The sequence below is a fragment of the Cyanistes caeruleus genome, chromosome 7, assembly GCF_971803275.1.
Source record: "Cyanistes caeruleus chromosome 7, bCyaCae1.hap1.1, whole genome shotgun sequence".
Classification (NCBI taxonomy): Eukaryota; Metazoa; Chordata; class Aves; order Passeriformes; family Paridae; genus Cyanistes; species Cyanistes caeruleus.
Genome location: NC_141707.1, coordinates 24,081,106 through 25,234,538, shown reverse-complemented (window position 1 = coordinate 25,234,538; position 1,153,433 = coordinate 24,081,106). Strand labels below are relative to the sequence as shown.

The following is a 1,153,433-nucleotide window of genomic DNA, read 5'->3' as shown; positions in this document are numbered from 1 at the left end:
TGTTCTTCCTCCCACACCTATTTCATTACAGGCCTATCTCTCCTACCCTCTTCATCCTGATAACAGTGTTTTTAGAGCCAGCTCCTTTTGCTGATTTTAGCCAAGTTTCTAGGACACAATGTTTTAATTTAAACATAGATCCGGTTTTATGATTTTGTTTTGCATGTGTTTGAACTTGATCCTTTATAATCCCAATGGTCACTAATCTATTTCAAAACAGCTTTCTAATCTCTGCTTGTTCAAGAGCTTTCCTACCACCATCCAGTTTTCTCTGTGCAGGTTGTCCAAAATCACAGTTGCCTTATGACTCCGCCCCACTTTTTGGCAGATTGCGGCATACTATTATGCACAAGCTGAATTCTCTAATAAGACTGCATTGTTGGAGAGCTGCTTGCTCTGTGGTATGGAACTCTGGGAAGAATTTGAACTCCATAAAACCTTTGCAAGAAGCAATGAAACTTCAAAGCACCAGCACAGAAACAGAGCGGAGGCTGTACCTCTACAGCAAAATTGAGGGTCTTTAAGAACCAAGGTTCTCACAACCCCCTCATGCACCTGATTATTTGTCTCTTTTTCAGTATCATGGAAGGTGAGACCCATCTCACTTAACTGGCTTTCAAACATTTGGAATGTTCTATTTCTGAGTGACTGATGCAGACAGCCCTTGTAACCACAGGGACAATCTCTGGAAGTGTATTTTTCTTTACCTGTTCTAGACAGAGAGCCTGGACAACTGCTTTGCAAAGTAAGCACTAGAAGTTCAAACCTGTGAGGTGGATTACATCTTCAGACCCCTGTTTAGTTTACACTTTCTGATAATGGACAGTTCTCTGCAAATTTCTTGTCCCTAATGCATCATATTTTTATGTCAAATGTTTCCTTCAGACTGCAAAAATCATTTCTACAATTCCATGCAGGTACTTTTTACTTTGACCTAGTTCAATCTCATCATGTAAGGGTGCAACTCCAGCTTCAGCAATGACCCACAGGAGACAGAGCATGATTAGCAATGACATGCTCGATGGTTCACTCATTGAGAACAGGAGAATGCAAGTGAAACTAAAAATTAACAAACAAAAAAGCAATAATAGGAGCTTCTGTTACAGTTCTTTAGTGTCATTATTGTCTCTGTATACATAGTCTGTAACATTTTTACTAATGTAATAAAGAAAAGATTATAACTAAAGTAATAAATGCAACAATGTGCTTAAATTTACCAATTTTTGTAACAAACTTTTAAGTAAATTAATAAAATCAGCAATTCATCCCTGTGCAGAGGGTCTGCGAAAGCAAGGCTAGGGAAGTCAAAATACTGCATTAGATTAGTTTTGCCGAAGGGAGTGGTTTCCTGTGCTCTGAAGCATTTTCCATCCTTACAGCAGCACAGACTGCCTCAAACTGGAGCAATCTTTCTGGGATGAGGCATGTTTGGAGTTTTACTAAACAAGCCACATTCTTGTCTGCCTGCCGAGGGCTACTTTCCTCCTCCTCAGTGACAGGGTCTGGCTGCAGAGAGCATTTCACCAGTGGGATAAAGGCAGCTTCAGCAACCACATCAACACTGTAATTTGTAAAATTCCCACTTGGGATTCTCAATAAAATGCCTACTGAAAGCTGCCTGGAATGTCAGGCATGTATTCTTTCCTTCTCTATTGTCCTCTTTACTTTCTATTTTACTCAGCAGCATTGAATTTCCTCTCCTCATTTTCCAGTATTCACGGAATATACATTTTGTCTCTTAGAAACAGTGCTGACAAAGCAGACAAACTGATGAGGAACTTGGTGTGACAACAAAATTGTACTAAGCCTTCTCTGAATTTTGCCTTGCACAATATTTCTAGAAGCAACATTCTATACTGACCTCCTTCCATTTTCCTGAAGGACTTTAAAAAGCTACGCTGGCTTGAGAGTTGCAGCTCCCCAGTGAATGATCATGCCAGGCACTGCTGCAGATTCCTTTTATTTTTTTTTTCTACAAAAATATTTTTTGAAAATACTTCAAAAAAAAAATCATCAACAGATGACAAAACCAGCCCACTTTTGCCTGTGAAAAAAGCCCTGTCCATGGACAATCAGCCAAATTCTGCTTTGATACAGATATTTGTTTCCTCACTTCAACTGGGATTACGTGGGATGTGAATTTGTACATAGCTGGCATCTTAGCTGCTTGTTTCTCTGCTAGAAGAGAACACTACTAGATTCCTGAAAAGGTTTACAACAGAAAAGCGATATACTGTGTTCCAAGCAAGCATTTCAGCCATCCAAAAACCACACAGTTTAATTTTAATAAGCCTGCCTCTAAATGAGAAGCCAGATACAACAATCAGTGTAACAGGCTTCCACCATGTAAGCAATAACCCATTCATACATCTTGCAGGAAATATATGCAACATACCAGAAACTCCTGCTGGTGTCTTTATGAATTTTCCATTAAAATGAGCAATCACTGCTTCACATTTTTCTGTTGACTCCATCCTAAGAAAATAAAGAATAATTTACATAAATTAAACACTCAACCAGATTCCCATGTTTGTGATTTTTTTTGAAGTGTATTTCTTGCTTTTTCTCAAATCGTATTTCTTGCATTTTCCCTCTTCACTGCTGTGGCTTGCTTTCCTATTTTCCCATGCATGAACAATGGAGATGTTTTCTAAGAACATATAACTTCAGGAAGGTAAAGCCAAACTCAATTAAAATTTTATGCAGTCTGAGACCAAAGTCAGTGCCAAACTGAAAATAATACTCTTATTTACTCAGAAATTATACTGTAGCTGTCCAAGCTGCCTGAAGTATCTCTCTTGTCTGGAAAGAAGCAGGACTGACTCACTGTCACTCATAACTGAATCCTTAGTGTACATGCTGCATGCAGTGAAGGTTAATGCCACTCTTAAGAGAGGATTCAGAACTGTCTGTACAGTTTAAGGTAATAAACTCAAATATAAACCTGCCTGACTGCGTGACCCAAACTGACTTGGCAGCTTTTAGCTTATACACATCATCTCCACTAATTGATGCACCGGGCTCTTATTTAATTGTCTCCAAGTTCAGAACAGGAGCCAATACCAGCATAGCTGTGATGGCTACTGAGAATGCATCCAAAATCTTAAACAGGTTTGTGCACTTATGCTGTCAGATCTAGACTTAACAGACTGAGCAGAGGGCTGGAGAGCTCCTGCTGGCCTGGGAGAGGCTCTGGAGGCTGTGCCTGCACCCTCACCTGCAGGATGGATGTGCCAGCCCCAGCTGCCAGCTTGGACTTAGTCACAGTGAATGACTGAGATGTGCCATTACAACAAAATGAGTTTTAAAAAAAGAATTTATTTTTCAGCTGCCTGCAAGATGATGTTTGGTTAATGTTGAACAGATAATTCTTTTCATTTGTTCATAAAGTTCTGTAATTCATATCCACAAATTAGGCCAACGGTCTCAGCAGCAAACAACCAGGACTAAAAATTACCAAGTCTTGGTATCTTTTTAATTCTGATATCCTTTCTGCACAGGCTGACAAAATACAAGCATAGATAACAACCAATATCACCAAAATCCAGACTGAACAAGAGGTTTTCCTAATGATTCCAAAAATATCTCTAAGAGAATTTTCAGAAGTTCTGGGTTATTGGATCTGTATCAAAGAAATCTAATTTTTTTTGTTTGTTTGGGGTTTTTTTTGTCTCACATGAAACAAACAATGTAATATAGTTTAAGACTCAAGTCTGGATTTGATAAAATACATTATTCCCTATCAACTCAATAAGTCTCCCAAAGGCAAGAAATTAAAATATTTATTTAATGTCTACAGGTTTCTTGGAAAATTTTAGCTTTAATTAATATTTATCCAAGAATTTTTCAGTATAAGAAAAATGTTCATCTTGCAGAAGGAAAGAAGTTCTAATTAGATATAGAAACAGTTCTTATCCTATAACTTATGTATACTATGTGTATGTATATAAATAAAGATTTATATAAAAATAACTTCACTCATATATATAAAACACAAAATGCATAATAGAGAAACTATTGAGAAAATACTTTAAAACTATTCTATTTTAATGTCCTCTATACAAATGAGGATACCCACAAGTCTTTTTACTTTTGCATATGATTCTAGAACACTTCCAGGTATACTGGAAAAAATATATCCTACCATATTTCCTACCATACCACTGATTCAAGGTAGAGGTGGTAAACAAGTTTAGGGAGAAGAGACTGAATGAATTCAAAATGCCCACTGAATTTTAGAGAGGTGGTGATAGTGGATTCTAGCCTTCATAGTACCAAAAAGTGAAAGCTACGTATAAAACACACATATATTAATGAAATTAAAATGCCAGGCTAATTTTGCCCCAAAAATATTACAAATACCTGTTGATTTTTTAAAGGGGACAGGAAGAAATTTTAGCAAAGCCCAAACTTGCTGGTTTTCCACTCTTACTTAATGAAAATGGTTCAATTATTTCTAATTATGTTCCTTTGTTATACCTTCTTGAAACTGGACAATTTAACAGGAATATAAAATTGGGGGTCAGGAGGCTGGTGGGGGGAGAGATTTAAAAAAAATAAAAATAAAAATCACAGTGCTATGAAATACCCCCCAACCAACTCACAGGAAAATCAATCCCTACAAATTTTGGCCTCATCAGGAGATAAATTTGTTCAGTTCTTTTCTGTGCACTAATTTTAGACTCTGCTATTTGTTCAAATACAGAGCTATTGTAATATTGGCTGAACATCTGAATTACTGGAATTTGATTTCACAGAGATTGTAGAACATATTTTGAGAATCCCAATTCTTTGCTCGACGCATGCTTTTGTTGTTGATAATAGAACACTTCAATTTAAAGCCTCTAAATTTTGATTGTTATACTAGGTTTAAAGCAGGACTTAGATAAATAGAAATGGCACAGAAAAGACTTTGATGAAGAGATCCCATTAAAAATAGCTGCATTAACTAGAGAAAAAGTAGACTCATATGGACAGAATATTTGGGAGGTATCTAGTAATTTATGAAAAACAGTTGTTCCTGTTGATTTGGGTGAGATATTTGACTTAGAACACAAACATTTTAAGATGAGATTTACTGTAAGTGAATAAAAATATTTTCTTTCCCAGCTGACATCATGTTAATGAGCATGAAAATTCAAAGGGTTGATGTTCAAAGGGCAATGATGAGTTCATTTTCTCCAAGGAACTAATGAAGCAAAACAAAACAAAAAAAGGCATGGGGGTGGGGAAGAACGTTCTTCCTTCTGGTTTGCTGCCTGGGATTCAAACTTCAAAAGCCAGAAAATCACAGGAGAAGTCTCGGTGAAGCATCACATAACTCTTGCTTAGTGGTTCAGGGATAGAAGAGAAAGAAGAAGTACAGAAAAGAGAAGGAAGTGGTTTAGAGTGAATTCTTATTCTAGATAATTGTCCAGTAAGAGCAATAAATTTAGATTCAGCCATCTAAGCAAGATGAGACACAGCTTTACCAAAAGAAGAATTAACAAAATCCTGCTGGATAACTCCACCTCAGTTTCCCTTCTCTTTACAAACCTTGTAATATTCAATAATTTCTGCCTTTTCCACCTATCCTTGCCTTTTCAGTCAAAACAAAGGGAAAAGGCTGCCCTCTGAAATACCTTGCAAAGCCAACACCACGGCTTGTCCCACTTGAGTCCCGCAGTATCCTTGTGGAGATCACCTGCCCAAAGGGCTTCAGCATGTTCTCAAGCTCCTGCTCATCCATCGAAAGAGGCAGATTGGAAATGTATAAGTTAGTCGGGTCTTGTTCTTGTTGCTGAAAGAGAATTAAAACCAACTGTTATTGTTGTTGTCACTGACATTTTGAATTTAAAATAAACAATTACATATGACTTCTGGTGCAGACTTTTACTTCTCAGGCCCTTTGTAAAGGCTGCTCTTTTCTAGTATTAGTGACCTCCATCTTCTGCCACTGCCCACAGCATTCCTGAGTAAGTTCCCCTTCTCCTATTACTGCTGACACCAACATTTTTAAGTAGAGATAAAGGTAAATAATTGACCAGTTTATAGTCTATGTTAGAACTTCATGTTTCAAATTTTTCTGAGAGAAAAAAAAATAAGTAAAAATGAGATAAAGGAAAGAAATTAGTAGACAAGAAATGCAAGAGTGGTGGAAAGCACTAAGAAAGCCAGTTATAAATTAAGAAAAGATTGGGATGACAATTGGAAAATAATGTCAGGAAAAAATGAGAAAATGGATTTAAGAGTATGTACATTGCCATAATAACACCAAAAGAATAGGGTGATACAGAAGTGAGTGGGACAATGTCATCTCCTTCCATGCATGAACATTTTTGACTTTTCACCAAACTTCTACGTTTTGCATTCAGACAATAAAAAAATCTTCTAAAAACTTTCTCTAGAAACAGACAAAATGAGAGAGGAGGGCAGCCAGGAGATGAGCAATGAGGGAGGAGACAAATACAGCTGCCTTTTTGCCATTCCCCTGCTCTTAGGCTACTCCCTACTTTGTGCTATCTATCTATGTGCCATGAAATGACCTCTCAAATAAACCTTTTTGTTGAAATTGACAATTTCCAGCGTTTGTCTACAGATTTCCAGCTGTGCCAAGGGAGCATCTCTTTCACGCTGGTGATCACTGGCCACGCTCTGTATATTTTATATATATATATACAATTTTCACAGAATAGGTAAGGTTGGAAAGGACCACGTCTGGTCATCTAGATCACACTGCACAGGATTGTGTTCAGACTGTTCTTGGATATCCCCAGTGTGGGACACTCCACAGTTTCTCTGGGCAATCTGTTCCAGTGCCCAGTCACTGCACAGTAAAGAAGTTTATCCTCATTTGCAGGTGGAAGTCCGTGTGTATCAGTTTGTGTCCATATTTATTGATCCCAGCATATTTGATGGCATAGTTCACAATGCATTTTCCCTCTGTACCAGAGGGCTGACTGGCTTGCAGGGAAGTGTGAATCAAACCAGACAACAAAAACAAAACCACAACACTTGCCTCCTTCTATTAAAGCATTTCTTAAAGTGATTTTACCGGATGGATGGTCATATCCTCTCATGCAGATCAGGCATCAATCTGTCTTTAAGCTACCCTTATATTAATAATATCTCAGTACTTTTAGTAGCATATTGCATAATTTTATAACTTTCTATATTTGATATCACCACTCAGTTTGGGTTAGTTTTTCCTAGGAGGGGAAAAAAAAAAAAAGGGTATTTGGGCTTGGGGGGAGGTCACAACTTTTAGGCACAGAAAGGAATTCTCCTGTTCCAAAAACTAATGAAAATTAAAAATGGGGAAGCAAATTCTAGGCTGAGAGACTTTTACTATTAGCATTTTTACCCCAAGCTTCACATTCAGTTCAAAAGAGTTAATGTTTTGAAGTTTTCTAAAATGGTTTTAAAAGAAATTTGGTTAAAAGACCTACAGTAGGGAAATGTTCTCCCATTACATCCTCCTGATGTGCATGCCTCTGCCACTGGTATGACTGCAATTCCTAGCCACAACAAAATCCCACACACCTTACAAAACAAACTCTTCCAGCTCCCAAGTGTTGCCCTCATTGATCCCTTTATGATCCATTAGAAATGGCATTTGATTACCCTGTATAATTTCTCTTTTGTTACCTAGTGGAGACGTCCCCCTTCCAAAATAATACTGAATCTATGTAGCGCACAGACAAGTTTGGGGTTCCAATTCTCTTATCATAGGGTATCTGAATTCTTTTTCATATTAGAAAAATCAACAGAAAGAGAAGACAAGAAAATGGATTCACTGTGAGGCCAGAGCTGACATTAATATTAATTGCTGAGCAACATTACAGTAGTTACATCTTGACATTCAGCTCAAATTTCCTCAGGCAGGAATGTGAGATGAAGAACAGCTTTCACAGTGTTAGAACTGGTTTGTTACTTAGTATTAGGCAATTCTGTTTTGCACCTTGAGTTATGTAGGCTTAACTTCCTTCTTTAATGAGTTCTATTAGCAAAAGCTTTAATGGAGGTTTCAGATATTGGCATTACAAAATTGCACTTGTAGCCATAGCAAGATTTTCTGAAGTTCCAAATAGTGTTTGAAAGGAAAAGTTTAGAATGTTTTACTTTTTATTATAGGCTATAAAATATATAGCAAGCAAATATCCTGAAACTTCCCTAAATAATCTAAAATGGAAAGCCAGACTCTTTGCATATTTTTATTTAATTACCTTATGTTTTTATTCTAGAATAACAGAAAATATAAAACCTCTAATATTTGAAAAGATTAAAAAGGCCCCATTTTGTTCACAGAAATAAAAGTGTAATTTACATGCAAAAAACAAAGTAACAAACAAAAGAATACATTCAGAAACACCTGACAGAGAAAGAAATTCAGTCAAGTGCAGAAGCTCAGAGAAAGCTGTTCAGGTAAGTGGGTAGAGCACACTCCCCTTCTCTCGTGCTCCTGTTGCCTAGGGCTTACCAGATTCCCACATTATCCTGGCACTATACTCAGGATGAGACCGTGAACCTTCCCTGCCAAAAGGGGCACAAGGACCTGCTACCAGCCACTGCCCATGATGGGCATTAGATGCTTGTACTTCTCCACCTGCCAGAGAAAACTTCGTGCCACAAAGTCATGTAACACTATTGTTAGGGAAGGCAAAGCTCCACAATGGAAGAGTATTAGCAACTTTACCACTAACCCAGATTACAAAGTTCTTGGGAAAAAAAGAGAAAAAAGAAGTGCATCTGAGGAAATTGTTCTAAGGAAATTGTTTTCTCTTAACAGAAAGCATTTTGTGATGGAAAAATGTTACATCTGGCCCATGAAACAACCGGTATTTTGCATTATTAATTACAGGGGTTTGGTCAGGTACGTGCTGAATGGCTGACTGGAAAGGACTTCTGCTTTCCTGACCCTTTCTCCACATCAGTGGAGTACAGCCTGAATATTCCCAGGGATTCAGTTACTTCTGATTTGATCCTTTGATGGAACACAGACCACAGCAGACAAAAGGGAGTTTGAAGGCACTTTTACACATGTCCATAGCTAGAACCAGTAAAGATGGTAGGCACAGGACGGAAATGAAAAGCAAAAAAGCTGCCAGCAGATGAGGATGTCTCACTGAAATCCTGGAATACAGCTTGAAATTTCTTCCATCTGTTATTCTTCCAGCAAAATAGTTGAAATGCCAACAAACACATTCCACAGCGCATTGAGGTGGTATCTGCACTGCAGGTGCAAACCCACAGCCACCCTGGGGAACAGCAGCAGTTCAGCTATAAGGATAAAACACAGAACCACAGAATATCTCAAGTTGGAAGGGACCCATAAAGATCACCAAATACAACTAGGTCAGGACACATTAATTTAATCCACTTCTTCACTTTTCAAGAAAAGAAAGAGACTGCCATTGGTTCACAAAAGGGCTCATTTACAACACTCATTTGCAACCCCTACTACTGCTGGCATAGATGCAAAGCAAGACTGAACTTCTTGTGGAGCGTATTTGGAATTTTCTACGGTTTGGCAGTGGAAGACTTATACCAATTAACGTGCAAAACACCTCCTCTCTTCCTGTGAATAACTTATTTCACTATGCAGCTTCTGTCATGTCCACAAGGCTATTAAACCTTGAAACAGCTATTTGGGTATGTTTTTGGAGATTGTAGGAAGCAACATAGTTCCTTCCCCTTAGAATATGCTGGTTTCCAAGCTGACTTCTAAATAGCAGCCACAGCTAGGGTTCTCCTTCCATTTCTGTGCTATCTTACACCAAAGGCACTGTACAAACAGATGCTTGCCTTTGTACAAGATTTTGTCATGGAAAATGGTTACAGGTTAACAGTTAAAATTCAGAAAGTTAGGAGAAAGACAAACAATTTAAGTCATCTCTCTCTCTCACTGGCAAGCAGGAGTTTAATATTTTAAGTTCTGTGATTTTCTTCCTTACCAAAATCTGTCCCACCACAGCTTAATTCACAGGGTTATTACTAGTCTGTCTCAGAGGAGAAAAATAATTCCTTTGATACCTGAGCTTTTAATTCCTCTTCTGGATTTAAGAAAAAAAAAAAAAAAAGTTAAACCAGCAAAAATAACTTCCAACAAACTCAGTTCAAACCTTGACTGTACACTGTAATCATTCCTAGGATTTAAAGGTAGTGTTCCTCTGCTTAAAATCCATGAAATTGTATAAGCCCCTTTCCTCTTATATACCTTAAATCTCTTGAAATTATTTGCACTATTTTATGGAAATTATCAAAGATTTACTAAAGTCAGTGGGAAGTTCCCTAATTTTGGGCAGCAAGCCTCATTAACATATAAACCACTAAATATAATTTTTTTAAAAAATTCTATACAATTTAGGAAAACTGCTTCATTTTAGTGTCTTCATATCTCACGCAGAGTTCTTTCTCCTTAGTTAACAGAATGTTCAGCAGATCCTGAAAGATGCTGAAATTGCTAAGTATTTTCAGATTATGGACAACATCAGGGAATTTGTGGGCTACTACAAGTATCCATATTACTGAGGACACTAGCAAGTCTTGTTTTTAGCAATCCAAGTTATCAAGTTTCTATCAGTCTTTTCTCACCAAACACCTTCAGCTGTGATTCCAGAGGTTCTCTACCAGAATGTAACAATATAAAGATGCAGAGCAAAGCTCTTGCAGAGCAACACACTGCTTCTTCCCAAGGAGCTCTTATAAGACACAACATTTCTTATAAAAGTGATGGGAATGATCAACTGTTAATATTTATTTCTGTAGAAAGAGGTGATCAGGATTCCTACCATCATCTGAAAGAAATTAACAAAAAACCTTCCTGTGCGTGTGGAATTGTTCCTAAACTGTGAGCCAGGAACTTGGCAAAAGGCAAAGACATCTGTTTTCTGTTGCTCTGTGTAAGGTCAGAGTGAACAGATAGCCATTCAGAAACATGTGACTAGGCACTGCTCACAGCATGGAAGATCCTCTGCCTGATAGGGAAGGGATTAAATGCTTGTCTGCCTTCATATAGATACTACTTCAAAATTTACAATTGGCCAGTGTCTCACTGAAATATGTCTGATTTAGCCACAGTTTTAATACTGTCTGACCAGAGACTGGTAACAACACAATTCAGGGTGAAATCACTACCATAATCTTCACTTCTTCTTCAGAGCTCTATATGATTAATAGGCTAAACATTTAAATTTATTTTTACAGGCACATCTGTATAAATTAGAGGAATTTAACCATAGTAAACATCGTGATCAATCTGCCTATCACTGCATTAATACATTCCTTTTTTATTTCTCAGTGATTTTGCTTTACTTTTGCCAGAAGGGCAGAAAGGTGCTCCCTGGGAGCTCTGAATGACCCCACCACAGTTCATAAGAAGGCCCCAGACCCTTGTCAGGACCAGCCACAGCACTACTTGGCACCTGAGATGAGACTTGTGGGCTGAAGCTCTTTACTCAAGGCAAGTGGCTGTTAACAGTCTATTTAGTGCACTTGCAGTTCCTGAAGTGATAGCCATTTGGCTGCCAGGTTAGCAATATTTGGCTTACCTTCAATTTATTTTACAATGACTTTTAAGAACTTTTATGAATATAACGAGTAAAATTTATTGTATTTACTTAAAACCTATTACAGTAGGATTTAATACTATTACCTACAAAAAGTAGTACAAACTAGGTAAAAAGAAAACTTTTCAAGACAGTTGCTAAAAACTGCTGTAGAAATCTGTTTGGTTAGCTCCAGTTTGCCTGTCATCTGTTCTTTGGCATTCAGAAGCCCAGATGCAGAATAAAAAAATTGCAACATGCCTACCTTCTCCAGTTAGATTAAGCGCACTAGCTACCATGGTAACTTAAACTATTTTTCTTACTTTGCTCTGTAGGAATAAAAACTGATTTAATTCTCCAGAAGGTTGTCACAGTGGTGACAAGTACTATAAGCAATACATTACTGAACCTCAAAAAAGTTAGCTGTTTCTCATTTCTGCTCATTTAAAACCATGTTCTTCATCAGCAACATAAAGGAAGAGCTGCCTCCAATACATTATGCTTATTAGCTGTGGAAAAGCCTTGATTTCTGTTACAGAGATGAGGACAAGCAGCTAAGCAGTTTTTCCCTCCCCAAGTTCACACTTCATATGGTGTGACAATTCATCTTTTCTAAGTACACTCAGGGAAAAAAGTCACCTAGAGTAAATTTAAAGTATAAAAACTTAGGATCAAAAGATAGTTACCTGCATATGGAGAGTACATCACAGTTCTGCCTTTGCAACAGTAAGTGAAAAATATAAACATTTCAAATTCAGGTAATCGCTGTACTCCAGAGGATCAGCATGAACTCAGACAACAGGCTCATACTCATCATAAGCTAAAACCACCCTCATGTAACAAGTTCCACAATTTGCTTTGAGGGCCTGTAGACCACTCCAGAAAACACAAATTGTGTCTTAAGAATGGTGTGAGTCAGTATGTGATGGGAGAACATCCTTTACATTGTTAGCACATTGTTATTCTGACACAATTCAAATAAGAAACAATTGTTAAGAGGGCCCTAATTTTTTGCACAAGCTTAAAATATTTGCAAGTATTTAGTGATATGCTAATGTGAGAGCTAATACAAATAAGCAGGACCACACTTCATTGTGTCAGCGGAAGCGAAGAGTTTAAGGAGGAGGAAATTGTAACATTATGAATCTGAAGCCCTAAGTCCTAAAAATGTGCAACTCTGGGGAAATCTTTGAATGGATAAACACTGAGTCTTCCCACAAAAATGCACATTAGTACATAGAACAGCATTCCTTGGCTCAGATTAACAAGTCTCACTGACCACAGAAATCTTCCATGCCCATGGGTTACTTTCATGGCTTCCATTGTAAGTAGTATATGTTTTCTAAAGGTAATTTTATGCTTCCATAGAAAAAAAAAAAGACAGAAAAACACAAACTAGAAAATAATGAATAATGAATATCAACCAATCAATCAAGTTATGAATTATTTTGACTACGTTATAGTGAATTTGTAGATACAGGAGAACTGCACATCTCACGAGGAGAGAGAAAATTGAAGAGACATGGGAAGACTAGGTCTTCAACAACAAAGTGTGGAGAATCAGGGTCATTGAGTCCACAGCAGCTGTGTTGGACTTGGACAACCAAATCGTTTTAAAGGGGGAACACTACACTAATTTTAAACACATGGTTGAAGCTTAGTTGTGAGAACATCCCTCAATCCTTCTTGTGATGCCTAAAATACATTGCAAGCTCTTTGCAAAAAGTGGTAATTCCTTATGTAGAACAGTTTTAGTAGCTATAAGCCCTTCACTATTATCTCAGAAATCTGTCAACCTACCAGGAGATGAACAATTTGGTTATAAAAATGTCCCTGCCATGCCAGGAAGGAGTTAACACTCAATGAAGTCTGAGCTGGCATAGCCACACTGGTATTCTGTAGAGCTTGTGCAGCTCTACATTGCTGTCAGTATAATACAGATACTACCTTGTTGACTTTATCTGGGCTACAAGCACAATGATTCTCTTCCTGTCTTACGTCTTCTAGACAGAAAGATGAGAAGAACAGTGGGTTTTATTAACACTTCTTATTTAGTGGCTCCTTTTCACTTTTTATATTTATACATTAGTTTACATACAGAAAGTAAGAATTAATCAACTTTCCATTTGAAACAGTTGCTTCAGTAGGTGAATTCATTTAACATCATTTGATGGGACAGAACTTGGTCTGAGCAATGACTTGAATGCTTTATGCTAACCTCAAAGTCAAAAGCCTATCAGAATTTGGGTGTCTAATATATCCATAGCATTTCTAAAACATCCTTACAGACCATCAGTATTTTAAATCTCCATTCAAAATACCAATATATAATGGATTTTCTGTGTGCATCTATCTTCCTATACACAAACTCATTTTCTGTCTGCTCTGAATAACGTAGAAACCTAGAGTTATCTCACTTTTACCTGTGGGGTGGTGGGAAGAGAAGAGGGCTCTAAGAAGAAACACTCTGACAGGAACCACAACTTTTCTAACCAACAAAATGGTCAGAGTTTTCTGTACTACTGCTAATCTTACCTAAGACTGCACAGCTCTACAAAATCACAGCTTTTGAAGTTATGATCCTCTAGGAGCAAGAACAATAAACTAAGAAAAGAAATTTCAAAAAATTAAAAGGAATGAAAATAAAAATTGGACACCCAGCAGTTATTAACTAGCTTAGAAATTACACTAGTCTTGCAATACATGTATTTGCTCTTTGATCTGTTGAGTGGGAGATAATCCACTCCAGGTTTGTACTGGTGGGTCCTGAAATAAGCTGGCTACCAGTATGGCTCATATCATCTGATCTCCTTCCACAGCCACTTACATACCCTGTGAAAGATGGACTTACCACTAGCAATACTCAAGTGGAAGAGAAAAGAGGGGCAATAACTTGTTAAAGGATTTGGCTTGAAGCTGTATCTTGGGCCCTGGGCCTTCCTACTCAGCAGTAGCAAAACAGCAAGTAGGATTTTCCTCAAGTCAGATCAACTTGGAAGCAGACTGCCATGTACAGCGTGATTTATACAGCATGGATAGGATGATTATTGATGATGATGATAATAATAATGTGATTCACTACTTAATATTTTGAAAAATAATATAACTGTAATTTGAAGTTGTTCTCTACAAAACAACAAAAAATTTTAATATAGAAAAATCTGAACCACTTCCACTAAAGTAGGATTTGCAGATCTTGCTGACATGAGTAGTCTAACTCACTGACCTAGAGCTACAGCAGGACACTGCAAAAAGGACTTCATGGCAGCCAGAGTCAGAATGTGGCTTCAGCAATAACATTTTCCTTCCTGTTCAGCTGCTGTGGGTCAGGAACCACATCTGGGGGCAGGGTGAGAGCACTGAGGAGCCCTGCTGCTCCTGACACCCTGGGCACAGAGTAATTACACCACCTTCCCATGGATAAATCACACCAACAGGCATGGACTTCCTCTTTGAAACTGCAGCTGTGGTGGTCAGTAAGGAAATTGATTGCCCAGACAGCCAGGAAACTCAAATCCTTCTCTGTGACACTCAGGCTTAAGCCTGAAGCAGTGTCACTGCAGGACTACCACTCATGGCACAGGTAGCCACATGCAAAAGGATAAAATACTAAACACACAAACACAAACTTTTATAGTGTCTTGCATGTGAAGGGTGTGATTTGCTAATCTTGCCAAAACAACTGTGACTGGCCATTCCCAGTATGGAGCATCTAAGTGGAGATAGGATTTTTCAGACAAAAGGAGAGCAGCACTGCCCAGGGAAAAAAAAAATCCAATGGCTCAAAATAGACAAAAATCAAAGCACTGAAAGTCATAGTCACTATTGACTGACTGTTGTAGTATTGTTCATTGGGCTGGTTTTGGGGATGCTCTTTTTGGTAACTCAAACCTTCTCTCTGTATTAAGAAGTAGACATGTTTCACTGGATGCAAACCTCATAGCTAGGAGGTCATCAAGCTTGACACAGGGTCAGAAAAATACCCCAAACTGCAGGATATTCTGGTGCACATTTTAACATTAATGCTAAAAGAAATATTACTGATCTTGCAACTGTCAAAGGAAATGAGTCAGAAATATATACTATAAAAAAGATTAAGAAACTATTCACCGGGTTACTATAGTTAATTACTAGCGCTTCTCCATCTACTCAAGGAAACAGACATCAAAGTCCATTAAGAAAATTAATTTACATTACTTCAAAATCTTTTTTTGCAGCTCCTACCAAGATATCATATTCATAAGATGGCAGACAGAACTTTGAAAAATCTGGGGTATATTTAAAGTGATCACCTAAAACCTAAAGAGTAAATAAATGTCCTTTATTAAGCATATATGAAACCTTATAAAAGGAAAAAAAAACCCAAGTGTTTTCCAGTAAGCATGTATGTTTGTGTCATGGCTGTAATGAAACATGCATTAAGTATGAAACATATGGTTTCCATTTTGTTGCCCTGGAATCTATCCAAAGACATTTATGTTGTTAGCTTAACTGTTCTCTTCAGCTGAGAAGCTGTGGAAAATATCTCATCTGAAAAAAATCTGTACCTAGTGGACAACTATAAAAGATTTGCTAGATTTTTAGCAGACTGCTTTAATAAAAAAGCCTCTGAGATTACTAGATTTTAGTTATTTTTAATTAGTGTATAATTTTCAAACTAAAAATAAATTTGCTTTAAGAGGCACCAGAATTATATCAACAGATTATACTGGTAATATTTTCTTTAGTTAACAAATTTGTAGAGGTGTTTATGGCTCTCTTTTGGAACCAGGCCATCTGACCCAACAAGAATGCATGATGATACCATTACTAAAGTATTATCTCCCTAATTTCATAAAAGTCCACTGAAGATGCTCTGAAGATCACATGGCTAATAAGCTGGTTCAGAGGCAAGGTTCATTAAAAATTAGAGAAAAAGAAGATAGCTTTCATTCTGTTATTTTTTCATAATTCTTGGATTTGCCTTGATGCAAAAGTAGGTCAGCCAAGAGCTGGCTAAGAATTTCAAGACATCTATCATGAATGCTCAGATTCAAATTTTACTTATATTAGCAGAAAATACACAAGAAGGGCTGAAACAAAGTTCAAAGGTTAAATTTTCCCATAGTATACTTAAAAATTAATCCCTAAATCACAAAGCTTCTAACCTCTGAAATAAACAGACAAGCTATGAAACCTTTCATACCATTGTGCTGTAAACCAATTCATTAAGCCTGCTGTAGTTTTTACCAATTGTTGCTAAACTTTTGTTTGATGAAGCCAATGGAAAAGACTGTTACGAATAAGTTAATAAATGAAACGAGTTTGGAGACTTTACAGTATCATGCTTCTTTATTTAATTAGTTGAGATTATTTGGGATATGGCAGTCAAAAGTCTCCATTTTATTATCTTTATAATCACATGCCTTGAGGACTGTGGTCTCTGTAAAGGGCCCTGCAGAAACTCCACACTGCCCTTGTGCCACTGTGTACAAGACTGTTCACCTTCACAACCCACTGCAAGAATTAGCTGGCTATTTTAACTCACCTTTGCCATCTGTGCTTGGACTCCGCTGGCCTTTAAAGCCGAAACTGCCTTCTGAGCAGCTGCTGGGCTGTCAAAGTCAACAAAACCGTAACCTGAAAGAGAAAACATCATTTTGTTAACAAGACAGCAATCAGCTTATAAATAAACACTTTGCAACCAACAGCCATGCTACTGGCACAGTTACTTAATACAATTTTCTTGTCGATGAAGAGGGACAATTTGAACTCAAGTTCTTCATGCAATGTCCCCACCCCCCAAAAAAATAACTTAGCAAAGTTTTTGAACCTTAAACTGGTGAGGATCTGCCCCAGTGGAACAAATCCATTTCCATGCCCAGTCATTATGAGAATTTTGGCCAAATTGCTAACAAGCAGTATAGTGCTTTGCTTTGTATAATCTGGTATGTAACTTCTAACAGCAGATTATTTCAGAGATCACCAAAAAAGCATCATCTGTAAATTTTTCTGAATTAAACTCTTATTACAGTTTGAATAAATGACAAGTAAGTCTGTAAGTTACTTTTTGTTTATTCAAAATTGGGAGAGAAATTTAGTTTAAAAGACACATATCTACCCAATTTTTGGTAAATTACTTATCTCACTGCATATACATAAAAGACAGTTAAAAGTGTGTGAAAACCTAGCTTCAGTGAAAGCAAATGGTTTTTCCTGCTATTGAAAGAATGTGACAAACTGTCCTGAAATAATTTTCTATACTGTATAATGCAATCTTTAAATATTAAAATAAGCTCAACACCAATTGAAACAAATTCCATATATTTGCAATAACCTTTTTCTTATTCTGAACAAGAACACGTAACTAGGTAGATTCCAGGATGTCTAAGTAGCAATATACCTTGGCCTTAACAGACACTGACCTTACAGGCCAGGATTTTTAATCCAGCCTGGGAATTGGAGGCTCAAGGCTCACCAAGAGGCAGTCAGAGTTTGGAAGCAGCTTCCACTAGATTTTATTGCAAACCTTATAATGCATTTTTCAATCTCCCCCTTTTCCACCAGGGAACTGTCCAAGTATTAATAAAATCTCTTTTCAGAGTTAAAGTTGGGGTAAAATAAAAAAAAAAAAAATCCAACAATTAAATAACCTCTGAAGGACTAGAAAATGGAAATATTTTCTTCAAAATATAGTCTTATCCTCTTACAATATATCTCTACTGAGAAAAGGTTGTCTAATGTTATAACACAACAAGCTTTAAAGCTCAGGAAAAACAACTCAAGCAGCCTTGTACATCAGTGCAAGCTTATTTATGCTGCCAAGAAGCTGAAGAAAGCAGCATATTGTTTTGTGTAACACGTGGTGGTGTGGATTGTTAAATCCTGACATGAAACAAAATGAATTAGTTCATATCAAGTTTTGTGCTGCCAAGGCAAGACTAACTTCCCATACCCCAAACTAGCTCTCCACACCCATGGCAGCCTGGGTTAACACCAACACACTGCAGGGTGTAATACAAAGCTGCATTCTGACACCAAGCATGCTATCAAAGCTGGCTTTGCCACCTTCCAGATGATATAGAAACTCTATTGCTAGTTGTTCCAGTTAGTTTAAACCCCGTGGTGTGCTTTTTGGCAAAAGCCAGAGATGCTGTCAATCTTTTGGTTAAATTCCAGTTAGATATTTGCATTCTGCCTACTTATGTTCCCAATGCAATTTCAGCAACACGCAGTGAGCTTCCCTGGAGCCTTACCTTGCAGTGTATTGTCACAACAGGCTGTTAGCTACCCCTTTTCATCAGTGAGATTTAAACTCTGTATTGAAAGAGTCATCTTCAATCTCTTAAAGAATTAATGTGATCTCTGAAGAACTACTGAACACTTCAGGAACTGACAGAATGGACAGACTAAATCAGTTAAGTGCAATCATAGCCATTAACTAATTAAAATAATTGAAAAGGGCATCTCCTCTTTTCTAGTCACAATGACATCCACATACAAGCTAGGAAAAAATTTTCTAGAAATTTCAGTTTCTGAACTGTCAGTGCCTCTTTAATTTTCTTAAGATGAGGAGTTGAGAAGTTATGTGTCTGCATTGCTTCTAAGTTCTGCACAAAAGCTTTGTCCTAATTAATGATGAACTCTCCGCCCTCTGCCTATCAGCGTTCTGCTCATTCATGGGCATTATGCTTATTAACACTGCTCAATCAGCTGACTTTATATTTCACTTTGGTTAGAAATTATCCTCTTAATTGTAAAAAATTAAAGTCTGAAATCTTTTTTTTCAGTATCTCCTACCACACCTTCTCTCACCACAAACATGCTGGAATCTGAATGGCTGCAATTGCAGTGAGTGATGAAAATCCGTGAACTGATGCATCCAGCTTATCTAGAGGAGTTCTAATTTTTTTTTTTTTTTTTCACAGCTGCAATTACTTCATTGAAAATGAACCCTCTCTTTGCTCCCAATACATTCAATAGCACATAACAAAACACAATTAGAGTACTGGAACATGTAATTAAGTGCTGCTTCAAGCTACACTAATCAATGGAGCTTATTTCCACAATGTATAATTTTTTAAGATACTTAGTATAGTTGAATGGTCATCTGCAAGCTTCCCGAGTTTCTCCAGGCAAAAGGGGAAAAGCTGCTTTTAACTCCATTTTTGTTTTTAAAATAGAGGCGAGCTGCCAGCCAGCACTGTGCATGTCAGCTTCGCTCCGGCTTGGCTGCGCCACCGACACCGGCTGTCTGCCAGCTCCACTGGAGGCAAATGCATTGAATACACCAACCACCAGCAAGAATAAAACTCATCTAGGAACAAGAATGTGAAAAAAAGCCCCAAACCAATGAAGGTAAAAAGCACTTAAAATACAACATTAATGAATTTTATGGAATCCATTATGACTTTTGGGGGAATGCAGTATAAAGGAAAATATACATACCTTTGCATTTGTTTGTAGTCTTGTCCAAAATAGCCTTTGTGGATACAATTTTCCCATACCTAAAATGTATTATACATGTGTAAGGAAAATGAGAAAAGAACATCCTACTATAACAGTCACACAAATAACTTTATAACATATCCTAGTACCCTTTACTCTAACACTAAAATTAAACAATCTATAGACCATATAATTATGGAATGCAAACTCATTCATAGATGGAAGTGACTAAAAAGATCAACAATTTCAGGCACAATCTTGTTCTATTTGCCCTATATTCTCAGTGGCATCACAGGATCACAGAACAAGCCAGAAAACAGTGCTTTATAGAAAATAATTCCATGCAGTTAAAACGCCAGTATTTATAAGACACCACGTTATAGATATAAGCTGGGACTCTCTCAGTATATAGACCAGTTAAAGCAAACCAGTTGCCCTGTCAGTGCTAGGCTTGCTGGCTAGCACAGTATGGAAAGAGAAGGAAAAAAAAAAATAGAGAAAAACCCAGCAAAACCCCAACTGACAAACACAAAAATATGACATCTGATTTAATATTATTCTGTTCTGGAATGTGGCCAGTGCAAGACTTATGAAAGCTGATCAACAAAGTTGGCAAAAAAATTCTGTACATTTGTGTAAAAATAAGCAATTTCAACTAAAACAAATCATCCCTCAGGAAAGTTTCAATTCTCTTATTGCTAGTTTTTCAGCTTCCCAGTACCTGGTAAGTCTAGTCTGTCATGCAGCCCAAAGGTGAACACATAGAGATCTCAGCAACTAAGCTTGGGAAACAGGTAGACAGTAATCCCAGCTATAAGAACAATGGCTGTTTCTGAAGCACTCTGCAACGCTTTTCAGAATTAGGTATTTTGATAATTTTCAGAGTAGAATTTGTTCCTGTTAGCAATTTCCCTTGGAATTAAAAAATCTCACTTTCAATTTAAAACCAGCAATTCTCTTGGCCTGCATCAACAGTGGGACTGGAAACGGAGCACAGGTTTCCCAAGCTCCTTCCCACATCCTCCTCTGTTTGCTTGTCAACTACTTGTTAGGGTGCTCTGAGCACAGAAGAAAAAAATTATGCAAAAAGGAGTTTTCTTTCACTTGAGAATGTAATGTAACTTATTACAATAACAGGTGTATCTATACACCTAAAAAGGTAAAAGGATCTTTATCATTGTACAAGAACCCAAAATGAACAGAGAATTATGAGAAATCTTATCAGTACACAAGAGGAGAATCTGGGGGAAAATGAACTTTCGCAATCTTACCTGCTAAATAGAACTTCAACAGAGTGAGTATAATTTCAAAAAATATTATGTCAAAAGACAGCTAACTATATTTCTTCAGTAGCTGTGTTAGTCTTAACAGTTCTTCAAAATATATTAGAAGCCTAATAAATTGAGCTTAGTTGATTAAGAGTATTCATTTAACTGTTCATTTGCAAAAACAAGGCCTATTTACAAAGTATTTTCCCCACACCTTTCAGTGTAGCTGTCACTCTTTGTGACCAGTTTCAAGACCCTGCTGTTTATGCAACAGTTATTGGATAGCTTCAAATACTTGCAAGAGATTAAACCTGGGACACAAGCCACAAAAGTGGTGGCGTCCTCCTATCTGAAATTGTGAGCCTTTACACTATACTATACTCTACTCCATATAAAATAGAACTACCTATCTATAGCCTAAAAACATACAAGCATCAATGAGAATCACTGCATGCCTAAATTTACCATTTTAGAAGCTGTAATAAAGCAATAGAAATTGTGCATAATAGTTGGAGCAGGTACTTCCTTACTCGTACCACATACTTTCCAAATATGTCATTCCATTCAGAAAGCTTTATAGTCCCTAAGTCAAAAGTTTTCACGTTTCCTCCAGAATTTTTCTGAGTGCAGAATAAATGCACATGCTATAAATGAGAAAGGCAAACTGCTCAAGGTGCTTACAACCAGCATGACATTTGACAGCCAGCATTCTCCATATCCTATCAGCCTCCCTAAAGCTTCTTAAAGTGAAGGGGTACATAGCCTTTTGTGGGAGAAAAATCCCTGAAGGATGATCTGGTCTCTGCTACTGTGTCAGTTCTTGAAAGTGCAGAAAGTGGTAGTGGTGAAGAACCAGATCACTGGGTGTTTATGTAAGCACAGTGCCCCGGCCAGCTGTGTCAGGGCTGCCTTGGACCACTCCAGCCCATGGTGCTGATGCCCACCAAAGCCTGAACGGGTCTCTGCACATCTGTTCTTAACAGAAACATTCTGGACCACTTTCCTTTGTGCAAAGACGCCTTAGTGATTTATTGCACTGTCCTAGATAGCACGGCTCCTGCAAAGAACCAGCCACCATGGAAGGCTGCCAAGAAATTTCAGCAGTGTGAGTCTAGGAACAAACTGGGAACCAGTATAACAATAGCAGCTATCACCAGGATTTCTCCTACGATTTTCCCTCCCATGTGTGAGTTGTTCTCCACTGGCATGCCAAGAGGCACAGAAAAGCAGTTTACCCACCCTGAGCCTGGCTAGCAGGATGCACCCCCTCCTTGCTCCCAGCATGTGGTCTGGTATCAAGGGAATTACTCTTTGCAGTTTCTCCCAAGTGCTTCCTTCAAATTATGACCATTGCAAAAACTTTTCTTCCCCTTGAATTCTACAGTCCTTATACTCTGCTTTTAACACTAGTTCCTGTCTTCAGCTGCTCATTTGTTGGGTGCAACTGCAATCAAGACCCTGCAGAAATCAATGAGCTATGAAACACACCAGTCATGATGCAAACTGGTATGTATTACTTGTTTACAAAAAGGATTATAGCAAGCAAGAGAAAATTTGTATTCCAAAGATGTCTAGGATGTTAGGTCTTGCCTGAAGATCCTAACTCCTCTCAAAGCCTATACACACTGAGTTGTCTAAGGCACCTGCTGAAGGTTGTCTCCTGCTCCACAGCCTTACTGCATGCTTGGTGAGATTTTGTACCTAGAGCAGAGCACTGTTCCCATGGCTGGCAGAATCACTTCTACAGTGATCGGCAATTGCTCACTCCCTCTCAGCTGAAACAGTTTTTTAAAACATGCTCTCTTTTAAATTAAGTACCAGTCTTAAGAAATAACTGCTAATCTGGCTGGTGACAAGCAACTAGGTATTTCTTATTAAGTGGGTTGTTTTTCTCCCCTAAATAACATCAAACTCACATTCAGCAGCAATAGAGAATTCTTTTTTTTTTATTATTTCTTTCAAGTGCTATTAATACATTCTTCAGTTTGAATTATGTTTGGAGATGGAAAGATGTTTTCAGCATTGCACCTCTTTTCTATACAGCACTTGTAGCAAAATCTCAACTCACACATTGAGGAAGAGAGGGCCTGGGTACAAAGCGGGTAAATAACTGCCAGGGTGCACTGGGCATGGGATTAAAAGGGGTGTGCTCAGTAACTGCCTGTGGCCCAGTGTTGTGGTACTGTTTTGGTACAGAACACCAATATAAACATCTGTCTGGACAGAATATAAAGAAGAAACATGTTCAAAGCCAAGCTAGGAAGAAATGCAGTACAGCTGCTAACAGGATAGTGTTTACTACTGCTCATTACATATTCATAGCACAGAAATTAAAAAATATCCCTCACTTGCTCATGCTGCCCCAAAATCTACTGCCAGGCAATAAGAATGTCAAATTCTGCACTATACCTTTGTCTTAGATGCTTCTGAAGTAGAAGACTTGAAGCAAAGCACCACCAAAATTTAATTTTTTTAACCATATTGTTCGGCAACATGGTCAAAAACAGTGCAAAAAATCATCCTGACAGATTCACTGCAAATTGCTAGGGATACATTTGACATTGAAAACATCTCTGAAGCCTAATTTTGGCAACCTACACAATGCTGAAAGAAAACCATCTTTCTTTGCAAGTACATGCATCAACCTGAATTGCTATTTATTTTTCTCCCTTTGTACATCTGGCAGTATAATGAACATACGTGGAAACATGAAGGTGAAAAGATGCAATCATAAGCATGACAAAGAATGGGGAATGAAGTAGCTTGAAATCTCTGCCCCAAGTGCTGTTTTGAGTATTGAAAAAACTTATCAGTGTGTGCATTAGGGGAGGTACAGTAAGAACAGGCAGCAAGAGGTTTGATAAGGTTTCTCTGGAATGAATTGTTCAAATCTTTGACCACAACATGATGTAATATAGCTCACACCACCAAGCTTACAGTGCTTCCCTTTGCAGTACTTTCAACCTTTCTTCCAGCTTTTGCTGTGAAGGATTTTCCACAAGATGCTGACTTGGACAAAAATATGCCAGAAGGATCTCTGCTACCACGGAAAGTCCTTGCCTTATGCTTAGGTCCTAAATGCTTAGGTCCTGCATCCTGAACTGTCCAGAACTTCGTGTTGAAGAAGAACAGTGATCTCCCTTTGCCTAAGTCCAGTCCATCTGTAAAAAGAACATTCCTAGAGATCCTGCAGTTACAGTTTGCATTACTGTAGTGCTGTCAGAACTCCTTTGATATACAGTAACAATGCTGCATATCTTCGGTGTTTGTTCTAGATTAATTTTTACATCTTAGCATCTTATCACTCCCCTTCATGGAATGCTCTTATTTTTAAGATCCAGAATCATGTGGTAAAACCAGACATGGAATTCAGAACTTGTAAGTGGCTCCAAATAACATGAATTCACTTTCAGGTGGAACTGTGAAAGAGGACCTGTCTGAAGGCAAAATGTTCTGATAGGAAGCCAATATTCTCACCAGGCGACTCAAAGACTGGAGAGAGCACAACAAACAGGCAGATCTGGCAAAGAATGTCACATAAGAGAGCAGATCAATTAACCCTAAAATATAATGCAGCTGCTGAATAGAGGCATATAAAACAAATTATAATTTTGACTAGGGTAAGTAACTAGATGAAAATGCATAAAGCAAATACTTCCAAAGCAATTCCTATATATTAAGTGTAACACTAAAAAGAAAAAGCAGGTAGGCCTGATTAGTCTGTAAACCAGCTTTAAAAATAAGAGACAACAACAGAAACAAAAAAATATTTCTTATTCAAGATGGCCTTGCTCAGCACACAGCATGGTCAGTGGGTATCTTGCATGTCATCTAAATGTGGCTAATTCTTTCTTGAAAGCAAATCATGTCTTTCAGTATGACCTCGAATCAGTGCACGCAACAAACACAGACTTCTGAAAATCAGTGATGTGCAAATTTTAAGATCCTCACCTCCCCAAACCAAGAGTATTCTGTTTTGAATACTATGGCTCAAAACATTTATATGCAACTGATGGTCTTACTAGCCAGGCCCACACCACCATCTTGCTTGTAGAGTGGGTGGAAGCCACTCCATTCCCAGTTGAGACCTGAAGAGGAAAAAGGCTAACAGCCCATGGGAAGGCCTAATCTCTGCTGGAGTTCCCAGCTCCTCTATAACACCTGGTGCAGAAGGAGCAAAGAAAATTCCCTGGGTCTGAGAAAAAGAGCCAAGGGAGTTGTCAGCAAAAGCTGACTTGGTACAGCTTGCTCCTGTTCCCCACTGATCTTCCCATGTTCAGGACATTTCTAAGCCAAAAGCACAGCCAAGGGAACATGATCAGCCCCATCAATCTTTTCTCTTGGATCCAAAACCCAAGCATAAAAAGTTTTATCTGGCTCCCATACCTCTGCCCCTCTGCTGCATTTTGGGAAACCGGTGTACTGAACCTTAAGCTCTTGGTCCCTTTTAAGCTTAGACAAGCACAGGGAGTTTTTTCTCTCTTCGTATCAAATTTTCAATTTTCCAGTAAGGGGAATTTCAGAAAACAATTGCCAATACAACATTACTATCTTATGATAGACTACTCTGATCCCACTGTTTAGTTATGGGTAAATGTTTCTTACAAAAACTTGATAAAGAAATTTATTCAATCCAGCAGAATACTGAGTTTAGAGAACAGAATCAAACCATATGGTTTCCATTTTTAAATTCTTCTTCACCACATCTATGCCCTCGTTCAGAAGGAAACATTGCTGAGAACATTTTGTCTGTATTTTGTTTTCTGTTGTTGGAAGACACACTGTTCTTTGAGAAACTCTTTGAAATACTCAGTTTCTTCAAGGCCATCATGTACCTAAAGGTTTTCTACCAGAACATAATAAGCATCTACCACCAAAAGCTAGACAGATCATTTTAAGTGCATAATTAAACATTACACAAAAAGCTGCAGTTATACTTTTATATTTTTTATTTTCTGAGTTAATGGGTATGGATATTCTAGATTAGTATGAGTTCAGTTTTGAAATTGTTATAGATTTGGTAAATTTATTTGGTTTAGTAAAGTCTCCTTTCCTAGCTTCAGATATTCAAGCACTGGGTTAACCAATGCCACCAGAAGCGTCCTGTCTCAGGCATTAGACCATATTTTCCACTATACGCAAAACAGAACTTACTTGAGTACCTAAATTAAAGTGTTATTTTGATGACATGGTGTTAAATAATCATGTGGTTTTGACATAAAGCTAGTTCCTTCCTTTCTTACTAATTGTCCCTTTGACTCTCTGGTACTTCAGAAGAAAGATGGTCTTTTCAAAATACCCAAATATCCAAGTAGTTTTCATTCTCATTTATTATTTTATTTTGGAAATAAATAATATCTCCAAATAAATTTCAAAATTAAATTAAAATTAAAAATTCAAACAAATTTTTTTTGAGATCTGTGTGCTAAAAAAAAAGAAAAAAGATCCATCAACTAAAAAAGGCCAAAAAAATCCTAGGCTCCCAGAAGCCTTGCCTTTACTGACAGATCGATATTCTTCTATACTGCTGTAAGCTCTTCATTAAGATCAGCAAAGCTTTCTTCACAAGATGTCTATGTTTAACTCTTCTTTTAAATTTAATTTCTGTTTTCAATGACAAGCAGTGTATGTCACCATCATTACCAAAACAATTACCAACATCTCCACCGTGCAAACTACTATTACTTTGGTCCAAATAATTTTTTTCTTCAGTCTCAGTAGGTTACAATTCCAGATTGCCCTTAGAAGCAGCAAAACCAGATGCAAGCCCAGATATTCTCTCATCTCTTACAGTTATCTGTCCTCACAGGAGCAGATGCTTTGTACAATGGACATAGACAATTCAGTAAAGTGTGAACAAATGCCTTCTAAGTTTCTTGGACAATATTAATTTCAACAGATAAAAAGCAGTATTTTATGAATAAGTATTTGGTTTGTAGTGTACAGGCTCTACACAGATGTAAATGTTCCTTAGAACTAAAAATAATCAGGAATTCAAAATCCTAGTGGACAGTGGAGTGACACACAAAAAAATATTTTGGAAATCATTATTTTTCAGCTACTCTTTTTTTTTTTTTTTTTTCCCAAGAGTAGTTATTTCCTGGTTTAGACAAAGATAAGATGTGGTGACAAGGAAGATGTGTTTTTAGAATCAGGAAATGTTTGCTTCCTTCTGCTCTTGCTTTGTAGAGATGTGAATAACCTCAAACCATTCTGTAGAAGCTGACTGAAATTCAAGGGCAAAGAGTCCCACTAGCATCCTGCAGCAATTTTTATTACATTTTCTAAAGGTTTTTCAATTAATATGATCTCTGTTGCACAACAAACTGATTATCTTAAAAGCAAGACCCACTGCACAATGTCCTTTTATTCAGCACAGCTGAGGAAGACTTCAGGTTTTAATGTCTCTGGGCATTTTCAACACTTCAGAAATATTACAGCTGACACTAAAGCAGCTTTCCCAGTGTGGCTTTCTAGTGTCTTAATGAATACACTTTCAACAGCTTCCTGCAGAGGTGTTTTCTCCATCAATCTTAAATCAACAAAAATCTAAGGGCATGTTTATTTAGTTTCACTTTATAAGGTTAAGAATGTTCCAATATGTGAAAAAGCAGTTATTCTTCAGTACTATGAAGACACAGTCATGTGGAGGGGGGGGCCTGAAATTAAAAATAATCCATTAAGTATGTGCACACATACACACACACACCCCCACTCCCAGGAAAAAGCTTTTGGAGTTGGAGAGGAAGGCTCTCATATTATGCCCTGTCAGGCATCAAGAAGAATTCTGCTGATGCTGCTTTGAGAAAAAACACAACAGCTGTAGAACCAATTTAAAAAGAGATTTGAAAATGTAAGTATAAAAATCTTTACATTAGGGGGTTTGGGGGATTTTTTTAAAAGAAATTTAAAAATTCTCTTAAAATTAATTTAAAAGAAAGAAAAAGGCAAATTCTGAAGGATGAATTCTATTATTTCTATATAATTTCTATTTTAGGCTCTGACAAGTTTATCAGTATCTGCAGCCTCAGCCGCTCCACTGAGGATGCGAATTCAGATACTTGGCAGAGCTATGATTAATAATCACCCTCTCTTCAGGGAGAGATATTTGTCAAAGCCTTCAATCTTGGCCTATCCTTGCTCAGCTGCAACATGATTTTTACTACTAAACATATGGCACCTAATTTCCATTTAATCTTCCATAGGCTAACAAGAGAATGCTGCTCAACATTATGGTAGGGAGAGACAACAGCTCCAGACACTGAAAAAGGAGAGGGCAATAGCAGCCTAAGTGGCAGAGTTGACCTCTTGCTCTGCACTGGAGATCAGCTTTCATATTTCATAGACACCTAAAGATTCTCATCAACCTAATGACTCTTACGAAAGCCAGAATATGAACATGCTGGTCCCTAAATTTGTTGATTGCATAGCTGTTTTAACTGCAGACACAAGATGTCACATGCTGTGAAGAAAAATGGAATTTCAAGCAACAAATTGTGAAAAATGATCCTGTTCTGTGCTTCTTGCCGCCTCTGCCCCTGCAGTAACCCAACCTGACTTCTGACAAGCTGAGGTGTTTCGCATAATCTCTGAACCATCTGCTAGGCTATCTGTCAGTTCAGCAGCCTTGTTACTTTACAGTTTATAGGTTAAGCAGGATAAATAACCAATCAGAAACACAAACAGATTTGCCTCTTTGACACACTTTGAAGTGCAAGTATTGTCTAAGTAATCATAGCTTGCTTACTCCTAAATGGAAGAAAAAGAAAATAAAAATCAAAGCAATACATTAAAAAAAATGTCTATTCCTTCAGAAAATTATATTGTTTATCATAACTTTTACAGTTTATGAAATCAGTAGTACAGCAAAACTAAAATGATTTTTCCTAACTAATTTTTGCCTGCACATTTAAGAGATTTTTCTCTTTACCCATTTAAAAACACACATATGAAGTATTTTTAAATGTGTAAACGATGCAGAGTTATGGTTTTCAAACATCTGTTTGCAGGGACACAATTGCTGGTTGACATTAAAAATGCTGTTTCATGCCAGAGATCTATTGAGTTTGTTAACCAATGAGAGTGAGAGACCACTCTGGTTTTCCTTATAAATTATGTGGCATTGTTCCTTTGAGAAAAATATTTAAATATGAAGTGATGTGTGAAAATTAGATAGAATAGTTTTGAAACTAATTTGCTACTATTCTGCTTCCAGTACAGAATATTGTAATTTATGTGAAGTGTTCTCCCACAGAAAGTATTACAGAAAGTTTTACCATAATACAGGGAACTGAGGATTCTTTACATGAAAATAGTTTGCAGTTATTCAGATAGTCTCAAACAATAAATATCAGAATTATCATAAATTATCATCAATCAACTAACATGCATTAAGATGATCCAAACAAGAAATTGCCAGTATATGCTACAACATCAGAAAAATCAAGGAGTCTGCCTTAAAAAGCAGGCTGCACTTCCTAATCTCTAGTGTCCAGCATCCAGTTCAGGAGTTCTGGAGAACCCTGACTTTACAAAAAGAAAAGAAAATAAAGAAAAAAATATAAAATTAAAAAAAAAAAAAAGAGAGAGAGAGAGAATTCAATTAAAAGATATTTGGAATTCTTGGCTAACTCTATTTTCAGTACTACCATTACTCTTACTTAAAAAAACAAAGGATAACCTACGTTTTCTGCAGCAATTTACATGTACAACTACTGACAAGGTTATTCAAGTATATGGGAAGAGGTTACAGTTTCCTACTGTTACAAGATGGAAGAACAAAACCATGTTAGTTAAGAAAGCAAATAGTCTCACCTATGTTTTCTTAACTTAGTGCTATAAAATGGACACAAATTATGTGCTGAAAAAAATCTGCATTTTACACATAATTGAAAGCTTGAAATAATATTATTTGCAAATAAATTATCATAGCTTCTGTGGCTCCCAGAAAGAATATAAAAGATATGAAGGCGTAGGGTTTCACATAGCCACAAAAGATATATCTCTTTTTTCTTATTTTATTTTTAATAATAACCTATTCGCAAGCATAACAAGAAAGTACCAAAAATTTTCAAATTACAAATCTGAAATGTCATTTCTACAGTCTAGAGCTTTCTTTTATCCTTTTATTTATACTGAGAAATGATCACTACTAAGGACAGTGATTTGGGAGGATGAGAAATTAACCCAGATGAATGATAATGTGTATTTACAAGCCAAGCTGATGGCAGGTCTGCAGATGTGCATGTACTGATCTACCACTGCTCACTGCTTTAATCTCAAAGTACAGCAGTATTTCCACACTCAGCCATAAATTCTGGCAAATTTCAGCCTCACTGATTTTGCAGAGCCTACTCTAACAGCTTGAAAGAATAAAACTATGAAGACATAACAGAGCAGCTCTTGTTATTCATAACTCTTTCCTCTTCCCTCTGTTAAACAGTAGGGATCAGCTTGGGACATAAATGAGTCTCTCTACCTGAAGACCTTTTATTTTTCAATTCCTCCTCCTCCATCCAAGGAGGCCAAATTCAGTCATTGTCAGCATATGATGCATTGTCCATTGTTTTGGCTATTCCTAAGCATATTTCTTTTTCTTGTGTGAGGGAATTAATGAAAAGGCAAGGGAAAATAAAATAATTTATCTATACTTCCCAATACTTTTTCTCTTGTTTAGTCAGAACAGTATAAATCAAAATGATTTAATTATCTGGCTACAGGCTTAGCTAGTGTGAGATTATCTCCTCACTAGGTAGATGGGCATACACCTGTTAATACCACGACCTTACATATTTGCAGAAGATAACTCTTTAATTTATTCTCGCATTTGAATTTCACTTCTGATGAAGGTTGCTAACCAAGTCTTATGCACTCAGTTTAAACAGATGATGTCTCAAGGAAGCCATCAGTGTAGAAAACCATGAGATTGAAGACTGCCATAAAAGGGCACTTTCAACCACATCCCAGTCCCCAAGCCCTGACCCATCTGCCAACTCTGAGCTACAAAAAAATGTTTCACATATTGTGAAATTCACATATATAAAAAATATATACATCTATATGTACATGCATACAAAATGCTTATTCTTGCATTGAAGATGTTTTGTTGCTGGTATAATGCCTAGCACTGATAACTTTTTGAAAATACATCAATGTACTTTGTATGTTTTCCTTCTGGTTTTGTAATATTAAGACAATTCTAAAGCCAACAGGATTTCCATGGCTCAGCCTGCTGGGTTAAAGTACAGTATACATAAAGATAACTGTTTGTCCTTACCTTTATCTTGCACTAATTTAACCCCCCATCTCAGTGTTGACTGCCTCTCTTCTGTCTGGAAGGCAGGAGAGGAAAAATCCCTGTATGTTCAAATAACTTCCAATTGCTCTGAACTGCATTTTACAGTGATTCTTTCTCAACATACTCATAGTAACATCCTGCTTTCAACAGCTATTCTATATTGGAATTAACACCTTGTAATGAAGACACTACAACAAATAAAGTATGAACTCCTTTAATTTCTAGTAACTTAATGTCAATCTTATTAGAACAGAGCTAAATGGACAAATTACTCAAAATCACTGGTAAGCCTTCCCAATGCCTTGTCCCCTTAATAGCACAGCATGTAGACTTTATCTCTATTTGAATCTGCTTCTGTAGTCTCAAGTCCCAGCTGTGCTGAATAGCAAATATCTCCATTTCAATAGGGAAGATGGCTGTACTAAAGTAGCTCTCTCCAGGGGTCAATATACTTCAGAAGGGCATTTAAGTGGCTGTATGTTATTGAGCAGAAATATCAGCTCACATATTATTGATTGTAACTGCATGGCTCTGTTGAAAAGATGCTTCAGTAGTATTAGGTGCTGAGGCAGGGATAGAGGAGTGTTATGCATTAAAAAAAATACTATCCATCTGTTGCCAAATTTTAGATAGATGAGCAATCACAAGCTGTAACACAAAATATAAAGCACAGCCTCTGTGGCTGATGTGTCAGGGTCATATTCAGTGCCACTTCCTCAGTTTCACACTGCTCAGATGGTCTTTTGAATATTGACTGAAGCAAGCAGGAGGCAGAGTTTAATTTCTGCAGTTTTCAAAGGGTATGTAATGCATACTTACATGAAAATCTGCTTTTGGTAGCTTAAATATACCTTTTTTTTAAAAAATGTCATTAACCTGTTCTGATCCCATCACTGCAGCAGCCCAGGAGAACTGAAGGCCTCTGGAACCACTGCACCATCAGCCCATGAGCCCAGAGCTGCAGCCAGAGTTGCAGTCAATCACCCTGGGCACCACCAGACTGCCCTGGAGAACACACAGAGCTGGCTGAAACTCATGTGATCCCCAGACTCTCATCTCCACTCACTTGCACAATGACTATATCAAATACATCATGGAAGGGTAAGTCCAGTGTCCCAGACTGCACTTTTGGCAGTGTGCCCAAGAAAGCACCTGGATCACTGGGCTTCACAGTGAAGTACACAGATGATAGAAGTTAATGCTGGCCTAGCAGGGAAAACTCAACCCAAGAGCATTTGTGCAAAGGTGAGAGTCAGCTGTGCTCAGAGAAAATTAGGATCCTCCAGCTGGTTGTGTCAACTGCAAACCCGGATGGAAACTACATTAAGCAGAATAAGACATATAGTCAAAGTTTCTTAAAAGGAGCGTCTGTGGGAGTTTCACAAACCCAGAACATCAGAAGCCACAGAAGGGACTAAAAAACACGTTCTTACACAGAGTCAAGAAAAATCAATCAAATGCTGCATGACTGCAAAGCTGACAGGCAAGCCCAAAGTCAGTAAAGTCAATCCTGTATCGCCACCTTTCTTGAATGGATTCAACATTATATACCAGCAATGAAGCTTGTATAACATGATCACTGTGTTTCTGGGCTTTACTGACCTTTTTGTTTCAGAGAGCCTGAGATAAATAATTCTTTGCCTGCAAGAGGGCAGCAGAACAAGCTTTTCTCCTAGAAGTGATAAAGTACAACGGGAAAGAAGTCGTAACTTCTGAGGATGAATCTCCATGCCTACGCTTCAGGTTTTAAAGTAGTTAGTTTTCTAATTTTTTTAATTTAAGTAAACAAGATGCTTGTAACAATTCAAACAGAAACCTTAGAGTACTTCACATGAAAACCACTCAGAGGCAGGGAAATATAATGGATATAATTATCACATAGGAAAACACTGAGAATGGAAAGAGGCAACAGCTATACCCAGTGCCAGAGAGCCACCCCCCAGTAAAGAGTTAAATAGTATCTAGGTCACTCTAAAGTCTTTCCTGCACACCCTCAGCCCACTGCATATCGGAAACGCCGTGTGGGAAGGCCAGGGAACTAAACTCACAGACCAAGTATGACTCAGACTGCAGTAATTTAATGATACTTTTATTCCCTTAAATTATACTTGGGATTAAAAGAATCCACACCCTTAACATGAAACCAAATCACAATGAAAGGAAGAAACCACAAATTAACAGACCTTAGTGTTAACAACAGGTATCTAGAAACAAATTAATTATTAATGGCAAGGACCGAAACCTCTCCTGTAACATACTACATGGTCAGATCAGCAGAAGGTGAAGAATTTGAACCCCAGTCAGATGTTCTTCTGAAAGCCTAGGGAGGATGATCTCAGCATTAGGAATGTCAGAGAACTGCCCGCCAAAAAAATTAAGAACTGTTGTAGCCAAATGCTGACCTCTACCACTAGGGGAAAGAAACTTGAGAGAAAGAACCCCACATTTCCTCCACCACTGAGGAAGCTCAACTCAAGAGTTGTCAAATATCTTTGTCACAACCATGAACAAAAGTACTGGATCCTGAAGAAGGCAGAACACTAGGGACCCATATCCAAATACAAATCCAGCAAAATTCTTGAGGAAGAATTAATTTTTTTGCAAATTCTCTCCCCCTGAATAAAAGCAGAAGTTTGGAAAAGACACTAGTAAGCAAAAGAAAACATAGCCCTCAGAAATACTCCCTCCTGACTACAATAAAAAATTCTGAAAATTTACTCTTTCCTCGGCGCTTTAAGCTGCCTCCCCATCTCTCACTTGTGGAAAGGACAAAACAAGGCACAGTAACTACCAGAAAATGACGAGGAAATCTCAGACGGCCTACAGGCACTCAGATATCTTCTATCACAAGAACATGAAAATCTTCACAGAGAGAAACGGGAATTCATTTCTCCTTTTTCATGGCAAAATATTAAATAATTTTGTTGTGGTGATATAAATAGCAGTGGATGCCTTCTTCAGAAGAGTTTCTACTAGTATATTATTATACCATTATAAAGAATTGAGCATCTGGCTTTATAGCTGGATATTTTGATGTATTCCTGTCTGTTTCTAATTAAACTATATGTTTTTAAATCCTGTGAGATAAAGAAACTAACCATGTTCCCAAAGCCTATACCCACCACTAAGATACTAGTTCAGTAACCACTTTTCAAAGTCAGGTTTTGCTACTGCTCACCTTTCAGCTACATCCAGACCAGTGAGCCTGTGATCCCCAGATTATCACCTTGACCGCAGTTGAAGTGCTGGATGGGAAACAGCTGATCAGCGGCAGTCAGAGCTGTCCCCTCTTCCTGAGAGGGCCACTCTTTTCAAAATATTTAATGACATTTGTGAAACTGCATAATTCTATGTGAGTGTCCTAGACTTCAAAGATAATTAACAAATATGTGATTAATGAAGAAATAAATAAAATGGGTGGGAAAAAACCTTCAGAATTTCCTATGGAACAAAGTAATATGCAATTCAGTTGGGAAGAACAGAGGACTGGGATAGATTCTTGTGTATTTTTAAAATGTCATAACTCTGAGTATTTGGAAGATGTTCAAAAGGAATTGATCCTAATTTACATTTAAAAAGTACATTCATGCTGAGGCCTTTGTATGATGATGGACTTTTCAGCAGCAGTCCTGGCTTAACAGTCTTTAACTGCTAGTACTGTACCTCTGTTCTGAAGTGTGGAAGCCCTGTAAGCTGTCACAGAGAAAAGGGAACAGAAAACATGACTTTCCCTCTCATTATTTGAGATCTTCAAAATGCAGCACACAGACTTTTGGCAACAAATAAAAAAGCCTTAGCAATAAAACTAAGACAAAGCCTTCCATAAGATAAAAAACATGTAGCTTCAAGTACGGGAAATGTAAGAGTTTGAATACAGGATCTCTGGGGAGGAGGGGGAGGAAAGGCAAATGATTTACAAAGAGTCCTTTCCAGATCAACAGTACCACAAACAAACAGCGAGGAGGGAAAGGAAATGAACACTGCTACATCAGCTCTGCTGGATACCCCACCATGCTGATACCCTCAGGCCTCGAAGGGAAAAAGTCTCTCTTCTCTCCGCCAAATGTTCTTCTCCAGAACTCAGCCAAGTCATTCAGGCTTAACACAGGGGAGATTTCTGCCTGGGGTACTGCACAGCTACAGGTTGAAAAGAAGAAACCACAATGCCAAAAGAACCAGACATGGTGGAGTTCATCTGGCACTCGGCACTTGTGTAGCTGGAAGCTCAGCCCTCGGGATCAGAGAAACGCTCAGCGCACACGACGGGCAGGGAGAGCTTTCTGAGCCTGGGCAGATGTGGGGCCCGGGCACCATGGGCTTCCCAGGATCAGGGAGCACTCTGCACACAGCTTCAGTCAGGCTGGGAGAGCGTTTCTGTTTGTGGGCACAGCAGTCCCTTGGGGCTTTGACATATACACTAAATGAAATTATATACTCAACAATAAAACTGTGCTTGTCTCTGGGCTCCAAGAGCTCTTCAGTTACCCTTTCAGCAAAGTCCTTGAAACCAGATGTAAGTAGTTTGGCTCTTTTTCAGATCTTTAGATTTATTTCTGACATTAAGGGTTTAAAAAAGAAAAGATTTGAGGTTTCTTATGTATCTGCGCTATCCTGTATGAAGTGCTTTTCTTACGATTTTAGATCTTTTATTAGCATAACACATATTTCCCTGTTGCACTGAAACTGAAGTCCTTATTAATGCAGCAGAATAATTGTTGATACTTTGAGAAGACTTGTGAAAGCTTATTAGTGACTACATGTAAGCCAAAAAGCAGCACTAGGATTAGAAATATTAATAATGTGTAAGACCTAACTCCACAATGTTCTCCTAGGAAAAAATACTGATTCAGATTCTGTCTTCTAAAGATAACATATAAAATTACACAACTGCACAGAATATGGAAAACAAGCATTTAAGAAGAATTCACGTTTTAGGCTAAAATATTTCAGTTAAAATCATCAGTTAATTAAATGTAATTATTTATAGCCAAAAATGAAGTTACACACATTTTGGTGGATCATTTTCCTCTTCTGGTAAAGTAAGAGAAGAAAGGGAAATGTAAGGGGCAGGATAGGAGTACAAATCAGAACATATCTCTGCCACTGCAACTGACTCTGTAAATGATTAACTCAAACTCAACTCACACAAGTTATTTCAAGCAGAATATTTGTACTGGTTACAGTGACAAAACAGACCCCAAATCAAAGTCTTCTCTTCTTGAGTTTTCAATTTTTTTTTTCTCTATGTCCAAGTATCATAACATTATCAACATTGAAATTAAAATCTGACTTCTTTTCCCAGGTACAGCACATTTATCTACAAAGCTCAGACATTTAAATGATGAAATGCCAATTCTTCTCTCAGTAACCCTTTAATGATTTAATTTTCTACAGAGTTGGTCTGAACCTTGAGTAAGGCAACTGCTAAAACTGAACTGAGGCAGATGACATTTACTGAATGTCAAAAGAGGGTAAAATTTTAGGAGATGGGGGGAAGAAAACTGAGGATCAAGGCTTAACATTCTGTGGAGGTTTTCTTAAACACTTTTTTCTGTTTCCTCAGTTACATGTCTCACTGGAGGTAGGAGGATCTGAATTAAATTAAATTAATTAAATTAAACTAGTTTACCTATATTTGCTACTGCTTTCATTCTGCAGGTTAAATATGAATATTTATTACATGGGTTGCAAAGCGTTTAGGGCTGTTGTTTGTCAACCCCAAAAGTAGCTTGGCAATAATGTGGTTAAAAAAAAGGTTTAAAGGTTATCCAAAAAATGAGTGGCCTTATAACACGTCAACATGAGATGGCTCATTTTTTAATTTCAAGGGGTTAGCATTACAGAAATCAGAGCTAAGCAAAATGAACCTTTAGCAAATGAAGTCAAGACTTCAAACGATTTCTACAAATTATATGAAACCACATGAGATATTGGACATTGGATATAAGAATCTGCTAGCAAATATTGATCCTGATTTCTATGCTGAATGGTTTCTTGAAGAAAAGGAGAAGCTTGATGTAAGCACACTGAGGCCAAAAGCAACTTGGGCTCTAAGCTGCGTCAATTTTGGACTGGCTTCGGACTGAGACACCTGCCTAACAGATCTCTGACAGAAGGGGCAGTTTTGGCATCATGGAACCCACTAAAAAGCCTGATTAGTACTTGTGAACATTTTTAGTAGTCCATTGGAATGAAACTATCCCCTTCAAAATATTCTTGAATTACTGGTTATTCCAATGAGTAAGTGCTGCTATCACTTCCCATCTGTACCAGGTCTCTGCCACTGGGGAGCTGGGACCCTGATCAAAGGCATTCCAGCAACTGCCACTGGACATTTCTTTCCTGTCCTGCAGCTCTGTGGTTGCATCTCTGTACAACAAATACCCAGCCCTGTGCTACCAAATCAGCTTTTTGTTTTCCAAGATGAGATCTTCTATGGTGGCAACATCTACCAAATCTGTTTTCCTAGTGCTTCTTTTACAAGCAGCTGCGGCTGAAACATTCCTTCCACTCTCTTCTCCTCTCTCGCCCCCACTTCCTCAAGGAAATTCCATGGGATCACCATTCCTCTGGCCCCACACAGCAACAAAACTCTCATCTCCCAGGGGACAGAGAGCTTGTGCAATCACTGGATCTCCACATCTGCAAGCACAGGGCAAACACAGAGTTCCTTTGCACGTCTGTATTTGGATTACTTGTTTTTTAAACAATGTGCTGAGGGGAACTGCTTTTAAGTTAAGCTTTGCGTTTGAAAAACCACAATCTTTGCTTAATAAAAATATGGAAAGAGAAAATGAAAACTATATTTGCTTTAAATTCAAGGCATGTTGAGAGACTATCTGCATGTGGAGGACAAGACAAGTTTTTACTTTTCTTTCAACTACAATTTCCCTGAAGGTATCTATGAGTCCCTAATATTCTACAAGAAAGCATTACTTTAAAAAATCACCCTGGAACTTCTCAGAGAGAATTTCAGTGTCGATTTCATTTGATCATGAATGTAAAGCTGTCTGAATTTTATTTCTAGCTAATTAAAGTCCAAATATTGAGGGGAAGATAGAGAGTCTTCTTTCACATCATGCCAGGCTGGACACTTCATGACATGACTGCTGAAATCAGTTTCTACACAATAAAGGAAATGACTATTTAAACCAAACATCACATCTCCAGGCCAATTGCAGCTCCCATGGCACACCAAGGAAATGCCTTGCTACTTGTGGAAGTCAAGCCCTGACAAAAAGGAGAATTTCAGTCTCCATATCAGGCCTATATCTCTCTGATGCATCTGGAAAAAGGAACATACAATAACAAATTCTATTTCTTTTCAGCAGTAGAAACAGGATACATATTTTTGACAGCAACCTCTCAGAAGATCACCAGCTCAGACAGAAGCCAGCAGAGCCGGTTTACACACCATAGTGGCAGGCCACTCCTCTTCTGACAGTTTGTCTGGTTGAGAAACTGGGTGCATCACCAGGCAGAACACAGTTGAGATTAGCTAAATCTGGTCCCAGGGCTCCTCTGGGTGTTTCTCTACAGTGTTCCACACCACTGCACAGGCAACAGCACTGGCAAAATCAATGAATACATCCAGGGAGAGCACACCTTCACCATCCCTGGGGGTACGTTTGCTCTGAAGAGCAAAACTGAGTGAAAAGTGCAGCTGAGGAAAATCTACTGCAGGTAATAAAAACCCCAAACCATGCCCCAGTCCTTGAACAGGGAATAAAGGAAAAACATGATACCAGTATTACAAAATAGAGCTGAACAGTACAAATCACATACTACTCAATCACTAAGGAATCTATCTTCTCCTAGAACCAAATGTTACTCTGTAAACCTGGTGCTATTTATTCAGACATGTATGCAATAATACTCTTTTAAAAAATGTGCGAATAACTCTGAAAAAAAGAAATTCACAGAGGGCTTCTTTCTACCCTAAAAAGGTAAGAACAATAGATAGGCTCCTGCTACAATATAATCAGTATTAATACTGCTCTCAAAGGGAACCGTTTCAGAGACACTGATGTATCATTGTTAATTTTATGACATGAAATAATATTCCACCTAATTATGAATGCAATACTTCACTGCAGCCAGCAAACCCTGAAAGAAAAATGCAAGAAAAATGGAAAATGAAGGAAAAATTATTAAAGAGAAAATTGTTTAAAAAGAATTGGAGAAGTTAGCTTTGAAAACTTCCATTCCACTTTCACTTAGCCATTTTCAAACCATTTATCTAAAGGGGTTGTGTTCATGTGCTGGATTTCTAAGCAGCAATGACCCGTCCAGACTACTCTCCCAAGGAGATAAATGCAAGAGATGTTCAGACTATTTTCTGAAGTCCAGCTTTTGTTTTTCTTCTAATGAGGTATGCTGAGTAAAATTAACAAATTTCTTGATCTTAAGTGACCACAGTGGAGCTAGTTCCCTGCTAAAGTAAATGTCTGAGCTCCAGTTCAACTCTTTTCATACTTCTAAGTATGTTTGCAGGAGATGAGAAATGGCAACATGGGACAGGTCGCAGTTACACTGCAAAGAACATGGAAACATTAATATCTTAATGAATGTCACATGACAATGAAAATACATCTTTTATTGAGAAGAGGGAATTGAAACAGCTTTCAAGTGATCTTGCCTCAAAACAGGGAAACATTGGAGCATATAACTAAGCATGTTTTGTAAACAAAGTTGTATATACATCTGGGTTGTATGTTTCAAGAAAATCATTAGCCTGCCAGTTGTTTTAGCTATGTCTGTGTTCATGATGTTGAATATTTAGCAAGGAAACCTTAAATTACTCTCTCAACAAGAGAGGTGATTTCAGAATGCACATACGCAAAAGCAGCCACTGCAAGGTCCTGTTTCTGTGTGCAGACCATCCTGGCACAGAACAATGGCCTGCTGTGGTAATTCTATATTTTGTTACCTTAAAGCAGCTGCTTTCCTAAATGTAAACCCATTAAAAACCCACAATATGACCCTACAGTAACAACTTAAGGGGGAAGGCCAACTAAGTGAAACTGTCCAGAGGAAAAAGCAATTTCAAGAATATCATATAGACTACAAACAGCTTGATACAAGCAGCACAGTGTGAGAAAACAGCCTGGAAGGGAGAATTCCAAAGGGTGGACTGACCAGATGATTTATGCTGAACTGAACAGAGGAGACTTGGGTTAAGCCTCAAAGCTTGAATTCTCACCCAGAGACTGAGGATTGCCAGGAGGATGAAGGGTCTGCTGCATCATCCTCATTTAATGATGTAAATGTCACAAAAGGAGGTCTCTGAAGAAATAGCATTTCACCGACACAATGCTGCTGTACAGGCCAGCAAGTAAATCATAAGCAAGACAGTGGAAAGTGGAAAGGGCTTTGGAACCATGTGGCTTCAGCATAAAGGTCATCCTCAGCAAAGCACAGTGCTTAGGGAGAGCCTGGAAAGCACCTAGCAAACACGTCAAAGCAAGTTACAAATTCCTGACTGAAACTCCTAAGACCCAATCACGTAAATCCCTAATCAGATAAGCAGGCTCAACTATTTCAGTGAATAACTGGAATGGATTTAATCTTGTATCTTCAGATCCAGATATTCAATAAGTTAAAAGAAATTATTAAGAGTCACCAAATAATAAAGTATAGTTAAAGCCTAAATAGCATATTCAAAACCAACAGAAGAGCTGAAGAAAGCATAACAAGTATTGATATTCACACCAGGAGAAGGGAGTGCAATTAGGCATGGCTGAAGTAACCAGTGCTTCAGCAACCTTGTCAAACCAGCTCTTCATGGCAGAGGCTTGCTCAGCACAGCAGATCCCATGCAATGGCACTCTGTGGTTGTGAAAAGAAACCACACAGCAGAGTCCAGCAGCTTCCTGCAGGCTTTCCCAAACCTCACTGCCTCCTGTCCTCTGCTCCTGTCCTATTTAGCTGATTGCTCCTGTCCAGCCTCCCCCAGAAAAGGCAGGATCTGTGGGCCACCACACTGATTGCTTTGCCTACTCCCACATAGCTGATTGGAAGCTCTTATGGCCAGGACTGACTCCCATCGTGTCCCCCCAACACTCCTCTGGTTCTGGGCTGACTGTTATGACATCCTTGAGACAAACAATACCTACTTTAGTCCTCCCCACACTTCTGCCTCTGGCACAACTGATATGAAGAAATTAGTTTTCTCAATGCAGAACTGGAGTAGCAGGTTCAAGTTTGAATGAACTATTCAGAAACATGGCAGCTTCATTTTCCACACAAAAGCCAGTAATACGCTCTAAAAAGCAGCCATGCTCCCAAGCACTCACAACAAAAACATAATGTGCTCTTTTCAACTAGGAAAAGAGGAAAAACCTTCACCTCATAGAAAACCAGAAAGGACCAATCAGTTGAAGGTGGAGACAGATTTGTAGAAAAGTATAATGGCAAATTGTGCTCTTGCCAGGAAAATACTTTTCCACAAAGATGGTGAGTGTTTGTTCAGTGTTCGTAAACACTGCACAGCTGTGCTGCAACAGGAGAGCAAACCCAACACTTCCATAATTGATAAGGGGTTTTTCTAGTGATTCACCAAAAATAATTAAACAAAGTAAAAACATGGCCAAAATTAGCACTGCTGTCATGACAAGAACTAATGCAAATCCTGACTAAATCAAAGTCACAGTATAACAATCCCCCACACAAGAATTCTGTAGATTATTTGAGTTTGTATTCTGAGGGATTCTGTCAAAAGCAATTTTTCTCTACCATAAGCATAACTGAAAATAACTTTTCAGTAGAGTATATATACAAGTCCATGATGATCAGAATGAAAAATCTCTGCAGATGGGATGTTTCTGGTACTTGCAGTGACAATGATGTTTTTCAACCTTTATTTCCTCACATCACAGGTGTTTCTCTGTCTTGTCTGACATCAGCCAAAAGACACAAAACAAGCCAGTGACCTTTTTAAGCATATCCACCAAAAGCTGCTTATTGCCAACCAGCAAGATAATTTCTACAATATGCAGAGCAGCCTCTTTATCCATTCTTAGCATCAAGCACTGCAGTGGACACCTTCTTAGGATAGCAAGACCCACTCTATATGGAGAAAAGGAGCTAAAATTATTCTAAAAGACTCTCAGTAAAATCTTAGGAATTTGGAAAGAGCCGGAAAAATATTTCAGAGACCTGGGGTAAACAACAGTCTTTTCATTGGCTTATGTGTGTCCAAGATTTTCTTCTCCATTTATTTTGTATTATCTCAGCTTAAACAATGAACATGGCAGGTTCACTTTCAAGAATATCTTGCCTTTTACATCCTAGAAGCTTAGGCAGATTTATAAGAAGGAAAATGTTTCATCTGAAACTTCCCATGGTCCACAAAAGTGGATTACTGAGCTTTGATGAACAGGGAGAGCTGCCATTTCTATCTTACTGCTGGATCCAGTTAGCTGCTAAGGGGTTATGTTGTCCAACCTAAAGCTTCTGGACATCTCATTTGCTTCCTCAGCAGAAATTGAGTATTTTGAGACAGAATCTACTTTCCTCTTAAGTAAAATGCTTAGGAGGGAAATATCTCACAGGAATAAATGCCATGACATTCTAAGTTTGTAAATTCGCACCATAACTGATTTAACAACTTCATGTCTGAAGTTCTTGCCTGTTCTTTATTTATACAATTGATGCTCTTCCAACTACAATTATATATTGAACAGCAGCAACAAAATTGGTATCTTTGGCTATTTGAGAGGAAGGGGACCAGTTACAGCAAAGTATTGAACATACTTTTTTCTAGACTGTTCATGCATCAGTGACATCTGAGACTGTGCAAACCAAAATGTCTTCAGAAAGAGATTAAGGAGCTATAGTAACCACTGCACAAATAGTAGTCACTGGGGCGGCTCCAGTGCAAAATAACCTCACAGTTCTGTCCTAACATAACATGAGTGCACAGGCCAAGGTTTCTTCATCAGTTCAAAAGACAAAAACGGGAAGGAAAAATCTACTTCTGTAAAACATGCATTTGCAACTAAAATTCAAGTTACAAGAGGTCATTGTCACATGGGAAACTGTAAAAATGTTTAATTTATCAACAAGTCTTTTCACAGATTGATTCTATTCTCTTCTCTGCAAAACACAAGGACTTAATTTGCTGTTGGAGAAATGAATAAATTGAATTTTTTTCTTTAAAAAAATGATAGCAAGATGTTTTTATTATAATACTAAGATAACTTATATCTGACTACTACCCTGAAAGTCCAATTTTTTTTAAAAAAAAAAAATAGAAAATCTCCTTCTCCTTTATAAATGAGATATCAGATTTTTTGCAATATTCAAAACCAAAGGTACTTCACATAAATTTGGATCCAAAATTTAGAGGTTTTACTATCTATTTTTCTCGTTTTGTGCTCTATTTTTGCATATTTCTAGTTACTTATCTGCTAAATGGAACATAATTTTTTAAAAAATTTCAGACAGTAGAATTATGTACAGATCTTAATAATTTTTCATACAAAATGGATAGATATAAATATTTCTTATATGTAGTATTGAAGATTTAGCTGAGTACTTTTGATTTTAAAATATTCCAGACAGTGCACTATGAATTTCAGAAGTACTAAGGCATTTTAAAAATCCAATAAAATATTTAAGGCAGGTGATTTAAAACAGTGTATAAACAACCCAACTGTACAGTCTTTTGACACATAACCCATATTTGAAAGTAAGTGGCACATGCTGCTGTAAAAATTAAAAAACAGAACAAATAACTCTCACAAGCAAAATAATCTTATGTTAACATCAATGCCTAAAAGCCCTCTGCTAAACCAAGTCTACCCAGAACTTCAGCCATTAGAGAGGATTCTTATGTGGATCAGCTATTTCTAATTATAAAAATAACTGTGCAGTAACATACAGCCATAAATTAGTCTGGAACTAGGATAAGCCCTCAAATGCACATTGTAGTTTAATGATTCAGAACAATTATTTGAGTTTGTATCAACAGATTATCTTAGTAGTAAACAGAGGAGACCCTCTTTGCAGGCTCTCTTCAGCAAGTTTCACATTTAGGTTTTAATTTTATCTGTGATTTCAACAGCACTATGGGTAATCACAGCTTTTATGAAAGCAGTGGGTTGCTTCAGTTCACCATTGTATTCCCACTTTCCAAAGTATCAATCTTTTCTTTCTGATTGCCAACAAAGTTGAAACTTGCCACCATATCACAGCATACGGCTGTTTGTTTATGAATCTGGTTTTCTTCCCTCATAATCCAAACACTCATCTTGGATACCTACTATAAGCTTTTAAGGTATGAAATTAAAATTTACATTTAATAGCAGTACTTACGGTTGGCATAATTTTACCAGGTCCTGATCAGTGGTGTTTGGAGGCAGTGCTCTGATGTAAAGGTTAGTTTTACTTAATTGATCCCATCCTGAGTTGCTGCTGCTACTACTGTTGTTATTACTGCTGGTGGTGCTGGGACTAGGAGGAGCCATTGGGTGGGCTGGTACAATGGACTGCTGCAAAGGAAAAAGCAAGTTAGAGTAAAGAACAGGTAGCAAGCACAGCATGCACATCAGCTCAGCCTACAGCAGCCTGGTTACCCTTTGGAGCACTGTGCTCAAGAACCCACGGATTTTAAATACAACTGCTTTCACTCCATATTTGCAACAGGATTCACAGGCACATCCTAATATCTCCAACCACCATTTGATGCATGACACAGGGTCGAATTATGTATCACCTCCACTGAATATTACTCATAGGATTTTATCACTCTTCATTGTGTCATCTGATGTGAAAATGAAATAGGAACTATTGTTCCTCTAGGTTCCAGCAGGTACAAAGTTTATATCACTATGACTTCCAAATGTCAAATTGTGGCAGACACAAAGACCATGCTCTTTCCTTAATCTATCAAAAATACAAAAATAATTAGAAGCCTCTTTTCTATCTCTTCTGGCTTTTAGCGCTTCACACAACACTGCTAATATTTTCTTAGAGATAGAGAAGGAGCACAAATAACTTAAGGACCTGATTTCAAATGAATGGTGTGCCTTGGGAGAACTTTCATACTGTCTCCATATTTGTGGATTACTTCACAATTGTCAAGAAAAAGGCTCTATGTATTGGTAAAAAAATTCAAGTTTCAAAAGGAGAAAAGCACATAAGCTCTTCTACCTACTCCTCAAGGTATCTAACATTATTGCTCTTAAAATCAGACCCCAAATAGAACATAAAAACATCCTAGAGGAAAATCTGCAGTACGGAAATCATTTGCATTAAGAGCAGTATGGCAGGGCACTGTACAAAAAGTACTGTGAACGTGTCTGTGGTGTTGTAAGAGAGGAATACTTAAAAAATATACTAGAGAATGGAAGTTGCCTGTAAACATCTTGTGACTACACGGTTTTCACTGACAAAGTGGCTGCATGTGGCCCCTTTCCTACAAAAGCCTGAGCTTCCACCACAAACTCAAGCGAAAAAAGCGCCCTCTGAATGCAGAGGAAAGGCACAGGAGGGGGAAAAAATTACAATGGAATATAAAGTGAGATATCAATGTAGACTCACTTGATCCCAACCTAGTGCCAACCCTCTTCCTTGGATTAGCACAAACAGTTGTATAGCCGCAAACAGAACCAAAAAAATGAACTTCCCTGATCTGGTACATCACATGTGGGCTTTGCACTTCGCAAAACCTTTGGCTGTCACAAGGCAGGGAGCGAGAACGTGAAGGCAGAGAGGAAAGGATTAGAGTTTACCTCTGTTTAAAACACCCATGAAACTACACACAAGAAAACACACAAAAAAAGCAAATCTATTTTGGAAATAACCTCAAGAAATTGGAATGGAAGTGTGAGTGGGAGAAAAGTACAAAGGCATGCCTTATATCAGATACTTTATGGTAATTATGTGTTTCTTTTTTGTGTTTCCCTAGGAAGGTTTTGAAACCTTCCAATTTGGCAAGTTGCAAAGTTTATTATGCAGCTATAATGGCCTGGAACAGCCAACTGCAAGACTTGCTATAAAATCAACACTGATAAGCAGTAACATTGCTGCTGCCTAATTTAATTGAACTAAAAATTACAAAAATGCATGAAATACATTCCTGATCATTTAGCATTTCAAAACTGAATATCAATATTTAATTGCCATAGGGTTAGAGATTTTTTTGTTGTTTTGGTTGTTTTAATAAAGATTTTTAGAAATATCAAATCTCTTCCAAAATATTTATATGTGGAATTGAAGCATTGATCTAGAATTTCTTCCAGGGAAAAAGATTAAATGCTCCCTTCCAAGTCTGCAATGGAAACATTGACGGATTTTAACAATAGCAGCACAAGTCAGTCTGTCAGACCACTCTGCTTCCAGTAATGCCAGGCAATTATTTTTAGGGTTACAAGCAATGCAGAATGACAGAGCAACTAGTTTCAAAACATTTTCACAACAGAATAAACTTAGTCTGGCACAGTGATATTCTCTTCTAAAAGCCTTCAGTGAAGTTCTCAAAATGCAAACAGTGATCAAATGCAAAACTGCTCTGTTCATGGTTTCAAAATGTGCACCAGAAAACTCAACATACACATATCTGTCTTCATCTAAACTGGTAATTACAAATGAAGGCTAAGAGCCTCTATTAAGTTTTTCAGTATCTTCAGTTTGGTTTTGTTTTTATTTCTTACAGAGCTTTCCCCTTAAAATCTTTGTTTTTCTATGTTATGAAGAACAGGAGTTTTGTAAAATCTTGTCACCAGCTGGCCAAAACAGGAGAGGAAAATGTGTGTCTGTGTGTAGAGAGAGCAGGAATCCTAATTCTGTCTGTCTGTAAAACATAAACACTCCATTCTGAGAAATTTAAACTTCTATTTAAACATTAAGATGTTCTAGTGCTAGTGGTCACATTTGAACATGATGGGAATGTAAATGGGACTATACTTGTCTTCCTAAGTTTACAAACAGAAGGTTTTTCAGTGCTTCCAGAGAGACTCATACCTTTGCAACACTTAAAGGCTTTACAAAACACATGTGCTGGGTGTCCTGCAGCTCTCAAAGCTGCAACCCAATGACAGCCAGCCATTAAAGGGACAGTGACATATTAAACCATACAACTAAAACACGTTTTTTACATTAAAGCTTTAATTTTAAAACCTGAATCACTTTTTCCGCTCTGTTCCTCATCGACCACTACTTATAAAAACTAAATTATAGAGGTCCCTCTGTTGTTCAAAGGGGCCTTTTTTTCCAGTTGCTCTTGCTGCAAAGGCTTGGTTGGCAGTGCAGCCTCGAGGCCATGACCGCGCTGGCGGAGCCTCCTACGCTGACGGCGCAGGCCAGGAGCAGAGTTTGTCTGCTGGCACAGTTGCATCACCTCCCCAAACAACACTGGCCAGGCCGATAAAAGCTCTCCTCTGCCTGCACAGCTGCATCCACACCTGGGCTTTTGCCAACATATTGATGTCAGCGAGGATGTATGACTTTTTTCCACACCCCTGGCTGATACACAGTGCTTTGCTGGCAAGACATTTTGCAGTGGAGACCTGGCCAAAATTTGGGGTTGTTTGTTTAGAAACAGCTTTCACAAACCTTAACTGAGTGCTTTGTCTTAAACCTGAAATCAAATTAGAAAAGTTTTTGTTTACAAACTGTAGTTTCTGCTAAAAATCCGTATCAAAATCAAATAATATCAAAAGCTGTTCTTAAGTTTTTACTATGTGGACCTCACAATAACTCACAATATTGCAACATATACAAAAATACATTTATTAATTTTTCTTCATAATCATTGCATCTTAAATTAAAACATAGAACTCAAGGACAGGAGGAATGAATGTAAGCAACAGACCATTATTTCTTGTGACAATATTCCCATTCACAAGAAATACCACTGTCACACTGGTTTGCCATTTCCTCCTTAGTTTTCACTCCAAAAGGTAATTAGTGATCATTCTTTTTACAAAGCAGTTTCTTTCATGCCATCTTCAACAAATATCTAAGCCAAAAAGGCCAGTGACAGAATAATCAGCCCATCCAGTCTATGATCTCCCCAGCCCATTCTGGAGCCAGCTGTGAGGAGCTCCCAACACCCTGCCTGATCTCTGAGGCACCTTCCCTCCAGCTCTCCACAGCCATGGGAAAACCACAGGTACTTCTTAGGAAAAGCTCGGTGACTGAACAGTCCCCATGGAGGGCCTTAAAACAAGGAGAATTGTCTGCCTGTGTTTTATTCTCAATATAAACCCCAAATGGGAATAATTGCAAGTACTGAAAGCCAGCTGGTGAATATACTCATCTTATATGAGCCATTCCTGTCTTTTCTTATAAACCATTCAATGCTTAAGGACTGCAAATGAGTCAGAGCAGGATTTTGTCTACCAAGGAACAGAAGAATCTCTTTACTGTCAACAGATAAAAAAAGGACACCAAACTAAAACAGAATAACCCCAAGAAATTCCTTGGGGACTGAGAGATACTGATCCCTGCTGCCTCTAGACTACAGAATTCCAACAGAACTTCAGCAAGCAGAAGATAACTTGGACAATGACTGTCCCAAAACAGAGTATAATCATTACAGTAGCAATCCATTTAAGTCTCTAACTTTGGCAATAAAAGCATGCATATAAAGTTACATAACATGCTAGCATTCAATTATGAGTTTAATCACTCAGCTAAAATTCCTAATGGGAAAAGTACCATGACTTTTAACAACAGAGTTAGTTCTCACACATCTACTCTAAATTCAAACCATAAATTGCAGCATACATTAACCATCAGATTTAGCCAGAATTGCTACTTGGATCATCTCCTAGTACCAAAATCTCATCAGCAGTGTTTCCCTAGCTTTGTTCAGGTGACTAAGCCACAGGCACCTGCTCACCCTGCCTGACTTTGCCTAACCTCCCTGATTTTGAAAGCAGCACCTTCAGTAACTGGCACCTTATATAAAAATTACTACACTTTTTTTTTTGTGGATGTATGCAACAGTGAGAAAAAGTAAATTAAATCTGGATTTATTTTTTGTTAAATTGGGGATTGCCTGTTTGTTTATTAATCTACCTAACACTTTAGGTTAGAAAGAGCTTTACATGTACAATGAAAGCAAGGGCTCAGGAGAATAGAAGATACCATACCTAGTGAAGCAAGACACTGCAACACATTGTGCACAGCTTAGGAAATAGGAACTCATTTGGAATTAAATTATGTCTGCAGCAGAAAGAAGAACTCCAAGTGTTCAACAGAAATGAGTACTCATGGATGAAGACAGTTGCTTTATTACCCTTTTTTAAATAAGGAAAAATTAAACCTTGATCACTTATTCAGAGACAGCAAAGTGACAGTTGCAGCAGAGATGCCATTTTGAGTGTCCTGCACAATTCTGTTTCATGGTTTTCCTCATCATGTCTGAAACATCACAGCAAGCAACACTGAATTTCTGGAGGCCTCTCCAAATTCAATTCTCAGTGGACATGAGTCAACCAGCAGAAACTGAAAGCTTTGCTGCTATTTTACTCACATCTTCTGCCTTAGGGTAGCTTCTCCAACTGTTCTCCTTTAGTCTGTAAGCACTTGTCACAGGAAGATCAGCAACCAAATCTAAGCATTTTCAGCATGATACTAGTATAAAGAGTATCTCAGAAGCTCCAGACTTCTGTGGAAAATCTCCTCAGACAGGAAAAACCCTGATACCTGCCCCCTTTTTCTCCTTTAAACCACTGACCCTAACTTCTCTTTGCACAGGTAGAAAACATGATCTCATAGTGAGAGTCAACAGGACTATTCCAGAAAAGGCTGGTGTACTGCATAAGGCAGAAACTATGGATACCGTGTTTTGTGATCAGACAGAGCTATTTCCATAACCAGCATGCAAGCCTATTCCATATTTCTTTAGGTGGTGATGACAGGTATTAGTGGTTCAGCCACATGGAGCAGAAGCAGCTGCTGGGAAGATGTGGGACCCTGAGGGTGGAGGTTGGCATCAGGCAAAGGCTCTGTGTGTTACAAAACAACACAGGCAGACCAGCAGCACCTGGAGATCCAGCCCTGTGTTTCTCCCAAAAAACGCTCTAAATGTCCCATATCTTGGTATAAAAGAACTATGTCCAGAATACTACAGTTGGAATTACAGCAATGATAGACAGCAATAAATAGGATGAAAAATAAGTAATCAAGGAAAAAATGTATCACACTGAACAGGGAAGCCCCTTTGCCTTAATAAATAAGTTTTAGGAGGAGCTTTGCAGGAGAAAAATATATGGTTATACCTGTATGCTACAACCAAGTCCTCCAAAAACCATTTTTCTAAATAAAGATAACAGTCTTTTCCATACAAAAAGGAAACAAAACCATAGGTGGATATCATTCTGCATCTATGAAGATACTAATAATAAAAAGCTATTTTCACTCTAACATTTGTGTTCAGTCAATATTTTTTTTCTTCTTTATTGTACTTTAACTAATTTGAACCACTTTGCCAGAAAGAAAGAAGTTTCTGGCAAAATCCAGGGAAGCAGTTAATGCATTTTTTCTGACCATTTAAAGAAGCCCTTCCTTGAAATACAGAAATGCATGAATGAGTAGGTAGCTTCTCACAGCTTTCTTTTTAAAATATCTTCATGAAGGGTGGCTCTATCAGCAATGAAACAAGTCAAAGTCTAGCATAAACCCCTAGTCACGGCTCAGATGCTCCTAAAAATTTCACCTCTAGACTCTTCTGATTATAACCCAAGTTCATTCCCCACTGAGCTGTTTTGCTTCCTTTCTTCAGATCTTACAGCAACATAGCAGGACTGAACCTGTTCTCACCAGAAAGCAACAATTACTAAAACCAGAAAGTACTGAAGCAAACCATTCCAGCTTGTTATAAACTGTCACATTTTCATATTTTGACAGGAAATGGAACCAGTATTATTTAAATTGTTAAATTATTTAAATTATTAAAGCTCAATGCAACAGCAATCTTCTGCTAGTAATGAGAGAAAGCTCAAAATCTATCTATATCCTTTCTATGAAGACACTTGAAGAATTGTGAGCATAATCCTGGCCACGCTGAAGTATATGACAAAACCCACACTGATGCTTCTGAACAGATTTTTTTCTCCAAGAACAGAGTGTGGGGAATTTTTTATTGTTATTACTCAAGAAAAAAAAGCTTTCTAACTTGGAGCTGGCAGGCAAGATGCTAGAAATAAAGCAAGCAATGACGGCAAGAAACTCCTTCTGGTTCAGGTAGCTCTTCTAGTCTGTGATAAATGAAAAAGCTTCAAAATTCCCAGGGACTCACTTATTCCATTGACTTTATCCCTTGTCAGGGATTTTTCAGTGCTCCACTGACCGATTCCCCTAATTCAAAGACAAAAAGTGCAAAAAAACCCTAGCCACACTGCAGCACAAAAGATATCCCAAAGGACAACAAGGGGAGTGCTGAGCTGGGCTACATCCTGTTTCTTTCCAGATGCCTTTCCCCTTCCACCTGCTCATCGTGAATCACAGCGTCTGTCTTCCCTCTCAGTTTTATACCTGGATTTCCTGGACAATCCCCTGAAACAATACCTTGGTACCATGCCCTAGCCATGACAGAATTATAGACACATATAAAGCAAAAGATTTAAGTTTCTGAAATATGAACAAGCTTCAGCAATCAAACAGCTAGGCCACATTAAAAGAATCTAAAAAGAAAGTGAAGATGCTGAAGTACCCAAAGAAAGAGAGCATGGTACTAAGATCTACCAGACAGACAAAAAAGCACGTATATTGTTTTTGTGGTTAGCCCTTCACTGAGCAGCAGACACAAAAGAATTCACTGCCAACTTCTTTCTTGAGTCTAGTACATACACAGGCCTATTTTCTTCAGTGAAACCAGCCAAGGCTTTTGCTCAGGATCCAGAAAGCACAGAGTACTGAATATCTAGACTATGTTGAAGTTTTTGTTCCAGCCTGAGGATTCAAATTACAATTAAAAGAAAACATCCATTTTCAGAGAGGTGTAACTTGCATACTAATGGTTTATGCAAGCACCTGAAAGGTAGCAAGCCCAGTAAGTGACATCCAAATAATAAAAAATTTCTCTCTTGCATTATACATCTCTTGGTACATATTAATACCGGTGTATAAAATCTTACAATATTCTCCACAACAGGAAACATTCAAGATACCCTTGGTAGGAGAAATGCTTCACCTGAAACAGCAATTAACTTAGAAACTCCTGGGTCCTGGACTAGATCAACATCAGAGCCTGCAAATCACATACAGCTCACAAGCACTTCAATGGCAGCTCAGAGGACAGTACTCATGGAATGAAAGTAAAAAATTATTCAATAAGCTTTTCGTTAGCATTAAGAGGTTCATAGTGGTCCCTTCTCATTGTATACAGGACTCTGCTTTAGCATTTATTAAACATTTATTAAAATTACCTCCATTTAAAAACTCCTCAGATGTCAGAGTACTAAGATCTGAAAAAAAGTAATATGTATTATTCTTTGACTGCACTTAGGGTGTAATGGGAAGAAATGTATTGAAAATGAGAGACATGGCTTTATCCTGGATATTTTTTGGCTCCCTTGTAGGAAAATACAAGAGAGCAGGTAACCATTTCTTTAAGTAAATCCCACAAAAGTAAGCTCTGCCAGTGAGACTCCTGCACCACATAAGGCAGTTACTTCTGTTCAGAGGACGGATTCTCATTAGAAGAATGCTAATCTCCAGCTCTACTGCTATTTGATCAATTTCTTTGTCATTATCTGTTGTGAACTTTTACTGCCAGCGCCAAACAGGGCCATGGACAATATTCAGTGTGATCAAAAACATGCTACTTTCAAGAGCTTCTATTTTTTAATGGTTGTAGGTAGTTACATTTTTAATTTCATAAAGCAGTAAATATAGCAACTCTTAACTATTAGGGATGCCATCTATCACTATTTTGGAGGTTAATCCTGCTAAGTCAGCTAAGCCAAATATCTCATGAAACTGGTCAAAAAGCAGCAGAGTATAGATACAGACACCTTGGTTAATTCAAGAACTGCCTGAATACCTGTATAACAAAAGCTGAAAGTACAGATAAAAAAAAAAAAATTATGTTAAGAATGTTTGGACAGTCTAATTCTTAAAAATAATAGAGAAGGAAATGCTTTTTTTGGAAAAAAAAAGTTTAAAACTCTGCACAGAAGTTTCTGAAGCATTATTTATTCTTCTTCCATATTATATTAGACTTTAGATTTCTGATAAATCCATGCAAATATTGTTTCTTACTTAAAAAGCACTGCAGATTTTATGATGCACAACCAAGAATTTTGCAGCTTTTTAAAAATTATTTTTATACTTCTTTTTCCTTTTTTATTATTTTCAAAACTGTTGGCTCTTCCCCCAAAAAACCACAATGTCACCATTCTGCTCATCTGGCTATCCTATCCACCCTCCCTCCATAGACAGCAATTATAGGATAGGAATGGCACCACACTGAAGATGCATGTCAAAAGAAGCATCTGCTTTTCTGGCAAACTCCACATTGTTGGTGGCATTGGAATTATTGCTATACTGTTTGTCACAGGGTTAGACCACAGATGGCTCTTTTGGCTGACATGGGATCCGCTATGTCATTTTCTGTTTATTCAAGTTAAATAAATTGAAGAACTCGCGCCTGACCGTGCACGAGGGAGTCAATTCCTATCAAAATCCCTTTGTCTGTGATTGCTGATTCCTTATGGGCAGCATACTGCACCCAGCGTAGCAGCAGCATTGTTACAGTGAATCCCTCCGTTCTATTCTTAAGAAGAGAATGTGTGCTCTTCCTGGTAAGGCCATTACACAAGTATTTGATAGGTAGCCCAGTCTATTCCTGCTGCTTTCTTTGACAACATCGATGGAACAGATGAGGCAGCTGGCTCTGGACCTTTCTTCTGCATTCCTAAATCTTAATCTCCCTGAAAGACCACACCCTCTTCACCACAGCCAGCATCTGCAGCTGTTGGAAAGGTGGCACATCAGTCAAAAAAAGAGTAGAAAAAGCCACTTTTATAAGATTTCATCATCAAGACAATATGGACACCCCTATGAAAAGGCTCTTTGGGCTGCACAATTTATGCTTCGAGTACAGATCACTTTGGATATTTTATCTTTCCTACTCACTTGCAAATGTTTTTCCTTTTCTACATGTCTCCAGGCCTAATTAATGTAATCAGCAAAGAACAAGCTGGTGTAAATACATTTCCTGAGTGCAACACAAAGGTTACTGTAATTTGGATACCAAATTCTGCTGCTCTGCAGCTTGTTATGTGCCTATGTCAAGTTACAGTTGAACCAATTTCAGTGAGAACAGCAACTTCCATCACTTTCCATGGGAATAAATTACTCCTCCATGATCTGAAGAACAGGAAAGCATATTCAGAGCATCACTGTCCTTTACTCTACTGCAATTATTTCCAGAGTCTTTTACAGTATTTGCCATAGAGTTGAGGTCAGCATGACCTGTGCTGGACTGAAAGTTCCATTCATCTTTCTGCTCCTCACTTCTGAAATTCCAGTAAGTGTCCTCATGGTTTTAATATTCTGCAATATGATAAAATACAGCAGATACAACTCATTATAATCAACACACTGAAACAGGACATGTACAGGATTGCTGGTTAAGGATTAAAGCAAATCTCAGGTATAACTAGGAAAGTACACACCAAATTCAAGAAATACTAACAGTGTTAAATTTATCAGGTTTTCATAACCCACTGCCTTGTGAAGAAAAAAGGAAGGACAAGATACTTTTACAATTATTTCAGCAAAGGTTGAAGTGACTATCAACTAAATTTCATCTAGGAGTTTGTTCTAAGTTGTCACGGTATTTTGACATTCATGGAGTCCACATATGAGACTATGTTGCTGCAAGTGGTGTATGCATACACACACACATATCATATATATTTGTTATTTATGTATTTATTAATTTTTATATTTTTATATATATATAGTCTGACATTGAACTTGTAATTTGCTGTGGGAGAGTGACCACACCTCCATAAACGTGATTCTCCTCCATAGCAAAGCCACCAAACTGAACAGAAGCAGACAGGTGCTATTAAATTAGCAATACTTTTAAAACGCAAGCAAGATCAGCAGAAACGTTTTCAATCATCAGACTGTTTATGTAAGGAGTTGTTAGTTTTCTGCACTTGCACATATTGACCTAGTTCTACTTTTACCCAGTGGTTCTGCACTCATTTGCACAAACTGAAAATCTGTCCAGAAGTTTTATAAATTTCAGCATCGCATAAAACTGACAGACCAGAAGAGAGCAGTGTATAATGTTGGCAAAACTTCCCTACATAGGGCTTTTCCATAGAGCACCAGGGAGCAAACTCTGCTCGGTCTGCATGCTACAACACGTACAGCAAATTTCTTTGGATTGTAACGAGACTGCGTGTAGCATGTATGAAACTGCAAATGACATTCCCAAAGTCTTCTAAATGACTCCCAACACTCTACGTGGTTTCCTAGAATAAAACATAGAAGCTCAAATCTCATTAGAAAATAACTGGAGTTTAACTTCATTGCTTCCAAAAACATTTGCCTCCTGCATCATTTCCCATTTGGGAGTGAGTGTGGTCTCAGTACGGGCACCTGGCTGCAGTGCCTGCAGCGAGGGTGCGACACAGCAGCACACTTACCCAAGATTCTCATTAATTCAACTGTATCAGCACAGTTACACACACAATGACACCTCCAGGACAGACAAGGTCTAATCTGTGTTCCCATGGAAGGCAATGAACACTGCAGTGCTGTAAGTTGGCTAAAGAGATCTGAAGTAAAAGTTGAAAAAAAACTGTGTGCAGGCAGCACCAAGGACAACTGTATCCAGAATTCTGGGACCAATGGACATCATGTTACTTTTGACATTTCTCAGAGATGATCCTGCACCATTAGAGAGCCATACTAAAGCCGACCACATCCAACCTTTTTGGCCAAATGTTCGCTACAGCATATCCAGCATAGACGACATTAAAAGTCCATTTTCTCCAGTAATGTATTACATCATACAGTCACACACAGGATAACCTGTGCTCTTCAGGAAAAAAGGAGTGGCCTGTCATGCCCAGAAGAATCTGTACAACTTTCTTCTATGTAGCACATAGAAGATTTACACCCATGAATACACTACAGGCATTATAGGACAAATTACAATCAGTTTAGCACAGCAAAAGCAGCTATGTTTAACTCTTGGGAAAGATGGAAACAAGAACAGCTCAGCCAGCCAGTGAATGGTTCAGACAGATACCTAACACCACCTTTCCTGCAGCTGTTATTACTACAGAAAATGCTGCTAAAATGCTACAGACAACTCAAGAAGTTTCCAGTTGATCAGGAAACACTAGCAGCAGAAAATGTAGCTTGTAAAGTAAGAAAGTAATCATTTTTGTCTTTAGATACTTACAAAATCCTAACCAGCTTGGTTAGGATTGGTTTAGCTGCCTAGAAATTAGAGGGAAGCATTTTCTGCTCACATTTCCCATCAGTACATCTTTTTTGTCTCCCAGTACTCAGTGGCTACACCCTCCGACACATTTTTCTCTCTCTCAATGGACATTTTTTATGCACAAGAGTGAAAAAGGAGCATTGCTTCATTTCTTTAAGGAGAACTTTAGATGTTACAGTAATACAAAAATCACTTGCTTCATTACCAGAATGCTTAATGGAGTGGTCACTTTTCCTGCATCATTTCAGGGAACTGGGACTAGGATACTCCAGAACACAATGCTTAGTGTAGTACAAATACTATTTAATCCTATTCAACTTGGATCAAGCAGGGCTTGTTAGCATTTGCTCAGCATCAGTCTCAACAGATCCAGGCTATTTCTAGCAAAACCATTCTGTTATTTAATGAAAGCCAGTTTGAGCAGCATGTCTACATCCATGGCTTAGAGAAGCTGATTTTAGGCCTGTTTAAAGCACAAAGTTGCTGAACATTCATTTAAGACAATCTGTGAGTGAACTCTTGAATTTTAAGCCCTAGCAAATAGGAACATGACACATTTAAATTAGTAGTAGCCGTAGGAAAGGAATCTAACCAATTAGTAAATCTAATCCTCTTTATGTGAAGTTATGAAAAATGTAAATATTTTCCTAAATGCAAGTGATCAAGGGCACACAGATGAGAAGGAGTTCTTTCATACATTAAGGAAATTCACTACAATACTGTGAACACAACAAATCTGGGGACTTGATGAAACACAGCAAGGAGTTTGCTAAAATCAGCACAGCAAAATCCAGCACATGAGCCTACTTTTATCGATTGCAGTCTGCTTCTCCTTACAAATAAGGAAAATGGTATTCCTTCAGTAGGATGAAATTCTCAAAGTTGTAAAGGTAGCCCTTCAATTAAAGCTGAAGATTCATCCATGAAAACAAGAGCAATATTTCCAAGGGCAGGTAACTTCTGGTGGAGCTCCCTAGTAGATGCACGTTAGGAATGATTCGTCTGCACTGATCTTTGATGGCCTGAACATAGCATCAGGTCAACTTAGAACAGCATGGAAAGCTGAAATCTTTCAAACATCACTGACTGGGTGTGTTAACATGGAAATTCAACTCCTGATAAAGTTGTCAAGTAGAAACTGCACTTTCTGAGATGTCTAGGATGTGCAGATAGTGAAAAGAGCGGTATAGGGATGTCAAAAAGCTTTAAGACAGGTGGTTAGATCTGCTGGTCTGATAAAATGGCTTTGGTGCAGTACCAAATAAAGAACAAAGATGGTTTTGCTGGTCCTGCTGGCAGCTCAGCTTTCAAGTCAACCTTTCCCCCAGTTTGGCTGAAAAGATCCAAGTGCAGCAGGGGCAATTGTGGAGCCACAGACCAAGATGGCAGCTCAAGGAATAGCTATGGTTGGCATTACTCCAAAAAAACAGCATCCTTGCCCCTATGGCTTTTTACTCTTCCTCCAGGTGTCTCCCCCTTGCTCATCAAAATAACAAGGAGAATTTTAAAAAAAAAAAAAAAAAAAAAAGGAAGTTCAGACTGTTTAATTTGTTTAATTTACCAATGGTGCTGACTCATGAAAATGGTAACAAAACAGCACTAAGGTGTCAAACAATCTGGAACTAACTCAATGTGAGTTTTTCATATACAAAGCAAGACAACTGCAGCAAACACATGTGGTACCTCTGGCTGAGTCTTACAATTAAGGCAACAATCAACATGCAGAAACCTGTCAGCTAAAAGTAAGTGAAATCCTGTGTACATAACACATGCAGCAATGCTGCTCTGGCCTTAGGGTCAGATTTTCCTTACAGCCTGATCTGAAACAAACCCAAGTCAGTCTTTTCTCATTCTTTAAAGGATGATGTTTTGGTAGATGCTTATCACTTCTTAGATCCAATATTTCTGATTGCTGACTTTTTACAAATGACAATCTTGTCCAAAATCCTTGTGCATCAAATTAAAAAAAAAATCCACGTTATTACTTTATCATTTCCTGTTCTTTATAGTTGCAATTTTTATTGAATCACACAAACAGAAGAGTTGTTCTAAGTCACTTCCACAGCTTTCATCAATTTTTATTGCATATTGTGTTCTTATTTAAAATTTCACTCTTGCTTTGAACAAAGAAACAATTTTTTTTTTCTTTTGCAAACCACTGTTCTAACTTCTGCAGCTACTTTTTAAGTCAGATTTTAAAATCTGAGAGAAAAGCAGTTTTAAGTGGTTAAGAATATCATTCAGATGTCACAAAGTCAAGCCACACAATATGATGTATTCTAAAAGTAAAATGTTCATGACTTCACAGTGTATGATAGTGAACAATCCCTTTTAGACCCAGAAACTTAGTTCTGAAGATGAATTACAAAGATTTAGCAGCTGTATGCTAAGCAAATGCAGGATGCCATTCCTTGGTGCATCCAAATAGCTGCTGGGGGAATGTCTGACTGCACAATGAATCATTGTCAATTCTGAAATGAGAAAACACAAGAATTAGATAACACCTAGGAAAGCTTCCAGACATACTACTAATACAACATTAATAATATATGAGAAATTCAACTGCCAGGCAGAACTGGTCATGGCAGTGCAGGTAAGAGTCTGACTCAGACATGTGAGTGGCTACAGCTACAAGCACAGATGATTTAAGGAGCATTCACAGTGACCACCAAAGTGCTCAGGAGCCCCAGCAGCCAGCATCAGCACAGCTGGCACAACAGCTGCAGCAGCTGTGGGAGACAGCCCACACCACCTCTGGGTGGTGAAGGGACACGTGGCTTGAACCATATCTGGTGCTATGTATGGATAGATGACAAACACTAGTCAGGAATAAACCGGTTCATTTGGGCACAGAGCCCAACTCATCCACAACTATAACAGTCATGTTCTTACCCTTGGTACAAGAATTCAGCTGAGGATTCATACCTCTGAATGCACCAGAAAGTAACAGATGAAGGAAAATACTTCTAGTAAGTACATCTGGAATTGATAATTAACTTTAAAACACTACAGGGGAAGTGGAATCTGCCTAGCCAATGGCTAACTTTTTAAGATAAATTAATCACTTGTCTCTGCTTACTGCACAACCCCAGTGCTCAGCAACTGCTTTCAGGTTTGTCTTACACTCTGGACAATTTCAAGGAATCACATTTTCAATAAGTATGTTCAGGTGCACTTTTCTTAGCAGTAATTCTACCTTTGCAGTTTATCCAACTGCACAGCAGTTGTATGTTTAACACTAACAACCTTGTACACCAGCATTTGTTCACAAGTCACTGTAGATTTAATGACCATGTATTGCATTTCCTTAAAAAAAAAAAAAAAAAAAAAAAGAGAGAGACCAAAAAAACCCAAAACAAAACCAAAAAACCTCCAAATATTTGAATTTTGAATTTATGCAATTTAATTGGATTTCAAAATTCAAATGGAACAACAAAATACAGGAACAAGGACTTCCCAGTTTAAAAAAAAAAGGGGGGGAAAACACTCTAAACCCTAAGGAAGTGCATTTCATAGGAAAGATAAGGCCATAAAACCACTCAAGATAACTAGACTAAACTTCTGTAAAATCTAAGCCACTGAACTTCAGGGAGTTATTCCTGTTCTCAGTAATATTTTCATGGTTGACTGCCTTCCTGCCCAAGAAACATCTGCTTAGAAATAAACTTACCTATTGCTAACAGTAAACCAACCTTTACTCTTCAAAAACTACTTTTATATAGTTTCAAGAGTCCAGTTTCTTACCAAAATGAACCTTGCCATTGCTGTATCTGGAAATAGCAATAATAGCATTCAGATTAATGTTCTCATAGACCATAAAGAAACTACTTAGTACGTGACAGGCAGAACTTGAACACAGTTGTATCAGTCCAAATAATCTGCTCTATCCTGAGCTTCAGGGGATAGACAAACATAGACATTATGTAGGTATGTGTGCATGTGCATATAAATAATTTTTTTCAATATATTTGGTCGTAATTGCTGCAGTATTTGAACCACTTGCAGGTGTCAGTATATTTCTGTGCAAAATCTGAGATGTAGGAAACTAATATTAGCAAGTACCTTTTGAAGAGTCAAACCTTAATGATTTAGTCAAGATTATCCGAAATATTAGTGACAGGATCATTTTGAACTTCAGGTCACCATCTTAATCCTTATGAATAACCTTTATGGCTGTGGCTGACCTGGGGCTTTTACTATTACCCAGGACAATGACACAACACAGCGCTTATTTCAGGGAATGAAGAAGGTAGAAATGGATTTAGTCATTTTCAAAGAAGGTCAACAGAGAAGTGTCACACCAAAATAGGTCTTTTGATAGAAGGATAAGACACATAGATAGGCTAGCAGTTTCTTTACATCATCTAATATACTGAAACACAAAATGATACATTAATAATACTGAAACAATAATAAAGTTGCAGCAGAAACATTAAACCAGAAAGCACCAAATTGTCACGAGCTTCAGAGCAGGGAATTCCCAACAACTTACCAGAATACCTAAAGAACAGTTATGTGAAAAGCCAGAGTGCCCTTTATAATGACTGCACCAGTCTACAGCCTTTAGTGACTTCTGAGACCGCGACACTCCACACCTGACAAATCTAAGAACAGTTTGTTTGATGGCAATCTGACAAAGTCTGCTTCCAAAGTTAACATGATTTTGTCACTACAGCAATTAAAATATTGACCTAATGCTGAAACAATGACTTCCTTAACCATTTCCATCTTGCATTAGCCTCCACAGCATTGAAGAATATTGTAACTGGGAATAGAGACAGTTTTTCAAGCACTTCAAAAAAACTAAAAAGCCCCTGCATTCTTCTACTGGTGCCACAGTGCGCCCTAGGTATCACAAGCACCTTTAACTAGCTGAAATTCTATATACTGAATTACATCTTAGTATTCTTCATCATTAAAATTACTGAAGATTTCAAATGTATTCTATAGCGCCTCAGTACTGTGGGATGTAACTATCTCTCTCATCTCAAAAAATGTCCCTGATTCTGGAATATTTACATGTATACATGTGCATTGGAGGCATTGTTACCCTACAACAATACAGAAATCTCACCATTTTTATTTCTGTTGAAGTGAAACACTTTTCTTAAACCCCAGTTTTGGTAAGTGTTTCTCACAGGTAGCATTCAAAGATGTATCTCCTGGAATGATAAATAAAAGCCAAAAAATGTCTCTATTTCAAAGGTTAAAGCAATCGTATTTAATACCTATCTCAAATGTTTTTTTTCCAAATTACACAGAAGCACTTTTAAATAAGCACAAATACTATCATACAGAGGATCATGGAAGCCAAATAGATTGGGTGGAATAATATTAAAGCAATTTAAGTACCATTTGATTCTTCTGAATGTGAGTTTAACCCCATCATATATCAACTACTCAGCTCAGGTTTCTCACTGGGGAAATTCAGAAGTCTTCTGGTACTCTGTCTCAATAAGAACTTTTTTATGTCAGCAATCTCACCCCATGCAGTGGCACCACCAGCTATGTAAATATGCACTGGCATAAGCAAGAGTCTTAACATTCAGACCCACAATTTTAGAACTGTTCTTGAACTCATCTGAACGACAGACCACTTCAAAAGGATCTTGTCTGCTGGTGGTTGCTTTCATACCAGACAGAAATCCATGGAACAGTGTGCTGGCTCTGCCAAAGTCCAGGTTTACTCAGTGTGGCTGCTGCTTTCCCGGGCTCGCGGGAGGTACCACCCTGGCCAGGGCAGGGCACACCCGCCCCTCCCTCAGCACAGCCACAGGGGCCCAAGTTAACACAGACCTGTACTGAATGTTACTTCTACACCACATACTTCAAAGAGTTTCATGTTGTAATAGGTTATTTAAAACCTTGGCTAAGCGATTAGCAAAGCTAAGCCAGACCAATGCACATGCATGTGGCAATACAAACAATTCCAAATGGGTCACCGTGGCTGGGCTCAAAGGTGGGCACACAGGTGACACACACCTGCCAGTCACCTGCAGCACCTGGAGTGACAGGGTCTCCCCCAGTCCCATAGTAACCCACCAAAGTATCTGCTGCACAACTGTTAAAAGCCTTATTATCAAGTTGTACACATAGGCAGGAAAGAAAGAAAAACACTGTAAGACCTGAAATTCCTTCATCATTTCACTCCCATTTACATGGGATTTCCTTTGCAACACACCAACCATCTCTTTGGTGCTCAGCTGAAGAGCACTCCAAAGCCTGGGCAGGCAGCATTGCACCTGGGGATGCCCAAGTGACATCACTGCTTCCAAAGCAGGAAAAAATAACCTATGGTCTGCTGAAAGAGGCATCACTGACTTAAAAAATAAAAAGCAGTATCTACCACTTACCCTTCAAGGGGTTAAGTACAAATAAAATACAGAGAAATACAGAGCCTTAAATCAGAGTCTCTTCCCCAACCACAACTTGAGGTGACAGGGTTGGACAACAACCAGTCTCCCTGAGAAGACTGAAGGTTGTGTGCCACATGCTTGCATATAAAGTAAAGGAAACTTCCAGCTCCTGTACCACTATTTTGTTTGGGGTTTCTTTTCATTTCTCTGTTTTAAGAATTCTGTATTTTTATCTGTGGACTTGTTAACAAGGATCTCCACTTGATTTTACCCTTGCCTGCCTGGTGTTTGAAGTGACTCTGGATTGTTGCAGTGGCACAAGTACAACTTGATACAAGTTTCTGTTTGGGTAAAGTAAACCTTAAAGCAGGATTGTGAATCACCTCAGAGTAGCCAAGAATCTATGAACACTGCTTCAGGTCTTCCAAGATAACTGGATAATCCTTCACCAAGTTGCAGCAGCCCTCCTGGGAGCTGCTAAGACCACAGGCATGAAAAATGCCCTGCAGTGACAAACAATCCTAAGAAAAGCTCCTTTGTAATAGTCATCCAAACTCACACCTGAATCCTTAGATTTCACTCCTCAAGCACAGTAAAAATGGAAGTAAAGGCCACACACATACCTCGAATATCCTAAAGGGCTGAATTCTAACATTGTTATGCTGTAGTACCCAAATGACAGAATATATGATCTGTAGTTAACCAAACAACTCCTGCTTCCACTTCATTGAACAAAGCATCATATGGTAGAGAAGATTCTGACATTAAAGGACAGAAAACAATAGAAGGAAAGGAAAGAAATAAATCCCCTTCTCATCTAAGCAAAAAAACCTCACACAATAAGATGGTGTTGGCCACAATTGGCCACTGCCAATAAGAGACCCTGTAAATAAGCAGAATCAGTGGTGAAATAAAGTTACATATATTTAGTTTCAGTAAAGAAGCATTTCATTTCACAAGCAAGTAAGCATCAGGCTAGACAAAGTTTGATTCTCACCTTGCCGTGGTGTTTCTGCTGTTCTTCAGCAAAGGAAAATGAAGCCCAAATGAGGCTTTCCCATGTTTGTTTCCAATGCAACCTCACAAAATTCTACAATTCTGTCAAATATGTAAATTCTAAATACCCACTGTTTGACACATTTTTCTAGAGCAGGATACTTTAAACAACACACACACCAGTGATTTCCTAAACAATCACAGTTAAGTGTACAACATGGCTTTTATGAGGATATAAGAACAAAAAGGTACTATTATAAATCATATTATTATATATTTATACAATTTCTGTAGCTGTCAGCTATTATTTTTCAACAGACCCTAGAGCTGATATATCCTTACACTACACCATAAATTCCAAAAAAAAAAAATTTTGAAATGTTGCAGCTACCTTTTTGCTTTGATGAGCTTGTAAGGCTTAAAATAATTGCTAGATAATTTTAAGCCCACACATCTTAGTGCACAGGTTAAGTCTTAAAATTGGTATAGAGTTTTACTGGTAAAAATCAATTGACATAAACAGTAATAAATTATTAAATTTAATTTTCTAGAAATAAACTAACTCAAACTGCCAGAAACCTAGGTAATCTTGAATTTGTTTAAAACAATCTCTCACCAGCATTCAATTACTTCAACTGCAGTTTAAAACTACTTTGTGAGTCAATACACAGCTGCAGCTACACTGCCTTAACTGCAGTCTCTTGAGGGAAACAGCTAAAGCTGTGCTAATCACAGTAACCAGCCCTTACAGCACATGATTTTTTTGTTGTGTGTGTGTTTCCTAAGTTGCTGGGTTAGGAGGCTTGTGCTTATCTAATCCATGGTTCCCCTCCTCGTTTCTCCTCTATTTCTAACTCATCCCTTCCCTTTCCTGTTGCATCAGGAAGCTGCAAATACAGTGGCTTCTGCAGGGCTGTTATAATTACCACAGTACACTGCAATTCTGAAACGTATGCAAAATAACTCACAATTACTTCAACAAGACTCGAGAACTTTGAAATGTGCTTTTGTTGGCTTTCTAGGATACTTCTGATCAACACTTTTTCCAAGATCAAAACATCACCATGCACCTCTTCATTAGGATTACAGATTTGTAAGCCTTCAGACTGTCACCCAGGTAAGACATTTTAAAAGAACTGGCTCTAGAAAAGGAGAAAAGCATTCATAAGAAGTTGGAAACAGATCCACGAGGGAAATCCACCAGAGGTTCCTAGTCTCCATTGACTTCTTTTGTTAGATACCATCTCGTGCAACAAGCAAAGGTCAATTTCAACCACAAATTTAAAAGGGGGAAAAAAATGCAGACCAAAACGGTTATAAAGTCAAATGATCATTATTTTTATTTACTTGGTTGCAGCACTGTGCGGATGTTTTAGGAGTCATCTCAAGCTCTCAGGAAAGGATTTTCCACTCCCTTCCTTCCTTCCCCTCTCCTCCCTGCCAGCAGTTACAGTTTAAAGGATCTAACTCTTCTGAAATGTGTTAACTCAAGCAATTTTTTTAACAGTTAGAAGTTTCAGGGGGAAAAAATGAACTCAAAACAAAACAGCAGATGTTCAAGACACAGACTTCTATCTTCCCTTCCATGTGAAACTAAATGGCAAAGACATACTTTAAACAATAGCATTTCCAAAGAGACAAGAACATATTGTTCACTCCATTAGAAATACTAAACAAAAACTTCAAATTTCCAAATACAAATAAGAGAATTATATCACTTTTCAAAATCTATAACATCATGCCTGAACAAGATATAGTTATTTCCTTTTTACTTCTTTCATTCACGTTTTGGTACAAGTATAGAAACCCACTGACTGAATAGTTTTGCTCCCTTGAGAATGAAGTAGAACTTCACAAACAATCTCATAGATGCACTTAAAAAATTAAAGTAGCTTGTGCTTAATGCAGGAGTTCAGTTTTGTGAAACCACGGTACACTCTTTAACATTGTATACAATGTAAAGGGAAATAGAGTCTGTCACCTCAAGCCAGTGATACAAAATTACAATTCTTGTAGTTCTGAGAGAAAGAAAGAGAAACCAATCCCACTTATTTCTGTAACCACAGATACCTGCTCAATCGTAGGCACCTCAGCCTCCCCCACCGCAGCCCCATCCATACACACAGGAGGTGTCCTGTCAAATCCCTCTGGGCACAGACTGCTCCATGGAGCTGCATGTTTTGAGTTATGACCATGCCAAGGTCTTGCAAGTTTAATGAGGTTCCTTCTCACACACACAGACACCACACACAGCGCCAGCTGGGAAATCGTAAAGGATTACAGGTGTAGCTTCTTGATAGGTTAAACCTATAGGTAGAGCGAAAGGCTAATCTGCACTTTTAGCCCAGATTGGCAAACGCTTTCTCCATGTAGCTGTCCTTAGAAACCCACCTTAACCTTCAACTTTTAGAAAGCCCGACCTTCGACACAACACTTGATATTATCGGAGCTACATGAAAAGACTGATCAGAAACTTTGTCTGTCCCCCCTCCCCCCCGAGGCCAAACATCAAATCAGTGTTAAATTCCTCACATGCAGCTACACCCAGTTAATCTTCTCGAGAGCAGCAAACTATGTAAATCTCCTTATGCTGGCGAGATAAACATTACACTCATCAAAATGTGACAAGAACCACTGTTACTGGGCAAAGCTGTTAAAAGGCAGAGACACTGGGCTGAGCACCCAGGCTGTGCTGGTAGGACCCTGCACTCGCCTCCTTCGAAGGCCTCCAGAGCTGCTTCTGGCTTCCTCTTCGAGAAACCTGAGAGCAGAGGAACCTCCCTGCACAAAGCAATTTAAAATCCCTAATCAAATAGCTCGAGTAGCTCTGTAGATTCAAAGAGCAGATGGCAGGAGAAAGCCTAATTTTCCATTTACGATAATTTTACAGTGTAGAAATATTTACTTCAGAGGAGCGCCTCCCGATTTACATGAGAATGACAAAAGTGGGAGGAGGGACAGAAAATCATCTTGTTCTCAACAAACCAAGAGCTAAAAAAGCCTGTATTAAGCAGTTTATTGTATGTCATTTTGTTTTGTTTTCATTACAGATGCACACACCTGCATTCTTTGCAATAGCTCAAGTAACCTTGATAGCAAAATATTAGCTTACATCTAGCTTTTTCAGACAGGATGTATGGCTGTGAGTGTTGTGATAAGTTATTACTGCAGATATTGCGTGGCTTTCATTCTTTAACAAGACCTACATCTGCATTTCAAATTAATTCTCAGATGAGCTGTCACTCATTTAAGCAACATCTCAATTTTAAGCCTGGTAACAGTATTTTTAATATGCCTGTCTGCCCATAATGCAGGAAACCCTTTTGAGCAGAGACCACATTTTAGTATTCTTACAAGTACTCTAGAAGAGAGATGATCAGGCCAATCAAATCTGACCTGAAATTGACAGTGTTGACTCACTCCTACATGCCTGAGTTGCACAGTGTAGATACAACAGGTAACAAACATAATATTATAAGCACAGATTTGTTTATAAAACAAACACAGTTATTTGGAAAAACAAAAAGACAGTAGGGGTAAAGATTTGAACCTACTCTATCTATATGGCATTTTGTCAATGTTTTAAATTAAGGTCGAAATACACATTATATTACAATGCCTGAAAAATAAATCAGGTAGTGTCACCTTGCCTTTTATCATTTAATCACTCATTTTTTTCAGCTGAATCTGCTATAAACTCTTAAAAATTAAACAGGATAGCACTAAACATGAAGTGTTCTTTTATTATTCTGATATGTATTGAAATACCAAGAGACATACAAGCTGCTTAAAAAAATTTAATTTCTCTTACAAGTTACTTAAAATTGTTTCAGCTTCACATACTACACGCTGTTAGCATAGGAAATCCAGTTACTCCTTTTAGAGACACTGGCTGACAACTTTTCCTACACTAACGGTACCTAGTGTCTCAGCTGAAGCTCAACTACAACGCAATCGTCTGAATATGGGTTACACAGAGCATACAGAGACTTAATCTCAACTTTTCTTAATTATCAAGGGTTGAAAAATTAGGCTTGCAGCACTCTTCAGCACGGTTTGAGATCAGCTCACCCCTGCAGGTGAAGTCTGAGTGAAAGGGAGATCAGAAAGCCAATTGCTAATCGACATTAGTCTACATGAATGAAGTTAATAGGAGTTTTCCATGGACTTAACTGGAGAAAAGCACAAACCCTGGCTCCTTATGTAGGAAGTGTTTGAGCAGAGAATAGCTACACACTAACAAAAGAAACCTTTGGTACCCAGGGTCTTAAGCCCACATAATACCCCTGCATTCATTTCTTTCTCTGCCTATTGGGGGAAAAGGGTCTGTTTGTTTTTCTCATTCAGCCAGCCCTTTTAGCTCTTTAAATCTAAGGAGTGCACTGTGAAAAGAAGAGCATCTTATCAGCCTGCTCCAGACCAGCAGGCAAACTCACATCCGCGCATAAAACACAGCCCTGCCAGCACGAGGCCTGGCCCCATTGCCCTCGGCTCCTGCCAACACCCTGCCCCAACCCGACACACTGCACAGCCACACATGGGGCCTTCCTTGATTAATGGTCCTCTCAGGGAGAGCACGAAACTGTATCTGATGCACTGCCTTCATTTATAAAGTATGCAGGAGCACCAGACAAGATGATCAGCATGGGCGTATCCAGGACATTTATTAACAACAAACCAAAACCAGCGCGCACAATAAGCATGTTTTGTTATGTATGGACTTGAACACTCTGAGTACAAGATGCGAAGATAACTCCGTGCACTGCTGGGCAGCATCTGCAGAGCACTGCTGAGATAACACACCAGTGATTCTTATCAAAAAGATATTTCTATAAAATAACAGGGAGGAGAAAGGAAACTGCATTTTTTACTTAAGCTTCAAGAAAATATGAGAGTCTAACTTTCACTGTCATGCAGGTTAGCCACATGGATCATGTGTCATCCCAACAATGCACCAAGAGTTCAAAATTTCCAAGCCTATGTCCTCATTACTTATATGAAACCTTTCACTGTGTGCACCAGTGATAGCTGATTTCCTATTTCTACCCTTAATGCACTCTGACCCCAAGCAAAATAGGACAAACTTCCCCATTATAGCTGACTGAACCCATCAAACCACTTGTTTCAGCTCCTAAGTGCAGCAGACATGGAAGGATTTTTTCCTCACCTGGAAAGAAGCCTGCCATAGTATTTTTGGCATGCTTTGTCAAGCCGGTAGCTTGTCAGTGACCTCTACTCCATTTACCCTCTGGCACACACACACAGAGCATGCTTTCCCAGTAACATAAAAAGTGAAGTTTTTTCGTATCCTTTTTTAATTTAATCGAAAAGTCAATGAAAAATAATACACTAAGCAGTAAATCATGTAAGATTAATACCAACATTGCATCTTGTGTGCAAAAAAAGTGCAGCCGAAGACAAACGGCCCAGCAAGGTTGTAACGCAACTATTTCAAATATTTTATTTCCAGAGACTAAACAAACAAACAAAGAAATAACTCTTTCAGTACAGCTCCATAGATGCGAGTGCTCCGAGCTTATCACAGAGATCTCTCTGCCCATAAAATGTCACAGGGTACCCCTCTGTGTCCCCCTCGGGGGAAGCTGGGGCGCACCCGAAAGGCGGCAGAGGTTTTCTGGAGGGTTGTTTGAAAGAAAAACTGCGCCCGGATTCCCTCGCTTATTTCACGCCGAGCGAAAAACACCCAGCCCCAAGTTTCGCTGTTGCGACATTGGGTCCTTTCTAACCTGTTGCCGAGCCCGGCGGGGCCGGCACCGCCCGGCCTCCGGCGGCCGCCCCGCACCGCCCCGCACGCCCCGGGAAGGTGACCCGCCGGCGGCCGCCCCGGCACTCGCCAAGGTCACGGCGCGGCTCCTAAGAGGAGCTTTAAAATAAATAAATAAATAAAAATAATAATAATAAAAAAAAATCTTAAATAAATTAATAAATAAATAGTTTCTTTTTTTTTCAAATCCCAGCTCTCGAGAAGCGAGCAGGCTGCAAGCCGGTCGCCACCCTCTCCCCGCTCCTCCCCCAGCACCCCGGGGGCTGCGGGGGGAACGCGGGGGAGCCACAAACCCACACACCCCCTCCCTTACCTGCTTCCGATAGGGGGTCCGACCGCCGCCCGCCGCGCTGCTGTTGCTGCTGGGGAAGATCATCGCCCCGCCTGATCCCCCGCTCCCCCTCGGGATGGGGAGCAACTTTGGCGGCCGCCGGGCTGCGGCGCGGCGGGGCTGCAGGGCGCTCTCCGCCTCCGTGCCTTCTCCGCCGGCTGCGGCTCCTCGAACCCTCCGCTCGGCCCCCGCCCTGCCCGGCCCCGCTCCGCGCCTACCCTACCCCGCGGCGGCCGCCCAGGCTGCCATCCACGGGCCCCCGCTGACCGCCGCCGGCTGCCCCAGCCCAGCCCGGCCCGGCCCCACCTCCCGCCGGCCTCAACCACCGCCCAGCAGGGGGAGGGAGCGGGCGGCGGAGCGCCGAGTCGCGGCGGGAAGCGCGCAGCGGGCGCGGTGCTCGCGCCCCGCCCCGTCCTGCGCGGGGAGGGGGGCGCGGAGCGGGGCGCGGCGCCAGGGGAGGCGCGGAGCGGGGCGGCGGGCGCGGACCCCCCCGCGCCGCGCAATGGTTGCGCCTGAGAGGGGCGCGGGGGGGCGGCGGGCCCGCGTGCCGCGCATTCCGCCGCGGGGCGCGCCCGGCGGGGTCCCGACCCCCGAGCGGCCGGAGCGGGACATCCCGGCTGCGGCGGGGACTGCCGCGCCCCGGGCACCCCCGACGGCCGGGCGGACCGCTCCGAGGCGATAAACACTGCGCCCTTAAACTCTCTTTAAGTTTTTCTTGACTAGGGATGGGGAGGGGGGAGGAACATCCGGTCACAGCCCTCTCCAGTGCCTCAAGGCAGCTTTTGGGAAGCGAGGGGAAATTCTTAAGTTTCTTCACGAAATTTAGGCCTAGTAAACGTTACAGTTCTGAGGCTGTAAGACTGGGACGTACGGAGTCAAGGAGTTCCCAACTTCACTCCTGGTAGTCTGCACTGTTTATATTACTGTATTTACATTAGCCACTGATGTTGACAATCTAATTTCTAAGAAAGTCCAGAGCTACTGCTCTGTCAGACCATTGACTGATCACTGACACTGTAGAAGAACTTCTGTCGCGGACATGCATCATCAGGCACCTTTTGGTTTCTCTTCCTCTTTCTGACAATACGGTGGCCCCGATCCCATGCACCCCAACACGGCCATGGGAAACTGCTGGGAAGAAACAGAAAATTGCCAGATAGTTCATTACTGAAAAACCAAATAATATCTGACAATGTTAATATTCACAAAAACGTATAATCTTCAATTACGGACTTGCCTAAAAATAAGTATTTTGGTATCCTAATATATTGCTACTGCAGATCAAAGCCCTTCTGAATACAGTGAACGATAGGAAAGCATCAACACTTGGCAGAACTACATTCTGCATAACTTTCCCTTTTTTCCCCTCTTTCAAGTCCTAAAATGGATCTCATTCCGTTTGGCCTTGATTTGATAACACAAGTTTACGGTCTACTAGTACTGTATGAAAAGCACTGCAGCCACATGGTGATCACTGGCACTGGAAAATATTTGATGGAATAAGTTTGTACCAGCAGACTTTATGTCAGGTCAGGTACCGTCAGTCTGTACTACCCTAACTTCATGTTGGATCATGCAACATTTGTATTCCCACTGCTGGCATAAAGCTAGCACAGAGGCTTAATGCTAGGATAAATTCAGATTCCTTGGTCTGGTTAAGGCCTCATGCCTGCTTCGCAACATATCAGTTGGCATCAATGCTGAAAAAGCAACAATTCAGCAACTGATTCTGGGTGAGCCCTTTCTTCTTTTTTTTTTTTTTTCTCTTCTGATTAGGTAAATTTTCCTCCAGATCATTTCCTTTGTTGTGTTCAGCGTGTGGCTGTGCTACTGCTTGTGCCAGTGTAATGGAGGGGGTAAGAGTGAGCAAAAATAGGCAAGGGCAAGAGGGTGGATATGAGTGCTAGTTTTGGCAGCAGTATCGGATTATATTGTCTTAATACGTTCATGTACCTGTGGCTTCATTTGACAGAAATGTAGCTGTGTGCTCATGCCTTCCTGAGATGCACCACACAGAGCAGTCGATCTGTGCTTCAGTCTTACTTGTTTCAGCCCCTTGGTCACAGATATCACAATCAGACTCATTGCTGAAGAACTGTCTTAAAGCAGTACAAACTGGAACAGCGGCAGGCTACTTCTCCTGTTCAAATCTCTATTCTCAACTGAAAAACAAGAAAAATATTTTCTGTACGGTGTTGCAGTCACCCCAAAGGGGTGACAAAGCTTACATCTGCTCTACCTACAGGAGGGCTTTGTTAGCTGGAGATGTGTATACTGACCACACCTTCCCCTCGAAGGGAAAAGCTTTTCAAAAGCCATCAATCATCCCTTGCTTCCTTTCCTCTCCTCTTCCTGCCCCATCCCCCAGGGAAGAGGCTGGAGGGATGTAAACACTATATGCTCGATTGGGTCTCAGTCACTGTCATACCAGGGAAGGCTCTCAAGAATATTCAGAAGCAATATCTGAAACGCTGCAGTCTTGTCCTCTCTGCTGTCACTTGTTCCAAGGCTTCTTGTGACTTGGACATGATTTCCCTCTCTTAGATTCAGTATGTGGCACATTTCTCTCTGTTACCAGTACTCTCTTTCCTAACATATTAGGAAAACACATAACAACAAATATAATCCTGTAAACATCTACAAGATCATAATCTAACATTATCTGGTTATTTATTTTTGCTAAGGAAGAACTCATTACAGAATTTTCTGGAAAGAAAACTTGATATAATTTCCTAAGTGCTAATGTGCCTATCAACATTATCTGTTCTTTTTAAAAGGCTTGAGTAATCTGTCTCCATTTTTGTCTCAAACAGGGAATAGCTGCCTTCCAATAGATTTGACAATGTTATCAAGAATACAGAACCAGACTCCTTACAGCAGTGTGTCTGGAGAGAAAGGGACAGCATAGCTAGATTGAAGCAATAGAGTTTCTGACTGGACATCAAGACAGCCAGACATTGCTCTGAGAGCTGTGCACTCTCCATTCTTGAGCATTTTCAAGACCAGAATGTAACCCCCAAAGTAACTTGACCTGATCTTTTTGCTGATGCTGCTTTGGGCTGGAGGTTGGACAAGAGATCCCCTGAGGTCCCTTCCAATCTGAAGCTATGCTCATATGGAAAAGCTGCTTTGTTCTTACTCCAGAACATAGGCAAAATTATTCCTTTGTAAAACCCTGTATTTGAGATTATGTTGATAAAGCTCAAGGTTAAGTGTCTGGACTTTTCAGTACTTGTGCAGTGATATGTCAGTTCAGGTACTGAAAACAGTTTTCCTACATATTTTCTGAGATGCTAGAAGCATGCTTTGTTTTCAAAGAACAGTTTCAGTCTTACTGAATTAGTAATGCCAAAACTGAGATGCCTAATCTATAAAATGTATGCAATTGTTATCATAAAAATCATATTTTCAAGGACTTTGTTATTAACTGCATACAACAGGTGTTAACAGACTTGCAGGTAGCCAGGCATATTGCTGCTTGCAGTTATAAATGAGCAATTCCTTTTAATCCTGAGGGAAAAGGGTGACCACAGGGTCTAAGAGTGCCTCTATAAATCATTCAGAGCTTCTTTAAATTACCCAGAGTTGCTTATTCAGGGAAAAAAAAAAGAAAACTTATGAGCAGCTCTGGTGCATTTTGGAAATACAGTGCAGCAATTTACATGTTCTGTTTTGTTTGTTTGCTTGTAGGTTTGCAGGGAGATGGTGTAAATACAGAAAGAAAGACCTGTCTGGAAACCTGGAAACAACTGAAAGAACTCAAGAATCTTTCCAGTAATGTTTATCAATCTTAACAAATAGTAGACTAGCAAAACGAAGCCATTATTTTAAAAATAGTTCTACACATTTAAGCTCCTACTTTTCCATTGCTGTTCTAAATCAAATTCATGGCTCCCCTTACTTATCTCAAAATTCAACCAAAGTAGCTATTTCCCCTCAGGGCATTCAGTGCCTCTGGAGGACAGATGGTCTCTCAGCCCTGGGTCTGCTTTAAATGGGAAAATTACAGTCTGAGTCCAAACTGGATCTCCTGAATTTCCTTCAGCTCTGCTCTCCTGACCACTTCAGGGTCTTCTGAAGACCCATTAGTAGAAAAGTGACTGTGGACACCTCATTTCCCCACCTTGAGGGTACTGAGGAGACTGTTGCCACAATGCTCAGCTCTCTGAGCATCCATCCTCTCATCATATGGAGAAAGATAAAAACTCAAGTAGGCAGGAAGCTGAGCCACAACAATGCAAAAATACTTGCAAGCCGAGGAAATAGAATGCAGGGCTGAACTTTGAGAGATATCAAGCATTTCCTGTAAAGTGTTAATAAAGGGATATGTGAAGCTGAGTATCATACAGAGACAGATTTTTAATTTTTGGCTTAAATTAATCTGTCAGAACTGAAAGCATGAAAAGAATTTCTAACAGCAAAGGAACAGAGTAAACTTCATTACATGGGAGGCTCCTTCAGAGATAAGTTATCTCATAATTAATTGTTTTTATTTAAGTATTCCCAGTATGCAGGTAATGAAAGAAATCTGTATCTAGCTAAGTGAGGATGAGGAGAGGTCTGTAGAAATGAGACATAGTGATGTTGTGAACATGCCAATCACTTTATATACCAAATCTTCCATAATTTTTTTTTTTTACTAGAAAAAGAAAATTACAATGAAACAATGACTTCTGCAGAAGTATATGATCTGCTAAGAGTGAGGTACTGCATACACAATGAGGAGCTGTTGTTTAAGAATGCAGTTTTCAAAATAATCACATGAATATATTCAACAATAAGAAAAAAATCTCCATGATGATCTGAAAAGGGAAAACAAATAATCTTTTCCAGCTGTACTATTTCAAACACTGGTACCAAAGTACCAAATTACTTATACTCCACAGTAGAAACAAAAAAACCCAGTATATTATCGTTCATTATAAAATACGTGTGCACAATCACTGTGATAGATTTTTTTTCATCTGAATGCATCAGCTCATTCTCTGGGCGTCTTCCAATCTGTCTCAGATCTTCCCATCACCTATACTGCAGAGGCTTTTCCCCTAAATCCAACAGCTCACTGTGAAAAAAGAGCAGTCCTCTGCTCCCTGCAGTGTTCACAGAATGCATCTGCTGTGGCCACTGGGGTTGCACTTCCAGCGACATGCTTTGACTCCTATTCATTTTGGCTTGCTGTTCATTCCTTCCATGCTTCCTTAAATGTTCTTGGAAAGACACTTAATATAAATTGCACAATTATACATAATTGTTGCCATTCCTTCACTGATGACTGGTATTAAGAATATGAACATAGTGAGCAACACAATCTCCTGTTAATGCCATGCCAGCATTTTATATTATGGAAAGCACTATTTATTATTTCAAAGACATGACGAGATACTTCTTTATAGAAGCATTTCCACTGTCAAACAAATCCCCTTCCTAAATATATCCTGTATATTCTGGGAAGCACAAGTATGAAACATAATTACCGTAAAGGATTAATATGTAAGAGAAATTTAAGGAGGCTGCTCATAATCAGTAATTAAAACACAAGACAAAATCCAATCCTCATTTGTGGAATGAACTGAAATGATGCTTAAAGATCTAATTTCTGCCATTAGCCTGATAATGATGCCAGACACTTGTTTGAAACTAAAAAACAAAGTGTGTAAACAGTTACCGAATATATTGTAGAATAAAATAATAAAGTCTGTCCAAAATGATAAAGCCTATTTTTTTTTCTGTTTTGCTATTAACTATGTAGAAAGTTCATCAACATTATATTGAATAATATTTATTTTTTAACAGAGACTTCTAAGAATAGCTTACTCTTTTGACATGTATTTTTGACTGTGTACTTTTACATTTTGTGCAGAAAAACATTATGGAACAATAGAAAAAGAAAGGAAAAATATTTGCTAAGCATTTTCTAGTAAACAATGATTTCATGCAGCTATTTGATTTTTTTATATTTACATTTTAATACAGATATTAATAAAAGATGAAGCAAAATCTGGAAATGCACAAACATTCTTTCTAAAACTTTGCTTTGTGGGGCTCTAAAGAAGGGTAACATATTCTGTTTCTTAACCAGAAAACGGGCTCTTTCTAGCCACAGTATGTTCAATTTTGGTGAGCTGGGATGACGTTATTCACCATATTGACCAGGTTACTATTCACCATATTGAATGGTTACTATTTCATGAAAATTTTAGAAATAAGAAAGAAAATATTAAAAGACTCCTATAATTAAAATCTGTTTAAAGATTGAAAACAGTTAATGAAAATGAAAAGCTAAGTCACTGAATGATGGTTAAAGTGGAAGGTGTGACCACAAATTGGCCAGACATAAATTTTATTCCTTTGTGTCTTTTTTTTTTGGTATCTAAGGCCAAGAAACAGCTTCAGATTTGTCAGTGCACTGCTGCTATATATAAAAAAAATCAGCCTCTTGCCTGGTCTTTACACATCTATAAATAGGGACATACATTTTGAAGCCTTGAATGAAACAGGCACTATTTGCATTGTAAGCAGATTTGGTACTAATCCAACAAGGAGCAGGCAGGAATCATAACACACATGGAAAAAAAGGAAGAAGACAGAGAAAGTCACGTATGATATGATACATCAAAAAGATGGAGTTGTCATCACTAGTGCAAAATCAGGCTTGTACACTCAAGCATGGGCTTGAAGAACACCTGAGGAAAAGCCAGAGCAGGTTCTGTTGTGCAAAGCTCTGCTGCAGACAGCAGGCTCACAGGCACAGCGACGGGCCAGACTGGGGACTCTGTACAGTAGGTGCATACATGTGGGTACCGTGAAACAAAACCACGAAACACCACTCTTTCCAAAGTTGTTGTCCTAAGATGACTCTTCTTGCTTTTTTTTTCCCATTCCCTGAAACGCAGTCCTGTCGTGTTTGTTCGACAAATACTAGTAGTCAAGTGAAGAACTGACAGCTCTACCCACTGACAAACACTGTGCAAATTTTTCCTGTCTTCACACACTTCCCTGTCAATTAACTTCATTTCTGACCTGCAAATGTCTTTACAGTGCTCCAACTCCCCTGAGTACACCATCAACACCATACCAGCTCTGTGGGGTCCATTTACATCATCTCGGCTGGGGTGTGAGAAACTAATTTACATAAAGATTTCAAAGGGACATATAAATTTTTATCTGTTTCAAAATTACAGCCTTTACCCTCTGTGTTTGTTTTATAATCACCTATAAACAGAAAGGTGTTTGTTTATAATGCACAATCTGATCTTAATGATCTAATTTAGAGTACAAAGTGAAGAAACAAAGTCATGTGTCAGAAGTTAAGCAAACGTTCAATAATGAGCCTTAATCTTATCTCATTTTCAATATCTTTAAAATAAAAATATCTACATAAACTTTGATAGAATAGTCCTGAAGTATGTGGAATAGCTTACATTTCTAAGAGGCATTATGCATTTCAGTCTGCCAAAGAAGCTGTAAATTGTATTTTTCCTCTAAAAGTACATGGCCTACCCCTCTGAGTTTTGAAATTGTGTACTTGCTACATGTGCAGCACCGCCACAACATCAATATAGAACAGAACAAAATGATCAACAGATGCATCTTCAGAACAAGAAAAAATTTTATCCCATGTAAATTCAGTGCTTATAAAGGTCATCTGGCTCATGGTCATGGCAATAGAAGACCTCCACCAACAAGGCATTCAGCATTGGCATTGGAAGTTTCCCCATGCCCCAGTAACCTGCACAGCCCACCCTCAGAGGTGAAAGAAGGGTGCAGCTCCTGCTGATGCAGCCCTTCCCCTAAGGGCTACAGCATCCTGAAGGCAGAGGGTGCGGTTGATGTACCACAGACAGGTGATAAGCAGGAGCTGAACACCAAAGCCATCTTCTGACACACCATCTATCCATCAGCTGCAAACAGGGGGTTTCTGGCACTTCTACTCTGAGCTAAACTAGCAACCAACTGCATTGCTACCCCAAGTCTCTGTCTTCACCGTCAGCATTTGAGTTTCTGTAATTTAAATTCAGATTTGATCTGAATATTTATGTTCAGCAATCAGTAAATTAATCAAGATGGCTAGGACAATTTATTTCTGGGAGTAACTCATAGACTTATTTACTAATGTTCCATACTAAGTGTCATGGGCTGGCAGCAGCACAAATCATGGTGGGAAAATATTTTATTGCATCATAATTAAGTTTTACATTTATTTAGGTAAATAGATTCCTAGGGTTGTTTTCAACACATTCTCTTTAGTTGGATTCAAAGTATTTATCAGATACTGCACAACCATATTTCAAAGGTCTGCTCATGAATATCAATGCACATAAATCAAAGATAAAACCTGAAATGAAATCCTGGTCTGATCAATAGATTTACCAGCAAGTCCCAGATTTCACCCAGAATGAAAGCACTTACATTGTGCTTTTGTGATTTACTGAGTTTATTCCTCAATACTTTTAATGCTCAGAGATGCTGAGAAGGAAGAAAGCTTCTACTCCTTTCCCACCTCCAGCTCTGAGCTTCGTGGTTATAAGCCCTTTGCTTAATCCACTGTTCCTTTTGCTAACTGATTCAAGACACTAACCCAGCAGCTTTTCTTTCTGCCATGGCAGGGAGTTAAGTTGGGTCACTGAGGTGTCTAACAAGACCATCACAAGCTAAGTGGCAGGAGCACACAGCTGGGGGAAGACGAGGTGGGAAGGTGTGTGTCCCTCCTAGGAGGAGGCTGGGTGGCTTCGCTTAGTCTAGGCCTCCCACATGGAAATTTACTCAAAACATTTTCACTGAAAACCAATTTTTTAACAATACATCTCTAGTGCTATTCCAGAAAAGTGAACTTATTGCAACAACCAGACCCCAGACATGTTATGCAGATGCGCTGCAAGAGAGGTGGGTGAGTTCAGATAACAGAAGAATTAGGCTGAACTTTCGCCCCTAGTTCCAGTGTTCTTTGAAGTTCTTCACTGCCTTGGCAACTCCTCCCCCTATCTTCCACTAATGCAGCTTCTGTCAGAGGCTCTGCATAGTCAGGATTTTCTCCATTCTGGGATGTTCAAAAAGAATTTTGCTCTAAGCTCCCCAGGGGCCAGATCTTCACAATGTTTCCATGCTTCTAAGTACAGCTTGCTACACTCATTTCTCAGAAGAGCAAAACTCCCAGCTGTGTTTGCTGAATGGGGCTCTAAGACAAAAATTATTTCAGCAAATGGCTATGGGAACTTTCTTTGAGTACTTACTAGGAGGAAATAGATTATCTTCTTCTATCAGGATTTAAATTTGGATAATTTTCTCAATAGCATTTTAACATGAAACTGTGAATATATGCCCATGCACACACATCAGGTTTTTTTTTGCTCCTTATCCATCAAAACCACAAGCAAACAACTGCCCACTTAGGACCTGGTCCACTTGTCCCTTCATATAATCCATAAGTACATAATGAAGAAAACCAGGCCACTATCGTAATATTGCTTTTGACCCTAAGACAAAATTTGCCATTCACTATTCTAAAGATCATTGAAAAGTTCTCATGTAAATATTTGTTCACATAATTTGTTTACAGATGGAGCTTCGTTATATTTTTCAAATTTATCTGTCAGATATAGTACTCAACCCCATTAGCTGAGCTCCAGTCCAAAGTACCATCTGACTATATTTGGTGAAGTACACAAAAATGTGTTTGGACAAACAGAATGCTTTTGGAGACCCACAGACACCACTGCTCCAGAACATGGGCTTAGTACTTGAGAAACAAGGAAAGGGTAATGAGTTGGAAAGGCAAACATGCCTGCTTCTTATACCTTCATTGTAATCAGTCACTCTACAGCAGACAGTCTCATTACTATAAATTGCAACTAGAGGCACTTTTGCCTTGCAAAGGAATTCATAAAAACATGTCAGATCATGTCAGCTGAGATGTTATATAAATCACATTCTGCACTAAGTGAAAAAATACATTTTGCATCCAAGGAATTCTAGATTGTTTTCTGAGTAGAGCCCACTGTTTCACAACTCAAGAAGAATTTTCATCAGAATTACAGATATCACTTAAAAGACATGAAAGTTGAAAATCTAAATATGCCTAAATGCTTTCATTTTAATCCTCTTGTTCATTATATTTCCACTAAAGCTGCTACTTCATTCCACAGAAGGGTAGTTCCCATCAGTGCCTCAGAGTGTGTAAGCACACCATTAACTTCTGTGCTTGCATGTATGGAAGTGAGGTTACTCAGAGAAAAAGCAGTGTTCTGAAATCAGAATTGTAAAATGTACAAATGTAATGACAGGAGGCATGAGTAAAGAAAAATCTTTATGTTGTAATACTAACTTCAGCTGCTGCTGCCACCAGTAACTAACTCCTAACTTTTTCTGACACTAGGAGGTCTTTGATTTTCTTAAATCTGATTCAGTATTTGGTAACTTGAGATAGAATAAACCTTTTTTTCCTAGCAAAGACATACAATATGACAGTTCATGGGTGTGAATCATGTAGACACATGATTTTGCAGAAACTAAGCCAAAGTGAAAAAAATACATGAGAGCTGCATGAATCCCTTGGTGACTATATTCGGTGCATTAGTTTTACCAGCAGATTTGACCAAATTTTTCTTTCTTCATTCCAACAGAAGGGCAAAGAAAAATAGGAGAAGTTGAGTCTTTGAGATAAAAATTACTTAAACTCAAAAATAAAGCCCAGTTTGCATCTTCATTTAAAAAAAAAATTAAACAATACCTGGCCATAAATCAGCCTAAGCAGCATCACAAATATCAACTCATGCTGGGATTCCTTGCTGTAGGTTTTACTAATGTCATTGTAGGATACAGAAAAAAATCTGTTTATTTCCACTAAAAAAGTCGGGCTAAGTCTTTGAAATGTCACAACTGTAGACGACCTTTAATTTTTTAGCAAAACAAAAGGCAGTCTTAAATTTACTAAAAGGTTAATTCTGGAATGTATTACCATAACATTTCCATTTAAAATAGCACATCCTCTTATAATCTATATTTCAGATTCCTCAACTATAGTTGGTTAAAATACTTAGAACTGTCTAATTACTAATTTCCTATTATGTTTGGCTGATAAAATTTGAGTTGAATCAAAACTGTGCTAGAACTCCTTTGTTAAAATGCTAAACCAGCCAGGCAACATGTCTCTCATTAACCACCAGCTACTTCTTGACTGTCACTGTTGACTGCCTGCTAGGCAGCTCACCCTACAATGGAAATTATTTTATGGTATCTACCTACACATCTTGGTTTGTGCTGGACTACTCCTCCTTCTTGCTTCTTTCATGAACTGTAAACTATAAAGTAAACATATGGGGGGGTGGAAGTGGGATAGGAAACCCTGCCTCTACAAGCTGAGAAACTTCAGGCTTCAGAAGACAGATAGTGCTTAATACTATTTACTGTCCCACTGCAATTATTTGGTAGCTGATCAAAGCAATTTGATCCATTTAGCAGAATGGGGACTTGGGACTACTTGAATAGATATGAGCACCTTTTCTTCACTGAGAATTCACTTGTAGCAGACCTGATTTAAGAGATGTTTCTCCCTGCCACAGCATTCCCTCTCCATGTCCATGCCAGCCACATATTCCACCCTTCAAAGCAGACATTACCACACTCCTTAGCAGGACTGAATCAACTGCTTTATGTGGGTGTGCTATGAAGTGGAAAAGAAAACTGATACTGTTTAAATCTGTAGATATTCATATATATGTTTTCCTAATGTTCTGATGTAAAGAGCAACTGTAATACATAACAGGATTGGCTAGACCTGGAAAAAGAGACAGAACTTCTAAATCCCATCCAGGTGCTGAGGGAACAGCAACATCAAGATGCAGTCTGACTGCAGAGCTCTGACCAGCCTCAAAACTGAAAGCAAGCAGTTACTCAGGGGTTTACGTAGCTGCACATAAAATGTTCTCATTTTGAGAGACATTTGCAGACACAGAATGTCCTTAGTTTTGTCTTCAAATATCAAGGAAACTTGTAAAGGAAATAATCTCTGTTTAAAACCATGCTTCAGTGAAAGACACTGTGGTATACTATGTGCTTGGAAACAAACTAATAAACCTCCACAAAGAGAGGGAAAATGGTGTCCTTTATTAATCTGAATATCAGTGGTTTAAAAAACAATGTGAAGATGTTGCACATTTTAACAAAAAGCTTTGGTTCATAAATTTCCTCACGTGCAGGGCAAATCTTTCTTCAACAGCTGAAATAATGGTTACAGTAACTTCCTATTCAGTCATTTCCTTAATTAAACCATTGAACTTTAATGTGAAATGCAGCCATTACAAAACTAGAAAGGAATCTGAACAATAACAATCCAGTCAAATGGGCAGTGCAATAAGCAACAGCAATGTCAAGAACACTGGCTGGCACATTTTGGTTGGAGTCAATGATGCTGTGATTCCCAGAGATATTAAATGAAGTTCAAGTAAACTCTGTGCTGGACCAAAGCTGCACAAGCTGCATGATGCGATGCAGTGAAAACTTGGCACAAATGGGCTCCTCTTGGTAAAGGTTACTTAAAAAACAAACTGTATGTCATCTTTTTCCCAAGTTTTTGAAAGGTGACAACTTTAGTCCAGCAATAGCTGTGCCTCATCATTGTCTCAAACATCTGTCCTGCTCCGAAACCGAAGATTACCCAAATGGACACATTTCTTAGTCCCTTTTTACCTCCCTTCTACTCCAACCTTGCAGTCCCCACTGGTGCCCAAAAGGTGAGTGATCTCATTTTAAGCAGGCTCTTTCCTGTGGACAGTCACTCTATTCATGTCTGTCTTTGCCTCCCACAAATGGTCCGAATGCCCAGACAGCCAAAAGCCAACACCTGGGAGGATGCTGGTCACTGCCCTACCCAGGGCAGTGCCTGCTGCATCAGTGACACCGTGTCTGTCCCTCGAGCAATGCCACAAACCTGGCTGCAGTGCTGTGACACAGCCGGCATTCAGCGAACGGGCACCAGTGCAGGAAGCTCTAGGTGAGCTCCAGGTACCACTCTGCCTCCACAACTGTGCATCCTGCCTCAGCAGCAGCAATGCAGCTCGTGTGTGCTCCTACCTGACCTGGGCCACATCTGCATAGCCAAACAGTCCCACCAGGCACTGATCTGGTCACAGTGTTAGGTTTTGATAGTATTTGATACTCTTAGCCCTTTCCTGCTGCCCAGACAGTAATAACTTTGTGGGTCTCTAGTTACACAGCCAGCTCACACTGGCTAGGTGTGAAGGGTCATGGAGTCACCGCAGGGAGGGGCATAATCTGTTTTCCAGGATGGTTTAGGTGTTGGGGCATAGTGCCTTCCTGAAGGCACAAGGCCATGAGCCAATCTAAACAGCACCTTAGTTTTTGAGGCATTAATAGGTCATTAAAAAGGAAGAAAGAAAAAATTTTACAGAACAAATGTTATCAAAATTCTGGTGTCTACTATCTAGTATACAGCTACTCTTAGAGAAAACCTTACATTTGATCAAGATAGTTTTGACTAGTACAATCAAAGATTTTGCAAAATAAATGTCAATACGTATACACTGCCTTTTCTTTTTTTTTTTCCCCTTACATGTTTTACACCCCTTAACTTGAAAGTGAAAGGCATGTTGGATGTATGGAACTGTGGGTCAGTACCCACTGAATCTATGTCTACCATACCTGGGTTACCTTAAAACTTTAACTTGGGCTAAAGAAACAATGTTAAGTGTTAAAGAAACACTTAATTGTTAAATGTAAACCTTGTTGCAGAGATTGATGCTCAGTGAAATAGGCACAATAAAACATGTAATTATTCCAGGTATCACCATACTGCCAAAAATACTTAATTAAAAAACCAAACACACAAAACCTCAGTTAATACATTACTTTTAAGATACTGATCTGTTCGGACTGTGGAATAAGACACAATGGTGTTCTCTTCTCTGCCTCATACATGACTCTTCTAAATGCTTGTCCTAGCTAATTTTGTTCTTAATTGGAAGGAAAAAAAATTATAAAGGTGAAAATCAAAAAATCTCTTAATTATGCATTTTTAAGTGCATGTTGTCTGCAGTCTGGTCCAGCTTACAGACACTGGGATTTTTTTTCCATGTAATGGAATGATGGGTATCATGTTGCTAACTTCAATGCTGCAATCTGATTTGCGCAGGCCAGCCCAGTGGAGAGCTACTGAAATCAGCTGGATTCTTTTACAGTACAAGATAAGAGTGTACAGATAACGCTGAAGACTGAGGGCCAGGCCTAGAGCCTGCTGATTTCTCAAACTGGCTGCACTAACATTCCACCAGAGCCTCTGTGGCTCTGCAAGCAGAGCCCTGCATGGCAGCAGGCCGTGCCCCAGCACACGCTGCAGGGCCCAGCCTTCACCTTACACTGGGAATGCCCTGTGGCAGAGTGTTCAGAATAAACAGAAATCTTGTTTTCACAGGTGCCAATCCAAAGTGACTTTTTTGTTCAGTTTACAAAACCCAGTGGGGAATGAATCCTGTCTTTTTCTCTGTTGCTAGGTGCTTGTAAAACACCGCAAGTCTCGATGAACTAGTAATTAAGTAATAATAGCCATCATAAAATTGCAAAATTCCTATATACCAGATAAGACTATAATCCTGCTGGGTGATATAAAGATAACCAACTACTTTTTCCTTGAAATTAAACATAAACGTGATGATGTTTTCTAGCATGCTATTCTTAACACTGTTTTTACTTTACAAACTCTGTTAGAGAAATATTTTTCAGTAATTGCTTAAGCAAAACAGTACTTGTATAAAAATCCTGTTAAACAGACTGACACACAGAAATATGGAGGTTTTGTTTATAATGAAGATACTTTATTAAAGGGAATAAAATCTGTTTCTGGGATGGATCTCCAAATTGAAAGGGTTTTTCAGGTGATGGAAGTGAGTATTGTGCTGGGTTCTCCCGCCTGATTACTTCCTGCAGGGATGGTTTTGTCATTGTGCCACCACCACTCCCCTGTGACTTCTAAACAACCCAGGGTCACTGTGTCCTCTCTTTAATTAGTATCTCACTGCTGGAGGGAGGGGAGAATGTCAAGGAAAAAAAAAAGAATGAGAAGACACTGTAAACAAAGGTCCTTAGGGGCATCTTAACAATTTGGACAAGGAATGAAAAAAATGCTCTTTTGTTGGCGGCTAAATGAAAAGGAATGGTCCAAATTTTAATTTTAGTTACATGAATTTGGATAAAATAAAGAGCAATCATACTAAGAAAAAAATGAATTCTGTTCCCATGAGAGCTTTATCACCCAGCAGATGAGGTTGCGTTCTACATTTTATAAGAAATACAACTCAAATATGGTGTTCCAGCCATAAGGCAACAAAAGCCCTAAGGAATAGTCTCTGCTTCCTTAAGCAGTATGACTGAGCTCAGTTGGGGTGATAGCAATTATTTTCATTTGCATAAATAAAACTTCCAATGGCTATTTTTGTACAAATATTTGGACTGAAATTTATAACTGTATTTTTCACAGAAGAATTCAGATAATCCGACAATAAAGTAAAATAGCATATAAAGCACTAAAAGAACTCCATCACCTTCACACTAGATAAGTAACTTGCCCTCAAAGTTGTCTAGACTGATGAATCACAAAAATAGCAAATATTATTAAAGACTGGACTTACCATAAGGCAATTGTTGTGCAGATAAGCACATAGGTTAAGCGTTAAAACATTTACCTTTTTTACTTTCCAGAATCAACAATATGATAGAGAAGTTAGCATATATTTTTTTATCTAAATACAACAAAAAGGCCAGAGCTTACAAAAAATTTTATTTCCCTTAGATTTTGGAATATTTTACAGTATTTTGTAAACTACTCTTTTTCCTGTTGTCTCCTGGTAAATCAGGAAGTGAAATTTGATTTTAAGCAAAACTCTGCTGACAGGAGAGTTTCTCTTTAGAGCTGACAGCATGAGAAGTTAAATGGCAGTTTGTCAGTCACTTGGCTATTGTAACACATAGTAGGTGGCCTTTCCCCTCCTGGAATTTCCTGCTCCAAGGTAGGCCCTCAGGTTATTCATGCCATGAGTAAAGGGAAAGGGAAGAGAAACACATGCTTCTGAAGAAAACCATACATGAGAGGAGCTGCAGAAGAAACTGATGTTTGGAATACCCCATGGAAACAGGAGCCCCAGATTCAACCCCATTCTAGTGCCTGCTGCCTTGAGCACTCAAGAATGGGTCTCTCTCAATTTCTGCCATCAATATGGCCACAGTTTATATAAAATAATGCAATAAGGCTAATAAGGAAGAAGAGGAATGGACTCTCTAGCCTGTGGCTATGACGCTCATCTCAAATATAAGAAAACCACATTTGAATCTTTTCCCTTATATTCTGTTTCCAAACTACTGAATGCAGAAACACATATAGAGTATATTTTGGTCCTTAGGTACCCCAGAGAATTAGGTACCACTTAAGGCAGCATTTAATTGGAGTGCCCCAATGATAGACCTAGCTGCTCAGCCCCAAAAAGGATTCAAATATTCCATTCCTCTAATTAAAAACAATTGAGTAATTTGGGTTTGGTGACTTGTCCTTTTGGTCTTGTTTTAAGATCCTGGATCATGAAGTCTCATGAATGATAGACTTGTGCCAACAACTCTAACACATCAGTTCATGGATGCTTTTGGTTCTGTTTTGCCTCTTGAAGCTCCTGAGCAGTGCAGTCTCCAAAAGGTGAGGTTCAGTCTGGCCTAAGTCTGGCTGTGAGCTGAGCATTATTCCATGGTTTCAGTGACACAGATATCACAAGAGTGATGCTCACCAATATGCAGGTGAGCTTAGATTCTACCTTTGGATCACAGCATAAATATATAAAGACTCTCATCTTTCATCTTAAATACATTAAAAAATACTAAACATCTCACATGTCTTCTGTGTAACACTGCAGTATTACACTGAAGAACAGTCTGATTTTGTAATTTATTTTTTTTACAGAATCAGATGTAGCTTTTAAATATTTCTCTTTTGTTAATCAGTCTTATGATTTTCATTACCTGACTTATGGTGCCAAACACTTAGGGCAGGTAAGAGTGCCATTCTGTGTGCCCTCTTTTCCCACCTCACACAACCACAGCAGAAAATTCTTTTTAAAATATAAAACCAAGCAAACCCACCAAACTCCCTGTGCGGGGAAATAAAAAGCACATTTGAATCGTATGAATTTTAGCTTAAAAACATTGACATTGATTAAAGATTTCCATAGTGTACAATTTACAAGAAATTACCTCAGCAGGGTGAATGGATTTGGTTTCATAATCGCAAAGTTCCCTAACTCCATGGTATTATATTCCAAGCAAGCTTGTATATTAAGTTTAATTTCACTTTTTTCAGGAAGTGATTTTACTCAAGATTGAATACAGCTGTTAGCAGGTCTCACTGTTCCAAAAAATGCTTCAATGCAAACTGAAAAAAAAGATGTTTCTGTAGGTGAGGACTTGCAGCCAAGCTCCATTTTCAGAAAACACTACTGAAAAAATACAGTCTTCAAATATTTAAATACTAAAGAATGGGAGAGGTCTGTGGAACACACTTGATGACTTAAACGAATTGCTCCATCTCCTTGGGCAACACAAAGCTAGCAGACTCCTTGCTTTTACAAAAAGAAATATGACGGTAGATATACCTCTTTTTATTTTGTTCCAAGCATTAGTATCAAACCCTCACTTTTTGGGGTTGGGGCAGGGGGTTAGTTTCATTTGCTATTTCATCTTGATTCTGTTCTTTTAATATACACAGAAATGTATGCTGGCATACAGAACAGGGCCTCTGCAGAGGAAACGCTGCCAGCTAAAAACACAGGATGTAATCGAGACCACAAGAGACACATACTCAGTTATAAATGTAACTATGCTGGAGGTATGGGAAAGAAAAAAAACCCTCTTATTTTTTGCTGCCAGTTTTAATTGTTTCAGTTATATTTTCCCACTCTCATTTTCTGCCAGAAAAAAAAAGAAGAAAAATAATCAAATTTAATTACTTTTGCAGCTAAGATAACTGCTGGATTCAGTATTCAGCAGCCCAGACCTCCATTTCTCCTTGCAGGAACTCCCCGGGTGTTTTACACACATCTTGGATGACAAGCACACATTCTCCATGCAATGCGAGCTTGAGCAAGGCACTGTCTGGTCAAATAAGCACCAAACACGTAATTAAAAATATTATTAATATTGTCTCAAAAAAACCCCAGAAACTAAAAAAAAAAAACCAAAAAACCCAAAAAACAAAAACACAAAACAAAACAAAACCGAAAACCTACAGTCCTAAGGAAACTAAAATTTAAAACTGGTAGAAATATACAGTAGTAAAAAATTTTCATCTCTGACTCGCCTGCTTTGAGACAAGAGAACCGGGAAGTAAAACAGACAGAAAAACGGGGGGGAAAAGTGAAAAAAAATTTTGTCTTTTCTACAAAATATTTTCTCTGAAGCAATCGAGCGTGAGGTCTCTAAAACGCTTCCGATTTTAGTAATAAACGGGTTTCTTTATAATAGGACTCAAGACTTTTAGAATCTGTAGTTAACGGGCGGCCCCAGCCTCCCGCGGCGTGCAGGCGACCGCGGGGCGCGGCCCACACGGCCCGGGGCGGGCTCGGGCCGCGCCGCCTCCTTATCGTCCGTGCCCGGCGCTTCCGACGCGGCGGGGAAACACCCCTGGGCTCCCGGGGCTCGGGGCGGGAGGCAGCGGGGAAACACCCCCGGGACTCCAGGCGGCCGAGGGGCCGGCGGGAAACTCGCCCGGCTCGGACACAGCTCGGCAGTGCCCTGAGACGCACTGGCTGGAGCAAAGGCAGCTCCCAAGGAGCGAGCCCTGCCAGAGCCTTAGCCTTTGGGCATAGCGGGTGTTAACTTCTCTCTTAACTTCACGGCAACAGCCCGGCCCGAAGCGCGGGAGGAGCTCCAGCTCTGAGGCAGTCGCAGCCATCTTGTCTCTCAGCTTTGGAAGTCGCCGAGCAGAACAAGCCCCTAAGAAAAGCTCCCAGCGCTAAAATCCTCCGCTAGAGGGAGCCCCAAAACCCCGCGGCAGGAGGAATAAAACTGTATTCCATTAGGGAAATCGCATTTTGACTTTTTCAGAAAGTTTGTATGTGATGTATTTAGAACACTCCACCGCCCGCCCACAGCCCCCGGTGCTGCAGAGCTGCCGCTCCGTTGCCAACAGCCTCCCTGAGTCACCGCAATATATAAAGCAACCTTGAAGTTTGGAGGCTATCACTGTTACGCAGTATTTATATAAACTCACCGGTTCATAACGCGCTTCAAAAATAGCATGGAAGTCAAAACTCCCCCTAAAATATTTTCTATATGAGTATGCTCAGTCTGAAAGGCAAATACACGTCCACACGCACAAGTGGAACGTGGACCAAAATCCCTTTTTCCAACCCTAACAAGGCTTCCCTGGCTGATGTGCAGGAATAGGGAATAAATTCTGGTTTTGCTTAAACCATCAGACGCTTTACCTCTGGATCCAGTGGGGGCACAGTTAGCTTTAGATTAACCTAACTGGAGGGGTTCCTATGCTTCTCCATACTATGGCTCTAGGGTTCCACACAATTTGCAGGAATGAAGCAGCTCTTGGGCAGCATCTTGGGCTAAAACAGCTGTAGAGATGGGTACAGTCCTGGGATGTATTTGTCAGTTAACTTCCATCTGTCCAAAATGCTCCACAGCCCCTTCACAAAGTGCAGTTTGTGCAGAAGAAATGTGTTTTACCTTGAACTAAGAACATCGCTAGAACTTTTCTTTGCCTATTCAACATTTTTTCTTAGGAAATCCAGTTGCTACAAGAAAGGAAAGGAGAGAAAGCCACTTTGCACAAAACTTGAGACCTACATTTGGGCAGTAAAAAGGCCCCATTCGTGATAATAGACAGGAGTCTATTCATATGAAATTTGACAATACATGCTTTTATTTCTGCATCCACTGAAATCCATATTGTTACTAATTTGCTTAATACTTTAGTAACAGATTGCTAATATGTTTTGAATATCCTTTATATTTTAATTGTTTATCAGCTACCCCACCATTACAGTTTACTACTGCTTATATTTGAAACTGTACACTAATTTTGAACTTCCTTTCTATCAACAAAAGAACTACAGTACAAATATTCAAGTTTCCGAAGCCAATGTAAAACTAATATAGTTTTAAGTTTGTCCTCTTGAATGTCAAAAAAGGGCACTCAGCTGTAGTAAAGGGGTCAAGTGGTTAACACACCACAATAAGATGCAAGACCTATATAGGTTCTATTCTGCTTCTGCTACTTTTATAATTCCTCCACTATGAATTCATCCCTCTCTCAGTGGAATACACGCTCATAATCCTAGGATCATACTTTAAAGCTATTTTGAACCTACCAATGAAAAAGAGGCATTAATACTATGATATTAGAGCTATGGTTGTTCCTTATCTACTGTTAGTTCTCCATTCTTATTGGAACATTTATAAAAAACCTGTTATTGCATGTATTCTATCAATATATTTTAAATATATTTAAATAAATAAGATTTGATGTATTTTGAGCTTTTATTTGTTCCAATATTAGTTGTTACTATTGATTTCAAAGCATTCTGCTTGTACATTTGGAGCATGACCGGAACAGTTGGATAGTTTTGCCCGTGTTTCATGTTACCTGTTTGGAATCTTGATCTTTATACCAATTCTTCTCTAAAACAGTTGACTGATGTGGGAGATCCAATTAGATCTTCTTCTCAACTTAATACTGCTTTTGATCATAACAGCAGAGAGAGTAGAATACTTGCAGTACTTCAACAACAAGACTTACTGTGAAGGAATGACATCTAAATAAAATGTTCCTGAAACATGCCATCAACAGTTGTTTGACATATACTGGTTTAGGCAGGGTCAAGAGAGCCACTAGGTGGAATGATGTTTCAATGCTTTTTTTGATCTTAGGTCTTGATATCTATATAATTTTGCACATAAATATGCACAGAAAAATAGTGCATAAAACAGGTATAAATCATATAGAGTAGGTGAATACTATTCTTCTGGTGATTATGGCAGAATGCACAGCATCCTGACTGATTGCTGTCACCTAATCATCATTGTAGTGTGTTAAAACCTCAACAGTCAACACAGCAGACACGACACTTCTTCAAATGGGACAGGGAAAAGTTCCTTGAACTGCAGAACTGAGTTGAGACCTGGAAGCAGCACTGTTCCCTTCACACTGATTACTGTTCTGCTTTGATATGCTGGTAACTTCAGATAATTTACTTTACAGCCTAGAAGTAAACAGAAGAATCTAAAATATTATAAAGCTAATATACAAGGAAATAAGAATAGTAGTGATCTCTTATCTTATTCATGTTTAGGTACTGCTGGTTTTAACTGGGAAAATGTGTCAGGCACATAGGGTAAAGTGACATTTTTCTGTCTACCTTGCTGAAGTGATCTGGCAGGCTACTGCAAATATTATGAAATAGATAATGGCTAAATATTATGAAATAGATAATGGCTGTATGAAATATGGAAAATAGAAACATGGCGGCAGTCACCAGACAGAAAACTCTGCATTTGCATCCTGCAAACATTCATAATGGGGACTAGATCTGATCTAAGTATCTGACTGACAAAAAAAAAAAAAATTAAAAAAATAAATATATATGTATATATGTATGTATGTATGCATGCATGCATGTGGACCAATCCAGATTTTTAGTTTAGCCAAGAGAACCAGATATGGTGTTGGCAGGCTAGCCTTGCACAGGAAAACAAATTTCTTTACCTGTAATAAGGAATTACACAGTTGCAGTACCAACTTCCAAGCAGAGTCAGGGTTTATTTCTTTGGAGGTATGGAAGTGTTTTAACTTCAGGGACAATTTAGGGACTGCAATATTCTAAGAGGTAGCCCTGCTGCTAGACTTTCTACTATCTTGAGTATTATTGGAATAACCTCTTGTCTTGATTATTTGCAGACTACCCAAGCTATCCATAACTGGAAAGTGGATGACAAGCAGGTAGTCTGGGATGGTGGAGATGTGGGACTGGACTCATGAGTTCCCCACGCTCTGGGTAATTACTTATTCCAGAGTTACAAGACTACTGAAGATTTGATTTAGATTTATTTGAAGGCTCTGGGTAACAGACACCTTATGCCCACTTTGTTTTGCTATTCTTTCACAAGGGGCAAGGCAATGAAGAGTAACAGCCCCTGTCTGTCCTGGTTAGGAAAACACAGAAAACTCATGATGAGCAGCAAGCAATAGCAAGGACATTCCTTTTTTTCTTCTATATTTGGTTCATCTCTCATGGGAAGGTGGAAGGGGTGTCCACCAATACAAATCATTGTGGTTTTTTTAACACATGTTTATTTATTCTTTTCTATTTTCAGAGGTATACCAATAGATAAAACCAATCCTAGAGATAATTCAACTCCACAGTATCCCATTCTTCCAAATTCCTAGAAATAACGCTAACTCTCTAGATCTGTGGATAGATTCCTTGCTCACTTGGTCATAAAGTGCAGAAGTCAGGTCAGAGGGAAGGAGAATTATGGAAATAATCCAATACTGATTTGAAAATGGTGGCTGAATAGCAAAGATAGATTGGTTTTAAAATGTTATCCTGCTGTGGCTGCTATCCTAGCAGCTTTAGGATGTATTTGCCTATTCTTTGAGAATAAAATGGAGCCTTCACTAGCAGAATGCAGAGCTTCCCTGAGAGAAGTAAAGAAATTCACCCCATGTAAGCAAAAATGGTGACATGGATCTATACAAAAAGGAGACATTTGCACAAGCTACAGATTCTTTTTCCATGCCCCCCTCCCTCCAGCCTGTGTGTTTGCCATTACTGTGGAGCACAGAGCACACAGATCACTCTTAGGGAGGAAGAGATTGTTGCTGGGGTCAGGCACAAGGTATTTCCTGAATTCATTATTTTCAAGTACAAAGTTTTGCAAGCCTGTTGTCTGCTCTGTCAGACAGCACTTTGTTTTCTGAGTATTTGAAATGTCAGATCTTAACATGCAACTACAAGTTGTGCTTTAAGGAAGTTGTGCTTGTGTGCAGCATTCAAATATATAAGCACACGAATGTTTTAAAAAATAAATTACAGTGCATTATTTATATATACATTACATTATGAGTATATATAATAGTATGTTATTTGATACAAGTTTTTATTTATATTTATATATTTACATTTCTTATTATATTTATGATTTTATTTATTTATATTTATATATTGCACGGGAATATCATAGTTCCATAAATGCATGCTAATGAATGTGGTGTGTTGTCAATGAATTATAAAACACCCATTTATTCTTGCTCAGTTTTCACAGTGTATAAAATAACAATCCTGGGTTTCATCTTTCCACAAAAAATGGACTAAAGAGGCTAAATTTTGGCTAATTGCTTTCCAATCTAAGTCACTTGGCATATTTTTCTATTACATGCACAAACTTTAATTACTAATTGGATTTATTTAACATCTTTCATTCTTGAAGCACTGCACAAATAATGAAGCTTCTCAACACTATTATTACTATTCATATTATTATTATTATTACTAAACTTTTCATTTACAGATGGTGGAACATCTGTAACCATTTTAGGGAGCTAGTCTCAAGCACAAACAGAAGACAGCAAGGTTGAAAGACTTTTCCCCATTTGTGCATTGGTTTTTAAAAGCCTGTTCACTAACACAGCATTCAGTTGAGAACTCACTGTCTGAAATACCTTCACAATAAAATCTTTTGTTCATCTATGCCATGCTCAACCTCACTGACAGACAAGGGCCAGTACATAAATGTCCTCTAGCCTTAAACTTGCTTGACTGAATAGAAAATAACTATGAGCTACAACCAATAGCTCAAGTTAGCTGTAGTGGATTGTTCCTAGGCACCAGGAGTACTGAAGCAGTTTGTTACTTTTATTCCCAGTCTCTTTATGTACTTAAAACCTACCTGATGGCAAGATTTTGTAATTTTTATTTTTTTTTCACTGAATGTGATCCTACTTATTGCCCTTGAAATCTTAAAGTCTGGTGGTAAGGCAATTACAGAAAAAGTGATGTGAATCTGACCCCCCAGTTATTGCATGGCATGATTTTCACATTAAATCTCAAAAGGTTTGGTTTTTAGCAGTTAAGGACTTGCTTAGATTTTGATTAAGACATTAATCCCAAAGTTAAAACTTAAATTCTTCTTGAAGTTAACATCAAATCTTTCCTTTTCTACCTTAAAGCTGGTTTAATAGCTCTGGAAATGCCTAGATCACAGTTTTGATATGGGCAGTGGGAGAGGAAGCTTCCCCATCTGCTCTGTGGATTTACTTCAAACCTGCTTTTAGAGGTTTGCCTTCAAAAAGAAGGTGTGTGCAGTTCCCTTTTGTGACTCTCTGCTGAGCATTTGAGGAAGGGTGACAACTGAGACAGTGGCCTCTGTAAGCACAACAAATACAGGCTGAAACCAGCATGTCATTTCACATCACCAACAAACAGCCATGGAACACTGACAACTTTGTCCCCTTCCTACTGGCTACTATGACTTTAGTCACTAACATCAGATTGGAAATTAGGTAAGTTTGGGAGAAACAAAGATTTTTTAAATAAAGACATGTCAAAATCATTCACATATTTATAAACTATAAACTGTCATTCTAAAATCTTGAGCATTATAAATGATGAGACAATTTGCCAGATGTAAAACAAGTGAAAACTGAACTCTCAGAAACCATGTAACTTCTGCTGAAGTTACTTGTACAATCTGTGAAAAGCAAAAGTATAGACAGCAGGCCACAGAGGCAGCAGTTGATTAAAAATTATCTTAAAGAAAGGTAGTTCAATCAACCCTTTTATTAGGAGGAAGATAAAGGATTTACCCATATCTTCCATAAATCAGGGCATGGAAGTAAGGACAGTTTTAAATATATGAGGAGGCATTTGATGGATACACAAGGAGGGTCCAGCAACAAAACAAAACCAATCTGAGTTAATCTATCCATCAGTATCAGGGATAAGCACCATGCAGGAAACAGACAGATGACATGGTTATGTCTGAAACTAATTAACAGACCCATGCTTTAAGGCAAAATAGGTTTTTTTGATGTGTTGGGATGTTAGAAGAGGTTGGCAAAGGTCCTTGGGTGTGGAAAGACCTCTGCCTGTAGCACCCTGCTCCACCACACACCCGCTATCTCAACATCTGTGCACCAGTTGTTCGCTGCTCTCCTTTCCTTGTTTGTTTTTAACTGCAGATATGAAGTACAGTGTGCCGTGCCCTATTTACATAAATGAAAAGACCTATTTACAAATGCATCTTAGCCTTTGCAAATCTGATCTCTCCCTAAATATTACACTGTTTTCTCATTCCATTTTCATTTTATGAACTTTTTCATGTCCTGTCATATGAAGATGGTTTCACCAGTAAGAACAGACTGACTGATTGGATTATTCCCTTATTCTGGACAACAGCAGCCATTGTTTACTCAGACAAGGTAGCTCATTTCCCTCCATTTCCTCACTTTGCCATTAAATTAATTTCCTCATTTCATTTGTAATTATGAAAATAAATATGTATTTTTATATATATTTCAATTAGACTTTTATCACAACTGTTGGTTTATTTTATACCACAGACTACAACATCTAGGATTGAAATACTCTAACACTACAGTGCAGGATTTTCTCTAGAAACCCCCTAATTCTAGTTTGAGTTCCTTTTTCCTCTACTGTATCATAAAAGTAATATTTAATATTTAACTTCTGAAACTCATTTTTTACTTAGTGCCTGACTCGTGTTCTATATGGCAATAACATTTATGTAATAAATTAGTAGTATCTCACATTAATATAATCCCTTTTATAAGATACAAAGGTAAATAATAATTGTGATTGCTTTTCTGAGACTGCCTAGACATTGATCTCACATTTTACTTTGCACATCATCAGTTGTTTTTGCCAATAGTAAATGAGAATTCACTAGCGCAAAGTTTCTTAAATTTCTTTCAGCAACAATGCTAGCATAAACATTTCCCCCCTTATCCTGCTTGTTCCTAGTATTCATTTTTGGTGTTTATTTTTAACTTGGACTGGTTCCCAGATCTGTTTCATTGTATGGCCCCACTAACAGCTCTGCTGGCATTGTTGATGGGGTAATGTGGGGAGAAAGAATGGCTGGAGACAAAGAAGGATGCTTAAAGTTGGTACTGCTACGAAAGAACACATCTGAAAACACAGCTTTAGTTTTACAACGTATCTTCTGTATTATAGGATACTGATCTGAACTGAGCTGCAGACCTTGGAGCACAAATTACGAGCACTTAATGTTTGTCTGCTGTTCATCTCCTTTAGACCCACTACTAGTACCAGCTGCTTCTATTGATACCATACAGCAACGACTCTGTTTGTTGACTACTGGAGAGCAGCGAATGTTCTTACTACAAGTTGGGCTCTGGCAGATGAGCATTTGCAAGCCTGCCTCTAGTAATTTGAGGTATTGCTGCCTCCAGGTGTCCTTTTTGCTCCTCTGCCAAAAATGCCTGTCTGGCAGAGTGAGCAGAAGGGAATGCTTGAGCCTCAGCTGCTCCAAACACAGCGCGTGGTATCTCAGCTCAGCAAAACTTTCCCTCCACAATTCCTCAGAATTACTTTTCAGGCATTCCAATTCCTGACTGTGAGAAGAATTTTATTCCCATAGCACAGACTGAGGAGGAGGCTGGAAGGTGAGCTTCTATGTGCTTGCAAGGTATATCTTTCTGTTGCTCTCTCTTGTGTTCCCTTGGCTGCTGTGCCCCCCCTTCCCCAACCAGATTCCCTTCAATGAGCCTCTATGTCTGTCCCAGATGCATTGCTCTCTCACCTGCTGCCTACAGCACACTTTCCTCTCTGGTCCTAGGTAGTTACCATGGTGGAGACACCTTCCTCCAAGATGCTGATGATGCCATATGATCAAGCAAGGCAAATTTGAGTGGCAGAGCCAAACTCTTCCAGGGAACAGCAGAGGCATGGGAAGGTGTCCCCTCACTGCCTTCACTGAGGTGCGTGAGTAGGGAGAGGCTAGACAAAGAGTATATGGTTAGATGGGGAAAGTAACATTTGACATCTGTGCCAGATTCACCAGAGTTAATCCCTAAAACCCCTTAAATTATTGCTTGAATAGGAATAGTTTAAAAGTGCATTTTTCTCATATTTCTCCATTCTGTTACTGATCCAGAGTCAAGAGGCTTGTGGTCAGGATTAAAAATAAGGAGGCTCAGTCTGCGTCTTTTTCAACGTTAATGGCATTTGAGACACATCCTGAGTTATGACTCTAACAGAAGAAAATGTCTTATTACCAGAGTTACTTGGGTGGAGCCTTCAGCTAAGCAAAAGCTGAAAAAGAGCCCATCAGTGCTTTTTCTTGATGATTCGACACTGTAATCTTGTTATGAAGATTAACCTTAGGAAGGCAACAAGGAATTTCCAGAGGAGGACTGTTGCTAGGGACTTGCATGGTTTGGCAGTAAAATACTGCAGTTTGTAATAAGAAATTTTCTCCTGTTGATTTAATAATATTTAATAGATGGTACTCTAAATTTCTATGTTATTTGTAACACAGTTGCCACCTCTGAGCTTTACTGTCGTTCTCTCTGTATTCCTTTAGACAACATAGGGTGTATGTACAGAGTCTTCTCCCTAGAGACCTGGAATTACACAGCCCATGCACCTGGACCAGCCCATGCACTGGCACCTCAGCAAGATTTGTCCCAGCGTATTTCCCATTGGCTCTGGGCTGATGCAAAGTGATATCAGCATGATAAAAAAATAATGTGAAAACACCTGCAGATATCCCTTAGGGGTATCCCTTAGGGTTATTCCCAGAATCTGCTGATCGAGGAATACTGGAGGATATGAGGAAATTCTAACTGCCCACCTAGAAGAGCTGCATTGCATCTCCCACGGAGCCCCACTCTGCCCTTTGCCATGCCAGGTAGGTGGCAGTCCCTACCTCTGGTACTTTTATTGCTGGCTAAACTGCAGGAGAACACAAACACCCCCTAGCCTTCCCCCACGCGCCAAATTTAGCAGGTTGTTAAAGAGGGGTGAATTGCATTTTCTCTAAGAGAATCATACCCCAAGGATTAAGAGAAAAGTATGAGAGCTCTTTTTTTTAGAGCACTAACTTTTCTGGACCACGCTTCCCACTGGTTGTGCTACCATAACACTTAGTTAATAATAAGAAACTTTAAGCCTTCACTGCCTCACTCCATTTGCCATTAAAACTCCCCTAAAAGGCGACAAGCATCTAATTTTCTTCTCGATCCATCTGCGACTTGTATCGGCGCCATGCCGAGGGCAGCAGGAGCCGAGGGTGCCGGGAACACTCTGCAATACCCAGAACCTGAAGCTTGTGTTTAAGCCACAGCTCCCTGCCAGCTGGAGACACATTTAACATTCCCTGCATGACTTCAGCAGTTCAGCCACTTTCCCACATTCCACAGCTGGCCTCCCACCACCGCTCAGCCTGCAAGCACACACCACACCGGGGTCATATTCTCGTCATCAATTCTCAAGTACAACTTGGTAGTGAAAGCACTGCAGAGTTCTGTTTAAAATGGGATGGCACCATAAGAGCTGCATGTCCTGGCGCCTCCAAAGTGGCAAGGCTACATATAAAGAATTACTTTCCCTATGCTCTTCAGCTCTTCTGTGTTTTATAAAAGCTCCGCATATCTTGGGAGCCACAAAATGGTTGGGTGGCAACCCTGTAAAATCCCAGAACAAATCCCTGCTACTATGAGTGTGCTGCACAATGGGGCACAAAGTCCTTCAGCACTGCATCCATGGAGGTTTATTGTTAACAGTTATCTTTTCTGACTGCAAATGACTCTCTGACTGTTGCTTCACATGTACACCACATCCATTTTTGTCATTGTGCAGAAGTTAAAAAAAGGAAGCATGAAGTCTGGAGATGTCAATTTTTAATACCATAATTAGCTTGATGGGTTACATTGGTTTGTATTTTTTTATGTCTACAAATTGAACTGGCTCGTGCCTTTTTTGTCACACTTCTTGTGTCATGAAAAAATCAACAACAATTTTCAGAAAGAATTGATGAAGAAATCTGAATTCAGTAAATTTCAGTAACAATTCACAACAGAAACATTCCAGCAATTTGTACTTAGAAATTATCTTAAGAGAAAACCCAAAACTATTCAAACAATTTATAGGTTAAGCATCAGGATTTTATGGGGATCACTAGAAGGGAAGCCTATTGTATGATTTGTATCTGGATTCCTCATTTATCTATTACCAATCACATCAGTGGCGAGGGACTGAGCAAATAAAGAATACCTGCACAAAATTTAGCCTGCATGTTTGGGTGTGTTGGGCAGAAAAGTCTACAAGTTCATGTTAGTTTTCCCTGGAAACAATGAATAAGTGAACATATATCAAATTGAATTTCTGGAGTGCAACACAGGACTATTAATTCCACTGAAATAATTCAGTGTAGCTGAAGTGATCTTGACATGGATGTACAGCAACTGGATGTATCGGATCTAATGAGATAATCACAACAGTTGTGAAACTGGACAGGGAACAGTGCAATGCCTGGGCATTTCTCATGCATCATTTTAGGCCTGTTTTGGTACAGAAATAGGTACTCATCATTCTGTAGACCCTTAAAGCAACATGAGTTAGATCCAGAAAATATTTACCAGAAATTGTACTTTATTTCTATTTTATCTTTTGATATTTATTTAATACTTACTTTACTAATGTTTGAGTGAATGTCTTATAAAATGAATCCAGTCATATTATCATTGAAGTATGCCCACATTTTGAAATATCATCTCTCTCTCTTTAAAAAGCTAAATTAAGCCACTGTTAAAAGACAAGTAACACTCAAATAAGATGGTAGCTTCCTCTTAAAATAAAAAAAATCAGAGAAGCATATTTTTTATAAATTATTTTCTATAAACTAGTTTTGTGCAAAGTCACAGTTTATAAGTTAACAAATAAAATACACTCCAGCTCTAGTTAATACAAATTTATCATGGAAGCAATGACAACCCCTTATCTGCACCAGGACTGTTGACACCAGAACACAGAGGGAGTAGCTACAAATGGATGCCACTATTGGAAGAAAATAATGTGCTGCCAGCCACAAGAAAGCAGATTTATATTAGTAAATATTAAAATGTTATTAAAGCAGAATTCTTTACAGCCACAAGACATGCTGTGTAGCATGATATTCTTACAGTCTTAAAGGAAATGTGATAGTTGCAATCAAAAGTGAACTCTGGCAGCTTTTGGTGTTTTTCTCTCTCCATTTGCTGGGCATAAGCTCATTCAAGTTAATATGGGTGATGTTACCCATAGCAACAAAAATTTCACCAAAGCCCACAGGGAAACCTCTCTGTGGACAGTAAACAGCACAGTGGACACAGCTTTGACTTTACTGATGTGCAGCAGCAATGTGCCTTTATGTCTGGCATTTTCTTTTACTCTCCTCAGACTATAATTCTTGCACACCTAAGTTTCAGTCACTGTCCCAACCCAGGGTGTCCCCACAGGGAGCTTGTTTAGACCTGCAGGCACAAAGCTGTGTATCAGCAAATGGTGAATTCCTCTCTCGGTCTACCCAGTGGCTATCCATCAATTCTTGCACCTAGACCACCAAGATACTCGTTTGACTTTGCAAGCCAAGACCTTCCTTTGGTTTCCCAGAATGTGCAAAAAGCCATTTAATTTAAAAAGAAAGAACTCATTAGATACTGAAGGAACTTTTTTGTATTAAAAATATGAGGGAAAGGCACTGGCAACAGCTGGCAATATAACATGAATTGCATCTGACAGAAAGGTCTAATTCAAAGGACAGTAATTTGAGAAAATATACTTCAAAGGTAATAAAGTCCCCATACATTCACTTCTTGATTGGGCTGCTTGGAAGAGCACTCTCTAATGCTATTAGCCAACATGCCACAGGATTACTAATGTAATTTTTTATCTACTTCTCCCACAAGAGTCCATGCACTACTCCTAAACTCTGATTTTTTCAAAGCAATAATAGTGACTTGTCACTGTTCTCCAGCTGAGTATCTGTCCAGATAAATGAGAGGCCTTTTTTTGAAAACTGAAGGTTATTCACCACTGAGGGACTGAGGGTCTTGACAACAAATAAAATTATTATTTTTTCTCTTATTATCAGCTCTAGTATAGAGTAGAATATAATTATTCTATCACAACTATAATAAACTGCAATTTCAGACAGCAGTGTGAATAATTTTTGGTCAATGATCAGTAAAAACAACACAGTGAAAGTGTGAAGAATGTATAGGTTAAACACCTTAATTTCAAGTCTGCAAATAACACAAAAATCTGTTTTCATCTCAGATGAGCGAGTGTTGTGATTATCTGAAATTGCACAGGATTAGTACTATTCCAACAGAAAGGAAAGGTCAAGAGGTCTTGATTAAGAAAAAGGATTTTTGAAAGAAAATATTATCTATTTGAAACAAATGAAACAAATGCAGGTTCCTGCACCTGGGGAGAAATAACCCCACACACCAGCACCGGCTGGGATCCAACATGCTGGGAAGCAGCTCTGTGGAGGACCTGGGGACCCTGATGGACAACAAGCTGTCCCTGAGCCAGCAGTGCCCTTGTTGGGGCCAAGAAGGCCAATGGGATCCTGGAGTGCTTTAGGGAGGAGCACTGCCAACAGGTCAGAGGAGCTGATCCTGCCTCTCTGCTCAGCCCTGGAGAGGCACATCTGGAGTGCTGAGCCCAGTTCTGGGCTTAGCAGGAAAAGAGAGACATGGAGCTCCTGGAGCAGGTCTAGCAGAGGACTATGAAGATAATTAAAGGACTGCAGCATCTCTTATAAGGAACAGCTAAGGGAGCTGGGAATGTTCAGCTTCCAGAAGAGACAACTGAGAGGGGACCTCATCAACGTCTGTCAGTATCTGAAGAGAGGGTGACAAGATGATGGCCCAGGCTCTGCTCAGTAGTACCAACAAACGGGACAAGAGGCAAAGGGCAGAAATTGATGCACAGGAAGTTCCATCTGAACATGAGGAAGAACTTCAGTGTGCAGTGACTGAGCACTGGAACAGGTTGCACAGAGAGGTTGTGGAGTCTCCCTCACTGGAGATATTGCAGAACTGGATACAATCCTGTGCCATGTGCTCTGGGATGGTCCCACTTAAACGGGGAGGTTGGGCCAAATGACCTACTCTGGTCCCTTCCAAACTGACCCACTCTGTGATTCTGTGATTTATGTTTATAATTTCTTTGTAATTTTGAACTGTTCTCTTCTGGATGCAGAAAGTTTGGAACATTTTTCATATACCATTCACTCAGTGTTCATTTTTCTGTAGTGTCATCAACTGCACACAATCTCATTAATTGTTCTACAATTAAGTAATATACTGTACATTTAAATTAATATACTACATTACCTTCCATTTTTACATACATCCATTAATATTTTCATTAAAAATGTTCATTCAGGCATAGCCTCTACATAAAAATAAACAGCTTAATAGGAACTGAGGGTGGCCAGGTAATGAAAAATGGAAGAAATAACATTAGTTGCAAGCACTACAAGAACAAATATGATGTGTACATGTGCAAAATTGTCCAAAATAATTCATTTTAAAATTAAAAATTAAAAATAACTAGAATAAATATAAAATAATACGGGTGATTCTGGAAATTCCTAGTGTTAAAATGTGAAACACAAGTACTTCAGAGACTAATGACATACTGAACTGCAGTTACAATGCAGATTATCCACTTGCAAAGTCTACCAACTGGCTTGTTGCTGTGACTCTCCTTTATTCCTTCAGTAATTTGTATTTGCCTTTCATGGGTTACTGTACCAAAGCAAGGACGAGTGTATGGATGCTTATTAGTCACAGAAATAAGGGTGCCCAAACCAATCAGAATTAATTTTGCAATATGTTAAATAACTATTTGTCCATACTTGCAACTCCCAAATTCAGGTGCACATTCACATGTCCAAACTGAGTTCAGGTTTTGCTATACCCTCACCTTTATTTTGTATATATCATTTACTCCTTATGCTGTACAGGTGAAGATGCAGTCGTGCCCCTCGATGCACTCAGCCACTATGGGATAGAATTACACGTCAATGTTCTCTCCTCCTGTTTATGTTGTAAGTTCCAAGAATGACTATCATATGAGTACAATGGAGGTCTTTTTAGCAGTATGGTGACATGAAAGAAAAGTTCAGCTATGTTGTTTAATTGTGTATACACCAGTGCTAGGCAACTCTCCAAACCTTACTGTAAACATTGTTTAAGGTTCATCCAGATCAGCACGATAATGAAGCTTGTGCTTTTTAGGCTTAGCTTTTAATGACAGCTGCTTTTCTTTATGGCTTTATATTTACCTCTTCTGAAGCAGTCAGAGGCATCATACCAGGCTGACCTTTTTCTTTTACAGATTAATAGGTTGTCCTCCAAAGCTCTTGTCTAATGTTCTGTTTACATCGTGTTGTTTTCCTGGATGGAGAACTGATCTATTGTCTTTTGTTAGTAAGTCTGGAGAACATATTCATCACTGCCTAACAAATGGCAATACTACATTAGTATGGAAAAAGTGCATATTCAACAAATGTGGTGTTGAAAGCTTTGATGGAGCCAAAAATACTTAAAAGTTCCACAAAATGTATGGTTACTCTGAAAATATCTTTCATGTTCTAACAAGTATGTATGCACATAATAATGTACAACTGGCACCATTAGCTCTGATGTATAATCATTATGAAGTTATTTTTGTTAATGTAAAGACATCTTCAACTACAAAAAAATACATCTGAGACCAAAAATACAGGACATGTGCTTCTTCAGTGGCGAGTTGTTCAAAGTGCAGAGTGAGTGTGTGTAGGCAGACAATTATGAGACAAAGAACACTGCATTCCTAAGCTTCAATTTAAGAAGAAAGTTCATTTATTGTTGAAAGAACACAATTTACAGTGTTCCAAGTTTCTATTATATAAGTGCTGCTGCATTTTATTTTCAGCAGGACAGTGAAATTTTACTGAAGAAATGGCCATTAGATTTCATATGAATGTAGACTTCGTGTGAAACTTTTTGGGGATGAGTACTGCAATATGTGCTTTTTTGTAAATGGCTTTTATTTTGCAGCATAACAGAAAAATCAGTATAGAATTTATCCAACCCGAACTATATATTTCTAAAAACTTACAAAGTACAGCACATCAACATTTTAATCTATGTGCTTGTCAGAATCTAAGCAATTCAGAGCTCTGGCAAAGACAGACAAAATACTTCAGACTTGATCTGCAAAGGTCAGATAGAACTTCAGATTTTTAATCATGTGAATATTCTTAGCTACATTAATAAGCTCCAAATGCTGTTTTCATTATTAAGCATTTTAGAAATTATGAGACAGAGGTGAAAGTTGTTAAAACTGACAGAAATGAAGTATCAGCAAAAAATACCATCTCTGTTGCAGCTGAAACATATATACAGGTCTTGTGACAATGAGATTAATGTACTGCATTGCTCTTTATCAGGTCTGCGATGAGCTTGACATTATCTCCGAACATTGGAGATTTCCCTAATAGCACCCATTAGTCACAGGATATTGAATTCACAGAATGCAACAAAGCTTTAAAGAAAGTGGTATTCTACCTTAAACCCAAGGATTATCACATGAAACACTTCTACCGTCCCTCTTGCTTATTCCTACGGGCACTTTGTGCCCTGTGTTCCTGTGAGGCACGAAAGCCCCTGAGCCCTCCTGCCAGCCTGCTCCAAGGGGACAGAGGAATGAACAAACTGCACCAATTGCCAAGAACCTTCCAGTGGGTCACACCCAGCTTCCAGATACAGCCCTCCTGATCACCTGGGCTCACAGGAACAGAACACCAAACAAAAGAACAAATATAAGAAAATCTACTTTGAAATCTTCATTTCAAATAAACCTCTTCTATTGGCTGGATCCTCGGCAATTTCTTACATCACTCAAAAACAACAGAGAAGGGTCTCCCCAACTATCAGAGCTGTTTAGCCAAAATCATCATCATCATCATCATCATCACCACCTTCCCTGGCACAACAACACTCTAGGAAGGCAGGAGTATCATGGGAAGAAAACAAGATAGAAGGGGTCTAACACTCCTCTTTAAACTGCCCGGTATGGGGCTTCAGCTTATACTGGGAAGGGACTCGGGAAGCGTGAGCAGAGCTGACACTACAGAAAGAGTGTCCACTTCAGGGCAAAACTCCCTTGTATCTGCAAGGGTCAGGGTCACTGTGAGAATGAAAAGCCAGGAAATTATTGTACATCTTAGATGCAACAAAGTTCACCAATTTATTTTTTGTTCTCAATAACTTTTTTTCATAAAAGACCACCGACAGTGCCTTAGTGAATGCTTCTGTGCAGATGCTAATAAGACATTAGGGATATTGCTCCTTCCTTGCTGAAACAAGCTGGTATGTTTGGAAATTAATTGCCTAAAATCAGAAATTCCACACTTAATTAGAATGAAAAAAAAGAAGAATGTAAAAAGAAATTAAAAATAGATACTTCAAGAATCAAACATAAAACTCTAATAAATTAACTCAAGGGAAAACATATTTTTTTCTTAAAGAATTATTATTAAAGTCCAATGAAGACCAGGAAATAAAACCATACATATTCAGATACTTCATATACTTATGCTCCAATGCATCTCTAGAAAAAGAAAACATAGATTGTTTACCCAGCATAATGCTCTCTTTAAGTAGAAAAATATTTAATTTCAAGTATTCCTAATGTGTAACTTGATTCTCAGTTCTTAGCTACATATCAGTCATGGGATACATTCCACAGTTATGAAGTATTACCTTGAGAGATTTCATGCTCCCAAGCACACGGCCAATTTCTGCCCTCGGATGCAAATGTACAATTCTCTTTGAAGTCTGTAAGAGTCACAAAAGTAGAACATGCTGCAAAATGCAACTGAGTTTTTTCTGTATTTAGCATCAAATTCTACTTGGCATTACTTACTTAACTCCATTCTCCTCCAATTTTAATTGGAGGGCTACAACTGAGCAGAGTTGGTCTCTCATGCCAACACTTACTGTAATTAAATTAAATATATGTGTATATATGCATCATAGTAAATGTGGTTTTTATAAAGTTAAGAAACTTCATATTCATTCCTCTGTATAACAGCTTTTTACTTCTAAAACTCCTGGTACTTAATTAAATGTGTTAATATAGTTATGATACACTCATATAATTACTTGTGTTTTGCACTACTGCACATCCTAGAAACCTTTCAATTTAAAATTAAATCCAAGATACCTGTGTAATTTCAGTACTTATAATTTTCAAGAAAAGAGACATCAAAAAGAACGCAGAGAAATCTCATCTGTGTTCTGCCAAGTGCTCTGCAGCCCAGTCCCCAATGCTGCAGGCAGACAAAATGCTCACTTAGTGAAGTGAATAAATATTCATTGTGCATTTATTTACTTCTGCTATTACTGGGTTTAGTCATATAATTAAAACTATTAAAATCATTAATTAGAGGACAATATAGTTAATAGAGTTTTAGGTGACACAAGTTTAGCACACTGAGTCAGCTTAATTAAGTCTTGTATACAATTGGAAAATTACCAGAACTATTCTGAAATAACCCTGGATAGGGATGTGTAGATACATGAACATCTATATGGGAATTTAATATGCTCAATAATTCCAGAAAAGCATTTCCTTATAAATTCCATTATATTTTTAAGCACAGACAAGCTCTAAATCTTGTTAGCATCAATAATCTGCACCATTCACAGCTTTTACTCTCTAACACTCCAGTGTTTACCTCACTATCATCAAACCTTTAAGGCTTCATCCTGGAAAGAAGCAGAAGAAGAATCCTCCTGCACCCATTAACAGATTTAAATATAACTACATCTGAAAGTAACACCGTGACAAGGCAACCACCTTGCAGAAGAATTCCTTTTCTTGTTTAGCTGGCTTTGAAAGTGGATTAAGCTGTTTTGGACAATGGCATTCTTTTTCCAAGAAGAAAGCTCCATCCACTTGAAACTATATGGAGATAGATTTTCCAGAATACCTAACAAATCCTTGTACCTGGCCTTCCACCAGTGCTCGCTGCGCTAATACTGTGCCCAGTGCTGGCACAGCAGTTACCTCTCAAGGATCCCTGCTGTCAGAATCAAGGAACTAGATGCCAAATACCATTCTCAGGGGATGACTGCACACAAGAGAGATCCAGGGTGAAACTGTATGCTGCAAAACTCTGAGATTTTATAATTTTTGAATGTTAACATCACCAATATAACCTGTGATTAAAAAAAAAAACAAAAACCAACACAACATCCAAAAGAAAGAAAACCAAAAGCTACAGAACAAAGATGATAAACCTGAACAAAACAAAAGCAACTTCTCTTGTTTGGATGCAGTTATAGCTTCAGGACAGCATACCCAAAGTGCAAAATCACTCCAACATTATTTGTGACTTCTCCATGAAACCAAAGCCCTTTTGTGAGTTGTGTTGCTCCACAAGGGTAGACTGTGACAGAAAAATTCAAACTCTGTGTGCCATTCCTTTGGAGTACCACGATCTCCACCACCGCCAAAGGCCATAACACACATTAATTCTGGCCACTTCACATAAAATGATTTAAAATACACAGATATTCTATTTCAGTTATAGAAACTGCAAATGCTATTCTTCAGTGACGACTTGAGCACTTCTAACCTGCTCTTGGTCCTGCTTTTTCCTCAAAGTGATCTTAATTTAAACAGAAAGCCCACTTCTCTGCTCACCAAAGCACGCTAGAATCTTATTTCTAGTCCAAACATGGGCTCTCCTCAGGCTGCAGTGATGGACAGCCTTGAGCTGACTGACACATGACCAGAGCAGGGTGTTTGGACACATAAGGATTCTGGCATAGTACAAACAGCACAAATGAGCAAGAAAAACTTTAATGTAAGAAAGCATGTCTCTCTAAGCATGAAGTCTAAAGAGAAAAGAATACGTTACTATAAATTCCAAGTTTCATTCTGACTGATATACTACATAATTTCAACTGATCTCTATTCCCCAAGCATACTCTTCTGATCTTTTACATTGAGACGGGAGCCTTTTGGGTTTCTTTCCTGTTCAGCCACTTCTGCTAGGAGCAGTGATATTCTGTCTGCTAAGTGCATACTAACTCCATTTAGTCTTTGCTATACTGTATATTTTCTTGGATTCAGATTCATGCAGGCCTATCAGGATAAAAGAATTTATGAACATATAAAATATCAAAAAGAATTGCAACATCACCACATCGCTTGAGAGCGTGTTCAGGAAGTTCTTGCATTTACTCTAGTTTCAGTGCAATAAGAAAACAAATGTATAAGCTATAAGAAATAAAAGAAAACACCGACCTCTTCAGTTCTGAAAAGTTTACCTCTGTAACTTTATATCCAGTATCACAACAGGATTGCAGCAAGTAAGAGGCAAAGATACTGTCACATTTCCCCCAGGAGTACTTTTTGTTCTCTCACAATCTGTACAAAACAGGGCCTTACCCAGAGGTCTTGTCTGTCTCTTCCCCAAAATCATCCATTGTTTTTGTAAAAATAACCTTTTATTCTTGTTGAACTTTAGCAGTCCCCAAACTGAGTTCTTGCAGAATACTGCCTTCAATCTCCTTTTGTTGGAGACGCAACTCCCCATGGATGGTCTGGCAGCTGAAGGTGTCCTCTTGTGCCATGCTCTGGCATACATGTCATGGCCTCTCCACTGAATTTGGCTTCTGCCCTTCTCTGCTCTTTTCACTTATTCTTTTCCCTTATCTGTTCCCTACAGCAATTTTCCTCTTTCAAAATCAGTTTTCCTTACATTTTCCCTCCATCTGGCTTCGTACTTTTCAGTTCTTTACCTTTTCCTCTCTTCCTATCTCAAATGACAACACAGGGCTCAAGAGACAGGTCTGCAGACTGCTTTTCAGAGCCTACTAAAGCCACTTCCAGAGACAAGCTCAGTCTGGGGGCAGAGAAATCAAACAAGAACCGTCCCATGGAACTATCTCCCTTCTCTACAAACCCAGAACTCTTGAGACTAGGTGATCTGGGCCTCAACATGGCAGCAAGGATTAACAGTGTGTAGTTCTAAAGGTGTCAGTCATCTCCATGAGGCCAACATTAAATAAAACTACAGAACCCAGACTACTTCTCTGCTGCTATCTCAGTGGCATTCTGAGACATGATTTTATTTTCTCTTTTCCAGATGCTATTCCTATAAGTACCAATTATCAAAAGATTCTCACTAAAACTGTGAAACATTTGTCAGTCCCAGACATGGCTCTCAGCTTTCTACTCCCAGAAATCCCAGCTGTCTCCCAGCATCTTCCAATAATTAGGCAAGCCAGAGTTGCTCAAGTTTGTACACAGCCCTTGATACTGGTGAGCCTTCTTTCCTCTGTCTCCAAGGCATCCAGAGGCTCCTGAGCTCTGCTTTAAAGCTACAGGCTGTCTGGTATGGTCTGGAGATTTTCCAGATCATTTAAACTGAAAAATGGGGGGGCTGTAATAAAATAAATATTCAACTTAAGACCATGTTTATTATTTCTTGACATAAAAGGAAAATTCTGGTGCATGACTTTTCTGCAAAGACAGATTTTAGGGACATTTAAATTAAAGAACACAAGGAGCTCAATATCAGTGTCAAGAGAAGGACCGAGGTCCTAATTTATGAAAAAAAATCACAAATTAGTTCCCATTTTACACTTGAATGCCTTCATTACGCAGACAACAACCCAGAGCATTTTATAAATAATACATGCACATCCATACTTCACTAGCTGCCCAATATCTAAATTACTAAAGCACAGGCTATCCTGCAGAGGAGGCACCACAATTACAGAGATCAAAGAATAACAATAACTACCCAATCAAGGAAATTGAACCAACCATAAATGTTATTTAACAGCTGGTAGGTAAATCTAAAATAGACTATATATCCAACACATTTTAAAAATGTGTGTGCCACAACCACCACCAGAGCACTGGGATGTGCAGCATCCTCCCTGGATGACAACAGTAGCACAGTTTCCATCATCAGTGGGAAGGACAGAATACATTTTGGAAGACAACACTCAGATAAACTCCTGCTCATAAAAGATGTACCACAGAAATGCCAAGAGCTCTGTTATTTGGCATATACACACTTCTAAACTTCATATAAATATCAATAAAAGAACAGCCATTTATACTAACCTTGACAGAGCTGACTAGAGTGTAAGTAACCATGGAAAATGACCCGTTATATTTAATATGAATAAAAAAGGTATATATTATTCATTTGATCATTATTCAATTATTCATCTGACATAGAATTTCACTTTCCATTTTAAAAGAAGGAAAGGGGCAACAAATATGAAATATACATAGTTGCTTTTCTTCCTCCTCTGGGGGCAACATGGCAAAGTAAACTTTTGTCATTTTCTTTCATTTTCACTATGCTATTTTGCTATTTCTCACAGAAAGTAGCATAGCTACTCACCATGTACGTGTCAGATGCTTGGTAACACTCCTCCCTCATCCCAGGTCCTCAACTAAACAAAATTCCAAGAATAGCATTTGAAATTCTTAAGAGCAAAGACAAACCCAATACACAAATGTATCTTCAACTTTTTTCCCAATTTTATATTTTTGGAAAAATCTGCACTTTTTTTATATATTTGGACAGCCCAGTCACCATCAAGGTAAACACTCCAGGACAAAGGAAAAAATAAAGAAGTGTTCAACTGGTAATTTTTTTTCTGTTATAATGACTTGCAGTGATAAGGCTGCTCTCTTTGACTTTCTGGCAATGAAAGTCATCTTAGGGCCAACTTAATCCACTGTTAGGTCCCTAAATATATATTCTGGCACCTAACAAGAAACCTTATTTTCAGAATTAATGGACAGCTATGATCAGTTTAGTTAGCAGTGTAAAAATGAACTGACATTTGGTGGGTTTTACATGTTTTTCTCATCACCAATCTGGCTGACAACCATAGCTGTGATTTTATTTTTTTTTAAGACCTAGTAAAAGCAGCATCTTTAAGATTAACTCCAGGATTTCAGAACATGTGAGTTCCTATTATTATACCTGCCATTGAAAATCCTTAGAAAATCTGGGGGAGAGTATATAAAAGACACTGGAAAGAAGTGCTAATAAAAGCAGAGCGAGCTAAAGAAGTTGGGTGGGTGGCTTTGGAAGCCTTTCATGTATCCATAGCTCCTGCAGCTGATGAACTTACTGTAATTTGGAAGAAAAGTCATGTGAAATATAGCAGGACTGTTAGTGAAAAGCAATAGGAACATGTCAATTCTTCCAATTTTTTTCTACTAGAAAGAATAATGCCTTCCTCAGTATTCTGCTGGACCTCTGAATAATGTCCGCTTGGAAAGAAACAAGATTTGGGGGTTAAATATTGTTTAAGTTTTAATCCATGTTCCAAACAAAAACTTATCAACACATTCAGATTTGATGCAGGAACAAAAATGTCAGCCTAAAAACATGGTTTGGTATAAGAATGTATACAAGTCTGTCACAATTTACAGCATAATTTTGTAGCACTATAATGTTCTGCCAGGAGAAAAATAAATAGAGAAACCTAAAACCTCAAATTTTAAGCAGCTTAAACAAGATATTTGCTAAAATGGGATAAGGGAATTTGCATGATTTATGATTATTTAAATGTCATTTGCATATTTGTATAATGCATATAAAGAAAAAGGGATTTCCTTCTATACCTTTCCTTTCCAAATTCCATAGCACAGCTTACAAGGATGGAACATAGAAGGAACAGTTTCTTTATAGCCCCTTATGCTGATGGATGGCTACCAGGGCCAGCCTTACAGAATCACACACTGGTTTGGGAAGGACAACTAGAGGTCATACAGTCCAACTTCCCTCCCAGAGAAGGTTGCTCAGGACCTTGTCCAGTTGAGTTTTTTACCATCTCTGAGAGATTCCAGAACCTCTCTCAGTACCTTCGGGTCACAGTTATGGTAAAAAAAAAATAAATTTCTTCCTATCTAACTTGTGCTGCACCCTACTGCCCATTCCCCTCTATGATAAAACCACCAGCTCTGTAGACAAGGGGAGACCAAGTGGAGCACTACAAGTCGCTGGACTGGGACTGGTGTGTTAAACATTTTTACCTTGGAGAAGTGCAAAGTTCCACACCTGTAAAGGAAGAGTCCCTTGAAATTATGTCAGCTGAGAACTGACTGGCTGAGGAGCAGCTCTGCTGGAACAGACCTGGGGGCTGTGGCAGCCAGCCAGCCAAGCATAAGCCTGCAGCATGCTCTGGTGTTCCTGCTGGGCTGCATTCAGAAAGGGAGGTGACTATCCCCCATTTGAAAGGCTCCATTCAGAATCCCACATGCGGTTTTGAGCCCCCAGCAAATGGCACTGATAAGCCAGAGTGAGTTCAGTGCAGGGCTGTCAAGATGGCTGGGGGCTGGATCACATATTCTGTGAAAAACTGAAGGAGCTGGGTTTGTTCAGGCTGAAGAAATGGAGGTATTGGTGGGAGTTAATTGCAGCTTTCCATTTATAGAATGGAAATTTATGAAGAGGTTATCAAGGAGAATGGGCCAGGTTCTTACATGGTCCATGATGTCAGGATAAGTCAATGAGCCTAAGTTGAAAAAAGAGAGGTTCAGATTGAAAATAATGAAAAAATCACTACAAAAATAGCTAGCATTAAAACAGGTTGGGCTGTTTCAATGCGCATCTCCATCCTTGGAGACTTTCGAGAACAGATCGAATAATGCTCTAAGCAACCTGGTCTGACCTAGACAAACCTGATTTGAGCAGAAGGCTGATTTAGAGAGCTCCTGGAATCCCTTCCAACCTGAACTATCCTGTGATCCTATCCCCATGCATCTCCAAGAAGCGTCTGTCTCCACTTTTTCAATGCATTTTTATTTGATACATTTAGACAGCAATTAGATCTCTCCTTAGCCTTCTCTTAAAATAGCCTGCTCTTCTAAATAAAGCCATTTGTAGGACCTAGGCATAAAACAGGGAAATACCCATATTCATCAGAGAAAGGAAAAAAAACCTCACCAAAATACAGATGTGGAAAGAGTAGAGAACAAACTAAATATAAACACTGTGAACAGAGTCCAGTAAAAGGCCCGAGCAGTGAGAATAGTGAACTGGGGAAAGAAATTTAGGACTGAGAACTAAAAAACTCCTTCTATGATCCAAGCTTCCTGCATTCAGGGAAACTGGAGTTTGACTACTCAGTCATTTACTCAAACACATCAAAGAAACTACTAGATATAGCCTTTTTTCCCAGCTACCTGGAACAACAACAATCTGAGCTTTTGGACAACTGACTGAGTCAAAAGAAGTAAGAGGCACTCTGGACTCTTTGACCCTGATAGCAACCATACCTCCCTCTCCAAAATGCCCCCATGTATTCTCCTCACTTTCATGTGCAACAGTCAAAATCAAATGGTCACTAATCAGGAAAGCTGCATGGAGGAAACCAGAGGGTCACTGACACTATTCACAAAAATTCTAAGTTTGTATCATAAACCATTCTTTAATGTTTTTTCTAGGAGACAGAATGTTTTAGCTAGTACTTTTCCAAATGAGTCACTAACACCCTTGTCTTAATTCTGCAGCTGCTGCTAATTTGAAGTGCCAGCCTTCTCCCCTCTTTCCCCAGAATGAAATAAAATATCAATGTTGCACTGTGCTGAAAATGGAAAGTTAGATGTAACACTATGCTACAAGGCCTCTGGAAGTTTCATTTACATTTGATTCTTTCTTTCCTCCCAGGCCTATACCTAACTTAAGCCCTCTCAGCAAATTATTTCGCACTTACCTCCACAATCATTGGTCCTGAGAATGAAAGACTCAAAAGGTATTTTAACACTTAGTGTGCCAACATCTAAAACAATTTAAAACAAACAAACAAACAAAAACGAAGATAAAGTCATAGAAAAATTATATTAACAGTTGCCTGCATTTATGTGTAATCAGCAGCCCTGTTGGCCAAGGCCCCAGAAAACCTTTTGTCCAGAAGAGCTACATAGCATTACTGTGTCAGAAAGTGAGACCCAAGGGGATGGACTTCTTTTAGAGATAACTTCACTCATAGCCATGCAAATCTCAAACTTCTTAAGTATCTCATTAGCTGCTCCACTGTAAAAAGGTACTGCAGCTGGGGGGGAGTTTGGGCTTAGTTTTCAGGCAGACTGGTTTCTTGATTCAGCTCATTGACTGATCATACAAATGCTAGGGATGGCACAGGGGAAGGAAGAGGAATGGATTGCTGGGAGCAATGGGGGAAGACGAGATTGCCCTTTTTGGCTGCTGTGCATAGTTATGTAAAATTAAAGTGATTATGTAGCTATGGCCTGAGGGATAGAAGAGGTCACAGATACTACCACAGCCTATAAACTGCTGTGGAAATTGTGTCAGTGTGTGTTGCCAAGAGACAAGCACAGGAATTCATTTCTTAACCTGTTGTAAAATCCACAAAGTGAAGCCTGTTCACTCTACCTCTCTAGAAACCCTCAATGCTTCCCTCTCAATGCACATGAGTCACACCAAACATTGTGCATTCCATTTTGTATCAAGTAAGCTCTGTTTATCTACCTGGAATGATTCTGAAGCATTTCTCACACGCCTTACATGCATGCTGAGATTTCAGAAATTTAGCTTAAATATATATTGAAATATTTTCATCAAGTCAGAGCAACTGAGACTAAATGTGCTCTTGCAATCTCAGACCATGAAAAAGAACACAGTGCTCCAAAAGCTACCATGGAACAAGTGAGCTGTGTATATGGTTATACCTACCCATGCCCAAGCTCTTTGTCTTCCTCAGTTCTGAGATACAATAATTCAGCTTAGAATTTACTGGAACAACATTTAAATGCCGATCTTGGTATTTTCAGCTGAGGAAGACTAAGAAGATGCATGAAGTCAGACAATAATTATCATCTATTTAACCACAGTAAATATGACCTGAATCTGTTTCGTGTTTGTTTTGACTGAAATGAATTGAACTCAAATAGAACAGATTTTTATCAACATGCTTTCCCAATATTTTTCACTTTTTTAGCAAAGTAGGAGTTTTTCCAGCAGAAACATATGTGAATACTACATTGCACAGGCCACAAGAAGCCTATACAACTGAACAGAAACAAGTATATCATTTTAGCTAAATCTGAGCATACATCCTGAAGGGACTATTTCTCAAACCAAAAGCATAATTTAATGAAAAACAATTTGTTTTTTAAAACCATTGTTAATTGCTCTTGATCATGGAAGACTGAAACATGTAACTGTACCAAGATATATTTTCCCATTTATTACTACATATTTGTTCAAACTTCTTTACTATTACCACAATCACATTTCTTTCATTAGGAGCACTGTGTTAGTAGCATTGATTACCTTTCTAAGTGATGCACCTACTATCAACATTGATAGCTCAAACTTTGCCACTTGGACTTCAAAGCAGATGAAAAATTGTGTCCAAGGTGTTTTTTTGATGTATATACTAAAAAGAAACATTTCTTAAAGGTATTGTTTTATAAAAAAAATAGATTTAGAAAACAATGCTTTACTTCGGAAAACATAAATAATTTTGCTGACCTTTCCTTTGTTTTTTCAGCACTGAGTGGAAGCTCAGAAATTTACTAAGGAAATTTCATCCTTGAGTCGGAGTCCTAGAGATTTATGCTCTAACTAGAAGCAAAGTATTTAGAAGTATATAGCATACTCAATTCTGGTTTTAAAGTAATGAGAAAAAAATCCTACTATCATTATGAAGAGTACCAGCTGAGTTTATAAAAAAAACAAAAAACATACTTTAAAGGACTGTTTTATTCAAAGAAAATTAGCTTCTCCCCACACAAACTTATTGCACACCTTTCATGGCTGCCTTGGGATCCTGTGCTGAGGGTAAAACTAGAAAATACACTAAAACAAATCAGACATTGTGTAGTTCTGGTTTCTAGCAGATGTTGCCTGCCTACTGGATATAAACTTCACATTCACAAACCCAGTGCCTGGAGGGGGTTAACAATCAAATACAAAAGGAAAATATCACTGAATAAATGTCTCAAGACTATTTGAAGTCATATATAGGTTTATCACTTTTCTGTTAAAGTCAGTCCCATAGGACCATCAGACTCAGGAGCTGCTCATATGTCTGCAGTAAAGGTACTACAGAATCACAGAGAGGGACCAAGGTTTTGTTGACATTTGCTAAATGAGGCAAATCACACAGTATCAAATTAAGCCCCAAGCATGGGGTACTCTAGGGATGAGATTAGTCTCAAACTTTTAGAAACTACAAAGCTAATAAGAACCTGTAATTGATTGAGTGGAGAAAATATTTTTTACTTTGCAAATTCAGTCTGTAGTTTGTGTATATTTATGCTGTACCTCTCTATAAGGAGGGTGGATTCAGAGAGGGAAGTTGTGACTTTTTAAAAACTCTTTTTAAAAGATTCCCTAGGAGAAAAACACACAATTAACATGCCTTATAGATGCCATTGCTGCTTTTCCTTGATTCCAGTCCTGATCACACAATCTCTATTTTGCACTCCCTAACGTTTGCTCCTCTGAAGTGAAGATTATGACCATCATGGCATTGCAAATCACATCCAAATTAAGCATGATCAGCATAACCCAACCATAAATTAAGGTTCTAGTAAATGTTGCTTATCTGAAATGAAAGGCAAAACTCTTGTTGACTTCAAGGAAGCTGATCTTTGAGAGGATGGTGGTGTGAAGTGTTTCTGCAGCTCATGTTCCTTTATGAGAGTTATTTAGAGAGTTACAATAATATACACTAAAATACATTATATGAACACTCACAGAACTTTGTATGCATTTTTCTCAACCCATTTCTAGAGAGGCTTTTGCCTATATAAGTATTATTCCAGCAACAGTTTCTAGAAATACTTTCTGAGGGGCACATTTCTAGTTCATTGCAGGCTACCTGAACCAAACTTCACAAGTTCAAAGTAGCTATAACTGGGACAAGGATACCCCTCACTAAACAAGCTGGCTGGAACAATTACATACAGCAATCACTGTCAGCAGTGACAAAAAGTTACTGGTCTGATGTATGGATGTAAACAAACATTCTCAGTTTTGGAGATGGATGTTTGGAAGAAATGAAAACGTAGTACTTTCTAGGTAATACTCCATTTCTCTCTATCTTCCATCCTCTGAAATAACTGTATAGAGTCAGAGCGATTATCTTACTACCAAATTGCTCAAGTTTTTCTTAAAATGGGTAGATTTTTACAATTCTTTCCCTTCCACAGTATGGTACATTTTTGGAAGAAATTCTTTGGATAGTTGCACAACAAACCTCCAGCCTGTCTGGAACAGAACAGAACACATTCAAGAAGCTGAGGAGGATATTGGAATCAGGTAACTGAGTGGAGACAAAAAGTTTGCCTGCAATAACCTAACCATTTTTTCTTTTATTTCAATGAATTTCTAAGCTCAGTCAAGAAACACAGAGATCCTAACTAGGGACAATGAATACAACTTCCCAGAATATAAAACATGCAGATTACTTCTGTGCAGCCTTATAAATATATTTATTCTGTTTTACTGTAAACTTGTCTTTTGCTATGTACAGATTTTGCAGTCTTAGCACATACGGAATAAATCTAACTAAACTGATTAGAACTAGTAATCATTGATGCTGGTGAAAATCAACTAATCAATCATATGCTACTGAAACTTTTTAAAGGGTGACAGACCTGTGCTTGGTGAAGAATGCAGTGCCAAGGTATACATTAGCAGCAAACAATTAGCGGGTCCTACCTCTTCTGCTTTAGAAGCAGAATGTTCTACATCGGTCTATTAATTTCATATACTGACACTAAACTGAGTTTATCCAGTGTCTGCTAATAAGACAATTCATGTCTACTTTGTTTAATACTGTTAACTGATTGCCTTCTTACTCTGCTATCAGCAGGCTTGGATACAAATTAAGTATTCCCATTTTGAAGTTGGCTCTCAACAACCTGAGAACAAGGTTTTGACATGGCAGAATCTGCCTGCTCACTACAGTTTATATCAATCTACAGTCCTGCCTACAATCCCACACAATTCTAGAAATATTGGTTCTTCTCAGAGCTGCCAAGGCATCAGTTTTGCAGCTACCAAATGATAAAGTTCAAAGCCCACTCAAAGATAATTTAGCAGGATTCACAAGACTTCATTAGTTCCAGGTTTTGTTAACTAATACCACACAAAATAACTAGGATTCGAGTATCACATAGGTATTATCTGTGACTACTAAATGCTTACTTTTTAGATAATCCATGCTATCTATAGGAAATGTTGCCATCTCCTACGAACTCTCTTATACATAGAGCTTTCCTCTGTGATACAGAAGCCTACTATGGAATTACTCATGCTGCCACATTAATCTCCAAGGGGATACCAGTAATACAATTTAGCTGTAAATTGTTGTGCACATTGTGACTCTGAATTCTATCTCATATAGGAAAACAAAATATAGACTCACTTTTATTTCTTACTTGACCAAAACAGATTGTGGCCTAAACATGTCTCTATACATTTGTATTTGTTTATGTATACTCCGTCTTGTGAAATATTACAATACTCTGCCTGGCACAGCCAGGTTTTACTACTGGGCAGACAGGCCTTTAAGCACTGGTAGAACACATGTAATTTTAATGAAAATAATTTTCCAAAATGTTGAAATACAAAATCTCTCAATTAAAGTAAAGCTTCAAACATGGAAATTAAATACAACTGAGTTGAAATTTGAAAAGCAGTGTTACAGAAATGTGGTTAAAGAAAGCACCTAAACCATTAGAAACATCCATTGAACTCAGAAAATACTTTTGATGCTCTCTGATAAGCCATACAATGCTGCAATACAGGAACTGTCCTAAAACATACACACTAGAAGACACAAAATTTAGCAGATGTGTCAAACATATCAATCCAGATTAAAAACCATCCTTAAAATGAAGGTTTTACAAGCTTCAACTTAAAAGTCATTCCAAACTGTTTTCATTGCCATAATGATATTTCATTTTAAAAGTCTTCTTCCAATGTTAATTTTGTTCTTTTCATTTAAGTCCATGATTTCACAAATCTCTTTTGATGCTGAGCTCCCTAAGAAGAGGGGGAGGGAGATGCTGAATCACAGCAAATGTTTATATTCCCATATAACCAGCTTGAATACTTCATGAATAGGATTGTGAAGATCATAACAGTCAAATACAAAATCTGGCTTTTAAAACCTACAACATATTAATATCAATTATAATAGTTGACCACATCAACATTTTAACCTAAAGAGCCATGAGGAATGTATGTAATTTATCTAATGAGTATTTTTGAGAGCTCTGCAGAAAAATCCATCTTCAAGAAATTCCTGTCACCTCCTAGTTATTGATTTGCAGATTATTAGTCAGCACATTTTGCATCATTATTTAAATAACGATAAGATGAGAAGCAGAACTTCTGGTTTAGATTTTCCTGCCTCCCCCAGTGTAATCATGTACTATTACCCATCATTCATTCAGCAAAGGAGATTCACTTCTATTATCATTTCTGTTTAATAAAACCCAAAGATTTCTCCAGAATTACTGAAAGAATGGCCGTAGAGTGGACAGTGAGCTGTTTTAGGGCCCAAAGAATAGAACAGCTAAAAAATATGAATTAAATTAATATTTCCACATGTTCAGAGGGGATCTATAGTGGGAGGATTGCTTACATTACTGGATTCTGCATACTTGAGTATCGAAACCTAGAGTCACTGGTCCCTGTATCTATACCAAGGAGACACCTATTTTCCTTTTATTTCTTCTATAAAATCAAGATATATGAAAACAGGAAACTTTCACTGGATCTCAGATATTTCATTCCATGTGTGTAGGTCAAATGGCTCTGTGTTCTCTCTGCTGAAACAGAGTAATATAATTTCAGGCTGTATAATTTTATAGCAAAGCCTGCAAGACAGTTTGAAGATGTCATTGACTGTAATACAAATCAATATTAAATTATCTGTACAGGAAACATTTTCAAAAGATGGTCCATCACGCTTTCTCATAGGATCATGGATTTCTAGGATCATTCTTTACTAACTACTATAAGCTATTAGAGTTTATCTCCCTCTTCAATTATTTACAGGTCAAAATAGCAAAGTGATATTGCTTTATATATATTCCAGGTTATGTACTTGGTTTGTAACTTACTATTGCCACACAAAACCATGAAGGTAAAAGTTGCTGAATGAAGACATTTGTTTCATTTGAGAATGTACATATAGTTATACAGCTAAGTGATGAAAAAGGATGTCCTTCAGGCATTACACCTTCCTTTAAAATAATGCATTAAATATATACATATGGGTGTAAACAGTCCTGCAGTGATTACTCTGCAGCTTAATCTTTAAATGGCTATAGTCTGTCCATCTTTAGCCTGATGTCAATTACACATTTTACAGATTAGTCATTTCAAATCACCAAAAGACCTTCATCATATTTCTATCAGTTTCTGTTTATACGAAAGCACATCTCAAAGCCTCCTCATTGCTGCCTTGTAAAATGTTTCATGACTGTCAAATAGAATTTATTTTTCAGCCAAGCAGTTTAAAATACATTTCACAATACAGTAACACAAACACAATAAAAAGAAGAGCCTATCAAGTGTGCAGATAAAGGGAAGGGAATCCTTTCCTGTCATTGCCAAAGAAGCAAGACAGTTTAATAGCAAAACACCTGGAAAATCACAACCAAACCCACACCACGGTTATAACCTTTAAAAAAAAGTTCACACATTGCAGCCTCATATGGGTCTGTTTTGATTTGTGAGGAGTGTCACTGGTGGTTGGAAAGGCTTATGCTAAATGTTCCAGACAGCTGATGCAACCACCTCTGCATTTGCCAGTTTGCAGCATGATGTTTCTAGAGCAGTGGGGCTGGCTGCCCTTAAAGACTTGAAGGAGAAAGGGAAAAGGTGGAAATCCTCCACCGCAAGAACTACTAACATCAATATCCCCGCAAACAGCAGCTACCCGTGTACGACACGAATCATCACGAGCCGGACCCTTAATGCGTTTTTTAATCCAGTTTGAAAACTGCGAGGTGGCAGCTGACAAAGGTCCAACTCCACAGACAATGAGTATCCACCCGAGTCCGACAGCTTCCCCGATGCCCGTATTTAACTGGAATTACGGCCATCCCCATCGCAGCAGTAAGCACGCCCTGCCAGCCCTCGGGATGTCACAGCAGGGCCATGGCAGCCCCAGCCGGCCCAAGTTCGGCTCCTCTCCCCGCGCTCCAGGGGCTGCGCCGGGAGAAGGCAGCGGGAGCGCGGCCCGCAGCGCTCCGCTCTGCGGCGGGGTGGCCGAGGACGCGCTTGGGAAGGAGGAGACACGCCGAGAGCCCTGGGGAAGAGGAGGGACCGGCAGCGGGAGGGGAAAGGCGAGAGGGGAGTCAGGTCGGAGGCTGCACGGTCGGGAGCGAGGGGAAGGGGTGGAAGCCCGGCGGGGGCTCCCGGGGCGGCGGCGGGCGGCAGGAAGGCGCTGCCGGCTCTTTCCTGTCTCCGGCTCCCGGTGCAATGTGACCGCCTCCCCCGGGCCGTGCCCCAGCCGCGGAGCTCCCGCCCGGGCTCGGCCCTGTCCGGCCGCCCGGAGCGGGGCCAGCCCCAAACCCGCCGCGCCGCCCGGCGTGCCGGACCCTACCTTCGCCTGCAGATACTGGGGGTAGTAGTAGGTGGTGTACTGGGGGTACATCTGCTGTTTCCACACTTTGCCCATGAAGCTGGAAATGTAGCCTGCAGTGCAGGGATGGGGGGGTACTTTGGGGGGCTCCGGCCGCCTCTCCGTCTCTCTCTCTCTCTCTCCCCTCCTGCTCTTCCTCTCCGGCGGCAGCGGCTGCTGCTGCTCCTCGGCCGAGCTCAGACCTTCCTCCACCCAAAAGCCACGGCGGAGCGGAGCGGGGGCAGGCACTCTCGCTCTGTGCCCGGGAGTTCCTGCCAAGTCCCCGCCCGGCCGGGCCGAGCAGCGGCGGCAGCGGAGCGGCGGCGCGGGGAGCGCTCGGGGCCGGCGCGGCGGTGCCAGGCGGCGGGGCAGGGCTGGCGGAGGGGCGGGGGACAGGGCCGAGGGGAGGCGCTTAGCCCCGCTCGGCGCCCGGGGCGAGCCCCGGCCGTGGCCCCGCGGCGGGGCAGCCCCCGGGCCGGGGGGCGGCGAGCGGCGCCGCTCGGCCCGAGGGCCGCTCCAGCGCCGGGGAAAGCTGCGGTGCCCGGCGGGAGCGGAGCGGAGCTTTCCACGTTCTGGAGGAGAGGAGGAGGAGGAGGAGGAGGAGGAGGAGGGCGAGAGCTGCAGTGGCCGTATCGCGCCCGGCTCGGCTCTGACCTAATTAGCCCGGTTGTGCTTTGTTATCGCCTTCCTTCTTTTGTGCATCCCGCTGCTGAGCAGTGGTGCAGGGCACAAGCTGTACGGGAAAACTGGGTGAAATTTTGGAAAAGCAAATTTGGCTTCAGTTCCGCCTGACGGTACAGGGTCCATTTATCTGCTGGAGCAGAAGAGACTGCAGTGCTAAAATCAGTTTACAGAGCAGCAACCACAAAGCCAGTCCAAATTCTCAGTCTGGCCCATTTCACATTCTTGAATTTGTACTTTAGCCAGTGGTGCTGAGTTCTCCAACAGGAAACACTCATGTTCTAGACAATAATAGCTATATTTTTTCACTTGAATATTTTCTCTGTGAAAGCTGATTTCCTGGATATTAGACGTAGGGACAGGCAGCATACTATGCTCTACTGTTTGTTGTGTGTAAAAAACTCAGTTCAGTGGGTTTACTTCTGACAAATCCATCTCTTTTCAACCCAAAGATAAGCTGATCTTCAGAGCATTAAGCAATGCCATTCCTTTGTCACACTAATCACAATCATTTTTGTCTTGCAGCACTGCGTGGTTAATAAAAGATGTATATAAGGTCCACCAAAACTGCTGGTTTTATTAGCATTGGCCAAAGTAAATGTGATAATAGTGGAAATAAATATCAAAAACCTGAAGAAAGTACAGGCATCCCAGGGTGATAGCAAAGGCAGCCTTTGTGCAGCCATGAATCCCTGGTGCAGGCTGAGCAATGAGAGGTAACTGCAGATATTCTTCCAAATTCCAGCTGAGCAGAGGACAATTACGCAAATGACATTGCAGCTCTCCTTGCCAGCTATTAACATCACTTTAAAAGTTTGGGTTTTTTCCCCAGGGAAGAGAATTGTACATGCTTTGTGGTCCACAAAGATGAAAGGACTAGTTGTATCTTTAGGAGAAGGTGTTTTTTTCCAGAAAAGGAGCTTTTGAGTTTCGGTTAGATTTGGGGGGTTTGTTTGGATTGTTTTGGGATGTTTTTTTATTTATTAGCACACAGCTAGAATGACATGAAAACAAGGAGAAACATAGAAAACATAGAAAACATTGGAAATGGTAATGTCTTCTGTGAGAGGGACAAAGATTAAAGCTAGGGAAAAGGTGAGCAGAACAGAAATATCAGGTATTTGATGGGGATTAAGAATGTGCATCTGGAGAAGCTGAAATGGCCATGGCTAAAATCAGCTGTCTTCTGTTTTCTGGTGTTTATGCAGTGGAAAAAGCATACAGGCAGTGATTATCTCCAAAGAATGTCAGGTAAAATGGCTGTGGGGTAATGCAGGGTCAGAGGACAGCAGAAATGACATTTCAGAGCTTCATGGGGAAATGTGTTACTACAGTCCAGATACGTGAGGATACTGTTGTAGACTGCTTTGAGAACTGCCAAGTCGTGGTCTGAAGTTCTTGGTTGAACTACAAAGAATGTGGTGCTGGCCTCTCACAAGCTGACAGGTTACAGGTGCTAGTACACATAGTTTCCTTCAAAGAAAAACAATACAAAGGAGAAAAAGAAATAAAGACTGATGGATGCACTTTGTGGGGATTTTCCTGAGGAGAAGGAAAGAATGAGATCTGAAAGAAAACATTATACTGAAGACATCTGGAAATAAAGGGTGTTTTCCCAGAATCCATCTTCATGTAAACAGCAACTGTGGTTGTCACAAGTACATTGTGCAATCCTGAATGAGGAGAGAAGCATCCAGAAGGAAAAAAAGACCTTTAGGAAATGAGGACGGGGGGAAATGCAGCCTGTATCATTCCAGCATTTACAACTGCAACAGTCTCCAGCTTAAAACTGTGTCAATTTATAGGTAATGGCTGATGGCTGCCAGCGAGAGGAGCAGCAATGCACTCTGCCACAATGGCTCCTGGAAGTGATGAAAGAACAAATCTGGCTAAGAGAGTATTTGATTTCAACTATAACAACTAAAGCTGATCTCCAAGTTCCTTCCCAGTCTCTCCTTGCAAAGACTTAGAACTGTCTCAAACAAAGTATTTTGCTCTAAAGATTAATCTCATCCCCAAACATGTGTCACTGTTAATGTAATGATGAAACCAATTTAGTTCCATTTTCAACCAGAATATCTTCTAATTAAAGATCTACTTCCATTGGAATATCTGTGAAGCTGACATTAAAGAAGTTCAAAATTCATAGTTTAATATTTACCATTGAATTTAAAAAATAAGCCTGCAACTTAATACTGCAAACTTCTACAGTGCAGTGATCCCAGTGATGATCATTGAGAGTTTGAAAATAATACTCAGGTTTTATTAATAAAAGGTTAGAAGATATAATTATTTTATTGGAGTCATTTACATAAGCTTCAGTTAGAGTACTTCTTAATTTTTTTAAATAATATTTAAGATGTTTACTGAATTAATCAATGAAGAATTCTTGGGTCAAAAATAATCAAATTTAGCATCACACAAGACAATCTCTGCTTCTCTCTTTTTAATGCATTGATTATTCAGCCAACTTAGTAATATAACAAGTTGTGCAATACAGACCAGATGACATTGCAAATGAAACTTTAAACAAAATTACTAATTTCTTAACTTTTCATACAAATGGAAATGTTTGGATTACTTTCTTTTAATGTTAATTGCAAGGGCACATAAAAACTTTCAAATTGAAACCGTTTATGCTGTGTGGTGGTACTAACTTCTGTCATCATGATAAAATACTTGCAAGGTTTAAAATGGAAGCTAGTAGAAAGAAAAAAGCTGTCTTCCTACAAAAAGTTAAGGAAAACAGTACTCCATAATTTTGTCCATGGCCAGAGTTCACTGAGTGTTAATGAAACAATAATAAATTCTACTTTTTTTCCCTTTACATTACTTCCTTATCATGGATATTCTCTAACTGCTCAGGAGTGATTAAAATATGAAAACACAGTTGGGTTCCTGCTGCAAATCCTGAGAAGCACTGTATGTGCTGCCATGTCAGAGGAGTTTTACAGCAACTCAGTTGAACCCAATCACTGACTATGGACTGACTCTAGTAGTGTTGTAAGAGATCCCATTCATGCTGTACAGATCAACTCAAACATCAGAAGTTCTACTGTAAACCAGAATAAGTCAAATTCAATGCAGAATAGGAGGGAAATTTATTTAAACCATCTCACTTCAGGAACCAAAGGAACTGCTGTACTGCGCACCATTTGTGGTCTTTACATTTGTTGAGTTGAAAGAGACAGACATGTTTATGCCGAAATCATTATTACTATGACACAGGGATATTTGAACAAGACTTTTTTTTCTAGTTAAGATATTAGCTTCCATTTTGGGAGATCTTTCTTCAAAACCAGATGTACCAGAACATGTGGGTGAGACGGTGAGCAAGTCACTGAATTACCCTCTGTCTTACTCCTGTTTGCAAACCGTGTCAAACATTCACCCTATTCCTTGCCTGCGCAGGGCACCACAATCACTTGGTAAGAATCTGCTCAGTTTGATTCACATAAAAGGACTAAAACAAATGGAAGCAGCAGCAGTACATCAATTGTGGATGCAGAGAGGCCAGGTACTGCACCTTAATTCACATAAAAATGTTAACAAACCAAGAATCTATTTTACATCCTCAGAAATGCAGTGAGGTTTAAGCTGTCCACCAAAACTTCTTTGCTCTTCCCCACGTCTTCAACACACACTGTTCCAATTACTTGCAAAGCCTCCTTGTTGTAACGCCACCCTTAGCCCCATCACAGGGTCTTGACTGCTTTGCAACACAAATGAAAGACTTCAATTTAGGTCGCACTGGGCCACACTCAAGCACAAAGGCTAAATAAACGGCCATTGTTCATGGGCCACCAAGATGAAAAGCACTTGATTGTTGTCATCAATTAAATCAGCTCTCTAGCTTTAGTGGCTATTAACCCTTTCAGCAAATTCTTAAATATTTATTTCGACAGAGTGACTACAATTCTGTACTTTTACATAGCTGTCCTGGTGTAACAGCATTTCCCTGGAACACCGCTGAATGTAGCGTGCCCTTGTTTATCCTTACAGCTGAGCCATGCACTGCACTGGCTCAGCTGCTCCTGACAGCTGCAGGCACCATAATTCACTTCTGAAGATCTACAGGGCTATACACTATTCTAAGATTGTGCAAGGGAAGTATTTAAATGGCAGTAACATACAGGCATTTAACACACTTCTGCATTTGAGCTTCCCCTTTCATGGTTTCATATGCACCAGGCAATGCTCCCGCTATGCAATGGACAATTTCACCCACAAAAGATGCCACCAGACTGCTCATGAAAACGCTTTGTGTTTGCAGCTAAACACATCACCATGAATTTGGGTCATAACTTTTTCTCATGTTTAGATAGGTCTGAGAGTATCCTTTCTCACATAAGTGCCCCATTTTCTTTATTTTTCATGTTCTGGTTTACCCCAAAATGTCCAGCTAACAGAGATGATTGCATATTAAAAGCAATTTGTTTCTTTCCAGAATTCTTCATAAAACCTTGTGAGACGCCTCTTGGTGGTCCAGCTCCTATTTTTTCAGATCTATTTAATACATGCTTTATGTAAATAGTCTTCTCACTGATGGCCAAAATGAGTTGTATTACATTACTGTGTTCACTCTAGGGTGGAGGTAGTTAAGAATCCCACTTCTATTCATATATTATTTACCAGAAGCTTCCATCCCATGCAGTTCCTAACTATCCTGGAATCTCTCTGGCAATAGTCTTTCTTCACCATGGGAGCAGATGAACAAGCAACAGAATAATTGTACCTCTATAAAATATTGACCAGCTACAATTCTTTCATTAGGACTTTCCCTTTCAGTTTCCTCATCTCAGTTTCAGACAGTATTTGCCATTCCTTCCCTTTCTCCTTAAACCCCAAGCCCAGCCTGCTTTGGCTGCAGTATAATAAGAATAATTGTGGGTGTCTTTTTACTGGCTTGACCAACCAGCCATGGCTGGTCCTGATGGAATTCAAACCATTGATTTTAAACATTTATACATAATTTGGAACAAATGTGGGTTTTTTTCCTGCCATGCAAGCAAAAATTGAAAGTTTAATTAACACAGACAACAGCCATCTTGTTCCTAAAGACTTCAGGGATATATTGCACTGTCTTTAGGCATATCTTAAGCAAGTGAAGGATACATCCTTCAGGCTTCATTCCAATATGACCCTAAATGTCCCTAAATTTTTCCTATTTTTGGAATAGAACTATCCCAAAGTATGAAATATCCACCTTCCAATGTATACACAGTTCTATTTTAGACAAATTCTAAACTAGCAAACCTTTCCAGTGTCTCAAACTCCACCTGCTGCTTCTATCACACAGAGCAGCACCTCGAGCTGCCCCTCACCCTTGTGTGGTCCCATGTAAGGGTGAGCTGGTTTAATTCAAGTGCTGGCTGGCCAGATGGCCCAGGCTGAACCCACCCGGGGGCTCTCCAGCAGCACACCAGCTTCCTTGCCCCTTCCCACCTACTGACTTTCAAGCAGCTTTCAGGGTCACTCTACCTGTGATCTCTGCTCTACCATCACCTTTCACTGAAATCTCCTGTAGGCTTCAAAAATCATGATAGCATAAGGGATGATGAAGGCAAATAGAGAAAACAATTGCATGAGCTTTCTCCCCTTAAGAAAGCACATTAATAATTAAAAAAAACATAGTCAATTTACCCATAATCAAATATATGATATTAGGTTCTAAATTTTTATGCTTTAAATTTGTAATTTAATGAAACTAAAGAATAAGTAATTTTATTGAACTTTTGAACCCCCTTTTTTACATGAACCAAACACAGTATTTAACTCAACAGACACCTGTCAGTGCTATTTTTATCTGATTTTCTTTACACACAGAAAACATCTTTCTCACAAAAGGATCAGACCACATTGCCATTTTGAATTAGTCCATGTATTTGAGCTTCATTCACAATTTGTCATATTTATCACAAACTATTTGTAAATGCTGGACACTCTGCCTGTGTACAATAGAGTGCAATACATTGTCAGAACTAATAGGTGATGTGTCTCTACTGCGTAATTCAGAAAAACACTAAAGTGTCAGCACCCTTGATTTCCTGTAAAAATGGAAGCTTCCTCCTTGGCTTTGAATCCATCTCTGTGGTCTAGATGAAATGCCAGCTCTACAGTCAAGCTTGGGTGATTCATTCTAGCTGATGACCCTGCTGTGGTAGCCCCAACATTCCCCACTGAAATAGTCCTCATGTCGTGCAATACTGACAAAGCAAAGTTGAGCAACTCCATTTATTTTCCTCTGTCTGGCAGATGGTAATGCCAATGCTGATGGGAATTTGTGGGACTAAGAGCAAGGCCCAGTGTTACGGTGTATTTCTCAGGTGATTAGAAACTTTCCTTATTTCTGAAAAATGATAGAGTGTCAGTCTGATAAACTGAGATTCTTCTGGGTCCATTTTGTGATGCTTCAGGACATGCCAAATTACTGAATGAGAAGATAAACACTTTTTCATTTAATAGTATATTTATAAGTCATCCTATTACTGTACTGTGACAATGTCACAATATGTTTTTGATTCAGCTTCACAATACTTTTCTGAAAACATTTTTTGAGTGCATTCACATTAACAATAGTTCTGAAACTAGTTTTTATGTGCATGAAACTGAGAAAGGTCTGTGTGACTGTTACAAGATTATAAAGGATGTATTTTTTGTTGCAAACAATAGAAATAAAATAACAATATATGTTAGAAGAAAACAACAACAACCTAATTTTGGATTTTCTGATTCCAAGGCTAGTTCCCCAGTTTTGGACCAGCTTAATGAGTTAGTTGTTTCTAACATAAATAAGTGAATACACTAATAAAACTTTGAATTCTCATCTGTAGGTTTAACTGCTTTGTATCTTTCTGGTTTCCTAAATGATGAGCCTTAATATAATTCTTCCTTTCCTTAGGATTTCATGTCTGTCAGAAACATTGTTGTACCAAAAAAATGTTTCAGATAGGCAGCAAAATGTTCATAGTATTTAAAAACCTTTCCAGTTCTTGTGTTTCACAACAACTCTTTATAAACCAATGTGTATTTATTTTGGTGGAAAGCTACCCAAATAAAAATATTGCATTTGCAGTTCTGGTCTCCGGGGCTTTAATCTACTGGGAAACTTATGAAAGTGCTCACTGATCATGGGATAATATTTCTATCCAAGCCAGCAGTATTTATTGCATCATTTTGTGAATTTTGACTCTTTTAAAAAACATTTGACGTTTATAAAGCACTTTTGCTTCCATTTTCACCAGGGGAGACACAGAGACATCAAATCGCTAAATATATGTTCCAAGGGGACCTAAAAGTTGTAAATAAATAAGGCAAAATCTGAGCTGTAATCAACACATCTCTAGCAATGAAGAATGTTAATAACTTTTTTCTCAGAGGACTTAGAGACTAGCAAGTATTTGATAAACTTTGCAATTATCTTTAGAATTTATAGTTTCATATTTTCATACTTTAATACCGAATTAAGAATTCACAAAGGTTTTATAGTTTTAGTTTATTATAATTTCTAGTTCATTTACAACCTTAGACTCCCTACAAAAACCTAAGGAAGTCCAGCATGTGTGACGACAGCTGGAGGGCAGAATTTTCAGAGTATCTCACACAGTTCTTGCGTGGGACAGCCCTGCCAGGCAAGAGCAGCAGTGCCTTGGACAGAACAACACGTGGGCCAGCTGGATACTCCGACCTTATCACAGTCTGCAGCTTCTTCACAAGGGGCAGAGGAGGGGCAGGCACTGATCTCTGTGGTGACAGTGGCAGGACCCGAGGGAACGGCAAGAAGCTGTGAGAGGGCAGGTTCAGGTTGGATATTAGAAAAAGCACTGGAACAGACTCCCCAGGGAAGCGGTCACAACTCCATCCTGACAGAGTTCAGGGCAATGAACAACGTCTGGACAATGCTCTCGGGTACATGGTGTGACTCTTGGGAATGCTGCTGTGCAGGGCAGGGACTTGATGATGCTTGTAGGGCCCTTCCAAACCAGCAGATTCTGTGATTCTGTGAAGGAGCTGTTCCTGACGCCTCTGGCCGGGTGTGCCGGTGCAGTCAGGCCCGGGGTCCCGGGCGCTGCCGTCGGGCGCTGCCGGGCCCCGGCGCTGGAGCCTCTGGCCGGGTGTGCCGGTGCAGTCAGGCCCGGGGCCCCGGGCGCTGCCGTCGGGCGCTGCCGGGCCCCGGCGCTGGAGCTCCGGGCGGGCCCCGGGGCGCCGCCAGGCCCGGGCCGCAGCGGGGCACAGCGCCCCCTGGCGGGCGGCCGCGGCCGGGCTCCCGGGGAGCGCGGGGCGCTCGGTCCCGGCCAAAGGCCGGGGGTGCCGCCAGCTCCGCGCTCCGCCGAGCACCACCTCAGCCTTTCTGCTCCAGTTCGGAAACGACTGATGCTGGGAGGTGCCAGGTGCTCCTCGCTGCCGGGGTGCCACGAGGGAGATCGTGTCCCGCGGGAGATACGGAGCAGATCCCACGGCACCGCTCCCTGCCTGGCTCATTCCCGGCTCCATTCGCTGATGTTTCCTATTCCTACAAGCCGTCGGATTCTGGCCTTTCCACTAGCCACCATGGTGACGGAATGGTTTGGGCTGGAAGGGACCTTAAATCTGTATTTCCAACCCTCCTGCCACGGGCAAGGACGCTACAACATCATTCTGAATGCTAAATAAAATAAAATAAAGTAAGGTTTGTTCCTTATTTCTCATTTGTATTTAAAAAGAAACAGCAGACCACGCTGACAGCCCTTCTACATTTTCCCATCTTTTTTCATACTATTTATTTTAATCATGTTCACCACATATAATACATTTAACAGTAGTTTCTTTAACTGCTGATTGCATATTTTCTTACCAGCCCTGAACACTTCCCCCATCTCAGAATCCACTTAAGCATTCCAAACAACACAAAGAAAGTAAAACTAATCTGAGAGAACTGAAAATTTGAATAATTAAAATAACTGAAATGAGTATTTGTTGATTATATGTTTACATGAGTATTTAACAGAAGTAAGGAAATTTGCCATATATTTTTTTACATACTTATACAAGACTTTAACCACAGCCGTCAATTTTTAGTACAGTGCACAGATTCTTATTACCAGTAAAAGGAAAAAAAACCCCTCTTATTAAAATATAGATTGTTAAATCACTGGATGGGTTGCATTTCCATTTCCTTCCTTCCTTCCTTCCTTCCTTCCTTCCTTCCTTCCTTCCTTCCTTCCTTCCTTCCTTCCTTCCTTCCTTCCTTCCTTCCTTCCTTCCTTCCTTCCTTCCTTCCTTCCTTCCTTCCTTCCTTCCTTCCTTCCTTCCTTCCTTCCTTCCTTCCTTCCTTCCTTCCTTCCTTCCTTCCTTCCTTCCTTCCTGCCTTCCTGCCTGCCTGCCTTCCTGCCTTCCTTCCTTCCTGCCTGCCTTCCTGCCTTCCTGCCTGCCTGCCTGCCTGCCTGCCTTCCTGCCTTCCTGCCTTCCTGCCTTCCTGCCTTCCTGCCTTCCTTCCTGCCTTCCTTCCTGCCTTCCTTCCTGCCTTCCTTCCTGCCTTCCTGCCTTCCTGCCTTCCTGCCTTCCTGCCTTCCTGCCTTCCTTCCTGCCTGCCTTCCTGCCTGCCTTCCTGCCTTCCTTCCTGCCTTCCTGCCTTCCTTCCTGCCTGCCTTCCTGCCTTCCTTCCTGCCTTCCTTCCTGCCTTCCTTCCTGCCTTCCTGCCTTCCTGCCTGCCTTCCTTCCTGCCTTCCTTCCTGCCTTCCTGCCTTCCTGCCTTCCTGCCTGCCTTCCTGCCTTCCTGCCTTCCTGCCTTCCTTCCTGCCTTCCTGCCTTCCTTCCTGCCTTCCTGCCTTCCTGCCTGCCTGCCTGCCTTCCATGTTCTTAGCAGGATATAGTAAGACAACTCATTTCTTACCAGGATAAAGAGGTGAAGATATGTCCTAAAAACACATACTCAATATAAAGTCCTTTAGCAATTGTATATATGAACTAACTCAGTTGGGAGAGATAAGTACATTTGTGTGTGTGTTGGGTATTCTTGTAGGCATAAATAAACATGGACGTCATCAACTCAAATGATGATGAGGGTCTGATGGACTGTGGATTTAAAAGGCCTCCAAACAGGGAGGAGCATTTTTTCAAAACAGCATAGTTAAAAGAAATTGCATGTTTACATGAATAATGCTGATATTTGACTTCACATTCCAGCTCAGCCTCCTGGATTTATCAAAGGAAGAGATAAGACATGGCTTCAGTCACAGTTGCTCACATAGCTGCTCACAGGCAATACCTTGATAATGACATTTCTTCAGTCTGCCATTCAATCATGGCATGATTCAAATCCAGGAGTCAAGTTTTATGTCTCAATTTTTCCTTCCCTGTGTACATACAGGAAGCTGAGAAAATTGCTTAGGAAGAATCATATCTTCCCTTGAACAACATTTATTTTATTGCTAAAAGGTAAGCATTACACACCTTTTACCATGGCCATTTGGCCTTGCCTTGTTGTGTCTGATGATCCACTTCTAATGAATAGTCCTTTTCATGAGTGTGACAGTCACCCAGTTACTTTTACTTACACTGCTGTTTTCATGCTGCTGTCCCTGCCCCTGTTTATCTCCCTGTCTCTGATCCTTTCCTATTAGATTAGTTTAAATGGTTGAGGGATCAGAGATACAGAATTATCTATGCTATGGTTCTTGGGATCTTAAAAATATAGGTGCAGACAATTTATGAAAAAATGAATGAATAAGTTACCACTTTCATCTAGAAAACTGGCTTACACAGACAACTTGTAAAGAGCTTATTCACAAAGAGGAAGATGATGTGGTAGACTTCGGACTCCATCCCTTTGGGAATAGACTGACTACATGACGATGGAGCACAGGATCCCAGCAAGCTGTAGGTTTTTGTTTTATGCACCTAAGCTCACACAGGATAGGAAAAAATGGCTTTATTTCCTCTGTGTCACTTTGTTTTTACAGTCTCCTATGTTGCTGTAATGACTCCCTTCTCCAGGAAGAATACCAGCAGGCTTTTTTCTCTCTGGAGTTCTTCAGCTCTGGCATCTGGTTTCTGAAAGTTATGGATGAAAAAGGTGGGCGCAGGGGCGGACCTTACTGAGAAAGAACTGTTTTCTCTTCCAAGCTTGTCACCTATGAATATTTTCTTTCCATTTTCACTTAAACATGCTCACAAACACAAAACCACCTAAATTAGACTCATCTGTCTCTCATCTGGAGAGGTGAAGCACTACTTTGTTGGGTTAGAAAAAGAAGTTGCAATACGTGCTCTCAGATTAATTATATAATGATCTCACTATTAAGTCTCATCTTTCACACAAAGGTAAAAAAGCACTACTCCAAAACACTGGATTGTCCTGCATTTTGCATAGCATAGAACTCCATCAGATCTCTATCAGAAGAAGATTCTTGTAAGACTTATGGATAAACATTTTTACTCAGCACTTGTGTTGACAGTAATAATTTGCCATGGACTCCCAAATTCTTACAACCTGTTTCTTTCTTAAAAAAGGTTCCTTGAGATGTCTGTGCCTTTCTCAGTAGCTGTGCACTCACAGCAAGTGGAAATATTATTTGTACACAAAAAAATAGAGAAAAGAGAGCTGCACAGAGGTAATTTTCTTTCCAAACCATCGTGTTTGACAGTTCTGTTTTACACTTATGGTAGATTCTCAACAGTGCTTCACCCTAACTGGCTTGTGAGTGACGTACTTCAGTCACACCACAAAGAGTTAGCAAACTCAGCCTAAACTGTGACTTCCCAAGATGCTTATTTCATGGTTATTCCAGGAAATTAATTGGGATGTGTTGGACAAAAATTGCAAAGAAGCTGGAGAACTGTGGCTGTCCCACTGAAAGAATAAATAAGGACAGGAGTTTAGTTTTCAAGGACAGCCAACAATTCAAAAGGACAAACTGGCATCATTTTAGGCACAGTGCTAATCGTAGGCAAACATAAAAAAAGCCCAGATCAGTTAGCATTTATCATCCAGAAAGCTCAGTGGCTTTGTTGAACAGCTTTGGACCATGAAACTTGTGAAATTTCTGCAGGGGTGTTAGCACTTCCTGGCTTTGGCAAGGCAGGAAGTATTGCACAAAACAGCCCATATCAAGAGTATTTTGGTGTTGCCAGTCCCAGTGCCAACAAAGCCCAAGAAGTCTCAGGCAATTATAAATGCTAACACACAAGAGAAAAATAGTGAAAGTCTCTGAATGTAAAGAAAGCATAAACTTAACATGCTTTTTTAAAATTTAAGCAACACAAGTCTACCCTGAATTAATGTATTTCCCCTTAATTTCAATAGTGTCATATGTTAAACTGTGACACAGCACAGAAATACTTCCCTTGTAAATATTTTAGCAGAAAACATGCTTTAAATAATTGGTTGTAGTGAAAAAAAATCCAGAACTAGGATTTTGTGTACATTACAAGGCAAACACTAATAAAAACATGTAGGGTATGATAATAGTAAGGAACTTACTGATCTCCGAGTTGCATTGTCGTTATTATTTGCTACATATTAATGATGCTTTGTATAAGATGCTTTACTTCTTCCTTCAAAAGAATTACAATCTAAACTAACACAGATCCAGAACAGATGGTATAAATAGGGAAGGTAAAAGTAGAGAACAATAGACAAGCCCAATCTACATATATTCCATCTGTTTAAAGTTAATGCTTTCAGCACATTTTGTTTGAGATAAAAATTAATATCTCCACCTGGTCATGAGAGAAGTACATGGACAGAGGGGAAAAATGCTGACTGTGATCTGCTTTCTTTCAGCAAAAAAATATTCCCAGGCATCCTCATAGGAGTAGGAGCAGGTGAACAGCTGATAGGATGAAATGTCAGTCATTCTCCATAGCATTATCCTGACCAGCCCACTAGAAATTTTAAGCATAATTCAATGATAATGTATAAGAATTAATTATAGTGATTCATCCACCGCACCTGAATATTGCTGAACAGGATTGGTGAATCTACGCTCTCAAGAAGGGAGATAAATTTCTTCTAAATCCATACTTACTTTTCTTTCTTTCTTACTTTTTAGCTTGCAACAGCTCTTCAGTGGTGAAAAGCCTTATGGTTACGAGGTGTGGATCTCTCTTTAGAGCTGTGGAAGGCCCTTTCAACAGTATGTGAGCATTTAATGCTGAAAAGTACACCTTGGCTTCGGTTGAAGACAAAATCCAGAGTAACTCAGTGTGTCCGCATCAGAACATGTGAGATAAATGAGAACGAGTAACATAGAGGGCATAAACCTTTTAAAGCTCCTCTGCCTCTTCATTCAAGCCTCAAAATACATGTTCTCCTGTAATAGCTGTCCTTGGTTCACTACTTCCTTAGTAACAGCTTACAGCAATCAGTAACTGTGCAGTGACAGTTTCCTTTGTAAAGCATTTCCCAAAGGCCCTGGAGCACAGTAGGATTTGCAGCACACCAGGGAAGGAGGCACACGTGCTTTCATACATGGGACAGATCCAAATATAAATTCAGTAATGTAGGAAAAATTGAAGTCATGAAGTCCACATCAACTTCTACACAGAGATCTCTATACAGATAGAATAGAAAACAAATAAAATCTGTGTCTTTGTGCAAAGCAGAAGACTTTGAGAGTGATGAGATAGAAAGTGGGAAAAACAGAAGTTTTTCAAAGCAATTTCATTATTGCATATATTTGAACAAAATCCAAATAAAATTCAAAGTATTCCATGAACAGCACACCCACCAAAGTTTGATTACCTGTGTGTTTGTGCGTTGGAAACCTCTCATCATCAGGTACCCAACTTAGGACTGCACAAGTTCTATGACAAAGCCAGCTCCTACTGTGTTCCCAGCCACTCTCCTTCCCTGACAGAACCTCCACTAGAAGCCACTGGCTTCTAGCCAAGAAAGTGCTTGCTGGCCAGGCAACTTTTGCTGATTGACTGGTAACAGTCTGACAGCACTGATCACTGCTGAGCTCTTAGTGCAGCCTCTCCCTTCCTGGGGACACTGCTTGATGTCTCTTTCCTTCTCTCTTTCTATTCATTTGGTTTTCACAAAACCTATTGGAATTTGTTGGGTGAGATTTCTGCCTTTCTGCTTAATTTCAAGTAATCTTCTGCAATTTCAGCACCAGGGTTGAGAATTACTAGAGGATGCACACAAAGCACAACTCCAGAACATTGTTTCTGGATGACACCCAAGCTCTTAGAAAGGCATGTAAAGGCTGTTCAGAGAAAATGTTGCTCACCAGCATTGGTACCAAACACCAAGAATGATGGGATAAGTGCTGATCCTCTCAGTTGCCCTTTGAGTTTGTGATGGGTCCATGACAAATATATTATAAAACAATAGCAGTACAGCTGTACTGAACATAGCTATTATACAGACCATAGTAAATTGTCATAGGTGAATAGTGATACTGTGAATTATTTCTGTATATTCAAAGACAGCTCTTCTACAGAGCAATCTCCCGACAGTGAGCTTCTGTTGCTAGTTGCCACATTTATTTTAATTTAGTGCAATAGCTCAGCTTCAGCAAAACCCAGCAACAAGCTCAATTGATGAAGTCAATCTGAAAAAAAGTGTACTTCCTGAGCAAGTTAGTTCTAGCATCTCTCTGAACAGGATTTAGATCAGTGAATCTTTGTAATTTTGCCGTTTGGTCTTGTGTTTGCTGTGAGTTCTGCGAGCACTTGTCCCTCCAGAGAAGAATTTTTCCATGTTTCCACTGGTTGCTCTACAGTAACTCTATTTGATAGAGCAAATTGACGAACCCAAAATTAGAAGAAGATATATTTTTAAAAAGAAGATCTTTCTTCTCATTCATTCCTGAACTCTTTGCAAATATTCTTAGCTACAGTATCTTAGTTATGGTGCTTATAAAGGATGAGTGATCTTAGAATCTTAATGAGATCTGCAGTAACCAGAGCAAACAAAATGATAATCAAAGGCAGGGTGAATTATGAATATATTCTAACACTAGCATTTTCACAAGAGAAAGGCCATTCTAACTTATACATGGGATGGATTTTTTATTTTTTTTTGAGACACTTAAAGAGCTGAAAAAATAGATAACAAGATGGGAATAATTAATGAGTTCTTAAGAAATCTTTTGAGATAATGAGTAGGATACCAGTCTAAAAATTGTGCAGTCTTGGTAAAGGTAGAAGAGCAAGTGTTGCAGCTTTTCAAAGGGTATACAAGAAAAGCCTGTGGAATGTCAAATTGTAAGGAAAGATGATAGTAACAACTTTTTATAGCAAGAATAGAGATGTTGCTGGACAAAAGTGTTCCCACGCATCTTCATTTGCAATAAGCTTTTGAGTGTTGAAGAATAATGGGTAGGATTTTATTCTGCAGAGAAATTTTAAGTTTTTCTTTCCTCCTTTTCCTTCAGGGAATCAGGTTGAAGAAGAGAGCCTGACAAAAAAATTTATATTGATTTGTCAGCAAAAACTGAGATTGGTTTTGGGTTCTTTTTGTACCATTTGTGACATATAGGGAAATAATTCAAAATTTTTTTTGGCTTTAAGTAACAATTCACAAAAACAGGAGTTTTCTTCTAAAACTTACTATACCAGAAGTTTCAGTGTAATCAGAGCACTGAATGAGTGTCCCATCTACTTTTGAGAAATTGTGCACAAGCTGGAGATGCAGACAACGTGTTCTGAACAGATATTTATGTGGAAAATACCAAAATAGAAGAAACTGAAGCTTGTGATGGTAAACCAAACCTATCTCCAAGTAGAATAAATAAGATAATTTTAAGAAATTAAATATAGCCATCAAGTTAAATAGAAAAGCTGTAGAAAGCAAGGCTGAAGGTGTTAGATGAACACTATGGAAGACAAGTGAAGAGATAAATCTGAGAATTCTTGTAAACTTTATGTCACAGAAATGGACAAGATACAGCACAGCAATCAGAAAAATTCCAAAAGTTGTACTCTAGGAATCTGTTGGGGCATCTATCTTTAGACATAAATTTGGACTTATGTTAAAAATTCCAGGTGGTAACATATGATCTCTAAATATTTATGAGAATGCATTAGTATTCAGAACAGATTAACTGATTTCCTGCTGGAGGCATCAGAAGCCTTTGGTGGTCAGATTTTTAAAAATCAAGGTGTTTATTTTGATTTTAAGGACTGTGAACTCAACAGCTTGGTCAGAGTTTGATCAGATAGGTAAACTGATTATGTAATTGTAATGAAATTTCAGAGTGTATCCTTTATACCTGATTATGCCATAGGAAATAATTCACCAAATGGAATCTCCTAGTTTGTTTGGTTTTTTTTTTTGTTTCTTTCCTTGACACAATGTTAGATAAGAATTTGAAAATCTAGACAGAAATGAAAAACACATTTCTCAGTGCCTGGTCTTACTGACTTTTTAGCAAAAATACGATCAAATATTTACAATATTGATACCAAGATTTTGAAATAACACTGAAAGATTTAGTGCATAATTTATTTTTCTTTGTGCTGACAGCTGCTTTGTGCTATCAATGATGAAATCACTGGTTCACACACTATAGAAAAAGCAGAGGCCTATTAGATCATCTCTAATCATGTGTCTGCTTCCCTCTTCCAAAACCAAATAGTTCCCCCCTGCTTGGAGTTTTCAAAATGGCCCCTATGTTTATGTTTATCAACCTGAATTCCCTGTTTTTCAAGACCATGGTTAAAATTTCTGTACATTTAGATAACAAAAGCTTCCTCAAGAAAAGCAACAGAGCTTCTACATTGCAAAGCTATTTAAAATATCATCATCATTAAAACTTTTTACACCTATTTTCAGTTTTCCCAATGGTTAGAATCAGCAACAGCATAAAGAGATAATTGGTGACAATGGAATAAATTCCACCAAACTGCAGTATGCTAATGTTATGCAATGTAACTTTGTACATACACTTATTAATATGAGAGACCTTTCTTTTTTTTACCTCAGACCACTTTCATCAGATTCTTAGTGGAAATGCTGTCATTTCTGAAAGGAATTGTCTACATGGTATTGCATGACGCTATGTGCCTCTAAATGCTGATTTCCCCCCCCTCCCTTTACCTATTATACTTGTCACAGGAGTCTCTAGCCTGAAATCAGCATAAATGAGTGTGGCTGGCACTGTGTGCATGCACAGTCACACAGCCTCATCTGTGAATCTGCAGCAATTAATTATATTTATAGTGAAATATCTGCAGAACATTTGCATGTATGAATTATGTATTGAGGAAAAAGCAGTACACTATGGTTTATGCATTTTTTGTTCTCATGAGAGCCCCTTTGTATCTGTAATACATGCCATGAAACAAACCAGATTTTTATTAATTTGTCTATCATCCTAATGATGAAATACAATTTTAAATAAAGACATTATTTTTAAAAGTGTTTTTCAAATAGCTATTTATCATGATTTTACCCTTACATTTTCAAATAATTTGTCCATTAGTCTTTAATGTATTTTTTCTTTAACATTAAGTTCCTCTAGAAAACACCAAGGAAAAAACCATGAATCATCAATGAGTACAGGCCAGAGTTTAAGGCAATGAAGTATGCATGAAATATAAGCGTGATGTGATTATCCCTCTTATTATGGTTATTACAATACATAATGAGCAATGTCAGTCTGTTATCTTATCATTTTATTATTTTGTGGATTCACCCAAGAGTAAAATGTAAATGTAGTAACAGAAGTAATGAGTCAATGGGCTGGGAAGCATGATAAAGAAATAATAAGAAGGTAGTATGCTGCAAAGACTATTCTGAGCCAGACTAATTGTATGCTCTGAAATTAATTATCTGCTACAAATATGACAGGTGGCTAAGTTAGCTGTGAAAGAAAACAGGACAGAATATTCAGGAAACCTTTTTTCTTTGCTGAAGAACTTTTGGTGACAATATTGAATTAAAGATTCATACACTAAAATTAATATGCTTGAGACTCCTGTTAAGAACTTATTCTTATTTTTCACATACTGTCCTAGATAGAGGTGCACCAAAGCTCTAAATTTTTCATGATTTAGTGCTTGTATATGAATGTCTAACTTTCATTTTCAGTGTACATCGTTATTTTTTTCCAAAAAACAAGAAAAAATACCTAAGAAATAACAAGAAATAAGATAATTTATTTTTAAAAATGGTATAAAATACAGTAGCTTAAAAAAACCCCCATAAATAAATTTTATTAAAACCCCATTTTCTTTAATGATAGGGCCAGAATTTATTGCAACTCTCTCATGGTGTGGCTGTTACCTATACTCCATATGCCTGTTTGCTTGGGTAGAGTTTTTCAGCCTGGAGAAAGATTCCAAATATTAAAACTGAAATTATTTAAATTTAATCTTCTGTGAATATTGCTCCCTAATTATCCTAGTTGTTTACAGTTACCACAGAGTTTTCACAGATTAATACAAACCATTAAAAACTAATAATTATTATAGCACTTGAGGAGAATTCTAAAATGAGATTGTTTTTCTTACAAAATCACCATCAGCATAGCCACACACCAGTGTTCCTTAATTTATTTTGCTGCAGAACAGTACTCAGCCTGGAATTATCTTAGTTAGAGAGGAGGAGGGGATTACATTATTTTTCAAGGTTCTGTTGCAGGAAACATATTAACATTCATTGACCTTGCTGTGGTAATTTGTACTGATGAGCATCATTATATGACTGGTATATTAAAGCAGCTTATTAGAGATAGGAAGCATCCTATGCTATTCAGAGACACTATTACCATTTGAGATGTGGCTGTCATGGAGTCTTTACATACAGGAGATATTTGGAACAGTGGAAAACTACTAGAATAGCCTGGCTAAACCATCAAGTTATTGTAGCTCACAGCTCAACCCTTAAAAATCAGATTATATGGAAAAGTCACATTGATACCTTTCTGGTAAATAAATATCTCATCTTTACAGTTTTAACCACAGAACTACCTTCTATTAGTGGATGAGTAAAAATGAAATGGTATAGTGAATGAGAAATACATGTTTGTGAGTACAGAGTCACTCTCCGTTCTGACCATGGAAATGCTGGCCGAAAATAGAACTGTGATTGCAGTATTCTAAATAGAGAGTCACCCTGCAAGCTCTTCTTAGGAGGTGCAACACATCTCATTACCACATTTTGGAAGAAATATGTTCTTAACAGTGGATTTTCTTCTTGTATTGAGGCCATGAATATAATTACCACTTGATAATTTACAGTGTGCCAACTGTTTTACTGCATCTAGTAAGCAATAAAGCACTAAAGGGAACATGAAGTTTGTGGCACCTGCAACTCATTAAAAGGGAGCTATCAGAAACAAAGTGTTTAGTTATCATGTAGTACTTGGCTATACACAAGCAGCATTAAGGATTAATCTAGAGATCCTTACCTAAAGGACCACTGGCAACATAAGATGCTCAGGGAGTATATGTTCAGAACACAGAATTCAGGAAGCCATACCAATTTACCAAGGGAAATTAATTTTCTCCAAAGTAGAGCGTAACATCTCTGGCCATAGGAAGTAATTTTTTCTAATAGCGTTCTCAGTGTTCTCACTGGCCTCTCATGTTCTGAACACACTTCTGCTAATAAAAGTGTTTACTATGTAACCACAGATGAGAACATTTCAAATTAATAATTTCCCTAATTAAATAAACAGGTACATAAAAAGAAACCTCAACTTTTATTCCTTAACATAATTAAAGTTTACCTAGGATGAAGTAGTTATTTAGCAAAAACCATATAAAGTATTTGAGAAGTGCTGTGGTCACCTGTGTGTTGCCAGCTCCTGTGGGCACGGGGGCTCTGTGTGGTCGCTCCTGCACGAGCAATTGAGCGTTCCCAACACCCTCCCTGTGTGTGCTTTGTGCAGAGCACAAATACCAGAGCAGTCACACCTGCATTGCAAACACATCCACTGAGGCTCAATCCTACGTGCCCCAGGACTGCCTGAGAAGAAGGCACTCAGGGAATTCACAGAGCTTGCTCCTGGTTGTCCTGTTCATTTGAGGCAACAGCTGTGCTTGCAGAGGAGTTGCTGAATTGTTTGAATTGAGCTGGGTATAGAGCAGGAGAGGGATCCTTGAGGAGTACTATCTCTGTAAGGTGAGTTACTGTGAGCTACCAAGACTGTCCTGCTAGCCCACACAATGTGCTCAAGGAGCTGCAGGATACAAAGGCAGGCAGAATACCAGAGAGTGCGTGGAGGTAAAGAGAGAAGAAAATCTGGAGGAAGGAATCTGGTGATACTGAGACTGGGAGGTTAAATGGAAATAAATAGAAAGACTGGTTGGGGTAGGGTAAAATGTTTTTAAGAATAGAGGAGGCCTGGGAATCGGTTTCCTGAGAGAGAATGATCTCAAGGTAGAAGTGACCAAAAAAGAATTGCTTCAGTAAGTAAGCTGAAAACAGGAGAGCAATAGAACAGCTCAGATGTGTTTGCTAGCAGCTCATATTATAGGCTACACAGCCTATACACCCAGTCAGAATACTGAGATAAGACTGACTGGACAAGTAGTCTGAGGCCCCTGGTGAGCTAGGCTCAATGTCAGGTGAAGGCTGAAAATGAGCCCTGGAGGGGAGATGGTGAGGCAGAGTAAAGAAAGATGTGACAGAAGAGGTAGAAGAAACAAGACCAAAAATAAGAATGAAGAAACTGAAAAGGAAGGAGAGAGGTGAGGTAAAAGAACCTGGAAGGATACAGGTTGGTAGCACCAAACAGACAAGGAAACAAGGAAACTGTGGGATTAGTAGATTTCTTGGATGTCAAAGTACCTGATGATGATGGAACAAAGAGATTGGAATAGCAGCAGAAATCAAGTATAGGTATTTGCTGTTCTGACTGTCACCCATTACTGGATGCTGCATGCTGGAGTCAAAATGTTTTAAAATCTCACTTAAAATTTCTCCCTTCTTAGCACCATCTGTAAATCCTACTGAGCTCCTCTCCCACCCTCTGCTGTCCCTTCACCATCCAGTGGAGCATCCTGCTGCCAGCTCTGCCAGCTGAAGCAGCTGAGCTTCTGTAATGACCCACATACACAATAAAAACAGTATGTGGCCATGGACAAACCTTTACATTTTTCCTTTTAATTTTAAAGATGTTTGAAGTTACACTCACAATAATCTGAAAAGACTGTCTAAAAATTCATGCAGTGGTAACTGGTTATAAATATTTCAGTGCAACTTTTAAACTGGTAATTCTTCAATACAATATTGTGAGCCTTTGGGCATTTAAGAAGAAAGCAACACTAATGTGAAACATTAGAAGCATCCAGTAACGTGGAAGATATTAAGTCTTATGGGTACTGTAGATAGCTTGTTCATGATTCACAGTTCCTTGTACTGAATGAGTCACCCTGAAGTGGATAATCAGCAATCTTTCAGCCATTTTCCTTTTCCACCAGCAAGGACTTTGTAGGCTTAAATTAATGAGAGGCTTTAAAAAGTAGCTGAGAGAAGAGAAGAGAATTCTGTTTTTATAGAGACCAGTGTAAGTAGAAATTAATCTTTTTAAGAACTAAGTAACCCACTGTTGAATGCTTTTTTATGCTTTCTACTGAGAAACCAGTTAGGTCTCCCTTTTCAGAACGAGGTGCTCAGTTTACAGCAACAGCTTTGTACTTCAGCATTTGATGCAGGCATGTAGTACATGGAAAGTAGCAATTAGAGTTAAGTGAAAAAAGAAGAGACCCGTATTTGTTACTCATGGTTGAAAACTGATCCAATTAAAGTCTGTTAAATTGACCCATTTTACACTAGGCTAACCCTGAATAGGGCTCTGGATAGAGTTTTTGGGTGTGTGCCAGAGGAGGGACCATTGAATACACACTTTCACATAGGAAGTGGCAAATATCCTGTAACGGGATGGAATTATCAGGACCAGCTTTCCAAGAAAGAGTTTGAAACCTAGCCCCCTAACCTTACAGTGGTCAGAGAACACTATTTTTTCCTCCTTGCACATTCACTCCACAGTGCAAAATATTTTTGCATTTGTGAAAATGTATTCAAATCCTTACCTGATGTTATTTCCTACTAATAAATTATTCTAACTGTGCTTCTTTCCAAATATTGTTCCTTTGTCCTTCTTATCATGAGGCAATTGTAAGAGAAAAGCAAAGAAGAATAGATTGGTAATTATAACAGACTGATTACTATGGAGATGTGTTAGCATCAATATGGAGCTGATCACAATAAAAAGTCCTTTCTGTGGATGTTTTGTGGGTTTTGTAAAAATAATGACAAAATCAAAATGAAAAAAGTACAATTTATTTTTTGAATTATCCCCAATATACTGGATAAAGAATGCACACACTTGATCAATAATCTGTAAAATTTGCCTTAAAAGAAAACAACCATTCCACAGATTTTTTTTTCCTACTGCAATGGGAAAACAAGATAACCCTATAAAAATAAGCCCTTCCCCCTCACTCCTGTGTACAGTTCTAAGTGCTGAAAGAAAAGTCATTATTATAGAATGACAAGGCATCTTCTGAGTTTTTAAGTGCACCTGGTGGAACAGGGGCAGATCTGTCTCCAAAAGTAGTGATTCAGCATTTAATTCAGTGAGCCAAATGTAGTCTTTGTGACTCATGGATCTTCAGCAGGGTTGTAGTGGGAATTATTCTGTTTCAATAGACTTAGCTGTTTCTTCATAATGCCACCTACTTTTATCATTTTAATTAATATTCTAAGGCTAACCTCCAACTCTCAGCCCTCAAGCACTTTCTGTTTAATTCATCACTTATTGCTGTTGCAATATCTCTTTTGACATAGTCCATTGTTCAGATTACTGTTCTCAACAATGATTTATAAATTGCCCAATTTCCTAAATAACAGAGATCATTTTTCTTAGTAACACCTTACAGGAGAAGCCATCGTACAGAAGCAATCTCCACCTTTTTGTTGCCAAAAAGGAATGGGAATTCCTCTCCTTTATGGACAAAAAGAAGCTTTGAGGTTTCTCCCTAACATTGCTCCAAGAAGTTGCACTGCAGCAACTTCAGTAGGAAAAGCATTTTTCTGTTATCACAGCAGTGTTTGTAATATTTGCTTCATGGCAGCAGAGAACTCAGACTGGAGTATATGAAACTTATCACCAAGGAAAGAAAAGTAACAACAAAACTCAGAGCAGGAGAAGGAGATCGCTATTTCAGTTACATAGTTTGGAATAATTATTTTCTAATTCCTCTGTTAATTTCCTTAACTTTATGATCTGGGAGCAAAAGAACCAGTTTTCGCTTTTGGAGGTTGAATGTCATGCCCAGAGCCCTCAGCTTAAAGGAGAAGCCTGAACCTTTTGAGATCCATGAAAAAAAATCCCAGTCACTGGGTAGGTACATGAATATCTGCTTCATACCAGAGCTTGGCTTTGCAAATTTCCAGGTACATGGAGCCACAGGAAAAAGTGCTGTAAAAGTCCATAAATCTTTACTAACATTTGGATAGAAGAATATCATGGAACAAAACAGAAAATCAGTATCTGCAAGACTCAATCTATTAAGGTTTTTCTCTTTCTCCATATAAATTAGAGACGCCCAAATGCAAAACCTCAGAGCATTCCACCCAAGAGAAGAGAAAGCCTCAGCTAAGCTGATGCTCTGCAGCATAACCTTGTGTTGGTTGCCCACACAGTGTCCCCCCCACTGCAGTCTGGGTGGGCTTGTGCTCAGAGAAGCACAGATTGCAGAGCACTGCAAAGGCTTTTTTTATCTTCTTACTCTCATTGTACTTACCCACTAATGTAAATATTTCCAAAACAATATCTGAACTGTACAGTCATAAATGCATAGGCTGGCAAATTTTCTCAGCTGCATTAGTCACTTCAACTGTATGTCTGAACCAACCAAAATTTGGTTTGGATGAAAACATTTACAAGTCTAAGTTCTAAACTCTGCCTTACCATGCAGCCGCTGAAAATTCCAGCCCCAAATATTCTTATCAGATACACCATAATGCATGCTTTATTCCAACTGCATACCAAGAAGTTCCCTGGAAGAAAAACTGCAAGAATGAGAAGAGCCCACTAGGTTTTTCAAAACAGGAGATACAGAGATAATCATTACTTCTTCAGTCTCGAGTTGTAAATGTACATCCCATTACTGACTCTGCTAATAGCTGTTAGGATGGATTATTGTTACAGCTGCTAATTGGGGGCTGGATTTGAACAGTTAAACAGCTTTGTCATTGGTTGCCATCAAGTTATTACACAACTTGATAAAATACACCCATGTGGTATAACTGGTAACATAAATCTAATTTTTAGCAATATAGCAGATTTCCTTCAGCATTTATCTTGCTGCTTAGCAGTTCAGAAGGAGCAAAATGGGACAGAGAACAGGAGGGGAAATGCTCAGTGTCTATCTCATTTCAATCTTTGTATATACCCAAAGGGTGAACACTAACATGGGTTGGGGACCCTATTCTCCTTGTAGTGAATGCTAATTTAAACTTTCACTGTGATCTGGTATGCTTTAAAATGCATCAAATCCCTTATTTATGAGTATAAAGGCCACGAAAGGGCTTTAGAATCTAACCCTAGGGGGCTCTTCAAGTGCATGAACCCAGCAATGTTTAACACCTACACTTAGTCTTGAACAGTTGCATGAAAATGATAGAGAAAAATACCTGGTAGATGCCCTCTTTTCTGAACAGTTGAGAAAGCTTCTTGCATGACATGGAAAAAATCATTTTCCTAAGAAAATGCTTTCTGGTGCTGTAGCTATTGCACTTTGCTATTTAGAATTCACATTCCTAGAACAGAGCTGTTGCATACATTTTTTATGACATAATCTTTCACATAAATGCAGTACTTGGAATGCTGACAGGCCAATAAAGAACCCTTGCTGTACTGGGGGAACAAAAAACATTTCAGGTCTAATATCAAAAGAGTTATTAAATGTCTCCTTTGATTTTTGTGATGTGAGCTTTCCCAAGTCCATAGCACTGGCAATGAAACATTATATAAATATAAAAAGAAGATGTATTCTAAAAGCTACAAGCAATTAAAAGGCAGTGCATTCTTCAACTAAGATTTGAAATATATTCCATGAGAAGCAAGCATAATAAATTAATTCTGTTAAGCTGATGCAGAGTCAGATAAGGTACCCTGGGATCTATAGTTATACTTCTGTAAATCCTGGTCCGAAATTGCTTCACTGACTTACATTTTGCTTTTGAAAGTGTTTGTGTTGCTCCTAACAGGACTACAAAAGTCCTCTCATAAAACTCTGGTGGTCCTCAGGGATGGTATTAGACACCAGTATGGGGTGTTCCCAGCAGTTTGCCTTCCTTCCTCCCTTCCTCCACTGCCCAGGCTTAGCATCCAGACTAGCCCCAGTAAAAATTATATTAAGAAACTTTGTATTCACAGCCAGAAGCATTAGTATCTGCTGCCATTGGTCTTGGTTTAAAAAACATTCCAAATAGTGAATGTGAACACTTGGAGGCCAACATGCAACAGGTATTTACTTTTGCCTTCCTTGTTCCAAAGGAAGCATTCTTTCCAGCATAGGGACAAACTGTTGCTGGGACTGGGAAATGCTCAGAATATCCCTCCCTGCAGGAAACCTTTGCAGGGCTGATCTGCAGGCATGCCAAGAATTGTGGTTCTTGACAAACTTCAGTATTAATTACTGCAGCATTGCTCTGACTCTTCCTTAAACTATGAAGCACACAAGGACCACCATAGCTGCTCATTTTCATCAGTGCCTCCCTCTTGAAAAATAAAGCATTCTAATAGCACATGACTATGCAGCACATTCAGACACATCTAATTAGTAGCTGCCTCACACTTACTTATAAAAAAACTCATAACAAAATAAAAATAATTTCTGGTATAAGCCCAGACTACTTATTACAGGCTGTTTGAAAAGGGAATACTATCCCTCTTTAACCAAACTATCTAGCTGCTATTTCCACCTGAAGTCTTTGGCAAGGGTAGGAGCTATCAGTACCTATTGTCTAGCTTTTTCAACATCTTCACAAAAGTAAATATTCAGTCCCATTTAAGCCCAGCCTTTTTGTGGAGCCAGTCCCTCTTGAGCAAATTTACCAAACCAGTAAGCTGTAGCTTTCTCAAACTGAGAGCTCTCACCTGCTTTTCTTGCTCTGCTTTTCCCCTCACAGCCTACAAGTGAGGTCACTGATAAGTCACTGAGGACAGGCAGCTGTCTGTTTGCGAGCTTTATAATTCTGTCCTGCTCTAGAAAACATAATTCAGTTCCATCCAAGAACAGCATCAATATCCAAAAATGTGATACAACAATTTCATTAGCAGAACTAATTAGCAAAACTATCTTTTGTATCATACCCTCTAGTTTGTGGAAATCAGCATTTTACCCAACAAGTATCCATATAATTACACAGAAGGAACATTGTACCAAACAATTCATTTCCACACTGAAAAATGTACAGATGTGGAACATAGGATTTGCAACACCATATAAGATTGATAGTCCAGTGCTTCAGCTATCCCATTTAGTACTTCATCACCTGATGAAGACCCACTGAAATGAACAATTTTGGATTTCACAATGAGAAAAAAATCCTAATAACTCACCCTTAGTAAAGCCTGTCTAAGGCATCAGGAGAAAGTTAAGAAGTTCAGGGTATAAAACATTTCATAAATTTGTACAGAGATTAAAGATGAAAAGAATAAGGAGATTTTTTAAAAAGCCTAATGTTTATACTGCATGGAAAGACAAAAAATATTCATCCTCATCATGCAATCAAGTGGCAAGCAAAAAGAACTAACATTCATTCTGAATATAAACTGGTTTATTTACATGGGACAGCAAAATTACTATGAAGTAATATTAGCTACAATCCCATAATTGATACAATTAGAAAGCAGGAGGGCTCAGCAGAGGGGGCACAGCACCACCTGTCATCTTGCTTCCTGGACTGAGTTGGCTCAATTATCTTGAGTTTGGCAAAGAAGAAATACACAGCAAGAGAGGTGTAAAACATCCAATTCATCTCATCTCAAGTCACATAATTTACAAATTAAGATTAAAATTCAAGGCCTGGATGAGTCATAAATCCTTAGGGCACTTGAAACTGTTGTGTAAGAGAGTGTGAATAACAAATATAGGTATGTAAGACTACTTGATATATACATATAGATATATCCTAATTTATTTTCTAAAGTCAGAAAATAAATTAAATTGAGCGGTTCCAAGTACTGACATGCCAGGATTTATATCTCTGTGCCAGATTTATATATTACTTTTGAATGGGTTTTTTTTTCCCTTTCTCTCAAAGTATAATGGTTAGTTAATTGATATTTGTATAATTTCATGGAAGTAAAATGTACTATACATAAATGAAGAATTACACTCTGATGAAATCTTATTTTTTAAAAATGATTCAACATCTTACTGAGTGCAACATGAATTCATGGTTTAGGAATCTCATTCACAACACCCTTTTGCCTTAGACATGGTCTGAAAGACTTAACTTCTAATTACATGGAAGGCCTGTTATACGACAGAGACAACAATCTGCTTCCCCATTCTTTAAGCGTAGATCTGGCTTTGCTCAGCATTGTCCATGTTTACTCCATGCTTACTCTCAGGGGCTAAAAAGGAAACACTTCATTCCCATATTAGTTCATTTTACTTAAAATTTTTCCAATATCTTTTCTTTCCTCATTTTTAAAACAACCAGATTAAAACATGATAGAGCTAAAATGATAAATGAATATTCTGTTCTGATTTTCACAGGAACCCTTTACTTAGTACTGCAGACCTATGTATGCATGTAGACAACAGGCAAAATCCAGACTGGGTTTAAAAACTGATGTAATTTATCCAGTAGCTTATCCTGAGTGGAAATTAAAACCATTTACTTTATACTGACTTCTTATTCAAATGCCATTTGATAGCTACGCTTACATTGCATTCCACACTACAAAGACAGAAATCTAAATTTCACTGAAAGAAAAAAGGTATCCATCCACATTGCTCATTGCCATTTGACCATCAAACTGCAGATTTTCTCAGAAAACAGAAGTATTGTATGTGCCAACTACACAGCTTTAGACATTTAAGAAAATTCTTATGAAAGCATAGAAGGGAGACCCTTATTAATTTAACACTTCCTTGATTTCCTTCAAGTCATCATTCATTCTCATAAAAGACTAATCACCATAGGAACATATTCTACAAACACATACTAGCCTTTAAGATGATTGAGAGTAATTGCTTAGCTCTATGCAAAACTGTCGTGTACAGGAAGAATTACTTTTTATTCATAGAACCACATGCTGTGGTTCTTCATATCATTTTCTGACAAACTATTTAGCCCAGGCTCCTTCTGGAAGCTGTATTTACCTATTTTTTATCTGTCCTTGAAAAATATTATTTTTGAAACAAGAAGAGTGTTTCATTCTGTGAAAAAATGAAACTCTCTGCAGGGACTTTCTGATTTTTTTAAAGACTACTTTGCTTGAAGTTATGGATTTTCATCCTATTTGCCAGCTGGATTGTTTTATCAGTGAAAACTCTTAGTTTAGGTGGTTCAAACAATGATTTGTACTTGGAGAGTTTACTCAGGTTTTTAGTAAGGGTAAGCTGTGGAGGGTGAGGCATGATGTTGCAAGATGGCTTTGCCGGATGTAGTTGTACTACTCACCAGGAAAAGCTAATTCTCAGTATAGACCATGCAGAAGTTATTGCACAGTGTGAGCTCAAGTTTTCAGTAAGGATGGAAGAAACTGGCAATAAGTCTGAAATTTGGCAAGGTTTTATCAGTTCCTTTTGCAGGGCTACTTAGAATTTCACTCTGTGGAATATTTCAAGCCTGGCAATGTTTTGAAGGGAGCAGCTTGCAAAATCAAGTTTTAGCTTGGAGTTTTATCAGCTGATAGTAGGGAAACTGTAGCAACACACTTCTGAAGAAGTGGTATCCCATGAAACACATGACTGAGAACAGGATGGGAAAGAACCTGAGAGTGCCTAAATTTTATCTCCCAAAACTGAAGCTGATGAACCATAATATTTCAAAATCATGTAGCTGGTATGCTCTGGGTCTGCTTGCTCTTAGCCCAATCCTGCAACATCAGAAACAGCTAAAAGAGACAGTGATGGAGCCTGTGTCACCTCTATTCCAGTTCTTTCCTTCTCCATCTTTCTGTATCTGTTTGTGATTCCACCTTTTGGATGCACATTGGGCTTCTAGAACAGATATTGTTTCATTGAGAATACACGGTGACACTATAACGTAACAGTGAAATTACCAAGACCTATTCTGTGATTAAATAGCCAAGGTACTATGATAATACTAATAAAATAACTAGATAAAAAGATGTATAAATGCAGGTAAATGCTTATAACATCTTCCTGTTTCAGTGTAATATGTTCTACTAAAGTGCCTTCAGATTAAAGGGTGCTTTGTATAGGTACCAGCACAGGGTTGAAGTTTTGCTAAATTTTTAATTTATTTTTCTAATGGCTAGAAAACCAATAGATAGATACTATTTAGAATGACCCTTCTATTTTAGGACTACAGTTACTAAATTAAAAGGATGAGCCCCCCCCAAAAAAATACTGAAAAAATTTCTTATATCTTCATCACCCACAAAATTATTACGTATTGAAACATAAAACCAGTAGAGAGATAAGCCAAGATTCTTTACTGATTTATCTTCTCAGTATTCATCAGTCATCACTCAGGTAAGCATATAAGGAACACTGAACAGATACAGGTAGGACAGCTGTGATTTGATGCCAGAAATCTTGTCTGGACATTTTAAGGGAGACTTGTAAGGTCTCTTTTTTAGGGTTTTCACTTCATAAAACAAGGCTTCCAAATAGTATCTGATTCTAAACATAATTACCAATAATGGTACTTATTCTAATTTATTTTTGTTCAATGTTTCCAGCATCTGAATACCCATCTGGCAAAATACCCCTGCACTGGATCCTGCTGAATTCCAGATTTTGATCTGATGTCTGAAGAACTTTGGACAGATTACTGTGAAATGGTTGAAGGAACTATTTGACCGTGTTGTAAGAATAGATTCCATATTTTTGTGGATTTCCACAAAAGAAGGACCCCTCAGAAACAAGAAAAGATTATTACAAATGTAAAAATCTGTGACTAGAAGACACATATAATCAAATAAAAAATGTTGGGCATATATCAATAGCAGCATAACACACTCATGAAGATTAGATACACTTTCCACATTCCTCCACCTGTCTGAACAGAAGAGAATGGGAGAACAAATAGTAAAACCCTGGTTACAATTTATAGCATAGCTATCTTTTTAAGTTACACACTCTACAACACCTGCAGCTGTAAAAAGCTTAGGTAAATGGATTGATCAGGTAGGTCAGGGCCATTGAATGGAAGATACATTGAAATTAGTAGTTACATGTTTCACAAAGACTTCAAGCTAATGTTGCCCTTCAACAGCCTCATCCATCAGTGGTCACCCTTTGTTAGAGAAGGCCACTCTCCAGCACTTGTATGTAAGATATTTATTTCCTTTGTTTGTTTCTCCATTAATTTTCATAAGCTAAACCACTTTTTGGCAAAGAAAGAAGTTTTCTATATTGCAAATATTTAAAGTTGTTTTCTGTGCAGTTTTTAAAACCCATCCCTAATTTCTCTGCAAAATATATTTCAAAATAAACAGGAGTTTTAATAGTGCAGTCATCAAATTACTTCAGTTACATTTTTATGTATATATGAATGTCATTTTCAGTGCTTTTGGGGATTTAGAGCATTTTTAACATGACCATAAAGTCCTATATAGCTACCCTTGTCCAAACTGTTAATGCAAGGTGCTAGTTTAGGTCAGGCCCTTCTTTTTCTCCCGTCAATCACAGTACATGACCTTTAAATTTCAGTTATGCTCTCCATTTCTCCTTTGCTCCTCACTGAAACTACTTAAAAATATTTGATTTTGTTTTCATTAGGTTGTCAAAAATATGCTTCAATATTTAATTAATGAATGTTGTTTTAGAGATTCTCAGGTGACTTGGAACATGCATGCATACACTGGTTTTGGAATAGGACAAATTAAGCATCTCTTCAGTGTTTCAATCTAAGCATAAACATTGCATTTTGAGTAATCTTTACCATAGGGAACAGGAATTTGCTCTGTTTGAATTCATGATACAATAAACGGATTACTATCTGCTACACCTATACAAATGTACAACATGGAATTAAAATTGCTCCTGTGTCTAAACCATCACACACACATGCACGGGTGTGCAGTATTTATGTCTATAAATTTATGCCATCAAAAAACCCCATAACATATACTTTAATTCTTCACTGAATAAATTTGGCCCTCATTCTGCTACTTCCATTTTATGCTTTAGTAGTAAAGAGAGCTATATGTAGTTTCTGCCCAAATTACATACAGGATAAAGTAGTCTATGCTGGAGCAGCCAGCTATGTTCCTTCAGAGACTCCACTGTAGCTGAGAATTGCTCAAACAGTCTGTATTACTTATTTTGCTTGGCACAATCTCCACAGCTTGGAGCTGTAAGAAGAGAAAATAGAAAGTGTTTTAGGAATGAGCTGTGCTGATCCTAAGTCTCGTGAGGATGCCTCAGTACGAAAGGGTGACACTCTGCGAGAATTCTCTGTGAGAATGTTCAGTGCTGCCTTAACACCAGGAAAATAGAGAAGAATCTTACTGGTTATGAGTTGTGGGTCCAAAGAAAGGAAATGTTGCCTCACTTCATATGGCTCTGACCCAACAGCTTTAACATTAATATAGTCTCTTCATTGAGGGCAGCTAAGGCTTATGTCCTTAAGTTAACTGTGGGACTCACGGCTGCAAATCAGGGAGGGACCTGCAAATCAGCTGCACAAAGAACACAGGTCACAGATATAAGTACACACACAGCTAAACACATAACGTATATGAAAATTAATCTTCTTTCCACAACAATAGTTCACAGAACTGTCCTTGAAAAGGATAAAGGCTTCCTTCACACATGTGAGAATATCCTATTTACTATTGATTTTTCTTGAATCTGTGCAATTAGCATACTACCCTTCTACTCTGCTTTACTTAACAAGGTATCTTAGTCCAAAGACTGCAATCCTAGGGTTCTTTCAAACTATATTAGGCAGCTAAAATATGAAATTAAAAGAAAACAGAGTTCCAGCCAACAGAAACAAGTGACTCATTTCCTTGTGAAAACACACAAGGTTTTTGTTACTCTGGCAACGATGTTCACCATTCCAGAATAAAGTCTCTCTGCTCCCTTCAGAGCTTTTATATATTCCTGTTACAATCTATGTTCCACTGTGACCTGACATTGAACCAAGTTATTCAGTTATTCACAAGAGATTGTAAGTTATGCTTTAATTTAGACAGATTCTAAATCCACTCCTTTGACAATGAGTTGATAAATACATATATTCTTTTTCACAGTGAGGATTTCAGAGGAGAAAAGTTATTTCTGGGGCATATTGTTGATATGTGCCTTTTCAGAATTGTGTGTTGCCATGATAAACTGGAACGGCTGTGGCTGCATTCATACAACACTGCAAGCAACAAACACATCAGCATTCCAGCTGCTGGTTTTCACCAGGAAGTTGATTCAATTGTATCACATATGTCAAAACACAAGTTAGGGGAAAAGCCACAATTCATTATCTCATTGTGAAATTAACCACAGGTGTCAGGAGAACACCAGCATAATAGGGATACAGAAATTCTGCCCTTTGGAATCCATGCCAAAAAAAGTTTTTAGTACAGAGGGTTCCCTGTGTATAAAGTCATAATCTTTGTGCAGTGTGAAAGAAGTACAAAGTTCTCATTTGAAACCAAAACTATAATTTGGTATTCGTTACTGCTTTACTTTGAGATATGTCCTTAAAATTAGATGAGAGATTGCAACTTAACTGACAAAGCAAATTTTCTGCTTAAATTTTGAAGATGTTGCCCATCTATTTGGAGATTTCTCTGGAGATAAAAAGGAATTCAGGAAATTTTCTTGATTTCCTTGATAGCATAGTAAACTTCAGTCTTAAAAGAACCATTTTCATGGGAGACTGTGAACATTAAAAGTTCTAAAATACTGTGTAGGAAAACTCCCACAGAACACATGATGAGCAGAAATATATTGCTATAAACTTCTGTGGAGTAACTGAATTTGAAAACCATATGCCAAAAAATGAAGTCTTATGACATTTATGTGAACACATAGGTCTTTGGCTGAATGGCTTCCTTTACCCATCTCTAAGACTTTTGTCACTCATGTACAGCACCGTCTTGTAAATTAAGTTTTGGGAAATTTCCTTCAAAGTCCCTGAAAGCATTGCTGTTACCCTTTAAGGGATCAGGGTTTGGTCCCTGCCCCCCTGAACGTAGCAGGAAAGAACACACAAAACACCACTTTGTGCCCCAGTAATAAAACATCTTCATTTGTATTCAGATTTTCCCCATTTCACTATATTAATATTAAGCTGAAGAGTCATAAGAGCAAAGTGGAATATTAAACAGAATTTAGATAAACATAAATGAAAGTTCTGAAAAGCTTTCCTTGAAAAACTATTGCTTCTAAAATAAAACCTTCCCAAAAATCATTGACACTTTTTAGCTGCTTCCTGGGCTTGGCTAAAATCTCATTAAGTTACTGATTTTCATGATGACTGACAATGACTTCTATGATTAAGCTGTGGAGCTCTCAGCCATGAGTTACTATTAAAGCCAAACGCATAGCAGAATTCAAAGCACAATCACACATCTTGATCCAAGTTCTTGGCTCCAGTTTTTTCTGTTGAACATTGCTGAGACAGCACAAAAAAGACAGAAAGAAGATTTAAAGGAGCAGATGTGCATTCCCTGACACTGAAAAATCTTTGAGTGAGGCAAAGTTGGAGATTAGAATAATGCCACCCAGCCCTAATTTAAGTTTCTAAGAGATGGCTCAGGATTGAAAGATGGCAGGGAAGTGGGTACCATGTGATCCTCAGCTACCTCAGATGCTGTGTCTCACATGGCACACCTTGTAGACATACTTCTTTTTTCACAGTTTGTGGAGTGCATTCTGAGCACTGCTGAAAGATGCAGGGATTTATACAGATATAAAAAATGAGGATTAGGTGGGATAAGCTCAATGGGGCCATGCGGTTCCATGCAGTTCTAAGACATACAAATATACTATGAAGCAAAAGCTGCCTGCTAGTTATCTGCTGAAGATCAAGATGAAGACTCTTCTTCTATGACTTCCTCCTTACCTCACCAAAATACCTGAAACTGGTCATTAACAGAGGCAGGCTACATATTTGGAATACTGGAGGGATTTCAGGTATCTCTCCACACGGCAGTTCCTCTGGTGCAGTTCTGTTATCACAAGCGATGCCTTCATAGAGATAGGAAATGTAAGAAAGAATATTCTGCCTTTTTTTCCATGCTTAATAATTGAAATAATCAAGATATAGCAGAGTCAGGTAAAAAATGCTGGTTTGTGGAAGTCAATAAAAGGAAAAGGGTTCTTTCATACTGTAAGATCCTACAATACTGAATACTGCCATAAGCATTCTTGGATATTACAAGGCATTGAGAAAGTACTACATAATCAGCATGTGCTTCAAATACTTGTTATAAAATATGCATAAGCTGTAATTGCCTGTGAAAGCTGAATGTTGATAAGAAGAAGTAATAATTGTGGTTTTGGCCTTGATCCTTAAAAAGACGTCTTGCACTAATAAAATAGAGTAGCTTATACAGAAATCATTATTATCTTATGAGAAATGTAATAATTCTGCCTAGACTAAATTGACAGACTATGTCTGCAGTATATAAATGTATTAAAACAGATAAAATGGCACGAGTTTACATGAGGCTGATGCATGATGCTCATTACTATAAATTCACAAAACCGTAAAAATAAATTTCATCTTAAACTGTCACATGCTGAATACCAACTCTGTTACTGAGTTACTGTTACTGGAACGTGCTTCTCATAGCACCCAAGTACACAGAAAGAAAACATTGTCTGAGCACAGTCATAGGCAAATGACAACAGCAAACTCTTATATTGACATCTCTGATTATAGCATGAGGTTCGGTATGATTAGCAATAGCTTGCTCATTCCTGTCATTTATACATTTATTTATATCTTCCCAGAGTGCACGTTGTCAGGGTAGTAAATATGCTAATATGCTAAAAAATAGGAGACCATGTAGTACAGCAGCTGTTATTCACATCCACAAACCTCCCTGCAGCATTATCCACATTTTACCTCTTTCAAGAAACAGAATTGCTGTGAGAGTTGCAGTTATGGCTGGAGAGGAGATTTCTTAGATGTGCAATATGAGTGCAGAGTCATACAAGTCTCTGCCTTCAAGAAGCCTGCACAGGCAGAACAGTATTGAGGTGGCTGGCTCCTTTTGACCTGTTCTGCTGAGGAAACAAGCTGCTATTTTTTTATTAGCTGGGTTGTTTGGGTTTTGTGGGCCTGTTTGTTGTTTGTCTTTTTTTAAATTTTTTTTTTCCCAAGTACCAGGTAGCATTGCAATGAATTGCAGTAGTAGCAGTACAATAAATTGCAATAATCAAATGCACAGATCAGAAATATACTATATGTAGGTCCTACCACGTCTCCCCTGTTTTTTGGGGTTTTTTTTGTGTTAAAACACTTCAAAGGACTGTTCTTACCTGCAAAACCCAGTTCTTTTAACAGTAGTTTTTGCTGCCTCTACAAAAAAACAAGAACACAGGGAAATACATTTTTATTTCCCTGATTTAAATAACATGCAAAGTTCAGTTGTCAAATGAACGTAAAACCAAAATCACTTGTGCCCTACAGTAAACTTGTGCCCTACAGTGCCTTGAGTGAAAGCTTGTGTTGGAAAGAATATGTATATACAGCTTGGTTTAGGAGTGCCATTGGAGTCACTTTTATGAGGTTTGGGTCCTTGCATGCATTTGTGGTTAAAAGAAACTTTCTGCCAAAGCAAGCAATAACCAAAAATACCCAACGCTAATTATTTGAGTGCGTCAAAAATCTTGACAATTATTTAAAGTATTCAATGGTTCTTTATACCTCTAAAGGCAGCAATAGTATCCTTTGGAGGTCAGTGCCTGAATAGCAGGAGGAGGCTGTTCACTCTGAGGACTCAGGTCAGTACCATGAGCAATGAAGAAGCTGCAGCCCTCCCTCGGTGCTCAGAGTCCCTGCACGCCAGCAGCTGCGGCTGTGCCCTGACTGCCTTCTGGCTAAAGCACCTCTACATCCAGCCCATGGAATCCAGGGCATGGAGAAGGTGTCAGTGGAGAAAATTAAAGTGCACCTTGGCTTCCCTGGTTTATACAGAGCTCTGTGCTGTCAAGCAGAAGAACCTAAGCTCTTTCTAAACTTGCTAGCTGGGAGCTAGGTAGTTAGCTACCTGGAAGCAGTAAAACACAGAGCTCTGTGGGAGCCTACTGCCCTTCTGAGAAGCAATTTCTTTTGGCTGGACCTCCTACACAGTCAGAACCCATCTGTGGAGCAACTGCTGGGGGTTGGGAAGGGAGCTGTGCTCACCATACTCTGCATGCAGGAAAGGAGCAGTTGGCAAAATCTCAGCAGAAGAAACCTCACTAGAACAAAGCTCAGGCTGAAGCTGGTGTTAACTTGGGATTCATTACTGAAAGTGTAGTTTTGTCAGTTAAAAACAGGACTGGAACCCAAGAACACTGTTTTACTTACCTTTGGGATTTTGGGGTAGGGTTTTTTTTGAAAAGTGCCTTTGTATTGGTTACTGTTGACTGCATATATACTAAGCACACCGCCAAGAGCTGACAACAGTTTTCTGTGTGCACCCTGACAGCCATTCTGCAGATTCTCTCCTATGATTTATTGAGTAAATGCCACCTGCTCACACTAAATAAAGTGGGCATGGATGGGAAGAAAAGACAGCTCAACAACTGAAATAATCTCATTATCCCCTCTGAATTGCAGAAGGGGGTTCATAGTAGAGATATGGAGAAGGTGGACAAGGAGTTTAAAAAAGGAAAATAATTGAAATAATAAGAAAAAGAAGGAAGAACTTTGAAATTTAAGAGCAGGGAAAATAGAAAAGGAAATACAGAATGGGTAAGAGGAAAAGAGATTTGCATTAGCAGCAGATAAGAAAAAATACAGGAAATTCATTTTTAATGGTGCAGATAACACAGAGGAAGAACTGAAGGAAAAGAACAGAAGAAAATAAACAAACAGGAAGTATCTGAGAATACATTTAGTAATACATTAGTAAATAATACTAGGAAAACCTCTGTAACTTAATAGAAGCGAGTATTGCCTGACCCAGCCTGTTTTGAGTCTAAAAAATACAGATCATTTACACAAACTATCTTTTCAGCTAATAAATTCTCACCCAGGCTAAAGCAGCTGATGTTCTCCTACAGTGCAAACAGCATCTGAGCAGATTTTGACTCACTAATATCCCAGTTTACATTCAGACCACCATGAAGTCATGTTTTTAAAAACACTTGATGTGTTTTTAAAAATGGTGCTTGATGGGATGCTTGAGATGGGAGTGGGCTAGAAGAGGCAGGTTGGATACCTGGCTTTGCCTACAGGTAAAAACATATCTGTAATCAGCTTTCTTTACCTTGAACTGCAGTTCCTCAGTACTATGAGATTATTTCTAAAAAACTTTGTATGTCTTTAATAAGGGGACCTCTGTACTGCAAGTGATGATAGGCTCTACCCAGCATGGCATGCAAAGAATATTGTGTTTTTATCAGTGATTACTCCACAGGTTCCACAGACAGCTGGCTATGGCAAGTCCACATCAGTGTGAGGATCCACCCACATAACTAAACATGTATAAAACTCCTGCTCTATGACTCACACAGATTCACTTACCATTATAGTGAGCTGGGCAAAACAGGCAGCAGGACTTGATGAATGCTTGCCTTTGTATTACACAGAAATTTGCCTGCATAAATATTTTATTTAGTTTAAATAAAAATATCTTAAAATGTTTTCTTTACCGTTCTGTTCAAATGGTATTTGGTCCATAAAATGTTAACTGTAAATTCACATCTGGCTAAGTTCAACATTTGTCTTTGTGTTCCTCATTTTATTTTTTCTTTAAGGGATTTTGAGTGTTAAGGATGATAAAGTGCTGACATTTATGGGAACATTCCATTATTATAGTCTGTATTTGATAAAAGTATATGATTGAACTTTACAAATAAAATCCCTTCATGCTTCAGCACCTCTAGTTTATAATGGGAAGTATAACATACTATTTTCTGATTTATTTTTTTTTTTATTATTTTGAGTAAAATAAATTTGATAAAATCCTACCTCAAGATATTCATTATCTGGGTAGCAAGCACAGAATATATCAACTACAAATAAGATAGGATCCTAGTATAAGAATCCAGAAGTGAATGTTTCTAAAACACAAGTTGATGTCACATTAACTATTGCTCATCAATTGGCAATGATTGCTGCATGTCAGCTTTGCATAAATAAAGGACAGTTATTCCTCATGCTTTCTGTTATGATAACTGTCATGAGAAATTAAGACTACAGAATGTATATTTTTGAATTTGGATATTTCAGAGAAGAATGTAAGAAAAATCATTGCAAATGTGAAAACATAGGGGAGTCACTATGCTGTTTTGTTCTGCTGCTAGGGGGAATTCCAAGAATTCATCTGACAAGACAATAGGATGGGGTTGATATGATTGTTGTTAATATGTGCAATGATTCTTGAAGAAGATGGAATTCTTTAACCTAAAGATAATAGTGAGCTTCCAAGTAGCTGGGAGAGTTCTGATATTGGCGCTTTCATATTTTAAAAATGGTTCTCCCAATGCAGTCTGTATGTTGCTTATTATAGTCTGGTTTTCTTGTCTCTTGAATGTGTGTCCTGTGTTGATTTTGATGTTAAATTGTGTTTTCTCCCAAATTTGCCCTAAACCAAGACAACATAGCTCAAAATACTCCTTAGATTTACTCTTTAAAGGGGTTTAAGCTCTGATGGGATAGGAACACGCAATGCAATTCAGCTTAACCTCTCTCTCCTTGCTGAGGGATAGACACAAAATCCCAAATGTTGCTTAGAATCTTATTTAGTTAAAATATTGGAGTTTGACCTGGTCTTAGTGTCTGCCTCTTGAGGAAGACATAAGAATATAACCTCCTGAGCATCTGAACAGAATGGATTAGCTTTGAGAGAGCAAATACATTTAAATTGGAATTGGATTTATGCTGCTGCTACTCTGTATGATGTTGCACTGGCAAATTGTGTTTCATTATGAAGTCATAAATCTGTAGATTTATGTCTATGGATAGAGCCGCAAGTTCTGTAGGTTTCTGATCCTTTTCAGAAAATGGACTTTCTGAGTCTATAAGGAATTCCTACTACAACAGAGATCCTACTAGAGTAGGATGCCTTTTTTAAAAAAGCATCCTTCAATCTCACTCCCATCAATGATAGCTCTGTATATGCATGAGACAGAGTTTATTGAGAAATACACTCCACAGTTCCTAGAATCAGGCAAAGGCAGGTATAGTTCATTTTGCAAATGGCCACATAAAGCTTCCAGTCATGTTTTCAGGCAACACTCCTAGCACCTACTAAAATGGTATAAGAAAGTAAGACAGCACTTGTCATTCCTTATATTCTAAATTGTAATTTTAGCCACTTGTTGTGCTTCAAGTAAGTAATTTTCTTCACTTGTTACTCTTTCCAGTTCAGTGGAAGAAGGTTTGAGTGGGGAAAAGAGCTTTTAAACTAATATTTTCTTTAGTGTAGAGAAAGAATGGTGACTTCTGATACAGAGCAACTTGCAGCAAGTAATCTCCACTATATGATGTAATAGGGGGGAAATGGCCCTGAGGTGGTTATGTGTGAATACTGACATTCTGGGAACATTATCTCACAGCAAGGTGAGAATTTCAAGTGCAGGAATCAGATCTTGCATAACAATTACTTGTGATTTCCACAAAGATGCTACACAGTGAGTTGAGGTGGCAACATGACAAGTGTTTTACTTCAATTTAGCCTTACCACAGAATTCAGTAAATTAAGGTAGGATATGAAAAATACAAAGATTCCACTAATGTAAATGCCAGTAATAGAATAATTTCCTTCCAGATATGTCCACAGAGACATACAGGTATTCCTATATGCAGATGATTCATCCTGGAGTAACTGCCCAGATAAATACAGGCAACCTGCTGACACAATCTTTTTAGAGTGCTGCCATTGCAAGAGTCATCTTTTTCTTTCAGATTGAAAAGGCTCCATTACACATCCTGATCTGTGATGAAGAATGAGCCTATTAGACTGGTGTCAGAGAGCAGGGCCTCTTTGGATTGCCAGAGAGATAAGGAGATATTAAAGACCTACAGGGTGTTTCTAGAGGAGAACAGAATGCAGAGATTGTTACAGCTGAGCTGCAAAGGTTTGTTCTGGGCCAAGGGAGACAGCACAGCCTGAAGACCTTGTGCCCCAACTTACAGCAGTATAACTACACTGACACAAATAGAATTGCAGGTCAGAATTTTGCCTAAAAAACATTAAAAATCTTAACCCTGGGAGCCATGCCAATGTACCTGCTTGTGAGGTAAAATATTGTGTATTTTAGACTTACATTGAAAGTCTTCTACTGTTTGAATTTTGCACAACTTGAGAACTTAACAGAACAACAGTCCTAGGCTATATCTCTGCTCAATTTTAATTGAACATTTATGATTTTTTAGTATAAATATATATAGATATATGTGATGCACATTAATTACACAACATGTAATAGCAAAAACTAATGTGTTAGTAGCTTTCTCAAAAAAATGTACTTTCCTGAAACAGAACTTTTTCCAGAGCTCTTGCAAATACTATAAATATATTTCCACTGTTTAATCATTAATTTGCAAGCCTGATTTTGTACTGGTTTGGAATTCAGTGTTTTCTCTCAGTTATGATCAATGCTGAACACAGAATCCCAATGGAATAAAATTATTATTCAAAAAACCTTAAAAAACAGGGGAAACCCTTTGCCATTTACATGAAATGTTTGCAATTGAACCATTAGATAATTAGATAAAAGCAAGAAGATGAAAAAATTCAGTGCATCTTTCAAGCTATGAGATAGTGAGTTTGTTAATAAGAGGTGAGAATTTTCATACTAACCATTTTAGAGTTTTTAATTTTTAGAAAGTCTTGTGATACAATTTTGCAACAGTCAGATTTCATTTAATAATGGCTCTAGCAAAAAGTGCCCTCAAGCATACACTTCTTATCATCATAAAGTTTCAACATACTGTTTCATTTGCCAAGATGCAACCAAAGGATAAAACAAGAGATGGGCTCAGATAGCAGGGAGAATAAATGTAAATTTTCATTTCAAGGTGTTCAAATCAAGATACCTCAGAAGAAAACTTCAGTCCCTGAGTAGTTTGTGCTCTTGTTCCCTTTGGATCACTCAAGAATTTATGTTTCTTCATTTTATCAACTTTAATAAAAAAATGTGATTCATACCTTCCCAATCCAGTATTTGAATAGAAAAATAGATAAGTAGGAAGGTAGGTAGGTAGGTAGATAGATAGATAGATAGATAGATAGATAGATAGATAGACAGACAGATAAGTAGATACACATAGCTTGTGTTTATGCTTTCCTGTACACCCAACCATAGTTAAAATTTTATTTATCAGATATAAGTAGAAGTAATTCCTCTTTTGGTGGTTACAGTAAGCAATTCATTAATTCATTTAAGAAATTCTATTCATCTTTGGAATTTCTCTTTTTGCTCATATGTCATCAAGATATATTTAACATCTTTACTATAAACAGTCCTATGGGGATGACGATGTATCTTCTAAATTAGCTGAATTTCAAGCACGCATGAAGTTACAAAAGCACATCTCCAGTTTATATTTTCAACTTGTTTTATGAATCACAGTGATTTTTTTTTCTGTACCATAGTGGGAAAAAATAGCAGAGAAAAAAGAATCAAACTTATAGTCAGATTAATAAAGTGACACTATGGAACTTTTTGTCTATGACTAAAGGTAGGTCAAATTTACTTGTTTATTTAGCCTGTTTCATTTCTCAGGTCACAGTAAAATGATACCAGAATCTTTACAACTGCTGTCCAAAGCATTTCCCGCTATCCAGCAAAAGGAGAGTATTTGACCAATCTTTCATCAAAACAGACCTACAGCACTTTGTTTACATTACCAACCACAGGGACTCTAACTGCAGCCTTTGACAAAGACATGTTGCTATGTAGGTTCAATGCATTTGGTTTCCTTATCAAAATTAACTCTTTTTACAGATGCAAGAATTGTTTGTGCAGATTAAAAAGATTTTCTGCTGTGGAATAATTTGGGCCAGGTTTTAACTTTTCTTAAAACAGTTCTAATCTGGTGGGAACTTCCTCTAACTCGTAAATAGCCTTTGAAAATAGTTAGCATTCTTTGGCAAAGAGACAGAAATAAAATATCTTGGGACAGGTTTCCAAAGCACGTGTACATTTTTGTATGCCCTCTCTGTTTAAGAACTTCAAATACATGATCTTGACGATGCATCAAAGAAACAAGGAGAGGAATAGATTCTTGCTTCACATTTTTAGAATTAACACCTTGGAAAGTTACGTATCCTATTACCTTTGTTAAGGTTAAAACCACTGAGAAGTATGACACTTGACATCTGAGGTTTTTACTTGCTGTTTGTAGGAACACAACAGTATAGCACAGTACCACCATTGATAATTGTCTTATGTCTTATGTAAATGCAATGTAATGTAAATGTATTATTTAAACTCATCCAAACCAGAAAATTCGCTGCTTTTTACTAAAATTTAAGCTGCTTTGATCCCATAAACTCAATACTTTCCTCACATGCTTTTTCAAACTGCAGTGATGGTGACTTCAATATCTAATACATGAGAAGCATCTATTGTTTATTTGATTGCACTTAACTAAGCAAACAAAATAATCATTACTTCATCCAAGCCAATAAACATCTAATTTTACTAACTGGAAACATGTCAGTTTTAAGGAAGTTTTTCATATTAAAAAAAAAATAAATAAACTGAATGAAGTGAAACATTTGTATTTATGCTCAAAATATTGAATAATAGTGGAAACGGCCACCAAGCTGAATTATGGACTGGAGTTCATATGAGATCATTCTAAAATCATTTCTAAGTGGTTACAGAACTCTTGGAAAAATACATATTCATAGACCTACTTTGATGCTAAACTCTTTTCTATCCTGACTGAAATGATGAGAAAATTTCTACAACTGATGAGTTAATTCCTGTTAATGAGTCTCCAACGTCTGCATTAAAACCACAAATCATAAAATAAATGCAACATCTTTCCTTTCCCAGTGATCAATTTTCATGATGTTTCATGACCTAGGAAGTAAAGTAAGTACCTAGATTAAGGCAGGAATACTGTAGGCTCCGGATCATGCACCTCTGTAACATGCAGTTAGGGATGTGGCTCCAACATTTTATCCAATTATGCTGCTATTTTTTGAATTTCATCAATAAGCAAAATCTGAGGCAGGAATGAAAGATGTCCATCAGTTTACAACAAAGCTCTTGAAGAACCTGTGACTTATATATTATATATATATTATATAATATCTATTAGCTAATTATCTAAACTTTCTCGGATATGAGCTTCAATGGCAATAAGCCAGTGTAGCTCTGAAGAAATCAGCAGAGCAATGCTGATTTTTGCTGGTAGAACTCAAACTCCACTGGGGGTTTGAATGTGGAGAGAATGAATTTATGTAATGTATTGTCAAATCAGACTTGCAAAGCCTACTGTTTTTGTAGTGCTGTTTCCATAATTTCCAATTTATTTTGGGACATGTGCTTCAATTATGAGAATTAATTTTAGAGTCAATGTTGGCATAAATAGCTAATAAGTCTATTTTAAAAGTTTCATTTGATAAAATGGCTTTAGTAAACTCAATATTAAAGGAGCACATAAAATTGTGGTTTGAGAGGCTTTGTGATCCTTTCCCTGATAAAATCAACTATGCTTTAACCAGAGTTAAACATTAACAAGAGTGTTAATGGGACCTAAGCATGTTTTGGAAATAACAGCAAGCAGTAATTCACACTGGCATTTCCCTGTGTCACTTGAGGGTGGATCAGCTCACACTGCAAGCTATGGAGTCACAGCCACTCTGGGCACTCAGCTCTCTCTGTCTACACTGTGTGATGACTGTGCCAGTGATGCTGCTCTGGGCAGGGGCCCAAAGCCTGTAGTTCCCTCTCTACGGATCATGTGTTCCTACTACCAGGTTGGAAGAAGATGTATGTAAATGCTGAACATGTTGCAGATGGTAGTTGAGTTGGAATAAACAGAGATCACTGTACAGGAGAACATGAGCTGAAACAGATAACCACCAAAGAGGGAAAAAAAAAAAGGCATAATTCAGAAGGAAAATAACTACAACAGAAATATGTAAAAAAAACCCTCCATATGCATTTTGATTTGTGGGAAAGCTTGAGAAGGGGCCATTTCAGTTTTGGCAGAATGGATCCTACTAGATGAAATCACCAGAGAGCAAAGAAGAATTTTCATAACCTCTCACTCAACAAGAGGCCCCATAGCCACAGAAATCTATAGTTTGCATTGCAACGGAACATTGCACAATGCACTGCATGGTGCAAAAAAACCCTCCTTCTGGAGAGAGAAAAACATTTTGTAATGATCTCTCTGCAACATTTGGTTAACCCTTCTGCTCTGAAGAATGAAATGTGCCTGATATTCTAAATTTAGAAAGAAAATAATATTTTAAAGTTTTTTTTGAAGAGAAGTTGTATTTTATTTCTAGGTTTATGTGCTCATAACTCCATTTTGAAAATCCCTCAGTCACTGCTGTTGAAAATCCAGCTAATAAATAAGAAGCATATCAAAAATATGGAGGAATTTAAATTACAAATCATAGTGCTTTGGGCTTTAACCTTCAAGAAAAATTATATCCACCACAAGAAGACATTTACTTAGTTATTGACTCTTCTGTGTTTTCAAATCATCGTTCAAACCTTTTAAAACCCCTTGGAAAGATAAACCCAAGAATAGATCAAATTTAAAGGAAAAATGTGAGAGCAACTATGGAACTGACTGAAGCTGCTTTGTTTGCAGTAAAATATATATATATTCCACCTGAGAAGGACAGAGAAATAATTGCGTCCCTCACAAGCTCATTCATTATTTTTTTTCTAATTCTAACATTGTTACTTACCTAACTTCTTTCTTCTTTTTTTTTTTCTTTTTACTTCTATGGAGTAATATTGGTATATTATGTACCAAAATATTGAGAAACTTCTATGTCAATGCATATACTGATTTCCACTGAAAAGCATTTATATCTTTGTTTCAGTCTCTGTAAATCAGTGGGTGGTCTATTAGGTTGTGTACCTTTTTCTCTCTTCTGACAAAAGGATTCTAGGAGTTGTTGTAAGATTCTACATGTAAATTTGGACAATAACCAGTGCACTTATATGTTGGTTACAGTTGGTATACAGACTACACAATTTTTTGTCAGCTTAGTAGATAGAGGTAAAACACCTGTATGTAGTGGTCACTTACTTAGAGCATATTTTTCATTCTCTTCTGCACTTTTCTGAAGTCTCTTCAAATACAACTATAAGCTTATATAACCTATGTGGAAATATTTAGCTATCTAGAAACGTTTACTTTATAAACAAAGATACTGAGGCAGGTAGGGTGAGATTTTTCAATGTGATGCCGCTTCATTTCAAACTTTACACCCTGGGGCCTTGCTATTCATAGGTTCACACAAGGAAAGCTTTCATTAACTTATAGAGCCTTTGTGTTCAACATATTTAAGTATCTGTCCTCTTAGTTGCACCTAGGAACAAAGGCATTCAAAATCAAGAACATAATCCAGCATTTCTTTCTTAAACATGAGCTGTAGGTCTCTGCTCATTAAGTTATAAGGGTCAACTACGCCAGCCTCTAATACCACAAACATAAATTTTAACCAGTGTCCATCATCCTCACACCTGATCTGTTCCTTTGCAAATCCTCCAGCTGAACCTCTGCCCCTTCAAACTTCTTCGTAAACCTGATGCAAAATCGTGTTCAGTTTACAGCAAGATCTTTTCCCTAAGAGTAGTATTAATCCACTCGTTGAATACAAGAAGATTCTTAATGGTTTTTTCCCTTTCTAGAAAAAGATAACTTTTAGGCAGAAGACCAGGGTCCTACCTCAACTCTTCCTCTCCTGCCTTCTCACATGGAAGAGTAAGTAGCTCTTGCCTTTTTGCCTGCAGCAGTTTCTGGCTGCCAGAATAATTCCTGGAGGCCAGGGGCATCTGAGCACACTGACTTGGAACTGGATTGACTTCAGCCAGCTTGGAGAGGAGGGAACCACAAAAACTTTAAAGCTATCACTTCCTTTTCCATTTTCAACTACTTTGCCAAGGGCAGTGCATTTAGTCTGGGGAATCTAGCCACAGGAATCTGGAATCTATTTAAAGATGTACATTCCTGAAAGGATAGTGATCCAAATCTGATTTTAACTCAAGCACAATTTGAAGTTTAACCAGGGTCCAAAACCATAGAGTTTTAGATTCCACAAACAAACTGAGCATTACTACCTGCTATGATGGGATGAACAGAGTGCTTTGTTTGACAGTGTAAATGTATTAATTCTGCTGCTTTTGATTCAAAAAGAGGTTGCAGGTATTTGCTGTTCCTGGATTTAATCTTCTTTGGGTTTGTTTAGGGGCCAAACTGGGAACTTTAGGAAGAAATCCTCACATCTACAGCCTTCTTTTCTAGTCTCTCAGGTATTTCCTTTTCCCCTCTTTTCAAATGGGAGAAGATCAGGAAAGTTTGTTCCACTAAGAAGGTATCTCCACTCATAAGCTTGGGCTGATAACCTTAAAACACCTAACTTGTACTTAAAGTGTTCAAGTGCTCTCAGTTTTAATTCTAGCCAGATAGTCGCAAAGTTTTCTGAGCTACTTTGATAACTAATTTTTATCATATGATTATATAAATAAAATTTTAAACCCCAAAGTTTACAACTTTTCTGCAGTTAAATTGTTTGAAGAACATGATAGGACAAACTCTTAGACACTAGAATGATGTATTTAATGAATCTCAATGGCACTAATCCTGGCAAATCCAAGATTATGTTTTATTTATTAGCCCTATTTATATTGCTTAACAATTTGAAGTATGGAAAATACTGATCATTCTCCATATATGTCCTTCCAGATTTAATGATAATTATATTGTTAAATTACCTTATCTTTTTGGTTTTAATAATTCCTATAATCATATTTTCCCCTCAAATAATTTTCATTTCAATGAAAGCAAATATTAAATCAGAAAATTCACTTTAGTTTATAAATAAATGTCACTTCCTTGTCAGAACCAATACCAAAATAATTGTGTGTGGATTGCTTCATTTCAGCGTTTCACTTGGAAAAAATTAATAAATCTGCAATAAATCTGTTCTCAAAAATGAAGTGATGTGGTCTTTCCCAACTGTATGTCATCAGTTCTCAGAGCATTACAGAGACATAGGCTTTTTGATTAAATGTCAAGACTGGTGGAGTTCAAACACACTGGGTAATGTAACAAAACAAAGAGCAGTAAAACACTAATGACTGGCAGTAGCATTAGCACAGATTTTTATATAGAAAGGGGACATAAAGCCGACAAGCTGCAACTGACAAACTAAGACTAAAATAGGTAATTATGGAGATTTTTTACAAGTCCAGATATATTTCCAGTGCAAGATGTCTGGGGAAAGCTTCTTGAAATTTACATCATCAGGGTTTTTTGATGAGCCAGCTGGCTACCAATTTCTTTTGCTTATGATGGTAATCCCATAAAGGAACCACACTTAGATGAAAAACTTCCTATAAGGCTATTTAAGGGAAAAGGTTACAAAATTACAAATGGCTATGGCTTGCTTGTCTTTCATTTTCATCTCCTTAGTATCTTTAATCAGTCTTCCTCTTCATATTAAAATGACCTCACCAGGTCACTGCATAAATTTGGATGCACTGGATTAGAAAAGTCTTTCAGAGTGTTTGGCTTCAGTGGTCATTATCTTCAAAGTCTGAACTCCTCTCTCAGCAGCCCCACCTACCTAACATGAATGTGCACAAGGATAACAGAAGAGTGCTGCAGAAACTGGACCTACCTCATTGTTGTCCTACATCCAATTTTGCCCCTGACTTGAAAGCACAATAATTCTTTTGCCTCAGTTTCTTAGACATAAACAAATTCTGGGTTATAATGCTCAAACAACTTAATGTGCAAAGTGATTTCTTTCAATGGCTACAGTAGACCAAGCAGAAGAGAGAGGTTCCTTTGGCATACAACAATTTTATTGAATAAAGCAAAATCCACAGCCTAAAATAAAAAATCTCCAAGATCTAAAGATAGTTTAAAACCAATATACATAATGAAAATCTAGTATATAGTCCATTCTTGAATGCAGTAAGGATTCTTTCAGTGTCTTTCACACTCCAAATTTCTTGAGCTGCTTTACACAAATTCAGGAAATTTGTCTGAACCGCAGTACATGTAGTCCACTTGCTGTAAGTACTAAAATGGAATCAAAGTTCACCAACACAGAAATACCAGATGAAAAACACTGGTAATGGAAAGTGTAGAGTCTCTCTTAGATTCTTGCCGAAGTAAAATGAAGAATGCAAAGCCAAACAGGATTACCATCAATCCCCTCTACTGCAATCCATCAACCACTCAAAAGCAAGTACCATTTCCAATGGATATTTCATAGAACAAAATTAGTTTTAAAGAGAAACATGACTTGCAACACTGCCAAGTTAATGCACTGTTCCAGTACACAGCCATGTGCTGCAGGGTCTCACGTAAAACAGGAAATATTTGGCTACAGTTTCAGCCTTAGGCCATGATCCAGAAATCTGATCCATGTGTGTACACTACTCAGGCTGGAGCTTCTGCACCAGTTGGATTCAATAGCATCAGACTTCTGCACCCTTTAAGAGATGACATGGAAACAGGTGGTGGAATGAGGGAGGAAAGTCACTTTTGAAGAGTGTTAAACATTGAGGAGATTGCACAGGAGATGGGTTGAAATGCTTCAATAGAGGTTAGGGGTGATGTATAAAGGGGTTCTTTCACTTTCTCACCATACCCTGAACTGGGATCCCTTCTGATTTCTCAAGTTCTCTGAGATGTGAGATCCCACCTCAGACTTCTTATACCGTGTAGTCCCCAGTCTCCATCCCTGAAGTGACCTCTGCTTTCCTTACTTTTCCATTTTAAATTTTTACAGGAATGGGTTGTACTAGGACTTGACAGATTTCTATCCTCACTGAAAATTTCTTACCCTCACACCAGCAGCAATGAAAGGAGGAGTTTGCAAACAGAAAATGAAGACCATTTCTGCAGGTATGAGGAAAGCCAGGAGTCTCAGGTGCCAAGCCTATTTCCAGTTACTCCAATAGAAGTATCAGCTACTTTCTAGCCCTATTAGCAATACATTTTGTCATTACAGTAAAAAAAAACTAGTCCCCACAGCTATGTTCAGTTTCTTATATAGATTCAGTTCTAAATACCAGCAAGATAAGAAAACCAATACTCATAAATTTCCTCTTTGTGTTTTTCTGCACCTGTCTTGCATGGTCTAGGAAACAGTGACTTGTAGTGCATATTGTTTACAGGACTCCAAGATTTTCAGCCTTTCTCCAATGTACTTTGCAGAAGACAATTATATGAACTTGTATAAGACAATTGATAAACAAGTGTAAAGGTTATTTACGTCCACCTTATCATTACCTTTGATAAAATTGCAAGACTGCAGCAAAAATTAATGAATCCAAAAAAGGTCAAATGGTTACCCCAAGTGATTTTTCTCTTCAGTAAATAAAAAAATGAAAATACAGATAAAAGCTAACACCAAGTGAGCAATTCATAAAAGCCCAGAATAACTATAAGAATGTAGTGGAAAAACCCACAGTATTTTCTGTTAATATTTTTAAACTTCTGCTAATACCTGTTGCAACACTTGCCCATAATTTGGCTAAAGGAGATGGGTTTTGTTATTAATCTCTGCTCTATTTGGGAGTCATAAAGCATTCCTGTTCCTAAGTTTTAGAACCAAATTCCTCAATGACCCAATCAAACAGTACTTCAGATTCATAATACACAGGATGCATTTCATTTTTCACAACCCCCACTCATTTGTTGAGAAAGGAGAAGCAGAAAGGAGATACTTTTTTACAATGTAGTGTAGTGAACAGCTAGACAATTTGGCCAGAAAATAAAAAAATCACAGTGCTTTTTTAGTCTCAGGAAGCTCAAATTGTAGTTTTGATCTTCTGGAAGTGCCTAAACTCTTGGGATACATATGTTTAATACATACAGAGTATTCTGTGGCCCTTCTCTTGAAGCTGAGTTGACATATAGAAAGGAACACTGAATTTTGGGGTCAAAAGCAGAAAAAGAAATGTAGCCAAACTAACCAAGCAGGTCGATTGCTCCCACCTATTTAAGCTACAGATATTAGGAAAGCCAAGTCAGCTAACCCAAGTTAGACTAGAAAGTACACATATGTAAAAACATGGATAAGGAGGTATATTTGAGGAGGATGTCTGTGTAGTCCTTTCTTTCACTGTCCTGGGAGGGTAACTGACCTATGTTCTTCTGTTTCTTCTGACACTGGGGAAGTTGAATGTCGTTACATGAAGTTAATCCTCTGTTTGTTACTGAACAGGTGCTTTTGTCCCTAAATTCTGTCCCAAAATAACTTTCTGGAAGTGTATCTATGTTTGTGATTTGTTTTATTGATGTACTTCCAGTGCTCTGGATTTTCACTTTCTCATGGTGCCATGCAAGTGCCATTGTGCGGAACTGCCAAGAAAACAGTAATAAGATAATCTGTCTAACAAAGCCAGGCATTTCTTAGCTCAGCTTCAGCGAAGAAACAACTTGCCACACCAGCAGCTGAACCATGCTATGTCAACAAGATGGAATGTAACTTATTTCATGCTGCAATGTGCATTAGAACAGAAATCAAGGCATGATTACTTCTTGGTGTGTGGGTTTGTTCAGGCATAAGAACAGCAGTTTGAGAGTGTGCTATGATTGAAAACATCTGGCCCACTTGGGCCTTCACTTGCACTGCCAACCTGGGTATGTACACCGACAATAACCCAGCTGGTCACTCTTTCAATAATCACCAGCTTTATACCTGCTGATATTTATTTAGGAAACCTGTTAAATCTGAGAGAAATAGGCTCTGTGTAAAGAGAAGCTATGCTCAAGAATTTTCACTGTCTTTTTTTGAATCTAACAGATCTAACAAATTACAAAACTAACACTTTTTGCTGTCAGACATGAGACATGCCATGGTGATGCCTCAGGCATAGGGTTTTCTAAGCCAGAAGGGAGAGGGCATTCTGCAAGAAAAGAAAAAGAAGAGTTTGTACAGGTTTCGATTCATTTTCCCTCCAATATTGCCACATAATTTATAGGATAACCACAGGCAAGAAATTTTGATAGGTTTTTTGACTGAAGGAGACAGCTCCATGCAGGAATAAAAATAGAAGAACAAAGCAAAGAACAAAATTAATTTTGAAGCAAGGATGAAGTCTCCAAATCCTAGACTGAGAACAGAGAAGAAGAACCTAATAGCTGGGCACTTCACTATTTTTTCCTTTATTTTCTTTTAAACTGTAGTTCTGCATTCTTCCAAAATATTCTCTTTCTCTTCTGGAGTGACAAATGAAAATTATTAACAAAAAAAAAAAAAGGTAGATGAGAACATATCTATATTCTTCTGCAATATTTAGCAACTTTATGAGACTACAATCAGATTTCTGACTCTCTGTAGCTGTGTTTTTCATTTCAGTGCATATTTCTACTGCATTTCCTACTTATCACTTCAAATTATTTCTTGAAAAAGAGATCTAATAAAGCTTTGATGTTTGCCCATGCTGTTATCTGCAATTACAAGGTTTCCTTATTAGTAAAACTTAGTGCACCTATTTTACACATATTTTGAATACTACGTTTGGTCTGACATGACTTTTAAAAACACAAAGTAGAGATAAAAATAACTAGTGATACTGTCACATCTGAGATCCACGAACTGAAACATCCCCTTCAGAGGGAGCTAAGAGAGGAGACAGAATCACTTATCCCACTGCACTGAAATAAAGCAGATGTGTTTTCAGTCAGTAATGCTGTAACTTAATGTAACTTTTGGCATGACATCTGAAGTGCCAGTGTGCTGTGTTCTGCTTCACAGCCACCCTCACAACACTAGATACCAAAGTGGCTTCTGAGAGAATTTTTATCCTTTATTTTGCTGTCTATTTTCCTTCCCTCATGATCATACCTTCCCTCTCTCTTCTCCAGAAGGAAGACTTACAACAGAATCAAAAGATAAACAAACTCTTCCTGGCACTAATCACTACATTACAAAAATAAAGAAGCACTAAGAGGAGTTTTGAAGCAAAAAAATCATAATGATATGAAGAGAAGGCAGAATCATTCTGCTTCACTTTCTTCATGGGAAAAGCGGAAATTAGTAACAACAATAATGGAGAGGCAGGAAAAGAAAAAGCCATTTTCAGCATATGTATTCCATTTCCATAAAAATCCTTTCTAGAATTTCTACCAGCTGATAACTGACAGTAGTTGCCTTACCAATGACATTGGTAACAACATACAATGACTTCAAAAGAAGATTCTTAAAATAGGTATATCTATTAAATAAGCTCAGTTGTTCTGAAATCATGAATGTTCTGTTCTCAGAATCCTCTGGTACAGCTGCAGTTCTGTTTTAAAAAACAATCAGCCAAGGAAAAACTTGCAAACACACTTTCAGTGATTACAAGATTTAAGCTTTACTTCCAGGGATGTAAGCCCTTAGGAAACACAAGAGAGTGTTTTTAACCAAAGCTGATGCATACAATTTCTTAAGAGTGAAGAGAAAGAAGTTCTTCCACTAGGCAGTTCAAGCACTTAAATGAATATTTGCCATGGATCTGCACTGAAAGAAAACTACTTCTCAAGTAATTGCATAGGAAGCATGAGGACATTAGCCAGCTAGCCAAACTGGGTGAAATTAGGACCTTTAATTCAGCCAGCTGAACATTCTGTCAGGTTTTCTGCAAGATGGTGATGCTTATGCTTTCAATGCATCTTAACCACTTTTTTGAAATGTATTTAAGCTTTCATGTAATTCAGCATTACTGAAACTTTATCACTAACATTTTCTATACATGAAACATCTTTATAAAACAAAGGTTTTGCTGGAAATATTTTTGAAGAATAAATTCCTTGTGAATTTTGTAAGAGAGCTCTCCTTTACAGGTACAGATAGTTAAATGTCATTTCTACAGATCTCTAAGACATTAGAATGCATTAGTATTCCTGCAGAGAAAAATATTTTCTGCCCTCCTATCTTTGGAGTCTTGTACATAATTTAAATTTTGAAACTATTTCTTAGAAATGGTAAAATATTATTGTTAAAGAGGCACAGTAGATTATTTGGATGAAAATAAGTTACTATGTTCCATTTCTTTACTTCCAAGTTATGCCAACGTCAACAAGAAAAGAAGGAATATATTGTCTTACTGGAAAGAACAAAAATGCATGCAAAATCCAAGAAATCACAAATTCAAGCCCTTATGCCACATAAGTCTTGATCATTATCTCACTGAAAGCAGTGGAACTTCTACCATTGATTCAACTGAAACCACGTTTCAGACCCAAATAATAAATTATCTTAAAGGTAATTACTTTCTACTTCATGATAATATGAATAACTATAAAATACCCTAAAAATCTAGGGAAAATAACCAAACTCTAATATTATGTCCCTTCTATTCTATCTATTGACTGCAGAGGCACAACCAGTGGAAATGAGAATTGTGAAATCCAGCAATGTATGGGGAAAAGGAAAAAAAAAAAGATGCTGGTACAGATTTAAATTCATTATAAGCAATACTCTGCTGCATGGTGCTTTTCCTGGTTATTGGAAAGTGGGAGAAGTTAAAAAGAGTTGGCCCATATAATTTGAAAATAGAGAAATACCACTATAGTAATAACTAAGATCCATGTGAGCCTGGCACTGAATCAAAAAGTGTATGCTTATACTGAATGACTAATTACTTATGACCTCATTATCACCAAGAGAACTGTCTGGTACACACCCACTTCATATATAAACTTCGGCAGCACCCTCATTTTTTAAAGTCCCTGGCTAAAGCTTACAATGACAATATTTAATGCACAGTTAAAGGTTAATCAGTGTAACAATACTTAACAGGAGTCTACAAAAAGCTTGAAATTGTAGAACTGGCAAGGTTGGATTGCTGACTTATCATAATTGATCATGAAACTTACTGCTCTGGGGAGATATCACCAATGCTCTGCCATGAGAAGACTTCTGAGCTCAGCAGTAGATGAAAGCAAGATTGTTACCCATCAAACTCTATAGGTTCCAGCTGTTGGAAATGTTCCTCAGAGGCTGGAACTCTGGAGCAGAGAGAAAAAGCACTCAAGAGATGACTGCAAAATAATGGAATTTTCATTCTCCTCTTGAGCTAGGACTGGGAGACCGGGCAGGAGAGTAAGCAAAATCCAAGCTAAATGCCTGCAGACAGCAGGGCTCTCTGTGAAAGCAATCATTAAGAGCTGATTAAAGAGCTGACTAGCTCTTTAGTTAAGGACCAAGATGAAGATATACAAAAGGAAAAGGAGGGAGCTTAAAAAGTGGGGGGAAAAGGAAGACGATTCGTTTGCCTTGAGAATTCTGAAGACAGAAAAGAGTCTCTGTTGAGACTTTTCTAGAGCAGACAACAGGACAAGTTCTTTAGTTATGTCTGTTGTTCACTTACCTTAATTCAGGAAAGACTGGGATTTCATTGTTTGCTTAAAAACTCAAGTAGACAAAGGTGTATGCCTCCCCAGCAATGAGAATGCAAATTCAGGGTTTGGGCTAATTGTCTGGATTAATTTGGTAAAATTCTGGAAAGTCTTGCTCTTCCTAAATAAGATGAAAATAGGTACATGGCTACAGGTAGGGTTTTTTACTCATTTTCTTCATCACCGTCTCAGAAACTTATCTAAATATGGCAACAGAGACCCACTATGAATACTACTAGAATAGGCTATGAAGACACTTTAATATAAAAGCATCCAACTTATTTTCAAATACACTATAAAAGATTGAATATTCTAACTCTAACAGTTTGAGATACACAGATACATACACAAAAATTTAAAACTATTTCTTATATAGAAGTAGCTGGAAAACAGAGGTATTTTATTCAAAATATCTTATGTTTCACAAAGAATAGACACATTTTTATTTTGGTTTTTTTATGAACTCTTTTTGTAGGATGTTGATAAATTGTGAAAAAACTAAGTATCTTAATAAGTAAATGCGAATCTTAATCAGTAAATAACTGGTATGTCAGATATTCCAAAACAGTTGGCTTTATCTTAGAAGTAATTTTTTTAAGTCAAAATCAGTCATGTCTAATGGGTCTTCTGGGAATTCCTGAGAATTACTTTACTTTTTCAGATGTTTTCAACATGCATGTTCCCCTCTTTGAGGGAATATATATTAATCTTCACTCATATCTTGTTAAATAAAACAATGTGTGAGTAAGACTTACGACCCCATTCTCTGCTCACATCACTGATTCATACACAGAACTTGCTCTACTGGGCTCTTTCTGTTTTTCTAAAATTATTGAATGCTATCAGCAAACAGCAGGCAGCAAGATTTGGAGCTTCTAGATCTAGTGCAAAACTACATAAAATTGATTGAATCATCCAGCAGGTTTAATGAGATTTGAGTCAATCCTTTAAAACTCTATTTGCCTTCAACAGTAATTTCCTTATACTGACTGCAGTTTTAAATCATACCTCAAACCTCAAAACCTCAACTCAGGGGACCACCATTTACTTAGGTAGTAGATTTTCTCTGACTATGTTTAGAACAGCAAATACTGTGGTCAAACAGTAAAGAGTCAAATAGTTGGGACTGAGGAGATGTGAAATTTCCGTTATGTATTTTCCTTAATATCTTTTCTTTATTCCTCCCCTTTTTTTTTTCCTTTGGACTATCTGTAGTGTAGACCCCTTAACTGAATGTCCTTTTGCAGGTGGAATGTATTAGATGTGTTCCTATTGTGCACCTTGCAGTTTAGTTTCACTCCAGAGGAATTCATTTGCATTCCTGGTATTAACTAAAACATTACAGAGAGAAAAATCAACTTCCTCTTGCGACACATACTCACTCTACATATCAAAGCAGGAGGAAAATTCCCTTTTGCTTCAGTAAATGCATTGAAAAGTAACACGTTGTGATAATATAAATTCCCACTATTATACTTTGGGAACATCATATTTAGCCAAACTCAGAGCTCTGAAAGATAGGAGGTATTGAGTTAAGGGAAAAACAAAAACCAGCTGAACTATTAACTACTGCTCTGTTTATATATTAGAAAAACTAATGTGTGTTAAAGTCACAAATCCTCTTTGTAAAGGCAAAGGGATTGTAAAATTTGAAACATAACAAAGCACACTGCATATGTAGCATCCATGTGGTGCTGTAGTTCTGTGTAGTGAGACCAGCTGTGTTTGGATGGGGTGTATCATATAAAACAAATAGGATGATAGCTTGTCCTAGATTGATTTAATTATCTGAATATGAGAAGTATATGTTAATAAAACCTTCCATCCCAAAGTATTTTATGTTTTTCACTTACTGAACTCTTGTATATTTTCTTGATTTAATTGTATCTTTGAGCCTGCATTGAAGCCTTATTTGCATTTAATATCCCTAATGTCCATTCTGATTTCAATCTCTAATAATACTCTCTTTGAAGATCAGAGTTCCAGGCAGTAAAATTTCCCTTAATATTATCTGTTTCCAATATCTGTCTGAGAGAAGACATGTTTACTGAAATCATATACCACTTGTCAAACCTGAGCATTTCTGTGTTGATTATACTTTCAAATACCAATGCTAGCAAAATCAAAGATGCAATCTTTGTGTTTGAGAATGGCGAACACAGATCAGAAGGCTTTTCCAAGCATACAAAGCACATCACTGTTATTTGATGAAGGATATCAACTTTTGCATAAAGCAAAACTGCTGAATTTCATGATATGTGGTTTTTTTTCTGAATAGCTATGTATATACATTAATAAAAATTCAAGGTAAATCATGATGACATTTTTTGTTTTTCAAGTAATTCCATTGCAGAACTAATCCTAAAAGATTTTATTCTCAGGAAAAATATACAAAAAACCTTATCATTTACACAGTTGTAAAGGTTTTGTAGACAAAAGCATTTTCTATTTGCAACTCAGAATTCTGCGTCCTTAATACATTTAAGGCATCTTAAAATCCATTCAAGGTATCAGATTATTTTCAATTGTGTATAATGGTTAATGCTAGAATTTTTATTCTGTTTGAAAAATTTGAGTGCAGTAAGAAACATCAGATGTACTAGTTGTAGTGTGATTTGAGTGTTACACATGGAAATTCATTCCTTCTATCATCACTTCCATGACTTCTTCCTAAAGCCAGAAGATGAGACAAATCATATATTACCCTCATGGTGTCTGCTTTTGCTTGCCTGACAGTTTACATCAGCTACACTTCAGTGCCTTTTAATATTCACCAAATACTTATCAGATAATCAGAACCTCAGAACCTCAAAGAATTCAGGGGCTGAGTAAGATGTTGAGATCATCAGAGCTACTGCACTGCCCAGAGACAGAATGAACTATCCTTACATCATTTCTGACAGATCCTTGTCTAACTCCTTGTCTAACTAATGCTAAAATCCTAAAGAGGATTTCACTATATTGCCAAGTTTTTTCTTCCTGACCTTAATTATCTTTATTATTGAAATAAATAATTGAATGCTAACATATAATCTGTGGATCATTACTTCTTGTACTGCCCTTCACAAATGTGGGAATAGATTCCAATTCTCCTTCACAGCAACTCTGTATTGGTTACACTGTTACCAGATCTCTTTGTATTTCTCTGGACAAATAATTTCAGGTTCTTCTAGTTTGCCTTTTAGCTCACGTGTCCAAGAACTGAGAACTTTGTTGCTTACCTCCAGACTGACTGGACACCATCTTTCTACAGGCATGATATCTACAGCTAGATACATTTTTTCAGCTGCAGCTTTTCTGCTAGTTCTTTCTGCATTAACTTCCTCAGCTTCTGCTGAGCAGAGCAGAACTCACACCTTGCAGGACAGGATTCTGTTTTCACATCTCAGCAAAATGTTTGCCTTTTTCAAACTCAAATGATGATATTGAATAATACTGGTAGTAATCCAAAATAACTCCTTAGTCCTTTTCAATACAACTGCTTCTTAAGTACCCCTTTCCCCATGTAAAAATTCCAATTACTTTTTGGCATAATTTTGGGAAAAAAACCCAGTATTTCTGTTTATTACTTAGTCCCCTACAGACAGTGTAGCTTGCTGCACTCTGTTCCTGTTGCTGAATTCTGGTGAAGTGTGACTTTTTTCCTCTTAAATGCAGGTATTGCTACAAGATTCTATTCAATGAGCTGCATTGTTAGGCAAGCATCAGGTTTGTCTATAGCCAATTGTTTCCTAAAGACACCTCAAAAATGCCCAAGTAAAAGTCATCTATGCAAGAACCAAAAAGGATAAAAGTAAGGTTTTATAAAATAGTTGAAAAAGGGAAGTTCTCTCCTGGAAATCCCACATTATCTAAATTAATTTCTCTCTGTATTTATGAATTTTCACTCAAGTTTTATGTTAATTTGCCAAAGCTCCATTTAAATATAAGGTATTTGTAAAATTTTCAGTTTATCTCAAATTTTACTGAGCATTTAACAGACAATATTTTATAAATCTATCACAACTGCACAAGCTGTCAATTATAAAGTGATCATGTGAGGTAAAAAGCCCCACAAACCTGCTTGTAAGGAAGCGAAAATGAAGGTAGAAAATTAGTGGGGGGGTTGATTATAAGTTATAATGAGCTTGTCTACAAAACAAAAAAATATTTCCCCAAAGGCCAGTGACTCCCCACTTTTTCTTCACTTTCTCTGGGAACCAATTACATCCCTTGAGTGTGCACTCAACCTGTTCTCATCCTGTTCTAGCTTCTGATCAGCTTGATTTTTCAGCAACATGACCAGGTGCAAAAACATATCATCATCTAGGTGTAAATGGCAAAAGTATATGTGTACAAAATTTACAGTGTCTGCTCTGGCACATGGTGGTTTTCTGCTTTCTCGGAAGCAGACTAAACATGGACTCCATATGTAGCCCGGGACCATTTCCACCTGCTCCACAATGATTCCTGATCAGCACTGTCCACAAACACTGGCCATGGGAACAGCTTAGATGATTGCAGCAGTATTATTACTCACTCAGATCTAGAAGCACTAAACTTGCCTACAGCTACTCCTGAGAGCTGCAAGACCCTACTACTGTGAACTGCTCCTCCTTTCTACTTGTTTCACCGGCAAAATGTGTTATCCTAGCTCCCTGACAGGCAGCTTCCCATTCCTGATTGGAGAAGGGGAATCCCAGAGTCCTGGCTGCAAACATTATCTTCCCTTCCCTCTCACCCTCATATTAACTGAATAGAAACAGGAGACCAAGCCTATGAGTCGCAGCTTATAGAATCAAAATTTAAAATCTAAATAGTTTGCATTCTGAAGACAAACTGAAAGGTATCCACAGAATAATATGACTTATGTCCTCATACATGTGCCAAACCACTAATCCGCCTGTAGATTATATGCTTAGTTATACAGGGAAAAATACTTATCTCACACAGTTCTCCCTACCCTGGGTCACAGGGAAAAGCGGTGTAAAGCCACAAACAGAAGTTAATGGTAAAAATTCAGTCTTGTCAATATTTAATATTTAAATTCTCAAAACTACCTTGTTGCAAACATTTAAATGCATGTGGTATCAAATCTGTCTGTCTCTTATGATGGTCATGTGTAGTGTTCCATGCCTGAAATTTATAAAAGACTTAAGGCAGCTATGTGAGTGAGAATACTGTGATCATGTGATACTGCTGTTTCCAATTCTAACCCTGTGGGTTAACAATAAAGGGGATTCTCTCTAATTAAGGAGCGGTTAAACACTCTCCCTCCCCAAACAAATAAAGGTTACTCAGTTGTAATCTTATCTTTTGGCATGTTCTTTTGTGACATAACCAGATGTGAACAGCCACACAGCAGCAAAGAACTCAGACCAGGCAGGAAGAAAACCTGAAAGTCTCAGAATTCTCCAAAAGCAAGTGAGTCTCCAGACTCAGTTACTATGTAAACTCTATGCTTCTTAAGTCATTTAAAGACTTAGTTTGAGTGGCTTGTGGTTTAATCTTTTAATTCCATTGCTCCGTAAGTTTCTTTGTAGGTTCATTGAGCAAGGAATTCAGCCTAGCTATTTGAGGCCCTTTATTCTGAAATGGGGTGGGTATGGAAAAATCTGCAGTACTGAAGCTTCTAGAAGAGTTTGGAAACTAACCTCCAAATTTATGTGACATAAAAGCCATTATCTTTCAGGGATTCTTGTGTTTCAGACTGTTCACATTTACAATCAGATGCTTGCCATGGGAGACACTCCCTATCGGCAAACATCTGTGGAATGTACTCAAGCAGTTACAGCTAAACATACAAATTTGTGCCACCAGGGCAAAAAAAAAAATAAAAAATAAAAAAAAATAAAATAAAAAGGCAAGGAGAAAATAACTTTCACATTTTTGAAGATACTTTGTAGATACTGTGCATGGTTGTAAAAATCACAGAATTGTTTGCTGAAAATCTTTCAAATATGCATACTCACAATCCTGATTGTTCTAATAACAATTCCAGCTTAGATTATAATTTATTTCAGAATTAAAATAAATCTGGTTTAAGATAGGTAGCCAGGCTTGGTTAATACCCTGAAGTTAATGTCAAATAACACAATCAAGGTGGATAATGTACATGAAGAAGAGAAGCTTCTGCCTGGTGATTTCTTGGAGAAGGAACACACAGGCAACAGCCAGAGGCAGACCACAGGCTGACAAGAAGGAGCCAATAATTTCTGCTTTTGATGTGATGTTTGAAATATGTATAGGGAAGTTAGTATGTTCTTTGCTTGAATCTGGAATATTTTACTGATTTACATATATTGTATTTCCATAAAACTTAGGTTTGTAAATTTTAGCAAAATGAATAACTGTATGAAAAAACATGTGACAGCTATCCTAATTGTTTAAAAGTCTCTAATAATGAAAACATAAGTTCTGATGTATTTTATATGAAAAGGTACCTTAGCTTTATCCTAAAGCTGTTTCAGAGACAAAACAACATAGGTTGAAAGTCAACATAAGACATTATACTTATATCATATTTAGTAAAATTTTATATCACTATAAACATTTAATTAATACATATAATATTTATTAATACAAAAATTTAAATATTTTACATTTTGAAACTTTTTAATCAGTAAAGAAACAACAAACCCTACAGCCTACAAGGAAAAATTAGACTTTTTGTCTCCCTTGAGTTTCTGATTTTTTAAATAACATACCATAAATGTAAGTGAAGTGATTTTACAAGCCTAATTTTATCCTAAAAATTGTGTTTACCCATTGCCAGTATCCTCCATGCTGCAGTGAACAGTCATGAACAGACAATTTCATGTCACAGATACACTGTATGCCACCGAATCATTTGGAGTCAGCATGGCTAATTTTTCTCAAGAGAAAATCACATTCGTGCAAGAATTTAGAATATGTTTTCATTTCTAAGTAAATCCATATCCTTATATTGGTGCGTCTCTACCTAGCCATGAACTATGATTTGCATCACAGTCACTTAACCTCAAGTTAGCCAGTTCCACAGAGCAGGTTTCATTTGATCTAATCTGGTGCAATGAGAACGTGGGCTGATCTGTCTGAACAGCAGTACAGTATCTTCCCTCAGTTAAACCCTGTGTGCCCAGAGAAATGCAGAACCTATTCAAGAATTTTACTGGCAAAAGAAACGTAAAAAACTTCCTTTAAATGTGGGTCACTATCCGTCTCAGAGTACATGGCATATGTTTGCAGAAATCCCAGTGAAATGCACAGGTGAACACAGTACATCTAAAGTAACTTTGATATAAATTTAGGGTTCACACCTTAAGGAAACTGGCTGATGTGCTCATATGTGTCAGAAGTGACCTGAGGTAACACTGCAGAGCTGATACTCATTATTATGAAGCACATTTCCATTCTCTCATCCAAGCTTTCAGAAGATAATCTCGCCCACCTTCTCCTTTAATGTCATGTTCAACCACCTAAGATAATTATGCAACCTTCTACTGAAGTGTAGAAAAGTATTCTTCTAGAAAAGTGGAACTCTTCCATGGCATGTTAGCTTGTAAGATACTTTTAGCTAGGTTTTTTCTTAGCCACAGTGCCCGTATTAAGTGCGTCTTGAAATCAGCAGACTGCTGTTTTTAGAAAATCTGATTTTGGAACTTTACTTCTGTTAAATGATGGTGAAACACTTTAAAAATCTATGCTCTAGTTGCACAGTACAGTTGAACATAATGGAACAATATACTACAGTGTTCAGGGATTCTAGCAACTGAACCACAAAATGCATGGCAAAGGCTATAAACTCTTGTTTATCTATCCCAATAAGAGGCCTTAATTTGGCTTCTTTCTGTCAGTTTGAAATGGGGACTTATCTCCCTCAAAATGATACCTTGCAAGACTGTATTATTTCGTAGGTGTTCATTATAGCAAATAAAACCAAAGATTATGAAAATGTTTTTCATTAGATCTTCTCAATGGGTATTGTTAAAATAATGACTGTGCAATTCTAAGAGAACTCAACAAATTTATCAAATACCTATGATGTTTTTCAAATAACATTTTTCAAATATGTTATTTATATGTTAACTTAAGGGAGGAGATCAGCTTTTTTATATTACTATATTGTTCTTCAACTCGGGATTGCAAAGCACTAAGCAGTGTTATTCCCAGTTTATGAGAGCTAGAGTTAGAGCATTCTGAAGGGAAAACAGCTTGAATAGTCACAAGGCAATCCTAAACTCCCAAATCTTCACCTCAGTTTTGGGACCAGAATATTTCCCTTGGTTCCTGTGTTTCAATTAAAGCCTATATGTATCAGGAGTGTTTGCTATATCGTGCTTCATAAGGCTCATAAACTCATGCAAAGTTCTGAATGTATGAAAGTTTACAGATGTATTAGTGTTAACCTCAATTTATCACTTAGTTAGAATCCTTTTTGCTAAATCATGTCAACCTCTCATTAGAAACTTAATTGTCTTCCCTTTCTAATCATGAAGTCAACTGCTATTTGCTAATGCATTTCAAGTATCTTTTCCTAAACGCTAACTGAAGTCCTCCAGTATTTCCTAAATATGGGTTTCAGCAATCAGCTATGACTCTGTCTCCTACAAATTAACCATCTTTGGCTTTCCTAATCTGTTTTGGTTTGTACATGTGATATTCAAGCTCTCCTCAACTGGAAGAAAGCACTAGATAAATCTCATAGACCAAGCACTCTTTTAAAAGTACAGTTCAATGTAAAACCAGAAACATTTTGTGCTGATTCCTCTTAAGGGGTTTGTGATAAACACTCTGGAGAGGCACAGAGCATCATTAGTGCCAAATGGTGAGAGCCATAAGTTCTGCAGACCCATGCAGCATCACACTAACATTTGTCACTCACATGTCCCCTTCACTGTTTTTACAGATATTTTGAAAATGTTCCAATACATGCACAAGTTTCTAGTAAAAATAGGCTTATGCATGGATGGTAAATTAAGTATTTTTACTTTAAATCATTCATATAATTTGAGAGCATTTTCTTGTGCATTCTCAGGCAAAATTCCTATCCACCAAGCTAGTCAGGCATATATAAAAATTAATTTCAAGCCAAGATAATATGACTTATTTTGAAATGAATGCTGAACACATTTGTTTCTGGCATGGTCACACATTTGTTTTCGTGCTGTCAGTTTGGGTTTGACATTAAAATCTCACAGAAATACAGACTTAGACTTCAAATATATTTTGTATTTTTCTTGGGTAACTTTTTTTAAAAGAGATATTCCTGTGAAACAGTTTGATTTCAACAGAACTGTATTTTTTCAACAATTAAAATATTGCCAGAACATTCTTAGCACTGCTGAGAAGGAAGGTGAGATGGATAACACCTCTATGTGAAACTTCTGGTTTTCAAAAACCACATATCAAAATACTTTTTTCTTGTTCTACTTGCATCTCCAACTGCATTAGCACATAAAATACTGAATTCCACTGCCTTTTCCCTCAGAACTAGGCTATGTGAGCTAGGAAGACTGTCTGCAGGACTGTGAGACATGAAAAACAAAGTGGTCTCTCTCTATAAAGTGAGAGTATTATGGGACATGAGGATATTACTACACTGCACCCACAAGACAAGCAGTGCTTAAGGAAATAGAAATAACAGAGCTTCCCCTTGGGGGAACAAATGCATGGAGGCTGCCATCAGGGAGAGGATTTTATCTCCTTAGCCCTTAGGACTATCGTGAATGACCCAAGTGTGATCACAGTTCAGGTGGTCAGACCTGCACAACATTTACCTGGGACACTGATGCTGTGTAACAGGGAAGATGCAGCAGGATGTGAGAGGAGCCCAGCAATGAAAATCACCCTCAGCTGAACTCCCCCCTTTCTATCTGCACTTGTAATTAGGCTAAATTTGTTCAGATACAGCTTTGCACTCCAGACCCACGGATGATTCATGTAACATAGGTAATCTCTAGATGGAAGGAAAACTTAAAGTAGCATGAAAGGAAAGTGTAAAACACCTGGAAAGTAAATTAATAGAAGTGAGTCATTCAAATGGAAAAAGAAAATTACTGTGAAAATAAAGAGCTAATATGAATAAGGAGCTAATCTTGGACTGCAACCCCCATGCTGAAGTTTAGGCTACATTTAATATTTCTGGAATGTATCCTAATTTTTCGAAGTCAAGGGGGGACAGTTTCATTCAAACTGCTAAATCTGTGCAAAAAATTCAACCATTAAAATAGATTGTATAACAAGAGCTCCATTCTCCACTTTCAGAGTTCAACAGAAAATATTTAAAGAAGAATTATGGGGATTTCTTTGAACTCTATCTAACACAATTCCCACTTTGATTTCTTTGCCTTAACATATTCTTAAAAAAATACAATGAAGGAGTTCAAACTGTACATATATTCTTTTACATTTTTCACAGTCATGCTTTTTGTACATATATAAGTAAGAATTTATTCACCAAAAACATCCAATTTGATGTAATTTACCTACCATTAGTGTATAGAAATGTTGTTCTGTCTATTAAAGTATAATTTGATGCCACAACAGACTAGTTTTTGGGAGCCAAATTTTTGAAAATATATTTTTTCTTTCTTTGTGGACACAGGGAATACAGAGTGTCTACTGTTCATTCAAAACTTTGCTATCCTAGGACAGTGTATTCAGATTTTTTGCAGATTTTATCTTTACCATTCATGTTTTGAGATGTTTATCAGCCCATGATCTCAAGAGCAGGAAAGATACATTTTGGGATGCCAGAAAGAGTCTTGGTAGTATCGGTAGTGGAGTAGAAGGTCACCAAATATAATCAGCTCTCAATTACCAGTAGGGGATTATCTGGGTTATGGATTAACTGTGTAGCTCTGAAAGGGAACCTGCTACATGATACATTCTTAAGTCTAGCAGAGACATGAGCCTTCTTCCTTGTCACACTTCTCACCCAGCAGTAAATTCAACACAGACTACTTTTCCCCAACTTAATTTTCATATTTTCTTGTGCTGCATTACTGAGTTATTCCACCATCCACTGCCCTGGGGAGTCAGAAACAGTGTGGCTATAGCACAAATTTTAGAGAAATGTAGATAACATTCTGACATGAAAATGTTCCTAGGCAGAATCACAAGTCACCATTAGACTTCTGCACAGTATTAGGAGGATTTTTCAAGCTTTTAGAAAGAGAGGTGATTATAATCCTCTCCTAGGACATGAGTATCTATGTCAAATTAATTCTATATTCAAAAGTACAGAAGTGCTGTTAGGATCACAGAGAGCGTTAATATGGTTATAACCGTCTGTATGCCCCAAAGGTAAATAACATTTGCATGTGGTGCACTGACACTTTCTTGAGGCATGTTCTTCCTTCTCTGTGCATAATTCTCACCACTTCAATTTTCCTTTGAAGCTTGCATCTCATTAAAACATTTCATTTTGCCTAACAATGTGTGAGCAGAACTATAGGTATCACAAATCAGCTTATCGACAGCAAAGGAACTATTGCATTGTACATACAAAACCTGAGTTCTGTGTGTTCTGGGGTTTGTTTCCTAAAAAGAGAAGACTAAATCATGTTACAGTGAAAGTGATATTTTTCTTAATATTTATTAATTTTTTGCCTTAGGCATACCATTATGAAAAATATGTTCTAAATTTCAGATGTCTGTTAGCAGGAATTTCAGTCAGATTTGTCCTTAATATACCAGAATATGTAGAAAGTGGAAATATTGAAGTCAAAATAGTGTCTCATAGGTAACAAGAAACAGAAATGGGATTTGTGTCTATCAGAAATATATACCACCAGTACCCAATGCTTATCAGTTTCTTTTCTAAACCCTAGGGTTCAACCATTAAACCAATATTTGCCTATAAAGTTAAAAGGCAGATTTAAAAAATCATGTGAGTTATAGTTCTTAGTTTGACACTAAGAGCATTAATGATAAAAGCAAAATAAAATATCCCTAAAACCAGGAACACCACTATATAGAGTTCATTTCTGCTTTAGCAGGTTCATTTTTATGTTGCAAAGATTATATCAAACAGAAACATATTGATCTAATACCAAGTTTGAAGGGTCATAGAATGTTCTTGCAAGTGTGGACAAAAAAAAGTTCATTCTGTGAACAATACTGAAAGTTCCTGAATAATCTATGGCTTAGATATGAGTGCTTAGACATTACAAGATGGCTAAAAAAGAAAATAAAACAATAAAAGCTATCTTCTCTGGCTCACAGTGATAAGATTTATTTACAGCCAAATGAAGGATGATGTTTTAGGAGAGAAGAGGGGACTCTTGCTTTTCCTCTGCAGATCAGTCCAAGTAACTGAATTTCACAGAGTTATAAATAGATAAATAAAATCTTTAAAGTGCATATCATTAACTTTTTAAGTTTAATGAGAAGTTTTAAGAACTACAATGACTGGCAGTTCTGTAGGGCGTTTTTTTGTCTTACCAAAAGCAGGTTGCTTTAGGCTAGTTATAAGCTCCCATGCAGAGCTGTTCTCATGTATTGTTAAGAATAGAGATTTTATAAAAGGTCATCACTATTTCTGGATAGAAAGATTATTTTACATATATAAAGATGTATGATATATATTAATAAATGTATGCAGAATGTAACACATAAAATATGTGTTAGAAGTATATAAAGTATATAAAATAGAAGTATATAAAATATACTTCTAAAAATATGAAACAGTTCACATGTACACATGCTTCATGTCCAGTCTTGCAAATCTGAAGCCAAAGGAAAATTTTGATGGACAGCTCAGAAGACCTCTGGCTGCATAAAGAAAAACAAAATTGCACGTATTTTGTCTATAATACTCTGCCTAACAGCCAGACTGTCACTAAATGTACTTCAGACAGTTACCTAAATAAAAGCCTGTATATCTTCTGTTTTGGAAGAGCTTTGTCAGGAGCTGAGAAGTGGTTTCCATCTGAGCAACTATGTTCTGAACCTTGCCCTGTTTGTGCTCAGCAAGTGCCTCCCTGAATCGAGGGTACACCAATAAGATTCATTAGGCAAAATCCTACTGATAACCACACTGAAATAGCAGATTTTTAGCAGTGCAACACTGCAAAATATGACTAATTTTTAAATAATAGCTTGAAATATAAATGGGATTGAGTGTTTGCATTTTGGATGTTTATATTTATATCCTTTTAAAATACCAGAGAGACTATAGTTTCTCATAACAGATGAAAGGATGTTGTTCTTGTTTCAACACCTCAATAATTAAAAATTAAGTAAATTTAGCTATACAAAGTTTATATATAAAAATATTTTAAAAGTTTTGTTCTGACTTTTTGTTTAGTTGAGATTTATTTTTATGAAGTGCCATAAACCTATGTCATATTATAGCTACAAAAAGAGAAAACAGCCTTTTTTACAAAATAAAAGGTACAAGTTAATCAGATTTTTCTGTGTGTCTAGTGACCACTTTTTGTTGATATTGATTAGCAGGAGGAAAGCAGCAGACAAAAAGACTTTAATTTCATTCCAGCAGTGTTTATTTTGCAATGGGGCTATAAGTTTTGGGAAGACTGAAAGTATAAAAGTGGAGTGGACTCAATGAACTGAAGAATGCAGTAGGAGGGGAGGTAAGACGAGCTGTAAAACTAATTGGTGTCCAACATGTTTTGGACTGCATTTAATTTTCTTGAGGGGAAGAGAGGTCAAGAATGGAATGAAGTCAATGGGAATAGGAATAAGAAAGTGGAAAGCAAAATGGCCAGTATTAAAAGGTCAGCGAATATCCCAGGGACAGGAAATGAACTTTAAACAAAAGTATAAGGTAGTATTTCTATCCACGTTTGGGAGTTGTTAAAATTAGTATTAAAAGAAGGAAACTTAAATAACCAGATGTTTTTTGTATGAAAGCTTGTTTCAGTCTGCTTTCAATTTATTGGAGCCTTAGTAAGACCAAGATTTTGTGTGCAATGCAATTAGGAAATGAGTATTTCAGCAGAGTGCTAATGTTATTTAAATATTTTAAAAGACTTCGATATTTCACACTGACTTGCTTCCTGTTACACTTTTATATTCTTTCTTTTGAAAGAAATCTCCATCCTGAATTGGGAAAGTAAATGTCTCACAAGGTTTAATACAGAACTTAGCCACAATAGCCAGCCTGTCAGCATCAAGCTAATACATGGACACTTTACACTCTACCTTAAGATATTTAGACTATATTCATAAATTCATACGTGACCTGTAAAATAATTCATAATACTTTAAATTATGTTACTTAGAGCATCAACTTTGCCCCACAAAGGCACAACATTTCATTTGAAATCTTTTCTGCCACTAAAGCTTTGGCTAAAACTGAGTCCAGAGAGGGTTTATTCCTGTTTCTGGTTCATATGCGTGTACATCAGAATGAAAGAATTTCTTCCCACTACATTTAGGTTTTCATCCAAAGTTCACTAGCTTTAGCAAGAATCTCTCATTTGGCTCTGAATCAGCTCTGAATCTTTGTGTTCTGACCTGGCTGGACAGCAAATACTTTCTGTTCCAGAATATGTTTAATTCAAAATATCCACTATTTTTGTCATTTGCACAGCTTCATTCTTCTCTTTCCTTCTCAGTGCAGCAAGTAATTTATAGATGCTGAAATCAAATGGAGTAACTCTGTTGAAGGCACTGTCCTGGAGCAGCAAAAAGGGCAGGGAATGGGCCACTAAGAAGCCCAGAAGAGTAAGGAAAGGTCCTGGAGAATGAGGAACATGCTGTAACCAGCATATAAGAAGTAGCACACCCAGGGGAGAATATTTATTTTATGAACAAATCTCCCTCTGCCATGGTTGCCAAAAAGCAGCCTCAGCTGTTGGAATTACAAGTTTACTAAGAATACTTCATAGTATAACTACCCAAAGTAGAAAAAACTATTTTTTTAAAAATCACTGCTAGACCATGTCAACTTTTATTCAGGCCAAATGTGAGAACATGATGTTAGTTATAAACACATCCCCATTTTCAAGTGAAATTTTGATTTCTTTTCCTTTCAGTGAATATAAATCTCAAACCAATGGATCTGGAACCATACAACAGCTTTGTAAATATAATGTCATGCTTTCTATAAAGATTTAAATGTCATTGGTGTTAAAAGCTGGGTGTTAGGCTTCCAAATTCTATTTCCTATGTAGTATGAACTCATGGAGTGACCTCATAGGGCAAGCAGGGTAATTTATTATCATTTCTGTTTGAGACATTTCTGATAATACTTCAAAAGAATGAAGATAACAGGTACCATATACATAGGACTGTGTGGATTTATGTTCACATTCATGTGGCATCTACTCTTGGAGATTTTCCGGGAATTTTATGAAGGTATTTTTGTGGAAATTTGAAGCTTACCATGTAAGGATCAGTACCTTCAATGTACCAGTAATGCCTTAGTAAATTATTTTTTTGGCAAAGGAAGTATGAAGCATTTGAATGTGAATTGGCCTGCACCAGATTATGTCATGTTTAGCAAGATAACATTAAGGGAGATTTACTCTTTAGTCAGATCTGAAGTAAATACTTTTTAAAAGAGCAGAAGAATAGCATACCCAGTAAGAAACTGCCAGGGGATTTTGCTAAAAAGCATAAAAGGGTCATAGCCAAAAAAAAATCCTTCAGAAAAATAATTCCTATGTAGACCTCAAGAATAAAAATTGAATGATTTTGACTTAGTGGAAAGTAATTTGATTCCCTTCCTTTTTCCCATTTCCTTCTCTGCTCTTCCTTCCTTTCCCCCCCCTTTTTTTTCTCTTTTCTTGACCAACTTAAATGCTTGAAAGTCTTCACACAAGTTTCCAAAATGCAAATTGTTTTCCCCTGGGACTGCTTTGGCTCATAACTTCCCACCAATGTCCCCTGAAGTCTCTCCTTAAATGTAACTCTCATGTAAGTGATTGGGCCTTTCCTACTAGTATCGAAGACCCATATGGCACTGAAAATGAAAGCTGGACAGGTCTTTCTTCCTAGAGCCATAGCACAAGGAAAAACATCTAGATTTTAATTGTATTGTGCTTAAGAACACCACCAATTCATTATTAGTGTACTTAATTTAAGCAAGAAGGAAAGCTAAGAGCAATTATTTTGAAAAACTAAATAGATCCCTCATTACCTAGCATATGCATTTCACTCAGTGAAGACTAAGAAACCTCAAAGACTAATCTCTCATTAATACACGACATGTTCACAGAATGCCTGCCAGAACTGGGAAGTCAAGTTTAGATGGAAACTTGGCATGGAGTTACTGGCTTGTCCCTTTGAGGGTTGGGAAGGAAAGGAAAAGAAAAAACAGTGAATAAAACCCTGTTTGTATGCTTGCATGCATGTACATATGAGAAGACTTTTTAACTTCATTTTCTCATTAAAGTAAAGAACAGTGAAACTGTAAAGATTCCATGTGTGTTCTTATAAACTGTGCTTTTCACACATCTTTTGTTAGACACATGGAATGTTAACTGAAAGGGCTTATCTTAAAAATCAGCAGGGTAGTTGGAATGCAATTTTACAAAACCTGGCCATCTTTCAACAAGAGTGGGTGGATTTTCAATGCAGCAAATGTTTGTGTATTAAAAAGTATTTGCCATGGTGACAAAGCTTGGAGAAACATCCCATTAGCCACAGACGGGAAGCCATTGCAGATTGTTCTGATTATCCATGCCCAAAACTTAGTCTGGCTCTGTTTATACGGCATTTCCGATAAAAAAAAAATAATTCAACATACCCCTAAAACCTGAGCAAACTGTTTGCACTTACTTACACATGCCTTGTGCTGTATTTTCTGGCTCAGATTCAATACATGATTAGATTCTTACTTTCCTGGAACTTAAAACATGTGCTTACAGCTAAGCATATGCTTAAATATTCTGCTGCTCTGGGACCCAAGACGATGTTCCTATATTCATGGTACAGCCAGGACATCTTGTGAAACAAATAGGAATTTTAGACTAAGACCTCTAATCTACAGCTCAGTAAAGAGATGAGTAGAGCAAGTCAATATGGGTTTGTGGTGAGGTGAGGGTTTGTATGAGGGAGAATGGTAGAGCATCTAGGCACACTTTGCAGGTGTCTGTCCAAAAATCTTGTCTACATGAATCTGGGACAGCCGCATTAATCATGGTCCCAGGATGGTGTTATTAAGAGTTGGTGTATTATATCATTATGATTTTGGTTCAGAAACCTGGAACAAATAAGACATTTAGTTGTTAGGGCACTGACATTTCCTCATTATCCGTGCAACAGAGCTCTTCTCTCCATGCAATATGACACTTTCGAGACCAACAATTTGGGATGTTAGAACATTACATCTCACTGGAAAATTAGCAGTCTCCCTCACTAGAAATATGAAGTTCTAATTTCTGCTCCTCATGAATAGTAAACATGTGCTCCTTTAGAATAGTAAACAAGCATTGTGGAGCCTGCAGAAGTTAGACTGTCACCTGCTGTGGTGAAAGGAAAGAAAAATCACCGTGTCAAATGGTATCCCCTGGAAAATGCTCAATTCTAGCTGTAATTAATAGGTGCAAGCAGAGTGGTCAGAGTAGCCCTCTAAAGTGCATGTGGGATCATTAGAGATGAGAGGGAAAAAATTACAGGTCAAACCAAATCTGGAATACATATAAGTGCCCAAGCCAGATGTGAACTCATGGGTTTGATACCGCTGGTTCACATGTAATAATCAGAGATGGATTAAAACATTCCAACAGAAGTGCAAAAACTTAGTAAAAGTGAAATATCCTTAAACACAGTAAAAACTGTATTAAGCCCCGTTTCTTGAAACACAACACAATGGACATTCCTTATGTAATATATACTTAGGTTCTTCTGCAAATATTCCTACAGGAATTAAACTAAATAATAGACTTAAATAGTTTAAAGTCTGTGTGCCTCTTATTTTATTTGTTTTGTAAAATTCTTCTGAGACATAATCTGAGAAACTTAAAAAGGACTCATTTTACTCCTATTTTCATCAACAATGTTTATAGGCAAATTATGTTTTATGTGCTGGAATGAATGACTATGCTATAAAACTAAGTATCCTACAGAATACTGCTTTGAAGTTATACTTGGCTGCCCAAGGTAGATGACAGACAGTGTCAGGAAAAGGGATAAAAAAGCTTAAAGGTCATAGTAAGGCCAAAACAAATAGGTCACAGCAAATTAATCCTGATCATCTGACCACTGTGGAGCAAGAAAAGGGCAGTGTTCAAGCTCAAATCTGCTAAAATTTAGTGGAAAGATATAAAACAATTGGCTGCGACACTGACTTCTTTCTTCTCTTCAGTTGCTGGACATAGAGGTTCCCCCGGAGGATAAAAATAAATATAATTTTAAAATATTCTACTTGATGATTTATGTATCCAAAAAAAGTTTTTATATCACAGGTAAGACCAGTTGGTAATTTTTTACTCCAGTGCTAGTTTTGTCTGAATAAAAAACACAGAACAATTGAAAATATTTTATATTTTCAGTGATAATTTCATAGAAATTATTACTTCTTTTCCAAATTTGATTCAAACTGTACTGTGCTAAGCCTCAAATCAATATAACCACAATTATAATTGGCTTTTAATAAGGAAAAAAATCAAGATATTATTATTTTTCAGAACACTTTTTCCTCACAACTGACAAAATGTTACTCTTGTTCAAAGTAAGGCTATCATTTATAATCAAAACATATGGTAAATTGTCAATGGAGTTTTGAATAAATCTATTAGACTTTCTGTCCGAATATAGGAATACCTAGACACTATTCTGTAACCTTTGCATGTCCATCCATACTTGCTGTTATCAATGTGCTTGGATGTACAAAGCTTTTGTACATGCATTCCCTAGATCATGCAAGTGATGCTCTTTAGAAGCAGCAGAAAGGAAATATTACTCCTAGAAATACTTAAGCTAAAACTACTTAAATTGAAACTGCAAGTTGACAGGGCTGTAAAGCTCTCTGAAAATGGATGGAATTTTAATCAGAGTCCTCTTTTCTGACTATGACATCTTTAGGTGCTCTCCCTGACTTTCTTTTCTGATCATGCCTACTAGCTGTGCTAAAAAGATAAATTATTTTTTTCCATAGCTTCCATCTCTCCTAGGTCTGTGGGAGGCAGACAGGACTAAGTCTAGCTAAGCTGGAAAGGAAAACCAGCTCTGAGTAAAGCTGCTCATAGCTAAGAGCCCTTCTCTGTCAGAGCTGACTCTGCTCTGGTGCACTGCGCCCCTCCCCTACCCTCAGCCTCAGATGCTGCGTGTGTACGATCTCCTTCAAACTGTCCATGCCTCTCCTCTCATTTTTCCTTTGCTTCCTTTCAAGTAACCCACTCAGTTCGTCAACAACTGTTCTCAATCATTTTCTTATCTGAGGTGTATCTATCTTAGGAATGCTTCAATGGCAGGGCTACAATTCTTTATGCAACTTAAACGTTCATGTAACAGAATGTAATACTCAAAATCTCTTCTGCGCTGAGCAAGTACAAAATTAACTTCTCAAACTATTTGTAACTAAAGCCTTCATTAAGATTAACTTGAAGGAATTGATTCCCTGGTGATCTCCTCAGACATGCCAAAGTCTGTCAGAATCAGCCTGCGAGCCCTGACATCTGGAAGACTTTGCATGCTTTCAAACTAGTTTCTACCATGCCTGCTACTACCAACTGCAAAGTTGTGAGTGAGACAGAGATCTGTTTGAGACCAGTGGAAAGGTAGTAGAACATCCCAGGTTATTTAGCTGAAATGGGCCAGCTAGAATGAGAGTAAATAGAACAGAAGATACCTGTAGTCCATAGTCTGAAGAAAACTATAAATATAATATTGGGGTAAGGATGCACAACTAAAAAGCATTAAAAAGGCTTTAATGTAGTAAACATATCAATTGCCAGTGTGATCATTTTACTTAGGTGCTAGAACTCTTCCTGCCCAACACTGAATTCTAGGATAACATAAATACATTTTCTGCTTAATCTCCTAAAGCCTGTAGATATCCCATGAATGAAGAGAATTTACACTATTTGATTACATATTCCTGTAATAGAGACTGTCAGCTGAAATCTACAGCAAATATCCTTCTCTTGAAGGAGGGAGCAGACTAGGTCAAACTTTTAAGTAAATGTGAAGGCAGATTACCTTTGGAAAAAACAAACACCCTCAAAACATGCCAATTCAATAAAATCAGAAATACTGCATTAAGATTATAGCATTCCATAGTAAGTGAATTTACTTTGTTTTCTGAGAAGGACTTTACATTTATCATATCTCTGTGATATTTTATATCTGCCAAAGTAAAACAGAGCATAAGAGGTTGCATACCGGGAAGTGATAACTTGTGGTGTCACATTTCAGTATATAGAGTTTAAATATTTATGTGCAAAAGTAATTTAGCTATAAGCCTGTTTCCTGTTTTAAACCAGATGCTGTTGTATAAGCTAAAAATATTTAAGAAAAGGTCTAGAATGATAAGGGATTTAATTTGTAAATGTCCCCTGTACATAGTGTCAAAGAACAATCCTGTGAGCTTGAAAAACCAATTGTCTAGTCTTGTGTTTGCCTCAGCCTTGATACTGAGATTTATAACTCATTTCTATGCATTTGCACAGTGGCACTTTTAATACAAAGAATAATTTGTATTTACAATAGATATATTTCCCTGGAAATCATTATATTTATACTTTCCCCTTGGAAAGCTTGGAGTGGTTTTTTGTTTTGTTGTTGATTGGTTGGGTTGTTTGTTTATGTGTGTGGGAGTTTAAACTATAAACAAGAAGGAAAGAAGCATGAGAAGCAGCAAGATATTTAATCAATGATTAGAACATTCCTTGCAGCTCTCAGCTCCTGGCAGGTACTGTGGTAAAGAAAAAAAAAGATTAAATCATGACCATAAAATGGGCATGTCTTTTGAAGGCTGGAGTTTGCTCCATATTAAATTGAAAGAGATTAAAGTTCCTCATAGAAAATTTAGGCCTCATTTCAAATACACAAAATTTAGCCTTAACAATCAATTAAAACAGTGTAAAACCTGTCACCAAACAAAATTAAACCCAGCTTTTTCAGCCATCTGTATTTCAGTATTTCTCTTGAATTGAGACAAAAATATCTTAAAATCAAAACAACTGTGAGGTAGGGCACAACTCAAGCCTGCTAACTATCTACAATAAATAAATGCCACTCCATTTCCCATAGCTGTATACAGACTCTGACGATATTTCTGTTGAACTACAATTAACTGCTATGGGTGTTAAGAAAGACAGCAAGCTCCAACAAGGGAGTATATACCATGTAGTAATATGACATTATGATATGAAGGCACTGCTTTATCAGCTATTTTTCCCTTTTTCCTTCCAAATACAAGTGTTGGATGTTTACATCTTCCTGTTCTCCACATTCTGCAGCCAGTTCGGGAACTATTCATTTTTAACAGGAAAGTCCAGATACAACCCTCCCTCACCATCTTCACTTGTCATCTGTACAACCACAGGCAATAAGGTGCTCTGCATATGCACTGCTGGGAGAAAACAAAGTGCTGGCTTGCCCTGGTTCATACCATGAGCTTTTCTTGTACCTTACCACGTATTCATATACCTGTAATCTTGGATGACCTACAAATGTTCCCTTCATGTCATACAGACCTCCCAGCCAAGACAGGGAAGTAGGAGTATTAGTAAATTTTTCCTGAAATTAGATGTTCTAGTATGGTATGCAGTGGCCAGTTGTCAGTCCACTAACATCTACCACCACCACCACCATACCTGGCCAGCTGGCACGCTGAAACCAAGCTGGTTTGCAATGCAAAATTACTACAAAAAAGCCAGCTGTGCCTGAAGGCAGTAACACAGAATGCAATCTTGCCCCATTGATGCTGATGTAGGGTCCCCTGAAAGTTTTCTCTCTCATGGAAGACAGAAGAGGTTACTCACATAGTTTCATGCAGAAACTCTGCAGCCATTTCTGGCTGTCATGTATGTGTACAGAATGGCATGTTTGTTATCAACACAACTGTTCAGGCTGATGGAAATCAAGTGAATTTTGTGTCCTCCCATCTTTTGCAACTGGTCACATCTCCATGCCTTAAGTATCTCTAAACAGCTCACTGAATATCTATTCTGTTGTGTAAACAACTCCTTTTTTGCTTGCTTTTGAAAGTAAGAGCAATTAATTCAAAGGATCTGTAGCTTTCTCCTTCATTAGACTGAAACAAAAAAGTATGTTTTCAAGCTAAGCCACTGCTGCACATGATTGTTTAGGTTGACAAGCTTTCTTTTGAATCGATTTTTAATGTTCCTTCTCTTGAAAAAGTGCTAAGAAAATCCCAGAAATCCTATAGCCAAATAAGCCCTGGTTCAGTACCTATGGAGATGGGGAGATGGTTGTAATTTTTGGTCTTTGTTTTTTCCGTTGTATTTGGGACATGCAATACGTGATGTTCGGCAACCTGAAATCTTGGAAGCAAATTGAATAACGTGTGCCTGCCAAGATCCAGGACAGCATAGTGTTTATACACGCCACAGAAATGGGATTTATATAATTAAACCAATAGAAGCTTCTGTACACGGATAAGCTTTAATAAGTTCTCTGTCCAGACATGGCCTTCCAAATGAACATGACAGCAAGGAGAGCTCCTTGGCAGAGAAGGAAAGCTTTAGTACTTTTTATTCAACTACTTTATTATTTCACTCTCCACAAACACTGAAACAGCAGAAGATAACACAACACACTCAAACCCCAAAGATAGTAGTTCAAACATGATTTACTTTTAAAGCATTTTGAGACAGTATTCTTATTTTTAAAAATATTTTCATTATTTGAAATGTGTGGAAGATTCATGAGATAATATTTTTTATTTCCTAGTTTTGTGCAAGGGAAAATCTTTCAATCAAAATAAGCAACAAAACTTTTCTCCCAAAATTAAACGTTATAATTATTCACTTTTACAAATAGGAGACCAAAGCTTGGAGGGATTCAGTCAGCTGCCCAAAATCACTGAGGAAGGTTCCTAAACCCTAATTTTGACCCTGAGTAAAATGTTTTAATAACAATACAGCTTCTAGTCTTAAAAATGATGTGTCTTTTTCAAACTAAGCACTCACATCTCAGGGAAGAAAAGGCCTGGTCAGTAGCAGATGTGGGAGAAGGGAAAAGGGGATTATACTGAGCAGCAGCACAAACATTTGCTTTACTACAAAAAGCCAGAGCATATGGGTAGGAGTTTAGAAAGATTTTTCAAATCTAAGGCTATATTAAAGGTCATAAACCAGTAAACCAGTATAGCTTTTCTTGATATTTCCATGTTAAAATACATTTTCCTTCCTTGGTCTGTATCAAGGACTGTGGGCTGTGATCTGGTCATCAGTAAGTCATGGCTGGCTGGGGAGCATAGTGCCCACTGCAAAAACAGACTTCTCTAAGCAAATAAGTATATCCAGAGGGAGGAAAATAATGTGAAAACTCACACACCAGATTTGTTTTTGTTTATAGACTATTTTCAAATTAAGAAATTCTTAGTGAAAATAAATCTTATCTTTTTCTAAGAGATGGGGCTTCAGTACATACTGCTCCATGCCTTCTCACATATAAGCAGAATTTAACGCTTCACCACGATAAGACTCAGTCTTGCACTTCAGTGAGTTTCTCAGCATTGAGCCTGCTTCTACAGAACTGCTATTGAACAGCACAAATATTTAATCAACCACTAAAGATTGTTAGAAAGAAATATTTAGAGCTAGTGTTTTCATTTTTGTTCTATAGCTCTAAAGAAACATGGAGGCACTTGTTTTTGCAGTATCTTTCAGGTTGATGCAATTTAAATTCTCAGAACTTGCTCTTGCAAGTGAGGGAAGATTTAAGGACTAGACTCCAAGATTTTACAAGTTGCAAAAAAAATAAGATTTTTTTCTGTCTTTTATTCAGACAAAGGTCTATTAAATGCAGTGGTGAGTATGCCTTTTTCTGAATAATGATAGCAATAGACATTCCAGCTGACTATAGCTTGCTTTTATGCATATATTAATTTACAGTATCAAAAAGAACTAATACAATATGAAAAAGTATATAATGAAGTGATTAAATGCTTTGAAAAAGGACTATTTTAGTCATCATGTCAACAAGTCTTATGCATTTGAAAATCAGAACATCCCCCTCACTGAACAGCAGTTTGATTTTAATTTAAGTGGTACTCCTTCTCATATATCTGAGATTTAAATCTGGACTTCTGTCAACTCAGATCTCAGTAAACTGTGGGGACTGTTGCAGTTTGTGAAGATCTGGGGGAGAATAAGAAGTATACATACTAGCCACACTCACATGAAGCTATTTTTAAGTATATTGTAAATAACAAAAGGGAACATAGTTGTTTATACTTGAATCAAGAACAAAATAAATTTAGGAAGACTGTGGTATAAAGAGATTTTGAGTGCATGTCAGAACATTGCTTGAAAACCTTAAAAGATCAAAAAGATTTGATCTGTGAAGTGAAAAAAAGAGGAAAAATTAGAAGTTGTTATTGACAGTAAAGGTTCAAAAAATTAAAACAGAAGGAAAGCACTAAGAAAAAGAAGCAAGTATGATTGATGAAAATAAATGGTGTGTTTATATTAGCTTTTAAATGCTTCCAGACAAAAGCCTTACAGTATATCCTTTAAAGTAATTACAACTGTTGAAAAACATTTGATCTTTATATCACATAATGACAATTACAACAACAAATGTTAGGGTTGTTACAGAATAAGAAAAGTATCATTAACATGTATTGTACAGCCAAGCCTCAAAAACCAAAAAATGATTTTCCAAAGATAAGTTATGAACACACAGAATCCAACAAGACTCTGTTAATATAGAGGTTAAGCTACAATAGTCCCCCATATTTGGTCTGGCTTGTAGCAGTCAGAACAGCAGTGTAAGGGCTTTGTTTACATTCATAATTCTCCTTTAGAAGTGGATAACCAGGAACACTCTGTGGATATCTGGATAGATGTGCAAATCTGGATAGATTTTCTAGAAGTAATAAGTGTATGTTGTGCAAGAGGAAAATCCTAGAATGTTTTAAAGAAGTAATCCTAAGGAACAGTAGTTTTTTTCTTGTAATTATATGCTTACATAACCATGACATGCTCCAAGGGACTTAGGACAAATTTCTTATGTGAGGAAAAAGGGTTTTCTTGTGCTTAGCAAACATGATTACAGGTTTGGTACCAAATACCAATGTGTACATCCTTAATTTGTAGTAAGAATGACTAATACGAGTGAGGTCCACCCAAGAATGCATAGAAGATTTGAAGATCTAATATCCAGGATTGGTGTGGCCTTTTAGGTATGCTATAGAATACAGTATGCTTCGAAGGAGATAAGAAAAGTAGCTGTTTCAAGACCTTTAGTTCTAGGGGCAGAAATACTTGCTTGATTTCAAAAAACATACATGAGGACTTCAGTCTTGTCCCTTTCTCCCTTCTGCAACCATTTGCTCTGGAAATTTCTCCTGGATGCAAAGATGATGGGATTCAGTTTTCTTATGCACGTGACTTAAAATACTAGAGGCGCTACAGGTGTTTACATGAACCTGTTTAAGAACACTGTCTTTGTTAATTTTGGGGGTTTTTTTTGGTTTTTTTGGTTTTTTTAACAGAAATATCTTCATTTTCCATTGTCTTGCTCATGCTTTAAAAATATAATTGTTACAATTTTTTTTATTTGCACATTCAACAAGTGAGACTCTTAAGTACCATAGACAAAGGGCTTAGAATCTTTTTGGTCATTACCCATATGAATAGGATGCGAGATTTTTAAGGTAAGAAAATCATTAGAAAAGTCGGAACTGGAAGACGTCAGATGTGACTACCACACTTTGAAAAGCCAAGGACTTAAAGTTCTCCAGGCATTTGCAGAGAATAATGATGCCTTGATGAAACCTGGCTGTTCATGCTAGGTTAAACTGCAGTACCACATTTGTCAGCTCTGTGTGCCATGAAAACATGGTCTCACATCAAGGCAGAGAATGTTACAAGGAACTCACTCAGAAGCTTCAGCTTTCTCAAACCATCTCAAAATGCAGGTTTTTGTGCTGTCTCAAGTTCCATATGACATTCCTGGTGGTCAGATATAAAAGACAATTGATCAGCTTCACTCAGTCAGAACTTGTTAGCAGAGATAAGGCTCATGTAGTTATTCCTGTGTCATTGTTAGTTCAGCAGATCTGTTACTTTAGCTCTCCAAGTTCACCAGTTTAGTTTTTGGGCTCAAGGTCTAAGTATGTGAAACTAAATAGTCCAACATTAGTCAGACTGAGTGTTTATGTTTTATAATATTTTGTATATTAATGTAATATGTTGTATAATATTTTATACATTTTAGGAGTGCTTGGGTAGCAAAGGTCAGGTAGATATGAAAATCTGTTCAGAAGATGCAGCAGCTCTTTACTTCTGATTTAAATATTTCACAAAATCAAACACAGTTTGGATACATTTAAAAACAAAATATAGTCAATTTAGTCTATTTATTGACTACTGAGTTCAGTAGAAAAAATACTACTATCTTCAGCAGAATGTTTTCCTGGCTTTTTGTAACCTTTACTCAGAGATTTTAAAAGAAAACTCATGAATTTTTTTGAAATTTGCAGGGCAAACGGTGTGTATATCTTAATTCAAGAATAAATCTAGAAATGGATTATAAAAGACTCTGAAATAGCTGGTTGGTTGAACCAGCTCAGTGAGGAGCTCTGTATTTCCTTTGACTACTTCAGTGTAAAGCTGAGTTTTCATCCACTTAAGCTTACATGGTCTGTCCTTCAGAAAGTTATGCTCTTTGGCTTTTCTTAGATGTAATCAGAACTGTTCTGTATTTCCCTAATTACAAACACATTTCTTTCTCCATGCAATATCCCTAAGTATGCAGCAACCATCATCTTGCCAAAGTTTTCTGGCATTTTTATTCCAGTTAGATTCCAAATCTACATTTTTCTGTGAGAAAAGCTGTAGGAAAGACTGTAAACAAGATAATTATGTAGCAATACAATTTTAAATGCAACTTTTACTTGTGTATTATTTTGAATGTATGGGTTTTAATTTCCTAGTGAGTTGAGGAGACAAAATGCTATTCTTTCAGAAGCACAGATATGTTTTCATGAATGTCAATTTCAGTAAGATTTCAAGTGAGATTTTAAACAGCAAGTATGGGGAAGATAAAAAGATGTGCAGAAAGTCACAAAAGTTGCTTACAATCATTGTAATAGTCTATCACTGTAATCTCTAATCTGTGTCAATTTTGTGTGGCCTCTTTTATCTCACCCTGTGGAATAGCTCTGTAAAGGAGACAAACAATCAAAAACCCCATAAGGAATGTAGCCTAGTTTTCTTTGTCCTTTTCACATGCCAGAAGCACCTCATATTAGACATTTTCCTCAGAGTTTTAGAAAATATTAATACAAATATTTTTGAGAGGTGAATTTAATGGAAACTCAATAACTGTCAACAATATTTGACATTTGGAATTGAAATCTCCAGTGACTTGCTAGAGCAGAGGAATTTATTTGCCACAAATTTCCTGGGAGAGTTTTGTGCTCATAGAATCAGAGAACATTTTGGGTTGGAAGTGACATTTACAGGTCATCTATTTCAACCTCCTGCAATGAGCAGGGACATCTTCAACTAGATCAGGTTGTTCAGAACCCCAACTTTTTACAATGAGGATGATAAAACACTGACACAGGTCGCCCAGAGAGATGGTACATGGCCCATCCCTTGAAACATCCAAAGTGAAAAACTGTGAATAAAGTATTCCTTCCTTACAGGTCATGAAATAAAAACAGAGGTGGTTTCGAGCAAAATTGGTTGTTTTCAGCTGTTCTGTTGCCTGACCAAGTCTCCTTGGATCTGTGCTGCTGCTCACTAAAATACATCCTCCTTTTGTTCAAGTGGGAAAATGGCATTTGCTTTTGAAGTGACATTATCTGAATTACATTCCAACCCCAGGCATTAAGTGTCTGGAAGCTCTGGTGTATAACCTAATGATTAATACTACATTATTGGATAGCCCCTGTGTTAACTTAAAACTGAATGACTCTTGAAGGATCAAATTAATACTCTCTGTTTCCATTAAAGCGTTCTCCAAGAATAGGGATTAGTTAGTTTACTTTTCCCTAAACAAACTGTGATTATAGCCAAGATTACCTATTTCTTCTTCTGGGAAATTCACGTTTGTATGTAGATTAATTACTACTTGCATCTTGTCACAGAAGCACTCACAGAACTATCTCTCATGTTGCCCAAACTAACTGCTTATGCACAGATTTACAGCCATAAAATTAATTTAGGTATTTATGTATTCCTGTTAAATTATGCAGTCATTGCCCATAAGTAAATGAATTGTTCATATCAGCATTAGAAGCAAGTCGTATTAAATTAACAAGTAGTAGAAAACTTACTAATAAGTGATCATATTCACATGCAATTTTCAACAGCATTCATTCACCTTTCTATAAATTATGTATGGTGACTAAGAAACCTCATAATTTTTTTTTTCTTCAACTTGAAGGAAGATAAATAGAATATCTAACCTCCCAGAGGAAAAAAAAAATAATTGTTTTATCCAAGACATTAAATGTTGAAATACTGCAGGGAGAAATGTAGTTTTATGTACAAAATTAAGGAGGAACCAGTCTGGAACCACAAGCAAACCACAAGCACCTCTCCAACAATACATGTATAAAAGTTGCAAGGATATTTTTCAAATGTTATTCAAATGTATTCTGTTAGTATGTGTTTGTCAACATTCCCCAGAGAGGCAGAATGAGGACTTGGGTCAACAGGCACTGCTGCTGGGCATAGGTGGCCATGAGACCAGAATTTTAAAGATGAACCTAGAACAATACTGTATATTAATTCTGTCACACTAGATTAACTTTTCCTCACCACTTATCTATAAACATGAGTTCTTGTGTCACAGTTAATTGGGAGACAGCTGGAGGGAAAGAATCAAGTGGAAACATAATGTGAATACAAAAGAAACCAACAGGCAACTCCCTACACAGGCACAGGTGAGATATAAAATATCACCCTTATGCAATCCAATGGATTTTACATGGCATTTCCATAACAGAAATAGAAGATACTCTTTAAATGTCACAAAGTATATAAGATACAATACAACGTTTCCCAATACTCTATATAAGTACTTAGCATTTAAAATGCTGTACCTAACATGCAAGCCTTGAAAAGCAGTTTACAGACCCTTTCCAAAAGTTGTCATCACTTAAGTATCTGCTAAACTCCTAAGCTTCAGGTCTTTCAATAATAGTTTTCTGAGAAACCGCTTTAGTAAGCTGGAGAATGGAAAGCTCAAGAGATTCTAATTTCCAGTTCTTTCATCTGTCTCCCAGTATCATAATCAGAAATATTAAGGGCAGTCAAAAAAACCTGAAATCTAAACATTGCAAGAACATACTTCTTAAGGTCAATGGTTAAAACAAATAAAGAGTACAACAAATTTCAGCTGTCAAGTTGAATGCATGGAATGGCCTACCAAAACAGACTGAGTTTTATAGACATAGTTACTTTTCAAATGACAGAGGAGCAGCCATTTAAGTGTGTTTACAATCAGAATTTCCATTACAAATCAATTTTTAATATATCTTTAACATTTCAAATATATCTTTAGTACTTCAGTGTGTAACTTGGCAATATTGACACATAGATTATTTTTCCCAATTCATATAATCTGTAGTACAAATACCTGGCCAAAGCAATAACTTTTTTTAACAATATACAAACTTTTTTAACACAAATGTAACTTGGTATGTTAGCTGCACTGAGAGGATTCTGTATTGAATGAACAACAAAGGTTATTCTCAGTTAATAGAAGTTAACTGCACTGTGTATGAAGCCTAAGGAACCTGAAGTATGAAAAGATAATATCTTTAGAATTACTACAGAACTACTGAATGTACAGTTACACATTTTCAGTGAACGTAGCAAGGTTCAGAGCTTATCAAGTTTTCAGTTTTCTCAGTGATACTGAGAGACCTTTGTGCATTCAAATTTAATGCAATCAGATGAATTAGAAGTACATAGAACAATTGCTTAATATTTGCAAATATTTGAACTTCTCTTACTTGAACATATTTAAACTGCTTTCAGTTTAGTCTGCTTTACAGGTGTGGACTGATTTTTTGGGGTGTGGATGCTTCAGGGAATGTCAAGTGTCTTCATAAGAATGATGCTTTTCTTGTTGTGCTTGAATCTTTTGTTTGCTAAGTTGTCTTTAAGGCAGTACTGGCAAGTGAATACATTCTTTGCCCTGACCCAGAAAAGGCTTATGAACACAGCTAGGTTTATGTACTGTGAGTGGCCTCATTGACTGGTGATTTAGTGCAGTGTTTCACAGACTTTTTTTACTTAAGTCCCTTGAGACGATGTAATAATATAAAACTGCCTTGCCATAACTTTTTCCTTTGAAAAGAACAGAAGCAAAAATATATGCAGTTAAAACTCATACAGAGTTCATATTCTGTAGTGTAAAGTTAGAAACAGTAATTATGAAAACAATTGAAGTAAGCACAAAATAACAAATAAATAATACATGCATCTTGTACTCTAGGAAATACAGTGCTTTGGCATCTGTAATTTATATTCATATACCCTGAGTGCAGGTACATCTCCCTTTCTCAGTTATCTTTTGAAGAATTAAATATCAAAATGTCTGGCTAAAACAAGACCTAAAGGATACTGCTCTTCCAAGGCAGAAAGATAACTAAGTGGAATTTCGTGTTCATTTTCTACAGACCATATAAACCCCACAAGACAAGCTTTCAGTAAGTATGTGGGAAACTGTTAGTCCCTCTCCATTCAATGCTCTACATAAAAGCAGATTAGTCAGAGTTTTATGGGGAAAGAGTGAATGCTGAAGTGTTGCCTGAAATAGCATGAGACATCATATTTTACAGTAACACTCATTTTGATAACAGAAAACCCAACAGCCACAGGTGATCATGCAGTTGTGTTACTGTGCCTTGAAATCCAGTAGAGCTGGGCTTCCCTCCATCCTGGTAGAAATGATGATTCCATGGTCATACCTCTAGCCAAAGGTCTTACCTTTCTAGCCAAAGTCTTTGTTAGGAGAACCAGACAATGACAAGTCTTTATTGCAACACCTGCATCCTTGTTTGTCATGCTTCTGAAACATTATTTTTGTCTTCACTCTTGTCTAGAGTGGAAGACTCTAGAAGGATCAAAAGCCTTCCTGTGTAGCCTAGCCCACATGAGTCTCAATACTGCACTTCCTGTACAAGATTCACTTAAATGCTTAAAAACTCTTGGCAAACTGGTCTGAAAATAAGGAGGGGGTATTATGCTGAGACCATAAGAGATTTCATTTCTACATAAATGAATAAAGACAGATATTAGGGACACCAAAGCAAGGGAAACAAAAAGAGATTTAATTCTACTATAGCTACATCACTGCTATTGCAGTAGTATGACAGTATCCAGGAACTTATCAGGTCCTTGCACTGCATGAAGGAAATGTTTGTCCTTGAATAATGCATCACCACATTTGCAGTGTTTTTGTAAACACATCTTCCTGTCATCATTATTTCCTTTTATTCTCTGCTTTGAGATGTAATCAATTTAAATTGCAAATGGAATATTTCTACAGTACTTAAATAAAATGTACAAGAAATTTGATTCTTAGAGGCCCTGTAGAAGGATAAAGAAAACGTTTACCTGCAAACTAATACAGGAAAAAGCAACAGACTGAAAAAAATTCTCTGTGTAGCCCTTTTGTTATAAAAATAAGTCTATGGAATTAACAATGCCTGTAGGAAATGTATCAAGCAATTAACATTTGCTTTTTATTGAATCTTCTCTCTTACAGAATACATCAAGAATTTTCTCTAAAATAGGAGAACACTGGAAGTTAGAGACTGTCAAGCTGCTAGAATGTTTCCACCACCACAGACAAAGATAACTGTGGGAGCAAAAGCACAGGGAATGGTATAAAATTAACAAATATGTGATTCAGTGAAGAGCAGAGTATGTATGGCCTGAAGATGGTAGAGAATCAGACATTACATGGACCTAACAAAGCATTTTCATCATCAAAGTAGTGTTGCACCATCTCATTCATCTTCTTTCTTACTTCTTCTTATCTTATTCCCCTCTATTCTGCCATAAACAAAACTTAAACACCTTTAGTTTATCATCTAAGCACCAGTAGAGGTAGAGGGGAAGACATAATGAATTAGCAGCATGATGCTGGAAATAGCATAAGCACGCTAATTTAGAGATTGCACCTGTGAGTTATTTTCTGAGTGTGATGTCTGGTAAAGACGATCTGATATAAAATGATTCTTTGGAGCAATTATATTAAAATTCATAAAAATCTGTTTCTATTATTGGTCAATAACAAGGGTGTAACTTTTTGCCAAAACAGATTTAAGATACCCTCTACAAAATTACTTCTTTTTTTTGGGATTCAAATTTTCCTATTTACCAAAAAGTATTGTATCTTTCACATGGGATGAAAAGCCAGGGCAAGACACAATGATAAGAAGAACAACAACTCATAATTTCTGATGTTCCAGAGCTTAAAATACCAAAATATACTGGAGAACTTTATAAATTTCAATTTGACTCTATTATCTCCCTGCCGCCAGACTCTCCATCACTCCCATGGCATCCCTTAGAGCAAACACCTTTCCTTACACCTTATGCTATTGCACAAATATGGGAAGAAATTACACAGACCTTCAAAATCTTTAATTGGAAGATTTGGAGGAAGAGTAATAAAACTAGACTGACAATCTAGCTTTCAGTGCAGACACAACCTAAAAATTTAAAGATTCCTTTTCTGTTTGGCTGTCCTTCATTGGGATCAGGTAGACAGTATTTTCACTTTTGTCTCCTTTTTCTAGTCAGCAACAGTAAAAAGTTCAAAGCACATTGAAAAATTGTTATTATCTATATAGACCAATGACAATTTTCCTCAGAACAAATGAAATATTATTGCCATACATCACTGGACATAGTTTAGTTTCTAACGTGACAATAACAGGCATCCAAAACAAGTAATCTTGAAAAGTATTAAATAATTCAAAGCCCTCCAAATTTTCAAGATCTCGTTTTGGCCCTTGTTTCTTTTTTTTTTAAGCTCTTTACTTTATTTTTTTCCTTTATTGCAAAAAGCAAATTAAATTATGACCATTAAAATTGTCATTTAGTACAATCCAGTTTTCAGTAAAATCATGACATTGTATAATTAAAATTATTTAATAACTTTTTAAATAATTCAATGGACTCAAAATTACTATCTCAATAAAATCAACATTTTAGAGAGGAAATAATCAATTTTTGAAAAATCTTTAGAAAAGATTTGGAGACCTTTTGCAATAAAAGAGTAACAACTCACATTATTATTTTTTACATACAAAACATGACATATCTATTTTCTATTTACATGCACTTACAAAAATCATTCCACAGAGATTTCTGGGATTTATTTATGAGTTAGCAGTCAACCATATGAATAAGGACTGCACAAAGTCAGCTCGTAGCATGTAAGGGCAATAAGGTGATCAGGTTACAATACAAAAGATTTTATGCTTGCAAGATTTGATAATTTTAAATGCTACACTATCAAAAAGATCAAGAATTTAGAAATCTTAAGGAACGTCTCCATCCAGTGAAGAAGAAAATTGCAAAAGAGACATAAATGGTAAGGAAGTCAAATTTGTCAGATTATTGATGTAAAGAAGGTAAATTTAATTGTCTCAGGAGAATTGCTTTTGTTTTGAAGAAAATCATATATCTTTCCCTTTCAAAATGGCAGACTCAATCTACCTCCTGAATAAAAACTCCAATCTCAACATGGCAATGCTATTTACTAGATTTTTCAAGAAGAATTCTAATATGTACAGAAAGGCAGCATCATTATTCAAGTTGACATGAACTCCCTAGATAGCCTTTTTAATTAACCAGATAAAGCAGTGTAGGAGCAGTTTCATTCTGATACTATAGCTCAGGATGAGCTTCTCAGTGATCTGATGTGATCTGATGTGACAAATGACTTACTAATTTTACCTTACACCCACATTTAAAAGTATATTGTAAAAAGCCATAACCCCTTAAATGGAGAGGACACATAATTTTGAAAAATTTCTTGAAAAATCAAAAGTCAAGGTTTTTTATAATCAGTTAAGTAAAATATAACACAGACGAATTAAAATACTTGGATGTCGCTTACATTATATCTATGAAAGAGAAGGATCAAGATTCAAGGGAGATATTCCCAGTAAGACTTCTCTAAGGCTTTAAAACTGGAACCTGAACTTCAGTCTCTGTATTGCCCTCTGTGCTAAGGGCTAAACTTTCGTATACTTGATAAGGTGTTGGTGACCTCAAGATGACAAGTGAACCACAGAAACTGCCTTAAACTCCCAGAGACCTACAAGTGTATGGCCATCCTTCCTCTTCCCTCCCTTCCTCCTTCCTCTCTGTACTTCTATAGATGAGCCATTAGGAATGGGGAAGACAATGAAACACCTTCATTGCCAATAACATGAGAATAACATGTCTCCAGTAGAATAAGTCAATAACATCAAACAAATTCCATTATACATTAATATCACCAATACTGGAATGAACAGTGGCTGGTTCTAACTGAAATTTCACTAAGACCTAAGGGAAGTTGTGTGGCCTCTCACTGAAAGGATGGGCCCTTCCACTGTCAAGTAAGTTTTGTCATTCAAAGCAACACAGTGGATCATATTTTCTATATGCTAAACATTTAGATTTGAAAGAAGGTTTGAAGGGTGAAAGAATGTCTTCTTTTGAAATAATCCATTTGCTCAGAGGAGTCATCTCACAATGACTCATGCAACACATTCAGAGCAGACGATGTTAGCTAGTAACTAAAATTAAATACAAAATCTTCACCTTGTATGAAATAATTCAGCAGCTTATCACTTTACCAGGACACCTGAGAAAACAATACATGTATTACTGCATATCTGTCAGTGGCTTGCAGTTCACATTTAGTGCTAGTTCAAGGCCATGAACCTACTCCTCACTATATACACCTGTTTGATGCCTGCATTGCTGACAGACTTCTGTTGTATTTATCATCCAGAGACATAATAATGTTCCATTCATAATCATATACTGATTTTAATTTATAATTACTGATTATAATATAAATTTTTATACATCATTCACAGACATGTTCGCCCTTTTACTTCCTTTCTCTGCTATTGACAAAAAACCCCCAAATGGTCAATAAAAAAACCAGACAAACCAAGGGAGGATGAAGACTCTAATAAGACCATCTTGGCATCATTCTTCATTACTTAGTAAATGTTTTTCTATTCTACCATGCAATCCTTCAGAAACTAGTCTGGCCAGGTAACCTAACTATACGTGAATTTACACAAATAAGGCTCAGACTGGAAAATAAAATATGAATGAGAAACAAATTTTGAACCATTTTTATCTTTAACATATAATTATTAACTACATATTAACTGAGATCAAAATTACCATTCTTGAAAAGCAAACTCTCTGGACACTGGTATCACAACAGTGAGGAAAATGACTTGAAGTTTCTTGAGTGACCATGTAAATAGAAGATAGATTTTAGGAACCATTCACTCTGATTCCACTGCAGTATCAAGGTACGTTGAGTATATGATATTAGGAAGTAATTCAGTCATTTTTGGTTCAGGATTATTCGTTAAATTATAATTAAGGTATTTTTTATTTATTTTCATTTTATTTGTTTGAACTACTGGTGTGGCTACAATCATATTTTTTTTTTCTGAAATTATTTTATTAATTGTCATAGTGTCCCTGGTGCTCAGCCCAGCATTCCTCCTCTGAATCTACAAAACATTAGCTTAAGTTAAACTAGAATGAGGAACATATTTATGCAAAGCTTCAGAGGAATTAGAAATGACCCACAGTCACTCAAAACTTAAAGCCTTTCATATGACGTTTCAGGAATGACCAAGATATGATTCATAGAAACTGATGATTTTTTCTTTCAGTTGGAGCTAGGAAGGGCATATAAAAACAAATTTTAAAACAGCTTGGTTAGTATTTCTAAGCTTGGGTTTATATTTATTTCAAGCTCCAGTTTCCATATTTAGCTGGAATTTCGATTGGAATGCTGTGAATGTAAGCTGATCAGAGACAACTGAGACAAGGACGACCACAAAAGGTTTCCATTCCCATTTGCAGAACATTTCCCCCTTAATTTGCTGATTCCTGGAACCAGTATCTAAAATGTGAGTGAGCTCCTCGAAGGTGGGTAGGTTGTGCATCACTGCCATCTTCGGTACACAGGAGGAATCGCCGGAGTGACGGTCATTCAAATGAAACATGTTGAAATAACTCATTTAAATATAATCAGATGGTTGAAATTTGACAGCAGAATGGAACAGATTTTTCCAGTGTTTGCAATGCTACAGAAATCAATAGACACAGCTTTTCTGTGCTGTATGCATATTTAAAAAAAATATTTGGAGATTGAAAATCCTTGCACAATAAATAGGAAAATTAAAATATCTCATATCACATTGCCAAATGATGGGGTAATAGACACAAACATATTGTTCTGTAAAAAACTGCTTTAAGAAGAAAAAGTATGAATTGATTCATTTAGTCAAACACTGCTTGAACAGATGGTGTGATTAACAACTAGTATGTTAGCCATCTCAGGAGCTTACAGAAAAAGTAAACAAATGCCTTTAAAACATATCACTTTATTCCCCAAAAGGTATTTTCATTCACTTATTAAGAAATGCGAAGATCTATATCATAGAGATATGAATATTTGGAATATAGAAATCAGACATGTCTGGCAGCTAAAATTGTTTAAATTCTGCTTTTTTAGTGCAGACTTCAAATTTTGCAAGATTTGGGTTTCACTGGCTAAACCTTCACATTGATTGCAATGCATCAATATATGGAGAAAAGGGTGGAGGAATGAAAATTCATGATTCAAACTTTAATGAGTGATCTAGTTCAGAGGGATCAGTATTGTATGAGGAGTTGTTCAAAATAGGTCTGATTTTCATGTAAGAAATTTGTTTCAGCATTTTAACAAGGTAAAAGCTCTAAAAGCAGCCTTGGGAATGAGGTTACACATGGACAGAAAATGCATGTATTTTTTACACCACCAGCAGGAGATGGAACCAAAAAAATATTGGCTTGTGCTGTGCTTTAACAATTCTCAGGTATTCACAACAATCAGTATAAATGAGATCAAGCTTTTCCCCACTCAGTTGGACAAGACTTGGAAGAGTCTTTCTGCACTGCATTTGTGAGAAATGTCTTGGACAGTTGCTATATATGTTCTTTCTCTTTGGATCAGTTTCCAGTAAAGACATTTTGAAATGGAATTAAAAAGGAAAAAATGATACTGACAGCACTGAGGAATGATACTAACAGCATTGTGCAGCAGAATAGGAACAGAAACAGAATTTTTTCTCCTTATCATCTAGAAAATTCATCACATACATGGTTGTATTCCACCACAAACCAGGAGTCAGGTCAGAGCCAAAGGCCGTAGGACCTTGCTGATGTGTTGCCAAGACCAAGTGGCACTGCAAGTGCCAAGCAAGGCACTGCCCATTAAATCAAACTCAGAGCTGTGCTCATGTGTCCTGGTTTAGGGTTAAATTTAGAGTGATGGACGCCATCACTCTGCTTTGCATAAAGCCTGAATAATTTGTGCTGCATTTGACCTCAATCTACCCTAAAACTTGTACAAAATATTTGAGAAGAAAATTTCAATATAGTCCATAAACATTATCTTGCAGCAACATATCTTTCCTTCAGTAATGAAGTTTGGTTAGTCCATGGATGAAAAAGGAAGTTGACCATATTCTTCTGATGTCTCAATTGTTCATCAAGACACTTCTTGGTTATGTTATTTATTTATTCAGCTAGAAAAAGGGAATTTCAGTGTAATTAATATAGAAAGTAAGTCAGTGCCAGACAGTTCAGTTTATATAAATATGGCAAAATCAGAGCCCATAAAAAAATTATTCTGCTAGCAGAAAAATATTTAAAAATTCTGAAGTAGTTACTAAAAATGTATTTGCTTGTTTCTAATGTAGCTGGCATGTGAGGGGGAAGCATATTATCAAAGCATTTGTAAAGACCTGTGCCTGGTAATATTGCTTAATTCTGGCAAAGCATAGCTTAATCTAATATGTTCTCTGCTGAAAAATGGGATAATTCATTTAAAGTTTCCTTGTCTTCTCTCATGGTCTTTTCTTAACCTTTGCATCTGCCAGAAGATTTGTTTCAGAAACATCAGTTCTGAAGTAATCTTTGCTGTATATAAACAGGACTGGGAGTTTTTCAGAAAAGACCAAGAGACAAAAAGTATAGATCAGTGCATTGGGTTGAACTTTCATTGTTTTAATTGTTTTCATTTTCACAGATTAGTTGTAAAATAGCAATGTGTAGTAAACACAGTTATGACCAGGATGATATAACTGATATTTACCAACTAAAGAAATCCAGCAGACAGGTCATGTGCTCTTTTGCAAGATACATTGAAGCTAGATCATCTTTAAGGTCCCTTCCAACCCAAATCAAACCATTCTGTGATTCTGTGATACTAGAAGAAAAGAAAGAAGGAAAGTTACAGAAATGGGAAGTAATAAAATCATTCATTTGAACTTTAACGAATCAAACTTTATCCTTACTAGTCAGACCTTCCCAGGCTTTCTTTTTAATCACTGAAAAATTTAAAAACTCCCTTAGAAATGATGCTCTTTCTCAAGTCCAAGTATGACAGCTTTCCCTCATCTTCTTCATCTCTATCTTGTAAGGGAGTATGGTTGAGTGACACTGCTAGAACATGTGTGTTTGGTGTTGAAATCAAGTTGATCTACCATTCCTTCAGGCTTTTGAGATGATAAAAAACCCAACAAAGCTGTAGGTACAGATTCAAGAGCAGTTGCAATTGCAAAATCTGCTCACACAAAATTCAGGATCACAGATGACTTTCCATCAGCTAGAAGCCATACTAGAGTTCAGTGACTCCCACACAACAGAGCACAGCAGATCCTGCTCTGGAAGCAAAGCAATGTATCTGCATCATCATGGCACTGAGCTGCAGCCAGGGCTTACTACTGGGAGTCAAGGATTTTACTGAACTGCAAAATCGTGCTAACACAGCTGGCCAGTTTGTAGGCTGGTCAGCACTAGTTCGGGACAATATACTGTATTTAACTGCTGAGTACAGACATTCCCTGAGGAACCTGCCCTCCCTTCATTTTCTCCTTTAAACTTAAATCTTTGAACAAAGCAGTGCAGGCTCTTACTGACATCCATTGAATCATCCAATGTGAAGAACTGCCCTGTCTGATTATGCAGACTTCAGATATGAAATCAACATAATATCACTAAGTGAAATTTTTCTTAAAAGGAAAGTATTTTCACAGAAACTTGGATTAGCTATCTGTACTGTACACCCTGGACACTTTTGAAGTGGAATGGATGTGCTTTGGTGACATTGTCTACACAGCTTTGAACACCCAAACTTCTTTGAATACATTGGACTTAACACTTTGGAAACATCAAGACAAATGCAACAAAAATGTAGGAGAAACAAAAACATGAGAAACACTGTCTAGATATTTAACTTGAATGATGCGAGCTGTTTTAGCAAAACCGGTCAGGGCAGCACCTCGTGCAAGTGATGATCATGGCTCCCCATGAGATTGCAGCAGAAAATTTGCAGAATGGTTCTGCAGCTGCTGCTGAGAATGTCAGAGCTCTTCTGAGAGCAGACTCCTCCCCAGTATGTTCTCTGCCACTGTATGATTGGGATCTTCATAAAAAGATTTTGTTTTCTCATCCTATTCTCCAGATACCACATGACTGATTTCAAAAAAAGCATCTTAGTTCTCCTGTCTTATCAACTGGAAGAGAAGGAAGAAGACATACAGTTTTGGCATTTTTCCATACTTGCCTTTCCTCACATGGTAGCAGTCAAATGTGTTCCAATGGAATAATCTGCGTCTATGTATTAACTAGTGGTGCAATTATTCCCTTAAAACAGGCTGACACAGGTTGTTCTCAAGCCACAAACATCCCTTTTAAGAACCCTAATCTAGGTAGAATTACAGTTTAAATGTCTTCTACCAATATTGATAGCATTGCCTGTAACTGATAATCCTCCCTATCTCTAACTCTCTGTAGACATCACATTATAATGCTTCATTCTTGCCAACGTTTGCTCTTGCTACATTTTTTCAAACTAGCAATCATCACACTCTGTTGGGATAAGAACCAAGGATATTTGATTTATTCAATAATTCATAAAGAAAAAGTTCTAATCCAAAGCAAACTTTAGGTTTTCTATATTTACCCTTAATCTCTCACTTACACTGGCAGGAAATAGGTATATTTATGCCGTCAGAAAACAGCAATGTCAAAGCAGAGCTCAGATGATACAGTTGGTGTCTTTACAATTGCTTTTATACTGCTGTTTTAAAAGTTGGCTGATCCATTGTTTGTATCATTGCTTTGATGCAGTGAATGATCAAGACCTTGCTGTTACAGCCAAGGAATACACCCCACAGAAGCATATTGTCATATTAAAACTGTGTCAATTTGCCCCCTTCCAGGGAGATGACCAAATAGATTAGTCTTCCATGGTATTTTACAATGGACAAGTTATAAAGACAAAACCATTTTTGTTGTGCACTGCAGCTCGTTAGGCACTTCAGAGATCTAAAAATATTTTTTTTACAGCAGCTGTTATATTTTACATATTTTTTAAAAGAATTGTGTGTGTAAGTAACATAGTCAAATGAAAAACATATGTCCACAGTTAATAGTATACAAAAAGAGCACTATGTATATCACTGAGAAATGAATAACATAAGCTTTGGTTATTGGCTTAAATGAATACTTTACAATCATTTTCCCCCATAAAAGGTGTGAACTCTGAGGGAGGGGGGGAGTACTGCTGGGAATGGTGCCCTCTCTCATCTTAAAATGTGTGAGAATCCAAACAGATTATTTATATGCAGCTTCTTGTATTGATTACATTATGCTACATACTGTGCGATTCAATAGGAGTCCTAAAAATATATTTTATAAGAGCTTATGGTTTGTAATGGCAGAATAGCAAAAGGTTCATCTCTTGCCATAATCTGAAGGCTCAGGATTTACACTCTAGTTCTTGACAGCTCAGAAGGAAGGGTTTGCAGCACACACTAGCACACATGTACGTGGGGTTCTGCCCTGAAGGTCCTTTGCAAACCAAGACAAAATACTGCAAAGATTTAAGTTGCTGATCTTCCAGATATTCCAACTTTATAAAACAACAATTTAAGTTATTAATAAAATGGACAAACAATGATGACTGGAGAAAGGAAAGCATCTTATTCAGATTTTCTGTACTATGTTAAGAATTTTCAAAAATAACAGTGGCTTCATGGGATGGCAAACACTGTGTACATCATCTATGTAGAAAGGCCTCTCCACTCTACCTGTAGTGGTAGGGGGGAGGATCTCATAATTTTTCAGTGAAAGATAGGAAGAATCACTAGAGGGCTCCCAAACTATTTAAAGGGACATTCTCCTTCCTGTAATGTGCATAAGATAACATGAGTTAAAGAAAAGACTTCAAGGATTCTCTTTTTACTTCTCTCGTTGGCTCAAATATTCTGTCTTTGTGTTCAAATTCACTCTTTCTGGAGGAGAGACTGCAAAAATCACTTTGAGGGTGATATAAAGTAGGAGGGGGGAAGCTTTCAGATAGATTTAACAACTGGAGGATTGGCACTGCTGTCATTGGCTGAGCAGAGAGACAGAAATGAGAAATGTGACAAGGAATCGAAGTTGAAAATGTAGCTGAAGGCTGAATTTATACAGCTTGCAAAGAAAGGACAACATTCTGTGGGATGGGACCACCGTAATTTGGTAAACTGTCCTATTTCTAAGCCACTTTCCACCCACTAAATTCAAGCACCTTGGTTTTCTTCTGCAATTTTTGGGGAGTCAAGACATCTCTGACAAATACACATTTGCTCATGCTTACATGTGTGTGTATAAATACATGTGTGTGTGTATATATACATATATACATGTATACACAGTCATATGCAAAAGTGGTCTTTAGGGGAGCCCGCCGAATGAATAAGGACATCACCATATTGTGGAAAGGACAGAAAACTATTGGTATAAAAATGAATTACCTAAAATTTTCTCTTCACTGGCATGGCCTGTCACCTATTCCCTGCCAAGTCCCTTGGGCAGGAGAGACTTTGCTTCCTAAGGAGAAACATCTTTTTCTCTGTGAGTTGAGTTATCAGCAAGAAAACACAAGTAGGATTTCTTCCAATGTTCTAAATAACTAGTGCTTTTCCTTTTTATGTGCCGCATTGAGATTGCTGCAGTACAGGTTCTTATGACTTACAAGAATTTAGCCCAAATTATCAGTTATTTTAAATAAAGGTTGAAAAACCACCCATATCTTTGGACTCTAACATCTGCTAAGACAGAAAGGCAAACAGCTTCCTGTAAAATAAAGAGAAAGAATAAGCCATCTCCTGTAGGTGAGTTTACTGGGCATGAGGACTTGAATGGATTTGACACATTCTGTTATAATTTTAGATGAGGTGAGGGAATTTAATTTTTGTCTATTAATACATAACTTTCATTGTTCCAAACATACCCATTCTGGAAAGATAATAGCCCTCTGAGACTCTCAGCTTTCTGTGGTCTGTTCACAGGCTTCTTCCTCTAGGCTAGAGTTTAGTGAAATTATTCCTTATCAGCAGTTCAGTTTTGCTTGGCTCCTTTTTAACATCCCAAATTGATTTCCAACTGGTAGGCTTTGCCATAAATATTTTAAAAATTCCTCATAAGTTCTGAGTGGGGAAGGGAAGCCTGAAGCTACCAGACTTCTTATGTTGCAATGGAAAATCAATATCATGATAAGCAGATATCAGAGATTAATGAGCTGTTTAAAAGTCTAGAAATGGTATCTGAAAGAAGCAATTCTTTGTTTGATTCTGACATTGTTCCTTGTGCCTTTCTGCTTTTGGACATTGTGCGGGCTCCTGCAGTATTTTTCTAAATCATCACTTAAGAGGAATGAAACATTAGCACATACCAAGTAAGTCAACAGTAATGAAGTGGTGCCGTAATGCATGTATGTGGTAAACGATTGGAACAGTTAACACTATTAATATTAAAGTGGTCACAATTATATTTTGCAATTAATGCTGAAGAAAAATTCATATCTGTCTTTGGTACCACTGTTTCAGGCTAATGCAGGCTACCTGAGATAACAGCATTCTCATTTTCTTCTACATTTCCTTGAAACTGTACAACGTCCTGCACTCGTTTTTTATCAGCTCAACACCAGTAATTACCCTTTATTTTTTTTCAAGTTCTGCTGTGAGTATGTCTATTCTACTAAAGACAGGATTCCTGACTTGAAGTATAGGGGATGTAGGCAGTTGCCTACCACAATGAGAGGATAAGGAGGTCAGGCAAATGTTTTTAAAAATGTTTTAAATGTTTTAAAAGTTCTTCTTTGCTATCAGGAATTGTGTATTTTTACAACTTGTACACCAGTGAGAGTATTCTTCCAGGGAGTGAAGAAGTCAGCAGAGGTAAATAAAATATTCATCCAGTGCAGATAAAAACACAGAATTGTTTGTGTACACATTTTGCCCTCTGCATCACTATCTCTTCAAATGCATAGCCTCCTATCAAATTTGCTGTTTATTTCCATGCTGCAGCATTTATTTTGATTATAAACTACAAGTATCTTGAGGCGTAGTTTTGTCCTTTGTACACTAATGAAGGACACTGGTGATCTTGATAATAATGCTCTGTATTTAATGCTAAGTATTTAGCTGCTTAATTGTCTTGATTTTTAGCCTGTGTGTGTTTTGTGTATTCTTTAAGTGCATCTATAGCCAAGATTTTTGGGACTGTTAAGAAATAATTCCATATTAGTTTATAAATATTAATTCAGAATATTACTTTGTAGTTCTTCTAGTTGTTACTTCTTTGTGTCAGTTGTCATTTGAGGTATTTGTCATCCAGTTACAGTGTATCTCTATAACCTTTTGGTGATTTCAAGAGCAGTTTCATTGCCACTGAAAAGGAAATTATTGACAATCCATAACCTGTTATAGTTCCTGCTCCACCTGCCATTTTCTAACTCTCTAGACTATTGTGAACTTTAAGAAGACTGCTTTTTAATTTATTTTTTTTTTACCATCTGCTGTATACTGCTTAATGCTTGATATCCTGTTAGGGCTTCTTGAACCAATTTTTGCAGTCTAGTTCTATTTGCATTTTCCAAGTTGAGCCAAGAGACAATTAGACAGCAGACAATTTGTTGAGCCTCAGTCCTTCCCTACTGAGCTAGGAATGTCATGCTTAAGTATTCCAGGTAACCAGGGAGGCTTTTCATCTTTCTAGTCATTGTCTGCCATTGTTCAAGTCTTTGCTGCATGATTCTGACATTTGGAAAAACTGTATTTGTGCCATACTTAAAACTGTGTCCCCAAGTATTCATTCCTTTTTCTGTAAAACCATACCACTGTTCTCTGAGACAATGTGCTACTTCTTGCCTTAATTTTGTAACTACAAGAACTCTTCCCCTATAGCGCCAAATTCATTTTCCACTGGACTTTGAATCTCAGACTAGCCATAGGCAATATTATTGTATGAAGTTAAGTAGTTGCTCCTACCACCCCAAGTTCATCCAAGCAATAACGGAATATGTGTCATACTGCACTGTCTTTCATTCCACAGTGTCCTGCTGGATACACATCATAACAGTCAAGACACCATAGGGATCTGATTTACAAGTGGGGATGGTTTAAGTTGAGGCAATTTCAGTGTTTCTCACCCCTCTTTTTCTTGCTTCTCTTAGAGATTCCTACTCTGACTACAGAGCTGGCTCCACTTCTCACAAAGCAGTAGTTGAACTGCTAAAGTTTATTACACAAATGCCAAGCTCTTGTTTGCAATTCTGTAGCTGTTACATCAGAGTCTGAACTGTTCCTGCAGTGTGGGTAGGGAACTACTGCAGCCATTCCAATATAAGATATCCCATCCTTGATCATGACTCAGTCCAAGCCTTTTCTGGTGAAGAAGAGTGTCAGCTAACACATTTCAACCAGCAAGAGAGCATAAATTTTCTTGACGAAAGGCCACATAGATAAAGCAGAATTTGGATTTTTATAGTACCTCATAAAGGATCACTGCTGTATATACTGCATGGAATCTTTTGGTTTGGAAATTTGAAAACTGACTTGATTATACTAGGTTTTGATTACTCTGTGCCAGAAAACTTAAAAGGCTTTGAGGCATATATAAATTAACAGGACACTATTCAGTTGGATATCAAGACACAACCTTCCGTATTTTCTAATACTGATCTGTGGGTTTTCTACATGTAGATCATCGATTTTACTGGAGTTCTGTTTGAGTGCAGTAGAAATAGATCACTACCTTGACTCTTCATCATCTGAGACAGACATTCCAGTACTTTTGCAGGAGCTACATACAAGAAAATACATCTTCTGGTATGATGCTTTCATTCCTCACCTTCCCAGATTGAAGAACAATCACTGTAAGGTCAGGAACTAGTTTTCTTTCAGTGAACCTACAGACCTTTGGATATAATGGTGTATGCATATTGTATATACTCTACATTTTAGCACAAAGGTCAGACTAGTCTATAAACATAAACACCTATATAACATCTAAAACCAGGAGAAAGTTGCAAGAGGGGGAAAAAAAAAAAAGCCCAAACCAATCAATTGACCAAACAAACAAACAAAACAACAACAACAAAGGGAAATAAAAAACAAAATAAATAAATTTACCATGGCAAATAGCGAATTTACCATGGCAAACCAGCAACCAAAAAAGAGTTTTGTTTAGAGTGTTTGTTCGGGGAATGCTGTTAGGCTTGCAACCGGTAATATGAAAACTGTTTGTTCTGACTAAATTCAAGGAAGATCTTTATATAATCACTGAAAATCAATGGGATTAAAAAAAACAAAAACAAAAAACAAACATGATTCATACAGTCAGCTTCACATTCTAATAGAGAGATGCCAATGAGACCCAGAATACTGGCTGGTCATTTTGGTTAGAAGTGTATTACCTATTTGAGAGCTGTATAAATAATGGAATTTACAGACTGACACACGAATCACATAACAACAGACATAACTAATTATGTGTTGTCCTAAACAATTTCACTTGTCCTAAACCAAAAAATTTTATTCGCTTTCAGGATTCTTCCATTTTAATGTTTTTTTTTAATTAAAAATAGACCAATTTTTAAGGGAAAATACTAAGACAAAAAATCCATTTTTAAAATTTTGACTATATTAAAAACCCCACTCATTTTTCTCCCTTTCCTTTGCCTTTTCGCCAACTAATTTCTTCTAAATGAAATTGCTTATTCTATTTAACTTACATTTATGAACAATCCTGTCATCCCCAAAATCATCTCAATGAGATGCATTCAGCCAGCTTCTCACCTGCTCTGAGCTGGGTTAGATTAAAATGCTGGAAGTCAGCTATAAATCTCAACCATTGCACAATGATGGAAATGTTTTTGGCAAGTGGTGATAGTGTAGACATCGCCAATAAGTGCTTCAAACTGGACGCTTTGTCTCTTAAACCCCCATTAACACTCATCAGTATTTGATATTTATTTAGCAGGATTTCTTTCTTTCCAAAGTACCCGATCCAAAGCAAAAGGAATCTTTGCTTGACTTCTGTCTGATCAGGCCCCAACCTCCTGCTTCCTTTTGGAAAAATAGAAAGGCAGTACAAAAACAGTGTAAACTTTTTATTTTTTTTCCTAGCCTTATCTTTGTTCTGTTGGTTTTTTTGAGGTTTTTTTAATGAAGCTAAATAATTTCTTCTCAAAGTCTGCCTTGTTCCTCTTCCATATGTTCCCTGCCTACGTAAATACCTTTAGCCTCTTTATTAATTCTTTCACAAATGTGTTTAGACCTCCTTCTCACTGTTCCTTTTTTTTCTAGCAGGTTTTAATCTAATCTAATGGTACTTAGTAGCCGGTTCAGGTCCAGCGGAAGTTTGTGCCACTGTCCTGGCATTAGTGGAGCAATATAGCTTATTCTGGGTCTTGGTTTGACCCTCCCTTTCTCTACAGTTAACACTTTCTTTCTGCAGCTCTCCTCCCACTAAGGCTTGAATAATAAAACATGCTGCAAAGCAGTGGTGTTCCTGAGAGTTAGCATTTGGGGTAGCAGATGGGGTGATAAAGAAACTGTTTGTGGGGGCGGGGTATGGCCCCTATTACTCCACACCCACTACATGTATTTTTAGCCATTAAATATAATGTGGAAATGTAATGCATTTCAGAACTGTATTTTATCAATATATTATCCCCTTAAGTACAGTACTTTATAAATATTGATAAACTTGATTATAAACAAACTCATTGCTAATTCCTGGAGAACAGTCATCGTGATGTGGCAGTGTTTACTGAAGTGGCGATTGGCATGAAGCTGTGATGCAAAGGATATATTTCTCTGGGTTAACAATTTGCTAGAGGACGTATCTCTGTGCATATATTCAGCTCTGTGGGTCTGCACAAGTATATGCAAAAATACTATTTTGACAAACAAATGCTAATGTTTACATAATATCCCATATAAGAGGCATGGTAGAATTTTTTCTGATTCTCAGTATCTGTAAATACATCAAGTGCTAGTTACGAGGCTTATAGAAAGAAAAATAAACTGCCTTCACCTCTCAAAAATATCCTCAGTGAAAATGTGCAATCCCTATTTCTATAATTTTTACTCATATTAGATCTAATCCAGAATTAATGTCAATTACAGTACATATTAAGTAGAATGTGGGTGCAACATATTACTGTTATCGTTGGTATTGCCTTACAGTTAGTTTTAGCACTTCACAGTGATAATGCAAGGTGAACAAAAATCAGCCCTCAAAGTGATTCCTCATCCCACAGTGAATCACTCTGAGCAAAGCTTTCTCATCAAGCAAAATACAGGTCAGCAAGGGAAAAACACAGAACACAATCTCATAGAAACAATACTCTGAATATGATAAAATGCTATCCACAGGAAAAATCAGAATGCTGTAACAGTTTTCATTTTCACAATTGTTCCATTAAAAAGAAGCACAGTAAGTTTCTTCCTTTTTGCTTCTATATTTCAGAGATTCATGTCCTTGTATTTTTTTTTTATTTCTAAAAAGTTTTCTCTATCATAATTTGAACTCAAATATCTTTTATTACCAAGCAAAAGAAAAGCTTGTAAAAAAATAAACCCAAACATCCTATTCCTTCTTTATTTCTAAGTACACTCCAGTTTCTTCTTCAGCTAAGGCAAATTATTTTCCTGAGAAGAAAACTGCTTGGAACTTAAGCAAATTATCAGTAAGCAGCTTACATTTTTCTCCCTTCTCTCTTTTGCTTTAAATTATGTTTCAGATTTAAATTAAAATATATATTTATATATTTTACTTTACATGAAGCGGGAACCTTTCATTTAGAGACTAGCAAACCATTGAGATTACTTTTCTGAAAATTTAAAATATGTATGTGCCAAAATATTACAGCCAGGTGATGCATTTCCTCTCAATAAAACAGGTTGCAAATTCCTGTGTTTTATGTCTTTGTGTTTCTGTTCACTGTATGGACACAGGGGACTCCGATCTTCAGCCATGAGCTATGAAAATAGTTAATACATTTATGCAGCAACATTTTTCATACAATTGATGCATTTTTTCACACATCCTCTGATTTTAAGGAGGAAAAAAAGAAAACAAAAAGTGAAGAAGAAAAGCTTCACTAATTTGTGCAGTTACTATTGTCCTATTGTTATCTTTAGAGATGGACAAAATTCTGCACATACAAAAGATGAGGAAAACAGATTTGTTTTGACAGGCTATTATACTACAAAAATATTTTTGAATGTAAGCTGCAGCAAAGTTCAGTCCTAGAAAATGCAAACCCGGTACACTATTTTCACTAATGTTATAGAAAAGTATGGAGAAGTGAATGTAAAATACTCTTTGGGGGTTTTGCTATATAGGTAAGTAGCAGGATAACATTACAATTTACTATTGAAAGAATTTTCTTAAATGTCATAATTTTCACAAAATTACAATATTTCTTGCATACACTGTGAAGTGACCACCCTTTATTTTGCAATCAGAGAGCAGAGCTGGCAGAACTGAAGTGGTTTGGCAGCTGCTGAGATGAAACTGAACTGAACAAACAGTTTCTTAAGTGATGCTTGGATAGAAGAATTTGGAAACAGTTCAGCTTTAAAAAAAAAAATCATTTAAATGTGTGAATCCTGCTTGTTACATTCTTGGGAGTAATTTCTATATATATGGCACAGTAGTTATTATACCGCTAAGGAAAGAAAAGCATAAAAGTATTAGAATAAATTCCTGTTGCAGAAAAAGTACAGCTCTATTTACATAGTTAACTATAGTTAACACATACAGGCAACAATATATAATTTTGGCAATACTTTTATGTGCCAAGTTACCAAGAACAATCACTTATTTATTTTATTCTGACCCAGGGCACAGTTGTTCATAATAAAGAAATCTCTTCCTGTGCTGGCTAGATTTGAACTTCTGAACATCCATATTCAGCAAAAATGGCTTGGAGGGCATGTTGAGAAATACTTTGTGAGTTTTACATTAGCTATCCATCAAGGGCTACAAGCGACAGCCTCATCAACCACTTTGCAGTGCACCCTCCTGAATAGCAGAGAGCTCAATATAAAGAAATTTCATATTACTTTCTGCAGTAGGAAAGATCTACTGTAGTTTTCAGTGAAATCAGTATTTCATAGAGTCAAATGTCTCTACAGTTCCATAGCTTGGATGCTTCATTTTGATCAACTTCAGTTCTTCATAGTGTGCACATTCTGAGCTTTTCTGGTCTCAAAGGGACAGGCATAATTTATTGCTTAAATTTTCTGTTCTCTTGTGAGTCCAGAAAGAAGAAAATGAATATACTTGCAAAGAGTATCTTTATCTCAACAACAGCTTCTCATTCAGCATGAGGTCTTCAAAGCAAATGAAGATTTTTGGGTTTCTGGCATTTTGTCACCCTAACAAAGGCAGCCAACTGGCTCTGGTTTTAACACATCAAAACTTCTGTTAATTTTTTTATTTTTTTTTAATCTAGATCTGCTATATTGTTTGAAAAGGAAAAAATGGCTCTTTGGATGAGGCTTATTAATTTCAGCCACCATATTATGGACATTATCAGTGTTACGAACTGTGGACTGTTCACCCAGCATCCAGTACTACGTACTCATGTCTAGTGTGTTTCAAGGAGATAGACTGCATATGTTTGCTATCCAGAGACACTGGTAATTACCACAAAGTTGACATTAACCAGAGGTCATGGAAAATTCTGGGTCAAAGTTTGCAATTTTTTTACTTATGCAAGTTAGCAAAAATTAGGGTGCCTCAAAAATATAATAGCAGGCACAGCAAATGTACTTCATCACGTGCTGTCTAATATAAAGTAATTGTTCTTCAATTACTTTAGATAGTGAATATATATTCTATATATAAAATACATATATTCAGACACGTATGTATATATTCAGTGAATATATCTATTTTCACCACCTCACTATTTAGGGATTGTGGAACATCATGCTTTCTATCTCACCCTCTTCAATACAAATGATCCTAAATTTATATATTTTTTCATCAGCAGATCTCAAAAGTAATGCTTTCTATTCCAGAATGTATTTTCTGGAAGTATTCAGTAAAATTAAATAATTATATAAAAAATTTTATTTCCCTATGGTATTTTAGATTTTAAATTTTAAGTAGTTCTGTGGATATTGTATCCCATTTAAATTTAATAGCTGAAGGACAGCTTTTTGATAATTTTATTCAGGAAGAATGTGTTAAAATCCAGGCCAAACCCTATATATAAAAAATGTTTTAAATGCTTCCTTCCTCTCACTTTGCTGGCCTTTGTACAAAGACATACGAAAAGAGATGGACAAGATCAAAACAAAAAAAATATATAGCACAAGCAAATAAACCAAAACAAGCAGGAATGAAATTACTGACTTAGAGAATCTGCAGAAAAAAGCACCAGCTTCCTGACAGTTTTAAGGTTTACCTGTGTGCCTGCTTTTAAGACATATATTTGTGTTTCTGTGTGTCTGGGTTGTCACCCATCTTGCCTTTTCCATCTCCAAGCACATGTTGTATAGGTTTGGGATAGGAAGACTGGAAGATTTGATGTCAAAGTTTGCTGGCAATTCTGCTGTACTCTACCTTTGCACACATCTATTTGTTTAGTGTGAGATACTAATTTTCAAAATTAATGCACTTGTTTTCAATAGCATTGCCTAAAATAGACTACAGTGATGGCAAACAACAACTAAATCCCACAGTGAATAGGTACTGCTAACCTTTTCTGATGGTCCAGGAATCAGCACTACCTGTGCTCCTTTATTGCATCTAAGACTGCAAAGCAAAGAGGATTCAAACCCACGCTCTTTGCTGTGCCATCAAAGACTAGCAAGCACCTACAGACAAGTCTGCAGTAGTAGGTTAGCAAGGGCTAATTATCCCCTATATGCTCCTGCTTTGGGAAGGTGCCACTGCCCATAACTGAGAGTGATAACAGTTGAGGAAAAAGGGACAACACTAAGTTAAAGCACAGCACATTCCCAGAATATGAATCTGAATCCTAGATTACATTTCTTTGGTATGCTGAGGACCTACTAGAGATATTTCAATGAAACTTTGAGGAAGGGGAGTAGCACAAAAATCTTTGTCATATGTTAAAAGTTCAATGCTGTATTTCTTATAGAAAGAGGTAAATTTGAATTATTAATGCTGGAATTGTTACAACAGAGCTGTTTTTCAGAAGATGATGCAAGGCATGGTATAAGCTTATCACTTATCAAGAAACCATATCACTTACAAGACCCCATATGTTTCATTCATATGAGCAAAACCAGCAACTGGTTAAGACTATAAAACAAATATCTCACAGACTTTTCCAATTTTGCAATAGTTATTTGAAAAAAATATTAAAGGATCATAGGTTCTGTGACCTGATGTTTCTCTTCATGAAGAGTCTCCTTTGTAACACAGTCACATCAACATGAGCATACAGGTCTGTGGGTGGCAAGCAGTAAAGCACTGCTCCAGACACAAGAATTACAAATTCAAGTGGATTTATATGGCAATAAAAATCTCTTTAGCCCTCATTGCTAGACAAATCTAATTTGTATATGTTTCTTCTGCTCTGGAAACAACAGTGATAATTCTTTCTTTCCTAGTGGGGGCTGCCTCTGAGCTAGTTCATGTTTGCTTGACTTTTCTTCTACTGCTGGCAGAGGATATCTCCTCTTTAAGAGGAGCTTGACTGGTCACATTCCTGTGTAGGAAAAACCTCATTTGGTGTCAGTGTTTGGGCCCTAAACTCTCCTATTCTCCTATGTAAAAGCAGTGAGATTCATTCACTTGGTGGAAAAGATGTTCTTTTCCCCTTTGGACCTTCTGGCTTGAAAGGGTGTTAGAATCAATAATCTTTCACTCTCATTCTAACTTGGCTGTAGCTTTTATTTTCATTAAACATTCACCTAACTGTGACCATACTATACAAAATCTTCTGAGCAGTAAGAAAAGAAATAAAAGTATTCAAAAACCTCCTGATGTTTACTCAGACACTTTGAGAAATGCCTCTATTCTGAATCCAGCAGTAATATTTTTCAAAGTTGTTTCATATGATTTGGCACAGCAAATGTAGTTTTTAGAATTGGATATTCATAATTCAAAGTCCACACTCACTGTTTGACAGTGATTAAACTAATAAAATACTGACTACTGTAAGTTAATATTATTCTTTGAACAGAAAAAGGCAGTTCTTAAAGACTGCAATAATGAAATATTTTCTAAAATGCCACAGGCAAATTTATTCCACCTAATCACAAACTCTGTCTAATATTGTGTGAATATTAATGAGGTCTGTATTCAGTTTAGGCAGTTTTCTAGAGAAAATATGAAGTAGAAGGAGAAATCTGGGAAAATTCTACAGAAATCTAAAACTAAATTGGATTATATTCAGGACAATGACCTATGTCAGTGTGATTTCATTATCTTCTTCTAGAACCACAGCTTTCTGGCTTTGTGTCTCATTTTTAAAAGTATAAGTAGCCAATAATCAAAGAAAATAGCTGTGCAAGGTTGGCACCATCTGCCACTGTCATGAATATGCTTGGCTTTTTGTTTTCACTTCTGTCCTCCAAGTGAAATAAAGGAAACATGCATTTTACTTTTTTTACATATGCAATGAGCTAGTCATCTTCTCCAGGCTGCTCCTTTATCTCCTACTTGATGAAAGAAACCAATGTAGGCAGTAAAATACCAGCTAATACATGGCTGGCAGCATTTCTTAAAAGTTACTTTAACAATCACTTTTTGGTTAGAGGCAGATTTACTATAATTACTGCTTTTCTGTACAATTTATGAATACGATTATGCAAAAACTCTCACTTTTGCTGTTATTGATAAACAATTATAGGAAAAAAATATTTTGTACAAGGAAGACAGAACTGGTGATCTTCTGTTACATGTCATGCAAGAATGACATGTGGGTGGATGTTGCAGTTCTAACGTTGAAATATCTTTAATTAGAACTGTTGGGACTTTCCCTCTCATGTTTCATTTACAGTTTCTTCTTTCTTTTATCTTTTGTTGCTTTTTTCCTTTTTTCTACCAAGAGCTCTCAAATGTCAGTATACATTGATTTCAAATTACTGAACTAGAGGGTTGTAGTCTTTTATCTTCTATTAGTATGATTATAATGTATGTTACAATTCACATTCCATTCTAGAAATATATGCACATTACTTATAAAAAAAAGAATTATCAAAGTAAAAACATTATTAAATTATTATACTAAATCTTCTGAAAAATAATATGCGTTTCACCTTTAATTTAATATTAGTGGAGTCAGTGCTGCACTAAACATGAAACAAATATTCCAGTGTTAACAGAAGAATTATATCTAAAATAACAAGGTGTTAATGACTTAAGATTACTTATATTATATAACTGCAGTAGGCACAGCCAATCTTAAAAATTAGTTTCAAGGTTGTTAAAATAAACATCAATTATACTGCTAAGTGTATTTTCTTAGAATGTGGTAAAATATATTTAATACTTTTATGCTATGAGTGTTTATTAAACAAACCATCAGCAGCACAAAGGCAATTATTTTAAAGGTCTGGCTTTAAAATATTCATATTAATTGTATTACTTCATAGAAAGTACTGTTTAGTAGCTATTAGAGATTGAAATTTGAGACTAAATATGAGGTTAATTACATGATCCCTTTAGTTCAGGTTCTGCAAAGCTGCACAGTGGATTAAAATCTGAATCCTTACAGTTTCTAGATTACAGCGTGAAAGTTAAAATAATTCACATGCTTTTCTTTGTCTATCAGAGTGATGAATTGCACACTTCAAAATTTTAATAAAAAACATTTATCCATCCATTAGGATGGATAATGGATATCCTTACAAAGACAACAGTATTTTGCAAAACAATTCATTTAGGAAACAGTCACATGACCTTTTTAACTGCCTTTAAGATAGCAATAAAATTGGCTCAGTCAGCCAGCCCTAATGAGGAAGAGAGAGAAAACATCAACCTTTTCCCTTTCCTCTATCTAATTATAAACAGCATTGTCAACTGACTCCAAGATCAACCGAATCCTAATTGACCTCAGACACTGTACAATATAAGATAATGAGAACTGCCAAAATGAATGTTAAAAAAATAAAGTGTAATTAGTGTCTTAACTCTTCATTTTTCATTAAATTTTCCTGCTCTTCACAATCACAGCCCTTTCTTTAAGAGTCACTTTTAGGCAGAAATTTACCAAAATTGGGCACATGCTAGAAAGTCTATATGATGTGTCCCTGAAAGGGAACAGTGAGTGAGATGGCAAAAAATCGGTGGGAGATAAACTATGGTGACTGTGAAGCATGTCATTTAATATCTCTACCAGTGATCTATGAAATTATTAACTTTTCTTTGAAAACAGCATGCTTTTACCCAATCTGCCAAGTTTTAGTTATATTTTCAAGAGCTTCTTCAAGGACTGTAGTCCTCCAAATATTGAAATGAATGCCTTAATTTAATTCCATATTGCTCTCTTGTGCTTAACAGAAACTGTTGAAACCATTCATATCAATAGAAAGCATGACTTGGTCCTAAATCTTCACAAGGTTTACAGTTGTAATGTTTTTAATATTAGTTAATGGAATTGCCATACACAGAATTTATACTGCTAAGTAGTTTATCTAGATTTGTAGCTATGTAGATGAGGCACACATCATCATTTTTATTACATAACTGCATTTGCCATAGCTATTCCAAAGACAAACCTATAAAGGCTGAAGCCTTTCTCAAATCTTGACTTACAGATGAAATCCTTAACATGGGTTGTATTCTGCACATATTCCCTATATTTACTTTAAATGATATATTTATACCTAATTTAAATATCTGTCTCATACAAAATTAATCTTACCATAAGAAAGCTTTTAGAAAGGTTTAAGAAATATAATCATCACCTTCCAATATTTTATTCATCACTTGCACCTAGCATCTATCTTAATGCAACATCAAATCAATCCAACTAGACCTTATCCATTTGCAAGGTAAACATTGCATTAAGACATAGCTAAGTGTTGACAAAAAGGCTTCTCGTTTTTAACTCCAGATCTTAAAAAATGTCTTTTTCTAGTTCTGATCATTAACTGACTAGCCCTCTCAAATTTAGAAATAGGTTTCTGCAATTCCATGTTTTCATCTTAGCCCTCATTACTCAATATTACTGTAATGATTTCTAATTTTATATTGCCATCCTCCTACAATTTCATTTGTTGTATTTTTCATCCATTACTACCTGAATCTCATTACATACTTTCCTACATGGCACTTCAGTAATGCAAATCACTCTCCAGTAGGGACAATGCTTCTAATCTCAATTTGCATGATTATTCAGGTTACATGACAATGAGTCTAGAAAATCAGGCTAAAGTGGTCACTCTTCTCTAGCCCTTGAAAGACTGAAAGGAGGGTCCATAGTTGAGGAAAAAAAAATGGTAATAAGGAGGAAGACAACTTTTTTCTATGTTATTACCCCCTCAAAATCTCCCTGACGGAGTCGTCTTCTCTCAATCTGTCATTTCAAAATTTAATTATTTTCAGAATTGCTAGAGCCCCAGCAGAATTCATTTGTATTAAGATTAGATTTTATTTATATTTATGTATAGGTTATATTTTCACAGCAAATGAGACCATAATTTGATAATACATTAAATTTAGCAGCATTATTGGCTTAATACATCCACTTTCAAAAAAAAATAAAAGGGAAATTAGCCTTATACTCCACAATCAACTGTATTGCCACAACCAAGAGGTGGTTATGGAGCAGGAGCTGGTGATGGTGTGGTCAGAAATCAAACTGCTCTTAGTGCCTAAGGCAACCAATGCTCAAGCCACAGTGTCAGCTGCAATGGTAATATGCGCTACTGTAATCTGCATTATTTTATCCATGTTACCTTACAGAAGTGCAATGGCAAGGGCCCTATCCTTCAGCAGCAAACAAATTAAAAAATCTGTCAGGATTTTGGGTGGTTAACAAATATTATCACTTTTTCTGCTGTGTTTTCACCATGATTATTAGGTCTGCAAAATTACATCTACAGGAATAAGTACTCCTTTCATTTATGGCACAAATATATATCCATCTTTCTGCTCCATCAAGCTTGTAAATTGGTTGGGATTTCTAAACTTTAAAAAGTAGGGTGCGAGTGTTAGTAATTATTACTTCAGGCAATAAATGATTATTGACTATAATTGTGTATATTACTGCTGAGCAAATAAATAATAGCATAAAGAAAGAGTATGAATTCATAGTGAAATCATAAAACGTATATTTCTTACATTAATTTATGTAAGAGAGAAGTTTCTTTAAAAATGCAGATATAAGCGTTTTTTAAATTAAGCACCCTTTTTAAAGCGTGCGTTTTATATGGATCAAAATGTGTCTTGGTATTTTTAATCTTAGGCCAAGTGGTTAAAGATATTTTGACACAAATGTTTCAAGTGTGAAATCCTCCACATAATTTCTCAAGAATCTCTTCTGAGTTTAAAAAAATAAACCCCTTATTTCTATAATTTAAGATGTGCAATACTAAACCTTGTAACAACAAAGTCATTATAGATGCAAAGATCGCTAGATAAATACCAGTCACAGATACTAATGTCAGTATTACAAGGACAGCTAGTAAAATAATTTTATATGAAAATAAAGCTATTTATGAGTTAAAATCTTAGGTTTCACCACATGACAGTTTGCACAAAAATCTTATGTAAGCCACCACTTTGTTTCTTTTTTCTTCCCCCTCTAACGTAACATTCTTAGGCTTATTCTTTTCAAACCAACACTATAACACAAATGAAATTATATGACACCATTTTTATGTTACAGGCTATAGATATGCATTTCCATGAATTTCTAAAGTTGTATCTATCAAATCATATCTAATCAGTTATACTGATTGTAAAATCAAAGCATTTTTTATTATATTGGTTCTATTTTTCAGTTTATTGCATTGTTTCTTCTAAAAAATCTTGTGATGTACTTAATAATAATGGGAAAAGCATAACTGAAAGTGGAGACACTTTGTAGTTAAAACCAGGGGATTCAGAACACAGAATTTCTTTTCTGTGTGCCTTCTCATAGTTCTGTAATGCCAAGTAAAATCACAGCTAAGTATCAGGTAAATCCAAGTTTCTAAATGCTTCCTTCCAAATGGGAGGATAGATGTTATTCAACACTTTTTTTAGTATGATGATTCTTTTCAGGTAGGATAAGGATTGCAAGAAAAATGAATACCAAAATCAAATCCTAGCATCAGATAGAAAGGAATTTTAAGATAACAACCAAAAGAATGACTATGGGTATGTGAAACATTTGTTTGCAAGATACAATGGTGTTTTAAGCACATACCTAGTGCTTTCTCCACATGCTGAGTAACCAGGCTAATTAAAAAGCCCATACAGCTCTTGTTAAAATCTGTTCAAATTTTTGGAGCACCTGTTATAACAGAATGCCCACAGACTTGATAGTTTAGAGCCAAGACACCTGCTACCTTATGTCTCACAGTATGTTCAGTTTTATACTGATAGTGAAAAAAAAGTCCACTTTCTGACATTTAACAATCTCATAAATGATGAGAAATAAATTGCAAAATTTCGTAATTTAACCCTTGAATGTCACTTCTCTTTACCTATAATTTCCTGTGGGCAGGCAATACAATATGCTTTTGGAACTATCTCGTTTCTTTGTTGCTGAATTTATTCTATGTTATGCTACACTGAGCACAGTGTATAATTTGTGCTTTGCTGTGCTCCATACGTTTTAAAGGTATGGCTAGTATAGAAGTAAATGTAGCTTATCTGAAAAGGGAATGTGCTTCACACCTGCAGTAAAATCCAGCTAGTCGGTATTTGTGCCTCCTTGAATGAGACTTTCTTCTCCACTAATGATCAAAACCAAAATATGCTAATTAAACAATTACATTTTATTTCAGAATTTTGTTTAAATATGATTTGGCAATATTAATAGAAATGTACCCCAGCACACAATTTTGTTAATAAACATGTATAAGCTCCGATCTCTCGGGAGTGGAAGAATTTTTGGAATTCCAAAAAAAGGGAAAGTTATTAACAAGCAGTTACCAACAGGTGTAAAAAGTAAAGATTTTATTATTTAAAAGAATCGCCACAATAGCCTTTTGACAGTGACTCAAATCTTGTCAATATTTATGTATGTGACTAATTTTGCAGTTATGCAAATAGAGAGTGTGAATAGCTGCAGGATCATGACATTTACCTTTTGCAGGTATCTGTACCATGCTGGAATCACTTCATGTAACTGATTGCGCTGGGAACAGGATTTCATCTATGGATTCTACAAGATACTGTTGTACTTATGTAGCCATAGCTACTGGTTTAATCTGACTTTAGTATTTAGAGAGAAATTTGGAATGGAGAGACTCCATGAGCACATCTTGAAGTCAGTTTACTTTACTATCCTGTAGTTTAGGCCTATAAAAATCTGGATTTAAATATTTTCTCATATAATAACGTTTTAGATATACTGATGAACTGAAACACAAACCTCTCAGGTTCAGAACTACATTTTCTTGGATGAATATTTGAGAGCTCACACACTAAGTGCTAGATATCGAGCTATTCCCATACTAGAATGTACTACAAACTTGGACAAAAATGTGAAACAACACTCTTTCAAAGCACTTTGTATACCTCTACATTTGTTATTTAATATTTCTATATGAATACAAGTAATAGTGAATGAAAATGTGGTCCTCAAAGCATAACATTAAAAAAATACATGAAAGAACAGAAATGAAGCAAAAATGACAGAGTAATAAACCAAATTGCATCGGCACAGTTCTTCAACAGGTAGATTTCATTCACCCACAACATTTACAAGTGCACGGTGAATATTTTACTGAGAATAATCAACTAAAACTTAAATAATTATTTTAATTCTTTAAATATTACTTTGTATTTCAAAACTCATTTTCACATAGTTTTTCTACGTATTAGAAGCATAAACATTATTGGTTTGTACATCCCATTTCCACTTAGAATTTATCTTAACCCAGGAAAACTAATTGGTAACAGATATTAAAAGCTCTTGCAAGTTTTGTTAACTGTTAGTTATGGAAATGGCTTTTTTTTCCTATACTCTGCCTATTGATTTGCCTTTAAGATAAAATACAACAAGAAAGCAGGTGATAAGCCTTTGTTAATGCCTCTGGGATGAAATGCTGCAGCTACAGATAATGTTGATAAACAGATTTTGAATTAATTAGTTCTGCATAATTATCTGAGTTACCAAGTCTTAAAATTGAATGCAACTGGTCTTCATACATTTGTTTATATACCTTCTGCCAGCCATGAAAAATGCTTTTGTTTTATAAAAGATCATCAATTAAAAAAACTAATTTTAAAAAAGATAATAATAGATTAATCTGCTACTGTACAATGGCATATGGCTGAAGAAATATTAATTGCAGTTATTTTTGTCGAATTCCAGAGGCAAGTAGGACAGCTAGCTCTGTAAAATTCAGGTCACTCTGTTGGCAAATGAAAAGATGGGCGCTGTTCTGGTAATTCTTTTAGAATATTTACATTGAAAAGTGAGACACTTAGACTTCAGAACTGAAGCAAATTAAGAGAAAGGCAGTCTGTACTTTATTGACTTGGAAATCATGGATTTGAACCATTTCAGACTGAAGCAATTTTAAACATTACAGCTATGTCCTTCATACTGTTTTGAAAAATAAGGTGTTTGGGATATTTGGGGTTTGTTTATTTTTCTGCTAAAACCTGACTCCAAAGCTCAGGGTCACTCTTGCCAAATACTAGACTGTTGTTAATATACAAAACAAGAACAAAAAGCTGAATTCTGCAACCATAATCTCCATTTTAAATTGCTTATTCTTTTTTTTCATTTTTTATTTGTGTATGTCAAAAACAAAACATACAGGAAAAAAATAAAAAATTCAAAAGGGTAGCACATAAAACATGAAGTCCTGACAGTTATAAGGAAATTGCATTATTTAAATATTTAAATTTTAGTGTGTATATTGCAATTTATACAAGTTGCATTTCCACTAATAATTAGAATATAAATTGTAGAAATTGGAACAATATTTTGGCCCAACTTCTTTGAAAGTCCAGAGGAGAAAAGTTTGCTTGAGTTTCATCAATCTCAAGAATTTTAAGGAACCAATGATACCAAAACCCATAAGAAGATTGTGACTTGTATTTAATATAAGTAAGCTCTGAACTTCTCTTCAACACTTTATACTGAGCTTGAACAATACACATGAGAAACAAATCAGGAAAAGAATCAGTGTTACCTTCACACCTCATGTAAACTCTAAGAAGAAAATACCATGATTTATGACTAAAAATTTTGACAGAATATTTTATCCATTAAGAAACAAACTATTGGGTATGTAGTTTCTCTGTGGATCACTTCCCACCCATCTCCTACTCTGTTTTCCTTTTCTGCTAATCTCATTAGATTTTCTTCTCCAGTTCTCAATTCTCTGGCTTATTACAGCTGTTGCTTCCTTTTTCACTCAATTTTTCATCCAGTATTTTCTTCCTTAATATTCACAATTATAGTAGGTGTTTCTCTGAACCAAAAACATCCTAAGAGAAATATGACCACACTACACACAAAGAGAATGTGCCAGTTGCACTGGCTTACAACATATATAGTTATTTTGTGGGGATGGTAGCCTGGTCATCATAAAAAGCCACAATACCAGAATAAATACAAATACAGATGATATTTAAATTAAACAAATTGATACCTAGATTGAGGTGTATTCAAATATTTAAAACTGTTAGAATGTCTTTAAAGAACAGTGCCAAACACCAAACCCTATATTTCAAAATCTGCCCATATAACTCCATATAGTCCTCTACTGCATCAGCTATTTCCAGGATATTATTCTCTTCTGCCAAAAAGGAACCATAGTTTCTAAGCTTCAGTTTCAAAAAACTGGGCTTTTCCAGTTTTCACTGGGAACTATTAGAACACAGTGATCCTGGTTTACTTTGTGAAGTAGCAGAATAGATTTGCAGCTTAATGAGGGTGTGAGTATTTGTCATTCAGTGAGATAGAAACATTGCACACTTGGTACACTTTATGCTCTGTAAGTAAAGAAACTGGACATTACATCAATGAGATTTAATTATAAAATTAAGGAAAGATTAAAGAAAATACATTGAAGTTCAGTATTTATACAACTTATGTTGCAAATCATATTAAATTATTTTTATTTTAAAAATTTCACAGTATAATATAGCTTAGCTGATCAAAAACATCCTCTAATACTGGGCATTCTTAGGTAGTTGTTTTTGTATTTTGCATTTATTTGCATACATGAAACAAATGGCAATTTTGGATATAGTTCACCCCATTTTCATGAAGTTCGTTTTTAAAAGTGTTAAGAGCTTGAAGTGGTTAATATTTTTTAATATGCCTTCCAAGTTTCCTGAAATGACTGTAATGTGACTATATTTTGGCTTGATAAGCGTGATTTAGTGATTTGTAAGACTTAATAAGAATTTTATAAAAAAATTTGCCTGAACATACACTTTTGCTGTCTTGGTATATGGATACAAAAGACTTTTTGCCCGTGTCTATGAAACATCTCCAGTACTACAAAGCCTGTGTGCTCAGCTGTTACAGCCTGCGGACTCTGAGAACACGTGCATGGCTAGGCCTGGGCTGGATTTCATGTGCAATGCAAACCACACACAACAGCTCAAAGCCAGGAACTGATAAGGACAAATAAAAAGCCCAGTTTGAGCGCTAGAGTGTCCACATTCATTGATCCAAATGGAAAAAGCAAAAAGATATGCAGAAGTTCAGTCAAACAGAAGACCCCAAGATGAGGAGCAGGCAGAAATGAAACAGATTTAGGCCGGATGATTCCAGTCAGAATCAAGGCTAAAGGATTAGAAAGTCAAAGCTCTGATTCCAGGATCAGGACTGAAAGGAAATCAGAAATGAATTTCTGATTTCCAGTCAGACTCACAGTGAGTCTTTCTCTCTGGGACCTTTTCTTTAGACCCATTTCATTTCTGCTGACTCACTGTGAGGTTTGAGCACAGACATGATCCCGCTGGCTACAAGTTTCTAGGAGCCAGAAAAGAAACTTCTAAGCAAGAACCCAACTTAGACTAGGGACAAGAGCATTGTCTTCTCTCATGCAGGTCCCTAATCTAAAGGACTGCTTCTTTTTTTCAGTTTCTGTAGAGAAAAACACAGAGGTAGAGTGCAAGTTCTTGGGATGGTTAAGGATTGGGAGAAAGAAAGGTTTCTTTGAGAAACTTTGAAATTTAGGAACATTTCAATAACTAAACTTCTAATATGGTGGGGGACAGAAACAACTCAAATGCAAAGATACAGATTTTTTCAACAACCTTTCTCTTTGGCACTAATGTAAGCGTGTTGTCCCATTCTTCATTGTTTTATTTTCCAAATGTGGCCCAGTGTCCCAGCTATTGTGATTGCCATTGAGAGATCTGTATACAGTAAGAACACTTCCCCCAATTTGCAGCTCTTAGATCTTTCTGAGAATTGAGCTATCTAATAGATGCAATACGTTAGCATAAACATCTGAGTCAGCAGCAATATACTGAGTCCTGAGGATTCAATATTTCTCTTTGGAGCTGGATCCTGGGTGCACACGCTCTGGTGCTCAGCACGCGATGGCAGTAGCTTGCTCACACAGTACCGCCTGTGCAGAGGCAAACTGAGTGGGAGGGCAGTGGTTTCCTGGGACACTGAATGTTAGGCAAGGCCTCAGCACTTCCCTTCACATCCTCTGAGTCAGAACAAGAAAAGTGATAAAAATAGGCATGTGGGAGGTGGGGAAAATGCATTATAGTTCTACTTTAATTGCAAATGGATCATTCAAGTCACAGTGCCTTTACAGATATACAATTTTGTATTGTGCAGAAAATAGCAATGGGAGGCTTAAGGAACTGCAGAAAGCAGCAGTGCTAAATGTGGGATAATCTTAAAATGGGTGGGTGTCAAATGTGTGTACAGGATGTCAAGGAATTACAATTTTTTAACAAAAATCATGGTGGTCATCAAGTTGTTCTCTGCTGGTTTCTTCTTCCTTGGAGTTTACACTCACAGACACATAAAATAAAACTAAATACCCTCAACAAATTGATTAATTGCTTACAGTTCAACCTTCTACTGAGCTTCTGTGTGTCTGAAGTTCATCAGAACTATCTTCAAAATATATGTGTTTCCTATATTGTGTTTTGAAGGTATCAAAATACAATCTCATGTCATTTGGGATTTTCCAGAGGAGGAGATAAGGTATACAGGTTCTTCTGAAGTACAGTGATGTCCCACCACTCAAAGTTATAGTCAAGGTAGTCAAGGGTTTGCTCACAGTAGCTGAAGCCAAACCAGAATATTTTCTATTCTAGAGCTATTGCAGGTGCAGGAGATTTCTCTCCTTACTTTGTAAAGTAGACCTAAAAGTCTATTTCTTCCCTTTGATATGAATATAAAATCTAGATAAAAACTGATTTGCACTGTGTATACAAACTAGAAGCCTGTTGTTTATTGAGAGATGATGCTATTATTCATCATTTGTATGTGCTGTAAATAGAACATTGTAGCTCAGAGTTAAATATTTGCTACTGAAGAATTATCTATCTAAATTAAATCAAGATCTCTAGTATGAAGCCTTAGCCAAAGGAAAAGCAGAAGAAAAGGAGATCAGGAGGAAAAAGTAGTTTTTATAGGATAACATGAAAATTTTATCCTGGTGCTAGATGGCAACAAAAACCTTTCCTATTAAAAAAAAAAGAAAAAGAAAAAAAAATATATTATTTATAACCTGTGGTGACAGTGTGACTATATAAGCTCTTGGTTTCTCAACATTACATCTCTAGCATGTCTAAATATCTATAAAAAGTACCACAAAATTCTGTTGAGATACCTAACTGAATCTTCTTAAAGACAGACTGCTTTTTTCTTCTGAATCTCACTGGAGTAAGAGCTACCAAGTAAAAAATACAGCATTTGAACTTTGCAATGAACAAAAGCACTGTCAGACCTCCCTGTTGCCTTATGAACAAAACTTACATTAAAGAAGAAGGCTTGTGCAAGATGAGTATGCACCTTATATTTATTCTAATTCTCACCTGCCCATTTCCCAGCTGGTGTTCAACAGAGTGCTAAATCTCACCTGAGAGTCACCTACACATACTGGATTCAGGTCTCCTTTAATCTGTCCCCAGAGGTATCCTCACTTTGATTTCTAACACGTGACTGTTGTTCAGTCATAGCTCTGAAAGACCCTCAGTCACTTGCTACACTCAACCTGAAAGTGGAGCCCATGGGAATCTGTAGCTTGTGGCAGATGGATCAAGGAAGCTTCTGTGTTTGTTGTGCTTTCAGAAAACTCTTTTGTCTACCTTGAACTTGTCCAAGTACACACCTACAGCTGAATGCAAAGTAGACTTGTGACTTCGAATTTTCATAGCAAATTCAAATAGTTGGTATTGTCACCAGTAATATTAAATTATGGATGCCATAGTAATGACTATAAGATAATAAATGTGTGTGGAATTGTATCTCAGTTCAGAATTTAGAAATAAAAAGGGCTTCTTAATGTATGTTTACAAGTTTACTTGCCATATACTACACTTCAAGAAAATTGTGCTAATTGCTTTGCAAAGATATAGATTTTTTTCAGAGCCCTGGGTACATAAAATACCTGGGTTTTGCAATAGGACTAGCTTTGTTCCAAGTATTTAATTCTACGTGCTTAACAATATAACAACAAATCAGAGTCAAACCATCTAGCAATACAAGCAAGATAAGCACATGAGTCTGAAAGCCAAGGTCTGAGGGATATTTCTATTTTAAAACCTATTTATTTAGGCCAAAGAATATGCTTAGTGCTTTACAAAATGGAAAATAAAAGAGGTCTTATTTTGAAATTGGCAACAGATAAACTTTGGCTGCTGGAAAACAGAGCTGACACAGAGATTTGAAGTACCATCTCTCTAATCCTGTATTCATAACATTTGACAAAACTTATCTCAAAACCAACATGAATTACACTAACATAAAAATTACAAAATTACCCTCCTGCTTTGTTACATGATTACTACTTCATTTCTTATCTCTGATACGACAGTACACCCGAGGTCTCAGACTTTGAGAGTTCACAAACTCTCAAATACACTGACAATGTTACTGAGTGTCCTGAAAATTTTACTTTGATTTGAAGAAAATGTGAAGACAGGAAGACAATAGCAAGAAGTAACTGACTTATGCTGAGAGAGGGGGAGTATCAGGATACATAAAGGTATCACTATGTGGCTTCCATGTTCTTATGACCATAATTTCTATGCAGAATGTACATCCATTTCTTGTCGTTATTTTATTGTGATGGACAATACATTTTTTTTGACAACTTCTGCTGTTGTTTTTTGTTTGGGTTGTTTTTGTAGACTTTTTTATCTGCAATTACTGTTTGAATTCTTATTGATGTTTGCTCACTGCTTTTCATGTCTTACACACATTTCTAAATGTCTTGTACTCATGGAGAGCCTCCATTTCTGAGAGAAAATTGTATTACAGTGCACAGAAAGTGCATTACAGAGGAGACATATGTAGGGATTTAATTCTTTTGTTTTCTGTTTATTTTTTTTCTCTTAATTTAAAGGAAAATTAATTCAGACAGAATGTCTAGAGTTGATCTCTGGTTAGGGAAAAACATGATTATTATTCATGCAGCAGTGTTTATTTCCATCTGTCACCATAGCAGTTCTTTTAATAACTTATTATACAATTAGTTCAATAGCCTTTCTGCTCCTTTGCTACCACTGCAACATGAAACTCTCTTATTCCTATAATGTTTTCACTGTCCACATTATACAATCCATAAGTAAATCTGTTTTCAAGGTTTTATTGATATGCTGCATGTATTTCCTGTGTAGTTTCTGAGGTTAATCTCCTAAACACGTCTAGAAAGTACATATACAAAATATGTACACGGTGAATTGTGAGAGATGAAACCAAGGACTATTTCTGGAATCTATTTAAATAGTTCTTACATCTCAAATAAAAATAAATTTTACACCTGCAGAACTTTTTTGGAACTCTTCATGAGGACATGAGGGCTTCCATTCAATCTTCAGGGAAGTGGCTGAGCTCCTTCAAATCAGCAGGTTTTGGAGGATTCACCAAGGGAAAACATAGACCTTGTACTCCATGACCCCACAGGCTGAACAGGAAGTTTTAGAGCAAAGAAAGGGCATTCAGGAGAAGCTCATATTTACAGAACCCATAGAACTTACCAAAGGAAAACAACAATAACCAAAAAATGCCTGAAATGTTACTGAGAAAGGAAGGGAGAAGTTGGGAGTGGAGGTGAGAAAGAACATGAGACCAACAGCATCTCTGCAGAAAAGGATCTGGGATCCAGCTGAGCAAGTGGAACATGAGTCAGCAGCTGTGCATTTGTGGTGACAAAGGCTGTATTAACAAGGACATTTGGAAAAGCAATGTACATTGCTGCTCAGAGAAGTTGTGTTAATTGCCACTTTTTGGAGATTTTTGGAACTTGGGTGAGTTGCTCATGAACTGCATTTAACTTTGAAGTTGATTCTTTTGAGCATGAGGTTGGTCTAAATAATCTTCAGAGGCCTCTTCTAACCTAAATGCTACAGATATGTATCTTTTCTCACCATCATATCTCATGTTTTTGGCTAGATCTGCTTCATCAATATTCTTGCCCCTAGAGGAGAAAATAGGAACCTGAGAGTTGACTCTCAGTTCTGTTCCTAATTTCCAGCCCATGTATCCAAAGGTCTGAAATACAGAGAATAATTTCCTGCAAAATCTACCTCACAGAATTACAGAGAAAATAAAAGTTTAAAAATGAATTAGCTAAGGAAAAGAATTGTATTCCTATTTGCCTAAAACAGGGGGAGAAGAGGGAGGGATATATTTCCTAGTATATTTCCCTTAAAAAATGGGGGGTTTGATATAAATGTTTTAAATGAGATCTGTTTCAAATCTGTTTAAAATTTATACATACAGAACAAGTGAAAAAGCAGTTGTGATTGCCATCTGACTAAAAAAAAAAACCAAAAAAAAAAAAAACAAGAGGCCAGGGACACCCATGGCCTGTGGTGGAGATGCAGATGAACAAATCCAATGAATAGACATTGACATTTCAATAACTGCTATTTCAGTAAAAAAATACAGAAACCTGTTAGTGAGTGTTGTACTGCTGCTTTTTACTTCTCATTGTTAGGCCAAAAAACCACCCTTCTGCCATTCAGAAACTTTAAACAGACTCTGAACAGGAAATGTAACTAAAAGTTTTATATCCATAGTACAAATAAGTACACTACCAAAGAACACTGAGCTTTACAGTTTTATATCTGTAGTGACTGATTTCCGCAGTCCTGGATGACTGAAAATGTATTAGAATTATTCATTGTGCTTGGTATACTCCAGAAATGGTAATAGGCCAAGTGACTGTGGCTGGTCATCACTGAAGAAGACAGCTTTTCCTGAATTTACCCCTCCTCAGTCAGTGTTTGAGAAGCACCCCTGATTGCCTGAGATGAAAGCTATGGAATAGGTATGGTGCTCTCCTCCTCTCTCTCTCACTCATGGGTCAGAACACAACACTTAAAGCTGCAGCATATTGCTGCAAAGACATTTCTGTTTTGTTTAGTTCAAAACAATTCAAAACTCATGATCTGAAATCTAAATGTGTTGAGAGATAAGAGAGGAAAGAAACTCAAATAAAAATAGGCATGCTGATAAAATATATGTATAATGTTTCACTAAAAAGGCTTTCTTCCTGTTGTAAAATCAAGATAACCACGGTTTTATGGGCAGCTGGTAGCCCATATGCCAGAACTACCAGATTTGAGTAAAGGAATTTGGACGAATCTAGTAAGTGTGCTATGGGAGAAATGGGGGGGGGGAGATCCTGTAGCATTTTATTATACCAAGTGAAATGCCAAGAAATGTAGCTATTTCGGCCTGACCTGAACACATCACTGGGGAAAAAAGGGACCCTGACCATATGAAACTTGATTTTCACCAAACCATGTATGATTTTTTCTCTTCACTCCTTTTGTCAGACACAGATTCTTTTCTTTATCATATGTTACAGGACTTCAGTTCTTTTTGCTCTTTCTGGGTTTGGGGGGAGGGTGCGTTTGTTGTTTGATTGTTTGTTTGTTGGTTTGTTTGTGGTTTTTGTATTCAAGATGTTAGCTTCTTTTCCCCATTTGAAGTATAGAAACAAAGGTACTTAAAGACATGTTATTTATGAATATATAGGCTAGCTTCTTATAACATCCATGGTTTATAGTAAAACTTCTGTATACTAATGATTATTTTTGTGCAAATATGTTTGGATTAAGTGTTTTCTTGCTATTGTACCTCTTCCTGCAGAAGTTCCTTTCAGCATATACCCACAAATCTGACTTCCCACTGAAGTCACCAGCCTGTATTATAATGTGCATAAAAAGGTATCTGCAAATAAAAAAAAAGTTCTCTAAATTTCAACATATAAAATGATAAGACAAACTGCTCTACTGAAGAGAAATTATAAACCGATACATAGATTTCTCTCTAGAATAATTAATATTTAATAGATGAAACTGAGGCTGGATGAGTGTAAAGGAAATGTTTTCAAAAGCAGCTTCGTCAGTTGCCAAGAGATTGTACATAGCAGGTAAACTTATCACACAATAAATTTACACTTTCATCTGATACCCTGTGAAGTCAATCATTCTCACTTGGACACTGATTTACAGCACTGTGTTGATGGAGTCTTTTGAGTAGTCTTGACCGGTGCAGGGCAAAAAGACCTGAGCAAATCACAAAGCCTGATTTGCTTATCTGCCTGAAGGTTTCCCTGATAGTACCAAAAGTATGGGTCAGATGATAGCAATGATGGAGGAACTTGATAAAAAATACCTATTTTTGAGTGGGCCAGAAAGTCAATGGCAAATAATGAACAGAATGTTTTCATTCCTTTGTAAATAAACCACAGAGCTTCCTTTCAAAGTCTGCCCAGATAAAGAAGTTGTCATCATTGATACAGGCACACTGCGTATAGGCAAAGAGCAGAAAATGTAGTAAGCATCAAGACAGAGTATGGTACAAAACAGGGATTAAACCCATCTGCTGTTGTATATTAAGTTAAAGAGATGAAAAAAAAAGAAACCAGAAGAAGCAAAGAGGAATAGAGAACTTCTGGGTTTTTTGTGAGGAAGTGGAATCTATGCACATTTCTGTGCACTAGAAATGTTTGGGATATATTTATACTGGAAACCATAAAGCCATCAAGTCTGTTTGATCTGCAAGCAAACAGAAATCTAATTAGAGTCAGGTAATTCTTGGTTATCCTAATTGGAAGAAACATTTTAATGAGACAGCTAGAAACTATCATGGAAACAAATGGCACTAGATTGTACACAGATCTGATAAACAGTGATGCTCTAAGCCAAGGTTCCTCTTTGGAGTGGCTGCAAATTTTAAAAAGGGCAAAGAAAAGGGCCAGCAAAGCGTGAGACAGTCATGTCCTAGATCTTAGAAGAGTCAAAGCATCTCCCTTGGGAGCAGGAGTAACTGGAAAGTCAGACAGAGAAACTATTAGCAAACTGTTGTTCTTTATTCATAAAGTATGTACGGAAAAAGACTTTGTATCACCCGACCAGAAAACAAAACAAAGAACCCCAAAACACTCTTAACTATTAATTAACTTCTTCATGTAATAACCAATCAATGTAATACAATGTAATACAAGGTCTCAGAACACTGGCTGTCTGCTTGGGTCAGGGAGCAATAATAAAGCCTTTTGGTAAGAACTACTTGGTTTTGAAAAATTTAGAATACCAGTTCAAACATTTTAAAAGAAAATTTTAATTTAAGACATTATCAAGTTTGGTAATGTGAAACTCACTATAAAGCATCTTGGCAAGTCCAAGGCTATCTTAGCTCTGATGAAAAATCACACCAATTATTGCCAAAAGGAAAGAAAAATAAAACTCATTTAAAACTCATTTAAAACTCTCTCTTTGCTAGCTCTGCTTTGTTAATAGCAGGTCAAATTCTAAAATTAAATCAACTTGCTTCTAGAACAGGCAGGTGATTGACTGAACAATGTCGGGAGTTGAATCCATAGTTCAAAGGGCAAGTTATATCCAAGCTGATGCCTACCTAATAGCATTTAGTTTGTAGTTCATCATCAGTATTCCAGGGAAAAGACTCAGTGTGAAATCCAGCTGCCATGTGGAAATATTTTCAAAACAATTTTTGCAGGAAGAAGTATGATAGGAAAAAAATCAAGAATCCAAACCTATTTATGAAAATGCAGTGAGAAAGAGTTATGAAAATTTATTGTGTAGATCACACCATCTTACCTTTTTAGAAATCACGTGTTTGTAAATACCTTGTTCCTATACTTTGAGTAGGAATACAGGTCTGTAGTTCACCAGATTCTCCTCCTTGCCTTTTCAGAAGATGGGCATAATATTTGTCTTTTTGTTAGTCAGCAGGAGTTTTCCCTAATAACCATGACTTTTCAAAAGAATTTTTTTAGAGACATCTTACACTGAGGAAAACCAACCAACTCCCTTAGAAATACCAGATAAATCCTATGGTCTTAACACATGCTTAATTTCTCAAGCTGATTCTGATTCAGATGTCTATTGTGGACAGTAACTTTCTCCCACGAACTTTGCTGCAGGGAACAGAGAGCTGTGAGGCCTGCAAGCAGACCTTGCCAATGAAGATAGAAACAAAGACATCCCTTGGTGTCAGCCTTCATCGTCAGTATTAGATTGCCTGCCTCATTCACCAAGGGGAACCATTTTCTGAGGTCTTCCATCTGTTGCCAGTGTACCCACACAAGTTTGTTCAGCTTTTTTTGCTGCCCACATTCCTTTCAGATTCAGCTCTAGCTCTGCTCTTCCTAATTCCATCCTTGCATGCCCAAGCAATGCTTCCATATTCATTCTTGATAGCTTGTCCATGTTCATGCCCACTCTACACTGTCTTTTTGTGCTTGAGTTGCCAAGAGGAATTTATGAGAATGTGAATGGTAATGATGTGGCAATATGAATCCAAGTTTCAAAACTGTATTGATGCAAAACCTGATTAAATCTGAGAATACCTGCCACAGATAAAACTTAAGTACTCTGTATTATTCCTTACACTTTAACAGCTCTATTATAATAAAGTTATTCCTTACACTTTAATAGCTCTGGGTTTCATCTAGAAGTTCACCACTGTCTAAATGGCCTAATGCAAAGCCTAACACAAATCCATTATATAAGACAATTATTGGGAAAACCACACACCTGAAATTCTGTGAGCAATCAAGAAGCACCATCTGTAATATTCTGTTAAAAGCATATTATAAGAAAAAAATGTTGAGGTAGCATGTCTATTGTTTTGATATTCAAAAACATATGATGAACCCTAATGCCAAACTAGGTATTTAATGAATCATGCTGTTTTATGATATACACACAAAAAATATGAAAATTAAGGTCATAAGAGGACAGCGCTTATAATAATTTCCAAAAACACCTTTTCTATTTAACAGCATTTCAAATATTTTAATGCTTTTGTATTTTCCAGCAGCCTATTTATATCCTTTGTATTATTCATGTAGACATTAGCTGAGACATGCTTACTAGCAATGCATGCACACTCATCCTCAAGGATTACTAAGAAAAAAATAAAAATAATAGGGAAATGAAGCACAGGGGAAAGAACTGGATAAGCTTAAGGTAAATGTTTATCTAAATTAATCCCTGCCCCAAACTTAAAAAAAAGTCAGTTTTTGTTTTCTAGAAGCCCTTTTTACTCAACCTTAGCCAAGCTGTTTGTTTGGGTTATTTTTAACATTACCCAGCTGCTAAACACAGTCACATGTCAAAATGAAATAAAGGTAGAGATAAGGAAATAAAGAAATCTGCTAAAATAAGTTAATTTGGTAAAATAAATATATTTGGTAATCTAACAATTGTATATTCATTACCCTTGCTGTCAGGCCAACATTTGTAGGCCTCTCAAACATTGAAAAAACATAAATAGATACTTGCTTTCAAATCAATTAATTTTGAAAACTTACCAGTTTAAACAACAAGAACAACAATTTGGTTCAAACCCCCATCTAGCATATCCTGAATGCTGAGTGGATTTAAAGGTTCAGTCTGAACATTACACTGGATGTTCTGAATGCAGTGATACCTAACAGTGAAAAATTTGCACTACAGAGAAAAGGCAAAGATGTCCAGAGAAGTAATGAGTCCTATGCAGGCTAGAACCCAAGAAGTCCTCTCTTTACTTTCTATCACTTCTAGAATCTGCTTCAACATATTCTCTTTTATTTTCCACAATCCAGTGTCCTTTGTTAATTTAATAGTCAAGAACAAGACAGCATCTTGTCAAATAGAATTTGTCTTGTTACAATTGCAGCCACTCTTTAGAAAGAACTTATCACAGCTCCTTCAGGTTGCTGGTTGAAAAACCAGAGAAGTTGCAGTGGCTATACCATTCAAAGGCATGGGGGTTTCTGAGCTACAAGAAGCAGAATTAAAAGGAGTGGCTGAGTTAGAGTTGGTGGAGTCTGAGAAAAGGCAGAGCAAAAACGGAGAAACTCTTCTAAGACATGCAGAAGCAGCAGAGGATGAAGACAGGAGGATCTAGAAGGAATGGAAGTGATTCTAAGGGAAAGAAAACAAGCAGAAATATCAATGCACGCTGAAAGAAAGAAAGCCTTTCCTAGCACTGTCCAGTGTTGCTGGCAAAAAAATCCCAATATAGAGTACCCTTCCTAAGACTCTTGGCATATTAATTGGTCACCAAAGGTAGGAATAGGGGTGAAAGCTGTATTTGTAATGCAACAAAATACTACTATTATAGATTAAATAATTGCTGTCTGACATCTCCCCATAATTAACCTTTTTCACTATACTATATATCCATATATAACCTCTCATCAACTGCTGTTTTTTCCTGTAGTCAGATATTATCCTCTCATTTCTTTTAATATAAAAGTGGCCAAGAGATTCATTATCACTGTTTATTATCATTATTCCTAATGATATGATGAGGTATTACCCATGGCATTTTACTGTATGTCTGCTCAAGTAGATTGGGATTTGCAGCAAGGTCCTGTTTAGACACTGAATGAACCCAACAGTCATGTTTAATAAGTCTTATGTTCTGTTAGAAAAAGCAGCTTATTACTAATGAGATGTATTATGTTATTTAATACCCAAATAAAACTCTATTTCTCAAGTATGCATGCCTGGGGCACAAATCTGACAAACACTTAGGGAAGCAAAATGCTGTCCAAAGAGACAGTGATTAATAAAGACCAGTTGGGGGGGGTGTTGTTTCCATGTTCTAAAATACTGGCTTTGATATACTTATTTTTTGGAGTGACTCCAGTATGAGAAAACAGTGTAAGCATGCTAGGGAGAGCTTTAAGGAACCGAGGAATATTCACTGAGCCTACTGGTTGAAATGCTGACATCTTACATGGTATGTTGCTGGAAACAAGAAGAAAGCTTTGCTTAGCTACCGAAGTGATGCCTGGGTGTCTTCAGTTTCTTTAGCTGGGGTAGAGGCATAAATAAAAGTTATATTGAACTAGCATTACATTTGGCATTTCATTTGTATAACGTTTTAGCCTGGCTCCATACTATGGATATGGCCTTTACTCAAAGAGAATTTGTATCATTCAATTAACACCGATTTTCACAAGCTACATGATGGAAAAAAACCAAACATAATTGCTTTCATTCTCTGCTAGGATACTAGTGATAAAACCTAAAACCTGGTATATGTAATAATCTTACCCAGCTTTCTCACACCTTGGAACAGTCACATCTACAGACCTGATTACCTTTAGTGGTTCTGTGACAATCATCTCATTTTCCCTTGCTTTCTTCCACAAAAGTAGAAGTTTGTACCTAGCAGAAACCCTGAATTGATTCAGAGATCCTAACTGCAGCTAGGAATGGATGCCTAAGGAAGTGAGCTCTAGTCACAAAAGATTCTCTGCATTGTTTACTTCACCTTTCCTATTTCTGCCCTATTTTATTTAAAGTTCACCTAAACATACCTGCCAGCTGTCCAGAAAACATAGCAAAGCCCCCACCACAAAGGAGTCAGAACAGAGGAGAAATATTCTGGGAGAAATACTCAGTGAGTGAAATTACTGATAATAGCTATTCTCAGATTACTTCCATGTAAAAGGAAAAATTCCTACAGAAATTAAAAGAAACAGATAATATATTCTATAGCAGTTACCAAAAAAATTAACATAAATAGAAAAATACTATAATCTACTTAAAAATTATATGAATATGCATAATTCTCTCCTATTTAATTCCTCTACAGCAAATTCTACTTAGAATTGTACATGAAGGTTTGTAACTTTGTGGGTTTTTTCCTGTTTCCTAATTGCTTACAAATTACTCAAATAAGTTCAGTTATATTTTTAATTATTTTGAATACCGATGTGAATTAAGTTTCTTCTTGAGACTGTCCTTTTTCTTTTTTGAAAAAATGCTGAATTTTAACATTTATTTATCTTGTTATCTATAATTAGTATGATTGTATTGGCTGATCTAAATATTTTTTATTGATATGACAATTTTAAAAAAAAAATAATTAATCCATACATTAATTTTTAAATGGCTGGCTTTTCTCTTGACACAACAGAAAAAAACCAGAATAATTATGTCTTTGCAACACAATTGCTGTAGTCAAACATTTGGGTTATGAGTTAACACACAACACATTGTCTGTAAGTGGCTTTGTAGTGGATAAAGAGGTTTAATACTCAAGAACGGGAATAGAATGACTCTTGATTCAGTCTGGTATTGCCCAAAACTAAGAAGGAGTTGACCTTTGGACTTGGGAAAGCAGAATGGGCAGTGCATAAACTCTGGGGAAAGAGTAAGGAAGAGGCTGTACCAATTTTGATGTTTTTCATCCTTCACAAATGAATGAATATTAATTGAGAAGTGCTGTTACATATTTTGTGACATTCTGAATACACGTTCTGAAATCCCATGAGGCCTTGTTTAAATACAAATTAATCCTAAACTACACTTAATTAGCATTTCTACAGTTGATTTTGCTTTTTCTACTGCAAGGAAGAATACAGTATCTCAGACTTTTGCTTTTTTCAATTGTTAAAATATATGATGGAGGTGAAGAAGTGATTTCAGAGCTGAATGACTTCCTGGCAGGAGAGAATCTGACAGGATGGCATTTTACTAATTAAGAAGAGTGCTGGACTAAGCAGATGGGAAAAATACATACTGAAACTTTTTTCATTTGTTAGTTCTTTTTTTTTTTTTCATACAATACAATGTAGAAATAATCAAGGACAATGAAGGGCACACAAAGAAGAGCTGGTAAGTAATGAAATTTTCTAGCATGAAATATACCTACAGAAATCAAATAGTAACCAAATAATCCTGATTTAATAAGATCAAAAATTAAGCAGGAATTGGAAACTACTGATGTGAGCAAGACATTTCCATGCTTCAGACTCATCTCTAACATAAATGCTCAGTGTGATTTCTGGCAAGTCAGTCAGGACTACATCTACACAGACATTTTAGCTCCTAAATCTAGTATTTAGATATCACAATGATCCTTGGGAAAAAAAAATAAAAATGAAAGAGTTTAAGAGATTTTCTATCTCTTTAGAGAAAGAGGAGATAACACAAACCACCCTAATGTTAGGGACAAAGTAAGAAATACACCTCAAAAAATCCCAACATGCTAAATAATAATAAGAAAGTCTTTCTAGGTAAATTAAGCTCAATAAAGTTACCTACAAGTGTAAAAGAATGTAAAAAAACGGCAAACCAGAAAAGTGAAAATGGGATAAATAGCAATGCAGAAAAAAGATGTATTCCTGTAACACATTTGTAGCAAGACAAAGACAAAGGAAAGGGAGATCTGCTACTCAGTGGAGAAAAAAATATTATTAGAGATGATGTCAAAAAAAGTTGGTATCTTTTTTACTTTTCTTCACTAGAAGGGTCAGCCTCAATCAGCTGGCTAAAATAATTAGTCTCAGAGACAAGGAAAGAGAATACAGGACAGGTTAACTGTAACTTAGATAACTTAGATAAAATATTTTCAAACCAGCTGAGCTCAAACAAATTCCTTTCAGGCTACTTAGAGAACAGAATAAAGACATTTTGGAGTCATTAGCAACAATCTTTGAGAACTTGTGGTGAACAGATGAGCTTCTAAAAGAATGAAAAAGGACAGATGTCATGTTTATCTTTAAGAGCAGAGAACAGAAGAAATCAGGAAATTACATACTGTTCTGTCTTTCTTCCTGAGAAAAATACTGGAGCAAATAATGGAACAAGTTTGCTTAAAAGCTTAAGGTTTTGTCCCGTTGCAAGGATATAAAAGAGTCAGCGTATATGTGTGGAAGACTATGGTGGAAAGTCAGCTGGATCATGTTGTCCAGTTTATTCATTGTACCTTGTGGAAAATGTGGTTCAACTGAAGAATAATTAGAGATTTAGAAAAAAAAATCTGTAAGAAAGAACAGAAGGTCCCTTGGGAGGCTGTGAAATCTTTATCACCAATATAGATCTTCAAAACAGGCAAACATATGTTAGAAATGGTTTAGGTAAAGCTGATGCTGCCTTTGGCAAGGATGGTATCTTCAGAGGGCTGTTCTAGGCACCAGTAAAGTAGAAAATCAGTCAGTAAAACTGATTGTCAAAAGCAGAGAAATGGGAATGACCTACTGCCTACTGTGCCAAAAAACACATAAACATTGTTAAAAGGATACTGGAACCCAAAGATTGTTGTAGCCAAGAGAGAAAAATAGTCTCTGTGATCTGTCCCAATTAGTCCATGCAAAATCTCTTCAGGAGATGTGACAAGAAAGGATCCAGAGCTACAGAGTACTACCCAGAGACAGAAGCTATGCTTAAAACACTGCTTTTCAGTAAGCTCCACATTCTGTGTACCAAAGTTATGTACCAGAGGCTGTAGCATGAAGCCACTGGTACCATAACCCTAAATTTCTTTTCTGATTCTTGTCTTTAGCTACTCCACCATCTGTCAACAATGTAGGAAGGGATAGGTTGGAAGATACAAGTGTGTGAGGGTTGGGACTCATAGAACAATATTTTATCTGTCCATTGCCTCTGAAGAATTTGGAGAAAAAACCTGAGAACCTTTCTTTAAGTTCCAAGCCATAGTGTAGGTCACATCTTTTAAAAGAGAGATTAGAGACAGTTGTTGGTTTGGCTGTACTTCATAGTATGGACAGAAAGGTAAGGCCAAGCACCAGGCAAGGAGGTCCTCTGGTACTTCATTTTCTTACTCCCAACTAACCTGACATGTATGATTTTATCTTTTCTGGTTTTATCCCTCATATTAAGAGCTGCCTTTCTTTAATGTTCTTTTTGCCCGATATCCTTTTCCAATCTAAAATGCAGTTGTTCCTCACTGCTGCAGGAACTGATTTTCCAGTTCTGTGTAGAATTCTCGCATTTGATTTAATACAATAAACTGATTGTTGTGCAACTTAAGAGCACTGGCAGTATGTGATGACACTATGGCAATGGCCAAAACCTGTTCAAGTAAGAATATCTTCAAATGATACAAAGGCAGAAAATAATATGAGTAAAATGACACTTTCAACATGTCATTTGAGACCCTTGGTGTATATCTAAAGAAGTAATTAATAAATACAAATTAATGTATAATTGCTTTTATAAGACTGTTTTGAATTATCCTGTTCTAATTCAGATCTCTGCTACAAGCTAAAATTCTCCTACATCTTTTGCTCCCAGAAAGCCAACAATAAGTGGATACAATGCTAGAAGAGCAGGTGTGTTTTCACTCAGAGGAAGCAGCTACAGATAGGAAAATGTCTTAGCAGCTGATGTATCAGAAGACTGAAGCTGTGCCAGACGAAGTGAGTGTGTGCATGTGTGTGTGCACATGCGTTTTGCCACTAATTATGCAAAAAGGCCCAAACCCATTGATCATGTGTTTCTCTCCCTACTTCACCAGGAATAAATCCTGAAATGTGACAGCTCTTCCAGAAAGTCAGAGTTATTACCAGTGATGTATATTCTGTATTAGAACTGACAATACACAAGGAATAATACCTTTTTTGTCTTTATGTTTTCTACATAAATTCCTGCTTACTGCATGATCAGTACAAATATCATTTGCAAGAAGCTGGTCTGAACTTCTATTATCATTAATTCCTCTTAGCTTCATAGATACTGAGAATTTATTCAACCCAGCACAGTGTCAACACACAATAAGCTACACAATACATGGCTTCAAGTGTTCTTTGCTTAAAGTTGGGAAAGACTTACCACAAAATTCAGCAGGCACAGCTGCCAATTTCTCTTTGGTGCATGCAGATGTCAAGAAATTTTAGTTAAAACTTGAGTGGCCTACCTGACTGCTCAATGACTGCTCAATTTTTTTTATTTTTTTTTTGTTTCATTTTTTGAGCTTTTGTTTGGTTTTTTGGTTTTATTGTTTGTTTGTTTACTCAGTTATAGAACTTCACTGCAATGGTACATTTTAAGACTTACAGAAACTCATCTGAGCATCTTATTTGTCTTGCCACTAATTAGACAAGCTCAGATCAACCAAACTCTCATAGGAAGATTGTGAGTAAGAACCAAGAGAAGTGCCTTGAAGTCACAAAACCACCTTTTCATTTATAAAAAGATTTAAAAATTAAAACGAGGGGTTAGAAGAACTATATCACAAAGCAAAGATGACAGGGATGAATAATTCCAAATCTTCTTTTTCACTATGCAGATAAACAGAACTATGCATTTTTAAATTCTACTATAATACACAATCAAATAATGTTGAAAGAATGTATATCCAATCCTTGTGTCAGGGAAATTATGGATATAGTTTCAGTTGCTCTGCCATCCTGTAAAAATACTTAAGGAGGACTAGTGGTTTTGTTAAAAGGTTACATGGGAGAAGAAGGTCACCTTGCTGTGTATTTACATGGACATACTTCTGTTAAGCCTTGTGAGCAGTTAGAATGACATTATGCAGCCAATCTGTTGGTCATCATAATTTAACTAGAAACACAGTCAAATTACACACAGCATCTTTGAGAAACCAGATAAAACTGATTATCTTCAATAAACTTGCCCAGAGGTTCTATCTTTTAAATGGATATTCTCAAAATATTCAGAAATAATTCTGAATGGATTTTCCAAGATCTTTTAGAGCTGCTGCAATACTAATGTTCCCTATACTTCTACAGAATCCTGTCTTTTACAGGAGGTTGTTTAATGTAGAGAAATTCCTACACATTTGTATCAGCATGAAGTCATTAACGTAAGAACATATGCCACATTGGTTCAGACCCATCTTCTCTTCAGCAGTGGCTAGAAATCAATGCCCTGGGAAGAATGAGAACAGGGCAAGCATATGTAATACTTCCTCAGAGTCTTCTCCCAGCTGCCAGCTATTTTCAGGTCAGAGAACTTCCTGAGATTGATGCTGCCTGTCTCTTTAGTTTCCCTCAGCTAATCTCTCAAGTATTTACTTGATAATCTCCCCTTGAACACCAAAATTTTCACATCCTAAACGGTTCTGACAAGAAATTCCGTAAGTATACTAATACAGGTCCATTAATATAATGCATCAACATCTGTCTCCTCCTTCTCCCCAAACTTTGGAATTTTATGACACTACAGAAACAAAAATAATACTGTAGAATCTGTGGTCTTGCTGCATGACATAGCTCCCCTTTTTGTAGAAGAGGAAAAGAGATCATAAGATCCCAGAAATTTAATGTTTCATTTCAAATACATCTTCCTTGACTTCTTCCACTCTTACTCCACACTGAAAACCTAAATAGAGGCTTGGGATCAAAAAACATTCAATAAATAGTGCAAAGGCTGTGTTTATCAATCATGCTTTCTTAAATTCAATACTGCATTTAATGTAGTTCTATACAAATCAGCTACTAAGATTTAATGATTTTTAACATGGAACAAAGGGAAAAAGCCTATGTAACACAGTTGATATCAAAATATGTCACTTTTTCACATTGACTGATCTAAGGAATTAATGATTATATGTTAAAGTTCCTGAATACTTATTTCTAAGGCAAAAAGGCTATGTTTGAACATGATTTTTTCAAGGTGTTTTCCTTACACTGTTCTATATAACTCAATTTCAGTGCTTTGAGGGGATGTGGGGAGAGACACAATTATGATAAAACAGAGCTCAAGGGTCTGTCTAACAAAGTTTCTTTGGAGCTTAACTAAGAATCAGTGGATTGGCTATTCTTCTCAAAGAAGTATTTCACTTCCCATCTTTTACTCCCTCTATATGTAACACAGGATATATTCTATATAGAGGAAAAACATTTGTTTTCCAAAGCTGTTGCTACTTTCTTTGGTGTCATTATCATCACGGTTTTTTTCTTCACAACATATTAAAAAGCACGTATTATGTTTGGTACAACAGTTGCTCTGTATGTTAACTGCTCCCATGCATGCAGGGTTGCCTGTTCATGCACTGCTCCCTTTCCATGCAGGGTAACCTTTCTCCAGGGTAGGGAGCCTCCAGAAATCATAGACATCACTTAGGGAAATAAAGAACGTTGCACTGGGTCCAAAACCAGTTTGCAGGCTGTTTCTGCTAGTCTCTGTTTCGGAGAATGACTGTCTGCTTGTAATTGCATTTAAGGAAGTTCTTCAGTTGGGTATTTCTCAGTGGAAGTTCCCAGCTAATATTAGTCATAAGAAACACAAAACCACATTTCATAATCCTGCTGATACTACTCCAGGCAACATAGAGAGTTCTTATGCTGTTACCAAAGAGATGAGAAAAGAAAATCCAAATTTTTTTGTTCCTACACTTTGTAAAGACAAGGACTAGAATAAAATTTTAGGTTTCAGCATTCAGATACATCAAAAAAGTGTAAGACATTACTTTAGACATTGCTTTTATGTTGCTTATAGTGCTCCAAATCTGTATGTCTCCCTTTTGATTTCATATCCTTTAGTTTCTGCAACCCAGAAACTAACTTTGTCTGTTACAACCTATAGGTAAATTACATACTAAGCTTCACTAAGGCTCACCAACTTACACTGACTTACTATTCTTGATGTTGGGGAAAAATCATCAGCCTCACCTTTCTTCACACTAAGGAACGTCAATATTTGGTCTAAATTAATCCACGGTTCTCATTTTCTGACCAGGACAGGCATTTCAAGATCAAAACATGCTTTTTATTTTGTGAAAGCAGAAACAGATTTAAAGAACGGCGAAACACCCCAGAGCAGCAGACTCTTTTAGCACACTATCCTTCGGGACCACAGTCTCTGTTCTGGAAAAGGTTTAACATCTGACGTGAGCCACCTAGTGTCTGAACGAATGGCTACATTAACAACTTGCAAGAAACATTTTAACCTCTTTCTAGTAGAAGCCAATTTGCATTTATAAGCCTAGAGAATCATAAAAAGGAAACAGATGAAACCTTTGATGAAGTACAGCCTTTCGCAAGTTGCTCCAGTGGCAGCATCTCCTGAAAGCAGTGAGCTCCTCCCCAGACCTCAGCACAGTGTAACCAACGAGGACACTGTTAACACATCAGCACAGACTAAGGAAAATTCCCTTTAAAATATCATTTTGGAAGTAATATGAAACAGCAAACTGCATATAGATGTTGTAAGTATTTAAGTAGGCTGTTTGAGTACAAACTTGAATTTTCACTATGAAAAAGGTATCAACTTGCTAATTCCCAATCACCAATAAAAAACAAACAAACAAACAAATAAAAACCCAAACAAAAACCTCCTACCAATGACAAAAAACCACCCCACTCTAAGTTTCTAAGCATAAGTAGTCAAAGTATGACTTTCTCTGACTCTGAACACTAAGTGAAATAAAATAGTAAAAACAAGAAACCCTGCACTACCACTCCCAAACCCCAGATAAGCTGTTTGCAACAGTTTTTAAGATCTGTAGATTCCTAAAATCTGAATTCATTTTTAAATACGCTGATAAGTGCTTCTTCTTTCCACCTGTCTTGTGAGGACTACTTATAGGAAAGCAATCCTGCCTTGACAATGACATAAAAGTGTGAAATATTGATGTGGGGCAGAAACACTGAAAGTTGTTCCTGGAATAGCTGTAGGGAAGGGAATACAGAAAGAGAAGAGAAAGAAGCAGAAAAACAAAGAAAAAGAAAGCAAGATGAGGAAGAAAAGGACAAAAAGTAATTTGGTAACTGACTGAAAAGCAGAAAATGCTCTAAAATATCAGAGATCAAGTTAGCTATGAAATAGAGGTTTTGTACTATTTTCGTGAGTATTTTTCTTCTGTTTACTCAAAGGTTGAAGGTCTCTAAGATTATCAAGATGGGTTACTGCAAAACTTGTAAAATACACCTTATTTTATTGAGGGAGAAAATGTAAAGAAAGAATGCACTAAATAATGAAGATAGAGGAAAAACCAGCTTCTCCCATGTTTTACTGTGAAAGAATATTACTGATAAAGCACTAAGAGATTAATGCATGTGATTTGAAAAGTCACATTTGTAGATGGTTGTCAGTTTTGAGTTGCTGATTTTGAGACCTTCCCAGCAAATATACATTAAGCACATTCCTAGAATTTAATAAACAATTTTTCCCCTCTAAAGCATTTAACATGCAATGACAGTATTTCATAAGTGGTATACATGTTACAGCTCTATTTGAATTCAGGTAGCTATAATCTTAGTTGAGGTATGCTTATCATCAGACGACACCCAATTGTACTTTCCTGCACATTATCCCTTTTTAAATATAGCATCAGTTACATTGCATCTACTGATTTGAATTTAAGAAATGCAGGTTATATTTCCGCTGAGATATCCATTATAATTTTAAGTGCATAACTACTTGCGAAAACTGATGAAAAGTGTAACATGTAGAATTAAAAGAGTTTTTTGCCCACACCATATTTTATTTTTTTAAGACCCCATTGAATGATACCTTAATGTGGACGTCTCAAATGCTGTCTCTGAAAAATTAAATTGAAAAGCCCTTTCTTAGAAACGTGCTAAAAGAGCAAACTCTCTTTGGATCTTAATAGTTCATTAGGACCTCACCTGAAGTTCTTCAAAATGGCCAAACAGGAAGTACATTTATAGGTTCCTTCAGCTATCTGCCTGTAAGTCTCTTTAACCTTAGTGCAGGCCAAAACAGACCAAAAGAGTTGCTAAAGTCTTTGAAGGGAAGATAAATTATAATGGAAATAATCTTTAAAAGAGCACAGAGAGCAACACCTGGCTGCTTTTTCTGTGGCTATGTCTGAGCTGAGTCCTCAGGCTTTCAAGGGCAGGGGCCCGGGGTAGGTAGGTGGTGATAGCTGGAATGCAAGTTCAGATCTGTGAGTGGGGAAAGCAAAAAGCTCTGCCCTAGAAGAAACACCACAGCTCGGCTGCATGGATATGCTCAGTGGAGTTCAGAGACAGCCGAGATTAATTCAAAATCTGTAGTGCTTCTCTGCCGCTGGCTCTGCGATGGTATCCTGGGTAAATATGTAACAAATGCCTCATGTTCTCCCATCAGCTCCCATCCTCCTACACACCTTCAGGAAAAAAAAGTTGGACTTCAAAATGTGACCTAAAGAGAGTAGGGCTTGTAACAGTAGCAAAATTAATTCTATTCTTACCTATGGTATTCATTGCCTGCATGAAGTTAACGCAGGCGGGGAAATGCCTCTGTAGTAACCTACAACAGACCCTTCAGAGAGAAACTACCCCGAGCATGAAAAGTATGGTACTGGTGTTAGTGTATAACTTTTGTTATTTACAAATCACTCAAAGTCATGGAAAGAGAAATAGGAAAGGGCTGTGGACGTCGGGAGCAGCACAGAGGCTGCTCGAGGGGTCTTTTGCAGCCAGACAGAAGAGGCACAGCCCGACAGCCGGAGGCGAGCGGACAGGCTCCCATCCTTGCGCGAACCCGCCGCCTCCGGCGGGCGCTGCCTTGCCCTGCCCCGACCCGGGCCCGGCGCGGGCAGCGCCCCGTCACAGGGCGGGGAGAGGCACAGCAGGAAGTCGGTTCTGGTTCCTGGGTTAAGGCGCCCGGGCAGGAGCGAGCGCCCTGTGCCGGGAGCGGCCGCGGGCTCCGTGAGGCGCTCGTAAGTCTGAGCCGCTTTGGAAACCACGCGCTCCTCGCTCTCCCGGGAGCGGCGGGGCCCGGCCCGGGACCGGAGAGCGGCCCGGGGGATGCCGAGCCGGGGGCTCCCGGGCCGCGCTTCCGCCCCCCGCTCCCGGGGCTGCCGCTTCCCCCTCGGCGCCGCTCGGCCCGCCTCGGGAGCGGGGCCGGGGCGCGTCGTTGGCGTGCGGAGGCGCTCCGGGAGCGGGCAATGGGGGACGGGGTCAGCGGGCTCGCTGCCGGGAGGCGGTGGCCCGGGCGGGCGAGCGCAGGAGCAGGAAGAGGCGCTGCCCCCGCGGGCAGTGGCAGCGCGGGGAGCGATCCCCAGCGCCCCGGGAATCACCGTCCCGAGCCCTGAACGCACAGGGGCTGCCCAGCTCTACCGCTGGTGCGCCGTCAGGGGCTCCTGCAGTGTTAACGACGCATCCTGCCCTCGGGCAAAGCAGGAATTGTGTCTACTCAGAACAAAATAAGGGAAAAACAAAACACAAAATTGTTCAATGAGCTCTCAGTCTCTCACAAACTATTACCTCCACAGGCTTTCAGTTCCCAAGATGATGGCAGTATAATTTACAAAATACAGCAATCGAAAAATCTGTTTTGAAAGCAGAAATATGTAGAGAAGTACTTGTGGTTGGATAGCACCTGTGTTCTCATCTCTCGTGAAACTATGAGAGGCAGGAAAGTGTATTATGAATTAATGTGCATATACACATGATTAGCTAAAACCTTTCTTTCATAATTTAAGGTGGTTTTTGAGGCAATATGAAAACTAGTAAGGAAACTAGTGAGCTGTGGAGCTGGGATTGCAGCCGAAATATGTTGCTAATCTGTGTTGGAGCTTTTTTAGCATTTGACTAAGAAAATGCATATTACTATTTCTTTTTTTCCCACCACCTATTCAACAAAATGTTTCTGTTTTGAAGCAAATTATTTTAAGACAATCTGGAGATTTCAATTGGTGTGTTTACTCAGAAGTTTGTCTTGCAACATTAGCTGTACCCAGTGGTTATCCAGTGTACAACTCTTGAGTCAAATAAGAAATTTCAGTTGTCATTGCCATAGCTCCAGCAGCATAGCACTCACAGGTATTCACGCTTGCAGGACAACCTCTGTAACTAATCTCTTCCTCTAGTTCTGTCCCTGTTAGAATAGATGCAGCATTCTGTAGTGCTGCATCTCTGCTGACTACATATTGCTGTTAATGATTGTGAAAGTCTTTAGGATCTAATGATGTTACATCCAGAATGTAAATTGCTAAAGATCAGGATTGTCAGCTTTGAGCTGAATTATGTTCCAGCTGCCATTTGGATGCAGCATAACTAATCATAACTGATTAAAATAGCGGGGATATTTGGGTTGGGGTTTTTTAGTTTGTTGGTTTTGGGGGGGTTTCTTTAGGGCTGTTGGGAGGGAGTTTTTTCCTCCTCATTGGATTCAGAGAGAAGGGTAAATGACAAGGAACAGTTGGCAAATTCCCTGATAAATATTGATGCCTATGGAGGAGAAGCAGGAAAATGAGCCAGTTTTTCTAACTGCAAAGAGTTCTGGATATGAGACAGATAACATAAGAAGCAGTTATTTATTCCAGCAGCAGGCAACCCGGGGTGTGACTACAGAGTAGTTTAATCCAATCTAAATCTAGACTGCGGCAGTCCTGCCCACGGCTAGTCGCATGTTCCCACTGCCTCCTTGTGCTGGTAGTAGTGCTCCAGCAGCCTTGCAGAGAGCTAGCTCCAGTTTTAATTTCGAGGTTGGTTTTTTTAGGGGGTTTGTTGTTGCTTTTTTGAGGAAGTAGGGAGCTACTTTGGCATTCTCAACTTGTAGCATAGAAGTACTTATAGTGGTACCAGTAAGTAGCAAAAATGCAAGGCCAGAGATGGGGGAAGGCTAGCCTGTCCTTCTCAGTGGCAGTGCAGACTTGTGACATTGTTACGTAACTGTGACTTCATGTTACACTTTAAAGCCAGTGCTGCTGTTGAGCACAGGAGTTCTGTCTGCCACTTGTTCATTTCTGTCCCTGTGCAGGCCTCCTTGTGTTATCATGCCATTTGAAGTGGTCTGTGGATCTGACCTGCATTAAAACTAAGGCAGCAAAAATACATTTCATATTTTGTTTTAAACTGGATTGGTTTGATGGTACGGTTTACAGAAAGGTTGCTTGTGCTGGAAGAAAGGGAAGGGTAAGGTTGAAGAAGAATGTCTAAGGTATGAGGTGAAGAGAAGACCAATTCTTCTAGTTACAGTGCCATCTTAAAGTGTCACTAGCAATGACTTTCACTGACCTTTTCTTACTGCATTTGAAACTTTAGGGAGCTACCAGTGAGTTATTTTTCCATACCAAGTAGAAAATCAGGCACTGTGCTACAGTTCTGCCTGTTGTATCAATTACTTTTGATACCATCAGTCTAGACGACAGCAGCACTCTATATTAATGTTCCCAGTCACGATGAATGACTAAAAGGCTGGAAATTAGGTAGAAGTTTTAAATACTGATGTTCAAATGGAGGTTTGAGTTTGCATGAATGAATTAAAACCTTCATTTTCTGTGAAGTGTGAGTCACATGAAGCTGAGCCCTATTCTCTCCATTAGAAGCTGAACATAATTTCTTAAATCCCATTGCACTCATTTTTTAAGTTCTCTCTTATATGTACAGGACATGCCATTTACTAGGTAAGCTGTTAACAGTGGAGGATTTCAGAAGAGTACAAAATCAATACTGATGCAAGCTTTGCAAGCTTTTAAAGATTGTGAGAACACACTTTCAGTCACTTTCAGCTATAACAATGCCATCTGCAGTTTAGTACCTGTCCCTAAAGGCAGATATAATATCTGATTTTATTCATTGAACTACACAGAACAGTCCTTAATTCGAAAAGGAAGGAAAGCCTACCCATTTAGTTAAAGGTGTGCCCCAGATATGAGCATGAATATTCTGTTTAGTGAAGGAATACTGTTTGGGAGAGGAAGAAGGTGGATGAAGTAGCCTGTGTTACTAACAATGCTTTGAGACATGAGTATGAACAGTTAGAGATTATAAACTACTGCACTGGTGTTTAGGAAAACAAAACAAGTCAAAACAAACAAAGCCTTCCATGTGAAACAATGTAGGCCTTTTATGCAAAACTTGTAAACCTGAATTTCAGTAACATTTTTTACATCAAAGAATCCCTAAAAAATTCCAAGTTATTAAAGAATTTGTTCACTTTGCTGCTATTAAAGTACAGCATTCCAGAGGTGAGATAGAATTGCTTTTCCTGTAGGAACATATCAGTAAAATAAAATTTGCAGGACAGAAAAGTGTGATGTCCATACAATATTCTGCTGAACCTTCTAGAAAAGTAAGATCGCATTTCTGTATTCAAACTCTATGATAGGGAAGATATTCAAAAGCAAGGAAAGATGAACAAAGTCTTCAAGCTGCAATCTTCAAAATTTTGAGCAGTGTACAAGGCAAGTTACCCTCATACTCTTCTTGCTGGTTTATCCTCATGTGACTTTCTTTAGTAGTATTTGTGGTTTATGCATAATCCCAGGAGACAGTGAGAGATGATAGTAGCAGTCCACACTGCTTTAAATACCAGGAGAGATGAAATTGCTATTTTTTTTTTTTTTTCTTAATGCTGCTATCTTTTTTGGGGGGGCATGGGGTGGGGGGTTGAGACTTCACTAACTTGTTCTCTACTGTACTTGTATGATGCTTAATTTTGATATTAAAATTAGTATAATTTATTACTATAGAAGCAAATGGCCTGTGTTTGCAAAGATCTTGGAGTCTGACTTTTAATAATGTTCTAGTCTTATGTGTCAAAGTTCATGAGCTGTAGTTTTGGGAGTTGTTACTGAAATTGTACACAGTGTAAAAAGTTCTTAATATTGAGTGAAAAGGTCCAAGTCTCGATAATTCATACTGGTTGGTGTCACTGATATTTAGATGAAAGATGTTTTAACTCTACCTTAGGGTAGTTTATGTTGACATTTTCAATTTGACACAGAATAGGATACGTTTGTGTGACCTAGTTGAGTCTTTATCTTTTTATTTCTTAATGCTGTTGGGAAAGATGTGTGCTAATGTCTTTACGAACAATTCCATGGATATGGGTGTTAAAGTCTTTGAAATGGATCTTACTGTCTTTACCAACTTTAAGCAGCAGGTTTGTTGCAGAGCCCAGACAGTTTGACTCCTGAAACAGACAAATGGGTCCTTACAAGCCTGAATTTCTGAACTTTGGGGTAAAATGACAGGTTCAAGGGGGGATATGTGGTAGGCAGTTTGGGAAGATTGCACCTTCCTAGTACCTCAGCCAGCGGGAAAGGGAAGAGGGCAATGTGTGGCCAGGAGTTCAGGATAAAAGGAGGTTGTGTTGTCAAAATCAAGAGACAGAAAAAACCCCACATTCCCCAGTGGACTCTCTTCCTCCCTTTATTCAAATAAAGTTGCAGGACTCCTCTGGTTTTGGACATTGGCTTTTCATAGCACAATGCTAAAAGCTGAGTTTAGCTTTGGTTATTAATGCTGTCTTTTTTTCACAGTTATGCAAATGTTAAAATTTTGGTGATGACATAAAATCAGGTAACTGATAATCTGCACCAATTTTAAGTCTCAGTCATAAACACTGTAACTACAGATACATTTATACATTCTATACATCCAGAATTTGATTCAGAGTTAAGCTACTTTTTTTTTGTCTTTTGTTTAAACCTATCCATGAACATAAAATTAAACATTGGGGTGATCAGAACTATAATTCAAGCTATGCTGTTAATGGTCAGACATACTGAACATATCAGTTGAATACAACAGTGGTATAAGTCATGCTTATATATGATTTTAGTTACATAATACTGTTTCTTAGTGTTCTTTCTTTTTCTTTCTGATTACTTTTCAGGTCTGTTAACTTGACCATCTTTCCAGGGATGAAACAACATTGGGAATTATGGACAAAAACATTGGAGAGCAGCTTAACAGAGCTTATGAAGCCTTTCGACAAGCATGCATGGAGAGGGACCATGCTGTGAAAGAACTCCAGCAAAAAGTAGGTGTTGGATTCTGAATTCTATCTTTAAAGCCATCCTTCCCATGAAGGATGGTAGTACATGTAGATACCAGTTTCACTTTAGCTATGCACACTTTAGTGCATCTGTTAAAGCTGGAAATTGCCATTATGAAACCATGCCAGTACATTGCAAAGTAACTCATTAGGCTTTGAATTTAGTAGGTGGGATTCTGGTTTTTGACCTTGGATTTTTTTGTATTTTTTTATTAGTTTTAAAGTTTGGAAAAGTGTTGTCTGTTTTGGAGGATTAATGAAGTCTTCTAATGTAAAGACAGCAAAGATGTACGTAAAATTTACCTAACTTTAATGAAGTACTTGTTGGAATTTAATTTGCATTCTTAAAAATAAATTATTATATTATTAGTATAAATAACTTAAATTAAACAATTTTTTGTGACAAATGAATCTGAAAGTTGTTAGAATAAGTATCCCTCTTTTAAAAATAATAATCTGTGTATTTATTCTTCAATGAAGTAACAGATATTTTCTGGAGGCATTCTGACCAATAAGCAGCACCTCTGAAGTTTTAGTTAATCTGTCGCAGAAAACATTAGCTCAGTCAAAACTTCTCTAGACCTTCTCAAGTAGGACAGCGTATTTCAAAGCTATCAGGTTTGGGCTTTGTCACAGTCAATTTATCATGCATATTCTGCCCAGCAATGGAACCTGTGTAACAGAAAGGCTTGAATGTTTTCATTGCTACAAGACTTTCTGATACTCAGTAGAACTGGTAGGCTGGGACTTTGTTCAGGGGCCAATGAACCGTAATCCATGTAATGGACTAGTCGTGGAGCAGTAGTAGAATTGGAAGCAGGGAAGGATATAATAGAGAATATTTGGATATCTGGGTCCAATCTTGCCATCTCCCTGCATGGCAAAATAAACTAGCCAAGGCATCACAGAACACATTCCAAGTCAGTCATGTGTGCAATCATCCACTGTGCAGTCTGTCTCTATTCATAGTCTTGCAGCAGTGCTGGTGTAAATCTGTAGAGGTTTCTATACATAACAAGCATAAGTAGTGTGATTTTTGTGCTGAAATTGCAGCTAATTAACAAAAGGCAAGAGATTTTAGAATGTCTGGGGATCTTTTAAATTCTGTCTCTTAGGATGAACTATTAACTATTTGAAGGAAAGCCTGTTAATACTCCTGAATCATCTAAAAGTACATGAAAGAATCTTCTGACCAATAAACAAGGCATTGAGTATAAGATGAGATAGTCCTTCTAAGGTCTGTGCAAGAAAGCCAGAGAAGTGTGAGGTCATCAGTACTAAGTGAACTAATTCCTTGCAAGATTGCTCTCTACATTTTCACTGGACCCTAAATAAAAAACTTAAAACCTTTGATAAAGGATTACTACCAGTTTAAATCTTTGTCGTAATCAAACTTTCAATAGTTGAATTTTATGATTTCAAAAGAGGACAAAAGTATTTTTTTCAGGAGTTGATATTAAAATTACTTTGGTTGTTTTATTTGTGTTGCTTTTTTTTAACCAAACTCCCATTTTTTGAATGACCTTTGTACAGTGCTTTACTCTAGTACCTTCCTCTGTTCATTGTGTGGCTTCCACACACTGTTGGATTGTCCACCATGCTGTTGTTAACAGTTTACTACTTAAGTTACCGATAGGCCACTTGTTTTGCCAGTCTCTAGAGCTGGGAGCCATGTCAAGCACACAGAAGCCAGAGTCATCTCGGCCAGATGGTGTTTGATACAGATGGATGGTTGGTTGTCATGCAGATCTTCTAGTTGGTAACTTGTTGCTGCCATCTGACTCAAGGAATAATTTGTGCACACTGGCTGTCAAAAGCATCTTCTCTTCTGTCTGTTTTAGCTGTCATGTCTGTGCTCTGTACAGAAGTGTTGACAAGACATTGCTGTTGTACATTTTCAATTTGGTTCTCAGTGATTTTTCTGCTTCATGAGGTCTCTTATAGCTGCTGGAGTGTACTGCTCTTTGATCACTTTTTTTTTTTTTTTTTTCAAAAAGACACAACAGAAAATCCTCTCATAGTACAACTACTACCTGGCCTTTTAAAATTAATTTTGCTTGTAGATTTTTTTCCTGCCTGCTTTATAGACAAACACAGCAGACAGTAGCAGAGTATAGAATTTAAACATGGCTGAGATTTGAGAATTAGATAGCATTATGTATAAACTATGAATAGATGTGAAAACAATGCTAAGTCCTGTCCCAAATGGTGACAGGTGGTGACCTGTTCAGTAACAGACATATTCCTAATTTCAGAAAAATTCAGTGCTTTCCTGAAAGTTTTTTTCTTGGGATTTCACAAGTTTTCTTGCTTGTTTTTAGCACTGATGTAACTGCAGCATTAGGCATGTGCTAATGAAACAATAGTTTTGAATATTAGCATCTTCCTGCCATTCATTCCATTAATGGACTGTCTAGCAAAATTTATAGTTTGATGAAATACAAGCAGTAGTATTAGAGGAGTCTGTGTGGCCTGTTTGTAAGTATGAGTTGTAGTATTGGAGACAAAGCATGGGACTTTTTGCTTACCTTCCTCCCCAGCCCCATTATGTAAATTACAAAAACTAGTCCACTACATTCAAAGAAACATACAAAACTGTTCATAGGCAGTCAAAATGGTTTGCAGAGTATCTCTTGTATGGAATAAACAATGTTGTTGCTTTCCATTTAAAAACTAACTTTTTAAAAGTCTATTTTTATATAATTTGTTAGAAAATATGGTGGGAAAATTACTGTTTTCTATAGATTAACTAACTGACAAGCATTCTGAAGGATACTAAAATTTTAATTTAAGCCTGATGTGTTCTACATCTGTAAGTGAAGAATCCTAACTTAAAAGTTACCCTTTACAACTGCCACAGCTGAAAGAGTTAGTAAAACTCAGGGGTTATTTCCTATAATACCTTTTCTAATCAGTACAGCCCCAAAAAGATGGACTTGCCGAAGGTTTTTACGCAGAGGACCACAACTATAGTCATCTTTAAAAATCAGAACTGCCTTTTACATGCCAAATAGGAGACCCCTAGTCAAAACAGAATTAAGATTAATGCTAATTAAATTATATTTGCAGACAGAAAACTACATGCAGCAAATACGTGAACAGCAGGAAAAGATAGAGCTTCAAAACAGCATTATTGCAAAACTGAAATCACAGTTGGCTGCTCTGAATGCTAATAGAGGTATGTACTCCAGTTTGCACATTATTGCTTTTTATGCTGTGTTGCACTGATGAATAGTTCTGACTTTGTTGCTTCAGTTTTTACAATATACATATTTCAAATGAGTATCATACTTTCCTGTGAATGTGAGAGTTAACACAAATGTGCCGTTTCAAGATCTATTTATAAAATTCAACACTTCTGGGGTCTCTCTTTATCCTCTTCAAGAAATGGTGAGATTTTCTATAGAGGTAGAATCTGCTTACACTGGAGCCAATAAAAGTTATGAAAATATGGGTTCAAATCATTCACTACAATTGTTTTTTTAAATTGTTACATAATTATTTTATACTTACCTGTTAGTAAGTTTATCTCAGGTTTTTCTAGATGTGAGTGCTATGATTATATGTCTTTTACGTAAGATGAGTCTTGTAATGCTAATTTTATTGCATAACCAGAACTTTATAGGCAGGTAATTCTCTTTCAAATCAAATAGTCATTGATGGATAATTTTTCACTGTTTGACTGTATTACACAAATAAGAGAAAAGAGTCAAAGTAACCATGTGTTAATCTGCCATGCTCATTAAATATTTATTCACACTAGCCTAACACTCCTGGTTTTCATAAATACTAGCAAAGTGGCTGACTTTTATTTTTAAGAGTACATGTACATTTCTTTATTGCCGATTTAGTCTTGCATTGTCTCTAAGCACAGAATTTAGCTTTTCTTGCTTGTTTAATATGAAGGCTTACTCAAGGAATATAAAGAAGTTAATATAAGTCTAGCTTCTTTTAATTTTGCTTATACTTAGAAGCTGACTGTGAAAAATGCAGCGATAGTCAGTTGCTTTTTTTTTCATTTAAGGCAATGCGCATCCTTACATTCTGATGCATGAAGACATTGAAACATCCAACTTACCTTTCAGCCAGCTCTCTGAAAAACTGAACATAGCAAAGCAAAGAGAAAAACTCCTAAAGGTATGTCATCTGCAGTAAGTTCACTTTTGTGCTGTGATTATACTATGAGAACCTATATACTATGAGAACTTATTAAAAGATAAGTGAGATTTTTAGTGGTGCCTTTGGACTGCACATGAAGTGCGTAAGTGTTGTGCCACTGCAGCATATCAGTGCAGTTCAGTTCACATTAGGTGAAGTAAGCATCATCTTTGGTCCTTCCCAGTGAAATCTCTGGCCATCAAGCTCTCTAGAACAGTTTTGATCATAAAGCAGGAACTTAGTTGCTTATTTATTTCTTAACTTGCCAAAACCCAAAAAAGGGCTTTTTCTGTCTTACAAGAGCATTTCATGTTGCAAAGAGTCTCTGTATTTTTGCAAGAGATGGAGAATCTGCACTCAAAAAGTGATGGAGTGGGAAGTGAATGGTCCATTGCTCCAGAGATGCTGATTTGTTTGGGATTTTTAAATAGCCAGTGTTAAGATGATGTCTCTTCTGCAGCCTATTGAGTGTAACAGGAATAAGAATAAAGGAATACCTCAGAATAGCTGGGAAATGCCTTGAATGGATTTTACATATTGAGGAAAGACTGACAGATGCACAAAGTTGCATTGCTCTTATCATAAATAATGTGATTTTTGAGAACTGTCTTGTATCATAAAGTCTCATATTTTGGAATGTGAATCTCCATAGCTCCATAGAAGAGACTTTCTAAGGGTTGTAAAAAGACCCTTGTGAGAAATCAGACATGAGAATTAAAAACAATCAATTTCAGGATTTATTTCCTAGGCTACAAGCAAATTAATTTTGCTAAATTCAGAGAAACACATTTTTTATCAGAAATGTAATTCCATTACATCCAAAAAGAAATTTCATTGGATAACTGGTACATGCTTAGTTATCCTGAAGGAATCTTACATGAGACTAAGTCTTTGAAAAATTTTAAACATACTGTCAGCAAATATTTATGTACACTTCTTTTCTATTTAAAAGTCTTTATATAATTTTTGTACACCAGAATCTGTAATTATAAAATGTCGTTTCTTTCCTAATCTTTGCACTTACTTGGATTAAAACACAGCTGAAGGGTTAATTCTTTGATGGAACATCTTTGCATATTTTTGCAGTTTGCTTTTTGTGCTGGATAAAAATTATATCTTAGGGTTGCACATGAAGATCTGACCAAGTCTAGTATTTCATACTCTTCTTTCTGAATGCTTACTAAAGAAAAATAGTTTTAAGCAACTTAGTCATATAATGAGTTAGGAATGAAATGAAGCTGTGTTATCTGCTTTTCTTATTGGTAAACACTGAAATAATGTCATCTCTACAGGAGATGATAGGCAATGTATGAGAAGCTGGAATCATTATTTCTGGAGTTACTTTCCTAATGGAATGTGGGTTATTTTCTTTATCTGCGTATTTGTTCTGTGTAGCCCGTTACTGCAGTTACCTCTCAGCAACAGGTATTTCATCTGGATATTGCTTCTTCTGTTCCATGAACAGAAATATTTCTGAAATACCTCCATGCACAATCAACTACATAAGTCTGTCTGCATGGTGGTGCATTTAAACCCAGGCACATTGCTATTCAAATAAGGTCTTTTAGGAGGGGATGTGTAGAGTTGGGTTGACCTAGCCTATTCAAAGTTCCTGTTACTGGGAAAAAGCATGGAGCTTGAGGAAAGTATGTTTGGGTGGACAAAGGCTGCCTTCTGCAGAGGCATATGGATATATTTGCACCATCCTCCCAATGCAGGGAAGACCCTAATGTTTGCTATTGTGTCTAGTAAACTTGCAGTGATCTGGCAAGTGATACAAAAATGTCCAGATAGCACAGCAGAGGCACACACACTTGTACAGATCTGGCTGTGTTTTGGCCATGCAATTATGGCTACAAGTGAAGATGTATAGCAGTGTCTCTACACAAGTTATCATTTTATTGAATAAAAAAACAAACAAACCAAAAACACAGAAAGCCAATGGAATTAATGCTTCAAGGGAAAATTGGACAACTCCATGGAAGAGACATCTGTTGAGAGTTAATAAATAGATAGAAACTATTACTAAGAAGATCTGGGAATTTATTAACAGATATATCATGAATGTCTCCTTTTTCTTCCCCAGATATCATATTTTGAGATCTCTTAAACTTAAAATCCACCATCCTGTCACTGACCCAGTATAGTTTTCTTGTATGTAATTCAATAAAGTATTGGCTTTTTCAGGTATTGAAATTTGGAAGTTTAAATATTCTATTTGAAAGCCTGTATTTTTCTAATCATATTCTATCCACATTTTTTTCTAAACCACATAAATTATTCCTACAACCATTGTCCTCGACAGTGTCCTTGAAGTCCAGTCTCTCCCATGGCAGAAGATGCTTGGGTTTATTTATACCTTCTGAAACTGAAATTTACTAAGTCCAGTGGGATTTTTCAGTGGACTGTATTCTGTCCCACTTAAGTTAATAGAAATCCTGAATTGATTGTAATAGGTGAATGATTACAGCTTAAATTTCAGAGGTTTAAAATGAGGGAGGAGCTATATTTTCTTTGTTTTCTAGTAGGTGGCCATACATGTGTATTTTATGAGCTGTTGTCAAGCTCTGTTGCCTGTGTGTCATAAAACACTTTAGGATTTTTTTTTGTTCACATTTATCTTCACTGAAAGAGGTGAGTGGGCCAGATCAACATGGTGGTCAGTACCAAGCTATATACAAGATGACCAGAATTTTTCAGCCGTCTGCTTGAGAAGACCAAAGAGGCCTATATTGCTGCCTAGTTTTGAGATCCTGGCTAAACTTTGTTAAGTAGGAAGAATTGGGATCCAGCTACTGTCTCAGAGCCAAAGCTGTGCAGCAAACCAAAAACCATAGAGATGAGATGATGTCAAACTTCTACTTTTTAGTACAGTCAGATCCTTGTGAACTCAATAAGACATGAAGCTAAAGTCAATTCCTGTGACAAGAAAACATGCTAATGATCCCATTTTGCTGGTTCAAGAATCTCAGTATTAAACACTGGAATTTGTTCATCAAGAGTGTCTTATGCCATGAAAAGGAGGAGGAAACTGTGTGTCAGGAATGAATGCTGCAAATGTTATACAAACTCTTCATCCTGTGATAAATGTCTAGCTCTTTCTGTGCAGGACATAAGCAGAGGAATGGCAGGCATATAGTAGCCATCTTTACATTCTAAATTATGGGGCTAAATTACTTATATAACTAAGAGCAGCTACTGCAGCTGTCTTGTGGAGTTCTGTGTTCCAGTCCATGCCAGTTTCGCTATTGTCACTTTGTTTCCTATTTTTATTACAAAAAAAGCTATATTTGATTTTTTTGCTGGCTGATAATATTGTGCATTTAGCTGTTCCTTGCTGCTGGTATGATATATGCAGTAGGATTAGCCCTAATATAAGCTATAAGAAATTCTGGTATTGATAGACTTTTCTTCTATTGTTTCATCTGTTTGGTCTATCTCTACCCAATAATAGAGAAGAGTTTGTGGGAAAACTGTTAAAAGTCACAGCTAATATTCCTTGAGACCACTTATAGTTCATCAGTTGAATTGTGTTTTTCCTTGAAACTACCTGACCATTTGTTTGTTTTAGGAAGCCACTGAAACAAGCCATTGTAGCACAGTTCAGGGAAAAATAAAGGGACCCGCCTATGCTGCAGTACAGTCTGGGGGCTGACTGGCTGTGGAGCAGCTCTGCCAGAAAAGAGCTGGGATCTTGTTAGATCTTGAGCATGAGCTAGCAGTGTGTCCTGACAGAAAAGAAGGGCAACTGCTCCCTGTGTTATATTAACAGAAGCACAGCTAGCACACCCAGGGAAGTGAGTGTCTCCCTCTATTCAGTGTTCACTGGACTGCATTTAGAATACTACATCGGGCTTAGAGACTTCCAGTACAGGAAAAACTGACAAACTACAATGAGTTCAGCAGAAGTAACTGAAGTAACTGAGGGCTGGAGTACATATCCCATGAGAAGATGCAGAAACTGCCCTTGTCCAGCCTGGAGAAGAGGTGGCTTCAGGGAAAGCTAATAGCATTCCAGTACCTACATTCAGGTTATCAGGTAGATGGAGACAGGCTCTTAATGGTGATGCATGGCAGGAGGACAAGAGACAATGGGCAGATGAAACAGGAAAGGTTCAAGCTGAACATAGGGGAAAACATTACACCATGAGGACAGCCAGGCGGGGGAAAAGGTTGCCCAGAGAGGTTGTGCAGTCTCCATCCTTAAGAAATTCAAGACCAAACTGAGTAACCTGGTCAGACATTATAACTGACTCTGATTTGATAAGAAGCTAGAGAACCCTGGAAGTCCCTTCCAATGCTTGTTATCCTCTGATCCTATAAAGCCTTTCCAAAAAAAAGATACTTATCTGTTCATAATACATATGTAACCACTTTGCTGGCAGCTAATACCAGCATGCTTAAAAGATCCATTGTGTTGCCAAGTACTTAACTGAGCAGGTATGACCTGTGTGATATATTTATAAAGTTTATAAAGCCTATGAAGTTTATCAAGCATTAGATTTGTAGTCTTCAGCCAGTTTATAAGGGTTACCACATCATTGCAAACCACCAGGCACAGTATTGGAAACTCTTTAAGATCATCAAGCTATAAAGGGTTGTATTATTGAAAGATCCCAAAAGGTGTAATTGTTTCTCCAGTGTTTTTCCTGGTACCCTGATGGTGCACAGGAATGATGATTTCCATCAGTATGTACTGATATGTCTTCACTGTAACATGTTGCACGGCTCTTCTGGTGTGGCTTTTTTCCCTACTTGCTTAGAACTTGTCCTCACTTCCTGCAGATGCAGGAGAAATGGAGAGCTACTGGCCATTACTGAAGTGCCTCCAGTTATCTGAAGGCCTTTGAAAGCCAACATGTGAATTGGAGCTGTAATAGTCTCAAAGAGATAAATTATGCTGTATCACAGGCTCAGTGAGTTATTTTACTGTCCTTAAGATAAAATTGCTCCTCAAGGGCAAGTGTTACCTTTGAGGAAAATGTTTTCCTAGGTGTTTGGATTTCCAGCAAATAATGATGAAGGAAAACACAGGAAAAGCTGTATACCCTTACCTTATTTAAATGGGACATTGAATTTTCTGACCTGTCAGAAATGAAAAGTGTAGAAGAGTTAGGATTAAGGAGTTTTGCTGGGATTGAAACATGCCAATTTTAGACAATGTTTGGAAGTCACTGAGCAGAAGAGGCTTAATCTGGATCCTTAAGATACCACCCAAGTCTGGAGTTGCATTGAAGCTCTTACTGTAGATTTGCTATTCAAAGCTGTAATCGAGACTATAAACCAATGCCTTCAAAGCTATTTTTCTGCAGGTTTTTCTAATTTATCCAGCTAGTATAACTTTCTGAGGCTAAACACTTGTGTCAGCTGCATGTACACACATCCATGCTTAGCCAGCCATGGTGTCTTGGTAAACCAACTCTGGACCTGTCCCTGCATGTCTGTCTTTGTCTAGTAGGGTAGCCCCTACCTACCTTACCTAATCTCTAAATGCACAACCTCACTCCATGTAAGTTCCATTTGGAAATAAAACAAAAGGTCTTGAAAAAGCACTTAGTTGCTTCTTTCCTCTGCATTTTACCCTACCTGTCTACAGACTATTTAAGTGCATTTCACTTACATTCCTCTTTAAGAGTTAACCCTTTGGGCATACTTCTCTTGGAGAGACAATCATGGGGCTTGGGGACACTTTTTGTTACACTTGATACAATTCCCTAAATTTCATAGAGGTTTTCATAGCAGCAGTTTTTAACTGAAGGTTTTTCCTTAGAAACTTTTGCAGCTACTATCTTTGAGCATATTAAAAAAATGGTTGGTTATTTTCTTCTTCCACAAAAATCCCACCTAGTTAAAAGTATCATTAATTACAAGATGGATCATCAAAGTGAGAACAACCAGGGCATTTTATTTCACAAATCTTTACAGGACTGAAATATTTGCAATACAATTCTGGTTACGCATAAAGATTGGAGGATGAGAGGCTGGAGAGCAGGCCTGCAGAAAGACATCTGCAGTTTGGATTGATGACAAGTTGACAGGAGTCAATAGTGTGTCATGGCAGCCAAAAGGGCCACCTGTGTCCTGGGGGGCATCAGACACAGCATCACCAGCCAGGCAAGGGATGGGATTGTCCTGCTCTGCTCTGCACTGGTGTAGCCCCACCTCGAGCATTGTGTGCAGGTTTGGGTGCCACAAAAAGGACATCACACTATTACAACATGTCCAGAGGAGGGTGACCAAGGTGATGAAAAGTTTTGAGGGCCAGCTTTAGGAGGAGCAGCTGAGGTCACTTGTTTGTTGAGCCTGGAGGAGAAGGCTCAGGAGTGACCTTATTGCAGTTGACAGCTCCCTCGAGGGCAGCAGTGGATGGGGAGGTGCTGCTCTCCTCTCCCTGGTGAGCAGCGACAGGACATGAGGCAACAGAATGAAGTCACATCAGGGGAAGTCCAGGTTGGACATTAGGAAAGGGCCTTTCACTGAGACACTTGTCAGTCACTGGAACAGGCTCTCCAAGGAAGCTGTCATGGCACCGAGCCTCTCAGAATTCACAGTGTCTGGACAATGCTCTTAGTTCTGTGGTTTAGGTTTAGGTAGTCCTGTGAAGGGCAGAGAGTTGGATTTGATCCGTATGGGTCCCTTCCAATTGGAGATATTCTAGGATTCTGTGATTGTGTGATTGTGTTCTTGGGTTTCCTCAATTTGTGGAATTATCACCATATTCAAAATGGTATAAGATTGAAATTAACTAAATTCTATTTTATGTATTATATATGTAAAATATTATACATAAAATGTTAATGTAAATGATACAGCAAGTGAACCAAAAAAAAGTCTTTATTTTGTATAAACACTAGTATGACTTTCAGAAATTCAGAAGATACAGTTGTTTCAAGTAATCACCTGTGATGAATTACAGCTATGTGTAGTGGTAGAAGGTCTTTACTATCAATTGAAAATTATTATTGTAATAAACAAGACTGACCCTTACCTATGATGCAAAACCTACATTTACCTTATTATAGACTGCTGAATACTGACATTCCACAATTTATTATTTTTACTGGTGTTTCTAAAATTATTTTTTAGGAACAGTTAGACAGTGAGAGCATGAAATTGAAGCAACTTGAGGACAAAAGCAATCAAAAGGAAAGGAAGCTTTTATCTATTATTTCCAATCAAGATGATAAAATAAGAAATCTGGAAAGCAAATTGCAAGAATTAAATGAAGCGCAAAAGGGTATACAGATGCCAACGTATAAAAGGGAGGTAAGATAAGAAACCAAGTAGAGATAAAATAAAAAAGACAAACGTTTGTAAATTATTTTTTCCTTCAAACATTAAATGTTTGGAATTCATACTAATTATTCTAATAAACTTATTTTAAATTTCATCATTCTGTAATTACTAGGAAATTGTGAAATTACACAAAGCACATAGGGTACAACATTAAATACATATTGGTTAGTTGGTATGTTAATTATTTTATGGTATGTCTCAAAAATTTTCATATTTGTGAAAACTCCAAATTAGCATTTCTGGTTTATAATTTTCAGTTGGAAGTTTTCACCAAAACTGAGTTGATTTTTTCATTTTTATGCCACCCTATTTTTGTTACAGAATAGCATCCGAGGTGCTATTCTGTCCTTGTGGGATAGCTAGGGTGTAGTGATTGATGTGAATCTAACCACATACTCAGATATTAGCTACCTAATTTAGAGTGAACACAGGTAAGCGTAGGAGCACAGCAACACAGAACTTGTTGCTATCAGACTTGCTAAGCATTGCTTAGCTTACTGTGGCAAGGACTTGTATCCTGTGTTGCTGAGGGTTAAGGCAGCTCAGATGCACCTACAGGAGCTGCAGCCGCACCTGTGAGACACACCTGTGGTTACAGGCAATGTATCAGCTTATACAGATTTCTAAACTTACACATATTTGAAATCAGCTGATTTGGCAGGCGTGCTCAAGTCCGTGTCTGACTTGGAACACATATGAACTACCCAGGCCATCTGGTAATGTAGCTCTAGTGGAACTGAAGCTTAGTGACTGGTTATTATGAAAACTTCCCTTAATGCCTGGCAGATGTAAAACTATGTAATACTGGAGTGAACCACACGGTGGTAGTCAAAGTTAATAACTTATTTAAAAAATTGCTAGAACTCCTGACATATGAGCTTCCAATGTGTTCACTGAAATTTTCAGTGAATAAATTGATTTTTAAGAGGTAAAATATCTGGGTAACAAGCTTATACAAAAGACAGAATCTTACCTTATACATGACTGAAAATGAATTACAATCAAGCAATATTCTTAGAACTAGTTCCCTTTCAAGGGAGTATGAGCAGAGAAATCCATAAATGAGTTAATAAGTTAACCTAAAAGGAACTAGGAATTTCATACAAACTGCTTTTGTCATTTTGACAATGCTTTGACAAAGCTTTTGACAAAGTTTTCAATGGGACTAGGTGAAGGACCCCATGACATTTTTACTCATATCAAGGTGAAGTGCAAAATTAATATGCTAACGTGCTCAATATTTTCATATTTTATTTCAAGGTGAAAAATAAGAGAGTTGTTCCAGATAAGCCTGAATTATCTCTAGGGATCTCTGGTATTTCACCTGAAAGGTAAATACTTCAGCAGTTTTCAAATTTGCTTTTTGCTTTTCTGCAGTTAAGTAAGATCAGCTATTGCCCTCTTTTCTATACAGTACCTTAAGAACTGGCTGGGAAGGGGAGCGTCAAAGGTCAAAGAGCTAATGCAGGAAGATAATAGAGCCAACAACTATGTGCAATCATAGCTGGGACTTTACAAGTATGGAGGGTTAAGCTGGGAGGGAGAAAGAGAGCTTCTTGGTTCAGCAGGAGGTTAAACTCCTGGAAACAGCAGTGGATGTTAATGCTGGGGTTTGCATAAGTCCTAACTGCCTTGCATTAACTCTTCTGGACAGGAATGTACAGCCATTATGTATTAATTGATGGCAGCACAGCATAGGAGCCTGCTGTGCTGCCAGGAAGAGGTCCGATAGGCAGCATGAAGAAATAATTCTTGGCCTGATCCATCCTAAATGATATAGTTTGAAACCAAGTTTATCTGTAAGCTGAAGCTAGGAAGCCCCTGCTATGACTAAGGGGTCAAAAAGAGTAGATTTCCTCTTCTGCCAGTGATTTTGGAAAAATATTGACCAAAATCTTGGGTTTGCATTTCTCATAGGATTGGAAGTAATGTCATTTTTAACAACTTTGCTGGGGTCAAATGGAAGATTCTCTAAGGTGAGGTTAGCGGAGTATTAAGAGAAAGTATCAAATTCTTGCCTAGGCATCTGCTTTGAACCACTCCCATACACAGGCTAGGTGAACCACATGGATCTTTAGTCTGGCTCAGTACTCTTTTATGATAAGAAAGAGAGGAAATTAAGACTGTAATATGAGAAAGACTTGTTTGTCTTTTTGATTTATATCTAAAAAATGAAAAACCTTTACCTGTCTTCTGTCTCCCTGCTCTCAAATAGCTTCCTTACTGTTTTCTTGGAAAGAGGTATGTGACTGGTAAGATTACTGGTAATCAAACACCAGTGAGATTATACTATCACAAATGCCTAAAATATTCAGACTGCTTCTTCTAATCATAGCTATATTTTAAAGTTCTGATTAGAAACTTCAAATTTGTTTATTTCTTCTTTATCAAAACATCTGGAAAATCATCAGAATGTGTTAACAGTATCAATTTTAAATACCTCTGTAGATTTTTTTTCAAATGAGATACAAATAGACATTTGTGTCTTCAAAAAGAGAAACATGACAGAAGCAGGAACACAGTCTGATTGCTATATGAATAAGCAATAAAAAAGGAAAACAATTCACTGGATTAAAAAAAATCCCTTTTGAGATATTTTGGTGTAAAGATGCAAAAGAGAACACAAATACAACTTCACTTTTTCATCTTTGAATTTCGTTTTATAAAATCCATTATATTGTGCTTAAAAATATAAATTACTCAGCAAGTTTATCAAAATTTCACAGTGAATTTTATAGATGCATCAGTAGCTAAAAAACAGTGCCTTTGGACAAATAAACTCACACCAGCATGAGCTATTTTTACCATTCTCAGTGCAGATAACTAAATATCTGATTCCCATATGATACTCTGGAAAAGATGTAATACAATAAATCCCTCAGAATAAAAAGAAAAACCATATGATATTGTATGAAACCTGAGGGAATGAGTTCACAAACTCCTCCCCAAAATGCCAGATTGACAGAGAAGGAAAGAGCCATAACAAATGCTTTTGTGTTCCTTCTTCTGCAGTCTTGAAGTGTACTGGCAACAACAAAAAACAATTAATGTTCATAGTGGCAGAATCTTATTTTCCCTAGAATTAAGGTGGAAACAGTACCACCCTTGGAAAAGGTAAACTTCCACAAAATACCTGAAAGACTGAAAGAACTGAAAGGCTGGATTTTTGGGGGTGGTCCTTGCAGGGTCAGTTCCTATATTCAAATATAGATGTATGTGATATGACTAAACAACTCTTTGACAAAATTTTCTTTTCCTTTTTCTGCTTGCTTTTACTGAGGAGAATAAAAATATGTATACATATGCTGAGGAACAAGATATCCAAGAAAAGTAGCTTATACTATTGTTTTTCTCTGGTTTGTGCGTATGACTAGATTAAAGGTCACAACAAGCTGAATTTGTTGACTCTTTAATTTACAATTTTGATCTTCCAGAGAGAATCTGGAGACTATTTTCCAGGACATGAAAGAAGAGTGTCATCGAATATGTATGCTAGCCAGAGAACAAACAGACCAACTGAGTATATTTAAGATAAAGCCAGAACCTGAAACTGGTAATATCATACTTAAGCTCTTATTGTGATTCAACTGTTTGAAAGCTTTGCTTTATATTTGAAAATACTGCAAATTACACATACATAGAAGTACTTCCACTGTTTACCATCTGCCTTTTTCAAGTCTGTTCACATGGTGCTCAGTATTTCACCAAGAAAACGCACCGCCAGTTTTGGCATTCTATGACGAATGCTCCAAATCACATGCTATAAAAGACAGTCATCACATCAATGGCTCTTGTAATTGTTTTGTCCCTTGGAGTGAGAGGCAGGCACTTACTACATGTGATATCCCATCATACTGTGTGAATGACAGCACTTGCTTGCTTTTAATTTAGCTGTCAGTTCAAAAGATGTCTGCTATGAATGCCTCTAGCCCCATATCTGTTAGAGGAAAACTGCAGGACTGAGGAGACTCAGAGGACTTATTTTTTAGACTTCCTTGTGCAGACTTTTAAATACTGTTTTCTTATATGGGACAAAAGCTTAATCCAACACTTCCTGAAAACAAAGGGAAGGCTTGATTTTTGTTGAGACTGTGAGAGATACTGAATGTCCAGTTCTGCTAATGTTTACCTTTAATACAATATAAGCTACTATGGGTATTCTCTACTAACTTTTCTTAACAGTATGATCAGACTCTTAAGTGATTTTGATAAACACCTGCCAAATGCACACAGCTGAAGTGAAAGATGCTGATTTAAGCACTTGATTTTAATTTAGGTCATCCATTACTGAAGTTTTGTTACATGAAGTGCTGACATATATGTTGTTGCTTCAAATTGCTCTGTCTGAACTGTATTGTGATAGTCTGATTGTATGCTAATAATTTCATTATTTGGGGGTGGGAACTAGGAAGTGTGTTTGGCAACTTACTTTACAAGAATGGTTTTGATTTCCCAAGAAAGTGCCTAACTCGTCTGTATGAAAAGCCATACATGATGTAAGCCATATAGATGATAAAAGAGGTGCTTAAGTCAACGGTGTATAAAGGTGTACATGACAAAAGCTATCTAGATTTAACATTTGATTTGTTACTTCTGTGTTCCACTGTCAGAAGGCTGCTGTACAATCAGTTTTTACTAAAGTTATTCTAAACTAAAGTTAGTTATTTCTATAGTTATATCTAAGTTATTCTATACTAAAGTTACTCCTGGAAAGGAGTAACCATTACCATTTTTATTAATATAATGCCAAAAATTAAGGGTAAATTCTCCAAACAAAGGGAAAACATGATCCCATTTCTGAATAGTTACTCAGTTTAAATATTTAACTAATTTGGAAACCAGTGGGAGTTGGGTACCTGAATACCTTCTAAAATTGTGCTCATGGTGCCTAGCATGTTCTTGGCACTGTGTGAAATGGTTTGGGTTCCAGCTTCTATTTCTGCCAGAACACTTCAGTAAATATGCAAGTATGTGTTAAGAGTATGGGACAACATAATTTTCAATAAAATGAAAATGTTTATAGCCAGAAATCAAAGAGAAATATAATTACTGGAAGACAGTATTTCCTTTTATTTCTGTTCTGATAGTTTTTGTGTCAGAAGTAATGTTTGTGAAAGAGAACTACTCAAATCTCATCTCATCTCAATCTGATTTTAAAGAGAAAATAAACAGTTGAAAAGGCAGGGAAGGAAGACAAAAAAAAATACCCCAGCACCACATTTTTATAAACTATATTTCAATGGACTATTTAATATTTTCTTCATTCTTTCTTCACAGAAATACAGTTTTCCATGCCGATACAGTGCACTGATAAAACTGATGAACAAGCAGAAGAGCTTTTTAAGCCTCGGGTTATAGAGGATATAAATAGAGGTGCATCATGCATCACATCTATCACACCAAGAGGAGTGGGCCAAGATGAGGACAACAACTCTGTAGAATCACTTTCTAAATTTAATGTCAAGTTTCCACCTACAGACAATGACTCTGCTTTCTTGCAGAGCACTCAGGAAAAACCAACAGTTCCTTGTACTGGTATATCTGAAAACATGCTTCAAGATCATCATTTTAACCTGGAGCACAGAGACCGTGCTGTTAACCTCAGTAAATTGGAACCTAACTCATTTGAAGCTCATGGCATTGATCTCATGACCTCAGCTTTACAAAGCTTGACTACTGTTGACAAAACAAACCCCTCAGATCATGCAAAGATGCCCATAGAAAAGATCTGTGACAAACCAAGTTTAAAAACAACAGACAGTGGTTTCACATTTGTACCTAAGCACGCAATCCAGGGTGTACCTGAAGTAATTTTTTCTTTAGAAGCTGCTGGAACAACTGTCAGAGGTCCTCATCAGGTATCTTTCTATAAATATTCTACATTTCAAAAAACTGTAATGATTCAGACACACATTTTGCAAAGATCTTTGAGACTAGATTAATATATTCTCTAAGAAACCTCATCAGTCTTTTTTTAAGACAATCTCTCTTGTCATTTCTTCTTCCTAATACTGCAGAATGTGTTCAAGATGCTTTTCCAGTGAAAAGTCAGGAATATAAGCAGACGTAAGCCCTGGATGCTTTTTCAAATTTCAGTTCATTTAGATATTAATTGCTTCCATATCTATTTCAAAGCTGTCATTAGTCCTAAATTGTCCCCCTAGATTGCTTTCTTTCTACCCTTGATCTCAGTCGTATAGGGCACACATTGGTTTTAATTGTTTTTCATGTACAGCAGAGAATAGGAAAAATTAACCAATTAAAAAGCTAAACAGATAAATACTTCCACTATGAAAAAAGTAGCTTTTTGTCTCAGTCTGAGGTAGCAACCCTATTCCTCTGCTCTAAGAAACTTAAATTTTTGTCATTGTAGGAAAAAACATAATTATTTTTTCAAAAGAAAGAAAGTTTGCTAAAATACTCTTTCTTAGGTTTATGTATGTAATTTGGGCTTAAATCTCAATTATAGCCTGAAGTCCATGGAAAACAAGTCCCAGTAGCTGTAATGCAGAAAAATACAGTGGCATATTCTGACACTCATGTCTTTGAATACTTTGCTTCTTTTGTGTAACATCCTGTCTCAGCTGAAAGCTGGCAAAATTATGGAGCTTTATAGATTGACTTTGTGTTTGGTTTTTTTTTTTTTATTTCTGTGTTTTTTCTGGTACCTTGTGAAATGACAGATTCTCAAGAATAAGCAAATATGACAATTAGGAATTCTCTGAGGGTGGAATTTTTACTATTTACATGGATGAAGTTTTATGCTCTTTCTCAATGGCAAGGTACATGCAGCAGAAGAGCTTTACTTCTCCATTTGGTCACTGCATGACCTGAAAAACCAGCATTTGGAAAGTGTTGAAGGACATGATAGCTTTGATGTTTTCTTCTCCTAAAATTTACCCAGTCTAGTTTAATTTTCTATTGCAAACCACTTTTGAATGAAAATTTTAAAGTATTGAAAGATTGCTGCTATAAGCTTGATTTTTTTCAAAAGCTATTTTAGATATCTATTTGTAATGTAGGAGACCTCAATTCTTTACCAACTTACTAATTACAGTTTTTATTGTATTTTTCATTGGGTCCTCAGTTAAAGTTGTGACTAAGTTAAACAAATTAAGACATTTATTTTACTGCTAGTAGAATTCCTGTGGAACTTCAAAGAATTCACTCAATTTCTTGTTACTATCCTCCTTTTCTGTATTCCCTCTTCAGCCTATTCTTTTACTAGTTAGTCTGTGTATTCATTTTTCAATAGATGGCACCCTGCATTGTACATTACAGCAAGTGAAACAGCTGGTATGTGGTTATAAATTGGTAGGGGAGTATGCAGATTAAAAAGGACAGAACTGTGATTGAATAGCAGTTGAATAGCAGTAAATCTTTGACCATTGGTATTTCTGCAAAATAAGGAAATTAATTTGGACCCAGCAATTAAAATGTTAATTATTTGTTTTGTGGAGAAAAATGCACTAAGGCTAGCACTCAGAGAAAAAGGTAATGGTGAATTGTTTAGTATTTGAAAGTCATGCATACAATAGCACTGCATTGATTAAAATGTTATTTCTTATCCAGAAGTTTGTTTGAAACAAGTCCGTACTACTTTAGAATCCATTAAATGTACAATCCATTAAATGTGTGTATCAGTATATTTAAATATTCATCACCTTAATTCAGCTGCTTCCAAAATACATTTTTAAGTATTTTTCTCAATTAATTTGACTCAGCTCTAGTTTTTTCTGACTGTAAATTGTGCTAAAGATTTGGTCACAGATAATACATATGTAGATTAAAATAGTAATTTTTTTTTTTTAAGTTACTTATATACGTGCCCTTTTCACTGTGTTAACCTTAGCAAAATTTATGCATAAACTTGTTCTTAGTATTTTTGCCACCTTTCTAGGGGGAGGTTATGCTGCTTACAGCTTCTATCATCCTTTCCAAAAATGAAGGAAAAGCCAAAAAGGAGAGAATTATATACCTCTTTTTTTTTTTCCTAGTGTAGATAAAACTTTCAAGTATTTACTACATATGTTAACTTATAAAATGGAAAACCCCATAAATGCAATAGATTTGGCAACAGCAAGTTCTTGGAACTGCTCTCAGTTGGTGTAATAAATTTAGCTCTTTCCTTCTATGTGGATACTAAATCTAAAAACTCAGTACTGTTTTCTTAGAATGTAACTTTAAAAAAAAAAAAAAAAAACGTGACTGAAAAGAGCAGTAGATTAAAATAAACATGGATATTAGTGAACCTAGGATTTTACAGACTGCATTTAGCTGAGACTTTCATATAGATGCACATGTTTATTGGTATTTGCAGTTTGAGGGAGTTGTTTCCGCCAAAAATACTTCTAAGTATGTTCATGATTTTAAAAGCAAATCAGTGGTCTATTAATCTCAATATTAATGTTTTTGAAATTGAATGTCTGCTTAAATAGATCTCTGTTCTGACAAGGATATTAAACACAAGCTCAGCACTCAAGAAGTGGAAGTTAAGTGCCTGCGTGTGTGGGTAGCTGGATGGGTACCTCCCCTTGTTATGTTTCCAGGATGACAAATAGTTTTTACAATACTATTTTATCTTTTTTTCAAACGGTGCTTTAAATCATATCAGAAACAAATAATTCTAAACACATTTATGTAGTGTGTTTAAGTGTGTTAACTTGTTTAAGTGTGTCAGTGTCTAGATAGATTTAATATGCAATTTACACCAGCAACATACAATAAGTAGACTCTTTGAGTTGAAAAAAGTGGTGTGATTGCACTTAATTACTAATTAGTCAATTTAATTATATGGATTGCTGACCATAATGAAAGACAGTAAATCTGCTATTGCTATGTGATAAGCTAAACACTGTTTAAATACAGAATGGGCAGGACTCCCCAAGAAGTTCAGGGTGGTTTAAAAAGAAGGTTTAACTGCTGTGAAAGCCAGCTTAGTTGTACAGTGGGTTGTTATGAGAGAAATAAACGATAGATTCTAACTATTTGGCATGATGAATTTTAAAGAGGAGCTGAAAATTAAAAATCTTGGGTATCAGTAGCAAGAAATTTAAAACTTCCAAAGAAATGACTTTGCAAAGTATTCTTCCTTGCCTTCCCATGTGTGAGTGAAGCAAGAGGAAAAAACTGAGCCAAAAAAACCCCACTGTCTTCTAGAAAAGTTCCATCCCCACATAGAGCTCATACCAGCTTGCTGCCATTCTTTCTATTTTGTAGTCACAACAGGATGCATTTGGTTTTCAATTTACTCAAAACCTGAATGTCCTGGCCATGTAAAGTAACTATTTGATGTTGTGTTGCTAATGCTAAAGTTATGAAACTTAAGTTTTAACTTTACTTCGAAAACTGATAGAAGATTTTTTGATTCCTAGTTGGTACAATTCTAAATAATCTAAACACTTAGTCTCTGGGTTTAAGTGCCTTGAATTCCAAAGTTGAATAAGCAGACTTGCTAGCTTGAAACTAACTAGCTCAAGGAGCTGGAGCAGTGCAGCTGATAAACCAAATACAAGGTAGTTTATAGAATTGCCTGAATTCATGGATAGATATTCAAATGGTTCCAGTGAGTTTGACGCTGTCATGGCAGGAGGAATCCCAAACAAGATTATTTGTGACACAATTATACTAAAAGGCAGCCAGAGCAATTAAGTACCTTAAGACATGACATGACATACACGGATGTAATAATTTTGGAAGTAAACTGAAAAGTAGTTATATGTCAATAAAAATGGAAATAAAATAGAATCGTGTTAACTTTGTACAAGAAACATTTTATTCTAAAGTAAAAATGTATTTTCTCATTTCTGCTAAATGGCTGTTGTGTACTATGACTTCTACAGTAAAATACTGAAATGCAAAAAAAAAGCTTTAGTACATACCAGACTGATGTTACAGACTTCTGCTCATAGCAATATTTATCATAAATAGATACCAAGGTCCTATCTTGCTTTTCTTAAATGAGAACTCTCTACTTAACGTCTCTGGCCAGGCAGGTGTAAAGGAATCCTAATTTAAAGAGGCAGGTATTTTTGAAAATATAAACTACAGCATAGTGTAAACCACATTGTAAACTTCAGCAATAATAATTTTCTGTTTCTTTTAGCCCATTTGGCAGCCTCAAGACAATGATTTGCTGGCACAAGCATATGCAGACTCTGAACCGAATCAGTGTGGAATATGTGAATTCTGTCGAGAAGTTTTCCCACCATCTCTAACATCTAAGGAAGATTTTCTTCGGCATCTCAATTCCCACTTTAAAGTACAGTCTTAATGTATGAGAATTCAATGGTTCACTGTTTTTGCATACATTTATACATTTTTTTATTCAATAGATATAAGAGTTTAAGAATTAAGACTTCTTGTAACAAGAACTCATGACTGAAATTGTTTGTCACATAAGCACATTTGTCATTGTCTTTTGATAAGGCAAAATGAAACTAAGTCACTCAGTGCTGTGATTCACATTATTGCTTATTATGCTTCACTATTAACTTTGAGAGTGATGTCAAACACTTTTTCCAAATAATCTTTGCCTGAATAGCCCTGAAGTTGTGACTGTATTTATGAATGTAGACTTGCAGGATTAATGCCTTAATCTGGCTGGCAAAAATTGGTGTAATGCCAGCATTTTTTTTTACAATATCCAGTGATGTGATTATGTTCTCTCAGAAGTACATGGGAAGTAGGCCCTCATTTTTCATTTATACTATATAATTTCCAAATTTAACTTGCAGTAGTGAACTTCTTAATTCAGATTCTTGTAAAATTACCATAATAGCTGAATCCAGGTGTGCCAGAATTAGGATAGGCTTCTTTACTAGTAACAGAAATGAATGGTTGACTTTCCCAGATAATTTTTTTACTAAAGCAAGTAATCAAAAGTAACACATAAATGACCCTTTTGCCAAAATGGAACAGTAATGATTTTATGTATCTGTTACATGTTTAAAAAAAAAAAAAATTATCTTGTTCATGTACCTTTATAGCATTAATAATTACTAAAATGCTTTCAGGGAACAGGTAATATTAATATGAAGGATAGAAAGGTTAAACTTTCCCCAAAACTAATGATACAAAAGATTATTTGCCTTCCCTTCTTGTCTGCTATGATAGATTACCCAAGTCTGGTACAGACTAGAAAGAAAAGGGGGAAACCTAATCACCTGAATCTCAGTGACTTTATTTTTAACCTGAATATGCTTAGTGACTTTCTCAATGCAATTAAAATTTGCGTTTAGTTGAAACGTTGAAGTCTGATAAAGTTTGCACATTTTCTGGATTTACTGATATCAAATTTAAAAATAGGGGTGTTGCCAAGTATTTTAAATTAATGATAAAGGGTGCTTGCTTTTTGCATTTGAACTGAATATAGAGTTTAGCCCTGATATTGATAATTAGCATTAATATTTTCATAGCAAAGCACAACACTTTTATCTTTTTGAGATTTGTTTGCAGGTGACAAATTTCTGGAAGAATTAACAGCTGCATACTTTTTAGACTTTTCTGCAACTATTTTCTCTATTTTGAACACGTCATGTTTGTGACGGGCTGTCAACAGAGCGTACTGTAATAAAGAGCAGTGTACAGTGCACGTCTGCTACAGGACCTGGAGGAAGAGTTTGTTACTCTTCGGAGCTCTAAACCCTGCCGGTCCGCAGGCTGAAGAGGCGATGCTCGGCCGCGGCCGCGCCGTGCGGAGTGTGAGGCACTTCCCGGAGAGCGCGGCTGGGGGTGGCGCCCGGGAGAGGCACAACTTCCAGCCCTGGCAGGAGAGAAGGGGATTCGCACATCTCCAGCCAGCCCGACACACGGCACCGACTCGTCCTGTCAGCCGTGAAATTCGAGCTCAGAAGCTCGCGTTATTAAGAGATGCGCAAACTGCGAATCACCTTTGAAGAAAATAAAGTCATCTGTTTCTCCCCCCGCCCCCACGGCTGGGTGCGTTTTCCCCAGGAGCCCTTGAGCTGGAGAGCCGGGAGCCCTGCCCCGAGCCCCAGTCCCGCACGGGGACAAGGCTCTTTGTTGCTGGAGGCAGTCTGGGCTCCCCCGCAGCCGGGGCACTGTTGAAAACAGCGGGGAGGGCGGCAGGAGGTGGGGAGAACACGGTTGACCAAAGTCTCGTCGACCAGCAGAACCCATCCGTCTCCCACTGTGAGGGCTCCTGCCTAGCGCGGCGTTTTAGGAAGCTGTTTAATCCTGCGTGCTTAAAACTCGCTGCCTGAGGGCATCCAGATAGGCTCACCGATCAGACCGCTGCGAGGAGCACTAGTTTAGTTTTTAAACAAATAAATAATAAATAAATAAATAAATAAATCTCACGCTAAGCAATTGTGAGCGACTCGAAGTGGGAGGCGAGTGCGGTCCCTGAATGGGTCCCCCTTATACAGTTTTCCTGAAGGCGGCTGCTGCTGCCAGCAGGGACATCTGCTTTATTACACTCACCAGAGGAGGCTCAGTATTCCTCCCCTTCCCTGCCTCTTCCACACAAGCTCAACCCGGCAGAGGCGGTTGAATCCAAGTGGGAAGTAGAATGTCATTAAAAATAATAAATATGGTGGAAGGAACTTGAGAGGACAGGAAGAGCAGCAAACTCGTGCCAAGGTGTTCTACCGAATTCCAACTCCTTCAGGGCCAGCGGAGCCCTCGGCGGGGCAGCCCCGGGGCTGGAGCAGTTTCAGGGCTCCCGTACGAGCTCAGTGTCACCCCGCCCCGCGCTGACGGTGCGCGACGCGTGAGTCCCCCGCGCTCACAGCCAGCGTTCGCGGGAGCGCTCGCAAGGAGACAAACGCTCTCGGGGACACTGCGGCCGTACGGCTGCCTCAGCCTGCTGCGAGGGCTCAGCGCCGGCGGCCGGGTAGAACACATGTAGCTCCTCTGTCTCTCCGGCTAACTCGACATCTGCTCGTAGCTCCAGTAATTAGACTGTCACTGCTTGTTAGAGGAGAGGAAAACGCTCCTATGACAGATTCCACGAGACCTCTGTTTTTTAAAATCTCGCAGAAATCGCCAGAGCATTAACTGAGATTTCTTATTTCTCTAGAATCAGAAGGAAAGAAGTTCCCTCTCCCATCTCGCACTCCAATCAGATCGCTCTTCCGACTCCCATGAAACAGTGAATTCACTATAAGAGGCTGAGGAAGTTACCTTCCTTCCCCTGCCTGCTTGGGAGGAAGAGGGAGCTTCCTGGCCTTGTGAACTTGCTTTTAAAATCCCTTCCCTGTATGGCTGTATCTAACCAGATAATAGAAATGCAATCTTTCCTCCATTAATTGAGCGGAGGAGTCGCTCAACACACGACTTCCCCATCCGAGACAATATTAATTCAGAGGATGCTCAGGAGAGGCTGTTCCCCCTTACGAACAAAAGCACTGGAGGATCAAATCGAGATGCTTCTACCCCCACCCATGGTTCACCCAGCAGATGAGACTCAGAGGAGGCGACTTCTTCCCCTCCCTACCATACATTCCCCTTTCCCCCGCAATCATACAAGGTTAACTCAACAGAGGAGTCTCAATCCAAATGGCAACTGGGATTGCATTTAAAAAAAAAAAAAAAAAAAAAAAAAAAGAAAAAAAAAAAAAAAGAAGGAAGGGGGAGAAAAAAAAATCAGAAATAGGGAAAGAAAAGAGAAAAAGCAGCAGGCTGATTACGAGGTGTCAAAACTGCCAGGAGCAAGAAGGTGATAGCAATCAGGGGTGAGAAGAGTGCGCCATTCGTGCGGGGCAGCTAATTATCCGTCTCATTTGAGAAGAGCAGCATTCGAGGCAGCAGCGTTCGCCTGCTGAACGGTGACAGATTGGCGCGGAGGAGAGGGGAGGTGTTAAAACAATGGAGCCGGGCTTGCGAGCGCTGCTGCATGCTAATCAGCCCGGCCTCCTTCCTTCCTTCCCTCCGCCTGCCTGCCTGCCGCGATCCCTCCTTCTCGCTGGCCGCATGGCAAGCCCAACGCTACCCGGCCCCTCCGCAGCAGGCGGCACCGCACCCGGCATAGGTGGTAACCCAGAGAGAGTTCCAGCGGGACCGCGCAGCGGGGCTGGCGGCACCCGGGGGACCTGGCAGGCTGCTGGGTATCAGTGGTAGATTTCAGAGCTCGCCCTTGGCGCCCGGGCTGGCAGGAGCCCGGCAGTGCTCTCCCCGCGAGGGGCAGAGGCGAGGAGCTCCTCGTACGAGTCCTGCGGGTTCCTCGGGCTGACCGCCGCCGCCGGAGGCCAGGCCGCAGCCGGCAGCGCAGCAGCAGCAGGTTGCCCAGTGAGAGACAATCTATTGCCGCAGCCCAGACCAGGCCGCCGAGGTGGGGGAAATGCAGAGCCGTGCCAATTACTGATGGACTCCAGGGGCTCCGCTGCCCTCTCAGCTCTGCACGGGAACTAGAGACCGGAATGCTAAGACATGCAGTAAGCAAATGGTACGGCCTCTCTTCACCACTGCTTTTTGCCTCTCGGATTGCTTGGCCTTGCAAGCCTCTGCGTGTACACAGTGTGTGCCTTGTGAAGAGGTACTAAAAGGCCTGGCCTTCTCTCAGACCGGGAACGACCATTCCCTTTCACAAACAGTGCAACAGGGTCTACAGAGACAGCAGAAATTATTTCTGAGGGATCTCTTTGGCCCCAGCTTTCCCAGGAAGTCCATGCTCCGCAGGACTCACAGGGCAAACCCCCAGGCTGGAGCATTAGCAGCCCAGCCACAGCAAGTGCTCCGCTCTGCCAGGGAGAAGCAGAGGAATGAGCGTTGGAATGTTTACTCTCCAATATTTCTCAGTTTCCATTCCATCCTGCCCTGAAAGATTTTTGATTACTATACACTTCAAAATAGTATTTATTACAGATTTACATAATCTGTATGTTTTATGTTAAGGCAATAACACATTGATGCTGTACTACTGAAAGGAGTTAATCTAAACTATGTAGTGTCTGTTATAACAGAGTTCCAACTAAAACATATCCTTGCTTTCTGGCACTGACAAGAAACACATATCCAGAAGGACATTGCCCAGCACATTAGGTAAACTGCCAGGTGAAGCTGTTGCTCGACTCCTGAACCTTCACTGGGTTATGGATCAGCACTTGGCCAAATTAAATGATGTAAGTCTGTGTGTAACCTCACATTTAATTAAACAAATGTTATTTCAAATAGCATGTGCCTGGTTTACAGCAGGATTCATGGGAATGAGAAAACACTAAAAGGGAATAAACTGGTTTAGGCCTGAGGTAAGCAGCATGATAACTCAGGTTGAATGCTATTTAAAATAGATTTGAGTGCATGTACAGCTAGGCGGTAGTAATAGCGTTTAAATTTTGTTATTCTAAGTCTGTCGTTGAGTGTACTTGATGAGATTGTCCATGAGCATACAGATGGTGAGATTTTCATGCTTCTGTGGCATACTGACATCTCAGGCTGTAAAAATAAATTCCCAGATCGCTGTAATACCTAAGAAATAGAAAAATGCAGTCCACCTTAATGCTCTACATTTTAGTCCTTTATGTTTTAAGAGATTTTATATACTAGATACACAGATTTGTGCATATTAGGAAGACATTTAGAGTATACAGCAAAATTCAAGATAAATTCTGTACCCTTTTTTATGTGCATCTGAATTTAGAGATATGGGGGATGGAGATAAAAACTTGCCTTTGCTGTTATCTGTATTTTTTTTAACTGGTGTCATGGTTTGTTTGTGGCCCCCTGCTACCAAAAACTAGGCCGTGCCAAACCAATACATTTGTACATAAGGATAAAAGGCAGAAATAAGTTTTCATTAGGTCAAGTTTACTTTTCATTAAAAGATTCTTGGATTGTTTCTTGACTTCAATATATTTTTTCAAGCTGGAAACAAACTATTATATCTATTTTGATAATTTACACTGCACTAAAAAGGTATTTGGATCAAAGATGAATGCCGAGATATCTGCTCCAATATAATAAATTTTATCCTGCCTAAGATGCCATAGTGTGGAGCAATCCATGCATGCAGCCTGTTCAGCCTGGAAATCAACACTGATATTGCTCATAAATATCCAGGGTAGGGCATCCCTATTGGTTACTGCCTGGCCACAGACAAGGTGCTGTGCTTATCCAGGTTGCTGAACTGACTGAATTAAAATTTTAAATAAAAATATATAGCAGGGTGATATGGTGCAAATGAGCTAAAAGAAAAACGTTTTTCAGAGACAAGTATATAGTTTAAAAAGGTTTAAAATATTCAATTGGTGTAAAAAATAACTACTTGTAAAAACGTGTGTATTTTCATTATGCTTAATTTGCCATTCAAAACAAGTTTTTCTTAATAAGCTCTATTGTTTCTATCTGTTTTGTGAAATGTAATACGTGTGAGACAGAAAGCAGACTCGGAATGTGAATGAGTCTTGTTTTCTCTTTCTCTTTCTTTCGTTTTTAAAATACAACTTTATTCATATTCACAGGGATCTTTAAGTTGAGAAAAGGATTAATGGAAGCGGCATGACACTCCTGAGGTCATGATCTGAAAAGATGAAACATGAAATTCTATCTGCTAGTCTTTTCCTATATCTTATTTGTGTGCAATAGAAAAGTCTCCATAAGCAAAACACTCTATAGTTAATAGTTATGTTTTCGCTCTCAGCAATGACACAAGCTTTGTCAGGTTTTCGCTGTTTGTATAGTTCATTAAAATACTTTAATAAATTACTCGTCGTTTTAAAAAATCACCACACTATCACCCGAGTAAAAACATCTATATCCTCCCAATTTCTGCAGTGTCAAAAGTACAGTCTCTGAGGGCAAGAGGTTATGGAGCCTTCATAAAGGTTTCCCATCTGTCATCAAGCACAACATCGAGCCCTCTAGGTGCTGTGAAAATGATTTTCTCTGGAATTCTCCAGCCCAAAGATGCCATCCTCTTAATTACAAGCTTTTGAGATAAGGAACGACAATGAATTCCCTGGAGATTCACAGAAGATATGCAAAAATAATCTCTTCTCTTGCTTGCCTGCCAGGGCTTCTGTACCTGCCCACAAGCTAGTCGGCTCATTTGCTAGGTAATGATGGATGAACCCAGGCAGTACATCTGCACTGCTGCCCCTCCTATTCTTGCTGACATGCAGTCTTTCGAAGTTACTTCTTTATGACTGACTGCCAGCAAAGGAGTGACAAATAACGGTTGGGGTTTGTTTTTTGGTTTGGGCTTTTTTTCTTTTTGGGGAGGGGTGTAGTTTGTTGGGAGATTTTGTTTGTTTGTATGTTTGTTTGTTTTCAATTGATCAGCTGCCCTTCTCACCATCACAAGCCTCCTGTACGTTGGTTACTCCACATACACAGGCTAACAGAATGAAACAAGTCCTTGATCTTATGGACTATAAGATGTTCTAGTAAGAATATCTGCTTATAACAGATGCCCTGAAAAAACACAGAAATTATTCCTGGGGTCAGTGTGCATGCAAAAGAGTATATGGACAGACAAAGTGTGGAGCAGACGCTTGGTGTGACAAGCCCATGCCTGCACAGCAGAAACTGAGCCTCTGGTCAGGTGACAATCCTATCTACAAATGTCCATTAGCACTTTTTCCAGTGGTGACAACCAGGTGAAAGGCCATCTGACCTACCAATTTATAAATAGTCAAGTGTTGGAGGTTTCTGTGGGGTTAAAGGGACTACAGTAATTGTAGGAGGAGGTACAGAACATGAAGCAAGCAGGAAAAAATGTCACCGTAGTTTTATACAAGTTCTCTGCCAGTATAGAACCAGCCCAGAGGAACTAGGTGTCTGGAACGGTACCGTTCAGAGTGCACACAGACAATGATCTATAGTCATAGTGCACATAGATATGTCTGGAGAGGCTTAGTGTTGTAAATCTGAGCAGTATAGACTGCATTTTTAATATGTGGAAACGTACATAACTCTGGACATAAGGGTGGGGGCGTAGAAAAAGCCACGTCCAAGCTCAATAGGATCACGGGAGAGAAACCTCGGGCTCCATGCCATCCGAGATGTGAAAGCCCACAGAGACTCAGCAGCCAAAATCACATACACTGATTTTTTAATAGAGTTCTTATCCATGTGTCCATTTAACTGCAGTTAATACAGATCAGATAAGCTTGTTACTTATAGATTCCCTGTTGCCTCAAGTGATACAAGACAGCAGCAACAGGAATATCCCTAATTAGAAAGGATTCATCTGATTTCTTTATTCAGGAAGTTTAGTGTCCCTAAGTATTCAAAGAATGATAAAAATCTTCCAGAATAAAGATGCCAGGTTTAGACCTCCTTCTGCCCAGGGAAGAGGAACAGCAGGTTTACTCCTACCTTTAGTTTACTTGCTTCCATACTTCTACCATTAGTTCTAACATACTTCCTCTCATTCCTATGTATAATTTCTGAAATTTCTTTCGGCACACTACTTCTTGCATTTTTCCAAAGTTTTTATTCCGTATAATTCTGTGTACACACCCAGGCATTTCAGGCAAGTAATACTGAGAAGAATACGTGGCTGGAAAGTAATATGAAATGTTATATCAGTTGGTTATGAAATATCTTCCTACACCTTAGCAAGAAATTAAGTTGTCATTTTAAAATTTACTTTGTGTAGTGATAACTTGGCATTATATGCCATGACTTCAAGTGCAACTCTTTGAAGGTATGTAGTAACCTGTGAATGCCTCTTCTAGGAGAAGAAAATGCTGTATGCTTCACAAATTCTTTTAAAGTTAGTTTAGATCTACTTTTTAAATTTTATTATTTAAGCATGTGCATGTTGCTCCTTTATGTGTCTCACTGACTTACCCACAGAAGAGGTGATCTAAGCGATACCTACACAGACAACCAGATACTGTGTACCTTGAGCACCTGATGTTCCACACAAAGCTCTGTCATGGTGACCATGTGGGGTGATCAATGGTCAAGTGTGCAAAAAGACCAACATAGATGTCATTGGCAGAGAGACCGTAGTCATGCATGTGAGATCACAAGCCCATTGAAACGCCACGGGTGTAACTGCAGCAACAATTTTTAAGTTAGTCTTGTTTTTTCTTTCATGTAGAACAGCAGGAATGCCAAGAAAGGCCCGCTGAACACTACAAACACAGAAAGACAAAGCAGTCCCCTCAGCCTTTTTTGACTTCAGCATCCAGTAGAGAATGGATGCAAGACCTGGAAAGTGGTGTGATTCTCAGACCTGTCAGATCTCTTATGGGCCTCAAAGGAATCATCACATGGCCACCAAGTCCAGCTTCACTTTGATTTAGTAGCCCATCATAGAGATCACCAGAAAAGGCTATGACTAAAATGGCAGAACAGCATTTTCCTAGTCTTTGCACAGCAAGATGATAAGGATGGTAAGACTCCCACAGCGTTTCAGAAGGTCCGTATTTCCCAGAGGGCCTAAATGACTTTTCTATTAAAATGGTTATTATAAGAAAATGTGGTAAAGAAAATGTTACTCTGTAACAAGTTGCATCTTTTGATGAAGACTTTGGAGGAAATAACACAGAGAGTGGACTTGCCAGCTTGCTTTCCTCAAAACTGGTACTTTTCCTTTCTGAGATGAAGCTAAGAGGGCATTAGCTTTCTTTTAAATAAAATATTCGTGGCATGAGTGGGTGTATTTGTGCTGGGAGGGAAAGTTTCTTTCTTTAAAAATAAAACTGTTCATTGGGATTTTTTTTTTAGCCTAGGCTAAAGGGACACATCCCTTTCTTTGTCTTCGGAAGAAATGGCAGAAAGTTCAAATCTTCACGCTTTCTCTTCCCAAAATAAATGCCTTATTAAGATCAGATATGTGATGCCCTCAAAAAAAAAAAGCAACAGCTTCCAGGTCCAAGCATGCATACACACACACCCTGCCCCCCCCCCAAAAAAAACTTGTTCAAAATATTTTTAAAGAAACAGATTAAACTCAACTTTTATATTTACAGTTCCAAAGCTGAAGTGAAATTCCATTCAACTGGGTTCTGAAAGTTTTACTTGGTTGAATTTTCAGAGGTTAACTGTTTGAGGTGATGAGATGCTGTGAGCAATAACATAACTCCCAGAGGGACCCATGCCTGAGAGGACTGGTGAATAGTTGCCATGTCTGCTATATCAGAGGCTGGGATGTACACTGGACTGATTTTACCATCTTATTTAAATGTGATGGTTTTCTCATTTGTTGCATTGTTTGTATTAATACGAATATCTTGTTATGTTTGTTTTGTCTCCTGGGAGCCAATAAAGCTGTGAAGTTTTTCTTTACACCAAATGCAGCTCTACGGGCGATCAATCAATGGGTAGTTTTTGGATAATCTGTGAGAGTGAGAAATCTAATAAAGCAAGCAACTAAAAAAAGGAAAACAAAGTCTATTTTCTGTTAGGTTAGCTACGTCAGGAGTCAGGCTTTCCACCATGCCTTTATAAGATATTAAAGCAGCTACATTTAACTATCAGGGTAGCACCTCACCAAATTAACTTTCTGACATATAAAGGAAAAAGTTTAGACATCATGACCTTGGCATCAATGTGGGTTACTTACTTGTACAATTAAATTTACTTTGACGCTTGCATTTCTCCCCACCTCCTCCTCCGCAGTGGTATATGAAAACACATTAATGCAAAATAAAGACCAATCATGAAGTGAGAAAACAAATATGTGACATTTTAAAATTACTATTGCTTTGCTGTACCAGGCATAATGTTAAGAAATAGGTAGACAAAGATTATATAGTTAGTTTCTAGGTCACAACAAGGTCCATAGGAAAACATGCCATTTAATTTCAAGGCAGCAGTTCTCTTATCACAACAAAATGAGTTATCAACAGATCAAAATAACAATCCGAATTATCTAGCATTAGTGGCTGAACTGAACAGCCCCAGATTATGTGATGAATTGTTAAATTGTGGTAGCATTGTTTTGGAATTGCTAATTAAAAAATAAGTAAACCCCCATGACTCTAGATATGACAACTGAAAATATCCACAAATTATTTAATAAATGAAGCGTCTAACAACTCTAACACTTCCTGCTCTCCTTGTTAATAAATGTAATTTGAGGTAGATTTATAAAATCTCCCATCTAAACAGTGAATTCATTACGCGACGTTCAGATCTCCAGATGCCTATGGACTCCTCGGAATTAGGTGTTAAATAGACAAAAGTGAACCAAACTGCCTTTAAAAGCACAGCATGACCATGTAATTCTTTTTCCAGTTTGTGGTAAAAAATGATGAAACTTCTTTCCAAGTAGCTATCACCCAGATTTAGTGTGAAAAGTAGTGTAATTGTAATTCACGCCATCAGGGTCTATCACTGATAGACTATCAGCTGTTCTGTAGTTAGGAAGGCTTTCTTTTCAAATAGGAAAGCTGCCAAGTGCTCTGTGATACCTCCAGCAAGCTTATCGGATGGAAGATCGGAGCCAAAACAGCAGCTGCACACATATGCAAATTGGCAATTAATAGTATAACATTCTGGGGAGGGTTGGTTTGTTGTTTTTTTTTTTTTTATTTTAATATGGGAAAGTATAGCAGAGCTACCTTAATATTAACCTTAAGAGTGACAGAGAACTTCTTGCCTGAGCGGCCAAAGAATAATTACCCTCTGGAGAGACTTTCACTCTATTACTTTCTTTCTTCACACAAAGATCAAAGCTTTGTTGTCCTGCCGAGTTTTTCTCCATCATGAAAGTTAACTTCAGGGGATTTAAAAAGAAAAGGGGAATACCTTGTAGATGCAACTCTCGAAAGCAGGGAATCGTGGCGATTCACGCTTCCCTCCGCCCCCCACCAAATGTCAAAAAAAAACAAATCCCAAAAAGTTAGGTAGTTTTGGTTTTTGTTTAGGACGCTTGTCCCGTTCCCTGAGAAGATGTTCCGTGCTACATGGGACTCTTACAATTGTTACGGATACTCTAATCAGCGACAAAGTAATTGAAGGATTAGTTTTATATATTTTCCCCAGGCTGCCGCAGCAAACCAGCTTGCTTTATTTAGCCCAGCATGTATGAATACAAGACTCCCAATTAATGCAGTGGCTTGCTTAAGTCAGAACATTGCCTTTCAAAGGATCCTCACATGATCCTTTTCTTGTAATAGCAGGCTGGAGCTGGAAAGACTTTGCAAGGCTGCTGCATTTCGCACCAGCCCGTCCCCAGCGCTTTCCCCAGCGTCTGTCTGTCTCTTCTAGGACAGGCGTGGGGTGATTAACTGATGTTTTCGATAATCTGTGAATCCTTAATAGTCTTATTTTCACGATTAAATATCTCAACATCTTTAGGATTAGGATTCTCCACGAAGGCAGGCCAGAAAGTTTACTCCTCTCTAGAGGCAGGCGCCTCAGGAAGGGATTTGCGTGGCGCGGTTTGTGCGGCGCCTGCCATGCGGCGGGAGCCTGCCTCCGACCACCGCCACTTCTGCCGTCTTTTCCTGCGGCCGCGAGGGCTCCCGTCCTGATCCCTCTGCATTGCCCGGGGCAGTAATTCCCGTGGCAGCGGGAACTCGGCGCTCCGCTCCGCCGGCTCCCGGCGCTGGCTCGGCGGGCGCTGCCGACGGAGCCTCAAGCGGCGCCGCTCGAGCCGCGCGCGGAGCCCGGCGAGAGGGGCGCGCCACAGCCCCGCGCCCGGCTGCGCCTCCCTCCCTCCATCCCTCCATCCCTCCATCCCTCCATCCCTCCATCCCTCCATCCCTCCATCCCTCCATCCCTCCATCCCTCCATCCCTCCATCCCTCCATCCCTCCATCCCTCCATCCCTCCATCCTTCCTTTTCCACAGCCAGCTCCTCCGCGGCTTTCCAGGCAGCGCCAGGGCATTCCGACAAAAAAATGTACGTTTAGATTTAGACGCTAATTCTCCCGTTCTGTTCCATTATCGAAACAACATCGCACACAACTTAGAGGAAAGCAGGGATATGAAAGGATCCATGCGTTCTGGTTTTCAGCAGGAACTGGAAAATGTACCCATTTATATTCACAGATCCTTAAAAAGTCAGATCTTTGAGAAGGGCAATTTTCCCTGAAATACCAGTGTTCCAAAGGCAGAACGATACAAATCCTCACCTGAAGTCGACTAAAGCAAAAGGAGGACTAGCTTGACTAAAATATCAATTCAATCGGACACAGACAGAAAAATCCGTTTGTAGGATATTCATCAAGAAGTATTTACATTCAGATGGGTTACCATCTCCCTGCTTGTGTGGACTGTCATTTGTGATGCCTTTTTCCAGACTGCAACACCTTTGTCAATTCACTCCTTTATTTTCTCCAGTGCCTCACAAACACATAGAACATAGTCATCCTTCAAATGTGTTTTAGTTTGTTTTAAAGCTTTCTGCTATTAACCCACATCAACATGCCAAAGTTTATATAAAATATAATAGGACCTAATAGTTTTTCCCATGAAATAATTTGCTTTTTAAGTCTTAGAACCAAGAGAGGCCTTCAACTTTTCTCATGAATGTATATGTTTGTGTATATATAAATAAAATATTTTGCCTTTACACAAATCCTTTGCTTCTTCTGTTTTAATGATGACAAAATCTCATTAACTGGCTTAATTTAAAGAACAAGGCATAGATAATATTGAACACGTAATTTCAAACCATGTAAGGCACAACCTAATCAAAATAATTCTGATGTTTACAGTGTCATGTTAATTGACTGCATCCAGAAAATTCAGAACAAAAATAATGTGGTTATTTTCATTATTAAGGAGAACAGGGTTTGGACCTTCATCCTGAGTTCACTTAATTAAAACTGCACACTGGAAAACATGTGGTGCTGTACAACTGCATGCACTGCTTTGAGAGTTTCGTGACATCTGGACTTGCAGAACACAACCTCTCTCTCTCTCAACTTTGGGTATGGTTACCTCATAATTGGTATCTGGGAACATTTGCATCAGACATACACATGCACACAACTGTGCAAACAGCAATTTAAAAAAAAAATTCTGAGTACTCTGCTCATATACTTCAAATGTGTTCATTTATCTCACTTTAGGAGACATTATTGTGTTGTTTTTTTAAATTCTCGTCTCCAAATAAAAAAGGAAAAAGTGGGTTACTGGCCTATTTCTGATAATTTTAAATTTGTGATCAAAGTTCAAACAAATTGACTGAAAAATACATATTAAGGTACTGGTGTCTGGGGTTTTTTTCATTTTTATAAACAAGAACAAGCTTTGTTACCACTCTGTGAAAGGTATAAAGAAGCCAACCCTTACTAGGCAGCAGTTGGCTGATCGGAAAAACCTACATAAGCTCCTGGACCTGTCTCACAATATGATGTCTCTTACCTAGCTATCAGGCCAGAATTCAAAACGAGAGGTTAAGGGGAAAGCCAGAAACATTCTGGGGATGTTCCATTAAAGGAACATGAATGTGTCTAAGAATGTGTCTTAGATGTCTTAAGATACAGAACTAATCTAAGGATAACTTGGGATACTGAGGAGATGGAAGTAGGTAGGGCAATACAGGAAACAGAACTATAACAAATCAGTTTTAATGTTAATTGAGCAGCTTTTCACTTTAAATATTCTAATATTTCATTATTGGGCGGTTTTCCACAGTCCTGAGACAACAGGTAAGAAAAAAATTCACAGTGAATTTCAGAACTTTGTCCATCAAATCAGTATCAATTTTTGTGCTGCAGAAAGCAATCATTCAACTTTTACAGCAGTTCCTTGGGGCAGATGGAAATTGGATGCACTTTTACAAGCCCATTCTCCAGACATTACTAAAGAGAAGCTGTGAACAGCAAAGACTGAAGAAGAAAATAAGTCCATTAAATGTGATGATAAAAGAAAAGTCAGAAAGCCAGCAGGCTCCTATGTTGGCTATCTCCATTCAGTTTGAGAGACTAACCAAAAGACTTTGTTTTCTTCCTATTGTTTTTCTTGCAATATTCAAGAATTTTAGTTATATAATCTTCTAATGTTAAAAGGTGAAAAGAAAAAATGATGGGAGAATTCTGTAAAAGAGCCACAATGCATTCTCTAGAACATATCCTCCTTGAACAGCAGAGTGAGACAGAGTAAACTTGAGAATTGGATTTTTCCACAGAGAGTGAGAGAGAGAGAGAGAGAGAGAGAGAGAGAGAGAGAGAGAAAGAAAGAAAGAAAGAAAGAAAGAAAGAAAGAAAGAAAGAAAGAAAGAAAGAAAGAAAAAGAAAAAGAAAAAGAAAAAGAAAAAGAAAAAGAAAAAGAAAAAGAAAAAGAAAAAGAAAAAGAAAAAGAAAAAGAAAAAGAAAAAGAAAAAGAAAAAGAAAAAGAAAAAGAAAAAGAAAAAGAAAAAGAAAAAGAAAAAGAAAAAGAAAAAGAAAAAGAACTTTACAGGAAAGTAATTAAGGTGGGACAGAACCAAAATTTCTAAATAATATTTGCAAAGCCTTACTAACTCTGGCTAATCTGTGGCTATTCAGACAACTGCAGCCATTACACTGGAGGTGTTTTCACAGTGGAGATTGATAACTTCCTGAAAGCATGAAGTACCTATGGATATAAATTACAGGGTGAAAAAAAGTCCTCTGAATACTAGGCAAATTAGATAATATAATATTAAAACATTAAAATTAATTCACTTGGTTTGTAGAAATTATTTGTATTATTATTCACTCATACAGAAAATTTTCAGCAATAATTCTAAAAAAATATTGAATGTGCAATTCAATATATAAACCCACATCATCCATACATAAGTGACAATTAATCAGCCCCCCAAGAATAAGTAATGAAAATGTAGGTAAAAGCAGAATACAGCATACAGTACTTAGTAATTGAAAGGAAAGAAAAATACTGTATTAGTTGTAGGACTGCTACTCTATGTCCCTGTCAGTTTCTTAAAGGGACAGTTCCATAGATGGTATGAGAAAAAAACACATCATAAACATTTCATCTCAGCGAGACCTTAACTGATCAGGAAAGGTCACAGTAGGAAAAAGCCACTTTTGTATGAACTGAAATACTGGAGCTGGTCAGATGTTCACAATATATTGCTCACCAAGAAACTGAGCCCAAGAACTATTAAGTTTTTTGGTGAATAACTTTGAATAATTAATCCTTCTGAGAAAATCACAATCTGTTCACCAAGAGTTCATGAAAAAAACAAGGTGAATAATTCATTATGAATTATTTGACCAGTTTTAGCAATGAGGTTCTAAATCTGTCTTCTTATGGATATTACCCTCATTAATACTATTCAGATACAATGCTTAAGGATAATTTACATGATGAAATACTGCACATCTAATACGATACAATTTAAGCTAGTGACTTTCTTTTCTGTTTCTTGTAGATACTTTGGATATAAGTCTTTATTTATTAAATTTTTAAAAGGCTCTTTGTATCACTTTAGAAGCACTGTTAGTCTTGGAACAATTGATGCAATGACAGGACATTCTTAAATAAGAAGACAGCCTTGATGGAAGACAGACCTAAATGTTTAAAATCTGAAGGGGAGTACGGCTGTAACATATAGTTAGGCATCTGTACTCATGAGTTTTAGGGAATTTGTGAGTATGTCTAATCCTGCTCTGGGAAACCATGAACATCCATGGATTTGAAGGAAAACAGGTTCAGATTCCCATTCTTAAATATTTACAAAACATTAATTATAGCAATTATTGTACAATAATTTAAAAACTGAATAATGTTACAACTGATTTCAAATTGTTCCAACGTGCCATCCTAGATTAACACATTTAAACATTACTACACTATTTCAGTTTAATTATAAACATGACATTGTTTTAAATTAAAAGCTAACATATTCTGAGCAACATGTAGCCAACTATATAATTGCATTAGTTAAAGCTGCAGTTTCATGACACTTTGAGCTGCTCAACATCAGAGCTGCCACTGTGCTTTGTGCCAAGTGTTTCTGCCTTCTCTCTTGCATCAGAGTACGAAGGCCACTTGTCCCCCTACTCCCTTCCCACAGAGATGAGTTGTTTCATGGCAGAATTCTATTCAGGGTGAAGCCTGACAATACAACTAGGCTGATCTAAAATCATTCCCTTATAAAAAGAAATTATCCAGCCTGTTTTATTCCCAAACCTGGCTCCATCCTCCCTGGCACAGGTAATGATCTGACCCCAGATCTGTCTCTTTGACTCAGAGGAATCAAAGAAACATAAAAATAATCTTGTAAAATACACTTCTCTATACTAGAAGAAGGCCCCTGAGCTGCAAGACATTCAGTTTGAAGTCAGATGAATGAAGGTGCCAGTGAAAATGCTGGAGAAGAGCACAGCAAAGAGAGCTCAAGGGAAAGCGGTGGTAACATATGGCCAAAAGTAGGGTTTGCAGCAATCAACATTTAGATTGGCTTCAGCTTCAGTGGAACCACAGGCTTGGATTTACTGTAAATAAGATCTAATTCTGAAGGAACTTCCTCAAAACAAACATAAGGCAAGTCATTTCATACTCCTCCTCCAAGAAAAAGAAACCCAACAAGCACATCAATTACAGTGATAGTAATAGTAATAGTAACTTACTTCATGTAACGTATTTTCAGCCACTTGGCATACAACATATGAGTCTACCAGTTGATTATACTAGATGCTTAACTGAGTTTTACCTATGCAAGATTTAATCTGACCCTTCAAAGAATCTTTTAAACACATTTAAAGTGTGAATGCAAAACTATGGATTTTAAAAGTTTTTTACTCTTTACTATGTGCAAATATGCATCACATTACTTTGAAATGTCAGTAAAGGCCTCTTAAAAGAATAGCTCTCTCTGGAATAAATTTTCTGTTTAAATAATTCTGACAGTAATCTTCTGTTGGGTGGTATGATGTTAAAATCAGTATATTCATTATGAAACTATTTACTATATGCTATTTATATACTTCATTAACATTTTCAGTACTACTGTTTAATTTTAATATAAATTTTGAAATTATGTAAAGAGATAAAATTAAAGCAATTTTCTTCTTTACATTGCATTAAAATATATGCAACACATATATATATATATATATATATACAGTAAATACGAAAAACAATCCACTGTTTGACACTTAAAAATTATTGTAATAACTGTTTATATTAATAAATAAAGTAAAAGTGTAATAGTAGCAGGTTGGCAGAAGGTAAAAGTGTGTACAGGTGGGATTTGGCTACATTGTTCCTATTTACACCAATTATTCAGTTGCATATCAGTTCTAGGAATTTTCTTCTTATTAGCTCAGTATTAGATTTTTTTATCCCTGTGCATTTTAAACTGGATTAGAGAGTGACTGATCTCTGCCAGTTTCCTTGGATGTGGCATTCAGAAATGGAATCTTCCCAATTTAATTTTTTTCTCCTCTGTATTGAAACAGTACTATTACAAGGGAGAACTGCAATTATTTAATACTAATGGCCATGCAGTTATAGTTACTCTTTCAGCTGTACTAATGTTTTAGTCTAATGTTCATTTGTATGACCCCATAATAATTTAGGAATTACGAAGTAAAAAATTATTAATTCATAAATCATAAGATTATGGATTGGATTTACAAGATTTCATAGTAACAAAATTTTATTGGAAAACATAGTAAGAAGCATACTACTAGAAAAATGCTTCTGGGAGAAATATTTGCAGTATTTATATTCATCACTTCTTGCTAACTAATTTTCTCATAAGATCTGGGAAAAACACTGAGCAGATCTCTCATAACTACATCTCCCTGCAGTACTGATAGGTTGCCTGATGGAGCTCTATTGCTCTGCCTGACCAGAGATGAAACTTTTCATCTTTTAGAGGCTATATAACCTTTTTGAAAGGTTAGTTCTTTCTTGCTGTTGGATGAGTTTCCTGGGCATAAATAGAGAGTAAGATGAGAGGTCCACAGAAATAAGCAGCTAGTCTAGATGGGCATATCTTATTGCCTTTCAGCATAAAAGAAAGGGGATCTAAATGTTAAAAAAAACCCCATCAAAACCTTGCTGAAACAATAGATTATCACCCATTTATTTAGGTAAGAGTGTGAGACCTCCCACCACCTACCGTATCATCCCACTTCAGCCTTTTGGTACTAAGCTTTCAGCTGTTTGCCAACCCTTATGATTTTACTGAAAATTTCTCAATATTGTGTGATGGATTCCACTGAGAATCTCAGCTTCCATTGAATCAAATCAAAACATGATTTTTCACACAAATAACTTAAAGCCTACCTTTAAAAAACTATCAGTGATTAAATAGCACAAGTGTGACAGCAGTAAGAATGAAAACGTATCCCTTTTTGACTCTTTCTCTAATCTCTCTCTGATATTCTGCGAGCTATCTAAAGGGGTAGATGAAAATATCTTAGTTTCAGACTTATTAATTGCATTAAGCAGCCTGATTTTAATTTTTTTTTTTCAAAGCTTTGTGGTATCTTTCCAGATCTTGTAGTTGAATTACAATCTTCTGAATATTATTGCTGTTTCAAAATGATCACATTAGTTATAAGGATAAGCAATTACTATAGTTAGTCTCTCCCAGCTAGTAATTTCAAATGCTCAAAATATATACATATAAAATTTCAGAAGTTCCTTAAGTGCAGGTACACAGTCTTTTTCCACTCTATTTAACAAGACTTGCACTAAGAACTAAGATGTTATGTAATTTCCATAAAGTGTAGACAGTTCACAACAAAGCCTATGATATGTTTTTTTTTCAGTAGTGTGTTGTTCCCTCTAACATACTTTTTTTTTAAAGATCAGATAAATATGGGCATTGTGTGCTAAGTAATCAAACTTGCAGCTAAAAAACAGATTTATGGCTTTTGAAATAAAAATATTATGCTTGCAATTTATTATTTTTAAGGTTTAAATTTTCAATTAATTTATAAAGGAAGTATTTTAGTATCTGTGATTGTGATTTAATTAGTAGTGCTTTAGGATGTCTACTATAGAGGAAAGAACAACACATAGCATTTAAAGGACTGAGCTCAGAAATGTTGTTGCTAACATAACGTGCTAATACAAGAACAGGACTGAAAATTAGGCCATGCTGTTTTCACACTGGGAGAAGCTATTGAACTATTTAGATTTTAGAGAGAGATTATTTTCCTTCTGAAGACAACAGTCTCTCTTTTGTTCTTGTCTCTCTTCTGTTCCTGAAGGTCATGACTTGATTGTGCATTCCAGCATCCTGTTTTCTCAAAACAGCAATCTAACTCTTCTTTCAGCAAAACTCTTCTTCTTGGAAGAGCAGACAAGAGAAACTGGCTGCAAATGGCCAGTAAGGAAGACCAATTAGCCACAAATATGAGATTCCCATAAAGATTAATGGCAACAACTGATCTGTAAGCAGCAAAACCAAGTTTTCTCCAGATAAAAGCTTTGTTCAGGAACCCTAGCTTTAATTAAATAATACCACTTCATTGATTAAAAAAAAAAAAAAAAAAAAGTTTAGGGACTTGCAGGCGTCTTTAAATTAAGCAAGAAATAACATGAAGAAGTTCATGTTATTAGATGTTAGAGATATCTAATTGAGTATGTTTCATCTCCTCAGTTTACCCATCAAGTGCTCTATATTTTAAGAGTTTATATTCAAATAAGTATCTTAGATTCTGCAACTTTAAAGATAGTCACTTTGGTCTCACCACATTATTTTTAACAATGTTTTTAGTGTTTAGTTTAATATTAAGCAAGATGATTCACTAGTTAGTTCAGCAAAGAATTCCATAAATGGTAATAACTGTGAGATCATTCTTGCCCACCCTCCACTCATGCAGTCAGGACTCCCTGTAATGCAGTTTGTAAGTCGTTGTCCAGTTTAAATCTGTCATGCATTAGCGCTTTCATCCATCATCTTTCAAGTCTGAATGTGTAGTTTAGACTAGGCCTTAGTCTTATGAAACAACCAAACATTTCATTTTGAAAAGCAGATACTGCAAGCAGCCTGACTTAAAAATACAAGGAAATTCTGGATCCATAATTCACCCTCCACCTTCCGACCCCACCAACCGCCATATTAGTGTGCCCCCACCAAAATACCAGCTTGTGTTTACAGTTTCGTTTCTCCTGATGGTGGATGGGCGCGTGTACACGCACTCGCTCTATGTGCACTCAATAGGATCATGATCTGGAGAGCTGAAAATGTAAACACAAGCTGGTATTGTGGTGTGACTAGCGGTTTGTGGTTTCTTTGTTTGAATATTTCAAAAATGGCACACTGGCCAGAACTTAGGAAGAGAAAAGCAGAGCTGCTACTTACACAAAAATTTGATGGTTCCAATGCTCAGATTTCAGATGGATAAAGCAGGCTGCACAATACTTTATTTTTTACATAGTTGACTATGCTTGGGTGCAGGAATTTTGTTTTCAGGGATAGATAAAATACACTTTTGCCCTTCATTTCACATTAGGAGGAGTATCCCGCTTGTTCAAGTGACCATCAAGTGATTTCTTCAGATTAGGAATGCTCATCCAAAGCTGTCTGTAATCATGTGACTGAAGCAGACAATATGGTCAAGCATTCACAGGATTAGGTGAGTACAGCTAATAAAAAATTTATTGCATTTTCATAGAAAATTCATTGCATCATGGCCATTTTCTATTAATTAAGCTCAAACATGAATCCATATGTGGACCCCACAGAGAGCCCCAAAATTACATACCTATAGAGTTACAACAGCACAAGCTTAAATTGGTGTAATGTCAGAATTTTTCTTTTTGCTTCACTGAAAGTAAGGGAAGCAGAATTACTTTATGAAATCACCATGAGTCCAAAAGCTCCTCTATTTCTTTCTAAGTATATCAGCCAGTCTCAATAAAACCTCATAATATCATTTTGCTACTGTTCTGAACATGGAGGGGAGGAAGGAGGGAGGACTGAAATTCATCTTATAAAGTACTGGATTATATCCAGCTACATTATATTATTTTTATACCCTATAAAATTTTTAATAGCTTATCAGAAGTAGATATTTGAAGCAATTTTTTCTGCCAATAATTTATTTTCATCAGTTGCAGACTGGTTATAGTACCTATTACATACACTATACAAGCTCATCACTGAATATTTAAATTACTGAAAGCAAAATCTAAGAAAATATGGAAAAAAACAGGGTGGTCTTCTCAAAATAGTGGGAAAAGGCCAGAAATTTCATCAGTACTATTGCAACAACTCTTTATTCAAGAGAGGGGCAGTTCTAACATCTATGTTCTCTACAAGAATAGTGGCGTTATTCTTGTAGTACTCACAACTCCTGAAAAGAGCATCTAGTTTATAAATACTTAGTTCATTCCATTGGAACATATCTGTCCCATAAAAAGCAGGAAATTCTTTCTTAAACTATGAAGTATTACATTACATACAAAACCATGCAAGAATATTAATCAATTTTCCTCTTCAAATACTTTTCAAGTGTATTTTAGAAAGACTTGATTACTTTACACAAACTGCACAACTGCAATGCCATCATAAGGTAGAACATCTTGCCTTTTTTAATACATTACTCTATATAAGCACCCTCACAAAGACAGCTTGTGAGCTTTTCACAAATTATAATAATGGAACCACCTACATGTATATCAGTGCTGACAGATCTGGATCATCTTATTTTCACCTGCAGTAAGTTCAGAGTCAGCTAAAAACTAAATTATACAATGAACAGCTTTGTTGTAGGAATATGCATGGCCTTATTTTCCACCAACACTTGCAGAACAAACACATGCAGCTAGCATAGATATTTAATATAAATGGTAATAAATACTAGTGAATTTGCAATCTCTTTTTTTTTTTTCATCCAAATTGAAGATAAAGTCCATCACTTTGGGGTTTTTTACATTATGCTCTATAGATGGATGGTTTTGTCTATACAGATGTATACCTGTCTAACAGACATTATCTGCAAAATGTTTAATGTACAAAAAGGAAGATGTATCCAAAAAAGATCTTCTTGGTGTTAGTTAAAATGAATAATAAAATAATAATTAATTAGATGAAGAATTAACTAGAGCAGAATTTTGTGTTTAGCTACTACACAAAACACCATAAAATTTTGATGACCATTTGAAGTCAAGATCTTTACTATGTACTCTTCTGAAAGGCAGTGGCACTTCTGGCATAAAATAAGAGGACTGCCAGCTGAGGTGATCATGTCATTCTGATATGCCTATTAGTGACCAAATATAGACAGATAAGACCAAACACTGGTCTCATGTTATGCCAAGGAAGGTTTAGACTGGATATTAGGAAAATACCAGGAAAAATGTCATCATTGAAAGTTTGGCCAAGCACTGAAATAGGCTGCCAAGGGCATTGGTGGAATCACTGATCAAAAATCATGCTGATGTAGCACTTGACACGGTTTAGAGGTGAAGGTGTTAGGTTCACTGTTGGACTCAATATCAGGGGTCTTCTAAATGACCCTATGATTCTATGATCCTTGCTCCTTGGGCATTGTAGAATGCAAGGATGGCTTGAGTCACATGGAACATGTTTGTTACTCAGAAGGGAAAGATAGCATTATTCACAGTGTTTCCTTGTGTTTGAAGATGTACCTGAACCATTTTTTCAAAAGAATATAAATATATACTTCATGAAAACAGGAAACAAATTTGTGTAAAATACTGCATAATAATACATGCCTTCCCCTCCTACTGGCATCAGTCAACGTAAAAATAAAATAAAACTATTGTTCTTCAGTCAGCTCTATGAAAGAGTACATTTAGCACTATTAGCTCCTGAGGAAAAAAGCACACTCTTTCTTCAACTACTAAAATGACAAAGACCTCAAGCGGCAAAATATCTGAATGTCCAAATTTAGGTAGAGTGCATTCTTCCTCCATAAAAATAACACTTCATTCAAAATATAATATCTCCTTTTTCTGTCACAAGAAAGACTTAATATTAAGGTATTTTTCTATTTGTGTAGTAAAAATGCTAGAACCAATGAGCAACAAAACAACTACATCATAAGAGCACATAATTATAACAACACACAAGTAGAGTTAAAAGACCATTTACACTATTTTATTGATGACATGCATATAATCCGCATCAGCCCTGTATATCTGAATTGAAACTAAGTTTCAATTACAACAGAAGTACCTAAACTAGCTAGAACTTTACTGATAAGGAGAGAAGAAAGTTTAATAAATGTTCAAGACCTGCAAGAAGCATCACAAAATTAAAAGATCTACACTATGTTGATAAAGTAAATAGATCACCAGCGTTAAGTATAATGGTTGTTTTCAAACAACCATCAAAAGTCTTGATATGAAAATAATCTTTCTAAGAATTCAAACCACAATTACTTTTCACACAGTGGGTAGACTATTCTTATGCTTCAAGCCACAGTTAGGGTGGCTTGCATTTATAAAATTGTTCCTTAATATTTGTGTGCATAACAATCAGTCACATAAAATCACACACAGATCTAGACTGGACAATTCCCATATTGTCAGCAAAATAAAAAAGTTACAACAGCTTCAAACTGTTTTCTCAAAGATTAAACGTAAAAAACATTTCCTTAAAAAATTGTGTCTCACACAGGTGGTCAGAAGAAATGGTTTAAAATACCTGGGATTTAGACCCAATTTCTATGCTTATTTGAACACATTATTTGATAGTCTACATGTGATGATCACTACTGGTAAGTATTTTTCTGTTACTTACTTGAGAAATAAAAACATGAAAGATTGCATGAAGAAAATTTGAATGAACTGGATTTGAATGTTTTTCAGAGGGATGGAGATTTTAAAAGGTTACTGCTTATGTACACCACTAACAGTATATTTCGCTGTCTTTCATTACAAAGGAACAGAGCTGGTTTACTTTCCACTTATTTAAACAATATTAACTATTTATGTATTACTGCTACTACAAAATCCCAGATCTATTACCAAGAACAAAGTCAATGGGTAAAGTGGACAACAACATTTGACCTTTAAAAATATTTGTGAAGTTTTCCTCTTTTTTAGAGGGAGAGAGATATTTTGCTGAGTGGTTAATGAATTCAGACACTGACCATTTGACCTAGGTTTTTGAAAGTAATTAGCAGCTCCGGTTACCTGAAAGATGGAGCTAAGATGAGCAGGCAGTTTTAAATCAGCGCATTTCTAATTAAAAATTATGTTATTTACAGTCACTCGATAGACGTTGTAAGCATCTGTGCTCATAAAGAAATATGCAACAAAGGATTGATGATTTTTAGAGGCTATCCACAGTTCCTGAAAATAACAAGAGAAGGATGTTGAATATAAAAGGTAATTGTTAGCTAGAGGAGATTATGGCTCTTGCTTAAATATATTTTTCAGGTAAACTGAAAATGTGTAATTTAATTAATTTTTATATCCAAGTTTTGTGGAGAAAGGAAAGGTTCTCAATAATGAGTGTAAAATTAAGCTGAAAGGATCAAGTAATTATACTGGCTTGTTGGACTAATACTGAGAAGGGCATCACAAAAGGACTGCAGTGTAAGTTTTAAGTATACAGACACTACTCAAAAACTCCAAGCTCCTAAGATACACAAAAACAGTATAAGGTTCTGTGGCATGAGGTAGTTACTAGGGAGTATAATTGCTGTTAGAAAAAGATTATCGAGATCATCATCACTGCATTTATTCCACCCCAAATTCCCTATTGCAAATATGCCATATGAACAATCATATTTTATTTCAGATATATTAAACATATATATGAAAACCAGTCAAATACTCCAAAGGATTTTTAAAGTGTTGATGTTAACTTTGTGACCTGTGGACTCTGGTAAAGAAGTGTCTGTGGAGTATTCTTTGTCTTCAAACGATGTTTCTAATGCAATTCCTTATCCACTGAAATTGTTATGACTTCCCAACTGAAGAGATTGACAACTACTGCCATATACTGACATACATAGTTGGAAATAAAACAAGAGCCAAAGCAAACTTTAAGGTTTGAGCTAGCATCAAGTTTGAATATGACCAAAACTAGGTAGCAGATACTGAAGTACTTTCTTGGACTTCAGTAACTGGCTATTTAAGTTATTGCATTAACTCATCTGGGGTATTAAACCAATCACATTGACTTAAACAGATAGATAGAAAAATCATTGGTCTCAAGACAATTTAAGATATTTCTCTACTATAATAATTCAAATCCATTTTCTTCAAAAGACTCCATACCAGAATTAAAGAATGTGTATTGTATTACATTTTAACAACTTATATACCAGCAATACAACAGTTTGGAAGACCTAATGAAAATTCCTTTTTCATTATCTGGTTTCAGTATTTTTATTTAATTACAACAAGTTTTTGTATTTACTTTTGCCTTGAATATTCTTCTTACCTAGATTTAGACTAATTTTAACTACGAAACAAAATACAATTAATTAGATAGTGCTGTGGAGATTAATAGTTAAACAGCAAGAATACAAGGGAATTGTATTTACTCTTTTTAGCAGAGTAACTAAATATGAAATAAAATAGTAAAATAAGGTTTAAATGTAATTAAAAATAATTTAATTTTATTTATTTAATTTAATAAAGTATTCAAAGAACAAATCGATGCCTTAGGCACCTGATAGTGAGAGTTGCCTCATCAGTTCTCAGGAATTTAAAAGAATTTGCAAATCATTTTATAAAACAATAGCATGTGCAAGTGTAATATTTGCATCCATCTTTTCTGCATGGATAAAATGTCTCACTCTTTGATCATTTTAGCAAAAAATATCTGGAATACATTGCATTTTTCACATCCTACCTTTGTTGAGAAAAGGCTAGGTTCAATTGGTACTTGAAATGGTCTCTGGACCTAGAACGAAACAGGAAAAATAAGTGTTTAGTAGTCAAACTAAAAGAATCATGACCCCCTAAATGAATAAAAAAGTCTGGAGGCATATTGATTAAAAAAAAAATTGAAATTATAAATCTGGGCAGTATTAAAAGCTTCTCCAGATCCCTTCTACAATGGAGACTAAAACTGCCACCACATGGACCCAAATATTTAGGTCTCCAAATACCAACTGTTACAACATATAATTAAAGTCAGTTTCTAGCCTTTAATCAACTGAATCAAGTAAGCTTGTGAGATGAGATAAATTGCTACTGTATTTATTTATGGCACATAGCCAATATAGCTAAATATACAGGCTTACCTGAATAGTTTATCAGCTATTGCAAGTACCATGACTATCCAATTACATTTATCTCAGTGTTTGTAATAAGCTTGTCTATTCAATGTAATAAAGTCAGGAAGAATTACATTTCTGACAATTTGGGTACTACAAGAATGAAATTAACCTTTTCTATGTACTTCTAGGTTTTTTTCTGTGATTAACACAGAGAACAAGGCATGATCACAACTCCACAGATTGTGCACAGTCAAAAAACAATTATATTTTATTTTCCTTTTTCTTTTACTGATGCCTTGTGTTCCAAAAAAGCTGAACTGACTGAAGTATATGTTTTTCAATGCATATGTTTTATCAATAAAAAGCTATTTTTCTAAACCAATCAAGGAGGAGAAATATCTAGTTTATCTTAGCTAGTTATTAATAATTTGCATTATCTCAGAAAAATTCCAAATACAACTGGGCTTCATCATGATTTAATGTTTATAAGAACAGTAGATAAATCTAGGAAGGATGACAGAAAAAAGAGCCAGGGTCATGAAGAGGAAAAAACGCCATGGTGTTTATCTTGAAGGGCTGCAAGAACTAAAACCATCATAAAGAGAAGAGTCAATATATCTGATTAATAACTTTCATAATTCTTAAGACTATATAAAAGTCAAAAATTTAATGTCTAAGTCAGATACATTATTTTGTATTTACCTCCAGTTTCTATTTAAATAGAGAGTACAGGCTCCTCACATATTGAGTAAGAGGATAAATTACAAATACTGAACACACCTTGTTTTGTAGAGGCACCAAGACTGCAAATACTTTATTCTCTGCTGTATCTTTGTGATTAGTAGAGTAGTGTAATCTCTACAGATTTATTTAATTTATGTAAAACTCTGTGGAATGAAGCTATTAAGGAATTCTTCATTACTTTAGTGTCATCAGACAATTTTCAAAATCTGTAAATTGCAATCCTGTTTGTGAGATAATTTCAAAGGTAATGTTCTGGTCCAGCAGAAAATCTGATTTTATAGAATAGTATCATCCCTACCATCCTCTACATCAGCCATTGAAATCACCGTTGTCATCCATTATGTCCTCCAGCAGCGCAGCCACAGATAGCTTTTCTTAGGCAGATCTTTGCAAGTTGAATTGAAAGCAATTTAATTTCGGCAAAATGGCTGCTTTCATTGTATACAGGACACCGAACCTCTTGTGTAGGACCTTTTCACCATGTTGTGATTGATTTTACATCTATTGAAAACAAGTCTGGTCTCTGCCATTTGTTTACCCTTGTATTCTCTCTTTATGCTTTGGTATGCATTTTTAATTAGATACACTCCAGTTCTTTCACCACTAGCTAACACTTTTATTTGGGAAGCAGTCTTTACTAGCCCTGCAAATATCCGCTGTTCTTTGCAATGTCAAGTCCTTTTCTCACCTTGCTTTGACTTGGTTATCACTTATATCACAAGTAATTCATCCATCTGTTAACTGCTCCAATTCACATTACTTGGCTTTATTTTAAAGATCTTAACAATGGTCAATGGTCTCATCTGGCAGCTGGTTTCTTGTAAAAAATGTGCCTTTCCCAAGTGACATTCTTGTGAGGATCAAAATATTCACTGAATGGGTTTTTATCTAGCAGTTTACAGGTCCCTCAGGCTCTCCATAGAACATATTGTATATACCCAGTGCTTTGGGCATGCCATGTGTAGCAATGTGGAGGACTTCACCTTCTCCAATTTTATTTCACTCTTTTCCAGCTTTCCACCATGTTGTCTTTACACATTGTTGGTTCATTCTTGTAAAAAAAAAAAAAAAAAAAAGATACATATCATGCAACTAACTACATGATTGTTGAAGTTTGCATCCAGAGTGTGCCTTTAAAGCAAAACTCTCAAAGCAGTTTGGTGCTTTGGTTTGTCCCGTGAAGCAAACCAAAGTTTGGGAATTCTGGAAGTAGGTTCTCTCACTGTAAAATGGCAGAGCAGAAACACGCTTCATATGATTTGGTTACAAATGGGCATTCACCCACGGGACACATGTACAGCTATCCAAACTGGAAAATGATAATAGAAATGTATCATGCCTATTTAGCCCCACACATTTACTCCTTCTAGTCTGTACTATTCCCTAACACAGACAGAACCACAGAAATAAGTGAAATTGTCTTTGTTGGTTGGCTCTCAATACCTGAAATTGGTGAAAAGCATTATACAATACCACAGCACTTCTATATAAGTAATGTTTCAGCACAATCAGAAATATCTTAAGTACTAAAGGAAGTATAAAATTAATTTTTATCATGTCACAAATAAGGGGAAACTCTCCCACTGAATAAAGGGGAAAAAAAAATAAGGTGTAGTATTCTTCCATCCCACAGCAATCCAGAAAAAAACCACAGTATGTCCACTTTACATACTACCTTTCTCTTAATTTACAGTTTTCAATTTACAGTCTTCTACACAGTTATTTAAATAAACTGTCTCTCACAGAGTAGCACCTTTGCAATTGCCAGGGACACAAACCCACTTCTCTGTTTCCTCATAAAAATTTTCCATAGACACCCCCAACACAAGCATTTCCAGCAAGACTGATTTTTTACTTGGCCTTATCTTCTCCAGATGGTTTGTAGATAGTTCTCACAACTCAGCCATCACTTTAAATAGACTTAAAAAGACAAAAGTCCAGTTTCCTTTAGGACTGTGTGTGAAACTTGTGGCTGGTGAAATTTCCAATATAAACAAGATCTTTTGGCACCAACTGGAGGGGGGCTGGGTCTGTGTTTATGGCTTGCTGCAAGGAATGTTCGTTTTCTTAATATCCTCTCCCTTCTTAAATGGGATGGATTATATCCAAATACATTGTTACCATTCTTCTCACTCAAACTGACTTTATACTTGTCATACTTTAATGGGCAGGTCTGTAATCTGAAAGAGATGCAAATAGTTTTGTTTGCAGGTTTTCAATAATCATATGTTTCATGATTAATGAAGCCTCTTTCAAGCCTCTAACAGCCTTCTGCAGCTGATTGTAGAATTGTTGAGGAGTCTAAAAAAAGTAATCTCACTCATATACTATCTTTAACTAATCCTGTTAAATTTTATTCATTGTTTGTGACAAGCCTTGCTATTACTCTGCATGCAGCAAGGAGTTGATCAAGCATTGTACAAGCTGTTGGGGATGTCACAGAGGTCACCATCAGCACTTCTAACGGAGTGAGTGCTTGCCAAGGATAACAGAAGAAACCATTTCCCCATTTACAGGTTTGCCAAGACAGAGTTCCAGTCCCTTCCCATGGTGAAAGGCTGCAGTTTAAAACACTTCCTTAATTCCACTTAATTCCTTCATTACTTTTTCAGTGTATAACTACCAAACATAACTCTAAATCAATCAATCAATCAATCAAATAGTGTGATTCTGGCTTTATTACCCTCTCACAAAGATGATGTCAGCTCTTGTGCTCCTTGATGTATATTCATTCCCCATGCTCTGTTCTACATGTTTAAACATAGAAAACAAAAATATCCACAACTCCAATGTTTTCTTCAACCCACAGTGTTATTGGGCATTCTAACACCAGGCTTTCTGAAACAGTATCTTCTGTTGGGTTTGTTTGGGGTTTTTGGTGTTGATGATTTTTTTTTTTTTTAATATTATAACTCAGTCCTGGAGAATTCCTCCTGTCCTAACACAAACAGCACTCTCTACATATACGATTTGCCAGAAAATTGTGTCCAATCTCTCAGTGCACTCTTCATGTTCTACGTGCCATTTGTACATTTGCCACTTAGCCATGTAAAATGGAATTATTTAATTACAGAGTTTCAGCAATATTGCTGCTTTAATCCAGTCACAAACAGACTTGAAGGGAAAATTATATGCCAGGAGTTAGAAAAAAAAAGATGTGATCTGTTAGCAAGTCTGACTCTGTTGATCACTTCATTACAAACAAGGATAAGTTGGTATGAAAAATGTGAGGGTCCAATCAAAGCTAGTATTTACCACTTACGAGGGCCATCCAGGTAATAAAAAAGGTAATAAAAAAGAGAACAAACCTTGAACATTTTCTTGCACTGCATTACTGCAAATCAATAAATAAAATCTATAGATTAACACTGGTTAGACCAAAACAATGAGGGATTTGGAAGCATGCAAGAGAATGCCCTTCAGATTAAATGACAATTTGGAAGTGTTTAACAACATATGGTCTCTTCTCTTTGACATATACGATTAAGAATATATCTTTTTTATATAAAAATATAAAATACCATCTGTCATAAGTTCCAACCATGATACTGTCTCTTTATATCCAATTAATTCACTATACTTCCTAGTGTAAATATTTCTCCTATTTTCTCATTTTTTCATTTTCTGTAACTATATTTATTTATAAAATTTCAATAAATGTATATATTTAAAAAGTCAATAGTATGACTTGAAATGTAATTAGGAATAACAATGAAAGTCTGTTTCACTTTGTATTCACTCGTATTTCAAAGAAGGGCCAAATCTTCAAATGGTTTGAAATGCCATTGCTCATTTAAATCAGTGGGTATAGGCATATTACAAAGATTTTACTATGTTGTTTTTCCTTATTATACACATTAACCCAGATAAATGATCACTTTTCACAAAAAAATATTTGTGTTTCCTTCTTTTTTCAGAAATACAGGGTACCTTAAAGACACATGACTGCAGAGTGAGAGCCCTAATATAATGGGTATTTTTCCTTAAGGTGTCAGAATTCCAGTGGACATGGAGAAATAAATGGATTACTCTCAAAATCATGGTACAAACCAGCAATGTAATGCATTTCCATCCACTGAATTAATATTTTACCTCATTAATTTAATCCAAAATAAAAATCTTTGACCACATAATTAATATAATGACTTCTGAGAACACTAAGACATGCACAAGTCTCAAAATACAGTCTCAAGATTACAGGAGCTAAGTTTTACCAGGTTATAACAGGAAGGACTGCAACAGCCTGTTTGAAGAAGGGTGTAAGATTTCCTCTGTTAGAAACAAACATACCCAGATAAACATATACACACAGAGACACACAGGTTTTACTCTTTGTTTCTCAGTAATTTGGCCGTGGGTGCATCAGTAAGTTACACTAATAGGTTTTGCATTAGTAGCTTGAGAAAGAAATTACTGGCCCACAATTTAAACCACATTTTAAACCTTTAGCTTTTTAAGAATCTTTTGGAAATGTTAACTCTTGAAATTCCCTCAGCCTAGCAAAGATCTGAAAACAAAATGGAAAATTATTTTGCTTTTCAAAAATGTTGCCCCTCTTATAAAGCAGAATACCATATAATGGTAATTCCCTTTCTCTTTCTTTGGATTAATTTTATACTTCATGATATAAAAAACTAAGACTTCTGTGTCTGCTGAAATGCTGTGGAAGTGGTGACCATATCTGCCTGAGATTATTCTCATGTAATTTACAACTTAGTACCTTTTTACCTGCTTCCATGTAGTTGATCTGTGAAAGAGAAAATGCTGAACATCTTCTAATACTACATTCTCAGTCTTTAAAGGAGCTTTCAAATAAACCTTGAGGCTCATCTTGTTCATTCATGGCAGAAACTCTATACAGAGTCCTTAATAAATTGCTTGTAAAGGTTCTTAAATTGCCCCAATACTTTCTAAAATACTTGCAGTATTTCAGTAACTACATATAAATCAACTTCTAAAAATTTTCATTGTGTAAGCCATAATAAGTTCGTAAGGGGCACTGACATCCACATCTTGCTCACATGCTGTCTGGCAATGTACCCCCTTTGCCTTTGTGATTTCCTCTTTTAATTTACAACAGAGTTTTTGCTCCAAAGTTAACATAAGGGTAATAGAAATTCCAATTCACTTCTCTGTTTGCATCAGGAAAGTATGCATTATTCAACAGCATGCACACTTTTATCTGATTATCTCCCTATTATCTTTGGCCAAAATTCTGATGCTTTTCCATTTCTTCTTGTGCTGGTTTTATATATATATGTGGTCACTCTCATTTCTCTTCTCTAAATCCTCGTATTTTCTGTAACACTGTTTTTGAGAGGAGTGCATGTGATATTGTTCCTATTACAGTAATCATTTTTTTATTAATTTGATAACTCATTTGTTGGTTCTCCTGCCATGCCATCGTGTCGTTCTTTCGCCACTGGTGGCATCCGGCTGCCAGGGGACCAAGTTAATCTCCAGCACTCTATTGCAGGGCAGTTCATGGCGCCTCACTTCGGCCCGCTCCCCTGGGAGGCCGCTCCCCTCCGCCGCTCTCCACTCTCAGAAGCTCCGCCCCCCGGCCGGGGGCCGGAAGCCGCTGCCGGGTGCCCTGTGAACCGGGAAGGGCTCGGTTTGAATGAGATCCGGCTGATTCACCGCGGCCCGGGAGGCTCCGGCCCAGGTGAGGGCCCGGCCGTCTCCGCGCCGGGGAGCTGAGGGGCCCCGCGGCGGCAGCGGGAACGCGGCCTGGGGAATTTCTGCCCGGCGGCGCCCGGGGAACGCGCCCTCTGAGCAGGGCCGCGGACGGGAGCGGGACCGGGCGGGTCTGGCGGGCGGCACCGGCCCGGGAGGGGAGCGCGCTGGGCCCCTGGGCTTTCCGCTGGGAAGTCCGGGCGCTTCAGGGCAGTGGGAGCAGCTGCGAACGGTCTGGTGGGAAGCGGCGAAAAGGGCCGGGGAGCGGCGCAGGGCGGGGGCCCGGCCGCTGGAGCCGGACGGGCCTCGGCACCGCACGGGCCACAGGGCCCGGCCTCCTCCGCCCGGCCCGCAGCGGCCGCCCTGGTTCGTGCTGCGGGCAGCACCAGCGCTCTGTGCCCTGTCAGAGGCACCTCACGGACGGCAGCGCTGCTGCTCCGGGAGTGCGGCATTGCCGCGATCCCTGGCAGTGCAGCTGAAGTTAGAGGGGCGCGGGGGGAAGTGAAGGCAGAGCACTGGCTGGGATACCTGGAGGGGAAGGAAGTAGAATTAAGTAGAAAAGGAGCGATAATCAAAAATTAATTGTGCTGTTTGAAGTATGCAGCTGACTTAAGTAATGTTTCTGTAACAAATTTGTGTCATGTAGTTGGATACTTGTAAACAATGTGCTGGCGTCATGTCTTTAAAGTTGCAGTTGTTTTCAGTGTGCTGTGGAAAAACAGAAAACGGGGATTGAGGTTGACTTTTTATAAAGAACTTTCATGTAAATGTATTTCAAAGCTATATATAAGTGAAATGGTACTAGGCAAGCTGAAAAGCCTGACAGATTTGTGTTTATCTTCAAGCTGTCAGCCCTGGGAGTCAACGGTGTCCCCTATGCCTCAGGTAGGGAGTAAACTTAGAAGAAGATTCTGTGGACCAGAGTATTCACTGGTTGTGACCTTATTGAGACAGTCAAAAATACCTGGTTTTGAAGAAATTCAGAAATTTGCTTGCCTATGAATTGCTTCTCAATCACTCAGAGTGACTTTGAGCAACAGGATTTAGCCTGTAGCTTAATGGGAAAGGTTGTGTTCCATCATCTGTTGTAACATGCCATTTCAGTGATATTCATTTGAAAACCATGATTTAGAACATTATAAGTTAGAGAATACTTTAAAAACAATATTAAGTAATACCAGTATATAAACTAGTTTGTCAACTTTCTTGGAAATTATTCACTCCTAACAAGAATTATGGAGTGCAAATTAATAATACCTGCAATTACCTTGTAACATCTAGGATGATGGGAAAGGGCAAGTGTTAAGGACACCTTTAATAACAGAGAACTGGTATGATGAGTACTTGCTGGACTACTGCAATAGCTCCACAACCGTCTCTGCTTGCCTCTCTGCAGATTTTGGAGAAGGCCATTACTTCTATAATACAAAAAATTCATATGATTTCTGTCTGTTTCTGTGGTGGTGCAGCTTGTAAATGAATCTCTGCTTATCTGGAAATTTTGTATGAATGTACTTCAGTAGCTTTAAAGCAGTCTGTTAGAATCTCTGTTACTGAAGTAACTCCAGCTCAGCAATAAATGTAGTAGAATTAGGTTTGCTGCACTTCTGTAAGTCAGAAAGCTGAGTCTGGGAAGCTGACCTGCAAACCACCTAGTCCAGCTCGGGTCTATTGAGATTCAGGTCTATGTGATCCAGAAACAGGGTCTGTATTTACAGAACTGATCATGTTATGGAAGCAAGAGTAATGTAACTCTGGACTTGCACTACTGAGACTCCATTCATGCATGACATGATTAAACTCTAGCTTTAATTAACAAATTACTTAGTATTGATGGTAATATGTACATTTTTTTCTTCTTTTCATACAAAACATATAGGAAGATAGACAGACTAGCCCCCTGCCTTGCCCCCCACATTTTCATATGTGAAGTCTCTGTTCAGGTTTGATGACTTTAACTGCAGTGATATTTTTTTCTTGGTGAAATAATGTTTTTCTGCAATACACAGTTTTTCAGCTGATTTATCTCTGTTGCTGTTTATCATCCCTAGTGAAGCTGAAATGGTTGCAGTTGCACCAAAAACCTTGAGCCATTTTTGAACACTGTTAATAAAATTGTTGATCATCTGCTGCATGTAACTCCTCAACAGGAGATCTGGAAGTGCTGGTACAAAGCTTGTTATATAGTCTCAGGTGGAGAAACTGAGTTACGGAAGATGAAATGATTTGCATCAAGTCACTCAGTGTACAAATTGCAAAGTAAATTGCTGTCACCTGTGTGTAGCCTGATATTCTCTCCACTAATAGTGCAGTTTAGTAGCCATTGTTTCCTATGTATGTCAAAGCTGATTTTGATATTTATTTCTCTACTAGCTCAAAAGTTGCCAAACCAGGAGAACCCTCTTTCATTGAGGGATCACATTGTGGAGTGTTAATGCTAGATAAAAATAGTGCACTGTAGTGTGAAATTCATGTGTCTCATGCAAGGAGATGGAGTAATTTAAGACTGTTTCCAGTTGATTTCAAAATACATGCTGAAACATGCCAAGTATAAACACAGTAGCTATTGGTTTATACCTATATGTGTATACACATTTGTGCATAATCCTTTTATATAACTTCATCCCTATGCTACTTAAGAAAAAATGTTTTCATTATTGAAAGTCCAAATTTAAGTGACCTGAAAATACAAATGAACAACTGACTGGTGAACTAGAACTCCCCAAATGGGCAACTCATTCCAATTATAACAGCTGCCTAAATGTATTAGGAGCAAATATTAGACATGGATTTTAAAATTTCTGTTTTCAGATCAATTTTGAGATGCTCTGTATATGCTCTCACTGCATTAATAATATCAACTATTTTTTCCCTCTTGAGGGAAGAACAGTTAAAAGAAAATTGCGGTAATGCAAGTTTGGATTTTTAAATGACATCCTGTGACCAAGCTTATTTTAGTCATGGTGTTTCCAATCATGGACATACATATGCAGAGAAGCTATTCAATTCTTTTAAGCCATTAATGACCATATTGATTTCAGTGATGAGTGCATGTTATCCAAATCCTGCAGTGCACCAAAATGCAAGTTTATTATGATAACTGTCCTCCTGTATTTTTTCTGATATGGAAATATTTGATACATTTGCTTCCTTAAAGTTTTGCTTTAAACAGAGACTGTTAACTTTCCCTTGCAGACAGAAGGAAACAATCAAAATACCTGTTGCCAGCTTTGGAAGGAAAGGAGGTGAGATTTACTGTGAACTGTTTGTTTACTTTTCTGGCTTTTATTTATATGTATATATAATGAAACTATATGAGTGTGTGCAAATATAGGGAAAAAGCCAACAGAGAAGTTGCTAACCAACCCAGCTTTTTGCACGTTGTAGCAGAAGTGAGATTCTCAGCTGTAGGCTACCCTGTGTGCCTCCCTGGGGAACAGACCAAGCTCACAGAGTTTTGTTTCTTTCATATCTTTGTAGTAAATGGGGAAGGAAGTGCAAGACCACTGGGAGGTCAGGTGGCTAAAGGTGAATAACAGAAGCCCAGGTGAAGAAGTGGCTGCAGTTCTATTGTAGCCTGTGCTACTGACTCTTGTGGTCTCTCCTGGCTCATTTCCTTCTGCAAAGCTGGCAGAAGGCTAGTAACTGTCCATTCAACTTGTTAGTGATTTCCAGCCTGTCAGCACTGAGAAACTCTGACTTGTTCTTTCTCTTCTGACTTTCTGGGAAGGTGAACACGTCTTCTTTGCTCTTCTACTACTTTGAGATAAGCTTCAAAAGGGTCTCTGTTAAATTGCCTCAGTTACCAAAAAACAAAACAACCCCCCCCCACGCAAACAAAAACCCAAAACCCAGAGACATTCTTTGAGCAGCTTAAGCTTAAAGAATGATTTGACAGAAATGTCTTCCATAGCCTGTATTAGTGTTACAAGCAATCAGCTTTTCCAAGACCTCTTTTTCTGTTATGCCAAGACAACTATTTCTGGGATGCAGCTTGAAGCCTCTCAGAGAAGTGAACAGGGTTAAACCCAGCATTTTTGATAGCCTCTCAGTTTGCTGCAGGGCTGCACAAATGGCTGTCCTGGCAGTACTGAGAAAGCAGCATCAAGTTGGTGAGCAGCAGCAGCTTCCTCATTGCTCCTTATGTTAACACTGACATTGAAAAAAACGTCTATCAAATCACAGCCACAGATCATTTCACAGATCTGTTTTAAAACACTGCTCTACAAATGATTGAGCGGATGCAATTAATGGGCAGTGTTCTCAGGGAGGAGGATAACATGAATTTTAACTCCTAAATTGAATGTGAAGCAGCCTTTGTCTACCTGAAGTCAGGCAAACCTAAAGATCTTTTTGGCTTTTCTGGTCACACCAACCACTCTTGCAGAAATAAACAGGAGAGCTTTCTGTACCTGCAGACTGCTCTTACCCTTGGTACTTAGGGCATCTTGACTACAGCAAAAGCTTCTAAAATACTAAAAAAAGACCATGGTTTCAGTTTCTAACAGCATTTAAAATAATCAAATGGTTTTAAATTGCTTAAATGAATTATTAAAATATTTTTATATGTAATTTTGAAAAAATTGGAAGCTTCTTGCAGTATTATGGATACTTGAGCAAGACATGGCTTGTACCACTTCAAGGAATTGTATGGTAAAAGGAAAAAAAAAGCCCAGTAAGCATTCTTGAGGTTATTCTTCAATGGTGCCTTGTCCTTTTGCAGTTTATCAATGTAATATTTTCTTTCACGTGTGCCACAGTTTCTAAATTTTACTGGGTTTCTGCCTTTCTCCTTTCTATTTCCTTCAACAGGAAAGAGACCTACTGGTGTCATCTTTACAGTCAAAAAGTGGGAGCTGCTGCCGAGTTTGTTCTGTGAGCATCTCTTGCTGAACACCAGGTTAGAAATGTCTAGTTGCTTTATTTGTAAAGGCTAAAGTTAGCTTCACTAATGTCTAAAAATTTTGCTTAATCCGTTTTAAGGTTTACAAAAGCATTGTTTGAGGGATGGAGTTTATGGCTGAAATAATATTTAGACTGATTAACAAAAATTAAAATTTTTTTGGTGAATGTGATTCAGTAACCTAAATTTTTCAGATGTTTATACATCTCAATAAACAAATCTGTTTAGGTCCACATAGACTTTAGCCTACTAAAACATATTCAGTTACAAATAGGCAAGTAAAGCATTAGTTGCTAAAACTCTAACCAGAATCATGGAAGCTAGTGAAATAATTTGCAGTGCATCTAGAACTGGGTTTTAGGGATTTTCTGTCTGTGCTGCTGTCTTGAAAATTTGAATATCTCAGTTCAGTGACTAGTCTGTGGGAAATGTTAGGTGGGAAATGTTACATCACTCTGGTTCTATAAGAGTAAGATTTTGTTGTAAAGTTATGCTGATAAATAATCAGTTTATTTAACACATTAGTCTGTTCCAACCTTAATATGGCAAAATATATGGCTTTTATAGAAACTGGAATAAACTGTGTAAATAAAATATTAATTAATTAGTACAAGCTATTGCTTTTCGCTTGTGTTACAGAATTTGTTCATAATTTATAATTTCTTAAATGTACACAGGTAATGTACCCCATGAGTTTATGGAAGTTGCTGTAGCTGTCAGAATGACCACTTTTAGGGTTACTAGTTGTAGAGACTAAAAGTTTCTTAAAATAAAAGAACTACCATGATGGTTAAAATAATAGTTTTAGTAGTTTAAATATACTTCTCAGTTACTCTTCAGCCCTCTTTAGTGTCACGGAAGATGAATCATCGTGGGTTTCAATGGAGGAGTATCTACCACAGAGGGGTAAAATGAACTGTAGTTGGCGGTAATTTGTGGTAACATTGTGACTGTTTTATTGAAGCCATTTAACATATGCTTACATAATATCTTTAAACAGCAACTTAACCTTTCCAAGGAAATCCTCCAACTTGATGTGGAATTTATTGTAGTTCAGTATAGAAAAGCACATACACTGTGTGCAGCTTTTGCCTCTAAAAAAGAAGCTTGGTTTCAATGGCTTACTGAAAAAGTGAAGCATAACCACTCACCCTTTAATAAACTCATTTTTAATTTATACGGTGCTAGGGGAGCTTTAAGAAAGTACTTACTGCTAGATGAGGATGCACTTGTTGGATTTGCAGGTTCTACAAAATCAAGAGAGTGAATCATATCAAACTAATAGCCTGATAATTCGTTGAACTGGGAAAGTGAACTTAGCAAGTAGAGCAGGTATTTCTGATCAATGTATCTTGGATATGGATAGGAACTTACTAAAGGAGGAAGTAAAATGCTGCTTCTTTGTGTGTTTAGAAGCTTAAAGTATTTGTTTTAAACTTATTCTGAAATAAAGCTTGTTAGTCTTTATCCTTTAAAAATTCTAGCAAATATCAGAAGAAATTATGAAAATTATGGTGACGTTCACCTTCAGCATGAAGGTTTTTTCATATACAAAGCAAATATATTTTTCAAGTTCTTTTGTAAAATTACTAAGAAGGGTATTGAATTAGTATTGTTAATGTAATCTGAAATCATGTGTATAATTCTCTTATGTCTAATGTAGCATCCTCTTGGAGGATGAATGTATTTTGAAAATCATATTTTGTGTTCTTAATTGCTTTCATATCAGCTAAACAGGCTTCATTGTGTTGTATTAAAACTTGTCCGATTAAGACCATAATTTTCAATGCTGTACTTTTTAATCTTCTATTTCACAAATAAAATAAAATAAAATTTTCTGATTTCTGTAAGCCTTGGAAATTGCTTGATTTGCTAAAAACAGCTGTTTAAAAATTGATATCCAGTAGGCTTTTTTTTTTCATTTTATCCGTAAGTTTTGTTGTACAGAGCTAAGAAGTTGAAAAAGCCATGGTAAAGTTCTGTTAAAGCTGGGGGAGAACCTCTGCTTAGGTATCCACCATGAAATTGTAGATGTCTTTTCAACAATAGAAAATGAAGAAACTGTAGAGAAAGAAAGAGCAGTGTAATTTTTTTGGTTGGGCACCTTAACAGCCTTTATTCCTGGGGATCACTCCTTTGAAAGTTACAAGACACAAAAACGGATGCTTTTTTTTTTTTTAAGCTGTTTCATTGATTGGAATAATCTTGCACTAAAGCAATGGCACATGCAACACTGGGAATGTATTAAATGACTGCACTGTCACTATTCTTCCAACTATATACACATTAAATGTTTACTTTACAGTATTTCTTTTAGTATAATGAGTTCATTAAAAAAAGCTTTTGATGCTAATTCAGAGATCCATAATCTGCTTAGTGTCTTTCACATGTAGTTTTGATGATAACTGACAAGCTGTAAGTTAATTAGCGCGGAACTTACTAATGAGGATGCTAAAATCCTTACTTTAAGATTTTTATTGATGATTTCTGAGCAAACTAAAGTAAATTTGATTGTATATCTAATAAGTTTTAGGAACTTTCTGGCTGTAGGTACTGATCATAAGCAACAAAAATCCCGCAATTAATTGAATGATGGGAAAGTTTTGAGAAGTTTGACAAGAGTGTTCATCTTCAGAAATGGGGATAACCCAAAACCAAAGCAATAAAACAAAGTCTGTTAATTAGCATGGAAGACAGCTTCTTGAATTAATATGTGGTGTTAATTAACAGGAAGTCTGATGTTGTGTTGTAATTACCACCAATATTTTTGACATACTGAGTGACTGAAGGTGAATTATATAGATAACAATTTAGTAAACATTTCAAGCTTGGGAACATTTTTCCTTTGTTTCTGTTTTTCTAGAAATATGGATAGACTTCTGCGACTGGGAGGAGGTATGCCTGGGCTGGGACAGGTTAGTATATAGCTTGTCAATCTTTTATTTAAAATTAATAAATTCTGGAGTATTCCTTTTATTATTATACTATATATATTTTAAAAAAGCATAAAAAACAGAGTTCATAGTAATAATCTTTGACTCAAGAGATTTGATATGTGTATGCAAATCTTTGTTACAACCTGACTTTTTTTGTAAATATGAATACCTGTGTTAGCATTAAGTTTACAGAATGTTTACAAACCTTTTTGTGTCTGAGCATTCCAAAATTTGTATCGAAAAGCATTGGAAGCACATGGTATATTTTTTTAATTAACAGTTCCCAACAATTCCCAATAATACGGAATTTCAGAACATGAGGGGTATTCTAAATGGCCAAGCATATCTACTGCTTTTTCATAAATTATATATTTCAGTTCTTGGATCACATTGTGAATGGGGCATTATAATATACTGACTATATGTAAATTTCAAGAGGTAATTTGAATTGAATTTATCACTTATGTGTAGTTGTAGCTACCTGTATGAGTATTTTATTGTGTCTCTTCTTGTTGATTGTCCTCACTTCCATTACTCACAGCAAAAAGGCCTCCCTGGCAGCTGTCCTATTCCAGTGAGAGACCTATTCACATTGTGTGGCTTTTCCTACCTTTACAGCAAGTCCTAGTGTTTTTTTCTTTTGATCAACTGGCATGGCCAGCAGTCTTCAGAAATAATATCAAGCTGATCATATTACGTTGTGCTGATTGCAGGGATACAGGGGGAAAAATAATTAGGAACTTTTTTTGTTTGCGGTGTGCAGGAAGAATTATTTCCTTGAGGAATGGGCTCCAGTGTAATTTCCTTTGTGGTCCTTTCCTTTGTTTGGCTGCTGTAGCTGGCCTTTCTCTGTTCCCTCATCTGCCTCACGGTCTCTTTCTAAATCAAGAATCCAGACTCTTCTGTTCTTCTGGAGGAATCAGTTCTGTATGTCTTGGGCTTTAGGATGTGTGTGCAGGGTTTCTTCTGGGATGGTTGAAATTGCTAAACCAAAAGTTTCTTTGGTTGTGTATAGTGTGTTTGTGTCCAGTTTAACTACAGGAGTAGTTTAATACAGAAGCATTTGGTGAAATATTCTAGGCTGATCTACAGACTCTAGATGTTTTGCCAAATAAGCTGTAACTTTTGGTGCATAATTTTTTTTCCCCTTTTTATAGCTAAAATTCTATTCACGTTTTCTTAGTGAATCTTCAAGCCGCCCTCAGTTATTTTTAGTTTCACTTTCTTAAACAGTTACTTCTCTTGTTCCTCTGAGCTGCCAGCCTGCTTCATGACTCTTCATTTTTTTAACATCTGTGCAGTCTAATCTCTCAAGCTTTCACTTCTTAGTCCTCTCTGAACTTGACGCATATCAAAGCTGTTTTTCAAATTTACAGTTAACTCTCTGCTGTTTTCTGAATTTTTCATCTTTAACTTAAAGCTTGCTAAAAAATTGTGGCAGACAATAAAACATAACATTCAGAGGAAGCTCACTGAACTCCTTTGGTAGCTTTGGCCTGCAAAGCTGTTCAGTGTTTGTTTAAATATGGAATTGTCTTTTAAATGAGTTGATGAGTATGTGTTGGATAAAAGAAAGGCATAAAACAGAATTGCTCTTTACTCTAAGTTGCTGCTTGCACTGGATGTCTTGACTACATTTGTAGTCTTTTGGTTTATTGAATCAGCAGGAAGGCTTTTCAAATAGAATATTTTTATGTCCTTAAAATACTGTGTTTCGAAGGACCTTAAAAGGTCACTTATATTGTGAATATCAATTGATGGTAATTGAGATTGAAAGATAATCCAGAGTGAATCAGACCTCTTCGAAACAGAAGAGAAGAGGAAGGTATTTCTTGGATAAATTTTGTAATGCTAGAAAGCAAAATTATTGTCGTTTGTTTGCACTAGAGTGTTTTAAAGAGCAGTGCAAAGCTTTTTGTTCTTATTGCTGTGTCACAGTTGTTCTAAAGGTTGAACATAGTAAAAATGTCTGACTGAGTCATTCTTGCCAGCATAAGAATCATCTGTGTATGGTCTGGTAGAAAAAGAGGCATTTTCAAAGTAATTTAATTACATAGTTTGGAGATTTCTTTTTCTTGTAGCTTGGGGTCTCCTTAGCAAGAGGACTGCATCACATAAAGTTTGCTAAGAGTGTGTTTGATTTGCTTTGTTGCTGCTTAAGTACCAGCAGATCTTGGTCAGCACAGTTCCTGTTTGATCTCTGCCAAAGGATTATTTCTCAGCGACTTGCTTTAGGTTCTTCAGCAGCAGTTACTTGGCTTTTTCCCCTTGGCAAAACTACCTCTTCTGATTATTGTCTCATTTAGGTTTTTTTAGTCTTCTAAATTTCCAAATTCAGATATGTTGCCCCAAATGCACTTTAAATTCATGTGTTTTCAATATACTTTTCAGGTCTTTTGGTGTAGTGTATTACACTTGAGAAATGCTGTCACTCAATTTTTGGTTCTTTCCTTACTTCTTGTTCCTTACGGATGCTATTGAGTGGCTGATTTGCCTTCAGGTGTCCAGAGGTAGTCAGTGCTAAATTCCATCTACACTAAGCCTGTCTTCAAATGTCTATTAAACAAATCTTTAAGGAAGTAATCTTAAACTGATACTTCAACAATGAATTTTCCTTCCAGTGACATGTGGCTTAGAAATCTTGAGGCATTTAATTCCTTTTAATCATAGGTGGACAAAGGGCTGACTTAGTAGGGCAGGAGGTGGACAAGAGAGTAGAAGGGAAGAGAATCTTACAACTTTTGGCATCACATAAGCCATTCACAGTATTTTCTGACAGCGCACTTGGTCATTAACTGTGTGTTCTTTTTATGGTAAGGCACCTATGTTTAGTTTTGAACTTGATACCAGAAGTATGACCTCCTTTGGAACACTGCTTCATGCTGAAATTGTTTGTGTCTTACATGGCTGGTGTTGTAGACCTGGTCCATAAGTTTGTTTTGTCTTGAATTTATGTTTTCATGAATGAATGCAGCCTTTTAGAAAAGAAATAAAAGATTGAAAGTATTGTCATGTCTCAAAGAAAATCTTATTACTGTAATTTCCCTCCTCTAGTTCATGGGAATTAAGATTTTGACAATGCCCTTGTTCTTCTTCACTTATATGGCCTCCTTTCTCTCTCTTTCTGCCCCTTGTCATGTTGGGTTTTTCTACTTATCTTCTCTTTCCTGATTCATTCTTTTCTGTCTGTCCCTGTTTGTCCCTCTCATACTGCCTACCACAGAATTTCACTAGTAGTTTAGTACTTTGATTTGCATTGTACATTTGCTGCAGACAAATGAACAGGTTTGTGGGGTACGTGAAAGCATTCTGCTTATGTAGCAGGCAGGAATTTGGAGCAACACTCCTCTTCATTTTGTATGCTGAACTATTGTTTGCTGGTGAAATCAGTTCCACATATGCCTCTATTAGGCAATCCCACTGCAAAGGGTGTGAGCAAATTAAGTGCATTTGTAGCCAAGCTTTCTCCTCCCATCACTTCCAGAACAATAATTCAAGTTAAGCAAGTTCTTGTCCATGCTAGCACATGCTGTCTGTTTTTCTGAATCCAGATGTGTTAGGAAGCAGTGAAATAATGACACTTTTTAAAAAGAGGGTTTTAAATTAACTTTTCATTGCTTGGTAGATTTTTGAATCTGTTAGTGCGGACAACTGTTCTAGTACAATAAATGAAAAACAAAACTGATTCTGTATTTTTGAATTAACATATTTGATGACAGAGGGTGAGGGGAAAAATTCCAATGGGAAGGGTGGGGGAGATAGAGAGCTGACCTGTGTCTTATAAGGAGTGTTTACACCTTGACTTGGAATATAGAAAAAGAAGTGCAGATAGCTATTTTATTTGAATCATGGACTTGCCAATTAGCCATCAAGTGCTTCCATCTGTGAAATAGTTGATCAGATGGGTTAGCTGGGATGTTTCCAGATTAGGGCATTGTAAATGGCACTTGAAAACTGTCACTTTGATAAGGAGGTTTCAAATATTGCACTGCTTGGTGCTGTGGAACCTTTTTCCCCTCATAGGATCTTGGGTTTTTTAGAACACACTTATCCTATTTAGCAAATCTGTGGCACATGGGAACTTGGGAGACCTTCTGCTGATCTAAAGTTCTGCTTCATGTGCTAATCTAGTTGGGGTGGTTGTTGGAGGACAGCACAGTGCCCTTTTTTGTGGGGTTTCCAAAGAGGACTTGATGGTCTGGCAGACAGAGGAGGGTCAGGCTCTGTGTAGATCATTCCCAATTAACAATTAGATGCAAATTTCCTTGACTTACTTCATTAAGCTGATGTGTCATTTGAAGTACATGACTTTTTCTTGCATCTTACATCTTCCATATGTAAACAAAAACATCCATCAATAATAAAAAAACCTCAAACCCAAAACAAACTTGGACACCACCATCCCTCCTCCCCAAAAATAACCCAAAACAAAACAACCTGCCAACAACTCAAACAGGAAAAACTTCAACACCTTAATATCTTACTGAAAATTATTTTGGTTCATTGATTCTTGAAACAGCTTGTGTTTTAATTTGAAGGGTGTAAATGTGTTGTCTTTAATTAAGTACCTTTTTCATTGTAAAGCTGTAGAGTGTTCTGGTATCTCACTATCTGTTTAGCTGTATGACTTTATCCTTTCTGTGTCTCCTGGGTATGTATGCTCTATGTGCTTTGAAATGTGGTGATGTACTGTTGTCTCCTCCTCATATGTATTTGAAGCTTCAAATACACCTTTTGAGAATATTTTGCCAGGGGAATAAATCTGAATTATAGCTCTTAAAATTGTGCATCATTTTTGTGCCATTGTTTCTGAGACATTTTCCAGCAAAGTTCTCAAGTATGAAGAATGTTACTATTTCTAGAACTCAAATGTAATTCCCAGTAGATAAGATGATGTACAATTTGGGTGGGTTATTCGAGTTCTACTTTTTTTCCCCTGGAAGCTGTCAACCCATTTAAAGAATAAAAAAATTTTCTCAATGACAAACATTTTTCATCCATTAAAAACATCCAACAAAAAATCCCATAGGAAGTTCAGAAGACTTAATTTCCTGCATTATCTTCTGTAGAAAATCTTGGAATCAATTTTTATATACAAAATAAATGATTTTGTTTTAAGGAGAAAAAAAGCATCTTAGAGATAGATAGTAAACTCTGACATTTACTTTCAATGTCTGGGATGAATGTTTTACTGCACTAATTAGTGTTTCAGTACAGGGCTGTTCAATGAAAGCTTCATAAATTCAGGGCCCAGGTGTGGCCTGGGTCTGGTTTTGCTGGACACAGTAACACTGTGGGTCATGTTAGGCTTGTTTGAAAGTTGTTTGGGATGGCAAAGCAGAGTATAGTTCTCATGCATTTGAAGTACAGTTGAGTCTTTGTAATGTGATTTTTCTCCTAAGGAGCTAATTGGGAGAGGGAAAGAGAAACCTGTTAGAATTGGTTTAGGAAAAGTCATATAATTTTACTTAAACCCTGTGTGTAATTTGTGCTATAAAAGCTGTCTTAAAGTAGGATGGCTGCACTACAGACATGTTTTACATATTAATCACAAACAAGCATAAAACTAAAACTACAAAAGGTAGTGGATTGTGTCTGAGCATTAAAGTTTCCTCTGATCTGCTGTTTTACTCTGGAGAACATTTTTAGCTGCCTCTTCTTGGCCTTGGATCTTAAACTTCCGTATTTCTAATAATTAGGCAATTAGATTCTCTCTCCTCAATTTAATTGCCAGTGTAGTCCAGCTGACTTTTGACTTTCCCCAGAAGAAACAAAGGAGCTTGGATAAGGAAATGAATGTAGCCATAATGAGAAAGAACATGGGAAGAAAGAGTAAAGAAGAGATATCCTTGTGCATTTTGCATTACATTTATTCATTTGTAATGTTCCTTTCTGCAAACAGAAAGAAACAACTGCCTTATAGTGATTAATTTAATTTATTTCTCTTGGAAATGGTATCTTCTTTCTGTAATCCCATGCAGTTGAATATTAAGTTGCAATGCTACTATGCAGCACCTTTGAACAAGGTTTTCTCTTTTCTTCCTCTAGAAGAGTCCTCTTTACATTTTTCTAAGTTCGAAGCATTTTATGTGTTATAGTGGTGTGGTCTGGTGGGGGCGGTTGGGTGTTGGCTGATAGGTTGTTTTTTCAAGTGTTACGAACAACCAACCTTGGTGCATATTGCCACTGAGTCTTCCAGTTCACCTGCTTCTATCCAGAGGACCAGCTCTTCAGAACAGTGGACCTGTAGGCATACAGAACCCAGTGCATTCTTATTCACATTGAGGAGATATCTTTATCTGCTTTGCATCACAAAGTGTATTTCAGGGTGAGCTTAGGCAGAACTAACGGCTGAGGGCTACCCTGCCTTCGTGGCAGAATTGTGTCTAGAATAAAGTAATTAAAAATGTACATTGGAGTAAGACTACTGGAGACAGACAAAATTACAGGTGCTGACTCCTCATCTGCCTTGAGACTCTCAGTTCTAAATCCCAATATCTTCTGTAATGCTGATGGGAGTAGATAACAGGTTAGCCTGGCTTTATTCTGGAATGAAACTGACCTCTGTATTTTCTTTTTATTTCCAGTAGACTGAGGCTGTGAAAAACAATAATTATTTTCAAAAAGATGTACAGTGTCACCAAGAATTTGTTTTATAGTCTCTAATCTTAAGGCTTTTTGCTAACTGTAACATTGTCATAGAATCATAGAATGGTTTGTGTTGGAAGGGACATTTAAAGGTCATTTAGTCCAAATTGTCCTTATGCTTGATAAGGAATATTCATTGCAGTAATACAGCACACCTACTCCTTTGGGTTATGTGTCTCAATTAATGTGTAGATTAAATGGGGTAAAGATAGAGGAAACACTGACCCAGGGAAAATTACACATAAGCAGGTATTTCATGCAATGGTTGTGTTGGGAACACTGCAAGAAGTCTGACTATTGTAAATTGCATCATGGTGATATATTTAAGTAATTTAATATCATGAATACATGTTAATTTTGAGTAGCAAACATTTATTTCTAATAATAATGTTGACTGAGTCTCCCATAAAACTAGAGACTATTTTTGTTTAAAGTTCTTCTTAGTTAAAAACAATCAATGAACAAACCAGCCCAAAAAAAACCCCCAAAATCCCCAAAACACAAAACAAAACCCAAAAAACCAAAAAAACCCCCAAAAACCAAACACCAAAAAATACCCTGCAAAAAACCCAGCCAACCAAAAAACCAGAAACACCCCTTACCCCCTGCCAAAATCCTAGCAAAAAACTGAACCAAAACCCACCCCACACACACACTAAAAAAGAAAACCACAGAACAGCCCCACAGAAACTAAATCCTAAATAAGCAGAAAAGCTAAGCAGCAAAACTCTGGCTCTGCACCAAAGAGGTGTTGGCAAATTTATGATCCCAACCCGTTTAACCAACTGCTCAAAGCTATACAAAGTTCTGTGTTTTGTAATTTTGGTTTTGAAGAGGAAGGGAGATGGGAAATGCTATATATTTCAAGTCCATCTATATTGCTGTTCGTGGAGTTCTGTTGTAAATGTGAACCTGGGTAAACTTTTTTTAGGAGACAGAATTTTGTAAAACACACAGAGACAGTTTTTATCTTGCCTGATAAGGTGGGGTTTTTTTCTGAGATTTTTCAATTTAAGGTAGCAGTTGATGCCACAATACTTCCTTAGTATCCCTACTCCATTTTGGAGTCTCTGAGACTAAACATATTACTACAATTTTTATTTCATCTGACATATGGTGTAACAAGACAATGTGATCCTTTGAGAAATCTAGGCTGTTTGTTAAGACTTATGGTATTTTGTGGTCTGTTATGCATGCTTGATTATAATTGGTATAAAAATGGACCTAAACATACAAACCGTTTAGCCATAATGGTAGCTTCAAAATCTAATCCTGTTGATGTGGAACTAACTACAAAATTGTGTGTGTAATAGCTTGAAAATAGCAATAAAATTTCAAATTGCTACTAATTTTAGTGTGTGATTTACAGTGCAAAGAAATATTTTTTCCCTTTTTTATTGAGCTCACTAATTTTTTAGTATTTTTGTATCACGTTAATGATTTCCTCTGTCTTAACTGATTATGTTAACTTCCTGTACTGCAGAAAATGCAATACATGGCTTCTGGTCCTTGTCATGACAAAGTTGTTAGAACCATTGAGATCCCAGAACACGCCTCATTCCCTTTGCTACTTCCACTGATGGAACATGAGTTGGTAATTTGTGTCAGTGTATTGTCTCAGTGCGGGAAGAAAATAGTTCTGCAGTCCCAACTCTGCTTAGATTTTTAGCCTTAGCAATGTGTAAGAAACACTGTGCTGATCTAAGAAATTTCATATTCTTTGCATCAATATATCAGCATGTTGTACCACTTACTGGCAAAAAGCAGAGAAGAGCAGTGGTACTCTGGTGAACTTTTAATGCACTGCTATTATTAATACCTCTGCCCCCTCCGCAGACTTACTCATGTTTGTCCTCTCTGCAGCTAGTATTTTGTAAAGTTTTTTTTTCCCCTCAACAAAGCTATACACACAAAGTTGAATTTACCTCTACAAAACTGTAGCTTTAAGCTCACTTGAAGTGCCTCATCCATCCATGTATCTTTTAATATGATTAATTATTATTTTATAATGATTGTCATTGAATTTATACCTCAGTAGCCTTTCTCCCCCTTACCTACATAATAAAATGTCATCTTTACCTGTAACACTTATTCTGGGGGAGGTAGAGAAGGTTAGTGAAGAAAAATTGTGGGGTAAATAAATTCAAAAGTAATCCAAGGGCGGGTTTGTTTGTCTTTTTTTTTTTTTTTTTTGCTAATCTTTCTCAATTGTCTTTGGATATAGCAGCTGAAAATATGTAGTGAAAGGGTTAAGTCGGCATGAAAGAATTCATTTCCACTTTAATGACCTAGCCTTGCTGGGTTAGGACGATGGGGAACATGCTTCTGACTTGTACTCCTATTGCCAATTAACACCTCCTATAACAGGTTGCCTCAGCTAGTCATTGAAGCAGAGGCAGTAGAAATAGTTTACATGCAGCTTGTTTTTCACACTAGTTGTTTAATACTCACAAAATTAAACTATTAAAAGGTTCTTTCTTAGCTTACTGGGAAAGAAATAAAACATGATAGCAGTCATTGTTTGCTCATGTGTCCTGTGCTTGTTCCTAAATTGTTCCAGTTACAAAAATAAATAGAAGTAGTAATGATTCTTATATTTTACACAGTAATATGTTTGGTGCATTAAAGCTGAGATGTGCTTTACAGCACTTAAGTTGTCTGCCTTTGGATTTTTATTACAGTTGCCCCTGCAAAATTGAGTTTCTTTGAAACAGCTATGCTGCATTTCAAATCACCTTCTGTGCTATTAGCATGAAACCAGAGCAGTGTTTAAGATCCATTTAAACAATGGAAAGTTATATCCATTTATGGAATATATCTCAGTTCCTTGTGTAATTAATCAAGTCTACTTTCTATACCTATTTGAATAAATTTAAAATAGTACAAATAAAGAGCAGTGCTCTAAAATGACACTTTAGTTCACATTTAATAATAAAATTGGCTAAATAATTTATATTGGTTCACACTAAGAGAAAGGTGAAGTAATATACCTAAAAGTGTTAACAAATTTGCTAAAAGGCCCAAGTAGGTAACACTTCAAGGCGTTAGTTTTTATCATGTAAGAATGGCAAATGCCTTTAACACTTCGTCAACAGGGGCTACCCAAGTAAAGGACTCCTTTTTTTATATTGGATCATCTCTTTAACTATTTGAAACAAAAATAGTAACATCCATCATTTAATATTACGATGTAATTTTCTGAGCATAACTTGCATGTGGTTCCTTTTCCCTTACAAGTCTTACTAAAAAAAAAAAAAAAAAATATTTGAACAGCGGTAACTTAATTTTAATTTTATATTTGGAATTCTGCCATTCTAAACAAAAACAATCCTGAGGCTTGGCTGGGTTTTATGAGGTGGCCATCCGGCAGCTCATTTCATGACTGGAAGCAAAGAAGGAGCATCAATTTTTCAGTAACACATAACAGTATTTTTTACAGCAATTTTTTAATTTTAATAATTACTGTATCCAGCTTATACATGCATAGTTGGGAAAAAGAATGTTCAGTATTTCTTTCAGTTTCCAAATCTAATTTTTCCCCAATTCTCCAAGAAATAACTCAATAAAGCTGTAGGTATGCAATATTCACTGTTTTGCAGTGAGATGGACAGTCTTCTAAAACTATGCATTGAGATAGCTGTCCTTTGAATATGGTAACGTAGCCAAAAATACCAGCAGCTCTTTTGCATTGCAGACACAAACGCTTTCTTGTCTGGGTTCCTGATACCAGTTAATTTAATTTGGTGCTCTGCTTCGTAAGGATGGTGCTTCTTTGTTAAAGTTGGCAGGCAGTGAAGTTTATGAACAGTGGTAATAGCACATGCTGTGGAGGGTCAGTGTAAAATATTTGCCTCCATGTAGAGATTAGCTAATAAAATCTTTCTTCTTCTTTGCTTGATGAAAGAAATGCATAAACTTTTGTGAAAGACTACTAGAAACAGGCCAAAGAGATCTCAAAACACGTAACTCATAGCTGGCTCCCACATACTGTGTAACTAACACGCAGAAGCTGGGGCTGTCACTCCAGGGCTGTGTTAGATTATCAGCCATTTGTGGAAAAGGAGGTGATCAGAGATGGAAGAAATTGGTTCCAGTTTCCAAATGTCTCTGTTTTCAAATCTAAAGTCAAGTAAACTACTTGGAAGTTCCATTTGACTTTATCTATTAAATCTTTGAGGGTTTAGCATTTCCTATAGAAATACGAATGTGTGCTTATAGTATTTTATGTTGCAGTTTATCTTAAGTAGAAAAATAATATGAAACTTGACTTATGCATCATTTCCTCCTCAAAATTCCTGAATTTCAGTACTCTTTCAAGCAGTTTATTGTAATTGATATTCAGAACAAAGGAAGGAATATTAACATGAAAAATTAATACACATAATTTGTACGGTGCCATGAGGGCTTCAATTTTTCCATAATCTACCTAATAATTAAAATCTAGAAGAAGAACAGAGCAGACAGAAAGGAGATAGGTCACACAAACAAGCATCAGTGACCAAGGAAATACTTGGTATGTGCTGTGTATTTATAAGATGACTGAGCATTAACAAACCCGTCTTGTATACTACCATTAGCTAATTTTTACAAGTTAGCTAAATTGGTTGAACTGAACGGTAAGAGTGGAAACTCATGTTTGGTATTTTTTCTGTGTCATGTATGTGCTTAAATTGAAGTAGTGAAGTATGCAGTTGATACCTCCTAATCCTTAATGTGGTCATTTTTATATATAATTAAGCACATTTAGTATGTAAAATCCTTCACAGTGAATACTATGGCTTTAAAAAAAATAGCAAAAGTTAATCAAGTTGGTTTACACTGATGAAGAATTCCTTTATGAATTAGCAGGGTTTCCTGTGCTGAAAGTAAATTGTTGACTATGGGCACTGGCAACAGGAATTCAATGTAAGTTTGGAAAAAAAAACAGGTTTATTTCATAGAATGTCTAAAGATTTGATGAAATTTCATATTAAGTATCCCCTCTTCTGCACCATCATCAAGGTAAATGAGCATTTGGATTCTCCAAGGAATATAGAAATTACAAGGAAATATTAGGAACACCTGCTTTAGTTCCCACCTTCACTTAAATGAAGGTGATTCATTTGCCTTCTTATAGAAACAAAATGTATTGTTTGTCTTTGTTTCCTTCCTGTAAGTGGTGAATGTACTGACTGATGCTAAAATGAGAAAAGTTTTGAAGAACAAGGTTTTATAAGTAGAGGGCACAGGCATCTATATAGGGGACAGAGCTGTGATTAATGCCTCAGCTGCAGGACAGGTGTCAGTGTGATTTTAACAGACACTAGGAAATCCCCGGAGGAGAGCTCATCCAAGAGCCATAGTCTATGGAGTAAGCTTCAGTTCAGGCTCCTGTTTTTGAGAAGCTACTCTCAGTAAAATAGGGAGATTAGCTTTCCAGAAATCATGGAACCATTTGTGCTAATCTGGGGGAGATTTTTATTACACTGTTCTTTATTTTAAAAATTACTGAATGGGATGGTTGCTTACAGTGGAATGTTAAAATCTGGAACAAATGTAGGATGCATTTGGTGATCACCACATGGATATTATGGTTCTTCTTCCCTTCAGACCATCTCTGGTCTAGAACTGGTGGAAAATTGGGAGAGCGTAGTGTATTAAAAAAGGGGTTTGTTAACAAACTAGTAAGTTACTTTTAAAATTAAAACTCAACTTACCTTGGCTTTTTTCTTTGCATTAATTAAATGGAAACATGAGTCTATGCTTTCCAAATTCTAAATGAACTTCCAAGACTTAAAGCAGGAGAGAGAGAGTTTAAAAAGTAAACTGACATGTTTATGGAGAAAAACATGGGAACAGCACTACAAAATGATTGGGCATTTGAACCTTTGCCAGTCAAACAATTTAATTGCAGAAAATTTGGGATAAGTAATGCAGGTGCTCTGCCCATCTGGTTCTGGGAAATATTCTGAAGAACTGCTTATAGTTTTTCAGTGTGAGTGCTAGAGGAGCACTTCTCCACTGGAGCATCTTACTATTGGGCTTGGGCTAGCACTAGGCCAGGGAAATACTTGATGAAGGGGTGGAGTTGATAAAAAATGGACCTTTGGTGAGAATACTATGGAAGGTGAAAAGCAGGGAAACCTGCTGGAAGATTGCTGATGAAAAAGCTGAAGTGACAGAACTAGGAGTGAGTAGTAAGAAGTGAGGAAGGGCAAACATCAAGAGATGATGGTCAGCAGTATCAAAGTTGGAAACAGAGGTTTGAAGCTGTTAGGAAGTGGATGTGGTTGACAGATGCGTGTGTATATGTGAGTTTCAAAATACAAAGATTGGATTCATAATATAAAGATTGGATGTAGAACTCATAGATTGATTGACTTTAGCGGGGAAAGATCCACAGCTGAATTTTCTTACTGTCTTTAAAGCTTTATTCTGAAGACTGATGTTTTTCTGTTTGTGTAAAAATCAAAGTGATTACAAAATGTAGAAAGGGTAATTCCTGTATACATGTTATGTGTTGTTTAGTTAAGTATCTGGTTTTATCTTCAGGAGGTAATGGCTTGTGTGGATTGCTATGTCTTGTTTGATGTCATGTGGATGAATGTTGGTTGAATTTTTTCACTTAAAGTGAAAAATTAAGAATTTATTCAATTTTTCCCCCCAATTTTGCTTAGAACTGTGGAATCAATGTTCTAAATCTATGAAGTGTTTTTGTAAAGGCACCATTTTTCCTCTTTTAGCTTGATGTGGAGTACCTTTTTTTTTTTCCATAGTTGCTTTGTTGCTCTTCTAAGTTTGCATCACCTCATGCAGAAGTAAGCTGTCATTTCAGTGGAAATTTGGTAATAAAGTAATGAATGTGCTGTTAATTTGCTGTAATGAGGTACGCTGATATGAAATTCTGTATATAACAGCAATATTTCTCTTGTTCCTCAAGAAAGGGACATTTAAACTGCTGCCTCCTGTGTTTTTCAATTTCAACAGTACACAGAACCTGTTTCAACCAATCATTCACACCTGGGACAGTTGTGCTAATTTTTGAATAACTACTCATAAGGCAAAGAGCAAAGTATTTTGTTCACAGCTTTTCCACCTAGGGATCAGAGGTCCGTTTTTTCTCTCACTGTACCAGTGTATCTGCAAAGTACTCCCATAGCCTTTATCTGCAAGTCCTCTTTAGCTGAAAGCTGATGAAGCAAAGGGAAATTGCTGTTTGTGTTGGTGCCAGTTAATCATGCTAGCCCAGCAGCATTTACATTCACACCACTGTAAGAAACACATAGTTAATTGGAGAACTGGCCATATTTTACAGCTGACGAAGGTTAGCATTGCAGCAAGGCTGACTAATGGAAACTTACCTGACTCTTAGCCTGAATGGCTTGTAACAGGTTTGTATCCAGTGTAACACTTGCCTGCTTTATATTTGACTGGCTCTAAAGGTTGCTCTTTAGACTGTGTTATTTGGAGTGGGGGGGTGACAGGATGATGGCTGAGTGACCTATTACAAAATAATTTTAGTGACAGAAGGTGCTGTAAAGAAGGGTTTGGGGACTGGGTGTGCATTTTTTTGTTTTGTTTGTAACAACTACATTAACCCATGAAGTCACAATTACATATGGATTTTTCTATAAGTTTTGCAATATGCAAAACGAAAGAAAATATTTAGAAACAACAGAATAACAATGCTGGTGAAAATAATTGTTTATTCTTTTTATAGGGGCCACCGACAGATGCTCCTGCAGTTGACACAGCGGAACAGGTTTATATCTCTTCCCTTGCACTGCTGAAAGTAAGTGTTCTGTGTACATACCATGTCTGATATAATGTAATACTGGAGCTAGAGCACCTGGCAGTGGTCCTAATGGACTTGTCTTGCCTATGTGCTGGCCAGACATATTAAAAATAAATTAATGCTCATTGGAACCCTCAGAAACTAATTTTAATTAGTTGTCTTTTGTTGGCTTTGTTTTACTATTTTATAGTATGTTACAGTTTCCAAAAGTGCTACAAGTTGCAAACTAGCTAGAGATCTACAAAGGCTGAAAAAACTACCTCAAATCAAACTTGAACCTTCTGTTAAACATGTGGTGTCGTTTGGTCTTAATTCCAGATGTTGAAGCATGGTCGTGCTGGTGTCCCTATGGAAGTTATGGGTCTGATGCTTGGGGAATTTGTTGATGATTATACTGTGAGAGTGATTGATGTTTTTGCAATGCCACAGTCTGGAACGGTGAGTTTTTTATATCTAGACCTTGATAATTTTATTTGCTTGTTTGTTTTTTTTTCCTTAGGGTAAATTTATTTTTAAAAAACTTTTTGTGCTTTATCTCATTGACACAATTTGAAAGTATAAGTTGTGAGTTATAATACAAATAAGTCTAATGGTTAAAGGGTTTCAGTAAAAAAAATATGTAGTCAAAACTTGTTTAGTGAAGGCTGGTGCTTAAGTGTGTATATCAATATATGCAGATATTATGTCTTTTTTATGTGGAAATATAGTGGTATAACATGACTAGTAAGACTTACAAATTCATAACTTTCAGAACTCATATTCTATGAGCCAGCAGAAAGATTCAAAATGTAAAAGGTTTGATTAGAAGTGTATCGTGCCCTTAATTATGATGGTGCTATATACTTCGAACTTTCTTTGACAGATCTTAGTTGCATGTGTCTTAAATGGTACTTCTGTGATTTGAAAAAAAATATGTATTTAGATTTTGAGTAAGAATATCCATTTTATGAACAGATTAAAGTGACAAAGAGTCAAGGAGCATAATTGGATTTTATGATGCTTTATTTTCTCTAATTAGAATGAAATGTTCTTAAAACAAGCATGGGATGATTCCTTTGTAACTCAGAGCTGCACCCCATGAAATTTTCAAATTCTTTTGTCCTGAGTTTATTCTATACATGTGCATAATACAAAATTCTGCAAAAAGCCAATATGTTATATTTATCTTGAATATAACGTGTAGAGCTGAACTTGGAACAAACAACACGCCACTGTTTGCAGACCAAACAGAGGAGAAAAAGGTGAATTTCTATGCCTATTTAATCATGTTTACTCATAGTAAAGATTACTTAAATAGCAATTCAAAATAAACTATTAATAATCATTTAGCATTTTAAAAATCACATTGAAATACATTTCTAAAAATTATGTTTTGTGTTTAAGGGTGTTCTGTCATGTAGTACTAAAGTATTCAGGTTGCTTTTTTAAACAGATGCTTATGAATATTTTTGTTTGTGTGAAGTTACAAGTTAAAAGATATTATTGCTTCATGTACAACTACTATGATTTTTGTCTGTCTTTTAAATCAGGGTGTCAGTGTGGAGGCAGTTGATCCTGTATTTCAGGCAAAAATGTTGGATATGCTGAAACAGACGGGAAGGTAAGTCACTCTAAAGAGGGCTGACAGAAACAAGTACTCCTTCCATGGTTTTTAGAAGAAATGCCTGGCTTTCTGCAAAACTAGTGATCTAAGAGCTATTAATAATACTTAAAAATAAATAATTGCCCCAGAAGTTGGGTGAGTAACATAGCATGTAATTCAGTCTCCCTCATGCATTTAAATTGTCAGGAGATTGTCACTCCTGTTAAACCTACAGCTTTGATTATCGCCCAGAAAGATTAGAATGCTGCTCAGATTAGCATAGGCGATTACTACACAGCACCTGCTTAAAAGATTGTTTTTTTTGTTTAACCCTTTAAATAAAATTTTATATTTTTTTTAAGTTATAGCTTATTCATGAGAAATTTTAATGAAAAGAAAGGGAAAATAATTTTGCAAAAGATCCGAGTATTTAAACAAATTTTTATTTCACTCCTACCTCTCAACAGTTGTCGTCTGCTTGCTCAAATTCTTTTACTGTGGGAAAAACTTCAAAATTAATGTTAGCAAAAGGCTCAGCAGCTGAACAGAACAGTGCAAATTGCTTTTTGACTGAGTTCCTAGTTCTACTGCTGGTTTAATTGATATTTAATCCTTTCCCACCGTTGGTTCCCGTTGTCCATGACTGAAATGGACTTTCTGCCGTGAAAATTCAACCTTCGACGCCAAGGAGTTAAAGAGTAGATATTTACTCGAGTGCTGAAAGGGTAAAAACTGGTTCAGGGAAGGTGTGGTAACAGGGTGAAAAACTGAAAGCATGATCTACCACTGCTAATGTGTATCTCTTAATGATAGCCTTCTTTTGTCGCATTTATTCATGTCCATGTTTTCACCATAGTATGGTGAGTCATTTAAATATTACTAATGATGTTTTTTTTGCAGCTCATTCTAATTTATGCCCTGATCTGTTCCTATTTCTTCTTGTGATAAGTGTTTATATTTTTAAAAATATCAGTGTCCTCTTTGTTTCAGACCTGAGATGGTAGTTGGTTGGTATCACAGTCATCCTGGCTTTGGCTGTTGGTTGTCTGGTGTAGATATTAATACTCAGCAGAGCTTTGAAGCCTTATCAGAAAGAGCTGTTGCTGTGGTGGTGGATCCCATTCAGAGTGTAAAAGGAAAGGTATAGTAGACTTGCTTTTTATTTTTAAGGTACTTCAGTAAGATTTAATACAGAAGCACTGTAAATATGTGTAAGTACTTGATTATTGGAGGCCCATACTGTATAAAAAAAAAATAAAACAAAAATTCATCGTAAATGAAAAGATCACTTCCAGTTCTGCATCTTAGATAAGTAGTCATTAAACAGGCTGGAAGTCTTTGACATTGTCAGTACACGTAACCAGTCATAATCCTCTCTTAATATTTTCCTATTCAGGTGTCACTCAACAGGTTTACAACTAATAATCCAAGTATATATTGTTTTATATATTACATTTTAGCTACAAAATCTGAGATCAATTACTAACTGATTGGAGTAGGTTCAGCCCCTTAACATGGGTACTAAGAATGCATTGATTTGCAGGCGTTGCATATGATGATTTTTATTAAAATTCCTATTCCAAATGTTTTGAGCAATAAAACTTTACAGAGGAGTTGATATCAAGCATTTGCATTTTTGAGAAGTGTGCAGATAAATGATTAAGTACGTTAAATTATTATGAAAAGAGATTAACTTGCAAAGCATATTGGGTTATAGTTGTCCTTTGTTGAAATCTCTTTTGTTCTTGTTTAGTTCTCTTTTTATTTCTTTCTAGCCCCATATGCCATTTTCCTATTTCCTGCCTCATGACAGCAGGGAGCAGCTCTATTATCACCTTCACAGAGCTGTCTGCAAATGTGAGAGGCAATTCGATTTTGCTCAACCACAGGGAGAGTGGATTAGAAAAACTACAGAACGTACAGAAATTGGCTAGGTGGTTTACTGCTTTAAAATACTGCTGAGGTGTTTTGTTTGAGCATGCACTCCCATTGTATTGTGGAATAATTATTGAAATGCGTCATGGTATATATGGATGATGTTCATGTAAATTTATAAATATTTTAAAAGTGTTCATCTTCTATAAAACTGTAGTATCCTATTTCCTGTGAGGCATATCTTATTAAAGATACCAAACACTATGGGTTCTCTTAATTTCACAGCAAAGTCTTCTGAAGCTACAGTTGCGTTTTCAGTTGTTGGTTTTTTTTCTTTCAATTCTGAATTTTATAGCAAATACATTTATGTAACAGGCAATTGAAAAATTATTAGCTTCTGGTTCTTTGGAAGGTATTAGACATCTGTATAAATTTTGTTCCTTTTTAAATTGCTTAAAGAGTAGAAGAAAATACAGGTAATCTTGGCTGGGAGGGAAAGATGTAGTAGAACACTTCATTATTCCTAAGTTATTTTTCCTAGAACTTTTCTCACTCCAATATAAATGTTGAAATAGGATTCTTTTTGTTTTGTCAAAATATAATTGTCAAGAGTATTACTAGTAATTAATTTAGACCTCACTAGCTATTAAATCTATTAAGAAGAAAAGCCTCCCAAGAAGTCACACTGCTGTTATAACACACTTGCTCACTAAGTATTTCTTTTTAAAATATTTTTATTGCCAGTGTTGTTTGACATAGATGTCTATCTTTGAGATCCTTGAGATCTTCAATATAGTAATCTTTGGCATATTTATTTTGAACGTGAATAAATTTTTTGTCCATCTAAGCATTTCTCAGTTACAGCTGCTCTTACGGCATTGCTGCCAGTACTTGAGATTACTGGAAGTCTTGTAATGTTTGTTTTTCATACACGCTTTTAGCTGCTACAGTCAGATTAAATTACGTTCTCAGGTTTCACGTTAAAAAAAATTTACATCTGTCATGTTTCTGGCAAGTGCATCCTTTAAAGCATAGAAATAAAAAGAATCTCCCAAATTATGAATACCACTTGTAATTAACTTCTTGATTTGGAAGATGTGGAATGTGTTCGAGTTTTATGATCCTGGTTGGCAAGATCACTTACACGAAAATGTGTTTGGATTTTAGATGAACTAAGAGAAGAACAGATATATTAGAGTTCAAGGGGGTTTCTTAGGTCAAGTTTCAGTGCTTCATGTGCCTGGCTAACTTATGACACCCAGAGCTTCATCGTGTGCTACAGAGCTCAAGCTCAGCCTATTTCAGGAAAGTATCTGCATTTTCCAGCACCAGCAAATGAAGAACCACTTTCAGAGGTAATTTTGCTGGTGTAGTAACCACTATACTGATTGGGCTTTAGCTACATGAGTCCAAGGTCATTACTTATTTTACCTTATACTCCCTGGACTCTCTGGCAAAAAAATACAGTGAATGTGTGGCTTAGAAGATTTTAATATGGCATGTTTTGTCTGAGATTAGATGTATTTAAAAGCAAAGCCCAAAATAACACATTAGCTGATTTTAAAGCTGCCTCAGGGCAGGTCCATGCCCATATAAATTGCCATAGTTTATGGTCACTGAAGCAGTCATGCTTGTGCTAGTGAAGAATAACTGGGGCAGAGGTTATTTTCATGTGTCAGGAAGTTGCAGTGAATTCTGATGAGGAACCTCAGGTTCACCTTGACTAGCTAAAACATTAAAAAGCAGTTTGTCCTGAACGAAAATGAAAACTTGTTCTTTGTTAACTGCCTTGTCTCCATACATGTTTTCTACGTAGCTCAGGGATGTATGATGGCAGTTTAAAAATAAGTGTACCTGTAATTCTCGTCGGTCAGAAAAAACAAACCAGTCATTTTATGTCTTAAAGCCAATGAGCAAAATAAACCCCTCGTAGAGATCTGTGGATTGAATGCCAACAGCTATAATGACCACTTTGGGACTGGGATATTTTTGCATAAATGTAGTAAGACACATGAAGGACAAGTAATTCTCTACATACATATTCTTTCACACAAAGTATGTTTTTTTTCATGACTGTGTACCATATTTTGCAATATTTAAGCTAATAGTGCTCTAGTTGTCTGTAAAATAAACTTGCAGCATAGCAGTGAGTTTTAAATGAAGGTTAGTAGTCTCAGAACCCAGAGAGGAAAAGCTTTGTTTTGACTTGTTTTTTAAGCTTGATTTCTGTTAATGAAGTCAAAGTAAACATGCTGAAATATGGTCAGTGGGAAAACCTGGCTACCTATTGTTTAATTTTATACTTATAAATTTTTCTTTTATCCCTTCCAGTTTTCCAATCTGTGCAATGGGAGCTGTAATACATATTTAGAATATTCCACAGAAGCAGCAATTTCATTAAAGATCTGGAATAAAGCTAAATATTGACATTTCATATTTATTTCCAACATACACTTTGAAATGTCTGTACAGAGAACCATAAACCTTTGCCAAATGTTAAAAATAAGTGTGTTTTTTTGGACCTTAACTTAGCAGCTGTTCATCACCTCTTAAGGAAAATATAACTACACCAAACCCACTGTAACATAGTATCTTTAACTCCAAAAGCATTACCTTACTGTGTTGCACTCGCTGTATTGTTAAATTAATAATAATAAAAAAAAAGGTGGTTTTCTTCTTTGAACTGTTTTAAACTTTGGATCTTCATTATAACAAAGTCATCATTTAAAATTATTTGTTCTTATTCTCATAGTTAACTGGTTTCCCTTGATTAATAATTGCTTGCATAAGGATCGATAAAATATTGAAAATTGTCAGAAGTCCATTTTGTACATCTGAGAAGCTTGTTGGTATTTGTGGTGTTTAGCAGGATTGGTTGCAAAACCTCTTACTAATACAGCAAACTTTCATTTCTTTTAAGCCATATTTTTTCCTAGCAAGGCACTGTCAGAAGTATTTGTAGGAAGATCTGTTGATTTTTGGAAAAATTCTTTTTTTTAATTGTTTGCTGAGGAAAATAGTTGTCTTTGCAATAACTTTTTTATAAATTCTGTTTCATTTACTTCAGACAGATGAAAGCAAATATCCTATGCATCCTAATCTTGTGCTTAAACCAGATCATGCCATGTTCATAAGAGGATTTTGCTGTGGTACTTTATCCTTATCTTGAACTCATTCAGATGGTAAAGAAAATAAATATGTACATATGGATAGCTGGGTAAATCAAAGTCATCCTAGTTGACAATGATCTCTGTAGATCATGTAGCCCAACTTCGTGCTGAGCACAGTTTCAACATTGAGTTCAGATCAGCTCACTTAGTGTTTTGTCCGCTTGAGTCTTGAGATTCAACAGCCTCATAGCAATTCCTGTTCCAGTATTTTCTTTTTCTTGCAGCTGGCTTTTTACTGTTGTATGCATGTGGTCAGTAGCTCCTTTTTTCAGTTTATTACTACTGTCTCCTGTCACATATATCATTGAAGAACCTTGTTCTGTGGTCCAAGCAACCTCTTCGAGAATTAGGTTTTTTTACTTCAAAATAGTCAGAATGTGGGCTGTAGTCTGAAATAATTTTGTGCATGCAGTCTGGTAGTTGAAAATTACTTTCTTTTGTTCAACTTACAAGATCTTTAGAATTTTATTCTAAAAGGAGTAAAAAGGATGTTGAACTTTATTGTTTGTTATTTTAGTAATTTTTGAAGTATGAAAAACATTGCTCTTCTCATGCTGGATGGAGAGAAAGATACATGCTGGTTTTATTCTCTTTATACAAATGAAGACCCTGAGGAGAGCTAGAAGACTTGTTTTAGCCATCTCTTTCCCCTTTTTTGTCCATTGATACTTGAAAGTCTAAGTGGCAACCTGTGTGTAATTAATGATGTATATGAGCATTATGGGTTTGTTAATACCTGTTTTCATTTTTTTTACTCTTCAGAGTGATAGATCGTCATTTTGTTGACTGCTGACTATAAAAATAATGATTTGGAAGTAGTTTTGATCTCTTTTGCCACTGTTATGTTCTAGTTTAAATTAATTGTCTGTATATTACACCGTTTCAGATTGGTGACTTCTGTTTTTGTGCTGCAAATCTTCCCAGTTTATCAAGACAAATATGTGTGTGAATGGTTTCATAATTTGGTAGTTAATTGTTAGTCTAAAACACTGAAACCAGTAGCAGATAATGATTTAATGATTAATTTCCTGAATATTGGAATTACCATCTAGCTTCAAGATTTTTTCAGTTGAAGATGTTTTACACCAACTTTTAGAAAGCTTGCCTGGTTTTAAACCTCTATTCTTCTATCAAACTGCTATTTTTCCTTTGAACTTGCCTTTTTCCCTTCTTTGTTTGACTTGAATTGACTATGGGATTTAAAGAGACTTTTTTTTTTAAGAAGGCAGAAAAAGAGCAATCCTTGAAATGAGATGTGTGGAGACACCAGTGTAATGCCTGAAATTTAAAATAGCCCATTTAGAATTATGTTTGTGAGAAGTGTAAACAGATTGGAGCCACATAACAAGACTTCTTTAATATACCAAACTTCTCCTCCCCACTTCATGCACCTGTCTTGATCTTTGCCTTAGTAAGTCTTCCCTAGACACAAGTGAATTCAACAGTCTTTAGGGTACAATTAAAAATAAGTAACACAGTTTAAATTAGCAATTAAAAACAACTAAACAAAACAATAAATTGTATTGTCACTACTTTGGAGACCTCTCTGTTTATTGTGAATTGTTATGCAGATAGCATTTAGAAGAAAATGTATTTTAAAATATGATGCCTACAATTTTGCCAGAATCTTTTATACCTGGAACAACTTCCATTGTTAGAACTGGATTTGCTAATACTTTTCTATTTTAAATGGAAGAAATTCTAAAATGGATAACATAACTGCAGAATGTAATTTTGATTGACATATCAAGATTACATTTCTGAACAAAGTGCACAGTGTATAGTACATCTAGATAGTCTCATAGTACTCTGCTAATTCTTGCCATTGACTGGACAGAAACATCATTGTTTGATCTAGGGAAGAGCCAAGTTTCAATGGGAGCCTGATTTGGAGAGTAAGGAAGCTTTATGTTTGTGCTGGTTTGATCACTGTTGATTCAGTAAAGACTAATGTTCTTTTGCCTGGAGAATCATATTTGTAGGAGATGAACTGTGTCTGCAGTGTGGGCCACTTGGCACTTTCAATTCAGGCTGTGTAAACTGAGGCAGAAAATACCTAGTTTTATTACTGCCAGCACACCGCAATGTTTTGTTACATTTTCTTGAGTGGTTGTGCACAGCCAGATTTATATATTTTGCCTATTTTACCTCCTGTTTTCTTTAATGGAGTATTGAAATTGTTAATGTCAATCCTAATGTTCCAAACTTTGTTATGTAATGTCCTTTGGACTTGGATTTAATTAAGTAATGTATGTTTACCTATTAAACCATTTACATAGGTTACTTGAGTTCATGCCCTTCCCTAAAACAGAAAGTTCCAAGCCTTCATTGAAAAGTATTAAATGTTTAATTTCCTTTTGCTGTGGTGGATGTAGAATAGTCCATTTATCCTCATTAAGGCATATAGCTTTAAAACTTGTGGCTCAGCTACATGGGAGTTATGGATGCATGCCCTCACTTGTCAAGATAAATGTATTATGCTGTAGTTCTCTTCCCCTTCCAGTATGGATATTGAAGTTGTACTGCAGATTTGACCACAAGTAAATAATTCTCCAAGGATAGAGAAGGAAAATGCACATACTCCTAGGAATATGTTTTCAAGAGCTAAAATTGACATTTTATAAATAATTTCCATGTTGGAAACTTCAAACTCACAATCACAGCAATTCAGTGATATGCATTTGGCATGAGTCAGTTTCAGTTCTTAGTGCTTTTCATTGGAAATGGCATAAAAAGTACAATTTCTTTGAATTTTTTATGTTGTGGGCTTGCAGGGGACAGAAGATGTTCTTCACTTGTAGTTGTCTAACAGTGCATGGCAGCATAAATAACGAAATGGTCATAAACCTGAGCTGCACTTCTCTGGTCACGTGTTCCATTTCATTTTTAAAGATTCTAGAAACAAACTAAGCAGTTGATAACAGGTCAGTTGCAGGTGATAAAAGAGATTTTAGATGGGACATTACTTCATTTTCCACACCTGGCATAACCACACTCAATCTTTTGCAGTTGTCTTTAAGCACTGGTATGTTTGTTCATAAACATACAGTATAAACAATACATCGCTATTTGAATTCCAGGGACACAATGCTTTTTTAAAGATAGTCACCATATGCCATAGATTCTTCACTGGAAAAATATTATTGTTAGATTTTTTTAAAATTTAAGCAATAAAGGCTGACTTACACCTAACTGAAGTTTACCACTAAAATATAGTGAGACTTGAAAAACAGAACTATTTCATTCAGTACTGTCTGGAAATTTAGTATTGGAAGGATATAAGAATCAAATGTGTAAAGTACTCTTGAATTAATCCTTTTTATTTTTTTTTTTGATACCCCACAAAGTTATGAAGACTGTTTTAGAAAAACTGATAATATTCAATTGTTACCATTATCTGATAGTAAGAAACTAAAGAGTGATAGCATTCACACTTTCAGGAGAAGCTAAAAGAAGTCTGGCTACTAAATAACCTAAATTTTAATCAAGTCATTACTTTTAATAACTGTGTGGAGACTATAAGAGACCAGATTTTTGTCTAGCTAGTAGTTGAGGTGCCCAGTGCTCATCTTAGATTGCAAGTAAATTTTAATCATTTTAATTATAGCTGTCCTGAAATTTACACAGGACATAATCGTAAATTTTCTTTTTAAAAATACATTCTGTGGACTCTAGTGTGGGCTGTTGACCCCCGGCAAATGCTAAAAAAATACTGTATAGTTATTGTTTTTTAGATTATTATGCATTTTGAAGCTAAGACAGATGTACAAAAAGATGCAGTTTTTATTTTGTATTGGCAGCTTCCAAATATTTAGTATCTATTTCCAAGAACTGCAATTAGTAAAGCATCCATGGTACTGAAATCCACACATCCCACAAGCTAATTATATTTGCAAGGTCAGATTGAATACATATTTTCAGAAAAATAAAGGGTTATATAAATGTGTCTTCTACTTGGCTGTTATATCACAGTTTGTTGATCTGGAGTATAATGTGTACAATTCACAAATTTGTCTGATAACAGAAAGTGGTGTGTGATTGTGTTTATTTTACTAACCAGTATATTCACAGCAATCACTTCCAAATATCTCTCCAGTAAAGATGTGTTAATTACAAAACAGACAAGGTCTTCTATTATATTAAAGCTACTAACAAGAAGACAGCAGGAATCACACATGTAAATAGCATCATCAACCCCTATTTTAGTCCTCTGTTTTGATCTGTGAGTTGCGCATAGACCAAAGGTGCTATTAAAGACTCAGTATATGAAATAGGCAGCATTATATGAACAAAATTTATTCAACAAGAAAACAGACCTTTAACATGAATTTAACAAGCCTGAGAAATTATAAACTCTCATATGCTGCAGATTCATGCAGTGATAATAAACAAAAAAGGAAAGTAAGAGGTTTCCTTAAGCTAGCCAAACTGCTAATGGTTTTGTTATAAGCTGTCTGCTGTTGAAATGACCTCTGAAAAGTCTGGAGACACTTACACAAGGAAAAATTAAATGGTCAGAGTGGTGAAAGAGTTGCACTATGGAAATGCATTAAAAAAAAAATACCTTTGAATTTCTGGAAAACATCCTAATAGCACAGACTTCTGGTTAACTTTTTAATGTCTTTTTAGAAAAGGAATTTAGCATGAAGCTTGGAAACAAATTTTTACTCAAAGAGTACATGCTGTATTATATTTTATATGTAATTTAAGTACAATGAAACCTTAAATTTTTTGGTTGGGAAATACTGACTTTTTACAACAAAAATCTGAGCAACTGAGTGGTGATTTTGTGCTGGGTTTAATTAATCCTTAGAAGTTCTTTGTTCAAAATACTGTGTCTAAAGTTTCCATCATAGAATAGGGGGTGACCATGTTTCTGTCATCAGCCTGCATCATTCTGTACTTCGAAATACACAAACATAGACAGGAGACTTCAACTTGTACACACCTCCAAGTGCTCACTAGGGCTTTTTTCTTGGATCTTACTGTGGCGTAATTAACACCTACTTCACCCATTGCTCATTAGTACACTGGACATTAATGAGTCTATTTATTTTTATGTAATCCTCTAAAGGCGGGACTGATTTATGCTTGCTATGATAAAAGGAACTACATTGCATAGAAATTAATATGTAGGATTTATTGTTGTATTTATGTTTTTATTGTGTATTAGGTCTAAATTTAGCCTCCAGGTTGCTGAGCATGTTAGTTTCTTTAAGATGGTTGCTATAGTGATAGCAGCAAATTCCTTTAATCTTAGTGTAGTTAAAGTATTTAGTTACCATTGGTCATCAGAGTGCCACTAAAATGGAAAATAGCATTTGCATGTGTACTTTTTGTACCTCTCTGAGATTGTAGGAATTGCCATTTTATCACTTTTAAAAGCATAATGTTTGGTTTGTGATTTCAGTTTTTCCTACTGCTTTCTGTTAGATTTATATTTGTTCTTCTTAGGAAATACTTACATGTCATTCCGTCAGGAGGACAGAGAGTGCAGTGTATTCCCATGCAGCTTGTACCCGAAACATAATGAAAGTTACTTCTGGTCAGAATTAAGATGTTTGAGCAATATTCAGTATCACTCATAAATAATTCATGAACTTATTCTCATATTTTAATGTGAAATTTAACTAATCTGAAAACTCTAACCAGAATGTTGAATTTTCTTGACAAAAAAAAGTTTAATATTTTTTTTTTTTTACATGGCTCAAGCCCCAAAACAAATCCATGCTGGACAATGAGCTTATCTTTTTGGATAAGCTCAGCAATGCCTAGTAAAGTTCTCAGTTAAATTCAGGTCTAGAAGTGGAGCTGTTAATAAGCTATGAAGCAACTCTGTATCATTCTAGTATACTGCCAAGTTCATGTTTCTTGCTCCTCAGGGTAAATTTTTGCTTGCTTTGTTTTTTTCCATTCTCTAGCTAGTCTCTGGAGAACTGGTGGTGTGTGTTTTTTTGTTGTTTTTTTTCTTGCTTTGCATGACTTTTTAATTTATACTGCCTGTTTGTTATGGTTGGGCATTTCCAGGTGTTGATAAATTAGAGCATCAGGTTAAAATGGAATACAAAGATACATACAAAAGCTTGTCACAAGTGTTCTAAAATAGAGAAAAGTGGTAAAAAAATAAAAAAAAAAAAAACAAACCCAATTGCTTCTTCTGTTATGAGAAAGAATTATAGATATGTAGTAACTGTTTTAGATATTTTTGAGAATTTTTTTAAATGGAATTCCTTTTTTTGTAGCATTGATATCAACACACTTCTGCTGCATTCTAAATCTGAATTGTGGTTTTTTTTTATTGTTCAGGAAAAAAAAATATCTCTGGTAACTCACTTTACATGTGAGTTATATGTTATATAAAACTGAACATTTTTTAATAAAGAAGATCTTTTTGGGAAGGTTTTCTGCATGCGGTTTGAAAACAGGGCATATGCAGGTGGATCTGGCCAGCAGCTAAGAGACCAAGCAATAGCCCTTAGTGGCACTCAGTCAACACTACTGTCTCACTTGGGTCTCAAAAGTAAATCAGAACAGGTGATAAGTTTGTGGGTTTTTCTGTTTACACCTGATGATTTTTTTTGTTATAAATACTTGCCAAATAATTTCATTTCCACATGAAGGACATCAATATTTTTTCTTGTTATCCTAAAAGCTGCATATTATTTAGTTATTAATATTTGTGTAAATGGAGAGGAAAATGCTGGAAGGAGGTGGGAGAGTCAGTGTCAATTTCTCCACAGACTTTCAGTGACTGTGGTTGGTTTCTTGTTTGTTTAATGTAAACAAGGTTCAACTCTAACTCTTCAAAATATCAAACCAGCCATATAAATGCATCTGTTGTTGTCCAACTCATAGTACAGAGAAGAAAAGAATAAGAATTATTATAGAAAAGCTGTTAAAAGGAGATTTAAGTTAATAACTCTATAAACATATGCAGACAAGATGCCTGCAAAGTCTGCCTGGTACTGTTTTACTGTTTCAGTGGACGTGTGAGGCTGTACTTGCACTGGTCCAGTTAAAAGACTGGAACCTAAGCAAGAATTCTTGCTGTTACGAACCCGTGCTGATCAGGACACAATAAGGATGGGTTTGAGTGTATTGTTGGTACATTCTTAGGTCTGTTTCAGCTCCTATAGGTTTTGGATAGGGGTGGGAGTTTATTGCATAGGATCATGAATTTCTCTTTCCAAAAATTTTCATAGACAAATTTAGCAGAGGACAGAGTAAGAATTTGTGATGGGTTTACATTATTTGCACTAAAATAGCACTGAATACTTCCTACTGTGTACCTTTAAATCATAAATGACCTTGGTTTTATTTTTCTCTATTTTTTTACTCCTGAGCATGACACTGACAAGGACTTTTTAATCCATCAGACAGTTTATAGACCCTTTCGTAGTCACAAGAAGCAAAAAGCATCTGACTAGAAGGGAATACATGGGGCAAGTTCCTTGCTGGCTATAATTTTGTTGTCATTTCAAGTATTGTGGTAGTATAATTGATGTGACAGGACTGGGCTTTAGACTTGGTCCCTTAGCTTGTGCTCACTTTCAGTTTTAGTCTCTCTCTGTCATTCATTTTGATTGGATAAGATTTAGGTGACAAACATATGCATAGTTTTGAGGCTTAGAGTAAGTGTACATAAAATCCAATGTTATGGGATGATATAATGTATATAAAACTTACAGTTCCATGGAAAAGGTAATAATCAGTGTCACCTTACGATGCAAGGTAGTGCAGTGTGCTGATCACATAGCCAGCAGGAGGTTCTTTTTTATTAATATTATAATTAAATGATTTTCTGGATAAAGGCCAAAAACAGATGAGAGTTGATTGTGCCTTGTCCACTGTTGCTTGGCTCTATTAGTTGCGTTTTCTAAAAAGAATTGACTTGACATCTTGTTTTTACAGGTTGTTATTGATGCCTTCAGATTGATCAATGCTAATATGATGGTCTTAGGACATGAACCAAGACAAACAACTTCAAATCTGGGTCACTTAAACAAGCCATCTATCCAGGTAAACATAGTGCTGATAGCCCTGTAAACTGCAAGATTTATTCATCAATTTTTAGGAAAGGTACTTAAAGCAGTAGGTTACAAATTATTTATTTTGCTCTCTATTGCATTTTTCCACATGTGTTTATAATTGATGTGATTCGTCAATGGACATGTATATGTGAGGGGTTTAAAATTGAGCCCTAAATTAGCTAGCTAAGTGTGAATGCATGCATTTAATGTGTACAGCAAAGATTCACATATGAATTTATGGAAACGCAAACTTTTAAAAGTGACAATTGATGACATAATATGTGATGCAAATCAGGTGCTGTTTCCAGCCCTGCTGAAAAACTGCTGCTTATCAACATCTCAGCTTTCTTCAAGAAAAGTTATTTACAAGTAAATTATGGAAAAAGTTCTCTCTTTTCTTTTTACTCTAAGCTGATAAAGGTTCTTGCTTATTATGTAATCTAGATTAAGCCTTGTATTGTGTCTTAAATAATTAATCTCTGATTTTTATGTAATGCAGTAATTTGCTGAAAAAATGGTGGAGTATGTTCAATGGATAAAATGGATGCCTGATTGGCTTCTGCTGTACTGTTTCTTTTGAATACACATTTGTGAAGCTTAAATATACAAAATTTGATTTCTGAAGTTGACTCATTAAAACGACAGAAGTTTTGGTCTTCACTGAAGCAAGCCTTTATTTTGAGAAATAGCTTCTATCCTGAAACAAGTATCCTCTGGAGTGATTAATGGTCTTATGCCTGTCACTCTTCTGCCTCAGCGTTTTTTCCTTTAAAAAACTTTTCCCCCTTACTATGTATTCTAAAGGTATGTGTCCTTGAAACCATGAAACCCAGTTCCTGCTTTTTGTTCCATTACTTGAACAATAAAAGTAATATTTTGCTAGATAAACATCCAAGAAAAAGACCACCCACTAGTCACAGCAGAACTGAAATAATGGCTGAACTTGTGCTCTAAGAGAGCCATCCTATGGGAGGTCCTAACCTACCATACCCCCATCTTGCAAAAGATAAGTTGTTTTTTGTTACTAATACATTGAAACTCTTCGCTGTTGATAAAAATGCTAGCACAAGAGTGTCTGCTTTCAGGAGGCTGTGTTTTACTTTTGATTTTTGAGTTGGTCAAAAGCTGTGAACAATAATGAGTATGAAATAAGCAGCTAATACTCTTGATTGGATGCAGGCAAGCCCATGCTTGCATGTTTCAGGGCTTTTCTAACTGGGCTTTTCTAGACCATGTGTAATGCTTTCCCTTGGAAACCCCTGCAGTATTGTTCAGCTTCATTATTTTAAGATCACTGTCACTACAGCATGTCATATTTTGGCCATGGGATTTTGGGTTTCTGTTATTAAAATGGGTAGTTTTTGTTTGTGTTGATTTTTGCATGCTGGCAATGAGATGTTGCAAATGTCACTGTTAAGATAAAAATCATAATTTTAAATGATACTCTGTTCCTAAAGCTGCAAAAGCTCTTGAAGTGTTGTTTTGCTTTTATTTTGAGCCATGAATAAAATTCTGACCCACTTGAGGACAGAAGCAAACTAAATACTCATTTCAGCTGAGCTAGAAACAGGAATTATAAGACATTACTTAATATTTCAGGAAGAAGAATAATAGAATAGTACATGCCTTGGCTTCATTCCCTTTTTATGCGTTTGGTTTTTTCTTGTGTTCCCTTACCAACAGCTTTTTTTACAGTTTTTACCTTTTACATTTGCCTAATCTTCTAAAGGGTAGTTTTTGGAAGCGGGGAGGAGAGGGAGAGGATATTGGGACAAGGCAAACCTGTTTGTCAGATTTTAAGAACTTGAGAAAGTTTCCTAAATATCTACACCTGAGTTTATACATAAACACCAAAACTTCACATGCAGTCATTTTGAGTGAGATAAGAAAATGGCAGTGGAAATTACTTACTGCTAATAGTTTCAACTATAAATTCCTTAATTGATGATAAAAGCTGTATTTTACAAGCCTAATTAAAATAAGTTGCACAAATAATGGTTTTATGTAAGTGCTGATTCTCACAACTTTTCAAGTAGTCTTTTATCTTTCTATGTGTTTGCAGTAGAAACCTTTAAAATATTCGTATGAAAACATTTTCAGCTTTCATACAGATAATTTTGTAATGCTGAAATATTAAGTTGCATAAGATGCAAATGCACATTCATTTTGTATTGCTCTAAATATATATTTAAACATAAATAGGTGGAATGTGTGAAACAGAAGTATTTATCACTAATAATAATAATAATAATAATAATAATAATAATGATGATGATGCACTTTGTCTAACTGAGGTTCTTTTGCTTGCTTCAGTTAATCTCTCTTCATGTTGTACCCTGGAGAATGAACTTGGAAACGTTGACAGTGGTTATAAATAAATAGATTGCAAATAGCCTTTTGTTTGTAACAGAATATTTTAATAGAACATTTTAATAGGAGTGATAACCAAATTTATTGAGAGAGGAAGGATTTGAGAGAAATATGTTTGTGCATATGTATCGGTCAAATGTTTGAAGGCAGTTAACATTTTTTCTTATTATAGTTGCTACTGTGTGAAAAAAAATTTGTGGTTTAGAAATAGAAAACATAACTGTCAATTAATGAACACAAAAAGAGAAATAGAACCAGGTATATTTACTTCATATCTCCTTATAATCTCTGTATTTTTGTCTTAATTTTTTCTTTTTATTTGAGTGATGTTTAAAGATGTTTATATTGAAATTAGCTTGAATTATGTCCTTCTGATATTTCTTCATTTCAGTGGTGGGTGATTTAATTCAGTTTCTCCCCTAAATTTTGCAGGCACTAATCCATGGACTAAACAGACATTACTATTCCATCACCATCAACTACAGGAAGAATGAACTAGAACAGAAGGTAATTGTTTCAGCTGGAATTCAGAGTACCAGGAACGTTATACAAACTGTTTAAAATTTGTGGCAGTATTCTGACTTCAACAGCTGTTACTTTCAGTAATTGTTTAAACTCTACTGGGATAGGCGACTTCTCTTCCAGAAAGCACCTGAATGTACAGTCATGGTGATGAAACTTTCCAAAACCACATTCTAATGACCATATGAATAGTTTGACAACATTTTTGGCCACTTTATGGAAAGTTGTCATTCTGTTCTCTGCACCTAAGTTTGTCCAAAGGTTCAAGTTTTCAGTGATGAAGCTGCGTTCAGTTTTCACAGGCTGGAATTCCTGAAGCTAGGAGAATTTTTAACTGTGTTTTCCAAAATGGAATATATATCCAAGGGATGTTGAGTTTTTATTTCCTGTAATCACTTTGACTGGAAGATACTTACAGTTGGTATGATTGGAACTCCCCAAGACATCATTGAGTATCAGGAAGTAGTGATGTCCTGCATTTTTCAGAAGAAATATTATGAAGTTACTGACAACAAATGTTTTTTTTTATTTTTGCATCAAACTTCTTCAGATTACATGCAAAATCTAGCTTGAGAGTCTCAACCAAGAAAACAAAAAAGGGTAAAGAAAGCTTACTTATCATCTACAGAAGTTCATTCTTGAAAAGCCAGATTCTATCCTCTCTGTATGTTCTCTGATATGTCTGCATTTTCATGGCCTTGTTAGGGTTATAAATTGATCTCAAAGCTTATGATAAAATGGTCAGAGTAGTTTTTTCACACAATCCAAACTTTTTGAGTTACAAGTAATAAGAAACAGGCAGTTTCAAATAGTGGAGGAATATGTGTGCAAATTAAGGAGTTGGAAAGAATGTGTGAAATCCACAACCATTTTTAGTGCAGTATAAGGCTTCTAAGACCTCACTGTTACTGAAAAGACTAACTGATTCAACAAAGCCAGCTCTCTCAGGAAATGTTGGTGAGGCTTCCAGGGGGTTTTTGTTTCGAGTCAAATGCAACAATTTGGCAAATCAAACCTTGTCTGAAGTTCCAAGTGTGTATTTTCATCAATGGCTTTACATATGTGAGTTATTACCTTTGAAAGTAGGAGAATAATCTTGACCAAGTTAGGAAGGCTTTAATCTGTGAGGCAACAACTCTCACATCTTTCATGAGGCAGCTTCATACATATCTCAAACCCCCCTCGTGGTGGTGGTGATCTGTTATCTCCATCTGTAGTAAGAAGAGTACATGCTTCATGTATTCGATTAGGAGCTCATCACACCAAACCTTAATTTTAAAATCAAGATAGCCTAGCTAAACTGTCCATATGCAGTTTGCCTACGACTCCTTCTGTCAGTAGCAAAGATCTTGCTAACACAAATTATGACACAAACTTTCAACTCAGTTCACATGTTCCAAAGCCAGGTTTCTTTGGAAGCTCTACATAGGATGAAACAGGTACTTTTATTCATATGATAGCAATTACAGGGATTACCAGTTCTCAAAAATATCTAGTACATGTTCACAAATTGAAGGCAAGCTGAAACCATTTGCTGAAAGGGTCCTCCTACAGTCATCAAGTGTGCAGGAGATCCACAAAATACACTTCCTTTATTCATGAAAATAAAGAAATTGCTGTTGTAGCTATTCCTTTGCTCTTTCAAGATGACATGAAAGTGTCAAGTAAAACCTTTCAAATATTTGTAATAGTGCCTGCATTTATCACCATCAAATCTCTGCACATTTTATCTTACGGCTTTTATGCTTGTTTATTCTGCATGAGGCAAAGGCACACAAGTCATGCTTTGGTCACTTTCAAAGTTTAGTTTATCACAACTGTCAAGTTGCTTGCATACCAATCAGATAATCAGTGAAGCCTATGTAACTACTTTATGAATTTAATCCAGACATTAAAATATTTTTCAACTTTGTCAGAGGCCAAAAGCTTCAACTGTTCTTCATATGGCAGCTAAAGTATTCAATTTTCTCTTAGCCCTGCTACAAGGCAGTTGTGCATTCTCAACCTGCAGCAAAAGTAACAAATCACAGGAAACTAATCTACATATTCCTGTCAAAGTAAATATAACCCATGTTTTCATGTCCCATTTTCATATTTAGGATTCAAGAAGTTTGTTCTGCAAATCTACTCTAGTAGAACAGTTGATCACTGTATTTCCTCTATTTAAACACTGACATTGTAAGATCATTATTTTTTTTATATTCTTACTATAAACTGGTTGCCTGTCAAAGAGATCTTCATAATAGTCTGAAATTATTTTATGGTGAATGCTCTAAAGAGGTTTTGTCTTGCAGATGCTGCTAAATTTGCATAAGAAGAGTTGGATGGAAGGTTTGACACTTCAGGACTACAGTGAACATTGCAAACTCAATGAAACAGTAGTGAAGGAGATGTTAGAATTAGCTAAGAATTATAACAAGGTATTCATATCCCATAATGATAGTATAACTATAGCTGTGTTTATGAAATGAAGAAATTAATTGCTTAATTTCAGAAGGAATTGATTATCACAAGCTTTGTTCAGAATGACTGTAGTTCATACTGATCAGTTATGTATGGTTTCTGTGTGAAGTTGCCAGATTAGTTCCTCAGGCATTGCCATTAGACTTTTTGTCCTGAACTTTTGTCAAAGTGTTTAGTTAGATGCTTTGCTTTGAAATGTGAGTAATCATATAGATTTTGTATTTTTACTTAGTGACAAGGACATAAAATTTCTGTAGATCAAAATGAGCAGTTAGTCATATTTTTCAATCCTTCAGTGAAGAACTATATGATCACTGTAGCAAAGTAAGTTATCTATCTCTATCTGTCTAGTAGATAGGTTGTAAGTATTTAGAACACATTCAGGGCCCAATTCAATGTTCTGTTTAGATAAGAAATTTGTTATTGTTGTTGTAAGTAAGAGGAATCATAGCTACTTGTACTGTTTTAATACTGACACAATGAAGTATTTCTTACAAATACTAGATCTCAACAAGCATTCTATGAGTAGTCATCATGTCAGTATTTCTTAGCAAGTGTTATTTTTTTAACTCCTTAGAAGTGCTTAAAACCAACATTCAGTATTATATTCACTAGTTAAGTTAGTGGATGAACTTTATGAAAACACTGTATTTGAAGGCAATGTAACAAAATCAAAATATATTAAAATAAATGACTTTAAACAGGACAAAAATTTATTGAGATCCAATCTCCAGTAGTTGAAAAAGTATAGATAATGTTGGGTTTGGTTCTGTTTTACTGTTTTAACCATTTTCAACTATCTTAAATTATTGGTACCACTCATTTAAGATTTTTGCTTAACAACATTTTGGTGAATATCTGACAATAAAACCATTCATAAGTATTTGCCTTGATCTTTTGCACTAACTATCAGTAATTAAAACCACGTCTGCTGAAAAGCTGAAGTACCTTTTCTTTTGACTTTCTGAAATGTGTTGCTGTTTGATTTTTTTCTTTTTTTTTCCCCTCTATTTTTTTTAAGGAACAGAATTGTATTTTGAGAATCTGTGGCTTGGGGAAAAAGTAAACGAAATCTGAAACACTGACCTTTTCTGTGTTTCTTTCACAGGCTGTTGAAGAAGAAGATAAGATGACACCTGAACAGCTGGCAATAAAAAATGTTGGCAAGCAGGTGAGGTGTGATGAATTAGAGTGAGGTGGAATGATATACTTCGTTCATTCTAAATACTAATTTTTTACATGTGCATAGCTGATTTTAGTTCTATGTGCATGATAGTCTCAATGCTTCAAATAATAAATTTATTTTTGTTGGAGATTGTTCAGGGAACAGGACCTTTGACTTTACGTAATTGACAGAATATCTGCAAGCCATGTTCTACCTGTACTTTTATTACATAGTGAGGAACAGTGTTGAAAGGTAGTTTTCCTTTTTCCTTCTTCATTTGTTTTAACTTCTTCTAAGAGACATAAAGATATCCAAGTCTGTGTCAGAGAGACCCAAACTGTGGAGACTCTTAAAAAATGGTGTTCATGGAAACAGAGGTGAAGGGGGTGTGTTTGTACATTACCGTGGCTGAAGAGCCAGCTTACCCGTCTTCAGTTCATGAACACACTGTCAGTGCTTAGCTCTCAGACACACTTGGCAGGTAGGCTGAGTTCCTTTGTATTGGTACTGGAGGAAAGCTGTTTAGGACCACAGCTGAAACTAAAAATACCCACTCAATTCACTCCATCCCTTTGCAATGTTAGGATATAATGTCTTTTTAAAGACTCAACAAAAAACTATTTCTACATTTGATTTCAACATAAAGGTGGAGGAAATGCGCTCTTGTGAGCAGGAGGAGAGCAAAGCAAATTTGTAAGAGTTTGTGTTCAAGAAGGGCAATGGAAACAAGAAATAGCTTTTAAAATATCTAGTGTGTCCTTAAAGAACCAGTGCTTATTGTATTGCTAGTAGCAGTAGAAGAATTTAAAAGATTCTGGATTGCTCTTATGTGTCAGCTTCTAGCAGCAATGTCATAACACATCTGCACTATTGTTCAGTCACTCATGTATTTCTGTAGCATTCAGAACAATGGAGTTTATGCACACCTACACATACATAAATATATACATATAAAATATGTAAGAAGGGTTGTATTTTAAGGGTTATGATGTCATCTCAAACAGAACTTGAGCTTCACTAGTTGTTACGCATACATGAAAAAAAACTCTATTTTGAAACAGTTGTTCAAAAAGAAAAGAATATTTTTCCTGATAAAATTTTTAAGTTTTCTTTAAATTAAAAAAAAAAAAATTACTTCAGTGAAGTAATTTTCAAGTGGGGTTTTTTTATTCAACTTACATAAAAAGCTTTGTAAACAAGCAACCACTCACAACAGGGATATTATGTTATTAGGTATATAATTGGTTATGAACAGAAAGAATATTGGAGAACTGTCTGATCTTTGAAAAGGAGTTACATGAGAATGGCAGCATATACCGATTCAGTGGTACTCTTTTATATAAATTTAGATGGGTTCATTACATTTTGACAATAATTCCATCTTTTAAAGAAGTTACAATTCCCATGCATGATTGTCTTCTATATTTTCATTTCTTTACACACAGAAATGACTACACTAGTACTGTAATAAAGTTTAGACATCTTTTTGAGGTATGCCTGATATTTTTGCAGTATTTGGAGATTATTTCATATCAGTGGTGAAACTGAAGAAGTGCATGGGTATGATTTTCAACCAGAAATAATCTTATTGTTGCATGCAGATGCCCACAAATGCCTACATCAATTGAGTAATAGTGTGTGGGGATATGTATTTTCAGAAAACTGCTCAGGCTTAACATTCAATTCCTAAGAGCATTTGAACAGGGCATTGTTCATGTTTCATGTTTTTATGAATATAGATACATTAGTTTTCTTGCAGTCAGCACAACTATTCAAAGACTGTGTTAGATGATACTTGAATCTTTGCAGGATTAGAACACACATTTGTGCAAAGATCTGAAAATTAATTGCAATGTACCAGGACTAAGATTAAAATACTGGCCTTAGTGAGATGTATAGTAAAATTCACATGTTGTGTGTTGTCCTTAAAACTAACTCAGAGCTGCCACGGTTACTCTTGATATATTGGATAGAAATTTACTTCCTAGACCCAAGCTCAACTTAATTGTTAGCAGGAATTAATAAAATTTTGTTCATGGAAATTCAGTCATTTGCTAGGTCTTCCTAGAGTGGAAAATTTAGGAGCATTACTGGCCTGTGTTCATTAACTCACAGACATCTTAAATAGACTTGAAGTAAATGAAATCTTTCAGAGATGTGTTTCAGTCATTCCTCTCATGGCATCCTTTGTGTTTCAGGACCCTAAACGTCATTTAGAAGAGCATGTGGATGTGCTGATGACCTCAAACATTGTCCAGTGTTTAGCTGCTATGTTGGATACAGTTGTATTTAAATAACTGATCTACCATTTGTGACACTTTCTGTGTATATTTGTTTATTGTTTCTAATACTCATAAAACAGAGACTGTTGAGGCTCTATTTGATTAAACGGAGACATCTGACTTCATTTGCAATGTAAGTGCAGCACTATAACACCTCTCAGTCTCTAATTGTGCATTTGCTTCAGTTTCTTTATGCCAGGGTCCTCACAGATTCCAAAGCATTCAAGAACACCATGTGGGAAAAAATGTAGTACATTTTCATTTAATATTTGGGGGGGGGGGGGGTGGAAATCAGTAGTACATATATATTTTGATTGTTGCAACATAATAAAAATACATTTACAAATCTGTCTTAAGTTCTGGACAGTGTTTTTTGAGAAGGGACGGTGGGAATTAAAAAACTAGAAAAAGTGTTAGTAAACATTTGTTTCTCCCCACTGTAAAACTACTGAGATATTAATTGTTTGGAAAGCAATTCTCTACTGGAATTTGGCTCCCATTAATTACCAGTTACTCTCATGGAGATTAAAACAAAAAAATCATAGTGCCGAATTCTGAGGATGTAGAAAACCAAAAATGTTGAAAATTCCTCTGTCAGCTCCCTTTGAATACTATTCAAACCCTAGTATCTACAGAAGACAACTGACCTTAAGGAAATTAATTCAGTTGCTGATAACTGAATCACAGAACTCTCACAAGCAGTGTCATAAATAGCAGTATTCTGAGAATAAACATTAAAGTGACAGAGGCTGTTCTAGGTTACATGAACCCACCCTCCTCTGAGAGAACATACATGAGCTGTCCATATATATAAATATATGGAAAGAGTCCCAACTAGAATATGACATTTAAAACCATTTTCACTGACTAGAGAGGGAGACACTTGTAGGAAGGCAGGTGGTTTGACTGCTTGGTTTGAAGCAGGCAAAGCCAAATATCTGGGTTTGGGGAATGACTTGGGTTTTGGGCAGGGACTGATTGGAATTATTTTGTTAGGGTTCTTTTTTTCAAGTGTTGTATGTTGCTTTAGCCGATTTAATTCTTTGTCTGGGCAGAAGTTTTTACTGTTGGTTTGGGGTTTTTTTCAATAAAAATAACAGTAGTGACAGGCGAATAATTCAAAACTATCTACATCTCTTGCTGAAGATAATTTTTTAAAAATTGATTTCTTATTTGCATACTAAGGAAACAGCCCATAAAATTGTCTTATTTTCTGGCTTATGCCCATATTTACTTACACTTTACCATTCAAAGATTTTTCTTTTGTTTGAAATTTCTTATTGAGGCCTTTTAATTTACTATTTTAGACTAACTCTCTCTCAAAGTATATTTAGCGTGCACTTACTTCAGAGGGAAACATGCAGATTTTTGCAGCTGCCCTCCTTATGGCCTTCCCTCTGCCCCCACAGTAGGCAGTGGAATATCAGACTGGGAAAATGGAGACATACCAAACCACATTTGCCTGCGTGTAGTTAAATGGAAGTTCTTTCTGGGAGATTCCCACTGCAAACCTGCAGGTGGTTGAGTAGGGCTGTGTTCGGGCCTCACTGTTGCCGGGTGCACACGCCTGGGGTGAGATGGGGCAGGAGATGATTGAGGGACCTGCCCTGGGGCTTGTCTGCCAGGGGGACTCTGCATCCCTGCCGCTCTCTACTCCCACACACACGTGTAACACCACGAGGGAGACAGAGTTTGGCAGGTCGTGGGTAACATGGCACTGCAGAACAGGAGAGGAGCTAGCGCAGTGCTGCAGTGTATACATGCGTGAGAGGCTGGTGTAAGCAGGGAGACAAACCAGTGAGTCTTACATATTCTAAATTAATTTTGACAAATGTACATCTTGCAGAGGGTAGCTAAAGGGAGTCTGTTGGAGACGCAGATCTCCGGTAGTATAAGCTTGTGCTGTGGTACCCTGCTTTCTATTCACTCCTCAGTTTAACTTGGAGACACAATTTTCCATTTACCAAGATGTTACATGAATAATAAAAAAGGCAGGTTTTTGGGGCATCCTTCCTTATTTTTGTCCAGTGCTTTAGGAACTACAGAGTGGATTTGGAAGAATTGTGTGTATGCCGTAACCTGAAAAGAAGCAGCCCATATACGATGTTGAAGGAAGAAAGAGATTTTCAAGCGGCCACCTTCTGAGCCTCCAGCCGCAATGGAGCAGACCTTCATTAGCAGCATGACCCCTTGTCACCTGTCAGCACGAAGGACGGGCATATTGTATTAGCAAACCTCACTCCATTCTATGACGATTCTGTAACACCACCTGCCATTGCATATCCCCCCTATTATACCAGTTTAGGAGTTGTGCACTGAAGATTTTTGGCATATATTAGCACTTCCATGTGATTGGCAGTATACCACTGAATTCATTGCAGCTCCGCATCTATATGGCTGTAGCTCTGTAATTCAGGGCAGCGTTTCCAAGGGTTTATCTGCATTTCGGTCCATCTCCTGCCTATATAAGTCCATTACCGTTCTGTTGTTGCAAACACGGAAAGGGAAGGGTGAGCACTGGTGAAATAAGTGTTGGAAACATTAGTTAGAACTGATAATAATGAAACTGTTTTCTTAACACTGAAAGAAGGTGGTGTATGGAAAGTTGCAAGCGCTGAACCATTTGAGGAGAACAGTGAACTGCTTGCTTTTTTTTCATAAATTGTCTTATTAGAATAATTTCCTTGCAGGGAGTGTGTATATGTTGGCATCTATGAAATACCAAATAACCGAAGTAGCTCACGGTTAAGCAACAGAAAAATAAATGGCCACGGGATTTGAGAGCATTGAAATACACATTCTGACAAGTCATCCTGGTTCTTCTCCGGATTTGAGTTTGCAAAGTTTCGGTCTGGCTTCAGGCAGTTATGCGGTGGTTTGGTTTTATTATGTGGTTGCTCAGACTGCGTTATCTGTCAGTGAAATTTGAAGCCGGTTGCTGATGTCACCTGGGAAGGGATGTAGTCTGTAAAATACCTGAAGTCCAAACCACTAAGGGAACAACACTAAGAAAAATGGAATAGGAGAGCTTCTGCCTGGTAAAAAAAAAACCCAAACCCACCAAACCCCAAACACAAAAAACCGTAAAACAAGCCCCGTGCTTTTAAACTCTCAGGCAGGCTTTCCTAGGAAGAAAAATTAAGACTGGTGCTTGGCAAAGGCGGGGTGGCGAGTGGGCCCCCTGAGCCCTTCAGGCGCACCTTCGCGCCCTGGAGGGTCCCGCTTTGACTAGCCCGAGGCTCGGCCGGGCACAGCGCGGGGCCCGCCGCCCGGTCCCTCCGGTCACTGGGAGTCCCCGCAGCCCCCGCCCGCCTGCGAGCGCAGCCCGGCCCGCGGCTCCTGCGGAGACCCCCCCGGGCAGAGGGTGCCGGCGGCTCCTGCCGCAGCATCATCGTGGTTTGGGTTTCTCAGCTCCGATCGACCGGCCGGGGCGGGCCGCGGCCCCTGGCAAGGGTGCTACCAAAAATCTGCCCCTCCCGGGAGCTGCCCGCGGGACTGAGTCACTGAGGGAAAGCAGGCACCGACAGGAAAGAAATCCGGAGACGGATGGGGAGGTGGACGCCTTCCACGCTGTTTTGCTGGTAATCTTCGGCATTACGGCTCCCAGATAAAATATTTACTTACTAAAGAACCCGTAAACATCGCGGCAAATACATTAGGGCACTTCGGCTGCGGGGCTTATGATTATTTCAGAAGTTAAAAGAGATGATACGCGGCCGCTGTCAGCGGGGACGGAGGGTGGATTTTCCCCCGCGAAACAGGCACGGGTGGGAAGGGTGGGGGCGATGCGCTCTCAGAAGAGCTGGGGGAGAGGGACTGCGCCCCGCTGGGGACAAACGGCGGGGGTGAGCTGAGGGCAGCGGCCGCCCAGCCCCGCGCTCCCCTCGCCATCGCTCCCCAAAGCGCCCAGGACCCGCTCTCCTCCCTGGCGCACAAAGGTGGGGTACACGCACGCAGTATTTGGGGAATCGCAGGGTTCGGATTTATTTTCCAGCCGTAGTCAAAAAAAAAAAATTAAAAAAAGCTAGAAAGGTCACATAATAATGAGCTCTCACAGCAAACATACTCTTCCCTTCCCCCTTTCCCTTCCTTCTATCTCACAATAAAATCATCTCCTTCAATTTGCCATGATCGTCGCGACCAGGAGCCAGGTGATTATCCTAATTAATGTCTATCTAATTAAATTACTGTCAGCGGTTAACCAATGGCAGAAGCCGTTTCATCCTCTCCACAAGCAGCAAGATCAAAAGTGAGTCTTTCCTGATTGCTGCATAGTGTCAATTGGCCAATCTCTTCTCCCTGGGAAGGGAGGAAAAAAAAAAAAAAAAAAAAAAAAAAAAAAAAAAAAAAGTAAATCAAACGTTTGGAAGCATTTGGTAGATGAAGTGCTTTCTGCCTAGTGTGGGTCCCAGGATGTCTAGCTTCTGATACTAGGAAGCCCTTTCAGATCCAGGGACTGAAGGGTTATTACTGTGGTGCTAGAGCTATGCAGCTGGAGCATTGTCTTTCTCCCTCTATCATGCTCTCCAAGAAATTTCTCAATGTGAGCAGCAGTTACCCACATGCAGGCGGATCTGAGCTTGCCTTGCATGATCATCCCATTATCTCGACCACTGACAACCTGGAGAGAAGTTCACCTTTGAAAAAAATTACCAGGGGGATGACGAATCAGTCAGATACAGACAATTTTCCTGACTCCAAGGACACACCAGGGGACGTCCAGAGAAATAAACTCTCTCCCGTCTTGGACGGGGTCTCTGAGCTTCGTCACAGTTTCGATGGATCTGCTGCAGATCGCTATCTGCTCTCTCAGTCCAGCCAGCCCCAGTCTGCTGCCTCTGCTCCTAGTACCATGTTCCCTTATCCCAGCCAGCATGGACCTGCACACCCAGCCTTCTCCATCGCCAGCCCCAGCCGCTACATGGCTCATCATCCTGTGATCACCAACGGAGCTTATAACAGCCTCCTGTCCAACTCTTCTCCGCAAGGCTACCCCACGGCGGGCTACCCGTACCCCCAGCAGTATGGCCATTCCTATCAAGGGGCACCTTTCTACCAGTTCTCCTCCACCCAGCCGGGGCTGGTTCCCGGCAAGGCTCAGGTCTACCTGTGCAACAGGCCACTCTGGCTGAAATTTCACCGGCACCAGACGGAGATGATCATCACGAAGCAGGGAAGGTAAGCCACCGCGCGGACCTTTCTGGGTGTCGGGGCTGAGCCGCGGACTTCGCCGGGGGAGCCGCCCGAAGCCTCCGCCGCTCCGGCGGAGCCGTCCCCCCGTCACCGGGGCCCCTGCCCTGATCGCCGGGAGCTCCGATGCGGGTCCCCCCGGAGTCGGTCCCCGCCGGATCCGGTCCCCGCCGGGGCAGCCCTCTCTGCCTCCCCGCAAGGTCCCGCGCCCGCTGCCCTCATCCCTTTCCCGCGGAAAGCTCGGCGCTCCGGGGAGGGGGTTTCTTTTGATTTTTATTTCCCGGTCGCTATCGGGAGCCGTGAGGATAAAGCACAACGGCTGGTTGCTCCGCGTGTGCCTGCCGCTGCCGCTGGCTTGCTTTCCTTCTTCCCTTTCTTTTTCTTTTTTTCTCCCTTTTTCTTTTTCTTTTTTTCTTTTTTTTTTTTTTTTTCTTTTTTTATATATATAGGCGCATGTTCCCTTTCCTAAGCTTTAATATTTCTGGTCTCGACCCTACGGCTCACTACAATATTTTTGTGGATGTAATTTTGGCGGATCCCAATCACTGGAGATTTCAGGGAGGCAAATGGGTTCCTTGCGGCAAGGCGGACACCAATGTACAAGGCAAGTTCCTCCAATTAACACTTTTCCCGACACATATGTAGGTGACAATGATTAATTAATGCTTTTGCGGACTGTCTCTGGCGACTTCTTAAACGCAAATGGGCCAACGATGTTTTTATTTAAAAAAAAAAAAAAAGAAAAAAGAAAAAAAGGAGGGTGGAGGATAAAGTAAAAGGTATTCGGAGAAAGCTGTTTTAATCCTTTTCGTTTAAAATGAAAGGAGTTTTGGCAGTAAAATATTGGCCACTTAACGGGGTCCTTCACCCTCGTGTGCGAATGTAGCGGCAGAACCGGGGTACAGGCGAGAACTGTGATGTGGTTGTGTTTTTTGTTGTTTTGCTTAGGAAACCGGGTGTATATGCATCCCGACTCCCCCAACACGGGAGCCCACTGGATGCGACAGGAAATCTCCTTTGGGAAACTAAAACTTACAAACAATAAAGGAGCATCAAACAACAACGGGCAGGTCAGTGGGGGAACGCAGACGCTGCCAGAATTATTTTTACTTCTTCAGTTAAAATCCTACCGTCTCCAAAAGGACGTGTATTTTTTTTTTTTTTTTCTTTTAGATCCTGTCGTTAGGTGAAAATAAAAGGGGGGTGGTGATGAGAAAGTCCTCCCATTTATTTTGCCACGGGCCTCGTCGGCCCTGAGCGCGTTGCCCAAGCTGACACCGCTGGCCGGTGCGGCCGGGGAAGTCCGCAACCGTCCCGGGGAGGCGGCGGCCAGCGGGCATCTCTCTCCTCGTTCTTCTCGCTCTGATTTCTTCTTTTCTCCCCGCATCCTCCTCCCTCCTTTTGCCGTGCCCGACAGATGGTGGTTTTGCAGTCCCTTCACAAGTACCAACCTCGCTTGCATGTCGTGGAGGTGAACGAAGACGGGACGGAGGACACCAACCAGCCGGGCAGAGTGCAGACATTCACGTTTCCCGAGACGCAGTTCATTGCCGTCACCGCCTACCAAAACACCGATGTAAAGAGCTCCCTGGTTTATTCCCCTCGCGGTCCCCTCGCTCCCCGCAAGGCAGCTCACCAGGGACGGCCCGGCTGCTGCCCACCCTCCCCCGGGTCTCCGGCGCCGGGAGATGGGGCTCCCTGTTCCCCGCTTTGTGCCATCCCTCCTCCCCGGCCATCCCGAGGCGCAGCCGCTCGGGCCGCCTTCGCCTCAGGAGCCCCCTCCGAGCGACCGCAGCGGCATCGCCCTCCCCGCCAGGACGGGCGCGATGCTGCTCCTCTGCCCGGGGCTGGGCGCTGGCCCGCGGCGTTTATCTCCCAGTCGGAAACAGCTTAGTTAGCTGTTAAGCTGTTAGCTTAAGCTTTAAGTCTGCAAAGATCAATTAACATCCTCATTGATTGCGCCGGGGGTGACGGAGCAACTTCCTCAAATTAAAAGCTCGTTAATGGCTGGATGCGTTTCGGAGTGGTCTGGCTTTGCTACAGACTGGTGCCCCCTTTTCAAATGACATATGTTCAGTCCACATTCTCGCTTTAATTATTTTGCTCGATGCAAATGCAAACTCCTAGTCACCGTACTGCGGTACGTTTTCCTTAATTTCTGGATTTCAGTATATTCATACCCATGCGCTAGGAATGCTGAACACGTCTCAAAATATGGGGTTAAATATTGATTTTTTTCGTATTTTTACAACAACGTAAATCTTAAAATTAGACTGTGATGTCAATAAGCATACCAGAGCATATTTTTTTCACTGTTTAAAGCCGGTATGATTGCCTAGAGTAAAGCTTGATCCTTTAAAAACGTGTTGGCTGCAGTGGGGTATATTTTTCAGGCATTCACAACGTGTGCTCTGCTCCTCTCTTTCCCTAGATCACACAGCTGAAAATAGATCACAACCCTTTCGCAAAAGGATTCCGAGACAATTATGACACGTAAGTAAACCGGATTTTTACTACCCTTCTGCCGGCTGTACACACATGTCAAAGTGGGGAGATTTAGGATGAGGGCTGGCTCATTTCACACCGAGATGTGTAATGTCAGCCTTTTCCAGAGCCCTCCGGGAGGGAAGCACACGCCCGCTCCCGCACGGGGGCTGTCCCTGTGGCGAGGCCCTGCGCAGCCCCGGGGCCGCTTTCCGCCTCTGGGGCAGCGGTGCCCGCACCGAGTCCGCATCTCGCTTTGGCACTTGCTGCGGTTTTGTTGTTGGTTTTTCCCGGCACGTATCTTGGCGCCTCTTTCCAAGCTTCCGTTTCACTTGCGCGTAAGGGCTCCGCAAGAAGCACCCGGGCAACAGGGGCTCAGTCCTGGGCAACCCGCCGGGTCTGCATCATTCCGAGAGGCAGAGCCGGGATCCGGAGGGACACGTCTTCGTCTCGTTCTATTCTTCGCCGGGGTTGAATTTTTTTTCCCCCTTCTCCCTTCTGGGTGGAGCTAAAGCCTCTGAAGTTTTAATCGCGGTTTGTCCCTGTTGTGTCCCTGCCCGTCCTCCTCCGAGGCATTCCCAGCGCTCTGACCCCTCCGGCCTTGACGCCCGCGCCACAGGCGGCTGCTGCCCCTCCGACTGCGGCTCCGGGCTGCCATCAGCACTCGGCCCCCGCCGCCGCCTCTCGCGGCCCTCGGGACAAAAATGGGGGTGTCCCGGCCTGCAGGCCCTGCAGGCAGGCTTCCCCTGGCCGGGGGTACGAGCCGCCCGGCATCCCCCTGCCCAGCTTGGGGCAGCGGGAGGTGGCGGCCTCAGGGCTGCCCAAACACCCGGAGGAGCAGACGGTCAGGGATGTCGCCTATCTCGCTGCAAGCTCTGGTCTGTGGGACGGGCTTTGAGGAGGAAAACCTTTTTCCTCTCTAAACTGTGGCGGGGAGCGGCCTCAGTTGGCCTCGAGCGCCTCACTCATCCCGTGCGTATCTTAAGCGCCTACTTCAGCCTCCCCGCTGGACCGCGGTCCGGCAGCCACCAGCAGCAGGCTTTCAGGGCTAGGGTGGGAACGACGCCGAGAGCTGAACTAGCTCGACAGGGGCAAGGGGCCGAACTCCAGCTCTCCCCAGGGAGCAGCTTGTGGTGCGGTCGCTCTCGCGGGGGTCGCCGAGGCCGTGGCGGGGAGCAGGTCTGCCACCGGGAGGGCAGCGGCGGTCCCCGGTGCCACGGAGGGCGGCAGCCGAGCCTGCCCGCTCTCCGGGAGCTCTGCGAGAGTATGTGCGGCCTTGGGAAGGGCTGCGTGGCCTTCGGCCTCAGCCAAAAGTGCTTTCCTCTTTTTGTTAGGAAAAAAACTTTATAGGGCGTCACTTGAAAGGAGACGGGGGGAGGGGGAAGATTCAATGTTGTCTAGCACGTTGAATTTGTTTAAGGGCCAAGTTTATTTTGGATAAGAAATTCCAGGAGGCGTGGAGGGTTAATTAAAGCACAGTTTTAGCCTGAATTAAATACAGATAGTAGTTATTCATCCATTAAAGTTTTTATAATCACAAATTGCAGCCCAGCATGGGAGAATTATATATAGGCCAAGCAGGGAACACTGGAAGTGTCTGGCTTTACATTTCCTACAGTAGGTGTTTAAAGATTAGCTTAATTTAAACTCAGTAAAATGTTGATGGTTCGTCTGTGACTCCCAATAATAAGTGTTAAACAGCCGATAGAATTCCGTAGTCTGCCACTCACGCTGTTCTCGGCAAATGACCGGGCCGCCTGTTGCGCATGTGGTGGGACCGGTCAGCGTGGGATCCCACGCCTTTGGGTTGTGGGTTCGGACCGGAGAGGGGGATCTCAGCCCCGGCAAGGAATGCCCAACCCGTTCCGAAACGTTTGTTCTCCATGCTTGCCCCCATCTTTCCTCTTCCCCGTTAAAGGCCCTCGGCTCTGCTGATGCCGGAGGCCGAGGCCGGAGAGGAGCGCAGGCTCCCGGGCCGGGCCGGAGTGCGCTGGGACGGCGCCGTCCCGTTCGTCCCCCGAGGGCCGCGTTCGGCCGGGTGCCGCGCCGAGGAGGGCGCAGGGCTGCGGCGGACACCCAGCTCTCTCCCCTTCTCTTGGGCAGGATCTACACGGGCTGCGACATGGACCGGCTGACGCCTTCTCCCAACGACTCGCCCCGCTCGCAGATCGTGCCCGGGGCCCGCTACGCCATGGCCGGCTCCTTCCTCCAGGACCAGTTCGTGAGTAACTACGCCAAGTCCCGCTTCCACCCCGGGGCAGGAGCCGGCCCGGGGCCCGGCGCCGACCGCAGCGTGCCCCACACCAACGGGCTGCTCTCCCCACAGCAAGCCGAGGACCCGGGGGCACCCTCGCCGCAGCGCTGGTTCGTCGCCCCCGCCAACAACCGCCTCGACTTCGCCGCCTCAGCCTACGACACGGCCACCGACTTCGCCGGCAACGCGGCCACGCTGCTGTCCTACGCGGCCGCGGGCGTCAAGGCGCTGCCGCTGCAGGCGGCCGGCTGCGCCGGGCGGCCGCTGGGCTACTACGCCGACCCCTCGGGCTGGGGGGCCCGCAGCCCCCCGCAGTACTGCAGCAAGTCGGGCTCCGTGCTCTCCTGCTGGCCCAACAGCGCGGCGGCGGCGCGCATGGCCGCCGGCAACCCCTACCTGGGGGAGGAGGCGGAGAGCCTGGCCCCCGAGCGGTCCCCCTTGCCGGGCGCCGAGGACTCCAAGCCCAAAGATTTGTCCGACTCCAGCTGGATCGAGACACCGTCGTCCATTAAGTCCATCGACTCCTCCGATTCTGGGATTTACGAGCAGGCCAAAAGGAGGCGGATCTCCCCCTCGGACACCCCGGTGTCCGAGAGCTCCTCGCCCCTCAAGAGCGAGGTGCTTACCCAGCGGGACTGCGAAAAGACCTGCGCCAAGGACATCGGCTATTACGGCTTCTACTCGCACAGCTAGGCGCGGCCGCCGGCCCGCCGTCCTTTTGCACAATAACTCCTCCGCGTTAGCGCACTGACCCCCGCCCCTAGCTGCCCCATCCGTGCCCCGGCCCGGCCCGGCCCGGCCCGGCCCGGCAGAGAGGCAGGCAGGCAGGCTGAGCCGCGGCCGCGGCCGCCGCCGCCTCCCCGCCCCGCTCCCCGCCCGGCCCGACCCGGTCCGGCGGCGCCCCGGGGGCGCGGGGGGCACTGCCGCACCGAAACCCACTGATCAGTAGGATGCTTAGACTCTCAAACCGTACAGCGCTTCCTTCCTTTTACCACGGATGGATTCTAGGGGAAACAGTAATAGTGGGGAAAACAGCCTGTGAAATGCCTGTACATAGTATTTATTTTATTGTAACAGATTACTTTTATTTGGTTCAGTTTATTTATTGTTTGGATTTTTTTTGTTTTGTTTTCATTGTTAAGTCACAAAACTTAGATTCTGTTTAAATTTCTTTACCCCATTTCCCGCTCTTTGCTCCCTCTTTCTCGTGCCCCTCCCCAGGTAAACACTTCCTAAATGCCTCTGGAAATGTCAGTGGTCCATAGCTGTAGCAGCGGGTAATGGGTTTCTCACTTTCTCTCCAATTCCTCGCATGAAATAATTACGTGGTGCCCTGGGCTAACACAGCTAAGGAATAGCTCAGCTTTCCCTTCAAAAGAACAGAAATACATCTCATAGGCAAGTCGATTAAAGGAGCACAACGCCTTCTGGAACCAAAATTAACTGCCTCTTATTTTTCTTTGAAAGGAATAACTCGAGATCAGCAATATTATTATTTTTGTGGAATCCCCCTTCCCCTGCCCCCAAGTGCCAAATCCATTACTGGTCCCCGCAGGTGCCAAATATGCTAACAAACTATTTTCAAATTTCTTTGCAGTTCCCCCCTCTTTCTTTATATTGCTGTAAATCTTTGTAATGAATAATCTAAAAAAGAAAAAAAAAAAAAAAAGAAAAAAAGATATAGACGACTGAATTGTTGGTAACCATAGTGTAGTCCAGTGAAGATGAGTTGTGAGTTGTATATTTTACTGCATTTAGTTTTGGAATTGACTTTTTCATAAAGTAGCTAACCGAGATCTGACTTCCTGGGGAATCAAATACGCATCGAAAGTAAGAGTGATAATTCTTTCTTGTAAACCTCTTATTATACTGTTGAAGGAGAAGTAATTATCCCTCCAGGACTCCCCCCCACCCCGGCGAAGCAGAATAATAAGTCTTCGAATTTTGAGTAGCAAATCTATAAAATTAACGCATTTTTATATGGAAGAAAGAAAACCAATTACGAACTGAAATATGCATCAGGCTAAATACTCAGTCCAGATTACACTCGACGGGGAAATTTCCTAATAGAAATTCAGGGTCATAAACGTGTGTATATTTTTGACTCTTCTGTAAATCGAATGTTGTGATTTTTATATTTGTTCTGTTACGTCTGTGGAACTGAATAATTTATACCAGTACATGCTCCATTGAGAAATGTTTCGGTTTTTGCCCGTTTGTATCGTCTGTGTATAACAAGTAAAATAAACCTGGCAAAACGTTAACGTCGTGTTGGAAAAAGCACTTCGCCGATTTGCAAGGGATCGGGTGGGCCCAAGGGAAAGAGGCGGGCGGGCTCGCCCGCTCTCGGCCCGCAGCGAGGCTCTGGAGCGGGAGTCCCGCCGCTGCTCTCCCTGACGGAGCTGGTCCGCTTGCCCCGCGTTTGTCCTTTTTTTGGGGGGGTGGAAGAGCGTAGGGGACCGTGCTTACACCGCGTGGCCGAGCGTGGAGGTTTGCAGTCGGTGAAAGAGGGAGATGAAACCCCGTCGGTTTTGAAAGGTTTATAATTATCCCAGCGTTTGACGCTTAAAAACCCTGACAGCACTCTGCAGGCGGGAGAGGTGCCTGGCGCGGGGCGGGGGGTGCCATCGCTGGCGGAGCAGAGGCGAGGGCCGCAGCGCTGCCCGCCCGCAGCCTCCCCTGCCGTCCCAGGGCGGGGGCTGCGCTGGCGGAGCCCCTCAGTGCCCCCAAGGCAGGCGTCCTTTCGGGGGAGCAGCTTGCCCTGTGTGCGGGAGCGGAGCCCCACTCCTGCAGCACCACCTCTCCCTCTGCGACCTTCCCTGGACTCTGTCCCCTTTGGAGACAACCACCTGTGGGCTTTAGGACAGGCGCCGGCCCGGCACCTGCGTGGACCGAGTCCGCGCGGGCTGCGGGGTAACAGGCCGGGTTTACTCTTGATTCCGCGGTGTGGAGCCGTCAGAGCTGTTCTGTCCTGCCGCGGTGTTGACGGGGGGCACCTGAGCACCCCAATGAAGTTCCGTCCCCTCCACCCCCGCCGAAGTGCGGGGCCCTGCGCACCCAGCGCCTCCCCTGCGGCCGCGCGGCCGCCGACCTGCGCCGGCCGCTGGGAGCGGTGCCAGCCCCGCGGTGCCGTCGGGCCCAAGGCCCTGCCCCGGGACCCCACACGGAGAGGGGCCGTGGGGGCAGTGTCCCACGGGTCCGCCCCTCGGAGAAGTGCGGGGAGTTCGCGCCTGTCCCCAGCCGCCTCTTCCCGAGCGGCGGGGGCCGGGGCGCCGCACGCGTCCCCCCGCGCAGGGCCCGCACCTCTCTGCCTCCCGCGGGCCCCGGCTGCCCCCTCAGCGGCGCCGTGAGTGGCTTCCCGCGCCCTCCCCGGGGCTTCCTAACCCATGGCACGTTCCCGGCCATCCTTCCCCGCTCTCGGCCAGCAAAAGCCGCCCCCTTCTCCCCCCGCCGCTGCCAGTCCCTCAGCGCTGCCCCCAGAGAGGGCAAAGGGAGCGGCCCGAGGCACCACGGCGTGCCCCGCCCGCCTCCCCTCTGCCGCCGCGGGGCCGGGGCTGCTGCCCGCCGGGCAGTCACCCCGGGCAGACCGCTCCTCACGGAGGTTCCGCCAGGTTTTATTTAGTGGGGGTTATCCAGCGGGTCTGGAATAAATACGTAACGTGTGACAGGTCTGAACAAAATTCTTTCCTGTGCGTGAGTGGTTGATGTTATTCCGTAACTATTTCGACAGGATAATTCCATAACTATTTGTGCAAGAGACTGGAAGAGATAAGGGCTGCAGAAGTTAAACAGGCTATTTCCTGTCGGTAGGTCACTTTATTACTATTATAATTTTTTAGAATATTATTTTTAGAGGTGCACCTGTATATCTGCTAAACATATGTTTACCAACCCGTTAAAGTGTCTGCATTCACTGAGGAGCGAATGCGCGGGTTTTGACCCAGTACATTTAAATTGAAGCAAACCCCCGTGTATGAATTTGTTAGAACAGCAATTAATTGCATGAATTTTATGTGTAGTTTGTATTATTTTTCTAGGCATGCTGAATGGGTTTTAATTTAATTGTTGTGTAAAGTAATCTATTCAATTGCCCTTCCTTTATTTAATACAACACAAAATCAAGCTTCAATCTGTAGAAAGTAATTCGAAGTTCCTATTGGTAATACCTTCTATGATGTTTCACATTAATACTATATCAAATGTAATACAGTGATTTACGCTTTACAGATTTTGCACGAGTACGCTATGCATATTTGATGACACATTGCATATTTTAACAAGGTTTTTAATGACTGATTGAAATGTTTGCTAAGATATTTTTTAAGAGCTGGAGGAAAAATGGTTGTGGAAAATGTGTGTAATAGAATAGTGATAAGGATGGGAGGGTTTTGATTGACAGTATGAGGAAGCAGATGGATGACTAGGTAGGTCAGAGGTAAAGATGCCTTTGACAGCTTTTTAAGTTCCTTTGGCCATTTTGGTCCAATGAATCATGCAAAACATGTGTACATTACCAAACTGATGTCTCTGCATCGTTTACTGTTGGAATCCTCATCTTTTCAAACCCACCCTAACCTTCTTTCATCACCACTTGACGTGCTATGTCTAAACTAGATTGCAAGATCCTAAGAAGGCAAGAATCTGTCTTGTATTACTTGTCAGCATTAAGAAAAAAAAAAAAAGAAAAAAATTAGGGGAAAAAAAATCATGTAAACCTATGGAGCTAGAAGAACAACTGTGACAGATTGGCAGAATAGGCGTAAGGTGGGACACATTCTTCTTAATTTTCGCTGTCTGGTCATCACTCCCCTCCCCTAGGTAGAGCCCAAGGGAGATGTGGAGAACAATGATTTTTCTTTTTCATTCCTCCAAATGGCATAATCTGAATTTTCCTAAGTCTGATAAGAGACCTAATTGCATAATTTTCCTTTTAACATTATGCAGTGAGTGCTGTTGCTATAGTTAAAATGGTTTTCATTGCAGTCTGTTTTTTCAGGTGCTTTGCATGTCCCTCACAAATTACTTTGTCAACTGGAAATACTCTGATTTTTCCCTGTAAAAAGGTTACTGTTTTTGGAAATCTTATTTAAATTGCACGGGACAATTTTAAAATCTGTGATATAAAAAAAGAACATGTGTGTATTGGGAAAAGCAGAAAGAAAGGATTTTGCATGAAAGCACACTTTCCAGGTACTTTCTGTGCAGAATGGACACAAGTTTTCATTTCAAGTATTAAAACTTGTCATAAATGTAGTTTTCAGTAGGGAATGTGTCACTTGCTAAGATACGGGGGCAAAGTCAAAGGAAAAAATATTGAAACAGCAGAGTGATAAGTCGAGGGAAGGCAGCAGACTGTTTGCATTCAGTACCCAGCTCTTTCCAGATAATATATTTGTGGTAGGTCTAGAAAGCCACACAGCTCACTGGTAACATTTCATGCTTTTATCGGAATGCGTATTAATCTGGAAATGCAAACAAAAGCATCGCTTTTTTCAGAGCATGGTCTCTTGAAAGCTGCCTGTTTGTTCAAATATGCATGTCTGAAAAAACCAGATATTGTTTGAAATATATATATATTTAACTCTTAAATTTTTGAGCATATGTAATATTTTGCTTCTTGGATGTAGAATAATTATGAATCCATTAGAATCCAAGGCTGCCATTGCTGATTAGATGTAACTTTTGACCTTATAAAATATATTACACAATAAAACCTGTGATGTTTTATTCATGCTATCACTGTGATTTGTCATAGTTGGAGTGTTTCTAATTCTAAGGGGCTGATATGAGTATGGATGATTTCCTTGGTCTTAAGATGGCTTTTTAGGCCAGTTTTTTTATTTTTTTTTTTGAAACCAAAGGCAAAAAGGATGAAAAACTTCAGATGCTTCTGCGTAAAACTGTCTATAATATTACACGGATATTAAGCTTTAAATAAGAAACAGCTGGTAATGACTTTGAATCCGTTTTAAGAGACATTTTAGGTAAAATGTTGATAGCTTGTAAATGTGTATTTCTGCCTTAGTCTCTGATCGTGCATACAAGTTCATATGTGTGAACAACGTAAAGTAAGAGGTCAGTCCTACAAAGACTATTCACTTGTCTAAAAATTCACAGACATAAATGTTTTCAGGATCAAGGCCTTTTTCAATAATTGTGATAGTCGTGTACCTTGAAGTGACTGACTGATTTAGGATACACTTAATAATTTGAATTTTTTTTTAATATAGCAGAAACATTGACGAATTACCAAAGCACATCATCCAAGCTCCCACTACAGTCATTTGAAATATAATTTTTTGGCTGTTTGGGTAATACTTTTTTTAACTGACGGCACTGGCACATAAATTAAACTTTCTAAAAGTCATGTCAATTTCTGTGGGCCATGCTTTGGAATTCAGTTTTGTAAGTAAGCTTCTTTCTTTAATGATATTTAATTAAACGTTGGCTGCTTTTGTTTATCCAGAAAGCAGATAATGGTCTGGGACTGAAGGGTGAAAGAGCAACATGGATATTTTGAGTTGAGAGAAATTTTTTACTGCTGAAAGGTGTCCTAGTTTAGATGAAGACACCCACCCACCCACTAAGAATTAAACCAAAGTCGTAAATGTAAGCTGAAAAATGTATTTTATGATTGATCAACACCCTGATTAAAGCTTATTTCCCTTTGTGGAAATGTTTGCTGTCACATTTTTGACTTCCAACTCAAAATATCAGCGTTGCTCTCTCACCCTTCAGTCTCAGACCTCCTGCTGGAGACACTGCAGAAATATAGTGGATATTCCTCTGGCCCTGGGGAAGGCTCTGGTTCATCCTGCATTGTCTGGGACATCCACTCAAGGGCCTGGCAGGAACACCTCCTGTCTTGCCTCTTGCTCTGCGATCGGCTCCTGCACATCACTGAGATCTGTGGTGCAATGACACAGAGAACTAACCGCTCCTCATGCTGCATCCCCCCTGGGCAAACCCTCGAGGCATCTCTCCTCTCCCCACATTCCCACTGCTTTCCCACTGTACTTCTATAGCATGAGGGGTTGTACATAGGTGTTACTTTAAGCTTTGTGTAAGCTCTTTCCTGGAAGCTCAGTTTACTCTTACAGTTGGGAGAAGGAACCTTTCCCTTGAATTAGATGCAGGGTATTGAAGAAGAAGTAAAAGACTTTGCTTTCTATTGTCAGTTCCTGACTTTCCTATGGAACTGATTGTGCATAAATGATGAGGGCAGGGACATTTTTCAAAAATCTCCAAGTGGTTTAGTCACCTGTGTTTAGAAATCATGAAAATCTTACTGAGAAATCTCCAGCGCTTATGGCTCTAAATGACTTTCACACTTTTTGCAGTTTTATTCTTGGGCACATCATCGAGCAGTTATTTCAGTTATGCATCTAGGATGGCATTTGTTGCAGAGTTAGGGTCAGAATAGCATGCATTAAATCCTCAGCTAGTGTATAGTTATGTCATTTTGTGGGCTACAGTGGTTCAGTATCGCTTTGTATTGAAACAATCTGATTGTCTCCTCTTGTGCTTCAGAAACTATCCAAAGCAGGTGCTACTTCATGGGAAGAATAGGACCAAGTACTAATTGATATAGAAATTGATATACAAATTTGTTTCTCCAGTGGTAAAATAATTATGAAAACATCGATGGATATCTTACTCTACTTACATTTTTGTTTTTCACTGTTTAGATTGTAAGAATAATTGAAGCTTCCTTTCTGCTTATTGTCAAGGTTGATTCTGATGATTTAATTATCTTAATGATTGAATTAAAAGCAGTTTATTTGATGTGTGTAATACAAGAACTTGCCCCCTTTCGGGGGGCAATATTTAGGCCAGCTATATTCTTTTAATATAAAAGTATTGTTCAGAAATTGAATGGAAAGGAGTTAACCAGATATTTCAATTCTTCTTATAAGTGTTTAGGATTTTGTAATGCCCAGATCCTTTTTACCTTCTTTGAAGTGTTATCTCGTGTAGCTCATTTTTTCCTTTGTTTTAAATACTAAGAAATCCTCTGATGTTAACATTTGGTATTGTATTTTTAAATATTTCAGTGTTTCAGTTGCTGTATTTCCATATACTGTTCACTTATAACTTCTTTCTCATCACTATATAAATAAAATTATTTTTAAATTGTGTTTTTTTAAAAGGCAAATGGATTCATTTGTATAAGCAGATGTAAACTAAAGTAATGTGAAATGTAATGGCAGAAATAAAATGCAGGCCTATAAAAATTAACATAATTTATTTTAATGGCATGTAAGATTTCTTCAGGACTATATTGTCCTCTAGGCCATTTAGTCAGATTTAACCTAAAAGACCAAATCCTAAAGTAGTCCATTACTGGTATATGTTTATTTTTCAAATACACTGTAACTGGAGAAACAACACAAATGATTGTCCTGTTACGGTGTAAAGCTTGGTGTATATGTGTACATAAGTCTTTGTAGGATCAGGGCCCAAGTCTCTTCTGCTTTGGCAGTACTGTCTGTTGTGGGTTTTGGGGTGTTTTTTTTTCCTCCTGGTAATTAAAATGCAGTTCTGTCACTGCGGTCACATTTCCCAGTTATAGAGGGACAAGGGCAATGCCTGTGCTAAATACACAATGTGCTAAACAGTAGCTATATTTAATTTTGACTTTGTTTTAATATCTACAGTTGCCTCAGGATAAAGATCTAGGAGATTTCAAGTGTAGTTCTGTGTACTCAACCCTTTTCACGAGGGTTGTTTTGCTGTCAGCTCAGCTCTCTGAAGTCACTTGGATGGTGATGGTGCTATTGCATGGGAAAGGCTGCCAGGCTGGTGGGTGCAAGGGCAGGACAGCAGGAAGCTGGTGATCCCTTTCACAGGCAGGTAGGAGATGGGCTTATCTGTAACCCAAAACCTGCTCTCCCAGAGTTGTTTAGGATAATGCATGCGATTACTGAATTCCTGGCTAGCAAAGCAGCAGAGCTCCAAGCTGATGCACGTACACCAGTAGTCCCCAGATAGCCTCTGGTCTCTTCCCCTGCTAGATCTCCAAGCTTCCCAGGGGCTCCAGACCTTGCCTTTCTCTTCACCATCCTTTTCCTTACTGGGGAGCCCTTCACTGGCTCTTCCATGGCTTGATGTGTTTAGAACCAGAGCATGCAGATGAGTGCTTTCTCCTGCAGCTCCTGTGGAGGAGGCTTAAACCAGGAAAGCCTTGCTCAGGATTAGTGAAGAGGAGGAGATCCATGCTGCTTTCTTTTGTACCGAAACTTCTAAATTTACATTTACATACATTTTCTTGTGATTGTGCAGGGTTTACCTAATATAAAACATTTAACATGACATGTTTTGTAAGAATTTAAAATGTAAAACACTTTTAGCATTTGTAGTTGTATAATCAGCGGCCATTTCTGAGTTTTTTCTTCAGCAGCATGTAACAGGTGAAGTCCTATTTTTATGGGTGTTGCATTACAATTTATGGGGCCTCTGCTGATCTAACTTTGATTTGTAATAGCTTTTCGACTAAAAAAAAATAAATTAGAATTTTAACACCATTTTCAAAGAGGTTACTGGCAAGATGATATCTTAAAATAACCTACTTAAAATTTACTATTTTATAAAAATTTTTAAACTTGTAAAAAATTGTTGTCCACCCTGTACTTGCAAGAAAAGTGTGTCATGTTAAACCAATATAGTACTAATCTGTAGGATTAAATATTGTCTCAAATAATATTATTTCTGAGTGATAGAAGCCATAACCATTATGCATATTTTTTACATATATGCCCTGTTTTGCCTCAGAAATACTGAGGTTTATGTTTTTTGGTTTTTGTTTGTTTTGGTTTGTTTTTTTTGTTTTTGTTTTTCCATAGAAAAATATCAGTGTAATGCAGCTTTTTCTTATGTATTTTTCTCCATCTTGCTGTCCTCTTATTATTCATCGGTGATTTAGGAGCAACTCAGTGCTTTTATTCCATCCCATCATACTTTTCTTCCTTTTTATTTTGTGTAAGAATAGGTTGATATTATATTTGCAATATCCTCTGCAAAGTTTAATCTTGTATTACAATGCCTGCAATGACAAACCACAGCTAGTCTGAGACTGGGAATATTTTTCTTGAGTGTCTCCGCCATCAGTCTATGGTGTGTGTGTATGTCAGTTTTACCGAAAGCTTGGATGGGGTATCAGCTGTCACTGAATCTTGTCTAGATTTATATTCTAGCTGTAAACCTCACAACTGTGTGAAGACTAGCCTCTGCAATCTAGGCGATGAAACTTTGAAATTCTTCCTCGCGGCTGTTACTAGTGGCTTTGTTTCTGACAGCTTCTAATTTTCTGTACATAATAAAATCAATTATTTTGCATGTATATGCTAAAGCTAGAGGCTGTTTTTTGACTGTGCATGCTACAATTAGTTATGTAAATAGCAGCATATGCTACAAGTTTTCAGTGCTCACCCTGTCTTTACAGAAGTGTTGGCTCAGGCTCTGCTTCGAAGTTAGTTGGCAGAGGTGTTTGGTTCTCCATGGCTCAGGCTTTGAAGACATTGCTTTCTTCGGCAGCTCCCTCTCATGTTTAGTGTTTCAGTCTATAGTACCTGTGTGTACACCAAAGCCATTGCATGCCTTGAATGCACAATGGATTTTGGTAATCAGACTTTTATGCTTCCTCATATTTTTCTTGATTCATAATAGTGGTATGCTGGTAATTGTGTGCTAATTGAATACCTCCTGCTTGTGTACATCTATCTTCTCCCTATCCCACTTAGACTATTTCTTCAAGTTTGAACTTACGTTTCTGCTTAGTGATTTCTAAACCAGACCTTTCCAGAGACTCTGGGATATTTAAGGAAGTTAAATTATAATTCATTCCCATATGAAACCCTTATTATTGTCTTTTCAGTATGATCAAAGATTTTTCTTTATCTTTGCAAAATGCTTCATCTGCAGAGAATAATCTGAAAGATAGGTTGCTCTCTACAGCTCCCAGAAAGCAGGTGATAGTGAGGTAGGGTTTGGTCTCTTTTGCCATGTCCCAGGCAAAAGGATGAGTGGAAATGGCCTTACTTTGCATCAGGGAAAGTTCAGATTAGATACTGTTAAAGGAAAATTCACTGAAAGAGTGGTTAGGCATTGGAATAAGTTTTCCAGGGAGGTGTTGGAGTTCTCATTGGAAATGCTCACAGGGAGTCTGGATGTGGCACTTGGGGATATGGCTTAGGGGTGATTATGGTGGTACTGGGTTGGTGGTTGCAGTAGATGTTCCCAAAGGTTTCTTACAACCTTGATGATTCTGTGATTCTGTAGAGCAGGACATTCCAAGTGGGTGTTTTAAATGTGCTGACATGCAATTGGCTTTCTCTGGAAGATTCTTCTGGATCACTGATAAAGCACCCGATGTGGAGCAGGTTTTGACCTCTGAATCTCAAATTACGGGTTTTCCTAGTATGAGTCAGAAAACCAGAGAGGTTTGTTAAAGTCAATTGTCTACCACTTTTCTGCTAGCTCCTTGTATAGGGGTGATATTATTTAAAGATAATTTTGGTTAAGAGTTTGTGTTGTGGCACCTACTAATAGAGGATATTTGTTAGATATTCACACTCCTCCAGAATCCATTAATAACGTCAACTTATCTCTTAAGTATTAGCTCTGTGCTAATACTTTTGAGAATCATGTATATTTTGTATTTGTGTGGTAACACCTTATTGCTGAGGGCATATGATAGTAAAGCCACAATGGAATCGTAAACAGGAGCTTTATGGCTGGTGTCAGACTGAATTTAGCTGCTGTGAAAAGTCGCTGAAAAAAATAATTCCAACAAGATGTGTGAGAAGCCAAACCCCTACTGTGGATTGACCAAAGAAGTCATTAGATATATGACTAGATATAGTAGTTGATACGCTCTTTTCTAAGGAGTAAATAATTCAGAGTCTGCTGGGGGCATAAGACTGAAAATATGCTGAGTCAATATGTGTCATCATATGTGAGGAAAGATCCTAAATCTGACTATTATTTTTCTAAAAAAAGGAGCTGGCATAGTCTGAAATGTGAGAAAGAAAATGCTATAGCACAGTGTAATTGATGTGCTGGGTTGGTAGAAATAGAATTACAAAAGGAGAGACCAATCATAACCAGTACAAGCCACAGTCTTCCATCAAAATCCTTTGTTGTCTTCTAGCAGGGTCATTTGCTAGTGATTACATGCACGGGAACTCATATTTTAGAGAAGGACAAGGGTTACTCCTTGAGTTGGAGATTTTAATTCCCCCATACTGCTAAAGAGTTGCATTTCTCTCTTCTTTGAGAGAGGGTTTGTTAGCACACGCCTTCTACTTTGTCATACATAAAGTATTCACATCTTCCTATTTCTGAACGTGTGTGGTGGGTCTTGAAATAGGAAATTCCAGTAACAAAGTGACCTGTTGGTCTAGTAGCAGCTACTTACAAATCACAGAATCATAGAATATCCTCAGCTGAAGGGGACCCACAATGACCATTGAACCCAAACCCCGAGTCTCCACAGGACAACCCCAAAACACACATCATTTAACTGAGATGTTGGTAACTATACTTCTTAAAATTCCTTTGTTCAACTTAGATTTGTCTTTTAAAAACCCATACCATTAAACATATGCAACCTCTATGCATATGCAAATACTTAGAAACCAACTATAATTATGTTAATTATATTATTGATAAGGTATATTATAAATGTAGAAGTCAGTACATTAATTTGGCCTGATTAATAGCTTAAAATGCTGCTTTTGTAAGTATTTTTTTTTTCTTTGAAAGTAAACCTATTCTCCAAATGTATTTAAAATGTTAATAAACTATTAAATGAACAAGTAACACTATATTCAACATTTTTACACCATTTCTACAGTGGGTAAAATTGTAGTATAAAGTTGGTGTATACTCGATAACAATTTACATGTTTATTTTACCATCTGGTAAATGTGTAAACGATATTTTGAGAAGCACATTTCAAATTCACTTTAACAACTTATCCCCGACAATATGTATCCTATCTCATGTACTGACTGGAAGGATTTTGAAAACCTCTCAGAGAGAAATGCAGTAACAAAACATTTATTTTTTTTAGTGATGAGTAAGATCAAGCTTAGCATCAAGTTGGAGGTCTTTCAATATTTAGGAAGGATTTTGGTGCATTACTGGTGTCAAAGAGAGATTTCAGACTGTTTTACACACTATTGTATAAAGATATCATATCATCTTCCCTAAAGAAACCATAGGGTGCATAGGTAGTAATAACAAAACAAATACAGTTTGCTATGTTGTTGTATAACTGTATTGTATCCTTTCCAGGGGGTTTGAATTTGCTATCTCTTGTGTCTAAATATGGGAAGCTCATTATTAGAAGTGTTACATTGAACCCCAAGTGAATTGCTTTTCTCATGTACTTTAACAGCACTTTGACACTACAGCCTTCTGCCTTTTTATTTTAGTCTTCTGTTTATTGGTCTCTCTGGATTAAATTGCAAGCACTTTCTTAAATACACCAAACTAGAGAATATTTTGTTGTAGCTCAGTTTTTATTCACCCTTTCCTAGCTGTTACTAATCTGAACTGAAAAACAAAAACCCAACAACACTCCCCCCCAAATTAAAAAAAAAATAAATCCAAACCCCAAAAAAGATTTCCTTTTCTGCTTCCCCAACCCCCTCCAAAATTTAAAAAACCCTGCCCTGAAAGCAAGTCTGCCTGTAGAACACCTCCACACTAATGACCATCTGGCCAATCTGCAAATGAGGTTTGAGAGCAGATTTCAAATGTAGGCACCAGCTAGTCTGTGCCTTGCATTAGTCCATTAGAATTTAAAAGATTTGAAAGCATTTAGGCAGCTAGAGAACAGGCAGGTACCCTAATTTTGGGAAATCCAGTCAGGCATCTCTTTGTTCCTTTCAGGGCTCAAGTGCCCTTGTTCTGGTACCTGATAAGCAATGCTCCTTTAGAGTTTGTGGCAGCTAGTTTTGCTTGAGTATATACACATTATAATGGGCAACAGTCTTGAGACACCTTTGAAAAAGCATCGGTGAAAACACTCCTAAAAATTATTTGCAAAAATTCTAATTAACTTCTGTACCAAAGTTAATGAATTACAACTGGTTTTTTTTTTTATTTATGTGTTATTCAAATCCCTGATTAGTGCAGTCTAATCCAGAGCTGGTCTTGAGTAATAAGAGAAACCTGTGAGCTGCTCTGACTTTATGTGTGCTCCTAAAATCAGGTTTTAGCCCAATAATAATAAAAAAAAATCCAGGTTGCCATTAAACAATTTAAAATGATATTTCTATTTCTGAGGTTAATTAAGCCCACTGAATTTAACATTACTGTTTTGTTTCATTTGGTATTAAATATGTTTCACTAATGAATTTCAGGTTTAGCATGTATTTTCTCTTTTTACTTACAGATATTAGACAGGACTTTTCCTGTTTGTAAATGAGCACAGTCAAAGGTAATCTACTTCTCAGCAGACTGCTAAAGAAAATTTTTTTCTTTTTACCTCTATTCCCTTTGCTGGCTTCTTGTTTTGTCTTAGCTCTTAGCTTGTTTTGTCTTAGCTCTGTGAAAAGTGCTGTCAACCTTATGTAAACAATAACTTATTATTGTGTTTCCAATGATAAAAAAAATGAATCCAGAAGCCCTTTCAACGAAAGAGCAATGGTTGTTAAGGACACCTGCTGTTACAAAAGAACTTCCTACAGGAGCTAATTATTCAATAGGTAAAGTCCAAGCTGAGAGCACCTGAAAGCATGCAGAACTGAATCTGAAGTTTGTAGGGCCAAAAAAAGTTTTAAATATATATTGAATTTGTCTTTCTCTTTAGATTGGCTTCTGGTGTCTATATTGCAGAAGCAGATGTTCAAGAAATTACTCAGATGCTTAAAATGGTGTATAACTGGAATCACCTGGAAAAAATGAACAACACTTGGAAAATCTACTTGATAGAGAGCTGGAGAGGCATCCTGAAGTGATATGGGTTTGAAGGTAGGCAGTAAATGGACAAAGCTTTGAATAGTGGGTAATATTGCTTTTATTGTTTTGTATTAGAATTTTAATATTGCAATTTGTATAATGGAAAATAGCCTAGTCTGTAGCTATTTACTGTTAAACATGGTGCTTGCAGTCAGGAGTGCCAACACCATCAAGGAATCTGCCCCTTACCCCATGATCACACTTATCATGCTGAATTTCAAGAATAAGGTCCCCTGGCTTGCAAAATGTAAGCTGTTTCCCTTTAAGTGAAAAAATATCCAAGCCTACTAAAGAATGATTTAATAAAAAATGACCTTTTAAAAAAGTAAGTTAAAATTAATATTTAGTTCTTGTATTGTTAATAACTGGTGTTCATTTGCCTCAGAAAATCCCCTCTCCATGCTTTTCTGTGTGTCTGCTTATTTCAAAAAATTGTAAATATCAAATTATATATTCGGTGTTCTAACTCTTTTAATTACAATTTTAAAATTAAATGTGACATTTTATAGATTTTGATATTGACTAAAATGGACCTTTTAAAGTGACATAAATACATAAATTGAGATTGATAAATTTATTTCAGACTACCATATGGGAAGGCTGATTACAAGGGCATGTGGAGCACAAAGCCAATTAAAGATATTCTTACTTCTTACTGTGGACCATTGCTGCCTTCCCCATGTTCCTTGGAAGCTAAACTGAATAGCATTTACAAAAAAATATTAAGCTAAGGGTATCATCATAAATTCTCCCTTTATGTAGTCCTGTTCTCTATTGACAGTCAGATTTGCATCAGAGAACATGACACCAGTGACTTGCTGGCAGCTTAAGTAATTGGGGAAAAAAGTGGTTATTCATATGGAAACAGGAGTTGGCTCATTACAGCCAATCACCTGAATAGCAAATGGTATGGTTGCCAATAGATGGAGAAAAAGGCAAGTCTAGTGGAAAATAGGAGCATTTAAAGGCCAAGAAAAGACATATGGTCTGTCTATGCTTGCCTTATACGCCTGGAAATTATAAATTAAGCTACAATATAGCCCACCACCTTAATGTGAAAATTTTCCAATTTTTCCCATCTTAATTTTAAGAAACTTAACAGATTTGGCTAGTAACATTGACTAGTTCTTGTGTCAGCATTTAAGTTCTATATGAAAATAATAGTTGAATTGATTTGTATGTAGTATTTAATTCTGTTATGGCCATAAAGGATGTACTTTTGAAACAAACTCTCTTTCATAGCAATTGTAAATGTGGGTGTGTTTTGTCCTTTACAGATGCCTATATTTTCATGAGGGTAGGCAAGAAAAAAAGAGTGAATAGTTCTTGGCAGCTACTTTTTGTAAGGTAAATACTGTAGAGGTGTCTAGAAATTTGTCTTAAAGCACTGTAAACACTTCAGTGTCTATAGTTCTCATTCTTTGTTGGTTGTAGTAATAATTTTAATTTATTGTTCTAATGCTCTTCTGTACTCTGTTATTCCTATAATGAAATAGGAGTCCAAATTTAAGTAACACTGGACTTATTGAGGTGGCTACCTGCCACCCTTTCTGGTAAAGCATTAGTAAATGTTGAGAATATTAAATCATTTTAAATGTGCTTGTACACATTTCACTTGAGACATCAAGTTCTTGAACATCTCAGTCTGAGTTTTAATGAGATTTTATATGGCTTCAAGACTGTGAAGGCTTATAGCCATTTCTTACTTGTGTTTTTTGTTTAATAGATTCCTTATTCTAAACCATCCCGTGATATATAGTCACGTGGAGAACAGATGCTGAATTCTGCCCTTTTTTAAATGCCATGCTCTGAAACTCTGGTGGTTTCTCCTTTTCACTTAGAAATAATGATAAAACAACCAACATAGGACCATGACATGAGCTTCCTGGCCTTTATTTCTCCATTTTATGTACCTGAAAGAGTTATTCAAATTTTACTTCTGGTTTTCATTCATGGGCTCTGAAAATATATAGCATATATTACATATTCCAAAGTTTCTTTGACTGTGGCTGAAAAAAATATGAATCTCTGCTTAGCTGGTAAGTAATTTCTGCCTTAATTGTAGTGCTATAGGAACAATGAAGCTTAAAATTCTGTTTTGAACAAATTTCAGATTTAATGGAGGAACAGTGTACAGAAAAATGATGTATTATAACTAACGTATATAAGGTTTGACCTGTGATAGGTCTTGTCAAAGCCATGAAACTTGGAGCTGCATAAAAATACATATAAGCTTACCTGAAGTAATTGCATCTATGGAGTTTCTAAAATGGATCCATTGGTGACAGAGTACACTTGGAGTTCTTACCCCACCCTTCCCAGGGTTTGGTGTCTTCACAAGTAGCTCTGTGCTCCTCTTTCTTGCTCTTTCTCCACAGGTGAATGGCCTGCTGTCTTAATTTCCCTATTTCATTTCAGCACAGGCACAATCAAATCATCCCAACTGGTGACCCTTCTGACAAGCAACTGCAGAAATGAAGATTTTTAATCCACTCTAAAACTGACACATGTCCCATATGGTTATTTTGGGCTTTCTGGGTTGCAGGGTAGTGTAAATATTTACACAATTCTGAAAAAACATTGCTAGGAAAAGTTCTTAAGAAAATAACTCATTATTCTGGGATCACCCTGTGCTTAAAGTAGCAGAAATTTTTATTCCTAGAAGTTCCATCTTGGTGACGTTTTTCCATTCAGATCCATAAATCATCCCATAACTCTTCAATGAACCCTTACCAGGTAAGACCAGCCTAAGTAACAACAGTCTTTCCCCACCAGTATACACTGGCATCACTCATTTACTGTAGCTCCAATTAATGGTAGTAGAAGTTACACTTGTAAATTCCCCCACGCATTAATGAGTGAACAGACCCCCTCTGTTTAGTTAACCATCTTCCAGTTACCTGGCACTTTCCCCATCCCTTGTGAGATCTCAAATATTTAATTAAAGCCTTTCCTTTTTTTTTCCTTTTTCTTTTTTTTCCTCCCCCCACTCTCCTTCATTCAGTTTGTTGAGTTGTAATTCTTGTTGGCCTGATGCCTTGGCAACATTCAGCACTTCTAATTGCCTGTATAGTCTGGCCTAGTCATGGAGCCTTTTAACTTTCATTCAGGCTTCCAGCAGTATCAGCCTCACTGGTCACAAGCTTCCCACTCAGGTTCCGTTCACAGCCCTTTTGCTGATTACTTGTTATGTATTTAAAGAGCTCCATACTGTTTATTTCATTTCCTGTTTGAGATAGTCTGTTTGCTTAATTTTTTTCTATGCTAATTTAATTTTAAACATATAGGGCTGTCTTCCTGGTCAAACAAGCCAGAATTTTGCATCCATATGCTACATTAAATAATAATAAAACAACAAATAATAGTCAATGCTTTTTACTTCTATAATGTCTACCATTCAATGATCTCATAGCATTCTTATTTTACAAGTGGTAAAATGGTGTCAAGAGACATGAACTACTTGTTAAACAATATGTATGACATCTGTTACAGAGCCAGACACAGGATTGAATAGTTTGGTTTTCACTAATAGCAGTTAGTCTAAAAATTGCAATATGCTATAGGAATTATTAGGTTAAAATGTGCTTCAAGAGAGTGGGCTGTACCCTGGTGGAGACATGTATTGTAGAGACTTTTGTTCTCAGAATATCATCTTTATTGGCTTATAAGGTGCAGAACGGACAGGAAAATCCAATGGATATTCATGTGGACTCTGTAAAGGTTAGTAACACGTGTAATTTTGATTCATGTTGATTTTAGAGGCACTATTATTAATCACAAATAGCCTGGTGCATTTTTTGTTTCATTTTGTTGTCTGTGTAAAGGTCTAGCATTCCCGTTTCCCTTTAATTTCAGCAAACCTCTGGCTTACTATGGCTACAATAGCTCATTTATGTCTCTGCAGACATAATATGCTAATGTTATGACATACGATAATATTTTCTGGATGCGTTCTTTTTCAGTGTCAAACAGCACACACAGATAAATTGAAAATGGTCCCTATAATTCTTGGTTTTTAAGGCTGCTCATGCCCAGCACCTGATCGTGGCTCTGTGCTGTGAACGCAGCTAGGACCTCATCCATGGCCAAGGTCAAATTCCTTTGGTCGCTCTGCAGGAGTCAATAGCTGATTTAATGCCTGCACTCTGCTTTCAGAAAGTGCATGCTCATATTTGCTGTTACTGTGTACTTAAAGGAAGATATTTCATGTGTGTGTTCTCCTTCCCAAGATCAGAATGCAAAGGCAAAGAAGAACCAACACAATTGCATCGGTAGCAAGGGTGAGTAGAGGCCAAGCTTGAAAAAAAGAAGGAACATTTCCTGCTGGCTGGGGTAGGTTCCCTGACATGGTGGTAAGCATGGTGAAATGATCTTTCATGGTTTTCAGGAGTGAAATCAGATTAGTTCTTCTGGTGACACAAAGTTTTCCAGAGACTCCACAAAAATATCAAGGTGTACTAGAAAGCTAACAGCTGAAATACGTGGAAGTAAAAAATGTTTCACAATATCATTGTATCAAAAGAAAAATCTTGAAATGAAATTTGATTGTTTCCTTAAGAATAACTCAAATTGTTATAATGTCTGAAAAGCAGCAATATACAAAACAGCTTGCTACAAATACAGGATTTCATTTGTAACACGAATGTACGTCCACTTATTTCTATATTTCTGCTTGTTTGACCAGTGTGTGTTCTGACCTAAGTCCTAAGTATAATTTGGTGCCCATGGCTGCATCTGGGCTTCTTTTGGATAAGGACTGTGTGGGCTTTTGAACAATAGTCTGCCAAGCAATGTATTATGAATCCTAATTGTTTTAGAAAACAGTTGTTCTTTTTCTTCAGCAAACACTGTCGAATCCACATTATTAACATAGATATATATAATCGTTTTGAAAATCATTCTCGGTTTGAAGAATTCTAATGCTTCATACAGTGATTATGCAAAAGTCTCATGTATAAGCAATACCGATGTTACTGGAAGCGCCTCTTACAGAGTCCAAATATAGCAGATCAAATCAAAACTGTGCTACATCTTAAGCAACTGTTGACCCATTTCCATATCAAATTGGTTTCTGTTATAGAAGACTTTGCCTTTTCTTTTGGAGATATTTACTTGCACAGTTCTAGCTCAAGTATAGTAACAGCACATTTTATTCTAAGGTAATTTAATAATCAGTCAATTGTGGGGTTTTTTTTTTACTTGGTTTATTAGCAACTTTCTAATTAAGAGACTGTCATAATAAAAAGCTTGTTTCTGCTCTGTGGTATGTGACTGTACCACCGGCTCCTGTAAAATCAGTTGCCATGATTCAGCACATGCAGGAAGCTGGTGCTAGGTGCTATGCCATGTGCAGGATGCCCACCAGTTGGCTTGATAAGCTCAGTCCTAAATATCTAACTTAAATAAACTGAAGCGAGGAAATTCTATTTTAAAATTTTCACTTTGCCCCTTGTTTATCCTGCTTTTTTTTTGAGGAGGCGAGGGGTGGGGGGATCAGCACAATTAATAGACTATGGTATATCAGTCAAATTTGAGAGATTGCTATAAATACCTAGAGTAGGAAGAAGGTGAGTTGTTAGAGGTGTAACTTCTTTGTGTCACTTTGTTAGAACATTAGCAGTATCTCAATATAGATTTCCTTTTTGGCTTCTAATGGTCTATTCATTTCACCAGGGAGAGGATGGGGAGAATGTGTCACTGCTGTTTTTCTGGCATGAACTGCCATTCCCTTTGGTGGCTCCTGGAGTCTCCCTGGGCGGCAGCGGTCCCTCCGGCGGGGATTGCTGCCAGAGCTGGCTCTCTCAGCTGCCACATTTCCTACAGCTGTGCCATTGTGCGTGGACATCAATGTAGGTGACATTGCCAAATAGTAAATCTCAGGCCCAAGTAGTGTTTTAAAGCAGGATTTACTTCTTGCACAAAAAATGTATAGCCCAGGCAGCAGGCCAGCTGGGACTGCAGCAGGCTTGCCAGTGCCCGTGCTCCAAATAATCTATTATGTTGTATATGATCAAGCCACACCTACAGAATTAATTACATAATATGAACAATATTTGAATGTTACTAGTTAATTTGCTTTTTTCCAATGGCTGGTATTTTTTTTTTTTTATTTTTATGTATGTATAAAAGTCTAAGCATCTTAGACAACAAGATGCTTGTTTAACATAAAAGGGTCATTCACATTATAAATACTACGGTAAATAATATTATTTGAAATATAAATGTAATAGATTATTTAGGTGATTTTGATACCTTAACAGTGGTTCTCTGCTGAGATCATAGATTTTTTTTGTCATTGGTGACTGTACAGATGTACAAGAATATAATTTGTAAACTTGGTATATTTGTACCTTTGCAGTCTCTCCTTTGAAAAGTGGTTTCTAGTCATTTGGGAGAACAGTGTAACTAAACATCTTTTCTGGGGATATGGTTTTACATGCCACCTCTCAAAAGACATTTCTGATCTATGGTAGCAGAAGCTATTCTTTCCTCCCCAAGCTCAACATCGGTATGTTAAATATAGAAATGACAAACATGTGTGGTTTTATGTCTCATGTCAGAGATGATGCCTTCAGAAAGCACAGCCGTTTCCATTACAATGCCAGGGCAGGGTACAGTATTAGCTGACAGGCATGTGAATCTCTGACAGGGTCTGTCCTCATGGCAGAGCTGGCAGGTTACAGCCTGCTTCAGCCTTCATCTCCTGCTCCTCAGTGGTGCTGAGCTCTGTGTTCTCCACCTCTGTAGTGGACCTCCAGGAGCATGGCACTGTTGAGGGCCTGGTGGGCCATGAGAAAAGCTGCCTGTTCTGACAATAATCTGTAAGGGAACATTTTCATATCAGAGAATGCAGATTTTTTGGAAATGGCTTTTTAAATGGAGGAAGTTTGTTAGAAGAAGCAAGCAGTGTCAAGAAACCTAACTGGTTCCTGAAGGTTCCTTTCCAGGCTGGTATTCCAGCTTTATGTTAACGTGTGCATCAGGTTGCTCTCATAATTGGACTGTTTTTGATCCTCTCTGTCTTACTGATAAACCTTTTAAGGCTGAAGGACACAAGTTTGTTGTTGACTTCTTCCTGTTAGAAACCCAAACATCTTGTTGGAAACGCAAAACCTGTGAGGCTTTGAAGTTACTGTGCAAGCCAGGGCTTATAATCTCCAAGTTTCTCAGAGTAAGTGGCCCTTCACTACTGATTATCAGGCCTATTGTAACTATGAATGTCTGTGATTAATTACATTATTGTAATTTTACAGTGCTAGAGAAGCAAAACCCAAGTTTGTTATAATGTTTTAGGTTATCTCTGGCTGCAGACTATGAGTATGCTAGATGTATTTGGGAATTTTATGGCAAATGCCAGCTAAGGGAAACCTGAATCTAGACTTAGGTATCCAGCATTTCGTCTCTGTGGATTACAAATCTATCTGAAAGCAGGGAAAGAGAAACAAATCCTTTCATAAATCAAAGTGGTATTCTCCAGCTGGAATCCTGTTATACATCATCAGATACAGATACTATTTTTAGTGAACTCCTCAAATTAATGGCTTTTTTTAAAATGTTCCACTGCACTTGAAAAAATGAAGAAATGAACCCCATGTAATTGAAAAATGCTTTGGAATAAATAAAACAGCTGTTATTAGCATTTAGCTTTGTATATCATAAGACCTTTTTATGTTCAGGTTTGGTGATTATGCAACTTGAGTCATTCTTAAATCAGAGACATGGGTCTGAATCACAACTAAACAACTCACTTTTTGTTTTCCTTCGGGGATCTTCAGCCTGGCTTTGTTCAATGAAACTGAATATGCCACATTAGAGCACAAGCAGATGATTACCAACAATGTTTATTGATGCTACCACTAAGAGAAAATGGCAGACTGATATAAAATAAAGAGACTTAGCAGATGGGTTATTGGCATTTGAATTGGTTGAAATAGATTACTGATTTTACCCCAAACCTGCCCTTTTATGAACACTACAGTATCGTCGCTTGTTGTAGAACTGTAAATCATATTCATTCTTATAAAATTATTTCCTGTTCCAACCCAGAGTATTTATGATTATATATGCAAACAAGATTTTATTACCAGGGGAATCTAAAGCAGGGTTCCTTGTTAGAGCTCCTGTCAGCACTGACTTGAGACGTAAGCTGCCAGCATAGAAAGTTAGATTAAAAGAAACATGTATTGTTTCTAGGCATCCCCTTAATATAAAACCAGCAAAAAAAGATCTGCAAACATAATTAGACACATGGCTCTAATTGAAATCAATGGGAATTAGAATCAACATCAAGGAGCCTGACTTTCAGTAAGCTGTGACTGAGCAGTGCCGAGAACCACATGAGCCTGAAAAGGGATTCAGACAGCCCAGATCAGGGGCAGAGCTGAGAACTGCCTCGAGTCTGCTAAAAACAAAATGCAGATGTAGAATAGGCTAGGATGAGTATAAGAAATTAGGGCATTCAGGCTCTTTGAATCTGGCTCTGGGTGCCTAAATAAGGCTGTAAGATCTTGATTATGGTAATTCTCACGAACTCCAAGCTAGTGTGAGGAGCCATGCTATGATTGATTAGTACTTTGGTTTTAACATTGAGCATTTTGTGCTATGAGCATCCATCAAGCCCTGCAGGCTTCATTACCCTTTGTTGTGGGTCAAGACATGTTCTTTACGTGTAGGTCATCAAAACAGTCCGGACTCATCAATATTTGTTCTGGAGGCTTTTTGCACTGGATATGGTTCTTGATATATTTGAATTAACAATGACCCTTAGTATCCAGGATGATTCATCACAATTGCCAATGCATATTTATAGCAGCAAAAATTCATTCAGTGCTAGTCAAGGAAATCGTGTGTGAATTTAAGTCCAGTTGGCAAGGTAGTACAGTATCTGAAATGTTGGCTGTGCAGCAGCTGTCATTCTATGCCAATCTATTCTATCATACAGTAAGCAGGTGGCTCACACATATTGTTTTTACTACATATCATTTTAATTTTGCAATGTCTCACTGAAATAGGAAATGTGTGCTACTGATTTCAATAAGATTTTCTTTATTGAAGCCAGGAGAGCATGTTAATAGCATGCAGCAATTTACAGTGTAGTTGAAGTAATACAGCAGCTGGTGAACCTGTTTATTCCCTATGGCTGTAGTTGTATATTGGTCTTAAGTGTAGCTAATTAACTTCTATTCATTAGAGATTTTACAAAAATTCAAGCAGAAAAGAGAACACAAGCCTCAAACCATTCGTGTTCCTTCAGCACCCTTTTGTGAAGCCATACTGCAGCAGCCCATCTCCTCTGGCAGACATGTGATGTCCTCAGGCCAGCCGAGGGGGACTCTGTGATCTTCTGTGTTTCTCAGATTGGTAAATTTTTTGAGGGCTTAATCTGCTAAAGGAAATATCTTCACCGTGATGCTGCATGCTAGCTGTTGTGTGGGATAATGGTGTGTCCATATATTATAAAAATCAGTTTTCACAATGCAGCCCATTGGTATTTTGCCACTTGCCAGCATTAGTGTTTGTGTAGGTCAGGTGAGGCTGGCAGGGCAGGCTGTGACAGTGTCCCACTGAGGACAATCTGAGCATCCCTGTACAAAATGTTTCTGGTATTTTATGGTCACCTTGGTTTGCTTGATTCTCGGGACATTTCTTAGCCTCCTCTTACATTTTTTTGACAAATAATATTTTTCTTTTGCACTAAGCAGGAACTCCTACTCAGTTTTAGTTTCTGCTTATGATTTTAATTTTCAAATATTTTTTGTTGGCCTGGGGAAAAAAAATCTTTTTTTTTTGTCTGATTGTAACTTCTATTTATAATATGGGAACTTCTTTTAAGACATTTTTTTTGTGGAAATTACTGTTGATAGAACTGATAATGTATTCTATTTTTTTTTTCCTCTGCTAGTTGTTGGTTTGCCTTTCATTTAGAAAGGATATTGATAGCAGAGCCCTTATTTTGGTAAGGTGTTTCAAAAGTGTATTATCTGAGGGGTTAATCAGGTTAAAAAAAAAAAAGAAAATATCCAACCTAAAATAACAAAAATAATAACTGTGAATCAGGAAGGAGAAGGGGACAGAATAAAGAAATATACTATATGGTATTGCTTTTATCTCTTAGGTAAAATTCAAGATACAAGGTTCAAGATCAGGTGTTTTGGTGAAGATAAGTTTTTGCTCAGGTGAGTAACAAAGCAGTAATAGCTTACCTGACTTCTCCTAATAGATTTTTTATTGTCCCATTCTCTTTGTGTTCACTTGGTCCTTCTCTTGCTTGCATGTGTTTGCTGAATGTCTATTCTTGCTTCCTCTGACTTTGTCTATTTTCCTATGTCCTACAAATTTCTTTCACCCTCCCCTCCTCTCTGCTGGTGATTTCTTTACATTTCTGTTCATGTCTCATTTCAGGCTGAATGTTTGTTTCCTCTAAAAATCCCACTGTGGCTTTTATGCTTTTCCAAAACAGAAGCATTGAGGCTACAGATGAGATCAAATGAAGGATCAACATCCGCCTTCTTTCTAAAATTCGCTGTTTTCTACAAGTTAGTAAAGTATCACACCTCTTCGAATCGAGCTACTGGATGCCCTGGTGGAGCAGCTCCCTGCAGTTGTGGCATTTGAACACTGAGTGGCACTAAAGCCCACGGCACCGGCAACGCAAGGTATTCCAAAATCGGTCTTAAACGCAGGAGGATGCAAACGACTAGGTAACTGCTGAAAATGCTGGATTTTTGTATGACAAGAGAGGGAGGTTTTATAGATGCAAACTTGTAACAGGCACATCCTGCATATCTTACACATGTTGCCTCTCAAACTACTTCTGAGGAGGAATTTATCTTAAGCTTTACTAAGGGATCATTCTGGATCTGCTGAAGAATTCTTCTGACTATATTTTTTTAATATTTTTTGACCTTAATTCTTAGGTTCAAGCAGGTGCAGTATATTAAAAACAAGCCATTCTCCTGGAAGTCCTGTATAAATTTGATATTCAAATACAATTTCTTAGTTTGTTTAGCTCAGAGAAACCATGGAGAAAAGCCTAATGCTGTAAATACTCTTAAACAACCATGATGTTATTTTTAAAAATTATTTGTGACCAACAATTCAGATTTTGCAATACCCCATGGTTCTGGGGAAATTTTGTATGATTTAAAGTTATCTGAGGCCCAGCTCCTGTCTGCTTAAAAGGTATAGATTGATCAAAGGCTTTCAATCTTCCTTCAAAAATAAATAGCTCTTGCTTTTATTGTAGGAACCCTGTTTTTTTGACTAGTCCATGACATGAATGTTACATTTAGTTTTCTTAAGAGGTCAAGATCGTCTGTGCTTTACTTGAACAAAACATCTGGGACTTGACCTTAGACAGCTGCATTTTGTGTTTGGCAGTTTTTACTGGCACTCAGGTCAGGCCTAGATTTGGCACATGGCCCTCAATCACTGCGCTGAGGGCAAGACTGAATTCCCAGCTCTGGCCTGAAATTCTGGAGGTGTAGTTGTAGCATGTGCTTAAAAGTGAAACTCTGGGGAAAACCATCAGTTTTAGGTTGACTGTGATGGTCTTGTTTCAAGGTGTGACTTAGATGCAGCAAACACATGAGGCAAGTGAAGCTAACTATAGAAATTGCTTTTATCCCTCTTCTTATTTTCCATCATTCCCTATGACACTGCAGCCATTCAAACTTCTTTTATCTTAGTGTGGTAAATCAGTTTCTGAGTGTCACAAAGAATTGGTTTTGTCTTTTAATCCTGTCTGAAGGGTGACAGGATCTTAACAGTATCTTACAGTTTTTCTTACTTGATCAAGCTTCAATTATTGATTTGTGTATAGAAGTGTCATGCCCTATTTATTTAGTTACAAATCAGACTGTGTATTAGTGATTACTCATTTCTCTTCACAGCTGGCAGATGGTTGTTAGCTACAGAAGGATTTAAAGTGAGCAGGGAGGGATGGTTAGTGGCATGCATTACCTTTTGTCACCTTTCATCTGCACACTGCTGCACTGCCTTGCTTCTTCACACCACTTTGAGGGAGGTAAGAACTTCCATTTAAGTGAAGCTGAGTCAGCTGGACAAGGTCTGTCATCATCTGGAAAAGTCAACAGTTTCCATAATTATCTACATACACTTTGAGAGGAAAACCCTTATGTTTAAGTTTTTTGGAAACCGAAAATCTGCAGCCTTAGAAAAAGTCTGGATTTATGTAGTGATGAAGGTACACAGACATTGGGTAGAGAAATGATAAACTTATGTCTCTATAGTTATAAGTAAGAATATGTCTTAAGTAGGTAAGAAATTATATTAGGTAAAATAGTTTGAAGTTTAAACTGTAATAGTATGACTTACAGAGTAAGTTAAAGATCCAGACACTATAACAGAGGTGTGTGTATGAGTACATGACCTGTCAGCTTAGTGGCCAAGAGACAGATGCAGTGCAGCAAAATGAGGCAAAGGTGATAGGTTAATAAGTGAAAACAAGCTTCGTGTCAGCTGCCTATTGGGCTAGAATGTTACATATTGCTGTGCAGAGAAGAAACAGGTGACTTCCCCGAGCTATGGCTGACTTGTTGCTTCTAAAACCTCACACCTTGAGACTGATATCTTATTGGGCTACTTGAGCAATAAATCATCTCAAAGCATGGTGGTCCCATCCCTTGTATTTCATCTCAACAGAACTTGTAAATAAAAAATGTTACTATGTCTTGGGTTGATTTTTATCAGGGAAGGGTAAATCAACTTCAATTTACTGCAGGGTCTTTCGACTCTGTGTTTTGTGTTTTTTTCACTAGCTCTGTGTTAGAGATAGGGGAAGGTGAGACCTCAGAATTCTGCACCTTGCTCAGCAGTATGGAATGAGTCTGCTTGCACATTGACACCTCCTTTGCTGTGTCTGGCCACTAGCTAGCAAATATCACAAGCACAAGCAGTGACCAATATGTTTTCTTTTGGAAACCTCCCATAATAATACCATGGAAGAGCAACAGTTAATCTGATGTCTTGTATTCATACACTGCAAAGATTTTATGTTTTTACTGCAATTTGCAGTAATGAAAGAAAAAACTGTAAATATAGAAACATATATCTATAAAAAAATAGCTATTAAAATAATCTTGGCTGTATGCAGTGGCAGATGAGATTTACTGCAAGGACCCTTTTGTCAAGTGTTCTGAACTTGTCAGGCCTCCATCTGTGGTTACACAACCAACTTATTCTTGTAGCTCTGAATGTCGTGTTTCAGATAATTCACCAATATATGGAGTTTCAGACAAATGTGGAATTGCCTATTGACATGACTCTAAAGCTCTTTCCTGCAAGGTTTGTGGCTTTGCACCATTACAAAAAGCTGTGCAAAGTACATTTTGTGAATTGAGACAAGCTGCTCTTGTGACGAAATCATGACTGCATTAAATGACCATAGATGGTGGCTGTATCCCTGTGTCTTGGGGTTCTTCATGCTTTTTCTACCGATAAAATTTGGATTGTGGATTCTTTCTTTTTTGACAGAAAATTTATTAGTAGTTTGAAAACCTTACCTTCCTTCTATTTAATATCCCCAGAGGTGTTTACGACAGTGTAAAAGGTTTTCATATATTTAAGCCAGACTGGTGATACGTTCCTGAATTGTCCTGCCTGGAAAATGGACAATTTATTACAGGCATTTCACAAGGGAGAGAAAAATGTTTTCCATTAAATTGTTTTTCACTACCTCTAGGCATTAAATTGTATTATTTTCTGATTGATGGTAGCCTTGTGATTTGGACAAACAGCAGCAATTGGCTAAGGTGAAAATGTACTCACCCGAGGGTTTGTACATGAACTAAAAGAAATGGCAGAACTTGTGACAATTCCTCACAAGCATTTCTTGGGCTAGATTTACCTTTGATATACAAGCTAGTTTTCTTTTTATCTATTAGAAAATATGTTTGAATTTTGTTACCAAAATTTAGTATTGAATGAAATATTAATTACATATTGTCACACCCTTATAATTTTTCTCATCATGGGGAAATGCCAAAGCTTCCATGTTGATTTGTTAGAACCCCTTTCAGTAATTTTTTGAAGTTTTTGAAGATGACCTACAGAATCATGTGGAATGGCATTGGTGTGATCTTCATTTTTTTTTTCTCTTTCTGAATGGTCTCAAAACATAAATCATCATAGAAGATCTTACAGGGAGTTGCTCATCAGTTAGGCTGTCATGGTAGTTATCAGGGAAATGGAAGACTAATTCCTCAATGGTTTAGAGTGTGTTCGGTGTTACTGCAGTTCCACTGCAGTCTTAGTAATTTAGGTGTGGATCAGATATGATTGAGCGTGCTGCAGTGATAGAAACAGTTATATTTTCTGAAATAACACCAAGAAATATACTAAAATAGAAACTATGCTAGGAGCTCTGGCATACAAAAAAATGCTCTTCCCCTAAACCTGTTAACCTCTTGCAAACCCTGAATATTAAAGTTTAATTATGATTAAAGGTGCACAGTTGTATCTTGGTCTGAGAAACATAAGTCTGTCGGGACAGAAAACACCTCTCAGTGCGGTAGGCAAAAATGTCCACTGCTGAACATGTGGTCTTTTGATGAGGTCCAGCAAAAACCAGCAAACTTCAAGCAAAATACAGGTTTTATGAAAGTAGTGCAGGTGTGATGCCAGACATTAGAGATGTGACTGTCTTACAGCTGAGACCTGCAGGATTATCCTGATGACCATTGATTCTTAGGGTAGGGCAAAACAATTTGTTCTCCTGAGAGGACTCTGACATCTATGCACTTTTCAGTCTCTCTGTTGTAAGTGCTTCTTGAGGTAACTGGGATCAAGACATGTGCTTTTGGTGTCCCTCTTCTCTCACCTGTGACACACTACAGCTTCCCATGACAATTCCCTCTTTTTGGGAATGAGGACTCTGGGGGGAAATTGTACCATGGTTCTGTTTTGATACGGACATATCAGAGTGGGAACCACAGGAGATGAGAAGCTATCTTTGTTGCTTTAGCCAGTTTAGATATTAGTGTCCCACAGTCTTTGAGATGTTTGACAAAGTTTATGTCATAATTTTGGTCAAGGCTTGAATCAGTCCATCCCTGTTTTCTAAACACGCAGACTGATGCCAAGGCTGAATTATGTGGCAGTGCCTCAAGGCATGTTTGCAACAGTGCAGCTGTCTCACTGTGATATTTATGTTTGATACTTCAGGTGGTCCTGATAACCTCACACTTTCACTTTTATATGTTTTCATGTGTGCAGTTGGAGTATTAGAGAAATTCTAGAAGCTTTGGTGGCTTCTGGTCCTGCTGGCAGGTGGTAAAATATTTCACCTGTGTCAACATGTTGGCCACGATTTTTAGGAACAGGCAATGATTTCTTAGATTAGAGAACTAGTACTGGCATTGCTGGGTGTAATGCAGTCCTACAGAGTGAATTTGCTGCTGGGTCCTGACAGTTACTAATCTAGAAATAATGTGGTATTTGCAGAAATTTAAAGAGACTGCATGTACTAAATGGCTTCTGTGTCTTTTTAAAAAATCTATTAACAGTTTTAAAGATCCTATAGGTAAATGAGATACAGAAACTGTACACTCACTGTCTTAAAAGTCCATAGACATGCAGGTAAGATTTTTCAGAACTCTGATAAGAGTTCTCTACTGCTTTGGTAAGAGTTAATATAAGCCATTTTATCTATGTGTTTAATGTCACAAAAAGAATTCCTAAATATTGCCATGTTAGTACTCCTCAGTTTTCTCTTTATAGCTGGAATTTTAGTATTATATTTTTTCATCACATGGAGGAAAGTACAAGAGTACTTGAGTTTAAAGCTTCTTCTTGTGAGCATAAATTTTGAGCTCAGTTCTGTGGTTGGTATGTTTACCTTTGGTCAAAATTGGATAAACAGTTGGAGTTCAGACATTATACTGCTATTTACTTTGTAAATAAACTCTCTTTTTTCATGTGTAATGCACGACAATTTGGACGGGGTTATTCTGACAGTGTTAGATGACTCAAATGGGGCTAAAAGTATCTGAGAAATTTGTGTGAAATCCTTTTGAAGTTTTTGGAGAGGAACAAGTACTCCTAGGTCATGAATAATTTTAAATGTTTATCTTAGGGAGATGTGAGTTATTATAGCTGAGAAATGCCTTTTTCTGTATATAAGGTATATATTGCTCTTGGACATTTAGGCTGACAATGCTGTAAATATATAATTTGAACGGATTGTTGATCTTCCTCTGTGTACTGGGGGCCCAAACTCAGAGCATTGTTATTTCAGATTTGAGTGCCAAGGGGAATAATCCCATTCCTGCACTTGCTGGCTGTGATTTTGATAATTCACCTTATAGAGCTGACCCATCCCAGGTACAGGACTCTGCACTTCTTGCTAAACCTGATGAGGTTTCTGTCAGCCCACTCCTCCAGTTTGCCATCATGGAGGTGACCGATGTTAAACACTTGAAGCATTAGACACAGGATCCATCCCAAAACTGACTGACTGAAAATGAACATCACTTACACACTAACTGTCTGCAGTAGGGTTTTGAATCACTGATCACTGCTCTTTAGGCCAAAAGTGTTTTCCCAAAGGGGCAAAATTCTTAAAAAACCAAGGAATTGGTATCACTGGCTTCCATGAGTCTGGTAATTCAATGAAGGTTTCACTTTTTGTGTCCCAACCACATGCCTATTGGGGAACATGGATGAATTTGTTCTCTTTGCACAATTTAAAAGCTCAGCTTTGAAGTATTTCTCTTGAAAGAGAATAGTTACTTCTTTGTAGCTATTGTTTTCAAATAGTTCCTTTTTAAATTCCTGCTTTTGATTTGAGTTGGCTACTCCAGTAAGGAGACACTTTCATGTCTTAATTCCAGTTTGACTGTATTGGAGCTCTGCTAGTTTATGACAGCTGCTGCTCTTGTGAAGTGATCCTGGATTCTGGATTTCAGGTAAGATTTTTTTGTCTGGAAGCGTAGCATGTGGAAAAATGAGAAGGACATGTATTTCTATTTCATTAGTAGGACAGTATAAACACAGCAAAGATTTTCCCTCTAGGTAATGGTTAGAGCAGCAAAACTGACAAAGGTGGTATTTTGAAACAAAAACATTTTTAAAGCCAACACTGTCATCTTTATTAGTAATATATTACATGTGGATCTAGTTTTTGTGGAAATCTAGTACAGCACTGCAAATTGTGAAAATAGTAAAACATGCTTACAACAAACAATTGTCATGTGATATAATTTCTAAAGTACTTTTTTAAAAACCTTTTGTATGGCAAAAAGGTTGCTTAGGGTGTATGGAATGTGTGATTAGAAAGTATAGTAAGTATAGTGATTATTCACTTTTATTTGGTATCTCAGAGATGGTCCTAAAAGAGGAGAACATAATCTTACCTGCCAAGCAAATTTCATGATGCCAGGGTTGTGTTCCTATCAAAGGCGATGGGTAGAGAGGGAGCTAGATTGTCAGCTCCATAAATTACCTGTAATCAGAGCATTGCTCTGATTTATTTAGAAACTTCAGGGTTAAATGAAGTCTAGACTGGGATTTTTATTGATATATTTGTAATTTTTGTAGCTTTGTTTTCAAAGCTGTAATTAAAAGATAATTTTCTGTGCAGTTTTTTCCCTCTTTTTTCTCTATTTATATTTGAAGTGATTTGAATTAACTTTGTATTTGGAAAACCTGAGGAGGAGGTGGGTGCTTTTTCTGCCAGGAGTAATTGACTTGGCAGAAGTTGTGTTGTAAACAATCTCCTCAGTTGCCTGCAATTCAAGACAAAGTTGAAAATCCCAGCAGTTGGGATAATGTATCTTACCCAAGATGTAATGAGAAAAATGGTTACAGCATGACACAGCTTAGTGCTTCTGTTTCTGGGACTAACACTGATAACTTCTGTGTCTTAGGTGTATGTGCAAAATACGAATTTTATGTAGTTATTTCTATAGTTTCATGAATACCTACAGAAAAGCTTTTGGCTGAAGTTTTGTGCCTTTTAGCTCAATCACAGTAAGGCCACGTGATCAGTCTGGTCTGTTATGGAGGCTGACAAACTCCCTGCTTGAAGCATTACAGTCTAAGGCAAGTGCCAGACAGAGAATATGACTAGGATTTAAAAGCTGAAAGTAGATATATGCACTTTGTAACATGTACTTGCAAATTTCAAATATTGCAAACAAACAAAACTGCAGCCAGCCTCATCCATCTCTCTCAATAACCATCATCTGACCCTGTGGATGCCCCAGTTAGGAGCTCTCCTCGCGGTGCAATGCTTAAGGGAGCAATCATGTTCCGTGATGTGGAAAACAGGGGGTGATCCAGAGGTCAAAGGCAGATAGTCTGGCTTCCTAATGCTACACTGACAGGCCAAGTTTTGTGATGTTGCGGTGTTCCCCTGCAAATTGGAAACTTCAGAGGAGCCATGACAATGGTGCAGAGAAGGATTAGAAGCAGAGAATTAAAAGCACCATAAAGGAAGATAAGTGCTAACACAGTCCCTACCCATATAGAGAAACCATTCCTGATGCAAGAGGACTTCTTGGCCTTGATGTAGCAAAATCCAACCACTTGAAGCTCAACCTAGATAAATGTTGTGATCCCTCTGTGAGATACACATTTAGTTATAGTTTGTTGTTAGAGTAACTGAGCAAGAAACAATATATTATCTCCCCCTTGCAGGTTTTAAATTAAGATCGCTTAATCTTTCTGAAGGATTATTTAGGTCAGTGACTAATCAGGGCCTGATTCAACATATTTTATTTACAAAGCAGGATTAAATGGATGATATGTCTGAGGAATTTCTTTCACTTTAAAAAATAAACCTAGGGTGGTTCACTTGAAAAATAAGCTTAAGAGTGGCTATCTTAATAATTAGCAAACTAATATAATGATTAATTACATGTATTATTTTGAGAGTCTCTAACACATCTTGATTTTAGTTTAGATTTTAAAATAGTATTCTCTAATAATGACCTTACAGCAAAAGTCAAATACCTATCTTAGAGTCAGAATACCATAAAATTAATGAATTTTGGTAGAGGATTCATTTTGGGGAAAATTAAGAAAGTAACAAATATCTCTTTACCAACACAGATTGTCTCCCTGTGTCATAGGATTTGTAGGATTGGGCTGTGGACACAGACATATTTCTTTGGCATTCCTTCTTTTGGCTGAACAATGTGAGAAGTTATATTACTGAAACAATTATTAGAGTACTTTTTTTCCAGTTTGAGTTCCAATAGGAAAAAAGAGATTATGTTGAAATTGAGGGATATATCCCAATCAGTACTGAATCTTTTTGGATCATATTTCAAATGAATTAACATAGTGTAAATGATTTCAGGCAGAGTATATTAGCAAAAGAAAGAGCTGCTAAAGAGCCATTACCACTTTCCAATCAAATGAGAAACATAACTGAGTACCACCTGTCACAAAGGCAGTACAGTGATCCAGATGGTTATTTATCTTCATTTAGGGAGGAAGAATGGAGAGAGGAGACACTGCTGCCAGAATTTGTGTTTTCCCCTCCCCTTTTTTACCTTTTTGTCAGAATAGTTTCTCTAATTACAGAGAAAAAAGTCTTAGGAATAAGTTGTATCAATGGGATCTTCCTCTTCATACGTAAAGATAGTTCATATCTTTTTTTTAGTAGTATGAAATGCAGTTTGAGAGGTCCACCTATTACTATTCCATCTTCTGTGGTCAATAAGACAAAAATGGAATGAAAAGGATTTTGACTGCTTGACAGTTATTTTGTTTCCCTCAGAAGCTTAGAAATTAATTTGCTGTTTTGCTTGAAATGGAAATAACCGGTAACAAGCTGAAAATAATTTGCAATTTTTAAAAAGGTTTCCCTTCATTAAAGAAATATGTTTATGATAAATATGCACAGTATGAGCATTCAAATTAATGTGTATTGTGCATGTATTTTATTTACCAGTGTATTTGAGGCTCGAGCTGAGGCAGGAATCAAGAGAGGGCAAACTGATCTAACCCCAGTCCTTTCTGATTTTGAATATTGTGTGAAATTGTTCACTATGTTGCTAAAATCTACTGGCAACCACATTAGGTCTGACAGAGTGCAGGTTCTTTTTGGAATTAAGAACATGCTGAGACTATTGGACATAGATGTAAATGAATGAATTAGGCTTCAAGCATATTTCTGCTATGGGAACATTTTAAAGTAAATAGTTCTCATGTTAAGGTTTGTAACTAACAGCTCTGTGGAGTTCACTCCACTTCAGTAGCAATTCCCAGCCCCCTCCATCCTGGTAGAGTGACATGTTTTATGGCTAAACTGGGAGATAAGCCAAACCTCCCAGGATGTCTTCCTAGAACAGGAATTGTATTCAGAGAAATGGTTTAAATAAAGCATTTATTTTAAATTATAGCTATATATTGATCACAAAACAAAAACTGACAGAAAGGTATGACAGTAAAAATGTGAGTGGTAGTGGGCCAGTAAGTGATGCTAGGGCTCCGTGGCAGCTTTCATGCACAGATAGAAATGCACCCATATATATATAGCATCGCTTATTATATCAGAATACCTTCTTGGGATTTAGGTCGAGGAAGTACCTGTCACTCTTGATAATTAGGAAGTGCTCTTTAGGTAAGAAAACAGAACATTTTTTACAAAGAATTACTAAGAGAAGTATTGCAAGACCCCTCATGAACCTGAACTCTGTGATTTCTAGGTCTTCATTATTGCTGCTGCTTCTTATCACATATCTGTTTTTGTACAAACAGGGCTATGTCAGTGATGCTCAAGACAGTGGGAATTATTTACACCCCTGACCATTTTTATGTCAAGCTCAGGTAGGTGGGTATGTGCCTCCAAAATCATTGCTATGTGCCTACAAAGTACCTTGAGAATGTTCTGATCTTTTTGAATGTAATTCAGCTTATATATAAAACATACCCCTTGTGAACAGATTCTGAGGAACAAAATCTTTGTTCAGCGGGGTTTAACACATTGACCGTGACTTGAGAGAACATCTGAGTTATTGGCTTGCTGCAGGCCAAAGAGGTAAAAGGCAGTTTGAGGAAGGAGAAGAATTCTCTCAAAGGAGAAGAATAAAATTCAACTTTTGCTATCTTTAATTTCTTATGAAAGATGACACCAGGCAGGGATCAGGTCAGCTTCTGACATAAATTCAGAATGTTATTGAACAAGAATAGTATTTCCCACTTTTTCCATTGGCATTTGCTTTAGGAGCTTTATTGCTGTAAAAGTAAATGTAGAAACATTCACTATTTCGTATATCCAATGTACTAGAAATATATATAAAGAGAAAATATTAGTCTGACATAAATATGCCACAAAATTATGTATTTTTATAGCATATCCTATATATATATGGAAGTATGGCTTACAATTGGATGCAATAGTGAAAGAAGCCAACTTGAAGTAAGTAAACAGAATTTGAATTCAATTATAAATCAACTAGAGAATAAATATTACTTGTTCTTCTCTTTTTGGTGTGATATAGTGCTAGAATGTTACAAAAAATAGCTTAGTTATGTTTGATTAAAAATAGAATTTTCAACAAAGTCCTTTATGTTCTTCCACTTTCGTATGTGCAAAGCCCTTGGCTTTGGAATTTTGGAGTCAACATTTTGGACCTTCATACTGAAGCATGTTTGTCACAGCTGCCAAAAGAATTACTTGCACTTTGGCTATCAATATGTGGCTTTGTAGCTACAGAAGTCTGTGGTGTTTTCATGTGTGTGGAGCAGGACAATACAGAATCATTTGGAGAGGTTTATTATTTAATCGAGTTTTTCCATATTTCATCTATTATTCCATAATGGCGAACTCCTGACTATAAAGCAGTCTGACAAAAAACCTTTGCAAAAACAATTACATGGCTGATCCTAACTCTTTTTTGATGGTCCATTCAGTAACTCACTTGTAATTCCTGAGTGTGATGCTTGTGGTCTTGATCCTGTTTTTCACTGTGAAGTGTTGGGGAGCAGTGTCATGTACACAGTATCTGCGGTGGTTTTAGGCTTTACATTTATTAGATGTGTCTATGTGGATGAGTATGTTTTGAGGGAATATTTTGGGGAGTGAAAGATATATATGATGATGAAAGAATGTAAATGCCATTGAGCTTGAAGAATTACAGTACCTACTGAAAAAATGCTCTTGGACAAGCTTGAGATACTTAGGCAGAGAAGACTAAGGTGCTTATACTAGTAGTCATTGAAATAACTGCCTGTAGACTGAAAGCTTTTGGTCTTTCTGATTTCACAGGTGGTATATTCACTTTAAATCTCTTTTCTTTAAAGAAGGAAAATCACTTTTAAACGTACTCTTTCCCAGCTTCATCATGACTTTCATAGCTTAATTATAAGCTCCTACAAATAGGGCTTTACTGCACAAATGCTGACACAGCCTTACCTCTAGTGACCTGAATGGCCTCCTATGTTAATTACTGTAGATCTGTAATCATGTTATGAAAATACACATCTGACCTTTGTCCCAGAACCTGGACCATATCTGTTGTCTGTCTTTCTGTACAGTGTTAAATGTATGTGCCACTTTAAAGAAGAAATTCTCAAGTGTAACTCAGAAAAATAGCCCCCTTCTTTGTAAGAAACAGCCTTGACTCCACTTTCCTTTATACTGCTCCCCCAGCTTTGCGTCTTGCTTGGCTGATGTACAAGTAATTCAACCTGGAAGATCTCTGAGAGACTTGAAGAACATGTCCCATGGCAGAGGAAATTAATCAGATTTAGTGAAGCTGTTTATTGATCTACTTTTAGACTGCAAAGGATATCCAAAATGTAGGGCATGGCCTGCTGCTTTGGCAAGGAAATGAATGTTAACAGGGAGATAGAAGTTTACTTGCCAGTTTATTTTTCATAATCAGTTCTCTGTCCATTTTGATTTTTATGCACGCAGGTTTGGATGGGCATGTTTTTTGGAAGATATACTGGGAAGTGAAGAAAATACAAACTCTAGCTTGGTTGTTTTGGTAGGCAATGTCACACTTGTTCTTAGCAGTACAAGTACTGTGGAGGCTCAACTTCTTGTTCCCATTTGTACAGCAAATTTAGGCTTTGACAATCATTTGCATAGCTTGTTGGGGTTTTGGTATAGTTGAATGTAACCACTGAGATGCAGAGCCAGATAGACTAGGAGAAGCTAAATTTGTAGCTGGCTTGAATAATAAATTCGGTGAAAAAAGGGTAAGACTCCTATTAAAAACCTATACCAAAAAATATGATATTCTGATATGTTTATGGATTGCAGGTGGAAGGGGATGGTGGGGTTATCATACTGGGGAGAGGGGCAGAACTCTCTTTTGAAGGTGCTGTCTGTAACTAAGGGTCAAAGCCAGGCAGGACCAAGTGGAGGGTCACTGTTTTCTGGAATTCTCCTGGTGCTAGCTAAGTCAAATCTTGGCCCAAGACTGCACTTGAAGCAGCAGTGCTGGGGAGCCTGCGGCTGAAGCTCGCCGTGAAGCGCTAAACTTCCGAGCCGTGTGCGATGTTTTCCATAGTCTCACCCAGCGTTTCGCGGGCCCCGGTCCCTCTGCTCCCCACTCCCATTGCAGCGCCCGCGGGGTGCCGGTGTGCACGGACGAGGCGGGCCCGGCCCTGCGGTCCCAGCGGGAGCGGCTGCACCCCGCATCCTGCACCCCGGACCCCGCATCCTGCACCCCGGACCCCGCATCCTGCACCTCGCACCCCGCATCCTGCACCCCGCATCCTGCACCCCGCATCCTGCACCCCGCATCCTGCACTCCGCACACCGCACCCTGCATCCTGCACCCCGCACACCGCACCCCGCATCCCGCATCCTGCACCCCGCAGGTGGCTCCGTCTCCTGCCCCCCCGCGCGGGGCCGGCGGTGCGCGCGGCCATGTGACTGGCGCGCCGGGAGCGCGGAGCCGGGAGCGCGGAGCCGGGAGCGCGGAGCCGGGAGCGCGGAGCCGGGAGCGCGGAGCCGGGAGCGCGGAGCCGGGAGCGCGGAGCCGGGAGCGCGGAGCCGGGAGCCAGCCCCGAGCCCGGCGAAGCCCAGCGGCTCCCGCAGCGCCCGGGGAGCGCCCCGGCCCGCGGGCGGCGGGGAGGGGGCGCCGCTGCAGCCCCGCCGCCGCCGCATGGAGACTCAGGACCAAGGGGCGCAGATGGAGCCGCTGCTGCCCACGGTACGGCTGCCGCAGCGCGGCCCCGGCCGGGGGGTTGCGACGCGCCCCGCGGGGAGGCAGCCGGGGAGGGTGAGCGGGGGCCGCCTTCCCGCCCGTGCTGGGCACCGCAGCCGATTTCTCGCTGCGTGGGGAAACAGGTTGGCTCGCTCCGGTGCCGGGCGATGCTGCGGCGGCGGGAGTGTCTGGGCGCCAGAACGCTCGGGGATGGAGCGGTGTGTGTTTGTGCGTGTGTGTACGTGTGTCCCTCCGGGGCAAGCACCCTGCCCTCCGGCTCCCCCGCCTCAGGCATCCCCTTCCCCTCGGTACCCCTTCTCTTCGTGTCCCCCTGCCTCCGACATCTCTCTTTCAGGCTCTCTTGCCCCCCCGCTTCCCGGCGGTGGGGCAGCGCAGGGCAGGGAGCACCTGTGGGCAGCCCCGCGGGGATCCCGCTCCGGGGACGGGGCTGGGGCAGTGTCCGGAGGTCCCTGGCCCTCCTCGTTTGCAGATCATAGAGGAATCTGCTGAGGGCCGGCACTGACACGACAGGGTCTGCCTCCCGCAGGATCCCGGGCCGTGCTTCGTGCTGCCGTGTCGCAGTCTCCTGTGCTCAGCCTGGAGCTGCTGATCTGGGGGTTCCTGTTGTCCCAGGGGGACGCGCTGCACCCTCGCCTCGGAGCACCGAGTGGCTGCACAGCTACGGCTGGGCAGCCTTTTCTGTGCGAGTAGGAAAGAGATCAGTTGATGAGGGACTTTCCACATCGTTAGATCAGTAGGGACCCTTTTTCCTGCCAGGCCTCCCCCAAACACAGGGTTGCAGACACACAGAGGGTTTAACTGTGCGTGTCGATCTCATACTGAGATTCTATTTGTGAATGGTGGTTCCTGCCTTGCACAGGAAATCTGTCTGGGGCAGGGAAGAATCTCTCATATACAAGTGTCTGACTGTGCGTACACATCCCTGTCAACACACCGCATAGGTCTGTAGAGGCTTTGCTGCTCCTGAAATGGCTGTGTGTTAGCACAGTGAGCTGCACAACACTGACAAAGCTTGAAAGAGACAAGTCTCAGCTGCTGCAGGTTGATGAGATGCGCTCGTGGCAAGCCCATTTCTCATAGGGTCTGTTCCCATCATCTGTTGACGTGGTCCATTTTGCAATCAGGTGGCAGGTTGCTACACAGTGTGAGGTTATCTCTGACATATTCCTTCTCCTTGTGGCAGAGACAGTTTTCCCTGTTGCTTTCTGCATCCCTTTTAGGAATCTTACTTCCTGTTACTTGCTGCTCTCTCAGTTTCTGACAGTGGACTAGAAGGTCCTGTTGCTTTTGCTGACAGACTGGCTGCTGAGTTCCTTTCTGTAGAGGGACAATTAAGTGTAAAACGAGTTTCCATCTGTAGTTCATGATAGCAATTCCATGGAAGGCTTAATCCTTAGTGTTTCACACCAGTGCAGTAGTGTGCAGGCAGTCTTGCTCTTGCTCATACCTTGCTGGCCTATGTGATAGTCTCACTTTGTCAACGAGTGTTGTCTCTGCCACGGCCACTGCACAGGGAGCCAGAGGAGTCAGCTCTCAGAAGGCACAACATACAGGATTGCCTTGGGCTGTCTGGCTTTAAATTTTGTGTCTTCAGGGCTATGCCCAGAAAAAAGGCTTTTGCTGTGGTTGAGAGCACCAAAGAAGATAGTATTTCTTGTGTGCTGACGAGGAACAATTGTCCCTTGTTCCCTCAGGTGCAGTACCTCTCTGCAGAGCTGCAGGTCCCTGTCCATAGAGCTGCAGACCAGTGCTGTTGTTTGTTACATTCGTGTCCTTTCTCCCACCTCCTTTTACTACAGCTAACTAAATTCCAACTAGTTGTGTTTGCTTCAAGTGGGGATGGGAGACTTCTCCATGTAATATATATATTGTGGCAGGTACCCCAGTTCTCTCTTGTGGTTTCTGAGAGGGCCTGTGCAGCTCAACAACATCACTTTCCTGTCACAATGATGGCTAAGGCACAGCTCCTTCAAGATTTCTGGGTTCTGGTGATGTTTGCTCTGTGTGTCAGGAAATAAAGTGTATGTTTGTGTTGTGGCAGTCTCAGCCTGGCTGCTGTCTAGGGCCCTGTAAGGCAGAAATGCCTTTTGCATTCTGGGAGTCTCGTACCTGGAGTCATGGCAGAGTCTGGGGAGCAGGAAGCGGTGCTGGCTAGTCGGTGCTAAGGCCTGTTGGTCTGGGAGGTAATGCTGTGACTTTAGAGTCCTTTAGAGGACTTCTGTTTTGGGGATCAATCCTCAACTTGAAACAAGCAGGACAGAAATGCAAGCTGTAAAGTGAATACAGGTCTGTTCCCAAGTGTTGTCCCAGTTCAGTGGGCTCTGGGTATGAAGAAAAGGCTTCTAGCAGAGCTTTTTACCTTCAGGGGTTAGTCTGGGGGCTTTGCTATACCAAGCAGAGTTGATTTTTTTTTCTTTTTCGTGAAACTCTAACACACTATATGTTTTAATTGTTATTTTTAGTAAGAAGATTGCGAAGGTAGTCCTTAATTAATTTTATCTAGTGATGGTGCTCAGAGATTTTGAAACCTCAATAAAATTTCCCACCAAAATCCCAGTCTGTAGAAAGTGGAATCTACATTTATTCTAGTGTTAGTCATGTGTTATTGATTTATTATGCAAGCTTTTAATTGATAACCCTGATCCTAGCAATTTGAGAACTAATAAAATGCATTGTTGCCTTCTGGTTCTGAGGAATTAAATAATTTCCTTGGCAGTTTTTGGTTACTTTTTTTGAAAATAGGTCTTATACAGAGACAATAGTCTTGTTAGCAGTTGTACTAATGTTTTTTTTTTGTTTTGCAGTGTGGAGAAATTTTGGTTTATTAGAAATCTATTGCTAATTTACTGTAAGTGCAATATTGTATAAATAAAAAGAATTGTTCACCTGGAAACAAATTGCTGCAGTTGCTCTTGGAAATGCAAATATAATCTTAATTTGTATTATTCAGTACATATACTAATATGGTAACAAAATGTAGTTGTATGCTTTCAGAATCATTTAGTGATTTATTTATCAGTCATCAAGTATGTTTTTCAGTGATTATTCAGAGTGCTTTAAAATAGTTGTGAGTAATTGAAAGATTTCTGGGGAGTCATCATTTGTTTACAGAACAGGGAAAATAATCTGCAGTTCTCTACAAAGATCTTCTGTTAATTTCCTAGCAAAGAACTAAATTTGCAAGCTTGTCTGTGAACATGTATACCTGATTGCATGGAAATGATTTTGAAAATTGTTTCTTTATTGTGACTTCATTGGCAGTTTATTCATAGCACAAGTTGCTCATATTTGTTCCTGTACATTCTGTATCTTTCATATGCAAGTTGAAATTGGCTTTTAAATGAGGGTTCTTATTTGGTAGAGGTTTGATATTTTGGATATAAGGAGAATGTATAGACAAAGCACAGATATTTTTGCTAACTATGTTTATGTTTGGCATGTTGTTTTTCTGTGTTTTCTGAAGGTAGCAGTAAAACTCATGTATGGAAAGTTCATGTTCATTCTTAAAATTAAAGAGCCATTTTGCTGTATTTGTTTTATTTATTTTTAAATTTATTGTTCAAATCTGATAGATACAAGGTCTTAAAGCATGGCATTGCTGAGCTATATGTGGATACTGCATGTGCATGTGTATGATGTGTATGCTTTAGGTAAGACAGTGTTTGTATCAAGAGCACTCTTGTGCTGCTGCAAGTGGCACACAGTTACTGCTGCCTAGGACTCTGTATGTGGGAGAATGGTATAGCAAGATCTTGGGAAGTAACTATTTTTAACGTAGCAGGTGAGTGTGGGAAGCTGCTCATGCTAACAGGCCAAATTCTTTTGCCTTTTGTTAATGCTGAGTGGGCCCTTGGATGGGATTTGCTGATGAAATGTATTGCTCGTTGTGAGGAGGGGTGTCAGAGCCTGACCCCGTGGTTTGTGTAGCCGTACTCACTCCCAGTTCACTTCTCCAGAGGACAGCTTATAGCAACACTTAAGGCAAGTTTCTAGAGACCACAGGAATGCTGTGATTCTTTTGGAAAAATACAGAGGCAATATTACGTTTTCAAGGCAAGAATGCTGAGATAATGGCACAATTGAAAATCAAACCCTAAAACTTAATTGTAAGTATAAATTTAGGAGTGAATTTCTGCTCTTGGTATTTTCTTTATTACTGCCTGATTCCGAGTTCTAAATGAAAAGAAAACAGAAAATTTTTCCCAGGGAATGCTAGAAAGAAATAAAGTGACAATCACAATCACATATTTAAGACCCCAAACTTCTCCCTTATATTTGCCAATGTCACAGTTAAAAAAAAGTACATCTGGATCATATGGTGTTCTCTGGTGTTTCTATTTAAGAAAGAGACATATTTGCACACACAAAAAAAAAAAAAGAAAAAAAAAAAGTTTGGAAATTATCCCACCATAAGATGCATCTACATCTTGATTTCTTCCCACAAATTCTACTTGTTAAATATATGCTTTCAGTTTCCTCTGTTAATAATTGTATCTTCTTGCTACTTTTTCCTTTGGAAAAAATATAGAATGAATTCTAAAACAAAATACTTCCACTGACATCTTTTAATGCTTCTTAATTAAGCAATGTTTACAGTTTCAATGGATGACAGGGTTTAAGTAGGTGAGGGAATACTTAATCCACTGTGAAGTGTCTTAGACAATTAGTTGTGTGTCTGATGCGAGAAGGGAAAGCCATAGGCAGTGCACATTCCTTTCATAGGTTCGGGTCTGCCTTGTAAAAAGCCCAAACTATCGAAAGATCATATCCATGTGACTCCTTTTGCAATAATAATGCCATTTTTTATGTCATACAAATTGATGGAGCACTGAATGTGTTCACATGATTTTCAGTATTGGTGCAGTTTAAAAGGTCTTCTCATGAAATGAAAAAAAAAGCGTAGCATATTTAAAGATAATTAAAATCCACCCTTATTCTACAAGGTTGTTTATTAGGATAGGCAAGGTGAAAGTTGGAATAGATGATAAAGGCTATTACTAAAAGTAGAAGAAATGTCTTGGGGAAAAAAAGAAGTTACAGGGTGAAATGAGGGTAAATGAGGTGTGGAGCTTTGTGTGAACTTGGAGAATCGAGGGCATTATGGCTGACTGGATGAAAGGCAAAGGGAGCTGACTAAATTTCATGGGTAAAGAAGTGTAGGGACAGAAGCAGGAAAACCAGGGCTTTTGCCCCCTTGTACTGCAGGCACAAAATAGCATCTTGAATCCTGAGCCTTCTCTGTCTCTGCCAATTTCCCTGTTTTCCTACTTACAACCTTTCCACTTTGTTTAATTAGGTATTTACAAGACATTGCAAAGTTTATAAATAAATACATATTGAAATTTAGTGGAGATGTGAAAGATAAGGTCAAGATTTGCAAGATCTCAATTTTAATCAAACAGACCAGGAGCTTGCTGCAAAAAAACTGGCACAGTAACATATTTCAGAGAAATTAAGTCTTCAAGTTACATGGGCCAATATTTGTAAGGTATTAGTTGATTAGTGCAGTACTAGATGTGTGTTTTGAGAAAAGAGGAGCAACTGCAGAATAATTCATCAACAAAAAAAATGAGTGTGGGCCTAAAAATATGAAAGAGCATTTGAAGGAACTGTGGTTCCTTAGCCTGGAGACACATATTTGGTGTGTAATACAGCTGCAAAAAGGATCAGTTTCTTTCTTATATCTGTACTGAATAGGAACTGAGGAAAGGTTATGGGACAATTTTAAAAGCATGTTAGAGGAAAGCTGTCAATGCTAAGAGTGGTGTAGTAATGGAACAAATGGTCTGGTGTATTTATGGAATCTATTATCTGTCTGTAGGAATAGGTAAGACAATTATTACTGTTTCAGAGTTGAATTATGGACTGGAAGACCTCACGAGATCTCTTTCAGTCCTGTGAAAATTCAGTGAAAAGTGCTCACTTTTATCTTTATATGTAACAAATATGTTACAGATGGATGATAGATTAAGTGGAAACTAAGGAGAAAGAAGTAGCTTATTTGGATTATAAATGTTGATACCCTCAGTTAAGTCCACCTAAATAGTGAATTTTCTATAAACATTTACATTTACTGTAAACATATTCAAAGAGTATCTTGCAATGATAAAAGGTCACCTTTGATTCATTTTGTTGCAAGTAGGTTTTCAAACAATACAAAAATATAAAATGCAACATGATTTATTAATTTTTGTCTGCAAAATACCAATCTGAAATGTAGATTTTTAAGTCTTTGTGGAATCCTCTTGACTTTTTAAAGAATGTAAGACTCTGTTTGCATCAGTTGGGCTGCAAGAAGTTCCAGGACAAATTTCCCTGGGAGCAATTACTGCCACAGCAATTAGCTGTCACACTCAAAAATTCCAGAAAATATTGCACATTTGTGTAGTGTTTTGGAGAGAGATTAAAAAAATGTTGCATGCACCTTTTTCTGGAAACTTTTATCAATAGTAGTTAAAATGCTGGAAATTCAAAATATGCTTGATCTGAAGCCACTATTCTGAAGAATAGTTCCAGATACCAGTCACTAGCAATTGTGCTGGATTATCTCTAGAGACATTCCTAGTTGCTGAAACTATGTAAGGATGGAAAAAAGACCCAACTCTGCTATTAGATCCTGGCAAGAATAGAAAATAGGTACTTAAACTGTAATTAGTCCGGCAAACAGTGTCATTAAAGTCAAGAGCAAAATGCTGTGTCTTTTTCCAAAGAGAAGATGGTAGGTACATATAAACTTCCCTTTCAGCATATGAATGCACAGAGGTTTTACTTTAGAAGTAAGCATGCAAAAGCAAGAATGTGATTTCATGTAAATTCTGAAAACTTTTGAACTCTGAATACCACTGAAAACTTTGTGGTGATTGTGTGGTATCAAGGTGTTCAATAGTGTTGTAAATATGATTAGGAAATTAAGGCACCATGAGGGAGATTGTGTGTAAATTTTCAGTGTTTTAGATTTTTTTTCAATGGTACTGACTAGTATATTGATACTTTTTTCTTTATAAGGGCAAAGAATAGCATACACAGGGGAATAAAATTATTCTCCTTCTATACTCCATAGTATGAAGAATGTAACAAAAATTAGAATTTGCTATTGCCTGTGGAATAGTGGGCACTCGTCTAGCTTTGAATTAATGAAAATGTGATAACCTGTATCCATTTTCCTAAATATGTACTAAGCATTTCTTTTAATCATTTTTGTGACCTATTTAAGTAGCTACCAAAATAGAATCAGTGTCCCAGAACAGTACATTATCGTGTCAGCAGAAGTGATATGTATATGATATGTATGGTATGTATTGGTATTTTAAAAGAATTTATAGAATGAAATTAGTTCCCTTCTGCCCCCTCATCCCCAAGTCTGTGCAGCAGTCTGTGCAGCAGTTGCTGTCAGCCATCTTAATGCTGTTCCTCAGGAACAACTTATTTTACAGTTCTTTTGAGACTGTTGCTACTTCATTTGAGACTTGTATAATGTTTCCAAGGTATCATTGTGATGGGAAATCTTCATGCAGTGTCTGCAAGTCTGCTCTGTGCTGAGATTTTAACATACTTTACTTTGTTTCAGTAGATTTCATAACTTGGATTGTAACCCATATTATCCATCTCCTTCAATTGGTGTTATCCTTTCTGTATATTTGAAGAGAAGATAGAAACGCTCACATAAGACTTGACTGACTGTATAACTGTCTTTTAGAAAGCTCCCACTTTATTATGTTTTTCCTCTTTATGACTATGCTATAGTGAAATACTTAACTATATCCACTTGTTTTTATTGCAACCTTATAATAGCTCTTGAAATTAAATGTAGCAATGAGCTGTAAAAGCACTCATAAAGCTGTGTTTCATACTCATCTGAGAATCTACTCATGAAAATTCTAATAATAGATGAATTCCATGTTTTGGGAGAAGCATCTGAATGATTTCAGATAAGGTGAATATGCTCTCAAAAATAGCATTAAGCAGTGCAGAAGCCTTCATGCTTATCCTCACCAACTTTTGAAAAAGGAGTTTGTAATGTAGTGATCTGTCTGGTTTCCCCATCAACATCAAATGTGCCTCTTGCTTTTGGAATAACTCCTCACTCCCAGTCCTCATCTTGTACGGGAATGGATTGAAAAAAACCCTGCTGTGGAGTATACACTGAAAACTCATATAAGTCACATGATTTTGTCTAAGACAACATAGGCAGACAAAGACTTTTAAAGAATCTTTTAAAGAAAAAGCTACATTCAGCTTTAGAGAGGAAGAAATGTTTCTTCCAAATGTTTGTGTAGTTTGATTGTGTTACTTTCATTTTGTCTTACCAAAGACTTCAGGGTTTTATGTCTGCTGTATCTGAATTGATTTACTGTGACCAGCAAATACATGAACATTTTTTTCTGTTTGCCCACCCATAACCCCAGGTAGATGAAAGGTTTCTGAATGTTAGCCAATATTGCCCAAAGCAACACAACTGCAGTTGCCTCTGGAGTTGGAAGACCAATTTAAAATAAGTAACTTTCCACCGAATATTTTGTGAACTTATTTTAATTCCCCACCCCTCCAATGCTCTGTCCAGTGCTGGCCAAATTTGGGCAAAAATAACAGAAGCAGCAAAGCCCTTTTTGCCTTGAAAAATATCAAGCTGCTGAAGAATGTGCGTGCTTTACCAAGGAGTGCTGCTGACAAGCCAGCTTGTGGAGGGCAGGAGATGTTTTTGAGAACTGGGCGTCTCCACTGTACCCATGATGAGGGATTTATTTGCCTTGGACTAGCTTCTGCTACAGGAACTGTGTTCCCATTGGCAGATATGCTGGGACTGTGCATAGTAACCAGATTAGAGCTTGAAAACCCCAGTACATTACAGCCAAACAACACCAAATCCCAAACCTACCTTACCCTGCTTCCCTCCCCCAAATTTCTCAATAAATGTGAAACTTGTTCATATATGTATGCCTATGAAAAACGTTAAACTAGAGATTACAAATAGAACTTCGTCAAGTAATCTTCTGAAGAAAAGTATGGCAATATTTAAGGTGCCTAATGAAAGTTATTACCAAAACATGTGAATGTGCAGATATGTAAAACCTGACTAAATTTTTTTGTTTATTCTTCCGTGAGTGATTCAGACTTATACAATCCAGTCTGTTACACATTTGTAGAACTTGTATGTCTTGGGTAGTTCAACACAAAGAATGTAGGTTTTGATGACGCACCCAATGTGGAATCTGAGAAACTCTCAGAGGAAAGTAGCGTTCTTGCTCTGAAATAGTTTTTTTTAAAATCTAAAACTGTAGAAATTATGATTTCAAGAGTTGTCTGGTATTAAGATAAGCTCACCATATAAAAATTCTGAGTAGTGTTTCAGTGGCAAAACCAGTAGGTAAAAAATAGGTTAAAAATATTATAAAAATAATAAAAGGTATCTCTGCAAAACCAATTCTTGGTGACTCTTGGACTACTAAAATTGCTAACTAATCAAAAATTATTAACTATTTAATGTTTATTTCTTTGTGTCTGTCTCTTCTTTCTTGGCTTGCATACAGGGGATGGCTGTACAAAAATCTGCTGCAAGGTAGACAGAATCAGAGCCTTCTCTTCAAGTCCCTTAGTAGTGTGCTCTGACCTTGCATAAATGCAATGTACGTTTACCCCTGAGAAAACTGAGCTAATCTGCTTTGTGTTTGGCATCCCACAGGAATAAACATGGTAAGAATAAAGAACACTAAGGCATGGATAAGATGCTGTAAAAACTTTAGGTGGTTATATTTTATGATTATTTGTTTAGGAAAAAAAATTGTGTGAATATTTTGGGAAGAAGACTGTGGTTTCCTTCTAAGTGGGTGCAGGGTTTGTCACTCACTGGTCCTGGGCTGTGACTGGCCTGATCAGGGGCTTGGACAATACACATATGAACAACAAGCCTGCTTAGTAGAATGATTGCAAACAAATACATCTCTGGCAATACAAAAATCTACTTATTTTCTCTAAGTTTGTTACTCTCCAGACTGCTCATGGAAATTACTGAGCTACTGTAGCATAGTCATTATGACTGTAATCACATAAAGTGCTTGCTCTAAGAGTTCAAATAATAATAGTTATAAATTGTGACTGGACAGAATTAAAAATACCTCTCAGTTTGGGTTTTTTTTTTTTTTTTTTAGAATAAGAAAACTTCTAATTTTCATGCACAACAAATAGAAAAAATTATGGAATAGGGCAAATGCATTTTTATGGATATGAAATAAAAAAATTCTAGAGGATTATGATTTATCTTGTTCAAATACTGTAACCCAGAGGCTTTTATTCTGTTATCTGCTATACTTTCACCTTTGAATTTTAAATTTTTAATTTCACAGTGATTGAAGAAATAACTGTTTATATAGTGCTTCCATTTATGCATATTTATTAAAAAGTAATAAAAATAATTAAAATAAGCCTGACAAAATTGACTTGAAAAAAAAAAATTAGTTGATAGATAGTGTGTGCAACCTGTAATGTATTTTTAATGCTTTGCAGTTATAGTACAGTTTTTAATAACTTATTCCTAGGACCAGGTCTAGTTTTGCTACTGATATATTTTATATGGGAAAATAATACCAATTTATAATTGTTATGATTTATTTTTTTAGTTTGCTTTTCTTTTACAGTCCATAATGAACTGACTTTTTTCTTGCTAACATTTGATATTTCTCCAGAAGGCTTTTCTTGTATATTTAGAAAGGGTGTGTTTTCTGTGTCTGTATGAGCAAATAAGAAAATACGTTTAATTCCAATGAAAGTCCTTTTTAAAATGTCTTCCTGGTATGGGCAATTTGATTGAATGCTTTCAGCTTTCAAGAAATACAAGGCTAAGTAAATTTTCCTTTGAGTTTGTTACTAATACTGTGGTTTAGTACTTTTACTCTATTTCATAGAACCATAGAATGGTTTGGGCTGGAAGGCACCTTAAAGATCATCTCATTCCAGCCCTTTTTGTGCCATGGGCAGGGACACCTTTCACTTCCTTGGCTCAAAGCCCCATCCAACCTGGCCTTGGGCACTGCCATGAATTGGGGCACCCACAGGTGCTCTTGGCAACCTGCTCCAGTACCTCACACAGAATCATGGAATTATCCAGACCCAGAATTTGTTCTGAGTTGGCAAGTGCTCGACATTTCCTACTGACCAAACTTTTTCAAGGCACTGAAATCACATTGAGATTTATTACAATATTTTAAGCCTTAAAGCAGCTTCCAACAAGTATTAGAAATAGTTGTAGAATTTAAAAAAAAAAAAGTGTCTTTTTCCTTTACTTATGTAGAATGGGAAAATGTCTCAATCCGTAGTCAGAGGCATCAGTCCTTTACAAAATCTCAGTTTTCAAGTGTCTCATTTTTTCATTTTAGATATCTTTATTGGCAGGGATAGGAGCACAATGATAAAGAAGTTTCTAGTATTTGGCAGTGTTAAATTACAGCTGTGCCATGAGTGGTTGAAGTGTGAATATAATGCTTAGAGAAGGATATTATAAAGAAAATTTAGTATCAAATCATTATTGTTAACTTCTTTGTTTCTGCTATAATCTTGCAGTCTTGTAATTTCCGCACCAAGAAAACTCCAATATTCTAGTTATTTATTTGAAAGTTAAAAAAAAATAGGCAAGATTTTGGCTCTCATCGTAGAGATTGAAAATGTGCAAACCCCAATCTTGATAATCCAGAAAGCATAAATCATCCTATGTATGCTTCTTTCTGTATCTTATTTTTTGAGGCAATATCTTGATTTTTAGGTGCTACTGCTGGCTGTCAATATCCTTTGTCTGGAACAAACACTTTTCCCTGGAGTGGTTTTCTCTCCTCTGTGTGACAATGAGCATTGTCCAGGATATGCCTCTTTCCAGTGCTGGGCTCTACTCGGGCATTTCTTCCTGCTCTTCTGTTTCTTGTGGTGCACACAAGTGTCTGAGAGATAAGTGGCTGCTGTTGGGACTCAATATAAAAAGATGTTTTGGAGGGCCTTCTGCACATTATTTTTTAATTTATTCAAGGCAAAAAAAAGGATGATACTAGATGTTGCTAGATGTTATCTGACCTGTCCGCAGATTTCCTGGGGTAGTGACAGTGACCATCTGCCATGGTCTCAGATAATGTCATTGATGGTAGCCCTGAGGGCTGGCAACCTGAGACCAGGCTTTCCCTGGGCTTTAAATCTCAGGATTGTAAAGTCTGAATCATATGTTGGTGAATCACGATTTCTTGGCTACTGGGGAAATAAATTCTGTTCAACTTGAAGCTCTGTAGATAAGGAGTTCTGGAAATGAAGCAATTTGGGAGACAGAGGATGTGATAGTGTGAAAAATAAAGAATAAAAAGTGAATACAGAATAAATTCAAACTATTTCATTATAGCAGTAATTGCAAATTTCCATAATATTTAGCAATTCCTAAGTTAAAAATGAGAGGAACATTTCTGAGAAAGTGTAGAGTTCAAGTGCAGAAATTACAGTGATGAAGGGTATTGTGGAGGCCATGCATGTAAATAGGTTAAAAAGGAATTAGGTAATTGAGTACAATGATCCTAATTCAACAGATGCAATCACCAGCTTAGGAAAACTTTAAACTGCTGATCACCAGAATGAGGGACTGAATACCAGAGGAAAGACCATTTACTAGTTCCACTTTTTTCCTTGTACAGTAAGAACCAAATAGTGGGGTAACCTGAGGCAAGATACTGGATTTCAGTGATTTCTGTGGTTCTGCTTTTGCTTTCCTTATTGGGGTCTATGAAATAGGGTTTGTCTTTGTTAGTTTTGCAGGGATGGGTTATCTCTCAGATGGCTCTGTGTAAAGGGAAATAATTTTCTTGGGTCTTACTGATGACTCATTCACTTGGAGATGAGATAATTTAAAAATAGCAGGTTATTCAAAACAAGTCTTTCTTGTGCCAAAGAGTTTTCTTTCTGATCAGTTACATTTTTTTGTTGGATTGGATATTTCAGGAGAAGGTTGTTCCTGGTTGAGAGGTCCCAAACATAGGAAAATGCAGAACCTGCAGAAGCTGAAATGTTTTTGCAATGAGCAGCTAAAGTGACCTGGGAGAGGTCAGTCAGACTGTTCTTGCTCAGTTCAGTAGCAAAGGAAGGAGAATACTTGTTTGCTCTACTTGTCTGCTTCTCATTTTCATACAAGCAAATGACACACCTATATGCAGATGTCTTCCTGGGTTTGTGAGCTGTTGTCCTTCCCCAAAGCACCTCCCTTTGCTGAATTTTGGGAGTTTTGTTAAAGACATAGCTCTGGTTGTTATCACAGATCTGATTTTTGAAAAATTCGCGTTGCTTGCAAGAGGGTTCTATGATCATTGTGAGAGTGCTGCCCAGCAATTTATAGGCTTCAGCAATTTATAGGCTTCAGCTGTGACAAGACTTGCTTTGTATAATAAATAAAATGCTTGCTTTTTACAGTGGGCAAATAGTTGTATATTCTTTTACAGATTCAGTTATGAGCTTCAGAGGAGGGCACAAGGCTGCCACTGAGCCAGGAAGAGTCGTTGAAGGAGCTGATGATGGATGCCAAGAGCTTTCACTTTAATTGTTTTAATGTCAGACTGTGCCCCTGGATTTTGCTGGGACCAGCTGTGTGTAATTCGGCTGCTGGGCCCTAGATGGTGTCTGGCTTGTCTCTGCTGCTCTGCGCCCTTCCCTCGTGTCTTCATTGTGAGCTTTGCTTGGCAAGTGAGGAGAGCGCATTGCATGCGTGGTGACAGCGCACGGCTCTTGTGATGTGAAACCAGCGTTGAAGAGTTTCTAGGAGTTAGGAAATTTTAGTTTCAAAGATCCCCACTAATTCTGGTGCCTCAGTATTTGGATACTGAAACAGCTGAGTTTTTGGTCTCCTGTTACTCTGCAGTTTCACAGAAGAGCATCCTGGTCTGTAATACTCAAGCAATATGGTCATGCATGCTCTTAGAAAGATCTATTTTTCAGATGCATAAACAATGTGTTGGAAAATCAGCAATTGTTTTTATGTATCATTTTGACAGTAGCACTCCACACAAAAATCCTATATATTCAGATGGATCAGAATAGGCACAAAACTAGGTTTCTAATATACATTATGGAAAATATTAAAAAAATTAAAATTATTTAAAAATATTTCAATCATTTAAAATGGTGTTCAGAGATACTAGAATAAAAATGCGTTGCTCACATCTGTAGTTAACTGAGGCTCATGAAATACTTTTCTTGCAGGACAGGGTAAAACTAGATGCTGTGTTGAAACATTCATAAGGAAAGCTAATAAAATATTTTCTGTGTCAGGATGAAGGAATTATGTTTTCAGTTTTGGATTTTGTTTTGCTGAGAAATAAAGTTAAATTCTATTTTAAAGGTTAATTTTCAGGTTTGGGCTTAAAAATATCTCAAATATTTTACCAGTATTTTGATCTCAGTCTCTAGGTTTGGATCTGACCTATAATAAAGAAATGACCAGATACAGAAGATTTTTCATACAAATAGAAAAACAAAATAAACAATTTTTTTCTTTAATGAGACTGTAAGATTTGACAAATTTTATTTAGGAAGGTGCAATGCATTTTAACTTGATTGATACCAATGAAGTTGCTCAAGATTAATATTAGAAACTAAAAATAGGATTTCTCTCTCTTTCTCAAGTATTTCTGTGGTAGTTTTACAGTCCAAATAAACATAATTTAGCATCTTGTTTTCATATGCAAACATCTTCATCCTTTTCGTTTTGTTTTTTTTTTCTCCATTTTTTCATTTTGTCTTTGTCCATTGTGCCCCACCAATTGGTTTTCCTGTCAGCTGAGAGCTACAGTGGCAGCAGCCTGAAATTAACTTAGACCCAGGATCCTAATCACTGGGTTTTGTGCTGCTTCAGCTGTCTGCATTTTCAGCCAGCTAAACCAAGTCTGTGTTACTTGCAGATGTGTGGTAGAGCAGATGGGTGGGTCAGTTCAGGATTCATTCAAAGTTGAGAACCCAGCTGGGAGTAGAAAAAGCAGGAAAGCCTTTTTTCACATAGTGCATGGATATCCTAGAGAAGATAGGATCTAACCTTTGATATTTAAAGGATATGTACACAAAATTTCAGAGAACTCCAAACATCAAAAATCCTACTGAGATTTCAAAAAAAGATCTGTAACTGGGTTTGGTGTAGTAGAATTAGACTCTTGGGAAACTTATCTGATTAAAAGCCCCACAGAAACAAAACAAACAAACAAACAGAAATCCAACTATCCTTTAAGTGCTGTAATTTTCTGATAAAATAATACAAAATTGACATGGATCAATATGTCAGTGCATATACAGCCACCAGATCTAATCCATCTTGTTTTCCTCTTCAGTATACCTGCATTGTTATGCCAACAAATGAGAATAGATCTCTCTTTGTTTTTGGAAAATATCTAAAAATATAGCTGTAAACAAAGATTCAAATAGACTATTTAACTAAAATTAATAAAGGCTCATTTAAATGTTAGTATGAATTTTGTTTTAAACTGATCTGCTTTGCTTAGGGCATGGTACAAAGGGGCAGAACCTGGAGAGAGAGAGCTACAAAGGCAAGATGCCAGTGGCAAAGTCTGCTGTACATTTGGTTAGTCAAATGCTTGAAGTTGTTTATTTCTCTAGGTGCCTTTTAGCTTTCATCCCCTTCAGCAATGCTGAATCTGTTCTCAAACTATTTTCTTTGTGATCCCTCTAATGGGATGCTTTCTGCTACTGGTTTTCTTCTGGAGGAGACAAAAAAAAACCAAACCCAACCCTGCTCTCTCATTTACTTCTTTCTGTGTTACAGATGAGCAGAGACTAAAATAGGAGTGCACTCTCAATAGTCCATTTATGGCTTGAGAACATCTTCTGGATCACTGTAGCATGAATAGACTAATATGATGTACTTAAGATTCTAGGTAATTAGTATCTGTATTTCATAATTCTTTACAGAGTGTAGGGAGTTTTCAGGTCATATTGCTGAAACGTAGTATCTGAATTGCTGCTATGATTTGTACTGGCTTCCAAAATGTCTTGAGACTTCTAAAACAAGCAGGAAAAAAAAGTGTAGTGACTCTTTTTTTATTCCCATAAAGCACTGGTGGTGTAGCAGCAGTTTCTCTCCAGCACCTGTGAAAGCACTTGAACAGCTCTCCCAATTTTGAGATGAATAACTGCTTCAGTGAATTGCAGCTGGACCTCCTAGTGGACCTTTGACTGTATCGTGCAGAAGGTGGGGATTGCTGGTGTGTTGCAGAGGTTTCACGAGCTTCATGTTGCATTTGCTGAAGTTTCATGTTGTTCCATAATGTATTGAAAAAATTCTTTTCTTCTTAATTTGCTTAATTACTTCCTTTTTAATACATGGAACTTCATACAGTTCCTATAGCAATTGGTGGAATCTCTCACTGAGGTCTTCCATAATATGAGTGCTTTTTTTATATATATATATCTCAATCTGTAAGGTTGTTTTTTTGTCATGGGGTTTTTCTGTGGGGTTTTTTTTAAGAGTTTTTTGTTTTTATGTTTTTATTTTCTTTTTTGCAGGTTTTTGTTACATGAGGGAATGTTGTGTTTGAACTTTTTAGACTAGATAAACAAAACCTCTGTACAGAATTCATAATAGTGCATGATTTGGCCAAACTACTGTAGTGGTTCATTCTAGCACTGGATTTCTCCCCAGCCACAGTTATTTTTACATTCTTTCTTCAAATACTTTATGATCTGCATTAGGAGAGCATAATGAAGCCTTCACGATGTTCATAGACTTCCATCTTGATCTTTGTGTACCTGGTTTGGTAGGGATCACAGCCTCCAGTTAGAGCTGATTGTAAATATTTTTGAGAACTTAGTCATGGGCTGGGGATGCTCAGGGTGGCCTAAATGGGGACAATGAGAGATTGCTGGCAAAAAAAGTGGGGATTGCAACCATGCATTAAATTACAGTAACCTATTTCTAGACAGTGGAAATTTTATCACTCTAAGCAAATTTTGAACTGAAATGAAGGGGCACCATTTCCAAGTTACCAGTATACACTTTTTATATTCTTAACATGTTCTTAAGCTTATTTTTTAACTGATATGGTTTTTTTGCTCTACATAATTTGATACCAGTTTATTGGCTGTTTCAAAATGGGAATGAAATGTTGGTTTGCTTATTATTTAAATAGAGAAAATATGGTCATTTTGGTGGCAGAAATACCAAGACTTTAAAGGAAGAAAATCTTTGCATACTGGAGTATGTTCACTTAAGGAGACAGAATTTTCTCCAACTAGTTATGATGAGAAAATTGATTTAATAGTCTTTTTCTCCCTCTGGAAAAGACTTGTTAAGGTTGAATGATATAAAGTTTCTGAAAATAGGGCAACTGTTATTAGAATAAATGACAAAAAATGTAGTAAAAGACATTTATCATCTGAATAATGTATTTTTGCTTGGAGGCTTACTTATATTTAGTCTCTGTGTTATAAATATCAGAGTTGTAATAATTTTTTTGGTAGAAGAATCACAGCAGATACACAAGGAACAGAGTTTCTGGCATATTTCCCAGCAACTCATTATAAAGTTTAGACAACTAAATGTGGAGATGGATATTTTTGTAATGTTGTTGAAGTAATTTTGATGCTCAATGAGTTTTATTGACATCTGATAATCACCTGAATATGTATCTTTATCCCCTTGTTTTTAAATGCTACATCCAAATACTTTCAAATTTAATTTTGTTGTGAAGTTGTAAAACCTCATATAAATCCCTGCAGCAATGTTTTATGATTTTCATTTTCATGTCTTGCTGACAAGATTAGGTTGTTTTTCTAAGTCATGTCACCTATCAAGAAGATTTTTCTCTCCTCACGTGGTTGTCTCGCTACTAAGGAATGAACAAAGAACTTGATTATTATTTGATTAGGTCTCTGTACCTCATTCCTTTAGGCCAGAAATGTTCTTACCCTTTACAGTTAAAAGCTAATTTATCTGTGAGCCATTATGTGGGAAATGGCTAAGATCAGCAAGGGTATTTACCTGACAATGCAAATAATTTCATTATTGTTTCTAGCAATTGTACTAATAAAAAAGCCTGTTACCATGTGGTTTTTTTTTCAGTCTAGCACTTCTGGGTGTCTGGAAATTTGGGTTTTTAATGTGATCAAATTTTTTGAGTTCTATGGGCTTTAATAATCCTGTTTTTTTAAAGGATCTTCATGTTTAACTTGAATTTTACAAACTTACTTACTCCTGTTTATTTGCATTATGATTTCCTAAACAATCCTAAATAATTCACCTCAACCCTCAGTTTAAATGATACCTTGTTATCATATCTTCTTAAACCACTTAAGCTTTATGTTCATAATCTTTTTTTTTAAGTGAACAAATTTGTTAACAACTTAATTGTCTGGATTTCATGAAGCTTTTGGGAAATACACCTCTCTTTACCTGGTTAGGTTTTTTTCAAGTCAAACCCAAAGGGAGAATTTTAAGAAATTAAATCCTGGTGTACAGCCTAAATGATTCAGATTTGTAAAACGCAATTAGTACAGTTAGAAACAGTTACCTGTCAAAGTACAGGGAGTGGTAAAACAAGAACAGAATGGGAATGATCCATTCTTTATGGAAAGATTATTTGCCACAAAAAATTTTCAACTTTTAAGATGTATTATAATGCCTATTATCTTACTACCTATGTTGTTCACACCCTAAAAATGGTGGTGTTACATCATTGTCTGTCAAATGCAGGAGAAGCATTGTTCTTTCAACTCTTCAACTTATTCCAGAAAGGATGCTATGTGATCTTGATGAAAGACTCTTGAATTTCCTGGATTCTTGATGTTTAAAGTGATTCTGAGAATGAAACCAAAAATCTTTTGCAGCTATTTTGCACTGCTGAGCAAATAGTCACTCCTTGTCTTTTAGTTTATAAAACTAAAATTGGAAAATATGGAAAATGCACTGGGAAAACACATCCCATGGAATTGGTTTGAATTCTGCTGTTCATGAATCTACAGGGCTTCATTAATCAATGAAGCAAAATGCCCAAAATAACTACATCAATGCCCAAAATAACTATATGCATACTTGGAATCGCTTATAATAAATCCCTTGCAGATAGTTATGTGAAGCATGGAGAAAAAGGACTGGAAAGCGTGCATGTGCCAAGGGAAATAGCCAGCCAGCAGAGATATGTGAACTCTGGTTTAGAGCAGTTAATTGCAATTGATGCCATTCATGTGATACAGGAAATGTTGCAACTTTCTCCTGACAAAAGCTCTGTGGTTCCAATGCTGTGAATTATTCTGGATGACAGATCATAACAAAAAAAATGAGCTGTTTCTGCAGACACCTCAGTTAATTGTTAGGGTAAGAAACTTAACAGTTCTGGTTCTTGTGAATTTGAGTGCAACTTGTGTTAATATGGTCTGCCCTGCATACTTAGTGTGTTATCCCCTCTAAGTAGGTATTTGTTAGTGCTGGGCAGTGGCATGGTATGTTCTTGAAGGAACTTTACTTGCGACCACATTTTCTAACAAAGGTCATACCTAGATAGACGTGAAAGACCTTGCAACTGAGTGCCCAGAAGTTGTTGTTAATGAGCTTAGAGTTAAGCAGTGAGCATTAGGGATAATAATGTTTGTGAACCTTGTGGCCCCTTGTGAGTTTGAGCTGGTTCCAACAGTTCTCTTTGGGCCTGACATGAAGCATGGCTGCCATCATGATGTGGGAAAACTTTTCACACTACAGCAAAACTGTAGAATCTGGTTGTCATGTTTTTGACTTTGTATAGATAAAATAAATTTAGAAATGGAGGCAGTTTTGCCACAGCAGCATGGCACTGTGCCTCTGCTAGCTACATCTGTCCAGGGGAGCACCTGGTCAGCCTGAGTGCACCAGGACACACGTGCGGCTGTGCTGCTTCAGGGCTGGCAGCTGGTGCAGTGCTGTACCTTTGCACAGCTCACCTGAAACTACCCACCTGCCTGACATTTGACAGGACTAAAGCTTCTAAGATTCCTGGCCATTTATGATGGATTTAGCCCTCTTTCCAGTGCAGTCTGCTGAACTTGGTGCAGGTGTTGGTGCTCAGAGTGAGGGTCTGGGTTAGGTGCCTCAACAGGGTGTTGATCTGCTCCTACAGCTCCCTGACCTCTGTGAGCACATGATGGCTATGCTCATGGCTTTCTGTGTGTCACTGGTTCAGTGATTAATGTAATTATGCAGGACATGAGACATGACATAACTCCTTTTGCTTTTTTAGAAGGATAACCCACTGTTTCCATTGTCCCTGTAGAGTGTTGCAGCTACGAAGCAGCTCTCACCTCCCTTCCCATTTTCTAGAGGTGTGGAAAGAAAGCCCCTCAGTCCTTTCATGTAGAGATGATAAGCAGACCTCTAGGGGAGCAAACAAGGAAGGATGTGTGGTGTTACAGTATTTCTAGAAAACAAAGCAGTGATCATCTCTGTCTTTCTGGCACTGGACATATTTTTTCAGAAAATGGAGAAGGGTGAGGGGAAAGACGTGAGAACACCTGAGCTCAGGCTCTGGCTCTTGTTAGGCTCTGGTGAGACCTCTAGTTTCTTGGCCCTGTGAAGACTGATGTGTCTCGCAGAAGAATCTTAGTCCTAAATGAAACTTCAATATGTAAAAACCCAGAGTGGCCTCTATGCCAGGTAGCTGCTGATCTTTCTGAATATTTTTCAGTTCATAAGCTTGTGTATGGTGCTTTTTTGTTTAAGCTTAAGGCTTTATTTGAATTTATCTAAGTTCTCTCCAAATTTCATTGTGAGTATGAGGTTCTTTTTCTCAATCTTTCTTAGTCTTTTATACTAGGATTTACTTTTTAATGACTGCCTAATGATATCCAAAATGTATGCTGCTGAGCTTAAGAAAGAATTTAAGTAGTTTGCTTTAATCCTGAGTAGTTTGAGATCACTAACATCTGTTCTCTTTGTTACTGTCATTATCTCAGTCATCTTCTAAAGATGGTATAGGCCTTTGTTTTACTGAGACCACTAACTGAATTTTTTTTTTTAAAGACACTTCAAGATGCTTTCTCGGTTTGATCAAACATTTTCAAATCAAGTGGAAAGCAGGGAAATAAGATATGGAATGAAAAAAAAAAATATTTTAACATAAGCCTGGAGTATTTTTTAATTTCATGTAGATAGAGCATCACATGGACATTTTTTCAGTGCCAGACACATATGCATTTATATTTCCCACCAACATTTGACTGGTGTGAGTAGGAGTTTAATCAATAAATTCTTGCTTCTTCTTTTTTTTTTTTTTTTCTCTTAACTAGAGCATTTGATATGAAAGCCTTTTTCTGAATTACCATAAAGCAAATGTGGATCTAAGAAAAACTGGGGAAAATATTCACACAGTACAGGGAGAACAGATAACTTGTGCAAATAAAATAAGTTTTTTTGTCTTTTTATTAACTTCAGCAATTAAGTATTGCTTCCTAGAATCTGGTTATAATCAGATGTAAAATTCCCAGTGACAGCATGTTGTTTATGAGTTTTGAAATGATACTTTCTTTGTTAGAGTGCCAATTCCTTTGGTACGTATTTCCTCTGTCACCTGAGGCTATTTTTCCAACACATAACACATGTGATTTTTTTTTTCTGCTTTCTGAATAATCAGCTTTTCCTTTTGCTCATTAAGCATAAAATTACAGCCAAGGTATTAAAGCAGTACAATACACACTGTATTAAAAGTGACCAGTCTCCACCACATACTAAGTCCTTTTTACCTAATTAACATACTTTAATTAGTTCACTACATTTAACAAATGTTATGTAAAACTCGACATTTTTTACCTTTAGGATAACTGTGACATTCAATCTAATGTGTCAGACTGGGCTGTATGAATAATTAATACACTCTATATATAATATTTTAGTGTACGGACTACCTTGACAGATTGGGTACAGCCATGGTGCTGAATGTGGGGGCCCTGCATCAAGTACCCAGTCTGAATCTGGGAAAGTAACAATCTGAATGTGGGAAAGGAGTAGGAGAATCCCCCTGTGAGAGCTCTGCTTGGGGAGAAAAGAAAGGATGAACCTGAACAGGTATCAGAAACTTGCTGATGCCAGGTATCCCTAAGCCTGGGCCTCCTTTCACCTCCTTTCACTACTTTGCTGGTAGCACTGCTTCAAATCAGAGGAGCTAAATACTAATATTCCTGCTAATGCTGATGATGATAATTAGTATAAAATAAAATAGGTGTTATTTCTTAAGAAAAACCTTGCACTTGGGCTATTAAAATCAGAGAGATAATTGTTGAATTCTAATTTCTTAAACTGCTTGAAAAATCAATTTTACCAAGAACCTGCTGTTTTAATACTTGTGATAGTTGCCTTAATTTCATTATGTCTTGGGTTATGAGAAATGCAATTATATGTAAGAAAAATTATGGAACTGCAAAAGAGGTCGAGTTGAGTGGAAATCAGCCTTTCTCTTGTAATCAAGTGTTTTCAAAGTGTTTTCTGTAACCAGCATGACCTGTTGTGCTTCGGTAGCATATGAGAATTTTTGGCCTCCTGAACATGGGGAGGCTGGTGTTCAGCCTTTGGCATTGCCTTGTGCACCATCTGGGCAGAGTGCCCAGCGCTCCAAACCTTCCTCTGTGATTGACACACATGAAGATGTTTTTAAAAGATTGAAGTTGTCAAAAGCTTTTTTTTAGAGGACCCAAAGTCTTTGCTTACCTCACCAGTACCAAAATGATAGACAGTGTAAGTTTCCATGTGGCAAAATGCCATCCAGATATAAATCCCACTGGCTGTAAGGCTTTGCACAAGGTCATACTGATGACCTGGAAAATAGGCTTAGATGTAGGAATGTCAACTTGGTAGAGTGGCTTGAGAGCATGAGTGAGGGAGAGCAAAATGCATTTTTCTTGGAGTGGATTATGAAGGTGCTAGGAATTAGAGATTCAGGCTTTTACTTACAGTGTGTTTTGAGTCATTGTATTCTTGGGAGAGGTAATAAAGTGAGTATATGGAGCATCTGTTTGAATAGAGAACTCATTTATTCTAGTTAGACTAATTCTGTTTGTCTTGATAGTGGAAGACATTTTTGGTTTTCAAGGTGAGAAAGAGGCATCAGGCCCAGATACAATACAATCTTAAATTCAAGCTCTGGTTTGGTTTCTCTAGTTTTTCTAGTTTTCTTTTCCTTGGCCAGTGATTGAATGGTTTCTGAAGTTAGAACAGGCTATAGATAAGCCTATGGTCTATCGACTGCTGGAGGCTAAGTGAGGTAAGAAAGTAATTTAAAAAAAATGAAACATTTATGAGAATTTTCTTTTTATGACATGGTCTGAACTGCTTTTCTTGGCTTATAATGCTCAGTACAGTGTCTTTTATATTAGTATGAATTATTTCTGTTGCATTTATTTTAAATACTTCTCCTGCTATCATTGAGTGAATTTTTTAATCTTTTGTTGCTAATTAATTTCTTGGATGAGTTATTTATAGTGACTCTTGTTACAGCTGTAATATTTGAAGTGATTTATGGTAAACTTGGTTCTTGTATGAGTTGTGTGAATAAGAACTTCCTTGATGGTAAGAATTTATGAAATAATAGATAAAAGTCTCTGTTCACCTTGCTACTAAGTGGGTGCTGACTGCCACATGTTTGTTTTCAAAGTAAGTTTGTTTTCTTTGTAGGGTAGGAAGAAGGCTACATTTGAGATTTACATTGTCTCTGGCCAACAACAGCAAAACACTATAGATAACTGAAATGTACAAAACTTTTACTAGTAATATGTGTCAGGTGCCACATGAATTATTCTTTTCATGGTTCTCTTTTTTGTGTAGTATTCTCCTTTAAGCTGGCACACAACACAACACATTAAACTGTAGAATTCAACCTTGAAGACAAAAATTGGGTTGGTGACTTGAAGAAGAATCATTATGTATAATGACAGTACTATAAAAAGTAAGTGCTATATAGGAATTTGAGAATAGCTAGGCTATTGAAGTAAAACAGATGTTCTTGGATTATATTTGAGGTAGATTTTTTTGTGTAATATATTACCTTGAAAGGCAGACAAGAACTAACTGAAAAGTAGATTTTGGAGGAACTAACAAAAATATTATTCCTTAAATGTACTTTTTTAAGTCATAATTCCAGTTATTTAAAACTAACTGAAATCTTCATGTATTCTTTTAAAATACCTTCTGTTTCACTTCTGAAAATCCTAACTTTTAGTAATTTATCTGAAAATTCTTCAAATTAATGAGTATGTTCTGTAACATTTCATTACCTTTTGTTTTTACATAATAAAAGTAGAAGGGAACCCAGAACTTGGAGGTCATCTATTAGAATGTAAATAACTGAAATCAAGCTTGACAATTGCAATTTCAGTGCTACTGCAACTGATGTCTCTGTGGTGTTACCTCATTACAAAATCACAAGCAGCTGGCAGTTAAAACTTACATTAATTTCCTACAAATTTTTTTCATAGTAAGCTACATTTATTCTTTTTGCCAAAATCTTTTCATCTTAAGCCAATCCACAGACCAAGGTTGTCTGGGTTGGTGTCATTAGCAGTGATCACAGAATCACACAATATACTGAGGTGGAAGGATATGGTCTCATATTCATATGAGGTATTTAAGTTACCTGGTATTTGTGACTTCAGTGTATGCCATGGTACAACTAAACAAGCCATGAAGTGTGACACCAAGTAGAATTTTTTAGTGCATTGATAACAGAAAATGAATTTGTGCAGGAGATTTACAGCATTTTATCCAGCTGAGTTTTGAAAGCACCATTGTAAAGGTAGCACTGTTTCCTGTGTGAGACTGTTCTACAGGTGACATATTTCAGTTTTTAACCTTATACTTCCATGAATTTCATGGTGTTAAATGTCAAATTTCTTCTAAAAAGACAAAGTAGCACAACATTTTTGCATCAATATTGGAAACATTTTTTCTGAATCTTTTTATCAATACTTTAATATTTCTCTAGGCCTTCATTTTGTTCCTGAGTCTGGTCTGAGAACCCGCTGATCAGGTTTTAGTTCAAGAACATATGTGATGTCTTTCAGTACACTGGAGACGGCACAGGTTGAAGCCATGTAGTTTCTGAGAAGGAGACTGCTGGGCAACTGTTTTGTGAGGAGAATGCCCTTGCATTATAGTTACCTTTTTCTCTGCAATTTCTGTGGAAATGGCTCACAGTTGTAGTTTAAGAAGTATCTTAAGAAAGAGTGTTGAGTAGGGGAGATTTTCTCTGTCACCTAGCCTTGGATTTGCTTCCAGATTCTTTTTTATCATCAACTTTGAGAACGGCAAGACTTTAAGAGAGCAGGAAGGCCTGAAATAGGGCTGTACTGGTGGTGGATGTGTGGTGGTTCCAGACATTCATGTGGTGCAGGTGAGAGCAGGAAAGAATTGTCTAAGTTGGGAACCTTGTGTTTCACTCTCTGGGGAGCTGGTCCCAGCACTGTTTTTCTTTCTGATGGAGGAGAGGAAAGAGGAAATTGGCTGCTGCTGGCTTTCTCTTTCTGGACAAAGGGGAAGGTTTATTAGCCTGGGTATATTTAGTTGTAATCTGATAATTTAGGTTTTGGACTCTCAAAAAATAGCTCTATTTTTGTGTGCAATGCACAAGAAATCTTTTATGCTGTCCAGGTTCATGTGACAGTTTAGGATGACAAGTCATATACTTTCCTCTTGTCTGTATGTGTGGTGCATATATATACACTGAAAAGTAAATGCTGACTGCTCACAGGAGTGGAGCTTTTTGCTTTAACTGTTGATTATTATCATAAGACAAGCACCAACTCCACTTCAAAACCAGGAAAGTCTCTGTGATGAGAATGAATCTAAGTTTTACATATTCTTCATTTTAGTGTTCTTTTATCTTTCATTGTCCTTTACACTTTTGCAAGTGTCTTCTACTGAAGTAGGTAGCTGAAAGGCAGGTTAAATATAAAAGCAGGCAGTGTCTGACTTTCTCAGCTCCAGTGGGAGACTCTGTATGTTCCAATGAGCATTTTGTCCCAGTTTTCTATCTTTGAAGCAATCATTGGCTATTTTTTTTCTTGAGATATTAACATTTTTATCTGTGTCCTTGCATTATTAAGTGTAAAATTCTGTTTTAAAGATTAAAAAACCACACATGGGCAGCTAAATCTTCATAACATCTTGAATTGTCCCAGGAAATGATACCTTTTCTCCCATTTTTATTCAAAAATATCTATGATTTTGTCTTGTTTAGATAATTTATGTCTCTGATTTCATAATTTACTCCAGAATATCCCAACATCAGCTCTATGGCTTGCCTCTAGTTTGGGGGGGGTGGGGGGTGGGGAGGTGTGTACTCTTACTTCTCTCCTTTCTTTATTCTTACAGAAACTAGAGGAGGGCTGCCTCAGTCCAGTGCCTGTTTAGTCTGTGGATGCCTTACCTTGCACCATCATAAATAAGAAGTTTAGCTGTTAGTGAAGTGTGTGCTGCTTGGATGGCTTTTCTGTGTCCCCTTGCAGAGAAAAGATAGCAAAGTAGCTCTGGTGCAGTTAATCTTACCTTGTTTAATCTCCATGTGAAAGCCTTTGTTAACTTTTTGAGAAAGCAAATGCTCATTTCAAAGATCACATTTTGGAACTGATTTTGGAATAAACTACTCATAATTTTTTTTGCTGTCTGTAATAATCTTTCTAATAAACTACGTATTTATGTGATCAATTGCATTTATAAAGGATTATTTACTGTCTTGCATTTTTCCTGTTGAATGGTTTTTGTCAAGACTAACGTAATCCTAAATACTCTAGTAATAGCTCCTTTCTCCCATTGCCTTCTTTCATAGCAGTCACCTTGCCTCCCAATCCTTGCAATTCTCATCCCACATTACAGTCTTTTAAGATTCCAAAGGGTATTTTTACATAGGAACAATATTAGGTTTGTGCTCCAGTATTTAAGTGTATAGACCACTTGTTTTACATGGCTAAAGTAAAGAGATAAAACAGCCTGGAAATTTTAGGGCTGGATATATCCAGCAATTTTCTTTTTGGATGAGCTTTGACTGAGGGATATTGTCTAAAATTGGTCTATATTTATTGTCATTCTCTTTAGAATCAGTAGACTTTACAGCAAATGAGAAAATTTGAAATCTGTGTGTTGATGGATAGATTTTTAAAATATCTGTATCTATATTTTATTGATAAAAGTAAAACCTTCAAAGGACTATGATGTAAAAATGATGTGCAAATAATCTGGTATCTGGGGTTTGGCAAAGATATTCAGACATTTTAATTGCCTAGAAGTATAGGCGAACTAATGAGTGCAAAGCTGACTTTGTATTCAAATTGTGCCAATGTTTTTACAAACAGTAAAGAAACTTGACTGAACCTGTTGTGTGCCTTTTTTCCCCCTTGTTTGAACCGAAGCATAGTTTTTTTCTGATTTTGGGCTTGTTCTGAATATGTTGTAGTTGGACATGATGTTTATAGAGCTCCTCCTTTAAAAACATTTCTGGGCTCTCTGCTTATGATGGGTGTGCTGCTGTCATGGCTCAGCAGTGTGTCAGGGTAATTCTTTAAAGCTCTACACAGATCAAAAAGATTATTGAAGAATGCACAGGCACTTTTATTTTTGCTAAGTCTGAAATAGAAGGGGCTAAATCCCCAGGGGATAGAAGTTATATAATTTGGTGATGCTATGCTGATTTATGCCTCTTGAGAGTTTGCCTGCAGCAGAAGCTGGAGGTGATGAGAAGAGATTGGATGAGAGAAAGACCATCCAGGAAAAATTCATCAAATTTGTCATTCTTGAAAGGACCATCATAACATATGGTAAGGCATATCATTTACCTCAGGCTCGGAGGAAAATGATTTCTGCTAGAAGAATATTAATTTTATTTCTTAGAGGATCAGCTGACAGGGTAGGCTTTCTCCTGGCTGGTCTTCCCCTTCTGTTTTCTCTGAAGGGAAGGATGGAAGCTTGGAAATGTCTTATCTGTAGCAGACAAGCTAGTTGGCATTTTGCCATCATTTTCTGCTAGCAGAGAGGATAATGGTAATTATATGTCAAAATTTAACATTTTTCTTCTTTGAAAGAGAACTTTTTAATGCAAAATATTTAGAAAAGTCAGATCTATTCTGAGGCAGATAAGGAGCTAGGATTAGTGAGCTGACAAATTTTTCTTAGGCAAAAGGAGTTTTTCTTCCTCTTCAGGGACAAGGGGGAGATGACAAAGGATCAAAAGAAACAACATAGGAGGTGTGTAATGTAACTAGGCAACTTCAGTATTGTGTAATATTTGGGATACACCCAGAGCAAAGTTGCCTGTCCAGCTGCTCGTTCTGTGGGAAGGCTGTGAGAACTTGCTTTGCTAGTGAGTTCCAGCCCTTTTGATTAAATTAGTATTTCTTTGTTATCAGGAAAGTAAATTTCTCTTGTGCTATACAACATAGAGTCCAAATTCCATCATCACCTTTTTGAGGCAGGAAAAGTGTTTTCCTACAATCAATTCTAGCATCCCCAGTTGTTGCAAGTTAAGCCCTCAGTCAGCCATGTCCTTAGTCACTTAATAAAAGTAGAAAGGTTTTCCCAGGCTATGGCACAAGTTATCATACTGGTGAGATGCTTAAAAACATGCCAAGCTTTTGTTTTTTTTTTTTAATATTTTTTTTCCTTTCTTTTTAATCAGAAAAGGAAGGCATGGTTATTTTAGATAGAACCTATTTGCCTTCTAGTCACACATTTCAAATTTGCATTTTCAGTTTCATTTTATGAATAATTTTCTGGAATACACAATTTATATAGGTATAATTTTACTTAGAAAATAGTTGTATGATTGCAAGCTTTGAGGAGATTTGTATTCTTTATTTTCTGTATTTTTTCAGGAACAAGTGTAAGCAACCATCTGTTATATACATTATAAGTATAGGATTGCTCCTCAGCAGTCTGAGAGAAAGGAGATGTCAGCCTTCTCCTACATTATCTTCTGGGAAATGGGATGCCAGACATTTTAAAATAGCTTTTGAAGGTAAAATATTGGAAAGAAACCTTGTTTTGAAACTGTTTTTTATAATTTTGTTCTAATTTGTCAATAATATGTAGTGTAGTGATCTGGATCAACAGGGATTGGCCTGAGATGCAGGCTTGGGTTTTAAATTTAGGATTCAGCCACACTACCAGTGGGATATTTGGGAAGGCAGGTTTTATTACATAGCTGCATTATCTCCTAGGCAGATTTGGAACCAGGCAGTTGACTTGCAGATTTTGACTATGCATTCAAGGTTCAGGTCTGCCTCTACTTGTTTCTTATTTTGTTTCATAAATATTTTGAGTTTTCTTTAACCACAGTCATGGTTGTCCACAGATGAGCTGATTAGAACTTACATAATGCCTGCTGACATAATCCCAGGAGAGTCTTTGGACAGTATCTCATTTGAGATGTCCATAAAATACAACAAGTTTTAACTGAGTTAATAAAAATAAATTTCAATTTCCTAATGGTTTTCCTTTTTGCCTGAAGAAGGATATTAATGCTTTATCCAAACCTCAGTAATGCAAAGGGAGAATTGAATAAGAGATTCAGACTAAAGAAATGTAATAGAAATAGTTCTCTCATCAGGATTAAAGGAGAATGCTGATCATTAATTACTTTTCAGCTTACCCCACTCAACTACAAAGATACAATTTTAACCTGATCTGAGCAATCAGCTAAAACTTGGAATTTTTTATTTAGTTTGGTTTTAAATTCCCGAGCTTTTTGTATTGTTAATACCATTCTATGTATCAAGATGGAAGTTTGATGTCTTTAGTACATGAGAAACCAACTGTTACCATATCTTCTTTATTTTTTTTTCTTTTAAAATTCAGGTTTCTAAGCCAATTTCCAATTATTGTTGAGCCTCATCACAATCTATGGATTTTCCTTTAGGTCTTGTCCTTGATACAAATTCTTCTGTAACTTAAATTTCTGCATTTTTCTTCATTTCTTCATTCATTCATATCTTTTAGAAATAGAGGTGTGCAAGATACATTTTTGTGGTTTTTTTTAAATTTTGATTTCCTCCTCTTTCAGGCCTCTGGCCTCTGATAGTTAAAATTCCCCAAATTACTTGTGACATGGTATGGATATGTGCTTGTTACAAATTGTAATTGAGTTTCTTTTTCCTTGGTGCTTCTTTCTTGACACACCCTTACAGATCTCTCTTTTAGTCTTTTGTTTGTTAAGCTGAACAAAGAAAATATTTTCAGTTTCTTCTCCAGATTTCCCTGACCACTGTAGAAGTCTTTCTCTACCAGATTCAATTCCTTTTTTAGACACTAGATAATCAAAATAAAGAACAATAGAATATTAATACAATTTATTATTGCATTAATGTTGATATCTAGAAATATATTACCTGATAAATTAAAAATTTCCTTTAATTTCCATAGGGACATCATTTTGATAGCTCATAATTACTTGTGATCTGCTTTGTACCCAAAGTTTCATCTACTGTAATTTTCAACTGCTGAGATCTCAATTTTCAGTAGAAACTTAATAATCATCAAGTTCACATCTTTGCATTGTGTACTATTAAATTTTACCTCAGTTTTATTCTTGTGGTCCTAGAGGTAACCCATGTCTTCCTGGTACTGTTCCAGTCTTCATATATTATTAGCAGTGCTTTCCCATATCAGAAATTTCTGAACAAATCCAAACTATGATTTTTTGCTATAATTCATACTATGCTCTGGTAATTTATAAAAATATGTAGTAAAACTGATCCCTCAAATTTCTGCTGAGGACTATGCATTTGTATTGTTCTTCCAGCTCTTTTGGTGCAGCATTATATAATTTCACATTTTACAGATTGCAATATCTTGCACTAATTTCAAATGTTCTTTATCATGATCATTAGTACTAGAAAACATGACTTAAACTTAATTAAAAAAGCTGAGTGACAAAGATTCTATTGCTTGCTCCCTCACTGCTTAGGTCAGCTCTATTTGATATGAAATTGATTTGTGATGGATTCAAAGTGACCATTATTTCACCTTGCATAATTCACAGGAAATGATATTGCTTTCTTTTTGTCCTGTGAAGAAAAATTAAATAAAAAAACAAACTCTGCTCGTGAGTAATATTTTGTATGACATAAAGTAGTACTTGTTGATAATCTAAAGGGGATGGGTTACATGATTTTTGCTTTAACATGTCAGAATAAATATCTATACTTTAAAATAGTATTGTATTTGTACCCTCCCTGTGCTTTAACATTGCTGATGAAATGTTAAAATTTTCACTTTTGCAATAAAATAATGGTATTGACATAAGGAAAAACATGGAATAAGTTCAATGAAAGTATTTCATTAGCTGGGATAATGTGCACAAAGAAATAATACTATATTTCTGAGTGCATTTATAATTTGCGCTGAGATCTTAATCAAACTCCAGAAAATAGTCTTCTACCTTGTGTTTTACTAGGTCTTGAATTCTTCAAGTGTCCAGCAGGAGGAGAGACCCTGTACTCTCTGTGAGCAGAAACTCTTGTGTCTGACAGCCGTGGGGATAGCCCCAGCTGTGTGGTTTTTATTCTGAATAGAGATCATCGTGCAGTACAAGATTTGCACAGCGAGAGCTACATAATATTTATGAATAGTGGCTTGGCAACCTACCTTTTTTTTAAATATAACTTCTTACCATCTTTCTGGCCTTCATATCCCAGCAAGTGGCTTTTGGGGACTTGGAAGTGGTTGCCAGCAACTTAGATATGTGGGATTGCACTCCCTGGTATAGTTCTAAGTAGATATTGGTCAAAATGAATTGCAGAACTCAGGGTTTGTACAGGAGAAAGTAACTTAATATGTAGTGCTGTTATATTATTTTTTTTTAAATTACCATTGAAACTAAAAATACTACCTTTGCTGATATCGTATTCCATACTGATGCAGGGAAAGCTGTTTTCTCCTTTTACTGCTAGATTGCTCTTGTTTGTTTTTTGAAGGGCCTTTTGTCTCCTTGTGCATATGCATTTATTTTTGTGTGCATAGATTTAGTAATATTTTCTGGGTTGAAAGTGACTTAATGAGTTAATCTGGGGAAAGTTGAAAAGTGGCAGCTTTTGAGAACGTTCACAATGTTCAGAAGTGGCTCCCTGACTGCCACTGCCAGCAGCAGTAAAAAGACAATGTCAGGCTGTTGGACATCAGGATTAACTCTCACAGAATATAAAAAGCAGCATCAAGTTGGGCATTATCTGGTTCTCTGCTGCACTTCAGAGCTTCAGTGGCTGGCTCTGCCAGGTGCTGGGCACTTCAGTGGAGACCCTGTACAGTTCCCTTTCCCTGGAGATGGAGCATCCTTATGTTGAGGCAGTTGTACACTGGATAAAGTAAACCAGTTAAAACTGATAGCAGGTAGCTTCTCCCTCTACAGGGAAATTCGTGGTATTCATGGATGAGACCAGTTTGCTTTTATAAGTGCCATAATGGGAATGACTGTAAACTAAATTTGATTAACTCTTCAGTTACACAAAGGAGCGATTACTACAACTGTATAATAATAATGTTAAATTAACAGGATAGGATCTGGGTGAATTAATTCAGAACCATTTGCTTTGCTTTCAGCTTCTGCTTATATTTTGAAGTAAAGAAGGGCATCCAAATTAATTTGAATAACACTTGAAACAAACCGAAGTTAAATTAGGGTAGAGTTTTTTCTTCCAAGTTTTATTTGTCAATAAAATTCAATTGGTAGCAAAGTGTTTCAACATGCCTTGAGAGAAAGTTCCTCTGTGTTTAAGGAGATGAACCGAATGCCTCAAAATTAGTATCACTATGTGAACACAATAGTTCTCTGGGTCTGGAATTCAGAGAAATTACTAAATGATACTTTTACCAGTTTGGTGGCACTGTTTCATCTTAGTTCTGTGAAGTGTTTTTTTTGTTTGCATGTTTCCTGCCATAATACTAGGAACAGTAAATATAAATAATGATTTATAATAATAAGTTTCATTTGGAAATTTCAATCTGTATAAAACATATGTTTTAATAAAAAGTTCAGTTATTACTTTGTAGTCTTAATAATTTTAAAATTATTAAGGAGTTTACTGTACATTTTTAGCTTGAAAGGTCTTCCATATCAGAAAAAATTCATGCATGATTGTTTTGTTTGATATCAAACCACATTTTTGCTGTCATAACACTGGCACATTTTCAAGTCATGCTGTTTTCTGGCTGCTAGCAGGGAGTAATGGAAACAATGCAGTGATCATGCAATTTATTAAAAATAGACACTAAAATACTAGGCAAGCGATGTTTTTAATTTAAAAAGGACTAGGATTCCTAAGGCTGCATAAAAATAGCTGTTTCAGCATCACAGAGGAATTAAAATACCTTGCTGCCTGTGAGTTGTTTATAATTTATTTCTGGTGATTTTCCTTTAGATCAGATTGTGATGCTTCTTGTGAATGGTGACTGTGCTTGCTGAGGAGTGGTCATGCAAGCAAAATCTGATAACCTCGATATGTCACTTCATCTGCCGTTTTTCTTTCGTTAATGCAAAGCTGGTTGCATAATATCTAATTTCTCCTTTAGCTGACCAGAGATGAAAACAAAATCTATAATGGCAGTGCTAGGTTTTATAAAAAACGCAAGTGAGGACTTGAAGGATGTGGCTTGTTCTGTTTGGACGATGCAGGATTGCTTTAAGCAGTAAGCTTACTGTTTTCAGATGGCATTAGCAGCATCAGTGATATAGCTGTGTCAGCCTCCTCGACTGCTGGATGTCTGTAATCGCACGGAGGAAACTATATTTAAGATCTGATATCTTGAGGGTAATGACTCCAGCACTTACTGATGGACAGAATGGCTGTTAATGCTTTCTTCACTAGCCCAGAAGATTTTGAAAGATAGATAGGTCTGTGATGTACTTTGATAAGGCAGGAAATGCAATTTTTGGGGGTCTCTGGAAATAGAAAGGTCATGCAGCTTGGAACCGGTGAGACTTTACAGTCCCTAAGTCATCAGGTATGACCTCATGGTTTATACTAATATTTCTAACACAGGGTTTGTTTTACAGTTTCAGGTCATTTGCAGTCTCTTTGTCTGTGTAATTGCTTCATGTTGGATTTGCCACGGGATTTATAGGGTAGACTGTTTACATAAGCAGAGCAACGTATATCTTAGAATTCTAATGTGTTAATTTTTATCTGAACAATGTAAGGTTATTCTCTATATATTTTCAACCTGTTTTATTGTGAATATGTTTTCTTTTAACTAATTAATGGTGAAGGGCTATCTCTCTGCTATAAAGTAAAATGACAAGATTGTATTGCATTTTATTTTGCTTTATCTTTACATGACACACAAAAGCTATTGTGATTGTTTTTGTTTGTTACATGAAATGCAGTATAAGGCAGCTGTTTACCTACAGTGCCAGGTTATTTAAAACAACGTATCACATTGTGTAACAGGACGGAGCTATTCTGCAGGCACAGATCTTGCTACATTTTGCAGCAGTTCATTCTTTTTCTTTTTGCTTCATTTCAAATCAGTTTTAAAAATAGCTCAGGGAATATAACAGTGAAAGTTTGGCAAGATAACTCTCCTCTTTTTAATTATTACACTCAGTGACGCATACTAATACTAATGGGTTGTAGAAGAGAAGATTAATATCTGAAAAATTTAGAATATTGTTAAAAACCAGATTAATTTAATTGAAGCATGTATTTTTTTTTTTTTTTTTGTAACTGCTGTCAACTTTATTGCAATACTAATACTTGTAGATATGCTAATGTGATGATATACAGAAAAGACAGAGTACATAAAAGAAAACAAGTATATGGGTGTTTTACATAGAAATATAGTGGCCTAATTTCATATCTGGATCACAAAATGGATTTGGAGATACTGTTACCACTTTAGGTGTTTTAAACATTAGATAATGGCTGCTGTATTTCCTTGAATACATCACAGAGCAATTGTATTTAAAATTGTAAGAGAAATTTATTTTAAAAAGGGATATTCGGCTCCATCTTAAGAAATTCTACATATATTTGCAGAACATTTCCATGGCAACGTGTTTGACCATGTGTTTTAAAAGCTCAGCTGTAGCCTGAAAGTAGTGGCAATTTTTCTGTCTCTTGCTTTACCCTTGTGGAACAACAATTTTCACGTATAACTGGACAGCAGATTGGCAAGGGTGAGCGGTATTTTCTGACCCCAAAGCACAGGATTAAGTGATCAAGATTTAAAAATATTTTCATGTATCCACCTAGAAATGTAAACATGTAAGTCATGGATTTTATTTTGCATTTAGAACTATATTCAGATTTCACCTCATTTAATAACATTTTGCTGGAGCCGTATGTGTGTGGGAGACAACAGAAAATCTGACTTAAGTTTGTGCAGCAATGGTAAAAATGTCTGTCTTTTAATTTTTAATTAAAAACATATTTGTAGAAAATACTGTATTACTTGTACTCACCATAAATTCCAGTTTCTCAGTTTACTTTATCCATCTGACATTCTTATTAATAATGGGAAAAGACTGCCTTGCTCTTAAACTTGATTAAAGTTGGCATGACTTAACTATACCTTTCTTTTGCTACAAGATCCTTCTAATCTGTTAGAATTTATTTTCAGTATTTTGATGTGTTAGTCACAATGAGTACATTCTGTTTCTTGGCATTGGAATGAAATTCCTGAAAGTATTGGTTTCATGGTATTTTGGTGCTTTGCAGAGTATTTATAGACCTTTTAATAGGACCAACCCTCTCCCAGCTTCTTTGTTTTCCTTATTCAGTTTACAATCTTAGCTTCATTTTGAGGTCGCTCCTTCTTTGCTCATTTGAAATAATTAGATCTCCATGGAATTTTGCATCTGGAAGCTACAGCAGTAGGTTGTGCTTGTCCTGGACTCTCTTTCATCACTTACACTAATTCTGCAAACTGCATTCTGGATGGCTTTGGAATGTATCATTGATATAATCTCCAGTAGTGCAGTGGACATCCATTGCAGCCTGTTGACAATGGAAACTATCTACAGAGGAAAATAAATTGGTGAAAAATGCTTGCTTGAGGAAGTTTGTGTTTAGGTCATTCTGTTTTGAAGCCACACTATTACTGACTATTGCAAGTGAGTTTGAATATAGTTTTTCACTCAAAGGACATAATCCCATTATAGGCCCTTGTTCAATTGGAGGGCTAGAGTAACACCCCAGAAGAATGTATCAAGGAAGTAAAGTTATTTTGTAAGAGAAAAAATTGCAGCAAGATAGAGTTAGACACATGAGAGCAGGGAATCGAACTGATCTGAAAACTTAAAACTACAAACTATTTTGCTTGTTTTACTTGTTTAGCCCCTACCTCCAGCCTCCTAAAAAAGACAGGTTTGAAAGAGCCTTGCTGATATTTGGACATACTGCACAAGAGTAGAGTCACCGAATCCAGGGCACTGTGTTAGTAGCAACTTAACAGGAAGACATTTTTGTGCCTTCTTGAAAACTGTATAATCTCTCTTCAAGATGATTGGTACTGTCAGTATTTAAAGAATGCTGTGTAAGGAAGGATCTCTCTAAATAAAGAATTCTTTTCCCTTGACTGAGCATGATGAATACGCATCCATGAGTATGCGTTTCCTTATCTTCAAAACACTGCAATTTACAGGATTCTCTGATGAAGGTCTGGTAGAGAAATACTGCTATAAGAACAATTGGGCAAGAGGCCAAATATTTGTGTCATTTAACAGTTTTAAACAAGTATGCTTTTGCTCATGCACATCCACAGTTGTGGTGCTTTTTCTTGTTAGCGGTTGCTGTCCTGATTCCACAGTACTGACTTCTTTTTGTAAGTTGTAGTGCCAGTTTTTAAGGAAATGAGAACACTGGGACAAACGGGAGAATCATGACCAAACATTTGCAAAACACTAGAAGCAAAGAGTACTTTCAGAGTTTGCTGAAAGAATTTAAATCTTTTTGGTGTACATTTAGGTGTCCTTCCTAAGACATGACCATCTTCCCTGGTCAAATACTTCTCAGTAAGTATTTTAATTCATGTATCAAGTCATTTGGCCTAATGGCCAGAATTAGGGAAGGGTGACTATTAGCGTATCAGAAAGGTTTAAAGTATAAAGTAACATCGCATAAATATGTAATAGCTGACAGCATGATCACAAAATACATAGCTACACAATGGCTGTTCCAAGAATGTTCCACTCTATTTAGTGTTCCAAGAATATCATCATGTGGTCATTCTGAATAAAGATTATTTGAAAGAATTTTCCTAAGATGCAGTCTGAAAATGTGAACAAATCACAATTATACTATAGTAATCTGATAAAAAAAAAAATAGAGTAATATTTAATCCCCAAAATTTCCAGTAGAGGTAGAACCACCTAATATGAAGTAGTAGGGAAGCTGAGCATATTAACACAGTAAAAGAGAATGGTTATGCGTTACCTAGAGTGGCATTTTTGAGAGAAGAAATGATCTCAGTTCATTCTCTCTCTCTCTCTCCATCCTACGCCTCTCTTTTCACCCTCCCATCCTATAATGAACCTCCTAAATAATATGACTTATTCATGTTGTTTCTTGTTTCCTTGCATGACCGTATTTATTTTGCCTTACATTTTCAATAAATGTTATTAATAAAAGGATCCCATTAACATAAGTGCTGTTACACTACTGCGGTCAGTGGCTTTGCTGTCATTATAATTCCTTTAAGTAGAAGCTGATGCATAATTCTGGTAAATTCCAATAGATTGCTTCATTAGTAAAATCAATATTAACCACAGATCACACAGAGTAAACTCCATTCTTCTTGCCATACTGTTCACAGTGTGACCCTAAAATTGCTTTCCTGAGTCATTTAAACAATGTACATACCAGCAAGGAGGCTACGAGACATGACTGATGATAAGTCAGGGAAATACTGCTCTTCCCTTATTGTTAAAGGGAACCAAGTTTTTTCTTATATTAAAGTGATACTTCTCATATTTGGCTTGTATCTGCTTGCTCTTACCCTCTCACTGGGCAGCACCAAGAGCCTGGCTAGGTCTTCTCTGCATTGCCACCAGTGAGGGAGCTGTATGTTCTGGTAAGACACCTCTGAGCTTTCTTTTTTCAGGCTGGAACAGTCCCAGCACTCTCAGCCTCTCCTTTGATGACCTTTTTGTTCCTTTACTGGGCTTACTTCCTTATGTCCATTTCACTCATGTAAGAAGGGAATCCAGACCTGCTCAGAGCTCTCTAGTTATGTCTCAACAGGGCTCAGTAGAGGGGCAGAATCACATTATCTGGTGAGGAAACTTGGATTGTCAAGTTTCTAGTCAATTAATTACAGAAAAATTTGCACAGAGACCCTTGAAAAATGAGGACTGAATGTGCAGAAAATTATAATTGGTATTCTTGTGGAGAAGGAAAGCTTTGAAAATGTCTTTGCTTAATTCATAGTAGTCATTTTAGTGATTAAACCTCCTGTTGTTTTGAAATGTCGTATATGGAATCTACATCCCCCAATACTAATTGATATAAGCAGAGAATAAATCCTAAAGGGAAAGGCTAGACTAATGTTTTGAGCTAAGCAAACTTCAAAGTAACTGAGTAAAAGGATATTATCTAGTATGTAAACCCAAAAAGGTAAACTAAATGGAACATGACCTAGACGGATTCAAGAGTTGTGTTTTCAGTCAACTTGACAAAAAATAATTTGTTAATTTCTAGTTTTGCTTGAAATTCAGAGTGAACTCAGAGTTCTCAAATGGTCTCAAGTGTTGCAGCAACCATCAACTGATAAAAAATATTCAGCTTGGTATATTGAATGATGTAAAACAGGAATTAAGTGACATTAGGGAGTGTCGAGGTATAGTAAAATTTTTCTCATTTTACAATAGCTTCCCTGTGTTCCCCCAGGCTGCTTAAATGAAACAAAAATGTATATAGGAGCCTTCAGTGATTTAAGATCCATCCATATCTTTCCCGCTAGCATAATGAGTTCACTTGCTTAAATTCTCTTTATTAAAGATTTTATGCAGGCAAGCAGAGTCATTAAAATACATGCGAGGAATCATACCCATATGGTTTGTATCCACATTTAATGCAATTGAAAGTATTCTAGCCAAAGCAATTTCAGCTTTATGTCCCAATCCTGTGATTAGAACTTTCTGGGAAAGGCAGTGTCATGTTTATATCTGAATCCTACAGATGGAAAAGGAGAGAAATACCTTGTCCTTATATTGATTAGGGGAGCTCCAGTTATGCGAGACCATTCAGGTGTGCAGTTCAGTTTTGGAGACAGAAACAGTGGTGTTGGTGTGGTGGAGACCTGATAGCAAGTTTATGATGTGAGGGGATGAACTATGCTTTGGGTGAATTCCTGTCTGAGAGGTAAACATGCAGGTCAGTTATACCAGCTGATGTCACATTTTAGTTAATTTTTAGAGGGTATTTAAGTGTTTATATTCTTTTTTCCTTCTAAGGTTATCTAAAATACTTTATACTCGAAAAATAACAATCCTTCTCTTTCCCTTTTTTCCTTCCCACTGTTTTCTAACTTTTCTTGTCCATTTTGGTAAATAAAGAATTTTTGACTCCATACAAGTATGTGTGTCTTAAGCAGTGATTGTGCATATCAGAAGTTGTAATTTAGGGTCAGACAACTTTCAGTATATAAGAAAATTAAGATTGCTTGGTGTTACCTCAGTGTTGTCTGCCATGTAACATTTGTAATGGAGTTCACTGAATGATCAATAGAAAAATCTAACACATACGAAAAATACAAAATTATAATTTCATAACAGTGATAGTAATGCAGTGATTTTTTATTGTGTTTTACGTGCTGCTGAAGACTATTGTTGGGTGCTTAGATTCTACATGACAAGTGTAGGCCTAGCTCTGTGAGTACTACTAAGGATGAAGCTCAGTGTCTGATAACTGGCTTGATCTTATCTTTAGAATATCAATTAATGTAGTTAGTTGTGCTAATATAAGACAAAAACATGACATCTTAGATTACCTGGGCACAGGATTTAATGGCAGTGGCTGGATACTGCAAGTGAAGTTTACCTGGCACATGAAATGTGAAACATACAGGCATGGAAAGCTGTGTTGGTGTTCTTGTCTTCCAGAAGGAGCTGAGGACCTCTTTCTCTGGGAACTTGATTGCCTTGTTGCCTTTGGCAGACCGGATCCTCTGCTGGATCTCAGTGTTCTGTCACCAGTCCTTCTGCACGTAGTCATGAGTGAATTTCTCATTGCTGCTTAGTGAATGTCTCACAGTGACTCACTGGATTTTGTTATTGCCCAGTCTGCCTTCTGCTCCCCTCCTCCTCTTTCCTCAGTGATTTTCTAGTTTGTAGGGTGCAGATGTGCTGAAATTTCTCAGCCATATAACTTCTAATGCAAACATGCATATTTGCCGTGGATGTCAGTGAAAGATGTAATTTGTGCTGTCAAAAGTAGTTACTAGCACTGCCTTGTGTCCTGAACATCTACAGCAACAGAAAGCTCAGCACAGAAGTGAGACATGCTCTGAGTCCTTTTCTTGCCTCCTTCAACAGATAAGAACTGTTAAATTGTTTCCTTTTTAGTATCATTTGCAATTGCAGAGACAAGAATTAAATATATGTTTTAAGTAATGTCTGTATCATCAGCTATAAACAAATTTTGCTGGTAATTGCTTAGATTTTATTTCCCTCATGGGCTCCTTTCATGTTCAGAGAAGTGTCATTATCAATTTCTAGTTTAATTTCCATTTAATTTTCCTGTCTTTGCTTGGCTACACTGTGCACACCTGTAGTTCTCTAATTTAATGTAGGAATGTAAAGAATGGCACCTTTCTCTTCTGGGAGAACTGAAGAATATCTTACTCTGTTCATTCAAGTCATAGCAAACAAGATTGAGGCTCTTTTGCTTTGGACACTTTTGTCAGCTTCTTCTATAGAGCTGGGCAGCAGGGATCCTGTAAAGTAAATTGGTTAAGCCTTAGAGCTGACGCTGTTCCCATAATGGATGTTCCTGCCTCCCCAGCATGTTCATCACCAAATATCTTCCTCTCTTGGTTTGTAGTCTGCCATTTGGGACAGGCACGCACACTGATACAGCAGACCACAGAGGAACGCCACCACACTTCTCAGAAAACAGCAGGTTTCCAGTTCAAAGGTATGAAGGGAGATTTCAATAAGAATGTTACACACCATATACAGTGCTTCACCTGTAGAATTTGGCATTATAAGCAGCCTTTTGTCGACTAAAATACATTCTGTTGGATGGATATGCAAATTTGATACTGCTTCTAGGCTGGCTAGAAATGTAAATCAGCATTAGAGTAAGAAGAAAACTGAGCAAGGAGGAACATACAGAAAGTGTTTAAAACAAGACACATCAAATACAAGGTAACAATATTACACGGAATTTCAGTTCTTGTCATTGACAGATTAAAAACACCATCACATCTTTGCTAATATTTTGCCATAATTTGCCATTAACATTACTTTTGTGATTCAACATGATGGAAAATGAACAAGAAACAGAATAACCATGAATAAAATCTTCAGGGAAATCATAGTAGTATCTATTAATGGAACTATGCTCAAGATTTATTGACTTGATCCTTTGCTGTTGAAAAGGAGATATTTCTTATTTATTACTTAGCAATTAATTAGTAGTTTCTACTTCATCTCCTCTCCCCACAATACTCTTTTTAGCAGATAAATAGTAAATGGACATACACAGGGTGATGGTAAGCTAAACTTGCTGCTCCAGTGCTTGTGAGTTTGGATGATTGGGCTTCCAGGGTGCCCTGTGCAAGTCAAATCCACTGCTAAAGGGATGAGTGGGGACATTGGCTTTTTTTGGTTCTCTTCTTTTTTTCCTCTACAAAAAAATTCTTCAGTTTAAATGTAGAATGTACAGGGAGAAGCCGTTTCAGTCTTTAGTGGTCTTATAAAAGCTTTGTGTCTTCTTTGTTTGAAGGATAGACAAAGATTCAAGGGAGATTCCAGTTCTGTTCTTCTGAGTTCCTGTTGTTGCTTCTCGTCTCTCACTGAATTTTTCTCTGCACTGTGCCAGTTTAAAATATGCTCATTCTGTTTCTAAGCAGAGGAAAGCTCTTGTGATATACACTGTTTAAAGTGTTCTGCTACAGTCCATGGCAATGCTATATTTAAAGATAATTTTAATCTGGAATCTCATCTAGCTCCCATTTACTGCACAGGAGTTGTGCAAGTTAATGTAGGATTTCATACACCTTTTGAAGAGTAATGTCTTTGTGTGTTATGTTTCCATCTACTGAGAATTCTACCACTTGTATTTGTAATCCTGACGGGTTGCAACCTACTTCCTAGAATTTTCTATTCTGCCATATTTGTATCAGCAGATGAAATAATCTTAGAGCATTAATGTTCCAAAGAAAATAAAATGATTCCACATTTCCATTTCTGAGCGTTGGTGCCTCTTTGTTTTTCAAGTGTACATATTTGTGACTATAATAGCATATCAGTCACAGCAAAGGAGTGGTTTTCAATTAACTTATTTTCTTTTCCCCTTCTTTTTCATTTATTTTTTTCATTTTTAAATGAATCAACTCCTATGTAATGTATTGAAATCTGTGGTCCCCATATAGCAGATATGATTGTACCTGTATTTGGGGGCCAAAAGCCCTGTGCAACTTTTTGGGATATGTATGGTTTAAAATACATTAGCTGGCCTTATTCTGTTTACAGTCCTTTGCCTTCAGAAGTGTACTTGAACATAATCATTGGTAGTTACATATCACAAATATGAGCTGTGGTGTTTGGCTTGAAAAGAACAAACAAGCTTAAAATAACAAAACAAGCTCCTTAAAAAGATCTTTAACATTCCTCAGCAAGAGTCCAGGCATCTGTACGTCCAAGAATACGTAAGAAACAGTGACGTTATTTACTCCCTTGTGTACTATGTCTTGAGAAGAATTAAGGAATCACTATGCATTTCTGGCAAATGATCCATAAATGTGATTAAAATTCCTGTGAGAATAGGACTCAGGTAAGTCCAGTTCCACATTACAAAAGATTAATTGGTGTACCTTGGCATGAACTTTTAGTGTTGTTACAGAGCATACAAGTATAAAATGCTTTGACCAATACCGCTTATATGGACTTGGCATGCAGTATAAGCTTCAGGGGATTAAATCTTTCCTAGTATAACTATGTCAGAGCAAATCATCCTTATCAACCAGCATTAGAAATCACCATGTTGTTTGTTAAAACAAATAATGTATGTCAGAGAGTATATGCGTAACAGCTTCAGATAACAGAAGTTTCAGGATTTATGAAAGAACAACAATTAGTATGGTGCTGTTTCTTTCTTTTGTGGTTTTTGATTACTTTATTGGTGCAAATTTATCTCTCTGTTTTCTGATGCTTTTCATGTTCTTATATCAACCTATGTCTGGATTACACTTTGGTTTAATGTCCTTTCCTTCTTCCCTTAGATTACACCTGCCTCTTGTTCAGCTTGTGAAATTCCCTTTTTTTCTTCGAGTGCAAAACTCTTTGTCTTCTCTGTTATTTGGTCTTTTGATTTTCTTGATGTTTCTCGAATGTTACTGATCTCAAAGAATCTAGATGTTGTATTTCTACCTCCTGCTGTTCCCTCCAGCCCACAGAGATATTTTCCTTTGTTTATTAACCCTGCATCTTCTCTGCTCCTTTCGGTGGAGACTGTTACCTAAAACATTATTTACTCTGAATTTGGGTCAAAGAATTAGATACTTCTGTGCTGTTCTGAGATCTTCCTGCTCCTATTTACTATTTATTTAGCAATAGAATTGCCTCTGCCTGTCTTTCTAATGTTTTTATGGTGTGGATACATACAACTATACCCATTCCCATCTCTGTCTGACTTTGACTTGTGACTTTCTTCCATTCATAATTTCTCACCCTTCAGTCTCCATATGGATAGCCATCCAACTCTGTAGCTGCCCTGGTGCTGTTTCTCATTTGAACTATATACCATGTGCCAAATCATCTACACGCTTGAGTTGGTCTTCTCTCTGCACTGTGTTATCCAAGTTCCTTTACTGTGGTAACTATTGGGAACTTTTAAAAGATTTTTATTGTCTCTCTCTTGGAATGTGACTTTGTAAAACTTCTGTTTTCTGGATCTTGATGATCTTGATTTCCTTTACTCTTTAGTTTCTTCTATCAGCTTATCAGTTCCCTTTAGGCATTATTTTTTGTTCTTCTCACACAGTTCCAAACCTTTCTGACATTCATGGTCCTGGCTGACTCCCAGTATCCATTTTCTCAGTTCCTAATGCCATCTGCAATGCCTTGGAGATACTGCTGACTATCTCTGGTGAAAATCTTTTGATTCTGCTGACTTTCTGTATTTCTTAATCTCTGGGATTTCTGTCATCTGTTATGAATATTTTTGCTTGCAGTTTTGCCTGTTCTGTATTTTTTATTAGTCATACAGCCCTCCATTCAGTTTATCTACTACCCCATCTCTCCATGTGAATTTCTTAAAACTAACAAATAAAGGTCAAAATTCAAGATTCCTTTTTGTTTACTGAAACAGACTTTTAAGTTTTTTTCTTTGTAGTCTTTGAACCTGTTTCAGTTAACTTTTTCCTGTTCCTATCCACATTCTGACCTTTTTTTTTTAAATTTTTGTTCTCTCCTTTAATTTCTTCCCTTACACAAGAAATATGTCTGAGTCTCTTCATATTAAAAAAATAGCTCAGAACAAGCCAAACCTCTACTTCAGAAGTTTCTATTCACCAGATTAACGTCCTAACCCTTGACGTTCTTCATCTTCTCCCACTCCCCACTCCCCCCATTCGTATGCTTTGTACACTTGTCTTAACTTGTCTTCTAATGCCTTTCTAGAACTGCTCACTTCTGGTTTCTGTCTTTTGCACTGAAATTTATGTCACTAATGTTCCATTTGACTTCTTCCTGGAGGAATTCCAGTCTAATCCTTTATTCTCCTCCACTCCATCTGTCATCTCTCTGTGATGCTATGTTATAGTCTTCACTAAATTTTGTTGTTCTTAGACATTTGTCATTTTGTCCTTGTTGATTGTTTCTCTTTACAGACTCAGTTTTTTATTGGGTGGGTCTTCCTCTCCCCCTTCTCTTTCTGTATGTAGGTGTGTGTTTAGATCTCTCAGGAATCCATTCTCAGCTTTGCATCCTCCACACCTTACTTCAGATAATTTAGCCATGAGCCTGACCTTTATGAATGCACTACTGCTTTATTTTTTAGTGGCTTTCCCCCAGTCCAGTTAAACCCTGCTTAACTCAGAAGATTTGTTTGGTCTTCAGTGGTCACCTGAATGTAATCATGTCAGAAATAATTCTTGAGTTTTCTTTCCTTTTCTTTCCTGATGTGCTCTTTTTGCTCTATGTGGCTCTGAGAGCTGACAGTTCCTGTTTGGTCATATATCCATGAATCAGATCGAGGTCTAGCTCACCTCAGCACTGTGACTGTTACGATCTCATCTGGCTGGCTGACTTTAATACTTACATCTTCCCTTCACCTGATTACTGGTGTTAATATCATCTTTGCTTATCACTCTGCCTACATCACTTGCTATTTAAGGTCTATTTACTCATCTTCTCAAATACAAACTTCTTGTCTTTCTTTTAACAGCTTTGCACCTTGCCTTGTCCTTTCCCTTCCAAGACAGAGATTTTACCACAAGGTTGAATCTTGTGTTTGCTCCACTGACAGTATAGTATCAGTTTTGATTTCCCAATTGCTGTTCATCTTACAGTCATTAGTGAACTTTCTTTTACAGCACCCAGTCTTTGAAGATCCTCATCAAAACTCTGTAATCTTTAAAGTGAATTATGACCTGTTAATGACTTGGCAGATGTGCTAGTTGTGTTCATCTTACTGCAATTAGGTCCTAAGTACCCTTAACCCATGACTATGTATTGTTTGTATTCCTGTAAGCTGTTACACCCCCTTTAAGTGATGCGATTATTGAAATAATTATAAATTAATTTTTCGACAAGAACATCATTCATATATTTGCAGGATGTATGTCAGTGGAGCCCATAGACTTCAGTATTCTTTCTCCACATGTGTATACACATACATATAACAATGCTAGTCAAAGAAAAAGTAGGCAGAACTTGCAGGTCTGAGGAAGAATGCTTGTATGAGTAAATACAGATCAGCAGATTATTATTATTTTTTAATACCTACATTAAGATTGTGTGATTGCGCTTGAAGAGGAAGAGTCTGTTGCACTAAGTCTGAATGAGTGTTTAACACTGAAACAGACTCCACAGGGAATCACTGTTCTTGGAAGCGTTCAAAAAATGAGTGTTGAAAAAATTAGTGTATAGTTAAGTGGCTATTGGGTGGTATTAGGTCAAAGTTGGACTTGATGATCTTGGAGGTATTTTACATCCTTAATGATTATACTACAAGCCTGGTACAACTTGTAATAAATCAAAGATTGATCCACAGAGCTTGTGGCATGTTTAAATTATAAGAATTTTCTTTTTGTATTCACCACAAAAGAATCCGCTCTTTAATAAAAAGAGATGGTGTTATCTTGACAAGGAAGGGTATGAAGGGCATCTGTTGGATATTATTTTTTGTCATCATTCTTGTAACTCTTTTCACTCTAGAGCAGTACAGCAAAATAGAAGTAATGGTATGTAACTCAAAAATTTCATTACCTGTGATGTGCCAGTAAAACTTGGTATCTAGTACTTTCTGCTTTTTTCCTAAAGTACTGACCACTGGGCTCATTTAGATACCCTTCAAAGCTCTGTCTGATGGACATTGTTGTGTCCTTCCTTGATGTTCTCTACATTTGCATAGGGGTCTGTCAATTTAGTGGCATTTTGAGAAAATTGACAATGAAAATAATAGCAGTCTTTTCTAAAAATAAAACATTTTCATGTAGAAGCACTGATGAAAAATGTAATGCCATGCTCATACCTACTTTCTACTCTGTACTAATACTTGTCCCTTTTGCTTTCCAGAAGTTACATTCTGTAATTTCAATATGAATTACACTATTAAAGTCATATCAATTGTTTTTAACTTTTAGCTTGTTCTGATTTTCAAGTGTCTTGCTTAACCTAGGACAACCAGATGTTGTTCATCACATGGAAGTGATAATTTTAAAGCTTCCAGATTACAACAGATGAGCAATACGTACAAATTTAATTCTTATTTCCCTGAGAAGTAGGAAGACCAGTTGAGCTACTGTTTAATTCATATTTACCTTTGATTCTTTAGCAGTACATTTCAAATTCCTGAGAATATATCTTGTGCTGTCTAAAGTTGTTAGCTATACAAATCCCTCCTTATCTAATCTGCTGTCATGATCATTTTTCCAATATATTTTGAATGAGTCTTCAATATGAAAATTTTCCTTACAGTGTGGTGTTTCATTGCCTGGGCAGAAATGACAGACAAGTGACTTGGCATTTGAAATCTGTTTGTTTGTCCTGTTATTTCTCAGAATACATTACCAATGTCATTGTCTCACCTATATATTTTCTGCCTTTTCCTTCCCTGTCCTCACTGCTCCTGTACTGTTTCCTGCTTTTCTTAATGCCTGTGTGAATTAACTAGACCACCTGAGCGTTCAGAAGCTGTTAGTAATGTAAGTGGCTTGGAGGATTTAATTATTATTTTTTTGTCTTCTTGTGAACAGGGGGGTTCTTAACTCTTTTCTCTAGCATTACCTTTCCTGGTCACCATGGCTTACTGATGATCTGAGACAGATGAAGAGGGAGAGAAAAGATAATCAGAGTATCATTGTCTAACTATGAGATGAAAAGTTTCTCCTTTCTTATGCTCTGACTGTATAGACAGTGCAAAAAGTCTCTTCATTTCCATGCTGGCAGCTGTTCATTTTCATGCAGAAGAACATTTCTCGGTGATACAAATCTGTGTTTTTCAGCCACATAAATTACAGTTGCCTTGATAAAAAACTCATGACAACAGAATAAAAAAGATCAACCTAAATCTTTGGAGAGCAGAAATACTGGGTCATCAGTTCTAGATTTTCTGCTGAATTTACTCCCTGAAAATATAGATTATTTGGGTACTCTTTAGACTAAACCCCACATTTGAATTTACAGGATTTGATCAGGGAGACCTGTTAGTTTTTTTTCAAGGAAGCTGTTTACCAGTTTCAGTTTAAAAAAGGCCAAACAAACCAAACACAATCTTCTTTTCTCTTTTGGAGGACAATACATCATATAGAAGTCAACTCTGAAGGATCACAAGGAATCAGTTTTAATCTTTGGGCTCGTAATAGAAAATTCTATGGTATTGGATGTTAATTTTTTCCTGAAAATGAATGGCAAAATGGCTATACTATTTTTTTAACACTTCAGTTAGATTTGGTTCTGCTGGGCTACCTCCACTGCGAGATGGGAAACAGTTATCACTAGTGTTGAAAAACTTCTGTGTTTGGTCAGCATGAGAAACCTTCCTGCTGCCTTCATAATCCTTGTATTGTGTTTGAAGAAAGTGTTTGTCAAATATGATTGAAAGTGGTTTGAGAAGCAGAAGAAATACAGGACATTATATTGGTGTTTCAGAAATAGTGATTTAGTTTATTATTGATCTTGCTGGCTTATGGTGTCAAGAAAAGGTGGTTTTGAAATGTGGTTGGCATATATTTGCATCTAAAAGATGCAGTTGCCAAACAATATAATTTTTGTGGCTAGCTGCAAAGGAAAAGAAAAACTCTCTCCTATGTTGTAGTTGTTGTCAAAATGGGATCTGATAAGTTGGTCATGACCCTTTTTCTTCTTTGCACTTGCTATTTCCACATGAGTGGCTGCTTCAAGAAGACTGTCTTCTATGATTCCTCTCCCTGACCCTATTTTGAGGTAAAGAAATCTGAAAACATGTCATAATTTCTGAGGCTGAAAGGAGACCCTCTAAGATGGGACGTGTATCCAACATAAAATCAAATACATCTTATTGCTGATTAAGAATCTAGCAATTACATACTTTTTTTCCTTTTGCTGCCCAGCAGCTAAAATCTTATTGCATAGTGGGCTTAAGTCTGCATGTTCAGCTTCTAACTGCACCTAAACAGGGCTGTTATCCTGGATCTGTCCTCACTTGGCACTGGGACAAGAGAGAGGCCAGACAAGCTAAAATTAAATCTCATTTGGGCTTTGGATAAAGGATTCACATCCATCTTCTTTCTGTTAGACTTCTCTGTAGTAGCTGACATAGCCATTGCTATGAAGTGAGAAAAGGGGATTTCAGCTAATGGAACTGCACTAGAATGACATAAGGCATTGAAATAATAACCACAGAGGAGAAAATAACCATCTATGCTATTCTGCCCTCTAGAACTTCTAAGTATTTCACAGTGTAGTAAAAAAATATGAAGTAAAAGGAATAAAATCTCAAATCATACAGTTATTACCCTACTTCTACATCTACATAGCACCAAGGAGCACTGTCTTATTTATTCAGACATCTGGCTGGAACTAGAAATTGAATAAAGATTAGGTTGCAAATCTGGCAGAAGTGATAGGATAGAAGGAAAGGCAGAAGTTTTGAGACTCTGAACATGACTGAAAATATTCAAAGAAACACAATAACCTAAGTGCCTTGTTCAAGTTCTTTTAAGGTGTTTGCATCACTTAGGCAGTCCTGATAATTTTACTCCAAGACATACAAAATATAAGCTCAGCTGCAATTAATTGTAGGTGCTTTAAAACAGGTACCAGAATCCAGAAGGAATTTAACAGTTCATTATTTGATTATTATATCCAGTGCTCTAAGGGATTTATCAAGCATTGTAAGAGGGAAAGCTTTTTGGTCCATGTTCTATTGCAGTTGTCCCCATCCCCCCCACCCCTGCCCTGTTAGAGAGACAAAGTGGGCACCTGGCCATTGCAACAAGTTAAGCTACTATTTTGCCTTGATTTTTTGTTTAATCTTTTCAAATAGAAATGTTGTCTTCAGTTGGATAGTTGTATGGATAATAGATAAAGTGTGTGTCATGTTTGCCTTGCAAATGGAAGGAATGTATTGTTTCTACCTAAAATGGCTTTTCTAAGAAAGAAGATTCCGTATCAAATATGAAGGAAATATTTTTGTGAGCATTCATTTATGCATCAGTTTATAGCTGCTGTATTATGCATAATGATATATAACAGGCACAGGATGCTTCAATGCAGATAAACAGGAATTATAAGTACTACTGAGATTTAGATCTGTGTAAAACTGGTTTTTTTTGCTTGTGTTTTGTTTTATTTATAACAATACTTTGTGCTTAATGTCTGAAATGATTCTCTGTGTTTGTATGTTACAGAAATTGCATTATAACATTAAATATGTGCTCAGTCTCAGGCAAAAAGCAAATCAGTTCTGTGAAGCCAGTGCTGATTAGTGCAATTTTTAGCAGCATTGCAGAACATGAAATTTCATTATTGAGTCATGCTAAACATTATCTTGGCTTTTGCTATAAAAATAGAAAAGAGGAAAAAAAGACAGAGAAGGATGCTTTTATGCATATGACATGCAGCCCTGGGGAAGATGCAAATCTGGGATGAAAACTAATTGCTTTTTACTTTGTTGCATAGCCTGAAATATGTGGAGCAGAGCTGACCAAAAGGAAAGCCATGCTTTATGTTAACCAGCAGTGATTACTCCAGAAAGCTGCCATAAAAGCAGTGCCATTAAGGGGATGCTTAAAAAAATGATCCTTCAGACCTTACAGAACAGACCTTATTGCATTTTAAATGTGTTTTGATGGGTCTCCTTTGATAGGTAGATAGAGGGGAAAAGGATGATATAATGTAGCTAGTGGAATGGAAAAGCAATTATATTTCATCCGAAAGATAAAACTCACTGTGCTTTCCATCTAAGAAGATTGCTAAATATGGTTATATGTATTATAAGCAATTAAAGATGATAATATTAAAAAGGTTCATTTTTTTTAAATGCTGTGTGCTTGTCTTCAGAAAGAGAAAATAATTGTAGGCATACACATTGTGCATTAAATCAGTTTTGTGTGAGCCTGTCTGCTCAAGGACAGTTTAAAGGACAAGACTGAACATGGCTGTCAGCAGTGATTTTACAGGGAGGCAGGTATCTACATATAGCAGCATTTTAGCCATTTAGGTTAATTGTCTTTGCAAAATATTTCCAATATGCACTTAGTAGCTCTTGAGTTCAAATAATTTAGTGTTCCATATCTTTAGTAATGCCATCTTTATGAAATGTTAAGCTGAACTCAACCAAAATGACTTTAAAAATACAATTACAGTGCAATGGATCTATAAAATGAATACAACTCAAAAGAGTAGTGTTGGAACTGAGAAGGTAATCATGCGTGTAGTGTCTGCAAAAATGTTTAGTATTTCATTACAGGCCATTGGAAAGGTAAACACACATGTTTTATACTGCTAACGATATGATAGCATCTATAAACCAAAATGAACATGTTAGCGTTCCATCATTTAAGCATATGTAATTATTGGTGATATAAAATAAGTGAAAAAAATTATATGTTTGTCATGGTGTAACCCCAGCCAGCAGCCAAGCCTCATGCAGCTGCTTGCTCACTCCCACACCAGTGAGATGGGGGAGAAAACCAGGAGGGTAAAAGTGAGAGAACACATGGATTGAGATACAGGCAGTTTAATAGGGAAAGCAAGAGTCTCCCACACAAGCAAAAGAAAACAAGGAATTCATTCCCCGCTCCCTGTGGGCAGGCAGGTGTTCAGCTATCTCCAGGAGAGCAGGGCCCCATTGCAGGTCACGGTGACAGGAATACAAACGCTGGCACTCCAGATGTCTGCCCCCTTTCCTCCTTCTTTCCTCTCTTTATACACTGAGCATGATGCCATGTGCTCTGGAATGTCCCTTTGCTCAGCTGGGGTCACCTGTCCCAGCTGTGTCTCCCAGGCACCCCCAGCCCCTCTCCAGTGTGGCCGTACAAGGAGCAGAAAGGGCCTTGGCTCGGTGCAAGCCCCGCTCAGCAATAACAAAACATCTCTGTATTATCAACCCTGTGTTCAGCACAAACCCAAACACAGCCCCCTACCAGCCACTGCTCAGAAAGTTAACTCTACCCCAGCCAAAACCAGCACAACATTACAGCTTTCAATTCTTTTTGGGAAGGCAGTATTTCATGTTTTATGCTGACAGGTGTTCCTGAGTTCCAGATGGCATTTCAGAATTATGTAGGTTGTCTAATCATGAATAAGTGGCTTATATGGAGAAGCAATTAATACCATGATTATTTTCCTTATGAGTCAGCAGGTGTGTCATATGCATAATTTGTAGTGTGTGAAAAATCAAAATGGCTTCTGCTCTGTTATATATTTTACAGAAAGATGCTGAAAAAAATACTCTTTATGGTTATGTTGATATGATTTATGCTGTGAGTATGTAATTAAAATTAAAAGAATGTAATTAAAAATGGAGAGGATTTGACTGAGAGGCTTAAAAACTGTGAAAAAAAAAAGTGGAATATTAATACTCTTTGTAGCTGGTTTTTGCATTGTATTTCAGAGGGAAACAATCATCCAGTTTATTGAAAACGCTGAACGAATATCAGGACAGAAAATAAAAGTAGCCAGGTATGAAGAAAATTAGATAAAAAGAAGGATAAAAAAAATGAATTGTAGTTTTCTGTGTAAAATAAAAAAATTCTGTGTTATCCATTTTGACTCATCTACTCAAAATATATTAGGTTCAGATATTCATATTAATGGATCAATGAACCTGCAAAGGGGAAGACAGTGAGACATATGCTTTGCAAGTATTTAATACGTCCCTATTGTCCTATTTTCCTGTTTCCTAATGTATATTTATTGTTATACTAATATTTCATTTACTGTAGTGATCAACACAGATGATATTTAGTAAATGTATGCCCAGTGTCCAAGTAGTTTTTATGATGTATGCAACAGTGTCTTTTAAGAGAATCTATTGATTTTCCTCTTGTAGTAAATACATACCTGTACATAATACCTGTACAGATATCTTCAAATATTGTCACCTGGACTTCAGTCTACCTTGTTGTCATCCAGAAGATGCAGAATATGTCCTAATTCCATCATCTAGAAATGTACTGAAGTTCTACAAGAGTATGTTTCTACATTAGCACATACATATTTAAAGAGGTTTATGTGCCTTTGTAGGGATCCACCTTTGAAAGTAAATTTTCTTTTTCTTTTCACCCAGTCATCTACAATGTGATGAAAGGATAGACAGTTTGTAAGAGCTGTAACTGAAAAGACACATAAACATCTGTCATAAAATGATGCTTCTCAGTTTTTCTAAAAGTGTATTTTTTCATCAGTTAAGTTGTTCTGAAATGTGGAAGGGCAGTCCGCAGTTCTGGGAGGAGGCAGGCTAAGGATCAGCCTCTTTACAACCTGTTACACATTGTAGTTAGGGCTGTGTCATAGCTAAAGAGGGGCACTTTGGGAGGCTTTCCAGGAGGTCATTTTTGTAGTTGAATATTCTGACATTTATTGAAATATCCCGGGTGGTGCGCTTGATCAATATATAGGTAGAAAGACCACTTAAGGCATTTGGTTTTGGTTTCTAATTTAAGGCCTTTTTATTCCTTCTAACCAATACACTTAAAATTCCTGGCAACAATTGTAGTCTCACTTTGTACTCTGATAAGCAGGTTGTTTACCTAAGGGTTGAAAATCTATACTCCAGGACTCATGGTGACCTTCCTCTGTGACAACTTACCAAAAAGTAATGTCTTTGAAGGTTTGTTTCCTTTTATTTGGTCAACTTCAAATACATATTTTCAGTGCAATGTGGTTGCAATGTAAAGCATGCAGAAGATGACTCTACTGTTTGACTTTCTGTACTTGCCACTGTGTTTGAACTTGTAGTATGAAGAGACAAATAGAGTAACAACTGTATTTATTAGACTTTCATTAAATAGATTTTTTTCTGTGAAATACCTGCAGCTGCAGCTACTGCATGGTGAAGGTCATCCCAACATTCATTTGGAAAATGTAAGAGATGAAAAAAATCATGGACTGAGAAGAATTGCTGGGCTCTAGTCTCTAAGGAGCTTGTGATTTCCATGTAAAGAGCTTTGGCTTTTTCTTGCAATTTTTTCTCAGACACATTATTTCTTCTACTGTGTGTTTGCTGGAATTTTATTACTGTAGGGAAATAAATTTTAGATCAACTATTGAGTGATGACTATGTAAACCCATAAGATATTAACAAATATTATGAAATGGAGAGTGAAATGTTAGATTGTTTATGACAAGTTTATTGCTTTCTGATTATAGCTTCATTGAAATATAATTCCACTGGCTTCTCCAGCATTGCTCTTAAATTAGGCTGTCAGGAAAACCTGCAGTACATTTATTCTTATGTATCTTTGTCGAAGTTGTGCAATGTAAAATTATTACAAGTTATTAATATACATTGGTTTGATGTAAAAAAAAAAAAAGGAAAGTTTATGCCTTAATATTTTTTTATCAGTTTCTTATTTCCTGTCATTATCTATTCACACTGGTAAAATTTCTTAAATGGATTGGCTTGGCACTTCTGTAGTGCCTTTCAGCTCTGAAATGCTGTGAAGATTCAGTTTTGCAGAGAGCAGCCCAGTGAGGAAGGTAGAGTAAGTATTATTATCCCTATTTTACAGATGGGGAAGCTGAGGCACAGAGATTAAGTGACTTTTCCAAGGCCACACAGCAAGTCAGTAGCAGATCCAGGATTAGCGCTCGGGGACTTCCTGGATCCCTCTTCCATGCTTTAAGCAGTAGACCACAGTGTTCACTGGACTCAGCAAGCAACTCATTGCAATAATGGACAGTTCCAAGGACTTGCACATGGTCAGTGTGTCCACACATTTGTTTGCAGACTGCTGCAGTATGTCTGTATGGTTTCACTACTCCAGTCCTTACAGATTTGTGCCCTGTGTAAACTTTTGTACTTTCATCATCTTCAAATGGGTAAAAGGAAGAAGTGGTAGAATTCTGACATAAATGTGGCATGGCAAGGAAGAGCATTTAATTTTCATGCCTTATTCTGAAACTGCTGAAACCTGATGGGCCGAACGGCAGTGGTTTCATGGCTTTTAGGATGTTATTGTGGAGTTTGGTTGGCGTGAATTCTGTCTTCCATGACTGTATAATGGTTAGTCTTGCCTGTACTTTCAGTTTCAAACTCTCATTTATTGCAGCAATTAAAAATAATAAGTTCATAGTTTTCCTCAAATTGTAATAAAAAGCAGAGCATTACTAATTGAAATTAGGTTTTCAGTCTCTATTCATCCAGGGGAAAGTGGAATGGGATCTCTTTTTACTTGCATTGCAATAGTCCTCACCGCCCAATGAGTTTAAGCACTAAACTACAAATGAACCTTTGTTTCACCTCTCCCCTCCTCCAAGGGGGCAATACAGGAATCACAGAGATGACTTCTAGAGTAAATGCAGTATAGCTCTTGTAGGGGTAAATGCGAGGTGGCTTTCATGCTGCTCCCTGGGAAGTCAGCACGTTCAGTGCGAGGCCTGTTTAATTGGACTTTGCTCAGAGTTTGACAAGTGAATTGCTAACAACACAGTACTCCCAATTAAGCTGTTTTTCCCTGCAATATTAATGGAATAAACCCACTTCTGAGAATGAGGCAAGGCTGAGACTTGCTGTGACATTACAGGAAGAGGAGGCAGAGAAGTAAAATACTGCCAGAAGCTGAAAATTGAACACATGGGAAAGGAGAAGTCAAAGTGTATGAGCATATTTTGATAAATATTAATGAATTAATTTGTATTTAATTTACTTAGATAATCTGTAAAGGCTTTAAACTGTCCAGCAATTTAGTATTTTCCCCACTGTAAATTTTCCCTAACATTGCTTTGTTTCTAATGTGAATGTCTTATTCTAGAATAGCATTATTTATGATATGGCTCTAATATTTGGCCTTTGACATCCTGCCTAATCACTTACCCAGGGCATGGCATTGTTAAGTCTAACTGCTGTAAAATTGATTCATTTTAGTAAAATGATCAAATGGTTTGTGCAAAGTTCTACTTTTCTGGGACATCTTAATGGGTTATTAGCTAATTCTAAATTATTAAAAAACAAAACAGTTTTAATAGAAGCCCATTTCTTATTATGATATTTTAGTTATGTGCTATTATCTGTGGGAAAGCTCTAATAAAGACATTTTAACACTTGGTCTTTCTTTCTTTAACAGCCCAGATGCTTGGTGCTGACACATTTGTAGGATTTTTCTATGTAAGATAGCTACAGCGTGACAGCTATTTTTAAAAAAGAAAGGAGCCTGAAACAAAAACTCACATCCAGAATGCACCACATCCAGCTATATAAGTGAATCCTTTAGCCTGAGGCATCTGATCTTTAAAGAGAGAGGTGCTCAAAGACTTTAATTTCTTATTATATTCCATTGCATTCTACATGTAGATGTATATTTATCATGTAACAGTGGTATTTAAAACCCCTTGCTTCAGACTTGCATTAAGATACCAGTTTACCATACCGAAAGTGGTTCTAGTTCTAATATCACTTACTAAAACCCCTCTACTAATGACAAGTAAATATATTAATTGATACTCTTATATAACTCATCATTTTTCATAATTTAACGGAACTGCTCATGCAATATACACTCTATTTAGCAGCTGGATTTTTTCACAAGTGATGTCAAACTTGTAGTGAACTCACTTTAGCACAGTGTCTAGTGTCTTGTTGCTGAACTCCCAAAAGATTTTTCTGTTCGAGGAAATGAGTTGGTTTTCTTTTCTTCATGTCAGAAATTGCAAAATTACTAATTAATTAAAATTACTTACCTAGCCTGAGTACAATGCACTAATTGATCACATACTACATTTACAGTTTAGTAGAGAGCACAGTTACAATGCATATGTGACTACAGGGTAAAATTAAACATGAAGTACATATTCCTGAGGAAGAATAGCTTTTCTGTTTTCTGCTATTAGTGTATGCTGCCTCCCTTTATACTAAATTCAGCTTGGTGTTTGTAAAGAAAAGCAAAGGCTTTGCAATTCACCAGTAAGTAAAGCCAGTTGTTTTCATGGTGTTGGTTTTATTTCTTACGATATTGTCACTAAGTATTATTGTCCAGATTTGCCAAAGTATAAGGTGCCTTAGTAATTAGTAATTGATAATTAGGGAATTCTGCATGTAGCTCAAGATCCTGGTCTAAAGACAAAACTAAATGTGCATCCCCTTTCTTAATGTGCATGAGAATAAAGCTGCCTTGATCAGACATTTCTTCTCTCATCTCCTTTTGTCCTATTGGCTCGTGTTTTTCTTGGTTTCCGGTAACCAGTGTTTACTCATCATCTTGCAGATTTTACCAGGGGAAGTTTTACATGTCAAAGTTAGCTGTAATCATACCTCACTAAGAACTGATGCATAAGAAATAGATTTAACAAGTAAAATTTAATTCTTAAACCCCTTTTTGTTCCTGAGTCAGAAAAGTTAATAATGAAATACTAAAAATATCTTTGTTTTCTAGTACTGTACAATCTTGCCAATAGTTCCCAAATGAAAAGTAGCTTGTCTGTCCTTTTTTCTGTTTTTTAGAGAAATGATGAAGAGGCTGTTGTGGATAGAGGTGGAACTCGCTCCATTCTCAAGACACATTTTGAAAAGGAAGATCTAGAAGGTGAGGGATGATTTTTCTGTGCTTTATATTGTCACTTCTGAAAGTACTGAAATGTAATTCTAATGTGTAAACTTATTGACTTGAGCAGGGATGCAAAGAGACAAGAGAGTAGAATCTCATCACTTATTTTAAAAAGAAATACTGTTTTCTTCTCACAGCGGTGTCCAGAAACAGATGATGGTGGAAGGAGTTACTATGGTCAAGTCCTGTGAATATGCATGTGTGACTTTAGATAAGTCTTTCAAGCTTTCCAATATGCAAATGCAAGCAGGACTGCTGATTTAGTACTCATAAAGGCTTCAACATTTGCATTACAATCCTCATGTAGTTTCCTAGCCACATCTTCAGCTGAATAAAAGCATTTCTGGAGTGTCAGAGATTGGGTACATATTTGCTGATATTCACTCCAGAAACCACCTAATTTGTCCATGTAGAAGAAAGTGAGAAATTGTGAGAATGGTTTAGATACTGCTCTAATGAGTCAGTTGCATTTCTGTTTGTTTAGTGTATCCAAAACTTTGGTTACTACAGTACTTAAACTCTTGTATTGAGTTGTATGAGTCCCCAGGTCATAGTTATGATGAAAATGAGTTTCTGTTTCACATATGATATCCCTTTCCTGAGACTGGAGCTGGCTGATTTTGTTAGCTTCTTGTAGAGGGGACATGGAGGTTCCTGTCTTTGTCACACAGATCCACTTGAACTAGCCCAAAAGAAATACTAAGATCAACATGCTCCATCTGAAAAGTTCCCTGCTTCAGGTTTAAAGTGAGGTAGCTCCAACTGTGCAGGAACTTGAGATTTCTAAATGCCTTGATTACTTCATCATTTTTTTTTTCTTTTTTTTTGCTGTCTGTATGAACTTTGTGTTCTCTGATATATGTTGGCCATACTGATGATTTCATTGAAACACCAATGGTACACAGCAACTCTCTGTTACTACTTCCTTCAGCAATGCCTCCCTCAAAAAGCAGAGGTAGCTGCACCTGAGAGGGGCCTGGCAGTGTCTGTGTGAGGTTGTCTCTCACAGAAGGATGTTAGATGCTGTGCAGTGGGGCATGTATGAGGTAGGTAGCTCTCTACTCAGTCTAGGGGAAGTCTGGGTGTGTCTCACCCAGGACAGATAGATCTCAGGTAGGATGTTTCAGGGTGGCATTTAGAGTTGTGGTGTCTCCAGGGGTAAGAGTACCACTGGGGCAGGCTGGCAATGATGGTTTTGGGCTTAGGCACAAAACCCCGTATTTTGAATCTCACATCAAATCTGTGGTCATCAGTCCCTTGGTTGCATCCTTGATCAAAGAGAAACCATTGTATCTGGTGTCCTTAGAGAAACACCCAATAAAGGAGTGGGAGCTCCCTGTCTCCCTTTCTCAATGGTACTGGCTCAAAGAGCTTTTGTGGGGTGAGTCTACCCACAAAAATATCCTTTTGCTGAGTCATATTGTATATGATGGTAAGGTGGCATTTTGAAAATGGACAGCTTTCTGGGCAATGACATCTCTAAGCTCAGTCACATGAATAGACTGAAGCATTAAGGTTGCCAGAGTTACTGTGATGTTCCACATGTGACTACATGGAACATAATTTAAGAACTGTTTTTCATTATTTTTTTCCCTACCATCCTATGTACGTAGAGTTCCTCCTGTGAAATATCAGTGAAAATATTATTTCAAAGATCTGCTCTTAGGATGTTATCAATGGAAATTGGAACATGGCAGTGATGCTCCCACAATCATTCCATCAATTTAAATTGAATTAAATTTCAAATACTGAAAAATTCTGCAGTTAGAAAATAAATCTGCTTTTATTAAAAATAAAGTCTTATTGTTTCATGATGTTCTAAGAAAACAATTTTTCAGTGTAGAATCAATCCTTCATAATGCAGTTAGCTTTCTCAGAAAAATTTCATGCTCACTCTAAGTTCAGATCAGGTTGTCTTTAAATACATAATCACTACCTTCAAAAATACTAAGTGACATAATAAGTTTTGAAGAGATAGCAGATTTTAATATCCAGTTGCTGTTAATAGCATGTCCATTTATTTTGCAGTACATGTAGGCATTTCTCCCCCTGGAAACAGTGAATGTGACTCACAAATGTCTGTCTTACTCACTGTACATTGTGTTGGGTTCTGCTGAAAAATGTGAATTTTTTCTAATGACATAACAGCTATGAAATATGAAATTAAATAATCAGGTGCTAATTGCATACCTTAGAAAAATAATATTATCAGACTATTAGTATGTATTATGTAATTAGCTTTTTGACAGGCATTTAATTGGGTTTATGTTTTAAAAATGTAAATAGCTAGTTACTGAATATTCTAGGGAAGACTAGATTTGCCAGGGCGTAAGTTTCAATGGCACCATGTCAGCACCATTTCAAAAACTGCAATTCATATGAAGAACTTCAGGTTTAAATCTGAACATCTGAACAGTATTCAACTTCGTATTAAATCTTGTCATTATAAGTATTTTGTCTTCTTTTTTTCTTAAATTTTATATTCTCAACTTTTGAATTTCAGAAATACTGATTTAAATGTGTACTAAAATTTCCATTTAAAATTTCAAAGCAAATATTTGGACTTGCATATTTTAGGCAGTCGTTGTGCAACTATACTGCAAGTACATTTCTTGTTGAAAGCATGAAGATATGATGATTAATCCTGCCTCGAAGAAGAGACACGAGAATAGATTTTTGCCTCAGTCTCTCTAGATCAGTATTTTCTTTCCCTGAGCAGTATAGTAAAAGTTTGGGAACATATGACAGGAACTGCAGAGGGAACAGAAGAGATGTGGCACTGATCTTAGTGCCAGTACTTGCAGTAAGTACTTCAAACTGTATCTTTTTACTTAAGTTTGGTAGTGCTTCAGAGGTGAATTGTCTGCAGAGCTTTGGCATTCAGATTTTCAGCATGAATTATTTTTCCATGTAATTAATTTTTTTGTGAGTTGTAAAGTCAGGATCAGTCACTAATATTGAATAGGTCATTTGTCTGACTGTTGTTAATAGAAGGACTGAAAGGCATTTATAAAAGCAAAAAATATTATATTCCCTGGCTTTAATCACCTGTTTTGCATGTTTTCTTTCAACGTGTGTCCAGACAAAAATCCTACTGAAATAAATATGCTCTCATTTTTATCAGTGGTGTAATTCCTAAAAGAGAATTTGGCACTGATTCTGAGTGCTCAAGTATTTAATTGCAAAAGGACATGTTGTACATGTACCTGCCTGGCAGCTAGGTAAGTTTCCATGGACAGATGTGCACATCCACTGTTGCTCTCAGCTTATTCCGTGGAGTTGGCTCTGGCTCTCTGCCATTGCTTCAATGCACGGTCAGTAAGAGCAGCTTTCTGATCTGATGAATACACCTACTGTTTATCTCATAGGTCAGAAATACTTGGATTGCTCTGTGCTGGAGATCTCAGATTTTCTCAGGTCACATGCTGAGACTTTTGGACTATGTAGATATGCAAGGGGATTGACATTAAATACACTCTGACCAAGGTATTTTCCTTATGCCCACCGTGTTACTGAGAGGGAAAGTGACCGTTCCATGGCCATCCTCAGCTGCAGGATTTTTCTGAGAGTGTTTCAGAACTACTGGGGGTGTTACTGCTTTGAGAAGCAGCTTCAACATGGAGATGGATGGAGATCAGATTGTTAGGTGAAGGTTCAAGAATGAATTAGGGATGAATTCTGTCTCTGTTGGAGAAAATTGCAAAACGATCCTTGATTCAGAGGAGTCAAGATTTTGCTTTAGCTTTTTATGTTTCATTCATTTAATCTGCCTAAGTGGTGTGGGGAAATTTGCCTCAGGGGAAATCAAGTTTGCCATGTTTCATATCTCTGAGGACACTGTACAGTATATGCATCGCAGTACATCAGAATATGTCTCCTGACACTTTTTACAAAATTCAGATTATGTGGATTGCTTACCAAAAATCACAAAAACCCTTCAAGTTTAATTAGAATAAAAATATCACTAGTACAACACAGATTGATGCAGAAGCTGAGGCTTTTAACTTAATAAACCAAAATTTAATTTTAAATTTTGTAGAGGTATTTTGCAATTAACAATGTGCATGAAGGATAATTTTGATAGTAGATGCTGAACAAAAAAGGTGACATTCCAGAGTATTTAATTATTCTCTTTTAAAAATAGTTATTTTAGTTATATTTTTTCTTTTTAGATTTGTTCTAGCTTGTGACAATAATTTAAATTTTTTTTTTAAATTAAATTTTGATTATATAGTGTTGGGGTTAATATATGAAAAACCTCATTGTGATTAAATGATAACCTCCATATGTTATTGCTTAGTAGAAATTTGAGTGGCTAAAGTATTTTAAGTAGCCTTTTATTCTCAGAGACTGGACCTTTTTAGCAGAAATAACATCATAGCACACCTGTCTGCCACTGACATTATTTACCTGAAAATTAATAGGACCTAGCAGGTCATAGGACTGAAACAATATAAATTTTAATAACCTGGCCTTGATTCACCTGCGCCTCAATGCAGAAGCAAGTCAGACACTGGCTCTGCTTGGTCAGACAGGAGCATCAAGCAAGATTTCCCTTCCTTTTGGCTCCCAGGATGCTCCAGCCTACTTCAAATAATTTGTTACCATGTCAGTACAGATCCCCTGCTCCAAGCTTCCTGGCCTGGGCTTCCCTTGGGTGCCCTGCTCATCCTGACATTCGCTCTGACCTCACTCGTGCTCCTTGCAGCAATGTTTGCTGCACTTAGATGGGAACAATAAAAGCTGTGGCAGCAGAGTCAGAGAATGATTTGGCTTAGTCTGTACCTGAAAGGTTGCTCTTTCATTTTGTTGTCTACCAGGTATCACACACTGAAGCTTATTCCATTAGTGATTCCTAAGGCACATGTTTCCGTAGTTACTCTCATCTAGTTTTGTTTTCTTTTTCCCATGTAATTCAATATTCCTTGAGATCTCACTTTTCTCCTTTTGTCTTGGCAATCACCTGGTTTGATCCCTTTGCTCCTGTTGTCCCTCCTCAGCAGTTTCTGTGTTAGTGAGGAGGTGGTTCACCTTGAAGGTTCATGAGTAACTCAGAAGGATATGTTCACAGAATCTCTTTGAAATGATGAATAATGAAATAATGGAAAGTGCCGCAGTGTTGGTTGGACGCTGCAATCTTTAGCTGATGTTTTGGTTGTGAATTTGGTTTGAATTTGCTCTGAGCTTCACAGACAGGAAACTTTTCAGGATTTGTAGGGACTAATAATTTCAAATACTTCACTTTGTGAAATCCCAGATGAAATTAACATAAACCAATTTGCCATTATTGGTGAAAGCTGATAAACTGCAGCATCAGAAGACAGAAACATTCCTTTTTTAACACACAGTTGTACTGGTACCGAGCTTGATTTTTTATTTTTTTAAATTTTTTTTAGCTTGTTGCTAATTTAGAAATATAGGTCAAATTCTTCTCTCCAATAACCACAGCTTCACTCTCCATCAGTGAAAAAGTGGTATATCAGAGCAGGTCCTTTAATATGCTGTGTCTGCTGGCTTTTTTCCTTTTGTCTGGCAAGGTCCTGATCGTGTGATAGAACCGTACATACAGTACTTCTGGACTCCTCTGGAGTAATGTGGGAAATTTGAAATATAAGCACTGGTGAAAAAATACTTTTTAGCCCACCTACAGTCTGGAAAAATCTTTTGTTAAAATGCAAGATATTTTTGTGAGGGCAGTGAATGACTGAGGCTCTTTAAAAGGTCAACTTTAATGATTTCAGTGAGATGCTCTTATCCTCCATATTCAATGTGTCCTTAATGTTATCTTGGGTCAGGGATATTGTTTTTATCTTTTTTTTCCTATATAATTTCTGTTAAAATCTACCCTAGAATATAAATTACATGTATAATCTAAAAAATATTTTGGTGGTTTTCTTGTCAGTTCCTCCAAATTATGGCACAGCAAAAAAGCGATAAAATGGGCTTTGGGCAAACCATAACCACAGAAACTGTTGATTTAGGAAGGATTGCTTTTGTCCTTTCTGCTTTTTCTCCATCTCTGCCTCCCTGCTGCACTACAATAACGAATCATGAGTCATGTACTCTCTACTCCTACACAATTCACCATAATAATTTTCTTTCCTGTAAGGAGGAAGGCAATTTTTTTTAACCCTGCATGGACTGATGTTTTCTGTGATGGTTTCTGTCTACCTCACTGTTCATTTTTGAGAGGATGAAAAATTTCACTTGGTTCATATACTCTAGCTGTCAATGCATACAGGAGGCTTCAAGGCACTGAGCATTTTCCAGGGGAGGCGAAACCCCCGTGGTCCTGCTGAGGTCAGCAGTCAGCTGAGACTTGGCTTGAACTGCTGCCAGAGAATTCTCTCTCAAGGCATCTTGCCTTTGCAATGTGTTTCCTCAGGAGGTCACAGAAGCCTGCCTTTACTCTTTCTGGAGGTGTTTCAAGACCCATCTGTTCCCTTATCTGCCCCTTCCCTCCATGCCTATGATCAGGGATTTGAAAGCCTTGGTGTCAGCAGGTGCCTCAGGCAGAGTCAGATAAACCCAGGTGGAAGACAGCACAAGCACATGTACCCTGAGCATCTGGTGCTCATGGATGATTAGATCCAGGACAGTCATTTTTTTACACGATTGCCACCAACTTGGCTGGTTCACTGAGAAGCTCTAAAGTATCTACTTGAGTTCCACATTCCTGGTGCAACATGGAGACCTGAAAGAATTTCCATGCTGAAAGAGGCTCTTCTCCATGGTTTATGCTGTGTTTAATTTATGTTACAATTTTAAAAGTCAGAATTGGCTTAGATATCAATGAGTCATAGGATTTATCTGGTCTTCCTAAGTTTTTATATTAACCTTACATTGGCATCAGTAGTATTTTATCTTAGAAAGACTGTGACTTTGTTCTTGCAAAAACATACTCTAAATTCAAATGTTGATTTATTCCAGATGTGCTGCTAGGAAAGTGAAACATGAACACAAGCATTAGTACCTCCACTATTAGGATTTAGGAGAAAATAATTTTTAAAAACAGATCCACTGAGAAAATGCAGTAAAATGCAAAGATTATTTACAATGTGAAAGCTTTAAAGAATTGCAATGTGCTGAATTTATCTGCTCTGCAATGACCTTTATACAAAACTACGCATCCACTGGTAGATTGTATAAAGATTGTTTTTAATAAAAGACTATTCTGAATCAAATTGTACATAACTGGGGAAAAAAACCTAGGATACAAAATTAGTTCATATGTATTTATTTATAGTATAAGAAGCTTGTGGTTTACTTTCAAAACATTAAAATACTCCTTGAGTTCAAGAATTTAAGGATTGAAGAAATAATAACCCTTGTTAGAAAGCATTCTTTTTAATTTTTACAGGATTACATTAAATCCAAATTACATTATAAAATATTTAAAAGGAGTCCTGTTTATTATAATTAATTTTGAGACAGATGAAAGTGCATATAAGCATGTGGAAAAACTAGGATCTTCCCTAAACTTTTGAAGGAAAAAAGGTATTGTGCTGTGTCTTCTGTTTGTGGAGGTATGAATTCATTGCCCTAGAAAAGACAGATATGAAACATACATTATTAATATGAATACGTTTGACAGAGACATTTCTAAGAATAAAATCTAAGTAGAAGTGTTGTTTTGGGTTGCTGTGTTTCAAAGGAGAAATTATTCCTTACACTTTAAATTTATTTTAAGAACCCAATAGCAAATTAATAATCAAAAAAAACAGGCTCAGAATAGCAATTGTTTTTGCATATCCCTTGAGAATGACAGAAGTAACATCTAAAAATGATTTTCAGAACCTGGCATTCTGGGTCTTTAAAGCCAGAAGCCTATCCTAGCTACCTATCTTATGCATTAAATAAATGAAAAGAAAAAGAAATGTAGTGGGATTTCTACAGCTCTGAAAACACACAACCCATTATAGCTGATGGTGCTTGATGACTTAACTTAGCTACTTCTGGAAATCCCATTACAATTATTTGAGTGATGTGACATATCAAATGGAGATGGAGAGGAAGGATTTGTAAATGTTTCCCTTAATTTATTGGAATTAAGATATTTTTAATGGAATGCCAAGAGCACATATTTTTTTGTCCCAGTGCCTCCCATTCTTCCAAAAACAATTTTAACACAGACACAAAAAACAAATTTAACAATTTTCTTTTGGTAGGGAGAGCAATCTGTTATGCTTACCTCTTAAACCATATGCCAGTTCTGGGTGAGAATGGTTGTTAGGTTGTACCTGATGTCAGTGGTTTGTACCCTGATGTAATCTTCAGTTGTTACAACTTCCCATACTTCCCATACTTCCCATACTTCCCATACTTCCCATACTTAGTGTTTTTGTAGCCTTGCCAAGAATGAGAAATTGTGATCTAATTGAGCTAAGGGCTGTGAAAATGTATGGCAGAGCAGAATTATTTTACAATATTTGAGCAATATTAAGTCATTTTTAGTTGACATCCTAATGATGTAAATAATAAAAGACACAAAAAAGTTTTTAAAGATAAATGAAAGAAATGCCCGTATCATTTATTATCTATAAGGATATCCTTGATAGTGGATATCCTGGTTGATCCTGACTTCTCTCTTAGAGATGCCCTTTCTTTTTAGAAATTTTAGTCAGCTTTTCCTAATATCTGCCCTGGTCTGTCTGTGATTGACTTTCTAGTCTTGGCAAACTTAGAGGGCTCTCTGGAAACTCTGGTTTTATAATGCCTTGGACAATTTGTACAGGAAAACGTACCTTACATTCTGGGCTCTAGTTCATAATACCTACCATGAAAAGGTTACTTGAAGTAAGGTAATGCAGTAATTGGATTTCTTTTGTATTTCCTCTTTCTTTTTTTGCTGCTTCTCTCATTCATTGTCATTTTGTCAGCAATTTAGAATTCATTACTCTTTTGTTCCCAGATGGTCTCTTTTTTGCTCCACAGTTCTGATCTTTTAATAAACCAGAACTACTTAACTCTGAGAGTTTTTGCTTTTTGCTCTATGATTATTCAGTAGGAAGCTATTGCTTTTCCCCTGTCAGTTTCTTTTCTTCGTGTTTGTCAGAACCTGGTTACAAGCACCTACCTTCCTCTGTGTGTTTATTGAAATTATGCCTAGGTGGGACTCTGCTGGTCTCAGTAGGTTCACACCTACTGAGTGTAGAGTAAAATACACTTTGCTTTTTCCTGATGTCTATTTCAGTTTCCAGGTTCTTATTTTTTTTTCAGTGTGAACTGATTGTGTCTGTATAAGGAAAATTGCTGTGGCATTCAGACACAGATAAATGTTCTGGCACTGTATCCCAGTGTACTGAATAAAGAACAGTCTGGACTCAAGTACTGGTTTCAGCCCTGGAAATTAATTGAAATGTGAGTCTCAATCAGCATTTCCTGATGCAGGTACAATCTGATCATTGACGTAGGAGAAAACTAGGTTAAGCATGCCAACTTCTATCACAAATCAGCAGGAATGTACCAAATTACTAAATTAAAAAAAGCAATCTATTTGCACCTCTGGAAATTACTAAAGTCTTAGGAAGGGTAAGCCATTCCTTTCAAAATGTTATTTTGCTTTTTCTTCTGTCTGAAAAGGGGGATAAGAAAATGTAAAAGTAGTGCATTACTCATGTACTTCAGTATCTTTTTAATGAATTTTTCTTTGTGCCATGCACTACTGACTGCAATGCATTTGAAATACACAAAAGGCAGCACTTAAAACCATTTATTGGGTTAAATGTAATAAGCAAGAAGAAAGACATATTTAATAGTTAAATAAATAAATATTTTTCAACTTGTGGACTTTGTTTTAGGAAAAGCTCCTGACTCTGCAAGACAAGTCTCTCAAAAATTGGTGTCTCTGCTTTCTAGTCTCCTCTACATGGATCAAAGTTAAGGAAGTAACTAATGTGGTGTCCAGTCTTTTCTCCAGCCTTTTTGGCTCTTCCTCTGCAGAGAATCCCTGTCAATGTTGAATTTCTTTTATATTTTGTGACACATGCTGCCTTGCTGTGTTTTCTGTCTCCATGGGATTAGAGATCACGTGCTTAGAGTACCTTAGCTTAGTGTTCTTGACCTTTTTCGGATGATTGACACTGCTGAATGATTGCAGCAAAGCAGCAATTATCCATGAGATGTGTTATGTTCATTTCAAGGAGAAAATAATGCTATTTGAGATGAGTAATCTGGACTATGTCTTTCTGCTGAGTAAATGTAGGAGACCTGCCTGTAGTGAGTCATGTTTCCTTTCCCATTTGTTCTGGTTAGTGGTTCTTTCTGCACATTTCTGCTGTGCTCTCTCCCTTCTAAATGCTTTACTGTGCTCTGATCCTGTTAACTCACATAGCAAGAGAGCTAAATATTGTGGGCTTGATCAGCAACATAAAATTCGTCAGGCTTGAAGGCAGCAGGCATGCAAAACATACCTTCGTATGTATTTAAAAAAAGAAGAAAGAAGAAATGAAAGCACCCTAAGATACCAGCAATGTATTTATGATGTGAGCATGTAAAGTTGTATAGGGATTTTTTTGCTATTGTTTACAATGTATTTTATTGTTTTTTTTTTATATATATTTTTTCTTTGTTTTTTTATTCAGTGAATTTCCCACAAGAATTCTGTCAAGGTTTGGCTCATAAATAGGAATGAATTTGGTAAAGTTCTTGTACACATAAAGCAAACAGCAACTTTACCAAATGTTCAATCCAAAGAGATCCATGTGTCTCTTCATATTACTGTTTTGGAAGACATTTAACAGAACACCTGTCTGGCTTTAATGAAAGTTCACATACAAAAATTTTGTATGCAAATTTTTTTGAAGGAAAAAAAAAATATATCTGGCACTGCATCATAAAGACTTCAGTACTGGGATTTCTTCCTGTATCAAGGGGTTGTGTATCTGTGATGCTTAATCATCATTATTCAAATCAATACTGTTATGACTATTAACATTAGAATAATCAATATTATATAACTTCAAAGTTATCATAAGAATTATACCATTAATCCTATTAAGTTTACTTACATTGTTGTTGTGTTGCCATAGCTCCTTTCTCAAAGGTACCTTTTTTTACCTGTAGGCCATCGAACATTGTTCATTGGGGTTCACGTGCCACTGGGTGGAAGAAAAAGTCACCGACGCCATCGGCACCGTGGGCATAAACACAGAAAGAGAGACAGAGAGCGAGATTCAGGATTAGAAGATGGGAGAGAATCTCCTCCTTTTGGTAAGACAAATTTCATTTTTGGATATGTCTTCAGTAAACGTCAGCATGATTACGTATACTCTCTCCTGTTACCACTTGGACATTAGTAGCAGCAGGGTTTTGGAGAATCCACCAGAGCTTCTGCTGGTGATTCATTCCCATGAACAAATTCACTGACGGGCAGCAGCCAGTGGCAGTCTGTAGCTGAGAAGGCTCAGTAGTTTCTAGCTCTGAAGGAGCACTGTGGGAGACTGTTCCTAAGTGCTCTCACAGACTGCAGCCACCACTGGGGGGGAAGTTCTCTATGGCACCTGCTGCCTCAGGCCAGGCTCTGGAGTATTTGCCCCTAAAATGTAGCATAGAAGAGTTGTGGTCCTTTACATTTAGTTTTGTAGTAATGTTGATGTTACTGAAGCTGCAGTGCTTTATCAGATTCAAACCGTGACCTAGGTTGTGTCTACCTTTTTCCTAATATGACACTGTAAATGTGCCATTGTAACTTGAATCTGCTAACTGTGGACTTGAGGAAAAAGCAGGGAAACAGTAACAAGAAAAGTTTGGGTTTTTTTACTTTTAGTGAACAAACCTGATATGAAGTATAACTCCAAAAGTTCTCAAAATTTTAAGTTAGAAAACATTACAGAGAAGAGAAGAAGGTAGTCATTAATAAATTAGTTAAGCTTTATCTCCAAACGCCAAAGTTTTGTTCTGTTCAAAAATAAAAAGTGCATGCTATGAAATGTCCAAGGCTGTGGAGTTTTAAATATAATGGAAGTGTGTGTGTAGAAAACAATTTGCTAGTGTGTTTTTAAATCATTAGAGAAATGTGCCAGTGTAATTTCAGGTTACAGAATAGTAATTATAAGACTTTCTTTTAATCAGAAGTTTGTGTTATGTACGTGGAAAGCTTTTGAGCAAGTGTACTGCAAGTGGTGATGATTAGAGCTTGAAATTCTTAAATCTTGTGCAATGGTTTATTATATTGAGAGTAAAACAAAGTCAAGACTTTTTCAAACTTAGCAGATACAAGTTATGTTTTGAAGACTGAACAGTGAAGAAAAAATTGGCTGTGGTGGTTCTGTCTGGAATGGATTTCAAATGTACAAAGACCCAATACAATATTGAAACCATTTTCTTGGAAAAAAACAAAGTTCATAAATTATTAAAACAGTTTTCAAAAAGAATATGCATATATACATATAAAGTCAGATTAAAAAGAAACAATTGAAAGTTACATTAGCCAAGAAGTGAGATATCTTGAACTATGAAACAGTGTCTTCTGTTGAGTCATCTGGTTTTATTTAAGTGCCAGTATGTGACACATTTTGGCTGAGAACTTCACTCTGTTCTTTCAACTTCTGGAGACCTAGGCTTGTGTCCTCCTTAATGTCAAAAGTTAAAAAAAAAAACCCAAAAAACTAACTGGCTGAATCTGTTCTTAATATTCTTTGACATTTGTGCGTACAATAAAATACGTTCAACATAATTCTGTGTTAGCTAAATCAGCCTGTGTTCAAAGGATCTCTGAGGGTGAAATTGCAGTAATATGAAAAAAAGATAGTTTTGAAGCGCATTTGTAACTTGATGTTCACTGCACTCGTCCTCTGGTGTACCTCAAGAAATGACTACAGAGCTGCAGTTTTTTAAGTCACATTTTCAGTTTTAAAGGTATTATAGCTACCAGTTAAAGGGTGTGTGTAAGTGGTGTCACTTGACAGACAAGTTACAGGTCATAAACATGGAAATCTTTTCTGGACTTAGACTGCTGAAGATATTCTTCAAAGTGCTTGGTTGATAGAAATTCAAATAATCCAAAAATAGAACCGCAAATCTGGAAATATCCAGTCTTTTCACCCTGAATAATTATCTGAATAGTAAATTTTGAGGGTTTTTCCCTTTGTCTATCTGACTCCTGGAAGTTTGGCCAGTGAACTAGATTTTGAGCTTTGACATCTGTCCATCCAGGCAGAAATGTGGTGTTCTACAGACAAGAGTGAAAGGGATTTGCCTAATGAAAACAAATCTTAAAATGCTACTGTGATGGTGAGGTTAAGCACATATAAGGCAGGCAATAAAAATAATAGATAGATTAATAGTAGTCTATACCCACCTCCTTCTTTTGCTATAGTTTTTCCTTACAGGAGTTTCAGACAGCTTGTTGTGCTGCCTGTGGAGAAGCTTTGCCTTTAGAGAGAATATAGGCATAGTTTTTCTATGCTTTATTTGCACAGAGGGAGCAACAGATACTTCCCACACTAAATCTGAACCTACTAAGCCTCAATAAGCTTTTTAGCTCTTCTTCCCCATGACTTAGTTTCCAACAGTAACCAGAATCAAAGGAAGCTCGAAGGAAGACAAATGCACTTCCTTTTTTTGATGTGTAACTCAATATGAGGGACTGCATTACCTGAGAGTAGATGCAAACTAGTCCCTTAATTTCTGAATCATTCTGATTTAATTAAACAAGCAGAAATGCTTAGCTCCATCTTCCTATCGACAACTTTTAATGCATTTCTGCCAAATAGTAAAAGGCTGTATGCTTGGGAACTGTGAGGGAGGAGGGGAAAGAAAAAACATTTTGATGAGCAGGTGCAAGAAGAAAAGATGGAGAAAATAAGCACTGTGAGACCAACTGATAGAAAACAGTGCTTTGAAGTAAGTCAGAAAAATACATAAGGATTTTTATGATACAAGAGAATAAATTAGCAGTGTTTTGAAGCAGTGAAGTATGAAAGGAGATATAATAAAAGCAAAAGATCCAACAACTGAATAATAGAGATTCTGGAACAAGTAAAGACCTGAAATATTCAGACATGAAGTGCTCCACACTGCTCAGTTAATTCAGCATGGGATAAAGTATTATTTTTTTGTCATAATCAATAACTGTATAATTTATAACTTTTTCTGTGCAGATCTTGCTCTGCCATCACTGTTCCAGAGGCCTGTGCAGGGCACCTTGTGCTGTGGGGCTGTGTGGACCCCGATGAGGAGTGGTTCCACCAGGGTCCTGTCTAGTGAAAAACAATTTCTTTAAGTGTTTTCTGTGTATCAGCATGAGTAGAAAACCTCTAGTCAGTGTAATGACAACAGGGGAAGCTTCCTGGTGATCCCTTTGAGTCCTGTCTGGGAAAGCTGTACCAGCTACTTTCTGGGAAGGTTTCTGTAGCGAATAAAATTTTTAGAACATTCTGACATCAGCTCATAAATTTTTTTTTTTTTAATCTCCTACTGTCACTTTTCAAAAATAACCCAAATGTTCTTAGTGTACAGATTCAGAGATAACTCCAAATTAGGCAAATAATATGCAAAATATGTACTTAGTAGAATGAGAGTCTTGTTATTTAGGGGCACAGGTTCATCACTCAGGTTTGGGTTTTATTTTCCCTACACCTGATTCTCCCTGCCTGTTGCCTCTTAATGAGATGAGGTTGTAAAAGGTGTTTCCATTTTGCCATAATGAATTTCCTGTAAAATGCACAACTTGCAAATTAAATGGTTTGCTCATTGGGAGGCTTTTTTGGGTAGTAAAAAATGTAAGCTAAGTGATTTCAATGGCCTAGGTTTTCACTGTCTTGTTGCTTAAGTTTCGTCTTTTTGGAGAGCAGGAGAAATTCAGTGAATTTTTCCAGTCTAGTTAAAAGTGCAGTAGTACTATTTGTTTTACTGGAGAGGTTTACTGTTCTCAGCTGAAGTGCTGCTGTTGTAATTAAAGCCCCAATTTCATTTCAGCCTTAGGCTCTCCTTCTCCACAGTTTTCCTTGTGGGGTAAAGTATTGTGACTGCTTTGTGAATTAAATTAGGGAATTGATGCAAATTAAAACTAATTTGATAAAAAAAAAAAAGCTGTTTCTAGCCTGGGGCATCTCCGTGGTGCTGCTTGTGAGGGCAATGGGTGCCAGCCCCTGTGAGCTGCAGGGCCACCAGGCTCCATCAGTGCCGTGGGTCGTGGTGGCACTGAAAGCCTGGTGAGGATTTCCCTTTGGTTGGTGGGGTTGCACTTGCTTGTGTGCATGTGGATTTTAGTGGCAGTTTTCTGTGGCTTTTTTGATGCCTGTTGTTTGCCTGTAACCAATGAAACAGCTTTTTGGTATTCATCAGTTAAAGATATTTAAGTAGCTGTTTTAAAATGGTGGAATAGGAAGAGTTTGGCTCTGAACAGGGTGTCTTTAAGGACAGATTTTGTTGAGGGTTAAAGTGAACAGAGCTGTGAGAGCTGCGGTTTGATTACAGCCTCATGTGTGTCCTGCATGACTAGGCACTACTGAATGCTGTGGAAGGTTTGGTTTGTTCTTTTAAGAAATCTGGATTTAGTAATCCCTGGTTTTAAAGAGGCTTAAATTTGTAATTCATGATACTGGATGTGGTAAGGCAAGCAGAGCAGCCCTGGAGGTGAGCCTGACACAGGAGAGCACACGGCTCAGGAAAGACTCTCTGAAGGTAATGCAGGAAAAAATGCAGTGAATTGCAAAGCTGTTCTTGGTTAGTAGAACCAAGGCTTCTCTTGGCTGGTATAAGAACTGAAGGAAGTAAATTGAAAAGACTCAACTGGATATATTTGGTACCTAATCTCAAGTGCTGAAGGGATATTGGCAGGGTAAAATTAATTATTTGTAAAGAATGTGGCTGTTAAGAGAATTCACCTATTCTTAACTATAGGCTTGTATGATGAAGGATGAACTTGGAAATTTGAATTTCTGGGCAGCTGTGGAACAGATTGCTGCAAATCTGGATTAAAATAATGTATCATAACTGCAGTTTTAAGAATCTAGCAAAAAGAAGAGAGTTAAAGCTTGGGAATTGTCCATATTGTCAAATCCAAAAGATATGATTATTTGTCATAGCCCTGGGTTGATGGAAATAATTCATGTCAAGAAAATGCTGGGATAATTTCTTGAAGCAGATTGTAGCTATAGGGATCAAGTGCCAGAGAATAACCAAAGGGATACTTTCTCCCAGCCCAACCTGTGATTTCTAAGGTCTGTGAAGAGATTTTCAGAAGTGTACTGTATGATTGTTTTCTATTTTATGTGAGCTTTAGTAATGTAAATTTAGTTTTAACTTTTACTAAGTTTTCTAATGGAAAAAAAAAAAATGCGGTCCTTATCTTTACTGATTGCTGAGGACAGGGTCCAGTCTACAAAGGAATGAGGATAGGGGAGAGTCCCCATCCACCACTTCTCTGGTGAGTGCAAGCAGGAGGATTATGAATATTTGTCTGAAATGATGTGGATTACTCTGACTGGTATAGTGGAACAGAATGTCGGCCTGAATTTATGTGAAGGGACTGAGAGTGATCCTCCATTGTTACCCCAGACCAAGTCTTGATTTTACCTTGTTCCCTTAGGCAAGAGGGAGCAGCCCTGACCCAGAGTTGTGGTTGCACTTGGGGATGTTTTAGATGGGGGAAATGCCAATTATGATTCCTTTCTATTTGTGTTTTGCCAGGTGGGAATGTGTTGTGGGACACTATTTGACACTCAGCACTGTTCCAGGGAGCAGCTCTTCATGTTTCCCTCTGGGAATTAGGTTATTAGAAATTCTGGCTTTTAAATTTGCTGTTTTGGGATGTCTATGCCCACATCTTGCATTTGTTTTAGCGATGCTGTTGACTTTACAAGGTGTCATAATATAGATCAATATGTCAGGTTTCTGCAGGGTCACTCCCTTTCTGCAACACTGAGTCCCACTTTGAATTTGTGTGTTCAGCAGTAGCTTAACCACCAAATCTTCATTTTTACCCTTTTATTAGACCAGTGGAATTAGCCAGATTTTTAAGTGTGGAATACTCAGAATTTGCAAGCATGAAATGAATTTGAGGTATCGGAGGTAGTTTGGATGCAAGCTCTGCACGTATCAAATGAGCACAAGCCCAGAGAAAGCCAGGGATAAAACAGAGGGGAGCCACAGCAAACACAAAGGTACTTCAATTTTCCTGACTGAGACTGTTCATTAGCCAAGTAGGAGTGCTGGTTGATGGTACCCCTGTCCCTGTTGTGTACCAGCCTTTTTACCTAGTTCTAACTGGTTGCAGAGGATTTCCTGATCTGGTGGTGGACTGGATGCCTGGGAGAGTCATCAGCTACTTATTGTGAAACTTTAAATTCATATTGCTTCTGATAACTCTGACTACAAATAATATATAAACTATATTTATATAGTTGATATAAAACAACTACAGTGATAGAAATACTATTGTAACAGATTAGTCTCACTCATTTTTTTAAAACGATTAATCTAGATTGTTTTTATTACTTTTTAGAAACAGCAATAATAGTATGAAGTTTTTTTTTTCTGGCTGTGCTACTTAAAGTAGGGGTAGACAAAAATAATATTCAAGCCAATTTCTGTTTGCCTAGAATACAGAAAACATTGTGTCCTAGTTTGCAAATATTATGCTTCTGCACTGAGGATTAAGTTATCACAGTTTGACAGTCAGCAATTGAAGTATTCTTCCATACTGATTTTGAATCACATATTACTAATTTTCTATATAACATATTAATGACATATTTGGTATTTATAGCTCCTATGAATATGAGCCAAATCTATCTGGCATTGCTCATGAAAACTCCTGTTAATTCAGTTTTATAAGTGGAACCAACATATCTGGTGGTTTAATTATAATTTTCCTATTGTTTACATCTTGTAGGGTCTTGTCCTTGAAATAAAATTATTGTACCATAAAGCAAATGATAACTTTTTTTTTTTCATCTTCCAGCTCATTGTCTGAAGATGGAGCTGTGACTTGCACGTTTCAAATACCAATAGAAATCACAGCAGTAAAGAAAGACAGAATCCAGCAGGTTTTTTTACTTCTCTGTTAACAAAGAAGAAGTTAATTTAGTGCATATTTCGTCATTTCTTTAAATGTGGTGCTTAGGGGTGTGGTTTGGTGGTGGACTTGGCAGTGCTTGGTTAGCAGTTGGACCTGATGATGTTAGATGTCTTTTCAACCTAAAAGATTCTGATTCACTCTTGTCAGTCAAGTAGCTCGTTACACAGAAGACCCAGGAAGAGCAAATTACTGCAGTGAGGTGATTCCTTGTTACTACTCACCTGACTTCAAGATTTCTGATCCTCTGCTTTCCTTCCCACGCTGAAAGCATGTATTTGCATGAGGATCATAGCTGTCACAAAGCTGCAGCTCTGCTCTACAGCACTGCTCATTTATTACTTAACAGTAGCAGTTGCTGTAAATCAGTTCTAGTGCTGATTTTATCAAGATTGCTTCTAGTGTTGGTTTTATCAAGAGTGCAGGATGTTCCTGGCAATGCTGTTTCTCAGATTCTAGCTAAGTCCAGCTCTCTACCAAAGTAACTTGTTTTCCATGTTCTGTTTGTAGGCATATGCCCTAATCCTTTTTAAGTTCATATCTCATTGAATTTCATCCTGGAAATTAGTCTTAAGAAGTTGCATGCATCTTAACTAGAATGTATTTTCTAGTCTCAGATTAAAAAAAAAGTAGAATGGTTTTAAGGAAAAAAGAGGACTAAATAGAGTCCTAAATAGAGAGAGAAGAGAAAGCAAAGACAGGGTAAAGTGGAGGAGCTTCTTGCTGTTCTTCAGTGAGTCACCAAAAGTAATTCCTGTAGCTGTACCCCCTGCAGTTCCATCCTCTGATGCTTTGTACTACCCGAGTCCATATCTCTCTTCTTTCTCTCCTGTACTTCTCCTTGGGTTTAATTTCCTTGCTTTGTGAAGGAGTAAAAGGAGTAAAAAGGCTTTACTTTTATTCTGTATCTGTACACTCTTTTTAAGCAAATAGACCTCAAGTGAAAACTATCATGTATTGTGTTTCGTTGCTATAGCAAGTTTAGTGCTGCTATCAAAAAGGTATTTCTATTGCTGAATTTAATTTTCTGTGTCAGTGGCCCATTTAATTCATTTGGATCAGAGCTGTGTTTTCTCTTTAATTAGCATTCAATGGGTGTGTCATCTCATTTCTTTCCAAAATTCAAAGAGCTTGAGGATCCTGTGCAGTGATGCTCTTTGCTGTTAGATGGAATAGCTTGTCTTACAAATATGTTGTAGAACTGAACTTCATTTAGACAATGTTCAAGGAGTCACTGAGCTCTTCTGCTGGATAATCAGTTTTTCAGTTGACTGCCAGCCTGGCCTCTCTCAGCTCTCACAAAGGACTTTTGGTTCCTTTTGAAAATCTAAAATACATTAGCAGAAAAAGCAGCTATGTATTGCCAGGGAAACTACATTTCATCAGAGTCTGTTCATTTGAGATTTGCATTTAAATAAGCAAATTGGATATAGGATTTTTTTAATACAGCACTTGAGCTATGAACATTGAATACACATGTACTTTAAGATGGTCTGTGAATTCTGTGAAATTTTTGAGTGAAAAAAATAATAGTATATCTTCAAAAATATATTTAGCTGTCTGTGCTGAAAGGTTATGAAGAAAATGAGTCAGTAACAGTATTGAAAGAGAAGACAGAGACAGCAAGAATAAAATGAGGAGGCTGGGACAGATTAAGAAGTATATCTCAAGCAGCCCAGCCAAGTAGAAAGAGTTAACAAAGGGGCAAGGGTCAAGTCTGCAATTGCATATTCATATTAGGCAGGTTTCATTTGGTTTCCTTCTCCTACAGAAAAGATTTCACATTTAGTATTCCAGTTTTGTGATCTGAAATGGGTCTGCAGATGTAGGCTTAGGAAGTGGCCAAGTGGTTTTTCCTAACAGTGGAGTAAAAGACTTTTATCAGCTTTATCTGTGCTGCTTTCTGTGGTTTTTTTGGTGGTTTGTTTTTTTTTTTTTTTTTGTCTGGGAGGTACCATTCCAGCTTCCAATAGACCCTGTTCCTATATACATCAGGTTATATCTTGGAGGAGTTTTTTAAAAAGTGGACTTGACAGCTACAGTAAATGAAGAGATCTCAATCTGAATGTGTTTGTGTGTAAATGAATGTTCTTACAGCAGAGCTGTAATTTTTTTTGTGCAGCAGTAAGTAATATGCATGAAAACATCTGGATAATCTCATAAAATTTGTTCACTCAGGGCAAAAATATTGGTGTCTTGGACTTGATATTTTTATTTTTCTCCAGATACCCCATCACAAAGGGTGCAGTTTATTCTTGGAACAGAAGATGATGATGAGGAACACATTCCTCATGATCTCTTTACTGAGCTTGATGAAATCTGTTGGCGTGAAGGAGAGGATGCAGAGTGGAGGGAGACAGCAAGGTGAGTGTTCCCGTAACTTAAAAATTATCTGTAGGTATTGGTTGCTGATGAACTGAGGTATGATTTCAAAGCTGTGGCAAGCTCAGGGAAAGATTTTGGTTATAAATCTGAAATAAAACCATAATTTTAATGCTTATACTACTAGTATTACAACAGCATTTGTTGTTTCCCAGAGCCAGATGTTTTCATCTGTATTTATGAATATAGGTCAGATTGAATACCAATTGAAAAAAAAGAATGTAAATATACAATATTTGTGAACTAAAAATTATTGGGTAAATTCATATTTTATCTTCTAATTTAAAGAATCTTTCAAACTTCATATTTTGTTTGAATCCTGGGGAAACTGCTAAGGGTACCATTATAAAAAGGTTAAAGCAAGGAATGAGATTACTTTTGGAGCAATAGAACTTTTACGTATTCTAAGTCTATGAACAGTTTATTTTGAGAATGAGTATTCAGTGTTGGATTATTTTATTTCTGCAAAATTAGTGGGAAAGATTTTAGATTGCATTTCTGATCTGAAAAAAAAAAAGCTGGTACAGAATTTTTCTTTTAATTGTATATTTTTTTATTTGAGCATTGAAATGGGAGATGATTTCCTTAGTTCATTAAGAATTTTCATTTTACAGAAATCTTTGCTTTATTTGTCATCTTGAAACCTTGGTTCTTTCTCTCCCTGCCAGTTGTTGACAGTCTCCCTCAATGGTGCCCAAAAGTCTGTTTAATATATATTTGGTAGAATATAAATTGCAAAATTTCTGGAAGGATTTTGGCCAAATATATATGGGACTGTCTGACATGAACATGGCTGGTAGTCTAATTTTGCTGCAAATTTCTGATTTCCCAGAGGGCCAAAAAATTTTCTATGACCTTCCATTATCTGCTTATAGGCAGCATAGAGAGATGCTAAATATAGATTTTTATGTGTAGAAAATTCTCATATGGGGATTGTGCTGCAAAAGGAATGCAGTAGTGTTCCTAAATAATCTTATTAATATTCAGAGAGAGAATATCTAATCAAGGTAATAATCTGCAATGTTCTCATACTGATTAGGAATACATAGAACCTCTCTAGGAGGGATATGAACTTCTGTAGAAATGAAAAAGTAAAAATCATGGTGTGTTATGTTATTTTTAAGCAGTGGAATAGCAACTTCTTTAGTTCAACTTAAAAAAAAAAATCTCTTTGCAAATTATCAAAGAATTGTGTTTCTGAAAATTATAACAATTTCTGTTAGCAAGTGGTTCTGATGAATATGGAATTCAAATGAAGTAGGTAAAATAAATTTCTGTTTCAGTTGATCTGTCCATATGTACAGCCTTCTCAATTGTTGTTTGTGAAATGAAGAATTAAAAATGTTTAATAGGAACAAGATGAGATTGCTGAAAAAGGGCAGGAGAAAAACAGCCAAGAAAACTACATTTTGGAGCTCAGAAAATACAAGAGTGATGTAATAGCTAATAGTAAAATTTTTTTCATTTAGCTTTAGCAGTAAGGTGAAAACAAGGGAAGAGTGTGGCTGCTGTGTGGAAAGAACTGGTCAAGATAAATGATCCTTTTAAATTTGGATCTCAAAATTTCAGACTGCATTTGATATGGGGTGACTGATTAGAAAAGGAGGAGATGGCAAGGAAATTACCAAATTCAAAATGACAATAAAATTCAAAGTGCTTTTCTGTGCAAATGAGAGGGTGCAATAATTTCCTTGGAACCAGAAGGAAAGTGCTTAAGCTTAAATTTTAATGCACAGTTAGGAAAAGAAACTCATGTTCATAGTTTAGAAAGTAAATTGTTAGTAGTGACTAGAAAATGGATGGGTTAGGGAAAGTTAGGAGGTGCAGTGCATTTTCCCTGGATCAAAACTTTCTTCCAAAGAAACTGGGTCACAAGAAACACAGGTTTCTCACTCCTGCTTTGTTCCTGACATGCTTGTGTTCATTCTTTGGTTGGTTTTCAAATCGATGTGGGCAGGCACAAGCTCATGTGGAAATTTATACAAATTGAAAGATTACATTATTAAAACCATTGACTGTTGAGCAGGGTGTGAGTACATACTCCACCCCTCTGCTGCAGACATACCACACCACAAAACAGATAAAGTACAAGTCACCCACTTCATATGGTGCAGAAAATGCAGTAACTGTGTCTGACATGAAGCATGTGCACTCTTTTATTTCTGCCTGAGAAAGTGATGAAGATGGCTTTAGAAGCTAGGACATATACATAAGTTGTATGTACACACACGAGCCTGAGTAATTTTCCTACAGTAATACCTGGCTGAAATTCTTGTTTGCATATTTTTTTCTAGCAAGCATTCTATCAGAACTAAACTATGTGATTGATAGACCTACACCTGACTTAACCAGTAAAAGAAAGCCCTAAGAATCAAAGTGCTCTTCTGTGCAACCAGACATAACTCCAGATATGTTCCTGTCACATGGGATACGTGTGACATGAGCTCAAATAGGGGTCAATGGTGTTTCCCAAGAAATTATGGAAGGCTTTCATCTTTCAATCATACCAATTTAAGGGGTTAAACTGCAAAAGTAAATATATTTAAATTTGTCTTTGAGAAACTAAAATGAGTACAAAATTGGCAACTGGGATCTATGCCTGAATTTGGATTTCAAAGCCATTTCTGTCATGAAGTCTTGCACATTAATTCAGGGGATTGATCAAATAGTATTATGCTTTTTAAAACCACTGAACACAGAATTGAAAGACTCTGCATAAGACTGGAATTGTTTTATGTTTTCTGCTACTGTTTCTCATTTGATATATTAAATAAGGATTATCTGACATAACAGGAATATTTCTGAAAAGATAAAAGGTGATAAACAGTAACATGATGTTCCCTTGATGAAATTAGTAAACTTACGATATGCTTGTTAAAATCAAAATAGACATTTATTCCAAAAATAGAATGCTGTCAGTTGGATATGATTTAGTTCCATGTCCTGGCCTGTTGGCTCATTGAGTAACAATGTACAATAATGTATTTAAACACCTAAGTTTCTGCAACAGTAAGAAATGAGGTACAACCCATACAATTATACTATTCCAGTTCATGGAAACCCAGACAATCACAATGACAAGTATAATTACTTAAGCAGTAGCAATAGTTTCCTATGGATTTTTATGCACCAATGTGTGAGCATTAAAGTCTGACACTAATTGAAGCTGTTTTCATGATTTAGACTTCTCTGTATCCTTAGTTACAGGCTCTGATAATAAGCCTGCCTCTGTCCAGTCACCTGTCTTAGACTTTTAAGAACATGGTTGTCTTTTATTGCTCTTATAAAATCTGTTTACAACTGGTCAGTAGATTTAAATTAGGTAATATCAGGGACAGACTGCAGCAGCATAATCAGATAAGCAATGTTGAAGACTGACTTACATGAACAGAAAATAATGACAGCATGAGGTTTCTGATGATATTTTGTAAGGCTCTGTGCTTGGATCATTGCTTTTAGTATGGTGAGGCATGATTTTTAATCTTTTTTTCTGAATCAGCATATAACATATAACAAGCTAAGCACAATATAATATCAGAAATAAGATAAAATAACACTAATAATAATACATAATAACAGAAATAATTAAGACTACTCAATTATAAAAATCTTGTGAATCTCCTAAAGAGATTAGAAACATGCATGAAAATGGAGGTATTTTGCAGAATCTTGGGAGACAGTGGTTTAAACAGGACAATAAATGCACTATATTTGTGATGTTGTGGATACAGATTGGTATTGCACATTTTTCAGCTTGGAAACAAGAGTGCCGTGAGTTAGACAGGAACAGCCTCTTCTTAGGGAGTTCAAGTGTAACTTCAACATGAAAAAAATTGAAGAGCTATTTTTCCTTCTCACATCCTTCTTGATAACTTTCCTGAGCTGTTGTAGGCCTCCCTTTACAATTATCACTTTGAATTTGGTGGGGAGGATTGTGTAAAATTGTGTTTGATGTCCGTTTGGATGTGGCTTTGAAAATTTATCTGGAAAATCTCATTTGCATATGCAAATTTAATTTCATGGTTGGGCTTTGTGGAAGCAAATTTTAGTGCTGTGTTCTCCTTGCTGCTTCTCTGGAGGAATGTGAAGGTGAAGGGGATGGGCTGGGAAGAGAAAAGAGAGTGCAACAAAGGAAGCCTGATGAAGGTCTGATGAAGAGGAAAGAGTTCTTGTGGGCAAAGACGAAGTACAGAAACTGGCCAGTTTCCTCACAGAGGAAATGGAGGGAAAATATTTAGATACAAAGAGGAGGAGAGGGCTAGACACAGGAGACTGGAGATTTTGAAGGACTCAAGGAGCAGAGGCAAATTGTCTGTATAAATAATGAGAAAATAATTAGAAGGCAGTTGGGATAGTTCCAAGAAATGGGATACATCAGGAAGGGAGCAGATATGCTGATGATGAGTGGGTCAGTGAAGTGGTGGCTGCTTGCAGGATGGCAGCAAAAGGGGAAAAACTTGGTACACAAGGACTGAAAGGGGAAAAGGGTATACAATATGGGTACACTTGCATATTTTCAAGCAGGAACAGAGCTAGACAGGTGGCCCAGGAATAGGACAGCTGCGCTAGCTGCTTTGCTGGGCTGTGAGGCTTCGTAAAACTGGAAACTCCTCAGCTTTAGAGGTCTTGAGGCTTTACATTTCCCTGCTGTCTGGAAGTAAGTGTGATGATACTGCCCAGGTGTGAGGCTCTGCTTGACTTCTGTGTTGCCATGTCAGTATAAAATCTCTGAGTGCTGTTGAGTCAAGTGACACAGCTGTGTGCTGTGGCTGCAGCTGTTCAAACTTTGCCAAGCTGGTGGGTTGCAGGGCCCCACGCAGACACAGTCCCTGGGTGACTTCTCAGATTTTTGTTTGTTTGTTTAATATTCTTTTAACTTTTTAAGTGCAGTATTTATCAGTAGAGCATTCAGTCTCAAGCAAGCTCATCTGGCTGGATGGTAACAAAAGACTTGACCCTTTCATGCCACTTTCATATATCCTTCTACTTTACTGAAGTTTCTCCAGATTCCTTTTCATACAACTTGTTATTCTATCACAGAAATATCATTGTATGCCAAAGAATTAGTCAAAGTTCTTCTCAAGTACAAAGATAATTACTAATATATTTCCCTCTTCATCTCTGTGGTCAGAACTTATCCTCAAAAATGGTATAATACAGTATTATATGGAAAGAAGTAGGCACGGGGAGTTTCTCGTATTTTCTAAAAAGAAAGAATAAAGTGAAATCTAAAGACATGTGTAACATCTGTGTCTGTACTTTCAGCATCCACAGAAGTAATTAATTTTTCACTTCTTGTGCACAATAGAGTTATAAAATTGATGTTTGTATAGGTGGTTGAAGTTTGAAGAAGATGTAGAGGATGGTGGAGAGAGGTGGAGCAAACCCTACGTTGCCACACTGTCACTTCATAGCTTGTTTGAGCTGAGGAGCTGCATCCTGAATGGCACAGTTCTTTTGGACATGAGAGCTAACTCCATAGAAGAAATTGCAGGTATGTACTGATGTTTCATTTATTGGTTATGAAAATTATTTAATAAAAACTAAATGCTTACCAAGAAAGTTATTGCATAATAATCAGTTCAGTTTAGAAACTCCTAGGAAATGTTTTTTCAATGTACTAGTAAAGAAATTAATGTCTGGCACAGTTAGTAAATATTCTATTTATATTTTTTATGTAGAATTTGCTGCTTTAAGAATCAATTTTTGAAAAAGGAAGAAAATTCAAATGGAGGAAAGAGGACAGTTTGGTTAGACTTAATTAGAGCTGGCATGTTCTCTGCTCCTGCCATGCTGCCTCACGTGAATGAGGCGTGTGCTAACTTTCACAAACTTAATCTACTGCTATGCTAATTGCAGGCAATCTAGCTTAAAAAAATCGCTCCAAAACATAGTATTTTAATATAAATACTATATATAAATAGTATTTATTGCAATTAAGTTACATGGAAACAGACATGTCTCTGAATTGAGAATGAAATCAGAAGTAATGATATAGTGTAAGCTTTTAAGAGAAATTTTAGGTACATTAACTTCTTAAGATGAAGTTGAGTGCATTTTTTGCCATTAAAAGTTTATTTGGGATGTGCATTCTACAGCTTGTGCGAGTTTCTAAGCAAGGCTAAACATAATGGACAAGTCTTCTCTCCCAAAAGTGAAATTGAGACTAAATGCCATTTCCTGCTTTCCTGGTGTTTCCCTTGAAGACTGTAACTAGTTTAGGAAAGATACAAAAGACAAAGCAATAAAATTTTCTAATACTCAAGATTATCAAGAAAGCTGCTTTATGGATAATATATCAATCTATGTGAGTCACATATAAAATTTTTTTTACTTATTTAAATAATAGGCGAGATATTGTTTGGTGGGCTGTATTTAACAGTGGAATTAAAATTGGCTCAGAAAGTGGTAGCTGCATTTAGTATTTACTTTTTGTATTTATTGTTTATGTCAAACTGATGCAAGATATTATTAATACAACACACACAGAAACTTGTGTGGGTTTCCACTCTGTGCTGAGATCTGATTCTTCCATGACTCACAGTCTGAATCAGACCTTCAAAAGTTTGTATTGATAATGATAAAAGACAAACATGAAGAATAAAAAGCAGCTTATTTGAAAGAACAAAGGTGTCTATCATTATATTGCTTTATTATTTATTTATAAATATGTAAGAAGTACTTAGGTCAGCTTCTTGATGTTCTTGTATTACTTTTTTGCTTAAATAGTACCCTGAGTTTTTCAATCTTGAGCTTTACATTCTTCATGGAGAAACCACTCAACTTTGTCTCTAGTCAGCTAAGAAAGCCCTTCCAGAACTGTTTTTTTAAAGTAGGTAAAAAAAGTAAGGATTAATGCAAAAAAAACCCCCATCTTCAGTGAACTCTTTTTTTTTTTTTTTTAATGTTTTTGGAAGATATTGTGTATTTTCCAATATAGTGAGGCTCCAACTAATTGATGTTTGTAATCTCTTAATCCTTAGTTGTAGTGATTCTGTTTTAGTTAACGTGGCCAAGGATTTGAGCATTCTTAATACTAGTATTGAAACTTATCGCAGATGTAAGTTGTTCAACAGAGAACTTGGGGAGTTACCCTCACTCTAAGCCAGCCCTAGTTGTGGCTTATCCTGGTTTGCTGATTAGGAAAACCTATTTCTTCTGAGAAGAAGCTTTAGGATGACTTTCATTAATTGGCATGTACCTTTTCATTTAAAGAGTATCTGTTGTGGCATATTTGGATGCATTTTCTTTGTTGCATTATTTGCTTGAAGTGGTAGGTATCCCTTTCTGATAAGGTGACCTGACACATGATAAGGTTTGCATAGGTTGTGCTTGGTCTTTGAGAGAGGATTATATTTTTCCTCCTCTGCAGATTCAGTAAGCAATGAACCATTCTTTTTTAAAAAAGCTCTGCAGCAGGTGCTTCAGGCAAGTGAATCATTCTGTAAATTACTCATGTTCTGTCAGGTTTCTTTGAAGAGATTTATTTTTTTTTTTTCTCTAGAAATAAAGTTGCTACTCCAGTTTCTTTTCTCTGTTAATATTATTTGTGCTGTAGCAATGCTTTTTAACTTTTCTTCAATGAAGTTCCTTTGTAATTTGTTACTTTACTGCTATGTGTGTAATTCCTAGTTTCCAGGGATTAGAGAATTCTACAAAGAGTGTGGCACACTGTAGGCAGCACCGTGAGAAGGAAATAACAATAATAACAAGCACACCACCAAGGCCCGTGTGCTGGGTATCTGAGAAATGTGATAATTTCAAGTAATATGACAGGAATTCTTTTTCCTTAAAAGTGACTGCTGGACCTGAAAATTAGGCAGAATTGGTACCTTTCAGGAAATTCTTTATTGTCTGTTCCAGTTAGTTGCTATTCCCTGTTAGTAATTATAATTCTACTTATCTTGTGCAATACAATGCAAATGCTGTTTTCACCAGGGAAATTCCACTTGTATGTGACAGTCCTGACACTTTAGAATTTAAGGAAATGGTTGCCCTCACCTGTTGGCTTCATTTTTTTTTCAATATTCAGCTCCTGTTAATTGGCTTGCTACCCATCCTCATGCCAGGCTTCTCCAGCAGTTCTGGTGATCACTTTTGGCTTTGTTTTCGTGTTACTGTGTATATCACATTTAGAAGAGTTTGTGAAAACAGGTTCTGTCCTATGGTTTTAAGGGATACTTCTGAATTAAATTTGATTCTTGTGCTTCTGATTCATTAATGTTTTGGTTTTTTAATGCAATCTTTTGATAATTTTACTGCATTACTATAATGCATCATATTTTGAGAGCAAATACATTATTTGTGCACACGTACTTTCTTCTTACTTGCCTTAATGCTTTGTTAGCGAGAAATGTGTGCTGTGTATTTATTGGTAATGTCTATCTGGGCTATATTCCAATATCAAATTACATTGCTATTAATGCAGTGCCAGTCTTCATATCCTTGAAAGAGGTATACTTAAACTTTATTGCTAAATTGAGACTAAGAATTCCTATTTGTTTTAGTCAAAGCTTTTAATCTATAAACACTTACTCACTAAGGCATTAAACTCTTAGCACTTAGCCCTTGAGAATTTCTATTACTGAGGTCTGTATTTTAAAACATTAATGGGCTTGTGGTAAAATCTACAGATGAAAGCCACCTTTTGTAATGTTTTCATGGTTTCCAGAACATTTTGTATTTTATCCCTGGAAACACTGACAGTTTTGCATAAAAATATTTTGATGCTATTTATGTGGTGAGAATTTAAAAATCATCCTGTATTCCAGCATGTTCATTCTCTATTCGGTCTTTTTCATTCCAACTGTCGTATTAAAAATTACTTCATCTTCAAGGTTGTATATTTCTTTGGGCAGGCACACAATTTTCCTTTTTGCAAAAGAACTTATTCATACTGATGATGCTGAATTCACAGACAGCATCTTATTATAATAGAGACCTCTGAGATGAATTTCCAACACAGTCATACATCAGAACAGCATGTTTGTTCCTGAATTTTCTCAAATTGTTCTTAATTTTTGTAGGATGGATTTTGCTTTTCTTGAAAAGAGCTCACTCAGTTCATCTGCTGAACTTTTTCCTGTTTAAAAATGCAATTTTTATTAAACATATTTTAGGGGAGTTATTACTATTTCTAATGTGTGACGTTATTTTTTCATATGTCTTTGCAGTGACTCCTGTATCAGTAAGTTAGCACTCCATCCACAAGGGATTCCTTTGAACATTATGTAGTAATATTTTATCGATCACTTCTGTATAGAACATATGCTAAAGGAAGTCTGAAAAATCTATGTAATCAAAACAGTTTATTTTGGAACTTGTCTCTTGAGGATGTATTTGCCAGAATCTGGCTGTACCATTAGAGAGCAGCTTCACTGTGTTGTTCAAGTTGGCAGATGAAAATGTTCTCTTTTGATATTTTCATTTAGTTCCTTTGAAACCATGTAGATTCTCAGATTACCATCTGGTTTTTTGATTATAACCACTGAATGAACCCAAAAGGTTTCTCTATTTAACATATGATGCCATTTTCTGTTGTTTAGTTCAAAAACTATTCAGTCCAGCCTTTAATGGCAATGCTTTCTTTACAGCATGAGCCACAGAACTTGCATATTCTTGCAGTTGTGCAGAATGTTCTGTGAACAAATGTCAAACCTTGTCAAATACAAACTGTGGCTTCTGCTGCACAGTGGAGCTTTGGTGACTGATGTTGTTTGCAGATGTTTGAAATATTCCCATTTTTTTTTTTAATGGTTTAATTGTAATAATAATTTTAGAATTAAATTTTAAATCTGCCCTTCCTTTCCAGTCCCAGGATCTGACTGTTTTTTCCCAAGCAGTCTTTTGTATGTTCCTCACGACTGAATTTTCAATCTGTGTAACAGCTTAATCTTGTGATTGAGGTCACCGGACTCTGTGCTCAGCAACTCAGGGCATTACATCCCAAGTGTGCAATTTTATTGATTTTGTTAATATCATTTTAAGCTTTCAATCTGAACAAGGCTTCTTTTACCTTTGTTTGCTTTAAGCTACATTACTCCATAATAATGACATATTTTAACAGGCTCGAGTTGAGATTTTATTTCACTGGAGCCTCTTGTTTCATCTGCGACACTCTCATTGTGTTATGTTTCTGACAGTGCTTTTATGGTACATTTAACTTTTATTACAACACTATAATAAAGTGTGGGATGGACTGTGGGTAATCTGCTTCTCTGTTTGACCCTACACCTGTCTTTTGTTCAGCTTTCACCTTCTCACTTACCCAGGTTTCTACACTTGTTTGCTTTATTTTCAGCATAGCATGTGGTAATAACCTCTACAGAGAAACTGTCAGGTTTTGTTCCTTTGTCTGTGGGTAAATTGTAGATCTCATACCAGCTTCTAAGTAGCACCATCATTTTTTGTGGTTGTTTTGTGTTTTCCCATGTTAACCACAACTCTAGGAATCTTTTTAGATTGCACAAGTCAATCTCAGCTTGCAAAGTTTATTTTTTATGAGGCATCCACTCTGCCTGCAGTTCTGAACTTCAAGCTGGGAACTTTTGCCTTGTCTCCGCAATATACAGTTTTGTGAAATACTTGCTCTTGTTCCTCAGTAAAATTACGTACTATTATTTTAAAAAGCAGGCATTTTTAATTATTTCTTTCATTTTCAAGTGTGCTAACTGAATAACTGGGCCAAATAATTTCAGGTAAAGCTGGAAATACAATCTGTATCTTGGAGCACTGGAATGCTCTGCTCTCTTGGACAAGCTGCTAAATCTGTTGTCTTAGATAGCTTGTTTATAGTCACCATTGTAAATGATGTAAATGGGTCTTGGTTCACAAGTGCAGCCCAGAAATCCTAATGGTTGGGTTTGCATTGCTTCTCCTGCCTGACTCGCTAGGGAAGGATGTATTTGAGTTCCTCTTTAGAGGCGCATTAAGATAAAGGGCAGCATTCCAAGTGATTGTCTTCCATAAAGCAATGCATTAGGGTTGCTTGGTTTTTTTCTTCCCTGTCTTTAAGGGCAATGACCACAAGCCAGAAGAATATTGGCTTTTAAATTAGGTTTTGTAGTCAGCTATCGCTGCAATTGTGATGCACACAAAAGCCTGTGTGTTTTATATTTTGTCATTAATCTTTCATTTTGTCCTATAATTGTACAGTTATAAAATTTGGAGGTGTGAATACTGTCACCCTTGCTGGTACATACAGAATTTAATTTCTCCTGTAAACTGTTAGTGCCAACCTACATCAGGATACTATGAGCCCAGCAATTTCTTATTACAGATATTTTGTTACAAAATTACAGATATTTTGTTACAAATACAGTATGTTTTCTATAAATTTATTCTATGTTTTACCTGAGCATTCTGTGTATTATTGCACATGGGGTGATGAGCACACTGTGAACCTGGTGCAGTGGGGAGTGAGCTGTCTCTCCTCACTAGAGAGCCTCCTTACTGTCCATTTGCCTCGACCTGTGGGGCCTCCACATGGATCTAGCCACATGTCTGTAGGAAGCTTCAGTGTGAAACAGACACCTCCAGAGTGAGTGGAAGCAGCCAGCCTGCTTTTGCATCCTTGCTGACTCTAGAGGTAGGACAGATGGAATTTTCTTTGTTGGGCCACACATGAGCCATGCTGCATTTGAACTGATACAAATCGTCTGCACCTCAGTGCTGTAATTCACAGCCTGGGTAAATTGTTCCCAGGTGGTGATGAGTTATAGCTCACTTTCTGTAATAGCTTGTTAAAGTACTCACATTGCTCACATTTACTCACAAAACTAAGTTTATACAGATGATGTATTATAACTGAGTCTGAATGGAGAAAACATTCTTGAAATTATATGAAATCCCAAGTTTCTTTGAATTCTTTTAAATGACCAGGTCAGGGAGAATATCTGTCTCTAACAGCTTGAAAAAATGATTAAATGGTTCCAGTATCAACCAAGATTCCCTACTGAAGAAACATCCTACTTCAGTGTACTCGATGTCAGAAGAAATGTTATGGTGGGAGCATTTAATAGAGTGGGTAACACTGTGCTGCTGGATATTCCAACATTTTTGAAAATTAAATGTTTAAAATGCTCCTTTTGACCATTTTCTCTTGGACTTTAACCATGCTGCTCTTGTTTTCCATACCATCTTTGCAATTAAGTGTGTTACTGATATTGGAGGGGCCTGGGCTTTTTAAAAGTATTTTGAGAATCTTGGGAACTGAAAAGGAGTCACATAATGATAGGGGTGGATGGACACAGTCCTATTCCAACTCACATCTGTGCAGAACTTGAAAAAAAACAGTCAAAATACAGCAATCTGTCAGAAATTTGACTGTATGTAAGCTCCTGCAGTTACTACTGCAACTGGGTCTATGTTAAAAGAATGACAACTGGAGGGAAATATCAAGGCAAGAATGCACGTCTTCACTCTTTCCAAAACTGAATTCATCTTCCCTTATTACATGTGGTAGCAGTGCTACAGTAAAAGGGAAGTCATTGTAAAAACCCAAAAATCTCAAGGTACTTCTCTTTCTGGCAGGAAATAAAAATTCTTACTCATCACACTGGCACCAACTCTGTGGATTCTGTGGCTGTTAACAAGTCTAGCAGAACATCCTAGGGAAAGAAAGAGGCTAGGGATTTGATTTCCTTTTCCTGTAATTTTCTTTCCTAAATGGATAATCTTAGATATTGGCAGCAATGAATATATTTTAATATTTAATGTGGAATATACTGTTACTCCAGGAATGACACCATACAAGTGGAGTTCTACTTATCTGTATGCAAAGGGATGATCACAACCCTAAATTTACCTGTTTATTCCTAGAGGAATCCTTTTTTTCAGCTATTCCTTTAGATTCATGTACTAAGGGTGTCCAAAGGCAAGATAGTCGTATCCTTAGGGCAGAGGCGTGTCTCAAAAGGCAATAGAGTAGAGGAGGAAAAGAAATATTTTTCTTGGAGCAGAAGACTGGTTTCCATTTTTCATGTGTTGCAAATTCTTTTCTCTTAAAATGTTTTGCTGAAGACTTTCCTCAAACTTGTGTTATCTTCTGCTTTGGCTTTCTGTCATGTATCTTGCTGCTATGCCTCTCTCTTTCATTAGGGTCTAGATTGGTTAAAAAAAGCCTCTGTCTAGACTGGGAGTGCAGAGATAACTGACCTGATGGTGTTTGAGCTAACCCTGCAGATAAAAGTTCCCTTCAGGCTCAGGTGAAGCACCCTGAAGACAGATTTTGCTAGTTTGGGCATGATACGGGGTAGCATTGCTCCTTGGTATGAGCTGCTCGGTCAGCCCTGTTGCTGCTGCTGCACAGGATGTGGCTGCTGGGGTGGGTCCAGTACCATATTGAAAACCTCTGCCCGATTCCTCATTGCAAAGCTCTGGATGCATCGCTCATGGTCACATCTGTTGGCAGGTGCATTTACCTGGACGCCATCCTTGCCTTTCCGTGTGCATGTCACTGTAGAGCTGTAGACTCATTGGTAGCCTCTCCATTGCAAGTGAAACATGCAGGTTTCTTGTTGTCCAGCTCTCAAGCAGGTGTGTGTTACACATTGGCTTGTTATGGCGATATTGAGAACGTCAGAAAAACTTGTGCATTTTAAGCGTATATACAGTGCATAGGTGACTGTTAGCAATTAAACTCTGCTTTTAACTGACAAACTTATTATTATCTTTTTTTATATCTCTTCTGTTGCTCTTGGCTGTTTTCAAAGACATGACAAATAATGACTCTACTGATGATGCATCTGCTTTTTATTTTTCCTGCTCTGATTGCTTTTCCACTGAGTTTACTGGCAGATATGAATCCGACTCCAGCACAGAATCATGAGCTGTCTGGATTTTCAGTACAAGGAGTTTTGGACTCAGCTTATTTTATCACTATTTTTGTGCAGTACAGTTTCTTCCAATTAATATACAAAGGCAGTGTGTACTTAAATGCTGTAATACATGCTTTATACAGAATTTTTCTCCTTTATTTTTCTGTTAAGCATCATTAATGTTGGTAGTAGTATTTCCCCAAATAATAATTAAAAAAAAAATCCTACAAAATTCTCAACAATTCTTTCTCATTTGAAACCCATAATGTGTATCATAGAATCATGGAATCATTGAGTGGTATTGGTTGGAAGGGAACCATAAAGATCATCTAGTTGCAATCCCCCTAGGCAGGGGGACCTTTAAGTAGATAAGCAGGGACACCTCCAAGGAGACCAGGTTGCTGAGAGCCCTGTCCAACTTTGCCTGGAACACCTCCAGGAATGTGGCATCCAGAGTTTCCCTGGGCAACCTGTTCCAGTGTCTCACCACCCTCACAGTAAAGAATTTTTTCCTAATAATCCAAAACTACTCTCAATTTAAATCCATTACCCCTTGTCCTGACACTGTGTGCCCTTGTGAACAGTCTTGCCCTATATTTCCTCTGAGTTCCCTTTGGGTGCTGGAGGGCTGCAATTAGGTCATCCCAAGCCTTTTCCAGGTTTAATAATCTCAGTTCTCTCAGCCTGGAGCTTGTATGTGTGATGATTCCTGTAGCTGGAGTGGGATGGCTTCATCCACGAGCTCCCCTTGATTGGCTGACCTGTGGTGTAAACCACAGCTGTGAAATTCCCTTTCTTGTCTCTAATTTTTAACACTGCTTGTGCTGTTCTTCAGAGACAGCTCCTCATGCTTAATATCTGTCTGATGTAGAGGGTGACCCCTCAGCCTCTCCATCCTTTCATGTCTCTTATCAACAGCCTGTTGCCATCGATAGCCACACTCCAATTGTGGAATATGCCCCACAAACTCTCAGTAATGGCACTTCCTAGCAGCACAGTGACTTCCAGCTCCTGTTTTTTATCTGTTCTGTGTGCTTTGGTGCGAAAGCACCTCCCTGGGCTGTGTCACCTTCCTAGAGGAACGGCTGTGTATATACAAAGCACTGAATATCAATACATAAGGCTTTTTTCTGCTAGTGCACTGCAAAAATGGTTGTAATTTCTTAGCAGGGGGTTCAGTTTCACTCTCACCTCCTCGAAATTATCCTCTTGCAGGAACATGTACACCTGACAGTAGAAATAGATTCTATTTGGTATCGACAAATAATGAAGCAATTTTTCTCTTTTGTCTTACCTGAACTTTATTTGTATTGTACCGAAGGTATTGTAATTTTAGTTACAAGAAAGAAAGACTGATCTGCTGTGGTAAGTACAAAGGAAATAAAAAAATTTTTTCCTCACAGCATGCCAGGCCTTTGTAGAAAATAGAATAGGGGTTATTTGGAGAAAAGACATCTTATACACATCATAACCCTGGATTTAAATATGCTGTATGTGTGAGTGCTTAAGGACTGACTTCAAAGTCGTTGCATAGGTGACCTTAATTTGTGAACTACATCGTTTTTTGAGGGTTTTTTTATATTAATAGCATCCTTTTCTCCCTGCTTTTCACCTTTCTCTCCCCCCAAGAGTCAAACAGTTCTAGATAAAACTTACATTTAATTCTGTTGCATTAAAGGAAGTGGTGCATTTCGTTTTTCATCCTATAGGGTACTAATCATTATTATTGCAATTAAAAAGATAAAATGTTTCCTCTTTCCCCTCTTCTGTTATGTTTGTGTATATATTTTCAGATATGATTCTGGACCAGCAGGTGGGTTCTGGGCAGCTAAGTGAGGATGTCCGTCACCGGGTGCATGAGGCTTTACTGAAACAGCATCACCATCAGAACCAGAAGAAGCTGAGCAACAGGATCCCAATTGTAAGATCCTTTGCTGATATTGGAAAGAAGCAGTCTGAGCCCCATTCCATGGATAAAAATGGTAATGCTTTGTTTTGCATTTTGAGCCTTCAATAGCATCTGCCTGTTTGGTATTGCATGTGCTTTGTATCCCCAGCTTAACAGAGTGATTCTACTCTGAAAAGCTACCCTGTAAAACTGGTACCTTTTGCATGGGAGTGGCTCCTTTTATGCATTCAGAAACACACCTGCTCAAACTTGAAATTTGTCTATATTGCACAAGTCAGGGCTGGGCAGAGCTATTCAAGGGAACTCGCCGAGGTGTTGGAAGCTGCGCTGGTGTGCCACGGCACCCTGGGTGACTGACATGGCAGATTATTCCCACTGCAGCTCAGGTGCATGCTTTAGGTGCTCTGTGCAATTCCTCAGCCTGAGCTTGAGTGTCTTTGCACAGTGTTGCTCTGAGCTGTGGACAGGCTCCATCAGTGCCTGGATATTTTTGACTTCTGTTGACTGTCCAGGACCTATTTATTTAAAATGTAGTGGATTGTTGAAAATTTCTAAGCCTACAACAGTGTATTAGCTACAGTTCAACTGTTGCTTCAGATTTTATAGGTGAGTTTGAGGGGTTGAAAAATGAGGCAAACATTCCAAGATGACACTGTTGGAGAGGTCACAAAAGCTGTACCTTGTTCTTTCGGAAAATCCCTTTTGTGAAAATCAGGATAATGCAAATGAGAAATGTTTTCAGAATGGTTCTAGAGTAAAATATTGGCATAGTATTTTTTGGTTTTCTTGCTTTTACAGAAGATCTTACAAGTTGTATTATTGTTGCAGGTCATTATAATGAAAGATCATTTCTTTTTGCTCTTTCCTTATTTGCTTAAACAAAGGTCTGTGTTATGAAATTTGCAGCCAAATTTTGCATATATTTTTCAGTTAACTCTTATTCCAGAAATCATCTTGGCTGTAGTGAAATCTTAGTCACTTGTGCTGTCTCTCTGTTTCAGAGCCCTGCTGAGCTTCCCTATCACCTTGGGAAGTGGGGAGTGAGGAAACAGCTGTAGCACAGGAAGGTCAGGATTGCAGGAGGAATTTGTGTGCTTTGAGGCATAGGACAGAAGGGCAAAGAGTAGTCGTGTGGCTGCTCTGGAAAGATGGGGCTGTTGATATGAAGGTTGACTTGATTTCAAGGAAGAAACTTTTGTTTCAATCATTGCCATATAAAGTTTTAAGAGATCTAAATCTAGTTGCTTCCCTGGGAAGATTCTGAGACCTAAAAGGCAACATATAATTTCATCTGATGAGGATATTAAATAGAAACCTTAATTGTGTAAAAGTATCATTTTAGGAGTAAGGAAAAAATAATATTTACTAAGATGTGTGTGATTATGCATATGGATGCACAAGAGTAAATGTAAGTAGGATGATGGTTCCTCCTTTTTAAGGTAACTTTCTTGTTGTTTTATACAGCTTTTGCTGATGACTTTAAACAAATATTCAGGAAACACTAGAGAAAGTTAATGATATAATGATCCTGTACTTAATTTCCACAGGATGTAAGATGGCAGCTTGCATTCCATTAAGCTTTTTGCATTAGGTCTTATGTAATAAACAGACATTAGTTGCCTTAAGAAGAAACTTCAGGGCAAGCTGTGAAATTACCATGAGCTCAATTTTGTTAACTTTCTGTGTCTGTTAGTGGAACTGATGCAGTAATTCACTCCAGAAACATCTTGCTTTTGCCCAAGTTCCTTCTGGCAAACTTCCTAGCTCTTCCTAAATTTCCCCCAAAAATAAACTCTCATCAGGATAGCATCTAAGTCCATATGAAACACACTAATTTTATATACTCAGTGATTAAGTGATTCTCTTAAGTAGAGAGACACATTCTTACAGTTTTTCATTTGTCTGTCCCTGTTTTGCAAGATGAAAAAATGCTGAATGCATTGTTCATGTTCTTGTGTAGAAATGTCATAGAATACTCTGACCTCTGTTAAAAAAATCTTGGTCACTTTTACTGTGTTAATTTAAGTTAAATGTACCAATAAAAAAAATAAATATCCCATAAATTATATATGTATGTAAAAAAGTAGAATAACATAGAGATTTTAGGGATATTTATGAAAGTATATTTGATTTCTATCTAAATTACAGTGAAAAGTTCTAAGCATGAGCTTTTTGGACAGAGATTTTTTTAATCAGTTTAAAGCATTGCTCCTCTACTTGCATCATTTAAGTACTAATGCATGTTTGGCAGTCTCCTGGTTTGGCACCACCAAAATCAATGGTAGCCCTGTGATTAAACAAAGAGGATTTGTTTATTATCCATTGCCCATTCATTTAAAAGTCTGAATCTTACTTTACTAACTGAGTCTTACTTTACTGAGTCTTACTTACCTTGCCTGAATTGCATTTATATTAGTATTAGCTTTAGAAAAGGAAAATTTAGTCTAAATTTTTTTGTTTTAAAAGGAACTAGAATTTTTTCCCTTTTCAAGACAATTACAAATAAGCAGTTCAGGGGTCTGAGTGGCAACTATTGCCTGTGTAGTCCAGGATTTAAAAAGTGGGAAAGAGAGAATTCTGGAGAGCTGCCTAGTTTCAGGTACACTGGCTGCACCTCTTCTGGCGTACTCTTAGTTATTTCCTCACCCTGTGTAACTTGCAAGTGTACGTGGTGTATAAATTATTCAGGAATCTTCACTGAAATGCTCAGCTGTCAGGAACTCTGCTGTTCTTAGAAGCTTGACCAGGGGTAGCAGTGAGGTTCCTGATCATTTTCTCTGCCAGTGCCTCCCAAAGGCTGGAGTTCAGCTACAGTGTTATGCTCACTCAGCTGTAAGTTTCTTTTTCAGATTGCCAAGGAGTGTCTGTACAAGCTATTCATAGTAATATAAAAATGAGTTGTTAAAATGTAAGTTTGAATCACGTAAAAGAAAAAACTGAATATGTGTAAAAGAAAGAAAAATTAAGGTATATAAACAACTTATATTATTGTCCAAGACTGTGCTGTAAGACACATCTTGGTTCCCGAGGACAAACTGGTAAAATTCATTCAAGGCCTCATTTTAATCTGCTTATTCCCATTTGTCTTCAAACACTGTGTTATGTATGTGTTACATACATACAGAATGTATGAAGGAAGAACGTTTCTAATATTGCTGTCAGTAGCAGTATTTTTCTCTCCTTTTAATTAAAAGAAGGAATCAAAATATTGTTGCTTTTACTTTCTGGACGATAAGCTTAATTCCTAGAAGACTGGGGGAGGGAAACAAATCATCTCAGGTACTGCTGGTGAATTTACACCCCAGTTCACCCCTATCAGTATAGGAGTGTTCATAAAAAGCACGTGACAAGAGCTTCATAAGGGCCACTTGTTTGTTCCTGCTGAAATGAGACAGGGGAACTTGGACAGTTTTTCTGCACAAAAGGGAGTTCTCTCTTTGGTTAAATTTGGGGTTAGTGTTAGACAGTTTGGCTGGAAACAATCCTTAGCAGTCTGTTGATTGTAAAAAAGGGTGATTTAGAGCCCTAAGACCCTGATCTGTGGGTTATGTGGTACAGCTGAGGATTCAAACTCCCTTCTTTGTCCAAGTTCTTGACAATAGTAGCTTATCAATGTGTCAATTTTCAGATGTTCAGGAGCAAAGTTTGAAAATGAATACATGAATTAATTCAATATATGGCAGCACCATTGACAGGCCATTGTGATATCTTTGCTGGAAGATAGTTGTACATATGTTCTCCCTCCATTTTTCTTTGTTTATGAGTCTGTCAGACCATCTAATTAATTTGCTTTGTATTTAGTAGTATTATCTTTTGTTTACAATGGCTTTTCTTCACATCCTCTGCAGGGCTAAGATGTCAGGGTGCTATGGATTTACCATGCATTTTTAATGCTGCCATGCTGTGTTTAACTTTCACTTTTCATTAGGCATCAAAACTGTGAGAATTAAAAGCCTGCTTTTGATGTTCCAATAAAAACGACAGTCAAATTTGGCATAAGAGCAGGAAAAAATATTTTTTTTTATAGGCTAATTTGACACCAAATACCTAAAATAAAGGGTGGCAAATGATTTTAGCATAAATACTGTAAAAGACAGGTAAAAATATGAATTTTTTTCATTGGTAAATCATCTTTAGAAAGCTTGCTTTGTAAAGCAATTTAACCTATTTTTATTGAGATGAGTAGGTTTCACACTGTGATACCTCAGAACTGTGTTTGTAAATTCCTATGGCATGGTCTAAAAAGCCAAGGACAACTGCAAATATATGACACCTCTCTACTTTAGAGGAATGCTCAAGTGATTTTATAAGCCTCTCCTCTTTTATAAAAGGGGTTCTGAAATTCAGAGTTTTAAGCATGTGTGGCATGAAAAAATAACTGATTCTGTGAAAATGAAGTTAGGAAAAGAAGTTTTCATCATATAAACATTTAAGGGTTTTGACTGGCTATTTCACTTTTAGTCTAGGGGGTGTGTATATTTTATATATATATGTATGTATGAGTATAAAATGAAATCTAACTGGCCTTATACTGGTTAAAGTCCAAGAGGAAGGAACTCGGGAGAGGAGTATGGCCAACTAAGTTACTTGTATTTTCATGCATCTTGCTGAAGTGTTCTTTACCCACAATAACATGATCTTATCCCTGTTTTTTTGTTCCGTACTTAAGCCATTTATAAGAGCTTCTTCTCCCTTGAATTCAGAGCAGGCACATTATTAGTGTAAAAATTGGGTTACACCACACATCACGTCTAATTCTGAGAAATTCTGAAATTGCAAGCAGAGGTTTACTGGGATTCTGAAGAGCTTGATAAAAGCAACGGCAAATTAAACTTGGGATCTTCGGAGTTGTTAGCACGAGCTACTGAAACTGTTCATTTTGCCATGTTCTTTTTTAAACCTTTTCCCAGTTACTTCAGTTGGTATGATGGGCTGGTTTGGACTTCATTGTTTGTGGCCATATGAGCACAAGAAGAGATATTGGAGCCTATGCTTGTCGTAATTTATGATAGCATCCGTTAGTATCCTGAAAAGTCAAAATTCTCTGTTCTGTTATGGTGTTAGTTACCTTCTTCAGTTTCCCAGTCTTTTCTAAAGATCAGTTCAAAGATTTATGCCATAACTTGGAGCAAGCTTACAGCATGTGAAGCTTTCATGTCAATACTATCACATGGAGAAGGGTGGGCATGACCTGGAGCGCCATGTAAAGGGTGGGGAGGCTTAGGGAAGAACCCGGAGTACATGACCGTGCACTTTCATTTTGGGAGTAAATCACAACCGATGCCATTGATGTACTCCCAACTTTTCTGAAGTACTGGATCTGGATTAGGGGAATTGCTTCAGCTTACATTGAAGACAAGGTAAACTCAGAGTTTAGTTAATTCTGCCTTAAAGTCTCTAATGCTCTATTTTTTGTTCTAGATTCTTCTCAAATGAATGTATTTTAATCCGGTTGTATTTTCCACAAGTTTTTATACTACTAAAATATAACTTGTTCTTATGAACATTTTCATCTGATATTTATTCTTTCTTTCTCCACATTTCCTTGTACCCATGATAAAATGTGTAATCTGTATGTATAAAACTGTATCATTCATCTTTGTATTTCTTTATTTTGCTCTGTCTTTGTTGTGTCTGTCTCTAACAGGCTCATCTCATCTCTGTATCTTCCTCATCTCCTATCCTTTGGGTTCTGTAAACTCCCTGAAGGTTCAGAGGTAGTATAAATACCTATTCTTGCTTGGGCTTCAGATCATTTCAAATGTACACCCATGTCTTCATCTCAGTTTCTTGTCAGCATGCAACTTCTTGCTATAGTGATTTGAAAAAATACCTCAGGCCTTTGTCCGCAGCTGTGGCACACTGAAGAAAAGTTTGTGTGGAATTTGCTGTTTTAAGTTCATTTTCTTACATCTATTTGTAAAACTGCAAATCACAGCATTTTAGTTCATACTGCATGACTTCATGTGAATTATGCTTGAGATATTCAGGCCTAGCATTAGAAGAACAGCTAAAGCGACTTCCTCATCCTCATAAATTGCATATCACTAGTGAACACCAAATCTCCTTGTACTTACGGAGGTACAATGGAAGTGACATGATTCCCCACTGATTAAAAATGTTGATCATCAAGAGGCCTAAAGGCATGCACACACACACACACACAATCCAGCCTGCAGAAATGCTGTCACTGCTCTATTAGAATTTTATCATATACTGAAGAAAGCTTACTGTTTTTCAATCTTTGAGTTCTATCTGGACAGTGTTGTGCATTCAGACTTGGAAAACTGATGAATAGTTGCAGTGAAAAGTCTGAAGATTGAAGTTTGAAAATCAGGATTTTTTTTTTTCTGAATGGGCAGAAATATGTATGGTTTGGAAAAATAAGCATCTTCTTTTCTGGTTTAGTTTCCTTTGATATGCTGGTTTAGTCCAGTTTGTTTCCATTAACTGTGATTTGTGTCTGACTATATTGTTCTGCGTTTTTGTCATTGATGTTCTAGAGACATCTTGGATTTTGAATAATAACCACAATGCACATAGTTAAATGTCTGAAGTTCTACATTTTAGGGAGGAAAAATATCTTACATGTGACATTAATTTACTGGGATTAATTTTTTTTTATATTTGCCAGGACTAACTGTCTCAAAAATACCAAAATATCTGCAGATGCAAACTTCTATTACTGTAGCTTTTTTTTTTGTTTTGTTTTTAAGTGTCTTGACTTTGCATGAAAGTGTTTTTTCTGTGTATTCTTGCTGTAGTCAAAGCTCTGGAAATTTCACATTCTCTGAAAAAGACACTTATTTTTTATATATGCAAGTTTTTTTAAAACGTAATTTAAAATTGTGCTAGTATTGGCTTTTTATTACATAGAAAAGCTGTTACAGCAATTATAGCATGGTTTTATCTGTTATGTATTAAGTTCCTTTGTATGTACCCTGGATATTTCAATTATACCACATTGTGTATTTGATACTTAAAACTGAATGGCTCAGATGAATTCTCGAAGAATGCAACTCTTCATGTGCTTTATGTAGGTGGCCTGCAGATTAAATGGAGGCTTCAGCTTTAAAATGACTCAAAATATTACATTATACTCTTGAAGAATAAAGTTCTGTGTTTACCCCATACAACGTGTAAATAACCATTTTGCTTGGAGTGCTGAAATGGAACTGGTGAGGAGAGGGCAGGAAAGGGTGGAATGATGAGGCTGTTGCTGCTCTTATTACTTCTTGTAGGGACTTGATGGTTTATGCCTTCACCATTCTTAGCAGCCCATATTTTCAGTTTAAACAAAAGAAGTAATAAACCATGAGAAATGTTTAAAATCTGGCTAGAGTTTGGGATTACTTTGGAGGGCTTTTTTGTGAGAAGTGATTACCTGTTGTCTACCTTGTATCTTTGATTGTTACTCAATACAGTAAAAAACCCAAACTTGTTGTTCCATGATCCAGAAATCTGTCTGAAGTTGTAGAGCTATTTAAACATGTCTTTCTGCCTCAAGGTAAAACTTGTGTTCTTTCAGATTACTCCAGCATATGGGTAAATCAAAGTTTGAGGTCTTCTGTTGGCACAGAAAAAGAACATATGCTATTCTTAAAAACTTCACATACTTACTGGTAGTGGCTTTTTTCCCTTGTATGTATATCTTTATATATTTTTCTCCAAAAAGAAAAGTGGACACAATGTTTAAAGGTCCTCTGGACTGTTATGCTGATTGTTTTGGAACCTCCAATTTTGATGTTAAAACTTCAATATTTAAATAGGTGCTCCATGCTCTGACTCCTTTGTTGGTCAATATTTTTTCCTCTGGCAGATGTATCTGCTCTCATTTTCTTGAGTTTTTGGGTCCAGAAAAAAAAAAGTGTAAATGTCTAATTAGCAGCAGAAAGATAATGAACTACTATTTCTGTTACTTTCGTTTTTATCTCATTTCTTTAAAATGTAATATGTATATTAGTATAAGTAATTATTACAACTATTTCCCTTTTCATACATCCTAAGGTATAGAGGAGTGTGTAAAACAAAAAAAAAAGAAGAGTCAGCAGGTTTTATATTACAAGATTTTAGGTTCTTCGGGAGTAAGTCAAGACAGAAACTTCCCCTGAGCACCTTATGCCTTTTCTGTTTGAATAAGTGGAAGGGTTTTATTGGTCACATTAATAAAACCTCCAAAATAGGACAGAAATAAAATTTATATAATTTTTTATATTAATGATTTTTAATAGCTGTAATATTACAGGATGATTCCTATAAAAATAATTCAAGGAGTGCTAAATAAACAATACAGAAAAAAAATTACAATGTGAACTAGTTCGCTGGGATGCATATTGTAAAGATGATAGTGTAACAATGATGGAACTCTGTTTTTCTTTCAGTTCTAATTAAAACAGACAAATTGAATGACTGCTTCTAAATACGTTGTATATGTAATAATTCTGGCTTCTGTTTTGTGAAAGTTTTCTCATGTGACATTTAGGAATGAATAGCCTCTTTTTATATTAATTCCTTCAATTTACAGTAATATGTGGATTTCTAAAATCACATTTTTCATATGTAAATTCTCATCCTGACTTTATTTTCATTCTACCTGCTTAGATTAACATGCTTGTCATGTCTGTTTGCCATTCTCTGTTTGTTTCACTGTAGAGCTGAACAAAAGCCCTGATTTCTATTCTTATTTTGATCTGTCCTTTTCCTGAATCAGAGAAAAATGGAAATATTTGCAGTTTAAAGATAGATACATTTAATAGTAAGATTTCTAGTAATATATTTTTAAACATTCTGTTGCTGTACTACCTAATCAAAGTGCAGTATCTCTGTCTGTGCTGCCAGGATGCACACATGAGTCTAAAACCTGTTTCATGTCATGGGAGATTTGTCTAGTAGAAAATGACATGCTGATTTTCACAAAAACCAGCATTTTCCTTGAGCAAGTGTTTCAACTGGGAATTAATGGCCAGGGATCCTGTATTGCTCAGCTGTGACAGAAACTGGATACTTCAGCATTTTGGCAGTGGCTGAGGTGCTCTTGAAGTCTCTGTTCCTGTTCAGGCTGGATCCTGCAAAGTGTTCATGTCCTGGCAGTGGCTGAGGACGTGTCTGGGCTGCAGGTGTGAGTCCCGGCAGTGTGAGGGGCCACGCTGCGGCTTTTGGAATTGCCCAGACAATGTGCCTAGCTTAGGACTTTCTAACTGTCTTCATCTTCAAATATCATGAACATATGGTCTTTGTTACTGTGCAAGTTTAGGTTGATTTTCACCAGAACCAATGTTTTCACATCATCATTTCTCAGTCATATGAGAGACTTTATTCGCTATGGAAACAAATATATGCTGGGCACGAGATGCTGACTCTGGGCCAGTTGGACTCTGTAGTTATTCCTGGGTATGTGTTAGGGCAGTAAGAGATAGTTGGCTCATGTATTTGGTAATTTCCCTTGTACTTTATTCTGGTGTTCAGAGCTGCGTGTGGCTTCTGACATGCCAGAGAGGGAGAAACAGTGAAGGGAACAGGGCATGGCCTGTGCCCCTGTGGGGTTTGTGTGCTGCCCTATTGCCAGCCCCACAGCCGGGCTGTGTACGGTGGGCTCTGGCCATGTGCAAGGGCAGTGTTGGCATTACGTAAAAATATGCTTTGTATGACACAGACTTGTTACTTGGCTCTTTTTTCTTTTTGAGCTTCTGTTGGCAAAATTTTGTTGGTCAAAAGACTTGCTCTTTGTTTCCACAAGACTGAGGTGTGTTTAAACATTTCTCATCTTGAGATATTTTTAAAACTTCTTTAAAATATTTTACTAAATCTTCACTGGACTTTTTTTGAAAATGTGTTTGTTGAAACATTTGTTTTATACCTGTCTATATCCACATTTTTCAATACTGAGCTTATAAATCAGTTAATTTCCAATGTATTTATTTTTATACCGGTCCATTTTTACGTTGTTTTTTGTAGCTTTTATAATCAGGACATCCTTATACACATGAGTAACTTTGTAAAAATTTGTAATCCTATTTAAGTCAATGAGGATTACTTTTGTAGGCAGATATTGCCCAAAGTTTTCAGCTCCTCTAATTATTTAAAAAAGCTGTGTGAAGGCAGGACTTTCCCCAAATATGTATCTTTAGAATTGTATGCTTTAATTGGTATAGAAATTTTGTCTTCTCGTGTTCAGCAGTATCTTTTATATTTTCTAAATTTCCTTCTCACATTCCTAACTGCACATGATGAATATTCTGTCTTTTGAGAATGTGCTATTCTAAATAAGTTTCTAATTAAAATGCCATGTTTAGGTTCATCATATATCTATGATATGAAATGTGCAGAGCTCTAATAATTGTGTCATTAGATGTTGCTTTATTTGTAGAACTTTTAGTATTCTGTAATAATGATACTTTTTTTAGCAGGTCAGGTTGTTTCCCCACAGGCTACTCCAGCCTGTATTGAAAACAAAAATGATGTGAGCAGAGAAAACAGCACTGTTGACTTTAGCAAGGTAAGTGTCCACTGATGGTGAAGAGAACTTCCTGACTACCAAACAGATATTTAAAATTAAATAAAATGAATCCATGTGAGTCAGGAAAAGCTGTAAAGTGTAGATCTTACTTTAGCATGGAAGTTTTGTGTGCACTGCAGTATAGTTTCTCTATGATAAAACAGAATCTTACATTTTCTTTCTAAATTATATGTGACAGGAAATCACAGTTTAGAAACACAGATAAATTTAATATCATAGGTATATATTTGTAGGGGAAATTTTACATATTAACAGAAAATTGCATAAGTACGAAAGTAATTCAGAATTCCTATAATTCACCTCAGATTTTTACTTTCTGTAGAAGTGATGCATGAATGCAAACTATGCTTTTTATAACCTGAACTCGTGGATTCCAGATGTCTCAAACAGAATGTGTTTCTGTAAACCTATAACTTAATTCTTCTGGCAAGCCAAGATATTTCAGTACACTTTACAAAAGATGTTAACTGTTCAGTAGTGGAGATTGCAATGACAGTTCAATGTTAGATAGCAAAGAAAAGCAAACAGCTTCTCAGCTTTAATGTGAAGGAGAATCCTAATTTGTGTAAGAAGTCTGTGTGTACCTAAGACAGTCACAATGGATACAGATGACAGGCCTGACAGGGATAGATGACTTCAGCTGACACATTAATGCAGCAAAGGTTGAGAAGTGAAGAAAGGTGATTTAAACCAAAATTCTGAAGAACAGCACTTTGAGTCTGTTGAATTTTAATGTTAGTGCAGCTGAGCTAAAAGTAGAGTTATGTGATTGCTCCATCTGGTGCCAGACTTATTTCCTAGCAGCAGTAGCTATTTGCATCATTTGAATTTTTGACTGAACATTCCAGACTATGAATCGTATATGGCTGAAATAAGAGGGGAAACAGATCTTTCTGTCAATGACAATGAGGAAAAAGGAGGCTGGCTGGGAATGTATTATGAACTATATTTCTATAGAGGCCATGAGAACATCTATGAACAGTGGCAGGTTGTTAAAAATTTAATGTTAATCCTTTAAGCATATTTCAAACTAAAATGATATTACTTTAAAGAGTCAAGTGCAATATTGGTCTCATGATATTTATATTAAAGTCTTAAGTAAAACAAATTGGTTTTGCAAGTGTTCTAATATCAAGGTGTAAAATTTGTAAAGGATATAAAATATAAATAAAATTGTCTATTCAAAATAAAGCTATGCAGAAGTGAAGGGAATGGCATAAGTTTCAGTAGTGCTTTTCGTGAGCATTTTTCCAGTTGCTTTGAGTGTTGTAGGATCCAAATCCCAGTCAGTTGTCTAACTGCAATTCCGTTTGTATTAAACAAGAATGGGAGTGGCATCATTTGATCCTTCACTCATTATTTTTGTAGTGCTGCATCTTTGCTGATCAAAAGAGCTCTTCCCATTTAAACTAGCTGGAAGAATAATCAACATTTCATCTTCTTCTAACCTCAACAGTGATGGATACCAATAAGCATGTCAGGAATATGAAAGGAACGACTTTTGTTAGGAGGAATGAAATAGCAGTAAAGGATTGTAATCTAATATCTTCCTTTTTGGCCAACTTTAAATAGATCCATTTATCCTTTTGAAGATGCATAAGTTCAGTTTCCCCTTGAAATGTGCTATTGCAATAACTCCCAACGGTTATAATTGGAATTATATGCACAGATTGAGAGGAAAGTAGAGCAGTACACTAATTTTCTCTAGTGTATTGTGATTTCTTGCTCTAATTTTGTTCCAGATATTAATTTCATTTATCTTCTACAAAAAAAGCACCTTTGACTACCTCACATATTCTCTCCTTGCTAATCTTCTCCCTTGGGCTCCATCTAGTATTCCAAATTTGGAGTTGATTCAAAAAGCTGACTTAATCTGGATACAGCATTGAGACTGTGTTGATTGTATTGGTATGTGTCCATGAAAAATGTGAGACAGGCACTGAAAGCTGTCTTGAGTGTTACCTCAGTGGCATGGAGAGAGAGATGGTTTGTGCTGTTTGTAAATGTGTCACTCCTCTTCCTCTGCTGCCACCACCAGGACTTTGTGTTCTCAGGGTGATGTGGAGGTGATTTGTCACAGCACCACTTTACCCTCCTGTCTGAGTAGAAATAGGAGTGATGGTTCAAGAACTTCATCTGGCTCATTTCTACTTTTTACACCAAAGACTGGAGGGAACATTAATTGTCCTGAAAAACAAAATGTATAAAGAGGACTGTAGATCCACTTCCCCTCTCCCATACCGACAGAGTTTGGCATTTCAAATATCATGTGAAGCAAATTACTTGTTTTGAGTGCTGGTTGACCTGCTTATAAATAAATTTGATTAATATGTTTTACTAAGAAGGGATGTTGGGTATCTTTTTTGTCTCCATGTTGGTCTGTGTTGGTTTCAGGGTAGATGTCCACCACTCTTCAGTCTTTGAGTTGCTCTGAAGAGACATGGCCTTTGCATTAGTTATTTAGTTTTATATTTATTGGAGCTTGCCGGGACTATTTAGGGTCAGGTCAGGAATGGGGTGCAGGTTAGGGTGCAGATGAAGGTGCACATCAGGTCTCTCTAGCTAAAGACCTGGGATATGAGATGTACTATGGATAGGTTAGATAAAACATTCAATATAGGTAGCTTCTGCCACTGCCATAAATGTGTTACTCCAGGACCACCTCCACTCTCATTATGCAGTGAAAGCAACACCTCTGGGACTTGGCTGTGTCTGCTCAGTTTGCTCCTGAGTTCCTCAGTTTGCTGCCAGCTACTTTCCTTTTAATGGGGCTCTCTTCACTACCTAAACAATATTAGAATCTCAAGCTGATAAATAGTACAGAAACTATCTGATAATACCTTCTGGTAGACAGAAGACAGAATCTTTATTTCTAATATGAATCTTGGGATCTGTTAGAGGACCTCAATGTCATAACTGTAGCATGTTGTATATGTGACGTTAATTATTAAATGTTAAATGCATTAAAATGTTAAATCCATCCATTAACAAGGTAAACTCAGCACAGAATGCACATTTCTTACATGCCTGAAAGACTGCTTTCTTCCTCTCAATTGCAAATAACCTGCAACACCGAAATTAGGTGCAGAGTGAGCCTTAGTTATGTATTTAATCCTGAAGAGTTATTTAATGATTTGAGTGGAGAACAGAATTTACCTCACTTTTTCAATTGAAGGCCTCCAACCTTCCGGTTGATGTGGTTCTTGTTTAACTTTGTGAGGGGTTTAGTCATCTTTGTAGCTTAGGGAAGCATTAGATATCTCTTTGTGATCTCAGCAAACCAAGATTTCATTACACAGGCAACTGTGTTATATCTGAATTCTGATTTAGTGCCAGAGCCATTTGCAAGAAAACAATTTTCTAAATATTACCAAAAACTATGCAAACTAGTACTGACAGATGGCTGTAAGATAGACATTAAAATGGTCCACTTTAACAGTTTATATTGGATTTGGTTGCTGTTGTTGTGTTTAGATTAATAAAAGGAAAGCAAATGACAAAATTCATGCATTTTGAAATGTAGACAATACTGGTGCATAATTAAATCAGACATACATTATATACTTTATTATTTCATGTCAGTCTTTGTTACAGAGTAAAATCTAGAGTCATACATTCCTACGCAAATACCTTGAGCTTGTTACAGCAATGTCATGATGAAGCTGTGTCTGTTTTTCTATTATCCTACAAAAGTCAACATCACTGCCTAAAATTCCAAAGTTTTTCTTCTGTTTTGTTCTTTCAGTTTGCTCTTGAGACAGTCAATGCTCACGATAGCTTTTTTTCTCTTACTTTCAGCAGAAGGGCAACTGCCTTCTGTTAAATCTGAAAACAAAAATACATCTCAGAGTAGAAAAAGGAAAATTGTATGTAGTGGAATCCAATGCTCTTCTCAGTGAGATAATAACACAACAACTGTGAGCTACGAATTAATGATTTCCAGAATTGTTAATTATGGAAAAAAAATAGGTGTCTTAACTTCTTCTACTGTTATGATTATTATCAAGTATTCATGCTGTTATGAGTATAGATAAAAAGCATTACTAGGAAATTAATCCTATATTCTTAAAAATATTTTCAATTTGATTTGTTGTCTTTATGAATTAATTCAGTAGTGCTTTGTTTCAAAGAAAAATCGGTCAAATAATTTATGTCTAATTTGGATTAGAGAAAGATTTTTATTTAAAAAAAAATATGCAACAGACAAGACCAGTGGAACTGCATAACTGAAATAGATAATGTTGTAGTGCAGATTGGAAAGTTTCTGTCAACAAAGCAGGGGGGGGGAAAAATTCCCTTTGAGTAACTTGTAGGTTGTAATTTAATATACTTCTCCCAGGTTGACCTACACTTCATGAAAAAGATACCACCTGGAGCTGAAGCATCAAACATCTTAGTTGGTGAACTGGAGTTCCTGGACCGTGCTGTTGTGGCTTTTGTTAGGTTGTCTCCTGCAGTGCTGCTTACAGGACTGGCTGAAGTTCCAATTCCAACCAGGTACAGTTGGGCTGATTTTGCTTTGTGTTTTCCTGAGTACTTTGTGGAAACAGGGTGATGTGACCCTCTGCTTTGCCATTTACTGAGTGAGGAATTTGGTTTGCTCTTTAACAAAGACATCAGCCTTCCACTTGTCCTATAAATGATGTGTGGGTGTATTCAGACACTTGCTGGTTGTGAGTACTTCAGAGATGTAAAAATGTAGGTTATAACACACAGTTTATCCTATACAAACTGGTATTACTCCAGATGAAGCACTAAGGTGAAGTATTCAGCTTTGTAGAATATTCCATCTGGAACTGAAACTACTTGTGTGATACTGCATAATTATGTACAGAACTGAAAAAAATGAAGAAAGAATTGAGAAAAGGCAAAAAGCAAACTGTGTGATTTGGTTAACTAGGGATAGTGAGTGAATGGATGCAGAACATGCTGTAAATATGTTCTAAAATTTGTACTTCAAAAATTTGCTTTGCATGGTAGGGAAGGTGAACCATAAATTTTTATTTGATTACTTTTTTCCAAGTTGAAACTTTTTCTGATGGAGTACTTTGGTTCTGAAAACAAATTATGAGGAATTAAAAGTCTAAAATAGTCCTTGTATTCAAATAGAAGGTGTTGGGATAGATCCATGGTTACATTGTGTATGTTAAAATATTGTCTTTTGCATTTCAATGAAACTGAGAATTTTAGTTATTTAAGTTGAACAAATTCTCTGCCTTTTATAGAACTTTATGTGCCTTCAGCCTCAAGTAGAAACTGTCCAGAACCTTAATGGCAATAAAAATAATTTAAAAATTATTTTAATTTGTGTTAATTTAACTTCTCCAATATTGCAATAATATATGTAACCCCAGCCCTTCTGTTGAATTAACTGAATTAAATAAATTAATGTGTTCTGTACATAAATTACAATTGAATACATTTATTATGTAAGTTAAGGTTTGTTATGTAAGGAGGTTTTGGTAGTCTCAATCAAGACTGACTGCTAAGCTTATGATGTATTTTTGGAAGCTATTTTCACTTTTTTTTTTTTTCTAAGCAGAGCTTCATGTTTAAATGCATGTGTGAACAACTCGAAGGAGATTATATATAGTGTTTATCTGATAGATTCTTCTAGTCCACATTTTAAATAAATATTTCTGTAATATTTGTATGAATTTCAACCATCTATCCTTTGCAATTTCTCAAATTTACCTTTAATTTGCAGATTTTTGTTTATTCTTCTTGGACCGCTGGGTAAAGGACAACAATACCATGAGATTGGAAGATCAATTGCCACACTAATGACAGATGAGGTATTTTTATTCATGGTTCAGTTTTGTACTAACTGAAGAGGTTTAATAGGGAATCTCCAATCCTTCAGATGAAATGTGGCTAATCATTCTGGTGATGACAACGAGCGTTCTAGTTCATTTCATGATCCTGTGACAGCCCAGATTATCCTGCTGTAAGGGGATAACAAAATGAGAAACAATATTCACAAGCAAAGATATCTTCACCAATAAGGTTCCATTTTTCACATTTTGCTTTCCAGTGGATTTAATTTTGTTTAAGCTGCAAAATCTCTGGAATACTTAGCAGCCGTAAGGATGTTTTTCTGTAGCAGCTGGAATTTCTTAAGAGAACTATATACCAGAAGTTATTTTCAGTTGAAGCTGAGATTGTTTGCTCAGTGGGAACTTTACAAAGTGTGTTCTATTTCAGAGAAGAAGGGTCATTATTTTAGAAAGGGTTCCTTTTTCCATCTCTTTTTCCTCCCACACATACTTCTCAATTTTTCACAGGTATTCCATGATGTTGCTTACAAAGCAAAAGACCGCAATGACTTGGTGTCTGGAATTGATGAGTTTCTTGATCAGGTTACTGTTCTCCCTCCTGGAGAGTGGGACCCAACAATTCGAATAGAACCACCTAAAAATGTTCCCTCTCAGGTTTGTACAGTGTAAAATTCGAGCGCTTTTAAAAGTTGTGATGAATTTTTATTATGTAGATTTAAGTCTCATTAATTTAGCATTTAGCAGAGTTTTGCATGGTCTTTTTATTTTAGGTTAATTTTCTTTAGGAGAACCCTTGGGCTGCAAGCATACAGTGTAGTGATGACATTTGGTTTAGTTCAGTACTAGTTATCTCCTGAGTAAATACAGGTAGTTGTATCTAAAGATAGTAAATTTAGGGGTAAGTGGTCTTAGGCATCCTTGATTATTCCAAATAGCCATGGTTTACTTTTGTTCTAAGCTTATTGCAAGAATTGATCAAAGCTTGTTACTCTTTAAAATGTTTTCTGATTCAAGATTTTTTTGTGATCAATTCCTTAAATTTGACAGAATCACAATTCTTTTTACTATTAACTGTCTAGTAATAGAACAGCTTATGAGGAGGTTATGTTGAAGAATCTTAAAGTAAATTTTTTATGTTTAAGCTTTTAACTTTCAGAGCCTATTTCAGTGCTAAAACCCCTGAGAAATATCTTTTCCTTCTGGTAGGAGAAGCGTAAGATCCCAGGAGTGCCAAATGGAACTGCAGCCCACGGGGAAGCAGAACATCCTGGGGGACACTCTGGACCAGAATTGCAACGCACTGGAAAGTTAGTGAGAACATATTCAAAATCCTAAGTGTTCAAAGTGATGTTCAAAAGGAATCACAAGGGTCTGGTTCTCTCTCAGAAGTGTCTTGGCACATGATTTCTTTCAGGCATTTGTCCTGGTTTGCGTGTGCCTTGTAGCTGAAGAGGACAATGCCTGCTCGTCTGCAGAGAGCAGGAGAGGGCAAGAGGGTTTGAGTTTCCTAATTGTATTTATTGCAAGCTCCTTTCTCTAATATTTACAAAGGGAAGACCTCTCTTAAACTTAATTAATGTTATTTGGTTTTGTATAGGATGAAGTAAAACTTGGTATAGTATTGTGCCGTATATTATGAATCCTTAGAGCTGTTTTGTAGTTGAAGTTCCTGGGTTGTGCAGCTCTAGAATTTCTTTTTTACCTCAGTAAGCCGTGATATGTCCTGGTACATGAGGCTGTGGTTACCCTGGTGGCTGCAGTATACATCAGAATGAAGAATTTGTCCCAAGGAATACTTGCTTTATCTCATCTAATATGGTGTGGTGTCCATCAGCTGTCAATGGCTGCCTTAATGCAGTGTAGTTAGGCAACAGATGTTTCTTTTAGTTTGCTGCCTCCTGATATTTAAATATTTTCCCTGCCTTTAGCATGAAGCTAAAGATTCAGCTGCAGTGCTGGTGTACACTGGGGCAGAGGAGATGATGGCCAGTCTGGCTGGAAGTTGTTCTCACCAGAGAACCTGCTAATTTACAGCTTGAAGGATTGTTTTAATATTTAGGAGATAGTAGCACTACACGTTCTTCTTTACCTCAGCAGCATCTGATCCATTGTGTGCCTGTGAGGAAAAGAGCATTGTGGGGTTATTTACTCTAGCTGTATGGTATTTTGTAAGGGAGCGTCTGTTCCTAAATATTTGATTATATTTGACACAGTGTAAATGACAAAAGATGACAGCTCTTGTCCTTGAAAAATGGTAGCATATACTCATTTCTATCATCAAGTGTATTTAGGAACAGCTTCTCAAATAAAGAATGTGAAGCTCTGTATATAAATGTGTGGGCAAATAGCACTGTGATACGTCTCTAATTAAACAAATGCAAAGAATTATTTCATGTAATAAACAGTTTGACTTAGTGCATGGGAGCAAGCAACTGTTCAGAACTTTGGAGTATGGGTGATTAGTTGAAAAATTTATAAAAGAGACATGGAAATTAGTTTGCTTTAAAACCACAATAATTTCCTGGTTGGAGTTACAAAGACAGGCTTCCTAAACTTATTTTTTTATGAAGGGTCAAACATAAGAGTATGTATCATTTGATCAAGGAACAGTAGCTTCTCTGCAGTGTGGTTGAAGCAATACTGTAGAAGAAAGTTTTTTATGCTACCTTAATTAATTTGAGCTCTTCTATGTTTTCTTTAGATTTTTTGGAGGATTAATTTTAGATATCAAAAGAAAAGCTCCCTTCTTCTGGAGTGACTTCAGGGATGCTCTCAGTCTGCAATGTCTGGCATCATTTTTGTTTCTCTACTGTGCTTGCATGTCTCCTGTCATCACATTTGGTGGTCTGCTGGGAGAAGCAACTGAAGGTCGTATAGTATGTGTTAAATCTGAACTTTTAAAACAAACTTACATTCCTAGTTTTGTGGTTAGTATTTCCTTACTGTTGCATGAATCACCTTTATATATTGGTGTTTCATTGTTTAGAAGGCTACGGACTAAGACATTACAAAAAGAACCTGTTTGAAAATTTATGGACACTTCTCTCTGTATCATATTCAGAGTGCAATAGAATCGCTGTTTGGAGCATCCATGACTGGAATTGCCTACTCTCTTTTTGGTGGACAGCCTCTCACTATACTTGGCAGCACAGGACCAGTTTTAGTGTTTGAGAAGATCTTATTCAAATTTTGCAAGTAAGTGAAGATCATGACATTCATCATCCTTCATTTGTTGTGAGATGAAAGTAGAAACACCTGTTCCAAAGCTGAAATCCTAAACAGTGCAATACAAGATGAATTGTTGCCTTTATCATGTTGCAGAGTCCAAAAATTATGCAGTGAATTGGTAATGCAGAAAAGTGAATATTCTTAAATTTTGGGCCTTTGTTGCTTTTAAACTCTCCTTCATCCCTTCCCTCAGCAGCTTTGAAGGGAATGACAGCTTCAGGATGTTTGTGGGATTGTTTTTTTTTTGGTTTGTTTTTTAATTTTATCATTCTCTACTCTGAGACAGTAAATTTAAATCAGTGGTTTATCTCATCCCTCATTTGAAAGGTGTTGCCTCTCACCAAGAAAGTAAGTGCAGTAGAAGTGGTGTCCTCTTTCAATAGTCACTAATACAGACCGTGCCATTCCCTCACCTGGACAGAGGCGGTGAAGTGTCACACCAGAAGAGCCACATTTAGGCTAAAGTGCTCTACTTGACATATCTCTGCCACACTGTGGATAAAAATGATGTCTCCATTTGGAAGCCATCATGCTTCTCTGCTCTCCAGTCTGCTTTCCTCATTGCTGTGACAGGGACTTCTGTGCAGGATCTCCTGCACACCACAGAGCAGGAAACCTCGCTTAGCACTCAGATTTTCTCGCACCTTCAGACAGACCTTTCAGTTTTCTGTGATAATGTCACTCGGTGTGTTTGGAGCTCTATTATCATATGCAATAAGCTTACAGAATTTTGATGAAAGTTGTTATAGCTACTCTTTCACAGCTTAAAAAGAAATTGGCAGGTGTTGGCTGTTCACAAAGCAGGATATGGGATAAAGAGTGAGTGGACCTTATACACTTCATGTGTGTGACTACTCTCAAAGCTGCTCGTGTGATCACTTAAATGGAGATAGAGCTCTTTGTGTCTTGCTGATTGGGGGAAGAGCTCTGGTCAGGAGGTGACTTGATGGGATCTTCTGTTCACAATAAGTACATAATTTGTGATTCAGACTTTTGGAGCTGCCTTGTTTCTATTCACTGTGGCTGGACAAAAGGTTCAGTAGGTTCAATTCTTTTCTTGTTTTTAGAGAGTACGGGTTGTCATACCTTTCTCTGAGAGCCAGCATTGGGCTGTGGACTGCAATCCTGTGCATCATCCTTGTTGCAACTGATGCAAGCTCCCTAGTCTGCTACATTACCCGCTTTACTGAAGAAGCCTTTGCTTCTCTTATCTGCATCATTTTCATTTATGAGGCCTTAGAGAAGCTGTTTCATCTCAGTGAGACATATCCAATCAACATGCACAATAACTTGGAGCTGCTGACAAAGTACTCGTAAGTAAGACTTCTTTTGTTAAACTGTTAGGGTTTTTTTTTTATTTTCCATAGGTTGTTTTCTCTGCAAGGAGCACAGCAGAAAAAGTTTGCAGTAGTTGCAGCATGTGGAAGCTATTCAGTCATTATGCTGTCTTATGGAAGTAGTAGTTATTGCGGGGATGTGTAGAAGCAGGACACATTTACTTAAGATAACTAACAAATATATTTCCAGACTTGAGGTTTGGAAAAGCTTCAACATAATTAACTTGGAAATGCTAGATTAAAAATAGGACTTAAAGGGACCTAGGTTTTATGTCTCTATTCATTTTTATTTAAGGAGAATTAACTCATGGTCTCTTCCTGTAACCTTTTACTTATGATTTATAATGTTTCAATGGTAACAGGATGTTCAGGTAATGCTTGTATATCATATTTATCTTGTTTTGTTTTGTTTTTCCCAAATTGAAATATTCACCTTTCTAAAAGGTTATAAGCTGATGTGCCTCCTTTGTTTTAACCTCTCTGGCATTTAAGGTCCAAGCTTAATCCACAAGAGCTGAAGTGGATTTGGAATTGTTAGATGCATCTCAGTACACAGTAATCAATTTGTTCTTAATTCAACGATTTTAATCTAACTCCATTTAAACAGATTTACTTTATTGTGGAGTTGAGACAGATACTAATCTACTTGGAGAATAAGAAAGTGAATCACTTTTGTCAAAATTATTTCATAGAGAAGTAACGTCTTAACACAGACCTGTTTCTGTGATATGAGAACAAAAATGTTCTAGCAAAGGACAAGACCCTAGTCTGTCCTGAACCCAGTTAAGCTTGGTCACATCAGTAAATAAAATGTCATTAAAAACCATTTTCAATGAAAATCCCTCTCCAGAAATGTCTTTATTATTTCACTGAACCCATTTGAACCCTCTGCATGAGCTGGGTGGGGCCCTAAAGCAACAGTGCTTGAACAGTGCCACATCTTCTGTTCACTGGAAAAACAGGAGTGTCTCAACCAAATGTCTCATTTGCATTTTAAGCTGGGAAAAACAGAACACAGCAACAGAGAAAACATTTGAGCTTTGTGTATATTATCACTAGAAAAATAGTTAGCAAATCCTGAATCTGAATGTACATTATACACCTTAATATACAGAACAAGTTAAATTAGAGAAACTATAGTTCTGCTGTGACATACTCCCATCATGCTGAAAATATTATTATTCCTCTCTAATAGCTTAATCGGTAGACAAAGGAATATTAATTTGAAGAGAAAGCAACAGACATCAAGAATAGATCATGCACACAGTTGAGGTTATATCCTCTTATTTAACTTTATTCACCTTCTACAAAGTAGGCATTTTACTCTGAAGACCTTCATATAGCACAGTCTTCATGGATTTTTTTCATTTCCTTTACCACTTCAAAGTAGTTGTCTCAAAGGAAAAGAGAGCATGATGTCCTTCTATCATTTTGAAAATCAGATGTTGAAATGCTGTATCAAGACAAAAAAATATTTATAAAACATTTATCATGTGGAGCTGAGATATTAAAATCTGTAATGGAAAGCATAACCACAAGTAGGTACATGGGTTGTACATGGTAGATGTATTTGTGGTTAGCTGAATACCATAATATTGCCAGAGATTTCAGAGAAATGAATTTAGCAGTCCTGCTTGTAGGTGTACAGTCATAGTTATGTCTATATTTTGTGAGACTGTTTTCTCATTATAATCCTTGTGTTAAATAAAGGTTTTTGAAGGGTGGTGCTTTGAAAGGTGCTGCCTGCTCTTGGTAACTGAGCAATGAGTGTGAAACATGCAGAGCCCACGGAACAGTAAAAGAGCAGCCTTTGTCATCCTCCAGTTACACCTATTGATCTGCCCTGGCTGACAGTGGTAGAATACCAGCACAATAGTTCTAGATTTTTCAAACATAGCTCCTGAAAAATAAGTGTCTTCCAGATGTTTGAAAGAAAGATTTCACCACAGCCTGGTGTTTTCAAACTTACATAAAAATTATTGGTATCACTGATATGAAACTTATTTGATAGCATGTTTTTGTAGTTATTTGAGTTTATTATTTTGTACCTATGTTGTCAGTTATTTCACTCTGAGTAGATAGTACAAATAGATTGCCTTTTAAACTCTTGTATTACACCTCACATTTGGCACTTATGCTTTATTTTCTACTTTCAGCATGTTCCTGTTTATTATCAGTCATGTCCATAGCCCCACTAATAGCAAAATGCTTAGCTGTTGACATATAGCTCTTATGGGATGGGACTTACATATTTTTAAATTTAAAACTGATTTTTAGAAATGGCAGTGTACTGACAATCAATGTATGTTGATTATCTTGTAAGAAGAGTTTATCTGCTGCTATCCAAGGATCTGCTCTGAACACAGCAAAGGGCTAATTCCAGCCTCTCCTGTTCTCGCCATTCCTTTCTCTTTCATCTGAGATTTCTTAGTTATGCAGAACTAGTCCCAAAAGATTGGGAGAATTGAAAGATATGCTTAGTTGCAACTACTCTACATCAGCTGCCTGAATCAGCTGCCCAGTGCTGTCACAGCAGATCTAATGCAATCTGAACTCCATGGGCTTTCTGTGCAAAGGTGCACATCTCTCTTACTCTGTCCAGATACAGTGGCCTTTTGCCCAGAAGATGAGATGTCACACTTACCATCCCTGTAAGGTCATCACAAGACATTTCAAGTACTGTCAGTCCCTGTTCAAATGCCTGTACACAACTCAGTTCCAGAAAGATAAGAAATTAAAAGATGGATAAGCATAAGAGTTTACTCAAAATAAAAATCTCTCTTTTGTGTACTTTTTCTGTAAAGTTGGGAAATATTGATTTCACAAGGAATTCAATTTTCCTGCAACATCTGATTCCAGTCCTTCTACTTGTAACAAACTTGGGCTGAAACTGGTCCTGTCCTTAAAGAACCGGCATACTCTGTTACAGAAGCTAATTAGTATCTGCTGTTTTGCTAATTAAAACAGCTGTTTGCATTTTCCTCTTCGGGGATTTTAAAGACCAGTTTTTAATTGTTAGTAAAGCTTTGGCAGGTCTTTAATTAGCCATGGGTGATCTTCAAAAGGTTGAGCAACTCATTTCTCTTTGAATGCTAAAACAAAGCTTATGTAAAACTTTATCTTGAATCTGCAATTCTATGCTAGAAAACTCAGGTTATACTGTAAAATTTCTGTCTTTTCTGTTGCCCACTTCAAAAGTTGATGATAAATTGTTCAGAACACTGAATATATTAGAAATTTTCAGTGTATAGTATGGCCCAGCTATCCTCTTTTCTCTCATGGGCTTTCAGAGGATGCTCTGATGTCCACAGGTAGCCTGTTTACATGCCGGTACTGTTCCTTTGCCCTGGTGAAGAGATGAGTTTGATCCAGGAAAAGTCATTGACATTCTATTAGTGCTCTCTTTGGAGTACTAGAAAGACAAATAAAGTAGTAATCTTAAATGGTTGGTATTTCAACCAGATTGAAACTGTATTTCAAGTAAGAAAGAAAACCCATTCTGTATTTTTGGTGGGCTTGAATTCTATTACAAACAGTCTCTTTTGCAGGGATTTGGTGTGAAAGACTCCACTGCATGCATCTCTTTTATTTGAGAGTACAGGAGTCATTACTACTATCTGCCATAGTACACCTTAGAAGACTAGAGGAAAAACATTCAGAACAGTTGTGACTTTTATTTTTAAGTTTTTAATCAAGCACACCCAAATATTTGAAAATCAACTGGAAGTTCTCCTAAAATATTTCTTAAAAATCATATTTAGCATTTTACTATTTTAAGTAGAAGATAGGTTTTGAGTTTGTTACAGAATTCTACCTCAAAAATGCAAAAATATCTTGTTCCATGATCTAATTATTATAAAACTAGACATCATGCACTTTTTACTCTTATTTAAATTTTATTTTTCACTCTGTATTTAAATATTACCCCTGATCTTTATATGAGCTACTTGCAGGAAAATCCACACACCATTTATATGTAACTTTTTCCTAAAACACCATATTTTTGATATGGATGATGAAGAAAAAGGCATTTAAGTGATAAAGGAAGGACAAAGGAAACCTGACTTTCAGTGTGGTATTGTGCTGTGGTTTTTTATTTTTAAACTCCATTGTTTTGAAGAAATTTGAATAGAGTAGCTACATTGTTTATTAAATTAAGTACAAATACTTCTCGATCAGAGCTTTTCTATTTTTTTTTTATGTGACCTTTTTGTATTTGTCATGCCATTAGCATTTGTAGGTTGGCATAGCAACTCTCTTATTTCTGCACTCTCCTCCTCCTGTTTTTTTCCTACCCTGGTAGCAAATATATTTCCAGTTAGTGAAACCTGTCTGGAACACTGATGCCCATCAGTTTTAATGTGTATGTTAAATATTAGATTTTTTTTTTTTTTTGCTAGGAAAAGAGAAACCCATATTGGAGCAGATAAAACTCACTGTTTTTAAAAGGATAACAGAATAAGCATTGTGAATGAAAGGAATGTGATTTAGAAAGCAATCCAGTTGTATTCTATAAAATACAAGAATTTTAAGATCGTTATCTTAGAATACAGAAGTTCAGTTATTTCTCAGGGTGAAGTTGCTTAGATGTTTATATACCTTTTTTTGGTATATAAAGGAATTTCGTATACCTTTTTGGTTTTTATTAATTCTTTTTTCAAAGTGATGAATTCATGTTGTTTTAATAATTCTTTACCAGAAGTTACTCAATTATTAACAGATTACATTGAATAATTTTAAAGTGATTTCTTGGCATAGTAATATGCATATTGCAATCTGTCTTGGTATTGACATGCACTTAAGCATTAGGAGTAGAAAATCCCACTCTGATGTAATTAGGGAGCCAAGATCATGTCAATCTCAGTATCATTTCAGCTATAGAAACCATTGCTTCTAGAAGGCATTGTGAAGATTAGTTTTGTGCATACCACTGTTTGCACAAGCAAGTTTTAAATCCTCCATTATTATATAAGTTAATCTAAATACGTAATTATTGGATGCAAATTTGCATCCTTAATTTATATTGTGTGTCCCTTAAACTGCAGGTGGAATGAGAAGTCAGTGATGATGAGCACAGTATTGCTCATTATGGTCCCAGGCATGTGATTGAATTCCAATTCCTGTAACGATTTCTTTGAAGTTAGATATTAATATAGATTTTCTGTTCCCCTTCATATTTTTTTTTTCCTACTGTTAAGTAACTGCCATATTCTGTGTGTCCTTCCCCAAGAAAATCCCTCATCTTCCCAGGACCGTGCAAGTGCCATCACTGAGTTTAACTGCTGGTTCCCTTTTGCTTCTTGACAAATCTTGGAATCCAGGCTTTCTTTTTCTTTATTTTTTCCAAGACTTCTTCATGCTTGTCCAACACAACTGACTTGTTTGTCTCTCTCTCTCCTTCATTTGAACCCAGAAGGTGCCCACTTTATTTTATTCTTTCCTACTGCTTGTCCCCTCCACTTTGGAAATGGATCTCCTTGTTACACAATTCTCTACAACATTCAGTTTGTAGTTAAGAGCTGATCTACACAGTGCCTTCAAAATCTAGGAAGCCTTACATAAAATCCATGGGTGGTTTTGTTGCAGTACCTTTATATGTATTAATGCATACTGTAACGTATTGCAGTAATTATTTCTGTAGCAGCACTATACTGAACCTCTTCTCAAGTGTATGCATCTTAACTTTGGAAGCAGGGTAAAGTGACATCCTAGAAATATTTCACAGTGAAAGCTTTCAGGTGAATTGTCAGTATTTCCACCACCACCCCACCACCCCCATCCCCCAAAAAAGAAAACACCCACCAAAAAAAGAGTTACATTGCTTTTCTGCACAGGAACTTCTGTGTGTGGCAATTACATACCACAGTGCTGCTGTGAATGCATGGACTGCATCATACTAGATGCCAGGTAGCTAATAAAACCAAACCTTCAAGGTTAACAAAGTTCCACTCTGATTATAAATGTGTTTTCTAGACTTTTCCCCTTGACAAAACACCATTCTCCTCCTGATGTGCTGTCCAAAGGAAACTGATTCTTTGAGATTTCTTCAGTCTAACATCAGTTCCCCTTCTCAGATTTATCTTTTCTTCTCTGTGAAACCATTGTGCTGCTGAGTGCATTGTTTAGGTGCTTTAATAAGCTTTTCTATTTTCCTCCTGAACTTAACCAACTAAACTATACAGACTTATAACCTCAGAGAATATATGTGGATGCCTAGTGATGTTCGTGACTGTCAGAGACGGGCCACATAACTTAATGGCCGTAATTCAGGATGGCAGATCTCATAAATAAATGAAGAAAAAAATCTTGCCTTGCCATGACAGCTGTGCTGTGAAAGGGTTTCATGATACTGAGAATAGAACTTAACTGACAAGTCCATTTTCCATCACTATTAATTATTTTGTTTCCAGTCTTTTCTCCATTGAGATTTTGATTTAGTTGCTATGAAAGTTAGGATGAGAAGGAATATGGTAAATATCATGCCAGGGATATACAGGTATTGTAGTTATGGGAAGATATCATTTTATGATACTGTTGTTGTCCCCTTCCCATAGAGGTTGTTAGACAAACAGCAGGATTCTGTGAATGCCCATAATTCACAAGAAAATGGTGTATTTGGAGAAAACCTAATGAATAATAATGAATAATAAATATAATGAATGCATAGCATTCTGCTATTAATAGACTTCAGCCTTGTAAATGCAACATAAAGAATACTTACACATATACCTTACTTTAAAAACAAACCTAGTGATGTTATCTTTCATTTCATACCGTCATCTTCCTCTGTCTGTTATGTGATCAGTGCTCAGAGTGTCCTCTGTGCTAGGGGAAAACCTTCCTACTCATACTACCAAATATGTGCTCTGATACTCAGTGAGACATAATGTTTAAACAAGCACATTTTGCAACTTATTTGTCATACTTGCCTGTAGTTTTTTAAGTATTATAAATATTCATATTGAGCAAATCTCATTCTCAGGCTATCTTAAGTGAGCCAGAAAGGCATTTTTCCCTTCTATGAAGGGAAAATGGTATATTGACTGATCAGGAAGAAGCTGCAGGTGCATCTTTTAGAGATCCTATCCTTACCTAGTATAAATAGGTGTAGCTTGCAATATGTAAATGCTGGAAATACAAGAGATCCAAACCAGTGTCTTTTGAATTGTATATAATTGTCAATAGTAAGTTCCTCCTAGTCTTGAAAAGAGCCCGCTGAAAAATGGCAACTGCCAAAGGATGAATGGGGCTCTCAAAGGGAGCTGCACCGTTTAAGGGTGTTTACACACAAAAACACCGTCTGAGGCTCATTTTTGAAGCTGGACTGGCACCATGCTGCATTAAAGTCTGTGTGGGGAGCAGAGTGTACATGACAGAGTAGAGAAGAAAATGGTGAAGAAGCAACCTGAAGAACAAGGGGTAAGAGGTGGATATGGTAAGGACTAGACTGAGGTTAATTTGAATTGAACAAATAAATGTAGGTGATAAGTTTCTTGTTTTGCAGTTAACAGAAAATTACAGTCCATAAAACCACAGAAAGTGGCTTTAGTACAGAACCTGTCACCTCACTAGTTGTTGAGCAGCCATGATATTTATGTTTTGTTGCTAATCTAAAAAGGAGGGGGAAAATATTTCCCAACTTGACTTATAAAATGACAGATTTTTAATTTGCTAACCAATGTTCCCTTTCCCATAGTCCAAAGAAAGATGGATCATGCAGACAGTCTTTTTGGTGCTATTAAGGATAGTAAGAACTGTTCCTTTTGTGGACAAAGAACACTGCTAGTTGTCTGAGATTTCCTGAAGCTGCTGCTGTCAAATCCTAGCTCTGTTCTCTGAAAATAGGACAAGTTGTAGATGTTGCATGCAGTGAAGTTAGGATGGCTGCCTCTAATTAATGAAGTAAAAGAAATTGAGACTTGTGAACCAAAACCTAAGACAGGTAAGAAATTGTGGGAAGTTTGGAGGACAAAGAAGGGAAGTGGAATACTGTTACAGTTGAACTGGTGCTGAATATTTAGTTGAAATTTTGATCATCCTATAAAAGAGAGAGATGTGCAGGCTCCAGGGGATACCAACTTGTCGTGCGGTCCCAAAATTTATTATTTCTAATCTACATTTTTTCTGATTTGCCAGAGATTTCTTGAGCACTTCAGAAGGTGTATAGGCAATGAAGAGTCCTTGGTCTGGTTATTGTTTCTAGCTAGCAGGTTCAGGTTGTTACTCTTTTATTCATCTCATTAGTAAGTTCTAATCTTAAAACAGTTCTGAGTTGTCTGAAGACCATCTTGTCTGAAATGGTTTATTTATCTGCCTCAGATGTATAATCCGCTATTTATGAGGTTGTATTAGATTTTTAAATATCGTAAAAGAAAGCATGCTCCACTGATATCTATCTAGCTGCAAGATACAGACATTTTAAATACAGGTAGGGACCTGTGACTGGGTATCTAGTGCCATTTTAGATCTCTCAGCCTCCAGCTGCTTTGAAAACAAAGGCATGAGTTAATGAAGATCCTCTCATATGTGCCAACTCATCATGGATGTCACAGATACCATGGAGTGTACAGTCACCCATGCTTAAACATCTGAATTGCTACCAGGAGTTCAGAATGTCTTGCAGTATCCAAAAGTGTAAAGATGAATAATGAATTACTTCTGTCATCAGTGTGATGAAATGGATGTGTTGAGATTGGCAGCAAAGATTGCCTCCCCCCTCCCTGTGACACCTATGCTTTTGCTACCACAACCAGTGTCAGATTCTTCCCTTCCTGTATTCTAGCCACAATGAAAGGGAATCAAAATAATTCTTCTGAATCTTTTAACATCAGGAAGATGATTTCTGACTTACCACTCCAAGGCACAAGAGTACATTGCTGAGTTGGTACTGTATTTAAAGCTGAATATATTGCTTAGAAAATACAGGTGTTTGTATAGTGTATTACTCATTTGGTAATAGCATAAACTCCACATGGATCCCTTGTCATGGGCAAGCGCTCAGGACTTTAAACAATTTCACAAGAATGTAAGAGCATTTGAACCCCTAAGGAAAAATAATTTTTTGCTTATTCCAGCCTTCTGAGTAATATCTTATCAGGAAAATAGAAGGATGTGTTAGTGTTAGCTATTCAGCGTATTTTACTTTTCTGGCTAAACTACTCAAAGTGAAAATGGCAATGAAAGAGACTAAAATATTAAAAAGATTGAAGTAGGAAGCATTATTTCATTAATGTGAGATTCTCCTCACAGGTCAGTTATGTTGGGAAATAGTTATCATTGAAGCAGTTACATCTGTTATGAAATGACACATTTTGGTAGATAATGTTTTTGTTTTGGCACTGAATGGTAACTTCATTTGTGTTTTCTGGGATGGACAGGGAGTGTTTTACTATCTCACAGTTCTATAATGTTAAGCAATTAGTGGGATGCTGGAAGACAGTAATACCATGAGACAATCTCACATCAAAATGTCAGTGTTGCCAAAACACATAGAATATTGAAAGCAATGTAATGTTGTATATATCAAAACACTGAGATCATTGAATGGTCTTCTGAGTGGAAACAGGATCTGATCTCCACAGCTAGGGCCTAGTTCTGCTCCCATTCAGTGACAAAAGCACTGTGCAGGGTGATTTTGGTCTGTGTGGGTGTAGTTCATGCAAGTCACTTATTTGCTGATGATCAGTCTGCCATTGCTAAATGCCTGTGAAACTTGGTAAAGACCAGGCTGGAATACTGTGCAGGAGGAAAGTGATACCACTGTAGAGATAAACAGTGAACTTATCTGAGGATGATTTACCTGAGCTGTATTAAACTATAGCTTCAACTGTCACATTTCTGAGGAAATAGAAATTTTGGCTCCTCTAACCTTTAAATGTAATTTTGCAGCTGGCAGCAAGTGTAGCTGTACCATGTAGTGCTGGTGACAGGCAGAGTCTTCCCTTCTAGCGAGGAGGTGCCTGAGTGAGCAGCCCAGGCTGCCTTGGTGTGCTGTAACCAAACCCTGGCGGGTCCTGGCCCGGTGTCTGGCCGGTCTGCGATGGGAGATGGACAGTGGGGGCCAAGGAGCTGCTGTGCTCACAGAAAACAGCAGTAACCCGACACAGCCACCTCTGCATTGCTTCATGAGCATCCAATACCCCCTTGTGATACCTGATGTAGCCACACTGTTCACTGGCTTTATTCTGCTACTGTAGCTCACTAGTAGTGACGTGCTTCGTTTAACCCATTTTGTAACATGAACTACGCATTGAACTCGCGTTCATTCTGCACTTAGAGCCTGATCCAAGGTATATTAAATATGTTCCAAAGATCCAGTCAAGGACTTTTGGGTTTTCTTTTTGTTCATGGGCTGTAAGGGTTTTTCTTTCTTTTGTAAATAGCTGCATTTAAAATAAAAGCAAGGAATTGCACAAAGACAAGCTGCATCTTTTCCTATCTATGTATTAAATGCGCATGTTGTCACATGTAATATTGTAATTGAAATAGAATGTGAGTGCTGTGTCCTCACAATGTAGATGGTAGAATTTTTTGTACAGAAAATCATACAAATCTAGATGAGTATTGTTATTTTGTGAAAAGAAACAGCCACATAGAAAATAGATGGCGTAGGTAAGTGAATAAACTGATACACTGCTACAGCTGTAATGCAATTTATGCTCAGTAGCTCTGCACGCGATAGTCAGATGTTATCCTGTCCCCAGCTACTCCTGAAAACTTTATCAGAGAGTACACGATTTATTTAAATTCATCATAAACACATTAAAATACTAGCAGGCTAGATGGTGCTGGAGATTATTAAAGTAGGATTAATTTAAAGCGTATTGCAAAGCACAGTTGACATCTTGGATCCTACAGAATATCCTGGATATTTTGAAGGCTTTGTCAAAGAAAAAGCCTCCCACAGTTGCTTCAGAGGCTTTAAAGACTTAATTTTGATTTTAAATTACCTATTTGCAGTATTGTCCTCCTACACTGCCTCATCACATTTTGCATGTTAAAATCCACAATTTAAAATGAAAAGTGTGCTTTTACGGCAGCTGTGGGGAAAGGGAAAACAAGGGACACAGAGTTCAGAGAACCTTTGGTTCTGGTGATCCTGACACTCAGAGCCCTGCCAGTTGACTGGGCAGTTTTGCATGCAAAGGCTCTTCTCTATCTGGGAAAGAAAGAGGTTACAGAGAGTTTGTTATTTGAGAAATGGATCAGCCTGGAACTGTGCATAGCATCTAATGTCCACATAGAGAAGTGCTAGCTGTAAGAGGGAGGAACAGGAATGACATATTCTCAGTATTAAATTGTGCTCAGAAATATCAATAGGCAAGGAAGGAAACAGGTGGTAAAACTCACTGAGATCAGTGGTTTGAATATGTCATGTTACGTACTATATATGCATATGCACCTCACAGCAAGTAATACTCTAGCAATACCACTAGCTGAACTGCTTCAAAGCATGCATTTACTGAACTCATTTGGATTAAAATTATCTGGCAATGTAGAGCATAATTTCAATGTATCATAAAATTGATAATTTGGATTAATATCTGAGATAACTTTAATTCTTAAAGAAAAAAAAAATTTCTTTTCAGATGCAATTGTGTGGAACCAGAACATCCTAGCAATAAAACCTTACAATACTGGCAAGACTACAATATCTCTGCATCTGATGTGCCATGGGGGAACCTAACGGTGTCAGTAAGTAAATTTTGGAACTTAATAAATTAAGGCATAGGCATAAATAATTTTGTCCATCTTACTGCAACAAATATATTAAAGAAATATATTTTTTTCTCATATTTGTTCAAACAAGTAATGAAATATACTTAAAAAAAATTAACATGGACTTTATAAGCTTTTTTCAGCCTCTGATACTACACATTAAAGCAAGTGTGTGCATTTTGTGCCCTGCTTTGGAACCTTCTTGACACACTAGCACAGGAGCTTGGCTGAGATTAAGTCAAACATGTCAAATGACAATGAATTTGTCCTAAATTCTGCCAGATGGCAAAATCAAAGTTCCCTTGTGTGGAAAGAGTCAGAAGCATTTATTTCCTCTAAAACACTCCTGCAGTAGTTCAGGCTATAAAAAAAGGGGATGGGGAGAAATTTTGTAACATTTTCTCTTCAGTGACCAGTTTTTTCTTTCATAAGTTCTGTCATTTTTTCTCAGGGAAGGAAGGGGATAAAGCTGCAGTTCAGCGGGGCTGGCGTGAATGTGTAGAAAGTTTCTTTACAGTAGAATTTTCTATATTTAAAGGATTTATATAATTCAAGTTTGCCTTCTTCCAAGTGACATTTACAACTTGGTTAAATGTTGTGTTGAGATTGGGCCACCACTTTTTCTCGCAAATGGATCATTTCATTGCACAAAGACAACTGAAGTGCAAGAGACACCAGCCCGAAGAGATAACTGAATTAACCAAATCATAGGCATAATCAAACTGAACACTTGAAAACCAATCCAGTGGACTGTCTCCAGAAGATACTGTTCTTTTTTTTTCAAAAGCAGGAATACAGAAGAGCTCATGTTAAGCTGTCTTCCATGGCTGCTCTTTCTTGCTTCCACGCCTTGCTCTGAGCAGGGACTGCTCCTCAATTCTGTTGGTGTGGCAACAGCAGAAAGAAAGTTGAGAACTGCTGGCCTGAGGGATTCCAGCAGTCCAGAATGAATATTCTCAAAATTGCAGCACACTCTAAGAGCATCTGTGCAGGGGCAGACTCCTCCTCTCACTTTCTCAGATCTCTGACAGTGTTTTTCAGAGTACATTTGCAGCTGAGGAGATTTAAAATAACAGATTTTGTTTTAACTATAAATGTATAAGACTGGCTGCATTATATAAATCCCTTAAAAACTTCTGTGAAAGCTTGTTACCAAAACTTGAGTTTACATAGGTAGCAGTATAACTGACCAGCATTTCCCATGAGTCCCTGTAGCTGCCAAAGAAATAACTGAATTTTTTGTACTTTGGTGTTTTTATTTCTTGCAAGCATCACCAAGAAACTTCTGTTCTAGAGAACTGAAGTAAGAGATTAGACATTGCTGTCTGTAAATATTTGGTCAGACTCACCCCATTAAGTCTCTTTTACTGCTCATATTTTCATATATTTCTTGTGTCTATTTGAAATGTTTCAGTTTCTGAAGATCTGAATTCTCATTCTCTCTTAAAACCCAATGATTATTTTTTTCTATCTAGACAAACTGAGTGTGGGCAAAGGATTTTGGACCAAGTATGGAGAGGATTTTGGACAAGTGTGAAGAGGATTTTGATGGTGACAAAATCCTCTTCAGGAGGCATATGATGAACTTCATCCGAAGTTTACTGTTATACCAGTATAAAAAGCTTTGTGCTTTTCTGTCTCACAGTCATCAAATTGAAATTGTGTTTTTTCCCAAGAGAATCTTTTTTCAAAGCTGAAATGTCCCATAACATGGTATTGTGAAATGAATCTGATGATCCAATGACACACTTGATTTAATATTAAAAAATCCTGATCTGGCAGGATATTTCTGCCTGGAATCCCTGATTCTGGGTGTTGTATTTCGTTTTTCTTAATAAGTGTGGAGGTATTGGGAACGAGAAGGAAAGGCTTGTGAGTCCAGAGCTGGTAGCTCACAATTCTAGAGCTACTCTATGATTTTAGACAAGTAAGGATAGTGGTGTAGAAGTACTGGAAATGCTTTCTACTGCATCTGCATATTGATAATAAATTATATGAAATATAATTGATGTTAAAGATTTTGGGTTTTCCGGCATTTTATCAGGTCTTTTTTTAAGAGAAAGACAATTTGCAGGATGTGCTGCCCCCGTGTGGTATTAAATGTATTTGGCTCCTTTTAGGCCAATGCCACACATCCTAAAGAGCTTTTTCTTCAATTGCTGGGTCTGTGAAGTGAAAACAAAAAAGTAGTTCTTGGGAATGCACCAGGAGCAGCCTTTCTCTTTGTGCCTTTTGAACTTTGCTCTCCACACTTGGAGAGTGTTAGTAAGTGTTAATCTGTATTTGTACACAGAAAATAAGTCAGTGCACTTGCTGAGTTTGAAAAAACACAGTTTTTCTCTTAATGACTTTATTTATGATATCTCAGTGACTTCATCATTTAATGTGGCAGAAAGAGATTCCTTTAAGAATTTTTCATGCAGACTAGATACACACATAAAGAGTTATAAGTCTTAAAAGAATAAATATCTAAACATTGATTTACTGTTTCTAGTAATACAATTTGCTTGTAATTTAGGAAAGAAATTGGAAAGAATATGTTAGTGTTAGTGGATAATTTTTAGAACAATATTATTTTTCTCTCCCTGATAGGAATGTAAAAAGTTTCATGGTGAGTTTGTTGGACGAGCCTGTGGTCATCACGGCCCTTACGTTCCAGATGTCCTCTTCTGGTCTGTCATCTTGTTCTTTTCTACAGTAACGCTCTCGTCCACACTGAAGCAGTTCAAAACCAGCCGATACTTCCCAACAAAGGTGTGTGCCAATATTTCAATTAAAAGTTGTCATTAGTCATGTCTGAGTATGAATTCTGTCTGCATTGCAAATTCAGTTAACTGCTGGTGAAGTAGACAGTGCATCTTTCCTCTGTTAGAAACTTGTATCAGAATGAGCATGGTTTTAGCAGTAAGCTAAAGCTGTAAACTATACTAAAACACTGAAGAAAAATCTTAAATCATACCTGAATATTTTAGTTAAAATTATCATTTCTCTCAATAATTGTAGGTACGCTCTGTTGTCAGCGATTTTGCTGTCTTTCTCACTATTTTGTCCATGGTTTTAATTGACTATGCCATTGGAATTCCATCACCAAAACTTCAGGTTCCAAATGCTTTTAAGGTAAGTTGTCAACAAATTGAGCTGCATTATCATTTTGCAAAGTAATCCACTATGATGGGTTTGTAATTTTTTATTATCATCATCATCAGGGAATAGTGATGCTATTTTAAATTTTTTTGAGCTCACAAGGTATTATGCAACCGCTCTGATTTATGAATCATGTAAGTGAACCTTTCCCATCAGGCCCCTTCATGCTTCCTGATGTTATCTCTACAGAGATTAACAAGGTTCAAATCACCCAAATCATAGACTCCTGTAATGTTCTGGGGCTTCCTCCAAATTTTGGCTTTACTGAATCTAGTGCAACCAAGCCTGTAATAATCTAGATGATTTTATTATATATAATTTCTTGGTTTGGCATCAGAGGAAGTTTAGGATGATTTTTAGTGCTCTACATGGGCTGGTTTTAAAAGAAGTCATATCCTAATAACATTTTGTGTGTATTGTTGTGAAATTGAAATGTAAATAATCCGTACAGTTCTGACTGGCCATGCATGACTGTTTTTATAGCCCACCAGAGATGATCGTGGCTGGTTCATTACTCCTTTGGGGCCTAATCCTTGGTGGACAGTGATAGCTGCTGTAATTCCAGCCCTGCTTTGTACTATCCTAATCTTTATGGACCAGCAGATCACAGCTGTCATTATCAATAGAAAAGAACACAAACTAAAGGTATTCAGTCAAAATTTATACTTTCACTGTTGTTTTCTGCTTCAGATTATGTCATGTGCATCAATCTACTTGAGTATGCTAGTTTGTTATATATTATATGTAATCTCTTTAATTTTTTATGCTTTTTTCCTTTGTTGGTCTGTGTAGTACCTGTGTCCTGTGTCAGTGATCCACTGCCTTACAGAAGACTTTATGAATGTCATTTGCAATACAGATTCTGAATTAAGAAAGTGCTACTTTCTGTGCTTTAGTAGAAGTAGGATTCATTCACTTAAAGAAAAAAATGCCTTCAAGTTAATAATCTCCTTAAATACCACAATATTAGTTGCCTCCTCAGGCATTGACAGGGTTGTTCTACTGGATTGGATTTCTAAAGACTACCTAGGGGTTATTTTGTAATATAAGATTTTTTTTTCCCTCTCTTCATCCTTCTCTGTGGTTCTGCCCATCCTTTTTTGTAATGCCCTTCCTATGGCAAAGAAGGGAGAAGAATAAAACTGAGCCTCAGAGGCACAATGGGTTCTTAAAACAACATAGGACAACTTCGTGCTCTGTTCTTCAACACTTTAGTTGCCTGCAGATGGAGAGAGAAAAAGGGACATCACCCCTCTGAAAAACTGTTGGGCAAAATCTAGCAGCAGGTTTCTGTACATGTATATGCAGCAAGCTTAGGCTTTTTTTTGACATACTTTTAATAAGCAGCAATCCAATCCCAAGTTGCTTTAGCAAATGCATTTGCAACCTTCACTTTGCATTGCCTCTTCTTGGATGATTGTGACATTTGATATGTTCTTTTTTTGCCCTCTTTGTCAGCCTGGCTCTTCATGTCAATCCATAGCATTGCATGTGGTTAACTTGACAGATGCAGGAATTTGCTGCCAAGCTTTGGAATGTGTTTTTTCAGCACTGGCATCTGGGAGTCAGATGGTCCTCCTGGCTGCCCCCTTGTCTTGCTGCGTTTTAGTTTTGCTGGGGTCTGGTGTAGCATCACCTGTTGCTATGCTTCCTTTTCTTCCCATATGTCAGGTTCCTCAGATCATGTATGAATGTGAGGAAATGCTCTCGGATTCTGTATGCATTAGCAGATACATTCCTCATAAATGTGTCAGAAGGTAAAAAAAGGTGTCTCTGTTAGGATTTAGAATTAAACTCTTTCTTTGAGTGCATTGTGCCTGTAACTAATATCTGTGTTTGACACATCTCTGAGTTTGTCAAGATGTGTCTTGGAGATAAGACTCATAAGCACTTTTGGGGAGTGAGGGAAGGTTGCTAGAGTTGATTCTCTTCATTTCCTTTACTTTCCCCCCTTTTTAAATAATGTAAGCAAATAAGATGGCATTTTCATTTTGATATGTGGCTTACATTTTCATAAACCCAGACGCTTCCCATTTTAGAAGTAAAAGTTGTCTTCATAAAGAAATGATTTGTTTGCTTCCAACTCATTTTCCCCTCTTTTTTTATACTTCCCATAGCAAATTCTGGATAGTGCACATTTCAGCTTTTGGCAGTCTCTGTAGCAAACCCTTCCAAGTTTAGTTTAGTTACTTTTTTTATGTCAAAAGGCATTTGCATGGGTTTACAGGCAAAATTATGGTTCAACATATTCACATTGTTTGCATGAACATCGCTGTTTCATCAGACCATGACACTGGATTTGCTGCCATATTGCAAAGTTTTGTGGAGATGGCTAACTACCTGGCTTTTTAATGAGAAATAGCTTGAGCTGCTGCTTGCAGCTGTGAGGGGGTCCTTGATACTTGCTAAAATTGAAGTGAAATATCCCACTCAGCTGTGGTAGCAGATATCTATAGAACCAAGCTTGTTGCATTGATGCATTTTTCTTTTTAAGTAAAGATCGTAATTGCACGTTTTTAAATTTATCTAAGATTTGACCAAAGGGTTTTATGCACAAAAACAAACCATTTACCTGTTGGTAAATTTATGTAGCATTTCACCACTACAGAAGTGATCCAAACCCAAGGGTTTTGTATTCATTTTTCATATGTCTTTGATGATGCTATGTTTGAATAAGAAAACCGATAAAGCAGTACCTGATTTTATATTTTAATTTAATGTATCTTACTTTACAAATGTCATGGATTTTTATGTAGAGAGCAATAAAAATACATACTTTTCAATCTCTTTGTAAGGATGAATGGAGGGTGTACTAAGGTTAGTGCAGTGGGAAGCAGGCAATGCTGCTGGATATTCTGCTTACTGTTACCCACGGAAGAGACTTAGTTAAAACAGAGAATATATGAATTTTCCAGTGTCTTAGCAGTATCCATTTTATAAGCAGGAAAGCTGTTTGGTGCCCATTGTAGAGTGGATTTGTGGTACACTTAACTCATAACTGGAAGGAGTCCAGCAACACTGAGCACTGAGTGTGCACTACACAAGTTCGTTCCTCTTAGATAACAAGTCTGCCATCCCAACCTGGATAACACATAGAAGGAAGCTATTTTTTTAATACGAGTCTGAAATTTTTAATTGTCTCTAGCTGTTCATTAGGAATACCTGCCAGGAGTGTTCTCCTTAATTCAGATGTCATTTTACATCTTCTTTCCATCCTTACTTTTTTTAACAGAAAGGATGTGGATACCACCTCGACCTACTCATGGTGGCAGTGATGCTTGGAGTGTGCTCTATTATGGGATTGCCGTGGTTTGTTGCAGCCACTGTCCTCTCTATTTCCCATGTGAACAGCTTAAAACTGGAATCAGAGTGCTCTGCTCCAGGGGAGCAGCCAAAATTTCTTGGAATCCGGGAGCAAAGAGTCACAGGGCTCATGATTTTTATCCTTATGGGCTCATCTGTCTTTTTGACAAGTATTCTAAAGGTAATTTGAGGAAGTAAGGGAAAGTTAAAGAATACTACACTGAACATTTCACTGTTACTGTATTACCTAATGAATGCTCTTTCCAGGGACATTACTAACTAGCATAATGTTACTCAATGAGAGTCTAAAGTGGAGTTCTAATTTTACTTAATAAAGTTCATAGGGATTTCAAGCACTTTTTAAATAAAAACATTTTAATGAAAATCTGGCCTGACTGAAGTCAAAGGTAATTCTGCACTGAGCTGTATTAGATGAAGATTAACACTTTGTCAATACTTTGGGTCAGTGGCAAATTAACATGAAATAATCTCATTATACCAATTTAAAATTTATTTAGATAATTTAAAAACATTTTGTGGTTTCTGAGTAATTTAAAAATATTTTCACAGTTGCAAGAAAAGTTCTATGGTTTGTTTCTTGGAAATGAACATGAAAATTCTCTCATGTTTCCTGCATACTCAACACAGCTCACCTATGTTCTGAAAAAGGGTCTCTAGGGTCTCTAGTTACAGGCATATAATACCATCTATACACTTAATACTTTTTAAAGAATTATCTGGCCTCTGTGAAACCAGTGAGAGTTTTGGCACTGGTTTTAGTTAAACCAGAACTTAGTCTTGCATGTCGCAGTGAAGGCAATAAGAACTTGTATTTCCCAGCAGTATTTTATTAAGTATATCATAAAGCCTTCACTTTGAAAACACACACACATTTTGTGTATTTAGTATTTTTATTTTCTTATCTGTGGACGTACTTGTTTGCCTACACAGTGTATGCTGAGAACCTGAACATTTAAAATAGCCTCTTAAAAAAAAATCATTCCATAAAATCATTGACCCATTTTTAAGTGCTTACAGCAAAAAATATTACTTTTAGCAGTAAGAAGCATTTTGTGTCTCTTGAACATTTTTCTGAGCAGTCTTTAAAGTAAAGAATTTAAGTATATATTAAGTCTTTCATGTTTTTGTGTAGTTCTGTTAATTTTATTAATAGGAAATTAAGTATATTACAATATAGGGCCATGAGAGGAAAATAAAGCTACAGAGCCAGATTCTTCTTTTGCTTTATACTCTGAGAAACATTATTAATTTATAATTGACTCTGAATTTACAACTTGTCTGATTAATGCAGGCATATGGCACTTTGTGTTTCAACTGTTTTGAATGTCTTTCTAAAAGTATTTAAAATTGTTAAGTAGTATTTAATATGCTCTTCCTTTTCTCTGGTTGTTTGTGCAGTTTATTCCTATGCCAGTACTTTATGGAGTGTTTCTTTACATGGGTGCTTCATCTCTAAAGGGAATTCAGGTAAAATGGATTTATGATGAGTCTATTACTGATAAATTTTCTATAAAAAATAGAGCTCTTATTATATTATTTAGCTTTTGTGTCTAATCTTAAAGGAATGTTTCCAACCTTAAATTTTTAAAAGTGACTCACTTAAAAAGGAAAATAGATTCTCTCTAAGTAGAGTATTCCCTTTAGGTAATGTGATCCTTTTTTTTTTTTTCTTTTTTTTTTGTGTACTGATTTTTCTGTTCTTTCTTGTTATCAAGGGAATTTTGCTGAGCCTAAAAACTGAGTAACAATTCAGGAGCTGTTCCCTCTATACTGCCTTCCCATTCCCTTGCTTGCATGCTGCCCATTCCAAGTTCCTTTGCAGGGCTACACTTACCTTAAACTTTGCCATTAGGGCTAACTTGTCCTAACAGTAACATAAGTGAAATTTTAAAGGTCTTTCCTGTGCAAATAAATACTCCAGGCAGGGCAGGGGAACAATTGCAAGCCACATTACTTCAGGGATGAAGGGTCAAGTCTAGTGGAAGGGCAGCATTCCTGCCATGGCCTTAAGTAGGAGTAGCTGGCAGAAGCCGGCATTCCAGCGTTCAGGTTTGGGTTCTGTTTCTCTTGGCTGGCTGCAGAATTAAATGGCAGAGTGTCAAATTCTTAAGCCCACGAGGCATTGACACACCTTCTGAGACAATTGAGAAAGAGCAACCACATGGTGAAAACAGAAGTTATACTGTGCAAAAGGTCAAATACAAAAAGGAAAGGAAATATCTGATTGTTTTTTTTTTCATTATATTTGGTTGCAAGTTACCTCCATTTATAGTCAAAGCTGGGAACTTTTTTTTTTATTTGACTGGTGCTCTCTATTCAGGGACTCTTCTTTTATAATTTTGCCTGTCTCATCCTTTGGGTTGATATTCTCAGAAGTGTAGTTTGGCTTTTCTGAGGTTTAAATAATTTCAGTTTAATATGGTTCAGCTGTTTCTCAGAACAGGGGTATGAGAAAGTACTCTACACTATTGAGGAGTGTTTTTAAGGCATGCTGAAATCTGGCTATCTTGGAAAAGTGATAGCATCCCCCTCCTTATCTCCCTCCCCCATGCTGGGACAAGGAATGGAGATTTGATAAGATGGCTTTTGTGGGAGGATGTGCTTTTTGCTGTTTCTGTGAAAAAGAAATCTGCTCAAATCTGGCCAAATTATAAGCCTTTAAAAAAATGCAGTTTGCACAGGCTCAATAAAAATTTCCAAAACTTGACATTGCTGAAGGCTGTGTGAATATAGCATGGCTCATCCATGCAGGGAGAATTGATGTATCACCATCATCACTGTGCCATGACATAAATGTCTCAGGTCAGTATGGAGCCAAATAGACCTGAAAAATAGGAACCTCTCGCATAGATTCCTAGCAGCATGGCAATCAACTTTCTGGCATTCATTCCTTTTTTTTTTTTTTTTTTTTCCTTTTTGTTTCTGGTTTTGTGAATAAAGTGAAATATGGAGAAGAAAACAGCCTGAGATAAAGTGTCTGGTGAAGTAAAAGAAAAGCTGTTGTTCATTCACAGGAAATAAAAGACTGCAGAGGTCCCTCCATGAGCAGCTTGTTATGTGATAAAGGAGGCAGAGCTCAGTTGTTGAAAAACGAGTCTGGGATGTATTAGGAAAGCAGTGTGATGGTGCATATGCCCAACAGGTTCAGCCAGCTTCCATTCAGTTGGATTCACAATTGTTTCATGACCACTCTGAAGTCTGGCTTTGCCTGGTGTTAAGGAGATCATGATTAGCAGCATTGCTTCAAAGTAACCACCTTCTTTGTGTGTAACAATGTGTGTAACATCCAGTGGACAGGGGGTTTCCTGCAGGATGGCTGTATGGAATGTAATTCAGTGGAATCCAATGTCTCAGCACATCTGCAATACAACCAAGGGAGACACAAGTGTATTAAAATGGAAAGGAACTGAAGTATGACTAACCAAGTAGTTAAACTTTGCCTAAGTAACACGTTTCCCATTCATACTCAGGGGGCTCAGGGGCTGGAAGACAAGTCCTTTGCCACTGCTGGACTAGTTATATTAAAGGCTTATGGTTGTAACTGAGGGAGTCTCTTCTGTGCTGCTGAAATGATGTTGGTTCTGCCTTTAGAGTAACAAGCCGGATTCTTTGGATATTCAGGATCTCTTAGGCAGTGTGTGAACGCCAGCATAGATGATCCTACACCTCATTTTGATCCAAACTTTTAAAATTTTCTCTTTCAGCTTTTTGACAGGATAAAGTTATTCTGGATGCCTGCAAAGCACCAGCCAGATTTTATTTATCTAAGACATGTTCCTCTTAGAAAGGTCCATCTCTTCACTATAATTCAGCTGAGTTGTCTTGTGCTTCTCTGGATTATAAAGGTTTCAAGAGCTGCCATTGTCTTTCCTATGATGGTATGAACTTTTTTTTATTTATTATTTCCTATAAAAATCCCTTTTCACTTGTGGATAATTATTATTGAAGAAAAAAATAATTTTAGACTGTTAATTATAATAATGCTTTGATTCTGTGTTCAAAGACAATTTATAATGTATTAAGTAATGAAAAATTTGACATTAAACATCTGTTTTGAGTCCTATGTGTGGATATCCCAACTTAAATTCTCTTAGGAAAAATTACTGTCTTAAAGAAAAAATACTGAATTTTATTTGATATTTTTTATTTAAGGAATATTACTAAATCCTGTAACAGAAAGAACATTCACTTTTTAAGGAAGACTGTTTATTGAACTGAGTAGCCTACAAGTTCTGTGTCCTGAGAGAAATAAAGATGGTTTGCTGCTCAAATGATTTCTCTGATGATTCTGTGACTAATAGAAAATAGAAGATATTTACTGACCTCAGTGAATGTTAAATGCTTCAAGCCATACTATGTGTGAACAAAGGAATAGCAGCTGTTAGCTTACTCAGATTAAAAGATAAAATTTTAGCTACAAACTGGTCACTTTTGAAAGTATTCCTCTACAAGTGTATCTGTCTGTTTTACCTGCTTAATTTCCTAATTCTTTGAATTAATATCTTTGCAGGTCCTAGCTTTGGTATTTGTCCGAAAACTTATGGATTTCTTTTTTACCAAGCGGGAGCTCAGTTGGTTAGATGATTTGATGCCTGAGAGCAAGAAAAAGAAACTGGAAGATGCTGAGAAAGAGGTGGGTCCTGGTTTCAGGTTTTTTTGTTTGTAGCAATTTACCAATTTCTCCTTTGGACATTTAAAGAAAATTCTGCCAGGCGCATTCCATTCCATGCACCAGGCAGACTTGTTAACAGTATCTAAGAGTAATATTGTCATATTTTGTATAAGTGCTTTTAAGGTTACAAATCTTAAGGTGGGGATGTAGATCCTTAGGCTGCCATACTGTCATATAAAATACTACCCACAGTACTCCTGGGGATTGCTTCTGAGACCCACTGATGGTGTGCAGGGATGAACCTGCAGGAAAGCCCTCAGATCCTAGCCCTGGAGCACTTGGATGCTGCACTGGGCAAGGTCTCATCCCTGCAGGAGATGCTGAGGAGAGAAGGACAGAATGTAAAGCCTGTGGGCGTCCCAGCTGCCTCAGCCTTACACAGGGCACACGGCATCACTGCGTGCCCCTTTGTGCCCAGCAGTGTTGTAACCCTGTGCAGTGTCCCACTGACACTCTGGGCCACAGCTGTCCTCCTGCCACTGCAGAAATGATTGTCTGACTTTGTAATGAGAAGGTCAGTGACACTGCTAACCCTATTAACCAAATGCTCAGATGCTGACTTGCATCCTGTGGCATCTCCACCCAACTGTTTCAGATCTGGACTCCTCATCTCCTTTCAGAGAATGCACTTTTCAGATAATTCCCTATCAACTTGGAAACTATCCCTGAGACGTGATCCAAGACCAGTGAAATGTGTGCCTTAAGGATTCCCATTAGTAGCTTTATTTGCAGAAATAGGACACGAGCTAATAATTTGAATGTGTAACTATACAAACAAGATTACTCTGCCTTTAGGATTGATTCTTCTGTGGCCTTTGACAACTCCCTGCCCCGTCTGTAATCTGAAGAACTCTTAATTTCGATTTTCTTGACACATTCAACATACTGTCAGGGAATATATGTTGGGGAAATGATTTTACCTATAAGAACTATCAAGATGATTATTTACTATTTAGTATGTGCCTGTAAAACTACCAGGCTGAAATTAAAATATGTGAGTCATTGTTTTCTCCCTTGAATCAAAGCAGACCAGAGAGTTGTTTCATCATGGTGTCTGTTGTCATCACAATTCAGAGTAACCAGAAGTAACCAAGGTAGCTGTCTTGTGGGTCTGGTTATTGGAAAGAATTCCTTGTTATCCTTATGTTTTGGTTATATGTCACTTTCCTTCCCTTGCTTGATAGGATGGCATCAGAAAACAAAACTGGGAAAATCTACTGGTGTTACTTTGTTTCATTCACTGTCTATTTTGAGAGGTTATTTTTACATATTTTGGCATTTCTAAATATTTAGAGCTATTATTAAAACTGTTCAACTGTCAAAAACTTATGAAGCTGTGAAGCCTGGAAATGACAAAATTAACTAGTAATAAAAAACTTCTGACATGTAGCCTAAGGAATTAATTGGAGAGTTGCTATCACACAGCTTTTAAAAATAGAAGTATTCTACCCACAAGAATATTCAGAAATATAGTTGACAGGATCTGAAACTTACTTGATTGGATCCTAATTTCTTCACTTAAGTTGTTTTTATATTTTTAGGCCATGTTTTTTACAGGGCTTTGTACATTTATAGTGGATATGATACGTGCCTTCTCCTCACAGACCTCCTTTGGAAGCCACTTTGATGTTAATCAATGAAGTCTTTCTGAGACAAGAATGAACAAAGGACTTTCACATTTGAAGAAAAGAAAATATTGTGACTTCTTAAATAGTTGTAATAATAAAACATTGAAGGAACAAATTTCTGAGCAGAGAGAACTACTATTTTGGAAAACTGTACTGGCTCTTGCAGCTAATAGCAACACTCAGTGTTTATGGTGCATGTGGGGCTTTGGTGATCTGCCAGAAAATGATAAATTCTCTTTTCAGCCAACCCATGCTTTCAGACAGGCACTGGTGAAAACTGTTATAAAGCCATCTAATAAAGGGAAGCAAGTTGTGCAGGTCTCTGGGTGTCTGTTGGGCTCACACACAGTGCAACAGTTTAGAGCAGGATTCGATGGTTATGCTGCTGCCAAGACTTGTTAACCTGCTAGCTGTGGTTATCCTGACCTAAAGGGTGTGGACGTTGAGAATCCTCTTCTGGAGAACTTGTTTTCCTTTGTTCTTGCAGGCAGGACATGGAGCTTGAGAGGTGATCTGTTCTTCTTCCCTCCTGCTAAGACAGATTTGCTAAATTTTAAATTACTTTACATAAAGTTTTTGTTAGATTTATCTCCTAATTCTCTTCAAGTGAAAACTAGTTTTGGGTCTCTTGTTTCACTACCTTTCACTGAAAAATCAGTATTATCAGTATTAAAACTGTGTGAGCAAACGTAAATCATCTTCCCTAATTTTTGCATGTAAACATCATTATCAACATATATCCTGTTATCAGTGTTATTTAAAATTCATCAGACAGTTGTTCACTCACTGTTACGAATTTTCCTCTTCATTGTTACAAAACATTGCTCTATTTGGCACTGGAAAATAGCATTAAGTGAAGATACATCTTTTAAAAGAGAAGGTTTTAAATATCAACTATTTAAAGTAAAGCTTGACAAGTATCTTACCTTAAGAATTTCAAATAAATACTTCATATTAAAGAAAATGGAAAGATGATTACAGTACACAAATTTCCCCTTCACAATTTCATATCCTGTCTCATGTCTATATTCCTTTGTTCTAGGAAGAGCAAAGTATGTTAGCAATGGAAGAGGAAGGGACTGTTCAGTTACCACTAGAAGGACATTACAGGTAAAATATACCTTTCCTCTTTTAGGTGAGTTGCAATCAAATAAAGTAAACATGCCACGATATTTATTCTTAATGCATATTAATATCAGGAGGGTGTTTGTCCGGTATAGACAGGTGAACTGAACCATACTCTGCAGCATTTAACAAGATCAGCCCTTTTCTAGACTTTCCACATGATCTCACGTTCCCTAGGAAAAAGACACACTAATTGGAAGTTTTCTATTGGGCAGGACTGCAGGATCAGACTGTTCACAATGAACTTTGGCTTCTGACATGCACAGTGTAAAAGGAAGATGCAGAGCAGGTCAAACACTTCACCCTGATGCAAGCAGGGATCCAGGAAAGGTTCTGAATATGTTGCAGAAAAACTAGGTTCTTACAATACTACATTCTAAAACATTCTGTTTAAATCATATTATGTATGATAATGAGTGAATCAAGAGCTGTCCCCAGTAGATAAGGCACAATGCAGGGTTGACAAACTAAAAAAGCATGAACATTTATGTTACAGATAGTAGTAGTACATATTGCCAACCCATAAGGAATTAATATAATTTAAAGTTTTCAGAAAGAAATTCTTAATAAAAGATTTGAAATATCTGGTGACTGTAGCCTCTTCACTAATGGGAGTTGATAGAAACACTATCTTAGAGTGGTCTTCTCTCTAACATTTTAACACAAAGTTACCCTAATGTCTCCTAATGCAAATCAGGAGATTTGTAACTGTGTCTCTGAGAAATTGCAGCCTATTCCTTTTGACTCATCACGCTGCTGATGGTCTGGGTTTTTTTCTTGTTTTGTCCATACCTTTTTGTTGTAATTTATATTAGCAATATGTAGCTTAATTTATTTTCCAGTGTGATCTCTGTTGCTCTCCATTGTGTGTTGACATTGGTAGAGTTGCTGGACAATACCTGACTCTACTGTAAGGGTTGCAGCCCTCTAGCTAAAAAACAAAGGCCAAGTTTCTGGTGGTCAAAGTGGTTCCCCAAAACACACAACAGCAAGTTTACTGAATGCCAAGTATATGTAACTGTGAAGTCAGGAATAATGTACCCCTTGAAACACTTCAGACTTTATTATTCTTAAGTGTATTAATACATGTTTGGAGCAGTCCAGGTAAAGCACAGAGCATAATGGCTACAAAGTGCTACTTAAGGTTACTGATTATTTTGATTAATTGGGGCATTTTTATTAGATCTCTTGAATATTTTATTTTGTTAAAGCATTTGATTGCTTTTAGAATTGTTTTAAAAATAGGTGGAGTTTCAGAGCATACGCAGGATCTTTTGGGATTCATGTTTAATCCAACAATGCCACTAATATGCTGTGAGATCTTGGGCAATATTGAATTTCACACTTGTCATTTTTCTCTTGTTTATTAGTTGTGACACAAACAATTTTATTGATGTTACTTTGATTAATTGCTGTTGGAGGAAGAAAATACTGAAAAAGTGCTAAGCTGTTCTGAGAGAGTATTTAAGTAATTGTTCAGGACTTCTGAAGTTTAACATAATTTCTTAACTTACATTGCACTTAATTATTGTCATCACTATCAGTTTTCAAGGACTTTTATTGAGTTAATAAGTAACAAGACTGTTGATTGTTTCATTGTGTATTTACTTTCATTCTTGTCTAGAGATGACCCATCTGTGATAAACATTTCTGATGAAATGGCAAAAACTGCTGTGTGGAAGACATTGTTGATATCCTCAGAGAATGCAAAAGATAAGGAGTCAAGCTTTCCTTCTAAAAGGTCTTAATTTTTTTTTTTACTTCATTGTACTTTATATATTGGTGTCAAACCAATTTTAGAATATTTTGCCAGGGGTTAGAAAGATTTTTAGCATTTTTCAGTTTTATTTCTTATGTCCAGTCATAATATTCTGAGCTGAAGACACAAATTCACTATTTATTTAAAAACAAAAATCACAAATATTTGCATGGTAATTAGTTATGCTCCAGTGGAAAATGAAGTTGAGCATGCCTGATGCTTGTGTAATGAACCACCAGCCTCCACCTGGATATTGCACAACAGCTGTTGTGTTTGTTCTGCTTGCTTTGGTTCTTTCCTCCTGAAAAAGAAGTGATCATCACTGCCCTGGAAATAGCTGTATGAAGAACCCAGTACTCTGAATGCAATCTAATAATTTTGGAGTGAAAATAATTTTATGATTGCATCATTTCTTTAAATTTTTCTGCCTACTTCACTTGTACTCAAAACAGTAAAGTAATTTTAAATTTTAGTCCTGTAAAATGAAGCTGCAGTATTTTATCTGTGCTACACAGAAATAAGAAAATATTAAATTCAAGAACAGTGTGATTTTCTAGGAGAATTTTTTCCTTTGCTTCCATAAATTTAAAATTTAACTATTTTCTATTTAATTCCTTTGAATCACACTTCTGTCATAAGCTCCCCTTCCTAATCACTCTAGAAGCTCATTCCCCAAAGGTAAGACCTTGTCCCCAACCTTTTCCTTGATTTTGTCTTCCAATTCAAAATGGTGTCACCTTGGAACCCAAACTGACCTTGTGTAGTTTTTGGGGAGACAGAATGAGAAGAAATTTCAAATAAGAATGTAAAGTGTCTTCATTAAAATCCAAAATATTAGAATTTGAAATTTACTCTGTATTTAAAATAGTGTATTTAAATAGTGTAGTGTATTCAGATGTCAAACTGAATTTATTCCTAGTCTTCTTTTTTAAAATACAGAATTATATTCTGCCCATTTCTAAAATACACTTTTCAAAAGCCATGTTTGAAACAGATAGTCATTGTGTCAAGGTGAACAGATGCAGTAAGAGAACACTTACAGTGATACACATTTTTTAATTTTGTCATCCTGAAATAGCATGGTACTTTTCAGTGTTGTTCTTTTCCCTGTACTGCAAAAACCACTCTGAGCAGCTGATGACCAGAGAACCTTCATTTCAGACACCCATGGAGCAGCCCACTAATGTGGTCATTTTGATGATATTTCCTGACAGTCAAAATAGTGTAGTTCTTGTTTGTCTTCCACCCTTCACATGGACAAAAGGATCCTGTCACAGAAATCTGTGGTGCATGGGAGGAGGATGTACTGGCGGCTTTTCTTGCCATATGACTCTGCTGTCCAGGCTGTGAAAGCCTGAGGAAAGAGAGGAACCTGATGTGGTACATTCACAGCCCCTGGGGACACAGGAGCTGTAATTTTTGGGGTGGATGTTGCTTTCTTTGGTGGTATGATAGATGATGTAAATACAACCCTCTGAACAAAGAGCATCCACAGAGATTGTGGCTCAGATAAGAGATTTAGTCTTTAAACTGCAGTGAAATAGAAACTAATTTTCTAAAGGTTGCATTTTCAATCTTGTTCTTGTATCTATGCTCTTGAAAACAGACTTGAGAAAAAAATGTAAGATTTTTCTGGTTTTAGATGTGAGTGTCCTTTTGTAGAGGAACAGTCTTAAAGACTCTAAAATCCTGCATGTTCAGGTGCTCTAGCTTGTCTCAGATTCTGAGAGAGGAGTAGATTCAAAGAGCTTTAACCCTGAAAGACTTTCTTTCTGATAAGCAAAGCCATACCCACCTTTAATATTAAATTATGTTAGGGATAGAAATACAAAAATATTATAAACTAAAATGAATGTATTGTTACATTAGGATATAATTTAATCCTAGGTGATTACTGAGGAAAAAAAAGCTTGGTATTGCAGCAGCTGTAAGGATAATTTTTGCAAATGATCAAGATCAGCAGTATTAGATTACACAATTTCTGCAGTATCATAGAGGGAGAAAAAAATCTCGTTTTGAAATAAATTTTACTGATGCCTTGTAAAGTTCAACTACATAATATTTAGTACCCCTTTCTGCTGTCAGTTCTGCTTCCTTATATCTCAAAATATTATTAAATGAGGATACTTAAATTATTATAGTGTATTATGCTTTTATGTAATGCCTTTCATGCAAGGCATTAGCCAATTAACAGGAAGTTACTCCTATTAATTAAATGCTGAGTAGACTTGGCCAATTATAAACTAAGATCATCTACAAGAAGAGATTTTAGGCTGGAAGGGTTTATACAAATGACTTCCCAGCCTGATGCATGGATAATTTCTATTACAAGATGTGCCCTGGCCCTGATCCTGTGAAGTACAATCATGTGAGGGAGTTCTTACATCCCAGGCTCCAGAATGTTTTTTACCTGTCTAAAGAGAGGACTTAGATGGGATTCAGTCAAGTTGCCTAGCCATATTAAAATTCCCAGGGACCTAAAAGTCTGTCTTTGAGTCTTTCTTGGTAGAACTGAGCACCAAGGCATTTGTCTGAAACACAGCCCTCTTTGGTACATGTAAATAAACATTCCTCTGTCTTTGCTTATAATATTAAATCCTTTAGAGAGCAATTTCAAAGCATATGCAGATCTGACCACGGACAGGACAGACTTCGCTGGTCTTTTGAAATATTGGAGAAAGAGGCATCTGTCACTTTGGTAGGAGTGAGTTCCTTTTTCTACCTGAAGATATGAAAATCCCACATCCCAGACCTTCCTGCTCAGGCTTGTTAGACTACTCCCTTGGTAGGGAGGAGGAGAGCTCCGTCTCCTTTACAGACCCACCAGTGACGTGTTTTACTGGAAAAAGACTGGACTTGTCCTTTTTTTTTCAAATTTCTCAAGGCATTAAAGCCCACATCTGCAGGAGCTGCTCAGAGATGTGAATCCTAAGTAGAAGGAAGACTTTCCTGATATCACAGAGGCACCTAAAACGTGGAAATATTATAGACTGTAAGGCACACAACACCTCAGTGTTTGCTTTTACTAAGCACAGGTAACTCCCTGCCTGCTGTACTGCTGCACTTTCAATTCATCCCCCTCCGGAATTTGTTTGCATACCCTTTGTGTGCAGAAAGTGTAACATACCCAATTCTATCACTGTTCTATAGAAGGTGACAGATTTGGCAGTTGAAGTGGCAGAAGTTGGTATTCTTTAGCTATTTCCATTAACACCTCTGGAAGCTGCCATAGGCAGAGAAGTAAGCTTTGGCTGAACTGAATTGTATCCTTAAAGCAATTTTTATGTGAAGAAAAATGTCAAATGATTGTAGAATTGTGCATGAATCACCTTAAGAATTTGAGAATTGATCTTGCTTTCTTTTAGCCTTGTGTAACTCAGCCTATTTCTCATTCATTCTAGTTAAGGAATTATTCCCATGAAACCTGGTAGGTTATGTGCTTGCTACAGGTTTGTTCTCAGAACCATCTGGTTTTTTTTTAGATACCCTGCCACTCTTTGTTGAAGGCTTGATTTGCCTGTGTTGTGAAAACCTCTTTGCATTTTCATACTGTGATTGAGACTCATTGGAAGAACATGACTTTTTATTTATTTACGCTGTTGTAAATTAGGACACTCACACACACAAAAAAATCATCTGCTTTGCACGTATATTGCTTTCTGTAGGCAAATCAACGTTGTTTTAACTGGGAAAAAAAAAGCTGAATCCAAATTTGAACTCTGGTTTGGAGTTCTGATTGATACGGCTTTTGTCTGATCTTTCAGTTTTGTTTGTTTTTAAAATTTATTTCCTTATAATGTATACATGAGGAAGTATGTATTACACTCACATGGGGAATATTGTCTCTCCCTATCCTCCCCAGACTTCTGCTCTCCCCAATCAAGACTGAAAGCCAAATATTTGTTGGATATTGGCTTGCACTGGTCTAGTTCAGAAACATTCCTTCTAAATGTACAGTTGAACAAGAGAATACATTTTAAAGACAGGAAATACTTACTGTGACCTCTTGTTTGTTCCATTTAAGAATGCGCTGGTATTGTCTGAGAACCGTGCCATTACCATTATTTAGTAAATTAAGTTGTATTTGCCAAAAAATGAAAAAAAGAAATGGCTATCTTTGCTTGCATGCTGGCTGTCTCTGTACATCTGAAGTTCTTTACCTACCTTGTCACTAAAATGCTGGCTGATGTCTTCTACACCATTCAGCACAGAAATTTTCACTTGCTTTCCCAGTTTGTGCCATGAAGCATGAAAAATAAAGTATCTGTGCAATGTTGTTTTTCAGGTAGATAATTTAAATATATATATATATGTGTGTGTGTGTGTGTGTGATAGTGCTACTATAACTGGGTTTTTTTGTTTCCCCTTTCATTTCCTAGTGCTGAAATCAGAAAAGAGAAGAAAGCTGACTCAGGGAAAGGTGTTGACCGGGAGACTTGTCTATGACTTGCTCTTCAAGTAATTTTTTTACAAACAAATTAAAGGAGTGCCACAACCACTAAATATAAATTATTTACCTTGTAACTTTTGTCTTTCATCTCAAACTAGCACAGGTAATGTAGTGCAATACTTGTCTCATTCCACCTTGTCTACCTTGTCTAGTATCAATGTAAATGTCTGCAGTAGCCAATGCAAAAAATCTGTGTTCGTTGCTGATCTTGGCCATTTATCAGTAGTCGTATCAGAAATGTAATAAGCAAATTTTCTTTCAAATTCAACTTTCCTGTTAATAGGTTTGTACTGTATTTTGCTACTTTTTCTGTGTGAGAATACTTAATAATCTTGATTCAGAATACTTAATAATCTTGATTCAGGATGAACTTGAAAACCCTTGTTCCATTTTTTTTTTTTTTTTTTTAAATCACCTAACTACTAAATTATTTCAGGAGACCCAAACTGGCAAGCAAACATTAAGAAGCTGATAAAATAACAACAGATCTGACCCTGTGAATAAACTAACAAGGATAATTCTTTCCTCCTTAAACTGTCCTTTTGAAGTCATGGATTACTTATTTTACAATGTGAATTGCAGGGTCAGATTCCATATTTATGAAGTTTTCCTTGATTTAATACAGTGTATTTAATATTAAAATTTGTATGTAACTGGAACATAGTCCTAAATATATATAAATATATATATATATATAAAATTATATATATTAAAACATTTTCTCACCTTAGCTAAAGAACACCACCACATCCTTTGATGTGAAACATGGGTATGGTATTTCTTAAAATGCGATTTGTGATTAAGGTATCTTCTCTTGTATTGTATGAATGTTGCCATGAAAGGCCAAACAAATGCATTTTGTCATTAATCAATACATTATTTTATAACAGGGAAAATTTTGTAGATAAAAACTATACCCCACATGCAGTTTTATCACCTGCCCAATGATCTTCCTCTTTACTGCCTAAAATTTAGCCACATAAAGGGCGTATTTATATTGTCTTCTCTCCACTAACAACTGTAAACCTCTTCATTTCAGAGATTGTGTATAATACTTAAATGGATATCCTGCTGTTGTTTTGTTACAGCTCTTTATTATTCCATCAAGTACATATTGATTAAGAGATAAAAACAACCTTGAAACGTAAAATGTCGCTTTAAGGCTATTACATTTTTCGTAATGGATTTTGTTACTGCCCGATCCTTCAAGCTGTTCTTTTGTGTAAAGGACTGCGAGATTAGGTGTTGAGTGAATAGGAATGTGGAGCTAAAGTTTTATCATGTTATTTGGAATTCACTGATTTTTAAATTTTTTAGGATAAATTTTTAAATTATTAAGATGAAAGCTAACTCTATTATGCTGTAACTTTGAATCCTCAAAATAAGAATTGTAGTCTTGCAATCTTCGTAAGAACTCATTCATAGGGCTCTAACATTCCCAAGCTTTCCCAAATGAGCTAATTTTCTATACAACTTGTGAACAAGTTTTCCCATTCAGCACATTTAAAGTATTCCAATGTTTTTGTGTATGTGAGTGTGTATGTTTTAATACTTTAGCCATAAATAATTGCATTTTGCTGCAAACTTAATAGGGTCACTGTTTACCTTAAATTTAAATTTACCTTAGCATTATCAAAGCCCATTAAAAGCCATTTTTATGGAGAAAAAAAAAATCTAATGGACACGAAGAAGGATTCACATCTAATTCAATGTTTGTATATGTAAATTTAGGAAAAAAATGCTGATGCATTAAGGTTAAATGCTTTGTTTTGTGTACTTGATGATAAATTGTAAGATTCCAATTGTTTTAAGGTTAGTATAGAAGCTCAATACTGGTTTGTCCTGAAAGCAGCCTGATGGTGTTTTAACATGTTGCTGACTTTGTTACAGATAATGTATACAATCAAAATGTATTAGCTTCACTTGACCAACTCTTAGAATATTAAGAAATCAGTGTATTCAATGGCATTCTGTATTTCTGTTCAGTATTTCAGAGTGGTTTTATTTTAAAACACTCTGGTTTTGCGTGAATTTAAGTGCTTTTCCAATGTTAATCTTAACATTCTGAAATCAAACACAATATAAAGCAGATGTAGTGCTATATTTACTTCTAATTTCATATTCCTGGTCAAAATTACTTAATTTCTTGGATGTAATTTATTACAAAAGTTTATGTGTACATGTGAATAGACTATTGTGTTTTTCACAATTAAGAAATGTTATGTGAAAATAAATATTTATCCTAACTAATTTTCAATTTTATTTTTATACTGAAAAACTCAGAAGAGGTTTGTAATATCATGTGATATTTAAAATGTCTACCTGACCTGAATGTGCTTCACAAATTAATGAGTGGTAGAGCCCAGCATGGCTCCCTTTTCAAGTGGAATCTCACTGAAACATGCAAGGCTGTGAGTGTTGGCTCCCTGGGTGGAGGTGGTGGTGATGTCCTGGGTCTGACCTTAGCAGTAGGTGTGACACTGGGGACAGCTCAGAGCTCACTGCTCCAGGAAGAGAATGCGAATGAAGCTCCAATTTTCTACTCCTGAGCTGAAGCCCCTTCAAGATGGTGTGGAGCAAGCAGGAGTAGATGGATCTTTTTAGAGATTAATAGGTAAGGTCATACAATTTAAAATGCTACTGCTCTTCTCAAAACCTTCAATTTCTGCTACTGAAAAACTTTAAAGCCAGAAATTGCAGTACTACGTACAGTATTAAGTATTAAGACTCCATCTTAATAAATTCCTTTTGAGCTTCTTCACTGATTATTAAAGCAAAAACTAGAAGTCTCTCAGCCTAAGAATGGTAACAGTGACACCTCAAGCTTCAGCTGCTTCTGTTAGGATTTTACACAAAGTGTATTGTACAACAAAATTAAACATCCATTTCACATAGTAAAAAAAAATACACAGGAAAAAGGTGATTGGTAGATGTTTGACTAACTAGTATGTTGCAGTAATTCAGGCACAACTGATTTCTAGCTTTGAACTTCAATGAAATGACCTAGATGTTCTGTGACCTCAGTTTTATTTGTTTACCTGCACTCATGCAGCTTAAACAAGTTGTCAGTTCCCTGAGGTAGCTCTATTGCCTGCATTATTTTTGGAGCTGAGGGAGTTCCACCAGAGTGAAAAATTAGACACCAAGTTGATGTTAACTAGGACACTTACTGTAGCAATTTGTTTTAAAAATTGTATTAATGTCTACTAGCAGTGTATCTTAAGAGGGTGCTTTCCAGACAAAAAAAGATAATTAGCATTGCATTGTGTTATGCCTCACAAATAAAACAGTTAAAAGGGGATGATGGAGTGAGAGCACAGAAGAGTTTCCCAGTAAGATGCTATGATCATTAAGGTATGTCAGATGTAGAGTTACATCTTAATGAAAGACCATATAATTTCTAGTTTCACTTATTTTTTTAAATGTTTCTCTGATTATACTACTTTTTGCACTTATCAAATGAGACCCTGCTGAAAGTAGTTTTTTGGATTACAGAAACACTTTTTTTGGTCTTTATGACAGTGTGAGGGATAACATTAAAATAAATCCTATTTACCCTTGCATATACAAGCCACATCATAATGATATTTTTTTTATAATAATAATTATATTTTTTTATAACCTGTCTATGTTGCTGGGATCCACCTTATACTGATTTAGGTGTTTTTGTCTTGAGTCAAAAGAATGAGAGACATGATGATATAACCTCTTGGTGATAACTGACAGCTTGCAATCCTGTAGAACTTTAACTGGTGCCTCTCTACAGTAGAGCCACTACTGAACCCAAGATGGTATTTGTAAAACCCAACTCTAGTGTGTTTCAAAAAAACACCAACAAGCAGAACAAAACCACACATCTTATTTTGTGAGTCATAGAATTGTTAGTTTGTGAAAACAAAATCTGATTTTCTATTTGAGGCTTTCTTATTTAAGGACAAGCTGCACAAAGTGTCTTAACATTCTTCCCCACGCTTTATCTGTCTGCATGAGTACTTTTACATTCACACCTAATGTCACTAATAACCCACAATACAGACATAATCAGATGCTGGCATGTAATATCAAGAAGCTAAGTGTTAGATAATCATGTCACACTCCATTACATGATACCATTACACAAAATCAGAAACTTCACTGTAAGTCATCCTCAAAATTAATAGGGATTAAAAAAAAATCTTCTTCTGAAGCAACATATTCAATGATACAGACTACAAGTTCTTTCATAAATTAATATATTTATTATTTTAAAGCAGTACAATTTTTAGTACAAGTGGATTGCATTTTTTCTATGTGAAATTGAGAAAACTAATCTTCAGATTAGATGGAGAAGCCTACCTGGAGTGCTGTAAAGAAAGCAGACGTTTATTGGTAGGCTGTAAGAAAAGCACTTTTGCCAAAGAGCATGTTGAAAGAAGAGTGACAGTCCAGCCCTTGCTTTAAGTGACTGCTAGTTTGCATTGTAATGTTTTATGTTTTAGGGTAAGAACCAGTTTCTATTCATCAGTACATGAGCAACTCCATTAAAAAAATGGGGGTCTTGTCAAGTTCCCAGAGGACATGTTTCAGTGCAGATTCCCAGAGTAGCCACCATTTTTACTATAAAATAAGCAAAAATCACAGTGCTATATGATAGCACACAAAGAAATTCAGTGCCAGTGGTTTGATTAGGTATCACTCAAAATCTTTGGTGAAAGCTGATTACATGCTTTCCTTGCAAGAGTTCTGCAACCATAATACAAGAGGTTGCAGAGGAAATACGCTTCAGGAACTGCAGGATGGAGTGTTTCCATTCTGCACATACTAACATTGCAGTACTCCTGATACTGATTCTAAAATAATAATTATCAAGCAAGCCTTACAAATTTCTGCAAAGATGTTTCTTCATTATTTCCACAGAAACTACCTCAGGGTTCATTTCATTTTTGATTTTTTTTTAATTTTAGTTTTATTCTGCAACTGATTGCCATGTGTCATCTTTATCATTCATTATCTTGATATAGAAATCGGACTCTTTTCTCTTTTAGGCTGAAATATCAAAAGGTAATTACTCAAGCAGCTATCATGCTTCCTAGAAGTCTGCAACATCATTCTGGTGATGTTAAGACCTGATTAAACACAATCAATAAAAATGCAATAGTTGCTTGGCAACAGGAATCATTATAAAGATTAGCATTTCATTGTGTACACTGGTATCCCAAGAGCTGACTCTTATCTCATCTTGATTTATACTGGCTCAGAGTACATTATCTTGAGAGTTTTCTGGAGAAGTACCATCACTAACAAGCAAGATGCTGGTGCTAGGGCAGTGAGAAACACTGCTTTATGAAGTGGCTCATATGGGTATAAATATGCTTATGTGCTCGACCAGAGATGGAATGGTCCTTGTCAGTGTACCACTGTGTGAAAGAGAAATACAGAGCATGTTAGTTGCAGCTACATCTGAATGATATAAATCAGACATGACAGACATAAAAACCAGTGCAGCTATTTAAAATGATCCTAGCATGAGGCTTTCAGCATTTCAACAAAGACATGATGGGGTAGGAAGCTGTTATGACTCTTTAGCTCCTTCTTTGCATGTGGGACATGATCTGTTTTTATGCTGAAGGTGTAAAAACATGTGGCTTGTCCACATGGAGGGTAGACTCAGCTGTTCAGTAACAAGGGTGCCTGACCTCTCCCTCTGTATGTCCTTTGAGTAAGGCTGAAGGAAAACCATGCACTTGGTCCTCTTACACATCATCCATTTTAGCACTGCTCCCCAAAGGCTGAGAGAATGTGGGAAAGGAGAGCTTGCACCTTGGTCTGAGAACTTCCATGCACAACCTAAGGAAGGGCAAATAGCTGCTTGTCTTAAAAGTTCAGTTAACACCAGACGTGATGGACAGGTTATCTGGGGTTTTGCTGAAGCCAACCTTTCCTTTTATCCTATCTCTAAGACACTATTCACTGCACTTGGGTATATGCAAAGGTTGGGACTGGCTGTTTAACACAAAAAGTTTAAGAAAATGAAAGATTAGGTCAAAAGGGTCAAGTATGAGATGGTCTTGCTTTACAGTTTTTCTTGTGCAGAAATAAAACACGTGCTTTATGTTCACATTTCAGTTACTGGATATGAAATGCAACTACATCAAATTTCATTTAAGAAGGCAATGAATTTATACCTTACCACAGGGAACTTACGTTATTATTCTTATTTATATAATGATAAACAAAACAGAACCATACCATTGCCTGAAAATCCACTTCAGCATCAACAAGAGCTTTGGAAATCTGTGCTGCTTGCTGAAAGTGAACATTATCTGAAAAGTGGAAGAGGAAAAAGGTAAACAAAAACTGCTTCTGTAATACTCTGGGGGAAAATCAAAGCAATGAACACATTAGACTCCCCAGCACTGCTGACTGAAACACAGATTAGTTGCAAAAAGCAGTATTATTTTATTGACGCAAATGTAACAGCCTTGCCCCTTCATGCTTTTGTTTTGTCAGTAGTAGAATTGCGAACCTGTCTGTAATACTAAAATGTCTAATTAACTGCAACTCACCATCTGCTGTTCCATGAATAAGGAGATACTCAACTTCCTTGAATTTTTCAGCTCTGGCCATTACTGTTGAACTCTGAAATTAAAGGAAAAAAAAGAAAAAAGGTGCTATTTATTAGGATGTGACTTGCTACCAACTGACTTTGATTCGTGTTGACACAGTCTGGGGTCCTTCAGCTAAAACCAAGCACAGCCCTGCTTACCGCGCTCTGAACCGCCACGGGACGCGGTCGCACAGCCAGGGGCTGGGTGCTCACACTCAAACCACCCCACACCCACCTGCAAGGGGTACCCTGTTGGGGCTGTGAAGGAACAGCAGCTGCAGAGGGGACCAGCTGTGCAGCGAGGCACATGGCCAGCATGGCCAGCGTGCTGGTAGCCGCCAGCACACCGTGTGCCATAGGTTTCCTGTGTGACTGCAGACAAGTTAAAAAAAATGTTGCCATGGCAACAGTGCACCCTGTGAGAGCAAGGAGTAGTTCTTGCAGAGGCTACACACGTTATCTTCCCCACCACAAGGTTCACTTGCAGGTAAGGCACCAGAGCTAAAACTGCCTCAGGCTCCAGTAAAATTGGGCAATGAGAAGTTTAGAAAAATGTGCTCTCCAAATATGAAAGAGAAATGCCTCAACAAAAATCACTAGACCAAATATCTAAATAGAAGTCAAGCTACATTTTGGGAATGGAAACACGATACAGTGATGAAAAGACGAAATAATCAGCAACTACGATTATTCAGGAAATTTAAAATATAGTAACAACATACTCCCTAGAACATTCTAGCCTACCTGAATTGCTACACTAAGTAAAGAATGAAGACACTAAGGATTGCAGATAAGATTTTTAATTTGGGCAAGGAAAGTGAATAGGATGGTGCTCTGCCGCGAGCAGAGGAAGAGGAACAACAGGGACAAGACATTTTAGGCTTGATAAAACAACCAGTTAATCTGGCAAGAAAAACAATACTAAAAATTATAAATGGAAGAATTTAGTGTTTGGCTTTTTTTTTCTTCCCCATTTTGTACATGTGCAAGACTGTATCCTTGCACAAGGAATTGCATTTTGAACCACAAAAAAGTCAAATACATTATACAGCCAAGACACATAAGTGTTCTAATTTCCTTATGTCTCTTGTACACTCATGTATCTTTAAAGCAAGTACAAATATTAAATTCCTTTTGTCATGGCAGAATAGTGTACCAGAACCCTTCCATAAATGAAATGAGTTATTTGTATGTATTCAATGAAATCTAAAAATCAAGTTCAGCAGAGAGGGCAAAATACCCCCACCCTCCAGTCTGTAAAACTGCAACTCTTTTGACAGTGAAAGACTAGAGAGCACCAGAAATCCAGTATATGGAAATCCACCAACACTGGAAGCATGACACTTTCCATTTAGATGATTTGGTAGCATGGAGTAAGAACATTTAGCTGCGAGTGCCAAAATATGGAGAGAGCACTTTGATGCACTGAGGAATACTGGCAAAGCAGCTGACCAAAAGAATAAATGAGAAAGAAATGGCCCAGTGAGATTAATGACAAAAAATCCCCAGTAACAACAACAAAAACCCAACCCCAAACCAACCAATATCCTTTGAGTAAATAGTTTTCCTCACATGCAGAGGGAAACTTGATAGATCACCTTGCTACGCTTTCTTCCAGAAAACCAATGCTGTTTTAAGTAAACCTTCTGTGAGTGAAGCCTGATTTAAGCTACACTTCTGAGAACTTGACTTGGCAAAAGCAGTTTTAGAAAGAGTATGTCATTATTTTTCCTCTTCAGGCATTAAATAAAATAGACTTATTTATAAAAATACTTCAGAGAGAAGAAGCATATGAGATACTTTCTCTGCTTTTTTATCACTGGTGATACTTCACTTGATGTACTCACACTCAACACGAAGAGTCCCTTCCCTAAAACATGCTTTAAGGACACAAAGTACCTTTGTGTCCTTAAAGAAGGCTGCAAGATAGGGAGCACTCTCAAGTTAGGCACAATTAGACAACAAAGCAACAGCAGCTGAGTAAACCTTAAGTGGACAGTAAAAAAATACAACTTTATTTACCACTTCCCTTTTATAGTTATACTGCTGGGACAAAGGCTCTGAAAAGGTAATGTACACAAGTACTGAGAATTAGGCCCTGCTGAGTGTAACTGGCTTTTCTAAAGATCACACAGCAGTCAACATTTTATCAGCACTCCACAAACAAGTTAAGGTTTGGCTGAAACTGAAGGTCTCTCTCCCTTTAGCATATTCTCAGATAATAGAACAAATGTCAAATCAGTACAAGATGGCATATTTACAAAATTGTACCCTGTTTTGCATAACCTAATGATGCAGCAGTTCTTAAGGACTGAACATTTCAAATCTGCTAGAAAAAGATTGCCAAATCTATGACTGTTTCAAACACTTGCCAAAAGCATATCAAATTCAGAGTGAACTGCAAAATAATGTTCTCACAAGTTGAACAGTCTCTTTGGTATGCTTTACATGGCTACTGTGTCTGACCTCCAGAGTTCTGCCCTGATTCAGTCTCAAGTCTTTTGCATCAGGGATGCTTCTTCCAGGCCGCCACTCAGCCTAGGATTATATCAGGAGCACCACCCATGCTTGCTCCTCTCTTTTACAAAGCTCTGATTTTTAATAGTTTACCTTAAAAGACACTGAACATACCTAATCAGCCCACTTAGGAGTGTGAGTCCTCCCTCAGATTTGAATCCTGACAAACAGTATTTAACATCTCAGATTCTCTGCCTTTAATAACTGTAAAACCTCATGTCACAGTAATAGAAAGGTAGGATGCACCTCTCTTATCTCAAGTAATTTCTTGAATCTATACATTCAGTCATTAATAATACTCTCCATGTTAGCAATGTGCCTAGCAGTGTTCATCTTCTCTGAACAGGTGTGTACACCATCTCATTTCTTTTAAATCAGGGTGCATACTACAGTTTATGCAACTTTTCACACCAGCTTTATAGCAATGCAGCAGGAGAGAGAATATATGATGCAGCACACAAACCTGACAGCACAGAGTTAGCAGTGCAAGCTTTAACAGCTTCAGCTGTATGTACTAGCTTTCAGCACAGATTCTGCATTCACCTCAAAAAACATTCATTTCAGCAAACAGCTCTTGTCAGTGTCAAGGGGCCAGGAGGCTGGCTATTGGAACTGGGACATGGAACAAAGGGGCTGTAAGCCAGGAACATACTGGGCTGAAGTCAGTAAAGGTCTGCAGCAATAACAAAATCCCGTAACGCTTTCACTGAGGCTGCATGAAAAACAACAAACTCTCTTCTCAAGCTACCCCACCCTCCAGGTTAAAAGTGAAGTCCAACTACTATATTATTTGAAGCTTTTAACAACAAATGAGGATTTAAGATGCATTTTCCTTTCTCTAGGAGCAGCAGCGAAGTGTGACAATCTGATCTAGGCAATTACTCCTCCTCCATCTAGCCACCATTCTCCCCAATTAGTCCTCTGAGTAACACATTTGAAACCTTTAGCTCTTTGGTACTGGCAGTTTCAACGTGGCCATTGCCAGCAATGGATACCATGCCAAGAAAATCCGACTCCTGGCTTGAAAGGATTAAACAGTCCTCTGTTGCCATCTGTGCCGTGAAGCTGGTGAGTGACTTTGTGCACCCAGAGCGTTAACGTTCGTTCTGCACAGCGACAGTAACTTGTATTTACACTGCTACCTCACAGACCTCCTACTCTTCCCACTGCCTTAAAGAAACGCTTTTGGAAAAAGGCAGGCAGGCGGCTGCAGGCTGCTGGTCAGTGCCTGCTGGGCCCAGTAACTCAGTGGTTAGAAGAGGCAGACGCAGACACAGCAGCAAGGTGTCCAGCAGTCACTACCATTGTTCCCAGTCTTGACCAGAACGTCTCATATAGCAGTTGACATCACTAGAGTACTGTAAGTATGTGTCAAACCACATGTTTCAGTATATATATATATATATATATATATATATATGTATTTATACGTTTTCTCGTATTTTTAAATCAATCCAACAACCTCCACTCTTTTTTTCTACCCATGACACTTTTAATGCACACAACCAGTGCTAAACTGTCTTCTACTCTGCTTACCAACCCAAACACAGAGAATGCTCTATCTCCTCCTCTCACATCAGTGTTTGGTTCCAGTATCAGCACGGCTGGACTCTTCTGTGAAACATTCCAATAACCAGGCCACAAAGTACACCTCAGATCCCTCACAGTTCTCCCATAGCCATTGTATTTTCACCTAGGCCTGAAGTTTAACAGAACGTCACAGAAAGTTTGGCTGTTCTGCCTTATGCCCAGCTACCTGTGACTTCAAAATGCCCCTGAGGCAACAAAAGTCGTCTGGCACATAGAAGAGCAAGTCAAACAATTGATTAATCATGCTGTAACAAGGACAAACAATATACATGTAATTTGCTTTCAGCAGGACACATGAAAATTCCCTCACTTCTGTACAAACACTGGTCATATTAGAACAAACTTTGGACCCTGTGTTTATGGAGATCAGGCCAACATTTCAGTCCTGACACTGCTGGCTCTCAGTTGGTCTGCAATTTGATATATTCACAGTACAGACAGACCTGCCTATCTGTCAAAGTGTTCTACTATTGAGGAGATTTTGCTTTCCCTGGAAAAAACTTGTGGATTTCTAAAGCAGGGAAGTTCACACAATATCCATTTAAAAAAAAATAAAAATTACATTTTATAGAGAATGGGAGTACATTTGTTTCGTGAAAAATGTTTAAGATAAAGCATACTTTGCCCACAAACATAAATTTTAAAACAAATTTGCTTCTTGGTGGTTAAAAAAAAAGTTTTTACAGATTGTTTTGCAGGCTACAAAGTGATCAAATGGAAGTAAATGTAATAAAAAAAACTCCAGAACACCAAAACACCAAATAAACAACAGAAACTCCACACCATTCACCAAGAAGAAGCTGCCTTGTGTAAATCCAAACACGTGAAACTACAGCCTCTAACAGCACAATGCAACAGTTCTAGCAGGAAAGAAGAAACGAACTTATTTCTTCCCACAGGGAAACAACTAAACTGTTTAAAGAACAATACAGCAGTTTAGAAATGAAACAACACACCAAAAAATGAAATAAAGTGATTTCTTTCTTACATTATAGTTCTTCAGATTATCATTTGCTGTAGGAAGGCCCATGTATCGCTCTGTGTAGATTGAATCTGAAATTTAAAAATCCCCAAATTAGAATCTGCTACTGAATTTTCAGTCTGTTTACCATTAAGTTTACCCATCGATACAAGCAGTAACAATGCATATTGGAAATCATGTTCTCCACAATGAGGGGTGTAGGTAACCATCGTTATTCAGAATATTTAATCTTGTTGCCATGGACACCTGAATGCTGAATATTAATATAGTACTATGTGTCAGTGTTTCCTTATTGTTATTCTTTCACTAATCCTAAAAAAAATACTGAAAATGTTGCAGTAAATAATTAGCATCTGAAAAAAAAATCTTATTTATCTAAATATTTACTACCAAAAATCTATATTATGAAAATATAGTAGTATATTAGGATTCAGTTTGGCTGAAAAAAAAAATAAATTCCTACATATTTTTTGCCATTTTACCATTTGCTGCTTTAAGCCATACAAATTAATGCTCTGTTGCCACATCCTAATGCCCATTTGACTTTTCATCAGAATTGTTGCACTAGAGGTTTTTTATGCTGAACATGTATGCCTCTATAATCCTTCATTTAACTAGCTAAAAGTGGAATTTTAGTGATCTTGATTGTTAAAAAAAAAAATTCCCTGTTATATTGTAATATTCATGTTGAAAACATTATGAAGACGTTGCTATGTCCCCAAAAGACTACTGCTACTGCCTGGTATGATCTGATCTGCTGAATTAGCTGTTATACAGCCTCTGTGCTAGTTGCAGAATGATAAATTATGCCTTATTTAGTAGAGGTTTGCCAGGGAAAGCTTTCTCTTGAATGTTTCTGGACAAATGAAAATGAGAAAAATGTTAAAATGCGTTCAGATTGTACCAGCACCTATTTATAACTTTACATATTTTTTAAAATTATGTAAATTTAATACTGGGAGAAGGGCCCCTATAACTGTATTTCTAGTCTCATGCTCTGAAGGCTTGAATCATGTAGAGACTTGTCCACTTGATCAGGTTTTTCTCACATCAAGCTATTCTCAAGATGAATTAGGTTTATAAAATCCACATTTTAGATGCTGAAAAAAAACCTGACCAACCAACCTAAGGCAATTCAAATCCTATTCTGTTACTTTGAGGGAGTAAATTACAATTCAAGTTCAAAGTTAATCCTCACAGTTCATTCTTATAAATGAAGTTTCATTTTGAAGACACAAGAGTTTAATTGAGATGGATTTCTGACACACAGTGCTGGTTTCAAAGCAAACACAGACACATTTCAGCAGTACTACCAATAGTACAATGGCCTTCATTAATGCTTGAAGAGATTACCTGAAGTTATGGCTCTGACTTTTTAAAATGGGAAATAATATTTAGCAATTTTGTTTAATTTCAAAATGCAGTGGCCGCGAGTTCATAAAAACAGACCAAGTGGAATTTACGTGGCATCTAGTAGAAAATCAAAAGTTCAGCTCTACGAATCCACACTTTGCAGCGTGTGCACTGGAAGACATATGGGAATCCTTGTAACGAGGAAGCCCTCACATACCATAATATTGCCAGCGTGACACGGGGGCAACCGCTATTCCACACTTGAACACGCCGCTTCCAGAGCCAAGCACCATGGAGGTCACATATCCCCCATAAGACTGAGAAGAAAACATTGCTGTTATTTTAGTCGGAAGGGAAAGGATGGGGCCCATCTGCTACACAGTTCATCAGGCATTTATAGGCTCAGCGTTTTTCATATTAATGAACTCCATTCTGAATTTGGGTCAGATCTCAGCCAGCCTGCTCAGTCGGGGAAACAGGCACCAAACAGCGCATGGCAGCTGTGGCGCTGATGAGTGAGAACTTGATGGGGAAGAAGGGCGCAAACGCTGCTGAACTGTGACTCAGCTGAGGATGACTGTGTTTGGTAGCACTGCAGGCAGCAGCAAAAGACAGGAAACAAGACACTGCTGAACCGCTGTGTCCCTTCCCGTGCTGGGGGAGTGGGTGGAAGCAGAGCTCTGGCCCACAGTGTGTCTGATGAGTAGTTGCAACAGGGCATCCAAAAATTTACAGCTCCCTTGGAGCAGGCCTATGGTAGCTTGCTCCCTAACTCTCCCCCAAAGTGTCAGGAGCAAGACTCTGACTGGGGAGTGAAGGATCTGCTGAGCCTGTGGGAGGAACTGTGCAACAACACACTCCTTGCTACGCACAGAAAATTTACTCACAGTCTAGCCTGATACACAGATGAGTAAATATCTGACACACTTGAGCATCCAGGCAGCAAGACACCTAAACGCTGCCACCGACCGCCCAAACAACTGCCCTCAAAAGAATTTGAATGGGTTATTTACGAAAATGTGCCCACCTACATTCAAAAACAAGAGCTATTTTGGATCTCATTCCTGTCTTAAAACCACATTACAGGCAAAGGGAATGGCATCTTTTTTCAAAGCCCTTAAATGTTTGGTCCAAATTCAATTCCTAGATCCTTCCAATGAGATTAGCTAAGTAATGCATGCACATAGTAATTAAACACTGTATAAATGCCTAACCTGGCCACAGTAAGGATATTGCTGCTGACTCTATGGCAAACAAAATCCATGTACATAGTGACAGGCTGGCAATGAGAGGCTGACAAACTGAAAACCCAAGAGAAAAAGAAAATCTGTTTGCCCACAAGTTGAGTGTCCAGGATGAATAATCCCAACACAGCTCTAAATAGGAATGCTCTTGATCCTGAGGATCATAAAGACTTAAGATGGGACTGCATCAAATCATCAATTTCTGCAGAAAGAATTTTCCTTTCACAACAGTCATTATATGTGATTTCATATAACAGAGATATTTACCCCTAAGTGAAAAGCTATTAAAAGCACCATATTGCCATCCAGCAATTTATACACTGGTGCCTGTCACCTGCAGTGCCCAAATTTCAGTTAACAGTTTAATTCAGCACTGGAATCACTAACACTATGTACACACCTAGTTTTGCAGCTGAGGGGGTATGTATATGCTCTTAAACTATTAAATATTTCCATATACTGTGCCAGGTTTTAAGGATGCATCAAGTCAGAGAAATCTGGCCCCTGGTTGTAAATACCAGGATAACCATCCCACACAGCTGGCTCGAGTGCAATTTCACACCTTTTTATAAAAATCAGTCATCCAACTGAAGAAACACTGGTGAATATCTGCTTGGATTTTTTTTTTTCTTTAGTATAGGTTCATACTGTACACAGGAACTTGGCAGCATCTGTTTAAATGGGTATTAGTCCCTCTAGTAGTCCAAATTTCTCTTACAAAGGCTCCTGAATGATTGCAAAAGACAATATAGAAACACACTTTTAAGATGAACTTCATCAGTTCAAGCACTGGATTGTGCTGTGACCACAGAGGTGCCTCACGTGAAGCACTACAGGATCTCACACACATGGCAGCACAACAAATGGTTCTTAAAATTAAATAGTATTCCTGCCAAAATTATTTGAGTACTTACCCAACCCCAAATAGCTATTCTGCCCTTATCAACAAAGCTCATTTCAGAGAATTTTCTGAAAGCAAACAGAATAATTAAACACTTAACGGACTGCAAGTATCTGCCATTCTACAGATGTGCTTATTTCCTATCAAGTCTGCCTGTTTCTATTGTACAAATAAGCATTTCCCACTTCATCATAGTGACTGCATATGAAAACACACAACAATTCAGGCATGTCTTTAGGAAATTTAGAAAAACATCTGTGCATATGACATTCGGAAGCCCCTCAACCCACACTGACATTTGTATTGTATTAGGTTAGATTGCACAAAAATCAAATTGCAGCAGTAAGGAACAGATCAGCACATGTAAATACAGTCACCATTAAAAAGAATAAACAAAATCAAAATATTATGAAATTCTATTCATTTAAACTACTTAATATTTTAAATTTCCATATAGAAAACCCTGTAAGATCACTTCATTGCAATTCCGAGGGACCCATACTGGAATTGTTTGTTTCAGTGAGGTTCAACACACATAAACCAACCTAAAAACATGAGCTATGATTTAAAATCTGAGTACCATAATTCTGCAAAAAGAGAAACTTGCAAAAACCTTGAAGTAAAACTTCCATCTCCAAGTTCCTTGGTAGCATGTTCCTCTACTATATATGACACAAACCATCTCTATAAAATCATCTCCACCTATCAGAGATATGGTTAATTGGTATTACAGCATTAACTCTCCTCTCTTTTTAAGCATAAAATGATGGCTGGTCTATAAATGACACACTTCAATGTACAAAATTAAGCAGAATGTAGTTATTTTTTGCCGATATTTTCAAGATGATGATTTGGAACCATCACTTTTTTTTCCCCCTGTTACACACTAAGCACATAAAAGAAGGAACAGGTGTTGACCTTTCCCTGTATCTCACCTGGCTGCTGCTATCTGATCTTCCACTTCATATGTTCCCAGCCTTCTGTTTATGGCGTGCATAATTTCATCCCCTTGGTAGCCGCTGCCCCTGCCGTCGAAGCTGGCCACGATGATCTGCTCCGTGCTTGCCAGGTAAGTCGCCCAGCTGATCCGGAAGACTTTGTCTACTTTCTGACTACAAGGTCCTGCATACCTAGGGGGAAAATGTCACAAAATGCAGGCATTTACTCTCCACATATTCTCACATCAAGCGTTTGAAATATAATTATTGCTGGCAATTTTGGCCTCTAAAACAGGATAAACTCTCAAATTAAACTGAGGAAACAAGAAAAGCATCACTGACTGACTCCAAGGTGCCACTAAAAGCAATATGCTTTTTTAAAACTTCAGCTGTTAATCAAGAAAGCAGACTGGATTTTGTTTTTTTCATTTTCCTTTCTGTTCTAAAAAGAAACCTTTGTTATTTTGACTTTAAGCAGCTTATCAGAAATCCAAGCCAAGTTTTCTTTTGTTTTGGCATATCTAGTCACCTGAGTTTCAAAGTGATATTCTCTAACTATTTCTGTTCCATTCACCCATGATTTATCTGGTTTAAGTCTGAAATCAATAAGTAGCCTTCAACTGGAAAAACAAAAAATACCATTTTCTGCATTTTCAGTGTCTCATCAGTCTGAACTGTTTCTTATACAGGCTGAGAAAAAGAAGAAAAATTAGAATTTTAACTTTTTACTTAAAAATATTTCTGAAGCACTTGATCACTATGAAATCATATTCTGAGTGCCTTGTGTGCAGTGGACTTCTTAGCCACTGTTCAAAAAAGCAAGAAATATAAGAATGGCTCCTATGGCTCTATAGCCCACTCTTATCAGTTTCAAAAGCACTGGTGGAGAATTTAATTTAGGCTATGGATCCTTATACTTCCAAAGTTATTTCTGATATTAAGAGCACTGTGAACCAGAGGCGATCCTGACAAAGGTCCAGGTAAGTCAAAAAAAATAGTATCATAACTAAATCAAGTCCTAAGAAGCCAAGAGCACTGGCTGCTCATTAAAATGTTCAATAGACACATGAAAAAGTGCTACCAAATTGCATTATATAAAGATGTATCCAACAACTAACAGCCAGTTTCCTTAGAGAATCACCTTTTTGTAAAAAAGGAATAACTTAACATTTTTGTATTAACACATAGCTAAGATTCAGTAATTCACATTTAGAAGAAAACATACCAGGATGAACAGAAGTGCCTGAGGAATACCAGAACAATCAGCACATGCTCATGGGCTTGTGTTCATGAAGAAAACCACAGCAAATGCAATCCTGACCACAGGATGACATTTGTCAAGGCTGACTGACAGTCAAATATCACAGAAAAAATGCAATGTCACACACACTACTTCAGCTTTAGAACACAAGACTTGTTCAAGGTTTCATTCTGGAATGTGATCTCATCAAAGATTACTCCCCTAAGGAACATCACGAGCAGAGGAGGAGGTAAGCTAACACGAACATCCTGGCTGTTAAATCCCATAGAGCAGATCTGCCTCGGTGCCACCGCCAGAGCATGTGCTCATTAAGCATTACATCATCTTAGGGCACAGGAATCCACCACGAACTGGGATTTTTCATTCCATCTTAAAACTACTTCAAAAAGTAATTAGAAAACATGCCAGGTTTGTGTTTCCTTATTAAGAATATTTGAAGTAGATGAAAGTGATTATTAACACAACACTGCCACGTGACTGAAAACTTACACATCAAGGAGCAGAGGGTACTTCTTTGATGAATCAAAATGGGGAGGCAGAATCATTTGATACCACAGGTCTAAAAGTGAAAAGAGTTTGACTTAGGTCAGGTCTCCAGTGAAATTACTTGACATGCATTACAATTCATATAACAGCACATTTGAGCCACCCCCTAAAAATTAAAGAGACGTTTCACCTGAACTGTCCTAATATATACAGGTAGAAGTTCCTAGCTAATCTAGTTATTTTTAAAAACGTTTTACAGTTAAATTAGTAGAATCTGGGGACTCAGCATGCTGTCTCATGACGTTATTCTAAGCTTACATGTGAAACTTGTGGTGTTTCTACAATGGTAAATCTAACACAGGCTCAAAAATAAAATTTCTCTCCCAGCAGAGGAAAGAAATGTTATATTATTTTCAACCTGCCAGATAGACTTTGCTTGACAGTTTGTAAAGCATCCCAGAAACATAGCCAAGTATCTATTATTTTTGAAGCAATATTGATTCCAGTTCCATTCATGTTATTCGTCCTACCCAAGTTGGCAGTGAGCTGAATATTTTAAAGGCACACCCTGTAAGTTTTGCAAACTGAATGGCTCAATTGTTCACTCATGGATTTTAAGAGAACTGATGCTGCAATGCTGATGGACTGCACTGCAGTAATAGTCAGAGTGCAAATCTTGCAGAAATTTGCAAGAATATGCAAGGCATCACAAAACTGAAACATAAACAATTTAATTGAGCGCATTAAAATACTGATTTTAACTTTTGCATACTCTATAGTTACACAGGTGGATTTCTTCTCTAATAACCTACATGTATTTGTGAGCAGACTTGAAAGCTCTAATTAGGACTACATAAATGGATTTGTTTCTCCTATTTTTGGTATTAAAAATGTATTCCCCTTACCCAAAAGCTTTTACCCTGAAGACATGAAGTAGTAAGAACAAAGAGGAATAAAAAAAAATATGAATATACAACTGCTAGCATGAAGAACATCTTTAAATCTCCATCTTGCCTGGAAGATTTCATCTTTAGGCCTAGTAAAAATGTGACAGAAATAAAAGACAGAAAACACAAAGATAAAGATAGTTATTGTATAAATAAGGCAACAGTGAAAGAAGGGAGGCATCAAAACGAATAGTTAGCAATGGCTGACCTAAATCAATACAGTTTGTAAAATGGAATTCCATTAAGAATATTTGCTCATTTTGACAGGAGGAAGTTTGTCATGAAGAAGAAAGCTAGTAGCAAAGGCTGGAGCAAGAACAGTTTAGACAGGTACCAGGCCTCCCATTGCTGGGCTCTCTGATGTTGCTCAGCCTAAGAGCACACCAAGGACATTTCTCTACCCAAATTCCGAGGGGCACCACTCACAGAGCATTAACAGTTCATTTTCTAGCATTTTGTTCTGGTCTGCATCAAGGTTTATGCAGTGTCAGAGCATGAATGTGCTTTCAAGCATGACTATTCAATCCAAATCTATTCAATCTATTCAATCCCCCACACAAAGTCAAAGGTGATAGTGTTGAAATGTTGCTTAAATGTTTTCTCATGATTTTTTATTTAGATTCTGCTTTTTCACAGTAACTGAACATCTCCACTCTCCTATTCTACAAACACAAACCAAGGGGACTTGCACCTGTAAATCAGAAAGACCTACTCAAATTAAAATGTAATTTTAATTAAAAAATGTTAAAGAGTTTTTGCCCCAACCCTCATTCCTCTTATTTATTTAATGCATTGTTAGAGACTTCTGGTTTCCAGTTTATTATAAAGGAAAAAGGAGTTATACGACTTCATCGAGAAAACATAAAGATATCACACTATGGGAAAAGCACATTTTAGATAAGAACATTTTGGGATTTCAGAAAATAACCAAGAATATTTGGAAATGTCCAAAAAAAAAAATAATCTTGCCTCTAAGTTCTGAATAACTGCAAGAATTCCCATTACACCCATCTGTCCTGTCATGCTCCTCAGCAGACGACCTTGAATCATTTGGTGAAAAGTGGGGGGGAGGGGAAAGGTAAAAGACACTTTTGAACTTACTGTATCCACTTATACTAAGGGTGCCAAATTTTTTTGAAGGCATCTGAATATCTTTCAATGAATTTTCCAGTTCATTGTTATTTTCCAAGTATCTGAGGACTAAATAACAGAGTAAGATTCAAAGACAACACGTTTTTTCAAATGCACTGCTCTTTAATTATGAACCACTTTAAAATATTAAACCTGAGATAATGGCAACTTACATTGCAGTTTTAATTTACTGTAGTTTTTGTTTTTCCTCTTAGATTCAATGTTTACAATACAATTTTCCTTCAGTTCTTTTTTCCCTGTTTTTTTTAAAACTTCAGAACTTTTTATCTACCATTTCAGATAAACTGAGCAACTATTCAGTAAATAAGTCATATACTACTTACTGTTTCCTAGTCCGGTGTAAAATAACGTTAAATAAACTCTGAATGAACATATGTCGAGCTATATAATTTATTATTTTGGTAATTATTTGAAATTAAATTTACCCTTTATAACTGACATTTTTATTGTTATACCATGCAGTAAGAAGACAATTAGAATAAATTTACGGTGCAATTTTCTGGCTCAATATAAATTAAAGACAATCCCATACCTTTATCATCAGTGCTTCTGTGCAAAGTAGACATGGGCAGGCCAGGACCTGTTAACAGGGCACAAAACCCTCATGTTTGCATGCTGCCTTGAAACACAACCCTTGTAAAGTAATTGGAAATGGGTGAATCATAAAAGCTCAGAACTTGTTTTCCTCCAATCTGCTCAAGCTAAATTTTAGGTTAGCAGGTCCCAGATTCAAGCCACAGGATCCACAGAATGTTCATACTGTCTCAGAGATTAACCACCTGACTGTGAGGTACTGGAGAATGGAATTTCCACTCTTTAGCAAAGCCTGTGCCTTGGTTGTGGACAATGGTTTGGCCATCAGGAAGCCTTGTCACAGGGACCACAGCAGTTGTCTTCAACCATTTTATAATCTGACAAAACATTCCCTGTCTGCTGTCTGTCCTTCTAGCCCATGCATTAAGGAAGATCTTGGAATATTAATGAAACAGCATGCATTTCAATTTTAAGTAATTTTGGAGACTGTTTTATTTTTCCCACCCTCTGATTAGTTTAACCCTTGTACTATCTAGCAGAAGCACTTACAGGTCAGAGACAGACTACAGTCCCACTATACTTACCTTATGATTACGTTAATTGGATTTTGTCTTGACCAGCACTATCTTAATTTTATTTTCATATATAAAGCACTGCTCTTTACCCAGTCTGTTGCTTGTCACACTTCCAGAGCCTCCAAATTCCTTCTGCAGGCAGAGCTCCCCATGCTCATCGAGGAGATGCACAGTGGACAGGAGTGTTTTGCAGCTCTTTCAGGTCCACTGACAGATAGAACTAACAAGTTTTATCCTAGTAATTTTTGTCAAGGTGCTTTTGAGCCTAGGAGGCAGTATGTTTTCCCATTGCCAGTACATTTATCCAATGTTATCAACACATATCATTGTTACACAGTACATATCAAGATCCTGACGAAGTGAACTTCACCACCCAACTAATCAGTGAGTCATGTTTATGTCAATTAGTTTGGGTTATACTCACCAAGACAATTTAGCTGATAATACTGTGTGTCTTTGCTGAAGGACACAGAATAATACTGGCATCTTTCTTGATCCAGATTACAGCTAACACATTTAGTAATTTTTGGACTGCTTTCCAAGAGCACTCTGCAAAGTAAATGAGCTTCATCTCAGAGATTTTTTTTTTTTAAACTATGCTAAACCAGTATATGCTTTTTAAATAAGATGGCCGAATGAAAAATGTTAAAATTTGGAAGTGATAGAAACTAGATTCAAAAACTAGGGAAAATAGACTTTCAACTTTTGAGTTCAATTAATACTGAAATTGTAGTAATAGGGAAAGAAAGCATGAGGGTTATTTTTAGGGTTTTTTGCTTGAGGATAGGCTGTTTCTTCTCAAAATTTCCCTTTATTAAGTAAACTTATAGAAAAATATTTCAGGTTTTTTTTGCAGTTTATATTCTTACACCAATTTTCATTAAATATCCTAAAGAAGACCCCACACTAGGCTGAACATCTGAATCTTTAAGTTTTCAATCATTTTTCTTAAAGCTTCTCTTTTTCATTAAAACCAATTTTACTCATACTGCACAAAAGAGAATTTCTTACTTATAAAGGTTTCTTCCTCCTGGCATTTCATGGTTTTCATTACTGATATAGTATCTATAAAAGTAAAACATATTGGTTTTAGTAAAATATTTACAATGCAATATTTAAAAAAATTATCTGACATGTTTAAAACAGATTTTTAATAAGTTAAATGACACCTTCTCCCTGTTCTCTCTCCATGCTTTCTTAGATCCTGGTTACCAGCCCTTATGATAGGAAGAGGTACCTTATTTACAGATACTTACAAAAATTTATTGGTTACAGCCTCTATGCTGATTACTTCCCATTTTCCTGAAGTAACAGGTACTGGAACCTGAGCAGGGGAAAAGGCAGGGCAAAAAGTAGAATATGAAACTCCTTGATCACCAGGGAAACACAAGCCAGCAGTGACTGTCCCAGACAATATTCCTCACCTGTGAGCTATTTATGTAATGGATGTGCTTGTAACCTGCTGTGTTGCTGAAGACTTTGTAGTAGGAAGCATTGTCGGGTGCAAAGTGAGGGACAGATGGCTGAAACTTGAACATAAGAGAGATGTCTATTAAAGCAAAAAACAAAACTCCAGATCCAAAGCGATAAATTTAGGTTTTAATATCTCTAACCAGAAGTCTCAATGCTTACAAGAAGGCATCAATGAATGTACTGCAAAGATTTTTGCCTTCTGACTTCGTAGGTAGAACCTGTAGCCGTCACTCTTAAAATAAACACACTTGAAATATTTTCCTGCTCCTTAAGCAGCAGAATTTACTGAGTTTTAGTCCCAGCAGTGACCCACACCCCCCATCCCTCCCATAGAATGTGAAGTACTTTTTTAGTTTTCTACAATTTTAGGAAACAATATGTGCATCTACTTGAAAAGGCACTGTTTTATTCCATCCAATGCAGCTGTAACCTATAAAAATGTAAACTTTGCAAATTCGTGTTTTTCTTGAATTTCCCATTTTAAAACACATATTTGTGAACAAATTCTCTGAACTCAATTTCTATTTTAGCTTAACAGCAAAAAATGTCCTGCTCTATTCAAAAAACAAGCTGCTTTCCAAGAGGAAATTTTCCTAGTAAGTAGGTGATTACAGAATGACAGAGAACTCAAACCGGAATAACATGTTCATGAAGGAATTATCCATTTATCAATTGAAAGCAATACAAACGAATCAATTTCTTTGACTGCCATTTGAATGTGCTACATATGGTAGAAAAAAAGAGAGGAATGAAATTGAGCTGAATGAAATAAAACTTATTTCTGTGATAAATGCCCAAAGGATCTAAATGCTAATTAGGCAACTGACACAATGTAACTGCCTCCGAGATGTTACACCCGTCTTGAAATGGTGAAACAGAGCTGAAGGGATTTGCCTCCGGTCATTCAGAAAGGAATGACAGAAATTCAGTCTTTCTAACCATGTGCTCCAAATAACCTCTCCTTGTTCCCAAGCAATATTTTTGCAAAAAGTAACCTGGCAAATTATTTGCTAGCTTTTCCTTTATTTTTCAAAGTGTGACTTTCCTTTAACTCTACTGGCAAGCTCTAACAGCTGATGACCTGGAAGCCTTATACAGCAATGCAGGCTTTTCTGAGCATTCTTCATTTAAACATAATTTCATCTCTATTAAAGAAAAACAAAACAAAAAAAAACCAAACCAAAACCACAAATAAAAAACCTAAAAAGCCCTCTTCCCAAAAAAACATAAAAAACCACTATAGAAACAAAGAGAGGACTATATGTCTGTATTCTACACACATAGGTAATTTACTCAAATTTTTCTATACATATGTTGTCCATATATACATCTTGCAAATGTATAAAAATATTCCTTATCAGTCAAATATCATTATATCATCCTTAAGAAGGTAAAAATAATAAAAAAAAGAGGAATAAATATACCTATCCTATCCCCTCTTTAATTCTCCCTACTCTCTGTTTCTTTCTGAAATCTAAGAATCGTGCAATGAGATTATCATTTCTTCCAACAGCTCCTAAGAAGTGGGTTGTCTCTTTAAAAGAAACAAAAAACCAACAACCTAGTTTAGTGGCACAGACTTGCATTTTGCCCTCTCATTTTGCACAACTGTTTACAAAGTCTGCAGCTTGATCATCACATTGTCTAATTGTGAAGCCTTTGCTGCAGAGAAGCAAAATGTGTCAGCGTTAAGGCCTTCCTTTCCATATCAAATTTGACAGCAGGTGGGTTGATCTCTCATCTTCATACTGCGGATGATTTCATCCCTGCTGTTGCCTCCCTCTTTGCATTTCTTTAAACTTTCATTTTTGACTTCAAAAGTGAATTAGTGACTAAAGCATAATCAGTGTGTGGAAAATGCGGGAGTGGAAAGTGTACTCTGTGTTCTCATCAAAAGCTCTGAAACTCATTTCTCCCTCCAAATCTGAACTTTTGCATCTCTGCTTCACTTCCCCCAGATCTTCTGTGTAGTTCATTAGGTGCCTACTCTCTACCATGTACAAAAGGACTGAGAGGCAGCTTGGAAAGCATCATCCAGACAGTAGTGGCTGGTTTGGCAGAAGTGCATGAAAATTTTAATCTGGCCAGTTACATGCATCTTATCCCCACTTCTCTTCAGTGGATATTTCATGTGGGGGAAAAATAAATAAGTAATTACCCTCAATTAAAACCTGGAATGGTTTGTTGCAACCTGATACACTAAAAATTACTTTTGTCCTCTATGCCTTTATTCCAGTATGATTCACAGGCTACAGAACACACTTCTTAATACATTTTATTCCCTAGATCTTTCTGGAGGTAGCAGGAAGACTAGAAAGCAGGTAAACCAGCATAGCTGGCAACTCCCCCAAACAAAGGGAATTATGAATCTAGGCTCCTGCATTTCTCCCCTGCCTACTGCTACAAAAGCAGCAGGTCAGAAGTAGAAAGGACACTGGAAAGGGTGCTATGCTTTTGGTAAGCTGAACATAAAATCACAGAATTGTGGAATGGTGTGGGTTGGAAGTGACCTTGAAATTCATCTCGTTCCAACACCCCTGCCATGGGCAGAGACACCTTCTACTAGACCAGGGTGCTCAAAGCCCCCTCCAGCTTGGTCTAAAACACAGACATGGATGGGGTATCCACAGTTCTCTGGGCAACCTGCTCCAGTGCCTCACCACCCTCACAGTGAAGAATTTCTTTCTAACACCTAATCTGAAAGTAATCTTTCAATTTAAAGCCATTACCTCTTGTCCTGTCAACAAGATGCACAGGTCACAGAGGGCATGATTACAGCTCCAGCCATACTGCACTGTCAGCCCAGGCTGGGAGTTCAGAACCCATTACCCACAAAGAAGTAAACCCCAGGCATGGGGTGATGCTTGAGATAATTTTTTCCTGTACATGTAAAACACAGCAAGTGAGAAGATTTGACCTACACTCAAGAGACACTGCAAAAGGCAACAGGCTCATATAAAATTTTTACAATTATCAGAATTTAGCATGTAGCAGTTTTAGAAATTGAATACTCACTCTGCCAATCCAGCCAGTTGTACTTTCTTCAGTAAACTGTTTTCCCTAAGAACGAGAAAAACAAACAATCCCACAACAATTATGTTTATTTTGCATCAGGCTTTATTTCTACAAAGAAAAACATACAAATATACTCTACTCCTTTCTAGTTTAGTTTACCATTGCAACTCTCCCACCTAATTTTTCTTACCTTTGGACATGACCAAGCAGCATTTTCAAAGTCACAGACTGTGAGGACTGAAAAATTTTGAATTCTTCTGAGCCACTGCAGGCAAATCCTTTCATCTGTCACCCATGTTACAACACTCAAATAATGATCCCTGAAACAGCAACAACATAAGATATTTAAAATACTCTCTATAATAGCATACCATACAATTGCTTTCAGCAATTCACTGAATGAGACTCATCTGGCTATTTTCATTACAATCTACTCCTCAACAATAAACAATGATGCAAATGTAATTGAGCAATTTTTTCATAAATTGTTTTTGCTGCTAGTAGATGCCTTGGTTATTTTCACAGATGCAGTAAAGAATTAGATGGCTTGTGCAAACCCACTTCCAGAAACTGCAACTAAATTTTAACAGCTATTCTCTAATGCATAAAATAATAGCTACTCCAGGCTGTTCATAAATCTTGTACTGTGTGCATCTAGAGCAGAGGAAATTCTTCTGAATATTAAGTTCTATATGCCTTAGATTAAGGAACTTTATCCTTAGATGCCTGAAGTTGCTTGCTTGTGATTATTTTCTCAGTGATACATACTTTAGTTCAATTTAGTAGGTATTTCCATTAGCTACAATGGAGGGAGAGATCATAGCAAAACCAGATATTATGATTTGAATATTTTACTTTCATCTTCTGAATACCACCCAGCTGACATGAAGAATGAAGTATCAGGAAAAAAAATAAATTCATGAATATTCTTGTATATTAATTTAAAAAATGAACCACATAAAATTTAGTGGTTTTGTTTACCATAACGATCTGTTAGATGTACTGTCTTTTCTTATTTTAGATCTCTTCTATCTCCTTGAAGCCTTATGAACTAAAATAAAACAAACTTCCCCTCCAAAGCAAGTATACATTTTTAACTGTAATTTGCACATTTGACTTAGTTCCAAGTTCATGTTCCCTTTTCCCCCAAAGTTAGTTAACAAAAATGTGTGGGAAGTTTTGTGATAAGAGTATCTTTCTGATCGCTGCAGTTTAGGGAGGGAAACACTACAATTAGTGTGGATGGATTAAAAATATGTCAGCTGGTTATCAAAAATCTTCAGATTTATTTCTAGATTACAGTTTCAAAATCATGTTTGGAAAAGATCTATTTCTGCATTTATATTTGACTGGGAAGTCAGCAGGTCATTTAATTGCTACTGCCATTAAGTCTGCAGGAGCTTGTTTGTAGAAAAAATAGGGAAAGGAAAATGTCATTCTTTCTGTACCTATAATAGTGGTTTCCCTTGTTTTGTATAAGGGCAATTAGTCCAACAGTTTTCATTCGTTCAAAGTGAGAGAAATTAACAATTCTGGTGACTGTAAATCATTAACCAGACATTACAAGGAAAACAAACAAACAAAACTATTTATCGAGCTATTATAATACATATTCCCCTGTGAGAGTGGGAATGCACCTTCAGTATTCAACAACACACAAAAGGTTAACCAAGGTACAATTAATTAAAGTATAAAGTACAGTAGTTTTGCACTGCCCTTCCTCATTTGTTGCTGAAAAGGGATACTCTGCAACTACTCTCTTCAGAAGTCAGCTTATTTTAGGACATGTTTCAGACATGAAAGATCCACTCCCTTCACCCTCCTGTTGGCTAACAGGAACCCCCTGTATCCATGGTGCCAAAACCAGTGTTTAAATGCTGGATGGATTTTATGCTGCTCATTCATGCAGAGTGTCAGGTTTCAAGTACCATCATATGGCAAAGCACTGCCATTCCAGATTAATATTTTCCATTACAAAAACTAACCTTTCCTGACATACAGTGGTATACATATAAATACAATGTAAATATTGAGTACTTTTTCTTCCAGAAAAAAACCTACCCAACAGCAACACAGCGCACTGCTCACCTTTTCCTACTCTTGTACCTTTGCTCTTGCAAAGCTCCCCAAGACTCGTTTTAGTCACCTCAACCTTTGCAGGACACATGTGGTGAGACTTGACTATTATTTGGATCAGCCATTAGGAAGGAGCGAATTTTGATGCTTGAACTCATCATTCAAGATTTATATTGATATTAATCCTGACTAACAGAGTGGCAAAATTCATTTAAAAATGGATGGACTCCATGTACCTCACACCCCTGTAGCCAGATGGGTGTGAGGCTGGAAGGTAGCTGATGGCTATTCTCCTCACATCAACTTCCATAAGGTATTAACAAAATGTTAAAAAACCCTCTAAGACAGTAAAGATCTTAACCAGTACTGAGCAAAATGTAAAGGGCTTTTTATTCAGAGGCACTGGAATTCTGGAGGAAAACAAGATGTGACAGCTATCTAACATGTAGCTATTGCAGTGTGACTGTAACGGAAGATAAAGAACAACATATTCATAAAAACTTGCATCTCTGTTAACACATGGATGTTTCACTGTGGTGAGGACTGAAACGGAAGAGTACTGATTTTCTAGTTATAGCCTTTTGGTCCCCACGTATTAAATGCTGGTTTTATGCATAATCTACCAGACCTTTGTTTTTTTCTGGTTTATCAGTGTAACCTGTGCTTTCATACCCATCATGTTTGTAAGTGCAAACCTCTAAAACATTTCCACAATACTGTTAAAAAGAAAAAAAAACAAAACCCAAGATCTGGGATACCAAATTGTGTGCATGCACTTTAAATTGATGTAGCTGCTCTTTACAAAATACATTTATATCATGTTGTGCATTTCCAGTGGCATTTTGAGGAATACAATTTTCCATTTACTCTGAGAGGTGCTGATTTTCACCATCTTCCCAAAGAAAACAAACATTTTAAGCATAAATCTGAAGACAACCATGATACCTTGCCTTAGCAAGGAGTCTGCTTCCAATGAAATCAAATCTTCGCTTACCATTAAGGTTTTGTTTTGTTGGGTTTTTTTCCCCCCAGTGAATTGAAATACATATATTATAATTTGATTATACAAAAACTTGCTCATATTAAAGTTGTACTGTGAAATGACTTCACCATAGTTAGACTCCACTGAATGTGATGAGCCAAGAACTTGTCACATTCTGAATATAACATACATGGAATATGCCATCTATATATAATCACTACGAGGATAATCTCTGTGCAGATTTTCTCTGGTAAATCTTGTTGCTACCAGAGCCACATTACAGGGAAGAACTGCCATATACACTGAATACAAGGAGGTCACATATAAAAGCTCCTCCTCTCCCATCAGCAGAAACAATCAAATATCAAATGTTTAACCAAATTTTCTCACCTTTCTTTTATTTCTGGAGGTGGAGAAATTTCAACAGGGCTGGGAGGGGAAAGTGATGTGGTATCCACAATAAAGAATTTTACAGTTGGATTTGTAGCTCCTGCCTAAAAATAAAAATTTTCATTGTACTTTTGAAGAGTTTGAAATTATAGATGAGTAAGTTACTACAGACAGAAAGGTAAAACCAGCCAACAGCAAACATATGAAAAGACACGTTCCTAAATGCAGTTTTATAATTGATACATGAATTATCATTTGTATTTTTCACACAAAAGTGTTAGTTAGCATTTCTAGATAAGAAAGACCACTACATTTAGAATCAATCACAGGGCTTGCTGTATTTGACCAGATCTCATTCTACATGCCACACACAGTACCTAGAACAGAATCAAATCCACTGCTAACACACAGGAAAGTGCTTCTCCATGGAAGGAGCACCTTACATTAACTAATCATATCACAGCTGCCTATATCACAATCAAAGCTGTGACTGCAGCATGTACTCCACTATCTCTAATGTAATACTGCTGACAGCAGAAGAGCTGTGTCAGTAAGCACTGTTTCTCCTGCAGTTAACCAGCCAAGTCCTCATGGTAACAGGTAGCTGTACTTGATCCACCTCCAGAAGTCAGCAATATTCCATACAAAAGGGGCTTGTAATAAGATGTGTAACTTAGGTTGGCAATTCATTCTACACCTGTTTCTCTTCTCAGGGGCCATGCTCAGGACAGAGCACCTGCAGCTGTCAGTGACCCCTCTGGGGGAGGTTCTGAGGGCACAGGCAAAGGCCATGTGCTCCAGGACCTTTGGAAAGGGTAGGGAGTGATCATGGCTGCTGCAGAGAAAGCTGAGCTTGGCACAAATGGGGCAGTTTTTCCACCAGGCAGCTGTACCAGATGAGCCATACTCTGTCTGTGTCATCTGTCCTGCCCCGTTAATCAAGAGTGAAAATTGATTTGAAAAAAAAATTCCATCTTCCTGAGATGGCCAGACCATTGTGGATTGGGGTGGGGCATGTTGATGCCAACACAGAGTATAAACACCCAGGGGTGAACAGAAAGAACGAAAATGATGGGCTTGAGATGATTTCAACCCATCTATTCCTCCCCAGCAATGGGGATGCCCAGCACTGTGATGGTGAGAGTATTGTGGAGGCCAACGATGAGAACATGTTTGTATTGACACCAGGGTAGTGCAATTGTTGTACTCTAAGTGTAATTTGTCCTTGCTTTATGTATTAAGTGCTTTGCTCAGGTGAATCAAAATTCTGTATAACATCAAGTAACAAGTTTTGTATTAAATATGAAACCCAGCTCGCATGGAGCACATGTAGGAATCTCTCTGCACTCTCTTACCCCATTCAGCCCAGTACCAACTGTGCCACGAGCAGTGGCTATAAAGTCATGTGAAAAGGAGGGGGAAGGAGCTCCTTGCACTAAAGGTTTCACTCTTACAGATATAACTAGAAGAGCTTAAGGTGTTGGCAAAGAAACTCCTTAGCAGATTCCTCCTCCTCCTCTCAATACAGGAAACTGAAAATGTTAGATTAGCTGAAGAAAATTCCATTATCAATACCTTGCACAACCCTAACCTAATGGACATCTGCCTAATGCTTTGCATTTAAATTCAGCTTAACTACCTGAGAGCTTTTGTATCTCAACATCTCACTACCTCCAAATTTTATGGTGAAAAACCAAAACCTTAAATCATACTATTTTTTCCTCTTTTTTCTTTCCCCTGGAGATAATAAAATACTTTAACATTGCCAGATGCTGTTGTCTTCAGAAAGAGTAATCACAGCAAGCTGTTGAGGAGAGACAGACAATATTTTCATTAGCAGGAACTGATTAAATGAGACTACTCTCTTAATGAAACTACAGAACAAACATGTTTAATAAATAACACAGACCTTGGGATATGGGATTTTAATGGTCTTTGGATACTGCAAGGTGTCCTCAGAATAAAAGGAATACTCTATAACAGGAACTTCTGTATCATTAAAGGATGCATATGCCAAAAATTTGCCATTTGGAGACCACCACAGAGCAGAATGGGTGCCAAACATTTCCTCTGAAAGAGATGAAAATGTATTTAAGTTATAATTGATAAGTCAGCTCTTCTATTCTAGGTGCTGTTATCATTAGTTTTTCACAGGATTTTCTTAAAAAATTGAACTTTAGATACTAAAATGCAGACTCTTTGTTAGGGTTTTGAAATGAGATAATAGGTCAATGTTCATAATCTATCATGTGAAGCTAATTCACAGCAGGATTTCCAGTGACACAATGCAAACTCATATATATTCTTAGATCCTCACACTAGCCAGGTATTAATCCCAGATAAGGATGCATGTTTCTTTTAAAATACAGACTTTGATTAATTTGAATTTTTCAGTGGTAAGGAACGAGATAATAATAACAATAAATCAAAGTTTTCACATAAGAATGGAAAGTTAAAATTGCTTGATGTAGTTACCTTCATATACCCAGTCTGGTATTCCATTGAAAATTTTATTTTCTACTCCATTTTGAGTGATTTGCACAGCTTCTGCTGTTGGTGAAGCTTTTACATAAACATTATTATTCCAAACATATGCCTGCAAAATATCATTGTGATAACAATTACTATTACAGTAAATCCTAATTCCTTTATTTCATCTACTGCTCAGTTTAGACCAGATGACAAAAACCATCTTTAAAAACTGCACTTCATCAAACAGCATTGACACTCAACAAACCTGGAATTACTAATACAAATACTAATACAGACCAGGGTTAGACACATAACTTCAGGCCTAGATGAACAAAACCAAATCAGCTATGAAAAGTGACATGACTGTATCAAGTTTTGAAAATCTTGCAAATAATTTTCTCCAAAATACAAGTTTATTTTCTTTCATCAGTAGTTCTTTTCCACTAATTTGTCTTTCAAAGAAAACTATCAGGGCTTTGGTAAAACATTCACTGGGGTCTCAGTGCTGCCAATAGACCTGCAAAGATGGTACATTGCTTCAGTAGCACTCAGAACTCTAGTTTTTGGCACCTGCCTGTCTCTCTAATCACTCCTGGTTTTCGTCTCCAATACATGAACAACACAGTTTTATCCCACAGCTTTGCTCCAAGAGGCAGAAACTTTTCAACTTCCTTTGCTTCTGTTGTTGATCTTTATAATTCACATACTAATTCATTAAGCAGTAGGAATAAATAAACACCACATTCTCCCGTGACAGTCCAATACCTCAACACAAGCCCACAAGTCCTGTAAATGTGTTGGTTGTCACCACTGACATGGACTGGAGGGACGAGGAAAACAACAGTGGGAAAGAGTACAAGACAGATTTTAATCCTCTAATCCCATTACATGCTTCCATCAAGTAAAACTTCATTGATTATTGTGTAATAAGGAGATAAAAATCACAGTGAAGCTTAAATAGACAGTTGTAATGCTGCTGTCTTTGAAAGGGATGAGCTACTGTCTGCAACTGTAAAAACATGAAGTTCCTGTGCATTTGTGCATTTAATGACTACTGGGGCCACTAGTTACTTTCAGGAATGCATTTTCATTAAAGAGCAAAACAAAACACACAGAGGGACTTTGGAGTCTTTCCAGCAACAGTAGTCATTTTTGAAACTAGTTTAGCTACTTTACCTAGCAGTAGGAAAGCCCTAAAACCTCAAGGGTACAGACATCATGAGTTTCCATCTCACATATATGAAAATGACTGTTTATTTAAGTTTCACTTTTCTTTACTGACCAGTTTATGACCAACAGGTGACCAGGATATATACTGTGTATCATTAGGTAGTAGCCCATCATCTAAGATAGAACTGGAAAAACAAAAACAAAATGCAGCCATGAGAAATCAGTGAAATGACATTTCAGTGGAAAAGAATGTTAAAACAACATCTTACATGCAAAAACTACTGACCTGCTACTGAAATTATAGATGTGATATGAAGCTGTAAAGGAATGCCTCCACAACTGCAAAAGAATTATTTAAATATTAAGAACATAAATTTCACCAGGTTTCATATCTCTTGCAGTTTGAATTACCCCTAAAACCCTCCTTGTGATTTTTATTAAGGTAGAGAGAACACAATGGTGTTCACAATGGTGAATACAAGGGTAACAGATCTCTACCAGGTTTAAGGCAAGACTAAAGAATTTCCACCCTTCTGGGGTCAGCACTGTGACAGAGGCCATTGACTGATTAAGGACAGAGATTCAGATGCCAGAGATGCTGTGGATTTTCAGAAATTCTTGTAACTACATGGCAGACTATCATCAGTGTGCAGTTAATCCTCCTTGTGTTTTACTGGCTCATTTGCTGCTTTCTGTCTCATTTTTCATGTTGTATTATTTAACTTGGCATCTTATTTTATAGTAGTTCTCACAAGTCCCAGCAGTATGTCTGCAGCAGTTCCTCCAGTATCAGAGTGACCTATTCCCGTTCATATTGTCACAGAAATAAAACCCTGCTCTGAGAAATCTGCCTCTTGAAATCTGTATTGCTCTGTGGGCACTAACCAGAGAGGAACATGATGATGATAATGCAGACACATTTAAACATGTTCACTATGTGGGGCTGGAGAGCCTTGATTCAGCCCACAGCACTGACATGTTGCAATAATGCTCCTTCTAAGAGGGTTCTTGGATATTTGTATGAAGATATAAACCAACAACTTGGTACTACACAGACAGATGGCTATTACATAACAAGTGTCTGCATCCTCATGATTCATTTTGTTACTCTCTTTCTTTGCAATAAAGATTAATAATAACAAAACTTTCAATCGCACTGTTATATAAAGGTTGAAATATCTTGCTTCAGCATTAAAACAAAATGAATTCTTATGAATGCAGCAAATAAAATACTATAGAGCAATAAATTGCAAGTAGAGGGGATGTGTAGGGTGGCTGGTAAAATATTAGGCATTTTGTGTCTCTTTGTGAAGAGTCAAATAATTCTGAATGATTCAACAAGCCAAAAGGTAACTGGCTTAGGAGGACCCAGCACAGAAGCTAAAACCAAAAAAAAATTGATGATTGAATGCACAGACTGTGTCTGGCACAGTGCAAGAATCACTCTGGGACTGCAAAGCAGAACATGTAGCCAATGCTCAGTGACACAGTGCTCAAGTATTTGTACACTGCACAAGGTAGCACTGAACTTTTTACAAACACAACAGGCACCTCTAGAAAGAAAAGGAAAGAACAACCAAGTTTGTGGCTTCTCAGTGCACAAACTGCACAGCAAATGATCACCTCCATTAGGCTTCTCAGTTGGCACAGAGCCAGGTTTTCATGCCACCTGGAATAAATGTGGGTTGACCTTTGTTGCATGGTTCAGCACCATGCCAGGATGAGGCATTCTGCTGCAGACTTTTCATGTGCTTGCTGACAGGAGGCAACAGGGACACACAAGCCCACTCCAAGCACAAGCCTTCTTTAAAGCACATGCAGATTTTCATTCACCTCAGCTTTAAACTCTTACCTCCTACCACCACGATGTAACAACCACAAATATATATAGCATACATATACAAGCAGATGTATACCAGCATATCTACTCATCACTTCTCCTTACCCACACAACTCCAGGGACAGCCATGCCTATCTACTCGTCTAGATTTTCTTCCCAGATAAACCATCCAGCCTTGTTCTCCTTGCAGTAACTCCCCACCCACTTTTTATCCAGATGCCTTTTTTCCTTGGGCAGTCAACTCTCTTCTGCCAAGCTTACAGATAATACCAGTCTCCTCTCCTCCTGCCTGCTCAGCTTGGCAGTTCCCTTACAGACATTCATCACATTCATCCATCCTCCTGCTTCTCCTTCATGTTCTCTCAGTTGTTCCCATTTATTTATTTATTCACATTTATTCCCATTCCCTTTATTTTCCAGTTTCATCCTCAGATGTAAAGTGCACTTGTACCTTTTTATAGCTGTATTGAAGAAGAGCAAACTTTTGGTCAGAAGACAATATAACTGTGCTTGCCTGGTACTCATCCTGTCAACAAAGGAAGGGTAAAAGAAACACATTAATCTTGTTCCAAAGACTGTGCAAAACAAAATATGAAATCAAATATCTCCCCCAATGTCTGCATATATTACATATAAGTAAACATACTAATGTTGTATTTGCCAGGATTACTGAGGATGTTTCGTTGTCAGCACTGATACACAGGATGTCCCCATTATCTGTTCTGTGAAGATACTGATTTCCTAGAAGCACAAGAGAGATGACAACAAAAAGTAAGTAAAATGCTCACCAGTAACTTCTATTTTCCCTTTATATTTTTAAGCAGGAAAGAAAATCCAAGAATCTGGTCAATGCTGTGAAAGGATGCTTATAGCACAAGGATGTTGACAAAATGTAGTTGTGGAGCTCACAGCATCCACTTTACAGCATCTCTTTCCCTTGGGGCACTAGGCATACTCGAAAGGAAGAGCAGCCTGCATCTCCCTGCTCCCTGGCAGCTTGGAGCTCAGGAAGCTGACACTCCTCAGAGGGTAACATGCTTCTACCCTAAAGCACAGAAGTATGCTCTTTTAGCATTAGGGGAATGTAACTTGCCATGAACGTGAGCATATTTCAAAGGGAAACAAGGCATCAACCCTTTGAGATATGCACCATTCTATAATGGTACTATTAAATAATTTGACTTTTTTTTCAGAATACAGTAGTCACCTCAGCAGGAGGTGACCGAAGGTAGCACGCTGCTGAAGGTAGTACATTTTCTTGACATTCAAGTTGTATGTATAAATTAATTACCTGAAATCCACTCCAAATTATATGTTTTGTAATAATAGTCATCATTCAAGTAATTCTGTAGAGTGTACGTTTTTCCTGAAGAGGTCTCTTCTGAAAGAAACAGACAGAAGACAGATTTTGATCTGGCTGCAAATTGTTCCACCCCAGCTTCTTAACCTGGCTCCTAAATGGATTTTTGTTACTGGTTATTAAAGTGTTTTAGCTAACCATCTCTAAAGTAGTACCAGTGGGAAGACAATAAAACTTTATTGCAAGGTAAATTCAACAAGCATAAAATAAAGGAGTGCCAGCAAGGTCACTCAACAAACACAAGGAAATGAAAATACCTTTTTGACAGTGACAAAAATTACTAGAAGACCTCTGTCTCTCTTACCTCAGCAAACAAGTACTCCTCAAAAGCTGAAAAGAAGTGATCTTTGTGCCTTTCTCCCCATGCTCACTCTGGGAAGTTCACTGCAGGGCCCCAATTGCTAATAGTTACAATTGTGAATCACTTGCTTATCCTTAAACTCAAATTTCAGAAATGTCTCAAATAAAAAAAAAATCCTAAACGTCTCAGAAATGGTAAAATATTCAGGGAAGGTCTAATTAAAAAAAACCTAATTAAATAACAAACACTTCCCTATAAGATTATGATGAAATAATTGATTAAATATTTACCCCTCTTTTGATGTGATTTTAGCCAAGGTATCTTAAAGTTTATTTTAGCATTGCAATTTTGACTGGAAAATTAAAGCCAAGTAACTGGGTTACTCTGAAAAGACCAAGTGAAACTTTGAATCTAGTTAAGCTAATGAGTTTGGTCAGCTTCAGCACACTGCAGTCAGCTTCTGTGTAAAGTATTTCTTTCGTATTGCCTGCAGTGCCCAAGCTGCTTTTTCCAAAGTATGACAAGTAACAGCAACAACTCAGTCTGTGAGTCTTTGTGATCTTTTTCCTCTGAAAACAAAGACTACAGATATTAAATCCAGGTGTACAATTCTCTCTCTGCATCCTCCCTGCCTTTTTTTTTTTAATGGAAACCTAAAATCTAACTTCATCTACCTGCATCTACCATTTTATTTACAGGGTCCAGAAGGGAAGGAATTTTAATTTCAACTAAATTTGAAAATAAAAAGACTAGAATAAAAGCAACCGATAAAAACACCCAATTACAGACATGGTGGCTGATCAACCAAGGTGCTAACCTGCCCCATCAATTCTGAGACCCCTCTCTCTTGGATATTTTTCAACAAACTGCCCTCTCTTTCCTTATGCTGATGAAGAAAAAGACAGCAAAGTCCCTGGGAACACACACACAGAGAAACACCTCACAGTTTTTGCAGGTTCTCTTTCTGTAGGTTTCTGTAGATACCTGTGACATCTGGAACATGGCAGGAAGACATTTATATCAGCTATTACAGCTTTACTCTTATTTCCAAACAATAAGAAAACTGTAGATATACAACACAGACTGTACAACTACTGCTGCAAGAGACATAACAAACAATGATTTTAGTCTAAAAAGAAAAGGTTAAAAAAATGCTTACTCAATTCCATCTGAAATGATATTCTTAAAAAAAATTACTAGGTTGGGCTTATTGCTCTTGAAGTTTCTGTGAGAATATTAATTTCTCAGGTTATTTATTTAACTGAATATTTAATTTGATGGATTATGAACAAGTGGGTATTTAATATTCATACACAGTTGTCTAGTTGGGAATATGACTTCTTCCTAATCGAGAAAGTGTCATTTTCAATCAGAGGGGCTTCGGAAAGCAACAAAACTATCTCTTGGAAAAGGAGAAGCAATTTAAGACAGGTGGCTGATGAACAGGTTTAGGGATTTTTCCAAACTGATGAATGTTTTTCTCCCTGGTGACATACATATTTTGCTAAGGTCTCATTACTAAAAATCAGGCCACTATTAAGATTTGTTGGCTATGTATAAAATTAAAATTTCATTTTCTGTCAACACCTTCCACATAGTATCTGAATATGAAAACACACGCCAAGCTGTAAGAGTACAGTCATAGAAGTTCTAGTTGAAACATTTTCTTAATCTACAAGGTAGGCCATTAGCAATATATTCTTAATTATCCACTTTGTGCCACAGACCAAAGATACTCAACATACATTGAATTCCAAATTTTGGTTCTTGTTGTTCAGATCCATTTGAAAAGAAAGGTCAGTCAGGTTTATTTTGACAGAACAAAGTAATTACTGACATTCAAGAGCATTTTACTGGCTTTGAGGATTGTATACAGGTCAATGGATGTTCATATTTAAGCAAAATTGCTTCTTTCACTCTTAGGATCCTCGGAGAGACTTAATTTTCTTGTTTTCTTTTTCAACAATTCCACATACAGACTTATTTTTTTAAACTCCAAATGACTGTCTTCCAATGCTCAGTATTGGGGCCAGTTCTGTTTAATAATCTTTATCAATGCTTTGGATGTGGGAATTGAGTTCATCCTCATTAAGCTCACAAACACCAAATTGGGCAGGAGTGTTGCTCTGCTGGAGGGCAGGAGGGCTCTGCAGAGGGATCTGGACAGGATGCATTGATGGGCTGAGGCCAGCTGCCTGAGCTCAGCAGTGCCAGATCCTGAGTTACGACCCCAGGAAGCGCCACAGGCTGGGGCAGTGGCTGGGCAGAGCGGCTGCCCCGTGGGTGAGGAGCTGGGGGTGCTGCTCAATGCCAGGCTGAGCATGAGCCAGCGTGTGCCCCAGTGGCCAAGGCCAAAGGCATCCTGGCCTGCATCTGGAATAATGTGGCCAGCAGGAAAAGGATTGTCCCCTTGTACTTGGCACAGGTGAGGCCACACCAAGTGCTGTGTCCAGTTCTGGGCCCCTCAGTTAAAGACAGACACAGAGGTGTTGGAGAGTGTCCACAGAAGGGCAATGGAGCTGGTGATGGGTCTGGAGCACAAGTCCCATGAGGAGCAGCTGAGGGAGCTGGAGTGCTCCTGGAGAAGAGGAGGCTCAGGGGGAACTCTCAGGGCTATTGCTCTCTAAAATTACTTGAGAGGAGGTTGTAGCCAGGGGAGGAGCAGGCTTTTCTCCCAGGAAGATAGTGACTGGACAAGAGGAAATAGTCTCAAGATGTGCCAGAGAAGGTTCAGGTTGGACATCAGGAAGAACTTTTTCACTGAAAGGGTGGTTAAGCATTGGAAAGGAGTGCCCAGGGAAGTGGTGGGGTCACCTTCCCTGAAAATGTTTAAGAGATGACAGGATGTGCTGTGGTTTAGTTGATAAAGTGGTGTTCAATCAAAGGTTGGACTCGATGAGCTTGAAGGTTTTTCCCAATCTTAATGATTCTATGATTCATCTCTACCCTGGTCTGACCCCTGCAGTAAATATATATATATATATTTCCACTGTCATAATGATATACTAGAAATAGTTACATCATAATTCCCCTGTTACAACAGTATAACTCTAAGTCCTTCTGCAAAGAAGGCTCTTAACCTTTTACGTAAGTAGTACTCATACAAAGTTGGTAAACAATTCTGTTTGAATTTTGGAATTTCCTTTTAATATGACATCCTCTCTTCAGAGAAAAATTGAGCTGGTTTCTGTAGGTGTGAGGTGTTGACATTGTTTAACCCCAGCTAGCAACTAAATACCACTCATTTCTTTCCTCCCTCATGCTTAGTGGAGATGGGGAGGAGAATCAGGAAAAGATAAACCCATAGGTTGAGATAGGAACAGCTAATGACAGAAATAAAACTGAATATAATACTCCTAATAATAGTAATAATATTTGTAATGAAAAGGGGAGCGAGAAGAACACAAGCCAGGGAAAGACAACTGATACAAAATACATTTGCTCACCACCTGCTGACCAATGTCCAGCCTGTCCAGGCAGCAATTGGCACCTCACAGCCAACCCCCCAGTTCATGTGAGCATGACATTTTGTGTTATGAAATGCTCCTTTGGCCAGGTCTGGTCAGCTGTCCTGGCCATGCTCCCTCCCAGCTCCTTGTGCACCTGTCTGCTGGCAGAGCCTGGGGAAACTGGTATCCATGACTTAAGAGCAAGCAAAAACTAAAACATCAGTATGTTATCAACATTTTTTTCACACTGAATCCAAAACAGAGCACTGGACTAGCTACAGGAGAAAATTACCTGATTCCCAGCCAAAATCAGAACGTGTCTAAAGCAAAGAACAAGTTAACAATTGTGTAAGGTTTATGGTAGGACAGATCACCATACCAAAGTGAAACCATGTTGAGAAATTACTTTTGGTATATGTGCTGCTTATTCCCCAATGTCAAGGCACATTTTCCTAATTTCCATGTGTAATTTAAATAAAAAAAGAAAAAAAAGAGGCAAGTAATTAACTGACTTCAAACTATGGAAAACTATAAAAGCAGTAATATTGGAAGCTTTACTGCGTGTTCACCACTACCGAGAGAGACTGGAAAAACCACAAAAAGGGAAAGACAAGTGCAAGCATGATGTTCAGTAATAATGAGAAAGAGAGAAGTTATAAAAATCAGAAAAGGTGAATGGCTATTGCCATTTTAAAGTGACAGCAGAAGAGCAAGAATGATCTGAAATCAAAGCATGTTATTTAGGAGCAGTGAGAGAGATGCAAGGGATTCCTGACTGATTCAGTGGTCAGAAAAGGAAGAGACATTTCAGGCTAGCTTTTCCAAACCTGCTGTTTGCCCATTCTCTTCCAACACAAAAAGAGTACTCTAACTCTTTCCCCCTCCTGTATGCTCCAGCCCCCAGTTACCATGAGCCAGTTAGAGCACTGAAGTAGAATTCCAGCAAAAAAATAGGTAAAAACTATGTTGCTAGCTCAGGCTAAGGCTCACTTCATCCTGAATTCTATCCAATATCCAGGGGCTGATACATGACATTCAGGAGACACCACAACCAATGACTGAGTGCTGTGACATGTCCTGGAGCAGTTAATCCAAGAGCCACTCCATGGGCTGCAGATATTTCCCTGAAAGGATTTAATCATTAACTTGGTAATCAATAGCTCTGGAATCCCTTTCAAATTTACCCCATCTCATGCAAAGCAAGGAAATAAGAAGTGTTCTGCAGATAGCAATCTACTGTTGATAATGGGGTTTTATATTACTCAGCATTTGAATTAGAGTAGATAACTGAGTTAAATGACAGTTCCAGAAGTCAAGGACAAGCAGGAAAACATGTCCATTCCCTTTCTTTTCAGACTCACATGGAACACTCACACACCTTGAGGTCATTAAGTTCTCCAGGACTTCCTGTGCTCTTCCAGCCTCTCCTAGGCACATTTCTATCACAAGACCACAAAAGCACACACATAATACCCATCATGATGGTGATGATCCTTCTCATTTAGTGAATATCTCACCCTTGGAGAATTAAACCTGTGGGTGAAGAAACCTGGTTTGTGGAAAGGCAGCTGTATGGGACCCTCACTCAAAGGCTAGGACGTGCTCATGGCAGCAGAATAACAATAAATACTGCACTGTCTCCTTCCTGCTCTCAGCACTGGCTGCTCATCCTCCCACTCCTGGCATTCCTGCCCAGCTGTAACAACACCTGCAGTTAGAGAAGTGGTAAAGGGATACATGAACATGGGATGTTTCAATCTGTCTTTTGCATGGACTATTGAAAAATTTTTCAAGATTATAGAAGAAAAAAAAAAAAGGTGAGAAGTGTAAGCAAATTGGTGAATCATGAACAAACAGACCAAATGTTTTTATAAAATACTCATGCTTTAAGGGTACCAACTTGTTACTGTAGCCACCTGTTGGATAGCTCCTCAAAGCACAACAATGCTTTGATCAGCAGACTTCAAATAAAAGCCCCAAGGCTGTTTTGAAATTAAACTGTTTGATGCAAGTAGCCCCATGTGGTTATTAAATATAAAATGAGGTGTCAAAATAGGCCATGCATCTAAATGAGATATAGAATTTTGTACAGAGTTCTGGCAGCAGGCCCTCTTTCCCAGGTAAATGGCTGCACCTCAATTTAGGGGACCACTCTGCAAATTTAAGTCTGGACAATTTGTCCATGCTAAGTGTCTGCAAGAAAAGAAGCAGAAGTTCACCTTGCAAGGCCTACATGCCAGCCAAAAAGCCAGAACTCTGCTGCAGGGGCAAAATTTCATGACCTTTCATTGCACTGGAGACCATTTATCAAACTAATTATGTGCTGCATGAATACTAAGCTTATGAGCTTAGTATGGAGAAGCATGGCAGGAAAAACATCTGCAGACCAAAGGTAAGAAATCCAAACTCAAATTACCTGTTTATATCAATAACTGTCATATTTACTTCCTGTACAATGCTTGAACCATTGGGATGAAATAAAAACTATTTAACTGCAATTACGAGGATTTTTATCAGAGCAGACTTTGATTTCACATAATCACAGTCACATGAGCTGCTCCTTCCCAAAGCAATTTTGTCACTTGCATTTTGTACTCGATCACCTGCATGGCCCAAGAGGCATCCCCAGCTGACTCTTGTGTCCTGTGGTTGTTCATAAAAGCCATATTATCAAACTAGTGATTAATTACTCTAACCTACAAATTACTACTTTATGAGTACACCACCTGTGCACTCTGAGCTAACAGAAAACATCTGTTTAGCACCCTTCAGTCAAAAATTCAAAAGAACTCTGCAGTTCCCAAACTACAATGGTCACAGTTGCTCATATGCTACTGCTGGCCTGATTTGTGAAGAGATAGGAATTCAAGTTTTTGAACTGGGACCAATCCATCTCAATCCTTATTTTACCCAGAGGGACTTACAGAACTACCTGGGTGTGTTCTCTATGCCTTAATTTGAGCTAACAGCAAAAAGTCTGACACACTGTTCTACTCTTTTACAACCAAAGGACATAAGCCAAGGCTGACAGCATGATTGTATCCTGTGTATCACAGAACAGAAATGCCTCTTTGAAGTAAAATGAATTTACTATGTAACTGAATGACTGATCTTGAATTGCAGCCACTTCTAGAGCAAAAGAACTCCTATGCTACAATTTATGAAAGAAGAAAACTCACTTTATTTACAGTAAGATATAGCATTGGCATCAAGATAGACAAGTACTAACTCTTCAGCAGAGTTCAGGCCTGCATACTGAATTCTTTCACTAGGTGTTACGCCTGCACACATCCATCTGATTAGTTATCAAGACCCTTTCTCTTGCTCTTCCCCACTTGTGAAATTCAGAGTATTTTTTGTCACCTCAAAAATCTGCTTTTTTGAGATAAGTGGCAAAAAGCTGCCCAAAAATAAGAGAAAATAGACTCGGCATCCACTGATGGAAGTTTCAGCCTAGAAGGCATGTAACTCAAATATCCGGACTTTGAAAATCCAGTTCTGAATGACTGTGATATTGATATTAATATTAATAGAGCTGAAGTGTAAAACAGTTTAATGTAAATTATGCCACATGAGCACCGGTGACACGAGCTCCGCCTCTCTGACACACCAAAACCCCCAGGTTTTGTTATGTGCACATAAACCATTTCTGAACACGTTGTCAAGATTCACTTACACATCTTCACTTTTTTTGGGGTGCACTTCTCGGAGCTAGGTCCAGCCTAGAAAGCCCTCCCTTAGAGTTTTTCGTGTGACTGTACACATGACGACTGCTCAGCTCTTAATCGTAAGAACACAAACCGAGAGCAGCTCTGTCCTACCAGCTGAAGGCAGTGCATTGCTCGATCAGGATTTAATGCTGTTTCACATTAACATCCAGGGCTACGAGGGCAACCTGGAGAGTACGAACTGGTCAGAGTCCAAAACCACATCTGAATCTCTCCGTACTTTTCTGACCCCTGTAACTGCGCTATTTATATCATCATTTCACTCAACGGCGTTAACAAAAGTTGTGCAACCGAAGCACATGAGAGGAAATACAATCTCTTCAATACACCCTAGAAAAATGAGTAATTGGCATTTTACTGCTGGTTCGAGAGCCTTTGGCGACAAGAAGAACAGAAACCAGTGAAAACGACAATGCTTCTAATCATTACCAGCGCATAAAAGAAAATTAAGAGACTTTTTAATTGTCCCCGCGCCCCCCACCCTCTCTGGTGAGACGCCGTAGTTGCCAGTTTCCCAGTTTCCAGCAGCCCCAGCTCTGCGGACCCCGTTCCCTGAGGCAGAAACTTTCCGCAGAACTTTCCCCCGCGCCGCGCACTTACTGCGGGTGAGCAGCACCAGGGGCACGGTGATGGCCACGACAACCACGGCGACCCCCAAGATCCCCAGCAGCCACTTCAGGAAGCTCTGCAAGAGAAGTCCCGTCAGCCGCCGGCGGCGCAGGCCCTGCCCGTGCTGCCGCCCACCCTCCCCTCACCCACCGGCATCGCGGAGCGGGGCGGGCGCGGCAGCTCCGCCGATGGAGCCGAGCGCGCTGCGGCTCCGCCGTGCCCGCGGGGCTCCGCTCCTGAGCGGCGCTGGGCGGGGGCTGGGGGCGGCTGCCTGGGGAGCGGCAGGCGCTGGGGCTTGTGCAAGAGCCCGGCTTTCTGCTGGCTTTGCGGTTTGAGCGGCGGTTCCGCCGCCAGCTCACAGCCCGGGAGCGCGGTGCCGCAGCTGTGCGCGGCAGAGGAGGGACTTGGGACCCCGGTGGGATTCCTGTCGGAAATCAGATAACGGCCCAGACCTGAAATGCCTTCAAGCGCTGATGGAAAAGCTCCCAATGTTGTGATAACACCAGCATTTCTTGTAAAGTTTCTGCTCTTTGAACTTCTTTTTCTGACAGTCAAGTCATGAAAAAACTGACAAAATTGCAGGAAGGGCTTATATATAAACTTATATATATAGTTTGTTTTTTTTGCACTGGAAATAGATATGTAAGTCTGCTAAGTGGGTTTTTAAATTAACAGCAGAAAATGGAAGTATAGGACAAAAGTTTAAAATTTTGTGCTGAAGCGACCGTTTTTATTACATAAAATAATTCCCTTTCCAAGGAGAGTTTTGAGTATGTGCTGAGAAAGTAGGACAAATAGTTGGAAAAGATAGAATAACCTGTAAATCAAAACTTTAAAGCTTTTGATTGTTCAAAAAGCTGAGTGTTGCCGAATATTAAAAAAAACGAGTTTCTAAATTCTTTTAAGAGCTCTAGCCTCCAAAAAGTAATTATAAGTGGTACTATTGGTTCTATCCATGTTAGATTTTCCCTTTCTAATTGCAGAACACTAGTAGTTACCAGAGACAGATGCAGGTATCTTTCAAGTTGAGAAATGTAACAGAAAAAGTATATGATCTGCTGAAGCAATATTGCAAGTCAAGGGAAATAGCAAATGTTCTTAGTCTTGCCTTCAAAGGAGTTGTCAAAGCTTTCAGAAAGGTTATGCTGCTTGCTCCTTCATTCTACTCCTGCAGATGGAGCACAGCATTTAACATTCTGCTGCTGTTTCTTAAGACATGGGTGTCTGGAAGTGGGATAATAGCTTTTTGTGATAAATAAGTCTCCTTTAGTATAACCAAAGTGTTTACAAACATTAAAGATGTGTCTATAGAATTTAGATTTAATCTAGATTCAAACATTTTCTTGCCCATTGTTGTAAACCATTCTCCTTGAAGGCAGCAGTTGGTACTAATCAGGAATTCAGGCTGTGCTGGCTATATCAGATTACCTTAGGAATGTCATTAATGTGCCCTGACAGTGGCTCCAGGTATTACAGTGTACATTTCCCATGGAGCATCTGATCTGCTGCAATCGCTAATCTCCAACTACAGATAAGGCCACTTCTATAAAGTAAAATCACAGTGAATTGACAGTGTTTTACATTACTTTGCAAAGTAGCATCTCATTATATGCGGTAAAATGCATGACCAATGTTTCAGAATTTCATGCAGATCCACTTAAATATCAGTTTGGTATACTGTGCATCGGTTTGTCTTATCAACAATCAAGAAGGAAAACAAAACACCACCAACCCTCACCCCAGGGTGAATTTTCCTTTTCCTACTGAGTAGAAATCACAACATATTTAAGTAGTAATCATTTAAGTAGTGATCATCGCAATGTCTCAAAATACAACACAGTCAAATTATGTTAGTCTTGTGAAAAAATGTACCTGAATGTTTTGTAGATTTTCATAGCCAAGTTGCAGTAATATTTTGAGAGATTATATGCTATGTTTTAAAGTTTCTCAGTGGTGAATTCTAAGGAGAAAAAAAATGGAGCAGTACCGCCAATGCATATGGCTGGCTACTGCTGGTTTCTGTGGGGACACAATTTTAAGTGCCTTTGGAAATCTGGCTTCCTATGTCTAGATCAAATTTTTGATAACCTACAGTGGCTCTGACTCTGATCATGGTGGAGACACTTGCAGGACCCAAATCTGTTGGCAGAATCACCTGAGTGATGCAGTAAGAGTCAGTAAAGTGGAATATGTTTTCCATTTAGTTGTAATAGTTCCTAACCGTTATTCTCCACAACTTGAAAAAAATCTCAAGTTCCTCCTCCTGACAGATCAAAACACCCATGAGTCCAAAAATAATTGTTATGGTTGTGCTTCTTTTGTGATATTTGTCTTTTGTGATAGCCTGAGACTTAAAAAATTCCTCCAGCTAAATATTTCAAGGTACTTTATACAGTGGTGTTCTTTTGTAATCAGATTTGTATTAGTATCATGCCAAGAAATTAAAAAAATTACTATCCAGCAGTGGCTGCTACATGATGAAATTTGAGAAGCTGTAGCTTCATGTTGTATGTTCAACGCAGTTGTATTCATAAGGAAGTTGCATGTTTGCAAAGAGCTAGAAAAGAATGAAAATACAGCTTTCAGCCTGAGTTTGGCTTTCCCAAACAGTTGGTGGATGCAATGCCTTCCTCAGACTTCTAGCCTCAGTAAAACTCAAGACTTTGTTAGACATCTGTTTATATATTTGAGCCTTTCCTCCAGAAATATTTGGAAGAGTCAAACTGCAAAAATGTAAAACTTAAGCTCTCTGCAGAATGAAAAAAAAAAAAAAGTGACTAAAATGACTAAAATGTGTACAGTTTACAGGTGCAATGATGTATTCCAGATTTCTCAGTGTGTTTCTGTGGGAGACAAAATATAGGCTGGATAAAGTTTAGTATGGATTCAGTGGCTTTACTGAATAGTGGAGTTTCATTTTTTTCTTTGCATTGAAAGTTGAAATGGCATGACAGTTTTGTAACACACCTTTGCATTGGTTCTGTTTGAGAGGATTGTGAAGAGAGTGTTAACTGTAAATCAAGAAAGAAAAATCCCTGTTTTATGTGATTATGTCACTGGGACAACAATTTAAATGTAGTTAGTAGCAGATGTCACTTAATTCTTTCAAGTTTGTGTGTTTTTCTTTAGAAAATTATTTTTCTGGGAACTGAATTCTTACATGTCCTCTGAGCACAGCTGGATGGTTAGAATATGTCAGGTTTCTGTTGTTTTCTTTTGTGTTTTTTTTTTTTTTAATTTTTATTTTTTTTGGTATTAATTCCAAATAGTTGTCATGTTTTACTGCAATATGCTTATTTTTCCAGATACTTTATAAATAGTACGGAGGAGGAAAGATGCCGCACTCTCAGCAAATAAAATACAGTGGGAACACCTAAATATAAGGCCACCTGGAAGTTCAAGGCAGCACATATGCAATACACAGAGCTATAGTGTAGTAAAGACAAAGAGATTGTGACTTATTTCTCCCTATGTTTATACTATTCACTGCATGTAGCATGTGTGAGAAATATCCAGGGCATACCTTATTACTGGTGCCATATGGACTTGCTCTGTGATTTCAGGATATATAAATCCTAGTCCTGTTGAGCTGAAACATGTGTTTGATATTTCTGATTACAAGCTCAGCTTCATCTCACTTGTGAAGAAAGGGTTAATTTTGATTCACGCTCTAGATCAAGACTTAGAAAATTAGAGGTTAAATGTTTTTGTTGTTTTCCAGACAAGCTGCATAATCTCAAGAAAATAATTTATAGCCCTCTGTTGCTAAAGCATATAATTTTTAAAAGTGTGGAAAGCCCACTATTTTCATAGCTGACAAAGCCATCACCAGGAGGGGCTCAACATCCCTGGTGACAGACACTGCAGAAAAATGGATTTGTAACTGTGGAATCCTGTCCTTCAGAACACTAAAATATCCTGGACAAAGTGAAATAAAACATTTCAAAGGCAGTCAGTGGAAACAGAAGTTACCTTGTACCATTTTATCCTGGACCATATGTATCCATGTATAACTGAATCTTTTCCAGTTCCACTTGGACCCAAACCACTGTGTATAAATGGGATTAAATAATCAAATAATATGTATACATAGCCTCCACCTTTTTTTTTTCTTTTCTTATCTTTAGTTGTATTTTGGATGCTATGACTTTTTTTTTTTTTTTTTAGTGCAGGATTCTATTGAGTTTAAAATGTTAAAGTTGGGATGTTAGGACAGCTTTTTGTTGCAGCCAAGAAGCTGATCAAGATGCCAAATTGGGTCTGACCTGTTCTGATCTGAAATTAGAGAAGATTCATTCCTACAGCATTTTGGAAGAATGATCTAATATTTTCACGGAAATTTTAGATTCCAAGTGGAAGTTTCAGATGCTTTTAAAGAACTTATTCCCATAAAAATTTTATTCCTAGCAAAGACTATAGGTACTAATTATGATTCAACAATGGTCCTATTTCATATCACCTTCTACTAGATACTTGTTAAGAACATTGGATTTCTTTTAAACCACTTGCCCTTTAGGACATTTTAATATAGATCCCTTGTATATTGCTAAAATAGCAAGGAGAAAAGGGGCTTTGGGTAGTCATTGGACGTAGGAGGTAGCAGCACATAAAAGTGATTCTCAGAGGAAGAATGAAGGAAGGAATAAAACACAAATTAGAGAGCGTTGATTTGACTTGGTAATCTTGTAAAATATGAAGAATTTCCAGGACAATTTCCCCATTTACAGAGTATATTGCACTTAATATTTTTCAAAGCTGTCCTCCTGTTCTGAGCCAGAATTTATGTGAATGAAGAATAATTGTCTCTTCAGTCATGTTTCCCCCCTCTAGCTTCATCTTACATGATTCATTTTTCACCTAAAGATAGTTCAAAGTTCACACAGCTCTTTTCTGGGAATCGCTGCAGAGAGAACGTGACAAGACAATGCTGGGTTTGTTTTATAATTCCAAACAAACCACTTGTAAGATCTCAGTGACACTAAAACAGAATAAAATGAAATGGACTGCAAAGAGGAACATGGCATGTACACATGAGAAGTCAACAGGAAGGAAGCTTGAAAAAAATTTATTTAAGGCTATCATTTAATATCCTTAAAGCTTAGCCTTTTTATAACAAAGGTTTTAAGAGGGATATTCACTGCTCAGGCATTTGTAACTGCCAGCCCCTTAAGAATAACACATATAATTGGTGATTAAATAATTTGTGTGTAGAAGTAATTTTTTTAGAAAAATAATTTTATCCTTAAATATAAATGGAGTTACTTTAGTCCTAATAAATGGAAAATATGAAGTTATTGAACTTTCACAGTCTTAAAGCTGTTAAGAAAACCATCCCTTAGACAACAGGTTTTCCATATATAAACCTTTGGCAACACTAAACTATAGTACAATTATTTCCTGGCATGCAAGGTGACATAGCTTTGTTACACCAAATGTAAATGACAGAATACAGATTTCAGAATCTCTTAATAACTGGCAGTTGATGAAATGAAGATCTTCATTTATCCCATTTTATTCTGCATTTTTACTGGTATTCTTCCAAAAGGTCTCTGGGGGAAAAAAAAAAAAGAAAAAAAGCAGCAGCAATTAGGAAATATTCTAAGTCTCCCAAGATTTATGAAATATGTGTGGAACATATTTTTTCTGTTTAAGAGTGAGCAGATGTTAGTTCCACAGACCTCTCAAAGCATCTCTCTAATAACAGATTGAAAACAATTATTCCTAAAGGAAAAGCATTTTACTAGTTTCTAATAGATTCTTTTCCTAAATTGTTTGTTTCAATCCTGAACTACAAACATAAAAATAGTAACATGTTAATAAAAACTGTATTTTAACTACACCTTCTAAATTTTTTGAGACAATATTTGTTTCAGATTTCCAAAATCACCTAGTCTTTTGGGGTGCTTTAATAATGCAAAGGATATAGCCAACATTTTAAAAAATCTGGCCATTCATATGTGTTTTGAATTAGCATTTAATTATTTTTTAAATGCTTTGTTAATTTTAACAAATAATTCTTAAATATTAACCTGTTCATAGTGCTCATTTAGAAAATGCTGCTTTGCTTACAAACAGGCAAATTAAAGCAGGGGTTCCTAAACAATCACCTGTCAGGAGCTCAGATTACTAATGACAAGCTGCATATTAAGTCAGTCTTTTATATCACAGTCTTTAAAAAATGATCAATTTGGTGCAATTTTACCAATAAATATTTCTGATTTTAGAAGGTCCCTGCAAAGCAAAGCTTTATTTTTCAGTAATTTAATATGACCTGACTTCTGGTAACATTTAGTGGCAAAATTACTTTCAAATTAAATGGGAAATTATTAGAGAGGTTCACCATTGATGAAGTTTCAAATAATATTTGGAATGAGTTGCATTTAGTGTCTTATCCTTCTTCATCTGTCTGTAACAAAGTTTGCAACATATTCCAAATATATCAATAGCTAAGAGAAAAATTAGTAGTATTTTCCTCAGGTGTGACAAATACATTTTAAACATCAGTATATTAAGAATAGTATAAAATCCAGGCACCTTTGGGTAACTTTTGTGTTAATTAGCCATTTTAGGAACTCTTTGGCTGCCATGTCATCAAGGACTTTGTTGATATCACTCGTGAAAGTGCCATCTGCATGTCTCCGACCCATTTCTTCAGCCACAAGAGCTTTTTCTGGGAAACTTCAAAGGTAAGAAATTATCAACAATGTGCAGATTAAAACAAACAAACCACTCTAAAGGGCCTTACTACAGGGTTCTAATAGACTTCCCTGTGATTTTAAGGAGTTAAGGGTTGAGCATGATGTTATGGCTCAGCATAGCACAAGGCATGCCAGAACATCTTTTGAGGCATTGTTTTCAGAACAGACAGCTGTTCCTGCCCGTGAGCCTAAACTCCTCCAGCAATTTTGAAGAAGCCAAAGAAGCAAAAATATATCTTTGTCTTCAATGTCTATGCCATGTAGATTAGGCATCAGTACATTTACTAGGAACTATTAAGAAATACCACTACTAAAACATTACAGTCAAATTTTCATACTTTTTTCTGTTTTATTTGGACATAAAGCCTATTTATTTACTTAAAATAGTGTTTCGTTAGAATCCTTATTCTTAATAAGAATTATTAAGAGCAGCAATTTTTAATTTTTTTTTTTCCAGAAGGGGGATTGAAATAGCTCACTTAAAGCACCTCTATGAAACCTATGTGTTTGTTTGATGTAAAATCATAGTGTTGCATTTTATACTTGGAGTCAGATCCTGATTCTTGTTCTATTCCTTTTTGACTGCTGGAAAACCAGTTTGCCAAAACCAGAGTTTTATTTAGCAAACTTTCCTCTCTTGTTTCATCACATCAAATATAGGAAGAGTTTGATGGTTTCATTAAGGTGGGCTGAAGCACCCTGAGCCCTGGATCCAATGACAGGCAGACTGGTTCATTTCAAGGAAGGCTATATGCAAGTTCAATCACAAATAGTACTAAATACTGGAAAGCAGAGGTGTTGTCTAAAATTAGTTGCCCACCTAGGTTTTTAAGTTCAGTTGAGGCTGTATTTCTCTCAAATTGACACAGAAATACCTTATTTCTGCTCATGAAAATAAAAAACATGACAGAAAAACAAGTGGAAGTCTGAATATAACTAGGAAGGGGAAACAGCTTTTTCCTTCTCTGCACAGCTGACCTAATTTATTTAACTCTGCATTTTTGGGAAATTGTCAATATTTACAAAACTTTTACCTATTTAGTCTTCCTTAACTACAACACACAATCTTGTCTTACAGACTGTATTTTATTGTTATTTATTATTATTATTTTTTTATGTAATGCGAGAGACTTACATAATACTTTACAGCTGGTAAAATATTTAATCAGAGGATGAACTGAAATCCCTGCCCCAAAGAGCTTACAGTCTAAAGGCACAAGTAAGTACAGAACAGTTAAAAGGTGGGGAGTGGCAGCTGCATGGTGTAGCTCCTAACCATGCAGGATTGGGAATAGATGAGCAGAAGGTGCCTGCAGGATACTGATGGCAATGCCCTTCTAAGTGTAAGACCATCATGACAAAAGATGTAATGTCATGAGGGAGTACATGAAGTGGAGAGTGAAATCTGCAATGAGTATGTGGAGAACAAGGTAGAAATGAAAGAAATCATGGGTAGGTAACACCATTAGTGGAGCGTTGTGTCCAGGGAACCACAAACCACAGCAAAAGAATCAGAGGCATCTTAAAAAGAAAGATAAGTTACGGCAGCAGCAGTCTGGGGAAACTCTGAGAAGCATGGGAAGAGGAAAAGATGTTATTAGTTACTGCTGGGAATGATCAGCACATAGAATACACCTGATGACATTGGTAAAAATTTAATCTTGGAAATATTGCAGAGGAAAAGATGGACTGCAAAAGGAGAAAAGAGAAGGCAATTTAAGATAGCACTGATTTGAATAATTTCAATGAGAGTTAAGGAGGCTGTAAGCAATGTTATGTGAAGGGGAAAGGTGGTAGTTAGAGGAAGAAGGTCTGGTTTACTTTTAGGTGTGTTGACCTTAAATAAAACTTGACCTTTTAGAGTGTAACAGCATACTGAACAGGTTTTAATCTGTATTTGAACTTAATAGTGTTAAGTGGTCATTAATCACCAACAGAATATCTTCTAATATGAAAGACATAAAGTACAGCAAGAATGATCAAAAACACATCAAAGTTTCATCAGACATGATTTCTAATCCCAAATGCTAGGCAAAATTTAATAATAGGAATGGATGGATTCTTACTCTCTTCTTCCTCGTCCATTCACCAACCAAGCGATGAACTCTTTGGCAGCTTGACCTTCCAAATAAGAGGTGATATCACTGGTGTAGGTGCCTTCAGCATGTCTCTCAAATTCAGCATGACGCTTGGAGATTGCATTGCTGAAAGAAGAGCAGTACCATAGGAGCAGACTGGGTAAGAATTTAACTTTTTATCAATCTTTATTGATTTTAATTTCCCACTTGCCAGACTAGCATTTCTGTAGGAGAGAGGGGTTCCTTTTGCACGTCAAAGTGATCTTGGCATATTTTTTCTTGTTAGGTTTCAGTTCTGAAGGTATTGCTTGTACTATGCAACTCAGTTTTGTGCAGAGATTCCTGAACTAGTTCTGAACAACTCCAGGTGTGGAAAGCAATTACAGTTGTATTGGAATGGTCTTTTGCTAGACTAATTAAGTATGAGCTAGAAACTGTATTGTCTTATTCAGATGTGCTTTTTTTTACCCTTTGTTAAATGCTCCCCCTACTTTCACCTTCATTATTTCTGAGCCAAACTATTCAGACTTAATTCCTTTCAAATTTACATTTTGAGTTGTTTTATGAACACCTTTATCATCACTCTGATCAAGTCATAGCCTTGGAAAACTTTCAAGCCTGATCAACTCCATCTTACTAAAGACATCTTCTCCCTCCCTACACCTCATTGTGGTTTTTTCTCTGATATAACACACAATTATGTTACAGTGGCTCTTGTGAAGGCAAACTGCACTGAGATGTAGACATGTCATGGAATATTTTCCATGATAAATTCACTTGCATTTCTGTTTCAGGATTTGCTAATTTCTGCCCAAATCGAGCTCTTTCTATTATTTTTTTCTCCTTGGGATGTCACCATTCCTCCTAATTTAGTACCATCTGCACTTTTCATCAGCATGCTAACTAGAGTTGTTTGGAACATTTTTAATGAAATGTTAATTTTTTTATGAGATATGCTGTTTCAATGAAGCGGAAACATTACAAGTTTGTTATTAATGTTGACAGTGTGAATGTAAGGATCTTTGTGATCTGGACTGTCCTTTTTGGATTTTCTGACAAGAGAACATATTAATACAGGTATTTTAATCTGTTTTGCAAAAACACTTACTTGATTTCTTCTTTATTTATTTAAAATTTCTAATCTCTCTAACCCTTTCTCAAAAACACAGTTAAGAAACAGAATTCTGGCCTTTGGCAGGTCTTGTGTTCTCCTTTCTGTAATAAGTGGTTTAAGTAACATGAGACTGAGTGCTGAGGGCTGAATATTGCATCATGTGTAATCAGCTCTCTGCAAATTTTCCTGGCCATCTTCCTTTCACTAATCTTCTCATTGTTTTTTTTATTCTTCAACATTATGTGGGGTTTTTTGCTTTTTTTTATTTTTCCTTCAGCTTTTCTCTCTACCAAGTTTTTCTTTTTATGTTATTCTCTTCTCTCCTTGATTACCTGAAATGTGCTTTCCTAAAATGTATTCTCATTCCGTTGCATTCCTTGCATCCACTGAATATAGCTATAGAACACAGGTACAGGAATAAATAAGAGAGACATATTTCTTCTTTCCTTGTAAAAAGCAGGTGTGAAATAATGTATTCGATTAATATTTCTTTGATTGTGGTAACATTGCAAAGAATACTAGTTGTTCTCTTTCTTGTTTAACTGAAAATGAACTCAAACTGGTTTCAAATAACAAATTGTGAGATAGAATTGAGATTGTGAAATAGAATACCTTGAGAGCTGGTCAGGGACTTTGTCATTTTCTTTGTCCTCCTGTGCTTGTTGGCTGCCATGAAATTGCACAATCATTAGATCATTATTACCAGTAAAGTGCAGAGCCCACGTAAGTTTTATTGGTTATTATTTAAATATTCTGGTAAATTCCCATGACTAATAGGTGAATATTATATTCGTTATATTTCAAACATATGAATTTAAATTAGTACAATGTGTAGAAATTTTTACTTTATACTTATAGTGATGATACTGGTGAATTATCCAGTGGTCAACAAAACCTACACTTCAGCTGCCTTTTCACAAATGAAACATCACAATTAGAGAATCCATAGATAGGAAAATTTTTAAAGGTTTAACGTCCCAGACTTGTACATTATAGTTATGTATCTTATTCATATTGAACTTAATTGATTCACTGAGAAAATCTGCCCCAAAGAGGCTGAGACAGTCTTTTTAGGTGGCATATCAGATACTGCACTTTGATTTAGCCAAATCCTTTTTATTGATTTTTTTCATGTTTCTCATTTCTAATAATACAGTAATATTCTATTAATGGCTGGACTTGATGATCTTCGAGGTCGTTTCCAATCTAAATGATTCCATGACTGTATATAAAAATTCTCCTCAAATACTTTACTTATTTGAGGTTTATGCATGGTCTGGGATGGGAAGCTGATATCATAAGAAAATTAACTGGCTAGATTTTTGGCTGTTTCTGTGCATGAAGATCTGTATCAATGTGACCAAAATGCTTACCCATTTCTTTTAGTGCTCATTAACCATTGCACAAAGTCCTGAGCTCGTCTGGTGTCCAGGTACTTGGTATAATCACTGGTGAATGTGCCTTGTGAGTGACGTTTCACTTCATTTGGCTGTCTAGATTCCTCTATTGGTTCAGAATGGGAAGTTTTGAATGATCTGTGAAAAGTTTAGACCTTGTTAATCAGCAATGGTTGCGGTAGAGTCTACAGGTGTATTGATTTTTGTTTTTAACAATACTATTTTTTACTCCCACAAAGTGAAAGCAAGTGACATATTGATCAGTAGCTGCCTGGTAAAAGGAATCCGTATAGTGGATTTAACACAGTCTTCTTGGATAAATAAGGTATCTATTGTTTTAATACATCAAATTTCTGTGCTAGGCTTAGCAATATTAAAAACCCTGTCAATTTCAATGGTAGGTCAAGTACTGCATAAAGCTATCTTGAAATCATAGTATGTTTGGCTTCAAAGTGTAAGAAAACAAAGTTCAGGCCAAGTATTTGTAAAAGTTTGGTCTAAAGAATTTACCTTGATTTCTCCTCTGTATCCTGAAGAGGATTTTGCCAGCTGCCTTGAACTATCATTAAAAGAAGACCAGCAACAAAATAAATGCTTTTCATTTTCATTGCCTGTCAAAACAGAAATAAAGCAACAAAGAAAACTGTTATAATGTTTATGTATGTCTGAATCAATTATATCGAAAAAAGTCATCCTTAGTGCTGATCTAAACTTGAACCCAGCCTTCTAGGATGGGTTTCGTGTTCAGTGGATGACATTTTAGGGCCTTGGGTAGGCATTCAAAAGATGCAGTCGCTGTTGCAGTCTTTAGGCTCTACTCTGTGTTCTAGAATGCAATGAGAGCTGAGAGCAAGTGCATCCTCACTGTCTTTTGCAACGTGAGGATAAAGGCCTGTTCTCTCCTTTGCTCTGTGTTCTGCTGATGGCAAGAACTAGATCTGTAACACTGTTCTATTGCAAAACAGGGGGTAGTGATGTGACTGTGATTTTTTTTCCCCAGATCATTCATTAGAGAAAAAGCAGAGCAAATCTTTGTCGAGAATATTGTCACAATAGCAGCTCCCCATCCTTTCTTTCTCATGGAAGTTGCAATGAGTTCACATCAGCAGAATGTCACTGGAAATGATTTCATCATGTACTTGGGCTGATACTTGTGCATTTGAAAAAGCCCTTCTGCAATTCATAGCATTTTCCTATTAAGGTTTATGATAAGGTCTGAAAAACAAAGGGAAATAGGACACAAGTGCCTTGAAGTAAAGTGGTAGCAAAGTAAGTCCTGGTCACAAAACATCCTTACCACTAAATGTAATCTGTACCCTACTCCTGAGGCTCCACTGCAGGGGTTACTTACTGAAGGTCAATGATTTATAAAATAAGGAAGTCTGAGTGAATATATAAATCTTCTCTATTGTAATGCCTTGTCACAATAGACTGAATTTAAATATACTATGGGCTGGAGGAAGTCTTAGAAAATTATTAGGGAATGATGTGCAATCAAAATGCAGATTGATCTATTTTGAGATTGAGAGTTGGCTCTGCACTGAGAAAGGCAAATGAGGGGGTTATATGAACACCTCTGAAAAGGTAATCTGCATCAAAAATCTTACTGCTGTAGGATTTCTACTCTGCCCCAGTAGTCTGCCCCTTCATAGCAGATTTTTTTTGAAACCTGTTTCTTCCATCTGTTTTAAAATAACTTATAGTTGGAGATGCAAAGCTTGACTGTTGGCAGGCATTTTACCAATGGTTAGGAAGAATCTATTGGACTGATACTTTGTGAGGCCTGATTTTCAGGAGAATCTTACTGAATAATATGAATATTTTACTAGAACACTTCAGTATCAGTATCAAAATACTTGAGGTAATAAAGAATCTTAATCAAATATTGATCAAACTCAGGAAAATTAATGTGTAACTATAATATTTTCTGATGGATTTTACTATTAAGCAATGGAGTCAGTTTCTCTCTCTCTCCACCAGAAGCCACTGCCAGTGTTATTCACTTTTTATCAATGTCTGGAGACTCATTTCTGCCTTGTGCAATGTCCTGGTGTACAAGAGTTGACCCCTTCGCTTGGACATACATTGCTATGGTTCCAACATATAGTACAGCAGTCATGTAGTCAGTCTTGTTAAAAGCCGGACTGTAGCACTGAACTCTCATTTTCACTGTTTCATTTGGAGCTGTAATTTGGTGGTGCAACACTGACATCCAATGTTTATCTCAAGGAATGCATAATTTCACATTTCCTAGGCTTCTGGCAATGGAACAAACACTCTGCCTATTCTTTAGGAAATGACTCTGTTGTGGTTGTTTCAAAATGGTTTGATTGACCCCTCTGGTAGCTGATACAGCTGAAAATGAATAAACCTGGACTTGGACACCAGATAAAATCTGCCTATTATAGCATACATAAGTAAATTAGCCCTGCTTAACAGTCCTAGCTTACAGCTGCCTGCAGTTTTATTAAATTGTGATCCAGATTATCCATAAACCTAAGTCACTGAGGTGGATTGAAATATCCAACACCAAAAGCTTTTCTTTTATATAAAATTATTAAAAAAAAATTTGAAGTCACTGTAGTCAGTAAAGAGATATTCAGCAATTTCTGTTTATCTTGACTCTAGTATCTCAGGCCTATAGAATTTTGAGATGTGGAGAGTCCCACTGGCAACTTTATTCCTTAAGTACTAAGATTGAAGTTAAATGCATTCTCAGCTGTTTTCTTAATTTTTCAGAACCAAAACTGGGAGATTATTAAAACAAAATATGTATAAACGCAATTTTTGAAATTTATAAAATTTTTGAGAATCCTTATTAATAAAATAAGCTTATCCAAAAACTATTAACCTTCTGTCAAATATGTGCTTTAAAAAAGTTAGCATCAGTTTTGTTTTTTCAACATTTAGTACTTGACATTGGTAAGTCAAACCAGCAACAACAGTTCTTGACAAGTTAAACAGGATACAGTTTTAAAAGAAGAAATTGCAATTTTATTCTTGGTAATATAGATATGTTTTATAGAGAAAAAGAGATGATCAGAAAAATAGTATTTTCTTAGTTTATGCTGGCTAATCAATTAATTTCTCAATCAGAAGACATGTTTTATTTGCTCTAAGTTATTTTGGTCACCAGTAGATACTGCTAAAATCCATGGAAACCTAATGTCAAGATGCAGGAAAACTAAAGCCAATCTTAAAAAGAAATTTTTTATTCCTATGCATATCTAGAATAATGAAAATATTTTCATTTCTTTCTGATTTAAAATGAGAAAATAAGACATCTCACTTTGAACCACCAGAAATGTGTAACAAATATACCTCTCAAATATTGATCAGATATTTGTTTGATCTATTTTAATATTATTTCCTTTACCAATCTTATTTTTCTAGTTTTCTAATATATTCTTCTACAGATGTAGTAGATTTTTTGTACCTATGTACAATTTTAACTAGCTAAATTACACTGAGTTTTCAGAAAAATCTTTCAATGTCACATTTGTATTTACTTCCAGTTTAAAAATAGAAATTATGAGGTTACATTAAAAAAACAGTAAAGAAAGGAAATATTTTCATATGAGCATGCATGAATGAATAAAATAGATTTCTGTTGACATGAAGCTGTCTGCAAATAGCAAAAATATCTATAAATAAATAAATAACTTTTTCCAGTAGATGTATTTTACGTCTAATTTACCTACCTTTCTATAATGCCTTGTGGAAAGTTCTGTAAAATCCAACAGTTCTAGTCTAAGGAATTCCATAGCAGGATGGAAGGCTAAATTATATTTTATACAATAATCACAATAACTATTGAAAAGTTTTAGTTTTACTTCTGTGCTATATAATTTCCTTTTCTGATCTTACAGTGATGTGAAAATAAAAGTTGCTTGAGACAAACTAAAAATGGGGCAGTGGAGTAACAGTCTGTAGGGTCAGAGGGTTACAATCTGTCTTGTACAGTTTTAAATCAGTGTCTACATAAACCCACTGAATTTGTCTCCACGCTTCTAACTTATTCCTCATTGATTCATATTTAGGCAGTATCTATAAGGAGTGAATAATTTTAAACTCACATTAATTAAATATCTCTACAGAAGATACTAAAGGCGATAAAAATATAAATTTCAATAATTGTGTGTCTCATTTAAATTCTTACTACAGTGCTTGTCTTTCATGTTCTCATGGTTTATCTTCCTTCTTTCAATTAATTCTGCAACACAAACTGTTGATTTCCCTTTTTCGGATCATTCTCTGCTGAAGCAATCAATACATCAAAAGATTTAAATTATGATGTCATTAACTCCAAATATCAGTGAGTATAACCTCAGAAGAAAACACCGATTTGCTAAAAGATCTTCACCTCTATTGCAAACTTTGGGCAACACAATGCAGATAATGCACTCAGCTTTCTCAAATAAATAACTGGTAGCTGATATAAATCTTACCTTATTATACTTTGAAGTGATACGTGGCAGTTGCAGAAAGAGCTACTCTCTCTTCTGCAACTATGGCAAGCCTTGAGGATCCTGAGCTCTGCCTAGCTGCCTCTTTTGCACAGACTTATATATATACTGTTCAGCTCTAGTAAGCATTACAGGAGTGCATCATTGCTGACAGTTTCCTTATTCAACTTAAAAAAAAAGTCATCATATTTGCTATTCATTTCATTTGATAATTTTACAAGCAATTTCACACATTCATTCTGCTTACTTTATGACATCAATGCTAACACGGATTTGCAAAAGGAGTGAGGTAGCAATGTCCAAAGTAGTAAATATCAAATAGAAGGGCATTAACATGACAAACAGTGGACAAAAGGTGCCTGCAATCAGGGCAGCAATTTCTCCAATTTCTGATTTGCCACATTTAATATTTAGAATTCTGATTCTATAGACATCAATAGCATTGTTTTCACTTATCAATTTTAAATCAGAGTTTATAAATTTAATCCACTGTTAAAAATAAGCACAATTTTCCCAAAGACCTTGAATGATTCTTCAAGTGATCTTGTGCCAATATAATGAATATGAAGAAATGTGAAATATTGCAGCGACAGCTACCCACTGTGCAATGCCTTGCAGAGGTGAAATTTTATAAAATGTTTTGATTAGCCTTAGATGTAAAATTCCAAATTTGTAAATGTTACCGTAAGACAATTCATACTCACTTGAGAACTATATGCCAAACATTCACTATAAATTGAGTTTCATACAGTGGTCCAAAGATTCATGCAAGATAAACCATTTGCTCACATTTCTGTTTCCTACAAGGAAAAACATTAAACAAAACAGATTTGAGATTTGTACTAATGCCTGTTCTGTGCAACTATTGTTGTTCAATGGAGACAATGTCATAGCTCTGGTGGGGCAGCATTGCCAAAGAAAGCCATGATCATCCATGCGGTGACAACACAGAGACTGCGACAGGCAGGAGGAAGGTTCTGGACTCGCAGTAGACATCTCACTAAATGTTAATGACAGCCTGTACTCCAGCCTGGAGTGCCTCACAGTCTGGTTTGTGGCACAAGGCACATACATTATACAATAAACCTTATTTCCCCTAACACTGCGCCTTGAAGCCATCAAAGGATGCGTTTCAGTGAGGCAATTTACTGCTGACTGACCACAGCCAGATTGGCACAGCCCATAAGATACAATTGAGGTAGTGTATAAACTTAATAAACATATTAAAATGGCAAACAAAATTTACTGGATCCTGCCTAGAGCTCTATCCTAAATACCTGGCTGTGGTACCATGGTAGGGGTTCAGCGAAACATTAAGTCTCACTACACAATCCACATAATAAAATTTAATTTTTTGCTAAGGGTAATTTTTCTATGCTATTGAATAAATCTATGAGATTCATGGTTTACTCTTCCCCATTTCCAGTCCTCGGGGTGGGTCACTCGGCGGCTCCCGCGGCGGCCACCAGCGCATCCTGCAGTTCCCGGGCAATGCAGCAGATGGGGATCAAAGGGCCTTTTCCACAGCTGCTGCACCAGGAGGACACACACATGCATGGATTGCTACAATCCTCTCTCTGCACGCTGAGTTAAAAATACTTTGGAAAGAGGCAATACGGAATATGAGACAATATCCTCTCCGCCAAGAAACAGACAGCTTTTACCTTTTTGTTTATCTCAGTTTATTGTGTCATATAAAGTTCCTCGTTTACATTAGGATGATTCCAGAACAAAAAAGTGAGACAGAGCACCTCATTGCACCTAGTTGGGCAGGTTGTCACAGAGCTGTACCATCCAGCAGGTCATCTAACATCTAGAAGGTGACCAGTTATTTGTTTTTCAAGTGGTACACAGAAAATGTACAGGAAAGAAGTGAACTGCGAATCAAGAACCACGCAACCCTCTGTTGCCATAACTGAATCTATAGTATATATTTCAGGACCACAGCAAACAACAGTTTCCAAACAAAATTATATCGAGTGTATGAGATATGCACATACACTCAGGTTTGTTCCTCTCACGTTTTAAAATACACCAGTTAGTTGGCACCTCCTGGCAAAAATTAAGGGCAACCTCACTGTCCTCTAGATCAGTGTTCTCAAATGAGACAATACTTTGAGTCAGACTAAGAGAAAGAAGCTGAAAGTGGCCTGCCTTCAGGAAATTTTCACGTTTCTCATGATTCAATTGGAGTGGTTGGGTTCACTGTATCTGGAATTTATCAAAGCTTCCTGTACCATCATCTGATCAAAATTGCCAAGATTTGAATATTTTAATGAATTAGGAATTTGCTGGCTTTTGACAGTAAAAAGTAAAAAAATACTCATCAAATGCTTTCAAAAGAGTATCCCCACCAAATTCTTTTGTGTATTTCTTCATTAAATATTTTTTACTATTATATTATTATCCATTACATGTCTAAAGGGAGGAGGATGTATCTTGGGGTATGACTACAGGCCCACACCCTTTACTTTATTTTATTATACAGAAAGCATTCTCTCCTAAGCTTGTCAGCTGTGAGCTCAGAGGGCTGGTCCCTGCAGCCCCTTTCATTTTGCTGTCTTTGTTACATGGTAATCACAAAGAGCATTCCCCTTCTGAGAATGGGAACCAATATAGGAGGAACATATGTGTAAACACATGCACACATAAAACACCAGGTTACATCATAAATGTGTGCTTGCACATAACACACACAGTGCGTGCCTATGTATGTGTACAACTGTACAGCCGCCCTTTGGGGAGCAAGAATGGCTTTCTGAAATGGAGGGTTAGTTTGGGCACTCTAGGCCTTTTGACAGCATGCAGCTCCATGCTCTCTGCCAGGGGTGCTAAGTGGTTTGTACCTCAGGAGCCACAGTCGCTGTAACTGTGCTGTAACTCACGCTGTCTACTCACATAAGTTGGAATCGCTTCACTGCAAGTCAATGGAGCTGCATCAATTTGCGCAAGCAGAAGAGCTGGCCAAATACGTACTAGTTATTTTACATTCTGAGAAGACAATGTTCATAATTTAAAGTAATACCAAATGCTCTTAGCAAATACTATGAATTATTCAGATTAAATATAGAGCCTTCAAATGACTATATAAAATGTTCTAAACAGCTGTGCCTTGTAATTGGAACTGACTGACAAACTGGGAACTATTGAATGCAGTCTGAATTGGACTTGGTATCTGAGTAAAATGAGTATAACATCAACCATATTCTAGAACCTGACTGGTTTTCTGCTAAGTTTCTCTTCAGGCCTTTTCTTTCTTGCAGCTGCAGTAATCCCATGTGAAACAAATCATGTAGGTCTGCCTCTGAAGTATAAGGATTGCAGGTTCTTTCATGTGCACAGCTCACACAGCACGAATAAGGTAGATGATGAAAACAGGTCTGGAGTGGAATCAGTGACTTTCTACTATTTATGTACACTTCAGCTCCTAGAATAAAGCAATTTTTACTTTTCAGCTCTAGTTTTAATTTGTAAAAGCTGAAAATGATTCACAGTGGAAACTGGCTTGTAAACAACTGTATTTGTGGCTATTTCATCATAAGCCTGTCTACCTAATTCAGAACAGCTATGTCCTATCTTCAGAGGCTTGGATACCTTGTTTATATGACAGATATTTAAAGACTCATGTTTCATTGTCTGAAATGGTATGTTTAAGTATCTGAAGTGTGAGAATGTTTTCCAAAAGAGAAAAGAACAGGAAGTGCTCAGCATTTTTTGAAAACCAGATCCTCTAAACATTTGAAAGTGGGAAGCAAAATTTTGAGGATGTTCACAGCTTAGCTCACATCAAATTGTGTCCTAGTGTTGGCTCTTACACATCATATTCTATGTTTGCAGTGTAGTTATATACACTTTTTATTCACATTGTTAGCTTTCCCTTGATGCCTCAGGACAAGCCCTTTCAACTTTTCAACTTTTCAACCATTGGAGATCTGTTACAAAAGAACCTATCCTGTAGCCTCCTAAGGCACTTCTCTCTGATTGAAGTGGAATGGAGCAAATAACTGTCCAGTGAATGTCCAGGGTAATGCTTGTAACATGGATTGTGTTTGCAGACGAGGCAGAATGGAACATGTTCTCTTTCTAGAGAAGAAAAAGCTTGGGAGAATCTCATCACCATATATAAATAACTGAAGGGATGATATCTTCCAAAGACTGAGCCAGCCTCTTCTCCATGGTGTCTAATGACAGAACAAGAGGCAACAGGCCCAAACTGACACATAGAATGTTCTGTGTTTGAGCATAAGGAAGCCCTTTTTTCACTATGAGGGTGACCAAGCACTGGCAGAGGTGGCCCAGGGAGGTTGTAGAGCGTCCAGATGGGTTTTAGATATTCAAAAGCCATCTGGCCGGAGTCCTGGGCTACAGGATGTAGGTAGCCCCATGTGAACAGGGAAGTGGAGTAAGTTGACCTCTGAAGTTGCCTTCCAACGCCAGCCATTCTGTGATTCTGTTACAGTGCGACTTTAGGTCTGCAGTTCTTTGCACTATTTCTAGTGATTGACTGTGATATTACCTGTTGTAAGCACAAGCCAGCCAGTAATCTGATGTCGATGTATTTTTAAGTGGCTTTTTTTGACACTCACAGCATCCTAGGGCATTTTCTCCCAGGTCATCAAAATACATGGTTGCTCTATCATAAAGCTTTCAGGTTAGACATTATTTCAGCAATTCAGTGTAAATGTCACACTCTGCTGGAGACATATTCCCATTCTTTGGCAAGAACACTGTGTAAGGCAAAGAAATTAACAACATGAAAAACAATGAAGGAAAAATGTTGGCAGCAACTGCATTTATTTAAATTTTTTTTTTATCCCCACAACTGCTGCCTACAAGCCAAAGTAGACGGTGAACAGTTTGGAAGACGAGTACTCTGCCTTAGGAAACAAACAGACCTCAGGGCAGATTAATAATGAAATAGCTAATGCATCCCTTGAGAAAGAGGTACCTTCTGTTATTTTATTTCACAGATTTTCCTGAAATGTCCCTTATTTCAAATACTTCCAAAACCTTGAGACAACAGACCTGTGAGCAGGGTGTGAACAATATATTGCATCATTTTATTACTTACAGTACTGATAAAGGGCCAATCTATCTGCCCAAATTTCCAGAATTTTGAGGATTTTCAAAAGAATAGATAAAATAAAGGTGCAGAAATTGAAAGTGACCTTAATATATTGATATTTATGTGAGATTGATACCATGCTTTTTTGGAAATTACTCTAGATTCTCATTGAAATATTCAGGTATCTTAAACCTTTAAGCATCTCAGATAAGAGCTTAATTTTTCTCTCTTTCACCACAACATTGCAATGATTTCCACGGTGTTGCATCAATATAAAAATCTGAGAGTTAAATCTCAGTATTTCAACTGAATTGTATTCCTTATTTAAGATATAAGATAACCGCATTGCTGAGACTACTGTTGCGTGCAGCAAATGCACACAGGACCATATAATCAACATCTAATTAGGCCCACTTCATGTTATATTTGCTTAATGTTAACTTTCTTATAGCTATAATTTTTTCCTTTAGCCATTATAGCAGTTGAATTTTAATTACATTACCAACAAAAAGCTCATTAACGTCACGTAATTGGCAGTGTTTCCAAAAAAACCTGAACTAATTGAGTATTTTCTGAAGAGTTCCCATCAAAGTATAATTTAACCATTACAAACAGCTTGGCAACTACATTTACATAAAGATGTATCTAAGGAATGTTCTCATGTGTGGAAAATCAGATTTGATATTGCCATTAACAAACGAAGGAAGCTGTTACATAGCAAATCACTTCCACATTTTAATTATTTTGGCCAAACCCCATGTTTTTGTCAAGAAAGTCAAATGAAACCCCTTCCTTTTCCACAAAGAAGCAGCAACTGATCTCTGACTGAGAGTTATGAAGCAGTTTACTTTGTGAGAAGGCAACACAATATATTTCAGGTTATTTTGCACTCTCAACAGCTAATAGCAGAGATTGTGTCAGAAAGACCATGGTTCTTATGCACAAGTCTAATTCAGAATTTTTTAAACACATGACCAAGGAATTGTTAAATCTACAATGGATCTCTTGCCAATTATCTTGTTAATATTTTTATATTATGACAGGACTGATTTAATTACTAATGAAAAGAATACAAGTATTCCAATCACTATTAGCGTCCAGCATTTTTTAAAGACTCCCTAAAATAGTTTGACTCAAAACAAGGCAAAGAAAGCTTGCACAATCCTTTGATCCTTCCCCTCCAGTCTGGGATGAATGACATTGACATAAATTTGAATGCTGAGGTGATGATTAGAAATTAAAAACAAGTCAATATAACTCACATACTTTGAATACAGGCGAAAAACCCACTGATATATGATAATTATCATGAGTGTCCTGCTTTCATGTTTAAACCTGAACACTGAGAGTTTTGCAGAATTAAGATTTCAAATAACTGTTGAGTAAAATTTGAACACATTCAATATCCTCAATAAGTATCCAAACTTCAGTGTTGAATATTGTGTGTTCCTATCTCTTGGATTCTTTAGGAAAAGCTGGAAATAAATTTTGAGAAACTGGTTCTTTTGAGGATGCCTATTAGGTACTTGCACTGCTTCTTTTGTTCTTTCCCATTTTACAGATCTGTAAATATGATCTACATTCATATTAATCTGACAGTGTGCATTTGCAGTGAATCACCTTTCTTGCACTGCAGAATGTATGTTTAAGCAAGTCAGCAATAGATGGACAAGATCTTTTACATTCTGATTTTATTTTTTCTGTCAAACAGGTACCAAATGTGTAAAAACATTTATTACCATAACCTTTGCAAATATACAATATCAAAAGTGGATGCAAACATCAAGTTAAAAATTTCAAAGTTCCTGTGATCAATTCACCTGAAAACTATACAACTTGGGTGCTCCTGTAATTTCATTCTCCCAAAGATGTCTCAGATGCCTTAGCATGCTCTGAGTAGCCTACTTATTCTGACAAAGAAAAACATTGCTTGAGGAAGTGGGTCATATGTGTGTAGAGATGTTTGCTGGAAAGGCCTGGAATTCCATGGTTCTGATCAGTATACCACTGAAAGAAAAAACAAAACCAAAACATAAACCCCTTATGTTATGTATTCAATTCTGAAAGAGTTAAACAATACAAAAAATGTATTTTATTGCTATATATAAGAAAGTGGACGGCTCAAGAAAAAAGAGGAACTTGATAATTTTCTTTTCATCAGTTCCCAATACATTATTATTGCTGAAAAAAAATTCTAAGACTTCTGTTATTTAAGAGTAAGCATTACTGCCTCAGTACTTACAGGCCAGTTGTATCAAGTCAGGGAAAAGAGCCTTGAGATGCTGTTAGGGATGAAATCACCTTGACCTGCTGCATGGCCTGGACAATAGGGGTAAGACTCTTGCTTAGGAATAAGTACTGCGCTCTAAGCAACAAAATTTCAGCTAAATGTTGTTTGAGTTCTGTTCAAAACATCCTGCATTACAGCAGGACCATGAACCTTGTGAGTGGTATACTGGAAATAAAACACACATATGAATTATGCTAACTCAGTCATATCTGCCCTTCCACTGTAGCTGAACCAGAATGATTACAACTGCGTACAGTATTCCAGATACTTAAGTTATAACTCAGATTTGCTAAAAATCAGCAAAAGAGGCAGAAAACATGTAATGCACTAAAGGGCCTACAAACCCCTGTCATCCCTTTTTGGGGAGTTCATGGCCCTGTGAAACCAGACTCAGGCAGAAGGCCAGAATGTTTGATAGCAGACAAACACTTTGGTTATTAGCTCTGAAAAAAATGGCATAGAAATCAGATCTACATTTCCCCTGTTTATTTCTCCTTTACATCCTGCAACCTCTTCCTTACATGTTTCTCTCTTTGCCTGTATCTGGTATCCCATGCAAGTTTTTCAGAGAACTTTTTTTTTTGTTGATTCTGGATATAATTTTGGATACCTTACACCATTTTTGCTTGTTTCACTTTGTGCCTGTGGCAGGCAAGTCCAGTTCAAGATGGAATCTACCACAACCAGTGACAACTTGGCCCCAGAGCTCAACTCTTTCATCTTCCTCTTTTACCAGGTATGAAGAACACTCATAAGAATGCTGGATTCTTCTTCTCCCTGGCTCATTTTAAAAGCTTACAAATTATTCTTGACAAGAGAAAAATCCTGCTAGCATCCAAAGGGCAAGGAAAAAAAAAAAAAGAGCAGGCAAATAATTTGGGAAAGAAATTGAGAAGATGTTTATGAAGAATAACAAATACACTAGTAATTGCCAAATTCTGAAGCATGTTCAGTTCAACAGGGTTGTTAGAAACACTGCCAAATGTCAGATGAGCTTATTGATAAAGTTATGAACCACTTTTCACAATGAAAAATAGTCTTTTATTTACCATTGCCTGGAAATCCACCTGTGCATTAACCAGAGCTTTTGCAATTTGTGCTGAGTTCTGAAAATGTACATTATCTAAAAAGAAAAAAAAAGAGATTGTTTGTTGAAATGTGTTAATACCACAAAGCATAAAGTTATAGTGCATTTAGCTGTGTCCACTAATTATCAAGTGATACAGTTGACATTACTAAGAATGAGTAAGCATCTTATGATAGGTCATATGGAAATCTACCAAAGATCTAAGTCCTGACCCAATCAAAGATAGATGCTTAATGTTTTTCAAACAAAGTGATTCTGGCTCTGTGTTTGTTCTGCCATTTGCAAACCTCACCATCTGCTGTTCCATGGATGAGAAGATACTCTACGTTTTGGAAATTCTTTGCTCTTGCCATCACAGTTGAATTCTGTTGAGAGGAAAAAAGAACAGTTCAGCAACTTCAATTTAAAGCACTTATTTATATGCTGAAAGGCTTTCATTACCTAGTAGAAAAACAATCAAACAGTTGAACTGGCAAGACAGCAGTGACTTCATATCAATCTGAGGTTACAATAGAAATCATGTATATGGTTGTATATGCGTGTGTGTATGTATGTGTGTGTATATATATATATATATATATATATATATATATATATATTCACATCAGTCTCTACAGAGGGATCTGAGCAACCTGGATCAGTGACCCAAAGCCAAAGTTCTCTGAGGTTCAACACAGCAAAGTGCTATGTCCTGCTCTTGGGTCACAACCACCCCTTTGAAGCACTAGGGGCCATGTGAAAGAGTGCCTGGAAAGTTCTCTGGTAGAAAAGGACCTGTGGGTATTGGTTGACAGCAGCTGAATGTGAGCCAGTGCATGCCCAGGTGCCAAGAAGGCCAGAGCCTTCCTGTCTGTACCAAAAGTAGTGTGGCTAGCAAGAACATAGATGTGATCATCTCCCTGTACTGGGGACTGGTGAGGCCACACCTTGTATCCTGTGTTCAGTTTTGGGCCCAAGACATTGAGGTGCTGGAGTGTATCCTGAGTAGGGCAACAGAGCTGGACTCTGAAAAGTGAGTCCTCTGAGGAATGGCTGAGGGTGTTTATCTCAGGAGGGACCTTAACATTCTCTATGACTCTCTGAAAGTATGTTTTAGCCAGGTGGGCGTCAGCCTCTTGTCCCAGACAACAATCAACTGGACAAGAGGAAATGGCCTCAAATTGTGCCAGAGGAGGTTTAGATTGGATATAAGGAAAAATTTCTTCATGGAAGGGGTTGTCAGGCATTGGAACAAGCTGCTCAGGGCACTGGTTGAGGCACCATCTGGGAAGATACTTAAAAGACGTGTAGATGTGACACTTGGGGACACAGTTTAGTGGTGCACTTGGCAGTGTAAGGTTAATGGTTGGACCTGATGACCTCAGAAGTCTTTTCCAAACTAAATGATCCTGTGCATCTGTGATCTGTGACTTTGGCTTCAGGGCAGGAATACCTATAAATAAATTTTCTTACATCATTTTCATGTGTTCTGATAAGCACTAGCAGGAGAAAAAAATATTAATCTGCGCCATATTGATGATATCTGTCCATAAAAGATGCCTGTGCAAGCTTGGCTTGCAGCAGGTAGCTTTCTGTGCTACCACAAATGTCTCTACACTATCAGAAACAGATTTGATATTTATTTAGTGTCTTTTCTCAGGGCCAATTCATACAATAAACAGCACTTGTCATGTCCTTCCCAGAATGCTCTAATTCCTGGCTACCCAGACAGTTCCACCAGGGCTGTTTGGTATTGGGTATTTCTGTTCTTTGAGTTGGGATGGAAATATGCACTGAGAACACAATCCAAATCTTTAACAGGAGCGTTTCCACTAAGTTCTTTGGATGTTAATTCAGGCCTCTCCGTATCCAGAGCTGGTATGTGTGTTGCTAGAGGAAACTGCAGACTTCCTATCAATGTGAAGAAAAGAATGGCAACCTGTTCTAGGTAGGGGAAGCTGCTCTGATCATTTAGTATACTTATGATCTTATTATTAGAGAGCTAAATTTGCATGAAACAGTTTGCATACCACAGCTAACAGTACCAACCAAAACCTTATCAAAATTTTAATCCCTCTCACTTGAGTTCACTTCTAGGCTAATTGCAAGACAGTCTGACTTGTACAAGTAAGAAAATAAGAACTTCCAGTTAGCATTTTTGAGATTTATAAATACAAACCCACATTAATTATGTAGATAACAACTTCACAGCTGTAGCTTTGCTACAAAAGGACTGTACCATGAAAGCTGGTGGGCCACTTTCTTTCTTCATAGTTCCACTTATCCATGGAAGTGTGATTCAAATTTAAGGCAGATCAGCAGAGAAACAGAATTCTCACCTTATAGTGCTCAAGATTATCGGACTTTATAGGAAGACCCATAAATCGCTCTGTGTAGATTGATGCTGAAATTAACGAAGAAAAAAGCTATAGATAAAGACAGTGAAAACATTTTGTGGCTTCAGTGACACATAGGAAATTAAATGATGTTTAACTGTGTTCTTGGTTTCCTCATGACACACCAAATTTAAACATATTTTAAAAATCAACTATGAAGGCTAATTATTTACTGTTCTTCAAACCACCTTTGCAGAAATAGTGGTTTTATACTCATCTAGGTCTTATGGATAAAGGTGATTAATTGATACTGCTTTTTGCTGTTGGGTTGAACTCCAGAAGTCAGTTGAATAAGGCAGTGAGCCAATAAAGGTGCATGGTGGAAAGATGACACAGACTACTTCTGACACCTTAAAAAGAGGAGCTGAGGATTTGTAGGTGTATTAACAGTAAATATAGATATGCATGTTGTACTTTTCCTATTGAATGTATATATGCAGCAACCAAGGGAAGCAGGAAAGGATGCAGACACAGACTCTTTTCAAGTCTCTGTTCAATTCTTTTTTCTAACTACAATAAAGACTGGTAACAGATTTGACAAAATAAATGTGAATAATCAAATGGTATCCATCACCAAGAAATCAGAGAACATCTCTCTCTGAGCTGCCTGGGTATTTGTACTTTAACTAGAAGCTGTTATGAAAATTTATGGAAAACTGACGCAGCAGCTGCTACTACCAGATTACTTTCTTTATGACCTTGCCTTGAAAGAGTAACTGACACACACTGAGAAGTCAAGCTGCAGTATTAGAAGGATTTTATTTATTTAAGGGAGTCAGGGCTTTCTGACCAAGAGCTATCATCTTTCCCTCTCAAAAGACAGGTGATGGCCATTGTAATCATTAAGGAATTGGGATTGTCTATGCTGTCCAGTTTGATACACTGTATTAGAAAAAAATTGTTAGAAAATAGAAATGAGAATCCTCCCAGGAAAAGAAAATGAATCAATATGCTCTTGTTCCCATAGTTTATTATGTATCAAATGATACATATACATGTTCTACCACTGAGAGTAAAGACATGTACTATGTCTCCCAGATCAGCAAAGCAAGGCTTCTGAAGATAATTTGTAATATAAGTACCAAAAAAATTTAAGTGCCCTATCTTTTATCAAAATCCTTTATCATTCCATGAAAACAGAAAATGTGCAATATCTGTTGTCAACACAGTGTCAAACAACCATATCGAGCTCAAGTTTTCAATAAAACAGACTCTTTCTGAATGGCTGGCATTTCTACACTATTCTGAGCCAAATTTCCACTCTTTTACCAATATAGCTACAACAAGTCCACAGAGGTCAGCAGAATTGCATTATAATGACTAAGTGAAAGATTTAGCTTGTCAATTACTGAGAAAGGAAAAGCAGATGAATTTAAATAAATTTTAATAAAATAGTCACAGATATAATGCTTTTAACTATACATTGTTCTTAATGGAATTTTCCATTTCCATCTTATAACTGTTCAGCTGTTATTATCACTCAGTCAAAATGGAGGGGGATGGGACAGCATCTGACAAAAGATTATGGCCCAGAATCTCATCTGTGCATCTAAAAGAGGGCTGGACAGAATTGAGAAGTTCTAGGGGCTACTGCATCCTCTGACATACTGATACTACTCAGAGACTTATGGATGTAACATCCTGTAGTTTTGCCCCTAGCACAGCTCACCCTAATGTTAACATGATCTGTTTGCCAAAAAGCTATGACTCATGACTTCCTTCTGTTTCCTTCCTTCCTTAGTGGAGGTACATTTGCCTGTTTGGATTTTACAGGGTGTTTTCAGCAAGATTCTTTTATTGCCATCTGAAAATTCAGCTGATGTAGGTATTGTAATGGTGCAGGTCTAATCTTTTTGAACTTAAGAACTTCATTTGAATTGTGATGCTGCAACAAATTTTTATAACCATCTTTTATTAAGGGACTTTTGCAAGAGCAGTTCTTTATGCCTGCATTCTGGAAATAATTTTGTGATCATGAGAAAAATGTCTTAAAAAAATCTTGATGCCAGTGAAAACACGAAGACTATGCTTCCTGTGTCATACAAATATTTTCCCCTTTGTTTGCAAAACACCATAAATACAAGGAATGTCTGTGCTAGCAGTCAGGGAAGGAATCTTTCCCATTTAACCAAAAAAATTTTCTCATAACCAAGACTCCTTAGAAAACGACCATATGCTAAGTAAATGTGTTCAAAGTGCTACATTTTACTCATTGAAAATATTCATGCCATGATTTTTTTTTTTACACTAAGGTTCCTTAACACCATGCCAAAAGCTTAACAGGTCGGCAAGTATGAGTATGTGTCTGCTTTATTCAGGAAACACAGGAAGGCCTTGGGAATATACTTCCAGTGTTGTTTCCTCTCAGCAGTTTGGAGCCTAATTCCATAAGCATAAATAAAAATATGTATCATAACACAACAATACAAAATTTCTCAGGGAACTGAGAAACATTTAAAAGGAAAAGTGTTTAATTAAAAAAAAAATATGATATCAAACACAATAATCCTTCTCTTTTCCACTGGTTTTTGGAAACAATTTTGCAGTCATCAGCAACACTGATTCCTGACACAGGTCATCTGTAGTGTCAGAAGCTGAAATGTACTATGATACTTTTACTGGCAGATAAATCAGTTCAGCTGTTTCTGAATTCAGTGATAATTTCAACAGGATTTTTAGGCAGATCACTCCTTAATAGTAGTTTATTGAGAGGGCTTTATATACTTACTGTTTCAGAAGTGCATATGGAATTATCCAGACATACCTTCTTTGTGACAAAGTCAGTTCCAAACTGCCAGTTGCACTCAGTTATTTTCAGCAAGAAAAACATTAAACTTAAGGTCTTAAAAGTTTTAAATCTAGGTAATTTGAATGTCTTTATGTTTCAAATTGCCAGTCTCTTGCAATGATTTAATTTAAGAAGTCATTAAATGCTACATCTTGCTTTCCAAGTCAGTATTTATGACAAGTTTCCATACCGTAATATTCCCAGCTAGAAACAGGAGCCACAGCCATTCCACATTTAAATACTCCACTGCCAGATCCAAGTGCCAAAGAACTTACATAGCCACCATAGGACTAGGAGGAAAACACAGTTAGTTTAAAATTGCTAGCAAAGTATCATTCTGTTTTCTGAATCAAACTCATATAAATTAATTCCAAATTAACTGATTTGTTTTGAATGCATAGAGGACGAAGTAACAAAAGGTTGAGGCTTTTTGGAAATTAGTTAATTGATATCAAATGTATCTGATGTAATTTCTTGTGAGAGAGATTAGACAATTTTATCAAATTACTTCTTTTTTTGCTACTTCTTCAATGTTTATCACAGGATACTGTTTTTATTACCACTTACAATCACCAAGAAATTTAATTTGGTAGCATCCTTCACAGTAATCTAACACAACCTGTAGCTCAAAACAGGACTAACTTCAGATGTAAATGATACTGATTGCTGTCACATCCATAGCACATATCCTCTCCACTCAATCTGCTTCAACAGTGATCAATGTTGTCATATTTTTTTCCTAAAAACTTTCCTTTTGGCAGCTTGTTTTCATTGCCTCTCACCCTTTCAAGGTGCACCTCCAAGAAGAGTTGGAGTTTTTTTCCCCTCCCTTAACAAATTACCTAGATTTTGCTAAAGATTAGCATATTGAAGCAATCATCAGTACTAATATACTCATCTACTTCAGAATGGAGCCATTCTTCCCTACTGCCTGCCACTGTTCCTAGTACTTTCTGGCCTGATTCCTCAAACTGGGATCCAGAAAGGAAGAATAAGTTCATGGCCGTAAGAAGGGTAGAGCAGTAAGTAAGTCTGGATATAAGAATAGGTCTGTGAAACTGAATGGGGCTAGTTGCTGAGACAGGAAAATAATGTAATTAAAAAGCCTTTGGTTTGGCTTTCCACCGGATGTGGAACTGAGTTTGGAAAAATTCATATAGGGTCTTTGCAAAATAATGGGTTTCTGTTTACTTTGGAATGGAGGAAGGAATAAAAATATAATGTGTCATGAAAAATTCTGAAGACTACTTCAGTAGCATATTAAAGACTAATGGAAATAAGCAGAATTATTAAATATTTTTTCTTTTGTACAGACGTTAAGTTAGTCCATCCTCCTGACTTTCCAGCTTGAAATTATAATGAGGGATATAGTAGTAGAAACAGTAATTTGTGGAGTTTTTCCAACTCATTTGATTTTCTCATTTGATCTTTCAAAAGATCAGTCCACAAGGCTAAAAAGTAAGGGATTAGGATTGAGCAGGTAAATATATTCCGTGTAACAGGCCGAGAGAGATTGGATTCACAACCCAAATTGCTTTAGTAATTATTTAAGAGCCTTTGCCATCTTGAAGAGTTTGGTGAGTCTGAAAACAAGTTCATGCACACTTGCCAAGCTGCAGCCTACAAATAAGGAAACACCTTTCAACTCCTTTCAAAGCTTACAGACCAAGAAATGATACAATAAATTGGAACTAAATTGGAAAAAAAGACTGAGAGGCTTGGCCGTAATGCCTTTATTTTAATATTATATCAACTACTGGAATACAATGTGTCCAAGCTCTTAGTTGGTTCTGGAAACACTGTGGTGAAATAAAATATGATGTGAATTAAAAAAGAAAATATTTTCTTGAGGCCATAAATTACTTAATATCACTTTAGAATTATTCACTCCTAAGTGTTTGCATCACTTAATTTCACCATATGGTACTCGTTTTATTCTGGTGTTACAGTAGTTACTGTACCAAAGCAACTTAAATATTGGTTGGTAGAAGCTTAAAGATTTTAGCAGCTCTGCTAATGTGCTAAGATCAGGCAATGCATCTGGCTATTAAAGGTTCTGGGAGCATTACAAATTAAAATACATGAAGAAAAAAAGATGAAAAATAGACTGGCTAATAATTTGAAATGACTCCCATACTGTCCAATTTTTCCATGTCTTGGTGAAGCTGTCAGTGTTGTAAACCCCTCAGACCCAGATCCATCCCTGATGACCATTGTAAAGCCAGCCAAGTACACAGTGATTCAGGATGATGCAGGGGTCACATTTTCTGGTGAGAGATAGTCATAGGACTTTTCTCACTATTTTAATCTCAGGTCAGAAAGGACAATATTGGAATTTTGACACTATGCCAGTAAGTCCCTAAGTTAAAAGTAAAGCAAATTAAAATGTCTTAACAGTCCAACAATGTATTAGATATGAGCTTTTCAAAATTATCTCTTGAGCTGCCAAAGATTCATTTTTGGGGGCTTGAACTGTTGCAATTGCACATATATAAGTACCAGCAGGAACCATCCCCTTTGGCAATACCATCACACAGTTGCAGAAGAAATTTTATACATAGTTAAGACAGAACCAGGAAGAACAATAAAAAAGATATACTGCAGGATTATTTAAGATAGATATAAAAACTCCAATCACTTACCCAGCCCCATATTGCTATTCGTTTTTCATCAATAAAGCCCATTTCTATAAATTTTCTGTGGAAAATAAAATCACAAAAATAAATGCATTATTACAGAAATTGCTAGTACAATAACAAATTAGCAAAAAATAGTTTTTCTTTGGCTTTTTTTCCAGATATCCCACCAATTTGAGCAAAGTGACAATCAACATAGCATATCTGATTTCTACAAAGAAAGTATCAACTATTCAATCAATAGGTGTTGAAAGGGAAGAAGAACTTTTCCTGAAAGAATAACAAAATACTAAAATGAATACTTTTGTCATAATAATTTTTGTTCCAGTGGAAAAGGATAATTTTCATTGCTTTAGGTGCCAAACATTCAGACTTTATTGTGCAAGATAATCAACATACTGATGTCGCAGTGAGTTAATATTTTGATTTCTCAAGAGGAACAGTATCAATTTCTGAGGAGATTAGGGATTCTCTGTAGAAATAAGTTTTTATGTGCCTGTAAAGTAAAAAGCTCTTTAATAAAAAAAAAATAACGAAGGAATCATCTACTAACACTCCAAGCAGGTAATAAGCTTGAAATGTATAAAAGGTGCAAAACTTCTTATGCTCTCAAGAGTCAAACAGGTCAAAGAGAACCATAAATATTAGGTTTACTACAAATATCCTGCATCAGAATGTGGAAACTGTATTTCTGAAGATGTATTAGCAACACCTTTAGCAAAGGAAAGAGGATGAGACAAAAGACCACAAAGGGTTGAGAGTGACAGATAAACACAATAGGTTCAGATACATATCGGGACATATAGTAGCCTTATTTTCTAGGACACGCCCAAGCGAAGTGACAACACCCAAAATGTGGGATACTATCCGGGTGGGACAGTTAGAAAAGCCAAAAAGTTATTCAGTTTTGTTATATTACTGTCTTAATCCCTGGGGCTCCACCTACAGTAAAAGCCCCTCCAAGAACTTCCCACTAGAGCATAGAAGCTCTCTAAAAATCATGCATCTTAATCCATGTGTTAGCTCAGGAAGATGGAATGCACTACATTTAACTGAATAAAAATTTAGTCTAGGTGCTGACAGAAAACTGGGAAGTGTGAAGTCTGAGGTCATTTTTTCATGGCCTGTCTCAGCAGATTTTGCAATTGCAGAATCAGTTTAGGTTTCCTCTGATATTCTATGTCTGAGTGACAATTCAGAATAATATAGAAGCATTCTTGTGATATTTGAAGTATGCCACTCCTCCTAAACATTTCAATATAGAAAATAAAATAATAGAATAATAGAAAAGCTTGACATGATATACAGCTATTCTGTTTCATTTATCACTGAAAAGGATAATGGTGCATTTATATTTATAACATTGAGGAGGAAATGAATTATCACAAAGCAGAAAGAGGAAGGAACAGATATCCTCCTCACACATACTTAAAAGTACAGGCAGTGCTCTCAAACATGCAGAGAAAGCTGTGAAAACCTGGGTTGCTACATCCAATTTCCAGCTAAGATACCTCTCACCACTAACAACTGTTACCTAAGTTACCTCTCACCACTGACAATTGTATTTCTTTAACCTTAGGACTGAAGCCTCTAATGATTCTCTTATGCAATGCAAGTGGACTTAGTCGTACATGGACTTAATATACCAGAAAAAACCTCACTGATATCATGCAAACACTAATATTTTATTTTTCCAAGTGTTTTTGTCTTATATCCTGGAGGCCTCAGGTCTTCAAAAGAAAGGCTGAGAATTAAATATTTCTTTCACTTTACTACTTAGTGGTATGCAAATAAAACAGCTATACAGGGAGATAATCTACTTACTTAACTGCTGAGATTTGGTCCTCAACTTCATAAACTCCAAGTCTTCGATATACTGCATGCAAAATCTTGTCACCTTGATAAGCTGTCCCTCTGCCATCTACCAGAGCAACAATAATTCCCTCTTTGCTTGCAAGATAGGTTATCCAGCTAATGCTAAAGGTTTCCTTTACATTCTGACTGCAAGGTCCTCCATATCTGAGGAAGAAAATTCACATATTTTCAACTCATATTTACATATTTATAAATGGTTATTGGCACTGGACTATAGCTATCAGTACTGATAACATCTTCTCCACACGTATTTTGCTACATGACTGTGGTTCAGAGAGCTCCGTAAACAAATTTTCTATTTTCATGTACTATTATTTTCATGTAGTTATGAGATTTTGCTATCTAAAATCTATTTTAATAATTTAGATCTTTTTCCTAAGGCAAATAATTAGTTTCAGCTCAGACTAAGTAGTACAGTATCAGCTGCTTGTGCTAAGGGGAATCTTTGGAAGAGCCATCCCTCAAAGATTCAATTCTTCGCTCTCTCCAAATTCCTTAGGAGTAACAGCCCTTTTTGGTGCTTTTCTGCTTTTTTGCATTTGATTTCCACATGCAGTTAGTAATGCCAAAGAAAATAATAAAAAGAAATACAGCTTCTTACACTTTTTGGCTATCCACAGACCTTATTTGTTTCAGTAGGGAATATCATGTGCTGTTGGAGCTGCAGGCAGAACACACCCTACATAGCTGACCAATACAGAGACACTTCTCATGAGAATGGCCGAATGCAAATTACACATTTGACCTCAAGGACAGGACTCATCTGCTCTAAACTTCAAACATACCTAGCATTTTTGGACCTTTGGATCATCACTGGTTAATAAAAAATGATGTAAAGTTTATTACACCCACTCAGCTCTTCTTTCTGCATCTTTTTTTTCTTTCAATTTTTTTCACCACTGCAATTTTCATTGCCTTTTCTGCCTGCAATAAATTATGTCAAATGCTCTTAACAATCAAGTCCACATGACTTAGTTTTCTTCTTATAAAATTAAGCAGGCTCTTGTAGTTTTTCATATTAGAAAAGCTGAAATCAATACTTTCAGACTGTCTCATGATAAATAGAAGCAGCAACAGAGCTAAGATCTACAAGGAGTAGCCCACATGATTTTAGCCTTTCTCCTTCTGTGAGAAAGTAATCCTTACCACACAAAGATTAAAATCCTTATCGATCTCCATTGGGATGAATTACTCTTCCAAAAATATATTGAAAAAACCCAACAAACTAAACAGAACTATGTAGTTTAGCTTTTGCTTTATAAAATGTTGCAAATGTTCCAGGTTTTGTTAAATTAGAGAAAGTATGTTTTCTAACAAAACAGCAACATTCAAACAAAGGAAGAGCTACATACACCTGAATAAGCAGAGGGTACTTCTTAGATCTGTCGAACTGTGGAGGTAGAAGCATTTTGTACCACAGAGCTAGAAAAGACAAAATTAGATTCTTAATGGTTGAAATGATTCCTCTAGGCATAATCCAGACCCTGGTGTAACAGTATATGAACATGAATCAGCACATAGTACACAACACACGAACTGTGAATCACAGAACTGATGCAATTAACTGTTTCTATTGAGCTGTTGAAGAACAGATTTGAAGAAAGCCACATTTACTTAAATTTAGCTATGCATTAAATTATTACTTCACAAAAGTCAAGGTTATCAGTTTTTCCAGGTGCCTAGAAAGGCATAACTGTTTTAAGATTATTAGTTTTTAAGGAAACTTTACACTGATTTTTTAACATGGAATACTATTGGTAAGTCACTACTAAAAAGAACAGTGCAAGCAAGTCGGTATAATGTGCAACACATGAACAGCAGTTTACATTTCTCATTTTATTACCACAATATTATATTGTTTTTACACAATATTTAAACTCTTTTCCAATAGTATTAAAGATTTTTAAAAAACTTGTGAAACAAATGTATTTTAACTACTATTTTACTGAGAGATACCCTGAGGCATGGACAAATGAGCTGTTATTGAACACGGCAGAACCAGGCCTCTTGCTTACCTGACTGGCAACTTTGTTCTACAGAAAGACAATATTTACTATAGCAAAATTAAGGCAAAATATTACAATGGTAGGAATAAAAAGGTACAATAAAGATGTGTAATTCTTACTTATACCATCCACTTCAAGCTTATTAATTTCTTCTCTTGGCAGTCTGATCTCTTGCAAAGCAGACTGCAATTCCCAATTGTCTTCCAATACTCTGAGTTCTAAGTAAAAGAAATGCTCGAATTATTAACAGATGTATTGTTAATTTCTCTTCAGTAATTAAGATTCCTTTCCTTTGTGTTATTAGAACAGAAAGGAAATCTGTGAATTTTACAAGCAGAGCAATGAAATCCACTCAGACACTTCTAATTGGGCTTGATCACATAGCTAAATGAAAGAAAAGCACTGGTATTGCAGTGCACAAATACTCGTTAGATTTTTATAGGATGTACATTTTGCAATGCAAATCATTTCACATGTTGCCTCTGAGTGTTAGAGTCCCGCATGTTAAGAAGAAACAGCTTTCTCCTGCAGATCCCTCATCCCAGTTTTGTAAAATGGGGGAGCTAGAAATGCAAAATTCATGGCACTGTGCAAAACACAATCCTGTATCTCCTCTCTCGCTCATCAGACTAACATCAGTTTGACCTCCAAGACCTTTGGGTAGTGTGGTCAAGCACACAATCCTAAGGGAAAATCTTGTTTCTGGGTAATGCAGGAAATTCAATTTCTCAAGGAGTTACAGCAAAGCTTCATTCAACCACTGTACAATACAAAAATACCAGACTTGCCATCTTACTGTCCTTATTGCTGCTCACTTTGTAAACCTTTCTTTCCTTTTTTTTCTTTAAAAAATCTAAACTGTATCAACATTTACTGTTCTACCTGCTTTAGACCAAATTTACAGTTACATAATTTAAAAATCACTGTTTAAAATTTAATTAACTTACAGGACAGACCGCAGAACTGTTTATTATGAATCCACTGGGTCTTGTTTATTTATGTGTTTTCCCATGAGTAGTGAGAGATGAAGAATATTGGAAACATAATGGAAATCTGTGACTTTTAGCTTCTTAGCTTCACTTTCAGAATGAAAGAACTTTTTAAAACTGCAGGAGATTTTTCTTTTTTTCCTTTACCTTTCCCTCCTCCTTGTTTCTGGAAACATTCAAAAAAGTACAAGAAGTATTCTTCTCTCAACATATATTGAGCTAGGTAGTGCTTAGGACATGCCAGAAATATAGTACTGGAATTTGTTCTTTCAAAGTACTCTTGACAAGTTTTGCAGATTCAAGTGATTTTTTTATGGCTGAAAGATCATCCTGCCTTCGGATGCTCATGCAAACTTAGCTGAACCCTTTTCCATCCTTCTCCTCAAAACTCTTGAAATTTTCCCATTACCACAACTGAATTTTAGGCATCCTGAAAGGAACTTCCAAACTGATCTATGTCAGTTTAACTGTCTCCTACTAAAATTCATGGATGATATAGTTTTAAAATGCTGCCAACTTCAATGAAAATGGTTTTACTAAAAATAGTTTTGCACCACAGAAGAGATTATGAAAGCAAGGAACTGAAGGAAAATTAATTCAAAAAAGGTAATGAAGAAGTCAAAGAGAAGCCTGAATTTGTTTTTATTCCTAAGAATAACAGTACAGAAGAGGGAGGCATGATGAAACCAGTGGTGAAAATCCATTACAGGAAATTGTTCTCTGCTGCAGAGAGGTTAAGAAACACATAACTGCAGTTGGGCACTTAGTTGCATTTCAAACAATGCACATTTTCATAAGATAGTAGAGGCCCTTTACATAAAAAGTAAGAGTGAATCAGGAAAAACAGAGAGCTACAACAATGGATCAAATATTTAAAAAAAAAAATAAAAAATCCATGCATGCACTGTAATTAAACCTTTAAATCTATTTAAACCAAAAGAAATACCAGAACACAGTGTTTCTATACCATAATTGCAATAGACACATTAGCCTATCCTTTCCATTTGCAAAAAAATTTAAGTGGTTATAAAATAAGATGTACCAACTACTACCAGAGTCTGAATAATATGATCTTGTAGTTCAGTGAATTCTACATGAATCACCATGGATTAAGTTAGTTTAACAATATTGTGACATTTGTCTTACTTATGCATTTGTGTGTCTTTTGGTCAGACAACACTCAGTTAACAGTGGGTTATCAATGCAGGCTGAACTGTAAGGACCATTACAACCACCAGCTCATTTCCACTGATTATTGGGGAAGGAAGGGAATGCTAAATCACTGATGTTTATACAGAACCATGCTAGTTTTCATAACATCGCAGGAACTGAAGGCTTAAAATTGGAAAACTTTTAGGGAAAAAACAAGGAAGAAGAGAAGAGAAAGAAGAAGAAGAGAAAGAAGATTCATTGCAGAACAATTAATATTTTCATAGTTAGAAAGTTCCTGCTTGGCTTGGTTGCAAACAGTCTTCACTAACAGGCTACTTAAAGAATAAAGGCTCTGAGTGTTTCTTGCTGAAAATCACACTTTGTGTCAATAATTACACCTTGTCTGAAGTAGTTACTTGAACAGATCATCTGAAAGAGCTTCTGTTCTTCTCTGACATCTCGACTGATGGCTGCACAGGAAATCATTGATCCAAATTCTAATTAGTACAGCACAATAGGTCAAACTGTAAACTCTAAACAGTACACTATCGTCTTTTGTACAAGATAGTGTTGCCTCATGAGAAAGAAAGTCTTGTGTTCATCCAAATGTGAAAAGAAATATAAATTTCAAAATAATTTTTTCTACAAAGTTTGACTCAAATTTCGGTAGATAAAGAGCTGCCCATGTTCATTTTATCTATAGTGTGTAAACAGGAAAAACAACAGGATGCTATAAAAGTGCTGGACTCAGGAATTGAGATAAATGTGCATTGGTGTGTTCATTCACATTTGGATTTTGGAGCAAATCGAGAAAGACACTAGTTATTTTAACACCAAACAAGATGAAAGGCTTTTGATCACAATTCTAAGTACTGTATTAAAAGACCTTCATCTGGATTAGAGGTAAAGGAGTATACCAGTTGCTCAGAAATAGGCAGTATACTTGCGGTACCTCTATCACCACGGTTCTCAAAAAGAGTAGAAATGGGAATCCCAGGACCTGTTGTAAGAATGATAAAAAGTCATTTTACAGTCTGAAGCTGGAATTTGGTGATGCAGTACGTATTACATTAACATTGATAACTGACAGGAATTAAAGAGCTCCAAGTTGATGCAGAAATCTGAATCTCCTCTGCTGTATAACTCACTAGGTCCCTGCTGCAATACATAAGGTACTGTGTGTACAAAGACATATATATACAGGCATTGCTTAGCAAACATAGTAGAAGCAACTTTAAATCTACTAAGGCTTCCTCCCTAGAGATGAAGTGACATCTAGTTAATACCTGAGCTGTGATTACATAAGGTGAATGCAGAACTAACAATGTGAAATATTCTTCTGAGAACGTGTCACATTGAATTTGTGAAGGTGAGTGCCTTTCACATGGTGACGACCTTACTGACTATTTTGTGCAAGAATGATTGAAAGGTGTTGTTATTTGCTACATTCGGTTCTCTGCTCAACAGAAGTTCTAAGGAACTTTTCAGCTGATCAGTCAGTGCAGAATCACAAGAAGAGTAAACTTTATAAGAAGTACACAAAAGGAAAACCTTGGATAGTTTTCCTCTTTTTTTTAGATTGCGATATCACTGTTTTCTGAGTATAGCAATGTATGAAACCTCAGATCACTCAAGTCACCTAACTTATCGCAAAAGAGATAAGACTTCATTTAATACTTATGTCTTGCACATGGATTCAATGATTCACATATCTTGAACTGAATTTTTCTTAGATCAGTTATTAAAAATGTTTTCAGGTGCTAAATACCCAACATTTATGGCTGACACAGGTCTTAATTTCAGTTGGGAAACAGAGTAAAGTAGTTTCTCACAGCTAACCTTGATCACATAAACTGGAAAACAGTATATGTTTATAAATCCTGCTCTGGCTGCTGCAAGAAAAAAATATGGCTCTCATAAGCTGTTTTAACATCTGTTTTGTGACATGAAGGATATTCACAAATTTGTTTTTAATTCTCAAAATATCAAGCTTTTTGTTGAAAAAGTAAAAAAAATCCTTAATATATCTGTATTTACTGAAACATCCTCACTAAATTTTTGAACATGGGAAGTCTCTTTCTGGAAGTATTTCCTGGTTATTGTGAAATTTCTGTGAGCCATACAAAAATCATTTGGGATAATCAGTATTAACTACAGTGCTGATAAATATTAAAGAACAACTGATTAAATGTTTGCTCCCATGCCATACATACCATAACAGATCAAGGCATAATACGTAGAACGTTCACTGAATCTTGCTGTATAATACTGACATCTCTCTTTCCTTAAATTGCAAGTAATGCATTGTTTTCTCATAGGTTTACTTCCAGTGCTAATTCTAAGGGAAAAATCAAATAAAGCAATTGTTATTTTGCTAAAATTACCTTTACATGTGTCTGTCTCATATTCTTGAAAGCAGGCCCTGTACTTTCAGGAAAGTTAATTTAAAAAGAAATGCCTGGTGTTTTTATCAATTTCCCCAAGGGTATATTTAAAAGTTAGACGTCATTTCTCTTCAATTGATAGAATCTGAGGTTAAGATTTAGTTAAAATAGCTTGTGAAATTACACATTAAACAACTTAAAACTGAATTTTTTATTGACAAATTCAGAGACATCTTCTATTAACCTACTTATTAACCTACTTACTAACATTAAGATAATGTTGATGACACTTACTTGTAAATATTCCTTCTTCCTGGATAGCCTTCAAATTCATTGCTTGAATAGAAACTGCAAATTCATTTATATGTTAATAAATAATCCATAAAGTGATGACCTATGAACAAGCATCAAGATGAAAAGCCGTCTTGGAAGTTAATTTAGACTTTTTGAGATTTCTGCATGTGATGGAAGAGTAGTTAAGCTTACATACCTTTCACCTTAATAAATCTTTGCTTGGACTATGATTAGGTTACATATAAGCTATATAAATGGGAGCTCTATCTTAATTCTCATGAGCTAATCTCTCCAATTATGTAAGATATTTCTAGCTATACAGTAAGCTGAATGAGAGATCATAAAATTACAAGTAACTGCAAATTGAGTGAGGATTAACAACATGATTAAATTAAGTGTTTTTAAATAAGCCTCTCCAGGATGGTGATAAAAATAAACAGAAAATTGAGGGGAATTTGTAAAGAATCTTTCATAAGTAAATCGTATTTACAAACATATGCAGTGCCTTAGAATATACAAATTTGTTGTGGATGTATTCAGACAAAAATAAATTACACCTCATTATAATCTGACGAGTCAACAAACGGTGTTTAAATGATTAAGTGCTGCCTTCACTGACAACACTCACAACCTTTTTCCTTCATGACACTTACATTGCATCATTTGTTACTCTGAAAATATATATTGCCTCCCATTCTCCACTTGTAACTTGGATTGCATTCTCCTGTGTAGCAAGACATAAAGGTTACTGAATATTACAGACCTATTTCAGGACAGTAGATTAATGTAGAAAAATTTGCTTAACTTACCACAGAGCCATTGATGTAATGAATGTGCTTATAACCTTTTTTGTCACTAAAAATTTTGTAGTATGAACTGCTGTCCGATGTAAAATATGGTGCAGAAACAAAGAACTGAAACAACAGAAGAAAAATAGTAGATGAGACATAAGATTGTCCAAGCCGTTTGGCAGATTTTATTTCACATTTGAAAAGCAACAAGACAATTCAGTCAGTTCAAATGGAACAAACTACTTTGCACAAGTTTGTACCTGTGATATTCAATCTCCCCATAGATGTTACAATTTCTGTAAAAAAAAATCTGTCATCAGAACCTCAAATGAAGTATAAAAAAAAAAAAGAAAAAAGGAAATAATCAAGTAAAATAACAAGCATCGCCTAAGGGATGCTGCACTGAAAACTGATGTGTATTGTTAAGTCCACTGCAGGATATTCAGGCAGTGTGAGGTTCACACTTGATTCTGTTAACTTCCCCTGCCTGAAAGTAAATATAAGCAACACTACATATTCACTGTTGGACTATATGACTGTAAATACTGATCTCATGCTCTTACAATTTCCTTGTAGGTTTGTTTTTACTGCAAGTTTCCAAAAGTATATGGTTGTCTAGGGTTACTGGGCAGAGAAAACATCTTTTGCTAAGAGTTAACTCCAGAGTAGTATCAGCTGCCATTCTAAGTGGGGTATCTTACCTTGAAGGTTCCCTCCTAGCTGAAGATGTGCAGCACCTGGCACTAAAACTCTTCTGATAGACAGGTTTTATTCTTAAGACACCATGATAGCCCATTTCATACCTTGTGTTAGCGCCACCAGAGGAATTTTACTTTACTTTTTACTTTACAATTCTTTGGCTCCAGAATGCTTCCAAGGATTACATTGAACTATAAATCTATCTCTTTTCATTACTTTCCTCCCTTCATTAATTTCCGTCTTTCCTGTCTAGTCAGTTGGTCGGGACAGAAACAGGTTTTTAAATTTAGAAAGCAGGTAGCCAGATACTACATCTAGCACAGCATTAAAAGTCTCACTCCTACAGTGCAACAAAGCAGTGCTGTATGTCTCAGAAGGGTGCTTCATGTTTCAAAACACTGATGGGAAGATGCAGGAAGCTGTAGCTAACTGAATTAAAATAGAATACAACAAGAAAACCTACTCCGCCTGCCCATCCTGTTTGACTCTCCTCTATGTGCTGTTGATTCTGAAAAACAAAAGCAAACATACACTCTTTAGTGTCTCTTTAAGAAGACTGAGTTTATGGAGATTCAAAATCTTCAAATAAATCAGTAGCTGCCTGTAAAAAAGAATTTTAGAATATCTGCTGTGAAAGTTCAGAGAGTTGGAGCTTTTCTAAGTAAATAACATTGCTGTATTAAAATCATTACATTAATAAAATTATTGTTTTTAACAGCTGTTATCAGATTTAAATAAAATTTAAAGCAATTATGCAACTTTTTCACTGAAAACAAGAATGAATAACTACTTAATCTCATTATTTTTTTGGCAAAGATCCAAGTACAATAATATCAGGAATATTAATACTAAAATTTGATTTAGATTTTCAGATGGTTTATATTTTCTTTGATTTCAGAGCTGTGTTGTTGATTTACAGTAGTGGATGATGTGACTACTAGGCATCCTGAGACCATGAATATAAATTTAGAAGATCTTAACTCCTTGTTGTTAAAGCTGATTTGGAAACAGACTTATATTGATCATGAATGATGCAGCTAAAGGTGCTTTTACATTTGAACTTACGTTTTGCTTGTAGAGGTTCTAGCGATATATTAAAAAATTCTGCATTCAATCAATGTAATTATTTTTTAATCTTGTGAATTTTTTTCTTTATATTGTTCATTCAGTATGGTTTTTTCACAGTCTGAAATAAATTTAATAAATTTTATTTCTAAGAATATGATTTGTATTTCTTACCTTCAACATAATCTCATTACTATTTAAAATCACGTGTTCTCCCTTCTAACTTAATCTCCACAAAGCGACTTGAGGAAAAGTTGCAGGTCCTTGTCCTTTAGAAGACTATTTAGTACTTTGCAAGGGCTCCACTGAGCAAGTGGAACGATGGATTTTACTTCAAGATAATAAAATTAGGATGTATTGTTTTACATCTCCATCCTAACAGTATTTTCCTTTCTTTAAATTAAGTCTCAGATCTTGATGACGTAGTACATTAGGGATATATTTAACTTCTCTCATTTGAGTAGTCTCAGTTTCACAAGGCATGTCTACCTTTTATTCATATGAATAGTTCCACTGCTCATATTGGTTTCTGTGGTCTAGTCACATGAGCAAGAGTTGAACATGTGAACATTTCTGATGAATCTACACTTTAGGAAAATTATGTAGATTATATTTTATTATTATTTTCAAATAGATAAAACAGCACATCTATTGTACATTAGAGACTCAATACAATCTGAATTCAACAAGAGAACTGTTTTTGCCAAAGGAAATGTTCAGAGATATACTTTCTAATGGCAAATAGAGCTAATGCAGCAGTCCCATCTGTTCACACTCCTTCGATTGGCCATTTGTGCAAACTTTAATGTGATAAAAGCATTGTATCACTGTATAAATATAGAATTATAGAAACGTCAGTAGTGACTCCATAAATAAGGTTTCATGGAGAAATGCAATTAAACAAGGATCATGAACACAGTCCTGAAAGATGCTAATTGGTCTGGTCTGGTCTGGTTCCAGCAAAGCAATTAAGCACATGCTTAATTTTAAACACATAAACAGTTCTACTGAAGTAAATAAAACTGGTTATGTGCTAAAAGTTAAGCTTGTGTTAAAGTACTTCAGTGGATTGTGGTAGAATCCTAGAAACCTTATCTATTTTCTCCTTTCAATTAAAATATGCAATTATTAAGATATAACTTACTTGGAGGTAGGGTAGAGTTTCGGTGTTAATGTACCTATAAAGTGGAACAATTAGGAAATACAGCAAATGCTGCATAAAACATGATTTTTTTTCTAATAAATTACAATATTTCTCTGTAGAATACTACTTCAACGACAATGTTTTTGAAATAATAGGACCTTAAATTCCCTTTATGTTTGCAACAATTTTCATGTTAAAGAGGAGTAAAAATTATTTTCAGCTTGAAAAGGCTGTGTCAATAAACTCTGAATTTATAATTGATCAGTTATACAGAAAGCTTTTATCAATATTCTTCCCTTTTTTTTCTCATTAGTCCCAAGGTTTCATCTAATGTTAGTTTTAATAGGGTTTCTGTACCATGAACCAACAAGACAAGCCAAAAGCACCAATACGAAAAGACAACAAATGAGATCTCTGTACTAGAGTTATTGAAAATCAGGGTTGTCTTTACTTCAGGATCCATATGAATTTATCTGTGTGTACACCTTTCAGGCTTTACAAAGCTCTGTTCTGTGCAGCAGAACAGTCTTCTTTCCCAACTGAATCAATCATAGAATTACATATTGAAATGTAAATGTAGTTACTGTTGCAATTAGCCTGAAGTTTTCTTTTCAGATCTGATTGTATTTCTGAAAACTTGCTTACTGTCTAGAACTGTATGATTTGATAAAACAGAAGAATTTCTTCTTCCAGAAAACCTGCCTCACTATTAATGAGTATGTTCTTTCAAATAATCTAACATTCATCTAAAAGGACATTATTTAGTTAGAATTAGTATGGTATTTCAACATGGCATAATAAGATTTTCTTTAAAAAAATTACAGATCTTATATGGTTCCACTTCTGAAGATATTAACACAAGAAGGAAATAAACATTACTGAAAGCCTCTCAAGAGCATTTTTCTGGTGGTGGTGGTGGTTGTTGTTGTAATTTTGTTTGTTATTTAAGCTTCACAAGGAAAAAATGTGATTTTATTTCCTGGAATAATTAATATTTTTCATCCCTCTTCCAGCAATTAAAATGTATCATGAAAAAGGTATCACTACTAGTAAAAGATTATTGTGATAAATCACTGTAAAATATAATTAGGGCAGGAATTAACAAATGCTAATTTCAGTAATTTTAAATTTGTTTCCAACTTCATTACCTCTGGACAGTCCCAAGTATTTGAATGCTCTTTGAAGTCACAGATAGCTAAGACTGAAAAATTCTGTATTCTCTTCAGCCACTGCACACAGATTCGAGTATCTGTTACCCAAGTAAGCCAAGTAAAATAGTGATCACTGAAATATATAAAAAAGGAAGAAATAATAGTTATTAAAAAACAGGAGTATGGAAACATTGCTACAGATTGTATCCCCCACATTGCAATTTGGGTACTTTTTTATCCTTTTTAACAATGTATCACATGGGCAACCAAAATAAAAAATACAGTATTTCTAGTTAGCGTCTGATCCTTCTAGGAGCTTAATATGGCAGTACACTCTTAAAAAAAGCATAACTCAGAGGTTCAAGTGTTTAAAACAAATAGACAAAACCTTTTTTTTTTAAATAAGAAAAGACATATTTGAGGGCACACTACCTGGATGCTATGACTGCAGGAACTGGCATCTCCTTAGGACCAAATGCGTCAGGGTTAATAGTGTCTACAATAAACACTTTAACAGTAGGATTTTTAGCTCCAGCCTTCAAAGAAAATATTTTAGATTATTAAAACCAGGATCTGAATAATTCAGATTGAGGAAAATCAAAGCACTTTTTGCAGGAGGCAAGTTACAAAATATGAATTCAGTTGAGTGTAATAGAGAAAATGGTCTTATAAGTTCTCAGAGTGACACTGCAGCTGTAGTATATACTTAACTTTGTATCATTGCATATATAAAGAAAACCTTTTAAATGTTTTAGTTTAGTGCCTTTCTCTACAGAAAATGTACTTCATGAGAACCATTGCTCTGTTTGCAGTGTGGTTCTCTGCAACACACTTTAAACTGATTTCAGCATAAAACTCCAGTTTATTCACATGATTGCAAGTGCTGTTTGATATCCCAGCAGGGAAATGGTTGCTTAAACTGATTTCATAGTTGCTTCTTCACTGCATACGTTAACAGTTTTTTAATTTTTCTCTATGTGTGGTCTAAACCATCCAGTTTTACTTTAAAACTGTGACCCAGCTGACAGGTGAGCAAATTCTTAAGATACATTAACATGATCCCTCGAAATCATATGAACATGATAAGAGTTAGGAGAGCTCTCTAATACATGCTGAAGAAATGCCAACCCAAAACCTTATTGCCTTAGATCTGACACTTGAAAGCAATTAAAATCCAAAGCCCCTTGAGATCAAAAAGCACTATGAAGTATGCAAATAAAGTGAAGCTGCAACTGAACTGAATAATTTTATTTTAAAAATGAAAAATAATTTAGTCTCATAATTTATTTACTATGATGAAAAATAACAACTGCATACTTTACACACCAGAATAAGTAAACTGAATTGAAAAATATTAAGGCTTCAAGCATGCTGATGTACTTTTGCACATGCTTTTTACCTACGTGAGTAATTCCACTTATTTCACTGACATTATATTTAAAATTTTTGTAAAAATGTAAAATAAAAATAAAAATAAAAATGTATGTACCTACAGCTTTTCAGAACTTAGACCAAGCTTTTTTCTTTCATTTAAGTTTCAATGGACTCAACCATGGCAATACTTAAGGAATTAAGCACAGTTAATTTTCTCAATGTAATAACTCATTCCTCAGCAGAAAATAAGTCAAAATAATGATAAAACATACCTTTGGGTATGGGATAGTTATTTTTCTAGGATACTGGTCCTCACCAAAATATGAATATTCAATAACAGGTATGTCAGAATCATTAAATTGTACGTATGCTAAATATCTTCCACTTGGAGACCACCACAGTGCATATTTTGTTGCTAGCATCTCCTCTGATGAAACAAAAATAGTTTATAACTGTAATCTACCTTCCAATCTATTTTAGGATTCTACTCATCAATCTAGTCACATAAAGACACTTACACAAAATAAATAACATCAAACATTTCAAAACATGCACACAGATCCCACTTAACTCAGGGATTTTCATGTGTGCATGTTTTTTAAAATTTTTTTGGATGCACTGAAGTGCCAAATTTTCACTGAAATTAAAACTTTAAGTCTTAATTCCCAGCCTCTGTCTTTGCACTGGAAGGAAGACAACTTTGTAGAGTTCTGATAAAGAGTTTCAGTAATAAAGACTCAGGATTTTGGTTATATGTTATGAATACAAAAGAAACATATTGTACAGCAAATACAATATGGAAAAGAAACAATCCTTAGGGCTTAAAAAAAGAGTATCATCACAGATATTTTAAAATGGATTGTGAAAATCAGAACCGATCTAAACAAAGCATTTATCATGCTGCCTTTCAAGATTTTCTTACCTTCATAGACCCAGTCAGGAATCCCATTAAATATTTCATTCTGTTTTCCATCACTAGTTATTTTAATTGGTGCCTCTCTGGGACTTTGTTTCAAATAGATATCATTCTGATATACATATACCTAAAGTCAAGAAAGTGTTTCTTAAGAGTACAGGCTAATAGGATTAGAGCAAGATCTTCTGCAGTCAACACTCCTACATTACACAAGCAAGACCTAATGAATACAAATGGGAAATAGTACACTAATAGCCCTTGTAAACTCTGCAAGTGTTGTTACCTCAGCAAATAAATTATACATTACAGGCCAAATTCTGTGTTAGAGTAGATTTTAAATATTGCATCTGTAAATCTCCATTTTAAATTCATGTGTTACACAGCATCAAAGGGAAACCAATTGATTTTCAGGCCTTGAAACTGCCTTTAATCTTATATAAAATTATGTTGGTCAATTCTGGATAGAGACTGGTGAGCAAACTGAAACATATAATGTACCTGAGAACATAGACTATTCTTCTATTGAGATACAGACAATAAAATCTGAACAAGTTAAAACTGTTTTCTTTGTCATTATTTCTCATAACCAAGATTAATAAAGACACACCTCTCAAAAATATGGCCAAATAAAAACAAAGGCAGATAAATGTCTTTTATCTATACAAAGCAAATTCATTCTAGCACTAAATTATCTTTACTAACCAATTTGTGTCCAACGGGTGACCAGGATATATACTGAATTTTATGTGGAAGCTGATTTTCTGTTACAAAACCACTAAAAAAAGGAAAGAAGTTGAGATGGCTTTTTGTGCACAGTGCAAATGGATCATTATATTGTACATTAATAAAGAAGTCACAAAGTTATTTTCTAACCGCTTATCATTTCTCGAGCAATGCACAATTAAGGCAGGCAGAGACATGCAGTTAACACGATGGCGTACACCAGTGCTGGAAAAGGCTTACACATACTCCTTTGAAAGTCTATTCAGCAGCCTAAGAAGCCAGCCTTAACTCCTTCCAAATGCTGCACAATCACCTACAGTCATTTGCTGTAGCTGCAGTCTGCATTTCAGTCTTGGCAGGTTATTGGGAAATGTGAACTCAGCATACACTAAGGCAGGTGCAACAGCAGTACGTCCAGCACTCGCTGAGGATCCTAATTCACAAGCAGCACCTGTCCACTCACATTAGCTTGCAGCAACCTCTTCCTCTCACCTTGAGCCAACAGCTTCCCAAGAATGATGCTGCTCAGTGCAGCCCCTGCTGCTCAGAACTAAGAAGCATTTGGTCACGCTGCTTCTTACAGCATAAAAAGGTGACTGCAGAGGCAGATGGCATCCTTTGGAGTTGGGTGGAAAGCGAAGAGGTTCGGGCAATTTTGGGAAAGAGTCCAAATGCCATGGGAGAAGCTATAGACTTCTAGGGAATGCAGGATGGGCTGTTACAAGAATTTTAGGAAAGCTGAAGATTAGATCAATGATAAAAAGAATGAATTAGTAGAAGGGGATGGAGACATAAGAGAATATTGAGAAGTGGAAATTTTATGGCATGGAATAGAAATTAATCCAGATGAAAAGAATGTATGATTTTTCCTAGAGAACATTTTTTTTTCTCAAGAAAACAAGTAACCTGACAGACTTAGGCAAAAGCAAAGCAAGTTGGTAGAAAAATTACTACAGTTTTGGAGTGAATGCTTGCAAGAACATTACAGTGTATTCACCACAGGAATCTGTAAGAAATATAAGGCCTTACCCATTTATGAGATCATAAATGTGATATGATGCTGTGTAAGAGTATCTCCACAGCTGCATAAATGAAGTAAGAGAATATTATTAGCCTTGAAAAAGATAATCTACAAATAATCAGCTGCCTCTTCACAGCCTACCCCTTTCTCAAGAAAGTACCAAGAAACATTTATCTACGGTAAACACAATCAACAAATTACTAAATAAAATTAAACATTACATTAAGAGGTATATTAAAATAATTACCTTTGAATAATTGCTTTCCAGAGCTATGAAATATTGGTCTGATGACATCACATAATTTGAAGCATTAACTTGTTTCTGAAAAATTAAGAAGTAAATTAGATTCTAGTCTCACACACTTTTAAACTGTAACTTGAAATACAGCTGCACTTTTCTGCCTTTTTATTAATTGAAAAGGTACATACCATTGTGCTGTTTGTCATGATGGTGGTTGCATAATTAATTTCAACATTGTAAAGAATAATATCATCTTCTGCAGACTGGTGAAGATATTCATTATCTTTATAAACAAGATAAAATGTATGTTACCTTCCAGAAGATACTACAGAACAAATTGTTTATCAACAATTCACACCTCTTTCAAGGGTTTGGTTTTAGGCAAATATCTTTTGGCATCCACATAAGAATGTTTTTCTTCTAAGGATGCTGAGGTACAGAGTTATCAAAAAACTATCTTCAGGATTCTTAAGTACATTTTTGAGATTATACACTGCACAGAGGATCAACTATTTAACTTCAAAAATAAATGCCAGATTTTATTCCCATCAATGTCTGATCAAGAATGCCACCGACAGACCCATTAGAAAGTCAAGATCAAAATGTAAATGTTTTAAAGAAAATTATCTTTCCTTATCATTTTAACAGAACATTCTCATTTGTATATTCTGCAGATAACAGCAGTACCATGCAACTGACAGTGCATGACTCTACCCTTACTCACCAAAGTCCTACAAAATGAATGTGAGTGGGCTTAATTAAAAATGCAATTTTCAATGTGTGCTCAAGATCTGAGCTATAGTTTGGTAGAGAATGAAAATCAGAATTTCAGTTTCATATTATTATTTTTACTGTTATGAATAGAGAGAAGGAATTAGATATTTGGTGTAGCTAGAAAACAAAAAAGTTAAAAAGCAGCCTGAAACATTGCGAATATGTTCATTTTTAGGAAATTAGATCACCCTTGGATCTTCTGAGCACTCTTGTGTGATTTGTGTAACAGTATCTGTGTTTAAAATCACCCTTAGGATGAGATATACAATTTTAACTCCTTGTTTCAGAAGAGAAGTAGACATATGGAATGCTGTAGGCATGACTATCTATGGAATCTATGGCATGACTTTTGTGTGAGATTTGTGACTGTTAAAAGGAAAGATAAGTCTAAGTGAGAAAGCTATAAAGAGAGAAGAGTATTAGGTTTAGGTGATATGCTGCCTACATTCTTCAGACATTTAGACAGAATTCTAACAAACAGTGACATAATTTTTAAATCATACAAGTGATATCAACATACTTCAAACTGTTAATCATAGAATTGAACCACTGCAAGAAATACCGTATAAGGCTTTACTTCTGTTCTAAAATTGTGGGCTAAACCAGCTTGGTGAGACTTTATGTGAATGGGCACTATGCTTGTTACTGGCAGAGAACAGTGCTTGAGGCAGCACAGAGCTGGGAGTAGTATGAGTGCTAGAATGTAATCCAGGCTAGCTCCAGTCTTCCTGGGCTGTGCAATTCAGTGATAACAAGAGCAGTGCTCCAGCCACACACAGACACATTTATATCAGCAGCAATTAACTTCATGTCTCCACCTTAAGGAACTCAGAAATTCAAATTTATTTTCTATGCAATATCCTGGAACTCAGGAATTTCAGCACTTCCTTAAATGAAATTAGAACAGCTGGCCTCATTGCAGAGCCAGGTACTACTGAAAACAAAGAACAGGGCCTGTAAAACAGACTACCTCAATCACTTCATGTGGTAAGTGAAAAGTGCTGCAAAAAGCATGAGAAAGAGATTGCTTAAGGAATGACTGACACATTGACAAATTTCTTTCACTTGCTGCAATGAATATGACAGTAAAAGAAATAAAACACTGAAGGCCTCTGTAAAATTATAGTTTATACTTGACTTAGACATGTCTGTTGAAACATCAAATACCTGGATTTTCTAGAATGACTGACAGAACAGTAAATTTCAACCATAAGTTTTGACTAACACATTGTTTAATTTCATAGTTAGCATTCATTCAAAGTAAAGCTGGAAGGAAAATACATTTCTCAGTCAGTGTAAACCAGTCTGGAAGTACATATTAGAAAGGCTTATCTATGTTTGAGAAAAGGATTTACTTACCTGACACCCAATATGGAAAAAATGTTTTATATTGGAAGTTTCCATTCAAATAATCCTCCAATGTAAGAGCTCTGGGACCATCATCTGTGTTGACGACTAAGAATAAGACAAAAAGTTTATGTTAATGAAAAGAGGGAAAAAATTTATTAGTCCAGCATTTTATTTTTTCTGTATTTAGTGCCATGGAACAGCGAGGATACCACAGTCCTGGAGATACGCAAAGCACAGGTGCAGCAGAAAGGAAAGTTCTCTGTTTCTGTTCTGATAAGGTCCTTTGGCCTCTGAAACACTCATCTTTGGGAATGCAAAGTTAACTAGACAAACTAATTTATTTCACTCAGACACATTTACCTGAAGACCTGTGAGTCCAAATAAGCCTTTTCCACAAAAATGACAGATTAAAGGTTGTTTGGTATTTTCATTTTTTATTGTTAAAGCATGGGTTTCACGCACTTGTAGTGGCAACTATTTTAACCAAGACCTCCGCACGTTCAGCAAATAGTAAACAACAGGATGTGCCTACAAACTCTTACTTCCAAGTTTTTTCCATGCCTCATTACCCATTGTTAGAAGATGGCTTGCAAAATAATCACCATCCACATATATTTCTTAGCAGTCACATGAAAAACATCGATGAAGGAATGCAAGTAAAAATAACGCTGAAAAGTAATGAGTGAACCCAAACTTGAACTTTTTATTTAATGCTGTAAAAGAAAACTGACAATGATTCTTGAAAGAAGACAGAAGAAATCAAATATTTGATTTCTAAGCAGGACATATAACTGTATTAAAATAATGCAAAAAGTGGAGACTGGTGTTCTGGCTCTTGTCTGGCATTATTTTTCCCAAAGCTAAACAACTTAAGCTAGGGCCTATTTTAAAAGAAAATTCAAGGTTAAATCAACTGGATAAGAAGAGGATTATGCTGTGCAGTTCCTGTACAGAACCTATGCAATTCAGAAGAGTGAGAGTAGTCAAAATATTTAATCCTCAAAAGACACATTAACTTTTCTGATAAAGGCCAATGGTTAAAGTTCAACAGCATAATAATGGCAGCTTTCAGGTCTCAGCATTCTGAACACTGTGCTTTCTCCTTTAAAATCAAAGGGATTTCTGCCAGGGTTTTCAGAGGTAGTAGAGATGTCACACTGCAGCTTAGTAGATGCTTGCCACTTCCCTTGTTTGTTCTTTCAGAACTCTCAGACGACAGTAGATAATCAAGATGACTTGTTGCTCTCAGGTTTCATATCATGCTCCATCACTTGCTCATTAGTTGCCCTCTCTGTTAAGATCACACTGACGTCCTGGGAAATGTTTCTTCATATTGCCTTCTATAGTACTTTGTAATGATAATACATATTTTCTTCTGCTAAGTGACTATTACTTACTGTAGAATACACATGTCAGGTTGACTGTTGACACAAGCCTTGTATGCACTAACACAGAAGAAAGCTGTCACAAGGAATAAAACTGAATGCCAATCCAGAGGCAAAAACCTGTCTGTATAAACTCTGAGCTAGCAATATGTCCAGAAAATATCCCAAGAAGTTCAACAAGAAGTTAATTCCTCTTGCTAATACTATGACTGCATATTACAGATCTTTGATACACTAAGGATAAATTTAGAAGATGGCAGATTATAAAAAAAATGCACAGAAAGTAATTCCAAAGAATTCAGTTCTAGTTAAGTTGAATGATAATTACTTATCACCATCTCTCAGTTAAATTTCTCTAAGTGAATAAGCTTATCAGCAAGATAAATCAATATTTCCAAGGTTGTTTGTGTAGAAAATTTGCAGTCCTTTTTGGTATGCTAATCTGGTAAAATTACCTGGTTTCTTCTCTCATCTTAACAGACAAGCAATATCACAAACTTCTCATCACTGGTTTAACTTCACAGCTCTAATTTAAACCTCCCCTGTGTTAGCTATTTCAGCTTTACATACTTAATATTCTGTGAGGATTTATTATGACTACTGATATTCAAAATGTGCCCACTAAGACCTGTACTTCTACCACTGTACTACAAAAAATTTGAACACAACTATTTCTCGCTTGAGTACTTACAATTTTGAATGCTTGTTTTTAGGTAACAGAAGATAGCAGCAGCATCTTCACTAGTTTCCCACAATTGTTGCTGTTTCTCTCTTCTGTAACTAGAGACTTGTTCAATTACAGTATCTGAAATCTCTGCTCACAAACCAGACTCTAACATGGAAATTACTTTACATATCTGCAGCACTCTATAGACATTAATTTGAATGGCTGTTGGCAGGCTTGCCAAATTCTTTCATTGTGGTTTGTTTCCTCTATGAAATAATTAGGATGAAAAAAATGTCCAGGGACAAAAAGGAAGCAAACAACAGAGCCAACCACAGAGACGAAAGCTTACCAAACTCCAGCTTTGCTTACCTCCCCTCACCACACTGCTGCCTCAGTTTTAATCTTTTGTGGTCCATTTCCACTCATTTACAGGGTGCAGTTCTGCATTTTCCTGTGCACTGAATTGGTTATTTTGCTTCACAGTGTAAATTGCTTTATATATTCAATTATCATAATTACTCACTCATGCATTTGAGTGTATTGGACTTACACATATAATTATAGTGATAAAAGTCTGTAAACGTCTAATAATTATCACTGGCTTTATGCAGATAGCTTCTCCTTTACTTTATTGCAACCCAAAACAAACACAGAAAGCAAAAACCCAAAGCAAACACAGAAAGAAAACCCAAAGCAAAACTTGCAGTTATATTAAACTCAGATTAACTTTATGTACATCACTCCATCACTGTGAAATTCTGCTTGTATTACCAGGATTATTCAGTTTCAAAGACTGGATGTGGGTAAACCAACACAACCTTTCGTATTACAAAGCTCTCCTGGCTTATGGCTTATTCCACATGTTCTAATGTGCATCCTTATATATATGTGCATCCTGAGTCTAGTCTTGCCAAATTACAGTAAGCATGCATAAGAATCAGAAGGTATTGTTGCTTCTGTAGATGGTATTTTTTTGTGTAGTTATATATAGATGTATTTTATATGTATTTAACACATATGTATTTTTTAAAGTATTTTATTTACCATCCACTGCTAAACATCAAGTAGAGGACATGCCAAAGGAAAACTGGTTAGCATGGTATTATTGTTTGCGTCTGGACTAGAATTTCCATTTTCATCTCTGTGGGCTGATGCTGAATAGCTGAAGCACAAGCTCCTCCAACATGAGGAAACAAAACACTCAGTTTAGCACCAGAAATTAATTCCAACACTCCTGACCTTTCTCCAGAACTTTGGTCACACTCAGCATCAGCTCACATCAACTGAACTGGCTTTTCCACTTTTGGGTTTGGCTGAGGTGCTGCAGAGAGCACTACCTCCTCCTAAGAAACTGGCTGCTCACCATTTTGTGGCTGAGCAATAAACCCTATGACCTCATCTGTGACATGAGAGAAACAGGGATTGGGCCTCAGGCCTGGGCCAAGAGTAAAAAGGGAACAGAAACTGCGACAGACATGACTTTGAACATTCATTAAAAATAGCAGAAGAGATTAATTTGAAGCCTAAGCAATACATTTGCAACTGTACAAATGCATTTTTATTTGTATACATTTGTAAATACATTTGTAAGCAATACAATTGTAACTCTGCCTGTGGTTCTGCTATTGCTTCTCAACTGCAGAGAGCTATTTTATTTCTTGTTTATGCTGCAAAAGAACAGGTCTAGGTACACTAGTGTACAAATGAAAAACTCCTTTCTGAACTGTTTGGAGTTGTGGTATCAAAGCTGGGTTATCACTGCCAGGTAAATGTGGCTCCCACCACACATTCCTGCCTCAAAGATGTGTCAAAAAATGGTCAATGATTTCTTAGGCATGGATGCCATTTGCCACATTGAGATTGCCCACCTTGCTCTTCTGAGCCCCACAGAAATTGTCTAATAACTGCAAGTATTTCCCTGTTAATATCCTTTAAAAAAAAATATTGTCCAGTTAACTTTTGAGAATTTTTGACATTTTTATACACTTGCATGTGTAAACCAAAACCACCTATCACATTTTCAGAAAACTGAAGAACATGAAATGACTAGAAACTTAGCAGACAAAAACAGAACTAAATGCTCCTTCCATTTTTCTTTGCAGATTTCTTAAGTAGAAATTTATTTGATCTGTGTCTATACATTTCTCATATGCAATTAATTGTCTTTCTAGATTGCCACATCCTTTCAGCTGAGCAGTGGTAAAGCCGGAATGTACAAACAACATTCCAGCTGTCTAGACATTTCCTGTCTGTCTTCAACTTGCAAAATTCGTAACTGCAAAATTAATTTATATTTCTTCTATTTACAACTGATCAGTAGACTACTTAGAATTCAAAAAAGTTAAGGCATTTTAATAGGTAACTGCAGCACTTGCAGCTCCATCTGAGAATAAGAAGCCATAATCTGACCCATCCAAAATAAATGTGTCTTGGACATAACTGTGTGTTCCTCAATTGTCTAAAATGCTCCTCCAAAAGCATCCAGTGAAGCAAGATAATTTCTTTATCATCCTGCTGGATCTAAATATGATGTTTGGTATGACTGGTTATCAAGTCACTATTCCAAGAGAGATGACAAGTGCTCTCCATAATTGCTGAGGTACTGAACAGGCCAGTGAGCTGTATGTGACAACTGGAGAGGGAAAAAAACATATTCACTTTTTCCTACAGTACCTACCATCATCTTTATCAACTTCTTCAGGCTGACAAACTGATCCTTGGTCTCCAACCTCTTTGTTTCCTCACTACTATTTTATAAATTTAAATCTCAAAAAATATTATGCTTCCGTGTCATAAAATGCAGATCTGATGGGAGTAAGTCTGACTTGATACCATGCATTTACCTTGTAGTGAAAGCTCAGATTTGACCATGCATGGCAAGGGAAAAAATCTGGCACCCCACTATTGACAGTAAAAGTCAAACCTGTCACTCTGAGGTAGTATCTCTTCCAGTATGGCATAATATATATATATATGCTTATCTATATTTATCTATAGATATATATAATTGATATATATCAATCCTCATATTAAAATGCTGCATAACAGAATCATCCCTAATTGCTTAGGAAAACTTTAACCCTTCTTTCAACAATCCATGACAAGCATTAGACACAGAAATATCAGATACAAAAGAGATTTCACCTTTCACAAAACCTGCATATTAACTGCAGGAGTTGACTTTCACATGACTTAAGCAGATGGTTGATTTTATAAAATTTAGTTGTAAATAGAAAACTGTTTCTGCATTTCAGTCCCCCTGCCCACACATGAAAAAAAGAGTAATAATAATAATAAAAAGTCCTTTAAATAGATACTGGAATATAAGCCTTTTATTAATATTTTAATTATTTTAGAGGCATTAAAGTTATCTGCTATAGTGATAGGGTCATGTTAATACTTGTATTGCCCTTACTAACTTGTCATAGAAAACAATTACCATCAAGTCAGTGCCACTCATGTTCAAAATTTCAAAACTCATTACAAGCTTCACCAGAGGACTCAGCAGACCACACTGCATTGATTTACCTACAACTGGTGTAGTGATACTAGAGAAAACTATCCATCCCTATTTTATATAATGCTGACTTTAATTTTCATATGCAAGCTTGAGTATATTCACAAAATTTAATCACAGCCCATCTACCAAAAAAAAGTTTAACTTGTTGGATACAGAACTTCTGTAATTATTACACAACCATTTAAAACCAAATGCAAATTCATCAAGCTAAAGAAAATTACTAACAGTTTGGGAAAGTCTCCTAAACCCTAAAACAGAAAAATAATATGAGAAGATCTGAGAGTTATTTTTGAAGCTGTGACTAAGAACATTATATATCATGCACAATGAAGTTAATTCAGGTGCTTTTCACTTCAAGGAGTTCCTTGTTTCAACATCTGCTGGCATTTCAATTCTACCTTCAGGATATTTCAGCTGTCAGTACATTTCTGTAAAGTGATAAAGCCTTAACAATTCTGACAGGACAATCCTAAACATGATTTGATAAACTTTTGTGAACTTTAGAAGCCACAATAGCCAAAGACACTGCATTACACTACATTAGATTAGAAATACCTTACCTCTTGATGGAAGGAGTATAATACACATAAGTAATAAGGAAAGCAAAAGGCATATAACCACGCCAAATATGATTTTTAGCCGGGTCTGCAGAACAGAAACAAACAATAATTACATTTTTAATATTGCCTGAAGTTTGCCTCCATGGCTGGTAAACAATGAAATCCTCCTTTTAACTTCTGTAATCTGTCCAAGCAACAAGTAAGAAACGTCCCTGTAGCACATATGAAAAGACTTCCCTTTCGTTCTTTAAAGCAAGTATTTTCACATCAGAGCCTGGCCTTGTGCAGCAGCTGACAGTTTAAAACAAAGGATATAACCAAAAGTTGAATTCAGGAGCATACAGACCTTCATTCTCCTGTTGTATTCTGAAAGAATCTAAGTTCTCTCTTCTGGGTGTTGGTCAGTAGATCTAGGAGAGGAGTTTGAAAAGGCAGTGTCTGTTTTCACAGTTGGAGGCCAAACCTCTGGCAGACTTTTTTTTTCCTACATACTTTTGGAAGCTGTGCCAAATTTCAAAGGCTTTCCATAAAATTGAAACCACACTTTTGGGGAAGTTCTTGGACCAGAAACGGACAGTGGGAGGCTATCGGGGTGGTGATTATGTACTTCCCATCAATGTGAGCTGTAACCAACATCTGCTTACACTAACTTGAGGTTTTATGACTCATCAGATACTTGACATGCACTGTTTTTCTCTGAAAAGTATCTACTTTGTTTTTTAGCAATCCCCACATTCCCAGGACATAGTCATGACCATATTTCTACTCTCTACAGAGAAATTATAAGAAAATCCCATAGCTTTATTGTTTATGTAGAATTCGCATATGTTTACTTTTAGAAATAATAAATGATGGTACAAGAATGCAAAACAAGCAGCAGAAACAGAAACTGTTTAATGTCTTCCACATGTGAAGAGAATCGCCGTTTTCCCCTGAAAACTATGCACATCTATAGGCTACGTAGATCTTAGGAAATAAATACATACAGGCCCAGCGGAAATTCTGAAATAGCTCTCCAACCACCAATTACACCTATTTTATTTAGCACACTGAAATGAGGTCAGCTGAAAACTGGGAAAACTCCGAAGACCGCAGTGTCAAGTTACATAATCAGGAGACAAAGGCTGGAAAAGGGAAGGAGAAGTCGGCCGTGCCCTCTCCCCGACGTTACCCACCACCGCGGCGGCTGGCAGTGACCCCGGCCCGGTCCCGGCCGCCCCTGAGGGACCCGGCCCCGGCTGAAAGACCCAGGCCCGGCCGCCCTTGAGGGACCCGGCCCCGGCCACCGCTGAAAGACCCGGGCCCGGCCGCCCCTGAGGGACCCGGACCCGGACCCGGACCCGGCTGAATGACCCGACTACCGCTGAAAGACCCGGGCCCGGCCGCCCCTGAGGGACCCGGACCCGCCCGCACCAGCGCCTCCCGCGGGAGGGGCCGGCGGCGGGAACGGCGGGGCAGCACCGCGCCCCCTGGCGGCACAGCCACACACACACACCGGCACGGGGACAGGGACACTGAGGGACACGGACACACACACAGGGACAGAGACACACAGGGACAGGGACACACACACAGGGACAGAGAGACACACAGGGACAGGGACACACAGGGACAGGGACACACACACAGGGATACACACACAGGGACAGAGAGACACAGGGACAGGGACACACACACAGGGACAGAGAGACACATAGGGACACAGACACACACACAGGGATAGAGAGACACACACACACAGGGACAGGGACACACACACAGGGACACGGACACACACACAGGGACACGGACACAGGGGCACAGACACACAATACATATGCATACACATGGACATACAGACAGACAGATACACGGACACAGACACACCATACAGACACACACGTAAATGGACATACACACATATACAGACACGCACGGACACAGACACACACGCACATGCGGGAGATATCACTTGCCAAAGAAGGCCACAATCTGACAGAATATTCACGTAAAACTTAGGGCTGGTGACTGGAAATTGCAGGTTGGGCTTAATTGCATTGATATTGCATGCAGAGTTTGATGACTCAGCTCACCTTTCCCTCTGCTGCAACAGAGTTCATTTTCTTCTGAGGAAAGGAGTCTGCAATGGTGGTGCCTCTGTGTGAAAGTCAGGCACTGGGACTGATTTTTCAGAGGAGGTTAACAGGGACCAGGTACCCAGATTTTACTGAAATTCAGTAGTTGATAGGTTTACAACTCCTTTGGCTTCTCTAAAAATTTAAAATCTAGTAGATGAGATAGGTTTTCTATTGAAACAAACTGCCCAGCAGAACTTGGGCTAACTACAGAGAATTTATTACAGAGTATCACAAAGAAAAGGCATTTAATATATTATCCCTCTAATGGCCAAGTTACCACCTTAGCTTAGCAGCATGGGCTGGAATCTGAGTCCTAACTGTTACACCAGCCTTGGTGAGGCTGAACTGACCTGGGCAGTATTTTGGCAATACCCATTGCACTGGATTTGGAGAGACAATTTAAGAAATTATTCAAATTCATTGTCTGAAAAAAACAGTGATATAAAACACGCCTTATTTTCTCATAAAAATTCAGTTCCCCTCTCTCTACAGTTCTTGTCACAATAATTAATTACAAGTTAAACAAGATGAAACTTCTGAATAAGATCCATTCTGGCAATGTAAGACATGCAGGACAAAAAGACTGAGAAAGCTAAAATATATTGTTTATGTATATATATTAGTTTATACAGTGTTTATATGTACATCTTTGGTATATACATTGTTTATGTATTTTGTTTATTACACTGTGTAATAATGGCAGAACTCAGCTCCAAATCAGTAGTTTTCCTAACAAGATAAAGCTGCAGCTATTCAAAATTTCCATAACAAAAACGAATTGTGACAAAAGAAATTTTCCCTTTGCAGCTCATGCTTAATATTCATATTTCCAAACTGCTACTTATTTCCTAGCATTCTATAATTAATGCTGTTTGTATTCTCAATAACGTGGTTCAGAGAAATACATTTTTTCCTACTAACGTCGGTTATTTCTGACAACCACAACATCACAAAATTGCAAATGTAGGTTTTTGATCAGGCTAGTTTTCCATTCCAACTATGCAGCTTCTTCTAATGAATGCATACTTAAGAGAATGCTTCAAAGGGAAATGATTCAATCTCACATGATCTAAAAGGCTTTACAAAATGACTTTATGCTGCATACTATGTATTTGTCTACTTCAGAATTCAAATTATTTAGGCATGAATTTTAATAAGATTCACAATTGCTGCAGATTAGAATAAAAAATTACCTGTCAGAGAGTGACATTTACAAGCTTTGTAGAACCACTGCTGATGCCCGTACTCCCTTCTCTGGACTGTCTAGACTAGCACCAGTGAGGAAGCAAACAGCAATTCTTTAAACAGCCAAACTCTTCCTAACTTCTGCAACAAAGGAACCCGTAATTTAAAATAAATGAAATGTTAGAAAGGTAGAAAGAGGGTAAGTCTCTTGGAGAAATAGGCAAATTATGGAGCAGAAAACATACTCAGTTTGGCCAGGAGCTATCCAACCAATTCTGCAACTACTCAAAGATTACTAAACTATTTATTTACTCTTCACACGTGAGGAGAGGCAGATTTATAAATGTAGGTTGTGCATGACATCAGACCAAAAGGAGACAGAGCAATGAACATACAACTGAGGTGGACACAGTTCTGAAGCAGCCACACACAGAGCTAGCCAAATCCCCAATGACTAAGTTTTCCTTCTTTCTACATTTGAGAACTAGTAAAAGCTGTAAGTAGTAAATACAATCAGGATTTGTCACACTCCCTGGAGGACATTTGGCTCCTAAAGGCAATAAATGCAGAGATAAGCAGAAGATAAAACTCAGCAATTTGGCTTGCTTTTTACAACTTCACACTTCCTGGATGGGCAATATAGGTGTGTTTTACAACCCCATTCAGAGAAAATAATTTGACTGGAAATTTGTTACCCTACACACCGGCAGGATTAATTTGAGGTTCATTATGCATTATGCTGAAGTGAGATTGTGCAAACACTCTATAAGCTTTGGTGACAATGTGGCAGAGTCACGCTAGGAACTGGGAGCACAACAGCAGCCAGGTGAACTACAAGAAGCACAGGCTTGTTTGTCCTACAGGTCTGTAGCACATGTGCAGAAATTCATCTGCATATGCCTTTGTTGTTACAGAAAAGGGAAGTATCAAAAGCTCAGATTTCAGAAAAATCTACTCAGCATGGAAATTTATTTGACTGAAGACCCAGCAGCAATCTATGAAATTATGAAGTATCTTTACAAGTGTTTTACACTTCTTTAAAAGTACTAAATAAACCAATTCAGATACTTGAAAATGCTATGTACAGTGTATTATATTGCATTTATGCACCTGTAACAACCCATTAATAAAGAAAGCCAGACAAGATCCAGGTGATGAATGATATCTGGATGATTTCCCAAGAGGCTTTTCTAGTAATTAATTCAGTTACTGTTGTAACGACAAGCAAACCTTCCTTCCACTCTCCAATATCTCTCTTGCAAACGGTGAGGAGGGGAAAGAAATCTGCCCATGAGATAAACATAGAGTAACATGCTATTTTACACTCACAACACCACCATCCTTTAAATTTCTAGAGTGAAGCTATTGTTATTGCCTTAATACTTCCAGTGGAAGAGACTTAATATCAGAGTTGGTAATGTTTAGTTATAGCAATTTATTGACAAAAATACACACCTCATCATGTAGCCAGTCTAACAATCCTATGAAAGTGACACACAGAGAGTTACTTTGGCAATGTGTGTCTTGGACACTAAAATAGTCAATTTCAGGTTAAGGGCTTGATTTTTTAAAGTATCTTCTAAGGGAAACTTATATTTATTCTGTCAAAGTGTATGAGATTTCATCTACATTTATGAAGGAAGGAGCTCAGTCATGAAAAACTGATGTAGCAGCAGTGATTGAAAAGAGCAAGTAATCTCTTCTTTACGTGGCTCCTCTTTTGAGATGCTTTGTCTTCAAAATGGTTATAGCATGAAAAAAATAATTGCCATCTTAAGGTCTCTTTTCAAAGTTCTGTGATTGACAACAGGTCATCTAACACACTTTTGACAGTGTTGTCACTCCTTTTGACAGGAGTTCGTTCCATAAATACACATGACTGCAATGCATTTGCCGTCTTTGTCCAGAAGTATAAAACTGAGTGTAAACAGCAGCTGTGTGACTTTGTCCTTCTCCTTTCTTGTTTCGTTTTTTGTTTTCAAGACAGTTTCCCTGTGTCCAGGAGCTTTCACAGCACTTATGATGCAGCATTCTCTATGGGACACAGGAGCTTCTGACCAACAGAGAGAAGTTGAAAAGGGCTTTTATTTTAATTCTAAGCCCTTAATCTTCATCACTTGAAGGACAATGAGCTGCATAATCAAAACTAGGAAACCTGATGGGCAGTTCTCCCCATTTCTTAAAAATTTGCTTTGTTGTTTTCTTGTCTGCAAACACAACAACAAAATTTCTAATCTTTAGACAAGGCAGGTCAAGACCTCGGTGAACCATCATATTTCCCCAAGCCTGCAAGTAGAAGAAAATTTCAGATAAAATAAGGCAAGATCATTAGAAATAAATAAATACAGACAACAAGAAGAGTATGAAAAATAAGGTATTTCTCACCTGCCCACAGTCTTTGCATACAATTTCTCCATTTGTCTGGTAATCGGCGTTCTTATTTTGCAGTGTTTTATTTTCTCTTGTATGATAAAGACTTCTGAAAAACAGATAGCACCCATCAGACTCCAGCAGTCATTCCATGCTACATACAGACATAGAAATAGTGGCTAAGATTGCTGAAATCAGATATGAAACATAAAAAGTCATAGACTCTCTGACTGTTGACACATTGAGGAGCTTGAGAAAATGCAAGGTCACACTTCATGTTCCTAAGTAATGATGAAATTTACATACTCTGCATCATTCTTCATTGCATTTCAGGAGCTGCATCCTCCCTCACACATCTTAAAGTGGGAGTAGCAGGCTCTTGTTCTAATAAAAATAATAGACAGATCTAGCTTGTTTTCTTCAGGTGCCATGGAACTGTCAAAGAAATAATACCTGAAAATTAAAGGTTTTCTTTTTACTCCCTCTAGTCCAAAGTTAGCCCTTAGCAGAATCATTTGGTTCTGACTACCCAGACCTCCAGAGTGTATGTACATTCTTGTATCATTTATTTAGGGAGTACTTGATCCTGAAGGTTACTATTAGCCTGTACAGAGTGGAATACATACCCTACTACATAGTAAATGACCTAGTTAATAGTACCACAGAAGCTGCACCTTTTTTTCAAAGTCTTAAACTCAGTTCACCTTGAAACCAGGAATAAGAACAAACATTTTGTTCAAGCTCCTTAACTGTAAACTCCATAGAGCCTAGGACCCAACAATATTGGATTAATCTATTTTTTTCTCACAGGGTCTAGAGGGCTACAGGCCCTGTTACAGCCTTGATGAAAAGAAAATTTGTTTCTGCCTGAAAGAGATAAAGTAGTTCATAAACACTTACAGGAAATCTTTTTTCACACTGACATGATGCATTTCTTCAATAACTTGTATGTCTTCTCCAGAACATATCAGCTTGTTGCAATTTTTGCATAAGAATTTTATTAGTGAAGGATTTTTCTTGCATGTCTTGCGCTGATCTCTCTTTGCCTTCATTTGTTTTTCCACTATACTTTGCAACTGGAAACTCTGAATCTAGAAACAGATCAGTAAGAACACTCTAACATTCTGCTGGAAGGACAGTAATAGTTTTCCTTCTCAGTTATTTTACTGAGTTCACTGTCAACGTGACTTCTAGTCAATTTTCCCTTGCTTGTGTGTTTTCCCCTTACCAATAGAAAACCAGACTTTTCTAAAGAACAAGAAAACAGATTATAAAACAGAAAGAACAAAAGAATTCAAAGCCATATGTAGCAACTAGTATTTTTTCTCCTCTAAGTAGATTTCAAAGAGGAAGTATTTAATACAATATAAATCAGTTTTCTTTAAAGGAAAAGTGCAGAGTTGCAGTGAATACCTTATTTAAATACTCTTCCTGTGGCATCTTCTGGACACGCTGAATGGCCTTATACATCATTTTCTCACGAAAAATATTAACATCTTCACGTTCAACAGCCCCTGAGCCACTTGAAGCCACAAGAGCATAAGTGCTTTCATCAGCTCGAGCTCTACCACGAGCCTACAATTGTCAAGGAATACAAAAATAAACACCACAATTACTCCCTATTACATCACACAACATTTTTTCCTAGTTTTGTAATGGAAGACATGCACTATTCCATATGCACTATCCCAAAGAGCAATTTTTTCCATTTAACTCAGACAGATAAAGAATCAGTGAATAACATATTACTTCTGCAGTATCATCCATGTTACTTGAAAGAACAGCTCAGGAGATTTGTGTTTAGCATGTTTTGCAATGCTGAATCTATATTTTGTCGCCAAAATACAAACATGCACTTAAATATTAAATGTATAAATATTTGTGTTCACAAGTTAAATGACAGCATTATCAAACTGGTATTCTGATACATAGTAATCTCTCTTTAGCTGATGATGGTGGGGTGTCCATACACTGGTGGGAAAAATGCCTCTTGTATCACCTAGTCTGATGACCATATTCTTATATCTCTTCTATTAAAAGAGCTTAATATTTGTGTAGAACGTTGAACAGATGCTGCACCATTACAGAGAGAGGCAAGTTCTATACTGCATATGGACTGAGGATGGCAATTGGAAACGAAACTTGTTGCAAAAGCATTTTCTCTTTTAGCATTCAAGTGTTTAAAAATGATTTCCAGACATCAGGAATATGATTCACCATTTGGCCACTGCAAAAGGAAAAGCACTATTAAAATAAATTAAGTATGCAGAAAACTCATACCTGCACCATAGCAATTTCATTGGTGACAAGGCCATAGCGAATAACAATGTTACACTCTTTGATGTCCAGTCCTTCCTCAGCTACAGTAGTAGCAATTAGTAAATTTATATTTCCACATCGAAATTTATCAATAACTTCCCTTTGTTCATTCTGTAAATTAAAATAATTAAATTAATTTTCAGTATTAGTTTCTGTTATCAGTTTTTTCTAATTCCTTTCTATTCGTTTCTGTTATCAGTTTCTTCTAACTAATGAGTTTCAGGAATTACAGTCCCATCATTTCTAAGCTGAGTGCCAAACATCAAGTGGCTTTGACAACTGCATTTAAGCATCTTGCAAAGAAGGAGTTCCTACTGAATTAACAGATGCTCAGCACCATATTTTGAGGGAGGAGGAAGCAGAAGCCAATACTTTTATGGTAATTGAGCTTGGAACTTTGTAGCCTATGTCCCAGGTACTAGGAGATTTAATAATATAGTTGTCCTGTTGTTTTTAAATTCTTTAAGTACTTATTCATAAGACAGGATTTCTATCACTTCAGTAATTTCTGATTAAAATATAGATTTCCAGCTCTAGTTCTAAAGCACTTAAAACTCCTCATAATAAATGGAGACCATAACTCTGGTGATCCAGGTAGCACCTAAAAGAACAACAATGACACACATGAAAAAGAAAATATCTTTTTAAAACTAAATCACAGACTTTTGAATCAACTGGGTGTTTGTCACCAGCTTGATCAGAGGAACAGAAACTTGCTATTTACTATATGCAGTTTCACAATGCAGAAACTATTGTTTTGTTTGTGCAATGTGCCATGGAAATTAAATGTGAAGCAATTGGTGTCATTTACGATATGTCAACAATACTAAAAAAAGATGGGCATAATCAATAAAGTAGTTTTATTTTTGAATTCAGCAGATAAAATATAACATGAATTACTGTTGTCATGATAGGTATAAACTCATTTGACAATTTAATTTTTGCTCTTTCCATTTTGTTTACTTTTGCTTCCCATGCCTTGCTACAACTTGGGTCCCTTTTGACTACTCCTGTTGCCATTGAATCTAAAACCAGAAAAAGCTTGTTACTTGTGGAAATAAAATTATTCCAACATTATTATTCACATATCTTTATGAAGATAAATTGCTGGCAGGTATGAAACCAGAACTCTGGGCTCCAAACTTCAGTTCACTAGCCTAGTACTAAAACAAGCTCTTTTCCAAAATCATGTACAAGAGATAATGTTGACATGCATGGTCCTGTACCTGAGTCATGGGCTTGATTTCACTCTTATGTCCAGAGCCGATAAGATAATGGGCCCTAATTCCCACTTCTTCAAATTTTGGGTTGTCCTTAATCCACTGGAATAGAGCAAAGGCACTTAGACGAGTCTTTGTGAAAATGATTCCTCGAGGTTCCTCAGTCTTTGTGAACTCCTCCATTAAAGTATTTCTCAACTTTATTAGCTTCTCATTTTCATTTTCTGGATTTTCAGTCAACTCTTTCAGCTGTTCCTTTTTTGCTTTAAAAAAGAACAGATTTTAATTAAGAAAATTTAACCATGTAAAATAACAGTTCGAAACAAAATAAACCCCAAAACCTATAAATCAAAGAGCAATTTTCTATATGATTCTCTCGGCATGGCTGATTCACATTCAGTTTAAAAAGCTGTGGCATACCAATTATTTTTGAAGTGAATTTATAGTCACTAAAAACACACTAATCAATCAACATAAATCACCATTATCATACACTTTGCTTATATTTCACGGTGAGAATAAGCCAAAGGAAAAACCTGCCTATACACACAAAGTTGGTACAGAGTCAAATGCACTGCAATAAAGACCTAAATCACAGCTTGTAATATTTACAAAACTATTTTAAAACCATGGAAAAAAAAGTCTTACAAGGAGAAACAGATTAATATGCACAGCCTCAGAGCTGGCAACGTTTTTATAAATTAAGACATAAATTGTGCTTGGGACATGAATTAAAGTAGGAATCTTCGCTAGGAACATGCAGTACAGTAGACACCAGCACGAGCATGTTGTTATTGATATTGCAGCTCCAAGACAGTTCAATGTACTCAGTGAACTGTCAAATGAATGACTCTCTTTAACTGGCTCTATTGACCACAAGGAGGGAGGATTCCTTTAATTTTAAATTTTAAATTTAAAGTGTTTTAAATTTTGAAAAAAACTTCGAATATTTAAAAACCTATGTCATTATCAGATGATTATGCAAATACAAGAACACTTCAAGGCTGGGACTTTGTGTATTAGTACACTGGTGTCATGACCTGTGCAGGCTATTGCAGTGCACCTAGTCCAAGGCAATCTTACTCAATGTACCACAAACTGCTACTCCACCTAAACAATGGCTTTTTGACTAGTCTTATTCATACTTTAGAATGTAATCAAACATAGAAACACATACAAAGAGTCAATAAACATAACAAACTCTCACAATTTCCACCTTAAGCTCCCCAAGGGGTTTATCACCCAAAGATGAATTCTGCTCTTAAAGCTGAGATATTTTAGATTTTATTCTATTACTCCTAGCACTTTTAGTGGCAAAATCCTAACAAAATAGAATTTATTTTCCATTGACAGGTTCTTTGAACTTCATTTACCTGCAGAAATAAAAGCAGCCACAAATTATACTATGGAAACTAAGTTTCATTTTTAGTTGGTTTAAGTTTTTGGTTCTCAGACACAGCCCACTATTGAAATCTAAATAAGGGGGAATAGACATGTTTGAAGAACTATTAAAACCATGATGACATTATCTAACCTATATTTTGTTTTTTTCATTTCCTGAATTTCTCAATGATAGAAAAATTTGTAGTTCATTGGATACATGAAGCTGGGTCACATTCTGCACTCTGCAGTACAACCTATTTTTGTTTGCACCACCCAAGAGCCATGGGTGATGGGAGCAAACTTGTCTAGCTCTTTCTCATTGCAAAGGCAGTAAAGGAAAAAAACCCAAGCAAAAAAGATCCATGAATGAATCCTAGTTCCAACATGACTGAACTGAACAAAAAGCAATTAACTTGGGTCTTTGCAGTTTGATCTTTTGTTTAATTTTCCAACTAAATATTCTTTACCTAAAAATAACTCTAAGTCAGCACTCTCTTAGTATATTGACAAACAAACTTTGGAAGAAAGGGTTGGTTAAGAACTCATAATTTCATTACTTTTGTACTCCATTTGCTCAACCTTTTGCCCCCCAAGAGTGTCTAGTGGAATACATATTTTATGTATCTGTTAAGTGTCCTCAGGGACACTTCACTGGATAAAAGCAGAGAACAGCTTTTACTTACTGGCAGCAAAAAAAAGGTGCCTTTAGGTGGGAGCTGAAGAACCATTATTACATATTATGACATGATCTCAGTATGATATTGTTTAATGCATACAAAATTGTATGTACTGGGATATCAAACTACTGTGATAATAACACAGCAGTCTCTAGGATGCAATAACTAATGGGCCCATGCAAACCATGTTAGTGCACAATTATGGACTTCAAATATTAAATATCACAATGTATTTCAAACTCACCATGAAATAAACCTATTAGAAATTCATCTGTTTCATCCTGTTTTGATACTGCTGGTTCATCATCATCATCATCATCATCATCACTCCTTACTGTCTTCTTACTTTTCTCCTCTTTATAGAAGTTATCTAGGTGATTGTAGGCATCCACCATTCGGATGGTGTCATTTATCTGGAGAGCATCATTGTATTTCTTCAAGTGTTCTGCACAGACACGTTCCCTGCGTTTTTCTTCTTTTGCAGCTAGAAAGCAACAAAAATACAAAAAGTGTCTTAGTACAGAATGACCCAAAGAAATCCAAAGCTGGGGTGTATTTGCTACGCAGTTACCTCTTCTCTCTTCTCTGATCACCCACTGTTCATACGTCTGAGTTCCAAACTCAGACTTTGGATGCAGCTGGCAATAGTTTTGTATTTCTGTCATGATCTCAGTAATTCTCTCTTTAAATGGATCCTAGAAATAAATTGATCAGACAAAGTAAGCATTTTCTGGTAACAAAAACTTTGGCTTGTACCACACTGAGTTCTTTTTTAAAAGTTAAACCTTAAATTAAAAAAGTAAGGCTGTTAATGTGTTTAGTGTTATGGAAATAAGTTTCAGAATATTACAAAAATTATACTGTGAAATAGCACTTTTTAATTTCTTTTTTGTTAATGGAATATATCATCACTTCAATACAAATATTTCATCTTTAGAAGTCTTTTTGACCAGATAACTCAAAGTATAACAGACATAAGTAAAAATTTGATTCTATTTGTCTTTACTGATAGTTTTTGAAACAAAGGGAAGCAACAATATTAAATTAGCACTCTGGATCACTGAAAGTCTATAGAAAAAGAACATTAGGCAAAAGTTTTTGATAGTGTACAAGTCATTTTAAAATGGTACTATAATTTTTTGCAAAAACATACCCTTTTTTTGTCATCTGCAATCACAGTCTTCTTAGATGGTTCCTTCACCTGATTCATCAGCTGGGCGGCATGCTCTTCAACAGTCATAATTCTACATGCATCAAGATTGGCACAGATCTGGGAGAAAACAAAATGTCATTGCTTTAATATAAGTCAAGTTATTTCACACGAAAACTGAATTAATGCAACAGAGCTTCTTATTTAGATGCTTGCTAAGGTTTATATAAGTTGACTTTCTTCCCACAAAAATTGGATAAAGGCAGCATAAGCACAGGAAAGTCCAAGTCTTCGAAAACATTTGGGATTAACTGCACAAGTTACTTTTTAGGCCAAAAGCGATCCTTGCATACAGGAAAGAAATTGTAGATCAGGATGCAAACCAAGTATTTTGAGAAGGAAAATATAGCATCAGTACTTTAAAAGTATAGATTTTGGAGCACAAAATAGATAAAAATAATGGTGAAATAGAAAAAATAAAATACATATTAGGGATTAATTATGAAAGTTAGAGCTGTTATGAGAGTAGAAAATAATTTGAGATAATCTTTTCTGGAGCAGGAAGACAGAATTTCTGTGCTAAGTGCACAACTGAACTGGACTTTTCTGCTTTTGACCTCTTCCAAAGAGAAAATAAGTACATGTTATTAAGTAATAAGTGAAACCATAAAATTATTCTGAGCAGAGAAAACAGTAAAGGAAAACTGACAGGTGATCTTTTTAGTGTCTTCAGTGGTAGTTGTATATTTTAGCTTGCATATTCAGATTTCAGATTAATCTTCAGATACAAAGCCCAGAATCCTATAATTAGGAATTCAGAGCTGATGAAAAGGAATTTTCTGCTTTTTCTATTGACAGCAAGTTTTTGTGTCAAAATTCTTTGCAATTTTGTCTACTTCAAAACAGCATAAAACGTTCTTGCTGGCCTCACTTATTCAATATCACATTCTATTCTGGTGCAATTTACTGGTCAGGAGTTTTCACTGCAATACTGGGCAAAATTCTACTTTTCTGCTAATGTGAAACAATTTAATTTCAAGTAAAATATAATTTCTTAAGGATAGAATTTAACAGACTATCTTTAGTCAGGTCTTCATGCAACCTCAATGAGTAACTTAAAAAACAAAACAAATTTCTGTGCTACCTGTATCTCACAAGTGGTTTCTGCTTTGTTTAAGTGTTCAACATTGTTTCTCATTTTCTTGGACTCACAAAAATGCTCAGCTTAGTCACTTTAGAAATACAGATATAAAATATGTTGTGTCTCTGTATTTAGGGCTACACAGTAAATTATAAGCCATCAATGGAACAAAAAGACTTTAGTAGCCATAAAGCCATACTACATTGTGGATTTCTTGTCTCTGATCTTAAGTTGGGAATTTTTTTCAAGTGAGGCAATCATTGAACTTCCCTTTTCAGTAACTCTACTCTTCCTGTAAAGTAACCTTTATTCGTACATGGATTTCCATTATTTTTCAGAGGGTCAGTTTAATGGTTATGAGTTAAACTTTCATTTACACAAGAAAAAAAAATCCAATTGTCTATTTGGACACTAAAACTGTAAAAGTTTTACTTGAACCAGACAATATTCCTTTGATGGTTTGTAGGTGTTAGAGCTATTTACTCTCAGAATATGCTCTTCAGCTTTTGAGTAGGATGTTGCACCTCCTACACCAGGTGAGGCTGTAAGTCCCAGAATCTGAGGCTGTGGGATCAGTGGTTTGTTTTCTTTTGCCAGCTTCCTGTTCTTCATCTTTTCTTTTAAGTAACGTCGCATTATATTGTTGTAGACACCTTCCTTTTGAGTGTGATGACATTCATCAATAATGATGAGGGAAAAATCTGGGGAAAAAAAAAAAAAAAGACTCCTAAAGTGAATAATTTCATTTCAAATGTAGAATTTGTGTAACTAAATCTTATAACAGGTAAGAATGGTGTTGAAAAGAACCCACCAATTTGTCTGATAACTAATGAACTAGGAAATTGAAGTGCTGGGGGAAGGCGTGGATGGATGCTGAATATATTAAATGGACTTTGGAACCTTTGCTACAGTCCTGATGTGCCAAGTAGTTTTACATTTCATGTAATGGGAAAAATACTTCTTTTTTTTGCAAAAACAATCTGATGGTATAAAGAATTTCAGAGAAATATTTTTCATATCTTACCAATGGTAAGAACATAATCATAGTTGAACTCAATACTATCTTTTATATCCATAACTGTGTCTGACTAACTAATTATTGTTTGCTTTTGAAAAAATACATAACATGTTAGAAGCCTTTCAGACATTCTTGAAAGGCATGTTGTGGTCAAAATATGCTTCCATTTTGTAGCAACAGAGATTTCCTCCCTATTAGTGTCCAAATTAAAAGATTTATATTACTTTATGGATGTGTTATTGGAAAGAACAAACAGATTAGTGAGAGGACTACCACTCATCTCTCTTTTGCAGCAGAGGAAACTGAATTTCAGACAGATACTGTGAGCTTTTTGGTCACAATATATATGCATGCATGCAATATACTATACAATGAAGAAAAATAAAATTATCTTTTTGTTTCAAATTTCTCAAAAATACAGAAAACATATCTTTAATCTATCTGCACATGCAGTTGGTCACATATATTTCAAGGTTCTGAGCTGAAAGATTCATGAACATTTTTCTGTTTCTCTAACAGCAAAACTTGTTTGTGGAGCTCCCAGTCCTTCTGTAGCTGGCCAGTAACTCTCTAATTTTACATTGTTTCCAACAATTTGAAGACAGTTTTTGGACATGACTGCAAAGAAGACCACTGAAATGATCAGGGTTAAACTCCTATATGTATTTTTTTTTAATGTGGAGGTTTTCTATGGTCCTGTTTACACATTGATGTGCTCAAATTTTTGCACCACTACAAGATAGTTTTCAACAACTGGCAGCAGAAGTTGGAAATCGACAGAGAGCTAAATCAGTCTCAGCTGGTGTTAAAGAACCTAAGGAAAGATGGAAACTAAACAAAGGAAGTTATATTTAAAAGGCTACACCAAACATTTCTGCTAGGAAGGGTAGCCAGTGCTCCATGTCCTTGGGGAAAGCTGATTGCCTTCACAGTGGTTCAAGAAGCCAGTTCAGGAAACCAGCCACACAGGAGTGATGTAGTTTCAAATCTAAATTCTTATTTATTTCTAAGATTTCTAGGCATTGCAAGATTTCAGAAGCAGTGCTTGCAGTTTCTCAGTTATTCTGCTGATATGAACTTACTCCCTTTGATTTTGACCACCATCTCCATCATGCATATTCCTATAACTACTTGTGTAAATCTAACCTACCAGAAGGGATGTGTTTCTTCTACTAAGGAAGTGATACACAGCTTTTAGAAAGTCCGTACAGTGACTTCAGCCCTTGGTAAAGAGGATAAACATTTGGTAAAATGCAATTAAGACAGTCCCCTCCATTTCACTGGGACATGTTACATGTAATGCAGACCTCTGTGGAAAAGATGAAAAATGTATGCACAGAAATCTGGAAAAAAACTTGTAACTAATTAGGATGATTTATAAAGGCTGCAAGTTAACTAAGTCACAGCCATGGAAATGGAGCTGGCTGTGTTCAAGCTTGCTTGGCTTTGGTCCAGCTGAACTTATGAGCACAGGTGTAATAGCACGGGGAAAAAATGAGGTGCATGGCTGCCTGAGTTCTGGAAAAAAATGTAGCTCCTTATGAAGCAAACTTTGCAAAGTGTGAAACCCATTCAACCCACTTCATTACACAATCTGGCTGGGACCAGGCCAGCAGTTCCAGTAGAAATGTTCAGATGCCTCCATATAGCATTCCAAAATGATTCAGATATAGGAAAGTTTATTAACTTACATGCAGTGGAGAGGAAATAAGTATAAGAAAACTGCTGGTACTCAGCCTAGCTTAATAACAGGGCATTCCGAAGGAGGGGGTGCAATTCTGAGGTACCCAAGTGGCTCTGCAGGAGTTATTTTGGATCAAGCAGTACCCCAGTCAGCACTAGGCACTGACAGACACAGACTAACCCCTCAGGATTCCCTGCTGTCTCTGTGACACCCAGACATATATTTCTACCTCAGGGCCAATATCCTGAATATCACAGCTCTCCCCTACATCCTTCACCATCTGAAAAGGAGTTGACAGCAGGTAAATAGAGGGAGAAGTTAACATCTCACAGAGGAAGGTCACTGCAGCCCAGCCCTGGAGCTGATGTCATGGGCTGTTCTATTTGTACCTCACTGATAGATAATACCCTTTCCTTTCTAATCTCGCAGAGATACCTGCCACTTTAGCATTCAGGGAAAACAATCTTATTTTCTTTATCTTTTGCTTTCTTCAACTTCCTTCATCTGTTGTAGGAAACCATTGTATCTGCTGAGCTCAGAGAGACACAGTCTTAAGCCATTATATTATCCTAAGTATATTAGCAAAATTACAAGAATTTAAAGAGTATAACTTTTATAACAGATTTTTATCTTGTGTTCCACTGTATTTCGCAAACTACCAAGTACATTTGAGTTTTGATAGTTATTTTTCCCATCCTGTATATGGCTTCTATGTGATATAACTCAGTGCTCCACCAAGCTTGGAAAGTGAAACTGCATTTGCACAAAGTTGTGCTTAAGAATTTATTTAGATGAAATAGGAAACATAACAAATATTTAGTACAAAATAAACTATAGAGTCTAATTTTGGCCTGCATGCTTATTAATTAAGATCGGATTTTGACTACAGCTTGCATTTATAAAATGAGTAAATTGAAAAAACCCTGTTGAATGTGGCCCATTTTTACTCTGCAATTTTCCAGAATAGAGACATACTTCTACACCCTCTGTAAAAATTTCAGAATAAAAAACTTGCCTGATAAGTGGACATAGTCTTCATCTTCCTTGGATGCATTTAACAGTGAATTCTCAAGGATCTGTGCTGTACTGATGATGACATCATTTCTTCTGACAACTTCAGGAAATGAGATTTTCAGCTGAGAATCACCACTTAAACCAATAACCTGATACCAGCGCTTCAGGAATGGACTAAACTCTGTTTGTAAATGCTGTTCTACCAATGGGACCTGAACAAAGGTTTACAAATAATTTAAAACATATTAAACACAGGATTAAAAATACATGCCTGTTTGCCACAAATGTTGCTAGGTGAACAAAAGAAAATTAAGCAGCAAAAATCCCCAGACCAATTTTTCCCCTTCAACTTCTCCTTTTTGTCCCGAGGAATTTGGCTTAATTGTGCCTTTGAAAGAATGAACAAACCACGCATGCTCTGGTTATTTAACTGAGCTCATAACATGCTTTCACATTTATTCTTATAAAAGGATATGGATATTATTTACAATTTCAATAAAATACTTAAATGTACTTCTGTATTTTAATATTACAATAGAAGGCGAATTTGTGCTAAATTTAACTGCACAAATTACAGCAATTATCAGAAAATGTGACAAAACATTCCCCAACTACTGTGAGGCTCCTTAAGTGGCCTTCAATAACAAACTAAAACACAGAATGTGAAAAATATTTTTGTTTTTTAAAATTCATTACAAAATGAAATTCTGTGTTTTCCAGTAATTTCAGCACATCTAAATTTGCACTTGTACTGGGGAACACAAACATACTTTGTGCTTGCACCAGGCTGATGGTACAATAGGTCTGTCTGTCTTTAAACACCGCACACTTGGAGAAGCTGAGAATTGTGTTTATGTTCATTTTACAATGTCTGTATTAACAGTGCATGATGCTTGAAAAATAATATTCTTACCAACTTACCTTATTAACAAGTACTATGACTTTCCCAGGCTCTGATGCCCTTTTCTTCTTATCCAAGTGATCTTTGGTAATGTAAACAGCCACTCTGGTTTTACCACTGCCCGTAGGGAGACATATTATAATATTCTCCCCATTCAGTGCTGGCTTTGCAACTTCCATCTGGTAATCTCTCAGGGTCAGATCTGGCTGAGGTGAGGCTCTCCTCTCCACTTCATCTTCATCTAAGGGTACAACGAAATACAAGTTTCAAACAGGAGGCACAGAACGTGTATCCAAGGAGTGAACAAATGTCAGAGGGAAAAACATTAATTCACTATCAGAAACATCTTCTGAATAAATAGAAACAGCACACTAGCATAGACAGTGTTGCTCTGAGGACATGTGCAACTCTGGATCAGAACTGCTTCCATGCAGCCACCACTCCACACAACATATCTTCACCCATCTATGTTGAAATGACTGCTTTTAGGTATAAATTCAAATGATACAGTTCAGTAGCACTGGGATCAATAAAGGTTGTGTTTGGAGCTGCAGTATTTATAACCTAGCCAAGCTTCTGTGACGTTTTTCTTCATCAATACTGAAATTTATTTGGTTACAAGGGAGCTACCTTTTTAAATACTTCCCAGAAAATAAAAAATGGAGCCATAGAAAGAAAAAAAAATAAAATATATATATATGGAACACTTAAAAACGGACAAGGGTGTTATAAAGACCAAATAGATAAGAAAATTCAATTGCCCATACAAGATGGAGCTAACTGCAGAATGTATCACACCTACTCATGGTAGAATATGTAGCTTCTTAGCCTGACTCATACATTATGCAATTGAATGTTCATTAAAAAGCCATATACATTTGCCACCTAAGGCCAAAGCCTTCCATCTCTTGTTGAAAATGCAATGGCAGTGTTTAGATATATGGCGCCCAGAAGAAACAAAAGATGTTCTAAATATAAAAGTGAAAAAAAAAAAAAGCTGTTGAATTATTTTGAGCAGTAAGAAAAGCATATCAAGTCTCTTGAGTTTACATATATTTAGGGAGTCAGAACTTATGTATTAATATCAGAAGGATTTATTTCAATTGAGTTTTCATGGGTATTTTTCCTACAAATAAGCTTAGATCACTCTTTAGTTTCTAACTGCCCACAGTGAAGAAAATGCACAAATTCATTCTACATTCATTCTGAGACTAAAATGTGGGGAGAAAAGTTTTGTTTCCTGATGGTATCATTCAATGAAGAATCATGAGGATTTTATTATCACTGATACATTACACACAAAGTAAGCATATTTTTCTGGTATTCCTGATTCCATTAAATAAAATTAAACTAACAAAACGTAATGAAGCTTGATAAAACACTGCTGATGGAAACATCTGAATGCCATTCTAAAGTGTTTTTTGCTTGTTTTGCCTTTTAGTGTGAGTGCAGTGCTACCAGGACACAGGGACATTTGCACTAGAGAGTACTTGCTGTTACTTATCTGACTTCTACTACTCTCTTTTGAGGAAGAACGTTGTTTGCTTTCTGGTTGGCTAAATTCAATAGCTCAATCATATTGAAACTAGCACTTTATCACCCATCTGTTTGGTTAAATTTTAGTTCCTTGACATCCTCAATTAACAATCCAGGCCTAAAAAATATTTAACTTAGCTCTCTCCTAGCTTCTTCAGCCCTTGTTTAGATAAAGGCATCTTTTATCTGTATCCTTAGATACAGGAATCTTTTCAGAGATTAAAGAATTAAATAATTAAAGATTTTTCATCGTGCACAGTATAACATTACAGAAGTTGTCTGCCTTCATACAAGGCTCATGTGAATTGCTGCTCTAGGATAAAAGAAACATAATAATTATTCTATTGTCCTTACTACAAAATTTTATAAAATGTGAAATGAACCTTGCACATAAAAATGCAGCTAAATCCACATGATTTGCATTAAAATCCAAATCATGTCAGTGTGTAATGATATCATCCAAACATCTTTGTTAATACAACAGTTGTAGTGTAAAATTTCAAATAATAAAAGCCATAAACAATGCATCTGCATCTTCTTAGCATTTTTTTTCTCATTATTGCTCTCACTGAGTTTACTAGACATGATTAAAAACATGGATGTTTTTAAAAACTTTTTAACCAGTTGTTTTTAAAAGCCACGTGTATAAAGAACATACAGCAAGTAAGCACCGTGAAAAAATCTGTTCTCCATTCTTCACAAAACTGTAGTGGTTTTGGGTTTTTTGGTGTTTTTTTCTGGATTAATGAACACAGCAAATGCCCAATTTTCTTCCTGAGAAATACTTCAGGAATCTTAAAGGATGAGGCCATACATACATACATACATACATGCTGCTAAAAGCCAGGAGCCTGGCTCAGCCTGACCAATTGGCAGTGTGCCTGCCTGTCCACAGAAAGAGAAGTTTCCATGCCCAGACACTTCATGTGACAGAGGGAGTCAAAAAACACAATGTGACTTATGAGTGTCCTCAGCTGAAAAAGAAATGCAAAGCAAATTCTTTGCAGTTAGCAATGCACAGACTAAAATCTCAGCTGTAGAGTAGCAATTCAGATCTTGAGCTATCCTGAATTTTCTGTGTACTTAAAAAAATACATGTGTTTTAATCTTTAAAAAGGTTGAAACTATTCTAAAAGTATTTATAATAAATTCTTTGCAGGCATAAGAGATATAATAATTACAGTGACCTTACAGATATAATACTAGGTTTATTAGGTCAGCTGTCTTGAAAGGTGCTCAGATTTTTTCTAGCCCTTGTGCAAGACTTAGTCCCAGCACAAATTTTATAAAGGCTAGATTCCAAAATGTAAGTATTGAACTCTGTATAGGTAAACAGGCTGATCACTATGGTAGACACTTCTCAATTTTTTTTTTATCTGAGGTTTGAAAAAAGAAAAAAAAAAAGACAAAATATACAGGGATGTCTTTTACAAAAGCAGTGTTTAGTTCGGCTCACACTTCATACACAGCAAGATAATAACTGTCTGCTAAATATTTTTTAAGCACAGTCCAATATCTAGCTTAAAACTGTTTTTAGAACAAGCACATGTGTTTGAATGTGAGATTGACAAAGGTCTTCAGATAGCAACCCTCATTGCTCAGGTTGTTTTTACAAATAAGGCTACTAAAGTTCTTGAGTCCAAAGTGGACCTTCATTATTGTTCTGCAGGTACCCAGAAGATGCTTGTGCTCATCTTTTGCTGCCTCTAAAACATTCCTATTCCTTCTCACCCTGTGTGAGGGCCAGGTACAAACTAGCTCCTCTCTGAGGACAAAAGAAACACATCTGTGTGGCAGCATTATGAATATCTGTCCAGGTGACTGCACTGGATGACTTTTAGTCCCTGCAGCCTATGTGATTTTATCATTCTGCCTCACTGACCAGTTTGTCCGATGGTGATGTCTAGAGCCCTGTTCAGATGATTTCAGTAAATCGACTGTTTTGGGGCTAGGACATAGGTCCAGACCACTTAAAATGGCATCTGTTTTCCAACAAAGAGTAGGTCTGGCAACTAAATACAGTGAACTAGAGTTTACAGTGAAAGAAAGCCCTCCACTGAGTTTTGTTTTAGCCCACTCACAGAATACTTCCCCCAGAGCTTATTTTGCAATTACTAAGTAATAAGAGAAGGGAAATGTACCTGAATCAGTGGCTGTGCAGGTCTGTCCCAGATTTTCATTTAAGTTACTGACGCTTCCATCTCCTGTAGAAACATCTGACTCTAAATGAAAAACACAAAGAAATGCAACATAATATATTTGCTGTACAAATATGAACGGCAAATGCAGATTGTTTGTTCTCCCTTTAAGTTATTAAGGTAGGTTAGATGAATATCAGGTGGGGATGGTTGAGATCAAATTTTCTCTATTTCTGGTAAAGAAAAAAGTGAACAATATAATCCATCTTCTTATGGAAGAAAATATGGAGTGGAAGATTAATTCCAAAACACGGCAGAGGTAAGGATAACATGACACTATGGGTCATGATTTATTGCTTAAAAGCAGGGGTTCCAGACATGATGACCTGCATAACCCCCTTTAGTCCCATTTTACCGTATCTTTCCAGAAACGTGAAAAGCCAAAAAATAAGTTGCTGGCAAACTGAACATTCTCTTTTACTCCCTGCAAGCCATGACAGCTACACCTGTAGCAGAATAAAAACAAAACCAGAACTCTGTGTGTGTGTGTGGGGGGGTTATTATTATTTTGAAAGTTTCTCGGTGTAACACGAAAAGAACAAACCGGAGTTCCGAGCGAGCAGAAGCAGCGCTGAGGCTGCGGAGATTGCCGGGCTCCGCTCGCCCTCTGCTGGGCCAGCCGCGCCTGACGCATCCCGGGCACAAAGCATCCCGGCCAAACATCGGTCCTTTCGGTACCCGAGACACCCAGACCTTCCCGGGGAGATCTGCTGCGAACAGCATCACCCTGAGCTATCAGCTTACCGACAGCACTCTGCGACAGAGCCCACAGTGTGCAGATGGAATCGGTCAGAATAATAGTGTTGACCAACGTTTTGTTTAATTAGCCTTAATTTGCTTGTGTTTTCATCAAGTTCTTTCCAGTGAATATCCTATTATGGTCCATATATGTATTTTTTCGCAACTTATTGTCCCAAAAAGTTATTCATAAAGCAAAATGGATTCTGTGAATGAGAATTTAGCATTGAGTGGAAATTACAGTGTCCTAGAAAGGAATGCATGAAATATACACTATAAAGTTTTGGTGGGTGAGGTGGAAATGAAACCTAGTCTGCATTTAGTACAGTTATGAAGCTATCTTAGCTACCACTAGGAGTCAGGAATTAGCAGTCTTTCTAACAAATGAATGCATTCAACAGAAAGGCACAAAAAAGAAGAAAACCTCACCTGTTACAAGCCATGTTCAAAGACCTGTGACAAATTAATTAGCAACATTAGTGGGAACTCCCAGCTATGAAGATGACACTGCTATCCTCTCACTTTCACTTTCTAAGAATCCATATAATATAGGAAAGGGAGGTCAAATTGCTCCCCTCTAAAATGACCTTCTGAAAGTCATGAGAATATGTATCCATGAAGTGTTTTGCACAAAATCATCTGAATTACAATGTGCAGCATGCATTATGCAACAATCTCTCAACAGAAAAAAACATCAGTGGTGAAGTGAAATGCAAAATACTCATCTTCCAAATGAAAGGTGAATAAAATAATCTCCTTTTTCAACTGTGGCAACTTACTTGAATTACTTTAAAAGAAGATAAATTAAAAAAGACAAAAAATGGAATCAGTAAGCATTTCCAAAATAACGAAGATGAAAGAGTTAATATTCTAACAGCTGTTTCTAGCGCTTTTTGCTAATCTTCCCTTGGAGTCCTGCTTGAACAATTGTAATGCCGAGTATTTCACAGGAAGGTTTTCAGCCACTTTACACTGAGTACTAAATAAGTAGAGAGACAATGGAATGGAATAGAATGAAGCCTTGAAAAAGAGAGCTGCTATTATTTAAATTGTTGCTTATATGGGTAACTGCAGCAGCTTAATCCAAGTGTTGACCTTGGAAATTTACTTGCTTTTGTGCAATTTTTTGTGTGTGAAGTTTTTTATCTGTGTTTTTGCATGCTCAATTTTCCTCTAGTTATCTCTTAGGCTAAATGATCTATTTCTACTTGTTTTTATGACCTTACTGCTCTCCTACCTTCTGACTGTCTCTGTTTCATCTACCTAAATAGAAGGGTCAGAGGAGGCGGTATATGGCGGTAATTTTAAGTGACTTGAAAAGCCTTTTTCTTCTTGAAATATGTCCTTAAGACATAAAGGAATGGTGGGAGTATACTGCAAAACTGTCAACTTGACAGCACCAAATTACAACTAGGTGGGTTCCCAGCTCAATTGGAAATAGAATCTGGGTTCCATTTGTATTTTAATCTTCCTGGTCTAAAATTAACAGTCTTACGAAATCGTGAGAAAGGACGGAAATAGGAAATAAAAAAAGACCTGAGTGCTGTTAAGTCTGAGTGTACATGTGCATTGATATCAAAGATTGCTGCACTTGATGGCTGAATGTGAGGCAGTTTCTCTGCAGAAATCTCCGAGCAGCACTGCCTCCTGGTAGCCCTTGTTACCCTGCATCTACACTGCTGCTTTGGTTCATCTCAGAACTGCATGTTTATAGTGAATCTGGCAATTGTCCCCACTTACACCACTTTGGTTCATATCACAGAGCTGCTTTGGATCAGAAGAAGTAAACTTTCATCTGAAACCAAATGAGATTTATTCTAATTACTTGCACAGTCCACACAGGTACACAGTCCACATGAGACTGAAGTCAGTCTGAACCAGACCGATGGAATCCATGTACTCTGTACCCTCTTAGCCATTTCACTTCACAGATCTGCTCAACTGCCCAAACTGCTAATGCCCACTCTATTGATTTCTGTTTTGTGATGAGACCATAGCTTTTTAGCTACAATTAGCTTGTGGCACACTAGTTAATAACTGCCAGATCTAATTTTCTGTAATCCTCAACCTGACAAGAGGCAAGTAGAAGATCAGGCTAACAGCAATGAAAACCAACCCTTAGTAGGCCAAATAAGAGCCTTAGCTTTGTCCAAAAAGAATAATCTAGTCTGATTTATTTTGAATTATCTTAAATATTTGGCACCTCTTCTTTATATTGCCAAATTATGTTCTAACCCAGGAAAACCAAGTTGATAATTTTGCTGTTGTTAATAATTCACTACTTGCTACAAAGCATTGTGACATCCTGTTAATATCATGCTAAATAAGAAATAGGCTACTACTGTTACACATTCAATGGCTGCAGTTTTTCAGAACCATTTAAAAAAAAATAAAAATATTCATGTTTGATAAAAAGAGAGCAGCCTTAGCTGTCTCACTGCTTTGGCTGAATAAACCCACTAGTGTAATTCCAGGCAGGATTTACCTTAGCTGTAACTATTGTCTGAGCTCCATCTGAACTTGGAACACACGGCTCCTGACTCATGCAGTGTGAGTTTGAATCACTGGTTTGCAGCTATGTTTGGGCTTTGTTGCTGGCAATTGCTGTTGCTTATAATTAACTCCCAAGGCATGTTTTTAAGAGTGGATCTATATGAACAATGGCCACAATAATTTCTAAACATTTTTACTAAAAATGGACTTCTGAGTATGAATGTGACATGAGAAAGGCTGTTTGACATTCTGTACATAAGAAAACCTTAAAATAAAGAGAAAATTTACTTGTTGAACAGCACGAAAGGACTTTTCAAAACAAAAAATGCTTTTCAATACAGAATTTCCAGCCTTCTAGAAAGAAGTACTTAATACAGCTGTAGTTTTACTGGTATAAAAACATTCCTCTTATCTTAAACTTTGTCAACAATGTACAGAGTTGTCAATGTTAACCTAACGTTGTCATTGGATAGTATAAGCCTACCACGGATGGGTCTAAAATAAAATAGTAGTCTAATGATATTAATATTTTATAAAAATATTAAATATATTTGAAAACTACTCATTTATTCACACAGGTACCAGATCAAAATACTAGTTAGTGGACAAACCTGACACCACAGAATTCTCTTGTATGGATGTTTCCAACACACTGTTCTCACTGCTGAAACTATCATCCACATTTTCTTCCTGTTTCAAATTCTCCTCTATGTCATATCCTGGTTGGCTTCTAACTTCAGTTTCTTCGTTTGTAGTCTGCTCCGTCCCACTTTGTTTATTCTCTGTTTCCAAAAAATATAGAGAAATTCTGAGGCAGTTCTATAAAACATTTCATTTCTTTTAGTGTGGAGCACAGAAAACACAGAACTAACCTGTATTCATCATGCATATAACAGTAACAGTATAACATATGGTCTTGGTCTTGACTCAAAAGTTATAGTTTGGAATTTTGACCTTTATATAAATATTTATTAAGAATTTACTAATTTACAATTAGAAACTAAACTTAAAGAGGTTAATAGAGTTATTTTTATGAAGTTCTCAATTTCTGTGCGTAGGTGTTTGTTAATAACATATTTTACTGCAACAAATCACAGAGGGTCAAGCTGCAATGATAAAATGTATCATCAGTGTTCTTCATCCACAATTACCAACGAAACTGTTTCCTCTCTCTGACCTTATGTCCGAGCATGCTCCTGCAACCATACACTACAGATCTACACACATGTGTACATGGAAAATCACTTATCCTCTGGTAAGAGCAACACCATTCATGCTTGATGCATTAGTCTGTATAGTTTGTTTTGGGGCCTGCTGTGCCCAAGATTACAAAGAAATTGTGGAATAAATGCATTCATTCAGTCGTCCATCAAACAACTGAATTAAACTTAAGTTTTACCCTATATGGTCTGCACTATACTGAAAATTCAGAAATGCAAAATGTGAAAAGAATTGAAAATAAAAATATGAAAATAATATTAACAATTTGCATATTTATTACTTAGTTTACCTTACTGATGGCCAAGTAGTGAAGACATGAATTTAAGCCTCCCACTGCTGCAACACTGAATAAAAATTAGGATCACAGCAGCTGCTGAGCAAGCCCCAGCATTCGAGTTTTGCTCAGAATGATCTTCTGAGGCTCTGACTTGGTTGGTCTTGTCCTGCAGACTGCAACACTCAACCATCTTTGAACTGTATCCTCAACTGTATCTAAATCCATACTATTGTAATTCTCATATTGCTTAACAAGGATCATTAGTATTTCAAAATCTGTCAATTAAGCTGTTACAAAACTTGGTTTTGAAATCCCTGGACAATCAAAAGCATTAGTCCCAGTGTCACAGTGAAACAATATGGTGGGAATCCTGCATTGCTTCTTAAGTAACAGTATAACTAAAAAAGAAAAAGAAAAAAAAAAAAAGAGTTATTAAAAATCCAGTACCAGTGAAATAAGATGATTACCTCCTGTATTTCCACTTAAATCATCTGCAAGGTCCTCATGTTGGGTTTCACGGAGAGCAACCAAAAAAGAAGAGAACCAATCTTTCTTCTGGACTATTCTGCTGAGTAGCTCCCTTGCACCATCTCTGTTCCCACGATTATCAGTAGCAGTCTGGATCTGGTAAAAATAAAAAATCAGAAACAATCCTCACACAGACTTTGGAAATGGTCTGAAGAAGCTTGCAAGAATAGTATAGGTGAAAAAGCACTTCCTCGCCATCATTAAAACATATTGAAAAATAAAGATATAAAGTGGACCTGACCACTCATCTGAAGAGAATTATTGTAATTTTGTCCAACCTCATGTTCATCCCATATGGTTTTGGGTAGGCTATATAAAACCTGTGAGATCTGGAATTTAGTTGGAGAGATTGGTAGTACTAGACAATGGTTATAACAGTAACCACTATATAATAATTATTATTATTGTTGTAACTTTTCCCTAAAAAATCCTTTTTCTGTTTCTCTGATTCTGCTGCATTTCTTCTGTATTTTTCGTTCTCTTCCTGGATTTCTCAGCCTCCTTTGGACTGAATTATTTTGGGATTCTCCCCATGGGGAGCTCTGCTTATCTCAGTTCTCTAGTTTTGATGAAAACTCCCGAGCTCATTAGAATCTTGTTTCTCGTGTTTATTAACAGGTCATCACAAAACTTGGCAGGTCTCTCCAGACTGGCTGCACAAGTCCAAATCACTGCAATCTGGTACATTTCTTTCTTCTGATGGTACAAACAAGGCCTTGTGGCACACTTCATGTCTGATGCACAAAATGGCCCCGAAATATGCAGTTCTTTTATCTTTATACCTATTTTTACCCAATTAACAATAGACACGTATATTATTTTTCTTAATGACCCAATGACCCATCACCTCTGTGATGCACTGCGGCATTTTCTGTCCAATCACCTACTATTATCCAAAAACCTCTAGGAGAAGAAAATGAAGAAGAAAGAAGAAGGGACAGGGGACAACACCCTAAATCCTCCATCTTGTCTTCTGTTCTCTAAACTAACTTTTTCACCCGGTGACTTAAGAAAACTTTCTAATCTACATACTTACACTTTAAGCTTTTTCTATCTAACTTTAACAGTTGTTTTCATGTATCACCATAAAAACATGCTCATGAATTTCATATTATATGAAATTCAGTGTTTTTCTGGATGTTAGAACTAAGTATCAGAAACAAGGGCACACGCTCTGTATCCCAGACTCCAACAATTGTGGAATAATAATTGGTGTTCAGACTGGTTTAGGGAATAGGCAACCTTGATTAAGGAGAAATGCTGTCACACAGCATTTCCAAAGCTCAGACTTAAACTCTAATATGACCTCATACATAAAAACATGTATGAGGAAAGAACATTTCCCTTCTAAAACTCTGGCTTCATCATCTCATATATTGTACTTAAAAATACAATACCTAAGCCTCTAGAAAGTGACTAGTACCCTCAAAGAAACTATGGAACAGTGTTGCAAGGCTGCCACAAGCAGAACTTGACATGTGATCACATGAGGAACAAAACCTTAAGAGCAAAGCAGCCTGAGACAGGTGTTCAGTCCCAAGGGCCATTTTGTCAAGGCTCAAGAATTACCCATTCTGACATGCAAGGAAACGGGCAGGCATAGCAGTGGGAACCTGACTGAGATTCATGACTAAAAGGAAGTGTGTGGAAAGCGGGAGGGGTTAAGAAAGCCTAAACTCCATTGGAGTTTAAACTGGCAGGATTGTGAAAGGTATTAAATGGTTTGATAACACCAGCAGCAAAAAGGTGACTCAGGGGAACAGAGGACCCATTACCAGGGAATGGAGCCAGTATCTCCCTAAAAGGCCTCTGCATCTGCCTTGCTTGGCTTGGCAAGCTTGGCTCCCTAATAATTAGGGTGCATCTGATCGTTGCTGCTATCTGATGGTCACAAGACAAAATTATGTATCCTACATTTTAACTGAAATGGAGCATAAAACTCCCTCAAAAGTGGATGCAAAGGATCAGAGTACAAATGTGATTTAGTTCCACCCTTAGTTTACCAGTTTTCCCCTTACTGCTGTGGCAATTATTATTTTAATTTGTTCTAACACTGTTTCAGGATATCAATTTTTTTTGAGTTTCAGGTAGGTTTCACATTCCAGGCAAGTCATTCTTAGCCAAGTGGAATAAACACTGGTCATTGTTTTCATCAAAGGTTAGCACTTCGTTTTGTTCTTGTCCAACCGGTATTTCTGCTCACCTCACTGTCTAGTGTGATAGTCCTTAGCGAACCTACAGCAAAAAAGGGGATGGAAAATCTTGTTTTATTTTAACTCAAGTATTCTTAGGACTTCACCGACCTCACTACTTCCTGGTATGGTTCAAGGGCCAGAAGACAATGATCTTCTGAGCCTAAGGTCTGTGGCAAAATGGTAAGTAAAGTCAAATCTGATATATTTCTTCCGCTTAGACACTGCCTTGGTCCATCCAACCCTCTGTTCCCGGCATTTTTCTTTGCCAGACTCTTAACTGGCATCCCACCTGCTGGCCCATTGTCAACAGTCTTCACTGGCTTACCTGGACCCATTATCTCTTTTCCCCCAACTCTGGGAACTCCCCTTCCACTTCTGTATTTACTGTGCCATTTGTAGTTGTGGCTTCCCACCTGCCCCTCAGCCCCTGGGGCTGGCCAGTGTCTGTGGCACTGCCTGCACCCGCACTCACCCGATCCATGTCCTCCTCCTGGAAGATGCCCATCTCCAGGCACCTGGCGGCCACCTGCACGGCGCGCATCCTGTCCACCAGCGTGCCGTGCAGCAGCTGCACCAGCTGCACGCAGAGGTCGTGCTCGGCCTCCTCCGCCGCCGATGGCAGCTGGCTCAGGCTGGGGTTGGCGTAGCAGGCTGCCAGGCTGCAGCCACCGTGCTCCAGCGCCTGCAGGAACTCGCGGATCCAGCCGCAGCCGCGGGGCCCGCGCTCCACGGCCCGCAGCAGCTCCTCGGCGCCCGCCGCCGCGCCGCGCTGCAGGGCGGCCGCCCGCACCCTGTCCCTGTCCTCCGCGCTCAGCGAGGGCAGCCGGTCCAGCACGGGCTGCACCTGGATGAACTGCTTCAGCCGCGGCCTGAAGCAGGAGATCATGTAGAGGAACCGCTCGTCCCGGGTGCCCTCTGCCATGGCGGCCCCTCCGCCAACCTCCCGCGGCCCGGCCCGGCCGCTGTGCCCAGCACCGGCACCGCTTTCGGTTTCGCTTGCGGGGCGGTGCGTGAGAGCCCGGCCCGCCGGGACAGGGCCCCCCGGGACAGGACAGGACTCCCCGGGACAGGGCCCGCCGGGACAGGGCTCCCCGAGACAGGGCTCCCCGAACAGAGCTCCCCGAGACAGGACTCCCCGAGACAGGGCTCCCCGAGACAGGGCTCCCCGAACAGGGCTCCCCGAACAGGGCTCCCCGAGACAGGGCTCCCCGGGACAGGGATCCCCGGACAGGGCTCCCCGAACAGGGCTCCCCGAGACAGGGCTCCCCGGGACAGGGATCCCCGGACAGGGCAGCAGCTCTGCACTTGGCACCACTCAGCGCAACTCCTCGGTGTTGAAAACGAAACTTTTGGCAGTAACGAAACCTTTGACAGTAATCGTGATGTCACTTTCCACCTCAAGAACTTCCCGGGCTGCTTACAGCCTATCTGAGTTCTGGGAGCTGGCTGCTGCCCAGGCACGCACTGGCAGGAATGAGGTGCTTGGTTGGTGTCTGAGGCTGTTGGAAAGTCTCTCCCTGAGAGGAGGTTTCACCCATATTGTACATGTCACTGAGCTTCAGAAGCAGTCTTGGTTTCCATTGTGGGGGCTTGGGGAACCTCAGTGTGTTTCTGAGGTAAGGCAAAATGATAAACAGAGAGTGCCTGGATTACTGCGTTCAGTTTTGGTCCAGGAGAGTTCAAGAGACTGAAAAATTGGAGAGTCAAGAGGCCAACAGGATTGGAGAGCCTGGCACATGTTTGAAAGAACCGCATATATAAAACCTGGAGGAAAGAAGGGCCAGGGGAGATCCAACCGCTGTGATATCTGAGTGTTAGAAAGATGAATTACTTGCTGGTAGAATTACTTTGTTAAGGTCTAGGATTTGGCCTGTTTCAACGATCTCAGACCTAGAGGGAGGTTAACAAAACTTGGGAATAAGAATGTATCACTGACAGCAGATACAAAGAACACAGAATTTATGTACCTCAAGGACATTTAGCAGAACTCCCAAAATGAGGACAAACTAATGAAGACAGCTCAGCAGTTGTGCTGAGATCAGCTCTGACTGGGTAGGAGGTAATTCTGGCAGGAGGAGATTATGACCACTGATTCACAGACCACCAATCCAGGAAACCACTGACTCAGAAGAAGAGAAAGATTGGGCTTGTCAGCATAAGTGAGGGAATCATTTAACCAATAGAAGAAAGAATACGAATTTATATGAAAAACTATGTAACTTGTAGCCAATGAGCTTAATGCCTTTGTCTGCTAAAATGTAAAAAAAAGTTGATAGTTACGGTGCTGGCTTTGTGAATTTGCCACCAAGCACCTCTTTCTGTGCAAGGCAGAACTGTAGATAATGCCTTGATTCTGTGTGTAGATCAGCCTCTTGCAAACTAGGTGAAAGAATCTATTATGGGACACCAACAGTTCTTCAGCTCCTAAAAGTTGGATGTTTTTTCACTAGGGTACACAAGACAAAGGGGAATTTGAATATATTTCTTTAGAGGAAATCATGTCCAGGTGTAAGGAGAAAATATTATCCACTCTAGAAACAATTAGACATTGGAATATATTGCTCAGAGAATTATCAGAAATTTCCTCAATAGAAATATTCATCACTTGGCTTGACAGTGTCCTTGATTTAATGTCTTGCTTTTAAAAGAAAGCCAGCTATCTCCAGAGGTCCTTTCCCAGCCTAAAATTTTCTGTAACTCAAATTGTACTCTCAGTTGCTTGTCACGTTGAGATGTGCTGCAGCAGTCTGCTCTCAGAGGGGCTTCCTTCAGCTGGAGGCTTCTTTCGTAGAATAACTTAATTTGTTTTTACTTTCATTTCATTGTTCTGTCTGCTTATCTTCGCTTTCACTCTTACTTCATCATTACTTTTTCATTTCTGCTTTCTGTAAAGATTTCTGTAATAAGCATAATTTCCCCCCACTATTTTTTCTTCTGCCTCCAGCTCCTTAGCTGGAAGTCACATGAGCCTTCCTTGCTCAGTCTCAGGAGCCCTCAGGACTCAGTGTGTGCAGATGGGTTGTTTGTGTGTTTGCTTTGTTGTGTATGCTGTGGTGGTAAATCAGGCTATACAATAATCCCCAAACAATCCTTTACTGGTTCTATGAGATTGCAGACATTAAAAGGACATTTGAGACTTCCAGAGATAAAGAATGCTTGTTTATTCCAGCTAGTGTGAGGCTGCACAGATGATAGCAGAGCGCCTTCTCTGACCACGGAGAATGCAAATACTCTGACTCTATCGCTCTCCTGGACGCTAACACTGATTTCTGGGACCTTTGTCCCTTACAGATGTGACTGAAATCAGTGCCGGTGTTCATAGCAGTCCTTCTGGCAGGGCAGGGGATGAGTACCCGGCTTTCCCCTCGGCTGTCACAAGGGCTACGCAGTGCCACCGCCCGGCCCCGCTGCGGACCCGACCCTGCCCTTCCCTGCTCGGTCGGAGCGCGGCGGGGAAGCCGGGACGTGGTTCAGCCGCGAAGGCTGCAGCACCCCAGCGCACCCCAGCGCACCCCACCGCACCTCAGAGCACCCCATAGCACCACAGAGCACCCCAGCGCACCCCACCGCACCCCAGCGCACCTCAGAGCACCCCAGCGCACCTCAGAGCACCCCAGCGCACCTCAGAGCACCCCAGCGCACCCCAGCGCACCTCAGAGCACCCCATAGCACAGAACATCACCGCACAGCACAGCACAGCACAGCACAGCACAGCACAGCACAGAACAGCCCAGCACAGCACAGCACAACCCAGCACAGCACAGCACAGCACAGCACAGCACAGCACCGTACAGCACAGCACAGCACAGCACAGCACAGCACAGCCCAGCACAGCCCAGCACAGCACAGCCCAGCACAGCACAGCACAGCACAGCCCAGCACAGCACAGCACAGCACAGCACAGCACAGCACAGCACAGCACAACACAGCACAGCTCAGCACAGCACAGCACAGCACAGCACAGCCCAGCACAGCACAGCACAGCACAGCCCAGCACAGCACAGCACAGCACAGCACAGCACAGCACAGCACAGCACATCACAGCACAGCACAGCCCAGCACAGCACAGAACAGCACAGCACACACCATTACACATCACTGCACTGCACTGCCCACCATCACACTGAGCAGCACAGCACTGTGCAGTGTACACTCTTACCCAGTGCTCACAGTGTAAGAATATTTCAAGGAGAGGATAGAAAGATCAGGGGTGCTGATCTCTAGGTGTGGTATTAAGTACACTTGTCACAGGAGGAATCATGCCTTCTGCTGTGCTGGTATTGCAGTCTCCTGCAATTCTATTTGTGTCCAGCATTTTAGAGCTCAACAGCTCCAATGAGAGGACATACAATTTATCAGGGGCAAGACTCCAGTTGCTCCACCTCAGCAGGAAGCCAGAGGCCATGCCAAGCAGTGCTTTTCAGCTTTTTGTATGTTACTTATGATGCTGGTGAATGAGACAGGAGCTTTGATGTGTGCCCACCAGAGAGGCAAAATTGCTAGGACACAATCTGTGGCAGGGAAAGGGAAGAGAAGTTCATCTGCTGCCAGCCAGCAGTGAGGTGGGAGACCAGAAAATGTGTTTGCAAAGTGAACAGCACAGGAACATGGAAAGAAAGAGACGAGCAGTTGGGCGTATGCTCCCAGGAAACAGTGGAGCTGGGCCAGTCAAGAAACAAGACTAGGTGTATTACTGTAAATCTGTGCCTGTAGATGAATGTGCACATCCAAATAGTTCAGGCTGCTGCACACCTTAACTATCAAAAAGCATCACAACCTCTCCTATGCTTTAAATGTTGAACTACACCCGTATCTGGTAAGGGCCAATGAACTTCATTAAGAGCTATTCTGATCTCACAGTCTCATATTTGTCATATGTCTCATCTCATAGTCTCACCTCTCATACTTGAAGTGATTGTCCACATTGCTTTTGCACTTCAGCTACTTTAGCTATTCCTGAATTTCCAGGAGACTTTCTGTATCTACAGCTTAAAATGAATACGTATTTTTAAACACAGGCTTTTAATGTACAATTTCCACAAGTTGTCCTAAGTTCAAACAAACCCAAAACATGCCTCCTAAAGTTCTGAAAGCTTCTTTGGATGTGTTACAACTCTGTGGGTATACAAGTCTTAACATTATTCCCAGTTTGATTTGGATAACACAGACCAGACTGGATTGGATGATTTATGTTTGGATAACATAAACCAGACTGGACTTAAAGGGAGGTTTGCCCCATCAAAAAAACCCACAAAACCCCCCAACAAAATCACCTGCAAATAAAAGGGGAAAATGTTGCTGTTTAAAAAAATTAACACATTTGCAAACCCAATGGTTTTACCTGTTTCTGGAAAAAAAAAGGTTGAAGCAGTGGGTGTTCATGTACTTCATTGAACCTCAACAAGAAAAGAAGTTACCTGAGAAGGCAGATCTTTCTGTGGCAGGGAAGGGGTAGCTGGAATGCTGCAGCTAATCTTTCATCTTTTGTTTCTGCATTCCTTGGCAGGGAGCTTAGATTCTCCATAACTTTTTATAAAGTCTCCCTTATTTGCACCCATTTGAGATTTTTTTGTTTGGTACAGGGAGAAAGGAAGGAACAAAGACTCTCTGGGCCAAAAAATGGAGTAAGAAGTGGAGCTTTTCCTTCATTTAGACTGGTTGCAGTAGTTGTCACTCTTCCTCTTCCCCAGTGCTTCTTCCCCAGCCCACCTGTTCTATTCTGTCTCTTTGCAGTAATGAGAAGAATCGAATGATAATACTGGACAAAAGGCCTTTTGTAAAGCAAAGCTCATGCATTATACTTTTTCCATTAATTTTATTTTTAATTTATACCAGACTTTTTAGAATGTAGCATAACCACAAATACCTTTTTAGAAAATGTGCTAACTTGTTTCTTGTAACAGACATGAGTGTTAGTTACTAGGCTGAGATAGAGCAGAAGTCTTTAACACTTGCTATTAAATGAACCCAAACAACAAAACCCTCCAGAAGGAATTTGTTATTCAGCACTCCTGTTTCAATGGAGTATATGCAGGCAGAGATTCTGGCTGGACCCTAGAGAGAGGAAAGATGTGTGCTAATGTCTTTACAATTTGATAGGCGAAGGCATGAGTGGTAACGTATTTGAAATGGGTCTTAATGTCTGTACCAACCTCAAGCAGCAGGTTTGTTTCCAGGCTCAGACAGCTTGGCTCCTGAAACAGGCAAGGGTCTGCACAAGCCTGAACTTTGGGGTAAAATTACAGGTTCAAGGGGGGATATGTGGTAGGTTGTTTGGGAAGATTGCACCTGCCTAGTACCTCAGCCAGCGGGAAGAGAGCAACATGTGGCTGGGAGTTCAGAAAAAAGGAGGCTGTGCCCTCTGAAATCTCAAGAGAGAAATTCATAGGTGTGTGCCCCAGTGGACTGTCTCCCTCTCTTTATTCAAATAAAGTTGCAAGACTCCTCTGTCTCCTTTTTGGACATAAACCTCTGGGGTTTGTGGATTAATTTTCCTGACACTAGAATCTGATCCTGCAAGTGCAGCCCTCCTGTCATCGTGATAGAAGAGCAGCCAGCCTGTTGTAGCACTTGGACCTTTCCATCATCCGATGAACCAGGAAGCAGGAGAAAATTTGATCTTGTATGGGAAGGGTTGGTTTATCTTTTCAACGACAAAGGTATTGATTTAATTAACTTTGGTAGCCTTAAAAGCAAAGATAAAGTAGAGGCATGCTCAGTAACTCAACATTCACACTAATTTTAAATGAGGAAAGATTCACCCACTTCCTGTTTATCTACTGGCTGTGTATGCCTGAAGTGTCATATGTTTCATTCTGACCCCAACATACAAGAAATACATCTATGTGAGGGGCAGCCACTCAGTATCTCTCTGTAGCACTGATTTAGGACAGAGGGTTTAGCTTGGTTTTAGGTAAAATTTAAGTGCTCCCCCCTCTAACTGGATTACATGCTTTTCTATAACCAGTTCTCATCCTAGGGGAATTTCACATTAAAGCTATAAGATTAGAAAATCATATGAACATTTAAAAGTATTTGAAAACAGTAATAAAAAGGACATTTCCTTCTAAAATAAACACAACATTTGAAGCAGAATAATATTTTAATAAAATTAAATCTAAGTATTCACAAAGCATTATGCACATACAGTACATACTGTATTTAAAGCCTACAGACCTTAGATCATTTTATTCTAATGTAGTCAGCTTTGGACACAAGCTAAGCTTACTCATTTTGTAATAAGAAAGTTTACAATTGTTCCTGAAAGTGATTTTACATATATACATATATATATATATAGCTCTATATCTATACCCCTACATGTAAGTGTAGGTATATACACACACTTGTGTGTATGTGTGTATATAAATATATATACACATACACATACATACACATCTATGTACATCTATAAAATACACACACCCACACGTCCAGGAGTGCGTGCGAGGTGTGTGTATATGAGCATTGTAGAGGGGCCGGTCAGTAAAAAGAGGTAACTGCAATCAGCCACCCTAATAATTATAAAAAAAAAAAAAGTGTAAAATATTTTAAAATTAAAACAGGCTGTTAATAATTTCTGTTGAACAAAAGGAACACAGTCTTCTGCATTACATAGAAATTAGGTTTATTGCATTTGATTATGTTTGTGTGACAGATGAAGAGTACCTGTCTGCTCATCACAGCTGAATTCTATGATGCAATTAAAAAAATAACAATACAAAGACCAAAAACCAATATGTTGTGGAAACAAATGATTCAATTTAATGCAGTTTTGTGGATGTGACCTATGGTGATACTTTGCACCATATGGCAGTTTTCCTCTCTGTTAAAATACTGCCCTACTTTGACTAGTTTGGAAGGAGGCTGTTTACTCTGTCCTAATTGTTTCAAGCCCAGAAGACTTGCTTACCTTATTCTTTCTTTAGATTCATACTCATTGTGATTTATTAGAAAAAGCTCACTACAAGAAAGGTAAATAAATTTTCAAGAGTGAGCTAGAAGAGCATTTTTCTTGAATTTTAGCTTGGTCAGGTAGAAGTTTTTCTATGTGAATTACTGTTATTGGTCTCCTATTTGCTTTGAAGACTTATCCACAATAAAATAGTATTTCCATGACAGCAGTAAATCGTAATCTCCATGCAACGTAAACTGTAATCTCAGAACATGCATGTTATTTTAAAAAAAATATAAATATAAGGTGCCTTGAGAATGCTGGCAGTTTTACATTTGGAACATACAGTTAGTGTGTGTGTATATATATATATATATATTTACATCAGAACTGCTCAACTTTACCTTACAAGCTTCAGATTTAGGAAAATATACAGTACTTTTGCATATAATGGTATATTCCTTGTAGCCCCTGAGTCAAGTATAGAGGATTTAAATACAAAAAAAAAAAAAAAAAAAAAAAAGGAGAAACAGCCATTAAAAGCACTTACATTTTTGTGTGAAGTAATAGTATAAAAGTACTATTTCCCAGGAAGACCAGGATCAGAAACATGCCTATGAAGACTCAAGATTCCTACAGTGTTTAGTGAAGATTCTGGCAAGGAAGGGTGCCTAACTGGCGGGAGACAAGTTTTACAAGGCTGTGTGGGACGCTCTACAGACTGGTCATGTTCTTGGTCTAAAAAAGAAGCCAGGTTGTCTTCTGAGGCTGTGTTCAGATGCACTCCACTTGAGAAGGATTCTTTGGATTTAAGTTTAGATTTTTCAACATCTGAAATTTCAGGACACTGTAAGGGAAGAGAAGAAACGAGATGGTAGTAATTACCATCCCTTTCAGGCCCTTGTTCTGTTCAAAATTAGCACATTCAGATGGTTGATGTGAAACCATTTTTGAAAATTAAACAGTATACTGAAATATTTTTTACATGGTACTGCATTTGATTTAATGTAATTGAATGCAATTCTGACATCAAGATACAAGTACAAGCAGCCCTTTCAAAAGACCTGATTACTCTCGAAACCCAGTCTAAGAGTATGCATCTCAACATTCCTGAATATGAAGTTCTGTTTTGGAGCATAACTCCAGAATTGCATGATTCTGAAAATTCTAACCACTTGGATTCCTTTTCTGATAACTTTTGTGAAAATGACAATAAAGTAACCTGTCTGATTATTAGATCATTGTATGAATCTCTACAACTCATAGAAAATGTGGCTTCTGAAACTGTGGTGTCTAAGCCCACTGTGGAGATGCTGGGTCAAAAGAATAATTTCAAATTCCTTAAACTAGTGAACCAGCACCTAGATTGGTATGCATTTCTTCCTCATAACATAAAAAGACTAGGAAACCTCTTTTGATCTTATTGGACATGTACTTACCTGAGATGAAGGACTGAAACTTCTGTCTGTTTTAATTGATGCTGCAGGCTGAAGCTTTTGTATGAGCCGGACTGCTGGCTCTTGATATTCTGCACTTGCTGTCACCATGCTATAGGCAGGTGGAATGAGTGCTGACTGCCTTTGCAGAAGCTGCAGGATGGTTTGGATATCAGCAGTCATTTGGGATTCAAGCCTGGAGAAAGAACAGGAAATCAGTTAGCTCATGGCCAGGAACAAGTGTATTTTACACACTGATTACGGAGGCATTCAAGTGGGGCCTGCAGTTTATCTGTAGAACCATTGCTTATTGTGGCATGACCATGTCTTAAATAGGGTAGAACAGCAGAGGGAGTACGGAGCCCTTCCAAAGCTTCTGGCTCTCCCTTTGTGGAGCATATCTGTGAGCTTTTCCCTGTTTTTTGCTACAGTGAGAATGAGTTCATCACTGTGCTACAGGTTTGCAACAAGAAGCAATGCGGGGGACTCGGTATCTGGTTGAAAATAACTGGAATAAATGTATTCTCTTCGTTGTAACTAAATTGATTTGTGCTGGCTGGGCATGGGACATTATTTTGATGCATCTGACAATAAATTCTGACATGCTGATACAATGCACTGAACTAAGCAAAAACTACATTTGTGTTTTTCCACAGTTATAAAAAGAAATATTCTTCCAAAACCATTAAAAATCCAACTGCCCAATTCTCATTACTGTGAAAATTTATTCAAACTTATGCAGGCCTCGGAATTAATGTCAGCATTTCTGACATTCAAATTTTGTATCTTTAAATTTTTTTTTGCCTTTTCATAAATTTGTATATGACTTCTGAAACACTTGAGCTGATTATGTTGCTCATACTTACAATTGCATATCACTGATATGATTTTTACATGGTCTTGCCAAAATCTGTGACAAACTCAGGAAAAGGTAATGCCTATTGTACCTTTCCAGCTGCTGGAAGGCTACAGCACATGCTGAAAGATGGTAATGCAGATAATACAGCCTTCTGTACAGCAACTGAGCTTCTGTCAGAGTAAACAAATCTTTGTCAGCAGCCTTTAATGTTGTGAATGTTACTACTTGGGCTCCCTACAGTAGTAGAATTGATCCTGTGCTGTAAAATTTTTTTGCTTTCACCACATGCTGCACTGATGTTATTTTTTATCCTGTTGGAGTTATTCATTCCATCCCTGTTTGGGATGTTGTTTCTTCCTTTATCAGGAGAAGCTGGTTTTGTGGCATCAGCTCTCAGAATAAAAGGCCAAAACCCAGACTTCTGTTAGAGTCAGACGTTCCCTACTTTCCCTCTTGGGCAGCTCCCTTGGGTTCTTTGCTACTTGCAAATATGCTGTTCTCACACAAGCATGGTGCTGATGCCACAGGGGAAGATGCTGCAGGGACAGCAGCATGCCACCATCCAGAGAGCTTCCATCAGCTTAACCTGGGCCTTAACACCTCAGTGAATAAAAGATAGCATTGGAGGATGTGCACTCAAGACTGTTTTTAATTAACTTTTAAATTGCTCCCCTCTTACTTTACTTGTACTTGAAAGTTTCCTTGTACTTCAAATAAAAGATTGTCTCTGGTAGTGTTTATTCATCATCATTGTATAGAAAGGTTCATTTTCCATTCTCCAGAATTAAAAACATATCCATGTTACTCAAACAAACAGGGGAACCTTAAATGCTTGAACCATAGTCTCCATGAAGTTCCAATTGCTTAAAGAAGAGAAACAGAGATAACTCTAGGGACATATTACTTGTACAGTGGCTCTCCAGTCCTCTATGTCTATTTAACAATTGAGTGTTATGCCAAGCCTCTAATTTCTTATGGAAGAAGTTGGGGAGAAGTAACCATGCTTTTTAAGCTGGCAGGTCAGATCTGACAAAAGCAGGAAAGGATATTTTCTGCTATATTCATAGAAAACCTAGAAAGGCCCCAAATCCCAAAAATATGAAAAGCTTTAAAAACATGAGAGGAGTTAAAGAATAAGGTGATTTAATAAAATACATAACAATTTAATTAGCTTACCAGCCACAATTTTATTGTCTCACAGAAGAAAATACTGAGAACTTGCATGATAGAACTATGAGGAACTTTGAGGTATAGCTTCAGTTTTGAGAGCTTAAGGTTTCAATAAATGAAATGTTATGAAAAGACTATATACTGTTGATAAGGATCCTGCAGACATTTAGTTAAGTGACATTTACAGTTACTTAGGTTACTTGACTTTACTGTAATTAGAATTACAGCAGTTTAGGGTTAAGTGTTAAAAATGTCTTTTAATGCATTATGTCATATTCAGAAATGAAAAATACTCATGTTTGATTGGCTTGTGGTGGATGAAGGAATCAATATGCAGTTAACCTGGCTTTAAACTGATTGCTAAAATATACAGCACAGAATGACAGTGAATAGCTACTAAAGTATAATTAGGACTGAGTACATGTCATAGTATTTCTCATGGAAAAATATTGAAAGTTATGGAATTAGAGAGTAAAAATAATGAAAAAAAGCCGTGGTCCTGAGCGCAGGGCAATTTAAAATTAAGTGAAGTTGCATGGTAAATTACAGTCAGGATGGATCAAAATTGTGCAACTGTATTTTTAAGATGCTCTAAGCTATGCTGCTTAGCTGCCAGCAAAGAGTAATATATCAGTATTAAGTGAAGGTGATATTGGACTCTGATAAAGAAAACATCATTTTTCTGCTGTAATAGGTATAAATATTGTGCCTTTGACTACTCCCATGTCTTCCTTATTATAGAGTTGCAAAAAATGTTAATGCATCAGAAAGGGAATTTATCTGCAATACATTTTAAAAAAGCAGGCAGCTGTACTTTGGTAGGTGTACTTTGAGTCTCCAGAAAAAAAAAAGTACTTCAGATCTTGAAGATACTGAAAATTGCCATTTTGTGTCCCTGCCCAAGACAGGAGGTTGGAACTAGATGATCTTTAATGTCCCTTCCATCACAAACTGTTTGATGGTTCTATGATCTAGGAACAACAGTTTTGATGAGGTGAGATTTAAATTTAACAATTTTAGGTGCCTCAGTACAACTTCTTGGTTAAAAAGATGGTCTAAAACAGCTGAGGAAAAAGGCTCTACCGAAAAGCCATTCAGAGTAGCTAATATGCATTCCCAGAGGTAAAAGATATGAATATTCTGGCAACGTATTAAAAATTGTCTACTCAGATTTCCCAAAACTGTTTTTTCCAATAATCTGGAAAGCCTAACTTTGGTGATATATCGGCTCCTCAGAATACATACAGATGAAAAAGTGATATTCCCATCAGGTATATTTTTGCACTTTTGAGCTTCTCAACATCTGAATGCTTTTGGAAACTTCCTGCTCAAACTCATTCCTCCTGTAGTATCATCAATATCAGTTGTATTTTTTACTCTTTTACACACAGTTTTTTTGTCTTTATTTTTACCTGTTGAGTTGTTCTTGAAGTAAATCTAATCGATTCTCCACTTCTCCGTATATAAAGTCACTTTCTGTTTCACAGATTCCCCATGTCACATGGGATAATGCTGGTTGAACTGGGGAGTCCTGGTACTCCTGGATGTTCTCCTGTTCCCAGTTTCTTTTGTTGATGTCTGATGAAAAAAACAACCATAAAAAGTATAGATTTATATACATATAGTTAGAGAGGGATTGGCACCTCTCAAGCATCCCACTTAGTTTCTCAAAACCTTGAAAGTCAAATTGGTACATTGGCACACAACATCTCTTTGTTCCTTACTACCCCTTAAGGAAAGGTAAGAGTGGTTAGCTACATACAGGCTAACATTTTGAAGCTGTAGAAAAACAAGTAGCTTTTTCTAGACAGCATCATCAGAGTTCTGCCACTGAATGTCTTCTCTAGTTTTATTTCTATTATTTTACAAATGCATCCCAAATTTTCTCAAAGTGTTCTTTTCAGCAATTTTTTATTCATTGAAAATAGATTTTTTTTTTCTAACCTAAAGGCATTAAATGATGTACTTGAATGTCTTTTGATACTGCACTTCAGAGGCTTTTTCTTGCCCTTGAATGAGCTCTTGAAGTGTATTCATAGCTTAGCTCTTTGGTGTAAAAGAAGGATTTGCTGTACTGCATTTGCAGCACTGGGCATGTGGTACAGTGCACTGGAATGTCCCCTCTGGAGAAAGGTGCCAGGCCTCAGGGAGTTGCCTTTCTTACCCATAACTCTAACACTACTTGTCTTAGCTTGGTGAAGTGGAATATGTTTTCTCTGAGACAGGGGCCATTCGATGAAGCTCATGCTGCTTGCAAAAGGATAGTGCTTATTATTCTCATAAAGAAAATTGATTTTCATTGATGTAGCTTTTTGCATCACTACTTTCCCACCCAATCCATCCACCACTGTGTAAAGCACATCTCTGAAACTCTTACAGTACTGTGGGGTGAAAGGTGCCGGTTCATTTTGTTTAATGATTTGGGCCTCCTCAAAGAACGAAATATTCAGCATTGCTGGGTCAGCCAGAGATCACTTCGCTATTAAATGCAGATTCATGGTAAACATGAAGTTTCTAAAAACACTCATTATATGAGTAATTTATATTTATTTCTTTACCTCCATCACTTTGTAAAAAAATTGATGATGATTAGTCCAGGCCTCACCCTATACCCGCTACACCCAAATTTTATTTCTCTTGACCCTCCCAGTTCTTGGATCTCTGTGACCCAACACTGCACATGACTACCCAACAGAGCTCAGGGACACTCCTTCCTTTTGCTTGGACTTCTGGTTGGGGCTATTTCTCTTTCCTCTCTTAGTTTACTTGATTTACCTCTCTGTGGATTTATTAATTAGTTTACATTCTTGGCTCTATTTCTCCTGTTCACCAAGCTGTTGAAACATTACACATCCAATATCATGGGTATATACTTGTTACACTTATTAAGTATAGAATGAAGACCTTGCTGTGACATTTGCAGAACTTACAGGTGACATACTTAGGTTGAACAGTGCTTTTACTACAGCTCAACTTTCCCCCCATAGCCTGTGTTTGCTCTGAGTCAAACTGTTATGCAAAAAGTCAAAATTGGTCAGAATCACTCATTCTTCTTTGATGTGATAAAAAAGGCTGTTTAAATTTCAACATCTGCTCAATACTATCCCATTAGGGGTTTTTTTGGTAATTATTTAACTACATGAAGTTATAGAACATATTAAAGTTCTTATTGCACCCAGGCTGCTGCTTCAGCATACAGCTGGGCAAAATCCTTGACTGCTTGTAAGGCATCTGCAATTGAATTTGAATCACACATCAGTCCCTGAATGATTTGCTCAGAGCTTCTCCTAACACTTCTCTTGGCACCACACGCTGTTAACTCAGCATAGGTTACATTCATTTCACACTTGTGAAATTTTTCTAAGCAACCATAGCAGCTAGAGCCATATTACAAAGAGGAGAGAAAAAAACCCCACAGTGTGGGTGACATGTAAGAGCTTTGTCCAAATGCTAATAGCTAATCCTTTTCAAACATGTCTTTGAGCAGTGCTTCTCTAAGTAAAGAAAAAAAAAAAAAAAAAGAAGAAAAAAAGCAAGAAGTTCCCACTCAGATTTAGTGTTTCAAGCAGATTTAGCCAGGAAGGGGAGCTCTCACTACATGATTCAAGTGTAAGGGGAGACATCCTTTTCTCTTGCTCTCTTTTATTTTCTTTTGTTTTGCTTTAGTTTGGTTTTTTTTTTTGTTTGTTTTTTTTTGTTTTTGTCAGACAAAGGTCGTTATTGCATTATCTGATCTTTGGTTAGCAGGTGGTAGGAGGTTTCCTGGAGCTGTAAAGAGTGTTTGAATTTCATGTGACGACCTATAACTGATTATATGCAGTGGGCAGAAGAAAGAGGAAGGAGATTTCATCTTGGCTACACAGAAATCTGTTCTGCTTCTCAGGAACAGAAGCCAACAGAAAGGAAGAGATAAAGGGTGTCAGAAGCATGTAATTTGGTTTTAGGAAGCACACATGGCACAATTTGCAAGTGTCCAAGGAAAAACTGGAAAGCTCTCAGCAAACTGAATGGAGCATACTATGAAAAATTGAGGGGTAAAGTTTCAAGCTAAGAAAATTTAAAAAGTTTAAGTGTAATGGATTTTATAAATCCAGTAGACTTATAAGCTGTGAATTTCAGGAGCATTTCACTGTTTTTTAATGTCCTGTAAAAACATGGATGTTGTAAATAAAAAACAACAAACTGGTTATTTTTCACAATAAGTCATTCATTAAAATCACAGATCTTAAATGCCATGGATTGTCCCAGGGAAATTACTGCTGGTTTTGTCCCAGAATACATATTTGGAGACTATTGTAATAGACACTTAATTTGTGACAGAGCAAATGATTTGGCACTGAAAAGAGAAAGTAAGTTCACACACCATAAATAAGTTAATACTCTATAAAATATGGTGTTTTACTCATCTAAGTGTCTTTTCAGGTATTCTGTATTCCTTAGTAACCCCAGAGAAGCCCGTCAGCAGCTACAGCTTTATAACCAGCTCTGGTCTTCCAGGGCTTGAAGAATCTTAGACCGAATACTAAGTCAATGAATGTATAACTAGTTTCACCAGAACAACTGAAGAATCAGTCTTTTAGGCCAAATAATGACCAATTGAAAATAACATTTTTCCTTTATATATAGTTAACAGCTACAGAAAATTTCTCAGAGCTTCACAAAAGAGCCATATGTTTAAAAGTTAAAAGCTGCATTCTAGAATTATGAGAGAGATGTTCATAGTGTTTCTGTCAAATTATACAGTCCATTATTAATAGTCTTTCCATTCATTGAAGTAATGACCAAAACTTAAAACAAAATATAATTAAATATGTATCAGTCACAGCGGTAATGAACTGGAGTAGCTTTATGCAAGTGCATTTTATCCAAGATTTATAAGGTACCATAATATATGAGGATACATAAAAACAGAGGTTTTTCCCAAGTACATTATGTTTGCAACTACTCTTATGGTAAGTTATATTCGACCTCTAATACTAGAAGTAAGAATTTAGTTTAAAACATATATCAGGAAAAGCTAACCTTATTGACCTTGAAGGTTTTATAAATGTTTACAAATATTGCAAGAAAGCTCATTACCTTGCCTAACATTGCTAGAAATGCTAAATTACAAAGTGGGAAAAAGAGTGTGGTCTTAATCAAATATATAACCTTTAGATATGCTAAATTTAGCTTAAATAAAATCTGCAATAGGTTGCCTTGGAAAATGTTGCTATAGCTGCAAGGACACATTTCTGGCTACTGGTAGGGGAAAGGAAACTTTTCCAACTGCAGTATGTGAGCAACAAGTTTATGTGGTTTGGATTTATAGGGCCTTAACTTGAAGAGACCAGACTTCACATATTAATAACTCTGAGATGTTAAAATCATTGTTTGGTCTGATTAATCATTAAGTTTATTTAAAATGATAGCCTAAAAGCCTAAAGTTTGTTGAATGATGGTTAAATGGTTAAATTGTCTCAATGGAAACTGCTGAGGAAAACAGCATTAAACAATAAACATGTAATTCTTCCCTTCAGACTGAAAGAATTACAAATGAACTTGCAGTGATATTTAAATTGTATATTAATAGAGGGTTTTTCATTAATTTCCTTTCACATCACCGAGAAAATTAATATTTAAGTATACTAGATGTAATTTTAATTATGTGATTTAACTCTATGTAAAAGTATCTGAGATTACTTAATAGTTCCTGATCATTTATCATATACAAAAGCTCAAATCTTTATTCTCGTGTGTTACTTATGGAAGTCATGATTTTTTTCCTGTGTGATGTAATGACACTCCTTTAACCAACAGGTGCAGCAAGACAGGAAAGCATTCTTTCAAGCTATTAGGATTTTTTTTTCACTTAATTTTTGTTGTGCCTTGTCAATGCAGTGGATAAAATTAATTGTCTGAAAACATATTATTGGTTCATGTGCAACTTTCACTAGATTTAGCTAGTCTGGCTCTCATTATCTATAATTTTTTACTGTCATCCTACTCTGGCACATCAAATACCCTTTGGGAAATACTGTACTGCTTTGAGTGCAGTATCTCCTAAATGGAGATAACATCAATGGTCACTCAGTGAAGACAAATACCAGTAGACAATTTGGAAGAGTTTGTTTCAATTATTAGGTAGTTCAATTACAAGATGATTTGTAGTAAAATCTAGAAAGACCTTTTAGAGGTTCTACAAGCCAGTCCCACAGAATTGTAATCCAGTTCCCACTGAATTAAACTATATTAATCCTCTTGAGAAATAATTATTTTTAGATCTAAGATATTTTTTCTTAAGCTTTCCCGAGGAAATATTATGTAAGGAATCAAGAGAATCATTCAGAAAATTAGTTTTATTAATCAGACTAAAAAGATGTCTGCTCAAACTTTGCTAAATAGAAACAGCTGGATTACCTTTGCAAGAACTGCTTCTTTTGTCAGTAAGTATTTCTTCTGTGTCATGATCCATTTCTTCAAAGTCCATCTCTGTGGTTTTCTCTGTTACAGATGGGTAATCAGCTATCCCAGAGAACAGGGGCTTTTGCTCATCTTCAATGGAGGACACAAAAGATGATGACCCACTTTTTTTCTCCTCAAAATGTTTCTTAATAGATTGATAGTATCTGGTGCTGTCTCCTGAGGGTTCAGGATCACTCTGATCATTCTCTTTGAAGTAATCTATGAAAGAGAAATAATTGTATACAAAAATAAGCAATTCTTGAAAGTTTATTGTAGTTTATTATGGTCTGAGGATGGACATGATTCTTATATCAAGTAGGAAAAAAATACTTTAAAGCCTTTTTTTTGATTTTTTTTTATCAGAGGAGTTATATATTTCTTTTGTAACCCTGGAAGACATTTGTATGTATGTAATAAGGATTCTTAGTCCATAAACTATAACTCATTTTGCAAAACTTTTTTGTATCAAAACAACAAAGGCTTTATTCAACACAACCCTTCTGTGTACTCTTTTTTTTTCAGTGAGGATGAAATCTGAGGAAGTCTTATATTACAAAGTTTACAAAATATGAAATCTTGCCTTCCAGATTCTCTCACTATTGGGCATTTATCATGGTCTTGACAGGCTAACAGTCATGTATGTTTGACTTGGTATCAGAAATACTTATTTAAGTTTTCTCACATGAGAGCATATTTGTTGATTATTCTTTTCCCATAAGAGGCATTTGTATTAATCAACCACTCATACCCAGAATTTCTGGGTCCACCTAACCAGGGAGCATATTTGTTGATATTTATTATGAGATTGATACAGTAGAGAGAAACAAAAGGAGGGAGTTCCTAGTCTGATTTATGGGATCACCTCAAAACAACTTTGCAAGTAGCTCAAATTCATTAGCCTTTAGAACTGCAATTCTCTGAACATCCAATCTTTTGAATAATAAAAGTAAACAACATTCTGTGATATCTATGGTAGCAGTGTATAAGTCAAGTTGAGAATGAATCTTTCATTATTCATATTCAAGGTCTGTAGTGAGCAGCAGCAGATTTAGTCCTCTTAAGAAATGACAAGTAAGCCTAGATTTAAAGCAGATATCTTTAAAAACATATTGTAAAAATGAAATAGGATTTAAACCCTACAATGACTATTTATTAATACAAGAAGGTTTAATCTCTTTTCAGCATAAACCTGAAGCTAACTTCCAACTCAATATTTGGTTTTACCTATTTTTAACTGAAATGTCAAGATAATTTCAGTTCTGCTATTTATTTAAAACACATTTTAGCAGGGTAGTCTCAACATCATATAAATACTGTAACTAGTTTGCATTAACTTCCTAGGGAGACAGCATGATTTCCCATCTGCTTTGTGCTAATTACTAATCAACATAGTTCTGGAATGTCTGTAGTCTTTATAGCCTACAGCAGTGGCTAATCCAACATTCTGTATATTCCCTAGGTTTCTTCTCTCTTTTCTGATCACAATAAGGAAATGAAACTGTGGCTTCTTCTAATTGTCTTTGTCTGCACATAAAAAGAATGCAATATCTGTAAAGAATGCCCTTCAAGAGTCCAGAAATCTGTGAGCAGTGAGGGCAGGTAATGGTGAAGAAAATAAACCAAATAAAAGAGCAAAATAAACCAAATAGCCAAGTAGGTGTCCTGTACCTGTACCCTTTAGAGTCTCCAAGGGCAATTAACACAACCCCAAACTGAGGTGACATTAATGGGCTTTTGTTAAGCAGGACTGCTGTCTCTAAGTGATACTGGTGATGCACAGTCGCTGCAAAATTGTCAAAACAACTGCAAATGGACTGGCAGTGTAAAGCTCTTGGGAGATGCTCAGGCTCAAGACACAAGTGCCATGTTCTTGGCAATTCCATCTCCAAAGCAAAAAAAAACCAAAAGAAAGCTTCATAAGAAAATTTTATTATAGATGTCTCACATGGCATTTCTTGTGGGAATATATTGAAAACATAGTCACGCTACAGTAAATTGTCTTAATTACTTAGTGTTTGACTGATTTCAACCTGTGAAAAAGACCTTCTAATGAAAGCTTGAAATTACCAATTTTTAGGGTAATTTTATATGTTCATGGGATTTTGTGCACTAACGGCAGCTGTAATGAGCACCCTGTGGAATACAAATCAAGCAGTGGAATAATTTTAAGAAGGGGTCATTGAGACTCTAGTGAAAAAAATTGTTTAGCAGCTGAACTATAGCAGACTGTCTTATCTTTCATATTAATAAAATACTAAAATATTTAGAAACAGGAATCCAGATTCTGCTAACAATTACTCTGCTGTAAAAGCAGGGTAATTTGGTTGATATCCTTGCATCTAGTCTCCATCTATATCAGAACAACAGAACACATTATTTTCCAAACATTGTCCAAGTATTATGAACTCACTGGCATGAGAAGGAAGGCAGAGTTCTGTTGAATGTAGGCTTGTGCCTATTGAAATCAAGGAGGATTTGTTCATCAGCTGATCTATTTAAAAACTGACATCTTTGGCTTTACTGCCATTGCTTTGTTTTCTAGGCATTTGGCTATACTCAGAAAGTCAAAAGTTGCTTTCCTTTTAAAAGGCTCCTATTTAATGCTAAAGAATCTTTTTTTCTGGAGGATAATCTTGTCATACTTTGCACCTAGAGTATGAATTAAAATAGAAATGGCTCCATTTTATTGACTCTTCAGGACCTCATAATGTTGCAAGCTCTGTACCTCTGCTCAACACCTTAGCAGTACCTCTGCAGCTCAGTGGAAAATAAGTTACAGATAATAGGTAGGACTTTTTTCAGAATGTGAATTTCTCCAATTTCTCCTTCCTTTTGTAATGAAATTCAGTCATTGGTTTGGAATGGATTTTCCAGAAGTTAAGACTTTTCTATCTGTGTATGTATGGATACATTCACTTTCTGCCACACAGGAAAGTGTTTTAAAAGTTTTATTTATCCCTTTCTGTTCTTCTTGTAAACGTAATCATTAAACCCCACCTTCCTCTTCTCCCCCCACACCAGTTCTAGTGTTTTCTCTTTCCTTTTCCAGTACGAGAAGTTTCATTTTCTGATTCTGAAACAGCTAGAAACTGTTTTAGAGACGATGATTATTTTCATAACTTCCTGCATTACTAAAATGTACAAACATCATTTACACTCTTTATGGGAATGTTTAAGCCTGTTATGTGTTTTGGATGCCTGCCAAGTCTACAGGTAATCTCCTTCAACATTTGCTGTCTAGAAACTCCAGAATCTTCAAAGCAATTATCAGAAGGTTTGTATCCTGTTTTTTATGCATCCAAGGGCAAAGGAAGGGAAGAAATGTGGTTGTCACAAGTCTGGGTCATAGAACTATGACAGTGACTCACAGAAATGCTAGCATTAAAATCCTACTTCATGGGATGGTTACCAGTGGTCAGGTTTCTTTTGGTGATATGATCTGCAGTATTGAAATTTTGCATTACTCAAGTAGTTTCTGTTGTTTCAGAAAGTACTGTAACTTACCCTGAATCCACTTAAATGAAACTAAGACATTTATGAACCTTGAATTTTAGTGCTTAAGCTCTTCTCTCAGAATCAACATGGCCTTGGAGTTCTGACATGTTGTGACATTTGGATTTTTGTCAAAGCCAGCCTTAACTCATGTTCTGACAAGGAGTAAGTTGCAGGAGAGGTCATCTCTTCTAGAAGACAACCACTTGAACAAAGCATTCTACCACTTTTCAAATTGCAACAGAAATTTGTCTGTTCAATTGGTTCTGATCCTCTTAGGTCATGACTGGTGATCAGGTAAACTGAGAACTGTTCATAAACATTTTTGAGTGCCTGTTGAAAGCATAGCTTGCTCCAACATCTACATATGAATAATGCATCCCTGAGAACAAAATAATAAGGGAAAAAAAGAAAAAAAAATAAGTAAAAACGTAAGTCCTTATAAATAACAGTTTTAAGTAGCAAGAATGCAGAAACTTCTACCACTAGAAGAGTTTCTTGCTCCTTGGTGAAGCATCATTGGTGATTATAGCATGGTTCAAATTTACAAAATGTCTAATTACCTACGTTTTGGACAGGTCATAATGAAAACTGTATGGAAAAAGTACAAATTTAGTGTACAAGAAAAAAGACAAATAGTTTGAAAGCTTTGCACAGGGTCTATTGGATAAACTGAGAAACTCAGATCTAAATATTTTCCAAATTATCCATCTGGAAAAATATAAATTAATATGGTCAAGAAAAGTCATTGGTCCTAAAGCTCTGAAAACAAACGGAACTGTTAAAATCTTCAGTGCACTTTATTTAGCAAGGGTCCCCTTTACAGGAAAACCATTTGTATATCACACATTATGTACTTTGTACAATGAAACAATAAACATAAAGGTCATCTTTCACACACTCTTAATTTTCTTTTGTAATCCAAATAATCACATACTACTCTGATGGATAGTTGCACTGCAATTCACTTTTAAAAGTGGAAAGGTATGTTTGCAACTTTTTACTTATAATCAGAGCTAGAGGTAAAGCACACAGTGCCTATTCAGTGATACAGATATTTCTTCAAATTTGAGAACCACAGGATTATACAGTTTAGAAATTTAAGAAAGCAATGAACCCTGAAGCCATCACATATTTATTAAAAATTTAATTTATTAAGAGCACCAGATTTTTGTGATAAGATTAGAATTCGCTACTTGACTACAATTTCTCCTTCTGTGAACATCATATTATAGTTATGCCCTTGTACAGCATAATATCCAGCAGAACTAAAGTGAAACAAAGAACAACTGGGAATAGGTAGTTTCTATCAGAGATTTTTTTCCTTAAAAATAATATTTTGAAACACATGCAGTTATGTCAAAGCTTGGCCATTTTCATAACATGTCAGAAACAAGAAGTCTTAAAGTTGCACATACATTTCCTGAGACAACCAGTAGAAAGAATTTGTCTGAAGTTCCACCAGGCACTTGAATTTGTATATCTAGAAGTCCTGCTTCAGCACCTTCCATTACATGTTTGTAGACCTAACAGACCTCAACATCTGAAACAATGCCAAAGACTTACTGTGGCTCCTGAAACCTGAGCCGTGGAAGTTCTTGCATTATTAAGCACATGTTGGTTTTCCTCCTTCCTCAATTCTACTCATTATGTTTCTCTTCAAATATCCCACCTATCTTTAGGACCCCCTACTTAAAAATGTACTGTCAGATGTGTGTGTGGTGTTTGACTAATACCAAGTAAAAATGTTGTCTGTCTAGTAACTATGCAGGAAGATCTCTAATCCTAAGAAAAGTAGGTTGCTGGAAGTATTTTAGGAAAGCCAAAATATCTTCTCTTTCAATAGTAAAAAGTTTTAAGTTTTTTTCTGTGATTTTTTTAAATGATGGAAGATTTGTTTAATTTCAATTTTATTCATAATTTTGGAGGTTCTAAGTCTACTATGAGTAGATATGATAGATAACACTAGATATAAATATAGATATAAACCAATGAGATTCCATTGTTATAGAATTTCTGACAATTTTGCTGAAAAGTTCCAGTAGATTCAACAGTGATGGAGGAGATGAACTGTACTGCAGAGTTTGAATAACTGTTCTATATCAGTGCATCTTGTGAGAGTTTGGTAAGTTAATGTGTCCTTTGCTGTGTGTATTTTAGCTATGAAAGTTTGGGTGATTTTGGAAATAGGGAATAGCAGAAGATATGGAAACCTCCCACCATCATGATGGACTGAAGTCCTTATGGTTTTTTCCATACGGATCCATGTCCCCATTTTTAAAAGGGCTTGGAAATGAGCTAGTTTTTGAATAATTGATTTTGAGATACATTTAAAAAGCCAAGAATTTAAAAGTGTAAGGGAATATGAACTCCTTCATTTATTCTTTTGTGCCATTTTCAGTACAATGAGATGCTAGGGATGAACTGATAGCCATTTATCTCAATTTTCTTTGTTTTGTCTGTTTTTGTGTCAGCTTTAATGCTAATCAGATAATGATGGAAGGACAATTCTTAGTTTATATTTAATGGACTAATGCTATACTTAAAAACAACCAGAAACAAAGAATTATAGCAATGCACCTCAATGGATTCAGGGCATAGATCAAAACACTTCTCTTATCAAATTTAGAAATCTCTTCTCTTTTACAAGGAATTCAGCTTCCACCATAGTACTATTATTACTATTTTTTTTTTCCAGAGGATACCTGTGAATATGTGTGACTGCACACAGCATTTCAATCAGATTTGGCCTTTGGGGGCCACCTCTTTGGAGGTACCTCCTGGAAACACAGCTTTTCTGTGCAAGCTCCCAGAGGTGGCTCCTAGGCACGGTGGCAACAGCAGTAACACTAATAGGAGCAGATGGAACACTGCACTGGTGGGGTCTCTGATTACCAGGTACTTTTTTGCTGGGGTTTCCTGATTAAGGTAAGATTTTTGGGGACATGAGGTCTTGTTTCCAGCCATATGTTGCCTGCCAACACATTAGTTGTTTCCTGGGCATTTAATCACCTAACACTCTGGTGGAATATTAGAAACTCTTTTCTAATTAAGCCCAAGCCAACTTCATCAGCAAAATACTAGCAGTTTAACAGTTAGGTAAGAGCTTCAATTTTTCCTCCACATTCTTACCTGAGTTTCCTTCTGGCGCCATGGCACAGTGCTTGGCTGAGCATCTATTCATAAAGTAAGCATTTAGATAAGTAAGCTGGGGGAGGGGACAAGAATGGAAAAGAACAGGACAGGGGGTGTTTCCCCAGTCTCTTAGTACAGCTCCAATTTATAATTTCAGGCAGGAGAATCAGTTCCTGAAACATTTCCTTGTCTTCTACATCTAAATCAAGAGCCATGGCCTCTAGATACTTTGTGTAATAAAGCTGTGATAATATGGCTTGGCTTCGTAGCCTGAAAGAGGGCTACACACAATGCACACTTAAGGAAGTTACATTAATCAAAATGCAGTTAGATGTTTATTAAAACCCTGGCTTTTGTGCTTACTTTGAGATTTGACCAGTAGACATATTTTGAAAAGTCTGATCAGGAAACATAACTTTTCAACTTAAAATTAAGCAATATATCAGTTTACTAGTTAATAATATTTTAAGAAGAAAGCACTGCAAAATGTATTTTATATTCCCCTTGACTGTTACAGTCTGTGTTGATGTGGGCAAGTGCAAGCCAAGGGTAACAAGAGTCTGTGAAAACTTTGTTTAGTGACCACTGAAAATCCCATCCATGGAGCTAAATTTTTCTTGTTGTAAGTTTCCTGGGACAGCTGTCACTAGAAAAGTCCCAAGAAGGTTAAGATTTTAGAGCCAATATTAACAAAAAGTTTAAAAAGTTGCTAGCAAAAGTGATAATGCTTGAACTCCAGAACAGTCTTTTCAAAGCCCCAAGGTTTCAGACTTTCAGTGAAACTCTTTACACTGTGCATTTTTCACTCATATATTGGATTTTATATTGATGTAAACAACTCTAGAAATGCCCTATTCAGCACAGGATAATAGAACTGCAATCAGAACTAGCAGAGCAAAATAAAGTTCTTGCCTAAATGTATTTTCCTAGAAATTAGCTAACTCGCACAGAACTGTCAGAAGTAAATGAGAAATGTGCAAGAAAGAATTGTATTCTGCACTGCTAAAAATGACAACTGAGTATAGATGGAGCAGCTCATTGTCTCAAAATTTTCAGCAGGACACTAACTAGCCAACCTAGCTGAGAGCTTTGTTTGGAACTGCCAGGCAGGAATGCTGCTAATTTTAAGCAGTCTCAGAGAGTTTCTTGGCTGACTGTCAAGCATCTATGGCAACTGGCTAAGTTTGCACCTGCACCTGTGCAAGAAGTACCATCCGTTATTCAGAAAGACATGCAGTGAGTTTCTTTATGGTGGGAGCAAGTATAGGCTGCTATGTAATGTGTGCATTAATTTTTGCAGGGGATGTCTTCTGATGCTGCAACTGATTCTAGAAGCCAGGGAACAAGCTGATCCCTCAAATAGTCTTATAGCCTCTAAAATCAAACTATGACAGAGTCCTTATTAGCCTAACTAGCTAAGATCAGTTTTTGTTGACACAGGACAGAAATGGTGGAATAATGTATATGTGGAGTGAAAAAGTCTTGTGTGGAATTGAGAACCAGGGATACTAACTGCAGATGCATAAAAGAGAGCTGTGTTGATTTTGTTTAACCCCTGATATAACTCGTGCAGGAAGAGTTACCATGGCAACAAGGTCCAAATCAGGCTAGCATGAACTAAAGGCTGAGATAACACAATCCCATTTTTAGCACTCCAAAACAGAGGAAACATGATGATCACACTAAAGATGGAAAAAGGAAAATTTCAAGCTGCATAATATGCTAGTAGGTCAACAGCTGAAAGTAAAGAATGCCAGCCAGAAGAGCATTTACTAAGCATGCCTGCAATAATTTCAAAATGAAATATCAAAATATAACAGTGAGAATTCTGGGAGTCTCTATCTTGTTCAAACTGTAGTTCTGAAATCAAAATATGATTTTCAATTTTCATACAACACATATTTTTTCTTTTGGCATAGTGTGGCCAGAAATGCATTTTCCAGCTGTTTGTTCAGAAACTCTGTCTTTCCTTCTCCAGTTCTGAAAAACTCTGCAGGATCATGCCTAAATATTTGTCATTATAGGCTGACTGTGCTAGATCAAAATAAGATGCCACTCCCTGCTACATACAAAGGGTTGAAATCAATAGAACATTTCTTTACAAACCAGCAGTACCTCTAGTACTCTACAACCTCACAGAGGATGTGGGAAGGGCCACAGAAAAGTAACACTGACGATCTATGACTATGAGGTGTCTGCTGTGGCCATGGGAACATGTAGAAAATCTGAAAAGAGACCAAAGAGGGGCAGTAAGCCACTGGGCCAAAGGTGAACTCACTACTTGGCAAAGGACTCCTACTTGTTTTATCTTCTCCTCAGATGGACTTCCAATCTGCCTCACTTCTGCTAACCCAGATATTACCAGGTGCTGTACTATCATTGTCAGGACTAAGGAGCTTGCGAGTCTTCCCTCTTCTTCCCCAGTGGTGAGAGCAGCTTTTTCAGAGATAAAAATGAGGGAAATCATATTCTTTCAAAAGTAATGCAAGTAAATGTTTCAAAGAGGATGTTCAGTGTAACTGACTAGCCAAGAACCATAAAAGCCTAGGGATCTTGGAACCTCACTGACAACCTGAGTAGCCTATTTGTAATTCTACAGCAGGCACAACATAAAAGATCACTTCCATCTTGTCTAGGTAGCAGCATATGTTTTCTCATAAGAAATGTGAAGGTTAGTCAGGCAAAGTATCTCTGTCAACAGATTCTTTGTGAAGAGCAGATTGAATATTTCATGGGGACATTTTCCTGACAGATTTGTTGTCACTCTTGGCTTCCTGCCCTAAAGATGCTTCTTTGATCACACAGGAATGTCATTGTTCTGAATAGCCACACTCTGGATTAGAGTCTCCTTGTTGAACATTATACCTGCTATGGGTATTTAAACTGTTCTCATTTATTATCAGCTACTCTGCTACTCTATAAATTGGTATTACGCTGCATTTAGGACTGAGGCTTAACTGTGGGGTGTGAAAGAGAAGCATAACAGAAACAGCCATTTGTCAGACAAAGCATTCAACCATAAAAGTGTAACGGTATTCAAGGAATTGTGGTTTTCCTGCATGAAAATCCTGTGAGTATCAGCTTAGCTGTCTTCATGACTGTTGCTGTCTGACCAGAGCTGCTGTCTACAGTTCCTGGTATTTCGCAGTACTGAATAGTGGTGAAAAAGTTGAATGTTTCACTGAATTTTCCTCCATTTAGTTTACTCCCCAAAGCCACTAATGCGAATGTAAGCACATAAAATACTACCTAAACTTTTGCTAGAACAACCTTCTACACATTATCATTTGGATCAAAATCAGACAATGGTCAATCTACAATGTCCTGAAATATTTTAAATTTAAAATTTTTAAATATTTCAATTCTAGGGAGAAACAATACCTAGCATCAAGTTCAACAAAGCACTTTGCTGAGGAGATAAAATAATCCACAGACTAGGTTTAAACACACAGTTTAAAACACGGTGTCTCAGAAAACAGATATTAAGAGATAATATACATATCTATATGCATGTCTCAAAGGCAGTAAGGTAGCTTAGTGTTAGAACAGCCCTTCACAGATAGATGTGAAGTCATGGAAGGGTGAAACGTATATCTTCTAGTTATACATAAGCATATGGGGGTTAATGCACGGAGTAGTTTTGCTGCCCAACTGGATTCTCAAGGGCTGATCCAGTAACAGCCAACATGGGACCCTAATGTACCCAGTGTTACCAAGTGAAATACCAATGAATAATGAGGTGGTGCTGTCTAATGTAAGAAATGAAGTTAATTACCTTTCTCTATTTCACTTTGGAAAGACAATTTCCGTCTTCGTAGTTTGCAGTTATCTCCATCCGTATCATTGGTAGTTTGTGATCTTATTACAAGGTCAGACTTGATTAATGAAATATGAAACAAAATGACAGATTAGTCCCATCTAAAGAGGGCAGATTTGCAATAGGTGATTGACCGTTAATCATGTTCAAGCTTTAAAAAAGGCAATATGAAAGTCAGTCTGCATCAACCTCTCCATCACCTGCTAATGAATGGAATTGCCCAAGGCTAACATTAAAAAAGTTTATGCAAATTGAGCAAAACCAACACTGTCATCACCTAATGGTGAAATAAAATTATCCTGATAATAAGTTTACATTGAAATTTATGTGTTCATATGTTATCGGCTTCCCTGAACTTGCACAGATCTGGTTTATGTAACATTAGAGAAATTAAAGGAAAAAACTAAATAACCTCTGTCAGAGAATGTAAACTATTTCAAGTGGTAATTGATTGCAATTATATTTATATTTAACTGATGATAATGATTATAAAGGTTACAGTTTGCCATGATTATAAAGGTTATATTTTACAATAAATATAAGCCTGACAAGCATCAGGCACTTTACCTCTCATTATTTTATCTTCCTAGACCCTCCCTTCCTCTTTATCATATTTAGATCATTCAGATACTTATTTCTGTACCAGAACACAATGTTGTTTTTTTCTATCCATTTTAAGAAGATTGCAGTGATTTTTTTTCCCAGTAGGTAAAAGATGCATTTAACTCTTATTTTTTCTACTTTAAGAAATTAACAAATGTAACACCAGATTTGCTCTTTGTGCACATACCCATGGCATTGGCTTCAGCCTACTTCCCTTCCCTGTGCTAGTGAGGTTCCCCATACCCCACAAGTAAAGCAGATTTGCATGTGGGCAAAGGGCAGAGGGGAGCTGGGAAGTGTTTACATCTTTCTCTATTCCCTTCACTGTAAACTTGGCAAGTAATGTGCTTCAGTGGTGGCCCACTGGTAGAATAACTGCAGGAAGAAAAAGGTACTTTTACACAAATAAGAGGAGGAGGAGAAGTTGAGGCAGAAGCACCTGGTATTCTGACAACAAATTTAGATCTGAGTGATGTTTTGAAAATGAGAATGTGCTCAATGCTTCTTTTGGGGGATGATTTTCTGGATTACAATAGATGGTGGAAAGTAAGTGGAATTGCTAGAGAAACACTGTGATTTTGCAAGCTCAGAAGCATGGCTGAGCCTCTCCTGCCTTTCTTCTCCCTGATCTAAGGAAAAAATAATGATAGAACATGGATGACAATGTAATTGCAAGAAATAATTGCTCAGACTTAAATCATTAATGTGAAATTATCCTCAAGAAATTTTTCAAATATATGGACATTCAGTTTTAACTTAAATTTATCACTAGACTATACATTCATTGTGTTGTATTTTACATGTAATTAATAATTATGACCTTTTCAATACATGCAAAGGCATGACTGAAAAAAAATATAATTGGTCTTTCATTTTCAGAATGATATTTGATTAAAAAAGGGTCATAATAGAAAAAAGTGATGTTACTTTTTAGAAGTTGTATTTCTTATAATTTTTTAAGAAATAAAGATCCACACGTGATTAGCAAAGATGTCCCTATGATTTACAGCCCAAAACTTGGTGTTCTTTTTCTCCTTTTTTCTTAAAAGTCCTTTGAAGCCAAATTATGGTAGTTCCTTCTCACTGAACCTCTGTCTTTCTTTAAGGAAGCCAGAAAATGGCATTATCTCAGAAAGAATGAAATGTAAACCAGCCATCCTGTGGGCAGTGTAGTACCTGCCTGGTGGCCAGGCCTGGGGTACCTGCAATCTTCTGGGGAAGCCTTTAGCCTCAGCAGCATGAGCTAGGCAAGAGAATTTCACCACTCCTCCTTTGGTCAAATGTCCACTTTCTTTCCCAAGTCAGACTAACCCTGTCAGTCTGAAATAAGGAAACACTGGTAATATCTTGACTCTCCTGAAGATGTAATTTGTGTAAAAGGGGACTCTCAGGGCAATCACTGTGGGAAAAAGAGACCAAGAAATGCCTGCAAATCTGAAGACTGAGTGAAAGTAGAAAAGTCCCTTGTAAATTTTTAGTCCCCTAGGAGGTAGAGTGCATGCCAAGATAAGGGAATTAACAATTCATATTTGAAAGGCAATTACATATTTTCTATTGCTAGACACAGAATGAATCTGGATAATCTGATTTATCCTTATTTTTTGGATGTACAATTACATTTAGTGTCAAAAGTTCCCCTTGTGGTGACCTAGGCTACAGCCATCTAAAAAAACATATTTTCCATGGCTTTAACAAAATCCCCTTGGGTGAAGCCCTAATACTATTTAAATATAGAATCAAATCCTGTTAGATTAACATCATCTGAATAATTTCATTGGTTTCTGTGGAGTTTAACTGCCTTCAGTAAAAGCAATCAGGTGAGTATGTTTTTTTTAATGGAGGATTTTAGTATTTCATTTTGTTAACCTTAGTTTTTCAAATGTTATTTTCAATTTTTGTTACTGTGGACAGATTTGGCCCAATATTAAGAAAGGAAAATCACTTATTATATGTACCTTTGCAGTTTCATCTCTCAGATTGAAAGTTAGTTCCAGATTGGTGAGGAAGAGATCAGAAAATTCAGGGTACATATCCAAAACTTCTAGTAGATCTTCTCTCTGTATCTTATGTAAGTCACAGTAAGTTAAAGCTCTCACATCTGCATTTGACTTTCCTGGTTTTGCATAAAGATGTACCATCTCTCCAAAAATATCATTTTTCCCTGCAGAAAGAAAATTAAACAGAGATTATTATCTTAAACATGAGTAAGTCATTAAATTGAATAATGTATTTCTTCATCATAATGGCATAGAATACTTGGTTTTACGTAAAGTGATACAGTCATATTACCATTGCACATTACACCATATTACCATAAAGAAAAAACCAGTATTATTAAGTATTAAAAGTGGAATTATTAAGATCAATGAAAACACATAGGCATATAACTGGACTAAGTGAAAGTTTCATCACAATTTTTCTTCAGTTTCATCAAAAGAACATGACTTGAACAGGTTCCTTTGTCCTTTCTTCTAAAAGCATTATTTGGTGATTATAATCATATTGTTATGATGACAAAGATGCAATTTCTATTGCTCAGTCCAGTACAGGACTTGTCTGGCCTATAATACCGTTTTGTTAAGAATTACATGAAGGAATTGACCATATTTAAAATATATTTTAGTAGAAAATTACTTAGTTTTTATATTTTTTGAAGGGCATGCAAAACTTCTAAGATGCAGTTCTTTTGAACAAGCTGTTGAAACATATCTGCCTCTGTTTTGATACCATTACAATTCTTCCAATTAATGTTGATACATTTGCAATAGGTGTTTGTTAATATTTCTATTTAATTGCTCATTTTTGCCAAACTGCACCTAAACTTCATCAATGCAAAGCTGCTACAGCCATAAACCACTGAAAATATGCTCTACACTAAGGGTTTCAAAAGAGTTACCTGCAAAATGGGGTCGGGGAGGAACTATGAAAACACTTGTGGAGAAGAATAGTGATCATAGAAAGGAAGACAGATATTTCTGAAAATCTTTAGAAGACATTTTGAATGCCAAGAGTAGATTGCTCCAGTTAGCAAACAGAGGAGTCTACATGTCTCACTGTTCAAGAACAGGGTGGCCTTGACTTTTGATCTTGCAGCATAACAGAACTGGAATAATTGAATATCTGCTTGCCTCAACTTGCAGCTTAACTTTTACCTAGGGATTAATGAGACTAAAGATAAATCTTCAGAAATCCAAAGACTCTTGGTGGGGTCTTTGGTGCACATGAATTATTGCAGTAATGTAGATTTTTCTTATTATTTCTTTGCTTGATTTTAAAAAATATTTCCCAGGAACAACAATAAATATTTCTTTGGAAAATCTGACTCTTAATATGCCTTGTACTAATGCACTTACCAAGAATGGCTACAACAATGTCACTCTTAAGGATTTCAATGGAGCCTCTTGACACAAAATAAAGAGCAGTGAGAACATCTCCACAGTGCACTAAAGTGTCTCCAGGAGGTGCATGTGTTGTCTTAAATTTCATAGCCAAAGCTCGAAGACAGCCTTTACTGGCCCCCCGGAAAGCTTTGCAATTCTGAAGCAAATTTTGATTGAGGTGCAGACAAATGTCAGCTTGTAAGCATTCTGGAAATCCCTTCAGGACCTGGAAAGACAAGCATAAAGATTTCATGCGAATGCTATGAAAGTTCTTGATATGATTTGTGTTTTCTTTCTGGACAAAAAGAAAGAAGTGACCTACAAATAGACATGGCTCTAAGAGCTGTATGAGTATTAAAATTCAACAAATGCACAGTGTAATATATATTGCAAAGCTTTTACAATGTGAGTACTCATACAAATCCTAATCTATACAGTGGTTACAAAATATGCTGTTAAGATTTCTTTCATTGCAAGAAATGGTATCAGGGAACTTAAATGACTATACTGCAGTAAAATAACAAGACAGTGATAGGGGAAGTCTTGACTGAATTTCACTTATTTGGACTCATATATCTATTTCCTTTTTATCAATTGTCAAAGTACTACATTTATTATGAGAGGTTTTTGATGACATAACTGTGATATTTGTAAAATGAGAGATTTCTGAAGAAGATCAGATATTTTTCAGAGAAGGGGCATTTTATTAGGATTTTTATGTTAAATATATTCTGCTTGCAAGTGTAGGACTTAGATTTTTATCAGGAAAAGCAACATGATCTATTGAAACAAAATGTTGTGCAGATTTGCATAGACAGATGATTCGTTCAGCAAACCACAGGGCTATTTGCTGTGGTCTTTCCTCATCTTTTACTTAGAACAATCGGAGTTTGCCTGAAGTAGAATCATAGGATTCCTCTTGAGTACCATGGCAACATGTTAATTTTGTTTAGAAGGAAAGAAGAGAGTTATTTACAATGTGGTCATTATGTGTGAGCTTTTCTAAGTTCTCTAGGATAAAATACCTCTGATTCTTTTAAAATCTATAAACATTTCTGCTACTGACTTCATGGGAGTACCGTGAGTGACACCACGTGCTGACACATTATGACATGCCACCTTTCTTTGTTATATCCTGTTATCTGCTGTCAGTGATGTGATTGGGTCATATGCTTTCCCTAGGGACAGCTACAACTGTTGAATATTACTAAAGGCAAAATATGTACTGATGCTACAAGTCTTATGAATATGTGAACAGGATGTGTCTCTTTCTTACTAGATCAGTCTATTATTTCATCTTTGTTTATCTTCTGCACTGTTTTTCTATAAATATGAAAACATTTCTGCAAATAAAAGATATATCCAAAATGCATTCACTTGTTTCTATATTAATTTCTACTTCAGAACAAAAAAAAAATAAATCCTGTGCACTCATTCTCATTGCAGAATATATCCCATAACTCATATCCCTTGCTAGTGAAGATGAACGCATTTCTGGTATGAGGCTTCTGTCCACACGAGCCAGACTATGTTTTAAAAATGAGATATTAGAATCTCTAACAGAATTTAAATGTTTCTGTGATTGTTAATGGAAATCAATGCTGTGAAACAATGTTTTAACACACATACAGAGAACAATTTTTTGAGCCTTACGGCATTACCACATGAAATTCATACATCCTCAGAAAAAGCCAGCATTCAACAATAAGTAAAAGAAAATATGATAAATCAAAAGCTTCTGTGGTGTCACTATGTTTTCAGTATCTATCACACCACTAGAAATAGCTTGGTATCCAGTTATGCTTTTTAATATAATGTAATTACTTTGAAATAAAAAGGCTATAGGTTGGTAGGAACTTATTTACTGAGCAATACTGAAAAACTGAGAAACAAATTTGTTCACCAAATGGAATGAGGAGAAAAAATTGTGTTTATTTTGAAATTGTGCTCTAGTCATGTGAGTGTAAAAGCCTTATTTTGAATTAATTTGTTTGCTATGAATCTATCTGAATACAATTTAGAAGAGCTCCATTTTTTTATAAGACGTTAAATAGGAAATGTATTTTGAATTCAGAAGTACTTACAAGAAAACTGTATTTGAATTGTTAGGAAGTCATGAGCACTTGGAGTACACTTAGAATAAATTGATTTTTCACATCAGCTGTTTATCTGATTTTCAAAGGATTGTATTTTACCATTAAGCAAAACCCATGCAGACCATGTGTGTTATATTGGTTATATTTCTGAAGATACTTTGGATATTCCCTTATAGAAACAACTATTTTTATAATTAATAATTATCGTGAAACTGGTCTAAAATCATTGCATATCAGTTAATAGTTATTTAAATGGCAATAACATCTGAAGGATACCAGCCTCGTTTCAAGCATCTGTGACTAAAAAGTCCCTGCTCCATGGAGCTTACACTCTAAAGTAGTTTTAGACATCAGAGAGGAAAGACATCTACTCTTTAATATCACAGTTTTAAAATGCCTAAAAGGAAGACTAAGTAACAGTGGTTCCCAATAGAGATTACTCCATTCATACAAGCTTAGAAATTCAAGAAAGAAGCTGATTTGAAGATAAATTTGTTAAAACATTGGCAAAACCTACATTACCAAAAAGAGCTTACCATATTGAACACAATGTATGTAGTGAGGTGTTTAATCTAAACAGTAGCTGACACAATACAGAATTTGATGTTTCCAGACTTAAGTTTTATGCTGTGCAGTACAGACAACATTTTGCCAACCCGTACTCTCAAATATTTGTTACATTCATTCTCATATTCTGATTTTCATAACTGAAATTGTATTGAAAATTATATTATATGAGATAATCAACATCAAATTTGTACACACATTCTCTATACTAAATATCAGAGCATCATTCATGCAGTCTTCAAAAAAAATTGAAAATTATAAAACTAGAATTGTTATTTAATAACATTATTATCAATGAAAAATTCAAAACTAATAAAACATTTAAATACAGATTTGAGTTTCAATTGTTCCATTCTTTCCTAATATACTTTTATTGTTATACATGGTATCTCCTCAGTTGTGATTCCACGACACCCTGGTGAGAAAAATCTTGGATTCTCATGGTTAGAATCATGTTTGTAATCAGAACTCATGCATAATTCAAGAAATACACACAGATAATTTAAAAAAGATGTGTAACAAGGCAGAAAATCAGCTTTAGCCCTCCCCCCTTGAAATTGAAAAAGTAAAGGAAAATGAGTTTAGATGGTGTGACCACAGGATCCACTTGTCTGTCATTGATAGTTACCAAGTCCAAGTTCAGTTATCTCTTCCTGTTTGGAATAAAACTTCACATCAAATTACATTGGTTTATCTATGTGGCATGCTTACAGAGGAGGATAATGTCATCCATAGACACATAAAATATTTTACATGGAAGAAGAATATTTTACAAGGCTTCGTGAGGATAGTAGGGACATGATTCGTATCGCCTTGAAGAATGTGATCTTTTTATGAGAAGAGGGAGTCCAGCTTCATTAAATTCTTTTCTCAAGATGAGAGCAAGGTCACTCACACATTTATCAGGCACATTTGTGACAACAGACTTGGACACATCTTTGTGCTTTAATTTCAGGCAACAAGCAAATATTTGTGGCAAAGATAACTTGGGTTTTTTGGATATATTATAAAATTCATGACAATTTTTAGATTTTTTTATCCTCAGTTTTGCAACAGGTACTGATGTTTGTCTCACACAAAATATTTTGAAAGTATCTAACTTGAAGCAAACCAGGATATAAGCCAGAATAATTTTCATTAAACATGGAAATACCACATTCCATACCAACAAAATCACAGAATGACTGAGGTTGGAAATCATCTTCTTGTTGTATAGATCATCTGGTCCATCCTACCTGCTCAAGGAGGTCTACATAGAGCTGGTAGCCAGTGTGATGTCCAGATTGATTTCAAATACCTCTGAGGACATAGCTGTCACAACATCTCTAGGCAACTTCTGGCAGTCCTCAGTTATCCTCACACTAAAAATCTGTTTCCTGGTGTCAGGTCGAAGCCTCCAGTTTCAGTGTGTGCTCATTACCTCTGGTCCTGTCACTGGGAGCCACTGAAAATAAACGTGTTCCACCTTCTTTACACCCTCCCTTCAGGTATTTGTTCACATTGATGAGATCCTCTGTGAGCCTTCATTTCTCCCATCTGGCTGAGATGTCCCAGCTCTCTCAGCCTTTCCTAGTATGAGAGATTCTCCAGTGCTTGCAGCCTTACAATCAAAGATACTCCTTTAATTCTGCATATAAGTTTTTGTTGCACATTTTCTGTGCTGAAATATACGTGGGATAATTAAATACCCAGCATCAGCTGAAGAGAGCACAAGAGGATTCTTCTGTGCTGTGTTGTGTTTGGGGTATGCTGAAACTAGCAGCTAAGGCTTTCTTGTCCTATAACCAGTCGGACTTGTTTATGAGCGGCAGGTGCCCAGCATATAGAGGATAAGGGGACACTCCCAAGTTCATCTGAGAATTTAGGATGGCATAAATTGAAAAAGAGGTTTCTGGTCCATCTCCACTTTATCTGTTTATTCCTGCCTTGTCTTGCTATCCTTGTGAAATGGTTTGAGAAACTGATCCGTACAAAAAATTAACACAGCAAAAAATTTGAGCAGCTGAAGGTACAAAGAGGCAGAAGTAAATTCACTTTGTGTAATGACCATTCCTACTTAATATCTATTTGGTTCTCACCTGAATAAGAGAGATCTCAGGCTATGTTGACATTGGCATCAATAAATACTGAATAAAATTCTCAAGAAATTTGAATAATAAAATTTCATCTTTATATTAAAAATTAACCTTTTGTCTTAGTTTGCTCAGAAAGAATGAGGAAAATTAATATTAATTCATATATTTGGTGAATTAACCTATGTATTTAATTTTCATCTTTTGCCAGTCATCTAATTTTAAGGCTAACCTGAGACTTTAGCTGCACAAACTGCGCTGCTTAGATTTTGAATTAGGGTCTCTGTCCCCCAGTAGCTGTTTCCTCTGATGGAGAATAGCGTGGGATTTAGTTCTGTCACAAACATTTGACTCTCAAAATTTAATAACATAATTTAGGCTAAACATTTCTATAATTCAGCAATTTTATTTCTAGAAAGAATTTAGAATTTACTATTCAACATTTCTGTGATAATTAATTGCCTAAATTAATAATTTTTATAAGTAGAAGATTGAAACATTTCCAAGGTCTTTTTTAGAAAAAAAATAACGAGGCCACAGGTGGCAATAAATCTGCTCCAGAAGTTCTTGGGCTCTTGGGCTCCACAGGGAAGAAAGAATATTTCTGAAAAATTGCACAGAATGATTTTTTTTGATGTTCAGTATGTTTCTTTTCAACAGTTGAGAGAGAAGAGAAGCAGTATGTGATAATGAGCTAATTCACCTTTCAATGAGATTGAAGTCTGGCAACCTTATCAAGAGTAGGATCTTTCATTTTCAGTGATTGCCACAACACAGTTGTGTGACATCTTTATGCTGAAATTAGTGAAGCTGCCGTGGACCATTCTTCTACAGTCTTATTACTATTTCTGAATACATCTGAAAAATAATCTCTGTGATATGATACACTGCTGAACAAATTTCTTCAACTTTGACTCCCTTACCAAGAAAAAAAATTTAAGTCTGTAGAAGTTGAAGATTGATCAGATCTGCATATTTAAAATAATATGATAGTTGAAAAATTAATTGCTCTTGTTTTTGAGTTTTTAGACCACAAAATACAATGCACTGAGAAACCGATAAAGGATCATTTAGAAATAGATGGGAATTCTGGAAAATATTTTTTTTTCTATGAGGTCTTATTTTCTATAACTCAATTCAATATAGGCATTGAATTACATTTGTCGTTTTTAGAAAATGGAAGAACAGGTTTATGGCTAATCATAAACTACTTCCTGGCATGAATTATATATCATGATTTCTGTTCTGACATATAGGCAAACAACAAGTTCCAACATGATTACACATTCCCTCAGTTTAACAATTTACTGCTAGGTTTTGTTCCAAACACATATAATTTGCATTAGCCTTTCAGTGGTACAAAGAATTTCTCCTTGCTGTTTTTGAAATTTCAATTTACTTTTCTAATCCTCTGCTTCAAATACGTTAGTGGCACTGGTTCTATTGATAAAACTGGTTTTGCTGTAAGAAGTGATCACAGTGGGAGGAAAAGCAAGAATAAAAAATGTAGTGATGGCAACCAGGTATCAACGGCAAATTTCTTACAAAAGAAGCCTGTTCAAGGCAATGGTGAACCTGCTCTTTATTTGCTAATATAGAATTGCTGGTTCAAGATAGGTGTGTACTCTACTGTACTTGCATGATCACAGTGGCAAAGACAGTTATCACAATGGTGAAATTAATCATTTGTTTGGATGCTTGCAGGAGAAATCATACATTCACTTATAGAAATTCTGACTTGCTCTCCCCTTTTGTGCTATTGGGCAAAACCCAAAACAAAAAGACATCTTTCCCACATCCAAAATCTTAATTAATGTTTACATTGGGCTAAACACTTTTCAGCTTGTCCCACAGTTACTTCTTCAAACTCTTTTCAAATGTAAAATAAACCAATAAAGCTATTCAGATGCACAGAAGATCCATGGAAAGAAAGGGTGGGACAGGATTGTAAAAAATACATGCATAACTTAAAAAGAAAAATCTCAAATGCTAATCTTTTTAGGGTAAGCATCATAGGCATGCTATTATCAGTGCTGGACTGATAACATAGGAATGGAAGAGGAAGTAGAAGGCAAAAATAATTTAGGAAAAACAGAACAGGATAATTAAAAATATTGCAAGAATTGGATTCTTTGGGACTGGTGACATCTTTCATGAAACAATATGCAATGTAAACATTTTTTCTGTAATTTGACTTTGCCAGTGTATATCACAGGGACATGATTTAAATTATGCTTATTCTATAGACTCAAGATTTTTATCCAGATTAAAATAAATCCCAAATCCTGTTTATCCAGTCCATGAATAATTATATGGAACTGTTTTTAACCAAAATACATTATGTAATGGAATATAATAAAAAATATGTAGAAATGGAGCAGAAGGGAGCAAATGAACAAATAAACAAGGTCTCAGCATATTTCACTTGCAGGTCTCTAAAGCTAATTTTATGTTTAGTCATTTCAAATAATCATTTGATAAAATATTATCTTCTGGTTTGCAATCTAAGGTGTAGAATTTAGTTTAGAAAATCAGGTTTAGTCTTACTGCAGTATTACTCCTGAGATTAAAAAGGTTTCTGTTTAATCTTTTTTTTTTTTTTTTTATGCTTTATTTTCCATTTTACCTGGATTCTTAAATATATTACTGAGGATAATTTAAAGCATCTTTTGAATTATTTTTTTTTAATCTTTTGATATTATTTTTTATATATATATATGAGTATGTGTGTACATATGTTGCATGTACATATATATATATAATATAAATTATTATGCATTTCATATTTCATAGGAGAAAGACGACTACATTTTTGAATTTTTTCACCTTTCAGTTGTGAAATGAAGAAAAAAAATATACTGGATGAAATTCTGCCTTCAGAATTCACAAAAAACTCCAAGTAAACATGGGAAGGAGTCAAACACATTTGTCTGAGGACAGTATTAGTCCTTTGTTCTTTAAATGCAAATATTTCATGCAAAATTAAGTAAAAAAACACATGCAAGTCCAACTCATATGCACATGGCTAACAGCCAAGAAAACTTCATTGGTGCGTGTGTTAACATGCATTTATGGTTTAAACCAAGAGCATTCACACAAAGGAAAATGCAGAATGACCAGCAGCATGACAACTTTGTTAGTGACATTCCTATAGAGCAACTATCTAATGCAAACCAATATGCACATGACCTTTTTTGGGCAGAGAAGCATGACTTGAGTTGTGGGGTAAAACAGTGATTAATAAACATGGTTAGATTAGCATTTTTTCATGTCTAATTTTTAGTAACCATTTTGCCCCACATCTGATTCTACTTGGATTATTTCCCTTTGCTATCTACCCCTTCATCATGCAAAAAGTTACAATTGAAATTAGAAAGCACTGAACAAGCTCTAAACCCAACAGATAACATGGATATTCTCCACACTTTATACTGGAATTAAATTTGATATAAATACCTCCTGCTCTTACCAGTGGGTGGTGTTATTCCGTGTATTTAGGTGTGAAGCAGACAGGAAAGAGATAAATCTTTCATAAGTACAATGTAAATCACACAATTCTTATATTATCCTTGTACTAAGGGTAATACGGTCAAACTCTTAAAGGAAATAAAGTGATTGACATAAAACTTGAGGGATAGAACTGTGAACAGAATAAGGAATAAAATACAACAAAACAAGATAATAAACTTGAGGGGTTTTCCACACTTTATTGAAAACAAATCCTCCATAGTGCCTCACAATCATATTGCAGAATATGAGCTATTTAATCCATTTAGTTGTTGCTTCACATTAATGACAAATCCAAGACTAATTTCCGTACACCAGTTTCTGAATTATGCAACTTTTCTTGTGACAACATCCAGTTATAGTTACTATTTCATGTGAACCAGGTGTTTTTAGTACATCCATTAGTGGTAATGAATTAGTTAAGGCATATATGATTTTGTAATATCTTCAGAAATAATTCAGTGAGCTACTTTAGGCTCAGGTTGAACACACCTGCTGCTGAAGGGCCTGATCCTGCAAAGTGCTGAGTACCCACAATTCCATTGCCATCAGAAGGAATTAGGGCTATTCAGTGCCACACAGGATGAAGCTACTGATGCTGCCTTCCACTGCAGTAATCCCCAGCAGAGGTTTATACAATTGTCCTTGTCCTGCCCTGAACATATTATCCCTCTGGACGGGACACATGGAAGTGGCAGGTGAAGCCAAATATATTAATTTTCTACTGTATTTTTAAGATCTGCTTTACTTAATGGTAACCATAAAGTCAAACTGTCAATGATTCACCTTTATAAAAGATTTTAATCAAGAGCATTGTTTCTGTTTACTGCATAAAAATGTAGTACTCTGACAGTCATTCAGAACTGTATGTACAGACACCACATGAAAGCTGTTTGAATGAATTCTGGAAGTCGATTTCTAGTTAAATCCTTACAAAAATATATAAATTTTTTTATTCTTGACAGCTTTCTGGAAAGTTCTGCAAAGTTTCTAATCTCCAGCTCTGAATAGTTCTGGAAAGCATCCCTACAGAGATACAGATTTACATGTCCTTAAGATGTACAATGCCCTCAGGTGTCTTCAAACTGATGTTGACTTTTCAGAAAAAAATGTTTGTATCTCCAGAAAATAAGACAGAGATATAGATGCTTATTTTTGCTCACTAGCAGATTGTTATTCCTTTTTAGCTAGCCATGTATTTATAGAAGGAGAGGTTAAAGAGGATTTTTTATCAAAACCAGAAAATATGAGTGTTATTCCCTGTCAGTTCCTAGGAATGAGTTTCTGTGGATGGCTAAATGATGTGTTGATTTTCAGTGTAGAATTATGTAGTTGTGAATGCAAGATAATTACTTTTCAGACTATCATGTGATTCAAATATTTCTCTTTAAAAAGAGCAGCTAAACTTGCCTGCTCCTCTCCTCAACCCATTCCAAATATAACTGTTCTAGATTACATGGAAGAATTTTGAAAAATAATTGATCTCCACAGGTTTTATAGAACAGTAACTCTGTAGATATCAACACAGGTACTCCAGTTGGATAGTAGAAGAGGAAAATCAGGGCAAAGAAGAAACTAAATTCTGGAACACCTATATCTGAAATAAGAAACCTATGAGTATTTTTTCTTTATTTAAGCTTACAGAAGTCATCTGCAGTTCTTGTTTTCCTATACACCATGGGAATTCAGATTTCTGGTATACCTGGCAATAACCTAGGCAGTGAAATGCTTGTGCACCAAACATGTAGAAAGTGGCTTGATTGTCAGTAACTGAGATATTATATAACTAAGCTTGTATTTTGCAGCTTATAAATGCTAAAGACTTTGTCTCTTTCTAATTTCTTATGCATTTATCTATTCCTCAGCATCTCTGCCTGAAAAACAGATGAACATACCATGTTCATGTCAATGCCATTGGTGTATGTCCATGCATGCTGGAAGTATTCCTCCAGTCGCTGCCGCAGAGGGTTCGGGATCTGATGAAAGCGTATGAACTCCTTCACTCGCAGCATCTGCATGTGATACCGTGCAGTTCCCGAGTAGAGTCTTTGGATTATTGCAGATACGTTTCCAAAAATGCTAGCGTACATTAATGCTGGATTAAAGAGAAACAAACTTACTTAAGTCATATCATTGGGCTTCGCAGATGAGTATGGCAAAGTAAAAGTTAAGAACACAGGGAAGAGTTAAAAAGGCCTGCATACATCTATAGGTTCAGTTTTAAATAGAAAAATAAAATAAAATTATGATTATCCCAATATGATGGACTACAATTTCCTAAATCCACTCCAAACTCACCTTCTTACCTTATACAGGATTTGCTTACAGACACTGATATACAACACAAATATTCTGACAGTTTGGATAACAGATTTTGAGTAGTCAAGCAACTTGATTACTTCCTGACACTGAATGAGTCACAACATATTTTTGCATGCAACCTTCCTTTCCCTAGGAATTTGCCCTTCCGGCTGCATGCTTATAATCTTATTAGTTTAGAATGTTAAGCCATTTGCTCAAACACACAGAGGAAAAGAAAGATTAAAATCCACAATAAAATTACTTACAGCCAATCAACATGACACAGATGGAAAAGATTTTCTCTGAATTGGTGTTTGGAGACACATTTCCAAATCCTACACTTGTCAGACTGCTGAAGGTAAAATAAAGTGCTGTAACATATTTGTCCTTGATGGATGGTCCAGAGCTTGCATCACTCTTATTGTAATGCTTTCCTAATTGTTCTCCTAAAGAATCCAACCAGCCAATCTTGTGAGCCAAGTAAGGTCTTTCTACATTTCCAATGGCATACCAAATGCAAGCAAGCCAGTGTGCAATTAGTGCAAATATGCACATGAGGAGCATCAGAACCGCAGCACCGTATTCGGAGTATCTGTCCAACTTCCGTGCTACCCTCACCAAACGCAACAGCCTAGCTGTCTTCAGAAGGCCTATTAATGTAGTTGTCTGTAAAAATAAGATAGAAATTAATTTTCTCTATATCTGTGAAAATGTGTTCTCATGAATAGTAAGCATGAATAAACCACTAAAAAATCCATTATTTTGGGGAATCAACACAAAAAGTAGAAGAATCCATTTCAAGGTAATCTTAATTTAATTTTCTTTAAACTATCAATTTCATTTAAAACCAGGGAAGAAAATAAGGAATGTACATTTAAAATCAAGATATATTGAAGTTATCATTATGTGCTAAATACCCTTTCATGTTGAATATTTTACTTGATCTGAACTCTTCAGTCGACTATAATGGATTTAATGATCCAACAGATTAATGATTTTTTAACATGATAAAATCTCAAAGTTATTGGAACTGCTCAGAATTCTATGACTGTCCACATAAGTAATAAGTATTCTTGAACAAAGCTGTGTGACTGTATTTGATCCTATTTTAGAAACTTCTTGAAATGCTCTGGCACACATATTCTAAAAAAGAGAAGTAATAGGGCAGAAGTGTTCCAAAGAGCATATCTACAAGATTCCTCCTGTTTGTAATGGTAAGAGCATTCATACAGGTGAAAGAAGATGAAGCACTGTGAACAGAACATCATGGAAAAGTTACTTCAGATCAATTTTTTTTCATCTTGCAGGTGTAATGGCAAGATCCAGTAATAAAACTACTATACCATTAGAAAAATAAATTGGGCAGTTTTAAGCAGGAAAGTATTTCAAGATTTTCACTGCAGGCTTATGCTATTATCCATTGCATCCTTTTTGAGGCTCTGATATTTTTAAAGGAATTTAGAGGTTATTAATATAGGTTTTCAAATTTCAATTAGTAAATAAATTTCATACTTGGTAATTCCTTGTAGAAGGAATAGACAGCATTGTAAAGAGGAACAACTGGATTGAAAAAAAACAACCTCAGCCACCTCTTTTCCTTGCATTAAGTCTGAACATATATTATTCAGTAAATGCCAAGAGTGCACACATTAAATTTTTTTTTGCTTGTTTGGTTTTTGGGTTTGTTTTTAACATACATGTATATTACATGACAATTAAAAGGAAAGCCTCACAAACCACTCTGACAGTAGTATGCATCACATTACAGCTTCCTTGCAACTAATACTAGACTAGTTTTTACGTTTTATTAAATCCTTGCATTCACCACGTTTCTGAGTAAAACTCCAAAGTTCTTGGAACAAAACAAGAGTTTTGTTGTCTTTCTTGGCTGCATTTCTCAGTGGACAGCTCGATAAAGCTCACATTTTCTGACTAAATGAGCAAGAGGACAATGTATGGTAACACTCTTTAGTTCAGTTTAACATCCCAAATAATAACTTTAGGGTGAATTTCTTATTACCATTAACGAAGGTTAGTGACCTCAATAGTCTGAAAGACCACACCCCTCAAAATGCTATGCCTAGGCTGAGATTCAGAGGCATGTGAATATTGTGATTAGGTTATTTTTTTGGTAAGGTAGATCAGGCTTATGTATTTATGATCCCTTAAGGAAAGCTAAGATTTGCTTTTAGCGGGGTGTTTGAAACATTCTATTAGAGATGTAGTCATCTCTCTATGTCATGCAAGAGACTACATATTCTAACAGTGCCCTTAAATAGATCAGATGGTAGATTGTGAATCTATGACATGTCAACACTGTTCCACCCTATTCTTAAGATAAAACTTGATAATATTATTCATCCTCAGTGTCAATCCTATACTTAGATACATCAGTTTGAGCTCTGGAGTAAGCGGAAGGTATATAATACAAGAAAAATTCATCTCTTCAAGGGTAAAATCAGCATGAATGAGATTAGATATGCTTAAAGTATCAAGAAACTCATTCTGAGTTTTAATTTTCTTTAACATAGTGGGGAGGCTTTAACACTAAAATAGAGCTGGCAGTTGAGGTGAAAAACATGGTCCCCAAGTTTTGATGTGCCTTACATGCTACCCACTTCTACATAGATGTAGCCTTCACACAGTAAGAGTACATCTCCCACGTGTCACTTGGCCAGGTCAGGGACAGAAGTTCTTGGTTTCAGAACTACATCCCATGTAATGTAATTTTGCTGATGTGCTGGAATACTTCGATCAGCACAACACCCAAGGAGGCAGGGGTCCTACTCTATCAGTTACCTTGCCCCATCTGGTGCCAACAATTAATGTCTGCAAATAGCAGTCTGATAGATGCTGCTCTCTTGTCTGAATTGCTTGGTTCTCTGTTTTCATCATACCTATCTGCTGGACTACAAGTTCAAGAGTAGCTGGATAATCACATCAGAATCTTTTCTTTTCTCTTTCCTCACCAGCTGCTTGTTATTTTTATCTTCTCATGTATCAGGGAAGCCACCTAACTTTTACAACACGCACACAAAAAAGAGTAAATGATTTACTACCAACCATCATAATTTTGAATCTCATTAAGTAGAAAAAAACCCCTAAAAATTACATTATTTTCCCTATTTTAGAAATTGGAAAGTTAACCATCTGACTCTGTTGCTTTCTTATGGTTGAAAAAGCATGGCTCAAAATGAAGCATTCGGATAGCGCTGTATGTGGTATTTGGATTATTATCTCCTGTCCTTTCAAGACTCCATTTGATATCAAGGTGCTTTAAAGCTGCATGAGCACACATGGAGCTCTCTTTAGTGCTTATGTTGTTTAATAAAAAGACCATTCAATACAATTTTTCATTGGGGATCTTCTTTGAAGAATCTCTAGATAACAATAAAGAGCTATTTCATAAAAAAGACAACCCTTATGACTGAAAAAATTCTATTAAATGAAAAATGCTCCATTCTGTCGGTTTTACATTTGCTTCTTCTTGCTAAACTATAAAAAATGGATCACTGGTGAAATATTGCAGTTAGCAATGTAGGAAGAAAAACTGCATTAAGTAGCAGCTTAGAAAAGTGATTGACATATTCAATACCATGAATGAGAGAGAGAAGCTATGATGACATGGTGAATGGAACATAATCTATATATCATCATTGCTGCTTAGATAAACAAACCTGTTTTTCTAGGTAGAGAAACTGGTCAATTACTAGATTTTTGAGGGAATAAAGAATCAATTTACTTATATCTGCAATAGTGAAAAAGTCATTACATGGTCCAATAATTTCTGTTTCAACTTCCACATTTTTATATTTGTCTACTCATCTTCAAGAATGCACTTGTTACTGTGACCTGCAACATTATCTTACATTAAAGTTATTGCTTTAGCATGATTTTAGCACCTGAAACTTTACTCTTGAGAACATCTGTAATAGGGGAGGTGTGGAAGAATGATGATCAGAGGCATTCCTTCAATGAACTTTGGAACTGATCCCTGTTGTAATCCTTTATTTTCCACACTTCTAATCACTGAAAATAATTTTTGGCAATGACAAGTGATCAATGATCAGAAAGGAATGCAAAGCATGCATGAAGGGGAATGCTGTAGTCTGAGTTAGAAATATAGCCATTATGAAAATGTTTGTCTTTCACGTGTCTGCGCTTTCAAAACCACAGAAAAAGTTATCTGCAGAAAGATGGACACCTGCCAAAGATAATGCAAAAGGTGATCAAATTTTCTCTTAAGTCTCTGGGCTTTTTAGTCACCTTCTGAATAAAAAAGTTCTCTTCTGGTAAGAGAACTATTAATATGTTCCCTCTGTCCTTTATATTACTCTCTCTCTTCTTATTGCTTTCCTTAATAACATTTATTTTTAGTCCATGGTTTTATCTCATGTTTCTCTAGACTTCTCATTTACCTTTTGCTTGGTTCGCTTGGTTTTTAAAAAAAACAACTTCTGCATTCTGTGCATCACAGAAAAGTGAAACCCAATTCTCTACTTTTCAGAAAAAAATATGATTTTCTCCCTTCTTAAATGAAATAAAATTGTTTGGAAGAACTGGGTCAGGAATCCAGAATATAGCATATATTTTATATGCCTTTTGGCCAGTTTTTGGATGCATATATTGAGCAGTTTTTTACTCTATTGTAATGCCTGTCAAGGTAGTATCTTTTTCCTTCTTTTGATTGTCCATATTCTTGATAAAACTGACAATAGACAAATCTCTCTGATAATCAGTATAGTTTATGCTACAACTAATTTGTTTTCTGTGATGTAAACCTCTATCTAAATATTTTGAACAGAAAAAAAATATTTTAATGATGCAATGCCAACACAGCACTTATATGCATTGTGGGAAGTTTTTAAAAACTAAGCAACAAATCAAAGCAGCAGTTCTTATATAAAACCATTCTTATATAAAACCAAGTCCATCATACACAATACATTTATTATTTCTAAAGACACTATCAAATATGATATAACTGAAAATTACTAGCTGAATAATTCAATGTTTTCTGTCATCAATGAAAGCTAATGCTGAACATTATTCTACAAAGGAAGATTTAATTTTAGTTTAATTTTAAAAGATGGGATGGCAATACTCAGCAGCCTATTAAATGACAAGCAAAAAATACTTTAGGATACACAGAATACCATCATTAAATGATAAATTAAGATTTAAGATTTCTTATTCATTTAAGCTTACCTCTTCAGAGCCAGAGCCAAAAATCAGCAGGTCAAAAGGTATTGCAGCAACCATGTCAATTAGGAACCAGCCTTTGAAGTAGTGAATTGCTATTTTTGCTGGATCGCTTACCACTTCTTCATTCTGGTTTACATATGTTGTTCTGAAGTTTATTAGAATGTCAATGATAAACATAATATCCACAATTAAATCTACAACATTCAGTGGGCTGCAGGAATATCCACACTCTCTCCTCTTCCGATCTTCACTGTCATTCAGCAGGAAGGCAGCAGAGTAAGGGGTGAATATGGCTGTGTATATGACCAACAACAAAATGAGCCAGTCCCAGACGGCTTTGAAAGGACTATAGTGCAATATAGTAAACTTATTGATGCGAGGTGTCTGGAGTTTATATTCTGGTAGAACATCAGCCCCCAAGGATAGAACCTAGAATAAGAAATATACCACATCAATAATCAGACAGTGTATGTACTCCAACTTCCAGTAAACATAGCAAATACAGGACAAAAAGTACTTCACTGTAGTTTTGAGGACTAAGCTACAATTAATTATTGTTTTGGCAAACTAAATTTGTGAAATTTATGGTGTCTGCCAGGTCAAATAAATTCATTGACAATTTTGCACAGTAGGTTGATTCTTGTCCCCTGTAGCAAACATTAAGAGGCATATCTTATATCCATAAAATCTGCATTATTAAGCATGCCATCAAATTCATTCATCCATGGCATGATAACCTTGCCAGCCTACTCATGGCCAGTGAATGACTTTTCTTGCAGTGATGGAGTGTTTTTCTCCCAAAGCAAATCTAATATCATTGGCTTACATTCCCTACAAAAAGAGTTTACTCTCATTAGAAAGTGTAGGCAATCAAAATTAAAAAAACAAAACAAAACAAAACAAAAACAGAGAAAAATCTGTTAGTATCCTTGACAGCTATCTACACTTTGAGTTTTGTGGTGTGAAAAACCTTCATGCACAGACAAATTTCACTGAGGCTATAGTTCTAGTTTAGCAAAAGGTGTGTCAAAAGATACCACAGGAGTATTGCCTTTTGCTCCACTTCTACTTTTGTCAACGCCTAAAGCTTATTATTCCTTTAAAAGTATGGATTTTTTTATCTGCTGGTGTTATCTAAGTTGGATTTCAATTTTATTTGGAAGGATTATGTTTGTAAGCACTGCTTAATTCGCTGGCTCTGGGCTTGAAATGTTTGCTTTGTTGCAAAGAGCAAACATTGTGTGTGCACCAGATAAAACAAATTTCCTTTGGCTGCTCTTTCAGTCTGACTGAGCTCTGACATGAAGGAACAAAACCTTTAAGGATAAAAAGGTATATTATATTTTGTCTCTATTCAGCATTTGAGATTGTCAGCAATGATGCTAATTATTGCCTTCTGTGCTGCAAATGATGTCCAAATCCTATGGGACTTGGAACACCACTTCATTTTACATAGACCGATTAACAAACATCAGATGATGACAATCTTCAGTTATTACCCATTTGGGCAATACTCATGTTCATGAAATCTTACACTCTTTTTCCACCAGTTACTTCTGTTTATTCCTTATTCTTCTGCTATTTAAAAACAATTCTATTTCAAAAACAAGTTATCTCAAAAGCTATTAAAATGAATAATTCTGCCCAAATGAGATGATGATTGGAAGAGGATATATATTTTCAGTGATATTGTCTGCTTTTATTTGCTTTCTTTTTACAGTTAGCATTTTGGGACTTGAGATTTCAGCCTGTTCAAGACTGAGGGAATCCATGCTCCTCAAACATAATCTTATAAAATTCTAAGGGTCAGCTCACTCTTTTCTGTTTAAATTTCCAACAGAAAGTGTTGTATAAATCTTAGATCCTATCTTTAGTAGTATAAGTGGTGCTAATCTTATTCAGTCAAATTCTACTCTGAAAATGCTGTGAGGACATGGGGATTAATTAACCATTCTTCTTTGAACTTGAGGAAAAAAGCAATTAAGTCATCCAAAAGAATATGTGCTAGCTTCAAGCAGCCACTAAGCACAGTGCTGAGCTGGTGGTAGAGGATGTTCATCAATTTTTTGTATTGTAACTAAGACTTGCACCTAACTAATGGTACTGGCTGGCTTTTTATGCATTGAACACATTAGCTGACAGCAAGCTGAAGCATTGCTTAATCTCTAAAGCAGTCTTAATATTTTTAGTCCCTCACCTGATGAGTTGACAAGAAATGTTTTCTTAGTATTTGAGAACAGTGAGTATATGTGGCAAGTGAACTGCTATTTATAAATTTCATATCACTGTTCTCCTACTGGATTTTCAGACAATGAAGACAATGGATTAGGCAACAAGGACAATAAAGTCTACTTCACATTTCTTTCTGTTGCTTGAAAATTCCAGACACTGCTTCATTTCAGAGCAATGCATAATGTAAATTTGACTACTTCCCCTGAAAGCTGTCTCTTAATCTAATTCTAGTTACATTTATTCCTAAATTGGTTTAAACTGAGTTAGGCAAAACTGGAGTTAAAGAAACCTGAACAATTGGACAAAATGAGGAAACAGCAGTATAAAAGTGATCATAGCAGAAATGCATCCATCTTCTTCTTGGTGATAGTTTCTTATACGTGCAACACAGGAGAGGCTGAACTGATTGTTGTGACTTTCATATTCATAATTTTATATAAAACTTTACATTTCTCTATTGCTTGCTCCCATGCAATGAGAAGTGCAAACAAACACTCCTATAACTATTTTGTTTGTTATATCTTGAGAAAGATATGATTATTTCTCGAATAAAAAAATCACTGTTGCACACACAAAAAAGACAAAACACATTATTTAGTTTTATGTTGACAGTTTCAATAAAGACCGATTTCTCCTTTTTTTGTTGTATAACATCCTTGCAAAGCTTAAGTACTGACATTGGCCAGTGTTGGCCATGTTGGCTAGATGGAAGACTTCAGTCTACTTAGAAATTCACTCAGAAGAAGATGTTTAATATTTCCACTTGCTTAAAATAGATGTCATCAATTTCACTGTTGGTAAAAAGAAAATGTATTAACTTATCTCTTCTGGACAGTAAAACTCATACTTTGGATTGTAAAAGAAGTAGTTTAGGGAATGAAACATTTTTAAGAGTAAGAAATGTGATTAGGACAAGACAGAAGTATTGCAGTGTTAAAACAACATTGAACCTTGGGATAAGGCATGAAAAAAAAGCCAAGCATCCTTGCATCTTACTAAAAAGAAGACTATAATGCTGAGCAGAAAAAGATATACCATCTGTAACTGGTTTCTCTTAACAAAAATTAGGAGTATTCAAGATTGATTAAATACCATCTCACTCTGGCTTTCCTAGGGAACGCAGAAATATAGTTATAATTGGCATGCTTTGCAAGCAGTATTAGGTGTTAAGATTTAATCTATTTAAAATGAGAACATTTCAAGGTTAAATAAAATTTACTATATTTTGCCTTTGAGTAAAGAACTCTGAAATAAAATTCAACTCCTCTGTGTTCCTGTTTATCTCATTCATTGTTGAAGCAGTGAATGAATCAATTGTTGCTTCTGTTAATTCTGAAATGTTGAAACTGCTGGAAGTTAAAAGACTTCATTCAAACTCATTTTTGGTTCTGTGAATCTTGCTTGAGGTGTCTCAGAAAGACAGGGCTGGTAAACACCTTCTACCTTCTTTTTAGGTTCATGCAACTCACTTCCTAAGACCACAAGTTCAAGGCAGCATTTATTATAGAAGTATTGCAGTCAGATACCCAGAAAAATATGGAGTGAGATCAAAGTAACTGCCATAAATTAGCACAGTTTTAGATTTTTCTTTCTGAACTGTTTGGTAGCTTTCAGTTCCTCAAAGATAACTAGTTCACAAAAATTGAAAGAAAATACATTTAAGGATAATGAAAATTTATTATTGGCTGCTATTCTGTAAGCAAGAGGAGAAAGGAAGTGTATGTACCAGGGTATACCAGGGGGAATATCAGGTAACAGTTAATTAAAAAAAAAAAAGATTCAGTAAGCCTTATCACCTTACACTGGGTTACACTGCTCATGGTCATGTCATGGTGTAATTTTTTTTGGTGGCAGTTCTATCATTGTTTCCTTCAAGAAAACTTGCCTGGTGCCAGATATAATTTCTGCCCTGTATTGTGTTTAAAACCTCTTGTTTTGCGCAGTGTTTTTTGATGAAGTTTCAAAGAGCCAGACTGGGTTGATGTGTTTTGCATCACATTGGCCATATGCTTTACTGGCTAACTGGATTGTGTAGGGGACTCTTGCTGTATTCTCTGCAGCATCACATGCAGAAACAGTATTTAACCCTTCCTCTTCCCTTTACAGATTCATTTATAAAATAAAATATGTAGGCAAAATGTTATACAACATGTTGTAATACCTGGGAATTTTACTCTGGTCTTTGTTACTGAATTTCTCAGTGATCTTAGGCAAGCTTCTTAATCACTCTAATTTCTGTCAAGTAACCACAGTAATATTTACAACTGAAAGTATCCTAAAATATAATGAGCAGAAAACTTTCATAAAAGCTGCCTTCCAACAGCAGTGGGCTCCCATAATTCTTACTTCTCTAAATTTAGTTGATTCTTTTTGTTTTTTAAAATTAATTCACACAAATATTTGTCTTCTCATTCACCAAAAGAAGTGTGACTAGCAGTTGAGAGGTGATTTTTCCCCTCTATTCCACTCTCATGAGACCCCACCTGGAGTGCTGCATCCAGCTTTGGGGTCCCCTGCATGAGATGGGCATGGTCCTGTTGTATCATGTCCAGGGAGGCCACAAAGATGAGGAGGGGACTGGAGCACCTCTCTTACGAAGACAGAGTTAGGGTTGCTCAGCCTGGAGAAGAGAAGGCCATAAGGAGAACTTACAGCACCTTCCCATATCTAAAGAGGGCCAACAAGGAAGTCAGAGAAAGGCTTTTTCCAAGAGGACAAGGGGGAATAGTTTTAAAGTACCAGAAGACAGGTTTAGATTAGATATTAAGAAGTATTCTTTGCTGTGAGGGCAGTGAGTCAGTGGAACAGGCTGCTCAGAGAAGTTGTGCATGTCTCATCCCTGTGAGTATTCAAGGCCAGGCTGGTTGGGGCCTGAGCAACCTGGAATAGTGGAAGATAGCCCTGTCCATGGCAGGGAGATTGGAATGAAATAATCTTTAAGGTCTCTTCCAATACACATCATTCTATCATTCTATGATTTTACTATTCAAACTGTAGTTTCAAGACACTCTGAGAGACCCACATATACATATCACATGTATATTCATAAATTTTGTTCTGAGGCATTTTTGTTCTAAATTTATTAAAGAATGCAAATGCACACAGTAAAAACCAAAGACCGAGAAACAAAGAAGCATAATAGTATATGAATTAATCATAGCAGAAATAATAAATTATTAATGCCACCATGAAATGTTAAAAAAATATTTCTGTCAAACCATTGCATGGATTAACAGCAGTATGGTTTCATGGTTATTCTATCACTTCATGAGAGTAAGTGTAGAGCAGGGTTGTTACGTGCTTCACCAAGGCTCAAGTGACTATAGAGCTATGGAAAACATATGAACATGGAAAAGAACTAGGAGCTGTGCCTGATGCTTTCAAGAAGCACTGAACTCATACGATGAACATATTGCAAGTGCATGGACCAAATACAATATGCAAGTTATTCAGAAAATAGTAGACCTTTTTCACTTCTGCTAAAAAGTTGCAATATTTTTTGTGCTGTATATTTCCAAACAAACAGCAGATACGTGACTAATGTACACTCACAAAGAATATGTAACATATTCACAATCCAGGTAACACCTTTCATCTCAGACAGAAGTACTGCATATCCAGAAAATTTGAACAAAGAGCAATGTTTACAGGTGACAAAATATCAAAAAGAGGTATAAGGGCTTGGGTGAAACCCAACAGTTTTAAGGCAGATGGACACAGAGATCCGTGTGAAAAGTAGATGTGGAAGTTTGATGAGCGCAAAATTTAACAAATTAGATGGTACTTTGCTATGTCTCATGACCAAGCGTGCCTCATATGAAGTGTATGTATATTTAAATGGTGTAGTTATATTCAGTACTAAATACTGTTTTGTCATTGCTGCTTTTGCAACAGGTGAATTAAAGTAAATCTTGTACTAACAGGGTTAGATACTGCATAGCACCTCTCATGTTAAGAGAATTTCATAAACATTTAATAAAGTTCAAACTATAAATATATGTTTGTAATAAGTTCCAAATTACTTCGGGAACTTTAAAATAAACATTTATCTCATCCATAAAACATCTTGTGTGAAACTACGGAAGATGGTACCTGTTCAAATAAAATGTTCAAAAATTTATTTCTAGGAAATACTATATGACATGAAAAAATAATTTTTTCCCAATGTGTTGTTGCACTCACTCCAGCAGAAGTCCAATGCTAGGCACACAGCCCTGAGAACTGAGTGGATGATAACTCCTTCATCCTTAAGCCAGGAAGGATGTAGCAAATCAAGCAACACATCAGTTCCTCATATGCTGAGAGACACGAATATCTACTATGAATAGTGATTTAAGAAACTCACTGTATAAAGCATATTCAACACCAAAATATTAAATTACATGAAAATGTAAAGAAGAAATTGAACCAGGATAATTGTATTGTAAACATTATCATAGCTGGTGGATAAAAGGGAAGGAATTTGGAACATCTGTCTCTTTAGATCTAATCCAAATATACAATAAAATGTCTTCCTTTTAAGAAATAGTTTTGAACTAATTTTCAGATCTTTATCAACAAGGCTTTTAACAGTATTGGACAGGAAAAACTTGGAAAAGAAAAGAAATGAGAAGCATGAATCAGACTTCTAAGCTAAAGCCATATTCTTGTAATTGTTTTCGTCCTGACCTTAAATCTGAATGATAGAGCACTCAAAATGAGGTAGTATTGCTTCAGTTTTAAAATTATTTTAATAGATTTTATAGAACTGTCTTCTCTTGAAGTAGCCTCTCCTGTATCTCTTTTCTCCTGTGTATTAGTTCTATTGAAGCTGCCAAGCTATAACTAGCAAGTACATCTCTTTCCTTTTCCTCTCTGTTCATACCATTACCATGAGACAACCACAGACTGGACCTCCTAAGGAGATTTCTGAATCTAAAACCAACTAAAAATAAATATTACACGAGTATTAATGAACAAATGGAATTTAAATTAACATTGACTCTCTGATACTAGGCATTACCTAATTCCCCAGAAGACTATGATGCACTTTCATATTTCAGTTATCTTGATGATTGTCTTCCTTATGCAGACAGGAACAATTAAGATTACACCAGTATGAAAGAAAGCTGAAGTGCTCTTGATTTGGTGCAAACACATCATTACATAAGGCTTTAATGTATCAGCATTACAAGGTATTTTTACATGTAAATGATATTTTTACGTGTCTTTCAAAGGACTGCTTTCAAAGCTACTGAAGAACATCTCCTGAAATACTAATGGTGGAGTGTTAATAATACTTGCCTTCTTGTCTTACTCCCTTTATCTTTATTAAAGTCTTTAAAATTATCTAATATGACTATTTGTATACAACACTGAACACTAAAACGTTCTCTGTGAGACAGTTTGTAGTAAAATTATGAGGTCTTATATAGAAGGGTTTTTTTTTTTATTATTTTTTTTACTATGTCCACATATTCACCAAGTGTAATTTTAGGTAGATATTGAAACAGAACTTTTGTTATTAGTGGTGCAACCTGAAAATTCAAATCTTACTGGAGTGTATTCTAATATTTTTTTTTGCTCCAGATATCAATCTATCACTATATGAAGGTTGTTTGAGAGCAATGAGACTTTCTGGGAGTGCTAAGTGCCTTGCTGAGGCCATGAAGTGACAAATTTTCATACAGTTATCAAAAAATTATATACATCATATTCAGCTAAACATATTTACATACACAGCAACCCAAAATCTTCAAATGGTTAAAGAAAGCTATGCATGTCCAGTGGTTAAAACAGAAAAAACAGACTTTTTTGCCTGTTAAATAAAATTGTTTAGGTTTCAGGGAAATAATATTTATTGGATATTACTATCAAACAAGACTCTTTCACAAAAATTGAATATATATAATATCTCTAACCTATAATTCAATTTTATTAAGCTAGATATTAAAAGACAGGAAGTATTTTTATAGTTCATTTTCCATGAAAATATTAAGAAATGGCATAATAATCTTAAACCCCAGGAGCCTTTTCCTGCCAGTCAGTATATAATTACTTTTACATTGGTGGATAATGCATTGTCAGAGCAACACTTAGAAACACATAGATTTACTGAGAGCACTTTATTGATCTGTAAAAATTAAATTAGAAATATACAAATTATTAAAGAAGATATTTACAAAGAAGATATTGACTTTTTTTTTAGCAAAAGCTAATGACAGAATATGTATTAAAAGTTATTTAAAATTCACTATATTATTTCAGAAGACAGCAAATGTTATCCTTCAACATTCTAATGAGTTTGTGAGTTATTCATTGCTCTTCTGACAACACTAAGCTGCTGACAAGCATTTATATGTCTGAAAATAAATTTCTTATAAGGGTTTAAATTATTGTGTGCTATTTTCTATCATCTGTTCATAGCATGACAATAAAATAAGCAGATTTTGTGCTTGTTGATGTTATCCTTCTTATAATATTTACGAAAAAAGTATTTTTCATTATTATACATTTTGACTGGTTTTCTAGTTAAATACTTTGATTGGATAAAGAAAAGCATAATAGCTCTAAGAATTTCTGAAGTGTATGGAGTGATAATGAAGTATCTACATTCACAGTTTGGTTCTATGATTACAGTACTTACTGACATAGCTGTCAGGAGTACAGGTGAAAGGAAGAAAAGGTCCTTATGCATATCTTCATATTTAACTTTAACTTTCAGCTTCATGGTAAATAATTTTTTCCATAATATGCAAAATAAGCAAACTTTAGTTTCTAGAAAATCTGCATTTTGTAATTGGATCCCATAGTGTTTAAAAATGTATGAACTGCAATTGAAACTGTTCACTCTGGTAGAGAGAAAAGCTTACTTTAGAAATTATCATCTTCCCTGTGGCTCTCCTCGTTTGTGCCTAATGAGCAAATCCCAAACTTTTTCACTTAAAGGAGATATTTAGTCTTAGCATTCTGCCCAGGTTGCCCAAGTTCCTCTCTCAACACACTTTTAGGAAAGTTAAGTGCATTACCCAAACTTCTATAAAATTTAGCCATCAATATTTTAAGCAAAAAGCCATTTGGCAAGGGTAAATGGAACAGACTGCATACATAGATGCAAACAATCTGATGATACAAATGGTATTTCATTAGTAAAACTAACCTATAAAAGCATGATCCAGATTTCTAGGGCCACACATTCAATTTATTCTGGTTAGGCACAGAAAAAGTGTGGATTTATGACCATGGAGAAGCGGGGACACAAACTCGCCTTTGCTCAGCCAGTAGCTGGATCTTACATTAGACACTTTATTGTTTTACAGTGCAAAAGCTTATTTTAGTTTTGGGAATTGTGAAAAGACATGGTATGATCTTCATGATGATTCTTCACTAAACACTCTGGTATTTCAACAGAAACAGTAACAAAACAAAAATAGCACAGAATTAGTGAGACAAAAGTAAGTCCTTGAGAAGTTCTACCTTGCCCGTGTTATGCTAAATTAAGCCCATGTTTAGGAGAGAACAGGAATGGGTTTGGCATCAGTCAGCAGGCAGTGAGAAATTGTATTGTATCACTTGTTTTTCTTGGGTCTTTGTTCCCTGTGTCTCTCTGCCTTCCTTTTTCTCTCCCTCTCTCCTTTTGTTTACAATTGCTAATAGTATTAGTATTACTCCTGATTTTCCCCTCCATCCCACTGAGGCAGGAAGGACAGGAGCAGCTACTGTAAGACACTTTGTTACCAACTGGGATTAAACTCTGACAACCAGGGAGATACGGGAATTTTTTTTGGTGCTACTGCAGGCACTGGAAGCTCAATCCAGTGGAAAAAATGCCTAGAATAGAATCCTGCAAGCCTTAATGTTCATTGTTTTCTAGATATATTGACTAATTTATCACACTGTGCAAACTGCAGTTTCCTTTCCTTACTGGATATTGTGGGTGGAAAGAAGTGAGAAAACAGACAGCACGGTATATCTGGAAATAACTATCCTAGACAAAATTTATTTTTCAAGCTTTTTTTTTTTTTTTTTTTGAAAAAAAAGAGGGCTACAGCCTGCATCCTATCCTAACAAAATTTGTCAGAATAAATTAGCTAGCCTCTAACAAGTTCTGCAGAGAATGGTTATAAACCACAGGTTCTGATTTTTTGCTCAATTCCAAACCCAGAAACTAACAGCATTCAAGACTAAAATGCAGCAAAAGGTATTATTCTGCTTTGGTTATAGTCTTCCATCTGTAACTCACCTACAAACCCAGTGAAACTAAACTTCCTTGAACAGAACAAATTGGCACAAATATGAGGCCATATCATTCAGCAGTTCTTTTGCTTCAAAAGACAGGTTTCTTCATAATTAATAGAATTCATTTAGAAGGTAGAACATTTTCAAAGAAGATGGATACTTGGAATAGAAAAAAATGCAAAGCTGTGAAATGAAGAACTTTTCTTTCCATTTAATAAACGTTTCCCATTTATTAGTAGTAGTATATCCAGCAGTCTGCCTGAAGCTGAACGTACCATATCAGCTTCCAAGATACTGAGTAGTTACTGGAATTTCTGTATTTAAAAAGATGCTGCCTTAATGTAAAACTGACAATTCTTTGAGCGAAAAAAAATAATTTTTTATGCTTGTAATAAAACCTAAAGTATCTTAAGGACAATTTCATTGTGTGCTACAATGCAAGATTTATTCAATTGTCAAAGGAAAACAGACTTACCTAAGGTAAATCAAATATCAAGAAGAAGAAACTCTGAGTTTTCTATGTACTACAAATATCAGCTAAATATTCATACAATTTTAGTACTTTATTTCAAATAGATTTTTATTTTAAAGAATATTTTTACACTTTAGATGGTGTTGGAGATTGAATGTTACAATTTATGGCTTAAACATCTTCATGAAGGATTTTGCCTATTATAGCAAAACTGTATTATAGCAAAACGAAAGCTGCAGAGAAGACCACCATGCCCTGAATAGGCCTTCTGACTGAGGTCCAGAGCTACTCCTTGATGAAGACGGTGACTCAGGTCTGGGCTGGGGGGGAAGAATACATTCACAGCTGGATCAAGCTTTGCACCTTTGGAGTGGAGACCACAGCCCCAGGGCTATCAGCTGCCAGGTTCACACAGACCCTTACACCAAAGGGTGGGGGGGGAGGAGAGGTTTTGGATGTGTGGTGAAAAAGACTCCGGCCAGAGGCAGTCGACACCCATCTTCTGTTTTGCAGAGCTCAGCTGTGGGGCTCTTTCACCCCAGGAAAAGCTGCATCCACATGAAGGACAGCAGAAGGGTGTCATGGCTCATCAAAGGCCCCCCCAAAGGGGTCCCCAGACCCTGCACCAGAGCAGTGCAGCATGATGCAACAGATCCACAGTGTTGCAAGGCACAATTTCAAACTGGGCCCCTCGGGGGAGGTACCTGGGCATTGTCACCTGGCCCAAACATACATCAATCCACTGGATTCTATACTTTTTTGGTTCAGCTGTGGTGTCTAGAGGGAACTCTCATCTCCAAGAAGACCAGATGGAGGGGGACAACAAGGCATGTTTAGAACACTGGGAAGGGTTATATTTTCCCATCTAACCCCTGTCACTCTCTCCCCATGCCCCTACACACCACGTAAAATTCTTTCTGTCTTTCCATCTTTCTCTCTTTCCCTCTCTCTCTCTTTGCCTCTTTTAATATTAAATAAAATATACCAAATATTTTTTTGGTTCCAACATCTAACCTTGTCTGGTTTTTTGGGTATTTTTGAAACTTCTCTCAGTCTGACCCATGTTATTCACAGCAGCTTAGTTTCCCTCACTCTTCTGTGTTTAAAGTGGTTCATAACAGATGGCCTGAACTAGTCACTTTTAATAAATACTTCCTAGAGATTTTTGTTGTGCTATGCTCATTAATTTTATGTTCAGTAACACCAATGCCACCCATAAAGCTCAATAAACACTTTGAAAATACATTTTTCCACATTTATTAACTCTATCTCTTAAATATATCTATTTCATAAACATAATGTTTGGAAAGAACCTCTGATTTTGGATTCATACATCTGAGCCCTGATTTTTCCCCTACTGTGATTATATAGGTATTTCAATATAATTTAAGGAGTGTTCCTCCTTCCCCCCTGCCCCCCATTCCCTTTTTCTTTTTTCCTTTTGTAAAAAACATTAACTCTGAGATATTGAAATATTCTATGTTTGCCCTTCTCTATTGATTACAAGTTACTTGTTACCAGTTGATTACTGGTTACAAGCTGAAAGCATTATTGAAGTTCTAACAAATGACAGGTAATAGATGAGAAAACCTTCTCATTCAGCTTATTAATTTTGAGGGCATTCAGAATTCATCAAACAACACACTATGCTGACTGGGGTTAATGGTCTTTGCTTTTTCTTACTATTTCTACTAGTTGGAAAAAAGTGCTAAACCCTATCAAACCATAACCAGAAAATATTTTCCTCAGCTGCCAGTACATCAAAAACAACTAATCCACAAGCTTTTTTCCTCCCCGCTGCCCAAGCCAAAAGAATAATAACCTCATTGCTATTTCTCATTAATATGCTTAAGGATCTCATTTATAATTAGTGTTAGAACATAACTGCTTTATAATCATCATACTACCTGCAAATTGCAGAAGCTCTATGCTCTTTAAAATTTAGTTTATTCATCAATTTCTTTCATTAGTGATGTGTGGGAGAGTACAAATTTCCTTGAAAAAATTAATCATTAGATTACCCACAAAATTTTCAGTTTATGTAGTAGCTAGTATTATATAAAAAGAGAAAATAATTTAAATTGTTAGCCGACCACACTTGCCTTTTCTTTTTCCTGAGGAAAATGACTCTTAGTAGGTGTGACTATATAATTTCAGGTAAATTGCCTGTCCAGGCTATAGCATTTTGTGGTTAGATCCAACATTTTTCCTACAGTATGTACATGTGAGGTGCCTGGCACTAGAGAAGAGTTCAGAATCCAGACCATTTGAGGGTAAGGGCACTTAGAGAGGGAGGGAGTCCTGAGTCTGAGTCAGTGGTGCCCAGGGTTATTTTTGTGGCTTTTTAAACAGATGGTCATTTATGTAAGATGAGTAATAGTCAAATTACTCTGGAACTACAACCCATGACTACCTCTTTCTAAGAGGTTGTCCTGAAAGTTGGCTACACCAGTGGTGTATTAGAAAAATAGTAGCTTTTTTGTGACCCATGAGATCCACAGCATTCTGCCCTCTTCCCTTCTTCTTTCCCCATGTCAGCTGCTATTGCTGTCTATCTCAGGGAAAATATATACTTATGCTCTCCTAAAGATAGAAACCGTCCTGAGTTAACATGGTAACCATCAGACCCTGATCTAACTTTGCAGTTGTGCTGTTTTGCCTAGGAGGTTGGGTTAGATGGCCTCTAGAGGTCTCTTCCACACTACATTTTTGTACGGTTCTAAGGTTACATGAAAGAGGGATGATGACTTCTTTCATAGCTGTTTTAAGGCAATTCTAACTGCATGTGTGAAAGCCATTATTTCAGACTGTGCATGCCAAATGCATCAGAGGATCTCACAGCTCTTTGGGTCTTAGTGGGGCTTGACTTGCAGTTCATGATGAGACTGTTCTGGTGGGTGTCAAAACTGTTGGTTTCAGCAGAGTAACTTACCAAGTTTAGAAACTTCCAAGGTCAATCCACCATGAAGTGGGAGTTTGAGTGTTTATAGCTCTAGACCAGAGAAATGAGGCTTGCCTAAATGCTGCCAGCACCTTGGTTTCAATAAGCTTTGCTTCCTTTGTACAGTATTTGTTCTTATACCCAAATCCTTATTATCAGAAAAAATTACAGTGCAGTCTGAAAGTCTATTTTGTCCCACTCCTTAGCATCAAAAGACAAATGTTGCTTTGGTAAATGATATCAACAAAGGTCATATGCTTCTTTCCATGTGAGCATCAGGGCAGTAAAACCAAAGAGATCACACAAAACATTGATACTCAAAACTGCAACTCATAGAAGACAGTGGATACTTTTTCCCAACGAAGCAAAATCAGGTAATCCCCTTTTCAGAAGAGTAGCTCTTGGGGGAAGGACATGGACTAATTAAGGATGCATCCAGGTTACATGCTGCAAAGCAGCTGGGCTTTCCGACTGCTCCATTTCTACCATATGTTGAGAAACCTTCTCAAAACACTGCAGCAGTTCAGATGCCTGAACCTATTCAGCCGTCACAAAGAGAAGAGGCTCTATTGCAAGAAAGGAATATTTTATCTTGCACAGTTTTGAAACTCGTTTTTATTACTTGGTGCAACAGCAATTAATTGTAATGAAAATACTATGGATTTTTTTCTCAAACTGATCAAGACACTGGACTTTATTTTCTGGTTCCACGCACTTGGAATAGCTATTTGCTCTGGTGCAAAAGATACTACTTTCCAGTTTTGGTGACACTTTGGCAGAGGTTTAAATGGCCAGACTGGGACTGAGGTATTTTTACTAGTTTTCACCATGGTTTCTTTGCATTTCATTGTTTCACAGAATGTGTCACACCTAAATTACAATGAAATTACACACATTTATACTATTTCTATAATTACATTTATAGTAATTACAAAGCCTAATTATTTAATTACAAAAAAAGATGAAATTCTATTGCATGGGTGTGCAAAGTATTATTGTAAAGAAAGGGAATGATTCCTGTATAAACTTTGTCAATTCAGAAATAACAGGAAAAAGAAGATTCTCACTTCAGAGTTAATTTAAATTTTCCATACATTAACTAGGAAATGTCATCCCTGCTTACACCCTAATTTCACTATTATATGTATATCTTGCTCTGTAACTGGAAGGCATCAACACTGCTTCCCCTTTATTCAGAATTTTCTATGTTATGCAGAATGCAAAATGAACAGCCTTGAAATGTTGTGTGTATGTGAGTTATTGCAGGATGACACACTGTGTCAGCTGAATCAGACTGCTGAAAATGTATAGATCAATAATTTGGTTTATTTTTAGGTCTTATATTGCCCCTCTCTGTCCTAAATGCTGGTAGTCTTCTTTTAGCCTGAAAACCTGAAGGTCAGTTTGAAGTCATGATCATATAATAGTTCTTTTTATATCAACAGCTTTATTTGCCGTGGGAGGATATTGTTGCTTACTTCCTAATCTTTTGGGGAACTAAATAGAGTCTAGCCAGATTACAGAAACATGGAGTGAAACTACATGGTCTATCACTTCATACATGGTTGTCCCCATCCTCTCCCCCACCCCTCCCCCCCGCCTTTCACTGGCAGCTCTATTTTCAGAAGATTTGTGGGTGTTCAGCATGTCTGCAAATCAGATCACAATATTCTGTGTAGCCTGTCAAGGTATATATTTATCATTTCATCAGTCATATGACCATTTTGGGTATATATATGTTTCCTAGAGGTGGGTGGATAATGAAACTGTTTTGAAAACTCTTATTACAAGAAGTTAAAATATTACAGAGTTTTACCTTCTTGTATATCATTTATTGAGACAAATCATGAACAACAGACACATATTGGGCCTTTCAACCACATTCTGTATTCCTCCAGACTGATGAATTTCAAGGAGATAAATGATCTCTGAACACTAGTGATCAAAAGCAACAAAACAGTTTTTCTTAACACAATAAAGAGACCAGTTTAATTAACTGGGACATTTATTTGTTGACACTATTAGGTTATTCAGGAATTAGAAAAAACTATTAGAGCATTCAGGAATTCTCTCTTTTCTTTAAAAATAAAGCACAGATACTGACTGTTCTAGTCTTCACGAGTCTGTTTACAAGAGAGTTCACAACTTTGCATCAGTGGAAACTGGATGTCTAAAAAGCTTTACAATAAATCAGTATTTAAACAAAAGATTAAGTTCCTGTTGTATCTTTCCACATTGTAATTTTAAGGCCAGAAGTCCTCTTTATGAATTCATAAAAAATGTTATGGGACAGATGTCAGACTTTTGCCCTACTGCATTCTTTAATAAAAGTCTACTTTTTGTGCCTCTAGGAAAACTTGTCTCTTTCTAACCATCAGTGTTAGGACCCCAACTGAACCTGTCAGTACAAAAGAGCACAGAAATTGCACTGTCCTCCTGAACAGACTCTAAAAACAGAAATAATGGAAAAAAGTAAGTTGAGATTCTTCTAGAAGAGAGTGACATTAACACCATTGGAGATTATAATCAAAACCATTTTTTCTAAAGTGGAATGGAAATGTAAACTTAATTTAGTCACAAATATCTGCACTGGAATATAACAATGCCAGTTTATCAATCAGGGCTATCTGGCAGCTACACCTGGACTAATTCTCTGAGTGAAAGTCAATGTTATGCAGAAACAAGCATCCAAAAGATGCTATGCTTCTTGGCATAACACAAGGAGTTATGATCAGTGAAGCCTCAGGTGAAAATCCAGGCAAAACAATCAGGGAACCTTCTTTATCAGGACCATTACATGAGCAGTACTTCACTGCAAGCTGTATCTTAAGGTAATTCTCATCTGTACATAATGTCCTGAACCCTCCTGTTAAGTAGAAAAACGGTATTGGAAGGTTTCTTGCTATAGAATGTACAACCTAGACAACCTATAACCTTCTCTTCAAGTATAAACCACTGTCCCACAGCATCTCCTCTTTCTTCTAAAATGATTTTCTAAACTTTATTCTACCTTCTATTTCTAATTTATTCCACTAAAATCTTTCTACTAAAGTATCTTGCTCCTCTTTAAATGTTATCTCAAAGCACATGAATTCCTCTAAACACAGTGGCCAACAACTGTTCTATTTACTTTATTCATTATTCTTCCTCTCCCTTCTGAAGGTGGCTATGTGCCATCCTTTCCTTTTTCACGCCCTTCAAGACCTGAATCACATCTCCAGCTTGTGGATATTAAAGAAGTTTATACACTGTTGTCTTTGGAAAGAACTTGATGCATCCTGTGATGGTGATACTTGATTTGTTATTACTGATACATGAGAGAGAATCCAGGCTGCATGATCCAACAGGGAATCTCACTGATACTTTCGTGTGGTGCCTAACAGACCAGTGTGCATCTCTCTTTGAGTTTCACAAGGAGGAGTCACAGGAGTGGAATTGTCAGACTATAACAGCAGGATCAAATTTCTCAGCAAAACTGGGGAAAGGGAGAAAGAAAATAAGAACTACAAAGGGATAGATGGATGTATGTATGTTTGAATGGTACAATAGGTGGCTGAGAGAAGCCTTTCATGTCATCAAGTCCTGCAATCCCAGAAAATACAGCATGTTATGCATCCCTTCACTACATTTCTCAGGCTCTTTCTAGCAACACTTGGAATTGCTGCCCTTACCTCTTTTATTAGAAGATTTTTTCAGAATGTCACAACTCTGATTAAGGGTGAACTTTAAACTTACCATGGTTGTTTCGTACTCATTTGCTCTTTTACTGATATTGCCCCATAGATTAAATAGGTCACATTGCTCTCTGTGTATTTATGATGCTGTTCGACAGATTTCCTTATTAGAGATTGTGCCAGCATGAACATATTTTAACTACCTCATCTAACATTTCCACCATATTATATTCTCAACACTGTGCTCAAATCTTCCAAGTCCACTTTTGCACTGTTCTGCTGATAGATACATAATGGATCTATGGCCTAGGAAAAGATTTACAAAGAAATTTATTGTCAGACATGAAGCAGAAGCTTTAAAGAGCTTCAAAGAGTCTTATAAAATATATTGAAATCACTGGGAATAGAAACATAAACAGGAATAAAGCTAGCCACCTTAATCTTCTAAATTTCTATTTCTAATCTAATTAATGAATCTCTAATAAACTATCTCCTTGACCATTGTAATACTATAGACCTACATTAATTTATACCTCCCAGGAGTTTCTACCTATACCTAATTCTAGCATTTAGGATGCAGCAGCAACTAAAAATATTGGTAAGTGAATGCAATAACAGAAAAAGCAGCAGCTGCAGGGAACTATTTCCAATTATAATGAATGATTTGGCATCAAAGTTTGCTATGAAAATTGTACTATGCACAGTGGTTGAGATTGTTCTAGAAAAGGACATAAACCAATGTCAAATTAAACTGGAAGACTTTTGTGAAGTGTAAAGATTTTATAGAGCAAATTTCAAACTTAACTTTGAATTTATAAAGTATCATTTTTCATGGAAAGATTAGCTGATCCATGCCATTTCCATTGGACTTTTTGTAAAATCAAAATTCTTTGGAGAATAAACATAGATTTAAAATAAATTTCTGCCCCTTCCCCCTCCCCCCACCCCCCACCCCATATTCTGACCTCAAGAGCATCACTAGTACATAGAAACTCAGTGCTCTGGCACTAATTATTCTGTCAGAATTTAAAAAAAAAAGCCAAAAACAAAACAAAGAAAAAGAAAAAGGAAAAAAACCACACTAAGCCTAAAAAACCTACCTTGCCTCATGCTTATATAACTTATAAAAATTAGTCTTTTTTATGTAACTTGACTTTCTGCCATATTATCTATGAAAAGATTTCTATATATAACAACTATGAATAATTTAAACCATTTCAAAATGGATCCAGAAGAGATTATATCTTTCAAAACTGACCACAGAAGAAAGGACAATGGTTGCAGATTCAAGCTAGCTAGTAAAGACAAATATATGAAAGATAAAAATCCAATTACTTTTTAGGCACTAACTGATCTCAAAATAGAAATGATAGAACTTTTATCTCTATTTCTCTAGGAGGGTGTACAATACATTCCTTTTTATATCTATTAAAGGGAATAGGAGCATGGACACTGGCAAAGCACCAGTGTAGAGAAGCCACAGTCTGGTGAGCACGTGGGGACATGATTTAGTTGTGGACTTGTCAGTGCTGGGTTAATGGTTGGACTTAATGGTCTTAAATTCTATCATTCTACAATTCTAAGTCAAAAGCTACTCTGCAAGATCTTCCTTATGGAATATCTATCTGCATTCTACTACAAAGCACTTACCTCTTTCAGTCTGTCTGGGCCTTTAAGGGCCAACCTTCTGCTTACTAACCCAATAAAACTTATTTGGGATACTGTTATCTATTGCTATTTTTTTTCCAGTATGTTCCACATTGCTAGCCTATCCCAGTCACTCTCCATATAAGGTGTAACACAAATGTAAAAATATTGAAATTAGATGAAAAGTTCTATTGACTTCACAGGGCAATGCATCTGTCTTAGAGTAAAGAAACATGATATCTTAAATTATTTTCACTTTTGTTTCAATTATATGCCTTGTTCATGAGATAAATCATACATATAGTCCAAAGGTATCTGGTTTTCATTTTGACACCTTTATGTATGCACAGATGTGGAAAAGATACCCACAAGAAAGAGCATTATGAAAAGCCTAAGAACTTGAACAGAAATTATGAGCTATAATTGTTATACAGTGGTACAATCACCTACCATTTGTTATCATGTTGTGCCTTACACTCATCTGCATTTCATAATGCTGAGAAAAATTATGAAGAATGAAACTAACATTTATGAATGACAGGAATCACCACAATTAATGGTTGTATTTGGGTGCATACTACATTTCTTTTCCATGAAAAAAAAGAGCTGAAAAGTTCTGTTTGTTAGCAGTATCATCTAATGTTGTAGACTATCTCATAAGCAACTGAATTGAAGGTAAATGACATAATTTTTTAAAGCCTTCAAATTATCCTGGAGATAGCCAAACCACTCATTAAAAGTGTAAGATATTATCAAATACACTGAAAAAAAATTAAAAATGAACTAAAATAATATGCATTACCTTACCTGTGTAACCTTTTCTGTTACATTGTGCGTTCGGTCTTTCACCTTAGGTGCAATAATTGCTTTCTCCGAAGAAGGAGGAGATGAAGATTTTTTTTCACTTTTGATATCTGAAAAGTTCAGTGTGAGTTGAGGAATTTTGTTGATTGTACTGTATTTGTTGAGATTCGAATCCGACGTGGATCCCAACAGACTGGACTTGATATGATTAAAAGGCCCTAAAAAATTGGAACACATATTTAGTATCTGGGAAATGAAGAGAAATAAATTATCATTAATGCTTAGGTGGGATATGTTAAAAGGGTGATTAAAAACTATTTTTCAGTATACTCCTTGTTAATAATAAAAACTATCTACATTTAAAAAATAACTCTATTGCTAGTAAGGTTCAAATCTAATATTGCCTATAAATATGACATTTCCTTTACATATAACCCTCAATATATTTTTAAAGTTGATGTATTCAAAATTGCATAGTGCATCTATCCTCACTTGTTCTCATGTTACTGGGAATGCTGCTGTGCTCTTATTATAGTTCTGGCTGAATATAAAGACTATATGCTCATTTGTTTATAAGAGCAGAAATAGGACTCATGATTATATAAGAGTGACTGGAATTAGTGAAGGCTCTATTATCACATCCCTACCTTGCTTATGCTCATGACCAAATTCAAAGAAACTGGAAAATTGAGTAGACTCTCAAAATATGTTTCTTCACGTGTCATTGCTAACAAAATATTGGAAACTATAGGGATACTCATAGGTAGAATATTAACAGTATATATAACCTTATACTATTTTAGTGCATCATGACAAAAATACAGAATTTTCATACTTCATGAGGTGCATATCCTTTATATATCCTTCCATATTCTTTTCATTATTGGACAGAGTTGTTTGAACAAGAAAGCAATATAAATGATCAGAATACTTGTTTTGTACTGTCATAAGGTTCATTGGGAAGCCAAAAGTATTCATTGCAAGGAAAAGTTGCTTTTGAGAACAATATTGGAAAAAAGAACTATAAAGATGTTTAGACAGTGAGAGCTAAATCCACTTAGGGATTTAAGAAAAAAATCCAGGCCTTGCAGTCAGTAATAATGTCCATAAAGTGTGGGATTGAAGGGTGTTTCTTAGACCCACATGAGAACCTTATTTAAGGTTGCCTTAATTCTATTAAGGGTGTCAGTGTGATGCTTTTCTCTCTTTCTTCTTTTTGCGGTTTTCTTTTGTTTTCCTGAGAGGAAAACAAGAATGCGTGTGTTGATTCAGGAACAGTCAATGGGATAGGACTAGGCCTATGGAATAAATTGCAAAGTCACCAGTGGAACAGCTGATTTTATTTGCAATGTGAGAATGAATGAAATTCAAAGCAACCAGCTGCTTGGGGATGGCTCTGGGGAAATGCTTCATGCTGTGCTGATTTATTTTTTTTTTTGAAAAATTCTTTAAGTGAGGGTTGATTTTTCATCACACCTGGCTTCAAGTGCTTGCTGAAGAAGCAGACATTTAATTTTCTTCTGAAGCTTATAAGGATTTACACAGGTTTTCTATCTCCTTAAATCATGATAATTGTATGTTAATCTGGGCCACAAATAGAAAATCTCTATTACTCCATTTCAAATTTTGCCACAGTGCAAAAAGGAATTTAAGATGACAAGGGAGGGCATGATGCTCTAGACTAAAAGTTTGGGTGCAAAAAAGAATTTGTGCCTGAGTTCTCTAACCATTAAACGATAAAACAGTCCTTTTTCTTCTACTGTATTTTTTTTTTTTTTTTGTGGAACAGCTTCATTGGAAAAGAGAAGAACCTGCACCTTTCACCTGCAAGGAATGTTAAAAAAGCCTGGTACTGAGGATACCACCAAGGGATTGTGATACTATACTTAAATGCCTTTTGGCCCAGTTGGTACCTGAATCTATCTTTCACATCATCTATATGAGTAAACTAAAAATTAGTCTTCAAAATATATCAGGGCACACAAAATCTCCTCATGAATCAGTGAAGTGACTAATGTGGCTATTGTACATGTGGTCAGACTGCAGATTTTCAGTCCTGCTTCCCTATTTTAGCAATAGTTTCTGAGTGTCGAATCAGTTCAGTAAGCAGATATCAAGTTAAAACCATTTGTCAGATTAACAACATTCTTGATACCTTAGGAATTCAAAAGTAAGAGAAAACTAAGATAGTTTAGGCAAACCTGCTATTAAATAGTAGGCAAGATTTTGTTATGTTAGTAACTTTACAGATGCTTAAATTGCATTGAACTTTTGGTTTCTGGGATTTACATCTTTTATTGCTTTCATTCCAAAAGGGATTACTCTCTCTTTTGCTGATACTCGTGCCCTAGAACATGATACTAGGCTTAAATTCATGCACATGAGAATAAAACCTTGCTTCTTTTACCCCACCTTCTTTTGCTTTAGAGAGTGGTGAAAGGTATAATGCACCTCATTGACAATGGTAATTGATTGAAAGACTTAACTATTAGCTTAAAGAAAGATTGAAAGACTAAGTATTAGCTTAAGTACAGCCTTGGCAGAAATTGAGCTGGTACTTGACAGCTAGTGGACCATTGCTATATTTTCATAACAGGAAGCAGAAAAGGAAGGCCATAACAAATCACAATCACAACTGATACTAATTGGCACCCTGACTGACAGTTTCAACGGAGAGGCAGAGAATTGAATAAGCAGGGAGAATGAATTGCTTCTGCCTAGCCTAAAAAGGAGAATATTGCAGGTTAAGTTTGAGCTCCCCATTTTTATGGTAGGATTTCATCATCCTTGCTTATACAATGCATTGAGAAATGATTTCACTCTCCTGAGCTGCCAATTCATCATCTTTCACCAGCAGTAACATTTCTAAAAGTTATTGTACAGCACAGAAACTGCATGTTTTTAACCCAAGATTTTGCCAACATAAACATGAAGCAAATGAAATGATTTTGTAGTCCACAATTTTTTTTTACAGAATCTAGGTCATGCACTGCATGCAGTTTAGAGAGTTTTTACCAGGTACACACACTTTTTGCATCATGCATGAAGTAACAAATCAGTTTTCCCACAGATACAAATATGACAATTAAACTGAACACTATAGTAAGTAATCAGAAATGGAGGAAGTAATTTATGGATTATGTTCAAATTTCTCCTAAAACATGTAGCTCAATGCTGGTGAAAAGAAACAGTTTTGTAATTGCACTAAATATTACTTAAACATAAAATTGGCAATGAAGTTCATGCATGCACATTTTGATGCTACAGGAAGCTTGAAACCATACCCCCTGCCATCCAGGAACGTGAAACTAGTTTTAAAAAGACAAAAGAGGAGTAAGTGAAGATATTTCCACAAGGGTCCTGATTATCAGTTATTTAATGTTTGAGAGTTTTAACTGAAATCTAAGCATCTTGTAACAACAGTTCATTTGCTAATGTCCTCGTACAATCACACATCCTTTTACAGGTAAAACTGCTGGTAGCTTCAGCAGAAGTTTTGACTGCTTAGGGACAACAGCACTGAGTTACGTAACTATGATATGTTCTACTTCCCTCTCTTCCTTTTTTTGAATTAACAAATAATTAAGTTAAAAAGCTGCTTAACTATGCGTTCATTTTTTCTAGGGATTCATAGTTCGTGCTTTGAGACAAGAGTTCCAGGAATAACTACATGTTTAACAAATATAATTTATGTAATATACCTAGCCTTAGAGAGGTCAACATGAGAATGTTGCATTTGAACATTTGAACATTTCATACAGCAGACAAAGTAACATGCCAAAAAGTGTGGCTGATTGAAACACTGGAAGGTACAGTCTAGATGTATACTTTACCTGTGACATTGCGACCATTGTCTGGTTTTCAGCATAATAAAAGTGAAGAAAAAGAGAAAAAAGACAACTAAAATCTACATTGGAAAAAGCAGAAAATACAGCTTCAAAGTGTGCATGGTTTGAATTGAAATATTGTTGCACCTCCTTGTCTGTATTATAAAGACTTTAAGTGAAGGTGAAATCACTCTGACAATTGAGATAATGTGTAAAAGTGTTTGGAGTAGATTGTCAGGCAGTAGGACTGGCTTTAGCTAACTTGCCTTAACAGAAACATGATAAAATTCTTTCTCCACAAGTCTGGCAGTGGGTTGGAAGACAAAAGTGCCAAGAAGAAGTAATTAGTCCCACATAATTAAGAGAAGCTGAGGCAGAAGTGCCGGGTGGCTGCATGGCGTGTGGGGCTGCACAGGAGCCCAACACAGACCCCCAGACCACCCCACACCTGCTTAGACTCATGTGAGGAAATGCTTTCAACATGGTAGCAACCTTAGCAATGCCCTTCTAAGTGCTGGAGAAAGATATACTTTAAACCTTTCTTCAGCTCTCAGGTACCTTTCCACAAGGAAACAGTGGCAAAGCTTTCTGTCCTCAAAGGCACACCTGGCCCTGAACCCTCTCATCAGATCAAACCTTTTCAGGGAGAATATTATTATTGCTGCTGTTTCACTGTTTTAAAGAACCACACAGGTGAAGAGGTAGATGCCTCACTTCATATTCATGTTCATATGATAGTAACGATATGTAATGATAGTAAGGCCACTGTGCCCTTGTGTTGTGCCCTGCCTGGCTGTGGCTCTGGGGGGTGTGAGGAGGGTCTGGCTGGAAATGGGGCCTTCCTCCTGGTGCGAATACCTGCTGTGACCAGGCTACCAGCTCTCAAACGTGCTTGGGCTTACACAGGCGTTCACCTCGTTTTGCTGGGCTGCCAGGGCACCTCTGAGGCTGAGGCATTTGTGCTCTGGCTGTTGCCCAGCAGCCCTGTGCCTGTGGAGAGGGGTCAGGCCTGCTCTGGACAGAGGCCATGGCCTGCAGGTGGCATTGGAGGTGGCACTGCGCCTTGTCACACCTGCCACCTTGCTGTCTTCTCCTTGGCTTCCTCAGCACTGGGGAGCATGGCACATCAAGCTGGGCCCTCTGGACCCAGGCTGTGGAAGGGTGTTTAGTTCCCCCCAGCTCAATGCCTTCCAGCGCCAGGCATCGGCAGCAGTACTGGAGATTAGGCTGAGTTGGGCTCCAAAGCCTGCTGCTGTTTCAGAAGGCCACTGCGATCTTGCTGAGTCCACTTTCAGAAGACAATAACATTTCTGAAAGTTCTGAATAGAACTTGTTCCTGCCTGCAAAATCTGGATCACTAGTGTTTCAGATGAGGCTGGCTTGGCTGCATTTTGTGTGGTGAGTGCAAGAAACAGTTCGTGCCCTGTTGCTTTTGCTGTCATATAGGCAAATTTAGAATGGAACTTGATCCAGTACACTCAAATGAATTAAAATTCCTAAGTTGTAACTTCTACTGTAAAATCTTTTGGCATATAATGGGGACAGTGAAGATAATTTTAAAGTGGTAGGCAACAATGCTACATAAATTAATTTAACACATGAAATCATTTCTGTTCTCAATTGTATTATATTAAAATTTGACTGCAGGTAAATTGCTGTAGTTAGTATTAAGCTAAGTAATGTTTTTATCTTCTTTCAGAATTCTGCTTTACTGATTCAATTAATATGATTTGAACTGTCAAGGGCAGGAAAAAATTGAATCCTGACTTGCATTTTCAGATAGTTTAGTAGTTTTTGAATTATTTAGGAAAGCTCAAAATAAAAATGAAATGGAAAAATATATCAAACCCCATGTTTCCTTTGGTAAGAGTTTAGCCCTTTGGGACTGTAGTTTACTTGTACTTGTACTTATGGTTTTGCAAACCCAGAGAAGATTATTTAAGCTAAATCTTGGTTGCCTGACTTGCATGGATAACTTTATAGAAGTAATAGGGTTTTATGGCTCACTGTTGAATTAGGCAATTAGGACTTGCTGGATAAATTTAAACATCTTTTCAGCATAAGGTGCCCAATTCTAACATGACTGTAAGCAGATGGCATCAAGGATGGTTACTAATTCTAATGCCTTTCTCAGAGCTGTTCTCTCTTCTGCTGAGTTTTTCTAGAATGACTATGCATAACATAAACTTAGGGCATGGTTCTCTTCTATTTTGTAGTTTACACAGAGTGAAAAGAGAGAGGTTTTTTTTCGTATTTACACTTTAAGTGATCACATTGCAGGACAGGCATTAGGAATTCAATTGGATTATTGACTCCTCATAGTAAAATTTATTTTCCTTAGTATGTAACTTTTGAAAAAAATTTTTCCATAAAACAGATATAGAAATTTTTGCTCCTCCATTCAGCAAGTATTTAATTACATGGTGATTTATGCATCAACTTTCTACCACTGTAATCAAAGACACTTAATATTCAAACTGATTTATACACATTTTCATAGATATATAACTGGATGTACAATGACCATTTGGGAAGCACTATAATGAAAAATGTTCTGAAAATGAAAATTGAAAACCAAATATTTTAAAATGTGTTTTGTTTGAAAGATGAGTTTAAATACATGGAGAAGTTTCAACATGATAAAGCTTATGCAAGAGGCCCATAGGACATGCCACAGTTCAACCTTGGAGATTTTTGCCTCCTGATTTTGAAATCTTGGCTTAATGTGACCCTGAACTATACCAAATTGTATGGTTTAAGATGGATTTAGTTGACTTTCACATTCATTTGAAATGAAAAAAAACAAACCCCATGGTCCAAAAGAAACAGAAATGAAAAAAGGACTTATGTATTATATTTAATACAGGAAGAGTGATTGAAAGGAATGTTTAGTTTTGCTATTCTATGAGCTTAACTCGGTGTCAGAGGAACATGCAGACATAATTTAGGAAATGTGTAGAAGCATAGGATTCTTGAAGTGAACATTCCAAAAAGCAGAAGAACTTAATTTACACTTTTTATACACTTGTGGTCAGTGAATCAGAGATAAACAAGCTACCACTGAAAATAAAAATTATTTTTCCTGCTAATTTAAGAATTTATACACATTCTTCCATGACATATTTTTTTTAATCTTAAAATAGTACCATACATTTCTTGTCATCTGGCCTAAATATAAAGGTGTGTAATTTAAGTCACTAGACCATCAGTAGCTGTGAAAGCGTATATGTGGCATTTTTCTTCAAAAGCCACTTTAAAAGAGACCTCTCAATTCAAGGGGCTTTCAAATCTCTGTTTGCTAAGCTATTTCCCAATTTTTTTTAAACTGCTTGTCTTCAAAAAGAAATCATGGACTACATTCCATGGATTTAGGAGAGACAATGAGAATGAAGAGAGAGGAAACATCTTTGTAACTTTTGCTGATTGCATGAATATACTAGCACATGGAGAAAAATCACACTTCAACAAAGTTTACACTAAGCAATTCACCATTTCACTACATATTTCACTATTCATTACACAAAGCATGTCAGTGGAGTTGCTGAGGATATTTTCTTCAGCAGGAGAGAAAAAGCATGTCTCTGTGTTGGACCAGTGAATGTACAGTCTGCACATTACTGATTTAAGAGAAATAAACTTAGTCACTGAAGAACGATTTCATACAGTAAAAGACAATCTAATTTATGTAAATATAGGAGAGAATAGTACATGCAATTATATTTGATCACCTGATATCTTTTTCCCCCCAAACACCTATATTAGCTCTAAGAATGCTGGCCCCAATATTTGCTATATCCCTATAGAGAAGATCAACACCCTGATTCCATTAGTCTCCATGGAAAAGAAAAACAATATTTAGTGTACATAAGCCTGGCATATTTGGGCCCTTAATATTTTCAATGCACCTTGGAGTCATTATCTTTAGCTGGCTATATTTAGATTTGTTTACAAAGTGATGATTATTAGTATGAAATACTGAAAAAATTCCTTTTTTAGTACACCAAAGAACAGAGATTGAGTTTTTACCATACCTTCACTTGCGTGACGGTCCCTAAAAATGTTCTTGGGATGGACATTAAAGCCTTCTATGTCATGTACTGAAGAGGCTCTCCGTATACTACAAATACTTTCCTTTGATCTGGAATGGGTTAGTGGATTGCTTGTCTGTATCATGTCAGGGTAAAGTCTGTCCCACTGCTGCTTAGGTGATGAGTGGTCAAGAGGTCCAGATATATTAACCAAAGGTGAACATTTACTGTGTTGAATCAGTGCTTTTGTATCATCCACTTCTGAAGGACTACAGCTTTCTTTTGTAGGTGATTTAAAGTGCTTCATTGCCACTGAGTCATCGCTGTGCTTAGATGAATCGATTATGACTGCGTCGGGGTCTTCCTGGGGTAAGGACTGCTTTCTGTATGTTAGAAGTCTCAATCCAGGTAGCCGGAACCCAAAAAGTCTGCCTACATGTAAATACACAGAGACAGAAGAAAATATTACACATTAATGTCTGATCATTAAAATCAGCTTTTTTCACAGTGGAGTCATTTTTTTTACAGTGAATGATAGTATCTATTCCTAATACAATAAAATTCTTAGTAATAGAATGTTTAAATATATAAATATGATGTAAGTCCAAGTTTGTTATATTTGGGGTGTTAAAAGATTTCATAATTCAGACAGACCTAAGCTTTTGAGTGTAGAATGGGACTAGCAGCATTAATTCTACAGCCTATTTTAAGAGCTATGAGGTTCAGATGGTCCTTTCTAAATTAAAAATCTATGTATCTATAAAAGTCTGCCAGAACATGTCTAACTACTTTGCTTGGTAGTTGTTATTGTGAAATAGATATTTGTGGATTCTATTATTAGTGGAACTCCATGTGTTTATAAATGTACTGCTAATATATGCATTTATTGGCTACAGATTAAACAGGAAGATACCAGTGCTAATTTCTTGGGATAGAGAATTAATCTTTATATCAGTTTTGTTACAATCCTCTCCAATACTTACATCTGATGATTAGATGAAACGATTTTAATGAGTTTAAAATGAAAAGTAAAGGAGCAAAGTGAAGAAAAAACAGCATCACAGCTCTCAAAGTTCAGTTGCACCCATACAATCCAATTATTGTTTACATTTGCATGGGATGGGCTGAGTTGGGCTTGGTGTATTGGCAGGGGAGACTATCCTGAGTGTGTGGATAACTAATACTTCGTGTAATGGTAAGAAATATCAGTAGCTGAAAAGAAGAGTATAATATGGTGCATAGAAAGAAACTATAGAGGAAGAATTGCAAAATTTATATAATACCCTTCTAAAAATCCAAATTGAATAACAAATATTGTAAGGCTTTGTGTAATACAACTCCTAGATGGAGGCACGGGGACTTCAGATGTACAGAAAAAAATATAAAACTGTTTAGAAAAAGCAATGCTAAAGAAAGTTTAGCAAAATAATTTAAATAATTGAAATGATCAGGTGTCATTTTATAAACACTGACTTAATAACTTATTGTATCTCATTGCTTTGCTACATAAGTGTTTTCAACAGTGAATCAACAGTGAAATGATTTCTTGGAAAATATTTCAAAGTATCTTCTTACTGGGATAAGAAGTTCTGTTTGGGATAAGAATTTTTTTTTTTTTTCAGTCAGTTTAAAGTGCCTAACATTTGTCAATATTTACCACTGAAATCTATCGTTCCATACTGACATGTTTTGGAATAGTCCTTCTTTTATGCCTATGGTGACAGTAATTGGAGAACAATGGATGACCCATCTTAATCATTTAATGTTCTAAAATGCATGTCCTATATATTTAGTATTGAAAATGGAATTGCATTTTGAATTCTAAATGAATGAAGGTGAGAGTACCCTGCTCAGGAAAACCTGTCTAAGAGCTAAAGCTGCTGTACTAGATGATGCCAGAGGTCCATCTAGCACATGACTGGACCTTGATACTTTCCAGTGGTGGATACATGAAGAAGGAGATTAAGATCACTCTACTGTGTTACTTTTTTCAGTAAATTTACTCAGTTTCTAGCTATCTGAATTTCAGAAACATCCTGAGCTAAAGGTTGTTTGTTCAAACCACAAACTGAATATTTGGTGTACCTTTCTTCTATGAATTTGTCTCCATGATTTTTAAAAATGGTTGTAGTTTGATCTGCAAAGCATTCTATAGGAAAGAATTCCATAATTTTAGCATGTTTATGAAAAAATACTTCCCCTTACTTGCTATACACTTATTGCCTTGGGTAGGGTTCTAGCTCTTATAAAAAATAGCGAATAATTGCTCCCTTTTTATAGTGTCAATATACTCTCTATATGTTTACAGTTTTTCATACATCTGCTGAATTAGTCTTTGTATACCTGTTCAGCAAGCTGAAGAATGCTTGTGTAACTGTATTGTGTACCTCTGATCATCCTTTTCACTCTTAGTTATTTTTTATTTCTAATGTAATCCTTTTTGACAAAGGCCTGAGCTACTCCCAGACTTAGGGATCAATGCAGTGATATAGTGGATTTTTGTTTTGACCTTAGTTTGCTTCCTTATAATTACTAATATTTCATTACATTATTGAATTATTTTTCTAACTGTGTTAATTTAAGATATCTCTACAACAGCTGAGAATTCTTGTTTGGTAATAGATAATTTAGTCTCTAATATTGTGTCTGCAAAAAATTTCTTTTGCTGTTTTATCAGTTGGCCACTCAGCTTCCTTGCATAAGTTTTTGAATCTCATGTAATAGTCTGAATAATTTTTTAACATATACAAACATTCTCACCTCATTGTTGGCACCTTTTTTATCCAAGTAATTTAAAATGTATTGATATTGACTATTGATAACATCCAAGTGTGTAGAAATCTGGTGATTTATTTCCAATTTTTTCCCCCTACTTTAAAATATAAATCCATGTAATGATCTTACTTTTTTGGCCTTGACAATTTTTGAAAAAGTTTGTTAAATTCTAAATATTTAGCATTGAATTTTTCACTCTAGCTATATACACACAACAGTAAAATAGACAGAAATCTCTGTTACATAAACCAGAGTCATGCATCTTTAAAACAGCAGGTAAAGGTGACAATTTTTGGTCTACACAGTGATATTCAGCAGAGTGCACCTTGGAAGTGTGTATATTTCTTCTAACTTGCTAAGAATTTCTTCTAACTTACTAAGTATGCTTTAATTCTACAACTGCTCACAGTTGAAATTAGTGAAGAATGTAAAAAAAAAAAAAAAATTATTTTTAAAAGCACATAGAACTGAGCAGTGAAGCAGCTAATAAATCAGTTTTGAAAGCTTATTGCATCCAAAGTGTAATTAAATCTATAATTCTCTTTTTTATCAATTACACAGAAATTCTTAAAAACACCATTCATAAGGATTTCTGGCATTAGACACAGTTCAAGGCTTTTTGTTGGCACTCTATTTTAGTCGTATTCATGGTGCTGCAGATGGTCTTTTCTGCCTCACCACGTTAATATGACCATGTTATAATGCATTACTGATTTAGCTGTCTAACTGCAGTTCAGCTGGAAAGAATAGTCAGTGAGAATTTTGCTTCTTCCTAGGACTTTTGGACATGAAATAGAAAACTTTGATGAGCAGCTTTTTGCTTTTCTTCTATACACTGTAATAAATAGTCTCACCCTATTTCCTGCTTTTTTAATTTTCATATTCTTAAGAGAAGGAGTATTGCTGCTCTTCAGTGAACAGGTAATGAGCTACATGGTGCGTTGGACATTCATCTCTCTCCTGTAGCTAAAGTTATCAGGGGCCCCATTCAGAATTTGTGTAGTTTATTGAACTGAGCTGAGCAAGGAAGTGTAATAACACAATTTGTCATGTTGCAAAATTCTTTCAGGCCTCAGGCCTGCTGTCCCAGTATAGACTAAAAGTACCAGTGGAAGCTTTCCTGGCATCCTGTGTATGGGTGAAATCTTCTGTTTGGGAATGGACAATCCCGGCTTTGTGTAAATATGATGTCAGAGCAGATGGATCATGGCTTAAAATACTCAAACATGTTTCAGATGCAACTATGAATCCTATGTACTATAAATCCAGAGATAATGTTACATTAAAGTCCTTATGTTTTATTAAAGACTAGATTGCCAAATTCTTCTTAATGCTGAGTCAGAGATTTGTATGATTGTATCTTCCTAAGAGCAATTGAGGAAAGCAGTTGAGGCTGAGTCACAATTCCAGACTTATATTCCACCTCCTCCTTTCAAACCTTGCTTTACTGTATAAGTAATTTGCAAATGAGTTAATCTGTTGGTCGCACTTATTCTCTGTGCCATCTCAGCTGTTAAAGTTTCTAAATAGTAGAACTCAATCCAAAAATATCACTGTAGATGATGCAGGACTCTTCTAAACTGTTTGCAGATAGAATTGTCTCCAAAGTCTCAAATTCAAATTGACTTTTCTTGTGTTCGGGAAGCCTTTTATAATTCTGTTTCATATTTTGGGAGATCAAAGGAGAAGACATAGAATTCATGGAAGCAAAATGTTTTGATTAATAGTTTCAGGGGAAAAAAATGCAGGGAAAAATCCCATCCTGAGATTAAAATAAAATAGCCTTGTTTTTAATAGAAAACATTAATATAAAATTGCTATTAAACACTAAATACAACCATATATAGTTTTATGTCAGGAGGGAAAAAAAAGGAAGAATGAAACTTAGTTCCCAAAAGACCTTATAAACAGCTGCAATCATGGTTGCAAATTTCCTGCCCCATCAATACAATAAATAGGGTATTCCAGCAAAAAATATCTGAAAAAGGATTTATTTTGTAACCCAATACACTTTCATGGCTAGTGATTCTTGTGTCTGTTCTGTGCAAGCATTTCATTAAAAGGAAGGGAAATTATATTTGGCCTGAGCATTGCCTTGATACAGTGAAGATATTCCCTAAATTTCTAGTGATGAAAATGTATATTTACATACAAGACACAGTGGATAAGTCAGAGAAATGCCTGCAACTGAGAGAGTTTTTTCTTTGCAATTTCTTTAGTGGTCTCTGGGTAGTAGTAGATGCTATGTGCTGTCTCCCAAAGTCTGTTTAGCCCATGTCAATGGGCTGACTGCAATCCTATCCCAAGCACTGCAGGAGGGTAGTCCTAAGAGATAGCAGCTGAAAAGTTGTGATGGCTCCTCAAAGAATAGCTCAGCCACTTTTTGTAGCACCACTAGTATTATTGTTATTTTCATGCTGAAACAAAGCAGTTATCCAAATCCCAAAATGTAAAAGCAAAAGGAAAAATACTAGCTGGTCTCAGGCTCCCTAACTAGCACCTAGATTTAGTCTATTTGTCTAAATCTTCTCTAGATTTAGACTTTCCAAAATTAAATCAAAGGAGCTCAAACGCACAAAGGGTTTGCAGAAGGTTGTCTAAGTGAGGTGTAGAAAATGTCAGAACGGTTTCCAGGTGGAATGCACCACTTCTCCCAGGCTGAGAGCGGGACCAAAGTGAGCTGTTCATGTTCCTGTACAACTTGTTAACTGTGGTAGGGTGTTGAAGAAAATCAGGTCTTGGATAGTTTTACAATGGTGAATGACTGGTCTGGCTATAATACAAACATGTTACCTTTTCAATATATAAGGTTAAAAATAGAACATACAAATCCACAATGACCAACCTATTGTACACAGATTTCCTTGACAATAGCAGGTAAGATAGGTCAATTATGACAGACTGTCCTCCAGAGCATGGGATAATTCCATGATACCTTTTTTCTGAAACTTCTCCAAAGAATAAGCAAAATTACTTTCACAGAAGTAGCACAAGTCAGACCTTTACTGAAACATTTTCTCATAATTGAATGTCTACTGTCACAGAATTCCAGGATTTAGGTAATCAGAAATACAGACAGAGACAGTCATTGAATTACTGCTCAAAGGCTTGGAAATACCATCTAGCAACTCATGCAACAGACTCAAGGAAACAATTGCTTTTGAGAAATGGAATCCCTAAACACTGACAGTCTAAAATAGCAGCAAATACTTGAATGTGCTCTATGCAAACACTGCAGCATGTGATGATGCCTTATTTTCTATCTGAGCACAGCAGGCCTTGGGACAAAAAATTACAGAAAGAGACAATTATGGTTTTTTCAGTTCTTTTTCCCAAAATGCATTGAAGCACACTTAAATAGATAATTTTCGTGCTCTGCTCATTAAATAACCTAATTTATTTTCAGGAGGAATGAGCAAGGCATGTGCAATTATTAACATTAGAAACTAGAACTCATAATTCTCAGACAGTGAATACACTTCTTTTTTTATCCTCTGGTATGGTCTCCTTAAAATTTGGCACTCCTTTTAGTTTCTTCTAAAATTTAAGGTTGCATGCGTCTTCTACCAGTATAAGAAACCAGTAATCTTGTTTATGTTCCCTTGTATGTGAGAAAGATTTAACTTTGATATCTGCACATGGGACTCTGTCAGAATATGAAAGGAAGGGAATGAAGTCTCTGCTTGTGGGGCTTTGCTGTGTGTGGCTGACAAGTGAACTTAGTCTGAACAGTGTTAACAGGGTCTCAAAAGACATAATGTTTATACCCTGGAATGTTAATAAAAATTGGTACATTTAGCTGTTTTTCTTGCACTTGTTGATAGAAATACTATTTTATTGTATCTTATTCATTACAATTACAGGATTGCTTTTGTAAAACAGCCATATAAAAAAAAAAAAAAGTCCTCTCAGAAAGTGGTTTTTCTTCTTTAATTTTGATTTCTTAAATATGATTAGAAGTATGAAAGAAGAAAAAAAGTAAATAACTGCAATGAAAAAAATAGAAATTATTGCAGAAAATATATCTAAATTATTTGTTACCAGAACAATATTTAGCTGTCTTGGAGACACTATGGTGGGTTTTTTGTCAGTTGGAAATAAAAATAATTATTCTATCTATTAAATCAAGCTCTCAAGAAGTTCTCAACCCTTCATCACCTTGGTTGCCATAGGATAAACAATACTGCTTTTCTCTGAGACAGGAAGCTTGAAGATGATTTCTATGTTTTAACACTGAATTCATATACCACTATCAATTTCTGCAATGTATCTCATATACTGATTGAAGTTTTTTTATGCTCTGCCTACTGCTACTTTCAGTAATAATAAGATGAGAACTATCATTAAATGTGGATTTTTTATGTCATATAATTATACTAAATTTAATAGTTTACCTGTTATATCTATAGTTTTGCAGAAATAAATATTCAGACAGTGAGAGCAAGAGCAATATTATGACTTGAACTCTTCTAGAAATATAAAAAATGTAATGAGATCTTGAAATAATATAGCCAGAACAAAGCAATAAAAGAACTTTTAGATAGAGTTTTAGAAGATAGATTTACCTGAAGAAGAGCCACTTGAAAAGTTGTTACCATCTGAAATACAATTAAACTAAATTTACAAAAAGCTTTTGCTTGCAACAGATTAAAAAAATAAACAGACTATTAAGAAAAGATGGCAGAATATCAAATTTCCACACATTTTAGAAGAAAATTCAGGTAGCTTAAATTCACATACAATATGTAATATGCAGAAGAATTGTTCTGAAAGTGCATTGACTTTTTATTTGGAAAATTTAAGAACTATTCAATTAAGAAATTTTTGATAATTACTAAGGGTTTTTTTGCATATATCAATATGATTCCAATTACAAAGTTGGCTAAGGTTCCAGACAGAAAACTAAAGCAGGTGTACACAAGCTAACATGCTATTTCTCATGAAATGGAACTTCTAATTAGTGAAATTTTTTGCTAGAAAATGGCAATTTAATTTGGATGAAACTTGATAAAAAGTTGAAGAATTCATAATTTCCATCCAAAGAACAGACTTTATTCACTGACACTTGTTTAGAATATGAGCTTAGCCTCATATTCCTGATAGGCCTCGCTTATTTCATGTCTTCATGGCAAGAATTCTTTAGACTGTGTGTCCTTGCCAGTTGCTCTCAGGTCTATGAAATGCCCAACTTGCCTGGGCATTTAAAACAATCAAGTACTAATGATAGGATTCCATGCTTTAGAAGTAAGACATGGTGGATGTAAACTCCCTCATTTTTATCTATGGATCTATTTTTTTTGCTTATCTTAAAGCAAGCATTTTCATGTTGAAGACTATACATAAAAAACCATATTTCTTGTAAACAATATTCATCTACAAGCTTCTCAAATTAATTTGAATTTTTTTCTGCTTTCTAGTAGAGTAATTTTTGTCTAAGCTTGAGATACCCTGACTTTTTTTTCTCTTCAAGGTCAGAATCTGTAATTCTATTTAGCAAGTGCACAGATGTGTTAAGTTCTCTGTGCAAATTCTTATTATGAATAATAGAGATGTGTCTCTTTCTTCCATCAGAGAATGAAGTAAAATTCACTACCTTTGTACTTTCCTGAGGGTATGTATTATAATGTGGGATGACTTCAGAAAATCATTATCCTAGCCTTCAAGTTACCTCACCGAACCCACCCTGTTTTAAATGTCCTGAAAGGAACAGCTAGATAGGAGACCTGTTAAAAATTAATAAAAATATATCACTGGAAGATCTGTGTGATATGTATAAGTTGCCTCCACTGAAAGCTACTGAAAGCTGTGTCACTCCCTCTTTTTCATTTTCAACCTCTTTAATCAGAGATTGCTTTTTTTTTTTTCTGAATGTTTGTACAAGATAAAGCAAAATCTCTCTGATCGTAGCTGGGTGAGGCTGTAATTTAAACAGCTAATTACAGTTCAAGGAATCCAGGGAGGATTCCTTTCTGAGCTGAGCCCCAACTGCAGTCATCATGATGAAACAGAAGTAGAGCTACCCCAGTCATGTTTCTCTGTCTATAGAAGACGACTAAGAAAAATTATTTATCTCAGTGGCTGTTCTGTTAATTTAGGCAGTTAGGTGTTTGTGGAGCACTGAAGATGGTAATAGCAGAGGCTCTTCTGTCTTTTACTGGTGATTGGTGTTTGGACATATTCCTTTGCTAGGAGTTCAACACTGTTTCAGTTTGTCTAACATTTGCTGTAATTTACCTTGGAGACAAATATGCATAATTGACACTGGGGTTTTCAGAACTATGCTGCTGGTCCGCTAGATAGAAACCTTTGTCCTCCTGAACACAATTTTTCTTCACTAGCCCGCACTGAAGATGAATTTGCTTCCCGTGGTGCCACTAAAAATAAGATCCTGGACAAATTTCTCATTACATTTGGGCAAAGTCAGGGGGTTGCTCTTATACGTGTCATACTCTATGAGGAAAAATTGCAAGCATCAAACAGTACACAGTGTTTCATGACAACACTGCAGCCCTAATATATCTAGGACTAAAAATATATGCTTGCCTTTCACTAAACTACTATACTTCATTATATAGCAAAGTGCTTTGCACAGAGGAAAGCAAATACTGTGCTTTTGAGCTAGCTCTTTGGCTGGAAGGAAAGGCCTGATTTTAATTGCAGTTGTGTTTGTTTACATTAGTGTATGGAGTGTTCTCTGCTTCGCAGATGTAACTCCAGTGCTAGGGCCAAGAAAGAGGAAAACTTGCTGAGGAGTAATCACCTTGAAGTTGCTTCAAAGGTTTTCTGATTATAGTTTTGGCTATTTTAAGAATATTATTAGCCTCTTCACTTTATTTGAACGTTATCCAAAGAAAGTTATTATCCATTTATTGGATGCATAACAGATCTTCTCATTTCCTTCACAGAAAGAATCCCAAGAAATTATTCCAGGGTGTCTTTATTAGACTTATAGATTTTCAAATGATAAAATGATAAGAAAATCCTGAAATATCCCTCTTTGGCAAAATGCAATTACATGTTTAATTAAATAATTTTCTGGACTTTCTCCCATGAGGTAATAAACACAGTGTTTGGGAACCAATATTTGGCTTTTAGGTTAGTACTTCTAGCTAGTCAAACTGTTTTGAAATTAAAGGAATAAAACTTGTGATAAAGTTACCTCAACTGACTAGATATTTTAGCCTACTGAATAATAGAAATTTTGATCTAGACAGGGTTGGATTAAATGTTAGAAAATGACCTAAAAAATAGGTCAGTAAAAAGGTAAAATGCTTTAAGTGGGGCAGAAAATGAAGACAACTCAGAATTAATTTCTGAAAGGTTTTTCTCATTACAATCCCACGAATGGTCTCTTTTGAGCAAAAAAATTGTAGCCACATTCTACATATTGAAGTCGGTATCTTCAGATGTACGTGTTTCTGTCAGTTTGAATTGGCTGTTGATTTTCTGGGTTCAATCTGCTATGGTTGATTCTGATATCTTGTGTTCATTAGTTTTACAGACAATAACTATTTCTAAGCTTTGAGGAATAGAATCAGGTGCCATGAGAAAATAGTAATTTATGCCACTACTTCTATAAATTGCTTTAAAATCTCCTCGTAAAATAATGGAGTGGATTTTTTTGAGATTTGGGAATAAAATTGGACTCTAAGCATCCCTTTTCTCAACCATGGATATAAAACACATATTTACGCACAGAAGTTATAGCTTAACACTTTATAATAAGGATTTTAATGAAGTTTGTACAACACACTGAATGGGAAATCATATATGATTTTGGTTAATCATATATTGTTTGGTTAACAATTTATCTACTAGTAGATAAATTTAATTATAATTTCCTAGTGTTCAAAGAAATTTTTTGCTGAGGTGGTAAAAAATGACATCTCTTCTTAATTTAGTTCATTGTAGAAAATCTGTGTAAAGCTCTGTGTTCTTTTTTTACAATGAGTCTAACAGGAAGGAGTTTTCTTATACCAGAGTATCTTACTAAATATACATTATTTATGCATTATTTCAGTTGGAGCTCAAAATTTTATACAGCTTTGCAAATGGTTAGATTCATGAAAATTTATGAACTACATTTTTGGGAATAATTTTTCATCATTATAGTGGCAATCAAGCAAATGTTAGTGTCTTAGAAGGTGTAAGACAGAACAGTCCATATGAACTGTTAGAGATGAGTAAAATCCATTTTTAGGGCTTATGTAGCTCAAAACTATCAGTCATAATACTTCAATACACTACACAAATATTGATTAATTTACAAAACAGCTATTTATGTCTTCAAGTGTTTCACATAAAAAATGAGGTGGGGTAAAGTTATTAAGTGTTTTTTATCTTTGGGTATAGATGTTAATTTCTGGAATTCTAAAAGGTTTACATCATCTAAGAAAAGGCAATGCAAAAGCCAAAAACATATTAGAAAAGAATTGAAGTAAGAATGAGTAGAACTCTCATATATGGAAATGAGACAAAGCTTAGAAAGATTGAATGATGAATGGGCATCTATAGCAGAAATTGGTTTCTCTAAGTCTCGCTTTAAGTGCACATTGTACACATATATTCTTACTGGACAAGAGGATGTTACCCAGCTGTGGGATAAGTACGTACAGAAGAAATTTCTGCATGTCTCTGAATGCAAAGATGGAACAGGGGTAGTATTAAATAAGTTTGATTAGAAGTTTAAATGAAATGATATGGAAAAAGTTTTGGGCTATACCCTTTTTTCCTAAAAAAAAAGTTATATATGAACAAAAGCTTCCTTAGTTTTACTAGGGAACTGGCATACACTGGAAAATAGAATTGTGGCAAAGTACAAAAACAATGAAACAGAAGAGTGAAAAATCAGTTGGATGTGATTTATTAACAGGGTTAATACATGCTGGGATCTTCCAATATTTCACTATTTGGTTATACAAAAACTCTTCCCATTGCCAGTGAGAACTGGTGATAAATTCTTGCCAGAAAAAAACTGAAAGGACTTTTATGCTGCTATTGTGAAGTCACTATCGTCACTTTTCACATTACTGTCTATTCAGATATTTGCTGCATATAAAATAGGAACTCTTGAACACCAGACTAAGAAGAATTCTATTTATACTCAAATGTGCTCATCAAACTCCTGAATCATACCTTTTCCTTTTAATAATCTATTATTATCATCATCTGCCAAGCCCAGTGCTGACTCAGAACCTGTGTTAGCCATCATCCTGGCACATAACAAAAGACAGTATCCTTGTACTAGAGAGCTCACTGTTGAACACTGTTGAAAGTATCTGTCAGTATTCAGCTGATAAAATTTTAAGTTTTCTCCTGTCCAGAGCTAAATGCAGTCACTGAGCTAAACCTAAAAGATGTTGTCTTCCATAGGTCTTAATTTGTTCAGAGGGCCTTCAGGCCTTTAACAGATTGAAACCCCTCTTTTCTTCACGGCATGAAACGCTTTTTTTATTACATTGCATTAGATTTTGCAGAATCACAGAATATTCTGAAATGGAAGGATCAGTGTGTCCAGCTCTTATGTGAATGACCCATACAGGGGTCAACAACCATCCATAACCTTGGTGTTATTAGCACTCTGCTGTAATCAACTGAACTCACCTCAGTGGCAATTTCTGTCATGAGGAGTCTTATGGTAACTGTTAGTGTTCATAACTGCTGGCTGCAGCTTGCAGAATAGATGCTTTTAGAAAAAAGGAAAGGCTTTTCAAAGATAACACTTGATAAATTTGATCAACTCTTGATAAATCCATTAGAGGAAAGATGAAAGACGAAAGTATGTTATCTTGTTTTCTAGGGTCAGGAAAACAGCTGCAATCTATTTGCTTCCTAATAACTTTACTTCTCTCCTGCAACGTGACTCAGTCATTTTTTTTTTTGCTCTCATGGTGAAAAGGCATTCTGATATGAGAAAACAGTCTAAGGAGCTCTGGAATGAAATCTCTCATGATCTGCGTGCTTCTGGGTAGTAGATGTTAATGTAATCTGAAATCTTTTGTCTTTTGTCATTAGCAGTTGCTTTCATGGTTGTTTGTCAGAGATGTATTGCACTTGTTGTTTGTCTGGCTCCTTCTCCATTTTTATTGTCTAAATTGCTGCATTTGAAGGGATTTTGTTATCTTCCCCCCGCCCCCGCCCCTGAACCGGTACCTATTACTGTCCATTTATTTTGCGTGTGATCCAGTGAAAAGAGCTCACCTGTTTTACCTCCTCTAAATAGGGAATGATGATGAAAAACTATCTCCTGGAGACCCTGCTGTACACCTTTCTTATGCTGGGAACATGGCTTTAAAAAAACATGTTTTTACTGGTAAACAATCCACCTGTTTTGACTTCTTTTCTAGCTTGTTGGTGTCTCTCTGCCTTTTCTATATTTCAAAGCTTTTGTCTGTTTTAGTTTAAAACCACCATTGAACTGTACACAATATCCTGCAGTTATTTCTGGATGTTTTGCATAGCTTGGCCTCTTTCTTGCCAAGAGAAATTTTTGGTTATGTAGCATATTTTGTATCACCATCCATCCCATCCGGCCCACGTAACAGTCTGCTCTGAAACCACAAGCAACTCAGTAGAAGATGGAGCAGCCATGTGCCTGCTCTATTTTCTGCCAATTTCTGGCATCTGTCTGTACCCACTAGCAGGAAAATGGTTCAAGTCACCTTTCTTTGCCTCCTTTTACACCTTGATCTCTCTCTGTGAGAGATCAGTTATGCACTGAGCTTAATCTTTCAAGATTAATCTTTCAAGAACTTTCAGCAAGGAAATCCCCTGTGTATGTCAGGTGTAAATAAAAAAAGAGCAGGATGTTTTGACAAAGTTGGGGTATTTTTTGTAGATTTCCTCTTTAGTGGCTTTTCACTTTAAAATGCAGCAAGAGATAACACTTGAAACTGTACAATGATGTGTCACAGATATCTGAACAAAATGTTCTTTTTCAAGATATGAAGCTCTGTTTTTTCTCCCCAATTGGTATTTTACCTTCTAGTTCATCCATAAAACCACAGTAAACATGGACAAGTTGAACAATTTTACCTATGTTATAAAATTGCTTTTTAAATGGAGAAAGTAAGATGTTTCAAACTCACAAAACCATTGTATACTAAAATAAAACCAGAATATGGGTAGGGTGTCGCCCTGAAAATTAAGCCTTCTGATAATGTTTTCATAGTTTTAGTTACTTTCCCATGAACGTTCTGTAAACATAAGTTGTTTATCATATTCCTTCTAAGAAACGTCTTTTGATGGATGTTTGACATGACCAGTGTGCTTGGAAAGGTGCTAACTTAATTATCCAATCCCTGGTCATTGTTGAGAATATATAAATACTGAACTCAGAGAATAAAGGTACCTTTTTCTGTTCTGATACTGAGAGGTGTTTGTGTGAATATTTTTGTGTCCTGTAGTGACAGTAGGGTTTGCCCAATTTTTTTCTGACGCAATTTTAAATTTTTCTTATACTCCTTAATGAGCTTTTAACTGTATCATTAGCAGAAAAAAAGCATTTTCTTGGTATCTCATGAAAATCCCAACAAAAAACTGTTGTGTTGGTTATCAAAAAAACCCAAACAGTGTGAAACAGAATAAGAAAAGGAATCATAAACCACGAGATTTTAAATATATACTATAAAGACTATTTACAAAGGCTTTTTTAAAAAATGTGATATTTGGTGAACAAACAATTATTTGCAGACTGCAAGTTTCTAGTAATGGAAATTTTCTTTGCCACAATCTTATAGACCCAGTCATTGTAAGGTTCTATGGACACTTCAAGTACTGTGTAGTATTTGCATCAAGAAAGTTCTCTTCTTGCTTCTCAGAGTGAGAACTGTACCAGCCTTTATTTCCTAACTAGAGAAAACTGAAGTGCTGATTTAACAATTGGAATACTTATGTTCCTTTATTGTACCAATGTTAAAGATTATCTCACTGTGAAAAGGTGTTTTCCAAGTGTTAATGCTCACTGTTAGAACATGCTGTGCTTTACTAAGAGCTTGTACAAATGGGATGTGTTCTGGGAAATCTTGTAGTAAGAGTAGATTACGTGAGTGGCGATGCAAAGCAGAAGGATCATGTGCTGCTGCTGCACACAGTGAAGGTCAGCAAAAGAGCACACGCTCTGCAGATAGTGGGACAGAAAGCTGCAAAACGTATTTGTACAAGAAGTGGACATTTGTGTTGAAATTTCTAATTTTGACAATAGTTATGTTCCAGAGTGGAATGAAAGCAAAAGCATTTCCTGTATATCCACCCCTTCCACCCCTCCCATCCTTCAAGTCAATCTAAATACTTCTGTTTGATAAGATCAGGATATTTAATTATGTTTTAACTGATTTTTATATTTTATAGTCTAATTTAATCACATTTCACCAACTATTAATCAAATGCCACCAATTATTTTTTATAAAATAGGAATATTCAATTTTCAGTAGGCTAAGATGAAATATTTGGGTTTCCCATTTGTAACTGATTTTTGTTAAGGGTAATGCACTTCTGTGGAAGGTTTTAGTTTTAATGAATTTATATGTGCTAGTACTATTCACAAGATCTGTGCTGTTAGTACTACCAAAGATCTGATAGATTATTTTACCAACATCTTGCAGTAGGTTTGCGATATTTAACTTATTATGATTTTGGATTATTGAGTCAATCAATGGGATTTCATAATTTTCTAACCTTATTGCCAATGTTGATTACTTTGACAGATAAAAGTAGAGATAAGCAAACAAATTTCATTGAGCAACTTACGATTTACAAGTTTAGATGGTAATATTGGCTTGCACTTCTCAGGAGATGCCACATTCTCTTCATCTGTTACATACTCAAAATTAATAATAAACATCATTGCTACTCCCTCTTGATTTTTCACTGGAATTATGTGGGTGTTGCAAATGAAGGTAGATCCTGCAGATGGATTAAAAAAAAAGGAAGAAATATATAAATGGAAGGAAAAATCATTTTTTTCACTTCAGTAAGTCTAGTTATGCCAACAGACAATGAAGAATATTTACTTGAATTCAATAATTGAGCATCAAACATATTATTCTTTAAACAATAATGACAATTATTGTTTAACGAAAACCAAAAACCAAAAAACCAATTTCATAGAAAGAAATACCACTGTTCAAAATTTCCTGGAGCCTTACCTTTACCAAAAGGTGTCCTTTAAAATGGCAATTTTATTATTTGTTTGTTTTTTTTTGTTCACTGGAAGTCCGTATAGATGGGCTTGTAAAATGGAGACATTTAACACCAAAATTAGAAATGTGAACACTGTTTCAACCAAAGTCCTTGCAAAGAAAGCAAAACCTGATTCTTCTAAATGTCGAACATTCTTTAAGCATTTGGTTCTATTACACAGGATGAGTCATGCATTAAGTATTTATGGATGTAAATATACCATTATTCTTATTTTAGCTCTTAGTCTTTTGGGGATTTAGGGAAATGTTTAGGTTTGTGTTAAAAAATGATATTTGTTTTATACTCCATCACAAAAATCTTCTGAACTGTGCTAATAATTTTCAATAACTTCCAGGAGGGTTTGACTTAATTGTTATACACAATTTCAAGTATGAATTTAAAAATACCCTAGCTTTCACATGTAGGGAGCATACGCAGCCTATACTAAAAGTAATGGAGAGTGTAAACTTTCAATACCTCTGGTGCCCGGGATGTTCTTGTTTTAAAACCTAATTACAGATTTAAGGAGTTCTTTGTGTTACTTCTTCCACTATAGCATTAGAAGTTTCAGTTGACAAAGTCATTAGTTTTGATTTAATTATTTCTATTAATATTATAGAACATAGTGGTTCCAAAAATAATGTGATTGCTGCAAGCAATACAATAATGTGCTAAAAACTTCATGCAGACACAACTGTGAGATGGGGTCTTTCTGTGATAATTAAGTTTAATGTACATCATCTGCAATTTAGGTACTCAAATGCAATAATAACTGAAACTTGACAGCCTGTGCAATTTGACAAAAACCAGATATTGATCTAGATTGCACAAGAATATTTTTTTTATTTGTTTCAATTGAGGAGAGAGATAATACAATTTTTATCATTACAACCAAGAACCAGATTCTGGCTTCTAATATTTAATGTAGTATTTGCTATAATGTGGTATATAGAGAGATTTGAGTTATGTATAAAATTGACATGCTGGCCTTTCAAGTTTTGCAGCTGCAACTTCCATCCATTTAATAAAACAGTTAAGCTGTGGCACTTGGCACAGTTTCCATGGTTACAAGCTCAATGACTTTAGTAAACAGAAAATAAGCAATTTAAGACTGTGCCATTAGAGCTAAAAATAGAAGTGCTGCAGGCCAACCATTGCAACATAGACTGGTTAAACAGAGAGTTTGGAGAGAATTTAGAATAACCTTTGTGGTTTTAGCTAACAAATAAAATACATACTCAGTTCAAAGAGTCAAAATTATATTTATTGATTTGCTTGGAAGGATATTATAGGGATGGCTTTGACATGATTTATAGGCTGAGCAGGTATCCCCCAATATCTGGAAGTGGGTCTTGGCTGAGGTGTGCATGGCTTTGAATCATACCCAACTTCAGTGGATCAAATGTTTGTCAGTATTTGCAAAGGAGGATGATGAGGACACCTCTTTAAAAACCTTTCTGCTTTTGAAGGCAAGGGTGTTTCAGCTTTTGAAATGCTTCCCACAGTGCTAAGTAATGACACTATTTCCCATTTGCGTAGAACATTCCGCCCTCAAGAATTTACAAACCTCATTTGTATTGGAACTAGGGATTTACATCTCTGGGGAGATGCAGGAGTTGTTTAACAGTTCACAGCTTAAGAACATGGCAATAAGAGCAGAGAATTGAAAATTTAAGCTGTATGTAGAAATATTTCAGAGACAAAAAATAAGAAAGGTTCATATGTGGTTTAATTTAGCATGGCTTCTTTGAAGACCAAATACACCACAGACTAGTAAGTCCACTGTAGTTCATCAGTCTGAAGTTTTTCCAAGAAACCCAGGCTTTTTTAGAGGAAAGGAATGTTTACTTTTTTTGTATGACTGAAAGTGGGATGCTGCAAGTTAACCAAAATATAATGACAGTCGCAGTCAGTGTCTGTGACACTGTTAGTGTTTGTCTTTAGTACAGACACTGCTATCTTCTATACACTTATCAGTATCTAGCTCTATAGAAGAGACAATAAGGAAATATAAAATTCAAAATAGAAAGGAATACCCTGGTGTGATTTTAAAATAAATGATGAATACAAAGAAGTAACAGTGGCAAATTCAAAATATAAGCTTTGAGTTGTTAGAGTTGATAGCAATAAAGAAATAATAAGAAGCAGCTTGTTTACAAACACTCTTATTCAGTATTTGCACTCTGGCATCCCACTGCTCTTCATTGCACTCAGCATGTTTTTCCTGTTTTGTCTCTATGCTGAATATTTCAAAAGTAAGACATGCTTCTGATGAGCAATAAAAATGGTAATGTAGTTTTTGGAATTTGCATTTCTTATCTAACAGCACCGGGCAAGTGGATGATTTAAGGAGAAGAACTAAGAAAATTATACCTTTATAATTAATAAATTCAATATCCAGCAATATATCTGAATTTTCTCATGATTAATAATTACTGTGGAGTAATCATGAAATATACCTGTTTTGCTCTTTTGTTAACATCATTTGAGATGAAAGAGAACAAGTTGGATATTTTCTTGTCAGCTTGAATTGCATGGTTATAGGGACTTGTTTTCTTTTATTTAAAACATTGTAAAGCCCACTGTTTCATCTAGTTAAATTAGTGGGAAAATATACATATGGGAAGAACAGATTTCGCTCCCCTATTTCCTGTGTGGATATGATGTATGATTCCATAGTTATGTATTCAACAGTATAATTTCACAAGACCATACAGCCTTGTGTGAAACAAGTAACTGCCAAAATACATACACAAGTGACAATAAATATTTAAGAAATAATGGCTTAGGGGATATTAGGGTTGTATAAGGATATATTGCACCCTTACAGCAATTCTGATGAAGGAAAACCTATTTTACTATCTGTCTGCATAGTGTTAAAGCTGACTTGCTTCAAGAGAGCAGTGCAAGGCTGGCACATCAAGCCAATTAATCTGGTTCATAAACTTTATTTACCTTTCCAGTGCTTTTTACAGAAGATTTTAGGGCGTATTTTTATCAGACTGCATCTTCTGGATACAACTGCATTCGTTTATTAGAATTGTGGAAGTTCCATTTATAAACAGTTTGGAGAGGACAATTCAACTAATACAACAATGAAGACAGTCCAAATTCTCCTATGAAGATATCTGACAAGTAAACTTTGAAAAATGACAAATTCAAAACGACTGATTTGATTCAGCCGTCCTGGGAACAAAATTTTCACAGGCCATTTTATAGGCCGAGCTCAAAGGATCCCTGAAAAATGAGACAGTGGCACGTAGGTAATTGTTCTAATTCTGCAGAATTGCCATGGTGCACACTACAGGAACCTTTCAAAATTCATCATCATTCAGGATGGCTCTGGAACTCTCTTGCCCTGAGCGGGTTTTACAGTTGCTATCTGCATTTCACCATTTAAAAGTTTATACTCCTGCACTCAGTACCAATTTGAGGACAGCCTTCAGAAGGTCAAGACTGGTTTCAATATATTTTGGAACCAATCATGGCTCCCTGTGCCAAAGAATTTATGACTTCTCAGATATTTTTTTGTTACTAGAGCTGCTGTAGACAACAGACTAAGGCTATAGAAAGAAAAAGTACTGAATATGTCCTATGCATGCATGTAGAAATTTTTTTGCAGGGTGACCTCATACCCGAGTTTCCTAGGACTGTGATAATTTTTTACTTCTATGACCTACAGTAATCCAGTGTAGGTATCTCTACAATCCATAGCCACTTCTGCTCATTTAAAACTGAAGATGACAAAGAATAAATCAAAACATAACAGAGAAGGAGCCAACAACAGCTTGCCTACTAGAACAAGACCAAAGACAGTCAAAAATAGAGGCAAGGATACTCTGCATTTCCAGATCTAGACAGTCCTGTTGGCTGTTTGCAAGACAGCTCTGAACAAAACATGTCTGCGCTACCAAAATTTTATGGTAATATAGGGACAAGAGAAAGATTCTGGATATTCTTTGTGCTTTTATAAAATAATCACTATTTTTATTGTGGAAATAAATACCCTCCACTTCCCTCAATAGTATTCACACTTTGCCATCAAAACAACTGCTCAAAATGCCTTCGTTTTGAGGCATAAACTTAAAACTACCAATTATAGTAGAAATGCAGTTAAATATATTTCATATTTAATTGTGTACAAAGCTTAGTCTTAATTCTATCACCATTTTACTGAAAGGGGGCACAGAAAAGTCCACATATCTCCCACTTTGTTAGTAATGAAGCGAAATGTCTTCGTAGATGCTTTTTTTGACTAGTTACTGTGACATTATTAGAGTGAGATCACTATTATAATAATCAGAAACTTAAAATTTCTCTGTTAAGCAAGAGTTGACTTCTTTAAATACAAAGAACACTATGAAATAAAACATAACCACTCTTATTTTGTTATCGTATGTCCGTGTTTATAGCCTTATTTGTCCTTTTAATGTAGCATGGCTTATGGGGATTGCCCAGTATAAATAAGAACTTGGGGAAAGAAAAAGGCAGCTAATCTCAGGGAGAATTAATGCAGAAGATCAGAACACTTTTTCTATCTTTGCCTGTTCATTATGAAATCTTCATCTGTGGGATGAGAAGCCAAAGCATGGCTTTCTACTGACTCCTAAACTTCACAAATTCAATATTCTCTTCCTTCCTAATGGCAAAAAACCTCCATTGCTTTTTAATTCTTTCAGCTTGGGGATGGTTTTGGAAAGGTGTAATACTTTTCCAGGCAGAACATAAAGGGAATTTAATAAAATTAAATTTGTGTGCTAGTCTTGGGAAAGGAAATACTGTCCCACTTTGTGCAGACATTCAGGAAGGCTGAGACAGTGAGCTTTATCCACCATGCCCAGCATTCAACTAGTAACAAGCCCCTTGGGACCATATGAAATGCAGTTAATAAAAGTCTTGTTCTCTGGCTTAAACTGCTGTTTATAATCAATTTTATCACTAAATGCTGGCAGATAAAGGACATAGACATGTTTTTAATATGGAGTGAGGAAAAGTCAAAGGAACTGTGCAATAGAGGAATTACTTGTAAGGCAAGGTGGTAAGGGACATAAAATATCTTGTGAAATAAAGCTGTTGGTTGCACATAGCTCCTAAGATTTTCACATTCCTGAAATGCCCTAAGAATAAGGAGAATATTCATATTTTATACAGCTTTGTGTGAGATATAATTCTAGTTTTATTCCTTGTTGTTCCATAGCTACTTTCAGCCAAACTTTAAAAAAAAGGAAATGGAAGCAAGCCAAAACCTTTGTTTTTCATATGTGTTGTCAAGGTTCTGATAACAAAAATTTAAAAACTTGTTTTGGAAAACAAATATTGTGAATGGTGCAGAAGAATGACATCTGAAATTTACTGGTTGTAAGTTATTAATATGAGGCCAGTATAGCAAAGCATTTTGTATTCTTGAAAGGTTATAGACAAAGAGAAAGAAATTGAAACAGCACCCAGGGAATATTTGCTCTGCTTTGTGTGGTTTTTGTGACTTATCCCTGAAGAAAGTCCTTTCTTTTATGCTTAAAATTCAGAAGCCTATTTACTTCCACTTTGAAGTCCACTCTAAGCAAACACTGTGTTAGGTGATGTTTAGTTGGCATTTAGGGACAATTACACTGGGGATGTGTATTGAATATTCAAGCAAAGCCAGTCTGTCAAATAATGAGGCATGATGTGTATTGTGATGTGGGGACGCAACATGACCAATCAAGGACTTAAGATCCAATTCTTTCTGTTTCTATTCAAGCATAAGTCACTATGTGACAGAACACTGCAGTATGTCATAAAGAATATTGTTTTCAACAATGCAAAGTTTTACTTTTATTCTAAAATCATGTGAAGAAGTATATTCCTGTAATGCTATATTGAAAATAGTCATGCAAAACATAGTTTTATGCTAAAGGGGTCCTTTAGCAGCAAATATTTTTGCAAACCTATTTTTCTGTTAACTAAAACTAAACTAACTTCTGTTAACTAAAAGTATTTATTAACAGATTTTCACACCTTAGCCTTCTTGTTTATACAATAAAAATGAGTGGAAGAAGGTCTGAATCTGCCTTGAGAATATTTCCCAGCACTTTGTGATGTAGAACCATGTCTCTGGAGACAGATACCACATAATTACTCACTCAACTCAGTAACAACCCCATGAAAATTATATTGGACAAATACTTCTGTCTGTTTGTACCTGCAGCTTTTTGCATCTTTGCCATTGGTGTCATTTATTCAGACCTTTGGAGACATCTGATTTGTAAACACCCTATTTAAATTTCGTCAAAACCTTGGCTTATAGGAAAGAATTATCCTTGGATGTTCCTTTCTTGCCTTCCTTGCATTTGTTATGTATCTGCACACATAAGGAATAGGAGAATGATGCTGAGACTAAAGATGATTATATTGGTAACCACAAAAAGCATCTACTCTGGGAATCCCAGTTTGCATTGTAAGTGTTGCCTGTTGCTGCCCTTCAATGTGTACTAGTATAATTTTACTTTCTTCTAAAGGTGTTAAGACTGAGACATGAAAAGGGTTTTAATCAAACCAGCATTAGAAATTAATGAAGAAATTAAGGATAACTCAAAGAATCTCTTGATCCCATTTTCTCAATTGAATTAGTAGATAACAGCCCCACAATATTAAACTGTGTCTCATAAATTTCCATACAGAACTTCGGGCAAGTTATTATACAATTCTCTTTATCTTTCACCTGCATCTTCTCAGCTGTGTCTGTATGTTACCATTTTCCAATTCCATCTGACTGAAAGTGAGCCACTGTGAGTTGCAGGGATGGGGAATTCACACATTTCCTGTATCTGTGTGATTGTCTATTCTGAAATTTTCACTTCAGAAAACAATTAAAAATAGATGGCAGATTGAAATGTATTATATCCCTTTTGAATTGAATAGCTATGTTTAAGGGCATGAATAGAGACAAGAGGAATGCATTTGGCTGATATTTATTAGAGACCTTACAGTGATTAAATGGGACCTACTTCCTTTGACATTTTAATCCACCTTCCTTAGCAAACATTCATTCTGTCACTGAAATGGTTGCTGGTACTAAGATTTGATGTATAGGACCATTTATGTTTTGTAAGGTATTAACTTATACTGTTTAAAGGAAGAATTTTTAAAGTAATAAACTAAGAAAAAAATTGCCCTCTGTGGAATCTGTGGACATGTTCATTACTGGACTGGCAAATATGTATATCTCATTTGCTCTCCTTTTAATCCCATTTGTAATATAATTAAATTGGCAGAGAGAATACTGTTCAATTGCTCATTCCAGCATTTCTTAGGCTACACCTGCATTGTTAAAATTATTGCTAAGATCCTAATTGTACTATGTACACCTACACTAATAGGCTATGGTGATTAATTGTAATGCTGAAAACATTTTTTAAGGGAGGAAAATTTCCTGCTTTGTTGTTTAAGTGTCTATAAACGTAGAGAAGATAGAGAGCAATTAAGTATTTGGCAAGGAAAGAAAAATGAAATTAAGTGTAAAATAAACAGTGACATATTTATAAAGAAAAGAGCAATAAAAAAGCATAGAGTGAAAAATGTTGAAAACTGTACATGGAAGGTAAAGATTTGTTTAGGTTCCAGGCTGCCTGTAGAATAATTCTATTGAAAGCACAGCTGGGCCAAGATAGTCTATTGCAAGATAGACTTTTTTCTTTCTGTCTTAGCTCACCTTAAAACTGCATTTGAGTTTTGTTAGAGGGAATTTGTCTAGGGCACAGACTGAAGTCAGGAGGCCTGGTTCTGACAGTCAGTCTTGAACACTCAAGCTGATCTTTCTTAGAGATACAAGCTTGCACATGCACAGTCGGGGGAAAGCTGCATCTGAAATTATTTTCTGGATGGGTTCTCATTACTGGCAGTTTGGAAAGATGGTATGTTCAAATATGACTGTTATTTGGAATTGTTCAGGCCCTAAACTTAGTCTAAAATCTTTTCCATGTTGTCTTCAAGTAAGGAGCAAATAGTATTACTTCTGAAAAGCAATGTCTGTGACTTGTTAATGGGATCTTTCTGTCTGCATATGCAGCTGAACATTTTGGGCCCAGTTCCTTGCACCTATGTAAAGTTTCTGAGTGCACACTGTATTACCTGAAGCTAAGAAGTCAGACATGGAAGATCAGAGCAGATTGCAGGGGGTACATCTATGAAAAAAACCTTAATTATTAAGCCTGTAAATGCTTTGCAAACCAATTGTAAAATAACTGAGGAAGATTTTTCGGTCTTTTGTGTTGTATCCGTTGCAGACTATGTGAAAGAGGCAAATCCAGTGCTTCTCATCTTATTTTCTTAGTATAAATACTTCTTTTGCAGACACTTGTCACATAGTTACAGTGAATGCAAAATATACTACACTTGATGAATATCATAACTGAAGATTTTAACAGCAAAACATTGCAAAAAAGTGCTATTTATGAAAGAAACTGAAATATTTCACTGAGAAATTTTCAAAATTAATTATTTATTATTTTTAAAGAACAATGTAAATTTTTTTTTTCTACATTTCACATCACAGTCCTGTGAGAAAAAATGTTTTTAAATGTGAAATTTACTGATAATATATTAAGAAGAAATTTTCAGGATTAACAGTGAATAGTAAATTCAGTTTGTTCAACTGTGTGATACACTTGAACTGAGGACATTTTAAAAAAGAGAGTTTTTTTTTAGATACTAAAACTTGACTAGAGTTTTCTGTCTATTAACCAAAGAGAACTCAGAATGTAATATCTTAAAACATATAGCATCCCAATAAGGAACAATTATAAAAAATTACCAATGTCCAATGTCACTGGACATAAGTGAGTACCACTTGAGAAGGGTCAGTGATGAAAGATCATATTAATTTCTGAAATTGAAGTGGTGGGTGAAAAAAACCTTGGTTCAAATAACAATAACGCAGCACTATATTTTTAGTGGTACTAACAGACATTTGTATTAGTTTAAGCGATTTTCAATAATTTTTGAACCTTTGTCAAGAAAGAGAATTGTATTTAGGGAAGGTCAGGATAGGAACTGCATTAATTCACCAGAATTATGTGCATTTAGAATAGGTTTTAAAACAACTAGTTTTCACTGTGAAAATGCTTTGATTTTTTTTCATTCACATTTTCAGTAAGCTTACTTAGAAAATTGCACCAAACAAATACCAGAAGTATAGTTCAAGATGAAAAACATTCATAGGACATATTTTCTCCCACATTTTTTAAACAGAAAAATTGCAGAATCCCAATGTATGTTCCAAAACACTTTGTGATAATTTCAAATTTAAATATACTTTCCACAAAAATCTTTGCAAAAACAATGAGGTGAGAAATAATGGTTCGAATTTCTTGTTTTCAGTTAGTTGGCCAAACATTAGAAAATATTTAATTATATGTGCTAAACATGAAGATGACTTTTTTCTTTACTTTTCCCCCTCAAATTTTCTTTATTTCCAATCTGTAGTTCTTTTCTTCCTCCTAGATATTCATTTCTAAACCCTCATTAAAAGGTATGCACCTCTGGGCATTAAACTGAGAAATGTCTTATTATGTTCATGTGAAAATGAATCTCAGGTTTGTTGAATATTGCCTGTCTTGCAGAAAATGTGCAGAGTAAGACTTTTTTTGTGAAAGTAACCTCATTTATTTCCCCAAATGAAACTACATAAACTATTTTAAGAACTAACTGAATAACCTTGTAAAGCAGAATGGAACAGAAAAAAACCCAAACAAAACCAACACCAAACCACAAAATGAAACCCACAGAATTCCTCCAGAACTCCATTTTTGTAATTTGTTTCATTTATTCAAGGTATTGGTCCTGAATACAATACGAAGTAAAAAAGCGATCCAGATTCTGTCCTTTCTGACACTGCCATTTCAGGGAGAGGACAGGGATTTTTTTGTCATACAGTTATTAAAATATATCAAAAAGAGGAAGTCATTAAATGGCCATACAGTCTGAAGGGTGATACAGAAAAACAGATCAACAGCAGGTCCCCTTAGGCAAAAGGGAAATGCTGTCATTTCTGCAAATTTTCACAAATGCAATGTACATTCAGTTCCACTGGCCACATGGAAGGAGTACCATTTTCTAAATATACATGCCTTTCTTATTGAAATCATACCCTTGGAAAATCATACTCATGGGAACATACCCTTCCTGATATTTTCTAAGTGAATTGATCATGAGTAGCTTGAAGTACACAACCCTAGACTTGTAGAAAAAAAAAAAAATTATGTCATTGTATACAGGTTCAGTTGTAAAGTCATTGTGTGTGTTACAGTGCTTTATGGTAATCATGTGACTACGGTCACCTAACAAATGAACGTAACCTCCCAGGACAAAGAAAGTAGTGGCATTTGGGAGTTCTTTGTAACACAAAATCAAGGGATTTTGAATGCACATTAATAAATGTGGTGTGAGGTCTATGTAAAGAAGGTTTTTCAAACACACCAGCAAAATATTAAACTTCTTGTAAAAATAAAAAGAACCTGTTTCCTGGTGCAAAATCTCCAAGCCAAACATAATATATTTTTAATTCAAGTTCTCATTAGAACTGATAAATATGAATAATTTACTGGACTAGAAATTCATGGCTGCCCTAGGGCTGGTTTTCATGACCTGATTGCAATCAGTTTAGACAAACAAAGAACAATCCCAAGCAGTAAAACAGTGGTCCTAAATGGGTAATTTTTTATGTTTGAGAAAAATGTAAGCAGAAATAATTGGGAGGAAAAGCCAGACAAACATATGAATGAAAAATTGCAATTCTTAATGAGAATGTTAAATAACTAAAGAGTAACAATTCAAAGATGCCAAAGATCTTAACAAGTCCATCTGCACTGAGTGCAAAAGTAAGGGTAACAAATAGGGATTAAAAACTATACAGTGAATGGAGAATGGAGAAAGTAAATACATATCTGTGGAAACAAAGAGGTATGAAATACCTCAAGCGAAGAGAAGAATGTGACAACTAAGGAGACTAATGAGAGTAAGTGAATCCTCTCATTAGTGAATACGAGAAGCAAAAAAATAGCTCCAGTAATAGGAAGGAATTTTTTACTCTGAAGTTACTGAGGTCCTGGAACAGGTTTCCCAGAGAAGCTGTGGATGCCCCATCCCTGGGAGTGTTCAAGACCAGGCTGGATGGGGCTTGAGTAACCAGTTCTAATGGAAGGTATCCCTGCACATGTCAGGGGGATTGGAAGGAGAGGCTCTTTAATGTCCTTTCCAACAAGCCTTTCTATGATTCTATGATTGTGCCAGCATCCATGAAAGGGATACAGTGGCAATGAAACAGCTGTATGGTAGTAAACCTGACATAAGTTGTAAGCAAAAGAAGGAAACCTATGATGTTAGATTAATTTAAGAAAGAATACCTGACAGAAAAGTAATTAATGTCACTCAGTGTGGTAATGCAGACGTTATTAATGGACAAGAAATCTCATTTGATACTTCTATTCTTTGTATAAAAAATAAATCAAGTAGTCATTACAGACATATGCATTTGTAAGGTAGTCTACTGATTTTTATGCAATATTCTAATAAAGTAATAGCACTATAATTGTAAAAAGCTCGTTACATAGTTTGCAAATTGTCTGAGAGCTTCCAAAAAGTCATTAAAGGAGGACCACAATTCAATGCCAGTTTCTAGTAAAAGTCCACTGAAATGATCACAGTAGCATTAATTTGCTTTGAAAAGATCTGAAGAAAATATGAAATCCTTCTATAAAATGCAAGGATGCTTCATAAACCAGTTGTGAAGTGGCTAATGATATGTTAATGAGTCAAAATAGAAGCATTTAAATTATTCTGTAAGTGGGACATAAAATGCAAAAAATGCATTATGAAATGGTAAATTTAGTCAGACAGTTAAAGAACCAGGGCATGTAGGCTGAAATGAAAAAAGATAGCTATAGCCTGGAATGTACTGTCTCACAAAAGAAATAATAGGATAATATGTAAGACTGGTGAACAGTGCCTGAATAAAGAAATAGAATAAGAACTTGACCTTTCCCTATGTATGTATGGCACTTAGGGGACTGAAACTGGATTGCTGCATACATCTTCTGGCATCTGAATTCTTAAAGTCCATTGAAAAATGGAATAGGGCATAAAAATGACCAGAAGAATAACATTCTTTAGAATGGTGTGAATCTTAAAGGTGTCAATCTGTTTAGTGAAAAGTGATTTGAGATGTGACTTGCATTACAATCAGTAATTTAATGGAAGTAGTGTTGAATATTAAAGAGCTGTTGAGTGTAGCAGAAAGAACCTAAATGTCTTCAAGGTAAACCAGATAATTCAAGCTGTATCCTCTGGATACAGAAGATCAGAGGAAGCAGGGGTTATCCATCTCTTTGTGTTTTTAAATAAAGACTGTAAGGAACAGACAAATCCTTCTATTGAACATGCCATCTACATAATATTCATCTTCATAAAGTTCTAATGTTTCTTCTGAACATCTCATTTCAATCAAAGAGGAATGTCCTAACTTTGCTCTGAATACACAGTGCTCCATGAACCAAGATACTGCCCCTGTCCTTCTTGTGCTTGGGACTGAAATTTCATGTGCTCTCCTTAGTCAGTTGGTAACACTTCAAAAGCTGATCATGATTTAGTCAGATTTCAGTGTTCTGATCTTTGTAAGAGGTGGGATCCCACTGGAAGCAAGGCCAGGTGACATGGGAAGAATACAGAGAGAATACCGGCCACTGTAGGGAGACATTTTGTGTGTTCAAAGCTCAATTTCAGTTGATGATCCTGATGTGTCCCTTCCCACACAGTATATTCTATGATTAAATGATTCCATGGGATCCCATTTGACCATCTTTTGGCATATCCTTTTGCAATCATGGTATAGCAGTGGAATAAATTCACAAAGCATGATTCCTAACTTCTTTGTCTCTCCTGCTAATGGACATAGCAGCAGGTGGCTGTGGGATGTGCATGCCTGCTTTTCATTCAGATGCATCAGCAGTGCTAAGTCAGTACTCTGCAGTGCAATGTGGAGGTGCTGTGCCTCTGTTTTTCTCATTCTTTCCTCATCAGCAAAGGGCAGCGGTTCCCAACACTGACCCTCCCAACAGTGATTGCTGGAGAATGTGTTTGGCTGTCTGGCCTGCATTTGCTGCTCAAATAGCAGTTTCCTGTCTCCTTTAGGAAAAAGGCACAGGACAGATGGTGATACAGGGTGAAAGCACTTTTGGTGCAAAATCATTATCATTAACTACATCTCCCCACAAACAATACATATTTATCTGTCAGAATGAAATCTCCCTTGCGAAATGTTAAAATTTTCCTTTGCAATAATTCTTAAAATAAACACTCTTTTTATCTACTAAAAACTCCACCTGATTAACTAAGAGTGTAAATGTTCCTGGACATTACAGTGGAATTTATTCTTTATTTTTGAAAGTAAATCCAGCTTAACATCCCCTAACCTTCACAGAAAGCTCATGTTCTTAGGTTGGAATCATGCCCTTAGTATCCATACTTGATGGCTTCACATGATGTCCTGACTACCCATATGTATGTCCATCTGTTAGGCTGGCATGGTGCCCTCCCACAAGCTGCTGGGCTTTGGCCCTAGGACATTGCTGAGGACTGAATGCTTACTTAAATACTTATGTGACTTCCTGTCTGTGTGGGCATGTGCGTGTGTGTGCTGTAACCCTCCTGCTTCTAATGGACAGGATGGAAGGTATTTGCCTAATTTGCTTCAGGCAAAACAGTCTAAATGCAACCCAGAACATCTTTAGATAGGGGTGTTTTTGATAGAAAAACTGTAAGCAATTCCATGGAGTGAGTTGGATTTTCCAACCTAAGTATGTAAATCTCAACAGTTTACTAACAAAACATTGCTTTTTCTTAGGAAGAAATGTAAATTCTACAGGGGGAAAAAAAAAAGACAATGGTATATAGCAATTTTGAGACAGACCATTAACAGACACAAGAATGCAGTTTTCATGTGCTAAACACTAAATGGAGGGGGGTTTAGAAAGGTATCCTTCCTAAAAGGCTGTAGTTTTGAAAGTCTTCACATAGCATTTCAGCTTGCTTATCATGATTTTATTTTGCCAGCTTTGTTTTTCAAGTTGAAAAATTGTGCTTTTCTTATCAAATGCTTCTGGGTGGTATCTAGTTCACAGCACACATCCAGGCTCAATCCACATAAGTAAAATGTGTGATTCCAAAGTCCTGTCTCTGCAAATCCTACAGCTATTGACTCAGGCTCTCCTCCAGGAGATGCTCTGCCTGCTGCTTTTCCTTTCTATCACATATGCATGCTTCCTAAGAGATCCTATTAGGCTGTAGTTCCCTTAGCATCTCTTGTCAAATTTACTACACAGCACACACAGTTTTGACTTCTGATTTACTACTGGGACAACAGAGGAAAGGAAAAATATAGGTGCAGCAGAGGATTTTCTGGGGCAAAATCACTGAAAACCCAAATGAATATTTTTGCAAATGAATACAATTTTTTTCTGAAATATATTTTCTAATGTTTCCTGGAAGATGAAACTGGTTGCTGCTGACAGAAAGACTGTTCTCTGCCTCATTTTACTTTTGTGGGGGTCAATGGCACATTCATTCCACTCACGAACCTTTCTGTAGGAAAAGGAATGAATAAGACTCGGAGTTTAAGGTCTATTGTTTGCCATCTTGACTTTCAGTTTCCTGTAACAGTCCACCAGCCTTCCTTGGATATCTGTTTCAAATGCCTTGCAGTAACTTGCTTAAGACATAACATGCTTCAGGCACAATGCAAAATGGAATTAATAATATTAAATGATGCAATGTTCACAGCCACAGCCCACTCTTGTCAAACTGCATGTTCCATGTGCTGTTTCTTAAGACAACTTTAATAATTTGTTTAGGTATTTATATGAGAAATGAATTCTGCTTATAATTTTGTTCTTTTTTTAATGGGCTAAATTATAATGAAATGCTGGCTAATAATCAAGAGTAAGAAAGCTTGATGCTAAGTCATTATGTATCCAGTCTTGAAAATATCCTTTAGCAGAAACCTGTCAAATATAAGTCAAAGCATATTTATCTCATAATAATCTATTTGCTGAATTTAAACCTTGATTATTTGGAAGTTTAATAACTCTAGACGTTGGTTATCTTTCAGCTGGTTAAACTGACAACCCTTAGCAACTGAGCAATGCTTACTTAGTATTTTTAAAGCAACTCCATTTTAGATTTGTTGCCTCTATTGAACTTTATAAAAAGTAGGGATGTGTGACATGTAAATTAGTGCCTGGTAATTTTAAGGAATTCAGTGTTTTACCTGTACAGTGCCCTTGAACTTACACACATTGAAATCATGCACAGTGCACACACTATACACAAAGCACTGTAATCAAAGGTCAGGATCATCTGATACCTTTTATTGTGTAACTGTTCTGTTTACAGCTGCATTGTTCAGCTCAAATTTTTAGACTGACTTTCTTCCAAAGTTCTAACTTTGTGAAAGTACTGCATAGAAACACTAAGCTATTCATCATAATAAGACAAGAGGGCATTTATGATGAGGAACTGGAAAAAAACCTTATCTCCGGTTATTCTGAATTATCTTCTACAGGTTGTACATATATCTCAGGGAAACTAGTCCTAATAGGTAATAGTTAAATACCCTATATGGATTCTTGAATATTTTATTCATGATATGCAAGACTGAGCAGCTAAAAAAAGGAACAGTAAAATAATAAGAAACATAAGTGCAGAAAATAACAGTCAAACCTTCATATTGTAGCTTCCTCATAACATTAAAGTTTGGTAGATGAACTCCAGATTTATTTTCTTAAATGCCAGAGATTACATTATTTTTATAAGATTTAAAAAGTTGCACAGATTTTATGTGCTGATTGGGTCACCTTTAAGACAATAAACTAAAATGTGTAAATTACATTCTATTGCTGTAATTTCTGACAATTTTTAAATGGTCTGTTTATTTTAAGGTAATAATTTTTTAATATACACAATATGTATTATTCTGTGGGGTGAAACCATTACAGCCTGTGTTAAGCTCATCCTTTTCAAATTGCAGTAGATAAATCTGTGGTAATCTCCTTTGCAAGTATGGCATAGAACATGTTATAAATACCACAAGAAGGGCAAAATTTACTGTGCAGTAAAGGTCAAAGTGATAAAACCAATAAAGAGTATAATGAAGCCCATTGGCTGTGATTCAGCTGGACACTTATGCAGATGACAATTTTTTAGCTTGTGAGAAGTCCCATTGATTTAAGTGTCCTGCTGAATATGTCAGCAATTTGTACTTTGTACATTAATTTGTTTATCTTTATATTATTTTGACAATACAATTAAAATCTTAGCTTTGTGCAGATATCTGAAAAGACAGTGGAAGAATAATTTCATGAGGCATTGACTTCAAGAAAAGCAGAAAAAGGGGGATAAATCCCTCCCTGTGTTCAGTTCAGCACCACAACCTGGGCAGACTCACTCTCTGAGTCAGGATTGTGACCATACCCTCCCTGTATACCACTGTGCCTTGATCATCAGCAGAGTATCTGAATTTCAGCATACAACTCGATGTGCTAACTCAAATCCCTTTGCTTATCTTTACAACTCATTCCATATTTCCCTATAAATCTGGATATAAGGAAACTGTCATGCTCCCTGAACTCAGAAGAAAGTCACACTATGTGCCCCAGGGCAAAGCAGTAGCAAATCAAGACTACTGGTGTCTGTGCAGCAGAAAATTTAATTCAGTTCAAGGTTTTTTGAAATCAATTTCCGTATCCAAATGATGAGCTTGATTTTCTTTTTCTTAATACAGATCTTGAATGAGTTTTTTTTGATCAGTGCAAATGTGAGACAAGATTTCATACTTGTGCTGTGCATTTTCAATGTCACAATTGCTTTGCCACAATCTCCCTTTTGAGATTCCAAACTAGGCTTAAGACTGGCTGAAAGTTATCACAGAAGTATTTTAATTTGAGAGAAATGAAATTTCATTCATCTACATTTTTGATTAATGTAAGAATTTCATGACATTATCTAAGGAGAACTTTTTACTTTTTCTTGGAAACAGAACCAAACAAAAGAAACAATTTATTTTTTTTTGGTGGGGGGACAAAAGCTTTTTTAAATGAGAAATACTAAATTAAATGTAATGCTACAGGGCCAGGTGTAACCTGTAGTTTATTTATCCCCTCCTTGTATTTGCTGGATTCTCTGGCTGTGCTTCATCTCCTGTAATACCTTATTATGTAGGAATTCTTTGAATTGGCAAAGTACTATACAAATGTTTCAAAAAACCTTAACCACCCAAACTTACAATGGCTGAGGAAATGAAATAATTCTCTATGCATTGTTTTGATATTGGTATTCATAATTGTTTCCATTTCTTCTGAATGGGAAAGTAGAAATTTGGACTGTCTTTATTAAACATTAAATTTTTCCCATTAATTTTCTCCTTTTCAAAAAATTTTACATTAGCTTCTTTTAGACAGACTATATTTTGTAGTTTCACTGTGTGTTTGGGCTTCCTTCAGTTTTGATGTTTGAGTATCTGAGACTAGCATCCAAATACTGGTTTTAATAGATTGTACCTGTGCTGTACAGATGTAAATAATATGTCCAAATTCACATCCCTAAACTAGGGAAACAGTTCTGGTTGGGGTGAAAATTCTCTCACTGTAAAACTCAGGCTGTTTTCTTTTCTTGAGCAGCTCCGAAGTCAGAAGGCTGAAGTTCAGGATCACTCTAGAATGAGTATACATACTCTTTGGAAGAAACACATTATTTTACACAAGAAAATGCAAGTCTATTGACTTGTGAAGTAGTACACTTATTTTTCCCATGTTCAAGTTTATTGTGTGTTCTGGCTAATCTTGTGCTACTACTGCAGTGGACTTCTTAAAATTCTTTCAACCTTGTGCTGCCATTTGACACCCAAGAAGAGCAGAGAGAATAATTTCACTAAATCATAACTAACAAGGGAACCGAAGACGTGGATGAAAGTAGAAATCAATCTTACTATGAGAAAAAAGAGCAGGAACACTATATGTTCTGCAAGCCAGCAGTTCTCAGGCTCTAAGGGAAGTCTAGCAAGCATTACAGATTGAAATGTCTGGAAAAGTCACAGGAAAATAAAAGAAAATCCTCTGTCTTCCTTGCAAAAGCTTATTGCCTAAACCAAAACAAGCATTAATCAAGATTAAAGTGTGCTTGCAAAGTAAAAAGTCAGTTCAGACCCAACTCAAAATATATTCTGCTATTCCATCCATTACTCATGTTAGCACGCTGCATGCCCAACTCAATTTCTATGCTTTTCTAGAATTTGCTATTGCAAAATAATATTAATTTAATGAAATACTTTGTAGGTTATTATTTTACCTTGTTTAAGCTCCCATTAAAGAAATATTTGAGGGGTGGTACAACAGACCATAAAAATGCTTTCATGGTAATTCTTCCCCAAAGAGTCTGAAAATGATATTATTTGTCCATAAGGCTTCATTTAAGTGGTAGTAAAATGCATGTAGTAAAAACCCTATTTGGGCACTTGCTGGCATTCACTTGTTGCTAAATTGAATTTTAAAATAATAATTATCATGGAAAGGTTTTAATCATCAGTATTTTAGACTACATTATATACATTTTGGTCTTAAAATGTTCTGCCATTGGATGACGTGTGATAGTACAGAAAGCTCAATTCATGAGTTTTGTTGCAATGTAAAATACGTGTCTTGTATTTGTTACCAGCACAAATGATATCTGAAGTGCTACTGTGTGCCAAGTTTTGACAAAGATTGAAGTCCTGCTCCTTTCAGTGATACTACGGATGTGGAACTACAATTCAATTTTGCACATAATGCTTTCCTAAACCAGCAGGCTTTAAGTAGCAGAACTATGTAGGTCCTTGAGTAGCATAAGCCAGCACAAATAGATACTGGCATGCAAGAAGGTTTCATTCTTTTCACCTGTCTATCTGACCTGTTGGTAATGTGAATTTATGTCTTTTAATGACAGAGGTATATAACATTTGAAGTCAAAGTATGTCAGAAGACTAAGAATGGTAAATGCTGCCCGAAGTGTAGACTAAATGGACACTAAGTGGAGAGGTGATGTGGATGGGTGGAGTGGATCTTTATTTCCATTTTTTGTCTGTCTGAACTATACTTTTGGAATACATTTGCAGTTGAAAGGGTACCATAATATATTTAATCCACTTGGTATAAAAATTGACAGAAGCCCAAGACTAGAACTAGAAACCTATACATTAGAAAATGAGGAGCTGTATTTCTTGCAGTCTAAATTAACATATGTAGTCTAAAATAACATATGTCCCTACATTGTTGGTGAAAATGCTGAAGATCTATTAAAGTTTAAATAAAGGGAATATTTATAAATACCTTACGAAATATAATAGAAATAACTTTATCTAATAGTTTATCACCTCATAAAAGCAACGAATACTACATAACACTTGAGGACTAATTTTTTCTCAGACTGTGATCTTCAGACCTGTTCCTACAGAAATGTTATATGGGTTATGTCTTGATGCAATACTCAGAATGCAGGGAAATGAAGGTATGAATACAATACTTTGCTAAAGGGTGTTTGCATTCTTTCTATTTCACTAATGCTATCCTTCTGCCTGAAACAAAATTAATAAGTTTTTTTTTCCTCTGTTTTGTTGTTGCCTGTATTTCCCACCCGCATGAAGAGTAAATATCACTGTTTCATCAACTGTAAATAAAGTATTACTGTCAGAGCTCCAGTCCAGTGTTTGGGCTCTGTTCCAATTTGCAGCTAGGATGCTTTGGACCAGTATCATGCAATATGTATTTCCTTCCACGTGGCAGAGACAGAATTCTTACTTGTTTCTTAGAATGCTGTGGCTGTGAAGTTAAAATGTGCCCTTCAAATGGCTTAGGTCTAGTTTTATAAGCTTATGTGGTATTTAATGCAGAGAAGGACAAATTTTTATAGTAAATATTCAATTATGTCTAATTCCTTCTAGTCCTGAATTCTTCATACTTTTGTGCCTGTATTGGTGAACAATATTGCACATCTGCAATTGTCATGAAGTAAGATACAAAATGTGAACAACTGTCTACATTCTTTTTCTGAATCACACATAGTTGTTTTAAGTTGTCCAGCACGATTTAATGCATCATTATTTATAATATTCCCTTTGCAACTTCATGTGCCAGGAATATTCAGCTTTATTCACACCCTCAGGAAACACAAGGAGAATCTTCTGCACAGTCAAGATATATTGAAATTTTGCCTCTACTACAGACAGAATATTCCCTAAGGGGCAGCATAACATCTGTGCTTTCTGCCAATGTGAGAAAATTGGTCATGCCACTGAACAGCAACGGTGGTGGCACATGCAATGTACCTTGTCCTCCAATCTTTTCCCTTCCACTTAAAAAAGAAATGAAAATTTTCTTGCAAATCACTTTACATTAATAAAGTTTCTCATCTGTTTGATAAGATGGAGTCAGAAATAATTCCCTTGATAATTTTCTAGGTGCCAGACTAAGTCATAAACTTTGGCTGAAAGAAGAATCTTAGAACAAAAGCCTATATTGGCCCTTCTCCTAGAAAAGTTTGAGACATGTTACAAAATAAAATATTCATATTAATAACAGTACTTATCCTATCAAAATCCAATATATACTAGTACAAAGTATAAGGAACTAGCTAAAGCTTTAAAACTACTTCCCTGTTACCTGTATTGATAGTTTTAAAAGTTAAAAACTAGTACCTCAGAGGAAAGGACTCAGAGTACAGTGCTTAAAATTCAGACATTGTTTTGAAGTAGTATTTTCATGGATGATGCAGATAGCTAAGAGTTTGCCATCTCATAACAATTAAATAATGACAATTCAATGAATGGTAGTTAACTGGTAAATTCACCCGTCTGCTCTTGTATCCTTCTGTTGTCTCAGATTCCTAAATATACTGCGGATTATGTCTTCCTTATTTGCTATACAGCTTGGTCCTCTTCTAGCAGGTTGATCTTGAACAGTCATTATCCTGCCCCCAAGAACTTTTGCTATGATGCAATATCATATTTACTAACTTCCACATATGAACAGCAGATGGTTTGAGCTGAATACACATAAACATGTGTGACTATGCTTCCAGCCTTTAGCTCTGTTTAACCCTTCAGCAGCTCTTCGCCTTTGCCATTTAACAGTCTTGTGAAATGGGAAGGAATTCAGACTGTGAAAACATTAATATTTTTCCTGCTTACTCTAGTGGTTGAGAGTTTTTTCTTTATTATTGTGATAATAAAGAATACTTTGTCTAACTGTTCAGTAGATATGAAAGTTTATTTTAATCCCAGCTGCTCAAATCATAACTGTGTTTAACATCACACAGAATGGAAAGAAGGATTTGGTAAAAGTCACAACACATAGTTTGTGAGACAGTGTTTCCAGATACTACTGTCAACAATAATTTTATTAAATTTTAGGATTCTGACTCACTTAAATTTGCTATTATTTTCTCTTTCTGTTTTATGCAATAACAGAAAAGCCTACTGCTCTGGTTGTTGATAAACTAGCGATTTTATTTTTTTTGTGCTGAGTCATTTTACATAGAAATATAGAAGTTCTTTATATTCTTCTTATCAAAATACTTATATTTGATGGTTTTGGCATAGCTTCACATCTCAGGTGATTATTTAAAATGTTAGAATCAAACAATCATGACTTATATGAGTATGAGCTATGCTGAGTGGTTAGCAACAGAAATTTGAGTATATATCCAAAAGATACTGGCATTGCTAAAAGGAGTTGCCTGGCAGCCTTGTGGTGTTTCAGTGGTTGGGGTGCCAACAGCAGCCCTTCCCATGGAATGTGGGACACGGTGCTGGCTCACCATACCTTAGCATCTCTGTAAATACAGTGTAAACTGGAATGTGCAATTTGGCTCCTCTTTTTAAACTCTATGTGTTTAAGCCACAGTAGAACTTGGCTTGAAGACATTTCTAAAATTTATTTGCTATTACTACTGACTTTATAGGCAGATACTTGCCTTGATTGAAACTTTTTCCTGTATTTTGGGATGAGACACAGCTATGCAGTATCATGTTCTACCTCTGTACCAATGCTTTGGTTTCCACAGATCAAGAAGGAGACCACATTACTTTTGAGCCATGACTAGTAGTGCCCTGACTGCCTCAACTAGAGCCTAAATAGAAATAGCTACTAATATAGTAGGAATAAAATAAAAATGCAGTTTTATGTGGAAGAAGTTCCACTGTTGTTCTGTCTACACCTGCAATAGCTCAGACTTGCAGTAACTCTGGAACAGTTGCATTACACAATGACTTCTTATGGCATATGTAACAATCTTTTCTGTTCAGTTTTGTACATATAGGAACTGCCTTCCAATGTATGTTTTCCTGTAACTATACCATGTAACAAGAATTACCTTGTTTTGATTACAATATTTGAGAAAGTAGTAAGTACTTGCTAAATATTTGTTTTGTAATATTAAAATATACAAATAGTTTTTACCAAAACAATCACATTTAGTCCCTAATGTACAGATCATGAATGAAGACTAGCCAGATGCCTATTTTTTTTTCAGTAGGATAGATTTTTAATTCCATCATCATTAGCTGCTTGCCTCTGGTAGGTGCTGCTTCTAAATAATACTTTGCACTTTTTATGGACTATATCTGACTCAGTTCACATATTTATTTTTTTCAAAAGCCTGTGAAAAAAGAGAACAACACTACAAGATTTTTAAAAATCCATTCTAATAGTGTTAGTAAATGGCATCTATAATCCTTTTAGGCTAACCATATATCTACTCAGAAACCAGTGGGGCTGAATGATGGGAGAAAATCTCATTTTGCATCTACCTGTCACTGTCAACCTTCACACCTAACCCGGTATCTAAATACAACTGCAAAAGCATATTGAAGGAGGAATTAATTTCTAAAATGGAAATTAGGTGTCTGAACCTCAATTATTTTTCTACAGAAGCTGAGAAAATTAGACACCAAACTACAACATATTTATAAATTTGCTTGCTGATTAGTATACTCCTTCAGTAAAAACACATAATCATCCTAACAAATTAAATGACACATTTGCACTGGACTTCTTTTAATATCTACTCGTGTTAAAAGAATTTTGTAATATATTGTAATATGGTATTATTAACAAAAAGATTACTTAATTCTATATACAGACTATTGGTTATAACATCTTCAAATAAAACTACAAATATTTTCAGAATAAAGCAGTTAGAGAGATGCTTGGGGAAGGAGCTTTAAAAAATTCAGCACAATACTGAACAAAAGAATTAAATTCTTGCCATAAGAAAATGAATATAATAGAACTTTATTTTATTGCTGTGTTGTACAAAAACATGGTAAGAGCACTTATTCTCTTGTCAAATGAAGGGTAACAAAAAATAACTACCCAACTCAAATATATTAGTTTTTATTTCAAAATAAATGAAGCAGATATTTTCAAGAAAAAATAGTCATTATAAATAGTTGTACATTGTTGTTGTTCTTATTCTAATATGAAGAAATATTTTATCTGGAATGGAAATGAATTATTTTTCTGCATAAAAAGTAAGCCAAATCACTTAGCTGGGAGGAAGATATTTCTTTAACATTTTTTTCTAACTGTTTAACCTTTGCTCTAATGCTGGAGCAGCTCCATTAATGAGATGATACTGAAGAGCAGCAGCCTGCATCTTATCACTGTGTTTTACCTCAGTGCCCAGAGCTACTCTGTATAGTAAATTGATAAACCACACGGCTACAATTTCTACACCAGCTAAAGTTGGCAAGGTCCTAGGTTGGTGGGAATTTTCAGAGAAAATATGGTGGTTGAGGGTGCCATGGATGAAGCTGGTGCTTCAGGGCTAAGAGGGAGAGAGGTGTCTGTAAGACAGATGTACAGACATACATTAAAGGAGACTGTAAGCATTTTTTTTTTATCAAGATTTTGTTCTCTAGTTAATTCTCTAATTTTATTTCATGCTATTGCCTCCACACCAAACATGTGCATTTTTTCAATCCAATGTAATTTTTGCTCTCTTTAAAATATGTTTTAATCTCAGTTTTTTACTACAAGATGCCAGGGACACTCTTAGATATTCTGTATGTCTCTACTATGTTTGAAAGCGGAGGAAGGATTCTAAATACAGATGAACGAAGCCAGTACCCAGCATCAGCCAGTACAAATAGCAGTCATTCAAGAGTAGGCAGACTGGTGACAGTGAAAGAATGAGAGAAGCTTCAGGTTGCCTGTATCCACAAACCATTCTGATATACTGACAAAGCATAAGAATAATAGTGGTCAAATTTACTCACAAATGTATACAATCATTACACATGAGTAGATGTTTAGAAATTGCTGATAGGCAATCACTGCTCAATTTTGGAAGTGCCATCTTTATAAAAAGACTTTCCATAAAATTTTTTGGTATACCTTTACAGTGTTAACAATTTCAAGGATCAGGCACTATCTGTGTGAATAGAAGTTTTAGACAATGTAGCTAAAGGCTAAATTTTGCAGAAGTTTCTTATCAATATAAGCCAGTACTTTTGCAAACAGAAAAAGTCTTGGGCTCCTCATTTCCACTTCATTCAGCTCCTTTCTTTATGCAAATACAGATAATTGTGTGACTGTGAAACCATAGCGAACTAAAATTAAACTGGCTTTTGGCTGACTAATACTAACTCAATTCTCCTCTCTATGCCAGGTCACTAGAGAGATGTGCATCCCACTGTGTAAGTGGGAAATCTGGGGTCAAAAATAAGCACTTGAAGCATAGAGTACAAGGCTCTTTTTCTCAGTATGACTGACAAGCTGTTTACAGTTAGATACATTTCCAGAAACTGCTAGTCCTAATTACCTTATTAAATAGATTATCCAGGGTCAATTTCTTTTGCCAGCACTGAGCATTTCTTTTGCAATATCAGAAAGTCCAGCTTATGTTTTGCTTCAGCTGTGTATCAGCTGTTCCTACAATGTGATTACCTTTTGTTTGTGAAGGCAGTGTGGATTTTTCGTTAAATGATACTATTAACAGGTGTCAGAACTCAACTGCTTTCTAGGCAAATGTAAAACTTTCATTTTGTAACACAGTTGTTGACATCAGTCATATTCCACTAACAGCAGAAAAGTGTAAATTTTGAATTAGTCTTTGATTGCTTTCATTGATATCCACAGGGTTTATGCAGGCCTGGTTGTAAAACAATGCTACCTACTGTAATACAACACAATTTTGAAACAGAACACTTATTTTAGACCTGAAAGCAGATCACACTGTGACACTGTTTCAAGATGATTGACTGTAATAGTTACAGATTAGTTGAAAAGCATTACGGGATATGCATTATATATCAAGACATTATAAGCTATGAGAAACTACTGTCAAGGAAGCAATTATGATAGCTCATCTTGCAATGCTAATTAAAAAATGTCTGGAAAATATGTTATCTACATTTATGAAGTTTCCTGCATTGATCAATGAAGTAGACATGACAGTGTAAAGAGGAGTACTGTGACTACTAAAACCTCAGTTAAGAAGGTGTCTTAATGACACTGGACAACTATTCACAAATGTGTACTGATGCAATACTAGTCTGTGGAATAAGTGGTGTTTGGATATAATTTTGTAACCTTGGAACAACTTCTATCCCCATAAATAATTTTGCTCAAGTTGTCCAGCATATATAATATCTTCCAACATGACTAAAGATGGTGATATGCAAATCGAGCAGCAAAACAAGCTCCATCTGAAAATGTGTTTAACTTACAAGGCACTCTTGACACTTGACATGAAATGTTAAATGCCATTCTGGACATTCTAGTTCAAGAAAATTAAACAGAAATAGGCATAGATGCAAAGAAAGGTAGGCAAGAGAATGAGAGGCTTATCTTGCTAAGAAAAGGTATAGCCTTATATTAAGAAGGCACACAAATCCTATATGGAAGAACAATGGTCACGAGATAAGAAATATTTGAGCCAAAGTCAACATTAACAGCAAAAGGAATGGTTATTAACACCTCAGGTACACACCTCATCTGAAAATTAAATGTACATAATCATAGCAACAATCAAATTTTGAAACAAATTTTCAAGCAGTTGATCCAAACCCCCTAATTTTGTTTAAGTTAAAATCACAAAAATTTAGTAAACAGCTTATTTGGTGTGATTCTCTGCAATAGAAGCAGATTGGACTTTATAGAATCATAGATTCACATTATAAGGAAGGGAGTTGGAAGGAAGCCATCAGGATCATTGAGTTCAACTCCTGGCCCTGTGCAGGGCACATCAAGAGTCACACTATGCGCCCAAGAGCATTGTCCAAATGCTTCTTGAATTCTGTCAGGCTTGGTGCTGTGACCACTTCCTGGGGAGGCTGTTCCAGTGCCCAGCCACCCTCTGAGTGAGAAACCTTTTCCTGATATCCACCCAAAACCTCCCCTGACTCAGCTTCCTCCATTCTTTGAGTCCTGTCACAATCATCAAAGCTGATGGCATCAGCCATCAATCATCAAAGGTGGCATCAAAGCTCTTTCAGCCTTAACATTCCTGTTACAACTGAAATACCTTCTAAAATCTGCTTTTCAGTTAGCTTTCCCATCGCTTCAAACACTTTTTATAAACTCACAGGATTATTTTTATCCTTTGCAATAATATTAATAGCACGTCAATGGTTATTTCCATCTACCTCCTCATCAGTGTCTCAATGATGATTAATATATCTGCATTACATTACATACTGTCATTACTGTTCAGACTGGAGTATTCTTTCCTGCTGGAACAATTTGACTAAAAAATTAAAATAATTGGAAAATTGAGAAGTAAGTTCTTTCCATGTCTACCATCTTTGGAAGTACCATGGAAAATCTGCTGTTATTTAGAAGCTTCAGGTTATATGTGATTAGAAGGGCAGCCTCTCTAAGTCCACAGATTCCTTTTATACTAATAAAGGCATAAGAGTAGGTAAAACCACGGCACCATTTAGAAGAGAATAAATAGCTGAGAGCTGCTCCTGAAACAGAATAATTATCAATTAGTTCCCCCGATTCCCCCAAGGAATTGAACATTTTTTTCTTGAAGTCCAGAGTGAACTCTCCACCTCTGGAACTGTAAGATAATATGGTATGAAGGTTCGGATTAGTGGATTAGTGGGATCACTGATATGATTAGAAATTTTTAAATATTTTTAAATTATTTAATGTTTTTAGATTTATTTTTCCTCAGAATAGTAAATATTGAATTGCCAGTCACATCTTCCCAATTTTTGAAGTGCCATTTTAGTTAAAAAATGGTTTTTATAGTCATATAATCATAACTATGGAATACGGAGATAATTGTATAAAATAATCTTTGAACAAGGGGATAATTGAGTACTTGAGAAATTCTGCAGTCAAAATTATTAACAAATTTTTCACAAATAGTACTGCTAAATTAAAAAAAAATATGTTTCTATAGAATTTTGCATTATGCATTGAGAATATTTGCTAGCAGAAGTTGCTAGTAGGAAAGGGATAGACAGTCAGTAAACCAATAGCTGTGTTCTCTACTGAACATTTGTCAAGAACTGTAACAGTACCTAAGTGTCATTAGAGTAATTCTGTCATACCCTAAATTACCTGTAATGTTAAGTAAAAGCTAGGAAGGTCATTCTGCAGAGAAATAGACTTACACTCTTGTATGTGTGTTATCTTGATGCTAGTTTGAATGTATCTGATTGACACTTTCAGCTAAAACATTTGAACACAACTATTTTCCAGTAAACACACGTTTTGTTCTCTACTGTTAGGATACTAAATAAAGATTTATTGACTTGAAGGAAAAAACATAGGCTCAGAAGACATAAATGAGTATCATGATTGAAAATCTATTCTGTCACTTGGGGTTAGCTGTATTTTTAGCTTTGGGAGGAAAGCCAGAAGGTAGTTCAAAGCCTGACCTTTACTCCTCAATAATCAGACCTATATATAGAATTTTACTGGACATGCCTTCATAAAAGAGCTTCAGGTCCTTGGTCTTCCTATTCTGCTCATTAAACAGAGATGTTGCAGCTATGGAAAAGGTTACTTTGCTAGCAAGTAGATGTGCTAAATATCTTTCTAAAAGCAATCCACTCCTCATCTCATATTCCATACATTTTTTGGATTTAGGAAGAACACATTTTCACATAAGCACCTATTTTGCTGCTTCCCCCAAAATGGTTTATGCCTGCTTGGGTGTATGATTTTTTGCATGTTCTCTACAGTAAGTGAGTACCACTCTCTTTCAGCTATGCAGCATTGTTCTAATTGAGAAAGGGAAGAAGCATTAATCATCAAAAAGGCCCCAAACATATTTGCTTTCACAGATTTAGACCATCATAAGCAGCAACATATATTTGCCTCTAGGGCTGACTTGACCTATGTGCCAAGCTTGCTTGCTGTAAATGTGTCGTATTTCCATAATTGTTTAAAACTTTAGAAGGAAGAGAAACAAAGATCTATGGTAAAAGTTGAAAAGAAGTTATCACTTTCCTATCAGTAGCTTTATCATATTGCTATAATTTTGTGATAATTTTAAAAACTTTTAACAGCCAATACAGAATATATTTGCTTTAAAATTATTGCAAAATATTCTGGGTAAAATCACCTATCTTAAATCATTGCTCTTCCAACCAGTATTTTGATCGTAATTTGACAGAAAAGAAGTTAAAGATAGTCCCGAGCCAGGTTCTGGATCCAGAATTATAAATTTAGACAAAAAAAATTATAATATTATTTAATTAATTACAAATCAGGAATAAGCTTTTGTTGTCTTTCAAAGGCTCAAAATGAAATTACAAATCTGAATTTTGTTGTGATTGAATATTTTATAAGAATAAAACCATATTTGCAATACACAGAGTGGCTACAGTGGCTCACATATATTTACCTGTGAAAAATATAAGAAAATGGAAAATACAGACTTGCCTACTAGAAAGATTTGCTCTGTCTTCTGAAAATGCTTCTCTTGTCAAAGCAAAATATCTTTTATTGGAAAAGATGTTACTTGAATACAAAACAGGCAGACACTACACTTTCCTGACCCTGTACACAAAAGAATTTTGCATTTCCATTAAAAATATATGACTAGTGGGACTCAGCTGACAAGCTTGGCCATCTTCAAAGCCTGAGGATTTTCCTCTATGGCCAACCTGGTTTGTGTGTTCTTTGGCAGCTTCTTCCTTTGTTAATAATTTACAGTAGTTCTCAAATGGTTTCAGTCAGCCTCAGTAGAGTTCCAATTATACCTTAAGGAGAATCATGTAACAATTATGGCCAGATTCTAGCACAGTATGAAATGAAACCATTTAAAATTGATTAATATTTTCATGATCTAACTACATGCAGATTTGTTTTCAAAGAAATTTCTGTCCAATCATCTTGAAAGTTCCATGGTAAATTAGTATTAATATAAATGAAAGCACTATTTCAAGAATTGGACTAATATAAAACATGTTTTGTGGCAGGATCCAGACCCCAGCTCCCCCAAGAGTGTGATATCTTAGTGAAAAATGTGTTTCCTGGAGATCAACAGAGATAGGTCTAATTACTCTTCTAATTGATAATAATAATAAGTTACACACTTCCCTAAAGAATCTTATTTTTAAAATGAGATTTGCATGTAAGTTTTCCCAAGATTCCTGAAGAATATACCAAGGACTTAACAGGAGTTAACAGTCTTTGTTCTAGTTACAGATTCTTCAACGATGCTGTAGAAAAGCTTAAGCAAATAATTCTGCCCAAATTTTTCATAATTTTGATTAATTTTATGAAAAACCAATAGAAATTGCTAAAGACATATTTATACCTTGAAAATACATTAATCGAGAACCAGTTATGCTTTATACGTATTTGACCAATAAGGTAAAAAAGAAAGTATTCAGAATAGAAAATATAAAATTCTAGCTTCATTTGGGTAAGGAGACATTTTCTTAAAGCATATGGACAACAGTCAGGGGTTTATGGACCAGTGAATCACAGGGTTGGGACCTGCTGCATGCTTAGAACACAATCAGTTACATCTGAAGGATTTTGTGCACAAAAGACTTATCTCTCTATTTTTTTTTATTTTTTTATTTTTTTTTCCCCCAGCTACAATAGCCATTCTTCATAATTCTAAAGAATTTCCTTTCTGTGGAAACTATGATTTACTTGTATCTTTAGATGAAGTTTCTGTGACAAAAATTGTGTTAATCATTCCTGAAATGTGTTTTTGGTCAATCTTTTTGTAACTACAGCTCTACTCTCTGCTCTATTCATTCAGGGAGTCAACTGAACCAACATCAATTTCTTGCACGTAGAAAATAGTTTTGAAATCTCTCAGCTAGACTAAATAGGAGAAGTATTTGTAGTAATTTCTTGAATTTCCCTCAGACTAAGGGTCATTCCACTGACTGGAGGGGCTTTTTAAGCCATCCCTAAGGTTAACTTTACTTCCTGTATGTACTGGTGTACCTCCCTGAAATAATCTTTAACTCCAGCCATATGTTCAGGATTAGTAACTGAAAGGTTGTTGTCATGGGAACCACTAAGAAGACTTTTTGTTGTCCAGACTTATCCTAATTAAAGGAAAATAACATGGATAAACTCTGAAATGTAGTTCTCATTAGAAGTCAAGAAGACCCTTGCTTCAGTGGGGAAATACATGTGAAAGAAAAGATGTGCTGCAGGTAAAACTCTCTCCAGTCATGTTGAAATGTTGAAGAAAAGAGTTTTTGCTAAAGATCTAGAACTCATAGAAAAAACATTAAAGTTCAACAATGAGAAATTGTGTTTGTATAGCAGAAGCTTAACAACTGATGAATATGGTGTCTGGGCAAGTGCCCTGCAGAGCCAGTTGAATGTTCTGCTTTTACCTACCACTGTGGGCTTCCGATTTGTTTGTCAAAGTTACAGCACTTTCGCTGGTGGAAATTGCTTTTTGCTTTTGGCTAAATAAACAGACCTGAACAGATGGAGCATGACAAAAGCAAAGCTATGTTGTTGTCTAATTTATCCCTGCTTATGGAACTCTTATGTACAGTCAGTCATGTCTCCACACAGGGGATCTCTTTGCTATTAATTCATAAGCAATAGATCCATGGAGGCCAGTTAGCACTGGCTGAGTAACTCATGAATACCAGGGAAAGTAAGGTAAAAATATTTAGTAGGAGTAGAGAGAGTAGCAGGGATCAGAGAAGTTCTGAGTAGACTATTTATTTTTTGTGTTTTTGTCTTCTGGCTCCCATTTTGGTTTGGTGAAAAGACTTGATATAGACAAACATATGCATAAAGTGTAAAAGGATTGTTGAAGGGGTAAAGAATTTAAAAATCTAACTATTTAAAACACTTAAATGCTAGTTTTTGAGAAATATCTGAAAATAAAGCCATCAAATTAAATAACCTGCCTTTTTTTCTCTTTTTGAACTTTTTTTTTAACCCACATGGAATGTTTATTCAAACAAATTCAAAAGGTTATGGAACTTGCTACATTTATTTCTGCCTCTGAAATTTACTTTTTTTTTAACACTTCCTCTTTATACTTCTACTATCTAGATTCTGGAATTAGAATAGAAACCTATTTCTCAGCTTGTCATCTCAGTTGATATCACAGCAGATCTAGGAAGAAGAATCTATTCCCTTTTTTTTAGTGCATGAACTTCTGATTTTACTTTTATTTCAGTTTTATTTTTGGAAGATGCATGTTTAACTGTTTAATATTGATAAGTAAATTATATCTAAATTAATAGATGATGAACCGCTTGTTTATCCTCTTGAATAATTATTTCTCATGAGTGAACGATGTTGTACACTGTTACTTTCCTCCCTTCCTTCTTAAATGAAAGTAATTATTAGCTTTAGAGAATAATGAATTACAAACAGCAAATAAAGATTAATGAATAATATTGTGTTTTTATCTGAAACCAAATATCAGTACTGCCTTTTATAATGCAATTATTTGTAGAATATATACATTTTCCAAATGGTAGTTGGGAATAAAGCAAATTGGATTATTATTAGGAAATAAAAAGCCTACTCTTATGATTCCCTGGTCTATTTGAATGGTACTTCTGCTTAATCACTCTCTATGGAGAATGATTATGATCATCCTTAAAAGATTATAATAAATAAATAAACACAGCAGTGTTTCAGGTGCTTAGCTACTCAGGCAGATATTACTTCTGTGCAAAAAGGAATCTTTTCTGAATCACATAGTATGATAAACATATTTCCTCTGCCATATTATTCAAATGGATAAGAGGAATAAAGCGGAAAATTACTTTATAAATAATTTTCAAATTGCAAAAAATGTCAGTTTTGGTTTTATCCTATCATACTTTCCATTCTGTGAATGTTTAAAATTCCTTTAAAATTCCTTTTAGATACAAGACTGGAATTTTGCAGTTTACATTTGAACATTAAAACCCCTTTTTTATTTTACTTCCATATAAAAGATACTATTTTGAAATGCTAGAAAACTTTATTAGGGCAATAATAAAAATATTTCCCATAGAGCTGTTTTCAGTGGGGAATTTTGAGATTTCCCTGTTTTCTGATTTCCTCTCCATACCTTCTTGAATTTTAGGGGGTGAACTAAGAAAATACTTTGAGTGTAAACCTATATTAAGAGTGTCATTGCTAATAAATCAGATGTTAAAAACACTGTTTACAAAGGGCTACCCATATTTGTCCTAATACAGTTCTTTGTAAGAGGTGATAGGAAATTATCAGATTTGGCGGTGAAATTAGTGTTTATTCAACATAATCCCAGACCAGGAAATTATCCTTGCTCAGGATATAAACAGAGGATTAGGATTAGGAATGTGTGATTGATCTGAATGCTATATAGTAAAAATTATTGCATATAATTTAAACTATTAGTAGTTATTTATCTCTGTAAATTTTTTATAATTTTGGCTAAATATAAAAAAAATGACGTTTTGACAATTTGATGTTATAATAAGATTGTATATCCATTTTTATACCTACTATAAGAATCATATATAACATTATATTATTATTTCTTTTAAGTTTTGTACAAGCATAAACTGCTTAATCTTCACACTGTTTTAGCTAGCATTCTTAGCTGAAATTTCTCCCCTGGATCACTCCAAATCTCTGTAGATTCTATTTTAATTTTTTGACTTTCATTTAACCTCGAACACTTAGTTTGGCAACTGTTAACTCAAATTTCTACCAGCCCATTTAAGCATCTGAATGTGATTCACACTTTCTTGGATATTAAGACACATCTATATTGATCTGATATTTTATTTTTAGCATCACCTTTCACGATCTAATGAAATGCCACCAAATAGTTCCTGAATGATTTCCTGGCTCTGCCTTTTTTTATGTCATGATATCATCAGTGGAAGCTGTGAGTTAACCCGATGTTTGTTTTGTGTGTTTTTATTTGAGAAAAATGTATCTACTTTCTTTTCCTTCCTTTTGGTGAGGGAATTGTTTCCTATTCCTTCTCTCTGGCCATTTAGCTGCTACAATATATTGACAAACATATTCTTCTTAGCTATATGTTTGGCCAAAAGACTGTCTGGTTTTATCAGCTAATGAACATTTGGTCCATTCCAGTTGTATTGCAGGTTGTGTCTTGTTTCTGAGCTTGAAGGTCCTGTCCTGTGCCTAAGTATTTCAGAAGTGTACGGACTTCTGTGACTTTACCAACAAATTGAAAGTATTTATGGTTCCCTTATGCTCAGTAACACTCAGAGCTTGGCTGTCATGCTATGAGACAAAATCCAGCTACATAGAGGCAGTCAATGCCAAGTTGAAAGCCCTGGTTGGCAAAATCCACACAATGAGTGTGCCTTACAGACTGTTCAGAAACTTGATCCTATTTCCATAAGAGCATGTCACAGTGTTCCCCACTGTCTGTATGTCTGTATGTATTCTTGACAGATAGCTGGCTCGTCAGCTGATTTGGTTGTGATTTAAAAGAGAAAGAAATATAGACCTAGAAGTGGATACACACCAACCAGAGGTATGTAACTACAGCCTCTGTGTTCTTCACTGTTTAATTCCTCACTCCTGTTACACTGCAGAGCATCTGCAGACATACTGATAGCTTCACAAGTGGGATCTGGAAGAGCTGGAACCACTCAGTCTTGCTTATTTCTAAGGAAAAAGATTATTTTTCTAGTATTTTTAAATACTCAATGCATCAATCTCTTGATGAGTAAATCATTATAATGCCATTATTATTAATTGAGGTAATCTGGCTTATACTAGCAGAGCTCCTGATTAAATAAAGATTTCCATTTGGTAGTCATGATACGGGACAGAACTTGGTCTGTGCTTGAAGTCCTCTTACCTCTTAGTGAACATTCAGTGACTTCAAAATGTATTTGCCTAGTGTCAAAATAAAATGGTTATGCTGTACATTCTGAACTTGATTTTCCATTTGATACAGAACAATTCTAAAATATTCACTGAAAATAAGTTTGTTAACACTTCTATTTGTGCTTAAGTTTCCTGTATTTTGGTTCCCATCTGATTTTCTTCTGCTGTTTTGCTGAGAGTATTGCTTGAATTAAATGCTCCATTGAAGTGTGGAAAATTTCACCTGGATCATACCGTCAGCTCACAGGATATCTGCTGCATCTGCTGCTAGGTGTCTGTCACTTGCAAATCCACTTGTATACTGAAGGCTGCTGTCTCCTCTGTCATTCAAACACTGCACAGCCTTCAGTTAATTTTCTTGATCTTCATGATATTATACTTCACTGAGTCTTGCATTCCGCCTTCATAATGTCTAGCTCATCCATGTTTGCTTTGTGTGCATCTTTACCTTTCAGTATTGTATTTAAATTATACATCTTTTGAAGACTATTAAAGTGTATCAGAGCTGTCGCATATATTACAAAAGTTTGTAATAATCTTGATATCTAGGATACTACAACTTTGAAGAGAGGTAGACAAAAATTTCTACAGGGCAGAGTTTCTCTTTACTTTAGAGAAAAAGCATGATACTATTAGCTAAGTGCTTGCCTCTCCCACTTCTACTCTGCATAGTCAGTGCCAATAGATTTAATAATTTTATTCCTTGTAGATCAGAGCAATTGTTCTTATCACATTTTATTTGAAATGATATAGAACTGGTATGTACAAGAAAAAAATAAGGTATTTCTGTTAGTTTATTATTAATTTTTAAAAATTAGGTATTTCTATAGTCTGTAATACTTTTTATTAATTAAAATTTTCCCTAAAGGCTTTATAAGAAAGACAACCAGATCAACAAATATTTTTTTGAATATATGGAGGTTAGCAAATGATTTTTGTTTTGGCTGTAGTTCTATTTCTTTCATGCATTCCTAAGTTTTTTACTTTTCTTTTGTGTTCATAATATGCATATTTTAAATCTGCCTACTTTCCTTCTGACCTCAAGGTACTTGCTATGAACCTGATCTACTGCAGTGTATGCAAAGCGTATTTTTTGCACAGGATGCTCCTCTAGGGTTTCTATTTATAGTTTAAGAATTTTGTATATTCCCCAGGGCTTTCTGATCTTAGGAGGTCTTAAAAGGTGCTTCCAAAGCATTATTTAAACAGACTGAATGATTAGAGATTACAAAAAGTATCATGAGTTTATACCTGCACATGTACATGTTGTTGACATACGGATAATATAAAAGCTACAATAATGAGCTGAGGTATTTGACAGTATAAATATTAGAGCAGACTATTGATTACTGAGTGTAACAGGTGAAGAAGTATTTTAATAGCAACCTTGTGTAGTCAGCCATGGAAGAGCTTAGCTGTCACGGAAAATTAAACTAAGCCCTGAAATCTCTCTGACTAAGGAGGTATAAAGCCTGGATTGAACACCTGCTAGCAAAGAATAAAATATTCACCATAAATTGGTATTTGTAGTCACAGATGCAAGTTTTAAACTTCATAAAATTACTTATTGTATGACAAAGCTGATACAAATTTATCGTTAGACAGTATTTTGAAGGTATTTGATGTGACTGCTTTGAAAGACCTGGTTCTGGAGATACCTGCAGAAGTTTAGTCCTACCGAAATCAAAGAGGAAATCTGTGTAAGTAGTAAGAAGATAACATGTTTGAAGCCTGAAATTAGATGAAAAATACTTTATTAGAAAATAACAGATTTGGTTTTCTACTTTGTACACTTTAGTTGAACTATTTATAGTAAGATGGGACAGTAATGAAATGGTGAGATAAGAAATATTTGATTAAAAGAAAAAATAGTGGTGAAAATTTTTTAAAAAAAATTGTCATTTGTATAATCTTAATCTCTTTCAATTGTGGATAGAGTGTAAGAATCTTAGAATTTTAACCATAGTCAAATAGGAAATTTAAGACCAGTATTTCTTGAAAATATATTTCACTAGACAGCCATTAAGTATCAGGTAGTATCATTGTCTCCAAATATTTTGTCTCTTCACAGTCAGAAGTATATATTTTTCATCTTTCTCATGGCATAGACACAATACATGCACTTTTTTTCACAGGACCTTGTATCAACATCAAAACTTTATGAAAATACAGCACTTAATACCTACACAGCGCCTGTTGGTATCTTAGTAAGTCATAGCAGCTACAGACTTTGCATCTGATACAAAAAGTCTAAAGGATGGATACTATGTAGAAATTAGTTTGCCATCATATGTTAGGAGTTTCTGTCTCAATATATCCACCTTCTAGCCCACAAATATTCCATGTGTAAATAATAGGGGCTAAAAGGACTTGGAATCTGGAGTGGAAAAAAGACTGGGTTCAGTGTTTGTCTGACGGGTCCTCTGTTAGCTCCAACCCATAAACAATTTACAAAGAAATAGATAAATACACTTTGAAATATTTGGGTTCATCCCTATAATGTGGCTTCCCTTGCAGCTTTGTGCTGCTGTGGAGGTGCACAGCCTCTAAAGAGACAGCCTTTCTCTGAGCAGTACTCTGGTTCCCTTGAGATTTGAAGAGCTTTATCATAGGAATGGGCTGGCTGTTTGTATCCAAGTAGGGAATTCAAGGAAGCTGCCAAGTCAGCTATTAGCTGACAAATGAATGACAGTATATATGAAGTAGAGTTCATGTTTCTGGATGATGGAAATTTCATTAGAGTCTATTTCCACTATCAATTATTAAATAAATTCACTGGAGTCTTTTCCTTTCTTGTCTTACTGAAGACAAATATACTCTGAGGAAGTGTATGCTAACCCTGGTTATATATGCATGAGCAGATTTGGAAATAAGAGGTATTATATCTCTTTTGTGCTGAGGGGATTTCCTGGAGTACCTCACTAAAATTCTGTGTCAGATGCTTATGCTTTTCAGGAATGAAATGATGTCAAAGGAGTACAAAACCGTATTAAACATTTAAAGAAGAGTTACAAAATGTATAGCAGGGAGTAGTGAATTCTTAAACCCTCAGGCAGACATCTGGAAAAATTACAACTTATTAAAGAGTGTGAAATTGGGGATTTAAAAAATATATCAGTCCCTGGTAGTGGGTGTTCCAGCAATTTATCTGCATAATTGAAAGAACATTAACACTAACATAAAACTTTCAGATATTTTCTGTGTAATACTCAAAACCTATGTCCTTTACTTTCTATTTTCTTTTAGCTGGGTCCATGCACAAAGACTGAGCCTTTTTCTGAACAAAAATGTACTGTCAATTGAAGTATACAAACCTACACATTTTTAGTTGGAATAACTCACTATTTGCAAAGACGTCTCACATTGTTCCATGCTATTTTCTTATTAAGGCTAGTCATTCTATTTCTTAATTTTCTGGTTTTGCTTCTTTGTGGGTTTTTGTTGCAGTACACTTGTTTGAATATATATATATATATAGAGGTAACTGTATAGCTGATACAACTGTAGAGAAAAACAGCAGTGAAAGAAAGAAAGGTGCTCTGGATTGAACCCATTACTTGCTGTGATGGTAAGAATCTAATCTCAAGGCTGTGATTTGCACATGACCCATGCTGTTCTTTACAACACTGTAAAGCTAAACACTTAGAAAGTTTTCTCATAAATAGTCTACAAAACAGCCTTGATTTCCCTTAACAGAATAATAAGAGAACTTTCAAACAGTACTTGGGGAATAGTATTCTCCTGGGAAGCATCAGTGTGGGTCTTTGGAAGGCGATAGAACCATTCAGTTTTAGACCAACTTAATTTGTAATTACTGAGTAATAGTGTTGACTAGGATTTAAATGAACTAGGCTGCAGACTATCCTTTACAGGATGTAGTTCAAAGCAATCCATTTCAATCCTTCAGCAAGCTAGTACATTGCACAGAGTTTTAAATAGGAATACAGTGTAATTTCACTATGAGAATAAATCCATACAAGGATTCCAAACATTTACTGCTGACAAGATAAATGTATTCTACAGGGAAATGGAATATGCATTAACCTGTACTAAAAAAAGCCCTGAAAAATATAAAGGATGTATAAGGACCATTGTCTATACAAGAAATCCCTAGGAATGTTTCAATAATTACAGGAAAGTAAGAGAAGCTGAGGGGGTTCTCATAATTTCTGTACTCTTATATGTTAATATGTTAATAGACTTTACAAGCACATAAACCTCTACTCACTTGGAATTTTGAAAACTGAAACTAAAGCATTTGGGGACTAGGCACACTCTGGAAGAGCAGCAAGCCAAGTACTATGTGTGGCTACCAAGTACTTTGTGTGCCTAACAAACTAATCTTGAGAAAAATCAGCCAATTCCACATCCACCAAATATGGTTGTCAGTCCACTAGAGCTTCCAGAATCTAGAGTACTATCAATGCTTTTTTCACTGCAGCCTGTGCCAGCTCATGTTCTTATTTGTTATACTAAAAAAAATCTCTCAAATTCTCTTGCTGCTAGTGATACTGCCCACTTTGTAGATCTGGGTCAATAAAATGCCAAATTGCTATATGGAAGCCAGAGGGGAAAAAATATCTATGTAGTCCCAAAAGACAGAAAGGCTGTTGCCAAAAGTCATTAATACTACTGAGACTGTTGCTATTTGGGAATAGAGTTTCAACAGACAATCTAGAAAAAAATCCATAGATGGGAAAAGAAATGTCCAGTTTGCTGTTCCTTCTCTGACATACCAATCATATACCTATGTCAATAGATAACTTTCCTTGGTGACCCTTCTTTCTTCTCCCTCTCTTCTTGAAAAAACAATTGACTGAAACTAGTAGAAACCAGTGGATCTGGCTACATCAACTAGAATTAGGCATACAGTTCTGCTCATACATTCACTCTCGTCCTGCAAGATTCCACTTTGTTCTGACTTTCTGGACTAAAGGGTTAAAAGTTCATACAACAGAGTGGGAAATCCTGTAAATGTAAAACCTTTTGAGCTATCTGTGCAGTTGCAAAAAAATGTGAGTGGTGACAGATGGAGAGCTACATTTGCAATACCTCAGCAGTCACATTGAGGATCTTTTCAGCTGGAAGTTATGGAGATGGGACTTCCATTTTAGAATTGCCCTCTATTGTAACATTAATAAAATATTTCAGTCTGAACTGTCTCAGCTTTTCTCCATAGTAGATAGTGCAGGGCGATGTTTTGGATTTGTGCAGGAAACTGTGTTAACAGTGCAGGGATATTTTTGTTATTGCTGGGCAGGGTTTACAGAGCATTCAAGCCTTTTCTGCACCTCAGGTGGCCCCACCAGCAATGAGGCTGGGGGTGCCCAAGGAGTTGGCAGGACACATATCTGGTACACTTGATCCCAACTGACCATAGGGGTATTCAAGACCACGTGGCAGCAGGTTTTGCAATAAAGGGGGCAGTTTTGGCAGGGACAGGCTGGACATCAGTTGGATGGTGGTGAGAAATTGAATGACTTTTTATTTGAATGACTTGCCTTTCCTGGGTTTTATTTTTCTCTGTTACTTTCCTTCTCATTTCAATTTATTTTTATTTTTACTATTAATTATTTTATTTCAGTTATTTAACTATTCATATCTTAACCCAATAGCTTTCTCCTTTTTACCCTTCCAATTATCTCCCCACTATCCTGCCGCTGAGGAGAGACAGTAAGCAGTTGTATGGTGCATAGTTGCCAGCAAGGGTTAAACCATGACACTTCGTCTTTTTGAAGAATTCCAGTGTAATCTTTGGATAGTTTTCAATTTTATCATTAAATGAGCTGGGACCAAGTTGAAGTTTTCTGATATAATGAATTGCTAAGATGTTCTTTAAGTTGTGATTAATAAATGTGGCAGAGATCTCTGGTCTTATATCTTTAACTGCAAAAATTAAATCCCTATTTTCCAAGATGGTAAAGGCTGATATTTAGTAATAAAATCCCATCTACCATTCATCAGTTTACATCCACTGTTCAGTTTTCTCAATAATACTACCCACTGCGAGATTATGTTGCGGTGCTAGAAGTTTGTCTTTATCTCACATCTCTTCTATTGGCTGGAAAATGGAAAGCATCAGACATTTCATGACCACCTGAAGTCCATGGGAATATTATAGCTGATTTGGCTGGATGTGAATTATCCTGCTTCTTCTCCCATTTAATCATTGTATGTTACACATTGTTAGTTAGTAAGTTGATGTGACTTAGCAAAGCAAGATAGTCATCCATCAAATCTGTTCTGTTCTGGATTTATCCTCCATCCATGCTTCTCTGAGTAAAGAGTTTGTCTTGGAAGAAATGTGCATTGGTTCTTTTCTGTGGTTTTAAAGAAGGAAAGTGAGGAAAATCATGTTCTCAAGCCACTCCAGGAGAAAGAGACTATCACTGCCAAGTAAACAGAGTACTCACATTAAGGAAAACATAGGAACTGCTCAAGGAAAATGATTTATAATTGAGCTAGTCTGTATACTCTTTGTGGAAATTAGTATTTTGTTAAAAAAAAACCCACTGTTACTTTCAGCCCCTTGGTTAACCTTAACTGCTTATGTGATGCCTTAAATATGCTTTCATATTTTTCAGATTGCCTTAGTGTGTGACTCTGAACTTCATATAAAGTGTCAGCAAGTTCTCTTCACAGGGTAGTTAGACAAAACAGTCCTTTTCCAGCCCAAGAACCAAGGACACCATTGCAGCTTCAGCCCAAAAAAGTATAAATTTCTTGTTCGTTGAATTGAAGAAAGCAATCTGAGAGGATGGGACTTCATAACCTGAAGCTGTAATTGGACAATTAACCCCAATATGGAAAGGGACCAAAACTTATGAAAGTGTGAAAACTCATGACCCGTTGTCCATCTTGCATCCATCTTGGGTGTAGCCACGTCTGGGCTCTTGTACTGCCCAAGGTGCATCCTTTGAAGGCCTTTTAATAAATACCTACTTTATTCCTTTAACTCTGTCCAGCCTCAGTTCTGGGTTGCTTCTTAAAGCATCACATGGAAAAGCTGAATTCTGAGCTCGTCTTAACAGGCTATGTTACCTACTCAAGAAAATAAGGTGATACAAGCCAAAATATTGTTAACTGTACTTTTAATACAATTGGCTTCAGTTTATAAAGAAGGTGACTGCAGAAATTGTCTGCTCTGTTGCATCAAACCATGTATGTACCAAGTAAAGACCGGATAGTGTCGACTTAGCCACTTACCAAAGTAGTTGGTGTTTGCTGTAATCAAGCAACATACTCAGTTTCTACTTTTATTTTTACTTCTTCAAGCACTTATGGATTAGAAAATTGTGAATGACTTACTCTCCCTTTGTAAAATGAGAATTTTTCAAAAGAACTAGAAAATTACACTGGAAGATTTTTGTCTCCTTTTAAACAGCCTGTCAGATGAAAAGTCTGGCAAAGTTATGTTTTGACAGGGAGGATTGCTGATTATTTGGAAAAGACGTATTGTTTCTAAATGATTCATTAAGCTGGAATTTAACTCTCATTTTATTCTGCAATTCTTTATCCTCATGTCTCTGAATGCATATCACAATTTTAGTTTCTAATAACTGAAAGGCAGCTTTGACTATCAGAAGATTCCTTTACTCTACAGGAGAACAATGAAAGATCAGTTGCTGCACTTCCACCATTAAGTGGCAAATTACTGGCACAGCTTGGAAAATCTTGAAGGCTATTAAAAGACCAATTTTCAGAATATAAATTTTCAGAAAAGGAAAAGAACATTATGATACATATCTGTCAGAGAACTCACTGAACGAAGGAAGACATCTAGAAACAGAAATATTTTCTGTGTTAAAGAAAATCAAAATAGATGATAGGGACCAGAAAGTAATGTCAAATGAATGCTCAAGCAAATTAAAAAGTGAGAAAAACTGAAGCAATTTTCTGTTCTGCAGTTAAACCTATGAAACAACTGACAATTTCCCTGTAGTTATGCAAATATATGTAGGAAGAAAAGACCAGAGAAACTGAAAGATCTGAAAAAAATCTCTGAGAGTTCTCCAGCTGCTAAAGCCAAGTTAAATTAAAAAAAAAAAATCCTCAGTCATCCCAATACTTTTGTGTGTTATTTGAGATTTAGAATTCCTAATTCTCTATATTCTTAATTATATTTAGTAACCACTGGATAGTGATTTGTATATGCATACAAAAAATAAACTATGATTTGAGAAGAAAAGAATGAGTGTTCATATCCAAACATCCGATCTTTACTGGGGAATGTTCTATAATTTGTCACTTAACATTTATAGACAACTAATTCTTATAAGCACATGGAATTATGAGTATCTCAATGAAGGATTTTCATGAGTTAAGTACTTACTACTGTGAGATTGAATGAGCCCATAAGTTTCTAAAATTGAACACTGAAAAAATGGAAGATCCCAAGCTGCTAGTTCCTTTAGAAAACATTCTAAACTGGCAAGTTCTTGGCCTTGAGTTTGTAAATATGTGAAAAAGAGGGTTCTCCTTTCAACACTTCCTACATAAGCCCATAGAGGTTTACTATTTTATGTAATTTTCCTGGTAAACCCCCAATTGAATGATAAATTCTCTTAAAAAGCACTGATTACCTATGAAAGCTACTTCTTATCCACAGAGAAACTGGAAGTTTTTAGACTTCAAGTCTATGCAAAATCTTGCTGAGGTAAATAAAACCAGTTTATTTATAATGAAGTTTAGCTAACAATGCTTGAATTGCACTCTCTGGTCTGGTTTTTGTTTGTATACATCCAAAAATATCATGTCTGTTGGATGTAAAAATGCAACTAATCATCATACATAAAAAGGAAAAGACACAAAGTTTGTAATTAAATCAGAAGGTTATTGTAAAGCAAGAAGGATACATGTAAGGATTGTAGAAAGAAATTAAGAGCAGGTTCAGAACTCTTTTTGTACACAGCCTAATGCTTCTTCTGAGTCATGTATATTTTTTGAAGTTTCCCAATGAAATGCAATATATCAATATTTCCCTCTTTAACATCTAGCTTTTCTATTTTTAGTACAATCTTTTTCTTTACAAAACCACCAAAGTCCAGTTATCCAAAATTTGCCTCATAATTAGAAGCAAATTAAAAGAAATTAATTAGATCACTCTGTGCTGATAAGATTGCTGTTGCAAACCGGAGAAACCAAGTATTTGTCTTCAAGATGAAACTAAAACATTGAGATTTGGAGGAATGGAAGGATGTTTCTCTCCTCTCCTTCCTCAAATGAGGAGGGTTTCTGCAAATTAATATGCCAATCCTTCATAGCTGAATTCAAAATATACTGCTGAAAAAATATTTTTTGTGAAAAAATTGCTACCTTCATGAAGCATTTTTAAGGCTGAAAAGGATCACACCAGGCTATTTATTTCCTGATTTATTAAACTGAAGGCTCAATATGTCAGAAAACAAGGCCTTAATATAAAATGGAGGTCAGAGTAAACATGTCTTTTTTTTCTTGTCTTCTGTCTCTAATTTTGGTGGAAAAAAGGAAAGTACTGCTTTTAGATTTATATGCTATTTTCTACCTTTGGTGAAATGAGACAAAGGTTTCTATAACCACATTAAAACAGGCCTTATAAAAGAAATATAAGTTCAATGGTAAGGGTAGAGTTTCAAATCAAACACAATAATCATCAAATTGTCATCACTTCGGGACATATCATACCCTTCATCTGCATCCTTTGTAATTGAATAGAGCTGCCCACATTCTCTGAGGGCAGAATACAGCTGTGAAATACTGAAAAACTTGCATATTATTCTCTGAAGACTCATTGGCAATTCAAGAATTGATTGTCCCTTAGTGAAAGCAATGGTTATATTATTAGACTTTTTTAAAAAAAAGTCCCTCTGATCATTTGTGTCAAACCTTCTTTGGATCTAACAGCAGACAGGACACCATTACTGAACTTGTTTACTCAGGGAGGTACCTACTTGCTTCTTGTTTTCACCAACTACACCAGTGCACATGGAGTATGTTAAGCAGGTGATCTGCAGTGTCTTGAAACTGATGTTCTCTTGTCCCTTTATTGCTAGAGAGAAAAAAGGCTACCTGAAGAAACCAGATGAATAGAGCTGCTTGGAAAAGAGTGGCACCAACATAATCCACTGTAAGAAAGAATGAAGATATAGCCAGCAGTTACATGTAATCACAGTATGACTTCCAGAGGCTGGGCAAAAATTTCTTCACATACTAATTATGGACACAGAAACCAAGTGAACTAGAACTCTTACTCTCCGTATCAATTTTACCTAAATGAAAGAAATGAAGATGGATAGTGGCATTATATGGGAATGATTGTTATGGTTAGGCAGGTTGGAAGGAACACTTCTGGTTCATCTAATCTTCTTTCACTGTAGATGTACCAGTTGAAGCTGCACAATTCACCTGTATTTTAGATTAAAGATTAGCTCTGTTCAGCATCCAGGCTGTGCCTTGAAACTGTGGACAGAGAAGCCAAAAGTCTCTTTTCTAAACCCTCAGGAATAATATCAGTCTGAACTCCTACCTGCACAGTAGAAATATTAGGCCATGACTACTATCTATAATGCACTGAAATTTCAGATTCTAGTTTTAAAATCAGCATTTAAAGAAAATGTATTTTATGAGGTATGGTGAAATCAGCAGCTTGAATATTAGGAGTTAAGGAGAACCACAGTGAAGTGATACAATATTTCAATTACAGACCTTATTGAAATTTATATTGATCTAAAGGGGAGGAAATCCCACTTCCATCAACATTAAAAGATTTTTAGTTTATAATTTCTTCCTACTGATATAGTTTCCTAATACATAATAATTTTTTGTGATGTAAGCAGCTGTTTCTCTAGATTAATTTTGGATCAGATACTTTTCAAGGTTGACTGGAAATAAAGAATTTGAATGAAACTCTTTCTTAGTGCTTAATTAGTGCTGTGTTTTTTTTCTGTGGCAGGTTGACCTCTCTGGCTAAGATTTCTTGCAGCATTGATTAGGATTGTTTACACAGTGGCAAGTCCAGGACAGGAAATAGCTTTAACCAAGAGGAGAATTGAAAATAGGCAGGATTACACTCACTGTCAAGACGATTTTATTTTGAATTACATCCTTATGGTTAATTGATGTATACTCATGAGATATTATAGGCACTTTAGTAAGAAGAAATAAGAACAGTAAAGTCTTCATTAACATTAAAAGCCATATAGATTTAGCTAAGATTTTAATTTGTCAAATTTTTGCAGCTGATACTTCAGCTGCAAAAATAACAATGTTAGCGTTCCACACAAAGTTAGGTAGGTTATGCTCATCTGAGTCATCGTTGTGTTCTTATTTAATCAGATTGATTTAAACTAGGTTGTAAACAAATGTAAATTTGCTAAAGTGGGGGAAAAAAAAGGCTTTATTTTTGAGTGTTTTGCTCTGCCACTTTATAGATTTATGTTCAATTTCTAATTTGCAGAAACTCAGTTGCTCTGCTGGAAAGTCAGATTTTTTGATTTGTGAGATACAGGCAGAGCAGGAATCCAGGAGTCCAGAAACTGATTTGCCTTATGAAACAGGCAAATCCATCACAAAAAAAGAATAAAAAAAATTCCTTACCTTCAAAGCTTCCTAACAGCAAAAAAGCATGGTTGTTGCAAAAAGAAATTTGAGAAGGGATGGGAGGTGGCTTTGTAGTCTTTTGCTTTGATACGGTTTTCTCAGAAAGCAAATTTCTCTTTCCTCCTATTTAAATCAATGCTTTTTTATTCCTGCAGGATTCTTAAATAAAAAATTGGGCCCTGAGCTGTTTAGATTGGGTAATTTTTAATTTTTTTTTTTCCGGAAATAAGTCAACCAATACAAAAAGCTTTTATCAGACAATCTTAGTTACAACTAGTTTCACATGCTGTAGGTGGCACATGGTAACTGTGTGGTCACTTGTTTACGAGTGATATGAAACAAAAATTTCTTCTCTAAGTGATGCAATTGTTTTTTCTCTTCACTTTTAAGGTAACAGTATCCTAAGTTCCCCATACAACCTTTTTTTTTCCCCTAGCAAATTTATTTTCACATTTTGTGTGAACTAAGCTGGAAAAATATATTGCTTGTCTAGAGGGTTGTTGAACTTGTCTTCTGTCATTTTCAAAGTGGAGCCTTGGAAATAATCAAACTTACTAGTAACATTGTGCCTTTCCAAGTATATAACTTCTTGCCATATGAAAGAATATTAATACAGTTCTGTCACAGAAACTTTGGTAGCACTAAGGATATAATTCAGTTTGGGACTATTGCTACATATCAAACCGTGAAGACAACCTTACTCTTCGAATAATACAAGAATAAAATGTGTTTGTATTTTCTCTTCTTGATCCCAGGAATGTGACACATAATTGATTGTGTGGAAGTCCCCAGCACAATCCACCTTTTCTCTTAGCAATATAATTGAGATAAAAATCAGGCACATTATTTACACTGGAGAGGGAACAGGTTGCCCCTTTTTCTCACTTTCTACTACATATTGACTCAATGCTCTAAGTTGAATGTTGTTATTTTTGATTATTTCTCATGGTTTGAGATATTTAGCATTTCACTTTGCTGGAAAATGGCAGTCTTGAAAATTAAAGAATCTGACACAGTAATGGCAGTGAATGAATGAAAGAGGAAACTGCTCTGCCTGCTGTTTTCTTCTTTTCCTTACTTGCTAATCTGTATTTTCTAAACTGAGAAAAAGTATGACTGGGCTTTTACCTACGCAGTGCCATTGTGTATATTGCAGTGTTGTGGGAGTAGAAGTACAATTCTGATGTATGATTTCGTAACTAATCTTTAAAGAGTTTAAAAGTATTTTTTTAAGTCTGTGGTAATAGCAGTATATGGCATTAAAAAAAAAAAAAAAGAGAAAAAAAGGAGGAGTCATATTGTGACTCACAGTCAGTGCATCAATTTAGTTTCAAATACAGCACAGTCAACACTGTGTTGTATTTGAAACTAAATTGATACACTGGACAAAGGAATTAAAATACGATTTTCATTCTTACTGAGAATACTGGCAAAATACAATCATAGAATTAATTCAACAAAGATCAGATACATAGGTACATACACTCTATACCTTGTTTCTGAATTTGTTGCCCAAGCTGACTGTAGAAACAAATGTAGAGCTGGAGGGAAAAGTAAACTGCATATGTGATTTGAGGACAACAGATGGTCCAGAATGGGGAAGTCAGTACAAAGATTTTTTTAGATCTTAAAACTATTGATATGTTAACACATACCACACAGGATAACAACAGGAAGCTAGAGAGAACTCACTGGAATAGAGGTCTGCAATCCTGGCGTTATGTGGAGTCCTGGATTTGTTCCAGAAGTAGCTCCATTAAATTGATTTCCTATGGCCAAGCTTATAATTTAAAAATAAAACAGATCAATTCACTATATTTGACGTCTTCCCTCCAGCAATGCTACAATATAAAGAATGTTTATGTAATCTATGAAATAGCATGTGCTAAATTTATATTATATTCATATTATTTATATATAAATTTATATTACACTGTCTATACAAATGAATGTTGTTTTTTTTTAATTACGGAGAAATTTTGTTGTCTTTTATATCATGTTGTGAAACTAAAAGATATTTAACTCTGGTCATTGGAAAGAAAATGTCAGCAAAAAATCAAAATAGAAGTTCATTACAATGACTGAAACAAACCTAAGAAAAATCCTGAAACAAACACGGATTCATGGAAGTGTAAGAAAAACTTACACATTTGGTATGAAAAGGCCACATATTCTGTACAGCCACTATTTTCAAAATACAGGAATTAGAAGCTTTGAGTTGGGTGAGGCCATTGTGTTTTCCTGCAAAGAAATCTTACCATAAACACACATTCATACTCAATCAAATGCACATCAACCTGACTTTCAAATGGACACATTGAGTGTTCCTGCAGTGGTGCAATGTATTTGAAACCAGTGAAACACAATGTAGAGCCTTCCCACCAGATGGTAAACTTACTGTGTAATTTCACTTGCATCACTGATAAAATGATCCAAGTGATGATTCCTTCTAACCTGTCTGCCATAATGTTCAGAGGGGTAAAAAGGAACAGGTATGTTCTACTTCCTTTCTAGAAAAGTCTTAAATTCCATTGTTATCAAAGCAGAAAGGACAAGAGAGCCTTCACTGACTCATTTAAATGCCCTTCAATTGAAATATTTTAGTTTTTAGAATCCATTGAGCTTTTGGCTGATTATCATATGCCGCACCTCACATATAGAATAAATAAGCCCACTCTTTGTCCTGACAGACTTTCCTGGTTTGATACATACAATTTGTTATATCATCATGTATAAAACAGGGAGGCATGGACATCCTTTTTTTCTTTATCAGAGGGAAATACAAAGTCTAGCTTTTCTATTTCATTAAAATGCTGAAATCTTGAATTTCTCAAAAGAATTTTCTAGATCTATACAGTCTCATAAAAAAACAACACAGAAGCACTTTTCACTTTTAATACTGCATTAAATGTCCAAAACCTTTATCAAACACAGTGATGCATCTAAAATGCTCTGTTAGATGCTTCATTTAAAAATGTAAATGAAGACAGTGGCTTGCTAAATGCTTTAGAGATGTGATGATACCTTGGAAGTAATTGCTAATAACATGACACTTTGCCATTGGCAAATCTATCAGACAGCTGTAGGGAAAAGAGTTTGTGTTACTCTGCTAAAGTACTTTCGTAAAATATCTGATCACCCTGCCAAGCAAACAAAACATTTCAGAGTTGTTAGGCAGTAGGAAAATACATGCCCAAATAGACCTTTGAGGGAGCTGCAAATAGGAGTAACAGAAAATTCATCTCCTTGACTATAAGTCTGGGAGATGAGATTTTCAAATGTTCTTCATAGACACTGTTACACAAGTCCGCAAAGGATGGCTGTGGGCTAGCCAATGAAAACAGAGTCAAATCCTACCAAGCATCCTTAAGAAAGCATCAGAGAAAGTAAAAAAAACCAGATGTAGCTAATTATGCATTACAAATATATTTAGAATGATTTTTTTTTTATTTTTAATTCTAGACACAGTGTAAATTTCTTTTGTTACCTGGTGGGGCTGCAGTACAGATTCTCAAAATTTTACCTGCTTCCAGCAGGCATATGCTTATTTTAGGTTTTTAAGTTCATACAGGATGTGCTCTTCAACTCTAAGAGAGGATTAATGTTGTGATCCTCTTTTTTATTATTCCACGTTACTACTCTTCTGGATCAATAGATTAATTTCAGCATTTCTATGTAATTAACCACCTTTTCTATAATTGTAATATGTTCTGGTGGAAGGACATATTACTTTGAACATTAGATTACCAGTTCTTTAGATATAATTTTCCACATGTGCTCTCATTTTTCTGATTCAATCAGTAATAAGTAGGTCTTAATTTATCAATAAAACTGTTCAACTCACTTTTATTGCCAGATTAAGTGATCAGACTTCAAAAATATTCAGCTCCCAGACAGAGTGAGCCTTTTTGAAAAATGCCCATGTATGAAGAAACTGACTCTAAAGTTTGAGCAGTTAATTGTTTAATTCGTTATTTTGTAATGAAATAAAATAAAATACATTATGACCACACTGACCATAGGGTCATTAAATCCTAGACAGTCAAGGTATATTGAATCATCTCTCTGGAATTATTAAACACATAGAAAATGTGATTATGGCCTCTCCTGTTGTTAAACTTTCAGCAGTCTCAAATAATATTCTATCCTCTTTGCTTATTCTCACAATTAGTGTAATTTAGGGTCATTGCAGTAGCCGTCTAAGCTACTTAGGCAAATTTAAGAACCACATGCCTACTAGGCAGAGGTTTCTGTGCTAGATATGTACCTCTGGCTTTCACGGCTGTCCCCATGCAAATGTTCTATAAGCACCATTCACTGGGGTCTATGCAGCCCATTTAGATCCTCGCACAGGGAATGAGAGCTAAAAATAGTTTTTATGCTCTCAGCCTTAGCCTCCTGGTTCAAGTCAGCATTTGGAGAACGGAATAAGGTTTATCAAAACATAGATGGAATTTCTGTACCTACATGCCAGAATTTATTAGGCAGCCTCAGTGTTTTTGAGCTCTAATTATCAGCTTCACACCAGCTAACCTTTATTTTATTAAGGATTAAATATTTCCAAGTTGTAAATATCCTCAGCCAAAATATTTTTCTTACCCAGAAACTGTCCATCTTTTACTGCTATTTTGGGCTTTGGGGAGCTCACAAATGGAATTGAATGTGATCTATTATGAAACATGCTGTTAAAAATAAAACGTTAGAAATAGCACGTTTCTCTCTAGCAGGGAATGATTGATTATTGCAGCATATAAAAACGAGGATGTTAGCAAAATACAGTAAAGAGCCATGTTACAGTTGCTGCATATAAAACCAGAATATTTTGTTGCTTAAAACAACATATACTTTCCAAAACAAGGAAATAGCTGCCTATAAAATATTTTAAGCTGTAAAGACAGAAATGATGGTATTTCTTACGGTATATTGGATTCACTCGTCTGTTCTTAGGTATATCTACAGCCATCAGCTTTTAAAATAATTATGCTGAATAATATATTTTGCTTATCATCTGCTATTGTGAAACTTTAAACATCTTAGAAATGTCTAACAGCAAAATGTTCAGAAATTATTTTTTAAAAGTAGATGTATTACCCTGATATCATACTAAATCTCTCTGTTTTCTTTCCTGAACACAAGAGAAATAGTACTAAAAATGAAGCAACACATTTTATTTTAGCTGGTTTAGGTAATATCTACCTTTTAATTTATGGGGATAATTTTGCTTTTGATTCCAACTTATTTGCTGTAACTCTATTCTTGGCACCATAAACACATTTCTGAGGCAAAAAAATCAATTTTAAAATGGAGAACACACCTTGTCAATCCTGGTACCACTCGAAGCTGAGTTAGGGTATCCTGCTCTGTTGCTCTTGCAGTGGCATTACAAAGAACTAGCGAAATGTAAACAAGATTCATCATGGAACTGGAAAACACATCACCAGACTTGAAAGCATTTCAAGCATACAGTTTCTGCTATAAGGCCATCCTGTCTTGACGATGGAACTCTGTTGCCTAGTTAAATACACTGTTGTTAAACATACATCTCATAAATAAATGTGGGGTATTGGAAGAACATAAAAACTGCAGAAACTACAAACCCTGAGTTTTAGAGTATCTGTGCCTTTTCTATTATGTGGAAGTGCATGAAATGAGAGTTTAGTTTTACCACTACTATAGGTGATCATAATCTATTCCTCTAAGTTAAGTTTTCCCTCCAATGTCACAGGTAAATCTGACCTTGCATTCAGTATGTGACATTGCATAGACAAACAAGTAAACATGAAATGCATTTAGACAGCCATGCTGAGTTTTTGTTAGACAGCTTTGAGAAGCTGGTATTTTTTAATGGAAGTTGTTTTATTTGTATGAGTTTTTACTCTAATTTTCAAAGCTGCCTAACACAGAAAGTGATGCTTATGGGGATATATTCACCTGTAATGTGGGATTAACATGACATCTGATTCTGTAAAGTGAAATTATTCACATTCCTTCATTTACAGGCATATTTTGAAGGTGACATTTCTTTCCAGTCTCACATAGGCTTTGTAGTATATTGTACCTCTCTTTGAAGCTGAAAAATAGCCATACAAACCTATACAGCCTCAACCTTTTAGCTGGCTTTTAGTTGGCCTTTTAAGGGCTTTATGAAGGAATTTGAGTTCAAAATACTGAAGACTGCTGTTGCTACTTCTAAACCCAAATCTACACCATGTTGGGAGTCTATAATTTCATGCATGATTTCTGTGAGCATATGAATTTAAAGGGAAAAGGAAATGAGAACTCTATGAGTTTGATGTTTTTAAGAAATGTGGATGCTCTTCACCAATATATTTACTTATCCTTCATGGTAATTATTAATGAGCATAATTTTAAAGACAAAATGTTTTCATCAATTCTTTTCTCCTACAGTATGTTTTCTACCATATCTGAATCTTCTGAATACTTTTTCCAAATTTGATCACTTTTCATCCCAAACTTTTAATGGTTTCTAGTTAGTCAAATTGTTTCCAGTGATTTCCAATTTTCAGTTTTTGTGGAGATTTTGGCTTTTAGTCCCAATTAAGAGTGGAAAGTGTTTTTATTTTCTTAATTTCAAAAGTGTTCCCAGATTGGGAAAATTATTTCCCACCTGGTTCTAATAATAGCACGTTTGAGTGGGTTGAGTGCTTTCAAACCTAACATGTCTGAGTACTTTGCCATCAGTAAAATCAGGGTAACCTACCTTAAGTTCCTAAAATGCCTGCCTCTTGTATAAGTGCACCAGAAAACCGTATGAATAAGAATAAACTCAGAGCCAGTGAACCCCTTTGGCCAGGGAGGATGGAAGTTTCCTTTGGCTCTTGGATCATCTAAAATGATTGTTAAACAAAGCAGACCCCTAGCTCCTCTCTGAAGCTTCTAGAATTGACTTTACACAGTGGCAAAAAAGATACAGGTACAGAATCACTTTATTGGTGAACTGAAGAAGTTGCTGAGTATCTTCAGTGAGGGTGTAGGGTGGAGACACAATGGGGCTCTAACATTATAGTAGCTGTTCTGGGTTTTGTGCCTGTAGTTGTGGGTACTGAGGTTAAAAAAGAGCATATATGAAATAAATAATATTCCTGTACCTCCATCAATCCTGCCAGATTCAATGTCACTTTCTCCTTCAGAAAGTCAGGGAGTATTTACTTGTGGCAGAATTAAGAAATAAAAAAATTGGTTAGGGTATGTAAAATACTAAACACAAACTCTGGCTCTTTTCATGGTTGGTGTGTCCTTGTGTATCTGAGTGACAGAGAAAGCAAATATTTCCAGCTTCTCTTTTTAAGCTAGAGAAATCTGTTTCCTGGTTGCATCTGAAATATTTAAGCATAAAAAAAGATTACTGTTGCTCTCAATTTTTTCCTAACATCTGAAAGTCTGCTTCTTTTTTAACTCTGTCAAAGACTTCGGGGAAGAAAATAAATTAAACTTCTGCTCATCTAAGCAGGTTTCATTTTTATGGACTGTATAAATTAAAACAAATCTGTTCCTCTCTTTCAGGATGGTGGGTTTCCTTGTCAAAATGCTCAAAGATCTGTTGCTCTCTTTAAGCTCACTGAGAAAACTGCTTAAGAGATTTAAAACTTTCTTCATCTATTAGTATATATTTCTTTCTAGGATACGTCAACACTATAATTTGTGTTCTGAGGCATAACTTCCTTCACTGGACAAAACCACTGAAAGAAAATCTCATCAAAATATATGTCTCTCTGATGATTGAACATACACATTCAGGGTTTGAACAAAGTTAATTTCTGAAGTACAAATCACTCAGTGCATATCTGTGATAATAATCCAGTGCAGTAGCTTTAATATAGAATTTGCTCTTAAGTTCCATGAGGTGATTTTTAACAGGACTTTGGGTTTCTGTCTAGTCAACAGAAACCCCATCTACTTCATGAATACATTAAAGCCATCTATAAAAATACTCAGTTTAATAGCTAGTGCACATGGTAATACTGTTTGGAGGCTCAAAATTCCTCTCTTTGTAAATAATAAAGTGTTCAAAATTACCAGTTTAATTTATCTAAAAAACATACTGGAAGAAAAACCTTGAAGACAGTTGGCAAATAAACCAAAACCATATACACCCATATAAAAACCATGTGAAAAGTTGGTTACCAAACTCATATATTTCACGTGATAGCACTTTCTTTTTCCAAGATTTCCAATATTTCCAATATTCCAATGTTGCTAACTTTTATTTTAAAATGTGCTGGCTTTCTTTGCATGTATAAGAAACTGTCATCCACCAGGGAAACCTAGACCAGATGACTAAAAATTGTTCTTTAAGAATATGCTTGGCCAGGTTTGTCTCACTTAGCTAAAGCTGATCATTGGCATTGGCAGAACAACCTGTACAAGAATCCTTGACTTTTATGCAGGAAACTGGATAACTCTCTCCCATTTTTTCCAAGGCATAACGAAAGACGGGCTCCAGGAGGGGTGCAGACCACAGTGTACCAGCAAGTTCCTCCTCACTGCCTGCCGTGTCTGCAAACTGAACAGTTTTCTCATTATGAGAAACACTGAGATCAAATGAAGAGTGGACTGAAGAAAAAGGATTTAGGGAGCAACATTCCAGTGTCAGTCATGCTGAAGTCTTTGGGAGTTTTGACACTGTTATACTCTAGAAGTATACAGGAGACTGGATTTAATTCTTAGTATTGCTCTAGTTATCAAAATTTTTTAGAAACACTCTAATGAATGCATCTTTGGTCTTAGAAATTTTATCAATTATTGAGGAAGTCATTATGGCAAAAGCCCATGACAGAGGAACCAAATATATGTAGACTCAGATAAGTGCTTCTTAAGGCCCCCCTGTGACACTAAATGTTCAGTAACCTAGATTACTGGCCTGCTATGAGAAATATACCTCATTCTTTTAAAATTAAAAAGTAATAAAGTGAACTTCTATACTTTCCTCCTTCCCTACCCTGCCCCCCCCCAATTATGTGTCCCTAATTACTGATGTGTCTGCTAATTACCGAGTAAGAATTTAGCTTATTTTGGAGTCCAGTATCATTATTTTAATTAATTCAATTTGCTTTTGGAAGCTGATAATTTCTGATTTGTTCATCCACTGACATAACAGCAACTTGCTTCAAACCACGAAAGCCCAGAGATTTCCCCTGTAATTATTTAAGACACATTGCTAAGAATCATACCCTATGAAATTAAAATCACTTATAAGCAGTGCTAAGATCCTGTTAGAAAGATTCATGTTGGTAAGGATTAATGCTGGAAATTAAATTGTCCTCCCTCCATTGAAATGGAGTTAGTCTCTAGTAATCATATTTTTCAAGGTCTCATGTCCACTAAATTAGCTCTGGATTTTCAGAAGGTTCATTGCCACATTCTACCAAATTTCAGTTGTTAATATGTTTCTAGTAGGAGAAAAAAAAAAAATTTAAATTTGCCTTTTTGTATGTGGGCTTATATACTAAACCAGCAGATGTTATGTAAATATTTTTGTTGTTTCTTGTTTTTGTATGTTATTCATAAAAGAACTGGCTAAGGGCATGTAAGAGCTTCTCTAGTCAAGCTCCCTGATGAGGGCAGAATATGATGTATCAAATCATTCTTGACAACTGTTTGTATACCTGTTTGTGAGATGCACCAGGAATTTACAGTCTCACAAGGAGTTCCTTCCACAGAGTAATCTATCACAAACTATGTTGTTAGAGGTTTGGGTTATTTTTTTCTGGTTAGTTAGTTTTTTTGTTTTTTGGGGTTTTTTTGTTGTTTTGTTTTTTTTTTTAAGTATGACCTAATACTTCCTTACTACTATTGTATCTTCTACTATTACATATTAGATTATTCCTGGTCTGTATTCCTCTTTGTAACAGCCTCTTACATATTTGAAGAGTGAGATAATATATTTTGGGTCAGAGAGAAGAACCACCCCTCCTTCTCTTTCTCATGGAGGGTATCAATTTGTTATAATTTAATGGTTTAATTTCTGTGTTTGTTTTTCTTGCTGATTTCATTATTACATTCACTGATGTTTCACCACTGACATTTGCCTAAGGTCCTGTAGCCTAGCATGGACCTAGGAAATGCTGAAAGAGCTTGAGGAAACACCAGGCTCACCCATCTTTAGGCATATATCACTGGGCCCATCCTGCTCCTCATGAGGGTTTTCTGCTCAGTGCAGTTTCACAATACCAAGCAGGCTTTGCTGCATGCAGATACCACCAAGCAGAATACAGCTGATATCATCAGAGATGCTGAAATGTCTGACTTTTAAATCTATCTTATTTGTGTTGAGTGTGTTTTCTTAGTATTCTAATTTTATCACATCATGAATGCTCCAGCTGGAAGCAATGTTTGACAGTTGATTTGAGGAAATCTTATTTCATTTTTAAACACAGAACACAATAATTGTAGACCTTCTCAGCCAAAGGTCTCATAAAAATATTAAGGATAACATGCATGGAGAGTTTTGAGGCTTACATAGTTGATGTAAGTGAGATAGTATTGCGGTGCTTCCTAGGAATGATCTGTTTTCTGTGATAGTTATAAACAGTTACAGGATCCACCTATGCTGTGTGATCTACTCTGCAATTTTAAAATAAAAATAAAAAATCTTTGCACCAAAAAAGATACTGAAGTTTGTCTTAGAATCTCTCAAAGCACCAAACAGTGGTTTTGGACAGAGATTTCTGTGATAATGAATTATTTGGAAATAATTTCCCCAGGACTAGTTAAAAGAGATCACTTACTCTGTTTGATTAGAACATTAGAATTGATGACAATGTGTTTCCATTTATTGTGGCTTATAGAGAAAAGATATTTTCATCTAAGATATCTTAATCTTTAGGCCACTGTGTGGATTCTTGACTTGTAAAAAATTAACGATGTTGTAATCAGTTAAAATACCCTGTTCTAAACACTGCAAATAAATGGAAAATCCGTTCTTATTTCTTGTCTGTCCTCTTAATTTAGTCTTAATCTCTATTCCTCTAGTTTCCAAAACCTTTCTTTAATTGCATCTTTGTCTACTTCAAAATGCAAATTATCTGCTTGGATATAGGCATAATTTCTTTAAATCCCTATCAGAAAATTGAATGCCTAATGGAAAAAAATTAACAGCTACATAGGGAGGAAAAGAAAACAATTTCCATGTTGTAGTCAAGTTCACCTTTCAGTTTTTGAAGAAATTATTTTTGTTATGCTCTAGCACAGCATTTTTATGAAATTAAAATTCCTAAAATTTAAAATACTAAGACGAGAACAAAATCATCTCAGCGTCACTTCAGTAAAGTAGGTGTTTCTAGTCTGACAACTGGACCCTTAAGTAAGGTAACAGTAGTTTAGGTAAAGTCTTGGTGACAAGTGAAACACTTACCAAAGCAACAGATGATAATTATTTTTCTCAAGAGGTCTTCATACATCACCTATGGATGATGTTTAGTCTTCTTATCAAGTCTGGAGTCAGGCAAAACAATACAGGAACAAAGCTGCCTAATGAGAACTCCCTGAAGCTCACACTGCCCTTTGGATTCTGGAACAAATAGAAGCATCCAGTGACAGATGCCTTGGAAGAGACCCTCATGTACTTTACTGAGTCACAGAATTGCTGAGGTTGGAAGGAACCTGATGAGGGCATTTAAACCAAGTCCTCTACTCAACCTGGGTCAGCTAAAGCAGGTTTCCAGTGACTGTGTCCAGCTACATTTTCAGTATCAACATGGATCTGAGTGTTTTGGGTAACTATTCTTTGCTACCTCTGTAAGACCCAAACCTTCTCTCTTGATGGCTAAACAGCCAACTTTCTCAGCCTCTCCTTGTATGTTAGTTACTGCAGTCCCTTAATTAGCTCTGACCCATTGCTGGACTGGCTCCAATAAGCCCCTATCTTCCTTTTACTGAACAGCCCAGAACTTAAGACAGCACTCCAAATTTGTCTCACCAACATTGAGTGGAGGAAAAGGATCACCCACCCTGACCTGTCAGCAAATTTTTTCCTAATGCAGTTGGACTTTTTTGCTTTGAGGATGCTTTACTGACTCATGTTCAGCTTGTTCTTCACCAAGACCCCAGGGTCCTTCTCTACAGAGCCACTTTCAAGCTGGTCAATCCCCAGCATGTACTTGCGTCCAGGATTAGTAATTCCAAAGCTCTTCATGGTGTGCTCACTGTTTTGAGTACAAGAGCAGGAATAGATCACATATTCCTAGCAGAATTGTACAGATATTTTGACCAAAACTTTTCTAACATTTACAGAATTTGACAAAGACAAAATGTCTTTCAATAAAACCTTCCCACAGATCGGATGCAACATTGTCCAAGCATCATGGCTTTTTTGTTGACTTTGGCACATGTTCAAACTTTTGAAAAACTAGATGAAAGGGAAGGAAGATTATTCTTTTGCCACTCTGTTCTCCCCTTGTAAATTTCCTTAGTGCCTCCCACACTCAGTCCAGGTTTCTGCTGAATGAAGACCAGTGGTGACTTACTACACAGCTGCCTTCAGAAATGGAAAACAAGAGATTTTTAGATGACTATGGTATCTACCACTTGTAAGACAGTCATGTCCGGAAAAAATCAAACCCTACTTGCTAGTCTGCAAAATATTCCTAAGAGAATACCATGAGCATCTTGACATGTGTCAATCCAGATTTTCTTGGCTGAGACTGCTGAGGACTTTGACAGCTGCTAAATGAGTACAGCTCAGACAGGAAAAAAGGGGGAAAAGCAAGAATCAGGATCTGGGCCCTTACAAGAAGTCTGTACCTACACACCAGAGAACTGGTTGCAGGGCTGATCTCTTTGGCACTGCAAGAAACAATGTGAGTACACAGAGATTAAGGGTTTAATGGTAGGACTGATAGCAATGCAGCTACATGAATTCAGTCTGCTGTGAAAGAAAAAAAAATACACAGAGGCAGAGTAATTATTGACTTAGTTTCTTGTATTTGAGAACAGGAAGAACACACTGAACAAGACAAAATCTGTGATGCCCTATTTGTTAGCTGGTGATAGGTAGACAGGTGTGATTCACTTCACACCCTGAAAAAGAGAGTGTTCAAATGCAAATTAAGTTTTCTTGTCCTTTTTTCACTGTTCCTCAGCCATTAAGATGTGCTCAGCTCAGTTTCTCAGATCTTATAATGAGTTCGGAATTTGCTCATTATTCCTCTTTTTCTAATTAATGCTGAAAATCCCCAATGTATCTAATAGCCCACTGACTCTTTAGGATATGACTCCCTGTGGGAACTTTTGTAGGATGCTTTTAAGAATCCATATTATTTATAAGTAGCTGTTGCCAAAATCCATTTTTACTGACTTAGTATCTTTGCTTTATCATGCAGCTGAGCACTTCCCCTTCTTTTTAAAAATACACTGACAAAGGAAACAGACAACATATCCATGAACCTTGTCTGACTGAGTCTCAGTCAAGTTATGGAGTGCAGCTCCATGAATTTAACTCTTCTAGTGATCTTGTCAGCACCAAAGTAGATAGTACAGGAACATAGGCAAATGTCTTCTACATGCCATGGTGAGAGTGATTCACATGAGGGTGGTTTAGCATCCAGGCAGATTCAGAAAGAATATTGTAGAGACCACAGAAAGGTGAAGCAATTAGAGCTGCTTCAGCCTTTTGTTCTCTTTGGTGCAACCTTATAATTGAATAGCACATATTACCAGAAATAAATCCAGGCTGAAGAAAATAACCTGAGAGAAAGAATGGAAGAGATAAAAACTCCCAAGAAACTCTAAATGTTTGAACTCTAGATATGGGAAACCAACGTAAAGAGATTCAGACAGCACTGTCATTCTTTATTTGCAGACAGAGTGTACTAGAAAAACTGAAGGTAGTCTTAGTTTGCAATAGAGTTTAATGAGTTTTATGTTTTTCAGTTAGCCTTGGCAAGAAGATAACTGTAAACTTACAATGTTATAAAAACACAGTCTGCATAAGATGATAATACACAAGAGACACCTAACTCATTATCCTAATTTCCTGGGCATACAAAGTGAAAATGAGTTTATACAAACACTCTAATGAAAAATATAAGGACGTCTGGTAAGATTTCTGTCTGGGGCTGGGACTGGAGTGAGAAACTGGCAGATTACTGGAAGATTTCTGACAATCCTTTATAATAAAACAACAATTCTGAATTTTCAGTTTGAAAACAGGCAATAAAATGTTATTAATACTAAAAAGATACTGAAAATAGTAATAGCTACTGATGTCTTTAGAATCTGAAAGATATTGTCAGAACAAATTTATGCATAAATAGGAAAGCAGTGAATATAGCAATTAGTAAAAATATTGCAGAAGTACAGAAAGAGGACTTGTAATTAGGGTAAACATATATCCAACTGTGATTTTATCAGGGTATGCAGTCATTTACTCATTCAGCAAGGTAAATAAGTGTGGGCAGGGAACAGCACTAAACAGTGACCCTGCTCCTAATTACAGAAGTGCCTCATTCAGTGGTAATGTGTGCATCTTTAGTAAGTACTATGCTGAATGACTTGAGTGAACAGGAATAAGAAAGGTGCTTACTAGAGAAAAAGGTGACAGAATCTTCAGGCATTTATGCAAAAAAATAAATATATTATAAAAAATAGTATTTTCTGCTGCTTCAAAACAGAAGTTTTGAGGCCTAAAGGGTGCTGTATATTTGAAATACCTCTCTTTCCCTACAGTCTATTCTAAAAGTAAAACAAACATTTTGATTGTGCCTTGACTGAACAAAGCAGTAATGCTGCCAGTTTAAAAAGAATGCTGTGTTCTTTCTATATCTTCTATTTTCAAAGCAACAAATAGAAAGTTTCCAACCTTCATCCCTCAAACCTTATACTGGTATTACCTTAAAAAACCAGAAATGCACAAAATGGTCTTTAATGACAAGTTACAGCTTAGGCTGTAAACCTGTATTTACGTACATTAGGTACAGTATCATTAAAATGTTTCTGTCTTATACTGATCCTGTACTTTTAATCTTTCTTGATAAATCATTTCATCAATAACTGGTCATGTAACATCTAAGCCAGAAGCAAGATCTACTTGAATTGAAACAGCAGCTTGACAAATAGAATTCTTATTGTGAAATTATGTAGAATAGAGCTCTCCCTTACTGTGAACAATCAATGTACACTGGCCCTGCTAAAAATAATATTAGGAATGTGCATGATGATCAACAACTTGAAATTTTCTACTGTACTTCATTCTGCTTTGTAAAAGTAATATTTTATAGCATTAAAAATCTATGTGTGTTACTGCTCTGTTTTCCTCCTGGCAAGTTCTTTAAGTGGTGATGAGAACGGCCAGTATTTTATTGTGGAAGTCATATCAACAGCAGAAAGTAATTTTGTCTCTGGCTGGTAAGTTATTATAGAAAATTAGTCAGATTATCTTGTGCTTAAATTTCTGCAATCAGCTATGGGAGCTTCTTTTCACTGCAGTAGGTTCCTTTTATGAGATTGGATCAATTGCTTGAAATCAAGCCTCCCACAGTGTCCTGAACAGTGTCCAGAGTAAAGCCAGGCTTCTTATACAACTCTTAGCTCATTTTATCACCTGACAACAGCTAGATGTTCAGAGCAGTTCAAAAGCCAGGGACATAGATTTTTATGAAGGAACATAAAAATTGCTGGGGATGAAATACAGTGCTCATCCTTTTAATATATCAGGTCTTTAACTATGTGCATATTCACCCTTTAGTCTTATTCCCCCACCTTTCAAATGGAGACAATATTGAATGTGTCTGCATAGAGGATGAAAGGAGTGAAGATGAAGTGATTTCACTTTAATGTAATTCTTACACGTTATGCTGGTAAAAAACTATTAAAACCCTATGTGGAGAATAAATTGAAAAACTAAGAAAAGAGAATTTGTTTTCCAAATATCTCCTTATTCCTTCCTTCTTTTTACAGGAAATTTTTATTTTCAACTGCCTTTACTGTTTGTCTTTCCTGGGAGACTGCAGCAGAAAGAGTTTTTGACTGCATTTTTACCCCCACATTCTCACATTTTGTACTGTGCCAATACCAGGAATGAATTTTACATAGTTTACTCTTGATTGCATTATATACTGCAATATTGCTATTTTAGTCTTCCCAAGCTTCAGGAATATAAATTAACTGTATATCTTTCTTGTCCTAATTGCAAACTCCTGGGATCCCTTTGTGTATGAGATATTGTAATCTAAGACTAGTTTCAGAAAGCAAATGTTAACCAAGGTATGAAACTCACTGTGGATACTATGGTACCTTTTCCTGTTTCCTAATAAAATCTTCAAATGAGGTGAATATGAGTATGCTTTTTTTTCTGATTTATATGAAAGAATAAACTCTCTCTAATTTGGAGAATGTAGAATTGCAGTGAAGGTTTTTAAAATAAATCTTTCCTGACAATTATAGCTAAGCATGCCCCTTAAAGAAAAAACAGAATTGTCCAGAGGACAGCAATTAACCATATGTTCACAGGGTTTATTTTTAAATATGAAACTGTGGGGTTTTTACTTAATAACAAAACAGGAAGGCAGTCTGCTATCTTTAATTATTTTCTTATTGATAACTGAGCTTGCAGATACATCTTTCCCAAATTTGCTTTCAGTGCTTCCCCTCTATACCTGCTGGTGATAAATAATGTTGCCTTATGTGGTCTATTGCAAGACCATTTATATCATTCTCTGAATTGGTGGATATTTTTAGTCATGTTTAAAATACTAAGAGCTGTTGGCTACTGCCAAGATAAGTAAGCAGAGAATACTGTCACTGTAGGGTTTGCTTTGTCTGTTGCTGCTTAGGAAACAGTCACAAGTCATGCACTGATTGACAGGGCCTCACTGCTGCTCTTGACAACTATCAGGAAGGTTGTCATGTAGTTTAAATTACTTGCATAAGAACGGAAAAAAAAGAATGGAGATTCATTATTCACAGCACTTTCACAGTAATCATAACCCTTGGGCTTCTCAGAAAAACTGATATGTAAGCTATGAAATCTTTTCTATGTATAGAAAAGAGTACAGCAAACTACAGAGCAGTGAATAGGTAACTACTCTAGAAACTGTATTACTGTTTTTAGGAAGGGGGATCAATGCTGGTAGTAATGAAAGCATGATCATAGGCACTGGACCAAAAAATTGAAAATATTATCCTGCCGAATTCTGTGCTTATCCCAATTTCCAAATTAAAATCATACCTAGCCCAGGGCAATTGAAGCTATTGCTTACTCAAGAGTTATGCCTGTATAGAATATATCCCTTTGTCTTGTAGGGGAGACACTCTTAAGTGTTCAAAAATAAAACCTAACACTCAGCAGCTTTCTTGGCTATGAGATCTATCCAGTTCCACAACTGGCAGCACAAGCTTGCCAGAGGCATGTGCTGCTCATTTTTGGAGTGATAGCATATCCCATAATGTCTCCAGTGATTGCCCATAGAGCCCAGTTCAGTCTAACAGTTTCTGTATGAAGTTTTCCTAGTCTCCAAGGAAGAAAATAATGTGAAAAGAATGGTAAGCAGGAGATTCCCGTGATTTGAAGGCTGTTAGTACAGTTTTTTTGTAAAGGAGGCAGACTGTATACCAGCAAATACAACATAAAAAACCAGACCCCTAAAGCTTAAATTTCAAGCTCATAAACTTCCATGAAATGATAAGATTTGTTTCTTGTTCTAGTTCATAAAATGAGATTAGAAAGGTGAGCTGCAAACTGGAAATTATCTGTAATGGACAGAATTGCTTTATTGGAATGATAAACTGAATTAATCAAAACCTAGGAAAAGTTGTGCCTATTTTTCTTTGGCAGACCAATAGACCCAAAATAGACCTTAGAAAGAAATAACAAAGTAATTTAATAAAAATTCTGAATCATTTAAACTATACTAGCATTTCACTACCCTTGACATGCTGATAAAAGCTTTTTTTAATGAGTACCTTAAAGCAGATATGTTCTGATCCACACTAAGAATCTATGGAAACCATGTGCAAGCAGTTGGTTTCCAGAGCATCCTAGATACATAAAATGTCTGGCTTCAACTAGCTGACTTACAATCAGTTAGCTAGTTAATTCTCATTCACCAAGCATGATTCTGCAAAGTTAGAAAGATCTGAAATGCCTTCTGATCTTAATAGCAAAAAAACGTGGTTCTAGTACCAAAACAGAACTAAAGACATGGAAAACAGAATATTATAAAGTACTGCCCTTCCAGTGTACCAGAAATCACCTTTTATTTTTTTTTTTTCATATTTCTTAAAATATCTGAACATCAAACCCTTCAGTTCTCCACATATCTGTAAATTAATTTTCACTTCTAATTTTGGCCTATACACTGACAGGAAAATGCAAAGCAGTTCTGTCAAAAAAGAAAGTCTTTATAGTTAATTTTCTTATTGAAATCAGGAGTATCATGATTTTTTCATCACCTCTCTCACACACCTCATTACTCACAATACCCCATTTTATGAGACCCTTAATCCCATCTCAAATAGTTAATAGGCTTGGACAGTTGCAGTGAGTTTTAGCTTACAAAGTTAGTTAGGTTTCATAATAAATTTAGTATCTAAACCAAGCATCCTTACATTGGAGAACTAGTAACATGCACTGTATTTATAGGCTTTACGTCTTTCTTTTTGGCAACTCCGTTTTAGCTGTTATCGCCCATCTTCATAATTCTAGAGGTAGAGAAAATCAATGGGTTATGAGAACAGTAGGTTAATGTATGATTAAACTATTTGAGTGTCTTAAGAAATGACAGAGTTTTAGGTCAATGGAAGATATTACATTGATCTTTTCAATGGTGATATTTCATTTTTTCTTCTACCTCATGGACCTTACTCTACCAGTGTACTTATTTGAAAGCACTTTTATTAATTTCATAATTATGTCTTATCTATGTCATTGAGTGTCTCTTGAAATAGAAGTAGTGCAAGGATTACAAAGGCTGCTTAGCAGAAAGTTTGGAAACTTTCTCATTCTCTTAACACTTTCTCTGGCCATGTATGGTAGTCATTTGTATGCTTTTAAAAGATCTTTCTCATTTCTAAAAAAACTTGCTGGAATCAAATCACAAGAAAATTGTTTCAGTGAATTATGGATCAGTGACCATTTTGCCAGTAACACTAGGGAAATTAAAAGTTTGGTTCAAAACGGATTTCCAAAATGCCTTTGAATCCTTAGGACAACAGGTGCTTTTGTTCTTGAAGTTATATTTGAGTTGTGTGAGAGATGCTTATATTTATTACATATTATCCTATGGACAGGAATGTTGTTTTGGTTAGATGCAGTGCTTTTACTTAGATTTCACATAACTGCATAGGTATGACAAGAAAAGAGAGGACAATGAAATAAATACATTATTAGCATGAATTTCCAAAAGCTCACCACTTTTCTCGTTGCTGTAATCACAGCAGTTCACAAGCTTATCTCACACATGAGAGTCTCTGGTGCTCCAGTGGATCTGTAGCATGACTTCAAATGCCAGCAGAAATAGTGTCAGCACTGTGAAGAACTAGATAATGTGTACGTGCTTAGTCACTGTGTGAAAAGTGATTATATTTAGAAGAAAAGCTTGGAAGGGCTATATCTACTTAAATAGGTGGTGATTCTGGGGAAAACCCTCCACAGCCTCTCAGTGTTCATGATCAGAGAGTGACAAAGCCACAGAATCACAGAACAGTTAAGGTTGGAAGGGACCTTAAGGTGGGACCATAAAGTCCCACTCCTCTGCTTGAGCAGGATCACTAAGAGCAGGTTACTCAGGACACTGCCCAGTTCTCCAGAGGGGAAGGAAACTCCACAGCCTCTCTGGGTTGGTGTGCTTGATAACCTTTACTGTCAGGTCTGTACCTGTCAGGTACACATTGATATGTATATACCTTAATACAAATTAACATATATCTTATGAAAATAAAATAATTGTCATGATATAATGGCCTAATTAAAAAAAAAATAGTTATACCATGTACTGTGTATAAACTGACAAGTTGAGATAGTATAGGAGATCACTAATTTATACTACTTTATTTACTACTTGATTCCTTTTCTAATTCTGTCCTGTCTCTCATTTTTAGGGACCCAATAGTGTTTCTAAATAGCAACTTCAGTAGTAAGATGAATAAATCTCCACTTAAAACAAGAGAGTACAAGGAACGAAAAGGTTTAGTAAGTCTTGATAAGTGCACCTGGATCTCTGCCAGTAAATTTGGTTGTTGGGACTACCTAGAAAAGACTTAGACTTCTGTTTAAAAGACCACAGAGGGTTCCTCTTTGACTTTTAAGCATGCAGTAAAAGTTTTGATTGCAGAGAATGGGTAAGTTTAGTGGGACCTTCCTGGAGAGGACAGCATCTAAGAGAGTGAGCTTTGTTGCTCCTGCAAAGTGTTAGCACATTTGGAAAATATTCAGGATGAAGACGAAAGTCATATAGACAAGAGATTAAAATTTATTGAGTAAATAGAAATTTCTTTGGATGTGTAGCATTGGAAGATCCATTGGCAAGTGCTTTCAGAGAGAGGCCCCAGCAGATAATGGGAGTTTTCAAGGGAAAAAGAAATCTAGATGAGGGGTAAAGTCTGTATTAGAAAAGTCTGTATTATGTTAGGACTCAACAGTGCTTGTAATATTTGTTTGGTTTTCAGTTTTGCTGGGCAGATAAATTCATAATGTTTCACAATGCCAACTCATAGGGCAGCATTATGTCTACTGCATATATCTAGCCATACTTTATTGCATTTGTTCATTTTATTGTCTAGAAAGCAACTGAAATGTGAATTTCATTTCTGTGTTGTGTCTGTAGCCCACTAATGAAGTCTTAGAGTGGCAGCTTTTCATATGCTTTTGTAAATCTCCAGGAAATGTCTTTCTTAATGCTATTGGCTCATACTTGTCTCTTTCAATCAAGATTGAAAGATTAAATGTTTAAAAAAATGGAAAGCTCAAACCATAAATACTGTGAGGGCCTTAGTTCCCTGACTCATCAATTGATTTTCATATGGAAAGTCCGAGATGTGAAGTGTGATGCTATTACATATTTGTCCCCGAAGAATTAATCAGCTTACAGAAAAGCCTTCACCAAGGTGACCTCCCATTCTGAGCTGAACAGAAGCAAAAGCTCTTGCTTAATGTCACTAAACTCTCGTTCTTTCTCTGTCTTCCCCACAGTGATGACAAACACTATGTAATAAGAATAGTGGGTTCAATGTCTGAACTATGCTTGTGTTGCAATATTTAAAGAGAATTTTGATTATTGTGATGGTGGCAATTCAAGGAAAATGAGCTCAAATTAATCATACAAGTAGAAATAAAGAATAATGCTAGCTGCCTTAGCACTGTGATAATAACACTTAATGAATTCTTCATAATCAAGCAACGCTTCATTACCTGACCCTGTGAACACCTCACTGAATGACAGTCTCCTACATAACAAACATAATCAAACATCTGTATGCCCTCAATTAACCAGACCTGCAGCTGGTCAGCCATCTGCAGAGTGGTTGTCCTCATGGAACTGTTTGCCTGTTCACTTAATGTTTGTTTTTCTCTTAAACTCTAATGTTTATGATGGATTTTGCATGTCTATCTCTTAGTCTATGTTCCGTTTAATCTTTTTTGGTGATGATATGTATGGGCTTTCTATCAAAGTGGTAGTGCTGGGAATTAATGGTTGGTTTGACTTGATGATCTTGAAGGTCTCCCAGCCTGGAGGATTCTACGTTTCTACAACTGAAATCTTGAAATGAGGATGGGGAAGAATGGTGAACTTAAAGCCTCATCTTCAAGGTGAATTTTGTGATTCACAAATACTATATGCACCTTATGTTTTGTTCAAGTATCATGACCAGATTTAGAGACAGATTTCTAATTGGATACTTAATGAAATACTGATGAATATTTGAATTCTGTTATATCACAATTATCTTAAACATTAAATTAGTTAAAATTTGTGTATAAATCTAATTTCCTTGTATCCTACCACATTTCTGACAGTTACAGAATAATATAGGCCATGTTTCAATGCTTTCAGTTCTTGAAAGGAGGTGAACAAATATTTTAAATACCTGTAGCCTGAATCACAGGCAATGGAATAAAATCAGATAGGACCCCAGAAAGCTATGCATTGCAAGCCATCAAAACCAACACCCATGAATTGAGAGTTAACACTGCCATTCATTTTACAGTTGGGCTTCATTCTAGTATATAAAGCATCATCTCAAGACAGCAACTGCTTGTGGTTTCTGTTGCTCTTGTTTTTAGACAAGAAACTTTGGAGTCGAAGAAAATTATCCAGTGTACCCTTAGAACAGGTTAGAAAAATCCCCCAGAGAACAGTGGTAGCATTAGAGTTACAAACAGCTGTTTTCTCTAATATTTTCATGAGGGAAAGTTTCTTGTGCTAATTTTCTCATACTTGGTAGTTAAACTCTTCCTAGGTCAGCAGTGCTCCCTTGTGACTCACTTATTCTGAATTTCACATGTTAATTATCTTTTTTCTTTTGGAAAATCTTCCTTCTGCACCTAACATGCATTTGAGTTTTAAGAGTTTTCACTCTTTTTCAACTCCCACTATGATTTTAATATTTACATATTATGTTGCAAGCACTGTGAATATAAGTCTTAAGACTTTCTTTTGAATCAACTCTGATTTATTTTTAGTTGTGTTCAATATAACTTCAGCACATCTAAGATTTATTCTTAGTCTCAATGACTTTTGTTGGCTCTTTCCATACATTTTTCTGAATTTCTTAATTCAGCAGTTCCCTTAGGCAAATGTATGCATTTTGTGTTTTTTGAAATTTCCTAATATACCAGTACTGACCTGCATTTTTATCTTCATTTCTTGACAGATCTACATTTTACATTTGGGGGCAGGGAGAAAAATGGTTTAGACCAACTTACCATTCTAAAATCCTACATATAGGGCACATGAATGCTAATCTAAATAACTTGAAATAAATCTGAGACTTGCGGATGCCAATCCTATGCTGGCAATGTAGACTTTTAAAACTGCCATTCACAGACTTGCAGAGGGAAGCTGATAAAGCAGCCTTAGCTAACCCAGCATCAAAGTCAAGTTCCCAGCCAAGTGACAATTCTTAGCCTTGTGTTTCTGAGCCTGCATGGGAGGAGTAAGGGTTAAAACTGTACTGTCTGGATTGTTGTGCAGTTTCCTCAGTAATTGAAAACCTAAGAACTAAACTAGAAATAAATCTCATCTGCCCATTTCTCCTCTGCATGCCAAGAGCTGGCAAAGGTGGTGGTGGAGGCAGTGGATGACAGCTTAGGTCTCCTGCATGCTTTCCCCCATTCTGACCACAGCTCAGTAGTCCAAGCTTGTGCTGATCAGCTTAATCATCTCATGCATTGTTTGAAGGAATATACTGTAATGTACCCTTCTAATGATATGGATGATACATAAATAGCAGCATTTGGGGAAGAATGCTTTTCCTTACTGGCCTTTGTGTACCACTACTTCTGACTGAGATCCTGGGACTTCCTTTATTGGAATCTTATTTTCCATTTATAGAAAATTTAAAGCATTGTGCCTCCTGGTCTTGAGAACAGGAACTTGATGTTTTTCTTAGGTAAAATCTGTGTTAGATTTTTTTGCTATGAGAATTTTAGGGTAGGCTTTTGATTTCTTAACTCCATACTGGCAGAAGAACTTGTATAGCTGTATCTACAGGGCTTAAAAGAGTTTTGCTGTGTTAACTTTTGTTTATTTGTGACACTGGCTAAAACTACTTTGTGGGAAACAGTCTTTGCCAGGAGAAAGGTTATCTACACTTCAGGATATGAAGCTACAGTTGTAGGTATCTTCTACTGTGTAGCAGTATTGTCTAGTATGGTACCTGGTGTAGAAGAGATATGCTGCACAAACAGGTGTATCAAAAGCTTGAAAACCTCTGTAAGTAGAGTGAGCACATCAAAAATGAGTTCACATATGATTTGCTGACTAAGAGCTGCAGACTGAGGTAATTCATTTATCACTACCTCTATTGCTGATGTGTCAGCATATATATGGTGATAAGAACCCAAAGGACTTGTAGGCTCTACGTAATTCAGGTAGGCAAAATTTGACTTTTACCAATGCTATTACTAACTGCTATAACTTTAAAAGTTTTGTTTACCCTGTTTTGGGCAATCCTATAGTTTGATGATATGTTTTCAAATGCTGACATGTTTTAGAGTTACACGGAAATTTGAAAAAAAGCTTTCTAGTAAGCTTTCTTCTCTTACAAATCCTGATTGTAAAACCTGTCTTTTTTTACATTTTCTGATTTAGTATTGAGAACCAATGGTTCAGACTGACCTTCTGCAACTTTTAATAAAGCCAGTGAAAAGCTTTGTAAGTAAGAAAGCTGTTGAAAAGCCAAGTGATTTATTACAAAAACAGTTGGACCCAGTAAGCTGGAAAGGTCAAGCTGACAAAAATCTAGACTCAAAAATGTTTCTGCAATATAAAAGAAGGCATTATCAGGAGGAAAGCAAAAAACAAATCAGAGTATTCCTCGGAAAAACATAGATCTGTTAGCTAAGAAAACAATGTATTTGTCCTGCAATATTCTCATTTCAAAAAGCTCCCTGTGGAGGGGCTTTTCTATAGAGTAGGAACTTAAATGAAGTTGATGCTTCTGAAAGAAAATATGGGGGAAGGATTGAAGCAAGGTAAATCCACCACAGAACAACTAATAAAAGTAGTTGAGATATTCAATACCATAGAATACCATATTCAAGATTTTCTTTGAGGCTAGGTATGGTAGAAATTAGGAACCTTCTGTACCCTGCTATAATGTGAGCATTTTTACTAATGGGGGAAGGGGGAACTGGGAGGGTAGGCAACTTGTAAATTACCCCCTAGATCCATAAATGATCTAATGATCAAAAATGGTCCTGGTCAGATGATTCTCAAATACTTCAGTGAACATATTGATATTTCTGATGATTTTTTGTGTGTTTGTTTATCTTACTCATGTCAACCAGGAATTCATCCTGGAGGAATGGGTGGGATTATGCAAGTCAGGAAGAAAAGGAATCTCAGAGTATGTTGTAGTTTTATGGAGATTGTAGAGAGAACAAGAAGCTAAATGGTATGAATGGTTACTGAGTTTGTTTCCATTGTAGTAACTTTACAAGCAGAAGATTTGAGAATTTCTATAAAAAACTCTTCTTTGTGAATGAGTTTTCTGGTTTATAAGTAATATACATTACAAAAGATAAACTCTTTTTTTTTTTTCCGTCAAAGTTTACAACAAATAACTTTCAGTTTGGTTAAACAAAGATACATCTCCTGATCTTTACAGGAGTTATAAAGTGAAGATGGGACTTGGAAGTCATCATTCTTAAGTTTTTTTACAATAAAAAATGGATTGTAGTTTGATAAATGTGTGCAGCGTCAAGGTGATTATCTTAAGAGGAATCTATCCCAGTTTGGGGAACTGAAGTGTGTCATATGAAGACCAAGTTCCAGATGACTTTATACATTACTGCAAGAATGATCGAAATATTCCTTTTTATGATGGAAAAAATGATTGTCAAAAATAGACAAAAAACTTAGATTTATGTCACTGGTATTAGTACTCAAAGCCCTTAGTGGGAGACTTCAGCCTTCTGTAATATAGTTGTCAATAGATATGCCTTTCACATTTGCTTTCTGGGTTTTTTTGCTATTTTCTGCTTGATTTAAGAAATTTTCCATTTCATATTGCTACATGGGCTGTAGTTTAAAAACTGTGCGTTGAATAGGGTGTAAAATCACTCCATTCTTTAAGCATACAAGGAATCTAGAGCATATGGTTTCCCTAGAACAATATCTTTGCCTTATTATCATATAAGGAAACGTATTATGTGCTCAAGTGCTTGCAGTATGTGCTTAGATTTGAGATCTGAATGAGTTACCCTATTACTTAATAAAATGCATCAGAAAGTCTGGGGTAATTGTATAAATCAGGAAAATATATGAGGAACTAGGCTGTGCATCTTCCTTGGTTATTTAAATACAAAGGCTTGTCCTTGCATTTTCACTAATGCTAATGAACCAGTCAAATATTTGAGTCAAACACACCAAACCTTGCTGAAACAAACTATGCTTTGTGGATTGTCCTCTAACTACATCTGACCTTTCTAGGCTGGCTGTGTACTCATTTATGTGAGCATCTGAACAGCATTTCATTGTTGTAAGCTGTCTTACAGATAGTTACTTTTCTACCTAGGAAACACATTCATGTAAGTATTCAGTTTTAACTTAAAAAAATGCTACAAGTGGATAAATAGTATCATGTGTTCTAACTACAAAATGCTGCACTTTTATTAACTGAAAATGCTCATGCAGGCCTTTACAGCACCGAAGTTAGTTAAATATAAGTTTGAACACATGCTATAAACTTGTAATTGTGGTATATTATGTAGTTAGCAATAGTTTTCAGTACCTTCTATGTCTCACTAACAATATTTTGCTCTATTCAGGATCAGTGCAAAGTGTGCTAAGGATATGATAAATTATCATAGCTCATTCTGTGAAAACATGAAAATGAAAATATTCTCTCTGTTTCAATATATGGATAGAATTTTCATTTTAAAAATAAGCAAAGTTCATTTTGATAGTTGGAGAAAAGGCAAGGGAACATAAAAGATTAAAAATATCTCTTATTTTGAAAAAAGTCCAGTTATTTTGTGATATGCTAGATTTTTACTTTCCTTTATCTGAGAAAAATAGTGATCTTCCACTAATGACTGATGGAGATTTGGAATTAGACCTGCTCAGGGACAGACACAGTCATTCTATGTTAAAAAGATTAAATGATGCATGAGTGCTACATACCTAAGAGTATCAAATCACCTCTTTAATTTTATCATATAATTTAAGGGCATGGGGAGGTTCATAATCCTCATTGATCTTTTGTCCTTGTTCAGAGACAAGCTACAAATTCTCAATACAGTGAGCAATATATGTTTTTTTTTTCTTGGGGATTGCAGTCCACTGGATAATTATGTCACATTAACAAGCTGAATAATCCAGACAATTAGACAAGCACAGCTTTTTCATCACCAGCTACTAAAAGCCATTTGAACTAATGACTGATCTTTGAGCCAACCTTCCCCCTGCCCCATGACATTCTCATAATCCCACCTGAAACTCATTTCTGGTCTGTTCCCAAAAGTAGCTAAAATTACATGGCCACAGCTTTCTTCTAGGTTTTTGGGATTTTTTTGTTATTTGTTTTGTTGGGGTTTTTGTTATTATTCCATTCAGAATGTCACGTACCTTGATCTAAATGCCTGGCTTTCTTTTACAAACCCAGTTCTCTAGCAGAGCCCTGTTAAAATGGATTAAGGATGACTTTATAGCTCAGTAATACCTAAACACTGTGCAGTGAAAGTACCATTTTGGCATATATTACTACAATAATTAAATATATTATCCCTGAAAATGTATTCCTTAAGCTGAGAATTATATTATCCATGAAAGTGTTTTACTTAAACCAAACCCATGCATTCTTTTTGTGTTTCAATTAACATAGTTGCATCTTGCTCTGCTGCCTTTTACAGACGCTATATTTTTAGATCTGTTTTCAATGGAACAAACATACCATAAAAATAACGTGCAGGCATAGAGATGAATTCTTGCTATGTTTGATGAGAAAATGTAGTCATGAAGTCTGTTTTGTATTTAAAACATCATTTCACACATTACTAAAACTTAAAATTTAAAAAAATTGTATCAGTTTGCACTGAATATCAAGAAGTACCCAGCTGTGGAGACAGCTTTTTTTGTTTAGCAAAACTTCTAAAGATTCCACTTTTCAGATAATCAGCCTCATGATAAGGAATCCCAAAGTACTATTTGCTGGCAAATAGCAATTACTTTCTGCTTTGCATTGGATCATTTCTTCTGAATTTGTAAAGGACTGAAATTATACAACAGAAAGGACAATGACAACTGTTACTACCTGGAGCAAAAAGAAATCAGAGCAACTCTGAATTCACTTTTTTCACCCTGACTATGTTGCCTTAAGCTTGCTATAAATTCTCTATCTAAATAGACAGGCAATGTTGCGAAAAAATTATATGCTTTGGTATTCATGAATGCCTGGAATTCTCTATTGAATTTCATCTTTAACAAAGATTTCATAAGATAAGAACAGCTTTCTTGTTTCCCATGCATAAGTTCTCCCTTATGGGATTTTAAAGTTTATGCAGACTGTTTGTTTATGGGAATATTTCCTTAATTTTCATTTGTCCTGGTACGTTTCTATTTCTAACATCCAGTATATTTTATCACTTAACATTTTCACTCAAATCTGCTTTTCTCAACTCTCATGCTCTGGGATGTTCTTTTCCCATCAATTTATTCCAACAGTGAATACATCTAGAAGTGTTCTTTGACATCTGCTAGACCATAGAATAAGAGTTTTAGGCAACCTGGAATTCCCATTACTTGAGAAATCTAAAATAGTTCAAAGCAAACAACCAGTGTGTATGCAGCAACACCTGAATCAACAAGGTCTGGACCTGACGACTTTTAAAATCTTTTTGAACCCTGAGCTCATTTGGCTAATTTTTGAATGACTGACTTACGCCCTGGAGCAAGATTATAACATAGAGAAGATTAAACTTTTTGGTTATACTTTGATTGTTTGTTTGTTTGTTTGGATTTTTTCTTGCTATAAAACTAGAAGGCAAGCCTAACTATTTTTCAAAATAGCTTTGAGGTTTGCTCAGTACACTTCTGTCCTTAGATGTGACTAATTGTCTGTCTGCCAGCAAATAAAATACAAAGATGTTTAGCTCCCCTCTATTGTCCAGGATATGAAATAAAGAAGCTTATGATGAGACAAAAATTACAACTTAATCCCCAGCCAACAATCACTTGTTCTGATATTTATTTAATGTATGCCTCAGAGTACTCTGAGAGTGGTGAGTTTTGTAGGATTTGTAGTGGTTTTTTTTTTTCCTCTTTCCTCTAGTTGGTCTGAGTGACATTTGCAAAAAAGTGGGTCTGTTCCTGTACCTGTAAAACTTAACAAGAGTTTTGTCACCCTCACTAAAGTGAATAGATGCAAGCTAAGGTGTAGGAGAAAAAAAAAATGTCTGTGAAATCCATTATTATACTTGTCTGGAATGTTAGAATATTCATTTTAACCTTATTTCCTATGAGAAATAGGAAAAGTATACTTAGAATTTAGGTCTTCTTACTGGAACACTACTGTTATGGTTTTTTCATACTGACTCCTTATTCCCAAGAAAATATGATTTGCATAGATAACTAATAAACGTTCATGGTGATCATTGAGTTGTTCAAACTTAAAGAACCAGATCTGATTGTGATAGTTAGAGTGGCATTTGAACTTCCGTCAGAAACTCAAGGCTGGGGGTAGTATGCTTCAGATTAATGATACTGTCATGATGATTTTTTCTAAATTTTTATTTCTTAATTACCTACTTGTTCACTTACTAAAGCAGCTACAATACTTTATAGAACCTTAAGTTTTTTAATATTCATATCCCAGGTGTTAGGTCTTAGAGCTAGGGATAGCTGGTTGAAGGTTACTACTTGCAAGTATAAATTCAAAATCCAACTAGCTGGATGGCTCAGTCATGATATTTTACCTCTGGGTTTGTATAGTTTCACTTAGTCACCAAAAGACATTTGTAGCAATACTTCAAAAATAGCCCTTAGGAATTTCCATATTTGTTTCAAATGCAGCATATTTATGCAATAATTGAGCAGGTCCTCATTCATTAGCATTCCCTACCAGTTATTCATGACTTGCCTTTTTTCAAAACTGATGTCATGTGGCTAATGGGACCAATTACTTGCATCAAGTCTAAACAACAAATAAAAAAGGAAAATTAACTAAAATATAGAAATAGTCAAGAAACATTTACATAAAATAGAATGCATATAGAAGAATACTTTAAGAGTGTCAAATTCTTTAGCTGTCCTTGGGAGAATTGTCATTTGATTAATAACACATTATTGCCTTAGAGAGGCAAGTATATACATATATCATACGGGAACTCAAAAGTGAATATGTAAGTGTCTAAATACAGAGGAAAATTATCAAATCCTACAAACTTTGAAACTCAGCTAAGCTGTCATTTGAACCTAAACTTATTATTCATTCAAGGGCTGAAAAAGGGGGGAAAAAAAAATCCCATTACAGTAGGTGTTTTTCACATGAAGATTTTTAAACTGCAACAGAATATTAGAATTTCCACAATTTCAAGGTCATCAAAAATAACAAAAAATTTAAAATTAATTACAGAGAAAAATTTTGGTTATATGCATAATGACCTCTTATCTAGTCAGTTGAAAACTTAACATGCCTTACTATTAATAATATATGAATATCTAACTTAGATCATTAAAGGTTTGAAAAGTCCAATTTGCAGATGATAGCAGGCTCATAAGGGCTGCAGAACGTCAGATGTGAATGTAGTTGAGATGAGACAGGTTAAAGATAATTAGAGGCAGAGAAACATGACTTCTGAAGTTATAGTAAACTGAGTTTGTTATTCTAGAGCACTAAAAGGAAACCAAATTGCTTACACATGTGACATACGATGGAACAAAGGAAATTAATAAATGCATCTCTATGTCCAAAAAGACAAGATCTGCTGCTTGAAAGATTTAGCTTAGCTGTGCTAGGAAAAGTTTTTGAAGATGAGGATAATTATATAGTGGAAGAACTGAGCAGCAAACACATGCAATCACTATTTTTTATTTGAATCACATTCTGCTGCATTTGTTGACTTAAAAGGCAAGCAGAGATGATAATGAAAATAAAATATAAATGTAGAAAACTAACATCTAATTGGAATCAAATTATTGGGATACTGAAATGATTTAAAGAAAAGTAAATAAGATTATTCTGAGAAAAGCCCGCCACATCCTTGGAAGTGCAGCCTAAGGTGTTCTAACTTTATATCTATATTGTCTATACTCTGTACATACAAAACTGAACCCTAGAATGAAGGCTATTGACCGGAGGGCAGTTTGGAAAGCATCTGCTGTAATCATTAAGATATAAATTGAAGTCAGTGATACTTGTGGATTGAGAAACAGAACAAACAGAAACCCGTCAATGGTCAAGAAATGCAATTTTGAAGGACATCCTTAGGATGCTTTGACTATGCTTGGGTAATAATAGAATATCATTCCTACACATGCTTGAGTGTCAGCATAAAGAGAAGGTTCTATTTTGTGAGAGTTAGTTGGATGCTACTTGATTTATATAATAGGAATATTTTTTTGTATTATATAAAATATTTGGTACTAATTATTTAAATTCTCCCCTATGTAAATTGAGAGTCGGAGTTGGGTATATTTAAGGGTCTCTTTCTAGGCTGAGACATGAGACATGAGTCAAGCACTAGGACTCCCTTGAAGCAGCATTTTAAAAGATGATACTCTTTTTCAATACAATGGAAAAAATGGATCAGTCATGTGAAAGAAACTATTTGAGACTAAAACTTGTATACATCATGACTCATAATAAGGTAAGCACCTGATTTTCCTTTTACTCTGAAGTTTTTCCCACAGTAACAGTAACTGCAATATGACCTGAGTACTCAGATAATAAACACAGATGAAACTGGGAAAAAAGTATATCACCCAGAAAAACTACTAGCAATTTAACAAGAGCATAGGTCTTCTTTTTCTTCCCATGTCTTAAAAGATAATAAAAACCTCAAACTCTTGAGTTCACTGAGTGTAAGTAAAAGAGGGACTAACTCTTTAGCTGTGTAGGATCTGCACAATTGCAGAGGAACAGTTTCAGAGAAAAGAATAAAGTCAGTCTCTGCAATATGGACTGATACATATTTCTGCCATGGGTAGCACAAGACCTGCATAGAATATTTAAGCTAAGAAGCTGGTTCTTTTAGTGCCAGAACGGTTTATCGTCTGCTGCCTTGGAAAAAAGTAGAGCAAGAGCACACTATATAAAACTGAAAACAACATCTGATACTGAAGGATATAGTACCTAATTATCTATTAAAAATGGAGTGTGTTGGCGTGAACCTATAATGAACCAAAGGCCCCTTTCCATAGATATCGTATTAAATAAATAAAGACTTCTCACTGGCAATCTAGCAAGCAACTTCATTTTGTTGTTTACAAAGGTAAAGTAGTGTTAGTATTTGAACTGGCCAGAAATATTTTGTTTAGTTAGGGGCAGTTTTATTTTTTATGATAGACCCTAAAAATTAATAACTTGAGGTGTTGGTAGATACAGAGTTGTGGGGGAGGACAAAAATGCAAGCATATAAACCTCTAAGAAGCTGGCATCCACTACCTGAAGTAAGGATGAGCTTACAACACTCTTTATAGGAGTCATTCCTAGATAACTAGATTTTGGCTTTAAGATTAAAATTAGTGTTCTGTAGAGCATGCTTATGCTTTCTCCTTGTTTTCTGTGAATTTTGTTCCAAGACTGTCATGTCATCATATTATTTCAGGAACAAGTTGAGGAATGCTGGCCATTTGGCTAAAGTCTACTCTTCAATATTTCTGTGCAGGTGTGCAGAACTGAAGGGTTGTGTGAGAAATCTATCTTGATGAAACAGGGAAGAACAACTTAGTTCTCTTTAATACAGCCATGTATTTTTTCCATGGAGTAATGGTGCTTCACACTTTTTCTATATATAAACTTTATGTTAAACACAATGTCCAGCTTTAAATTATGGAATATAGCTCCCTCATCTGTCCAACTCAGTGCATGAAAATATGTCAAAAGCCAAATAAGTTTATGCTCAGTAGTTTATCTTCCCTTTTTTAACCAAAGGTTTTGCCTGCTTTTAGACCTGTTTTTAATGTATGCTGGTAAAATAATTTAATTTCTGTGATCCTTATTAGGTATTTTCAACTTTTCTGCAAGATACTCACAATAACAGGGTTAAAGGTGAGCATCACAGAAATCATAAAAGTGAAAGTTTCTTTGATGTGTTTTACAGGTTTAAAAAACCAAGAAATTTGGTACACATAGTGTTTTACTTGTCCTGTTTCCTAAAGTTCCTCTGATTACACCTTATTTACTTTATTTTCTTATTTACTTCTACCTGCTGAATTGATAGAGCTTGGAAGCCTTGACTCTCTGTAGAAGAGTTTCAATGGAGATAACTGAAGTACAAACTCATACGTCAATGTCATATTGCTTAGTCCTTGTCCTTCAGTATACAACAACAGTACCCATTTCATTTTTTGGTATGTAATTGAAAAGGGTCAAAATTGCCCTAAAAGGTATCTCCTGTGAAGACGTTCTGCTCTGTGAATTGCTGACTTGAATACACACCATCAAATGTGTGATGACACACCATGGGCCAATAAAAGTAATTTTGCTGTCATTTGTGTTGCTACCATATGACTATCATGACTTTTTATTAGACAAAATGACTTTAATATGACTCTTTTGTTGGAATATAAATACTGAGAATGTCTATTTCCAGTCATTACTCTTTCTATTTAGTACATTGTAAAATATAGCTTATATATTTTATATATTATGTATGTTTTTTTTTATCTTCCTGACTGTAAAATTTAACATGATCATGTCAGCTTTTGTCAGTGCTGCTTCTGGACAAATAGTCCTGTGAAAAAATTTAGCCATATGCCACTCAACAAAACCAAACCATCAGGTAGCATCATACTAAAGTATGCAAACTTAATTTACTTACACAGCACTGACATTCAAAGAGAGAAAATTAATCTCATGTTTTATGATGCACTATAGCAATATCAAAAGTGACTTCCATTCTGAAAAGCCAGCAAGACATTTTGGTAGAGAAGTTGAGGCTTTCTTAAATAATGAATAGAGGGCCCATGATTCAAACTGTTTGCATTGTTCATGTGTTAGAACTATTCTAAAGTTGTCTTCATGTCGAGTTGAAGTAGTACATGAGAAGTAATAAGATGTATTGATATACCAAATAATGACTTTTGGATGACCCAGTGTTCTCAGAACTGTTTACTCAGTTATCATCAGTTCTGTGATTTTTGAGTGCTGGCAGTCTTTGCCGTCCTTGCCACAGTAAACACTCTTGCAATATAACTATGACTGAAATGCTAAGTGTCAGTTTGGCCCTTTGTACTTCACCTGTGGGCAAATCAAAAGCAAAAACACAAGATTTTTCTCTTAGTTTAGATTACTAGAAAAATAAAGCATCAACTGCCTACACAGCTAGGGTGTGACGAATGATGACAGAATAATAAAAACAATCTCCTTTCCCTCTATCTCATTGATGAAGGAAAGGCCTTTCAAAAGTCCAGAGCAAGGATAGGAAGTTAACAGCAGGTGCTCTGACCTAAATATAAGCTACATGGTTCTGTATGGTTTACAGTGATCAATCTAGTATGTTGACTGGTGTTAATATTTAACAGTTTATCTCCACTGGGTAAATATGAGACTCACTCTGAGCTGGTAGTGGTTGTGTGGATCTTTCTGTCTTAAGTCCTTGGGATTCAGTGAACCCCACATTTTATTTTCACTCTTCCTTTGAATGAAGTGAAACCTGTGGGGCTGCAACTCTGTAAAATCTTGCTGATGTTGTCCATGGGGTTTGTTTTGCAGCAAACACTTCTTTTCACCTTGTTTTTCCTTCATTCCTCTCTTATCCCAAAATAGTGTCAACAAGATCACACAAGATCTTGGAACTTGGTATAAACATGCTGTCACCATTGGCCACCTGGATGCTCTAGATCACAACTGTAGGAAAGCTGGGGTTTTTTGGTTGGTTGGTTGGTTGTTAGTGTGGGTTGTTTGTTTCTTGTTGGGTTGTTTTGGGTTTTTTTTAATGCTAGCCACTACTAATAGGTGTGTCCAGATTATCTGGAAAATGATTGATGAAATTCAGAAATTTATCATTTTATATTAAACTCTAACAAGGAATTAAATTTATTTTCAGGCTTTGGAGTCTAATGGGTCATTGCTGTTTCCAAGAATGAAGATTCCCAAAGTCTGTAATGCAATATGGGATATAACATTAGATTACGTGAGCACATTAGTGACATGTTAGCATTTTACATTTAATTCATGTGTACCTTAAGTTCCAACAGCAGTCCCCACTACCCTGCAGGCCATGCTAGCTGAATGAATGTGATTGATTATTCTAGTTATACAGCACAAAGTACAGTTTCATGACATTTAACATAGGTGGACTGTTGGTGTGTGCCATTGAATAATAAGTTTAAATATAGTTTGCTGAACCACCACTCGGAGGAGCTTTTAAAAGCTGTCACTGACCAGCAAGAATAAAATGTCAATTACTCCATTCTTAATCCTTTCATAATGTAGCACAGGGATATAAAGAGGCATACATATTTTATCCTTTGTTTCTTTCATTCTGTTCCTTTAAATCCTAGTTACATGATAAATGTTCACGCTCCAGTTTGCATAAAACAAAGCTTGGTTTCAATCTTTTAGCCAATTGCAACATCTGCCCTACAAGGTTTTCCATTTGGTATACAGGCTTCCCTGAAGATATAAATATGGTCTTCCTAATAAACACATTTGAAATGTCTCCAGAGAGAGAAGCTTCCATAGAGGGATTAGGATGTGGCATTATGAGACTCACTAAAAATGTTTGATTTACCTTTGCATGAGAGATGGAGCTCACCACGACTTTGATATAAACCTAGCACTGAAAGGAGTGTAAATAAGAGCAGAATGTGGTTCCTGATCTTTTCATAGTAATAGTGCCTTAAAACTAGAAAGGCAAGAGATTCTCCTTAATGTAACGAGGCATACTTGTTAGCAATGCTTCCATCAGTCTGGGGAGTGGGTGCACAGTTACAAGCCATTCTGTCTCTTGGTATAACAAGGGGACATCCCCTTTTTCAGCTGAAGTGATCCTTTATGATACTTATCATGGAAGTAAAATATGTGAAAGTAAACTGTAAAGTACTAGGTCTCTTGATTTTTAAAAATAAATGTTTCCTTCATAGTGCAGTCTGCTATAGTGTGACAGAGCAAGTGTTAGGAAGCTCTTTAGAAGCTCAGTTAATCCATCTAAGATTCCTTATTACCTTTAGTTTAGAATAATAGTAATGTCTTAGTGGTTTGGGTCTGTTTCATACTTGACTTCAATTGAATACTTGGCCAAATCAAACTTCCTGATCCGGCCAAAGCACTGTAAAAACACCTGTGACCTGTTTGGTTTGCCAGTTACAGGGTGTGAAAAGGAGGGTGACTCTGGTCTCCCATACACCATAAGTTTTGCTGTAGTAAGCTGTTGTGTATTTTATAAGTTTGGACAAGAATGTGTTAGAATAATGAATAAGGACAAATGACATAATGGTCTTTTGAGGGTAGAGTACAGTTTGGTGGCCATAAGACACCTAAATTTGGTACAGGTTATGCATCAAAAATACTGATGCAAGGCTTAAGATTTTTCCTTTATGACTATGTTACTTTTCTATATGCACTTTACACGTCTTTATTCATACTCTGTGCGTTTGAAATATGCCATATTTTTAGAGAACTTGCTGATATAGAGCCTAAAGTTAGAAATGTATCTCACTGAAAAGCAAGCTTTGATACCCAGCTAGAGATGCCATCGCTGATGTCATGCTCAAAAGAGGTGACTGGTGGTTGTGTATTCACAGATACCAAAACTGAGGCCACACATTGAATCTTGGAAGTGTTTTTGAGGTGGTGTGCCCAGGAGGCTTCATAACATTAGTGTTCTCTAAAATTACATTTCCATAATTTAGAACAGATTCAGTTCTGTTCTAAATTCAAGATGGTGACAGAGAAGGTAATACTCTGTAGTTAATAGGGTCATTAAAATATGTCTCTATTTTATTTTTTTCTATATAGCTACATACATTATGTATCAGTCATAGTTTAGTGCAAAGTCAATGTTTATCACTATTTCTAGGTATGTTTGCATTTCTGAAAGCAAACACTATCTCTGATTCCATTTTGCCATTGAATCCTACTCTAACTGAAGTTTTAGAGGAGTTTTTCAGCCTACAAAGACTTCTCTGAAAAGCAACTATTGGAAAGCTTGAGCATGAAATTAATTTCATTAGGTCCCTTGCAGTTTCATACATGAATAATGTGGTCCCTTAATTCAGGAGAATAGTAATGGAAAATTGGTGCATTCACTTCTTATTCATTGGTTTACATCTGATCAGGATGGTAATAACACTTTTTCTGTATAATTTGGTGAGTATTTGATAATCTATGTTAAAGATTTCTTTGTTACTGAAGATCTGTTTCATCCAGGTCTTCAAATGCACTGAAAGGATTTGAACTTAGTGCAATTTTCCATAAGCACTGTATAATGTTTTTAAAGGAAACAGGTCAATGAGCCCTTAGATTACATGTACTGATGCATACTAATACTAGTACTAATAATAATCTAAGAATAATAAGGAATCCTTTATTGTGTCTCATCTCTTTTTTGGGCAGCCAGGCTGTGTGTTATATATCTTGATTTTAAGAACAAACTCTTCTCTTCAATGTAAGGCATTAGTAGAGCTGAATGTTTTCTAGTGATGCAGAGAGACAGGCTAGGATATTGTTTGTTACACAATTGAGAACATTTTGGTTACAGGAGCTCAAATTGCTGAAACTGATCCTGATGGTAAGGATACTCAATTATCTAAATTTTATCTTACTGTTTGTTGAGAAGAAATGTCAAAGTGTTGAAAGAAATTCTGATGAGCAATTCATGTTAAAAATTTAACTCTGAAAGCATTTGGTGTTGAACTGAGTACTATTTAAATAAATTGGAACTAATGACATTTGAGGATGTATTTTATAAGTCCCAGAAAAGGCTGGTACTTAAAAGTAAGACATCCATCTACTGTTGCCTTTCATTAGATGTTAGGCATCTAATTTCTAGCTCAAGATATCAGAGACAATGAATGTCTAAAAAAGTCATGACTGAATATATAAGAACTTTTTGAATGATGTTGGTACAGAGAAGGTCTCACCAATACTCAATTGAAAATATCCATGTTTATTTTGGTCCTTCCTGATAAGCAGAGCCAGCTATTAGAGCCAGTCCAGATAAGTGTAATGAAAATTTGTACATTGCCCAGAGTATCAGTTTTCCTATATGCCAAATTTTGATGTGGTATTAGCATTCTTCCTACCAATAGCTCTCTCATGACAGGCAGGACAGACTTTCAAATATCAGTGAAAGTGCTACTACTCCTTTTTTTTTTTTACCTGTTTTTTTCTTTCTTTTTTTCTTTTTTTTTTAGCTAGTGCAGTGTTTCTATCTTGATATGTTGTGAAAAAATGGATCAGTAAAAGCTACAATTCCTTCCATGTGCTAACACTATTATAATGAAGTAACATACGGTGAACTTGAACTCGGATTCTGAACATTCTTAAATGAGTTTGTCACTGATAGGAGCCATCAATTGAAAGCAGACAATGAATTAAAATACTTCCTCTCAGAAACATGAAAAGATTATCTGTTCACAATGAACTAAAAGTATAATGTGGGATTTCCATGTAGCTGTGAGTATCCAATTGAGCACATGAAATCTCTATCATGTTGCTCAAAGCATTATGTTCCAAGCTCCTCAAAATGAGGGATATTTTTGCAAGATTCATGCAAACATCCATTTTATGTTTGACATATCTAATACTAGTTATAATAACAATCTAGATAATGTCATTATAATAAGTCTAATGTGTTGGTTTTTTTTTTTAATTTGGTCTGTTATTTAGGTCCCATATATTTGTCAAAGAGATTTAAAAAAGTGTGTTTCTTTATTCTGGATTCTCGTTTCTCGCAAAAGCACAAATATTAGGTATTGTGGATCTAGGAATACTGTCTTGATAATAGAGGAATGAAACAAGCTTGGTAACAGAACCTAATTTATAGATGCTGAATTTTAAAAAGAAAGCATTAAAATTCACAGCATGCTGCTGTATACAGTCCATCTCTCTTTTCAAAGGCTATGTATATTTTAAAATTCAGTTTCATCAAAGAGATTACCATTTACTTTACCAATGCACACGCTCAATATACATGTTTAAGCTTGTCCTATAGGAAGGTATTGCAGAGCTGGGACACATTTATCATGTGCCAGAGCCGCAGCGCGCCCGGCGCCGTTCACCTCAGCGGGCTCTATCAGCGCACATCCCGGAGCGTCTTGTCCAAAAGGGGATGAAGCGTGCGAGGAGCCCCGCGGGCGGCGCGGGGGAGGATGCTGGGCCGTGCCGTGCCGGGGAGCTCGCTCAGGGCTGCCGGGTTGCTACAGCAACCGGGGCTTTGTTTGTACATAGCGGGAGCAGCTGCCTCCCTCCCGCCCGGCTGGGCCGCGCCGGGGCCGGCCCGGCCGCTCCCTCCGCCGCGGGGCTGCTGCGGCCACCGCGCCGCCTTCGCGGCGTTCTTTGCCATGAGAGATTAGACCGTAAGGACGCGTCTGGTGCTTGCAGAGATCAAGTGCTACTGAAAGAAAAAGGCTGCCATCTGAAACAGTAGTACAGCACCATCTGGTATTATGCTATCTGTGTTATTGTCTTTGGTATCTGTAATTTGTTCGGGCCCTTGAGTACCAGAAGGTTTGGGTAAGTGGCCGTCTGATTTCGAGGCAGAAGAATATAACTAGAATTTATGCTTGAGGACTAGAAGCATTACAGGTTAACAGTAGAATATAATAGGAACTTTCTTCATTCTGCAAACATCTTTGAAGATAGTATCGTTAATTCAGTCCTTTCTGCCCTACCATCCCCACAGTTTAAGAACAGATAAATAGGAAGTAAAAACCACTAATATTTGTTCATGAAAGATGAATATTCATCACATTTATATTAGTGTAGGCCTTGGAGAGCTGTTTGTCAAAGGAGATTTGAAGATGGTCATCAGAAAGCTGAGTACCCTTTCATAGCACATGAACCTGTATCAGTGGCCAGAACATTCTTTTCAGAAAATGTGACTAGATAAACATAGATTAGAAGGAGCAAAGAAACTCATAGCAAAATAGTTCTCAGACAACACTGTCTTTTTCATGTAACAATTGTTGTATGTCAAAGCCAGCAGGGTTAGTTCAGCAGCTCTCAGAGGGCTGACAGTAATTGAATAACCAGATTGAAAATTTGTTGACAATTTGCATGCACAACATTTGCATGTACATAATTTGCACAAATTTTTAACAAGAGTTTCCCTAGAGACATAACCTCCATGTGACCTTCACATATTTTTACCTTTTCTTCACTGTATGAAGCACCAAAAAAAAGGAGAGAGTTTGTTATTTTTTTCATTTTTAAGAGCTTGAGACAGCAATGAGAAATTCTGAGGATATGACACCAAAAGAAATGTGGATTATGAATGTTTCTGTAAAGAAAAGGCTTTCAAAGAAATGGTAATTTAGCAGTAAATGAAAAGACTAACTGGCAACTCTTGGGATTATTATAATTTTAAAAAACAAAACTAAACCAAGTTAAAATTGCATTGAATGTTCCTGATTATGATTTCATTACAATTATGTATGGAGAGGAGGATAGTGTACTTCACTACTGAAGTGATACTGATCCAGCTGTTAAAATGTTTGAGATCTCACAAATGTGAAAGTAACAGCACAGTGAAAGATGGTAATTTAGCTGAGGTATCTCTTGAAAATCTCAACTTTTATGAGTAACACATGGACTCAGATACCTAGTCTACTCACAAACAAGATCATTTGAGCCTTAAATTCTAGCCAGCTGAGTCTGGCTGAGAAAGATGCTTAAAATGTACTGTGGATCTCATAGTGAACTCTGTCTCAAGAGGAGAATTGAGACTGTGAAAGTCAAAACTACCACTCAGATGTATCTGGCTACTGTCTTGTTTTCAGTTCTTCATGAACTTACTGCCTTTGAGATTACTGGTTTCCCTGAACCTGATCAATCTATTTTTTTTGCATAGAGGATGCTGGACTTAAATAGTGCAAGATTTATATCTATTTACCCTCACAAGAAGCAAGTAAAATATTATATTATTTTAAAATAAAAGTGTTAAAAATGGTCTGATTATACTAATTTCACTTGTTTTATCAACCTGCTCTTACCATATTTGTGATATACCTACCATAGTGATTTTCTAAATATATAAGTGAATAGCTGATGACAACATATCTAAAGGTGACATTGTTCCAAATTTCTGTTTCTGTTAAAATTCCTTAAAATATAAGGAGTATATAGCAGAGGTTTTGTGTCACTACTGGTGCTTCATCTAAGAGAATAGAAACCCTGGTGAACTAATCTGGGAAGAAAGTGGATAGAATCAACATGCTTGTAATTTTACTTGTACAAGAATTTGCTCCTAGGAGACAATCTTTCCCTAGAAACATTTAGAGTGAAATATTAATGATATTTTTAGTAATATCAAGGCCATGGCTAAAGAAAGCAACAGTAAACAATCAATCAGGAGAAGATAAATTTGAGGAGGAAAAGCTGTCTTTTCCTGCGGATATTCTATGGGGTTTTAATTATTTTCCGTTATTTCTTCTTTTATTTTATTTATTACTATACTTGGTTTCACGTTTTAGAAATTTACATTTAAATTTGTTGACTGTGCCCTGGATGTTGAAAACCAGTCAGGGGAAAAAAAAGAGCATTTAATTTAAAATCAGAGAAAATGCATTCTTCATTAGAAGTTCACCCTTAGGACATAAATTACAATGAGGTTTCACATTAATATATTACCTCATTATTTTTTAGCAAAGGTATAGAACAGCTCCACCTATGATCTGCAATATTCTAAATTATTAAAACACAACAACAAGTACTGTAGTAAATGAACAAAGTTCACATCATCATCCATTATTCTTTGGTTTTAATCACACAGGTGAAACTCATTACCCTGTGAAGGGAAACACAAAGCTCGCTTCAGTGGCGTATAACTGAAACGGAACTTAATCTGTACATTAGTGGTGGTTTCTTTGGGCCATCATCCTACATCAAAGTGAACTTGAAATAGTTTGTAACTTCATGGTATTCTGTAATTCCTGGGGGGGTAGTGGGACAGATTACTTTAGTCAGTTCCAGTGAGAATAACTAATTTTTTGCATTAGAAGCTACAGTTGGTGTGTACTTTAGACTGGAAGAGAAGCCCCTTTGATGAAATGTGGATTCTGGTGTTCAGCCTTGTTTTTAAACCCCATTCCCTGTATTAATTATTAATTAGCCATACTGAAGTAGATGCAGTTATATTTAGATTACAGCTAGCTGCCAGTAACCAAATTTCAAGTGGTTTTCTGGTTTCATATTTTTGTAGGATAAAATGCTGCACTCGGGGGTAAAATAAAGTAAAAAAAAACCCACCCCACATGAAATTAATTCTCATACTGAAATATTAAAGCAGAAAACAGGTACAGTGAGTGTCTGAGTCCCTCTTCCCCCCTGAGAGAGAAATGATGGGAAAACAGGGAGTCCTCCACCCTCTGATGGGGAAAAGGGAAACAAGGGAAAAAACCGCAAACTACGCATTGCTCTTCAGAGAAAAGAATCATCATCATGAGTAAGAATAGCAAAGGGATTCCCTCCCTGCTCAGAGAGGAGACAGAAGGGGAAGGGAATTCCCTCTCTCCATTGGGAAAGAACAGAAGGGAAGGGAATTCCCTTTGTTGCATTTATGCTTTGAGCTCTAATTAATCTTGAATGTTTTGTACTCCTGCTAACATCAAAGCAGTTCTGTACATCAGGCAAAACTTGCTTTCCTTGAGCTGAAGAAAGTCAGTCTTGAAATTCTCATGGAACGTATGGATTTATGTCATTGCTGTCATGTGGCCAGATGCAGTCCATAACTTTTAAATACCATCTAAGAGGGATCTTGGTTGCTTTAGCCTCAGGCTTGGAGAGATTTCTGTTACAGCTTAAGATTTGTTTTTCTATGATTTAATTGTCACTTCTGTTAAAGGGCAAGCAGCAGAGGTGCCAGTAGAGCAGCAAAAAGCGCCAGGAGCAACATATGGGACTGAAATTCCTTATAAAGTAAGGATCCCATGATCACAGTTGCCTGCAGGGGGAAGGTTGCATAAACAAATATTTAACAAGCAAAAACAGTGAGGTCTTTGCAGTAATCATACAAATATCCAAAAATAGATAACCAAGACATATAAAGCACACAATTTCCCTGGCGTGCTGCAGCCCATGCGCACATGCTTGAAATAGTGTTGATAATGCCCCTGTTGTAAAGAGGTTTGAAGCTTTGCAATTCTAGTTTAGGATGAGGAGGGGGAAGTGCTGGCTACTGTGACCTTCTAAAAATCCACTTGGCATCCCCACTTCTAAGCAAGGTTAGCTCTGACTAATTTTCTGAATGGTTTGATGACTGGAAAAAGTAGCAACTGATCAGATGCCATTGTGATCATGTCGCAAGGGAAAGGTTACAATGTTCAAAGACTGTTTTATACATATTTCATTGGTTAAAAGGTTGAATTTCTTATCCTGAAGGAACATCAGGACTTGGTCATTTCTCTTGCCTTTATCTCCTTACTGTATATGCAAAGGTAATGCTAATTAATGCCTGGATGGAAAAAATCAGATAGTGTATCACCACAGAGAAAAGAAAACTTGCACTGGTAATTTCTCAGTTGTCTGCCCAATTTTGACTTTAAGTATGTGGGTGCCATAATCACCAATTTACTTGGGACTTGTTACAATGAGCTGGGGACCCAAACAATTTCAAATGTATGAAATTTTCTGTACAGTTCCCAGAAGATACAGGTGTTACCTCCACCCACAATGGACAATATCTTAAATAACACTTATCATAGGCAGAAGAGTTTGTTTTACACAGCTAGCTGTAGTTCTAGCAATCTTTATAAAAGGACAATAGGGAATGAGACTGGGTGTTTGCTTGGAAAAAACAAGTTTGCAGTACAGGTAGATGTGAATAGTATAAGTGTTTTGACCTATTTTGTTTCACCTGTGTTTGAAGAAATGTGGGGAAACCACTTGCCCATATTGTCTTTCCTCAAAGTGAAGACTTCAGACAAGAATGCCAAATATATTAGCTTTCTGTAATTTATCAACATGCTTTTTTTCTTTCCCTGATTCTTCCTGCAGAGCAACCTCTGTCTGGAAAGCTGTTCCTAGGGTAAATAAGGAAATGCATGAAAAAAATCTGGGGAAGTTACCAAGTCTGATCTTATCTTTTGTGTTTCTATGTTTTAGGGCAGTGAAGTTGTAGAGAAGAAAACACTTGAAAACCAAATTGTGACATTGTTTTTCTCCCCTTGACATGTAACACACATAGATGTGTTTGGGGATTTTTACATGACAATTTGCTGGGTGTTTATACCCGATCCTAGTTGTAGAGTCTGACAAGATCACTGAAAGAACTCTTTTTTTATAATTTATCAAGCATAAACTCAAATACATGAGAAAGAGCTTTCAAGAGTTTCATTAAACATTTACAAGTGCCACAGCAATTGTCTGAATTAAATTTATTTTTATGCAAGGAAGTATATTTCATTGCAATATTTGTAAAACAAACTACTGGCCCATTGAAAAGATCATACTGTACATATTTTAAACAGTACTCCTACTCTCCTAATTTCCACTTGGCTCATAACAAATGTAAAAAATTGAGCTGAAACAGTATTCAAAATTTTTCTAAATGTCACCCAAGTGACTCTTGCTAGGTAGTTTAACTATTAATATGATCAGTCAAGAATTTAAGTTTCACAATTAAGGCAAGATAATATTGAGACCACGGGAGGAATACCTATAGTCCTGCTAGGGAAAAATGGGTGATAGGGAAAAAGGAACAGTAATGTTAGAGCAACAAACATATAAAGGAAATTTTCAGTTTCAAAGTGCAATATATGCACCTTCAACAGGAAAGCAATGACAAGCAGAGGAATAGCTCTTCTGCCACTTCTTTTATGGAAAGCCACTTGCTGTGAAGTACTTGGGATCTGAAAGGTGAAGTTTGCTGCATGTAGATACCAAAAAGCTGTTTGCAAGGAAACAGTATGGCACAACAGCCTGGAACCAATCTTCTCACGCCCACCTTAAAGTGCTATTTACAAGCAATTCACCCACTGCAATATGGTTATTTGAATGCAACAGAGGACATGGGAAATGTGTATTTTCCTAGAGAAAAGTGACATTGCCAGGTCCCATTAAAAATCTGTTAATAGTACAGAAGGCAGGTCAGAACAGCCCTTTGCATTCAGTGAAAATAGCCTAAACTCTGACAATAATTCAGTCGTCTGGTCCAATATTGTTCCAAGAAGTCGTGGTAACCACTGGTGCTGGCACAGCTCAAATCATTCATTAACACTTGTGCTATCTCAGTTGACTATATCATAGACCAAGTTCTTGGGAAGCTGAACTGTGACACAAGACAGCTGTTACTCAGGATAAGGTGGTACATGGGCTGAATTCATCAGTTTAAACTACGAGTTATGGGAAAAGGCAAACTGTCTCATGGAACAACACACAGATGAGAGGGGAAAACACTGCAGACACAGTATATGATTACCAAAATTCATCAGCTGTTACTAAGAAGATGCATTTGGTTAACTTACTGTCCACTAACTTTTGGAAATAAAGTTAGATTTTGCATTCCTGAGTTTCATCGTGTTTATACAGCCACAAATTGTGGCTTACCTCCCAGGGTCTCTGTCTTGAGCTGATTATTATTGACGCTGGTGTTGAAACAGAAAATTGTCATGCCTGTTCATTAAAATGTTCTCAGTGACTCTAGCAAAGACCACAGGCTGTTATGCCAGTTGTTAAATGTAGAATTATTCATCCATTTTTCAATCATTCATTAATGCTCTATAATCAAGAGAAGAGAGTAAAAAAGAAAGAGTAAATTTCTGAAAGCACATAGATTTAAAGAAAGATCTTGACTTCACATGGCTAGAAAGAGAAGTTTTATGTGTGCAAAGCTACTGCTGGATAATCAGGGAATATCATTAATTTTTGGTTAAGTGAGAAGACTCTTTGAGAGTAAGAATACTTTGGCTAAATTTTTCCATCTGGTTAAGAGGAGTCAAATAATTTTAAAAAATCAGGGTAATTAAAAAAATTAACCAAGATTCTTGGATGCCAGGTATCAAACAGTTTAATACATGTGCTACAGTTACTACTCTTAATGCTTCTAGATGCTTTTACAAAGTTTGTCCTGAGGCCCTTTCCACATGAGTTCAAATGTGCTAAAAGGTGTCAGACTTTTCCTTCCAATTTTATATTTTCAACTTCACCATCACATAGAGTGCTGATGAGCTGAACAATGTACTACTGTTATACAGTCATACAATTTTTGCATTGTTCTTTGATTTTAAGAGCCAATCTCCCAAAATATCAGGGAAATAGAAACATGCTTTATTTCTAATTTCTTTCCAGCTAATCCTTCTGCTTAGCTATGCCCAACCATATCCTGAAGCAAAAGCTGAGAAAAGCATTCCTGTACCACAGAAACCATGTTCCTTGACACAGACAGAAATGGCTTGTATGAATCATTTAGATACCTCTTGAATACCAGGCACAGAAATACTGGCAACATTGCCATATTACGAAACATACAGTTAGGTAGTAATCTCCTTTTCATATGATTTTTTTTTTTTTTATGTGGCACAGAAACAGTAATCCTCTGGCTGTAATAGAGTGTTTGGTGTCTGTTGTGCTTGATGTTGCATAATGTGAAAGGGAAAATATAGAAGATCAGAATATGGCCACAATTAAGGTGTGTGACAATAACGTTTCAGAGTCCAGACTTCAAAAATAATGAAAATGAACTGGTGTATCTGGGCTGGTAAATCAGGAAAACATGGTTAATAGTGAGACTTATGTATAAGTTGACTGAATTAAAAAATGCTTGAGAGTTAGAGGAATAATTAAAATAAAATAATTAAAAAATATTCTTCTTATTCCCTGACTCAAGTGTTTTCAGTCCTTTCCAAATGGATTTATGAAGACTGCCAGGGAGAAACAGAAATTACCATTAAAGTCTAACAGGGAAGGTTCCCCTTCATTCAGTCCAGTTCAAGTGGATTCATGGTAAACAATAAAAAAATGATAATAATTAATATAATTTTAGAGGGACAGGTTTTGATAGAAAGTGAATGGCAAGATTTTAGCCAAAGGTGAATTTCATAGCTATGGAAATGTCTTTGTTATACACCTTGTGCTTTAAAAAAAAAAAAAACAAAAAAAACCTAGGAGCACTAAAACTAAAAAATTAAAAACATTATCCAAAAGCAAGTTATAGTTTAAAAAATATAAACAGAATCCACATACATCAACATGATTTTTAATAAAAGACTTAAAAAAACACCATTCATTATATTCCCTTCCTGCTAATGCTGCTGCTGATGGTGGCACAGATGAGAAGTTATGTGGCAATATCCTTAGGAGATGACAGACAACCCTCCAAACATGCCTGTCATTTTACATCACTAATTCAGTAACATGAAATTTCTAACTTGCCACTTTTCCAGACATGATGTTTTACTTTAAATATTTGTTTTGGTTTTGATGTTGGGTTTTGTTGATTTGTTGTTTATTCATTTGGTTGGGTTTTTTCCTTTCCAGATAACTGACCTTATGACTAAGTTCTAAAAAAGTCAATGTCATAAGTAACATCTGGATGGGGATTATCTGGTACTCCAGTCAGCAAGGAGAAGCAAAAAAGTGACTAAGCAAATAACTGTTCTTTTAATCTTGTGTGCGCCCTGCTGTTCACGGCTGAGTGGCTCTACCCCATTTCCCCACGTCATTATAATTCACCATCAGCCGTCTTTAACTTCTCCTGTGCTGCACGCCAGTAATGGCAGCTGATAGCAGGTCTGTCTGGGACTCCAGTTGTGCTCAACTGCTTTGCTGCATTTTGTTTTACTAATGGATTTCTTTCCTGCTAAATTTGTCTGTGGCTTTAAATGTGGAAGTTCCAGAGAAACTGTGTATTCAAAAGGCTTTTATTGTGATTTGTGCTTGCTGGTTGGTAATCCATGCATTCCCTGTAACAGAGCCTCACCAGTGCCTTCCTCTCTCGCTATTTTTCAGATAGATTCCATTTCATATCTGAGTTTCCTCCTTGTATTTATTTTACTTTCAGTACTTAAAATGATCTAAAGTTAAACAGAACACAAATTAGGAAAGCAGAATCACATTTGAAGTCAAAACATAGTGGAAAACTGTATTCTACTTGCACATTCCCATTAAAGTCAAGGACACTGCACAAGCAGAATACAGTTCAGAACAGGCTTTGATCCGTAACTACTGCTATTGTGCGAGGGGATTTATAACTTTTTTAGCTGCTCCGTGTAAGGACACACGACACTTGCTTCAGTGGGAGATATCTGGTTCATTAAACTCAACAATTAGCCTCAAAAAATCTATATATTGTATTAGTTAAATCATCTTTTGCAGATACAGAAGTGCTCATTAATTAGTAGCAAGAATAATTTGAGCTTTACTGCAATATCAATCAGGATTAAATATGTTATATAATTTATTCATTAGGCAACATAATTATGCTGCAGTTTAAAAAAAAATTCTGTAACTGAGCAAAATAAAGGAAAATATACAGCTATGCTTTATACAACAGCAAAAGAAATTATTACAGATGATACAACTAGGAACTTATGCCATTAAAAGGGAAAGTGTGTTAGGGCTTTCTTGCTGCAATTTTGTTGAATTGAAGTTGTCTTGAATATTTGAGTATCTCCATCAACACATTTCTTTTCTTTCATATTTGCAGGGGCTAAAATATTACTATAGAAATTTATTTTCATTGCCCCACAAATCCGTCACTGCAAAGTAAAGCAGAATTCTTTTAAAAAACAGAATGTGGGGAAAATATTTCAACAATGCACTATACTGGAAACTTATACAGGTAAGTAATGTCTCCTCTAGCTCACGATCCTCCGGCAACATCAGCACAGTAAAGCAGCATAGGTACTGTAAGAGGGTCAGGTACATTTTGATCTTCATTAATAAGCAAAAGCAAATAGGGGAGTTCCAAAGCAAAGCATCTCCTTCATTTTCCTAATCCTGAAGTTAAAAGCAAGGAAGAAACACATCAATCTTGGTTCTGAAAAGCCCTCTCCTGGGCCTTTTTGATTTTTAAATACCAATCCAAGTTAACTTAATATGTACTTACATGTAGTTTTTAACCTCAGTTATTCAGTAAGTTCAGTTAAACTGATGCACACATCTGGGACAATTTAAGTGAAGTGGAGTTGCTGCAAAGATACATTCAAATCAGAGAAATGCTGACTGAAACAGGCCAAAATACATTTTGGTATCTTTAGTTCTGGGGTTAGACTGCAGAATAATATTTTAAAATACTTTCTACTATTTACAATAAAGGGATCAGAACTTTGCAGGCTTTGACTGGAACTGCTAGAAAGTGCTTTTGAGCTCTTGCCTAACAGCTTGAAAGGCATTAAGTTTTATTCTCAGTTTATCCTGTCACAGTAAAAGGCCTAAGTGACTTCAATCTGTGTTGTATGAGACTAATCCTTTCATTAGGTCTCAGTTGCATATTTCTGCACCTAACAAAGTCTGTTATGAAACAGTTTTTCTAGGAAATTTGAAAGAAGAAATTTGAATAGATTTCTTCAAAACAAGTAATTTCAAGCACAGTTGTAGTTAATTAGTAAGGAACCAAACTTCTCTATCGATGTGGGTTTTGCTGTTTGTTATTCCTCTGATCTTCCTGACTGCCTGCTGGCATAACATCCTGAACACTTTGCATTTACAATCCTCATATCTAAAGACCTACTTAAAAAGTATTGATATGGATTAGCAAGAAAACAAAGACAGTTCAGTCAGGAATTGAACTACATGTTTTTGTGCATGTGTACAAATGTGCTATACCCACAGACCTTTGAAGCATGGCTTTAATCTTATATCACGGCTATATCAGAGACTGCTCTGACACTCAGAGCTGCCAGAAGCCTGGCATCCAGCTGTAAAAACTCTTTACACCTCCCCTTTTGGCCAGCACTTTCTACATGCATAATACAAGGTGCTTGTATAGAGAATCTAGCCAGTTGTGCTAGATCCTGTCAATTATAACAGCATTATAAATGGCTTTATAATTTTCTTTTTTGCCACATACATTGGAGGACAAGGCTACTGCATTCATCTCCATTGCACAGGCCTTCAAAAGCAGGAATACTATCAAACTCTTTGTCTTGATATTATAATACATATATATATATATATAAATTACAAGGAGTGATTATATATATTGCTTAAGCCAAAAATGTTTCTAAAGTTCATTGTAAGAAGCTTTTAAATTAAATTTATGACATTTACTATTTTAAACAAAAAATAAATACCAAATGCAGAATGAACCCAGAAACTATTTACGACTTTGCATTTATTTGGGAAAATTTTCAGTCAAAGGAAGTGGATGAAAATTTTGAAAGGCTAGTACATTTTCTTGAGACAGCTTCATGGTATGAAACTGCAAATTGCACCATTGATGAGGCATTTTGTGGCTAGCAAGATTCCATCTGAAAACTTTCTCACCTTGTAGCAGTAGTCTTGGTTTTTTTTTTTCTTCATTGACTTTACCTTTCTTTATCACTCACTATCTCTTTTCCTCAGCTCAACTCTTCTCTTTCATTTGACTCGGAGCAGCTTTTTTTTCTCTTCAGTTTTCAGTTCACCAAATAAAACAACCACCAAATTGCAGTTCACATCATTCTCACACTCATTCATAATATGAGTGGTTCACACTCATTCATTGCCAACCTGAGCAGTTAACACTGAACCGAGAACCAGAGGTACTGTGGTGTTTCTCTCTAATAATGCTGTATATATCAGCGAGCTTTTGTCTGTGGCTTCTCCTTCTTCTACTTCTGGGACAGCTTTCAAAAAAGGATGATGACGAGAGTTGCCAGTGGTAACTTTTGATAGGAACTGCACTAATTTTGGCTGCTCCCTGTATGTTTTAACACTATGGTGAACTATGCCATTACAGTATCTGTATCCTTATTCAAAATTTCATTCCTTGGTGTTTTATTTTCATTTGAGTGCTGGAATGCAGAGCTAAATTGTACCTCTGGATTTAAGTAGCTGGTAGCAGTCACAACAGTCTCAGTAGAATGCAAACCAGTCACCTTTACTACAAATAAAAGTACCACAATTTAGCCATAAGTTCACAAGTGAAGTCCTAAGATAACATATTGTGCCATCCACATGAATATTTAGCTCTTGGAGGAAGGCTGCTACATTTTAAAAGAAGCATTAAATTAAATATTAGTAATGCAATTTCAATAAGATGATTAGCTTAATGGGTCTAGTCCTATTTCTGCAATAGGCTGGAAGAAATTGCTCAAGTGATATAACACTGTGCACTGTAATTTAGTATCTATTTATCTTGCTGTAGCAATACAACAAATATTTTTAAGAGAAATAAAAGTACTTAATGTAGTATATCTTAGTCTTTAAATTGTCTTTAATATTTAGGGCCTTGTTTATTTTTATATTTTATGATTATTTCTATAAAATCTCAATTATTTGTATCACACTCCTAATATTTGTGCTACAACAGTAAGTATTTTGCTGCGTAATTCAAAGTAGGGTGAACACCTTTATGGTTGAGCTCACAGTAGGTTCTTAAGCTGGCCAAAAATCCATGAGTTCAAGTTCCACACCAAGACTTGGACAGAAACCCAGAAGTGATACCGCAATGCAGCATTAGAGATAATACTGCATTTAATGTTCGTTCTTTAGGATGAAATGATAAGTTTGTGTTTGCTTCATTAACCTTGAGTAGTGGTTTTGTGGAAATGGTTCCAAATGATGCTTTTAAAAAAGAACATATAACCCTATTTCCTGGTCAGCTGTCATTTCTCCTCCCACTCAGTATTCAAAAATTCTCCTCCAAGCTGTTTGTGAGCACACAGTAGTTGTTCTTTTACACATCCGATAGGTATGTCCCTATTTTGGGAAGTACTCAGAGATGAGGATAAATGTATCAGGTCACATTCTGGTTTTTCACTTCCAACACCCTCTCTGGGCTGTAGAGGTTTAAGAAAAAATGTGCACTGAAGTGACTGCTCAAAGAGTTGTGGTGATCTGGGACAGGGCAGTAAAATTCCTGCCATCTTTGGTAAAACATATAGCAGTGTGGTGATAAATAGGAAAGCTTGTAATACCATCCACCAAGTCTTGCATAAGGATACAAAGGATAAAGATTCTTGAATTTTCCATCTACTCAATTTACATGAGTGGAAGACTGGAAAATCAATTAACATACATATGGGTAGCTAGTTAGATTTTGCCCTTGTCCCTAAAGTATCTGGATGCTTCATACAGATCTTGTTCTTAATCTTCTGTCTGCTCAACTTCCACCACCTGCTTAAATTGCCGAAGTATGGCACTGAATTTTTTTATTCCATTAAATAATTTAAGACATAATGGATAGACTATTTCTAAGGAAATTTATATTTGGAACTACAATTTACCTTGCTTTAGTTGTTAGTGAGAAATTGCATCTGAAATTTTGTATTAAGAAGGACATGTAAAAATACCGGCTTTTAAATATTTTTCAAAAATTGGCAGATCCTGTATATTCTGATGAAAAACTTCTCCGTAGGAATATGTGCTCAATCTTTGGTTTCTGTACATGACCTTGAAATAAGTACTACAGCTGATCATGACTTAATTTTTGGTCTTGAGCTGTTCTGTTTTTGAAGCTCATTCATAAACCTCTGCAATGACCCATTGATGTCTTCAGTATTTATTAAAAGGTCAGAGATTTGTCCTGAGATGATGTTTCCCTTGTAGGCTAATGTGTATTGTGCCTGGGAGCATAGAGTTCAGGGGCAGTGGAAGAAATAGTGCTTTAAGCAATAAAAACTAGTTTTATAATGGAAATTGCAATCCAGTTTTCCAAGGAACTATCAAATATCTATTTGCCTTGCGCTAGCCTGTATGGCTCTACAATTAGGAAAATATTTTTTTCCTGGCTGGAGTAAAACGAAATGCAACTAAACAAATGACAAGAATAAGTGACAGGTTGAAGAGGAGAGCATTGAGCAAAGAGAGGGAACTCGAAAAGGTAGCTGGAAATTGGTCTGCTGCTTGCAGCACAAACAGTACCTTTAGAAATATTAAGTATCAGTACCTTCACTTAGATAAACAGAAATTTAAAGTATGGCCTAGACATTGAAGATTTATAAAACCAGCATGGTGTCTCTGATGAAATAAGGCAGACATTTAAGTTTTCTAAAATTTTCAAAAGGTAGTTATAAATTTTTCAGAATTATATAATAAAATAATGATGGGTAGGTAAATAATAATTTTTTGCCTGCCTCCTTTATAAATATATGTATAAATGAAAACACCATAGATTGTTTTTCTTGATTTTTATGTAATACAAAGGATAGTACAGGATCTTACAATAAGTATATCACAGACCTATAAGTATTTTTAATATTCCCTACAGGATTCATTAAAAATCGTATGAAGATATTATATTATGTGTCAAAAAAGATCAAAAATACAAATTTTATCTCTAATTATATATCAGCTATTATAATTTACTGAGTTTCAGAGAATCTGAAGCTAAACATTTTAGGTCAAAAGCTTTTTTTACCAGTTTTCATCTGTCACTCACAAAAATGTTTAAATTGCTTTAGAGTGAACATTTTAAGAATATAACATAGATATGAAGGAGAACTCATTTTCAATATTTCAGATTTCAGAAGTATTATAAGTTTGAAACTTGAGACTTTCTAAGAATGCTTTGTTAAAGAAACTCTATGCCCATGGTTTTTTGATTATAGGATGTTTGGAATCAGTGTTAGAGTTATTTATACTCCTCTTTGCACATTTCATAAAGCCTTATTAATTGTTGATATTAGTGAGACATACAATGGGACTAGTCACATTTTTTCATTAATACTTAATGAAATTAAAGTGATATTTTAATAATATATATGTCTGTCTTTCTCCATTGTTTATTTGATTGGCTTTTTTCTGCCAAGAAGATCAAAGTTTAAGTAAAAGCTTTCATCTTCAATTTTTAAAATTTTAGTCATATTCAATTCTTGTTTTGACAGTTTGAAGCCAAGCTTTTGGGCTTAGTAGATATTGCAGCATTCTCTATGTGCTGAAATAATGCTCACTTTTTCCCAGGCTTTCACAAAGAAATTCAGCATTTGTAGAAATGATTGAGTTGGATCATGATCTCAGAAATTATTAGGGTGAAGCTGGAAAAAATTTAATTCTGTCGTGTTTATTCCCCAGTTTGGCCAAGAACCAAATTATTTCATGCAGTTATACAGTCATTTATGCACAAGTTTATTATGCTTATATATTTCTTAGAGAACCTAGATTTGCTTTCTTTCCTTTTGAAGTAATATACTGTAATATACAGCTTCTCCAAAGGATACTCATTCCTCAGGTTTGACCAGGCCTCCAATTCAAGTGGTACATCAAGCTTTCTGTTTCACTTTTTCACTTTAATACATAGCCAAGCCAATTTCATGTGTAATATTGACTATATCTTTGATAAACAGTGTTAGGCATCTAATTATATAATTATGAGTGATTACAAGCACCATAGTAAATATATCTGAAGCTATTTACTGTATTCCCTTAAACTATATTAAAGCTAAAAATCAACATTTCTACCAAAACAAACTGGATTCACTGCTGGATTTTTTTAGTTGCTCAGAAGAAAAAAACTGTGGAATAGCAGTGAGTTTGTAATTTTCCCCTTCCGTGTTTCACCATACTCTGATATTTATTTTAGTGGTTACATGAAAAATAAGTGCAAATAAGCATAAGTAGCAGCAATGAAAAAGATATCAATAGTACTTTTGTATTATTATTATTCTATATTTATATATATGTATATTTATATTATTTTATGTTATTGTTTGAAGATATTACTGGATGCTCTATATTACTGCTGAATTTTACAATTGCAGAAGATAGATCCTCTATGATATAAGAAAAGCATCAGTGAGATATTCGACAATATCAGAACTATCACTTTCCTAATTTTGTATCTCAGACTAGATTTTCAGAAAAGTTGTTATAAAGGGACAGAATGCAGGCCATTATTTTCATACCCAGTAAATAATCAAAATCTTCACAAATAGCTAAATCAGTAAACTTTTCTTGAAATTCTGAAGGAAAAGCAAAGTTATATTAAAATATAAAAAAAATTACAGGGTTAAAACTGTGGGCACCTTCTTTATAGATAAAGCCAGTGTGATTCTTGCTAACTGGCAAAGATTACCACAGAAATGAGTAAACAGCTACTTGCTAGGTATGCTCATCTAATTCATGTTCAGTGTATGACTATACCAGATGCTTTACTTTGAGTTGAATGATAATTTGAATAGAAGAAAATATATAACTCTATATTGAATTCTTGAGAATTCACATTTCCCTTCTTCTCCCCACTGAACGTTACAGTAATGGTAAAGGTGAAATGAGCTTTATGTATGGAACTAACTGGTTTTTGCATGCTTTACTCTCAGTTGCTTAAACTCAAACTTCTGTAGCCCTGAGAGCCTAAAATTTATCAAAACAGTTTTGATTTGACCATTACTGATTGAAGGCTAATATACTTAGCAAAACTAAAACAGATTTTAACTTTATTCAATCCTAGCAAAATTTTCCTCTGTACATTGCTGTTACATTAGAATGTTAACAAATTTTTGAAAGTATTAGTAGCACAGAACAAACAGACTCAAAAACATTTCATTTTGCTTTTGGGGGTTTTTGTTCTTGTTTGTGTTATTTTTTTAGTATTTTTTTTTTCTTATGGAATTTATAGATGATATGTCCATGAAAAGTAGTAATAAACTTTCTTTACAATTCATATGAAGATATTATATATTATTTCCCTTTTGGAAAGTTTTCTTTACAGATAACAGTAATGTCAGTTCAGCATCATAGTTCTGATGTTTTATTCCCAGAAAATGTAAAACACTATTGAACTCCAACAAAGGTATGCATGAAGGTCTCTATATGCCCTAAAATACCGAAAGCTGAATTTACCATTGCAGGCTTTGGAAAAAGCATTTTGAGGTGATGCAAGGTACCTCTTTAGCCAGAGGTTCTGTTTACCCTTTTTGCTGCACTTCAGAAAGCCTGGTTAGGTAGATTTAATGGAACTGTCAATCCTGTACTCAAAAAGGTTTCTATTTAGCATTAACACTTTAAAATAAGACCCTATTTTTTCCTAGCAAATAGACCCAGGCTGAGTGCTTCAACTCACTGCACTGATCTCTAAAATTTGTTATCATTCACCTGGGTACCTGGATAAAAAATGCAATTTCAAAGAATAAATATGCCATAATCTAAAGATTAGGGCTGAAGTTAGTATGAAAATACTTCAGTTTTAAAATACCTGCATGTCATTTTGCTCTCATAATTGTTTTCAAACTGTACATTATAATATATTGTGTATCTAAAAAACAATGACTTGCTGATCATTAAAAGAGTGATGTGTTCAACTAAGTCACAAAAAAACATATATTTGTAAAGCCTTTGAATATTTTAAAGCACTTCAAATCCAGATAAAAACAAAAGCTTTTCAGTTACTCAAAAACCTTAGAAGTTAACTTTGGGAGATTTAGTTTACAATTCTTTTGTTTCAGATAAAGACCATAAATAAATGGGATGTAAACACAATTTTGAAAGTTATATTAGTCCAGGGAAAGTTGCTTTGTAATATCTGTGTGTGAAGATAACTTTGTTTCTCTGCAAAGCACAGTATCAGAAACAAGGCTAGAAAAGCCATCCTTTTGGCTCTTACTCACATTCTGACTTTACTCAAAGCCTTGTAGGGCCAAGTATCTTTAACCGTTCTTGACAAAAACAAGTCAACATTTGCAACAAGTCAACATTTGCAACATTTTGCTTGTCACAGGCAATCTGACAAGGAATATTTGGTTGAGTCCAAGAAAGAGAAATGGTTTGTATCATCTCATTCCTTTAAATTAAAAATAAGACACATGACCCACTACTACACACACTAAATTAGTCCTATGCAGAAATAAAGCACATAGAAGTAGCTTCCCTGAACAGTGTATCTGCTGCATGCAGAAATGGGTGCAATTAAAACCTCAGTGTGGGAATCTTGCACTGACTACCTTAGATGTAGGAATGGCTTTGCATCTGAGCTGCAATAAAAACACACTTCAAGTTACAAATTGAAGAATCCTTGCATAATACTGTATTTTAATGCATATGCTAGATGTATTATCTTCTGAATCATCAATTTAACTGATGTAGGGGCAACCAGCACTTCTAATGTAATGCCAGGAACTGCTGTTGTACACCCGGAAGATACTTTTATCTGTCACATGGGCAGAGAGTAAAATAAAGTTCCTTTTAGGCAGTCAATAAAGTAGGTTTTATTGATGAACTTTCAGACATCACATTACCATGATTAAAAATAAAATCCAGCATGAAACAGAGAGATCTGTAAGTGTTAAATATGCATGCAATATGGAGAGGAATTATTTTAATAATGAAATTTAAAATATTGTCAGTGCTGGTTTAGTCAGTGGAAGTATATTTGATGAAGCTTATCAACACCTTCAAGCAGCAGTTGAACTCATCATTAATAATATTCATTAAATATGCTTTGTCACATTGTGCTGGTTTAACAGTCGTCTATAGATAAAGAACTGAGACAAAATATGAAATGGGTTGAAAAATGGAATAGGCTGTCAGCCCCACTGGTTGGGATGTCTTAAATCAGTAGGATTATGTCTCAGCTATCACTTTTAATATCCTCAGATGGAACCACATCCCTAAAATATGAGTATTTGAAGAGGTACTGCTTAAACCCATGGGTCTGACATCACTGCAGTGGCACACAAGGTGCAGGATTCCCGATGCTCTGCATTAGGGGCCAGCTCCAACAGTACGCTGAGTGCCATCAATGCCAGCAGGCAGAGGTGCTGAGCTCCTTCCACACTGACTGTGGTGCCCCATAGGGCAAGGGAAGGGGAGTTGGCATTGTCCGAAAGGAAAATCTGGTACTAAGCCTTGAAGAAAACAGCAGACTTCTATCTCCTGTAGTCACTAATCTGGAAGAAAGTGTATAGGACAAATCTATAATTTTTAGAAAGAAATAAGAAATTAAAAATGGCAGAAGAGAACTGGAGAAGAAAATGTCGTCTTTTGAATGCCCTAGCTAGGAAATGTAAGCAATAAACTTCTTCTTCTGAGATGAGACAGTTTTTCAATAATGTTACCTCACTACCAAAAGTCACTGAAAGTATTTGACACAGTGTGAAAAATATTTCTTTCTTAGAAGATCTAATTTCTTTCATATCTTTAGTGATGAGAATGAAGTGCTCGATAATGTGATCTAACCAGGGATGCTCTGGTTAGTTGCCAGTGCAGCTGCATTTATCTTCTAGTGTAAGACAATTGATTAGCTGTTCTAAAACTTAGTACTCAATTGCAACTTTCTTTAGCATTAAGTTGGTTTGGATGACTGTAATCCACAGCAAAACAAGCATTAGGATGTCTTTTTTCTTCTAAACTCAAACAATTTGTATAAAAAAATCTACCAAAGAAAGCCAGCCACCTGCCTAACAGCTAGGTGAATTGACCTCTATTACAGGAAAACACTGATTTCTTCATAATAAAATGTGTAGCAACACGGAATTACATCAGTAATGATATTTGAAAAAGGTTTTCCATCAAAAAATATCTAGGTTGCAATTTCAACCATCTTGTATGTGTAATGTAAAATGACTTCTTAATGCATGAATAAGTGTATCTAAGTTGTGTAAAATTTCATGTCTAAAACTTGACATAATACTGAACCATTGAAAGAATAATACATAAAAGTAGTAGTACATTCCACTTGGTATAATAGAAGATATGTAAAATACCCACATATGGGTTACTGAATTGAGAGGAAAAACAAAATAAGTATGGTATCTAAGTCATTCTAAGTAATTAGTTCTTCAAACATTGTAGAGAGTATTGCTCAAATGCTTTCTCAAGCACCGTATCAGTCCATTCAAACACTCAGAAAAATGAATAAATGTATTCAAATACCAGTTGGCTCTGCAGAGAACTCATGACTAAGCTCCAGTGGAAAAATAACCCCAAAACAACAGAAAAAAAAAAATCCCAACAAAAACCTCTTTAAAAGAGGTGGGAGCAAGGGCAGGCTACAAGAGAGTAATACCAAAATACCAAAACACTGCCCAGGCATTTTGGCATGGTTTTGGAAAAGGAAAAGCTAAACTAGATTTGAAACTCGTGGGATATCAAGGGCAACAAGAAGAGCTTGTGCTGCTAGTACATTAGCAGTGAAAGAATGAAGAAGTCTGAGTCTGCTAATAAGTGGGGAGAGTGATTTAGTGATAGTGGATGCAGATAAAGTTGAGGTACTTTAAACATTCACCGCCTCATTCTGGGAAAGGTTTGAATCTTGAGATAGTGGAAGAGAACTGAAACAGTGATCTGTTGGGAAATTTGAGTCCAACTGTTTCCAGGATAAAACATACTGGGTTGTATCATCAGGTGCTTTGAGGAAAGTGATACTTCCCCTTTACTCAGTGAATCCAACTTTCGAACCCTAGTACGAGAGAAATGCTGAAGCTATACTAGCTTGTGTGCCAGTACGAGAGAAAAGCAGAGACCACCAAGATGGATGTGGACTTGGTCTATGTCCTTTGAGGAGAGGTTGAGGAAATTGGCTGTGAGCCTAGAGTGACTAAAGACAGTGTTGTGTGACTTAATAACAGTCTTTCAATAGGTGTGAGGAAATTACCAGGAGATGGAGGCAGCTCTTTTACTGGGGTGCGTGGCGAAAGAATGATAGACAATGCTTTAAACTGGTATAAAAGAAAAGCCAGTTTCAATATGAAGGTACTGGAACAGATTGCCCAGAGAGGATCCGTCCTGGCAACCAACTGGTCAAGTCCTAAGCAACTACTCTGAATTCTGTGTTGCTCCTGCTTTTGGCAGAAGACTGGACTGGACGACCTCCCAGTTTTCCTAAGTGCTTCTAGAAATCTATGAAAATATGATGGTTATAAAAGACCAATCTAAGAAAAGGATTCTTTGTTATACTGGAATGGTAAAAGGCTATATATTAGAGTATGTGCCATGCTAACAGAATGCTTTCTGAAAGCAAATACATCTGAGTGATTGCTACTTAATGATTCTCATGTGAATCAAAGCATTACAGACTGTGCCAGTTTCCAAAAAACAAGACACAAGCAAAGGGTGAAGTCTTATTCCTCTTAAGTTACAATCTAAACTAGGTTATGAGGATATCCCTGGTAATGATAAATTTTACACATATGTTAGTTTAATCTAATCAGATATATCCTGCAGAAATGTCATTTTTTCCCATTGGCAATTTTATGTATATCTCACAAGTATTCAGGATCATGATGATCAGAATCTGTTATGGACACCTAAAAAGCTGAATCTAACTAAAGTCTGATGAAATTTCAGTTCTTTAAAAGTTTGAAAAGGGAAAGGGTTGTTTTTTTTTTTTTTTGTTTTGAGGAGGAAATAAAATTCCATTTGTTGCATAATACATGCAGCACCAGTTAAACACTAATAATACTCAGATAAATTTTGCTTTTTATTGAAATTATGCACAGGCTTTGTATGACTGATTTGTGGTAGCACCTGAATAATGGTAGCACCTGCCACAACTATCACAACAAAGTTCAACATGAGACTAGCAAATGATTTTTTTTTCTGTTTGAAAAAATCATGAGTTTAGCAGTCACTGAACTTTCTTAACCCTGTCTCCTGTGTTTTTTCTTTGTCATTTATTTGGCAGTTCTATTTTTTGTATCAAATTTGGAAAAGTTGAGGGCTGAAGTTGACACAGGAGTTGATTCCATCTCTGTGTTCTTTTAACCCTGTGTCAAGAGAAGGAAATGTTTTGGATACTTTCACCATTCAGTACAACCCCCAGCTGAGTCTAACCCCAGTCTGGCACTTCAGGATTACGTGTGACCTCTCTAAGACAAGTAGTTTTCTGGAAATTATTGTTCATTATGACAAGAGACAGACACATACACAACTGCATTACCTAGGGTGTCACATTGGACCTGACCTATGCTCTGAGATGCTCATATAAGAATAATCCCTATTAAGTACAATTCCTATTAAAGGTAGTTTTACAGAACTATCCCCTATAATATCATTTTATATTCTCATTCTGGCTTCCGTTTTTTAGAGTTGATCATGTTGGGGATTTTTTGTGGCATTTTTATATATATGTACACTGGGAAATGTTACAATGGAACTTTGGTGTGCTGTATTGGAAAAGAGGATAGTGCAAAAATGAGAAGGATGTAGAGAAGGATGTAGAGAAGGATGTAGAGAAGGATGTTTTGGGACTGTGAGATTTTCCAGAACAATACATCTTTTGAGGTAAAATACTCACTGCATTAGTCAATCAGCTCATTAGGAGCACCTCTAACTTGCCACTCAGTTCAAACTTCCTGTGATTGAATGTATTTAATAAAAAAGGTGCTTTAATAGCAAAACTGTTGTAAACTATAGAAATTGTATTTATGTTTGTATTTATGATGGGGTAGGAAGTAATTTTGGTAGCTTCTCAAAGCAGTTCTTAAACCTTCTGAGAAGGAGAAGTGCACTTTTATAGTACATGATATATACATATCATTGAAAATCTACCCCTTAATTTGATTTTACACGTAAAACTTCAGGTCAGTCATTTCTCTTGCAGTAACTCAATCTCATCTAGGCATGGTCATGATAGGTATTATGATATAATTTATAACAGGTATGATAACTTAGTTATATCTGATATTTTAGTACCTGTGGGATCTAAGGGGCAATCCCCCTCCCAACATTTAGATAATCTACTTTCCAGGTGATAACCAAGATTAAATGTGTAGAATTGCTTCTCCATAATTTCAAAAAAAGTCAACATATTTTCTTCCAATAGTCTCAGAAACTGGAAATAAATGCCTTTTTTTTTATTTACAGAAAAATTATCTTAAGTGAAAAAGAATTAAGAATAAAAGATTATTTAAAAGGGAAACAATTCAATCAATTTCCATGAAGCAGGGACAAATGCTCTTGTACATTCAAATGTTGAAGAGATTATGTCTGAAATTCAAGCAGCCACACACAATGTATTTGTCTGGCTAATAATTATGTTTTGCATATGTTGAGTTCTTCAGAAACAGCAATGCTACTGGCAATCCTGCTATGGCAGGAACTGTTTTGTTGTTTTTTTTTTTACAAATGAGGTCAAAAAACAACCAAAAATGAATGTAAATAGATCTGCGTGGTCTATGAAACAGCTCCCTTAGCTGTAATGTTCCTAGTTTATGTAGTTGTTTCTATAGAATAGCCTTGCCTGCTGATCAGCTACGAAGAAGAGTGGTCTGTGAACCATGCATTTCTTCCTCTTTTCCCCTCCTTAAACAACCATGAACACAGGAGGGGGAAGCCACCCACATCCAGATCCTGATCTACAAACATCACACAAATCTGACACTAATTCTGTTTGTAGCTGCAGCAGCAGTGAGTAGTTATTTAACAACTTTTTAGGCATTTGGGAGCAGGTCCTTATATCCTACTTCTAATCCTGACATGAGAAGGGACTTGCAAGTTTCAGGATAAAGTGGAACAAGGTTTTAATACAGTTTTGTGGTCATCCAAAACAGTACTCAAGCTTTCTTTTATCACAAATCTTTTCTTTAAGACTGGGTAAAACACTAAATATGCTTCTGTTCATTATGTGCCCACATTTTTGTTGCCATAAACAATCGGTATAACTTGTAGAAAGACTAAGGATGCTCTGCAAAGGATGCTCTGACCAGCGACCCAGCATGGACTGGCTCAGGATTGAGATTATACGTAGGCTTTCATACCAGTTTGTGAGCTGCTCTGTTAATCCACAGAGAAGGCTCAGATGTTGATTTAGATACCTGGTTTTTTTTTACTTCAAGGCTGTTACTGCTCTCTCACATAATATGGTTATGTTGTCCATGACTCCAGAAATAGTCCTTCTGGGGAGAGTTGTTCTTTCTGTTGGATAGACTTTGGTATTAAATTGATTCCTGGTATATTTTATCAAGCAAAAACAACACTGTGCACTTAAAATGGAAAAAATGGAACACATTTTCCTTTCTTTTATTGTCATTATTTAAAAATGGCATGGACTTTAGGTTCTTTTCTTTTATTTTATTTTCTTTTCAGCATGTAGACAGAATTGCAACAGTATTTTACCTTGACTGCCATGAAAATAGGATTTATGGACTACTGAGTTTCATGTTCTTTTGAAAGTATAAAAAGAAATGTCATAAACATGCAAAAAAATAATGAGATTATCTGGCATTTTTTGTTCCAGAGAGTAAGGAGTAAAGCAGATTGACATAAATTAGTTTTGAAAGGAGGAAATTTGCAAGCTATTTTCAGGGATCCACTTGTACTGATTTGAATGAAAATCAGCAAAGAATGCTCTAAGAAATAATCTCAAAAGGGCACAGACTCCAAAGTCTGGCAACAGCTGGAAGTGAGTGCTTTAGCACATGCATGTTAGTGATGAAACACATTTACTTGATGATTAACAGCTTTTCAAGTAGCCTAGGTATAAGACAAGGACAGAACCCCCTAATATGTCCTCATTTTGAAGTTGTCTCTGCCTGTCTAATATGAGGATAAAAATGAAGGAAAGTTTTGTTTGCATTTCACATGTTTCTTTCATAATTTGTTGTCTTTTTATGCAGCAATAGAGATTCAGCTAATACTAGTTGGCAAAGGTATACTGTCTGTACGAGCAGTGCTCCAATGCCTAAAGATCAGGATTTCTTAGTGTTACAAAAATTAAACTTTGCCATTTAATTCTATGAAAGCTGTTGGTGTGCAAGTTAATTCCAGTGTCAGTAGGCATTAATATCTTGCTCTCAGGCTTTTCCTGACTGCAGAAACAACCAGTTGGCAAAGAGTGTGCATTTGATAAAAAAAAGGCCAAGATTTCATAAGCTGGTACTGTAAAGGATCAGTATTTAGATGTTGCGATAAATCATAATTTCCAGGTACTTGAAGTAAATTATTGTTTTGTTTCTCTGAACTGACTATTTAGGCAAGACCTTCTGGTTTCTACTGCGGTCTAATTTGGCAAATCAGAAGTTTAAATGAGGTAATGGCAAAATATAAGAGCAAGTTTTTTATAATTGATTGTGTTATTATAGAGGAACAAGGACAGGAAAGCAAGAAATTTCACCATGTAAAGTACTGAATGAGCTGTGATTTCTGGCCTAAGCTTTCTTCTTCACTATCAGTAATGAAATAGCTAATAATGTTGACACTTAAATGCCATCTTTAGGTTTTGATGATATGATGGCTCTTTGTTAACAAATAAGCCAGAATATATTCTTTATGTGGATAACACTTCAATGCTTTAATTGAAGGCAGTATCAAAACCAGGTATAATATCTATAATTGGAATCCAGTTAATGAAACGGAAAAAGACAAGACCTTCCCTTTACACTGTTTACTCTGACTTTTTTCAGACTGGATTTTGATATCCTTTGTAATGATCTTTCCTTATGAGATATCTCTGTGATTTCAGTATTAAAGAATAAACAAAATGAGAAATGAAAAGGCTATATTGAGAAAGTTGGTGAGGAAGCTTAAAATTGCCTATCTGTGGAAATTCTGGAGATCAAAAAGCATTTTGTGCCTAGTTAGGGCTACAATTCTGCTTTCAAAATGAAATTTTAGTTTAATTTCTAAGAAATTATTCAAATACGCATGTTATTTCCTTTTATAAAACCCCAGTATAGTATAAAGCCCAGTGTACCCCAGACTAAAAAGTGTACCAAATCATAAGACAAATAGTTCCCACCTCAGAGATGTGAACTTTCAGAATTGCAGACAATGTGAAACGAGCGAGTAACTTTAGAGCCACAATACGCTGCTGTCATTGTCATTTATCTGCTCTGCCTGGATTGAGGTTCACAGCTACAGTTCTGATTGCTTTTGAGATATGCAGTTTCCAGAGTCAATTAGCAATTTCCATAGTCAGCTTTGTCTTGCTGCTCTGAATCCTATACTGCCTGATTAAGCTTTTTCTATACTTAGCTGGGAAGAGCACAGACTACCTAGCACATAGACTGAGTCATACACCAAGTCAAGCATATAGGAAATGCTTTAAAACTGGACTTGAAACCACTAACATAAAATCTAACCCATACCATTGTCCTCTTCCCACTGCTTAGAACCAGAGGAAAGTGTCAACACTGGTGTTACTCAAAGTGCCATGTTTTGAAATTTGTTTCATATCAAATATGCAAAAGGCTGCTATTAGAAAAGCAGTGGCTCTTCCCCTATGTCTATTGCAAGGTACGATGTCTGACTTGCTCTCTACATCTCTTTTTGATATATGGACCAATTGGGTGCAGAAGGGAAAGAACCAATCAATAACACAAATAAGAAGTATGCAATAACTCTTACCATAATGTAACATTAGAAAGGATGCATGATAAAGATGGAAAGAGGACACAATAAATCATGTGAAACCACACCAAAAATAGACTGACAGCATCTGTTCTTTTTGTCTCATAACCCAAAACCAAAATAGCTTTCACTACAACTAAAGCAAGCATATTCAAAGCAGATAAAAAATTTTGTCAGCAACGCATAATTAAAAAATGAAACTCTTTTGAGGGTGTGTATTGCATCGTAACCTTATATTTCCATTTCACTCTAAAATGTGTCACCTTTCTTACCACTGTGGCACTTTTTGAAAGTCAGTAATCATTTGTTCTTTCTAGTTAGACTAGGGAAATTTGGGCCCCTTGATTGGTGCAAATTGGCCCTGTGACATTCTGAACCCTGACATTAAATTATCCTATGGAGGTCCAGTGTAAGAAGAGTTCCATCTTAACACTGTACTGAAATGAAAGACTCCTGAACCACTAGCCTGCAGGTTTTTTATTTGTGCCATGGAGGAACTCAAAACTGTCAGAATGGATTTTTCCAAATTAAGATTTTTTTCCTTTTAAAGATGCAGTATATGTAATAACAGCAATTGTATTCTTCATTACTTACTAAAATTATATCTATCTACTCAAACCTTTCTGACCCTAAACACTGAGAAAATGAAAAAAATAGAAGTCAATTTAATTGCTGTTCTATTTAATTGTTTATTCTATTTTATAAAAGTCTCCTCCTTATTTAAAATTAGTTCATCTTTACCTGGAAAGAAAAAGGAATATATTGAAAAGTCAAGGATTTGGAAAATAAGATTGAAATTGACCTATAAATAAGCTTTCTTAGGGTATCTAAGAGGTGCTTTATCATAATTATTAGGTATCCTATGTGAAATGTGAATAAAAAGTGACCCATAGTTTTGAGCAGACATAGGAGTAGTATCTGAATGGGGATGAGTAAATGAGATATTTTTATCACTGAGGTATTGTCTCACTGCTGATGGTTCTCCTTGCTGTAAAATCATCAGAACTGTGTGGGGCAAGGGATGTTTTTTTTCTCGGCAAGTATTAAAGCCTAAGGTAGAAACACTGCACTACAGACATAAGAATGGATCTCCTCATTCATTTCCAATAGTCCAATACCTTCAGTGACATTCTGGATTTCATCCAAGGGGTATTTTAAGAATGCCTGGAAAAAGGCCCTGCATTAAGAAAGGGGTTTTTGACAGGTTTTTGTGGGGGTAACACTTTCTTTATCAAAATGCAGTCAGATAGTATTTCTTATATCAAGGAGTCCTACACCAGTAGGGTATCAGAGAGATTGGATTCATTGACCTATCTCAACAGTTCTGGATAAGGCACTAAAACTATGGTCAAGACTGCAGCTGCTGACCCTCACGCTAGGGCTGATCTAAGGGCACTTGTCACATATATGAGCCTCTTTTCAGTTGTATTTTTTGTTGATTGGTAGGTTCACACAGGTGGTAAAATGCCTATGATGACTGAAGTCTGGATGTTGAGCTTCTAAATGAAGTCCTGATCTATTTAAGAACTCTTAATACCATTTTCACTTTATTTCATCAATACGTTTGCACAATTTTTATTTTCCTATCCTCACAAAAGAGCTGAAAAGGCCGTAAGATACCAGTTTGGAAATGTGCTTTGAAAATGAAAATATGTTTAACTTGCAGTCAGTTGTGGCAAATTATTTTTCTGAAACTGGGTAAATGGCAACTAGTTTGTGAGGTCTGTGCAAATTGCTTGATCTCATCTTTGCTCAGACCTATACTCTACCTTAGTTCTTCTCAGCCCTAGAATATCTGATGCATATAGGCTAAGTTTAAATGATCCTACCTTCCTTTAACAGATATCACCTGCAAGCTTAGCCATATCCCATTATTGCCCACAAAACATACAGTAAGAAGTAAAAATGTATTCTATGTGGTACAATACTTTCTGATTATTATATATCCATTCTCATTCCCAAAATAATTATACTTTTTATCTCAAAAGTTTTACAGCTTTACTACCTCCAGCAGTATTTTACATCTGTCAAGAATGATTTATGCAATAATGATTTAAACCGCAAAATGGAGTCCTCAAAGGAAGAGCTGTCAAACATTTTCACCATAAATAACTTTATTAAAATAAGAACTGATATCCAGTATAAACAATATCTTGCCTTCAAGTATAATTCAGAGGATATAGCTGTAAGATTAGTGAAAAAAAAAAAGTGAGATAGCAAGGAATTTATGATATTGCTGCTTTTATATCAGAGTAAAATTTTTTAATTAAGCAGATGCTAGTGCCTAATGGGCAATCCTTGGGAAAAAAAAAATTTGTTTCAAAATAATAGTTCTTGTGACTTGTATTTATCTATTGCTCTTTTTAAAAAGGCATATTTACATTAAAAGAGAAATTTACTGTGTTTTTAATCCCGTGAGTACATCCAGTGACAATTGTGGAGCTACTTGTGCTATGAGAACCTGTAAATTTGGACGTCTAGTTCTGGCACCATCTGTTTCCATTAACCATTTTTCTCAGTAATTAACTCTTTTGGTAGCTATGCAATTGCATACTGTGGCACTACTTGAAGAGGACAGAGGACTAGAACTTTGCTTGGATTGTGTAAATACCCTTGTAAAAGAAAAAAGAGTGAGGAGAAATTAAAACCAAAAGTAAGCTATTTTCTGATAGAAGTACTCAGAGCAGCTAGTAAGGCTTTTAGCTGCAAATGTTAAAAACTGCTGGGAAGACAGCCCTGGTGTGGTTGGGACAGGGCCTGCTGGGTGCCCAGGTCACGCTGGGTGCCCAAGTCCAGGCCAATCTAAACAATTAAACAAAACAAAGCTATCATGAGCATTCGATGCTTCTCGGCACCCTCCCCACATTGCACGGTGAAAAAGGAAACAGGCTCCATCCAGGTTACTCATTTATAAAACCATCATACATAGAATTTTTTTCTCCTTTGACCATTCTATCTTCTGTTTGTCATATTTAAGGCAGTGTAGATTCAAGCAATTGCCATTTTCTGAATATCAACTTGCAACAAAACTTTTTCCCATCCTTCTGTCACACTTTCTTTGAGTTTGTAATTTGGCCAAAAGATTAAAACAGTGAACAAACAGCAGCTTTCAGTCTTGCATCACCAAGATGTTTAAAACTCGAGATCCTGGACTTTTATCTCGAAAAGTGGACTATAGGCCAGTAGAGAACACCAGAATCCTAATTCCCATGTATATGTGCAATACCATTTTTCTATAGCAAGAATTTTCTTTTAAGCTGAGCTTCAAAGCTGTGACATTTTAAAATTATATGAGGTGGTATTTAGAATCAAAAAGAAAAGGCATTATTTATAGAGTGATTCTCTTTCTGATATCTGCATTGCTGGAATTCTGACTACAGATTAGATTTATAAGTTATCCCACTGACATTTGCTTTACTTCAAAATACTAAAATAATTTTTAATATAATCAGTGGCTTATGTAGAGTAAATGACAGTGTGATGTGGAATAAGCTTTTATTTGCAATTCACTGGGCATTTAGTCAGGAGTGCATAATATGGTCTTCAGAACCTCCTGTCAGAGGAAGTGCAAGCAATTCACACCTTCTTGAGGTGTCTTCCTCCTTTGTATGCTTAGTATTATGTTAAATATTATACAATGTCTTGCCATGAAATAAAGTGTCAAATTAAACTTTTAAGCAGTGGATGGTTTATTGGAGTAACTTGGGTTACTCACATGTAGAATGTTACATTTCTTACTGTGCTAGAATTGACTTCTAAAAATTGAAAATTGCTGAAATTGACCTCAAGTCTCATACTCACTCAGAGCACACATGCAAAATAAGAAACTAACCAGGCACTAAACTCTCACATTTTTAGAAAACTCTTGAAATTTACTTTGTTTCACAACCTGAATGAAGTCCTTGTTAGGTATCTCTATTCTGTATATTGTTACAATATATAGACTAAATTATATATAGGTGTATGTATATATGCTATATATTGAAAAATGAATTTTGAAAAGGTGAAAAGTGAGGTATATATTTTTGAGTTATTTAATAACTATAGAATGTTTAGTAACATTCATTACATTCATCATACAGGTAGTTTCAATTTCATGACACCAAATAGACTTAAGATATTCTATCACACTTTGAGAATATTATCTGGAACAAAACAAAACAAAAAAAATCAAGACAATCAAGCTATGCTATCAAGATAGCTATGTATTTGAGTGCCAGACCTATCTCATATTTTGACAATTTTTGCCTGATTCACCTGTGTTTCTTTAAATTTAGCAGATCATACAGTTCACATGGTGAATCCCAAACACATATAGACAAGTAAAATACTGAGGCAATTAAAGTAACTATTCACAGAAGTGAATTTACTGAAAACCTTTATGCATAAGATTGCTAACACTGAATAATCTGTAACTCAGCACTCAAAACTATTTGTGAAAGATATGGCAATTTTTATGGTCAGTATTTCTTTGGTTTGTCGCAAACAGATTATGTTGTGTTGCATGATTTCAGAATTCAGCATTTTAGAAATCTATCTATCTATCTCTGATAATTGACAAATAAGCAGCAATTTTCAATGCCTTTCCCTCACTCCTAATGTTTTGGGAGACTTTAGGACTTTTAAACTACCACATCTCCAAACAGTGCTCCAGGCTGATGGCTGTGAAAGATAGTAATGACATTCTCCTTTTGCAAAATTATTTTTAACACATGCCAAGTTAACACAAACACAGGATAGATGTGTAAAAGACACACAGTTTCAGGTCTCATGAGAAATCTATGTCCAAGGCACAGCTACAACAACAAATCTTGACTGAACTCAGTTCCAGACCACCAAACCAGATCTAAGAATAAAGGGCTCTACTGAGAATCTTCTACGAAGAGTATGCTTAAATATGGGTAGTGTGGGTAGAATGGTTGGCCTGAGTCCTATATGAATTATACCAGCCTAAGCTAAAAATCATATTACTTATTACTTAAGCCTCTCCAAGATAACAACAGAATTATTGAGAACAGGATTTAACTCTGTGACTTTAAAATGATAGAGCACATTGCATGTGATTCTAAAATTGATGTAAACAACACACTGGCACTTCTCCAGAACTAATTTAAGCTCAGCATTTGAATATGAATTTCCTTTTCCTTCTCCCAAGAGTGTACACAGCAAGAGACAAAATAAGGTACACCACAATTATCAATTACTTGAATTCATTTGAAAGATGTAAATAACTCTGGGTAATTAAAAAAAACCCAACCAACAAAAACAAAACTCTATATATAACTATTATGTACCATAATTACATCTTATGCGTATGCATTTTTAAATCTGTAAATACATTTATTCATTTTTTGCTCTTAACAAGAAAAAAAAGTATCAGTAGATTCAGCCATTCTGCATGTATTGACTCTTTACTGAATAACAAGGAATAGTTCATAGTCTAGGCAAGCCCAAATTTTGACTCTGGCAATACTAGGACAATATTGGTAGTTTAATCGCAAGTACTTCTCAATATCTCAGCTCTGAAAAAGACTTGTCCCTTTCTTTATATGCTAATGCTTTCTTTTGATGGGCTGTTTTTTTTCTACTTTTAACTTTGTGGTAAAATACTGCTTTTAAATCAAGGTATGTTTCCTCTGTGCTGATTACTTTAAGTGATTGCCATCTTCTTTAAACCACCTAAGAGGAGAACTTCTGTTCCAGAGTTGCAAACACTATGCTGGCTTCACTCAGCTGGTAGAGTGAGTGTACAGTGATACACTCCATACACCCACTTCTCTCTGGGCAGATTCCCTTACTGAAACACGCAAATATATTTCATGGGACTTCAGAGAAATTACAACACCTCCAGCAAAGAGGCTTGCCAGCATAACATACACACCTCTTTTAACAATCAACTGCTAACCAAACATGCAAAAAGTTTTGAAAATAAAGCCAGACTTTACCATCTTTGTGATAATAGGTGACTTCCACTTTCCTCTCCTCTGATCCCAGCAAAGCTTGAGCAATTTGGGCAATATGATGTCTTTTGGTCTCTGGCCCATGAAGAAAATCGCAGGTGCAAGGCTTCTGCATGACATCTGGCCTGGAGAACCCGGTCATCTCACAGAACCCATCATTGCAGTAGATGATAGCACAATTCTGCACTCTAGCATTAGCAATGATGAATTTTTTATCTGCAATAAAAGAAAGTGATGCATTTTTTAGTACTCTCTCAACATTTCTTATATGGTCGATTGCAGGGATGAATGCTGAACAACCCTCCTTTTCACAGGAATGCCTGAAATACATAGATTTTCAGTCATTTGATAATTTGATTTGTAGCTTTTAAAGAAACTTAAATTAATTTAGAATACATTAAAGGTGAATATAATTGTTTTTAAGGAAATAAAATCACACTATGCAAGCCTCTGTAAACATCCCTTTGACTTCAAAGTTTTGTCTGTTTCAGGATTCACTGAAGCCCAAGCGATGAGTGCCGTGCCGTCCCATCAGTCGCAACTCCAGGAAAGTCCTTGAAAAGTTAGTAGCTTTTCTGGGGAAAAGTAGAGCCTTGGGAAGGGGCTTCTACTCATGTGAAGGGCTTCTTGATGTAAGGTCCATCTCAAACTACTCTGTAGGGATTTTCATTGAGGTGAATTACAGTAAATTTATAGACAGCATTTTAACAAATCTATCTAGAAAGTAATAGAAGAAAATTCCTAAAAACAAAAAAAAGGGGGTACATGACACAATTATTATGTTGGAAACATTTTGCAAATGTTACTGAATTCTGTGCTTCCATCCATCACCTTTCCCAAACTCTCATCTCAAAGATAGGTTCAAAAATTTTCAACTCTTGTTAGTTTGTTTCTGTTAACCTTTTTAACGCACTATTCCCATTGTAATTATAAATGTCCAACTTTGATACACTTACTGCTAATGACATTAATTTTTAGTTACTTAAATTCACAGGGTGATTGCTTTCATTATGAAAGATTTCTTGCATGACACCAAGTAAACAGTGCAAGCCTTCAAAATTTTAAATATGTCCGTCTTTGAACACAGCGACATATTTGGAGATTTCATTCTTACTTTTTCTGCTATCTTTCAATAAGCTGAACTTTCACTATCACTTGGCTATTTAGTAGCTAGTGTATCATTATTGTGAAAAAATATACATTTCACTACATAAAATTTGGAGTAGCAACACCGACTTAGCACATAGATAAATTAGGAGTAGCACTATCTTTATTTTTTTCTCAAAAAATATATATAATACACATGATAGTACGAGTTTAAGTATATGGAAGTACATGAACTGGAATTACCTGTAAGGGTTCACACCAGACTGATACTAAAATTATGCTAAATATTTAAATCAATGTACATACATCAAACTACTGTTTCTAAATGAAATTCATTTTAAGCATCAAGTGTTCCTTCTTACAGCTAATAGGAAACTAGAATTCCGGCCAGGAAAAAACACTTCAGCTTCATCCTCCTCGACAGGTAGTAAACTGCTGCATTGGAAAAGATCTCACAGACTCTCCCTGAGGATGCATTTGCACTGGTTTGATAGATATTTTAGACTTACATAAACAAAAGAGAGAAATTTGACATCTATTTCAAAATGCAGTCATGACAACAAGGTAAGAGAGTATTTCCTCTTTAATAACTCTTCTGCATATTTTCTGAAGTTCTGCTTTATTTTGAAAAGGCAATTATTATTAACAGCATTAACAATCATAATAATAAATTTAGCCTATTTTTTAGACATTGCAAAGACAGCAAGATTCTACATTCTGCTTTTAGAGCCATCTCACTCGTTCAGAAGAAGGTAAGAGATATAACTTCTATAGCTGTACAATATGGATACAGTTAACGATAAAAACTATTCCTTGAAATAGTATGGGAAAATAGCCTTAATCCCCCCTCCCAAACTCCCACCCCCCCCCCAACACAAACCCAAACAAGCCCACCAGCCAGTAATTCAAGTTGTTAATCCGTATTCTAGATCAAAAACATTGCTACTTCTGCCAGGGATCCCCTCCTTACCTCCGGGGTTTTCTTTGCAGGCTCCAAACTTAAAAATAGTCTGGAGCTGCTGTCCATTTAGTCATAAGCAGAATAAAACTACTATAGCAAAATAGATAGAAAGCGATAACTTACTTTGCCCTTCAAATTTTCGTATGATTGTACCCAAAAATGTATTTTGTGGTGCCACATGACCTCTGCGAACAGGCATGTTTGTACAGGTCTTCGGTTTTCTGTGCACAATGACTTCTCCAAGGATCTCCTACACGGCTCCAGCCCAAAGCACCGAGCCAGCTACCCTTTGTGACAAATCATCGTCCTCTGGAGCTCGGAAATCTCTTCCCATTAGCACCACTTCTAGAGACACGCTTTTCCTATTGGAGTCAGATTCATCCCCCAGTTTCTTTCTTTTTTCTTTCTTTCTTTCTCTCCTTGCTTTCTTTTCTATTTTTTTCCTGGAAGAGCTCGGACGCTATTGTCTGGGGCGGGTAGGGGTGGGGTAAGCAGGAGGAGGTGGCGGGTGGGGAAAGATTATAAGGGTAATCGATCTCTAGCACCAAACATCGCCAATTTTCCAAAGCAAATGGCTGTGACCCGGCAGTTTCCGACGCTGTAGTGGTGGTTTGAGGGCTGGAAGACTAATGTTTCTCCGCTGCCAGAGGGAGTGACGTTCCCCCCCTCCGGGCTTCACCACGGCGCGCAGCAGCTCGGATTACTCAAGCGTGGTTTAGCAAGAGCCAGCCAATAAATCTCTTCAAAACTCGGCGACAAACAGCGGCATCAGGAATAAGCTACACCCCAGCAGCACCGCGACGTGCCACATCCCCCACCGCGGCGGCTGCAGGGGTCAGCGGGGACCGAGGGCGATGGCGGCGGGGGGGCCCCGCCACCTCCGGTAGCCCCGGCGTCCCCGCCCTCCCGGCACCGCCGGCCCCTTGGCGGCCGTGAGCGTGGCCCGCCGGGGAGCCCCAGGCGCTGCCAGGGCCGGGGGAGGGAGGGAGGGAGGGAGGGAAGTTGGTACACGCCCCGTCTGGGGCGGGGGGCGGCGCGAGTAGGGGTCGGCGCTGAGCGATGGGGGAGCGGGGGAAGGGACCACCGGAGCCCTCGGCATCCTTCCTTTCCCCGGTGGAAGGGATTGCCCCCTCCTACGCAGCGTGACCCAGGCGAGGGCTTCCCCTCGCCACACGACCCCGTCCTGGGAGGAAGGGGGATTCCCCCGGCGCCGAACGCTGCCCACGGGTTGCCGAGCAGGTGCCAGCCTCCGCTCGGGGCCGAGCGAGCGGCGCGGAGGGCGCACCGGGTCCCGAGGAAGCGGGGCTGAGCTCGGCAGGGAGCCCCGGGCCGGCCCGCGGCGGCACCCGGCGGTGCCGAGGCCGCCCCGTCCCTGAGCCGCCGCCCGGGACCGCGCTCCGCCCCGGGGCCGGGGCCGGGGCCGGGGCCGGGGCCGGGGCCGCGTCGGGGCGCGCCGCCCGCCCGGAGCTGGCCGTGGTGCTGCGGCCGCCTCGCCGGCGCGCACGGAGGCGCCGCTGCCCGCGCTCGGGCCCGGGGAGCGCCAGCCTTCCCCCACCTGGCTCCTCTCAGCTTCTCCCATCCCACAGGAATAGCTGGGGAGGCTCCCGGGGGAAGCGGGTATTATTTTCAGGCTGTAATTAAGGCTTTCTGCACTACCCAGCAGGCGGAACGGTGTGCGTTCAGCACGGCTCGGCGAGGTGACACGGGGAGCGAGATGGGGGCAGCCATGCGATGCTGGAAAGGCATCTCTAGGGTAGAGCAAAGCACCGGCGGCTTCTTAATAAACTCATAGGGCAAAAAAAGAGAGGCACCTGAGCGCCGTGCTTTGTAATCGCAAGCACAGGATATTGAGCCGACAAACCACCGCTTCCCACCTGTTCTTCCCCAGCACAAACAGGTGTTTCCTTGTTCCCGTGAGCTTTTCAGAGGTGGGGCCTTTGTGTCACGGTTACCGTGTGTCGTTCTCTATATTTATCAGAGGTGGGGTGCAGTCTGTTGAGTATGAGGGTGCATTTCTGCACTAATTTAATTTAATCTCAGTGGAATCATCCCGGATTTACACAATTGTGAATGGTGTCTGAAAATAAAATCTGTATATCCGTAAACGGTATTACGATGGCTTCATAGTAACTGTGTACTAATTACAACGCCTCAGTTACATTAAGGATATATAATCAGATACGCAATCAATCTTAGGAAGTCCGCGTTGCTTATTTGCAGAAACAAATGCCAAAATCTCTATATTCAGTGGTATGAATCAAAGGAAAAACATCATTTTTTTTAATTTGGTTTTTTTTTTTTTGGTAATAATATTTGGAGAAACCTTTTTTTTTTTGACTCTGATAAATACTAGAGAAAAAAAATTCTCTTAAAATATTTTGGAATACTTTTCCTTTGGACAATGTATGAGTTCTCACATTGAATTTTTCTCTTCTTGTTCTTTGTCTTAATTAAAAACATATGTTTCTCTGAAAATGTATTAAAGTTTCCAAAGACTCTAGTAGAAAGAGTGAAGTGGAACATATTTATTTTAACACTTTCTGTAATGTCTACATCTAGTTAAGTCGTAATGCCAAGCAGTGATATCACTCTTATTTTTATATTAAAAATGTCACTTTGATATATCTATAACAGCAATAGAAAATAATCACAATAAAACTGTGGTCTTACTGAACAATCCGTGTTTGCTTCTAGTATTCAACAATTAGTAGCAAACTAGATCAACTACAGGCTGGTGGGGTCCAGAGTCCAGTGCTTTAGATGGCTGTCTGGAAATAAAACAAGAAAAAAATTAAAATATAAATATACGTTTAAGAATTCAAATTTCAGTGAAGCCCCACCTTTTCATGTTGAATTTGAGAGTCACACTATGCTTGCCTGAAAACTGAAGGCACCAGAACTCCATGACTCTGGAAAACCTTTCTTGTTTTCTCCTGATGGTAGTTTGAACTTTGATGTTGATTATGTGAATGTATATTATAATCCTCTTTTTTTTTTCCTTTTAATCCATGTTGGTTGGTTGGTTTAGAACGTATCAAGATTACCCCAGTAAAAGCAAGATAACTGCAGCTGAAAGACAAGATCTGAGATGTGGTTTTTAGCAGGGAACGAATTCATAAGAATGATGGGTTGTAATAACTACAGGAGCAATAGGTGACATCAGAAAATCTTTCTCTGTGGTGATTTACACTCTTGCAGTCTTGTAGATGATCTATTGCTCCTGAAGTGCTTAATGCTCATCGTGCTTATTGCTCGATAACTTTCTGTAGCAAGCCAGTAGAGAAGTGCAAGAGGAAAATATATTAAAATTGGACAGCTAAAAACAAGCACAAAATAATGTGGAAGAATTTGCATTTGATTGGGAAAATATGCATGCAAGTGGGAAAGCTTGAATTCATTATAAATATGCGTCTCTAGTGTGATTAAAGAAATGGAGAATGCCATAGAGATACATGTTTTATCTATAAAGTTGTACAGTTGCTTACTTTGCAGAGACCAGAATACCGAGGGAGGGTGTCTCCGGAGCTCAAACCCATCCGGCGTGGCCGATCCCGTGTCCCCTGCCCCTTGTGGCATTGGCCCTTGCCTCGCCACAGGCCTAGGAGGGAGCTCCAGGGAGCATGGCTGCTCCTCAGCAGAGCTGTATGTACCATTTCCTGGCGTCAACGAGTGCAGCTGATTTTGAAATGGTGGTTACAAGGTTTTCACTGGCATTTTAACTACTTCCTTCTCAAGTTCCTCAAGAGAATTTAGATGACTATATGCCTAAGGATGTGTTACTGATCTGCTTCAACATCTTGGCAGTTAGCAATTAAACCTGGTATTGTTAGGGAAAGATAGCTCTGGGGAAAATGGCTCTAATTATATTTCCCATCATATTTTTGGTGGGGAAAAAAAAAAAAAGAATCAGATTTAGTCCAGCACTCTTATCATGTCTGACTTTTCAAAGTCCTATGTTTGCCCTCCTGTACACAGAAGTTTATAAGTACATTCCTATTTGAATAAACTTTTTGTAATGGAGCAAAATACAGAACTCTTGATAGTTCTTGGGTTTTCACTTCTTTTTTTCTTTCTCTGCCCTGCCATTGAGTTCCACCTAGCATAGGACATTTGTGCTGGTTTTACCACATATATCTGGCATGCCCCTAAAATTTATCCATCTATCTATGTCATATATGCTTACAGTTTTAATTAAGGCTGGAATTGTCTTCAGTGCTGTCATGAGCAATACTGAAACTTTATTTTGAATCCCATTTTGGGCTAAGATGGCCTTGGTGATTCCTTGACAGGTTGATGTCTCTTATTGTCATCTTTAGTTTTTCATCAGTCTTGCTTTCCCATCTTTTTACTCTTTTAGGTCTTTCCAGAACTTCAGGTTATAGCTCTAGATTTTGTTTTAGTCCTTCACACTAATAATGGTCATCATTTAGGTTATGACTGTCTGTGCTTCAGGCTCAGGCAAAGTATGCAGTTGCTGGGGACAACAGACTGCCAAATTACTTCTGTTGGAGAAGATAGAAATCAGCTACTTGAACATCATGAACATCCAAATGGCATATCTCTGCTGATACTACTGAGAAAGGCACTGGATGAGTATGGTGACAATTGCTGCTGCCAGAGCTGGTTCCTTCAAGCAGAACTTTTTGCTTGTACTGTGCTGATGCCTTGGACACCAGGTTGTTCTTAATCTTAAAGCCACATGGTCTACACAGCTACCTACATAGAAAAATGGGAATGCTTAATTACTGGTGTTACAAAATTCACCTAGAATTAGGTCTGATTATGGTTATTTTGTGTTTCACTTTTTCCATCCAAAAAATAGGCTCCTATTTCTGGCAAGACCACTAATGCCCATGAGATTGCACAGAGGCATTTATTATATTTGGCCTTAAGGCATACGTCATCATTATGTCTGCATATGGTTCCTATTAGTATGCAGGACTTCAGACATCTACATGGGAGAAAGACTATCAGGTTATTAGGATGACAAAAGAAGTCTCTGCATGAAAGTGCAGTCTAAAATTAATTAAAAAATTCTATTTAATTTTACAGCTAGTTTAATCAGTAATAAAAAATATTATGTTATATTTTTAATTTAATTCAATATATATTTTACATGTAATTCACTCTGAGAGACAGTAATTTGATGATAAGAGTATAAATTATAAGTGCAAAATCCATATGACAGAACTTCTGTGAGCAAAATTTCCTAGTCTGTTAAAGGTAACACCACATCGGGAAACAGTAAGATAGCAAGCAACTTCACTTTTTTTCTGTAAGGATTCACAAAAAGTTATTAGTTATTCTGCAGTATCCATTGCTATGTGTTATATTAGAATGCCTAGGGATTCAGAACCTCATGACTTAGGATCGTTTTGGAATTGGCAGGTACAGGTATGAAAAAAGAATTACAAAAACCATCAATATATCCATTTACTCAATGCCCTGCCAGTGGATTGCTCCCTTTAGTATATTTGCATTTGTATTATTCATTTAGGATTTAAATTATTCAAGCAATGAGGCTTGCACTTCTTCCTCTGAGAGACTCTTTCAGTATCACTCTGTTTCACCACAGGGCTTCATTCCCTCGTATTAAGCCACAGTTTTGGTGTGGGCTCTTGCCTTGGGGGTTTACAGCATTTAGATGCACGCTGTGTTTCCCTGGGTTCTTGGCCCAGAATGGGTGCTTCAGGCTATTCTGTGCTGACCTTCTCTGGCCAGTTTAGAGCATCAGGAATGATTTCAGCATGTGCTGTTCCTCTTCAAGATTTTCTAGCTGGATTACAGTGCTATGACTCTATGATTCTGACAGCTGTCAGTCCAGAAAAAATGTTGATTATAATTAGGCAAGACATGAAACATACTCCTATTAATTTATTTTTTTCCTCCTACCATATATAGAAGAATTTTAATGTTGTACAAATCCAGTAGCCTGCTCCATATATTTGTGAGTAATTCTGTACCACAAGGAAATGTAATTGAAGATAAATATATGCATTCTGGATTATCTGTCTTCCATCATAACATAAATTCAGGTTTGATATTTTATAATAATAATTTGTGCAAATTCATGGAAGGACTATTATGCTTATTATATCACAAATCTTTTGTTTTAATCTTTTTAGAAGAGATTTGCCTAGAAAATATCAAATGAGCTGGGAAAGGGAAAAAAAAATCATTGCTAAAGCATGAAAAAATTAAGTTATTGTCTATAAGTCAGTAATTGAACTAGATCCATGCATTTCCAAAATTAATTACCTTTGTACCAAATTCCAGTTGCCTTCTCCACGGTGTATTCAAATATTAAGTGTTAGGACTGCCATCTGTCAGGTGAGGCTCATTCCTTTTCTTAGCTTCTCACTTGAATAAACTGTGGTTATAATTCCTTCTTCTACATCTGCATGTTCTGAATGTGTTTTTATCAATAATAATGAAAGAGTGCACCTTGCATTTGGAGCAGATTTGTAGTGACTTCTGACTCTTACCCTAATGCCAATGAAAATACAGCAATGACTGTATTTTCTAGGCAATGGCCTAGACATCCCTGATGTTACAAGGTTTCTGTTTTTTCTGAAGTTCCTCCTAATTCAGCAGCAGTAGGGTTCTGGGGCATGTGTCCCCAGGGGAAGGTAGCCCAAACTAGGACCTTCAAGGTGAGTAGCCCCAGCATATTCTGTGCTTGCACAGTTTCCTTTCCTAATTTTCAAATGGTTTCATTTCTAATCAATAATAATAAAAATGGGCCATATAAAAATCTTTCACAAAATGAATTTACTCTTCCCAACCAGTTTTGTAGATCTCCCTCTCTACTAGTGGGGTTAACTTCAGAGAGGTCAAAAGATGAAGAAGATTATTTCTATTCTTCAGCCTTTTTCCTCAGATCAGGGTATAGGAGCTGAATTCCTGTGTGGATATTTCCATATGCTGCTAGTTTAGCCAACAGTAGATAGCCAGAACTCCTCACTTCCTTTCCTCTGCCCTGCAGCAATTGGAAGTGTGGTAATGCTGAGCAGCTGTAGGGGAGAAAAAGGACAGCAGCTGCTCTGAACTTGGATCATGGTAACTCTTTTCTTGAGAGTGACCAGGAGGCAGTGAGACCTTTTCTCTCCTTTGGGCAGTATCAGTTTGGATGTACTTTCAGTCAGTAATCATATACAAATATCTTCCCAGCACAGATAAACACCATGATCAATAAAATACAGTTTGAAGTATATAATTGGTTCCTTTTGGACATTGATGTCCTGGTAGTAAAAATAATCTAACAATATTTATAAAAAAAATATTTTTATAGATAAATATAGAGTTTGCTTTATTCCCTTTCCTTAGGCTTATCTGATATGTTTTGATTTTGGATAAATTTTGTTCCCTTTTGCCCTTTGTGTCATGTTTCGCATTGATATCAGATTTCTGTCTTCACTGCTTTGACTACTGTCAATAATACAACTATATCCACTAGTTGTAGTCAGCTATTTGTGCTTTTCAGTCTCAGAAGCAGAGGGATAGAAGGAACAAGGAGATGAAAGTACAAATGGGCCAGAAATTGACCAGAAACTGACCTGAAACTGGCCAAAAATTATAACATGCATTGAACTTGAGCCAAAATTAAATATAAATTGAAAAATGTTTTGGGGGATAAAATAACTTCCATCAACTTTAAATACAATTTCAGCTGTTTATTCCAGCTCAAGAATGTTTTTGCTGTTCCTAAGGATGTTTGTTATATATCCTCAAAGACCTTGTTGATCTCAATCAGGGCACAGTAAGCTTGAGAAATTTGGATATATATCCCAGAACACAGATAACAAATAAATTCCTTTTTCACTTGTAAGAAATAAACCCTACCAAAACAGTATGAGGCTTTAGTGTCAATGCTTCCATACAGTCTTGATGAAGGTGAATTTATTTTTCCTAAATATCTTAGTAGTACATTGTGTTTCTATGTTAATTTTTAACTTCTTTGCTCTTTCTGCATTCTGTTAACATATTTTACACAGTCACTTCATCTAAATAAGGTAACTGCAGTTTCTACACTGTGCTCACTTAGTCATTAACGATTTTATTATTAGCATATTCTAACACTCAGTTCTGTAGGCGAAGCTTTCTCCACCTGCCATGCATTTTCCCTCTACAACTGTATTTTTCCACATTTATTTTTTCAGTATTATTCTCACGGTAATAATATTTCTCTGTAACTGTGTAGAGTCCAGAATCATATAGATTAATTCTTCCTGACACTGTACTTATCAGTGCTTTTGTTCACATTGCTGTCAAAAATAATCTGCAAATATCCAGTTTGCATATTTCTTTTTCAATATTTCCACTCTTCTTCCATAATATCATAGCATGAGATCATGTCTAATTATATGGCAAAAATTGGCATTTTTCTAATTCATTTGAATAGACACCCATATCCTGAAACAGTGTTTTCCTCCTGAGAGGTAGTGTATGAGCTGATCTGCTGTCTGTGCAGATAAAACACATGTATTAAAGGATAAATTTACAAACCCAGGTGCCTGTCTGGAGCTAACATCTCCAGACTTATATTGATACAGCTGCAAATAAATGGGAAGATTTTTCATCAGTGCTAAATACTATTCAATAACCCCACTGAAGCCAATATGAACAGCAGGTATTTGGCAAGTGAGAGTTTTGCTCTTGATCTATGATGACAGAGAGAGATAATCAAATTACATATGTTGTTTCGTGAAAGTCTTGTGCTGCCTAAGATAGAATTTATTTAAATAATCTCTCCTGTATTTCCGATCTCTGCCATTATGTCTCTTTGATTGCAATACACATAAGATATATATTTTCAGTCTACTTTTTCTAGCAGTTATCTTCCATGCAGTTCAATTTATCTGGCACGATGAATAATAATTTCAGATGAAAATCAAGTTTTCTGCTGGTAAAGAGTAATAAAAGCACTGCTATGCTGAAATACATATTCAGAAATAGCAAGATTATCTCATCATAACACATCCATTTATTTTGCATTTTTATTTGTTCATTTATTCATTTATTCAAGACAGGTTAAATGTTAGATTACAGTAGAGATATTAATTTAGTTGATTATTATAATTTAAACTGTTTTTATACTTTATCCTTATTTTTCACAGTATAATAGCCAAACTATCCAGATAGGCTTTTTGAAAGAGGGCTTCCTCTGTATGTACTGTAGCACCCAAAGCAATCACTCAGAAATTGTGCTTTAGCTCAGTATTCAGGCTACTCACAGGTGATTTTGAAAGCCTGGTTTCACGACTCTTGGAAAAAAATCAATATAGACATACATTAATTTTTATGCTGTTTGAACTAGATAAATATTCATTTTCCTCATATGCTGTGTCAATAGCTTGAAAGAAAACACATGTAGGATTTTAAAAACCACCATGATTTTGTGTCAGGTTAGGACAATAACGCACAGCTCAGATGACTGCCTATGCAATCTTGCCTCTAGACTTCCATATCCTGACAGATCCATGAGCAGATTCAGACACAAAACTGTACTGCTGAAAACATAGGCCTTTTTTGAAAAAAATAAATTGATACAGTCAACTTGATTATTGAGAGAAAATATTTCCTAAAGACATTTTTAATTTTTCTTGGGATAAGATTTTTTTTTTTCCCCAGGAAATACTGTCATTTTGGGAAGCAGACATTCCAAATTAGAGAACTGTTTTGAGACAGAATTTGTGATAATCTCAAATGGAGATTTCATCATACTGGCACTTGAAAATTCAAGACTGCTGTGATTCACCTGACAGTGAATATCAATTTTCAGACCTTCTCAAGTAACCCAGTCTAGGAATATACATCTTTGAGGCTAGGGAGTGCCAAAAAGATCTTCAGTTTAGGACAAAAATATAATCGCGTTTAGTGCTCCAATCGTCCTTTCTCTGCTAAACTCACATAGCCACGATGATTGCCCAAAGAATCCATGCATTCCCCTTCCTTGGACATTCTCAAGACTAAATAAAGCCATAAACCACCTGGTCTCACAGTTTCCCTGACACTGTTTTGGGCATGAAATTTCACTTTTTGAGGTTGCTCACAATCATATTATCATGATTCACATCATATGGTATGTTTGATATTTTCAGATGTACTTAGACTTGGTTTCTGATTATCCAGAATGTGCAGATGAGGTTTTAATTATGTCACTTCTTCTTTCTGTCTATAATATCTCTGTGCTGGCCTCACAGGGCTCCCTGAAGCATGTGGTTCCATTTCTACCATTAGCTGAAGTCAATGGTATGAATAGCATTCCCTAGGTTTGAGATGTTCCAGAAGTGATACATTATTGATTTACATTTTAAAAGATGTCACACATACACATGTATGCTAGCAGGATCCTTGTCTGTGATATTTGAAACCTTTTCAGACTAAATATTAAAAGTACTTCCAGTTCTATAATTCTTTTTTTAAGTTCAGACTTTAAATAAGGCTTTTGTTCCTTCCACTGCTCCCTTGTGCTATCATAGCACAGGAACTTTGCTGATCCTTCTCACAGATGGAAGTTCATGACTACATTGCTTGGTTACCAGATTTCCCTCTTCCTCTTTATTGTGTCTCTCTATCCTTAGCACTGACATATTTGCATTTTCAGTAGTCAGGTGAACAGGGTAATTTGAATAACTGCTATAGAAGTAAAGACTCAAGGGGTTTGATTTAATTTTGTTTAAATGTTAGTATATGAAATGTAATCTGATAGGGAGTAGTAGAACCACTGTGCAGACGACAAGTGTTAGGCAGATCTTACTACCTGGAATAATTGAAAACTGTCTGCTTTCTATAATTTTACTTGGCCTTCCTCATCTAAGAGTTAAAAAAAATTATGTGCTGCTCTTGATTAATTAAAAAAAGGACCATAAATTAAGTTCTAGTTCAATTTCCACAAGAAATAGTGAAGGCAGGTATACCAGCCAATGCTCAAAGGAGATGGGTGTGTGGACAAACAGTAGCCAAAGTGTGCATGTCAGAATAATTTGGATTGGATTAGTCATGTTCTAAAGAATAAATAGTTAAAAAAGAACAATTTATTCATCTCAGTTCTCATTAACTAACTTGGGATCCATGTTTTGTCATCCAGAAGATTCTAAGTTCAGTGTCCCATTTGTGTCATTTGCTTTAGACGTGAATAACCTCAGGACTCTGCTTTGTATATTTTAGTCTCTCCTGTTGATCTTCTAAGTGAATGTTTTACTGCCAGAAGGAATTCCTGAAAGTGAAAAAGGAAAAGAAAACCAGGAATTACCAATATTCTGTTTTATACAAATCTAATTACATTTGCTGCTGCTTGAACACATTCATGGGTGAATTTCAGGCAAGCCAGTAAGTATCAGTAGGTAGAACATACCTGATAAGCCAAAAATATTGCATGTATTTTTAACCCACAAGAACATGGACAGCTGTGGGTCTTGGAACACTTTATCAATTTATGAATCTAAGAAACTACAAAGCGTTGAAATCCTTCCAAAATAGTTCATACTTGAGGCAGATCATGGCATATGATAATCTCATAGCAGAGCCCTGGCTATAATGCCATCTGCTTTTCCCAGTGAAAATACCTCAGGAGGAATGGGAGCATTATAGTGATATGTGACAATCACTACCTAACAGCACATCTAGTTCAAGTCAAATTATCTTGATTGAGAACATGAGAGGAAGTTAGAGGGAAAATAATAATTATTTTTGACTAAAATATATATAGAATTTAAAATGTCTAGCATAATATATAATCAATTATGTCAATAATTATATTTTACACTTTAGTTTTAAAAAATTTACATTTCTGGGTAAATAACAAATTGTCAATCACTTCAGTGTTCAGTGATTAAAAGACTTTTTTGACATCTGCTATCTTTAACAACAACTAGCCAATTTATTTTACTTTCAATTTGCTCTCTATGCTATATAATGTTTCTGTATAGTTGCTATGTTTCCTATTTGATTGGATAGCTGAGACTCAGATGTGTGAAGATATTCTTCAATAGTAGGAAATTTCTGAAAGGTAGCAAGGAATTCAGTCTTTAAAGATGATTTTTTTTCTTTTGTTTCTATTAGGTAAATTACTGTGAGAGCAATTCAGTAAAACAAAAAAAATTATACGGCTTGGAGTTTTATAAAAGAAGAGGAAAGACATACTTTTTCTTAGGGGGTCTTAATCTAGTATAGAGCTCTCCAGAACTCTTAACTTTCTATGGACAAGTGTCCTTCCTCTCCCCCTCTGCCCACTGGTTGATGCATCAGTCAGATTCTAACAGGCACCATTCCAGCTTGTGTTCATAAAATATTTTGCAAACTGTGGGTTTTTTTTTTGTATAGGAGGTATTTACATTATTTTCTTGATATCAATTTTTTCTCATTCAACACTATCCTGTGTTATGTATACATATTAGTAACTTACACTTCCCTAGTAAGAACATCTCCCAGCAAATATGTGTTTTAAGCAGAATAACGCCTAAAGCATAGGCAGCACATGACAATAGACTTCCCTGCAACCTACTGCTACTAAAGTATTTCAATATAGAAAAAAAGCTTCTTTAAGGCTTGTATTATTCTCCTGTTTCTAATAATTTTAAGGGATCTAATTATACTCCTTCTCTCCAGAGAACTCTCTGAATTAAGGGTTATTCCACTGGAGTCAGTACTGCTATATAGTACAGAATTAGAGTCATAAAGGGGAACAGTTGTTTCCTGATCCTCTGGTGGAAAAAAAAAAGGTGCCATGGGATTAGAAATTACCTGGTTTATACATACACATACCCAAGTTAATAAAAAGATACCAAAAATGTTTTATTTTAGTCTACAGCTGTAACTAGGCAGCAAAGTTTACACAAAGTGAGATTTCTGATATCCAGCCCAGTTTCTAAAAAATTTGTGTTTTAAAGGTAAAGCACCAGACAGTTTTATCCAGGGTCTTTTTGGCTGGGTTTAGATATCTGTTCTTTAGGTGTTGAACAAATGAAACAAAATCCATTTTAATTCTATTTCTAGCTTTGAAATTCAAATTTCCAAGGCAATTCTATTTCTATCTTTAAAATGAGATGGAGGAAAAAGTGAAAGAATCTAGTAAGAGGCTCATTAAATGCCTAATAGGACTTGAAAATTCTGTTTTAATTTTTTTTCTTATAAATTAGGTGAAAGTTCCACTTGCTGCAATTGGGATATTTTCTTTTACAAATACTTGAAACAAATAAATAGATTACTGGGAGAAGGAGTGGTCTCCTACCTTCATAGCCCATTAACCTTATAACTAGATACAGATATCTGCCTCAAGGACAATATTTTTTGTGAAAATTCTCCCAACTTTTGGATATAGAATCACATGGCTCTTCAATGTTTCTGTGATCACAATATCACTATCATATTTGTATTTGCTTCCAAGCTAACTATAATATAAAAGAAAAAAACCTGCAAGTTACACAGAAGTTAATCCCTGAAAGACAGTGTAGCTATAATTATGGTCACAGGAACAAGCAATCTACAAGAGTGTATTTACTCTGGGCTGTGCTCATCAGAAATCATCCATGAAGACAGGTACTGTGGGTCATGGACCATGACTCTGCCAGGCTATTCATTTCAGCTTAACCTTTAAGATAGTGTGAAGTCTGCATTGTTTAAATCAATCAGCCAAGAATGTCAGAAAGCAGAATATAAAATTTTATCAGGGAAATTAAACTGCACTCCAGCATATTTTATGATAGTTATTCATTTTATATGTATTTTATGCTAAGTCTCCATTTCACAAGTTAGTAACTGCAGCAGGTTTCTGTATTCTCACACTGAGAAGTAGCAGCAAACTGCATAATAGCATTATTCAGGTGTGATTTTGATAGCTTTTTGGGATTCATATACTCCTCATTTCATTGGATGAAAATTTACTTTCTCATAAAGTTTCGTTCAGTTTCTGGATTTGATACCAACCCATGCTTGATTAATTTGCTGTCATACTGTTATCTATGTGGCCATACCTATTAACCACTTTAAATGAGCTCTTTGTTTTTTAACAGAGAACACAAGGACAAAGTGGAAGAATAAGCAAGTGGAAAAGAGAGGCAAAATAAGTTTTATAGCAACAATACCAGCCTTGCCTTCCAGTAATATCTAGGGCTCAAGCAAGCTCAATTGAAGCAGCAACTATATGTGAGTCCTTTTTTCGTCTAGTTTTTGTTAGATTTTTGATGATACAAGCTCAACAATGTAATGGAAGATCCTTGTATTCTCAAGATTCTCATCCCCTCTCCTTAGACACCAGTTGCTGGTGCCAGCAGGATTCCTGTAGGCAAATAATATGGTCAGAGAATAGAGCTGGCTTTAAGTAAAGATATGGACTTGCACCTGCAGAACAATAGACATTCAAATGAAAAGACTTAGTGCCAAGTTTTCCTTGATTTTTAAACTTGGCCTTACTAAACTAATGGAAGTGATGAATTATGTACAGGTGTACTGACTCCCTTTAGAAAAGAGAGCATGTACCTTCCATACTGATTTTGAATCCTCATCTTTAAATAGAAATGCTATCGATGGAGGGAAAAGCTGCTGTCAGATTGCTATGTTCTGTCTATAATCTATTTGCTGTAAAATGGAAAATGACCCAGGGAAATAAATGTGTTATGCAAGTCTGGGTAAGAAACCTCTAATAGAAAATGTTTATTTAAAGAGAAACATAGTTTTCCTGCACGTGTGTTACAGATTTTAAGAGATCTAAACACCTGGAGTTGGTAATTGTCTGTACTGTCCTTGTTAATGTGAGAGGAATCCCAAACAGTGTGTTGACTAAAATCTTTGCATATTTACATCATGTCTGCTGGGTGTTTACATTTTTAAATGGCATGTACCCAGGAATCTGAAAAGAAACCAAGCAGTGATAATTTAGCACTTTGAAACGAAGTACCTAAGATCTACATTTCAATGCAAGGCTATTGCCAATTCAGTCAGTCACCAACCAAAGGCATTAGAAATAAACAGGAATGAATAAATAACATATGTGAAGAATTCTACTTTAATTGATCTTAAAATCATAGAATCATTTAGTTTGGGAAAAAGACATTTAAGGTCATGGAATCCAGCTGTTAACCTGCCAAGTTCAGCACTAAATCATGTCCCTAAGTGCTACGACCACATGTCTTTTAAATGCCTCCAGGGATGGTGACTCAACCAGTTCCCCCGTCAGCCCATTCCAATGCCTGACAACCCTTCAGTGAAGAAATTTTTCCCTTTATCCAACCTTAACCTCTTCTGGAGCAACTTGTGTCCATTTCCTCTCATCTGATTGTTGGTTAACCAGGAGAGAAGGCTGACACCCCCCTTGCTGCAACCTCCTTTCAGAGAGTTGCAGAGAACGATGAGGCCCCTCAAGCCTCTATTATTTTTTTCCAGGCTAAATGATTCCTGCTCCCTCAGCTGTATCTCATGAGACTTGTGCTCCAGACCCTTCATCAACTTTGTTCCCTTTTTCTGGAAAAGCTCCTTCATTTCAGTGTTTTTCTAGGAGACAGTGGCCTAAAACTGGCACAGGATGCGAGGTGTGGCCTCACTGGTTCTGAGTACTGAGGGACAGTCACTGCCATAGTTCTGATGGCTACACCATTTCTGATATCTTTCTTGGAGTAGAATCAGGTTCTTCACTCAAAAGGTGTCTGGGCACTGGAACAGGCTCTCTAGGAGGTGGCCACAGCAGCAAGCCTGACAGAGTTCAGGAAGCATTTGGACAATCCTCTCGGGCACATGGTGTGACTCTTGGGAATGGTCCTGGGCAGGGCAGGGAGTTAGACTCAATGATCCTTGTGGGTCCCTTCCAAATCAGTGCATTCTGTGATTCTGTGAAATGGCAGCAAGAGAAAGGGTGTAGCTCTGCAGGATATGTACATTTTAGATTTCACATCGTTATTTTCATTATGTAAACTACCAATAGAAAAAAAGCCAGCAAGCCGATAGGGATAGCCAGGTTATTTCTACTATTTATTTGGATGAGCATAAATTAAATTTTTCAGGTACTTGTTGACCCAAATTTCTTCTTTTTATGTTAGTATTGCTTTGGTTCTTGATTCACATTGAGAAAATTAGAAAATAGTTCATCTCCTTTTTAAAATTTTGTTTCTGAATAAAGAAATAATTTGGTATTTAAATAGGCAAGACTTTGGAAATTATTTGTGAAGTATTGTTGCACATTTTTAGATAAGGAGGAGCATTACATCTATGAAAATATTCTGTGACATTGATCATGCTTTATTTTTAAAGAAATTGATCAAATACTCAATTTCAGTTAGATAACTACAAGTTCACAAAGAGTTGCCCATTAAATCATGCCAACTATGAAAATGCTATGGTAAATTGCAAAGTGGAATATAAATATGACACTCCTTATAAATGTCTATTGCCTAATTATCATCTGAACTTTGTCATAGTGAGACAACATTAAACAGGAAAGTTTTACCTGACCTGTAGTTAAATATTAGCTAGCTTTAGATTAAAAATACAGGCAAAATAAATAGACTTTTACTTTGATCACAAAATGGGGCATTTGAATAAGTGAAATCTAAACTGTGCAATTAGACTGTTTCACACAGAAGGAGCATAGAAACAGTGGATGACAGTAGACAAAGTGGTAATTCCCTGGATACGTGCAAAGAATATGGGGAAAAAAAAGAATAAAACTTGCCAGAAGGAACCTCATATACATGGGCAGGTAAGAAAATGAGTGACTTTTTCTATTAGCTTGGCATAAATTCTGAGCAATTCAGTGTTATTCGGTGGTGTCAGATATCACTGAAGCAACAAAGAATAAAACCATCAATTGAAAACTGTGACCTATTAGGCATATGAAGGGATCATAGGCATTATACGTGCTTATTTCTCTCCTGTGGCCACTGAGTTTGATGGAAAATCTTTTTCTTTCTATGTTAAATCCCTAAATGTCACAAGATGTTTAAGGAATATTTTAATAAAGTGCATCCATCTCTGGAATAAAAGATCAATAAATGTGCTGATTTCATCAGGGCTGTACCATTTTGTGTTATTCAGATACCTGGCTAAATTATTTAATTTTTATTGAAAAATAAAACTTGGGAAATATGACCACATGAAAGCTCATGTTGACTTTAAAAAAGACACTAAAAAAGTTAGTGGACTAAAATACATAGGAATACACCCTCCATATAAGGCATCAAGACTCTGTATTGACACTGAAACATAGCATTTTCAGTGTTGATTGGACTCAATGATCTTAGAGGTTTTTTCAACTTAATAATTATGTGATTCTAGAAGTGATTCAACTCCGATAATTAGAACAGTCCCATCATAATATCCAGTTTTTGATTAAGGAAAACAATGTCAGATTTTTTGCATGGTCATCAGATTTTGGAATTATCTAGCAGGACTTAAGTGTCTCACCCTTCATAAATCAGCAGAAGTCTTTCTTTGCTGTGATAGCTAAACAAATCTCAGTTACTAAGTTTATTGGCATCTTACCTAGTAGATCTAAGAGAGATTATTCCAGAGCACCACTGTTTTGGGGTGCTGACTTTAATATCACAGCTTCAGAAGCTGGCACTAATTATATATGTTTCCAAAAAATCCATCCTTTCCCATCTCTGTCTTGTTTTGCTCCTGTGCCGCCTACTCCCGTATGCCAGAACAAGTGTTCATGTATTCACAGTTCAGGTTAAAATCAACCTAGAAAAAGAATTGGTGGAGGACAAAACTTTCTCTTTTAGAAGGAACCCCAAATTATGTACACATAAAATGATGATGCTACTTAAGAAATCTGAGTAAGGCACTGGGGGAACCCTGCTATTACCAGCCCAACAGAGGGTCCCCTCTTCTGTACTTCGAGAACAGGAAATGTCTCATCACCTGTCCTCCTGTTTCTCTGAGTCCCTGAGTTGCTGTAGCTGCTTAGGGTAAGTGTTAGAACTAGAAGCACTTGTTTCTTCTCCCAATTTCTTAAAAAAGAAGGTTTCATATTCTTTTAGATGGAATAAAAATACCTATGTATTTATGGGAAACGATGAAGTCTTTCTGCCTTTATCACTCCAATAGGACAACGAGATGCTGCCAAGGTTAGGAGTTGGAAATATCCTGAGCTATCTCGACCCAGCCCTGATTGTCTTAGACTTGAAAATAGATTTTAGGATATTCTCTTTAAATATTAGCATGTAAGGTACCCATACTACTGGTTAGAAAACACATTTAAACACTTTTGAGCAAAAAAAGGAAATAACTCATCAGATAGAAACTAATTAAACAGATCAGATTTCTGGATTGTATTTTTTTTACCTTTCAAGGTATATATACAACAGTATTTTTAATCTGAATGAACCTGGGAGAGAACTAAGGAAAGAAAACAAAGTATTTGTTCATGGTTGGAGAAACTTTATTTGGCTGACAATAAAGACTTGTGACTGGACATCATTTGCTCTGAACCAGTACCTGACCACAGGTAAGAAAGTGAGGATAAAATCATGTTACCGTGGCACATACTAAAAAAAAAGTATATAACCAGATATTAATTTGCTTAGGAAAGAAGTCAGGGGAATATTTAACATCTGCTTAGAGAAATGACAGGTAATAGAGTTGGTTAATTAAACAAATATTTATGGATAATTTATCTGAGATTTTCAGAAACAGATCTTGATTTTTTTTTTGTTTAGTGACTATTATGTACAGAAAATTTATGGAACAGGGACAAACGTTGGATAGTTTGCTTATGAGTAATATGAGATATAATTACTGATTATATTAATGGACATTTTTTATTTGACTAGTTCTGACAGATAATGAATAATCATTCAGTGGTCTTGGTTATCACTAACATATAATTAACTGCTTGTAGCCTTAAAAACAAAAATAAAAACACGTATACAGATGAAAACCCCAAATGTCTGGGTTTTAATCTAAAGAAGCCTGTGACTGACTCTCTATTAGAACTAGTTCTAACAATGTATGTTTTAGGCAGAATATTATATCTGTCATGAGATGTGTGATGAATCAGTGAACAGAAATCCCTAAGATTTGCCAGAATTCACATAAATTTATGTAATAGATTCAAAACTGATTGAAAATTACATTTATTCAGCAATGAAGCATGAACGTGTCATGTGATTTTGATGACCACAGTTTTCTAGAAGACATAAATTGTTCTCCTGGTGGACATTTATGTTTTCTTTGCCTGGGACTGTTCTAACTCCAACTGCCCTGGGCCTCTGAGCCCAGATGCATCTAAGCAGAGGTTCTGCCACCATGCATGTTCTGATAGTTGATAACAAGCTTGCTCTATTTTATTGTATTTTAAAAATAAAGGAGGGATAATACAAAGTTAGCTATACCAGGACTTTATTGGGAATTTGTTATTTATGAATAGCATGGCAGAACAGAAAACAACACTGTAGGCACAGATCTTAGTCCTCCTCCTGTTATTACTGAAAAATAAATGTTATGAAGACAAGAAACAGGCTCAGTCCTTTATATGATACTCATGTATTTACTGTGAGGTCTGCCTGTCACCTTTGTGCCAAAAGCTCTTCTCCCTTTACTGAGCAGGAGACTTCTTAGGATAACCACTGCCTTCAGAAGGAGAAAGATGGTGTGGCATGGGTGAAGAAGATGCAGCCCCTCATACCTAAAGTTTACCAGCAGAGGACACAACACAGAATGTGGGGAGAGCGGCTGTGTTGCTGTGCATCCTCGCACTCGCATTGCAGCTTTGTCCTGGCCTTTTAAGATGTTGGCTTGGATTTGACAGAGGTGCACCTGGCAGGCTGCAGCCAATGCAGCCAAAAGCCCCTTATGTTTCTGTGAGGCTCTATTTCCTGTTAGTAAAATTAAAGTATTTAAAAAATAAGGAGTCATCCAGGTATGCTTGTTAAAAAAACTGTACAAACCCTGGGATTATTTGAATAGTTTTTTCCTAAAAGTTCAGTAATTACTTGGAAAATTAATACAGTATCTTTTAAGGGAAATATTGTCTGTTTGAAAGTCAATGTGTATTGCCTTCAGGAAGTTCTTCTGATGTCTTTGAGTGGACTCTACAAAGTAAATACCTTCCTGTACACTGATTAGTAAACTATTAATATAATAGATATAGGACAGAGTCAACATTTTTGGTTCTTATTGTTCAATGTTTTTTAAAGCCTTTGCTGTGAATAAAAAGAGACTTTAATATGCTCCTGCATAGATTTATATTCACCGTATTCCTAAGATCTCCTGGAAATGGAAGCAATTTTCATTTAAATAATTTATTATCAGACTCACAGTGCACTCTGCATCTTAAATGCAAACTGACTCCAAGCATTCAAGACTAACTCAGGATGCAAGAAAAGGTAAGTTTGGCTTAAAAAAACAAACAAATAAACAAACAAAAAAAGAGAAAAAAAAGGTTATTGTTTCTTTTGTTTGCTAATCTTTTTGGAAGTCTATACAGTGAACTTTTCACTATTGATAAGTTTAACTACATTTACCTGTCAAAATGCATCTGGTGTTCTGACATTTTAAAGCTCTTTCCATTTAATAGAGCTCAAGATTGACCCATTTCCCATTTTTCTTTCCATTTTGTATTTTACCAATGGGGATTTCACATTTTTCATTTTATAAAAATCCATGTATTTAAGTAGAAAGATAAGGCTTTAATAAATTAAAAAAAAATTATAGGGAAAGTGTATTGAAGAAAATGTAGGGGAAAAAAGTGAATTGGAAAAATACTCGTAACAGGAATAACTTCTAAACAATTTTTTTAAAAAAATAATAGTGTTATTTGTTAGGGAATATATTTTGGGTGAAATAGCTTTACCAAGTTTGTGTATAATGCCTGCCAATTATGTGCTTTTTAAAAATTATATATTTTTAAAATTAATGTTATTATTTGTACTGAAATATATGAATATATTTTTGAAAAGTTGTGTGCTTTGCTGGACAAATTGGCCAGTGGATAACTCCCTTAAGCAAAGAAGTTACCCTGAAGGAGATACTATGTATCTCCAGAGGTCAGTAGCTTTCTCTATTTGCATGATAGTTTTTCTGTCCTTTTTGTCATAGAAGCATAGAATGCTTTTGGTTGGAAGGGACCTTAAAAATCCTCCAGCTCCAACCCCTCTTCCATGGACAGGGACATCTTCCACCAGGCCAGGCTACTCAGGGCCCCATCCAGCCTGGCCGTGAACACTTCTATGGATGGGGCATCCACAGCTTCTCTGGACTCAGAGTGACTCATCAACCTTTGAATAAAGAATTCCTTCCCAATATCTAACTGAAACTTACCCTCCTTCAGTTTAAACTGATTATCCTATTATCACATGGCCTTGACAAAAGTCCCTCTTCATCTTTCTTGTAGGCTCCCTTCAGGTATTGGAAGTTGAAATAAGATCTGCCCAGAGCCTTCTTCAGGCTGAAAAATCTCAGCTCTCTCAGCCATCTTCACAGGAGAGGTGTTCCAGAGCCCTGATCATCACCATGGCCTCCTCTGGACTTGTTCCAACAGTTCTGTGTCCTTATGTTGAGGACCCCAGAGCTGGATGCAGTGCTGCAGGTGGGGTCTCACCAGAGCAGATTAGAGGGGCAGAATCACTTCCCTTGACCTGCTGTTCATGCTGCTTTGGTTGCAGCCCAGGATATGGTTAGCTTTTGGGGCCAACCCAATCATCTTACAGAGAAATAAGGAAAATGAGATTCTGCAGTGGACCAGACTTCAGTGATTTGCTTTTCATGAGGTGTGTCTCTGCTCAGACCTTCTGAGCAAAGATCGGCACTCAGAGTTTAATGCTTGTTGGTCAACCTTCTGTATTTTAAAATGTTCCCGAAGTATGGAGAAACATAGCTGAAGAACAATGGAGCTCAACATTTCCTCTCCCTTGGATTTTAAGAGAGGATAATGGATGTTCTCTCTTAAAGCATTTGTGCTATTGATTGTGTGATAGGTTTTATCACTTTTACAAAAAGTGGCACCTCACCTTGTTCTGTGTTCATTACTTTATTTACTTATGAGAAAAATATTATCTTCAGAAGGTCCCAGGCAGGGATTTACCATCCTGGATCAAATGAGTAAAACCTGATAATTCCAAAGTTGTTGGCAAGAAAATAGCAGCCCCATGACAGGTCATGTTCCCACAGGTTTCTCTGATAATCACTAATTGCTTCAGAATCACATATTCGGAATGGAAAAGAGAGCTGATTCCATCAGGTCACATCATTAAGATGAAAAGGTGACACACAACATCAGCTGCCTAGCAATATCATATTTCTTCTACTTATCAGTGATTTGTTTATTCTCTTTTTAAATAATAGAAATTAAGAAGTTTCTGCCATTTTTGTAAGTCCATAGTAGTTCCTCATCTGAATACAATAAATTCTCAATAGTTCCTACATACATGAATTTTCTTCTGATTTTCATACTCTCCTACTAAACTAAATAATTGCATTTTTGTCCTTGTTAAGGCTCTTCAATATCTTTAAGCATTTATAATGTGTCCAATCAGCTGTATAATGGCAAGCTATACAAATGCTGGGGGAGGATCTTCTAAATGAAAATATGATAGTTAGGCATTGATTTTCTGTAAAAGCAGGGCACTTAACAGCACAATGCTCTCTCCTGGTCCAGTTCCAGGAAAGGATTTAGGCACCTAAGACAACAGCTGAGTAGATACAAATTATCTAAATCAATTCAGCCACTATTTAACGTTTGTGGAGCCTAAATTCAATAAGGAGCTCCCTGTTCCATCTTAAAATCCCTAAGCACATAAGCCTGTGCTTCTGTAGATGCTAAGAGGAGATGTTGTCTATGTAGCCATCTTATTACTTATTTTCCTTCTAAATATGACTGGAACCCCAGAAGCAGACATTCCTTCACTTTAATTGACTCTGAGACTTAACCTAAGAAGTTTCTTTGCAGTGTGCCAAAAGCACATCTACAGAAACAGGCTACGCTTTTCTGCAGTCTCTCCTTTTTTAAATTACTGGAGAAAATGACAATGCTGTTCACCTTTTCTATCTTATTCTAGAGTTCACTCAGTTCACAAGTTAGGGTATGAGTTCAGTTTCTTCATCAGAAAGCATTAAACACACAGACTCTGTCTCAAAGAAAAGTGCTTTCAACACTATTTATGCCTTCAGGTGCATTTTTGAGAGCAAGAGGAGAAAATCCTTGTACCTTTGGCTGCAGCTGTGCTACCCCCATGGCAGGGAGTGCCAGGGTCTCTGGCCATAGGGGCCTTGCCATGCTGTAGCCTGCAGTGTTCCAGATGAAGCATCTGCAAATCATCCTGACCTGATAAGTGCAGAAGTCAAGGGATGCAATATTGGATCTGGGAGTCCATTATTAGTTTCAGGTACTCAAAATGTATATTTGATACCCATGTGGTCAGTCTCTGCACTCATGTTAGTTTATCTCCTTACCCATTCTTATTTACTTTTCCTCTGAAAATATCTCAGATTTTAAGAATTTATCTGTAGGGCTGGGGGAAAATTCATATCAGAAACAATCTCATTCTTCTCAAGTTCTTCTCTGCATATATTTCTTTCCCTGAACATTTCAATTATACATTGGTTACTTCTTTTTGAGCCTTTGATCATGGTATAGATCTTTTTCTGGGACATTTCTTGTTTTGTACATTTACCTGGTATTGAGTTTTTACATTGCTTGAAAAATTGAGCAACATGCACCTGTTTAGTTTATCCTTATATTATGCTAAATATTTATGTTTGAATTGTTATTCTGTTTTGTCACGAATGTCTATCCTTAAAGATTTCTTCCTTTTCTTACATGTATGTGTATATGAAACTTTTTCTTGAAGCTATGATCTTTAAATTTTTTAATTGAACCATAATTGTTTTATTAATAATGATTTCTCTTTCTAGCTAGCCTCTTACACTATTCTGATGCATTTACACATATTGATACCCCTCAGTTATGATTTCACTCTGTCGAAATCCTTTTATGCAAGCTACTCTTTAAAGTTTAATTTCAAAATTTAAATATAAATGCATTATAAATTTAAATATATTGCATCTACTAACTTTGACCTATTGATTTTGTAATTCTATTAAAAAAATAATCAATGTTGATAAAAGCTGTTGTTTGCAAACACATGATTAATATGGCTTATAACACAGATCCTTGTTAAGCTAATATGTGCTTTGAAAGAAAAGCATTGAATATCTAATATTCGACTTATGCGTTGGGGCTCTTCTGGATATAGCAGAATAGTAGCTTACTTACAAGGCTGAATTCTGATTTTACAATACTGCTTTTATCCCAGAAAACTTGTCAGGGATAGTTAAAAAAAAAATCTTAAATAATATAGGGTGTCTGGGTTATTTCCAGAAATAAGTTTGACTATCTGTCAACTCATAATTATATCTGTCAACTCATATTGTAACTCATGATATATGTTCATTTATGTAAAGCAGGAGACATTTTTTTCCTTATGTAGAAAATGTCAGAACTTGAACTCAATAGCAGCAGATACCACCATTATAGTATAATATCTATTTGCTTAGGATTACCTTATGCACTACATTCTAGGAAGGGAATTTTGCAGACACTTCCGAAGGAGTTGAGGATCAGCTGTGTACTTTAAGACCCCAGACAGTATGTTGAAGATTAATAAATGTTAATATTATGAGAATATGAGTTGTTAAACGGTTTGTTCTTTATGGCAAAAAACCCAGTGGTGACTGCTTGCTAAATTATTATTTTTTAGTATATAGCAGCAAATTGAAATCTCCATTCCAACACAGGCAGAAATTATGTTTATAATGGGGGAAGAATTAGTATTTATTGGATTTTTTTTGCACTGAATCTTTTCACTACTTGTTCTGCTTTTTGTTCTTTTTTAGCCATTTTTGTTCCCATCTTAAGAATCCTGATCCTGCTGCAGCAGGGGTCAATGAATTCTCGCCATTAACCATGAAGAAAATGAAAAACCATCCTCTCAGAAATCATTACAGCCTATTCTTTTTTTCTCCTGCTGCTTCAGTCTTTGGCTTTTATCTTTCATAACTCTTTTTTTTTTTTCATTGTTTCAGTTTGCAACTGCTTCTTCATGTTTTGGCTCATTGATTTTGTTTCCTTGATTCTCACAGTAGCTTTACTTCTCAAACACTCTGTTTTCCCTTCTACAAAGGAAATAGGTAATTTGCTGTACAAACAGACCGGTTGTTGGATTTGGTGCCACAGCAATAGTTGGCCCTCCACTCAGAAAGGTTAATGGCCTGTGAACCCCAGCTTTAGCCTGCTGTCATTCTCTCTGATGTTCGTGGCTTATGAGGGGATCACATTTTATTTGCTGGACTTATCAGTGTTTTTTTCCCCTTGTGATAATTGCCTGACCTGCTATGATTGTTGTTTGCAGTATTTACTGACTCAAAGATCTTTCCATCCACTTTATCTCTGCTTGTTCTTATCAGTAGAGGCTCATTGACATTTTATTTGGTCAGTGCCCACACGCAGACTGCTCAGTAAAAGTTCCCATATTCTAATGATGTGCACTTTGAGATCAGCTGAAATATTTGTATAGCATTCAGGGGAATAAACCCTCTAAAATTAATGGCTTGTTTTATGTGATAGTGTACTACTTTATACCACATATTTCAAACAGAAAACATTTACTTTCTTTTACACCTCGTAACGATCATATGTTTTTGCTACAAAAAAACCCAAACCAACCAACAAAAATTCCCAAACCCCTCTCAACTGAACTAATTTAAAAACATAAAAAAATTTAAAAATTTGCTTGGAATGACCTCTCCCCCCAGCTTGCAATTTTGTTTCAGAATATCTTTTTGTTTATCCTTGTACTGCAAAATGCAAAGCAAATGCCATTAGTGCCTTTACACACTGTGCTCTGTGCAATTTATGCTGAGCAGCAACAGACTCCAGCAGTAAGTGGCCACATAGTGAGATGAACCGTTACGTAACCACAGACAGTAATTGGATGCTATTAATGAGAATTTGGGATAGCACAATTTTTTAGCCCCTGAAGTAGTTAGCTTTTTATAATCTCGATTAATGTCACATACACTCTTTTTTGCAGTGAATAATTATTTTCCAGTTGTGCTCTGCAGAGTCACTGGAACAAGGAACTCTGCATTAGCCTGATTTGCCCAAGTTCCTCAGATTATATAGCACAAGTATGGATTTGTAGAAGGTGCTTCTGCATATGGAGAGGTAGAAAGCTGTGTCACCTTGTAGGCAGCCTCTATAAAATTGTACTTTTCAGAGTCCTAATTCTTTTACCTTTTTTATCTCAGTTCTCTTGTTCCTGTGAATAAATATCTGTACCTTTAGAAAGCAGCAGCTTCTTGTATTACACCTTTCAAACAGTCTGTCTGGCTGGAATCCAGAGCAGGGCAGAAGCAAGCATCTGTTCATAATTTATTTTTCCTTGCCATTGGAGTACAGAATGGAATAAATAGGGAGCTGGGTATAGGCCCTGCACCAGACCCCTATTTTTAAGGTACTTTCCAGCATGACAATTCTCACTCTTTAAATAGATGAGCTTGGAAACAGAATCTGGGATGTTGGCAGCTTAAAAGGACAGGGCTCCAGCATCTGCTGTGGAAAAATAGACACTTCTTGGTAGAAGGTGTAGCAAAATAAAAAATGCCCTAGTCTTCAAAATGTATAGTTTTCCACTGAAAACTGGGGCCTTGCCACGTGAGTGCAAGTGTGCTCTGACCTGATTTCCTGGGAAACTGTGGTTACTGTGAAAATGAAGCCACTGGGAGCTGCAGGTGCTCAGCATTTTGGAAAATCAGGTATCAAGTAACAAAGCTGAACTTGCAAAGAATGTTTTTAAAGAGGAATACTAGTTGATCGTTATTCGGAAAACACCTAAAATTGTGCTGTATGGGTTACTTAAATTAAATAATACCTAAAACAGTCTAAAAGAGCACTGAAATTAAAAGAAGTAAATTTAAGGTATTATTTTTTACTGTTTTTTATTTCTCATTTTCTGCTTAGAGTCACTGAACTCTATCCAATTGATTGCCCTTTTATCTTTAACTAGCCTAGGGACATAGAAATTAGTTTTTTATAGGTAGGTTATTACTAGGTTGAAAAGCGTAGAATTTTGGATAAAATGCTTTGTATTAGGACCTTGTGGAAAGTGATGATGTAGATCCTGTGAGGGCTCTGAAAGAATCTTGTTTTATTTAGTTTAATACTACTCAAGCTTTCTAGCCCAGGACACCTTCTCTAAGTAAGCATCCTCACTTTTTCTGTGATTCAGCACATTTCAAACAGGTTGACAAGTTCACTAGCACTCCACCTCCATGAGCATTTTAAATGTAGTGTGAATTTGAACAAAACAATTAAAAATATGGCTAAAAGCCTGCTTCTTTACAGATTATTTTGTGCAGTTGCCATCCTTGGAGAGTGTCAAAACCAGACTGCATAAAGCCCTGAGCAAGATTCATGTTTTTAAAAATCCTTGTGCATCTGGAATGACAGCAGGATTTGGTGGGAAGTGCTTCACTTGCTGGGTTCTTCCTCATGTGCCAAAGAGGTCTGGATTCAGAAGTTCCAGCTTTACAAGAGGCAGGATTCCCTTGGCTTTGAATTTATTAAGCAAGACAAGACCCTGGGGAAGATGCAAAAACTAAACAATAAGAAGTTACATAAGACCTTCAGTACTATCAGTACACTAATTAGTATACTAATTTTCTAGAATTTCTTCTTATTTCAGCTGTCTGTAACAGGTCAACAGCCCATGTTAACACTATATTTATTTTTCAAAAAAAATATCTTATACTGTCACCCTTGAAATCAGAACTAACTGAAAAGTATGCCATTCAGCCTATGGAGGAGTGGCATTACAGTAAAAACCACAAGAATATTACATTACATTTTTTAAAATCTCTGGTCACTTTTCGAACTTAGACTCTCAGAATTAAGATGACTGAATTCTTCTCTACATTAAAAGTTACCATAAAGAAAAAAAATTGAAGTGTGAATTCAAGCTCATAAACTACTCCACACTAACTCCTTTTGCAAATTCTCTTAGCTAGCAATGTGTGAAGTAATTTACTCCACTTCCGAAAAGCATCAGTAAGTTCACAACTTATCCTTGACAAGGAGGAGGTTATCTTATATTCACTGTGCATTGCAAATCCAAAAACTCTGATCATCCACCCATTTTGCTGCATGAAAAACCCCCATGTACATTTTTGAATATTCAGATATGATCAGGACCATGGTAAAGGAATGACCAAATGTCTCAAATATATTCCAGTGGCTGTTCCTGACTCCTGCAAGTCTTCCTGACATTCATTATTGCTCCTGCTTTGAGACACCAGTGAACCTAAAACAACTTGTACAGAGAAACAGAAAATTGGGAAATTTTAGTCATTTGACATCTAACCCTAGTCCTTCACTGCTTCTAGTACGTGCTTTTCTTCCATCCCATGGCTCTGTTAAAGGAAGTGTTCTGATATTACAGATTGCTTCTTTGCAGCCTGCCCTAGAATGTGTGGTAATTGCAGACCCCCAGGTCCTACGCTACAGCAGGCAGAGTGAAGCCTGATCACTCTGGCAGCCTCTGCCCCCTCAAGAGCTACAGATAGAGCCTAGAGCTCCTGCCCTGTGTGGAAAATATCTCAAATTGTTGGCACTCTTCTGCGTAATTCTAGGAGCTTCTTCATAAGATAAACAATGAAGAGCTAACCTGAACAATGGCAGGGCTCAGTCATCAACATACACATTCTCTGTGTTTTCATATTTACCCAACAGCAATGGTCTCCAGGGGTAGCTTTAGGCTTTAGGCTATCTCTTTCTAAATATATATGAAGCCTGCCTCAATATTAAAAGTGATCACGTGAGGCAATATTCAATCAGTTTACCAAGATGGTCAGGAAAATTCTGATTATTTATGGCATCAATTCTGTTTGAAAATCTTCCCAAAACCTCCAGTTCTTAATCAGCCTTTTTGATCTAAAAGCTGAGTGGTAATTCTCACTATGGCTTCTTTTCTTACACAATTTTGCAGCACTTTACACAGCAGTTTTTGTCTCTCACTGAGCTGAAAGTCTTGAGGAAATAGTCTTTTTTTGTGGCATTTTGGCACTTGGAGTCCCTGTTGGAACCACAGTGTGCATAAAGCTTAAAAACTCTAGCAAAAAGCTAGCTATGCTTTATGAATTTCTAAAAATAAAGATTTTTTTTCAGGTGAAAATATGATTGTCATCATAAAAAAAAAATTGTCCTTTCCAATTTCAAAACTGTGTGGTGGCTTGGCTAGAAGATAAGCTATAACATTTCTTGAGAATTTAATACTGATATACTTTTTAAATTTATGCATATGTCAGAATGTGTGAAAAAGTGTGATCTTTGTCACGAGCTCACAAACTAAAAATTCAGTTCAAGTCAATGAAGTGTTTTAGTAGAGCTAATTCCAATTGTAAATCATCTAGAACAGAATGTGCCAAAATCATTAAAATGTCTGAAAAATCAGGAAAAAATGAAAAACAAGAAAAGGTGATTTGCTCTTTAAATGAATTCAGATTTTTGAACATTCTTCTTTAAATTCTAAAGAGTTTTTCTTCAAATGAAAACTGGAACTCACATAATCACACAACTTCTGGATTAAGAGCTTTCAAAAACATGATCACAATAAAATTAGAAGAGGTAAGACATTGCACATCCTTTGTAGCCAGGTAAATGCATACCTAAGACTTTACAGGATGGAGACCTGCCTCAGACTAGCTGTGGCTGTCTGTACTGCACCAGTGAAGGAGTGGAGACAAGTTGTGAGCGGTGGTTGGTCTGGAAAGGGAAACAATCTGTCCAAGCTCTTGTGAAGCTGAGACACAGGATTTATTAGCTGAGGTATAGCAGATGGTGGGACTCCATCAAAAGCATTGTATTATGGCAAAATGCAACTTTGTATTTGTATTTGTATTAAGCAATTTGTATTTTGTATTAAGCAATGCAAAAGCACTGTATTATGGGATCTTTCTAATCTGTTATCAAGACAGCTCTATGTACCACACTGTGGTCATGTATGCATGTTCTACATTATTTAACTATTGACTCCTCACCTCTGGACACCTTTCCCAACACTGGATGCTTTTAAGGTTCAGCTGAACAGAGTGCAGACACGTCTTGACAGCTTTTGTCAAGAGAGATTGGACCAATTTATCCTTCAGATCTCTCCCAAACAGGTACTTAATGAGTGTGTGGCAGTCAAATATCAGATGCAGTGCCTGAAAAGTTTTCAGGGCTTAATTCTGAAGTATTTTGTCTTTTAATATGATTTTTCTGTTTCATCTAGAAGAGAGGGCTTCCTGCAAAACATCAGCGGAGGGAGAGAGCAGTTTCAGGTCCGAGAATCACCATAAAAGGAAGACATGAAAATGAGAATGGAAGGAGGATAAATGAGGAAGGTACTCTAAATATAGAAATAGAGATAAAGATACTGAGACCTGAGTGCCAATATAGATTTAGAAGTCCAGAACTGAGAAGAGGGAGAATTTTAAAAGTATCTATTTGATTATGTCAGCTACTGAAAACAAAAACAAAAAAACCCAACAAAACAATTCATCTATGTAACAAAAGCTGTGACACAAATCAGAAATGCTGAGATAACTATAGCAGCAATATAAATGGTCATCAAGAGTCTTACTATTAAATACAGTAGCTAACATTACTGCTATTTATTGTGCTTACTATTTTTTTTTTATTTTACTATTACAAATATACCAAAGAATTTAATATTTATGTGTGAAGATAAGAGACATTAAGTCAACAGATAAGGAAGGGCACAAGCAAACAGTAAATGCTGATCAGTATGGCAGGCACCACTCAAGACATGGGCCACTTCACCTTTGTGACCAATATTTTATAGACATCACAGAGGAAAATTTTGCAGGTGATTAACCAGTGAATTTTGCGGTTATTTATGGGTGAGTTACAGGGCAAGTGAGAATAGGATTCTTGGCTGTGCTAGGTGGACAGATTCTGTGAGGGAATGGCTGCATGTACAGTAGGAAGAGGAGACCTATGTACTATGCAACTCGAGAGGAGAGTGACAGACAAGTTTTCCCTGGCACTTTTGAAGACTTACAACCCCCAGCCAATGCATCTCAAATGTACAAGAGCACCAGGAGAACTTCTCAGTTTAGCCCATGTGATTAATACGCAGCCTGAATGCCCCTGTTAACCACCTTGACAGCTCCTTGCTGATAAACAGCATTTACATCATCACATCACCACTAATTTTGCAGTCACACAGGGTCAGCACTGTGAACATCACTCTATTTTTTTATTGCACTGCTGTTCCCTGCCCCTCCCCATGAGCTGCACTTGCAAGAGAGCTGCTGTGTCCTTGTGACAGTATAAGGATCCAGAGGTTTCATAGGAATCACTAGAGCAGATAGATTCATTTCTTCCATTCAGGTGGATTGCAATTTCTACCAACTGCAACAAAAATATATCATGAAAACTTTTTTGCCCCCTTTTGTGTGGGGACTATCAAAAGGCTAAAGCCAAGGGAAGAGCCTGACTTAACTGAGAAGTATTCTTAGAGGCAAAAGGTGTTTTCTTCTTCCTTATACTCCCCTGCTGCTGTTGGTTTGTAGCCCTTTTGCATATTTCCCTATTCTTTCAAGCTAAATATTTTCCTTCTTGATGTTCCTTTCAGGATTTTTTCTCCCCAGAAAGACACTAAGTCTTCCCATCTCCAGGGTACCAGTCTCAAGTTCCTTTCTGCCACCTCTGTTGACAGTGTCCCCTCCCTGTCCCTCTATGCTGCCTGCTCTGGGAGGTGTCTGGCTGTTAGCCTCTCACCATAACCTACATTCCCATGGGCTTTCACCCTGCAGGGCAGCCTGGGAGCCTGTGAGCACCAGTAAGTGGTATTTGGACAGGCTGGGAAGATGTAGAGTGTGAAGAATGTTAAGTACAGTGCAAGACTGTATCCACAGTATGGATGCACAGCCCTCAAAAAAGAGAAGCCTCCCAATAGATTTTTGTAAATGTGCCTTCAACATTTAAAAAACTATCACAATATAAAGGGTCTAAATAGTTGACAATGAAGATAATATAACTGTCTGTATTGTTTGATTTGAAAGAAATTGAACTTCTAATGAAATTAGAAAATACTTTCAGCTGAAAGCTCACTTTATCTGTGATTTTAGTAGGGACACATTGTACACTTCAGGTTTTTTTCCATTCATTTGCTCCCAGATAAGCAGTATGCTATTACTCTCTAGTGGTGCTGTCTTCAGGGACTATTTCTGTCCGGCACTTGGGAGAATGCATTATGAGATGTCAGCATGTGTGAGCAGAGATAGTATGGCTTGTCATGTACCGATAGGCCATATTCTGCTATAAAATGATGGCTTTGTCTTTTATCACTGTCACAGTCTTACTTAACAAGCTGTGACTCTGCGGTTCATCACAAAGAAAACTGTCATCCCTTGATATGTGCCTTGAATGTCCTTTCATCTTCCATGCAGGTAGGATCTGCCGTGTGACATCAAGCAGAACAGTAACTCCAGATGGACTCTGCTAGTGCAGCAGTATATTAATAAAGGGGTTCACTGGCACAAGTCCAGGTTTTGCACCTTAGATTAGATTATAGGGATAAGGAAAACATATGCAAGCTTTTAACGAAGCAAGACATGGTAATATGTCATAAATATAATTAGAAAAGGAAATGTTAGTAATCCATCGTGTTTAAGTGATAATTTATTTATCATGGTGTTATTCCAAGTAACAGATAAATCAATTAGAGTTCCTTTAGAAAGCAAATAAATAGTGTTGGTTCAATGGGGTGATGACAGATGAAGTGTTTTGAGGAACCCATAAGTTCTGTAGATTGATTTCTCTACAAAATTATGTTTAGGATGAAATTTGTAGAATCACTGGCCTTCACTAAAGACTGTGATGCTGCTAGCAATTTATCTGGCTCTCAGTACTTATATTCATAAGGTCACTGAACAAAGAGACAGTGTCTGTTGCTAGGATCAGAGACAGACACCTAAGGAGAAAGGCCTTCAGCATTTCTGGAGGGCACATATATTAAATAGTTATACAGGGTGTTTAGTGAGTGCTTTGTACCAATGCCTGCAAGTCAGAATTTTTCTGGCAGAGGAAAATGGGCGTATTCTGCTCACTTCAGCATTTTGTACGACCATGGGACATATTATACTGCCAGTGTTGTGATTCTGCAGATCAGATTAAACTACTTTGTGGACATTAAAGTATGAATATTTCATGTGAGCTTTTACAGGGCTGAATTTAAAGTAAGATGCTGAAGTACTTCTCCATATTCCTCTTTCCTGGGATTTTGTATTTTAAAACCAGACCTGCCTTGCACAACGTTGTTCTTCCATGTGACTTCTTTTTAATTGTATAAGAAGGAAAGTCAGGTATATTAACTGTTATGAGCCACAGACTTCCAATCCCAGTGCAGCAAAAGGAAGAAGTAGATGTTTGTCAGTCAACAAAAGTATCTTCTGAGGGTACAAAATTACAGGGAGTGGAAACAGAGTAGTTTCTCCATTGATGGAAAATTGCAGCATTCACATATAATAGTGCTGCAAGGATTTGAGGGATGCCAAGGAAACCTGTGTGGATGTGTTACCAGTAAATGCCTGCCTGCCTGGTGCTTAAAAATAGAAAAGAGGGTGTTGAGTACATAGAAATTGATGTTGAAGAATTTCTGACCTCTTTATTTTGAAAAAGTGTCATCTCACTCTGCCTGACTCTGGGTGTTCTCACCCCTATCAGTATTCAAAGATCTGAAACAAATTATAACTCCCAGGAAATGAGGTCACAGATAATCTCTACTTGGATAGTGTTTCTCCACTGATTTTGGACGTAAACTTTCTTCCAGTGGTAACTTTTAGCTATACTGAAAATCTTTACTTATGCACAAACATAGACCATGCAGATCATTTGGACTTCTTACCTGTGAGGAAGAGAAATTGAATCACTGGTTTTGTTTCACCTCAGAATCTATGCTTAGGAGAGTGTGAATGGGCAGCAAATTCATCTTTCCTGTTTGTGATATTCTTCCAAAGGGATAACCAGTTCCAAGGATCCCATTAAAATTGCTTTGTGTTTAATTTAAACCCCACTGTAAATTCTGGACAACTTCTCTGCATCTCCCTGTCTCAAAAGCCTGTGTTATGCATGTGTTCTTACAGACTCTGAGACTGAGCCCAAAGTCATCTCTAGGCAAAACACATATATGCTAAGATTAGACAACATTAAGAATAAATTTTTTCACTTCCCTCATGATTAGGTTAATTTATTGTGGCAGTTCCATCCTCTTGGGCCTTTCTACTTACTAATGGTTCTAGCTCTTGGTCTTCTTATCAAAAATAGATTTGGTTTTCATTCTGAATGTCATATGTCTTCCATGGACATTACAGTAATGAAAGTATACGGTGGTAAAGTCCCATTTCAATGACCAAAGGCTGAAATCTCTTGAGTCTTCCCAATGAAAGGCTCAAGTAATGCCCACAGAAGATTTTGTTTTCATCTTTTATGGTTTTACCACTGTGGAAGCTGAACACTTTGTTGTGAGTGAGTTGTGTAGCCAAAACATTCTGATGTGAAAATCTGTTACTACGTGCTGGTTATATATGCTGGGCTAATTTTCTTCACAGTATGTATCATGGGGTTATGCTTTGGATTTGTGCTGGACACAATGCTGGTAATTCCAGGCTGTTTTTGCCATGTGCTCACACAGAGTCAAGGCCTTTCCTGCACCCACACAGCCCTACCAGTGAGGAGAACGGAGGTGCACAAGGAGCTGGGAGGGGACACAGCCAGGACAGCTGCCCCCAGCTGTCCCCAGGGACATCCCACACCACACAGTGTCACTCTCAGCACACAAACCTGGGGGAAGAAAGGGGAAGGGGGGATGTCTGAAGTGACAGTGTTTGTCTTCCCAAGGCACCGCTAGGTGTGGTGGAGCCCTGGCTGTCCTGGAGATGCTGAACACCGGCCTGCCCATGGGAATGGTGGATGAGTGCCTTGTGTGGCTTTGTTTGTGTGCACAGCTTTTCCTTTACCTACTGAACTGCCTTTACCTCACCCACAAATTTTCTAACTTTAACCCTGCTCATTGACTCCCCCATCTTGGTGTGGTGGGAATGAGTTAGTTCCTGTGTGGAGCTTAATTACCAGCCAGAGTTAAACCATGACAGACCTCACAATGCTGGGCCACTAGTGAATTTTGCAACACTAAATTTAGATCATGGAATGACAGAGTCATTAAGGTTGGAAAAGTCCTTTAAGATCATTAAGTCCAACCATCAAAGTCAGATATTCATCTTCCCTTTCCACTGTGGAGAAAGAAGTGGGATCCACAGAATTTTGCATAGCAAGGAGAAAACTACTTGAGGTAGTCCATGCAAAGGAGAAGTAAAACTTAACTCTTTCCAGAATATGCCATCTTATCAATTTTCTTCTGGAAGGAGACATTCAGCCTTTTTCCTAAGCAGCAGCAAAGCTTGTCAAAACCAGCTGGTGATACTCCAGCCCATTTCTATATAACTCAGTGAGAGTCTGATCATTGGAGCACTTTCCATGTCTGCTAATTGTTGTGTTTCCTTTTTTCACCTCAGAGTATATTGCATTTCTGTGTGCACAAGTATACAATGGACAAAACATTAGTGCTGTTGCAATAAATCTTGTGTGTGTGCATTCACACTCGTTTATTCCTCTGATTCAATACTGCACACACATTTTATCATTCACTGGATATTTCTGGAGCAAAAAATACTATGAAACATATCAGTTATTATTTTTTCTTCTCTCCTTTTCATGTGCTGCAGTAAGTGAGTACATAATGACTTTAGACTATGGTAATTCAGGCAGAAGAATGTTGATTTTGATCTATCATAAATTATGACTGCCATGATGAAGATATGTCTTTATATTTTAGGAATACTTCCTGAAAGTGATGGTCTGTGATGTCATTTGCCATACCTTCCTTTGTTTTTTGATTTGATCTAAAGTTCTTCTTTATTCTGTGAATATGAACTAAAATAATAAACTGCTTTGTCTCTAGAAAACAAACCGCTATACCTCTACATGCCAATTTTTCATCTCAACACATTATGTAATAGCTCAAATGAGAGCACAAAACAACACAAAAACAGCTGGTGGGAAACTTTATTCACCATTAGGCTCTTTCAAGCCTGAACCACTGTTCAGTGTAATGTGCATGGCTTAATGCATCGTATGTCTTTATTAATTTAAGCTGATTGTGCAAAAAGGTCTTTGTAGGGACACCAGTGGACAGCTTCTGTTAGGGAGTCATGCTGAAGCTAGAGGTCTGCCTACATTTACTGCATAATGTGGCCAAGGTTATTTTTACTTTCCATTTCATTTTTAAAAAGTAATGCTAAAAACATAGAGGTGGAAAAATTGGAAAGCTGATTTATATTCACAAAATGTCTGCGCAAGTAAAAGCATAGAAGAGTATTACTCTCTTGGTTAGCATTATGAATATAGATACTAGCATCAGCTTTTGAGTGTTTGGACTTTTGGAGTTTGAATGGACAAGCCTCAAGAGGTTTGGAGTTGCAAGCAGATATTTTTCTGTACAGTGCCCTTTTGGAGACCATTTATGTCTCTGCTGAATATTTTTCAATTTAAGGGTTACGATAAAGATATCTTCACATATTGTTTAAATAATCAAGAAAGCCCCATTATGTTGATTCTTAATAATGTTAATTTCATGTTGCACTTAATAGAATTCCAGGACTACTAGAACATAAATACAATAATGTGTAAACTATGGTTTAGAAAGGAAAATATGTATTTCACTCAAAAGGTAAATCCTTGAATGGAATGATATTTAACAAATGTAATTAAAAATACTGGTTAAGTATAAAAGGATATGCATTTACTTGAGATGAGAAAGGTCATTTCAGGAACATGAAGTCATCTGAGTCACTTACTTTCTCAAAATGCCTGCAGGATAACTATTGATGTATTATGAATTACATCAGTAACCATGACTTCCATGAGAAATTCCATCTCCATTTAACTATTACAGCATCCTCCACACTTTGATCTGGCTGTGGATCCAGCTGGGTCTCAGCAATAGGTCCTGAACAAGGACCATGGGACAGATCTGCAGAGATACTGCAATTATAATCATTGGTTTACTGGTTGCTAGAAGTTTCTGTTGGGCAGATGTCTTGCAGAAATTTACCATCTATCCTATGGTATACTGGGTGTGTTTTGAAGGTTCATGCTTACTTTTTAGCTGAATTTCTAGCTACTCTTCATACACTGGAAAGGCATGAGAGAGCACTAGGCACCTCTGCTCTGCACTTGATGTGTTTTCTCAGACTCTAATGTTCCTGAGAGACCATCTTTTTCTATGTTTATTCATTCCCCAGGGTAATAAAAACCCCATGACTCAGCTGGGGTTTGCAGACACAAGTACACAAGTAAATAAAACTTGTCATATACAAATGCTGAACACAAAATAACGATGTTCTCGAGATACTGATCCATTTAGTTGAGTGAATATTAATGATTAAAATTCATTTATAATTTATCTGTTTACTGCCATTTTGTTTTTATATAACTATTATATAAATATCTATTCAAATATCATTCTTTCTAAATAGAAGACAGTTTGGGGTCAGTACAAACAAAATAAAACTGTGCTGCACATTCCTTAAAACTAACAGGTAAAAGTAAGCAGTAAAGTTCTTGCTTACAAAAATAACTTCTTGTTACACCACAGAAATGAAAATTCATTTCAAGTAAAGGTAAGGAGTAAAATTCTGGCTTCCAAAAATAACTTTTTGTTATAACTCAACAGTGAAAACCCAATACAAAGTGCTGACGGACAAATCCTCTTCTGGTTGCTCAACTCTTTAGCAGGCTGCCCATTATCTGAATAATAGATAAGACTGCTGCTTCCAGACTGGGAGTAGCTCCCACAGAGAAATCTCTGAGCCACATTCCCCTACTTATCCCAACACAAGGAGACCTACCAGCAGTGGGGTGAAGCACAGAGCTGCCTTGGGATGGCCAGAGTTACTCACCAGAATCCAAGCCTGGGAAGCCCACACTGCCTGGCCTGCCCATCTCTGCATCCACATCCATGTCAGATTGTCCTGCATCCAAGTCATCCTCCTATCCTTGTCACTGATCATGGAGAACTGAGGAACTTATTTGGTGCTGATTGGATTGATTTATTTGGTTTCTAGAAAGCTATTCCATAGCACTTGTGGAAGCTTGGAAAAATTTACTGCTTTTACAAAATATGTGGGAGAGATTAACCTGCTTTGCACATAGTGAGAACAAATTAATTTCTGAGGCATGACTTTGGTGTGTTTTGTTTTGCATATTTATTCACCCACTCAGTGATACTGGTTTATTTACTTGTTCTCTACTTTCTATAATAATAATGAGTTTATTCCACCAAAGAAAATAACTTCATTCAACCTTTAAACCTGCATCTTATTAGTAAGACCATACAAATAATTTTTTAGCATTTTCCATTCCTCTACCTGAAACTCCTTGTTGTAAAGCCTGCATGAGCTCTGCCTTTTTCCCTATTCTTCACATGATTTTCAAACTAGCTTAGCTGCCCCGGAAAATAGGTCAAGGCTGTGCTCAGTGCTGTGCCTCTTCTCAGGTGCTAGTCTTTGCAGGGTGAAGAAAAGCTGATCTGCAGAGCCAGCCTGGTTTAAACAGGAGGTGAAGGACATGGGCCTTATTATCTGTAACCCCAGTGTCAAAGTATTTCTGTGTGTGTCTTGGGCAGAGGCAGGGAAACCTCCAGAGAAAACATGGGCAAAGGTTTCTGTTTTGTCATGTAAGTAATCAGTAAATGGGCCAGCCATCCTGCATAGCCAGACCTCCTGGTAACTATAGATCTTCTCTTGGGAGTCTTTAATGTACAAATTCAGTTTTTGGCCACTGATTTCTTAATGAAGTTTCTATTGAATGTCCTGAGAAGTTAAAATTTCTTTTCCCATCTTTCCTTTCTGTTTCTTATTTAAGCTCCAGATCATATAAAATTTGTATATTATTTTGTACCTTGCTTGAACTGAAAAGCTTTAATATTTCTACAAGTGGCAAAACTGTTTTGTTTCTCCTTTCAAGGCATTCTAATATACTCAAGGTTTCTGTAAAAGAAAGCGAAGAAATCTCTTGAAATAAAAAGAAAATAAATGTTTCATTTTCAAAATAATGAAGATATCTCTCTCCTTTTAGAGAGGTGGAATTTTTATTTTTCCTTTTATGGTTGCAATTTTGTTGTTCTGCTCTAAGGAAAGGCTGAAGTGGTGCTGGAGACCACCTGCTACATGGCCCAGAGCAGCCTGGGGCTGAGGGCTTCTTTTGCAGGCAGTACCCAGGAAATGAAAGATGAAGCCAAAGTCCCAGGTGTGGTGGAGAGAAAGGCATCTGGAACCATGGAAAGATTTGCTTAGATCCCAACAGTCACTGAAGCTGGGCAAAACAAGCTGAGAGGGCAGGACAGCATGTGAGGGAGTGTCAGATAGGTGTTTGTTAGTTTGTCATTGCTCAGTACTTCCTTTTCTAATGATGAAGTAATTATTAGAGCTCCTACTCTGAAGAACCTGATTTCTTGGTTTGCTTTATTGATTTTAACTTTCTTGATCTTTTTGGGGAGCGCCTTATAAAGTAGGTCAAGACAGTTACTTTGCAACACCACTGATAAATTTGTGATCCTCTTATCAGTCTGTAAAAGCTGTATAGGAATAAGTTTGGTTTTTTATATCTTTTTAAATGTAAATAAGTACTACATCTTTCATTTTATAAACTGGGAAAATTTCAAAATCCTGTCTTACTGGGGATATTTTACAGGTGAAAAAAATCTGATGAATACCACAGAGTACTGCCTGACAGACCTGCATGAGGTAAGAGTAAAGGATTAAATCTATGCTTGAGGAAAACTATTTTGATTTCTGCCTCACATCATGATGACTTTGTGGCTTGAGAAAAAGAAAAACAGTGTGTGCATGTTGTTACTGTAATCAACTTAATAATAAATACTCTATATAATCTGTAGAAAGTTTTTCCAGGTTTTTTGCAGTGTAGAGAGTGCATAAGGAATACTTCAAACACTGAGTGCAAATTTGTTGATGCTATTTTAACTTCATATCGTTGTTTTAGAATAAGAAAATTGGCTCAGGGAAGTAAAAAATAGGAAAGAAAGTAAGGGAAAAACAAAAATCACAGATGGATGATACTATAAATGGATGAAACTAAGTAATGAAGAACACAATTGCTAGCTATTTACAGACTTAGTTAAAATCAATAGAGGACAATGACACTTCAATACAGACAAATATAGAACAAGGATGGCTTTTCAGAGATGTGCTTGGCAGTGATTGTTGGGGGTGGGGGATAAAAGGTTCAAGTATGCTGGGACAGATACAGAACTGATGTAGGTGGGCAAGGTACAGCTTTTCCTGGTTATTCATCTTCCTTGCAGTAAACACACTTCAAAAACATGTTCAGACTCAGCTACCTGCTACAGGCCACCAAGCATCTATTAAAGGAAGAAGGAATTAAAAAATAACACTGTGTGGAAAAACAGCAGTTCAACTTATTTAAATTAGGATCCTTATTTCTGCTTGGACTTTTTGATGGAGACAATTTTCCCTGGAATGTGAACTGTTGTTTATACTTGTCTAAACCTGGCCTATCTTAGACTTAGATTGTAGGTCTCTGGCTTTGGTGGAGGAAAAGAGAGACTGAAAATCTGTTTTACTGGTCTTGCTATGGATTTTGGCAATAGGAATTATCCTGATGGTGCAGGGTTTCAGAGAAGCATTACAGAGGCAAGAATAAAGCGTCCCATATAATACTTCCCACCTGACAGCCCAAAAGCTCTGGGTTTCCTCATAAAATCATGACATGCTGGGGTAACAGGAGTTTCACTGTCTTTTCAGTTTTGCATCTTGCTGTGTTCCTGTTTTAAAAGCAGGACAAAAATCTTCATTTGTCCCTCTTTTTACTCTCGTACCCAGCAAAAAGGGCTGATAAATGCTGCAGTTTCATGGAACAGTGTTTTATACTCAGTCTACACAAGTGAGAATGATCACACAAGATCATGGTTGCTGGAGGGAAGGTCAATATCTGAAAGGATTATAAAAGGAAAAATTGAAAGAGCAACAAGTAATGCATTTAGGGACAGAGACAATAAATTATGAGTGCACACTCTGTCTAGAACAAGTTTCTGCTGTTGCAGCAGCTGAGCTCAGCAGGATGGAGGCTGCTTTTTATCTCCAAGTCCAAATTCACAGAGCAGGGAAACTGCTTTCCCCTTCCTTTCATCAACACACTGCAGTAGGACAGAGATAGCATCCTGCAAAATTCTGGGCTGCATTTTTAGGGGATGACCAAGAGATTAATTTAAGACATATATTTTATCCTATGTTTACATTTATGGATGGGAATACAATGGGATTGTCCTGTTTCAATTTCATCTGCCATCATGATGTAGTGGAGTCCTGGCAATGAACAGTGGGGTTTTTCCATCCTGTTGTCTCTACTTTGCAGTCAGGCCAAGATATTTCACTACTGGAGTTACTGTGTCTGGGGGAAAAGGAGCCCATGAGCTGTTCAGAGCTCTGTTCCCTTGAAGTCTACTTCTTGAAGGAAAGGGTGCTCAGCCATTCACTGGACATTTGTTATTATTATTAGTCTCAGAAACCTTCAAACATTAATATGTTACCATCAATATGCTAAGATAATTTTTGAAAACTTTGACTTCGCAGTAAATTTGGGCTATTCATCACCAGTAGCTGAACAGCACTGTGGAGTCCAATTCCTAAAAAATTGCTGAGCATTTTCTTAACTGCCACTGAAATTCAACCTGAAAAAGTATGAAACAATTTATTACATTGCCTGGTGGATTTGAAATGCGAATCTTTACAGGAAATATTAGTTTAAAATTATCACAAGTATACATCAAACTTCATTCTTATAAGGGGTCAGCAAATCTGTCCACATGGGTGTGTTGTATCTTTATAATACTAAGGTCAGAGGACTGAGCATTGTAAGTTCTCATGATATAAACTTGAGTATATTTGGATACCAAAATGTATCAAGGGCATCTGGCAAGTGAATATCTCTGCAGAAAGCCCATGTTTGTACAGATAAAAATATCTCTCCAGGAGAGCACCTGGAAAAGAACTCAGAGATCAGTTAGATCACATATGCTCCCTTGAGAAGTCTAAACAACTATAGAAGGAATTTGGATTCAGTGATCTGTCCTTGAGGTTTCTCTGGTGATTTCTCCCAAAGCACTGGTGTTGTGTGGCCTCTATGCCAAAAATAATGTAACAGGATGTAAGAGAGCTTGTCTCATGACAGTCATCGGGACAAACTCTTTTAGAGCAGGGGGGGACAAACCCTATTGTAACTGGCAGCCCTTACAAGCAGTAAGGGATGACTTAGAAGAAGCAAGCAAAAGAGACCCAGAGGCTGTCCATCTGGGACTAGGAGCTAAAAAAAATAAAATCACAGACTTGGTTGAGCTTAATCAACAAATAGTAAAAAGAAAACTTGTTTCAGCTGACTGAATTTCTGCCAGTCTTCAGTGTCCATTAGCAGTATAAATAGTGCACAGACTGATAGGAGCCATCACAAATATTCTCTCCCACTGGGAGGTTTAATAAGTATTGGAAGTAGTATTGGAATAAGTATTTAGTAACTCCTAAAAATGGCTATAATGTTTATTGATTTAAGACTTTGAGATTTTACTGAGGAATAATCTGAGACTTTCATAATGTAAATGATATGGCTGTCTATATATAGCTTTAAAACACAAAGTCACTGCTGTAAATCTAGAAACATTATTTTTATGTACATCTTTGAGGTAGATACTTAAGATTGTTTAGGTTTTGTGTATTCTTTTGTGGGATAAAACTACTGTTCACTTTTAAGTGTATTTTCTTTCAAGTTTATCTATAACCCACCACTTGCATATAAAATAAAAGGAGAATGAGTCCTAGGTTTAAAATTTAAGGTTATCTTTGTAACATGCTCTTTAACCACACAAATTGATAGTATTTGCTTAGATAGGGTTTGTGGGGCTTGTTTGTTTGGATTTTGACAATAAACTTAGAAATACAATTTTCATTTGGTCTCATCTTTTCTCTCTCTGGGCTACGTTCCCAGTGGAAAGCCAGAAGAAACACCCAAATTTTGTAGCCCAAGTGGCATTTGGATAGTGTGCAATGAGTAACACCCAGCCCACAGTGGAACTGAAAGAAATGGTGAACAGTGGTGACCTGAATAAAGTACTTTGTACTGTAAAACTCTTGTAAAACCAGCACTCACTCAGAAACTGTATCAAAAAGAGAAGCACAAGAATTAATGTTGGTAACTTCAAGTTTCCCAATCTCTCCTTTGGGGCACTGCATCTCAGTACACCTCAGCCTTCTTTATTCTGTGTTTGAATAAATGAATGTGTAACTATAAAGTCACCTATATTTTATATGGAAATCTCCAGCAAGGTAAATATAGTGTATAATTATTATTACGATGAAATCGTTGGGGTTTTTTTCAGTATGTGAAAGGCTGTCACTTGAAAAATGAAGTAGTTACAGTTCCCATAGCTGCCAGGGAAAATTCAGTTCCAGTGTGAACAAATGAGCCATACTGCTGTGTCACCCGATGTGGCCACACATGCTGGGTAGCTGATGAGAGGACTGGTGGAGAGCTCAGCTCTCTACTCTCATGTCTCAGCAAATCTGTACAAGGTAATCTTAGGCTTTTTGTGTTGTTCATATGACCTGCTTTTATCTTCAGCTATACGCAGTGGCCCTTGCTAAAATCCAGTGTAGCACTGCAGGTCTGTCTGAGCACAGATTATATGGGCTAAGAGAACTAATTAGACACCTAAGGTTGCATTCTCTTCATTACTCCACAAAAAATTATTATGATGGGAAACATATTTAGCCTCAAAATAGGAATAATATCAGGTTTTTTTTAGAATCAGAAAGTGGTAGTTCTAAAAGACAGTTCTAAATATATGTTACAAGAAGTTGCATAAAATACCCTAACCTACAATAATGGGAGAAATTCCTCAGAGCTGTATCTGTATTTTTGCGGCAGTTCTGATCCTGGAGGTGGAATGATTTGTCTTCATCAGAACTTTAAAACCTCTCTCAAATGCTTCTGTGCTTTTCTGTCTTACCAGTGCTGTGAGGTGGCAAACAGCAATGCTGTTCACCTCTGCTCAGTTACAAACCTTCTGCAAACTTGAAGCAGGATACTGACTTTGTAGAGATTCAGGTTTTTTTCTCTTTTCCTCATAAGAGTTTAAATGCGTTGCAGAGTCCATGTGCACACATGGCCCTTTGCTGTAGCCAGGAGCAGGGATTTGGCTGTCTCCCACCCTCATGGAAAAGTCCAAATGGCAGCTCAGGCTGACTGCAAAGGGAGGACATAGAGGAGAATGTTAAAGCTAATAACACAAAGGCTATTTTTCCCCTCTCATAAATATAACAGCTAAATGCTGTGACTGGCTGACAGTGGTGCTTGAGTTAATTAAAATTTAAATTAGAAATAGTTTTACTACTTCCAGACCTACTTTGGTCTGCTTCATTTTCTCGGTTGTGTGACTTGCAAAAATGTTTGCTAAGCTTCATTATAGCTCTCTTCTCAGGATACACGTCCTTTCAAACAGAGAGTTCTGGCCCTAATATTTTACAGACAATCAAGCACTTACAGTTATACTGGAACTAGTTAGTGTTTAGGCAAAATTAAATTACTTTTGCTTTCTGAGTTGATAAACCCTTTAAGCAGTTTGTCTTTTTAAATGCTTAAACAACATGGTAAACTTGTTGAATCTTAACAGTGCAAAGATCACACAGAATATCTTGGCAAATGGAACAGTAAGTAGCATAATACTACCGTTGTAATAATCAGTAGCTAATTGAAGTGCGTGTCTGATTGTAGAACAATTGAATAATTGCACCTCTTAGCTTCACCAAGAAGTTGCCATCTGGGGTAGGAGCAGTGATGTGCTGGCAGATGGTCTTCACATGAAGAAACAACCTGCTTTTCATCAATAGCATGACTGCACTGCTAATTAGAGAAGAGTGAAGAAGGCATAAGTCAAGGAGGAATTTCCAAATCTAGATTAAGAGATCTATTGAGATAATTTAGGGTCAGAGTTTAAAATCATATTTGTTAATGCTGAAAACGTAAGTACTTCTTAATGACTTCATAGTCTGAAAAGAACATAGGCCCTTAAAACAAGATACAAATGGAATTTAGGGGCCTAATTAAAAATGATGAGAACTCTTGACTCATATTGTCTTCTGCATGCTGGAATCTCTCTAAATTAATGATTTTAGATCCCCATTGCACCGTCACATAACTCAAAAATCTAGAAATGCTGCCTGGATAGGGACTGGGTGCCTCTCTGCTAGACAAATGCTAATACTCCCAACACACTGCTAGTAAAGAGGATGTCTGCCCCTGTCTCAACTCTATTCCTTTTTGCCTTAAAAGGGAGGAGATGAAGAAAATAACCCATCTAAAACTCCAAATTTAGGTAACCAAGCAAAAAAATCACCATTGGAGAAATAAGGGATGGATTTGCTTAGTAAATAGTCATATATGAGTAGTTGTCCAAGTCTCCTCCTGAGTGAAGATATTTTGGAGGATTGTCCTCCTGGTGGGCTGTCAATCTGATTGAGTCCTCTTTCCACCAGAAGCTTTCTCCAAACAGAAAATAGAGGACTTGGTCTGCTTATTTGGTACCTCCAGAAATTTGGAGCACAAGGGCAAATGACTGCTTCTACATGTGAGTGGTTTGTGCTTTATGGTGTGAATTCACTGTCCTTGTGTAATACTGTGTTCTGCGTTGCCCTTTTAGTGCAGGTGGTTGTCTCAGAAATCTTGAACAGAAATACATTACTCTCTCCATTAACTCTAGAAGGCAAGAAGTTGAAAACAAAGATTTCAGTACCTGATGCTTCTCTTTCTACTTTGGTTGTTTAGTTAACTTTTTCTTTGTTTTTTTAAACTTTATTATATGGCATTCAAACCCTTCGAGATTTTAGAGAAAATCATGAAGAACCAGATATCTTTCTTAGTAAAGTCCTCAAACACATTGTCTTTAAAATCTCAAAGGTGCAGACAAGAATATTCATTAAAGTTCTGAAAGACATTGGATTTTTCAAAGTGGGGATTTGTGGTCCAGATAAGCTGATATTCTTCTTATATATGTGTCTTACCTTTTTACAGATCTTTAGGGAAAGAAAAATATTAAATAGCACTTTATCTCTCCAAAACTAGACTGGCATTTATCTGATAATTTTCTTCTGACAAAGTTTCTCTGGTTTTATAATATAACCTTGTGCCAGTCACTCCCATGGAGTTAAGTCAATGTAGCTCTTATTTTTCTTCTGACATGAGGAAACAGTCTCTACCTTCAAAAAATAAGGGTTGATATCCCTTATGAATCTTTAATTTGTCTATGAGATACAAATTCCTTGCTTACTTCAATACCTATCCATTGTTTGATTCTGAAAACCTATAGATTATGGATTCCTTTGGAAATTAACTCCATGTATTTCCTTTAGTTATTGATAAATGATGTAATGTTTGGAATGTGATAGATACCAATTTTCTGCAACATTAATTAACAACAGTGCTGATACTTAACATAAGAAAATTAACCTTAGTGCTGTATTCTGATATTTAATACAAATGCTATTGCCATTTTATGTAAGTGTACTTTTCCCAAATGGAATTGTAGTGGTCAAACCTCATAAGCTCTTGAGCTCTTGAACACATTTACAAAAGGTCTCACCCTTTCCCTCCTGCCCCTGGGACAGAAAGTTACAGGAAAAAGTTAAGGATAAAATACCAAATGTGGAATGTGATCTCAGAAGATGAGAAGAAATGAGAAACAAAAGGCTGGCAAAAAAACTGAAGGGTTTTCTTTTTATTCACTTTTGGTTTTACAGAAGCTAGTAGAATATAAATCCCTGTCTATGCATGCTGACTTGCAGAATTGATGAAGTATGGATGATCTGTACAAAGCCTCTAAGAGTAACCTCTGATTTGTTTAAATGTGTCAGTCTTGTTCATTCACTTTGACACAGCAGACCGAGAGTTTAATGTATGATGCGCTATGTATAACAGTAATACTCCTAAGGAAAAAAAGAGTGTGTGATTTGATTTTGTATCAGAGAGTAGATAAAGAAGGGAAAACAATAAAATAAAAGTTTAAAATTACACTTTTCTATTGTCATATCTCAGTAATGGAACAGCTTTGAAACTGGTGATGCTTTTAACTCATTGTCAAAGCCAATATTGACATTATTTATCAGTGGTATTTACTCAGCTGCTGTATTACTAGGGCCTATTCAGCCTGGGACTTGAATTGATCTCCTTCTGTCACCATGTTCTTGACCAAACCTCAAAAGATGTTGCACAGGAAAGTAATCTCTGATGTTTTCCATCCTTGTTTTCTGAAAAGTGAGAGGCATCTGTATAATGGGTTGGCAAGGGCTCTTGAATCAGCAACATGAATGGAAGGTTTGGCCAGATTGATTTGGTATATTTTATTCTTTCTGATGTTTCAAGTTACAAGGACATTGTGGAGGAAAATATCTTTCTATTGGAAAGATAAATATTATGGGGTTTGTTTTACTCCATAAGAGAAAAAAAACCCTATTCTTAAGTGGGAGCATTAAGAATAATGCACTCACAAGTTTTAATCAAAGCACAATCGTAAGAATGCAAAACTGATCTCTGGAAGCATCCTGTCCTGTGCTGTTTTGATCTGGCCTCTGATTTTATGGGTATCTGACATCAGCCAGGCCACAGGCTGGTGCCTGTGAAGGCAGGCAGCTGCTAAATGGTATTTTGTTTCCTCCCACACTGTCCACCCTGTGTCGGCATTCTTTGTGAACTCAAACCCTGCTCTGATGACTGGGTTATTCAATACATTTTAAACACTAGCTCCAAATCACAGCTGATTCCTTAGTTAAATTCGCCTGAGGAACCTCCTGCAGTCCCCAGAACTCCGGTCCTTTCTCTGATACAAGTTTTTTTGCACCAATAACTTTCAGTTCTTTTGCACATGAGTGTCTTATCTGATTTATCTCTTCTCATGCCTCCTCATTTTTGCATTCTTGGTCTTTTCCTCCTCTTTTCCCAGGGCGAGTCCCAGTCTGTGTGCTGCACATCAATCTCAATTTTGTTTTTAATGGATTATAATCCCATTTCTCTGTAGTCTCATCTTCTTTCCCCTTTCTCTTGTCTTTTCTGTTTCTGATTATAGCAATGGCTCACTGAGATCCATGGAGACACAGGGCATGTACTCTTAAATTCCTACATCTGGCCTGTATTGTAGCAGGAGACATCTTCCATGGACCATTTCTATCAAAACTAAAGAAATCTACTAAACAGGAGCAGAATTTATCAAGCCTTTTGGAAATTTCAAGTCACTCTTCAAATTTTTGCAGAAACCAGAAAATTTCTTAGACGAGTACATCAGGTAGGGGGATGGCAAGTTAATTTTTTAAACATGGACAGAATGGTTTACCTTGCTTTTTGAGGCAGGGAAATCATTATGATATTTCTGCAGAGTACTTAGGATGGAAAATTCCAGTTCAGTCTACAAAAAAGCTTCCAGAGTTATGAGCAACTAGAACATTAAAGACAGGATCTTAAAATAGGAACTGTTAAGCAATCTTACTAATAGCTGGTATTACTAGCCCCACCTATATAAAATATAAGTATTTCTGTTCTAATAGCCTAAATGCACTAAATACCATTGATATAATCTTAGTAATTGCTACCGGAAAGATGTGGCTGCTGTTTTCTTGACTTTATTGATCTGCCAAAATTATAAAGTGGCAGTACTTTATGTAAGCTTTATTTAAAAGCATAAAAGGAGAGTGATGACAGAATAGTTTTATATACTAATGTGGTAAATATAGCTAGAACTCTGTTCAGCATGCCAAGGACAGAACAAGCCCCTGAAAATGCTATTTATTTGCTAGAATTAAAGAAAAGTTTGAGGGTTTGGATGAGAATTTGTTCTGATTTTAGATGGTGCCCCTTAAAGAAGGAATCTATATTTTAGGCCCAGAAACATGAATAAACTTGCTTACTGACTGATCAACAGGGAGTTTTGAACATATTCAGATTAGCCTATGGTGCATGAAAAGCAGGCCAAGAAATAAGACTTCCTTTTTTTTTTTTTTTTGAGGGGTACAAGCAAGCACTTGAACATTTTCTAATTTTAATAACTTTCTATCCTTAGTCATTTTCTTTTTTCTAACATTTGGTTAGCAACAAGACTCAGACCACAGAGTTAAAACACTCAGACATAAGGCTAGAAGAGAAACATATTTGCAAGTACTAGATCAACCAGCTCTGTTGATCTTCTTGTATTGATGAATTTCTTGATAATAAAATTAATAACCTTGAGAAGGGTGTATTTCCATACTGCTTCTCCAAGTTCATCTTTATATCAAAATTCCCCTCCCCCATTTTGCACAGATGATTTTAGCTGCTGCTGTTATACAAATGCTGAGAAAAAATTGTGTCACTGTTCAGCTGGAGTTCAATGCTTTGTGCTGTTTATTTGTTGCTTTTGTTTTGTAGAGGGTGATGTTCACAGCATAGCTCTTGTTTTATAGTATTTGTATTTTTGCTTTCCTTTGTATTTTGAATGATGTGTATCTAAGCTTTGCTATATAAATAAGAGTTTAGACTATATTAAAAGGGAATTTGAGTGATGAGGAATCTTGACCTAGGGCAAAAAATGCATGGAGATATTGGGAAGACCACTAAAAATGTCAGTATGTTAAGCAACACCTTACATCAGTACTTAGGTGTATGCTTATGCTTGTTTTTATTCTTCTGCAGTGAAAAATGTGGTTCAGGGACTCATAAGTTTTTGGAGAACCGAAGAAAAATAAGTGTGTTGAAGAGTGCAGGGCACATCTAATTTAATTGGGTGTGGAGGAGAGTGAAACTCCATTTACACTTGCATCAGTCATTGACAGTGGCGTATGAGCTACCAGGCACAGATCTGAACTATGTCCTTTTCCATTTGCAGGAGAAACATGCCAAGTTCTTCAGCTATTGCCCATAAGAGTTTGACTCCCAGCCCATGCATAACAAGCCTATAATGAGAGTGTTAATGACAATGATTCAAAGCACTGCTGCCTTTTCCCTCATTCCACTTATCTGTGAAGCTCCTGTTGACACAAATAAACCATCCTTAATGTTCCTGATAGCACAAATTATGAAGAATTTGAGTTTCAGAACAAAATCTATGTAATTCCTTGCAATTTAATTATGGGATTTTTGTGTGAAATCAGCTTCTGTTAGTGTCCTAATCAGTTGCCTCATGGATTATCTGCTCAAAATGGTACATGCAGATTCAACAAAAAAAAAGCTTTTCGGGCAATTAAAGTCATGGGATAAGAGGAAAGATCCTTTTGTGGATTTATTCTCAGTTAAAAGCTAGAAAATAAGGGTGGGAATAAATGGTTACATTTTCTTTTCTGAAAGAAAGACTAGATATGTGATCCTGTTGAAAATTGGGTTGTGTGTTCAGTGTTTTCATACAGTCCATCTATAATATGGAAAGAATAAGCAGAAGTCCAATAGGAGAGTCTAACTCTAAAGTATTGCAGAAAATTCTCATAACTGATGATAAGCTGAGGGGAGACATCGATTTTAGTAAATGCAAAGTAAGACACATGGAAAATAACATTTATGAATGTTTATAAATGATGGACTCTAACCTGACATTGAGGAAATATTTTAGTGCTAATGTGGCTATTTCTCAATAAAAATTAGGTCATTGTTCACAGCAGAAAAAAACCCCAAAAAGCCAAACTGAATGCTAAGAATTATTAGAAAAGGGATTGATAACAAAATAAAGAAGGACCATTATGCACCGAATAAATCTATGGTGCTCCCACATCTTGATAACTACAACCAATTCTGATCTCCTTATCTGAAAAGGCTAAAGAGAGCTGAATTGAAAAAGAAAACAATGTTGATAAAAGATGTGGAATGAAGCCTGTGTAATGAAAGTCTAACTAAGCATTTCACCTTTGAAAAGAGATGATTGAAGGAGAAGAATGGTGTATAAAATTGTGAATGTCCTAGAGAAGATGGGGCATTAGGGATGAGGAAGGAAGTGTTCTTTTCTGACAGAAACAGAATAAAAGCAACAACTTTAAAACTAATTCAAGTGCATGTCGCATAACATTGAATCAAATTGGAATATCCTTTTACAGGAATCTGTAATAGCCAAGAGCATTAGTGAGTTGAAAAAGAATTTGGACAAATTCATACAGGATACATCTGTTAGTGGCTGCTAAAATTATGGTTTAGATGTGATCCTTACATTCAATGTACTGAAGCACTAATTGATTATTTTTACACTCCTTGAGCATCTACTCCTAGCCAGTAGGAGCAATTAAATTCTGAGCTAGATGGACTTTAAGTCTGACACAGCTTGATCATGGTCATGAAGCTCATGGTCTTCCTCTGGGGATGGTAAATCTTGAGGGACAGAGCTCTTTGATGAAGACAGTTTGTAAAGACTTTGTGCATCACTTTAATTTCACTGTCCTTTGATAATTGGAGAGATAAAACATTATGCAAATCATTAGCTAATAAATAATTACTGACTATAATGAGAGAGTGAGAAATGAACCTATTTTGATGTTTCTGCTGCAGTTGATCTGTTTAATCAGTTTTTTATTCTAACAAGTTCAGATACACACTGTCCTGCACTTTGAAAATTTGTTCTTATAAAGTACTGTGTCTTCATGGGAAGCATTCACTCTTTTAGGTGCAATTTCTGTCTTTATTTGACAGTCAAGAGTCCTCAGGAAGCTGTTTTGCAGTAGCACTCTACCAGCTCTGTAGTCTCATTTCTATCTGCAGTGAGAAGAAACAGATATTTTCTTTCCTTGTATTCATGTGCAGTAATGATAAACTGAGTACTTTCCCCTAAAACCACCCACTGTGTGATAGGTATTTGAAACTGCACGTAGACATTGACCAGATGCTGGAAAGACTTCAGCAGTTGTAAATTTTGAAAGGAGCAGAAAAATTTGCACTAAGGAGCCCCTTGTGCTTTTCAAGAAAAAATATTTTCAGGCTTTATATTTCTATAATTTGGGATGTCTGAAACATCTTTCAGCACGTATAGAGATGGTATCACTGTAAATGTTACTGGTATGTTGGGCTTTTTGTCCTTCTTAGCAGCATTCTCCAGTTGGAATTAATTTATTTCATGTATGATCTTTTTTTTGTTTGTACTTTTTATTCAGGTGGACAAAGTAATCTGTACCAAATTAGACACTGAATTTGAACCTAGTAACTTAAATACTTTTGAAAGACACCGGCGTGAACATTCCTATAACAAAGTGTTAGTCAGGACACATTGTGGAAAACTTTTTTAGGCTTTTAGGAAGAGATGTAAGGAAGGATTTAAACACCTAAGTTACATGGTGCAGCAAACTTTGCACAGGATGTGGGGAGAAGCTAAATAGGACAATACAGTCTAGCCCAGAGAGAGCTCCCCTCCTAAGCTTGGTTTAGGGGAGATCACTGCCCTGTGTCCGAGGCATTGCCATATTGCTGCTGCCAGGTTACATTATCTCAAGCACAGACTGCAACAGCTGCCTTGCATCTAGCGCAGCAGTTAGCAAGGACGGGGGATGTCAGATAACCTTCTGTCTGCGTGAGGTTATAGCACACACCTAGAAATGAAGCCTGAAAATCTTCAGCATGGGAGACAGGGATTTGGGCGTTCTGGGAATTCTGCACTGCTTTCCAGTGGAGGGTTACTTTGCCTGGGGTCATTGTGAAGGGCCCAAAAATTATGAAATTTCTGTACATTTCTGGAAAGAGCCCCTTGCAGCTTCTCACTCAGGATACCCCAGGGTGGAGGTAGGGCAGCAGCAGTTTCTGTCAGTTGTTAAAGACCCCAAATTGGAATGAAAAACCCTAATCCATGCAGGACTATGTGGCCAAACTGAGCACGGCATTAAGGCTCGTGAGCAGTGTTTATGGTGCCAAAAGCTAAGTCAAGCTTGTTTGGATGCTTAACCAAGCCTAAAAGGCTTAACTGGAAAGCATAAAGGCAGCAAATCTGATGTATCTGAATGTCACATACAGCAGCCATAGGAACCTGCTTTGGATTTGCAGATAAATATGCTCTATGCAGTAGTTTATAAGGTATGGACTGAAGTTTTCATGGATTCAGGAAATTCATTTCTGGGTCTTTCTAAAACACTTTTCAGATGAAGAAGTGCCAATAACCTCAAGTATAACGTTAAAAGAACTTTATTTCTAGGCATTTAGAAAATGAATTCTTTATCTATAAAGCTTAAAATGTGGTTAATTTAGTAGAAGAGAACCCCTTGGGATATCCATATTAAATGCATTAACCCCCTTAATGAAGATCTCTGTCTAAACTATTAAATGTAGCAACACTTCCATCTGGGAAGCACAGGACTCTGGCTCATATTGAAAAAAATACTCCTCATATTTGCACCACCCTTTTAATTGCAATATCTTAATGCACTTTTACAAGCTACTCACATGTGCTAGGAGGCTGCAGAAAACTCCAGAGAATAATGCAACAGCTGGTTTGTATAATCCCTGTGGGCTGGAGATTACTTCAATTTAGTTCAGGTTTCTACAGCTACTTGTCTATGGCTTGACTGTTGAGACCATGGTGCCTCACACTTAGCATAAGCCACTGCTGTTGCATCTGCTAAACTTGCAAGTCAAGAGCTCAGGACAAGATTCAGCGACATTTAGGTCTGTGCAACTTGAGGATTGGTCAAGGTTTTAACTCCTATATTACGGGGAGCTCTGTAACTGAGCGTCAAGCATAGCCTTCCACTGACACTGGAGGTTGCATGTATGTGCATACTGACTTAGAGTGAGAGCACCTAGGCCCTTTTGCAGATATGGATGAAACAGATACTTCTAAGTTCCAGAAGCATCAATCAAATTCCCTATTTATACCTGTGCCTATTGGCGGCCTTAGCAATAAGCATGGGAGAGTGGAACAGAACTTGATTCTACCTTTGTCATAGCCCAGTGGTCGGAGAATGTGCTGAGAAAACAGAAAGCCTGCTTTAATTTCCCTTGAGCTCTGGGCAATAAAAATGGAGGAATTTGCATGTGGAAAAACAGTCAAAGTGCAGCAAGGAAGAGAGAGAGAGTAAGATAAAGTGAACAAACATATGGCCTTCTACTCTATTGCTTAAAGTATTTCACAGGCAGAAAACATCCTCTTCCAAAGTCATCTTCTGGTTTTTAACTGATGGTTGACTGCAAAATACATGCAAAATTTAATATTTCCCAAAGATTGTGATTGTTCCTTGAATCAGATATAAGCACTTCCCGATGCAGGGTGCAGCCAGCCTCAGTGGAAGAAGGACAAAAGGAAACTGCTGTTTTGGAACCAAAATCTCCAGGATTCATTGCAATGGAAACTGAACCTAAAGAAAATCCATGTAATTTATATATTTCAGGCTCAAAGTTAGTTAATGGAAGACCTCTGAAGAAAGAGGAAAAGTAAATTGTGCTCTGTAAATCACAAGAGGTCTGTAGATTTCTGCAAAAGTTGGTAGCCGAATTTTTGTTGTCTTTAACAAGGCCGGGTGCACATTTTAAAGTGTTAAAGAATTTGGAATAAACTGCAAAAAATGAGCATGCGTTAGCTGGATTTACAGCCTATGCTGTACATGTCTTCAGATGTGTTTAGAAGGGGTTGGGAGCAGACAGAGAAATACAGCCCTACTCCAACTTCATGCAGGCTGGAAAGGTATGCATCGCTCCTGTGTAACCATTGACTTGCACCAAGCAGTCTGCTAGATTCTCTCCAGATCAGTGGGGTGGTTTCCAAGCTGAGCTGTGGCAGCTCTGTTTTGAGGGGGGTCACATTACCATAGGGATGTCTCTTGTGACGTATCTCATGTAGTTGCATGGTTTTGTTTGTTTTGTCCTTTAAAGATGTGTGCCAGTAATTTTGAATGTGAAAATGATGTATTTGTGTCCCTGTTTACATGGAAAAGCACTCAGCTCTAAGGAATCCCTGTGTCAGACTGCCAAGGCTTTTCATTTGACACTGGGTTGGCACATTTGTATGTCTTTTTTTATCAGTGCAACAAATTCTGAGTGCTGAAGAACAGTTTTCTAATGGTCCTTAGGCTCTCCAATACCAACACACAGTCACTATCACTGTGATCTGAATAATATCAGAAAATAGCTTCAAGTGTCTAAGCTTGACTCACTGTTGGTGAAAGGAAACATAGTTACAGCTCTTGCTCTACATAGTCTGCATCTCCAAACAATTTACTTATTTAGAATATTTGACTGTCAATTCCTTGATGCTGCAGCATTTTTTGGTTTATCTGTTGGTTGATTTGAGGACTACTGTTCCCACTTACAGATCTATTATTTATATATATTTTGATAAATTAAAATAAAATTAATTGCACTCACTATAAGACCAAGTGGGAGACATTTGCATTCATTCTTAGGTGGTAGAGTCTTGCACTCCAGAAAAAAATCGACTTCCTGTGAAATCAAAAACATCATCAGTAAGGGCACAATAAGCATGTAAAAGTGAAATAACCAGCTGGTAATTTGCTTCAGTGAATCTGTAAAATAGGGTGGAAAAAGATCTAACTTTAGAGATGAGAATAGGGAAGTCTTGAATTAGTTTTCTCTCCTCAAGGCAATGTACAGACCTTGAACTTCTGCCTGCAGTAAGGTAAGGCTTCCATCAATACGCAGAGCTGCCTGCTGCCTTTTGTGATGAAATTCTCCTTCTATCTTTCTACTCCTATCAGGTTTGTGTAAAGAATAAATAATTTTCAGTGAAAAGTGTGACTGATTCTGGCCTAAAGTATGACACTGCTGACTTCTGTTTTGCACACAGCAAATAGCATCAATTATGTGCAATATATACTGGTGATTATTATAAATTACTACAGCTCAGACCTGCAGATCCCATTGAAATTGAAGTTTTGGAAAGAGTGGGCTATCATGCAATGTGTTTTAAATTTATAGCATGTCTGCTCTGTTCAATAAGGTACAGATTATGAATTATAAATTAATAATGGGATTATAACATTCAGTTAAAGGGTTCTTTTTCTAATTATCTGCAACTTGTCATCCAAAAAGTCTATGATAGCTTAGCTCATCTGAGTGTGACAGCAATGTTTCTACTGCTCAGCACAGAAAAAAAAGCTGACCCTCCCCCTTCATTTTAATGTGTTATGACTGAAGTGTTCCTGTCTCTTTTCCACTGACTGAAGGACAAAAAAATTCTTGAGATTTATAGACCTGGTTTTACCTCTGGTATGAAAATAGCTCTTGAAGATACCGTACCTGAAAATAGGCTGAAATAGACTGTCCCTATTGTTTAGTTCAGCTCCTCAACCAAGGCGAAGGGAAATGAGATCTGCGTTATGTTCCCAGTTCTTCTGCTGACTCTATTTCTGTCTGACTCTTATTCTGTCTCTATGCATCTACAAAATGGCACACTACAAGCTGAAAGAAACAGCAATTTTAATTATGGTTTTGAGAAACACTGATATTCAGTACTTCTGTTTAGTTCATCATGTCGGCTGACCATCTCTGGGGATAAAAGAGAAAAAAAAAGGGGAGGAATAGAGATAGAAAAGGGATGGTGGTCGTCTTCTCTCCAGGGACTTATTTTGGAGGTCTCAAAGAATGCCAAGGGGTGAAGATAAATAGCTGATAAAAATTATTTGTTAAAATAAACTTGCAGATACAGCAGAAATACCAAAGAGAGGATGAGAAGGGAAAGTTGAGTGTCAGGAATAATTTTTGTCACCGCATGTCATGGTCTTAGATGTTAGACATGGGCCAGTTGCTAACCTCCTGGTTGGTAGTGGGAGATCCCAACTATTTTCCCAAGCTTTTTCTGAAGAAAAAGACTGAGTGATAGTTACTGGGTTCAAAAGGTGGGATTCTTTTTTGAGAAGGGTTAGGGCCAGGGTTCTGGGAAGGGTTTTTATTTTGACCATTGGTTTAGCTGGAATTTTTTGTGTAATTTTAAATGATCTGTATATTTTCCCTAGACCTTTGGAGAGGCACATTTTAAAATCTAAAGAAACAAATAGAACAAATAATAGAATATATGTTAAATTCTTCAACTGGAGGCTTTTTTAGAGAAACCACTTAACCTGTTTTGGTCTGGAAACAGTGATTAAGGTTAAACTCTTTTGTAATATCACTTTTGTGTTTGACTGGGTGATTTTAAGATACTAATTCTCTTGGTGTCTGTTATGGCTGCCTTGTGCCTATGCAGCTTGTGACTGAAATTTTGACTTGATAGTTGATTTCTTATAGACATTGCTATTGTTATGCCACTCTTGGCTATTTGCCAAGAGCTATTTGTCCACTTTGAAACATGCCATTTTGTTCCCATTGATCCACTCCTTTGTGTTTCAGTGTGTCCCCTGTGTCACCTCTGTGATGTGGGTGCATCCATCAGTTTCATGTCATGTGGAGCTCATGACGTTGCTTCCTCATAGATAAGATTTTCCATGCTAGACTCCTGAATTTGACATCTAGGTATTCAGATACCAAAGCTGTGTTCACAGCGTCAGGATTCAAATAGAACAAAGTAACCTGCTTTTGATGACAGCTACAAATGATGAATTTGTATGAATTTGTATCTTTGGTGTATTTCCCCCACAGCTTCTCAAAGTCTTTCAGGTGCTGTTAGTGGTACTTTTTTCCAGTTAAACACACATTTTTATCTGATACGAGTCCTACCCAATTAACTTGTGACTGTGTTTTTGCTTCAGAATTGCTGCTGCAAATGCAGGCAGACCTCATGCTGAGAGTCACAAAACAAGATTTTAACCAGAACTCTGAGTAAGAGCATGATTAGTTGTGTGTATAAGGTATCCTTGCTTCAGATATCATGACATTGTGAGCCTGTCCCTGGGAAAGTCATTTGGGTGAACAGTTTTAAGGGTTGCATCTGAGGACTTTGGGATAGATCTGAATTGTTTGTGGTTGAGATGGGACAGTTAAGTGCTCCTCATTGCTGTCCAGGCTGCACGCAGCTATCTTTAAACCTGTTACTGGTGAAGGAGAGATGCAAACCCTGCATAATCTTTTCCTGAATAAGCTGGCTCAGGAAGCTTTTTGTGGGCTCTTGTGGGTTTTGCTTTTGTGTGTGTGTGTTCGGTGTCTTTTTTCAAAGACTAATGCATCTTTGTCTAAATCTGTCACATTAAGAGATTTCAAGGACAAATAACTCTATGTGCTTTCCTTCTATTTCTCTCTTCACTTTGACAAGGCAGAGTAATGTTTGTCACCTCAGTACTCTATTTTTCTCTTCTCTAAAAAATATCCTGTTTTCTAGACAATCAACACGGAAGAGCATGGCAACATTTGAGAGGTAAAATGTAGGAAGCAGTATATCATCATTCAACTAAGTAAAATCCACGAAAAAAACCCCCAAATGTGCCTATTATAAAAGTTTGCTAAAAAAAGGTCAAATTTTTAAAACATGGGGCTGGGGGTTTTTTGTTCGTTTTTATTTTGAGATTTTTCTTGCTGTTGTTTGGTTGTTTGGGGGTTTTTTGTTTGTTTTTTGTTTTTTTTACACCTGTAACTTACTGGCACAGCTGATGTCATTTAGGCTCTGATTCAGCAAAGCACTTAACCATGCTACTTAGTCCTGTTGACTTTAATGGGAAGTAATTACATGTTCCAACAAAGGACATACAGAAGTGCTTGGCTGAATCAAGGTTTTAGACGACATAATGAGAACCTGATTGTGAGGGAGGGGGAAACTGAATAAATGCTGTGCTCAAAATCAAACTCATACTCTCAGAAAATATACAGTAGGAATAATTTGTGGCAGCACTTTCCCTCTGTTGTGGCACAAATTGAACTCATTGCTATACAAACATTTAAAAAAAATATTCTAATCACTGTATCCATGCTATTGCCCATGAAGTCCATGTTTGGATTGTCAGACTTTAGCTGTGCATAATGATTTAACTCCAGATGATACTGGTTCTTTCTTCCTTTAGCATATTTCTTCTTTTTCAGTGTTCCATCTCTTTGCTTTATTTTTCATTTTCAAATGAGGACAGTATTCCTATCTTGTACTTGAACGTACTGCCATTTTTATTATGTTTGTCAGTGCTACTGTTGATGTGAGCTGTATTAAAATAGCAATTTGAAGTAACACTGGCACCAGACAGTCACTGCTCATTAATATCATCTCCAGAATAATCTTACAACAGATCTACTACCTGCTTTATAGTCCTGGAATAGTAGTGTGGTACAGACTGTCCACACAGTGCCACTGTGGCTTCCAGTCACTCCTGTTACATTACACTGAGTCTGATTTCATCTCCTTGAGAAGGCTTTATTACTGAGCATGGAGCAAATCCTGCTCACTTTGTATCCCTGCTGACATTAATGGTCCTGCTCACATAACAGATTTGGCTCAAGGGATGTAAGGGTACAGTATTGTTTTTCTCCAAATTCTTATGGAAAGATGCTGCCTGAGGTATTGTGGTGGAATTTGCACAGGTGATTTTTTGGTGGGGCAAGTGCCTGTTTTTTGTTTGTTTTGTTGGGGTTTTTTTTGCTTGGGTATTTTTGTTTTGTTTTATATTGTTTTTTTGGGGGGTGGAGAGGTTTTTGCTTTGTTTTTTTTAGATGCAACTAAATCTGTTGCTAATAAATCAACAAGGGAAAAATATTTCTTTGATGTTTGCGTCTGTCTGTGTAGATGGTGCAGCATACTGTGAGCTAATAGCCAAGCTGACTCTTCTACTGTGAATTTAAATAAGCTATTTGGGCCAATGGAATTACAAGAGTCTTGAAATGTCACCAAAGTTCAGTGGAAGAATTTAGTCTGATCCCCATCTATCCGTTTACTAGGGTAGACCTGAGTATCCAGATAAGTAGGGCTACTGTGTGTTTTTATGTAGCTTCAGAGTTATAAAATATTGTTGGAGGAGTCATTCCTAATCAGTGGTGCTGTCTGTTAGACCACCCTGTTGAGATAGACACAGTCTTCCTACAAGCCTGAAGAAAAAACCAGGTAAGATCCTGTTCCTGTCGTCCCAGCCCTTTAGTTCAGAAATAATTTGTGTCACCGAGAGGGGACAGACGTGCCCATCGAGGCTGGCCTGGCCCCTCTGTCCCTGGTGGGGAGCTGTGTGTGGGCTGCTCTCACTGGCCCTGCTGCCTGTGGGAGGTGATGGGGCAGCGGGAGGTGTTGGAAGCTGTCACACGTCCCTGCCAGGTGTGTCAGCTCCAAGGGAGTGTGGCTCAGTAAAGAGCTCTGGGAGTGGTACCTCCAGTGCTGCTGGCTCCTCCCAAGGTGAGGGCCAGAGTCTGGACTGCTCTTTGCTTCTCCTGTCACTCTACAGCTCTTCTAACACTCTGCATGTGCTTTCTATTCCCCTACAATATCTTCTGAAGTTTTCCAGTGGTTTTTTGTTTTGGTTTTTTTTTTCCCATAGAGGGAGGGGAAGAGCTATGGGGGTGTGATAGCCACCAGCAATCCTTTTCTGTTAGTGCATCTTCATCTCACTGTGAATAGGATGGGCACAGTGCTGCAGTCGTTTTTCTCAGTGGGAAAGTCCTGTCTTGGTCTTGCAGAGTATACCATGCTCACCTATGGAGCTCAGGGTGCACTCTAGTGGATCTTGATTTTCCTTGAGGAAAATGATAAGGGAGTAAAGCTGAAAATGTGTGATTAATTGATTTAATTGGTGAAAAGGGAAAAATCCCCAACTGTCTGCTTTTGTTTTTAGAAGGGTGTTTGCTTGTTTTTTAAAGATAAAACACCTTGGGAGAAAGAAATAACTAACTTCAAAGGTTTTAGGAAATCAGCGGTTTGGCTGCCTTCCTTATAAGCCTCCAGGACTGAGCTATGACCTGCTTTGCTTAGCTGGGCTAGAATTGGTGGGAAGCTGTGGGCAACTTCATGAAACTGGGGGTATTTTTCAGCAGAGATTTAAGACAGATAAATAAATCTCAGTGACATTGAAAGAATGACTCTATCAGTCCATTCAGACAATCATGCAGGGCCATCTGTGCTGGGCTTTACATCCTTAGGCAATGCAAGCATCATGGGGGAGCACAGGGATTGGGAACAGGGTGTCTGTGCCCTTGTGCAGTTATGGTCTCTTTCTTTTCATGGTCTCTTCACCCTAAAGTTACTGGGTTCCTGTATCACTTCCACCAAGACAGTGAACAAACAACTCTGCAAGTTATTTTACTTCATTCCACCAGAAAACATTTTGTTTAATGAAGGGTGCTGTGCTCAGCTTCTGTGTGATGCTCAGGATAGTGCAGACACTGCTGGTTTGCTAAATGAGCACTGGCTTGTGTTTCTTCTTTTCTTCCCTGGTACTTACGGCTCTGCACAAGTAAACTGAGGGCTTGCTATAGATATAAGCTTCTTGAAACAAGGATGGTGGCTCTTGATTGTATTTTCAAAGCTGATAGACACATTATATCTTAGATATTAAGTGACATGTGAAAACAAAGGAGTGACATGTTAGCAACTGTGTGTGAAGCATCATTCTTCTGATTTTCTCAGTCCAGTTTACAATGTTACTCTTTGGGGTTTTTTTATAATTGGTGCAAAGACTGGATCTTAATCTGGATGGGTGTTTGCTGTGGTGTGTGTGAGTTTTGGGTTTTCCCTTTCTGTCAGATACTGTTGCCTTGCTGCTGCAATAGATCAGAATGAGAGGACAGGCAGCTGGTGCCCTTCCCTGACTGCTCTGGCTGACATTCCTGAAAGTTGAATTAGGGACAGTGTTATTTACTCTATCTTTTGCTGCACTGAGAGAATAAATTCCAGTCTCTACCATGTGTGCTGTCTTCACACACTGGATAAAATAGGCTGTGTCCTTCCGAGACAGATTCTTTACCATTGATGGGAAATTAATGATAGAAAGTAAGCTATTGCTTGTTAGGATTAACTAAAGTGATCAAAGCCTGTATGTTGTTTGGTCCCATATTTCTAGTCTGCTGTGAGCCTCTGGATAAGCAAGTAATTTCTTTTTACTTCAAGAGATCATTTTACAAGGGGGAAATGGTATCATGTACCACTGAAGAGTACTCTGCTACCTATTGATAAAAAGAATAACTTCAGAATCCATTTTCTTTGCTTATAGTTCTGTATTTGTAGAACCAATTAAGCTCTGTGATTTGAGGAGAAAATTAAAAACAAGCTCTATCCTTGTACACCATTATTTCCTCAGCAATTTAGAGTCAAAATCTTTTAATGCCAAATGGTAAAATCTGGCCCTTGCTGTGTTTTAGCCCTGACATGCAAACTTCCCACTTAGTTAAATGAAGTTCTGTGTAACTGCTGAGCATGAAAAGGTCTGATTTTTTTTTTAAATGCTCATATGAGAGCTGGGGCTGCTGCAGGGCCCATCAGCGGGAGCAGAATCACATCTACTAACAAGGCAAAAATAAACCTCAGTTTAATGAGTTGCAAAAAGGCCTGGTCTCTTCACCCTCTGAAATGGTCTATTTTAGAATGGCTGTTGGCATTGTCGGGAGGGTACAGCGCAGGAGACTTATATGGTTAAATTTTATAGTAGTCTAATAATGAAAAAAGCATGTGTAAGGCCTCTTGGCAAACAGTCCATGGTCGTGGCAGTATTCCTACAAATAAAGCTGCAAAAGTGGAGAGAGAGATATAATTAATGGGGGCCTGCTTTATTTGCCAGGAAAGATTATTCTTATGTGGGGAGCAAAGGGTATGTGCCTGAGAAAAATGTAGAGAAAGTAGGCTTGTTTAGTGGTGCCCTAAAATGCTATTTAATGAAAATGAGAAAATAATGGTAGGAAAGTCACTTGTGTAGTCTCTGGCCAGCTGCCCAAATATGAGTGGAGATGCACTGGCTCTGAGCTGTGCTTCCAGCACAACTCACAGAAAGCTCGTTGTTCTTGCACACATTTGCTCTATTTTCAGACACATGCTATTTGAAACCACGTTTTCTCTTTTGCTCTTTGCTCCTTTCTTGCTCTCAGCTGGTGGTGAATTTCCACCTCAGAATGTTATTTCTTGAAATGTTTTCTCTTTGCAGAGCCGTATCTGTTGTTTTCCATTCTCCCTGGGGGGACAGTAGGAGTCTGATGAAGCTTGAAGGTACCTGGAGTTATCTCTGATTTCCTGCTCCTCAGGCGAACCTTGGCAGGGCTTGCCTGAGCTGCAGAGATCCAGCTCTCAGCTGCATCTCAAGCAACCAAATCATGCCAAGCCTCATTTTATTTACCCATAGCTTGAAAATATTTGATTGCTTGATCTGGTGTATTAAACTCAGGTTGTCTGTGTGACCTCCCCTTCTATTTTTTCCCTTTTTCATTTTTCCCTCCTGGACATTTGCACAAAGGGGAAGGGACGATACAAATAGATATTATTGTAGATTAGCTCTCTAACCCCTCTTCCCCCCATACTAGTCATTACCCAAGAGTTTGCTCAGTGCTTCTTACTTTTCAACGCACATCTCTCTCTAGAAATCTATTTCAGGTGATTCCTGGCTTTTCCTCTTTCAGAATTTGATCTACCTCTGTCTTTTCCAAAGAATATGACTGCAATCTGGAATCAAATTTATGTTATTGATAAGCACATTTCAAGGTGTTAATGTTGGAAACAGTGCAAATCTGTTTGGCTTTCCTTGCTCCCTGGTTAACTGTAATTTAATATCAAGGTTTTCAAGAGATTTACTATTGAGACTTCAGATTCACTTTATATCTCCTTTGCATGTATTGTGCAAGACAAAAATTATTCATCTTTTTTCTTTAGCAATAGAGAAATACCTCCTAATGTTATTACCTGAATAATGGTATTGCATTAATGGTTATTGGTTCAAGCCGAAATAGCTGTGAAAATTTATGAGGTACCATTGATAAATGTAAAAAGTAAAATTTTGCCTAGCATTTAATTTGCTGGGTTTCTACTCAAATTTCTCAATTTTTAAAGAAAATGTCCATAAAGAAAAGATTCAAAATTTTGATGATAATAATAATAATAATAATAACAGAAATAAAGCTGATGGAAATTATACAAAAGAATTGTGCCAGAAAAACCCCACTAGATATTTTTTTGTTTCTGTGGGGTGAACTGTGCTGTTGCTGAAGAAGTGAGGTCTTCAAATGGCAGGGCCACAGAAGACACATCTGTGATAGATCATACTTCTTGCTCTATCCCCATATCAAACTTCCATGACAGGTAAAGTGTTAAATATGAGCTAAAGTAGTCTTAAATATACATATATAACTATTTTGTACCATAAAATCCAGGATGTGGAAGACATGTTCAGTCACTTCAGCAACCCAGCTACCATCACAGGGCTGTTTCCTTGAGTTTTGGTCTCAGAAATTTTCTGGCCCTGTTTCCTGGGGGATGTGGTCTCACTCCCAAATACTGAGGGAACATGCTTCTACTTAATGTGGATGAACTGTAGTAAAAATCTGATTTTACTGACTATATGCTTGCAAATGTAGGGATTTTCTAATTTAGTTTCATCTGACTGAGATATGTATGTTCCTGTGTCTGTGAATCACTTTGCAAATTAAGCTCTCCTGGGTTTTTTGTATACTTCTTTGTAAGGGATCTGTGTTAGTTCCTTGAAGGACCCAACAGTGCCCTGGGTCCAGTCTGATCCCAGAAGAGGTATTCTAGGAATCAGGATCAGAAGGCTAATAGAAGATATCCAAGAATTGTGTAACTGAAGGCTGAGAAAGCCTTTATTTAAGGCAATTTATAAGATTTATATTAAGAACACAACTTGACCCAAAAATGATTTTATCAAGATATCTGTGACTTTGGCTTTAAAAACGGTTGCAGCAGACTTCAGCTTAACTGTGGAGCCATTCTCACTTTATTCTATTTCTGTACACGTTAACAGAGATGTGGAAAGGTTGTTTGGTATTGCCACTGTTTTGTTTAGGTTTTTTTCATGGTTTTCTGCATTGTGCCATATCGACCTGCTGTTCAAAATTGTCAACTTAAGTTTTGGTCTGATATAGTTATGCCAAGGTGCAATCTGCACAAGACCAAATTTTCTTTTTATATCCTCTATCTGGGTCATTACATTTACTTGTTCTAGATGTTCCTAGGAGGGCTTGCAGTTTTTTGTTTGTCTTACTTTGTCTTTTTGTTTATGTATTAAAAACTATTGAAAAGTAATATATGGTCTAGAGAGGACTAAGTTACATGCCTGTGAGAAGGCATTCAGTCTGGATGTTACTCTTAACCATAAAATTGAATTATAATAGTTTCCTAACCTATAAGTAAAGCAAAATTTCCAAATATTTGCAGTCTGTATTGAGCACTAAGGTAACAAAGGACATAAATGCTTCAATGAATAGATGCAAATTGAATGAGAACATTTACTTCTGCCTTGTTTTATATTTGTTTAATTAAAAGACCCAAAGGAACTTCAAATTCTATGAGGCAGTAAGTGGCCCTCTTGCTGATTCTATTGTCAAAATCTCCAGGATCTTTTCAGGCCACCTGCTAAATAATCTGATGTAGAGATTAAAGTTCTCTGTCCTAAGAGCTTCTTTTTTGGGTTTTATTTTTGCAGGTTCTGTGTCTTTACTTCACTGTGGTAACAGCTCTGTGTTTTGTCATAATAATGAACTAGTACTGAACTGAGTGCTGCACTTAATGGTATTCTCAGCAGAAATTCTGTAAGAAATGTCTTAGGTGAGTTGCATGAATTCCAATTAATTTGCTTTCTGCTTGTGCACACATCAATGAGAAAAATAGGACCCTACTTCCTATGCTTTGATATTTGATACTCATTGTACTGGACACTTCAGAGGGCTGATTTAATAAGCCATGTTAAGCAGTGGCATCATAACATATGAGTCATTTGAATTCCTGCTGTACATAAGCTTGCTATCTTAGGGAAATGTTAGACATATGTTTGGCAAACGTCATTAATTTTTTGAAATATTTGAATGACAAAGTGAATAATGAATTGTCTCTTTCTGAGTTAGCATTTACTGTTCTTTGGTATGATCCCCCAGTTTGGCTTGTGTGTATTATGGGATGTCTTTGTTCTTGGTCATATGCTAACATTGTCATAGCTACTACTATTATTATTTGAACTGCAGGCCACAGCTGAGATCATCAGCGTACTTGGTGCTCTACTCATGACAGCAAATGTCAGCAAGTCTTTAGTTCATTGAAGGCAGAAGTTATACTTGAAAAGATGAGAGGAAATAATGTATGTTTCACTGGTAGAACTGAAACTGAAGCAAAATGCATAAATATTTTCTGGATCCTCTCAAGGAGGAGAAGCCTTCATATTAATATTTTATTTATCAGGTATCTTGAATAGATGACATAGATCCCTAGCTCTGGCATTCTCAAGGATTTATAAAGGAGATTTTCACAAAAAGCAAACCAAAACACAACAACCTAATACCGGTGGGACACATCATTGTGGCTCAATGTTCCTTGATTTTAGTCAAAACTGTGAAATGAAGAGCAAGATCAAAGTGTAAAATGAAAAACAAAATAAATACACTGAACATCATCTTGGCTTTGAATTTGGCTGTTTACAGGAAGAATTTAAAATTCAGTTGGAATCCAAGCTGTTTCTACATTCAGTGCTTCACAGAGAAAAGATGCTGGTTTGAAACAAGGTCTAATTTAACCTTAATTTCTTTATTGATACCTGCTTTTTAGGTACGATTCTAGGATTTATGATAGGATTTTCCTCTGGCACTTTTCTATGATTGCTTTGTTTTTGTGTGTGTGTGTTCATGCTGTGTGTAGTTTTCAAGCAAGCAGTCAAAGAAAGTTATTTGTAACTCTGAAAGATAAAAGATGCCACGAGAGCTTACTCAGGACCTAAGGCAGGCAGTGATAGATGTTTGTGAAAGAACATACAAGGGAAATGGGTAAAAAAATCTGAAATACTAACTGCAGAACTCAGAACTCAAGGGTACTTCCATATGATGAAAGAAAATACAAAAGTAAAATAATTAATGAAGCCAAGAAGAAAGAATATATTCTGCAAACGGCTACTAAGTTCAAGTCAGCTGAAGCAGAACTGTAGTGGAATTGGGGATATCAGGAGAGAGAAGACACTTTTTCTTAAGTACCAGGTACTTGAAAGAGTGATAAGATTTTAAGGGTGAAAGTGAGTGTTTCCAGGCCATGTACTCATCATATACATTGGCTGAAATAAGGCAATTAAAAAAAAAGGTGTTTGTACATCTATGTATAACATTATCTTGACAACCTTTTTCTGAACAATAAGGCAGAGAATGAAGTTGGCCAGTTGGTTCTGATAAGTCTTCTAAAGCTCAAAAAGAGAAGACAATAATTTTTATTTCCCTATTCTAGAAATACCATTTTCTTCCTCAATGACTGGAAGAAGATAGGTGTTACTTTGTATGCTGGCAATTAATGGTATATAAGACTTAAATATGGTGCTAGGTATTTTCAGATCCACTGACTTTTAAATTTGTTTTAGTATATTTCTTTTACAGTGAAAACTTAGAGGAGTGGAGGTATCAGTTTGATATGCTACTGTGCAAAACACTTTCAGGATAACATGAAAACAGGAGGTTACTACAGGTTTTCTAAGCTGCAACAATAAATTGCAACAACTAAGAGAAAAATGGTTTAGGAACAAATGGGAAGAGTTTCATAGTGGGATAAGAGGTAGCACAAGAGCAATTGTTACTTAGGCATGCTTTTTTTATTTAGAGACTTTATGAGAAAATGTTTTGTGGCATCTCTATTTGGTCACAATCCTGTTTTGAAGGGAGTAGAAATAAGGAATAAGGGAAGTGATTCTTCTCACCCTCTGGATCCCTGATTCCTGCTTCTGTTGAGATTTAATTTGTACAGGACAAAACTCTCTTGACTTAGCCACTTGAAAGGATGTCTTCAAATCAGCTCATGCTCTCCATTAACCTAATAAGCAGAGTCTGTAGTAGAATCAAACTTTATAAAGTAGTTAAGCTATTTCTAACATAACTACATAAGAACAAGATGGAGAGAGAAAATATTTTTCTTGACAAGTGTTTATGCAGGCACTTCAGTATTTGCATTTCTCCAGATTAAATAGAGAAGGGAAGGGAAATTTTATCAAAATAATAAGAGTAGGAAATTGTGTTCAGATGGAGTGAACTTTGCATGATCAATGTACAAAGTTTCCATGCTTGATGCTGCAGAATGGATTAACCTTATGAAAGTGCAGGGCTTCCTTCCTGTGGACTACACAGCCCCCCTCAGGTCATCTTTGATCAGGTGTTTGCAAGAACGACTCCTCTGCAGACAGATGCAGATGTGTTCACATAGGGTTCCCTGGAGCTCTGAGCCCTCCTGCAGCCTGGATAGCACTGCAGGTCTCAAGCTGTCTCTGCCACTGCTCTCTGAAGTTTGGAGAATACAGCTTTGCTCAAACTTACCAATTTTCAAGAGTAGTTAACTCCACCAGTCGTACGAGTGGTTAAAGCCACCGGTTTCTCTAGAGACCATTTGCACCAACTCTTCCAGTGTATCTAATACAAAGATTCCCAGAATGTAGTGCCCTATTCCAAACAAGCTAACTCTGAAGCCACAATCCTGAAGGCTGTGTTAGTAGAGATAATGGCTTTGGACACTCATGCTTGATGGCACAGTGGTGGTGCTCTGCTTCTTACAAACTAACATGTTCAAATGAAGCTCGTGTTATCCTTAGCACAAAGGCTAAGGATAGAGTCATAGAATAATTTGGGAAGAGATATTTAAAGGTCCATTTCTCACTGTAGATATACCCTTGTTTCTAATGGCAGTAAATAATAACTTCAAAAGAATATTAGTTTATTTAAAATTAAATATACTCTTTTAATATTTTCCCACGCTTTTGTGCCTAATTTTATTATTATAAGTGTCTGCACTTCTAGTGATTTATTGACTATGGTAGGGTCTGGGTTTTTTTTTTCTTTGTTTTGTTTGAGGGTTTTTTTTGTTGGTACCCTCTATGACCCCCAGATATGCCATAGGAAAATTTGTGTTGTTTGAGTGCACCTATTTTGTAAATCGGGTTGCTCAAATGCATAACTACATAGTGGAGAAAGCAGACACTTTAAAGACAGTTTATTTTAGGGAACTTGACATTTTCTATATGGAGGAGGTGTATCCTGAAACAGTTACAGAATTAAACACGAGGGTAAATGTAGAGTAATCTTTTCAGTGCAGTGGTATTCAGTATGAGTAGTGGGGATCTGTTTCTCTTTTAAAGGCTCCATAATTCTCCAAAGATTTATGAATTCAAAAGCAGTCACTCTGGTGACAAAAGTAGATAAAATACAAGGGTATCTGGAGGATAACTGAATTTTTTTTTCCACTTTTAACTTTTAACCAACACGAGAAAATGTTATCATAAAACCAATTAGCTCGAAACCTAAATCTAAGCCCATGCTATGACCCAGCATTGCGCAGGAGGTGTAAACAGCCTTTGCACACAATAAAGGATATTTGATGCCATCTGGTGGCACTGCGGCACGGCAGCAGCTTTGGAAAGCCTGATCCGGTTATTGGCCAGGGTACTCCGTGTCCTTAACCCTGGAACTCGAACTATAGCAGCGCTGTTTAGGAAACTCCACGGTTTAATTTCCTAAATTCTCACATTAAATACACGGGGGTTTTTTTCAGTATTTTCGCCTTTTTGACCACTTTTCCCCAGGCCTGCCACAGGCAGTAATACTTCTAATTTAGATTGTGGTTTAGAGTCCTAGAAAACCTGCCAAATTTCCAGGTTTAAGAATTACATAAAATATCAGAAGATGAAAGTACTTCAAGGAATTTAGAGGCAGGGAATGTCTTCTTTAAGCCTAACCACAATTGATGAAAGATTAAATATATTACATTTAAATTAATAAGACTAATTAAGTATTAATAATATATAATTGCCTTTTTCGGGATAAAATATTAATACAATAGTCAAAGAAGGTGACATTTATAATGTTATCTATATGATAGAATACTACGAGCCTATTGACAATTTCTGTTCATAAATCATGTACATTCCCAATTTTACAAGTTCTAGTGCAAATTAAGCAGTAGGTTCTCCTGCAGCCAAGTGTGAAGACACCACATACAAACCACCAACCACGGCCAATGTCAAACCCCGTGCGTGTATGTGTGGGTGGCAGGGAGAGAGTGCTAAAGAATTATTGCGCTTTACTATATGCTATTTTAGTGTCTTTATATGGAACTGTCTTTCTAGAGTGCCACAGCCCAGTTTCAAAGGAGTCTTAATTCATTTTTACCTATGAAATCAGCCTAAAGACCCCCAGACACCACATTTTAGAGGGAATAGTGCTAAATCAAGCAGCAATTTCTGAGAGGGACTGCCTCTCTCCTTGCTGAAATATGCCAAACTTGAATTATTTCTAGTCTGACCAACTAGAAGCAAAATAAAAATAAAATAAAACAAACAAAAGCTGAGAACAAAACACAAAAACCCCAACTTCATTAAATATTTTCACTGATATTTCAGTTTTAATTTTTAAAATACACAGTATATGAGTATTTTCTAGAGCAAGAAGTGAAATAGAAAGTCTTTTCATTTTGAGGCTGATGGGCTTGGGTCTTAATTTCTGCTTTGCAGTTCTCTGTATGAAGGTTGTAGCATGGGAAATGGCAGCAAATAAATACTGAAAGAACATTTTGCTGAATGAGCTTTTTACAGAGTGTGGAATGAACTTTATTTGCAGTAGGAAAGGATGAAGCATCAGATAATGAAGCCTTCACCTGGACAACCAAAAATTATTAGATGTTTTCCCTGGGATGGGCCTATGTGAAAGCCCAAAAAACCAGGAAAACTTAATGCCTTGACAAGGACAAACCCAAGGAATGTAAATGTCTAGAGTACAAGTTAAACTGTCAAAGGTGCAGGGCTGGTATTGTTTACTGAGTGCTTCTGGACCTTACCAGCATTGCTTGCACAAACATGCAAAACCCTGATCCGAGTTTGAGCTCTACTATCTTTGGCTGTGTGTTCCAGCTCCTGGTGGCTCTCCCTATGGGCTTCTCTTCCATGGGATGTTTGGTCACAGTGTGGGTGAACCCTTCAAGGCTGCCCAGGCCACCTTCTCCTTTCTCCACAGTGGTACCAGACGTGGCTATGATGTCTCCAAAGTGCAGGAGAACCTCCCAGTGGCAGACGTAGGCCTGTGCTTTGTGCTGCCTACGAAGGATATGTGTAAAGGTGGAGGGAAATCTGCTGAGTTGGGAAATCTGAGTCCATCTCCTGTGATAAGAATCACCTGTTATTTATGTGACAGAACTTTCTGGTTTGTTTGGACCTGAAGTGCCTGTGTGTCTTGAACCACCAGAAATATCCCTGCCCTGAGGAATTCACAAGATATAGAATGAAAGTAGGTATCAAACTCTGTTGGTTTTTCACAGGTGTAGAGAATAAAATTTAAAAGAGTGAGTAGTCCAAAATAGCACAGGGAAGTCACTATCAAAACTGGAAATTGGCCCTGCAATTTGAGATTATGGGTTGAGAACATTCAGCGTGCATGGATGTATTTATTCAGTCACAGATATATTTATCACTTATTTACGAACATTTCATCTAACAACTGCAGCAATTCACTGCTGCTGTCCATAGTATTTGACATCAGGATTTTAGTCACTTGACAGCTTGGGAAATTGTGTATTTTTGTACAAGTTCCAAGGAATAAGGATGTCTATAAAACATACACAACCTAGAAACTAAAAGCTGAATTTCACTGGAAGAGAATATGAAATCAAAATGCAGTATGTAGCTATGCATTATTAGTCATAGGAATAAAACAGGAAATGGCTTTCAAATAAAGATCTATAAAGGTCATTATATGATATGGTGGCCTGCAGTAGCAATGACTTAATTTAATGAATACGATATCCTAAATTGCTAGATAAAACACCAGATGATGATGTGATAGAGTACCCAGATTTCATTACACGTGCCAGGAGTGGCCTGTTAGTTCTGAATGGCAAATCTGACTCTCATCTCAAAGCCTCAGTGTACACTGCATGGTTTAATTTAATGACCCATCTACTTTTAGGGGGGAACTGCTTTATACATTTTTGAGGTAGCATAAATTCAAGCTCTCGTTTCTTTATGAAGTCAGTTGATTCAGAGGGAGAAAATGCTGCTAAACCTAAAGGCCTTAAAAGTCATCCAAGCAGATTCTTGTTCCCTTTCTGGAAGCAGCTCATATAATAGCATCTTACTGCTCATTTTTTTAAGACTTTCAGTGCTCAAGGTTTTTTGTTTGTTTATTTGTTTTCTCCAATGGTACTAGAAATTCCCTGAGGTGCTGTTTTCTATTAATTGAAAGAGAAGCTAAAGACAGCTCCTTTCAGTGCCAATTACCTAGGATATATCAAGCAATTTATTTGTTTTTCAGGAGGACAACCTTCTTCCACTGGATACATGTCAGGGGACACTAAACCTTTTTCTTATATACTGCAGATTGCAGGTCAGGTCTGTAGTGGCAAGAAGTGAGACTGGTAGAAAAATAAGTTCCAACATACACACGCACATCCCCCCAGAAAAGGTGATGCATAAGTGCAAAGCTAAATGCCACTGATTGACATGAGCCATGACTTGAAGATAAATTTTTATTGACTTCTGCAGGATAGCTAAGGTGTCACACATTTCCCTGGCTCCAAACCTAAGTCACTAGAAAAGAACTCATGATTTACTAATTTTTTGGGTGTGATTTTAGAAGATTTGCTCAAATTTGGCTGAATTACCAGGATTGGGTCAGCTATGGTTCATCCATGTGGGTATAAGAACATAATGTGTGTTCTTATTTTTCTTGTATATGTTTTTCCAGCTGATTTCTGAGAAACTCATCCTTTAACCTTTTTTCTGTCAGGCATGAAATCTCTCTTTATCTCCTATTTTTATTCATGAAGCTGAGTACTAACTTACTGAAATCAATGCTTTCCTGCCAACTTCCAAATGCATCCTAGCCTTCAGACTCATTTTCTCCCATCCAAGCCTACTTTTATTGCAGAAGAATTTGAGTGGGCTTAACTGAACATATGTCTGTTAGATCTAGCTGAGACACAAGCCCTAGTAAACCAAGTTACTTAACCACCCAATGAGTTTCTTGTGGTGTTCCCTGCGGCTGTGAGAAAGACTGAAGAGATCTGACTGCCCACAGTGCAAAACACTTCTTTCTAAAAGAGGAAACTGAAAAACTTCCTAGCTTTCACATCTGCCTATAAGTTACCCTTCTGAGTAGCAGGATGAGGAAGAAAAAAAGCCAAGGGTTAAGGGACTACTCTGTGCAGCTTCTGTGGGAGTTTATACCACCAGTTGCAGAAATCTGTCAGTGATTGCTTCATTACTAGACAAGCAGCTGAAGAGGGTACCTGCTTTTTTGACCTAGAGATTCCTTACATCTCCTCTGATACCTCTCTACATTTCTGGTACAGAAAACGACCAGGAAGCAGATCCTTAATAACATCTTCTAACTGCAATGAGAAACAGAGTCCTGAGTTGAACCCAATGATCTCATAGAAAAACTCGAAAAGAGGAGTACAGGCTCATTCGTTTCAGACCTCATTCCCTTCTCATTTCAGTCCATCTCTCAATAATTTGAGCACACCTGTAACTGTAAACAATATAGCATTACAGTGAGATGAGTTTAAGTGTTGAACATGTCACAGAATGAGACTAGGCAATGAGATACAGGATGCAAATAGGCTCAGGTCTACTAGGAGCCTCAGCCTGACAGGAATCCTGTAACTAGTTAGATGTGCCTGCTCAGTGCAGTGCATGGCTGCAAGCTGTAGTGTGAGAAGCTGGAACTGGAGCATGTCTGAAGATGGGAACTAGTGTCTGCAGTGCTGGTCACTGGTGCAATGTGATTCCCAGACCACTCTTCACCTGCATGTCTGATTTTAATAATACCCTGAGCCACATGGGCATTGCACAGACTTATCCTGGAAGTGGTAGAGGATGATGCAGAAATGAAGCTAGCTTGCCAATTCACCAGGGCAAGGAGTTTTCCACCTTTCTTATAGTACAAAAAGCTATTTGCTGCCAAAAGCTGGCAGTGTAGGACAGGGATACAAATCCATGTGTACACAGAGCCATGCAAATATAGGGCTGCTGATTTTGTTCACACTGAGAGAGGGGATGTACACTAAACTAATGAGTAATTCCAACTGATGTGCTGAGAATCCTTTCTGAAAATGGGGTGAGAAATATGCATTCTCAGTCTTGGGCATAGAGATGGGGATGTAGTGGACATAACAAGTCAACATATATAAGCATGGTCAAAAATCATCCTTTCCTGCATCCCAAAGTGGGGCAGAAATTCTCTGCAGTATGTATACTCTCTTCTAAAAACTTCAGATCCAAATCAAAGCAAAATGCTTTATAAAATTAAGGAAAGAAGCTTTGACATGCAGATAATATACAGGACCCACTGACTGTACTTTCATGTGATGTTTAACCAGCTATTTTAAATCCCATATATAGGACACATGGCTTATTCATCCATTTAAAAATAGGTAAAATGTGTTTGTGAAGCAGGATGCTGAGACTTGCTTGAACAGTACATGCTTGAAGCTAGGTTGTATGTTACCTCTCATTTTTAGTGGCTTGAAAAATTTTTGCAGTTAAAGAGGTTTGTCTTCATTATGTTTCTATGGAATAACAATGACATCCAGTGGCTGGTTACTTTAATAATACATTTCTATCTTCTGCAGGTATGATAGGCAATGATGAAATTTCTGTGGGGTGGTAGTGCCGAGTTCTTTCTTGGTAAACTTGTCAGCAAGGATTTTGGGGTGGGGGACCTGAAGGATGCAGGTTGGGCATGAAAAGTCACAGTGCTTTAATAAGGCCCTACAACAAGAAAGTCAATTCCACCTTACCTGTGCCTTAATGCAAGTTTAGCTCCAGTGAAGAACAAGATTTTGTAGTTTATTAATTCTCAAACTCTTCTAAAGAGACTTAAACCCAGATTTCTTTTATAATAATTGAAACACACAGTGGCCTGGGCAGCTGCTCTAGCCTATGCCTTATTTAGAAGTGCAAATATAAAATGTACATGTTTTGATATCATCATATTTCACTTGTTTTTGATTTTTTTAAAATACTTTTTTGCTGGTCCATCAACGCTCTTTAGGCTGCCCCAAGGCATCCTTAACTTACATACCAACAAAGTGTATTTCTTTAAAGTTTTTTTCTACTTAATAAGTTACCATGGCAACTACCATTCACATGCTACTTATTGCCATGGGATTTAGTTGCATTTCCTTTTAATAACAAGAGCCTTAAAACTGTTGCACGTTGTGCAATTCTCTTTTATTTTGTAGCACAAAAATATATACCTCTATATCTTTGTTGCAGTGACAGTTTTATTTGTGTATTAAGATCCAGTTTGTCTTCTTTTTAAATAAAATCTTCCAAGAAGCTCAACAGAACAAAGATATGGGGTGGAAAATAGTTTCTCAGAGAAAAAGCCTTAGGTGCACAATGGACAAAAGAAAAGTGGATGTCTGAGGAGTGGGAACATATTAGAATATCAAACATGGGGTCTTGATGGTTGATAAAAGGTACAATTGCTCCACTCCCACCTGCTTCCTTTGCCTTCCCTGGGCTAAAGCCATGACTCCAGAAAAACATCCCCTTTTTGTGATAGGCTGGGTAGACTGGTTTTATGAACAGTTCCAGAGTTTGAATATGAATGTAGGCTGAAAGAGGGTAAATTAATTTGTAAGTGATCTCCAATACATTATTTTGCCTACTATTTAGACAATGCAAAAAGAACAGCAGTCTATGTAGCCTAACAAAGAATTTTCATACAAGTACTAAGCTGAGGTCTTCTTTGGAGCAAAAATGCTTTTGTCTCTTTTTAATTGATTTCTTGTCTCTAATGGAGTTATATTGCTTGAGCATAGATTCTAAAAGAAAAGAAAATCAACCTGGTATAGACTTATAGCCAGAACCTTCAGCTCTTGCTCATTTAACAAACATGGGTCTTATTGCAGTCAGGAGCACTAATGATGGAGCTTTTTTCTTGAACAGGTCTAGCTGCTCAGTGAGATGCAGTTATACAGAGATTACTGCTTCTTTTGCTACACAAATGCAATTCATTGCATGCAATTTGACATGTAATAACCAGTAGCAGTGTAGTGTGCTGAAAATATTCACAGAAATCAAAGGAATGGTGTTGAGAGTAAACAGAAGACATTAGCTGATCTAATGCACTTCTTGAGATGAACTAGGATATTTGAGGGCCATTGCTTACAGATAATTTTGTAACATTCTTGTATAGCTCACATAACAAGAATGTTAAAATCAGTTTGCTCATCTCTGTGTAAGTATAATTTAATGTTGCACACTAATTAATATATCTGCAAATTAATCTCATTAAGCCATCATCCTCAACACTACTTTGTTTATCTGAAGATGTTATCAGCCCTTCTATCACACCTTGAGTCATCAAAGCTAATCTTTTCAGCCATTCCTCTAAACAACCTATTACAATTTTCTTGTGGATTATCTCTACCCTCCTTAACATTTTCATTCAAGTGTAGTGTCAAAAACTGGACACAGAATTCCAGCTGTGACCTCCCAGTGCTGAATAGATTTGAATAATCACTCACTCTGTCTTGCTTTTCACAGTCTGACTAATTCTTCTCCAAATTATATTTTCTTTCTGGATTTCTATTCATTTTGTAGTCTGCTGCAGTCATTCAATTTATTTTTCTTCAGTGCAGCATTTTGCATCAATCTTTACTGAATTATCTCATGCATTTCGAATAATTTCTTCAATTTATCAACATGATCTTTCATTCTTGTTACATCCTCCAAGTACTAACAGCCCATCCTGTTGGTCTTCCCTCAGCGAGTATTTGCTGAGTGTTATTTGCAAGGATTCCTTGTAGTGCTAGAGACAGGGTAGATGAAGTGATGATAACATTTTGATTGAAGCTTTTCCAACCTGCCGAGGACCCATGTGACAGTAATTTCAGTGAGACAGCATTTCCCTGGTGTGTCAAGGTGTATCACAGGAGATTCTTCTGTCAGAGCACACTGACTTGATTAAATCAAACTTGTGTCAGCTTACTTTGAAACCTTTGGTAGGAAGTTAGCAGCAGACACTCAGAATCCACTCAGTCACTGCTGGGAGTTCCGATTCTCATAGCATCATTTTTCTTTTTAGCTGTCAACCAAGGAAACGTTGAAACCTAGAGTGTTGGGTTGGAATTTTGAAAAAAGAAATTAAAAGTAAAAAAGTTTTCAAATGAACTGAAATGATTTTTTTTTTTCTTTTTTAAGAGGGGAGATGTAGGAATGTTTTAATTCCAAGCCTGACTGAAATGCAGAATTTCTCTGGGATGAGAATTACAGGTCTTGACCACTTTATTAATCAGTGTTAATAAAGTTCATGTTTGTAGTAGTGAGACCACAATTAAGCACCTTTACTGCAACCTGCTTTGAGAGAGATGGATACCAAATGTCAGGAGATGTGGGAGTTCCTACTTTTAAATGAATAAGCTCTGGTCCCAGTTCCACTCTGGCACTGGGGATGAAGTATTGGATGAAATTGTCAGACCAGGAGGAGTTTTTTGCCTTTTTTTTTTTTTTCTTGACAGTGTTTAACCATATTTTGGGTATGCTTTTTAACCACTGTTTGTTTTTAAAAAAATCTGAAAATAGTTATATTTCTATAATGAAAGGTCTTTACATAGAACTTAAAAAATTTTGTCAATAGTTTTCTTTTTACATCAAGAATAATTTTGGCTGTCAGAACCAAGCATTTTTACGGAATACTTCTACAGTCATTTAGAGCTATTTGGAACCAGTCCACTGAAATTTGAAAAACTGAAACACATTAACTAAAGATGAAACATAACCAGAAATGAAAATATTTCTCATGGATAAAAATTATCTTATTTAATCTGAATAAAAGTATCTTTATTTTTCTCCTGAAATTAAAAAGGACCTGCAGCTGTTTTCCATACTCAATTATACACGTGAAAATACAGAATAAATTTATTTGCCATTGAATATAATATTCTTGAGGCCATCACCAAGTGCCAGAGTGCTGTTAGCTTAAGGAAGCCCTCAAGGCCATTGAGCTGGTGCTAGGAGGAGCATTATTGTACAATTGCATGAGCCAGGGTCTCCCAGTTTCTTATCCCAATCCATGAGGTTTGAGGGTCACACTACCATTCATGTTTCCAGCAAGACTTTCTCTGTGAAGGGAAACATTTGGGGCATTCTCTGCTTTGGCTTTTGATGCTTTGTTTGCTGCAGTGGGACATTATTGGATCATGCAGTGCACATAGAGGAAGGAGCAATGTGTTGTCTCTGTGTGAGTTTCTGTCATCATTTGCTGTGCTTTGGTTTATGTTTATGACTTCCTTTTTACTGGAGCAAACAATGTTTGGTACAGAAGTTTCAGTACTGATTTCAACATTCATTTACTATTACAAATTTGGTCCCATGCTCTTGCTCTAAATGTCTTCCTACTTTCCATTATTTTTTTAATCCCATAACATGGTTACCATAGCAATTGTTCCTGCTCCTTTCAGCTTTCCCAGCTGCATTTGAGAGCATTTATTTTACAGAATGCATTCTAATTCTCTTTAACTCTCTGGAGAGAGAGCAACTAAGTTAAAATCTTGATGATTAATTTACTTTCTGATATTTCATACAAATTATCACAATTGTCTCTGAGGTGTGTGTATACATAATACACACACACACACAGGATAACATGGAAATGGTGACTTAAATGTAAAGACTTGGAACCTCCTATAGATGTCACCATACTCCATGCATTTAATTGAGAACAACTACAACTTGCTGTAAATTGTAAAAGTAGTTTTTCTAACTGACAAAGTCCTGACAGCTAGTTTGTTTTCCAGAGCATACTGTTGTGCTGAAAAAAAGATTTCACCCTTGAGCAAACTGATCCTCATCATGAATGAGGGAACCAGAAGTCGGTATCTAGCAGTAGGCCACTGATAGTATCAAAAGAACCTAAAAAATTATTAATAGAAAATTTTAGGCTCATTTGGGTAGTTTGTGGCATTGCTTTTATAGACCAAAATTCCTGAGAATTTCAGTAGGTTTTTTTTGCTTGGCTTGAGGAACACAGAATTGAACCCTATATTAAGAATTTGCATTGTTCCTTTGACCTCTAATCAAAAATCCTGAAAAATACGCTGTTCGCTAGAGAAGAAAGGCGTAGCTTTGGTAAATAGCGTCTTTCATCTTGAAAAAAATGAATTTTAGGAGAATTAATTTTTCAATTATTTCCAGAAAAGTGTTTCAGCATAAATAAGAAGATATCAAGCTGACACTTTGAGTACTTTTCTTTTTTTTCTTTCTTTTTTTTTTTTTTCCCAATTGTTAGTTCTTCTAAACACATGGGAAGGATTGAAGACCAACAATTAAAGCCCAGGCTTTTGAAAACAGGTCCACACTGATGTTGCTAGTCAATCTGGGTTGTATTTTAGAGGCTTCTATTTTGCTATTAGAAATAACGATTTTCCTTCTTTGTTCAACACAAAGAATTGGTTTTTTGGTTGTTTAGTTTATCATAGGTTAAATCCTACTGGTTCCACACTTCTGCTGCCTCAAAAGCATGCTTCTGAATCATCTGTTTTAGCTGCAACAGTCCTTTTTTCTTATTTTGTTGTTTTTGGTTTTTTTTTTTAATTCAGATTGTTTTTTTCCATGCAAACACCATGAGATCTAAACCATCTATAATATGAAGACAAGAGTAACTTCCATTTGGTTAGGGAACACTTGAATCCCTTTTCAGAATGAAATAGGCTATACTGCACCAAACTTTCTTGGAAGCCAAGACAGTCACAACAGACTTCCTTTTCTTTTTCACTGTCCACACACCAGCTTTAATTTGCAAGACTTACACAAAAGCTGAGCCAAGAATAGAGTTAAGGTAACTCCTAAGGAAAAAGAGCTCTGAAACTTTAGGCCAAGGCTTTTCTGTAACTAATTTTTGATATGAAAATCCAGAAATATGTCTATTAACCTGGTCTTGTAGTGCAAACATGCTTTCTTCGTTTGACCGTATAAATTTGAGCCTTAGTATTTTGTATGCTTAAAGGAGGAAAAAAGGACATCAATGGTATCACATTGGAAGAGAGCATTGTTATTTGTTATGTAAATATTTTTATTAATATTTCTGTCCCATTTTGCAAGGTGATCACAATTAAGGATTCAAAGATTTTGCGTTTGCTTCTATAGCAGCTGAAAATGGCCACAATCTGCTGTGATGTTGTGGACATAGCTGCCAAACTGATTTTTCATCTCCTTTGCAAAAAAAGCCATTTTCCTCATGAGCTGCTAATGTGCTGCAGTTGCATATGGCCATAACCTTTCCCTGAACCCCAGGCCTGTGCAGCAGGTTGCAGAGGCCCAGAGTGGCCAGGTGACATACAATGCCATCTGCACTACAATACTGGTCATCTGGCCAGAGCTCTGACCTTTCTGAACATGATACAGCGAAATCTAACTCCTGAAAGCAGCTTGGAGGCAAAATCTGTTCCTCATCGTCAGTTGCACTGCTCTGTCACTTAATTGTCCACTGCAACTGATAAAGTAACCATTAGACTCAGGTCATGAACTACAGTTTATCATTCACATGCAATAATACACCCTGGCTAAATCATAGCAACACAGGCTTACTCAATAAAAGAGATTTAAAGTACCTGGAGCTTAGTCCTGCGCCAGAAAGCAACAGCTGAAAGCAGATTGTTTTGTGCAGGGAGAAGCTGCTGTGATCGATGTGTTCTATGGTTTGCACTGCATGCTAGATAAAGACTGATACCGCTAAACAAAACTGTAATAAATGTTTTAGATGGACAATGAGGCCTGATTTTACTTGCAGTCTCACTACTGTCACTCAGAGCAGCTCTGTGGTGATGCTGAGCTGCGTGGGCAGAGGGGTGACGGTGAGAGCAGCCTGAGAATGGGACTTTGGAGAAGGGACATGCTCCTGCCAAAATACATTTTCCTGTTTAGTTGTGAATGGGAAATGAAGTTATTCTAGGATCAACTTCTGACCTCTGGTTTTAGTGTTGGTATTACAGAAATGCAAGCTTCTATCACTCTGTGCGTTATACAAATCCCTTGTCATTTTGAAAAGCCTTTCATCTGAAGATCATAGTTAGCTTCATAAACATTAATTAAGACTTGAGTGAGGCTGAGGCTACTGTCACCATCATATAGACAGTCAATTTGAATTTAACAGAAGTACAAAACACCTGAATTCCTGTTATGCCTATTCTTTTTGCTCCTGCTCTCCTCCCTTCTTTTTTCCAGCCTCAACCTGCCTGGCTTTCCCAGCACAGGAGCCACATCACCCTTCAGGGCCACAGGGCTGGGAATGCCAGAGGCTGCTGTGCGGGTAGCAGGCAGCCTGGGACCTTCCACAGGGCCCAGCAGGAGCTAGTTATCTACACTGGGGAGAATCCTGTCCCTGTTAAAGTTAATCAGAGCTTTCCAATCATTTCTCTGAGAGCAAGGTCTCATCTATAGCTTCTGGGAGAGCAAGGTGTGCAAGGTGTCTCTGACGTAGCTCTAAAAGATAAAAGATGTATTTTATTACTACAGTGAGTGTCACACTCTCTGTGGAGAGCCACAGCAGTGTTAATTTCCCCCAAAATTCAGTCTTGTATTTAGTAGCACTGGAGTTCCTCCTTCTTCACAGACTTTCAGAGAAAAGGAATTATATTCATAGGATGTATTGTCACTTCCTTTGTAAATTCTTTCCTGTGTTAGAAGCTTGTCGTGAAATAAAGAATTTCAATTAAAATAAAGAGCAATGTAAAAATACAGGTAAAAAGGGATTATTTAGTTCAGCTGAAATTCTTCAGAATTACCTCAAAAAAGAGGTAAAATGAATAATTTCCTGTTGAAGTTACAGAAAAAAAAATCAATAGCAGGAAAAGAAAACACTATTTCTAGGGAAAAAAAAATCATCTCATTAAACAAGAGTAACTAAGCTTCAAAAATTTGAACTCTCAAGGTGGCTCATTCCTCATTTTCTGCTCTCCAAGGGAGTGGCTTCCCAACTCTGGCATCTGCTGTGTTGAGCAATAGAAACCTTTATAAATAAATGTCTTAAATGTAAGTTCTTTTGAAGATGTTTGTGAAGTCTTCCTCTCTATGATGCTTTTGGCAAAATCTTCCATGTGTGCATACACGTGGTTGCCCAGAGACTGAAAAGCAAGTTAAGCCTTTAAAGGAATCAATTATATATGACTGGAAATTCTCATAATTTGGGATCCTCATTAATTGACCCTTTAGTGAAAAAAAAAAATAAATCTATTTTAGTCTGGAACTTCTATCACTAATCTTGTATCTCTTTTGAAAAATACATTTCTAAGAGTTATTGTTGTACTGCTACCAGAATCTAAGAAAAGCCAAAGTGAGTTTTGGCACCCTGCAAGCTGCCTGACCAGGAGTTTTATGTTGTGATCCCCTTCTGTAAAGACTGTGCTGTGTAAAGACAACAGATCATAGAAAACCACAAGCTTACATTTAACTTCATGAACTGTTGTTTTGCAACATTGGACACTGATTGGAAATGTATTGTAAAAATCAGTGCAATGCAAGATTTTTTAAGGAATCTTCAGAGATAATTTGCATGTCCTTCACATGGAACTTTTTGTAAGCATTCTTCACGTGAATATATGGCAACATCAGATTTTTGTTTGTAAATTAATTCTAGATTATTTTTCAGAACATTTCTGTTATCTCCTTATTGTTCTGTTAATCTAAGCTATTAATTATATCACTCTGTATGATCACAGAGAATTTAAGATTCTTTCATAGGATATTGTGAAGGGGATAATTTAATCTCCCACAGCAAAATGCTTTCTTTAAAAAAAACCAAACAAACAAAAAACACACAGGCAAATCTTATAAAACAGTCTCAGACATGGTTAACTTGTTAACTTTCTTAAAAGTGAACATGTCATCCAAATTACTGATCATTCAATCATCTTCCAAATCACTGATCATTTCTTTTATGTATGGAATTGAGAAAGATGGAACACATTTCTTTGTGAAGTGTCAAGAGGCCATCCTAATAAGTTTCTCCCTTGTGATGCAGAGTTATCACCAAATATTTTGCATTTTACTTTGTTCTACATGGAATTCATCAGCAAGAAATACACCTGGGAATAAAATATAGGTAATTTCATGCTTTTAAACCTGCAGATGAGAAGACAGAGGTGATTGTGGCCAAGGAGCAAAATAGATTCAGCAGAAAGACCTTGCCAAATATAAAGCAGACATAAATTCAAATTTGTATTTTTCCTCACATCAAAGCAATAACAAAGCTTAAAATGTTTTGTTTTTCTACAAAAATCAGGTAAATGGATTAAGTTCTCTACATCTTTTTATCAGTGCTTGAGGAACGGCATGTGATTGTATTTCATCTGTGTGCTCTAAAAGGTATAGCCTTATGTCTGTGTATTCACAGTACAGCACAAATAGTCCAGGAACTTCATCTTCTCTATGTGAGATGTAGCTAGAAAACAAGACAATGTGCTAGAACAAATAGCCAAGTCTACGTCCCCAGATTGGTGCAAGAGTGATTTATTTGTAGTCTCTCTGCACATAATTCTTTAAAATACTTAACTACTTAAACTTTTGACCATAGGCATTTTATTCACTGTATAGAAGCCTGTATCAACCCAGGAGATTATTTTTTGTTCAACAGCCTCTGGAAGTTGCTCAATTTTGTTTCTGTGTCAGGCATCTCTAGGTAAAATCATTACCCTTCATTGTGTAAATTAAGCTGTGACTCACACAGGCAGAGCCTCCAACATGATGGGGCTGTGCCCAGGCTGGGTAATTCATGGAGAGGGTTAAAAAATCAGAATCAAATGCTAGCTGTGAGTTAAAGAGAATAGGGGATAAGAGCTTAGGCTTAACCTATAGGGGGACCTAAGGAATAAAGCAAACCAGAGTCCAGTGTGGGGAAGAAAGGAAAAAAAGCAAAAAGGCTAAAAGAGATCAGGCCTAATGAGCCTTTCGAGGAAAATGGGAGACTGGAGCCTCAGAACGAAACAGTGGCCCAGAAAAGCAAGGATAAAATGGATCAGCCACAATGTCACCAAATTGATCCAGAGTTCAAAAACCATCAAATCAACGTATACAATAAAATAAATTAAAAAAGAAGTTCAAACAGTGTCAGGTTCCTTAAAGCTCACTTGCTGACATCAAACATAATAAGAAAAAGACCTGTTTGTAACATAATGTGACTCTTTTCCAAACAGAGCCTTTGAAATGTATGTACTGGCCTGTCGTTTTCTGTTGTACAGCTCTTGCATCATATATTTATGGCATAATTTTTATATGCTATGAAAAAGATATATGATATGAAAAAGAGAAATAAACATGGAAGAATTAGAGAGATATATTTAGACTACAGAGGTTTTATCCTGCGTGTTAAGTGTGGCATGCTACCATCTAGACTGATGGCTTGAGAAATGAGCCAGAGAGGGGAATGGGGGGAAATTCTGGAGTGCAAATTAAACCAAATAAATTCTCTGTATAAAAACAGAGTAAATAGCTACAACAAATGCACACTAAAGGAGCAGAAGGTATTAATTCCTATCAAGAGCATTTCTAATGTACCTATTACTCTAATGTGTAAGTGACAAACAAGACAAAGAAAAGACCCTGTGTGTCAAAGCCCATATATCTCTTCATGACGTAAAGAGGTGGTGCTACCCATATTTAGCAGGTTTTATTTAGCCACCTACGCACCTCTGACTTGGTAGACTTATTTTTGATAAGTGGTGCTTAAAAGTGTTGGTATGAAGCATAAGTAGCTAATGCAAATATGTTACCGACCCCTACCAGAGCCAGCAATTATGTAAATTTTCAAAGCCTTCATCTTTTATAATTAGATGTGGCTGGCTTAGAGTGAAGGACTTCCATTGCTGGCCAGCTCAGTCCTTATTCCAGTATTTTACCAGAAATTATATATTTGAAATCAGAGGAATATTATATTCTTTACTACATTTTAAAATATAGCTTGGAATAGTTGAAAGACCTTTAGTAATTAATTTCTTGTTTGCTATGCTTGAAAGATGAATAAAAGCATGGAAACACTTGGTGAATAACATCTTGTAACTGATTATAATTAAACGTACTTTCAGTTTCTCCTAAGTGTATGAAATGCTAATTACTTTTCACAAAATACCAGAATGCAAGTTTTCTTAGCTTAGTTAAAGGAGAAAAGACAGGTTTCTGTGCAAGGCTAGAAATCTCTCTATATGTAAATCCTAGTGATATTCCTCATTAGAAAGATGCTTTCCCTATAGGCCAGTCATTGCTGGACAGCTTCAGGGGCTGATCCAAAGTACACTGAGGCAAACAGAGGGATTATGGTGATTTCAGCTTGATTTGGATCAGGCCCTAAAGGGCTCCTCAAGCTACAGGGACAAAAGCATGCTGTATTGATATGCATCAATATTTCATACAAATTCCATTGTCTTAAATGCCATGGGTTTTTCTCAGAACTTTGTATCTAGAAGTAGTGTTAAGGTACCCCTGTGTCCTTGTGTGCCTGACTTTGCATATTCGTGATTTGCTGTGAGAAGCAGAGGCTCTGGTGGATCCAATGTTTTCTCCTAGTGGCATTAAGGTAGAAAAAATTATCGGTGCTACCTCCAGTATACAGACGCTGTGTGTGGCTGAATGCCATTTATCAGTTGCCAAATTATTTGCAACAATGTAGTTTTGGAGTGCTCAGATCCCTTTGGATAAAGTCAAACTTGGGACAGAGTGGCAGCATCTCACTGCAATGCTGCATGCCTGGACTTAGAGCTGTATCCCTGGGCTGCCCTCAGCCTCTCTTCTCACCTGCCCACCCACAGGGTTAGGATATATTTTATGACACCAGAGCAATTCCCCTGAGTTAGTCACTCAAATGGCAGGAACAGAAGGGGGAAAAAATCCTCTCTGATATTTCTACTGCTTTACCCTTTCATCTAGTCATTATTGCCTGTGCAGAGTGTGAAATCCTGCCATTCAGGCTCAGTCATGATTTATGCCCATTTTGTAGTGGTTTAAATAACTCCTGCAGGTGCGAGGCAGTGAAGAATCAGGCCACTGGGATGCACTAGGCACAAGGGTGTACTTACTGCCTTCTGCAGCAGTGGGATTGTGAAGAACACCATAATGACTCTTTACATTCAATCCCAGCTGCACTTAAGTGTGTACGTGTATGAAACAGCTTCAGAAGTGTATAGCAAAGAGCCCAGGAAGATAAAGAATAATTCAGAAAACTTCTCTAGGTTAATATGCTAAAACTTGCTAGATATACCCTCACATAAAGAAAGTACTTATTAGCAGACCTCAGTGAAATGCAGGGTGGATGTGGTGTAAAGCTGTTCACCTCAGACACTGCGGCTGAGGTGAATGGGTACATGCCTACAGTCACAGCAGAGGAGGCAGGTGTGGGCACATCTTTCCTTCCAGCACTAGGGGAGAAGTCAATATATTAAATCCTGGGGTTGGTGCACAGGCAGTTAGATCAGAATATTTTCTGTTATATTCTTAGGCAGCAGGTTTATTTTCACTGTATTATTTGACTCTGATTTTCCTATACCAAAGGCACCTATGTCTGAACAGGTACAATCTCCAGTTTGCACTAACCTAGCTGCAGGTGAGGTAGTTTAGTGGCTCATTTATTCCATAGATGCGTGTATTGCACTTGTCCTTTCAAGAAAGGGAGGGCTTTAGTTTCCTGCACCACCAGTTTAAAACCACAAACAGCAAATGTGATTAAAAATAGAGCAATGTAACAAAATTAGAGGTGAACCACCACTATGTGTCCAAAACGGGAAAAAACAGGATTAATAAGTGATGCAGTGAGAGAGGTGAGGCATGCTTGCAGGGAGTAGAAGTACCAAATGTTATAGATGGTACTATGTACTGTGAATGAACATTAGAAGCCTTGGAGGCTGGGTTCAGAAGCTTATCAGATGTTACCTTGGCCTATTTGATTGAGAATTCATGCTGGTAATTTCCAAAAATTGGATTTTCTTGCGAGATCTTTAGTAGTTTCTTGTCTGGGTCAGATTAAAGGAGAAGAAGAACAGCTCTGCTGGCACTACAGTGTTTCTGCTTGCCTAGTTAAAACTAGGAGGTACACAGATATTAGAAACACATAGACATAAAATACTCAAATAAAGCCAGATTTTTCATGCTTTAGAGCAGTGCTGCATACAGTATAATCATTTCAAGTACACAAAGAAGATCCAGACACTCTATTTTATCATTTTGCTGGCTCCTAAATGGGTCAGGCAGAGGCCCATTTTCATGGAAAGTTCCAAGCCTTAAAAAGCATGTGGCCAAAGTTAGGTATCTAAATTCATAAAACCTAAATAAGTTTCAGTATTTTTATATATGTATGTTGGGAGGTTTTTTTAGCATCATGGCATTCAGAATGTTCCCAGAAAACACTCAGCACCTTTGCAAGCAAGCAAATTAAATAACTGTTTTTTAAATACATAGAATTTTAAGTGATTGGCAGGTGTGTGGTATTGATCTTTTTTTTGCTGTGCATTTTTGTTACAGAAAGGATACATATTTCTCAGTTGTCACCTGTATTATATGATAGAGGGCTCTCCAACCTTGTCCTCTAAACAACCTCAAAGGACAATGATAAGAATTCAACTGACCACTGACTGACACATTGAAAGGAATTCTACAAATTCAGGCTTGCCACTTGAGCCAACATCACTTTGACGATGGTACCAGAGTAATTCAGGGAAAAAAAGAGTATTCACATTGCCGACCATTTAATTTAAAACAAAAAAAAGTCAATCTTTTGGGAGCCTTGAGCTCATCAATAGCTCTTGCAGGACAGTGGCAGCAGAGATCAGCCCTGCAGCAACCAGTCTGTATTAACACTTTGAGGCATGGAGATATTTTGGGGGAAGAGAGATGGAGATGTGGCTGCGGCAGAGCCAGAGCTTTGCTGCCAGCCTCTCAGTGCTGGGGATAGATACGGTCTCGACACAAGATGGCACCAGGGACCAGCCTCTCAGGGAAGCCTACCAAACCTTTTGCCTCATGGCCTGCAGCAAGCACAGGTGTTTCAAATCTGTTCTTTTCTTCGAGTTGCCAAAAATAGTTAGTGAAACATATTTTCAGATGAACAAAATTTCTGTCTCAGTGAGACTGCTGGCCCTGGTTGTGCTTGAGAGCACACTCTGCTGAGAAGGACTCCTTGTTTTGCACCACGACACTGGCTCTTCTCCTAAAGAAATGTTCTCAGAAGAACTCCTGCATCTTACAGCCTCTTTCAACACCTATGTGAGAGCCTTTCCTTTTGCTCTAAACCACAAATCCTTAAGACACCCTTTTTTAATCTTACAAACTTCCTAACAAAATAGTGACATGATTTAGCATTTTGTTCCTAAAATTGAGGCTAGTATGTCTAGTTTCCAGTGCAGAGGCTGGGAGTGTATTTTGCTTAAATATGTGCTGTAATGTTTGTAATACTGACAAATGTGAGACTACTCATATTCATTAATACAGGTCTGTAATAAGACCTCACTGTAAAAATAATTTCTCTTTCTGTTACTGCCTTTTAGAAATTAGCTTAAAATGGAAATTTGCATGTTCTGGCATGAAGGGCACACATATTTTTTTAGCAGCTTTACTCATAATCACTGTTCTGTGGAAAACTGCACTGGGAAAAAAAAATGCACAAGGTTCAGCTTCTTAGCTGTTACAATTCACTTCTGAAAGGGTATTAAAAATCTATAGTTTCCCTAACTAATTTCTTCTATGTGAATAACTGTTGGAAACACTGACAAGGGAATGTAAACAAGAATGATCACAGTTTAAAAATGGTCCCTTCATTAGTCCCTGGCCTGCAGTCCAGGTGTGTTTGGGATCCCCACTTAGCTGTCTGGCAGTGTAACCTTGCTGCGGGGCTGTGCGTTCCACAGCGATCACACAATTAAGTAGCAATGACTGGCAACACTACTGCTCAATTAGTCTCATATAGTATGTCAAGCTAGAAGATATTTCACAAATAGATCTTTCAGAGATACTTGCCTTGGCAAATTCACTTTAAGGCGAGGCAGCATAAAGAGTGCTTTTAAGTGAAACACATTATACCATAGCAATTTTGTTTTTCTGGTGGCTAAAAGCAATGGGTCAAAATCTGTGAATTACACTGATAAAGACCATAGAAGTCAGTACATTTGGACAGATAAGACTGAGAGAAGCACTGAGCCCTGTCTCACAGTCAGTGTTTATAATAATCTGCAGACGCGGACCATGCAAGAAGGACTATCACCCTACTAGCAGCTTGTCATGAATTGTCATTTGAAATGATAACATAATTGTGCGCATGTACCATCATGAGGTGGCCTGAAGCCAGAGCCTGAAGCAGCCAGATGAGCTGTTAAAGGGAGGTGATGTCTTCCAAGTCTGAGCAGGTGGAAACAAGATACACATCTCACTCTCCCTAGCCCATAAACATGCTACTGCTTTTCTAGGTGCCCTTTAGGGGTCAACACTTGGGATGAAAAAAGACTTGGCTGTTCTGTCCTGAGTGTCAGACTGCTGGGACATTACAGGTTGCCATGATCTGAGCAACCACATGGCAAATTCACAAGGCATTCATGCAGCTCTGCTGGTAGACCAAAGATGTCCTGTGGCAGCAAAACAGATCTGGCTTGGTGCAGTCACCCTTCATTTGGACCAGGTTCCTCTCTGCCCTAGTGTGCTGGCTCACTACAGGTCTTTATTTCATGAGATTTATGCTCAAAATCTGGAGAGGTTACAAGAGCAGATTTGGAACATTTAGCACATCTTTATTTTTTTTTTTTAGGTGAAATAAATATGAGAAACGATTGTCCCAATTTTCTGAGAAGGTATAGCAAGTACATTTAGAACACTGTTTTCTGGGAAACAAGAAAAAGCATTGCCCAGCTCTGTCATTCACCATGCAACTAAGACATTACAACTTTGCCATAATACCATGGCAGACTCAAACTCATGCCCTCCTGCCATCTGCTGACTATTGCCTTTCATCCCTCTGTCCATGCTCCTGTTACCATTGTGTGTGCTTCAATCCCGAGGGCTGAAAGTGGATTCCTTTCTGTGAATGCCTCCTCTGATCTGTGTTGGAAACAACACAAGAGCTCTCTGTGCAGTGGTTTGCGGCTCGAGGACGACCTGGGCAAGTTCTGAGCCACACCCGTCCTTGGCTGTGTGTTTGGTTTCATTTTTAGGTAAGCCTGTCAAGATGACTGTGTTGTGCACTGGAACTTGTCCTATGTGTAGCACCTTGTTGCATTTTGGACTTTGTAGTTCTAGAGAAGAGATGATTAGGGCTAGTTGCTCCATTTTAAGAGGAACAGGATTTTGGATAGTCATGGTGAGTACATAGAGACAGCTAGTTGGAAGGCTGCAGTTGAGAAAAGGCTGTGCCAGAACATATGGAAAAAAAGACAAAAGGAAAACTTATCACAGAAAAAGAAAAAACAGAAGTTATAAATTAGCAGTTGAGAAGACACATTCAAGAAGAAAAAAACCCAGTGTTTATTATAGCCAGTGAGAGGGAAAATCTAATCAGGATGGAATACTTGATGAGAGAATTTCAGATAAATACAGTGTTTGGGAAAACTAATTAGATGATAAATTAAGAGATCGTATAATAGGAAATCAGGGCAAATATTCCTGTTATCAGAATTACTGATGAATAATATCCTAATAGAGGTTTTAAATCTTTCCTCAGCATGTATATTTTCTGGCAAATATTTTCTAAATATACTGTCATATGACATCTATTTCTCTAATGTCTGTAGATTATGCATTCATACATTTGAAGACCCTTTGGTAATCTAATAGGACTGAATTTAAGGTGCAGTGGAGTCTTAACTCAAACTTCCTAATTTTAGTGAGACCAGCATTTCACCTCTAATATGTTGTTGACCTGCTTGCATGCCTATAATGTAAAGAAACTTTCTATACTTGGGGAGAGAGAGGTGTCATAATTTGTTCATTAAACCCAAAGAAACCACTTAAAGTATGAGCCAGCTCTATTAAAAGCACATTTACATGGATCTTGTGTGTTTACAAAATGATAGAAAAGTGGGGTCCTGAGTATGTAATTTACCCATTTCCTTTCTTTTATCAGTCTGACTTTATGCTCTTTTCAAAAACAAAGCACTTGAATTTGTTTTTTGGTAATCAAACTTTTCTGTATTTATTGAAAAGTATTTCACAAGTTATTACTTGCCATCAGATTTTCCAGTCTTTATCAATGTTATCTCATGTCTTTGGGAAGCACCTAAAAATGGCCTGTGCCATATTGGTAATACTATACACTTAAATGTTACACCTCAGATCCACAATGAATTAAACACATACAGGACTCAGTGAAATAATGGACATATGCCAAGTTCATCTGTGTGTTTGTTCTGAGTGGCATTTAAATCCATTCACAAACACAAGGTAAGCTGCATAACTCAGCCATGCTGAGGAAGGTTGCCAAATATGTGTTGGGGGGTTTATGTCGTGTATGTTTTTACATATAATCAGTTGAGCTCTGAGAACTTGATTGATCACTTTGACTTATAAACTGGAGAACAAGGAAAGTCACATGAGTTAGAGATAAATGCCACTACATCCCCAAGACAGCATGCAGCAACCCTGTCTAGCTGAGAAACTGGCCCAAAGGAGGTCAGAATCCCTTGAAAAGCCCGTAGGAATGTCTAAAAATATAATGCCTAAGAACACTCTTTTTGCACTAAGAAAACAGAGAATGACTTTTGGGTACAAGTACTCTTGTACCTAGTAGAAACCTGCAGGCCTTTTTCAGTAAGAGGTGTGCTTCTATCATTACAGCTGTGAGGAGATACATCTGACTGTGGTAGGACTTATTCATAGCTCATCCATTTACATTTTTTCTTTTCATCTTCAGCTTTGCTCCCCTTGTTTCCTGACCATAGCATTTGATCAGAGATTTATAGATAAATTAACACTACTGCCAGCCTTTCCCCTGCCAGCCTTGCTGTCATTAAGTGGTGGCTACATGTCAGGAGCTCAGGAGCAGAGATAGCAGCGTGGTGGGAAAAATAAAATCAGTTCAGTGTTACCCTACAAAAGTTGACCATCTGAGGTTCTAATGTAGTAGGGAGTGGAAAACAGTGCATGGTGTTGGTCTTAAAGAAATCATTACATCAAGGGTTTGTCCAAAGAGGTTCTTATAGTTCGTTTGAGCTGCCTCTTTGCCTGGCCTCTCACTGTGTGAAGGGGCCCAGGTGAGACCCAGAGGTGGAATGGACCCACACAAGACAGTGCAATGCTAGATCCTGTCAGAATATGGATGTTCCTTACACTATCTGCTGCATACTTTGTCTGTATTCAGAAATCAATTATCTCAAAATTACCTCCTTTTGGTGTTTACTCAGTTTGATTGCGGTTTGTTACTTTAACCGGCTAGCATGCATTAACCAACCTGTTTTGCGCATACCAAATATGACCTAGGTCCCTCTAAGTTCAGACAGAAAGACCTAAATTATTTTTAATCTTCACTTAACTCAGAGGGAAGCTTGAGTTCGACTCCTACCATCTCCTCCTTTCACCGCACCATAACAATGCCTGAAAAGTTTGAGTTATTTCATGTAAGTTAGAAATGTGAATGTGTTACGAGTCAGCTTTGAATATGGCCTCGATTCCAAAAGGTGTTATCATCAAATCAAAATTATTCACACATGTCAAGTTAACATTTTATTTTTATTCCTTACTCAATTTTTGGCAAGCTTACAGGAGCTGTCAGTGTTTCAGTATTTTGAGAAGAATATTTTAATAAAACAGTGATGTGCTGAAAGGGGTTCACAAGAACTCACTAGAGGCCCTTGTTAAAATTCTGCCACCCTTCAAAAAATTATTCCCTTGCCTCTCAAGGAGTTCACCCCCTCTCTGGATACTGCTAAATCATTTCTGCCAGGGATGAGTTTCATCCCTTGGGGCTCATAAAGATACTTCTGAAGAGCAAATTGTTTGCCTTTGAAATAGACCAGATTGCATGAAATAGCAGACACTTTAAAAATAAATTCCTGGGGTAGCAACACTTCCCCGCTCCCCCCGCCCAAGCATCCGATCCGATCTCCACCACCCGTACCTCTCATTGTGTTATACTATCAAGTACTCAATCTATTTCTCAGGAACAAAGTATAAACAGTTCCAGCAAGTGCACTTAATATAACTTTTTTTGCCAAGTGGCATTGCCTCCCTGCTAGGCTGTGGTTATAGGAAAGCATTTATATTTAAAGGTAAAAAACCAAAAAAGCCAGGTTCTCCCCGTGAGCATAGAGAGCTTGAGTTTATTTCAGTTTAAAAGGTGAAATTTTTGTAGGACTCTTTTCGAAAGTGTTTTGGCATATGACTGTAATAAAATAAAAGGTCTATTAGGTGCTATTTAAAAAATGAAATACTCAAAAATGGGAATTCAGGTAATCTTGCTAAAATAGATTAATTCTTTATTTCTATTGCTTAATTTGATGTGATCGAATGTTTAAATTATGACTGTGTAGACCTAGATGAGTTTGCCCTGGAAGAATAGGTGTGCTGGATACACCAGAGCTTCTTTTTTAAATGCTGAATTGAGAGAAAATATCTGAGTAGAAATCTTTCTACTGAGTGCATTCTTGCTAATCACTGAAAAATAGGGTCTTATCTGTATAAGATATGCATGATTCACATTTTATTGCAATAAAAAAAAATCTAAGATGATGCTCTTTGTTTTAGAACAGACGTAAACCTTGCCTATCTGTTCCAAGTGTAAATTAACACTGTTGCATTTCATTAGCCAAAAGAAAACCTGAAAACTCTGAATGGCCCTTTTTTTCCTCATTGGCTTGTTAATTCTGAAACTCACAGATGATTACTGAAATGGGAATATTATTAATGTCTTTCACAGCAAAATTTAAATGACCCATCTGACACATGGTCTAGTTTTGTTTGGGTTGTTTTTTCCAATTCAATGGCTGTGGCAATTGGAAAAATAATATAGATCACCATTTAAAATGAATGGGCCATAAGACCCTGCTATATTAGTATAAAAGCTAACAAGTATAGCTGCTATTTCCACTGCTGCATTCTTTGGTTTCACATTTAAAATATTCAATAAAATAACTTTCATTTCTCCTAAGCTGCTGTAAAACTAAGCTTGCTGCTGACTTGAAAGGGTAAAATCCTATTTAGTGGAACATTGCTCCTGAGCAAGATTTAAGTTCACCAGCTACTGATCACTGCTTTACTGATGTTTGTCCTGCTTTTAGGGCCAGTTCTAGAAAATAGTACCAATGGGTGCTTGTGTGCTTTAGGTGATGTGTTGTCACTGTATGAAAAATGAACCAACCAAGCAAGATGTTAGGAACTAATACTTAAAACCTTTCTCAAGAAAGTGTTGATTGCCTCTGCAGCTCTGATGGTATTATGGTTTTACTGGTTTCTTAGTAAGGAGTAAGGCATGACTATCATCATTGGGCAGATGACCAAGAAGGCTAGGCTGCATTCCTGCTGCTCAGACACTGAAAGACTTTGAGGAAAATACTCAGCCTTCTTATAGCTTCATTTTTCCCTCTCTCCTAAATATGGTAAGACATTTACCTCCTCTATGAAACGTTCACATATGAGTTTTGATGAAAAATGTTATGGGAAAGATAGGTACTAACAACACTAATGCCCGTGCAAGATGAAAAGTGGCTGAACTAAGAAAATGAACATGCTCCTGAGTAGTTGACAGTCATAGTCACAGTAACTTTTGCTGACAGGCAAATGACTAAAGCCTGGAATTTCTGGCTTATTCTGAAGATTTGAATTGTGTAATTACTCTCTTAGAGGAGTTAAAGTTGAAGGGAAATGTATGATGTATAAACACATATCAGAAGATGCAGCTTCATATGCAGTTTAGAGTAAGAGGGAAAAACTTTTCCAGAGGAAAATAATTGAACGTGCTGATACTCATAAACCCACAGGTCACATAATTTTGTATAGCAAAAACATTGAAAGATAATCTCTGCTGGTTTTGTACAAACCTTTTTAGGGCTTGTTGTTGTTATCTTTGGAGCTGTAGCTGAAAGCCTTTATCTAGCACTTTTTGAATATAGAAGTCTGCAGTTGTAGGCACAGCAGGATTTAGAGGGGTGCACATTGCCTTATAGGGGTGACAGTGGGCTAGTGTTCCTGCACCACATTAGGAAAAAAATGTATTAGGCAACAATACTGGCAAACTTACTTTTCAGTTGAACATTTGCCTTTTTTGTCTTCCACTATGATGGCTAAGTTGATATGTGGTTTTTGAAACAATTTTTTCAAGTACTTATCATGATCTTCAATCAATCAACAGTTGCACAGATTTGGCAATGGTAGCAGTAGATCTTGAAGTGTGAAAATTATTAGTACAACATCCAAGTAGACACCCAAAATTCTAGACAATTCCTGAAGTGCTAATTTCCATGAATTCAAGTAGTTGGGAATATTTGTGATGTGTAATAGCCTGACATGTCGCTTTATCACTGAAAACAAGTGCATCGTATCACCCTGGTGAGAAAAGCATCCTTCCTGAGAGGAAGTGTAAGAATAGGATTTGGGAAGAGGAGAATCTCAGGCATTGCAGACTAACCTAGTATGAGAGCCACACTGATTCTGATCCTGACTGAAGATGTCTGAATATCCATTGGAACAGAATACTTAGTTATTAACACTTAGCTACCTCAGAAGAAGCTGTTGAGAAAAAGAAGGGCCTGTGCCAAGGATCTCTATGGACCATTCAGCTTGGTGGCAGTAAAAGAGATCCATTTTTTGTTGTTTTGGCAGTACTTCTATTGAATTAGCTTTATCTTGACTTTCATATTTCCTGAGACATATTAAACAGAGTGGGAAAGCAGTAGATCTGTCCTCTGAGTCAACAAAGATTTTAAGGAAAATTGAGAGGTCTTGATAATCTGGATTGCTTTGGAATCAGTTGTGCAAAATCCCTAAAATACAAACCAGAATATAAAAAATATCAATATAAAAAAACCTCAGTGATGAAACTTTCCCATTTAGAACTTCATAGTCCAATTTCCCAGGATACAAATTCTATTTTGGAAGAAAAATTTTTGATCAATCCTAGTTGATTTAAAGTATATATTTCTTCAAATTATAGCTGCGTGCACATTCAGTTCTGCATATATATTTTTAATTTTTTTCATTCGTGATCTGCTTTAAAATTACTTGCAGAAATGTTTGGATTAGTTGGAGTTGTTAAAAAAACCTACACAGCTGAGTGCCTAGTGGAACAATTTTTGTTGGTGTGTAATACAAATGCTACAGAAATATATATTAAAATGTTGTATGGAGATTGTTACACTGATCATGCAGAACATGCATTTGCCAGCTTTTCAGATGATGGAAAGACAGAGAATATTACCAGGGCTGTAATAATGCATTTAGATATTAATTTTTTTCTTTGATATTATATATCATATAACAGCCTATTTACAGTCCCAGTCTGAAGACAGACATCAGAACTGTTACATGTATTTTATTAACGTTTAAATTATGTGTTCTTGAAGCATCACTTTATACTAGCAAACTGAAGGAATGCATTTTGATAAAAAAGAGACATACTTAACTCAACTTCTTTTTATGTTTTAACTGTTGCTGTCCTGCATAAGGCTCTGCTATTAGAGTCCATTAGTGCAGTGACTCTACAACTTGGTGAGGGATTTATGGGTCAGTTTGACTCTGCAGACATGGTGGTTAAGGTATGAAGTAGCCATAGGAAATCCAGTCTTAAACAACAATTTGTACTGCCAAAACCCAGGAAGGGACTACAGCAGCCTTTAGCAGAGGTTGTTAGGATAGTTCCTTCTTGAAACAGAGAAAGAAACTGTAAGTGTCAAATCATAACTGATTATTGTTTGCAAATTCTGGCCATCCAAGAGGGCATAGTGGAGTAACTTAGATATAAACAATTCCTTTATAGTTGAAAGGGTATATAGGAATCCTGAATATACAAGGCTTTTACTTCAGTGCAAGAAGAGCATGGAAAAAAGACTGAGATGATGCATGACAGAGTCACAGCTAAATTACCTGTCTTACTCTGCTGCAAGGGAAAGGTCCTTAGGCAAAGATCTTGTTTTCTTATCTGCACTGTGTGATGTTTTACTCTCTTCTGCTTTCTTTTTATACCTCAATATGGTTTCCTTTACAGGTTTGAAGTAATTGATTTCTTGTAACTGCAGCCTCTTCTTACTTTTGTGAAAGAGGCTGCTAATTCTAAAAAAAAAAAAAAAAAGAAAAAAAGGAGAAGAGAGAGAGAAAGATTAAGAAATCTGCAGTACTAAGGCTTATGCTACTGTCTGTGGCCCAATATTTCCAGTCATACTTTATTCCAAGAAGAAGCAGTCTGTGTCCATGTTTTGCCTGTGCTAACTGAAAGAAAGGCCAGGCATGGGAGAGACTGTTGGTTATCCTGTGTTATTACCAGCCCATTTACAGACTATGCTGATTTAACCTTCTGAGAAAATATCTGAGCAATGTTTGAGGGACTTGATGTGCCATAAATCATTCCCAATGGGAAGTGTGGGGAAGACTGGTCAGAATAGCCTCTTTTCTCTGTGCACCATCCTTCGGCCCAGCTGGCTAGACGGAGATGAGAGTGTGCAGACACGAAGTTACCTTTCCCAGTAGTGCAGGTTGCTCAAGGAGAATTCTTTTAAATGCTGGTGAGGCACGCTCCTGTACAGCCATAATTATATATGGCTGAAGAAAGAAATGACAAATAGGAGATAAAGAGTTATTGCAAATGTAGTTGCAAGTAACAGGGAGGCTGTGTTGATGGGAGTGCTTAGGGGTCAGGAACTGGAATCAACATTATTCAATATATTCATTCATGGCCTTGAGGACAAAATGAATTCCATACTAGTTAAAATTTTTGGACAACATGCCTTAAAGGAAGGGTAAATAGAGAAGATGGCAAATTAAAAATCCAAAAGGGTCTGAATACTTTGAGGGTGGATCAAAAAGAGAGGAAGTTTATGTAAAGAAATCAAGGCAGAACATCAGAAGTAGTATTTGAAGTTCTTTTTTGTTGTAAGCATCAGAGAATTTTGGTGGATTTTTGCATCATCTGTTCTTTCATTTTTTTGACACAAGACCACTGTTTGCCCTTGATTCCCCTGAAGTCATACATATAGAACAATAGGACACTAGGGTGCAACAGCATAATTTAAAGATACCTTAGGGGTATATAAGGACTTTTAGTCCCTGATACATCCCACCTGACTCCAAGAACTTAACTGAAGTACCTAGGTGTCCAGCTATAAAAGTAAGGTAGGAAGAATCCAAGCCTCATAGGTGACCATGAGAAGAGTATGGACAAGATGATTTTCACCATCATCATCTTTCTGAGCAGCACTCTTGTCTCATCAGCTGTCTTGGAAGAACATGCTTTATAAGTAGGGAAAAATAAGAAAGGAAGGGTTCACAGAGAAAACTGCGAGGAATGGGAGCACTGTTCCCATTTCAAATTAAAAATAAAGGCAATAGCACCAATTTCTTTTGTGATCCAAGTGTCCAAATGAATTGGATCATCAAAGGTTATACTGCGTAAGCGTTAAGCAGAATATGGTTTGAAAGAAATCAGTCTTGTAATAACTGTAAGGATGAAAGAGTCTAAAATATCCAACTATATATAATATCTATGAAATTAAGCTGCATAATGTAATGACATGTTATGCTACCATTAACACATTATAACTATGTAATTTGGAAGGCTAATTTTTTTTTGTAAAACCACTTAACTACATAAAATTGAAAATAATGATTATTGTAACTACTTCCATTTTTTGTCTTTGGAAGTTCAAAATTAAATATGCCATATACAGTTATTTTATGGTGATGTGTAATTTTATGAAATGGTCGTATAACATGTACAGTAATTATTGACATAAAAATCCTAAATACATAAATCATCACATATAAAATCTGTTATAACACATTAACTTTACCAGCAGCCAAGGTAAGTCATTCAGCATCTCATTGACTTAACACCCAGAGCTGACCAAGGAACCCAGATAAGATGACAGGAAATTGCAAATCTCAGCTAAGATATAAAATAATAATATCAAGGCAGCCTTGGATCTGAAACTTCTCCGTTTTCTTCTGACTTCCTAGTACTTCAATTCTTTGAAGACCAGCATGGAAAAAAGTAAAACCTGGCAGGTCACCCTGATGGCCCTCTTAGTCTGGTTGTAATGTGTCTTGCAGTTGGGTTCCCATCAGTCCTTTGGAGACTATTCAACTGCCTAACTCAGCTCATTTTCAGGATTTTTTTTTTTAATATTCGGTCTAATTTTTTCTCTATCGCTCTTGCTAATATGCTTTAAAAATTTAGACTGTTATCATTCTCCCCATATGTCTTACTTATGACTCTGTGAAATTATATGTATACATGTCTTCCAGCCTCATAACCATTTCTATTAGTCTTCTCGGAACTCTCTGTAAATTGTTGCTATCATTTAGAGAGGTCTTCTGCTCTGACTCATAAATCCACATATATTTCAGCTACTTTGGGGAAACCAACCTTTCCTGCTAATGAATCAAAATTATTTAAAAGAATATTTATTTCATGCAAGGATTATAAGAGAGGGAAAACTCAGTTGTCAAACCACCAGCAAAACTGTGAGCTAATGATAGATAACAGTTGATCAAACAATATCAATTCTTGAATTTCAAAATTTTCTGTCATTCTGAAGAAGAAATTACTTTATAAAGAGTCTTCCCTGTAGCTAAAAACTTAGAGACTAAAAGAAATATTTTGAAAGATAATCTGTTCTGATAACATACTCTGTTCTGAGTTTGTATTTGTTATTGTGTTTTTATTCAAATATATCAAATACTAAAAAATATTTACAACAGTACAGTAATAGGTTTTTATCAATACACTTTGCAATTTTCCATTTCTGTGCAAAATCTGTGTATTCACATGAAAAATGTTTCACAGAAATTTTTGATAAACTAATTTTTGAAGGGATAGAGCTAGAAAAGCTCCATTCTTTCACATATCTCCTTCACTGCACAGACTGAAAGATGATTGGCAATTTCAAAGCACTTTTAATTCTATTATACAGTATATCCTCAGAGAATAGGGCTGATGCACTAATAGGCACAGAACACTATACAGAAAAATACGGCAAAAGAGTTTATGTGAGTTATCTCATGTGTGAGCTAGGCTTTGCAGTCTAACAAGAGGGGTAGATTTTACATGTTCTTTGTAACCTAATGTTCCTAGGAAATGAAATGAGTTGTGTTAGATATGGGCAACTTTGTTCATCCTGGGAGTTTGGAAGAACAGAATAGGATAGAAGAACAGAGGAGTAGGAATGTTTCTCCCTTCCCTAGACCTTGTCTGAAGGTGTTGCCTGCACCCAATTTCCTTTATGTACCTGATTTCTTTCCACTGAGTTATCCTGGTCTGTAAGCTGTACCTGACCACAGAGCAGATCTGTCTCAGGCTCGCACAGTGGGCAAGGCTGAACGATACCAGAGTGTTAAAGAGCTCTCCAACAAGAGGGGGTGATAGCACCAAGCCAACTTAACCAGTTCAGCATAACAAAGTCACTGTTTCTCACTGATCTGAGAGGAATTTGCAGCATGGTAGAAACATGAAGGATGAGAGTTCCATGCTGCAAGATTTCTTTAGCAGACAAAGAGTATTTACAGAAGCACTGGAGAGCTCACCATTTCCCTCTAGAAGATGTTTTTCTGCTGCTCAGGAGCCTCTTTTGGTACTTTTTTTCTTCCATGAATCTGATGATTCTCTCCAGCATCTTTAAAGGATGCTTAGATTGCCTTACCAGGCACCATTTAGGTGTTTATTAAGGCCAACTACAAAGAGAATAGTGAAGCATTTATATGAGATCTTTCATTAAATTCACTACACATACTCAGAAAAATCTGGCCCAAGCAAGTTTACTAGTATTCTCAAACTTCTTTGCACCTGAATAATTTATTTTGTCATGCATGAAATTTACACCCAACATTTTTTTCCAAGACTTCATATTCAATGTGTCCCTGTAAATTCAGCTGAAACAGTGGAAATCAGGAAAGTTTTTGAAATTGTAAAGTCCTCTTTCCAGCAAAGAAGTAGCAACTGTTTTAAAATCTTCTAAGAATGGAAAGCCAAGGTGTTAGCTAGAGAAAAAAAAATTAAAAATTAAAATTAAATATTTTTAAAATATTGTCAGAAGGAGAACTTAGTGAGCTAAAAATTAAAGCTCCTACTCAGAATGACCAGCCTACAAGTGTGGGGGTGAGTGTGCTTATAATACTACTGTATTTTAATACTAGGTTTTCTGAGTATCAGTCCTGAATATCAATAGTGTGTTTTCTTTTCCCTATGCAGTGTGCACACTCAAGTCCCATTAATGTCAGTGAGAATTTGTATCAACAGGAGACTATAGATCCCTGAGATACTTTTTCATAATGGTGAAGACTTAGTTGAAGAAACTATGGGAGATCAATAATGCACTGAGGACACATTTTCTTCCTTGGTGCGACATACTAGAGGTTTTCTAATGTCAAAACTCAGGTAGGAAACAGAGGCAGACAAGAAGTGGAAATAGCAAATCATTTGGCTGGCTTGAATAGCTTTTCCCAATGATAATCTGGAGCATAATACAGGAAATTTATCACTGATTCCTGTTGCTACATTTTTGTATTTCTTTCAGAGTAATTGTGACATCCTACTGCTAACTGGCAATGTTATCTAGTGTCTGTTCTACAAACCTGTCTCTTTGGCTAACAAAATATTAAATGGCAGGGTAACCTCAAGAAAAGCCCAAAGGGAGCTAGGTATGGTCATGATGCGTTATGTGAGCAGCTTGGAGTTGAAAGGTATCCTGCAGTAACTTCCATTCATACAGAATTTCTGCAAACAGAGTTAAGTAAATGTTTCATACCAGTATCCTGCTGGCTTTTGACTGTAGATAAAGATGTTGAGTGTGGTGCCTTTGAAATGTGGGCTCTAATTTATGCAATTTGCACTATTTTTAGTGTCAGGCAGCTGTTATATCTTTTTCTTTTTTTTTTTTTCTTCATTTTCAAATAAAGGACATCTGGGATTTTTTTTTACAAGTTGTTAATATTGGTTTACCATTTTTGTAACATCAAGCTAAGGATGCATGATTATATTATAGGAGGAATAAACTTGAAATTCTGGAGAGCAGTATGTGCTATAACAGCATTGTTTTCCTTAGATCAAATCAAGTAATAGTTATGGAGGGAAAACCTGCTTTTGAAACTTGCTACTTTCTTCCAAAGACAGTCAGAGCTGCCACTGAGAGCAAGGTCAGTGCAAAAAAAAAAATAAGCCAAACCAAACCAAAACAATAGCAAAAAGCCCCAAAACAAAAATGTGAGGAAAATCAATAAATACCTAAATTATTTAAGGACAAAATACAACGGGGTGTCTTACTGTCATGCACCATACCCTGCATCGCAGAGCAGACAGGTGGATTGTCTCTAGCCGGAGCTGGGCTGGACACTCTCTCCAGCATGCTCATTAGTAGCTCTGCGCCTGGGCTCCCTGTTAGTAGAAAGGCAGGGATCACAGCAGGGAAGTTAGATCTCAGGCTTCTCACATTCCTGCTCTATCTTAGCAAAGCTTTGCAAAGCCTTTTCTGGCAGCTCATTAGTAGGTGCACTGATGCATAAGAGAAAGTCATTAGAAGTGTTTTTCAACATTGGCTTTTGATCAGGTGACTAGTAGCTTCGTAGAGACATTTACTTACATTGTTTTCTATAAGAGATTCTGTTGCTATATTGAGAATGACACACATATAAAATGTGGAAAACTAGCTTGACCTTTCTATGACAAAAAGAAAAAAGCTCTATTAGTTCCCTGAATCTTGTCTTTATATTGTCAACTATGACGTAATAGAAGCATGGAATACTCACTCTTTTAGCTCTAATAATCTATGCCAAGTTCAAATATATTGTTTGATTTAAGGTTATGACAAAAAGGACACTACTACCAAAGAATACAGCTGGAGTGCCTTAAGCTTTATGATTTACTTTTAGCAATAAAGATAATAATATACTTTCTTTTTCCATGCAGACTGGCATTTTTAGCATTTTAAGACTAAATCTATCTGTAGGCCGAAGTAAAATGCACAGTAAAATTTTATTGCATTGGATAGGGTGGACTGCTTAAGTGCCCCGAGTAGTATCTCCATTGGAAGGATTCTTTGTTGCACAGGAATTATTTTACTAAACCCCAAGAAAACTATGCAAGCTTTATTGGAAATAGTTCTAACAGAAAACTGTAACTAGCATCTTTTTTTCTCAAACCTGCTTAAATAGGCTGTAGAAAATGAAGTTGTACACAGAAACCAAAGAAGTTTGTTTGAAGAGTTATGCTTCGATAACGAACTTGCTTCTTTTGTTTGGCTCTTTCTAGAGGCTCGATTATTATGTAATATTGCACATGCCAGTATGACAATACTCCAAAATGCCTGTGGTGACTGTCTAGCGCCTTTGCTCTGCAGAAAAATCTCATGTTAAGCACATGCTATGACATGCAAGCAAACAAGAGGAGGTAAAGTTGCCTTTGTAAAAGTTTACTGAAACAAAATACATCAGCTTAATCAGGCCTGCTTCTGGCTATGTACGGACATGACATGCCAATTACATAAAGTTCCAGCTCAGCTAAGACTCCTGCTGACTAATTCAGTGTTGATTGTTTTCCGCTACATGGCTTTGAGTGCTTGTTAAGGCTGAGGAAAAAAAGGGAGAGGGGCAACAATTGTAGGAATTCTTTCCTTCCATCAGACTGTCTTATGATTGCCAGCAATTAGTTAAGCTCCTTGGCAGTAAAATGACAAGATGGGACTTGACCAAATACAATGTGTGGAGCACATAGGCATCTGCCCCAGCTGAAAGACATTACAATGTTTGTTAACCTTAAGGGTCATTCCTGATTCACTTCTGCAGACAGAAAACAAGATTTATATAACACAGATCAATACAGCCCTAAGACTTTCGCCATTGAGGATGCTAGATTGAGGCACTTCTCTTTATCAGTTTACCATGACACTAATGTATTTTGCCTGTTTTGCCTGGGCAGTGATGAATCTGTTGGCAAGAGAAAACAAATAAGTTCTGTTGTTGAGAGACATGTTGTCTATGATTTGTCTCAGCAGACATGCCAACTTGCTGGCCAATTCATTTCCTATTTAATTTAAGTGGCATATCTGTCTTCCCCTTTCTGGTATGTCTTTTGTCTGCTGCACACCCATACTGGCATGGCAAGAGGCGCCTGCAGTAGATCTTTTCAGGTAAGACTGATATATCCAAGGCAGAAGCAAAGTAAAGAATCAGAATCCCTGACTTTTAGTATGGGATTTTTTATAAATGATACTTTTCTCTCTGTTTGCACTCTGAGGAAATCACTTTAATCATCTATTTCAGACAGATCATAGGGATTTATTTTGCATACTCATAACTCAGTACCCTTTGAAAATATACCCTGTAATGTGCTGTACTGATGGGGGGGGGAGGGGGGTGGGTATATGATGCAGCAAAAGTTAGCAATCTTTTTCTATTTTTAAGAGCAACTTTTAAAATATGTTATTTGCTTGGAAAATAAAATACACGTTGAAAGCAGTCTTTACTCAGCAGAGAGAAGCTGGGTGCCTAAGGACTGCAAAATGAATTCTGTTGGTTGTGGGATCAAATATTATCTGCACCAGAAAATCCTTTCTCTTGCTTCAGAATGACAAATGTAATTCTGAAGTTGTTATTTCCTGTCTGTCCCAGGTTTGTCATCCCTTCAATTAAAGCAATTAGTTACACAGGCAGCTCATTGCTTCTGGAAATAGGACAATACATAAATTATATGTAAAAAGAATATATCTTCTTACAAAACCCTCTAAAGTGAATGTATGTTGAATGAGCATTTCCCTTAAGAGGCCCTACATCTGGAGGGGTGGGAGCTTGTATCAGAGAGGGCCTTCTCAGCTGAATCCCCTTCAGCCCTGGAATTTTCTTACTCAGTTTGTTAACCTCTAGGGCAGGGTGCAGAGCCCATGTGCTCATTCAGGGCCAGATCCTGCCAGTCTTATTTATTTTGAGTGGTAGCATACTCCAAAGGCAGTTAGATCAACTCCAATGGGACCATATGGTTCTACTCAATGCAAGGAACAGTGGCAGAATCAGGGCCTTGGGCTTTTTCCAAAAATGCGTTAGATGTAACAGATAGGCATTTTGTTTTGAGAACAATAATCTTCTTATAACTCTATCCTTGTTATTGTTGTGGTAATAGATTTTAGTAATTTTCATCCCATGGGTAAGATAGACTTTTTTTGATTCAAGAGACTAGGGCTGTGGGCACAAGTCTTCATAAACTGAATGATAAAATATATAGAATATTTAAAATGCTAAAACACGGAGGGAGAGGAAAGGCAATATTCAAGTGTCAAGCCTGACAACTTTTGGTGGCAGGTTTAACACATATTACCAAGTACAGCCTATCTATATCAGGATGTCAATTGTTCACCTACCACTGCAGTACTGCAAGTTTCTGGTTTACAGGATCATACGCTAGATGAAGAAAAACTTTACTGCAGACAAACATCGTAACTTAAAACTGTCAAACAGTACCATCATTTAGCAAGGACAGAATTCAAGCAGTGGAATAGTTAACATAAACCACACTTCTCAAATGTGTCAGCTAAATATCTGTGGCAGAACACATTAATTATAGCAGTCAGTTTACCTTTATCCTTCACAACATTTCTGATTAAAATTTCACACATTACAATGATATGTGTCTTTTCTACAAGCTATGAAATCTACTCAACGTCAATGAGTTCTTATTTTGTTATTGAAAGAGTTGATGTATGTATAAAAAAAAAAGACTTTTGATCCCTGACAGTGAAATCAAAAACTTAACTTCTGTTTTGAATTTAGTCATGCTACCTGCATGTATTATGTGCCTGTGCAAAGCAATCGTTAGTAGCATTGGATAAAAAGGAATAGAAAAAGTCCCTAACTTTGCTGCCAATAGAGGGTATGTGGTTTCAAATTTTATATTTGCTGAGCTTAATTAAGCCATAGATTATGTTTTGAAAGGTATGTTCAATTAACTGAATCCCTCATGAGGAATTATATACAGGAAGAGATAATCACAACATTTATCTGGTTTACAAATGTATATGCTTAGGTTAAAAATGTTCTGGTTTTTTATTCCATAGAGATATAAAGATTGATAAAAAAATAATGTAAACCAATAATTGCAAATACTTACACAGTAATGTGTATAAAAATTCCAATTATATTCATTATTAAGCATATAAAACTATTTTTATTGGTAGATAATTACTGATGAAAATCTCTTATTTAACATTTTATTTGCATCTAATTCAGGAATTCATATTTTAAATAAAGTTGCATGTTTACAACAAGGAGATCCATTAAAGCACATAAAATATCTAAATCACTCTACAGAAATGTATCTCAGTGTAAAGAAGGGATGCAGAGTGTAAGTCCAGTGTAAACCTTTGTAATTAAAGCATAAGCAGTGCTTGAATTTGGTTCATGTGCATTCTCCAAGCCAGCTGGATAAGCCTAAAAATACATTAAGCCAATCCAAAGGCAAATACATGCTGTGATGTACTGGTAATCTCCTGCATCGTCATGTACTTGTTGAAAATGAGCGTGTGATTCCATGTGTAATAAGAGAAGTTTGACAAGGGAGCAAAATCATACATTGTCAAAACAAGTGTCTGGACTTTGCCTACACATATATATTTTGTTAATATACTTGCTTCCAAAGTGACATTTATTTGGTAGGGCAGCACCACTCTTCCCTGACAATGCATTGACTATTTTGATTTCACTGAGAATAGTTTTGACTGCGAACACTTTCTTTTACTGAGACCGTTGCTCGCTGACATAAATGAGATCTGATAGCCAAGGCAGGCTCTTGGCTTGGCAACAAGCCACTGGCTTGATTATTGGAAAGATAGAGCAAAATGTTACAGAAGTAGTCCCGTGGGGAGAAATCCCACCTCTCTCAATGGCACCCTCTGAGGAGCCACTGTGAGTGCCCGTCCCTGGCACAGCCCTCCCTTGCTGGCTGCGTAGTGAAGGGGAATGCTGTGCTTGGGCTGTGCCCCACTTTGGGGACACCTCCAGACAGCACTGGGACACAGCACAGCACTGTTGGAAGGGAAGATGGTACCTACCATCCAAAGAAAAATGCAGAGGTTGTAAAATTTTTAGGTGGCAGACCCTCATTGGGGTTAGAGTGTATAAGACCACATGTGAACATATGCCAGCATGAATGTCTACATTACTGCATTATAGGCAAGGCTGAACCTGGACAGCAGTCTAGTCCAGTGCTGTACTGTAATACAATATTTCTGTTACCAGACAAAAGAAGTAATGTAAAACAAGTGCTAATGTTGTGTAAAGGCAGCTTGGGAATGCAACAGGATCATGTCCCAGTCAGAGACTGGCTATTTCTCTATTTTCCATTGAGTTTCATGGTCTGAAAAGTGAGGAAATAAGGGCAAACCTTTGCCAGAAGATCTGGAGAATGCCCTGGTCTAGTAATTACCAGTATTGTGACTCCATCTCAGTCTCAAGGACAGCCAAACTGCTATTTGGCTGATAAATAAGCAAGGTAGTTCTTAATCTTGATGAAAGATAAAATGTTGCTGTCCTCTGTTCTACTTCTGTCTGTACCCACTGACGGCTCCCAAGAAAATGCACAGGTTTTTGGAAACACTTTAGGACTTTCATTTAATGAGCTGAAGAATACCAATGAGATAAACTCTCTTGTACTAATGATTCTTTAATAAAAATAGTTTAGGCAGAGTTCTTCATTCCGATCTCCTGGGAGTAATGTGTCCAAAATAAATACTCTAAAGGCCTACCTTGTACTAAGTTCACAGTGTGTATTATCATCTCTCTATAAGGCATTGGTGTTCTAAATGCTTCTGAGTTTCAGCTTAGAAATTTCACAGTGAAAATTAATAAAGAGTTTAGCTATAGAGTGACCTCTGTTTCCCCGTCTAATCAAGCCCAACCAGCTGAATGGGTTGCTTTAGAGTTTTGCTGGATAAACCAATGTATGTTAAAACCTCTGCTTGTGTGAACTTATAAATAACAGTACTAGAGAAAAACTTGATGAAACTTGGCTGAATTAGCTTAAAAAAACCAGGATAAGCCCTTCTTCTTTGTCTCATCAAAATAGAAGATATTTCCTCACAGACAAATGAAGTTATAGCATCACAACTCTGCCCAGTGGATGTTATCATAATGTGAGAGCGCATTTCCTGAAAAGATTAAAATTTCATACAAAAAGATGAGTATTTTATTATAATTTTTCCACAATAAATGTCTCTGTACATTCCTGACACTGACTCTGTGAGTTTACAAAAGTTGGAGATAATTTGAACTAATTTTAAAGAGGAATATCATCTCCCTGCAAGTACTACCTTTCCCAAATTATTCGAATGCTTTACATAACCCATCGCAATAGGAGTCAGAAATATTAGCTGCTCTTGCACACCAGCATGACATCATCCAAATATTCAACACCTATTTAAACTTAGCAACAATCCATATATTTTCCACATGCAAAACACATTGGTCAGGGAATTTTAAAATAATCATTGTATTTGTGAAATTATAAAACTCTGAGGGAATATTTGGAGCACCAATGTGGTGGGTTGTTTTGGGGGCTCCCTTCTTGCCTCCCTTCAGGGAGGATCCACTTCCTAAAATCCCTGACCCCTCCAGTGTCTCTGCCATGTACCAGGGAGCCAGATGAGTTCAAAATTGGACCTGCTGTGTTCATGTTTTGAATTCCATTTATGTTTACCTTGTTTCAGAGTGCATGTGTTTATTTTTACAAGAGACAATGATCATGAAATAGAGGTGTGAAAATTTAGATAGCAGCTAATTAGTTTTATTCAGACTGTTACAGAGCATAATGGATTTTCAGCTTTCCCTATGCTTTATCCTCTGAATTCAGGCAATTATTTAGCAGTGCTGGAAGAACAAGTTATTGGTCACAATTTCACGATGTAGACTGCATGTGTAAGGCCACACCAATTAATTGAATTTATATAAAATTGTTTATTCAATTTTAATTAGATTGAGCTATATTGTGGCCATATTGAATAAACTTAAGCAGTGGCCTCTCAGTTTCATTGTTTTATTACAGTGTATACATTGCTGCATATTTTCCCCAATTCTTACAAAAAAGGAAAATATGCTTCATGCTCCAGATAGCTTAGAATAAACTCATAAGGCCAGGTGGATTTTGGTTTAATGTGTGCGATGTCGAAGGGAAAAGTGGAAGTAATATTTGGTATCCTGCCCACTGGGTTAAGCTGGAGAATGGAGGAACAGCCCCTAAATTCTCCATCCAATTGAAAATTGACTCTTTCTGCAGCTCAGTGACTACAGCTGCAGCAATGCCCCTTTTCTATTTATGCTGATCAGTAGAGCTACATAAAAGCTTCCTCCCAGGTCTTCCCTGTCTCTCCTATCTTCTGCCTCCCAGCACAAGACTCCTCTGGCAATGCTACCTAAAGTGTACTTACAGCAACTGCCTAAATGTTCTAAGTATAATCTTACTCTAATCTGGGAAAACCCTGTGCAGGAACAGAGTTTCTGCAGATCTAATATGCAGGTTTCTTGTCATGCAGGTGCCAGGGTGGATCATGGCATAATAATGAATGGTGTGAATAATAGGAGTCCAATATCTAACAATAGGAGTCCAATTTGAAAGTGATTCTCTCCGAAGAATGACATACCCTAACACATTTGTGTGTTCTGTGAAATAGTTTTTTATTCTCCATTTAAATTTGGAATATTGCTGCATGCACTCTTCTTCAGCCAGTAAAAAATTAAGGTCTACCTTTCTTAACTTTTACTCAGAGCTCTCATTTTAATGGAAAAAAGATCTATTGCAATCTGTTATGTTGATTAGATTTACTGTCAAGGCAACTAAAGTGCACAATTGTTTATTTGTTTGTTCTTTCAGTGTAAACATTGACTGGGTTGTTAGCTCTGTTTCTTATTAAGGCTTCCCAGCAAGTCCCTTTCTAAAACTCTGTTTCTCAAGTGTTTGCCAAATTTGAACCATCTGAGGTGCATTTAGCTATGACAACATCTCAGAAGATTTGGATGTTTCAAGAATATTGTTAGAAAAAAAAAAAAAAAGAACAAAAATGCTGGTGAAATCTGGCAAGTTCCTTTCCTAGCAGATCCATCAACCTCATATTTCAGAATAGCAACTTGAAATTTGGCAGGGAGGCAGCGTTCCCTATCCCTGTGAAAATCTGGCCGTGCTGTAAGCCTCGAAGAGTTACAGTTGCACATGGTGGGAGACTTCTTCCACTTTAGCTGCTGAAAGTCCTGGAGGGTCCTGTCACATCGCAGGTGCTTTTGTGTCGCTGACCCAATCCTGCCAGTGCCGAGCCTGCAGCCCAGAGCAGCCCAGGGCTGCTGGGGCAGAGCTGGATCCTGGCTGGGAAGGCAGCTCCTGGCATGGGGAGCTGGGCTGGGGCACAGGAGCTGACAGCAATGCGCTGTCAGTGCTGCGTTCACACACCATGACACGCATTACTGAGTGGCACCCGGGCAGCCTGGAGGAAGCTGTCTAATTAAAATTCAAAGGTAACAAAGCCAAACCAGAGAAGGAAATAAAGTATGAGACTGGTACAAGGAAGCTGGTGGAACTGGAAGTGACTGGACAAGGAAATTATGTTCACTGTTGGTGATTTAGATTTAATTAGCTGATTCCCCCCCTCCAATTCCAATTCCCAGCACCTCCTGTCAGTTATAAAAACAAGTCCATTTGGTTCATTAAAAATGTGTGTTTCTGTACATTGAGGCATTTGGGAGTTCTTAGAATAAAAGATCATGGAGAATATATTTTGAATTTTTAATAATGAGATCCCTTTCAACATGTTCAGTGATGGACTGAAATCGTTCTAAAGTTGAAATTAAATGAGAAGGCAGGGGGGCTACAATTTGTATCCTACTTAGCTACCATTACTTCACTCAAGTAACATCTTTCAATTATTACAGTGCTTCAGAAATTATGAATTCTATTTACTAATTTAGTGCAAGGCATGAACTGTCTTTATTTCTGATAGGATTTTCTCTTTCTTCAATAAACACAGACTTTCCTGCCTTTCAGATATATGAAAAATAGGCTTTAATTTTCCATGGGTTGCTCTGCAATACACCTGGGGTTTGCTTCTCAAACAAAAAGAACGCACCTTAAAATGCCACATATTTAGTTAGTTTAAAATCATGCTACAGCATGTCATTCAGATTCACTAACTTCAGCCTGATTTAACAGTGCTTGAATAACATGAATTTCACTTCAACTTAATTAAACAGAGGCATAAGCATTTCAGGAATGATTTTGATGCAGTGTGGACACTTGAAGCCTCATTGTAATCTTACACACAAATGAGCATGCAAAATGTCACTTGAAAGGCAGAGATTTAGATACCTAAGATGTAGAGGCAATTATCCATTTGTGTACATCAGTGCTGTGTTTAAGAATACAAAATATTTGTGTGTATTCACTGAAGACCCATTGGGAGAAAAGAGCTCTTCAAAGTAATTTTCAAGCCTTTATTTAAAATGCAGAACAATGAATTTAAAACTCAGGATTTTGAAATGCTGATAGCAGAAGTTCAACATTTTCTATTAGTTAAATAGGACAATAGGAATCAGAAAATCAGGGGCAGCATTGTGTGTATGTTTGCATGATTAACTTATTTATTCAGTTTGAAATAAAGAGGGGAAAATGGTGTCAGATAATACACCGAATTTCATTGTAAAGAAGTTTTTACTATATGATTTTCTAAGCTCATGATGACTCTTTAGATTCATTTTACTGCTGCCATTAATACAGCTAGAGGAGATAAAAATGAAAAATGTTTCTCTTATAAATAGAGCTATTTTTGCAAACAGAGTCCCCCCAGCCACACTTTCAGCCACACCTGGGGAAGATGCAACACAATAGCGCTGGGACAGTGACAAACTCAGTTATGTTACAGACATTTGAAATTTACACTGGCTTTTCCCACATATTACCATGTAGCACTGCCTCTGTTACCTGGACCAGAAATGTTTTGTTTCGCTAGATCCCAATCTTGTAAGACAGCCCTGTCATTTTAATTTGTCACTCTTTGTATACTACATCGCACAGGAGTCTTGTTGCCCCAGCCAAGTGCCATAGGCTACTGCTCAGAAGGGAAACCTGTCATGGGGGATAGCAAAGGTAAACAGCACAAAACAGAAAGTTTATGGCTGAAATCACCACCCAGGGCTCCATGCCCACAGGCTTCGCAGGTGGTGTAATCACCTACGGCTGAATTGGAAAGATCTGTGATTTCAGCTGAGAGGTGGGCATATGTCTCTCTCACCATCCCCTGCCTCCACCATGGTCCCTGTGCAGCCATGTCACTCACAGGAGGTATCAGGAGGGGACTGAAGATGAAATTAAAGTACTGTGGTAGGAAGAGAAGTCGTGGTGGACATGATGCCTGAAAATAGCTCCAGGAACTCTGTAGTAGAGTTGACAGAAAAAAAAAAAAAAAGTCTGGGAGAAAAAATCAGACAGCCTAGGGATGATCACACATCTCTGAAACAACCAAGTGATCCCAGATCACTGGTGGCAGAAGTTCCAAACCTTTATCCAAAGAAGGCGACAGCAAACAAATATGACCATGGTTCTTTCAGGAGTTTTGGTGTTATTCTTTGACAGTATGATGAACCTTACTTACAAATTGTGAAAGCTAAAGAGAGTTAAGAAAGCAAAACTTCATTGCATTTTTACTTCTTAAAAGCTGAGAGAGTGAAACACAGATCTTCTTTTCCTGATGTGGATTTTTGGCTTTTGGGGGTTTTGATCCACCCCCATCGAAGCAATTAATCAAAATAAATGAAGCAGCAAACATTTGATATTAGCTGACTTCGGGCTGCAGCATACTAATACTAACATACCGTCCTCAGGGATTCCATTTACCACACTGTGCCGGACACACTGTGGGTTGTACTCCAATGTCTTTACCCCCGGACAGTATTTTGAAGCATGTGTTGGTAAACCATTGATTAGAAAAAGGGAATAGCTTATCCTTGGTTTTGGTTGGTTAGGATTTGTGGAATCTCTATGTAGCTATGCAGATGTAGTGAAATTCAAGGTGGAGTTATCAATTACCATCTGTACCAAGCCTTCCCTTACATTTTGTGAGATGAGGGCCATCCTGTAAACGGGTGTAAATCAAAGAATCAGTGTGAAAACACTTCAAAGCTAGGGATTAGTAAATCCTTTACTTGTGAACTTACTGTGAACCATAAGAGAGACCTAACATCTTAAGAACACAAAACCAGACATATTCCAATAGATAAACCAAAGTGCCTTATCAAAGGCAATGGGTATCACAAATTTGGAAAGATGAAACTTAGAAAAGTGGTTCTATTTATGAGACAATCCAAAGAACTGGAGAAAGGATTTTCTGTGAATAATGTAAAAGAGCTATGCCAGTTAGGCATGGCCATGTAATTGTGGGATTACTTGGCTTGATTTGACTAAAACCCTCCATAGCAGAAGTGTGCAGGTGGGATTTCTGCCTGCCTGTCCTCAAATAATCTTTTGTTTGTCAGATAGTACTCTCAGAGCAATGTAAGAAGAAGATAGTGACAAAGTGTCAACACATACAGTGTCTTCAGCTGATCTTGGCCTTCTGAGAAAGCCCACAACATGAGCACAGGCTGTTTTCTCTTTCCTGTTCACAGGTGGTTTTGCTTTATTAGATACTCATCCCACAAAAGAAAAGGGGGGGAAAAAAGAGGCATCACATAAACAATAGTCTTTATTTCTTCTCCAAAACTGATCCCTGGACTTTAGCTGTAAGCTTTGTCCTCCAGAAAAGCAGTCAAATCCATAGAGCAATGGATCACAGATTAATAAGACCTCCCTGCTAATATGACTTCAAAGTTATTAAAGAACATTTCTGTGCAAGGTTTAAGAGCCTGGTATGACTCAGCAGTGTCCTTATCCAAATTCCTTTTACAGCAACTAATTATGGAAATTTTCTGAGATATACTAAGTGCTTAGGAGTTTTCGGTATCCTTTCAAAGGGGTAATTTGGCAAATTTTGCCAAGTTAGGAAAAGCATGAAACTTGATGAGGAAATGGTGAACAGAAAGTTTGGAAAGGACTTAAATAGGTGTGGAAATGAGAGCTTCAACTCCTGTTTTACAAATGGAGGAAAAGAAGCAAATAGTTTTAATGATTTCACTGAGGTGACAAAGGAAGTCACTAGTAGGATGAAGAGTTGTAGCCAGGGGGAATTTGACATGAAATGATATTTCATTTCAGTAGCAATTATCTAATCAATTAACACACCCCATGGCCCCTGTGGCACAATGTGGCCATGGACACCATGGCCATGGCAGTCTGTCTGCTGCTGCCAGCCCATCACAGCATCTGCCAGCCTATGTGCCAAAGAAATGTGATGTGCTTGTCATCATCTGTACAGCATTTCCTGAACAGGAAAGGTATTCCAGTAAAGCCAAGTCAGGACACAGGGATACATCATCAGCCAGTCCACCTGCATAGGGATGGTGTGGGTCACTCAGTTGGAAACAAGGAACTTCAAGAAGACTCTGAGAGAAGCTGCCCAAGGACTCAGTAGCTCATCCATCCTAGTGTGTGCCACAGTGTCCACAGTATGCCATGGTGTCCATGGGAGCTATGGTGGGCCACGGACCACACGCTGCTTCACTGCATGAATCCACTCCAGTCTCAATCCACTGCTTCTCCTCCAGGACCTCCCCTGCACATCCAACTCTCTGGCTCCCCTGTAATTCCATTATTGATAGAACTGACAGCTGTCATTTAACTCTTTTGCAAATGTCCTCCCAGTGCTTGGAGGATTTTCTTCATCTGGCTTAGTTTGCTTTTCAACTCTAAGAGCAAGATCTAAAAGACAGAAAAGAAGCACCTTCTTTCAGAAATGTTGACTGAATCCCACTTTCCTTTCCCACAGAGCCACACCCCTCTCCCACGCTGCTGTACGCCCAGAGGGGTGCTCTGCTCCCTGCACCCAGCTCTCTGCAGCAGCTAGAGCAGGGCTGGCTGCAATTGACACTTCCCTCCTGGGCCCTGTCCCTTCAGACCCAGGATATAAATATCCCCACCAGATGTTTAATAACTTCTCTACTGGAGAGAAAGCAAAAGAAATGCACCAATTTTCATATCCATCCTCCTTACCCGATATTGGTTTAAAAGCAGATCAAGAGCTGTCCTGAACACCTTCTGGGTTTCCATTTCCATTTGCCTCTTTTGCATTTCATGCTCTATAATTATTAGGCATTGATGCTGCTTTTTGGTTTTTGGGTTGTGGGGTTTTTTTTTGGAGAACTATATTATATAAATATAATAGGCATGTTAAAATATTAAATGATTAACTGTTTGTTTGTACACCTATGAAACAATCTGTAATGGGATTAGACTGAATCCCTAAAGAGTCATTAACTTGCATTATATTGAAGTATTTATTATTGTGGCATATGTAATGGATAATATTTGTTTACATTTTTAATTACTCACATTTTCAGCCAAGAAAATCTCCAAGGATAATGTCTCATTTACAAGTGTCCTGGCAAAAGACAGCATAATGTAATCACACATTACCAACAATTCCATGACAACCATGCATTGGTTTAAATATGTGTTTCAAGTAAAGACATAATTATGATAAACAATAAAAAAACCAATGACATCGTGTTTATATGTATAAAAAAAACCCCTCAAAAACTTAAATTAAGCAAGCTTTTCTCTAGCTGGTGTATATATTGAGTTTGTTCCAGGTTCCAGTGTAGTCAAAAGAAAAAAATTCCATTTTCCTCCACAGTGTCCAAGCTGACACCACAAATAATGCAGCAAGAAAGTGGCAATTTTTTCCTTCAAAATTTCCCAATGCATTGAGTCCTATGATTAGGGTGGGAAATATTATTTATTTTTTTTCACAGAAAGTGAATAACTAAATAACAGGAAATAGAATTTAATTGAAAACCCTCAATTTTGCAAAGTTTTTTCAGGAACTTGCAGTTAAGTGCCTGGATGATAACCTCTCCTTATCAGAATTGGCCAAGGAATGAGCTGTATTATCCCTGAGACTTAGATCAGCCATGATGTATTTTTGGTGAGATCCTCAGAAATATTCTTCACAGAGCTTAATGTCACTTAGAAAATTGATCCAGCAGTAGTGAATGACCCATTGTCTCAATCCTTGTTCACTGCAATTCCAATTTCAATATTCTTCAAGAAGATTTTTTGCAATAATAACCCTTTGGGTTATTATATAGGAAATAATTGTCTCTGGCTTTTATGGAGACCCATCAATAGTGAAGCAGGGAGTTTCTTCCTAAAAACAGTAAGAACGCATGCATTTTAGAAGAAGCATCATGAGGAATACAATTTTGGAATATGTCCTGCAAGTGAACTGAGCAACAACTCCATTTCTTCTTGGTAGTTCTTTCTAGATTTTGTAGAAGATTCGGTCCTGTTTATATAACTCTGCCTAAGAAGTATTGCCACATGACAATAAGACAATTTCTTGTTCTTAGTACTGTGTTAAACCCATGGCCATAAACAAGAAGGTGAAATATGTATTTGACCTTTGAAAAACTCTATTTGGACAGTAGAATCCCTTACATCCATACATGACATCTTCAGAACTCAGAAAATTTCAGCCTATCAAACAAAAAATTGGTGGCTGTTTACAATAATTTCAGTTCTTCCTGCAAAGGAGATTTTCTGATTCCTCACAATGGCTTTCTTTGCAGCTAAATCCCATAATATTTGATTGAAAATGCCGTTGCTGTCCTTTAAACCTTTCATAGATTGGCAGCCTTCTTTGAAAGTCTCATTTCAGTCATTGGAACAGACTTCCCAGGGAAGTGATTGAGTCACCATCCCATTTTTAATTCCTGTGGCAAAATATACCTTGTTATTCATCCAGACTACCAAACCAGTCAGTTATTTAGCATTTTTATAATGTATTTTTGGTCTTTACTTAGAAAAGTGGACCTGTGTAAATGAAATATCTCTGCAGTAAACCCTTTCCTCATTAACTGGTTGCAGTTTTTGAAATAAAATAGCCCAGCAGAACAAAACACAAAGCATTCCTATCATTGTTTGAATAAAAAGATCCAATGCACCAAGTTTGTATCATAGTGGCTGTAGTGGAAGGAGTATATGCCATGCTACTTAATATCTTTGAAACCATACTCATGTCTTTAAAAGAATGTGTAAATCTCTCTCTAATTAATTGTAACGGAGTTTAGTTTGCCCACTGAGAGGAGCATAAACCCTTTAATTGCTACATTCTAGAAGTCTCTGAGTCCCCAGCCAGCAGTAACCATTTGATGTGTATCATGTCAAATGTGATGCTTCAAAATTAGTTTGATTAAAAATACGTAAAGTTAATGAATTGTCAAAAACCCAGTGTTCTTTAGAAGGCACAGTTTTTAAAAGATGTCTATTTTAATCTTCATAATATAACTGTCTCTGGTATTTCTGTCATTTGGTAATGCTTCCAGACACATTCATGGTGGTCATCTTTGATCATATAAATTCAAGAGATTCCAAGGCTTTTTCTATTTGCATAAAAAACAAAGAAAGCATTGTCAGAAATCCCCAAATATGCATTTTGAATCAAGTTTCACCTAAGTGCTATACAAAGACTCACTGTCTTGATGCTAATTTATTGAAAATGCCTTGGCCTTTAGGAATTTCCCATTGGCACTTAGTAGAGCTGAGCTCAAAGTGGCAATAGCAAAAAACAGCCATCGAAACTGTGTTCATGCTGACATCTAAGCCCTAGTGCTCAAATTATGAGTGACTTGAAACAAAATACTGTAGAAGGAAAAACAAAGCATAAATACTTTAGGTGCCAAGATTTTGCTTGAAAGGGGTAGAGGGGAAAATAAGTTAGGGTTTTTTTTTTTTTAGTGAAATCTGATGTACTAAAGACTTAGCACCAAAAAAGGATTTAACTGTAGATGTAAAAGTTTTGATGTTTAGTGCACAGCTCTGAAGTCAGTGTTTTACATCTATAATTTTTGCATATACATACCCATATTTAGATTTCAACATATGGTCTGTAAATAACATATGTAAGCTGGATCGTTGAGTGAGATGATTTTTTTCCTGCTGAATGTACGTGTTTATTTTATGAGCAGAGACGTGAAAAGTTCATTCATGTCAAAATGTGTTGCTAAGTATAAACATGCTGCTTCACTTTAGGCAGGATCAGGAAAGACCCTGGGTGTGTAATCTCTGAATTGACTCTATGCTGATGTTGCCCAGGTTTTGTATTACTAAACTATGGCTCACAACAACAACAAAAATTTAACCTTTAAATAGAGGCACCAAAATAATTTAAAACAGATTGGAGGGTTTAAAGGGCTCCAAGAATAAGCAGATCATATTTCAGTTCCTCCCCTCTAGGGCCTACCTATTTGGTGTTCAGAGTTCATCTCATATTGCAGCTGCTTATGTTCACTTTTTCTGCAGTGTGTGGATGAAATGTCCAAGGAAAAGAAATAAAAACAACAAAAACCTAAAATATACAACATTAAAAATATCTTCCCTAAAACAATGGTTTGGCTGTTATTGGGCAGGGAATAGGACAAATCACCCAGAGGCTTTTAAGTAAGAGCAGGGAAAAGAAAAAATCATGAAAAGCATGAGAAAGAGTGGAGATTTTAAAGGGACTTTTGGTTTCAGGGGACATTTTTTATTCAAAGTTCTTCCAGGTTATGGAGCCCATTATATTTTTTTTTTTTTTTTTTGGTTCTTTTATTAAAAATTTCTTTGTAATTCATTTAGAATTTCTTGCCACTGGGCACAGACAGATAACAACAACAAACAATGGCACTCTGTATTTATCACTTTATTCTGTTTTACAGTGTATCTCTGATTATGGAAACAATACATTTTTTCTACCTTTCTTTGGTTACTGTTTGTCAAGAGTACCCTTTATAAACAATATATTTTCCCATTTTAATAAAAGGCTAGAGCTGCACTAAATGCATAAGATGGGATTTGAAACAAAAACCCATCAGACTGCTAAAATAAGGTTACAAGGCCTTCATTTCTACCACACCATCTTATGAGTTAAAAAGCCTTCCATCTACTACATTTGCTAGCCCTACTATTCAAATGTAAAAGCCATATATCTATTTAATTAATGAATGAATTTCACTCCTTTCACCAGAACGTCTTGCCATGAAGTCCTGCAACCAAAGTGATTTCTGTTGCAAACATCCTACTCACACCAAACAATCTGTACTAAATAATCAGGCTCTGAGGACATTTTCTTCCTTACATATAATCTATTCCATTTTTCTTTAGCCTGTACTTATGCATATGTAAAGGTATTATTACGAAGGACCCAACATCCTTTGATGACTGAGGAAAATCTGGCCCCTTTGAAGTCTATGTGAATTTTCCTTTTCAGCTGCAGAGGGGGGAACCTCACCCCATCTGTCTAAGTCTCCCTAAGTAATTCACATGGCTTGGGTCCAAAAAGAGGTGAGCACTGTGTTCAACAGTGAATGGTAACCTCACCGGTGGCCATAACTGGAACCACTTGTAAATCCCCAAAGGTGATAGCAGATACGGTCGTACCTTCTCACATGGTTCTTTCTTCCAGCCTACCTAGAGACCTCTGCATTTCCCTTCTGCTGTACCTCCCACACTCTTCTTAAAGTAGGGAAGAATTCGCATTATTTGGGGAGGCGATCCTTTTGACTTCTTTCAAAGCTGGCCCAACCAGGCGCAGCTGTCATTACTGAGGTACCCAGAACCTGTCCTGGATTAAACAGTGGTAACTTGCTTTCCTTTTCAGCTCTTCTACCCATTTCTTCAGAAATCTCTTCCTTCTGACTTGCATTAATAGACTGAAACATACAGACCAAGAAAACTAATCTACTGTAGTAATGTTTTAATTAATAATTAGATACAGCTTGTTCTCTCAAGATGAAAATATTTCCATTATGACTAAATCTTTATACTAGAGAAGGACTAAAATATCATGATTTGTGTTCTGAACCATCAAGAGAGTACAAAAATCAGGTGTTTAACCAAGTAAGTCTTCCAACAAAGCAAAACTGTAATTCTGCAGTGTGTCACTGAAAAGGGAGTACATATTCTCATGAACCACAATAAGGCCAGCTCAGTTGTTCCAGCTCCTCTTCCAGGGCCAGATATCTGCAGATATCTCCAGATATCAAAACTGACTTGCTTACATATTCCCCTGAAACTTGTATGTAGTGTGCCAAGTATTTCCTAGATCATGTCTATGTTACGTCAGCTGTTAACAACTGACTTCAAATTTGATTTGCTACCATATGAAACTGGGATTTGCATCTGACTTTAAATTCAGCCCTAGCTTCAGAAGAGTATCATACGAGAGTCAGCTAATCTCATTTCACTTCTGCAGTGTTTCTAGATGCCTGGCTGAAGATTAAAACACTCATGAAAGCAGCTGCAGAACTAAGCAATCATGATAGCACTAAACAAGTTTATTCTTGATCTACAATATCATTAGAAAATTTGGGGGAATTAGTGCTCATTACATATGGTATATATTTGTCTTTATTTTCTACATACTTATCTGAAAGGTTAATGAAAATGCAGATGCAATGGTTCCTTTATAGGGGTTTACCTTCCACGAGTGCCAGTTTTCAGACTAATTGATTATGTCAGAAGCTCTATAAATATCAATAGCATATGGAAAGGTTAAGCCGAGGTCTCCACATAACTGGATTCATACTCTTTATTGATGGTACAACCATTATCCAACCATAATGGAAGTGCTTTGAGTGTGAAATAGAGTAGAACATTGGATAATTTTCACCAACTACTGACTGGAGGAATCAAACTGAATGACTGACTTCTGCAAACTAATGAACAAATGTATGATGTACAGTGTGTAAGCTAAAACTAGAATTTAAAAAAATCAAGAATAATGTAAAATTAAATGCATGTAATCATTGTTTCACCAGTTGTAGTTTAATACTATTTAGGATGCTCTTCAATCTCTGAAATAAACAGTAGCAGGCTGTGTTAGTATGACATCTTGCAAATAAGAGAAGGTAGTTGACAACATGTTATTCAGTGTTCCCTAACAGACCTAAAGATACTTTCTAGCTTGGAAGAATATTAGGAGTCAGTTCTAAATCAGATTTTGATTGTGCTATCTTTTTTTAGGATGTTAACAACCATTTTTCAGAATGGCTTTATTCTCTGTTAGTTCTTCTCCTTTACTACCTCTGGTGGGAATTTTTGGCACAATACAGAGGAGTCAATCCAATCCCTAAGTGTCATTTCCCTGACAGCTCTGGATAGCAAAGAGAGCCTGAAAGCAGTGTGGCATTGCAGCATTCCCATTGCCATCACTCCACGATAGACCTGGTGGTAGTGCAGGAGGGATACTGCAGCTTCACCAGTTGTTACAAAAAAAGATGGATTAGGTTATGAAAAGTTTGAGGAGTTACTGATGTATGTTCTACATGCAGTGGAACAACTGGGGAGGTATATTCACTTGGCCATGTGGAGCCATAACCCCATTTTCATGCTCAAGACTAGATTGCACTTGAACCGTTCACCCACTCTGGTCTTTCCTCTTTCTGAAATGATCTCTGTGTTCAACAGGTTTTGTAGGAAGTTCCAAGACTGTGCTTTGTTGCAGGTAATAATTTAAAAACTACAGACTAGTGCTAAAATTGCTGCAAATATGCCAAAGTTTTCTAACCAGCTGAAAAATGCAGCTAAAAATCCTGTATATTTCCACATCTGGACTGCTTGGTTCCATAAGAGGTATGGGACAGTGGTTCAGCTGTGTGCATTAGAAGTGAAATGAATGGCTCTTGTCTCAGTAGTCAGTACATTTTCTTTTCATTGAAAATATATCTGGCACCAATTGCAATTCATTTTACTGTGTTTTTCTTTGATAATGAGTGTGCTTAGACCTCAGATTGTATCACTTTGCCATATAAATTTCCCTTAAATTTAGTATATAGCAGCATTAGGAAATACTGCCTCCTTTTGGTTTTGAAATTCTCTCTGCTAGAGAGAATTTAGGGGAAAAACTGGTATAATCAATCCCATCTTTAACATCTGTTTCTAACTGCATGAAACTTCATGTACAAATAAAATTCCCATACTGGTGAAAGCAACAGCAAAAGTCCTTTTGAGTTTACCCCAGTTGATCAGGCTATTTCTGTAGGACCAGACTTCTCTATCTGCACTTGATCATGTTTCACACTCCACATGATCTGACCCAAATCAGTGTGCAGGAATATACACTTCACTCTGATCTCTGATTCTCAAAAATCTACTGTGTCATCCAATTGATACAGAGTTTATCTCTGTTTATCTCTGGTTTCTCCTACAGTTGAGAAGTCATGAGTGACTTTATGCCAGATTTATTTTTATCATTTGCTAAGCATTGTCCACATCAGCCTTTGAGTTTTATCAGCTAAGCACCAACGAGGTGTGACCGTGGTCAGACTATTTGCAGGAGCAGGACAAACTGCTGCAAGCTGTGATATGTGCAGCCTGTAACCCTGGGTGGGAGGTGACCCACATCAGCTGGGAGAAGCTCTGGGCACACTCTTGACTGGAAGCAGTGACTGGGGGGCCTGTTCCAATAAGGGAAATGTGGGAAAATCTTGATGAAACACATGGCTACAGATGCCTCGACATTCCTTCTGTCCAAATTTTCATTGGCTCTTTACAGCTGTTAAGGTGAGAATTTACAGTGGACTCATAAGGGAAAAGAAAGGAGAGCTGTCTTTCCTACTACTAAGAGTGAGGTGGGGGGAATATCTTTTAGCTTTTGACATGAATATAATATTATATGCTTGATGATTGTCATCCAGACCAGTCAAAAATGAAAGGTCAAATCCAATTCATTTTAGTCATGTAAAGAACCCTACAAAGTCAGTTTGACTAATGTTCTTCAGGCAGAGAAATTTAGCTTTGAGCATTATCTGGAGCAAAAGGAAGTGTAAAGCCATTGCTTTCTCAGAATTGCTGTTAAGGACACTAAAAAAAGCTTTAAAAATGACTTTGAATTGCTTCTGTTAAAAAAAATGCTTGAGTTTGACTGAAGTAGCTGAAGAGTACATTAAGACCCAGATTTTCTTGAGGTCCAGTAAAAGACTTAATCCCAGTAGTAACACCATGCACTCTCAAGGCAAATAGTATGGTCCCGTAAAGACTGGTGCTTCATCCACCCTCTAAATGGAAGAAAGCTGCTGAAAATTACCTCTAAGTCACCAAACTACACAAATTATCTCTCAAAAAAACCAGCATAAATAAAATACTGTTTTATTAACTGCACTCCTATTTTCCATTGAGAAATGTGAAGGTCACAGGAATAGTCATTTCTTTTTCAGATTTTGAAAATAACATAAAGCTATTGCTATGACATGAGTCACTTGATTTCTGAAAGCACCTCCAAATCCTCATAAATAGATAATACAGTGCCTATGTTGTTGTGAGAATGTCCCTGCTTATGAACTGTGCTTAAATTACCTTGTACTACCCCAATTAGATTCACAACATACCTATATTGTAAGAGGCTGTTTTCTCTCTCAATTAGTTGAAAAGGATTAGACACACTGATAGATAGTACTAAATGCTAATGGGTCAGATCCTAAAGCCATTACACTGTTTTCATGCTGCATTCTGCTGGCATTGATTTCACTGGAGTGCTGAGGAAAACCCGAATATGAACATCAGTATGCAGCTCAATATTTTATGGGTTTTCTACTCTTGGCTTTTAAAAATATTCTCCCTCTGCTATTCTTTAGCCAGAAGAGCAAAAAGAGCTAGTTCCAGCCCTGACTTCAAAAAAAAGGCTGAGTGACAGTACAGAGGCTTGAGGAAATCACAAGTTTATATGTGGGCTTTTTTATCGTCTCTAATGGCAAAATTAAAATTAGTTCCCAATTAAAAGAGAAAAGCACAAGTACAATCTGAGAACAGAAGATAAAGGGTGCCACGAAGAGAAGATTATTAAGCAGCATAGTATAACAGGACCCCAGGTGCAGAAGGGCCTCATTATACTCACATTCTTGTGCTGCAACATACAGATGTACAGTAAACCAAGGAAAAAAATATTCCAAAGGACAGTTTTAGACAGTGGCTACATTTGAGATGAGCACATGTTTTTTGAAGACAGACCATAGCAACTTGGTTTTTACTTCCAAAATACAGTGGCACATTAATTGCTTGATCAGCCAAATGAAACTAAATGTAATTAAGACTAGTGTGGGGTTAATTTGGTCCATAATTATGTTATATAAAGTAAATGAAAATTGTTTCCTTCCTAAATTGCAATTCATTACAATTACAGATATTAAAATAAGATACTATAAAATTACATGAAGCATGTACACATTAATAGCCATTAGTAATAGCTTGATATTTCTATCCAAGCAACAGTTTATTAGAATGCCAAAAGGTTATATTTGACAACTCACATGACAGATTTTTTTACTCATCCTTTCTCCTCCTCTAAAAAATTCAGTCTTCTTACACACAAAACATATGCCATGTCATATTTGCACATGTTAGGCATATTAGTTTTAGCCTATGATTTGTTTTAACAACACTCCTGTTCATTAAAAAACTTAAGTTTGACAGCTGTATGTTTGGAACAAGCTACACCAGTCTTGGTGGAGAGGAGATGCCTCTCCCAGCACTATACAGTGCTTTTTTGGGGTACAAGAACTTCCTGGTAATGGGCATATGCAGACTTTGATCCTTTTGCTTTCTATTTAACTTAAGCATAAATTTAAAGCTAAGCCCATGCTTAATGGTTTTGCTATGGTTTAGTAGCTTTTTACAAGGACTTGAGTATTTTGTAGAATTGGAGCCACTGGCTCTATATGCTGAAATCAATGGTAATGGTCATGGTGTGCAGGGTCTGACCTGTACCTCTTATGAGACGAAATATCCCTAGGTATTTCTACAAAGAATTGTAACCTTCAGGGTATCACATTTTGACCACTCTTATGAATTGATTTCCTACTGTTTCTTTTTCTGAATTTTTTCCTTTCAGGGACAGAAAATGTCTAGCAACAACATTTTAATATCAGACAAAAAGAGTGACAAAGCAGTGCTTTTGAAATCATAACATCTAGGTGATTTTTGAGCTGGTGCTGAATGATGGACACTAGAAATATATGTGGTATTTTAAGTTCTTATGTACATCAGGTAAAAATCTGCAGGCACGATAATTTCTATGCACCTAGGATACTCACTAAAATAAGGGGAAAAACAGGAAATGCAGGATGAATCTTGTTATTAGGGTCCTTCAAGTCCAACATGACCAAATTTAGTGTCAAAGACATGAAATCTCTAACTGCACTGCACAGCTGGGTATCACATTTAACCACAAGGATTAGGATGTAATCCTGTGATTTCTGAACATCCTGAATTTCTGAAGTACTTCGTACTTGCAGACTCAGGATTTTATCTTCCTTGAAAAGTGGTGAGCAAATAAGTTTTATTCAAATTATCTACAATTGTTTTCTTCCTTACATGAAGTAGTAAGGCATCCTCTGTTAAAGGAAGAGACCACGACTATTTCAGTGCCTTGATTTCTTCTACAATTTTTTGTATGTGCTGCTCCTAGATTTGCAGACTTAAAGTAAAATGTATTTTAAAAATAAACCAGCTATCTCTCTTCTCTTTATAGCAACTCAGACTCAGGACATTTAGTTGCTAGAATCAGGTTATTTCCACTAATACTAAATGTATTTGTCTCTTAACCATTAATTCTGGTAATTGAGCATTTCATAAAAGTGGTTTATAAACTGATGATAAAAGATCAGCACCCTACAGTGTTGGTTATACCTGAACATAACATTAATACTCATTTAATAAGCTGACCAATAAAAACATTAGGTAGAATATCTTAATGATGATATCTTACTTTCAACAAACTGAGAGATATGTTTTGCAATATTTAATTGAGCAAAACTCCCAGTGGCTTCAGTGAAAGGTGTTCTTGATTAAGGACCACAGAATTTCACCTTAATAATATTTATCATCTATGCATGGAAATGTAGGGAGATAACAGTTATTAGCATTCCAGGTAAAGTAGCTCATGCAAATGATTCTGCTATTAAATAGTCAGCCACATTGTATTTAATACCCCCAAATAGTTATGTATATTTAACAGGGAAATGACAATAGGAAAAAACAGATTTAGTTCAGATGTGGAGCTGCTGTGTAAACCAATTATCTATCCTGAGGGAAACAGCTCTGTCTACAACTACTTAGGCTCTAGGGCCTATTACAAATCCTGGAGTGGGCTGTTGTTTCAGTTCTCAAGGGAATCTACCACGTCATACTGGAAATAGTTGACAATAATTAGAAAGCCTGCTTCTGCCAGTACTGAGCACATTTTTAATACCTTTCTAAGTGTTACAGGAGATAATATATAAGGCTTTTAGAATTCCAGTCAGGCTAAGGTGAACCATGGAAAGGACAACTACACAATAGCCCCAAACTGGACTGTGACAGGCTAATTATTGTGGCTTCATTATAAAACCTCTTTTTGCATAGGTCACCTGGGAAGTGTAATTAAAAATGCATTATTGGTGTATATTTTTATTGAAGCAATTAAATTAAAAAGCAAAAAAAAATAATTATTTGATGAGCAAATAATAATGTTGGTCAACAGCAAGAAAGAAAGAACAAGTTCGTGGTTCATTAGCAGTAAATGTGTTAACTGGAATGCCGTTTGAAAAATGAGCCATAGAACAGCTTTTAAATACTCAGATTAAAGGATTTATAATGTCAAGTTTAACACAGAAATTATAGATAGTATTACATTGCCATGAGTAACAGCACCTTTAATCTGACTTAGCAAAAGGATTTACTGCATATAGTATGATTTTCACAATTAGACAACTATAAATCTGTTCAGTATCAAATGTCTCTATCATCCATCCAGAGGTATCAACACACATGCACACTTAGCTGGACGTGCTCACATATATGTAGGAATATGTGGAATTGGATTCTGTAAAACTGTACAGCATCTGCTGCTGAAAAGCTTTTTAGCAATTCCTGCCTTGAACAAACAGATCTCAGGGAGTCCACTCCAGCCACTGTTTAGATTTTCCTGACATGAAGCCATAGGGATGCCCTGGAAGCATGAGGAGATGCAAGGGAATCCCCCCAGGAACTTGGCAGGATCACCATGCTGACAGCATAATTTTCCTGGACAGCAGTGTGTAGTTATACACTGCTCAACAAAGTGTAGCTCTGCTTGCACAAACCACCCATACAACACGCACACAGTAAAGCCAGCTCTTCCCAGAAAGGATTAGCGGAGAGAGCACACACTTGATGGTTATCCCTCATGGGAACAGATATGTCCTGAGCATATCATGTTGGCTGTGCTGCCCAGAATCTCTACAGGAAATATAAGATGGGTGGTTTTACACTAGGCTCAGTTTGCAGGCTGTGAAGTTATCAGCAGTTGCATGAAAGACGTAATTGAGACTCTCAAAGACAGGCTCAGGCTTTCTCTCTCAGAAGCCATGAGTGTGTTCCTCAACACTGTTCACTCTAGCTGCACATGGAGCTCTGGGTATGCATGTACCAGAGACTTACACACAAGCACAATGATATTTTTTTCTTTTATTCTTCTTCTGGTAACTCCTAACTTCCTCTTTGCCTTTTGCTGTCAATAACATTGCTCTGGCACTGCCATATGAGAATGTCTGCTCCTGTATATATTAAAGCTGTTTACCTCCAGGTTTTTACCCTTTATTCCATCTGTTATTTTTATTGTTGAGTCATTTCCATAACACTTTGCATCATAGATTTAATCCTGAATCATTCTCATAAACTGTAAAGTGATAACTCGCTACTTAACATTTTCCAGATAATTTATGAATACGTTGAACAGCAGAATCCCAAGAGAGCTCTCCAGTGGAATTCTGCCAGTAATTGTCCTTCTCTGTGAAAACTGACCACTTACTGTTTCCCTTTGTTTCCCTTCTTTTCACCAGTTGCTAATCCTGAGGAATACCTTCCATTTAGCCCATGACTAATCTTCAAGTTTTTGTTTCTCTAAGAGTCTTTGGTGAGGGATTTTGTTGAAAGTCTGTTGAAAATCCAGTCACACTGTATCAACTGGCTGTGTTATCCACATACACATTGATGTGATCTAACAGCTATAAAAGATTTTGGGGCATGGCTGCTGTACAAAAGTTAATCTTGACCTTCTTCCCATATGATACTTACATTTTGTTACAGTGTCTATTTCTTTACCTGACACAGAAATGAATTTCCAGGCCTGCAATAACCAGCATCATAGGAACTTCAGAAAAGATCAATGTTGCATAAATCATATTTTGTTTCTCTGCCTCTGTGGATGCTTTAAACCAAAGCACCATTACTGTTTGATTTCACATATCAGTTCTCAGGCAACTTGGGTAAATAACATTTACCTTTGCAATTTCTCCTCATCCCCATCTGCTAAAATGTCCTAACATTTTGCCTGTTGTACTGATACCATATTTTGCAAAAAACTTCCTAGTTCCTTGCCTCTCCAGACTGGAACTAGTGCAAGTCTTCTGAAGTGTTTTTTAGAGTAAAAAATCATAGTGTTATTTTAGTTTTTGTTTTAAACTATTATTTGTCTCTGAGTTCTCTTTTTATGTTATCTTTGCCCTTTTTATCTCTCTCCCTCAATTTTGCTTTCAGATCTGGTACAGCAACCACTTTCCCTTGGACTGGGAAAACTTTGATAATTTAAGGGTTACTGTAGCTTTGAGAATTAATTCAGTGTTCTAGGAGGAGGTTGGTTATTACTGATCCATGCACAGACTTAAGTAGGCCAAGTTCCTTACAGAAAATATCCTTCCTTATGATCATATTATTTTCTTTCTTCAGGTATATTTTACCCCACCCTAAATATTGTCATATTTTCACAATACAAAACCTACAGGAAAGTAAAAAATCTACCAAAAAGGCCATTCTGTGCTCAGTACTGTAAATATGAATGTATTATGCAGTGACCTTCAAACCAGCAAGGCCTGATCCTGCTCCCAGTGCAGCTGAGGGAGTTTGCTGCAGGCTCTCTCCCTCAGAACAGGACCCTGTTATATCTGGGCACAGGAGCATCCTCATCAATAAACAACAAGTGAATGTTTTGTTACTGCATTGATTTGAAGACCTTTCCCACAATAAGGAAGGATGTCTAATGGTTATATACCTCTAAAAATAATACCTTCCTGACATTCCTTCCTCTCTTTCTCTCTACATGTTACATATGGATGTATGCATGGATGCATGTACTGAAACCAAATATGAGTTTCTACCTCTTTTTATTATTTTCATTTCTAACATGAGAGCAGAACTTATGCCCCAATTCGAAAAAATGCCTAAACCTAAAAATGAATTAAACACACATAAAGTTCTGTTACTGGTCAGATCAAAACCCTAAGGGTTGCATTCTGTATTCAATTACACAAGTGTTACTCCCGTTGGAGTCAGGACTGGAGGGCAGAATTCAGCCTGAAATTGTAAACAAGAAAAATTTGAACTGAATCTGGTCTTTTCTTAATATGCACCAGTATTTACCAAGACACTGTTGAATATAAGGTCTCTTATTTGGGAAAAAGGGCAAGAAGAAAAAAAAATTCAATGAGAAATTGGAGAAAGATTTCTCCAGGATAAAATTTGCTGTCTAGGTGCTCTGGCTCAAAAAGGTTTGTTAAAGTGAGGAAATCTATGTTTTTAGACTCCCAAATTAGCTTGTTTTGACTTATTCTTTTCTGGTGTGTCTTAGCAATTCATCTCTGCAGCCGCATCTCCTATACTGGTCGACAGTTTTCTCACCCTTCTCTGGGTGAGGAACCCAGACCAGCTCCATCCTTGACACCCAAAATAAGTGGGGCAGCAACTGCCAGTGATTTTCTTGCACTTTTTACAAGGTTTGAGAGTTACTTGTGCTTTCCTCAAGGAATCTGTGGCTTTTCTTTTTTTTCTTAGTACTCTTTTCAGATGGCATCCTCTCTATGCCATAACCCAAACTTGTAATCTCATGAACTGCTTTACTTTTTGGTGAAGACCTTATCACATTGCTGTGTACAGCAGGAATTTGAGCAAAGAGTGCACAAAAAAAATATGGATGTGCAAGGAAGATTTGTATTTTCACAGTGCACCAAGTTGTGACTGCTCTCTGCAAAGCTCTACTGCTTGGGAAGCTTCATTGGTTAAACCAACTCACAAGCTGGGCAAGTCTATATGGGGAAGCAACTGCATGGCTCCAGAAAGGGGGTCCAAAAATGGAAGTAGAAAGTTGTGTTTCAAAGAGTTATGTACAAGTAGCTAAGGTAGAATTAAAATAAATCAGAAATTACATGAGAAGCAGAGCACAAGACAAGGCTGACATTCATTGAGTTGTCTCAGAGGATGCTGTACAGACAGTTGCCATTTCAGTGTGTGAGTGGCCTTCCTGTGTCACAGAATGGAGCCATTGTTGGCAGTGGCTGAAAAAAGTGCAGTGTGTGGGCATGAGTCCCTAAAAGACAGAGCTGGGAAAAACAGGGACTTGCTAGAGAAGGCTCTTTAAGGCACCTACTCCAAACTGCTGATGCAGTCAGTGATTCAGGAAAAACTTCTTGTGAGTTGTGGCATAATTTATTTTTCCATCTTTCACCATTTCACATGTGAACAGATGTAGCTGATAGAGTATTTTCCAAACAGATCATTATCTCAAGCTTAGTAAGGATGTTAATAACACTTGAGGGTCTTGATGAAAATTATTATTTCAGCTTGTTTGTATGCACATTTGTAGTACAATTTAATATTTTTGTTTTTAAAAGCCAGCTTTGTTACGACCAAGATTTCTGATGGTTACTTCTGGCTCTCATCAAAAACATTTGAGAGACTTTGCAATGTTATATACTGCCTGGTTTGCTTGGGTTTAGGACCCCTAAGAGACAGCACCATCCTCTTTCCTGGTGAAACGACCTACTGGCCCAAATACCTCATCTGATCTCAGCTGCTACAATATCTTAGAAATAAATAGGGCAGTACTAGCTATGCAGTGATCCTAATCGGTGAAATCTTTATACACCCAGCTTCATTATGACATTAGACAGGGTCTGGCTACCATGCAAAAAAATCTTAGGCATCTCTAACATGTGATAAAACTATAATAAATGTAGAAATTGATGAAATGATGAGCAAATTATTATTGGCATTGTTAGGCAATGCACAGGTTCAGGGAAGATGAACTTTTTTTTCCCAGAAGTTCTAAAACTATCCCTAAGAGTTTAAGTGGCAGCAAGCGAGAGCAGACTCTAGTTCTGAGCTTTTGTTCCTGGAAATAACTGGAAGAAAAATGCTTCAAATAAGAGGTGACTATAGAACTGCAAGTCAAGGGTTAATTTTTCTTTTCTTAGGGAAGCAATAAAAGCTGACTTTTTCCATTCTGCTTTATCTGTGGCATTATATGCGGCAGCTGCAACCTATTTCTATTCCTAAATTCTGATCGTTTATTGCCATTGTGGGAGATGAAGGATTTGGTCCTTGGTCGAGAGTTCCAGGTGTCTGAGAGATTTGCAAGAACTGTGAAAAGGGGGAAAATGACGCAAAAATATGACATTTCTAGAAATACCATTTAGATTTTGGTCAACAGGGAATAGGAATGGGTGGTTCAGGTCATCTGCTGAACTGGCATTTCAGTGCTTGGGCCAGCAGAGAATAGAGCAGACAGACTTGTCAGAGTCATGGGTTAAATTATTACTTTGAAGTGTGGAGCTATCCACAACTTCAACTTGTAGGTCTAAGTAGATGTTTAGATCTCTCCCATCTACCCAAGCTAGCTGTTTTCATTCTCAGGGATTTTTTTTTTGTGTTTTATTGCCAGCCCTGGAGACCACAGATAGTTTTTTCATACTTGAAACTTTTTCAGTAACTCAGGGAAGTGCAGTGAATCCACAGTGGAAGATGAGCTGAGGTATTATCTTCCAGCTTCTGAATAAATCTGGTCAGTACTGGTGCAAGTCTGTTCAAATACACTGCGTAGAGTCTTAGCTGCACAAAAGAGAGAGAAGTGCATACAGAGATTAAAAATGCTCACTGTCTAATTAATTGAACTATCTTTTCCATAAATCTTTTGCATTTTCTCTTCTCTTTTCAAACTCACAATTATCCACATTTTAAGGCAAAATGCCATACTATGATTATCTATTCTATTCTTGTCCTTTTCCATATAACATAAGTCAAAGAACATCCCTGAATTAATTCCTGTTTATAGTCTTACAGCTATGGTTGAGCTGAATATACCTTTTAGAGAAATACCCAATCTTAATATTTTCTTGTGATGAAAAATAAACCACAGTCCAGACTTGCTAGTTCACAATGCCTAATTACTCACAATGTTAAAAATACAAGCCTTATGTCTAGTCTGAATTATTCTCACTTCTGCTTCCAGGTGTTGGATCTTATAATATCTTTCTGCTAGACTGAACAACTGTGCATTCTTCAAAGTACTCTTCCCCATGTAGATAACTACAGATTTGAGAAAATCTGCTCTTTTGACCTTCTTTCTGATGAGTTCAAAGTCTTACCTCTGCTGCTTGGTAGCAATGCCCAGATTCAGGTTTGAGCAAGCAGCTCAAACCAAGCTGGTAGTGCTGCACAAGGCCTTTCCTTGCCGCTGTCTCTCATTGCTTACCTCCATACTTCACTGTAGCAGAGGCAAACACAAGCCTGCCAGCTGTCCAGCCATTCTTTATCACACCAGGGATGTTTGCACAGAGACAGACTTGCATATAGACATGCTTCTGAAGGCAAGGGGGAAATAGCTCTGTTGTTCATTCCTCAACATGTGCATAAAGTACAGCAAATTCCAGGCTCTAATTATGTAGATGGCTTTATTAGCTAAGGTGACATGTCACAACTCTTTATCTACACCTAGAATTTGGGCTTACTCTTTTGCTATCTTTTTTACAGGAATATTGAGAGAGAAAAAATTGCAGTTATACAGTCAACAGTGGTGAAGCTCTAAACCACCCAAGTTGTTACTGCATTACAGTAAGTGCTAGATTCATCTGAAACGATCCACAGAAGCTTAGTCAAAATATGGCATCCAAAATACACATGATCAAGACTACATATTCAGATGTGAACTGATAATAACACAACTTTACCAACATTTTTAATATTTACAGTAATTTTTGCAGCTTTTTTCTTTGTTTCCTACCTCTTTTCTGAAACCTCTCAGATTTTTTTGCAGTATCTTCCTTAAAGTATGGACAGCAGTGTTGGACTCTAACAGCAGATGCTCCAGTATCAAGACACTACAACCCTCAGGTGTTTTGCTTTTTATTTCACTAAATCACACCTTTACTCACAGAAGCCAAAATGGCTACTCAGATGCAACAAATATTCAGGTGTCTGCCATGAGTGCTACTTCTTCTTTCATTGGAAATACTGTCTGATAATATTACAATCCAGAATTTCTTTATTTTTAATGTAACATATATTTTCTTTTGGCTAAAGAACCTTTTATCATTGGTATTGAAGCATGTGTTTGACTGTTCTAGCTCTCTATGCAGTACAGATTCTCTTATACTAGTGATCTGCTTTTATCCTTATTTATCACTTTTCAGTCTTTCTTTTATATGAAAACTTCATCAGAAGTGATATGATTAGATGATTTCTATGAGTTATTAATAAAACTATGACAAAGCTGGAAAAAAAATTCTAGTGAGATTCTACTCAGTGATAATTTCCCACATAGACTTCAAGAGCCATGAGCTGAGGGTTAACTTAAGTGATATGTAAAACACTTATTTTATACAGCTCTAGATCCCAAATTCAAATCTTCAAAAAGCATATCAAAAGCTTCATAGAGCTTATGGCATCAACAGTACTGTTGCAAAGCAAAATTTTATTTTCATCAGGTAGTTTGATAACATCTTTCTGTCAATAACTGCAGTTGATCAATACTCATTAAATTACCTTGTTTAATTCTTCATAATAAGAGAAGGTTCACCCCTCTACTGGTTGATATAAGCAGGACTGTCGCTTATAGTATTTTGTGCATGATTTTTCATAGTAGTAATGTCAAGATTTACTAGCACTTATTTAAGTCTGAGCTAGGAATTATTGAGATCTTTGCAACCAGGATGAGAAGAAGCTTCCAAATACTTAGCTAGTTAAATACTTTCTAATAATCTGACTTTAAGGTTTTTATGGCTCACTTCAATATAGTGGAAGTAGTGTATCTTTTAAATAAAATTTCTTCATTCCTTATCCTTTGCTGAGATTTTCTTAGTGGCTTGAAGGTTGAGCTCTTAAGTGGAAGGGAGAGGGATGCAAGGGAATATTAGCAATAGCTATGTATTTGCATGTACAGAATATTTATGCAGTGCAAGAATACTTGAAGGAATGCACATTACCGGAGTGTACAGGACTTACCACATGTATCCATAACATGATGATACACATGGGGAGACGGCGTGTGCATCTGTATGAGCAAGACCCAGCATGAGAGCAGTGGGTGTAAGCCAAAGAGGGAGGCAAAGCACAGTATTGTCCTCAGCCAGGACAGAGGAGCTGGGCCACTCTCTGTTAGCAAGGCTGTGTCTCTGGGAAGTGCTGGTCACTGGCATAGAGGAGTAGAGAATGTGGCATCTTCGATTCGAACAACTGGAGCTTATAAAACTTCATGGTCTTCCAGGAGAGAGCTGCTATAAACAGCTTGTGCACTGTGCCCCATTTTTACTAGGGAGCTGTAAAGGTGTGGCTCCCACATGAGGGTGGTGAGCCAGTCAAGGAAAGGGTAAGTGATGAGAAGGCATCTCTGAATCCTTTGCTGGGAATGCTTGGCCTGAGCAGCTGAGAAACATTGATACAATAGCTCAGGAGCACCAGTCTTTGATGCTTTTCCACTCCACTCATACTGCTAGATTTTTCTGTATGTATTCGTTCTATTTTTTAGCGGTGGCCTCAGTCTGCTGCTGACTAGTTTGCCCAGTCCTGGATTTCATCAGCCACCTGTGGTGGTTTGGCCAGCACTCCAGGACAGGAACTGTACCATTCTTGGCAAATCAAACTCCACCACTGGAGAGTGACCCACTTAAACTACCAGAATTCAAGATGAAGTAAATTGCTTGCAGTCACTTTTGGATCTCATTACATGCACCTTTCATATCTAGTCCCTGAATCAAATCTGGCATGGGCTGTGAGAAGCCAATATCATTAATATCTAGTGCATCTCCATACACAAACGTTCATGGAGCTCTGGCTAGAGGGGTCTACTGAATATCATCAGTTCTGACCTTTTGCTGTCAATCAGTGTAAGCCAGCATCTAAAGGGACATCAGAAGCCACCAAATTCTACCCAGTTACCTCTGTAGTAAACCAAATAATTTCTGTTTGACTAAAGTAACTTCCTTGAAAGTATCATGTTTTTATCTGAAGATGCTAAGAGTTTGTATAACTTGGAGAAGAGCTGTGTGTTTTGGTTTTATACATAGTTTCTTGCTTAGCTGAATTTGTCCATTTTCCACTTGAAATCACAGCTTCTTGTTCAGTCTGCCTATACTGCCTATGCTATATTGAAGAGCTCTAGTGTCTGGCTTTCTTCCCATAGTAAAATCTGTCACCTCAAACTATTGCATCCAGAACGAAATCCATCAATAGAGGTAGGAAATGATCAACACTTTTGTCTCCACTCTCAGCAGAGGACAAAGAACAAATTGAGCATGGAGATTCAAACAATAAAATCTGTTGAGCATTTGGAGTTCTGCACTGAGCTGAGGGCTGATGTCCTGCCCTTGGAAAGCTTGAAGGATCACCATCCTGCTGAAAGTTACTCTTATGGAAACAAAAGTGCACTTTCAAGTGCAGGAGGCCTCATAAGTCTTACATGCACAGAAGTGTCATATATATATATCCATATATATCCATATATATCCATATATATATTATATATATAGTGGAAGGTAATTCAACTCTATCTCGTATGGCTGTTGTAATTTAAATTGTATAGTAAAACATGAGAGTATTTCTAGAAGCAAAAAATTCTTAAGGACACCTGCCTCCTTATGTTCAGTGAATAAATTTGTTCACTTTCAATATGAACTGCTTATTAAGGAATCTCAGCTAGGAAGTCCAAGAACTGACTTCATGATCTGATGAATCTAGACTTAATTTACTTTAATTTTTTTAAAATTTTTTAATTTGTTTTTCAGAATTCTGCTAAGTCCTATGAAAAATCATTAAAAACTGCTATCCCATATTTTGCAAGTGAAGCTGGTTTCAAAGCCTTTCCAAAAAGTAGCAAACTCATTCCTGTAGCTTGCCTTATTTAAACCAGGTTGAACATGGCACTTCAGAACATCCTGTAAAAAAAAATCCTGTACGTTCATGAGGAAGAGCAGCGAATATAGCTGAGCTCTTGCTTTTATAGTTTTTCAATATCACCCTGAGGTCACACAGGTCTATGGAATGTCTTTCATATTGTAAATCAGAAAAAGAGGAAAAAAGCAACAAAAATGTAATTTCTCAGATGCTTCTTTATAATGAAGCTCTGGCTGTTGCAGAATGGGGAACTCCCAACAGCTTCAATAATCCCCACGATGGAGCTGCACCCACAGCATTGGTCACTTCAGTAACCAGCAAGGCCTCCACATCACCAACAAATGGCCATAATTCCCACTTTTCAAGGATTCCTGTACCTTTCAAATGCCGAGACTGTACCTGAACTCATAATGACCTCTGCAGGAGACAGGAATCTGTCAGGGAATTCCAGTGCATTGCCAGGTGGGCTGGGAGATGAAGGGTTAATCTGATCAGAGACCAGGGACTTCAGTGTTAGGGCTTATGTTTGTTCACAGCTTGGTCAGTGTGATTGGACTATCCATCACCACAAATACACAGTAAATACAGACACACACATTTGTATATATATGTACACACATATGTGCGTGCATGTTCTTGCTCTATCTACAATACAGATTTTTAAGTGTACTAAGACTATCTAGAATGCATAAACATCCACTTCTAACTTATAAAAGGCCAAAGTTGAGTCATAGATGAGTTGTTTTTTCCCCACTGCGCTTTCAGAACTGATTTTCACAATCAGATCTGCAGCTCCACATAGTGCAGACTTGCATTTTCTCTGTCTGACCGCTTTACGTGGAAATAACACCCAGAAACTCCTAAGTAACTTTTTGTCTCTGTTGAACAATACAAGCTTGGTGAAAAAAATGGGAACGGTTCTGCTGAGAAATGCAGCGCAATGTCACATAAGGAACGCACAGCATCTCACTGAGCGCTGGGCAGGAGAGCTCCTTCCCAGGGGAGCGAGTCCAGCCCCAGACACCTCCCTGTGCCCCAGAAAGGATTTCTGAGAGTGCCTGCAGGGTTGGTTACCTTTCTGCCCCGCTGTCCCCACAGCCGCACAGGGCGGGCTCCCCGCTCCCCCTGCGCCCCTCGGGCCCCGGTGATGTCCCGGTGAAAACCCTGGGATGGCTCTTCGGGAAATGTTCCTCTCCAGTGCCCAAACAGACATCACGAGTAGGTAGGAAAATCAATGGAGGACAGCAAGCTGCAGGAAGGAACAACTTGCATTGCCAGGAGAAAATAAGTGATTACATATTTCCATTTACCACTGGATTCATTTTCCTTTTTGTTCTTCTAAAAAACGCTACATCTTCTCGCTGATAGCTTTCAAGTCCGGCTACATATAGGCCGAAAAGCAGTACCGGGAAGTATGAAATTCTTGTTTTCCAGCAGTCCCTGGGTGGGTTCCTCTCGCAGCCGAGCTGGCTTTCTCTGTAGTACGGCTCCTCTGGCAGTAGAGGGCACTTAGAATATGGACAAAGCATAAAGAAATGCCTTCTGAAACTTCCCTCAGAAAGCTTTTGTTTAGCTGTGTGAAGCCTTCAATGCTGTCAAATGCTCCCTAGTTTAAAATAAGATTTTTAACAGTGTTTGACTTTGGAGATTATTTAATATCTCTGCTTTAAACAAAATTAAAAAGTTAATTTTGCTTTCTGTTTGAGTCAATTTTTAGCATTGCAAATAGTCTATTTAGGTTTATGGGTTTTGTCTGCTGTGCTATCAGCAAAGCAACAATATTTTATTATTTGCTGACACTAGGAGTAAAGGAAATCATTTTTTCCTTAGAAAATGGTGAAAATAATTTAGTAATATTTTAGGTTATTCTGGGGTCAAGTGAACCCATTCCGAAATAGGGAAACTCAATTATACAAGTGGTACAGAAGCAAGATACTGCAATGAAAACCTAAGAAGTGGAAAAATATTCCCCATTACTACACTTTGATTCTTCTAGGACAAATATGAAGCTTACATGAGAGCTCATACAGGACTATTTCTTCAGGCTCTTAATCTCTCTTATCTCCCCTGAAGCACTTAGAAAGATTTGGACCTTCAGGGGACGTGTGACATCGCCAATATTTGGATGCAAATGTTACAGCTCTGCTCATAGGCAAAAGATATATTTCAATTACTCCCATTAATAAATTGTATTGTTGAAGTGAAACGGACTGTACCGCACCACTGTATAAACTTCAGCAATAATCGTATGAACTTAAGACAGTTGTCCTTAAAAGTCAGAAGCATTTACCATTTGAGGTGCTTATTTTAGGATCAAGCTTGCATGACATATTTTCCACCACTTATGGTGGTTGTAACAGTAATTGGTGGGAAAATTATGTCATATCTGTTATATGAGAAAACATAGGGAGCAGATACTGTAAAACAGGACAAAATAGGCAGAAATCTTCTCCTCCTGTAGCTATTTGAAGGTGTTGGATCAGGTCCACAAGTAGAATAAACTGATGTAGCTCCAGTGACTGAAACGAAGCTGCAGATTTAGAGCAACTGAGGAACTGGTAAATTGTCTGTCAAAACACAGGAATCAAACAGTGTGGGTGGGTTCTGGTTATATTAAATTACTGTCAGTGTTCACAGAGCTTTAAGAACAGGACAAGGAGAGGACCTTGTTTTCTAAATCTTCTTTCATATATAGTAACACAACATTTAAGTGGCTCATTATTTTTGTTTGGCCTAATTTGTGGTATCACTGGCAGTACTCCTACAACTTGTACAAAACCAACAGATTAATATTTTTGCAAGCATAAACTGGTGTAGATGCACTAATTTATATCAAACAATAATATCAGCAGAGTATCTGATTTAGCAAGGCCAGATATAGAGCTACCAGCTAACTTTTTACACTCAGTTAATTAAATTCTTCTAATGACACGTTTTTTCGGGAGTTTCAGCGGGGATGGCATCTCTGCTTACCAAAATCCCACCTTTATGGTCCTTTGGCTCAGCCACCAAGAGATAGTGCAGAGACTGATTAGCAGATCATCAGTTCAGTTGCAGCACAGGTACATTTAATGTATGCATCCTACAAGAGGATATTCCTAACACTATCTACCTGGATGCAGGATTCCTGCATTCCTACCATGTAGCCAGTGAGAAAACATACTAAGATGAGAAGCAGGATTGCTCACCACCAGGAAAAGGATCTGCCAAGAGGGCAAAAGTTTATCCCATCCTATTTGTTTAAGAGGTAGTGGAAAATCTGCTACACCTGTCCTTGAAGCAGCTGCTGCTGTTACCCCTTCACACACAGTGTTTGCAGTTCCTGCCTACAGTGGTTTTGTACCTACATAAGGGAAGCCCCTTCCTTCTTGCATGTTGTTTCTACCAAAAAGGTAGCTCCAGCACCTTTTGTGTATCTGGGGAATCAAAAGCACTCTGTCCGTGAAGCAAAAGTAATTGCCATGCATAACAGCAGAAACCAAGCACTCATTTTCCTCTCCATTTCCAAAGGCTGAAGGAACATGTTAATCACCTAAGAACACTCCATTTGACAACTAAAACAAAGGAGAAAGCAACAACTGGAAAGCAAGAACCCTGCTTTTGTCAGCCAGATATCAAACTGGTACAGTGGTTTGTGAACATTCCCCCAGAAAAGTAAAATTCCTTACTCCATTTTGCTCAGACTCTGAATGCTGCTTATCACATGGTTAAGATTCAACTCATAAAAACATGTCTCAGCAATTGGAATTTACCCTTTGACCTTTGTTCCCCTCCCCTTTGTCCCCCTGCTGTGATGAACAAGCTTTGTCTTCACTAAACATCACTGTTACACTGGTGAAAACTGCTTTTTGCACAAGTTCAAAAACTCAGCAAACAGCAGGCACAAAAGCATATATAGATATAAAAATATATATGTAGTTGTTGTGTTGTATCTATACTGCACCCAGAGAAACATCAGAATTTAATGGGTTTTCCCATATATTTGGCAAATGTTTCTGTGCAGTGATGCATCCTGCAAAAACAAGACATAGGAGCAGTGAAGTATTCAGTAGGGTGAAATATTTCTTTTCATTTAAAAACTTTCTTGAACTGTGCATAGGCATGTGCATGACTGTGTGGGGCTAGAAATAAGTATCATCCTGCTCCTGGTCTCTTAACTTCTAGATGGGGTCACTGTGAGGAACAACACAGCTGCTTATGCTGGTTATTTGATGACATATGGTAATAGCTGCAGTGTTTAGAGCTGAATGTGACACACCACAGCAAGTTAAGCAAAATAAACCTGCTAGCCTTTCCCCCCACCACTGCTTTTAAAAAAAGTGTTTTTCTTTTTTTGTGCTGAAGAGCCATTATTAGCGGTGGGGAAAAAAATTACAGCTGAGTGTTTCAAGTGCTTGGTTTCTGTATATCTGTGTGCATGTGAATAAAAACTAACCAGACAGGAGGATCTGTTTTAGTAAATAGGGTACTTCATACACACAAACCAACATATGTGTGCACATGTGTTCAATATTAAACCAGCTTTTAAATAAAAATATTACCCTCAGACTAGTAGCTGAGCCCCGTGTTAGTTTATCAGGCATTCAAGAATGGTTTGTGGTGCAATCTGGGATAACTCTGCTGCACAATTATGAGATTATATCCTCTTTAGAGGGTATAATTATGCCATCTCTATATATCTTATTTAGAAGGCATAATGCTTCTCTCCTAATAGCAGACAAACTAGTACATAGAGACACAGTGTTTTTTGCTTCCAGAACACAAAACACCACAGACCAAAAAGCTTTTGAATGTGGGATCTTTGGACTGCGAAACACAAGGCTGGACTCCTGATACATACCTGAAAAATATTCCAAAAAATAAAGCAACAGTCTTTGTGGCTTTTGATAACATGAAGCTACATTTTGCACGAGTTTCTCCAAATTTTTCACTGATATCTTAATAATGACTTTTGGACAACTTAAATTAAACATGTCAGTTAGTGGCATCATAATTTTTCTTAACCATAATAAAATTGAGAACATCTTTTTAAGCAAAATCTATTTTGTATTTAGGACAATTAGCTACCAATGTAATGGATACAAATGTTACAGACTGAGAGGCTATAGAAGAGGTGGTAATAAGGAAATGGTATATTTTGTCCAGAAAGTGATCAATAATTTCATTTTTGCTTTCCGGTTTCGTTGCACTGTTTAATCTTTCCAAGCCTAGATCAAATGATTGCTCATTTTGGATGATAAAGTTTATTGCTACTGTCTGGTATGTGTAATGACTACTTAATAATATGCACCATGATAAGGCAGTAGCTCTTCTCAGTTTCTTTTCAAAGGTGGTAAGGAGTCTCACCGCTACGCGCTTTTTCACGGAGCTGAGGTTGCTACAAACCTAAAGATAAATCTGCAAATCTATGTGACTATTCTTTATCATTGTCACTAGCTTGGTGGTGGTCTGCCATTTTTCTTGAAAGCTGGGCACCAACTGCTGGCCAGAAGTATTTTTCACTGAATTTTTTGCACTTTAAATAAACTACTGCTTCAAGAACTGCCAAGTGTTCCTCATTCATCTTCAGGACACAGAGCTTCATGTATATCTTCGCAAACCTTGACTCTGTGAAATGTTTGTCTCATCTCTCTGCCATTTATAGCAGTCTTTGAGCTCACTTCTGGTTTATTGATGGCCTTGACTAAATTAATGCAGATGTAATTTTTTTTTAAAAGGTTTACACTCTGACTAATTGTATGCAATATAAATCCTCGTTTAGAGAAGCTCCTCCTCTTGTTGTAAAAGGTCTTTCTGGTTTCATAGAGTAAATGTTGCTGAAAGCCTAGTAGGGGGGTATTGTTGTTTTCTTTGGCATTTCTCTTCTTCTAGTGGTAGAAGAATATGCATCTGCTTTTCCCTGTGGAGGGGGAGATAATATGATAACCTTCTGATTATATACATAAGCGGGAACTGATCAGCTTCTCTTGTGGTTCATTTTTAAGGGCAAGTTCCAGTTGGATTGTGCTAATGCACATATTCATGAATCTCTCCAAACAGGATTCACTGCTCTCCAGGGAACTGTTGAAGTATGCATCATTGTTTCAATGAAGTATCTTCATTATAAAACATAGGGACTATAAAAGGTGAATACCATTTGCCTGAGCCTAATATAATCTCTAGTTTGACTTTCTCCCACTATAGTGATTTTTTTTAACAGAATCAGAGAGAATAATATAAGACAATTTGAAATGAAATATTGTATGAAATTAGATACGTGTGCCTTGATGAACAGAATATTTTCTTTTCTATTGTTTTATTGAAATAAGGAGAAATTAATATCAGTAGAATAAAAATGATCTTTAGGATCACACAGCTAACTCAAACACCTCAGTGTGGATTGCTGGTCTGTAGAGGTACAGAGTTTCCTACTTTACTGCATGAAACAAGTATGTATAATAGGCTGCAGACTTAGTAAAATCTATGTGTTTAAATTTTGGGAATGAAAGCAGGTGCTGGAATCTACTGAAATCAATCACAAAAAGGATTTTTCTCATTGCAAAGAATGGGCTGACAAAAATATCTCTATCAAACTATCAAAAATATCTCATTATATATTTTTTTAATTGTATAGCTATTTTAAAGTGTCCTAGACTTTGCTTACTATAAAAAACACATTAAAAATAGAAGTTAGCATTACATTTAAATATTGGATAGGCAAAAAAAGAATGTGAATGTGAATATGAATATGAAGAGGCTGCCTAAGTCTAGAAGCATTACAGAGAAGTAGAACCATCACTCTCCTGTAGGCAAATATATATATTTATCAGTTTATATATATATATATATATATATACATACACACACAAACACATATATATACATATACATACATATATATGTATATACACAACATTGAGAGATAAATAAATGTGGATTTTTCAGAGTTCAAGAAATATCTTACAGTTGAAAAGTTATTGTTTGTAGCCTGCAACAATCTATGCAACACATGAACAAGTAGGCAAGCATGATCCTTGCTCAAAGAGCTTGTGGTCTGAGATTGTTACAGATAGCTCTGTTCAGAAAGATCTAATATAAGACATAGGTTGAAGATCTAATATTAAAAGCATTAAAATAATACTGCAAAGTTTTATTGTTTAGGTTCATATTCTACAAAAACTAACATGGCATTCAAGGTAAAATATTGGCAAAGATAGCTAGGTCTGAATGGCCTTGTGACTTCAGATAGCTTTGTGTTACATAAGAAAATACTTTATGTTTTAGTTTTGTTTCCAAATTGTAAAATTCATGTCTATGTATAGGAGCAGAAACATGGTCTATGGCCCACTTAAATTCCACTCAAGCTGTATTTGGAAAGCTTAAGTGGGGCTTATATAGTGAAGATGACTTTTCCTGGCACTTTGATCTGTGATGGATTTCTCTTGTTGTAGCAGTGGTGACACAAGTCATGTGTTCTATAATGACACCAGATTTATGAAAACCTGTCATGGTCAAAAGCAGTCACATGCACATGGAAAAAAATCAAAATCTGGTGCTACATCATCAGCGATATTTGAAGAATTACACATATTTCACAGTTTGGTTCAACGTCACCAGGTCTCTGACAGCAGATAGCTGTCATTTGTAGTATGGTTGGGAGTTTCCAGCCATCCCCCTCCTCCTTCTCCTCCTCCTCCAAACTCTGCTTAATTGAGTATGTTGGCAACCAGACCTTGAAATATGCTTTGCTGTCATTTACTTCCTCTGGAAAGGCAAAACATCAATATGAGTTTCTATACCACTTTCTTTCATGATTAGTATCTTTGGTGGCAAACTGGTGCCTGCAGAAAGTATCCATGATAGAACCATGTGATAATATCTCAGAAATCCTGCCCAGGAGAGAGAGGGAATATTCATCAGGGAATGGGGGAATTTATAATATAAATGAATATACCATAATCATTTATATAACTATAGTTAATAACTTATTTATAGTTATAATACACTCTTTAAAATAGATATAATTGGATATAAAATATTTTCTAAATATTATGGTATAACACAGAAAAATTTAAACTTATATATTGTATATTTTATTAATACAATGTATAATTATGATATATAGTAATGCATATGTTTATATATCTTTGTAGAAAATAATAAATTATAAAATATTTTATTTATTTTAAGACTGTAAGTTTTCTACTATTTCCAGCTGACTATCTGAATTTTAAATTGCTGTCATTCTCCCAGTAGATGTTAGATGGTATTTTGTTCTGTTTCTGGATGGGTAAGAATAAACCATATGTGAAGAAGCCTCTCTGGTTTTGCATGTCAAAAATAGGAATTGGCTTTGGAGGAAGTGTCCTGTCTGTTAATGTAAACACTCAGTGTCACACTTGGAGCACCATATTAGTATAAAATTCAGTAAAAAAGCTGTATGTAGGATATGGCAGTGCTTTAGGAAAGGTGTTCTCAGAACTTTGTCTTCTATAATTTTATTCTGTTTCTTTTAGGAATTCATATCCATACATGTGCTAGTATTCTGCAGTAGCCCATCCTCAATGTCTGGAGTACGTACATAGGTGAGAGTAGTTAAAATTGTTTACAGATTGCCTCTAAGCAAATAGAATTTCATGCATGACATAATTACAGTCAAATCAGAATAAGCCAAATATATTTTTAAGACAGGCCTAGAAATCTTGTTACCTAATAGTTGATGTATACTGAGTTAACTGCATATCTGTACTTCACCTACATGACTGAGGTCAGTCTAGTTTCTCAGCAGTTTTTGGAAAGAATCCAACCTACTTGGATCAAGATATATGTAGAAAACTATCCCTAGAGACAAAACAGGGAGTTACAAAGGCAGCTGATTCATCTGGCCCAGAGAGTGGCAGGTTATGGAAATGAATTCCTTTGAAGGAATTTTAAGGCAGGAAACTAAATGCCTAAAGTTACTAAGAAGTAGTTATGGAAATCCAAGGATATATGTCGGTCATTATCACAAATGTCTATGTTAATTGCTCCTATGCCTGTGAGAGAACTGCCTAATGTTGATTTTGCATTTTTCCCGCAATGTATTGTATTCCTCATGTTCAGTAAAAAAAAAAATATATGAATAAGTGAAGTCTTTCGTTACCAAAGGAATGACAGAACAGTATAATTTTCATACCAGGTGATACAGTGTTTTGTAGTAACCCAGTACATAATTTATTCATCACTGTACTTTTTCTATAAAATCTCCTATTTTAGACGAATATATAAGAGTAGCTTGTGAGATACCTTTTACATAATATGATGGGCACCATAGAAAGATCCACATGCCTTCAGACATAGATAGGACCCAAACACTGTTGTTACGGTTTTCTGGGAGAAATCCCAGTTCCACTGAAAGCAATCCTCCCTTTGACTTCAGTAAGGTGTGACTTTCACCCCCAGTTTTCATGTTGGGCCTTGGGACATTGCTAACGTAAGGCACCAAATAATTACTTCTGGTCAATCAGGATTTTAATACAGATCTGGTGGTTTGAAGGATAAAGTAAATCAGTGTGGATCAAACCTGTTCTGAAGGGATCTTAAAGGTCAAGTAGATAGTTAAGTCATCCTGATTGCTTAACTCTTCTATCTGTGTAGAGACTTGCTGATTACAGTGCTGGATGTGGAGAGGTGAATGGCACTGGACTGAGCCCACCAGATCAATCCACACAGGTGACTCCCCCATACTCAGATATTAACATCTCATGCAGAATCTGAATTTTTTGGAAGAGTCCTCATATGTCAGTCTTAAACTCAGTCTTTCATCCATTAGAAATTTTTTTGGAAAATCACATATCATATGAATTGCACTGATATATTAAATGCATTTACTGCATCAAGTATGAAAACCTCCCCTTGCAATTCATTCAGCTCATTACCATGAAATTCTACTACCAATCCACATGGTAAGGAAAAATTCAGATCTTGTTCAAAAATTTTGTGTAGGAAATCAAAGTATTAAAATTAAATGGAAAAATCCTCATTTCTGTGTTCTAACTTCTTCATGAGGGGCAAAGGAAGTAGGCTCCAACCTACGCCTGCAGCCTCATGCAAGTGGGGCAGAAAGTCTCCAAAGTTACAGAAGTGCAGGCATGTGATTGAGACCAAGCTATACAGGTGCAGAGAAGGAATGTGTAGGATTGTTTGTTCTCTATAAACATGAGAGCATTTGCCATACAGAATTTTCATCTGTCTCAGCAACAAAAAAATACACCCTAGGCCATAAAAAGATATTTTTCTTCTCTTAGGAGAACACATGTGAATAAAGAGAAGATAAGAGGAAATTACACATAAAGCTGAACAGCTTTCAGAGAAGCAACATAATTTTTCATACAATAGTCTTCATAAATTCAAATGCAAAAAGAAACTTAGGGGAGTATTATTTTGGATTATCCATCTTCACTTAGCAGAAAAGACAGGAAAAAAAAAAGGAGACAAAAAAGAGGCATTTGGAAAAAAACAAAACAAAAGCAATTAAATAAGAGTTTTTTTTTCTTTATATATATATATATTCCCTATGTCTCTCTGTCTCTAGAAGACCAAAGTGAGTCATAACCATAGGGCTTTTTTATGTCATACCTCATACAAAAAAGTGACACATATTGGCTACCTATCAAACTCCTTACTTTTTGTCTCTTTCGTACTACAGGCAGAATGTAATACAGTATATACAAAGATGTATATAAAAGCAATTTGATATAGACACAAGCAAAGCTATATATTCAATCCAATTATATTTGTTCAAGCAAAGAGACAAAAAAAGAAATGTGCTAGTATAGCAATGTAACCAAAAATAATTAAGGAGTAATATGTGCACAGATAAATAAAAATACTCTGAAATTTTTCCTAGTATGGGAGGATGAAATAATTACTCATGCCACCTTCTGCTCTAGCAGAAAGCATCAAACGAATCCCTTCCACTTGGAGTTGGGTACTGTCCTTTGACTTTTTCCCATCATCTATTTGTGCTGTCAGGTCAGATAATAAGATGAGAGCTTCTAATAGCTCTCTTTTTTTCTCTGGGAGCAGGTTTCTTCCTTACCTTATCCTATTAAAAGGTGCATGGGTAACAAATAAGCCACAGATATCAAAAATAAATGCAGTTTGTTGATTGAAAGCTCCATCTGGTTTATTTGGCACGAGCTCCATTTGATGATTATGACACAATCTTCAGTAACATCGAAGTCATGTGTCTTTAAACTCCCTGAAAAAGAAAACATTATGTATGTATTATATATAGAGAGAGCCATATAATGCCTGTTATTTTTACGTACGAGTAAATTCATCACAATAATAAAACAGACTGCAATAACTACAAAGTCAAAAAGGTATTGAATCAGGAGTTCACTGGACTTTGCAGGTACCAGTGGACAATATTCTGAGGCCTTGCATCATGTTTTCAGAAGCATTATTTAATCTGCAGAAATGGATCATAATTGGTTAAAAAATCCAAACACGTCTCTTAGAGGGCCCTTTTAAGTGCAGCAACTTACTAAACTATGGAAGCCCAGCCATTAAGAAAATAATTGGGGGTAAATAATAAATTATACACATAGTTTAAATCACAGACAAGGTTAATTTCAAGTTTTATTTTCCTTAGAGAAAATTTACACATGAAGGAGAAAGCCACCTTTTTCTTTTTCTGTTTTTCCAAGCTGCTGTCTTCATCGTGTAAAAAAGGAGATTTCATTAAGAGGTAGGTCAGGTCCATTTACCTCCAAGTAAAAGAGAAAAGGAGTCTTTGGTTACCTTCTTTCACTACTGTATACTTTTGGGAGGGGAGTGGAAGGGAGGGGAAGAAAGGGAAAGCATGTTAAGAGGCAATCCTTTATCCAGATATGGGTGAGAAGCTCTGCTTATCCTTCCAGTCCTCACGTAGCAGTGTTCCCTGCAGCCTCAGCTGGAGAAGCTGCTTTCTGCTCTGCATTGCCACAGTTCAAAGAGATGCAGCTCTCAGGTCTGTAAAGCACACTGAGGATGAAAATGGTCAGGAAAAAAGTTTCCTACACCAATATAGGTCATTATTTCAGTGACTCCTAGAGCCACTTCAAAACACTCTGGACTCCTGTGTATTTCTGCCCCACTGTATCCATCATGAATACCTGTAACCAAGAACTAAGCAGTGACATTATTAAGGCAAAAGGAAGAGAAGAATCCTGCACTTCTGACTGCACTTTGGAGAAATGGGCTGGATATGGATTTTGTTATTCAATCAAATCACAACTATTACCTCAGTGAGCTTGGCAAGTGTTTCAAAACAGGGAGTCCAAGGTAAACTGCAGTGCTTGTCTCCACTTGCCCTTGCTCTCTGCCTTTGCTTTCTCCTGGAATCCTTGTGAGAAGAGGAATTTTGTCTGCATTAGACAGAGGCTGCACAAAATAGGGAGAACTTAGCCCTCACTGCGGGGAGTGTGACACACACTGCAGAATAAGCACGGCCAGTGCAGAAATTCAGCTTTCGTAGAATCCCTTGTAGTCTGAATCTGAATGTAAAGCTACTTCCCACAGGATAAAGCCAAAGAGAAGAGAAACAGCTGACAGAGGGATCGTATGCCTAGCTCAGTGCAGTTCCCACTGCAAGTCCTCGTACACAGACTACTCTCACACTCACCCTTTGACAGCAGCTTGGCATCTCATCTGAGGGCTTCATAATTAAAAAGACCCCGTGTTGAAATTTGAAAGCTTTGCAGACTTTGTTTCATTTTGTTAACAGGATGGTTATTAACAGGGATATGGAGCTCTTTTCTACAGATGGAAGTCTGGGAATGGCATGAAAATGTCTTTAAGTGGTTTTATGCAATCAAGTTTTCCAGATTGAAGGATTTTAGACTGGATTAATGTCCTGACAATTTTTCTAGATTCCTGTTTTCTATTCTGGGCTAAATTGTCAGAAGCAGAAGCTCATTAAATAATGCTGAGAAACCAAATGTACAAGTGCTAGATGTATTTTAGCCTCACCATGGGCTCCTCTGCAGTCTGGTTAGAGAAGTGGATGAAGGTTCAAACCAGCTCTCATCTCATTCATGCTAGTTGGCCCATCTCTAATCATAATGCAACAAACTACCGTGGCAGCTCCCACAACCAAGCTATCAACATGACCTTGTCATTTCAATTTTTCACACATATTCTTTTTTTTCCCCCCCATGCCTGTGTAGCTTATCACACTAAAATCTCATCTTTCTCCAGCCTACTGCCAAGGGCTACTAATCTGAAATACAGCTTACTCTGAGAAATGTCAAGCAGGCTGAAAACAGTAACAGAGGAGAAGCTCGAGTTGGACATCCCCTCTCCCATGAAACTCTCTCACCTGCTCTCTGCTTTGCGCTGTTCTGCAGTCCAGGGCAGCAGGGTTTGTCTTTGCCTTACCTGAGTGACCCACAGAGAATAACAGACCATTGCATGGGTTCTAAACATGACAGAAATAAATGTACCACAATAAAAAAAAAATAAAAAATTCCATATTTTCTGACAGGAAAACCAACAGCAATACACAGGTTTATTTTTCTAAAATCCCCTAATCTTCATTTTCTCTTCCTTGTCCCTAATCTGTTCCCATTGTCTGAAAATACAAAAGCCTCAGAGATTTCCCATCTTCTTATCTTCACAATGACAGCAAAGCTCATCGAAGCAGGGACAGACATTTAATGCAAATAACTCAACAAATTATTTCTGATCACTCCATTTTAAGGTAATAAAAATATCACTTTGAATATGTGGAGTACGTTCAAACAATTAGTGAATTAATGGAACTCATTACTTGCTCACAGGTTTTCTACATGCAGAAAATAAATAAGAAAATGAATTTATCTGAAAAATTATTTTGAATTACTTGTTTAGTTTCAGGTATATGTACTCCAAGTCAGTGGTTAGAGAAATTTTTCAGGCTACAGCTCTGCCTGATCCAGTTTCTCAAAAAAAAAATACCAGAAAAGTGATGACAAGTATAGTAAATATTTTTTCTAAATCTTACACTGTGATCCATTTAGAGAACTGAGGGTTTGGTTTGTACCCAGAGGCTCTGGTTTTCTGACCAATCTAATTTCAAAGGAGTGCAGGGTTTTAGGGATGATAATTCTGCATACAGAGCATGTTTTTTACACAGAATAAACTTTAACAGTGACTTTCTACATTGCAGAAAGGGACTTCTGATTTACTTTTGTCCATTTTTTTGAAAGGCCAGAAATCTTCTCCTGCGGGTGTAAGAAAATAAAGCTTGCCAAAGTGTTAGATCAGACATGGGTTTTCATCTCTGTCCATTTTGTCTCACATGAAAGACTTCTGGAGCTAGCAAAGCATGCTTTTGTTGACCAGCAAAGATCAAAAAGGCAGCTTATTTTTGTCCTTCAGCCACTAGACTGATACTCTCAGTTCTGTTAACATTCTGCCCCCATTTGAACTGGACACTTTGGAAGTATCAATAATGCAAGTTGCAGGGCTGCACTAACACTCATCCTATATTTGCCTCTCCTTCTATAAAATTAAATCAAGTTGAAATCAAAGGAGACACAATCTCAATCATATAGGCAGAAAATCTCCTGTAGCTTTGCAGCAATTCTCAGTGAAATATTTGAAATTATTTATGTTGGCAGCAGTGACTGATCCACATTGAGAGTGCAGAGTTAACAAAATGCTTCCACCCCGTGGAGACATAAACAAAGTGTTGGAAGCCACTCATCATGTCATCCACCTTCTCCCTGCTTCCTTGACAGGCACATCTCCTGAAACAGAATGTTGTTTTACAGGAACATCAGAAAGTGCAAAAGTAACTAATAAAACAGTGACAATCCCACTGTGACCACAAGGACTAGGACCAGTAAGCAGTGCACCCCTATTACTTACAAGTGAAGAAAATATATGCAGCTATCAGAGCCCTTTCTTAACATTACAGATTGGGTCAAGAATATATTCTGCAGGAGAGCTCAGACTATTTCTCTGTTTCAGACTATTTCCATGATGAGTGTTCTTACAGGATTCAGATGACTCAGTGGATCAAGAACAGAAATGTCAGCTGTGACTGGCTGTGTCAGAAATTGTTGTTGTCTACTTCAGCTGGCTGCTCTATACTCAGAGTTCAACTACAGCACTCCTAGTAGCTTTGTAATTGGCAGAATTATCCTCAATGCATCTGTTGTTGAGTGTGTAGGAATGTTTGCAGGCGAGATGTACATACACATAAAAGGATTGTGTTGAAAACACAGTAAAAAGCAGTAAGTATTTAGCCACAGCTGAGTTCTCTCTAATTTGCAGTAAAACAGAGAAAAGTAACAGCATCTTGCCATACTGAAATACATTCAATTACAGGATTTCTAAGCTCCTAAGTGGCCACATTGCACAACAGATGCCACACTGAATGGTAGCTGCTGCCCTACCTTGACATCCCAAGTAGCTGTCTGTAACAAGGGAAGACTTCCTCCACAGCAAACCTGGAGTGCTGTGCAAGATTCTGCCAGTTGGTGGGTCAGTGTGGTTCTGGGGACCTATTTCATATGCAGACTCCCTAAAAGAGCTGAGATCACAGTCCCTGGGCCTCTGAGGACAGTCTGCAACTGGATCTGATTCTCAGATTCAAAACAAAGAAGGAGAAAGAGGTTGCTTGTTCCACATTCCTCTCTCCTTCAAAGTCTGGCAAAAGTCACAATTTCAGAAGCTTCCTTGGCCCAGTTGGGTGGGTCTAACTTCCAGTCACTGTGGAGAAAAGACACAAGGAATTTCCAAGATCCTTGAGCAAAACTTTTGCCTGATTTCAATCCAAAGAATGAAATGTGAGCGTGAAATTTAACTGAATTTCCAGCATTTATATACTCTTTAAAGAATTAGGTTTTGCTTTGTCCGGCACCATCCCCTCCCCAGTCTTTTTTTTCCTACAATAAGAATGGAGCTAAGAATGATGAGACATTTGGTGATATTTTTATGCCAATAATAAAAACGTGTCCCACTCTCACAGTTCTCAGGGATACTCACATGCATTTCATTACCTTCTCATCACCTGCAGTTAGTTTCAGATCTCCTTTGGCTAGATCATGTGTGGTCTTCCTTACCCGACATTTTTTCCAATATTCAATGGATAAAATGCCTCCATTTGTTTGCTTTCCTTTCTAAAGCAGTGGATAGTTCTCCTTAGAGAAGATTTTATAGACAAGCAAAGGGAATAGCTCAGATGTAAGTTAAGTATTTGAAAGAATAATATAATTTAACAAAGGTACGCTGCTCAGTGACCTAAATCACCTGCTTTCATAGACAGTTGACATTATTTACATTCAGGTTTTTTTGTAGAGAGGCATTTGAATGGCCCTTCAGAATGGAAATGCTCAGTAGGAGCACTCTACCCGCTGTCTTTGCGTCTCCCCCTTACGGTGTGTCTGGTTACCCTGTGCTTTTCAGTCAGGTGTCTACAGCTCTGAAGGAAAAAGATGTCTTTTGTTTTTTGTCAGTGAAATCACTGACTTTAAGACCATGTTCTGTACACACACAGAACTTGATTCCTCTCACTGATGAAATATATCTAGTGTACCCTAAACCTGTCAGTTTCTGTATGGGGAGCCAGCCCTTGACAAGGGTGAAGCCAACACTGAGTAATTTCAAGACATAAGCTTCCTTTTTGTTGTGATATCTGATGTGGCTGTAGACATAAAACATTCAGAGACTTAGTTGGTATTTTTTCAGTGAAAAATATTTAAAAATGAAGCTGTAGTTCAGACAGCTGAGCTGACAACAGCTTACAGAAAGTGAACAAGTAAACAGTTGTAGAAGTCTCCAGACACTGCAAGACAAGATGAGCAAATATTTTCTTCCTCTGAAATGTAACTTGTTTTACTAATTTTTATTTGACTGTATCCCAATGATATGAAATTATACAGGGGAAAAAAATACACTACAACTATGGAGGGGTATCAGGATTTAAAATTGTAATATCATTGTAACATCATAAGTTTCAAAATTATAATGATTTTAATGGCCTTATTATTGAACCTTATGAATTTATTTTATTTGAATATTGTTATATTATTTTGTCATGCCTGTATAGAGTTGTGAATATTATTCTATGTAATGGTATACTATGATACAAAATATATATGCTTCAATATATACATCCTCTGAGCTCCATTATTTAGCAGTTCATCTCTTCTACAACTCTTTTTTCTCCAAGTGTTGACAATGTGGCTTCCCAAGCAGTTGAATGTGGAGCATTTACTTAATAACAATTCTTCAAGGAATCAAACCAGAGGTAGGGTGATAAAAACCCCAAAGATGAAAGGGGTTTGCAGGCACTGAGTGCCAAAGCAGTGACCCTGTTGGGGCACCTCCACCTCAGAATGCCAACTTAAAATCTAACAGATACTGGTCTTAGCCACCACCAGAAGCAAGTGCCCTCTAGCACTGGGCAGCTTCGGACTTCGGAGCTGATGGTGTTGGAGTATCCATAAGGATAGGATGAAGATTTACAGCCAACTGTATATATCCAGGTTTTATGTGATGCATCATCTTTGATCTCTCCCACCTCCTTCTTTATGTTGTATTACCTGATCATAGAAGATATTGCATGACTTCTCTTTGGTACTCAAAGTATTAACTGCAGGAACCATTTAGTATTTTATGTCATATCACTCGTTACATCCTGAGAAGGGATAACCATTGTCTTTGTGATTACCCCCCCAAAAATTTAGCAACTATCAAAATAAGGCATTCCAAGCCTACAGTTTTAGTAGCTTGCTTATAATGTTTGCAATCCCAATACAGGTAACAAGGAAAATTTTAATTCTTATTGATTTGCCTTCAGAAACCTCATAGTGACTCCTGTGCAGGAGGTGAAAACCTCCCAAGAAGAGGGAGTTTAGAATTGAGGGGTGGGGAAAAATGTTTTTAGTCCTTAAATCTGCCTTAAGCAAAGATTTGCAAAACTCAACCTGATGTTGCCTGTCTTCTTAAGAGATACATCTCCCAAGAAACCTCAACTTTGAGTTTAAGATCTCAGAAGAATGTGAAAATATGATAGTCTGTATCTCTGTGGGGACCAATTATTGCTCGATGTGGTTTTTGCACAAGTAGAAATGGCTCCGTTTCAGCATGTGGAAAACCTAGGAAACTGATCTGTGTGGTGCACCAATTCTGCTCTCAGGCACAAGAACACACACAGTTGCTGTCTGTATTCTGTAATGACCTCCAGTATGATGCAGAAATGTAAGGGTGGCTTTTACAAGATATCCAGCAATGCAAGGCTGCTACATATGGGATGAGATCCAAGCCCTTGCTGTGTAACTTCCACAGCCTTAATGACGTTCTTAATGGCTATGTGGGCTGAAATTTATAGTTTCAATGTGAGAGCTGAAAGTTGTGGTGTTTTTAATTTTATTTTTCATTAGATAAAGAAAGAAATAATATGCTGGAGTGATTCCAGAGACAGCAGATACAGCTTTTTTCTTTTTTTACAGCACTCAGGTAGTCTACCATGTTTTCTCTTACAGCTTCCCATTAAAGCTGTAAGCCAGACTGAACCCCAAATAAACTCACTTTGTTTCAGAAGTAAGGGGAAGGGAAGTCAGAAACTGCAGAAATCATGTATATCTTACCTTGAACATGAGTGTCTCATTTGGAAAATGGGGATAATCTTTATTGTGCAAATCTTAATGTACTACATGCAAGTACTTTTCAGGGAAAGCCTGAGTTATACACTTTTAAATTTAAAAAGACAATACATTAACGCTCCTCACTTTACAGTTGCTCGATACATGTAAAAATCTGCTGAATGCAATCTGAGAATGAGGCCAAAGGAGAAAAATAAAACAATATTATAAGATTAGTCTGATTTATAAAGGGCCCTTGACTTTCCTGCTTGCTATACACTCTGAAGAAATGTGTATGTAAAGTGTATTTCCTTCTCAATTTATCAAGTCTCTATTATTAAGGGTAAATATTGATTCAAAATTAAGATATTGTTTCAAATTTCTAACAAATTAAAATTATTAACAAAAAAAAACAAAACAAACAACTCCCTGGATCCTTTTGCAAAAACATTGCTTCATTTTTTTTAGGAGTTCATGGTGGCATTTATTTGTAGCTGCTTTAGGAATTACATGTTTACTGTCAGAAAACAAACCAGAGCAGAGAATATGGCCACACAAAAAGAAACATTTTCACTGATAGTGAAAATACCACCAAGAACTCCCTCGGGTATCAGGTTACAGCTTCATTCATAAGTTTCAGGTGTTTAAATTTTTTAATTTTAATTAGTTTCAGGTGTTTTAATTTTTTCAACTTCCCCTTTTTAAAGTATTTGACATCATTTTATTCTGATGATAGGGTTTTGTTTTAACTACTGGATACATCAATTTCACCACAGGTTTTCTTCTTTTTATTTTAACAACTTGAGGACTCGTATCGCAACTCTAATGTCTCTTTGTTCTTTCAGCCTGATTTAAAGGAGATTGCCCTATGTACTACAGTAGTTTTGAATGTATTAAAAGTTTTAAAAATTGTTAATTATATGAAATATTCTAACAGTTTAAGTTTAAATGATGCAATTAGCCAGTTACAACTGGAACTACCAGGCCTTATTTAAAATAATGAGGTCTGACAGTTATGGAGCCTGAATTATTCATTGATAACTAGCTTTTCCTCTTTTGCAAACCATGGCTAACATTAATAACAGAGGTGTAAGTGTGAGAACAAAAGAGTTTGACATTGGGAATACAAATATAGAAGTTCTAAATTATTCCTTAATTAAAATTATTATATGAGCAATATTTTCCAAGAAAAATCATTAGGACTAATATTTTCTCTTACATTTCAACATTTGTTTCTGCAGGGAGTCACTTGTTAAAGTAGCAGCACCTGATGATTCATCATCCAAGAGAGTATCTTTAAAATAAAGTTAATTTCTGCAACAGCATTCTTTTAAAGATGCTATTTTAAAAACAAAATGCAACACTTTCCATTGTGATTCCTGCAGCTACCACACTTGTAAAAATACATACTAATGGCACAGAGCCCCTCCTAGTATCAGAAGTGTTCTATTTCCCACTGCCCTTCATCTTGCAGTGGCTCATGTTGCTTTCTCCATGATTACTCCATCAGTGTCAAAGACTGATTTGTCTTTATTTAGCACACAATTTATTTGAATACAATTTAATTATTATTATTTTAACATGAGTACTGAGATTTACTTCTAGTGGATAATTCCACAAAAGCCTGAATTTCCAGGAGCTAACTGCTTGCTCTAAACCTGGATATTTTTCATTACAACTCCTAAAACCAAAACAGAATCTCTGCCTAAACTAATCTAACAGTAGTGAACATATCTGTCTCCTAATTACTCAAGTGTTCATATGTATCTGGATGTCTTTTATGATTGAGAACAAGACCTTATGCAATTGAAATAGAAACTGTTATACATCCTCATTCTCCCGCAAACCAAAGCAAACCAAAGCAAAAAACAAAAATTAATTCTGGAAGTAGGACGTGCTGGAAGAGTGACTCATGTGTAAGTAGGAGTGACTGATCTTTGTCTATGACTCTTTGTCACCACAACAGATAGCATTAAATCACCTATGATATCAAAAATAGGGATCTTGAACAAGCAGAAGCAGAGGCTCAGATTGGGATGAATTGTTGAGTTACTGCAATCACACAACACATCAGTAGTACTGCTTGGAAGATAATTATGCAACAGACTTTCAGAGTGACATTTATACATAGCATTCCTGTGAGGCTTGAAGAGCCATCCTCCAAATGGATGCAATGGTTCCTAACTTTGGAGCTTCTGAAGACTTCAGTCTAAATGTGTATTTTAATAAAGTATTCTTCTATTTTATTGTATTGCTGTACAGTTCCCCAGTGCAGGAAGATCAGAAAGGCGAAGGTCAGAATAAATACTATATAGATATTGAAGTCTGTTCAGTGAGACTTTGAAAAGGAGGATTTGAAAGATGACTATTTTTATTAGTGCAGATGCATACAATATAACCTGATTTTTTTTGTGCAAATGTCAATTGCAGTATACATAATGTTCACTGAAGATTATGTCATTGGTCAAGAGGGAGGAGAGTCCCCAAATGAATGATTAATAATCAATGTGTCTGGGTTCTTATCTTATTCCTCAGAAAGAAAGAATGAATTAATAGTGTCTCTCCCAAAAATGGAAAAAAAGGTCCCAGAAATAGGTCAGGCCAACCAGATCTGTACACAGAAGGGTCCTTTCTGTAAGTGGATTTCTCTAGTTTGGGCAGGGAGCCTCAGCCTCCTCTCATATCATTGCTTCACCTTCCTACATTCTCATGGAATTAGGGAGAAAAGGCCATATGGATTAGAGTCCTATTAAGCTTTATACAATCATGAAAAACAGAGAGAAAGGTTGCAGAAATACCTAGGGAGAAGGGCTTTGAAGGAGGCCCAAAGTAGAGACTAGGTATGTGTTCTACAGGCGATCCAAAGTCCTCCACCAAGTCTGGGCGCACAGCAGACGTATGCCCCAGGATGAAGGCAAATCAGACTATGACCCCAGGGGAGTAAGGGGGACAGTGAATAGACTGAAGAAATCTGTTCTCTACATTCTGTGATAAGGTCTCTCCAAGCAGGTGTAAGATGAATTAAATATCTGCATGTGTCATTATGTATTTACATATGTTTTCCTGGGGTATTGTTCTTTTTTGGAAAAATAACATTACTTTGCATTGATAAACATTAGGTAGAATCAGTAGAAATATTTGTCAGGACCACATGGTAGTTTGGGATTTTTTTTCCCCAAAGGAAAAAAATAATTTGATAGAAAGAATGGGTTTGTAATTACTCAATCTCTGTTAGTAGCAAGGTAGGGAATTACTTTAGATTACTCCCATGTTATGTTCTAGGTGCCAGTTGGATCTGCCTCCAGGCAAGCTTGTGGACTTTCCTTCTTTGTCAAATTCCCTGTTTCATTTTTTTAAGGAAACCTGAGAATTTTAACAGTCCTTCCTTCCTTCCTTCCTTCCTTCCTTCCTTCCTTCCTTCCTTCCTTCCTTCCTTCCTTCCTTCCTTCCTTCCTTCCTTCCTTCCTTCCTTCCTTCCTTCCTTCCTTCCTTCCTTCCTTCCTTCCTTCCTTCCTTCCTTCCTTCCTTCCTTCCTTCCTTCCTTCCTTCCTTCCTTCCTTCCTTCCTTCCTTCCTTCCTTCCTTCCTTCCTTCCTTCCTTCCTTCCTTCCTTCCTTCCTTCCTGCCTTCCCGCCTTCCCGCCTTCCTTCCTGCCTTCCTTCCTGCCTGCCTTCCTGCCTTCCTTCCTGCCTTCCTGCCTTCCTGCCTACCTGCCTTCCTGCCTTCCTGCCTTCCTTCCTTCCTTCCTTCCTTCCTTCCTTCCTTCCTTCCTTCCTTCCTTCCTTCCTTCCTTCCTTCCCTCCTTCCTTCCTTCCTTCCTTCCTTCCTTCCTTCCTTCCTTCCTTCCTTCCTTCCTTCCTTCCTTCCTTCCTTCCTTCCTTCCTTCCTTCCTTCCTTCCTTCCTTCCTTCCTTCCTTCCTTCCTTCCTTCCTTCCTTCCTTCCTTCCTTCCTTCCTGCCTTCCTGCCTTCCTTCCTGCCTTCCTTCCTGCCTTCCTTCCTGCCTTCCTGCCTTCCTTCCTGCCTTCCTGCCTTCCTGCCTACCTGCCTTCCTGCCTTCCTGCCTTCCTTCCTGCCTTCCTTCCTGCCTGCCTTCCTTCCTGCCTGCCTTCCTTCCTGCCTTCCTTCCTGCCTTCCTTCCTGCCTTCCTTCCTGCCTTCCTTCCTTCCTGCCTTCCTGCCTTCCTGCCTTCCTTCCTGCCTTCCTGCCTTCCTGCCTCCCTCCCTGCCTCCCTGCCTTCCTCCCTCCCCTTTATCCCTTTACTGTTGCTGCTGCTTCCCAGATGCAATCACAAAAACCCAAACTTCAGACATGGAAGTGCAGATATCCAAAAGCACAGATTATTTTATGCTAATGAACGAACAATGAACGATACAGTATTTCACTTGTTGTGCCCTCCTGGTGGTAGCACAAGATAAATCCAAGTGTGTTTAATTAACTAAAGGAAGTAGAAATAAATCTCTGTGGGTTAATAATATTTACAACCTAAAAATGAACAAAATAAAAGAAGTGAGTAAATTATGTGGTACAAATCAGAAAAAAATGTAATTAAAACAAAATTTTCACGTATTCCAGAAACTACATCTGTAAAGGTATGTGCAAGCAAGGCACATACCTGTGTGAGACAAAGCACTAAAATTGAAGTCATCACTGAGGAGTTAGCAAAAATATTTCTCTAATTATGAAAAAGAATGAAGTCAAACTTCTCATGAAGAAATATTAGATCTTTTTTATACATGGAAATTAAATCTTTTTTTAATCCATAAAATGCATGGTATCATATGGTGACTGAACCTTAATTCAAGTAGCTCAACAACATGAATAAGAAAATGCCAGGTCCATTTAACTGTGTCCTTTGTCAAATGCCAATAGAGATGGTGACTTTTTACAAATATCCAGTAGTTAAAAATATAAAATACTATAAGTAGATAAACCTACATGGGTTGTACTAACGTGTGGTCATTTCACTCATTTATGAATCCTGTTCTTTGGCTGGAGACTAACATTTTGTCCTATCCCTTAAAATAGTCTGTGGGTCTGGAAATTCCTTAGAAAGAAATTGGCACAGGCCGCATCAAAGGAGAACCCAGAAAAAGCATCAGAGCTTCATATCACTGTGCTAGCTCCAAGGGGGCCTCAGAAATTTAACTCTGTGGGGTATAGAGATGCACTCTCGATAGCATAGCCAAGTTGTGGACTGTTTCATGGCTTTCCCACTGAAATGTGCATTTTGGAGTGCCTCTGAGTCCAAAATCATGTGCAGCTCTAAGCCTCAGTCCCGCACCCTTCAATGGAAAAGACTTCTCCAATAATGAATAGCTGAGGCTGTTGTTACTGAAACCTTTACTTGCATGTGTGAGACTTGTTTTTTAACCAAATTCAATTTAATTGAGAAATCTATATTCACACAGGGGGCATAAGCATGTTGGGATTAAAATCATGAGTGTTTCCACAGGCCTGTCTGCATTATGGACTGAAGATTGAATTTTCACTCAGTTGTGCAAGTAAATATGGAAGGATGACAAAATACATCAAATTTGAAATTTGCCTTGACCACACATGCACATTCTGTGAAGTACCAAACAGTTCTGACTCTTAGTAGCTTGTCCCCTTTCTGATCTTGAATTTTTTATGCAACCTTTAGATTTCTGGGTCTCGATATTACTGCAGTGTTGTCTGATTTAGGATTTACAACATTTATTGACAACAGGGAAACATACTCCGCCTCATATCTCAATAACTCTTCAGATCCTAATGGTGACCATGATCTCATTAGCCATTGCTCAATGTCTAAACCTTGCTGTTTAAGTCAAATAGACATTTCAGGAGGATATGTAAAAAGATTTGTTAACATTATGAGATCGATTCACTGCAATGAATTTAAAACAGAGAATGCTTACTAGAGTGTGTCACTACATCACACACACACTGCTGTTTATAAAACCTACGAGGTTTTGCAAGGTCCACCATAAGATAACCTCCTGAAGAGAAAAGCAATGATTTGTGCCTATCCAGTAAAAAAAAAATCCAGTACCCATGAAAACACAGAAAGAATGACAAGAAATACTTTAACAGTCATGAGTCTGGTTTAAAATTTTCTGGCCAATTTCACTAGTGTGCCCCCTGCCTTATCCTGTGATCAGCCTCAGGGATGAGAGGCCTGGCGGTGTATGGAGGCACATCTCTGCTGAGGGCTGGGAGCAGGGAGCTCCCCTTTGCAGGTTGTATGCCCAGCCCAGCAGTGGCTGAACAGGACAAGTCTGGAGGGACAGGAGTGTGCAGAGATGTCTCCATAAGAAAAATTAGGCAGCTACTTGGCATGTCCCTCTGTCCCTGCTGCAATGGGCTCAGCAGAGCTGTCCCAGAATTGCACATCACCGTCATTTCCTCCTGAGTGGAGAACACCACCATCTCCAGCTTGACAACCAAGTGCTTCCTTGCCTGCCTTTTATTTTTGAAAGCCATTCAAAACATCCTTGGCTACATCCCCAGCCAATTCCATGATCCATTTTTGCCTCTTCTTTCTCAGTGATCAAGACGGACAGAGCTGCATAAAAAAAAGGGAGCAGACAAATGGGCATAGAGTTTATAGAAATGAGCAGACCACTGTATGTACACTGATAGTCTAATAATCCCCATTCATTTCGCCTGTAAAGATAAAAAAGCTCAAAACCATCAGATGCCCTCTAGTTTTGTAATGCAAATCATGGGGGTTTTTTATTTAGAAAAAATTAACTGCAGGTAAGTGTCATCATTTATCTATATGAAGGCACGGATGAAACAGCACACTACTTTAGCTTAAATTACCATTTATGTACCTGGAAAACACAGACAAATGAATGTATATAGAAGCAATAAATGTAGACGCTCCTCTGCTTTAAATGCCTCTTTGAATTTTCCACTACTCATGCAAAATTATTTATGTCAATATTTTAATTTCAGTCAGGAGGGGTGGAATCAAAGAAAGAGTGACATCCAGGAAAATTGTTGTCAGCAAACTAGTGACTACATACCATAATTAAGAAATAATGTAAGGAAAGAAGCAGTTTGATCTAAATGCTGTTGTATTTTGTGAGTTTAGTGCTAAAGAATCAAGGATGAGAAGACATATTAAGAGACAGATATTATAATATTCGTAATTGTATAGTATTGTAAGATGCATTCTATACATAACTGATCCTTTCTGTAATCATAAGAATATTAATGCAGCAGCTAATAAATAAAATAAGCACCAAAGGACAAGTATATGACCTTAAAATCCTTACTCAGCTGCCCTATTAACTTTCTGAACACCACTGAAAGTGTGTGTCAGCTGCTTAAATTAAAGGGAGAGTAATTAAAATTACACAAATAATAGGTGACTGGGGTCAGTCTCCATCACCCTATCTCCTATATTTCAGAGTATTTTACATTTTTTCCATCAATATGCAATCTTAATTTTCCTTACACATCTTTCAGGTACTCTTGGTTTAAAAACAACTTACCATAAGAAGCAGAGCTTTTGACTGATGGTCAGGGCACAGGTTTTGTGGCCATACCTTTAAATTCCTTCCCATAGCATATAAGATGAGTTGATTTCTCAGAATCTTTGAGTATGAATGTACTTAATAATCTTTCTTTTTTAAAAAGCATTTTTAGGAGGAAAAAAAAATAAAAATCAGATCTGTATTTCATATCTATACCTAAGATGCCATTTCCCATGAAAATGGCTTGCATTCAACAAATGAGCAAAAGTTACACTCTTCTACTCTGGAACACTTAAAGTAGTGGGCAGGAAAGAGAGTGCCTCAAAAACAATCCAGACTTTTTACTGTTTTTACTGTGATAAAAGTAGTCATACTAGTAATAGTCATAATAGATAATAGTCATAATAATAAAAGACAAAAAACGTGTGACAGGGGATCAAATGAAGCAAGACAAGAGAAAACCAAAAGACAGCAATATCTCCCCACAGGGTCCTGACCAGAAATAGTTCTTTCTTCAGCAAACATTGAGTGTTCTCTTAACAACAAAGTCTTTTACTGCCTTTGTTGGAAGTCATTGATAGGTACAAATTATTTAATAAAAACTGTGTTGACAAGTTACAGGCATTCTAGCATTGTCCAGAAAGGAATTTGAGGGCATGATCTAAGCACAGTGTCCAATGCATATCTTCAGCATTTCTTCGAATGGAAGAAAAAAGTGGAGCTATTTTGTGCTGTTGACATTAGGTATTGATAAGGTAAAGAGAGAAGGGTGAACACAGGTGTCTGTCTCCTTGACAGGGGCATTCTGCAGCCTGCCGAGGCGGGAGGAGAGGAGAAGGGGCTCGTAGCTTTAGGCATCCCAATGCACAGAGGGGTTTCACAGATGCTCAAACCAGTTCTCTGCTTTTTGCATTGCAAGGTCAGTGCTGCCCAAAGCCCTGAGTGTGGGTCCAATCCCCTGCAGCAACTGCATGGGTTCACAGAAAACATAAGTAGGGAAGGAAAAAAACCTGAGCTATGAAGCTATTATTATTGGTTTGGGTGTAGATAAATATTTAAAGCCTTTGCAGTGTCATATACTGACTTGTTCAAGCTAACAATGCATATTTACCTAATTTTAGTGACATCAGTCCCACTAAATCTACTTCATAACCCCCTCTGCATGTCGAAGTCCCTTTATATAATAAAATTCACTCTTCATGAAATAATGATAATTATTTTTCCAAACAATTTAGCAGGATTGAAAGCATTTTGTTTTCTTCCTCTGCAATCCCACCAATGCAGGCTCTAGGTCAACATTTTTTTCTGTTTAGGGAGTGCTATACTCTGTCTTAGATTTCTGTGCACTCATTAAAGCTCTGGTTCAGTGGGAACTCCAGAGACTTGCAGTGGAGTCCTGCTGTTACGGCTATTAACGCTGTGGCTCTGGAGAGTCATACGGGACATTTGCCGTATTAGACCTGAGGGTAAGCCCAACTCTCTCATCTGGAAGAGGTATTTTGATCAATGGATGAATATGAATGATTCATAAAATGAGCCCTGAATGAGTACAAAAAGAATTCTTACATAATACTGGCACAGGAGTCAGAGAAATATGGGCAAATGCAGGCAGAGATTGGCAGAATGGGCTTTAGCAGTTTCATATCTGCTCCCACAGACTACAGCTCTACTGTTGTCTTTCTTCCTTGAGCTGTATCAGGTACCAGCTCATCCAAAAGTTTTGTTTTGTTTCAAAATTTTCACAGCAGGAAATCAGGGCATACTAAAAAGACCCCCACAAATAAGAAACCCAGAAACTCAAACCAAGATCAAAAAAGGCAGGCTGCCACACTATACAGCTGCTTTATATTTCATCTCTACCAAGCAGATGTAAATATCTCCAGATTTTGTATAATGCAATGAAGCATGGTACATATATTTTACATACCAATATTATCTATTATGTTTCCAAGGTTTTGGACTATGACAAAATCTACTGAGACTGAAGATCTCAAACCGAGATGGCAGAAAATAAGATTAGATCAACCCAAACCATATCAATTAAGCCATTCTGCAACTCTCTCTCCTCTTTTCTGGCTCTGAAATTGTTCTTTACAAGTAGGTCCATGGAAATCTTATTCAATGATACTGAATTCAGAAAGGATGCATCAATGCATTTAACCAGCTATTAGAGATTATAAGGGGCAATTCCCTTTTTGAGAAAACTGAGAAATATACAAGTCTGCCACATGACAGAAGAGCACATCTGTGGCTACAGACTCCTCTTGCTGGAACCAAATAAGCTTCCTTCCAAATCATGTCTTCTCCTCAGAAAAGAAGTGACTGGCTAAAATTTGCTCTCTCCCCACAGCTCATATCTTTTGTGCTGAGAGCAATTCAGAACAGACCTGCTGCTGTGGAGGGTGGCTCCTTGTTAGGGGGACCTTGGATGTACCTGGAGGTCACCTAGAGCCATCAGCATCCAGTCACCTTCTGCAGAGACATTCTGCAGGGGGAAAGCCAGCAGCTGAATGGTAGAGTACTGATAGAAGATCTTTGGTTAGCTCTTTGCTCTACAAGTAAACATTGAGATTTCCCTGGGTGTTTAATTTCTTTCTTCAGGTGGTTAAGGAAACATAGTCAATATATTCTTCAAATATGTATGGATGCTAAGTGACCTAATCCCAAAAAAAAGACAGACAGACAGATAGATAGATAGATTGATCTCTCTCTCTCTCTCTCCCCACCCCGTCTTTTCTTGTTCTCCTTTTATTTTTGTCATTTCTCAGTAAAACTGAAGACAGATGGGAAATGTAGTTTCTTACAAAGTCATTGCAGGTTAGAATGTCACTGAACTTGAAAAGACTTTATTGCAGTCCTCCTAGAAATTGTCTCTCTCCAATGTTTTTCTACCCAACACCTTCTTGTGATGACTGAATTTAGGAGGAAATTCTCATTTTAAGCAGTCTATTTTTACAGTAACTTATCAAACAGTGGCCTTTAGCTGTTGTTCTGTGACAGCCACTCTATTAAAATCCTGATGTAAACAAGTGGAGAAGGTGAACTAGAAGTGCAGATATTTGCACAGCATTACTGTCAGGTAAAATTTTAAAGATAGGTTTTATGAACCCATTATTTGCAGTCAAGGCTTTTGACTACAGCTTCTGAAATCATTTAAGTAGACAAAGTGTTTTGTCAAAACATACTGCTGGGAGTCAGTATGTAGCTTCTTTTTATGTAATTCAATTTGGTTCTGTTTGCACGGAAGTGGGATATCTAGCTGGGCAGCAATAGTGGTGCTGTGTGTGATCACAATATGGTGACTTTCTAGAGTAATTAACGTTAAATGCCTTTTGTTTTCATTTAGTGCTTAATGTATGCATGCATAATTGCAGTGTACATACAGACCTATCAAGGAAGATGCTTGAGGGCTTTTAAATACAAATAACAAAATCCAAAGATTTTATGGTTCTCTGCTTTGGACTGGGATGTGCATAAGAATATATGCTCATTTTAAAATCACAGACCCCTGTGTCCTGTACAGCTGTGCTTGACATGACTGAAAGAGATGGCCCCTTTAAAGAGGCAGAGTTGTTTCTGTCCCTTCAGCTCTGAGCCTCATGTGTGAGGTGATGCCAGACCAGACTGCCCTGACACAAGCTGGCTTCCTCTGCTCCTCCAAGGATTGTGGAAAGGCAGCATTGTTAGAGCATGGTGTGTGTTAGACAAACTTCCTCTACCCCAGAACACCCTGTGTGCGCTGAGAATGGCTGCACAAGGCACCTTTTGAAGAACACAGCATAAGTGTTCCCCAAATATTCACTCAGACTTTCTGGACTGTACATTTCTAGCTCCCATACTTCACCTGGAGAAACAGTAGACAGAGAATGTGACCCAATCCTGTTGGCTGGGGGTTTCCTGAGGGACCAAGCAGTACCATTGGTGTTAGTGTGGTCTGGCATAATTACATGTGAGCATTTCGTATCAGCATTTTGGTCTAGCCATACCTTACAGAATTTTGAATAGAACCGGCGATTCCAAAATATATTTTGAGAAAGTTGGGAAAAGTTGGAACTGTAACACTTCCAAATGTAATTTCCAAACATATTTAAATTAGCTACTACTGTCAGTAGAAATAGTGATGACAGGAGGAGAAGATATTTATCTCCTCACACAGTATTAACATACCACTTTGATGTATCTTTTGTACAAATATATGTATACTATATTTTGGGAAAGTCTAGCCAAATAAAGCACATAGTGAACAGCAAGCTGTAATAGAAAACTTGCAGGACATGGGAACCAGATCTTCTGCATTAGCATATCATCCAAACAGAAATAGATAGATGGAGAAATCTGGGGAGATACAAGAAAAAGAAAGCGTTTTTCAGGCAGTAGCAATTGTAAGCATAAGGAGAGAAGTAGTAAAAAAGTTGTCCGATAAAAAAACAATAACTTGGTACAGTAAGATTATGTCTTTTGGTAGATCCATTCCATACAGCTCTTCCTTTCATGACTTAGTTTTGATCTTCTATACACCAAAACCACATCAACTGTGGAAAAAATGCTCAGGCATTCTTTTCCCAGACATAATCCTACATCTCTGGACATTGTTCAGGTCATTCAATGGTCTACATGGGGTAGGGATTGAGAAAGCTAACAAACCAAATAAAATCACAATCACTAATGTGATTGCCTATCAAGCTCACCTATGAGCTTGCCTACACAACTATGTAATATTAGAGCAGCTGCACCAGTTAAGAAAGTGGTTAGAATAGTCTTCTACTATGTATACCATTTATTTGAAGATAATTCCGACCTTGGAGTAACATGGGCCTGCAAAACTGACGCATTTATAGCAATATCCCAGACTAATATTGTGACAGGACTCAAAAAAACCTCCTTCCATGCATCAGTTGAGCCACACAGCTGTAATTTTCATGTGATAGAAGTTGCACATTCAGTCCAGTATTCCCTTCTTTTCAAAATTAATCCTGGTTGCACCATTTAATCTGCACTGTTTTCTAAGCCAATTACTTGGAGCAGCCTGACTGCTGGTACCACACCAGCCTCAAGTCCTGCTCTGCCACAGCTGCAAAAGGGGCACTGAAATGGCATGATACCAGCTCTGTTTGGCCCTGATCCAGAAAAGCACTTAAACACCTGTTCAACTCAAAATATACGAGTAATCCCATAGAAGACAAGATGATAAATTCTCTGAGCTAGTACCTGCTTAGATTCATAGACTGTGAAAACAGAAGGGAACATCTAAACATCTTGTCTGACCTCCTGTATACCACAGGAGTTCTTCTAATTCAGTTTTTCTCAGTCTTTCCTTTCTCTCAGAAGAAAACAGCCAGCTCTAATGTCTAAATTTTCAGTGATGGAAAAATTAACATTGTTTTGCATAAATGTTTTGCATGTTCCAATGATTAAAAATCCTCACCAGGACAAATTTATACATATTTTCAATCAAGACTTTATTAGGTCCCTTGGATTCACTAAATTTTGCTGGTATTAATTAACTGGTATGAAGAGGCACATATTACCACATTTCTCTTTTTGTATACATGCTTATAGACTGCAAATAAATCAGCCCTTAAATTATAGTTTGACAAATTGACAGGCAGTGCTTTCCAGGTTTCTCAACAGACAGCAGATTATTTGGCCTTTTATCAGACTCATGTCTCTTCACAGACTACTCTGTTATTGTTCCACATCTCTGCAAGTATGGTTTCTGGAACAACACACAATATTTCAGGAGACATCACTACTCACCATAGAAGCAAAATAGATTCCTACTTATAGTCCTTTTTTTTTCTCACCAGGTTAAGGTAAGATCTTTTGGCTCCATGGCCACACTGAAATTTTACACAGAACCATTCTTTACTGCCAGTCCTTTCAGTGTAATTGTTTTCTATGATAAATTCAATCCACTTAAAGTCCCCCCCCACTTGGTTTTTCCTCAGTATATGGTCTTACATTCATTGAAATACATATTTTGATTGTGCCCAACTTAACTGCAACCAAAGTACCCCATAACAGTTTTCATTATTCCTTCACCTCTTATTTATATGCTCTATTCACAGCCTCAGTGTTTTCTACAACTTATTGTGACTCTTTTCCTACATGTCATGAATTAAGGTATCAAATACAGTAACATTAACAGCACACTACAAGTGTTCATACTCAGTGGATGATCCAGCATTTCCAACTACATTTTGCAACCAGCATCATGCTTAACCAATTTAGTAAGTACAGTATATTGATTTTGTCATATTCACATTTTATAATAAACTGTTGGGTGAAATCAAATCAGAACACTGCACATAAAAAATATAATTTCTCCCTATATATGTATAACATTCTAAGGTTTTCATCAGAAGATATCAAGTTATTCTGATGAGATCTAGCTTTCATTAACCCTCATTGATTGGCTTGAATTATGTCACTCTCCTTGCATAATGTTGCAATTTCAATGTTGCAATTATTTGCCCGTAATTTCTGCATAAAATCATCCACATGAATCCAAAAATGCAACAAAATATTTTCTAGAAAGATATTTAAACAGTTTTTAATAGAAATTTGAAGAGCAAAGAAGGCAACCCAATGTTATGAAGAAAAAGCCCATTAGTTAAAGATCTATTAGCTTACCCAGAAGTAAGAAAAAGTTTCAAAGGAAAAAATCCAGAAGGAAAAAACAAAACAACAACAAAAAAAAGAGCTGTTTGTAAGGCAGAAAATAAAGGATTATAAAGACTGTGTTAATAAAGAATTAAGAAGAGAGAAGACAGAAAAAAAAGGTCAGTTATCAGAGACACTTGAAAAGAAAGCCACTAGTACAAAGCAGAGGGGAATTGCTAGGGATGACAGAGTTTTATTCCAGGTGCTCCTAAGCTAAGTAAAAGATTCCACATTGAGGCACAACTGACAGAATGCAGCACACGAGAGCAAAGTACTGGCCTTGTGTAAGCACTGTTTCTGTGTAAATATATAGTAATGACAGTTAATCATGGGTTTACACAGGAAGAGAAGAAGCCCTAGCACATACAGAGTCTGATCTAACAAAATCTGTCCATGTACATAAATCATTTCATCTGGCATTTCATCAACCTTTCATGCACCCTACCAGAGACAAATAGGAGGCAATGCCACAATCGAGTAGTGCCGTTGCCCAACACAGAAAGATACTGGAAGCTGGCATAGTGAGGACATATTCAGCTAAACCTAATTTCTCTTTCCTGACAGAAGAGTACTTAAAAAAGAAGTAAAAAAAAAAAAAAAAAAGAAAAAAAGGTAGTCTTTGGAGAAGGACAGTTTTAACAAGATCTTTTCTGTTTGCTCCATCCCCCTGTGAGGGTTCAGAGCACTGGAATTTCTGCAGGCCTCTGTTTGAAAATAAGGGGCTAATGAAAAGGTACATGCATGGCTTGCTACCCTAAACTAGTCCTCCTAGAATGTCCTGGGATTTGCCAAAGCACTAAATGACGTTGACATAGAACACTTTAAGGGAAAAGTCACCTTTTATTCTTTGCTTTTCAGTATTTAGAAATGTAGCTTCAGTTTCCTTTGTGGTTTTTGTATAAAGGAAATTCATTTTGAATAGAGATGGGTCCATTTCTTTAGGTTTGATCTCAATGGATACTGAAGCTGGACCGCTGCGACTTCCAATTCTTGCAATTTCTGGGGAACGAGAGGGCAGACAGGTTTAGATGAAGAGGACAGAGGAATAGTGAAAAAGAAATATTTAACATGGAGAAGAATCTCTGTTGCTGAGAGGAACAGATTTAATGTAAGGCCTAACTACTTCTCTGGGAACTATGTACAATTAGAACTTTTGCTAACATGCCACACCGACTAATTTATTTTCAAGTCCACCAAATTCCATGGTGCAGTGAAGTTTCTTCATGGCCATTTTAATCCTGCAATCTATTGTGTGGTCCATGAAGGTCAACCTGTTTAGATGCCCTGATGTAGATGGGACTTTGCAGATATAGGGTTCAAGGGAATGGTGCTGCTTAGTGGAGAGCTGGGTCCTCAGAGGTCATAGGTAAGACTCATTTTGCTTATATCAGCTCTGCCTTTAGATGATTTTTTTTAGTCATAATAGTTTTTCTAATACATGGCAGAAGCACAAAAAGCCACTGCTGTTCAGGGAAGTTCTGCATGTGCTCAGACAGCTTTTCTTTCTCTGCTTTGGATCTGTTCCTTCCCCAGTGGTAAAGCATAGTGGGAAATCCTATGATGATAGAAGCAGTCGATACCTTTGTAAGAACAGAGAGCTGTCTTTAGCACATGTATGCCTTTAGTTCAATAAACAACCTAGGTTTGCACCTAATTTTCCACTGAATGATCTAATACCAGCAGAGAACTTTTGCAGTATGGGACAATGCTAGTCTTTTTAGCTAGACATTTCCTTGACTACAGTGAGGTTTTTCTTCCTTCTAGTGTGGAAGGCAGGGGGATTCTACCATCTGTGATTTAAATTAAGTGTCAGCTCATTTAATGTAAATAATTTTCGAGGAGAGGAGAGGAGAGGAGAGGAGAGGAGAGGAGAGGAGAGGAGAGGAGAGGAGAGGAGAGGAGAGGAGAGGAGAGGAGAGGAGAGGAGAGGAGAGGAGAGGAGAGGAGAGGAGAGGAGAGGAGAGGAGAGGAGAGGAGAGGAGAGGAGAGGAGAGGAGAGGAGAGGAGAGGAGAGGAGAGGAGAGGAGAGGAGAGGAATTACTAAAAGGAGACTTTGGGAATCATATTTCTGGCATTATATATGCCCATTTTGGGCACCACAGTTGTCAGGAATAGGTTGATTTTTTTCTGGATACCTGAATCTGGTAGGTAACTTGCTGAGAACATGCAATTCAAATTCTGATTTTGTCAGAATGCTCTGAAGTTATGCTCAGAATTCTTTAAAATTGAGAGTTTATTTCTGGCTTGGTCTGTGCAGCGGTACAAGTTTGAGAGAGAGCTGTTCTTTTGTACTTAATGCTGAAATTCATTCTAAATAAATTGTATCATTATTACCTATTGACTCTGGTGAAGGAAAAAACATTTTAAGAAAATATGTTTCAATGACAGAAGCAAAATAAACACTGGTACATATAACTGGTAACTCATTAAATAAGAAGTCCATGCTTTTATCTGGCTCTTCAAACACATTTTAGGCACTTCAGCAAGATTAGAAAAACACTTTTATGCCAAAAAAAACCTCCTTTAATCACTTCTCTTCTAAGAAGATACCTTCATGAAAAGAGGAGAATTAACCTCTTTGCTGCCACTATTCCTTTTACCACAAAAAAAAAAAAAAGCAAAAAAAAGCGCATTTCTAACATTTCTAACATTTCTAATCCATTTGGTTCTGTCAGAAGGAAGCTATTTTTCAGAAACATTAATCATATGGGAAGATATTTTCAAGCACGTATCTTGCTGGGAAATTATTAGTATACACTAGACTGTCATTAGTCTACTCTAATGGAACAGCAAGAGCCCCAGATTTCCCAAGTGCCAGAGACAAGACTAGTCAATCATGTTCTTTATGGTCAAAGACTACTTTTTTTTTTTTTTTTTTTTTAGTTTTTTAGTTTTATTTGCTGTAATGCATTACAGAGATGGGGAAAAAAAACCCACTCAAAAACTTCTAGTTTTAACAATTTAGAAGGTAAAAGAAAATCAACAAGGGGAGAATGGGTGAATAAGAGAGTCACCAACTAGTGTGTGCATTCCACTGCACCAGGTACAAAATAGCTGCTGTAGTGTAAGATGACAAAATAATGGAATCATGTCCTCCAAAAAAAAGAAGCAAAGCTATATATTTATATATATATATATATATATATAAATATTGTGTGAAATCACACATCTCCTAAGATGGAATTTTCTCCATGAATCCTTCTGCAAATACACCCTACAATACAAAAAAGTAATGAGATCACACAGCTCTTGGGTAGTTTTTGTGGGACTCTCTTCAGGACCAGTGGAAAGCCTGAAAGTCAAACAGAGGGAAAACCCTTTCAGAGTCTGGATCCCACTGTCTCATTCCCCAGCCTTAAGCCTGGCCAAGGCCAACCTCCTGCAGAAGGAAAATTCAGCTGCTGTACTGCCTCTTTACATCCCTCAGTGGAAAAAGGGTGCTACTGAGGGGGAAGATGACTTCCTATTTCAGCATAGAGAATCTTGTTACCACCTCTACTGCTTCCACCAGGGGGTTGTAATGTGTTCTTAGGAGATAAAGTACCTGTGTCTCATATCTAATTTTTTGAGGTCTTGTTTGCGGACACTGGTATAGTTAAAATAAACAGTGACCTCAGGACTATATCAAATCTTTTCTTAAAGGCAAAAGCTATTTCAAATTTTTCTCATCTTTTCCAAACTACTCTTGCTTTTCTTGCTTCCAAAATGCAATGAAGTGAAACTGTTTTAGTCTGTTCAGCCCTATCAGCAGTGCCTTCACATCCCAGCAGGTATCCTGCTCATTTTTGGGTTTCTCCAGACAGTAGGTAAACTTCTGGATATCTGCCTGACTTAACAAAGGTGTTCTTTTGATGTTTGCCTTTAGGAACCTTAAACTTTGGGTCCTTCTATTATTTTGTCCAACAAGTCAAGGCATTGCTGTCAAGGGAGATGTTATTGTGGAAATGACAGAATATGTTCAAGGGCAGTGAATAAGTTCCCTTTCAATAAAAGCACACATTATGTCCAAGAACAGTCAAAAGGGTTAAAATACAATCTTTCCAGATAAGTTTCTAGCCATATGAGGCTCAAAAAGTCAAAAGATTTGAAAGCTATTAGTACTTCTGTAGATCATCCTCTTCCAGACTCTTTTTTTTTTTTTTTTTTCCTCATTTAACTGACAGGTTGCAGTTAAAAATTAAAGTAAAAAGAGACCCTCTCTTTCCTACATACTTTTAATGGAACTGAAGCCAAAATAAGTCAGACTAAATTATGGGAGTAAATGACCTCCCGGGAAGTATAATACCAAATTCTGAAGAACTGTAAAGAGTTTCCTTTGATCTTTTTAGCTTCGCAGCCTGAAATTCAAAATCTGTATTTAATTTTAGATTGCATATGCCAGCTTTTAAGTTTCCTTTCTAACATGATATATCATTTTAAATGATAGGACACCTTTAACTTGTATTTCTTGAAAATGCTGACTATCCTTTCTTTATTCTTTTACACTATAAAAACAGATATAAATATTACTAATTGCAAAAATAATTTGAGGTTGGGTGCTATAATGGATAAACCATTGACCTTCACTTAAGAGACTGTGCCTTCAAGCTCAACCTGAATTTCTAAGTGAAATGACTTTGATCTGAGACACAAGTAACTTCAGTTCAATGCCCTACAGGATATAGATCTAGAAAAAAAAGACAAGCTGAGCACTTAACTATATATCCCTGTTACAGTTTAGGAGCTAGACAAAGGATGTTATTTTTCCAATGTGGTAGAAAGGCCTATTTCTTTCTATGGCCACATAGTCACATTGCAAGAAGTGTATTCCTAAACCAGAAATCTCAGAAGGCACAACAAGCTGTATTAGCTCTTGGCTGGAGAATTTTCTGACCTCTGCACTTGAGCACAGACTTTAGATATAGGCAGCTGGAATAATCTCCCTCTTGAGTCCAGAAGAGAGCCACAAAAGTCTTTATGCCTTATGCATTATGAAAGAAGCCACCTTTTTTGAGGAAAAGTAAGTTGTATCAGGTTGGCCGGAAACACAACATGAAAGAGCAGCTGCTAACCATTGGACTTACACCGGCAAAGCTCTAGGAAATGTGCTTACACACAGGGCTTTGTTATGTGTCTGTCTCATGATCAGCCAAACAAAGATATAAATACAGTACAGAATTTTGAAATATTACAGCATTCTGAATTGAATCCTGGGGGAGTAATTTGTAATGCATAATTTATCTGCTGAATTTAGTTTCTCCTACTAACAAAACATCCATAAACTAGTCATGATTGCCTCACACATTTTTTTTAAGTGAAACAACTGATTAAAGTTCTCTCCGAATATCTGGAGCTATGTGAGCTAGATAAAGATAGTTCTAACTCACTGGCTAATTTAAATGGTATTGTTTCACTTTCCTGATTATGAAAACCAACCAGTCAACCAAGACACCTGTGCCTCAAAGCATTTCTTATATGGAAATCCCTGCCATGAGTAAACAAACACAATAAAAAGCTCTTCATTTTTCTGCTGCTTTGAAAGGGTGGTGTCTTTTTGACTGTGTAAAAGAAATGGTCTTGAAGCAAGAGGCTGAACTTTCTGGGGTCAGTCACTGCAGAATTTAATCCAACCCTTGCTTCTTATCACAGCCCACCCCAGAATGCAGTTACTGTTACCTTCCTTCTTCCTAGTGAATTGCTGACAAATCATCTGGCTGGTCTATGAAAAATAGAAGAGATCAAATATACACAAAATAATTTTGAAATTGTATAACCTCAGAGAAAAATAGAAATGGCAACATTGGAACAGAACAATGGATTTAGTCAATGTAAAATTGGGTTGTGCATAAGCCCTTTCACTCACTGACAAGGTAAAACAGATTGACATGCTTTGAGGCTGTGGTTGCTGATAAGAAATGCCATTTGTAAGCCTTTTACTCCCAGCCACAGTGAAGCAATTAAAATATTTAGAAGTAGCCTTCTTCTCCCCATCCAACATGAGGCTCATCTGGGCTTTCTTAGCAGTAATCCTATCTGCCACAGTTCTGGAGAGACAGAGAGACAGACCAGAACCAGAACAATTCTGGAAAACCTCAAGCTGGAGGAGTACAGCTAATAGGGGTGTTATCCTCTGTGCTATTGCTGGCTGCCCAACAGGTTCAGAAAGGAATATTGTTGCTTTTTTTTTACCTGTTTTCATAGATTTGATGGTGTTTTTGTTAATTTCTGCTCATTACAATACCTTACTTTTCTCAAAGCTATAACAAATGAAACAAGGTTTATAGAAGAATTCGGTTAGGAAAATATCTGAAAGCAATATTTCTGATTCAAAACTAACTATTCTCAAAAGGCCAGGCTTGTCTAGTGCCAATAATCACTTGAATCTTTCTAGATTATCAGCAAAGTTCTAGACTTCCTCAAAGTTTGGTATATTGTGGTCTCAGTTTGCCTCTGAAATGAATATCAAAATGTGTTCATTCAAGATTCCTTATTTCTGCTGTTGCAATATAGTCGTCATTGACATAATATTTACTCTATCAGAAGCCAATTTATATTTGTTAATTTTCTATCCATGACTTAAATATTCTTCCTAAAAAGAAAAAGAACAAAAAACGGTCTGATTTATACCAGAGAAATTAAAGAAAAAAGAAACCCCAGAACCAGGGTTGGTTAATTATTAAAGTTATACATTTTTGTCTCTTAATCCTGTATATGAAAGTCTCATCCCCATGTAAAAGTGGGTGCAACTTCATTCCAATTGCAAAAGCACATCTGTCCAACATCCCTGCACATAACTGTTTTCATGAGCTTGATTGGTAGTTTTTACCACCAGATAACAAAGAAACTGAGCTGGAGAAAGATTCCCAATGAATCATTGTTCATTTACAACTCAAGAAGCCAAAGCATTCCAGAACATGCTTCAGTTTTTAAGTGAAAGTAGAGGAGATGATAGAGAAAATCACATTTACGTTGTTTGAATAAGTCTGCTGCTGAGAGAAAGGTAGAGAGATATCATGTATATATAAATATATATATAAATATTAGCAAAACAACAGTATCACATATCAGTTTCCTACTATATACACAATTGTGATACACCTGGTAATCAGGTGGGGCCTCACACTGAGGCTGCACCCTTTTCTCCCAGAGCCATCGAGCTCCAAGACTGACAGAGAGATCATGACTTTTCATATTTTGTATCTACATTCTTAAATAGATAGCCATCATGATTTTAACAACAACAGGAAAACAAGAGCAATGATGTTCTGCCCTATAGGTGAATTAATGTGTATAGAAAATATTTGTTTCATTATTTTTACACATAATTGTTTTTTGAGCTGTAATAGATTTTTGACAAATTGAAAGCTACATAATCTTAGGGTCTTAGTGGCAACCAAGGACCACTATTCAGCCACTATTTTCACTCTCAACTCTTTCTTCTACATTCCCCCAGTATTTTAAATTAAAGATTGGTAAATTCCTTCACCGAGAAGCATGTAGAATTTTACTGTTACATAAGCTTATGCAGTGTCAGTCCATGACATTTGCATTATTCTATTTGTTTCTGACCTTGTTCTTTGCTACATGTATGTAAATGAGGAGAAAGTTTTCAAGTTGTCTCGATTCTCCTCAGAGTGTGACTGCATATGTTTGTACACACACTGGTGTGATAGGGCTCCTGCCTTGGCTGCAAAAGCTTTCAGGTGCTGAGGTAATGCAAATAATAAAAACAATCTGACTTGGTTTATGTCCTTGTATATGTGAGTGTCTAATTAGTATTCAAGAGGCATTACTCGCAGCTGGATGCAGGAATATATATTGTATGCCAAATTTGTGATTCATACTGACTAATACAATATAAGTAATAGACTCATTTATTTATTTGCATTTAATTTAAAAGAAGAAGAGTTGTGATCAGACTTGTTCAAGATTACATCAGGCCATTGTCCCAGAAAAAGCCCCCACACAGGTGTTCATTGACATGAGTTAAAAGATAGGGTTTGATAAGTTGGAGGGCCGTTCTTGCCTTGTGCAATTAAAGGGTGTTATAAGTGCATATTAGGGAAGAATACTAATAAGGACCCACATTTTCAGTGTGCTGAACTCTCAAGTTAGCAAGACCAGTGAGAGCTGCCTAGTTTGGCTCAACTGTACCTAAAATGAATATTTGTTTTGTAGCAGATCTTTAAATAAACCAAATGGACTTGGTGATCATTTCCAGTGTCAACTTTTGACATACAGCAATGTAGCTAAGTATGCTCAAGAGTAAGAAAGGGTATTTATTTCAACGCTGGCAAATAGTGGTGGTTGGTCTGTCTGCAGATCCAAATTAGGCCATTTTAGTACACAAAAGCACTGTGGATTTTTTCTTCTCTTACTGGTTAATGATCTTAACTACTCATTTGTTCCTAAGAACAGAAGGCAAAGGATGTGTCTTAGGCTCATAGTAACTTCAATTAGTTGTTAGTAAAAGATTTTATCCTGGTTGCAAAACCAGAAAAAAAAAAATCTTTTAAATTAATTTGAAGATGCCTACATTTAGAGAATGGCATTACTTTAACAGGGCTATGCAAATGAGTCCAATTTAGCATCTTGTATTCAGCTGGAAACCATTGCTAAATGATCGGGATAGCCAGTCACAGATATTAAAATGAATTATATCTAATCTGAATTTTAGTCACGCTACATTAACTAATAGAAAGTTATTAACATTTCAAGAGAAAAAAAGCTTTTGCCTGCAAAATTAACAGTGGCTGAGATGTGACCTGTGAGCCATGCAGCCTGATCACTGTAATGACAGTGTAATGGCATATTTACATTAAAATCTCTGCAGCTAATATGTGATTCAGAATTGGACGTTAAGTCGAGGATTATTTAGTCTGGCCTGTTGGCCTTTCTCTAAGTAGTTTTTTTTTACTTCAATACAAATCTGAAACTTTTCATTTCATGACTATTTATGTGACTAGTTTCTATGGCTATGTCTCTCCATCTTTACATCAGCTGCTTCATGTGGCCAGCTTACTCTTTCATTTTTCCCTTCCTTTTTCCAATATATTTATCATTTGCTGCGGGCATGTACAACTTCAAGAAACCCACATTAGTTGCAAGCCAGTCAGGAAAAGGGAAATGTTTTTCTGCTTCATTTTTACTGTGAATTTGCTTCAAAAGGCACTATGTTTTAATGTTTTAATTCCTGTACTTTTTAAATATACAGCACCCTGGAAAAAATGGATAATTCAAAGCCATCTTTATCTGGATAGAAGAAAACGTGTAATTATAAAGCTATTCTTATCCTTAGCAGGCATTGACAACCTGCTGCAATTTCTCCTGCTACCAGTTAATTTCTACCAAAGCAAGGGCTTGAAATTTATGTGGCAATATCTGTATCATTTGTGAAATTTGTGGAACACTTCAATATATGAAATATTTTGGCAAATTATTTAAAAGACACAGCAATACTTTAAAAATTGAGAAATTTCAGTGAAATTAAGAAGCTGACTTGATAAAAATATAGCTTTCATTTTATAATTACTGTATTATTCATAGAAGTCCAGTTTAAAAATGGGCTTGAGCGGGCTTTGTTGGTTATTTGCACAAAACCAGGAGATTTTCAAAAAGGCTCAGATTCCAGATGGATCTTCAACACTGAAAAAAAAAAAAAGCTGGATACATTTTACTAATGCATCTCCTTTTTGTAAGTTCAGCATTTGATTTAATTTTTGCATTAAATGTGTGTTTCCTTGCAAATTTCTATGAATCTATATACAGAAATTAATTTATTGTGGAAGATACTTTCTTTTTTGTAATGAAATTTTAAATAAAATGCTAAAGCTAAAAGCAGTAAATAATGACTGAAAGCATATATCTTATATATTCCAGACCTGTGTATGCATTTGCAAACAGCAACAGGCCAGTACAGAAGCGCACAACTTTTATCCAAAATAAGGAATAGAGTTTTCTCATAATTAGGTCTTCAACATGACTGGTATTTCTACAAATTTTGCACTTGATGTTCTTTAAACTTAAAAAGAGCTAGCAGAGCCTCATGTGACTCAACTTTCTCACTGGTTCGTTTTCTCTTTACAAAAGGTGTGTGTTATGCTTCTTCTTCAACCTAGACATATGTCAATCACATAACAGTCGTGATATAAATGCCATCTCACCTCCATTCCCAAATAAGAAAAAGAGAATTAATACAGAGACATTAGTTTGACTGACAAATATCTATGCAGATAGAGCTCACTAAACAGATTTGTGATAAACACAGGTGCTTCGTTTACTCCAAATGCACAGCTTCATCATATTTCTGAAATCTTTACTATGATGTATTCAAATAATAAATGCTGATTGAAGAAATAACTAGAAATGTGGTCTAATGCAGCAGTAATCTTAACTTCAATTGATATTTCTAATAATCTCCTAATATCTGAGTTTTCTGTTCAAAATGCACAGATAACACTGACCTCAGAGCCAAAGACGCCCTCCTTTGTGGTGCCAAGTGTGCCACAAGTGCTGTAGACCCCATGGCTGGAAGATTCTGATGGCAGTGGGACCAAAGCTGTTTCCTTGATATTATGGGACAGCCACTGGAACCCTTCAAAGGCATCTGTAACATCTGTAGGACTTTCTGTTCCCTTTTTAAAGTAGATTCAATGCTGAAAATTAGAAGAGCCCTCTAAAAATAATACTAGGGAATTGTTCTTTGCTATAGCTGCAGGATTCAGTTGTCCCTTTTGCCCAAAACCCAGCATGAAAGCCACCAGCCCCATGCCCCTCAACCCACTAGGGACCTGAAATTCTCTCTTACTATTGCATTTGGCTTTAAAAATTGTATTCCCTAGTTTAGTTTGGGTTCTTTTTTGTTTGTAGATTTCCTGTAACGATTGCTGTAATTAATATCACTAATCTGAACATTTACTGTGCAAGAGCCAAGACCACTTCTTTACACCACCAGGGCAGCACACTTTTATTTCTACAACTGCAGTACTGTTATGTTTAATTTCAAAAGGCAGTTGAATTATCTAGAAACACAGAGCAAGTAAAAGTGAAACTTCAAAATCTTTCATCTCCAGACTGTCTCAGTCTGTGGAGAGTAGGAGAGGCTAAGAAGACAACACAGACAGGCATCTAAACAGGAAGGAATGAGCTGGAAACTCTGGATGCCTTGTCTGACATGATGTCACACATCAAAGAATCATTCTGAGAAGGCAAGCAAAAGCCTTAAACCTGTGAAGCAAATGATCAGCTCACCTTCCAAAGCATTGCAAAATTTAATACTCATTCTGAAGGCTACAAAATTGGCAAAAATGCCCCTAAACAAAGGTAAACAGCTCAAAACTTTGAATTGCTACTAGCAGCAAAAGCTAAGTGATAAACATATGATCCTGTGTGCCCATGAACTGGCCTATGCTGTTATGAATGCTGAGCTGTCTTGTGCTTTTTTCTGCTTTTGACTAGCTCTTCATCTATTTTGACCACTACTTCAGAGTGTCATTTCCTTCAAACACTCCCTTCGTATACTTTTTTACATATTCTAGTATCATTAGCTCTTGGCTGGCTTGCTGGCTCTTGTCACATCAGTCATACATAATTAAATTGTAAATAATGTATCCAGGTGCTTTCCTTATCCTACACAAATCCTACAATTTGGTTTTCTCTTGGTTGCTCTCTAATTCTAATTTTAGCGCTGGCAGTCAAGGGCTAGGCAAGGATATCATAGATGGCTTGAGACATGTAAGAGGGAGACTAAATCATGCAGCTTAACAGATGCAAGTATCATAAGCATATAGACAAATAATTAACAATTTAAATAGTAAAAAATGCCTTATGGCCACTATGGACTAGCCTTATGGAAAAGAGAAGGAAACAGAACTTGAAGCTAAATGTTAGCAAGTTACTCACTTAATAAATAGCATCCTAATTCCTCCTTTGTTTTCTATGCTGTCACTGTAGCCATTTAAGGCAAAGTTTCTGCCCCCAAGATATTATAATTTCTGTAAAAAACAGGAGAATTAAAGTAAGTAAAGAGAAAACGGAAAATATTTGGGGGAAAAAGAAGACTCTTATGCACATTCTGCTCATCCCAGAATTATTGCTGGGCTCTCTTTCCTAGTCAGATACAGAAGAAGAGTCAGAAAACTTGCAAGCACAGTAAGGACCAGCACCTTTTGTTCCTGGGCCTCAGTGAGGAAACATCCATTAAAGCCAAGAGCTTGACCCCACAGAGCCAAAGGAGGTAAGGGATGAGTGAGCCCTGAAGTCATCATTGCCACCTCTGAAAGACTCCTCAGCTGTGAGGAGTCCACAGAAACTGCCCAAGCCATCAGGAGCCATGTCCAACAAGCTGAAGACTTAAAAGGTAAAATCTCAACAGACTAAAAAATGTACCAGAAGATGGAAAAGACAGCAAAGACAACGTAAGAATTTATTTGCAGTCCTAAAGTGTCCTGTTCCTCCCAATGTTTCTGAGGAGGAAAGCCTTACCCTGAAACATGAGTTCAGGAAAAAAACCCAACCAAACCATCACCTATAAAAACAAACATCCATGGTTTGCTCCCTGCAATGCTCACTCTCTAAAATCATGACATTAATGCTCATTACCTCTAAAACCTTTTTTCAAGCCAAACTTCTGAGGACAAGTTCTCACAGCAGTCTCTGATTCACCATCTGGGTCATGCATCGTTTCCCCTCTGCCTATACAAAGCATCTGTAAGCCATAGCTATGTCAAGTCATGGTAATTCAATAAACACAGCCACTTCTTTTAATTAGTTTATCCTTCTGAACAGGCTCATGGAAATGACCAAAATTCACCTAGGACATGTTGCATTCTTGAATGTTAAAATCATCACGATTGTTACTACTGGTAATGTAGCAAGGGTATTCCAGTGTTGGCATAATCATCATACTCCTGACTTAAAACATCTGTGATTTGGAAGCAGAATATAAAAAATTAGATTAGAATTCCTCCCCTAATTCTGGAATAAATTTCTATAAGTACTACACAATAAAATTTAGATAAGCATTTGCAAATTGTGTTGATCAACTATGTATCTCATACCACACTACTTTTTTTTAGTATTAAATTTAGGCCATTCCTAGTGTTACTGGGCAGATAATGTCAGCAAATACAAACTTTTGAGCTTAAAATTTCTTTTAAAATACAGTTTGACTTTGACCTTTACAAGGACACTTCATGTAAAACTAACTCGCTTACAAACATTTCAGTTCTAAAATGTTAATGCACTACAAGGTTAATTGCTCTTATTAATCCATTAAACAAGAACTGTATGCCCTTTCTTATATTAACCATTATTTACTTATTTCATTCTTATGTCCAAAGTCCAAAAGCTCTTTGTTACAAAAAACTAACAAAGAGTTAGCTAGACCTTAAAAAAATTTGACTGGTTTCTATTTGTGTGCCTTCATAACTACTAAAAGTCTTGGCATGAAAAAAACAAATGTGGCAAACAGGGTGGTCAGCAATTTTTTGAGATCACTTACTGAGGCAGCGCAAGTCAAAGAAGCGAACATATCTCTTTTTTTTTTTAGCTAAAAAAATATTTCTTTTTTTCCCTTGCCTGTGATTTGAGAAGAAGAGAGGAGATTTTTATGTGCATATGTAGCAATGGTAAGCAGCTGTAAAAACCTCCCACCCTAAAGATTGATGAATATGCTTCATTAACACCAGCACATCTGAAAGACATTTGACACTTTGGAAGACCAACTATGGTTCTTTAAAATGACCCAGATGAAATGCCTCATAATATGATTATTAATGGCCATCTTAGGAGCCTCTGGTGCCTCCTCTATTTAAAAAGTTATAAAGCCTTAACGTCTGATTATACCTGACCACAGTCTAAATATTTATTTTGCTAGGAAATCTGGAACTATACTTGCATGTGGAGTTGTGTGATCTGTACCAGCAAGATTTAAAAAGCCTTTCTGAAATCCACTGTTCATATTCTTTTTCTATTTATGACATTAAAGACTCACCACATCCTTTGAATATCAAACAATAGAAAACCACAAAACAAATACTTTGTGGCCATCCCATGCCATATTTATTGAATGGCTGTTAAGAATGAGTACATCTATGTATTCATTAACATCTGGTTTTGGGTGTAGTGCAAAGAAATTCAGAATCTGAACCTAGTGGACATCTGTCTTTCTGAGTGCTTTGACACCTGAGGCAGCTCTGGATGGAGGCCATGCACCTAGTGCTTGTAAAGGGAGAGCTCTCCTCCATGTAGCAGTGGCATGCATCAGTGGTCCAGGTGGAGGGCCCTACGGGATGCTTGTCTCACACCCCTGGAGACAAGACTGGCCTCCACTAATACACGTAGCACTGAGGACAGCCAGGCAGACTCAGGTAAGCTCAAAGGCTTTTGTCCATTCAGAATGAAAAGTACATTGTACTTGACAATAAACCTGCCATTTGAAACCTCAGGGGTTTTAATCTTATAAATAATAGAGTTCAGAGAAGAAAGGTTTGTAAGTCTGCATTGCACTGCCCAGAATTCGGATTTATGTAATGCACTCATAGGGACGTGGTGCTGAAATGCATGCAAGTGTTAGGGCATTTGAGATTCAAGCCAATATTGCCCAAAAATATGCAATGCAACACTAATATTTCTCTCTGTTATGCTGTTTTCCCCAGCTGCTGTGAGAATATCTGTCACTCAATGGCAGGTCAGAGCTACCCAGTCCACTGCATGCACCAGTACAGCTTTTTGCCTCCTGTTGAGCTTTTTGTCTCCTGTTGAAGATGCTGTTAACTAGCATGATGTCCACACCAGAGGAAACTATGTAAAATGAGCCAAAGAAGGTGCACATTACTAATCACACACAGTTTTTTACTCATTAGGGCAGATAGCAACTTCTTCTTTGTATGTACCAGCCTACATATCTTGAGAAAATTAGAAAAGCAGGGTTACTAACTCTCCTGCATTGAACAAGCATTTGGAAAGGTTGGTTTATAAAATATACAGAAAGAGCTGTGGTTTAGAAATGTAATAACAAAGGGTATGAAACTTCAATTATTCTTCTTTGATCATCAAGAGAAAAGTTGCAGCACTTCTACTGCCAAATGAATTAGTCCCTCAAATGCTTTCAGGCATCAAAATAATTCCTACTGTTTTAGGATATGAAAGATTGTTTCGAAAAATGCAGCAGTATAAAAAAAGAATCTGTTAAGCACATTAAAGTCTATCTTTTTCTGCAGGTGAATTCAGAAAATAGGGAGCATTTCTTTAGCTCCCTATTGCACTTTAAAAATGCAGAATAGTAAAATGGCAAGCATGAAGCTGTCAGGCCATGCAGTTTCACTGTGGTGAGGTTATCACATGCAGCTTGGCTGCCTTATTCATTGCTTGCAGCTCTTCCAATCAGATAACCTTAACAAACATGGTGCTATCAATTGCCAGATGTGGTACATGCTATGCAGCATCCAGTTTTTGACAGACTAAAATAGAACAGACGATTCTTCTCTTTATGTAATCAACCATCAGTCACACTCTATGAGATTCACAAGGAGTATCTGGAAGTGCTGTCAAGTGCCAATTAGTGATGTTGCTAACCCAAAAGGTAAAGAAGATTGTAGAAGAAGCAGCCCAGTATAATTCTCCACTCCAGTGTCCTTAAAGTGGGCTATCGTTTATTAATGTACTCCTACAGATGAAAGAGAAATGGGAGGTCAGTGATTCCTGTCTTCAACAATCTTCTGCAATCTTCTCATAATGAATTGTAAATAATATCACTATCAACCTCCTCTTCCTGCACTGGAAACCAGCACAAATGGCTCTGCAAAGCCAAACACTGATAATACTATTCCTCAGGACACAAAGCCAAAGGCCACCCTCTGTCCCCTGTGTGTGGGTCTGCATGGCTGGGGCTCATCCTTTCTGCCTTGCCACATCCCCCCACTCCCCATGGTTCTGGGGTATGTTCACACCATGGATATGCAGGGCTGAAATCCTGAGCTGTTTATCATTTGAAGACAATCTGAAGATTGATGAACAATCAATGGAAACGTCTTCCTCCCTCTCAGAGCAATTCTCAGCACAATCTGGCAAAATGTCATTATCACCTAATATGGTTTTATCATGAGGTGCTCCTGCTTTCAGAACAGCAAATGATTTTTACAAGGTCAAAAGCAGAATATCATGCCTGGGTGTTGGCCATCTTGAACTGCATAATGAAGACACGTTCTTCAAAAGGCAGCGCTGCTCTGGTGCACAGAGAATACCTGACAAGCTTGGATTTGAAGTGACCAGCCTAGCTGCAGCTTTTCCTTTTAAGGGTTACAGTATCCAGTAGTCAGTGTAGATACAATGCATTATTAATTAGCATATACAAATCCTATTTATATTACAAAAGCTTGCTTAGTGAAGGGGACATAATTCCTGTTATTACCATTCCAAATAGCAAAAAACAAATATTGTCTACAGAGCTACAAACATAAGAGCAACAAGCCTGGAATATATTTGTACCCTACATACTTTTTTTAAACTTGGGACCACTATTTTTCATGGTAAATTATATATGCTAACAGAATTTTTCTGAGTGTACCTATGTTTCTGAATGGCAATGCTCTGAAAGAGCAGTGCTGAAGAGACATCATATGGATGTATAATACTTATACACACAGCTATTGTATATGCAAGAGGCTTGTGACTTCTTAAAATATACATGCATGGAAGGGGTGCAAAATTACTTCAGAGATGTCTGGGCAAGCATAAGTTGGTGCAGGAATCCCCAAAACAATCTTTTATCAGACCAGCAACATGTATGTACAGTCATACTGCTCCAGAGTCCAATGAATCTGTGGCATCTCTCCACTACCACTGGTGCAAATACCACTGAAAACAGAAGTCATATAAACTTTTTAAAAAGTTGAGCAAACTTTGAGGTTTTTCATGTGTTGGATTCTACAGGAATGCAATGAAAATCTGTTGTTAATGCAGGAAAGACCAGATCAGGCTGGCAAACTATCTCCCTGTGTCATAATTTAGCAAATGAGCAGAACTATTCCCTGGAAGGTGCCAGACAATTAGAGGACAAGTCACAACAATGACAGTGTTACTAGCCAGTGTGAATACTTTGTCAAGGTATGGAAACAATTTACAGTGTTTTCAGAACTGTAGTTCAGGTCAGTTCATTTTTATACTCTCTCATATGGTTCTGCTCCTTCTATTTCCAGAGTGAACCCTATTTACCTGGATGGGTACGGCAGAAAATATATTGTTTGCAGAGAAAGTGAGAGTCATCAATAAAGAAAACTTCTCAAGATAGGTATATTGAGTATGTGTATAGGCTTGATCTGACAAGGGAAGAAAATGGCAAACAACTTGTTTTCTAGTTGAGAGGCATCTGAGAGCAGAGAACCAGTCAGGTGCTGTATCATGCCTTCTGGAGACTCAGCAATAAAAGTATTGTTTGGGTGGAGAGAGCAAATAAAAGTGGCTTCCAGCCACATCTTTGTCTTTATGAATCTGAGCCTGGCAAAAGACCAAACATCATTTGCACCAGGTTTTCACTTCCCCCAGGCCTGTAAAGAGAAAGAAATCCATTCAACCCTTCCATGCAGAGCTTCCAGCATGGACCATATCAAGTGGTCATAGCTCTGCTGTCCCCTAACCTGAAAGCAGAAAGGACATATGCAATTAGCAGCAGAATCTCTGTGCCATACCACTCATTATGGATCTGGGCTTTCCTCGCCACAAATGGGGTGGTGAGCCACCTTTCACAGTGGCTCTCACCCACTGAATCACAGCAAAACACTGCTCCTCTTGTTCCTGAGCACAAACCTCCCACCCAAAATACTACAGCTCTTACAGTCACCCCTGGGAAAATAATTCTTTCCATAGTAAAGTCCAGGAAGCCTAAACACAGTATAATGTTTGCTCCAGGTCTACAGTAGATTAATACAGAGCATCCAAAATGCTTAGGAAATGGGATGTTCTTTCCCCTAACAAATTGTTCAGATGTTGTCCATACTGAACTGACACAATAGGTTGGAGTTTCAAGCTTTTGGAAGGCAGCCATGGGAGACAGAAACCATATGATGCCAGAGTGGATTTATACTCGTTAACTTACATGAGACTGGCACAGGCCTCTAAATATTAGCCTATGACTTTTGCAGAAAAAAAACAGGACTTTGGGGTGTTAGCAGAGCTTTCGTTACTAGCAGCTGCAATGGATTAATCTCAGACAGGGAACTACAGCATCTAGTTAATGATGGAAATGAATAATAGTTTTGCACCTCTTTCAGAAAAAGTGAAGTTAAATGCAAAAGCAGAATGTCTTCTCTGAATGAAGCAGCACTGGAAAATACTTTTACATTCATGTGACATTGAGAAACAAATGACAAAGAACTTTCCATTAATAATTTAATTTGGGGGCCAAAGGGCCCTCAATAACATCATAAGCATATAACATGGAGACAAGTTTATCCCTGAGATAAGCAATCACAGTAGAATTTCCTTCAGCATGTTTGAATTTGTCTCTATGGAATGCAAAATTTACAAAAAAACATAAATAACCGATAGGGACAGCTGCCAACCCACCTCAGACCATCATGACTTTATGCTGAGCACTAGAAGTAGAGAAAAGTGAAGCTGTGGAACTGGAAAGTAGCATATTACCAGGAGGTTCTGAGCATCTCCATCTCCCATGTCTGATGGGATGATACAGAAACAACATAGTCATCATCTGGCAGGATCATTAGAGCATTAAAATTCAGCCCTGGCATCTAAAACAATACATTCAAAGATGTGATTTCTGAGGAAAATTCAGGCATCCAAGTTGAAGATCCAGATTTCTTTTGTGGTACATTCTTACTACTGGAAACAAGGATTTTTAGCAGAAATTATGCAGAGTTGAGGTGATGTTCAAATCTGCTAGGGAGTGATGAAGAGAGACTAATAATGCAAAATCATATTTCCTATAGAACTAACCTGTGCACACAGAGCCTCCAGTTAAGCATTAAGATGTAACCCTCATTCACATTCAGCAAAACCCTCTGACTCATAGGCGCTTTGTTCCTCGAGGGCTGGACAACTGGATTACTCTTTATTTTTAAAGATGGATGGTGGTGATGCTGCTGCTCATCTTTTATAGCAGTGGTTAAAGCACTCACCCAGAAACTGGTGAGCTGACTACGGTTCAGTGACCTCCTCAGTGTGAGGGGGTTCAAATCTACAGCTCCAGCCTAGGCTCTGACAACCAAGTTAAGCCACAATTGCTGGAGATTTGGGGAACAAGGGCAGAGAAAGGAAAAGAGGGGGGCAGTCTGCTTCCTGCTGAAGCTGCATGGCTGTTCAACAAAGAATGCAAGATTTATAGGGTCAGAAAGAAAGAGAATTGGAAAAAGAAGGAGCTTAACTCTAGACTAAACATGAAGGCTTCCTCTGGGGAAAAAAAAAAGTCATCCTCGTCAATGTTTTTAATATTGTTAATTAATTTAGTTTTAAATAGGATTTTACAGTGATGTTTCCAAATTTGTGAGATAGAAACACTCTTATACAATTATAAAATTTAATAAAGATTTCCATTTGCAGTAAATGCCTGATGAAAGGCAGTGGTGGGATGGATGTAGAGCCACATGCCACTCTGAGTGTCACACTGCCCAGCACAGTCACCCCAAGAGCTGCCCCATGTGCCAGGGCAGTGTGTGCATGAGACGTGGGGATGTGCCTTTGGACTGCAGTCCCCAACAAGCTCTCTGCTCTCTTCCTGCCAGCTGAAGGACACCTGGAACACAGGATGCCCTAAGACTGGGGGCCATGCAGCTACACCAGTGCCAAGTGCTGGCCCTGATTACTGAGATTCATCACTAAAGGGGGTGCAGTAGTAGCTGGTACAATAGAAATCCAGCAGTGAGCATGGACAAAGGGAATGAAATTGTAAGTGGAGCACTAAAATCAGGTGCTTGCTGAAGGCAGTCTTTGCTGGGAAGAGCAGCTGGACTCCTTAGTGCAAGTCTTCTCACACAGTGCTGCCTCTGCAAGCTCTACAGAGGACAGCAACAGGAGAGAAGTGTAAACAAGAGGAAATCTAGAAACAGACAAATTAAAAGAGTGTCTAGTTTCTTAAAGCAGAATAAAGCCTGCCCAGTGAGATTGGTGTCTTGTACACTTTTCAGTGCATTAAAATACAGTTTTGTTTTGCTTCCAGTTTCATCCACCAGCCAGTGAGTGCCCTTAAAAGAACTTCCTAATTTCTCACTGTTATTTAGTCAGTTAGTCACTATTTGGGGCAAAACATTTAGTGATGTCATAGGTTTACTGATGTTCTTTTTAATTCTATCTCTATTTTATTTAATCCTCAAGAGTTTGGAGATCAGGAGCTATGCAAAGAATCGCTCTTTGTGAAAAGCTTGCTTTGGTTGGCTGTCAGTGAATTTGTAGCCACAGCAAAGGCTCTGATACACCAGGGAGAAAATCATGCTTTTACCTAATCTAACCAAACCAACCTTGGTCAGATTGATTCAGTTTCCAGCCTTGGCTCTGACCTCACCCTTACCCTCAATCCTGCCTCACTTTCACACTGAGTATTTTATACAGCTTCTATTTTCTCCCTGCATAGCTCCTACCAGCCCCCCGCTGCCCCCCCCTCCCCCCAATTTCTATGTTCTACTCATCAACCATTGCTTTAGAATCTTCAGGCTGGATGGGCAGGCATGCGGTGCTGGCAGGTGGTGTAGCTGTTAGGCAGCCTTGTGTATCACAAGAGATCTAATGCTATCAAATTTCTTTTCCCCCAAAGACTAAAGAGAGCAAGCCTTTGTAAGCATGCAGGAGGGGGATGAAAACACTTTGTCTCCTGAGCAGCCAGCCTTTGTCATTTTACAAATGAAATCACTTTGGAAATTTAGAGAATTAATATCATAATGAAGACGGGAGTACCCATTAGGGTGGTCTAATGTTGCTCTGGAGATATATGATGGATGTCCAGTTGCTGTAAGCCCTTATTTGCAGAGAGTCACCTCTGTAGTTGCCATTATTAGGAAGATGTCTGAAGCAGAGGATCAGACACAACCATTGCAAGATGAGATAGTGTTTGACTGGTTTCCAGGGAACCGAAGGATACAGCCTTAGTTGTACCTGTCACTATGGCTCCCAGCTTTTTTCCCCCCTTAATGTCTTTTTTAGCTGTAGGAAGTTTCTCTTTAAAGATTCACTGCTTCTCTAATAGCATGAAAAAGCAGGAATAGGGACATAAAAAATGTTACCTGGATTGCAAAGAAGCTTCCGCTTACTGCAAAACAATTGGTATAGTTCATCATCAAAGGATTGCAATATGCTGCACTAGCCAGCTTTTGCAAATAAAGATAACCACGAGATCTAACTTGTAGTGTATTACTTATAGTAACTGGAAATATTCACCTGCTGTGTCCACCTCTGGAGATACCTAACGCACTGTCAGAGCAGTGATGCCGTGATTGCCATTCCTGGAAATTCAGCCTCAAGAAAGTAGTACTTCCTGGAATTATCTTAATGGGCAATTGAATCATCATTTCTAGCACTCCAGCATCTTTCCCAGAAGGACAGTTTTCCACAGGCAATGATTCCAGTTAGAAACAAAAGTGAATATCCAAACTCCAATTCTTTTCCCTTTCCGACTGCTTTGCAGAGAACAGAAGCTTTAAGCAGATGTTAAAATTAGGGAGAAAGGCACCTAGGACATGAGGCTGGAAGGTGTCCAGTATAGTGATTTACCTGCACTTCATTTTATAGTAGCTCTTCTACCCAGGTCATTTATTTTCTTCCAATTATCTGTGTTCCTTTAATAATTCTCTACTGGTCACTAACATTGCTGCTTTGTAGTGTTATTTCCAGGGAAGCTCAGGTGCTGGTGTAAGTTGTCATAGCTGCAATGTCTTCCATGAGGATTTACACCAGTGCAGTGCCTGTGTTTTAAGAAAATCAGGTTAAATTCGGTAATGTCTAGAGTTTTTTTTCCCAGCTATGGAGGTATGCAAGGCAGCATGTTGTTACTAACCTTTTCAAATAAATGTGACATGACGAGTCCACACTTTGCTCTATATATAATCAGTACTGATTTTGGGGAATAATCAGTGGTAAATAAATTGAGTGCTGTTGAAATACACTTTGTGTGTGTTCTCATGAATTACTCATGAAACAGGGGTTACAAATTTCTGACTCTGATACCCAATATTGGATATGTACGGTTTTAATTTTTAATTTTTTTATTTTTGTAATATATGGAGATAGAAGGCATTTGGATTTTGTTTTTTATGTGTTGGGTTGTTATGTTTTGGGATTCAGGGTTTTTTTTCAAAATTCAGTTTCCCCTAAATCTTCAGTTTAGTGGCTAGATTCACCTTGGTGGGAGCAAATGCAACTCTATCGATAGCACTGGAATTCTCTCTGCATATGTCAGCAATGAATTTGTCCCCATATTTATTGGAAATACCTGAGCTGCTGTGATATGATGTGGTAAATCATGCTGAGAGCAAATCAAACAGACAGGCTGTGGCTGCATCACTATTTCATACAACTCAGGTCATAATGGACAGGACAATGCTGTGGCGTGAAATTCAGTGCTAAGGAAAATACATTCTTTCTAACCTTTTATGAAAATACTCCTCATCCTTTAAAGGGTGACTGAGGCAACATGGCCACTGCTGGAACCAGTGCAGGAGCATTTAGAAGGCAAAGAGAAAAACACCATTGCCCAAGAGGAGAACAAGCTGTCTGTAGATATTCCCACGCTTCTGCTATTCCAAAATTCCCATCAACTGTTGCATACATCTTCCAGAAATAAAGCTATTCACTCTTACTACAGTAAATGAAAGCAATGCCACACTCCAGTCTTCGAGCCCAGCAAACTATAAATGTAATATCAGACGGAGAAGAGCTAATGAAAACAATCACATTAAACATAGCTCTTCAGTGTTTGGTGCTCAATAAGTGAGCAGCAGGCTTTCTCTGTCTAGCTTACAGAAAACAGGAGGTAGCAGTTTGCAAGGAGCAGCGTTTTAATGTGATTGGACTATAACAGACAATCTATTTACAGCATGCTCTGGGGAGCTTATAAACAAATGTTGAGTAATTTCAGCCAGCAGTAATTACCCTTGCAGCTGACAAGGATAGCATGATACTTTCTCCTTCACCTTCAGCCCAGTCCAGAAGGCACTGTACACAATGGCACTTCTAATTATTTCTGCATTTCTATGGCTAAAGACCAAAGTGTGTTATTAGAGAACATTTTAGAAGCTTTTTAAAAGCTTGTTTATTGGGACAATTAAAAGTCATCACTATGACAGCAAATAAAAGGTTCCATTCCCAGGCATGCAGTTGCAGCTGGGGGTCTGCCTGCTTACCTTGTAAGCCTTGTCTACATGAGGCAAAATTTACAGCCACCCCTCACTGCTGCTAATACCAGTTCAATGGCATCAATGCTACCAAGGTGGGGAACCTTCGAGGGTACAGAGAATGGGGCTTTGTAAATATCATATTATCTAATTCTGATTAGAGAACATTGAATAAACACAGTACTTAAAATGCTGTCCACTCACCTTGCTCAAGCTCCCAATACAAACATAGTGGGGGTGAAGCCCTTGTAGCTGTAAGAAGATATTTCTGCAGAGTGCCTGTAGTCCAGTCCAAGCTTCAGACAACATGGCATTTTGTCTTCTGTTGAAAGAAAATTAAAAGCATGTTCTAAAACTTTCATTAGCACTTAACCATTGTGAAATACAATGGCTTGGATTTTTTTTCCCAGGCACTGGACACACAAATAGGCGAACTCTGGGCTGGAATTGGCTGCCACAATGAGTCAGTAGGAAAGCAGGGGCAGAGGCAAAGAGAGACTTGGGCTATGCTGGGGTCAGGGGACTGGGGTGCTCCCCTCTGCATTCCTCCCACTGCTGGTGATAAGCCCTTTTCCCTACCCACGGCTATGTGAAGGCAAATCTAGATCTTTCAATTTCCCCAAATCCTCAGTAACCTATGCAATAATCCAAAAGCCATCTCCCCACTGTTACAGAGTACCCCAGAGCATTCAGGCTATGTTCACGGACATTTGGAATGCCCGCTCTCCATGGCACAGCCCTCTGGCTCCTCAGGCACCCACGGGCACAGCCTGCTCAGAGCCCTGCTTTGTGCCCAAGCTCGCTCCCTCAGAACTTGCAGAAAGCACTGTGATACAAGGGCGAAAAGCCTGTCCCATCCTAAAATGCAGGTACTTTTTGATCAGTAATTTACAGAGAGACACAGCTGTGCCAACAAAGGAGGCAAAGTCTCCAGCCTCAGGGAGACCTCAGGAGGTTACTCCGTCCTGAGCAGTCTCTTATTTGGCCCAAAGCACTGTTTTCCCCCCCAGTACTAAGTACTATATGATTTTCTGTTCACACTGTGTGTTTTACTGTGAAAAGCACTACAGCTATTTTCAGCAAGTATTTTTTTAAATGTACAAACAGCTACTCATAGAGAGTCATCATTGGAGTGATTGCTGTAGGCAGTGATAATTAACGAAATTATCGAGTCACAAGACTGTTCACCACAAGAACTTCTATTTAACATCGTAATACAGTCATATAAGAGCCAAACTATCCAAAAGTAATTGGGAGAGGCAGTGAACTGTGATGTGTGCTGGTTTGCAAACACCACTGCACAGTTTGGTGTTCGCTGAGCTCCCATCCGCCTCAATAAATTCAGTTCAGGTTCCTGCTATAGGAATTGACAGCAGATATCTAATCCCCAAAAGTGGATTATTTACATTTTTTTATATGTTACATTGCATTACATCCTGTCATGTTGTATCTCATCACAAGTAGATATAATATCGCATAACATGATGTGACATGATGACAGACATCAGAAATGGTTTTTGTTGTTTTGGGTTTCTTGAAGATTTTATACCTACTATCCAAAATATTTCTGAGTGATTTCTAGGAAGATGGAGTGGCTAAGGTGAGTGCCTGGCTTACACATTTGTCTGGCAGCTGCTGCACTGTCTCGCCCAAGCATTGTTTAAACCGAACCACCTTGTTTTGCAGCTTCATGAAACCTCAGCAATGCAATTTTATATGTATTTTGCAAATAATTTTAAAAGATTCATTAGGAGGGAAATCAGCAGAACACATGTTCAATAACAGCACAAACCGACAACAGCTGCTGCAAATTACCTTGTCTGAAAGGAACCCCAGCAATGCATTGCAAACTTTAACAATGTACTCGAGCTGTTGATTGCTCGCGCTGCCGCTCGCCACTCATTTCTGAGACACAGTTGGTGGAGGAACATTAATTTGTCCTTGTTCTTGAGACTGGCAGGTGTCACTTTGCCCAGTGTGGGACGTGAGTGACAGATATTTTGCAGCTGATGAAATGAGAATGCAGAAATTCAAGAGTGCCTCTGGGATTTCAGTGGTCATTTGTGGCCAGCGCAAGGGCAGGGCCCGCTGCCTCGCCGGCGCAGCACTGGCTGAAGCTGCTGTTGCTGCAGGCTGCCGCAGATCCACACCATTTTAAATAATATTGGTATTATGAAGCCCTTCCCACACACACACACACACACTTGAGGGTATTGTGTGTGCTTCGCTTCTTTCTAGGCTGATACTGGCTGGGAGATTGTTTTAAATGTTTTTTGTTTTGGTTTGGTTTTTTTATTTCTGTCCTATGCTCAAGCCTTTTTCAAAAGGGTTTTACCTGCAACTGCTATCTTTAATTCTTTGGATAACATAAATAGAATGTATTAAAAGTGATACATAAGCTAACCTAGAGGAAACTGATTAAAAACAAGAGCAGTATTAAAAAATGCAATTAATAAAATCCTCTCATGATACAGCGGTTAGGAGGAGAGTGGGTAGAATTGCATCAATTGAAATGTTTCTTTCATCTAATTTAAAAAAAAGAAAAATGTACAAATTCCATGTACAAATGCACAAAGCTTAGTGAAAATAAAAAAAAGGTACTAGGAAATGAACAGCATTGCAGTGTTAAGGAATTAAGAATGTGATTTGTTGAATTTTACCACTATCCTGCAGTTCACCTTTATCTTTCCTTTAAGTCTTAGAGCATTTTCTTTACAAGAATACAGTGGCTGGGAGTACTAGCACTGTCCTCCTCCTTCCCCCAACCCAAACCCCCCCCCCCCAAAAAAAAAAAAAGATTTAATTATGACTACAAGGAAAAGAAATTGTCCACTGTTGAAGCCTCTAGATATTTTCAACCTCAGTTTAAATAATGCTGGAGGTTTTTTCTATTCAGCAATTTTATGTGAACAAAAAGGGGAAGGGATTAAAATATTCTGTGGTTTCTAAAATACTTTTTATACAAAAAAGAGTGCATACCAAAAAGAAAACAATTCTTTATCTTAGTTTTTTCTTTAAACTACATATTATTTTAGAGGGAGTGATTTTTGAGAAAACCCAAAAATTTCAGGACAGGGAGTAATTTTGTTAACTGTGTTAAATGTAGCATATATAGAACAGAGTAATCCATAGAGCCACTAACAGCATTTTCAATTGTGATAAAACCATATTAACATATTTGCCTCTTTAATGATTAACTGTCTTTGAATATTAAGAGACTTTTACATCTTATTCACACTGAGAAGACTGCAAAAACCCTGGGCTTTTTCTCTATTTTATAAGTGAGGCTTCGTTTGATATGCATTCTGATTTTAAAAGAACCATAATATTTTAATCGATCTCTCTGTAAAGATCATGATTATTATAAATGAGATACAGTCATGCACATCAAGCCTGACTGGTAGATAGGAGGTCATGAGTCAGGAATTATATGAAGAGGGGAAGTAAAAACTAGAAAATTTTCCAACATGATTGTTTAAAGGAACAATTATGTACATTGGTACATGAATTCAAGACTCCAGCTACATGCAGAGCTATTAGCCTTCATTTGCTATTAATTTCCTTGAAACTAACCTTGAAAAAATATCATTTGCAAAAAAAATAAAATTAAACCCGTACATTTATTATAACAAACATGTAATTTCATACTGAACTCTTCACATTCATGAAACAGCTGGCATTAAAAATCATGGCAGAGAAATATATCTGATGAGAACATTGATACAAACCTAGGCTGTGAAAACACTGGTTAATGTCATTTGACAAATGTCATTTTATTAGAGATAATTACTTATGTTAAATAATTTGAAACATACATAAAGATGTAATCTGTTGTGATACAATATAGCCCTTTAAATACAATTCATTATCAGAATTGGAAAAATTATTTAGAATGGATTTATGTTTTTTGCCAAACATCTAGTCTCCCCAAACCAATGCTATTTTGTTTATACCCATGTGCAAACACACACAGACACACACAAACAAATACATCTGCACATTTTTCACTTGATATTTTCACCCCCTACTTGCAAGTGCAAAGACGCACTGTTATCCTTCGGAAAACAAATATTTTTTTCCAGGTGACATGCTTCTTTAATTAAACTGTATTATTTATAATGATCAAATATAATTAGCAGTAACAAGTATTTAATGAAAACAAACTGCTTTCCTTTCAAATCTTTCCAACCCATTGTACTTTAAGGCCATAGCTTCCCTCAGAAGATCACTGTATTACAACAACCAAAAAACAAGTATATGATTAAAAGACTGTCAGGTGCTGCATCGTTTCAGACAGATGAAAATAGGGAAGGTAAACACTGGAGATCCCAATTCATGTCATGAATTCATGTCATGTACAAATCCCATCATTTAAGGCATTGCTTCCAAAGAAACAGTAGTGTTAGCGGTTCAACGTGCTTTAGAGCTGTCTCTTAACTACCCCATTTGATATTATTACACACTGAGACATTACCTGAGTATCTTTGATTATTGCTGAGCGAGATGAGAGGAATGTGTGCTTTCACTGGACTCATTGACAGCGAGGTGCTATAACAACTCTCCTGTAATTAATTGTGAGTGAAAGGGGGTTTGGTTTTTGCAGCCTCGTAAAACTTTTCCCACATGGCTGAACCCACGGTCAGGAGACGTTAGGCAACATTAACTGCCTGCACATTTCTGCGAGGCTCTGGAGGAAGCGGCTCGGCACTGGGGCTCCAATTCTGAAAACCCTGGGACACAAGACATCAGCGTCTACCTTTCATCTTAGCTGAGATTTGGAGAGGGTTCAGACCACAGAGGCTCCTTAATTCTCACTAATTCATTTGCTTTCCTGATTCACTTGGCTTGGGATAACCTGCGAATGATAATGAACCTGTAAGGGGAGCGCTTAGTCCCTTGCCTTTGAATGTGCTCGGCATGGATTGAGGGCTTTCTGTGAATCTTGCAAGAGGAAAAGAATCTTATTAGCACTGATTGCCAGTCATGAGGTTGCCTCTAAAAATTGCTCTTGTATTTTTAACTCTTGCTTGCTTATAACAACCCCAGCTAAGGAGAGAGATGTGTTGTTTACACATTGAACACGACATTGTTCTCAACATTTACTCATTGCTCTTTGCAATTTGATCTAATCATAACACGTTCGCTTTATGTGTGTCATTACTATACCACTATGAACACTTCATCATTTTTCCCATGATTATTCTACAAGTTCATAACTGGCCAAGTCCTCATCTCTTCACCCCCAGCTAAACATCCTCTTTGCATAAATGCATGCTCTCTAGAATAAAGGGTCTAATTTCCTTTTTTTCCTTTTCTTATTAACCATTTTAGCAGAGCACAGCTGTACTGCTTTTTATGTTTCTAGGGGATTTCTAGTAGAGTTGTTGTTGTGTCATGTGCTGATTCTTATCTTTTTTTTTCTTTAATAAACATCTTGTGGATCTAGATACAGAAATAAAAAAAAAAATCAAACTCTGGTGAGAATACCTAAAAATAAAACTGGAAAAAGTGGCTTATTTTTGTTTCTCTTTGACAAATAAACATACTAAGATTTTTTTATTACTTATTATTTTTTTATTTTCCATTCATTTATGTGAATTTAGCTGACTGTACAGAAGAAATGAATGAAACCCAGAAATCTGTGTCAGAGTGATTCAGTTTAGATAAACAAATTCCTTCTCAGGTCAGCAGTTGATAATGGCTGAGGATTCAGGGTCCGGTTTTGCATAGGTCCTTGTTATTACTAGAACTAAATTCTAACTCCTGACCCAACCCTGGGAGATCATGAGCAGCATATTCTGCTCTGTTCATGTCCTTAAAGGTATAGATTTCTTTATTACCCAAATCTACCAAGGAAGATTTACAAATGGGCAACCCATCCTTTTTGCAAAAATGTATAAATCTGTTGTTTATAGCTGTTTAATAGGACCTATTTGCAGTTCTAGAAAACCAGTGCTTCAGCTTTGGCATTTAGTAACAAGACTGGAATCAGCCAAGAGAGCCTTACACATCTTCCACATCTGGGACACCTACCCACTAGCTAGAAATGAAAGATGTTTTACTCAGACAAAGATCAAATCCTCTTGTGATGATTTATTTACCTTGTGTCAAGGTGGGGGTAGTACAGTGTTTGACTAAATAAAGACACTTAAATTACTTCCAGTTTCAGCTGATGAAATAATTTCCTAAAATCCTCTTGAAATTTGATCTTGATGCTTTTCCCCTCTGATTTGCTGTTACCTCAAAAAAATCTCAAGGTAACAAAATATCACACCCACTGTTTCTCAACAGAATTTGCCAAAAAGGATAATTATGAGAGGCTGCTAAAATTCAAATTTGAATTGAAACTTCTTGTGTGGAAATACATGTTTCTAGTACATTGATAGGCTCAACTCTTCTTCAAAGGGCATGAACAAGAACTGATCAGCCAATGGAATTCATGTTATATGGGAATTCTAAAAGTTTGACATTCGCTTGTTGAATCATAAAACATTTCTGCAGGACAGTTACCAAAAAAATCCCAACTTGCTTTGGAGATATTGCACAAAAATACCTACTTTTTGCATCAAAATGTCAAAACAAAACAATGATTTAGGCTGCTATGTTTCAAAATGTCAATTTGGTGCTCTTAATCAGTATTTCAGCTGTCTGTGATGCATAAATTTGACTTAGAATTTATTTCAGATAACTTTATTGAATTTTACTTTTCTATAGTAAATCACAATTTTTGTTGGAATAGTAAAATAATTTTTAAAAGCTCCTCACAGACAATTTTTTTCTGCCTATATATATATATATACACTTTTTCAATGCATAAATATATAAAATAAAGTATATTTCACTCAAATTATTAAGAAAACCCAAACACTATGAACTCACTTGAAGTGTACCATAGAAAAAATCCTCAACCCAACCTGTACTCTCACCAAAATATGTCACTCCCTTTTTTATTAGTAGTTAAACCTAGGTAAATAATTACATTCCAGTCTGAACAGCATGTGTCAAAACTCTCACAGTCATCTTAAGAAGAGGAGGTCCATAAGAAGAGTCCTGCCATGAGCTGGAAGAGACCCAACAAGGATTATCAAAGTCCTGCTCCTGGTCCTGCACAGGACAAACCTAAGAATCCCACTATGTGCCAGAGAGTGTTGTCAAAGCCTGGCTGCACCTCTTGTAGAGCACCTCTGCAGGCTGTAGGAAGCACAAGAGCATTCCTGGCTCTCACCAGTCTATTTCTGCCCAGCATTTTGTTTATTTATCTGGCTGTTTTGGCTTTTTTCTCCCACTGGATCTCTTTGCTTATTAAACCTTCTCTGCTAGGACAATCTTCATTTATAGCCCCCCAGGTTAATTTTAAGCTCATGCAAAGCCCTGGAAATTTTGGAACAGGATTTGGCTGGGTCCTGCTCCTCTATTAATCAGCAATTTCCACCACATTTTACTCACCATTAACTTTCACTCATAGCATTTTCAAAAATTTTGCACAATGTTGAACAGCTTTACAGCAATAAAACACTGCTTTTAACTAATCTATTATCCCTCTATGTCTGAAAATGTGAGTGAAATTGGAAAGTGGAACTCACAGACATTTTTCAGCTCAACTTGCAAATGTGCTGGAGAAGAAATTATTTTCTTCTCTTACACTCCAGTCAAAAAGCATCATTTGGCAAGTAACACTCATTTACATGCATTTTCTATTAAACTTTTCTATCATAAAATATTGCCTTTATGATCCAGACACATAATTTATTATGCAATGCACCACCACCATCATCACAGTGAATTGCATTTTACGTGTTTATACTAACAGGGAAGGTGATCAGCTTCAGCCTCCTTTTCATTATATGCATCATTCATCCTCCACCACCAAGATCTCCGGATACTGTAGCATATCCATCATTATCTAACTGCCAACTGTTTTCAGAGGTTCCACTGCTTTAAGCTCATTATTTCTTTAGATTGGCGAATCTACAGAGGATCTTTCCAAAACATACAGCAGTCAGCATGGCACATGTATACAGATGAATGGTGGGGGTTTGTCCTCCACAGTCTCTTTGTACCTCTTTTTTGCTCCAGAACTGTAGCATGTAATGAGCAGAAAATGCATACTTATATATCTAAAAATAATAAAAATTTGAATGGCCTTAAAAATAATAACCAAATAGTGGGGTCCTTGTGTGGAAAGGCTTCTGTGGAAAAATCTAGTATAGAGATTGCTCAGTAGTTTGGGGTTACCATCTCCTTAAAATGCAGACTAAAGCACATAGACAAAGGGCTCTACGAAGATAAGGAATTTCTTTCCTGTCCCCATTTACCTTGCAGCATTTAATTTAATCAATAGCTGAATGGGGAAGAGGAGGAGAATTTGATGGTTCAAGAGACTGATAATAGGATATCGAACCTTTCATCTCTGTATCATTGATTCAACATAGGAATTGACACACTGGATCAGAGCAGTGGTCCATCTCCTCAGATACGCTCTCTGACAGTGGCCTGTACCAGATGTGTTTCAGGGAGAGGTGTCAGAAACACTGCAGTAAGCATTCATGAAATAACCTGCCCATAGGAAAGGTTTCTTCTTAATTCTCTTTATAATTTTTAATGTTCACCCTTAGGGTAGTCTGTAACTCAAAAAAACTTTTAAATCTTGTGGACTGCAGCATAGATGATATATTTATTTAAATACATATCTAACTGAAGTCTGCATTCAGATGAAGTCTTGGCCACCAAGTTGCACTGAGTTACAGAGAAAAATTATGTATTGCAATAATTACTAACTTCATTGCACTTCTTCTTAACTTGTCATTTATTAAATAAATAACCTCTACTATACACTGTGTACCCAATTATTATTAGTGGCCCATATAGTTCATCTTCACTCTCACTTAAAAAAAATTAAACTTTTTAATTTGTCTTGAAATGAAGGGCTTTTCATGCTTCTGATCAATTACACTGCTCATCTCTATACTTCATCTATTTATGATACGTTCTCTTCAAGGCAGGATAACCACAACTGAATATAGTACTCCAGGTCAGGGCATACCACTGATTTATTTAATGACATTATAAGATTTTGGGCATTATTTCTCTCCCAATCCTTTTGTATCCTAACAGTTTGCTTGCTTCTTTGACCCTTACTCTATACAGAGCAGAGACTTTCATTGAACCATCCAGCAGAAGGCACAGGTCTCCTCTTGAGTGACAATAATGATGTATTTGGATGGCTTAAATTATTCCTTCTTATGTTACATTTGTCAACACTGAACCATTATCCTGACCATTCTGCTAAATTTGTTAAATTTTACCAGTTTTCTTGCTCTTTTTTGATCTTGAATTTTCTGAAATATTTGAGTTTTCTTTACTGTCTTTTTTTTTGTGTGTGTGTATGTGCACTTACAAGTATCACATGCATTTTCCTTAACTAAAGTATAGGAAAAATAAACCAATTTCTGCTATGAAGTCTGAAAATCCACCCACATGTATATACATGCATACATTAGCCCTCTATAGATTCACAATGTTTTTTCTTTGCATTATTCTCCTTTACTTAAACAGTTTCTAGTCCCTTCTTGTGTTTTTCTCTCATGGCTATATACATTATTTTCCAAGGAGATTTTTTTCCAGAAATTTAGTTAAAAAACTTTTTTTTGGGGTTGACATATAACACATTCTGGTAGATTAGGAAAAAAATGAGCTTTCTTTATGTCACTTTCTGTCACACTGTTATGTCACTATTATATAACAGGAAAATCACGATATTATCATTCCGGTCCTAATTTTAGGTTAGAAAGAGACATACCAAGTTGGCTTTTCTAGAAACATTCCTGAAGCAAACAAAACCAGATTCTGCATTTGCAATTTTATCTACAATGGCTGTGTTTAATGGGACATCATCTCAAACAGTTTTTTTCTTAAATACTGCTCCAAGTCTCATATGGTTTATCAACCAGTACAATTATGAAGGCAGTTGTCCTTGCTGGCCTGAGTAAAGTAAGTTAGTGGTCTTGATTCAGGTCTTAATAAAATGCAAACCAAAATCCAAAGAGATTGCCTTGTTGGTAGACTGAGCAGATATATTCTGCACAAGCACTACAACAAAATGTACAGCTCTTTAACTGAAGAGGTATATTTTGGCCCCATACTAAACAAAATATTTTGCCATTTTTTTCTGAGTGCTTTCCTCTGTGAGGAAGCAGAAGTGCTGAGTCTACCTGGCTTTCAAATACTCTTAACAATAATGGTATGACACTAAGTATGTTAACTAGACTGCAGGTGGAGAGCTTTTTAATGTCACTCTGTGTCTAACACTGTCTAAATTGCTTTGTGTTTGTTTCTTTTGTAAAACAAAACTCTGTAATCCAGGACCTACCATGAATGCGCTGTTCTGGCTCTGTGGACCCAAAGGCCACCTGAAGACAGCAGCTTCAGACGTTCACAACTCCCTGCCTTCATTCTCCTCTACAGATCTCTCTGGACTGATGCATTCAGAGCAAACCCATTGGCTGGAAGAAAAAAAGACAGCTTAGCTACACCCCAGATTTGCATCACTTCAAAGACGCTGAGAATGAAGGAAGTGTCTGTATCTGCACCCTTCACCCAGCCGAGGGGAGAGAAGAGACAAAAAGCCTGGGATGCTCTGTGAGATTGTTCTCCTTCTTCCAGCATCAAGCCTTTGCAGTGCACACAGACACCAGGCCGGGAGCTAAGGGTGCAAGGCATTTCTGCTTCAGGTCTGCATACACATCCCTCACAGGCACCGGTGGCAGGATGGAAGATTTAGCCCATAGCAAGGGAAATGTACATCATTCTCAACATTACTCATGCCAGAAGTGTTTTCAGGTTAATTTGTAAAAAATATGACCTGAAAACCTGAGTTTCAAATGAGACAGTTATTTTAAGGCTTGGTTTACTAAACCTAATTTATTATGTGAGATAACAGAGTTTGCAATCCACTGCATGGCTTCATGGCTGAAGTTAGTAATTCATGTGAATAATGCTACTAAAAAAAAAGATGCTATGTGATCAATCCATAGCAGTCAGTCATGGTTCCTAGACAGCAGCTATCTTGACTGTTTTTCCTGCAGCACAGAATAGCTGAGAGGACTAGTTATCTCAGCTGCAAATATCTGAGTTACAGGAGCACAGCTGGAACATCACGGCTCCCTACCCCTGCACAGCCTTTCCTATAGCTAGAGCAGCATGCCACTATTGAGGGCTAAAGATGAAAAAGTTTTTTAACTTGCTACTGACATGCTTTCAATAAAGCATACTCTTGTCCTTTAGCATTTCTAAGTCTTTTTGGTATTTAAAGCATAAATGTAGCATTCCTGGATGCTACCCCTGCCAAATAAAAGAAAAAAACATTTTCATAAAAAAAGTAAAGCACTGAAAATACACAGAATGCACTGACGGTGCCAGATCCAAGGCCAGATAAAACTGTACCCCTGAACAGCTGGCCACTCCAAAAGATGCTTAATTCCAATAGGGTAAAGTAGCAGATTGGACGAAAAAAATTATTTCTTTAAGCAAAGAGCAGTACAGTTCTCTCATGCACTAGGGCAGAAAATGATACTCTGTGGGAGTCAGAAGGTAATTTTTCTCCTTCAGATAAGATGTTGCACAACTGGCCAAGCACAACTATGAATGATTTACCTACAGTGCATAAGGTATAAGATACTGCATTTAAGTCACAAGCACTGGTCAGCTCTTCTGCTGTGGCAGCTGCTCTGTCTCCTGCCTCCACATTTTACATTAATGTGGGTAAAAGGTACTAAGATTTTTTGGAAAATCAGCATTAAAAACACTTTGAAACATGGTCTGATATTCTACTCCAACTAAGTGCTAGGATGAATGCATGAAGACTTTAGGAAGAGGTATGAATACTGTGTTTGCATTTCAGCTTCAATAAACATCAGGCACAGCTACAAAGGGAAAGAGTGAACTGCTACAATAGCAATTACTTACAGAAAAAAATAGTTCACAAATGGAGTAAAAAAAGTAAGCAACTTACTTTTGTACTCTGTGCCTCAAGGGAATGCATTGTATCTGTATCTCACAACATGCAACTCCTGCAATTGGTTGCCTACAGTAGGAAACACAAAATTAGATAAGGAAATGTAAACAGAGAAAGATAGATTTGGCAGTGAATGGGGTCCAGTAAATATCTAGCTTGTCTAGTACTTTATCAAGTATATTTATAAGTGCAGAGAGAAGAGTCAGAGGCTAAAAATATTTCAGGAACCTTTCCCAAAGCTGAATATTGGCAATGGCTGCATTGTGGCATTATCTAAAAAAATGCTGAAAAAGCTGAGAAGCCTTTCCTGCAAAATCTTGTAAATCTCTGGCTAAAGAAATCACCTTACCCAAGCTGTGGAGGGTCTGCCAATAGCATCTTCCTAATAAACATAGGCAAGTGCACGCCTGTCAAACTCACAGTCAGGGCTGTCTGCAGTACTTGGAGGAAAGAGTCCCTGCAGCACAGGGTGTTTGATGAGAAACCCAGCAGCATCCTGGACCTCGTGGACAGAGCCTGCTGGCACTGCTGCCCCATGGTACAGCCAGGCAGATGGAGGCACCAAGCTGGAGGTGGCAGCAGGAGCAGGGATGCTACAGGGAAGGTGGCTTCTCAATAACATTTCTGCTTCAAGCAACTTGTCAGCAGTCAAAGTTTCAGGTTCAGGGAGCTGTGGCCTCCTGAAAACAGCTGCAGGACTGATGTAACTGTTAGCTTATTTGGCAAGCTCTAATATACGGATGAGATGTTATGAGGCTTGATAAGGAATTCTGCCTTTCTGCATGCAAAGCAGATTGGCTGGTTTAGTGGATTTTCACCAATTTCCCATTGCTTCAGCACAATATAAGGATCCTGGAAAAATCTAACAGACGATAACCAGTTTCCTGTTTTCCATTTTAAAAGCCTTTCATTTCTGATGTGTTAATAGCTTTCATTCCAAACATTTGCTAATATTCATACATTTTAAGAAATCACAGTAATTTCTTCCTATTTCATTTGTAGCTGGGCATGAAAAATGAATTGGACATTCTCAAGACTAAGCAGCACAGGAGACAAGGACTTTTTGGCACAGTCAATGACAGTAAATCTTTGTCTTTTATCCTTCCAGGTGGAGAAGTATTTGCGCCTTTTTTCATGTTTTAATCAAATTGCAGACGTCTCAGCTGACAGACACTCCTCCTTTCGTGAGCCTCTTTCAACAGAGGTATGGCTTAAAGATGATATAACCTCTTAATAACCTTAATCAGGCTATTTTTCATTATGTTTTAATTCATTATAATCCTAATAAGTCTGTGGAAATCTAGAATTAAAATTTGTTTCTTTAATGACTTATCTTTAAAACATTAGCTACACATGGAATTAAAATATTATTTACTGAAAAGAAACAGATGCATTGGTAAGACAAAACATTACCCTGTTGGATCTAGAGGTTTTATTTAGGGAGAACAAAACAAAATCCATAAGGAGCTGCCCTTTCTCCTCAGCCTAAGCCCAGAAGGTAATACTGATTTGTTACTAACCCTTCAAGTCACTATTTCATAGCTACTCCAACATCTTTTGGCAGCACATAAGATGTCCTGCTGCGTACAATTAACCAGTGTGCTGCTGGGGCAAGTGGTACTACAGCTCCCAGTGTGTGCACCATGGTCTCTTTGTTCTTTGTTAAACTACTGATCAATGAGGTCTCAATGCAAACACAGGGGCAGTTCTTCCATATGCTTTGGGTCAAATGCTTGCTATAGGAGCCCACAATAAAAAAAAAATTCTGCACTTAGACCATAAAACCCAAAATACCCCAAAGAAAAGAGTCTCAAAGACTGCCCAAAAGGGGAACATTTTTGTGCATCTTAAGTACCTTCACATCCAGCCACGGTCTGTTTCACTTGGGTTTTCCACTGAAGAAAAATGATTATGGTAAAAAACACTTAGTTCCTTGTGGAGGAGCTATGCCTGGAGCTGTGGGAACAGTGGGAGTTTTGGTTTCCAGCATAACTTGTGGTGCAAAGTTGGGGCAAGCAGATCTTTGCAATGCAAATAATGTCGGTAGCAGATTTTTGACCTTCTCACTGGCACCTCACACTGATTAGTTTACAGCCATCACTCACTACCAAACAACAGGACCAAGATACAAAAGAGACTTTGAGGGAAGTTTTGAGATATGGGTTATCAGGTAGCACTAGATGCTGTGTTCAGGAAATGTGTTCAGCATTATTTATCTGTCCTCAATTAAGTTCAATGTAAGATTATTGACTCTTCAAATGCAGAAGAATTTTTAGCTGGATTTTATGAGTTACTAGTCTACAGACCCAAAATAGTAATGCTATATGTGTGCATGTTGGTATTGTAGCCACAACAGCACTCCAAGTGAGTAGACAAAGCTCAAGCCTCAAAAAATGCACTGTGCCAAGGTTTTACATCCAGACACCATTTAACCAGTGTCATGTGACTCGGGGAGAGTTCAAATATTCAATAATTTTCCCAGTAAAGCCCAAAATGTAGAAAACATCACACTTCAGGAGACAAAGGACTAATGATATGTAAGAGGAAGGTGAAAGGAAGAAGCAAGGAGCAGAAGGAAGACAAGATGATTTTACAGTCAGATTCTATACATTTAGACTGAAAAATTATGTACATTTAATACTGTACTGGTGCCACCCTCCTCTGAAGTACTGGCTATTGTCAGAGACAGGAAATTGAGCCAGATGAACCCTAATCTAATATGGTTTCTCCTGTAATCCTATTTCCATGGAGATCTGTTATTTTACTGAAGGCAGCAGAACTAACAGATTCTGTTATTTGATAATTGTGAATCTGTTTTTGAGGATCTAACTGCAATAAATTGTCTGCTTTCACTTCCTCAGATAACAAATTCTGCCTAGGGATCTTTTGAGTCAATGTGAGACACACGTACAGGGCAGGCCTTCAGGCTCATGGCCTGTTACTCCCTACAACTTAGTCTGTTTTGTGCATTTCTGTTTATCCAGCTGGAAATGAGTTAATAGAATTTTGAAGACTCATAACTTTTAAACTCATTACTGTCTATGTTTAAAATAACACATTTTAATATCACACTGGTAGTTTAGTTGTTTTTCTAAATTCCTACTGTTTTCAGAAACATGACACAGACCAACTGAAAAGATGGCGTTTGGAAGAAAAAAATTTTAAAAACCCCAATCCCAAGAAACAAAAAGCCCAGAAACCTTTGTGGACATTTACCCGCAACATAATTATCTACTGTTGATACAAACAAACAGCAAGAACAAAAAAATTGACATTGTCCGCTCAACTGCGTTTTAAATCTGCGCTGCTCGTGTTTCAAACAACCAGGCTCCTGCTGCATCTGCCTGGCCATACACACTAAAGAGGGCTCCTAACAAAGCCCAGGCTCAGCCGTGTCTGAGCAGGGCACAGGGCTCACACAGGCAGGGCAGCAGCACGGCTGCTCTGGGGAAAATGGAGCTCTGCTGTGTCGCTCCCCCCTGGCTCTCAGAGCTTGGGGGATGCAGTTTCCATTTGTTCATGCTGAGGCTGTTATGAGGCAGTTAAAAAAATAATGAATACTGTTAAATATGTATTAGTAACTTGTTGTTAACAATAAGAGCTAATGGGAGGACATTTCTAAGCAGTTAATGATTGGCCAGAGGAGACGACTGGGGTCCTTAACGCAGTCAGTCATTAAATGTGAAGCAATACCCGTGCTAAGCAACCCACTATTGCTGTTTGCATCTTCCCTTCTCTCTTTACATCTCCAGCTTTCTGCACTCCATTGATGGAAATTTTATTTTCTTTTCTTATGTGCCTGCCCTATTCCCAGCCCTTAGTAACCAGCACAGAAAATCTCCACTTGCAATACTCTATGTGGCTCCCAATAAATTATGCTTGTATTGATGATTAAATGAAGATTATTACTATTAAATATTAAAATGAAGAATTTATCCACATTTCAGCAATCACAGATGAAAAAGCTACACAGATCAGTGTAATCCATTTATTGGTTTATAGTGGAAAAGTCCTATAGGGAGTGTCACAATTCTCTGTGCTGTCCCTGAGTGCATTTTGCATTAAGACCTGTGATTCGGCTGAAAGACATGAAAAAATCACATGCAGTCAGACAGATCCCTCCTGGCTACACATCTGAGAAGGCTCAGGAGCATAAGGTCGACACACAGCAACTTATGCTCACAAAATGAGCCCAGGACCACCTGTTTCAGATGTTAGTATGCAAAGATTTTCAAGGTCTGGAGGTTTTGACCAAACCACATCACTCTTGGGGGATCTGTTCTCTCTCTCCCTTCCCCTCCCTCTTTTCTTCCTCCTACTAACCATGCCCACAAAAGTAATGAAAGTCAAAGATAGCAAACTACTTCATAGAAGTACGTTTTAAGCAAAGAAGTTGTTTATCTTGTTCCAGGTGTTTTATCCTGAAGTTGTTGAGCCATGAAAAGCAGTTCTTTGACGCCAGAGTAATCTCTGGCGTTACTATAGACTGACTTGTCACTAATAGTTATCTTTTTTGAGTAATACCTTTTTCCTTTCTTGCATCCATTGTTTCTGAGCTCTTCAGCTTAGTTCTAACTTGAAGACAGTCAATCACAGTGTATTTCCTTAATTACATTAACTCTATTTGCACAAAGAAAAGGTTTTATCGCATTTCATGCAAACTCTGCTGCTTATTGTTGGACTTCTTTTTATACTTATGAAAATGAACATTTTAAATAACGAGAACACTGCTCTTACTTTCTTTTTTAGTTTTTTTCTGTGTTTTTTTAACTATGACCTAGAACTATCCTAGAATGTCTGCAAACAGATAAATCAGTATGTTAGTTATGGATGTATTTATACTCTTCCATAACATGAGCCATTCTTATTTTTAAAGTCCATTTCCTTGGAAATCAATCTCAAAAGAAAGGCTGGATGGTAGGCTGCAATTTGTCGAAACTGCATAAAGAAACCGAAGGAAGCAAGGACTGGTATTCCAGGTAAACAAAATTTCTTAATGCAGGTGAAACATGAACACACAAAGTTTGGGAAAGAGCAATCAAGTGTTTCATTTAGTAGTTTAAAAATACCTTTTTCCTTAGATAATAAAGTACTGGAAGTGGACAAAGTATTCAACTGCTGATGCCTTTCACTTTTTCTTTAGTTCAGAGCAATAGTAATTACTAATGCAGCAATCACTGAATTTCACAGCTTTCCGTGTTTTGCAAGCTTTCCCGAAAAAATCAATTTTACAAATTTGTATTATTCAAAGAGATTTAACAAAGGTTTTGAGTAAACAACTCCTTCTTCACAGCCTGTATTCCTGACATCAACCATTGCCATTATTGAGGTAAGAGGCTCCTTACTTTTCCCCTAATTGGACAACACTAAAGGTAATAAAGAAGGAGAAGATGAAGCTGTTGGAGTCGTTGAAGTTTTGTAAGGGAATCTTTAAGTCCCTTTTGGAGAGGAACAATTCGTAGACCAGGAAGAGCAAGGACAAGGGAGAGTGGCCAGACCATTTTAGGACTTCTAAATACTCCTGCAGTTATTTGGCTCAGAGGTTGCCCATGCCTGCTTTAGGTCATTAGAATACTTTTTGGACAGCATAACTTATAATGTAAATTTCCTTGATCATAATCACATGAAAGAACTATTTGGGGTGATTGCATATGCCGTTTGGAAAACCTGATGGTGCTGTCACTCATGGGGACAGGCAGCACTCTCCTGCTCAGGAACTCTCACTGTCAAGTGTCCGACACATCAGTAACTTCACTCTGCCTGCTTTCATTTTGAGACTGAGTATCTCTGTTTGAGTCATATCTGTAAGGCACAGCAGAGTCAGGACTTCCTTGCGGTAGGTGCTTTTCAGAGAGATCGCTCCCCGCTGCCTCAGTGAAAGGAGCTTACGTGTGGGATGAGTGGGTACACCTCCAACTCACGGCCTCTGTCCTTCCGCTGACCCCTGGCTCTGCTGCTCCTTCTTCCCTATTCTGTTCCCGACCTCTTTTCACAATTGCCCATCTTCCTCTGCAGATGGTCTCTCTGCTGTTCTCTCACCTAATATGGATTTTGATTTGTCACAGGAAAAAAAAAAAAAAAAGACAACCAAGAGAAAGAAGGTTGGTTGTGAACTCCACATTTATGCTCCCTCAACAGAAACTCTACCTGCATGAAAATCAAACAGGGAAGGGAATAAATCATGGTGATTTTGAGACCAGATTTTCTCCGATTCCCTGAGAAGCCTAGAAGTCAGGAAGTCACTGTCAGCTCCCTGCTTCTGTGTTTCAGCCTTATTTTCAGCACAGGTTAGAATTTTTTGCCACCACTTTTGGCTCTTTTTTGCCTTTCCTGGAGAGAGAAGCATATGGGAATGCTTGACAGAGCTTAAGATTCTGCAGTCCTGAGGTAGTGAATACTATTACAACGTCAAGCAGCCCTGAAAGTGCTCCGGCTTCTTCCCAAGGACAGCCCCAAATCTCCTTACAATCTGCCCAGGCTGTTCTCAGCAAAGCTCTGCAAGACCCCAGGTTTTTCCCCCGGAGATTTGCAGGGTGTTAAAAAAGAGCAGTGCTCTGTGTGGCTGAGCAGTGTTGAAGTGAGACCATCCAATGACAAACACAACGTGAGCTGAAGTCGGAGGCAGCAGCAGTCCTCCCTCCCCCTCAAACCCTGACGGTGCTTCTGTATCACTACAGATACATTATCTTATTTACAGAATTACAAACTAACGATAGGGTATGAAAACGCTGCGCTAACCTGGAGTCTCTCAGTTTCCTCCTTTGGTACATTTGTCTCATAATAAGAGGGATGTTTTTTGTCTGTGAATAATAAACACTTTGAGCTTGAATTAATTCAAATATTTCTCTCCTATCTCACTCGGTAAAATAATAGGGATATTCCAGGCTATCTTCTATTGCCCATTAATGTTGTGTATATAAATAAGCCAGGTTATCTTTTTCTTGTGAGAAATATTTTATCTAACAGGCTCTTGTCTAGTGGTTCCAGTACTCTACCACTCTAAATTAGGACACTTTATCTTAAGGCTTCATAATCTTACGAGACTATAATTGGAAAGTTTATAAAAAAAATCCTGCTTTGTAAGCTTGGCAGCTGAGATAGAAAGAGGGAATGAGAAGGGCTACAGCAGAATTACACCATCACTGCTAGCCTGACTCCGCTTGACAGAGCCGTTTAATATTTTGACAAGACAAAATATAAAGCAGCATTTTATTCTGTAGAGACTTCACTAGACACAAGCATGGAAGTGCTTGTGATCAATAAAGTTTGCGGTGGAGAGTGATTTATTTACAGCAGGGTATTATGTAGAGAAAGAGCTGTGATATTTCCACAGGCTTTGACGGCATAATGGGCCCCTCTCAATCCTTACATGGAAGGGTTAGATTGTCATGGTTGCTCAGGCAGTATTCAAAACGTTATCTGATCAGCCTTAAAGACTTCAGAACGAGACAGATGATTAGTTACCCTAAACGATTCTCATCATGCAGAAATTGATGATTTAATATAGTCAATGACAGACGATTCCATTTGTACTAGATAAAGTGTCTGCGGTTTGTATCAATCATAATAGAGTTATTATTGAGCATAAAAGAAAAGCATGTTTAATATCATTAATTCCAGATATGTCGCTTTCCACATCTGGCATTCATCCATAGAGCAGAACCACTCCAGGCTATCATTCCTGCCTGTGTGCTGGTGACTCCAGTGTTTTTTGTAATTTCAAAATGTTTTTCAGCACCTCCAGCTAGGTGCAATAACAGTTTACAGATTACCTATGTCATCACATTTTGACAAACTTCTCAATCTGATGTGACCTTCATCTTTAGCCATCTGCTTGCCTTTGTTTCTGCCTTTTTTTTTTTTTTTTTTTTTTTTTTTTTAATAAACCTCTGCAGCTTAAAGCTGTAGTGGTTTGTTCCATATTCTTCTAGGTCAACATTTCACCTGTGTAAATCCAGAAACACAGACTGAAATGTACAGACAGCAGCCTGGTTCAAGTCTCAAGGTAGCTACACTGAGCAAACCTCCCAGGTAGATGTTTTCATCACTTAATATCAAATGCTTTTTAATTGTTAATTGTTATCAACAATCTCAACATAAAAATCAACATTCAAAAAATATTCTATGTGCAGCCAGTCCTGCAGGACCTTTCTTTTTTTTGACTTTCTAGAACATATGGGGCAGAATCTGGATATTTCTAAAACCAAATCATAAATACCTATAAGTGACAGAGCAGAAACCATGCTGAAAATGCAGCTCAGTCCACTGCCTGGCAATTCATGCATTCAGCCATGGAACCCCAACACATACACCAGAGAATCCAAACACATGTTCTACTGCTGTCCAGGAGGGAGACTAAAATCCCAGAAAACTGCTGCATTTACGTACAGATATTTTCTCATGCTATTTTCCTGAATTCCAGCAAAACTTCAAAGAGAAACGGGTTTTGTATATTTATTCACTCAGACAGAAAATTGCATGGTTTTAAAAAAAAATATTAGAATTATAAAAGAGTGTGAATAAGCTTGCTTTTAAACACTGAGTCCAAGATTTCCTGTTATATTCTCCAAATAAGAAAATTGGTGAGGTGTTCTTTTGTATGCCATCATAGGGGCCTCCTCACCTTTTTTTCTCCCTCCTTGCACGGGTGTTTTATACAGTGGGGAGAACAGCCCAAATGAGTTGGCCAGCTGCCAGTTCAAACAGTGGGAAGTTTACTGATGCTGGAAGCTTTATTTATTTTGTGTTTTATTTTGGAAGGCAGAGTAAAGAAGGCTTTCAGGGGAAAAGAGTTGTCCTGCACTTCAGGCTCTGCCATCAACCAAGCATTGTAATATCTCCTATTCTACAGAGTTCAATTTAAAGATCAAATCCACTATTTACCTCCTCCTTTCTACTGCCATTTTTCAAACAGAAACGACAAGAAAACTAAACCATCTGGTAATATACTACTGTATATTCAAGTACTGCAACCAGGGGAGGGAAAGAATGGTAACTACTAGGTAGGTAGTGCAAATTAGTTGGTAATTCTGTGCAAAACAAGAGGCAGAAAATTAGGCACAGCTCTATACTGATGTCAAGGCCCAGATAAGGCAGTTACCAAGATCAGTTTATACTAATAAAGGTCTTGACCTTGCTACTTTACTTTTATTCTCTCTGTAATTACTGATGTTTCCTTCAGTGGTGAAGCCATTCTTTCCAGTAGGGAACAGCTTGTGGTTGCTAATCTCCAGTCCTCCCCTTTCAGGTGCTGCCCACTGTGTTTCTGCCCATGAAACCAAACTGGTGAAAGGATGCTGTGTTACCATCAGACCCCTCAGCTCCTCTGCCTGGCTCATTTTAGTGGTCTGGTTTGCAGACCACCCCTGAAACTGCTCTTCCAGAGCAGCCAAGAGAGAAAGGGGCTGCCCTGATCAGGTGAGAATAAGCAGCCAAGGGAAATGAGGAATGTTCTAGGAAAGCATTGCTGGCAGGGGAAATGCTCCAGCTTTCCATCATCAACAACATCACTTCTCAGGGACTTTAGGCAAAGATCTCCAGCCTCTGCCAAGACTGTTTTAAAATCTAAGACTGAAGCCATCCTTAAGAAACCACCAACAATAGCTGACTTAACATTACTCACCCCTGTGGCCCAAATTTCTGCATACAGCTGAAATGGGAACATTTTTGGTTGACAACTTGAAAAAAAAAGGTAACAGGTAACATGGATGAGACAAGGAGTAATCATTACCTAATTTTGGTTAGTGCTTTTCACATTAAAAATTCTTTCATTGTGAAAATAAGATGAAAATTTAAGTATTCAATACAGGAAGCTATAAATATAAAATATAGGTGCAGAATATAGCATATGGCTTAAAGCAGTAATGATAAATCACCACAATAACTCAAGTTCACTTGACAGCTGAAACTGCCAGAGCAGAGTAACAGGTGACTGCTTCCTCAGTATCATTAAGTATTTTAGTACAGTTATTTCTTGCTGCACATAAGTATATGCATATGTGCATTTGTATGTATGTATGAGTATGTAATTGCAAATGAGAGGAACTGCTATCAGTGAGTTATAAAAATAAAGAGATCATGTTTTCAGTTCTTCAGGAAAAAATAAAAAAACCCATATTTTCCTCTAAATCTGCTTACTGGAAATTACCACTATCTCAGAGGACACCTACCTTTGGGCTTCGATTTCTAGCACGAGACATAGGGGAAGATGTCTGGTTTGACAGGTGTCAGATGATGTTAGCATGCTCTCACATATTCTCTAAGAATCATCTCATGGCAAATCTATCCACCACCTTTTGAAGGAAAAAAAAAAAAAAGAAACTTCCCAAAACCTGAAAGGAAAAAAAATCACTCAAAATATTCTCCAGTATATAAAAAACTTCCTATTGAAGAAAAAGGCTGTTGGTTAAACTAAATATAAATGAACTCTAAAGGAAGATCTAGGAAGAGATGGAAGAATGAGATATCTTGGATCACAGCAGTGAATATATAGGTAGAGATTTTTAAAGAAGACTGAATTACTATCTGAATAAGATTTCTAGTCTTGCGAATTAAAAGGTTCAGAAAAAGCTCTTGAAATCAAAAATATTAGAGGGTACTGACAGAGCCATATAAAATGTAGAAGGTGAAATTTTCTGTATTGTTAGGAGATAAAAAAAGAAGAGTAATGACTGCTTTAAGTGGGCAAGGTGTAGAAAAAGAGCTATAATATAAACTGAAGAGTGGGCCAAGAGAAGGTACAGGCACTGGACACTTTGTCCTCTGATATATATCTGGTATACTGCACCTCTCAGCTGGCCATGTCTTGGCCAAGTAGAATGCAGCTTTAGACTCCTGCAGAGGGCACAGAGATCCAGTCTCCTCCACCTTGTTCCTACTCAGGTGGAAGTAGGATCTGTGAGGACAACATACTGCTGTTGGCAGTCACAGCTGGTCCCCACACCAGCGATGTTACATTTCTCCTTGCTTTGCCCCTGCTTCATTCAAGGTATTCAAGGGAATACCTTGTATTCTCTGACTCTCTGGAAGAGCCTTCTTCTGCATCCCTCTGATTCTTCTCTCGAGCACTACATTCCTATACCACTTCAGCATTCCCAACTCTCTCCCAGAGTTTTGAAGCCAACTCCCTAAATGTAAAATAGCAACTCCATTGACAGGGCCAGTCTCTGGACCCGCTGGAACAATGGGAAATGGCAGGAAGGAAGCCACACAGACAATTCTATTTCTGCACATGGGTCCTGGTGGGATCAGCCCTTGTCATCAGTGACCACAGCTTGGCATTAGCCCTCTTATAAGGTGTGCAGAATGGCTTCCTCACTGCACACAGGAAAATTCCTCCAATGGAAAATAAAACTATTTAGAAATAAGCAATGGTGAGAATGACGAGAATTGTTATACAATATACTGGTGGGGACTGAGGGATGTGAAAGACACCCTGGGAAGATGCTGGTGAGGAAAAAAACGCATGACAGTTTTAGTGTTGGATAGGAAGATTTTGTCCCATATGCTTTCAGGTGAGCAGTGGAGCCCAGGCCCAGGTAAAGCTGGATTCCTTAGCCTGACAGAGCCTAGCCCATCCCCTTGCCAATCTAGAAAAAAAAAAATAGAAAAAAAACCAAACTGTTTTTTCACTAGTTTTGTAAGCCAGCTGTGATTTACATCACCTTGTCCAGCAACAAGATTTTCCCATGAGAATCAATCTCTTTTCAGTTTCAGACCTGTCTCCAAAATCTCAAGATGTTTGGTTAAAGCGACATTTCAGCCACTTTCCTTCAGCAAAAGTGACACTGAGCACAATAGCAGAGAAACTGAGAGAGGGCTGCATGCAGACAGGTAGGAAAATCAAACTCAAGAACCAGTGCCATGTGGAGCCACTTAAAGTCAAGACAAATATTTTATTTCTCACCTTTCAAACAAATACATGTCTTTTGTGTCCACTCTTTAGGGTTACATGGAAAAGTGAAACCTTGGAGACAGGAAAGAAAGAAAACACAGGTTATTACAGACCTCACTGCTATCCTGAGTGATTCTTCCTCTTCTCCATATAGTGAATTAGCCCTTTGTAGAACTGAGTTCAAGTCTTAAGACATAGTGAATTACTATTCTAATTTGCCAATGTCAGCACTGTTTCAAACCACTGTTAATCATTTAGTTTTGTGTGCTTTACAAAGTTGAGACAGATATTTCTAAAGGTATTGTGGGACACATGGGGGTAGAACTTACATGCTTACACATATATATTTCAATAAATTCATAGTTATTAAAATTCATCTATAAGAAATTTGTTTGAATTCCAATCCATCTGCTGGTCAACACCATCCAGCAATTTTGTCCCTTTTCTTTTTTTTTATGCAGGTCATCCATTCAGTTAAAATTCTGTCAAAACAGTGCAGTTGATCTAATTCCTCGTAATCAAAGGAGTTACTTTGAGTGTTAGTTTGCAATAATTGTACTGCTACAGACTTTAAGCACTCTAAAATATGGGGGGGGCACATGGTGCTGCAGCCCCAGCAAGCATCACCTCAAGTCTCTGTGGCCTCTCCATAGCCTTCCTGTGCCTGTCATGTTATCTTCTTTCTACTTGGTCTTATAAAGAGTTTATATTTGCACCCTGGCAGTTTGATATTCTTTTTCTTTTTCTGAACTTGATGTTTGATGCCTCAGCATAACTGAAGGCAAATCCACCCACAGTATCATGCAAAGCAGAAGTGCTCTTTCCCCCACCACTTGGTTTTGCACAGCTTCCCTAAGCCCTGGGTTTTCCACTGAAGATTCACTCTTAGCAGTCTGATTTCTGTTCCCTTCAGGAGGGATTGCACTGTGCATTTTCCACAACTGGATATCCTATTCTGCCCTTAAAATATGCACATTTCTAACAGCTTATTTTCCTTTAAAGAGCTAAAAGCATAGAATCATCTTCCCCTGGCTCTCTCTTGCTGGCTGCCCAACAAGGAAAGAGTGGGCTCATGAGGATGATCACAGGAAATAAACCTGCAAATGGACAGGGCAGAGATGAAAACAAATCAAGGTGTCAATGCATAAGATGGACCTGAGTGATGCTGTTGGTAGAATACCTTTGGAAGGGTGGGTTTGTGGTGCAGTTAACTTCAGAAAAGCTTTCTGGCTTGGTCTGTCATTCCCAACATGAGGAATAATACCTGTAGCTAGAACAACTTGCAGAGAAATCTACTCGTATTAAGAAAAACGTAAACAAAGTTGATTGATTCAGAGCTTGTATCCTCATCTGGAGATACTGTGACTGGCAAATTATCTCTCTGAGAATACAGATACAATCCCCAGCTTGTTCCGGTCTGCAGGGCCCTCCTTACAGGGATCAGTTAAAGCAAAGCTGATTAGAAGGGCTCATCTCCCTTCCTGGTTCCTAGGTTCCCCATGCACTCCATGTTGTTGGGGCCTAGCACGTGGGAGGAGTGGTTTTTGCCACATTTTTGGACAGGATTCTAACTGGAATACTCCTAAAATCACGACCTACAACTCGTACCTCACATACTAACACGACCTTTAGCCAATATAATAAACATTCATGTTCATATAGAACAAAAGCTCAGTAAAAATACACAGAAGTGTCCAATTAGTATTGGAATATCAGGTTGTCCTGATATTAGTTGTCCCTTCCCTTCATATGATTAGGTCTTTATCAGATAAAAATACACTAGAATACCTATTAGGGGAAAGGCTGAAAAAAAACAAAACACCTTTGATCAAACTTGCTGGAAATGAAACCAAAGAAAGGGAATCCTACAGCCCACATTATATAAACAGATAAGAAAGTAAAAATTAGTGTATTTGCTGCCACCCTACTTTGCAGCATACATAGTGTACACCTACCACACAATAACATGCATTACTGAATAATAAATCACACTTTGATCCAAATAACCCAAAGCATTTTACAAACACTAATTAAAATTTGAAATATCTCTCTGAGGTACTTAAACAACAATGTACATAATTTGTAGGTGGGAAAAGTGAGCCAAGGGAAGGTTAAATTAACTCAGGAGGAGAAGGGGAATCAGTGAAAAATCAGGAAGACGATATGTGTCTGTATCCCACTCCTCTATACAAACTAAGGGCATCTGTCATTGAATCTGCAGAGTGTTACAGTAACTTTAAAAAGGTTGTCCAGAAGATTACTTGTCAGAGTACATTTAATTACAACAAATTCTAAGTATCTGGTTTCAAACTACTGTGTAGGCTCTATCACATTGCTGTTTCCCAGTATTGCAAGACCCTTCATGGAAAGAACAATCCCTGCTCATCATATAAACCACTTCTGGATCTGACTCAGTGACAACTGCACACAACCACGTGAGCTCTCCTGAGATGACCACTAATTGGTCCTTCATGGCAAGAGTTGCTGCCTCCAGGAATTTGCATTGCATCACACAGAAACATAAAATCTGTGAAATAATTACAGAAGAGCTACAGGGAGAGAGTGCTGCCACATGCAAAGCTCTGGCCTCTCCTCCTGGGCTGTGTCATGCTCTTCTCAAGCAGCAGCAGGCAGGGACGGCTGCCTTGCCAGCAGGAACTCCCAGTCTCTTCCACTGCGCAGGGGCATCACTGATGAGTTCCCCCATCCTCCCCCATCCCCCTCCTGGGGATTAATGTTTTGCCCAATTGTAACTATACCTGCCCCCATGAAACTATCTGAATTGCAAAATAACCAAATAAAAGAAAAAAATTACCATACTTATTTTCTAGATTTATTTTTCCTCCTGTTAGCAGGGGTCATTCCTCAGCACCAAGCAGGAGGATAGGAGAGAAGCAGGAGGCAGAACTCTGTGTGTGGAGGAGTGGCCCCTTCAATAGACAGTTTTCCACTAGAATTGCTCACAAAACTTGTGCAGCACTGGAGGCAACTTTGTGACATTCCTGGGGTATTTAACATTATTGATCATTTTTGACAAATGAGTAATGTAACACGTTCATTACCATTAATCATCCTTTTTCTAATTCAGGTAAACAAGGGGTAGTTTGGTTCATGCTCAGCTAATATCTATTTTTGTAATTATTTTTACAGGGACCCTGTTTGATGAAATTCAAATATGTATTTATTTGGAAGAAAAATATTGATGTTCTTTTCATTTTAGCAAAGTATTCCATGAAGGATCAACTTTCCTAGCAGTGCTATTAAAGAAGCAAAAACCAAACACGCTATTGTGTCTTAGAACTACATTTTATAACTGGGTCTGCTGGTTTTGGCTCTACTAGCATGGAAGTCGACAGTTAGTTTCACAACAATGCTGGGTGGAGAAGAATCAGATTCCCATGCCCTTGCTTGTCTTTGGCAGCTGGGTTGTTATTAGATGTGATTAAAGCCCCCACATGTTCCCACCACGCGAGCAATCAGCTCATGGGCTGCCCAGTGTAAATGCTGCTCCCAGAAGGTCCTGCTTTGCTCAGCAGGTGTTTGCTTGAGGTGTGGACTGAGAGCATCACATGGGCTGCCTGTGGTACTGCTTTTGCCTGCCTTTCCACCAGGCAGGAACATTACTAATCCCGCTGCTCTTTCCCCAGCTCATCAGCATCCTTTACCCCCGGGATGTCAACCACCCTGCAGGGGACAAAAAGCATGAAGAGTCCAGCGTTCCCAACATATCCTTCCTGTTGTGATATATTTCAACAACATTACAAATGCCTCCTTGTTATCTGCTCCAAATCTCTCTAGTTAGAACTGTCAGGAGTTGGTAAATGTGCTTCTCAGGTGGCTTCAGCTGGCTGCTCCAGAAACCCTCCATGTGTTCATGCTGACTTTGCTGCCTTTTCACACCTTTTTCAGTGCTAACACTGGGCATGCTCACACTAGTTCTTAAACACAGACATTTTAAACCAGACCTTCAGCTGGGCTATTTCTTTTTCCTGGTAACTGTAGGCAGGAGCACTGCAAGCCTAAGTCCAGTGTTTCCAGCCCTGCTGTTGCTCCTTCTCCCAGGAACTCTGGAGCCCCTCTGCTAAGAGCTGTGATGCCACAGCACGAGCAGTATTCCCATGCCCTGCCTTTCTAACGTTTGTGGCAGCACTATTTTATATATAAGGGTGATTCTGCTATTTCCTCCTATTATTACTGTTTCAGTGCTCTGATGCTGTTCAACATGTACAGTACTGACAGGCTGATCACAGAATAATTTAAAAATACAGATGTAAAGCACTTTTATTTCTCCTAATGAATATACCTATAATGCTCTCACAGTGATAACTCTGTTTCCTGAAACCAACAAACCCTGAAATAATATTGACAGGACCAATTGCTTGAAACATGGTAGAAACATTTTATATTGAAGATACAAGAAGTCACAATAGGAATCCTGTAAGCCAAATGACTCCACAGAGGATAAAATGTATGAAAAAAATCTCACTTATATTTTTAAAACACAGCTTCAATAATTTGTCATGTCATTTAAAAGACTGAACAGAGGTAAATATTGAGAGTTTTATGAAATAAAAAGGAATTATTCCTAAAATATGCCATTAGCTAATACAGAACTGTCATTTCACTTTTTAACAGCCTCAGTTTCCAATAATTGCAACACCAAGCCCTAAGAATGTTTTTTCTAAGAATGTTCAACAAAATTCTCTCTTATGCCTTTGAATGCTAAAGAAAAGGTGAAATCAGCATTTCAAAATATCCTGATTATGGTAGAATCATTGTAAAAAATCCATTGTTAACATAAATTCAGTTAGTTAAGGTGTCTATTAATAAATATGTACTGTGGTCTCATACTGTTTTCTGGTATAAAGATTTTTAGGGCACATGAAGAAGGTGTCCTCCACTTCCTCAACCCTTTTTACTATCTGATTTTACACCACACAGATAGTGGTATAAGAATGAGAAAAAGCAGCTTCTACTTCTTTAGCTCTCGAGTTTTGTCTGATGGCTAATTCAGAGAGAAAGTTTAGAAGTGAATCATTTCAGAGGAAAAATAGCTAATAGATTATAACTCTGAACTAGGCAAGAAATAAAACTGGAGCTTCAGCAAGTTCCAGATACCTCCAAGAAGACAATGTCAGACGAGTTTCAGACATATTGCCTTGAAAATGAAGTTAGAAAGAGAATAATAAATCACAGAAAAGGTGGAAACTGAGGATGTGTAAAAAGGAACATGACATCTAAAATAGTCAGGGTACTAATAAGGATTGATATAGAGAGGCTGTCCCTGACAGCTGAACTGGTCCACATGGGTGGACTGGAAGAAATGGAGGCCACACAACTCCTTCCCTTTTCCTGAGTATTCTATTAGGGACATCACATTTTCCTGGTTCAATTCAGTTAAGGCAGAGACCAGAAATAAGAACCTCTTATCATGAAATTGCACTTAAAAAATGCTTTTGGTCTTGTGTCCTTTAACCCACAGGACTAAGGGTCATTTTGGTCCTTAGGCACAAATGTGTAACTTTACAACAGAATTCATCTAAGAAGATAAATTGGATGGACAATACTTTTACTTGTCCTACTTTTAAAACATGGGAAAATAAGGAAGAAACCAGCATGTCTTTCTCTTCCACCTCTGCTAACTGACACAAAACTGAATGATTCCAGTCAGGTATACTTCCTTCATCTGATGTTATCATTGACTGCTTTTCCCATTGTCATTAATACCTGCCTATGATTGTAGACAGGTAAATAACTGCTGCACAGCATAATCACTCTCTTACATGATTATCCTCTAGAGACCTTAGTTTTATTTGCTGCAGCACTCTGTCTTTTCACAAAGCAAAGGAATGTATAGATAGTATAAAGCTATAGAAGAAATTCAGATGTATGGTATTGTCTGCTAAAACATTTCATAATTGTCTTAGCAAGTAGCTGTCTACATTACAGCCTTTCAAAAAAAAAAGAAATCAAAGACTAGGGAAACGTTCTCAGCTTTGTAGTGTTCATAGTGGGCTTCTCTGCACCTTCATAGAAACTGCCACATGTTAGCAGTTCCTATCACTGACCTTCCCTATTTTTTTTGCAGCTTCAGCTTGAAGTTTGCTTGCTTTGATACAAATCATTGCAACACTGCATCACCATGGAGTAAAATCACACTACACAGGGTAACAGGGGAAACTGATAGCTGGACTTTGGCTGATTATGATTCTCTGCCTTAACAAGGAAGGACCTTGAAACTTAAAATTCCTCATTATAGGATCATCAGGTTTGAATAGCTTATCAAGTTATCATTTTTATGATAACTGGTAACATGCTGGTAATCATGATAGGTTTGCAAGAATGCAAATAAATTCTGTTTGGAAAAGATAAATTAATTGAAAATTGTATGTACTGATGTGTTTTCCTGTTATCCTTCTTATGTTTTCTGTTTTTAATGGAGCTGATCCAAACGTCTCAGGGTTGTTTAGAAAGCAGCTTTAGAGATTGCTGGAGTCACGTATATGCTCTTCAGTGCTTCTTTTACATATAGGGTGCTGCCCAAGTGTGTGTGGTAATTTCAACAGTTTACAGTCTATTTATTTAATATTTCTGAAGGAAGAAACTTGAAATGAAGAACAGAATTACATGCCTGACATCTTTCCTCCACAGGCTACAACTCACTTTGGTATTACTGCAGTTACACAAGCCAGACTTCCAAACCCCAATCTTGTTCATATGAATTTGTAATAATGATATGCAGCCTATGACAGCCTCTTTTTCAGATTTGCTTTTCCAAGCAGCCCTGCTGAAATTAAAATTGCAACCCAGATCAATTTCTGCAGGGAAATTGAAACAAAAAGAAAATAATGAATAAAGGAAGATTTCTTATGCATAATCATTTAGACTCCTAAAACTTACACCGTTGATTGCTGACCTCTGAAAGGTGGAGAATGTACCTGTCCCCTGAGTAGATACTCAGAGTGTAGATTTTGTCTAGTGTGACTTGGTATTCAAATAGCAGATTTTTTTTTTTTTCTTCCCACTCAATAATTCTCACATGTGTTAAGCAGTGAAGAGAGAAAATTGGATGTATTGTGTACCATGGAAAAAAAGACTGTAGACTGAAGAAAAGCCATAAGTGTTCAAGGGAGTAAAAAGATTTTGAAACATTTCCCTGATTTATTTTTTGTTAGTTTATATTTGTGCTTGTGAAAACAAACTTTGCACTAGTTTCTGAGATGATAAAACTTCTACATGGTGCAAGGAAGTTCAGTTTGAACAATGATGAGCAGTCACCAGCTCCTTCCAGTGGGTTAAGAGTTATTTTAGATACTTAACATCACCAGAAAAGATTAACAGTCAGTAGCAGAAAACTTCTGAATTTTTAGCCAGGACCTCTGTCTAGTAGGAAAAGTGTACCTGAAGGTGGCTGTTACCCAAAATTGCATTTGGACACATAGGCAGGTGCCATTGTCAGTGAAAACAGTGAAATAAGCTCTCCAAGCAATTTGATGGGTTAGAAAGTTGACATTACTTCACTAGCAGCACTGGTTGCATGGGAAATTCTCCTCAAAGCATGCATGCCCAATAGCCTAAAAGACCAGGTCATATTCCTCAAGCTAATACCTATGTGATATCCATCACATTTCCTGAATACATGCATATATGCTAATTGTTTCCATGAACTTGTTCAGGTATGGTTCTGGATCTTCTGATCAATCTTTTCTCCTTGAGAGTACCTCAAATATGTGGTCAGGTCATAATGTACTTCTCTTAGCATTCTTTGCTCTGACACACAATTCTCGTTCTCAAAACTAAAGATCTCTACTGACCTTAGAAACTCTTGCAAGCAACTAAACTTTTACCTTCTAGAGGCTATTGACAAATGCTTTCACGTAAGGTTGTGTGGACTGCGATAAGGCTGTATCACAATGTGTCCTGCAGTCATTTCCTCCAGATCACATGCATCTAACTGCAACTCTGAATAAATTTCAGAACAGGATTGTGTAGTTATTAGTCTTCATATTCCTGTCACACATGTGGGTCCATGTCAGAAAGATGAACCACTGGGCTTGGCATCATATGTGTCAAGGGAAAAGAAAACAAATCTTATGAAAGAAAGATCATTCAGTAGCCCTCTCTGCTTAATATTTTCAGCAGAAAATTCACAGTGGTACAGATGCACAAAGGACAAGAAAGTAAAGACAGGTTTTGAGTCAAATTCCAAATTCCATGCTCATGAATTCACCTCCCCTGGCACCCCCCAAAACACACAAACAAAGCTTGGTAGGGGAAAACTCCTTCAGCAATCTAGGGAGATGAAATTCAAATGAGAAATGGGAAACTCAGTTTAGGTGAGTACAGATTCCCAGCTAGTGACACCGGTGACAAATGTAGCCACCCAGATAGGTGAAAACCTCAGGTGTCCAAGCAGACACAAAAGACATCAAAAGCCCAAGTTTTATTTGCTCCTGAGGCTGAGCTGTAGGGGACACCTACTCATTATAGAATTGTTTATATTTCCTCCTTCCTTTTCCCACTCCTCTGTAAGAGCACTTTGCTCATTCAGGCCAGATCTGATCACATTTTCTCCTATTATTCATCCTCTTTTGGCTTCTGGGGATATTTAATATGCACAACAAAGTGTCAGTTTCATTACCAGCAATCTGTATTCAAGGATATAAAATTTGTGTAAATTCCACAGCATTGCACAATGTTTCCATTTAACCTGAACGAAATTCAAGTGCAAATGAGGTGTTAGTCATTCATGAATAGAACCCATAATGTATAGACATGTTTTTTTAAGGTGAATTTAGTACCAAGCAAAAGATGCCAAATTGACGACACTGGAAACTGAAGTTCTCTATGGATTCTTGTAAAAGGGATGATGAGGGAAGGCGAGCCGCACTACTGCTTATAAGTGCTGACAACTTGCACTAGGGATGGAAAGATAATTCAAACATAATGTCCCTTTAAGGCTTCACTCTCTGTAGAGAGAGTATTAGTCCCTACACAAATCTAGTGGGTTTTGTGACACAAAAATTTCAGGGTATGGAAGACTGAGAAATGCAGAGCTCCAAATCATTTCACTTAAGGCACTCTGTAATGAGATCTAATCGAATTTGAACACCTAGGGGTGAAATTCCCCCGCCTTTCCATAGATTTATTCTGTTATACTCCCAGGATGGTCTCCAATTTGTTATTGTTAAACAAGTGACGTCATCCCCAAGTAAATAAAATAACAGAAATGCTAGAAATAAGTATCAGAGTGAAGGCTGAAACAGTACTTTCATCTTGAAAATACCCAAGATTTGCTTTTAAAACAAACACATAATCCTGCAATGTAAATGCCAGATGACACCCAGCCAATGCATAGGTACTGACTGACCACAGAAAGATCGTTCACTCAATAAATAATTGAATATGGCAAATCCCATCCTGCAGCTTCTCACTTGTGAAGTGCAGGCTGTAACTACCCCAGTTCAACGTGATTTGACATCTAGGAAGAAGGGGTTGTAGACAAGAGCAACAGATCTTCTTTAAATATCTTTTATACTACCTCCAACCAGGAAAAACACAGTTCTGCATTTACAAAATGTAGGGTATTGAGGACAATGACTGACTGCCAAGAATTGCAGGGAGGGACCCTACAAGGCTGCATGCCTGGTCAATGTCATGGCAGATGAATTTCCCTATGAATAAAGAAAGGCTACATACACTGGAAAAACTCTAAATTTAAAATATGTGTAAATAGTTTCTGAGCTGACAATTGTGATTTAACAGTAAGAATATACTATAGATCCAAGGAAGAATTAGGTCAGTGCTCATTATCAGCCAAAACAGCAAATAAACTAATAAGACTTTTTTTAGGAATGACTAGAAATAAACCAGAAGTAAATACTGCCTTTAAATAAATCTACAACTAACCTGCATTTTTAGTATTTCTGCAGTTCTGGTCTCTTTTCAGGAGGGTATGGTTAAATGAAAAAAGGCCAGTAAGGATAATGTATGTATCACTACAAAGGACTGCATATGCAAGAATACCTTAGCTTGAAAAAGCAAACTAAGAGCAAATGCACAAGTCTGTCCATGAGCAATCATGAAAGAGTGAAAGCGGATTGATTCCCATAGCATCAGTTGTTCACCAATCCTCAGAAATATAGGCAGTAACAAACAAAATCCAGTTCAAGAAGGGAATTTTGAGCATGAATGAGCAAACTTGTGGAATTCACTGCAGAGGTCACAAGGGAGGACTGGGACAACACACAGAAAAGAATTCTGTGTGGAGTTTACTGCAAGAAACATCCAGCTCAGGAAATACCCTGAGCTGAAAACTGTTGGAAGTGGAGGAGTAGAAGAGGTAGCAACATACTGCCTTTGTCTGACTGGACATCCATTGTCAGAAGTAGGACACTGGACTAGATGAACCTTAATCCAACCCAGTAGGACCATTCCTATGTTCTTATGTTGCTGGCTGTACCTCACAGCATGTAGCTATAGATTTCCAATAGCTGAGTACTGATAACACAAAGCTATAAACCAGGTAGCTTTGCTGGCATTGACTGATACCTGTCCATTCAACCCTGTGATGCTTCTTAAGTGAGCCTTGACATGAATCCACATCGGCTGTCCCACAGAAATACAAGTCCTGCATGTGTGCATGTGTGTGTAGAAGAGGGATAACCCACAACTTCACCCCCATGAAGCTGGTCACAAGTGATTTGTCTCATTTCCATTTACTCTTGTTGTTGTGGAATAGCATGAACAGAGGCAGGAAAAGGTTTCAGCACAGAAAACATGGCGCAGAACACAGCCAAGCAAGAACAGGAGACTCTGAAGGAGAGGAAGTCTTCAGCAGCCCAGGGTGGCATCTCTCAGTAAGAGACAGAACCTCTGGGACAGTCTTCTTCAGAATGTGAGTTTGCCATCCACACAGCTTGCCAAAAAAGCCAGCAGTGCTGGTTTTTAGCACACACACAGGTGCAGTGCTCCAAGCCTCACTTCCAAAGTACCAACCAAATGCTACCTATAAAACCAATAGTCTCAGGCTTCCCTTACTTCATCAAACCATGCACTGCAAGAATGTCATGTTACTCCAAGGATTATTTTCTGTAAGATATACATTTTTAAAAATAAAAATCTCCCTTAAACATTAATTTCTTTCCTTGTCTTTTCTTCTTCCTAAGCAGTCCCTCCTTTGCATAACTCCAGTGGCTGTTGAGTGATGGATAGAGCAATTGTCATTTTAAAATTAACATACCTTGACACACATGTCCACAGTTGCCATGGAGTGCCTCATGAATTCACACATCATCTTTGCACATGTGTTGTGATTCTCCACAAGGATAAAGATGGTGAAAAACTGCCCAAGACTCCCTGGGACTACTCCTGTGGAATGAGAGAGGGAAGAATTATCACCACCTTCTGAAGTGGCAAAAAAACATCTTTGTCTTTTATGCAGGGATAAACAAACCCCTGCAATTGCAGCAGAATGACACTGCTGGTAACTCACAGCTGTCCCAAGGCAAGCACTGCAGGACTGCACCCCACATTTGCATTGTCTCTGATTCTTACTATTTTCTACAGAGGTAGTTCAATAAAACTGAACTTCATGGAAACTTTAAATTATATGCATGTTGAAATACAGTAAGTTATATCTGTGGTAAAATGTCAGTATGAAAATGCATTTGATCAGCTCACAGTATTTCAGTTCCTCTGGTTTGACAATATGACTGAATCATTATGTGCAGCATAACTAAACATTAAAATTTGTTCGTCCAAAAATCATGAGCCTCCAAATTTGGTCTGAAATCATGTGATTTTGAATCATTGAGGTTCTTTTGTCATGTCTACCTGTTGAGCAGAAGCTGGGAGAGAGTAAATACAGGTGCCTGGTCTGCTCAGCCACTGGGGTTTGTCCCCTCAGCAGCACTAGTTAATTCCTTTGGGGATTGAAGGCCTTATAGTGTGGCCAAAAATTTTAACTACAATAAAAGTTGTGTGTCAGAGTAGCTTTTCAAAGGTTCTAAATAAACACTTCCCCAAAACCAGGGGAGACCAGATCCATAGGTAGCCTTTGTTACTATGTTACACCTTTTCTCAGTTCTGAAAGGACAGGACTTTGCTTTTACTTAGCATTTCAATATCTTGTCACCCATAACTCACCTCACTTTCTCATACACTACAGGTTTTCCATATCCACCACAGTCTTTCTCTGGAACCTTTGCTAATGCTTTGAATTAATTTTTAAATTAGTTCCTCCCTGCCTCTTGTTTAAATTTTAGGTGAGGAAGGAGAGTTGATTGCAGCTAGTACTAAAGGCAAGAATAAAAACTTTGTGTGACCATTTGGAACTCTCACCCAATTATCATAATCATACTTTCTAATTTTTTTTAATAAAACTAAAAATCCATATCTAAACAAAAGCTTTATTCCTCTATCAGAAATGAAACTTTATTCATAGTTATTAACCATTACAGCAGACATACCCCTTATATAAATATCTATAAAGTAATGAGTCTTTCCTGGAATAAGATGCATATTAATTAGATCCTACAGCACTTGAGAGACTTTGGTTCAATTCCCACCAGTAAGGTCAGGAAATGCATCCACAGTAGTTAGCAGCTAGTTTCAAAATCTCAATGCACCGAGCATGATGGGGTCATTCAGTGGAGCAGATACCCCAAGGGAAGGGTAAAACAAGAGCCAGGGATTATTTCACAGCTCTGAACTGGTACACTGCGGGAGTGATGGACTTTCCTTTCAGAACAGAAAAGCTTACCAGCATACTGTCCTTGTGGCCCACTCTCATTATGAAGAATGTAGCATGTGAAGCAATTAATTGGATGATATGGGCTGGAAAAAGCTAAGGAAATTGTGTGCGCATGTGTGTGTATGTGGTGGGAGACACTAATACAGGAGGACAGCGCTACTGTACCCACACTGACCCTGCACAGTCACACACAGGACGAGACAAGCCCCAGTGCTGGGTAGAACGAGCTCCTGCATTTACTCCCACTACCTGTTCAACAGGTAGATGTGACCAAATAACCTCACACCCCTGGAAGCCTTCAAAGGGAATGTGGATGTGGCGCCTGGGGATGTGATTTAGCAGTGAACATGGTGGTGCCTGGGCTAATGGTTGGCATTGACCATCTCAGAGATCTTTTCCAACCTTAAAGATTCTATGGTCTCCATAAGACTTTGAAGCTCCAGTGCTGAGCAGGGTGAAATAATGCAAAAAGCCTTCTACCCACTTGAATTTTAAATTCAGAGGATGATTCACTATTATGGGAAGATGCATTAAATACCTCATCTTTACCCATGAACTGCTAATGAACCAGGCTCTAAACACTAGAAGCTTTGTCCAGAGTATGGATTTTACATGAGAACATGATCCTTCAAACACCTCCATGCTATCAAGAGAGGGGTTTTTATTTTTTTTATATATTCTTCTGTTATTATATCAATTGTGACTAAGCAAACAGATAGGAATATGCTCTTTAACCTTTGAATTTTGCTCTTTTCCCATTTTGAATTACAGCACATACATGGAGCAGAGGTAAAGTATTTTTATATTAGATTTTAGGAAGTTTAAAGAATCAATAAATTTTTTCCTATGGAAGACAAAATTTTCCTGAGGTACTCATGGATGCAAAGACTGGAAAGAAAAATGGCTTATCAGGCTGAAAGTAAATTATTATTTATGGCAATAAGAAAAATTTCTCTGGTAACTTCTCACGACATAAATAATTGCCATAAAAAAAATCCTAAGTGAATGAGCAGTCTTAATTCTTAATAGTACAAAAAATATGCTAGAAATTACAGAACTGGGGAGAGACCTTTCCTCGTGGGAAAGCTACTCCATTACACTCTTTAAAGAGGTGCTACACTTTCCTCTGAAGCATCTGGTGACTCCTGCATTTGGAGAGAGGATACCAGCCTACTGCTGGTATTTTGGTCTGCTCTGGTACGGCAGTTCCTCTGCTCTTAGATTGCAGGCTGCACTACCAGAAATTCATCCATTATTTGAATGAATTCAGTGTTGCATATCTACACAATTCATTTATAGGCAAATGATTTATCAGAAATTTTAGAAAAAAATAACATTTGATCTAGGTAAGTAATGGGTTTCTTAAACTGTAATCACAATCATGCAGATTATATTCTCCAGGACAAATCTACTCTCCAGTGGGTGTTTCCCCATGTATGGCACATACACATGGTGTATTACACTGGCTCTTCCATTACACTTACTGAAACTGACGAAAGGAAAAAGCAATCCGCACTTCAAGGGGGAAGAGTGTAACTAACACACAGCACTTTTTCCTTCATATGCATTAGGTTTCTTGCTGCTGCAGTCCTAAATACCTACATGCCTCTGAGGCTGAGGGGTTATGGGGATCCAGGAAGTTTTCTCCTCAGTTTAGGTAATCAGCTTGAGGTGGAGTGTCGGGGGTCCTGTGAGTCAACAACTGCTTACATGGCTGGCACTGTCAAGAGGGCTGTGGCTTTTACAGCCATGTGATCCTCTTGAAGGAATAAGGAATTCTGGGAGCAGATGGGATCCACTCAGTCAAATGGGGCAAAAAGAATCTCCACCAACAGGCAAAAGTTCATGGGACCTGATGTGATGTACAAGTTCCAAAGGATCCATCCTGGTAGTAGCAAGCCCACTCTATTCTCTTTGATAGATCACTGAGAATTCCTGAGGACCTGAAGAAAGCAAGTGTCATTCCTATCTTTAAGACAGGAGAATTCAGTGAACAATAGCATACCCTCAGCTTGATCCAAGTAAAGGTGAGGGAACAAGTAGTCCCAGAAACAAGTTGCATATAAGCAAAAAAACCATCTGCAGAAAAGGCGGCCACCAACACTACAGGCTGTTTTAGGAACATTGCCAGCAGATTGAGCAATGTGATCTTGCACCCCTACTCACACCTGGTGATAAATATCTGGGGTTGTTAGGTCCAGCCCTGGCCTTCCCTGTACAAGAAAGATGGATTTAGTGATTTAGTGAAGTTTTCGACCTGTGGAGTCTTATCAATGTGTATAAACACCTGGCTTGTGGGAGTGATTGAGAGAAAATGGAACCGAATGCTTTTCAGTGGAATTTGATGGAAGGACAAGAAACAAAAGACACCAAATGAAATACAGGAAGTTCCATCTAAACATAAGAACACATGGCTTGGTTAAACCTGAATGAACTCAGCTGGTCAGAGCTAATTACACCAAGGGTGTAGGTCTGACCCCCATGTGGGCCATTCACTTGAGAGTTGTATGATCCTTCTGGATAAGACCATTCTGTGATTCTGTGAAATCTTGATATTAACAATGGAGGCTGAACACTTTTGGAGGTTGCCCACAGAGGCTGGGAAGCCATTATCTTTAGATATATCTTATCTTTGGAAATATTCAAAACACAACTGGCCACAACTCCTGGCACCTTCTCTAGGTGACCCTGCCTGAACAGAAGGGAGGGCTAAGTGATCTCCAGAGATCTACCAACCACAGCAATTCTGGGATACTGTGAATTACAGTCCACCTGAAAGGTTCCTCCCCAGCAGTTGCACAAAGCTTTCTCCTTCTTCAGGATATAAGTTATTTGCAGCACAGAAGCACAGAACCTTTTCCACACCTTTACCTCTATCACAGACATCCCACATTATTTTAAGTTAAATAAATCCCATGCTATTTGTTTTATTATCACCTTTACTTGAGATTATTTTCTCTGCTACAGAGTCAAAAAGGAAAGTTACTCCAGCTTGTGCTTATGCACAACACTATAAGAGCTGTTGGTTACATTGGGTCTCAAGCTGTGAATCACCAGGAAGATTTTCAATGTCCAGCAGTTAAATGTGTTAACTGTGACATTTCTGAAGTTCTATTTTTATATATGCAACAGAAAAACAAATAAAACAAAACACTTCTTTATAACTGCTCTTTATGATAGTATTTGTTTAACTGCAGCTTTGATGATACCACTACATGCTGCAGCAGTTTCTTAGAGTTTCAGTTTTATAAACTACATATATTAAGTTTTCAGAAGCAGACTTCTTTATCAGGATTTTTATTCCTAATGAGAAAATAATCTACAAGCAATATTCTTACATCTCCCATAACCTCCTTGTTGTTAAAAGGTTTGTCTAAAATTTACTTCACAGAACAAAACACAATTCATATCTGGTTATTGTCCTAATGAAATCTATTTCTCCTCCTTACAGAGCTCTTCACTGAGATGCTAAAATTTAACTCACTTGAATTATAAATACTGTGTGAATTAATAGTCAGCATTGTTTGGAAGGTTTTTTAATTGGCCTACAGGGAGGCCTTCTGTATATATTAAACAGATCATGTGTCTGCCTTGCAACTAAACCACCTTTACATTTCCTTTGCACACATTAAACTCAAAGCTGTTTAATGTTTTCTTAGAAGTATTTGGGTTTATTGTTCACGCTAGGAAATGACCGCTACATTAATCTGCGCAAACCAAGGTTACTGATTGGTCCTTAGTGATGTCATTCTAGACTCATAATGCCCCACAAATAAATAGGTTTGGCTGTTCTTCTTATTTTTATTTATAAATTCTGTTTCATAACAGCAGTAAGATGCTCCAGGCCATGCACTTCTTGGGGATTATTGCACTTGTCAGGTGTTTAAAATCACTCAGTCCTCTGCCTGTGCCTTATAATACCACTGGAGGTATATAATCAGCCAGAAATACACTGCCTGGAGTGTCTTAATGCTTTATTATGACATATCTAACTTTCAAAATAAATTATTTATTTGGATGCTTGGAAGTGTCATAATGATATCCAATCAGCAGCTGAGAAATAAATATGAAATCAGGAGAACACATCAGAAAGAGAAAGACAGAAGGTAGAGAAAAATACCAGCTCATCAGTCATCCTAGGCCAAAACAACGTGCGCCTACACCTATAGAAACAGAGATGTGTGTACAAAACCAGTGGATTTCTATTTGTGCATAGACCTGCATCTGGTGAGAATCACACAATATGTGCACTTATATATCCCAGTCTGATTCCTGACATAAACCACGGAGCAACTGCATCGAGTTAATATCACAAATTGAAAACATAAGTGGGCTAAACAGATGTTAATAACTAGACTTCCTATTAAATAAAAATTTAGAACATTCTGTACTTAGTCAGTTAAGTCATTCCATATTTAAGAACCAGCTTCTGTGTTTCATGGAAAGGCAGCCTAGTTACATCAGTTGACATAACAAATTGCATATCACATCATTATCATTACAATCACTAAACTACACACATTATTCAAAACTGAAGGTTAAAAGAAAAACAGAATAAAACAATGTCATTTTCTAAAAAAAAATGAACCCCCAAACCCAAACAAACTAACAAATCAATAGTACAACAAGTAGAGAAATTTAATACTCTGGGGTCTAAATTTTTAAATTAAATTCCAATTTGTAAATTATTATGTGGAAATAAGGAACTCTTCTTAGGCAATTGTGCTAAATAACAGTGCAAACCCTGCAGGGGACCAAATTATCTTTCAGTGAGGGAATATGAAAAGTTTTTTGGAAAAGGGCCAGTTTTAGGTAGGGGGTGTTTAAAGCCTTGGGAGTTACTGTAGCAATAGAAAAGATTAATAATTTGCACATGTGAGACTCCTGGCAAGCAGGACGCAGCTGTAAAGAATTAACCCCTCCTGAGAGACATAAAAACATGGAGCAGCTGAGAAGAAAAGGGTGAGGGGAGAATGCAAAAGTATGCAGAGTACAGATGTCCTAGAAGAGAAAAATATGTAAAGTAGGGTTGAACAATGTACTGAGACTTTATTATTATTTGGGAGGGAAAGGGAATCATCTTGGCAAACTGTAGCTATATGGGGAAAAAAAATGAAATACCAGAAGAAGACAAAACTAATTCTCTTATTACTGACTGCAAATGCAAATAATCCGAATAAAAATCTGAAAGCCTCCAAGTCCTTATTGAAGGGATACTCTCAAAGTGATCTGGCCTAAAACTAGACCAAACCGGCTTTGTTTTGGTGTTCATGCATGCCTGCCTCTGCTCTGCGTGCTGACTCCATCATTCTTGTGTGCGGGCAGGGCGCTGAAATACAGAAGATGCTGAAGTGATTGGAGGGCAGGCCCTCACACACACAGGCATTGAGCAAGCAAAGCAGATCTGAGGGTGAAGCATTGTGTGATTGTGGGTCTGTAGCTGCAGAAATCCAGCTCCCAATATTTGTTTTTCCTGGCTGCCTACCAGAATAATTTCTCTTGTGAGGGTCCAATTTTGCAGCTGCTCAGCATGGCAGAACCGCCCCCCTCCCCCAGCCAAATTCAATAGGGCGGTGCATGGGCAGCAGCATGGGTGCACTCGAGCTCAGATGATAACTCTTTCAGAGTCTGGTAGAAGGCCAAAGCAATCTAATTTTTAGGTTCTATTAGAAATCTGAGACTATTACCCTTCAAAAGGAGAAATTAGGCTTTAGAGAGGTGAAATATGTAATCCTGCTGATTTCTGTTGCTAAGTATTTTTTAATTTTCTCTTTGGAAAAGCAAACTGGTCAAGAGAATGTTGGAAGTGATCATTAACTGAGAGAAACAATGGAGATGTTTATTCAAATTAAGTCACAGAAAGCAGCATCCTTTTTGAAAGAAAAGAAACTAAAAAATGGTCTTGAAAGGAATATGTCTTTAAATGTTACATGGCTTATCTAGAATCCAGAAAATGGACTTATTTTCTTCCCCCCCCCCCCCCCCCCCCCATTTCATAAGGATATACATAAAGAGATTACTTAGGTTTATTGCATTTAGATTTAAAATCAAGGCCCAAATTCCTACATGAGCTGAAGCAGATTCTACTTTAAAAAGAGGAAACTAGCAAGAATACACTTTTAACATAGTAACTGTTTCAGCACAGTACTTCTCAAGCAAGTATGTTCAAAGGGCTCTTTGGAGGCCTCAGGAGATACAGAACCAATAGGTTAAAGAGATTAATATACCTCCTTGCTTCCCATACTTGTTCTTCAACAAATAGAGTATATTACAGCTGCTCAAGTGTTTACTGGTCCCTTAGACTTCACGACTGTCCTGTCCCTCTTCTCCTCCCACAGCTCCAATCGTGTTAGTTAGAGAACTAGGGAATGGTGCAGCACACAGCTACAGGTAGTGCTTTGGAAGTGGTGTAAAGCAGGCATGAAACTGCGGTGTGGTGCATCCATATATAGTGAATTTTAACCTGCTCCTCTAAATAATCTGGTTTTCCTCAGATGTTCTAGTTTATGGGGTTACTTTTCACTCACACCAATTAGGTGGGCACCAGCTCACACCAACACTTCTCTACTGAAGCTACAATGAGGTCTGGAAGACTGCTTTTATGTATTACATCTTTCATATGATCTTTTATGCCCACGTATTTAGCAATGCATGTAAAACTTTGTTGTACTCCCTGCACCTTGCCTTTCTCTGGTAGAAGCACATGTGACCTACACTGCTTCTTCTCAGGAAAAAGGATCTTGCAGATGTCCTAATTCCTCACATCACTTATTTCTTGCTTCCCCAGTAACTTCTTCTCTAGCACAGAAAGCCAAAAAACTTGATGGGGTTGCCTTCACCTTTGTTAAGGCTCAGTTTATCACAAATCCACCTCCAATATACCAATCCCTCTTTAAATAGCAACTTCTGTCATAGATCCCAGTATTCTAAGTATCCTAAGTTATCTGGGCTGCTATAGACAATATCTTTGCAATGTAGATGGAGAAAATTTCAAGCTGACTCTATTTTAACTGGAGAAATACTTCTGTATTTCTGTGACAGAATACACATACAGCTGAACTGTATACTCATTTTTGCATTGTACCCACCCTTGCTACAAGACTATATTAGGCTCTAAACAGCTGTCCACAAATTATCCTAAATAATGAAAATGTTTTGGGTTCATTTACCTTAAAATCAGCAATCACCCAGGATACTTCCATCAGCTTCTCTCTGCAGGATAAAAAAGAATCATATACAGACTTTGAAATGGAATAATTTGTTCAACTATGTAAGTCAGTATCATTGTTCCACCACCTCTATAAACTACAACCCAGACTTATTCTACAAAAAAAAGTCCGACTCAGATCTTGGTTTTACTGTACATCTATTTAAAACATGGTGAGTGTTTTTATATCTTTTGAGTTGACTACAGATTTATCAACCAAAACACACAGTATATCCTCTAAAATACACACATACATACATGTCAGCAAAACTGGGAGTCAGACATTTCTACAAGTAAAATTGGTGCTTTATTGTAAGCCCCTACTTAAACTTCTTAATTCATCAGGCTTCTACCAAATGAGCTTAAGTTTCTCGAGCCTGTTAACATTTTAGACCCATATTTTAGAAAGTTTCAGCTGAAATAATTTGTTTTTTGGGGAGGGGTATCTTTCTTTGAATAAATTTCCCAAATATCACATTTGACCATAAGTTATTTAAACAAATAAATACCAACAAAATTCTTAATTTAGTAAATATATAAATAAAATTCACAACTTAGCAACAGCAGAGACAACAATGGTTTAGTTAACTCAGTAAGCTGGCATATCTTTCCAACCCCCAACAATCATTCAAAGGCTTCCTAAATCAAAAATCCCACAAATATTTCTAACAACCTGTGAGATTTTTTTTTTCTTCTATGAATTCAAGTAATTTTCTTTAAATCCCTTGCATTTTTTGGCCTCTGTACATTCCATAGCAGTGAGTTGTGATAACACACCTTAAAAAAGGTAATCCTCTGTTCTTCTCTTGCTTTACCTCTGTGCCCAAACTATTTCCTTGTGTGCATCCTTATTTCTGCACTGTGAACAAACCCGAGTTTATGCCTCTTCCCAGACTTATAAATAGCAGCTGCTATATATATGTGTGTCTATCTGTATACAAACTGTGTATCTCCCATTAGTATTTCAGCATCCAGGGCACCATTGCAGGTACAAAGCTCCATCCATTCCCACCAAAATCTCTTCCCACCAAAATGTGAATGCCGTGCATACTTCAGACCGATGGAGAAAAAAGGCAATTCAGATAACCATGAATTTCCAATAGTTTGTGCCAAAAGATACAATGACAGGATGGCCACCATGACCGTAGGGGGAGGAAAAAAATTGTGACCTTTTTCTGCTCAGCATTCTGCAAACCATTCAGATCTTGTAAAATGTTACATCAAAACACTATATAGAGATATGTGTTTAGGAATACTTTCTTCCAGATATTGGACTGCAACACTCCAAAATCTGTGTGCATGCTTATGCCAAAAGATTGGTGTGATTTTTACAGCAATATTATCCATTTTCAGACTTGGAACACAAAACACAAAAATATATTTCATTATCAAAATGTCTAACAGAAAACTGCAAATTAAGTATCTTTAAAACTGCTCAGTCAGGTAGTACAAAGGTGCTATGCTTGCAAAGGTTTCCACATAGACATTTTAATTGCATTAAATTGTGACTGAGAAATGAGGCTGGTCCTGCAGTGCATATATTATGTAAATATAAACCATTTAAATATAAAATTATAAAAAATAATGGAAATAAAGCAATTTTTTATTTTGCACCTAGGAGTGGTTCCTTTTTCAACTATGTAATAAAAGATTCATTTAAAAAATTTAAAAATAACAAAACCACTTTGGAAACAAGTAAAAAAAGTGTAAGGAACAATTTAACACCCTCTGGAAGAAGAAACCAGGCCATACACTAAAGATAAGTAAGTGAAGAGATACTGTCTTAGCAAAGATGAAAATAAGCATATGCTGAAATATTTCCTGGAACAGGGTCTGGAGGCCCTAACACATCTCTGCTTGCAATTCTGATATTTTTAAAGTCATTTCTGAATAAAATCTGCCTTGATATCTCAAGAAAAAAGGAAAGAAAAAAAAAAAGAAGCAAATGTCAGTTACTGTGAATGCAAAAAAGGGAACTAATAGCAATACACTCAGAGTGTAATTTAATGGACAATAATTAGTTTCTATTGATATGCATTTTTTAATAAAAGCTGTAGTAGTTGTTTGTTGAAAGAGAAATATTTTATGCTTTGTATCTGAAATCCATTTCCTGCCAATGCATTTTCTCTCTGTAATATTGCAGGAGATGTTCTGTGAAACACCTTCTCTCTTTAAACCTTGATAAAATTCTTGACTATGTCAAATGTAATAAGTTTTAGACAAATGACTGTCATCTCCTTGAGCTGGAGAGTTTGAAGAGAGCAGAGCAAGTGTGTTTATTTGCATTAAACACATGCATCAGTGTTGTGTGTGTGAGGAGCTCTGGTACAGCTATTTTACAGCCAGTGTGAAGAGATTTTTTTCTATGTCATGCTAAAAGACTGTAAACCTTGGTGATGTCTGTCTTATGCAATTTAACTTATTCTAATTGTTCTACAAAGAGTTCTTTTGACTTAGTAACTTCTTCAAGCCACTCTTTTCAAAAGACATATGGAAAACCCCACTCTCATGATTATTAATAATGTAGCTACTATGAGAAACTCTCAGAGTAGCAAGGAAAAAAAGCCCATAGAGACAGAACTTAATTTTATAGTGGTTGGTAGTGCTTAGTTTCATTTTCTTAAATGTTCCAGCCATTGAATAAAGAAATAATTTGAAAAGGAAATAGCATCTACAGTATTTGAACTTGCCTTTAGCATAAAATGTTTTAATGTTTTGAGTCTATCTTTGACAACTGAAACAGACTTTACTGAATACTGGTAAGAGTTCACTTTGTAATAGAAAAGTAGTCACTCCCTGTGATCACTGTGTCTTTTTAGTATGCAGCCCAGAGGATTCAGAAAAAGATTACATTTACAATAATTAACATATATGTAAATGGAGATCATGGCTATGAATGATAAATTTTCATAGCAATTTAAACCTTGTTCAAATTAATCAACCATACAGACACTTGATTAATGAAAGGCAGCGTCACTTTAAAATGCAACATGTTAATACATATTACTGTTATCGCTGATCAAAGAATCTTTAAACATAAACCAATTAAAACAAAGTTCAATCTACATTTTTTACTGGTTTAATTCCTACAGAATTATAAGAGTATTATAAAAATTTACGTATTTTATTCTCCTTCATATCTATTTACTAAATTGGCTGTAGTACAGAATCACACAAGTAATTCTGCTACTTCATTAATATGATTGGATGTGAAAACTACCAGATTAGTTTTTCAATCTAAGCATATACATAATGGCTGATTGCAAAGTGGGCAAAATGCATCCAATTTCATTCTTCATTTGTAAAACCAGTAACTTGCATCTCATCTCTCCTATTCTCAATCCAATCGTCAACAGACCAGTCACGCAGGAGCTTTGAGTGGCTGATAGCAAAGGAGCTGCTTGGGAAGACTGCCTTTGTGGCACCTTCCCAACATCACCTATTTTCTAGGAACAAGCAAGGCTAGAGAGCTTCATGGCAATGGTAGATTTTTGCAGAGGTCACCCAAGCATCTCCATAAGTTTTGCTAATTTCAATTCTTGTGTTACATAACGATGTGTACCTTGTCACGCAACTCTGCTTCATTTCACTGGAAAATCTTATGTGTATTTTTTAATAAATATATTTAGATAGCTGCAACTTCTTTATTGCTACTAATGAAAAGGCTCACTAACTTCTAAGGTGTACAATGTTGCTCCCTTTAGCTCATGATCAGGGAAACCTAGTAAAAATATATAGCACATTTTGAATTGTTGCCTTAATGAAGACTTACTGTGGTCATGAGAAGAGAATATATGTCAGGAGGAGACTTAAAATGATTACCTGACCTCTTTTATTCAAAATATGTCTTTAACACACATTACATATCAGAATTTGTTCGACCAAATACTGAGCTTTACTGTAAGTGGTAGTGTCAGTACAAGAGACAGTAAAATCAAAGTAAAAATATGACTTTTACATAAGAAATAGAGATGACATAGAGTTGAATTTGAAAACATATCCAGTGGGGCATATGTATAAAGTATCCTTGTCTTTATGGGAGCTCCCACACATGTCAGCACTACTCAGATTTCAATATTAGGAACCAAAAATGCAACAAAATCAGTTCACTAACCACAGGGAGTATAATAATTGACCTGTTCCCACCCCCTGTGGTAAAATGAGCTTCTGGTGCTAAATACAGTCCTTGGGAGAAGAAATACCTGTTAATGTTTTCCAGACACAACAATATGATAATAAAATAGCGCATTCCTGCAGACAAGCTTGAAGAGATGCAGTCCACATTAGCCCATAGTAATATGCAGTGTGGAGAGTCCCAAAGGAGTTACATTTCTCTTACACATGTACATTTTGCCAGAAATCTGCCAAAATATCCATGAGTCTGTGGGAGCACTTCAAACCAGTTGGTGGATTTCTAACCCCTCTCACTGATCTTATGTAGCCATTTGATTTGGAAAGGAGCGCTTGGCTAGCAGCTGGGTTGGGTTATCTTACACTTGGGGTTTAGGTCAAATATCTGTGTTCTTGGAACCTACAACCTGATTTTGTGTAAACTTTTCCCCCCTCACAAGTGCCAATAGAGGCTGATGAAGGGGGCATTGCTTGTTTGGGGGCATTGGGATAAGAAGCCGAATAAATTTTTGTTTTATTCACAGTACAAAGTATGTTCAGCTTTTAAGGACGTGTGTATTTGTTGGCTTGTAATTTTCAAGCATGTGTGTTAGCAGGAAGCAGAAGTGGAGACACAGCCATAGTTAACAAAGAGGGATCCATCAACTTGAATTCTTTCTTTTCTACCAGATTGCAATTTACTCACTAATTGGGGAGTGGTAGATCTTGGCAGCTGGAAAACAGAGCTACAACCTGGCATCAATCTTCTTCTGATGGAAGTCAGTGGTGGCTATGGGCTATTTTGACACTTGACTACCTGTCACCCAACATTGGTATCCAGCCTTACTAACCCCTGCCATAGCTGCAACTACTTTCAGTCAAGGAGATTTTGAAGCAGAAATATTGACAAGTCATACAAGACCGGCCTAAGCCATGAAATGATGGCATTGACAACATCCTGGTTGAGTGCTAGAAACATACATTTTTAATATCTCCTTAAGAGTGAAATATAAGCTCCAGAAATTGTTTTCGACAAATTTGGGAATATGTGTTGATATCTCAGGATCAATTTTTAGTGGGTATAGAAAGGTAAGGTCATTGGTCAAGCAGATAGATTTCCCCTGTACACGTACTTTTGAAAGACAGCAGGAGATTTCTCAACCCTGTTTTATCATTCCTTTTCTTAAGCTGAGGAAGAAATTTGAAACTCAGCTCTTACCACTGCATTTTTATACCCAAATACCAAAAAATTGGACATGTATTTTCCCAACTGGCTTCTTATTGCATTAGACAATGCTGTGCTACCGTGTTCAATTGAATACTGATAGTTTTTACTGCATTTATATTTGCCAGTTTTGTGAACATTTGGTGATGTTACTCTCCAGGTGTTGAGTTCTGCTACATGAAGACCCAAATTCAGTATCTCTCTATTAAAGTTCAATCTTTACAATAAACTTTAAAGGATGTTTTCATTAGATTTCAGGGGGAAATCACATGAGTAAAGAGAGATACAAATTTAATAGACATAAGCCTTGTTTCTCACAAGCTGAAACTGTAAATACACTGGTTGCTAACTGGATTCTGCCAGAAGGAAAACACATTCTGCTTTCAAAACATCTACATAAGGAAAAACCAGCTATACAAGCTACCTAGCTTGGGGACATCACTTGCTGTGCAAAACAGGTTCCTCTCATTCAGGTTTCTCCAGCTTTGTTTGAATTTATTTTATCCTCCAAAAGCCTTAAGATTGTGGCTGAAAGAGAGTTATACAATTTGAGTAGTATTAATTTTGAGTGCTGAATGAAACACACACTTAAAGGCCTGTGTTACATCACAACTCCCGAACTCTCAAAAAAAGTGTTCTAAGGACATAAAAATAAACCCACTCATTCCCTGCGAAAAACAGTGCAAGCCATTAAAGTAGCCAGTGAATGTCACCCACAGACAAAGGTACCCTGGCATGCCAACATGAGTGCACAGGTCCAGCTGTGGGAACTGGCTCTTCACCTCAGCCTTCTGGAGGGGCTTCTCCACCTTGGTGGTCAGTGTGCTAGCAAGGAATTCTCCCACCCTCCACGAAGCTGGGTCCGGGAGCAGATGGTGTTTGCATGAGGGACACTTCCCTCATCAATCTGTAATCTCCCTTGCAAGAAGTTTGGAATCAAACATAAAACCAACAGACATTATTCTGCCTGCAGCAGGAATGTAGAGATCAAACAGATTTGTTGAAATGTATTTAAGAATTGTGGTAAGATATTTTAGAACATTGTAGCACACATGTGTTAGCACAAACCCAGCCAATTAGGGTAAAACATTCTGGATGTTTTATTCCTGTTAACCCAAACATCAACAAGAAATCTCTTCTAGGTTCCTGCTAAGATGTCAGTGTTCTAGATTTCCATTTTCAGTGCTGAATGAAAAAAATTAATTTTGTCTAAAAATTTAGATTACAGAATAACTCTGACTAATGTAGATTAAAATTGGGAAAATTGCAGTTGAAAATATTATAAAAATTTGTTTTCTATAAAATATGTTAGTGGGAAATTCATATAAATCTATCTCTTTTTTCTGACTTTGTAAAAAAAAAACCCAGTAATCTAAATGTTAAAGTCTTAAACTGTGGCTTTTATATTTAAGATAAAAATCTTGAATTTAGTAAAAGTTAAATTCAGCTAGGTATGAAGACTCCAATTAATTTTTCTGAATATTATTCATAAGTGAAAGTATCTCTTGGAGCCCTTGCAATCCTAGACAAATTTTCCTGTCCCAAAACTTTCCTAAGAGCCACACGTTCAAATCTATCCTTTCTTTTATTGACCCAGAGAATTGCTGTGATAACTTTATTCATTTAAGGTCCTGATGTATTTGCCTGTGGTTGTGTATTTATGACTATACCATTGAAAGCAGAGCAGCAGCAGTGTATCAGCCTCCCTACCCCTGGCGCCTGGGGAGGACTGCAGGGTTTTCCCCAGGCTCTCCCCGCAGCCCCAGCCAAGGCAGGGCAGCCCAAGGACCGTGGGACCAGTGAAGCTGAGGCCAGAAATGCTGTTACTGACAAGTGGAAAAAAATCTTCCAGGTTTGTTAGCTAGGGTATTTTACAAAGGAGGCTGACCCAGAAGTAAGGACAGCAATGAGCTCCTTAGGAGTGCCAAGACAGGTGGAGCAAGGGGAGTTCTGTACACCAGATAGGGAGCCAGAGAGAGGTACACATTCACAACACAATCATATTAGTTTAGGATCAGGATTAAGTTTTTTGACTCCAACAGAAACGTTGGGGGATTATTAAAAATGCTGTTTAATTGCTGTGACTACCTTCCCTGTTAGTGTTAAACCTCTTGTTTCTCATTCATTATGGAACAAAAGACCAAGCATTTAAAATACTCCTTTGTCACCAAGACCTGTAAGATAAACTGCTGCCCTACTCCTTTCCTATTAGGGCAAAAGAAAATAAAATATTCTCATCCAATTATACTGGAAAGACGATCTTTTTGAAATCATATGAGCTATGATTTGGGAGCATCTATGCTCGATATTCTGTTTTCTTTGCCAGAATATATATTTTTTTAAAGTCTGCACCATCAGGGAGTGTAAAATCCATGGTTCCCATGTGCCAGCCTTTCACCAGTTTCTCCCTACACTTGCACCCATTTGCCTGAGGAAGAGGCTGGGATTTCTGGTATCATGTTACCCCAGCCTCCACCAAGAGGCTCTTACTGTTGCTAGTGGAACTGCAAAGTGTCAGAAACTGCAAAAAGAGGTGGTTTGTTATTTTTTGTTTGTTTGTTTTGAGGAAGAAAGGAAAAAAGCCTAACAAAAACCCACCACAAAACTTACTCCAGGCAAATCTTTAGTTATTCTTACAATGTATAACAGGGCCCAGCCTGAACTCATATCTCAATAGATTACAATCCACATCATCTCACATTTGGCAAAAGTGCCAATTCCTCAGAGCTACAAAGAACAATATATAAACTTAAGTCCATACTCACCTCAATCAGTCTGTGTCTGCGCATTCTGTGGGGGATTTAGAGGATGCACAGGTCATTGTATCAGAGAATTGAAGAGACATATTACAGTACATTATGCTGGGCTTCACCTGGACTGGACACACATGAAAGAGAATTCAGCTGCCACAGCTCCCTTTGTATCTCCGTTTTTCAAATTCTGAAAACAAGCTGAAAAGGAGAAAAGGAACTCAACTTTTTTAAATCCACAAAAACTACTGAATAAAGATATAATCACAGGTTTGAATGAAGGTAAACAATGTTATCATCAAATTACAGGCAGTTTTAAACGAAATATTCTAAACGTGATATTTCTATGTTCATGGAAAATTTGTTTCCCTCTACATTAATTGCATTACACAGATTTAATGGAATGCCTAGTTAAATTGTTAGAAGAATAGGTAATATCCATATAAAAAGAAAAGAATAAAATATGGCACCTGGCAAGGTTTTAAGTTAAAAGCTTACTGTTACTTATTTTGTATTGAATTTGTATAAATGACTCAAGAAGATGTAAAATACAAATGAGAAAAAAAAATCCTATAACAAAGGAAAAATTATAGAGTAGGATTTACCAGCCACTCAGGTTTGCATTTCAACAAAACAGCCTGTACCTTGGATTTGCTGGAACTGGTTTTGAATCTAGGAATAATATCTGCACTAGATGTATATTAGATCCAATACTATACTAAAAGTCACATTATTCTTCCATAGGTTTAGACAAACCTGATTCTTCCACACCAGACCATTTCCCTTTGGGCACATACATGCCTCAGTCAAAATTCACTCAACTTCTACATGGACTGGAGGGTGATTCTGGGAAGCACTGAGAGCCATCAGCCCAAATTACTTCTATAAGAATTGCAGACAAAAGGCTCCTCATGCACTCAGGGAGCAGAGAAAAGATGAAGTTCTCCATAGTAAACTCCAGCTTATTATAAGTATGAAAATGTCTACAGATGAATTTCTGAAAGCAATTTGATGCTTTCTCTCTGAATTTAACATGTCTCTTTTTTCAGGAAAGCTGATCATGTGGATGAGTCATGTGCCTTTTCATAGATACAAACAAACTATTTCAATTTTCAATTTTTCAAGGTGATAAACTGGAAAGCTGGTGGGTTTAGCTGGAATGCCATAAGTATATTCATGAAGGTAAAGAGCCAGATCCGGTCATTAAGGAAATGTGTGTGAGAAGGTGAGCAGCCATAGGGGAAGAGCTCAGTAAATTCTGGTTTAAATCTTTCATCTCTTTAATTTACTAGTTCAAGGGAAAAGGAATCACTCCTAAACATATATTTAACAGCTGGTAATTACAACAGAGTAAGCTTGGATTCACAGGACTTTGTTCGCTAGTGACTGGAGCTACACCATTAGCCACATGGTGAAAGGGTTTTCACCAGCCAGCAGTAGCTTCAGCGAAGGCTATTCACTTCACCTATTTTCTGTGAAAGACCTCACCAGCCTTAATATGATTAATATTTTTTAAAAAATTTTACTTACTACCTTGTTGTCTTCCCCAACGAAGTTTAGGTTGTCTTTTTCTTGTGGAGCAGTTTTGTGTAAGAATTACTTTTGACATGTTTGTAGGTTATCTACCACTAAGCCACAGGAAAGCCTAAGTTGCTCTTTTGCTTTGTGGTCTCCAGATGGTGGAGGGTGAAAAGCTGTATGAAGAATTCTGGAGAATGAAGTAAATACCACCTTGTTATAAAATACTACTTTTCCATCTTTTAAATTACCCACACTGGTGTGGTTCATGTAGGTCAGTGGTGACACTGAACAAAGTAGATGTTAATAACTTCACAATGACAGCACCTTGCTTTGAGCAGTCTGAGTGGTGGCCGGAGCCTGTGGATGGCAGGCAGTGCAGAGGTGCAGAGCAGTGCTCCTGGTGCAGATGGACATTCCCTCACTCCCTGGAGCATTGCTGTCATCTGTCCTGCTGTGGGCAACTGCTGGGCAAAGCTCCTGATGGGTGCTGACAAATCCTGACTCAACTCAAGCCTAGAAGGACTGGACAGTTCAAAGAGGCAGCAAAACACCCACCTGTGCTCCAAGCAGACTGGGACCAGTGTGTCCCCACACAGAGCCACAGTTGCAGCCTGCAGAGAGTGAAGCAAAGATTGCTCGAGGGCAGCCAGAAACCTCTGCAGATGGCATGGACAGGTCCAGAAGGCAACCTTTGTCCATGGCCTTACCCTGTGTCATGGAGAACACTTTGTCCACTGACAGTCTCCTGAACTGCTGCTGTTTGCAATTTCAGGCGCCCACAATTCAGGCAAGGAAGGTGGAGGGAAACCTTGCTAATATCATCAGAACCTGCCAGGTTTTCTTTTCCATATTCATTTATGTACAATGATTAGCTCGTTCTTCTCAAATGCCAGGGATGTATTGCTCACTGGAGGAACTTCAGTACCCAGCAGTCTTTAATGTAAAAGGCAAACCTTTCCACTAATGAGCAGTTTGTCTGGTGTTCTTAACCTTATCAGCAGCTCCTGAAGTGATAAAGGCTTAACTATTATGCACTGAAAGGTGTTGATAATTCTCAATCTTCATGCAGAAAAAAGCTCTTTTTTTGTCACTTCTTAGAGTCTACTGTTAAACTTCCCAGACTGCTTACAAATTACCTTGCCTGTTCTGCAAAGCAGACAGCTGGATGCGTTGGTGGGCAGTCGGCAGGTGGAGCCTCCTCTTGTCAGGACAAAAATGATACCTGCTGCTTAACAGAAAAAGAACACTGTGCAGCTTAATGATTTAGACCTGTTCTAGAAAACGACCAGAGTGTCTGAGTAGCTGGCTCAAAAACAAACCAAACCAAACCATCC

General features: G+C 37.2%; 11 protein-coding genes and 2 long non-coding RNA genes across 57 annotated transcripts in view; 7 read left to right on the top strand and 6 right to left on the bottom strand.

Annotated features, from left to right (window-relative positions):
- The window catches only part of RBMS1 (RNA binding motif single stranded interacting protein 1), a 339,988-nt gene extending 17,221 nt beyond the window's left edge, over positions 1-322,767 (bottom strand). For 2 of the 17 annotated variants that reach the window (XM_086898557.1, XM_086898560.1), the window contains exons 1-6: positions 122,145-122,543; positions 44,835-45,010; positions 19,953-20,011; positions 17,053-17,144; positions 5,622-5,779; positions 2,396-2,475 (exon numbers count right to left, since the gene is read on the bottom strand). In XM_086898557.1, coding sequence (XP_086754683.1) covers positions 2,396-2,475; positions 5,622-5,779; positions 17,053-17,144; positions 19,953-20,011; positions 44,835-45,010; positions 122,145-122,219 — 640 coding nt within the window. In that variant the 5' untranslated portion in view covers positions 122,220-122,543. Of the gene's footprint in view, positions 1-2,395; positions 2,476-5,621; positions 5,780-17,052; positions 17,145-19,952; positions 20,012-44,834; positions 45,011-64,296; positions 64,398-64,686; positions 65,163-70,393; positions 70,603-70,645; positions 70,699-122,144; positions 122,544-315,638; positions 315,690-317,050; positions 317,804-321,472 lie in introns of those variants that run through there. The other 15 variants (XM_086898561.1, XM_086898565.1, XM_086898568.1 and 12 more) reach the window with 14 other exon arrangements.
- TANK (TRAF family member associated NFKB activator) lies at positions 262,402-291,364 on the top strand. 4 transcript variants are annotated; one of them, XM_086898551.1, is made up of 10 exons: positions 262,402-262,515; positions 265,871-265,986; positions 267,423-267,569; positions 270,654-270,762; positions 271,609-271,721; positions 278,829-279,008; positions 280,299-280,369; positions 282,473-282,591; positions 284,316-284,896; positions 289,144-291,364. In XM_086898551.1, exons 3-10 carry the CDS (start codon positions 267,471-267,473, stop codon positions 289,309-289,311), a joined length of 1,440 nt encoding a protein of 479 aa, XP_086754677.1. In that variant the 5' UTR covers positions 262,402-262,515; positions 265,871-265,986; positions 267,423-267,470; the 3' UTR covers positions 289,312-291,364. The 4 variants fall into 4 exon arrangements, with proteins under 4 accessions (XP_086754677.1, XP_086754676.1, XP_086754678.1 ...); XM_086898552.1 differs by having other exon boundaries at positions 262,428-262,515; positions 265,916-265,986; XM_086898554.1 differs by having other exon boundaries at positions 262,428-262,515; positions 265,911-265,986.
- LOC147652253 (uncharacterized) lies at positions 293,004-299,247 on the top strand. The gene is made up of 3 exons (XR_015289285.1): positions 293,004-294,121; positions 295,773-296,053; positions 298,051-299,247. It is a non-coding gene; the product is annotated as an uncharacterized LOC147652253 (long non-coding RNA).
- PSMD14 (proteasome 26S subunit, non-ATPase 14) lies at positions 322,317-368,498 on the top strand. 2 transcript variants are annotated; one of them, XM_023931117.2, is made up of 14 exons: positions 322,338-322,417; positions 323,274-323,313; positions 325,624-325,673; positions 327,241-327,328; positions 330,195-330,246; positions 344,615-344,686; positions 345,008-345,127; positions 346,219-346,289; positions 347,262-347,412; positions 359,228-359,335; positions 362,149-362,223; positions 364,533-364,658; positions 365,810-365,872; positions 368,065-368,498. In XM_023931117.2, the coding sequence occupies exons 5-14, from the start codon at positions 330,199-330,201 to the stop codon at positions 368,161-368,163; spliced, it is 933 nt and encodes a 310-aa protein (XP_023786885.2). In that variant the 5' UTR covers positions 322,338-322,417; positions 323,274-323,313; positions 325,624-325,673; positions 327,241-327,328; positions 330,195-330,198; the 3' UTR covers positions 368,164-368,498. The 2 variants fall into 2 exon arrangements, with proteins under 2 accessions (XP_023786886.1, XP_023786885.2); XM_023931118.2 differs by lacking the exon at positions 323,274-323,313 and having other exon boundaries at positions 322,317-322,417.
- A 3,517-nt stretch (positions 368,499-372,015) lies between these two features.
- Positions 372,016-380,340, top strand: TBR1 (T-box brain transcription factor 1). 2 transcript variants are annotated; one of them, XM_086898592.1, is made up of 7 exons: positions 372,018-373,326; positions 373,788-373,942; positions 374,287-374,408; positions 374,756-374,914; positions 375,770-375,831; positions 377,926-378,043; positions 378,149-380,340. In XM_086898592.1, the coding sequence occupies exons 1-7, from the start codon at positions 372,635-372,637 to the stop codon at positions 378,767-378,769; spliced, it is 1,929 nt and encodes a 642-aa protein (XP_086754718.1). In that variant the 5' UTR covers positions 372,018-372,634; the 3' UTR covers positions 378,770-380,340. The 2 variants fall into 2 exon arrangements, with proteins under 2 accessions (XP_086754717.1, XP_086754718.1); XM_086898591.1 differs by having other exon boundaries at positions 372,016-373,326; positions 377,926-380,340.
- Positions 380,341-381,810: 1,470 nt separating this feature from the next.
- Positions 381,811-403,495, top strand: LOC111932156 (uncharacterized). 4 transcript variants are annotated; one of them, XM_086898594.1, is made up of 9 exons: positions 381,811-381,882; positions 392,478-392,522; positions 392,707-392,790; positions 392,895-393,055; positions 394,321-396,763; positions 397,278-397,323; positions 400,126-400,214; positions 403,158-403,218; positions 403,445-403,495. In XM_086898594.1, exons 5-9 carry the CDS (start codon positions 396,623-396,625, stop codon positions 403,447-403,449), a joined length of 342 nt encoding a protein of 113 aa, XP_086754720.1. In that variant the 5' UTR covers positions 381,811-381,882; positions 392,478-392,522; positions 392,707-392,790; positions 392,895-393,055; positions 394,321-396,622; the 3' UTR covers positions 403,450-403,495. The 4 variants fall into 4 exon arrangements, with proteins under 4 accessions (XP_086754720.1, XP_086754722.1, XP_086754721.1 ...); XM_086898596.1 differs by lacking the exons at positions 403,158-403,218; positions 403,445-403,495 and adding an exon at positions 398,717-398,892 and having other exon boundaries at positions 394,321-394,390; positions 396,713-396,763; positions 397,273-397,323; positions 400,126-400,949; XM_086898595.1 differs by lacking the exons at positions 403,158-403,218; positions 403,445-403,495 and adding an exon at positions 398,717-398,892 and having other exon boundaries at positions 394,321-395,779; positions 396,713-396,763; positions 397,273-397,323; positions 400,126-400,949.
- Positions 403,496-417,071: 13,576 nt separating this feature from the next.
- SLC4A10 (solute carrier family 4 member 10) lies at positions 417,072-565,833 on the top strand. Of its 9 annotated transcripts, none has more exons than XM_086898587.1 (26): positions 417,098-417,180; positions 471,746-471,935; positions 474,673-474,754; positions 485,840-485,986; positions 495,023-495,161; positions 500,513-500,673; positions 510,790-510,978; positions 521,309-521,400; positions 525,761-525,918; positions 527,129-527,216; positions 527,706-527,852; positions 528,405-528,505; positions 529,900-530,074; positions 530,260-530,393; positions 531,494-531,739; positions 543,352-543,457; positions 546,074-546,235; positions 546,485-546,598; positions 547,109-547,270; positions 549,858-550,109; positions 551,348-551,416; positions 553,654-553,827; positions 554,460-554,582; positions 557,292-557,359; positions 558,999-559,115; positions 563,513-565,833. In XM_086898587.1, exons 2-26 carry the CDS (start codon positions 471,909-471,911, stop codon positions 563,577-563,579), a joined length of 3,300 nt encoding a protein of 1,099 aa, XP_086754713.1. In that variant the 5' UTR covers positions 417,098-417,180; positions 471,746-471,908; the 3' UTR covers positions 563,580-565,833. The 9 variants fall into 9 exon arrangements, 8 of the variants coding, with proteins under 8 accessions (XP_086754712.1, XP_086754713.1, XP_086754715.1 ...); XR_002865979.2 differs by lacking the exons at positions 417,098-417,180; positions 471,746-471,935 and adding exons at positions 450,756-451,147; positions 562,499-562,560; XM_023931116.2 differs by lacking the exons at positions 417,098-417,180; positions 471,746-471,935 and adding exons at positions 450,758-451,147; positions 562,535-562,560.
- A 1,965-nt stretch (positions 565,834-567,798) lies between these two features.
- On the bottom strand, positions 567,799-607,948 carry DPP4 (dipeptidyl peptidase 4). The gene is made up of 26 exons (XM_086898585.1): positions 607,665-607,948; positions 607,506-607,590; positions 599,359-599,448; positions 598,714-598,808; positions 598,519-598,593; positions 596,514-596,566; positions 596,340-596,412; positions 595,061-595,181; positions 594,495-594,655; positions 592,586-592,689; positions 589,328-589,457; positions 589,138-589,182; positions 586,074-586,178; positions 585,906-585,973; positions 585,661-585,714; positions 585,074-585,198; positions 584,073-584,120; positions 583,490-583,588; positions 581,445-581,514; positions 579,692-579,886; positions 578,770-578,824; positions 576,829-576,928; positions 575,265-575,329; positions 570,129-570,201; positions 569,812-569,885; positions 567,799-568,979 (listed from the first exon to the last, which is right to left on the bottom strand). The coding sequence occupies exons 1-26, from the start codon at positions 607,668-607,670 to the stop codon at positions 568,881-568,883; spliced, it is 2,268 nt and encodes a 755-aa protein (XP_086754711.1). The 5' UTR covers positions 607,671-607,948; the 3' UTR covers positions 567,799-568,880.
- A 4,615-nt stretch (positions 607,949-612,563) lies between these two features.
- On the bottom strand, positions 612,564-623,434 carry GCG (glucagon). Its single transcript, XM_023931112.2, has 7 exons — positions 623,250-623,434; positions 619,312-619,412; positions 618,778-618,939; positions 618,017-618,070; positions 616,279-616,416; positions 614,049-614,192; positions 612,564-613,063 (listed from the first exon to the last, which is right to left on the bottom strand). The coding sequence occupies exons 2-7, from the start codon at positions 619,407-619,409 to the stop codon at positions 613,039-613,041; spliced, it is 621 nt and encodes a 206-aa protein (XP_023786880.1). The 5' UTR covers positions 619,410-619,412; positions 623,250-623,434; the 3' UTR covers positions 612,564-613,038.
- Positions 623,435-624,925: 1,491 nt separating this feature from the next.
- Positions 624,926-667,051, bottom strand: FAP (fibroblast activation protein alpha). 5 transcript variants are annotated; one of them, XM_086898584.1, is made up of 28 exons: positions 666,951-667,034; positions 666,761-666,877; positions 665,936-665,999; positions 665,590-665,674; positions 659,467-659,562; positions 657,522-657,616; positions 657,340-657,414; positions 657,101-657,153; positions 656,051-656,123; positions 655,355-655,475; positions 654,705-654,859; positions 653,491-653,594; positions 653,056-653,191; positions 650,162-650,206; positions 649,018-649,122; positions 648,862-648,932; positions 648,209-648,262; positions 647,744-647,868; positions 646,483-646,530; positions 643,509-643,607; positions 642,736-642,805; positions 641,333-641,527; positions 639,515-639,569; positions 637,063-637,162; positions 634,028-634,092; positions 632,002-632,074; positions 631,672-631,745; positions 630,009-630,339 (listed from the first exon to the last, which is right to left on the bottom strand). In XM_086898584.1, exons 3-28 carry the CDS (start codon positions 665,939-665,941, stop codon positions 630,238-630,240), a joined length of 2,280 nt encoding a protein of 759 aa, XP_086754710.1. In that variant the 5' UTR covers positions 665,942-665,999; positions 666,761-666,877; positions 666,951-667,034; the 3' UTR covers positions 630,009-630,237. The 5 variants fall into 5 exon arrangements, 3 of the variants coding, with proteins under 3 accessions (XP_086754710.1, XP_023786879.2, XP_086754708.1); XR_002865975.2 differs by adding an exon at positions 624,926-627,994 and having other exon boundaries at positions 630,153-630,339; positions 665,936-667,026; XM_023931111.2 differs by having other exon boundaries at positions 666,765-667,051.
- A 2,792-nt stretch (positions 667,052-669,843) lies between these two features.
- Positions 669,844-695,889, bottom strand: IFIH1 (interferon induced with helicase C domain 1). Of its 2 annotated transcripts, none has more exons than XM_023930448.2 (16): positions 695,427-695,889; positions 692,699-692,855; positions 691,345-691,515; positions 687,446-687,526; positions 683,789-684,009; positions 682,869-683,079; positions 679,635-679,852; positions 678,014-678,130; positions 677,432-677,555; positions 677,105-677,344; positions 674,807-675,063; positions 673,542-673,691; positions 672,675-672,836; positions 672,162-672,352; positions 671,277-671,370; positions 669,844-671,177 (listed from the first exon to the last, which is right to left on the bottom strand). In XM_023930448.2, exons 1-16 carry the CDS (start codon positions 695,874-695,876, stop codon positions 670,995-670,997), a joined length of 3,027 nt encoding a protein of 1,008 aa, XP_023786216.2. In that variant the 5' UTR covers positions 695,877-695,889; the 3' UTR covers positions 669,844-670,994. The 2 variants fall into 2 exon arrangements, with proteins under 2 accessions (XP_023786216.2, XP_086754707.1); XM_086898581.1 differs by having other exon boundaries at positions 671,277-671,367; positions 695,427-695,888.
- Positions 695,890-703,344: 7,455 nt separating this feature from the next.
- Positions 703,345-906,382, bottom strand: KCNH7 (potassium voltage-gated channel subfamily H member 7). 3 transcript variants are annotated; one of them, XM_023931107.2, is made up of 17 exons: positions 906,188-906,360; positions 903,982-904,212; positions 786,297-786,452; positions 770,778-771,206; positions 766,753-766,773; positions 766,204-766,227; positions 762,923-763,137; positions 742,936-743,361; positions 737,994-738,393; positions 737,322-737,521; positions 727,158-727,410; positions 725,760-725,965; positions 723,160-723,259; positions 712,713-712,976; positions 707,726-707,891; positions 704,288-704,480; positions 703,345-703,695 (listed from the first exon to the last, which is right to left on the bottom strand). In XM_023931107.2, exons 1-17 carry the CDS (start codon positions 906,261-906,263, stop codon positions 703,429-703,431), a joined length of 3,627 nt encoding a protein of 1,208 aa, XP_023786875.2. In that variant the 5' UTR covers positions 906,264-906,360; the 3' UTR covers positions 703,345-703,428. The 3 variants fall into 3 exon arrangements, with proteins under 3 accessions (XP_023786875.2, XP_023786876.2, XP_023786877.2); XM_023931108.2 differs by lacking the exon at positions 766,753-766,773; XM_023931109.2 differs by lacking the exons at positions 766,204-766,227; positions 766,753-766,773 and having other exon boundaries at positions 906,188-906,382.
- On the top strand, positions 767,550-1,055,305 carry LOC111932151 (uncharacterized). Of its 6 annotated transcripts, XR_015288998.1 has the most exons (14): positions 767,550-768,144; positions 771,063-771,143; positions 904,488-904,558; positions 905,468-905,667; positions 905,780-905,855; positions 917,234-917,395; positions 920,077-920,209; positions 924,352-924,506; positions 936,325-936,436; positions 945,870-945,922; positions 1,048,647-1,048,732; positions 1,050,843-1,050,965; positions 1,051,103-1,051,171; positions 1,054,227-1,055,305. It is a non-coding gene; the product is annotated as an uncharacterized LOC111932151 (long non-coding RNA). The 6 variants fall into 6 exon arrangements; XR_002865972.2 differs by lacking the exons at positions 1,048,647-1,048,732; positions 1,050,843-1,050,965; XR_015289000.1 differs by lacking the exons at positions 771,063-771,143; positions 1,048,647-1,048,732; positions 1,050,843-1,050,965.
- Positions 1,055,306-1,153,433: the final 98,128 nt, after the last annotated feature.

Bases quoted from the DNA above. Each gene is read 5' to 3' on its own strand.
- TANK (XM_086898550.1), top strand. From the start codon at position 267,471: ATGGACAAAAACATTGGAGAGCAGCTTAACAGAGCTTATGAAGCCTTT. The intron at 279,009-280,298 runs GTAAGATAAGAA...TTTTATTTCAAG, and splicing joins TGCCAACGTATAAAAGGGAG to GTGAAAAATAAGAGAGTTGT. The intron at 280,370-282,472 runs GTAAATACTTCA...TTGATCTTCCAG, and splicing joins TCTGGTATTTCACCTGAAAG to AGAGAATCTGGAGACTATTT.
- PSMD14 (XM_023931118.2), top strand. From the start codon at position 330,199: ATGGATAGACTTCTGCGACTGGGAGGAGGTATGCCTGGGCTGGGACAG. The intron at 359,336-362,148 runs GTAAACATAGTG...TAAATTTTGCAG, and splicing joins TAAACAAGCCATCTATCCAG to GCACTAATCCATGGACTAAA. The intron at 365,873-368,064 runs GTGAGGTGTGAT...TTTGTGTTTCAG, and splicing joins TAAAAAATGTTGGCAAGCAG to GACCCTAAACGTCATTTAGA.
- TBR1 (XM_086898591.1), top strand. From the start codon at position 372,635: ATGCAGCTGGAGCATTGTCTTTCTCCCTCTATCATGCTCTCCAAGAAA. The intron at 374,409-374,755 runs GTCAGTGGGGGA...CGTGCCCGACAG, and splicing joins CATCAAACAACAACGGGCAG to ATGGTGGTTTTGCAGTCCCT. The intron at 375,832-377,925 runs GTAAGTAAACCG...TCTCTTGGGCAG, and splicing joins TTCCGAGACAATTATGACAC to GATCTACACGGGCTGCGACA.
- LOC111932156 (XM_086898593.1), top strand. From the start codon at position 396,623: ATGTGCTTCAAGAGAGTGGGCTGTACCCTGGTGGAGACATGTATTGTA. The intron at 396,764-397,272 runs GTTAGTAACACG...CTCCTTCCCAAG, and splicing joins TTCATGTGGACTCTGTAAAG to ATCAGAATGCAAAGGCAAAG. The intron at 397,324-398,716 runs GTGAGTAGAGGC...TCATTTCACCAG, and splicing joins CAATTGCATCGGTAGCAAGG to GGAGAGGATGGGGAGAATGT.
- SLC4A10 (XM_023931113.2), top strand. From the start codon at position 451,067: ATGCAATTTTTGGGGGTCTCTGGAAATAGAAAGGTCATGCAGCTTGGA. The intron at 527,853-528,404 runs GTTTGTACAGTG...TCCTTCTGGTAG, and splicing joins CTAAAAATGTTCCCTCTCAG to GAGAAGCGTAAGATCCCAGG. The intron at 530,394-531,493 runs GTAAGTGAAGAT...TCTTGTTTTTAG, and splicing joins ATCTTATTCAAATTTTGCAA to AGAGTACGGGTTGTCATACC.
- DPP4 (XM_086898585.1), bottom strand. The intron at 598,809-599,358 runs GTAATTAATTTA...TTGTGCTTCTAG, and splicing joins TAATTTGGAGTGGATTTCAG to GAAATCAGTATCTTCACAGA. The intron at 570,202-575,264 runs GTAAGAAAGAAA...CTTTAATTTCAG, and splicing joins ATAATCTGAAGAACTATAAT to AGTTCAACAGTAATGGCCAG.
- GCG (XM_023931112.2), bottom strand. From the start codon at position 619,409: ATGAAAATGAAAAGCATTTATTTTGTTGCTGGTCTTCTTTTAATGATA. The intron at 616,417-618,016 runs GTATTCTATTTC...CTCTTCTTTCAG, and splicing joins GTCCCTGACCAGCTCTCAAG to CAATGCAATCTCCAAGCGTC. The intron at 614,193-616,278 runs GTAAGAATCCAT...TTACCTTTGAAG, and splicing joins AATGGACGAGGAAGAAGAGA to TTTCCCAGAAAAAGCTCTTG.
- FAP (XM_023931111.2), bottom strand. The intron at 655,476-656,050 runs GTTAGTAAAGAT...TCTTGACTTTAG, and splicing joins CACCCGTTGGACACAAATTG to GTATATGTATATCAGAATGA. The intron at 654,860-655,354 runs GTAAGAAAATCT...TTGTTTCATCAG, and splicing joins TCCTGACTGGGTCTATGAAG to AGGAGATGCTAGCAACAAAA.
- IFIH1 (XM_023930448.2), bottom strand. From the start codon at position 695,876: ATGGCAGAGGGCACCCGGGACGAGCGGTTCCTCTACATGATCTCCTGC. The intron at 692,856-695,426 runs GTGAGTGCGGGT...TATTTTTACCAG, and splicing joins AGGAGGAGGACATGGATCGG to ATCCAGACTGCTACTGATAA. The intron at 672,353-672,674 runs GTATTCACTGCA...ATCTGTTTCTAG, and splicing joins AGGAAGAGTATTTAAATAAG to ATTCAGAGTTTCCAGTTGCA.
- KCNH7 (XM_023931107.2), bottom strand. From the start codon at position 906,263: ATGCCTGTTCGCAGAGGTCATGTGGCACCACAAAATACATTTTTGGGT. The intron at 786,453-903,981 runs GTAAAGTCTGGC...ATCCATCTGCAG, and splicing joins CACCTATTATCACAAAGATG to GATCTACCTTCATTTGCAAC. The intron at 771,207-786,296 runs GTAAGTTGCTCA...ATTTACATGTAG, and splicing joins ACCATCTAAACTTGTAAATC to GCAGACTTTTTGGGTTCCGG.